General features: G+C 43.3%; 3 protein-coding genes, 1 long non-coding RNA gene, 3 other non-coding genes and 1 pseudogene across 13 annotated transcripts; 6 read left to right on the forward strand and 2 right to left on the reverse strand.

The window, feature by feature from the left end:
• The first annotated feature begins 251506 nt into the window (after nt 1-251506).
• Nucleotides 251507-254758, forward strand: IRX3 (iroquois homeobox 3). Of its 2 annotated transcripts, none has more exons than XM_070386861.1 (4): nt 251507-252465; nt 252633-253785; nt 253915-253981; nt 254426-254758. In XM_070386861.1, the coding sequence occupies exons 1-4, from the start codon at nt 252199-252201 to the stop codon at nt 254478-254480; spliced, it is 1542 nt and encodes a 513-aa protein (XP_070242962.1). In that variant the 5' UTR covers nt 251507-252198; the 3' UTR covers nt 254481-254758. The 2 variants fall into 2 exon arrangements, with proteins under 2 accessions (XP_070242962.1, XP_070242963.1); XM_070386862.1 differs by having other exon boundaries at nt 251508-252465; nt 252633-253752.
• A 139040-nt stretch (nt 254759-393798) lies between these two features.
• On the reverse strand, nt 393799-393923 carry LOC138991884 (U6atac minor spliceosomal RNA). The gene has a single exon (XR_011467782.1). It is a non-coding gene; the product is annotated as a U6atac minor spliceosomal RNA (small nuclear RNA).
• Nucleotides 393924-407388: 13465 nt separating this feature from the next.
• Nucleotides 407389-830635, reverse strand: FTO (FTO alpha-ketoglutarate dependent dioxygenase). 4 transcript variants are annotated; one of them, XM_070388424.1, is made up of 10 exons: nt 830465-830482; nt 790620-790728; nt 719933-720010; nt 702754-703381; nt 683696-683839; nt 662061-662140; nt 652761-652904; nt 644462-644581; nt 593120-593244; nt 553856-553883 (listed from the first exon to the last, which is right to left on the reverse strand). In XM_070388424.1, exons 2-10 carry the CDS (start codon nt 790680-790682, stop codon nt 553877-553879), a joined length of 1389 nt encoding a protein of 462 aa, XP_070244525.1. In that variant the 5' UTR covers nt 790683-790728; nt 830465-830482; the 3' UTR covers nt 553856-553876. The 4 variants fall into 4 exon arrangements, with proteins under 4 accessions (XP_005890999.1, XP_070244524.1, XP_070244523.1 ...); XM_005890937.2 differs by lacking the exons at nt 553856-553883; nt 790620-790728 and adding an exon at nt 407389-407807 and having other exon boundaries at nt 830465-830635; XM_070388423.1 differs by lacking the exons at nt 553856-553883; nt 790620-790728; nt 830465-830482 and adding exons at nt 407389-407807; nt 827832-827850.
• LOC102270165 (voltage-dependent anion-selective channel protein 2 pseudogene) lies at nt 761793-762912 on the forward strand (annotated as a pseudogene).
• Nucleotides 830636-830816: 181 nt separating the features above from the next.
• RPGRIP1L (RPGRIP1 like) lies at nt 830817-929694 on the forward strand. Of its 3 annotated transcripts, XM_070388425.1 has the most exons (26): nt 830818-830883; nt 834442-834533; nt 836091-836235; nt 839360-839658; nt 841996-842098; nt 843641-843784; nt 855121-855226; nt 857238-857384; nt 858709-858782; nt 864430-864569; nt 869486-869592; nt 869823-869873; nt 870537-870716; nt 871258-871375; nt 878960-879412; nt 882119-882270; nt 885235-885613; nt 889614-889804; nt 889953-890033; nt 891518-891622; nt 892359-892521; nt 893993-894066; nt 909816-909999; nt 918700-918784; nt 923653-923786; nt 926349-929689. In XM_070388425.1, exons 2-26 carry the CDS (start codon nt 834449-834451, stop codon nt 926459-926461), a joined length of 3813 nt encoding a protein of 1270 aa, XP_070244526.1. In that variant the 5' UTR covers nt 830818-830883; nt 834442-834448; the 3' UTR covers nt 926462-929689. The 3 variants fall into 3 exon arrangements, with proteins under 3 accessions (XP_070244528.1, XP_070244526.1, XP_070244529.1); XM_070388427.1 differs by lacking the exon at nt 918700-918784 and having other exon boundaries at nt 830817-830883; nt 926349-929694; XM_070388428.1 differs by lacking the exon at nt 870537-870716 and having other exon boundaries at nt 926349-929690.
• Nucleotides 906008-906080, forward strand: TRNAW-CCA (transfer RNA tryptophan (anticodon CCA)). Its single transcript has one exon. It is a non-coding gene; the product is annotated as a tRNA-Trp (tRNA).
• Nucleotides 929695-963603: 33909 nt separating the features above from the next.
• On the forward strand, nt 963604-965225 carry LOC138991688 (uncharacterized). Its single transcript, XR_011467557.1, has 3 exons — nt 963604-963925; nt 964471-964642; nt 965044-965225. It is a non-coding gene; the product is annotated as an uncharacterized lncRNA (long non-coding RNA).
• Nucleotides 965226-989352: 24127 nt separating this feature from the next.
• TRNAC-ACA (transfer RNA cysteine (anticodon ACA)) lies at nt 989353-989424 on the forward strand. The gene has a single exon. It is a non-coding gene; the product is annotated as a tRNA-Cys (tRNA).
• Nucleotides 989425-1011895: the final 22471 nt, after the last annotated feature.

Genomic DNA, 1011895 nt, shown 5'->3' on the forward strand with positions numbered 1-1011895 from the left:
ACCCTTGCTCTTGGCTCAGTATCCTTCCAGGTCCAGCTGATCGTCTGTCCCATCTCTATACCCACAGGTGGTGATGGTGGAAATGGTAACAAAAATCCTTTCCCTTAAAATAGTTTGATGAATCCTCACAACAATAGCACAAGGTGAGTGTTATGATTACCCATTTTACAGATGAGAAAACTGAGACTCAGTTAAATTCACTTGATCCTCACGGTGAGTGAGGATAGTGTCAGGTCAAGGGCTTTCTAGAAGCAGACAGCTCACAGACCACCCCCCTTCCTCACTGGCAGAGTGAAGGGATGGGAGGAAAGAGGTGTGATTGACGAAACCCCACTAGGAAAGAAAGCCAGCGTAGAGTGGAAGGTGCTGATGTGAGTACTTCTTTTTTAAATAATTTAATTTATTTGTTGATTTTTGGCTGTGCGGGGTCTTTGTTGCTGCAAGGGCTTTTCTCTTGTGGCAAGTGGGAAAGAAAGTAAAAGTGTTAGTCACTCAGTCATGTCCAACTCTTTGCCCACCAGGCTCCTCTGTCCATGGAATTCTCCAGGCAAAAATACTGGAGTGGGTTGTCATTCCCTTCTCCAGGGGCTCTTCCCGACCCAGGGATCAAACCTAGGGCTCCTGCGTTGCAGGCACGTTCTTTACCACCTGAGCAAGTGGGGTCTACGCTCTACTTGTATTACGTGGTGTCTTCTCTTGTTGCTGAGCACAGATTATAGGGCTCTCGGGCTTCAGTAGCCGAGGTATGAGGGCTCAGCAGTTGTGGTTCCCAGGCTGTAGAGCACAGGCTCGATAGTTGTGGCACACGGGCTCAGCTGTTCTGTGGCATGTGGTATCCAGACCAGGGATCGAACCCATGTCTCCTGCATTGGCAGGTGAATTCTTTACCATTGAGCCACCAGGAAACTCCTGTGTAAGTACCTCTATCTTAGATCCTAGAAGCAGGAGGAAAGGCCTGTGAGGTCCATTCATTTATTCAATCTTTACATAGAAGTTACCCTGTAACAGTTGCTGGCTGGAGACACAAAGCTGGTTATGGCCCCAGTTTTAGAGGTGCTCACAGTGTGGTTGGGAGAGGGAGGTCTGCAGTCTTAGAGACCCTGCCTCCCTCCATGCACCCCCTTCCTCTGCTGCTCTGAAGGGTCCCTGGGCTGGCTGGGCCCCAGCTCTCAGAGAAACCATTTGGTTGTGGAGTGAACAGCTGGCGGCTGCCCTACATTTCCTACCAACGGAAACGTGTGCATCCATCTGTTTCCTCTCTAACGTCTCATCTTCAGTCATTTTCTGAGCCTCCTGTTTCTGAAGTTATGGAAATAAGCCTCATTCTTACCCTCAAAGCAGATCCCAGGCCTTTTGCTTTGGTTCCCCTCGGGTCTGTTTTAAGACCCAGGAGCCAGCCATTGCGTTTCTGGAAGAAAGATCATTTCACCCCCTCACGAGAGGATTGGCAGCTCTGGCCACCCCGTGTCATTGGTGTCACTGGACCCAGTGGGCTGGTACCATTTCCACTGATGTCACATTTCCACTGATGCTGGCCTATTATGACTAACGTCTTCCCCAGGTCCCAGTGTTGTGCCAACTTGGCAAAGAGGAGGTGTGAGAAGATCCACAGGGAGCTTATAGATTAGTCTGGAAGTTACAAGGCTTGGAAACACAGGACTCAAATGGAATTGTGGGGCGATGGGGATTGAGAAGGACCTCTTACCGTGCCCAAGGCCCATTAGCACACTTAGATGTTCTACCTTGTTGTTCTGTTGCTAAGTCGTGTCTGACTCGTTGTGACCCCATGGGCTGTAGCCCACCAGACTCCTCTGTCCATGGGGTTTTCCAGGCAAGGATACTGGAGTGGGTTGCTGTTTCCATCTCCAGGGGACCTTAGATGAAGTCTAAACATGGGAAATAAATCTCTGACATCAGACAGTGCTCCCGCCTGTCTGCCTTCCCCTGCCAGGAAAGGCGGGGTGGTCTCTGTGGATGGCAGAAGCCTCAGGTGGGGAACCCCTGTCTGTCACCCTAACTCCTTCCCCAAGCAGAATGCCTCAGTTTCTCAGCATCTAAGACTCACCCCTTCCTGTAAGAACTCCAAGAATGATTGATTGAAAATTTAGTTGTCTTTATTTGTCTATTTGTCCTCAACTTAAGTGCCCTGGGGAGGTTACAGCTCAACTGCTGACAAGAGATGGGTACCCGTCTCTTCCAAGTGGGAGCCATTGGACTTTACTGACTTCATTCCACAGAGCAGACTGCCCATGGGGCTCAGAGCTTTCAGGAGGAAAGCCAAAGGCCTTTTGCGCACTTAGATATAACATCCTGCTTGGTGCTCAGTCGCTCAGGTGTGTCCAATGCTGTGCCACCCTATGAACTATAGTCCGCCAGGCTCCTCTGTCCATGGGATTCTCCAGGCAAGAATACTGGAGTGGGTTGCCATTTCCTCCTCCATGGGCCCTTCCTGACTCAGGGAGTAAACCCTCGTCTATATGTCCTGCACTGGCAGGCGGATTCTTTACTATGGAGACACCTGGGAAGCCCCAACACCCTGCTTTAAACAAATTTTATTTTTGCTGCCATGCTATGACATCATTTGAGCTGCAGTGTCCCTGTCCCATGAACAGCACCCACGATCATTAAGAACTTTCTGGAGTTAGATTGATGTTGAAAACATTGATCTCCTGCACTAGAAGTTTCCCACCTTCCATCTGTTAGATGCTTTGACCTTTCCTTAACACCATTAAGAGATAAAAAGTTAATCTACTGAGAAAAGATGTGTGACCTTTCAAAAGAGAATGGGTACCACTGTGCAGCCTTCCATGATTGAAGAATCTTACATTCAAGAGTTAGACTGTATGTGTATCTGAGCAAGATAATTGTGGAGAGTAATATCATGGCACAACCAGAAAGGTCTGTATCCTAGCTAAAGTAGCTAGGGATTCAGTTCAGTTCAGTTCAGTTCAGTCGCTCAGCTAGGGATTAGGTAAAATGAACTTCGAGGACTGGGGCCAAGTGACCTTGGCAGGCCACTGCTCATATTCGTGACCAATCAGCTTCAGTATTGAACACAGAATACTTTGGCCTGAAACATGATACTTGGTGGCAAGAAATTGTTGACTCTGGTAACTCTTAGTCAGTTGACTAGGTAACTAGGATCCAAAGGACCAGAGTCCTCTCCATTCAGTCATTCACTAATTTGACAATTATCTGTTGAGTGCCTGTTATGTACCAGGTACTTGTCTAAATATGGGCCACATAACAGTGAAAAAAGTCAAAAGCCCCTGCCTTTCAGGAGCTCATATGCTAGATAAGAAGACAGATAATAAATAAGACAATTAAATATAAGCACTATATAAAATGCATGGTAAGTAAAATAATGATGAACTCTAGAGAAAAAATAATAGATGGGGCAGGGGGTAAAAAGTAGCTGAGTTGGTAGAAAGTTGAAATTTTATTTGGGACACCAGAGAAGGCTCCTGGAAATGGTGTTTTTTTTTTTTTTTGGGGTGTTTGGTTTGGTTTTTATTTTTCCTAGCATGTCTTTTGAGAAAAGCAGAAAAATAAAAACAATCCCCTCCCCCCCAAAATAAAAACCCCAAGCTCCTGGCCATGTCAGCCTATGGCTGATACGTATTAGCTAATCTCTTCTCCTCTTTGTAACTAGAGTCTTTATTATACAAATTCCTGTTTGAGATGAAGAAGCTAACCAAGTTCTCTAAGATCCAGGAAAATTTCTTTCTTTAGAGAGTGAATCAAACAAATGGAAGGAAGCAAATGGTGGAGGATTTTTTGATTCAGAACAACAATCGACTCAGATGAGTCACAAGTAGCTTGAATATACTTCAAAACAAATATATTTAAAAATAGCCAATAATCTTAGCATCCTACACTTCATACCAAAGGATAAACTGTTTGGAAATTTAGTGAAGACCTGAGAACTTCCCTGAGGATCCATTGTTAAGATATTGCCTTCCAATGCAAAGGGTGTGGGTTCGATCCCTGGTTGGGGAGCTAAGATTCCACATGCCTCAGGTTTGAGCAAACTCCAGAAGATAGTGAAGACAGGGAGGCCTGGCATGCTGCAGTTCATGGGGTCAGAAAGAATCGGACATCAATGAACAGGAGTCTTAGGTTTCCCTGGAGATTCTTAGGGATGAGCAAGATCTCAAGTGTTGGAATTCCAGATCTACCACTTGAGCTGTACCTTTTAATCTGCTTAGATGTTAGGTTTCCAGATATAACTTCATTTGCAAAAAAGAAAAGTTCTATTTCAAGGAAAACAAACAAACAAACACACTGACTTAGCCTTTCTCCCTTTATTTAGGTGGGGAGACTGATAAGCAATGACTTGTCCTTAGTTCCCTGGTCACTCATGTCTGATTCTTTGTGACCCCATGGACTGTAACCCACCTGGCTCCTCTGCCCATGGGGATGCTCCAAGCTAGAATACTGGAGTGGTTTTTAACATGCCTTCCTCCAGGGGATCTTCTGAACCCAGGTCTCTCAAAATTGCAGGCAGATTCTTTACCATCTGAGCCACCAGGAAAGCCCAAGAATACTGGATTGGGTAGCCTATCCCTTCTTCAGGGGATCTTCCTGATCCAGGAATTGAACTTGGTTCTCCTGCATTGCTCAAGGTCAGATAGCCAGTTCTGGGACTAAAATCCTTATAGAAACAAATGACTTAATTAAAAAGTAGGCCAATAGACATCAACATGAGGTTCACTTGGAAAGCTGTTATCTGGAATGGTGGTGCTTTTTAACCAGGCTCATCTTCTGTCTCAGCCATCCTGGGGCTATGTGGCCATAGCAGGTGCCCAGTCAGACTTTCCACCACACCAAACAGTAGTCATCACACAAATTCTATGGGCAGTCACTTGGCACATAGTAGGTTCTCAATGAATACTTACTGAATCAAGATATAGAAATCACTCTTTTTCAACAACTCTCTTTCTCCAAGTTAAACACACTCCAGCAGCAACAAGACAAAAATACAGCCCCACAGCTCGGGCAATGGAGGGAGGAGGTGGTTGTGGGAAAAAGCCGGTTTCAGGTTCCAGCTGCCACTCGGAAGGGCAACATTGGCTGCCTTCGGTGCCAATCTCAGGAGTGAGAGCAGATGTGAAAATCAAACACAGGATTTCAGAAGTATAAACTGTTTATATGTGTGCTGAGAAAACCTATTCATCGCTCGAGCAGGCCACTCAGTCCCCGCGGTTCCTTCCTTCCTAATGGGCGGCGTGTAGCTATTTTTTTCTTGGTGGCAGTGTGAGTCCTCGCTGGGTGGCAGGGTATAGGTTGGGCTGTGCAGTGACCGCCTGGGAGATGAGGCCAGCCAGGGCAGGGTGAATGCCTGCTGCCATTAATTTTTAGTGAATGAGCACCGTAATTCTACCCAACACTGAGTTTATGTGCCAGACAGCCACCTCCTGGGCCAGAATGGAGCTTGCAGAGCAGGAAATAAAACATCAGGAGAATTCAAAGCATTGTGTGCTGGGAGGAGAGGGTTGGAAGGCTTGCTCATAAAGATTGTTGCCAGAGCAAGCCCCAAAGAAGCTTCCTGGAATTAACTCATGTGGGTGCCAGCGAAGGACCATATACATTCAAGGACCCAGGGACCTTGGCTTCTGGGGGACAGTAGCACACAGCAGTTGGAGGGTGTAAACGCTAACAGTGGATCCAAGAGTCACAGATCTGGGTTGGAAGCCTGGTTCCACCACTTCCTGATTGTGTAACTATAGTTCATAGTTTCCCTTCTCTGGGCTACTTTGAGGGTGTTCTTATCTGAAAATGGAACAGTAGCCCTAAACTCCTAGACTGTTTGTGAGGGTTGAAATGAGATCACTTGCATGTTGTTTAGTTGCTAATTTGTGTCCAACTGTTTGTTAGGCCCCATGGACCACAGGCTGCCAGGCTCCCCTGTCCTTCACTATCTCCTGGAGTTTGCTCAAACTTACATTCCTTGACCCAGTGATGCCATCCAACCATCTCATCCTCTGTCGCTCCCTTCTCATCTTGCCCTCAGTCTTCTCCTGCCCTCAGTAACATAGTGGGTACTCAACAAACGGAAGCTGCCATTGGTAACATGATCTTCAGGAAGTGGGTCCAGACTACAGAGCAGCTGCTGCAAGACAGGGGCTGAGGAGACCTCGCCACACCCTCAACACACCCTGCACATCCTTGTCCCATCTATCAAGGCAGCTCTGTTCTCTTGACCCTCTGACTAGGCAGATACAGATATCACCTGGAAGGGGTAACATATCTGGTTGCTCTGCCACCTCCTAGCTCAGGAAAGGTCTCTCCACCTTCTTGTAGCTCCATGTCTTTTGTGTAAAACAGAGCCAAGAATCCTTGCCTTTGGGAGCTATGGTGAACAATCCTGAGGCAGTGAGTATAAATTGCAGTGTGCTGTCAGACGTGCTTGTGGCATCTGATAAACAACAGCTCTGATGGCTATGATGGTAAGTATTAATAGTGACCATGGAGACCTGTCAGAGCCCCTGCATAATGTCTATGTGAAGGAAAGGCATCGTGCACGCAGGCGCTACCCAGGCAAGACCATACTAAGTAGGCTTCTAAATCCTAGCAGCCCAGGTGCACAGGCTCTACAGAGTCAAGACCTCATTCTGTTCTCGCAGAATCTTACCCATGGGGGAAGGCAGTGGATAGTTCTCCCTAGTTTACAGAGCAGATGATGGGGACCAAATAAGCATCTTGTGGGATTACACAGTTAATACTTGGCAAGGTGAGGCTCCTGATCTGTCTAAAATCATGAAGCCCAGCAGTCCTTCCACCGTCACAGTAGACCTCAACTGGGCAGTTTGGTTGGCCAGGGGACCTCTGGCTATATTTGGAGACATTTGTTTGTTACAAATAGAAGGGGGAGAGGCTACTGGCATCTAGTGGGTGGGTGTCAAGGATGCTGGTAACCGTCTTCCAATGTGTATGGCAGCCTCCCCAGAAAAGACTTCCCTGGCTTAAAGTATCAGTAGTGCCCTGGTTACGGAACCCTGAACTACCCTCTAACTGCTTCTAATTGAGCAATCCTGACCAGTAGAGGTCAGAGGGCTATGAAAGGGAGACAGAAGGTGATAACAGGGGTGGAGAAGGGAGGTACAAATGCAACTTCACCTCTGGCACTGAGGGAACGCAGCAGAGGAGATGCTGTGGCAGTCTGAGCTTCGGTCTTAACATGCTTTGGAGGGTCCACCTCTACTCTCTTGGAACAGAGCCAGTTTGACTTCCTTGAGTCTAGGTCCTCTTGTCTACCTGAGTTGCCCCAGGTGACACCAAGATGTGGAGCAGGGATGAGCTATTCAGCTGAATCCAGCAAAAATAAATACTTGTTGCTCTAACTGATTCTTTAAAAAAAATTTTTATTGGAAGATAATTGCTTTACAATATTATGCTGCTTTCTGACATACATCGGCATGAATCAGCCCCACAGGTATACATATGCCTCCCCCCTCTTGAATCTCCTTCCCATCTCCTACCCTATCTTACTCCTCTAGGTTGTTACAGAGCACTGAGTTGAGCTCCCTGTGTCACATAGCCAATTCATTTTTGGAATCTTCATGATTACAAAAAAAAAAAGTTTTTATTTTTAAAAATTTTATTTCTTCATTTATGTATTTTTGGCTGCCCTGGATCATCATTGCTTCACACAGCCTTCTTATTGCAGTGGCTTCTCTTGTTGCAGATCACTGGCTCTAGGTGCGTGGACTTCAGGAGCTGTGGCACACAGGCTCGGTTGTCCCGTGGCATGTGGAATCTTCACCGACCAGGGATGGAACCCATGTCCCTGCACTGGCAGCAGATTCTTAACCACTAGACCACCAAGGAAGTCTCAACAAAATTTTAAAGAGGAATTGTATTGGTGAAAGAACACTAGCTTGCATCAAAAAGAACTTGAGCAGTTTAAAATGAAAAGAAGGCCTCTGGGTGCCCACTATTTTATAAGACATACTCAGCTACACATATGAGCCAATTCTTAAGAAAATGGAGGGATTTCTCAGAGGACAAAGCCAAGAGCCCAGAGAGCTGAGAAAAAAAGTTGGGAAGAAAATGTAATTAGCGGTCCTCTTCTAGGGAGAAGAACTGGACCATGATCAACTAATATTTCCTGACTCCCTTGCTCCAGAGAACAGGACCCTTAGAGCATATGCCTGGTTTAGATTTCAAAGCTGCTATGGATCGAGGAGTGCTATATGTTTCCCATTCTTCTCCTTCTTGAAAGGGAGTATCTATTGCAGTTATTCTGGGGCTTCCCAGGTGGGAAGCTAGTGGTAAAGAACCCGCCTGCCAAAGTAGGAGAGACATTAGAGATGCACGTTAGATCCCTGGGTCGGGAAGATCCCCTGGAGGAGGGCATTGCAAACCACTCCGGTATCCTTGCCTGGAGAATTCCAAGGACAGAGGAGCCTGGTGAGCTACGACCATGGGGTTGCAAAGGGTTGGGCATGACTCAGCAACTTTCTTTTCACAGCTATTTGTAAGGCCTCCCCAGAGAGCCATTTTGCTTTTTTTTTTTTTTTTTTGCATTTCTTTTCCATGGGGATGGTCTTGATCCCTGTCTCCTGTACAATGTCATGAACCTCTGTCCATAGTTCATCAGGCACTCTATCTATCAGATCTAGTCTCTTAAGTCTACTTCTCACTTCCATTGTATAATCATAAGAGATTTGATATAGGTCATACCTGAATGGTCTAGTGGTTTTCCCTACTTTCTTCAATTAAAATCTGAATTTGGCAATAAGAAGTTCATGATCTGAGCCACAGTCAGCTCCTGGTCTTGTTTTTGCTGACTGTATAGAGCTTCTCCATCTTTGGCTGCAAAGAATATAATCAATCTGATTTCGGTGTTGACCATCTGGTGATGTCCATGTGTTGAGTCTTCTCTTGTGTTGTTGGAAGAGGGTGTTTGTTTAGACCAGTGCGTTCTCTTGGCAAAACTCTATTAGCCTTTGTCTTGCTTCATTCCATATTCCAAGGCCAAATTTGCCTGTTACTCCAGGTGTTTCTTGACTTCCTACTTTTGCATTCCAGTCCCCTATAATGAAAAGGACATCTTTTTTGGGTGTTAGTTCTAAAAGGTCTTGTAGGTCTTCATAGAACCGTTCAACTTCTTCAGCGTTACTGGTTGGGATTTTCATACTGTTCATAGGGTTCTCAAGGCAAGAATACTGAAGTGGTTTGCCATTCCCTTCTCCAGTGGACCACATTCTGTCAGACCTCTCCACCATGACCCGCCCATCTTGGGTGGCCCCACAGGCATGGCTTAGTTTCATTGAGTTAGACAAGGCTATGGTCCTAGTGTGATTAGATTGACTAGTTTTCTGTGATTATGGTTTCAGTGTGTCTGCCCTCTGATGCCTCTCGCAACACCTACCATCTTACTTGGGTTTCTCTTACCCTGGATGAGGGGTATCTCTTCATGGCTGCTCCAGCAAAGCGCAGCTGCTTCTCCTTACCTTGGATGAGGGTATCTCCTCACGGCCGGCCCTCCTGACCTTGAACGTGGAGTAGCTCCTCTCGGCCCTCCTGTGCCCGCTCAGCCACTGCTCCTTGGACGTGGGGTTGCTCCTTTCAGCCGCTGCCCCTGACCTCGGGCAAGGGTAGCTCCTCTCGGCCACGCTTCTGTGCGGTCCGTCGCAGCCGGCGCAGAAGAGAAGTGAAAAATAAAGGAGCAAAGGAAAGATATAAGCATCTGAATGCAGAGTTGCAAAGAATAGCAAGGAGAGATAAGAAAGCCTTCCTCAGCGATCAATGCAAAGAAATAGAGGAAAACAACAGAATGGGAAAGACTAGAGATCTCTTCACAAAAATTAGATACCAAGGGAACATTTCATGCAAAATGGTCTCAATAAAGGACAGAAATGGTATGGACCTAACAGAAGCAGAAGATATTAAGAAGAGGTGGCAAGAATACACAGAAGAACTGTACAAAAAAGATCTTCATGACCCAGATAATCACGATGGTGTGATCACTCACCTAGAGCCAGACATCCTGGAATGTGAAGTCAAGTGGGCCTTAGAAAGCATCACTATGAACAAAGCTAGTGGAGGTGATGGAATTCCAGTTGAGCTATTTCACATCCTGAAAGATGATGCTGTGAAAGTGCTGCACTCAATATGTCAGAAAATTTGAAAAACTCAGCAGTGGCCACAGGACTGGAAAAGGTCAGTTTTCATTCCAATCTCAAAGAAAGGCAAGGCCAAAGAATGCTCAAACTACCGCACAATTGCACTCATCTCACACACTAGTAAAGTAACGCTCAAAATTCTCCAAGCCAGGCTTCAACAATACGTGAACCGTGAACTTCTAGATGTTCAAGCTGGTTTTAGAAAAGGCAGAGGAACAAGAGATCAAATTGCCAACATCCACTGGATCATTGAAAAAGCAAGAGAGTTCCAGAAAAACATCTATTTCTGCTTTATTGACTATGCCAAAGCCTCTCACTGTGTGGATCACAATAAACTGTGGAAAATTCTGAAAGAGATGGGAATACCAGACCACCTGAGCTGCCTCTTGAGAAACCTATATGCAGGTCAGGAAGCAACAGTTAGAACTGGATGGAACAACAGACTGGTTCCAAATAGGAAAAGGAGTACATCAAGGCCGTATATTATCACCCTGCTTATTTAACTTATATGCAGAGTACATCATGAGAAATGCTGGGCTGGAAGAAGCACAAGCTGGAATCAAGATTGCTGGGAGAAATATCAATCACCTCAGATATCAGATGAAACCACCTTTATGGCAGAAAGTGAAGAGGAACTAAAAAGCCTCTTGATGAAAGTGAAAGAGGAGAGTGAAAAAGTTGGCTTAAAACTCAGCATTCAGAAAATGAAGATCATGGCATCTGGTCCCATCACTTCGTGGGAAATAGATGGAGAAACAGTGGAAACAGTGGCAGACTTTGATTTTGGGTGCCGAAATCATTGCAGATGGTGATTGCAGCCATGAAATTAAAAGATGCTTACTCCTTGGAAGGAAAGTTATGACCAACCTTGACAGCATATTAAAAAGCAGAGACATTACTTTGCCAACAAAGATCCATCTAGTCAAGGCTATGGTTTTTCCAGTAGTCATGTATGGATGTAAGAGTTGAATGTGAAGACAGCTGAGCACTGAAGAATTGATGCTTTTGAACTGTGGTATTGGAGAAAACTCTTGAGAGTCCCTTGGACTGCAAGGAGATCCAACCAGTCCATCCTAAAGGAGATCAGTCCTGGGTGTTCTTCGGAAGGAATGATGCTAAAGCTGCCACTCCAGTACTTTGGCCACCTCATGTGAAGAGTTGACTCACTGGAAAAGACTCTGATCCTGGAAGGGATTGGGGGCAGGAGGAGAAGGGGACGACAGAGGATGAGATAGTTGGATGGCATCACTGACTCGATGGACACAAGTTTGAGTGATCTTTGGGAGTTGGTGATGGGCAGGGAGGCCTGGAGTGCTGCGATTCATGGGGTCACAAAGAGTGGGCAGGACTGAGTGACTGAACTGAACTGAACTGAGCAACTCTGATTTTCACTTTCATTGCAGTTATTCTATCCTTGTTCCACCATTGTATGTGAGGTGTCAGAGTGCAAATAACTTGTCCTTTTCCCTTGTACTAGATAGCTCCCTCAGGAACTTCTTCTAAGGAGTTTTCTGTGCATCTGGACCTGATTTCAATGACGACATCTTGAAGTCTCTAAAGAATGCTGTCATGGTACTTGATTTGGGCTGGAGAAGGGAATGTTGTTTGCACATGAGAGTGATGTGATTGTTGTGACTACTGGGTGGATTGCGGTAGATGGCCTTGAAAATGGCTGTAAAAACCTCCCTCATCTTCCACGCCTTTTCATATTGTGTGAGCCACCTTTCCCATTAAGAGATGGTGCCCATTTTCCCTCATCCTCCATCTGGATGACACTGTGACTTCCTTTAACCATCAAAATATGGCACAAGAGATGTTGCACCACTTCTGAGATCAGACCTCAAGAGTCCTGAGTACCTTCTGATAAACTTGTGGAAGGAGATGTCTTGCTATCTCTCAGAGGAGGCTCAGTCTAGGTTATTAAATATCAGGAGACCACATGGAGAGAAAAATCACATAGAAGAGAACCAAGATGCCCTATGTGACAGATGGCAAAATGTCCCCATGAATGAAGCCATCTTGGATCCTCCAGACCCGGTCAAGTCACCCCAGCCAACTCCACGAGGAGCATAAACGAGCCATTCCTGCTGAAGGGGACCTGCCCAAATGACCAACGCACAGAATCATGAGTCGTAAAAAGAAGCTTTGAACTACTAAGTTTTCGAGTCATTTGTTACAGAGCAATAACTCACTGAAACAAGTGTGTGTTTGGGCGCTTGCTCAGCCTAAGGTGATGAAGTTGTTTTTAATTCACTCCGGATCAAAGTTGAGCTGTCAAAAATGACATCTCAGAGCTCCATACCTCATCAGCAGTCAGACTTCCCAACAGGCCTTGAAACAGCTCCCAACATATGTGCTGGGAAGCACAGTGGGGAGCCAGATGCTACTACCAGAAACACTGGCTTTACCAAGTTGACATGTTACTTCTTTAACTTTCAAGAAAAAATGAAGAGTGGAGGTTGAGAGAGAGGAAGAAACAGCACCAATGCTCTCCCATTTCCAAATTCCAATGAGAATTTTTTTTCTTGCTCTCATTTTCCTTTTTAGCTACGTCTACTGACCACCTATGAGGCACCAGTCCTGGTACATGGATAACTTTTAAGGAAGGTTCCCTTGAAATCTCCACTTGGCAGATGACAGAACTGGGAAATGATGTCACTTAGTCGAAGTTATTCAACTAGAAGGAGGGGAACCTGTGATAAGAACCCAGTATTTCTGACTTCTAAAGCATGCCTATAACCTGTGTTGTTATGTAACACATGCGTGAGCGTGTCATTCACCCTGTGTCCCTTCAGTGTGTACACTGCACTTGTCCTGGCCACACCGAACTCTGAAAACAGAAATACAACTTGCAAAAAGAGGTACCTGCCAACTTAGAAGCTAATTGAACCGCAAGGTGTGGCTTGGGATGGTCATGAACCTGGGCTGGGGAGAGGTTCACTACAGGCAGAATGAATCCAGGAAGTGAAAGGAGTGTTTTTTAACAGAGAACAAAAGGCAAGATTTATTAGGGAATTAATTCTGTTGGACCATGTGCTTGGAAGTAGGTTTTTTTGTCCTATTTACAGGTGAGGAAACTGACTCTCAGAGAAGCTGAGTAACCTACCCAAGGTCACATAACCAATAAATGGCAAAGGAAGAAGTTCAAACCCAGGTGTTTCCAACGCCAAAGTGCTTTCCTTTTCCATGAGTTGGGCTGATTGTCAGAAGGATGAGGCCACTGAACACCTCTTCCATGACCAGCTGGAACTAAATATCCATCTTCATGGGCAAAGAGAATTTTCCCTTGGCTCTAATTCCTATAAGACTTGACCACCAAAGCCTAAAGGAGCTATATCTGCCCCTCCAGTATTCTGAATCTGCAAATAGAGCTGGTATGTAAACTAGCTCAAAGAAATGAAAGTCTTTAACTCTATAGAATCAAATAACCCCAAATAATGTGCTAAATAGGATACATGGGAAGCTCCACTTCTGTTTTCAGGTTTTCCTGACAAGTTCTTCACTGATTCATTTCTTGACAATTTTGGTTAAACACACACCCCAACCCCAGTGCTATTCGGCTTATTCAAGATGCCTTAAAGAACAACACAAAATCCCTGTTTTCATGATATCTGTGTTTTAGTAAAAGAGAAAGACCTTACACAGCATTTTTCTAAAGGAATCTATTGTTGTTGTTATTTAGTTGCTAAGTCATGTCCAATTCTTTGAGACCCCATGGGCTGTAGCCTACCAGGCTCCTCTGTCCATGGGATTTCCCAGGCAAGAATACTGGAGTGGGTTGCCATTTTTTTCTCCAGGGGATCTTCCTGACCCAGGGATCAAACCTGCGTCTCCTGCATTGGCAGGCAGATTCTTTACCACTAGAGCCACTGGGGAAGCCATATATAAAGAAATCTCCTTATTTTCAAGTTAGAAACAGCCCAAGATGGTCTGAAGAAGCAGGGAAAGAGCAAACTCTCTACCAGTCTCCTTTCTCCATGTATTAAAATCTAAACAAATGGATTTAGGATGAAGTCTCAGTGTGTAATGATTTTTTACCCACTGCCCCTGCCCCCCATCAGGAGATCAAGCTGTGGTTACAGGCTATTTGGAGCATCCTGACTAAGAAGCCCTCCCCACAAGCCTAGCTGACCACAGGAATCCTTGCTCAGAGCCTTCCATACAACCAGCCCAGCTCCAAAGTTTCTCTTAGAAATGCCCAGGAGAGATTCAAGACATGTTTTTTTTTCTCCTTACTGATAGCAATTAATGTGCCACAAGTCATGTCAAAATAAGCTGCTTATTTCAAAGTAGTTCAAACGGGCTATTTCATTTTCTAGGCCCATTCATTAGACTGTTGATTCACCCTTCACAGAAGCAATTGAAACCCTATTTGGGAGGATGATCATGGGTCCAACTTTAGCTTAATTCCTTGGACTTTGAGGTCATTTACTGCTTCGTCATCCCAGGAGGATGACAGGGCATTTTATTTTGATATTTAATTCAAAGGTAGAGGAATTGGCAGGATGGTGGGGGTTAGGGGGTGCAAAGGGTAGTGAAATAAATGACCAGTTAGAACTGGTATCATTGGCCAGAGTTTTTAAGGTCATCGAAGAGTCATCGACCCTTGCAGTTGACAATTCCAAAAAAAATAGTAGTTATAAAAGGGAAAATACCAATTGTTGTCTTGTCAAACAAAAAAAACCCAAGCATTGTGTTTTTCATGAACATCCAGTGGCTTCCACCAATTTTGCAAAGCACGTTTCCCTTTGGGCGGGGATTGTCAAGTCTTCCCTTCTATTACATCCTTCCATTGACATGCTGGAGGCCCCAGGGGAGGACAAACCCACCCAGATATTTGTAACTCTGAAAGTTCATTTGCGTCACTTGCATCCAAGATGGGTCATTATTCTAGGCTCAAACCACATCCTGCAAAATGAAAACAACAAGAAGACCTTTGACCAAAAACTGGGGAGGAGGTGACAGAAGAAGCAAAGGACTGGCACGCTGGTAAGGTGTTAAAAGACACAGCTAGTGTTTCGGGAGTTTTTATAATAGAAACAAACTCTCCCTGCAGTGCAATGTAATTACAACCTTTTCTTGGCTAAGTGTAGTACCCTGGAGATTACTATAAGTAACTTATAATAGAATTTTTATTAGCGGTAGTAATTTTTTATGATAATTAGAGTAATCTGCAGCCCATAAAACCAGAAGATATATAGTTATATCTTTTGTACAGGAAAAGTGTTTCTTCCAACTATGGAAACACCATAAATGGCAAATGCAGCTTTATGGCCACCGTTGGCTTTTATGCTGGGCTGTTTGGTGTCCCTTTCCTTATTAACACTCTCCATTACTTTGGCAGTAAACATTTGATGACAAATTAAAAATGTGCTCACCACCATCAAAAGGCAGCAGAAGCATCTCCAAATGCCTACTAGCCCAGTGCCCTCCCTCTGCCCTGCTTTCTCGCTTTTATGTCCAGAGGTATCCCAAAGTTAAGGTCATTTGTTAGCCAGCCTCTCCTGTCGGATCCCTAAGCTCAGCCCTGTGAGCCTCTATGTTTTGGATCTGACACAGAACTTTTACAAAATGATGCAACTGAGCTATAATTTCAGGAGAACTAATGGGGCTATCTGAGTTTGCTCAGAGGAGTATGAAAAAGAGTTGAAAAGAATATCCATGTTTATACTGACTTTGCACTAGTAAATGGATATGTGTAGGCTAGCTGCTGTAACAAATAAACCTCTGTGTTTCAATGACTTAACACGATAGATGCTTATTTGGGGCTTACCTATGGGTCAAGTGCCCATGAACCTGTTGTGATTTAAGGGAGAAGGCAATGGCACCCCATTCCAGTACTCTTGCCTGGAAAATCCCATGGATGGAGGAGCCTGTAGGCTACAGTCCATGGGGTCTCCAAGAGTCAGGCACAACTGAGAGACTTCACTTTCACTTTTCACATTCATGCATTGGAGAAGGAAATGGCAACCCACTCCAGTGTTCTTGCCTGGAGAATCCCAGGGACGGGGGAGCCTGGTGGGCTGCCGTCTATGGGGTCGCACAGAGTCGGACACGACTGAAGTGACTTAGCAGCTGCAGCAGCAGCAGTGATTTAAAGACAGGGTTCCTTCCATCTTAAAACTCCACCATCCTGGGGCCTCACAGTAATCTGCATCCATTTGTCAAATGCAGAAAGAGAGAAGGAAGAGGGCACTCATTTATTTAAAAGCCCATCTCAGAAGTGATGCACTTGATTGGTGAGAACGAGTCACATGACCACAACCCATTGCAAGGGGCCCTGAGAACTTCAGTTCTGGGTGTGGCAGCTGCCTCACTTCATGAACTCTATAGAAGAGGAAGCGAGAATTTTGTTAAGTAGCTGGTTTGTCTTTATCCCACCGAACAAGACATAGCTTGTATTTATACAGACCTTGTGGAAAGATATATGCAAGTGGCAAACTCTTTGCAGAAACAGAGCATAGTGAGTGTAACATTAAAGAAAAAAAATTATAAAGTCAGACCAGCTGTGTTCAAAGCCAACTTTTTCCTTTTATAATGTAATTAAATTATTGTTCAGGTTATTTAACCACTCTGAGCCTCAACATACCTAGCTGTAATATGGGAATAAAAATAGTTAACGTAAATTGAATACATAAGATATGTTCTAAGTGTGCTGCAAATGTTAATTGCTTTAATATTCATTGCAGCTCTGTGAGGGGAGGTGCTATTATCTAACCTATGCAAATGGGGACGCTGAGGCATAGAGAGGTTAACTTGCTTATGGTCATACAGGTTGAAGTCAGGATTCAATCAATCCTAGACCTCTCAGGCACTAGCCACACAGCCTCATTAATGATAGTATATATCTCATAGATTTGTTGTGAAGATAAGATGGGAAGATAACTAGAAAAAGATTTTGACAACTAATGAGCACTTAATTTATTTACTTAATTAGTGACTCATGCCACCAAATATCCCCTCCTTGGCTGGTTGGAGGAGATATACACAGTTAGAACCATGCTTTTGGGTTAAGGTAGAATTTTTCAAAGGCTGCTCTGCCCAAGTCTATTATCAAGGGATACATCTTAAAAAGAAGGCTCTATGGTCAAATAAGTGTGGGAATGCTAGATAGCCTGTCTTAAAGATTCATAGGCATATTAGCCTATCAAGGGCTCTGATAAGTCTTGCAGTAAAGAGACTTGCTTAACTCCATTTAACCTTGCAACTCTCAAATATATATATTTGCTTTCCCCTCCTAATTAATATAGCCTAAGAAGCTAGTGTTCCATTTAATACACTTTATTACACACTGGGTATTTTTATACTGCCTTCAGTTGAAAAGTTGAAAAGTATGTGTCTGAAAGTTATGCTTGCAAAACGTATCTGAGGATGGGTCTTAGAAATTTGGATTAAGAGACTGATGTTTTATAAATATGTCTGTTTCCACTTATCAAGGAGTTGTTTTTTTTTTTTAAGTAAGGAGTTGGTATCTATTTAAGCTTTACTGACTTTCCCAGGAATTCTTGGTGATTTTTTATTGACATCATCAAAAAGGGTTAATTATTGCTCTGTTGGGATCTCAATGCTTTCTATTTACCTTATCTTCAACCCTAAGAAACAACTCTGCCCACCATATGGGAAGGAGTGGTCGATGGTCGTTGAACAGGTTGGGGGAAGGAAACCAGTTTGAATTCCCTTTTAGCTTCATTATTTCATTTGGAAATGTAATACAACCTTCAACATATCCCCAAGTTAAACCCACCCTCCAATCTTGATTGTTTAATCAACCAGAAGTCAACTAATTAGAATTCTTAATTAACCAGAAACTTGTCCCTTCACTATTCATTGGAGAGGAAAAATAGATAAATGACAAATTAATAAGTTGATAACAGTAAGTTTAAAACAAATGGGAAAATATTTTCCATCAGAATGACAAAAATATTGTCCTTAATGAACAAACAGTTCATAAAAATCAGTAAAAAAAAATACTGAGTTAATAAAAAATATAGTCAAAGGACAGGATAGATTAGGTACAGAGAATGTAAAGAGCCAACAAACATAAAAAGTCATTTTGGTAATCAAAAAATGTAAATTAAAATCGATAAAACCATTTTTTTCACTTGGTAAATGAATAAAAATTAAAATATCTTCCGTGCTTGTCAGAGTATGAAACAAAAATACTTATGCCCATTGGACTGGCAATGTCACTTCTAGAAATTTATCCTAAAAAAAATTGGAGACTCAAATACAGATTTATGTATAGATGTATTGATTGCTGTTATTTGTAATACTGAATGAAAAAAGATTAGCCTAACTGCAGAGAAAGACCTGGGAATATCATGGTTATCCATAGTGGAATGTTATAATTAATGAGTATAAAATGATATTTCGATAGTAGTATTAATGATAAAGAAAAATTACCATATAATTAATAATAAGACAAATTATAAGATATGAAACTACATTTATACTATTAACTCAATTATGTAAATATACAAGAGGGACAGAAGGAGAAAGAAAGGGAGGGAGACAAATGAAGCAAATGTAATTAAAATATTAACAGTGGCTGTTTCCAGCTTGCAAAATTAGAAGCTATTTTGTTTTGTCATTTCTACTTTTCTATATTTCCCAGCATTTCTAAAATGACCGTGAGTGATTTTTATAACCAGATAAATGAAACAAAAGCTATCAAATCAAAGAAGACATTTTCCGATTACTGCTGATTCAGGTCAGCTCTCTCTCTCTTTCACATCCAAGCTGGTATATGGTGAAAACTGATGTTTATTCAGAATGGCAACCCCAGAGCCCTGGGAGAGCCTCACTCACTGAGAAGATATTCGATGAATTTACCACACTGAACTTCCTGAGGCTGGAACGTAAAACACCACATCTTGGAAAGATTTTCAGCAATAAGATGTGAAACCAAAAGACGTCTCGGCCAGCCCTCATTTAACCAAAATATCATGTTAACTAAAATAGCACATTAACAGAGAAATTCTGATCAGGTGAGATTCTACTGTGTAAATGGTCATTTAATTATCTGCTATTCTGGCTGACTTATACCTCTGCTTTTAATAAATAAATAAATAACATGAAAACTAAAACCTGGCTATATAACTCAGTTCTGGAACTCCCCTTCCATTCTCTCCTGTGGCAGAGGTTACTTTGTGTTCATCAAATCTCCCATTTTTTTCCCACCCGGGCACACAGTTGGACTACATTTCCCCATCTCCTTTGCAGTTAGGTGCCTCTATGGAATGAGTGCTGAGCACAGAAAGGTGATCAGAAGTGATGTACAACCACTGGCAGGCCTGGCTCATAAAACTCTGCCACATGCTATCAGCTCCGCTCACTCTTGGTCCCCCTACCTGCTGGATGCACAGAGAGAACACAATGGAGGAGGATTCTAAGGCACAGGGAGCCTTTGGTGCAAGGAGCCTGAATCCCAGAGTCCATTCATGCACCTTCTACTCCCCACACACACATATGCACAAAGCAGGCCTTTTGGGGACTGTGTCAGAAAGGAGGAATAAATAGTGTTGCTTCACCGAAGCCTGGGGTGCTGTATGTTACAACAAGCAGCCAGCTTATTCCATACAGAATACTGTATGTGCTGCATGTGTGCTAAGGTGCTTCACTCTGTGCAACCCTGTGGACTGTAGCTCGCCAGGTTTCTCTGTCCATGGAATTCTCCAGGCAAGAATACTGAAGTGGATTGCTGTGCACTCCACTTCTCCAGGGAATCTTCCTGACCTAGGGAGAGCGAACCTACATCTCTTATGTATCCTACACTGGCTGGCGGGTTCTTTACCACTAGCACCACATATGACAAACCCACTTAGCACGTTACTCTAAGCAGGATGATGGCACAGAGGCATTTTAGATGAAGCATAAGATTTAGAGATTATCAAGTTTGGATTTAAATCCCAGTTTCCCCCATTTTCTAGATCTAGGGCCTTGAACAAGCTAACTCTATCTCTTTGATGCTCAGTTGCCTTTTCTGCAAACAGAAAAGAAAATCCCCATCTCATGGTATGGCCATAAAGTTAAAATTAATGTATGTAAGTGCCTCGTGTCATTCTGGATAAAAGGTCCGTAGTTGACAAATGGAGACTTCTCTTTCTCATACAAACAAGATCCATCATAGCAACGGCTTGTCTCAAAGAAAAACTAAACTTCACACTTGGAAAGCTAAGAGAGATCAGGTTTCCAGATCCTACCCCTTCATTCAGTTGCTGCCCACAATTCCCCAGCTCCTAGAACCATGCTTATCATCCCCTCACATGTCTTGAACCAAAATGTGTCTGACAAACTTAAAGTAAGAGAATCAAATAGAGAACATATCAGCAAAGGACCCTATACAACATTTGCTCTGTTTGAGTGGCCAATGTCAGTCTTGTATCCTGAGAGCAAAAATCATCTGGGATTGAGATGGTGGAAAAAAGAGTCTTCATTGATTCATTTGTTCACACACACATTTCTGAGCATTGGCAGGCATGGGGGCAGGTGCTAAGGTAATAACAGCAGAAGGACCCCTGAGTCCAATGGGTAGAGCACAGAAATAGACAAAAAAAAATAGTCCTATCAAGGCCTACAATTCAAATATTTAGTCATTCAATAAATGCTGAGCATTGAAATATGCGACAAAGTGGCCAAGGGCTCATCAGTAAACAAAACAGGAAGAAAAAAAAAAAAAGAAATGCCTGTGGTTACGTGATTTACATTCTAGATAAAGTAAAATTTATCAAATAAGTAAAATATATTCCCTGTTAGAAGGTGATCAGATCTTTGGAGAAACATAAAGCCAGCAAGTATAATAGGAATGCCAGCATGGAATAAATATAGAAAGTGAAAGTGAAGTCGCTCAATCGTGTCCGACTCTTTGCAACCTCGTGGACTGTAGCCTGCCAGGCTGCTCTGTCCATAAGATTTCCCAGGCAAGCATACTGGAGTGGATTGACATTTCCTTCTCCAGGGGATCTTCCCAGGCCTGGGATCAAACACGAATCTCCTGCATTGCAGGCGAATTCTTTACTGACTGAGCCACCAGGGAAGGGTGACATTTAAGCAGAAGCCCGAAGGAGGTGGGGGAAGGCACTGTACTCTTCAAGGGAAGAGTGTCCCAAGCAGAGACAGTCCCCAGGGCTAAGGCACCACGGCAGAAGTCAGCTCAGTGGGATCACAGGACAGCAGAGAGGGCAGTTTGGCCGGAGAGGAGAAAGCACCCCAATTTTGCTTATTCCAGCTTTCCTATCGTGTTGCACTTGGTGTTGACCCTAGACTGTGTCAGCTTCTGTTCTCCAGTCAGAGTGGGGGAGCTCCCGGCAAGAGGACAGGGGTGTAGAGAGGCAGGAGATGGAGTAGTGTGATAAAAGTGGATATGAAATCCGCAGAAGACAAGTATTCTCATGTTTGTTACCATGATGACATGTACTATAACTCTTCCCTCTCCGGAGATAAGAATATTGCAGCCTGCAGGTCAACGGCAAGGAGCGATGGAAGCTCTCGCAATATAAGTAGTTGCTCTTGGGACGTGTCAGAATCAAACAGGACAGAGGCTGCCACTCAGTGAAGAGGGCAGGTGGATAGTCCCGCTCACACCTCTGTACCAAATGTCATCACCAAAATCTCTTCAAACAAGCCCTTTGGATGTGCTATCTCTTTCCTGCCAGAATGCTGATGGGAGTACAAAAATAATTATTTTAAAATTTAGCATGCCAATCTTTTGGGGAGTTTGGTGTTGGAGACCAACTGATAATCACACATTTCAGAAGAAAAAAATCCTAAAAGGAAAGGGGCCTAAAGAACTTTCCCCACGTTTTCCTGGCACCAAGGTCCAGTCCATTTACATTAGCCACTACCCTCTGAGCAGAGGTGACAGTCTGACTTTTCTCCTTGTGTGTGTGTGTGTTAAGTCACTTCAGTCGTGCCTGACTCTTTGCAACCCTGTGGACTGTAGCCCACCAGGCTCCTCTGTCCTTGGGATTTCCCAGGCAAGAATACTGGAGTGGATTGCCATACTGTCCTCCAGGGGATCTTCCCAACCCAGGGATCAAACTCATGTCTCTTACGTCTCTTGCATTGGTGGGCAGGTTCTTTACCAGTAGCACCACCCACTTGGGGCCATACAAAGTACTCATGTTTATCTACCACATATGCTTTTCCTATTAAACCAACATCTCTAGCCACCACTGTTCATTGGGAGCTTCTTTCTCACCCTCCAGCTCACCCCACTTTGAAGCTATGTGAGATCATATCAACCACTGCTATCCTCATCAAAAACCTTTAATGACACTCAACGTCTCCCCAAAATAAAGTTTAAACCCTTACTGACAAGGTCATGTGCAAGTCACTTCTGCAGTTGTACACTAAGCATCTATTATGTACTGGGCTCAGAGAAAACAAAGATAAATAAGATGCTTTTTTTTTTTTCCCCTTTGAGGTGCTTATACTATATGGGTATAGGAGAGATAATAAGCTGATAACAAATGTAAATCATCAGTGGATTAAAAACCTATTGGATCTTTGCAAGATAAAGATAATTAGTGACCCTGAAGTAGAAAATCCCACAAACAGAACCCAACATTCTTTTCAAAGATAAAATAGCACTGGATTTCCTTATAAAGAGAAAACTGAATTTAGTTCTCAAGGATCTGCTTGAAAATTCTGGGTTCCAGGAAATACTGATGGAGATTTACGGACATGGAGACATCCCCTAGTCAAATTCTTAGACTTCATGGAGAAAGAAATATTTCTTCAGGCACCCAAGAACCACATCAAGGCACTGACAGTTGAGAAGTCATCTCAGTGAGGAATGTTTGCAGCCTCAATGAAGAATGATGCAACCTGACTGGGGAGTATCCATAGAGTTCTGAGGACAAGAAGAGGTGACCTGAGTAAATTATACCAGTCAAGTTGCCAGGCGAGTATTAAAGCGAGAGGGCCATATTTTCAAACACAAAATACATCATGAAATATAACACCCATAGTTGTTTTGTTTTTAAATATAACTGTTCAGTGGTGACAGTGATGCAACGCAACCAACCTAGAAGCAAATGGTAAAGAATTAGTGTGACATTTAAAGACAGTAGAGATACAATTTTTAAAAAATAAATGTAAAAGCTAAAAATGAGAAAAAAAAAAGGACAGTATAGTGACATCTGTGAAGTTCTAAAAGAGAGGGTGAATTTTATATCCAGCCAAGTTGTATTTTCATTGTAAAGGCAAAGGTCAACTTCCAACCTGAGTGAATTCTGGGCAAACAACCCAAAGGACCTGTCTTGACAAAAACAGTATGCTTGGTAAAATCTACCCAAGTACCTCTTTATACTCTTACAGCTTATTTAACTTCCTTATGACTCCCCCAGACCCAATTCTCATACATAGACATTTTCAGATCTCACAGCCACCCTGTTCCAAGGACATTCTCCTGCTCAGAACAAATGTTGTGGAACCTCTCTCTATGTAGGAGTTCCTTTCTTGGAGCTGATGGGTACCAACAGCCCTGATGAGCTCCTCTTCATTCACAGTAGGACTCCTCTTTTGGCATTGCTATGGGGCATTGGAAGAGGGCAAGCAACCCTGGGGAGTTTAGTTTCCATCTTTGCACTCAGTCAAAGGTGAACAGTGACCACAGCCATATTCCATACCACTCCTCCAAGGAGATACATCCTCATGTGTAATATCTCTGCATCACTGCCCCAATATCACTGCCCCTCTGCTGTCGTGGGACTTCTGTGAGCCCCAGGTTCTTACTACAACATAGGTAGGATGTTTTCTGTTTTATCCAACTTTTGGAGTTCCCCATATTCCAAGACTAAGTGCCAGAGTGACCAATGTACAGTCTTGAGGACTTCTGCACCATATCCTACTCTGTGGGGCTCATACAGGAATCACTGAGCCCAACTTCTGTGTATCCTAAGAATTTTCCTGTCTTCTTCCTCCCTTTCTCCCTCATGGGATAAACCACTTCTGAGATGCAGGGCTGACCAACTTTATTCATATCTCGTTCTACAGTGAGAACTCAAGTTCTCACTACCCTCGGTGGGCTTGGGAAAGTGGAACCAAAGGGAGGATTTGGTGGGTATCATTCATTTGTTTATTTGAGACTTAAGCTCAGAAAGCCAGATTCAATCTTCAGAAGCTTATCTTTATGGTTTCCATTTTATTGAATCTCATTTTGCTAATTCTCCGTGATTCCACACTTGCTATTAGCCTTAATGGGCTCCTTATTGGTTTACCCCTAATAATATGTTAATTGATAGCTCTTATTGCTTTCAAACCCAAACTTTCCCACATTGAGAAGTCCAAACAATCGAGCCATCACTAATAAGGCTCGGATGTGGGGAGAGTCATTATGATTCCCCATTCCCCAGTTAGCAGTGCAGAAGGGAGGATATTCTGTGCACAGCGATGTCCCAACACAAAATTCCTTCGAGGATGCATAGAAGCCCTGGTGGGAAAGTGGAGGAGCAGCCTCCAAGCATGGTGTCACTGCCTAGAAAAGCCCCTTCCTGACAGGTGATGCTGTTTGCTGCCCACACCCTGACGATGCACAGCATCAGGACCACATCATGTCTGGCTATTTGTAAACCAAGCAGAAGCTGAGGAAACATCCCTCTCACAGGGAAAGCATTGATTTGAAGAGGCTTGGAGTGGGGCTCCGGCCTCAATGAGCATGGAAGGGCCTCCTTAAACTGACACAATAAATTAGTTCAAAGCCGATGACAGCCCTCCAGATTACCCACCGCCCCACAAAGGAGGGAACGCTCTGGTCCCCTTCACGAAAACATAGATAAAAATTGTGTTCTTCTCCTCTAATGAGGCAAGCTCAGATATAAGTCAATAGAGCAATTCATTAACAAATCTAATGAAATCCCCCGGGGTTGCCAGCGAGATGGCAATGAAGTCTCCTTGGGCGGCGGGTCCGTATGTCGAGGGTCAGATTGTGGAGTGGTTTTCCTCTGGCCTATTCACTGCCCACATATGGCAGTTAAGGTCACTGTTATCAGACACTTTCTCTGTACACAAAACAAAATTTCCATATGGCCCATGGAAATGGCCCGGCCGGGCTTCTGGGCAGCTTCCCACGGCTCTCTTTGTGCGGCCCTGGTTCGAAGTATAAAAGAGGGTGTGAGGGGTTACCTCGTCACTCAACTGCCCGGCCTGCTTTGTGCGTCAGTCCAATTTAGGGAAAATCTGCATCACTTTTTCCCCTGTCTTTCAGGCACAAATGCTCATGTCAGTCTATTAGAACGTGATGGAAGTACTGATCACAACCTCCGCATTTAAATCCTTTTGAAACCGCGGTGACCCGCTGAAGAGGGTTCTGAGGGGAAGGACCTTCTCAAGGCTCTTTCAAATTCACAGAAATAAAGGCCTTTCCTGGCTTAAAGTGGCCCCTCAGATTGAGCCCCACAGAGCCCCGAAAAAAAAAAAAAAAGCCCAACACGATTGTCATGGATATTACATGACAGGGACAAGAACAGGCCAGGGAAGACAAGGCTCCAGGCCGCACAAAACTGGACGGGGCTTTCTTCCCCGTTAGGGCCTGGGATTGTTGACAGCCCAGTAAATAGGCTGTTTAACCCTTTGAAAGTGAATAAAGAGGGTGTAGACAAATGCTTTCTGATGGAGTTTGTGCATGTAATAGGCAGGAGCGTACACACACACTCAGGGACTTCGGGGACTCAGGGGCGGGGGGAGGGGCTGGCGGAGGACCAGGCAAGTCTTCCTTCTTGGGCTGCGGACAGAAGTCTCGACAGAATTTCTGATGAGATCGGCGTAATGGGGCAGGGGTCCCAGAGGCCAGATCTGGATGTGCAGGTGACCAGGACGTCTGGGACAGCTGCAGTAACGCCTGTCATGGGCTTGAGTGGCACCTGTGACTTATCAGCATCTGGTGTTGTGGAAAGTTTGGGGGGTGGTCCTGGAGGTGGTCCTCCTTCTCTCTTGCCCCCTTGGTTTTCACTTACTCTGTCCTGAGATGAGGACAAGGATAGCAATATGAACAACTAATCAGGGCAGGTGATCTGCTAAGCACTGTCTATATGTTAGCTCGCTTAATTGTGGTAACCACTCTGCAAGGTCAAAACAATGAAGCCCATTCTGCAGATCAGGAAACTGAGGCACCAAGTGGCTGAGCCGCTTGCAAGAGCGCTACAGCTGCCAAGTGGTGAAATGGGGCTCGGGTCAGTCTTTCTCCTCCTGCTAACCAGTCTCTAGAACTGGTCCTCCCATTGTCTCGAAACAGGAAAGTTCCTGTTCAGTTGTTCCATTGTTTTAATAAATAGGACGATGCCTTCTCCCTCCCTCTCTGACTCGTTCTCTCTCTCTCACTTTGATTTTGGGTAAAAGTATATTCCTATTGACCTAAGAAGCCAAAATAAACAAGGGATTGAAACCTGCATCCCAGAAATTTAAAATTATGCATATCGCTTCCAATTTCATAAGCTGTTTAGGCTCCCAGGGAAATGACTCCCCCGTGAGCCACAATTCCTAAGGCTTGGCAGCCACGGAGTTTCCATAAATCCACATACTACTGTTTCTAACCTCTGACTGTACTTTAACTGGGAAGGGCCTTTTTAATTCATTTAACTCATTTTAATTGTCTTTGGGGGGACGAGAGCTTTCTTTGGCCAGCTCTGCTGGCAGGGGGAGCTGATTACAGAGCTCAGACTGCCATTCACCAGAACCCTCATGAAAATGCATGCGGGCTCCCGCACCCTCGGTAATTGTAATATTTCTTCCTTACTGTTTATGTCAGAGAGTCATTACTGGAAGAGGCTGACACATCTGACATGTGTGGCATCGACACACATTAGGTGGTCCTTAGATAATTTTTAGACAAAGTTTAGCCGGTGTAGCAGGAACCTAGCCCTGTTGTAAGCAGCAGACATAAAAGGAAAAAACATCTTCTCGTGCTGGCTCCTTGAACATGATAATTAGCCCGATCTTTCCCCTTCAAGACGGCAAAGTTCTTGGGGTCTGGGGCCAGGTCCTCACCAGGTATGTACTCTCCCTCCATGGAGGCTGCTATTTCTATCGTCAGCTGTAGTGTCTCCAACACCACTTTAGGTAATTTACTTATAGTATCTCCTTTAACGTTCCATAGCAAACTTAGAAGGCAGATCCTATTACTATTTCATAGAGGAAAAAGATCTGGAGCCCAGAGAGGTTAAGCAACTTGGGCAGAATTAAACAGCTCATGAGCTTGCATTCAAACCATGATCTGTTTTCCACCATACTGCCTCCCATAATGCAGTGCCCAGAACAGTGAAAAATCAACTAAGGTTTGAGCTGCCAGATATTCTGATAGAGATTCTATCCTATCTAGGATCTCGGTTCCACCCGTCCTTCTCCTCCCCACTTATTTCATCTCTGCTGCCCCTCCAGTGGCTTCTGACGCTCTGGGTTTTCCTTGAAGGCAAGATCAATCCACGTTAAGAAACGTCTCCTAATTGCTTATGTTTTACCACTGAGAAATAAATGAGCATTTTCCATCACCCGATTTAATAGCGCTGACTCGGACTGCAAGAGGAAGTGAATCAATGGCTGGTGAAGGAAAGGGAGCATTTTTTCTTTTTTAAATAACTCACACTTTAGAAAAGTGATCTCTAAGTTATTACAAATTATAAGGTTAAGACCTCTTAGACGAATCCTAGCTGCTTAAAAATTTAAAACTCCAGGGTAGAACAGTGAAGGATTAATGAGCTTCAGGCAACTAAATATCAGGACCTGGGGAGAGAAGTCTTGTTTTATGTGAGAGCCTACGAGGACAGAACTCCACTGGGTGAAATCCTTCTCTTTTGGGGTGTGCGGGGGAGGCAATGGGTGTAGGGTAAAAGTTCGGAGGGGTGGATTAGAACATTCCAGATGAGACCAACTGGTTCTCTGATTGAGAAACGTGAGATTCCTCCAAACACTTCATTATGCCAATGCAGAATTAGGTTTCCCTAGCACATCCTTATATTCTCTAAAGAGAAGAAAGAAAAGCATTTTATGAGTCGTGCCTTCACACCAAGGTTAGAGGGTGTGCGTGTGTATGTGTGCAAACCTTTCATCAGGAATCGGGATTAAAATCTCTAGCAAAATATAGCAGGCAGAAGCAACATGCAGTATTTATTTTCCCAATGGAAAGGTAAACAGTGGAAGGAGAAGATGAAAATATTTAGAAAAGAAACTAACCAGATTCGATGAAACGCTTCAAGAAATGCCAGCCTTGGGAGGAAAGGTCAGGACTGGCAGGCTTCCTTGCATATGTGACAACATATGTCACATATAACTGCCTGCCCCCTCCCCAAGATGCTCCCCCCACCACTGACCCCGCTCATCGTGAAGCACAATTTTAGGGGGAACCCACAGCTCACAGAGACTGATAAGGACCCCATCAAGTTGGGACTCCAGTTCAAAGGTTTTTTGCTGGTATGCAAGATGACAATTCTCTGGTTATTTCTGTTTCCTGCCTTTCTCAGTTGGAATCACTTTCACGCTGACCCAAATCTATTATTCTCAGCTTCACTCCCCCTCCCCCGATCCAGGAACAGGCCACGGTGACACCCCCCACATAGCCCTGGGTTTCCTCTACTGATCACTGGCATCCCAACCGGGCTGACAATAAATCCCCAGACACCCTTGTTTTAATTATGGATGCTAAAATGGGCCTTTTGAAGAGAACTCCTGTTTGCTCAACACAAACCTTTCGCTCTCTGGCCATCTTGGGTCTGAGTTCCACATTTAAAATTAAATTATGCCTGGGATAATATTGTCTTGAGCTCACAGTTGCTGCCATGGATATTGACAAAGACTTAGCCAGTATTTTAATAAGAAAACAAAACGCCAGAAAAAGGCTCCAGAGTTTCCAGGCGGATCATTAAGGAACCGCCTTGGAGGCCGGAGGCTGATGCTGACTGCATCACAGTTCGTCACACAACTTAAACTTCTTTTGACATCTAGTTATGTCGAAATGTGACTGATCACCTAGGGGCTGGAGCTCCAGAGAGGGAAAAGTTCACTGACAGACAGCCGTGCGCAGAGCAGTTCTTAAATGAGAATCAAGAGAAAGTAACATCCGGGCGACCTGACACTCTGCACCTGCTACCTGGATCCGTCTAACTCAGGCAGGCCTGTTCTGGTGAGTTCTATTAGCATCTGCATGCTTCTGTCTCATTATCACACATCTGCCCACCTTTATTCCAGTGACGCTGCCTCTCATCTGACAGCTCCGACGTTGTCAAGAGCTGGATATTAGGGAGCAGGGTACGGCGGGCTCGCCATGTTCACTTTTATTTTCTAAAGACTGGTGTACGGTTTGACAGTACCGCGCCGCAGAGGTAAAGGCGATAATGAACATATTGGGCAGTTCCTAAACAATGCTGAGGAGCGGGTGGCTGGTGGCATCACCTCAGCCTGAGCAGGCTCCTTTGTGGGGCCGGGAGATCAAAGCCACTGTCAACCTCAGCTCCCAGCCCAGTCCCACTCTTAGAGAGTCACAGGCCACTGAGGAGCTTAATTTCTCGACATTTCAGCTTTGCAAAAAGCCAAAACAGAAAAACTCGTGCTTCCATGTTGATCCGCTGAATTGTCAACATCCGGACTGCGGGATCTTCTTCGAGAGCGTGGCACCTCTTGTGTGCCGGGTAATTCCAAACGCAGACACTCTGCTCATGGATGAGAAAGGGGTGCCCGTTTGACCTCAGTTTCCTCCTGGCCTTAAAACAACTGGCAGAGGCAGCCATGTGAATGTAAAATGCCAGCCTCACAGAGCTTCTCCCAAAATAAAAATCTACCAGCACACCTTTCACCCTGGGACCAGTGGGGATGATGCTGAACACGCCAGAATGTCAGATCCCAGGGCTTGGGGATTCCACTGAGTTCCAACTGCCAAAGGAACTAGCTTTCCCCCCTTGCCTGCTGGCCTCTTCCTTGGGGTAAAGGAAAGCATCCTGTGTTCAGATAACCTTGGGTTCTGAAAGGCTGTAAGCATTTCTGAGTTGAGTTCTAGATACAGATTGAGGTCCTTGGCCCCAGAAAGATAAAGGAGTAAAAAACCATGCCTGAGAAAGGAGGGAAACCCAGCTCCCACCTTCCCAGGCCATGAGAATGCAGACAAAACAATAGAATATGGCAGAGAGGGCAGAAGGATGCCCACTGAGATTCACACCCCAAGGGACCCCAGAGGGAGCCCCCAGTGGCATCCCAGACTGGCCTCAGCCAATCTGAGAAGCTGGTGTGTAGGGACAAATTTAGAGCCATTTAGGAAACCCCTGACTTCCCTCCTGGTGCCCACAGCTTTCATCCCTCTGATATTTCTTTGTTCTCCAGCTCGCTGAGGGTTTGTATGGGTTAATGGAAAAATTACTGTTATTTTGCAACAATGCAATCAAAGTCAGTTCAGCAAACCCTGATAAAGTAAGAATAGCTTATTCAGATAGAGCTGGCAGGCCTGAACTCACAATTGCAAAGTTTGAATACAAAATAAGATATTCCCCCCCCTTTTTTTTTTTTCAAAAAAAAAAAAGAGAGACAGAATCCGTTGTCATTCATGCTAAAAAGGCATTACAGACTGTCGACACTGTACAGAAAAATAGGAGATGTTGACCTTTTTATTATAGACTTTTCTCTACTGTTGCCCTTCTTTCAGCTGCACACCGCGCCCCCCGCTCTCCCCCGCCCTCCTCTGCACTCACACACACTCTTTTCAGCTGTATGTTATCTCAAATAATTACCCTCGCTTCTGGCTGTCCCTGGTGACTTCTGCTGCTAAAAAAGCTACTCATTGTCGGAGACTGAAGAGGGATTTCAAACCTGCTTCTTGTGGCCGGGCAACGGCTCTTAATTAACCACTCAGGTATTGGGGAAGCTCCCAGCCCGGCTCGCTTCCATATGGCTGAAACATGTCCTCAGTGATAATCACGGAAGGAAATATTGTATCAAAAAAGAGCTCACACCACCGAAAGCTTGTGCAAATTATTTTTAATGATTCTTCTCTGGTGAGTCGGCTTATTTGTTATTTCAAGCCGAGATAGAGAGAAAGGACTGAGATCCTCCCAGTAAACACCCCTGGTGCCCCACCCCCATCCCAAATCAGAGCCCCGGATACTGCCACAAAGAGGAGACCCCTCCCAGCAGCGAAGCCCCTCCAGTCACCCTGGAAAGGTTTTCTCACCATGATTTTCATCAGCTTTTGTTTCTATTGGGTGCCTGTCTCTTCTCGAACACATGCACAGACACACACGCCTCCTTCACAGAATTTTCAACAAGCAAGTGATTTTATGTAACTGGAGGAGTGATCTATCTGGCAGTACTTCACACATTCACGCCTCTGGTAGTTCTTGCTTTAAATAATGGTGGTGGAGGGGAGGGTTGGGAAGCCTGGCTGGAGGTGGAGGTGGTGAAGTTTATAAATCTAATTAAAAATGAAGTTGCATTTCCATTTTCCAAAACCACCCATCCACCAGCATACTGTGTCACTAGACATTATGTACGATTTTACTTTGCGACAGAAACCATTACATTTAAAAATTCATTACAGCAAGGTTAGTTAGACACATGATGGATGCAGCTTTAATCCTGCCATATATTATTACAGTTAAAATGTAAATGATGAAAAATATTTTGTGCTTATCAGCATTTATGTGGAAATGTGTTTTACAGTGATATATGGTGTTATATTTCTATTATTGTGATGAAAAAGAAAGCAATACAAAAAGACGAAGTGTTTATTAAAACATGGTTACTTATGATAACATATTTCTGTTGTACATGACTTTAAACATATTCACTGAGGGCATTTGTCCAAAACAACTGTGAAATGTGTTTGCGTGCACATCGGGTTAAGTTTCTTTTTTTTTCTTCTGCTTACAGCTCTTTTTAATAGACTAATATTAATTCAAAATCATGTAGAACGCTGTGAAGTTGGCAGCCTTGTTTCCTTTCTGACGTGGTTAAAAATGGACGTTTGTGTGTGTGTGTGTGTGTGTTTAGAGACACAGGCTCTGGCTATAAAAAGACTTGCGTGTTTATTTGGTACAATCATCGAGAGGAAAGCGAGCCACCCAATTGAATGATGTTTCCAAAGTGATGTCATCCAGGACACAATAGAATCCTATTCAAGTTGTAATTAACATAGTGGAAAAGTAATATCAAACGTCACTTTCCAATCAGGTGTGCGTGAAAAAAAATGAAAAGGCCACGTCGGGTCCCTGCGTGGTTCCGTCAGGGCACAGGAATGTTTTAGCTGCGAGCGTGGAAGAACTGATGAGGCCAAGAACTCTGCAAGCCCCAGATACTGTGCCGGACGGGAAAGTTACCTCCTGACTCTCCTTTTTGCCAAGTTCACTCACAATGTGGTTCCTGCCTCCTGCTCCCCTCCCCGTTTTTCACCAGCTCCAGAACAATAGTACGTCCAACTACAAAATGAAATAGAACACAAAAAGAAAATAAACCCTCCTCAGCAAACAAAACAAACAAAAAAAAAATGAAAAGGAAGAGAAAATTTATTACTAAACCCTATTTAAAGAAAAGTCACATAAAATAAAAGTCCTTCCTACAGACATTCTCTGCTGTGTCTCCTGTCATTTTAGGACAAAGTGCTTAATAATTCGTCCAAGTGTTCATTTTCCCTGTTCCCGCCCCCGCCAGAATCTTTACAGTTAGAATACGGAACAGTGATACCCAGGAACTACATCTGTTAAAGTTTGGTACACAGTACTTGATTTGCTACACAAATTGTAAGTCTTTCTCCCACCTCCTGTTGATGAAGGATCTTGTAATAGATTTAGAATTGACCAGACTAGGAAATCAGTTCCACCTTCCCCTTCTTTCATTCTGTGTCCCAAATGTCCCTGAGAGGGTGGGGGTAGGTGAGGGCAACAGAGCCTTCATGCAAATTTCCATCGGGTTTTTGCCCCGGCTCCTTTTTCTCTTTCTCCTAACATCTGCTCCTCGGAGGATGTCGTTGTGTACATTAGCGCTGCAAAGTTTCGCACCCTTTGGGCCTACCTTTGGCACAGGAAGCCAGGACCCGGCCAGCCAACGATAATACAAGCCTCGGTATTTCCTATCTCAGCACCTCCCTTGCTCTGCTCCTCGGCTGCCCGGAGTTGTTATCTTTAGGAAGTCCAAGGTGGGGGAGAGGGAGGGCTTATCTGGCTCCCATCCGAGTTGCAGACATGAAACCCCTCCCTGTACACCTTGGGAACATTGTCACAGAGGGGTCACATCCGCTCCGATTAGACGCCAGTGACTGAACGGGGCCCGTGACCTACACCGTCCTTCACCTCCCTTTGTTTGAGGCAGAAGACCGACTCAGCTGATTTCCTTCAAAGCACAGGTTATAGAATTTGTGCAAATGTCTTCCCATTTGATCAGGAAAGGAAGAGCCCCCACACCTTCTGCAAGGCTCCGTCTTCCCCTTGCATTTCTCCTAATTTTTTTCTTTTAAAATTGTTATTTTTTTATTTTCAATATACACACGCGTGCACACACACACACACACACATTGACACACACGTGTGCATTCTCAAGAAAACAGGGGCTCTCAAAACAACTCACCCAAAGCAAACCTCTTCAGTTCATTTTCCTGCTTCACAAATTTCCCCGAGCTGGGATCCCAGGAGTTGCGGACTGACCTGGGGTTGCCCTATTAAATGTATTTATTTCTTAGAGCTGAGGAATATTTGCTGAAAGCTGGATTATCACTTGGTAGACCACCAGCAGCTGTTGAAAACCAGGGCATAAAAGCTTGTTTATGTCTTTAATGGCCCACTTAATGATGGAGCAAGTATGTTATTCATAATAAAATGCCAAGGAATAATCTTAATACCCCAATGCATGGCGCTAGTGAATTAAGAAACATCTGCTATGTCATAAAAGAACATTTTATTTGGGGTCTACATTAAAAACATGATTCCATGGAGTTCTACTGATTTATATGGTACACAACAAATTATGATGTCTTGAAGTAATTATACTTTACAATTAAACCTACCAGGGCCACTCTTGGAAAGAAAACGCCTGCTCCGTCTTCATCATTCAGGATCATTTAAGTTCACATTGTGGTCTTGCCTCGATCTATTTCACCAAAGTTGTGTTTAAAATCTCTGGCATTTGTGCCTCTCCAGGAAGATAATCAAGCTGGAAAATTCTCCTGAAATCACCACTGCAGAATAAAATGGCTCTTTGGATTCAAGAGGAAAAGTGTAAAAAATAAGTCTTTACTGCTTGTATTGTATCTGACTCTGACTTGGGATCCCTATTTTCATGTTACTCAAGGGAAGAAGGTTTGGAACCTGAGTTCAGTTGGGGATAAAGAGGATGACCTCACCCCTCCAGGCTTAGTGTGTATGTGGTGAGTGGGTGGGGGCAGGGAGGGGGAGATGGCAGGAGTTGAGAACAGAGTGGCCCTAGAGATGTCCTGAATTGAGGAAGGTGCTGAAGGGCCAGGGTGTGGCCAGTCCAGTCCCAGTCCCTGTGTCCTCTGCTCCAGATGGCGTCTGTGTCCCTCACACCCGCTATCACACCAGGAAGCCGTGTGTCACCACCTCCATGCCCAACACCACTCGTGAGTCCAGGGACAAGTCTATTGCTTCCTGGAGCCGGGTCCTCAGAAAGGCATACAATGTAACAAGAGGAAAGACGAGTTATTTTAAAAGCTGGCTGCAGGGCAGGCTGGTTGTCCAAGGACAGTGGCTCTTGGCCCCAGACTGCTTTGGGGAATAACCTGGACAAATGGCCTGTGCCAAACTCTACCACCAGGGATTCGGTTCCATTGGTCTGAGATGCCTTCCCTAAAACACACACACTCACTCACTCAAATATACTGGTAATTTTTTTTTAAAGCTTCCTCCATCATTCTGATGTATGAAGTGAAGTGAAGTGAAGTCGCTCAGTCATGTCCAACTCTGCGACCCCATGGACTGTAGCCTACAAGGCTCCTCTGTCCATGGAATCAGAATATACGTTCTGATGTATACCCAGGGTCAAAAACTCCTTCTTTAGGGAGATAGGATTTTTTTCAAAGATGACTGGCATATTCACAACAACAACACCTCCATAAGCTTTCTTTGTTTTAGAAAGTGAGGCTGCCTACAGTCAGTGGGAACATTAAATATTAAATGGTGCTATGGACAACAGGATTTGTTGTTGTTGTTTAGTTGCTTTAGTCGTGTCCGACTCTTTGTGACCCCATGGACTGCAGTACACCAGCCTTCCCTGACCATCACCAACCCTCAGATCATGCTCAAACTCATGTTCATTGAGTTGGTGATGCCATCCAACCATCTCATCCTCTGTCGTCCCCTTCTCCTCCTACTTTCAATCTTTCCCAACATCAGGGTCTTTTCCAATGAGTCAGTTCTTCACATCAGGTGGCCAAAGTATTGGAGTTTCAGCTTCAACATCAGTCCTTCCAATGAATATTCAGGACTGATTTCCTTTAGGGTTGACTGGTTTGATCTCCTTGCAGTCCAAGGGACTCTCAAGAGTCTTCTCTAAGACCACAGTTCAAAAGCATCAATTTTTCAGTGCTCAGCTTTCTTTATAGTCCAACTCTCACATCCATACATGACTACTGGAAAAATCATAGCTTTGACTATACGGACCTTTGTAGGCAAAGCAATGTCTCTGCTTTTTCATATGCTGTCTAGGTTGGTCATAACTTTTCTTCCAAGGAGCAAGAGTCTTTTCATTTCATGGCTGAAGTCACCATCTGCAGTGATTTTTGAGCCCCCAAAAATAAAGTCTCTCACAGTTTCCATTGTTTCCCCAACTATTTGCCATGAAGTAATGGGACCAGATGCTATGATCTTAATTTTCTGAATGTTGAGCTTTAAGCCAACCTTTTCACTCTCCTCTTTCACTTTTATCAAGAGGCTCTTTAGTTCCTCTTCACTTTCTGCCATGAGGGTGGTGTCATCTGCGTATCTGAGGTTATTGATATTTCTCCCGGCAATCTTGATTCCAGCTTGTGCTTCATCCAGCCTGGCATTTCACATGATGTGCTCTGCATATAAGTTATATCAGTAGGGTGACAATATACAGCCTTGATGTACTCGTTTTCCAAATTGGAACCAGTCCATTGTTCCATGTCTGGTTCTAACTGTTGCTTTTTGACCTGCATACAGATTTCTCAGGAGGCAGGTAAGGTGGTCTGGTATTCCTATCTCTTTAAGAAATTTCCACAGTTTATTGTGGTCCACACAGTCAAAGGCTTTGGCATAGTCAATAAAGCAGAAGTAGATGTTTTTCTGGAACTCTCTTGCTTTTTCAATGATCCAACAGATGTTGGCAATTTGATCTCTGGTTCCCTCTGCCTTTTCTAAATCTAACTTGAACATCTGGAAGTTCACAGTTCACATACTGTTGAAGCCTGGCTTGGAGAATTCTGAGTATTACTTTGCTAGCATGTGACATGAGTGCAATTGCGCAGTAGTTTGAGCATTCTTTGGCATTGCTTTTCTTTGGGGTTGTAATGAAAACTGACCTTTTCCAGTCCTATGGCCACTGCTGAGTTTTCCAAATTTGCTGGCATATGAGTGCAGCACTTTCACAACATCATCTTTTGGATTCGAAATAGCTCACTGGAATTCTATCACCTCCACTAGCTTTGTTTGTAGTGATGCTTCCTAAGGCCCACTTGACTTCACCTTCCAGAATGTCTGGATCTAGGTGAGTGATAACACCATTATTGTTATCTGGGTCATGAAGATCTTTTTTGTACAGTTCTGTGTATTCTTGCCACCTCTTCTGAATATCTTACGCTTGTGTTAGGTCCATACCATTTCTGTCCTTTACTGAGCCCATCTTTGCATGAAATGCTCCCCTTGGTATCTCTAATTTTCTTGAAGAGATCTCTGGTCTTTCCCAATCTATTGTTTTCCTCTATTTCTTTGCATTGATCACTGAGGAAGACTTTCTTATCTTTCCTTGCTATTCTTTGAAACTCTGTATTCAAATGGGTATTTCTTTCCTTTTCTCCTTTGCCTTTAGCATCTCTTCTTTACTCAGCTATTTGTAAGGCCTCCTTTTTGCATTTTTTCCCTTGGGGATGATCTTGATCACTGCCTCCTGTACAGTGTCATGAACCACTGTCCATAGTTCTTCAGGCACTCTGTCTATCGGATCTAATTCCTTGAATCTATTTCTCACTTCCACTGTGTAATCCTAAGGGATTTGATTTAGGTCGTACCTGATGGCCTAGTGGCTTTCCCTACTTTCTTCAATTTCAGTCTGAATTTGGCAATAAGGAGTTCATGATCTGAGCCACAGTCAGCTCCCGGTATTGTTTTTGCTGACTGTAAAGAGCTTCTCCATCTTTGGTTGCAAAGCATATAATCAATCTGATTTTGGTATTGACCATCTGGTGATGTCCATGTGTTGAATCTTCTCTTGTGTTGTTGGAAGAGGGTGTTTGCTACGACTAGTGCGTTCTCTTGGCAAAACTGTATTAGCCTTTGCCCTGCTTCATTCTGTACTCCAAGGCCAAATTTGCCTGTTACTCCAGGTGTTTCTTGACTTCCTACTTTTGCATTCCAGTCCCCTATAATGAAAAGGACATCTTTTGGGGGTGTACTTTCCCTATGGTGGTCCAGTGGTTAAGATCTGGCGATTCCACTGCCAGGGGCATGGGTTCAATCCCTGGTCAGGGAGCTAAGATCCCTCATGCTGAAGAACAGCTGAGCCTGTGAGCCGCAGCTACTGAGCCTGTGAACCATGACTAGACAGGCTGTGTGCTGTATCACAAAGATCCCAGGAGACGCAACAACGAGCACATGTGCGACAACTATGACCTGATGCAGCCAAATAAATGAATGATGTTTTTAAGTAACAAATTCCTCCCATCCAAAAAAAAAAAAAAAAGAGTGGACCCACCCCCTGAGCTTCCCTGGTAGCTCAATTTGTAAAGAATCTGCCTGCAGGGCAGGAGACCAGAGTTTGATCCCCTGGGTCAGGAAGATCCCTTGGAGAAGGAAATGGCAAACCACTCCAGTATCCTTGCCTGGAAAATCACATGGACAGAGGAGCCTGGTGAGTTGCAGTCCATGGAATCACAAAGTGTTGGGTATGACTGAGCAACTAACATTAACACGCCGTTATTCTGAAACTTACATTAGGGTTTGTGTCTCAGATTAGATGGGGTGAAGGTACTTTAGAGGAAGACGGGAACGGTGCTGAGTTGGTGAGGAGAGGGGGGCAGGGACCATGGCAGGTGGCAGCTTGCAACAGAGCTTCAGAGTGAGAGAAAGAGGGGGCTGTCCCAGGAGTCTCCAGTCCTCTTGGTGACAGGCTGGCCTTTCCTCAAGGTCAGGCCCTTGAGTACTTTTATTTGGATATTAAAGAACAGGGGCATGCTGAAGGAGGTGCGCATTCTTGCTCGGGGCCAAGGCGGCCCCTCAGGTTCTCAGCAGCCTCGCGTGAAGCTGCCTGTCTGCAGCTGGCCAACTACAGACCTGGTGAGATGCAGTCAGAGGCTTCACTCTCCACACCCAGGACCATCACAGCTCTCTCTCTGGGCCCATTCTATCCTTTTCTGCCTAGCTCATCTTTTAATTCCTTAAGTGCAATGAAAGCTTCTGTCCAATGGCCAGGCTTTGCCCAGACAGAAGCTGGCAACTGAGAGAGAAGACGCATCACTAACCTGCTCCAGAAATGGGCCCCCGCCGCACAGTGTGGATGACACACACAGCATGAAGGCGGGGGTGGAAATGTCCAGGTGGTCCCCTTGGCCCTCCTGACACCAGAGCCAGTGTAAACAGTAAAGAGGCCACGTTGGGATACAGCCAAGCAGGCCTGTGGAATGTACACTCATGGAAGGTCCCCATTGCTGTTAAGTACATTGCAGGCATCTTATGGGTTTACTAAAAAATAAAAGCAAGCAAACAAAGCTTCCATGCCACCCAGGTCCTATAGAATCCAGAACACATTTCCAGCCAGCCTCGTCTCCCATGAAGTCACCAAGGTCTCCTCCAGCTGGACTCATTCACTCGCGGTTTCCCAATCCAACCTGGTGTTTCCCAGCCTCCCTCCCTTTGTTCAGACCATCCCAACCTCTTAGAATTCTTCTTATTTTCAACTCCACCTTTCAGAACCTCTAAGCCCCAGCTTGTTTACTAAAGAAGGATTTCATCTCTTCTTCCTTCATGTGAATATCAGGTTCAGCACTCCACCATCTGCCTTGGGTCTGGTGGTTAAACCAGACAGTGATTCTACCTGTATGACCTTGCAGACTTGTATGGCCTCTCAGAACCTTAGTTTCCTCCTCTGTAAAAATGGGAATGTGAATAGAGGTGCTAGCATCACTTGTTATCTGAGGATTCAGGGAGAGGATGCAACACATCTGGCTCAGTCAACGGTGGCCAGCATCATGAGTAGAGCTAGATGGGCACCTACTAGGATTCCCACTAGACTGCAGGCAACTTTAGGGCCAGGACTGAGCCTAATGCGCCTCGTAGGTGATTCACATCGACGGACCCTTAATAAGCTCCCTTGAGTTCCCAGGCAGTGCAGTGATAAAGAATCTGCCTGCCAGTGCAGAAGATGCAATTTGCAGGGTTCAATCCCTGAGTTGGGAAGATCCCCTGGAGAAGGAAATGGTAACCCACTTTAGTATTAATGCCTGGAAAATCCCATGGACAGAGGAGCCTGGCAGCCTACAATCCATGGGGTCTCAAAGACTCAGACAGGACTGAGCAATTGAGCACGCACACATCCTTGAATTCCACTTTGTATTCTTGGCATACATATTCTTGGATGGAGCTCTCCAGATTCCAAAGCATGGGCTCCTCTTGCTCCCCAAGAAAGGGTTCTGCTCCACTACCTCTCCATCCATCTCTTTTCTCCTCATTCATGCATTCTAGGTCAGTCTAATGATTTACGTGCCTCCCCTATCCAGACAGTAAAGCATTTGCCTAGAATGTGGGAGACTCAGGTTCGATCCCTGGGTCGGGAAGATTCCCTGGAGAAGCAAATGGGAACCCACACCAGTATTCTTGCCTGGAAAATCCCACGGACAGAGGATCCTGGTAGGCTACAGTTCATGGGGTTGCAAAGAGTCAGACACGACTGAGTGACTTCACTTCACTTCTTCACTTCCTGTGATGTTTGACATACTCAAACGCACTAGTTAGGTTTAAGTTTATGTGCATTCAACAGCCCCCCAATAACAGTGGGTTTTAAAAAGAAATGTCTCCCTCTTTCTATAAATGTGAAATTAGTCAATACAGGGCATAGTGTGGTGATAGAAAGCCAGCTCTCTTCTGTCCTGTTGCTTACCATGGGAGGCTGCCATTCCAGAATCATCATGGCCCCTGGAGCTCCAGCAGGAAGTAGGAGGGGACAAAAAAGATAGAACCGCTTTCTTTAAGGCGTATCTCAGAAACTGTGCATACTGCTGCCGTTTGTAATTGATTGACTAGAACTTAGTCACATGGTCATATTTAGCTGTGAGGGACCCAGGAAAACCTGAAGTTTATTCTACGATAGGTCTGCATGTGTCCAGCAAAAACTTGGGACACTCTTTCAGAGAAAGTAAGTGAGAATGGTAACTGGGGACAGTGAGATGTTTCTACCCTATTGTGAAATACCTATATTGTTATTTCTTTGACTTTAAGCTTATTATAAGTTTATCAAAGTAATACAGGCACATAACTGAAATAGTCAAATAATGCTAAAAGGTTTATAATGGAAAGATAACATTTTTTTTTTGCTGCTCACCCCAATCCACCTCTCCAGAGTATCAATTTTAATTCTTTTAGTGGTTTCTTCAGGCATTAACCTCCACATTTCTGACATAATATGATGATACAGCTATCTCTTGATTCATTCATTTTAGGCTTTTTATATTGACTTTCCACTTTGGTAAATAAGGATTTGGCTTTCTTTCTCTCAAGCACACACACACACACACACACACACACACACACACTCCTACTCTGCCTTCTCTCCCCCAGATCTTCCCAACAGGATGCTATAAAATTTTCCAGTTAAAGCAACATCTAGTGTTTTTTTTTAAATTATTTTGACTGTAAAAATATTCAGCTTAATAGAGTTGCCATAATTATGTTTCTTTTTTGGAAAAATGTTTTTCTTAGTTTTAAAAAACCTTCTTTTGGCCACATAGCTTGCAAGATCTCAGTTCCTTGAAGTGAAGTGAAGTTGCTCAGTTGTGTCCAACTCTTTGCGACCCGTGGACTGTAGCCTACCAGGCTCCTCCATCCATGGGATTTTCCAGGCAAGGATACTGGAGTGGGTTGCCATTTCCTTCTCCAGGGGATCTTCCCAATCCAGGGATCGAACCCAGGTCTCCCACGTTGTAGGCAGACACTTTACCATCTGAACCACCAGGGAAGTCCCCTCAGTTCCCTGACCAGGGACTGAACTCTGGCCATGGCAATGAATGCCCAGAATCCTAACCACTAGGCAACCAGGAAACTCCTCCCACACAGTTTTAATTTCATTCCCTCCATTAGCTGGTTAATAAAAGTATCTACGTATCAATATATCAGATCTTTTTTTTTTTTCTTAGAGATCCTCCTTCTGGGGCCCTCTGTCTCCCTGCTCCAGTCTGGACCAGTTATACCATACTACTGTATGGTTGTTAATATTCTCTTGTCCCAGAATTCTCTTTGCTTCTTTCGTGATTTATATTTGTTTCCTGGATCCCAAACTCCCTTTTTGAAGAGGTGCATCCTCTAACACTTCCTGAAGAGGTCCATTCGAGGTTAATGTTCTGTCTGTGAGATGCCTTGATTCTACCTCAATAGTTGATATTTGGGCTGGAAACAGAATCCTAGGTTGAAAACTTATTGTCATTCAGTGTATTGAAGATTGCATCTCCTGGTGTTAACAATCTGATTCCATGATTGCTCCCAGTCCTGTGTGTGTTACGTAGTTTCTTTTCTTCTTTCTAAAAATCTAGGGTCTCTCTTTAAGTGTTCTGGTATACTATGCTGATGTACCTTGCTACTGCTGCTGCTGCTAAGTCGCTTCAGTCGTGGATCTTTTATTTTTTCTTCTTTAAATTTTTTTTATTTTTTAATTAGAGGATAGTTACTTTACAATATTATGATGGTTTTTGCCATACATCAACATGCATCAGCATTGGGTATACATATGTCCCCTCCCTCTTAACCCCCCTCCCACCACTCTCCCTACCCCACTCATTGAGTGGACCTCTTAAAATTCACTGTACTGAACTCTGAATGGGACCTCTCAACCCACATGGGGAAACTCATGTCCTTCAATTCTGTAATTCTTCCTTATGTTATTTCCTTGATAAATTCCACTTCTCCACTTTGTTTTCTCTAATTTTTCTTCCTAGGAAGTGCAATAGTCAGATATCAAACTTCATAGTTAGTTTTCTTAATTTTTAAAATATTTTTGTTCCATTTCTTAGCCTTTTTTAATAGAAATATTTCATCAACAGTACCTTCCAACCCATAAGTTGCATTTATTATTTCTCCTACCTTACTTTGAGTTCTTAAAGTTCTTTGTTCTTTGATGGAAACTTAAAAGCAGTAGCACCCTGTTCTTGTTTCATGGATACAATATATTTTCATCTCTCTGAATATTTATTATAATATTGTGACATTTTCTTTTATTCCTTGCATTATAACCGATACCTTAGAATTTCTTCCCTTCTGACTTCTTGTTCAGTCTCTCTCTCTCTCTCTCAGTGGGTGTTTTCTTTGACCATTTGTGAATACTTTGCAGCCAGTTTATAGTCAAGAATGCAACATTAGCTAATTTATTGACTGAAGGGTTCATGTACCTGAGAGAGCTTGTTGACTAGTGGGTAACTAGATGACAAGCCAGCTTTTTAGTGTCACCCTACATATTTCCTCTGGCTCTAGGGTCTTCAGAGAGAAACTGTCCACCCCTTCACAACCTGTTATTGGGTTATCAGCCTAATGGTACATTCTCAGAGCTAGGCAAAGAAAGTGCACAGGCAAGGCTGCCCTGTGTGGTCAAACTAACTGGCTTTCACTTAATGCACATTCTTCCTATCACAGCACCTTATTCTCATTCTAACTTTGTCATCTCTTCTCTATCAACTTTCTATTTTAACATATTATGGTTAAGCAACACAGATGGCTTCAAGTTTCAGTATAGATGCAGACTCTTTGGGTTTCTCCTTCTTACAGATATTGTAGATTCATGCAAACAGAAGAGGGAAGAAAAGTACCTTATCTTCATTCTGGAAAGTACTACTCTACTGTTTAAATTTGATTGTGTATTTGATTCATTCTTTTTGCTTAGCTACGTTCTTTCAAAAAGAAACTTATATCACTATTGCAAAATGGCCAACTGGAAAGAAATTATAAAAATAAATAAAGAACAAGTAGAATAATACCATTAATTCTAGCAAGATACTATTGCTTGCTAAAGATTTGGGGTCTGAGGTCTGCTCTCTGTTGAAAAGGCAGGCTACCTAGTGTTAGAAAAATGTTACTAATAGAAAGACATATGAATTAGAAAGAGATATGATAATACCATAATGCCACAAAAAAATGAAATAATGCCATTTGCAGCAACTTCAATGAACCACGATATTATCACACTAAGTGAGGTAAGTCAGACAGAGAAAGACAAATATCATATGATATCACTTACAAGTGGAATTTAAAAAGTGATATAAATGAACAAATTTACGAAACAGAAATAGACTTACAGATATAGAAAACAAACTTATGGTTACCAAGGTAGAAAGAGGGCGGGGTACACCTGAAATTAACACAAGATTGTAAACCAACTACACTTCAATAAAATATAAATAAGTAAATAAAAGAAGATACTGATACCAAATGGAGACATTATCATTTTTTTTAACCAAACAGAGCAGATAAAAGGCCAAAAATGGGAATAACTGACTCAATCTGTCATTCAGGGTTATCCATTACCACTTCCCTACAGATCTCTGCAGAGTTTTCTTGTCATTGTTCAAATTTCAGCTCAAACTTCTCATGGAGTCTTCCCTGGTCACTCCCCCTAACATAACCTCTAGCCATATCTCAGTACTCTATTTTATCTTCTTTATTAGCACTTACTACTATTTCAAATGACTCTATTTGTTTACTTGTTCATATACTACCCCTTCCACACCCCTGGAATGTAGGTGTCATGAAAGCAGAGACTTTCCTGTCCCATTCACCCAAAATATCCATGCCTAAAATAAGGATGGACACATAGTAGATGCTCAGTAAATATCTAGGAATTAAATAAGTGCATGAATAAAAAAGAAGTGAGTTTGCTATTTCAGTCTCAATGTTTTGTACATTCCCAGCCCTTCAATAATCCTACTTTCTCTCACCCTGTCTCTTACTTCTATTCTCTCATCCTTCTCTGTCATCAGGTTTCAGCCACTAGGATCACTCTTATGTGATGGGAAGAAAAGTCATTTTTAAACAGTGGCCAAAATCAAGTTGAAATGTGCTGACAGCCCTCACACCACCTCTCAACATCTCTCATGAGAGCCACCATCTCACAATGGCAGATGCTGGTCAATTAGGCAGAAATACTTTCATCTTAAAAAAGAGACTGGGAAAAAAAGTACTTAAAGACCCAAAGGTATTTTTGTCTGACATAGTGTAATTAATTTTTTCACAAGACAAAATGGACAGAAAATGAATACCATTAAGAGATGACTTCTTAGGCTGCCAAACAAACAAAGCAATTCAGGGAAAACAGCAAACTGACATGTCTTTTTTCCTTCACAGTGTTTATTTTTTTTTAAAGAAAGTTAGCAGTGAAAGGTAGAGAGTTGACATAACATTTTTGATTTCCAATTAGTCTTATGAAGTAGGATGATCTAGGTACAATGGGCCAGACTTCATCATCTGAATATCATCATGTAAGTTGAGTACTGTCCACCCCTTTGGGTGGGGCATGGCTTCTCACCTGGCCTGCGTCAGGGCAAGTGCTAAGTGCTAGATCTTACTCCACTCCATGTCCCCTACAAGACTGAACTGAGTACCAAGTACACAGTCAGTGCTCAATAAATAATTATAAGACAGTTGGATAAAGTTCCTTATATCTTCCCCCTTTGTAATCAATCTATTCTCTCATGTTCTGGTATACTTTTATGAAAATTCTAATTTCTCAGCCTAAGGGGCTCCCCTTAATCGATAAGACATCTCTCTTAACTTGCTTATAAACAACATCTTTCAACCAGAAATAAAATAGACATTATTTTAAAAACCAGAAATTAAAACCATTACTCTGTGCTTCCATCACCAGACTGACAAACACTTTACTGCAGAGGATGCCATTTCCAATGCAGAAAGGGCTTTATTTCCTCTCTCTCTCAAGAACAAATATAGAAGCATATTCTCTAAAATAAGGTTAGGTCTGTGATCACTGATAGACTAAATCACCGACCCACATTGCACCTGGAGGTGAGAGGCTCTTCCACGCAATGAAGAGACCTGGCCAAACAACGGCATCTCAGTGGTGACTGTAGGGGGCGCTGGCTTCTCTGGGTACTCCTTGCGCACAGGCCAACCTCTCTCTGAATGGGTGAGTAGAAGGTTGAATGGATTTGAAGAGGTAAAACTCTTTGTGACCCCATGGACTATAGAGTCCGTGGAATTCTTCAGGCTAGGATACTGGAGTGGGTGGCTGTTCTCTTCTCCAGGGGATCTTCCTGACCCAGGAATCAAACCCAGGTCTTCCGCATTACAGGCAGATTCTTTACCAGCTGAGCTACCAGGGAGAAGTGGGTCAGTGGTAATAACTGCAGGCAATTACAGAGCTCTTTTGAACATTAGCCAGAGAGAAAGTGAACCACTCTCCTTCTCCAGTAGAATAAGTTCCAGCTAGTGAGACAGTGTGCAAATTTATTTAAGGTAATTTTAAAGAACAATGACTTGGCAAACATTAGGAAATGTCAGACTTTTCTATTTAATTAAGCACCTCCTTATAGAGGTGAATTTGCTTACTGTTCTTCTGAATATTAAGTTGGAATCGGGGGCTTTGTGTCTGCTTTGCGATTGCAGTATGTGCAATAAGGCATAACAGTTAAACTAATAATAGCTGATGAAATCTTCCAAGTGATTGACTCCTTCATATATAAATAAAAGTCGGTTCATAGTAATCCATAGAACAGTCTCACTGACTCATTTGCCTTTTTGAGCAAGAGAGGAAAGGATGTGGTTATCGTATATCAGGAATTGCACATAACCCAAATTCCAGGTTATCATTGCCAAAAAAATGTACTGAGTAATTGTTCCCAGTGTACTATTATTAGTCTTGATCTGTTCCACTACTATAGAGACTAAATTCTCTGCCAATTTTTTTAAGATTACTAGTCAAAACCTGAATCCACCCATGAAAGCATGATTTCATACATATCTTAAAAGAAAACAAAATGTTAAACACCACTGCTCTTTTTCATAATGGTAGAGCATTTGCCAGTTATCATTTTTACATTACCCATTATGTTATTATGTCTGTTATGTAAGAATCTATGCAATAAATTTCTCCAAGAATTTAATGCCAGGAAAAATGTTTCTCTCCAGATAAACGTATATGGCTCCTTTTGATCAGATCCTGAGATGAACTACAAGTCCTTCTTGGCTCTTTTGCCATCTGCCAGTAAGCCTGGAGTTTAAATTTCATATCACCTTACAGATGAATACAATGAAATGAACACTAAATCAGGAGCCTAAAGATCTGGCTTCCACACCTAGTTCTATCATTTATAAGTTGCATGTGCCTTGAAAAGTGTACTTAACCTATCTGAGCCTCAGTTTCCATATCTGTCCAACGATAATAATAATATCTGCCACTCCAGGGTTGGGCAGGCATTCTTGGTTGCCTACTTATCAGTCATCCCCCACTTTTTCTCTTGATTGCAGAAGTCTGGTATTATTCTGTGTCTCCAATGGTAATGTGCTCAGGAAATGTAAACCCAATTCTAGTGAATGAGCCATCAATGAAAAGTGAAAATCATTCAGTTGTGTCCAACTCTTTGCGATCCCGTGACCTATATGGCCCTTGGAATTCTCCAGGCTGGAATACTGGAGTGGATAGCCTTTCCCTTCTCCAGGGGATCTTCCCAAACCAGGGATTGAACCCAGGTCTCCCACATTTCAGGCAGATTCTTTACCAGCTGAGCCACAAGGGAAGCCCAATGTTGAGCCATCAATAGTCATTGCCAACTATAGTAATCCCATTCTCTAAGACAATCTCTGAGATTGTCTTAGAGATGAACTTGTGACCCAGTATGATGAATGAGTTATAAGGAGAAGCTTGCTGGGAAGGTTAGGAAAAGATTTCCTCCATGAGAGATGAATAAGGAGCCCTGCCCTCAAGCCTTCTTTCTTTTGAACAAGGTTTGGTGGGGATGTAAGAGCTGGAGCTGGGGCAGCCATCTTGGAACCATGAGGGGAAACCAGAGATATGCAGGGAAGCCAATCCTGATATCGAGGAACTGCTAACACTGCACTCTGGAAATCTCTGGGCTTCTTACTATATACAACAGCAAATGTCCTATACTTGTAAGCTATTAATAGCCATCATGAGTATCTTAACTGTTACTTTGGGTAATTGTACTTCAAAACAGTAAAATGCTTTGATAATTTATTATGCTTATTCCCAGTATATCTCTTTCTCCTTTTGTCTATAAGGTTCTTGACCCCTAGTTTTATATTTCTGTTTTCCCTATACTAATTGAAGTGATTTTTTAAAATGTTTTTATTTTTTTTATTTATTTTTTATAATTAAGAAAGTCAGCTCTAGTCATTCTTCTTTGTTGTTGTTACTGCTGTTGATGTTATATGGTATAGCTACTATTGTTCATGGACAGTTGATCATGAGGTTAGTATTGTGCTAAGTGCTTTATGTCTACTCTCTCACTTAATCAACACAAGAACCCTGTAAGAGAGAAATTATAATTGTCTTTATTTATAAATGAGTAAATTGAAGCTCAGAAAGGTAAGGGAACGTGCCGAAGGTCAAACAACTTGCAGGCAGCAAAGATCCAGCTTGAATGAGATTAGAGATTGTTCAGTTCAGTTCAGTTCAATCACTCAGTCGTGTCCGACTCTTTGCGAGTTGCATTTTTGCACTGCAACAAAAGAGGTTGTACACTTAACCAAATTCTCGAGTACCACCCATTTGTGAGATGTAAGTCACAAAGCAATCAATCTACCGATCAATAAGGAACACACATCTTAGACACCAAGCCTTTTCAAAGCAACAGACTCAAGTGTGATTCATCTGAGGATTTCAAGAAGTTTCAGCCTGCCCACCTTTGTACATCTGCCATGTTAAACACTAGAAATTTTTACCACCATGTTTCCACCACTAAACCTTGGCAGCCAACAGAGCAGATCAGCTAGAATCTGTGACAGGAAGGGTGAAATCGAGACTTTTTCAACAGGACAAAGAAACAAAAGAGGGAAAAGATAAATCAAGTTTACCATTTTCTCATAAGCCCCAAACATTACAGCACAAAGCTCAGAACTGGTTCAGGTCAGTTGCATGTGCAAGCGTGCTCAGTCATGTCTGCCTCTTTGCAACCCCATGGACTATAGCCTGCCAGGCTCCTCTGTCCATGGCATTTCCCAGGCAAGAATACTGGAATGAGTTGTCCTTTCCTCCTCCAGGGGATCTTCCTGACCCAGGGATCAAACCTGTGTCTTCTACACCTCCTGCATTGGCAGGCGGATTCTTTACCGTCGAGCCACCCGAGAAGCTTGGGTCAGTTCGCAATGAACAGAATTCCCATTCTGCCAACATCACAACAATCCTGCATAGCTGATGAACACACCTGATGCAGAAGGCAGTCGAGAGCATATCAGTTAGCTTAGATCCTTACTGACTGGACAAAAAACCCTTAGCCTAAGCACGGTCACATAGATGTCTTCAAGAAGGTGCTGAGAGACAAGTTTTCCATCAGATTCATCTGAATGAGAAATCCCTCCAAATGAAATGCTTACTTTCCAGCATGTCAGACTCAATTTCAATAGATGAAAAGGCAAATGGAGGAATCATATTGAGTGAGTCTGAAATCGTCTACCATACCAAGATCACATTCTTCTCTTAAAGGGTTGCTGGCATTCAGTGTCTCATCAACTGTCCTCGAGCAGAGTCACCAGCCTCAAAGCAGTGGGAAGTCGGAGATTGGAGGGGTTGAAATTCAGAAGCTCTAAGCAGAAGTGATGTATGAGATTAGATTCCTGTGACTAAAACACACGTCAGGGCATGCGCTCAGGAAGCTGACTCAGTCCCTAAAGCATAATGAAGGGCCAAGAGGACTTAGAAGCCAACAAGGAGGACTTCCCTGGTGGTACAGTGGGTAAGAGTCCACCTGCAAGTGCAGAAGACATGAATTCAATCTCTGGTCCAGGAAGATCCCACGTGCCACGGAGTAACCAAAGCCCATGCATGACAACTGCTGGAATCCGAGAGCTCTCGGGCCCGGGAGCCACAGTTCCTGAGCCTGAGCGCCACGATGCTGAAGGCTGCGTGCTCCAGGGCCCGTGCTCCACAAGAGAAACCACCACGATGAGAAGCCTGCGAATCTCACAGATTCTAACTGACCTGCTCTGTCAGCTGCCAAGTTTGAATGGTGGAAACATGGTGATAAAAATTTCTAGTGTTTAACATGGCAGATGTGCAAAGGTGGGCAGGCTGAGCCTTCTTAAGTCTTCCTGCAACAAAGAGTAGCCAGGGCTCTCCACAACCAGAGAAAGCCTGCTCGCAGCAACGAAGACCCAGCGCAAATATAAAAGAATAAATTAATATTTAAAAAACCAACAAGAAGACCAGCATCCTCTTGAAACAGGGCTCAGGAGAATGTGCCAGGAGCTTGTGCTAGCAACATAGTGAAGGCTCCTAAGAGTGCAAGGGAAGAAGGTGGGTTGTTCTAGGGAGAAGTTTCTGGTAGCCGCTGTTGTCCCAGGCAAGGGTGCTGCCATGTGCATGCTCTCCTAAGAGGATGTGGTACAATCCAGACAGTGGGTGGAATTTTGCACTGGTGACTGGGAAGGTTAGAAGGCTCTGGACAACTTGTGGGGAAATACCCTTAAATGAGCCCCCAGAGAGACCTGTCAACTTGTTTCTTATCACCAGGCACCTGTTTGTCTAGCCATCGGCCTTTTGTGAGAAGATCCTTCTTACTTTGAGATAAAAAGCTCCTGCCCTGCCTCCCTCCTCCACCCAGCCTTTTGTACATCTAAGAACCGGAAAAAATGCTTTGGTTGGGTTGGCCACCTTCCATCCGGGTTGACCATTCGCTGTCCTGATTGTGAGCATGGCTGAGACATCGTGGGGCACCACGGGGTGCCAGGACCCACCGTGTTCAAAGTCGCCTCTGTTATCCCCTGTTTAGGTCAAGCAAAGGGACTCTTGTGAGTAATTCAGAGAGTGCTTATACTCAGAGGCATCGCACAACCTCATTACCATTAATTTTTGCATATTTAACTACAGTTTTTAATTAGATGGTATTTTATTATTCATGCACATAATTTGAGTCCAAGTCAGGCTGCTCTCTTGGAGGAGAGGGAAAAAAAAGAGAGAGAGATGGGGGTGGAATTCTTGTGAATTGGAAGTTGGTCTTGGCATTCCTTCTTGACTGGTGAGTGAGCACAGCAGACTGCAAGTCTGTAATGGTTCTCTTTTAATTTTGCTAATAGCTATCATGTTATGTACCTTTATAAATTTGTTAAATTCCGAGAGCTGGGAGTTGTCTCTGTATGCGGTAACTGTAAATAGTTTACTCTGTTTGGTTTGCACAGACAAACTGTTTGCTCAGGCTCCTTGATGTATTATTAAAATGGGTAATGGGCCCCTGGGAAACCATCGAGTTCTATGCCTTCATTTGCAGAATAAACCATGCGTTGTTTTCATCTTTACTCATGATTGTTAATGGCACTGCTGATGAGATGGGTGGATTTTTTTTCTCCGCAGCCTTTATCAGCCCTGTTTTATTATGCAAGCAAAATGGCCAGGCTGCTGATTTTGTCTGAGGTTTTCAATTAGTCATTTGACTGAACACATCTGTGCTGGCATCCACCCAGAGCCGGACTGCAGCTATTACTGGTTTACACCTGCTGAACCATGGCCATAAACTCGGATGGGAATAAACCTAAATTGGCCTTTTAGATATGGTTGAAAAGTTGTAATGTGGCCGTGTTTTATAGCGGTGTCAGGAAGGTGTGAACTTTTCCGCCTTTACATCCTAAGAACCCTCCACGAAATTCCACTCCACTCAAATGACTCACTTAGAGGTTGGTTATTAATATCTGTTTGCCGTTCTCCAGCCCCAATGACTTAATCGGCTGACGTGAAGTAGATAAGATTGTATTTGTACTGCAACTGGGAACGGTCGAGGTTTAATTGTGTTGGTAAACAGAGCCCAGTGGCTGCTTTGGAATTTCTGCAGATGCCACAGAATTATTCCTCAGCAGTTTGGGACGTGCCTCTTACATCTTTCACTGAAATGAAAATTGCTTCCTGACAGAGCAGAGGCCTCGGTGCTGGAACTAGAGGTGTGGTAGTCCTCTAAGATTCCAAAGGATCTTTCATTTAACATGGAAGAGGAAACCAGGGCAAATTTCTGGCAAAATCAAATGCCATCTCCTCACTGCAAAGTGCTCATGTGTTTCAGGAGAGACACTAAATTGTCTCTTTATTTAGCAATAATTGCTAAATATCTAGAAATCCCCTTGCTGGGTTCTCAGGGGCCCCAAGGATCAGTAAGCCAGGCTGCTGCTGAGAGAAGTCACCGGGTCATTGAGAAAGAGATCACCTTTGGCTCCTGGTGTTCACCGACGCTGGCAGAAGCAGCAACATTTCTGTTGGATCCAGCAGATTCACTGGGAACTGGAATAAAAACATTTTCCTTCACTGTGGGAAAATCCTGAACAATGTTTCAGACTTTCAGGATGACAAAAGAGATTGGCATTGCAGCCAGAATGGAAGTGCTGGCCATGACACCATCTCTGCCCCCAGGGTGGTAAGCTTTTGTTAGTTTCATTATGGCTGTGTGAATGGACGGCCACCATATTTTACCCCTAAGTAAGTACCAGTGCCTCTGTGCTCATCCCTTAAAATCTGGTTCCTATGGAAAGATCCTGTTTCTTTATTACCCTTTCCTCTGTATAAGAGGCCACCAGTTCATTTCTCTCCCCATTTTTCAGACTACAAGATGATCTTATCCAGTTTGTAAGTAAGGATCCAATCTTCTACTTGGTTCGTACCAATCAAGTTCATTTCCCTGAGCTTTATTGTTTGTTGTTTGTTTTACTTTTCCAGTGAACACAGGAGACAGATCCACACCACAGCGAATCACCATCATCTCATCCCACATTTATTAAGACTGTGCAGCAATGCTATGCAACAAGCACTTGATTAACATACACGGTTCTAGGAGCTTCACTTGCATGAATGCTTGAAATCTTCATAGCAGTCCTATGCTATTATTATCACTCCCATTTCATGGATGAGGAGACTGAGGCACGAAGAGATCAAGAAGACTGCCTGAAGAGTAAAGGAAGGAACTAAGACTCATGGCAGGCAGTCTGGGAACCGATGTTTCTAACCATTAGGATACACAGTTACCTAGTACTAGAAAGCATTTCTCAAGCCATGGGTTTGAAATAAAAAGCTGAGATCTTGCAGGAAGAGTTCCTTGAGTTGAAGCTCTTTTTTCACCCATACCCCTTATTGGTAGACATTTAGGTTGTCCCAGTTTTTCCAGTTTTAACAACATTGCTTCCATCTCCTTGGGCACACATGGACATATTTAGAAATGGATTTGCACAATCACTAGTCATCCAGTCTTGATATTTTTCTAGATATTGCCAAATCACCCTCCAAGATGGTTGAACCAACTTATACAGCTACCAGCAATGTATAGGAGGGGCTGTTTGCTCACATGCTTGCCAGTATTTTGATATGATCAAAGTCTTCCAGTTTTGCCCATCCAAGTGCATTTTTCAAGTTTGAGGCTTTAGGCTGTTTGTGAAACTAAACCTTTGGACTTGCTATTTGTGACGTTAAACCTCTGTCTCTCAGTCCCCACCATCCTCACTCCCACGTTGGTTTCCAAGACCATAAAGATGCTCTAAGTTCTTTCAAAATCAAAGCACAGCATCTTTTCTCCTTTGGTTGTATAGCTCCAATGTCAGAATAACTACTTGTATGATAGCATTTTTCAGCCACAAAACTTTAGCAATATCATGTTGATAGGAAGCAGTGAGATACTTAAGTGTACCAGCTCTGGATTTAGACTGCCTGGGATCAGATTATGTAGCTTCCCACTTCCTACCTGTGAGAGCTTGCTAAGTGAACCTTCCTATGTCTCAGTTTCCTCATCTGTAAAATGGGAGTGCTTATAATACCAGTCTCACAAAGTTTTTGCAAAAACTGTTGTTTTAAATTAATCTTTATTGGTGCATAGTTGCTTCAGAATGTTGTGTTTGTACTGAACAACAAGGTGAATCAGTTATAAGTATATATATATATATATATCAGTTCAGTTCAGTCACTCAGTTGTGTCTGATTCTTTGCGACCCCAGGGACTGCAGTATACCAGGCCTCCCTGTCCATCACCAACTCCCAGAGCTTGCTCAAACTCACGTCCATCCAGTCGGTGATGCCATCCAACCATCTCATCCTCTATCATCCCCTTCTCCTCCTGCCTTCAATCTTTCCCAGCATCAGGGTCTTTTCAAATGAGTCAGTTCTTCACATCAGGTGGCCAAAGTATTAGAGTTTCAGCTTCAGCATCAGTCCTTCCAATGGATATTCAGGACTGATCTCCTTTAGGATGGACTGGTTGGGTCTCCTTGCAGTCCAAGGAACTCTCAAGAGTCTTCTCCAACACCACAGTTCAAAAACATCAATTCTTTGGTGATATTTCCTCTTTTTTGGATTTCCTTCCCATTTAGGCCACCATAGAGCATTGAGCAGAGTTCCCTGAGCTCTACAGTAGGTTCTCATTAGTTATCTATTTTATACACAATGTAAATAGTGTATATATGTCAATCTCAGTCTTCTAATTCATCCCCTTAATCTATTTTTCCTCCTTGGTTTTTATACATTTGTTCTCTATATCTGTGTCTCTGTTTGTGCCTGCAAAGACCAATGTCTAAACAAAATATGCATAGCACTGAAAAAACAGCCCTGTTAATAGTAAGTGTTGTTCTGTCCGTTATAAACTCTATCTAACACTGGATCTAATAGGCTAGTGTACAGAGAATATATTTCTATCTCTTGTTTGAGGTTTTTTTAAAAGCATCCTTTTATAAGATTCTAACATTTGAAAGGGTAGGAACTGCTATAGTTATCGAGCTCAACCCTTCCCAATCGCCACAAATGACTTACGAACAAGGGCCCTGCCTTTTATCAGTCCCCAGCGCCTCACCCAGTGCTTGGCACCTTGCAGGTGTTTAGTAAATGAGGGCTAAACAGATGGACAGACAGACACACCAGGACTCACTGGCCTCAGTAGGCAAAACCTGTGCATATGAGTGTGTGTTAGTCGCTCAGTTGTGTCTGACTCTTCATGACCGCATGGACTATAGCCCACCAGGCTCCTCTGTCCATGGGATTTCTCAAGCAAGAATACTGGAGTGAGTTGCCATTTTCTTCCCCAGGGGATCTTCCTGACCCAGGGATTGAACCAGCATCTCCTGCATTGGCAGGTAGACTCTTTTACCACTGAGCCACCTGAGAAGCCAGGCAAATACTTGTTCAAAATGCAAATGACCAGGCTTAACTCCCTCGACTAGAATCTCTTGGGTGAAGGAGGCCCTAGAATCTTCACTTTTACCAGTTTCCCCCATTCTTTATATTTTTAAAGACTTTTTTTTTGATGAGCCATTTTTAAAGTCTTCATTGAATTTGTTATAATATTGCTTCTGTTTTATGTTTTGTTTTTTGGCCTCAAGGCATGTGGGACCTTAGCGCGTAGACCAGGGATCATATCTGCACCCCATGCATTGGAAGGTGAAGTCTTAACCACTGGACCTCTAGGGAAGTCCCTTCACCTATGATTCTGATATCCTAAATCTTTGGGTATAAGACTGGAGAAAATTCTAGCTCTAGAGAAAATTATTCCTAGATCCTGGCACAAGTCTTTCCACATAGTGGCTATTTGATAAATATGGTTGATGGATGAACTGAACAACTCAGGTGGAAAGTAGAGGATTTTCATTCTCACATGAATATCTCTAGAGCTCCCAGAGATGGAGACTCTTTAGACCCTTGCTGCCACAGTGCTTGGGATGTGGGTCTTAGAGCCCACATCCCGCTGCCATGCTGGGCTCTCAAGAGCAAAAGGCCAAGGTCCCCTGTGGCGACCTTCCCTCTCCTACCACTCCTCGCACCAGCCTCGGGCATCTGCTGTCGCCCAACATGCTGGAATGCGTTCCTGCAACTACATGAGACCTCCAGATGTCACCGATACCATTCAAAAAGGCTCTAGGGTAAACTGTTTCAAGCCCAAGGTCACACCCATCTCAGCAGCTGCCCTGTCGCTTCCCCTGTCCTCACCAGACCTCTTCGATTGCAGACTGTGGTCTGCCTGAACCTCAGGGTGGTTCCTGCCACCTGGCGCACATTCTCCTCTGGCCATCACTTTCTCCCTAGACTGAAGGAACCTTCAATCTCTGGTTCGGTTCTCATCACCGACATCATGCTTATTCCCCCCTCTCCATATTCAACCTGAACCAGCACTCCCAGCTGCCCCCAGACCTTGCCTTACTTTGGGGATTTGGGGCTCTCAAGAACTGAGTCCAGTGGAGATCATTTCAATAAAAGGAGCAGAGTCCTCAGAACTACAAAGGGTTCAATACACATTTGGGGTGGGTCACATTGGCCAAGCTGCATTAATTTTTTTTGAAATCGGGATTTTGCTTAATAAACATTATTTCCAGTGATGGAAGAAGCAGTCCTCTCTTGAAGGTGCTTTTAAAATATTGAAGATTTCTGGACTGTGTTCAAATGAACATCAAATGCATGTTTTCCGCGTGAGCTGGTGTTTGTGGAGTCTTTTTTAGTGCTGAGCTGAGCCGGGAGCATTGAGGGCATATTAACCCTGCTGGTTCTCTGCAACAGATGAGTCACTACAGATACCAAACCCATTTTACAGAGGAGGAAACTAAACCAGAGAGTGAGGCAATCATTGCTCAGGGTGAGAGAGCTAATAGAGCGTAGAGCTGGGGTCAAGCCCACACTTCTGGCTCTGTGCATCACAGGTGATGTTGGAAGTCGCTGGCTGGTGCATCCTCGCATGCCCTCACTCCCTTCTGTCCAAGATAAACATGCCCAGAGCAGCAGAGACACAAACAGGGCCGTCCTTGTTGGGAAGGGAAGACAGACCGGTTGGACTGGCCCAGGTAGAAAAATTCCCCTGCCGGTCCCCACGGTGACGCTGGCTACAGGGACAGCAGATGGCCTCACGGAGGTGTCATTTCAGGCGTGTAGCCACCCTTCCTCCAGGCTCGGTCCATGTCGCCGCTCCCTGTATGGGCTTCCAGCACCAGGGTGGTCACCTCCTCCCCACTCAGCCCCAAACTGGGCTGCGCACTCTGGGGTCCGGCGAGCCTTCTTCTCCCCGTGTGGTAGTCAGGATGTAGAGTCCCAGCACATGAAAGCGGGGGGCCCAACAAAGGGAAAGGGAAATTTCCCTTGAGCTATTTGCCCTGGCTGACTAACCTGAACCTTCCTTCTCAGGATGAAGAACAGCTCTGATGTTCTGATGTTCAAAGCATCAAAGGCTGATCCCCTCAGCTGAGCAGTGACACACAGTTGCTTGGCAGCCAGGCCGCCGGAGTTCCCACCCGCCCCGATTCCAAAGCCAAGACCCCCCGACTCCACCCCGAGTCATTAGCCGCCAAGACGCCCTGTGTTCGACGAGGGCTCCCTGGGCCACGTTTGTCCCTCCACCTCGCCTGTCCATGGTGTCGCCCTCTGACCCCAACCTCTAACAGGGACACAGACTCTGGCCTTTCTTAATAGCCCCTGCGCCAGCCGTGAAGTTCAAAGCCCAAGGAAGGAGAGCCTGGAGAAATACAGATCAGCGTCCAGAAGGCAGGATAACATGATTTCTGGAGGGAAAAAAAAAACCTCAACAGTTTCATCTTTTTTATTTTCTGAGGGCAAAAAGTGATCCATGTTCTCTGTTGACATTTCAATAATTCAGAAAAATATAAAGAAGAAAATACTCAGGACTGCAGAGCCCACCGTGGAGAGTGCCCCCCTGTTACCTTCCACTGACTACGGTTGGTTTAAGTAACAGAGAAGCCTAATACGAACACTTAGCCTAACTCCACCCACCTCTGTATGTGGCCCTGTGTCCTGCCCTCCCCTCCCCAGGCCACCTTGCCCTCTCAGAGGCTTCTTAAAGCCTTTCACCTAATAAGCCATCAATTCTGAACCTCTTCCAGCGTTTCCCTTAAAATACGAGAGTATCACACTGGTGACAGTGCTGAGCGTACTTCAAACTCTGCTTTTAAGCAAAATTGGAGGCTGAAAAGATGGCTAGGAACCAACTTCAGAGAGCCCCAAGCCGCTCAGCGAGACGAGTCTGTCTCCATAGTTCGTATAAAGCAAAAGCGTGACCCCCGCCTCCTTTGTTTTTAGAAATTAATAAAGCTTTCCAACATGCTGCTCGCCATCCCTAACAGCGAACAGTCAAAGCACGGGCTTTTATTCCCAGCTTCCCATGTCAAGTAAATAGACGCTTACAGGATAGACCCAGGGAACGATAAGCAATTCCCACTGCAGCGAATTCTTAATATATAAATTCATCCAGCAGCAGTTTAGTATCAACTGGCAAAACCAGGAACAATGGGAAGCAGCCAGGTCTGGCTCTGACGAGGTCAACCATCAAGGTTATCTATATTCAATTACTGGTATCTACAAACTTGCATAGCTGTCAGCTGGTCAGAGCCCAGATGAAAACTCACCATGCACTCGGAAAGCAAATATAGTTTCCGAGGAGAGCCTCAAATTAACTCTGTGAATGACTTGGCTTCAAATGCACAGGAGCCATCATCAGCCTTTAGGGACATTTCTGCCGGCAGCATCTCAATGTCTAAATTTGGGCATCATCTTATAAACCTCTGTTCCCGAAGTAGGAAAGGACTGGAGTTGCTCCTTAACCCTGAGCGACGATAAATTATCTCACTTAACAATAGATAAACTTCAGACACTTTTCCTGCACCGGGGACCTATTGTGAAGCAACAGCTAATCGTCAGCATCTCTTCTCCCCCATCGGCCCCACTAAAGACCTGTCGGTGGTGAGAAGACGCAATCATTTGTTTTGCAGCTCCTCCTCCGGAACCATATATCATGTGTGGAAACAAAGCTCCCCAACAACAGATATGTATCTGTTTCCTTTATCTGAGTTCCTCTTCCCATCAGGGGCAATGTGAGGGGAACACGCTCCCAGTGTGATGCTTACAGAGTCTGGAAAGGAGGACCGTGTCCCTCCCGGACCCGGTTGGAATTGAGGGAAAGGTCTGGTTTTTCGGGAGGAGAAGGCATGTCCCCTGGGAAAAAGAGGGCTTTCTGTCCACGGTCACTTCCACCACAGCTTAAGTCACAGCTTGGTTCTTTCTGGCAGGTGCCTCTCAAACTCAGGCTTCGTTTATAGGTGCCAATGGAGATTCACCGACTAGGCAAGTCAGGGTTAATCAATGCCTAGGTAATTTCTAGATTGACCTGGGGAGGCCATAAATCGTGGGCCTGTTAAGAACCAGATGTCTTGATTCTTATTCTTGGGCCAGAAGCATTTGGATTGTTACTGTCGCTGTATCCATCCCAGGCTTTGTTCAGTATCTGCCACCTTCATGATGTTGGTGATTCCCCTTTCAATAGCCCCATTCTGATCCCCTCCTGAGGCTGGCATGCCAGCCAAGAACTCACGCGGTCCATGTGAGCTGCAGAATTCAGGACTGTACATTCATAAGTGGAATCTGTCTGGATGAATAAAACCAGGCTTTGGGACAGAGGTAAAAATATGATTCTTTTCATAAGAAACTATTTAACAATAGCCCATATAGGGAGGAAAAGGTCAACTGGAACAATGTCAGTCCTGACTTTCAGTTAGGCCAGGACAAGACATATTCCCACCTCTAACTTAAAGCCAGCACGTGTACAGCTATACAGGTTGTGTACTGCACAAGAGCTCAGATCTAAGGGGAAGATTTGTAAATTTCTATATTTGCCATGACAGTTTTTGGCAGATGACAATAATGTGTTTTGTTCAAGCAAAATCAGCACACTTTTTTGATAGGCAGAAGGAAAGTATCTTGAGAAAGGGAGAGGGAAAGTGAAGTCGCTCAGTCGTGTCTGACTCTTTGAGACCCCATGGACTGTAGCCTACCAGGCTCCTCTGTCCATGGGATTTTCCAGGCAATAGTACCGGAGTGGATTGCCATTTCCTTCTCCAGGGGATCTTCCCGACCCAGGGATCGAATCCGGGTCTCCCGCATTGTAGACAGGCGCTTTACTGTCTGAGCCACCAAAGGGAACCTATCTGTAATTGGCACAAAGGCACCTTGTGTGATAGTGACAGTCCTGTATCAAAGGGACCCACTTTTTATCCCTGACGCCCACACGGTCACTTATTTTGTGGCTCCCTTTCTTCATGTCAAGGAGGAAATTTGTTATAATAAGATGATCTGTTCATGGATCTGTCTCCTCCCATGAGGATCTTCTTGTCCATCCTGGTAACTGCAACACCAGGCCCAGTGCTCAGCTCATGAAAAGTGCCCAAACACTCATCTGTTGAAAGAAAAAAAGGAATGAATGAATGAAAGTCTGCATCTTTCAACCTATACTACAATGTCTACCACATAGCAATTAAAAATGAATTTTTTTGACCCAAATCAATTCTATGTTTTGGAAAGCTCTCTATTTGCCAAAGAGAAAGTGAGGATATTAAAAACGGAGGAACATTTTGATTTTTCTTTTACAACCTGATGCTAAGAGGCTATCCAAAGGACATGTTTTACTCCATGTTTCAGGGGTCCATGGGGAAGGTGTAAACAGCTAACAAACCAGGGGATGGCTGTTAGCTGTTTGGGCAAACATTTCTTTGTTTTGTCTTATGATATTGGCACGTGATTTCTTCAAGTATGGGAGACGGATTAAGGAGCAGAAATGACATGTTTTATAAGTGGTAAACTCAGTGACCATGCTGAAACTCCATACTGAGGGTTTTAAGATCAACTCCCCTCAGACAGTCAACATGGAATTCCTGTCAAGGACAGACAACCCCAGTGCCTATTGCTTCTCCTGTCTGGGAAGTCCCAATCCTGTGACCACCAGGCACTTCTGTCCCCTTTGGAAGTCTTGGGAGTACTTGGCTACATTTCTCTTGGGGTCTGGAGCATTTTTGATCATGACCACAAGTCAGCCCTGGAAACAGGATAATTGGGCAATGTTAAAACATAATTATTATTGTATTGCTATTAGTGCCCTATTTGATGATTATGAAACAATGATTGTTCCTTGTTAAAATGAATTCTAAAGAGGACAGAATACTCTAAGAAATGAAATTACTTGAAATCTTACCTTGCTCCTACCAGAGATTAGAGATTAGACACTGATAAATTGGTCTGTGTCCCTTCAAACTCTTTCTGTGGAATTTGTCTATAGATGACTCCGTTCCCTTATGCATTATCCACTAAGAGAGCCAAAAAAAAAAAAAAAAGGAAAAGATCTGTACCATAGTTTTATTTATGTAACATGCTTTTAAAATATTTTTTAATATTTATTTTTTGGCTGTTCCAGGTCTTAGAAACAGGATCTTCTTTGTAGCATGTAGGATCGTTAGTTGTAGCACATGAACTCTTAGCTTCAGCAGCTGGGATCTAGTTCCCTGACCAGGGATCACACCCTGGCTTCTTGCACTGAGAGTGCAGTCTTAACCAATGGACCACTAGGGAAGTCCCATGCCTTTTTTTTTTTAATTGGAGTCTAATTACTTTACAATATTGTGGTGGTTTTTACCATTCATTGACATGAATCAGCCACAGGTGTACATGTGTCCCCCATCCCAAACCCCCCTCCCACCTCCCTCCCCATCCCATCCCTCTGGGTTGTCCCAGTGCCCTGGTTTATGCATCAAACTTTTACTGGTCATCTATTTCACATAAGGTAATATACATGTTTCAGTGCTATACTCTCAAATCATCTCACCCTTGCCTTCTCCCACAGAGTCCAAAACTCTGTACTTTATATCTGTGTCTCTTTTGCTGTCTCACATATAGGGTCATCATTACCATCTTTCTAAATTCCATATATATTCATTAATATACTGTACTGGTATTTTTCTTTCTGACTGACTTCACTCTGTATAGTAGGCTCCAGTTTCATCCACCTCATTAGAACTGATTCAAATGCATTCTTTTTAATAGCGGGGTAATATTCCATTCTGTCTATGTACCACAACTTTCTTATCCATTCATCTGCCGATGGACATCTAGGTTGCTTCCATGTCCTAGCTATCATAAACAGTGCTGCAATGAACACTGGGGTACACGTGTCTCTTTCAATTCTGGTTTCATCAGTGTGTATGCCCAGCAGTGGGATTGCTGGGTCGTATGGCAGTTCTATTTCCGGTTTTATAAGGAATCTCCACACTGTTTTCCATAGTGGCTATACTAGTTTGCATTCACACCAACAGTGTAAGAGGGTTCCCTTTTCTCCACACCCTCTCCAGCATTTATTGTTGGTAGACTTTTTGATAGCAGCCATTCTGACAGGTGTGAGATAGTACCTCATTATGGTTTTGATTTGCATTTCTCTGATAATGAATGATGTTGAGCATCTTTTCATGTGTTTGTTAGCCATCTGTATGTCTTCTTTGGAGAAATGTCTGTTTAGTTCTTTGGCCCATTTTTTGACTGGGTCATTTATTTTTCTGGTATTGAGCTGCATGAGCTGCTTATATATTTTGAGATTAATTCTTTGTCAGTTGCTTTGTTTGCTATTATTTTCTCCCATTCTGAAGTCTGTCTTTTCACCTTGCTTATAGTTTCCTTCATTGTGCAAAAGCTTTTAAATTTAATTAGGTCCATTTGTTTATTTTTGCTTTTATTTCCATTACTATGGAAGGTGAGTCATAGAGGATCTTGCAGTGATTTATGACAGAGAGTGTTTTGCCTATGTTTTCCTCTAGGAGTTTTATAGTTTCTGGTCTTACATTTAGATTGTTAATCCAGTCTGAGTTTATTTTTTTGTATGGTGTTAGAAAGTGTTCTAGTTTCATTCTTTTACAGATGGTTGACCAGTTTTCCGGGGAGAAGGTAATGACAACCCACTCCAGTACTCTTGCCTGGAAAATCCCATGGACGGAGGAGCCTGGTGAACTGCAGTCCATGGGGTTGTGAAAAGTCAGACACAACTGATCAACTTCACTTTCACTTTTCACTTTCACTCATTGGAGAAGGAAATGGCAACCCACTCCAGTGTTCTTGCCTGGAGAATCCCAGGGATGGTGGAGCCTTATGGGCTGCTGTCTATGGGGTCGCACAGAGTTGGACATGACTAAAGTAACTTACCAGCAGCAGCAGCAGAAACAGACCAGTTTTCCCAGCATCACTTGTTAAAGAGATTGTCTTTTCTCCATTGTATATTTTTTCCTCCTTTGTCAAAGATAAGGTGTCCATAGGCACATGGATTTATCTCTGGGCTTTCTATCATTCCATTGACCTATTTTTCTGTCTTTGTGCCAGTACCATACTGTCTTGATGACTGTAGCTTTGTAGTGTAATCTGAAGTTAGGCAGGTTGATTCTTCCCGTTCTACTCTTCTTTGCAAAGATTGTTTTGGCTATTCAAGATTTTTCCTATTTCCATACAAATTGTGAAATTATTTGTTCTACTGCTACTGCTGCTAAGTCGCTTCAGTCGTGTCCGACACTGTGCAACCCCATAGATAGCAGCCCATCAGGCTGGAGTGGGTTGCCATTTCCTTCTCCAATGCATGAAAGTGAAAAGTGAAAGTGAAATCGCTTAGTCCTGTCCGACTCTTAGCGACCCCATGGACTGCAGCCTACCAAGCTCCTCCATCCATGGGATTTTCCAGGCAAGAGTACTGGAGTGGGGTGCAGTTGCCCTCTCCATTATTTGTTCTAGTTCTGTGAAAAATGCCGTTGGTAACTTGATAGGGATTGCATTGACTCTGTAGTTTGCTTTGGGTAGTATCCTCATTTTCACTATGTTGATTCTTCCGATCCGTGAACATGGTATATTTCTCCATCTATGAGAAAACAGAAAGAGAAATTAAGGAAACAATCCCATTCACCATTTTGACAAAAAGAATAAAATACTTAGAAATAAAACTACCTAAAGAAACAAAAGACCTATATATAGAAAACTATAAAACACTGATGAAAAAAGTCAAAGATGACACAAATAGATGGAGAAATATCCCATGCTCTTTAAATTTAATAATATAAACAAATTTCTTGTTAATATTTTTACCTTGTCTTTTAAAATTCCTGAACAGTAGGAATTTTACTAACAGGCTAAACAGACTAAGGGCTTCCCAGGTGGCTCAGTGGTAAAGAATTTGCCTGCCAGTGCAAGAGACACAGGATGCATGGGTACGATCCCTGGGTTGGGACGATCACCTGGAGTAGGAAATGGAAACCCACTCCAGTACTCTTGCCTGCAGAATTCTAGGACAGAGTAGCCTGGATAGGTACTGTCTATGGGTCAAAAAATGGTCAGACATGACTGGGCACACACACACACACACACAAACAGACTAAGGAATCTTATTTTCTTCTTCTTGCTTTTTATACACCATGCTGTGATGAAATTCTCTACATTCATGCCTTTGAGCATTTGACTGCTTATAGAGTTTACTTTTTTCCACATTTACCAAGAAATTTTTTATTTCTCCACTTTTAGTAGCAACAAACGTGTATAATTATAGTAAACAGAGCACTTAAGGTGCTGGGTGTTATTCTAATGATTTACATATTAATAGGAAAAAATAAAATCTGATCTCTAGGGATGGAAATACAGACCCACCATAAGTGGAGCCTCATTTAATCAATCAAATCAAGTGGTTTTTTTTTTTTTTTCAAATCAGGTGTTTTAAGCTCCCTTCCAGGACTCAGATACTGGGGTTAGTAGACATGAGTTTTGCCTCCAAGCACTATCTACTCTGGTAGAAAGAGAATCAACACAGTACTGTATGTTCAGTACTGCAACGATTCTATGGGTGCCCAGAGAAGGGAGTGGAAAATAATTCTGCTCCATGGAGAAGGAAATAGCTGAGCCAGAGCCTGAAGAATGGGTAGGCGCAGGACTTCCTGATGCTCCAAGGTTAACGTTTTGCCTTCCAATGCAGGGGGTGTGGGGTCAATCCCGGGTCAGGGAGCTAAGACCCCACATGCCTCATGGCCAAAAATCCAAAACACAAAACAGAAGCAATATTGTAACAGATTCAATAAAAACTTTTAAAAAATGGTCCACATAAAAATATCTTTACAAAAAAATAGGAATAAGTGACGTTGCCTGGATTAGTTTAAAGAAAGAAGTTTGCCAGGTCAATAAGGGAGTTGTTGAGAAAGGGACTTCTAGAAATAGAGAACAGCACTGGCCAGGCAAGGGGTCCTGACACTAGCATGGGTGCTGACGAAACCCTAGTGGTGAAGAATCAAACCGTCCATACTTTAACATCTTCGTAATTACTATCCAGGAGGCCCTAGCACAGGTTACTGCACCTTTAAGAACTTACATTTTCACGTGTACATTGGACGTTCAGTGGTACACAGGGATGGTGCAGGGCAGTTATGGACCCAGATGTTGGTGCCAGACTGCCCACTTCACATCCTGACAGTGCCAACTTCTAGCTCTGTGTCTTTGGACAATTCCCTCAACTTCTTTATGCCTCATCTCATTTACAGAATGGGATTGTAATGGTTCCTACTCACAGCTGTTGTGAAGATTAACTGGGTGGATACATTTAAAGCATTTAGTGTAGCACCTGACTGGGGATTTTTCTATCCCCATCATTACCGTGGTGGGCATAGAAAAAATGGTTATTGAATGCCGACTCTTTGTGACCCCATGGACCATACAGTTCATGGAATTTTCCAGGCCAGAATACTGGAGTGGGTAGCCGTTCCTTCTCCAGGAGATCTTCCTAACCCAGGGATCAAACCCTGGTCTCCTGAATTGCAGGCAGATTCTTTACTAACTGAGCCACAAGGGAAGCCCTACTCTGATTCAAATTGAATGCCTATTCCGATTCAAATTCTAAGATAAATACTAATAACTTAGCTACCTAGACATGATAAAATTCTTGCCTTCATGGGGCTTAGATTCTAGTGAGAGAAGGTAGACGCCCCTGTTTTCATTTAAGGAAGAGACTAAAGAAAATGTGAATTGTCATCATTATTATAAAGGAAACAAATGAGAGGTTGGAGAAAGACAAGGAAGACCTGCCTGAGACAGGAGATCAAAGAAGGCCCCTGTAAGACCTGGAGGAAGGGAAGGAGTGAGCTGTGAGAAGAGTGAAGGTATGGCGAGGATGGAGAGAGCATCAGGGTGGAAGGAACAGCATTTACATCACCCAGAGGCAAGAGAGCATGCTCGTAATTCAAAGAGTGGGAAAGACTAGGGTGATGGGTAAAGAAGTCAGCAGAAAGGTATTTGACACAAGGCCAGTGACCCAAGCAGAATCCTGGCACCCCAGCCACAGGATGTGTTCCAGTTGGGTTTCTATCCAAGTGCAAAGCAGGACAGAGGCATGATCTGAATTATATGTTAATATTATGCTGGATGTTGGGTAGAGAATGGATTAGGGGGAGTGTATCAGTTATCTAGTGCTACCATATTGCAGTGTAACAAACTAGACTCAAACTTAGTGCCATAAAAAGACTTTATTTTTGTGCAGGATAAAATATAATTTATCTAGGCTGATCTTGCCTGGGCTTGACCATATACATGCAATCAACTGGCAGATTGGCTGGGGCTGGCTGGTCTGAGGATGGCTCTGGCTGGGATGACTTATCTCTATTGAGAAAGATGAGATTGGGATAATGGCATGTCTGATGAATGAAAGGTTTTCACAAACAATTCAGCCACAGAACTAAAGAACGTATGGGATGAAAGGAAGAGAGGGATGGAGGAAAGCAAAGAAGGAGGGAAGGAAGGGGGAAAGAAAGAAGGAAGGAAGGAAGGAAGGAAAGTCAAAGCCTTTAATCTCCCTTGAGATAGAAAATTGCATTAGGAGCAAAGAAGCTAAGAAATCACAATATTTCATCAAAGATATAGCACATTCACTGAATGCCTGCTCTGTGCCAAGCACTCTACAGAATGACCTCATTTTAACTCATTTGTACCTCATCACAAACCTCTCAGTCAGATGGCAAAACCAAAGAGGACATAGGGGCAGAGCAGGAGCAAACCTATGACCTCAAACTCAAAAAACCTACTCCCGCCTCATGAGCAGGGTGGTGGTCACCGTGGTGTTGATGGTAGTGGTGTTAGTGATGGTGGCGGTGGTTACGGTGGTGATAATGGTAATGGCAACGGTGGCGATGGGGGCCATAGTGGTACAGTGGTATGGTGATGGTGATGATCATGGTGATGGTGGTGGTGATTATGTTGGTGATAGTACTGGTGATGGTGATGACGGTGGCGATGGTGCTGGTGATGGTTGTGGCAGTGGCCATTGTGGTGCAGGGGTATCGTTGGAGGTACTGGTAAGAGTAGTGGTGGTGATGGTGATGGTGGTGATGGTGATGGTGGCAGAGCTGGTGATGTTGGTGGTGGTGATGGCTGTAGTGGAGGAGGATGGAGGTAAGGACTGAATAAAATTCAAGAGGTTAGCTCGACTCAAAAACATACCCCAAAACTTGCAGGACACACAAGCATTTGGACCCAGGAAGCTACCAGAAACCTTGCAGCATATGTTGCATCTCTAAATCATGAGTAGGATCAGGGCAAGGCCAGAGTAAAGCCCAAGAAAATCGCCCTGGCTCTGGGGCTCTGACTGACATCATCTTTGTTGATTGCTCTTTCTCCACTCTGAAGAAGAACCAGCTCACCTTCTGCCCCACCCAATAAAACGGCTCGGTAAATATAATTACTTGCACTATCTAATCAATAGTGGATTGCTCCTGGCCCCTGCTTGTTCAATATCAGTGTCTGGGATCACGGAACCTTGATACTCCCCTCAACATGCCAATTTCTGCTTAATGTTAGATAAACCACATCTAGCAACCCCATGTGCTAATGAGATTTTATTGTGTCATTAATAATACACATCTTCAAGATGTTTTTAACTCACATAACATGAAATATGAGGCTGCAAATGTTCAACACTTTCCAGTCATAGAACTCCCAAATGCCAATTGAACAACCCAAATCAATGTTGTATTAAGCAAGCTCAGAAGGTGATTAGGGAATTTGAGAGACAACAAACGGCTAGGCAAAGAGAAACTGCTTTTCCATTGATTTTTCTTTTTTGAAAATAATTTGTTTTATTGAGGTTGTTATACAGTGCTGTGTTAATTTCTGCGGTACAGCCAAGTGATTCAGTTATACATGTATATACGTAGTTTTTCATCTTCTTTTCCATATGGTTTATCACAGGATGTTGAATATAGTTTGCTAGTTTGCTGTGCTGTACGGTAGGATCGTATTGCTTACCCATCCTACGTGTAGCAGCTTGCATCCGTTGACTCCACACTCCCACACATCCCTTCCTCACTCCCTTTCCCCCTTGGCAACAAGTCTGTTCTCTATGTCTGTGAGTCTGTTTCTGCTTCGTACATAAGTTCATCTGAGTCACATTTTAGATTCCACATCCAGTGATTTTTTTTCTAAGGAAGTGAAAGAATTCAAAAGCAGTCTTCATTCATACTAAGAGGCCTGTTAGCCTCTGGTAACTGGTAGCGCTTGTCATTCCCAGAAGAGGTTAGCTCTTTGCTCTGAATTTGGGTCATGAGTTCCAAAGGAGCGCAGGGCTCTGAGGTCTCCAAGATGCTCTAATATATGGAAACCAGAGCTCAGACTCCTCTAAGAAGAGGAACCAAGATACACCCTCCTCATTAGAAACACATTGCTTGCTGGTGAAGGTCCTCTGTATACAGAATCGGCTTCGGGTAAGCAGCCTGCTTCTGAGAGGGGCAGTCTCCATGTCCAGTTCCAGATAGAAAACCCCAGGGATGTCAAACTGCACCACAAAACAGAAACAGCTGCAAGGAAAATCAGGATGCATGGAGAGGTACCATGGAGCAATGAACAGGCCCAGCTTTCTTGATCTGGAAAATCACATTTATTTTAATTGCCTCACTGTTGTGTTCACTGTATAAAAAATTTGGCTTACTCCTCTTGATTTCCTTTTTAGAAATTCTCTTTCATTTTGGGATGAGGCGATCCGTCTTCCTGGGATTCCTGGCTGTTAAATGAACGACAGGCAGAGTCTTCACAAGGAGGAGCGGTTGTAAATATTTCGTGAGTAATTCGGCCTAATATTCCACTCTGCACATCCTTGCTCAGTCGCTTCAGTCATGTCTGACTCTTTGCGACCCTATGGGCTACAGCCTGCCAGGCTCTTCTGTCCATGGGATTCTCCAGGCAAGAATACTGGAGTGGGTTGCTATGCTCTCCTCAAGGGGATCTTCGTGACCCAGGGAGTAAACCCACATCTCTTACGTCTCCTGCATTGGCAGTCAGATTCTTTACTACTAGCACAACCTGGAAGCCCAATACTCCACTCTATGGTTTGCCAAGTATTTCATTCGTGATATAATAATTAGCAAGTTTCAGCAGCAGAGGGAATCTGTAAATTGGGGTGCCCCATGTACTAAGAGAGTGGGATCCTCAGTTCAGGGCAAACCTGAGTGGATTTGGAGTTCTCATTTACAGGACGATTTGTACTCAGGCAGAGATCTCTGCATGTCCTGATATTGGGGCTTATTGTTCAGACCTGTGAGGTTTATATGCAGTGAAAGGTCTAGGTGAGCATACACACCAGAGTAGTCAGATATCTCAGCTCCACAAGCTGGATCCATGCCACTTCATACACGGTTGTGGACAGACGCATGGGTGTCATCTTATGGGGTGTGACTGGGTGTGACATGACAGTATGTTTCATGGTTTCCCAATTCAACTTTATGAAGTTCTCTCTTCACAGAGATCAAACAGCTGTTCAGCTTCCCCAAGCAGGCCCCTCCATGTGAGCACGTTCTGGATTGATCTCTTTTTCTCTTCTCTCTTTCCCCCCCTCCTCTATCCTTCCTCTTAAAGAAAGAAAAAGATAGGGAGGAAAAAACCAATATTTTTTAACCTCCCCATTGGTTTTCTCTCCAATTTCATAATCATTTTCTGAGGTTTGCTTAATATAATCTTGACTGTGCCCTAAGGGTCCTTCTACATTTGAATTGTTACGATTCTAGAAGCTTCTCTCTTTACGTTTTTGGATAACTATTCCTTTTTTTTTAATTCCCAAAGGGTGGACAAGCCTCCACCCTCCTCTCCTGAAAGGATATGGCCTTCTTTATCCTTTTTCAAAGTCTTTTTTTTTTCCCTCCTGAGTATTTCATTGATTCTAGCAACAACTGCGGCAGCCTGGTAACTATCATTTCAAAAGAGCTATTCTTTCTATGATACGGCTGAAAGGAGAACAGTGTATTTAAGGGGCTACCTTCGTGTGACAAAGGGAGACACAAGACCATGTGTGTTTATATTTGCAGAAAGAAAACCTTCAGGATGGCATGATCACTATGGAAGGCCGTAGAGCAAGACTTTTCACTGAATATTTTATATGGTTGGATTTTTGAGTTATGGGACTAGTAAAAAAATAATGATTGTAAATTTAAAAACAAAGAAACAAAATCTCATTGACTTGGGTTATTCAATTGGCCTTTAGGGGTTTTTATGACCATACTGAATATTTTGTCAAAGATGGGCAAAAAGTTTTAAAACGGGTTAGTATATTTGGTGTTCTGAGCAACTCACAGATTAACTGGGGGACTTGACAGTGACTGCTTGGCTTAGAGTTGGGTAGACACAGAAACTCATAAGAGATCATCTGAGACAATGTTTTTGAAGTGTGTGAGGGGGTGGGAGAAGGTGGGGTGTGTGTTAAGGAAACTGCAGGGTGCTGCTTAATTCTGAAAACACCATTTAGGACTGAAAATTGGGGAAATTGAAGCAAAGCACTGAGAAGGCAGATTTTCACAGGGTGTCAATTTCTCTTACCACCCTCAGTTAGGATAAAACATTTCCAGAAGCTTGTATGGATCAGGAAGGCACTCTTTATTCTGAACTTCACTCCCAGGCACTGAGGGCCACAGTTGTCAGTCTCCAGGGGAGAGGGCACAGGGGAGAGGGCACAGCAGAGGCATAACTGAGTTGAAATGATAGATCCTTCTAAACAGCTATAGACCAAGCCAACGTTAGCCAAAGACAGCCATTCCCTCTGACCATTTGCTTTCCATCTTTTTTCCACACTCATCTGAAACACTACCCTCTAGTCTCCCGTTTTTCTTCATGAATCCCAGGTAGACAAGACACCAGATTAGGGAAGCCATGCCACCTGTGTTTTTCTTCCTTTCTTCTTTTATAAGGCAGAGGTTCAAACATATCTTCGTTGGTTTAAAATCAGCACCATGATTGATTCACTTTATTTTTGATGGCTGCAATAAACACCTGTGCAAGGAAGGGGGAGGTGGAGAAAGTAAAACCAAAACAGTGGATTCATCAGCCAGAGATGGTATTTATGTGTAAGCGATACTAAAACTAAGCCAGGTAACTCAATAGTAAAATGGGCAGGGTTTAGGGCTGCTGCCATTAAGAAAATAACACTAATATAAGACACATGTGGGTGCTGGCCAGACTTATCCCCAGAGCTCCTGGGCAGACCAAACTGGGGATCAAGGCTGAGAGTTCAACTCCAGCTCACAATCTCTGCTGTGATCCCAGGTCAGAATCTGATAACGTAATTTTCTGCCAAAGTGGGGGAAATCCATGTGTTCCCAATGACACATCAGGATGTGTTGTTTTGATCTATTAGATCATGGATTCATTGACCTTTAAAGTGCTGAGGTTTTTAAGTCTGCCTGGCCCTCTTTCACAGAAGTAGCCCAGAGAGGTTAAGGAACTTACCCAAGGTCACACAGTGAATCTGTAGGAGAAACAAGACCAATCCCTAGATGTTAATAGCCCCCCTAGATATAAATAGCTATCAGTGCACCCAAGGAAATAAATTGGACCACACATCACTTCATGGCAAAAGAACAAGTTAAAGATGGAAATAGCGACAGACTTTATTTCCTTGAGCTCCAAAATCACTGTGGACTGTGACGGCAGCCATGAAATTAAAAGACATTTGCTCCTTGGAAGAAAAGCTACGACAAAAGAGAGCATATTAAAAAGCAGAGACATCACTTTGCCAACAAAGGTCCATATAGTCAAACCTGTGGTTTTTCCAATAGTCATGTATGGATGTGAGAGTTGGACCATGAAGAAGGCTGAACACCAATAAATGAATGCTTTTGAATTGTGGTGCTCTTGAGAGTCCCTTGGACAGAAAGGAGATCAAACCAGTCAGTCCTGAAGGAAATCAACCCTAAATATTCATTGGAAGGACTGATGCTGAAGCTGAAGCTCCAATACTTTGGCCACCTGATGTGAAGAGCGAACCTATTGGAAAAGATTCTGATACTGGGAAAGATTGAGAGCAGGAGGAGAAGGGGGAGACAGAAGATAAGATGGCTGGATGGCATCATCGACTCAATGGACATGAGTTTGAGCAAATTCCAGGAGATTAGTGAAAGACAGGGAAGCCTGGTGAGCTACAGTCCGTGACATCACAAAGCGTCATACACAACTGAGTGACTGAACAACAACACATCACCTCTACTTAAGCACCATACTTGATCTAGATAACATTGTAATTCTGAGAGGTTGTCACAATAGTATATACTCATATAGCAAAGCACTGTGCGATAAACCAAGAACGCAAATAAGCAAAAAAGGTGTTAATGGCGATTCCTCAGCATGTGATTGCTGCCTCCTTTTTGAAGACGTCTCTGTCTTGTTCATGTTTGGGGTCTTAATTTAAAGGTCACCGGTGAGAAAGATTCTCCTAAACCACTCAGTCCCAAGTTGCCTACCCTCCACCGCTCACCTTCTATCATCCTTCTTATTTGTTTCCTGCATTGAAATTATCCTGTTTGTTCATCTGTTTCTTGTCTTTTTCCCTCTCTAGAATGTGAGATCCATGAGGGCAGGGATCCCATTTTGCTCAATGCCATATTCCTGGTGCCTGGTTCTTGTAGATGTTCCATCTATTTGTTTGCATGCATGAATAAATTCCACTAAGCAGGGACTTCCTTGGTGGTCCAGTGGTTAAGAATCTGTCGGCCAATGCAGGGGACACAGGTTTGATCCCTGGTCAGGGAATTAACATTACACATGCCGTGAGGCAACTAAGCCTGTGCACCACAATTACTGAGCCCATGCTCTGGAGCCTGTGAGCCGCAACTACTAAAGCAGCCTAGAGCCTGTGCTTCATATCAAGAGAAGCCACGGCAATGAGAAGCCCACACACCACAATTAGAAAGTAGCCCCTGCTTGCTGCAACTAGAGAAAGCTTGTGCGCAGCACAAAGACCCAATGCAGCCAAAAATAAATAATAAATTATTATTTTTTTAATTGCACTCAGATCAGATCAGATCAGTCGCTCAGTCGTGTCCGACTCTTTGCGACCCCATGAATGGCAGCACGCCAGGCTTCCCTGTCCATCACCAACTCCCGGAGTTCACTCAGACTCACGTCCATCCAGTCAGTGACGCCATCCGGCCATCTCATCCTCTGTCGTCCCCTAAATGGATGCAAATTTTCTCATCCTTAAAACTTCCATGCATCCTTTTTTAATACATCTTATGGCACCTGTAGTCTGCCTTGAAAGACCCACCCCACTGCACCTAGCCCCCTCTACCAGGTCGGAAAGCCTTCGAAGGCAGATATATTTATACCTGCAGCAGTGTTTAGGAGCGTGTTCTGATCATGTTGGTTCTAAAATTTAATTGAGACAGGCTTATAGATCAAGAGGCTTTGGAGCTCGTCCAGAAATAAAAGTCAACTCACCATTTCTGGACCACTGAGTTGAAGGAAGGCATGCATTTATAGAGAGTTCCCGTTGCAATTAATTAATATGTTTTAGTCTCTCCCACTCTTCTGGACTTGAATCCAGGCAGAGCCAAAACAGTGTTGAACAAAGCTATCTGAACCAAGTTCTTATTTGTGTCTCCTGAACAGCCTCTCCCAGCTGTCTTTATTTAAGTGATCACAGGATAAAATTTCATCACAGCCTCCAGTGACGTGATGAAAGACTGCTTCATCTCTCATCTCCACGGCTGGTGCTCAGAGGTCTCTCAGCCTGAGAAGGGACATAAGACACTGGAGAAACACCATCACCCCAGCAGAGAGCCCCACCCAGAGGCGGTCAGAAGGCAGCACTGATCAAGACTACCAGTGAGGAACTGGTGAGCAGTGTCCTCAGAATCAGACAGGTCTCGCTTCTAACCACAGCTCTCTTATATACCAACTGGGTGACCTTGGGTCACTGGACCTCAGTTTCCTCATCTGGAAAATGGAAATAATGTATCATTTACATGGTAGATAAAAAGCATAAGCATTTACAGGGAGCCTGGAGCAAAGAAGCTGTTTAACAAAGGGCACTTATCATCACCCTTACGACTTCTGTTACTTCCCCACAATGTCTCTTATATTTAAAGTCCAAACCCTTGGGGAACATCCTTGGCAGTCCAGTGGTTGAGACTTCACCTTTCAATGCAGTGGGTGTGGATTTGATCCCTGGTCAGGGAGCTAGGATCCCACATGTCTCATGGCCAAAAAGCAAAACATAAAACAGATACAATATTGTAAAAAATTCACTAACATCTTAAAATAAAATCCAAACCTATTTTTATGCCTACAGGTTCCATGTAGCCTGAACTCTGTCCTACCTCAAGGCCTTTGCACTTGCTATTCCTTGTACCTGAAATCCTGGTCCCACCTCCAACTCCCAGGGCATGGTTGGTTCTTATTCCATCACTCGGATCTCAGCTCAAGTTTTGCTCTTCCATGATGCCTTCTCACATGGCCTAATCAAGCCCCTCTCCATGGCATTACCCTGCTTCAGACCTGTATGCCCTCCTCATCCTCTGAAAGTGCCCTGTTTTCTCACTCCACTGTTGACCCTTTTCCCATTGGCACCCACAGTGTGTGAGGTCCCTGAGAGTCAGGACCCTGCCTCATTTGTTCACTGCCAGATCTCAAGTCCCTGGCACACAGTATGTATACAGTAAATGCTGACTGAATGACGGCATATATAAACAAATGCTTGTCCATTAAAACAACCACCACCCCCGCCCCCCTGCTCCTCGCCCCCACAGAAGGCCCACAAAACTGAGAGGGGAACCAGCTATGTAATTCACAGTGCCCAGCGCAGAACGAAATGCAGAGTCCTTTATTTAAAAGTGGGTCTCCCTGGTGGCTCAGATGGGAAAGACTCTGCCTGCGATGCAAGAGACCCAGGTTCAACCCCTTCCCTGGAGAAGGAAATGGCAACTCCAGTATTCTTGCCTGGGAAATCCCATGGACAGAGGAACCTGGCAGGCTACATTCCATAAGGTCACAAAAAGCAGGATACGACTGAGACACTAACACTTTATTTTAAAGTATTAAAAATTTCAAGACAGTAACCACAGAGTGTTAAAACCAGGCTCAGAACCCTTCTAGCAGACCGCACAGGTCACAAACCCTTGATGCTAGGCCTGCCTGGAAGGCCATGGCAGACAGCTGGAGATCTTTACTGATGGGCAAGGCCCCTCCAAGATTCCCAGATCAAACCGTGCAGCTGGCCCCAGCAGACATGGTTCAGGCCTGGGCTTTCTCTCTGACATTTTCCAGCCCTTTCTCTTCACTCCAGTCCTGCTTTCCATTCCTGCTTCCAAGCCCCTCTGTGGTGCTCTTAACATTTCACACCCTCCTTTGGGGATATTTGCAGAGTCGGACATGACAGAGTGACCAGCATACTTGGGGATATTGTTTCAGAATAGACTCACATATTGAGGAGCTTCTGAAAGACAACCAATGAAAAATTCATCCCACTTTAAGGACAACAGCTTTAAAAGTTCTGGGATGGTAGGGAATGAGGGAGGCCCAGTAGCCAGGCTGCCATGTACAGTTGTGCAGGTTGGTGACTGCAAAAGACTCTCCTGAAGGGTGAGTGAGGACTGAAGCCCAACCCGTGCTATGGTTACCCATATGGGTGCCCAATGCAAGGCTACACCTGCCCAGAGAGAAGGGAAACCATTTTCTTTGCACAGAGACACAGCCCACTTGGCAAGCCATGTGACTGCCTGGAGAGGGTGTCATTTTCAAATTTGCTCAAAAGCATCATAAAGTTTAGCCACAATTCACCTAAGACTAGACAAAGACAGGTTTCTGAGCAGCTGAGAGAACTTAAGAGTGTAACCAAAAGCCAAAAAGTAAAACAAAATATCTAGTCCTCTTCCATTCCCAATTAGGAGGCCTGCTCCCAGGTGGCTTAGTGGTGAAGAAGCCACCTGCCAAGCAGGAGACACAGGAGACTTACATTCAATCCCTGAGTCAGGAAGATCCCCTGGAGAAGGAAATGGCAACCCACTCCAGTATTCTTGCCTAGAGAATCTCATGGACAGAGGAGCCTGGCTGACTACAGTCCATAGGGTCGCAAGAAGTCAGACACTACTGAAGCGACTTTGGCACCCATGCACGCCCATTTTATAGATGAGGAAAGTAGAGTTCTAGGTAGTCAGGAATAGATCTAAGGTTCCTAGAACCAAGGAGTGATACTCCTGGAATTCAAACCCTAGCACCAGATTCCTTTGGCTCTATTTCCCTCTCAAAGTGAGAATGTCTTCAAGTGGATGTTCTGAGCTAATCCACTGTGGTTCAAAAGCATAGGCAAATCCCACCCCCCTCCCTGCCCCCCACTCCACCACTCCACTTCCCCAGCTCTGGCTAAGAATGGAAGTGAAAGAAGAATTCTTCATTTGCATGTTTCAAAAGTCAAGTGGTGAAACTTCACAGGCACCATCTGGGTGGGAAGCGCCTTGCCCTCCCACCCCATCCACAGCCATGGGCACTGAACAAAGCCAACAAGTCAATGGCAAACATGCTCCCAAACGCCTTAAACCCACACACATCCTGAACCATGAGATTTACAACTGCCAAGGGCCTCGCCCTGGACAGAAACCAGCATCATGATCCAGGCCTTGGAGGCTAAACCCTCAGATGGGGAGAACATGCTGCCCTTCACAAGTCCATTCCCTGTCTCAATTTTATTAACCAGAAGGCTGAGATCCGAATATGGGTTTGCAATACCAGTTACCAGCTGGTGGAATCACAGAGCAAAGCCTTGTCTCCTGGAACCAGTCTGAGGACTACGCCAAGTCACCAGATGGGCAGTAAAATCTTTTAAACAGCTGCTGTCTACAGCGATGCTACTACTGGGGTTGTGAGTTTATTTTACAGGGATCATGGGTGTGCAGAATCCTTCAGACTGAAAATTTTGAAAACATCAGGTGCTTCCTAGGGTTTAGCTGGGGGGACCCTGTGCTCATCCATGTTCTGGGACTGGAATGTGGAACCCATACCCAGCAACTATGACATTCATGAGTGCAATGCTCATCCTACATTTAACAGGAGTTCTCTCTTTTAACCCTCATGACATCCACATTAAGAAAGCACTACTGTTTGGTCCATTCAATAGATGGGTGTTTTGAGGCTCAGAGAGGTTAAAGAATTTGCCCAGAATTACACAGCTGGAAAGTGGTACAGATGGGACTCAAAGCCTGGACCCTCACCTTGAAGGAAACTCCCTACTCAGTGACTCCACGTGCCCTTGGAGCAAGAGTGTGTGAAGATGCGCCAATCCACTAAGAACGAGAGTCTAAGGACTTGTCTCATGGTCCAGTAGTTGAGAATCCACCTTGAGAGCCAGGGGGTGCGGGTTCGATCCCTGGTCAGGGAACTAAGATCTCACCTTCTGCAAAGCAACTAAGCAGTGAAGATCTTGCATGCCGCAACTAAGACCAGCACAGCCCCACCCCCCTGCAAAAAAAATATGAAAACAAAAGAAAGAGGGTTCTACCTCTTCAGTGCCTCCTGGGGAAGCTGCCTCAGTCTCCCCAGCTATAAAACAAGAATGATAAGAATATCCCTTCACAGTATTTCATAGAAACCACAAGATAAGTGATGCAAAATACTCCACACGGTGCTTGGCATACATTAAAGCACCCAATCGACAGTCTTTTTCTTTGTCTTACTGTGATTATACAAAAAGGATCTTCAGCTGCGCCCCCCCACCCTCTGATTCTTTTCTCCGAAGACCATTTCAGTGCCTGGATCGTGTCTGTCCTTGGAAGAAAACTCTCTGGGGGGAAAAAGAAAATCTGCCTCGCTTTATTTTTAGAAGCCAAACTAGTCCCCTCTTTCTTTCACCATCATTTGTAGAAAGTTCTTAATATTCAAACCAGATCCCATTTAACCTTTTGCCCAATGTAGCTTTACTTTACTTCAAACCCCTTTGGCTCTCTGAGGCCTGGCTTCCTTCAGGCTCAGGCTGTAAATGTTTGACTTTGATTTGAGATACATGACAATAAATTAGGGGACATTTATCAAAGCTGCTTTTTGCATAAATTACTGCATTATACAAATACACTTAGCAGGATCCTGCTTTCTTTGATGTTGGGAGCAAAGATTTATGTGCAATGGAGTTTTTATTTATCTGCCCTGTTCACCTCTACAAGAGCTGGACATAGCCCTCAATTAGTTCCATACTTCTTGAAATGACATGTATCTCTCACAACTTGAGGAGAAGGAACAAAGATGCTTAAGCCCCATCCAAGTGGCGTTTTTAAGGAGATGAGAAGCTTTATCCGACCAGAGTGTCTCTGAATTCTTTCTCTGGAGAGCAGATTGAACAGCATTTAAATTGATTACTCTGGAATCATTCTCCACCATTAAAAAAAAAATGAGTGGAGGACTTTCTTTTTAAAATTATTATTATTATTTTATTATAGGAGTCACAGAAACATCTAACCAGATTCAACTGGATAAAGAGACAACTACCTTGTCTTGGGCTTCAGAAATTCTAAATTGAACTCCACAGAGTATATCCCATAGGAGTAAATGTCTGTGTGACCTGGTGGAGTAAAGCCCAGAATTTTAATTCTCACTGGTCACTAAAAATTTCCGTGCATTCCTTGGGGTGAGTACCCTAATTTTTTTTTAAAGTAGCTCAGTTGTGTCTGACTCTTTGAGACTCCATGGACTATGCAGTCCGTGGAATTCTCCAGGCCAAAATACTAGAGTGGGTAGCCTTTGCCTTCTTCAGGGGATCTTCCCAACCCAGGGATCGAACCCAGGTTTCCTGCATTGCAGATGGATTCTTTACCAGCTGAGCCACAAGGGAAGCCCAAGAATACTGGAGTGGGTAGCCTATCCCTTCTCCAGGGGATCTTCTCGACCCAGGAATAGAACCGGGGTCTCCTGCATTGCAGACGGATTCTTTACCAACTGAGCTACCAGGGAAGCCCTCATATGAGTACCCTAAAGTTATAATTTTCCCCCACTTTGACATAATATTTTAAAAAGGAAAATGACCATTCTTATCACTACTTTTACAGAAAAAAATGATGCAGTGGTCAGAACACAGGATTTGAAGGCAGGAGATATGGGTCAAGTCATGGGTTAGATGGGCAGCCAAGACTGAAGGGCACAGCACAGGCTGTTCCGAGTAGAAGTGGTCCATTTTCAAACAGAGGGCTTGAGGGCTCTTCCTACTCCAATTCTGGAATATCATATAGGTAACTTTCTGCCCCACTTGGAAGCCAAGGAAGATGGGCACAGGTCTGGGATGAGGAAGCTATGGCAAGGCTTCCCACCCAGGCAAGAAGAAGCTCCAGTGGAGGGAGGCACGGGTGGCATTGAGAGGAGCATCCTCCTTGACGGTGACCAGCACTTTGAACACCCAAAGCAGACCAACCTGGAAATCAGGAGGCAGGCACTGAAAAACAGCCCTCCACTGTTCCACCAATCCTCTGGGCTATATAGACATTTTTACCCCATTTACACCTGAAACTTACCCTGCTTCTCAGTGTAACCCTTCATGATCCCTGAAGCCCCAAATAAATGCAGACAAAGCGAGGGGCACAAGTAACATAAAGGTACCATTTAGGAAAGGATTTGGTTGAGTAAAGATGAGAGGAAATGGGTGGGCGGAGAGGGGTAAAGAAGGCAGAAATAATTAGGAATAATAACAATAATATATCCGTGTTTGCCTTTGTCAGACCCTTGTCAAGCACGGATGCATGGTGCCATTGAACTTTCCCCACAAACTTTGAGGAATGAATAGCTGTTTCACTCCATTGGACAGATGAGCAAATTGAGGCTCCAAGAGGTTTCATTGCTTTCCCTAGATCACCCAACTGGTAAACTGCAGAGCCGGGATATGAACCCAGATGGACCACAGATCATTTCTCCTGCAAGAGAGCCAACAAGTCTGGAGCGGGAGCATGCGCACTGGGATGAGCAGCAGATAGCAATCATGTCAAGGCCCCTGCAACAGACAAAGCGCTGGAGGGCAGCCCTGGCATCCCTGCTCTCTGCAGTGACAAAGCACAGGGGACCCACACCTACCTGCGTCTGCGTGCTAAGCTGCTTCAGTCGTGTCTGACTCTGTGCAACCCTATGGACTGTAGCCCACCAGGCTATCTCTGTCCATGGGATTCTCCAGGCAAGAATACTGGAGTGGGTTGCCATGTCCTCCTCTAGGGGATCTTCCTGACCCAGGGATCAAACCCGAGTCTCTAACTTCTCCTGCCTTGGTAGGCAGGTTCTTTACCATCAGTGCCATCAACAGGCCTCTCCACAAAGATCCCTGCCTATGCAGTGTCCCACCAAGTGCTGACCAGACAGGAGCCTAGATCCCAGAAAAGCCCTCCCACATGGGATCTACCCGACTTTGGCCATTCCCATGAAACCAAGGGCTCCACACACACCCTGCCACCCACGATACCTCCACATTGAGGGTGTACAGCTGAAGATCATGACTGAAACTTCCAGACATTGCACAGAAATATGTTGTGCTATAATCCCAGTACACTACCCAGTTTGTGAAGGGGGTGGAGGCCAGAGGGTATTTTGGTGGAAGGAGGAAAAACCTAGGCTTGGTCGAATTCTACGCTCCCCCACAATTGCTAAATGACCTTGACCACTTCACAACCTTCCCCACCCACCACATTAGATTTACAAAGGTCTTCTGAAGGTAGAACAGTGTTCGTTCCTATCTCTTCCACCCTCACTTTCCCTTATTAATATCTTTCTTTAACATGTCTATTTATCTTAGTGAATAAGCTGATATGGGTACGTTATTATTAACTGAAGTCTGAACTGTATTCCCTTGTGTCTCAGCTTGTAAAGAATCTGCCTGCAATGCAGGAGACCTGGGTTCAACCCCTAGGTTGGGAAGACCCCCTGGAGAAGGGAAATGCTACTTACTCCAGTATTCCGGCCTGGAGAATTCCATGGACTGTACAGTCCATGGGGTAGCAAAGAGTTGGGCATGACTGAGAGACTTTCACTTATACTGTATTCAAGCTTCCCAGGTGGCTCAGTGGTAAAGAATCCACCTACCAATGCAGGAGACACAAGAGATGTAGGTTCAATTCCTGAGTCAGGAAGATCTCTTGGAGTAGGAAATGGCGACCCATTTCAGTATTCTTGCCTGGAAAATTCCAGGGACAGAGGAGCCTGGTCAGTAGGCTACAGTCCATGGGGTCACAAAGGGTCAGACACGACTGATCACACACATACTACACTCAGATCTTCTCACTTTTCCCCTGATACTGTTTTTCTATTTCAGGATCCCATTCAGCACACCATATTACATGTACTCATCATATCTTCTTTGGCTCCTTATGTCTAGGACAGTTTATCAGAATTTCTATTTTCTGATGACCTTGACAGTTTTGAGCAGTACCAATCAAGAATGTCCCTTCACGGGGATTTGTCTGTTTTTCTCGTGATTAGACTGAGGTCATGTGTTTTGGGGAAGAAAATCACAGAGGTGAAGAGCCATTCTTGACCCATTGTATTAAGGGTGCTGTGTCGCTTCAGTCGCACCCAACTCTTTGCACCCTATGGACTGTGGCCCACCAGGCTTCTCTGTCCATAGGATTCTCCAGGCAAGAATACTGGAGTGGGTTGCTGTGCCCTCCTCCTGGGGATCCTCCTGACCCAGGGATGGAACCCGTGTCTCTTATGTCTCCTGCATTGGCAGGTGGGTTCTCCACCACTAACGCCACCTGGGAAGCCACTTTATCAAGGGTACATACTACTAAGGTGATCACATTTATGTTGACCTTGATCACTGGGTTTGGGGTGGTATTTGTCTGCTTTCTCCACTGTGAAGCCACGCTTTTCTTGCTTTCTTTTTCCATCCTGTCCTCCTGGAAGTAAGGTACTGAAGGAGTGGGAGGCTGTGCTTCACCTCCTTGAGGGTAGAATATCTACATAAACCATTTTGAATTCTACACAGAAGATTGGTCTGTTCTCTGCCCTCCCCCCATTTATTTATTTATTCAATCACTTATTTACAGTAGCATGGACTCATGGATATTAATTTTATACCTTAGGCTGTAATTCAATACTCCTTGATGTTATCGCTTATATGGTTCTAGTTCTGGCCATTGTAGTGGTCTTTCACTTGAAATCCTGGATCCTTTGACATAGTCCCATCATTGTGGGTTTGGTGTTCTGGTTGTGTTTGGTATTTCAGCTCTTTCTTACTTTCTGGCACTACAACATGTTCTATGTTCATGTGGTGTATTTCATGCCCCAGTCCTGGAGCCCAAGAATCAACTATTTCTCCACACTCTGGTTCTTTTTATTAGAGAATGAGTGATTTGAAAATTCAAGATCTGGTGAATGGATAAAAAAGATGTGGTACATATATATAGTGGAATATTACTCAGCCATAAAAAGGAGCAAAACTGGGTCACTTGTAGAAACATGGAATCACCTAGAGTCTGTCACATAGACTAGATATCACGTATTAATGCAAGTATGTGGAATCTAGAAAAATGGTACAGATGAACTTATTTGCAGGGTAGGAATAGAGACGCAGACATAAGGAATGGATATGTGGACAGAGGAGGGGGTGATGAGCTGGGAGATTAGGACTGACAGATGTACACCACCCTGTGTAAGACACAGAGCTAGTGGGAACCCACTGTATAGAGCAGGGAGCTCAGCTCGGTGCTCCGTGATGACACAGGTGGGTGGGATGGGTGGTGGGTGGGAAGGAGCTCCAAGAGGGTGGAGACATATGTATTGATATAGATGATTCACTTCACTGAACAGCAAAAACTAACACAACATTGTAATTCATGTATGTTCCAGTAAATTAAAAAAAAATCAAGATCTTGCCTCCAGCTCTGTATATTACAATTGGGATGTCATTACTTCTAAACCTTGTCAGTTGTCAAAGCAAGAACATATATGTATGTATACTAACCAATGCATATATATATGTGTGTATTAAAACTTCTACATCTAACTATATGTAGCGATAACAAAGCTAAACATGAATGCATTCTGATGTCTCCAACTCTGATCCACCACCCTAAGGCTCATGCTAGTCTCCTCCAGACTCCTTATCTATAACCCACTCCACGTGTGAAAAACCACACTCTTATCATCCACCATTCACTTACTTCGTTGTTCAGTTCCGGTGTACAGGTATAGTGGTTCCAGAATTCTTAACTCATAGCTTTATGGGAAACAACTTTATCGGTGAGAGTAGAGTGCTACACTTCCTTCACCTGGAGGCTTACAGTTTCACTCATTTCCAAACTTATTTAGGACAGCATCTTCATCCCCTGCCCGCTTCAGTGAGACTGTTTCATACATTGATAATACAGTTAGGTTGTCACATTCTGCATTCCTTCTTGACATTTTCTCAACCTCCTAAACTATTCTTTAAAATAAATGTACATCAAGATTTACTCTTTGTGCTGCAAAGTTCTGTGGGTTTTGCCAATGCATAATATCTTGATCATCACTGTAGCTTTCAACGGAGAAGGCGATGGCACCCCACTCCAGTACTCTTGCCTGGTAAATCCCATGGATGGAGGAGCCTGGTAGGCTGCAGTCCATGGGGTCGAGAAGAGTCCGACACCACTGTCAGACACGACTGAGCGACTTCACTTTCACTTTTTACTTTCATGCACTGGAGAAGGAAATGGCAACCCACTCCAGTGTTCTTGCCTGGAGAATCCCAGGGACGGGGGAGCCTGGTGGGCTGCCGTCTATGGGGTCACACAGAGTCGGACACGACTGAAGCGACTTAGCAGCAGCAGCAGTAGCTTTCAAAATAGTTTCATTGACCTAAAAAATATACTGAGCTCCATCTATTCAGCCCTCCTTCACCTCACCTCAAATCCTTGGCAATCGCTGGTCTTTTTGCTGTCTCTTTAGTTTTGCCTTTTCAGGAATGACGTATAATTAGAATCATATAGTACATAGCTTTTTCAGATTGACTTCTTTTATGTAATAATACATTTAAGATTCATTCATACCTTTTCCTGCCTTGATCATACATTTCTTTCTATTGTTGAATAACATTCTAATTATGGATGTATAATTTATCCATTTGTTTATCCATTCACCTATTGAAGGACATCTCAGGCACTTCCAGGTTTTGGTGATTATGAATAGAATTGCAATAGCATTTGCAAGCGGGTTTTTGTATAGATGTGTTTTCAGATCAATTGGGTGGATATCTAGGGCTTCAGTTGCTGGACTGTATGATTTGAGTATATTTAATTTTGTGAGAAACTACCAACCTGTCTTCTCAAGTGACTGCAGCACTTTGCATTTCCACCAGCAATGAATGAGACTTTCTGTTGTTTATATCCAGCTGTTGGTATTGTCAGTATTTTTGGCTTTTAGTTAATCTCATAGCTGTGTAGTGACATCTCATTTTTATTTTAATTTGCAAACTCTTAATACAAAATAGGTCTTCCCAGACAGTAGGTAAAGAACCCACCTGCCAATGCAACCTAAAGGAGATAGATACACTGTATCTAGATACAGAAGAGATGCAGGTTCGATCCCTGGGTTGGGAAGAGCCCCTGGAGGAGGGCATGGCAACCCACTCCAGTATTCTTGCCTGGAGAATCCCATGGACAGAGGAGCCTGGCGGGCTACAGTCCATGAGTTTGCAGAGTCAGACACAACTTAGTGACTTAGCGTACACAGCACAATACCAAGTAACGATGAGTATCTTTTCATGCTCTCACTTATCTATCTCCTTTAGTGGTGTTATCGGTCTGAATCTTTTGCTCGTGTTTCAGTTGGGTGATTGATGTTCGCTTGGTGTTGAATTTTCAGGGTTCTTTTTTCTTGTCTTTATCATACGCTCTGGACCTGCTCCATTCATGTTTGCCCTACTGCCCTATACCTGTATCATCCTGAGCTTGGACACATGGAACGTGTCCTCCCAGCCTCTCACAGCCAATGCAGAGGAATAGGAAGGGGCAGCTCTCCAACCAGGACCAGCAGATACTTAATTGCCTCCCTAGGAGCCACAACTGAGTCTGAAAGAGCTCAGCCAGGCTGAGCCCAACCCCTCTTGACAACGTTTTCACATCCTTCAAAAGATCATGTGTTTCGGGAAGGTCCCTTCCCGCATCCCAGTAGTGACTCAGCAACCATTTTGGAGCAACACATCCGTAGGCTGTAATGTTTTAAGCTGCTGCTGTTGCTAAGTCACTTCAGTCGTGTCTGACTCTGTGCGACCCCATAGATTGCAGTGCACCAGGCTCCCCCATCCCTGGGATTCTCCAGGCAAGAACACTGGATTGGGTTACCATTTCCTTCTCCAATGCGTGAAAGTGAAGTCGCTCAGTCGTGTCTGACTCTTAGTGACCCCATGGACTGCAGCCTACCAGGCTCCTCCATCCATGGGATTTTCCAGGCAAGAGTACTGGAGTGGGGTGCCATTGCCTTCTCCAGTTTTAAGCTGCAAGGATCCTTTAAGAGCATTTAGTTCATTTTAGAGATGAATAAAGTAACACTCAGCCCATAGGTATCACTAGGTACTCCACCAGGATAGGATAAACAGAATTTGTTATATTTAGGATTCAACACAAACTTTTTAATTCCTTGCTATTCAAAATGCAGAGGCTTCCATGGTGGCTCAGTGGTAAAGAATCCACCTGCTAATGTAAAAAACACAGATTCGAACCCTGGTCAGGAAGATCCCCTGGAGACGGACATGGCAACCCACTCCAGTATTCTTGCCTGGAAAATCCCATGGACAGAAGAGCCTGGCAGGCTACAGTCTATGGGATCACAAAAGTCAGACATGACTTAGCAACTAAATAACAACTCAAAATGCGACATCAGCATCACATTAGAACATGTGAGAAATACACACTCTTAGGCCCCACTCCAGACTTACAACTTGAATCAGAACCTCCATTTTAATGGGATCCTCCAAGTCGATTCAAATATTCATGAATCTGTAAGAGCACTGTCTTCATTCAGTAATTTCTCAAATCATTATGAAGCATCTACTTCACAGCAGCCGTCAGGCTAAGCACCAGTTCATCACAAAGCAGACAGCACCTACTCTCAAGAGGTTAGTGTTGAGTGAACACTCACATCACCCAGTGACTTCCCAAGTAATTGGCAGATTGACTACAATCGTGATTTATATCATAAAGAAAGAGTGCGTTTGAGAATCAGAGACCTGAAAGGCAGGTAGGATTGAGCTAGGTTAAAGTCGACACAGATGATGAAACTGTGTGTATCGTATATCATGAAGAAGAGAAGAGAGCTGGCAAAGATTCCCAAGCTTGTGTGATCTAGACATCCTGCAGAGCACATCAGAGGTTGATATTCTGCAAAATGCTGCCCTGGAAGTAATACGACTGACCCAAGATCCAAAAGAATGGTGGAGCCCAAACCAGCTCTCTGCCTCCCCAAACTAAGCGCTTTCCACCACCCGGGCCACCCAATCCTGATCCCCGGGAGTCCCCAAGGATGACACAGATAACCAGGGTCTGGACATCAGGCTGGCTGCCAGCCAGGCTGGACACACATGCAAGTTATTTTCATGGGGCAGCAAATTCTGGAAAATATGTGGTTTAGAAGCAACATAATTATCATCCTCTAAAATTAGGCTCATAGTCTAAACAACCCCTAGTCTTCCTTCTGCAAAAAAACAAACAATTGCAGGCAGGAAGCCTGCAGTGATACAGGTCATGTTGGCCAACAGGCCTGCTGGTCTCCCCGCTGAGCTAAAAAGGCAAACAGCATGCAAAAATGTAAATATTATATTATTTTTCAAATACCACTTCTTCCATTCTCGCCCCAGCTGGCTCTGGCTGTCCACCTTGGCGCCCTCTGGACACCGCACCCCTCTGCGCTTTGGCCGTGAAAGACATGGATGGATTTTTTCAGAAGCCATTATCTAAACTGCTGATGTAATAAGGCTGGGTATATGAAATTCACTTAATAACTCACGCTTCGTTATTTATTGTGAACCTGGGTGCATTCTCCTTGATTCCATTTCCCAGCGAAATCTAAGTGCAGCTTTCATCATGAACGCCTGAATTTATGGCAAACAGACCAAGTGACATTAAGAAAGCTGCACAATCCTTTCATTCAGCCTTTAATAAGGAAGCCAAGGAAAAATTATCCTAGCTGGTTTGCGGGTGACAGCACAAGAACTTTCTGGAGTCAGAAAAGTTAGCACCGCGCCTCCTTGTCAGCCCATTAAAAAGCAAAGCTGGCATGGCATATTAGAACCATGTGTGAGAAGGAATTTCTCCTCTGGTAAGACATTCCAAATACTGTCTCCGAGCCAAAGACTTTGGTGTTAGGCTAATTTAAGCAGCATGTTGAAATCAGCGCTCAGAACTTTGATCATACGGAGATCGTTTGTTACAAATTGAACTAACCCAGTCTCTATTTCTGGCGGATCAGAACTCTGGATTTGTTGAATTAAATGCTTCATTTAGTGCCGTTTGCACATGAAAAGGAGCCCTGCACTCAGGAATCTGATAGTGAATTTTCACCTAACCAACAGGTCCACTTTTTTATTACTTTTAAACCTAATCCATACTCCGTCCACACTGTTCCTAATAACCCCAGGGCCCTTCAGAGTGAAGTTTTAAATCAACTCTCCTGTCATTGGGGGTGGGGCGGGGGAGGCGGTGGCAGGGCAGCGGGGGTTGCCGAGCCATCCTTGAATTATCAAACCATGTAATAAAGAACATATTGGACCCCAGTACCAAAATAAAAGAGAGAGAGAGAGAGAAAGAGAAAAAAGCCAAATGAATTAGTCCTCAGTTGTTATTTACTGTCTAAATAACCCAGTTTCCTTTCATGACAACTGTGAGCTAAAATAGCAAAATGATTTTGCAGACCTATGATTTTCGTACTGTTGCCTGTCTGGTCCAGCTCAAACTACCAGGGAGGGAGGTTAAAAGGGCAGAAAATAGACCATTTCCACATATGGCTGCACTTTCTTTTCATTTTTGAAGTTATAATATCTTTAACTGTAGATAATGATATTATAAACTGTCATTTAGTGCATTTTAAGTATATTACATACATGAAACAAAGATCGAGAAGGAGCTGCAGTTGAAGTCTTAAACAAAAACACCGTGACTCAAATCCACCAAATGGGAGACAGGTATCAGGTTTGCGAGGAACATCACAGAGCAGATAATCACAAACACAGACAGTGAATGGACTTCTGGGTGTAAATTGTGACCCCAGCCAAGACTGGGCAACGATGATTTAATAGCAATTAACTGTTAATTATTGACACTCCGGGGGTCAACAAGATACTTTGCAGTGCAGTTTTATTTTTACATCATTTGCTTCATCCGTGACTTCGTTTCCTAAAACTTACCTCCCGTGAGTGAAGGCTGTGGAGAGTGTTAGAACACCAATTCTGCTTCGACTATTAAAACAGCCCTGGCATCTCCTCAATGAGGGGGGGAATAAACACCTATATTTAGGAAGATGATTCTTTCCTAAGCTTGGGGTGCAGTTAATTCATAAACTATAATTCATATAGGCTCCTATAGGCTTAAATACCCTCTTGAATGAGGAATACCTTCATTTAAAAGGAAAATAATTAATTTTTAAAATGTTATTCCTCTTGTGCACCAGAAAAAAATCAACAGATGATTCCTTAGGTTTATTGGCATGAAGATGAGGTTGATTCCCCCCTCCCCCCAATTCTTTGGAGAAAGAAAATGGTTACGAAACAGATAACGATAATAAATGTTTTATTGGTGAAAAAAGAAAGATCAAATCTTTAATGAAATCAGGATGGGCTTTAGAGATGAACTCCGTCTGAACTCGCCAGGATTCATGGAACTTCAATTAAAACAATTTCAGAAGGGCAGCTGACAGCAAGGCACTTGGAACAGTAATTAAAATTGAGCAAGATTTTAGCACTGGGCTTTCCAGCAGGAGCCTAAGGATGTGTGGTGGCCCACGGGAGGGGGACCATGGAGGTGGGGGGGCGGTCAGTTGGGTGGGGTGAGGATTTGCAGCAACACAGGTAAGAAATCCCACAGAGGCTAGAATCCTGGATATCAGCTCACAGTACGTGCCATTTTTAATCCACTGTTTCCACCTCCATCCATGTGGTTGTAGAAAACTGACTTCTTGGGCTGGAGGCTGATGTGGTCAAACTGGAAATAGCCTTCGGTGAAGTCACACACAGGCCTCCAGTTAGAAGATCATTAAGGCCCCATAACGTTGCAGTTAAAGTGTGGACTATAGGTCCTGGGTTGACATCTTGCTTTTGCCTATGCTAGCTGTGTGACCTTAGACAAGTTACTACACCTCTCTGAGCCTCATTTTCCCAGCTCTGAAATGGGCTGGTGGTAGTACCCAGCTTTCAGAGCTGCTGAAGCTGTTGAAGCTTAACAAGCTAGTCCATGTCAAGTGCTTAACGCAGTGCCTGACACCTAGTTAGCACCCAATAATGGTGAGCAAATATTGCTATTTATTAGAGCTGACAATTAGGAACATGAACTCCAGAAGTTCAGCCTCTCCTTTTAAGAGGCAAAGCCTTCTACCAGATGTAGCACCGGCACAATATGGACAAAATGAGGGTCTTCCTGGTGAAAAGAGGGGCCCCTGAGGAGCTTTGCATGAGGAATGTCCTGGCTTTCGGAAAGAGTGTAAGTGGTCACCCCTTAAAGAGGCCTGGGTGAGGTGGGTGGTGGTGGGGAGACATACTGCTGAGGCCTGGATCTCGGAGAGACCCTGGCTCAGTCTCACTTCTGGCAAGAGAAAAGGAAAGAGGAGCTGGAGGAAAGGCAGGGAAGCAGGGAGAGAGAGAGGGAGAGAAAAAAGAAGAGAGGCAGGTTTAGTCCATGACTGTATCCAGTCCCAGCTTCTCTCCATTCCCTTGGATGCTTAAGAGTTGCATCCCTACAGCAAACTCACCCCTGACTTGAGCAGGTATAAATGAGTTTCTACTCCTTGACTACCCGAAGAGCTCTCAATATCACTCTAAACAGTCTCCTTAAATGTCAGGGAGGAGTTTTTAATGCATGACCCTGGTCACAGATACCCAACTCCATGGGCCACTGTGGGAGAGAAGTCAGCACTTGGCACCCCCAGAGATTCCTGAGAATCACCTAGAACAGACCACTACTCACTAATGCACCAAACCCAACTGTCAGCACTGGGTTCAGACAACGACTTATAACTAATCCAGACAGCAGCTCTACAGGCTTCCCAGGGAGAGTTAGCAGTAAAGAACCCACCAGCCAATGCAGGAGACTTAAGAGACTCGGGTTTGATCCCTGGGTCCGGAGGATCCACTTTAGGAGGGCACGACAACCCACTCCAGTACTCTTGCCTGGAGAGTCCCACGGACACAGGAGCCTGGCGGGCTACAGTCCATAGGGTCGCAAAGATTCAGCCACAACTGAAATAGCTTAGCATGCGTGCACACACAGCTCTACAGACAGGGCTCACCAGCCTCCTGGAGAAATTATCTCCATGCCACTGAGTGCTGGGGCCTGACCCAGCAGTTGTCCTAAGTTTTCTAACCCCCTTGAGATCAGAGCTCCATGTTAGCTTTAGGGGACTAGTTCCTGATTTTAAGTTAAGTCAACTTTCTAATGGTATAGAGAATCCCAACCTGTGAGTCATAGGGAAAAAAATTAATTACATATCCCTTGGACTGCCTTCTGTGACTTTTTTTTTTCATAACTGCAGCAGCAGAATTACCTTCCAAATTATATTGGGCCCAGGTTATTAAAGTGGCTTTCAATTCCCTGAGTAGACACAGTGATAGACAGCCAGGCAGGGCTCCTGAAGCCTTGGGATGCTTTCTGCTCCTGTTTTAAACTTCTCACAGATAAGTCACAGGCAGATAACTGAGAATTGACTGTTTCCATCTCCAATTAATCCATTTCCTCTGGTGTCTGTATTTACTCCTAGACTTCCCCTGGTTTCCAGTATAAACCAACACTCTTTTAATACTCCAAATCCATTAGACACTTTTCTTTTCCCCCATGAACAAAGGAGAAATGTTTTCGTGCAACTTTATGGAAGCCATCAATCTCCCTGAGAGGCTTGCTACGCTCAACAGAATCCACATTATAACTTATGCAAAACAGAGGACGGAGGCGTGGGGGGAAACCCCGCTTTCTTTGAGCAGTAGCAATGCATTAAAGAAAACATGCATTTCTGCTGAAATTCATATTGGTAAATGGATTTCCCATCTGAAACATTGTTTTTCACTAAGAGAAGCTTTTAATCCCCTTAAGTTCCTTTCTAATCTGCCTTGGAAGTGCTTGTCTCAGGAATATAACAGTGATGATATAACAGATTTAATTTATTAGAACGAGACAACAGCCAGCCAGCACAGTACACAGGAGTGCACGCCCACCGTGGGCTGCTCGGGGCTGTCATTCCCGAATGGAGAATGCTTGCCCCATCTCCTCTGAATCCAGCCCTACTGCACTGACATGCTCAAGTTCAGATCTCAGCTCCCCTGGCTCTCTCTAGACCCAGCACCCCATCTTCATGGGGTAAAGCCCTCTATTCTCTAAAGGCCAGAGGAAGGTTGAGAAAGGCAAGTCCATGCCTGCTTCCATTGCCCAATCCACTGGAGAGTAAATGGTTGAGTGGGAATTAAGATCACCCTGCTTGTAGGGGACAATGCTCTGAAGCTTGGCCAAGGGTCTCAGTGAGACAGACAATTCCTACTGCCTGGTCTGATGGGCCACCTCGGGTAGCAAATGGCCCCTAGGAGCCAAGAGTCAGAAGGGTGGGAGATGCAGAGGCCACTGTCCCCATATCTCATCCCACTCCCAACCAAGACAGAGAAGAAAACAATACGAAAGTCAAGGATCCCTTGTTGTTGTTGCTGTTGTTTAGTCACTAAGTTGTGTCCGACTCTTTGCAACCCCATGGACTGTAGCCCATCAGGCTCCTCTGTCCATGGGATTCTCCAGGCGAGACTATTGGAGTGGGTTGCCACATCCGCCTCCAGGGGATCTTCCCGACCCACGGATCGAACCTGTGTGTCCTGCATTGGCAGACAGATTCTTCACCACTGAGCCACCTGGGAAGCCCTCAAGGATCCCGGCTTAATCCCAGCTCTGCTTGTTCTGGGGTGGGCAGCAAGGAATCAACTCTGGTGGCTTGACCTGCTGCATTCACCACCCCAGCCAGCTGAACTGAGACAGCTGGAGACATGGGATGGCTGAGCCCATCTGGCTAGTCTGCGTCCAAACCAGCATGGCGACTCCAGGTACAGCCACACAAAACTTCATTTCCTCTTCCTGGGAACACAAAGCAGTTTATTTACTCAGTCAACCCATGCTTATTCATGTTCTCAGAGGCCCATCTTTGACACAGAAGTAACACTCTTTGAGGGCTTCCCTGGTGGCTTGGTGGTAAAGAATCCACCTGCCAATGCAGGAGATGAAGGTTTGATCCCTGGGTTGGACAGATCCCTTGGAGAAGGAAATGGCTACCCACTCCAGTATTCTTGCCGGGGAAATCCCACGGACAGAGGAGTCTGGCAGGATACAGTCCATAGTGTCGCAAAGAGTCGGACATGACTTAGCAGCTAAACGATAGCAACGCTCTTTGAGCCCCACAAAAGTACAAATAATTTCAGCACAGGTCATCAGTGTCATTTTCAAAGTGGTCCCCTCTGCTGTCACACACACAGGATGAAACCACAGTGCTCAAGAGCATGGCTTCTGAAACAAGAAAGTCCTAGGTTCAAACCTCTGCTCCAGCACTCACATGGTGGGAGACCTCCCTTAGGTAATTCAGTCTTGCTGTGCTTGTTTTCTTCTCTGTAGAATGGAAGCATGACCATCTACCTCCAGTGAGGAATAAATGACCTTGTGCTGTAAGATTCTTACCAGAGTGCCTAAAAGTATTAAGTGTTCATAAGCTATAACCATTATTATGTATGTAGGTTTACCTACCAACACATTCACCTCTTCTGTTCATTCATTAATTCTCCCAAACATTTATTGAAAACGTAGGATGTGGCAGGCTCTGCTAGACACTGTATTTGGGACAAGGAAGGTATCAGGGGATAGAGAGACAACTAATAAAAATAATAATTGATGGGACTTCCCTCGCAGTCCAGTGATTAAGACTCCATGCTTCCAGTGCAGAGGATGTAGGTTCAATCTCTAGTCAGGGAACTAGGCTCAAATGCTGTGTGGCATGGCCAAAAAATAAAATAAAAGAATTCTTGATGGAAATGCAAATTTGCATTCCTCCTCTCACTTAAATTTCACACATACACACAAACCCACAATAGATATTTAAGGCAGATACAATCACTCCCATTTTATAGATGAACAGACAGATCCAGTGAGATTAGGGGCCTTTGTCAAAATGGCAAAACCCAGGTCCCCCCTGGTGGCTCAATAGTAAAGAATCCACCTGCCAATGCAGGAGACACAGGTTCGATCCCTGGTCAGGGAAGATCCCACATGCCTTGGAGCAACTAAACCTGTGTGCCACAAATACTGAGCCTGTGCTCTATAGTCCAGGGACCATAACTACTGAAGCCTCAGCACCCTAAAGCCCATGCTTTGCCACAAGAGAAGCCACTGAAGTGAGAAGCCCTCACACTGCAGCTAGAGAGTAGTCCCCACTCGCCACAACTAGAGAAAAGCCCTCGCAGCAACGAAGGCCCAGGACAGGCAAAAATAAATAAATAATTTTTTTTTTTTAATGGCAGAGCTGAAAAGACCCACAATGATGGGGTAGTGGGTGGGGTCGGGGGTGTTTCAGACAAGCCTCCTCCCATACTTTTCCTTGAACAGGATTTTCCAGAAAACAGGAATCTAGTCAGTGTAGAATGCAGTAACACAACACCACACACCCAGGACCCCCGTGGACCCAGGACATACCCCATCCCGTGGCGAGTGTGTGTTTAGGTAGGAAACCATATCCCACGCTCAGTGGGGGCCAGGGTCTGCTGTCTTTAGACGATAAGAAGGAGGCCGGGAAAGAGGAGACACTGGGGAACTTGACGCTTATTAAAAGCACTTGCTCACAAGCTGTGTTCAGGCCCACATGGTGCCCAAAGCCGGGAACCCGGCCTCAGCAGGGGTCAATGCCCCGTCCTGACAGGCGTGAGCTGGGAGTCTGGGCGGAAGATGGATGGGGGCGCGAAACACGCCCGTGACAGCAGTAATCCACACGACCCAGGAACGCAGGCTGGTATGTTGACCACTTCCCCACACTTTTTATGGGCCCAGAAGTAGGGGGAGGGAATTTTCATCATCTCAGACATAAATAACTCCATGAACAGCGTGGAGATCGGACACCTCGAAATTAACCACTCTGTACAACACAAAGCCTGGGATTTACTTCTCAGTTGCAGAGCTGCCTGAATGCCGGTAAGGTTCCAAGGCCTTAAAACAAGCCTGGCACTTCCATCCCGGCTCCTGGGAGAAGTCCCTGTCCTGCTCAGGGGATGCCCACTTCACACTTGCTACTTGATCGTGGATTTTGTATCATTCTCCCACTGCTCACCCAGGTCTGAAGATCCTGCTTCCTTCTTTATGAAGGAAATACAAACCACTGGATTCTTGTTTTCTGATCTCCCACTACCCACACCCTCAAACTTGCCTACAGTTGAACCGCATTCTCTTTCTTGCTTCAAGATACAGTTGAAGACATGTCTCTCCTGCCACTCGGGGCCACCTCCACTTGTTCCTAAATCCCTCCCCTTCTAAGAGTCTGCCCTCCCAGATATACATAACTCACACACATCAGCAACCCTTTCTCCTGGATCATTTCCACCTGCAAAGACACTTCCTCAGTATCTCCCATCTCAAAAAAAAAAAAAAAAAAATCAAACCAAAAGATTGACCTTGATCCCTTATCTCTATCCCACTACATCCTATTATCCTAATTCTCATCTTGGCAAAATACCTTGCAAGTGTTAACGTCCAAGCCCCAACTCCACTTCTTTGATCAAGTCCAATTTAACTTTGTCATCACTCCAGCAAACTTGACCTCAAGTTTATCAATGACCCATGTGGTCAAATGTAAAGAGCACCTAGCTTCTTCTTTTCCTTGACGTCACGGTTGACCCCTTGGTGCCTCCCGAGCCACTCTCTTTTCTTGGCAGCTTCTATTTCCTACCTACTTTCCTCTCTCTCTCTCAGCTGCTTCTCAACCTTAGGTTGACCCTGCTTCTCCACCCAACCTCTGGATGGATGAGAGCCCCAGGTTGCATCCTCAGCCTTCTTCTCACTGTCTTGTTCATTCCTCTGTAGGTAAGCTCATTCATTCCACAGTACTATCTATGTACTACTGACTTTCAGAATGATGGCCGAAGTTCAGAAAATTCCACCTGAGCTCTAACTTGTGTATCTGGATGCTTTCTTACTGTCTTCACAGGGGCACCCAATAGGCCTCTTGACTTGACATTCCCTGACTAGACAACAGAACAAGAAAGACAACTGCCTTTCCAGACCTCCGAAGATGTTCAAACTCGTGAAGGGCTCATAAAAGGCAAATTAAACTGAGATATTTTTCACCAATCAGTTAGACAAAAAGAGATCAAAATATTTAAAAACACATTGTACCAGGACTTCCTGGCAGTCCAGTGGTTAAGACGCCATGCTTCCAGTACAGGGGGCATGGGTTTGACCCCTGGTCAGGGAACTAGGATCCACAGTCTGCACAGCATGGCCAAAAAGATAAATAAATAAATAAACATTAAAAATAAATTAATTAATAACTACAATCCATCCACTTAAAAAAAAACACCATAGCTTTGTAAATTGGCAGGGAAGATAAATGGGTATAATTTTCCTCTACAGGGCAAATTGTCAATATCCATCCAAATGGAAAGCACAAATCCTCTTTGACCCAGCCAATTCTACTTCTAGAAATTTAAATCCAACAGATATAGCTAATTAATATATTTAATAAATGTATTTATTTCTATTAATATGGATCCAATAGATAGAGACACATTTGCAAATGGAAACCAGCTAATACCAGGAATAGGAGACTGGTTGCATAAGTAAAAAGTCAGTTCCACTGTGGACTACCACTCCAGTGTTGTAAGAATGAAAGAAATTTTGACAAGCTAATACAGAAAAAATCTCCACCATATGATTTCAAATTTCAAAAATTAAGGTGCAGAATGTTGGGTACAATAGGTTACTGCTGCTACTGCTGCTGCTAAGTCGCTTCAGTCGTGTCTGACTCTGTGCGACCCCATAGACGGCAGCCCACGAGGCTCCGCCATCCCTGGGATTCTCCAGGCAAGAACACTGGAGAGGGTTGTCATTTCCTTCTCCAATGCATGAAAGTGAAAAGTGAAAGTGAAGTCGCTCAGTCGTGTCAGACTCGTAGCGACCCCATGGACTGCAACCTACCAGGCTCCTCCGTCCATGGGATTTTCCAGGCAAGAGTACTGGAGTGGGGTGCCATTGCCTTCTCTGACAATAGGTTACTACTGGTTTTTTAAAAGGGTAATGAAGACAAAGTAACCATAAATGCTTGCTGCTGCTGCTAAGTCACTTCAGTTGTGTCTGACTCTGTGCGACCCCATAGACGGCAGCCCACCAGGCTCCCCCGTCCCTGGGATTCTCCAGGCAAGAACACTGGAGTGGGTTGCCATTTCCTTCTCCAATGCATGAAAGTGAAAAATGAAAGTGAAGTCACTCAGTAGTGTCCACCTCTTAGCAACCCCATGGACCTACCAGGCTCCTCTGTCCCTCGGATTTTCAGGCAAGAGTACTGGAGTGGGTTGCCATTGCCCTCTCCACCATAAATGCTTACATACACACAAAATATCCTTGGAAGGAGACACGTGAAACTTGTAACAGGATTGTCTTTGGGGCAATGGAGCCAGGAGATCAGGATACTCTTCTTTATATCTTCCCTACTGTTTGAATTAATTTTTTTAAACCATGTTCAATTTGTTTTCACTTTAAAAATAAAGTTACTTTTCAAAACCTGGTTCCTTCTATTTTTTCCAGATCCCATACAAAATGCTACCTCTCCAACAAGGTCTTCTGGACCACTCCATCTATGTTAATCTCCCCTATTCGCTAATCCCACACCAAAGCATCTCTACTTTTAACCATTTTAAATATTAGATTAATAAGAAGACTTAATTCAAAAATGATCTCTGCTCTTCTTGTCAGAGAAGCTTCCCTATGCGCTCCATCTGAAATAATACCTACAGCAGCATCCATCCCTAATCCTTCATCTTGCTTCTTTTTTTTCCAGGCATTTATTACCACCTGAAATCACTGCAGATGGTGACTGCAGCCATGAAATTAAAAGACACTTGTTCCTTGGAAGAAAAGTTATGACCAACCTAGATAGCATATTAAAAAGCAGAGACATTACTTTACCAACAAAGGTTCGTCTAGTCAAGGCTATGGTTTTTCCAATAGTCATGTATGGATGTGAGAGCTGGACTATAAAGAAAGCTGAGCACTGAAGAATTGATGCTTTTGAACTATGGTGTTGGACAAGACTCTTGAGAGTCCCTTGGACTGCAAGGAGATCCAAGCAGTCCCTCCTAAAGGAGATCAGTCCTGAATATCCATTGGAAGGACTGATGCTGAAGCTGAAACTCTAATACTTTGGCCACCTGATGCGAAGAACTGACTCATTTGAAAAGACCCTTATGCTGGGAAAGATTGAAGGCAGGAGGAGAAGGGGATGACAGAGGATGAGATGGTTGGATGGCATCACTGACTCAATGGACATGAGTTTGAGTAGGCTCTGGGAGTTGGTGATGGACAGGAAGGCCTGGCGTGCTGCAGTCCATGGAGTCACAAAAGTCAGACACAACTGAGCGACTGAAATGAACTGAAATATTATGACATATTTTTTTTATTTGTTTATTGTTGGCTTCCCCTCACTAGAATATAAGCCCCAGAAGAGCAATTACCTTGTGCATTTTTGTTCATGGCTCCATCCCCTGGAGCTACAACAATGCTTGGCACATCACAGATATTCAATAAATATTTGTTGAATTAATGAGTGGTTCTACTGCTAAGAATGAAGTGAATAAATAAAAAGATGTTTAAAAGGTCATTGACCTAGGAAAGAAAGTATCTAAGACCATAAGTTTAGTGCTGGGTCTAACATCCAGTTAAGCCATCACCAGCGCCCATGTCCTATTTGTGTTGACATCGCTCTGTAAAGCAAAGGACCTGGGGATGCATAATATGGCACCCAGCGGCAGAGAGAAAATGAAGAAGTCAGGTGTGGATAGCTCTCCAGGAAAGGCACAGAAGCGGGGAGCAGGGGATGAAAGGACGCTACAGAAAGTAGAAAAAGAGGGGGTCTTTAACAAATCCCCAAGAAGAATCTCCTTTCCTAGTCAGGGAGAGGCAGGGCTCAAGGGAAAAGAGAAACAAGAGAAATCCACGGAAATCCTTGGATCCGTCTATTACCCTGATTGACCTGAATTCCAGCTTCTCATGGGTGATACACAGGTGTCAGAGCAGACAACTGCCAAAGGAAGGAAGGTATGAATCATTAGGTTACCTAATCCCCCAGCCATCTGGCTAAAGGTAGGAGAGTCGTGAGTCAGCAATTCCCTGGGAATTGGACAAACTTGGGGAGAAGACAGCCAGGAATCCCCCTCACGACCCACCCATTGCCCCACCCTTCAGACCAGCCTGCCCCTGGTGGCCAGCTCCTCTCCAAGCAGCAGAACCTCTGACCCTCTTTGTTGGGGATGACTTTTGGGGGTAACTCAATGGCCAAAGCTGCTCAACGACTTCAGAAAACTGTGTTCTCAGCCCTGCTGCATGAGCACTTGCATCAATTCTGCTGGGGCCTCCCAGAACCTCAGAAAACCTCATGTTTTCTAAATTGTACTTTTATGCTCAGCAAGCCCTCGGGCTACCTGGTTAAAAGTTTACATTAAAAAATCCTTCATAATTGGTTTGTTTGAATGGTGCCCTCTGCAGAGTCATCAAGGCAGGCCGTGTTCATTAGCAGCCATTCACATAAAATCCAGGCAGTAAAACATCAATCATGATGGGGCTTCAAAAACCATCTCTGGGCTTTCTCAAGACCAACTAAATGCCAACACGAATAAATTCAGGGCAACGTGAACTCGGGGTGGCATCTTCTAAGCCAAGTCTTCTGCACCTTGGCACCATTTGGGCCCAGATAAACCTTTATTGTGGGGGCTGCCCTGTGCTTTGTAGGATCCTTGGTAGCATCCTTGATACAGACTGGATGCCAGTAGTAGCATCCCTCTGTTTGTGACAACCCCAAATATCCTTAGATGTTGTCAAATGTCCCCCAGGGGAACAAATAGCCCCAGACTGAGAATCGCTCTTCTAAGTTTCTGTCCATTTGGACAGCTAAAATTGGGAAGGAAAACTCACCAATTCAGAAAGGACATTTCTTGAGGGTCTACTAAATGCCAGGTGCTGTTTTAGGCATTGGATATAGTGAAAAATAAGGGGTGTGCACAGCCCCAAGCATCTCTCTTGAAAGAAGAGGGGACCAAACACTTAGATCTTTCTCAATGACCAAGCTTCAAGGGCCAGATTTTCCAACAGGAGGTCAGGGTGGGGTAAGGTCAGGCTGTTTCATTAGGGAGAGGATGGGTGGGTGAGTGCTTGAGAAATTCTTCCAAAGGGAGGCCTCAGGAATACTTGTTTTTTAGCTCCTCATGTAAATGGATGTCGCCGGCCTTGAAAAGAGTACAATGGGTGTACACAGTGAATCACCGGAGTTAATTACAGAGATCACTGCGGAGCGGCGCAAAGCCTGCCCGAGCTTCGCTTGCACCACCAGGCGCAGGAACAGCCACCAATGATGATATTCACGTTAATAATCGGCGCTGACACAGCCACAAAGCACTCCGCTCTCAGGGCCCGTGCCAGGAAAAATAGAGAAGCAGTCAAGAAAAACACAGTAGCATTGATCACACCCTCTGCTGAAAGGCAGCCACCATTTTCCCCCACTGCGGTCTGAGAGACTGACTGGAGGGCCCATGGGGTATTGCTGAGCTGGGTAGATGGATTGTGGTGGAGGCTGGTGGGTGGGGAGGGAGAAGCCCAGGCAGAGATAGAGGGGAAAGTGGTGCACTGAAATGGAGAGTCAGACAAATATCATTTTATTGCATTAGCGGTTCATTCAAGTGACAGCTCCAGTGTCAAGAACTTGCCCAAGTGTCAAAGTGCCCCCAAGAACTTGGCACTGATGTGGACAGGTCCCCCAGCGTTATATAGTTCACTCTACAGGCCAGGGGTCAGTAAGCCTCTGTTTGCAAACGGCTTAGGGCTGTCAGTGTGCAACGGGCCAGGAGGATTTGGGAACACCCAATGTTCTCATCCAGGCTGTTATCCCGCTTGTTAGTTAACAAGTTCGCTTGCCAATTTCATGGATGCTGGCAGAGGGCACAGGACACCTGGATCAGAGACAAAGAGTGTTATGACTTATGGCACAGCTGGCAGCGTATTTCCAACGATTCCCTTTGTCCCCAATCCTGTGGGGGTGGCGATGCAGCTTAGCCAGATAGAGACCTGTCCAGGCAGGGAATTGCAGTGTAGGACAGAAACCCCAGGCTTAGGAGACTAGAATCTTTTCTAGTGGGCAGCAAACATGGCTGCCTTTTGTTTGGGGGGAGGACACTAAACCCATCTTCCAACGGCCCCTTCCACGATGTGCAGGAATGTGACAGACCCCTGGAGAATTATCTCCCAACAGGAACAATCAAAATCTGGGCCACACTGGCTTAGATGACATCAAAAGGAAGACCTAGAAAGTCACAAGTCAAGGAGGACAAGGAAGAGGCCATCATGACCTGGCAGACCTAACACTGTTTCCCTGTGGGAGGCTTTCCTTGGAGAAGTGACAGGTCTCAGGCTGGCTGCAGCCTGATTCTAAGCCGCTGTATAGTCTCCATAGCAACCATCTCATTAGAATATGGACTCCCATGAGTACTTGTTCAGAAAAGGGTGCTCTGCTTTGCCCATGTGACCATGCTCTCTGTTAGCTGTATTTCTCATGATCCTTTAGTTTGTCCACTTGCTGGTTTATACATCAGACTCCAATGCTGGTTAATGTGAGTCTGTTTTAACACTGAGCTCCTGATCCTGGAAGGTTGAGAAACAGATCCCTGAATTTCACGTGGTAATTTTTATAACACATATAGTTCCAGCCCTTCATATTCATAATCTAATTGAATCCTCCAACTTATTGTTGTTGTTGTTTAGTCTAAGTTGTGTCCGACCCTTTTGTGACCCCATGCACTACAGCCCTCCAGGCTCCTCCATCCATGGGATTTCCCAAGCAAGAATACTGGAGTGGGTTGCCATTTCCTTCTCCAGAGGATCTTCATGACCCAAGGATCAAACCTGTGTCTTCTGCTTGGCAGGCAGATTCTTTTACTACTGAGCCCCCTTGGAAAGCCAGCCAGACATATACTTATTAGGCAAATCTGAGTCCCATTTTACACATGAAGAAAATAAAACATAGACAGCAAAGTATGCAACTAGAGACTCACAGGTGGGTGTGGCAGAGCTGGTACCTGAACTTGGTCTGGCTGAAGCTGAAGTCATCTAACCACTGCTCAGAATGCCTCAGGAGGCTGTGAGTGGCCTACCAGTCTTGCCTTGAACCCCTCTGTCACACCCTGTTAATCTATCCTTCCAGTGAGCCAAGAAATAAGCCCTAAGCACACCTAGGGCAGTCTCCTGCCTATTCCCTTCAGTGCCATCAGTCCCCTGAGTCATGCAGGCCGACCCCTTACCTGGACATGTAGTTACCTCCTGTACCTGGAGTCCTTTCCCCTCATCTACATGACATCTAGAGCTTTCCAAACAGTTCTCATAAAGCTTTGAATCCTGCTCCAGTTACTATTGTCATATAATGCATGACCCAAAATCCAGCAGCTTGAAACAACCATTTTACTTTGCTCACAATTTTTTTTTAATTTTTTTTGGACTCAAAAATCACTGCAGAGAGTGACTGCAGCCATGAAATTAAAAGATGCTCTTTCGAAGAAAACCTATGACAAATCTAGACAGCATGTTAAAAAGCAGAGACATAACTGCCCACAAAGGTTTGTACAGTCAAAGCTATGGTTTTTCCAGTAGTCACATATGGTTGTGAGAGCTGGACTATAAAGAAGGCTGAGAGCCAAAGAATTGATGCTTTCGAATTGTGGTGCTGGAGAACTCTTGAGAGTCCCTTGGACAACAAGGAGATCAAACCAGACAATCCCAAAGAAACTCAATCCTGAATACTCACTAAAAGGATTGATGCTGAAGCTCCAATTCTTTGGCCACCTGATGCAAAGAGCTGACTCCTTGTAAAAGACCCTGATGCTGGGAAAGATTGAGGGCAAGAGGAGAAGGGGACAACAGAGGACGAGATAGTTGGATGGCATCATCGACTCAATGGACATGAATTTGAGCAAGCTCCAGGAGTTGGTGAAGGACAGGGAAGCCTGGCATGCTGCAGTCCATGGGGTTGCCAAGAGTCAGACGTGACTTAGAGACTGAACAACAACAACAACAACACAATTTTGAGTGTCAGGAATGGGGAAGGGCTCAGGTGGGACATTCTTGCTTAGTGTCTTTCATAAGGTTGTACCAACCCAGGGACTCCCCATGAAGTCATAATATCCATGGCCGAACAGTGGGCAGCAGCCAATGAAGCTGTCACTTAGGGTCAATGTCCTCCCAGAAGATTTTTTTTTTCCTAGACCATCTGCTTCTCCAAGGAGATATCTCCCTGCTGCCTAATATTTCTTGTTGGGTCCCTATAACTAGCTTGAATAGGTAGTAACCAAATTCTTCACAGACAAAGGACCCTCAGTTAGGTACTAAGTCTTGTATGTGAACCAATGCCTTTATCTGTTTTGGGGGGACTCGTGATGTATTTTAGGATCTACAGAAAAAGAAATCACTTTTACTTACATTTTAATATTTATTTATCTATTTCTTTCTTTATTTGGCTTCATCAGGTCTTAATGAAACATGTAATTGCTTCATGCAGCACGCAAGTTCTTTGTTGAGTCCTGAGAGCTCTTTCTGTGCAGCACACAGACTCTCTAGTTGTGGGGCACTGTCTCAGTATTTGAGGCACACGGGTTTAGTTGCTCCACGGTATGTGGGATCTTAGTCCCCTGAACTAAGGTCAAACCTGCATCCCCTGCCTTGCAAGGTGGATTCCTCACCACTGGACCACCAGGGAAGTCCCACACTTCTATTTATTTTAAATGCACATTTTCCCATCCAATACACCCCCAAATACTTCACCCATTTAAATCATCCCTCTGCATGGGCTTTAAGCTGTGAGCTAACAGTGTGTGGCTAAGATCAGGAGTTGGGAACCAGATGGTTAAAGTGGAGCTCTGCTATCTCCTACCTGCATGATACTGTATGTTAGTGTGGAGTCTGGAGGAAGGGTATGAGTGGGACTGTTTGGAAAGCAGAAATAGAGACACAGACATAGAGAACGAACATATGGACAATCATTCATTTTTTATTGAGCATCCACTTTGTGCTAAACCACTCACAATGGATTACAAGCTCCTTGAAACTGGCAAGTTTGGTGTTAACAGGAGCATAAAAAACCCTCCCAGAATGGAGAGCTCTATGTACAGAGTCATATGTTAGCTGTTGAGAGGGCATGGGAAATGGTTTACCAAGTAGAGAGAAAGCACTGAGCAATGAAGAGAAAGTAAGCTATATCAAAGGTAGATTCTAGGACTAGGTGAAGGGACATTGGCCAGGAAAGAGTAAAGAAGGGTAGGTTGAGGCCAATCTCTGGGTGGATTATATGTTTAGTGTAGGCAGACTGAAAGAAACCCACACACTAAACTCAACATTGCATAAGTCAAAAAGAAAACTGATTTACTCATATAAAAGATAAAGCCTTCAGGTATGGCTGGATCCAGAAGCTAAATGATGTCATCAGGCCACAACATTACACTTTCTCCCTCTCAGCCTTATTTTCTTCCATCTTAGCCCACCTTAAGCAGGCTTATCCCCATAGTACCAACTTGGCCTGTGGCACTCCAAGCTGCCATGCCCTCCTCTGTTAACTCCCTGGAAAGAGTGCATCTCTTTCCTCTAATTATTCCCATAAAGAGTTCTGGAATTGAATCTCTTCGGACTACTTTTGGGTCCTGTGTCCATCTCTGTAAACAGTTACTGTGGCCAAGGTATTAAATATTCTGATCTAGGTTTTTGCCAGACCTAAGTCAATGCCCATCCCTTAACCAATCACAAGACTGGACAGGGGCTACTCCTGAACCAATCACGATGGGTGGAAACCTTGATTGGTTAGCCCTGGGTCACATGGCCAGGCCAGGAAGTAGGAGGTGTGGAGTCAACCCCTTGGCTCTGCAGTGACTTTGTGTGACAGAGGGAAAGGCAGATCTCTCCAAAGGCGAGCTGGACTACTACCTGCCATTTAGAAGAATGCGATATAAACCTTATGTAATGGGCATCCATCAGATCAGATCAGATTAGTCGCTCAGTCGTGTCCAACTCTTTGCGACCCCATGAATCGCAGCGTGCCAGGCCTCCCTGTCCCTTACCAACTCTCGGAGTTCACTCAGACTCACGTCCATCGAGTCAGTGATGCCATCCAGCCATCTCATCCTCTGTCGTCCCCTTCTCCTCCTGCCCCCAATCCCTCCCAGCCTCAGAGTCTTTTCCAATGGGTCAACTCTTCGCATGAGGTTGCCAAAATACTGGAGTTTCAGCTTTAGCATCATTCGTTCCAAAGAAATTCCAGGGCAGATCTCCTTCAGAATGGACTGGTTGGATCTCCTTGCAGTCCAAGGGACTCTCAAGAGTCTTCTCCAACACCACAGTTCAAAAGCATCAATTCTTCGGCGCTCAGCCTTCTTCACAGTCCAACTCTCACATCCATACATGACCACAGGAAAAACCATAGCCTTGACCAGATGGACCTTTGTTGGCAAAGTAACGTCTCTGCTTTTGAATATGCTATCTAGGTTGGTCATAACTTTCCTTCCAAGGAGTAAGCGTCTTTTAATTTCATGGCTGCAGTCACCATCTGTAGTGATTTTGGAGCCCAGAAAAATAAAGTCTGACACTGTTTCCACTGTTTCCCCATCTATTTCCCATGAAGTGGTGGGTAGAAAGAAGATTCTGGAGCGCTCACTAACATGCTGAGGGCAGGAATTTCAGAAGTCTCAATTAGACAGCCAGCCCGGTGTTTCCATGTTCTCTAAAGAGAGGAAGTCCCTTCTGTCCTGCTGAGGCATGGGACTCCACCTCACTGCCAGCTTTCGTCCTCTCCCCACACCCCAGCAAAGGGGTCCCCACCTCCTCCGTACATCACTGGAGGTCTAAGAGCTGAAACTGCCAGAGCCACCCAGGGCCCTGACACCACGGAATAATGCCCACCCAGGGCTCAGGAGCACCCACTCACCCTCTCCAGCCAGGAGGAAGGCAGAGCTGACCACAGAGCTCCCACCGACCCTGCCCCACCAGCTTCACGGCCTCTCGAGCACAGCCTAATCTCTGCAACAGGTGGAGGCCTGGGCCCCTGCTCTCAGCTTTCACAGCCAGGAGCACCGCAAGGGGAAACTCATTACATGGGTTTAACGGGGTTTAAAAGGCGTTAAAGAGTCCTGTGGGCCAAATTAAGGGGCCTCAACTTACAAGCTGAGTTATGAAGAGATCTAAGGCATGTTTAGGCCAAGAGCAGGAGCCCCAAACTTGGTCTAGCACAGTTACAGTGAGAAAATGGGCCCTCCAGGGAGTCAGCAAACAGAAAGGAAGTAACAGGTGTTGGAGGCTGGGAGGCTGGCCTGGGGTCTGCAGGGTGGAGAGTGCCGAGGGGCGGGGCTTTCCCTTTCTCCATAAATGATATGAAAACCTAGATGCCTATCATCAAGGGGCAGCTGGTTAAATAAATTAAGATACAATTAAGGTCTATCTTCAAGCTGGGATACTACATGACCATTAAAAAGAATGAGATATGTCCATAAGAAGAGGCGCAGAATGGTTTCCAAAAAATACTATCAGGCTCTGTTGTTGTTCAGTCACTACTCAATGCCCGACTCTTTGCGACCCATGGATTGCAGCACACCAGGCTTCCCTGTCCTTTACTGCCTCCCAGAGTTTGCTCAAACTCATGTCCATTGAGTCAGTGATGCCATCCAACCCGCTCATCCTTCTTCTGCGTTCAATCTTTCCCAGCATCAGGGTCTTTTCCAAAGAGTCAGCTCTTTGCATCAGGTGGCCAAAGTATTGGAGCTTCAGCATCAGTTCTTCCAGTGAATATTCAGGGTTGATTTCCTTTAGGATTGACTATTAGGCTAAAAACGGAAAATAAAATGTGAGACAATGTGTTTAATAGACTAGCATCGCTTATACACACCATTTAGGTTAAACTGTATGACATTTTCACTTTTGTAAAAAAAAGTGATGTATATCTGTCATATATATATATATACGTATAACTCCTTTGCTTGTATATATGGAGAATATTTATATTTTTTGCAGTTTACACAAGACACTGATAATCATGGATTCCTCTGGAGACACTGTTTGGGACCAGGGAGTCAAGAATGGAAGAGAGAATTACTTTCCAGCACATAACCTTTTCTAGCACTGGAATCTTTTAAGTCCTATGCCTATTTTGTATGTGAGGGAAAAATGTTCTCAGAAATAGATTGAGAGCTTCTACGATGCAAAATATTTGCACTCTTTGATCCCACAGGCCTAACAACACTCCTGTAAGGTAAGTACCATCAAAAGTCACATTTTACAGATGAGGAAACTAAGGCAGAATGCACTGGAGACTTTCTGAAGTGGCTGAGTGGGATGCATAGTTGGGCATGTCTGGCTCCAAAGGCCAAATCCTTGACTGTGAGGAAGACCACGCTTCCTCCCACGTGGCTGAGCAACTGAAACCAGAATCTCCTGGCTTCTGGCCCAACTCTCCTCTGTACACAGGCTCTATGAGTCCAACAATCAGCAAAGGGTTCCTCTCTCTTGCTCAGTGCTTGCTTTTCCCTTCAAAGAAGGATACAATCAAGGGCTGAGGTCCTTCCTTTGATGGAGGCTCATTTGAACACAGAGCACTACAGATCTGCCAGAAGGCCATGGGGATGCTCACTCGTGGTCCCCTGAGACAGCAAAGGCTCCAGGTGAGATGACTGTTCTCCTCCCAGGTGAGACTCCAAAGAATCTTCAGACCACTGCCATCTGCCCCTCCTATGGGGAAACTAACAAAAAGTGCTGTTGACCACAGGGCTGGGGTCACTCAGCGCTCCTGAATTCCAAATAAGTATAAGGAGAATAACACTCTGTGGGCAGGCACTGTCCCAAGTGTTTCGCAAACACCATCCTATTTCAGCTTCACAGTGGGCCCAGAATGTAGATGCTTTGCAACCCCAATTCACACATAAGGAAATGGGTACGAGGACGCTGCATATGCTCATGGAGGCAGTGCCATCTGTTAAGGCTTCCATCCTTTCCACAGAGTACTCTCTGCCGAGACCGTGACTTTGGACCATGACATCTCACCACATCCCAATAGCTTGATTCAAGACAGGTTCTAGAATCAGTCTCCAGCTCTCATCTGTAAAATGGGAGTGATAACAGGGAGAAGCTGACCTGAGAGTCAAATCTTGGTTGGTTGGTTCCAGAAACCATGACCTTTCCAACACTCCAAGCTCCTTGCAAGGAAGTGGCTGGTGGGAAGGGTGGCCAAGGAACATTCCAGGGGTTGCTTGTCTGTGTTCCCCTTGCGGTTTAGGGAAGTTTAGGAAGACAGTTCTAAAAGTTTGAAGCTGAAAGGCAGGTTTGAGGGATCAGTACAGTCTCTACTCTTGACTCAAGAACCCGTCAGCATTGCTACTGGAGCCCAGGATGGGCAGGAACCATTGTCCGAAGCTCTGGAAAAAAAAACCCATCAATGTTCTTGAACTTTATTAAATCTACCTACTCATTCTTCTCAGGGTCTTTGGATACAGCAGGTGTCCAGGCAACAGCCTGTTAGACAAATTCTTTCCATAAAAAGTGCCTAAGGGGTTACCTAGTAGGCAGAATAAACACATATTCCGGGCACCAGTAACTCAAGACACTATCTCTACCTCCCAAATTTCGTTAGTTCAGTTGTTCAGTCATGTCTGACTTTTTGCGACCCTGTGGACTGTAGCACGTCAGGCCTCCCTGTCCATCACCAACTCCCAGTGCTTACTCAAACTCATGTCCATTGAGTCGGTGATGCCATCCAGCCATCTCATCCTCTGTTGTCCCCTTCTCCTCCTGCCTTCAATCTTTCCCAGCATCAGGGTCTTTTCAGATAAGTCAGTTCTTTGCATCGAGTAGCCAAGATATTGGAGTTTCAGCTTCAGCATCAGTCCTTCCAATGAAAATTCAGGACTGATTTCCTTTAGGATGGACTGGTTGGATCTCCTTGCAGTCCAAGGGACTCTCAAAAGTCTTCTCCAACACCATAGTTCAAAAGCATCAATTCTTTGGTGCTCAGCTTTCTTTATAGTCCAACTCTCACATCCATACATGACTACTGGAAAAACCATAGCTTTGACTACATGGACCTTTGTTGGCAAAGTAACGTCTCTGCTTTTTAATATGCTATCTAGGTTGGTCATAACTTTTCTTCCAAGGAGCAAGCATCTTTTCATTTTATGGCTGCAGTCCCAGTCTGCAGTGATTTTGGAGCCCCCCAAAATAAAGTCTCTCACTGTTTCCCCATCTATTTGCCATGAAGTGATGGGACCAGATGCCATGATCTTAGCTTTCTGAATGTTGAGTTTTAAGCCAACTTTTTAACCCTCCTCTTTCACTTTCATGAAGAGGCTCTTTAGTTCTTCTTTGCTTTCTGCCATAAGGGTGGTATTATCTGCATATCTGAGGTTACTGATATTTCTCCCAGCAATCTTGATTCCAGCTTGTGTTTCTTCCAGCCCAGCGTTTCTCATGATGTACTCTGCATAGAAGTTAAATAAGCAGGGTGACAATATACAGCCTTGATGTACTCCTTTTCCTATTTGGAACCAGAATGTTGTTTCATGTCCAGTTCTAACTGTTGCTTCCTGACCTGCATACAGGTTTCTCAAGAGGCAGGCCAGGTGGTCTGGTATTCCTATCTCTTTCAGAATTTTCCAGTTTGTTGTGAGCCACACAGTCAAAGGCTTTGGCATAGTCAATAAAGCAGAAATAGATGTTTTTCTAGAACTCTCTCGCTTTTTCAATGATCCAGAGGATGTTGGCAATTTGATCTCTGGTTCCTCTGCCTTTTCTAAACTCATCTTGAACATCTGGAAGATCATGGTTCATGTACTGTTGAAGCCTGGCTTGGAGAATTTTGAGTATTACTTTGCTAGCGTGTGAGATGAGTGCAGTTGCACAGTAGTTTGAACATTCTTTGGCATTGCCTTTCTTTGGGATTGAAATGAAAACTGACCTTTTCCAATCCTGTGGCCACTGCTGAGTTTTCCAAATTTGCTGGCATCTTGAGTGCAGCACTTTAACAGCATTATCTTTTAGGATTTGAAATTGCTCAGCTGTAATTCCATCACCTCCACTAGCTTTGTTCGTAGTGATGCTTCCTATGGCCCACTTGACTTCGCATTCCAGGATGTCTGGCTCTAGGTGAATGATCATACCAACCTGATTATCTGGGTCGTGAAGATCTCTTTTGTATATATATGCTGTGTATTCTTGCTACCTCTTCTTAATATCTTCTGCTTCTGTTAGGTCCATACCATTTCTGTCCTTTATTGTGCCCATCTTTGCATGAAATGTTCCCTTGGTATCTAATTTTCTTGAAGAGATCTCTAGTCTTTCCCATTCTATTGTTTTCCTCTATATCTTTGCTTTGATCACTGAGGAAGGCTTTCTTATCTCTCCTTGGTTTTCTTTGGAACTCTGCATTCAAATCTTTCCTTTTCTCCTTTGCTTTTTGCTTCTCTTCTTTTCACAGCTATTTGTAAGGCCTCCTCAGACAACCATTTTACCTTTTTGCATTTCTTTTTATTGGAGATGGTCTTGATCCCTGCCTCCTGTACAATGTCACGAACCTGTGTCCATAGTTCTTCAGGCACTCTGTCTATCAGATCTAATCCTTTGAATCTATTACCCACTTCCACTGTATAATCATAAGGGTTTTGATTAATTTAGTCTTTGCTATTTGATTTTTTTCTTAATGAAAGTAGTTATCACATGGAAAATTGGACTTTTGTTGGACATGTTTAGCACTTACTTTACATATGACAGAAGACACTAACTCTTGTCAGTATAGAGCCTCAGTATCAGTTAGGGTCATATCAGCTAACAGAACAAATAAACCACTCAAATGTATGATGTTCCAAACACAATAGAAAATTATTTCTCACTCGAAAAGTCTGAAATGGTTGCTCCTGATCAGTGTGTAGTTCTCCTCCAAGTGGTGAAGTGGGGACCCTGGCTTTTTGAATGGTGTGTTCTGTTATTTTCAACACATGTCTCCCAGTTACCATGCTCACTGGCTTGCGGCTGCAGAAGGGGAAAGCACAGAGGACTTCATGCAGGAGGTGTTCATGGACTGGGCTAAAAGTGGTACACAGCTGCTCAAATTCCAGTGGTTAAAATTCAGTCATGTGACACTCCAAGCCACAAGTGAAACTGGGAAATACAGTCTAGGAGGAAGCCACAGGTTCTGGTAAACCACTGGCCACTCTCTAAAACAACCTCCAAAGGTCTTAATCTGAGTCTAATGGAGAAGTTGGCTTATTCCCAAATCAAGGCAAGATGGCAGATGTGGAGAAGAGGCCATGTCTCTACTTCCCTGAACAATATCTAGAAAAAGTAACTTTCAGTAGGAATAAATTCTGACCACTACTCTAAACGTAACATATTAATTACAGCCCCATGGACTGTAGCCTGCCAGACTCCTCTGTCCATGGGATTTTCCAGGCAAGAATACTGGAGTGGATTGTCATTTCCTTCTCCAGGTGATTTCCTGACCCAGAGATCAAACCCATGTCTCTTGCATCGCCTGCACTGCAGATGAATTCTTTATCACTAGTGCCACCTGGGGAATCTCATGTTGATCTATGAAGAGAACAAACTATCAAAACCTAAACTTCTGTTAGATGGAATGGGATTTTCCACTTCAAAATCTTTTCATTTAATAAGAATTTGTTTGGTACTCTGCAACAAGCTGTACATCCAGCTAACCCTTGGAAATATAATGTTAAGTTGTCATGGAGCTCGCATTTTTATGAAGGAGACAGACATTTGCCAGATAATTGAGGCATAGAGGCATGATCCCCAATCTTGGTTTGAGATCTTCCAAAAGGAGCTCTAGAGACAAGGATGTGAATGAAGGTGGTATTAGGAAAGTGATCCCAGGAAACACCAGTCAGGTAAGTGGGGAAGTGAGTCAAGGAGGGGAAGAAAGCCAGTAAGGCATGCATCTTCCAGCCAGGTATCACTGTAGCAGTAAAGGAGTTTATTCCCAGTGAGGAACTCTGGACAGCCATGTAGAACACGCATGTTGGAATGTTCCCACCCGAGGAACAAGGGATCTGGGGTGTTTATACACCAGCCATCATCAGCCTTGGGGAATGCTAATTTCCTGGCACTTCCCACTCATTGTGTGCATGGACAGAGCAGACTTCTACAGCCAAAGACAAAGGTGGATGCTGGCAGTCAGAAGTTGGGCTGCCAGCTTATACTGACAAGGTAAGGTCTAAGAGTTCTGGGTTGGGTACCAATTGCATCTGCTGTATCACCCAGGTGCCATGAAGAAGAAATACAGGAGCAACAACAATGAGAATAAGGCCACCAGACATAACTGCAAGGGTGGTGGGCTGGTGGGCTCTGGACAGACTGTGTGACTTTCCATCCTGGCTCTTGTGCAGGTCACTCGCAAACCGCAGCTCTCTGCCTCAGTTTCCTCATCTGGAAAAGGGGCAGAGAATAGTACCTGCCTCCTGGGGTGGCTGGAAAGATTAAATGGGACAATTCTTTAGAGGGGCTTAGAGGAGTGCCTGGCTCCACTGGCCCATGCTCCACAAAGCCAGCCCGGACTGGTACTTGGGGTTCCTCTCTCATCTCTCAAGCAGGTGGCTTCCTCTCCAAGCCAGTCGTCACGCCACCACAAATCAGGTGGCACCTTCGGCCTCTCGTCTGGAAACCAAACTTCCCATGACCCAGGGAATGGCAAAATCCCCCAGCCAGGTCACCCTCTGCGCTCAATTGATCCCGTCGGACACGCGATAGCCCATTTGTATGTGATGGCATTTACTTCTCCGTTTGTCGGATTCCAGTTTCAGGCCAGTTCTGAGCACCCGGCCACGGGGAGAACAATGCCCCCTCTGTTCCCCCCTAGCCATTCATGTCGACTTTTGTTTCAGCCTAAAATAACACCAACCCGGAGGGTATTTTCTTAACACTAGCAAGCCCTGTGGAAAATGTGGCGGGTTGTGGCTGCTTCAGGTCCCCAGCTGATAACGACGTCGTGATGTATAGGTGAACTCCTGCTCCTCCAGGGCCGGGGTGACCCTGCGATTAGGGCCAGGCTTATCTCCCAGGACATCTCGGAGTGTCTGGGATTCCATTTCATGATGGAGGCCCCAGGGGCTGAAGTTATGTTATGTACTTATGAGCAAAGTGGACTATTCCCGCTCCGGGCTGGAGTGGATTACGGCTGATCACTTGGCCTAAACCGGGGACATCTGAGAATGTTGAAGAAAGGAAACCCAAACAAACATGGACTTCAAGCGAAGTCTCGGGCACTAAACATTTTAAAAGGCTTGCCTGGATGAACACAGGTCCTGTGAAGAGTGCGGTCCCAGAGTCGAAACCTCTTCAAAGTTTCTTGCCAACCTGCTGGGGAATGGCTCTCGGCACAACCTCTTAGCAGCCCCATAAATCACACACCGGCAGCTTTATGCCAAAGGTGCTATTAAAAAAAAAATTAAAAATTGACTTGTCCAAAGAGCCTTACAAAAAGGTCCCAAACCCACCACTTTCTTTATTAAAGTTCACAGAAAATAAATATCAAATTTCTTTCAGCCAGAATTTTCTCTCCAACTATAATCATAGAAACTAGAGATGGAGAAAAAAAAAGTGGTGGGGGGCAGGGAGGACCCTCTTGGGTAACTTTTTTCCATAATTTGTGCAATAATATGTGTGGCCACAGTCTTTCTATGTTCACTTTCCCATCTGCTCTCGAGAAGGCAAACAGAACCCTACCAACTGATTATTGAGAGCAAGTCTAGCTCTAGAAATTTCTAAAAATGTTGCAGAGCAACAACAAAAAAAGAAAAGCGCCCCTTTAATTATAGACGAGCTTTCTATTTAGTTCAGCCCCCGTCATGAAATGGAATTGAACTTCCTTTCTGATTCATTCTTCAAAACCTCAATGTAGATTTTATCAGAAACAGATCTGACGCCCTTGTGGTGCTCCCTGGGTCAGTCTCAATCTTGGACCCACATCCTCATTAAAGCTCATCTGTTTGGTTTGCTTAGGGAAAAATCATAACAGATCAGGTTCGATTGCCTGTCTGCTCGTGAAAAAATGTACTGACCTTTCCCTTGCCTTATTAGGGTAACCAGAGGTGACAAAAGTCACAAAACACAATATTTTCTTAAAAGGGTCCCAAACCTCCAGCGGAAACTCACCGCTCTGAAAGTGGCCAGGCTTCCCTGCTTGAGGGATTAGCAGAGCTCTAGCCACTGGGATGTGTGGCTGGGAGAGTGGCCGGCTACCACTAAAGTTTGCTCCTTGTCCTTGGAGCTCCTTAGGTGACTGTATAAAAGCTGGAAAAAAAAAAAAAATGAAGTCCTTTCTCCTTCACCCCCTGGACCTTGGCATTGATGACTCCTTTTCTCACTAACCTTAACTAAGCCACTTAAAAAGAAAGTGGAGGGGGGCATGGGGGAAATCTTTATAGATCGCCATCAAAACCTGACCACAAATGGTTCCAATTTGCCGCAGTGATTAAATCTATGTGAGTTTAAGGGTTTTCATTCAGGTCATTTGCTACTTTGGACTTTTGCTGCATGCCTTGCTAAGAAAACGAACTTATGAGTCACCGGCTAACGCCAAGAAGGAAGAAGGTTACTAAACAAACTCCAAGCGGAGCTTAAGTGGATATAGAAAATAAAGACTCCGAATTCTAAATATGGATCTGAGAGGAGTGTAGAAGGGATTAGAGCCGCCTTTGTGCCTGGTGGGGCGGCCCGAAGCTGGCTTGCCTTTTCAGAGCCAGCAGCCTGGGATCAAAGTAACAGCCACCAGTTTGTCAATATGCTAAGCTGGGTGTTTACACAAAAGTGTCAGCGCGCGCTTTCCACCACAAAGAGGCTCATACATTCGAAGATTAATTACTTCCAAAACAGAGATTGTGGGTAAATACCAGGGCCTAGCCTCCTCGGGAGTATTTGCTTGGCCCCAGGCTGAGATGTGCCGCTAAAGGCAGAGAGCTGGGGGCCAGCGCTGAGAGGCTGATGGAGGCCTATCTTCACCTGTACACTTTTTTCCTCAGCATATGTGGTGTCTTGGTATTTCACCTTCCCTGGAATATACAGGCGGATCAAAAGCTTCATATATAGCATCTCTCCTATCTTTCTTTCTCATACACTTCCATCGTGGGGCAAATTTTCTCTCCTCCCTCCACTCAGTTCAGTTCAGTTCAGTTGCTCAGTCGTGTCCTACTCTTTGTGACCCCATGGACTAAAGCACGCCAGGCGTCCCTGTCCATCACCAACTCCCAGAGCTTGCTCAAACTCATGTCCATCGAGCTGGTGATGCCATCCAACCATCTCATCCTCTGTCATCCCCTTCTCCTCCTGCCTTCAATCTTTCCCTCCCTCCACTACCAGCACATTATTATATTGGCTACCATGAGTGCAGGGGAAATTGATGGACTGCAGAGTCTTTGTGAGAGATTCCCCACCAAGTCATTTAATATCTGCCTGTGTCCTCCTCTGTAAAACAAGGATAAGAAATATGCCCTCCCTACCTATAAGCACAATCTGGTTAGACGATTTAAAGGAAATAAAGGCCACCATCATAGAAAGCAATAAGGTGATGGTGATGATGGCAGACTTCTACACCAGCATTTTAAGAGGACCTTGTTTTATCAGACATTACAACCTACCAGGGTATATGGACTTCACATGCAAACACACACACACACACACACACACACACATCATTTATCACACTAAAAGCCAAGTCTGGGGGCCGGGATAGCGCCCTCATAGTATGGTCCTCTGGCCGTATACATTAAACTCACTGGAAACACTTTTTCTACAAGCAAGTTCTCAAGAACCACATTTCCAGTTTAGTGTTTGCCAAATGAGATGCTTCCATACTGGTGGTACAAGGATGGTACTGGGTAGTTCAGTAGGGATATCAATCATTTTTATAATTGTCTATGTGTTTTAATAAATATTAAAGCAAACAACAAGCTTACATGATTTCACAAAGTAGGTGAATATAAAACTAGACATATGAGAAAAGGCAGGAGTCATTTCAAAATTTTGCCTAAGTAATTAGATCACAGGGAGAAGAAATTGGTACGTAAAAATCATATATGTAAAAACCATACAGGGGTCCATGGATGTTTGAATCTGAAAACTCTGAAGATTAGAAAATCTGTATTTCTCAAATCTTCCCAGGCTAAGAGCACAACTTTGATGTTAGTGTCAGTCCCTGTAAGCAGGTGGCTTCCTGTTCATTAATTCATTTGCTAAAGGGGAAAATGATTCAGTAAAAGGTGGGGTGCTGGCATGAGATCGTGTGATGTGACTGATACACTGGACTCTGGGGGCTCCTGGCACTGAGGAGAACTTGCATAGAAAGTATATTTGAAGCAAAGGGGCAAGTGCAAAAGAAATCTTTCCCAAAATCCTCACTGGGACTCCGAGAGCTCTGCTCTTATGGTCACTGATGCCAGGGTGGACATTTGCTCATAACCCTCCCCAGGGAAACCTAAGGTCTCACAAGAGAGCTGTAGAGTCGTAAGACTGAAGAAAGGAAGACTAAGTCTCAGAGTGGAACTCAGAAGTCTCAAAGTTCACTCAGTCATTCGTTCATTCATTCATCCATTATTCAATAATGATTTACTGAGGACCCACTATGTGCCAGGCACTGCTCCAAGAACCAGGGACCCCATGAAGAACAAGACTGCAGACACCCCTGCCTTCAGGAAGCTCACGGTGGCGAACACGGTGGAGCACACCCAGGAGACTCACAGGGTGACATAATAACTTAGCAGGGAAACACACAAATCTGATAACGGGAGATAATACATCAGTTATGCAGGAAATACAATGGGTGACATGATAGACAATGATGCCTGGGGATGGCCTTCTTTGAAGCGAAAGCCAAAGAGCCAGGATAAGTTTTCCAGACAGAGGGAAAAGTAAGAGCAGAGGCCTGGAGGTGGCAGGAACCAGGTCACAAGGGTGATTGAAATGCAGAGAGGGAAGGATCCATGCAGGGAGATGGACAGGGGATTCCCATTCCCAAGTATGTGAGCAACCCCTGGAGGGCTCTAGCTAGGGAGAATGGGGTCAGATTGACACCTCAGAACATCCATTTAACTGGCTGGATGGATGGCATTTACACTCTGCCCCAGCCACACTGGCCTTACTTTCCCTCAGTTGCCCCACACGTGTTCCTACCTTTAGACCTTGCCCTCACTTTCCTCCTCCAGCAATGGTCTTATCCCAGAAAGCCCCAGAGAGACCCCCTTCAGGTCTGGTCTCTAAAGTCTCGCCACACCAGAGAAACCATCCCTGACCACACGCTTTACAGAAGCCCACACTGTCCCCAGAGCTCCTTGTCCTCTCCCTGCTGTACTTGTCTCTGTAGCACTTAGCTATTAAACAGCAAACACATGTTGATGTGTTTGTCTCCTCCAGCTAAGGGTAAACATGCCCAGGACACAGTAAGTAGTCAGTAAATATTTGTGGAATGCAATGAGTGGCCAGGAAGACTGGGCTGAACCATTAACCTCTCAGAACCTATTAATCTCTCTCTTTTTTAAGAGTATTTTCTAATTCCTTTAATATTCTTTTCCATATTCCTTTCCATTATGGTTTATTACAGGATATTGAATATAGTTCCCTGTGCTAAGTTTCTTTTCCTATCTATCTTCATAGTACTTACTCTATAGACGGTTCTTAGTCATTCATCACTTCACTTATGTATTAGTATCTTCATTCACTCATTGTTTAAGAGACATTTATTAAGCATCTTCTAAATACCAAGCACTGCATTAAAGTTAAATGAGATGATGAATCCAAGTAGCTAAAGTAACAGATAATTTGTTAGACTTAATAGATAATGGGTTAAAAGAACTAATCAAGTACCTACTATGTGGTAGAAATGTCACCTAGAGAGACACCCACATAAGAGGTCAGCTGGCAGCATCAGCCACTCAGCCAACGTAGACTTTGGTTCCATGGCTGGGCAGGATCTTAACTGCAGTGCCAACTGTATTATTACCCTCACTTTCCCCACCCCCACACCTATTTTCCTCCTTCTTTGTCCTGCCTTGTGCCCCATGGGGCTGACCTCAGGTGTCCATGCTCTCTGGCTCCCAACTGGCCAATGGGAAGTTGTGAAAAAGAGTGGGAGAGAAGAGGACAGAATATCTATTCCCGGCTCTCTTCTTGTTTGGGGCTGTGATTTCTGGCCATGGCCATGTCTCTCTCAGCTACAGCTCCTGGCAGGCAGTACCACTCTATAGGCCCTGCCCTGGCAGAGCTCCAATATCCCCAAGTTTCCCCTGCCCTTTCAGGTCTAGTAGAAACAGCATCCACTACCCAGCTAGTCTCTGGGGCTTGTCATCCTTTGCTGCTGTTGTTTCATCGCTAAGTCATGTCCAACTCTTTGTGACCTTGTGGACTGCAGCACCCCAGCCTTGTCTGTCCTTCACTATCTCCCAGAATTTGCTCAGATTCATGTACATTGAGTCGATGATGCTATCTAACCATCTCATTCTCTGCCACCCCCTTCTCCTTTTGTCTTCAATCTTTCCCAGCATCAGGGGCTTTTCCAGTGAGTGGGCTCATGGCATCAGGTGGCCAAAGGATTGGAGCTTCAGCTTTAGCATCAGCACTTCCAGTGAATATTCAGAGTTGATTTCCTTCAAGATTGACTGGTTTGATCTCTTTGCTATCCAAGGGACTCTCAAGAGTCTTCTCCAGCACCACAATTTGAAAGCATCAATTCTTCAGCACTCAGCCTTCTTTATGGCCCAACTCTCAAATCTGTACATGACTACTGGAAAAACCATAGCTTTGACTATACAGACCTAGCAATCCACTCCACTATTCTTGCCTGAAAAATCTCATGGACCGAGGAGCTTGGCAGGCTACAGTCCATGGGGTCACAAAAGAGTAGGACATAGCTGAGCGAGCATGCATCTGCATCATCATCCCTTGATCATGCCCTTAATGTCTCTGAATGTAGTTCCTTCACTGAAGACTCTTGAACCATCTGAGTTGGTATCTATGTCTTATTGGGACTCTGACCAGTAGACCTACTGTAGTGATTAATAGTTCAGAAAATGGCCATTATCTTATCACAAAACTGTCATAACAAAACTATTACAGACTTGAGGGCTTATAAACAACAGAAATGAGTTTTTCACAGTCCTGTAGACTGGAAGTCTAAGATCAGAGTGCCAGCATGATCAGGCGAAGGCCCTCTTCTATGTGGCAGACTTATGGTGGAAGGGATGAGGGAGCTCTGTGGGGGTCTCTTTTATAAGGGCACTAATTTCATTCATGAGGGCTCCACCTTCATCACCTTTGTATCTCCCAAAGGCTCTGCCTCCTAAGAGCATAACACTGGGAGTTGGGATTTCAACACTCAGAACACAGCAGTCAAACATATTTTTTAAAACAATGTATAAGGTATGGATAGATATATATCATATATACATAAAGGCTTCCTTGGTGACTCAGAAGGTAAAGAATCTGCCTGCAGTGCAGGAGACCTGGGTCCAATCCCTAGGTCAGGAAGATCCCCTGGAGAAGAGAATGGCAACCCACTCCAATATTATAATATATACATATTATTTTGTATCTACTCCTCACCCCTCCTTCCTAGTATTTAGAAATACCACATTGGCTCAACTTTTGACATAATCCTAAAGAGAGTATCCTCTCACTCATGGCCCAGTCTTTACAGCTGTGCCCTCTCCCCCTCCCACTGACACTGCTGCCCCTACAATTCTGTAGATTGGCGTCAAATTCACTGTGCCCTACAGAGCTTCCTGGAGGCATCTACAGGTACCAGCACCCATGGCCTCATGTTCTCCAACTCTCGGTGACAGTTTTGCCCACACCTTGGGATCACACTGGTCTGTTTCCTTCCAGCTTATAGATTGTGCCTTGTCCTCAGATCCAGCGAGGAGGCAGCTGTGGGGAGGTTAGCCTTGCAGGGGAGGAAGGATAAGGTGAGATGAATGGAGAGAGTAGCATGGAAGCATATACACTACCATATGTAAAATAGATAGCCAATGGAAATTTGCTGTATGACTCAGGGAACTCAAACTGGGATCTGTAACAGCCTAGAGGGGAGGGAAAGGGTGGGAGGGAGGTTCAAGAAGGAGGGGTGATATATACACCTATGGCTAATTCATGTCAATATATGGCAGCAATCAAACCAATACTATACAGCAACTATCCTTCAATTAAAAATGAATTTTTAAAAGAAAAGTAGCTTTGTCAATTGAACTGTCATTCCCTGTGGGTGCTGGGTGCATTCCTTCTTCAGCATGTACTCATTTGATGTTGATTTCAGGCCAAGAATATGCAGAGTGGCCACAACGTCAAGCTCTGGGGACCCACTGATGAACTGGCTGAACAAAGAATGAGACTTTGAGCTCTACTGGGGAGAAAAAGAGAGAGAGGAGGATGTGCCAATGCAAACCAGTTTGCTGAGACCATATTTCTTTGCAAGAGGAACTGCCTGAAGGAAAACGGTAGGTTCCCTCCACTCCACTCCATGGGCAAGGGGCCCAAGGGAAGCTTTGCAGAATCAGGAAGGCCCTGGGGTGGCATCTGAGGAAACTCTGAGAACCAACCAAGCCAGCCAGCCAGATCTTCATCACCCAGTTGGCTGCTAATTGCTGGGTGTTGCTCCTGAAAAGGCAGGGGCAGCTCCCAGCAATGGCACTGCAGAGAGTGATATTCACATGGTTAATTACGGGAGGATCAGCAAGCTGAGGAATGAAGATACATGTTGTTCAACAAGAAAAATGAGTTGTATGTCCTCCCTGGTATCCAGGGAACTGGTTCAAGGTTGCCCCATACCTCTCCCTTGACTTATCTCCCCTTTCGATCGTGTCCACGATTGCAAAACAGAGATGGTGCTATCATTTCTCATCTGCCCATGGCAGCTGATTAGAGATAAGACTGAACAAATCAGTTTGTTGAACAGCATCCCATGCCTAGAAGCTCACTTCTGGGTACAGGGTGCCCCGTGGCAAGGCGTAGCCTGAAAGACTCACCCAGGCAGTGATCGGGACAGCCGATAAGAGGGTTGGTTCCTGTAGTCACAGTCTGTTCAGAAACTCCCCAGTGGTCACAGGTTGGGGAAAATTCCCACCCTCCCACGTCAGTTAGGTCAATGCCTCAGGTCACAGGTAGGGAGGAGTACTTAGGAGAAAAATGTGCACAGGGTGCTGTGGCGACACAGCTAGAACTCTGGAGGTGGAAACGAAGCCAGGAGAAGAGCCAGGAGCCCATGCGAGGCAGAAGGAAAGGCACAGACCTGAACAGCGGCCTCTCCTAGAGCTCCGTGGCCTCTGTCATTTAATTCCTGGAGCAGCTGAAATTTGAAGGGCTACAGTGTGGATAAAGAGATGCAGTACAGAGGGTTTCGTAAAGCTGCTGGATTTTTGAGTCAAGGGAACGAAGGAGAGGAGGAAAAATGATATTGACTCAGCCACTGGAGGTTAAAAGTAAATACTGTCAGTGTAAATAATTAGACTTTTAAAGGGAATATTTCACACCATTTCACAGGCACCCATGGGAGCTGGGAAGAGGAAGTTAGGATGGGCATAAATCGCTGAGGGCACCTTTCACTTTTTCACTCCATCTTCAGGGGATGTTAAGAGGTACTAAGAGGAGAATGGAGAGAGTGGCTGGGGTCCAAAGACCCCCTGGCTTGTCTGCAAATTGGGAGTTACCTTGTTCTGTGCTGTGCTTAGTCACTCAGTCATGTCCGACTCTTTGTGACACCATGAACTGTAGCCCACCAGGCTCCTCTGTCCATGGAGATTATCCAGGCAAGAATACTGGAGTGGGTTGCCATGGCCTCTTCCAGGGGATCCTCCCAACCCAGGGATCGAACCCAGGTCTCCAACATTGCAGGTGGATTCTTTACCATCTGAGCCACCAGGAAAGGGAGTTACTATATATGTGTGTGTGTGTGTGTGTGTGTGTATACACATATGTGTATACACATATATATATACACACACTATATATATAAGCCCAAATGACACTGTGGTGTCATCTGAATTCATCTGCAATTCGTCTGTCAAAGAATTCATCTACAGCACAGGAGACTTGCAGGAAACTCGGGTTATATCCCTGGGTCACAAAGATCCCTTGGAATAGGAAACGGCAACCCACTCCAGTATCCTTGACTGAAAAATTTCTATGGACAGAGGAGTCTGGCAGGCTACAGTCCATGGGGTTGCTAAGAGTCAGACAAGACTGAGCATGCACACATCATCATCATATATATTTATATACAACTGTACATACATACCATTATGGCAGAAAGTGAAGAGGAACTAAAACGCCTCTTGATGAAAGTGAAAGAGGAGAGTGAAAAAGTTGGCTTAAAGCTCAACATTCAGAAAACTAAAATCATGGCATCTGGTCCCATCACTTCATAGCAAATAGATAGGGAAACAATGGAAACAGTGGCTGACTTTATTTTTTGGGGCTCCAAAATCACTGCAGATGGTGATTGCAGCCATGAAATTAAAAGACACTTACTCCTTGGAAGGAAAGTTATGACCTAGATAGCATATTCAAAAGCAGAGACATTACTTTGCCAACAAAGGTCCATCTAGTTAAGGCTATGGTTTTTCCTGTGGTCATGTATGGATGTGAGAGTTGGACTGTGAAGAAAACTGAGTGCTGAAGAATTGATGCTTTTGAACTGTGGTGTTGGAGAAGACTCTTGAGAGTCCCTTGGACTGCAAGGAGATCCAACCAGTCCATTCTAAAGGAGATCAGTCCTGGGTGTTCTTTGGAAGGAATGATGCTAAAGCTGAAACTCCAGTACTTTGGCCACTTCGTGTGAAGAGTTGACTCATTGGAAAAGACCCTGATGCTGGGAGGGATTGAGGGCAGGAGGAGAAGGGGACGCCAGAGGATGAGATGGCTGGATGGCATCACCGACTTGATGGACATGGGTTTGGGTGAACCCCGGGAGTTGGTGATGGACAGGGAGGCCTGGCGTGCTGCGATTCATGGGGTCGCAAAGAGTTGGACACAACTGAGCGACTGAACTGAACTGATACATACATATACACACATATGTATATATGTATATGTATATCTTCTTGGGGATTTATTAATATGACTTTGAGAAAAAAAATCGGTGTGGCCCGTATTTAGTCCATGATTTGAGAGGCAGCCTATTTAGCATGACCTTGGGCAAGTGACTTTATTTACCTCTCTGTACTTCAGCATCCACATCTACTAAATGAGGGAAAATGGAAGCATATATTGGCTAGGTCAGTATATTTAAAATGCTTCCAGCAGTGCCTGGCATAACATAAGTGTTCTCTGAGTGACATAGATTATTAATGTATCACAGACATTATTGATTATAAAAATGCTAAATTTACTTACATTAAAAAATCATTTGACTATGTTGATCTTTTCTACTTAATATTTCTTTCTGGTTCAGCCTTGGGAGATTGTGTCTTTCTAAAAATGTATCCATTTTTTCTAGGTTATTCATTTTATTGGCATATAGTTACTTGTAGTTGTCTCTAGTGAGCCTTTTTATTTCTGTGGTATCAGTTGTAACTTCTTTTTCACTTCTGATTTCATTGATTTGAATCTTCTCCCTTTTTTTCATGATGAGTCTGGCTAAAAGTGTATCAATTTTGTTTATCTTTTCAAAGAACTAGATTTTAGTTTCATTAATCTTTTCTATTATCTTTTTAGTCTCTATTTCATTTATTTCTGTTCTGATTCTTTATAATTTCTTTCCTTCTACTAACTTTGAGTTTTGTTTATTCTTCTTTTTCTAGCTCTTTAAATTGAAAGTTTACGTTGATTATTTGAGTTTTTCTGGTTTCCTGAGGTAGGTTTGTATTGCTATAAATTTCCCTCTTGGAACTGCTTTTGCTGCATCCCACAAATTTTGGATCATGGAGTTTTCATTTTCATTTGTCTCTAGGTATTTGTAAACATGTGTGTGTGAGTGTGTGTGTGTGTGTGTGTGTGTATGTAACATGTTAAGACTCGACCCACTCAGGGCGTGGAGGATACAGGAAAACTGGGAAGGAGGTGTGAGAATAGTTACAGCTTCTAGAGTAGAACTTCTAGCTGATTTTATCAGTCTGCCTTCCTGTTGACTCCTGGCAGAACTGGCCTGCTGAGACCACAGTCCCAGCATCTCCTCCAGTCCTGCATGTCCTGGTGACACATGGCGCCCAAGGGGCCTTTATGAAATTCAGCCAGGCTTTCCATCTGGCCTCCCTGCTGCTCAGAGGCAGGCAGGGGTGGGGGGAAAGGATGCTCTCCGAGCTTATCTCCGCTCCCTTGGCCCAGTTTCTTGCCTCCGACCAGAAACCTAGAGGGAGCTTGTTGGTGGGTGTGACCTGACTCATCTGACATTAGACAGCAAGAGATTCGTGGAAACATCAGCCCTTCCCACTTCCCACTCTCTGCCCATACCTCTGGCCCTGAGAAAGCAAACTGAAGTGCATGGCTCCCATGGGACGCTGAGCCAAGGGCTTCACACAGCCCTGCAGGTAGTCAAGGAAAGTCTGTGGGCCCATGTACCTGCTAACCAGCCCCACTCTGATGGGCTCTGCTCCTTCCGTCTCCTCTCACCACCTCAGAGAGGTGGCCCCAGCAGGACTGTCACACTCTCTCTGTAGAGATTCATGGAGCACTCTGTCACTGCCTCCAGGGGCCCCTTGGAAATGAACTTCGAAAGAATTCTGTTCTGCTTGTAGCACCAAATGTCCTTGGAGGCAATCCAAGATTGACTTGCCTTATCCTGAAGTCTGCCTGGCGATCAACTGGGTCATGGCAATGTTCCATTGCAGGCAGAGAAATCAAACCATCCCAGGTACATTTGCCCCCTACCAGATCCTTCTGAGACTGGGGCAGTGGCTGACCTCCTCATGACCCCAGCCCTGCAGCAGGTGGGTGTGCTCAGGTCTGTGGGGATCTGTGCCTCTGACCAGCAGGGCCCAGGGCTTCCTCTCCCACATCTGGACTGAGACTCCTGCACACCAGGCTCCTTTGGGAAATGGAGAGATGGGAGAGTGCTAGGGAGACGGTCAGGTGCTCCAAATCCCTGGGAGCAGTTGAAAGGCTGACAAGAAGGAATTAAGTCTGAGTAAGTCCCTGGACTTGGAGTGGGTAAGGTCTTAGCTGAAGTAGTCACAACAGTGTGGAACTGGCACAGGAATAAACAGACCATAGAAACAGAAAAGAGGGCCTTCAAACAGATGCATTTATGCAGAGACTACAGTTAAAGTCTGGGTGTGTGTGCTCTGTTGCTCAGTCAGGTCCAATTCTTAGCAACCCCATGGACTATAGCCCACCAGGCTTCTCTGACCATGGAATTTCCCAGGTAAGAATACTGAAGCAGGTTTCCATTTCCTATTTGGGGGGATCTTCCTGACCCAGTACAGGTGACTATTAACTGATTGTGAAAAGAAAAAAATGGTCTCTTCCATATATGATGCTGGGAAAACTGGTTAACCATTTGTTAGGAGGAAGAAACTCAAATCATTACCTACACCATACACACACAAATAAATTCCAGGTTGATGAAAAATCACGGGGTTTTAAAAATGGTTTGAACATTTTGTTAAGTGAAATAAGCCAGTCACGAAAGGACAAATCCTGGATGATACACATTTAAGTGAGATGCCAAGAATAGTCCAGTTCATAGAGACAGAAAGTAGAATGGTATTGCCAGGGTTTGGGAGGAGGGGGAGCAATGAGGACAGAGTCTCAGTTTGAGAAGATGAAAGTGTTCTGGAGATGGCTGGCTGGTGGTGGTGGTTTCACAATAATGGGTACTTAATGTCACTGAACTGAACATTTAAGATGATTAAGATGATAACTTTTATGCTAGGTGCACTTTACCACGATTAAAAATAAAAAAATTTTAATGTCATACTTTTAAAAATTATAGGAACACAACTTCCCAGTTGGCCCTAGTGGTAAAGAGCCTGCCTGTCAATGCAAGGAGACATAAGAGACAATGCAAGTTCGATCCCTGGGTTGGGTAGATCCCCTGGAGGAGGGCCTGGCAATCCACTCTGGTATTCTTGCCTGGAAAATCCCATGGACAGAGAAGTTTGGTGGGCTACAGTCCATAGGGTTGCAAAGAGTCGGACACAACTGAAGCTTTTAGAACAGCAGAGAATAATACCATAGTCTTCATAATCTTAGGGTGAGGATGTCCTTTACTGTGCCTTAAGCAAGGTATGAAATCTGAATCCAGAAAAGAAAAGATCAACAGAGTTAAAACTACAATTGTGTTCAGTGACCAAGATGACTAACGAATGTTCTAGTGATGGGAGAAGAACAAAAAGTAATAATAAGATCTCCTGCTTGGGGTGGTCGGAGAAGGTAATGACACCCCACTCCAGTACTCTTGCCTGGAAAATCCCATGGACCGAGGAGCCTGGTGGGCTGCAGTCCATGGGGTCGCTAAGAGTTGGACATGACTGAGCGACTTCACTTTCACTTTTCACTTTCATGCATTGGAGAAGGAAATGGCAACCCACTCCAGTGTTCTTGCCTGGAGAATCCCAAGGACAGGGGAGCCTAGTGGGCTGCTGTCTATGGGATTGCACAGAGTCGGACACTACTGATGTGACTTAGCAGCAGCAGCAGCAGCAGCTTGGGGTGGTAGAGCTCCAGGAATTTCTAACCCTTGGTCACCTTTGCAAGTTTGACCTTTTCATACAATACCTATTGTATTATTTGCCTCTTTTTCCCTTATACTCCTAATTGACTTAAGTGAGGAATGTTTTACATACAATAAAATGCACATACTTAAAAGTGTCTATTCCCAGGAGTTTCTGATATATTTCTATTGTCATGGAACCATCTCTGGATTGAGTTACAGACACTTCCCATCCTCCGCAAGGTCCCTTCACTTGCCTCCTTTCCCCAGGACTCTAGACTGGTTTACTGTTGGAACACTTCGCCTGTTTTTGAGAAGATCCTAGAAATGGAACCACAGAGAGGGCAGTCTTTTGTTTCTGATTTCTCTCACTTAACACAGTGCTGTTGAAACTCGTCATGCTGTTGTGTGCCTTGATACCTTGTTCCTTTTTATTACTGAGTAGTTCTCCATTGTATGGAGTCGCCACAGGTCCTTTATCCGCTCACCTGTTGATGGACGTTTGGGATCTTTCCAGCTGGAGGCTATTACAAACAATTACTGCTAAGAACATTTGCATGTAACACAGGCTTTCACGTCTCTGGGGTAAACACCTAGGAAAGGCATTGCTGGCTCATTTGGTCACTGTGTGTTTTAAACTAGTTTTTAACCAATTCCTTTTGAAAAAAAAGTCAAAGTCACTACTATGATGAAAAGGCAGTATCCCTTGCGCTAAAGCAGAGTTTACTATAATAATAGAAACCTCAGGATTTAAATAGACACAAAGGTATTGTGTTTTGTATGCAAATACTGAGTACACGCCCTTCTGCACGGCAAGGATCTTAAAAGCCCGAGATCCGTTCTCCTGCCAAAGGCTTTGGGCCTTGGGTTAGTCACTGAGAACTCTCTCTGCTAAAGGAGGGAGCTTAGCAGATGTTGTTCAGTCGTGTCCAACTCTTTGTGACCCCATGGACTGCAGCACGCCAGCCTTCCCTGTCCTTTACCATCTCCTAGACGTTGCTCAAACTCATCTCCATGGAGTTGGTGATGCCATCCAATCATCTCATCCTCTGTCATCCCCTTCTCCTGCCTTCAATCTTTCCCAGCATCAGGGTCTTTTCCAATGAGTCAGCTCTTCGCATCAGGTGGCCAAAGTGTTGGAACTTCAGCTTCAGCATCAGTCCTTTCAGTGAATATTCAGGGTTGATTTCCTTTAGGATTGACTGATTGCAGATATTGGAGGAGTGTTAACATTGGACCGGGCTGACTGCAGGGGAGGGAATGATATTTGATATCACGCAGGTATGTCACTGCAATCACTGCCTAAGCAGGAAAGAATGACGACACAGTCAGTGATTTGCTTGCCCCTGAAATCAAGGACAAAGCCCTTCAGCTACATACAGCTATGTATTTAGCAAAAAACTATAAAGTGCTTATCATGGGCCAGCACTGTTGTCGGGCTTTACAATGTTTACCTCATGAATGACAGACAGGGTAGAACTGTGTTTTATGCAAAGTGAAATACAGACTTAGCTGTTCCTAGTGAGAATAAAGGTTTTGAAAAAGATTTATTTTCTTTTAGTATAGTTGATTTACAATGTTGTGTTAATTTCTGCTGTATAGCAAAGTAATTCACTTATATATATGTGTGCATATGTATATATATTTTTCATATTCTTTCCATTATGGTTTAATACAGGATATTAAATATCAATAACCTCAGATATGCAGATGACACCACCCTTATGGCAGAAAGTGAAGAGGAACTCAAAAGCCTCTTGATGAAAGTGAAAGTGGAGAGTGAAAAAGTTGGCTTAAAGCTCAACATTCAGAAAACGAAGATCATGGCATCCAGTCCCATGACTTCATGGGAAATAGATGGGGAAACAGTGGAAACAGTGTCAGACTTTGTTTTTCTGGGCTTCAAAATCACTGCAGATGGTGACTGCAGCCATGAAATTAAAAGATGCTTACTCCTTGGAAGGAAGGTTATGACCAACCTAGATAGCATATTCAAAAGCAGAGACATTACTTTGCCAACAAAGGTCCATCTAGTCAAGGCTATGGTTTTTCCTGTGGTCATGTATAGATGTGAGAGTTGGACTGTGAAGAAGGCTGAGCGCCGAAGAATTGATGCTTTTGAACTGTGGTGTTGGAGAAGACTCTTGAGAGTCCCTTGGACTGCAAGGAGATCCAACCAGTCCATTCTGAAGGAGATCAGCCCTGGGTGTTCTTTGGAAGGAATGATGCTAAAGCTGAAACTCCAGTACTTTGGCCACCTCATGCAAAGAGTTGACTCATTGGAAAAGACTCTGAGGCTGGGAGTGATTGGGGGCAGGAGGAGAAGGGGACGACAGAGGATGAGATGGCTGGATGGCGTCACTGACTCGATGGACGTGAATCTGAGTGAACTCTGAGAGTTGGTGATGGACAGGGAGGCCTGGCGTGCTGCGATTCATGGGGTCGCAAAGAGTTGGACACGACTGAGTGACTGATCTGATTTGATCTGATTAAATATAGTTCCCTGTACTATATAGTTTTTTGACCAAATTAAGTAATATTCCAAGTAATGTACACATAAGGTAGTGAAGCCCCTGCTCAAATCAGAAGCCACAGTCAGAGGTGAGCCTGGTCATGAGGGTATTGGGCCCCTGTACACCTTATACTTAGAGGCTCAAATGCCAACCCCTGTAATGTGGCAGCAGGAGCCCCAGCATTGCCCACAGTCATGAATTTGGAATCAGATCCAGGTCAGTGACCAGGGCCTGCGAAGGACCAGGTATGCAATTAGGCAAGCAGCTTAGTCGCTCGGTGCCTCACTTTCTTCATCTGTGAAATGGGAATAAAAAATAGTAGTTGCTCATAGGCTCTGTACATTAACTGGAAGAATGGCATGAGATAATAGGAGAAAGACATTTAGCACAGTGCCTGGCAAGTAGCCCTCGATGAATATCAGGTGTTCTAACTTGCATTATAACAGTACCATAAATGCTAGAACACGGGGTGCTCTGCTGATTAAGGAGATTATCGGTCAATCTGCCAACAAGTGGTGACGGTCAAACAGCCACTGTGTGCCTGGGACTGTCTTAGATTCTGGATCCCTAGTGTGAAGCTTGTACTCAGTGGAACACAGAAAATAAGCATGAAAACAATAGATAAGATAATCTGGGGTTTCAATAAGAGCTATGAAGATGATAAGCTAGATAATTTGATACAATGGAATTGAGTGTTCTTTGGTTTGGTCAGCAAGGGCCTCTCTGAGGGTCTAATGACCTAGATGACAATGAAGAGTCAGAAAATGTTTTGAAAAGATGGGGAAGGGAAATGGAATGACAAAGAGCGTTTCTAAAAAAAAAAAAAAAAAAAAACAGATTAACATGTACAAAGGCCCTGGGATTACTGGGTTTGAGAGCAAAACAGGCCAGAGGAAGAGGTAGGTGAAGGTCTGATTATCTAGGGCCTGGAAAGTCATTGCAGTAATTTGTATTTTATTCTGGTTGGAATGGAAATATTTTCCTTAAAGTATTTTAAGCCAGGGAAAGGAGTGATTGGATTTGAGTTTCAGGGAGCAAGAACAGAATCAGGGAGCCCAGTTCGTAGGCTGTTGAAGGCATCCATTCAACAGATGTTGGTGGTATGGACGAGGCTGGTCACTGTGCAGTTGGTGAGAAGTGGTCCTATACAGGATGCCTTTTGGAGTTAGACAGGACAGGCATACTGACGGATTAGAGAGAGTGTGCGAGGATGAAGGGAGGCAAGAGGAGTGCTAGATTTTTGGACCCAGCAACTGGTGAATGGTGTTGCCACCTTCTGTGATGGATAATGATGGGAGAAGAATAGGTACATCTGGAGCATTGTTAAGTTTGAGTTTGTCTGTCAGACTGTTGTAAAGGGAGTGCAGTGTCTAGAATCCAGGGGAGAGATCCAGGTTAAAAGTGAACATTTCAGATAAAAATACAATATATTCTAAATCCATTGTAGCAGAAGGCATCATCCAGAGAGAAAAAAATAACTAGAGAAGATGAGTTAAGCTCTTCAACACTCAGTAGCCCAATAGAGAAACACATTTGAGAAATGTTACATATCGCATTCCCTTCTTGGAGATTCCCAACATCCACCAGCACATTAAGTGCACTGATAAGTCCTGCAATCAGTAAAGAAGGCTGCTTACGTTTCTTTAACTTAGGATTTCCTAAAAGCATATGATCATGGAAACCTTTTTGTATATAAAACCGTTTAACATGCCGTGGGAAGTCAAGCAGATCAAGAACTCAAGCTGGGTCTTCAAGGATGAGTGGAATCAGGGTGATTTATGTCTAGGAGACCATCAGGAACAGGCAAAATTCTTCTGTGAAAGGCCAGATAGGACAGATTTTAGGCTTTGTGGGCCATATGGTCTGTGTTGCAACTACTCAGCTTTGCCACTGCAGCACAAAGGCACCACAGACAATATGTAAATGAATGGGATGGCTGCATGCCAGGAAAACTGTATTTCCAAAATCAGGCAGCAGGCCAGATGCGGCCCGTGGGCCATAGGTTGTTGACATCGTCCTGGGTTCTAGGATAAGGAAATCTAAAGAAGGCCAAAGGCAGAGGGAAGTGTGATCCAGAGGGGAGAACAGGGCAGAGCAGGGGAGGAAGGAGAAGGTCTGGGGGAAAATAAGGAGTCTGGAGGAGGGGGCTGGAGCGGGGGCTCTTCTCTCTTCTGTGGGTCTCTCAACAACCTAGGAGGAGGGTCCCAGGATCCATTTCTACAGGTACAGAAGTTGAGGCTGGGAGGTTGAGCAACCTACCCAGCTGTGACCCCAGCTCACATCACCTGATGCTGAGCACAATGTAGGGTAACCTACCCACATGAGAGAGGCCTGAGAAGACAGTCCTGCAGCCAGGCTCCACCCCGCTCCATGGGCGGAACTGTATTCAGAGGCCATCTCCACCCTCTCCCCCTCACCCAGATCGAATGGCAGCTCGTCCAGGTCCCATGCCAGGCTGCCAGCCCACACCGCCCCCTTCCTCCCCCACTCCAGCAGATGAAAGGAAACATTGCCTCACCAAACAGGGGAGATATGTGAATTAACAAATGCCAGTGCCTCCGGTGCCATGATAGCAAAAAGAGATCCAAGGAAACACTGATATTTATTTATCTGGTGTTTTCTTTCAGATCTAGCAATGTGACAATAACACGTGTCACTGTCAGCCCAGGCCCTGCTGGCAACACCTTGAAAACTACGTGAAGGTTCAGAAAATAAACAGCAGTCGCTCTGATTCCAGTGATAAAATACCAGTGTAAGGAGAGCCTCCTGGGATCCATAATCTGGAATTGTCAGGGGACAAGAATTGTCTGTCTTTTTGATAAAAGATGTCAGCTACCCTTCTGGGTCTTAAACAGAAAGAAACACTTCTGATTATGAGACTGGTTGTATATTGTGAAGTCTGTTGAAAGCATCAGTATGTGCAATGAATGTGCTTCCCTGGCCCATCAATGTCCTTAAAATTTCCTTATCAGAAGAAAATTCAGCCAAATCAGAGTTCCAGAAAGTACACAACTCTGTGAAGTGCCTTGTTTTGCTCTGAGCCCTTGCCTCATGAAGGCTGAAGTTTCCTGATTACTATTCTGTTCAAAAAGCCTTCAAAGACTGTTCCAGAATTGGCAATTATTATTTTTTTTTAAGGCTTAGGACTAATTAGCCTCATGAAAGATTGTTTCGTTGTTTGCGGTTTGTGGTTGTTATATGGCTTGTTTTGCCTTGAAAAATGCTGCAATTGCTTTTTTCTTTCTCAATTGAAATTCAACAGGGGAAAAAATAGCCCAATTAGGAATCATCAGTGGACTGCCTCACACATAAGCCCGAATAAATAAATATTTATTGAATGAGTGAATGAATGAATGAATATTAAACAGCTTCACATCTTGGGACAGACTAAGGATACAAAAGAAGAATTTAAATAAACATCAAGACCTGTTGATCACAGCAAGCAAGAGGACCAGTCTTATGAATACTGGGCAGACTCAGTGGGCCTCCAGGACGCCATAAAAGGTCATTTATTCATTCAACAAACCTCCAGGAACATTCACTCTGCCCAAGGCTTCTGCTGGGGGCTGAGGGCACACGAGGAAACAGGATGGTACTGCCTGAAGCTCATGCTCTAATGGGAGGATGGCAGACAAAGCACAACACACAAACTAAGGAAGAAATTTAGGCTTAAGAATTTAAGTGTGTGGGAGGTTAACAGGCAGGATAACTGGTCTGGTTAGGGAGGTTGTATGTGTGGTGTGTGTGTGTATACTCAGCTGTGTCTGACTCTTTGCAACCCTATGAACTGACCCCACCAGGCTCCTCTGTCCATGGGATTCTCCAGGCAAGAACACTGGAGTGGGTCGCCATTTCCTTCTCCAATGCATAAAAGTGAAAAGTGAAAGTGAAGTCGCTCAGTTATGTTCGACTCTTAGCGACTCCGTGGACTGCAGCCCACCAAGCTCCTCTGTCCATGCGATTTTCCAGGCAAGAGTACTGGAGTGGGGTGCCATCGCCTTCTCCGATATTGGAGGCTGGGGATCCTCAAGTCAAGAGGTGCCTTTTGGTCTGAGCTATGAAGTATGAGAAGGCACCAGCCACATGAAATCATGGATGTTTGTGGAATATGAATTAAATGTTCCTCAGTTCCTCAGGGCTTCCCTGGTGGTCCAGTGGTTAAGAATTTGCCTGCCAATCCCTGGTCCAAGAAGATCTCACTTGCCACCAGGCAACTAAGCCCGTGTGCCACAACTGCTGAAGCTGGGGCACCCAGCTGAAGCCCGTGCTCTGCAACAAGGAGTAGCTTCTACTCACTGCAACCAGAGAAAGCCTGCACGCAGCAATGAAGACCCAGCACAGCCAAAATAAATAAATAAAAAATTTTAAAGTTAGTAAAAACATAAAAAGAATGTAGTTATCTTCCGTGGCTGCTGCAACAAATTAACCACAAACTTGATGGCTCAAAAACAATAGACGTTTATTCTCTCAAGTTTTGGAAGCCAGAGTCTAAAATTAGTATCATTAAGCTGACATTAAGGTGTGGGCAGCTCTCCACTCCCTCCGGATGCTCTAGTGGAGAATCCTTTCCTTGCCTCCTCCAGCTCTGGAGGCCGTCGGCATCCCTTGGCTTGTGGCTGCATCTTTCCAACCTCTGCCCCTGTCTTCACCTGGGCTTCTCCTTTGTATGTTTCTCCTCTTCTGAACCCTCACCAGAAGGGACTTGAATGTCTGTTTTTACCAACAGTCTGATTAAGATGATGTAGGCTTTTTCTCTCCTGTGCCTCAAAGTTATTCCAGATTTCACCCATAATTCAATGCCAGAGCCACTTTTATCTGTTCAGACATTTGTTACAGGAGCACTCCACTTCCTGGCTGCTAGTTAAAAATCTCATGAGTTAATTGATTTGCTTGTAGTATTGTTGTTGTTGAATCACCTAGTCATATCCGAGTCTTTTATGACCCCCACGGACTGCAGCCCACCAGGCTCTTCTGTCCATGGGATTTCCCAGGCAAGAATACTGGAATGTGCAGCTGTTTCCTTCTACAGGGGATCTTCCAGACTCAGGGATCGAACCCATGTCTCCTGTTTGACAGGCGGCTTCTTTCCCACTGAACGACTATGGAAGTGCTTATAGTATTGGGTTGGCCAAAAAGTAAGATCTTACAGAAAAATCCAAATGAACTTTTTGACCAAACAATGCAGTCAGTCTTGGCTATCTGCTCAAGGGCCAGGTCATGATTGAATGCTTTAGAGGTCATGTAAGGTATTTCTTTAGGACTTTTTATTTATTTTTTTTTAATTTTAACCATCATCTCGGGTAGGGGGATACACCTGAGTGTACTATGGTGTACAGTATTTTCCAAAACAAATAATACTCACTATAATTTTATCTTTTCTGGATAGCCCTGGGGTCATTAGGATGAGCTTCTATCGCTGCAAGAAAGCAAGATGCTACCCTAAAGGCTATTAAGTGCAATCCTGGGGTCCCCACACTAAATATTCCCAATCTGCTACATTTTGTGCTTAAAAGTGGTGGTCTCCCAATACTGCTTCGATAATTCATTCTTTTCCAACTTGGGCTTTCTCCAAGGCTCCGTGCACCCAGGGTCTCACCCTTGTGACTTTCATGCTGGGAACACTCAGCCCCCTCTGGAAGTTCTACCACAAAGAAATGAATTTGGGTCATTGTGGTCTTTGCCAAACATAAATGGATGTGTCACTGCCCTCTTGCCATGTTTACCCTCCTCCCCCGTTTGCCTGGTAGCTCAGACAGTAAAGAACCTACCTACAAGGCAGGAGACCCAGATTCCATCCCTGAGTTGGGAAGATACCCATAAAAGGGAATGGCAACCCACTCCAGTATTCTTGCCTGGAGAATCCCATGGACAGAGGAGCTGGGTGGGCTACAGTCCATGGGGTCACAAAGAGTCGGACATAACTGAGAGATTTTCACTCATCCATTTGCATGCTTAAAACTATTTAATAGCTTCTGTTTGTTTCTTTGATGAAGCCCAACCCGTTCCATGGCCTTAACACAGCCAGCAAAACCCAGCCTAGTGAAGCTGATCCTTCAGAGCCACTCCCACATTCTGTACTCCAGCCACTCCTGCCTCTTCAGGCCCTGATATCTGCCATGCTCCCCTCTGCCACTGGGCCTTTGCACATGCAGTTCCCTCCACCAGGAGAGCTCTTCCTTCCCCATCTCTCTCTTGTGCATCAAGTTCCTCTCATGATTCAGATCTCAGTGCCAGTTGCTTTTCCTTGGGGAAGCTTCTCCTGACTTTTCTGACCAGGTCTTTCTTCCCTATAGGATCCCAAAGCACTAGATTGCTTTCCTCTGTAACTCTCATCTCTGATGAACAAATTTGCATTTATGCATGTGATAATAGGGCTTCCCTGGTGGCTCAGACAGTAAAGAATCTGCCTGCAATGCAGGAGACCTGAGTTCCATCCCTGGGTCAGGAAGGAATGGCTAACCACTTCAGTTGGAAGGATTGATGCTGAAGTTGAAATTCCAGTATTTTGGTCATCTGATGGGAACAGCTGACTCATTGGAAAAGTCCCTGATGCCGGGAAAGATTGAGGGCAGGAGGGGAAGAGGGTGTCAGAGGACGAGATGGCTGGATGGCATCACTGATGCAATGGACATGAACTTACGCAAACTTCTGGAGATGGTGAGGGACAGAGGCCTAGTGTGCTGCAGTCCATGGGGTCGCCAAGAGTCAGACATGACAGGGCAACTGAACAACAATAACAACTCACTCCAGTATTCTTGCCTGAAGAATCCCATGGATAGAGGAGCCTGGTGTGCTACAGTATATGGGTCGCAAAGAGCTGGACACGATTGAGCAACTAACACCCACACACACACACACACACACGATAATACAACTGCAGGCTTTCCCCTTAGTGTAGGTCATTCACGCCGAAGGACTTGGTTCTCTTCACTGCGGTGTCCCCCGTACATCATTAAGTCGCTGCTGGAGACTTGTTGAATGAAGGAATGAATGAATGAGTGACCTGCCAACATCCTAGATTGCCAGTGGCCAAGGATGACCTCCAAGAGCATTGCCTTTATATCCTTTAAAAAAAGATGAGTCACCTTTCTTTCAGAAGACTCTTGGAAAAGTTGGGCCCCACCTTCTACAATGCATACACATCTGTTTCAATCCGGGCAGGACTGGGCCTGCCACTTTCCAAGAAAATGATGTGGCTCTTGCCATCCTCTGTGCCTTCCAGGGCACTAACCCCAGCCCATACTGGTGTTCACAGTCCCAATGGACAAGTACCATTCCATGTCCCATTAAGCAGATTCCTGTTCTTCTAGTTCTACATACTGTCCGGGTCAGGTACTCCTGCCATGCTCCAAACTGGGTAGAAGGTGAAGAGCCACATCCTTCTGGGGCTGGGCAGCGCCTGAGAAACCACATCCACTGCCCCAGCTCACCCAGCAACAGAAAAGGAGCGGGCAGCAAGGTCCCTGCCTAGAAAAGGAGGCTGGTTCCTCCAGAACCAAGGAGAATGAGTCACCTTCCCAGAGTGCAAGACAAAACTTCATCAGGCCCCGGGGAACATCTCCCAGCAGTGAAAAGGGGAGGGCTTGACCTGGTGCATGGGATGGCCCCTTGGCAGGACCCAGCATTTCCATGGTTGTCAGGATATGGACTCCAGACGACAACTGCCTGTGTCCCTTTGGCATTTAATTTAATCTCCAGTGCCTCAGTTTCCTCATCTGGAAAACAGACTTAAAAATAGCACCTATATCATAAGGTTGACATGAAGATTAAATGAGCTGACACAGACAAAGTACCAGGGCCAGACACATAGCACAGGCATTGATACATGTGTTATATTAATAAGATTAGCTATTACTAATAATGATTATTATTGTTGATATGCTAAGTCACTTCAGTCGTTTCCGACTCTGTGCGACCCCACAGACGGCAGCCCACCAGGCTCCCCCGTCCCTGGGATTCTCCAGGCAAGAACACTGGAGTGGGCTGCCATTTCCTTCTCCAATGCATGAAAGTGAAAAGTGAAAGTGAAGTCGCTCAGTTGTGTCCGACTCTTAGTGACCCCATGGATTGCAGCCTACCAGGCTCCTCCGTCCATGGGATTTTCCAAGCAAGAGTACTGGAGTGGGGTGCCATTGCCTTCTCCAATTATTGTTGATAGAGGTATTATATTAATAAGATTAGCTATTACTACTATAGATTGAAGGCAGGAGGAGAAGGGGACAACAGAGAATGAGAAGGTTGGATGGCATCACTGACTCGATGGACATGACTTTGAGCAAGCTCTGGGAGTTGGTGATGGACAGAGAAGCCTGGTGTGCTGCTGTCCGTGAGGTCACAAAGAGTCAGTCACAACTCAGTGACTGAACTGAACTGACTGATTATTATCAGCTACTACTATTACAGGTGGAGTTGACATGCTATACATTCCCTTTTCCTCTTGAGCATCAGAATGGTCAAGGCATAAGATAAATAGATTAATCCAGTTTTCTAGGTTGGGAGATATTCTCTGTGCATACCAATTTGCAAACATTGTGCTATTTGTATTTTATAAATAATTTGCAAGTAGGCTCAAACTCTTTGAGGTGTCCAAAGGCTGTTTCAGACTCTATAGGGTCTTTGAAAGGCCTGGGGATTCCCACAGCCTTGATGCAGACAACAGTATGAAATGAACATCACAGGCTCAAAACACAGACTCACCAGGTTCAAGTCCCAGCCCTGCTCTTCGTCCGTGTCACGGTGACCCACCATGGACCTTGCCTTGACCTCATTTGGAAAACGGGAATAATACTAGTACCTTTGCTGTAGAGTCATCATGAGTCTTTAATAAGATAATTGACTCAAAAGCATTGAGCCTTTCTTCCAGCACAGAGTCAGTAGTGATAAATGTTGGCTTCTATTTGTTAGGGTTGGACAGACTTCAACTCTTCAAGGCCCAGGGTCCACCCACAATGGCTGAAGACATAGGAGATACAAACTGGATCTCTAGGGTTTTTAACCTAAAACTCCTCACCCTCTTGTTTTTCTACCTGTCATCATGCTCATAAAAAACCAAGAGTCCAAAGAACACTGGATGGCAGGAATCATCTGGCTGCCTGGGTTCTGGATCAGCAGGACTTGACAAGATTGTCTAGGCTTCGGACAAAGCAGCCCTGCCTGGTCACAGCGAAGATCTGTCATTGGTTTTAAGTCAGGGATGGTTCCCCTTTCCTTCTGGACCTGCGTTGAATTCTGGCCAAAGTGCGTACCAGCTGCCTGCGCCCCAATGGCTCAGCAGACTTCTATCCTGATGAGAAGCAATTTCATAAATTCAAACGGGGCACGTTTCCTCCGCAATCCATTTAGTTTAACAAGTTAATCAGAGTGCACGAGCCCAATTTGTCACTGCGCTGTTTTCTTTCGCTTGCCGCTCTAATTGTATAAATATGCCCAGAGGTTTGATGAAACTTCTAACATATCAAACAACAACAAATGGCCCACTTACAGAGTGTGCGGTAGCTATTTCGAAGCAGGGTATTTCCCTCTTGAAGCTGGAGGCTCCTGTTCCTACCCAACAGCCTGGCACAACTGGGGGTCCCCATGCTTGGAATCAACCTGATCCCACAGTCTAGTCCACAGCAAGTAGGGAGGTGGGGGAGTGGGAAGGATGCTGCAGAACGCAGCTGTCTCTGACTCCTGGACTAACTCCACACAACACCAAGTCCTGTCTTATCCCAGATCTTCTCTGTCTTTGGGATTGTGCAGAAGGGCGAATGGCAAGACTTGGGAACTTGAGAGCTCAATGCCTCTGGGGTCCAGGCCTTTTCTATCAGTTTCTCAACTGAACTGCTTTCAATGCTTGATTTATGAAAATACTGGCACTGAAGCTGTTGGGCTGGTCCCTGGAAACTGATAATAAATCTAAGGCGTGGATCACAGGTGGTAGAGCTCTTTGAGCTGGATAGCGGAGAAAAAGTCTAGGAAACCGAAGCGAATGTGTCTGCATTTGCTTCTGGAAGTGTGACTTTTTGGGATTTCCTTTTTTATGTATTTTGAATTCCCTCCTTTTGGATCTAAACCTTCTGTCTCCTCGACGTTCGTGTTCACGTTTCAACCTATAAATTTCATTTTAATAAAGGAGGTGTCTAGCAAGGAGATAAAACATTCTCTAAGACAGAAAACTGCTGTCCCCACCCCCGCCCCCCCACCCCCATTTTCACACATTTCGTCTCAAACCACAGATGTTTCCTCTGCCTTATCGGTGTGCTAAAGAGAAACCCAATATGCCGGGCTTTCAAATTTTCCGCCACAGAAACAAAGGACAACAGGAGGTGAGCAAGGCCTTGCTTTACTTGGAGCGGGGAGAGCCAAGAGGGAAATGGGAAAGGGCCAGGTGCCCTGGGAGAGGAGCAGGGACTCTGGTTACCCTGGCTCACCCCTCAGCCCCAGCTGAAACCATTCAAGTCATCAATGCTCCACCCACCTGTCGGAGCGAGGCTGCAAATGCCATCCTGATGTCACGTTCCTAATGTTCTTCCAGAGCTCTGGTTACAAGCCATGCTGGGACCGTGCACTTGGTCTCAGGCAGAGCCGTCTGCCCCGCCTGCCCTCAGCCCTTGGCCTCCCTTGCTGAGAATTTCCATTTCCCTGTGATGTTAATTTCACAGCCTTGGTCTGAGGACCCAGGGTCCTGAGCCAGAGCCCTTCCCGACACATCAAGGAAGCCCTACCAGGAAGCAGGTCTTCTGCCCCATCCCATCCCACTATCTCCGATGCCCAAGCACTTTATTTAGGATTTTAATATACCCAGGATAACTTGTAATCTTCATACCCCCAGGTAGCTAATGTCATCACTAGTCACCCAGACCTCAGGCATGTCAAAGTGGCCCCTCACCCCATTCCAGCTACTTAGTACATGGCCCTGTTGCCAAAACCTCTTAAATGTGTTCCTGTGGGTCCCCTCTTTTTCTGGCTATGGCCCCTGCCTTAATTTACACGTTCATCTCTCATTAGACCCCAACAGGAGCAAAAGCTCTATTTTAACAAACAAATATGTATATAATGTGTAACAGAAAATAGTTTTTTCATTTATAACAGTGAGTGCTGTCCTTTTGAACAAATATGTCTAAATCCAGAAGTAAGTCCATTTACACCGTGAAAACGTACATAGAAGAGCCCTGCCTACCTGGTGGGCAGATTGAGTGAACAGGTTAAGAGCACACGCTCAAGTCCAGAATCCAACTCTTGCAGTTTCCCCACTGTGTGACCTCGGCCAAATCCTTAACTTCTCCGTTCCTCTCAGGGTGATGGAGAGGATCGAGTGAGTTATTGCTCACCTTACACGGGGTGAGAGCCACGAGCGTGGCTGCATCACCACTGGAGAAGTCTAGACTGGAGCACAAGGCTGCTCTGTGCCTCCCGGAGTGACACATCCAGAAGCTGAATCAGAGCATATCACACCCCTCCTGAAAACACTTCCTGTTGCCCAAAGGATGAGATCTGAACCTCTCGCACGGCCCCTGATCTTCCATGGTCTATCTCCAGCTGATTTCTACATATCCTTTCCCTGCGGTTTTTCATCTCTACTCAGTGATCCTGCAACATCACCTTCTGTCCCGCAAGTGCACCTCATTCGTTCACGCCTCAGTGGCTTTGCACGTGCGGTGCCTTCTGCCAAGCATGTCTTTCTCCTGTCTTGTCCACTGGGCAAACTTCTCCTCTTCACATATCACTTCCTCAAGGTAAGTTCCCTTCCACTTCTTCCTCAGACAGGGTTAGACACTCTGAAACATCGAAAAGAAAAAAAAAAGTGCCAAAAGCAACTCCATTCACAATCAGAAACACAGCTAAAGACACAAAATTAAAATATCTATTTTTTTTTAAATCACAAAGTCATGTGTTAAAGACATAAAAGGGTTTGGTTTATAATTTATCTCCAGAAAAATGGAAGAAGAATTATTTCCAGTGCATTTATCCGATGTTTAACCACATCTAGGCTATGATTACAACTGTGCATTGATTTTGAGAACTAGCAAATTCATATTCTTAAAGATCCCATAAAATCGTACAAGTCAATCTCCTTATTTGACCTTGACAGCACAATTATTTTAAAAGGTTGTCGTTTGAACACATCAGAGGATTTCATTTATTTTCTCAAGACACAGTCAACACCATGATATTCACCACCTCTTGCAAAGCCCTTAACATGTCATCATCCCTGTTTATTTTCCTTTTTCTTTTGCCAATCCCTCCTCTTCTGCTGCCATATCCTCCTTGAACACTGGCTTTGAGAGTAACTTCAAGAAGTTCTCCAAGTTCACTTTCACCTGCTTCTTGAAACCCTGCGTCTTTTACACAACTGTTGATTTCCATTTACAGTTAATTTAAGTTGTATTTAGTCGTGTGTGTTAAGATGTGTATAGCATAAGGTTATGCATAGGGTTCGGAGAAGGCAATGGCACCCCACTCCAGTACTCTTGCCTGGAAAATCCTATGGATGGAGGAGCCTGGTAGGCTGCAGTCCATGGGGTTGCTAAGAGTCGGACACGACTGAGCGACTTCACTTTCACTTTCCACTTTCATGCATTGGAGAAGGAAATGGCAACCCACTCCAGTGTTCTTGCCTGGAGAATCCCAGGGACAGCGGAGCCTGGTGGGCTGCCGTCTATGGGGTCGCACAGAGTCGGACACGACTGAAGCGACTTAGCAGCAGCAGCATAGGGTTATCCAACAGTGAATAGTCACATAGCAAGGACTTCTGTCTCTCTTATGTCTCTAACCATCTACTGTGTTGTAACTGGACATCTGTGCCTTGGGGGTGCACACACAGTGTATCCTTCAGCCAATCCCATCAATACATTTACTTTTATTATATAAATAGTACATGAATACATTCACTTGTAAAAATTATTTTCAAACAGTGGATATAAAGCTGGGGATCTCCTTAACCACCTCCCCAAGTCCCATGCCCCCGACCAGAGGTGACTACTATCATTTGTTTGGTGGATTTCCTTTCAGATCTTTTTCTATAAATTTTTATGCATCTGTAGAAATACATGGTATTGCTTTGGGTCAGTTCTACAGGTTTGTTTGTTGGTGAAATGTTGCTTTTACACAGTTTATTTCATACTGTTTGGATATTACTGCATCTTTTTTTTTTTCACCAACAGAAAGTCTTGGAGAATTTTCTAAATTTATACATTGAGTTCTATGCTACGGCCATCACTGAGAAGTCCTGCTGACCAGAGGGGACGAAGGACATGAAGGAAATCCCAGGGAGGTGATGACTGCCACAGAGCATCATTTCACCATTGCCTTTGGATGGACATTTAGGTTGTTTCCAATTGCCTACCAAACAGTGCCACAATGAACATCTTTGTGCAAAGTACAAATACTTTCCTAAGGTAGATAGATCCCTAGAAGTAGAATTGCTGGGTCAAGGAACAGGGCCACGCACATTTTTAATTTTAGTAAATCCAGCCAAATTTCCTCAACCAAGTTACACTCTCACTTGAATAAAAAAAGAAGTCAATTTCCCCCACATTATGCAACTCTGAAATTATTAAAATGTAAATTATTTGCACTGTGATAAGTGAACAAATATATGTGATTTAAATTTGAATTTGAATTTCCCTGAAAACTAGTGAGTCTGAGTTATCTTTTCTCTCTTCCTTTCTTTTGGCCATTTTTATTGTCTCACATTATTCAATGAAATTGAAGATGTCTGAGGCAAAGACACAGAGCCTAATACCTACCTCCCCAGAGTTCTTTCATGCTTCCTGTCCCCTCTGGTTACTATAAACTCTCAGTGATGCCCACTGGTTGAGCACCACAAATTCTGTGGTTGACTCATAACAGGAACACTGGACATGGGCTCTGACCTCCGGGATCTGAGGTGATTCCAGGAAAATGAGAGACTTCTCCCCCATCTTTAATCAGAGTAGGCTTCTTGAGGGGAGAGGCTAGCCCGGCTGTGTTGAGATCCCAGGGCTGTCCTCGGAAGACCACAGGCAGAGTTCCTAGGGCCACTCCAGGGTCCTAGGCTGGGCGCTCAGGCCCACCGACAGCCTGACGCATTAGGGCTGAGCCCTCTCAGATCCAGTCACCCCCGGAGAACTGGCACAAGCCCCAGGAGAGGGCACAGCTGTGAAAGAAGCTAATGTTACAGGTAATTTTGGCAATTAAGGCTCGTGTTCAATTTAGCAGATTTATAGAATGTTGCTTGGGAGGACCAGAGATCTGGGATGAATCCAAATAGAATTAAGCACGGAAAACCCAAATTCCAAGCCCAACCTCCCCCTGGCCTGTTCAAAAATGCCTCTCAGGCTCCCTGCCTGAGAGCTCACAGCCAAAAGAGCACTTGACCAAGGGGCTCTCTGCCCACAGACACTACACGGAGCTTGGCGACCCATCCACTGTGTGTCCCGGGGGGTTTGATCCCTGCTCAGGTAGCTAAGATCTCGCTTGCCTCATCAAAGTAGACACAAGTGTCATCTACTTTGTATCTTTAAACAATCCTTTGGGGCCAATCCCATTTTAAAGATGGGGAAACTGAGTCTCAGAGAACTGAAGAAACACTCAAGGACACTCACAAGATGACTAAACCCCATTGTAGGACCTATAGGTCTTTCCCACATACCAAATATGTGTGTTTTTTTTTTTTTTTAATGTTAACCATTTTTAAAGTCTTTATTGAATTTGTTACCATATTGTTTCTGTTTTATGTTTTGTTTTTTTGGCCACAAGACGTGCTCCCCAGCCAGGTATCAAACCCACACTCCTGGCATTGGAGGCCCTATATTGAAATCACTGGACCACCAGGGAAGTCCCCATATACCAATATTTACTATTTTTTGTTCAATTTTTTTTCCATGTGTCATCAGTACCATGATTTGCTAAATATTTTTCTTTAAATCTTCTCACTTGGAAAAACTTACATACCTTCTCTAGGAGGAATATACAGGAAATTGTAATTTAGATGTATCAAATATATATGTTTGCTTAAGTGCCCTTATGTCTATGGAATACAAAGAAAATGTTCATTCTGTGTACCACTCTAAGGTCTCCTGTGTGTTGCCAGGACACCCTATCTGTGCCTCATCTGGAAACATCTCTTGATACCACGCTTCTTCCTTGGGGAACATGACCTCCCACCTAGGAGGCCAGCCCCCTGGCTGGGGGCGGCGGGTAGGGGATAAAGGAAGTGTTAGAATTCAAATCCTGACCTTGCCACTTCACTAGCTTTCTGAACTTAGCCAAGCTTCTTAGTCTCTCTGAGCCTCCGTGAGTCTCCATGAGCCTCTCTGAGTTTCCATGTCTGTAAAATGCGGCTAATAAGAGTAGCAGTCTCCTTTTAGGGCTGCTGGGGTAACTCAGTGAGATAACACACGAGATGAGCATGACATTTGGTAGCTCTCATGATGTTCTGTGGTTTGGAGGAAGGAGTGGATGCCGCCTGGTTCCTTCCTGCAAGAGGCCAGGGCAGAGTTCAAGTTCCTGATTGTCTGCAAGGGCCAATGTTTTTACTTTTGAGGTGATTGTCCCTCCAGGTTAAGAATGCAGAGTCTTCAGGCAATGCTGCCTTGGGCTCAGGTTTCTGCTTGGCTAAACTTGGAGCTCAGTTCAGGTGGGAAAAGTAAGGACTCAAAGAAGCTGATCTTTCCCACTGCCTAGCTGTATAGAGCAGGCAAGACTGGGAAATTGAACCAGAGCAGCAGAGACACTTGGGATCACTGCCCTCCTGTAGAACGCTCCCTGCAAACAATCCAGGGAGCATCTACTCACTTTGGTGGTAGGCTCTACCTGAGAACTCAGGAAGCTGGAACCTCGACACATGCTTAGGAGTGCGGGTGAGGGGGCGTGAACAGGGCCACGACATGATGCTGTTGTTGGGCTTCAGACATTCTTGCCCTTGTGAGCCCCTTCCTCCATGGAAAACACACACACACACACACTTAACAATGGGGCTTTCCTGATGGCCCATCAGGTAAAGAATCCACCTGCAATGTAGGAGACATAGGTTCAATCCCTGGGTTGGGAAGATCCCCTGGAAGAGGAAATAACAACTCACTCCAGTATTCTTACCTGGAAAATCCCATAGATAGAGGAGACTGGTGGGCTACAGTCCATGGGGGTCACAAAAAGATGGACACGACTGAGCCACTAAACACACACAAATATTTTACAATGATGTTGGTATAAAGATGAATTGAGGCTGAAGTCATTATTATTTTTTAATACCACTATTTTCCATTTTCTCCTCTGATTTAAAAAAGAAACTAACATTAAGACCTTTTTGTGCACCCCTAAGTATGATGGGCCTAGACACTGTGCCTACCTGAACACCTGAACAATAGGCTGTCTCAGGTGAAGGGGATCAGGTTGACAGTATCCCAGAGGTGTTCCCCAGAGCTAAACCCCAAAGGAAACGCCTGTAGAGAAGATGCTCTCAAATTGGCTGTCAAGTACTCCCAGGTGAGCATGACTTTCCCAAACAGTCGTGGAAAGGGGCTGATCACCCCTTAATAGTGGGGCCAGACCCAAGACTGGAGCAAATGACCCTGGCTGAGTCTGGGGTACAAACCCTAGATTCCAGCTGCACCCTCCATGTCAAGGATGGAAGGAGAAAACCAAGGTGAGGAGAACAGGAGACATGCCAGCCCTAGAGACAAATCTCCGGCACCCAAAACCACTGTGATCCTCATCAGACTCCCTCCCAAGAAGTTTATGTTCCTGCCAAAACCATACCCCAAATACAACTTAATAATAACAGGTGAGCCTTTTACCTGGCCAATTCTGTGTCTAGCACTCACTGGATTGTTTTAGGTAGAGCTCTTGGTTGAAAATGACAAACCCAACCCAAGATGCTTCAGCCAAAAGGGAGGCACTTATCACAAGGCTTCGGGTGTCTCAGGGAAGCCAAAGGCAAGAAAACACTGTTCCTTTGGGACCAGAGCTGGAGAGATGTCTGGAGGATTATCTGTGTCTCAATATACTTCATTCTGCTTCCTCTGAAATCTGGGCCAGAGGTAAAATATTGCTGCCCCATGGCTCCCAGGCCTTTGAGTTACCATTTTAGAAACCTTCAGACACCACTGTGCTGTCTCATCACCCTGAATTTCTCCAGGAGAGAAGCTGATTGGTTCAGCTTGGGTCAGGTGTCCTGCCAAACAAAGCAGGAACACCCAGGGCAAACAACACTTCTGGGTGCCTATGGCCTATGGATGAAAGTACAGTTTCCATAGAAATTTGCACTGGGGAGTGGGGGCTAAATGGACTAGGAGGTCATCACATGAGTTCCGTCAGCTTTAGTCCATCCTAACTTAGTCCATTAGGAACAGAAGGAATGGACTTCACTGGTGGTCCAGTGAATAAGAATCTGCCTGCCAATGCAGGGGTAATGGGTTCAATCTCTGGGTCAGGAAGATCTCACATTCCATGGAGCAACTAAGCCCATGGGCACCACAACTACTGAGCCCAAGCACTCTGCAAAAGAAACCACCTCAATGAAAAGCTCAGACACAGCAACTAGAGAGTAGCCCCTGCTCATTGCAACTAGAGAAGGTCTGCACACAGCAGTGAAGACCAGCACAGCCAAAAATTAATTAAAGAAGAAGAAGCAGAAGGAATGGAAGTTGTGGGGAGCAAAAATATATCCAATTTGCAGGTTGAGTCCAACCACAGGAGAGTAATGGGCAGAGCCATCTTGGCATAACCGTCATTGATGTTGCTTGTAATCCTTCAACCAGAGTGTGATATTTACCCAACAGCCGCCTCCCACTCTCCGGGGTCTTGGTCACAAACACACGACCAGAACCAGCCCGCTCATAGCACAGGGGCGGTAGGACTCCCGCTTGTGTCTGGGGGCAACACACTTTCCAAGTTGAAGCTGGCTGCCTACCAGACACCCACTTCACCATAGACCCCCTAGGTGGGACAGAGCAAGAAAGAGGAAAGCAAATCAGGGCTGGGTGGACCTCAGATACAGGCTGGAAAGGGCAACTGCCATCCAACAGCTCAGCGCTGGGCAGTGGCTGAGCCTCCAAGCCAAGAGAAGTTGCAGCCAACATACCAGCATCCCAGACGCCTAGCAGATGACGCTGCTCCTCTGCCATCTCTCCCAGGGAGCCTGCCAAGTCCCCAGGCCCAGTCAGTGCTGACATTTAAAGCAAAGTGTGTGTCAACCATATTAAACAATATACCAAGCTGTGGGTTATTAAGTGTAGGGTAAATTGACCACAGCAATTAAACTGAGATTAGGCAGTGATAAAGCCAGAATCCCAGGCCACCAACACTGTAACATACGGAGGCCTGGCTAGGACAGTGTGAAAGCCACATCAGAAACTCGGTGACATGGTCCTGAAAGAGTCACCCAATCACCCCAGTGCCCCTCTCTGACTCCCCGTCTTTTGTCCTTTTGACAATCTGACCTCCTCAAGAAGACATAACTTATACCCAGCATCCAGGAATGACTGGAGACTGCCATGTAGGATCAGAGAGAAGTGTCTGACCAGCTGTGGCTGGATGCTCTCTGCCTCCACTCCAATTTGATCGATATATAGACCTATGTGTTCACCCAAATCTCCAAAGGCAGGGCCAGGGGTCTTCTCAGCTCACCAGTGCCAGGCACCTTGTAGGCACCAGGCAGCCTCAACAGCTAGAGACCCCCACAAGCAGGACCAGTCAGGAAAGTCCCAGGTGGGGCCAGCTCCATCCGGTACCTGCTGGGCAGAGCTGGAGTGTGTGGGAACGATTTCATGGCTCTGGGACACACACTACATATCTTGAAACAAGCATGCATTGCCCTTTGAGTCACTGGCTCCAACCCTCTGGGTAACAGGGTCAAGGTCTTGCCAAAAAACTGCTGGCCTGTTCTCCATGCCTTTGGCAGGTCCCTGACATTCAGATGCTGCTTGGTGTGTGTGGGTGGATGGGAAAGAAGGCGCCAGAGGAGGCTTCTCCTCCAAGGCCTCATCAGAGCTGTCCCTTTTGCCCAAGGATTCCCCATGCCCTGAGACAGGCTTAGCTCCAGAGCTCACTGCTCCCAGGAGCCTCAGTGAGTCAGAGCCCCAGGGTCAGGACACAGGACTTAAGAGTCGAACAGATTTCAGTTCAAATTCTGGTCCTGCCTCTTGCTCACTACATGACTTTGGGCAAGTGAATTGCTTTCTCTGAGACTCAGTTTTCTCACCTATTAAATGGCCCCCAAATAGAATCTCTTTGGGTAAACATGTATACACAGATAACTCAAAGTTGCAGAAGGGTCCTACCAGTCAAAGACTCTGTATCTCTGGTGGTAGCAGATAACAATGTAATGGTGGTGATGGGGATTATAAGGACGTTCCAGGAGAAAGTGGCACTGAATTCTGTTATTACCCTGACCTTGAAAAGTGAAAGGGTTAGTTGCTCAGTCATGTCCAACTCTTTGCGACCCCATGGACTGTAGCCTGCCAGGCTCCTCTGTCCATGGGATTCTCCAGGCAAGAATACTGGAGTGGGTAGCCATTCCCTTCTCAAGGGGAATTTTCTGACCTAGGGATTGAACCTGGGTCTCTTTGCAGGCAGATTCTTTACCAGCTGAGTCACCAAGGAAAGGTAAGTTTATGTCCTGGGCTCTCATATAAAATGTTCTTTCTGTGGCCAGGGGCCAGGTTTGTAAACACAGGTATCATCCACCCTTCCTCTGCTCTGCTCCATAATGGGGTGTGGGGAGGCCCAGCCCTCCAGGCTGCCTGTGGTCTCAGACTCCTGCAAAAGTCCAAGGAGTCAGTTAGCTGCTAGGAGGTCCTGGCAGGAGCCTGGAGGGTGGGGGGAGGGAAAAGCTAGCATATTTCACCCACAGCACTCTCTCTCTGCCCCAGGGGACTTTCAGGAGAAACTGCATCTTCTCTGTGACTCAGCAGGCTCCCTCCAGACAGCCCGGCATGGCTGCAGCTTCCACTGGGTGACCTCCTGGTTCCAGTGGCTCAGGAAACACAGCTTCTGCCCTTGATCCCTCTAGCCTGGAAGAATGAGAATGGGAGCTACATCCAGCTGTTCCTGATCTCCATCTGAGTCACCTCAAGGCTTTTCCCCAACCTCCAGAGGCATCTCACCTCTTCCTCTAACTGTAATCAATTCCCTATATTCACCCCGCTCTGCTGAAAACACTTGAGGAGCACTTGTCTTCCTGGCTGGACCCTGAATGATCCATTCACCTCTCCAAAGTGTCTTTGTAGCATTCAGAGAGGGCAGGGTCCCAGAGAACTCCTCAGTATTTTGAATTTTAATAGATTAATGTGCTGAAGCACACACCCAATGGCAAGTTCTATGAGGGGAAGACCTGAGACTGTTTGGTTAACCCTTGCATCCCCAAAGTCCAGAAGAGCGTTGGCACATAGTAGGCATCTTACATGTGCATGCCTGCTCAATCGATTCAGTCATGTCCAACTTTTTGTGACCCCATGGACTATAGCCGCCCAGGCTCCTCTGTCCATGGGATTCAGCAGGCAAAAATGCTTTAGTGGGTTGTCATGCCCTCCTCCAGGGGATCTTCCCAACCCAAGGATAGAACCCAGGCCTCCTGTGTCTCCTGCATTGCATGCAGATTCTTTATCCACTGAGCTACCTGGGAAGTCCCAAGCATCTTATAAATATGCACTAAATGGATAAACTAACAATCCAAAAAAAGACCCCACTCAGAGGCAGCCCCCTCAAGAGGATGGGAGAAGATTCTATGATCATTGTTGAATTGATTGAGGGAACAGATAGAACCTGTCTCCTTGCTTCTTTATTAGTAGGAATAACAATGATGATGTTTAGAGAATTAAAGAAGCAGATTCTATCTAAGCTTCCAGAAGGGCCAAAATCAACCCCTGGATGCAGTCAGATGCAGCCCACTGTTAAACAAGCTAAATGAATTGATGCACTGCACTCTGTAGCCTGAGTTCTAATTGAACATTCTACCATACCCTTGATCCTGTTCCTTCCTTTGTTCCTTAAAGGTGCCAGAGGTGCAGCGGGGCAGGGGAAGTGGTAGGGAGAGCATCTTGTTTGATTTAGCGTGTCCTTATAAATTGCCCAAAGTCCTTTCTGTTTCTTGTTGGAGGCAGATCTGAAAAAAATGAATGTAATAATACTGTAACCCAGAGATATTGTGGGTTGGGGATATGGTTGAACCCAATGCACTGGGTCTATTTGTAAATGGGCCCCTGAGGTTAAGATACCACTGGCCAAGCTTTTTGAGCATTTTTTGGTTCTGAGTGGTCAGGAAGGATGAGGAATCTCTGCCCGAAACTGAGTAGGTTCCAAATTATAAAACCATGGCTCTGTAGAGAGGTATATATTTGATGTTCCTGGGAAGTGGGATGGTGTGGTCTTCAGGCTCATATGGCTCCCTAGCTCTACCCCCAGCCACACTGGAGACTTAGAAGAGCTCCAGATTCTTCTTTACCCTGAATCACAAGTTTATCTGCCCCTTGACCTACCCAGCAGTCCCTGCTCTCAGCTAGCTACCATACTGAAGTAAACTAATTTATACTAAAGTGTGAATAGTTCTTCATAAGCTTAAGGTGTTTGCCTGTGAATATGAAAGTTGTCTTTTAAGGTCCTTTGGGAAGGATTCTTAGCACCATCAATGATATAATCTGGGATATTTCTAGAAGGGAAATCTTCTCATTGATAGTCTGTTGACTTACCATCCAAGAGTTCTTCCTGGTTACACTTCAGCCATGGCAGGACTTTGAATGGGCTACATTCTTTTCCCGAGTCCCTGATTTTCCTTCTGTTACTTGAATGGGTTGAGGGTGGCTCAGTCCTAAAGAATCTACCTACCAACACAGGAGATGCGAGAGACCTGGGTTTGATCCCTGGGTCAGGAAGATGCCCTGGAGGGGGAAATGGCAACCGGTTCCAGTATTCTTGCCTGGAAAAATCGCAGGGACAGGGGAGCCTAGCAAGCTACAGCCCATGGGGTAATAGAGTCAGACATGACTGAGCACGTGAATGCGTGAGCACGTGCACACACACACACACACACTTGGGCGGATTGAATAAAATGGCATCTTAGGACTTTTCACTCAAAAGTTGATTGATTCCTTGAATCCAAATTTCTTAGCTTGACTTTTAAATCTTTCCATACAATGACCCTAAAGTCAACTTTATTCACCACTACTCCCTGTACAGAAACCAGACAGGCCACATTAACAATGCTATCAATAATCATATAAAATTGCTGGTGTTTCTTAAGTACCTATGTGCCAGGCTTTGAGACCTTTTTCCATTTGACCCTCTAACAATCCTAATAAAATCATTCCCATTTTACAGATGAGAAAGTGAGGGCTTACATCACTTGCTCACACAGCAAATAAGGGCCAGGGCTAGGGTTCAAAGCTGAACAGTCCATACCCTATGCCACGACACTATGCTGGCTGACTGGTCCACTGAACAAGCCCTGGCTATCCCTCCGGCTATACAGATGTGAAAACTAGACTCAGAGAGGTTAATTAACTTGGTCAAGGTCCTACAAGCAATAAGTGGCCTCTGAAGCACTTCCCTTGAATTCCACCTGGTTCCCACTGGATCCCTAGACCCTCAGGCGGCCCTCTGGCAGCCCCTCTCCCATCACCCTGGAGGTACCCCCCCCCTCTCTCTCCTTAGACTGCCTGACCTGCCTCTGCCTCCCCAACACTGACCTGGAAAAACAGCAGAAGACCTGAGGGTCTGGGCGATTCAGCAAAGGCAGCAAGTTGCTCCTTTTCCATGAAAATACAAATCAAGAAACCCAAAGTCTTTTCATCTGACCCAGAAAATAAACTTCCTTTCTTCTAGGCTGGCTTAGTAGATGCCAAGTTCCACCTCAGGCCTTTAGAAAACCTAACCAAACCAAACACAGCTAAGCCTTAAACCCTTCTATGATTCCGTTTATAATAAAAACATGGACTTCCCCTCTCCCCTGGTGGGGCGAATTGCTGCGGTGAGTAAAGCTGTTTTCATAGTCAGCTAATTACCCCCTTAAAGATGGCTGATGATCTAACTTCCCGCCCTCTGTTTGGCCTAAGAAGTTCCCCCGCTCGGCTCCAGAAGGCTAAATGGAGGAGAAGCAGGCACTAGAGGGGTGGGGAGGGGCAGGAGGGAAGCCCCCAGGACCCCTACCACCTAGAACCTAGAACAAGAACCATGGAGGCAGAAAATCAGGCTTCCAAACCTGCCTATGCTAGCTCCTGTCTGCACAGGTGATATCACCTGCCTGAAGCTCAGTTTCCTCATCTGTAAAATGGGGACACCGGTGGTGCCATGAGAAAGTACAGGGAAGTACAGGATCTGGCACAAGCTAGTGCTTGGTTGGTGCTAGATGACTCATCTCTTTCCTGTCCTACTTTCTAATCTTGCTTGGACTACCCACGACTGAAAAGCCTGACTGGGCTTTGCCCAGGTTGCCACTGTCAGCATGTCCCTCCCCAGTCATAATAGTCATAAGGAACATTTAATGAGTACATCAGCCGGAATTTGGTGTCTTAAATGGTTTATAAAGTGAAAGTGAAGTCGCTCAGGCGTGTCCGACTCTTTGCAACCCCATGGACTGTAGCCTACCAGGCTCCTCTGTCCATGGGATTTTCCAGGCAATAGTACTGGATTGCCATTTCCTTCTCCAGGTAAATGGTTTATAGCTGTTATCATTTTTTAACCCTAGAAACAATCCCAGGAGATAAGTCCTATTATTTTTTCTGTTTTATTTTTGTAAAAAATCTTTGCTTTGTATTGGGGCATAGCCAATTTGCAAACATTGTAACAGTTTCAGGTGAACAGTGAAGGGACCCAGCCATACATATACATGTATCCATTCACCCCCAGACTTCCCTCCCATCCAGTCCACGACACGACATTGAGCAGAGTTCTATGTGCTATACAGCAGGTCCTTGAGACAAGTCTTAGTATTATGCCCACTTTACAGATGAAGCCATTGAGGCTCAGAAAGGTTAATTTATCCAACTAGGGAGTGCTGCAATATAATTATTATTTATGATAATATTTCAGAAACTACTTGGGAGTTTTTGTGTGCGTGTTTCATCTTTAAAAAAAAATGGATAAAGAATTTGCTGGATATTGAATTCTGCAATGAGGAGGATCTTCTCAGGGTTTGAAGGCGATATTACATCATTTTCTAACTTCCACTGTTGCTGTTGAACAGTCTCTTGCTATTCGTATCCCCAGTCCTCCTAGTGTGATGTCTTTTACCTGTCTGAAAGTCTTTTAGACCTTCTCTTTATTTTTGATGACCTGAAATGTTGTTATAATGAGCCTTAGTGTCAACCTTGGCTCATTCATCCAACCTTTGTTAATTCATTGCACTGGAAAGCCATTTACTCTGAAGATTTCTAGGCAGCATTCTTGCATTTTTTTCATTGAGTTTCTTTTCTGTGTACATTGTTCCTAAGCTTCCTAACAGTGGGATAAAGGACATATGAGTTTGGCCTCTAGTTTCTTAAAAATCTTTCTGCTAATAGCTATCTTTTTAGTTTTTAAAAATTTAATCTTCTGATTTTCTCAACTTCATCTTCCATCTCTTCTATTAATTTTTTTTCATTTCCACTATTATATTTTTAGTTTCAAAGAACATTAAAAAAAAAAAACTCTTTCCAAGAAAAACATGTTGATTTTCATAGATATAATAGCACTCTGGAGATAATACAGGTATTTGGTTGTTTCAATGTTTCTGGTTCCTATACTGTCTTTATTTCCTTTCTTCATTTTTTTTTTTTTTTTTTTTTTGGAGGAGGGTGGGTGTCTTTGCCTTTTTGTATGAAAGACTTTTGTCAAATATTTGAAGATCCTTGGCTGTGTGTTTACATTTGATGGACAGGCTCTAAAAAGTGACCAGGAAGCTTGATGAGTTTTGATAATTGTACAAAGGCAATGTTTTGCTTTTGGAAACCCCCAATTGTTGGTATCTATTGATTTTGCCTTGGAGGCCACTCATATTCTCCAAGGAATCTCTCGTCTCCTGCGGAATGGCAGTGAGGGAAAGGGAGGTATGATCATAAGACAAGAAGCTGGAATTCAAGGAGCAGGAGAGAGAATCAACCATTTAATGCTCTAAATGTAATGTTATTGGGAATTGCTGGGAAGCCTTTGCAAACAGAGAAATGGAAAAATTGGGTAAGAAGAGGCATTTTATTGGTATCTTGGTTAAAACTTATTCTTGTCTAAAAATTCCAACACTGTTCTTTGAAAACTCCAACACTTTGATCCACACAATCTATTTTGAGATTTCCATGTCAAATGGCGCTCCAGTAAGATGTTATATTTCTGTTTCAGTTTCCCCTTGAAACTTTCTTGAGAAGTACTAATATTGGGAATAATACAACTTAATGTTTGAAAGTATTTTAAAATATCTCTGCATTTAAGAAGATACAGCTTTGATATTTAAACTCCAGAATTTACTGTTTTTCTATAAATTGTTTTATATACAGTTCTAATCTGATTTTCCCATTTAATATTTTAAGAATATTTCTGTCATTAAACAGTCCAATAATATTACTTTTAAGCAGAGACATTACTTTGCCAAAAAAGGTCCGTCCAGTCAAGACTATGGTTTTTCCAGTGGTCATGTATGGATGTGAGAGTTGGACTATAAAGAAAGCTGAGCGCCAAAGAATTGATGCTTTTGAACTGTGGTGTTGGAGAAGACTCTTGAGAGTCCCTTGGACTGCAAGGAGATGCAACCAGTCCATCCTAAAAGAGATCAGTCCTGGGTGTTCATTGGAAGGACTGATGTTGAAGCTGAAACTCCAATACTTTGGCCACCTGATGCAAAGAGCTGACTCATTTGAAAAGACTCTGATGCTGGGAAAGATTGAGGGCAGGAGGAGAAGGGGACGACAGAGGATGAGATGGTTGGATGGCATCACCGACTTGATGGACATGGGTTTGGGTGGACTCCAGGAGTTGGTGATGGACAGGGAGGCCTGGCGTGCTGTGGTTCATGGGATTGCAAAAAGTCAGACATGACTGAGCGACTGAACTAAACTGATTCTATTACATACACACAATTCATACAACTATTTCTTTATTGCATGAATTTTTTTTCAGTTTTCATCTTTCCTACAAAGAATCAGGGTTGATATTTAATGGTTGTGCATGAGTCCAGCCACACTAATGCACCACAGGAGACATCTGCTCTGATTAGTTGGTCCCCTGGCCATGACAGATATTAAAATGCTTTCCTTTTTTTTTTTTTTTTGCATATCAACCTTATAAACAATATGGGAGTAACTATCACTAGAACTAAGTCTCAGTGCAAGATAATAATTATTTATTTAGCACACCTTCCTAGAAAAGGACTGGCTATATACTAAGTATTAATGTTTTTGACATTCTTGACAAGCATTGTGAAGTCAATTTTTAGAAAGGCTATAACAATTTCTAATCCTACCAGCAGAATGTGAGAGTTTCTCTTTTCTACAAAAGATCTTTTTAATAAGTAAATTTCTCAAGTGACCCTGAATTCTTAAACTCATAAGTAATATCCCAGACTCACATAATCTAGTCTCCCTCTTGAACACTGCGTAGAATAAACTCCTGTAACACACCCCAGGCATGCAAACTTCGATTTAGCCTTCTCAACCTGGGCTCCGTGGACTCTTACTGTAGAACGTATGCTTAGAAAAGAGAATTCTGTGGTCAAATAAATGTAGGTGCTAGTACTGTCATGGTCCCTCCTTTTGAGAATCCCAGAGCTCACCAACACAGTAAGAGTGTTGAAAAGACCTGAAATCCATTTAGAACCATTTACCTCTTTAATCCATTCTTCAAGTAATGTCTTCAGCTCAGTTCAGTTCCGAGATTCAAATGACTAGGTCTTCAGAACAAGGTCTAGCTGAGTTCAGTCACTCAGTTCTGTCTGACTCCTTGTGACCCCATGGACTGCAACATGCCAGGCTTACCTGTCCATAATCAACTCCTAAAGCTTGCTCAAACTCATGTCCATTGAGTCGGTGATGCCATCCAACCTTCTCATCCTCTGTCATCCCTTCTCCTCCTGCCTTCAATCTTGTCTAGCATCAGGGTCTTTTCGAATGAGTCAGTTCTTCACATCGGTGGCCAAAGTATTGGAGCTTCAGCTTCAGCATCAGTCCTTCCAGTAAATATTCAGGGTTGATTTCCTTTAGGATTGACTGGTTTGATCTCCTTGCGGTCCAAGGGACTCTCAAGAGTCTTCTCCAACACCACAGTTCAAAAGCATCAATTCTTTGGTGCTTAGCTTTCTTTATAGTCCAAATCTAGCCTAACATGTGTCCAAAAAGCATAATCCTATCATTGTACGAGTGGCTTTCCCTGGTGGCTCAGTGGTAAAGAAACTGTCTGCCTATGCAAGAGACTCAGGTTTGGTCCCTGGGTCAGGACGTTCCCCTGGAGAAGGAAATGACAACCTATGCCAATATTCTTGCCTGGAAAATCCCATGGATGGAGGAGCCTGGCCTCCTACAGTCCATGGGTGTCTCAAAAGAGTCAGACATGACTTAGTAACTAAACAACAACAATCACTGTGCAATAACATGGAGTTCACACTCAGTAATCCCACCACTAAATAGCATGGGAAACATAAAACAAACAAGGAATTAACATTATTGACAAGTAATAGAAAAACTTTCATGTGAGGACAAGCTTAAAAAAGACAAAGACTACTAATTCTGGAAAGAGGGATGATGAAGGAGACATAACTGAATGGGTTAAGAGGCTTTCTAGATTCTGAAACATGACACTGGCAGTCCACAGAGCATGAGGGACATTGTTTAACCTTCACAGGGGACAACAGAGTCTAGGAACTCATTACCCCATTCAAGTTCAAGGAACATTTAGGCAAATTAGTGGATGTCAGGTTCAAAATGGATTACTTGAGGAAAGCTAAGGACCTGGAGGAAGAAAACATCTCTGACCTTTGGAAAATGACATCAGAGAAGGAAATTACCATGTTCCTTCTTGGGATCTGCCAGTCATCACTTAGTCTTTTTCTTAAAGGTCTCCAAGGGAAGAGCCCCTTGCATCCTCTAATAACCCATCTCATGCTATTCCATCATTAATCACTAAGGAAGATCATTCTCATGCCCACTGAAGCCCTTCACCTTCCCTCCTCTCTGGGGCTTAAAAATAAAAATTTAGAATTCCTCACTTCTTTTATTTATTAATGTAATAGAAGGGGAGGACAGTTAGAGTGTGGGGAAGACCCAGAAATCTCACTCAGTATTGATTTTTGGCCATCTTCAAGGAGTAATTTTGAATTTTGGAGCTTCCAGCAAGATAAGTTTAGCATTCACACTTAAAAAGGGCAGAAGTCCCCAAGATACCCTCCTGCCTTCAGTGGTTCATGAATAATAATTTTTATGAAGATGATATTCATTGAGGCTTGCAGGTGCTCTCTCCAGAGGTCTCTTCTGTAACAGGGCATCTCACGAGATGACCAGCACTAAAGGGCCCAAACTTTCCAAGCACTTTGGCCACACAGTAGATAAAGCCAGAGACTTCTTTCCACAGGTCAGCATCTCAAAGGACCTCAGCTGAACTTGTTAACTTTCTCAACCTTGACAGAGAAGAGAGAGCCCCTAGAAAGGTGCTCATTCTATCACAGAGAAGACATCACTTACCCAATCCACTTTGTTTTATTTATTCAAGAAATCAACCAGAATAGGAAGGGATTCACCCAAAGTTGCCAAGTTATTAAGGAGCATGGCTGGGATTAAAAGCCTGGATGTCCTTCAGCTAAGAGCTTCATCCATTAGCTTCTATTTCTCCTACACTGAACACCTTTGCCACCTCTATAAGGGGCAGTTAATGAATCAGAGTCTAGGAAGACTCCTCTTATGAAGATGAAATCCCTGGATTCCCAATCTGTAGAAACAGTGGAACTTCCCCGCTGGATTTTGAGGTCTTGTGTTGTGTGTGTTAAGAGTTAAACCTTTGACTGGATGTGAACTCTTTCAGAACAAACCCTCCAGCTGCCTAGCAAGACTCTTCCAAAAATGCCTTCCTTAATTATGCAGAAAGCATCTTTTTTGCTAGCTTGCCAAATACTATTGCCGGGACTAATGCAGAACTGGGGCTTGTTTTCCTCTCTTTCCTTAACTGTACACCCTTAGCCTGGTTTTAAATTTCTCCATCCTCCATTGGTATTGGCAACCGTGGATTAGTAATGCTAAAAAATTTATCTTTACAACCTATTGTCTTGGGTAAGATGGTATCAACAGCTCCAGATGGACCAATCTCTAAGAATAATTTCACTTCCCCTTATCATTGACAGGAATCACATTTACATATTCTACTGGTGGGTGAGATAATGCAGAGATGATTAATGTCCCTCGATGTACAGATACCTGTAGACTGTTTGATCAATGTCTTCCCAAGAAAGTGTCTTTCAATCTGGAAGCTCCAAGTCCAAAAACGCACTGTGATTAATGTAACTAAATGTTTGGGGTCGGCAGAAGCTGCAGGCTCTTTCTTGCGTCCCCGTCACACTAAAGAGAGGTCACAGGAAACTGGATTAGTCATGTGTAGAAAAAGTCTATGGGGCACTTTTGAGGGGAAGAATTTCTTTTAAAGTCCCTTTAAAGAAAGAAGCAGAATTTCCCTTGGAATGGCTCCTCCAGGGAACAAGGACACACTGTCTTTCTTGCAAGTATCACTCCCATTTTGAAAACCAAATGGGTCTGATCCTGGGTGTTGTATTGGAGTTAGGACCTACCTTGATTATTTCACACATTTGTTAAGCAGAAATATCTGGTTTCTCCAGGTTATCCCTTAGAGAGGCACTGGAACCAGCTGGAATGATGTTCAAAAGGCATGGAGAGGAGTTCGATACTGTATGTTGTTTTCCAGTCCTCCAGATTTATTTCAGCATTTCCTCTGAGGTGCCTTGGAAAATGATTCAGAGTTAGGGTTTCCCATGTCTGGAGTCCAGATAGAGAAGAGGTTAAACAGGGACTCTGAGGCCAGCTTGAACCGCCTTACCTCTCAACACTTTTTTTCTAATTTTGTTTATTTACTTACTTACTTTTGGCTACACGGGTCTTAGTTGCGGCACGTGGGCTCTTCACTGTGGCCCGTAGGCTCCTCCATCGTTGTGGCCTGAGGGCTTAGATGCCCCACAGCATGTGCGATCTTAGCTCCCCGACCAGGGATCGAACCCAAGTCCCCTGCATTGGAAGGTGGATTCTTAACCACCAGACCACCAGGAAAGTCCCTTGACCCTTTCCTAACTAGGTGAACTTGGGGCCTGTTTGAAATCTTCCCGTGCCTCAGTTTGTGTGCATGCGTGCTAAGTCACTTCAGTTTGACTCTTTGAGACCCCGTGGACTGTAGCCCACCAGGCTCCTCTGTCCATGGGATTCTCCAGGCAAGAATACTGGAGTGGGTTGCCATGCCCTCCTCCAGGGGATCTTCCCAACCCAGGGATCGAACCTGTGTCTCTTCTGTCTCTTACATTGACAGCTGGGTTCTTTACCACTAGCGCTACCTGGGAAACCCATGCCTCAGTTTACTCACCTAGAAACCTAGAGTAATCAGTGTCAGTACCCTTCGGGTTACTGGCAAGTTTAAATGAGAAAACATTCTTCACGGGCTTTATTCAGTGCTTGGCACTTGGCAAGAATTCAATAGATTCTCGCTATTGTTATTGTCATCATTAATCCTAAAAATTGCTTGTTGAAATGTCTCCCACTCATGTCTGTCTCATGCACACTCCCTGATAACAATGAGGTGAGGTTTTATTCAGGTGTAGTCTGGCTAGGTTCCTTCTGCAAGGAGATCTATTTTCCACTGGAAAATATTTTTAAGGAAATCATATTCAATTCAAGTACATTTACATAATAATATGTATATCTAAAACCTGACTAGGCTAGCCTGCCCCTAGCTGTGGGAGCTGAGGAGGCCATATTTAGGAATACAAATGACTTCAGGAATATGTTTTGGTGCTCTGGAATGCTCCCAAGGAACACATGTGGGTTGTGATTAAATGGCAAGACTGGAAGATACTGGAGGAATTAAGAAAGAAAATCTGGAACCACATACAGTGGTCAAGTCCAGAAGATGGAGTTTGGGAAGGATGAGCCTGAGATGGGAGTGGTGGGAATTTCTCAAAGGAGAGCGTAGGTCCTGCGAAAGCCATTTGACGCCCTCACTCATGCAGACATTCATTCATTCAACAGACATTTACTGAGTGCCAGGGAGAGTTCTAGGTGTTGGGATAATGTAGTAAACAGGTCAGACTTCCTGTCTTCTTTCATGAGGTTTATATCCCAGCAGAATGAGCAGATAGGACAGGCAAATAAAAATATGGCCATTTCAACCAGGCATAAGTACAGTGAGGAAAACAGAGACCGCCACGCCACTCCTTCTCAGAGCAATGAGGAGATGCTTCATAGAGAAGCTGCTCAAAGGCATCTGGGGGTCCTGGATGCCCTGTCCTCTTTTCTGTCATGTAAGATTTTGGAAAAATCACACTCTCACTGGAGCCTTTATCTCTCTGGAATATAAGAGTCATGATTCCAAGTTCCCAACATGGAGTCCTTCAGAAGGCAGGTTACCCAACACTTTCACATTCCAGCCCAGATTTACCAAACACCCAGCAGCTGTGCTGCCCAGTCTCCCACCCTGAGCCCAGGGCAGGCATCGCCAGTCCTTTGTGATGCTGCTCAGCCGCAGTCTAACTCCAGGCAGAATCCATCAACCCATCAGAGTGGGCACTAGTGGGCAAGCCCTTGGCCTCTACCCTGGATGAAATGATGGAAGTCGTACACCCATGGCTGATTCATGTCAATATATGGAGAAACCACTACAATATTGTAAAGTAATTAGCCTCCAATTAGAATAAATAAATTAATGAAATTTAAAAAAGAAATTACGGAAGTCAAAGAAGACATTCGTTCTCCTTGCCCACTGACACAATCAGAAGATGTAGTTACTACCTTCCACAAGAAAGGGAGAGATCGCTACGTGATGGCATGTGTCACATCCTTACTACAGCCACATTCTCTTTCCATGGGCATCCTTACCTACCAATGGCAGGACAGGGTTCCCCAGCTGGAGCCCCTGGGGACCTGCAAGGCTGGACACTGTGGCCTGCCCCTTCCTCCGTACCACACAAACACCCTCTCTGCACTTGCATCTCAGAAGAAACACCGGATGGACTTTGGAGTTGTACCAATTAGAGATTATATCCTGACTCCATTCTTTGCCAGGTATGTGATCGTAACCTCTCTAAGCCTTAGTTTCATAATAGGTTCAACGGGGAAATGACAGTATTCAACCAAGAGGATGAGCTTTAAGTGAGCCGGTACTTTCAAGTCCTTGTGCATTGTCAGCGCTCAATAAATGGTATGTATCACTATCAGTATTATTGTTGCCATCTGTTAACAATGAAGGAAGGACGGATGGAAGGAAGGAAGGAAGAAATGAAGAGACGAAGGAAGAGAGGGAGGGAGAAAAGAAGGAAGGAGGAAAGAGAGAGAGAAACCGTGAGAGAGCGTCACCGGGACAAAAATGCCTATTGCCTGCTAAATAATGCAGAGTGTTTGCCCTTTCAGACTGTGAAGATTTAGAAGAAGGTTTATGTAATTTTGCATTTTTCTCCAACAGGGAGAGACAGCCAGGAGGGAGGGTGGCATCAGGGGGACATGTCTCCAGTAAAAAAAAAAATAAATAAAAATCCACATTCAATAAATGGGAAAATTATTTAAATAAGCAATCCTGAGGAAAAAAATACGGAAGCCAATTTTATTCATAAAACAACTGATTTACAGCATTCTAGCTAAGAGCAGCTTTTAACTCAAGCCTCTGAGATCCTATTTATTATTCAGCAAAATATTCAAGATTAATAAAGGTATCTTTAATACTAATATAGCAGCAAGAGCTAATATATGTAAAATAATTATTATGAAAAGTATTATCAATATTTGGGGGAATAATGTACATGCATAATGAATGAATTTTGCCCCTGGGTTTAGGCTTATATCTTGGCCTGATTTTGCATTGAGAAATTCTGCATTATAATGAAAGGCAAAATGATCACACATTATAACCGTGAGTTTTTTATCACTGCTTAGAAGGATCCTAAAACTGTCACCTAAACAGGAAATATACATATATATTCCACATAAGCATGTATATGGTGAGATGTATCATTCTTTGAAAGGCTGGAAACACCCAAACACCCAACTGCTTTCAAAAATGACAATTATCAGCCTGAAGAAGTAAATAAGAAATTTTATGATAGCCAAATATCATAAAAACTGACCAAGTTTTAGGCAAAGGAAGGGTTGTTTAGATTTCTTTTTTCAGTCTAAACATTTCTGAGGATGAAATCCTCAGTGACTTCCAAATGGCATATACAAGCTAAGTCAAATAAAGAATGACTTTCATCTTCATGAGCCTTTGAGGACCTTTCAAAATTAAGCAGAAGCTCCTTCTCCACCTTTCCCTTCACCCCAAACTTCTGAAGTAAAATTCAAATTTAATTCAACAAACGAGTGGACATCCTTCCTTTCACCAAACCTTGTGAAAATACAAAGAAAAATCTGGACGCATTCTTTTCCTTCTAGAACAGTTAATCATAAAATCAAACACAAAAAGGATCTCAGCAATCAGCTGTCTAATCTATTCCCTTCTTTTTTATTTTTTTATTTTTAAAAGGAAGCTGAGGCCTAAAACTGAGGAGAAGGCAATGGCACCCCACTCCAGTACTCTTGCCTGGAAAATCCCATGGATGGAGGAGCCTGGTAGGCTGTAGTCCATCGGGTCGCTAAGAGTCGGACACGACTGAGCGACTTCCCTTTCACTTTTCACTTTCATGCATTGGAGAAGGAAATGGCAACCCACTCCAGTGTTCTTGCCTGGAGAATCCCAGGGTCGGGGGAGCCTGGTGGGCTGCCGTCTATGGGGTCGCACAGAGTCAGACACGACTGAAGCGACTTAGCAGCAGCAGCAGCAGAGGCCTAAAAAATGGCTAACTCACACATTTCCTACCTCTAAAAGCAGGAAAATTTCCACCACACTCCCCTCCCCAACCAAGCTCAACCAATGAAGATACAGCGTCCAATGATGACATCCTCTGTTTCCATGTGGAATCTCTACCTTCTCAAGGCAGTGGTGGGGTACCTTGGGGGCCAAAGTCAAAGTTGGCCTTCACCACCACCCTCAGCAGAAGCCCCAGTCTGAACAACAAATCAACTCACCCTGGCTCCATACTTTGAGCAAAACATGATGTTGGCTTCACTCAACAGCCTCTATTCTTCCATCGACATTTCAGTCACGAAGATTTCTACCTTAAATGATCCCTAAGATGAGGCAGGTATGCTCACCATCACCTAAAGAAAACAAAAGTTTCCGAACGCTTGCCAGCTCTTGAATTTATGTGTAAGAACTCATGTTTGAAAGGTTTTATTTTTTATGTTAAATGACTACACCGTAAATCTCACCGATGGCATAAATCAGACGACGCCAGCCCCAGGAGTGAGGCTGGGGCCGATTTATGACGAGACATGAGAGAGGAACGGTGTGTTTTATTTGTTTTACCACCTGGCATTTACACGCAGAGGAGCCTGGGGGGAACTGGCCTGTACGGCCGGGGAACAGTCCACAAAGCTATAATAAATCCACCTGTGACTGGCAGTCCACCTTGGGTTAAAAACTTGGACTCAAATAGCCACAGAGATATGCTGTCTGGTGGGAGATTCTTGATCCTGAGTAGAAACAGTATTGTGTTGGAAAGCCAGTGTGACAACTCCCCTGTCTTGCCCAGCTTCAAACACTGCTAATTAATGTTAATAGAGTCCTTTGCAGACTTTTCCACCTTTGTTGTTGGGAAATTCAAGATCAATATGAAACGTTTTAAGGGAAATTTTACAAATCTTTAAATTATGAAAATTTGCCTTCAAGAGTACTGAGTCTTTAAGGCCTCTCAGCGAATCTTATCTCTGGGATAACGTGTGTGTGCTCAGTCGTATCCAACTCTTTGTGACCCCATGGACTGTAGCCCACCAGGCTCCTCTGTCCATAGAATTCTCCAGGCAAGAATACTGGAGTGGGTTGCCATTTCCTTCTCCATGGGATATTCCCAACCCAGGGATCAAACCCACATCTCTTGTGCCTCCTGCATTGGCACATTCTTTACCAACTGAGCTACCAGGGAACAATCACTCATTAAACCAATGTTTAATGAACACCTAAGAGAAAGGGACGACAGAGGATGAGATGGCTGGATGGCATCACTGACTCAATGGACATGAGTCTGGGTGAACTCCAGGAGTTGGTGATGGATAGGGAGGCCTGGTGTGCTGCAATTCATGGGGTCGCAAAGAGTCGGACATGACTGAGCGACTGAACTGAACTACCATATGGCAGGTCTATCCTCTTGCAGAGTTTAGCATCTAGCGGGGGACACAGAAAATTCTTTAAAATAGGTCAGAGAAGAATAATTGCCCCAGAGATAAACAAAGGAGAGAGTGATGGAATGGTCAAGAAATGTCTCCTTGATAAGCAGACATTTCACGAGAGACCTGAATGAAGTGAAGGAAAGAGCCACTGTGTTAACAGAGGTAAGAACATCCAGCCAGTACAAAGGCTGGAGGTGTGAGCAAGGTTAACATTTTCAAGGAGAAACCAGGGTGGCTGGCAAGGAAAACATGAGAGAGAGTAGAGGTTTCCCTGCAGTCCGAAAGGAGAACGTTCCTACGAAACCTTTGTAAATTGGAACAGCATAGGGTAAAGAAACAATAACCTTGGGGCACATCTTGCTAAGAGATGCACCAAATAAATCTAGATCAAGCATAGTGATATGACCTGTGTTTTTGAACACATCACACTCTTATTTTGAGCACATCACTCTCTTACTGGAGACCAGAGCATTGGCAAGGATAGAAACCAAGAGACCTGTTAGCATACTACTGCAATAGTCCAAGCCATGGGTAATGCAAAAGGGGACAAATTCCCTTACTTTACTCTCATCTCAACTTGCACCTCAAGAATATTTTTCACTAACTACTGGACCCATTTTAAGAAACACAAAAGCACAGTTAAACCGAGAGCCTGAGAGCATTGGATAATTTGGGGGGGGTGGGGAGAACAGTTTTTGAAAACTTAAATATTAAGTCCAGGGGACATAAGTTCTTTTCCTTTAGAGACATATTAAGGATATTGGGCTTCCCAGGTGGCTCTGGTGGCAAAGAACTCACATGCCAATGAAGGAGACCTAAGAGATGCAGGTTTGATCCCTGGGTTGGGAAGATCCCTGGAGGAGGAAATGGCAACCCACTCCAGTATTCTTGTCTGGAGAATCCTATGGACAGAGGAGCCTGGCAGGCTACAGTCGATATGGTCAAACAGAGCCGGACACGACTAAAGCACCTTAGCGCAGACACAAGGATGTTGCAGTTCCATTCATGCTGTGATTTCAGTAGGATTGGGATGCGTCCTTGGATGATAGCAGTCTTTCTGGTGATCTACCTAAGAGAAAACTGTTGCCGGGGTAGTTTCAATTCCTGGGAAAGTCTGCTGTAAATCTGTTTACCGCTGTGTCAAGAAGATAGTGCTAGAGACTTCTTCGGACTTAATTAAAGCCAACCTAGACTTCATAGAAAGAAGGAAGAGAAGAAGCATCAAAGGAAGGGAGAGGGTGGGGGCTACTCTACCACATCTTCTTCCCGCAAATTGGTTTCTAGTCACGTGAGCGTACTGGGAAGAACACTTAGCAGTGATTACTAAGAGAGGAAGGTTTGGGAGGGGTGGTGCACCGCCAAGACAGTGAAGGATGGGGCCAAATGGGAGGGAATGGACAAATTAATGATTAAGGAAGATTTTTTTTCTTCCGGGAGTCGTGTCCAGGCTGGCCTCCCAGATCTGAGCAATCTTTCACTGTCAAGAGAGGCTGGGAGATTGATTCAATTAAGATTAGCAGAGTCGAAAAAATGGCACGGGTTAGTTTTGATTAGTGATGTCTTGTCTCTCATCTTGGCGGCAGTGGTGGCCAGAACACAGGCGGAGTTTCGCTTCGTCAGGTCACGGGGAAGGCGAGGCGGGCTTCCGATGTGGGGTTCATGGACCAGACCCCCGGGGGTGGAGAGTGGTAATCCTTTATGATTTTCTTCTGAGGTCTCTTCCATTTGTCCTTCTTGGCGATGATTTTCTTATAATTAGCTACATTGTCTGGAGGAACATGGAGGAGGTGGGAAGACTCTGAAATGTGGGGGGTCATTGCAGGGTACAATTCCTTGAAGCAGATGAATGTAATTGGAGATCTCATTAATTCTGAGGTGATGCCCGGGTGCCCTCTCCTCTCCATCAGGAGGGCGGTGGAACTCTCCAGGAGGTACGAGCATGTTTGAAACAAAGCGGGGCAGGCGGCTCCCACATCTGCTGCAAAGAACTTCACCAGGCTTGGGGTCCTGGGGTGAAGAGATGCAGGGAACACAGCACTCTCACCTCCTTCCGCTTCCACACCAAGAAACCAAAATGCACCAGTGCTGTTGGTCGCTGCCCCGTGGGTCTTTGCGTTATAGGAGCAGCCTGCAAAGGCTTAAAATAAATGTGCCTTGCAATTTACTGGCGCCTCTAAATTCATATTCAGACCCTGTTGCTGGATAAGTTTAATGAAAGTGGTACTTTCCACAAGGTCCCTGGTGGCATTAGTTCACATTACAAAATCATTATACATAATTTGACGCTATTGTGCACCGTTAGCTTAGAAAAAGAGCTTGTTTTACAGCTCTGGGGACAGAGGTCCCTCCAGATAAGGTTGGGCTTATGAGAGAGGGAGAGTGGAAGGAAGGGCATCCCTCTGGATAGTAACGAAGGCTTTGATGTTCAATACAGCTACTCCCCTTATGCTCATCAAGACAGATATTTAGTCCAAGGGAAAAAAGAAATTAACAAGTTACTTTCTTAAAAGGCAGCTGTGGACCACGTGCTAAGCTCTATTACTCTTAAAGCAAATATTTCATCTGTGTTTTAAAGGCCTCTCCCAATGCAACCAACCCCCAGTGGATAATTTGTGTGCTGAAAGCTCCTGTTTCTGGTGACTTGGCACAATTTGTCACATCCCATTCCACCCTGTTCCACCCAGTCACACGGGGCCGGCATTCACCTGAGCTAAACAGGTGAAGCCTTACCAGTTGTTAGAAATTTAAATGCTACCATGCCAGTAGGTAAATGTCCCCAGTCTGAATGCCTATGCCCACTGCCTGGACACCCTCACCCTTCCCCTGGGACCTCCAATGTTCCTATGACCCAGCAGCCAACAGGTTAATGTCTGACTCTCCAGGGGACCTGCAGAATGTTATGGATGAATTACATACCCCCAGCAAAATTCATATGTTGGTGCCCCAGTTTCAAATGAGACTCTAAGACTTTAGTGACTCTCCATCAGCCTCAGATAGAATCTGACAGTGTGTTCAGGCCCTGCAGGGACAAACTTCAGCCTTTCAGCTTTGGTGTATGCTTTTCCTTGTGCCTGGTCTTCCCTGGTGGCTCAGATACTAAAGAGTCTGCCTGCAATGCAGGAGACCTGGGTTTAATCCCTGGGTCGGGAAAATCCCTTAGAGAAGGAAATGGCAGCCCACTCCAGCATTCTTGCCTGGAGAATTCCACGAACAGAGGAACCTGGTGGGCTACAGTCAATGGGGTTGCCAAGAGTCAGATGCAACTTTCACTTTCACTTTTCTACATGCTAAAACAGGCTTTCCATGCCCTTCCATAGGCCAGCCGTTCTACAGCCTCCTAGGGAGGGAACTCCTTGCACAAGTCTGCTGGGTTGTCATTCTGATGTCCTTGGATACTTCCAGGGATGGCGAGTTCATCTCTTCATGCAGACTCATCTCACTGGGTTGGCTCCTATGTTGAGTGGCCCATCTTATGGTGGATCTGAAATCATATACCCATAAACTCTCCTCATTGGTCCTCTTTCCTCCTTATCCTCCTTGTCCTCTAACAATATTTCTAGCCTTCTAGATTTTCTTCGTTCCACCGTGCTGAAACAACATCATCCAAATGTCAAACTGCCAAACGGCAACTGCCAAATTTCCAGTGCCTGCTATACCTGGCGCATTGTGGGTTCTCGGTGAATCTTCACTGAATAAATGAAAGAGTATTTGAGTAGGATGGCAGAGATAAGGGCTTCCCAGGTAGTTCAGTGGGTAAAAAATCCACCTGCCATGCAGGAGATGCAGGTTTGATCCTTGGGAAGATCCCCTGGAGAAGGGCATGGCAACCCACTCCAGTATTTGTTCCTGGAGAATGCCATGGCCTGAGGAACCTGGGGCCTGCTACAGTCCACGGGGTTGCAAAGAGTCAGTCATGACTGAAGCAGTTGAGCACATGTGCATGGCAGAACTAAAGGAAAACATTCCACTTCTACACCACCTTTTACAGAGGTACAAACTAGGGCTTAGCCAAAAAAAAAAAAAAGAGAGAAAGACCTAAGGTCATAGGACAAGACAGTGGCCAGGCCAGGCTAGAATCTATAAACCCAAATGGCCTAGGAGCAAACTGACAAACTCCAGTTCATCTTCAGACTATCTGGGCAGGAAGTCGATAGGTCCTTTACTCAAATGTGTCTTTGGTATCAGGCACTCTTAAGCGAATATCCGTGCCTGGTCCACAGCTATTTATTTGAGGAACTAGGATGCAAGATTGATGAGACTTTAAATGGTGTCTTATCCTGGGCATTCATAACTTGGACTTGAGTGCAGGAAATCCTACTTGTCTCACAGAGGGAGACAAATGTGCCCTGGAAAATTCCCAGAGGGAAGGAGGGCATCATAGGCAAGTCTAAGTCAGACAAGAGAAAGGGGTCCAAGGTTCTCCTTCACTTTTCAGAAGTTTCCCAGGAGAAGCAGTGTGGCAGAATGGACATGCCAACTGAGGAGTGGGAGAAGGGCATGCTGGTAGAGACTGCTCTCGTCCACCAGAGAATGGCTTCACAGCAAAATGTCTCTCCCTGCCCTCATCTTGAAGCTCCATTCCCTCCAACCATAGCAGAGCAAAGACTGCCTTCAGGGATTCAAAGAAAATATCCCATCCCCAGCCAAGAGAGAGGGTGGGGAAGGAGATTCTCTTAGATTCCAGGAGAGAAGACTGAATTCCAAGAAAGATGGATGGTCAAAGAGAGTCCGATCAACTTAAAGCAAAGGGATAGCAAGGGACATTGATGCCCAGTGGCTTTCAACATACAGATGGAGAAAGAAAACTCCATTCCAAGAAAACCTTCTAAAACGGAAAGACCACAAAAAGTACGCGTCACTTCTCTCCCTCCCTCTTCTCCTTTCCCTTCTTCTCTCTTCTCTCTGAGTCAGAGCTCATGGGGACCCCAGGTGAGCCGTTCAGTTGCTTGCAGGAATGGTTTAGTCACAGACATAAAGCAGCCATAGAAATACTAGCAATGCCTGATACTGACGGAGAGTTTATGACATAAACTCCTGTCCTGAGCACCTGGCATGGATGTCCTCGTTGAATCCTCACCACCTGAGGCCCTGGGTGCTGGGAGGGTTCTCCTCTTACAGGGGAGGACACAAAGATTCTGAGCAAGCTGTCGTCTGCCCAGGGTCTCAGTGCTGTGCAGAGCCAGGAGCTACCTCCCGCTTTACACCTACACTGACATCAGACAGAGCCTTTCCTCATCTGAAATCTCAGGTAATTCCCCCACTAGAGATTGAAAGCTCCCTTGTGCAGACCAAGAGAATCCTGCACCAACTAGTGGGCTACTTCAAGATGCTGTCAAGCTGTCCCCATGCCAGGTGACCAAGTGGACCCCACACTTTCCTTCCAGGCTCCCCTATAGGCAGAGGAAGTGAAAGTGTTAGTCACTCAGTCATGTCCGACTGTTTCCAATCTCATGGACTGTAGCCAGCCAGGCTCCTCTGTGCATGGAGTTCTCCTGGCAAGAATATTAGAGTGGGTTGCCATTTCCTATTCCAAGGGATCTTCCCGACCCAGGGATCGAACCTGGGTCTCCCGCACTGCAGGCAGATTCTTTGCCATCTGAGTCATCAGGGAAGTTCATAAGAGAGGAGGCAAGTACCTCTCGGAGGTTTGGGGGTTGGGAAGGAAGAACTCAAACAAGTGGAGTGCTAACTCCACGCTTCTATAAAAGTTCCTTCTTAATCTGAAGATGTCATGGGGGTTTTACTCTTGACTACAGAATATATCTGTACCTGAGAAAGCAGAGAAATAAGGTTTTTAATGACTTGTCTTGGCATAACAATACGTATCCCCTGGCTTTATTCCAAGGCAGAGAAAGGCCAAGTTTGAGAAGCTCAGAGCTAGTCCAGGTCTCACCTCACTCCTACCATGTTTCAGCAGAGAAGATAGAGGCCCAGAGAGGTGAAGTGATTTTCCCAAGGCTGCACAGCAGGTCTCAGACTCACATCTGCTGAATCCCAACCCAGAATTCCAACACCACATCTATCCCACACAACAGTCAAGAGCACAAGCAGTGGGGCCAGCAAGGCTGGGTGAGAGTTCCAGTACAACCATGGAGTTGCACAACTGTAGGGGTGGCACTCCCATCAGAGCTGAGGCCGGCAGCGCCTACATGCCATTCACATCACACTTCTCCACACTTCAGTTTCCATATTGCTAATTCTCCTAACACAGGAGTAATCCTAGTATCAACTGTGGCGTTTTGACATGAGAATTAACTGATACAGCACATGCCTGTCATTTAGTAGGAGCTCAACAAAATGGAACTCTTGATGCTGGCCTCCTTTTTACTTATGGATAAAGGATTCCCCTGCTTCTTTCATGATTCCTTTCCAAGACCAGCAATACTGGGAACCTTTACAAGAGTGCCTCTTTTTTTAAAGTCTTTATTGAATTTGTTGCAGTATTGCTTCTGTTTTATGTTTTTGTTTTTTCTGGCCAGGAGGCATGTGGCATCTTAGCTCCCTGACTAGGGATCGAACCCACAACCCCTGCATTGGGAGGCAGTCTTAACCACTGGACCACCAGGGGAGTCCCAAAATGCCTGTTCTAGCTACCATAATCTTACCCCACTTCCACAGGTTGGTGTGGGGCTGAATGAACGCCTCTAATGAGCCTGTAGCAGGTGCTGGTATAAAGCAAGCTCTCAGTAAGAGCTCTCCCATTATAGAGAGCTCTGTATAGACACACCTCAATGCTGACTCTTTAATTCAACAAGCGCTTATAGATTTATGAAAAACTTTTGCCTCCATATACAAAGGCATCCCTCTAGGCTTCATTTCCTGCAGCATTATCTGGATGGTTGCTCCGAGCTCATCCTTTCTGAGTATGGAATAATGCGCTTTCGGGGAAGATGGCATCAGGAGTATGGTTTTCTCTGGTGTCACAGGGGAGAAACTTCTTAATCCAGACCTTGCTGACTTTTCCCCTCCCAGATCAGCCCACATCCCCTCTCCTTGAAGGCCCACAGCAAAGGCAGCTCCCAGAGCCCTCTGGCTCCATTCAAAATCCCCTTTTCAGAGCCATGGCAGTTTTATGGCCTTTAATGACCCCCTATTGTACCCTGATTGCCAATCAGGGCACACGTAATGACCAAGCAGCATCACTTAGCCCTTATTCCGATGACAATGGCCAGAGCGGCCAGCTCGCTGTTTTGACATGAGCAGGGTCACAGGGAAAGTTTGCGGGGGCGGGTGATTTAAGGAGGCCGGACCAGCCAGCGCCCTGGACTCCTCAGTTGCCAGGACTTGGACAAAAGAATGAACTCTGAACTTTTCCTTTGACGGATGGAGGTCATTAAAACCATGATGGGGGCCCCTTCAAAGGCAGGTGTAGACCAGTCTGTCCCTCAAAGCGCCTAATAAAGAGAGAACAGGCGATTGTGTGGGATTCAGAGAAGGGGGGAACTTCTGAGAGATTCACTCAAGTGGTTCAAAGAAATCAATGAGCTGCTCTAGCCGGTTGACAGGGGCCAGAAGTGCCATGCCATCCCCTCCACCACACGTTCAATGGGTGGCTGCCCCGATTGTTCCCATACAGGGGCCCCCGCAATAAATGCTTGGGGTCCTTTCAAGGGTACCCTGGGCTCTGGGGCCTTCGACCAGCCCAAGAATCCAGAAAAAGCTACACCACCAACTCCCCTTTTAAATTCCATCCATTTTAATAAAGTGCCGAGAGACCTCCAAGGAGCTTAAAATATTAAAGGTTTCTTTTAAACATCTGGAAGATAACATCTAATTACTAGATGGTGCTGTAAGTTATTAATATGTAATCAGAGCTAATCCCACCAATGCAGGCAAACAGCAAACAAAAGCACTTCCCCTAGAAGAATCATCTCAGCAAAACAGAGAAGAGCCCCCGACCTAGCTTCCACACCTCCCCTGCCCCCATTCCCACCACAACCAGCTGGGACCACATGCTGCCCCCGGAAGGGGCAAATCCAGAAATGTTGACCCCCTGGCAGTCGGCAGGACAAGTCAGCTAAATAGATTGACTGCAAATGACTTGAGTCATCGAAGTTCAACCATGAAGGGAAATGAAGGCTCAGGGAATTTTACCTCCCTCTTCTATTATTTTTTTTTTCTAAAGGTGTTTTGGCTTTTTGCAAAAGGGTCAGAAATGTTGATCCCAAAGGTCTGAGTGGGAATATAAATGGATTTGAAGAAGCTGAAAGCTGGTTCTTGGGGGAGTGGTGTGCTGAATGCCTCACTGGGGTCTCTTGCCAGGCACATTACACACACATGCACGCAGGATGCTGAATTCGGCACCCCTCTCCTGCCAGGGCGATGGTTATTAAGGGTAACGCGATCAGATGAGAAGGCGGCACACAGCAGCCACAAAGCCCACAGGAAGCAGCTGTGCAGACACATAAGTGTAGGTCCCTCCTCCTTAAAATGTACCCACAAGACAGAGCCACATCCTTTGCATTGTCCGAAGACAAATCATTGCGGGTTCTCCAGCAGTTGGTGGTGTCAGCAAGGCTGAAGGAAAAAGTGATGACTTGTGTGCCCTGGGAAGAGACACCGGAAGTACCTAACTGATCGACGGACGTCCACTTTAACCCTTCCTTCCCTCTTTCTCCAACAATGAAATGGAGAGAAAGGAGCAGGTCAGCCTCACCGAGTCATAGAAAGAAAAGACTAAAGAGCCATGAGCAATAATAAGGACTCTCCCTCTCTCCAGAGCCCTAAGGAAAATTATCTGATTCATCCTAGTGGTTCACTATAGTATGTGTGCACTCTCAGTTGCTTCAGTCATGTCTCTTTGAGACCCCATGGACTCCAGGCTCCTCTGTCCATGGGATTCTCCAGGCAAGAATACTGGAGTGGGTTGCCATGCCCTCCTCCAGGGGATCTTCCAGACCCAGGGATTGAACCTGCATCTCCTGTATCTCCTGAATTGCAGGTGGATTCTTCACTGCCAAGCCACCAGGGAAACCTCACTATAGTGTAACAAACATCTTTTGAGCATCTACAAGGAGTGTCCTAGGGGTTGGGGTTACATGGTGAATGAGACAGATACAGCCCGTCTTCACTGGAAGACAGAAAACTACTCAAATCATGAATATTTTGAGAGCTACTACAAAGGAAAAAAGAGGGCCTCAAAACAGAGATCTACTCCAATCTGGTGGGCCGGAAAAGGCTGAGTGATAACCAGAGCTGGGATGCTGGTGTGAGTAGAGGTGGTTGAGACAAAGGGAACAGCACATCCAAAGGTCCCATGACAACAGGGAGGCGGCAATTTGGACCTGCACAATGCGGACAGAAAGGCGGGGCCAGAGCAGCACAGACTTCCCCTCTAGCTGCCTCAGTTTCTCCTCAAAGTTTAAACATCGGGGTCCGAACAGCAGGTGGGCGTTTCAGGGCAGGAAATAAAGGGCAAGCTACTGTGGGCTGGTGAATGTAAGGCTACACAGTGTGAGCCAAGGTTAAGAAGGGAGGGGGGAAGGTGGGGAACGGGGAGGAAGGAGCGTGGGAGGAGGAAGGCTAGAAAAGCAAACGGCGATATTCGGCAGATTCACCTTGACAGAGACTGGGATGGAAATATCCAGAAGGTGGCACTCTGCAGAGATTGGGGTGGAAATATCTAGAAGGCACTCTGTCCACTTCCTGGTTCTGCTAGATCTACCCTGAGCAAAAGACCACCAACAACTTCTCTTTTGAGTTCATCCCATTCCACCTTCTCAGAACCGTGAGGAAAAGAGCCCTAGAAAACAAATACCGGCATCACAGTCCTCAGTTTAGGAGTAACCTAAATTTCTTGCTTCTAACCATCTACTGCTAAGCATTTTTATACCTTAAAAGTAAACTCCACTAACTTGACTTCTAGGGATAACTACCATCTCCACACCTTTTTCCACAGGTCAGGCATGGTGCCACAAACTTAAGCCTCCTTTACTCCTCTTAAAATGGGAGGTATGTATTATTATTGTTATACCCATTTTACAGATGAGGAAGCTGAGCCCCCACCCCCCTACCCCCGCCGCCAAAGCTACTGAGGCAAAGTCACACAACACACCACTGAGAAAAGTGGATCTGGAATTCACACCCAGGCAGATTGATTCCGGGGCTTCCCAGGTGGCTCAGTGGTTAGGAGGAGGAGGCAGGAAACAATGGAGATATGGGTTCGATTCCTGGGAGAAGATCCCCTGGAGGAGGGCATGGCAACCCACTCCAGTTTTCTTGCCTGGAGAATCCGTGGACAGAGGAGACTGGTGGACTACAGTCCATAGGTCAGAAAGAGTCAGACACGACTGCAGCAACTGAGCACAGCACAGTACAGACTGGCTCCAGCATCCTTTCCTTAAACCACTGCACCATGCTACTTTTCTCCTGAGAGACAGGAAATAAAGGAGATTTACCTTAGGCTTAATTCAGATGTTCGTTTTGCTCGGGATGGAGACATACAGTTTACTGAGACACACAGCAAACTAGTTGGGGGCTTGGAGGAGCTTTTTCTGATGCCCACAGTGTGGGCATCACCAGGTTCGTAAGGACGGAAGGACCGCTCTGTGTTCTCGGTTTAGGGTGGCCCTGCTTTCTTTCCAGGAAACATCTCAGTGAAATATGCAAGCGTGTTTAATTGCAGGGGCTCGGGCAACTTGTTTATCTTCCTTAAACACTGCCAGGGTGGCTCCCGTTTGTTATCTGGGGTGTGAAATGGAGGCTGACAACAATTAATACCTCCTCCCAGGCTGCTCGGCGGCGCTCTGACGGGAAGCTGTGGACTTCCGAGCAGGCGGCGGGCCGAGCCGTCACTCAGCGTCCGAGGTGGGGGTCGGGAAGGCGGGGTGGGGGGGTGGGGGTTAGAATGACAGCGGCAGCTGACGGCCCCTCCCGCGGCCTCCAGAGAGGCCCCGGTGATAAAGCGCCCTGCTTTGTGGTGTAATCAACTTGCTATACATGCATTACCTCCTAATGAGCGCCGTGTTTAAACAAGTGTATAGAACACATCTGTCCGGGCCTGGAGACTCGAGGCTGTGTGACCAATTTCAGCATCTGAAAGTTAAATTAATGGTAAAGGGTTTAATTGTGAGTAAACAATACCGCATTAAGGAGCGGTAAACACAGCAGTGGGGACCCACGACCGGCTCTGGCATCACAGATGCGGCTGCCTCCGTGTGACCGTTAATAGTCTTCCCCCGCCCGGACTTTCTGACAGTGTCTTGAAGCCCATTTGTCATCTAAATGGTCCGTCCCCTCCTCAAATGTAATTTTGGCCCATGGTCTAGTCACCGGGCTGCAGGGTCTGTGTTCTTTGGAAGGTGGGCATTAAAAAAAAAAAAAAAAAAAACAACCCAGGGCCAGTGGAGAGGATCTGGAGAAGCTCCAGTTTCTACACTGAAGCGCAGGGCGGGGTGAGAGTGGGGAGGACAGACACCTCCTTCCATCCAGGCAACCGGCCTCCGGCCGTAGCAGCGAGGCCGACTAGACTCCAGGCTTCAATGGCAATGATTCCAAACCTGGTTTTAAAACACCCTAGGGTGTCTCCAATGAACAAAGGATGCCTCCAAAGCAAATTAAGTTCCCTTTAATTAAAGATCATAACATACGCCACAGAACATTCCGTCACGGTAGGGGAAAGGAAGAGACTGTCACATAAAATAATAGGGCTCCACAACTCAAAAAAATTAAGGATTACACAGCAAGAGCTCTGCACCTTCCCGATGGGCTAACAGCCATCGTCATGGCCACCTTGGAAACTGAGCCCGGCAGCCCATGTGTGCAGCAGAGCCGCCAGGTTCTCCCCACGGGCATGTATGGGGAGTGAAGGCTTGGCCTTGGGAAGCGGAAGGGCACAGGGTGGGTCCTCTTTGTCTTCCCATCACCAGCAGGCCGATCAGGTGGGAGATGTCTCAGGGAGGCGTGGCCCTGACTCCGAGGATGCCAACAGCACAGAGCTGTGCTGTCCTGTGAGGGGCGTGGCCTCTCTCTTTAAAAAGGTGAGAAAGCCTGCAGCAGATAACTCAGCCATCTAGAATTTTCCTTGTCTTCCCCGCAGCCTGGGAGTTGCCAGGCAGCCCAGCCACAGAGCACTGAATCAGGTCCGTGTGCCCAAAGTCTCAGCTATAATCTGCTCTCGGGTGTGCTTCTTGAGGTCCTCCCAGAAACGGGGGTGCTGAAAATGGCCATGATCAAGTGTCAAAAGCTTCTCTTTCACTTCCTTTATACCTAGAAGTCCGCGGCCTTAAAGACAAATGGTCTCATGTTTGCATACCCACCCTCAAACCTCCCAGAGTCCACCAAATCCTGGCTCTGCTGTTTTCACCTCTTTGAACCTCAGTGTCCTCATCTGTGAAATGGGTTGCTGAAGGGATTGAATCCACTCACACATGTCAACGACTTCAAAGGATATGTGGCACAGGGCAAGTGCTCAGTAAATGTTAGAATCTATTACCATGAGTGTGTGACAAGTACTCCTTTTAATAAGACCTAATCTGGCAGACCTGTGGGGCTTCCTTGGTGGCGCTAGTGGTAAAGAATCCACCGGCCAGTGCAGGAGATGCAGGTTCAGTCCCTGGGTCAGAAAGATTCCCTAGAGGAGGGCATGGCAACCCACTCCAGTATTCTTGCCTGGGAAATCCCATGGACAGAGGAGCCTGGTGGGCTACAGTCCACAGAGCCACAAAGAGTCAGACACAACTGAAGCGACTGAGCACACACAGCAGGCATGTAGGAACAGCTTGAAAAAAAGCAGAACCACAATTGTGTCTGGATCACCCTGAGACACTAGGTTTCTAGAAGGCCAGTGTGTATGCACACTACGGCTTTTTCTCTGCACTGCCTGGTCCACCCTTCTCAGCAATCAAGTATGCATGACAGCCCTGGATGTGGAGGTAACTGACACACGCTCCCTGCCTGACCTGGGCTGTCCTTCCACACTTGTCAGAACTCCAGGGTTCAGTTTCCCCAGACGGATAAGTAACTTCTTGCTTCCTAAAACCAACTCCAAGTCAAATCAGCCCTATAGCTCCAGTCAAGTTTTTAGAGCTTAATTTCTTAGAAAGGTTTCCCAATGCGTTGACTTATTTTGAACATTCTAAGTACAGGTAACCTCACATTTCTATTTCTGCCACCTCTCTTGTCTATGATTTTCCCCCTCCTCCACCTTTTCAACCCTTATTGGTTTTCTGTATTTCCACTGGGCAAATCTGTGTAGCACTCGGAGACCCCAGAATTTCTAAATGTGCGTGGTGACCAAGCCGCTGGAAGAGGGCGCTAGGGGACCTGCCTACAGTGGCTTTGGGGAGCATCAGTGGCTGGGGGTGGATGGTTTTTGCTGAAACCCTGTTCCGCCCTTCACCACTCCCCCTCCAGGCCACCTTCTTGGTGCCAATCTGCAGAAGCTCTGATTTCTTCAAAAGAAGCCCAAGGAACTATTGCCTCACTTTGTCACTGACATTGGATGACAGAGTTCTGTTGCCACTAAAACAATGTTGCTATGCTTTTGCTGTTGTCTCGTGGTTTGAATTATTGCTGGTTCAACACATGCCTCCTCTTCTTCCATCTCTGACAACCAAGCCCATGACACGCAGAGATGGAGAGGAACCAGTCTGAGATTCCCCGTTAGTGACAGAGGCCGTCAGTGTCTCCAGCAATACAGAACCAGAGTGCATCACCCACCTGCGCCTGGCAGTCTCTCTATTCATGCTGGTCCCACCCTCGTCACGGGAAGAAGGTAGGGTTAGTCCAAGTTGAGGTTTCAGTAGTAACTTGTAGGCATGCAGAAGATCTCGGTAGCCCCTGATAAGTGGAAGGAAATTTGGAAACCCTCTTTTCCAGTGACTTTTTTCTCCCCTAAACTTTGTCTCTGCTGTGAAATTCTAAATTTCAGATGAAATTTTTTGCAGAGATTGGGACCATAGCCCCAAATGCCATCACCGCCCCCCACCGACTTTTACATTGTGATGCACCCCTTGGCACACCTGCTGTGGTTTCTCACCACAGAAAAGGGCTGAAAATTGCCGTACCTTGTCTGACTCCATTTTCCAGTTGAGAAGACTGTGGCCCAGAGAGGGGCATAGACTTTCAGGAAGTAGCACAGGAGTCAGAGGACAAACACCATCATTTTCACTTTTCTCTGTGATCCAATCAAATGATGACTTGCCCCCTCCTGTCCTGTTTATCTTTAAAAGGGAAATTCACTCATTTTCTCCCCTTCCCTTTAACAACAACAACAACAACCCAGGTCCCAGATTCAGCCATCCTAAGTCAGAAGGGAAAATAGAACCCACTGAGGCAACAGATGCTGTGTTCCTCCTCCTCTGTGACTTTAGTTTGCCTTTAAAGCCCATTTTCACCACTTATTGATTTTAGTTTGCTACTGGTCTATGAATGACAACTTGAATTAAGACAACACAGGCTGAGAAGCCACAAGGCAGTGCTAAATGATGTCCTCTGCTTCTTGGTGAAATGCCTCATGACCCTGAAGCCCCCTGCCCAGCCCCCATTCTCCCGAGGAGCGGTGGGCGGGCAGACCCCCACCTGGCCGCCTGGCACAGGGTCCAGGGGAGTCGGGACAGGGCTCTAGGGTGAGGGGGCGAGCTGGGACATCACCTCACAGCTGCCAGCCCCACACAGCCTCTTCACTGACAGAGAACTGGCTTGCTTGGAGCAGGGTCTGTGTGTTTGATAAAAACATCTCTAAAAGAACCCGAAGATTCGACCCCACCACTGCTGCCACCAAGCAGGAAAACTTAAGCTTAATCTTAAGCTTAAGCTTAATCGTCCTAACTGCTCCAGACTCACACTTACAGAGAGAAAACTCCCCAAATCAGCCTTAAGAATCTCAACTCTCCTCCTTTTCAAGGGTCTTTACCTAAGACAACCTCCAGACAGAAGTGCCCTGAGACGACACCTTAAAATTTGCATTGATGATCTGTCCTAAACCTTAATCTGTACTGTAATTTTTTAAAATTTAACACACACCCGTTAATTCAGAAATTCTACTTTTATTAGTGCATCTTAAGAACACAATTGAGTAAGTGAATAACATTCAGAGGACACTTACTGCAGCACTGTTTATAACAGACACGTTTATGATAGACATTTAGATGTTGGAAACAAACATCTAAGTATCTAGTGAGAGGGGATTGGTAAATAGCTTTTGGTAAATCCATTCAATTAAATACTATGCAGATTTATTCCACTGGGAATGATGATGCTGAACAATATTTATTAGATGTTTTCACGATATATTGCCAAGTAAATAAGAAAATTAAGAGACCATGTACCTAGTTTAATTCTTGAAAAACAAAACCAAGAAAAAAATTCCTCATAGAACTCTTCTTACAGTTATTTGCATAGAAAAAAAGTGAAAATTGAGATAAGCCAAAATGTTAGCTTGGAGGAGGTTTGAATTCCCTTCTGACTGATTTCTGAATGTATTCATTTATAATCAGGAAAAAAAAATGATGACGTGAGTTTCATGTGGGCAGGTGGAGCTGTGTGAGCCGAAATGGCCTTGAATCCGGCTCCAGGCTTTCTCGTGTCACCCGAAGAGAGTTCCTGTCATGTCAGATTGGAAGCTCTCACCTCTCAAAAAAACAGCAACCCGGCTAACACAGGGCACTTCCTATTTCCTTGTATCTTCCAACACCCAGTGGGAGGCACTGCATGGGTGAGATTAATTTAGAAAGCCCATTCTCACAGTCATTATGAAAAACAAGAGGCTGGAGTTTTTTCTCCCAACCAAATCAGCAGAGAAGACAGAGGCTCAGAGACAGAGAGAGAGGGGAGAGACTGAGTTTAACCCACCATCACACAGTATACCAAGAGTAAAGGTCATGTCAGTGCTCCCCTGTATCCCCAAAACCAGAGACCCAAGACCCTGCGTGAGGGCAAGACTAATAGAAAACCTCTCCCATCTAAGGAGCTCCTGCAAAGACACTTCAAACCCACTTTGGGGTCATGGACAAATTTGGGAATCTAGAGGAAGCTATCTTAGAGGAGGGCATGGCAACCACTCCAGTATTCTTGCCTGGAGAATCCCCATGGACAGAGGAACCTGGAGGGCCACAGTCCATGGGGTCACAAAGAATCAGACTATAACCCTCTCCCAGAAATACACCTGTAAACACAACTTTGCACAGAATTCAGGGGCTTACGCTCTTCCCTGGTGGCTCAGATGGTAGAGTGTGCCTGCAACGCAGGAGACTTGGATTCAATCCCTGTGTTGGGAAGATCCTCATGGAGAAGGAAATGGCAGCCCACTCCAGTATTCTTGCCTGGAGAATTCCATGGACAGAGGGGCCTGGCAGGCTGTGGTTCATGGGGTTGCAAAGAGTAGGACAGGACTGAGCGACTTTCATTTCAGGGCCTCACGGGTCATCCACCGACCTTCCGTGGGTGACCATGGGCCAGTAGGCCATGGAACAGCTCTCATCAGTGGGGACCTATCTCCATTTGAACCCAGCACCAATTTTGAGAACTGTTTGCCTGCACACTTGCCACATCTTTACATCCACCACCAAGTTCCCGACTCCTTAAAGACAGGACATGGAGACTTCCTGAAGTAGTCCAGATGAAGGCCAAGAGGAGGCGCCAATGATGGGGAGGCCCTGAGCAGAGGAGTGGAGGTGGGGAAGACCCGCCCCCCAGCACCTTCTGCTCTGATAAGGCAGGTGCCACCTTGTTACTCCACAGCTGCCTGGCGGGACTTCCTCGGAATCGAGAGCATCTTATGTGTTCTGCGAGGGTGTTAAAGAGGGCAATTAAAGGGTACCACAAGTCAGACCTCACGCACGCACGATCCTTCCAGATCGGAGGCCCTGGCTTTCTGATCCTCTCGGCTGGTGCAGAACTGGGGCCAGCAACAAAAGGTGTTAATACCCTGATGAGGAGCTCGTGCTGATAGATGACCCATTATGGTGATCGCTCTTGTGCGAATGGCAAATAGGTTTGATCAATTAGATTTTAATGTAAAGTGGGGCCTGAGGGAGAAAAAACAGCAACTGAGAGAGGGGAGACCCTTTGTTACTAATGTGTCTGAAAAAAGCACTTAATTGAGGTCATAATAATATTAGCAGTTCTCATCATCAATAATTCAGCCTTATTTATTACTAGCCGATAAAGTCCTGTCAGGTGGGGAATGTAGGGGGCTTTTGTTAAAGACAGGCTACATGGGGTTTGCTCTCTCTCTCTCTTCTTTCTCTCACCAGCTGCAGCTGCTGGAACACAGAACATCTAACTTGCAAAGTGCTTTCTAGCTATACTCTATGTTGAAATGAGGGACAGAAAAATAGAAGTTTTCTATCCGTATAATCTAACCTTCTCCTGTATTACTAAAAAAAAAATTTTTTTTAACCCTTCTCTCTGCAACAGTCACTAATTTTTGCTTCAGAAAATTCAGGAGAAAAATAATTTCTATTCTTGCATGATTTCGAACCCTAAAGAATGACATAAATTCTGCCTTTTCACACACTTTTAGTCACCTGTGGTTTGTTATCTTTTAAAGCAAAAGAGAGAAAGAGAGGAAGAGCGTGTGCTAAATGAATGTATAATTGTACAATTAAAGATGCTAGCTCCAGTGGTAAAATTTAAAATGTATTAGTCTCATAAAACCGCCTCATTACTCTCCGTGTCTTAAAGGACATACTTGTCCATAATGAGGCAAATGCAGGAAATGGCACAGGGGTGAGAGTGAGGGGAAGGAGATATTTGAGCTAGCTGCCATTTCATTTTTCAAAAAGGGGGAGGAAAACACTTAATAAAGATAATTGGGCTGGTAGTGCCTGTTCCCATCTGGAATCTCCACACAGACAGACCCCAGGGCAGACGATCGGTCATTAACCAGGAAAATAACCTATTTGGAAGGGATCCGTTTGTTTTATAAATGATGCTCCACTTGAGAACAGCTTAACCGCAATAATAATAAAAGTTCCTCGAAAACCCAGCCAGGGGATGGTGCTGAAATATCGATCCGGCTTCTGTTGATAATGGCTGGACTAGGTTTCCGCTCAGCTTGCAGGAAACAGCCTTTGAAGTTTGCTTTTCTTTCTTTTTTTTTTAAAGTCTAAATAGAATTTAAACTGCCCTTCAGTGATCAGTGGTTATTAGTGGCTTGGGTTAGGACATACTGAGTCTCAGGGTTAGAAGAGGCGGTCCAGGCTAAGAAAGGAAGACGGAGACGAGCCCTGAGAGGAGGGGAGGGGAGGTCAGCTCTGAGCTGGGAAAGTGGAAATGGATTCTGCAGAGGGAGCGTCCTGGTCTGAGACGCAGCTCAGGGACAAGGACTTCGAAGGATGAATTCCCCACCCCGCCCTAGCCTGGCCACCGTGCCCACCCCTCATCAACACACATGTGAGCACGTGTACACCCATGCACAGACACACATAGGCAAGGCAGAAGCAGTCAGAAAAGTCATTCATTGAGGCCAAACTGGAATTGTATAGATCAAGGCATTGAAGAGCAGCCCAGGGTCTGATCCCAGTGCCCTGATGGTGCAAACAAGGGGGAGCAATTACTATAATTAGAAATAAGGTTTCAGTGGCAAAGCTCCTCTGAGCCATCTATTTCCAAGGAAGGTTGCTCAGCTGCTGAGGAGGGCGTGTGAAAGCATGGTCTTCAGAGACAAAGGAAAAAGGAGAGGTGAGGATGGAACCTACATGCAACCTGCTTTTTAAGGAAAAGGAGGAATCTGGGCTTTGAAGGGTTCAAGTCTACACCAGTGGTTCTCTCCTGGGACGATTCCCGATCCCCCACTTTCAAGGGATGTGTGGTAATGTCACAGCCAGGGGCAAGGCACCACTGACGTCTGTGATATAGGGATCAGACAGGATGCTGAACATCCCAGACTGTTCAGGATAGTTCCACCCTTCATCCCTCACCCCCTGCCCCAGCAACAGAACCACTCAGCCCCACAGATGTCAATAGTGCCAAGTCTGAGAAGCCCTCCCATCTACTCAGATCTCACTCACTGAGAAAAAAAAAAACCCACTCTGGCCCCCAGAACACCGGCCTCTGCCCATGCTCCCTGCCCCCACCCCTCCCCATCAGTCACTTTCACTGGTTAACATGCTCCAGGAACAGAACATCTTAGAGTGTCTCGGCAACCGGGTTCCAAAGCATCACTTCTTTAGGGTGTTCTTCTCAACCTAGCAGCCAAAGTTGGAAAGAGGATGAAGGTTCATCTGTGATACACAGGACCCACGTGCTCTCCATCCCAGGACATGGTGTCCTCCATGGCTTCCCAAGGTCACATTTTCTTCTTTTTTGGCTGCACCTTGCAGGATCCATGGCGTCGTAAGAATCGGACACGACTTAGCGACTAAACCACCACCTCCTGCAGGATCTTACTTCCCCAGCGGGGATCCCTGACCCAAGGATCGAACCCAGGCTCCCTGCCGTGGAAGCTCAGAGTCTTAACTACTGGACTGCCACAAGGTCACATCTTGAAGACAACGTCTGTAAAATGGGTATAATCATCATGCTGCCTCCTAGGGTCGCTAGGAAGAAATGAGAGGAGGAAACGAGAAAACATGTAGCCCAGGGCCAGGCATGTATTAGGTGCTCAGAAAGGAACAGAGGAGAGGGGAAGGAAGGGAGAGAGAAGGGGGAGGAGGAGGAAGAAAGAGAGAAAATGTGTGTGTTGCCTTCCAGCCCGTGTCAGGCACTATGCCGGCAAAACTTGCCACCACCCCCAATGCCCACGGAGCGTCTATCACTCATCAAGGGATGGCTGCCATTTTTCAATCATAAAGAATAAGCTAATGCCCTAAGCTCTTTGGAATTATCACCCCCATCATCTGCCGAGCTGAGGTGTGTATCTAAGCAAAGCCCCATTCACCTTTCCCCTCCGTCCTCTACCTAGATTCTGGAAAGAGAAGTGGGGAGGGCGGGGCACAGCCTTAACAAATTTCTCCCTGCATGCCCGACTGTTTCCTCCTGACGGCGTTTGACTGTGCTTATTATTTCCAGCAAAGCCCTTATCATTTTCAATGTGAATTTCAAATCACACTGATCCAGCCCTTCTTAGCTAAAGTCAGCTTTATCAACCACAAGAGATGTGGGATTTGAGAGAGATCTGAGTAAATTCACATTGTTTGGATAAACTCATTCAGGGAGCTCAACAAATCAAAGCCGAAATGGATATGTATTCCAAAGAGACTGAGAACTGCTGGGGGAAAAAAAAAAAGGAAAAAAAGTTACCATTAACATTTTTATTTCTTTAAAAAAAAAAACAACCCATAGCGGTTGCTTTTTAATGAGTGTGTTCACCACCTCGTTTTGAACCATTACCAGGGCTCCGTAGGACACCAGGTGAAGTGATAGGAGCTGTGAGGCTTATTGACAAGAGAAGCAAGTAGTTAGGGAAAATTATATCACCCACCCCCCACCGCGACCCCGTAACTTTGGTCATTGAGACTACTATCAAATATGGTAATGGGTGAATTTATGCATTATCCCATAATTTAAGGAACTGTGTGTATCATGTATATTTAAAACTATTTCTCTGTAGTTTTAATTATCTCAGTCTGCAGGGGCAAAAAGAAAAAAAGCAGGCAGCTCCCTTGCCTAAGACCAAAATGAAAGCATTTGCCTGCTGACAGCTAAGATGTCTGTCCTAGCTGGTTGAGATTTCCTATGAAATTTGCATTGGAAAGGCAGCTTTAAGTATACTTAAAATAAAAAAGGGGCATTTGCATCTAATTTGCTACACTTGCAGTATTAGAGTTTTATCTGAATAAAGACACGTCAACTGGATTTATATAGTTAAGCTGATAGCTGGGGAAGTCAACACTGAAAACATCAGTTAAATTCAACAGAGTTGGAGAGCAGCTAAGAGTATTTACAAGTCTGGGTTGTTTTTTTTTTCCTCCCCCATCCACTGATGACTTTAAAACTGTAGCAAATTATCTTCTTTTTTACACAAGTCTGGCAATTACAAGGTTTTAATGTTGCTCAGTTGGTAAAGAATCTGCCTGCGATGCAGGAGACCCGGGTTCAATTCCTGGGTGGGGAAGAGCCCCTGAAGAAGTAAATGGCAACCCACTCCAGTATTCTTGCCTGGAGAATTCCACGGACAGGGGAGCCTGGCAGACTACAGTCTGTGGGGTCACAAGAGTCAGACACAACTTAGCAACTAAACCACTACTACTAATAAAAGGACACCTCTCTCCCCTACCAACACACCCAAGAGTTCTTATTAAATGGAGTGGTTCTAAATTGTGGTGTGATACAAATCCCAGTGCCTTGGGACTCGGGCAGGTTGGAATCCTGACTCGGCCAATTACTGACTATCACTTTAGGCCAGTCCCTCCTTATATTTGTTTCAGGTCATTACAGTACGCAGTCTGCAGACTGGGCAAAGATGCCCAGTGAAGGGGGCAAATGGGGGCTGAAATTCAGCCCCCATCCACTTGGCAGCCAGGAATATGGCTGAACCACAGCCTCCTGGGAAAGAAGAGCATCTTTTTTCTCAGGTGCTAAATCGCCAGTAGTCCCAGCTAACCTCACTGGGAAATTACGGGCTTTAAAATGAAATGATAGGGGTTTCCCTGATGGCTCAGTGGTGTAGAAATCCACCTGCCAATGCAGGATACATGGGTTCCATCCCTGACCCAGGAAGATCCACATGTCACGAGCAACAAAGCCCGTGCACCACAGCTATTGAGCCAGTGCTCTGCAGTCCCGGAGCTGCAACTCCTGAAGCCCACACACCCTAGAGTCCATGCTCTGCAATGAGAGAAGCCACCACAATGAGAAGCCCCTGCACCACAACGAAGAGTAGTCCCCGCTTGCCACAACTAGAGAAAAACCCACAGAGCAGCGAAGACCCAGCACAACCAAAAATTAAAAAAAAAAAAAACAATAAATAAAATTGTTTTTTAAAAAATAAAATGATAAAGGCAAAGAGTGGCATCTGGTGCAGAGCAGATGCCCAAAGAACATTAGTTGGACGGTGGTGATAATGATGAAGATGAAGAGTCCACAGTGAAATGTCACATCTTTGATATATTTCCGATTTCGCAGGAAGTGGCAGCATTGTCTCTGCCCACATGAAAGACTCAGTTGTAAAGACCTGCCTCCCAGGAACCAGGTTCTGGTGTGATGGGTCCTGGGTGATTGATTCTCTCAGGCTCCCCCGAGAGGCCGCGTGACCCCTGCATGGCAGGAGGCAGGGTGCCCATTAGATTTGGTGCTTTTTCCCCGCAACAGCATCTCCTTGATTGGCCGGAGCACAGTAAATCCCAGGTTCTCACACAGCCTCACGCAGCTGGGGACAGAGTCCTGCAGGCTGTAAGGCCCTTCAGACGCAGCCTTTCTTTCCCTTCTCCCAGCTTTGAGGAGAGTACCTTCTCAGAATGAGGGCATAACGATCCCCTCTGTTGTTAACGATCCCCTCTGTTGGCTTTCCTGCCTCATCATTCTCTGAGATCCCTAGCCTATCACTGCCCCCATGCTCCTGAGACACCCCGCCTCTGCAACTGCCTCTCCAAGGAACTGGATACAGAGGTGCTTCCACCAGGAAGCCCTGTCCGTACATCCATGTCAGGCAAGCCCCACCCCATGACTCTCATCTCCTCCTTGGCCGTCAGACCAATCCTGGCTTCAAATCAGAGCTCTCCATTTACCACCTGGGTGCACAGCAGCAAGTCACGTTCCCTCTCTAAGCCTCAGCTTCCTCCTCCGTAAAATGGGATGAGAAAGAACACCCACTTCTCAGGATTGTTGTGGTAAAAATTAGCTGGTGGCAAATGACAGAGGAAAGGACAAGGTCACTCTGCTCCCAGACCCAGCTGCCCAGCCCCAGAGTGGTAGCCGGAAGTCCTGACCACAGCTCACTGAGTTCAGGGTACCTCATCTATTTCAGGGCAAAGTTGTAGAGCCATGCTCCCTAATGTAGATGTCCACGTGGATGGGAAGCAAAGGGACTCCCACCCCTCATGCTCGCACTTGCCAAAGCCTGCCATCTGGGGGCACTGGCATGCATCTTGCAGGTTGTCATGTTTCAGCAGAAAAAAAAGGTTAACTTCCCCCCCTTTTCACAGAAGAGGATGTGTGGGTCAAGACCACAGTGCCCCTCAGCTGGCAGTTTCATCGTGGCATGTACGAGAATGTCACCAGACCAATGATCCTGCTGTTTTAAAACTGTAAGTGAATGAGAACCTACTTATAACACAAGAGGGGAAAAAAGAAGTTGTGATTTGTTTGTGTGTGTATGCTAAGTCACTTCATTCGTGTCCAACTCTATGTGATCCTTTGGACTGTAGCCCACCAGGCTATGGGATTCTCCAGGCAAGAATATTGGAGTGGGTTGCCGTATCTGTTTGTAGGACATGTGTTAAATTAATCTTAAAAGTGCATTCCAATATACATTAGGTGTAGACAAATGCTGTTTGATTCCACTTACACAAGGTACCTAGAATAGTCAAGTTCACAGATTCAGAAAGTGCATTGGTAGATGGACAGAGGGGTGGGGAAGTGAGGAGGAGAGGCGGGGAGTTCGTGTTTAATGGGGACAGAGTTTTGAAAAATATGGGAGATGGATGATGGTGAGAGTTGCACAGCAAAGTGAATATACTTCGTGCCACTGAAATGTACAGTTAAATATGGTTAAAACAGTATGTTTTATATCATGTGACTTTTACCACAATAAAACACATTTTTAAAAATAAAAAAGCAATAAAAAATGAAAACTGTAAGTGATGTGATCCACTACTCCATCCTTTCCTCCAATCAGCCCAGGAACCTGTTATTCTCAAGCAAGAGAATTCCAACTGAGCACAGAGCATCTCCCAGCTGATGTGCTTCGGGAACAAAGCTTACAGGGAAAGATTGGGTGCCCACCTTTATTCGGAAGGTGACCTCAGGAAGCACTATGAGGGGTGGGGAAGTGAGAGGATGAAGGGAGGAAAGTATATAAAGAGTGTATTAATGGGACAGTTACCAGTGTGGGCAACCAGGGCTCATCCTTGCTGGGCATCCTATGAGAGACGATATAGAAGATACTGCAAGATGGTTCCCCTGTAGACCAAGAAGCTGGGCTATATGCACCAGTTCCCATGCCTCACTGGTTGAGGGTGTTCCTTGGGGCTTCAACTCTGGGGACTGTCCCCATTACAAGCCATGAGACACTCAGCCTTTGGCAAGTATGGTAACTGACTAAAGGTGACCTCCCAGAGGCTGCCACACTCCAGTTATCTGAGGTAGCTACTATTCTTAGCCCCATTTTGCAGATGGGAAAACTGAGACCCAGATGGACTCAGTCACACATGAAGAAAACAATAAAGCTTAAACTTGAGCCGAGTCACTTCTGACTCCAGAGGTGCTGTGACTCATCAGGCTACACTGCCCTTCCTGTGTAACTCTCTAAATAGAGTAACGAAGCGATGTAAAATACAAGTAGGTGGTGATGGCTGTCAAAAACAGAAAAAGTGTATCAAAATAAAATAAAGCCCGCTCACTACTGTGAAACAAGTGCTTGGCACACAGCAAATGCTCAACAGGAATTTGTTTCTGTGCTTCCAACTCTTTGAAGCGTATTTCTAACTGACATGCAAACAACCTCCCTTTGCAGGAAAAAGCAGCATCTCAGAGGACCAAAAGGCTGGCATGCTCTTCTGAAGCAGCCAAGACAGATGCAGAAGAGATGAAGGTGCCCCAGATACTGCTACTACCCCTATCCATCAAGACTGGAGCCCAGGAGTCCAGATCCCAGGCTAGGAGGAGGCTAGAGGGGGCTGCACCCTGGGACCCACGGACCAGATGAGGCTGGAGAAAAGATGAACATAAGACTCTCAGAAGATAGGAGGTCCACCATGAGAATGTTCCCTGCGTGACTCTGAAAGCCTAGTGTTGAAGCTATCCTCAAAGAACCTTCCTTTGTAATAACTTAATTGCCTGAAATGTTCTATCAGCCAAGTTTTCTCCCCTGGGAAACTTTCAAGTCTGAACTGGAGCATTTATAATATCTGAAGATGCTCAAATCAGCAAATGTCACTTTGCTGTGTGGCCACCCCCACTTTCAAAGAAGCCTGAATGTTTCATTGTGTGTTCCTCCTGAATGCTGGAGCCAAAGCTTGGAAGTCGATTGGCACTGAGGGCGTCACCCTTGGCAATAGACCAGCTCCTCTTAATGATGGGATTGCCCTACTGGGGGAGAGACCCAGAGTAAACCCTAAGTCATCACTGACTTCAGCAAGTGTAGTTGTTATAGAGAAAGCCAATAGAGTCACATGGACCTGGGTTTGAATCCTGTCTCTGCCATGTACTAGTTGAGCAACATTGGACTTGTTATTTATTTTCTCTGAGTCTCAGTTTCCTCATCTGTAAAATGGGAATGCTTCTGTGACTTATCTTAAGGTGGTGTTCTTAAGTCTAAAAGAGATACTGCACATAAAGAACTCGCTTACCTGGTCCAGCATCATGGCAGAGAAAACTTCTTGCAACATAATACACATTCACACACACAAAAAAAAATGTTGGATAAAAAATTTTTTAAGATTACATTTTTTAAATGCATGACTGAGCTAGCAGGAAAAGCGACTGAAATCCTTGGAGGCCAGAAATAATGAGAATGCTCCAAAGCAGGGGATGAGTAAGCCTGAACAACTGTTTGCCTGAGGAGCAGCCACCAGCAACTGGTGGACCTAAGCCTCTGTTTTAAAGGATCTCTGATGTAGGGAGTAGTGAAGCCCAGGCTTAAGACCTAAGTAAGGCAGCTGTTAAGAATGGGGATCCCAGGAAGGTGAATCCCTCAGTGAGTGAGTTAGGATGAAAAATATCACCCCATATTTCAATAAAGTTGTTAGCAACAACCCACCATCCCCTGGGGTTTTTATCAGTCTCCCCTGCAAGCTCTTAGTCATAAACCTCACATGGGTTTGGAATCCAAATCCACTCACAGTATCCACATATTGGCACAAAAAGCCCTAAGCCCACTATTTTGTTTAAAGTAGTACCATGTTTCGTAACTAATCAGGAAGCTTGGCAGAAGCAAATGGAAATTAAATGGCAACCCACTCCAGTATTCTTGCCTGGAGAATCCCAGGGATGGAGGAACCTGGTGGGCTGCCGTCTATGGGGTCACACAGAGTCAGACACGACTGAAGCGACTTAGCAGCAGCAGCAGCTCTAAGTAAGGCCCAGCCTGAAAACATTCCCACAGGTAAAAAGCCAAGAGAACATGACCACAAACTAAATCACAAGGAAGCAAACTACCATGAGAATAAGACTCACAAAGTCTGCAGATATGTGAACAAACAGAAGAAGAACATAAAACCCAGCATGCTATGTTTTTTAGAACTAAACAAAACTTTTAGAAGTGGATAATACACATACAGCTATATTGACAAACACCAAAAATGTACTGCTGACTGGTAAATACTGCATTATTCCATTTAGGGAACGTTGAAAATAGCCAAAACCATCTGTGGTGGTGGGTCTCAAAGAATGGTTTCTGTGGAGAAGAAGGTGGATGGTGACGGGAAGGGAGGGAAGGAGCTTCTAGGGTGCTGGTCAGGTTCTGATTGTTCACCTGGGTGGTGGTTATGGATGTACATCCACTTTGTGAAAACTCACCAAGCTGCAAACCTATGATTTCTGCACTTCTATCTATATGTTATACTTCAATTTTTAAAAGAAAATGGATGACTTAAATCAATTAGACACAGCTGAGGGAAAATTAGTGAACTGGATGACAGGTCTGAAGGAATTAGACTATAGCTCAGAGAGAAATAGAGGTGGAAATTTTGGAAGAGAGGATAAAAAGTAGGAAAAATCAAAGGGAAAGTTCTAGCCTACATTGCAGAAAGAGAAGATAAAAAATTAGAGGGGAGGCAATATTCAAATAATTGAGAAAATCCAGAATTGAGGGAAGTCACTAATCCTCATGTCTTACTCTGTTCAGGCTGCCATAACAGAATACTATCAACTCGATACACTGAAGTGAAGTGAAGTGTTAGTTGCTCAGTCGTGTCTGACTCTTTGTGACCCCATAAATTGTAGCCTGCCAGGCTCCTCTGTCCATGGAATTCTTCAGGCAAGAATATTGGAGTGGGTTGCCATTTCCTTCTCCAGGGGATCTTCCCAACCCAGGGATCAAACCAGGTCTCCTGCATTGTAGGCAGATTCTTTACCATCTGAGCCACCAGGAAATCCCCTTATAAACAAACAATTATTATTCACAGTTCTGGAGGCTGGGAAGTCCAAGATCAAGTTGCTGATAGAGTCTGAGTGTCTGGTAAGAGCTCACTTCCAGTTCATAGATGGTAGTCTTCTTGCTGTGTCCTCTCATGGTAGAGACAGTGAGAGATCTCTCTGGGACCTCCTTCATAGAGATTCTAATCCCATTCATTAAGTATTCCCAGTATTCTTGCCTGGACAATTCCACAGACAGAGGAGCCTGGCGGGCTACAATCCATGGGGTCCCCTCTAAAGACCCCACCTCCAAATATCATCACATCAGGTATTAGATTCCAACATGTGGATATTTGTGGGGACAGAAATAGTCTATAAACCCTCAGATTCAGGAATCCCAAGCAAAGAAAATAAACCAGCCTCCATGCCTAGACATGTCTTAACGAAAAAATACCGAAGACAAAATGGTCCTAAAAGCACCTTGAACTAAAAGAAATATTACCTACTAAGGGACAGCATCTGGGCTTCCCAGGTGGCAGAGTGGTAAAGAATCTTCCTGCCAATGCAAGAGATGCAAGAGACTTGGATTTGATACCTGGGGCAGGAAAAACCCCTGAATAAGAACTGGTAACCCACTCCAGTATTCTTGCCTGGAAAATTTCATGGACAGAGGACCCTGGTAGGCTACTATTTATGAGGTTTCAGAGAGTTGGACATGACTCAGCATGCCCACCCATGTGAGGGCATGGAAGAATAATTGACTTCTCAGAACAACATAGTCATGACACATAGTGAGCATTTAATAAGTGGAAGCTATCATTACTAGTGTTCACAACAGTAATTAACAGTACTAGAAATATTCAAATCTCAGCTCTGCCTCTGTCGTAATTGTGTAACCTACAATAAATCATATAACCTCTTCCTTGTCTGAAAAATAGGGCTCTGGTAAAGATTAAATGAGACGATATAAGCAAAGTATTTGGCAGAGTATCTGGCACTTAGTTGATGTAAAATTAATGTTGGCTACAAAATCAAGCCCTTGTTGGGCCAATGCACGAATGATGAGTGTCAGGTTCATCTTAAATTACTCCAGAATCTCATTGGAAAGCTCAGTTCAGCTCTCTCCCAGTAGAAACTATTTCTCTGGAAAATTCAAGCCAAGAGCTGACATACAGAAGTTCCAAGAAAGAAAATTTAATTGAAACCCATTCCACAGACTGGTCCCTAGTCACGTCCATTTCTGGAGACAACACTCCTTACACCCAGCATACCCATTCAATGAAGAAACATGAATTTAATCATTTTCCTTGCAGTTACATTCTGCAAAGAAGAATGGCTTTTCATTCTTGACCCCACTGTGGTCACTATGGGGCCTCACAGAGACTTGGTGAAGTTCACAGAACATGTTAAAAAGCAGGGACTTGGGACTTCTCTGGTGGTCCAGTGTTTGAGAATCTTCTTGCCAATGCAGAGGACACAGTTTCGATCCCTGATCCAGGAGGATTCCACTTGCCACGGAGCAGCTAAGCCCATGCACCACAATGACTGAGGCCTGTGTGCCTAGAGCCCGGGCTCAGCAGCAAGAGAAGTCACCACACTGAGAAGCCTGCGCGCCGCAATGAAGAGTGGCCCCTGCTCACCACATCCAGAGAAAGCCTGCTCACAGTAACCAAGACCTCGCGCAGTGGGGGGAAAAAAAGAAAGAAAGCAGAGACTCAGAAAGGCAAATGACTTGCTCCCATATATAGCACACATAAATGGCAGGCAGAGCTCGAAGCTAGGCCTTCTGGCTCAGCCTGTGCTGTGCTTAGTCGTTCAGTTGTGTCCAATTCTTTGTGACCCCACGGACTGTAGCCCACCAGGCCCCTCTGTCCATGGAATTCTCCAGACAAGAATACTAGAGTGGGTTGCCGTTGCCTCCTCCAGGGGATCTTCCCAATCCAGGGATGGAACCCAGGTCTCCTACATTGCAGGTGGATTCTTTCCCATCTGAGCGACCAGAGAAACCCAAGAATACTGGAGTGGGTAGCCTATCCCTTCTCCAAGAGATCTTCCCAACCCAGGAATCAAACCGGGTTATCCTGCACTGCAGACAGATTCTTTACCAGCTAAGCTACCAGGGAAGCCCTGGTTTACCCTACTATCTCCCATCTAAGCACGGGCCATGAACTCCAAAGCTCTTCCCCAAGATTTTAGAATAAATGATTTTTCATCTTTCAGTTCTCAACTCAAATGTCCCTTCCTCTGAGAAGTCTTCCCTAAAAACCACCTCTCATTTAATTCGCCATCACTGCACCCCTTTCACTTCCAAAGTAGCCTTCTCCATCGTTCCTAGTTCCATGCTATTTGTTGTTTATTTGTTTAATGTGTTTCTTCACCAGAGCATCACCCAGTGCTAGCAGAGTGCAGGTCATGTGGTACTCATTCAATAAATGTTTGTGGAGTGAATACATTTCCGTGAACTCATGAAGTTAAGTGAACACATTTATACTACTGTCTCTTATAATATAAATATCTATCCCACCACTTAACAGGGCTCAAAAACTAAATACACTATTTCTTCTTACAACACTTCCCCACCCCACAATGAGTGATACCCACTAGACAAAAAGCACTGAATGAATAAAGGGGACAGTTCAGGAGTAGGACCGTGAGTCTCTCTTGTCTGCTACCCTTTCTCATTTGAAGCCACTCCTGGAAGAGAAGAGCCAAGACCAGTAAGAATTAGACTAAGTCCGTCCCCAAAAGCCATCTCTCACCTCCATGTAATCATTCAGTTAAGTGAATAAAATAAGCGTGAGTTCATCCATCGGCTGATCACCATTCATTAAGTGTCCTCCTGCTTATTTACCTTTGTTTCTAGCTCTAGGACTCTGCCGAGTCCCATCCCATCTCTGAATGGTACAGAGGAGGGGACGACATGGAGGGGAGAGGGGAAGGAGGTGGAAATACATTGAAAAAAAGAAGAGACAGAGAGAGGGGGGCGAGGGAAAAACAGTGTAAGGTTGGTCACACATTTGTCATTAAGTCAAAGCCGAATGCCAGTTTTTGTGTGAGGTGGAATTATCTCATTCTTTTAGCCTGGGAGTCTCTGTGATCCACCAGTCAAGTATGTGATTGGATTTCAGCTCAACAAAACCTTAAATTACACACCTATTGTGCCTGAGTTAAGCCTAGTTTCGCAGCAGTGGAGAAGGCTTCTCCCAGGCTCCTTGGCCATGTTCGATCCAGGGCTGTTCTTGTCCGCTGGTTGATGAATGAATAATAGGATTAGAATCTCATGTCAAGCAACAGGGTGATTGTCACGTTGGGTGCAGGGACAAAGGCTGGGGTGATGGATAGGGGCTGCATAGTGGAAATGGGCTAGTTCCCCCCCAAATGTGCCCACTAACACAAAGGGACAGGCCAAGGGCCTCAGGGAGGGCAGTGGCAAGTCCTGGGAAGAGGCCAACTCCATTACCAACTGTCTACTAGAGTCAGTGACGTGCTGGGTACTCGCACAGGTATATCTGTCTCATTGAATGCTCAAAACTGCTCTATCAAGTGTGTGAGGAGGCATCTTTTGGATTTTTTTCTTCATCTATTCCCTACTTCTAGGTATAGGACCTCCTCTTTCCATGGGGATCAAACCATCCCACTTTCAGAGAAAGGTTCTGATGGAACTAACTCCATCCCCTGGCTCCCAGAATGGTCGTATGACCATGCCAACCAATCAGAAACACGAGCGTTCGTTGTAGAGCTGTAAGTGGTATTCCCAGCAAACAGGCATGATTTTTCATGGTGCACTGCATGGAGGAGGAAATGCAGACACCTGGGGGTGATGAAGCTGGGCAGTGGAATTTGGAAATACGGGGCAATGTTTTCTCTTTCTACGAACACCTCTACCCCTAAGACTAGAGCCAGATCTACTCATTGGTCTTCACTTTTGGCTCAAGATAGCTCTACCTGATTTTTCTGTCCAAGTGAATTCTTATGCACTTTACAAATGAGGAATCAGGGCTCACAGAGGTCAGGGAACCTACCCAAGGTCACACAGCTAATAAGTGCCAAAGCTGGGATTTGAGCCTAGGCTTATTTATTCTAAGCCCTGTGTGCCTTCCTGTATACTGGCCATTCCCACCAGATGGTCAGAGGCCTGCTTCATGGAGGAGCCCAAAGACTCTGATACCACGAGGGAAGAATGAACCAGCAACCCAGGAGACCCAGGGCACATTTTGGGGGTGAAGAAGATCCCTTTCTGCCAAAATTCTGTCTGGACATTGTTCACCTTGTCTGAGGCCAGAGTGGACAGAGGTTTGCAACAATGAAAATAAGAAGGGCTTGGAGACAGACCTACATTCAGATTCTGACTCACCTATTTATTCTGGCTGTGTCAACTTGGATGAGTAACTTATCCTCTCTGAACATGAATTCTCTCATTTATAATGGGTAAAGAACGATACTTGGGGTGATTATGAGGATTAATAAGATAAAATAGATCTGCCTATTATGTTTTTGGCATCAAGAAACAGAAAATATCATTTACTGTGACTTCAACAAAGAACATATTTTCTTGAATAACAAGACGTCAGGAGAAGTCATCTTCAGGGTTAGCTCAATGGCTCAGCAATCTAGTTGGCTTTCTTTCCCCTTCTTATAGTCACAAGGGGGCTGCAGAAGACCTGAATGCAGAATCTTCAGTATAGAGGACTTCCATTCCCACATCTTTTTTTTTTAAAGAGAACACCCAGCACTTCTTCCATCTTATTGGCCAGAACTGGATCACGTGACCAATCCTAACTACAAAGGATGCTGGGAAGACAAATATTTGGGGAAAAGGAATGAGGTACCTATCTCACTTTATCCTCTGGTCCTCTATTAACAGGAATAAGGAGGAAGCAGGGAGTGTCTACTCCAGGAAGACAATCAACAGCCATCACCAGATTATATGAAGTACTCTGGGCAGAATCTGGCATATATAAAATATTCTGTAACTAGAGCTGTTATTATTATTATTGCACTAAATGTTCTGCCAGAAACATTTCTGTTCACACAGAAAGTGGCCTCTTTAGCACCCTACCCCTCCTCAGTGCCCAGCTTCAAGAAACACAGCATCTGTAGGCTCTGCTGCCCCTCCTGCACCTACATAACCATCCCAGGAAGAGCCAGTGAGCTCATGCTGGAAGGAGGCTCAGCAGCCAAGTGACTGTCCTCTCCTCTACCACAGAATGCGAGAATCACAGCTACCTGTGCAAAGAAAGATCTGAAAGGAGACAACAGAGAAGACATCTGAAGCTGAACGTTCCCACGGAAGGCCGGTTAGGGAAGTCGGGTGCAACAGGGATACAGTTCAGTGGGTGCCGAAGCCTCTCTGGGGATGTTGTCCTTGTGGGACATCCTGGGGATGTTGTGGTTGTTTTGAACCACACTTCACAGCCCACTGCTTCTCCAGCGCAAGCTGCAGTTCCTTCCCACCCATTCCTTACTAACCTCTTTGCTTTGTTTACATGAAAGGTTAAAGCTACGTCTTTCTCCATTACTAAAAAAGAAAAAGACTGAGGACAAGATTCTAGGAGGAGTAGTTCTCTTCTGGGATATATAGCATATACCCATCTCCTCAGCTTCCCAGGTGGCGCTAGTGGTAAAGAATCTGCCTGCAATGCAGGAGACGTCAGAGATGCAGGTTTGATCCCTGAGTCAGGAAGATTCCCCTGGAGGAGAGCATGGCAATCCACTCCAGTATTCTTGCCTGGAAAATTCTATGGCCAGAGAAGCCTGGCAAGCTACAGTCCACGGGATTGCACAGTGTCAGACACACCTGAAGTGACTTGACTCGCACGCATGCACCCATCTCTAGTATTTCCATGCTCACTGGGTCCCCAATGACTGGGGCTTTGATTCCTTAATTCAGTCATTCCTATATTCAACACATAGTTTACTGTTGAATGCCTTTTAGGTAGCTAGTTCATTCTAGGTGCTGGGGCTATAAGCCAGAAGTAAACACACATGCTGCCTGCCTCATCTGTGATGGGACGTGTCCCCAAACCTCCTAGGGATGTACCCTGAGATGCTCCCAGTACTTCAGTTTTCCCCCTTCCATTCATCTTGAAAGTGAAAGGTGAAAGTCACTCAGTCGTGTCCGACTCTTTGTGAAAATACTGGAGTGGGTAGCGTTTCCCTTCTCCAGGGGATCTTCCCAACCCAGGGATTAAACTGAGGTCTCCTGCATTTCAGGCAGATTCTTTAGCAGCTGAACCACAAGAGAAGCCCAAGAATATTGGAGTAGGTAGCCTATCCCTTCTCCAGCAGATCTTCTCGACCCAGGAATCAAACCAGGGTCTCCTGCATTGCAGGCAGATTCTTTACCAGCTGAGCTACCAGGGAAGCCCATTCATCTTGGGTCATCCTAATCACAAGATCACCTAGTGCATATCCCCTCCACATCCTCAGTACTTTCCCGGTGGCTTAGACACTAAAGAATCAGCCTGCAAAGCGGGAGACCTGGGTTCAATCCCTGGGTTGGGAAGATCCCCTGGAGGAAGGCATGGCAACCCACTCTAGTATTCTTGATTGGAGAATCCCTATGGACAGAGGACCCTGACGGGCTACAGTCCATGGGGCCGCAAAGAGTCGGACACAACTAAGCGACTAAGCACTGCAGGCCACATCCTCGAGGATGACTCTAATCAAAAAGATGGACATAAAACACGGAGGAATTGGAATTCTCACACATTGCTGGTGGGAATGTAAAATGGTGCTGTCACTTCAGAAACAGTCTGGAAATCACTTAGAAGTTTGAGGATAGAGTTATCCTCTGACCCAGAACTTTTGCTCTGAAGGGAATTCACACAAGAGAATTGCAAACATATGTCATGCAGAAACTTTTACACAAATGTTAGTAGCCGCATTATTTTTAAGGACCAAGAAGTGGAAACAATCGAAATGTCCACAGATATTTATTCAGTCATAGAAAGGCATGAAGTCTGGATACACGCTACGACATGGATGAACCTTGAAACCATGATGCAGAGTAAAAGAAGCCAGACACAGAAGTCATAGGATTCTATGTAAATGAAACGCCGAGATTGGACGGATCGATCAAGACAGAAAGTAGATTCGTGGTCGACAGAGGCTGGGATGAGGAAAGAATAGAAAGTGACTGCTAACAGGCTTGGGATTTCTTTTGGGGGCGATGAGAATTCTTTGGGGATTGCTGGAATTAGACAGTAGTGATAGTTTCACAACTTAGTGAAAAAAAACCCACTAAGTTGCATAGTTTAAAGGGGTGAATTTTATGATATGTGAATCATCAAAAAAAAAAAAAACAAAGCAAAACCCATCCCCAGCCCTGACTGCCACAGAAAACAAACATTTAACTGGAGAAGCGGTGGCCGCCACATTTACTATACTTCCTGTCTCCTCCAGCATCAGCCCGGACTGTGAATCCTCCTGGAGAGGTCTGGTCCTTCACGCTAAAGCCTTCAGCATCTTGCGGACCCTCCACTGGCAAGGACCGGCTGCTGGCAGCCAATGGGTGTCCCTCCACCCTCCTCTGCCCTGAGTTCACTGCCTGACAAAGCAGCCATGGTGGACACCAGGCATGTCCTTGTGAAGGACACGAGGTTGGAGGCCTCAGAGGCACCCTGTCACCCACCAGCTTGGCCTGACTGTGTCATTTCAGGAAGGAGAAGAGGAACACGGGACAGCCACCAATGCCACTGGAGGTGATTTTGTCACAACCTCTGCCCCCATCAGAGGCAGCACACCTGCATGGAAGAGTCATCAGGAATTTAACATCAGTTATTTCTTTTTAAAAATTATTCAAGTGAATCACACTGTAGTTAAAGAAGTGAGCAGGTAGAATTTTCTTTAATGTACAAAAGCTGGGGTAGAAACGCCAGGGAGTCCTCAGCCTGGTCAGCTTTTCAGGAAGCCAGTTAATAAGACCCATCCCCACAGGGGCTTGCCCTGGTGGCTCGGCGGTAAAGAATCCATTTGTGATACAGGAGACGCCCTGCCATACAGGAGACACAGGTTCGATCCTTGGGTCGGGAAGATCCTCGGGAGAAGGAAATGGCAACCCACTCCAGTATTCTTGCCTGGAAAATCCCATGGACGGAGGAGGCTGGTGGGCTACAGTCCATGGGTTGCAAAGAGTCAGACACAACTTAGCAACTGAACAACAACACACAATCAGACAGATTGTGGTTTGGGGAAACACTTCTTGATGGAAATGTGGCATAAAATGGAGAGTGAAGTCCATGGGGTTGCAGAGTTGGACACGACTGAAGCAACTAAGCACCGCACAGCAAAGCATGAAGTGACCTAGCGATGCGGATCATAAGAGTTTTTTAAGAAATTAAAATTTGTGTGTGGAATAATAGTTGCAAATCTTCAAAGAGTAAAGTCCATGGCTAAAGGAAAAAAAGAAAAAAGATGGAAATTTTAGAAGGAAAAACACATTTGTTAAAAAGAGTTGTTCAAAGAGGTAAGAAAACTTCACCCCTTCTGAGAGTCTGTGTGTCCCTTGGCTTTGCTCTATTTTGGATTTAGCCTGGATCACTCTATCTGTCTTGGATTTACTCTATTCTCTGGACATTCCAGAAGAAGCTTCCAGAGGAGAAAGCCTATAAATACCCAGACATTGAGCTGAGTTATTATGATTTTACGACTCATTTCTTCCCTCAAATATTTATTAAACATCTACACACGCCAAACCCTGGGCTATGGACATGAAGCACACACAATCCCTGACGCCTTCCAGCAGGGTGAGTAGAGAGACATAAAAAAAGAACAGTTACATGACCGCAATGGAGGCTCTCAAATGGCGTTCAGGGTTTCCTGAGGACACGACTATGGGCTGCGAGACTTGAGTGAGGAAAAACCTCAGAGAGACATGTGAGCCCATTGCTGTCAAGAGACTAAACTTTGGGGCCAAACAAACCTGGATTTCAGTAGCAACGTCTATGATCGGTGACCTGGGGCAAATGACAAACTCCCAGCCTGTACTTCTCCACCTGTAATAGAGAGAAGAGAACTGTACCTACCTCACAAGGCTGTTGGAAGAATTAAACAAGCAATGCACACTAAGTGTTTAAGATGGCACCTGATGCATAGTCACTGCTCAATAAATGGAATGATACTACATTGACTTCTTTTATCTTTGGGCCTTGCCAAGGCACGTGGGATCTTAGTTCCCAGACCAGGGATAGAACCTATGTCCCCTACATTGGAAACGCTGAGTCTTAACCACTGGACCACCAAAGAAGTCTTACTACATTGACTGTTGACAAAGGACTAAATGCTCACTGCTGGGTTGGAGAAGTAGGTGGGATGGGTAGATAAGGGAAACATATGTGGTCTAGAAAGACCCAGAAGCTTAGTGCCCTAGGAGAATTGTGAATTGGTGAAACAGCCCTGCCTCCTGGACCCTACCTCACCACTCCTCACCAGGCTTCTGTTTGTTCAGTCCTTACCCACCAAAGTCCATAGGCTGTCACCCACCATAGGGACCTCTACCTGAGAAAGTCTCCTCCCAACACTCAAGTTTGTGGCCCACTTGAAGGAAAGTCCCGCTGGTCAGAGATTGTCTCCTTGTACCCACCTGTCCTGTCCATCCAGAAAATTGGGCCATACATCTCATGGAACAACCAGTACATGTGTGTGTTCAATCACTCTGTCATGTCTGACTCTTTGGGACCCCATGGACAGTAGCCCACCAGGCTCCTCTATCCACAGGATTTTCCAGGCAAGAATCTGGAGTGCGTTTCCATTTCCTTCTCCCGGGGATCTTCCTGACCCAGGGATTGAACCCATGTCTCTTGCGTCTCCTGCATGGGCAGACAGATTCTTTACCGCTGAGCCACCTGAGAAGCTGAACAATCAGAGTTAAGTCCAAACTGGTTCTGTTCCAGCTAAACTGATGTGTGTACCCATTAAGTCCCCACCCCGCAGCCTCTCCACTCTGTTCAGGGAGCAGGTGGCCTGGAAGTCAAGTAATGTGATCAAACAAGTGATGTCCAAAGAATGTGACCGGATCAGTAAGGGGAGTCTTGGGGACAGGGACAGGGGAGGTGGGGGAGAGGGGGGACAGCAGCAGGCAGGGTGTCCCTCCTGCACTGAGAAAATTCCCCTTCTCCACAGTCTTCATGGAATGAGCAAGTGTTTAGCTGGTGAATAACTTCCCTGAAGAAATTCTTCTGTGGCATTTCACCATCACCAGCTGGTGTTTCTTGGCTGCTAAAGCAGCGTAATAACCATGTTGAAACGGCACCCACCACCTTGTAGGAACAGGGCAGGACTTGTTAACCTCCACATGCCCGGATGGCCTCCACCCTTGCCGCTCCATCTCTTCCCCCTAGCAGCTGGGGGGCAGCTCCCTCCCCGGGAAGTTTCTTCAGCTTGACATCAGACAGAAAGGGTAGTGGAGTGAGCCAGCCACAAGACAAATGGCCACCAGCTGCCTACCAGCTCCCCGCAAATACCACAGCTCCACCCCTTCCTCCCTGAGCCCCTCCCACGCTCAACTCCACCCCGGGGTACTTGGACGCATTTGAAAACTCTGCTTAATAAATTACCACCTCTACATGACCTGACAATAGCCACAGATAATCTAGGGTTATTAGAAGGCTTGTTTACAACCCATCTAATTCCAGGTTGTGCAAATCTCAGCAAGTCAGGAAAGGTGTCAACCTTCTCTCGGTGAATGGCACAACTTGTATCCACAAATTATATGTAATTGATCCAACGATGTTACAGACATTTAAAAAACAAAACCATGCCCCCTCCCTCCCAACCTCTCCCTCTGGGAATTTATCTGTAAGAAACCTACAGTGAACTGCGGCCAAATTAAAAAAAAAAGCACAGGGCTGTTCTTTGCAGTGTTGTTTATAAAAACAAAAACTTGAGAAACAACCTGTATGCCCAACAATAGGGGATTAGCTAAACAAAGCTTCGAACATGCCTACAATGAGATACTAAACAGCCACTTAAAATAATATTGCAAAAGACAACACAGTGACCCGGGGAAGGTATTAATTATCTGTTGTTAGATGAAGGAGCAGAAGCAGGTTACAGAGAAATAGCTACAGTTAATTCCATTAAAATGTTTTCTATAAATATATTTACTTGACTAGTGTTTGAGAGATGGGTGTGCTTTGCAGGCAGACAGACAGGTTTGGGGTTTGCATCTTATGAGCTATGCGACCTTGGGCAAGTTATATAACCTCTCTTTAAGTCTGCACCTTTGTCTGTAGAATGCAGAAAATCCCTACTTCATTGAGCTGTTGTGACAGTCAAAGTGATCTATGTAAAGTATTCATCTGCATATCTGATACCAAATAAATGTTCAGTAAGGGGTGGTTCTTGCTGTCATTACCATCATGTGTAAAGGGTTAATGCTGGGTGACAGAATTATAGGTACTTTTCTCTGTTTTAATTTTTGGTTGTTTCAGCTTGTCCATCTCCCAGAAAACATGACTCTTGCAATGACCAAAAAAATTTTTTTAACTGATGAAGTTGTTGGGGGAGGTGTTACGTTGCTTTTAAAGAGATAACCTGGGACTAAAGAGAGATGAGGCCGGTTTGCGACCTCAGCATGTGAGGACCTCATTCTAATAGATCCTGTCTCCCAGGAGAGGAGTGCAGAGAGTAGCAGGGCTCTCATGAACTCTCATCCAAGTGAGGGGTCTGAAGGAAGCTGGGCTGAGATGGTCCCAGACATCTGGAAACAAGGTGTGTGCCAGGGGCCCCTACCCTCCTTTCCTCACCCATTTCACCTCCCACGGGAGTTCAGGCTCCAGAAGGGTTTGAGCCTTGCTTGGAAGGACAAGGGGGATGGAGAGGATTATTAATAAAGGAGATGAATGGACTTCCTTAGCGGCCCAGTGGTTAAGACTCCACACACTTCCGATGCAGGGGGCTCAGATTCAATCCTGGGTTGGGGAAAGAAGATCCCATATGCCATATGGCAGGACCAAAAAATAATAATAATAATAATTAATTAAATAAAGGAGTTGAAGGAGGAGCTGAACTGGGTAGGCAGACTGGGGTGTGTCTCAATGAAAAGGAATGACGGGTGGCTTAGAGCTCATGCCCGTCAGTATGCTTCAGAAAACCTGGATCTGATGGCCATTGCCTTGTCCAAAGGACCTAGAAGGTCAGAGATGTGGTCTCAAAGTGCTACAGGTCTGTGGTGTCCAACCCTCCTCTCCTGGGCCACCACTTTCCAGTCCACCCGGCTCAGAGTCCAAGGAGGTGTCCTGGGCACTTTGGAGCCGTTTGAGTTAGACCTGGTCTTGCGGGTCACGAAGGACATGGCAGCAACAGCTGAGGCGAAGGGGAAGGGCTGAGGGTCACCAAATCCACAACCAGCCTCCACCCAGAGCGGAGAGGAGTCCAGTGACCCGGACAGAGGTTCCTCCGTTTTTACAGACAGCAGTCCAGGGATCAAAAGCTGGGCACAGACTCAGACCCATGTTGGTGGTCGGGGCTGGGCTTGGTTCTCAGACAGAGACCCAAAAACACAGGGAAAGGCCTGAAGGGAAGGGGCCGCCTCCCTGGGGCTCTGAGAAAGACTGAGGCAGGAGAGAACGCTGACTGGAAGGGTGACCGTCAGGGTGACCGCAATGAGGCCCCACCAGGGTCTCTTCACTCTCCAAGGCCAGAACCCAGTCGCAGCTGACAGGAGACCCGGGAACTTTCCACCTGAAATCCTGGCAGCTCTGCCCGGCGCTCCACCCCACCCGCCATCTTGGGGACGGCAACACGGTGCGGGAAACGCAGGAGCAGGAGAGAATCGCAGTTTCTCTCCCAGAAGCACCTTTAGTACTTCCCCGGTGATGCAGTGCTCAAGAATCCGCCTGCCGATACAGAGGACACGGGTTCGATCCCAGGTCTGGGAAGATCCCACAGACCATGGAGAAACGAACCCCGGGGGCCACGGCTACTGAGACCAAACTCTAGAGCCCACGAGCCACGACTACCAAGCCCGCGTGCTGCAGCTACTAAAATCTGGGTGCCTAGAGCACCCAGAGTGTTCCACAGCAAGAGAAGTCACCGAAGTGAGAGGCCTGCACACCGCAACTAGAGAGTAGCCCCACCCTCCCAAACGAGAGAAAGGCCTGGACAAAGCAACGGAGACCCGCGCTCAACCGGAAAGAAAGAAGCACCTTTGGAGTCTGCTACTGCTGCTGCTAAGTCAGTTCAGTCGTGTCCGACTCTGTGCGACCCCATAGACGGCAGCCCACCAGGCTCCCCCGCCCCTGGGATTCTCCAGGCAAGAGCACTGGAGTGGGTTGCCATTTCCTTCTCCAATGCATAAAGTGAAAAGTGAAAGTGAAGCCGCTCAGTCGTGTCCGACTCTCTGCGACCCCATAGACGGCAGCCCACCAGGCTCCTCCGTCCATGGGATTTTCCAGGCAAGAGTACTGGAGTGGGGTGCCATTGCCTTTAGAGTCTACCTTTCACCCAACTCAGGAATCATGGAGGACAGACTCAGGTGGGGGCGTTCCCACCAACCTCAGAGGCCCCAGCTCTGGTGGGGTGAGGGAGGAGCCGTGAATCGGGAGAGGCACGCCTGCCCGTCTGAATCTCTGCAGGGAGCACGCGTAGAACACACTCAAGAACAGGCAGCACTGGTTAGGCTGAGGAGCATTACAAAGCCATTTCTCAGGAATGTGAACCACTCAGACCCCTAAATCCATCTCCCTCCCTGTCACTGCTTATAAGTAAATTATAAGATACCATTTCACACCCACTAGGATGGCTATAATCAAAACAATGGAAAATTAACATGTGTTGGTGAGAAGTTGGAACCACTCTACACGGCTGGTGGAAACTTGAAACAGAATCACCATATAACCCAGAAATTCCACTCTTAAGTAAATGCACAAAAAGAATTGAAAAGAGGGAATCCACACAAGCACAGGTACCTGCAAGACGACAGGAGCATTATTCAACAGTCAAATGGGAAAAACAACTGAAAGTTCATTGATGGATGAATAGTATTTTTTTTTAATGTAGTGGATAAGTGGAATATTATTCAGTGTCGGTAAGGAGTGAAAGGCTGACCAATGCTGCAATAGAGATAAATCTCTACAACATAGATAAATGCTAAGTGAAAGCAACTGGACGCCAAAGGTCACATACTGTTTGATTACACTTACATGACCTATCCAGCACAGGTAAATCCTTGGAGACAAAAAGCATATTCATGGTTGTCCTATCCAGCACAGGTTACCTATCCAGCACAGGTAAATCCTTGGAGACAAAAAGCATATTCGTGGTTGTCAGAGACCAGGCTAGGGCGGGGACTCAGGAGTGACTGCTTTATGGATATGAAGTGATAAAAAAATGTTTTGGAACTAAATAGAGGTGATAGATGTGCAACGTTTCAATGTACTACATGACACTGAAGTTTAAGGATAAAATTTACATAATTTTCTTATGTAAATTTCACCTCCATAAAAATAAATGAATCACAGTCAGAAACTTCTTCATGCTCGACCCTGTGTTTCACTCACATGATTTCATTTCATCCTCAGAACAAGCCTAGGAAAAAATGAGATTTATTATCCCATTTTACTGATAAGAAAACTGAGGCTCCAAGAGATGATATAATTTGCCCGAGGCCCCATAGCTCATGCTCTGCTCCTGGCAGAGCAGAAAACTCGCTCACTGCATGGAAGCTGTCCCAGAATTGCCCAGAAATTCTTCAAGAGTGAGTAAGTCGGCTCAGCAGGGTGCTGAGAACAGACATCCTGACCTGGGTGGTGAGGGATCAAGGAGTCTCAGGGATTCCACGCAGCACTGGGTGCTGGGATTCTGAGAATGACAGCAAGGCCTAAGGAACAGCTTGGTCTGTATGAGAATTGGGTGTGAGTGGGCGGGGGGGGGCGGAGTTGCTGGGCAGCGGCTGGAGACATCAAGACTCTGCCCTCAGGGAACCAAACATCTTGGGTGGCAAACTGTCCTCGATCCTCAGGCCAAGTCTGCCTTAGCTCTCCACCCCTTTTCGTGAAAACTCAGAACAGAGGCTACACAAGGAAATCGAAAGAGCACTGGCTTTAATGTCACAGCCACCGAGTAGGATGTTGAGAGGTAGATCTTCTTTTTACAACTTCTCCTCTTCCTTTTCCTCCTTCCTCTCATAGCTATTAATAAGATTTATTGAGCACCTCGATGGCTCAGTGGGTAAAGAATCCACCTGCAATGCAAGAGACACAGGCGACACAGATTCAACCCCTGGGTCAGGAGGATGCCCTGGAGAAGGAATTAGCAACCCACTCCAGTATTCTTGCCTGGAGAAGTCCATGGACAGAGAAGCCTGGTGGGTTGCAGTCCATGCAGTCACAAAGAGTTGGACTCGACTGAACGACTAAGCATGGATTGAGCACCTACTGTGTGTCACGCCCTGTTCCAAACACTTAAGTGTGGATATCAACTCTTTGATGGTAGTTGCAGTGGTTGACTTGACATCATCCAAACCCTCCCCTCCACACCCCAACAACTCCCAGTCCACCCCGCCTCACCCCTAAGGTGTTGAATCTAGACCAGGTTTGGCCATCCCATCCCTCACACTATCTATGGAATCACGGATAAGCATGGGACCTGATTTCAGACAATGAGGCACGAATGGGAGATGGGGTCTTCTGAGAAAAGTTTCCTTGCCCTAGGAAGAAACAGCCCCTCCTCTTCCCCTGGACATTGTCGTATCTGGATGTGACATCAGAAACTGCTGCCAGCGTCCTGCCTCCACTAAAGGAAGAGGTTAATCTGGAGACGCAGAGCAGAGACACAGAGAGATGTCACCAAGACAGAGCTGACACAGGGCTGGCACCTCCGGTTATGTGAGAGAATAAATCTCCTAACGTTTAAGCTGGTGTTTGCTCTTGTACACGTGTGTTCAGTCGCTCAGGCATGTCCAACTCTTTGCGACCCTATAGATTGTAGCCCGCCAGGTTCCTCTGTCCATGGGATTCTCCAGGCAAGAATACTGGAGTGGGTTGCTGTTTTCTCCTCCAGGGGATCTTCCCAATCCAGGGATCAAACCCACATCTCCTGCATTAACATGCACATTCTTTCCCACTGAGTCACCTGGGAAGCCCGGTGTTTGCTCTTATTTGCAGCCAAAAGCATTCTCACTGACAGGTCCACAATACAAATGAGAACTCTGAGGCTTGCAGAAGTTAAGGAACTGGCCCAAGATCCCACAGGTGGTGGACTGGGACTTGAGCCCAGACCATCTGGCCCCAGAGCTCCACCCTTCACCAACAGGAGGTGATGCCTACCTCTTTGGATTGCTGCAAATCAAACGCCTGGCACAAATGAGGATACAGCTATCTACTATACAGGAAAGGATAAAAACATCTGCCCCACAAGAGACGCAAAGTGCCCAGTATTGGACCTACAGCAGATGGCTGCTCCAGGAACTTGAAACCCATACCCTGTGTTTCAGCCCTGGCTTGGTGTCCATTTATTCCCAAAGGTTCAATGGCTAGACTGCCTCCACGCTCCTGCCAGTTCATGTCCCTCCAAGAAGAGCACTGGTTTCCAAACTCTGGCTTCAGCCCTCCTCTTCCCGGCAGCCTTCCTAGATTACCCAGTGCATTCTCTAGCCCGACCCCTAGTAGCCTGCTCATCGTCCCACACAGGCTTCAGGGATCTTGAGGTGATCTATTGCTATTATCTACACAGCAGCCAGAGGGATCTTGCGAAAGTCAGATCAGAGTCATGTCATTCCCCTGCCTAAAACCCTTTCACTTCTTTCCACTGCAAATGGAGTAAAATCCAAACTCACCAGCATGAGCCACCAGGCCATATAAGTCCAGCCCCTGCCTTTCTTTCAACTTCATCTGGTACAAATCTTCTCCTCCCTGACTCCAGTGCAACAGCACTGACCTTTTAGTTTCTCAAACCTGAAATGCTTGGTCCTTGGGAGGGAAGCTATGACAAACCTAGACAGTGTATTAAAAAGCAGAGACATCACTTTGCTGACAAAGGTCCGTATAGTCAGAGTTACGGTTTTTCCAGTAGTCATGTACAGATGTGAGAGTTGGACCATGAAGAAGGCTGAGCACCAAAGAACTGATGCTTTCAGACTGTGGTGCTGGAGAACTCTTGAGAGTCCCTCGGACTGCAGGAAGATCAAAGCAGTCAATCCTAAAGGAAATCAATCCTGAATATTCTTTGGAAGGACTGAGGCTGAAGCTGAAGTTCCAGTACTTTGGCCACTCAATGCACAAAGCCAACTCATTGGGGAAAAAAAGAAAAGAACCCAGATTCTGGCAAAGATTGAAGGCAAAAGGAGAAAGGAACAGCAGAGGATGAGATGATTAGATAGCATCACTGACTTGGTAGTCATGAGTTTGAGCAAATTCCTCGAGACAGGGGAGGATAGAAGGGGCTGGCCTGGTGTTCTGCAGTCCATCGGGTGGCAGAGTCAGACACAACTTAGTGACTGAACAACAAAAAGCCGAGTCTCTGTCTTTCCTGGCCCTTTCACAGGAATAATACTCTTCCTCCGAGGTCTTGCCATAGTCACCTCATCTCAACATCCAAGATTCTGAAGAGACCTCCCCAGGCCCACCCTATCTACATCTCTATCGTGTCATCCAATTTTATTTCTCTATGTTTCTCATAGGCTGCTCTGACTCAGTTTCTTGTTTGTACAGCTTTATTTCATTATTCCGCATCATCCCCTTAGAATGTAAACTCCGCCAGAAACAGAGAGATGTCAGTTTGATTTCCTGCGAAATCCTCAGCACCTCGAACAACACCCAGTACACAGCAGGTGCTCAATAAACACTCACAGAAGGAATAAAACTTCCTCTCCACTTGCCGTCTTAGTAAGACAAGAACTCCTTGATGGGAGTGTGTATTTTATACTCGCTCTTATCTTGACATTTCAAGAAACTTGAGGTCATTAAAACATACTTTTCTCGGATTCACAGCGAAAAGCACAGACTTTTAGCTCTCAACCTCAGCTCTGCCAGTTTTTCCATGATGGGACCTCGAACAAGTCACTTAACCTCTTTCTGTGTGTCTCCACGGCCCTGACTGTCAAACAGAAATGATTATTCTCACGGTGTTATTGTGAGGAATGCGTGAGAAAATACACTTGCATTGAGCATGACGTCTGGTACACAGAGCACTCAATACACAGGTACAGCCATTGCTTGCTTGTTTTATCAGAATGTAAAAGAAAGAAGCGGGGAATGGAGGGAGGAAGGGAGGGAAGGAGGGAAGGAAGAGGGAGGGAGGGAAAAAGGGAGGAAGGGAGAAATAAAGAAAGGTGGAGGAGGGATGGGAGGAAGGAGGGAGAGAGGGAAGGGAGAGGGAGGGAGGGAAGGAGATAGGGAGGAAGGATGGAAGGAAGAAAGGAAAGAAGGAAGGAGGAAGGGAAACGGAAGAAGAGAGGGAAAGTGGGAGGAAGGGAGGGACGGAGAGAGGGAGGGGAAAACAGCAGCATCTGAGTCCCAGCTGCAGGTTCTGCAGCAGGCAGCCTGCCTATGGGTCAGAGAACCTGCACCATCTCAAGGTGGGCCTAGGGAAGAAGCAGACAGGAGGTCTGGGTAGACAGCAGCCCACGCCTTTCCTGTGGGTTCCCTGATGGGGTCAGGCAGTGCTGGCGCCCGGAACGCAGCACTCCCCCCAGGCTTAATCTGGGGGGTGAGTTTTGGAACACCAGAGGGAGAAGCAGGAAATCCACCCCGAGTCCCCAGGCTCTCAGCAGTGGCATCCACTGCTAGGGAAAAACTTCATGCCAGGATGAGTTGGGTCTTAATAGCTGCTAATTGGTCATAAGGCAAATGGGGGAAGGTATTAACGAGCAATCCATTTGGCTCCAAGTGAACGGACTATAACCCAGAAGGATTTTATTGGTCTGTCTCTGCTTTTTAAGAGTTTTCATTTCAGGAGGTCCTAAAATGGTCTGCTGTGACCGCCGCTGTGTGATAATGAGCAAAAGATCTGAGGAGTTCAGGCTTCAAGCACCTGCACTCCACCCCTCCCATCTTCCTGCTACCTGCTGAGTATGGGCTCCTTCAAAGCCCAAGTCCACCCCATCCACTCACAGCATCACAGGTCTTTCTTTCCGCCCACCTCACTGACCCTTCCAGGAGAAACTACCTCCACTCTAGTAGGGCATCCCCCCTCGTTTCTACCCTGAGTAGTCAGGAAAAGACATGCTTTCTTTAACTGAGAATTAGCACATCTAGCATGCACAGGTTACCAATTTCCTCTTTTTCTTCCTTTTAAAAATGATTCTGCAAGCAATGTATACTACTTAAAAATTCAACAGACATATATAAAGTAGAAAATGAAAAACACTCTCCCCCATAATCTTACTCCTCAGACATAACCACCATTAACATTTTGATATAGAACCGTCCAGATGGATGGATGGACAAATCTTACTTTGATATTAAGTATTTCAGAGATCAATGTAATGAATATCCAAGAACGCACCATCCATCTTAAGAAATAAAACATTACAGACAAAATTGAAAGTCCTTGTGTCTCTTCTTTATATCATTCCCTTCCTCCCTCTCCAGAGGTAACCTTTGTCTGGAAATTATTATTTTGATACCCCTGTTATACTTCCACTTCGTGTATTTTTAGTCATAAAACAACATATTACACTGTTTTATTCAATGCTGCTCGTTATAGAAATAGAATCATAGTACAGAAGCCATCGCCAGCTTGGTTATTCTCCTTCTACATTGTTTGCAGATTCTCCATGTAGTTACACTGTAATACTGCTCTTTTCTTTTTTAACCCAGTATCATATTTTACTGTGTCCTTGTACCACAGTTTATTTACACATTCTCTGTTCTCCCGTAGAGAAATACTGGTGGTGTTTCTGATTTTTCACTTTGTGAACAATGCTGCAGTGAACATTTTTGTATCCATCTCCTTGTGTATTGAATACATGGGCATAAGCTTCTTCAGTGTAGAGCTAGCTGGAATGTCTGGATGTAAGTATCTTCCTCCTTACTGAACATTCACAAATGGCTCAGCAAAATGGCTGCCCTAATTTGTATTCCTGCCATTAATATTAATGAATAGAATCACTTCAGAGAACGATCTTGCAATAGCCATTGGTGTATGCAAGTTTGTGTTGCTCCACATTCTCTACCCCCAACACAATGTGGTCATCATCAGACTTTTGCTAATTGACTGGGTGTGAACTGATATTTCATGGTTATTTTCATTGAACTTCATGGTTACCAATGAAATTGAGCATCTCTCATATATTTACTGGCCCTTTCTATTTCCTCTTCTGTGAATTGCCTTTTCATACTCTGTGCCCAATTTCAATGGATGGATAGAAGATAGATAGGTAAGAGCGATATATATGGAGACAGATGGATGCTAGATGGATAGATAGATGATAGGCAGAGATAGTTTTTAAAACAATTTTCAAAAAGGCCACCATAAAACATTTCCTGATGTATAAGAGACATATAGAATCCATATTCTATATAATATTCTGCAATATGCCTTCTATAATCTCTCTAAAATTAGTACATCTCCAGGCTAGTACTTTTTTCACATTATCTTGCAATGGTGTAATATGGGAATATTATGATTTATTAATCATCCCTCTATTGACATTTAGATTATTTTCATTTATTTCCAGTATAAACAGTGAGTATTTTTGCAGCAGTTTATTTAGGTATAATCACAGCTGTTTCTATGGAAGATTGTCAGTTCTCAGCGACTTGTAAGTAAGAAAGAGGAAATTGGAATTCAGTAAAATTCAATGAAGTAAATTCAGCATTAACTCTCTTCTAAACTTAATTCCTTCTCTTAAAAAGATTCTTAACAAGTCAAAAAGTAATCTGTGAGTAACTGCTCACTTTGGCAATGTTTGGCGAGATCTTCTGAAGTAGATGTGCACCTAGCTATGACTCAGCAACTCCATTCCTGGATATCCACCCAACAAAAATAAGTTCATATATCCATGAAAAGACATGTAGGAGAAGGTTCCCAGAAGCTTTATTCATAAATAACTTCAAGTTGGATCCAAATGCATACCAGTGGACATGTACAATAACATATATGTCCACAGATGGATACATACATATCCACAGATAACATAGATGGATCTGAAGACACCCTCTTGAACTGAAAATGCCAGCCACAAAAGAATACATACTTTATCTCACTGATATGAAGTTCAGGAACAGGCAAAACTAATCTATAGTATTAGAAATAAGGATAACAGATATCTCTAAGGGTGAGAGCATTGATAGAAAAGAGGCACAGTGGAGCCCTGAGAGGTGCTGGAAATGTTCTCTATCTTGATCTGAGTCATGAATATATTTGCAAAAATTCATTGGATTTCACCTTTAAGAGGTATATATTTTTTGTGTGCTGGAGAAGACTCTTGAGAGCCCTTGGACTACAAGGAGATCAAACCAGTCCATTCTAAAGGAGATCAGTCCTGAATGTTCATTGGAAGGACTGATGCTGAAGCTGAAGCTCCAATACTTTGGCCACCTGATGAGAAGAGCCCACTCACTGGAAAAGTTTCTGAGGCTGAGAGAGACTGAAGACAGGAGGAGAAAGAGGTGACAGAGGATGAGATGGTTGGACAGTATCACAAACTCGGTGGGCATGAATCTGAGCAAACTCCAGGAGACAGTGGAGGACAGAGGCTGGCTTTCGGCTGTCCATGAGGTCACCAAGAGTCAGACACAGCTTAACAACTGAACGACAACAACTTCAGGATGGACCTAGAGAGTATTGTGCTTAGTGAAGTAAGTCACAGAAAGACAAATACTCTGTTATCACTTTTGTGTGGGATCTAAAAAATAAACAAATGAGAATATGTAAGAAAACAGAAGCAGACTCACAGATACAGGGAACAGATTAGTGGTCACCAGTAAGGAGAGGGAAAGGAGGAGGACGAGAAAAGAGTAGAAGATTAAGGGATACAAACTACTATGCATAAAATAAATAAGTGGGAATGCCCTGGCGGTCCAGTGGCTAAGACTCCGTGCTCCCAATGCAGGGGGCTGGGGTTCGATTCCCAGTCAGGGAACTAGATCTCACATGCCGCAACTAAGAGTTGTTTACAGGTTATAACTAAAGATCTCACAGGCTGCAAGGAAGATAGAAGATGTTGAGTGTTGTGACTAAGATTCAGTGCAGTCAAATAAATAAATAAACAAGTTGTTTTAAATAAAAAAATGGAATAAATAAATTTTATATTTTTAATTTTATAAATTAAAGAACTAAAATAAATAAATAAGGATATATTGTACAGCAAAGGGAAATACAGCCATTATTTAGTAATAACTTTAAATGGAGAATTACCCATAAAAATATTGAATCACAATGCTGTACACCTGAAACTAATATAATATTGTGGACTTACCCTGTGGTTCAGCTGGTAAAGAATCCGCCTGCAATGCAGGAGACCTGGGTTCCATCCCTGGGTTGGGAAGATCCCCTGGAGAAGGGAAAGGTTATCCACTCCAGTATTCTGGCCTGAAGAATTCCATGGACTGTATAGTCCATGGGGTCGCAAAGAGTCAGACATGACTGAGTGACTTTCACTTTAAATCCACTATTCTTCAATTAAAAATTAATTAATTTCAAAGAATGTTATAATAAATATCATTGCAACTAAAAAAAAAAGAGAGATGTATACTTTAGATTTGTTATGCTTCAAGAACTTTGTTTTTCCTTAAGGAAACAACACTGTTTTTTTAACTGACCATTTGTTTGGATCCAGCCTCAGTGAAAGGAAGGAAACTAATTTTATTGAAAACCTGCTAAAGTGCTAACCAATGTCCTAAGCATTTTCCTAAGTTTTTGTAATTTTCAATTATGATTTTTGAAACTACCCTCATAACACAAGGGATGATTGTCCCTCCATTTACAGATGAAGAAACTGCGGCATGAAAAATGTAGGTAACCTGTCCAAGGTCACAGAGCCATTTCAGCTTGACTGATAACCATTTGAATGGAAACTGTATTAGCTGACTACATGTGAGGCATGATTCTGAATGCTTTCATGTATTATCTCATGTTACCTGCAGTGTGGTTCTACGGGACAAGCACCATTATGCATTCCCATTTTACAGATGGAGAAACTGTGGCAGTCAGTCACTTCCCTGAGGTTTGTTGTTGTTGTTCAGTCACTAAGTTGTGTCTGACTCTGCAACCCCATGGACTGTAGCGCACCAGGCTCCTCTGTCCATGGGATTCTCCAGGCAAGAATACTGGAGTGGGTTGTCACGCCCTCCTCCAGGGGATCTTCCCAACCCAGGGATCAAACCCACATCTCCTGCATTGGCAGGTGGATTCTTTACCACTGAGCCACCAGTGAAGCCCTGCCTGAGGTTGCACAGCCAATAGCTGGAGGAACTATGACCTTCTTATTTCTGTATGACCCCAGCCTTGGTTCTGAGTTTTCTGGCTCCAAGACAGCAAGTGGGATTGGCCTCACGCAGATGATGCTGGGGATGTTCTCGCTTCGTTGATGCTGGCAGCTATTCACTTTGTTTCAAGGTCTTCTGATGGAAGCTTATGTTTCTGTGTTGACTTCTTTTTCACACTCACTCATCTGTTTAGAGAATTGGAAAACAGACCCATTAAGCATGGAAGCCAGGAGCAGGCAGGTCTCCCCAAGGCAGAGGGGAGGAGGCGCAGGAGGGAGAAGCAGAATTCCCACTCTTTGCCTCTTCATGGAGCCAGGCCTAACCACCCAAGACCCCAGGGATGCCAGCATGGATAGTAAACCAGCAGCAAGAGGCTTGTGGCTACATGTTTGTTGCAGAGTTGGACTTCACCTGGAGACTACAACTTAATGGAAAATATACCTCGGTGGAGGTAAACTTTGGAGGGTTATGAAGAATTGATGATTTCAGTCAATGGGACCTTTTAGCCATCCTGGGCAGAGTGTGAGTAGTAGCAATGTCTCTGTCACACAAGGGAGGAAAGAAGGGGTCGGGGATGGGGTAGTCAGGAAAGGAGGGAAGATGTCTGATCACCAACCAGTTTACTGTCCACTGAGCGAGCCTGTTACACAGCCTGCCCTCCTTGGTGCTGCTTCCCAGCCACAGGGGTTCCATCTCAGGCCACGATCATCCGTCCCAGCTGATAATCCACTCTTGAGGAGGGAGGAAGAAACCCCCATCACTGGACATCTCCAGCCCTCAGACTCACTCATCAGAGCGAGCCACAAATATGTATCCCATTCCCCGTCTCTGGATTCCTCATGGCTCAGACGGTAAAGCGTCTGCCTACAATGCGGGGGACCTGGGTTCAATCCCTGAGTCGGGAAGATCTCCCGAAGAAGGAAATGGCAACCCACTCCAGTATTCTCGCCTGGAAAATCCCATGGGCAGAGGAACCTGGTAGGCTATAGTCCGTGGGATCGCAAGAGTCGGACACGACTTAGCGACTTCACTTTCACTTTCCCCATCTCTGTAGAGTAGGTAGGTTCCCATGGAGTCCTTGGATGGAAGAAATCGAGTGGATTTCTGCTCACCTTCTCCTGTAAACTGCCCTTATTTCTGCTCCTCTCAGCAACATGTGAAGTTCACTTAGCTGCCTGAGCAAAAATTCTGAGCAAAATGGCCCAAGTGTCTGGCTTTTCCTGTCCCCCTGCTCTTGGTCCTTTAAGAGGTGGAGTCCATTTCCCCATCCCTTGCATCAGGGCTCCCCTGGGAGCTGACATGTGGCTACGTGGCAATGATCCGCTCTTCTCATGTTTCAAATCCCTCCCAGCCCTTCTGCTCTTCCATGAGAACACGCCTGGGCTACCTTCTTGGAGGAAGAAACACAGGACAGTACTGAGTCCACCAGACACCTCGGACTTGTCAGAAAATCCCTCCCAGCAAAGCCACCTTCAGGCCCACAGATAAACCCAGACCAGTGAGTGAGCCCTCCAGTGAACTCAGAGCCACAGACCACTCCTCCACCAACCCGGAGACCCAGGAGCGCACATACACACACAGAGTGGTTCTTGGTCTATGCAGCTGGGTTTGGTACATTTGTTACGCAGCATCATTGGAGTCACAGATAGCAGATACACTCCTCCATATCCTATCAATTACCAAATCGATGCTCAGTTTTAAGAGGGTGACATTGGAACCACACCTCCTAGTTTCAAATCCCATCTCCAACTCCTAGCCAGCTGTGTGAACCCGGCCAAGTTATGGTGATGATGCTAGGAGAACCTACCTCATAGAGTGGTTGTGGCAATTAAATGAGTAAACAGTGTGAGATGCTTAGAACAGTCCTGATGCATAGTTAATGCTATGTAAGAATTTGCTTGTAACAGTATGCTGTCTGCTTAACACATTATAAATCTATTTTTCTCTGGATATCCTCCACTGATATTACCCTAATCCAGAACACTCTCTGGATGCTTTTCTGCCCTATCCTGTTCCCATTAATCCACTCTCTAGAAGGAAGCCAGAGAAACCTTCCCAAAGTGGAGACCCAGTGATGTCATGCTTTGATTAAAAGCTCCAGGGCTGCCTCTTGTCCTTGGGATAGTTTGAATTCCCCAAATGATTACAGCACTTTCATAAACACACCCCTGTTTAATTCTCTGACTTTCTCTTCCCCGGTTCCCTACACTCTCCTCAGTACTAATAAGAGTAAGGGGCAGGGGGGAACTTCCCTGGTGATCCAGTGGTTAAGAATCCGCCTTCCAAGAAAAAAAAGAGAATCCGCCTTGCAATGCAGGGGACATGAGTTCGATCCCTGGTCAGGGAACTAAGGTCCCACAAACCGGGAAACAAGTCTGCACTAAGCAACTAGAAAAGCCCCCACACCCCAACTACTGAGCTTGCCTGCTCTAAAGCCTGTGTGCTGCAACTAGAGAAACCTGGCACTGCAATGAAGACCGAGCACAGCCAATGAATAAATAACAGGAGCCTTACTGAGCACTTATTCTGAGCCAGACCTGATTGTAAGCATGTTGTTACGTGATAACATCGATTGATACTGTAACCATAAGCATGTTGTTGCATGATATCATTGATTGATAGATACAATCCCTATTTTACAGATTAAGAAACTGAAGCTTGACTTGGCCACAGTCACTCTGCTAGCGGCGGAGAAAGGATGCAAAGCTCATCCCTGCTTCCCAGGCTCTAGGAACCAGGCTGCTCTGTGGGGACATCTCCAGAAGAGTCAGAAACTCTTGAGGGGGCAAAGCTCCTTTCTGCTCTGCCCTTAGCTTTAGGTCCAGGCCCCACTAGAGTCTGGAAGGTACACTAGAATGAGAAAACATCCCTGTCATGGTCATGGATTTTCATTCCATAAAGTGCAAGAAAGTTGGCAGAGAGTGAGGAATCGCAAAGAGCTGCAGCCTGGCTGGATGGCAATGCCTTGCTGACCCCAACACCCCCAGTCTAGCACCAAGCTGGCCTGCAATTTATGTTCCTGATAGTTCTCGTAGCCTGATTCACAGCACACATGTGGTGCCACAGGTAACAGAACTTAAACAGAGCTTACAGAGAGCTTACCGTGTGCCAGGCAACTTCCAAAGCATATTACACACATGGAAAATTTAATACTGACAATAAGCCTCAGAGGCAGGGACTGTTTTTGTCTCTATTTGAGAAAGTGAGGGTCAGAAATGTTAGACTATTTCCTTGGGCTCAGATTCAAACCCAAGAAGACTGGCTCTAGAATCTGTGCTTATCACCACTGCACTACACCAGGTCTGGAGACGGACTAAGACAAGTTCTTCCAAAAGGGCTCCACTGAGACACAGTGCAGGAAGGAGAGGGTGGGACGAATAGAGAGAGGAGCATTGAAATATATACATCACCACATGCAAAATGGCTAGCTAGTGGGAAGTTGCTGTATAGCGCAGGGAGATCAACCTGGTGCTCTGTGATGACCGAGAGGGGTGGGATAGGCTGGGGCTGCGAGGGAGCGTCAAGAGGGAGGGGACATATGTATACTTATGAACAATTCATGTTGTAGTATGGCAGAAACCAACACAACACTGTAAAGCAATTGTCTCCAATTAACTTTTTTTTTAAATAAAGGACTCTACTGAGAAGTGCACAGGGGTGGAGGTTGGGAGGGGGTCCCAAGCAGGAAGGAAGCACCTGGGCTTTGAGGAGAGTCATGCAGAAAGGGCCGAAAGCCCAGGGGCTTCAGTGGGGCACAGACATCACTGTCACCAGGATATACTCCTCCTCTACTGCGGGACGCGGGAAGAATGGTAATCCCGCACCTCTAACACCAGTCGTTGAGTCCTTTGAGTAGGTGATGCATCCCTGACTCAGTGGACATGAGTTTGAGCAAACTCCAGGAGATGGTGAAGGAAAGGGAGGCCTGGCGTGCTGCAGTCCATGGGGTCGCTAAGAGTCGGACACAACCGAGCGACTGAACAACAGCAACACTAGTCATGGCCAGTGAGATGCGAGCAAGCTCAACTCTCCGCCACCACTTCCCCTGGTGAGAGAGCACCCTGGAAGCTTCATGCAAAGATACCTGTGGCATCAACTGGGCCCTTCCCTCAGCCTGAGCCCCTGAGTGACAAACCGCATGGAGGGGAGTACCCCTTCCGCTAGCCCCAGTTTCCACACCAAGCCCTGTCAGACATGAAGTGTGAGTGTGTAATGTGTGTGTGGGTGGGTGAGTGGACGGATGTCTGCGTGTGTGCATGCTCAGTCACTCACTCATGTCCAACTCTTTGCAGTCCCATGGACTGTAGCCCACCAGGCTCCTCTGTCCATGGAATTCTCCAGGCAAGAATACTGGAGTGGGTTGCCTTTTCCTTCTCCCAGGGATCTTCTCAACCCAGAGATCAAACCCGCATCACTTGCGTCTCCTTCACTGGCAGGCAGATTCTTTACCACTGCGCCACCTGGGAAGCCCCCATGAATGAGTCATAAACTTTGGCTTAAAGCCAGTGCCATGTGACACGAGGCGGGTGCTATCCCTTACATTGTAACCTAGCTTCTCCTGACTGGTATAAGCGGGCCAGGCCTGTGAGAAAGGAGGCAATTTCAGGTCTCTCTACTCTGGCAACCTTTAGGGGTTCCATGCGGCAGGGAGGGAAGAGAAAGGGGAAGATTCTCGGAAACCATGAGGTCTTGTTACTTAAATTTCAGTGGGAATAGGATGTTCTTTCTGCAGATGAACAGACAGATCTTTCCAATCTGACTGGAACATGATCCAAACATTAAAATCAGAGACAAAACTTCATGGCAGAGAAAAACACCAAAACATGATCCTTCATGAGACCAGGGTGAAATAGAAGCAGTCCTATTGCATCTGTGGTGGCTCCCTGAAGAGAGGGAGCAGGGAGGCGGCACCAATGTCTGGGTCAAATGTGGAGCAGATCTGGCAGAACCAGGATAAACCCAAGTCTTCCCTGGTGATGCAGTGGTAAAGAATCTGCCTGCCAATGCAGGAGACAAGGGTTCAATCCCGGGCTCGGGAAGATCCCTTGGAGGAGGGCATGGCAACCCACTCCAGTATTCTTGCCTGGAGAGTTCCACAGACAGAGGACCCTGGCGGGCTACAGTCCGTAGAGGTTGCAAAGAGTCAAACAATGACTTAGCAACTAAACAGCAGCAGGCCCCAGTACCCAACAGCAAGATGGGCACCCACCTCCTACTCCACCACCAGCCTCTGCAGGGTTGAACCTCTGTCTAACCAGAAATCCGATCTCCTTGGCCTACCAATTCTGCTTCATGAATCCTTTTCAAGTTATGCCTTTCAAAACGTAATCAAATCCCAAAGATCACTGATATCCCAGCCTGGAGATACTGTTTTGATGCTTAGTTCAACCTCATTAGTGGGGACAGAGGCCCTGAGTCTTCTCTCAACACCACCCAGTCTCCAAAGGATTCCCCAGCACCCTACCATCAGCCAAGTTAGACTCCCAAGCCCTTGCTGCCCCACCACAGTCAGGGGCCCCGATCACTGGTACCAAAGAAAGGGCCCATATTTTACAATCACTCATATGTGAAAAATAAGACATAGAAGCTTGTGGAAGCTGAAGGAACGTTGTATTGGGGTTGAATTTAGGTTGGATGTGAGATTCTAGCTGGTGCTGAGCCATCAAACCTTTATTAATTTGGTCCCAACTAGGTGAGCATCCCGTGGACCCACCAACTGCTTCTAAACGCTGCAAATTCAGAGGGAGGGAGGGGCAGAGATCTCCTAAAAGGTGACATCTCTGAAAAGTCAATGCACAGACAAAGACCCAGGGTGCCTCATCATCTGCTTCTAGTCTACCCTACATCCTTCTCAGCTTACAAGGGCAGTGGAAAGTCAAGACAGCCCAAGACAAAGACTCAAGGGGATCAGGAGATGTGTGGGCACGAGAAGGTGCACAGGAGCCTGTGCTCCACTACTGGCCTTTGGTCCAGCACTGAATTTAGGACTGATACCCCAAGCTTCCCAGGTGGCACTAGCAGTACAGAAATGGTCTGCCAGTACAGGAGACATAAGAGACCCAGGTTCAATCCCTGGGTCAGGAAGATCCCCTGAAAGAGGGCATGGCAACTCACTCCAGGATTCTTGCCTAGAGACAGAGGAGCCCAGCAGACTATGGTCCATAGGGTCACAAAGAGTCAGACACAACTGAAGCAACTACACACTGATGCCCCGACTTCAAGCATTCCTGCCCCAGATTTGTGATTTTGCCCTCTGCGTATGCCGTTACTTACCTACAATTTCTCCTAGCTTTGTTAAGTGTGCTTCAAAAGAAAACTTTGAATCCAGTGGATATTTGGAAATGGAAAGCCAGTATTCTTTAGCCTCAACAAAAAGGCAACTTTAACAGTAAATGTGACATTTTAGACTAATGCTGTTCAAGGCCACTTTGATGCTGTTACCTACCACAACCTCTGTGCCTGAAGCCTGCTGTCTTTGTTCTTGTTTCTGGTTGTTTTTATCATGGTAAAATACACATAATGTAAGATTTACCGTTTTTACATGTCCAGGTATTTCAGCAGTTTTGTGTCCTCTCCACGTTGTGTCCGTATTGTGTGCATGCGTGCTACATCACTTCATTCGTGTCTGACTCTTTGCAACCCCATGAACTGTATGTAGCCCGCCAGGCTCCTCTGTCCATGGGATTCTCCAGGCAAGAATACTGGAGTGGGTTGCCATGCCGTCCTCCAGGGGATCTTCCTGACCCAGGGATCAAACCCACATCTCTAACATCTCTTTACCACTACCACCACCTGTGTACATATTAGCACTATTATCAGGCTTCATTTCTAGAGCTTCTTTCATCTTCCCAAACTGAAACTCCATCTGCATTAAACAGTAACTCCTCATTCCCCCTCCTTTCAGCTCCTGGCAACCAGTATTCTATTTTCTGTCTCTATAACCTGTCTTTGTTTAAAGGGAGATTAGAAAGAGTTGGGAAAGTGTTGAGGGAATATTAGCACCAAACTGAGATTCTCTTTTTTACTTAATTATGATAGAAAGAGGATTGAAAGGCAACGCAGTTCATGCTCTGGAATTCTATGTCACAATGTCACCCTTCTTGCAGGGCCTAAACCCCTGATAGCCATCCCACAGTCAGCAAACGATGCATCCGTGGTCCCTGGGTTTATTTTCTAGATCTGTAGTCTCCTGGCAAGCACACAATAAAATTGGAATCTAACCTACCAGCAGACAAAGGGAAGAGAATCGTAGCTCTAAAAGGAACCACAGTTTCCTCTACTGTTCCCAACAATGCTGAGAAAAATTATACCCATTTTCCCAAAGAGGAAACTATAGCTCATGCAGACAGTAACTTAGCCAAAGTGACACAAGTCTCCCACACCAGGGCTTTTTGATCCAATGCTAAGCCTCTGTCCTTCCCACCCAATCTTGCTGGTCTCCATGGGCAAGTTTCAGGAGAAACCAAACCAGAGACTGTGAACAATGACAGGGACCATCCTCAGAGGGGCTGCTAGGAGGCTCTGTAAACACAGCCTGCACTCAGTAAGAGGACTCCTAAGCAGTTCATCAACGTCAGTCAGAACAGTGCGTGCTTGATACCTGGTTCATAAGTGGTGCAGTCACTCTCTGGCCATGGGGCCACCAAGCTGGCCCTTTAATGAATGCACAGAGGAGAGATGGTACCAGGCGATGTGGGGCCCTCTGCGCATCCCCAGGGGAGGGGGAACAGCCCTGCTCCTTCCCTGACCTTCACACTGGCAAATGGCTGTGCATACTCACTCTGCATTTGGGTCTTTCTGCCCTGCAGGATTCTGATGCAAATGGATTTGACAGAAACACCGAGCAGCTCCCTCCCAGCTGAGCTCTTCTGTTTGCTGACTGTTTCCAGTATCCTCCCTGGACTGCTTACCTTCATCTTTTGTGTTTATTTAAATAACAGTCAGGTAGAGACCTCAGTTCAATATCTTCCAAGATGCCAAGACTGGAAGTGTTTCTTTCCAGGGCACCCCACCCGCCAACAGCAGTTTCCTTGTATGCAGTGGCTTCCAGATCATCTTTGGCTGGTCTCCATTGATTTACAAGGCTGGGATGGATCCATCTGAATAAAGCTTGCACATTAGTAGGATCCTCATGCATTTCCAGGCTGAGGGATGCAGCCAGGTACCCAGCCTGACCCTTCAGCTGCCCACAGCCACTTTATTACCAATCCCCTGCCCACCATGGGATGGCTTATATGCACTGTCCCCCAAGACCTTATACACACAAACATTTCAAAAAGAGTAATCATATCTTATTTTTTTAAAAATCTACCATTGCTGTCTATTCATCTTTTTTCCTTATTATCGTGAAACTGATCTTTTAAAAATGAGTCTACGCTTTGCCCAAGATGACCTCGTTGCTGGAAACTAAGAGAGAAATGCTCTCTGCCAAGCAGTCAGGAGATGATGGGGTGGATGAAGGCAACCCTTGGGCAAGGAAATCAGGAGTCAGACTCCAGGCTGAGGGCCTGGTGTGCTTGGTTCAGATGGAGCATTGGGGCTATCTGTATGCAGGTGTCCAGGGGTTGGGGTCAGCCTCCTTCACACCCCTCCAGAGCTGCAGTAGCCACATAACTAAGGTCTGGAGGTTGGGAGCAGAGACTGTGGAGACAGACAGATCTAAGTCAAACCACAGTCATTCCCCCACCCACCAGTCCTGGGCTTCTCTGAGCCTTGGTCTCCCCAGCCTTCCTGCAAAGCCCTTAGTCTAACTCCTGGCACACAGTCATGGCTGGATACTGTGACAGACACAACCAGATGTCTTCCCTTCACCATCCATCCTGCCTGCTCTTGCTAGCTGAGAGATCTGATTTTGTTCAGGGTGGCCCTGGGCCCAGGACTCCACTGATTACGGCAGGCTGGAGTTGCACTCCCAGCATGTCTTGCAGCTAGAGGTGGTCACATGACTTTGATCTGACCAATGGCACAGAAGGGTACGGGTGCACCAACTTTCTGGAAAGCACTTCCTGCTTCAGCCCTTTCCCTTCCTCTACCTTTAATGTGGTGGCCATTTTGTGACGGTTTTGCAAAAGTCCAAGAGTGTAAGGCTAGCAAGCTGAGAACAGCAGAAGGGAATATAAAAAGAGGCTGGGTCCTCCATGATATGGTTAGACTGCTGGCCCCAACCAGAACTGCCCTCCTTCAGACCTCTTATTGTGGAATATGATTCGATGGGTACACTGTTTCAGCCTGTCGGTAGGGTCTTATACTTTATCCTGCTATTTGCAGCCTGAAACATTTCTACCCATCCTTCCCAGACTTACCGATATTTCTTTCCTGCGTGGGGATTGAGGAAGAACCCTAGCAGAACGGATTTCCAAAGGAAGACAATCTACACTTGAAAGATAATTATTTTCATGACTCAGTGGTTTCAGGGGTTCTAAGACACCAGCTTCAAAACCTGGAGTGACCCCCCCTAGCCTGGGCTGTGACAGCTGAGCAGAGGGGGACAAGCTCTGGGCATCTGTGTGGGATGCTGGTCTCCTACCCACCACGATCTGCCCCAGATACCTCTGGCCAGGTGAGCTGGGGCAAGCCCCTTACCCCTCCACCTACATGCCTCTGCTTTCTTAGCTATAAAACTGGGAATCATGATACCTGCTCTACAAAGTTGCTGACTTTAGATAAAAGTTACCCTTCTCCAGACAGGGCCCTTCTAAAGCAAAATTCAGAGCCTTGTCTGTACCTCTAGGTTCGAGGTCCCTTCTCACCTAGCACCTGCGATGTCCTGAGCCTCGTCCTCTGTTGCTGTCACGTGCCACCCCAAAGCCCAGCCATACTGAAGTGCTCAGACACACCACGCTCTACATTTTCCGTGCCTTCACCAATGCTGTCACCCCTGCCCAGAACACTCATTCCCCTGCCCAGTACCTGGCTGGTCCCTGCACCACTGAAGCCTCAGCTTCAAAGTCACCTGCTCCTGGAAGCTCTCCTTGACTCCACTAACACTCACACACACACACACACACACACATATGTATCTTTTTTAAAGGAACTCAGCTCTATGGTCCCATTTTCTACTCCACAGCTGTCTTTCCCACCATCTGTGTGCTGTGTAAGGGCAGACATCAGATCCCCCAGGCTCATCACAGTACCCCTAGCAACTAAACCTAATACATAGTCACGTGTTTGTGTGTACTTAGTCACTCAGTCGTGTCCAACTCTTTGCGACCCCATGGACTGTAGCCCACAAGGCCCCTCTGTCCTTGGGGAGTCTCCAGGCAGGAATACTGGAGTGGGTTGCCATGCCCTGTTCCAGGGGATCTTCCCAACCTAGGGATTGAACCCAGATCTCCCTTCATAAATAAGTATTTATTAAAGGAATAAATACTCACAGAAAGTGATGCATATAAAGAATTTAACACAGTCCTGGGCACTTGACAGGCAGGCACACAATAAATTCACATCTACTAAGAGACAGCACCCCAGCAGTGGTTAAGCACCCTTTCCATGAAGCAGTCCTTCCTGGGTTTTCTGAATTGCAGCTGAGCTACTTATGAACTGTGTGACCCTGGGTGAGTCTCTTAACCTCTGTGAGCCTCGGTTTCCTTATCTGTCAATGAGAATTTTAGGAATCACAATCTCATAGTATTCTTGTAAGAATTAAATATGCTGATAAAAATAAAGTAGCAGAGTCTTCCTGGTGGTCCACTGGCTAAGACTCCATGCTCCCAATGCAGGGAGCATGGGTTCCATCCCTGGTGGGGAACTAGATCCCCCACGCCACAACAAAGATAGAGGATCCCCTGAGCTATGACTAAGACCCAATACAGTCAAATAGATGAATTAGTATTAAAAATAATAATTAATAAAGTACCAGTACTAAGTAAGTGTTATGATGTGCTTAGTCGCTCAGTCATGGTCCCGACTCTTTACAACCCCAGGGACTGTAGCCCACCAGGCTTCTCTGTCCATGAGGATTCTCCAGGCAATAATACTGGAGTGGGTTGCCATGACTTTCTCCAGAGGATCTTCCCAACCCAGGGATCGAACCCAGGTCTCCCACATTGCAGGTGGATTCTTTACCATCTGAACCACCAGGGAACCCCAAGAAAACTGGAGTGGGTAGTCTATCCCTTCACCAGGGGATCCTCCTGACCCCAGTAAGTGCTGCTGCTGCTAAGACGCTTCAGTCGTGTCCGACTCTGTGTGACCCCATAGACAGCAGCCCACCAGGCTCCCCTGTCCCTGGATTCTCCAGGCAAGAACACTGGAGTGGGGTGCCATTTCCTTCTCCAATGCATGAAAGTGAAAAGTGAAAGTGAAGTCGCTCAGTCGTGTCCGACTCTTATCGACCCCATGGACTGCAGCCTACTAGGCTCCTCCATTCATGGGATTTTCCAGGCAAGAGTACTGGAGTGGGGTGCCATTGCCTTCTCCAAAGTAAGGGCTAGCTATGATGATTATTATGATGATCACAACTGTTTTTATGCCAGAGCTATCCAAATGAATGCTGGAGGAGGCTAAGCCGCCACGGACCCCTTCGCCCAGGTTTTTGCTATCGCCCAGACTCTGCCACCTCCATGGCTGCCCACCTCACCCCCAACCAGGAAGGCCACCTACCCAACCCAAGGTTTGCCCTCTGCCCTCCCCCAGCCTTTCCAGCCTGTCCACCGGCAGTCACAGGCGCACTCGCCTGATTGATAAAGTCCCTATCTGGTCATTTACGATCTGGCTGCTGAAGAGGCAGCTCCTGCCAGCTCAAAAAGCAATTAATCTGCAAACAAGCTGGGCAACAGCAGGCCTGGGCATTGCAGTCTCGAGCTGTGGCCGCTCCGGAGAGCAGATAAGGCGGCAGTCGGCTATTTATTGTACATTTTAATTAAGTGCTTGTTAACGACAGTTATTTTAACAGTCATAAAATTACTGTTGTAATGCATTTTGTTGGAGGGAGAATGGAGGGGCCTCAGGACTTTATGAAAGCAACCACAGATTGCCTTCACTTTAAATCAAAGAATAAATTCTGAAGAGGAGGGACGGTCCTGTGATCCAGGCCGAGACGCTAATGGTTATTTAATGCCCTCATCAGTGTTTGTAAGTCCCGAGCATACGGCGCGGACACAACAGCCTCCAAACCCTCTTTAACACTTATTTGAGATGACAGGAAAAATGAAACCGTTTGTGCTTTCAATGGAAAAGCAATCATTGGGACATTATATTCGCCTTGCCCTACCATACTAATGCATGGTAAAAATGTCACCAAATGTATTTAAGGGCCTGATGGACTGTTACCGTTGGATCTCTGGTACTGGACTGATTAATAAAAATCTTCAATTTGTATGTAAATGCAGCAAGGCCTCCTATCATCCACATACCTGCACCCAGAAAAAAATAATAAACTGAAGCTTAATGCAACAATTATCAGCATTTATGGAACTCTTAAAGCAAGGGTGGCCCTTGGAAGCAAGCATGGAGGGAAAGGGCTGGGGATGGGCAAAGATGCTCCTTCTGAAATGCCTGGGGTTCTCCCGGAGGGCCAGCATTGGCTAAACTGGTCGTATCACACCATGGGATTCTGCTCTCATCTGAGGGGTTACCCAAGTTAGGGGGTGAATTGGGGCTGCTGGAAAGATGTTCCTAGAGGTGGCTTCAGTTCCACTAATGCCATCATTTCTGAACATGTGTGACTTTCCCTACTTTGATTTGTAAGAAACAGAGGGAGTGTCAGACTACCTGCTGGGCCAGGTCAAGTGTGGGGATAAGAAAGAGATATACCACATGTCTGCAGGGACTTGATATCAGGGTACAAACGGCAACAGTGACAAGAGCAGCCACTTGCTGCCTGTCTCTGTATCAGGTACAGAGTTAGGTAGTTTACTACATAGTATCTTAATTCTCATAATGTCTATGCCAGAGATTGGCTCACTGTTCACTAGACCTACTTCCGTTCCCTCCTGGATACACAGATAAACTACATTTCCCAGACTCCCTTGCAGTTAAGAGTCGGCATGTGCATTAGTTCAGGTTGGCTGAGAAGTAGACATCATGATGGAATTAGACATGCAAGGGTTTCATTGAGGGCGGCAGAAAGAAAGCATGAAGAACTTTCAGGACACATGAGGGTCTGATTCTTGTAGGAATAAAGTTGGGAGGAAGAAGGAGTACAAAAAGTCTCAGACTGCACTGCACCTCCAAGAAAGTTGCTGCCAGGCCAACGTGAGATCTTCAAGCTAGAGTCACCCATTGGAAGAGTCCCTGGTCCCTGCCATGATTAGTTTTGGCTGAGAGCAGTCCAGGAGAAACATGACCTCCAAGCTTATTTCTCCTTGTCCACTTGATACACACAATATGGGAACTTTGGATCCATGTGTTAAAGAGCCAAAGATGGAGGAAGCATCTTTGACCAAAGATTAAAGAAGCCCATCACTTGCAAAAGGGCTGCCCACCAATCAGAAACAACCATTTAGGACATCACTTGAGTGAGAAATAATCTTCTGTGTGTTAAACCACTGAGATTAAGGCTTCCTATTAAAACAGTTAGGTTAAGCACTAACCGAATGAATACCATAGCCACATACATCAAATATTTTGGTCTCCATTTTTCAGGAAAGAAAAGTCAATCTAGAGAGATAAGTGACTTGCCCAAACTTATACAGTCTAGATGTGGCAGAGCTGGAATTCAAATCCAGGTCTATCTGATTCTAGACACTGATCTCTCCCCTCCTGATCAGCTGGAAACGCATAGCCCAGGAACATGAAAATATTTCTAGCACCTGTGTGCCTTCCAGACCTTAAAATGCTCCACTCTCCAGAATCTCCCTGAACAAGGAGACAGAATGAGTCCCTAATGGAGCTTCAGGAAGTTGGGAGTCTCTGAACTTGAGAGTAAGGGAAGGGTGGAAGGCATGTGCTTGGGGTGGGCAAGCCTGCCTTCCCACTCGCTCCTCTCTCCAGCTCATGACAGCCCTGAGACCACAACAAGCTCCCTGCCAGTGACAGAAAATCTCATGAGCACTGAGATGCAGTCTATGATGCTTTCCTGTGGGGGCTTTCTCACCCTCCTCACTTCACCCCTGCTCCATCCTGGGAGCCTAGCTCCCTGGGATTTTTCCCAAATAAGCTACCTGCATGCCAGCTTTTGCCCAAGAATCTGCCTTCGGGGGAGTCCAGGCAAAGACAACGCTTTAATAAGAAATAATCAGTTCTTGGAGAGCTAGAGATTTGAACTGGGATTTTAAGTAGAAAGTAGAAATAGCTTGGCAGAGAGAAATGAGACCAAAACCCCCAGAAAGACAGGGAGAAAAATTAAGCCAAAAAGAGAGAGAGAGAGAGGAGGAAAAAAAAAAACAAACCTCCATTTGCCCGTTAGCCCACTGCTTTTTTCTCTTTCCAAGTCCCAAATTGCCTTCACTTTCTCTGAATTCCAATCAAGCCTATTCCAAAGGAGGCAATTTCTGCCTGTGGATGGTCTCACCTCCTTCCAACCCAGAAGAAGATCTCAACACTTTAGCTAAAAAAGACCCAGTGGACATTAGCAATTTAACTGGAAAAAGAAAAAAAAAAAACACTATCCACAGGTCATTGCAGTGTGTTCCAGCTGACACAATAGGTTCACTCACCACCCAGACCCTAAAGAGAATGTGGTCGGGAGACCTGGGGAGACAGTCAGGTCTCTATAGCCACGGATACTCACATGAACCAATGGAGCAACTGCAAAAACTCACACATGTCCCCCTTTTCCCTCAACGACACACAGATAATAATAAGGCGCTTCCCCCCAAATTTCAAAATGAATCAATTTACAAAGCCTCCTGACTGCCTGAGCCACTGGCTCTGTTGACCCTCTCACAGAATCATACAGTAAGCTGTCTTTTGGGGACTGGATTATTTCAGTCAGCATAGTGTCTTTAAGGTTTATTCATGTTGTACCATATGTCAGGACTTCTTTCCTTTTTAAGACTGAATTATACTGCACTGTAGGCATTTACATCTGTTTGTCCATTCACCCATCAACGGCCACGTGAGTTGCTTCCACTTCTTGCCAATGGGAGTAAGGCTGCTATGAGCATATGAGCATATATGCTATGAGCATATGAGCAAATATCTCTTTGAGATTCTACTTTTCATTCCTTGGGGCATATGGGGAAGGAACATTTTTGTAACTAAAAGTGGCCCCATGCTAAGCCTGAAGGAAGAAGGCAGGACTGTTGTTATAAACATCCTTTCACTGCCAGATAAAACTGGTTTCCAATTCAGATTCTGCCTGTTACTCTGCATACAACAGAATAATTAACATTCGTTGGGCACTTACTGTAAGAAAACTTTCTTCTCAGCTCGTCTACATATGGTATGAGCTTTCTCAATCTTCATAGCAATTCTATATGGTATATACCCTTCAGTTCAGTTCAGTTCAGTGGTTTAGTTGCGTCCGACTCTTTGTGACCCCATGAATCGCAGCACGCCAGGCCTCCCTGTCCATCACCAACTCCCGGAGTTCACTCAGACTCATGTCCATCGAGTCAGTGATGCCATCCAGCCATCTCATCCTCTGTCGTCCCCTTCTCTTCCTGCCCCCAATCCCTCCCAGCCTCAGAGTCTTTCCCAATTAGTCCACTCTTTGCGTCAGGTGGCCAAAGTACTGGAGTTTCAGCCTTAGCATCATTCCTTCCAAAGAAATCCCAGGGCTGATCTCCTTCAGAATGCACTGGTTGGATCTCCTTGCACTCCAAGGGACTCTCAAGAGTCTTCTCCAGCACCACAGTTCAAAAGCATCAATTCTTCGGTACTCAGCTGTCTTCACAGTCCAACACTCACATCTGTACATGGCCACAGGAAAAACCATAGCCTTGACTAGACGGACCTTTGTTGGTAAAGTAATGTCTCTGCTTTTCAATATGCTATCTAGGTTGGTCATAACTGTTCTTCCAAGGAGTAAGCATCTTTTAATTTCATGGCTGCAGTCACCATCTGTAGTGATTTTGGAGCCCCAAAAAATAAAGTTTGACACTGTTTCCACTGTTTCCCCATCTATTTCCCATGAAGTAATGGGGCCATGATCTTCGTTTTCTGAATGTTGAGCTTTAAGCCAACTTTTTCACTCTCCACTTTCACTTCCATCAAGAAGCTTTTTAGTTCCTCTTCACTTTCTGCCATAAGGGTGGCAGATATCATCTGCATATCTGAGGTTATTGATATTTCTCCCGGCAATCTTGATTCCAGCTTGTGCTTCTTCCAGCCCAGCATTTCTAATGATATTAACCTTTTTTTTTTTTTTTTTACAGAGGAAGAAGGTGCATGGAAGTTAAGCAGTTTACCTGAATCCTACTAAGTCCTAGAGTCAAGATGTTAATTCAGCCAGCCTGGTCCCAGAGCCCATAAAATGATAATGTAATGAGAAGAAGGAGGAGGAAATGGGGGAAGGGGGAGAAAGGGGAGCAGAAGAGGAGGGAGGGGAGGAGGAGGAGCAGAAAAGGATGAGGAGGAGGGAAGGAAGGATGGTGGTGCCAATGTTGAGGGTTCAGGGGAAACTGGGTTCAAAGGAAACTGAGTTCAGTTACTTCTCTCCTGGGACAGAAGAGGACCAACCTCTGTTTTCTCCATGCTGGTGAACGACATTCAGGATGGTGACGGAGTGAGCTCACTCCGTGTCAGGTGCTGGAAGAACATCTCAATAAGTTAACTCATTTGACCCTAATGACTCTCTAAAGTAAGTAGGTTACTTTCCTGTTTTGCTCACAAGGAAACTGACTTTCCAAATGGCTTCATCACTTGCATAACGTCACGTCGCGAACAAGAAGAGGATCCAGGATCCAAACCCAGATGCTTCAGTTAGCCAAGTCCTCCTTCATCTGTTCCTGTGATCAGTGGTCTCAGCATGAGTCCCTCTCTGAAAAATAAGGAAGGACTCTGAGCAAAGAGCTCATGTGTTCTCCAACCCTTCTAGCACGTTCTTTGGGCCAGAGCAGACATCCCAGGGACATCTGGCAGGGAGGCTATGCAGCATGAAATGTGGGAAGGAGGAAGAGGAAATGCCACAGAGGCTACAGATGAGGAGCAGACTTGGGGGCATCTGGAGAGCTGGCATCTCTGCAGCAGCCTCAGGATGTGTGAGGACCAGAGAAGAGGGAAAGAGGGGCGTGTCACCATAGGAGGCGTGGCTCCAGATTATGAATTAAATCCACATGGAAGTGTCCCGTGAGTCACAAATAAAATTAGAATCATTTCTAAATCCTGTGTATTTTTTATTTTGGACCCTGTTTCTCTAAATCCCACGCTGAGGTAAGACTAAGCCACAAAGAGCCCCCCAGCTTATATTTTGGGTTAAATCAGTTGAATAATATGGGCTTCCCAGGTTGCGCTAGTGGTAAAGACCCCATCTGCCAGTGCAGGAGACAGAAGAAAGCCAGGTTCAATCCCTGGGTAGGGAAGATCCCCTGGTGGAGGGCTTGGCAACCCACTCCAGTATTCTTGCCTGGAGAATCCCATGGACAGAGGAGCCTGGCGGGCTACAGTCCATAAGGTCACAAAGAGTCAGACACGACTGAAGCAACATAGCATGCAGCGCAGTTGAATAATATTAGTTTTCAGATAGTCTAGGTCTGTGGCAATAACTAAAACAGAGATGTCCATCCTCACAGATCAGGAAGGCCAGCAGAGGGCTGGCTTAAATCAGGAAATGGGGTGCTCAGAGACACTTGGAGTTCTGGACATATTACAGCTTCTTTCTCTTTCTTCTTTTACAAACAATGTGAGGGAAAATCCAAGTGCATCCAAGCTGTCCTTTGGTGTGGATATCTGTCCTTAGAGTCTCTCCTCTGCCCTGATCCATCCCTCAGGGCTGGGTCCCCTCCCCCAACTCTTTCTCATCCCCTCTCTCCACACTCCTGCTGTCCTCCCACCATCCTGCTACAATTCAGATGCTAAGTTCAGCATCAGCCCCTTCTCCCTCATTCAAGGCTCCTAAAAGGAGTCTCCCACTCTAGACCCCAGCCCAGGCTTCCATGACCCACCTGAGACCATGGGCTTCCATGTTGCCCTCAAAAAAAACTGATGTTTGGCATCAATTCCTGGACCCAGTGCCCCAAATGACAGATGCTTGCCTCAAAGCTCACTGTCTCTAACCCCTTCTTTCCTCTTACCTAATGTTCTCCAGTCTTCAGAAGCTCTCTTTATTTCCCAGAATCAAGATTGCCAGGAGAAATATCAATAGCCTCAGATATGCAGATGATACCACTCTTATGGCAGAAAGCCAAAAGGAACTTAAGAGCCTCTTGATGAAAGTAAAAGAGGAGAGTGAAAAAGCTGGCTTAAAACTCAATATTCAAAAAATGAAGATTATGGCATCTGGTCCCATCACTTCATGGCAAATAGATGGGGAAACAATGGAAAGAGTGGGAGACTTTATTTTCCTGGGCTCCAAAATCCTTGCAGATGGTGACTGCAGCCATGAATTTAAAAGATGCTTGCTCCTTGGAAGAAAATCAGTGACCTACCTAGACAGCATATTAAAAAGCAAAGACATTACTTTGTCGACAAAGGTCCATCTAGTCAAAGCTATGGTTTTTCCAGTAGTTATGTATGGATGTAAGAGTTGGACCATAAAAAAAGCTGAGCACCGAAGAACTGATGCTTTTGAACTATGGTGTTGGAGAAGACTCTTGAGAGTTCCTTGGACTTCAGGGAGATCAAACCAGTCAATCCTAAAGGAAATCAGTCCTGAATATTCATTGGAAAGACTGATGCTGAAGCTGAAGCTCCAATACTTTGGCCATCTGATGCAAAGAACTGACTCATTGGAAAAGACCCTGATAATGGTAAAAGTTGAAAGTAGGAGAAGGGGATGACAGAGGATGAGAAGGTTGGATGGCATCACTGACTCAATGGACATGAGTTTGAGCAAGCTCTGGGAGTCGGTGATGGACAGAGAAGCCTGGCATGCTGTAGTTCATGGGGTTGCAAAGAGTCGGACACAACTGTGTGACTGAACTGAACTCAACTTCATTTTCCAATGGCCCATATTGATTGATATCAAAACATTTACATGTAACATGCACAAAAGTTGGAAAATAAGAAAAAGAACAAAGGAAACTGATCGCACTCCAATCCCTCTACTCGGGGATCACCACCATTCCCGAGGTATTAGGGCACTTGATGTTCATAACCATACTGGAAAAGCAGAGATATGGATATTATTAGCTTAATGCTATTTCACTTAAAATTTGGGTGAAATATCTGGGCCCCTGACAGAGTAATTTACCTAAGGTCACAGAACAAGGTGTCAATACCTTGAAATGTAGTTAAAATCTGGAGGATGGACTTCCCTGGTGGCACAGTGGATAAGAATCCACCTGCCTGTGCAGGGGACGCAAGTTTGATCCGTGGTCTAGGAAGATCCCACATGCCACAGGGCCACTAAACCCATGTGCCACAACTACTGAGCCTGCACACCGCAACTTCTGAAGCCCGCGTGCCTAGAGCCTATGCTCTGAGGCAAGAGAAGCCACCACAGTGAGAAGCCTGAGTGTCACAGTGAAGAATAGCCCTGCTTGTTAGGTTAGAGAAAGTCCATGTGAAAGCAAGAAAGACCCAGTGCAGCCAAAAATAAGTAAATAAATAAATAACCATAATCTAGAGGATGTTCATGGGTTCTGGGACTGACATGCTAGATCCGAGTTGCTAAGGCACTGTCCTAATCTGGAGCTTAAAAGCAGAGTCTGAGAAAAGAACTGGGGTGCAGGGAGTCTATTAGGGGGCTGATCCCAGAAGCACAATAAGGTGGGGGCAAAGCGAGGCAGGGAAGGGAGGCAAGCCATGAGAGGTGCATCAGTGAGCAGGTTACCACTGGGACTCAGCCCCTGGGACCCTCGGAGGAACCACAGAGACCCCGCCTAAGAATCATCCCCCAGGGGGATGGGTAAGCTGGACTGTGTATCCATATGATCCTGTTTGTTCCCCCATCAATTAGCTAACTAACTATAAATATAAATGTGAGTGAGAATATAAAAATCCCATCTCACATGGTCACCCTGCATGATATTCTGTGTGTGTTTCTCAAACAAATTCTTCTGTTGGTAGCAAATGTCTCTAGCAAACCACCATCTTCGGGAACCTTACCTTGGCATTTCTTCTCCTTTTGAAATGATGGAAGGGCTCATGACAGCAGAAGCAGGGTTCCTCTCAGACCCTGAGGGGCCCTAGACCCTCCCTGACAGTGTGACTGGGACTGAGGGTCTCCCAGGACACTAGGAACATTCTGGAGGACCAGGCCAGGATTTGGATTCTGCCAGAGTCTCAAATCCTCAGCAGTGACTCTCCAAGCCTCAGCTGGACTTGAGGCCATAGCTGGATTATCAAAGCACAATAGAGATGGCCCGGGGTCACAGCCTGATGACCCAACTCGGGTCACCAGCCCATCTGGCTCCCCGAGCTACCCGGGACAGGTCCTCTGCTGAAGGGCTCCACTTCCCTCCCCAGAGGCCTGGAAGTCCAAGGGCCCAGCACTTGGACACTCTCTGCTTTTCAAGTGCTCTTCCTTCCTTCCTTCCAGCTTACACAATGGAGAAAGCCCCTTTATCATTAATCACCCGGGGCCTCCAGGGACAGGAACTGCAGGATTTCTAAGCCCTGAAAAGCCCACATCAAAAGCAACTGCCCCATTTGGGTTCGAATTTGCTCTCCCTGAAGCCTCAGTGCCAGGTTCAGAACTTGTAAGATGCAAAGAAATGAGGGGAAAGGGAGAGGAGAAAGAAGAAACTGAAGGGTCCTCCAGGCTCAGCCCTTGGGGTGTTTTGCATGCAGTTTCTTTGTCCCTCACCCCAACAATCTGGGAGGACCAGCTACATGATCCACAGGGCCCAGGACAAAGTGAAAAATCAGGCTCCTTGTTCAAAAATTATTAAGACTTTTGGGGGACTTCCCTGGCAGGCCAGTGGTTAAGACTCCAAGCTTCCAATGCAAGGAGCAAGGGTTTGATCCCTGGTTGGGGAACTAAGATCCCACATGTCATGAGGCTCGATAAAAAAAAAAAAAAAATTAAGACTTTTAGGACAGGAAGACCAGAGCATCACAGCAAGGGCACAGATGTGCATGCTCACGAGGCTGGCCCTGCTCAGTATTTGTAAATATTGAGGTATTTCTATATATTAGGGTATTTCTAAGCTGATGCCTGGTGTCTTTTTTCTGGGCTGTCTCCAATGCCACCCGTCTTTCTGATTTCTTGCTTTCTCATCTCCTTGTTTTATTTATTTTTTTCATTTTCTTATCATGCTCTGAAAATATTTGTGTCAATTGGTTCAGGTCCGTGTTTGTGTCTGCATTCCCCAGAAAAAGGTAAGCTCAGAGAGGACAGGAATCCAGATGACCTCGTATACCACCGTGTCCTTGAGGTCCAGCTCAGGGGAGGCCATGCAGAGAGAGCTTAGAGTTTGGCCATGAGCAGAGGCGTCACTCCATCACATTGGCTCTGTGGACTCGCAGGGTGAGAGGGGCTCCATGCCTGACTCACACCCGCCCAGGGTCACCGTCAGCCCCACTGACACTCCGCCTTTCAGCTCTAACAGCCCCATCACGAGTCCTGCATGGTTTGCCCTTTCGGCCAACTTTGCAGGAAGAGGATATCCTGCAGAAATTAAAGAAAGGTGGGATGTTTAACAAAACCCCATAAATAAGCCCCTGGCATGCCTTGATGAGACTCTGCCTGCCACTAGGTCCAAATGTCACATTTCATTTCCACCCAATGGTCAGAAAGGGAAATCATTTGCAAAATATCCAACCCCCGATCTCATTCCCCACCATCACCACCACCACAGGGCATCCTGAAAAAAAACTTCGGCAAACAGTTTAGCACTGTCTACTGAAGCTGAATATATGCGCATCCTACGCCCCATTCCTAGGTGTATACGTGACAGAAATGCATATATATGTCCACCCAAAGGCATGTGCCAGGGGCTTCCCTGGTGGTCCAGTGGTTAAGACTCCACCTTCTAATGCAAGGGGTGCGGGTTCAATCCCTGGCTGGGAGCTAAGATCCCATATGCCTCCCAGCCAAAATATCAATACATAAAACAAAACCAACATTGTAACAGATTCTAAAGACTTTTAAAAAATGGCCCACATCAAAAAAAAAAAAAAAGGCATGAAGGTTCCTAGCAGCACCATTCATGAAAATGACCCAAATGCCCATCAACAGTAGATAGATAAATTATAAATGAGATCCCGTGCAGTATGAGAATAAATAATCTACAACCAAAGCAACAATATGCATGAAACTTATAAACATAATATTGAGCAAAACAGGCCAGAGTCAAAAGAATACATGTTGCATGATTCTGTTTGCATGAAGTATAAAACTGGACAAAACTAATCTCTGCTGTTGGTAGTCAGGCTAGTCCGGTAGGGGGTGCGAATGGAGTGACCAGAAGACCTAGGGGGTGCCTGGGACCACCATCTTCTGTTTTCTGGTGTGGATACTTACATGTTTACATGGGTGTTTTCACTTTGTGAAAATAAATGCACTCTTACAGTTAGGAAACATGCATTTCAAGTCAGTTATTCTTCAATAAGAAGTTGAAGACATTATTGAAAAACGAAAAATCCTAAATGTTTAGCAAAGTTTGAGTTGTACGTATGAGCAGATCCCAAAGGGTAAGGGTTGGGGGAGTGGGTGGTGACCATAGCGCTAAAAGCCTGAGTGTCTCTTGGTTCTAGCTGTGTGGCCTCAGGCAAGTTACTTAACGTCTCTGTGCCAGTTTCCTTAATCTTTAAAACGAGGGACACATCAGTCCCTAGCTCATACTGTCATTTTGAGGTTTGAGTGAGGTAATTCTTGAAGAGGGCTTAAAACTGCACCTGGATGTAAAGAGCATTATATACATGTGTGTTTACAGATAGACATATGATGATGGAGACATTAGTATATCCATACATAATAATATGTGGGAAAGATGTCTTTCAAAATATGTTATACATGTATACTTATATACCAAAACACTTAATTATGAGTTCTAAGTACTTCATATGTATCAAGTCATTTAATCCTCCTCTGGGCATTTTACAGATGAGAAAATTGAGACACAGAGAGGCCAAATAACTTCCCAGAGGTCCCAGAGAGTGAGAGGCAATGCTAAGAATTGAGCACATGCTCTTATCCAACGGATCTAGCTGAAGATGGAATCTGAGTTATAATCCATACCCACATCTTGATTGCCTGTGGCAGACCACGAAAAAAAAAAAATTAAGGAGCCATCAGTGGCACCCGATGAGCCAAGAAAACAATCCTCCTGACCAAGATGTGAATTTAATGAGGGAAAGACACAAGCTACTGGAATCTTTGCTGGCGAGAAGGAGGTGAGTCCACTGATGTGGAAAAGGAAGAAAGACATGGTTGCCCAACTAAGATTTCACTTTCAGGATAAATCCACTAAATGCAGATGGTCCACGTGGGCACAAACCCTGAAAGAGTCTGGGCTTCGGTTTTCTCTCTTTTTTCCCCTTCCCTTTCTCCTAAAAGCCTAAAGGAGCCAGGAACGGGGAGGGAGTTTAGAACCCACACACATCCCAGCATGCCAGCCTGTGCCCTGCCGAGCGACTCGACTTGTCTACTGCTTCCAAACAGCTGGAAAAATGTCAAACTGTCATCAGTGATTTAAGTGGGATTTTCCAAAGGTTTCAAAAATATTTCAGAATTCAAAACCTTATCCTTCTTGCAGAAAATAAATCCAAGCAGAATTCCCTGAACAGAGGCATTATGGGACCCGGTTTCCCAGCCGCAGTTCCTCTCGGGGTTGCCATGGTGGAAGCAGGCAGGCTTGGCCTTTGCTATGTTCTCTTTGCAGCTTCAAACAGGTCTTCTGGGCCATTCTCCCCCAACATAGATGCATGAGTGCACATGCGCAGGCCTGACGCTCCCCCAGGATGTATATAGCTCAGTGATGGGATTACCTTGGGTCCACCCACCCACGCAGCAGGCATGCAAAACTTCCAAGGAACAGCATTGAGCCTCACCCACTGCTGTGTACAAGATCCTTACATAATCTTGGGGCTTGGCTCAAAATGAAAATGTGAACCCCTTGTTCAAAAGTACTTAAGAATCTTGAGATGGCAGCAGCAGAGCATTAAACTAAGTCCAGGGTGCTTTTAAGCATGGGGCACTGGGCACAGGTCACATGCCCAGGAAACCAGCCCTTGTTCGCATCGTGGAAAGCTCATCAATGTTCAGTACACACTGGCTGAATGAACATCTTGCCATTGTCAGAACCCACTCTGAGTTTATTCTTCCGGCCCCTAGACTCTTTTTCTAAGATTTGCTGAGTACTTACTAAGTACAGGTATTATTCTTAGCACTTGTGTTAGTGCTATCTTTGTATTGTTAAATTATATATAATTATATTATAGTGGTATAATATATTCACATAAAATATATATATATATATATATATATATATATATATATATATATATATATATATAGTGGGGCTTCCTGGTGGCTCAGACAGTAAAGAACCTGCCTTCAATGAGGGAGACTAGGCTTCAATTTCTGGGTCAGGAAGATCCCCTGGAGGAGAGCATGGCAACCCATTCCAGTATTCTTGCCTGGAGAATCCCATGGACAGAGGAGCCTGGTGGGTTACAATTCATGAGGTTGCAAAGAGCTGGACATGACTGAGTGACTAACACACACATACCTATTGTAATTATATATGTACACATATATGTATATGGGGCTTCTCTGATGACTCAGCTGGTAAAGAATCCACCTGAATGCGGGAGACCTGGGTTTGATCCCTGGATTGGGAAGATTCCCTGGAGAAGGGAATGTATACATATATGCGTGTGTGTGTGTGTGTGTGCTTCTGTGCTTAGTCACTCAGTCATGTCTGACTCTTTGCATCCCTTTTGGACTGTAGCCTGCCAAGCTCCTCTGTCCATGGGATTTTCAGGCAAGAATATTGGCGCAGGTTGCCACCTTCCTCCAGGGGATCTTCCCAATCCAGGCATCGAACTCATGTATCCTGTGTCTCCTGGATTGCAAGCAGATTCTTTATCTGTTGAGCAATTAAGGAAGTGAGCCATTGGGGAAAACATATATATATGTATATATATATACATATATATATGTAATTATAATACTTTCTCTTTAATAAAAATGCCATGATGTAGGAACCATTATTGTCACAGAAGAGGAAACTTAAGCACAGAGAACTGAGTCGCTTGCCCAAGGTCAGAAGTGGGGTTTGATTATGAGCAGAAGGTCTGGCTACAGACTCTCCCATGTCTTATTGTTCTTTGCATCCTCTCCCCTGTTAATCCCATAAAGGGGCAAACGTTCAGTAGACACCTGTGAATTCTGTCAGCTTTGCTGAGTGTCTCTTCTGGACCAGGTTGAGGTCTGGCCTTGGAGAGCAGTGGTGATGGGCCTTCTTCCACAAGCCAAGACCAAGGTGGAGCAGTGGCTGGCAGTCCGGGTTTTGTCTTTGGGTGACATTAAATATGCCACCATCGGCATGACATGGGAATTGACCAATCAGCGTGCGTGCATGCTAAGTCACTTCAGTCCTGTCTGACTCTTTGGAACCCCATGGACCATAGCCCTGTCCATGGGATTCTCCAGGCAAGAATACTGGAGTGTGTTGCCCTGCCCTCCTCCAGGGGATCTTCCCGACCCAGGGATCGAATCCTCATCTCCTGCGTCTCCTGTATTGGCAGGTGAGTTCTTTACCACTAGCACCACCTGGGAAGCCCGACCAGTCGGGGTAGACCCTAAAGACTTGGATGGCCCCTGCTGTGCCTGCCTTATGCCCTTTGGTTGCTGGATCACTGGGCCAAGGGCCGGGGTGACGGTGGGAGAGGGAAGGGGCTGGTGGGCTGCTGCGGCAGCAGGAGAGCCCTGAGAGGCTCAGGACAAGGTGATAGGAACGTTTCCAGAGTTTAACAACCAACAAACGTACTTAGCAGCTGAACGTGTTTGCTCTCTGCTTACCACCCCATGATTACAGAGTCTTCCGTTGTATGTCCTGCTAATTCCAATCTCTAAAAGGCAATTTACATCCACAGACACTTGTCACACCTACAGAATGTCATCAACTGCAGAAATGCCTGAGGGGACCATAGATAAAGGGATGAATGCAGCATTCCTGAATATGATTGAGACTGGGCCCGGCACACAGTAAATGCTCAGTTCACATTTAATATCATTAACATACTAGTTTATTTTCAATTGTTCAGTCTTGTCCAGCTCTTTGGGACCCCATGGACTGACTGTAGCATGCCAGGCTTCCCTGTCTTTCACCACTCCCAGAGCTTGCTCAAACTCATGTCCATTGAGTTGGTGATGCCATTCAACAATCTTGTCCTCTGTCATCCCCTTCTCCTCCTGCCTTCAATCTTTCTGAGCATCAGGGTCTTTTTCAGTGAATCAGCTCTTCACATCAGGTGGCCAAGTACTGGAACTTCAGCTTCAGCATCAGTCCTTCCAATGAATATTCAGGATTGATTTCCTTTAGGATTGACTGGCTTGATCTCCTTGCTGTTCAAGGGACTCTCAAGAGTCTTCTCCAACACCACAGTTCAAAAGCATCAATTCTTTGGCACTCAGCCTTCTTTATAGTCCAACTCTCACATCCATATATGACTACTGGAAAAACCATAGCTTTGACTAAATGGACCTTTTTTAGCAAAGTAATGTCTCTGCTTCTTAATATGCTATCTAGGTTGGTCATAGCTTTTCTTCCAAGGAGTAAGTGTCCTTTAATTTCACTGCTGTAGTCACCATCTTGCAGTGATTTTGGAGCCCAATAAAAAAAGGTTGTTTACTGTTTCCATTGTTTCCCCATCTGTTTGCCATGAAGTGATGGGACTGGATGCCATTATCTTAGTTTTCTGAATGTTGAGTTTTAAGCCAGCTTTTTCACTCTCCTCTTTCATCTTCATCTAGAGGCTCTTTAGATCCTCTTCGCTTTCTGCCATAAGAGTGGTGTCATCCGCATATCTGAGGTTATTGATATTTCTCCCAACAATCTTGATTCCAGCTTGTGCTTCATCCAGCCTGGCATTTCACACAATGTACTCTGCATATAAGTTAAATAAGCAGGGTGACAATATACAGCCTTGACATACTCCTTGACGCAACACCTACTACATGGAGCTAAATTGAAAGCAGAAGCCTTAACCTATAACATACAAGCCATGTTAGGTCCATTGTTCTAGATCCTAAAGTCATTGTATTAGTTAGTTATTGTTGTATAATAATTATTCTAAAACACAGCATCTTAAAATGGGAATCAATAAACTTTTCCTTAAAGAGCCAAACAGTAAATACTTCAGGCTTGTGGGTTGTATGACATTCACTGCAACTACTCAACAGGTTCTGCCCTGGAGTCTGAAAGCAACCATAGACAATGGGCATTCTTGTGTTCCAATAAAACTTTATTTATAAAAACAGGCAGCCTACCCACCTGTAGTTTGCCAACATTTAGCTTCAAACAACAAACATAATATTTCACAGTTTCATGAGTCAGACTCCAGGTGCAGCTGGCTCAGGATTTCTTATAGGGTTACGCTCAAGTGGTTGGCCTGGGCTACAGTCCCCTGAAGACTCATCAGGGACTGGAGAATCCACATCCAAGCTCACCCACATGGTGGCCAGAAAGCCTTGTTCCTTGCCAGGTGGACCCCTTCAACAGCGGTCTGAGCGTCTTCACAACATGGTAGCTGGTAATCTCAAAGACAAAAGAGTCAGAAGTGCCCAAGACAGAAGCCATAGCCTTTTTATAGTCTCATCTCAGAGGCAACATCCCCCTGTCCAGAGTATCCTTTTGTGACCTCTGTATTGAAAGAACAAAATGCTAGCTTCATAAGTGGACTAATACGGTCTTTGATGTTCACTTTGCAAGCTGTGGGTTTGGGGAGGGCAGACTCTGCTTATGTATCACCCCAGGGCCTCGGCACCAGGAGTTAGGCCTCGTTGTAAGTCCTTATGTTAACAAGCATAGGGAGAAGATGAGATGAATGTACCAAGCAGAAAGGATGGCAAAGTTTGTGTCTAAGGGTGTTGGCAAATAGAAAGGAGGCACCATTCAGGTTGAAGCACTGAACTTCATGGCCACTCTTTCCACTGAGAAGGAACAAAGACATATTTACTCTTTGTAAGTTCCACAGGGCTTCTCAGATCAGCTCCCCATGTCTAGCAACATCACCAAATAAATATCAACATGCAAGCTGAGTAGGGAACCACTCCTCCCTGCCACAGGGCCTTTGTACATGCTGTTCTGACCTTTAGAACAACACCACGCAATAGAAATGTAATGTGAGTCACAAATGTAATTCGAAATCTCCTACTGCCCACACTAAGAAAGGTAAAAGAAGCAGGTGAAATTAATTTTAATAATATTCTTTATTGAACTCAAGCTATCCAAAATATTGTTTCAATGTGCCATCAATATTAAAAAATGAATGAAATGGTTTACATTCTTTTCTTTTCATACTAAGTCTTTGAAATCTGGTGGGTGTTTTACTCTTTCAGCTTATCTCAATTTGGACCAGCTGCATTTCAAGCGTTCTATGGTCACATGTGGCTAGCAGCTACCGTATTGGACTGAGCAGCTTTAAAACACACTTCTCCCAGAATTTCACGACTGACTCCATCTCAGCTAAAACATCATCTCCTCCTTGCAGATCTGTGATTGTGCTATCTAAAGTAACAGCTCTCTTATCCCTCTGCATACTAGTTTCTTAAGGTTGCTGTAACAAATTACCACAAACTAGATGACTTGAAACTACAGAAATTTATGGTTCTGAAGACTAGATGTCTGAAATCAAGGTGTTGACAGGGCTATGCTCTCTCAAAAGGCCCTAGGGGAGAATTCTTTCTTGCCTCTTTCTAGCTTCTGGTGATTGTCAGCAATTTTCGGCATTCCTTGGTTTATAGATGCATCAATCCAATTTTTGCCTGTCTTCACATCACCTGTTCCCTTCTGTGTCTGTCTCTGTGTCTTTTCTCCCCTTCTTACAATGACACTGGTCTTACTGGATTCCAAGCCCACTCTGCTCCAATAGGAGATGAAACCCCAATGTGAGTTTCACCTCAATTCATTACATCTTCAAGGGTCCTATTTCCAAATAAGTCTGGGTTCTTAGGTTCTTGGAAAGACATGAATCTGAGGAAGACATCATCCAACTCAGTATACCTTGTATTACTGTTTGTGCTGTTTTGTAGAACTTAATATATCTTAATTTGTCCTCCTTGTTTTCCTGATTGGTATTTGATTGTCCCACTAAAATGTAAGCTCCATGAGAACAGGGTCCTAGCCTCTCCAGCTCATGCTTCCCAGAACTTAGCACAGTTCCTAGCTTGCCGAACAATAAATGTGTGTTGCAAGGAGAAAGGGAGAGGGAGAAAAGAAGGGAGGAAGCAGGCTTTGTGGCTTGACATTTTTAAGAAGGCGCATGGGAATCAAGAAAGGGTTGCTGCACAGAATTTCCCTGGTAGTCTAGTGGTTAAGACTCTACCCTCCCAACGCAGGGGGCCTGGGTTTAATCCCTGGTCAGGGAACTAGATTCCCATCCCCCATTCAACTACATCTAAGACCCAGAGCAGCCAAATAAAAAAAAAGGGGGAATGGAGCTGATGCTAAGGATGGGAAAGCAAGGGGGTGGGGGCATCTTACAAATGGCTATTTAGGGACCAGTCTTTCTATTCTCTTCCCAGAAACTTTAGAATTGGCCTAGCTGGGTCTCCTGGACATCCTCTCAGAGCTATTCATTTCTTCGACTCCCGGAAACCTGCCTTCAACCTGGTTAGCTGGAAAAGCAGCTACTCTGCTAACCAGGAGTGTGGTAGAGAGAAAAGGAAAGAAGAAGCTCTTACAACACCTTGCCCAGATCACACTCTGTGCTATTCAATGGAGGAGCAGCATCTACTGCAAGGGCTTCCATTCTCTCAACTAAGGATGCAAAGCAGTGCTACCACTCAGCTGCCTGCAGGCAATGGAGCAAATTGGAGCAAATGGGTGTCCAGATACATGAGTAGTTGCTGTGATCTCATTGAGGACAGTCTTGGATTTCTTAGCCTTCTGGTTTTTCTAACAAACTGAAATCTAGATTTTTAAATAAAATCACCTAATTAGCAAGTGTTGGCAAGCAATTCAACTTAAAAAAAAAATATTCTGTGGAGACAAAATTTCCCCCCAAAGATGTCTATGATCAGAAAAAAGTGTTAGTCACTCAATCATGTCCGACTCTTTGCGACCCCATGGACTGTATCCCAGCAGGCTCCTCTGTCCTCGGGATTTTCCAGGCAAAAATACTGGAGTGGGTAGCCATTCCCTTCTCCAGAAGTCACCCTAATTCTCAATCTCTCATGCAATGCAATTCCTGTTTGCTCTTAAGAATCTGAAACTTCTTAACAGTATGGATGGTAACAAAGCAGGACTCTGGGCTATAAACTCATGCAGGTAAACTGAACCAAAAAAAGGCAAGGAACAGTCGAAACACCCATGGTTAGGTCAAGCAAACCAAGAACATCTTCTCTCCCTGCCCCAACCTGGTTGCTAGCTGAGATAATGTACATTCGATCTGCTGTATTTTTACTCAAGTCCTCTCCAAATATTTGCAAGAAGTGTGAGGCTCAAGGGGAAGGGAAAGCACAGCAGTCCTGTTGCCTTTGCATGTGTGTCTTTGCGTGTGTGTGTGTGTGTGTGTGTGTGTGTGCACTCAGTTGTGTTCAACTCTTTGCGACCCCATGGATTGTAGCCCGCCAGGCTCCTCTGTCCATGGGGATTCTTCAGGCAAGAATTCTAGAGTGCATTGCCATTTCCTACTCCAGGGGGATCTTCCCGACCAGGGATGGAACCCAAGTCTCTTGCATCTCTTGCATTGGCAGGCCCATTGCCTTTACCTTTGGCCAAACCAGGGACTAGTCTTCCAGTAACTTCCTCCCAGACCCTTACACCACCTCCCCCAATCACCCAAAGGCCCTGATCTTCCTCCCAGAGGAGGGATAAATATTAGATGGGGCTCCAGCCTGGGCTTTTCCAAGCTCTCTAAGTCTTGTTTCCCCTTCTCTAGGGCTGGGTCATACCCCACTTTTGTGCAGATTAGAGAAATCTGCTTTTCCTTGAGTGCAGCCCTGAGCACGGAAAGACCGGACTTCAGAGCCTCTTAGTTCTTCAGTTAGGTGCCCTTGTTCCAAAGCATCCTGCACAACCAGACGCGGGCACCCTAAGCTGGTCTCTCCCTCATAGGTCTATTGTGAGAATTAGATGTGATTTTGCGTGACTATGCTTAACACAACTATTTGGTAATAATAACTCAACATGTTATTCTTTTATCTTGAATTTTTTACATACTCTTCAACAGACTTTGGTAAACCCTAAACCAATGCAGCTTTTAGGAAACTGAACATAATATTAGGTAGTGTGGAGACAGAGAATTAGCTAACATTATTAAATAGTGAGAAACATTTCCTTTTCAATTCTCTCATCTTCTAGAAAGATTCAGTATTTGACATTCCCAGCACTTGCTAAAGGGAACAACAGAGGACAAGATGGCTAGATGGCATCACCAACTCAATGGACATGAGTTTGAGCAAGCTCTGGGAGATGGTGAAGGACAGGGAAGCCTGGTGTGCTACAGTCCATGGGTCGCAAGTCAGACACGAATGAGCAACTGAAAAACAACACTAGCTAATACACACACACACACACGCACACACACACACACACACGCTCACACACACACACACACACGCTCACACACAGCTGGACCTCTAGAAGCCATTCCCAAGCAAGCAGTCATGGCTAAAATGTATTAACATTGCTTGGTTTTACTTGTGTTTATCTTTTACAATTTACTTTTATGGTAAGTGATAGCCACTTTTCCATTTACAGTAGTAATATCAAGTTTTCTTTCTAAAAACATGTATTTAAATATTTAACTTGAGTCAAAGAAAGGAAAAATATTAAGCAAATAATAGTAAAGGTGGTAGTGGAGGGCTTGAAGTTTGGGGGACAAGATCTAACACAATTCCAGACAAGGCCAAATCTTGACTTTTGTTGCTTGTAAACCAAAAACTCTCAACTTTCCCAGTATGAAGTTGGAAGAGAATGGTGGTGGTGGGGTGATTAAGGCAAAAGTCTAATGTCCAAAGAACCCCCACTCCACTGTGTCTAGAAAGGGGGCTTCACACTCTTCCGAATTTCCAGCAAGGAGTATGTCGGCTCCATCTTAGTTCATTTCAGAGTTTGTGCTCTTGGAGATCCTGACGTTCAGAAACCACCTCTTGGAGAGGCGAGCCTAGGTCCCGGTCCTGAGCTTTGCAGACCTTCTCGGGAAAGGGCAAGCCCCTCTAGAAAGACTGGTCCTCCAGGTAGGCTGAGAGCCAAGGGCCTGAGCGCAACCTTCCCTGACCAAGCGCGGCCACTGCGCGCTGCAAGATTAACGAGGAGCGAGCCGGCACCGTACACAATGCGGCTGTGTTTGATCCCGCGACGTGTCACTCGGAATCGCAAACAATTTATTGCCATTAGACGCTGTTGTCAGGCACTAATTTCCTGGTGGCGCTCCATCCCAGGCCTCAAAACAACAGGGGAGGGGGGTCCGAGGCCCCTGGGCTGGGGGCGCCGAAAGAACCGTCGCGAGCCAGGCGGGGGTTCCCATAACGAGGCTTTAATGAGGGGAGAGCAGACAGCCTTTGTGGAGGAGCCCAAGGAGGCGGCGGCCCGCCCGGGCCCTCGCGGAGGTCACTTCCTTCCCCGGGCCCTGAGCACCGTGAACCCGCTGAGGGCCAGCTGAGGCCATCAGGCCAGGTGCCCACTGCCGTCACTCTTGGGCCCGTGACACCCTCGCCGGCTCCGAACTGAGGCAGGAAACGCAGCATCTCCACGCAACAATGCAAACGCGCTCATTACCATCTCGTCAATATGCATGAAGAAAATGCGCTAGGCTGGCCGAGCCCCATCACCCAGCTCTGGCCTCGGCATCTAATAAAGCGACATATTCATCTCCCAAGATGGATGAGAAGGAGGCGCCGCCGGCAAAGCAGATCCACGGGGGGAGGGGACGAATGCTGGAGAGGAAGAGCAGAGAAAATATACGCAGAGGACCTGAGAGACAGACCAAGAAATCGACGAAGGAAATAGATTAGGATGAACGAGAGGGACGGGAAAAAAAGAAAAGAAAGAACGAGAAATGAGGAAGAGGGGGAGAGACGCAGAGTCAGAGAAGGGAAAAAAGATACATAAATTAAGGGAAGAGGAAGGAAGCACAATTGAGAAAAGTGAACTGAAAAGTGGTCCAGACGAGGGAGAAAAAGATGCAGCGAATGAGGGAATTGAGTGAGGAGAAGTAAAATCAATGACCTAGAAATCGAATATATAGAAAGTGGGAAAGACAGAGAGAGAAAAAAAACAAAAGAGGGAGAGGGAGTGAAACTGCTCGAGTCAGGTGGAAAAGATGATCCTGGAGAGGTAAAGAGAAATAAAATCACTCGCGTTGAGGGCCAGGTTTCCAATCCTGGCCGCTCTGGGTGCTGCTGCGCATCGCGGCTGCTTGGAGACCCAGGGGCTCGGGCCATTTTGAGGGGGTCAGGGGCGGCTTGGGGAAGCGAGGGGCCCGCCGCCGGCCGGCCTCGCGCCTCTCCTTGGTCAGCCCGGCCAGCTCCGAGTGCCCGGCGTGGCTGGGGGCCCACCCCTCCCGTAGCGGCCAGTCGCTGGCCCGGCCCTTCGGGCAGCCTCTCCCTCGCCGAGAGCAAAGTTGGCAAACTTTCTCCCAAAGTTTCCCAGTCGCTTCTCTGGGCCCAGAGAGGGGTCCGAGGCCCTGAGTACCGGGGGCAAGAGGCAGTCCGTTCCTGGGCGGCCCGGGAGGCCGCGCCCCACGCCTCCAGGGATGCTGGGGGTCTGGACTCTTTATCTGATACAACCCCCTCCCGGTGCGGACACCAAGCCACGCACTCGGGCGTCCACGCAGCTGCTAATAGCGGAGAGAGAGAGAACGCAGAAGAGAGAGAGAGAAAGAAAAAAATATTCTCAGCTCAATTTAAGTCTCATGGAAAGGGCTTACAACTGTAATTAAATCATTAAATTCTTGTCTACGCTTCACAGAGCGGAGAGAAATTAACTTCCCACCAACCTCATTTTCTATTTGAACATGAAATAATGATTTTCTGCCCGTCTAATTACAAAGCCAACATCTGATCAAGCCAGCATCCAGAGGGGATTATCGCATGCACGAGTATTAGACCTCATTACCAGCTTGAGTGCAAAATTATTACATCTTGTAATTGGATGGTGAGATTTATATACAGATCGGCCCGGTTTCTGTAAGATTGTAATTACAAGCTTCGTTGGTTAGCTACTTATCAGAACTTTGCAGGAAAACAAAACAAATGACTGAGGAAAACGAGCATTTCATTAACCTGTAACCCGAGCGCGGGGGGAGGGAGCGGTGGGAGCGTGCGCCGCGGCGTCTGCAGGAAGCAGAGGGATCGCGCGGGTCCGCACTGAAGCCCAGGGACATCGGGCCTGGGAGGGAAGGACAGAAGATGGGCCTCGGCGGAGAAACTTAGGGCTACAGCGGCGCCCCCCAATGGGGACGCGTGGGCGCCGTGAGGCCGAGCGAGGAGGGGGCAGGAAGGGGGCCTGGTGACTGGAGTCCCGTGTACAGTGCGCGGCGCAGCCCTTGAGCCAGGCGGGCCACCGGCCCTGGGCACACGTCGGGCCCGCACCTCCAAGTGTGAGACCCGGGAGCGCTGCAGTGAGTGCGCGCTAAGCCAGTGCTGTGGACGCCCCCTGCTCATTCCCCACACCCTCGGCCGCGTTGAGAGAACGTCTACAGCAAGCCTCCGAAGCATTTTGTGCTCTGGGAACGTTGGAAGAAAGAGAGATGGTGGAGAAGGGTTTGTGTGCGTTTTGGCGCGCACGACTTTCCCAAATCAACTTCCCGTGCACCTGCTTTTCCTCCCTGTGCGAGTGTCATTTTGACCCCATCTCTTGGATTAAAAATCCCTGGAAAAGGCTCGGCTGTCCTTGGACCCGTGAGTTCAGTTCAGAGCCGGATTCCACTGGCCTGGTGGCATTGGGGAGCTAGCGCCACGTCGGGGCTCGGCTGCCTAGGGCTCTGGGTCCCGAGGTGGGGCGCGGATCGCCCGGGCTAGGGTCTCCGCTGGAGACTAGGGGAGCGGAGAGGCTGTTCTGCTGAAGACCTGGGGCGCCTGGAGGTTTCTAAATAATCGAGGTCCCTGGGTCCTCATCTGGGTTGGAGGTTCGTCTTCTGGGCCATGGGTCCCCTGGTCCGGCGTGGCTAATTCATTGAGCACAGCTTCGCCCCTTGCCTGGCCTCTTTCCCGCCTCTCGCAGTCCAATGCAGCCAGGTCGATAGCGAGTTATGCGGGCGGAGGAAGCATCTCCTGTGTTCATTGTTCTCTGTTCTTCTCGAAGAGCTGCGCGTTAGACAGGGGCCCAGCGCAGCCCCAGTTTCCCCACTTGGGCATCTCGCTTGGCTCTCCCCGGGGCGGGTCTGGTGTCACTACTTTGTGCAAACTCTAGATTCGCAGGGCCTTCGAGGCTCCACGTCTGACACTTAGGGAACACTCCAGGCAATAACGTTACCCTCAATTTTGTAACCCTGAGATTTTTCTTGAGTCGGTGAGCCCGTGATTCCCTAAGCCACTCGGCCAAGAGGTTTAACTGAAAACGAAATCAGGCGCCGGGGAAACATTTCAAAGCTTCCTCTGATACCTCCTCTTCTGGGGAGACTCCAGCTAAGGCCAACACCTGGCACCAGGCAGACGCAGGTGAGTAGGAGGCTAGGGAAGCAGTATGACCCAGTTTGAGAAGGCCGCACGTTACTTTCCGCAATCGAACCCCAAACCTAGCTGCCCCAAAACTTTCCCTTGTATACCCCCCACCACCACCCAATTTTCTCGGCCTTCATGCCTACTCGAGGCGCCGACCTGCACGAAGACTGGTAGAAAGAGGCGGGGAGTAGGGGCGAGGTCAAAACTGGGTGTCCACGGGGACTCCCAGCGGGGCTCCCTGGAGCCGCTGAGACCAGAGACAGCTGGGGCCAAGATTCTCCGATCCTTCCGCTCTGCTAGAATTCGGATTAGATTCTTCTATCAATCAGAGCAAGGCAGCCACTTTCTGCCTCCGAGCCGGGACCGGCAACTCCAAGACAGGCATCGCCCGGGGGTTGTCCCCGGAGCGCTCCTGCTGCCGGCCTGGCCTATGCGTAGGTCGCCGCAGCGGCCTAAAGCGTTCAGCCCGGAGTCGCCGCAATACCGGGAATTTCAATCCTCCTCTCGGCTGCACGCCCTAACCTGTGAAGGTGGGCGCCCGGATTCTGGGATTTCAGCTTTAGTTTAGGAAATACCCCACTGTAAAACTAAGTCTTGTCTCCCATCCCCACCCCCGCGGATGGGAGGATCTCTGCCGAAAGAAAACAGGTTGGCGCGGGAGACCCCGGGAGCAGGAGAAGGGGGAGGGAAACGAAGAATCTCTACGGACCGAAAATTCCAGTATATTAACTTTTCCAAGCGCTCCCTGAAAGTTCCTGGAGCCTCTGCCACCCGGCTCCTTGCTCTTCCCCATCCCACGACAGCTTGGGGCTCCGTTTCCCTGACATCGCTCCCCAGGATGCCCTGGGTGTCCACTCTGCAGCACCGCCCCCCCCACCCCGCCCCACAACGCACGCCATTTCTAAGAAAGGATTCTGCACCCTGACATCGGCGTGGTGTGAACGTGGTTAATTGCAGGATTTAGTCCTCTGGGAAGGGGGCTACCTCGCCTCCCCGCCCCGCCCCGGGCAGTGAGAAGGTCCTTGAAGACTCCCTTAAAGCACACGCCCCCACTTCCCTAACGCCTCTTCCACTCCCTCCCTAAGCCGCTGAGAGTGGCCAAGAGTCTAGAGGTGCGAGCCGGAAAGCGGGCCGGGGCAGAGTAAAGTCCCAGCGCCTGCCCCGCACTAGGGTCTGTCTGGTCCCGACCCAGATCCCACGCGCTGGGGCAGAGGGAGAGGTACCGAGAGGCGAGAAGCTAGAGGGGTGAGCTGACCCAGTGCTAACCCCGGTCCCCGCGCCTCCCGCGCCCCCTTCCGCCGCGGGCCAGAGGGGGCGGGAAGGGACTAGCTGCGCCGGGGCTCCCGCCCCCGCCCCGCCCCGCGCGCCTTCTCTGCGGGGTGGGCGGCCTCGCCTGCAGGGCGCCCAGGCGATTGGCGACTCGCGAAGGAGACGCGAGGAAAAGTCGAATAAGAGGGCGCGACGTCAGACCCGAGATTTGGGGAAGGGCGAGGGAGGGGGTGAGGGCGGGGACGGACACACCGACACAGATATGGACACACACCCCCTCCCCCCCACCCCACCCCCCGCGCACGGCACCCCAAGTGTCCACAAGTTTAGGCCGTCTTAACCCAAAGTTCAGAGGCCGGGGGGATGAGAGTGTGGGGAGTGTGGTGTGTGTACAGAGAAAATAGGTTTTAAAAAGAAAGAGTGACGGGAACAGAAAGGGGAGAGAAAGGAACAGAGAGAAAGGGAAAGACGAGAAAGAGTTCCGTAGTCCAGGAGCGTGAAAGAGCCCGAAGGAGCGGAAGCGATCCTGGGGGGAAGAGGAGCGCAGAAAGGGGAGGAGAGAGGAAGGGCGAGGAGGGGGAGTGAAAACTAGAGGAGAGCGAAGGAAGCCAGGCGCGACACTGCTCGGGGAGAGGAGGGCAGCGAGAAGCCAGGCGCGGGCAGAGGCAGCTCCGGCGGCCGAGAGGAGGGAGCGCGGCGCAGAGAGGAGGGGCTTGCGGGCCCGTAGAAATGTCAATCAGATTCCGGAGCCCCGGGAATCTCCGCCAATCTGTTCGGACCTGACCTGGCTCCTCGCCGCCGCCGCCGCCGCCGCCGCCGCCCCGGAGCAGATCAATAGGCGAACGCGGAGCGCAGCGCAGCGCGGAAGGCAGCGCGGCCGCAGCCGGGCCCAGCCCCCGATGCGCCCCGGAGCCCGCGGGCGGCGCTGAGCTGGGCGGCCCCGGGGGGCCGGGCCCCCTCTCTGTCCGTGCCCCGCGGGCCACCATGTCCTTCCCCCAGCTCGGATACCAGTACATCCGCCCGCTCTACCCACCCGAGCGCCCGGGGGCCGCCGCCGGCGGTGGCAGCGCTGGGGCCCGGGGCGGCCCGGGAGCCGGCGCCTCGGAGCTGGCTGCCTCGGGGTCCCTGTCCAACGTGCTCTCGTCCGTGTACGGGGCGCCCTACGCCGCGGCGGCAGCAGCAGCCGCAGCCGCCCAAGGCTACGGCGCCTTCCTGCCCTACGCCGCCGAGCTGCCCATCTTCCCTCAGCTGGTAAGTGCCCTGGGAGCCGCGGAAGGGAGGTTAGAGCTGGGGCGCCGGACGAGGTGTGCGCGCTGAGTAGACTAGCGAGGCCTGGGCCGGGAGGGTGGAGGCGGCGACGGCCGGGGCTCATCCATGCTCCCTCCGCGCGCGTCCCTTCCTTCTCCATGTGCGTACAGGGCACGCAGTATGAGCTGAAGGACAGCCCCGGGGTGCAGCATACGGCCGCGGCCACCGCGTTTCCGCACCCGCACCCCGCCTTCTACCCATATGGCCAGTATCAGTTCGGGGACCCATCCCGTCCCAAGAACGCCACCCGAGAGAGCACGAGCACGCTCAAGGCCTGGCTCAACGAGCACCGCAAGAACCCCTACCCCACCAAGGGCGAGAAGATCATGCTGGCCATCATCACCAAGATGACCCTCACCCAGGTGTCCACCTGGTTCGCTAACGCGCGCCGGCGCCTCAAGAAGGAGAACAAGATGACCTGGGCGCCCCGTAGCCGCACCGACGAGGAGGGCAACGCTTATGGGAGCGAGCGCGAGGAGGAAGACGAGGAGGAGGATGAAGAAGACAGCAAACGCGAACTGGAGCTGGAGGAGGAGGAGCTCGGGGGGGAGGAGGAGGACACCGGGGGCGAGGGCCTGGCGGACGACGATGAAGACGAGGAGATCGATTTGGAGAACTTAGACGGCGCGGTCGCGGGACCCGAGCTGGCCCTGACAGGGGCGTCGCACAGGGACGGCGACCTCGGCCTGGAGCCCATCTCAGACTCCAAGAATAGCGACTCGGAGGACAGCTCCGAGGGCTTGGAGGAGCGTCCCCTGCCCATCCTGAGTCTGGCCCCAGTGCCACCGCCCGTGGCCACCGCTCCGCCATCTCCGCCCTCGCCCCCAGCGGGCCTGGACCCCTGCGCTCCTGCACCGGCGCCCGCCTCGGCCCTGCAAAAACCCAAGATCTGGTCCCTGGCCGAGACGGCCACAAGCCCGGACAACCCGCGCCGCTCGCCTCAGGGCGCGGGGGGTTCTCCCCCCGGGGCAGCGGTCGCGCCCTCGGCCCTGCAGCTCTCTCCGGCCGCCGCCGCCGCGGCCCACAGACTCGTCTCGGCGCCGCTGGGCAAGTTCCCCGCTTGGACCAACCGGCCGTTCCCAGGCCCGCCGCCTGGCCCACGCCCGCACCCGCTCTCCCTGCTGGGCTCGGGCCCGCCACACCTGCTGGGACTTCCCGGAGCCGCGGGCCACCCGGCCGCCGCCGCCGCCGCTGCCTTCGCTCGGCCGGCGGAGCCCGAGGGCGGAACAGGTGACTGCGGCGCGCAGGATTCGGAGGGAGGGGGTGAGTCTGGGGGTCGCGCCCGGGCAGGTCCCTCGCGGGCGCAGAGCGCTTACCACGCCGCGCCCGCCTCCCGCAGCCCCGGACGCCGAGCGCTCTAAAGGCCCTCCTTTTTCTCCCCGCTTCCCGTAGATCGCTGTAGTGCCTTGGAAGTGGAGAAAAAGTTACTCAAGACAGCTTTCCAGCCGGTGCCCAGGCGGTAAGAGACCCCCGAACTGGGGTGGGGGTTTTGGGACTGGCAGGCCGGGGAAGGAAGGAATGCGGAGCAAACTAGGTTTCAGGTCCCTCCACCCCACCCCGCCCCGGGGGAACGCAGCTAGGAAGCGCTTTCACCAGGGGACGAAACACACTCCTCCTTCTTCCCCGCGGGCTCTGAGATGACTCTCCGACAGTCCCAGTCCAGACACCGGGGCTCCGGTGAAGCCCACCTCCTACCAGCCCCAGACCTCGGGTCCTGACGCCTCCCGCCCAATCTTATAGTTAAACTGGAAGACCAGCGTCCACAGCTGGACCTCATTTCACAGTGAGATCTGCCTGCTTCCTTGACCCCCGGCCTCCACCCTGGGTTGGGTCTCCCAGTCCTAGGGTGCATCGATCTCTCCTAAAAATCTCTTTCTTTACTACCATCGCCTCTGTCTTGCAGGCCCCAGAACCACCTGGATGCCGCTCTGGTCTTATCGGCTCTCTCCTCATCCTAGATCTTTTTTTAAAAGAAATTTTTAAATCGTTGTAATAATTGTAAAAAAAAAAAAATTGCTCTGTATAGTTATGACTTGTAAGCATGTCGGTGTATGAATACCTAAAAAGAAAACTAAAGAAAAAAAAAGGAATAAAACAAATCCCCCCCCTCAGTCCTCCCCCAGTGGTTTCTGTTCCCCACATTAGTTGAGTTTGTGAGGTTTGTTTGTTCGGTTGGTTTTGGGGGGTGGAGTTTCAGTGAGAATAAGCGCGTCTGACTTTTTTTTTTTTTTGTATATACAGAAAAATGTACATATGTGTGAACCAAATTGTACAAGAAAGTATCTATTTTTGGCTAAATAAATGAGCTGTTGCCACTTTGACTATAAACTGCCTGTCTGCCCCGAGAGGGGTCTGCTTGGTGCTTTTTGTTTTGTTTTACCCTCCACCCCCCGCCCATGTTTGAAGAGTCGCCGGAATCAGCAGAAAAGAAGGCGAGGCGAGTCAGGGACAGCAGAAGCGAAGGAGAGGCCGAAGCGGCCGGGCTGGGGGCGCCGCTGGAGAAGAGGCAGTTGGAGAAGTACCCCGGGCGCTCGAAAGAAAGGGCAGAGGAGACAGGTGGGAAAGGGGGCAAGATTCCCCTCCAGGAGCCGGGAAACTGGGCCCAGCTCCCAGTTCCACTGAAGCAACCGCGGGGCCTTGGGGCCTTGTCTGATGACACAGCAGAAAGACTCATAAGAAGGATCTGGAAGCCTGCCCCCCATCCTTCCATAGACACAACGGAGACTCAGTCTTGTATAAGGGACTGTGTAAGCTCCGTTTCAGACCCCCTTCCAACCACACGGACCCCCAGACACCTCCTTATAGATATATGGATGTGGGGTGGCAGTGAGTGGGGGTGTATGGAGGAGCAGGAAATCCAGGGGTGCACATCCTTTCCCCTTGTTGACACTGCCCAGCCCGCATTATGAGTTGAGGGGTCGGTTCCGCGCGGCATCTGTGCGTCTTGGCACCCCAGTAGGTTTTCCCAAAGTGCCCTGGAAGGGCAGCTTTCTGAGGTCCCTTCGCGGGGAAGGCGGGGGAGCTGCGTATCGGGCCGATGCAAGGGTCCAACCCGGAGTCCGGCTCCAGGCCGGACAGGGGTGGGCGGGCCGGGGGAGGGAGCCGGGAAATTTGGGGCTGGAGCTCCCTCTACAGGACAAAAGGGCCGCTCGGCGCTTGCCTCGGCGGCCTCTCCAGCCAGGCCGCGCGTCTTGTCCCTTCCGCGCCTTCTTTTCTCCCTTGAAGTCAGCCAGCCCTGGCCAACTGTGACTTAAGTTGTAGAGATGCTGGAAGAGTGGCGCCTTGGGATACAAAGTGGGAGTATCCTTTTTGCATCTCCCTTCCCACGTGGAGTTGGTAAATGTATAGAGCGGCCAGACACCCTGTGTTTGCCTCCGCACAGTGGGGCATGTGACATCTCTGCGGGTCCCCGGAAGTTTGGGGGAGCCTGCACACTCGAAGTCATGGAACAGGGCGCTGCGTCATATTGTACATCTTAGAGATCCGGTGGAAGCGGAGGGAGTCCAGCAAGGACCCACCCAGGGGGCACAGCCACCACTTCTGTGCCCCAGCTGACCCGCCTGGAGGCTGGGAGAGCCTGGTGCGGTGGCTCCCCGAGGGCAGGCAGGGAGGGTCGGTCTTCAGCCTTTGGGGCCCACTGTGGGCGTGTGAGACAGAAGCGTATACCCAGCAAAGATGGGACTTGTTCCTCTAGCCTCTAACCCAGAAGAGAGACTTTAGGCTCCTTCCCAGGTGGCAGGCATAGACTGTGGTTCAACCCTGGCCCTGGACATAGTGCCTCCAGACGTGGAGTCCCGTTCCAGCTGCCGGCACCTCGAACCTCAGAGGCCAGGGCATACCCGGGCAGAGACCTCTGGTTAACATGAGTGTCTGCACATGGACAAGTCTGATAGCCCCTCAGCTAGTAACTCACAGGCTTCATGGAGCACAGACCAGAGTTCCCCCTTTCTGCATCCTGGGAAACTCTGGGCAGACAATGAGCTTCTCTGCACCCTATTTCTTCACCTGTAAAATGGGACTAGTGACCTGGGAGGGTGGTGGCGAGGATGAGAGACAAAGCATGTCCAGTGCTAGCATGTGGTAGGAGGAGTAAATGGCTCTAGTCTTGTCCTTATATTCCAGAATCTTGATCCCCACTCCTCAAACTCCTGGTAGTATTCTGCCCCACCCTCTCCCATCAGCCATAAAAGTCAGACATCTGAGGACCCAGCTGAACTCAGGGAGAAGGGACACTCTCCAGGCAGGAGGGCAGCAGGGAGAGCAAGTGAGAGCAGAAGTTGGGTGGACAGCCTTTCCACACTGACCGTCCAGCAAGAGACTGAGCCATGCATCCGTCTGTTCAGAGGGAGATGGGCATGGAGAGGCCAGCCTCAGCTTGGAGAGGTCTGGTCTGGTTGCCTGTCGGTTTGGTCAGCATGTCAACCCATCCTATTCTGGGGATATTGGTCCTTGGAGGAGGCCAATCACACCCCCACTGAAAGGGCAGGATACGTGATACCAGAGGAGAGTGGAGGTAGACCTGGGAGAGACCCAGGATGTGTGTATCTTGCCTGTCGCAGAGAATACATGGCCACTTCAAATGGCCCCAAGTGTTATTGTTCAGGCATTCAGTCGTGTCTGACTCTTTGCGACCCCATGGACTGTAACCTACCAGGCTCCTCTGTCCAGGGGATTCTCCCGGCAAGAATACCGGAGTGGGTTGCCATTTTCTTCTCCAGGGCATCTTCCCTACCCAGGGATTGAACCTAGGTCTCTCACATTGTGGGCAAATTCTTTACCATCTGAGCCATGAGGGAAGCCCCAATAGTCCCAAGGTGACCCCAATAAGATAATGTGATCAAGACAGAAAGGAAGCCCACAGGCTTTTCAGCTAATAGGGGGAAGAGGAGACCATTTCTCTGCAACACTTTCATTTCACCAGGAAATAGATTCCCCAGCCTCCTCTCAGGACCTCTTTCCTGAGTTCCCCACCTCATCACTCTCTATTCAGGGATCCTAGAAACTGCCTCTGTCCCTTATCATCTGGCCCTATGATTTAAAAAGGAAACTGGGGAAGAGAGGGAGAGAAAAACAGAAAGCCAGAGAATGAGAGAGAGAGAAAATATTTGGGAATCTCATCCTTGGTACTGATTAAGCTTCAATTAGAAATAAAATATGTCAATCACTCTGCCTGGAAGGAGTTCCTGCTGTCGGGGCTGGTTATGCAAAGCACTGGGAGGTGTGTGGGGATAATCAATTAGGTCAGAGGAAGGAGTAGATGTCACTGCTTCTCTCATTATCTGCATGGAGCTGGAGGTGGGGGTGCTTCGCCGGGCTAGGGAGCCAGAGGAGAATAAAATTATCTCCCTAAGTGATGGCCCACCTCTGGGACCAGCAGGTTCATGGTTTCCAATTGAATCTATTTTGGGGTGGAATGCAGCAAGGAGGAAGCAGGGTCTCCAGTCAGAAGGCAGCATGGAAGGGCCAGGGGGCTTTGGGGAGAGGAAAGGTGGAAGGAACCAGCCACTCACCTGCTCCAGAGGAGGAGTAGGGAGAGGGAGGGACCACCTCCTGGGCTGCTGTCCTCTGGGCACCTGGTGACCAGGCAGAGCCAGTGGGTCCTCTGTCTTAGGCCTGGGTTCTGGAAGATTAGAGAGAGGGACTGAATGCTTGGGAAGGAATTGGATGTCAGATGCCTTCGCTGGTTCGTTGAGAGTTTCTGTCAGGAATTCACTTTGGGCCTAATTATTTATATCCTTCTAGAAATGTCCTCTGCATCCTGTAGTTTGTGGTTGCATGTACCTTCTACCTCTATCAAATGAAAATGAGCAATTGCAGGTGTGTAACAATTGCATCTGTGATTAGAAGCACTTGCAACTTGAGTGGGGGCAAGCCTCATACTCTCTCAAGATCCCAGGCTTTCATCAGCTGCCACTTGGAAGAGATCAGATTAGATGAATTTGTTCAGAATTTCTTACAAATCCAACATTGGCTAGGATTAGGCGCAAATGAAAGAAATGTGGGTTCCCAAGACAATGACAGGGAGGAAAAGGCCCCGTAACCTCTCTAGAAACCACCCCTGGATCCTAATTGGTCACTGTCACCTGGTCCAGCCAGCCTACTTGACCACATTAAAAAATCCATCTATTGTGTCACCAACTTAGCTTTAATGTTGCTGCTGTTCCCCTTTGAACAGAAGCTCCAGCCCCTCTCAAGGCCATCCTGAAGGTCTGGATGGAAAACCCCACAAGGCATCTCTTCCTGAAGCTGGAAAGCATGAGCACTCAGGGCGAGAGACCCGGAAGAGCTCCTAAGAGCAGTCGTCAGCCAGGTGATCCCCCCACTTCCGGGACAGATGGCAATGTCTGGAGACACTTTCAGTGGTCATGACAGGGTAGGGGTGCTGCTAGCATCTCATGAATGGAAACCAGGGAAGGTCCTATAAGGCAAAGTCGGGCTCCCTGCAACGAAGAATTATCCAGTCCAAAATGTCAACAATGCCAAGCTTGAGAAACATATAGTTGAGAGAGGGGAGAGGTGTCTGGAGGCAATCACGGAAGGTATTTTCTCCCAGAAACCACAGCTTTGCGGAGGCAAACATTAACACAGGGCGCTAAGTGGAGTGTTTTTGTTCTTAAAAAAAAAAAACTCTTTAGCCCTGGAATGGGGAAGCAGGAGTGAGGGAGGCAAACAGGAAACTGTGCCATCCTGGGAAAAAGAAAGATCAGATTTTCAGCTCAGCCTGGTGCCTGAGGAGCCACTAGAGGTGGCATCGTCTTGGGCCAGAGGGCCAGAGTCAACCCTAAAGAGGACGTGTGCCTGTAAAGTTAGAGCCTTTTCCCCTGGATATTTATATCAGGAGCAGGTTACAAGAATATGGTCACAGCTGAAAGCTTAACTCCTGCCTCCTAATTATTGCCACCTCTTAACTGTTGCCAGTCTTTCCATGCACATAAATGCATTTATTTATTTACTTGTTTATTTAACCTGGAATGTGCGTGTGTGTGTGCGCGCGCACGCCCGCGCGTGTGCGTGTACGCACCCTATGACGGGGAGCTGGAGCTGGATGGAGGCAGGCAGGGTAAGGTCTTACTCTGAGGCTGGCCGTCTAGGACAAGAAGGCTGTGATTTCATGGCTTTTGTCCTGCATTCTCTCACTGCTCTGGGCGGCTAACAAGTGGGCCCACAGCCCTCAGGGCCTTTGGAGTGCACTCATCTGAGAGACTGTGCTCTTCTCAGCCGCTCAGATTCATTTTGCCAAAGTTACAGGGCAATTATGGAAATGCGCCCTTTGAAGCTGGGCTGATTTCTCTTTATTTCCTTCTCCCTGACAAAGCAGACCTTCCCTGCCTCTGGTGGGCTTTTTTTTTTTTTTCTTCTCCCCCCGTTTCCTTTTCCTCTCTCCTTTTTTTCTGATAATTATTAGATAGTGGGAGTTTCCAAGGGTAATTTGAAAAAAATCTTTTAAACGGTGATTTTAAAAAAATATGAAAAGATTAGAAGAAACTTGCTATTATTTAAATGTTATGTTGGGGTCTTTTTTTTTTTTTAATGGGATTTCAATGGCTAGGAGGAAAGAAATGAATTCATGATAGTAAGAGACCCTCCTCTCATGCCCAGATCTGTGTGGGCCAATGACACCGTTGCCAGCCGGACGTCCAGAGTGGGGAGCCAGGCAGGCCATCTGCCTGGGTAGCAGACTGTTCCAGTCACCAGGGGCTCCTGCCAGGGCCCTGGAATCGTAGCTCCACAAGTTTAGCAGGACAGGAGCTCTGCTCCCCTCTGCTCACACCTCTGTATGAGTAAGAGGCCCAGACCCAACCAAGCTGTGTGTTTTCTGGGTCTTGGACATTATTCATCACTGTAGCATGGAATCTAGAGGCTCTGTGTGAACCAACCCCATTTATCTCTCTCCTCCTGTCCCATTTCACTTGACTTGATGCTGGGGTGTGGAGGGAAAGTGTCTGAAGCCAGATGGTGTTCACCTCAGTGCTGGCGAGGCCACTGAAAGGGGGTGAGGGTAGGGCTGGGGGGCTCAGTTTCTATTTTTCAGAGTGGTTTTGAAGTTTTCTTCCTCCATGTTTTGGTTTGCTCCTTCCTTCCTCCCTTCCTGTCTTCATGGATAAATGGTTCATTATCTGACCACAAACTTCAACAGGAAATCTCGTCACCTTCAGGAGCCAGGATTGGCCTCTGAGGCCTGTCCAGAGTGGAGGCCATTTCAACTCTCACTTCCGTTACCGTGCTTCAATAAAATACAATCAATTAGATGGAGTGAAGTGTTTATTATTCGATAGGCCCCATGGTAAACACTTTCTGTGCATTTTATTCAATGTTCATCGCCACAGATGAAGACATTTCAGGCTTTGGGGAGGGGGACGGAGTTTAAGAAAGTCTTCTGGTAAAGTGAATGATCTTCATGGAGTGAAAATTATCCAAGCAGAATACTCCATATGGCATGCTATTATCTGAATTAAAAGGAGAATATACGTTTGTTTGTATAAGAAGCTGGTAAGAGTGGTCGCCTTAAGGAAAGGACCTGGGTGGCGGGGGATCGAGGCCCTGAGGGCTAATTTTCAGTTTCTATTTCTTTGTTCCTTTTGAACAATGTGAATAGGTTAGCTCTTCAAAAAGCTTTTTTTGTTTGTTGTTTTTAAATAACAAATATACTTGAGAGAGAGAGAGAGCAGTTTCTCTGGACCTCACAGTGGAGCTGAGACTCATTCATTCATTCACCAAGCACCCCTGATATTCGTGAAGCAGCAGGGTCAGACGCCCTTGATTCAAATCCCACCTTCATCACTCCCTAACTGTGTGACCTTGGGCTACTCACTGCACCTCTCTGAACTTTTCTTCCTTTAAAACAGAAAGAATAATTATAATAATTATAATTTTACCTCCCTCATAGGTTTTATTTTTAATTTTTATTTTATTTCTTTGTTTTCTCGCAGCACTGTGCAGTTTGTGAGATCTTAGTTCCCCAACTGGGGATCGAACCCAGACTTCAGCAGTGAGAGCTCAGAGTCCTAACCACTGGACCACCAGGGAAACCCCTCCTCATTGTTAATAGAGTTAAATGAGTTAATTCATGCTTAGAACAATGCATTGTGCATAATGATTTGCCTCTTGCCTAATACTTACTACATTACAAATATTATTTTTATCGATGACAACAACAAACCTGGGCAATAGCTATTGTTATCCCCAGTGTGTGCATAAGGAAACCCAAGCTCAGCCATTTGTTCAACTTGACCAAGTGTTCTGACCCAGACCCTGGGACCCTGATGCACTTGGGCCCGGCCTGTCTCAGATAGGCCCAGCGCACCAGCTCTCACTGCAGCCCACCCTCTGCATGGAGGGCAGTGCCTGGGAGCAGGGCCTGGGCCTGGGAGCAGATGTGCCAGAGGGGGAAGTTTGCATCTGTCACCTTTGATTTTATCCTTTGAAGTGAGCACAGGACAGGATGAGGGGCTCTGTCCACTCCTTTCATTCCATCTCCAGTCCTGGTAGAACAGGGTTTCCAGGAGAGATCAGATACCAATGGTTTGCTGTAAGAGGCCATCCACATTAGCAGAAGAAAGGCTTGTCCTACTTCCAGGTCTCTAGTACTCAATGTGTCATCCCTGGACCAGTAACATCAGCATCACCCTCAGAGCTTGTTGGAAATGCAGAGTCTCAGGCCCCTTCCAGAGCCCCTGAATCAGAAGCTGTATTTGCTTAGGACTCTCTGGGTGATGAGAGAGCTTGCTGAAGTGAGAGAAGCACTGGCCTAGATGCTCCTCAGCAAAGCCTGTGGTCCTTCCAGGATGGAGACAGGAACCGGCTCTGAGATGTGGACCTCTGTGGGATGCACAGGGTGGAGGATGCTGGAGGAAGGGCAGGGAAGAAGGGAAGAAAGCGGTCAAGGGAGAAGGTGCCACATGCCAACCCGAGGCTGAGATTGCCAGGGCTCAAGAGGCATTTCGCCCCTTCTTCCACCCTCACATGTGTTCAAGATTAGCTGTGAGTAACACTGGGCTCCTCAGGGCCACAGCCTCTGCCCACATGCCCTTCCAGATACTTCACAGTGTAAGCTAAGTCACTTCAGTCGTGTCCGATTCTTGCACCCCATGAACTGTAGCCCGCCAGGCCTACATTGCAGGCTCTTGCATTGCAGGCAGATTCTTTACCACTGAGCCACCGGCGAGGCCCCATTTCACAACATAGGTGCATGTGTGTGTGTTAGTCACTTAGCTGTGTCCGAGTCTTTGTGACCTCATGGACTGTAGCCAGCCAGGCTCCTCTGTCCATGGGATTCTCCAGGCAAGAATACTGGAGTGGGTTGCCATTTCTTTCTCTGGGATATACATAAATAGAAAGTGTAGGACTCGATTCAGAGGAACTGATTTCTTATAAACTGCCTTGCAGCTGATCCCCACTAAACTTGGGTACATCTCATGAAGAGCAGGAAGGAGAGGTGGGAGGAAAAGAGAGAAAGGAGAAGAGGAAGGCAAGAAGTGGGGAGAGAAGGAGGAAGGGAGGGAGTGGGAAAGGAAGGAAAGAAGGCAGGGCAGCTATACCAGATGGGCACAAAACAGGTAGGAACTTCTGGGTCAAGGATTGACTCCTCTGCTTAGTTTTATTCATTCATTCATTCAAGAATATTTATCAAGGATAACAATATTTATTAATTCATTCACTAATGTGCCAGAGACACAAAATGAACAAAGTCCCTGCCCTCCTGGAGCTTTCACTCTATTGGAAACACATAATTTATTCATAATAATAGTCATAATAATAAACATAGTGGACTGTGACAGAGGATGAGATGGTTGGATGGCATCACTGACTCAATGGACACGAGTTTGAGCAAATTCAGGGAGATAGCGAAGGACAGGGAAGCCTGGCGTGCTGCAGTTCAGGGGGTCGCAAAGAGTTGGACACGACTTAACGACTGAACAACAGCAACATGAAGGATAACGACAAGATGCTATAAGCACGCCTAAGGAAGAGAGGTATACCCTAGCTTGGGGTGGAAGTTGGACCCCAATGTCCCGGAAGGGTGACAAAGGTCAGAAGGATGGGTCAGATTCTTGGGGACCATGTTTTGCTTGAAGTCATGAACATGCTTGGCATGTTCCCTTCTCTTTAATTGTCCCTCTCTCTTGCCCTTTTGTACTTGAACCTGAGCTGGGAGATGCATCTTTAGGCTGGAGATATCTTGGTGCTGGGTACCTCCCAGAGCCTAGTGTTAGTGATCACTCAATAAATACATTGCTGCTTTGGAATTCAGCAATCAAATTAAAATTTTTTCTAAAAGTGTATTTAGATGGTTAGGAAAACCACCTACAAATACTTTACAAAGCAAGAATTATTACATATTATCATTCTCAATAGAATTTTGGAAAAATAGTAGTCATCAAATACAACAACTTTAAATACAATTATAACATGCAGTCATTATACGAGATAGCAAGAGTTAGCCTTTGTTCAGGCATGCCCTGTGTCAGGGACCTGTCATCGTGTTTTGCTATATGAAGTCAGCCTGAGAGAATGGTTTGAAGGCAGCAGCCACTCATTTCTAGTTTCCTCTGTCCTTCCCCTGCCATACCTGAGCACCCTAAATATATGCCCAGTTCCTCCTGACCACTCATATATTATGGTGCAGTCAGGACTTTCATGAGGCCAGTCAATGAGGTTGAGGAAACCTGTCATATGCTCTCACTGATTTTTTCCTAAGACATTCCTTTACTGGCCATGTAACAGTTGGGCCAGGAGGTCTCTACACCACAGTCTATTCCCCCGGCAAGACCCCTGAACTTTTGTGTCCTGGACTTCAGCAGAAGAACAGGATGGCACAGCCTAGCTGGAAATAGTACTTGGGAAAAGGCCATTGACTCGACAGTTCGCACCACAGCACGCAGAAGGGCCATTGCCAAAAATATAATTATCCAGAAATGTGGCGGGAAGACATTGCAGGAGAGAAGGGCTGAGCAGAGACGGGGGAGGGCGGGCGGGCACAGAAGGGCTGGCAGAAATGGAGTCCCTCTGATGCCTGGCAGCGCCCCTCTCCGTGGCCCAGCAGGCTGCAGGTACAGGGCCTCCTGGCAGCGCCCCTCTCCGTGGCCCAGCAAGCTGCGGGTACAGGGCCTCAGAAGGCACCACACACTGGTTGCTTTCTGTTGTTTGGTTGCTAAGTGGTGTCTGACTCTTTTGTGACACTAGACTGATCCGCACACTAGAGGCGTCTAAGGAAGCTGTCTTGACCATTTCACCTTTCCAGGAAAGGGAGAGGCTCCTTCCATCCCATAAAACGGTGGATGGTCAAACTCACTCTGAGGATCAGGCTAACCCCATAGGAGATGGCAGAGGAGGAACCCACCCAGCTCATCTCCCTGGTCCTCAGATGGCACGTTTGTGATGGGAGCATCAGATGGGTTAGAAGTTTGCCTGTGGAGAAACCACAATAGAATGTTCTCTTCTTGCTGTCTGAGATCTTTGGCTCACAGGTTTTCATGCAACTACTGAGCTCATGCTGGGGCAGGATCCACCCTTGTCCAGTCCTCACTGATGTGCTAATTACAGAAAAGCTCACCTTTCTCTTTGCTCTAGCAACACCCCCTCCAGGTACAATCAGTTCAGTTCGGTCACTCAGAGGAAGTTCCCCTGGAGAAGGGACAGGCTACCCACTCAATTCAAGGGCTTCCCTGGTGGCTCAGATGGTAAAGAATCCACCTAAATGCTGGAGACCTGGGTTCGATCCCTGGGTTGGGAAGATCCAGGTACAATACATGGTTATTAATGACAAGTTACAGGATATCTCTGAATTGATATTGGCATCACCAACCCCGAGAATGTGTCACAACACACACCAACACATAGGTATAACATTTGAAATATTTAACAACTGGGACTTCACCAGCATCAGGGCTGGCAGGGACCTGAGGCCTCTTGCTGGGCCAGACATTGACAAGTTGTTCTGTGAGTCGTGGGAATGTCCAGGAAGTAGGGGAATTGTCATAGCAAAAGACAGGACACAATTTACAAACTGGCACAGAACTATATTTTAAAAATGGAGACAATGGGATATCCATGTACAAAAGAACCAAGTTGGATCCTTCCTCATTCCATATATAAAAATTAAAATGTTTTAAATGTCATAGACTTAATTGAAAGAACTAAAGCTATAAAACTCTTAGAAGAAAATACAGGCAGAAATACTTGTGACCCTAAGCAAAGTAAAGCCTTCTTAGATATGAAACCAAAATACAAGTAATAAAAGAAAAAAATAGGTGAGTTGGACTTTATCAAAATGTAAAACTACAAAGGATAACTATAAAGGTGCTATAAACATGCTGTGAAGGTGAAAAGATAACAAACATAATGGGGGAAATACAAATTATATATTTGATGAGAGAACTGTATATAGAATATATATATATTAAAACACTATTTCAACTTAACAATAAAACACAAATAATCCAATTTAAAAGTGGGCCAAGTATCTGAATATACATTTCTCCAAAGAGAGATGACCAATAAGCACATGAAAAGATGCTCAACATGATTAGTCAACAGAAAAATGCAAATCAAAACCACAATGAGATATCACTTCACATTCGTTAGGTTATCTGTAATAAAAAAGACAGGCTTCCCTGGTGGCTCATATGGTAAAGACTCCTCCTGCCAAAGCAGGAGACTTGAGTTCAATCCCTGGGTTGCAAAGAGCCCCTGGAGAAGGAAATGGCAATCCACCCCAGTAGTCTTGCCTGGGAAATTTCATGCACAGAGGAGCCTGGTGGAGTCCAGGGGGTCGCAGAAAAGTTGGACATGACTTAACGACTAAATGACAGCAATAAAAAGATAGACATTAACATGTGTTGGTGATAGCATGAAGAAATTGCAACCTTGATACGTTGTTGATGGGAATGTAAGATGGGCAATCCCTTGAAAAAAAAAATTTACCTTTACTCAAAAAGTTAAACACGGTTTCTATATGACCCAGCAATTCCATTCTTAGATACACATTCAAGAGAAATGAAAACAGACATCCACAAAGGCTTGTCCACCAATGTTCACAGCAGTGTCAACAGCCCCAAAGTGGAAACAACCCAAATGCTTCTCAACTGATGAATGAATGAACAAAATGCGGTATATCCAGTACTGCTTGGCCTTACAGAAGAATGCAGTCCTCATACACGCTACAGCAGCAGTCCCCAGCCTTTTTGGCACCAGAAACTAGTTTCATGGAATTTTTCCATGGACCAGAGGTGGGGGGAGGTTTGGGGGTTATTCAAACACATGATACCTATTGCACTGTATTTCTATTATTATTACATCAGTTCCACCTCAGATCATCAGGCATTAGATCCCAGAGGTTGGGGAGCTCTGTGCTACACCGTGGATGAACTTTAAAACCGTGCTAAGTTAAAGAAGCCCACTTTAAAAGATCACATATTTCGTAATTCCATTCATCTGAAATATCCAGAATAAGCAAATCTATAGAGACAGGAAATTGGTTAGTGGTTTCCTAGGGTTGTAAGGGCAGGGCAGACTGCGGGGAGTGACTGCTAAAGGGTACAGGATTTCTTTTGAGTGATTGAAAATGTTTTGAAATTGATTACGGTAACGGTTGCACAACACTGAAGTATACTAAAGCCATTGAATACTGTACATTTAAATGAGTGAATTACAATTTCCTGTGAATTATATCTCAAAAACTGTTGGGTATGCCCCGCTGGCCAACACATACTATTTAAAGACGCTCCCCAAAATGTTCAGACATGCACTCACACACATACACACACATACGCACACACAACAACAAAACAACCAGACACAAGTACAAGAAGATAAAGACACTGAGAGAACTAGGTCAACACAAACAGGCTGGTAAAGGAAAGTGAATTGTTGTTGCAGAGTTTTGGCATAAGAGGTCCTGTTGAAACTACTTAACAGATTTTACAGATTTTTACCTACCCATAGAATAAGCTTTTGCACCCTCAAACAATGATGTTCTGAAATGTTTTTATTCAAGAAGCTACTGGATTGTGCTCATCTCCCTATTATTACAGTAATAAGACTCCAAATGGCCATATTTGAAGGGAGATCTGCATGGGGCTTAAAAAAGCAGACAACCTTCCCTCCACATCAGCAAACTGCTGTTGTCTGATACTCACCATGAAGAGGCAGTGGAAGAAAATGCTTTCTGGAAAACTGCGCCACCACGGTGCCGTTCTGTGTCCAGGAAAAATGAAGTTTGAGCTACACACACACCCAGGCCAGGGCAGGGACCGCTAAGTTACACACCGTGTGAGAAAGACTGGGAGAAGAATATTTGCCAAGCAGATTAAACCCATGAATTTATTCAGAAGGCCATGAAACCTATCAAACGCACTGGCTGGTTAATGAAATTCCAGAGAAGATGAGTTTGGGTTCAGGAAAGCAATGTGGTCTTCTCAGTGGCTCCTCTTTTGCACTGCTGCACAAGATCACTACCATCAAATTCTACTACCATTTAACATTTGTTGATGCTAGAATAAACACCTATATGCTTTATCTCTTTCAATCCTCAGAACCACTCAGCAAGGCCAGTACCATTGTCATGCCCCACACTGCAGGTGGGGAACTGAGGTCCCAAAGGCAGGGTGAAGTTTTTAACCCCGCTGCCAAACTCTGAATCACTCAGGTGCTCTGAACACATATTAACAAACTCCTAGCTGGAGAAGACTCTTGAGTGTCCCTTGGACAGCAAGGAGATCAAACCAGTCAATCCTAAAGGAAATCAACCCTGAAGATTGATTGGAAGGGCTGAAGCTGAAGTTCCAATATTGTGGCCATCTGATGTGGGGAGCCAAGTCATTGGAAAAGACCCTGAACGAATGAAGGCAAGAGGAGAAGGGGGTAACCGAGGATAAGATGATTGGCTAGCATCACTGATTCAATGGACATGAGTTTGAACAAACTCAGGGAGATAGTGAAGGACAGAGAAGCCTGGCATGATGCAGTTTGTGGGTCGCAAAGAGTCCAACATGACTTAGCTACTGAACAAGAGGGGGAATGGCTAACGAGGGAAAAGACTGGTTCCTTTCTTTTTTTGGCCATTGTGTTGAATTACTATTGAAACTCTAGGGAAGCAACATTTTGAAATATAAGAAGCCTATGAGAGGAATGGCCCTATCCAAGATAAGGGAAAAGATAAGGGGAGGGATATATCACATTGAAAAAAATCTTCCTGCACATGTTTAGGGAAGACAGGAGGATTAGTGGGTAAGTGAGGAAGATGAGCGTGCAGAGAAGACCCTCAAAGGCTGAGCCACACCCCCTTACCTGTGTCCACACTGGGACCCAGACAGACACCTCCTGGTCCAGTGTTCCAGTAGCAACAAAAGATCCTAGAGATGTGGCCTCAGCCCCTACAGAGGGTACCCGCTCCTCTTCTGTGCGCATGTCAGGGATCCTTCCCAGCAATGAATGAGCTGGGGGATGGGAAATCCATTTGCCCTGTGTTGACCTTCACCTGAGGTCCTCACCCAGAAGGAAGAGAAGGTTGTGCGACAAAAAGAGACCCCCTGACCGGGAACCTGAAGGACTGGGTTCAAGCCTCAGTCTCAACTCTCACAAGCGAGCCATCCATTTTAATTTCTTTTAATTTTTCAATTTTGACCTACTTTCGGATTTACAGAAAAACTTGCAAGAATTGTACCAAGGGGTTCCATACATAACCCCTACCCATTGTACCTCCAATTCCAATGAACACTGTACCTCCAGTTCCAATCCAGCATGTCAGAGTTTATTAGATCTTTCTTTTTTCCCTATATGTGATTCCCTTCCCTGTCAATGAGAAACCTGGCTCCCATTATATACAATGTATTTACTTATCTGCTCAATTCCAGTATTTTCAGCATTGCTAACCTATACACCTGCAAAAAAGAAACCAACTATCTAGAGATTAAGACTCAGGCAGGACTCTTTTTATCTTTCATCCAAACACTGTGTTCCAAAATCGCTGGGGTCGGCTCTCCCTGACCCTTCCTTTCAGTGTGGCTGTGCATTTCTTTTGGGAAAATGCTTCAGTTCATTTGCTTTCACTTGTATCTCATTTTAAGACTTTTCCCCAACTCTGTTGATTTTATTTCTCTTTTTTTAGCACATGAAATAGTAACATGGTTCCAAAAGTCAGAAGTGTACAAAAAAGTATACTAGAGACCTGTTACTCCCTCCCATTCCTTCTCCTCTTTCAACCCCACTCCCACTCACTTCCGGTGACTAACAGTTTCATTAGTTTCTGTCTTATCCTTCTAGCATGTTTTTTTGCACAAATGAGCAAATACATATATTTTTTCTCCCCCCTCATTCTACACGAAAGGTAGCATCCTACTTTAACAATACGTCCTTTAAATCACTCCCACTTAAGGCCACAGATCTTATCCTCAATCATTTTTATAGCAGCATAGAACTCCATTGGGTAGCTATATCACAATTAGACAACCAGTCTCATATTGTGGATTTTTAGAGGTTTTTCAGTGTTTTGCAATTACAAATGATACAGCAGTGAACAACCTTTCACATACATGTTTTCTCATTGCCGGAATGCCACCTGCTTTTAAGTGTTATGTATCAGTAATGATTAGACCCAATTGCATGTAATAGAAAACTCAAAATAATAGAAACATTTAATGGGTTATTGTTATATATATGAAAGAAATACTGAGGCAGGCAGTCTGGGGTTGGTGCAGTGGCTCCATGGTTCCTCAGGGACCCAGGCTCCTTCTGTCATTCTATTCTTCCATTCTTCTTAGTATGTTATTTCCATCTGCAGCTACCTCATGGTCTAAAATGGCTGCTGATACTCCTGCCATCACATCTATGCTTCAGAAGGGAGAAGGAAGTAAGAACAAAAAAGGCCTTCCTCAGCAGTCATTATTTATGGAGACATCCTGAATGGCTCTCCCAACAATTTCTACTTGCATTTCACTGGCCAGAATTAAGTCTCAGAGAAGATTGGGGGAAACAGTCTAATAGCTAGCTGCACTACTATGTGATTAGAGTCCTTGGTGAGGAATAAGGGAAGATTAGGCGTTAACTGGCAACTGGCAATCTCTACCGTGTTACTACAAGGAATGTCTCAGCCCTTCCATTCTACTAAACAACTAGTAAATGTTTCACATACAAGAGTGAACCAAAAAAGTCATTTCTTTCCCTAGGGTACCTGGGACAATTTTAGGAGAATTCTCATAGCTCTGAGCCAGTGCAAGGCTCTCCTCCCCTTGGAGACCAGGAATGCCCCTGAGACAGCAGGCACTGGGGACCACCTCTGTTATCTGAGCCACAAGGAAGGTCAGGTATTTTCAGGAGAAGAGGAAATACAGTGATCCTTCAGCAAGCACAGGAGATAAGCCTAGAAGCCAGATGCCAGTGTCTTTCACCAGAGGTGAGAGTAACAAGGTATTCAATGTCAGCCAGAGAACCAAATGTATTAGGAGACATTAAAAAGCACCCTGGTTCATTCCAGGGAGGGATGAGGACTGTCATTTGAAGCAGCATTAAGTACAAACTGAATGATGTCGGAGGTTCCAGAAGAGCAGAGTTTCTGTGTGAGTCTGGAAGCAGAGGCTAGGGTGGGACGAGGTCAGGTGGGGAGGTGGTGAGACTGAGCTGATGGACTCAAGCACCAGGACCCAGAAAAGGGGATCCCAGGGATGACGTGGGGAAGGACACTAGGGTTCTGGCGTCCAACAGAGGTGAGTTCACACCCCAGCTTTACGTGTAACAACCACAAAATCACTTCCCCTCTTTGGGGCTCAGTTTTTTCCTCCACACACTACTCTCTAGCTTGCAGCGTGTGGAAGGAATTAAAAGATGGATTGAGTCAGAAAGAGGAAAAACAAATATTGTATATTAGCACATATTTATAGAATCTAGGAAAATGATACTGGGGAACCTGTTTGCAGGGAAGCGGTGGAGAAGCAGCTGTAGAGAACAGATTGTAGGCGCTGTGGGGGAGGGTGAGAGCGGGGTGAATGGAGACAGTAGCATCGTCGTATACACACGCTCACGTGTGAAACGGATAGTCTGGCGCTCTGTGGTTACCTAGAGGGGTGGGATGGGAGGAGAGGAGGGAGGCTCAAGGGGGAGGAGACATATGTATAATTATGGCTGATTCGCATCGTTGTATGGCAGAAGCCAACACAGCATAGTAAAAATTAAAAAACAAACAGAAGATCCAGGAAAGCGATTATTTCATTAATAGTCACTATTGTAACATTGGCTACAAAGGCTCTCAGGCGGTCCTTCCCCGGGTGTCAGTGTCTAGTTACCAGCTCTTCCCGCACAAGGCAAGTCTGCCTGTGGGAAGCCCTGGGAGGACAAAGACAGAAACGCAGCATTAAAGGATTCTCCACTCTCCTTGGCTGAACCTTGTAACCCTCCACTAGGTAAGGCTAGAAGGATGGCCTCAGGGGCCAACAGAGGCCCCCTCACATAAGATATGGGAGGACATTTGACGTTTCCTTTCTCACATTTCAACATGCTGGGTCATAAGGACTTTTGTCCCCAAGGCGTTGGCCATTAAAGAGTCAATTCCCTCATACTCAGGACTCCAGGGATGTCAACCTATAATTTAGTGATGTCCCAGTGTCCACTGGACATGCAGCCCTGACCATATCTCAGCCTCTGGAAACGTCCCTTGTTTCTCCCTCAGGCTGTTTGGAGAAGTCAATCAAAGCCCCGCTCTGAATAGTTAAAGTATCAGAAAGTGCTCAAGCCCATAAAGCAAATGTGTGGAAAGCACAGTAGTTCTGACTCCCTGGATTCTCTTGGATAAAGAAAAAAAAAAAGTCAGCATTTACTGAGCACCTACTATGTTTTATTGTCCCCTTTGGTGCATTTTACCTTCAGTATTGCTATTATCATAGTCTGTAGTCATATAGTCACTCAGAGTACACTACACTTATTTCAAAATATTTAAGCTGGGTCTAGGTGGCTCACTGATAAAGAATCCACCTCTAATGCAGGAGACCTGAGTTTGATCCCTGGATCGGGAAGATCCCCTGGAGAAGCAGATGGCAATCCACTCCAGTATTCTTGCCTGGGAAATCCCATGGAGAGGGGAGCCTGGTGGGCTACAATCCATGAGGTCACAAAAGAATCAGACATGACTTAGCCGCTAAACAACTATGCTTTTATACTGTATATGCGTATCTCCTCTCAGCCTGACAACCATCACCCAGGTGTAGGAAGCAATTGTTATTATCCCCATTTTACTGAGACTAAAGTGAGATTTTGGAGAAAGCAATGGCACCCCACTCTAGTACTCTTGCCTGGAAAATCCCATGGACGGAGGGGCCTGGTGGGCTGTAGTCCATGGGGTCGCTAAGAGTCGGACACGACTGAGCGACTTCACTTTCACTTTTCACTTTCATGCATTGGAGAAGGAAATGGCAACCCACTCCGGTGTTCTTGCCTGGAGAATCCCAGGGACGGGGGAGCCTGGTGGGCTGCCATCTATGGGGTCGCACAGAGTCGGACACAACCAAAGTGACTTAGCAGCAGCAGCAGCTTCAAAGTGAGATTTGGAGAACTTAAGGGGCATGTCTGAAGTTACAGATCTAGGAAATAGTGGAGCTGGGACTGAAACCTAGTGCCATATAACCCACACTTAGAGCCTGAAAAGGCTAGGCCCTTTAGCAGAGGACCTTTCAAAGGCTGAAGACCAGGGCTTGGATGGGAGGGCGTGGGGCGGGTACTCATGTCCCAGAAACCTCCTTGCCTTGGGAGACGTGCCCGTGTCCAGTGACAACCGCTGGCACAGGGCATCCACAGCTCAAAATCCAGACGCCCCCCCCCCCACTTTGCTTCTCAGCCACAGTGAAATCAAAGTTTATTTTCATTCTCCCCTTCTCCATGTTAAAGGAAAGCAGAGCTTGGGCCCCAAATTCCATTCTAAATAAGGGATTGGAAGACTGTTCAATCTAATTAAGATGATTGGGTAGTTTCAAAAGAAGTATTTCACATGCGCATGTGTATGCCTGCGCACACACACACACACACACACACACACCCTTCCAAGCAGACCTGGAATATATTTTGAGAAACAACATGCTTCCTTGTAATAAAGGCAACCAGAGTTCCCTGTATTACCTTTAGAAGAAGGCAGCTGGGATGTGCATGTGACACTACATTTTTAATAATCAGTTCTAAGACCTCAGGATGCATAAATCAGGAACCTACTTTAAAGGTGACAGGAAATCTTACATCACTTATGTTTCATTAGGGCCACACCCTCATTGCTTCAGGATTCCAATCTGCATTCCCACAGTCCCTCAAACTCAGGGTCCCCAACCCAGTGTCACTACACAGCGACCCTCCCCCTAACAACAGCACCCTCCTCCCAGGCTCTAGAACTGTGTCTTCACTCCCCCTGCCTTATTACCTCTCACGCCCCTCCCACCCCCACTGCCAATCTCCTCCATCTAACCCATCACCCAGTTCATCATGCTTTACTCTGCTATATCTTTCAGCTCTTAACATCCTTCTCCTTCCCACTCTGACTGTCCGGTTTCCTGCCTCCTAAGCACCTCCCTGCCCTCATTTCTCCATAATTCATCCTACCCACTGCAACCAGAGGGATTTCTCAATGCACAGATTCACCTGCTCAAACAATATCATCCTCAGGCATCATTGTGGGTGAGGTTTATTAAGCACTTGCTTTGCTCTATGTCTTACATGATTTTTCCTAGTCTGAAGACTTGGAAATTGAAGCACATAGAGGCTAAGCAATTTGCCTAAGACCCTGCATTTAGTAAATGATGACAAGAGTAGGCTTGGGGTTGGGCAATATGGGGCCAGAAGCTGAGTGCCTCACCCGTTCATGGTCCCACCTCCCTTCACAGACTGCCAGGAACATTATCTTGGCCTTCCACCGCCCTGCTGGCTCCTCCTGTCCCAGCCACGCCAGGTCCACCGCTCAGATGGACACATCTTCACCCATCAACATCCTCTTAACATCTTTGCTGAAACACATTTCCTCCATTGCCCAACCACACACCCCCAGCTGCTCTTATTAGTGGAATCCTTAATCACGCCTATGAGATGGTCAACTTTCTGAGGGTGAGGATCCGACCGTATCTGTCTATGTCTGTTTTTCCTGGGCCTCACACAAGGTCAGTGCCCCTCCGCCCCCAACCCCCACAGCCGACTCTCTACTCTGCTTTCAAAGATCTGGAGAGAGCTTTAAGTCTTTTTATTATGGAAATTTCCTAACACACACCAAAAATATATTTCTGTAAACAGAAGCAGAGAGAACGGTTGGATGGGCCCCTGTCAACCGTCTTCAGCAGCTATCAATATTTTGTCAGTTTTGTTCCATCTGTTTATCCCTTATGTTTTTGCCTGAGATAGGAAATAAGTCTCAGACATCATGGCATGTCATCCACAATTTCTACAGTCCCTAGTTCTAACAGATAAGAACTTTTAAAAAACTATAATTATAATATTGCTGTCACTGACAAAATTAACATTATCATACAAAAGGTGTCAGTAAACTTCAGACCTCAGGCCAAATCTGGCCCTTTGTCTGTTTTTGTAAATAAAGTTTTATTGGAACATAGTGACACCCATTTGCTTTCCTATTCCCTAGGGCTACTTTCGAGCTGCAACAGCAGAGTCGAGCAGTTGTAACAGAAACCATACAGTCCACAGAGCCTAACATATTTACCTTTGCCCTTACAGAAAACTTGCTGGCCCGTGATATGTAATATCCCATCTGCCTTGAAATATCTCGGATTGAAAAGACATCTCTTTATTTTTTACTTTTTAATTGAAGTACAGTTGATGTACGATATTATGTAAGTTACAGGTATACAAAATGGTCATTCACAGTTTTTAAAGGTTATACTCCATTTATAATCATTATAAAGTATTGGCCATACTCCCTGTGTTGCACACTATATCCTTGTATTAACAGCTTATTTTATACATAGCAGTTTGTACCTCTTACTCCCCTACCTCTATATGGCTCCCCGTTTCCCTCTCTCCATTTTAACCACTAATTTGTTCTTTTTGTCTGTGAGTGAAAGATCCTTTTAAACCACAGTTCTGATCCAGTCTCTTACATCCTCAATTTTCGTTGACCTCTTGTTGCCTGTGGGGTGGAAGATCAGAAATCTAGTGGAATTTTCCAGGATCTTACTGCCCACTGCTGCAGCCTAAATCTTACTTGTCCTTCAACCCCGTGCTCTCTCTGTCCCAGCTTGTTGGTCCTTGTGTAATTCCTCAACAATCCCTTTTTTGGGCCTTTACACAAGCTGTTCCCACCAGTTATCTTCCCCTCCCCAATCACTGTCTTTGCTCAGCTCTAAACCAATTCTTTCCTCGGTTATTAGCTCAAAGCCACCTTCTCCAGAGGGTCCTCTCTGAGCCCCCAAACTTCGCTGAGCCCCCAGAACCCTCTGTCGTGAATAGTGCTAGTCTTTTGCTGTACATCGTGAGCGCATTTGTAACCACACACGTCCTCATTGGTTGCTGGACCACTGTCTGTTTCTACACTGGATGCCAAGTCTAGGAGAGTGGCCAGTATCTTCTTTCTCATCCTTGAGTCCTTGGACTTTAACATGTTGCCCAACACATAGTAGGAGTTCAACAAATATTTGGCAAGTAGGTGAATCGATTAGTTTGTATTTGTTGAACTGAAATGTCCCAGGATAAGGCGGCAGAATAGGGCTTCCCAGGTGGCTCAGCGGTAAAGAAACTGCCTGCCAAAGCAGGAGACGAGGGAGACATGGGTTCGAACCCTGAGTTGAGAAGATCCCCTGGAGAAGGAAATGGCAATCCACTCCAATACTCTTGCTCTGGAAAATCCCATGGACAGAGGAACTTGGCGGGCTACAGTCCAGGGAGTCCCAAAGAGTTGGATGCGACTGAGTGACTGAGCATGCATGCAGTTAAGTGCAGATGATAAAGAGACAGGTATCTGAGCATGCCAGGACAATTTTCCCCATTCTCTTAATCAAGAACAAAGAGAATAGTGGGGAGCCAAAGGTGTTGAGGTCACACAGCAGGAAAATATTAGAGCAAAAAACCCCATCCTGAGTCAAAATTGCTTCGTTGGATATCTTTCTGTTTAATTTTTAATTACAAAAGTAATATAAAAGTGTGAAAAACTACTAAAGAGCATAATGGCAAAGTTCCTCCATTCCAGTTCTGAAATCACTATTGATGTATTTTTCCAGGCATTTCTATTCACCTATAAATGTACACATACATGTATATATATACATACACATCTATAAATGTACATACATATGTATATATGTATCAGTTCAGTTTAGTCACTCAGTCGTGTCTGACTCTTCGTGACTCCACGAACCACAGCATGCCAGGCCTCCCTGTCCATTACCAACTCCCAGAGTTTACCCAAACTCATGTCCATCGAGTCGGTGATGCCATCCAACCATCTCATCCTCTGTCATCCCCTTCTCCTCCTGTCCTCAATCTTTCCCAGCATCAGGGTCTTTTCAAATGAGTCAGCTCTTCGCATCAGGTGGCCAAAGTTATTGGAGCTTCAGCTTCAACATCAGTCTTTCCAATGAACACTCAGGACTGATCTCCTTTAGAATGGATATATGCACCTATAAATGTACGTACGTGTGTGTGTATATACACACTTATACATGTACCTACCAACACTCACACACATAGGGAGTTGTACAAATACAGGCGTAATCTCTGCACATGCTTCTGAATGTGTGCTTGGTGTATCCCACAATCCCCCACTGTGTTCTCTAGCCTGTCCAGTGTAACTTGCGTTAGGGTCAGGACCAAGGTGAGGTGGAAGGGGCAGCCTGCACTTTAATGACCCCTTGGATACCTCCTTAAATTTTGCACCTTGGGCATCTCATTTTCCTCATCCTAACCTCGGCTGTGGTCCTGCTTTGCAACATACATCTATTTAATCCTCAGGGGACATCAGTGTTGTAAGTAGGTGCCATTATTATTGGACTTCCCTGGTGGCTCAGGTGGTAAAGAATCTGCCTGCCATGTGGGAGACCCGGGTTCGATCCCTGGGTCAGGAAGATCCCCTGGAAAAGGAGATGGCAACACACTCCATTATTCTTGCCTGGGAAATCCTGTGGACAGAGAAGCCTTTTGGCTACAGTCTACGGGTCACAGAGTCAGACGTGACTGACTAACACACTTTCAACACACTATTATTATTACTTTTTTTGGCTGTACCACACAGCATGCAGGATCTTAATTCCCTGACCAGGAATCAAACCCATGCCCCTTGCAGTGGAAGCTTGGAGTCCTAACCACTGTTAGGGTTAGGGAAGTCCCCTTATTATTATTACTACTGTTATTTTCATTTCACAGATAATAAAACTTGGATCAGAGAGGTAAAGTGATTTCCCCAAGTTGATTCCGGATTGAACCCCTGACTGTCCAACTCCAAAGCTGTGTCTTAAACCACGGGGTGCTGTGTGATTCTTTGAAGGTTAGAGAGCAGCACAAATGAAGTCTGTGCTTGGCAGACTGTCCTGACATTCACAAGAGGAGAGCTGGACCCTGTTCAGGGGCAAGGACTCGGCTGGAAGGACGGGCAGCATTCGGAGGAGGTGGCGTTTGAGATGAGATGAAAGGACGGCTAGGTGTTCAACAGGAGGTGCTTTGCAGGAGGTTATTCCAGGAAGAGAGAACAGAAAGTAGGTCGGAGGTGGGAAGGGCAGGGGCTGCTCCAGGAAGGCGTATGGTTGAGTTCGGCTAGACCACGATCAGAGACACAGAAAGGAGTAGGGAGAGGCACCAGCTATGGGGCATGCCCACACAGGGATGCCCCTTTCTGGGGTGGGAGGGCTTCACCCAGCTATTCCCAGGGGCAGGGTGACTTCTCTTGGGGCTGGGGTGGGCTCCAAGCCCCCACTGCGCCCGGGAGTTGCCTACGTCTGTGGGCCTCAGATTGGACCGGGACTTTGCCCCTTCCTTCTCACTGGATAAAGAGGAGGAGAATCAGACAAGGATCTGCAGGTTGCTTGGAGAAAATCTCTCTCGTCTCTTGGCACCAAAGTTTTCAGCTGTAAAGCCTGACCTAGAAAGTTGTAGTGAGTCCCAGGGCATGGGGCAGAGTCTCAGAGGTACACGTGAAAGGTGGTTCCTGGGCTCTCGGGGAGGCAAAGGCAAGGAGGCAGGTGTGATGAGAGGGCTTTCCTCCTGCCCCCATGATGGAAGATGCCCCTCTTCCCTCCCCATGAACAGACAGCTTGATTTCCTGCATCCTAGAAAGCATGGGAACTTTTAAAGACAACTGGAATGCCCAGGTTTCAGGAAAACAGGCTCTTTCTCAATGATTTGTACCCTCTCTGTGGATCATCTCTGGAAAATCATTAATTCCTTATGGGCCCCCAGAGCCACCCAGCTGGTTTCCCAGTGAACTCCCAGCAGGCACTTCCCACAGTGCCTGCCTGGCTTCTCTTTGAGACCTCCATCCTCAGCACAGAGGGGCATGTCAGGGCCAGTGGTCCACACAGACAGCTTCACCTTGACTCCTCACCTCTGCCCATCAACTGCTTCATCACCTGGGGAGCCAGACCAGCAGGGGATCCATCCGAGAAGGCCTGTCATTGTGACTATCGCAGCCTCACTGCCTGGCACCCAGGCGGTGCTCAGTGAATTACAGGAAGTAATGAGTCTCAGTGAGGTCTCTGCCAGTCCCCAAACCCGACTTCTTGGTTACCAGACAAAGATCCCTCAGGCAACTCTTACAGGCATCTACGGCCACTAAGTTTTCCAGTAACTTAACCTGGCTGCCATGTCTTCTTTATTACAGTAAAATATATGTAACATAAAATTTACCATTTTACCCTAAAGTTAACAATTTAGAGACTTCCCTGGTGTGCCCATGGCTAGGACTCTGTACTTTCACAGCCCTGGGTTCTATCCCTGATTGGGGAACTAAGATCCCGAAAGCTGTGTGATGCAGCATAAAAATAAAATAAAATTTAAAAATAAAGGGAAGTTGGTGGTGGGAGAGTCGGAAAAAAAAATAAAATAAAAATAAAAATAAACTACACAATTCAGCGATATCTAGTACATCCACATTGTTGTACAACCATCATCGCTACCTAGGTTCCACAATATTTTAATTACCCTAAAAGAACCCCTATAGTCATTAAGCCTTCTCCCTGAAGCCCTAGGCAACCACTTATTTGTTTTCCCGTAAGGATACCCCACTTAAATGGAATCATGCAATACATGGAATTTTGCATTTGACTTCTCTCACTTAGCATAATGTTTTCAAGGTTCATCTCTGCTGTAGCAGGGGTTAGCACTTCATTCTTTTTTATGGTCAAATAATGTTCCATCATATGGATATACCACATACTATTTGTTCATCCCTTAGAGGACATTGGGTTGTTTAATGTCCTCTGTCTAATCTGAATAGCACTGCTATGAACATTCAAGTACAAATTTTTGTTTGAACACCAAGTATACAATCAGGGGTGGAATTACTAGATCATACAGTAATTCTGTGTTTAACTTAGTGAGGAATTGCCAAAATCAATTACCAGTTTTTCCCAAAAGGCATACATTTTTATCACGGTTGTTTAGAAAATGTGTACAGAGAGAAGAAAAAGTTAGTATCACCCATCGTCTTGGCCTAAGCCTTGCCAACTTCTCTGAATGTTTCCCACCAGGATTTTTTAGAATGGTAAGTTGATCCATATTAGTACACTTTCTTCAAAATTTTATTTTATTAAAGAATAGTTGATTTACAATGTGTTATTTCTGCTATACAGCAAAGTGATTCAGTTATACATATATGTATACACATACACGCATTCCTTCTCATGTTCTTTTTCATTATGGCTGTCATGGGATATTGAATATAGTTCCCTGTGTTAAGCAGTAGGGTCTTGCTGTTTATCCATTCTGTTTATAATAGTCTGCCTCTGCTCACATTAGTACACTTTTCATTGACCAGTTCACACAAAAACAGAAATGTCATTTTAAGCCGCCTTCTGGGTGACAGCCTTTTAAAATTATTTGACTATTTATTTGGGGCTGTGCTGGGCCTTAGCTGCTGCGCAGGTTTTTCTCCAGTTGTGACGAGGGGGCTACTCTACAGTTGTGATGCATGAGCGTCTCATTTCAGCGGCTTCTCTTGTTGCGAAGCACATGGGCTCCATAGTTGTGGCTCAGAGGCTCAGTTGCTTCCAAGCATGTGGGATCTTCCTGGACCAGGGATCAAACCTGTGTCTCCTGCATTGTCAGGCAGATTCTTTGCCACTTGAGCCATGAGAGAAGACTGACAATGATTTTTTAAATGGCAACCTTGGTCCTCCCTACCTTCTTTCCTGCTATACTTTACCCCCTTACATTCATCACCATCCAACTCTCCTGTGCTTATCAGAAACCCTGTCAGATGGGATTGCCGACTGTTTTGTTTACTGCCCCGCGTACTGCAGAGATTCAGAGAGTATTCGTTGAATCAACTAATGTTTGTGAATGAATGAAACATAGCTGCCAATTTAAGATATCAATTGGGTTTTCAATGCATTTGCTGGAACACAGCAGAAAAGGTTATCCATTATTCCGCACGGATCACCAGCCACACTGGAATCTCCCCTCCAGCCCTTATTTTTCTTATGAAGAATAAGGAAGCCTGGAGGCAGTCCCTGGGAATTGCATTGGCTCAAACTGAGTGTCTGCCCACCCTTAAACTTTCCGCACACTATTTTGCAAGGAGGCCCCCCTCTCATTTTCACCCCAGGCTCCTGTAAGGGGCTGGAAAAGACCGTCCTGAAAATCTCAGAGCTCCAAGCCCATTTGGTCCTAATTTCGGGACGGGTTTCTTCCGAACTCCAACCAAAGCCAAGGGTCCCCAAGAGAGACCATGTCTCTGCCTCTACCTTCCTGTCCATGTCAGAGCAATTCTCCCAGCCACCTTGTCACGAGCCCGCTGTGCTGCTGATATTAGTTACAGATGATGGCAATTAGAGGCCGAATCTCCCTGGCTCCTGGTAGAATATTGAGACAGAGCTACAGCTATTTTAAGATTTTAAGCAGATTTATACTTAGTGCTTCAAAGCAGGCCAGTCAGCAAGGAAAATATGGTAACTGTTGCTTTAAATTATAGCTATCATTACTTCAAAAGGAGATTCAATCAGAAACCACTGAAGACTAAAACTATTTACATCTCCTGACACTTAAAAGCAAGCAAGCAGTTTTAACCTGTCAGCCTTGGACATGTTGGCTACAGAGGGAAAGGAGCCTTGCTGGCCTGTGAAGAAAAACATTTTCAAGGGAGCAGGACCTGAGAAGGGATCTTGGGGGTCCTCCCCGTCAGAGCTTGCTCCCATCTCTCTCAAGTGGCCCAGGAGGGATTTGAGGTCTAGGGAGTGGGACATTGCCCAGGTCTACAGGCAGCAGTCTGCAAACCCCTGGGAAGCCTGGCTGTCCCCAAAGCAGGAGGACTGCCCTTTTCTGTCTGGCCTCTGGCCCCCAGGTCCCTGCCTGGGGGAAATCCCGTCTCATCTCATTAACACGAATCCCAGGACAGGACTGTCCTTGCTTTCTCCAGGCTCCACTGCATGGACTGGGCAGGAAGGCTGGGTTATGTATCGATCAACTCAGAGCCTTAGACAGTAGTCAAAAGCATTAGCTGCGGAGACAGACTTCTCTGGGTTACAGTTTGGGCTCTTGAATTTACTGGCTGTGTGACCTTGGACAAGCCACATAATCTCTCTGAGACTGAACTTCTTCATCTGTAAGAATGAGGTGATCCCAAGTCCCCATTTCATAGGATTGTTGAGATGCTTACATGAGAGGATGTATGTGATGCAGCCTGCCCCGTCTACACACACACACATATAGGCACACACAAACACACGCACACTGGCATCTGGCTCTGAAGCTTACAGCACCGCAACTCTTCCCTGAAGGTCTACCTTGTCTCTGCGAATAGATCTTTAGCTCCTTGAGAGCAGGAATACTATTTTAGAATACTTCTGGATTTTTCTCTGCCTCAGCTGGGCCTGCCAAGGGGGGATGGAGGTTGGGGAGCACCAGCTTTACTGTTTGGAAGAACTGGCTCACAGCATCGCCCAGCTGTGTTGCCCCCGGGGAAGTGCCTGAAGCTCTCAGAACTTGTTTCCTCACTTCTAACTGATCCACGGAGATGATGTGAGGACCAAAATGGGAAAACATAAATAAATTACCTAATGTGTTAAAAGGGGCTATTGCTATTATCACAGTTATTACTGACACACAAGCCTGAAGGCAAAAGAATGTCTTTTCAGTTGGAAGATGGATTCTGTTCTTTTCCAGGGGATGGTGGTATCAAGGAAAGTTTTTAACGAGAACTCCAAACTTGGAGAACTCTCCCGGGGGCCCTACCACTCAGATTCCCCGATAGGTTCTCAGCACCTGTTTTGTGGCAGGCAACCAACTCCCCAGGTGCTTCCAAATAAGCTTTCTGGAAGCCAGAAGGTCCAGGCAATAAATAAGTCCCTCTCAGTTCCTCTTCTTTTTTTTTTTTTTTCCAAGAAAGAGGAGTGTAGCAGAGAGATCTCATTTTCTAAATGGGTGTGGTCTGTTTTTCTGATGAAACGACTTCTTTGTCTCAGGCTGTCAGGGTGAGTCCTGAAGCACAAGGGAGCCTGTGCTGTGTTCTGGGCCTGGGAGGACAGATAGGATGTCATCGGATGTCCCCAAAGGGCAGCCATTTGTCCCCAGAAGAAGCCAAGCCGAGGGTGAGACCCCAGGCTGACCAGAGTTCTGCTCCTCGCCTACACGGAGGAGAGTGGCAACTCAGGACCCAAGGGAACAAGAAAAGGACATGGCAGGGAAGATGGTTTCCCAAACAACAGGGCTCTGGGCAGAACCTGCCGGGCGCAGACCATCTGCATGCCTCACCCCTCAAAGCGCACTCCCCTCTCCTCTCCTGCTCTGTGGCCCTGGAAGCTGATCCGACCGGTCTGGATCAAATAGGTCCAATGTGCTTCCTGCTCACCTCCCCTCCGGGGAATTTATTCTCTGGATCCCTCCCTGGGGCACCTGGGACAGGCAGTGAGGTCAGCAGAGAGGCTCACGGAGGTCCTTTCTAGAGATTCTGACTTCTCAATTCTGATGGCTGCTCCTTACCCTGGTCCCTTTGGGCCGAGAGGTGGCAACAGCTCAGTGCCATCCTTGGGTTTCTCTGCACCCTGCCCATATCTTTGCAAATACAGTAAGTCCCCTACATATGAAAGAGTTCCATTCAGAGAGAGGGTTAGTGAGTCTGGTTTGATCATTAAGTCCAACAAACTTAGCCTGGGTTCCCAACTAACATAAGTGGCTATATAGTACTGTTCTGTAATAGGTGTACAATGCTTTTCATGCAAATAATACATTAAAATGAACAAAAAATTAAAACATTTTAATCGTACAGTACCCTGAAAAGTACAGTAGTACAGTACAACTGCTGGTAATAAGGGGCTGAACAGGCAAGAAGAGTTACAGACTAGAAGAGGGACAGGAACCGGGAGATGGTAGAACTGAAGGATCACCAGCAACAGGAGACAGAGGGCAAGCTGCAATTTCTCTCCATGGTAGGTCAGCTGGTAAAGAATCCACCTGCAATGCAGGAGACCCCAGTTGATTCCTGGGTTGGGAAGACACCCTGGAGAAGGGAACAGCTATCCACTCCAGTATTCTTGCCTGGAAAATCCCATGGACAGAGGAGCCTGGCAGACCCCAGTCCATGGGATCGCAGAGAGTCGAACACGACTGAAGGACTTCCACCTTCATTTTCTGACGTTGATGACACAGGTTCTGGTTCCTTGCTGGAACCAGAGGCATGTTTGCGTGTTAGTTCTTTGTATGAAGGGGACTTATAGTACCTTTCAATGGCCTCCTCGAATGACTCTGTTTCCTACTGAAGCTCTAACTGCCAGTCTGGCATCGATGGTACCAGCCTGCTCCAGACTTTGTTTTCCATCAGTATGCGTGATGGGGACACCCCTTCCAACCTCACCAGAGAGGTGGCTGTGACATAGGGCACTCTTGGGGAGGGCTTGAGGAAAGACAAGGAATGTCACCCCTGCCAGGCCGTCAGGGCCTCCAGGCAGCCCAGGAAAGCCCACTTTCTAAGAAACTGGCAACCATAAATCATTCTAGGCAAGATGCTGTGAGTGTCTCAGCCACAGAGAGGAGAGTGGTTGAGCAGAGAGGAGCAGAGGCAGGAAGGGGTCAGAAGAGGGTTGGAGGAGACAGACAGACCTTACCTAATCTCCTGATGACCCCGGGGAATTCCCTCTATTTCTAAGCGATCATAAAATACTCACCTAATTTAGGAGGAATCGGAGACAAAAGAAGTTGCTTCACCACGAGCACTTTGCACAAGACGGTCTTCATGATAAGTTGTGGAGGATTTAAAAGGTTGCTGACATTTTCCGTTATGTATCTTTTCATTAGAGGTAACTATCACTTTAAGCAAATTGTTTCAGGGCCTGGAATGTGGCAATAAGTGATCTAATTAGTGTAGGTTGTAATTTAGGAAGGTTCATTATGTCACAGACATTATGACTCCTGGGTATTACTAAAGGACTCATTTGTAGCCCTTGAAATGATTTTCTCATGAACACACATAATGTCACCCATCAAACTAGTGTGGAGCCTTCAGATGCCTGGACATGTACGAAACTCCAGCTTTCTTGGGAACTAGGTTTCCAGACGGTAATAAACAAGTGAACAGACAGTTAGAGGAAAACCCAGTTTTGACTAAAACAACACTGGACTCTTCAACTGTGTTACCCAACGTCAAACTAATTACTTAGGACAAACGAGGCATTCAGTGAGAACCAAGAAGCCTATGACCTCTAAATATTTTCAATCTCATGGAGCCAGAAAGCCTGAGAAATGGCTGGCTTTGAGTTTTTGCTATTTTCTTTGGTACCTTTCTGTCGCCCCAAAGAAAGCACACTTGTGATATTCATAGTCACAAAAAGAAAACATGCTGTCAACTGAACCACCAACTTGTAATGGTGTCACTGGAGTGCAGCAGAGCCTAGCTGCTGTCTACTTACGTGTTTCCCTTCCTCCTGGGCAACAAGGTCAACTACATTTCCCAGCTTCCCTTGCAGTTAGGGTGGCCATGTGACTGGGTTCTAGCCAATGGGATATGGGCTGATGTGCATCACTGCTAGGCCTGGCCCATCAAGCCTCAGCATCATACTCAGTGCTTTCTCTTCCTGCTGCCTACTATCAAAACTCAAAGATCCAGAATAGGGTTGGCAGGTGCAGGGGCTGGCAGAACCACGAGATGGAAAGAAACTAGAGTCTGAATGACTGGAGGAAGAGAGCTCCCTCCTACCCACTGTCAAGAGGACAGGACATTGGTGAAAACTAAACTGTGTGTGTGAAGCCACTGAGCTCCATGTGCTTTTACATCAATAGTTAGACTCTGGGTTAATACACGCCTATAGGGTTCCCCATTGCATCAGTCTTTCTCGGCTCCATTGGCTAAAATATTGAGGGTCTCTCCCTTCTATAATTCGTGCTATGAGAGCAATGGGGTTCTTTTCCAGTATTTTCAATATATATATTTTTAAAGAACTATAAGAACATACTAACTTTCAAAACCTTGCAACTACAGACATTCACAGACATGAACAAAGCTGACTGCCAGAGTTGGATCTGCTCCCCATGAACAATAGTTGTTGATATAGTGCCAGGGAATTGAGTAGCTCTGCTTCCAACTAGATGGGACCAGTCACTGAAGCAAGGGGGACACACTGCTCTGACTGATCAGGCCAGGGTCACGTGGCCATCTCCAGTGCTAAGAGAAACCCAGGGACTGAGAGTAGAGAAGAGATAGCTTCTGAAGGCAAATCAAGGTGCTGTTATCAAAAGAAAGGAGAAGTGGATGCTAGGCAGGTGAAAACTAGAAGTACCAATTGGATACACGTTCAGATGAGGAAACTAAGAAAAAATTCTAGGCACTTCTCTTGGATTGGTTTAAGAAAATGTGATACATATTATATTACTCAGCCATAAAAAAAGAATGAAATAGTACCTTCTGCAGAAACATGGATGGACATAGAGATTATCATACATAGGGGAGTAAGTCAGACAGGAAAACACAGATATCATATATTGCTTATATGTGAACTCTAAAAAATAATGCAAATGAATCTATATAGAAAACAGAAACGGACTCACAGACATAGAAAACAAATTTATGGTTACCACGGGGGAAGTAGATGGAGAGGGGTATAAACTAGAAGACTGGGATTAACAGATACAAACTACTGTACATAAAATAGATAATCAACAAGGATTTACTTTATAGCAGAAGGAGCACTATTCAGTATCTTGTAATAACCTATAATGGAAAATAATCTGAAAATACATATATAACTGAATAACTTTGCTGTATATCTGAAGCTAACACAATACTATAAGTCAACCATGCTTCAATTAAAAAGGAATGTACAACTAAAAAAGAAAACAATTCTCGGGACTTTGCCAGCAACAGACAGCTAAGAAAGGCAATAGAACAAACCATCCTCTCCTATGTCAGCTTTCTCCCCATCACCCCTGTGGTAGCACGGGACAGCATGTCCACAGGGCAGATGTTTTTGGCTCTGTGACTCTCAAACTGCCAGCAACTGTGGATAATTATAACCACAGAGCAACCATGTTCCCTAATGCATGGGCCATAAACCCATCGGCTGTCCAGAGGCTGCAGAGGGATTTATAAGAGGCCATTCATCTAATTAATAATTGGTCTGCTGCCAACTTAAGTGGTTTTGTGCTGTTAACCAAAGTATGTTTTTAATGTAAGGAACTTACTCCCATTAGCTGTCTTCTCTTTTGAAAATATGACCAAGTAAAAGGCAGAGATTTCACAAGCCGAGAGAATCACCTGGCATTAGCTGGCCTCTTAAGAGTTTACCTGCTCAGCCAAGTTTATTTTCAACATTAAGCCCCAAAGGACCAAACCCATCTTTCATGGAATAAACGTTGAGGGAGAATCCCACGCAGTGCTCGTCCTTTGGCACTTAATTTTGTTCTAGCATATAGCATCAGGGACCAGGCATGAAATAAGACGTCCTGGGCCATACTTCCTGGGTGTCACTGTCACCTACATCGGTGATTAGGACTCTTATGTTTTTTGTGCTTGTTAATGCAGAAGCATTTCTAGCAGATATCATTTTGGGGAGGTGCTTGCGTCTTGGTTTGTTAAATATTTTGATGGTCTCAAGGGGTACCTTGGTGCTATTGACTAAGTTGTGCTTCCCCAAAATTATTACACTGAAGCCCTATCTCCCAATGTGATTGTATTTGGAGGTGGAGCTTTTGGAGGTAATTAGGTCACAAGGGCTTGTCCTTGTGATGGGATTAGTGCCCTTATAGAAGAGATAGGGGCTTCCTAGGTGGAGCTAGTGGTAAAGAATCCAAACCTGCCTGACAATGCAGGAGCTCCAGGAGACACAGGTTTGATCTCTGGGTTGGAAAGATTCCTGGAGGAGGGCATGGCAACCCACTCCAGTATTCTTGCTTGGAGAATTCCATGGACAGAAGAACCTGGTGGGTTACAGTCCACAGAGTTAAAAAGAGTCAGTCGGAAACGACTGAAGTGACTTAGCACACATGCACACAAGAAGAGATTCAAGAGAAAAAAGAGCTGTCTTTCTCTACCACACAAGAAGCCATCTACAAGCCAGGAAGAAGGCTTCCACCAGTAACCAAATCGGCTGGAACCTTGAACATGGACTTCTCAGCCTCCAGAACTGTGAGAAATAAGTCCATGTTGTGTAAGTCACCCAGTCTATGGCATTTTGTCATAGCAGCCTGTGCTAAGACACTTGGCTAGGTCCTTTTCCATCTGCCAGTCACCCCACTGAGCACCCTCCAGTTCGGAATAAAACAAATCCTTCTTTCCTTTAGGAGCAATGGCAATAATCTGCTTCCCCAGCCTCCCTATTGGTGATCCTTTCAAAATATCCTCAAGAATGTTCTTCTGGGCCAGGCACAAACCAGCATTCCTCCAGCTGATTGTGATTTAAAAATACGAGTTATTGAAATGTTTAATTTGGTCCAAAGCTTGCCTCAGCTGCTTGATCTGCTAGATTAAAACAAAAGAAAAAAATTTAAAATCCTCCTAGGACTTTTCCAGACTTTCTCTGCTTTTGCCAGGCTGTGATCTAATCCTAGAAACCTCTTAAGGACTGTTTGGGCCTAGTTAGAGTTATTTAAGGCAGGCCGGCCACTCGCTCTGCAAGTGGTACTCAACACCTACCAATAATCAGATGCCTGGGACCTGGATGCTTATATTTAAATAGCAGCTGCACTTTATGACCTCAAGCTTGTTTAATCTGCCCTATAAACATTTGGAAGTTTCAGGAAAGCCCTTTGCATAGAGAGAATAGAGTTGGTTAGGGAAGAATTAATTTGGATAAAGCCTTTCTCTGAGTGGGAACCAGCTCTACAAAGATGCTAGGCATGTTAGCCATTTTCCCTTAAACATTTAACTGTTTCTTCTAACTGCTTCCAGAAAATGCAGACAGAATACTCCAAGAGGAAAGAGCCCAACATCACGGAAAAATAAAAGCAAACGCCCTCCCCTAGCCCCCACTGGAGGCACCTCACCTCTTCTTGCTGAGACTTTGCATGGGGGGCCAGCAGTCACACCTGCACAGGTATGCAGTCTCCTAAAGGGTACCTGCCTCTTCCTGAGGTTGACTTGCCCACCAGCCTGTTCTGCCCACTCTTGCCTATCTGCAGTCAGACCCAGATGTGAAAGAGATTACAGTTTCTTTAATTTTTTGCGAGAAAAAATAAAAATACTCCCATCTCCTCAGCATTCCCTGCAGTGAAACCAAGCCATTTAAAGAGAACCCATGGGAGGGGAGGAAAGGATTGGGAGTTGGTGGATTAGCCAATACAAACTATTATATATAAAATGGATAAACATCAAGGCCCTGCTGTATAACACAGGGAACTCCATACTCAGTATCCTATGATCAACCATCACGGAAAAGAATATGTAGATGTATAGCTGAGTCACTTTGCTGTGCAGCAGAAATTAACACAACATTGTAAATCAAATACGGAGAACAGGACCGGAAGAGCTGGTGCCCGATAGCCCGCTGCAAACACTGCTGTCTCTGCAGTCCTGGAAACATCTGGAGTGTAGAGATGAGGCTCATCTCTCCTTGAGCTGGAAAAACATGCACAGCAAAGAAACTGCCAGGGACCTCGGGGAAGGCTCCAGACTTCCCAGCTCACCCCAGCCTTCCGAGGTTAATATTCTGAAGGTAAGGACTGCATCTGAACACTGTGTTCTGTGGTAAGCCCTCACTTTGCTGAATCACTCACTTGATGACTTTTAGCAAGGTTGAGGCAAGCGCAGCATAAAACCTGCAGACAAAAGATGCTACACCCAGAGCAGCGACTCTGTTCATTTGTGGCATCTAGTACTTGGACAAGTGCTTTTAAATCCATTCTCTTATATGATTTCTGCAATAAAGCTGCCCACAGAGGCCAGACAGTCAGTGACTGGCACCCCCACTTGATGGAAGAGAAAACTGATATATAGAGTTTAAGTAGCCAAAAGAAGGACCTTTAAGAAAATCTCCTGTAGGAGCCGCCATGATACCTTCCACGCTGTTGGGTGCAAGTCAAGTCACTCAAATCATTCTTTCTTGTTCTACCACTTTGTAGCTGTGTTATCTTAGGTAAATCTCATCCCATCACAGATTTCCGAAACATGGGGCTATAATCATACCTACTTCATAAGGTTGTTGCAAGTAAACTATATAATTGTATAGATCTCTTAGAATAATGCCTGGCTCATAATGTTTTTGTTGTCCAGTCGCCAAGCTGTGTCCTGACTCTTCATGACCCCATGGACTGCAGCACAGCAGGCTTCCCTGTCCTTCACCGTCTCCTGGAGTTTGCCCATGTTCATGTCCATTGCACCAGCAATGCTGTCCAACTAACTCATCCTCTGGTGCCTTCTTCTCCTCTGTCTTCAATCTTTCCCAGCATCAGGGTCTTATCCAATGAGTCGGCTATTTACATCAGGTGGCCATAATAAGTACTCAGTCAATGTCAGCAATGATGATGATGATTTTGAAATATATATTTGTATAGGTTCCTAGAAAAGACTAGGTATAAACTTGTCCATCAGAATTCCAGATAAAAGAAGACTATAATTAGATGATATTATGGGCCTTTGATTTCTTCCCAATGTCAAATATTTAAAGAGATGAGAATACGACCTTCTTTCCTCCACTTCGGAGCGGGGTCCTATGGTCATATTTGAAAAGTTTTTAATTCAGGGATCAGAAAAAACTTCTGCTATATATGAAATAGATACCCAACAAGGTCCTACTGTATAGCACAGGGAACTATACTCAATGTTTTATAATAGCCTATAAGGGAAAAGAATCTGAAATTGATATATATGCATGTATAACGGAATCACTTTGCTATACACCTGAAACTAACACAACACTGTAAATCACTGTACTTTAATAGAAGAAGGAAAGAAAGACAGAAAAACTTTCCTGCTCTTCAGTCTTCTATCTTCTCTGCTCTCCAGTGGCCAGTAGAAGAATCTCCCACCTTGGCAGCAATCAGAAGTAATGCAGATAACATCTAATTTCATCCTTAGGGAATAAAGAAAATCTGGAGGCTTTGGACCCACTTCTCTCTCTTGGTATCTGACATTTTACTGTTTCTTTAGGATCAAGAGCCGTCCAGAGACCCAGGGGCAGAGACACCTGGCATTCCCGATGTCTGTGTTCTCTTTGTGTTCCTGGACCTTACATTAGATGCCACTGAAATTTGGGAGTGATGGTTTACAAAGTTAGCCTGCCCCTCGTTAATAAGGCCACGGTTTTGGCAAACTCTAAAGCAGTGATTTAGCTGGATGCTGTGCTATGCTCTGTCACTTCAGGCATGTCTCATTCTTTGCAATCCCATGGACTGGAGCCCACCAGGCTCCTCTGACATGGGACTCTCCAGGCAAGAATAGTGGCGTGGGTTGCCATGCCCTCCTCCAGGGGATCTTCCTGGCCCAGGAATTGAACTGGGGTCTCCTGCACTGCCAGCAGATTCTTTACCAGCTGCTACCAGGGAAGCCTGACTTAGCTGGGGTCACACAGCTAATTGGGGATTTGGGCTCCAACTTCTTGTTCAAAGCTCTCACTATTAAAAGCCTATTAAAAGAACATATCCATCAGTTCCTGAAGGCTCTCTAAAGTCAGATGGATGGATGGATGGGTGGATGGGTGGATGGATGAATAATGGGTAACTGCAGTGTTGGGATAGCAGCAGGGATTGTCAATGGATGGATGGATGGATGGTGTGGTGGATGGATGGGCAGATAGGTAGATGGATGGGTAGGCAATATTCCCATGGTCACGTATCTGCTTAATTGTCTTCAGTTCAGAGAGGAAGTGATCATTCTTGAGTCCTCAGAGGGATGGGCAATCCTGTTTGGAGCTGTGAATCCTGACCAAAGGCAGTTGGATATAGGTTGGAATCATTAGGAAAATTAACCACTCAGACTCACAGAGATCCCCATTCAGTCTTACAGTGGCCATTCAGCCCCTCAAGACAAGACAGAAGACAGCTCTCTAGACTAGCATTGGCCAAAGAATAGATTGTATTGATCAAGAAATAGGGGGTGTACCAGCTGGCTGGGCCAACTCCGTCCCATTCATCCGTGCTTATCTCCCCCAGCGTGCCATCCACCGTGTTGAAGTGCAGGATACTAGAGTCTCCCCTCTGCCCAGGATCCTCTTCTGCTGGGCGGCAGGGGCTGAGTCCCCGAGCTCAGCGCTCTGCGGGGACGCACCAGGCTCTCTGCCTCTGGCAAGCAGGCCCTTTAGGCCTGTCTTTATGTCCTTATCAGGACTCCACGGCAGGCCCAGGTGCCAGGCCTCATTCACTCAATTACCATCTTCACAGGACACAATGCTCTCTTCTGAAAGCCTACGCTGGGCGCAGATAGAGACACTTTTATGGCAAGGGTTCAGAGCTAAATCCTCTTTTGATACTGTCAGAAACTCCCTGCCAAGCTGACACTGTACGTTAGAGGGAAAAGAGCTCACCGGCGCAGAAAGCCGAAATTAAATTAAACAGGATATTAATACCTAGTCGTTAAGGAAATGATATTTCCTTTTTTTGATTCCTCCCTCTCTCTCTCTCTCCATGCTGAGGCCAAAAAAAAAAAAAAAAATGCATCCAGCTTGGCTGAATCAGCCAGACCCTGGGATTTTAAAAGCAAAACACCAACATGATTCCTCTCAAAGAAGAATCTTCAACAGGGTCTCTTCCCCACCCCCACCAGCCACCCCCACCCCCGAAATCCAGTTTTTCTCTGTTCTATTGAAATGCAGTCTGTTTAATCCCTCTGGAATAGAAAGAAATCAAAACTCCATGAAAATGGTAGGATTATGGGTGGAGGTTTTTTTTTTTTTTTTCCTTCTCTAGTCTCTAAATTTTAAAAATTAAGGCTACATTACTTTTATAGTAGAAATTGTGTTTATATGAAGAAAAAACAAAGCACCCACGGCTTTCCCGATGAGCCTGCCTTTCTGTGACATTTCTCTATCAAATACTTGGCTACAGATCATCATTAATAATAATGACTCTATTGTCACTGAGTCGTTAGTGAATGGTGTTCTTACGGCATTTTTTCGCGTGTCAGGCTCCGTGCCAAGCAGCTTAGGTGAATCGTGTCATTCCATCCGCGTGACACTCCTGTCGGGTAGATGACTACTGGCATCTGCATTCTAAAAATGAGGTGTGCACCCAAGTGATTCATAACAGCCAAAAGTGGAAGCAATCCAAATGTCCGTCGATGGATGAGCAGATAACCGGAATGCGGTGTAAAAATGGAAGGAAATTCTAACACCTGCTACAGTAGGAATGAACCTTGAGGACATCAGGCTAGATGAAATAAGGCAGACACAAAAGGACAAATACCACGTGATTCCACGTATATAAATTACCTAGAGCAGGGGTCCTCAACTTCTGGGATCTAGTGACTGGGCGGTCTGAGATGGAGCTGATGTAACAATAATAGAAATAAACTGCGCGATAAATGTAACGCTCTTGAATCATCTTGAAACCACCACCCTCCCAGGTCTGTGGAAAAATGGTCTTCCATGAAAACGGTCCCTGGTGCCAAAAAGGTCGGGGAACCGCTGAGTCAAATCCAAAAAAGACTGGAAGTATTACTTGGCTAAGATGGTATGGAAAACCCTGAACAAACTTTTTGGCCAGCCCAATAGAATGGAACTTGTCAAGGGCTGGGCAAGAGGATGGGTGGAGATACAGTTTAATGGGTACAGAGGTTCAGTTTGGAGTTATGGAGAAGTTCTGGAAACGGGTGTTGGTGATGGTTGCTTGACAATGTGAATATGCTTAATGCCACTGAAGTGCACATCTAAAAATGGTTAAAAGGATACATTTTACGCTAGGTATATTTCACCCCAGTAAAAAATAAATGAAACAATTGAGACTCAAGTAGGTAAAATGACTTGTCCAAGGGTAACAGCCTGTCAGTGGCAGAAGCAGACTCATCTATGCCAAAGCCATGGGCTCGTCCTGCCAGAAATTCTGCTTCTCTGTGATAAAGCCCAGGTGCTGTCATAAGTCTCTCTTACACCCCAGACCCTCCCATGGATTTCTGTCACTGCTTAAAACACAATCCAAGTAGGAATACCATTTAGAAATAAAAAGGGATGAATCGAAGATATGAGCTAAGACATGGGCAAATCTCAAAAAACCAAAACAAACAAACAAACAAAAACGCTATACTCAGTGAAAGAAGCCAGACCAAAGAGATGCCATTTGTAGGGAACTTTCAGAAAAGGTGAAGCTATAATGACAGCAGAAAGCAGACAGTGGTTGCCTGGGGTGGGGGCAGACAGAAGCGGGGATTAACAGTAAATGAGCACAAGAGCTCATACTGGGGTGATGAAAAGGCTCTCAAATTTAGAGTGATGGTGGCACCGTTTGGTAAATTCACTTTAAAAAACATTGAGTCATTCAGTTGAAAAGGGCAAATTATACACTGTGCAGAATATGCCTCAATAAAGTTATTTTATTTAAATACAATCCAAGCTCTAAAGGCTTCTCTGATGACTTTCTCCAATTTCTCTCCCCACTGCTCACTCCACTCAAGTCACACTGACCTCTCCCCTGTTGTTTGAACACATCAACTACATATGTACCTCAGGGCCTTTGCACTGACTGCTCCGGTTCCTGGAATTACATTCCCTTGGATATCCACACAGCTTCCTCACTCCATCTAGATCTCTACCCAGAGGTCGCCAAATCTGAGAGCCCTTTCCTGATCACCCTACCTAAAAGAGCCCTCCTAACCACTCTGTCCCTTTAACCTGCTTCATTTTTCTTCTGAGCATGTATTGTAGCAGCCTCCTGACCTGTTATATCTTTGTTTACTATCTCCTCACATAGAAACGTAAACTCCACCTGAGAGCAGAGACTCTGTATTTGTCCACCGCAGGACTCCCAGAGCCTGGAACAATGCCGGGCATGCGCTGCGTATTCAATATGAATATGTTGAACAAACGGATGAATCATCGATTAAGAAAGTAAAAGCAACTCCCTCAGTAAATATCCTCACCCTGTTGGAAAAACAAGGCTCCCCCGGTGGCTCAGTGGTAAAGAATCTGCCTGCCAATGCAGGAAATGTGAGTTCGATCCCTGGGTGGGGAAGACCTCCTGGAGAAGGAAATGGCAACCCACTCCAGTATTCTTGCCTGGAAAAATCCCAATGGACAGAGGAGCCTGGCGGACTACAGTCCATGGGGTTGCAAAAGTGTCGGACACGACTTAGCAACTAAACAACCACAGTTTGGGAAAATCAGCTCCTTTTCTCTTCTCCGTCCCTCTCGAGTCTGCTGGCCTCCACATTGTAGGGTGGACATTTCTAGTCACCCCTCATCTTTAGCAAAGTCTCAGGGAAATCATGGACATTAATCTCCCAGAGAAGGTTCCCCTCTGGGCTAAGGTGAGGTGGCCTTTCTGATAAACCAGACACATTCCTTGGCACAATTTTCCAGGCACTCAAAGTCACTATTATTATCCTGAACGTAGACATCTGTGTTCAGACCTTGAGTTGAGGAGCCCAAAGATTCCCCAGGCCCATCCCAGTCCCGGAGAAGCTTGCAAAGACCACCAAGGGAAAGAAGCCACGATTTCTGCCAGGGGCTCTCCCAGTCCTGGAGAACGCCTGACTGCCCCGTTACTTCCTGTCCTCCTAGGAGACTCAGAAATGAGTCCAGCAAAACAGATTTAACTTCTCTAGGGTCACCCTTGTAAATCACATCCGGGTATAGAAAGATTTCAGAGAAGTGGGCCTCCTAGGTCAGAGAGATCCCAGAAATGCTGAATTCCCAAGGGCTCTGAGAAGTTCTGTAAGGAAACTTGGTCTGATGATTCATCTCAACCTCTCCTAAATGAACTTGACCACAGAGCCCATCTCTCCTCTTCTTTTGCCCACTGAGCTATATAACATGGTAATATTCTTAGAATCTCAGGGCAAACTTTGAGAAATGCTGGTTCCAGTCTAGGAGAGAAACCTGAGTCCCAGAGAGGAGATGGAATCTATCCCAAGGTCACAGAGCTGGGACCAGAAGGCAGATATTCCAGCTCCCAATCCCTTTCTTTCATAATTAACCTTCATTTTTAGATACCCCACAGATATGAGACGTTGTGCTAGATACAGAAGAGAACGAGTGTGCCTGTTTCCCAGAGTTTACTCTTGAGAATGGCAGAAGGACCGAAGAAGACACTTAAAACTCTTACTGCAGCACTGTGACCTTTCTGTATTCACCAGCATTTACTGAGCATTAACTATATCCAGTGCATTATGCCTACTGCTTCACACACATCAACTCTTTTCACAGGACACTGGCTCAGTGAGAAAGTGCCATTTTACAGATGGGAAAACTGAGGCTTGGCCAGGTTAACTGACTGGCCCAGAACCGTGTAGCTAGGAAGGCTTGGAGCCTGGATTTGCCCTTCAGTTTTAGAAAAGGCAGAGGAACCAGAGACCAAATTGCCAACATCCACTGGATCATCGAAAAAGCAAGAGAGTTCCAGAAAAACATCTATTTCTGTTTTATTGACTATGCCAAAGCCTTTGACTGCATGGATCACAATAAACTATGGAAAATTCTGAAAGAGATGGGAATACCAGACCACCTGACCTGCCTCTTGAGAAATTTGTATGCAGGTCAGGAAGCAAAAGTTAGAACTGGACATGGAAAAACAGACTGGTTGCAAATAGGAAAAGGAGTACATCAAGGCTGTATATTGTCACCCTGCTTATTTAACTTATATGCAGAGTACATCATGAGAAACGCTGGGCTGGAAGAAGCACAAGCTGGAATCCAGATTGCCGGGAGAAATATCAATAACCTCAGATATGCAGATGACACCACCCTGATGGCAGAAAGTGAAGAGGAACTAAAAAGCCTCTTGATGAAAGTGAAAGAGGAGAGTGAAAAAGTTGGCTTAAAGCTCAACATTGAGAAAACGAAGATCATGGCATCCGGTCCCATCACTTCATGGGAAATAGATGGGGAAACAGTGGAAACAGTGTCAGACTTTATTTTTCTGGGCTCCAAAATCACTGCAGATGGTGACTGCAGCCATGAAATTAAAAGACACTTACTCCTGGGAAGAAAAGTAATGACCAACCTAGATAGCATCAAAAGCAGAGACATTACTTTGCCAACAAAGGTCCGTCTAGTCAAGGCTATGGTTTTTCCTGTGGTCATGTATGGATGTGAGAGTTGGACTGTGAAGAAAGCTGAGCACCGAAGAATTGAGGCTTTTGAACTGTGGTGTTAGAGAAGACTCTTGAGAGTCCCTTGGACTGCAAGGAGATCCAACCAGTCCATTCTGAAGGAGATCAGCCCTGGGATTTCTTTGGAAGGAATGATGCTAAAGCTGAAACTCCAGCACTTTGGCCACCTCATGCAAAGAGTTGACTCATTGGAAAAGACTCTGATGCTGGGAGGGATTGGGGGCAGGAGGAGAAGGGGACGACAGAGGATGAGATGGCTGGATGGCATCACTGACTCGATGGACGTGAGTCTGAATGCACTCCAGGAGTTGGTGATGGATAGCGAGGCCTGGCGTGCTGCGATTCATGGGGTTGCAAAGAGTCAGACATGAATGAGCGACTGAACTGAACTGAACTGAACTCTCTGACTTCAGAGCTTATGTTCTCAGCCTCCTTGCGACCAGCTGCCCCTTACCAGTCCCCACCAGAACCTTCCTGTACCCCTAAAGTTAAGAGTTTTACAAATCCCCCTTATTAAACTCTCCCCCGGGTCTCTAAATGAATAGATCTGAGAAGCTTCAGCTTTTAAAAAAATTTTTATTTATTTATTTAGGCTGTCCTGGGTCTTCATTGCAGTGCACAGGCTTCTGATTGCGGGGGCTTAACGCAGAGCATGGGCTCTAAAGCATGTGGCTTCAGTAGTTGTGGCACACAGGCTTAGTTGCCCCAACAGCGTATGTGGGATCTTCCCAGACCAGGGATTGAACCCATGTCTCCCGCACTGACTGGCAGGCCGAGTCTTAACCACCAGACATCCAAGGAAGCTCCATAGCTCAGCTTTTTAAGCTTCACATCCTTTATGGATTCCACGTAAGGAGGGGCTGGGGGAGAAGTCAGTTGACCTGGGCCAGAGTTGGGCTTGTTCTCAAGGTACCGTCTCCACACCTGAGGCTGGGTGGCCCTTAAATAATAAAAGGTACTAGATGGGGTGGACAGAACTTTGTTCTCTGAGCTCCACATCTGCAAGGGCACACTCACTGTCTCACTGTTTGTTTTCTCTCTTCTAGGAAAATGAGCTTCTCTGACAAGCTCCTGGCACGGAACCCTGCGGAATGGAGACCAGCAGAAAGATTGATCCTCCATAAATCAGTACAGTTCAGACTAACAAGTAATTATGTGATTGCAACAAGCGCTGTCAGGGGGGCAGACCGTGGCCGGCAGTAGCTCTGTTCGCCTGACACGCAGCCCCAGTCCCACGTGCTTTGTAGTTGCTGCTGTTGGCTTTTTTCAAACAAAAGTCACAAGATCAAAATTCATGGAAAATAAAAGCAAATATAGCTCCAACTGGAAGTAAATGTTGCCTTCCCCTAGTGTCCGCTGGATGAATGCATTTGTCAGGAGACGGCCAGTGTACAGGGCTGCCCTGTTAAGTACTCAGGTCAAGGCACTACTGTGCTCTCACCACATACTTTGCACGTTTTTTCTGCTTGTGAATTTCTTATGACTGTACTATTAGGATGAATCATAGGACGTTGCCATTGACTGTTTCTGATCTATACAGATGGCAGTTTCCTGTGGTTTGGTCTCATAGCATCATTCCCATTTTGCTGATGAGTAAATTGAGGCACAGAGAAGGGAAGTCACTTGCCCGACACTCCCAGAGTGATGGAATCAGGATTCCAAACTGGGCAATCTATGGTACGAGGTCGGGCTGTGAATCACCCACCTGCCTCCAGACTGTCTTGTCAGAGTAGTCCTGTCATTGGTCAGGCACTGGTGGGCTTTGTTTTGTCAGGGGCATGTGTGATCTGATAGATTAAGAAAGAGCAGCCTAGGAGCCTGACCCATCTTAGGGCCAGCAGACCGAGAAAGGCACTTCCAGATGCTTCCTCCAGGTAGCCCAAAGGATATTGTGGCCCCAGCTGGCTTCTTGACTGAAGAAAAGTATAGTTACTGGACCCCTGGAGCTGGGAGGTGATGGTGGAAGTGGACATACCCGTAATTCCTTATTGTTGGTGGATCACTCTGGGGAACACAGACCACGTTTGCTCTCAGAGGACAATATCCTCTGTTAGTGAAGTCGCTCAGTTGTGACCGACTCTTTTCGACCCCATGGACTGTAGCCTACCAGGCTTCTCTGTTTGTGGGATTTTCCAGGCAAGAATACTGGAGTGGGTTGAGTGGGTTTCCTTCTCCAGGAGATCTTCCCGACCCAGGGATTGAACCCGGGTCTCTCGCATTGTAGGTAGACGCTTTACCGTCTGAGCCACCAGGAAGTAACATCCTCTGTTAATCTTCCAGCGTTTATGGCTGAAGGGCTCCTAAGCAACATTCCTAACTTGAAAATTCCTTCTGACCAAAATCCACCGGTTCCTTTCCTACCATCTTGGAGGTTTCTAGACAGTGGGAAACTCCAAGCCAAGCGAAGGCCAAGCCCCCAAACCACAGCCTTAGAGTTCTTGGGCGCCCACTGGGCCCAGATCCAAAGGGCCCAGTCCACTGGTCACTTTCAAATGCCAACTCAGAACTGAAAAATGAACCTGGGCACAGAACCAGGGTTCAAGCTGTGGGAGCCAAGGGTTGAAAGCTGGTGCACTTTCTTTCTTTAACAATTTCTGTTTTCTTATTCAAAATAAGAAATTTCCATATGAAAGAAACTTGGTGATTTAAATACAAAAATCAGCTGAACTTTATAACAATCACAGGAGGATCCATTCTACACAGAGGGGAAACTGTGACCCAGATTGTACTGTATTCAAGGTCATGCAAACAAGACCCTATAAAGCTAAGACTCAAACTGAAACGTACTTTTTATTATGATGATTTTTCAAGTCTTATCAGCTTAGCAGCGACAATCAGCAATCAAGCCTCTGGAAGCCCTGTCCTTAGCCCCTGGGAGGGACGAGAGCTCTGAGTGGTCAGGTTCCCGTCCAAGCACAAGCTGGAGAACACACACTATTCTGACCTCCCTTCTCCATCCATCCCGGAGAGGCATCTGGGCCCAAGAACTCTTATCTGATGCACGCAGCTTCCCACGCCCACACTCCACTCTATTTCTGATTTAATAGTTAACATGGGGCCTACAAACACAGCCCCAGTGGGCAGAGTCAAAATGAAGGAAAACCAAAAATCTGTCATTCCCCTTCTTTCTTCATTTTCTCCTCAATTTTGGCAGGCAGATGATAGTGAGCAGGACATTGGGAGTTAATATTTGAATCCCCTTCCCTGGTAGCGCCCGCTCCCTACGTCTCTGTCTTTTGTGCAAGTTTAATAAAATAAATTTTGAATATCAATAAGATGGGTCCTATTTTTCTTGGCATGTCCCGGCCCTGCTCCATCCTTCTTTTGCAGAAGTCATGCTACAGACAGATCACTTTTCCACAGATCACTGATGTAGTGCCGCGAGGACTGCAGATGATTTGCTAAAATGCTCCAAAGGTATTCAAATTTCTTTAAAGAAGAAATTCAATTTATGTGCATTTATATTACAATGTCTGTCAGGAAGAAAGGTTATAATCACCAGCATATTTCAGATTTACATTTTCTTCTGTACATGAGGTAATGGTATTAGAGGAAACTCTGAAGCTCAGAGTTGAATTGGATGCACGGTCCTATTTTCATTGCTGCTAAAAGCAGGTTTTTGAAGTTCTGGAGGAAAGCATATGTTAGCATATGTTAGGGAAATAGCAAGAACAGGAGGCCGGGTGGCTGAGAGTTTAAAACATTTGTCTTTCCTTCTGGCCTCTCCATGTGGGGCACAGACAGGCTATTTCTCTACGCCTTGAACCCTCGGGAAGCCATTTGGGGTTTCAGCAGCTGACACCAGACTCAGGAACAGAGAATCCAAGCTGAACGGGGCTGTTCCACGGGCACTGACCTTCCTCGCCGTGGGAGCACCCAGAGAGCCAAAGCAAGGCTCCAGTAAGCAGAAGGTGGTGAACCACTCATGGCCCCAGGAAGCAATCCTGGGTCCTAGATATTTTAAAATTACTTCCAGGGCTTTCTTCTGGGAAAAAATGTCTCCGTGGTAGGTGCTCAGGAAGTTTCTGACTTCAACTCTGACCAACTGATGGGCCAGTACCGGCAAGATGGCAGCTGACCCTGCTTCATGTAAACAAATGGCTGAAGTCTCTGTTTCCTTTCTAAGATCCCAAAGCTGGTAGCAGTCCAAGCCAGGATTTCAATCCAAGAGGTCTGTTTCCACCAGCCACTGTGTTAATCCAGTTGCCTTGGGCTAGCCAGGTGGAGACCACACTTAGGTTCCTTGAGCTATGCTCCCTAAATAAGGATCTGTGGGAAGCTGAGTGGACAGATGTCCCTTCACGATACTGTCCAGGTCCTCAGCATCTCACTCTGCTGCTTCATGGTGGAGACATGGACACCTGGCCTCACTACTTCCAAATCATGCATTAAAAAGATATTCAGTGAGGACTTCCTTAGAGGCTCAGTGGTAGAGAATCTACCTGCCAACGCAGGTGATGCAGTTCAATCCCTGGTCCAGGAAGATCCCACATGCTGCAGGGCACCTAAGCACAATTACTGAGTCTGTGCTCTAGAGCTGGGAGTTGCAGCTACTGAACCCCTCACGCCCTGGAGTCTGTGCTCCACAACGAGAGAAGCCACCGCAAGGAGAAGCCCGTGCACCGCAACTAGAGAGGAGCCCCTGCTCGCTGCAACTAGAGAGAAGCGATGAAGACCCAACATAGCCAAAGATACATAAACAACTATAGAAAATTATTTTAAATTTCTTGAAAAAAAAGATCCCACAAGGGAAGGAAGATTATGTTTCTCCAACTTCTCTTCCATAATTAATACATGCTTTGTATGAAGACTATTTTAAAATAAATATCACCACTTCTTCTATTGTGTTACCTCCTAAAACAAAAGCAATTAACCACCGAGTGTAGAATATTTGAGAACTATTTAAAATACATAGACAAGCTGGGAAAAAATAACTCAAGATCAATCTTAGTTCTACTTCCCAGGAGTAACCATTGTTAACATTTTGGTATAACTCTTTCTGTGCATTTTATACACATCTGTATTATAACATATTTTATATAAATACATTTTTCATAAAAGCAAAATCACACTCAATTGGTTATTGAATATTGGTTTGCAACAGATTTTGAACATCTTTTTATATCATTGCATGCTGTGCTTAGTCGCTCATTTCTGTCCAACTCTTTGCCATCCCATGGACTGTAGCCCACCAGGCTCCTCTGTCCATGGGGATTCTCCAGGCAAGAGTACTAGAGTGGGTTGCCATGCCCTCCTCCAGGAGATATCCCTGACCCAGGGATCAAACCCAGGTTTCCCACATTACAGGTCAATTCTTTACCATCTGAGCCACCAGGGAAGCCCCATATCATTGAGTAGTCTTCTACAAAAAAATTTTAACAGCTGCATAACATTCTCTTCTATGGCTACAACTTAAAAATATTTGATAAATCCCCTCTTATTGGAAATGGGGGTTGTTTCCTATTTTTCACTAATACAATCAGTACCATAATATACTTCTGTGTAGCTAAATCTTAGCTCACAGCCACAATTATTTACTTAAGACAAGTTCCTAAAAGTGAAATGTGGGACTCATAGGCTATGTATATTTTTCATTCTTTTTATCAAGATTGCTACATCGTCTCTAGAAAGTTTGTATCACTTATTTTGTCTTCAGCAGGGGTAAGAGTCCATGTTTCATTGCTGTAAAGTCTTAACTCAGTTGGTTAAGAAACCCTCTGATAAGTTATTATTCTACCTGGAAAAATGACAGATTTCCTGGGAGTATGACTTTCGTCTGGAGGAAGAGGAAAAAAAATCACCTTTGGTTAACAGGACTTTGGGAGAGTTCAGGATAAAGAGTCCATGGCTTGTAAACAGGTCTTCATGGGACACCTATGAGCCTTTTAGGTGATAGGAGAGCTAAGGGTCAGATTTTATTTTCTGATTCACTAGGCATCACTAAAACATGATAAGATGAAAATTCCTAGCCTGGTTGTCACCATGAAAGGGAAGATCTTTTGTGCTTAAAAAAAAAAAATAGTAATACCAAATAGGAGTTGGATGAAACAGTACAATATACATCTTCCCCCAATCCATGAACAAGCAGAGAATTGGAGGCGAGTGAGCAACTAAAAGGAGAGACACAGAGGTTGGCTTAGAACAACAATATCATTCTTCTTCTGTGGGTTGGCTGGGCAGTTCTTCCATGGGTTCTGCCTGGCCTCATGTCAGCTGGGCTGGAAAACCCCAGAAGACCTGTCACACTGGCTGCTGATTGGGGTGCTTTGTGCCCCTCCAAGTGGCCTCTCGCCCTTCCAAGGCTAGACGGGGATGATGGTCTTTGCTTGGTGCTCTTGGGGCCATGTTCTAGGAAGGCCAAGGCAGAAACTGCAAGGCCTCTTAAGGCCTAGGCTCCAAACTTGCCCATTCTCACTTTTTAAAAAAATTTATTTTTATTGTGATAAAATACTTTTGACATACAAGTTGCCATTTTAACCATTTTTAAGTGTACAGTTCACTGAGATTAAGTACATTCACTTTTTTGGGCCACCATCATCACCATCTATCTCTAAGATCGTTTCCACCTTTCCAAACAGAAACTCTGTACCCATTAAACACTAACTCCCCATTCTTCCCTCACCCTAGCTGTTGGTAACCACCCTTCTACCTCTGCCTTTATGAATTTGACTATTCTGGGAACCTCACAGAAGTGGAATCATACAATATTTGTCCTTTGTGTAACTGGCTTATTTCTCTTAGCGTCATGTTGTCAAGCCTCATCCTTTATGGGGCATGTGTCAGAGTGCCCTTCTCTTTCCATGCTGAATAACATTTCTGGTATGTGCGTATCACATTTGGTTCATTCATTCTTCTGTCCATGGACACTTGGGTTGTTTCCACCTTTTGACTGTTGCAAATAATACAACCTCACTTCTGCTACATTCTCCAGGTCAAAGCAAACCCCAAGGACAGCCCAGACCCAGGAGGGGAGAGTAACAGATCAACGGATGGGAGGAGCAGCAGCATCACATTGTGAGACCCATGGACGCAGAGACCAGATTCCTTAGGACCATCGTATAATTCACATCTGCTGCAGAAGCAAACAACAGAACTGACATCGAGAGAGATCTCGACCGAAGCTCAGTGAAATGAAACAGGTTATGAATGCAAAGTCCAGGACTGTTAGTTCAAAGAACAACTTGCATGTGCAGAGTAAAAGGAACGCAGGTGCGTTTGGGGTAGATTTGGGGTGAGAGAACTCTGCTTCCTTCCAGTTCACAGATGCAATGAGTTTAGTGCTGCGCTTATGAGTTAAATAGAAACAAGCTCTGTGTCATGCGTGGGCTGCTCTGTACAGCAGTGGTCCCCAGACTTTTTAGCACCAGGGACTGGTTTCCTTTAGGACAGTTTTTCCACAGACCAGACGGGGGAGATGGCTTCAGGATGATTCAAGCTTGTTACATTTCTTGCGCACTTCGTTTCTATTATTATTATGTCAGCTCCACCTCGGATCACCAGGCATTCGATCCCGGAGGCTGGGGACTCCTGCTGTACAGAAGTATTGAAAAAAGGTCAGGAAGGGGAGCAGAGGGTCTAAGTTCTCGTCTCCCCAGCTCGCCAGGCTACCAATCATAAACTAATCCCTACCTTCTCTTCCCTTAACGTTTTCTCAGCAGTAAAATGGAAATCATGGCATCTAGCTTGCCATGAATAGATGAACTAATGTTTGTGAAAGTCATTTAAAAAAGGGAAAATATTATTGTGTATGGGTCCTTCCTCCATCCCCGGGTGATCTCTTTCAAGTAGCCACAGGCTCTGTTTTGGTGTCTCATTCTCCCTTTCTTCCCATCTGGGGTCACTGACAATGGTCTTGTCTTTGCTCTATCTGATTTCTCTCTGAAGTACAGCCAGGTGCCCCACTCCTCAAAAGACTAAAGAGCTAAGTTTACCAGGATGCTTCCTGGTACATTTTGATTTCAAAGTGCGCTGCGGGGTCTGATGCATGTTAAACAGTAACAGCGACCACAACAGAAACGGCCCAGCTGCCCCAGCCTCCTTGCTATCCACCGTCTATTTTCCTGTTTCCCTGTGAGGGGTGGATGAACAGATGCCCCCAGAGGACCATTCAGAGCAAAAGGAAGCTGCTTGCTTGGTCGTGCGTGCGTGCACTCTCAGGCACTCAGTTGTGTCGGACTCTTTGCAACCCATGGACTGTAGCCCAGCAGGCTCCTCTGTCCATAGACTTCTCCAGGCAAGAATACTGGAGTGGGTTGCCATGCCCTCCTCCGGGTGATCTTCCTGACCCAGGGATCAAACCTGCCTCTCCTGCATCCCCTGAATTGGCAGGCAGATTCTTTACCACTGAGCCACCTGGGAAGGCCATCTGTCTGGCCATTACCCTTCAATTAGAAGGCCCTGAACTACAAGGCAGGAACAAAGACAGTCTCCCTGCACCTCAGTTTCTTCATCTGTAAAATGGGGATGATGCTGGGCCAGGATTAAAGGTTAGGTGAGTGAGGGCGGGTTACAAAAGTGGAGAGTAGGATGTTTTGTTATTTAAAATGTTGATAACGTGTTCCTCAGAAATTTTTTGCATTGATGTTTTAAAGTGGCTTTAAAATATTTTCTTTTGGGACTTTCCTGGCAGTCTGGTGGCTAAGACTCTGCTCCCAGTGAGGAGGGCCTGGGATCAATCCCTGGTCAGGGAACTGAATCCCACATGCCTCTGGACTAAGAGTTCAGATGCTGCAGCTAAGATCCTGCAGAGCCAAACAAATAAATAAAAATAAATAATTTTGAAAAATGTGTTATTTTAAAATATGTATTTCTTCATTCATTCATTTATATATTTGGCTGTGCTGAGTCTTAGTTTCAGCATCCAAGATCTTTGATCTTCCTTGCAACATGTAGGATCTAATTCCCTGACCAGGAATTAAACAACCTGGGCCCCTTGCCTTGAGAGCTTGGAGTCTTAGCCACTGAACCACCAGGGAAGTCCCTAAAATATTGTCTTGATTACTGAATTTTGGGTACCTCCTTAAATTGGGAGCCTGTGTGAGTGACTCACTTGCCTCACCCGGGGCTTGGTCTTACATGATAGTGCCAGTCTCATGGGGTTGCTGCAAAGACTAAATGAGCTGATGCCTGGGAATCTGTGATGGGCACCCACCAAGCGCCAGACACAGGTGAGCTGTGGTGACAATCACTGCGTTCTTATCACCCATCCTCCTGCCTGGACCTGGAAAGCACGGCTAAGCACCACCTACCCAAGCCACCCATGCCCAGCTACAAAGACATCCTTCTAGTCTATTTTCCTCCATGCAGAGTCACAGATGAAGGAGGAAATGACAACCCATTCCAGTATTCTTGCCTAGAAAATCCCATGGACAGAAGAGCCTGGCAGGCTATGGTCCACGGGGTTGCAAAGAATTGGACACAACTGACTAAACAACAGAGTCACAGAGGCAGGAAGCACAGTTTGGGAGGGCAAGAGAGAAGCCATATTTTTCCCAGGCTAGATAAGCTTTGTCTCTTTTTTCCTTTAGACAAGGTTTTACATGTTGTTGTCCCCAGAAAGGGCCTCTGTCCAGAAATACAAGCCCCCAATTTAGATTGGGCACAACTGTCCACCATCTCTTTCCACGGTGCCAGGTATAGCGCCAGCAGATGCCTCTGTCACGGAGCTGCATATATGCACATCGTCCATGTCTTCCGCTGGGCCAGGCCAGAACTCCTCCCAGGCAGGCACATCTCTCTCACACTCTGTCCCTGTGGCCCTGAGCAGAAGCCGGCACAGAGCAGACCCCCTCAGAACACTGGCAGAATGAAAGAACATTGAGGGCTTCCCTGGCGGCTCAGAGGTAAAGAACCTGCCTGCCAGTGCAGGAGACGCGGGTTCAATCCCTGAGCAGAGAGGATCCCATGTACCTTGAAGCAACGAAGCCCGTGCACCACAACTATTGAGCAGGGGAGCCGCGACTGCTGAACTCACGTGCTGCAGCTCCGGAAACCTGCATGCCCTGGAGCCCACGCGCCACAGCAAGAGAAGCCACTGCCCTGAGAAGCTCGTGCACCACCCCGCTCACAACGGGAGAAAAGCCCAAGCGACAGTGAAGATGCAGCACAGTCAAAACTAAAATAAATGAATAAAATAAATCCTCTGAAATGGAGATAATATTAAAAAGAAGAAGAAAAATAATAGCAACTACATTTGGAGAATAGATGACATTATCTGAGGGTTTCCTGGGCTTCCAGTGTGTGCTTGAGGCTGTACATATGTCACTTGTAATCTTGACAGCATCTCTGCAAAGTAGCTGTTATGGACCCATCTTCCAGATGAGGAAAGTGAGGTTCAGAGGGATCAGATAGTTTGCCCAGAGCCACACACCAGTAAGTGGCAGGTCTGGAATTCCAGCCAGGTGGGCCTGACTCCAGAAATGCATTTTTCCCACAACTCCATTTTTGTGTCTTTCAAAAAAAAAATCTTTCCATCTGGGTTCCCATTCCTAGTTGAATACTCTCCATCTGACAGTCTGTCTCTCCACCTCTCAGCTCCCATCCCCCACCAGATGTTCCAGAATGAAACTATCTGAGAAAATGAGCTGAATTTCTAAAAACTTCCATCCATACGTCTGGAAGGCTCTTGCATGGGTGATTAAATTAAGAGAAAGTATGCTTCAACAGAAAGTGCCCCTGCCAAATTGAATTCTTGTTCATCATGTTGTTTTTGGATAAAGAACAGGACCCTCCATGCATGGTTAGGGCTGAGAGGACTCTTCCCCCAAGAGCCCAAAAGAAAGTGCACAGGCTCTCCAGGGCCCAGGGCACAGGACCCTTCTTCTGAATTTAATTTCTGAAGCTCCCTTAGGGAAATGTCTCCACTTGCACCATCCAGGACCATCTGATCATCCCTCCGCCACCTTCAGATCACACAGCAAAGATGAAGAGGGGCTGCTTGCACCAAGAGGCTTGTCACGGCTGCTGAGAGTGTGGTCCCTGGATGGCAGCAGCAGCAGCACCTGGGAGCTTGTAGAAATGCAGATTTTCAGGCCTCCAGTACCCCTGACCTATCAAGTCAGAAACTCTGTGGCTGGAGCCCAGAAATCTGTGTTTTTCTCAAGTCTTCCATGCCACACTGGCCTTCAGCATTTTCATATGATGGATTTCACTTCCTGAAGGGAAGAGTTCTCTCTAATCTTGGCCAAGATGAAGAATTTAGGGTCCCAGAAGAAGAAAGAAGTTATCTCAATCTTGTATGCAAAGCCTAGAGAGGAAGTGACGTAATGGAAAGAACGAAGAGCAGAAACAGGGGCCCAGTGAGAATGAGATGCCCCTGCAGGTGAACAAAGGACAGGGGTCAGAGCTGAAAAAGACCAACATTTCTTCTTTGGTCTTCTTCAGTGCCGCCCACTGAGTTGGCCAAGAGATCTTTCTAAGTCACAGATCTCTATGTCACTTCCTTCCGAGGCTCGCGCCATCAGCCTCAGATTCGAGTCTGAAACTCCCTAGCACAGGCCCTCTGTAACCTGGCCCCACTACCTCCCCTAATGCTGAGCACTCATTGGTACTCACAGCTTCTGGTTCCCACCCTCTGCCTGGCCTCTTGGTCTCCAGACTCTGTATGCCTTTCCTTCTGTCTGAGATTATTCATCTCCTGGAGGTATCTGCTCCCAAGAGGTCAACCCCAACAGTCATGGCAATCACTACTTTCCCCTAACCTCCACCCAACTCTGTTATAAAAGATGTCCATCCGCCAACAACGCTTCTTAACCTTGATCAAGGGATGAAGCTTCAGCAATGCCACATCGTGCGGTGATGGCCACCAGGAGTTAGTCAGAAAAAAAGCTGGTACCACATAGGATGCTCAGCTGGGAATGAGCAAAGTTTTGGGGCCAGAGGCCTTGCACTGGCTTAAAAATTATTCCGTGCACTCCACCATCCCAAGCCCCTCTGATCCATGATGAAGGTACACCTCTACTGTCATATTCCAAAGAATCCCTCCTTTCTTCCAGGTCGACTTTCCTAATTACCACCTATGTTGAGCCTCTGAGAAGCAGGACCTCCTCTGTTAAGAAACTACAGCCAACTTCTAGAAGAAAAATTCTGGGCTTTTACCTTGACCCTTACTCATGAATGGGGCTTAGCTGGTAAAGAATCCACCTGCAATCTGGGAGACCTGGGTTCGCTCCCTGGGTTGGGAAGATCCCCTGGAGAAGGTAATGGTTACCCACTCCAGTATTCTGCCCAGGAGAATTCCTCAGACTGTATAGTCCATGGGGTCACAAAGAGTCAGACACAACTGAGTGACTTTCACTCATGAAACAGCTCAATTTAGTCGCTCAGTCATGTCCGACTGTTTGTGACCCCATGGACTGAAGCACACCAGGCTTCCCTGTCCATCACTAACTCCTGGACCTTGCACAAACTCATGTCTGTGGAGTCAGTGATGCCATCTAACCATCTCATCCTCTCTCGCCTCCTTCTTCTCCTACCTTCAATCTTGCCCAGCATCAGAGTCTTTTCCAATGAGTCAGTTCTTAGCATCAGGTGGCCAAAGTATTGGAGCTTCAGCTTCAGCATCAGTCCTTCCAATGAATATTCAGGACTGATTTCCTTTAGGATTGACTGGTTTGATCTCCTTGCTGTCCAAGAGACTCTCAAGAGTCTTCTCCAACACAGTTCCCCAGGGATCAAACCCAGGTCTCCTGAATTGCAGGTGGATTCTTTACTGTCAGAGCCACCAGGGAAGTCCACTCACGAATGAAATTGTTGGTAATTATTACCCAACTTGCTTTAATATTTAACCAGCATCTTGGGCAGGGAGCACTTGCTTTCCATTGACTTAAAAAAATTTTTTATGTATTTAATTAGTTAGTTATTTTGGCTATTCTGGGTCTTCATTGCTGCATGCAGGCTTTCCCTAGTTTCTGCAAGCTGTGGATACTCCCTCGTTACAGTGTGCGGGTTTCTCATTGCAGTGGCTTCTCTTGTTTCAGAGCACAGGCTCTAGGCACACAGGCTTCAGCAGTTGTGACTCTTGGACTCAGTAGTTGCAGCACATGGGCTTAGCTGCCCCGCAGTGTGTAGAATCTTCCCGGACCAGGGATCGAACCCGTGTCCCCCGCATTGGCAGACAGATTGTTAACCACTGGATCACCAGGGAAGCCCTTTTCCATTGACTTTTACAATGTGTGCTGTGCTTAGTCGCTCAATCGTGTCTGACTCTGTGACCCCATGGTCTGTAGCCTGCCAGGCTCCTCTGTCAATGGGGAGTCTCCAGGCAAGAATACTGGAGTGGGTTGCCATGCCCTCCTCCAGGGATCTTCCCAACCCAGAGATTGAACCCAGGTCTCCCACATTGTAGGTGGATTCTTTACCATCTGAGCCACCCGAGAAGCCCAAGAACACTGGAGCGGGTAGCCTGCCCTTTCTCCAGGGGAACTTCGCAACCCAAGAATGGAACCGGGGTCTCATGCATTGCAGGCCAATTCTTTATCAGCTGAGTTCCCAGGGAATCCTGATTTTTACAATGGTTTTCCACAATCTGACATAACTTTGAGACATCTTTTTCCAACTTTCCAAACCACAGTGGACATGTGCCTTGCAGAGCCCACTCATGGTCGCCCAAAGCAGCAAGCTTTGTGACCCTGGGACACGCCCAAGGGGAGAAGTGCCCAGCAGCTGCAGAAGACACCTGGCAGAGGAAGACTCCCAGAGAAACGAGGAGGAAATTAACAAGGGCGACCAAATCAGGAAAGAGCCGACAGCAGGACCCAAACGGTTAAGTGGCGAGGGGGAGGCTGGATCCTGTGCCAGCTTATGGTGAAGTGACACATGTTTCTGCTTTGCGTGATCAGTTTTTACTTTTAACATTGAAGATTAAAATTAAGTGTATTACCATAGATCAGTTTACAGGGATTTGGTACATCTGTTTTGGAAATGTAAAACAAAACTGAGTAACATCATTATATGTATTACCAGAATTGGGGAAAGGTATCAGTAACAGCCTGGACCACCTCCTCTTTCAGCAATACTCACACTTGGAAGGCGTTTGGCTGGGGCTGGCGGAAGACCTACCCCTCCAAAACTGCAAGGAGGCACTGAGATGCAGTCCAGACCCCCTGATGGCCAGGCCCCCAAAGCAGCCACCTCCTCAGCAGAGGCCCCAGCCAGTGTTTCCCCCAAGCTGTACCCCATGCCTGGCCCGACACCCCTCAGCGCCTCGCATGCCAAGAGTTTCACGCTGACCCCGGAGGTCCCGCCAGAAGGGAGAAGACTGGCAAGTTCGATTATTGCTTCAATAATGAGCGAATGGTTTCTGGTTTGCTATTTACACTGCTCTCCAGGAGAGAAAACAAGTCGTCCAACTGAAGTCCTCCAATTTCTACTATTTATCCAAGATTACACATGTAATCCCATAATAAAACACCATTCCTGCCCAGAAAGCAGAGTGATTGCCTACAGATGTGCCCAGACCAAAACATCTGCACATCCGAAATGGCCACGGGCAGGATAGCTTATTTACCCCGGGCTGATGACCGAAAGGGCTAATTAACTTCTGGAACTTTCTGAGTGGAAATCCCAGACAGGGGATGAAGAAGGCAGCCTGGTGACAGAGGCCCTGTATCTTGATGTGCTGCCCGTTAACAGAAGACCATACCGTGCCTGCCTTCAAGTCACACCTTGTAGGAGGAGGAAGTTTGGCCCCAACGGCACGCCGTCACTGACACATGAAAATAAAATGCTTTCCTAATGTGCCTGGCACAGCGTCAGGAAAAGACCTCATCTGAATTTTTATTCCGCTGACAAATGATGTGCGTCCCAGCCTTTATCTAGCTGCTTAGATTCAATATCTGAATGCAGCAAAGATTTCTTAGTTTGCTCGTTTCTCTTGGTACCATTTAGACGGAGAGCTTAGAATGAAAACGTATCGTGAGGCAAAGAGATCTGTCTACCTTTTCATCACAAACCCCTGGAAATTGCTAGGCCCCCTTGGATCACATCACAGCATCATCTCAGTTCTACCTTGATTTGTCTCTCTATCTACTGTTTAGAAACGTAACCCAATCACCAAGCCCAACAAGCAGTCTGTTTATTATTACTTTTGATCGAAAGGTTCATAACATCCTGTAATATGTGTGCATTTTTTATTCCGTTTGGCTACTAGACACTGAAGCCATTTGGGACATTTATTAAAATGCATTCAGCTGCTCTTTAGGATGAGGTTAATGTGGGATTTATGCCTCGGCGGTGTGCAGTGCACAAAGCGGTAATAATGCTTGTTTAGTACTTAGTTCACGTTCGAAATGGTCGGCTATAAAAATCGAAGGAATACAAAGATGGGCTGAAAAAGAAAAAAACAAACCGCACAGGACGGGAAGGGATTTCTTCAAGTTGGGGGCTTCCATAGAACACCAGAGGAGGAAGAGAAATCTATTTTTGTGAAAAATCAAATTCTCTGGTTGCATGAGACAGGCTGGGGGATGGGTGGGGACCCCAGAAGGAATTTGGTTTGATAGACTCAGGTGTGCCAACCTGTCCAGCAAGTCCTGTGTCCAGGGATGTGTTCTGTGAGACCAGGTTTCTGCCTCATGTCTAATTCCTTTCTACCCCAGAGGCCTTCAGATAGACCCAATCCTGCTAGAAGGCCAGAAGGTTGGGGATGGGGGTGGGAAGCCAGTCAAACATCAGGGCCTAGGCCTCTTCAGTATCGAAACCAGATGGACCCAAGGAGATGGGGATAAAAGTTCCAAGCAACTTCCTAATGGTTGGCTGGGCATCTGGGCGGCAGGCAGAGCAGGCATGTTTCCTATACCTGTTGGTGATGTACTTGCCTCCAAGAGCGGAAGTGATCCAGAAAACCCCTAGCAACCACCTAGTGTCACCTCCAGGGCAGGTGATGGGCAGCATCCTGGTTCCCTGGAGGACAGGAGGGGCTTTGGGGGACCTAGGCACGGGAGGGGTCTTCCCTCCTGCTGCATCTCAGCGCTATTGCCTGAGGCCGGAGGATGCACAGTGAGGAGGACCAAACCCGTTCTCCAGCCTGCAGATGCCATTCCGGCGACCTGGACTGGAGGCTTTTCTCCCTGCTTCCCACCCCAAGAGAGAGCAGGAGGGCTGAAAGCAGACATCAGCAGGGACAGCTGAGCCGCTAGCATCTCTGTCCCCCAAGGTGGCAGGAGCCCCCTAGCTGGTCTCCCTGCTTCTGCTCGCGCCCTTCAGTCTGTTGTCCCTGAGCCGCCCTGGGGCTTATCTGAGACTGAAAACCCAAACAAGTCCGTTTCTCACCTGCTCAAATCTTCCCAGGACCTCCCACTGCACTCCACAGTCCTTCCAGAGCCCACGACGCCCTACGGGATCTGGTTCGGGCCTCTTTCCACCGCATCATCCCCTCCTGCTCTCACCATGGATCACTCTGCAGCAGCTCCCAGGCCTCCTTTCCATCCTTCCTCTGTCTAGGCTCAGGACCTTTGCACATGCTGCCCACCCCCCGAAATGCTGGTGCTCCAGATACTGGTATGGCTGCCTCTTCATTATCTCAGGTTACGTGTTCTCTCCTCACAGAGACCTTATCTTGCCCACTCAGTTGAATGTGGCCCCCCCTTCATGCCACTTTCTAATTATTACCATAGCATTCAATGCCACCTCCTTGCTTTTTTTTTTTTAATTGGTATATAATTGCTAGTGGTAAAGAACCCACCTACCATTGCAGGAGACATAAGAGATGTGGGTTCGATCCCTGGGTCCCAAAGATCCCCTGGAGCAGGAAATGGCAACCCACTCCAGTATTCTTGCCTGGAGAATCCCATGGATTGAGGAGCCGGGCGGGCTACGGTCCATAGGGCCGCAAAGATTCAGACACAACTACAGTGACCTAGCACACACACACACACACACACACATGCATAATTGCTTTACAATGCTGTGTTAGTTTCTGCTGCACAACATGAATCAATATGTATACATACACTCCCCCGTCTTGGACCTCCCTCACACACCCCCGTCCCAGCCTTCTAGGTCATCACAGGGCATTAGACCGAACATCTCTGAACATCTCGGCATTACACAGCAGCTTCCCACTAGCTATCCGTTCTCCTCATGGCAGTGTGTGTGTGTCAAAGCTACTCTCGCAGTTTGTCCCCCTCTCTCCTTCCCTGACTCTGTCCATAAGCCCATTCTCTATGTCCGTGTCTCTATTCCTGCCCTGCAGATAAGTTTGTCTGTACCATTTTTCTAGATTCCATATATATGCATTAATATACATATTTGCTTTTCTCTTTCTGACTTACATCACTCTGTATGAGAGACTCTAAGACCATCCACATCACTACAAACGACCCGATTTCATTCCTTTTTATGGCTGAGTAATATTCCATTGTGTGTGTGTGTGTGTGTGTGTGTGTGTGTGTGTATACACTGCATCTTCTTTATCCGTTCCTCTGTCAGTGGACATTAGTTTGCTTCCATGTCCTGGTTATTGTAAATAGTGATGCAGTGAACCCTGGGGTACTTGTATCTTTTGAACTATGGTTTTCTCGGGGTATTGCCTTTGTGTATTTATTATTGTTGTTTTGTTGTTCTTTCTTCAACCTCTCTGTTCCAGGATATAAGATAAGCTTTCTGAGGACAGGGACCATGCCTGCCTTGTTCACCCCTGTGTGCCAGCTCCTATGTGAGTGAGGCCAGGCCCGTAGTTGGGCTTAACAAGTAAAGAGTTGTTGGATGGTTGAAGGGCAGAACTTACTATGCACCAGGTGGTGTGAGTATTTTACAGACATGACCTCATTCAATCCTTGTGACAGTCCTGTACTCTGGCCACTGGACGATTATAATGCCCATTTTACAGATGCAACAACAAAACCAGATGAAGCACTTGCCTGAGATCACACAACCTAGCAAGAGGAGGTGGTGAGGATGCATGCCCAGGATTATTTCTGATCCCAGAGCCTGTATTGTTGACCACTAGGCTATACGACCTCAATTTGTGGATGACCCAAAAGAAGGATGCTGTCTCCCACATCACCCAAGTGAAAGGCGAGGCTGTTTTATAAGAGCTTCTGAGTAACTGGGCCTGGAATCACTTCCCTGCTTTCCCCACCTCAAGACTAGTCTGGATTCTTGGTTTCAGCAGGCGCCATGTACAAATATAGCTTCTATGAAGTCCTGCTGCTGCTGCTGCTAAGTCACTTCAGTCGTGTCCGACTCTGTGTGATACCACAGACGGCAGCCACCAGGCTCCCCCGTCCCTGGGATTCTCCAGGCAAGAACACTGGAGTGGGTCGCCATTTCCTTCTCCAATGCATGAAAGTGAAAAGTGAAAGGGAAGTCGCTCAGTCGTGCCCAACTCTTAGCCACCCCATAGACTGCAGCCTACCAGGCTCCTCCATCCATGGGATTTTCCAAGCAAAGTACTGGAGTGGGGTGCCATTGCCTTCTCCATCTATGAAGTCCTACAGGTAGCTTAACCATAAAAAATCTGCCCACCCAATGCAAGAGACACAAGAGACATGGGTTCGATCCCTGGTTCAGGAAGATCCCCTGGAGGAGGAAATGGCAACCCACTCCAGAATTCTTGCCTGGGAAATTCCATGGACAGAGGAGACTGGTGGGCTACAATCCATGGGGTCGCAAAGAGTTGGAGACGACTGAGTGACTGAGTGCGCATGCACCAAGTCTAACAAGGCGAATACAGGAGAGCACATTCTTCCCCTGCCCCTCCCTCTGGGAACTCTGACTCCACCCACAGTCACCTCCTAGAGCAACCCAGGATCCCTAGTCATGCCTTCCACCCTCACGCACATGCCTCGTCTCCTTCCCAAACTCTTGTCGGTCCCATCACCCTCTCCCCACCCACACCCCAATGAGAATGACTTTCTTTAAATGAACAGCGTCCAAAGCGTAGCAGAGCGTGAGAAAGTGATGGAGAGAGGCCCAAACTTGACTGTCAGTCGAATTTTTAAAAAAGGGGTTCTCTGGCTTCCAACAGCTTTCACTATGTGCCTGAGGCTCATTTGAGGAATTATCCTCGGGTACCATTTGCTCTTCTGGCACCGCATCTCCAGCGTGTGTTTTAGACCCATCCCAGGGCGGGGCACTTTGCTTGGTTACACTGAATGACGAATGTTTCCACAGCTGCAAACAAGACACTGGCTAAGAAGTTGGGGTTGTCAGAGCAGCAGGAGGACCTTATTATTGGTGTTTGAAAGAAGACAGAGAAGGGAGGTGGCAGGGATCCCTCTAGACAGCATCAGGGCAAATGGCAAGCCTAAGAAAGAGTAAGCCTCTGCTGGTATCTTAATAGGCAAGGCATTTAACTGGAAATATACCGAATAATTGGGCTTCCCTGGTGGCTCAGATGGTAAAGAATCCGCCTGCAATGCAGAAGACCTGGGTTCAGTCCCTGGGTTGGGAAGATCCCCTGGAGGAGGGCATGGCAACCGACTCCAGTATTTGTGCCTGGAGAATCCCAATGGACAGAGGAGCTTGGCGGGCTATAGTTCATGCAGTGGCAAAGAGTCAGACATGATCACCAAGCAACTAAGCACATATTGAATAATTAAAATTGGTAGAGTCCTGCTGTATGCACCGCTGGAAAAACAATGCAGAAAGCCAGCATGGATCAAGGGCTTGCTATGTGCCAGGCATATATATATATATATATAATATCCCTCAAGCCTCACCACAGCTCTACAAATTGGATATTCTGATTGTTACAGATGAGAACAATGACACACGGGAAGATCAAGTAATCTACCAGGATAAGGAGACTTTCCTGGTGGTCCAGTAGTTAAGACTCCATGCTTCCCATGCAAGAGGCTTGGGTTCCCTGGTCGGGGGACTAAGATCCCATACTGTGTGTGAGGTCAAAATAAATTCTTAATTAAATTAAGAAAAAAAATTTTTTAATTTGCCAGGGTTAGAAATGGACCCAGAGTGCTCAGTGACATATGTCAGACTCTCAACTCCTGCACTAAAATCTTCTATCCTCTACTCTTAAATTCAGATGAAATAGTGTTTTTGAACCCAATTGCACAGAACCACCTGGAGTGCTTTTTTCAAAACACCCCTGCCCAGACCCTTGCTCAGATTAATTAAATCAGCATTACTGGCAGTGGGGCCCCAGACATGGGGATTCTTTAAAAGCTTTCAGAAGGTGATGTGAATGTGCAGCCAGATTTGACATCTACTGATCTTGTTAGTATCAGATCAGATCAGATCAGATCAGTCGCTCAGTTGTGTCCGACTCTTTGCGACCCCATGAATCGCAGCATGCCAGGCCTCCCTGTCCATCACCAACTCCCGGAGTTCACTCAGACTCAAGCCCATCGAGTCAGTGATGCCATCCAGCCATCTCATCCTCTGTCGTCCCCTTCTCCTCCTGTCCCCAATCCCTCCCAGCATCAGGGTCTTTTCCAATGAGTCAACTCTTTGCGTGAGGTGGCCAAAGTAGTGGAGTTTCAGCTTTAGCATCATTCCTTCCAAAGAAATCCCAGGGCTGATCTTCAGAATGCACTGGTTGGATCTCCTTGCAGTCTCAAGAGTCTTCTCCAACACCACAGTTCAAAAGCATCAATTCTTCGGTGCTAAGCCTTCTTCACAGTCCAACTCTCACATCCATACATGACCACAGGAAAAAACCATAGCCTTGACTAGACGGACCTTTGTTGGCAAAGTAATGTCTCTGCTTTTGAACATGCTGTCTAGGTTGGTCATAACTTTCCTTCCAAGGAGTAAGCGTCTTTTAATTTCATGGCTGCAGTCACCATCTGCAGTGATTTTGGAGCCCAGAAAAATAAAGTCTGACACTGTTTCCACTGTTTCCCCATCTATTTCCCATGAAGTGATGGGACCGGATGCCATGATCTTCATTTTCTGAATGTTGAGCTTTAAGCCAACTTTTTCACTCTTCACTTTCACTTTCATCAAGAGGCTTTTTAGTTCCTCTTCACTTTCTGCCATCAGGGTGGTGTCATCTGCATATCTGAGGTTATTGATATTTCTCCCGGCAATCTGGATTCCAGCTTGTGTTTCTTCTAGTCCAGCGTTTCTCATGATGTACTCTGCATATAAGTTAAATAAACAGGGTGACAATATACAGCCTTGACGTACTCCTTTTCCTATTTGGAACCAGTCTGTTGTTCCATGTCCAGTTCTAACTTTTGCTTCCTGACCTGCATACAGATTTCTCAAGAGGCAGATCAGGTGGTCTGGTATTCCCATCTCTTTCAGAATTTTCCACAGTTTATTGTGATCCACACAGTCAAAGTCGTTCTCAAAGTGGTGTTCCCTGGGCTAGCGGCAGTGGTACCTCGGGACTAATTAGAAATGCAAAGTCCAGGCTCGTGGCTCAGTGGTCAAGAATCTGCCTGCTAATTCAGGTTCAATCCCTGATCCAGGAAGACCTCACAAGTCTCAGAGCAACTAAGCCCGTGTGACACACTACTGAGCCTGTGCTCTAGAGCTAGGGAGCTGAAACTACTGAGTCCTCCTGCTGGAACTATGGAAGCCCACGAGCCCTAGAGCTTGTAACTCTGCAACAAAAGAAGTCACTGCAATGAGAAGTCGACACACGGCAACTAGAGAGTAGCCCCAGTTCGGCGCAACCAGAGAAAAGCCCGTGCAGCAATGAAGACCCAGCACAGCCAAAAATAAATACATAAATACATAAAATTATAAAATTCTATTTTCAAAAAAAGAAATGCAAAGTCCAGAACTGACCCTAGACCTGTTGAATCAGAAACTCCAGAGCTGGGAGGAGCCCAGTAACTGATAGTTTAACAACCCCTCCAGGTAATTCTGAAACATGCTAAAGCCTAAAAACCACTGTTCTAGACATGGTTTAAGATCTCTTTGAGATGCTGATTTCAGGGGATTTTTTGGATATAAACCCAGAAGCGTGACTGCTGGATCATATGGTAGTTTTATTTTTAACTTTCTGAGGAATTGCTGTATCACTTTCCATAGCAGTTTTACCGTTTTGCATTCCCACCAACAGTGCTCAAGTGTTCTAATCTCTCCACATCCTCACCAGCACTTGATGTCTTCTGATTCTGGGGATTCTTTGCGTGCTTTACCTGGGACCTGATAGCTCAGTTAGTAAAGAATCCACCTGCAATGCAGGAGAACCCTGGTTCGATTCCTGAGTTGGGAAGATCCTCTGGAGAAGGAACAGGCTACCCACTCCAGTATTCTTGGGCTTCCCTCATGGCTCTGCTGGTAAAGAATCTGCCTGCAATGTGGGAGACCTGGGTTTGATCCCTGGGTTGGGAAGATCCCCTGGAGAAGGGAAAGGCTACCCATTCCAGTGTTCTGGCCTGGAGAATTCCATAGACTGTATAGTCCATGGGGTCACAAAGAGTCAGACACGACAGTGACTTTCACTTTGCTTGCTTTGATAAAGCTACCCTGACATTTGAGATGATGCTGGTTTTGGTTTACACTCCCATGATAACTAGTGACAAAGTGCATTTTTTTCATAAACCTGTTGGTCATTTGTACAAGCCTGAGTTCATCGAAGCACTAGGCAAAATACCTGAGTGCTGTTGGATACAGAAGGAGCCTCAATGTTCTCTGACAGATGAGTGGATCAAGAAAATGTGGTGGATCAGTACAGTGTAATACTATACAGACTTCAAAAAGTAGGAGGTCTTCATTCTTGGCCAAGGTGGCAATAAGTGCCAAGGCCATGCAGTCTGATTTAAAAAAAAAGAAGAAAGTCCTACAATATACAGCAACATGGATGAACTTTTAGGAAGTTATGCTCCTGAAATAAGCCAGACACATATAGACAAGTACTGCATGATTCCACTCAGATGAGGTATTTAAAAGAGGCAAAACCATAAGATCAAAGACTGGAATGGTGATTACCAGGAGGAGGGGGGGCGAAGGGGAAATGGAGACATATTCATCAACAGGTATAACGTTTCAGTTAAGTAAGATGAATCAGTGCTAGAGATCTGGCCAACATTGCACCCATAGTCAGTAATAACATACTGCACATTTAAAAATTAAAAGGCTAGATCTCATGTTGTGTTCTTATCACAAAAAAAAGAAAAAACACTGCTCTTTCTAGAATATAAACTCCATAAAGGCAAGTTTGGTTCACCCCTCTATTGCCAGCACCTAGCGCCACAATCCTTATACAGTGAATGAATGAATGACCACTTGCTATATGATGTTGATGATCTTTCCATTACACTGAGAGAACTTGAAGTGGTAAAGATTTAGATCCTACTTTGCAAAGTTAATTAAGGATTTGCCTAGCTATCTGTATTGGCAAGATTAAAATCTTTGCAGTCCAAAGTGCTTAGTTAGTCTTTTTTTTTTTCTTTCAAACAGGCCACAGAGACAATGAAATTGACACCAACCACAGTGGTAACTGCTGGTCTGGCCCCTATTAAGCAAGTAGGTAGCTGATCTGCCAGGCTGTTTAATTTTCGGCCATCACACCCCCAGAGGGTGGAGGGCCACCCATTACTGACAAAGACAGGGAAATTTTCCTAGCAATTGAAAGAGTCAATCCTGCATTCTTCTGCACAGCCCAATACCCAGACTGAGCCGTAGCATAATCAGAGAGAAATAACTAGCCTTCCAGCTCTCCTCATTAAATGATGGAAATGCACTGTATCTTTTTGCAGTAGCCTGCCTCTCTCACAATTTCCCTTCCCGCAGCCTGACCACAATTTTACTGTGTGTGAAAAATGACTTGGAATTGCAACAGGACTGCAAGGGAGCAATGATTAAATTTGTCCCCACAATTAATGTGGCTGTGATTGGCAGAGGGGAAGGACAGGAGTGCTGGAGAAGGGGTGTTAAGGAGCAGTCAACAATCAATGGTAGGAAGGTGACCTGACAACCACCATCTTCTGCCATTGTAATCAATATCACTCCAGTTTCAGCAAGCGCCTCTCAATCTACACTGCTTCATCTCAATAGAGTCTATTCTTGTATAAATACCCTAAATAAATAGTGTGAGGAGAACACTCAGGGATACTTTAAATTACATCCATACTGTACAAAGGCAAAAGCGAGTTCCACTGGGGAGAATCTGTCTCTCAGAACCAAACAAGCTTCTCCTTTAAAAACCTCATAATTGGTTATTTACACACTCCACAACTTTGCATGTAGGCTGCAATCCCAATTATCATAAGCATTTCCAATCTGACAGAAGCCAACTACGGTGAATATGCAAGCTCTTCTAATTTCCAACGTGGGCTAACTGGAGATGGTGTGGAGCGATGATTTATCTGTTTGTGATTTGAATAGGATAATGCCTGGAGCGTCTCGAAGCCAGGGCTATTTTCTGGGAACATGTGTTGTCTTGAAACTCTGGCTGACACTCTTTAGGAATCATAAAGATGATAGGGGCCAGGATTTTTTTTGCTGTTGCGGGGTTCACCTCCTCCCTTCATCCAGGAAGGGGAGGGGAGGAGGGTTCTGCAGAGCAGTTGTGCTGTGGACAATGTCGCGGCCCCATGGATGCAGGTCTGGTTTGCAGACCGGTGAGAAGCAGCATCAGTTACATGCAGATCAATTTAATCACAAACACCAGAGCAGATGGAAAACAAAGGCACTCCCGGAGCTGCTGGCGCTGCCAGGGAGGCAGCGACACTTAGGACCCCTCTTGAAAACAATCTTATTGATGAAAGCCCCCCTGTTGGGATAGAATCCTGGACTACTGGCCTCTCTCCTGCTAACGTGTAGGATGAATTCACCCACCCTTCTGTGTCTGCTGCTGCCATCAAGCCTGTGTTGCCTGGAGTCCAGACTACCAGAATACTCCTCGGAGCAACCCAGCCCATCCTGGCTTCTTTCCCACCCCCATCCATCCTTCAGAGGACAACCAAAGAGGTCTTTTAAAAATTATCCATCAGGTCTTGGTGCTCTTATATATAAAACCCTTCGTGTCTTCCCACAGTGCTTGGAGTGACCAGGCTTCTCAGGAAGTGTCCCCTACCCACCCTTACCTCTCCAACCCCTTGTAGGCTACTAGCCCGCACAATCAGCTGTGCTCTTGAACACTCCAAGTTTATTCTGACCTCAGGGTTTTTGCCAAGGCCGTGGCACCCTCCTGGACTGCTCTTTGTGCTTCCGCTGTGTCTTCAAATGCTGGACTGTGATGTGATGTGATATATCATTACATAACATACCATACACGTAGGCTTCCCTGGCGGCTCAATGACTGCCAATGCAGGAGACACAAGAGACATGGGTTTGATCCCCGAGTTGGGAAGATCCCCTGGAAAAAGAAAAGGCAACATGCTCCAGCATTCTTGCTTGGAAAATTCCACAAACAGAGGAGCTAGAGCCCTTGGGCTCGCAAAGAGTTGGACATGACTGAGCACAAAAATTCCTTCCTTCCTATATCATGCGTATGTATATCTATGTATCTCTGTATTACATCTAGCGATATCATATTTTTAAAGATTTTTTGATGTGGATCATGTTTAAAGTCTTTATTGAACTTGTACAACATTCCTTCTGTTTTTATATTTTGGGTTTTTGGCTTCAAGCCCCGTGGAATCTTAGCTCCTTGACCAGGGATCGAACCCACACCCCCTCTGTTGGGAAGAAAAGTCTCAACCACTGGACCACCAAGGAGTCCCTATAGATAGCATCTTATACCTGCTTCAGCTCCAGTGTTACCTCCTCAGAGAAGCCCTTCCCCGACTTCCTACACAGTTCATCTCCCAGCCGTTCGCATGACTCCATAGCCAGTGCCTGGCACACAGTAGGTGCTCAGGAAATAGTGAGTGAATGAGCTCCTTGATATGACCAAGCTTCTCAGGAAGTAGCCCCTTTCTGAGAAGGGAAGCTCAGTGGCTAGACACCCATTTGCCCTAAGACCTGGTTCCACTTATTTGACTCAGTTTCTCCACTTGTAAAATTATGACCCAGCTGCCATGGAACTCGAGCAGATATGCTAGCTGTGTTGAGCAGCCACTGCCAGGACTTTGCTTCTACTATTTCTGCCTCCTGCCTCCTTTCATATTTCAAGCCCTTTGGAGACCCAACTGAAGACCCACAAGTCTATATCACTCGCACCATAAGGTATCTGGTCCATTTAAGAAGGTCTAGTCCTCAAGCTTCCAAAGCTCTGCCTAGAGCAGTCCATGGGCCCTTCCCTGCATCCATCCCATTCCATCCATTTGAGAAGAGCCTTCATAGGTGAAGGAGGACTGAGCTCCAGTGTTCCCAATGAAGTGAAGTCTCCCTGTCATGTCTGATTCTTTGCAACCCCAGGGACTGTAGCCTGCCAGGCTCCTCTGTCCATGGGATTTCCCAGGCAAGAATACTGGAGTGGGTTTGCCATTTCCTTCTCCAGGGGATCTTCCTGATCCAGGGATCAAATCCAGGTTTCCTGCATTGCAGGCAGACTCTTTACCATCTGTGCCACCAGGGAATCTGAAAGCCTACAGCACCCCAGTGTTCCCAGGAAGTCTCAAGTACTATCCAGGCCCGACCCTGCTTAGCTTCTGAGATCAGATGCGACTGTGCACGTTCAGGGTGGTGCGGCCGTAGACATAGTGTTCCCTGAGTGGGGACTGTTCTTCTTTCTTCTGGACCCAGCTTGCTGAAAGGAAATAGAATCGTGTGTAGTCACAAACACACACACACACAGTCCCTAGAACCCCAGCTGCCCAAGCAGCGTCCCTGAGATCCAGGCGTGTATAGGTCCCTGAAACTCCCACACTGTGCAGTGCTCACCCTCCACAGAGTAGGAGGTGACCTGTGGTCCTGGTCACGAGCTACCAGAAGAGGAAGTAGCCTCAGCAAGCTCAGGAGAGAGGAGAAAATCCAACAGCCACCAGGTACCAAGGAGGAGGCCTCACAGATGAGGGGCTCAAAATGTGACCAGAGGCCTCTCTGCAACCTCTCTGCAGAAAAAAGCAAAGTGGGAGACCCAGCCCGGACTGGGCCCCCCTTGTAGCACTCGAGCTCCCATGGGTCCATGCAGCCACCAACAAGCCCAAAGGGCCTGTGCTCAGAGCTCCTGGCTATTCCACAATTGGAAAGTCTCCCCATGAAGCCCTGGTTGGACCAGTTTTCTCATTTACCATCCACAGACTCAGGGCCACCACCCTCTTTCCCCATAGTAAACACCCAGCTCTGGCTGGGCTGCTTCTGTTCTCAGGGTAATTGACCTTTCCCCTATCTTTCCAAGGAGGTTTCACCACTTCCACTTCCTCTAAATCTCACCATTAGGGATTCATTCCTTTGTGCTGACAAGATGCAGTATTGAAATGTGGATTACATGGGGACGGTCAGTCTGTTCCTGTACATGGGAACTCTTCCTGTGAAGAAAAGAGAAGAACGCAAGTTTAATTTCTGGCAGGGCATCCCCTCCAAAGATAGGCAGTAGTGCCCATTATGGCAATGAGGGCTTGTCTTCTGAGTTGCAGAGAAACTTTTACATCTCAAAAGATAATGTACCATCACCGCGTGTGTGTGCTAAGTCACTCCAGTCGTGTCTGACTCAACTCTGTGCAGCCCCGTGGACTGTAGCATGCCATGCTCCTCTGTCCATGGGATTCTCCAGGCAAGAGTGCTGGAGTGGATTGCCATGCCCTTCTCAGGGAATCTTTCTGACCCAGGAATCAAGCCAGCATCACTTACGTCTCCTGCATTGGCAGATGGGTTCTTTACCACTAGAGTCATCTGGGAAGCCCATACTTCTGTGTGTCCTATATGTCACCATTAGGGATTCATTCCTTTGTGTTGACCACGTGCAGTATTAAAGTACAGATTACTTGGGGGAAGTCCATGCATCATGCATTCACCACATGAAGGGAAGAAGGCCATGGATCAGTGGTTCTTGACCCTGGCTATATGTTAGAGTCACATGGGCCATACTTCAGAATAATTGAAACTAAGTCTCTTGGAGACAGAGCCAAGGCATCCAGAGTTAGGAAAAGCTCTCCAGGTCCTTCTGATGCAATATGAGCACCGAGCACTACTTCGCCAGGCAAGTCTTCACCTACTGAAATGTACCAGGAGACGCACCACTGACCACTCTTTGTGGATTGCCCACAGAGAGGCCAGGGACTGTTTAGTCTGGGGGCTGCACTGCTCTCTTCCCTGGCTAAGCTCTGATGTCTGGCCAAGGACCTGGGCCAGTTGTGAGGTGGATGCCTCAGTCTACCTGTGGTTTCTCAGTTCTCCTGATGTAGGGACTGTAGAAAGGACTCTGGATTATATGGAGGAGAAGAGAAGAACTGGCTGATGATAAGTGAGCACAGATGTGTAGCCAGGACACTGAGCAGAAAGATGCCTGGCAGATGGGAAGATGTTCTAACTCAGGAGTAAGTAACAAGCAAATTCCAGTCCTCACTGTCTCAGCCCACAGTCTGCGTCAAAGGATCCAGGGAAAATGAAAATTAATGGAGTGGGGAAGTAATCAGCGGTGAGTCCCACTTTTGTTAATAACCACCCTCCATCATGGGTAGAATGAGACAGAACATTCATTCAAGGCCAAGGTCACTTTGAGAAAGGAGGGCAGGAGCCTTTGAAGGGTCTCTCTCCAGCCTGGGACCTCACCGGGTCATAGAAGATGGTCTCATAAATGCGCTGTCCTTTTTGAGCTTTCCTAAACCGAGATGGCTTTAAAGACTGGCTCCATGGATAGAACGAAAAGGTCCATCAGGTCCCTGGCACTAAGTGGTCAGCCCTGCCCACTGCCCCACCCCTCTGCCTTTGCTCCCAGGATTCTTCCACTCTCCTGTCTTTAACCCCACCCTTCTATCCCCTGCTGCCATGTCCCCACTACCTCTGTGTGTGTGTGTGTGTGTGTGTGTGTTTATACTCAGTCATTTCAGTCATGTCCGATTCTATATGACCCTATGGACTATAGCCCACCAGACTATAGTGGATGGGATTCTCCCCATGGGATTCTCCAGGCAAGAACACTGGAGTAGGTTACCATGCCCTCCTCCAGGGGATCTTCCCCATGCAGGTATTGAACCCACATCTCCTGCATCTCCTGCTTTGAAGGCAGATTCTTTCACTGTGCCACCTAGGAAGCCCCCCCACTGCCAGAGTCATCATGAAAACGGAGATGCTTTGAGATCAAAGCTGCAAGCAGATGGGGCAGTCATCAGCCTCTGCCCCCGACACTGCCTCCCAAGACCTCCACATGTAGTCTGATGATACCATCTCACTGCCAACCACCCCCACCCTGCCAGCTACCTCAAAAATCACAAGGCCCTGTAGACAAATATCTCTCCCGGGGTGGCTCTTTGTTTCCAAAACCATTTTCATTTCGTATGTGCTTACTCAGCCTCCCCACAGTACTGTGTTGCCTGGTGATGGGTGAGATGGGCAAACAGGAGCCTCCCATCGTGGGTCTTTGATGTGAGCTGTTGGCCTGCCATGGAAACCCTGCAATGCGGCTCATCTAGCTCTTGCAGGCATGGGGCATGATGGTTAACCTGCCTATGAGGTCATAGGTCAGCAGAGAAAGTGAGGAACTTCTGCTATTTCCCACATGCCACGTACCCGGAGAAGCCCTTTACACACGGTATCTCATTTATTCCGCACACCAAGCCTTGGCTAAATACATACAGATTCATCGTGAAAGCTTGGATTCTGGAGCCAGCCTGCCTGCCACTGACTAGCTGTGTGTCCTCCAGCAAGTGACTTAATCTCTTTGGGCTTTCGATACCTGTAACTGATGTGTAAAATATAAATAACAGCACCTTGCAAACATGATTGCTGTAAAGTTTCAATGAGGTAATAGAGAGAGAGACAAAGAGTATTTAAAATAAAGCCAACCTAAATGCCCATCAACATAGGAATGGATAAAGAAGATATGGTACATATATACAATGGAATATTACTCAGCCAAAAAAATGAAATTGAGTTATTTGTAGAGACCTGGATGGACCTAAAGACTGTCATACGGAGTGAAGTAAGTCAGAGAGAGAAAAGCAAATATATATTAAGCATATGTATGGAATCTGAAACAATTGGTATAAAAGATCTTATTTACAAAGCAGAAACAGAGACAGAGACATAGAGAACAAATGTTTGGATACCAGGGGGTAAGGTGGGGTGAATTGGGAGATTGGGATTGAAATGTATACACTACTATGTATAAAATAGATAACTAATGAGACTCTACTGTATAGCACAGGTAACTCTACTAGGGGCTCTGCGGTGACCTAAATGGGAAGAAAATCCAAAAAAGAGGGCATATATGTATACCTGTAGCTGATTCATTTTGCTGTACAATCGAAACTAACAACACTGTAAAGCAACTATACCCTAATTAAAACATTTCTTTAAATAACATTTGCTTCTAATAGAGGAAACAAACAAAGCCAAGCATGTTAGTCTGCTCAGGTTGCCATAATAAAATATACAGACTGAGTAGCTTAGACAACATATATTTATTTCTCATAGTTCCAGAGGCTGGGCAGTGCAAGATCACAGTGCTGGCCTGCAGACAGCCACCTTCTCACTGTGATCTGGCCTTTCTTCTGTGCTCACAAGGAAAGAGAGAGTCAATGTCTCTTTTTCTTCTTAGAAGACACCAACCCTTGGGACTTCCCTGGTGGCCCAGGGGTTAAGAATCTGCCTTCCAACGCAGGGGACACAGGTTCAATTCATGGTCAAGGAACTAAGATCCCATATGCTGTGGAGCAACTAAGCCCAGATACTACAGCTACTGAGCCTGTGTGCTCTGGAGCCCACATGCCACAACAGAGATCCTGTGTGCTGCAACTAAGACTCAATTCAGCCAAATAAATTAATAATAATAACAAATAAGACACCGAACCTGTTGGGTTAGGGCCCCACCCTCATGACCTCATTTAACCTTAACCACCTCCTCAAGAGGCCCTATCTGGAAATAGTCACATTGCAGGTTAGAATTTAAACATATAAGTTGGGGAGGGGGACATAACTCAGTTCATACTAGCAGGCACATAACATGTTCTATGAGTATTACCCATGTGTATCATAACCATCATTACCCCATTTCACATGAGAATACCGAGGCCCAAGAGTCTACAGTACTTGTGCATGAATGTGGTAGAGTCCAGATCTGAACCCAGTCCTTGGCAGAAGCCAGATGCTAAATTAGTGACTCTTCCCACCAGATCTCATGGGCTCTCTTATTCCCCTGCAAGGTACCCTTTAGGACAATGGCCACTCCCATGGGCACTCAAGAAGCAGTCATACTTCTCGGCCAGCAAGCCAAGATTGTCAGGTTGTGGGTAGGGGCTGGGTGCCGAGCCCAGGGGACCCATGGCTCAGGGAAATGGAGAAGGTCTCTCCCTTCTTTGTCCACCCTCCCAGAAACTTGCATCTTTGTCCTGATTCCTTTTCTAGCCCTGTGCTAGCTGCTTTCAAGGTAAGGCCAGAATTTGGTCAGGTAGGAAAACAAAAAGAACTTCAGCCACAATCACTGTTCCCTATCAGTGAGGCTCTGATCCCAAGAGCTAAACAAGGTTGACCTGAACAAAATTCTCTCCTTATTTAATTGTACTGGAAAGAGCCAGGCACTTCCTCTGTCTCAAAACTAGACTCTGGTAGTAAGTTCTGTTGCAGACATCTGCCGGCCCAACACACCTCCCATTCTTCTGGAAACAGCATCTGGGGTTCCACCCATCACACATTCTGTCCATGCAGTTTGATGGGGCCAACTCTAAGCCATCATGTGACCTCAGCCTGACCAATCTGAGCATCACATCTCTGGATACTGCGATTGACTCGGGTATACGTGCCGTGTCCAAATCTAGGCAAACCAGAGTAAGAAAGAGTCAATTCCAGAATCATCATGACTGTGATCAGGGAAGAAATATTCTCTTCACTGGACTTGTGCCTGAGGGCACAGGGGGACAGCCTGGAGCAGCTGGTCACCATCTTGCCACCATGAGAATGGAGCCAAAGAGAGGGCAGCAGAGCTGAGAGAGGCTGGAGGAAGAATAGAATCCCAATGACGGTGTCTTAGCCCCTGGATAGACCTGTGCCTGAAGACCGTTATAGTCAACTAAGGCAAAATATTCCCTCTCTTACTAGTTTGACTTGGGTTTGGGTAACTAGCAAAAATTAAAAGGCCATTTAAAACACAGGGAAGGAGAAAGGAATTAGAAATTCTGAATAGGGTCAGAGGGGATCTGGAGCCAGCTTGCTCCACGTGCTGGAGATGAGAGTCATGGCTTCTTCTTCAGCACCAGCTTTTCCAACATTACTCCCAATCCCCAGGAGAACCTTGAGAGGTGGGCGTGCTATCTCCATTTTACAGATAAGAAGACTGAGGCTCAGAAAGATGAGCTGGAACTTGAGCCCACCCAATTGGAAGGCTTGTAAGCGAGGAGCAGGGGTGGGTGCCGGGGAGCACACCTTCCCTCTTGCCCTGGTACCAGGATCAGTGGTGCTGGGGGTGGCCTGGCCCCTGCTCTGTCTGCCGGGCCCAGAGTCTGCGACATCTGGAAACCTGCCCTTGCTAAGTTATGGCCTCACTTAACCAAAGTTTGTCAAAGGGCACCCTGAGAGAAGAAAGTCTTATCTCGCCAGAGCCCTGTGAAAATCCCAATAAGCCCACTGCGAGCTGGAGATTGAAGTGCGATTTTGGCATCTCTCCTCTGGTGTGGAAAGAGATTACACTGAGTCATATTTCAAAAGGCAAGCCTGACACAGTATAATCTCTGGTCTTAACTCCCCCTGACCTTGAGAAAGCGGCAGTAAAGCGGAAGGGCTGGAGCACCAGGGAGCAGAGATTTAGACAATCAGGGAGAAGCCGGGTGGGCAGAATCCCATCGGACCCTGGTGGGGCAGCAATGCTGCGGCAGGGACCACTCAGGAGCCTGTTCAGGAGTGGAGGCTTTCCAGTTCCCTCTTCCACCACCCCCATCAGGGACTGACGGGCAGCCTCATCTTCCTGGGACCGCCCCCCCCCCAGCTCAGCCCCTTCCCTAGCCCCTCACTCATTCAAGCCCCGAAGGACCCATCATGACCTCCTCTCTTCTCTCCCCAACATCTGCCTCCCCCGACCCCACTCCCGGCTTTTTCTGGCGACAATAATGAAGCTGAAAATGTCGCCAGAAAAGGCATTGATCTGTTTATCTATCACTTGCTAATCAAAAGTTTCCTGCCTCCTGTTAAAATACCAATAATTTCCTCCGCAGAATCAAACAAGTCTACTCTCAGAGCCTGAGCGCATCAGTGGGGACAGTTTAATTACCGCCTTTGATGCTCCTTCCCCTAATACCAATCTTCCCTGGGTTACACGATGAACACACATTAGGGGGAAGGATTAAATCTCAAAAAGCAGGAACTGACTCATCACAGGGCATCTCATGTGGAATCAGGCTTCCCTGTCGTGCCCTCCAGCCCTTCCCAGGACCCAGGCATTCCCGAGTATCTACCTGAGGAATTCCAGAACAGTCCCGGGGGGGCCCACTGTTTTATCCTCTGAGTCCCTTTAATCACATAATAAATGCCATGGTTAGACCGTGGGCTTTTGAGTCAAAAAGTCTGCTCTAACAATCCAGTCCTAGCTTTGGCCACTTAATTTCTAGGAGCCTCTGTTTTCTTGCATGTAAAATGGGAATGTTAAATACCCCTATAAAGGACTGCTGGGAAGATCAAATCAAATGAAACAGGCAGCGGATGGACTCAGAGGGTATTATGCTAAGTGAAAATGTCAGACAGAGAAAGACAAATGTAATATCACTGATATGTGGAATCTAAAAACTACAACAAGCTGGTGAATATAACAAAAAAAGCAGAGACTCGCAGATACAGGGGACAAACTAGTGTTACCAGTGCGGAGAAGGCGTGGTGGGGAGGGGAAGTAGGGGGGAAATTAAGGGAGATGAACTATTACATATAAAATAAGCCACAAGGAGGGAACTTCCCTAGTGGTACAGTGGCTAAGACTCTGGGCTTCCAATGCAGGCAGCCAGGGTTCGATCCCTGGTCAGGGAACTAGATCCCACATGTTGCAACTAAGAGTTCAGATGCCAAAACTAAAGATCCTGCGTGCTACAGCTAAAACCCAACACACCCAAATAAATAATAAATAAAATGTTTTTAAAGTAAAATAAAAATAAACAAAAAATAAACTGTAAGGATATATTGTACAACACAGGGAATATAGCCAATACTTTATAATAACTATAAATGGAGTATAACCTCTAAAAATTGTGAATCATTATATTGTACACAAGTATCTTATATAACATTATACATCAAGTATACTTCTATAAAAGATAAATTTTAAAAATTATGGATAATCCTAAAAAAATAAAACTATTAAATAATAGTAAAAATAATAAAAATCCTATATATGTAATAAAAAATAAAATATATATATATAAAATTTAAAATATATATATATAATAAAAATCCTATATATATAATAAAATCCCATAAAAATAATCAAGGCAAACCTTGATTATCATGTGAGATCAATTAATGAGCACCGCTATTATCCTTATTCCAATTTAAATAGATCAACAAACAGTTGTTTATAATAGATGATATCCTATTTTATTTTAAATACACCACTAAACATTTATACTTTTTAAAAATCTAGGATGTTATTATAAAATGTGATAGACTGTCTTCTTTATACATCATTGTATGTTCAGTGCCTAAAACCATGCTGCCCACAGGAAGATTTCATAAATTTGGAGAATGAATAATTATAACAGGCCCAGGGTCTGTTCATATGGTCACACATATGAACTCTCTTCCTGAATGCCTGACTCTGCCGTGAACAGATGACGCAAACATGGTCCCTTACAGGGATGCCGACTCAGATCTCCGCCGCCCAGACTTTAACCCCTAAGCCTTTCTGCAGGAGGGCGCTGACAACATGTGCGCCCACTGACAACATCCAACTGGCCCACTTAATGGGGACGACCAGGGTGGTGGACATTTCCACCCACTCCTGATGCCAAATTCATTTCTCAGGAACAAATGACTATTGTACGGTGCCATTTATACACATAACAATCAAGCTTAGATTTTAGATTTTCAAAGAAGCAAATGATAATTTTTTTTTTGGCTGTGCTAGGTCTTCGTGGCTGTGTGCGGGCCTTCTCTAGCTGCAGTGAGCAGAGGCCTCTCTCTAGTTGCCGCATGTGGGCTTCTCGTCGTGGCGGCTTCTCCTATTGCAGAGCATGGGTAGGAGTGTGGGGGCTTCGGTAGTTGTGGCATCTGGACCCAAGGCATGTGGAATCCTCCTGGACCCGGGATTGAACCCATGTCCTCTGCATTGACAAGAGGATTCTTAACCACTGGACAAGCAGGAAAGTCTGATAACATCATTTATAAAAATCAAGAAAGATAATTCCCCTCTTCTATCTGGAAAATAACAAGGTCCTTGGCCCTCCTTTCCCTCCTTCATCACCCCCATGTCTTCCCCTCTCTGTCTCTGTCTCTCTCTCTCTCTTGCACACTTGCCAACTCTCTTCCTACGCTGATAATCTCACACCTTCCCATGTGGATGGAGACTGGGTTTCCCCTGCAATTCATCAACTGCCCCTGATGCCATGCTGGGCTCCTCAGTCAGCGAACCAGCCGGAAGCCGTGTCCCCAAATCGCTGACTCTTTTGTTGTCAGTGACATCAGGAAGCATGACCTTGTTTGAAGGTTAAAATCTTCACCCTCAGGTGGTGGGGGCCTTTCTGTGATGGTCCCACCGACAGGCTTATCCCTGTGGCAGCTTCCTGTCCTTCCATGAGTGTCCTGAGTGATGTCAGCAGGAGAAAAGAGGCTCTCCATCCATTCCTGGGCACTCCCTGCCAGCACCCTGGGGCACGGGGGACCTCTCCTGTGGACGCTCTTCCAATCACAATGCAGCCAGAGGGAACCTGAGATGCAGTGGGGTTATCCACTCCCCACACTAAGACTCCAATGAAAAACCTAGATGCATTATCTTCAAGGTCTTTTCTCCAAAACATCACATTTCCCCATCTATGAGAACTAGGAGGAAGACCCTTTTCTGGAGACTAAAGAAGACTTTAGAAGACTTTAGAAGAGGCTAAAATGGTGCCACCCAAGTCAATAAATACGCACGGAAGGTCAGATTCACATATGTATGTACAGCCAGGACCGTGTGCATACATGCAGTGGTGATGACCCTCAGAGCTAGAAGTCCCGTAGGGGAGCAGACAACTCAAAAGGCAATTACAACACAGCATGAGACATCTGGGAAGGCTGGGGATGGCAGGACGCAGAGGGAATTTTCAGAAGTCAGGCAGGGCTTTGTGTGGAGGAGGGGTTTGGCCAGGGAAATGCAAGGCGTGCAAGGGCGGAGGGTAGGAAGAGTCAGGCCACCCTGGACTGGTGAGCCGTGTTGCAGAGTTCCTCTTAGGGTCAATGGCGAGTCATCAAACCACTTTAAATAGTGATGCAATCTTATTTGAACTTCGCTTAGGGCTTCCCTGGTGGCTCAGATGGAAATGAATCTGCCTGCAATGCAGGAGACCCAGCTGCAATCCCTGGGTGAGGAAGATCTCCTGGAGGAGGGCATGGCAACCCACTCCCCACTCCAGTATTCTTGTCTGGAGAATTCCAAGGACAGAGGAGCCTGGCGGGCTACAGTCCACAGGGCTGCAAGAAGTCGGACATGGCTGAGAGACTAACACTTCCTTTCACTTTGGGTCACAGGGTGGGTGTTTGAGAAATGACCCCAGGAGTCTGATGGTTTGGCTCCTGCAGTGCATTCTCTTCCCATAACTGACACATCAATCTAGTGAGACAGCATCACGGCTACACAGGGTCACTTGGACTCTCTGTATCCCCATCTCTCTGGCTTGCCCCTCTCCTTCTGGGCTCCCTTCCCCTTCGTCTGTCTTTTCTCCTTCCCACCCTCTGTCCCTTTTTCCTCTGGCTCTGTCTCTCTCCCTCTCCCATACCCTCTCCCCCGCGTCTTCATTTCCACCATTTCTCTGTTCTCAGCCCGCCTGGATTCCCCACCTTTTCCGAACCTCTGGAGGCCGCAGACACAGGGAGCTGGATGTCATTTATTTGTGTGACCCCCCCTCCCCGCCCCCGCTGTCAGCACACACACAATTCCCACCCAGCTCATAATGTAAATATGACCTTTCTGATACTCATTATCAATTAAAGGAACAAATCCCCTTCTCCGAGAGCGCTCCAAGCAGCACCGGAGACCTTTCCAGGCAAGAGCACAAAGGGCCTTTCACGTGGGCTGCCAGATCGTCTGTCTCCCATCCCTCGGAGGCCTCGGGGCTGGGTGGGGAGACCTGCACAGACGGGGCGGACCTGCAGAAACAAGTGTGGCTCGAGGCCCCTCAAAAGTCCTTGTGTCTGTGCTTTGCACCGTGTGGCCAATTCCCCAGTCAAACCACGGTGAGTCAGAGGAAAGGCAGGGAATGCCAGGTTTCCGTTCCTTCTTCCCTCTGTCACCGCGGCAGACACAAGTCAGGCTTCTCTTCAGGCCCCTGCTTGCCCAGCTCCGGCCACTAGGGTTTCAGTGGGCACACTTCAGCCCATCAAGAGAGTTCCTTAGCTCTTCTGGCTCATGGGCTAAGCGCCCACTTTCAGCCAAAGATGGATCCCAACCCATGGATGGAACAGCTCTGGGACCCAAATACAGGCACCTTGCAAATAAAATTTTTTTAAAAAGAGTTTACATGTTTTATATTTTTTTGGACAGTGAGATATCTGGCACAAAACTGTACCCAGGCGGAGTTGGGCAAGGGACAGGACAACCTGCAGGATGGAACACAGGCGCTCCAGCAGGTGGCCGCTTCCCACAACTGCATCCCCAGGGCCTTTGTCCCAGATTTCCCTGACATCCCAAGCCCACAAACCACCCAGGAGGATACCCTTCGGACAACACCCGACCCGCAGGGCTGTCACAGCCATGGCTTTACGGCTGCTTAGGGAGGGGTGGCAGTTCCCTGACACGCCCATGACGCACTGGCGGGGGCTAACCACACACGTCTGGGCGCGTCTGGGGCCATGCTGTGTGCATTAGAGGCCCCGACTCGTGCCAATGGCATTGGGCACGGTGGTCGCCCCAGTCTGGTTTCCATTCCTAGAGCAACTCACCCACGGGCATCCACAGGAAGAGGGAGGAGGCCAGACTGCTGGGGCGAAGGGCACTGTCGGTCGGCTGGGAGCGTCGGCAGACAGAGGGAGGGAGGGAGAGGAAAACTCAGCACCCGAAAATTGTTAGACAGTGTGGCCTTGGTGGCTGAAATGTGATGAGCTGAGGCCCAAGGTGGCTTGCGTTATTGACTCCTGACAACCAGAGTCTCAGAATTCAACCTGATGGAGAGGAGGTTACTACTCACGACTTGAATCAGATCGTCTTCTTGTACCACCCTAGGCTACAGCAGCACGGGATTGCAGGTTGTCCCCTGGTGTCTGTCCCTGCCTCTCCTTTCCAGGGGATGGAAAGCCAGGCCCACAGCAGCCCGGCCTTCAAGAGCTGATCTCCAGAAAGGCCCCGGGGTCCCTGCAGATGTGCGGCTCCAGACCCCTGGGAGGCCAGCCCACCTGATTCCAGGCCTCCCTCCCTCCGCATCCGGCCTCTTTGGACCTTCTCTCCACAATGACATGCTCTCTGCTGGCCCCATAAAGCAGTGCAGGGACACTGCAGAGGTTCAGGCTGAGCCGGGCTAAGAGGAGGGATCAACACGGGTTGGTCCACAGTGCCTAAGGAACACACTCAAACACACACACGCACAGGAGCCAGGGTGTGCGGCCGACAAGCCTGCCTAACATGAGCCCCTCCATCTGGCCGTCTTTATTTAAAAGGCCTCCTTTATTTAAAATGCGACACATAGGGACTTCCCTGGCGGTCCAGTGGTTAAGACTCCACACTTCCAAAGCAGAAGGCCCAGGTTCAATCCCTGGTAAAGGAACTAGATCCCACATGCCACAACTAAGACCAAGCATAGCCAAATAAAATGTTTTTTAAATATGATATGTATCTGGGGGTAAACAAGGGGAAAGAGACCCTCTCCTCCATTCCCCTACCTTGGGGCAAGATTTTCCCCTCTAAGAGGACTACCTGCTCACCCTCCTGTTACAACTCTGCCATCTCCTGTCGTAATGGTATCTCCCAGATTCAGAAAATTAAGAACTAAAGCATCCTATGTAGATACACAGTACCAGGAATTTACCGTATGGATAGATCAGCCAAAATTTTCCAAAATATCTTCATGGCTGCATTACTTACACTAGCAAAATAACTGGATACAACTTTATGGTCTGATACCAGAACCTGGCTGAGTACAAGATTATGTATCCTAGACATTACAACAAATAAGGGACGGGCAAGAAAAGCAGTGCATCTCAGGCCCAGCTCCACAGAGCTTACAGGCCAGTGGAGGGGAGGTTGGGCAACAATAGCCAGGCAGGACATCTAAGTGAGCCTGGGAGGAACAGACCAGCAGGCCTGGAGATGAAAGAAATTTCCTAGCTGCTCTTGCCTCCACCTCTTCCCAGTTATACATGGTATCCTTTTAAAAAAACTTCTTATTTTATATTGGCATATCCTGCTGCTGCTAAGTCGCTTCAGTCATGTCCGACTCTGTGCAACCCCATAGATGGCAGCCCACCAGGCTCCCCTAATCCCTGGGATTCTCCAGGCAAGAACACTGGAGAGGGTTGCTATTTCCTTCTCCAATGCATGAAAGTGAAAAGTGACGGTGAAGTTGCTCAGTCATGTCCAACTCTTCACGACCCCATGGACTGCAGCCCATCAGGCTCCTCTGTCCATGGGATTTTCCAGGCAAGAGTACTGGAGTGGGGTGCCATTGCCTTCTCCGATATTGGCATATAGCCAATTAATAATGTTGTGATAGTTTCAGGTGGACAGCAAAGGGACTTAGCCATACATATACATGTATCCATTCTCCCCCAAACTCCCTTTTCATCCAGGCTGCCACATAACACTGAGCAGAGTTCCCTGTGCTGTACAGCAGGTCCTTGCTGGTTCGCATTTTAAATATGGCAGTGTGTACATGTCCATCCCAGACTCCCTAACTATCCATCCTCCCCCGGGAACCATAAGTTTGTTCTCTGAGTCTGTGAGTCTGTTTTGTAAATAAGTTCGTCAGTACCATTTCTTTTTAGACTCTGCATGTAAGGGATGTCAATGGTGGGAAGATCTCCAGGTTATGAAGAATATGGTATCAGCATGTAAGAATTACTCCGTAATTTCCCCTCTACTCCTCATGGAAATGAAATATTCCTTTAAGCTAAAAGTTCAACTACCAATAAACCATGTTTCCTTCTGAAGGAAACACTGCAGTCTAGGCAGGGGCTAGAGAATGAGTCATTTTAGTTATTACATTAACTATTTATTGTCTAGGCATTACATTGAAAAATTACCTGGGGGTAATGTTTAAAGCCCTAAACTTAATAAGACAATAAACATTTCTTATCTCACATAGTTTCTCCAGGTCAGGAATTTGGGAGCAGGTCCAGGGGTTCTTCATGAGGTTGCAGTCACCAGGAGGTGTGACTGGGGTTGGAGACTCCATATCCAGGGTGGGCGGGAGGCCTCAGTTCATCACCATGTGGACCTTCTCCGCCAGGCTGCTGGAGCAGCCTCACAACACGGCCGCCAGCTGTCTCCAGAGCAAGCGATGCCAGTGGAAGTGGGGTGAGAGCCAAGTGTCTTGTATGTCCTGGCCTTGGAAGCTGCACACCATCATTTACATAATATCCTACTGGTTACACAGGTCATTTCCATTGAGTATGAGAGGGATCTCTCAAGGGCATGCATACCAGGAGGCAGAGATCATTGAGGGTCATCTTTTCTTTTTTGGCTGTGCCACATGGCATGAGGGATCTTGGTTTCCTGATCAGGGATTGAACCCATGCTCCCTGCAGTGGAAGCAAGGAGTCTTAACCACCCCTAGGGAATTTCTCACTGGGGGCCACCTTGAAGACTGGCTACCATAGTAATTAACACTCATATTCAGTAACCCCGAGCACCACCATCTCTGACTCTACTCCACCTATCACTGGCCCCCAGGCCCCCCACTTGACCCACAAAGATTCCCACTTGCTACCATCTCCAAATTCCTTTTGGAACAGAAGAAAGCATAAGTTGACTTATTCGGTTTAATGAAACAATGCCCACCTATCATCCTGTATTAAAGGTCCAAGGGGATCTGACATCCTCTCTTACCTTGATTCTACCATTTCTCTTCTGCCATCTGCAATGACCTGAAGATCCCTAGATATGGAAGCTCACCACCCCACTCCAAGCTGTGTATTTTTTAAAACTAGCTGTGTGATCTTGGACAGCTTTCTCTCTCTCTGGGCTTCTTTCTCCTTATCTGTAAAACGGGGCTAATAAAGAAGCTGCCTTTCTGAAGTGTTCTGAGGATGAAATGAGATTCCATGTGTCAGGTACTTAGCATACACCTGGCATGGAACAGGCACTGTTAATCTTCTCATTCCTGTTACTCTATCAACACTGTATCCTTCTGGAATCCCCTCTCACCAGCTCTGCTGATCAACATCCTACTCCTGGATCTCCCAGCCTCCCCAGGCAGGAGTGAGACCCCACGCCCCTGCGTTTCCAGAGCCCGTTTCCACCTTCCTCAGCCTGGTGACCTTCTGCCTTACAACGCACGAGAGTCCCCTCACCTACATTCCTGATTCTCCCCCACTCCTCAACCCACACTAGCTAAAATGTGAGCCCCTTGGCACTGTCTGGAGTCCTCAGCGCACAGCGGGAGTGCATGTAATTTACCCTCATTAGATGATCAGCAATGGCACCTCACTCCAGTACTCTTGCCTGGAAAATCCCATGGACGGAGGAGCCTGGTAGGCTGTAGTCCATGGGGTCGCTAAGAGTCGGACACGACTGAGCGACTTCACTTTCACTTTTCACTTTCATGCATTGGAGAAGGAAATGGCAACCCACTCCGGTGTTCTTGCCTGGAGAATCCCAGGGACGGGTAGGCTGCCGTCTCTGGGGTCGCACAGAGTTGCACACGACTGAAGCGACTTAGCAGCAACAGCAGCAAGCATGCGCTGAAAAGGTCATTAGAGGGGTTTCTCTCGTAGTCCAGTGGCTAAGACTTCACCTTCCAGTGTGGGGGGTGAGGGATCTATCCCTGGTCAGGGAGCTAAGACCCCACATGCTTCATGGCCAAGCAACCAAAACACAAAACAGAAGCTGTATTGTAACAAATTCAATAAAGACTTTAAAATAGTCCACATCAAAAAAAATTTCTTTAAAAAAAGTCATTAGAGAACTGAATTTCCCCCAAAAGGTGAAACGTTGTGCCACTTCCATTTTCCTAGAGCCTGTTTCTTCAGTTATAAAAAGGATAAATCATTCTTTAAATCTACGTAACATAAATTTTACCATTTTAACCCTTTTTGAGTGTCCAATTCTGTACATTCAACTCACAATTATTGTACAGTCATCGCCATCATCCTTTTCCATAACCCTCTATCCCATTAAACAGTAACTCCCAACCCCTGACAACCACCATTCTGCTTTCTTTCTCTATGACTTTGACTCTTCTAAGTACTTCATATGATTGGAATCATACAGTATTTGCCCTTCTATGTCCAGTTTGTTTCACTTAGCATGAAGCATTAGTCACTAAGTCATGTACTACTCTTTGAGGCCCCGTGGACAGTAGCCCACCAGCCTCCTCTGTCCATGAGATTTCCCAGGCAAGAATCCTGGAGTGGGTTGCCATTCCCTTCTCCAGGGGATCTTCCTGGCCCAGGCATTGAACCCAGGTTTCTTGCATGGTAGACAGATTCTTTATCATCTGAACTACCAGGGAAGCCTCCTGGTAGCTGATAATGTTTATTATTTAAAGCTCACTTAGCATATCTTCAAAATTATAGCATGAATCAGATTCCTTCCTCTTTAAGCCTGAATAATATTATTCTGTAGGTATAGACCGCATTTTATTATCCATTCATCAACTGGGTTGATGGGACAACCGGGACATTGGGGTTGTTTCTACCTCTTGGCTATTGTGAATAATGCTGCTACGGCAGTCCTTGCTTTCAGTTATTTAGGATCTAAACCCACAAGTGCAATTGCTGAATCATACAGTTGTGCCATACATATGGTGTTTTTCACAGAATTTGTACCATTTTACATTCCCACCAGCAGGACACAAGGGTTCTAATTCCTACACATCCTTGTCAATATTTCTTTTCTGATTTTTGGAGAAGAGCCATCTTCACAGGTATAAAGTATGCAAGTCTTATCCTCTAATGGCTTTTAATTTTTATTATTTAAAGCTCCGGCTCAAATGACAATATCACCAGGAGGAAAGGACACTGAAGTCCAGTCATGACTCCAGAAGCAAAGACTCCACTTAGCACCCAAAGTGAAAGTGAAAGTCACTCAGTCATGTCTGACTCTTTGCAACCCCATGGACTATACAGTTCATGGAATTTTCCAGGCCAGAATACTGGAATGGGTAGCCTTTCCCTTCCAACTGAGCTATGAGGGAAGCCCTACTTAGCATCCAAAGCAGATTCCAAAGCCAGCACCAGCTCGCTCACCTGCCCCTGTGTCTCCTTGGGATGCACAGACCACACACCTGTCTCTCTGTGTGGCCTCCGTCTCTTCTCTCCCTGGAGGATTCCAGTAGGAGAAGTAAACGATTGCCCCAAATGTAGAGAGGAGAGTGATCTAAAGATCGAGGATTCCCCAGCGAGACTTGTCTGAGACCAGTTCCTGAATAGAGCGTGGAGCGTAACTTTCATAAGAAAGACTTCCAAGACCGGTTTGGAAAGTGCAGTTCCAGAGGCTGGCAAGTCCAGGTCACAGTGACTCAGCTTTGCTTGGTGCCCTGAAGCCTGTCAGACCGCTCCAGAGTTTCTCTCCAGTGAGCTGACCCTACTGGGCATGTCTCCTGGAAGGCCTTCAACAAGAGACCCGGTGATGCAGTGGTTGACAAGCCTGGGCTCCCATCTCAGCCTTGTCTCTGGCCAGAGGGACAGGAGGACCTACTTCAATTTTGCGAGACTATGCGAAGGAAGAAGGAGGGGAGCAATGTCATGACCCAAATGTATCATACCACACCTTCCCTTCCTACTCACAGCTGCAAGTATATACAACAGCCATTCTGCAAACAACTTATGTGTCCAACAAGAGAGGATTGAGTAAATAAAAGTACGTCCATAAGATGGGATATTGTACAGCCATTAAAAATGATGCTGACAATGTTCAGAGTTGAACATTAAAAGGAGGTTTACAAAATGCCATGTGCAATTTTATTTTTGTAACACAGGTAAGTACATGTGTCTATACACAAAACAGGTTTTGGAAAATAGCCCTGAAAGAAGTAAGAGTAGATTTTTTTTCTGGATGAAAGAGATTGAGTGAATTTTCCCTTTTCTTCTTTTTACTTCTATTTTTAAAAAAAGAAAAAAATTTATTGCTTTTGTAATAAGAGATAAAAGTCTATTTTACAATTAGCCCCATACCTAGTAAATGTCAAAAGTGGGATTTGAACCCATATTGCTCTCTAGGACACCATGCTGATTTCTGTCCCAGCAGCAAATGTCTGCTCTTGAGTCTCTGTTCACTTCGAATGATCTCTTTCCCAGGGGGACACCCGCCTCCCCCACCAGCACCATGCCTCTCTGAATGACCCTGCTTATAATTTCAAGTACTTCTGCAGGTCTCGGGAGGATTCGTAGGTTGATAAAACCTGGTCTCATCACTCTGCTGGTTCCCTCTTCTAAATTATTGGCCAAACCAGTCTTAGCTTTGTTGCTTGTGCACAGTAAGCCCTAATCACCATGTCACTTGGACATTAAAAAGCCACTCCCTAGGCCACCACACCTGTTCCATGCCGCCTCCAGAACTCTTCCACTAAGCATGAGCGCCAAAGCCAACAACGGGAATGACCAAACACTTAAGATGTTCTCATTTCTGAGTCTATCAAGGTGTCTTAGCAAATTTCCTCTTTAATTTACGTAATTTCAGTTAGCATCACTCCCCTTCCCAAGGGGCTTTTGTGTATCAAACATAAACGGGAAATACGAGTCAGTACTCTCACCTTTGCCAAAGCCTAAATGAAATCAAATAAAAAACAGTAATAAAATAAAATAAATGATGGTCATCACCTCACCACAGCTATTTCACAGTAACAAGGTCTGACAAGTATTAATTCACAGAGCAGCCATATACATGCCCAGACTATAGGCAGCGAAATTCACTTCCCAGTCCTGTGAACTAAGAATGTTTTTATCCCAAAGAATCTTCAGAATTCAAGTCTATGAAATTTGAACTGTGCAGCATCTGCAAGAATAAAAATTTCACCAGGGAAGGGATTCAGATAGAAGTCCACTGATGGAGGGTTCCACTTGGAATTCTCAGCTTTTAAGAAAGAAAACAAACCTTCTCACAAATCCAGGAACACTTTGCCACCAAGAATGGAAAACAGAACCACTGGAAAATTATGCACTCACAAAAAGATGCTAAACCCCTAAAATCTTTAACTTGGGCAGTAACAAGTCTATTTTCTGTTTGAAGAGCAAGCCCTTTTCTGGTACAAACTCTTTCGAATTTCAAGGGGACCTCAGAACGTAGAGCACTGATGCCCTTGGTTAGAAAACTCACCCTGGGTTCAGCAGAGTGGGGAGGGTGAGCTTCATTGGACCTAGGAATTCCTGGGAAAGAGCTTACCCTACAGAAAATGAGAACCAAGCTGCAGACCCACAGTGTTACAATGATGGGTCAGTGTGGGAAAGGAAGGCTGTCTACTACTCAGATGGTCGTCCAGTCCAGCCCGGGAATTGATATCTGAATTCTAGGAATAAGAAGCCAAAAGAAAGAGGAAGTAAAATGAAAAGAGCTAAGAGGAAAATGATGTTAGCTTCATTAGAAAACTAATGAGAAAAACGTCTCAAAGCATCATAAGAGTTCTGTAAATACTGAAAACATAAGGTAGACCTGCTCTGTCATTGAGGCACAAAAAGTAGGGCCAGGGAGGAGCTAATATTAAAGGAATGAATGAACTCGGGGGACAGGACCGCCTGCAGATGCACTGGGAAAATGGATAAGACTTCACGTGTGGCGTTAGCAGTGGTAACTGAGCAATTAAAAGTAGGATGCGAGGAAAATGGTGGACTCTTGATTGTAGCTGAGATGACTGGAGTGTAAGTAGTCGTGAGACACCTCTGATCGCTCCCAGAATGAGCGGGAATGAGTCTAAATGGGTGGAGAGTCCATAGCACCAGTAGAAGGAGACTTACAGCAAGGAGGTCATTACTCTTACTAAGACCTTCTGGTTGGTACCTTCCCCCACTTGGTTAGCCTGGGCAACAAGGTCGCACACACACCTGCCCTCACTAGATCAAAGGCTCAGTTGGTTTCTATCGGGAGTTTATCAATAGTGGAACCCAGATGCCAAGTCAACTGGTTTTAATGAAGCACCTCCTAAGATGTTTTCTGAGATTCTTTGGCTTTGGTGATGAGTGAGAGCTGTCAGAATCACAGGCGGGAGGATGGAGAGAGGAAGGTTATATAAAAGAGAACTTAGTCACACCAAGACTGAAAACAGGCAGAATCATCCAAGATCCACTTCTTCTAGACCCTTACTTCTTCTTTATCAGGTAAGGATCTGGCCTCTTTTCCTTTGTTAGGGCCAAGTCTTGAAATGATTGGGACATAAGTAAGTTTTTCTTTCTTTGATACCTGCTTCTATCTCCCACCCTCCCCAAACTCATCCCAAGGAGTCTGAATATCTGAAATATCAACTGGAATTTGCAAATTCATAGAAGATTCTAAGTAGTGTAAAATTTCTCCAGACTCATAGGAATGGAACTTTAAATGGTAGGAATTCCATGGAGGTAGCAGTGAGAAAAAAAGCGGAATAACGAGCACAAAAACTTCCCAGGTGGCTCAGCGGTAAAGAACCCACCTGCAATGCAGGAGCCACAGGAGATGCAGGTTCAGTCCCAGGGTCAGGAAGATTCCCTGGAGGAGGAAACGGCAACCCACTCCAGTGTTCTTGCCTGGAGAAGCCCATGGACTGAGGAGCCTGGCAGGCGACAGTCCTTGGGGTTGTAAATGATCGAACACGACTGAGTGACTAAGCAGCAAAGCAATGCAAGACCACAGGACCCAACAGGAGGACCTGAGCCTCCAGGGCTTTGTGCCCTAAGGATTAGAAACATGAGCTCAAACATTTAGTTCTAGGTGTTGGTCTGAGCCACTTCAGAGTAAAACAGGTCCGAAACCAATCAAGCTGTGTTTTTCCTGGGTAGGTGGCTTTGAGCCTCAATTTGTTTTCTGTGAATTGGGGACAATGAATTTCTGAGAGTTATTGGGAGACATGAGCACAGTGACTGGTCCACGACATTGTTCTCCTTATTGATAACATTGTTCCCCTCCCTGACCTTCCAACACCCACATCTCACATTCCAATTCAAACTGCTTCCTAACAGAGGAGATGAAATGAGATCTCTCTCCTGGCCTTGCCTGCTTAATGATATCAGAACATGTCAAGATCCCTTTGATCACAAGTGACAGCCACCCAAGTCAAACTGGCCTAAGCAAAGTAGGAATTTACCTGTTCATCTAATCAATTCTTTTAGGGGTGGTATCGCTTTATGGCTTTCAGGCATGGCTGGATCCAGGGGCCTTTGTACTATCATCAAGACTTTGTTCTTCTAGCTTAACTTCTTTAGTCTGTTTTTCTCTGCTTCAACCATACTATCTGCACAATTGGTTCTTGGCAGCTTCTTAAGCCAGCAATCTCTGCATTAAAATAAAGGCTCTATTTTTCCAAATAGTTATAGCAGTTCTGAAACCAATAACTGGCCAGGATGATGGGATGCTCTAATTGACCTGGAAACAAATGGACTAAATCACTGGGCAGGGATGCCTCTCCCTGAGGAAACTGGAATTGTTATTAATGAAAGAAGAGGAAGTGCTGCTGAGGCATAAACAACAGAGGTATATGATCAACCTCTTGAAAAGAAGGAAACATCAAGAATTGAAGGAATTCCCAGATTTCCATGTAGAGGTTAAAGAATATGCCCTACTCTCTCCAGTACTTGTCGTGAGATACGAAATAGAAGGAGGAAACAGAATCAAATTCCTACAAGAGTATAATACCCACCAACAAGAATTACAATTTTACTCCTGAGAAACCAAAACCTTAAACTAAGACTTCTAGAAGGGAAAATGTATTGGTCAAACCCATATCAAAGGAAAAGGGAAGAAAAAGCATCATTATGCACATGGGCCATCAGGTTTGGGGTGACCAGATTCTGTTTTTCTGGGGCCTATTAAAATGTTTGAGACCAAAAAACATATACTATGTTTATTGGCTCCAGAATTCAAAAAGAAAACCACGAAATTGAATAGGTGTTCGATTAAAATGTCTGCAAAACTTAATACTATGTCAACTTCATTGATGGCTAAATTTAGTATTCATAAAAATTCCATTACATTGGACACCAGTTTGAAGGGTAGGTCTTTCTCTCCACAGGAATTCCTAGGTGCATGTGATGATTGCCAGGAAGTCTTAGCCACTGTCAATAAAACGAGGTACCCATGGCCAAGTCATTGCAATGGCAAAAGGATTTTTAAAGATCTTGTCAGCAGAGACTTCCCTGGTGGTTCAGTGGTCAGGACCTCACCTTCCAGTGCAGGGGGCTCAGGTTCGATCCCTGGTGGGGGAACTAAGATCCCACATGCCACGGGCCTACGGAGCCCTTGTGGGCAGCTAGGACCCCATGCAGCCAAAAATAAATAAATGCATATTTTTTTTTAATATCATGTCAACAATCTTGGTGACGATGAGAGAGGTAGGTACATTTGATGTGATAGGGGGAGTCTCTAAAAGTAGGGGTGCCCACGTGTCAAAATAGCACAGCACTTGGGACACCTTGGAGCCAGGGAGGCAGCAGTCAGGGGAATTCTGCCCAGTACCATCCCCCAGTCCCCTTCGGTGGCCCAAGTCCTGCCCGGCTCCCAGCGCCTCCTTGGCTAAGCCCTTACCTCTCTTTTAAGATTCTATCATAGCAACAGCCCCAGGGCCAGATCCCTAATTGCCAGCTTCTTCTAAGTGCCAGAAAAAAAAAAAAAAAACCTCTCCTGCCCTCCCCCTACTCCGCAACACAAGCCCAGGGGGTCAGGCAGGTTCAAAAGGTGAAATAAATGAATCTTTACACATTATAAGGACCCAAGCAACATTCTCTGTGGCATTAGTGCCTGAAATGGCAGCAAGTAAAAGCAGGTGTGCTGAGCGCCCTGTCAGCTAACGACACTGATAAGCCTGCCATGCCCGGTTCTGCTTCATTTCAAACAGACTGCTGGAAAAAAAAAGGAGGGGAAAGCCAGAGCAGAAATAATTGCTGGAGCTTCCAGTGAGCTGAGAGCCTGCAGGCAGAGATCAACGCTCCTGATTTCATCCTCTTCCTTTTATTTCTATAACCTTAAACGTTCTGCTATTATAAAAGTCATCATGTCAGCTTTCTCCCCAGCCTCTCCGGCTGCCCATTTTCAAATTGTATCAATTGGTAAGGCTTTGGGGCTGTAGGATTTTCATCTTGATTTATGGTTCCTGTGCTTTTAAAGATGAAGCAAACTCAACTAGCCCGACTCGGGCATGGAGCCACGCTGTCCTGGGTGTGTGTTCAGAATCAGACCCTCCCCAAATGGTTTTAGAAACAAGGGAAGGCTTGGTGTCTGTCTCTTGTTTTCTTTCTTTAAAAATAATAGATAATTAAAGCACGTGGCAGATGAATAGCATTTGTCAAGAGTCTCTGCTTAAAGTGGGTGGAGGGGAAGTCTTTGATTCTTAGCAGTAATTTGGGTCTGGGGCAGCAAGCTTTCAGTTCATGAGGCTATTGATAAACTATTGATGACCATTGGCTCCAAAACTGGGAAAGTCAGAAATAAAAGGATGTGCAGACAGAGCGGGGACCTAGCAGTGGGTTTCCTTCTGAACCACCACTTTCTAAGTAAAGAAAGAAAGAAAGGGGCCAAAAAACAAGGGCTCAGCTGGCCTTTTTAACCAGAGGAGTGCATACATGACAAAGAATAAGTAAATTAAAAAATACAAGCCCAAACTGCCAATTTTGGCAAGTCCACAGACTTGCTTTCTAAGTACATGTGGCAGGGTCCCCAGAGAGTGAGTTACTAAAATGTTGGCATGCGTCCTGGGAGGGCTGCAGAGAAAACAGTCACTTCCACAGCCCTCTTCTGTCACTGCCCATCGGGAACGCTGGCCTAAATGAGCTACTTGGCTTGGTCACGTAGAAACGTGTGCCCAGGTTCCACCTGTTACTCAACACCCCCACCAGGGCAGCAGGCAGTAACCAAGAAAGGAAACAGGAGGAGAAAGAAGGGGTTACAACAGATGCAGAACCAGGAGTTGACTTCTCCATCAGGCTCCCACCCAGCATCTTTGGAGCAGGTTTGGAGCTGGGGGTGAGCTGGGTGCAGTGCAGTTGAAGCAGGAGGAAGACGGCTGTGGATGAATTTAGAAATCGTGGGTCAGACTCAGGGGCCGGTGGCCCAGATGCAGCCAAACACAGGTCTAAATTAATCAGACACCTGCACTGCGCATTTATCAACGGGACTCTCGGGGTGGAGGTGGCAAAGACGTACGAGGCCCCATCTACGAATTTCCCCGGGAAGGATGATGGCGGCTCCCTGTAGTCCCTTCCCTAATTCTTTCCAATTAATCTCAGCGTGCAGATTACAGGCCTATCGAGTTACAGCATTGCCTTTCAGAGCCTCCAAAAATCACTCTTTCCCGAGACTTTAAGCTTCTTTCAAAGGCTGCTAACAAGGGAGGTGGCTCTCCAAGGCCCAGGTAAAGCTGTGACAAGAAATAAACCTCAGTGTTGAAGGAGAGAGAAAGGGAGAGGGGGGAGGTTGGGGAGAGAGAGAAAGAAAAAGGGAATGCTAATTGCTCCAGGGATGCTGACAGCTTTGACAGAAGGTGTCTTCATTGAGAAATTGCGATCTGAAGTTCCCCCCTCCTTGTTCCTTCAGAAACCGGAGGAGAGAGGCATGGGGGAGCCTGACAGGAAGTGAGGATTCTGGGACTTCAAATACACACATTAGAAAAAACAAGCAACATCTGCAAACAGTAAGTACTTATTTATATTTTATGGAGTGTGTGCTTGGGATTCTGACAGGTTTTTAAACAGAGACCATATTAGGCCCACTCAGAGGCGAGAATGTCCCTTTTAAAAATGCATTACCCCGCTGCTCGAGCAGGTCGGCCCGGGCTCCGCTGGCCTCAGGTGAGCCCTGACCCCTCCCGACCTGGTCTAACAAAACACACATGCGGGGCTTCGAGATGGAACCGTTTAGGGCCCCTCTCTCAAGGTCAGCGCAGGCGGGCGCTGGAGGGTTAGTATTCAGCAGGCTTCTCCCTCAGCTGACAGAGCCGCTTTGAACTTTTCCCTTTTGAACAAATCGGAAGGGAAACCGCCAAGAAACAAGTGCTGGGAATCATAGCAAAGAGTGTGCGGCAACTAAATAAATAAGCCGCAAATAAATAAATAAGTGGCCAGCCGTGCGTCCCTGGGAAAATAAAAGCATCCTTCTCAGATTTCCAGTGTTCCCGTGCATGGGGTGCCTACGAGAAACTTTAAAATGAAAACAATAGGAGAAACCTGCTATCTTTTTTTTATTTTTTCCCTCCCCCTCTGAAGGATGAACCCTTTATTTTTGACAACAAATAAGAAGCAGTTGGCAGGTATGGTGTGCTGTGCACCATGAAATATTTAGTAAGGCAATAACGACTCCCCGGACAGCTTAAGAAAACCACGATTCTATTCAGAGAGAAAGGCATGAACAAACAGAGGGGGGAAAATACAAAGAAAGATAAAGGAAGCCCTTTCATCCGGACTTCCTGTCCAATAAGGCAGCCAGGCTTGATCCATATGTTTTGAGAAAAATCAAAGTGTCACAACTATCCAAAATGTCAATAGCTCCGGTAAGGAATATTGTCTAACATTTTCTATTACACCGTTCAAGAATTTGCCTCCCAGCGCAATTTGGAAGAAAAAACTCTTTTATTTCGAAAACACTCAAAGAAAAGAGAGGAGGAGGGGGAGGGAGAAAAATCAGAACAAGGCGCGTTTCAGTGTGGTGTGTAATACAATAATGCTCTGGGCTCCCAGACCATCCTGAAAGCCGATCCTTTGATAAAAGTGAGTTCTTCTCCACACCTCTCATAGGTTCCGTTCTTTCATCGCAGACACTCTTGCAAAGGCACTTCCTGGACAGTTGCGTGTAACGGAGCAATCTCCAAGCAGTGGGAAACCAGAGACACCGAACTGTTGGCACCCTTAATATTTGGTTTCCCTTGTAGTTCAGCTGGCAAAGAGCCTGCTTGCAATGCAGGAGACCTGGGTTCGATTCCTTGGTTGGGAAGATCCCCTGGAGAAGGAAATGGCAACTCACTCCAGTATTCTTGCCTGGAGAATCCCAAGGACAGAGGGGCCTGGCGGACTGCAGTCCATGGGGTCGCAAGAGTTGGACACAACTTAGCGGCTAAACCACAACCACAATATTGGTTAATTCTGCATCATGATTTCAGAATTGATTCTGGAAGACTCTTCTGGCTCCTCTACACCCTAGGTGCCTGGGCCATCGGGTGACCTACTTTATTTAGAAGGGGATGGGGGAAAGGGCCCTGACATAGAAGCAGACAATTGATGCCTGCCTCGGCAACATGTAAACAAAATCCACGCACCTTGCCCTGGGGATCGCCTTGGCAGTATCTAGTTTGACAGAATTTGCCATTCAGCATCTCGCGGACCGGGCGCCTCAACCTGCTAGAAATTCTAGAGGGAAAAATCACGCCTGAATGACTGCTGTCTGTGGCCTGTGGAATCCTAAATAGAATGAAGCAGGCCTCCGACAATCAATATTACTGACATATTAATCTCTGTGAATAAACTGTTGTGCATTTTAAGGCTGTCCCAGTCCTCCCAAATAATCTTTTAAATGCAGTGGAGGCCCATGTGCCAGTGTGCGGGTAGTTTTCCTGGGATTCTGCCTGTGGGTAGCACTCAGAGTGTCCAGAGGGATTTGATTTCCTAAAATAAAATCATATAGGAGGCTTGACCTTGCTCCCTGAATCCCCTCTCTGCTAGGACTCTCCCTCTGCTTCAAAACAAACATTTACAAATGCTGAGAAGATGCCTTTAACCTACTTGACAGGAGGAGTACAGATGAGGGCAAGTGGTGGTTGTCCACAGTTTTGCCCAAACTCAGAGTTTATCAGGGCTTCCCAGGAGGCTCAGTGGTAAAGAATCCACCTGCCATGCAGGAGTCACGAGTTCAATCCCTGGGTCGGGAAAATCCTCTGGAGGAGGAAATGGCTACCCACTCCAGTATTCTTGCCTGGACATTCCCATGGTCAGAGCAGCCTGGCGGGCTACAGTCCATGGGGCCACAAAAGAGTCAGACACTACTTTGCAAATAAAGAACAAGAACAGAATTTATCAGGAATAGTTTGGAAGCATGAGGCCATGTCAAGGTTTCAAAATTCTAGCCTTTTTTTTCTTAAGGAATGGGAAGGGCACACAATACATCTAAGAATTCCCCAAGATTCCTAAATTTGTGGGTGGAGGGACTCATATCCAGGGCTAAAATTCACCCAATGGATACCAGTAGTAAATATTGGGATATTTTGAACTAGCTGATAAAGAGTCATTTTCTCCCAAGCCCTCTGCTGCCCATTGCCCTGGCCTTTCCCTAGAACCTCTTCCCTTCCCTTAATTCAGCACCTAAAGGGTTAACAGCTGGCAAAGCAGGAGAACCTCCAGGACATCTCTGCCACGAGCTGGTTGGTGGAGGGCCACTGCCCACCCCACACCTGTGTTAGATATTTTGATATCACCCGAGCTTAGCTCTAGCACATCCATTGCCCAGTCTGAGGTCACTCAGCCTTGGCGAGTTCCTGCAGAATTTCTTCAGGAGAACAAGTGAAACAGCAGACAGGCAAAGCTTTTCTGAGCTCTCATCTCCCTGGGACCAGGTCTCTGACTGTCCTCCATCTGAGCCATGGGTAGAGGTTTCAGAACCCTCATGTACATAGGGAAACCAGGCAAACTTCTACTGAGTCTTTCCCAAGTCACAAGCAGTAAACAGCAGCAGAAATCAACAGCCACAAGGGTATAATTGTCATTAGTATGTAAATTTTAAAAGCTCAGTCAAAAATATCAATACCTCCCACTTAATTTATTACTATATAAAGATGGATGGTAGTGAAACATAGCATTGATTTTCAGAGCCCTTTAAAAGAAAAAAACAGCTAGGAAGAAAATAGTCAAAGACAACTTAACACAAAATGCTGTGTCTCTGAATTAATCATCGTGCTTTTTTAAACACACACATGCTTCCCCAAACCTTGTACCAACAGCCTGTGTGGTTCGATCTTACTCGATTGCCTTTTCTGAAAATGAAGAAAACGGCATAGACCATTTACGTAAAGAGTGCTCTCAGAATGGATTAGAGGTAAAGACGGGCGAGCATTTTTACTGTATCGACAGCAAACCATTAGGCAGCCACACTCCAGCCCGGCCACTGAGAGGAAATCGAAGAGAGTAGTTGCCTGGCTGGGCTGGGCAGGGCAGCCTGTCAGCTCCCATCCCCGGCCGGCTGGGCTGTCACTGTTCCTCTCCCCCTGCCTGCTATAATTCCACCATCACCCTCATATTTACCAAAGTGTTAGTAGAAATAGTCATGACCACTAGATAAATAAGTGAATTCGTCACCATCAGGTTTAAAACTGTTCCAGGGAGCCCGTAAGCCGGGAAGATGTGTTTGTGTCTGAAATGATGCGGTACTCAGAACATCATCGTTCGGTGTGCGGTTAAAGGATGGGTCATGTCTCCGCTTTTGACATTTGAAGGTGTTTGCATTTATCCAGAGGGAGAAGAGGGGTGAAGAGGAAAGATGGTGAGCGAGCAAAAAAGGAAAAGAGAGCTATAAAGATGTAGAGGCGTATTGATTTGGGAAATGTCTGTGCCGTCAAGCCACTCATTTTGTTTTGTTTTTCAGGAACCGTGGCTCTGCGTCTTTGAACAGTCTCCTGATTAAAGCAAGTGAGCCTTTTCTGTAGCCTAGAGAGGGGTTACATCTCTCTACATCTCCTGGAGAGCTAAGATTTCCAAAAGAATAGGAATGCCCATGTTTTAAAGTAAGAAGATAAGGATATTACCTGCCTCGTATTTCCTGGATTCCAGAGCACTCTCTCTTTCTCTCGCTCTCTTTGACAAACCCTGTGAACTATGGATTATTGTCTTGGGCTTTATTATGGCATCTGGGGAAACATTTTTTTTATAGAGATGTTCCACTCATAATCAGGCTACAAGCCAAGAGCAGTACCTCACATTCATCAGACTAGAAATATGCACCGTTAGAAGAAACATTTTGTGAATAGAACCCGTGTCTCCATTAAGGGCTGTTCAGCAGGAATCGTGCTATCAGGCTGATATTGCTAATTTATCGAGATGCTTCTCCTGTCTTGAGCAGGGACATAGTTCACCTCCTCACTTTGCTTACAAAGTAGAACTGTGGTTCCCAATGAACATCCAGTTGCTGGCTGTCTTCTTGCTGTAATTGGATTTAATTCATTATCTTTCATTTCAATAAAATCACAGGAAAACACAAGGATGAAAACGTGTAGGCTAATTGCTTATGGAAATTCAAGCGCTGTCCTCGGTATAAATTTACCCCTTGCACGAAGAAGACACAGTTGTGTCATTATCCTGGAATTTTTACAACAATATGTAATTATAGACAGGAGCAGGTGTAATTAGCCAGTCTTTCCACAAAGCAGGTAGCATTCTTGGTTAAATATTTACAGCTGCGCAAACAGCCAGTAATAATGAGAGTTTCTCAGCCACACGTTACAGAGCATCCAACAAATATTATGAAAAGTGGTCATTATCAGCCAGGCAAGCACCGCTTTGCCTTTTTGCTGGTAAGAGATGCTTCTGTGCGGTTTGCAGGACAGGAATCCAGGCTGAATCGGCAGTGTAGTTTCAATGGGGATGAAAACACGGAAGATCACCTCTCCCCTTGCTGCTGCCGAGAGGAGCAATTAAAGCTGCATATTTAGAGATGACATCAGCTAGGACTCCAGCACACAGAGAGAGAAAGAGTCGCGTTTTTTTCCCCTTCTTTCTTCCCTCGTTCCCTTTTCTGTCCAAAGGAAACCCACGGCAAACTGCCAGAGATGCCGAAAGCTGCAGGCTCGCAAACTCCAAACAGCTCACCAAGGGTCAGCCTGACCTGCAGCAGTCGCACAAAATAAAATCAATGCCGCCCCCAGTTCTGTGCAAACACCCTCTGTGGCTCTTTATTACCAAATGATCTGAACTTTGACCCAACCTGAACAAAATTTAATATTTTCTCCCAAATATTTAAAAAATTCATTCTGGGGCGCGAGAGGAGTCAGGGAGTCTGTGAGCCGTAATTTGACATCTGAATTATTCTGAGGCTAATACGGAAAGCTGTTCACAAGCTTATTTGGAGATGTGTCAATCAAGATATACTTGTGCAGGGAAGATGGACGCAGGCTTAGGATTGCAGATAGCTTTCGGGGAACCGCAAAATAAAAGGAAGACGGGCTCTGATGAATATGTTACGTCTTCATTCTTGACGATGACATGTTTTTTTTTTTTTCCTTGAGTGAAGAGTACAAACCTAGGAGATAGGTATCCCAGGGATGTGCTTTTTCCACACCTGTAAAAACACTTTAACATTTATTAAAAATGATAACCATAGACAACAAACACAGTGTCAAAACTCGCCTCTGCTAATTTCAACACGCTGATTAAGATTTTAAGCAACGCTTCTAAATTAGACTGTCAGGCCACCATCCTCGAATGCAGGGTTGGGGTTCTGGTCTCACACGGGATTGTTTGAGCCAGCGGCCTTTCTGCATGGATCGCCAGCCGGGCTGAGTGACTTTCAATGTTCTTTTCATTCATTTTCGATGAGATGGGGGTGAGTCAATTAGCCCCGATTGTCCGTGAGATGTGGCCCAAAATAAAGCGGCTGGGCTCTGATCTCCTCCTCCCCGAGGTATTTCCCAACTGACAAGTAACAATGTTAATTACCCATTGTTGTGATCTGAAAGACACTGGAATTTTAATTATGTAAATTCAGAGCCATTTTGTTCAAAATCAGCAGACTGCTTTTCCATAGAGGGAAATGTAGTCCCTGGAATCGCGGCACACTTAGCTGCAAGGCGTGGGAAGTGGCAGAGAAGAGTCAACTCCATCCTGGCCTGAGCAACCTGGGGATGACTTCTTTCCCAGGAGACAAAGAAGAGGACATTATCTCCGACATCCCATTTCTCCTGGCATCCTTCTTCGGAGGTTCTGACAGCCAGCTTGCTTGGCCATGTCTGCTATTGTAGAGGGTGTCTGTAATGGATGATTTGCAGGAGGCAAACACCTCCAACTTCAATACCTGTGAGGGTTAAACTGTTACCAAACAGAAACTATGTCAAGCACCTCCAATAGGTGCCTCCAAGAAGTTGGCAATGTTTCCTGCTAACTACTAACTCTACTTAGAAAAATTTTGCCAGCTCGAAAAATCAAATCAGAATCACAGTTCTTGTAGAAGATGTAGAGAATTCAGGAACCCTCCTCCCATTTTCCAGGAGAACTCTTTATTTCAGCATGATGTTCTCCATGGCGGTTCCTTCATCACTTCATCATCCCCTACATCCTTAGGGATCTGTCAGCCATCCAAGAGGTCCATGGTATCCGAGGAGAGCATGTGGGTGTTTATGGGGATCAAGCTGGACTTGATCTCAAGTTGGACTTGCTCTCCCAGGGTTATAAGGTGGTGTCTCTCAGAGGCTTGGGAAAACTAACAGCATGGGGAGGGATCATGAAACTCAGCTAGGAAAGAATATAACATTTTTATTATTATATTAAGATGCACAGTGATATATTATGACTATAATTTAAATCTATTGATTTTTAAAGATGAAACAGGGGACTTAAAAGAAAATGTTTCCCTGGAGTTTATTACCTAACACTTGCCTGCATCACATCCCAAACCCTGGGACGCTGGGTGAAGGATGGTTAAAGTTTATTCTCCTTTGCTTTGAAAAGGCCTGGTATGCCTGGGGCCCTCAAAGATTTTATGATCTGGTGCCTTTTTTCCTGCTTCCTAGTATGATAAAACTGGCCAGCAGCACTCCTCCTAACTCCGTGAATGGGACAATCAATACAGACAATGCCAAATCGCCCGGTGTAGGGATGGAGGCCACAAAACCACCCTTGGTTGAGAACCACTGCTGTAGATGGGGTTCAATGTCTTTAACTCTTGCTTGTTGTTCAGTTGCTAAGTCATGTCCGACTCTTTGCGACCCCACGGACTGCAGCATGCCGGCTTCCCTGTCCTTCACTGTCTCCCAGAGTTTGCTCAAACTCATGTCCATTGAGTCTGTGATGCCGTCAACCATCTCATCCTCTGTTGGCCCCTTTTCCTCCTGCCCTCAATCTTTCCCAGCATCAGGCTCTTCACCAATGAGTTGGCTCTTCTCATCATGTTGCCAAAGTATTGGAGCTTCAGCTTAATTCCTGCTACTGTGTATGTAATTACCAACCACACATGTGAACACAGACCATCTCTCAAATGTGATTGTAGTTCAGACCTCTCTCCCAAGTTTGGCCTTACTTATTGTCATGTAAAATCAGATATTGGAGATCTCACACGTGCCTCAAACTCAACAGCTCTAAACTGAACTTATTAATTCCTGGGCCCCTCAAGGCTGCCTGTCCTTTAGGTCCCCAGTCTCAGAAACAGCACCAGAAACCTGGGAGTCATCCACTATTACCCTCTTTTCTTTCAACCTCAACCTAGCTTCCCCCCACACACCCCTCCAACCCCCTACAAGTCCTGTTGCTTCTAACTTCTGGCTTCTCCTACCTCCTTCCACTGCTTCGCATTCTCAGTGGCCCCTTTCCTCCAAACCTGGCGACATCAACCCCAGTGATGTATTCTTAAGGATCTGGTCATGGTAATTCCCCTGCTTTTTATGACCCACTAGTGGTTTCTCACTGCTCTTACCAGAAGGTCTGAAAGCCCATCGTGGCTGGAGGCTGGCCTGACCCGGTCCTGGTGCCCTTGACAGACTCATCTCACGCCGTGCTCCCTGGCCTTAGGGCAGCTCACTAAGTGTGGCCATTAGCCCTTCACACATTAGTTCTGCCCACCAGGAATGCCTACTTCTCACTTAGCGGAACCCCCATTCATCCTTAAGCATTCAAATTTTCCCTGAATTACGTGTCACGATCCTCCTTCCACTCTCACCACCACTGGAACTTTCATTGTACTATTTTGTTTGCTTGCTTAATTATGGGTCTTCTCTGCTAGATTCTGAGCTCTGTGAGGAGAGAGACCGATGGCTTCATTCCCCACTGTCTACACCAGCACCCTTGTCTACACCTGCATGCACTGTTCAGTATAGTAGCCACTCTTCCTTTGAAATGAGGCAAGTTGAATTCAGAAGGGCTGGAAGAGTCAAAGAAACACTGGATTTCAAAGATGTAGAACCAAGACAACGTAAAAGGTATTGTGATATTTCAGATCCATTGGTTAAATAAAATAGTAAGTCTATTACCGGTTTTGTTTACTTTTTTCAATGTGTGTGTGTGTGTGTGATTAGTCGGTCATTCCTGTCTGACTCTTTGTGACCCCATGGACTGTAGCCCGCCAGGCTCCTCTGTCCATGGGGATTCTCCAGGCAAGAATACTGGAGTGGGTTGCCATGCCCTCCTCCAAGGGATCTTCCCAACTCAGGGATCAAGTCCAGGTCTCCCACATTACAGGTGGAATCTTTATCATCTGAGCCACCAGGGAATCCCCAAAATACTGGAGTGGGTAGCCTAACCTTTCTCCAGGGGATCTTCCTGACCCAGGAATCGAACCAGGGTCTCCTGCATTGCAGGCAGATTCTTTACCAGCTGAACTACCAGGGAAACCTACGTGGCTACTAGGCTTCAATGTTTCAATGTGACTAGTAAGAAATATAAATTTACTGATGTGGCCCACATTGTGTTTCTGTTGGACAGTGCTAGTCTAGATCCAGCACAATATAGGATGTAGAAGAGGGGTTTATTTTTGTCTGTCTTAATAAACACAATGAGCAAATTCATCCTCCAGGCACATGATCTGAAACGCCAATCAGATCTTGTCACTCTGCTACTTAAAATCTTTCAGGAGATTCAAAAAGGAATACAAGCTCCTCACCACCACCTGCAAGGTCCTTCCACACCTGGTTCCCGCCCGGGTTCCAGCTTCAAGTCTCACAGCCCACAGAACCTTCATGTCCTTGTATAGACTGTTCCCTCTGTCCTTCCATTACCTCTCTGCCCAGCTCTCTCCAACTGCTCTGTAAGTTCATCTCCAAGAAGCCATCCTCAAGCCCCACGGGATGGGCAAGAGGCTCCGTTGTATTACAAGTCATCCATTCACTGTTAACTCCCGAGGATCTAACAGTGAGCAGAAGAGATGCTTCTTGTCCTCTGGGAGCTTACAGGTCAGACTCTAGGGAACCACGTCTTTCATCTCTGAAGCCCCATCCTTAGCCCAGAGTCTGATATACAGCACAGGCTTCATAAATGTTTTTATAGATAACAAAATACTGTACATCCCACCGCTTCGGGTCTTGCACAAAAGAATTTCTCAGCAGGTGTGCTCCGTTCAGGCCCCAGCCTGGGGTGCTCACCTTCTTCCTGGCTGCTGCCCCCAGGGGAGAGAGGCCGGCTCAGCCAGGGCCTTACCGGTTAGGCCAGCATTTGCTCAGAGATTACTGGGCCCCTTCCAGAAGAGGATTACCCTGCATCCAGACCCACCGGGCGTGGGAACAGCCCTCCAAATATTTGCAGAGAGTTCCTGACCTTTCCCTCCTGTCCCACAGCCCCCCAGGGCAGGCACGTGAGCCGTGCCTGGTGTGACCCCGCAGCTCCAAGCTTGCCCTTCCCCCTTCCTCCCTGCCATTCCTTTGGTATTCAGACCAGGTCTGGCTGCAAGGGCAGTGTCTCTGCTTAGTCACCTTTCATATTAAATAAGGATGCCGATGCTCCCTGCTGTTGACTCTGCTAAGACCATTCATGCCCTGGGTGGCATCACTTTAATTTGTGCTCTTGAAGCAAACTGCTGTCACAGGAGCCCTGGCTGGGAAGATATTGCTTATATTAAAGATCAGGCTGGAGGAGGAAGCCAGCCCTGACCTGCTCCAGGGCAGCTCCAGGAAAGAGGAGCCCATGATTGAACATATGGAACCAGACACAGGAGGTGGAGAGAGGGCCTCTGACTGCTGGAAGTCCCAAATTTCCCCCCACTTCCCCATATCAAGATAAGCCACTCAACTAGTCCGAAGATACTGCGTGAGGTCCTCCGCAATGATGGGGTTCTCCCTGCAGGCTGAGCCAAGAGGACAGGGCAACACGGTCACTGACCAAGAGACAAAAAAAAAAATAGAAGATGAAACAGGCCTAGCAGAGTCTCAGCCAGCCACCTCCCATCCTTTCCAGGCTGCAGGTTGAGCCGCCGGAGCCGAGCGGCTTTCCTGGTAGAGAGGAGACCCCAGAGTTCCTGTGGCCGTAGGAACCATGGTGCCCAACAACATGCTGAACAGCCAGTTAAACGTGGATGGCAGAGAAAACACACCATTCGTAAACAACTTTTTGGTGATAACTTTGATGTATAAAAGTGGTATATATCTCTGGCAGATATACACTACTATGCAAAAGAGATAAACAAGGTCCTACCGTATAGCACAAGGAAATACTCAGTATCTTGTAGTAACCAATAACGAAAAAGAATATGAAGAAGAATATATATACATATAGAAGCATAACTGAACCACTCTGCTGTACACCAGAAACTGTCACATTGTAAATCAATAATACTTCTATTTTAAAAAAAAATATAAAAATACTAAAGATTATGTATATCTAAGATGTACAACTCGATGTTTTGATTTATGTTGTTTAGTCACTAAGTCATGCCCAACTTGTCTGTGACCCCATGGACTATATAGCCTGCCAGGCTTCTCTGTCCACAGGATTTTCCAGGCAAGAATACTGAAGGGGGATTGCTATTTTCCTCTCTAGGGGATCTTACTGATCTAGGGATCAGACCTACATCTCCTGCATTGGCAGGCAGATTCTTTACTGCTGAGCCATCAGGGAAGCCCTTCATATATGTGGACATTGTGAAAAGATCACTGTAATCAAGCTAAATAACATATCTGTCACCTCACAGAGTTTCCATTTGTGTGTGTGTGTGTTGAGATATAAATGAAGTCTATCCTGTTAGCAAGTTTCAAATAGGCAATACAGTATTGTTGACTATCATCACCATGCCGTTAATTAGATCCCCAGAACTCATAACATCCTGTATAACTCAAACACCATACCCTTTGGTCAAAAGAAATAGTGGTCTGTTTTTACAATGAAATATGATTCAGCCCTAAAAAAGAAGGACATCTGCTGTGTGTGATGACATGGATAAACCTAGAAGGCATTATGTGGAATAAGCCAGACACAGAAAGACAGATGCTGTACGATCTCACCTATATGTAGAATTTAAAATAGTCAGGCTCACAGAAGCCTAGAGTAGAGTGGTGGTTGCCAGAAGCGGGGGTGGTGGGTGGGGAGATATAAATAAAGAGGCACTGGTCAAAGGGCACATCATTTGTTTATATTGTGGTAAAATATGCAAAGGGGCTTCCCAGGTGGCTCAACGGTAAAGAATCCATCTGCAATGCGGGAGATGCAGGTTCGATCCCTGGGTTGGGAAGATCCCCTGGGAAAGGAAATGGCAACCCTCTCCAATATTCTTGCCTGGAGAATCCCATGGATGGAGGAGTCTGCCGGGCTGACCATGGGGACACAAAGAGTTGGACACGATTTAGAGACTAAACCACCGCCACCATACCTAAGGTGGTACTGGGGAGCTTTGCTATCTCCTCCACAGAATTGTCATGTGTCTCTGTTACACGGAAAAGGGGTTAATTGTAAATAGAGCCCTGGTTATGGGAAGAACTCCAGGCAGGTACTGGGAAGTAAAAAAAAAGTGGTTTATCTTGGGAGTGTCCTCGTGGCCTAATGGTTAGGATTTGGGGGTTTCACTCCCATGGTCCAGGTTCAGTCCCTGCTTGAGGAATTGAGATCCCACAAGCCTCAGGGCACAGGCATAAAAAGAAACATGGTGTGTCTTGCTTCTCTACTAGGCAGGCAGGCGGGTTGTGCTGGAGACAGGGCCTAGACTCTGGTGTGAAGGATCCTCTTGTAGGCTCCCTATGCCAGTGGCTCCCCACCTTTGGCATACATGATTGACACCTCCTCAGGATGGTATAAAGTGCTGGCAGACACAACTTCCCTTGCCATGCCCACCTCCCGCCCTTTCAGGCTGGCCTCCCAGAGCCTCTTGTAGAGAAACAACCATCGATACCCCTAGAAAAGAAAAGAGCACATTGAGGAGAAAGCAACCAACCTCTCCCAGGAGGACAGACACCAAACTGAGCTCCCTGAGGAGGGCAGGGCACCTGAAGAAGGAATGGTCCGCAGGAGAAGTAGGGAACTTCCCTGGCGGTCCAGTGGGCTTCCCTGGTGGCTCAGACGGTAAAGAATCCCGCCTGCGATGCAGGAGACCTGGGTTCAATCCCTCAGCCAGGAAGATGCCCTGCAGGAAACGGCAACCCACTCCAGTATTCTTGCCTGAAGAATTCCATGGACCGAGGAGCCTGGTGGGCTACAGTCCATGGGATCGCAAAGAGTCAGACATGATTCAGCAATTAACACTACTACTGGTGGTCCAGTGGTTAGGAATGTGCCTTCCAATGCTGGGGACGTGGGTTTGATCCCTGTTCAGGGAACTAAGATCTCACATGCTGCGGAGCAACTAAGCCAGAGTGCCCAACTGCTGAGCCTATACACCACAACTAGAGGGAACTCCCCGCACAGCCCCTCAACTGGCAATTAAGTCCCTGTGCGCCAAAACTAAGGCCCGACACAGCCAATAAATAAATAAAGGAGAAATAAACACTCCTTCACAAGGTAGCTGAGAAAGTTCCAGTGCTCCCTAGGTCCCAAGGGGTGTTGGCAGAAAGAAATGAACAGGTACTAGAAGGACGTGGGCCTAATTCTGAATGACAGAGCTATGCCCCAGGTGAAGCTGGGCTGCCTTACCCAGGCCCCCCACCTACCCCAGAGGGCCTGCACTCAGTGGCCCTGTGACTAACAGGTGTGGCAGAGGGGTGGGGGTTTGGGGAGGGAGTGTTTAGGCCTAGCACCCTCAGCCCAGCTCAAGACTGATCTGAGGGGCCATCCCAGCCTCTCAGCTCCTGGGGATTCCCCAAGGCCTCCACCTATGAGCCCAGCTACTCCCTCCCTCTCCTCCTGCAAGTGGCAATCCCAGGCACACAGCTTGTCACAGAGTCCCCCTGCTTTGGGGGAACCCCACCTGCCTCACGAATGCTGGTCCCTCTTTCTCCACTTCCCTGCTACCTGTTAGCTCCCTGTCATCTCTCGGCTCCAGTGCCACTTCCTCCAGGAAGTCCCCTTGGACTGCCCCTCTTCCCTCTGCAGTCAGAGTCTTGCCATCATTGGCTTCCCTAGGACTCAGGTGTGCCCTCTTGGGGACTTGATCTCAGTTTGTGATGATGGTGTTTATTGGGCGGCTGTTGGAATCTTGCATTCACAGTCTTGCATCCCCTGTCCCCATGGGGACAGGGCCAGTGCCTGGTTTTGTCCACTGCATAGCCTCACAGCCATCCCATGCCTGGATATATATGTTTGATCAACAAGGGTTCCTGGTAGTGACAGGTGTCAAAGCGCTGATCCAAGTGGTGTTTCCGGCCTTATGAAGACCCAACCTTGATTATTCCATGAGGCCAAATCCCCTTTTCTGTGAACACCCTTCATCAAAGGTGGGATTTCTCTTCTCATTGAAGAATAGCCCCATTACCAGCCCACTGCCCCACCCACAATCAAGGCGAGGGGATTACCTTTTACCTTGGACCAAAGTGGGGTTTTCCCTCCAGGTATACTGGTCTCCTGTGTCTGGCCACCACACCCTCATGATGCCCAGCCCTGGGCTTGGTCCCAACACAGGTAGCTTGTTCTTCTTCCTTTGTTCACAGATTATAGGAGGGCTGGAAGCTGGAGGCCCCGCCAGGGCTGAGGGCTCAGCACCTCTCATAATGGGAGGTCAAATGAAATGAAAACCCACCTCCCTTACCCCATCATCTGAATTCCTACATTGGCTATGACATGGCTAAGGGGAAAATATTGGATTTATTTTTATGAGTTAGTCATCACCCTAAGGCCCTTAAGAGGAACTGTGCGAAGTGAATCCATTCAGAAGGTCGGAAGGTCATCGCTAACTTGTAAAAATAAATCCAATATTTTTTGCTCTGTCTTATTAGATTTATATGATGCAGACATCTGAGGGTTTTTTTTTTTTTTTTAATGGTCATTTTCCAGTGCTATTTAGAGTATTTCTTCCTGGCCTCAACCAAATACCCATTCCATCTAGAGGTTTCCATTGATCATTTGGCCATCTGGCAATTTCTTGATTTAAAAAAAATTATTTTGAAATGCATACCTGAGAGTCTTCACTTCCCTCCCGTCCATCATTCCACCTCTACAGAGACCAGCACCAGTGTTTCTGAGCCTAAAGTTGTCAAACATGGAGGTTGGAAATAAATGAAACCATTTGATGGGTGATGCCCCTCGTGGCATGAAAAATTCACTTTCCATGTGAAAAAAAAGACAGTAAGGTAGGATCAATGGATCTACTGCCATCACTCAGGAAACCAGCTATGCTATCCACATGCTTCTTTCCAAGTTCTCAGGCTGCTTCCGTCTGGCCAGCATCTCCCAAGTGATAAGGAGGGCTTATCCCCAAGTGTCTATGGGGAAAGTTCACTGCCCTCCTGGATGTTTGCTCAAGCTCCTTCCCCTTTTTCTCTCTCCTTCCTCACTGTCTGCACATTCACTTTCTCTAACCAGTTTGACACTTGCTGCTGCTGCTGCTAAGTCGCTTCAGTCGTGTCCGACTCTGTGTGACCCCATAGACGGCAGCCCACCAGGCTCCCCCGTCCCTGGGATTTTCCAGGCAAGAACACTGGAGTGGGTTGCCATTTCCTTCTCCAATGCATGAAAGTGAAAAGTGAAAGTGAAGTCGCTCAGTCGTGTCCGACTCTTAGCGACTCCAAGGACTGCAGCCCACCAGGCTCTTCTGTCCATGGGATTTTCCAGGCAAGAGTACTGGAGGAGGGTGCCATTGCCTTCTCCAAGTCTGACACTTAGTTATGACTATTTTCTGCACCCAAAGCCAGTTTCCCCTCTGTTTACCAGGGCTGCCATAAAGAGTACCACAGGCTGGGTGGCTTACACAAGACAAATCGATTTTATTCCAGCTGTGGAGGCTGCAAGTCCAAGGTCAAGGTGTCGGCGGTTTTGGTTTCCTCTGTGGCATCTCTCCTTGGCTTGTGGGGTGGTGAGGATGAGAGACTACCTCTTCTTTTACACATTGCCATCCTAGACCCAAGCATGAGACCTGCAACATAGACTATGCAGTCAATCTCTCTGAATGATCATTTAACCAGCCAGATAATTTCTGGAAACATCAGATGAAAGCCAGTATGAAGCATGTTTTCTTACTTTGGGCCTTTGCAGAGCTTTAATGAGTGGATGTGCCGTAGGAAAGGCCGAGAGGGAGCTTCCTTGGAAACATATTTGTCTGGGACTATTGAGAGTCCCTTGGACTGCATGGAGTTCAAACCAGTCAATTCTAAAGGAAATCAACCCTGAATATTCATTGGAAGGACTGAAGCTGAATCTCCAATACTCTGGCCACCTGATGCAAAGAGCTGACTCATTGGAGAAGACCCTGGTGTTGGGAAAGATTGAAGGCAAAAGGAGAAGAGGGCAGCAGAGGATGAGATGGTTAAATAGCATCACTGACTCAACAGACATGAACTCGAGCAAACTCCAGAAGACAGTGAAGGACAGGGAAGCCTGGCCTACTGCAGTCCATGAGGTCATAAAGAGTCGGACATGACTTAGCAACTGAAAAACAATATTCCCAAATCCAGTTAATTGCCAAACTGAGATGTTCTTGTTCTCCTATGGGGTAGTTTTTGTTTCTTTTTGGGGGGGGGTTAATTTTTATAGATTAAGAGTTTCCTGTGCTGTGTGGGAGAAGAACATTAAGAAGCAAGTGAAGGGGCATAAACCTGATAAAAATGGACTTTGGGCAGACTGAGAAGCAGTTGCATAGACGGGGACCAGTGGAAAACCTGGAAACCTGGAGGACCTCAAAGCCCATTTGATGGAAATCCTGATGGAGAGTGTTGTCTCTAGAAGGCAACTGGTTGAATGTGTTTCAATAACATCAGGGGCAGGGAGAGAACATAGCGTTTCAGAGGAAGTTGATTTGACTTGAATGTCCATCTACAGATGAATGGATAAAGATGTGATATATAATCACAATGAAATATTACTCAGCCATAAAAAAGAACAAAATAATGCCATTTGAAGCAACATGGTTGCAACTAGGGATTGTCATACTAAGTGAAGTAAGTCAGAACGAGAAAGACAAAGACCGTATGATATCACTTATACATGGAATTTAAAATAGGCCATAAATGAACCTATTTATGAAACAGAATGGATTCATGTACATGGAGAACAGACTTGTGGTTGCCAAGGGAGGAGGGGTGGATTGGGAGGCTGACATTAGTGGCTGTAAGCTATTATATATGGAATGGATAGAAAACAAGGCCCTACTATATGGCACAGAGAACTCTATTCAGCATCCTATGATAAACCATAATGGAAAGAATATTAAAAAAAAAAAAAAGAAAGTGAGAGTGAAAGTCAATCAGTTGGGTCCAACTCTTTGCGACCCCGTGGACTATATGGTCCATGGAATTCTCTAGGCCAGAATTCTGGAATGGGTAGCCTTTCTCCAGGGGATCTTCCCAACCCAGGGATCGAACCCAGGTCTCCCGAGTTGCAGATGGATTCTTTACCAGCTGAGCCACAAAGGAAGTTCCCCCCCCAAAAAAACCAGTGTGTGTGTGTGTATATATATACATATATATATATAGCTGAATCACTTTGCTGTACAGTAGAAGTTAACACAACATTATAAATTAGCTATACTTCAATTTAAATATATCAGAGGATGTTGATTTGCATGGATTTGTCACTGGGTCCCCTGCAGATGTCTAAGGCAGGTAAATCTTCCAGGGACCCAGGAATGATCAGGAGTTGGGAAAGATGAGGAAAGAGGAGAGCCAGGAGAGCAGGGAATTCGGGGAGAGGGCAGAGCCATAGAGGCAGCCAGGGATGGGAAGCTGGGGCCCCAAGGAACCCTGAAGACGAGGGTCACAGTCATGCCCAAGCCTGACCCTGCTCCCTGGTACCATCAAATAAACACAACCTCATCCTTAAGAGGGGCTTCCCAGGTGGCTCAGTGGTAAAGAATTTGCCAATGCAGACGTCACAGGTTCGATCCCTGGGTCAGAAAGATCCCCTGGAGAAGAAAATAGCAACCCACTCCAGTATTCTTGCTTGGGAAATCCCAACCCACTCCAGTATTCTTGCCTGGAAAATCCCATGGACAGAGCAGCCTGGCAGGGTCTATGGCCCATGGAGTCGCAGAAGAGTCAGACACAATTTAAGCAACTCAACCACAACAATATCCTTAGGAAGCTAAGTCCACCCTTCTCATTCTGGAAAAAGAGAGACAGGGAGAAAGAGAGACAGAGAGACAGCATAGCTCGCATCTCTCAGAGCTTCAATTTAGTCCTCCCTTTGATGAGCTGCTGGCACGATGTGCACAAAAAAACAAGGGCAATTTAAAACTCGGGAAACTCGGCTTTCAATAATTCCCCGCTAGGTTTCTGGCTGCAGAAGAGTAAATAACACAACGGCTACAAACGCTGGGAGCAAAATCGCCAATAACAGCTCCATGCTTATGATAACTTTCCCAATTTTCTGCAATCTCCACCGCTTCTCTCTTTACTTGGGTCTGTATCAGATTTTTTTCCCCCCTTTATTGAACATCTGCCTTGGGAGCCACTGTCACAAAAAGTAATAAACACATCAATCCAAAAGAAAAAGAGAGGATTGTGCAATCCGAACTACTTAACCAATCAAATGGGGCAGCTGATGGAATGAAATGGGGAGGGTGGGTGAGAGCTTAGAGACCCACTTTCCAGAGATGGTATCCACCCGCGGCTGAAGATGTACCCAAACTGCACCGGGGCTGCCGAATAAGTTAATTGTATTTCCTAATGCTAGTTATAGATTTCAACGTTTGTTGAGATTTCAAGCCCTGGAATTAATTTGTAAGTCTTTCATTCAGCCAAAATTTGACGGCTCTTGCTTCACCTCTGCCGCTGCCTCCTCCCAGATAACAAGAGAAAGATTTGTCTTGGAATAAAGATTTCCTTTTCTTAAGAAATAAACCCAAACAATCATATCACCTCTTAAATTTTTACCAGTGGATTCTGCAGACGTGTACAGGAGAGGGCAATTACGATGTTCGCTGTCCCTGAAGGTCCCCCCTCCCCACCCAAATAACAACAACAAAAAATGATGCCTGAAAGGGAAACAAAAGCAATTTATGTTTTCAGTTATCGTCCCAGAAATAGCCAAAGATTACTTGCATACCGAACAGACGAAATCAAATCTTTCACTACTGCTTAAAAAAAAAAAAAAAAAATCCTATTACAAATTACATTTAACTCAGGTGAGTATAGTTCGCTAGTTCTTATCCAATTGTAAATTAGACCAGGGTTGCCTGTTGGGAGGGAAAAGTGGCTTTTGAAACATGTCTTATTGACTGGGTATAAATTACCTGCAGCAGATTTGTGAAGCAAATTTGAAGCAAGTGATGCCTCCAGGCAACGTTGTATTGATTGTAGATTGATATTCAGCTGATTTTAAGGTGAAAAATAAATATTGTTTTAGCAGCAATTTAATTAACAAATCATTGCAGAAATGGTAAGAATATTGTGTTGTCTAATACAGGGATTTCAGCTTTTTTTCTTTTTTAACAATTATCTGATAAGTGCTTAGTTTCCCATGCAGATTAATTGTCTCGACTCATCGCTCCAAGTCTCTCTGTGAATCTGCACAAAGTTAAATAATGGTTATGGGCACTCTGCTCATTTTCCTTCAGACTCTAGAAGTGAGATTTTCCCCTGCTCCTGAATGAAATGAACAGGCTTCCCTTTAGCACTGGAAAAACCTGAGTTGTGCTGTTTTTAGCAGAGCCCTTGTGGTATATTTGGCTGGAGGAATTCGAGAGGCCCCAGCTGTCAGGCCAGCTCTGTCCTCAAGCCGTCATGTAACCCTGGGCAGATGACTTCTCCTAGGCACCGTCCCCTCCCCGTTTCTTCATGGATTAGATCGTCTCTAAAGTGATGGTGTTCTGATAAACAACCAGCTCTTAGAGGGGGAAGGCCCCTGACTGGCAGTTTCGCCCATTCCCATGGTGTCAATACTCCCACTGCTGCTGATTTCAAGCCTCGGGTTTGACATGACTGGATGTATACTTGGGATGATGCCTCAAGCCACCTTGAGTGAGTTCCAGCTTACCACTGGCCCTGAGATCCCTTCTAGTTCAAGAATTTCATCACTTTATGAATGTACTAGCTTTCAGAGAAGGAATAAAAACAAATTTTCAATGCACATACACAAGAACAGAATTATACTTTTTGTTTCTGATAATTCAGAAATTGTTTCAGAACCCTCCAGCATACCAGGGTCCTAATAATGAACATCCATATGATTTCTCATGGAGAAGGATGCCCAGAATATCCGGTCTTTCTCATTTTGTTCTTTCAGGGGAGGGGGAACAGCAAGACAATAGCAAGATCATCTGATACTGAGATAACATCTATAAGGATTCCCAGAAATCTTCCAATGAACTAATATTTTAAAGAATAATTTCTTTCTAGAGCCTATTATACAGAGTGCAGTAAGTCAGAAACAGAGAAATAAATATCATATCTTAACACACATATATGGAATGTAGAAAAATGGTATGGATGAACCTATTTGCAGGGCAGGAATAGAGACGCAGGCATAGAGGACAGACTTGTGGTCACAGTGGGGGAAAGAGAGGGTGAATGAATTAAGAGAGTAGCATTGAAACACATATATTACCGTATGCAGGAGAGATAGCTAGTAGGAAGTTGCTATATAACACAGGAAGCTCGACCCTGTGCTCTGACAACCTAGAGGGGTGGGATGGGGTGGGAGGTGGGAGGGGGTACAAGAAGAAGGGGACATGTGTATACTTATGGCTGATGCACGTTGTTGTATGGCAGAAACCAACACAACAATTTAAAACAATTGTCCTTCAACTGAAAAGAAAAAAGAAAAAATATTTTCTTTCCCTCAATACCGAAAATTATATATGCACTGAAGAGAATATAGGTGAAATCAGGAAAGAAAAAAAAAAGTTTAAATCTAAGTAGTTAGCTTCACGCAGAGATTAACATATTGGTATATTGTTATTCAGACTTCCCAGGTGGCTCAGTGCTAAAGGATCCATCTGCTGATGCAGGAGACAGGGGTTTGATTCCTGAGTTGGGAAGATCCCCTGGAGGAGGAAATGGCAACCCACTCCAGTATTCTTGCCTGGAGAATTCCACAGACAGAGGAGTCTGATGGGCTAGAGTCCATGAGGTCGCAGAGTCAGACACGATTGAGAGATTAAGCGTGCATATTATTATTCTGTTATTTCTCTCTCCTTTCTATTACACGCACACTTATACTATTTTTATCAAAAAATGGGATCAAACAAGGTTTTGTGACTTTTCACTTGCTTAACAATGAAAATATGCCCATGTAATAAAATAGTCCTGCTCTGTTTTGAAGGGCTGCATCACCAAGCTTTAACCAATCGATCGATCGGTCCTTTATTTTTAGACCTCTAGGCTGCTTCCAGTTGTATGCTAATGTAAGACCACTGTGTATTCAGCATTGTAGACTGAATCTTTGTACACTGCCATAATGATTGCATATGAATCAATTTCAAGAACAGGAGATGCTACATCTACTAATGTACTTGTTAAAAAAAAAAAAAAAGATCAAACTTGTCACTGAAAGAAACCTGTTAGCATTAACTCTGTATGAGATCAGAGAAAACCCAGGATCTAGGGACAGCTTCAGATTGATTGAGTGATGTTATGTGGCTTTATTTTGTTTTTCCCACAAGGCAGTGAGAAATCAGTAGACTTGGTTGGTGTTTTCTTGTCTGTCACATATCACTGCCCTCCATAAGGATGACCAGAGACATGGGGGGAGAGTTCAGGAGACCAGTTCTTCATCCCTCTTCCCATTTCAGAGGAGCTGCTTGGGAAGTACGTGGAGGAGACATTAACAAAAGCCCACAGAACCGTCCTTTCTTGGAGGTTGGTGGCAGAGAGAGCCAGCCTCCTGCTAATGGGGCAGAGAAGACACCGGATGCTGAAAGTCCTGCAGGTCTGAGAAAAAGGCCACCTGAAGGGCTTTCGAAACCCCTTTTTTTGCCATGTAGACTCGCTGCAAGAAATAGACAACTTTAGAAAATGTCTGATTTGCTTTTTCAACAATATTCAAAGGACAGTGAGTCCAGAAACTAGAGCAAGCAGGATGAGAAAGAAACAATCTGAGATAAGAGAAGAGCGAATAGAGGAAAAACACAATTGATTAATTAAAAACCATCATCTGAACAGCAGGTGGGATACTGCAGAAAATCAATTTAATGAGGTAAAAGACAAATTCAAGACATTTTCTATTATACCCATGGGAAAGTCGGAGTGATACCGACTTATAGTGACAGAGAAAAATGATCAAAGATGTACTTTAAAAACTTAAGGACTGCCACTAACAGAACAAAATTGGGGTCTGCCTTTCTAAAATTTTTTAATAAAAGAAAGAAATTAAACATTATATTTTTTTAAAAAGAAGAGGAAAGCAAATAAGCCTAAAAGCAAAATGGAATAATAGAAAGCCAAATATTAGTCATAATATATAAATAGATTAACTATTAAATACAAAACCAGATAAATGAGTTAACTCTATTAAATTCAGAGATTCTCAGAATTTTAAAAATGTTATTTAATTAGATAATCCTCAAACAAAAGGACTCAAGAGTATTAAATAAAGATAAAATTTGAATAATATAATAAGGTTGATTTAATATCAAATTATATTCCCTACAAAGGAAGACCATACTCTTTAAATTTTTCCATAAAACATGTGCAAGAATGATCTTTTAGTTTCCAATATTGATTTTAATCAATTCCAAAAAACGTACCGAGCTCCCAACAGGTGGTTTTAAGACTGAAAATCAAGGCAACAATGATTTCCCCTTCATTCCTAAAATCCCCAAAGGAATTTTTGAAGACATCTAAGAATAAGAAACAATCTACTGTTGTCCTAGGAAACTGAGAAGAATGCAATTCAGTGGACTCAAGTTTTAAAGAACTTCTGGAAGCTTCAGAAATAGGTTGAAAAACACCCCATCCAGTGACAAAGATCCTGCATTGAGGATCAGGCATGGAGGAACCCTGAGAAGAGCCTGGACACTTCAAGGAGTCCAGGAGAACCTCTAATACCAGAAGGGCCACGCTAAGGATGAGGATGACCCAGAAGTAGCCAATGGAGGCATTTGAACACAGCCCTTTTTAAGATCCTAACGACAATCCAGCCACTACCAGTGATGAGTAGGGTCACCAGGGTGAAATTGATGTGCCCTTCCTGTCTCCTGGGCTCCCTGTGGTCCCCAGGCTCTGGCTCCTTGCCTTATAGATAGTGATGGGTGGTAAAGACCCAGGGAAAAGTCATCATTGTGTCATGCTTTTTCAAAGCATAAATTTTTCACAGCCCTTGTATTAAAAAAAAAAAATGCAGCATCTTCATTCTCAGATTCTAAAATGCTGAATTTAGAGATTGTTATTTTTAAGTTGGTGGTGGGAGATGGGAACCAGAAGCCAAGCCATATCTTCATTTTGAAAGTGAAGCCAACCCAGTTTTCTCATTTTTCTTTCTGGTTTTTGTTTTTCCAGGGCGGGGGAGTATATATATAGATAGATAGATAGATAGATAGATATAGATATAGATATAGATATATATCTAGGAATGTCTTTTGAGTTCTTTACCAAATTCGTATTGAATAAAAATCAAATAGTCTCATGTTTTACAAACTGCTTTGAGACATACATAATTTCATTTGTCCCTCAAACTCATGCTTGTAATTAGGTAGCCCAGGTATTATTGTGCCCATTAAACAGATTATCATTGGGAAAACTGAGGCCCAGAGAATTTAAGTGGCTTGCCCACAGTCATAGAGTGGCAGAGCTGACTCTCAAGTCCAGAATTTCTAACAGTGGTATTCTTATTCCTTCGCCAATGACCATAAAACATTGACCTAATAGCCTTCATGAAGGAAGAGCCTTGGCGTCATTCATGGGAGCTGAGATGGTCCTAAAAGAGTGAACAGAACGAAGAGGAGCAGCTATTACACATGATATTTTCTGTTGAGAGCTTGCCTTGGTCTTCGACTCATTCTCTTTAATTAATCAGGAGAGTAGTAGGAGCTGCCATCGCTCCTGCCTGGTCTATTCCCTGCCTCCTGGTCCACTCCTGGGAGCCTTGGAGGATGCAGCGGGCAGCCCATCACTCAAGCAGAAGCAGCCCGAGTGACTTCACTGCAGAGGGACCTGGAGATGGGTGGTCGGGGGCCCCAGGGAGGGAAGGTATCTGCCCTCTTAATGCAGACGAGGTCTCCAAACCTCTCCCGTGGGACTTGCCCGTGGCTGAGGACAAGGCTCTCTGAACTCTGGAGTTAGTCGGCTTTTTAGTTCGAGGCTTGGCACAAAGATTTATGTTCCTGGTGTGACCGTACTCACCATCCATCACGATTAGTTACAATAAAATCTCTCTTCGTGTTTTTAAAAGCCCTTCGAGTTACATTCCATTATGCAGTTAACATATTGCAGATGGTCGGGCCATTGTTCAACCAGGGAACCATTTTTTGATCTCTGAAGAGGAGGGCAGGGAACCAGCACTTGACCTCCCCAGAGGCCCTGGAAATCCTGAGCCTGGAGTAGAGGAGAGAGAACAAAGAAGAGCGTGGGGGCCCCGGCTCACCCCTGAGGACTCGGTGGTCGGGCTGAAATGAGTGGCTGAACAAAGCAGATGGGCTTGGATTACGGGCCTTTTTCTTGAGGGAACTTAACCTGCATGCCCCCTGGTCTCTAGAATATCCAGTCTGTCTTCTCCGAAACAACTCAGTGCTGCCTCTAAGGCAGACATTCTCCCTCGGCTGGTTCGTATCCAACTCATTTAGTTCACACGAGATCGAAGCCCTTGATGGGAATTCAGATGATGAGAAGGGGTCGTTATGTGGTGTCCCCCCCAAAACTGGTCCCGATCTCCTCCCATCACTGCTCACCCCACTCTCAATAAAAGGCACAAGCCCAGGCCTTTCGATAGATTTTAATTTGTTCCAGGAGAGCCACTCCCCACTTGAGACTTGCACTGTGTCTTGTGGGAGGAGTATATATAACCTCCCCTTGTCATTGACTTGGCCATGTGACTAGCTCTAGCCAATGGCACACGAGAGGACGTGAGGTAGGCAGACGCTTTCCCAGTCATTGCTTGTTTTGGATTGTTTTCTTCCTTTTTTCCCCTAATCTACCCCGAAGAAGAGAGGCTGTTCCTTCAGGCTGGATCCTAAAGTGAAATAGACATGGGAAGAAGATTGAGCACCCAGTAACCTTCAGGTGACATGGGACTTAAGTGAAAAATAAAACTGTTTTGTAAGCGACTGAGATTCTAGGGCTGTTTGTTATTGTGGCATAACTCAGCAAAATTGGATGAATTCGCATCCCGAATTGAGGGCTTGTCCTGATTGCCTTCTTTCCCTCAGCCTCCACATCCATCTGCACCAGGCTCTGCTATCGCTACCATCAACTCTGTCTGAGATCGACCCACTTTTTTCCATCCCTCCTGTTCCATCTCCATGCTCTGCCTCCTGGACCACTCAGCACTCTGCTCCCAGTTCACATTCTTCCTCTTCTCCCATCCTTTCTCCACTCAGCAGCTAGTCTGTTTTTCAACAATGAAAATTAAATGACGCCTCTACCATGCTTAAACCCGCTTCCAAGATTTCTCATATTTTTCACAAGTCAAACTCCTCACCCTGCCCACAGTTTCTGTGGCTTTCTCTCTCTCCACTGTAGCTCAGATTTCTCTGCTCTCTCTTCCTCAAACATGCCCATTCTTTTTTTAAACTTTTTATTTTGTATTGGAGTATAGCAGATTAGAGTCAGCTTGAGAGTCCCTTGGACTGCAAGGAGATCCAACCAGTTGATCCTAAAGGAAATCAGTCCTGAGTATTTATTGGAAGGACTGATGCTGAAGCTGAAACTCCAATACTTTGGCCACCTGATGCGAAGAACTGACTCATTTGAAAAGACCCTGATGCTGGGAAAGATTTAGGGTGGGAGGAGAAGGGGATGCCAGAGGATGAAGTGGTTGGATGGCATCACCGACTCAGTGGACATAAGTTTGAGTTAACTCTGGGAGTTGGTGAAGGACAGAGAAGCTTGGCATACTGCAGTCCATGGGATGGCAACTGAACTGACTGAACAGCTGAACTGACTGATAGCTGATTAAGGATGCTCTGATAGTTTCAGGTGGACAGCAAAGGGACTCAGCCACACATATACATGTATCCATTCTCTCCCAAACCCCCCTCCTGTCCAGCCTGCCACATAACGCTGAGCAGAGTCTCCTGTGCTATACAGTAGGTCCTTGTTGGTTATCCATTTAAAATATGGCAGTGTGTACATGTCTATCCCAAACTCCCTAACTATCCCTTCCCTCCGCCCTGAACATGCCCATTCTTTTGCTGTCCCCAGATCTCTGCCTGGAATGCTCCTCCCCAGATCTGGCCACTTCTCCAGGAATCAGTACAAACATCACCTGTTCAGAGAGTTCATCCCTGAGCAACTCCCCCAACCCCCAACTCTCAGTGCAAAGGTGGTTCCCATCCATTTGTAATTGTCTTGTTTGTTGGTTTCTTCGCTTCCTGTCTGCCCCCTCCACTAGAGAACAGAATGTAAACCCCATGAGAGAAGGGTCAGTTATCTTCACTGGTGCATCCCCTGGCACATGGGCACTTGATAAATATTTGCTAAATAATGTCTACATAAATGGAATGATTTTAGTCAACCTTCTCACCATATGGGTGAAGAGACCAGGACTGATTCCCAGGGAGTTTGTACCTGGCTGGGATACCTGCTATCCCCCAGTTAGCGAATGGTATCACCTGTAGAAGAACCCAGATCTCCTAACCCCATCCAATCAACACTTTCCTCTCTAGGTTACACCTCTTTTCCTCCTTCTCAGGTTCTTTGGTCTCTTTTCCTTCCTTGTTCCTGTATGTAACCTCTACTGAGATCAGAAACTCCTCTATGTTTAACATATAACCCTCAATCAGCAGTTTATAACCCAATGAATCTAACCATTGACTTATTCATATTCTGGCAAACCAAATGGCCGTGATTCCATCCCCAGCCTATAAAAGGATGGCACTAATAACAGCTAACCTTCCTTGAGCACTTGCAGGTATTAACTCCCTGAATCTTCCCAGCAACCTATAAGGTAGACAGTATCATTAGCTTCACGTTTTGGTGACGACTCAGAGGCACAGAACGGTTACCTAACTTACCCAAGGTCACCCAGCTACTGAGTGGTGGACCTGGGCCTTGATCGGGAGCAGCCTGGTTTTGGAGCCTGGGCATTTACCTACAGTGCCATCCTGATCAGATCAGTGCTTGTAGGGTTCTTCCAAGTTACACTCAACCACAAATAACACTATAGTACACCTTTGAAGAAAAAACACACATTTACACATTTTCAAAATCCAACCACACTCCTTCCTTCCTGTCTCAAGGTTCCTGTAATTTTATGGGTGGGGGGGGAGGGGGGCGGAAATGGACTCTAAGGTAGAAAATCTGGGTCAGCTATCATTTATTGACTACTGATTACTTTCCAGGCACAGAGCCACGATCATAGCACATAATGTCTCATTTGACAGATAAGGAAACTGAAGCTTAGGAAGGCTGAGTAGCTTGTATAAGCTCACAGTCAGAGGGAGAACATTCCAGCTCAGGCAACTGGACTAAATTACTCCAGTTAAGACACTTAATCCCTCTGCGTCTCATATAACTCCATCTACATGTGTGCATGCATGGGTACATGCTCATTTGCTTCAGCAGGGGATCCAGGGGATCTTTCTGACCCAGGGATCGAGCCCGAGTCTACTGTGCCTCCAGGTTTGCAAATGGATTCTTTATCACTGAGCCATCAGGGAAACACAACTCTATCTACACAATTATCCAAATAATACCGGAACTTCTCTAGTAGTAGAGCTCCCAATGCAGGGGCTGGGGTTCAACACCTGGTCAGGGAACTAGATCCCACATGTAACTCACGCGTGCCACAACTAAGACCTGGTGTAGCCAAATAAATAAAAAAATACTAAAAATAAAAATAAATAAAATCTCAAAGTTCATTCCCTTCTATGGATCAGGCATCAGATGGAAAAGGACTGCCAGGCCTGTGGTCAACCCTGTCTGCCTCCCTGCTCCACAGTTAACCCATCTTGCTTAAGTGGCAGCCATTGAGGCTCACTTTTCCTTCCAGCAGGCTTCTCACATGGCATGAGAGGTAAAGAACCTGCCTGCCAATGCAGGAGATGTGGGTTTCATCCCTGGTCTGGAAGATTCCCCTGGAGAAGGAAATGGCAACCCACTCAAGTATTTCTTGCCTGGAGAATGCCAAGAACAGAGGAGCCTAAGGGGCTACAGCCCATAGGGTCACAAAGAATTGGACATGACTGAGTGACTAAGCATAGAATTCATTTAAAAAAATATATATATATATACACACACACACACACACACACATATCACAAACAAAACACCCAGAGCGCTGATGGCAGCTAAAAATTAGGGAGGAGTCTTGCCATTGGGCACAATTGCTCGTTAGAAATAACTACCTCTGCTCAACTCTCAAGCAGGCAGGGATTTCAGAGACTCCTGAGAAAAGTATTGATCCACTAACGACCCACCTAAATCGCTAGAAAGCCATCTGCAAACAAAACGCACTTGAGAAATCAGTTGTCACCAGCTCCTTAACCTTCATGGCCGGTGGGGTCAGACGGCAAACTTCATTCCCTAATGTTCTGATCCCCAGCCCCCAGCACTTCCTGAGCTCTGAGCACGCTGGTTAACAGCTTCGGGGACAGGCAGCTAACCTTTCCAGACTCTCCACCTCCCAGCTAAAAAGGAATCGAGCCCAAAGTGACCCCAGAGAGCTCCAAATGAGATTCATTTTCTCTAAGTCCTAATAAATGAGAAGGAGGCAGAGTGTTTCATCTCCCGCTTATCAATTGCATGATCTATCCTGGGGATGCGGCCGTGAGGCTGGGAGCATGACAGATCCATCTCATTAGGCGGTGAATTCATCATACTTTCTACCTCTATTCGAGGTGCCTTCTCAGCCCATTCCTGCTTAGTCTCCCTATTCCTGCTATCTACTAAAGGGCATATCCCAGTACTGGCCAATTCACAGGGGAGTGGGCAGTTCTGGAACTACACAGTTCCAGCTTGCACAGTTCTGGAAATCTGGCTGTGCCCAGGCTTATAGTTGGAAGCTGGCAGAGGGTAGCAAGACAGCAGAGATGGAGGAAAGCTAAAATTTGACTTCAGACCCCGCACATCCAATGTCGGGGATCTTAGTTGGATGAGGAGAGCAAGATGACAATAGGTATCTCCCAAATTCCAGAGTGCCGCCATCTGCCCAGGAGTCCTGTTGGGTCCTTCCTACTCTGGGACAGATTAGGTTTCTGAAGGACACTTTGAGGACTCCAAGCGTTCTTATGAGTAAATTCCCTCAGAGCCCAGAGGCAGGTTTTGTTAGAATCACAAGTCCTTAAGAGGGCAAAAGCCATAATTGGTCATTCAACGAGATAAGGACTGCTGTGGCTCAGACCATCTACCCTGTAGAGAGTAGGACAGAGGGGATGCCCTGAGGTATCAAGATTAGCAGAATGGGGACTTCCCTGGTAAGCCAGGGCCTTCCAATACAGGGGCCCAGGTTCCATCCCTGGTCAGGGAACTAAGGTCCACATGCTGCGAGGTGTGGCCAAAAATTAAAATAATAATAATAAAGTAAAAAAAAAAATATATATATATATACACACACACACACACATCAGCAGAAAGTATCACTGATCTGGATTCAAGACAAAGTCAGGAGGTTTCCTTGCCATCCAAACCTGATTTTCATGGAGGAGAAAATTGTCACTCAGTCTAACCTTTAACCTTGACCAGGAGGCAAGAGGCCAAGGGTGCACAGATGTGCCTGCTCAGTCATGTCCAACTCTTTGTGACCCCCTGGGCTGCAGCCCGCCAGACTTCTCTGTCCATGGGATTCTCCAGGCAAGAATACTGGAGTGGGTTGCCATTTCCTCCTCTAGGGGTTCTTCCTGACCCAGGGATCAAATCCATGTCTCCTGGGTCTCCTGCATTGGCAGATGGATTCTTTACCACTGAGTCACCTGAGAAGCCCCAAGGGAAGATTTGAAAAACCCCACAGAGAAGAATTCAGTATCTGTTTCTATTTTTTAGAGTTTGAAAGAAAATTGGAACTAGTTGCTCTTCCTAAATGAGGTAAAAGAAAGCTGTAATTGGCTATTGCCATGGCTCAAAAGGTGAGCATTTGAACATTTTCTGTCCCTACACTTGGGAGCAGTTTCCAGCTATGGCCATAGTACAAGTCTTCCACATCTCTCCCTCCCAAGAGTATTTTGAAAGTGCTGGTCAGCTCAAACAGGAAAAGATTATTTCTTAAAAGAGAGGTGTGTAGTTACCATCTGAATGTTGTTCAGTATCATCTTGGACAGGAAATTAAAGGTGCTCTTAAAAGTCTTTGAACAGGGATTTCCCTGGTGGCTAAGACTCTGTGCTCCCAATGAAAGGGGCCTGGGTATGATCCCTGGTCAGGGAAATGGATCTCACATGGCAACTAAGACTAGTGATGAACCCACTTGCAGGGCAGGAATAAAGATGCAGACGTAGAGAACAGACTTGTGGACATGGGGATTGGGGGAGGAGAAGGCAGAACCAACTGGGAGAGTAACCCTGACACATATTCACAGCCATTGGTAAACAGAGAGCTGGTGGGAAGCCGCCATGAAGCACAGGGAGCTCAGCCCAGTGCTCTGTGCTGACCTAGAGGGGTGGGATGGGGGGAGGCCCAAGAAGAAGGGGAGTACGCATACATACAGCTGATTGGCTGCTGTACAGCAGAAGCGAACACAACATTGTAAAGCAATTAAACTCCATTTTTTAAAAGAAGAGTTCACGTGACACAACCAGAAGATCGTGTTTGCCCCAACTACAGATTCCATGTGCTGCAACTAAGACCCACCGCAGCCAAAGAAATACTAAAAAAATTTAACTTTTTGGATAGATAGGATACAAGAAACACAAGCAATCAAAGGGAAAATTGGGTAAATTTGGCTTCATCAAAATTAAAAGTTTTTGTGCTTCAAAGGACAGACCCAAGAAGGTGAAAGATAACTCACAGAATGTGAGGTTATTTGGAAGTCCATATCAGATAAAGGACTAACAGCCATAATATATAAAGAGCACTTATTATTCAATAATAAAAAAAGAAATAATTAAAAGATGAGCAAAGGATATGAAAAGTCATTTTTCCAAAGACAATATGCTAATGGAGAATAAGTACCTGAAAACATGCCCAACATCATTAATTGTTAGGGAAAAGTAAATCATAAGGACAAGAAAATACTACTTAATACCTGTTAGGTTAGGACAGCTATCATCAAAAAGATGGACAATGATAAGTGTTGGGAAAGATATGCAGAAACCAGAAATCTCGTAAACTTCTGATGAGAATATAAAATGGTGTATCTGCTGTGGAAAACAGTTTGACAGTTGCTCCAAAAGTTCAACATAGAGTTAATAAATGCACAGCAATTCCACTTCTGGGTATATATGCAGGAGAACTTGAAACACATCCATAAAAAAAAATTGCACACAAATGTTCATAGCATCATTATTCATAAAAGCCCCAAAGTAGAAGCAGCTAAAATATCCATGAATTGATGAATTTTTAAAAAATTGAATGAGAATGACTCTTCTTTATTTATTTGGCTGCGCTGGATCTTAGATGGGGCACGTGGGGTCCTCCACTGTGACCTGGGCTCCTTGCTGTGGCAAAGGGCTTCTTTTGACGCCCAGGATTGTCTCTAATTGTGGTTGGCAGGCTCAAGAGCATGCAGGGATGGAACCTGAGCCCCCTTCATTGGAAGGCAGATTCTTAATCACTGGGCCACCAGGGAAGTCCCCAAGAATCAATGAATAAATCAACAAAGTGTGGTCTATCATGCGATGTAATATTATTTAACCATAAAAAGGAATGAAGCATCGACACATCCTACAACATGGATGAACCTTGAAAACATTATACGAAGAAGCCAAAGCCAAAGGCTTCTTTGTATAATGAAAACATTATACAAGCCAAAGGCTACAAATCATATGATTTCATTTATATGAAAGGTCCAGTGAAGGTAAATCTATAGAGACAGAAAATAGATTAGTGGTTGCCAGGGGCTGGGGAAAGGGATAATGGGTGTGACTTCTCATGGGTATTCAGTTTCTTTTTGAACTAATGAAAACATTGCTAGTGGTGATGGTTGCATAACTTTGAGAATGTTGAAAAATCACTGAATGGTATAACTTTAAGAGGTTGAATTTTAGTAGTCATGTATGGATGTGAGAGTTGGACTAGAGCATCGAAGAAAGATGAGCATTGCAGAATTGATGCTTTTGAACTGTGGTGTTGGAGAAGACTCTTGAGAGTCCCTTGGACTGCAAGGAGATCCAACCAGTCTATCCTAAAGGAGATCAGTCCTGTGTGTTCATTGGAAGGACTGATGCTGAAGCTGAAACTCCAACACTTTGGCCACCTGATTCAAAGAACTGACTCTTTGGAAAAGACCCTGATGCTAGGAAAGATTGAAGGCAGGAGGAGAAGGGGAGGACAGAGGATGACATGGTTGGATGGCATCACCAACTCAATGGACATGAGTTTGGGTAAACTCTGGGAGTTGGTGATGGACGGGGAGGCCTGGTGTGCTGTGGTCCATGGGGTTGCAAGGAGTTGGACACGACTGAGGGACTGAACTGAATTGAACTGAATTATATCTCGATTAAAGAAAAACTCTTTGGTAGTGAACACAAAATCAGACTTAACCTGGGGAAGAGTGCCTTTGCTAACTTTAGAAGATCCCAAGCAGGCGATGGGAAGTACAGGAAGAGCGTGAGTGGGGGCACAGCTTTGACCAGAGCTGGGTGTGGGGAAGTCTGCTGGTGAATGGAACGGGAGAGATGGAGCAAGAGGATCAGTCAGGCTGCTACTGGCTGCTCAGGCAAGTGGTTCAGATATAAATGAGTCAGACTTGAGTTTTTAAAGGCAAAGGAAGCTCCTTCTGCTTCCAGTTAACATAAACCCACATGAGCTTAAGGCAGCTGAACAAATCCTTCTGGGTCCTTCAAAGCCTCAGGCACTGAGGATTCCCTGAGAGCATCACTTCTGTCCATCTCACACACACACACACACACACATACACACACACACACACACACACACACACACACACACTAAGGTCTGGTAATTAGGAGTCCTGGTGGTCGGCCCCAGTTTTGACTTTACTAGCTATGTGACCTTGCACAACTCATAAATATTTTGGATCTCAGCCTCCTTCCTCAAAAGTGAAGAAATTGGGACAATTGACTTCCAAGATCCTTCTAGCTCTAGAATTCCAGGATTCCATAACAGACCTCCTATAGAAAATGACACTTTTCCTATTTCCTGAAGTCTCGTTTTCTGAATCAGTCTTTGATCATGAACCATATTATGCTGTTTCCATCCTATCCCTTTTTTCCTACTGAAACTAGGCTGGAGGTTTGTCCAGGTCAGAGTTATTTTTTTGGCTGCCCTGAGTCTTCTTTGCTGCACATGGGCTTTCTCTAGCTGCAGCAAGCCCCCATGGCAAGCGGAGGCTTTTCTTCTTTGCAGTGGCTTCTTTTGTTGCGGAGCACAGGCTCTAGGCTTGTGGGGTGCAGCAGTTTGGCACAGGGGCTCAATAATTGTGGTGCATGGGCTTAGCTGTTTCATGGCATTCAGGATCCTCCCGGACCAGGGATCAAACCTGTGTCCCTTGTATTAGTAGGTGGATTCTCGGCCACTGGACCTCGGGGGATATCCTGGACCACAGTCTTGACTCCCTGACAGGATCTGGCAGGAAGTGCAGCTCTGGGTAGTTTTCCACTGAATGCCAATGGACATTGAGTTGAAATGTTCTTTGGGATTCAGTTAATGATCTAGTTGCTATCTCCCTTCAGTTATGCAGACTGGCCACTCTGTAGGTTGAGAATTAGGAAGTCTTAGCAGGAAGGTCTGAGACTGGAGCCCAATATTTCTGAGCTCTTGGTATTTTCAACAGTAGATGCTGGGCTTGTCCTTCAGGGTAACTCCCACTTTGGGAGGGACCACTTGGTGGGTACATTTATTCATGTAGAGATTAAGTAAGAACCTCTCATGCTATGGGAATGGAGTCATCCAGAGACACATGATTCTGAAGACATGCTAAGAGGCCTGCTTCTTCATGTCAGAGGCTGACCTCATGAAGGACAGGGCTTGTTTCTGCAGACTGTTACAATATTCACCAATTTAAAAACAAAATAAAACGACTTTTCTCTTAAAAGGGGTTGGTAGTGATGCCTTTGGGCTGGAGATGGGGAAAGAAGAGAACCATTAGAAAGGAGCTCCTTGCCTGGGAAGAAAATCTAGCACCCACCATATGGTGTCGAGTTGGAGGGTCAAGGGGAGAGGTGAGAGGTTCAGGCCTTTGGTGAAAGTGAGACACTGCTGGCTTCCAGGTGGAGAGAATCCAGGTTTCAGGATTTTCTTGTTGGGTTTTCCTTCTTGGTGTTGGTTCCTGTAGGTGTTGGTTCCTTCTTGGTGTTGGCTTCCCTGGTGGCTCAGGCAGTGAAAAATCCACCTGCAGTGTGGGAGACATGGGTTCAATCCCTGGGTTGGGAAGATCTCCTGGAGAAGAAAATGGCAGCCCTCTCCAGTGTTCTTGCCTGGAGAATCCCCATGGACAGAGGAGCCTGGTGGGCTACAGTCCCCGGGGTCGCCAAGAGTCTGACACAACCGGGTGACTGACACTTTGACTTGTTGGCCCTGTAGTTACCATCAACCTGTCATCAACCTTGACATGACCCTTGTTCATCATTGCTGTGCAGTCTCCGCTTTCTTATGAGGAGCTACAGGAGGGATTCTTGTCTTCCTTTGTGAGCAGGAATCTAAAAGAACATGTGTTTCCCCGTGATGGCTCTTCTTACAGGACTCAGGAGGTGCCCAGGAGTAAAACAAGGGGCACCCTGAGTGGAGTGGAGGTGGGCAGGCAAAGCCCCGGTTTCACTGGCCCAGCTCCAAGCCCTGGACTTCCCAGGGGTGGCAAAAAGCAGCATGCCCAGTGTTCAGGTCCCAAGAGACCCAGCTAAGGAGTGATGGTGCCTCTCTGGTCGTCACTCGGAAGCACTGTCAGAGCCAATGATGTCACGTTTGATGATAGAATCTGACAGGCCTGGCTGAACAGACGCCTTCAGCCTGAATCTCCATGGTAGAGCTTTAGCCCCATTCCAAGTGCTCACAGCAGTCCTCCCATTCTGCACAGACTCATCACTTGGAGGGATCTTAAGAACATCTCAGAATGTTAGAAGTCCAATTAAAAGCTTAGTTCCAATGAAGATGCTGAGTTTTATAGTTGAGCTTTATGTGTTCATCAGGAAACTTCTGGATAAAGTCATACAATCATGCTGACACTTAAAGAGCATGGAAAAATATTTTAAAAGGGTGTGTGTGTGCATGTGCGTGTACACACTTGTATATAACTCAAACCCTTAGCTGTACAGTAGAAATTAATACACCCTTGTAAATCAACTATATTTCAATTTTGAAAAAGGGAGAAAAAATGATTGGGAATTGGGATCGACTACCAACAAGCTGGTGCCTACCAATGCAGGAGATATAAGAGATGCGGGTTCAATCCCTGGGTCGGGAAGCTCCCCTGGAGGAGGGCAAGGCAACCCATTCCAGTGTTCTTGCCTGGAGTATCCCTATGGACAGAGGAGCCTGGCAGGCTATAGTCCATGGGGTTGCAAAGAGTCTGAAGCAATGACTGAAGCAATTTAGCATGTACACACGCACTAGGGTTTTTTTGGGGGGGAAGTGGGGGGGAGGGTGATGAAATCAGATAGTGTTTTAGAAAAAGATAGTCATAATGTTGTACAACCTTGTAAATATACTCAAAACTACTGAATTATGCACTTTTAAATGGTTTATATGGTGAATTTATGCTATGTGAAATTTATATAAATTTTTAAAAAAGGATTAACAAACTCAATTCTTAAAAAAACCAGAAACATAAAAACACATCCAAGAGAGCCTAACTCCGAAAACAGTAAACCAGAGAGCAGCACAGGACCAGATGGAGGCTGGACTCAGGATGTGGCTTGTGGGAATGAGGCATCCTTTTTGTGAGGCATTCTTGTCTATACAATTTCCGGGGTGCCTTACCCCACACATCTTCTCACTAAATTTTGTACTTATGCCATCAGCAATGTATTTCTCTGAGTGAATGCTGCCCCTACCCCAGCCTTGTGTTTAAACAACAAATCCTCTCAGGATATCTCACTATCTTCTTAGTGTAAATGAGTGCTTTGGTTGAGAAGAGGGCTTGTCAGGAGAGGCATTTGGAAATGGGCATAAGACACAAGAAGAACAGGGATAAAAGACTGAATTCAGCCATGTCAGAGTCTGGCTAAGGGCTGCTTTCAAATCTAAAGTGGAGCTGAAAGCATTTTCCCCATTTTTAGGGGAAATGGGAAATTTTGTTCTCCTGTGGCAAGGAATGAATCAAAAAGAAATTTGGACCACAGTGAAAAACCACTTCGTACCCATTAGAATTGTTAATATTAAACAAACAAAGAAAAAAACCAGAAAACAATGTGTTGACATGGATGTGGAAGAATTGAAATCCTGTTTGTTGCTAGTGGGAATGTAAAATGGTATAACTACTGTGCAAAACTGTAGAGCGAGTCCTCAAAGACTTAGAAACAGAATTACAATATGATCCAGCAATTCCACTTAGGGGTATATTACTCAAAATAATTGAAAACAGGTGCTGGAACAGATATGCACAAACCAGTGTTCATAGCAGCATTCCACCAAAGGTGTGAACGACGCAAATGTCCATCGATGGATGAGTGGATAAACAAAAGACTATTTAGCCTTAAAAAGGAAAGACATTCTGACACGTGTTATAGCACGAATGAACCTTGAGAACATTTTACTAAGTGAAATAAGGTAGTTGCAAAAGACACATAAGTATGATTCTCTCTAATAAGATACTTCAGTTCAGTCGCTCAGTTGTGTCCAACTCTTTGCGGCCCCATGGACTGCAGCACACTAGGCCTCCCTGTCCATCAGCAACTCCTGGAGCCTGCTCAAACTCATGTCCATCTACTCAGTGATGTCATCCAGCCATCTCATCCTCTGTCATCCCCTTCTCCTCCTGCCTTCATTCTTTCCCAGCAGCAGGGTCTTTTCCAATGAGTCAGTTCTTCGCATCAGGTGGCCAAAGTATTGGAGTTTCAGCTTCAGCATCAGTCCTTCCAATGAATATCCAGGACTGATTTCCTTTAGGATTGACTGATTGGATCTCCTTACAATCCAAGGGATTCTCAAGAGTCTTCTCCAACACCACAGTTCAAAAGCATCAATTCTTCAGTGTTCAGCTTTCTTTATGGTCCAACTCTCACATCCATACATGACTACTGGAAAAATCATAGCTTTGACTAGATAAACCTTTGCAGCAAAGTAATGTCTCTGCTTTTTAATATACTGTCTAGGTTGGTCATAGCTTTTCTTTCAAGGAGCAAGCATCTTTTAATTTCATGGCTGCAGATACTTAGAATAGTTGAATTCATTGAGACAGAAAGTAGAACAGTGGTTATCAAAGCCTAGGTGATGTGACCCAGCAATCTCACTCCTGGGCATATATTCAGAGAAAACCATCATTCAAAAGGATGTACACACCCCAATATTCACTGCAGCACTATTTACAATAGCCAAACATGGAAACAACTTAAATGTCCATCAATGGAGGAATGGATAAAGAAGACGTGGTACATATTCACAATGGAATGTTAGTCAGATACAAGAACGAATGAAATTGTGCCCTTTGCAGAGACATGGATGGACCTAAAGATTGTCATACAAAGTGAAGTAAGTCAGAAAAAGAAAAACAAATATTGCATAATATTGCTTCTATGTGGAATCTACGACTTCACTTTCACTTTTCACTTTCATGCGTTGGAGAAGGAAATGGCAACCCACTCCAGTGTTCTTGCTTGGAGAATCCCAGGGACGGCGGAGCCTGGTGGGCTGCCGTCTGTGGGGTCGCACAGAGTCGGACACGACTGAAGCGACTTAGCAGTAGCAGCAGTATGTGGAATCTAGAAAAATGGTAGAGATGAACTAATTGGCAAAGCAGAAATAGAGTCACAGGTGTAGAGAATAAACTATGGTTACCAAGGTGGAGGGGGTGCAAATTGGTGGATTGGGATTGACATATGTACACTACTATGTATAAAATAGATAACTAATGAGATCCTACTGTTTAGCTCAGGAAACCCTACTCAGTAATCCGTGGTGACATAAATAGGAAGGAAATCTAAAAACGAGGGTATATATGTATCTGTATCACTGATTCACCTTGCTGTACAACAGAAACCAACACACATTGTAAAGCAACTAGACTCCAATAAAAATGAATAAAATTTTTTAAAGTTCTGAAGACAGTAATTATGGTTGTACATCATTGTGGATGTACTTAATGCTACAGAACTGTATACTTAAAAATGGTTAAACTGGTAAACTTTAAGTTATGTACAAGATGTTTTGCTATTAAAAAATCTTTTTAAGGACAAAAAAAAAAGAAATTCAGTAACTGAAAAGTAAGCATCCCTTCCCTTTCCTCTAAGAATACAGTTATGGCCAGAATTTAGATGAGAGCAGAAGATGCGCTGGTTGTGACAGGTTAGGTTATGCTTGGTAACAACCGCTCCCTGCATTTCTCACTCCTGCTGCGCTTCCAACACGGGTTCCCGGGGGGCTCTGCTCATCCTAACTCGGAGACTCTGGCAGACACAGCAGCACGCGCCAGAGTGAAAAGATGTCCAAAGGACCTTGTTTCATGTGTGTAAACATACTCAAGATGATTCTCCTTTAAAAACTAGAGTTTAGGGACTTGCCTGGTGGTCCAGTGGTTAAGTTCCCTAGTCGGGGAACTAAGAATTCACATGCTGCTGAGTGACCAAGGCTAGGCGTCACAACTCCAGAGCCCAGGCGCCACAGATAGAGTCTGGGCACCACAGTGACCGAAGATTCAGCATGCCACAAAAAAAGATCTCACGTGCTGCAACTAAGATCCAATGCAGCAAAATAAATAAATTAAAAATACACACATTTTAAAAATTAGAATTTTTAAAAAGATGAATTTCCAAATCAGCGTAGGAATCATTGATCGTCCATTGACTGGTTACAAGGCAAGTGGACACACTGGGGGTAGCGCACAGAGCCAGAACTTTTTCTGCCATCATTCACCACAATAAAAGTAAGGTAAAATAAAGATCTGAAGTTAAACAGAAAACAGAGCACCAGCAGAAAACTAAGAGTAATTTGTGATGGGGAGTGCTCGTAGGACAGAAACAAAAGACGATAATGGAAGATATGGACAGATTTGAATATATTAAAAATCCAAATATTCATATATGATGAAATATACAATATGTGATAAAGGATACTATAATCAACATTAAAAGACGCATGATTGACCAGGAGACAATATTTGAGACACATACAAGAGAGTGATGATATTCAAAACATACAAAGAGTTTCTAGGAATCAATTTTAAAAGGACTATTTTTTCTTTTTTTTAATAACAAAGAATGTGAAAGTGTTAGCTGCTAAGTCATGTCTGACTCTTTGCAACCCCATGGACTGTAGCCCACCAGGCTCCTCTGTCTCTGGGATTCTCCAGGCAAGAATACTGGAGTGGGTAGCCATGCACTCCTCCAGGGAATCTTCCTGACCCAGGGATCGAACTGGGGTCTCCTGCATGAGCCACCACGGAAGCCCCTGACAAAGGATAGGAAGAAGCAATTCTTACAAAAAGAAATTGAAATGACTGGTATGCCAAAAATATATGTTAAAAATACCCTTTCTTGATCGTTTCTTTTTCCTGTCTAATATAGATTATTTGAAACAAAAATTATTTTCTCACAGTGTCCACTTTGTCTCTACTCTTAAATCCATTGCCATCAATCTCCACCTCTCTGGTAAATGTCCCAGTGGAGTCTGTTCAGCTCCCTGGAAGGACTGACTGTATTTAGGAAACAAGAAGCACCATTAGATTGGAACCAGAGGCTTGGCAGGACTCAGGGAGGAGAGGAGTCAGGCACAGAGATGGGAGATGAGACTAGAGGAATGTTTTGGGACCCTACTGTAGGGCTGGGTCACATGTGTTTATTCTTTTAGAGGAAGCTGGTTCTGGCCATTGCTGTGGATAACAGACTCAAAGGGTCCAGACTGGACGAAAGATCCCTGGGAAAGCTGCTGTCATTGTCCCAGAGGAAATAACAAGGAACAGAAATAAGGTGTTGGCAAATAGAGGAAAAACAGGATTCTGAGGCTGCAGACGTGATGGATGGATGGAGAGTGTAGGTGGGGACCAAGAAAGAGATGAGGACAAGCCCCTAGGAGTGCTTCAGAGCAGTGTGGCCAAGTCCCATAGAAAGAGAGAGACTCCAGGCGGGAGGGCACTTTTAAAAGACACTTTTTCATTCACAAGCCCCTCCTATTAACCTCTAGATTGTGTTTAGGTTTTGAAGAAAGACCAAGAAAAGAAAGCATTCCTCACTAAGTAGTATGGTTTTTCCAAGGGTCTGTTTGCTACAATAAATGAAAATCTAGATGCCTTAAAAATGTTATTTGGGAAGACATCCAACCAAAAGGAAAATCTAAATTATCTGATGCCCTATAAAATAAGTCATTAAATATTTTATAGGATCCCTCTTCCTTCAAACATGATCTTTATAAACCAGCCGTCTACTCCACTCCCACCCTCTGTAGGAAGCAGTTGATCAGAGATCTTGGCGTGTCTTTTCTGCAGCCCGAGTCCGGTTAATTGTGGATTTGATTCAAATGATAGCAGTGTTGGCAGAATGAGTCCGTCTTCACTGCATTGATTCCCCTCCCTCCACCCTCATACCAGCTGGGAGTCCTCCTGAAAGAACAATAGATTTATAATACGAGCAAAACAAAGGAGTCGGGAATGAACAGCTCTTGGAAATAAGTAGGTCAAGACACAATCAATTTCCAAATCTAAAATTATGTTTGAAAAATGTACCTTTAATACCAGAGTCGGCTTTGGCCCTGTGGGGCAAAGCATGTAAAGTTTAAAGTTCCTGAGTGGCTGCTTTATCAGGTAGCCTGAAGTTTACCCTGGAGGTTAAGCAATAAAATGGAAACAAAAATAATTTAACATTTTTGCAGTTAGTTTAACCCAGCCACGGCTTCTTAAATGGCATTCACCTTTCTGGAGCTTGCCACGCTCATAAAGCTACAAGATGCATTTCAAAGCTATGAATTTGCTAAATAGAACTCCATTTCCTCTTCTTATTAGAGGTAATTAAATTTATTAGACGTCAGTAAAAGCCTTGTAAACAGAAAATATGAATGCTTATAAAAGTCTGCCCTCTCTTTGCAGCCTAATAATTAAGATGCAACGAGAAAGCAGCTAATAACAGCTCATAATTTATGAAGTGTCATTCACCCCCGAAACTGAGACATATTGTGGAGGAATTACAGACTGAAATGAAAATAATACCCACTGAAACACATTATTTATTAAATACATAACCACTCAGAGAAATAAACACATCACACACAGAACTTGATATTTCTGATGGAAACAGTATATACATCATCTCCTGCTTTGGATATATTACCCATCAAGTCAAATCCTTAAATCAAAGTCACCACTTGTTTAAATGCAAACGGCCCGTGGCAGCCCAGCAAGCCCCAAATTTCCACTAGACATTCACCTTGATGTCAGTTTTCAAAGACTGAGTCGCTGTGAAGGTTTTTCATTATGATTGTTTTTAACATTCTCAAAAGAAAAGAAATCCTTCAGCAAGCATTAGAGAGAGAGAGAGAAACGGGAGGGAAGACAAGGAAAAGATTCTAAATAGAAGAGCAGGACTCATAAATTAACAAAAACATTTCCCACCCTCCAGCACAGATGAACTCAGAAGCAACTTCGGAATCAATGCCCCCACCCCGGTGATGCTATCTCACTCCGAATGGAATCTCTTTTTATTGCAGTTTAATGATGTACTTTACATCTTTATCAACAGTCCAGCTCTGTACTTTGAGCTCTTTAGAGTAAATGGTGATAGAAATTTTAGGTGCCACATTTCCTCAATGCAAAGAGACCCTTGGTTATACACTGTTATTTTATGTATTGTTACGAAAGAAAAAATAAAATGCTGCTAATTAAACTATGACATGCCATTGTTGTAAGGTACATCCTGATGTCAGAGATGTTAAAACTGGGTGGGAGAAGGTATTTTAGAATTCACTCAATATAATCCATAAAACTAGATGAGGTAAAGATTAACATCAATCTTAAAACTGTTATCTTGGTTACAGTAGGTGAATTATAGCTCAATAAAGCTGTTATTTTTAAATGTTATTTTGGACTCAATGCTGAAAATCCTAATACTCAATTGTGTACAAGGTAGCCAAGAAAGGCCTCACTTTGAAGGTGACAGTCAAAGAAGGACCCAAAGAATATGAAGGAGCTGTGTGGGTACCGGGATGAAGGGGGTTCCAAGAGAGCCAAAAGCAAATGTAGAGGCCCTGGGGTGGGTCAGGACTTGGTGTATGGAAGCTGGAGTGAATGATGCAGAGAGAGATAACCAGGGCTGGAGGTGGGAGTAGAGAGGTTCACAGGAGATGAGGTCAATAAGGTGACAGCAAAAATAAAAGTTTCAGACTTAAATAGACATTTCTCCAAAGAAGACATACAGATGGAAAAAAAAAAAAAAGTGAAAAGTTGTTTAATATCACTAATTATTAGAGAAATGCAAATCAAAACTACAATGATTTATTGTCTCACACCAGTCAGAATGGCCATCGTCACAAAAATCTATAAACAATAAATGCTGAGAGGGTGTGGAGGAAAAGGAACCCTCCTACATGGCTGGTGGAGTGTAGGCTGTGACAACCACTATGGAGAACAGCATGCAGGTGTCTTTAAAAAAGTAAAAATAGAACTACCATATGATCCCACAATCCCACTCCTGGGCATATAGCCAGAGGAAATCACGATTAGAAAAGAAGACTCCGGCTCCTCAGTGTTCATTGCAGCATTATTTACAACAGCCAAGACATGGAAGCAACCTAAATGTCCATCAACAGAGGAATGGATAAAGATGTGGTGCATGTGTACAACGGAACATTACTCAACTACAAAAAAGAAGAAAATAATTCTATTTGCAGCAACATGATGGACCTAGAGACTGTCATACTGAATGAAGTAAATCGAATACAGAAAGACAAGTAAATATGATATCATTTATATGCAGAATCTTTAAAAAGGGTATATGTGAACTCAGTCATGAGACAGAAGTCAAGTCACAGACACAGAAAACTAATGGTTGCCAGGGGACGAGAGGGAAGGAGGGATAAATTGGAAGATTGGGATTGACATAGACACACTATGATATACAAAATAGATAACTAATAAGAACCTACTATATGGCACAGGCAGCTCTACTCAAAACTCTATAATGGACGGTATGGGAAAAAATCTAAAATAAGAGTGTATATATGTATATGTATACCTGAAACTAACATAGCATTGTAAATCAACTAGATTCCAATAAAAAAATTTTTTTAAAGCTTCCTCCAGGTGATAAAAATTTCCTCCAGTTTTCTATGAAGCTGAACAAAAATTTTTTAGGAATATTAAGAATATTCTTCAAAAAACATTTTGGGGGTGGGTTAGGCAGCTCAGTGGTAAAGAATCTTTTTGCCAATGCAAGAGATTCAGGAGACGTGTGTTCAGTCTCTGGATTGGGAAGATCCCCTGCAGGAGGAAGTGGCAACCCACTCCAGTGTTCTTGCCTGGAAAATCCCATGGACAAAGGGGCCTGGTGGGCTACAGTCCATAGGGTTGCAAAGAATGGGACACGACCAAGCAGATGAGCATGTACTTATCAATTTCACACCTAAACTCTACCTTGGTAGCTTCTCAAATGGTTTAAGAATCAAGCGACCCTAGCAGTCCTGCCATCTTTGCAGGTGGTCCCATCCAAAGCAATTGCCGACTCTGTTCAGAGGGGACATGGTCGTTAGACCGCCTCCAGGCTCTGAAGTGCAGGGACTGCTTCCACACTGCGGGTTCCTTGAGGAGGTGCCTTTGTTTTTCCATCAAGGATCAGCAATTGCTCTCTTCTACAATAACACTGATGGAAACCTGCCCCTCTTCCCTACTTACTCCCCAGCACCAAAGAGCAAAGTCTCTTCCTCGAAAAGCTATGTTTCTCTTTTTTGAGCAGTTACTCTGTTTTGCCCTATGCTAAGAGATTTGTGTACTCTCTCTTTTTAACCCTCAGACCATCCTATGTCATAGATGTTGTTAGTAGTCCCTTTTAACAGGAGAGAAGCTGGGGCACAGAGAGGTTAAGCCACTTACCCATGGTCACGCAGCTATTTGTGAGTGTGTGTGTGGTGGTGGTGGAGGTCTGTTGAGACTGGAACTTGGGTATGACTTCCTCCGAAGTCCAGGGATCTAACTGCTCCACTATAATGCATTGCTCTCACGTGGCAGTGGCTGAAAGTAACTCTGGTTCCTGACTTTACCAGAGAAAGCAATGGCACCCCACTCCAGTACTCTTGCCTGGAAAATCCCATGGACGGAGGAGTCTGGTAGGCTGCAGTCCATGGGGTCACTAAGAGTCGGACACGACTGGGTGACTTCACTTTCACTTTTCACTCTCATGCATTGGAGAAGGCAATGGCACCCCACTCCAGCAGTCTTGCCTGGAAAATCCCATGGGTGGAGGAGACTGGTAGGCTGCAGTCCATGGGGTCACTAAGAGTCGGACACGACTGAGCGAGTCCACTTTCACTTTTCACCTTCATGCATTGGAGAAGGAAATGGCAGCCCACTCTGGTGTCCTTGCCTGGAGAATCCCAGGAATGGGGGAGCCTGGTGGGCTGTCGTCTATGGGGTCGAACAGAGTTGGACACGACTGATGGGACTTAGCAGCAGCAGCAGTACCTTCTAGGTTTAGTCAAGCTCAAGCTGGGAAAGAGAGATTAAGTGCTTAGGCTCTGGAGCCAGATTCCCAGGGTTCAAATCCTGGCTCTGCCAGCTACCAGCTGTGTGATCTGGGGCAAGTTATTCAGCCTCTCTGTGCCTAAATTTCCTCACGTGGAAAAAATGGAGTTCAACAATAGGAACTATCAGATGGGGTTGCTGTGAATGTTTTGTGAGACAGTGATGTGAAGTACTTACAGCACAGGCCCAGATGGTAGTTACTGTTTCCATCCATAGGTTTCAGAGGACACTTAGGAACACAGTCTAGCCCAGTGCATCCCAAATATGTTTGGTTAAAGGATCATTTCGGATTATTGGATGTGCCTGTGACCTTGTCTGAAGAAGTCTCATGCAATCAATGAATGGGGAGAGGGGTCTCCTTCCAGCAGGATTCATGAAGACACGGCAGCAATGCCCGGGGGAAGCTCGGTCCCCAGGGATGAGTGCAGTTCTAAGGTACAAGCGTGAGCGAGCTTTGAGTTTCAAGAGTACAGTCGCATCTTATGTGCGAGGAATCATCTACAGTGACAATTACTCTTGAGAGTCCCCCAGGGAGGTGGTATGTTGGAAATGGGAACACTGACTTTTATTTTGTTCAGCCTGACTAGTTTTTTTTTTTTTAATTTTTAAAATTGGAATGTGATTGCTTCACAATATTGCGTTCGTTTCTGCTGTACAATGTGAGTCAGCCAGCCGTCTGTATACATATATCCCCTCCTTCTTGAGCTTCTCTCCCACCACCCCCACCCCCGGCCCTCTATGTCATCACAGCACCTAGCTGAGCTCACTGTGCTATGCTTCCCACTAGCTAGCTATTTCACACTGGTAGTGTATATACTATGGAAATGCTGCTCTCTCAATTCGTAACTCTCACTACTTTCCCTCACTGCTCCCACAAGTCTATTCTCTACAAAAGCAGTGGTTAGATGCCACGAAGCAGGTGGCAATGCCTTAACTATGGGGGTGTTGTCAGGCCCAAGGGCCCCTTCCATTCTTGTCAAGGGAGTGCTCACCTTCTCCCCTCTCATACAATACCGGACCAGTTTCTTTTTTAACTTTTTATTTGGGAACAATGGTGTTGGAGAAGACTCTTGAGAGTCCCTTGGACTGCAAGGGGATCCAACCAGTCCATTCTGAAGGAGATCAGCCCTGGGATTTCTTTGGAAGGAATGATGCTTAAGCTGAAACTCCAGTACTTTGGCCACCCCATGCGAAGAGTTGACTCATTGGAAAAGACTCTGATGCTGGGAGGGATTGTGGGCAGGAGGAGAAGGGGACGACAGAGGATGAGATGGCTGGATGGCATCACTGACTCCATGAACGTGAGTTTGAGTGAACTCCAGGAGTTGGTGATGGACAGGGAGGCCTGGCGTGCTGCAATTCAAGGGGTCGAAAAGAGTCAGACACGACTGAGCGACTGAACTGAACTGATAGATTCTCAGGAAGTTGCCCCCCCACCCCAAATATACAGGGAGGTCCTGTGTGCCCTCCAGCCAGTTCCCCAGGATTGTAACATCTTAGATAACTGTAATACAATATCAAATTGTCCTGTAATATCAAAACCAGGAAACTGATAGTGCTGCAGTCCACGGAATCATTCAGATTCCAATAGTTGCGTGTGCATGTAGAAACAGTAAGCACAATTTTTTCCCATGTGTAGATTCATAAAATCCCCGCCACCAGCATCGAGATACAGAACTCTTCCGTCGATACAGAACTCTTTGGTCATCAGGAGTCTGCCTGTATGCTGCTCCTTGATAGCTACTTCCCATCCCTGACCTCTGGCTACCGCCAATCTGCCCTCCAATTCTATACTTTTGATAGTTCAAGGTTATTTAAGAAGTGAAGTCATTGGTTTGCATACATATATAGCATATAACCATTTGAGATTAGACTTTTTGGTTGTTGTTGCTTTTCAGCACAATTCTCTGGAGATCCATTCAAGTTGGTGTGTGTATCAATAGGTAATTCCTTTTTTATTGCTTAGAAGTATTCCATGATGTGGATACACCCAAATTACATCCTTTGTAGTTTCTTTACAGTTTGGGCTATGATGAATAAAGCTGTGGACAGTCATGTACATTTTTAGGAGTAGAGGCTTTATTTCTCAGGGATAAATGATTGAGTATGGTTGCTGGGTCCTATGGTTAATTTCCTGTTTCATCTTATAAGAAACTGCCCAACTCTTTTTTTGGAGTGGCTGTACCATTTCACATTCCCACCAGCTATTTTTGATGCTCCAGCTTCTTACATCCTTCCCAGCAAGTGGTGTTATAAAATTATAGCCGTTCCTACAGGTGTGTAGTGGTTTAAATGTGCATTTGCCTGATGGCTAATGATATTGACCATCTTTTCATGAGCTTATTTGCCACTGGTAAGTTCTCTCTGGTCAAATATTTAGGCAGCTTTGCCTCCCTGTTGCTGGAACAGATCGTGTCTCTTCAGTTAAGCTCCAGGTGAAGTAACTGACTGTGTTTAGAAGCCATGTGGTGCCTTCCCCAAAGAGAAAACAGGATTCTTGCCCCCCAGCTCACCCTCCAGGCTGGGCACTTGCTGACTGCCACTTGGGGATGGAATCATTCTGTCGTTTTGCCCTTCGCTTTGTTCGATATGCCTGGAGAATTGAATTCTTGAGTAAATGGTTATGATATGACACTGCTGTTATTTGTAGAGTAGCCTAATGATCCCAGGTCAATGGGATCTGAAGTTAGTCTTGCTGACCCAAGTCCAGCGCCCCAAGTCCATGTCCACTGAGCTCTTCCAGTCTTCCCTCAGTATCATTGGCCAAGGCACGTGACTTTTGTGCTCTTGCTCTCAGAACTGCACTGGCCCTGGATGCCTATACTGAATGCTGCACGACTTGGCTGGGCCTTGACTTCACATGGGAGGTTTGCTGCTTCCTGGGGTGCCTTCTCTGTTCCCTTTAATCTGAGGCAGAATCAAGGCCCCATATAGTCCCTGCTGCCATGTCCCAACCACCGTCTCAGATGTTTGGCTATCATATCAGTGTCTCCTTGATCAAATGCCTCTTGGGGACACAGATTTTGTTGATCAAATCCTCCCCAGCTCCACCCATTCTCAGCTTTAAGCAATTGAAGTGAAGTGAAGTGAAGTTGCTCAGTCGTGTCCGACTCTCTGCAACACCATGAACTGTAGCTGACTAGGCTCCTCTGTCCATGGAATTTTCCAGGCAAGAGTACTGGAGTGGGTTGCCATTTCCTTCTCCAGGGGATCTTCCAGACCCAGGAATGAACCCGGGTCTCCTGCATTGCAGGTAGATGCTTTACCATCTGAGCCACTGCTAAGTCCCACCATGTTCAAGGCCACTCACCTAGATGCAGAGCCAGAGCCATGGGAGGACTCAGGACATCATGCAAAATTAGGTGTGGCTGGAACAAGGTGAGAAGTAAGTTTGGGGAGATGAAGTTGGAGAGAGAAGTTGCAGGTAAATTTCAAATAGCCTTGTAAGCTGTGGTCAGAAAAATCTTAGGGGAAGGGGGCCTGGGGGGTTGGGGGTGGATTTTAAAGCAGGGGAGGATGATGATAGATTTTTTTCCTCTAGCAAACAGCCAGTCAACACACATTTATTGAGTATCTATTATGTGTCAGATAAAAGTTAGCTGGATTGATAGCTAATAAATATTAAATGTTTTGGGAGAGATTAAGTGTGATTCTGAGTGTTATGGAGCCTAATAAAATGGAAGTATAAAGATCGGATCCTGTGAGCTCTGCCTTCTGGTATTTCATAGTCCAATATGGAAACTGAATTTGACAAAGTGAAATAGTATTTATAAACACGCTGGTGGCAGAACAAATGGAAATGATCAACAAATGAAAACAGAGTGGTTTATAAGTGACTCAGGGATTCAGATGGCAAGAGATTAGTGTGACAGGAAAGACCTAGGGCATTCCTGGAGAGTTTGGATGGTAGGGCAAAATGCAGAAGCTTTAAGGAGGCAACAGGAACCTGCCAGCACACCAGATGGAGGAGAAATCTATGGACAGCTAGACTCACCTTGCAACTTCGTTACAATGGTAACAGTCTGAGCAAAAATGATAAATTGTGAATTCCTTCATAAAACTCTATAAGCCACCAGAGCTTTTGGGGTGATAAGTTCAACCACAGAATAAGCAGCAGCTGTGTTTTTCTGATCCTTTATAATGACACATTAGTCAGTCGTGTAAGTTAGAAAGCACAGGTCCACCCCTCCTGCTTCCTGCCACCCACCTCCACAAAAAAAAATCATAGACCAGATCACCACCTCTCCTAATGAGGCATTAGAATAACCTTAGCAGTGTTACAGGAGCAAGAGAGATAGGGAGCGCTCAGAAACGATTCTTTATCTATCTGTTGAAGGAAGATGAGCCTGCAGCTCGCTCTCCTGCAGGCCTGCCCTCCGTTTAAATAAGATGCCTGACCCTGAAAGACAGGCAGTGGCTCCACCCTTGGGATGGCTTGCCCTTGTCCCCTGCCTGCCCCACTCAAGCTCCTTTAATTCAAGAAGAAACACAGCTCTTGCTACTAGTCTACTAGGGCAACGGTATTGCCCTTGAATGTTTTTTTTTTTTTTTTCCCATGCTGCTGTATAGACAGTGGCCTTGGCATGAGTGTTTTCGTTGGGGTGCTATAGCAAGAATTATCATCATCTTTTACATGTGTTGAGTAATTAGTAAGTAATAGACATGATGTGGGTTTGATCCCTGGGTTGGGAAGATCCTCTGGAGGAGGGCTTGACACCCAGTCCTGAACATTCATTGGAAGGACTGATGCTGAAGCTGAAACTCCAATACTTTGGCCACCTGATGTGAAGAACTGACTCATTGGAAATGATGCTGGGAAAGATCGAAAGTAGAAGAAGGGGACAACAGAGGATGAGATGGTTGGATGGCATCACCGACATGATGGACATGAGTTTGATTAGGCTCTGGGAGTTGGTGATGGACAGGGAAGCCATGTGTGCTGCAGTCCATAGGGTCACAAAATGTTGGACATGACTGAGTGACTGAACTGAACTATTTTCTAGACTTCAGAAAACTTCTCCCTTCTGGGGTGCAATTGGAGGGGTAGGCTAATCTTATCCTTGTTCTTCTTCCCCATATCTTAGGTTTATTTGGGAGGTAGATTTAAGAAAGTCCATATTGGACTTCTCTGGTAGCCCAGTGACTGAGATTCTACCTGCCAATGCAGGGGACACGGGTTTGGTCCCTGATCCGGGAAGATTCCACAGCTACTAGTAGTGCACCAAGACCACCGAGCCCGTGTGCCCGACAGCCTGTGCGCCACAACGAGAAGCCACCCAATGGGAAGCCCGCAAATTGTGATGCAGAGTAGCCCTGCTCACCGCAACCAGAGAAAGCTCATGTGTGGCCACGAAGACCCAGCATAGACACCTCCGAAAAGAATGTTCATATTCTTTCTAAATCTCAAGATATACCAGAAACTTGTTTAACTTATATGCAGAGTACATCATGAGAAACGCTGGGCTGGAGGAAGCACAAGCTGGAATCAAGATTTCCGGGAGAAATATCAATAACCTCAGATATGCAGATGACACCACCCTTATGGCAGAAAGTGAAGAGGAACTCAAAAGCCTCTTGATGAAAGTGAAAGAGGAGAGTGAAAAAGTTGGCTTAAAGCTCATTATTCAGAAAACTAAGATCATGGCATCTGGTCCCATCACTTCATGGCAAATAGATGGGGAAGCAGTGGAAACAGGGAGAGATTTTTTTTGGGGGGGGAGGGGCTCCAAAATCACTGCAGATGGTGACTGCAGCCATGAAATTAAAAGACGCTTACTCCTTGGAAGGAAAGTTATGACCAAACTAGACAGCATATTAAAAAGTAGAGACATTACTTTGCCAACAAAGGTCCATCTAGTCAAGGCTATGGTTTTTCCAGTAGTCATGTATGGATGTGAGAGTTGGACTATAAAGAAAGCTGAGCACCGAAGAATTAATGCTTTTGAACTGTGGTGTTGGAGAAGACTCTTGAGAGTCCCTTGGACTGCAAGGAGATCCAACCAGTCCATCCTAAAGGAGATCAGTCCTGGGTATTCATTGGAAGGTCTGATGTTGAACCTGAAACTCCAATACTTTGGCCACCTGATGTGAACAGCAGACTCATTTGAAAAGACCCTAATGCTGGGTAAGATTGAGGGCAGGAGGAGAAGGGGACGACAGAGGATGAGATGGTTGGGTGGCATCACGGACTCAATGGACATGAGTTTGGGTGGGCTCTGGGAGCTGGTGTTGGACAGGGAGGCCTGGCGTGCTGCAGCTCATGGGGTCAAAAAGAGTCAGATATGACTGAGCAACTGAACTGAACCAGAAACTTGAAAACCCACTTCTGTAATTCTTAAATAATTTAATTTCTCTCATCCAGACTTTAATTGCCTCATTTGCATATGAAAACTTTTCTTTGGGATACATGCCTTGCTTCTTTGACTAAAATACTCTTTTATTCTTGAAAGAGAAGAACTGAAATTAAAGTCCCTAAGTGGCATCCAACCCCATGGACTGTAGCCCACCAGGCTCCTCTGTCCATGGGATTCTCCAGGCAAGAGTACTGGAATGGGTTGCCATGCCCTCCTTCCGACCCAGGGATCGAACCCATGTCTCTTATGTCTCCTGCATTGGCAGATGGGTTCTTTACCACTAGCACCACCTGGGAGCCAGATGACCCCTAGCACAGAGTCTGGTATTTAGGAAGGAATCAGTGAGTGAGTGTTAGAAGAATCCATTTTGGCTAAGGAAGGGTCAACCTACCAAAAGATGGCAGTATCTGCTGCCTCTGCCCCAGCAAGGATGCCCCGACACTGCCACACTTCTGTTGCTTTGCGCTGGCCACAGACCTTCGTCAGCCCAAGGCTGTCAAATTCACTTCGATTTTGGCCTCGACTGGGACTTCATGCTTTCAGAAAAATTTCCCCCACTGCCTTTCACTTGAGATCCCTGGCAGGGATGGTTCTCCCATTCTGCACGCCCAGCTCACTGAGTGGGCACAAAGAAATGGGAGAAAGCTTGGGAAAGGAAAAAAAAAAACTCAACTCAGTCTAAACCTTGGGAAATCTACCAGGGTCTGCATCTCTTTAAAAACTATACACAGACATTTCTGGTCGAAGTGAAACCATGCTTGTCACAGAGGACTGGAGACAGCAAATGAAGCCTTAGTCATACACAGTTAGTTTCAAACTTATGTTGCCGCTCACAGGGAGAAATCAATGTACAGTATATTAAAAACAATCACCGCGGCCCTTAAATGATCCAATAGTTTAGCTTTGAATGCATTCAAGCTAATGGGGGCTTTAATGGCTTCTGACAGATCATTCCATTGATCAAGAGGCATGTATGAAATAACGCTGCCTACTAAACTCTGTTTTGATTTTGAGAAAAGAAAACTAAACGTCCATGGTAAACAGGGCTTGATTGTTCAGTGTTCACCAAGAGCCCTCTCGGCCTGACCCTGGTCGGGAGCAGAGGCGGGAAGGACAATGGGAATCCTATATACCTGGCTTGCCTCTCTCTGGGCTCTAATCAAGGGGTAATCAACTGGAAATCTCTGTCTGAAGAGCTGAGGGGCGGGGGCGGGGGCGGGGGTGGGAGGGTGACCAGGGGTACCGTTCTCTGAGTTGGATGAGTTACGAGCTGGAGCTCGAGTTGCCCTGAGAAATTGACTCAGCCCTTTTGGGGCTCCGAGGTTGGTAGGTTAACTGCACTTGCTCCAAAGTGGAAAAACTCAATTCCCTGTTTGAAAAGATAAAAAGCATTCTAAGCTGGGAATGGCCAATTTGCAAAGTAACAAATGAATGTCTGCTCTCTGTATCTATGTGTCCCGAGGACCCAAGATTATTTTAGCAAGGACTGAACAGTTCTTCACTCTGGAAAGGTGTTTTCTCGGGGTTCATGGTGTCTGAAAAAGTTTTAAAAGTGGCCTTACCAGTATTTTTCAAGACTGTTTTTGTGAAAGTGCAGCCAAGCTCTGGCTGTTTGCTGTGGCCTCAAAAGGGAGTTTTTTTGTGACCTCAAAAGGTCACTAAGTGTCAAACTGGCTTTGCCTGATCAGAAGTGATAAACGTACACAAACTCTTCCATTACGCATCCAAATGAAACTGATCTCACAAAATAAATAATAATAATCCTCCTTCTTTGGATTTGCCTAGGGCTTTGGTATTCACAGGCTTCCCTGGTGGCTGAGACAGTAAAGAATCCGCTGGCAATGCAGCAGATCTGGGTTTGATCCCTGGGTCAGGAAGATATCCTGGAGAAGGGAATGGCAACCCATTCCAGTATTCTTGCCTAGGAAATCCTATGGACAGAGGAGCCTGATGAGCTACAGTCTGTGGGATCACAAAGAGTCGAACACGACTGAGCAACTAACATTTGGTATTGACAAGGTCCTTCTAAACATTATCTCTGGCGGGAGAGGTGCTGGCCTCATAGCGCTGGTGAACTTTCCTGTCGGTTTCCTGTATATCCTCTGGCTCTGTCTCAGAAGCTGGGAAGGGCAAGCAGGGTACCTTTGAGACCTCAGCACAACCAAAGGGTGGCTAACATATGGTCTCTGTTGAATATTGAATATGAGAGCCGGAATCCGCTTCCTGTAGCAGTCATTAACCAAGCAGTCTGGGATGGTCTCCAGCACACCAAGTCCGGAACCACTGGGCTTTTCCTAAACTTCCCGGAAAATGGCCTTCACCTTTTGGTCCCCATCTGTGGCAGCGCTGTCCTAAGCCAGCACTTCCCATCCCTCAGCAGGAAGCTACAGCACTTTACCAGATTAAAAACAACAGGAAAACCCGCATGCTAGAAGCACTTATTTGTATTGGTGCCATGTTTAGTCAGTGGCTTTTGTAAAATTGATGAATTTTGTCTAAAGGCAAGTGCAGACAGGCAAACAGATCTGTATCTGCTGTTATCCATTTAGCTTGACACACATGTGCAGCGGAACTATTTTACCTCAATTCTTTCAGGACTGATGAAAAGAAAATGCAAGCAAAAGTCACGAACTGCATCATTGGAAAAGAATCACTGAATCTAATGCTGGGAGTTAATTAATGCTTCCTTCCCCTGGCAAGAGACAGACCCTGGTACTTAGACATTCAGAGTCAATAAACAATTGTTGAACACAGATCATCTATTAAAAGGTGATGGCGAGAATTTTTAAAGCAGATCTAAAATTGCAAGGGGGTGACCTAATCCCGTTGTAGTAATGGGGAGTATGAGGGAATCATTTTTCAGAGCATCTCATTTATAAAAAGGTCCACACCATCTGCTGAGAGAAAAAGAAAAAAAGTGGAAGCTGGGAGAGGAAAATGGGATAGAATGGGATGGTAACATATTATTCTGATACTAAGTAGGAGACTAGTGTGAACCACTATGGTGGCAGGATGGTTTAAACGGCTAGGCGTTATAGAAACAAAGACTGGATCACAGGGAGGTCAAGGGATTTGCCCCAGTCATGAAGCTACAACTGTTATCACAAGAAACTGGGATCATAATTATTAGAGCTGGCATGTCACTGAAGACCCAGCCAGGGCTGGAGGCATGCTGTATGCACATCAACATCTTAATCTTCACGACAACCTCAGGTGGTAGATATACTACAATTGTTCCCATTTTGCAGATAAGAAAACAAAGGTTTGAAAGGGAGGCTAGCCTTAGGAATACACACAGAATTAGGACTCTGTAACCAAAAGACTCTCCTGACATCCAGGAATCAGAAGATTCTGAAAATCTGATCCATGGTAACCGGATACAGAGCAGGGGTGTGCAATCATGGGAAGAGGATCTGGGGGCTCCCTGTGAGCCAGTCTTTGTTTTTGTAACACCTAACTGGTTGGGCTGTCCTGTCACCCCAGTGGTTCACGCTGTATCTCCTACTTAGTTCCAGAATGATATGTTACCATCACATGTGATACCGAGATAACAGGCTTCCCAGGTGCAAAGTGGTAAAGACCCTGCCGGCCAATGCAAGAGACTCAAGAGACATGGGTTTGATCCTTGGGTTGGGAAGATCCCCTGGAGGAGGGCATGGCAACCTACTTCAGTATTCTCGCCTGGAGAATCCCATGGACAGAGGAGCCTGGCGGGCTACAGCCCATGGGGTCGCAAAGAGTTGGACATGACCGTGATTGCATAACAACCTGGATAATTTTAATAGACTGTATTGCCTTGACAGGTTATGGGGAGAAAGGAAGGGGATGGGCTGAAGATTGGTGGGTCAGCCCTGTTCAGGAGTAAGGCTGGGGTGAGGCTACAGCACAGGGTCTGGGGGTGGGACTTGGGTAATCGAGAGAGCCAGGTGTACCCCTTTTCCCGATAATCCCTACAACCAGCCCCGCAGATGCAGCAGCAGCCACGGGAGCCCTGGGCATCGTGCAGGAAGTCATCCCTGGCTGCCTGCTCCTTCCTCCCCCTCCCCTGCTTCTCCCCTTCCTCACCCCAGCCTCTCAGAGCTGCCCGGCTCTCCCTGCAGCCACAATCATTACAACACTCCTGGGCCTTCCCTCCCCCTTTATGGTTGTCAAATTGATTTCACCACTGCCATACCTATGGCTCCCAATGAAACTTAATTAAAAATACCATTTAATCACAAAGTAACAAAGGCAAACTGGATGAACGGCATTACCGCTTCAGCGCATTTTAATCCGCACTGCTCCTCGGTCCTTCTCAATCTGCTTGGATGAGAATTGCCTTTTCAAATAAGAACCCCCACCCCCTGCCCCGTCTTCCATGGGCTTGCCTCTGACAGATCTCCAAAATAAACAGTATTTAGCATGGCATAGATCCAAATGTATGCAATTTGCCCAGTGGTAAAAATCAGCCTTAACTAGATCAGGGAAGAAAAAAAAATGTTGCTTTCCAAAATACTTTCCCTCGAAATATACACCAAAAAACTACTGAACGTGGCGTGTCCATTTAATAGGGTGATGGAATCATTTCTAGCACACCTCGGTTTGGTTAGTGATGGATTTGGAAGCTTATTACTAAAATTGTGTCACAAGCCATGCCATGACCACCCCCTCCTTCTCTCTAGTGAACTCCCCTGAGCAGAGGCTGCCTGTGAAAGAGGGGGGGCGGAGTGGACACAAAGTTGTGGGTGCTGCTGGAAGTGAAGCAACAGGAGGATGGGGTGCCACCTCATGCTCTTGGAGGAGCTGGCAGGACATCTTCTCCACCTGGCCCTAGGAATAGGGAAATTCCTGGTTAGAAAGCCGTGCCTTCAGACTGAGACCCTTCGGAATCCAGAGAGCAACCAGGCAATGATCTGGAAGCGTGAGACTTTCACACCAATGACCCCCACCCTCCTGCATAGAGCCTTCGTGTTTCTTGGGCACTTGAGAATCACATTCAAACGCTGGTCCCGCCTCCGCCCTACCTGCATCTCCTTCCCTCCTTGGCCTTGTTTCTTTGCTTCAGCCATCGTGGTCCTTTCTCTTCCTTGATCTTCCCACTCTAAGCACCTTCCAGCCTCGGGGCCTTTGTACCTGCTGTTCCCTTTCCTGGGAAGCTCTTCCCTCATCACGCCCTTTCCTGGACTTCCTAAGCCAGGAAAGGACTCCCTCAGTCCCCAGCTATGCTCTGTCCCCTTGCCTTATGGGTTTCCATCCTGGTATTGAAAATGATTGGAAACCATCGTGTTGTTTATTTGCAGGCTGACTGTTTCCCCACTATAGAGTTAAGTTCCTACTGGGGTTACCACATCCCCCACTCCTGCATGGGGGTCGGTACACGGGAGCCCTTGGAAGGCAGGGACCTCCTTGGATGTCCAGGGTTCACCACGCCCCTGAGGTGCAGTAGGTGGTCAAGAAACATCTGTGGGAGGGAAAGTCAGTAGCATCTTAGCAGAAAGGGACCTATCTCTTCAGATAACTTTCTGATGATAGCTGGGACCAGGGGATGGGGAAGCCTTACAGGTAGCAGTGACGACTGCTGGCTAAAGGTGGAACCAGGGCAAAGCTTCCTCCCCGCCCCCACTACCCACATGGCCCATGTCCCCAGAAAAGTCCTTCAGTAGTTCACGGGGGAGGAGCAGGAACTGAGTTGATTGTCAGCTTAGTGTCCCCAGCCACCCCTTTTTTTAATCATCTCTTGCCCTTCCCCCTTCTACCTGTCTGAAACCTACCCTACCCCTCTCCGAGAGCAAGCGTAGGTAATCCTCAAACACACTGGGCTCAAGCTCGTTGAAAGCCACCACTTCTGAGAAAACATGATCTCACCTTTTGGATTCACTCCTGGAAGTGCTTTGGAGAAGGCAATGGCAACTCACTCCAGTACTCTTGCCTGGAGAATCCCAGGGACGGAGGAGCCTGGCGGGCTGCCGTCTATGGGGTCGCACGGAGTCGGACATGACTGAAGCGACTTAGCAGCAGCTGGAAGTGGTTTCTCCAACACTGGCTGTTTCCCCACCTGAAAGACCCTGAGCACACTCTTCACTTGCTACCCCACCGCCCCGCCCTGCCCCGCCCCCGCCGGGCCCAGGAAGCATGCTCACCTGCCCCTGTGAGAGGAGAAACAGAGCAGGCACTCTCTCGGTTTCTTATCTCATCCTTTCAATATTTTTATTGTTTATGCGTGTTTTATGATGTACATGGCATATTAGTACAAGCAGTCCACAACAATAGCTGGATAGTAATACACACATATGGGGGTAAGCACGCAACGTTATTATTTATTTCTACTCTACGGGTGCAAGCAAGCAGGTGCTGACGTGAAGCGGTAAAGATGGTCAGATTCACAATAAATGGTAACTGGGAGTGACGGCGGCCATGGAGGGTTCAGGCCCCACCTAAGAGGATGCTACCTAGCTCTCTGCCATGTCAGGATGGAGGCTGCTGGGTGCTCTGAATTTTAAAGAGGACGCACACAACTTTATGTTATATGAAATCTTCCATTTTTAAATACTGGCTCCTCATGAACTATGACAAGGAACAAACATTCTGGGGGGTGAAATAAAACAGGAGGCGATATGGTCCCGAGGCTGCCCTGCACACCCTGCCTCCATGATTTCATTTCATCTTTCCCGCAACCGTAAGAGGGAGCACTTCATCTTTTACTGATGAGGAGACTGAGGCTTAAGGGCATCAGGGAACTCATCTAAGATTTGAGAGTCTCAAGATGGTGAAACCCCATCTGCCTTGTGTGATGTGATCTCTCTGAGGTTAACTCTGTAGAAATGAGCCCAAACCTTGAACCGGTGAGATTCTGATGGCGGGAGAGTTTAGTTCTCAGGGTACCTCTGAATGGGTGAAAAAGCTCCTCGGCTTCCCGAATACTGCAGATGACAAGAGAAAGCGACAGGCTGGGGAGAGGGGCTGACTAATCTTGTGATTTCTGGGGCCACCATAGGGTGAAAGCCAGGCCCGAAAGCGAGAGGTGGGTTCATGGCATCATGAGACAAACTGGCACCAAGATTGAGGAAGGGAGGGGAAGATGCCTACAGCAGGTCAGCTTACTGATATATAATATTTTACTAATATTTGCTGCGTGTTTAACTACGTACCAGAGATTGTTCTAAATCTGTAACTAGATTATTCATTTCATCTTCACCTTGGGAATCGGTGTGCCTGTAGTATCCCCATTATACAGATGAGGAAACCGAGGCACAGTCACATGTCAAAGATCACAAGCCAGTGGGCATTTGCATCTAGGCACTCGAAAACCAAAGCCCAAGTTCTAACCTCTTTCTCATCTCTCTGGTGCTCCTGCATCACCAGGATGGGGCACTAGGGTTCTTCAAGCCTCAATTCTAGCCATTATGTGTGAATGGGGGAATTAAAGGAAAACAAATACGTAGTGTGTTGGTTAAATCCAAGAAGCGATGTAAATAGAGTTCTGTCTCTTTCATTAGATCAGGGTAACTTCCTAAAGACAAGATGTCAGTTTTATTTTAATCTTCAACACTGCTCTCTTCCTGTGTGCAGAGTACAGGGCTCACAACCTTGGCTGCCTTAGAGAAGGGAAAGAGGCTCCTTTCCAACGAGGCATTGCTCTTCTCATTTATTTTGCAGGTGGGGAGAGCAGCTACAGAGAACTGGAAGACTGACTCTCTCACTCTCAAACTTTTGACAGAAGTATCGTCTAGGAGGGCTTTCTACAAAGATGAAAACGTTCTGTGTCCAATACAGTAGTCTCTAGCCACACCTGGGCTACTAAGCACTTGAAACGTGGCTCGTGCAACTGAAGAACTGAATTTTTAATTACAATTAAAATGGAATTTAAATGGTAGAAGCCCCATCTACCTAGTGGCTACCATATTGGACCACAGAGACTCTGAAGGATGTGTTGAGAAAATGGGCTAAACGTCTCTAAATTCGATCTTCTCCTCCATGACTGGAGAGATCCCCTGTAGGGACTCTGCAAAGGCTTGGGAAAGAGCAAAGTAGGTTAGGTTCTGCCAAAGGCCAGGTTCACCCTGGTCACTCCCCAGGCCTCAGGAGTGGAATAGCTTGCATTAAAAATCCAAGTGGGGAATAGTTTTTTGTTTTTTTTTTGGGGGGGGTATTATATTTTTGGGGTATTTTTAATTTAATACCAAATCACTATAACACTGTGTCATTTTCAAACATTTTAATCTTCATGGGTTCCACTCCCTAATTGTTCCCAACTGGAAACAATCTCCAAGGCCATTCTCTATCATCTCAACAGTTTCTACAATCTCAAGGCCAAGTCTACCCCATACCGCCCTTGCCTAAGCCCACGACAGGGTTGGAGAAGAGGAACTGAAAATAGCCTTTCCTCCTCCACCTGAGGACTGCGCTCTGCCTCTAGGGCCTGGTTTCCAGAAGCAGACCTCTGAGTTCAGAAACGATCTCTGTGAGATCAAATGGCAGAGGCATCGAAGGATCACCCTTTTCCCAGTACGGCCGGCATTCTGGCTTCTGATCAGCAGGTAAAGTTCGGGCAATTCGAGACTGGCACCTGGAAAAGTAAGAATAGGCAGTTAATTCCCAGGAAGAAAAGACTGCAAGACCCATACTCAGGCAACCTGGGGCAACCTTGGCAATCCACTGTGATGGTGGTGATGAGGAGGAAGGAAAAATGAGTTTGGGAGGCAGAAAGCAGGTGTGTTTTTAAGAAGGAAGAACTATTCTTGATGAGGCTGGAACTTCTTTATTTCAATTCCCAGATTTGTATTATCTCTCAAGAGCTTTGTAGAAGCCAATCATGGGGGGGAAATTCAGTTACTCTGCCTTTAAAATGGTGAATTATTTTTTCATTATCTCGACTGTTATTTAAAGTATGTGATTAAACCATTATCAGATTTAAATGTTTGTGGGATTTCCATGTATTACTAGATTACTGGGAAAGATTAAATTGAATTTACTGCATTAAAACATCCAAGAATAGATTAAACAATATTACAGACTGGGATTGACTTCGGAGATCCTGGAGATTTACAAGTGTCCCAGCTTGCTGTGCTCGGAAAAAGGCACTCCAAGGAGAGACCGATTTATAAGGATATATGCAAATAGAGGTTAATAATCATTTCCACTGATGAATAGGTGGGGAAAACTTCCACAAAATTAAATTAAGAGGCTAGCAAGAGTGACTCCCTAAGGAAAACACTTAAATCACGGTTTTTATTAAATGGATTATTCATCAATAGTAGAGAAATTAATTATCATATGCAACTAAATTATAGCCTCGGAGGAAAAAAGTTGGGGCCACATTGTCACACCTTGGCAGGCAGCTACCTCTCCAAGAGACCAGCTTACTGGAAATTGATCTGGGAAAACTCGGTGGCTTTGGCTTTATATATCCGAGAAATGAGGATCAGAGAGAAGAAAACACAGATTGCAATAAGAAACGAACAATTTCTCTGTTCTCTTGGAGTACGTGGCGGGGACAGTGCGTGCCCCCAAAAAGAATTACTCTTGAGTACATCTGGGAGAGTTGCCTGGTCCTCTCCCACGCCACCCCCACCTTCTCGGCCTACCCTCTAAATCAATTAAAAAAGTGGCCCTACCCATCCATCATGTGCCTTCCGTGTAGGACTAACTATGAAGAGATCAAAGAATGGACCATCCCGACCCTATTTCCAAGCCTTGATGGTTGAGAAGGCTCCTAACTAAAAGACATCTTCTCCTCTGGGGAATTATTAATGGTGAGGGGATCCCCATGGGAAAACATACTTCAACTTTACACCTATTTTCTCGGGTGGTTAATTGCTCCACCGGCATTCTGTGCACTCAATCCGTCGTACATTACACATAACATTCCAATATATCTTCGGCTCTCCGCATCGGGCCCTGATAATAGCGTCTGTTAACATGCACTAAGTACTATTATGTAGCACATCACTTCATAAATAATAAGATTAGCTGACCTCAGGGCCCCAAGAAGAGTAATGTGTTTAAATGTTCTCATTATTTATTTAAAACAAGAATTAAAGCAACAGAAGCTGCTTTTGACAATCCTCTTAGCATAAATATTAAACTGTTTGCACTGATAAGCCCACACAGCACCGAAGAACAGAGGCTGTTCTACAGACTACTTAATAATAATAGGTGTTTGAGACGCTGCCGCTCACTTCAGTTCTAGAGATATAGTCTCTAAATCACATGAAAGGGATGGGGGAGAAATTAATATTCAAGGGAAGCTGCGACTAATTACAAAGGAACTCTGCGAAGCTTTTTAAATTGCGCTGTCTCTCGGCCTCGGAATCAGAGAGTAAGGCTCAATTTACCAGAGAGGGAGAGTTATTCCAAATTGAGCACTTCCATCTCACGGCAGGGAAATGATCTCTGCACACATTATCCTGGTTGGCAGATTAAAGGGCTCTGATAAGTGCTGATCCACCTCGGCTGGTGTAAGGTTTGTCCAAAGTCAATAGAGATGCTTTTTCATCTGTCAAATGGGTTTGGCCCCCTCATTTTGAGAAAGTATTGGAAATATGAACACCTCCTGCAGACGTTTGCTGACACTGTATTGCACATGTCCAAAGCCCAGCCAGTTTTCTTCTGGGTGAAGTGGCTCTGATTTTTCTACTATTGTTCTTCTGATGGAAGGGCTGACTGACGTGGGGACTACCTCCTTCTCATGCTGGCCCTGAGAGGCTAGGAGCTGTGTATACTCACTGCCTCCCTCTGGACTAGAGACAGAACCCCTTGCTGGGGCTCTTTAGGGCCTTAATCTAGATCTTTCAAGATCACTGTTTTTAAATATTCATTTATTCATTTATTTGGCTGTGTTGGGTCTTGGTTGCAGCACTCAAGATCTTCACTGCGTCATGTGGGATATTTCACTGCAGGGCAAGGACCCTCTAGTTGTGGCCACGGGCTCCAGTAGTTTAGAGTTCATTAATTTAGGGTTTAGTTGCTCCGAGGCACGTGGGATCTTAGTTCCCTGACCAGAGAACAAACCTGCATCCTGTGCACTGGGCCACCAGGGAAGTCCCCTCAAGAGCCTTTAAAGAGCTTCCTTTAGGGACTTCCTGGTGGTCCAGTGGCTCAGACTCCACGCTCTCCATGCAGGGGACCCGAGTTCGACCCTTGGTCGGGGAACTAGATTCCACATGCCACACTAAGAGTTTGCAAGCCGCAAAACAAAAACATAACTCTTCCTTTAATGCTCAGCGCTCCTTGCCAGTTTGTCAGTGACCATGACTGGGCTCCGCAGAGGGCGTGCTGTTGAGGTCATGTATCCACCTACAAGAAGGACAGTCAGCTCTGACTCAAATCATACCGTCTGCTTCAACACCATGCCAGATACTGGGACTGAAAAAGAAAGGCTTGAGAATGACCTGAAGGCATATTTTCTTGTACTATGCTTAGTCATTCAGTTGCGTCTGACTCTTTGTGATCCCATGGACTGTAGTCCACCAGCCTCCTCTGTCCATGGGGATTCTCCAGGCAAGAATACTGGTGAGTTGCCACGTCCTCCTCCAGGCGATCTTCCTACCCAGGGATCAAACCCACGTCTCTCCCGTTTCAGGTGGATTCTTTACCGTCTGAGCCACCAGGGAAGCCCAAGAATACTGGAGCAGGTAGCTTATCCCTTCTCCAGGGCATCTTCCTGACCTAGGAATTGAACCAGGTCTCCTGCATTGCGGGTGGATTCTTTACCAGCTGAGCTCCCAGGGAAGCCCCTGCTCAAACCACGCATTCAGTCTCCCTCCCATCCTAATTTCCTAAGACAGGGAAGCACAGTGGTGAAGGTGTCCTCTGGACACGCGGCACCGCCGCTTCCCTGGGGCCTGACATCTTGAGTATCCTAAACTCACCAAACCTCAGTTGCTCACTTGTCACATGAGAATAATGATGACAACAATGATAGTACCTTACGTATGGGCTTGTTGTGAAAGTTATAGGGATTAACACATGTGAAGTTCTTAGCACACCGCCTGGCACATTATTACTAAATACTATGGGAGGCCTGGCGTGCTGTGATTCACGGGGTCGCAAAGAGTCAGACACGACTGAGCGACCAAACTGAACTGAACTGTCACTATTGTTACTTCTCCTGCCAGTAGTGAACTGGTGTCTCCAGTGACGACAGGAGATGCCAACGAGGGGGCTGCCTGTTGCTCCTCTGACCGTCCCCTCCCTTCAACGAAATGAGCAGGGTGGCCTCTGGATTGGCTCTTTGCGGGGGAAACTGGAGAGCCAGAGCAACTCTTTCTGGCTTGAATCAGATGAAGCCTGAGGCTGAATCCGAGCACAATGTGACATTCCAGGATGCCAAGGCTTATGTATGCAAGCTGCTGCAACTCTCCAGTGACAGGCTAAACTACTGAGACGCAGAAAAGACATAGCGGTTGCTCCTGAAGACCCAGAATTCTTAATAGGCACTGGCGTTGGACTACTTCAGTGGCAGCTATTTCAGGCTGACTTGGCATTTCCAGGAAACGAAGTTGGATGGTTTCTCAGCGTGCATACTCTGTGGTTCTCACGAAATCAAGGGGCCCTGAGTTCTCTTAAGCAATGATTTAGGAATCCTTACAGTGGTGGACATTGGCTGTCTGGTGTCTATTCCCATCTTTGCCACAAAGAAGATTCTAATTTTCCTATGGGGAATTTGTCCCGTCCCTATGCTTGGCCATGTGGTTTGAGTGGAATTGGTTCCATCTCTTACAGACATGACTTCCCTGGTGGCTCAGAGAGTAAAAGCGTCTGCCTACAACTCAGGAGACCCGGGTTTGATCCCTGGGTTGGGAAGATCCCCTGGAGAAGGAAATGGCAACCCGGTCCAGTACTCTTGCCCTGAAAATCCCATGGACGGAGGAGCCTGGTAGGCTACCGTCCATGGGGTCGAGAAGAGTCAGACACCACTGAGCGACTTCAGTTTCTTTTCTTACAGACAGAGGAGAGAAGCTAAATAGTAAGAAACTCAAGCTAAACAGCAAAAAACTCAGCTCAACAGTAAGAAAGTTACAGTTTCCCCTTTCCACCTTGTACTCTCTACTCCTATCCTTAAGAAAAAAATCCTCTTTTGAATGCTTTGGATTAACAAATAAACTTAGATCTACTTAGAAAAGAAAGAAAGTGATGTCGCTCAGTTGTGTCTGACTCTTTGCGACCCCGTGGACTGTAGCCCATCAGGATCCTCCATCTAAGGGATTTTTCAGGCAAGAATACTGGAGTGGGTTGCCATTTCCTTCTCCAGGGGATCTTCCCGACCTGTGTCTCCTGCACTGCGGGCAGATTCTTTACCATCTGAGCCACCAGGGAAGCCTTGGTGGCTTTCATTTTCACTTAGAAAACCCTGCTCCTTTTATGGAGCATTGCCAGGGGAGCAGAGGAAAATGACATATACATCATCTCTCTCCCTCCGAAAATCACGTTATTTCAATTCAAAGGACTCTATAAGCCACCCTCAAAACTCCTGCTACTGAGGAAGAGTTCTCCCTGAATGACCTAGTGACGAAACAGGAAGCAGCTGAAAGGTGTCCCGTTGGCTGGTCTGTGAGCCGACTGTCCAGAGGTCCCCTCCTCGTCCCCGCCCACAGGTGTAACTCATGCAGGGCCCCACTGCTCGCTGATTTCCCCCAGGGCTACACTTCCATCTGGATCATCAGGACGGCAGCTACATTAGGGAGCACTGGTCACCATGCTGAAATTAACCACTTTAGCTAAAGTGTGTGTTAATTATGGGTATGCAAGCAGTCAATAAAAGGTTAATGCAAGAGTCAGAGGATAAATTTCTTCCCTTATTGCATCACTTCACAGACTAAATGACTAACATTATACTTTGTGTTTTTAATCAATAGGTTTTACAGTAATGTGCTGGCCATTGATTTTAAGAAAACATGTACGGTCTTCCTCCTCGTCCTTAAATTTTGCGACAAATAAAGAAGGACAGGTAACATTTCCATTAAGTATGCTTGATGAAATGACAAGATTTTGGGACAAATGGCTCCTGCTAAAAGATGGACTGGGATAAAGCAAGCATAAAAAAAAAAAAAAAGAAAGAAAGAAGTACCAGAAACTAGAACTTAATGGATTAAATATTACCAAGCACAGGCCTTGAGGAGACAAGGAAAACAAACTCCTAAGAGAGAATTCTTTAATGTGAAAGAAGAGAGTAACTCCTGATAAAGTAAGTACATTCTGCATGTTGTTTGAGCATCCTGAAGAATCTTAACCCGCAGCACTGATTTCACAATAACCTGAGAGAGGAAGAGGTTGGCATTTGAACCATGTTTCACAAGAGAGCTGCCTCATGCAAGGTTAATTCAGTGGCAGGTGGGAGAGCAGGGGATGGGCAGACCTGGGACATTTGGTAGGCTACCCTTTCTACCATGTTCCATCTTTCTCATGGATTCCCATTTGGACCAAAATGGGCCCTATCCCCTGATTCCTTGGCTATTCCTGCCAAATTCTGGTATTCAGGAGATTCCAAACCATTTCAGGGGAACGAAAGGAGCAAAATGTTTTCGTCATGTTTCTACAAAAATAATTACAGCAAATGAACTGATAAAACTTTCTTCTCTTCATTCCAATGACTTTGAGGTTCTCAGAGCATAAGTATCTTTTGTCTATAGATGTAAAAGATACACCTTCATCTTCTGACAGAGCTTTCTTTTCTTTTGGCTGTGCTTTGTGGCATGTGGGATCTTAGTTCCCCAAACAGGAATCGAACGCATGCTCCCTGCGGTGGGAGTGTGAAGTATTTACCACTGGGCCACCAGAAAAGTCCCACTCCTTTATCTTTTAAGAGCCTAAACTACTTCTAATTATACAGTTATCCGCGGGTATAGACAGTCACCCCCAGGTATATAGAGTCATCCCCCAGTATTTTTGGGGAATTGATTCCAGAATCCCCTGCTTGGGTACCAAAATCCATGGATGCTCATATCCCTTTCAGCTGGCCCTCTGTATCCTCAGGTTATGTATCCAGATACAGAGGTCTGACTGTATATTTATTTATTAAAAATCCATGTATCAGGGAATCTTCTTAGTTCAAATCTATTCAAGGGTCAACTGTATTCCTGGGGTGACCCTGAGAAAAATTTCTTGACCTCTTAGTTTCCTCAACTGCCGTGTGAAGTCTGTGTTTCCCTGCTTCACTGGACTAGGTGAAGATAAAAATTAAACAATGTACATAAAGTCCTTTAAAATATGTAGACTGCTGCACAAATGTTGAATTACACCTCCATAGTCTGTTCCAACTTCCCAGGTGGCTCAGCGGTACAGAATCTGCCTGCCAAGAAGGAGACACAGGTTTGATCCCTGCGTTGGGAAGATCCCCTGGATAATGAAACAGCAACCCACTCCAGTATACTTGCCTGGCAAATGCCATGGACAGAGGAGCCTAGCAGGCTACAGTCCATGGGGTTGCAAAAGAGTTGGACACGACTTAGCGACTAAACAACAGTAACAGCCCTTTCCAATGTGATACAAGTTCTATTTTTAAAATACAGCTCAGGCAACATTGGCTGGGAGGCCTGTAACGCTTTAAAATGTGTGGGAAAAAAATGAATAAACTATGTGTATCCAGACAATGAAACATATTGTAGCCGTTAAAAAGAAAGCATTAAAAAAAAAAAAAAAAGCTAGTGTGAAAGACATCACACTTTTAAAGACTAGAACAATTTGGACTCACAGCGTCATCAGAAAATAACCAAGGACTAAAAAAAGTACACTCTTCTCCAAGTCCGAGTTTTTTCCTGGAATTTTCATTCATGCTGAGGAGCTGACCGTCCTTCTGATTCACATCAAACAGAAGCCTTTTTCAGGATATTGGCCACATCAGAATATATTCATTCCCTCAAACAGTGTCAACCAGCACCAAAGTTGAAGAGGCTTCACTCAAGTAGAAAATCCTGACGTGTCACATCAAATCGATTAATACATTTAACCTGCAAAACCCAACTGCCAGGACCAGCGTGCAAAAAGTAGGAAATAACAATGTAAAGGAGTAATAATTTCTTCAGTGGCTTCTACGCTTTGGATGGAGCTCAGATCAATCCGGGACCTTGACTGCTCTCTGTTCTTAGTCTCCCCAGGCCCAGTAGAATAGAAACATCTCGCCAGGCAGAGTAATCCCAGTGTTTAAAGACAAGCAGTACTTTACGTGTGGGCTTCCTTGGTGGCTCAGTGGTAAAGAATCCGCCTGCAATGTGGAAGATGCGGGTTCAATCCTTGGGTGAGAATCCCAGGGACGGGGGAGCCTGGTGGGCTGCCGTCTATGGAGTCACACAGACATGACTGAAGCGACTTAGCAGCAGCAGCAGCAGGAAGATCCCCTGGAGGAGGAAATGGCAACCCACTCCAGTATTCTTGCCTGGAGAATCCCATGGATGGAGCCTGGCGGGCTACAGTCCATGGGGTTGTGAAGAGTCAGACATGACCTAGTGAGTAAACAACAACAACTCTGATCCTATACTATTCTCTCATTGGGAGGGGATGGGAATAACCCAAGCAAAGCCCAGCTGCTGTAAATATTAACAGCTGTTTCCCACACTTGTTTGGAACTCAAACATTACATTTTCTATGTTAACAGTGGTTCTCATAGTTCCTAATTCTTCACCTCAACACCAGTATTACCTATAATTTCTCTGAAATATAATATTAATATATTAAGTAGCCCAGTAACCATAAATAGCAGGGTGTCAAGAGTTCCAACCTGGGATCCAAAAAGAAATTTCCTTTGACCAGGGTTTCCGGTCCACCTGGTGTATGGAACCAAGGCTTTGTCCCACTCTGGATCACTGAAAGAGCCCATGTGACCTGTGGCAAAGGCTCCACCAAAGAAGAGCAGCACTGGGGTGAGGGATACGGTGCTCAGATAGTACCTCCAAGAGGTCAGGAGAGGAAAAGGCAAGGTCCCAAGAACTCTTGCTGGTATAAAAATCAGGGATGCTTTGTGGCAATGGAGTGGCTTGCTGAGCCATTTAATAGGCCTTAAAGGCATCTCTGTTCTTTCTTTCAGGGCCCAGGAGGACGGCACATGCTTTTCCCTTCTACAGTACAATCTGCTGCCTCCTCTAGGGCTTCCTCCCAACCCACACGACTACACTGTGTAATCCTGCCATCTCCTTACCCATCTGCCCTTACGAGGTTTTTCAGAGATTCTGTTGCTATGGGAGATCCTATAAAGAATTTCTATTTCATGCTTCTGCTTCCCTGATGACATCTCCTCTCAGAACAAAGGAATAGTAATAATAGTAATAGAAACATTAAACATAGCCAGTCATATACACTGGGCTTCCCTGGTGGCTCAGATGGTAAAGAATCTGCCTGCAGTGTGGGAGATGTGGGTTCGATCCCTGGGTCGGGAAGATCGCCTGGAGAAGGGAACGGCAAAGAGTCGGACATGACTGAGCGACTAACACACACACAATCATATACACTAAGCATCAGGCACTGTGAAAAGTGAAAGTGAGAGTCACTCAGTTGTGTCCGACTCTTTGCGACCCAATGGACTCTACAGTCCATGGAATTCTCCAGGCCAGAATACTGGAGCAGATAGCCGTTCCCTTCTTCAGGGGATCTTCCCGACCCAGGGATCGAACCCACATCTCCCACACTGCAGGCAGATTCTTTACGATCTGAGCCACCAGGGAAGCCCAGACACTGTATAAGTCTTCTCATTAAATGCATGTTCTTGAACAGAAGTGGAGGTACAGAAGATCAACTAACTTTTCCAAGCTTTCACAGCTCAAGAAAGGACAGAGTCGGGATTTGGCAAAATTGTCTGATTCCTAATCTCCAGTTCTTTGTAATATTCCAAAATATAGACATCAAAAGAATAATTTTGGATCCTGGTTTTAAAAAGTTTCCTGAAGGCACCTGGCCCCAAGCTAGACTCCCTAGAGGAAGGTCCTGTTGATGTGAATTTCTGCATGTGACTCTTCAGACTTCGCCAGTCTGCAAAAACACACATCATCTTAACCTGCCACGAAGGACCACAAAAATGCTGAAGGTCATATGTGGGGCGGGGAGGGGACACAAGGGTTTCTTTGGGTCCATAGAGAACTCACATTAAATTCATCTCCATTTCAGAGGATACCAGACTTAGCATTGGTTCCTGTAGACCTGCAGCTTGGCCCCCTAAGCAGGCAACTGGTGACTTCTCAGGGTCCAGCACAGAGAACAGGCCTCCTGGACTCCTTCCCCTTACTCCAGGGACTCCGGCAGGCTCGTGGAACCACTTAATATGTGAGACTGCTTGGCCCACCACTGGGGTGTAAGCCCAGGAGGCGGAGGGTAGAAAACAATTTTATCCCCAGCTTCATTTGTCGGCTTGTCAGTTACATAATGAGAGTGATGAATGGGCTACCTTGACAGCTGAACGTTTAGGAGCTGCTGACCTTTGATCTCTGGTCACATGATAGGGTCATCTGAAACTGGCATGACTTCTACCTGGCTGAGGGTAACAATATAAAGGTCAAATCGGCTGGACGATTATATGAATCAGGTCTGAGGCAGCTTGGTTAGGAGTTTTAAGAGAGGCCGGGTTGGGTTCCCCAGCACACAAAGCTATGGAACCACTGCAGAACTGTGCTCAACAAAAGATATACAATTTCAAAGCAGTCTAGAGTAACTTTCCTTGCAAGGGAATAGAATGAACTCATTATTTTTAAAGGGCAACAATGAAAACAAACACTTTGGAAGAAAATATATTCTGCCAGTGATTCTGCCATTGGGAGGGAAAGCATACAGCCCTATGACTTAATGAGTGATATTAATGCTATACCTGCAACATGGCAGAAGGTCTGATTTGATGCAATTACTGGAACAAAATCCCCACAGGGTAGTATCAAGCCCTCCTTTCAGCCATAGAATACGGTCTCTCCTCCATCCTCTGTCAGCACCGTACCCCACAAAAGGCCATGATTGACAAAAGATAACCCTTTCCAAATTTCACGACTTCCCCCGTTGCCTGAAACTTAAGTAAAGTTTGCATGGGACAGTCTCAAACTTCAGAAAGCTCCCAGAATAACTTACGATCAGAAATTCAAGACAGCTGTGATTTTCAGATGCACTGTAACATTTAAAAAAAAATGTTTCTTCTTGCAAACCTGAAGATTTTTGCTTTTTGACTATTCGGTTAAATTCCATTTACTTAGAATCAGATAATAGCCGTCACAGAGAAAATGAATATAGTTATGAAAATGAAAGCTAAGGGGTCAAAGCCGTTGATTTTCAGGATCTAGAAACTTCAAAACCCATGGAAGCAGCAGACATTACAGAGGAATCTGGTTTACATCAAGAGCTTATTTCCTACAAAGGATTTTTCCCTGCAAAGTCAAAGACCGACAGACAGACGGCCACTGCCACATAACCCGCTCATACTCTTGAGAGATGAGCAAAGCAAAGGACAATGGCTTACAGCATAAAAGGCCAGCTGTTCTGACTCTGGAATGCTCATTTGAGTTGTAAGCTGTGAAATAAATTTGAGTTGATGGTTCTCCCATCTGCTCACCTGTCAGTCTCTTTCCACTGGGCTGCTGTTCTTAGAAATACTTGCGAGTAACCTGCTTAATTGGTTTTTGGAGGCCGAGAAGCATCTCCCAAGTTTATTTTAACCTTATACCGAACGTGAGGCTAACTGGGCCTTTGTTCCTCTTCTCTCCTTTAAGAACATTCGTTAATAGGTCGAGAGCACTCACACAGAAAACTCGGTGGAGCCCCAAACCAACAGTGGGCAGGGGAAGGCTGTCCAAATGTGGAGTGAGAAAATGGCGGGCTGAAACAGAGTGCCAATTGATGAAGGATATCCCATGGACAGGGGAGCCCGGCGGGCTAGAGTCCATGGGGTCAGAAAGTGTCGGACATGCCTGAGTGACTAACACACACACATCCCAGTCTTTTGATGAATCTATGCTCTGCACCCATTTAAGAGCTGAGTCCTGGTGCTTCCTGGTGGTCCAGTGGTTAAAGATTTGGCCTTCCAATGCAGAGGGTGCAGGTTCTATCCTTGGTTGGGGAGCTAAGATCCCACATACCTTACACCCCAAAAAATAAAATATAAGACAGGAGCAAAACAAATTCAATAAAGAATTAAAAAAAACAAAAACGGAGTCCAAGTCAAAATTCTTACAATGGTCCTTAAGTCCCTACATGACCTACCCCTTCCCCACCCCTACTCCTGGTCTCTCCTTCCATTTGTCCCATTATTCACTTTGATCCAGTCCTACTGGCTTATTTCTTCTTCCTTCAACAGGCAAAGAACACTCTCAGGTATTTAAATCTGCTGTTTCTTCAGCTTTGAAAACTCTTTCCCTAAAATATCCATGTGGCTCGTTCCCCTGTTCCTTCAGGTCATCGATTAAACATAATCCAATGACCAAGGCCTTCCTAGATTGCCCTACGGAAGACAGCAGCTTCTCCCCTTCCTCCATATCCAACCCCATGCTCCCCTCTCCCCGTCTTCTTTTCCTGCCCCATTTTTTGCTCCACAACACTTGATACCGTGTGTGTATGTGTGTATGTGTGTGTGTGTGTGTAAGCTCTCTGAAGGCAGGAATTTCTGTTTTACTCATTGCTGTATCCTCCAAGCCTAAAGCAGAGTTTGGCACATTGTAGCTACAATAAATGGGCTTTCCCAGGCAGCTCAGTGGTAAACAATCCACCTGCTAATGCAGGAGATGCAGGAGATGCGGGTTTGATTCCTGGGTTGGGAATAGACCCTGGAGGAGGAAAGGGCAGCCACAGTAAATAGGGTTGGGACGCACAGATGATGGAAAGCAACTTGCATCGTGGGAACTTCCAAGTGTACAAAGATGAACTCATCTCTCTGTGAGAGCACCCATTTTATGATGAAGACAGTAAAAGTACAAGGCACAATCAGAGGAGGAATAATGAGAATATCTTATTACCCACGGACAAGGAGGATGAGAGGGTAGGACAAAATATTGGTCTGGAAATTCAAGACCCAGCTCTACCACTAACCTATCCTGAGACCGTGGGCAAAACCTTGACTTTCTGGCCACTGGTACTCAGATCTGTAAAATGAAGGGCTGGGTTAGACAATCCCTAAGGTTCTTCCCATCTTTAAAAAAATTGGGATTTGATATAAAAATCTATTTAACGATATTTACTTTATTTATTTATTTTTGGTGGTGGCGGGTCTTAGTTGCAGCATGCAGGACCTTCGTTGCGGCACGCGGACTTCTCTTGAATTGTAGCTCTTGGGCTCAGAAGTTGCGGCATGCGGGCTTAGCTGCCTACATGGCATGTGGGATCTTAGACTCAAACCTGTGTCCCCTGCATTGGAAGGTGGATTCTCAACCACTGGATCACCAGGGAAGTCTGCCCCTATATATAAATACTATGGTTTACCTCCACGTACCTTATCTCAAGTGACTGTCACTACTAGGATAGGGTCCGGTTGGAGACTGGAGAGAGATGGACGTGGAGGCCTTGCACTAGGGCAGTCACATGGCTGTAAGTCATGCAGCTGGGACTGAAATTTAGGTGATTTGCTAGCTCAGCATTTTTCCAGGAAACCTCACTTCTACTGGTGGAATTGGAAGTACTACCGCTCACTGTTACTCTGATTCAGAAACTATTTTTGCCAGCAAATTCTCATTCCCTCGAGGTAACACATGTGTATCACAGCCTCCACTGGACACGATTCTACTCTAGCCCAAGAACCCACGGATTCTCTAAGCTGCCATTTCAAGATTAGAGATAATAAACAGCTCCCGCCACCTACGGGTGTTTTATGACAGGAATAAAACTATACTTCAGTGGAGCTCTTCAGTAGAAGGGTAAGAAGTCCAAGCAGCTGTAGCATCAGGATTGCTATGCGAACAAGGCCCCAAACTCCAAAGACGTCAGAAATGTCCTCATCTTGAAGCCAAAGCAAACCTGCGTTTTATACCCCTAGGAACGGAATGATGTTTCTGCAGCTAATGTTTAGAAATTAAAATTGCTTTTACCCACATAAATAGCTATGCTCCTGGGTTCAGTTATCAAAAAGGAGGAAAACTCAATAAACTATAATGGTAAAGAATTCAAAAGTATAGATATATACATATGCTGTTGTTTAGTCAGTCGGTCATATCTGACTGTAGCCACCAGGCTCCTCTGTCTATGGGTTTCTCCAGGCAAGTGGGTAGTCTTTCCCTTCTCCAGGGGATCTTCCCAACCCAGGGACCGAACCTAAGTCTCCTACGTCTCCTGAATTGGTAGGCAGATTCTTCATCACCGAGCCACTGGGGAATCTTTACACACGTATGTATATATAACTGAATCAGTTTGCTGTACACCTAAAACTAATATAATATTCTAAATCAACTATACTTCAATTTTAAAAAAAGATGACAACTCAGTGTAGCTTACTAAATGCCTGCCTACTGACCTACTGATCAAGACAGGATTGGGGCAGAAGGGGTTTGGTTAGTGCTCTGTGTGTGTGCCTGAGTTCATTCATTCATTCAACAAACATTTACTAGGTACAAGGATCTAGTGGAGTAGGAAATGACAACCCACTCCAGTGTTCTTGCCTGGAAAATTCCATGGACAGAAGAGCCTGGCAGGCTACAGTCCATGGGGTCGCAAGAGTTGGACACGACTGAGTGATGTTCACTTCACAAGGATCTAGAGATACAGTAATGAACTAGACAAAGTTCCAGGTCTCATGGAGGTACCTATTCTACTGAAGGAAGATGGAATAAGCACATGTATTAGTTATAAGGGGCTTCCCAGGTGGCTCAGTGGTAAAGAATCTGCCTGCCAAGCAGGACACACAGGAAATGCTGGTTCAGTCCCTGACTTGGGAAGATCCCCTGGAGGAGGAAATGGCAACCCACTCCAGTATTCTTGCCTGGAAAGGGCCCGTTGGCAGAGGAGCCTGGAGGGCTACAGTCCATAGGGTTTCAAGGAGTCAGACCCGACTGAGCGATTCAGCAACAGCAGTATTAGTTATAAACTGCATCTAGCTGCCAGCAAGAGGGATTAGAAATTAACAGTGGCTAAAGAAGAGGGAAGCTTGTTTTTGCTTTTTCATGGAAGGTCACACGACAGCAATCCACAGACATCCAGGACTTGGGCTGCTCCATCTATCTTTTTGCTCTGCCATTCTTAGCTGATGGCTGCCATCTTTGAGCTCACCTTTAAGGTCCAGGTGCCTAGCCACTGTATCTGGTATCCCAAACAGGAGCAGGAAGGCGAGAGGGGTAAAATACACCTTTACCTCCTCCTTCTAAGGAAGACAGCCAACCAACCTCCACCTCTAGCTCACAGACTAGAACTCAGTCCCTGGGCTACAGAAGAGGCTGGGAAGTGCTGGGTTTTAACTGGATGTGCCACCTTCTTTGCTCCATCAGGACTGGGATTCTACAAACTTACGGTTGCCAGGGAGGAAGGGATAGTTAGGGACTTCGGGATCGACACGTATACACTGTTATATTTAAAATGGTTAACCAACAAAGGCCTACTCTATAGCATAGCTCAATGTCATGTGGCAGCCTGGATGGGAGGGGAGTTTGGGGGAGAATGGATACATGCATATGTATGGCTGGTCCCTGTGCTGTCCTCCTGAATCTATTACAACATTGGTAATTAGCTATACTCCAAAATAAAATAAAAAGCTTTTTTTAAAAAACAAAACAAAACAAAAAACCTGGGATTCTATACTCAGGAACAAGGAAAGAAAGGGGACAGGATGAGAAACTAGTATTCTCTGCCACACGAGGTCAGTGAATAGACATTAAGGTAATTTCTGCTAGAGATAAATGCTCTGGAGCAAATCAAACAGGAAATGAGTAAGACAGCGAATGAGAGATGGGGGAATGGTTCTGCCTGGAGTGGGAGGAGTAGGCATCTCCCCCAGGGGAAAGAGATTTTAGGTGACCGTGAGTCAAGCATGGTCAAGAGAAACAGCAAGGAGGCTGAAGGAGGGTGACCAAGGAACGCAGGTGGCGGGGTCAGAGAGGACCAGGGCCTTGGCAGCCATTGTACAGACTGATTGTATTCTAAGTGAGGTGGGAAAGCCCTGGGGGGCTTAAGAAGGAAGTGACAGGATCCAGTCTCATCCTCTGCAGAAAACTTTCTTCTTTAGGAAGTGGGTGGTCATTTCAGGAGAAGAAACTTCTACACTCAACCTACCCTCGGTGTTGAGTTGACGAAGTGAAGTATTCTCCTGAAATCTCTTTCCTGGCCTGATGGGCCCTCCCCAGGCTGGCTGAGAGGGAGGGGAAGCACTGAACCTGACCACCCCCATCGCTTTGACGCTGTGACGCTTTGTTCCCGTCTGCGCTGGAAGAGAAAAGGAGAGCCTCCCAGCATTCCAAAGTTCACTGGAAGTGTATCTTTTGAATGCAACTCATCCAATTTTCGCTTTTCTTTTCCTTCCGGGGGGTTGTGGATTCAGGCTGAGGAAGAAGTGTAATCTTAGATGCTGGGAGCCACAGAAGACTAAGATGGGCTCTGAGTTAGTGTGGGGGTTCCCTCTAAAATGACAGTTTGAAAGCAGTTTTTTTTTTTTTTATAATTGCACTTCAGTAGAAAGCGGACCAAATTCTGAAACCGTTCAAGCCGAAGCTTCTGCTGGGCTGCCGGTGTTGCCACCCATGGACAAAAGCCCGTGAGCGCCTTGGCGAGGAAGGATGAGTTGCCCAGAGACTGCCTTAGGGGCTGCGCGTGGCCTCCAAACTGCAGGTTAACTCGGCGGGTTGATTCATTAATCATCACAGCCACCAGGTTCCCATCCGAGCATCTCCAAGGAGCAAGCAGGCAGAGAGACCGGCCATTATCTATTTATTACTTACAGCCTTGTAGGGTCTCGCCTTCCGCAGGCTGGTGCAAAGCCTTCTACGCTGTGGCTTTGAAAGCTTGGGTCTGCAGTTCCCTTACTCTCTGGGGTGGTGGTGGGGGGCAATGTGTTCTCCCCACATGGGTGTTGGCTAGTGGGGTGACCTTGGCAAGGGCACGAAGACAGCATTTTCTCATCTGTCAAGGCGAGACAGCCACTGAGCCCCGGAGTTTCGCCTGGTAAATACTCACACATGGGCCAAATACCGGCCACCTCATCTCAGAGCCCCCTTGGCACCGGAAGAAGAAGGCTTTTTTCCACCAGGGAAAAATGAATGAGGCCGTGTCCTTGCCTGGTACAAGTGAGAGATGCGGGTGGAGGCGGGGGTGGAAGACCAGAGCATTTCTTTGCAGGAAAGACACCCTTGGGTCTTCGCCGTGCATCCCAGGCGCTTTCTCATTTGCCAAAATCCAGAAGGTCACAGGGAATCAAAGGACGACTCTGCTTGTGCAGAATGTCATTATAGAGGAGGCTGGGAACGAGAGGCCTGTTACAAGTCACCTCTCCAGCTCCCGCGAACAGGCCGATTAGTGGAGAGGTTCGGCTCCTGACTGAGCGCGACAGGAGCAGGGTCAGCGGGGAATGGGCCAGGGCGCAGCGGTGAGTCAGGCTGGCACAGCAAGGGCCTGATTAGCGGCTGTCACCTCCTGCCCCCGTGCCTGGCCTGCCAGCGAGCCAGGCTTCTCAGCCGACTGCTAAGTTAGAATTTCACACTTTTTGGAAGAACGGTTCTGCAGTAGAGACCACCTGGGAGTTGGCACAGACTAGCCGACTGAGGGGCCATTATGCTTTCTCCGCATCACCCCCCAGCTGCTAGGGGAGCTCGGTGAGATGGAAGGAGCTTGCTGTTCCTAATTTAAATTGCTCTTTCTAGCTGGAGACGGACTGGCCCAGGTCCTAGTGCCCATCAGCACCCACTAGTAAGTTACGAGGCTGGGGTCATCTGTGTAATTGCTATTGGCAGGTGGCCTGCCCACGTGGTACGGGAGCACAGGTTTTAGGACAGCCTCCTCACTGCACAACAGTTCTTGCTCTGGCCTCTAATCCAGACCAGAAAGTGTACCATTCATTCATTTTTTTCCCCCTAGTGTACAGAGAAAAAAAGGAAAGGCATTTAAAAACGCAACTGCTTCTAAGGATGAGATGATTTTAAGTCACCTCTTGGACGGATCACGTTGTTTCCTTGATGGAGCGGAGGGACATGTGAACTCCGCCTTCCCTGGGGTGCGAGGAAGGGGGATTCTCTGGAGCGCGATTTTACCTTCGTAACAGTTTCACCCAGGGCTGACCACATGAGCAGCCTTCTGGGAGAGATCCGTCCAGGAGGCCAGCAAATACAGACTAGCAGCAATTTAATTGGTTCCAAGTTAATGTCCTTTTCCACTTGGTCTCGTGTAAGCACCTGGGAGTTATGGCCACTAACTTAAAATGATTTATAAAGTTCTGTCCCAGGAGAAGGTCTCTGGACAGGCAGCCAGTGAGGCTCTGAATTATGCCTCCATAGTGGGTAGAGTATGAGGATAAAGGAACAGGCTCGGCTGTAAAGAATCTCTTGGAAGAGGGAGGGGAGTCTCATGTTTCAGCAGGGTAATTTTTGACAGTCGTGGCTCTTTTAGGTTTCAGATTTGACACAACCTCTATTCTTAGGAGCTCATCTTAGCTTATATCCTTCTCAGTTGGAAGCTGAGGTTAACAGACTTGCTCAGCTCATCTGTGGCAGAGTTGAGCTTCCCTGATGGCTCAGATGGTAAAGAATCTGCTTGCAATGCCAGAGAGAGGGTTCCATCCCTGGGTCAGGAAGATCTGGAGAAGGGAATGGCTACCCACTCCATCCACTCCAGTATTCTTGCTTGGAGAATCCCATGGACAGAGGAGCCTGGCAGGCTACATTCCGGGGGGTTGCAAAGAGTCAGACACAACTGAGTGACTAATACTTTTCACTTTAGGAGACTAAGGATCTGGTCTGAGGACCCCTAGTTCACCGTGGGTTTGCATGCTTCTTCTTTTTTAAAGTTATAGCTGTTAAGAGCTGACATTATTTGAGGGTCTACTTTGTGCCTCATCGGCATTCTAAGTGCTTTATTCATTTAATCCTAATCACCCTATGATGTTATGATTTTGTTTTTAAAGTATTTACTTACTTATATATTTATTTATTTGTGTGCCAGGTCTTGGCTGCAGCACTCGGGATCTTCAGCTTTGGTTGCAGCATGTGGAATCCTTAGTTGTGGCACGTGAGATCTAGCTCCCTGATCAGGGATCGAACTTGGGCCCTCTGCACTGGGAACTTGGAGTCTTAGCCACTGGTGCTTAGCCACAGGACCAGGTTAGTCCTGAGGTTATGATTTTTATCCCCAGCCTACAGATGGGAACACTGAGGCACTGAGTGGTGACGTCATTTGCCCAAGGTCACAGAGATTATAACTGACGTGACCAAGATATGAGCCCAGGTGATCTGGCCCCACAGCCATACTCCAAACTACCCTATCATGTTATTGAAACAGTGCACAGCCACAAGTTTTAAATCTAATGATACAGAAGAGTGTATACAATGAAAAAAGCAGGAGTTCCCCACTCTAATCCATCTCAGCCCTGGATTTGTTTCCAACAGTGGTTACCTGGTGTATCTCTCACCAATATGTACCACACTCCTATTCCTTGATCCTTCAACTTCAGATATAATCCTTTGTCTTCCTGCAGTGTGACATTAGGGTTTGACTCTCCTTATCCTGTGCATGTGAGACTGGTGTTCCAGGATTTACCCATATTCCGAGGCTCAGTTGGCCCTCTCTGTCATCTGCTTTAAACAGTAGATTGCAGCATGGGTGACATGAGAACAATTGTTTTAAAAAGCCTGGAAGCTTCTGCTTTTGTGCACTTGGGTATCTTGAACCTCACTGCAAGAAGTCTGGGTATCTGCAGGAGACCACACAGAAAGGCCACGTGGAAAGATGGAGGCTGAGTGATCCCAGAGTCCCCAGCTGAACTCAGACTTTCTGCTCCAGCTGCTGCCTGACTACAGTCCAGGTGAGAGACCCTCAGTGGGGCCAGTAGAAGAGCCTTCTATCCAGATGAGTCAACGCACAGAAGACCAGGGTCTTATATGAGAATTAGTAACTGTGATTGAGGGCTTCTCTGGTGGCTCAGAGGGCAAAGAACCCGCCTGCCAGTGGAGACACGGTTTGAGCCCTGGGTCAGGAAGATTCCCTCTTGGAGAAGGAAATGGCAACCCACTTCAGTAGTCCTGCCTGGGAAATCCCATGGACAGAGGAGCTTGGTGGGCTACAGTCCATGGGGTCGAAAAAGAGTCAGATACAACTTAGCGACTAGACAACAGCAGCAACTGGGTTGTTGCAAGCTGCTACGTTTTAGAGTGATTCGCTGCGAAGCAAGCCACTGCAATAGAGTTTCTCTGTAGTTTTAGTTCCTCAATTGTATACCTTTGGAACTTTAGATGATATGCTTAAGTTCTACATCTGGTTCCATTCACTTTTCTTACTGTGTTAAAAAATATATAATGTACAATTTGCCTTTTTACCTACTTTTAAGCATATAACTCAGTGGTATTCGTTGCATTCACAATGTTGTACAAGAATCACCAGTATCTGCTTCTAAAATTTTCTCACCAGCACCTCGAACAGAAATTCATCATGCAATTCCCCATTCCCTCTTGCTGCAGTACCGGTAACCTCTACTTGACTTTCTGTCTCTCTGAGTTTGTCTATTTTAGATAGTTCGTATAAGTGGAATCATATATTCGTCCTTTTGTGTCTGGTTTATTTCAGTTGGCATGTGTTTTTGAGGTCTGTACAGGTTATAGCATGTGACAGAACTTTGTTCCCTTTTATGGCTGAATAGTATTCCATTTCATGTATATAACATGCATGGTTTACTCACTCATCTGCTCGTGGATGCTTGGATTGCTTCCACCTTTTAGCTATTGTGAAAAATGTTATGAAGTATCTGCTTGAATCCCTGTTTTCAATTCTTTTGAATTTATACCTAGGAATGGACTTGCTGGGTCACATAGATGCTAATTCATTTAACTTTTTCAGGAACCACCAAATTATTTTCCAAAGGCATTGTGTGGTTTTACATTTCTACCAGCAATGTATGAGGGTTCTAATTTCTCCACATCCTTGCTAACACTTGCTATTTTGTTATTTTTAAAAAATTATTATAGCTCTCTTAGTAGGTGTGAAGTAGTCTCACACTGTGGTTTTAATTTACATTTCCCTAATGATTAATGGTCATAAGCATCTCTTCATGGACTTACTAGATATTTGTATATCTTCTTTGGAAAAATATCTAATCAATTCCTTTGCCCGTTTTTTAATTGGGTTGTTTGTCTCTTAGTTCTTGAATTTTAGGAGTTTTTTATAGTCTGGATAGTAAACTTCTATCAGATACATGATTTGCAAGATTTTTTCCTCTATTTTGTAGGTTATCTTTTCACTTTCTTGATAGTGTTCTTTGACACACAAAAGTTTTTCATTTTTGATGAATTTATCTATTTTTTCTTAGGTTCCACTAACTTTTGGCAGAATCTCTCAACTTCCCCTTTTATAAGATAAGGATAAGAGTGCCCAGTATAGAATGAGAGATGGGGCCAGTTAACAGCCTAAACAGAGTTGCAGGAATAAGACATACCTAATGTTTCATGAGAAGGCAATGGCACCCCACTCCAGTACTCTTGCCTGGAAAATCCATGGATGGAGGAGCCTGGTAGGCTGCAGTCCACGGGATCGCTAAGAGTCAGAAACGACTGAGCGACTTCACTTTCACTTTTCACTTTCATGCATTGGAGAAGGAAACAGCAACCCACTCTAGTGTTCTTGCCTGGAGAATCCCAGGGATGGGGGAGCCTGATGGGCTGCCGTCTATGGGGTCGCACAGAGTCGGACACGACTGAAGCGATTTAGCAGCAGCAGCAATGTTTCATGAACTCTGGTGGAAGGATCTTTTCCATCTGTGTGTCATTCTTAAGTCAGTTGTTGGTTTTCAGCAAAGCTAAACAGTACCTGACAAGATTGTTAACCCTAAACCTAACAGTAGTTAATGTGAATTATTTAAAAAATAAGAATCTTTACACCCACTCAGATTGGAAGTTTTCAATCTGCACTTCCACAAATGTATAGAATCTGACTGTGTACCTGCCTTATTTCTTCCATTAACCCAGAGGGAGCTGATGAGCATCTCTGCACCTATCCGATTCTAGCTAGCCCAGAAGAATGACAGTATCTGATATCCCTAGTAAACATTTTCAAGGAACTTACCCCTCAAACCTTCCGGCCAAAGATTTTAGTCCTTTAAAAGAACTTCCTGCCATCTTCCATTAGATTTGTAAGAGACTGAGGTATGGTTATTAACACCATACACATACGTGTATCCTAATTGGCAAGTCATCCTTTACATAATCATAGACACCTCTTTATAGCATGAGTGTTGGTGAACAAGGCAAATAGAGAACCCAGTACCACGGAGGAGAATTTCCCAGGATGCAACTGCAGCTCAGGGCGCACAGTCTGACCTTCAGTATAACTCAATCTGCATAACAGCAAACTCACCACAATGATAGTCTCCTTGAATAATAGCTCTACTTGGGCATTTCTTACAGCTGATTATCATTTTCCCCCTATTGAAAACATTTAATTCACTGCCATCTGGAATGTCTATTTATGTGTGGGGCGCGTATGATACCAAATGTCTCATAATTGTTTTGGTCCTTCCCATCAGAAAGGAGACTTAGATTGGTAGAAGACATTAAAAAAGTATGGGGTCAGGTCAGTATAAACATTCTCAAAACTGTATTTGCAAAAGCCAGCATTGCTGTTAAGACAATTACATGTGCTCTATCTTGGTCCTAAACATTTAATGGTGTTTTGCAGAACTGCTTATAATTTGAAAAACTGGAAACAGCCTAAATGTCCATTATCATGGGACTAATACTGAACGATGGTATATACAACCTATGGACATCTCTGCAACAATTAAATAGATTTATATCATACGTTCTAACATAGGGAGATTCCTAAATCTAGGTATGTTTGTTATCGAGTAACAAAAGCAAGCTGGGTATTGACTGGCAGAACCAATGGTGGTTTGTCATGACCGTTTAGGTAAAACAAAGAAAACATATTTGTCTGAAGTACATCTACAGGTCTATAAATGCACAGAAAAATATTTGGAAGGGTGAGAAGGTCTGAGATTTAGGGGTAGTGCTCAAAAAGTACTTGATGAAGTTTTAATGGTGAAAAAACCAAAATACCTTAGAGTTAGGGACGCGAATCAGCTGTTAAAGAATATAAGCAGCTTCAGTTCTCACTTCTGTTCTATCAGCCAGAATTCTGGAAACTCAGCAAGAAGTAAATTCTTGGTTTAGTCAATATAGGAATTTGAAGTCAACCAGGTAAAACAACTCCTTTGCATCTTAAAGGAGAATTTACCTACAACATCCTGGTGGTTTCAGTAAAGGTAGGATCCTCTGAGGACTGGAGTAGAAAAGGGATTTCTCCAGACTATTTCATCTTCCCCAAACTCCTGCCATTCCACTGAAACTGAAGCCTTGCAAGCGGGGAGAGGAAAAAAAATACAGGACCAGTGGCTATACTTATTTTAAACACCTAAGCTTTATAAAACTTCTTTCATCTACATGTCTCTTAAGAAAACTGTCAAAGCAACAAAGAAGCAAAGTGGAAACAGATGTTTTTCTACCAAAAATGCTCTCAGGAATGGTTTCAGATATTCACGTTCATTTTCTAAGTAACGGTACCAACCAGCTCTTCTTGTCCACCATTATAGCTCCCGGCATGTTTCTCGGGGCCCCTCTGATGCATGCTTAGACAGGACCTGGCCCCAGAAGCCTAGGTTCCCAGCAAGCCCTGTGGTCAGAGGAAGGCATGGCACTCCCGATCAGCTCAGCCTCTGGGCATCTCGATCCACAGGCCTAAGAGTGCATGCTCTGCAGGCCAAGTCAGGGCAATGGCATTTTATTCTCCAAGTGATTTTGTTTTTCCCTTTGCGGGCAGGGCAGCCCACTGGAACTCCTCTGGGATGTGAACGGTCCTGGGAACACAGGCTCTTCCCCTCCAGTTCACGACCCCTCCCCCAAGTCTCTGCTTTCAGGCACCTCAGTTGCTAAAGGCATTTAACTTTAATTCCATTTGACTTCAATTGTGTCCAAATTACTGTAAAAAGGAAGAAGACAACAAGCTGTAAATATGAAGAGAGACAGAAAATCATTGAGAATCCTGCCTTTATGAATATTTGATGAAGAAAGGTTAGATCCATAGCTGGTAAATTATAAGAAATTATGTCCATCATGTGACTCTGTCAGCAAAGGTTAATACAAATGGGTTGGGACTTAGTTGGGATGACAACGCAGATTAAAAAAGATTTGTCCTGTCCTCTCTGCAATTAGTTTTTCTCCTATTATTAGTGTAATAGACTTGATCATTAGGATTATGGCAACAGAACAACTGCTCAGCGAAATCATTTTGTTTTGCAGACCCAGCGTTGCATTTTCACAATAAATTTTTCATCTCTGCTAATCTTGCCCTTAATTGTGTGGTTGCTGTGGGCAGGATCCAATGATTAACTCTTTTGATCCTACAATGCCCTTGCCATCAAGCACGCTGATTACATGCAGACTGAACGTGCGAGCCTACATTTTTCTGTAGCTGGATACGTGGCTCTCGTGGTTCATTTAGCGCAAGCAGAAAAATGGTTATTTTTGCTCAAATAACAGCTCCAGTCAAGTGTGAAATTGTATATAATTGTGTTATAGGATTTTGCCCAGGTTAAAGGGCTTCTTGGGGTTTGCATTATGAACCTCATTTCTCAGGTATTTATGATTCGTTTTCCACTTTTAAAAAATCTGAATTAGGCTTAACTTTCTCTGCTCAGAGGCCTTATTGTCATTGTTGTTGTTATGATTATTTTGCAAAGGGGATTAAAGTACTCATCTTGCATTCTTTGAACCAAGGCAGAGAATGTAATTGATGTCAAGCACAGTGAGCTGGGAGGTAGAACAAATAGCACGATGGACCCCAACAGCTGAAGGCGTAATTTATCCAAGTGGTGGCTTGGATTTCCAGTGGTACCTTGATGCCCTTTCCACAAGGTTGAAGACCTTGGAGATGGAAGCCAAAGAGAGGGTGGAGTGAATGAATAACAAGTTAAAGAAAGACAAATCAGAGGGTTCTGAGGTTTCTAGCTATTCCAGACCAGACTCTAAACAAGCAACTGATAAACCAAGTGCAGTGAATGACACGCTGCTAGCTTATTTATCACCACTCTGTGCTCTTTCTGGATAACTCTATTGCCCTTACCAAAGACCACTCTTTCTTTTGATACCTACCCACCATGCATCACATACCATTGAGTTGCTACATAGTTTTTAAAGGAGGGATGTGGCTGATGGAATACTTAAAGATCACTACCAGATGAGGAGAAAGGCAAATATGATTTCTGCCATGGCGGGGGATGGGGGTGGGGGTTGTCCAGGAGGGGAAGTTGAAGAGAATGGAGCGCACTCACAGCAGAAAAGGAAAATAAAAAATAAAAACCTAAACACATAAATGTCATAAATGCTAAGAAATCAAGAGACCCTAGAGGCCCAATGCAGAAGACAAAGTGTTTTCCCAAATCTAACATAAGGCTACAAATAAACTTATTTACAAAATAGAAAGAGACTCACAGACCTAGAGAACGAACTTATGGTTGCCAGGGGGGATGGAAGGTGGGGAAGGGACAGTTAGGGAGTTTGGGATCAACATGTACACACTGCTATATTTAAAATGGTTAACCAACAAGGTCCTACCTTATAGCACAGGGAACTCTGCTCAATGTCATATGGCAGCCTGGATGGGAGGGAAGTTTGGGGGGAGAATGGATACGTGTATATGTATGGCTGAGTCCCTTTGCTGTCCACCTGAAAACATCACAGCTTTGTTAATCAGCTACACTCCAGTATAAAATAAAAAGTTAAAAAAAAATAAAGTAAGGCTAGAAAATGTAGATAACTAGGGTAAAAGTCTCAGGAAGGGTTAAGTGTGACAGCCAAAAGAATAATGGGAACTGTCATGCCTGTAGCAATCTCACTGTAGAAGTGGTGTCTAAGCAAGGTCCGCCGAGAGACAGCCCCCAACTGAAGCATACACTCTGCCCTCACTTGCAGTCAGCCCAAAGGAGGAGACTTAACACATCAGGGAGCTTGCCGGATTATCAGATCAACTAATCAATAGCATTGACAATATTCCTGCCTAAAAGCATAGGTGGGGGGAGCAGTAAGTGAGGCACCAAAGCAGACAGAATCTTTGCCAATACATTACCTTGGACCTTTGACTTCTGCCAAGGGCCCTAGAGGCATGGGACTTTTCTTCCCAAGACCTGGGATTTTCTGCCTAAGTGACTTTGACCTGCTTGAGCTGAGTCAATTGCATCCTTCACCAGCGATGGGTACCGGGGACGTTCACAAATGGCGCAGACCCAGTCTCCCAGGCATCGGAAGCACCGTGTCGGGTCATGCCACTACCGGCTCCCGGCAGCCCTCCCTCCCGGCCTCTGTAAATCTCAGCTGTGTGTGTGCAACATCGCTGGGCTCAGTGGAATACAAATGGCTTCTCCATGTACCTGGATGGCTCCTGAGACTTGAGCCACCTGAAGAGTTCTCTTCCCTCCGTGTGACCTACACCGGGAGGCTCTGAAAAGACATTCTGGCCCCTCTCAACTCACTGAATTTAATGCTCCAGAAAGTAACCAGATTTCATCACTGAGAATGAAGCTAACTCAGAGAGACAAAGGAAATACACTCTTCATGTTCCCACATCTATAAAAGAGCATTCGGGGCTATTCAAAACCCAACTCATTAAATCCACGCCAAAAATGCTCTGTGGAGTTTGAGCATCTCCCCCAAACTGCTGCTTCTGTTATAGCATTGTAGATCCTAGCCCTTAAATATCAAGCTGAACCCTAAACTGAGAAACACAGTTGTAGCTGGTAAAGCCTAAAGCAGGACCATCAAGAGAAGAGGACTTAACAAATAAGTATCTGCTATGGATTAGTTGGCTTCCCTGGTGGCTCAGATGGGAAAGAATCTGCCTGCAGTGCAGGAGACCCCGGTTCAATCCCTGGGTAGGGAAGAGTCCCTGGAAAAGGAAAGGGCAACCTGCTCCAGTATTCTTGCCTGGGGAATCCCATGGACAGAGTAGCCTGCCAGGCTATAATTCATGGGGTTGTAAAGAGTTGGGCACATCTGAGCGACTAACACTACTACTATGGATTAGTCACTTGATTTAACTTAAATTTTTTTTTTATTGAGTCATAATTTATATACCATACAATTCACTTGCTTTACTTGCAGAATTCAATGATAGTTCCCCGACCAGGGATGGAACCCAAGCCCTCAAGATTTTAAATGCAAGTCTTAACTGATGAACTGCCAGGGCAAGTTCTGGGTTTAATTTTCTTAACTCTGCATAATCATTTAAAGTTTACTGATGAAGAAACTGAGACTTAAGACAAAGCGATTACGTAACTTGTCCAAAGACACGGAGCTTCTCCAAGGAAAGACTGGGATTCAAACTCAGGTTTGGCAGGCTCCAAACCACTACCCCAAACTCTGAGTACCATCGAACGTTGCTTCATTTCTACCAGAGGGACAAAAGACAGCGCAGCAGACACAGTAAAGGCTAAGAGAGGAAACGTCACTCCTTCAAACTTCCAGACTCCCAGGGAATGAGAGGCACGCCTTGGAAGGGATACTGCTTTTGGCATTTGTTCTGATCTCCACCAGGACACAGAATGGGGGTGTAAACATGGGACCCCAAGAGGTAAAATGCAGGATTTCTGTGAACACAGGGCCCGCATGGTCCACATCCGTACCAGGCACTGGGCTCTCTTACCCATGACAAAGCCAAGGTTTTCTAAAATGGGCAGATTATTGTAGTCTGCCTGGCTGTGCTGTAACTATTTCAAGGACTATTAAATTAAACCCTGGAGACAGTTTCCCTTAAGATAAAGAGCAGGCTTTTTATTGTGCCATCAAAGGAGACCAGAAAACCTGAAGCTTTCAGCTTTAAAGACAACATAATGAGATCAGAGATTTTGCTTGCAAAGAAATTAACTTTCGGTTAATTAATGAAAGTAACCTTAAACAGCGGGCGTGTTGCCAACAACCAGGACACTATAATAAAAAGGAGGCGGGGAGATAATGGGCTGCTTTCAAGGGGCCAGGGCTCAGCAGCCCAGAAAAGAAATTTGATGAGGATGCTGCTTGTAAATTTGATCTCAAATTCTTAAGATGAACAAATAATAGTCTTATCTGTAATAAAGTCAGCTACAAATGCTTTCTTTTCACCCATAATTTTCTGTTCAATTTAGATAGAAGATTTAATTAGATGCTGGTGAAACACTAGTTATTTAATAAAACTCTTAATCAAAATCTAATCGATGGTACATAGAAACCACTGTAACATAATCACAATTTAAAAAAAATACATTTTAGAGTATTCACTTTTTACAATTAAGAAAATCTGTGGATGCAATATATTCTGTTTCCTGCTCAAGGCAGGAGCTAAGAAGACAAACCCAATTTAAAAAGAGCCCCCAAACTGCAACCCTTTCTCCCTTCTCATAAAGTTTGCTTTTAAAGATTTTCTTTTGTCCGTTGCAACCAAAAGAGGCCCTTGAGCCAAAATGAAGAATGATCCCTCCCACCTCATAAAGTTTTCAAACTAAAATTTGCTTATCATGAGAAACTGACTTTTAAGAATTTCTAAAATTGGCTGAGAAACAACATGGGCCCCTCAATCTGTTAAATTCAATTGTAGTTTTGCCATTATAGACTACGGGGATCCTGAAATTCCCCAAGAGTATGATAATGGATCAAGAGTGACATAGCATACATGAAGGTGATGCTAAAGATACTGAGAGTATATGCCTAAGCTTCTAAGTACTTTAACCAGATGCAGAATTGCGAACTAAACATCCTGGGCACCTCCCAGATTTCACTCAATATGGTGATTTTTCGAGGTCACATTTCCTACATAAACTTTAAAACAATTGATTTATTTATCTCTGGCTGCACTGGGTCTTTGTTGTTGCAAGTGGGCTTTTTCTTATCGCGGTGAGTAGAGGCTACTCTCTAACTGCTACGATGTACAGGGCTTCTCATGCAGTGCCTTCTCTTGGTGCAGGGCGCAGTCTTCAGGCACAGGAGTTCAGCAGTCGTGGCGCACGTTCTTAGTTGCCCTGGGGCATGTGGGATCTTACTGGACCAGGGGCTGAACTTGTGCCCCTTGCATTGGCAGGATTCTCAACCAATGGACCAGTGAAGTCTCCTACGTATAACTTTTATATTTGTGGGAATGTCGGTTTCCATGTGAAGTTGCTCTGCTCTCAGCCTCTGAAGCAAGAATGGCAAAATTTTTGTAACGTTGGTCATCTGCGTTCTACAGATCAGTGAAAGGAGCTGGAGAGCCTGGAGGCAGAGACACTGCCCTTGACTCAACAGTTCAAATTCTATTTCCTATATGCCGTGTCTCTTTCCTTGACATTGCATAACTCTGACTGAAATAATTTCCTAGACTCACAGACTGGGGGTGGAATTTAACTTAGTAGAAGCGATAACTCCCCTGGCCCAAGATGCTAGTGGAAATCAGTCTGCTTTCTGCTAATGTCTTTAACTGACCCAGCACTGAAACTCACAAGCCTGTGAAGTGAACTCTCTGTGTCCTTGGCCGTGGCCATGTGGTGTCTCTGCTCGTGTCTGATTTGAGAAGGTCGCTGTTTAATGCATCTGGATGTTGCGATCATCCAGATTTAATCATCAGGATGGGGGTTCCAGTGGCTTCCGCTGTATATAAATTTAAATAATGGCCCCTCCCCTTTTGAAGGAAGGAAAGTCCATAGAATTCGCCCATCTGTTCCATGGGGCTGTTCATTCTGACTTTCTGATTAGATATCTCCTACTATCCAGGGCACGCCGTAATCTCCGAACAATGCTGCAGTGTTTGGGGGCATCTGATGATTTATAGCGCTCGTTATTTTTGGTTCAAATCTGCTGCCTCTTTGGCTACTGACCCGAGGGCAGGGCATGGCATGGACTGAACATGGTCAGAGCTTATTTCAATCCACTGTGCACAAGAGGCGGCCAGTGTGTGTGGTAGTGGGGTGACTATTGGGCACTCTGGGGCCACGCAGTCTCTCAAGAATGTGTCCTGAGTGTGTGTCAGGCTGGATCTCATTTCTGTGTCTGCCATGCCAATACCTGCATGGCTGGCTCAGCCACTAGTGCGAGCCCAGTCCCAGACTGGGCTGGAGGACAATAGAAATTGGGGACCTGCCACAAGGTTCCTGGAAAATGGAATGCGGACACGATCTGAAATAAGATCTCATTGCCTCCTTTGGGAAGGCGGGGCTTGAGACAGCCCCGGGAGCCCCTCTGCCTGTATCTCTTTCCAGTGGGAGCTATGTTCCATCAGTCACCTCCCCTCCCTCCCCTCTACACACTGGCTTCTTCTCTGTCTCATTGCCATACCCAGGGACAAGAGACACACTCTTTTGTTGAAAAAAAAAAAAAGAAGTGTTGATGTGCTTCCAGGTCTGAAAAGCAAAATAGGAGAAAGAAAAATCCCAACCCCCTTTTTTGGGAGAAAGCACAGAGGCCGTCTCTGAAGCTTTCTTAAATATTAACATTATAATGAGAAGACATGGGGTTTAGCTCCACTTGTGGGTTTTACACAACATCCTGCCCCAACAGGATCTTTTGAGGCCCCGTGATGCCTCCGAGCACGAGCTGTTCTTCCAGAGGGATGTTGACTTTTGTGGTCTATTAAGCAAGCAATGCATAAGTCAAAGTATATTCTTGCAGGAGAACGCTGACGCAAGCGCTCCAGGGCCAAACTGTCTGAGTTGGTCCCTTCTCTCCTGGGCTTTTGCTAAAGAGAAGTTTCCATAATGGGACAAGGGCGGTGGCCAGCTTTGGTGTTCAAACAATTATTGACCAGGTGACAAAAACCATGGAAGGAGACTGTTATCTCTGTGTTCCTGGGGAAGCCACCGAAGCTCCTGGGTGGTGCGTGGCATTCAAGGCAACCTGGCTCTGGCGTCCTAGCATAGTGAACAGAAGCCCCACACCACTGGGCAGCTGAGGCTCACTGGTTGAGACCCTGAGCTCTGAAGTCCAAGAGAGGCATGGGGTGGAGCCCTGACTATATGACTGAACTTGGGAAAATGACAAAATCTTGCTGCACATCCTTATCCATAAGTGGGGAAGTAAAAATCCATTTCATGGCACTGCTGGGAAGACTGCCCAAGGTCACAGCTGTGAAGGGTAGGGTAGCCCAAGGCCTGGCACAGAGTCATGAGCTCAACAGATGACAGCTACTGTTCTTAGTGTAATGTCTTCCCTGGTGCTTGGTGACTGCAAGTGTTAGTGGAAGTGTTACCGTTCAGTTGTGTCTGACTCTTTGTGACCCCATAGACTGTAGGTAGCCCACCAGGCTCCTCTGTCCATGGGATTCTCCAGGCAAGAATACTGGAGTGGGTTGCCATGCCCTTCTCCAGGGGATCTTCCCAACCCAGGGATCGAACCCACGTCTCCTGCATTACAGGCAGATCCTTTACTGTTTGAGCCACCTGGGAAGCCCTGGTGACTGCAGACTGTGACAGTTTCTGTGACAGTTATTCCATCATGGTCTTTTTTTAAATTATTTTATTTGTATGTATTTGGCTGTGTTGGCCTTGGCTGCAGCACTCGGGATCCTTTGCTGAGGTACACAGCTCTCTAGTTGTGGTGCATGGACTCCCTGGCTGCATGCAACCAGCTGGACTTAGTTGCTCTGTGGCATGTGGGAACTTAGTTCCTCAGCCAGGGATTGAACCCACATCCCCTGCATCGCAAGGAGGATTCTTAACCACTGGACCACCGGAGAAGTCCCCATCACTGTCTTTAAGTCAAGAGATGCCTCTCCTTTTGTCCTGAATGTGATGCTTAGCCCTCTCTAGTATTCCAAGGCATGACCTCACTATGGTTGGCGTCGCGTGAGGACGGCAGCAACGGCATAAGGCTCTGGTGCAGAGCTGACAAAATGGTGGCTCAAGGGTGACATTTTGCTCCCAAATATTTATTGTGGCCCCAATAGTTTTGGCTTTTATACTTTTTTTTTTTTTAAAGAAGTGAATCAGTTATTTTTTGAAAAAGAAAAAGAAATCTAGAGATTTTGCTCAAACAGTCAGATGTTTGGCTTTGCTTGAAAAACTGAAAGACGTGCTTATCTGGGTCAATATCCTCCCAGGATGATAACTAGGGGGAGCTGAGTACTGGCTGTCCCCTTTAGACAGGACACACGTGCTCCAGTGTGAATCAAATCCCACCTCTCCACGCTCGGCCTGCTTCATTCATCTCTGTTATGTTCTGCTCCAGCTCACTGGGCTGTAAAAGGGCCAACCCCTGTCTGTGGCCATGCACCATCCGCTGGTTGTCTCGTGTCTGCTAGGATGCTGCCATTTTGCATTCTGAACTCTCAGTTCAGAAGGGCCTTGGCTGAGGAGGGCTTCCTTGTTGTCTCCTGAGTTGCCTCACTCCATAGGAGTTCCTTGGTGGGCTCTGCATGTTTTGCCCAGGGTGACCATCAACAAACAGCCTGTCCCTCATTTATTTTCATTCCCTAACTCTAGGTAACAGGCAAATTTGGCCCTGGAGTACAGAATGAAGCAGGGCAAAGGCTAATAGAGTTTTGCCAAGAGAACGTACCGGTCATAGCAAATACCCTCTTCCAACAACACAAGAGAAGACTCTACACATGGACTCACCAGATGGTCAATATCAAAATCAGATTGATTATATTCTTTGCAGCCAAAGATGGAGAAGCTCTATACAGTCAGCAAAAGCAAGACCAGGAGCTGACTGTGGCTCAGATCATGAACTCCTTATTGCCAAATTCAGACTTAAATTGAAGAAAGTAGAGAAAACCATTAGACCATCCAGGTATGACCTAAATCAAATCCCTAATTATACAGTGGAAGTGAGAAATAGATTTAAGGGACTAGATCTGATAGACAGAGTGCCTGAAGAACTATGGACGGAGGTTTGTGACATTGTATAGGAGACAGGGATCAAGACCACCACTAAGAAAAAGAAATGCAAAAAAGCAAAATGGCTGTCTGAGGAGGCCTTACAAATAGCTGTGAAAGAAAGGAAGCAAAAAGCAAAGGAGAAAAGGAAAGATATACCCATTTAAATGCAGAGTTCCAAAGAATAGCAAGGAGAGATAAGAAAGCCTTCCTCAGCGATCAATGCAAAGAAATAGAGGAAAACAATAGAATGGGAAATACTAGAGATCTCTTCAAGAAAATTAGAGATATCAAGGGAGCATTCCATGCAAAGATGGGCACAATAAAGAACAGAAACGGTATGGACCTAACCAAAGCAGAAGATATTAAGAAGAGGTGGCAAGAATACACAGAACTGTACAAAAAAGATCTTCATGACCCAGATAATCATGATGGTGTGATCACTCACCTAGAGCCAGACATCCTGGAATGTGAAGTCAAGTGGGCCTTAGAAAGCATCACTATGAACAAAGCTAGTGGAGGTGATGGAATTCCAGTTGAGCTATTTCAAATCCTGGAAGATGATGCTGTGAAAGTGCTGCACTCAATATGCCAGCAAATTTGGAAAACTCAGCAGTGGCCACAGGCCTGGAAAAGGTCAGTTTTCATTCCAATCCCAAAGAAGGGCAATGCCAAAGAATGCTCAAACTACCACACAATTGCATGTATCTCACATGCTAGTAAAGTAATGCTCAAAATTCTCCAAGCCAGGCTTCAGCAATACGTGAACCATGAACTTCCAAATGTTCAAGCTGGTTTTAGAAAAGGCAGAGGAAACAGAGATCAAATTGCCAACATCTGGTGGATCATCGAAAAAAGCAAGAGAGTTCTAGAAAAATATCTATTTCTGCTTTACAGACTATGCCAAAGCCTTTGACTGTGTGGATGATAATAAACTGTGGAAAATTCTGAAAGAGATGGGAATACCAGACCACCTGACCTGCCTCTTGAGAAATCTGTATGTAGGTCAGGAAGCAACAGTTAGAACTGGACATGGAACAATAGACTGGTTCCAAATTGGGAAAGGAGTATATCAAGGCTGTATATTGTCACCCTGCTTATTTAACTTATATGCAGAGTACATCATGAGAAATGCTGGGCTGGATGAAGCACAAGCTGGAATCAAGATTGATGGGAGAAATATCAATAACCTCAGATATGCAGATAACATCACCCTTATGGCAGAAAGTGAAGAAGAACTTAAGAGCCTCTTGATGAAAGTGAAAGAGGAGAGTGAAAAAGTTGAGCTTAAAGCTCAACATTCAGAAAAATAAGATCATGGCATCTGCTCCCATCACATCATGGCAAATCAATGGGGAAACAGTGGAAACAGTGGCAGATTTTATTTTGGGGGGCTCCAAAATCACTGCAGATGGTGATTGCAGCCATGAAATTAAAAGACACGTACTCTTTGGAAGGAAAGTTATGTCCAACCTAGACAGCATATTAAAAAGCAAAGACATCACTTTACCAACAAAGGTCCATCTAGTCAGAGCTATGGTTTTTTCGGTAGTCATGTATGGATGTGAGAGTTGGGACTATAAAGAAAGCTGAGCGCTGAAGAATTGATGCTTTTGAACTGTGGTGCTGGAGAAGACTCTTGAAGAGTCCCTTGGACTGCAAGGAGATCCAACCAGTCTATCCTAAAAGAAATCAGTCCTGAATGTTCATTGGAAGGACTGATATTGAAGCTGAAACTCCAATACTTTGGCCAGCTGATGTGAAGAACTGATTCATTTGAAAAGTCCCTGATGCTCGGAAAGACTGAAGGCAGGAGGAGAAGGGGATGACAGAGGATGAGATGGTTGGATGGCACCACCGACTCAATGGACATGAGTTTGAGTAAACTCCAGGAGTTGATGGATGGGGAGGGCTGGCATGCTGCAGTCCATGGGGTTGCAAAGAGTCAGACACAACTAAGCAAACTGAACTGAACTGAACTGAACTGAACTCTAGGTAAACTGATGGACATGTCTCCTTCTGTGATAGCATTCCTGGCTTCACTTGGGGGCCAGTTTAGATGCAAAGAATATCAGGCGATATCAGATCACAAAGTCCAGAATCAAGTTCTTTTTGGGTCTGGTCATCCTGTGCCTATGTTTCCTTATCATTATTGATTATGTCAACAGGCACTGAATTCACTGTAGTAGCGTCAGTCACTCAGCGTGTCCAACTCTTAGCCACCCCATGGACTATAGCCTGCTAGGCTTCTCTGTCCATGGAATTCTCCAGGCAAGAATACTGGAGTGGGTAGCCATCCCCTTCTCCAGGGACTGAATTCACTCGGTACTCATAAACACTACCCCATCTCCAGGGACGTGCTTAGCATATGTGACAGCTGCAGCAAATCATTTTTCATACCCCTTGCCTCTATATCATAAAATTTTCTCAATAATTAGCATATTATAATCAGTAATAATATTTTCCTTGATTTAGTCTTCAATTTCAAATAATCAATGAACAATTAAAGAATTTATTTAACTTCAAATTATGATTCAAATTCAATAAAATATTTTACATAGGGAAGTAAAAGTTTCATTTACCAAATAACAACTGTTACAGAGAGATTTGTCAACTGTTTCACAGCTTTAAATTTTAAACAAAAAACAAAAGCTTCAAGTGGTCACATGGTATGGAAGAGTTGAAGCACCCCAATTGTTTTTTGGTCTTGCTGATCACTGTTTATTTCCCATTTACTGTTCAGATGCAGGAATATGGCAAGCATGGTGGCTGGAGATATACACCACACTCGAAGCACGGTTCAATCATTTCCAAATGGTGATGAACTTACTCTTGAGATGAATGGGTACAGTTGAGTACGTATGTGTCAGTTGCTGACTGCACAAATTCTCTCGAGTGGATGTCTATGCCAAATACAATGTTTCTTAAACGATGTCTTACTAAAAAGTGCTAATCTGAAGCTTGAACACACATAAGTAAACTTCACGAGTAATTCAGAAATTGGATGGATGTTAGACCAACACAAGATTTCTTTAGAGAGGAATGCGTATTCCATCATGGCTGTTGTTTAGAACTGACACAGAATGGTGATAACGAAAGGCACATAGACTCTTGTCTGTTTTGTTACAACCTTCTATAAACAATGCAGCCCTTTCCTGCCAGCATAGAAGGAAGGGTTCTGAGAGGGAGAGGTGGGGTGGACTCTTCCCACTGCCCCACCCTTGCTATGTCACTGCCCAGCTTTTACGTTGATTTCAGCTTTTCATGGTTAAGACATTCTGGTCCAGTTTCCAAACACCTTTTGGCCTAGAACTTCAGTCGGAGCCTTTCCACTCAATCTGGATCCTTGATGCAACTGCCTGCCATTCTGGCCTCCGGACCTTGCTGGCCTCTTCCTTCGGACTCAGCTCCCCACACCCAACCCCTTATCTACCTCTATCCTGCTGTCTGCTTTTTTTCAGCTTACCATGCTTTGGCCCTTTCATGATTTCTCGAAAAATGAGCACTTGCCTGACCAAGGAGACTTAATAAGTTTTCTGCCTTGTTTAGCTGAACTCTTGGAACAAATTCTGCTGTTGTTGCCTAAATCTCCATGCGACAACCATAGGATAAGCATCATTTTGATAGGAGTAGCCGTGGGGTGGGGTGCAGAGGGGGCTGCTAGGGATGCACACTTGGCCTTGAGTATGACTCACTGGTGGTGCTAGCAACAACCTGCTCAAGGGCATGGATGTGTTACGAATGGCAGCCAAGCTTACCAATAACCAGGCTGAAAGAGGTGACAGGGCTGCAGATGCTGGGCTGGGTCTGGGATTTAATGCTTTATCTGACTCCATGCTATGTCTGCTGGGCTCCCAGAGGCAGCTTTGGCATCCATGATGTCTATTTCTTAGGACAGTATGTTGCCTGATAGCAGAATTTATGGTCTTTAGTTCCAAGATGTCAATAAAATCACCTAGCCACGTGAGGGTTTTCTCCAGGACAGTCTAATATAGAACGCTTATCTTATTCAGGCACAACATCAGCTTTTAATATCCCACTAAATCTGCAAATCAATCCATGATTTTTAAGATTTCTTTGAGAGGAGGCTTAGGCAGCCTGCAGGTCCTTTATATATGCCGAAGATGACGATCAGTAACTTTATCAGAGAATCGCACATGTTAGTAACCACACAGGCCAGTTACTGGGAATTGTTTTTCTTTGCTTTTGCTTAAAATTCTGACCTATTACTATCAGAAACAAGAGCTTTCAAAAAGAGTAGTGGTTGTGTCTCATCTTTCTGAAAAACCAAGACAGAGTTTCAATACTTCATTCTAAATTCTTGGCATCCATTATTAACATATGTGTCTTTACTCATTTGCGCCAAGGACCAATAACCCCAGGCTTTCATCTCATTTCAAGTGAAATAATACAAAGGGAACATTTTAAGACATAGCTATGATAGGCTGAATGATGACTATGTTGTATTTATTTAGCCCGTAAAATCTAACAAAATATCAATATCCAATCAGACAGGCTGCCTAACTCCACGAGATAATTTGTATGTATATAATATATACATAGCACAATGTATACATGTCACACATATATTCATAAACATGTACGTGTATATGAAATGCTTAGGATATAGACAAAGGGTTTATATCAATGTACTTGAAGAACAGTATTCAAATGATATTTTAAATGTTCTTTTCCATACATGCTTGCTTTCTGCAATTCAGATGTTGCCCAGTGCTGTATGGCTGTTCTACGTTTCTAGGAGGCGGTTTTGAAAAACCTCAGCCACCTTCAAAGATTTTTTAAAGTGATTCCTTTATTCTCATAAAGAGGAGAAAGGCAGGTTAATCATCTATTGACTCCTCAGTCTTATTACTGGCATAAAGCTCGGGCTTTAGTAAATTTCCGCTTTTTAGTTACCCAACAAATATACATCAGCAGGAGGTGCAGATAAAGATTGAAAGATTAAGCTTTGTCACTCAAATGATAATTAAAAAGAGTATTTTAAACACACTGTAAATATACACAAGCCATCATAAAATCATCAAAACCCTGCCAGGGCTCACCACCTCCAGAGTATATAGATTATCAGGGAGAGGGATATTGATGTTAAGTCCTGCTTGTCTTGGAAGATTGTCATTAACTGTCCCAAGCCTGCACTCAGCCAGCCATCTGAGCTGGGGCAAGAAGGGGAATCCGGCTTCACACATTCTAGTAGCAGATGAGTAGGATTTGGGACAAGCAGTTTAATATGCATTTAATTGTCATCCTTTACTATCCCATTCCAAGATGCCTTCAAATATATTATTAATATTCCGAGCACTTAAAACAACAGAAATCAAGATTCTGTTGTCCTGCCTTTAAAACATAATTTCACATACAGGAAAGATTTGACTAGGGCAGATTAATTCCTACTAAACATTTCATTTATAACATGTCATAAAAAGACACATGAGCCCATGTATATTAGAAGCAAGCGGTAGCATCACCTTTCATAAAAAGAAAAGCTTGTCATCACAATCTTATTAGGATGTCATGCATTGTTAAACTGGTAAAATATTTCTGTATATTCCAATTAGTGCGACCATTTACTGGCACAGACATTACAGCGAAAACTATCTTCTTTCAAAAAAGTCCTTTCCACTGGGAACGAATCCTTTGTTTGACAATTCAGAGAACGTTATTTAGAGATTTTAATTGCTCAGTTGATCTGTGGCTGGATCTCAATAATCAAAACAATAAAATTGTTGGGTTTTTTCCTTTTTTTGACAACTGTAATAAAATGCTGGTAGTGTCCTGGGATAGTTAACTCGAGCTGGATTGACACTGTCAGATTCTTTCTCATATATCTTTTTTATCAGTGGCAAACAGTCATTTTATAAAAAGTAAGAAGTGCATGAATAACATTGCCATTATCAAGACATTCCAAATACAACTTAATGTCTTCATGAAGAATCCAACTGGACTATCTATAGCAATCTCATCTGATTATCTATGAAAAGGAGCCATAATTTTTAACTGAAAAGAAAACAATTCTTCATGTCAATTAGAAAAAGCCAAACACTTCGAAACGACTGGACAAATATTTTACAAAAGAAGACATGTAAATAACTTTAAATAGAAGAAAACATTTCTACCCCATTACTAATCAAAAAAATGTAAATGAAATCAAGGAGACACTGTTTTCCTAATCTGTCAAATTGAAAACACACACACACACACACACACACACACAGGCATGCTCACAAACTACTGGGGGAAGCTATATAATCAGTTCAACCTTTTGGAAGAATATTTTGGCAACATGTATCAGAAACTTTTAAAATGTGCATATTCTTTGACTCAGTAATTCAATTTCTAGTAATTTAAGGTGATAGAAACACACATAAATTGCAGCCAGGAATACTTATCCTGGTGTTTTATATAATATGAAAAAAAAAAAGGAATTAACCTAAGTGTTCAACAACAGGAGAAAAATGAAATGAATCCAGGATGTCTATACAAGGGAATTCTAGTTTCTATTAACAATCATGTTCTCAGGGAATATTTAAAGATATGAAAAAATGCTTATGATATAAGTGAAAAAAATTATAATTTTGCTTTAAAAAGTATATACATAACAACAAGGACCTGCTAAATAGCACAGGGAACTATATTCAGTATCTCATAAAAACCTATAATGGAGAAGAATTTGAAAAAGTGACTCACTTAACTGAATCACTGCATAACTGAATCACTCTGCTGCACACCTGAAACTAACACAATATCATAAAGCAATACTATTTCATTTGTTTAAAAAAAGTATATACATAGGTATGTGTGTATTTAAAAAAGACTAGGAGATAATACACTAAAAAACATTCATAGTGGTTATCTCAAGGTGATGGGATTATAGGAGACATCTCTTTGCAGTTTTATATGTCTTTAAATTTAAAAAAGTGATTCAATAAAGTGAAGATTACATGCTTATTTAAAACATGCTCATGGAAAAAGCAAACTCAGAAATACTGTTTATTTTCAAATGTTCCCTACTCTATATTTGAAATAATTTCCCTTATGGAAAGTACACTTAGATCTAAATACATTTCTTTTCTGAAGAAGAGGAGTCTAGGGTATGTACCAATGGCAAACTTTACAGATACATGGAAATTAGGCATTTTTAAAAGCTGACAAGGTTGGACCTGGATGTTAGGCTGGTCAGGCCGCAGAGTTTGTTCATTTTGCAATGTTATCGTGCTGGACGGAACGCAGGACACCCGAAACGTGACATCTGGTGCCAAGGGAGACTGAGCATTTGGATTCGCACAAACAACTGGCTGTCCTAAGAGTCCACGGGAGAAACAAACCAGCAGGGATGTGCACTTCATTCTGATTTTAAAATTCTATCAATGGGGAAATTTTTATTTTAAATATTCGTATTCAGAAGAAGAGTTTCTCTCAGCCATTATCACACCTTTCTCAACCCCCAAACACAAATACGCAGGGACATTCTGACTTCTTTTTTTCGGGGTCTGTGAAGCCCTGGCGTGAACTTAGGGACCACACCCACTACTGAAAGCCCAGGCCCAGCTTGACTGTGAAGATGATGACCATTACGACCTTGCTTAGGAGGTGAGATGTTTCACAGTCGCAGGATTTTCCACTCTGAGAGTGAAAATTCATTAATTTGCCAACTAAAGAGTCAGGGCAGAGAGAGATCCTCTTATCTTCTCTAACTTTATCTGCCTCCTGCCCAGCATCTGTGCTTCTGCTTTTTTTTTTTCTTTTCTGCTGGATTCCACTTGTGAAGAAAGGCCTCCTGATCCTCGAGAAGGCCATCAATTCTGGTCTAATTTGAAGGATGGGGAGGAAGGGAATGCACAAGGAATGGAATAGAACATGATGAGAAGAAAAATGTATATTGGGCAGGCCAACAGTTATTGATGGACTTCCACCTGCCAATGCACGGGCCGCAGGTTCAAGCCCTGGTCCATGAAGATTCCACATGTCGTGGGGCAGCTAGGCTCGTCTACCACAATGACTGAAGCCCGCACGCCTAGAGCCTGTGTTCCACAAGTGAAGTCACCGCAATGAGAAGCCTGCCCACCGCAATGAAAGGTAGCCCCTGTTTGCAGCAACTAGAGAAAGCCTGCATAGCTACAATGACCCAGCACAGCCAACAATAAATAACAAATAAATAAATAAATTTTTAAAGTCATTGGTCTATTGATTGAGCACTCACTATGTGATGAGTGCTTTATCTCATTTGCATATTATCTCATTTGATTTTGCACATCACAGAACTCCAAACTACAGCCTTGTAAAGTCCTTCTGTCCTCAAACTCCAGCTAGGATAATTCATTATGACCATCAATATTAAGGCATGTTTCAAAACACTAAGTTTAAGAACTAGCTCAGCTGCGGATTTCTTCATTTTTAATACCAGGGGATGGTTTAGAGTCTAGACAGAAGGTAAAAGTGGCCAGCTCTTCTTTCTGAACTACAAAGATGGGTTGTTGTTGCTAAGTCATGTTTGATTTTTGCGACCCTGTGGACTGTGGCCTGCCAGGCTCCTCTGTCCACGGGATTTCCCAGGCAAGAATACTAGTGTGGGTCGCCATTTTCTCCTCCAGGGGATCTTTCCAGACGAGGGATCGAACCTGTGCCTCCTGCACTGGCAGGTGAATTCTTTACCACTGTACCACCAGGGAACCCTGAAGATGGGGACGCTCCTCTAAGACAGGAAACCCATTGTGTGGTACCAGTAGCCAGTCTGGCGAGGAGGCGGATTAACACTGGGGGAGGGGCACAGAGCTGCAGCGTGGGCAAGGGAAGACGGAACATCTCGTCCCTGAGCCATGCCTCGCTCACACCGCTTACACCGAGATTTCTGAGACTGCTTTTGTTCCAAAGCTTAAATTTTCAAATGCAAAGCAGAATCTGCCATTCCTATCCTCCTCTCAAGCCTATGAGCCGCACCGCCGCCTGCCCCCCCACCTCCTCAGATCCCCAGCTCGCTAAGCGGCTGCATTTATAAATGACTAGAAGCAATGCTTTATGCTTGGCCACCCCTCCAGCAGCAGACAACTGGCTTTCTCCGCGGTGTTCAGCGAGCCCCACCGAGCCACTGCCAATGCCTCATTAGAACGCAAGACACTCCCGCCGGCCCTGGGCGTTGGATGCTAGCCGCCTGTGGTCCGCATCTGTAGTCATGACAGCCGGCCCAGACTGTTGCCTTCCACTGAAGACCGAGTACATGATCCACTGCAGTTAATCAATAGGATAATGGAATGAATCAATAGGAAAGATTTTTAGAAGGTCTTAATTAAAGAAACACTTGCAGATACAAATGATGTCTTCAATCTATTGATAGTGCCAAGGTGAAGGGTTAAACACAAACAAAACCATCAACTTTATTTTGCCAGCATGCCTTCCACGGGAGAACAACCCAGTAGCCTCCTGGCCCCAGGGTCGGCCCATTAATCAGTCCCTTGTCAATTTCACGGCCACACTGTATGGGAAAATCAGGCTATGATCAAAAATTTTAATTACTAAACAGCGGCTCAAAACAACAATGAAAAATAGACCCGCACACACCCTGGCTGGCTTTCCTTGGCCCCTAAAGTGGGAGCAGCCTTCTCCATAAAAACCAGATCTGCACACAAACTCCACTTCTGATGGGATGCACCAAATTAGAATAATTAAAGAAAGTCTAAATTGATGGATCCCATTTAGGCAGGGGAATTCTCCAGTGGGCCTTCTGCTCAAACATGTTACATCAATATTTTTGATTCCCTAGACACCCCTGCAGTAGGTACTGGTTTAAAGAGACATCAATCTCTGATGTCAGCATTTATCTAATGAACCTTCAAAAATCAATGTCCAGGATGGCCTGTTACATGCCGGCACCCCATTTGTCCACTCTCCCTAGCCTCACCGGCGAGAACTTGAAGCCCTGATAAAGAGGACACATGGGCTCGAGTGGTCAGGCGGGATGGTTAGACCAGAAGAGGCTGGGAGCCTATACTCAGTTTCAACCCTGAGAACTCAAAGGACACAGGGACGAAATGAGGAAGCCGAGAGACCCCCCCCCCTAAGCTTTCCGAGGGTCTCCTGACTCCAGACAGGTACAACCCCAAACGATATGATTCTTCAGATCATCCTCTCTCCAAATGCACCTTCCCCTCATAGTTTCACTCCCTTGACTGTTGCCTGACACGTCCCATTCCTGACAGCTATGGTAATTTTCTGCTTTTTGGGATTCCATTTAGCTCCACTCCACAGGAGGCCCATGCTTAGCCCTTCTCTTGTTAGTGTTTATGCTCAGCTCACCCTCACCCTTCTGTGAAGAGGGCTCCTTGACACTGATATCTTGACACTCTAACAGGCAGAAGAGAGGGCCTAAGTTTGTTTCACTTCTTTTTGCCTCTTTAAAATAAATTGGCCTGCATGGGCTGCCACGAGGCTGAGCTATTTCGAGTGCATAACTCGGGGTGACAGGTATGCCATTCAGCAGGCCAGGGCTTGGCCCGCCTTATCATCTCTGCTTTCATTCGCTGCGGTTCTCTCTCTCCTGACTGCAAGAGTCCGTCCTGAGAGCCGCGCGGAGCTCGGGTGCTTGTAAGATGATGCGTGGTGTAGGCTGAATTCGTTGGTGCACGATTCCTGTCTGTCTCCTGGAATACAGCTTTCAGCAAGCCCCTCGTGCCAAGTTTGAGTCCAATTAAACTACAATGAGAGGTACCATGATTTCATTTGCTTGGATTGTCACATTTCAGAAGTTCAGTAGCCTGCAAAATGTTCGCTGTCTCTCATTAAGCCGGTTCCAGCAACTGTGTAAAGTCTCTAATTTAGCTGCTTTTTTTATATTCTGCTTTCAGCCCTGAAAATGGCTGCCTGCAGGGAAGAACCTCTGCTGTCCGTGGTATTAGAAAGTGTTTCTGACCATACGGACAGAATAGCAAAACTGACCCTAGGACAAAAATGAGATGACAGTCTGAGGGTTCCAGTTACGTTTGTCTAGCATTTCTCCGGAAGAATCCTTGCTTCAGAGAGGAGGTGTGTGTGTTTGCGTGTGTGCATGCATGTGTACACGCATGTGCACATGTGCTCATGCGCACGTGTACATCTGTGCACGTGTGTACATATTTTGGGGGAGGAGTATATTCTATGCTAAAGAACTTAGTATGGTGATCACAGTTTCAGAACCACAAATAAAGACTTATAAGGTTTTCTTTTTTCCTGCTACAAATGTTTGTTTCTTTAAAAATCCTCTAATGATGGGACTTTCTAGTGGTCCAGTGGTGAAGACTCTGTACTCTCAATATGGGGTGGGGGTGGGGCCCTAGGTTCGATCCCTGATCAGCAAGCTACATTGTGCATGACGCAACTAAAGATCCTGCATGCCCCAACTAAGACCCGGAGCAGCCAAATAAACAAAATAATAATAATAATTTAACTTTTTAAAAATCCTAACAAAAACATAAAGTTTCATTTAGATAGACATTAAAAAATGAATTGCCTTTAGTCAAAGAGTGCTATAGGAAATCAGAGTTGTCCTGGAATTCTGAAATGTATTAGACAACTGGGTTGATCTCACTTGAGTCTTGGTTGGGCTTCAGGAGAGAAAAAAAAAAAAAAAAAAATCAGCATTCTGTGGACTACGAATATGCTAATTTCTATTATGGCTCTGGTATGACAAGGAAATTGCTCTACAGATGCCATTCATGACAATTACAGTTTACTGATGGAGTACTAGATGCCAGGCATTGTGTGAAGATCTTATATACAGAATCTCACTCCATCCTCTCAATAATCCATTTTCCAGATGAGAAGACTGAGGCACAGAGAAAGTTAACTTGCTCAAAGGCCTGGCTGGCAGGAGAAAGAACCAGGAATCAAACCTAGGTCTGTCTGACTCCGAAATCCATCTTTCCAACCATTGTGCCCTACATTTCAAAGGCAAAGGTTGGCTCGATCCCTGTTAGATTCACAAAATACAGACCAGCAGGTGCACAGTGGCAGTGGCGTCTGTCTTGCTTAGCTCGGAGCAGGGACGAGCATGGCCGCTGAGTCAATTTCAACCTTGGCTAACACATTCACTTTGGTAGACAGGGAACTTCTGGATTTCCAATCCTTCTACTAACCTCTCCATTTTGAAAAGTCACACTTCTGAGTAGGATTCCTTTTCTAATTCCAAAAGAAAATTTGGAAAATGTAGAAATGCCCAAAGCAGAAAATTTAAATCACGTATAATTCAAACACTTAGATATAATCGCTCTTGGTGCAAATTTTCTACTGCTCTTTTTTTTTTCCGGTCAATAAAACGTATGATTTCCAGGATTACTGGCTCAGTGTTGGGTATTTTTCTCGGTGAATATACACATCCACCTATGTCACGTGCTTCCTATGGGTAGGTGTGTTTATAATCACCGGATTAAATCGGCCACTTCTTGAATGTGAAACCCCTGGTTCTTTTAAATGTGCTGTCATCTCAACTGATTCCACAGAGGCAAAACATGGAGCTTTTTTTTAGGTCCAGGTGCTGAGAACAGCCCCGCCTGGTTGAGAACCGAAGGTCAGAGAGGCCCTGAGTCTGGCTGAAAGTGCCAAACTCTGAATCCCAGAGGCTTAAAATGTAATCAGAGTTCCTCCTACCAGCTCAGAGACCCACGGATCTTCTAACATTCCTTAAATAAAAAAAAAAAAGAAAACGCTCAATATAAAACTGAAAAGATCAGTTTAATTATGTATTTGTAAAAACTAATCAAGATCAAAAAACGCTTTCATTTTCCTGGGTAATTTTTTTTTTTTTTTTTTGGAAACATATATGGTTGATATTTTCGCTCAGAAGATGGAAATGATACTTTGGCCTACAGCAGTCAAGGGTTTAACAGAACGGGGGCTGATGCTCTTGGCCTGGCCCTGGGAAGGGTGTGATGAACACGGTCTGAAATCAATATCAGGGAACAGTTACTGCATCTCAATATTATTTGCCGAGATGGGCTGCTGGAAGGGGATGGGGGAAGAGAGAGGTATGTCGATAGCTTTAACGAAGCACTCCACAGCCATGCACAAAGGGAGGTCAAATAACTATCAGCAGACCAATCCCCATTGTAAGTAGTAAAAATGATAAAATCAATATTATTAAATAAAAAGTTAGCACGGCTATTGAACCCTCTCACGGTCTTGGCAGTGCCTGGCTGAAAATGAAGGAGGCTATTTTCCAATCTCTTTAGGGGCAAATGTTTAGGATCAGAAACATCTGCAAAACATAGGGGGAGAAAAGAGGTATTTTTCACATAGAGACTGAGCCACGGGAACATCCGAACAACAGGCCAGGTAACCGCCACCTCAGAAGACAATGACCCTTCCCACCCAGGTGAACATACGTTCTGAGGGCCACGGAAGGCGACTTAATTTAGAACTGGATTTGGCTCCTTTGTCCTTCAGGGTGACAGAGGTCGGGCTGCCTCAGGGCTTTCCAGGAAAAGAGAAAGGTCCTACTTGCTGTCTTCTCAGATCTTGAGAATTAGAAATGTACCAGAAAAAAAAATCATGGAGGACAAAAAGGAAACAGAAAAAAAAAGAAAGCCAAAGGAAAAAGGGGAAGAAAACAAGGGCATCCAACAGCCGAGGACTGACCTGTTCTTGTCAGCCCAGAGGACTATGGGGAAGCTTCGGGAAGCCAAAGGGGTGTTCTTGTCTGCTGGTGCTGCGTGGTTAATTGTGTAAACCAAAGGCAGCCTATAGCAGGTATTGAAAAAGATAAATTTAGGCTAAAGATAGCCCAGCCAAAAATTCCTATGAAAGCAGCAAGCTCCAGTCATATCTGGAGGAGGAAAGGAGAAAAAAAAAAGAGAGAAGATGACGAAGAAAGAAAAAAAAAAGAGAGAAGACGACGAAGAATGGGTAAAACTGAGTGACAGCCCGGCGGCAAGCCTGCATTTGCTGCTCTGACCTGCATTTAAACACAGAACTGCTTAGCCTTTTGAACACCTAAAGTTGGCTCCCTTGTTTGCATTTCATAGAAACTACTATAGAAAGTAAACAAGAACCTTTGGTGAATTATTTAGCATACAAATAAACCAGCGACGAAGGCTAAGTAGGCCTATATGAACTAACTGGATTGAAATATTCATCTGTAAATAACCCTCCAATCTGGTGCTTTCACGTACAAATACTACATGGAACATTAGACACAACTAGCTTCTAGGGATATTTAGGCTCACTAGAGAGCAATTTTTATGTCTCCTGGCATCTGTGGCTAGTGATATGGACTGACTGTTAATATAACCTACATAAAATTTATGTGAACACTCACGGAAATAGGAACACACTGTCAGACAGCTGGTGTCTGATTCGAAGCACATGCGGGTTTTATATGCACTGCGTAAACTAACCTTTGCAATAAAGATTTAGCAGGTTTATTAGTTTAGGAAATCGCTATAATTAAGGATAATTCATAATGGCCGCTTATCCACTCTCCAGCAATAGCTAGCTTCATTTAGGCTCCATTTCTTTGAGCCATAAATAAGTGAGCTGCTATCTTCTGCACAGATGTGCCATTCAACCTGTTCATGTTGGCTGGTTTTTGCTTGTGTTTTAATCAAAAGCATTAGTAGATAAGACTATAAAAAACACAGGCTTTGAAATAAATTAGCAAGAAATGCATAGGTGAAGTTTTATTTTTAACTGCTCAAAAAAAAAAAAAAAAAAGGTAACCTCTCCCTCCAGAGGTAAAACAATTAAAAATAAATAATCCTTTTAAATGTACTTAAAGGAACTTTCATTTACAAACCCAAGGAGAGAGAAAGTGATGGAGCAATAACATTAATGAAGGCTGAAGAAATATGAGTGTGACCTCTCTACAGTATTTCCATTTAACTGTGCATGTAATTAAAGCCTGACCTTTGCAAGGCAGCACACTCGGCCTTGCTGCAGAGTCCCCTGTGATTCAAGATCCTAGCCCGGGCTTCGGGGATGGGAGCCTTCCTCAGCTCCCTCCCTCTCTCTCCTGCCTCCAGTGTCTGCTCTGAGGGATGGCTGCGTCTGCAATCTGTCCCCCTGCCAGGGACACCTTTCCTCAGCAATACCTGACACTCCTCTTTCATTCATCCACACCATCTTTGCATTACAGCCCCTGCCCTTTGCAAATACTCAGGGTGTGAGTCAGCGAAAGGCAAGCAGTGCCTGAATTTGGGAGAATTTGGGTCCCAATCGTCAGCATCCCCAAAGCCCATGAATTGGTGAGCATGCCCCAGGTGAGGGGCACTCCACTAAGCCCTCTCTGGTTCTGGTCTCAACAGTTGGCCAAAGGAGACTTTCTTCTCATGAGGGAGAAGATTCCCCAGAAGGAATTGTTGCCTGACTGACACGGGAATTTGGAATCATCTGAAGGGTGATGCTCTACAGAGACTTAAGGGTAGCTTTGTTCTTGAGGTTTTCTTGATTGTGGGGTTAATCTCACTATAATGCAAAGGGTGTTGGTCTAAGAGTCGGAAGGTCTGGGATATGTTTCCCAGCTGTCATCTGCTGTGTCCCCAAGAGAGCCAGTCAGGCTCCCTAAACTTCGGGCTCCCCCTCTGCAAAGTGGGTCATCATCACCTGTCCCATCTACAGCAAGGACTGCTCTAAGGACTCTGGGGAACACTGCCCACAAATCTTCTGGGACAGGAAATTCAGCCCAGCCAATTGGTAATGGGACCTCTCCACCTCCAAGTTTTCTGGTAATAAAGCAGGGCCAGTGGTATCTGCCTAGTCACCTCACCAAGTTAAGAGGATCATCATCATCATCATCATAATGTGTACGAAGTGGATAGTCAACCCTGAAGAGCACTGCTGTGCTCTTATTTGAACCAAGTCTCCTCTTGAGAATCTCCCAAGGTGGTGCTGGCCCAAGGGTTCCAAAGACACCAGTGTCCCTCACAATCACTCAGGCCGGAAGCAGATTGGTGAAGAGGATTTGAGGAGGCTGAGGCAATGCCAAGTGTTGGTGAGCACGATACAAAAATGGGCCGGGCACATCAATTTTGAAAAATTACATCTTGGCACTTCCCTGGTGGTCTAGTAGTTAAGGATCCAGCCTGCGGTGCTCTGTGACAACCTAGAGAGGCGCGATGGGGTGGGAGATGGGAGGGGGGTTTAGGAGGGAGAGGATGTGTGTACACTGTGGCTGATTCATGTTGATGTATGGCAGAGGCCAACACAATATTGTAAAGCAATTGCCCTCCAATTTAAAAACGAGAGAGAGAAAAAGAATCTGCCTTGCAATGCAGGGGACTTGGGTTCTATCCCTGGTCGGGGAACTAAGATCCCACATGCCACGGGCAACTAAGCCCACAAGCCCCGACTACTGAGCCTGCGCTCCGCAACTAGAGCATGTGCACCACAACAAAAGATCCCGCGTGATGCACCTAAGACCCAGCGCAGTCAGATAAATAACTAAGTAAATATTTTTAAAAAACAAGTTAAAAAAAATCTTAATACCAAAAAAGCGTTTCGATTCCTGGGAAGGTAGTACAGGTGGGTGAATTATCTCTGTGAGCAGTGACTAGGTGAACACGGGGAGGGCCAGTGATAAGGTAGATTACACTCTGCAAAAGAAACTTCTCTCCCAAAGCACTCTCATTGAGAATTTGGGTATGGAGCTAAAACAGGATGTGAGCATCATCTGATACATTTTAAAAATTATTTATCTATTATTGGCTGTGCTGGTCTTCATTGCTGCACGGGCTTTTTCTCTAGTTGCAGACGGCAGGGGCTACTCTCCAGTTGTAGTGCACAGGCTTCTCATTGAGGTGGCGTCTCGTTGCGGAGCGTGGGTTCTAGGGCATGTGGGCTTCAGTGGTTGTGGCTCCCGGGCTCTAGACCACAGGCTCAGAAGTTGTGATGCCTGGGCTTAGCTGCTCCCAAGGCTTGAGGGATCCTCCTAGACCAAGGATCAAACCTGTGTCTCCTGCATTGGCAGGCAGATTCTTTACCACTGAACTGCCAGGGAAGCCCCATCTGATGCATTTTTAGTGACAAATTCTGGTAGCTGGTGTCCTGGCCAGGAAGTTGGCACATATACAGAAGAGCAGCAGATAGATGGAGAAGAGAAGGGTAACTATGACAAACATTAGCACCACTCAGCTGTCCCTGGTCACAGGGCCCCCCGTCAGGGCCACTGTGGCCATCCAAGGAGAAGAGGCGGGTAGGAGCTGGATGACTTCCAGAAGAACCTGTGCACATCAGAGCAAGGAGATCTGTAGCCGGGAAAAGCCCCTGGCTTGCATTGCATCACCAAGGCCCCAAGAAGTAGTGTGACCTTGGCTCTCAAATGAACAAAATAAGCCAAGAGTTCCCTTTAGGTTCTGGAGTTCTGGATACCTGGCAGGCTCACCTGTAGCTCCACGATGGTAAGTGGTCCACCCTCTTTTTAAATTCACAGACAAGCCTATGTAATCAGGTGTGCACTGGGAGATTTACATCCCATTACAAAAGGGATCTTGGCAAAATAAAAATCTAAGGCCATGGGTTGTAAAAGAGCACTGGATCACAGAAACAGGGAGCTAGAAGGGTCAGGGAATGGGCTGGCCCTTCCCCATTCCAGCCTTCAGACTGAAAGTATTAGCCCAAAATGAGGAACATATTTATCAGGAAAATCTTTTATTCTTTTAAAATCGAGTTTCCTTTAGGAGTCAAAGTTCACAGGAACATTTACCATTCTGGGGGCACAAATTGACATCTTTAATAAGGCTTCTGGAAATTCAGAATTTAAATCATGGTTAGAATGATAGGGTCAAAACATGTCAAACTGAGAACCTGGGGTCAAAAAAAAAAACTGTTTTCATTATTGTTGAATAGCTTTAAAACATTCTTAGCCTCCCCAAATTATAAACTAAAAGAATCTTAAAACCAACAAATAGGCCCCAAGGTTTTCTAAAGAAAAATCTCGTTGCGAGGGTCTGCCTAGAGAGGAGAATAAATGTTTAAATATATACAGCTCAAATAGAAGTGGTAGCAATCAGAGTAGCCGCAGCATTAGTAATAGTTTAAGCTGTACGTAACTAGTTTTGAGGAAACAAAGAGTTTCAGAAACACGAGGTGCTCTAGATTAAGCTCCTAAAAGTAAAATTAGTAGAGTAGGTACAACTGACATAAATCAAGGACATATTCAGGGCTTCCCAGGTGGCACTGGGGGTAAAGAACCTGCCTGCCAATGCAGAAGACATAAGAGAAACGGGTTCAGTCCCTGGGTTGGAAAGATTCCCTGGAGGAGGGCATGTCAACCCACTCCAGTATTCTTGCTTGGAGACTCCCACGGACAGAGGAGCCTGGTGGGATACAGTCCATAGGGTTACACAGAGTTGGACGTGACTGAAGTTACTTAGCACAGCACAAGGACATTTTCACCTATGACAAAGGTAGGTGGCAAAAATGAGAGCAGTGGAATAGGCCAAGAGGACTCATTAGAGGGGGGACATATTATGGTAATTCTTTTCTTTAAAAATGATTACTTTAAAATAGTCAGAAAAAGGATTTGCTAGATGAGCCTTCGTATGCCACTTACAAACATCAATAGCAGCAATACTGATCACTGTTACAGAAAACAGATTCTTGATTATGGGTTTGCTTTCCTTTCGCCGTCCTGCTAATCTGCATATAAGTCTCAGGACCCACCCTGCCTGAAACCCTTGGATCCCCAATATGGTTACACTCATCCCTGGGGTCAAAAGAGTCCTTCTGGGTAAAAGAAGAGCTCTAAATACCTTTTGCCCCAGTCCCTGATGGGGACCCAAGCAGGTTTTCACTCTTACCGTGTATGCTTAATTGTCACCTCAACTCTCTTTCATAACTTTCCAAGAAGATGACATGACACACAGCCAGGCTTTAATGACCTCAAGAATAATTAAAACAAAGATGGCATATCCCGCATGGTAACACAATGGATTTCAGGACCTGACCACACAGTTCTCTTTGCATCTCCGGCCCAACTGGGAAACAGCAGGTCCAGCATACAGCCTGTTGTGTTTTTTTTTTCTCCCCCCAATGATTCCCTCTGAATCTCTTTCAGTGAAGAAAAGCAGATTCTTAGCCAGAAATAACAAGCCTCTCCAGCATAAAAGATAAATTTAAGCATCCCCCCCGCGCCTTCCTGGCTACCTCCTGCCCTTTGCCTGGTGCCCCTGACAGCAACGGCTTAGCAGTCATATTTTGCTAACTATCAAAAGTGGACTCATTTGATTTGCAGATGGGGACCCCTATTGGTATGAAAAAAATCCCAGGGAAAGAAAATGGAAACGAAATACAGCCTTCTTAACCAAATAAGTCTGAACTTAACTAATAAAAAGACACAACACCCAGAGTTTCATTTCATCAAGAAAAGTACAGGGAGAGCGTTGAAATCCTCTCCCTGCCCCCCACCACGCACCCCAACAAACACCCCTCTGGGAAAAGCCTCTGCCCTGCCCAGAGAGGCTCTGAAGTCGACCCCCCGACACCCCCCCTGGCCGGGGGCACGCGTGCGCACGCGTCAGTCCAGCCGCCTGTGTCACCCGGGCTGCCGTCCATCTCTTTGCTGACAGATCTCCGTGTTGGGCAGGATTTGCAATCCTTCATGACTCTCTATTTGTCACTGCAGGTGAGTGGTGGCACTCAGCCTGATCCCCAGCCACTTTCACAGTTACTTATCTGTCTTTATGGATTCATCCTGTGTGTCAAGCCAGCGCATAACAGCATTACTGTCAGGGTGACAAAACTGTCCCCAGAGTGTCACAAATGACTCTCTCTCCTTATGGCTGCTAGCAGGGGAAACGCGGTGATACTGCCTCGTCGCACTCACATCCTTTCTCCAGCCCGAGCCTGGTTCCGCCACCTCCTCCTGTGTGCAGAGCAAACTAAGGAGGGGTTTAGGGGAGATGTGTGGTCTCTAAATATTAGAGGGAAAAAGGAGGCGGGGCCGGCATTCACCCCTGCCCTCAAGGCACCCAGGCTCTTGTCACCTGTGCAGAGGTGGGACATCCAAGTGACGAACATCCCCCACTGCGGAGGCTCAAGAGTGGATAACCCCCCTCCTCTCCAGCCCCTAAGGCCTGTCACTTGGCCACCCTCCCCAGCCCACATACAACACGCAGTGAGGGAACCTCAAGGCTGCTCCCCGCCAAGCCTGTAAATCTGAACGGCCACGGACAGCAAGCGGAGACCCGAATATTGTCTTTTTTAGAGCAGAGATATTAACTGGAACTAATAATAAATAAGGACTTGGAGGGCACGTTGGATTCGCCAAATGATTTGTAATCATTTTTGGGAGCTGACTGCTTCAAAAATAACATCTCATTTCTTTTCTGTTTTGAGACGGGAGCCCCGGCTCCATTTTCCTCCCCAAGCTTCCTTCGGAATGTAATTTTGACAGCACCGTGGTGCCTGTGGCCATGTTAGTTGGAAGGAAGGTTTCTGCCTTTCCTTTATTTTAATCCCACAACAGTGTGCTGAAATTAACACAGGAAGGGGAACACAGGAGTTTTTATTGCCACTGGGAACTTGCTCAAAGATTCTACATTAAGCCACGCTAGTGTCAAACCAGACCCACAATCCTCTCACCAGCCTGCCCAGTGACCTTCTAACGCCAGCCACAGTTTCACAGATCCCTCCAAAATCAAGGTCAGCGGAGCCTAGCCCTGCTCACCAGGGCCGTCACACTATTATTTGGGGGCTTCAATAGATGCGGAAAAAAAAAAAAAAAAGTCAACAAGACATTCTACTCACCAGGTGGGGTCGGGGATGATAGTCTACTGGAAGGTCAACTGGAATACAAGTGCAAGGCGGGGGCGTGCACACACACACAAACACATGCGCCAGTTCAGACGTGTCCTGCACTCTGCTTTGTTCTTACCCTGATGAGCGCTCACTGTCTTGAGTTTTTTGTTTTTTTTTTTTTTAAATAAGTTCAATCTGATTTCTGACACTGGAAAAACAAACCTAAAAGCAATTTAGAAAACACCTGCCCGTGAAGTCAGATGGCAAACTATCTAAAGCTTCTCTCGAAATCTGTGACCTCAGAGGCTGACATGGTTTGATGGGAAATTTAATGTAATAGGCTGCGAAAGCCAAGAGGCCTGTTGTCAGCAATGAAGTCTGAAAGTTAGCAGAATTAATAACACTGTACAACGGAAGAGCCCTCGAGGGACAGGGCTGCAGCACCGGGGCAGTGGGGAAAATGACTTCTGAAGTCATTTCACTATGACATTCTGTCATCACTGCTAAACGGAAATAAAAAATCATCCGCATCGCCACATGTTTCTTTGTGTGTCCTTCCCTTATCTAATATAAAGTAATAACACCCCACCCAGGCTGGGAATGGACCCTCGAGGGATTCCCAGCGCTCCATTTTGAATCGCTAAATGCAATAAGAATAAATGCAAGTGGGAGTCTGTTTAGCAGAGAGTGATGCCTGGTCTGCTGCCCATCGAAAGCCAATAAATCTCAATGCTTCAACAAGAGATGAAAATAGTTATCTCATCATTGCAGTGCCAGGGCGAAATTTTCTCTGAGCCAGAGTATTTTTATAGATGATTTATGTCCGGGAAGGATAGTTATTTAGCAAAATGGCAGATAATGATGAATAGAAAGTAAATATGAATAGCAGCAAGGGAGTGGTACTCTGCCGCTGCAAAAGACCAGACAAAATACGTCCATAAAGTACATGCCACAGATAATTGCCATTACACTGAAACTCGCATCCCTGGACGACTGGGAGTGAAATACAAATGAGCCCATCTGATTCACTAAGTGATGGCTTTTTGTTCTTCTAGAATACATGCCCCAGGAGTCTGCTAATTTTTTTGTGAAAGCGTACTTTGTGTCTTTAGAGTTCTAGTTATGAGCACAGGTTCCAAGCTACATTGACTAGATTCAAATCTCAGCGCAACTTCCTACTTGCAAGACCCTGGGTAAGTTGCTTAACCTTTCTCAACCTCAGCTTCCCCATCTATAAGATGGAGATACCAGTAATCCCCTCTTAGGTTTGTTGTAAGGATGTTTCTAGGGACACTGTGCCATGATTCCTGGGCACAGAATTAATACGACAGAAATACTGGCTGTTAGTTAGGGACCGGCCACCTGGAGAACTACCTATTACTCTTTTAATTTCACCCAGTCTTCTCCAGTCATTGAATCTTCCAGTCGAACCCAGAGTAAGATTTAAAAAGAGTAGAGTTATCTCGGGAAAATTTGCCGTCTACTGATTGGGTGGAGGTCAACGTTTTCCCAGCACGTTTTCTGAGCCTTCCACCATCACTAGCCTAATTCTCAAGGCAGATGAGATGGTCACATGATCAAGTTGAAAGAGAAGGAACAAGAGAAATTATTCATGGAGTTACAATGGAAAAGAAGTCTATTTGAAAAATAAACAGAACTGAATTTTTGGAGCCTTTGAATAAAAGATAAGTTGACTGCACACAGAATGTCAAAATGGAACGGAAGGTATTTTTTAAACACTGTTTTCCTGTACTGAAGCACTACACAAGGAAAAAAAAAAAAAAAACTAATTATAGTTTTAAATGTCCAAAGCGCCATGTCCACCAAAAGCCCGGTGCTCATTAGTACCAGTAATTAACTTTACAACTGTCAACACAAACAGCCCACAGGCTGACAGAGAAGAGCTCTGAGGGTGCTAATAAATCCGGAAATAACAACTTGACACACAGATGCACAAAAGGATGCAGGTGATAAAGAAATGTTGACATCAAATCTAATTATCTTCGAAACGGCCAACTACAGCACGAGCCGCGGTAATGCACTGTTATTGCTGGTGATGAGCCCCATTGGAACAGGGCTTAACCGCTGCCTACAACCCAGCTTTTACAGCCCTTGTCAGAGCTGGTGAGGACAATATCAAACAGGAAATTATGAGTGCCATGACCCCTCCAAGTCAAAAATCCAGTGATGAATATGGGCTCAGCAAGGCATAGCAGATTACCCCCTCACGAGTTCTAAAGCTGGGATGATATATGACATTTTTATCAGGCACTTTCTCAGGAATGTCACCAAGAGGGAAAATAAAGGCCCTGCAAAGAGGCGACTAGGTGAATTATGCAACTGTAATTGCCGATCATAACCTGATATGAGTCGAAATTGCTCTGTTTTCATATTGAGATAGCAGAAAATTGTCGGGAAATGCAATGGCTCCTTAATGTGGGCTAGATGAGTCTAATATTCTGATCATTTTTCACTCGGCTGCAAGGTAAATCGAGCTTCCTTAACACAGCCACTGTGGCCCAGGGCAATCGAGGGGCCCAATTTTACACTTGAATTGAGCAAATATGTGTAAACTACGATTTTTCATATTTTCTGCATGCATAAGAAGATGAAACATCTTTATCATCTGTATTGTCTGGCTGAGCTTATACAAAATATTAGTTTATCTCTCCTACTTTGGTTCATTCCATAAGCGAGACACATAGATCTGAAGGACAGGCAATATCCCATATATAAAACAAGTCCATCTTTCATGCAGTCTCATTTCACAAGTTCTCCTATTTAAAACAACAACCACCACAACACAAAACAGACACTGCCGCAGCATACAAAGGAGGCGCTTTCCCTTTTTTTTAAAGGGGAGGAAAAGAATCTAAACAAAAAATTCCTACACACCACCTACGGCTCCTCCGTTCTCCTGTTCACGAACAGGAGGTGGGAAGAGCCCAAACAATCTTTGGTGTCTCTGCTAGGCTGCCTCCCTTCCCCCACTCAAATCAGTTACACCTGCAAGAGGATAGCATCAGCATCTTATTGCTTTCCCACCACAGCCTGTGGCAAAAGGAAAAAGAATGTGTCGCTCTTTTCCTCCTCGGAGTCATCTCTAAAGCTGGGAGCATTTTGACAGTATTACTGTGGTTCTCTGGTGCCTCGTCCTTCTTGTTCCTGAGACCCAGGCCCTAGAGGGTAGAGGGCCCAGGCCCAGCAGAGCTGCTTCTTTACTGCGAAATGAATTTTCCCCTCTCTGTCACTCATCCTTGGTCAGCCGTAGGTCAGCCATAGAACACCATCCCTGTGCAGGGAAAGCTTGCTTTAGCCTAGAGGATGCGGTTCTGGAAATGCGTCTACTAATGAACCCGCTGTTCTAAAGCTACCATAGGAGGTCCCTATGGAGATGCGCTCCTTCCACGGCGATTTAATACTGATCGTCAGTACTATCAGGGCAGGACTTCCCTAGTGGTCCAGTGGCTAAGACTGCACTCCCAGTGCAGGGGCCCTGGGTTCGATCCCTGGTCAGGGAACCAGATCCCACATGGCACAACCAAGACCAGTGCAGCTAAACAAACAATAAAACATGGGTGACTCAGTGGTAAAGAATCTGCCTGCCAACGCAAGAGATGCGGGTTTGATCCCTGGGTCAGGAAGATCCCCTGGAGAAGGAAATGGCAACCCATTCCAGTATTCTTGCCTGGAAAATTCGATGGACAGAGGAGCCTGGCGGGCTACAGTCCACGGGGTCACAAGAAGTCAAACACGACTGCGAAACTGAACACACACATGCACAGACACAGACACACAGACACACAGACACACACACACACGGGCTATACTGGCTGATGTCTTTATCTTCTCATCATTTTCTAGAAGCATTCCACTGGTGGGCCTACACTATGGGTGGGCCCTCTTCCTCCTATCGTGTTCAGCCTCCAGCCGCAGTGAAACAAGTGTTTCTACAGCCAGCAAACATACAAAGCATTCAAACAGTCTCATGGTTTTTTGTTCTTTTAAAAATAATCAAACCATTTGTTTCTAATCACAAGGGTCCTGGATAATAGAGTGTTAGTGACAGAGAGATCAGGGAGGATAAAGAAAACTGACAGACTGAGAAGAACCATTCAAAAGGGGTCAGGTTCAGCATGGGATGCTCACACCCCAGGGCCAAGAACTTAGGACGTTTCTTCTGTAGCGGCAGACCCGCTCTATGATGACTCAATGCTATGTGGATGGACATGGAACAAAATTTGCTGAGACTGTTTAAAGCTAAGCTAAGTTACAATTGGGAAACGGTGTTTCCTGTGATGGACTTGTGTGTATATAAGACACCACTGTGTTGGTCTTAGGGACCCTCCCGCCCCACCCTGTTCCAGCTTCCTCCTTTGATGTCCACTGCACCTCGATGGGCAGTGCTTCAATGCTCTCTGTTTACACGTCCATCTCCCTCTCCTAGACTTCAAGTCCTTGATGGCAGGGACCTTGCCTTATTTGTCCTGGTGTTCCCAGCATCCTGCACAGTCCCTGGCAGAGCTGGCATTCAGTAAGTACTCACTGAATGAACAAGGGAATAAAGTGATGCCTATGGCAACTGACTAGTATATCCATTATCTACTGCTGTGTAACGAATTACCCGCCACATTAGGGGCCTAAAACAGTAAGCGTGAGTATCTCAGTGTTTCTGTAGGTCAGGCATGTGGTTCAGGGTCTCTCACGAGGATGCACACTCAACGTGTCAGCAGGTGCTGCAGGCACCTGAGGCTTCATGTGGGCTAGAAGGTACACTTGGAAGCTCACTGCCACGGCTGTTGGCTGGAGGCCTCAGTTCCTTAAGGGCTTCTCCAGAAGGCTGTTCACGGCAGCTGGCTTCCTCCAGGATGAGTGGTCCAGACAGAAAGACATCGAGAGTTACCATGACGCCCTTTATGACCTAGTTCCCCCCCTTATTCTGTTTGTCAGAAGCAAGTCAGCAAGTCTAGCCCTCACTGAAAGAGAGAGGATTTCACTAGGCTGTGAATTCTGGAAGCTGGGGATCATGCGGGGCCATCTGAGAGATCAGTTACCACTGCTGGATGCTAAGAAAACAATGAATTCAATCAATATTGAGTTCCTTCTATGTAAGAGACCCTGTGCTGGGTGCTATGGCTACAACAGTCAGTGGAAAGCAAGGTATGTCTCCTGCTCTCACAGAGTTTACAGTCCAGTAGGGAAGCTGGGTGTTAAGAAATTATATGAATATTACATACGGAAAAGAGATGGGAGCAGGGGTGGGAATGTAGGAGTGTAGGGCACCCTTAGCTTAAGATATTTAAACTGGAACCATAGGCCATTAGACAGACTGTTATTATACATGCTATTATTATGCCCTAGCCATCATTTTGGCTTCTTCCCAAATAATTATATAGTGTCCTGAATATACAGTATTGGATTGTAAGTGAGGGTGAGCCTTTAATAGGTAGCAGGCAAGAATCAGAGATGGTTATCAACTTCCTCTCTCCAGTGAGGACCTTCAGGCCAGGAGGGCAAAGACTTGCTCAATTGCACGATAATAACTTTATATCAAAACACCTTCACTCTACAGAGAGAAAACAAGTCATAGGTGGAGATAGAAAATCTGCTTTCCAAGCCTGAAAGATGCCCTTCTAATTACTACATAACGGGGGATTCCACTGTGTCTGTAAGTGATCTGAACCCGACTAAATCCAGACAAAACCTTCTTGTGTCATGTATTTACTATTTAAAATGTTCTTTTTTTATTTTTCAAGTAATGGAAAGGCAGTGAGTGTAAGTTTTCTTTTTTTCGGGGGGGCGGTGGATTTTGTTTTTCTTGTTTTGTTTTGTAATCCAAGGATCGACTTCTTTCTTCCTGGGGGATCTTTATTGAATTGCAATTCACTCGATATTATTAAGAATTCCGATCAGAGGTAAACATGCAAAACACTCATTTGAGGGGATTAAGACTCTTTGTTAGTGTTTACATTATCTGTTTTTAATTCCTATATATCCTTTCTTTATCTCAGTGTTTCAACACTAATTGCAAACCAGCTCTTACCAGTGGTAATGATCCCCAGACCCTTGCAGACCTCTAGACGTAGCTCCTCATGCAGATAAGGCAGCCCCTTAACAAGGCTCCGTATCTGGATCAAGGCCATAGTCTGCTTCTCTACTTTCTTTGGCTCGTCTGGCCTTCCAGAGGCTAAACCAGCTCACTAAATAAATCAGGGAGTTCAGGGTGATGGCTTAGTCTGCCACGTGTCTAAACTCAGCCGACTCTAATGAAACGGATGTGCTGTTCTCGGCTTCTTCAAGATACTTCCTGACTTCACATGAATTGAGATGGAACATCTGTATCTGAGAGTACCAATTCCACCTGGTACTACAGCAGGACTGAATCAAAACTGGATCCTGTCCCCCAGTTAACCCCAGTTCGTTGGTATGAACTAAAGTTGGTATGAATTAAGCTTGTCCTCAAGATTTCAAGAGTCAGGCATGACTCGGGTCTCCATCTCTCCCTTCCACGAATTTTCACGCTGCGCTTGGGATAAAGAGCACTCCTTGAGTCCTGCCTGCATGGGAATCACAAAGTGTCGAAGAAAGATGAGCTTTTGTTTTAATGGGGTTGGTTCGACTGCTGCTTACTCTTATTTTATTTAGCAAGGGAGAACTAAGCAAGAACTAAGTTCTGTCTCTTCTCTCCTGTAGCCCCAAGTTTCCACTCAGCCGTTTCTATGATTATAAATACCTTTTACTCTTTTTTCATTACCCACTCACCTACCCATCGAAATGGTACCTATTTCATCTTCCTGTCTCTTCCTGTATGCCCCTTTCCAGAGACTTAATTCAGAGGCCGTTGCTAGGCAACTATACATCATAGCAGCCAGTCACCAATAACTAATTGCCCTAAGCACTTTCGCCTGACAAATCTGGACCGCCTATGACAATGGCAAGTAGTTCCGATGGCCAAAAACACACCAACAGGTTTTCTTAGCCCAAGGAAGGCAAAAGCATGAAAAATAAGGCACCACCATCATGGCAGAAACAAAGACTTCCAGTCTCTTACACCCACCAAAGTGCATGGCTATAAAGTCACCAGCTTGGCACTGTTCTCTGGTCCTGCTCTGGTACCAAATCAGAGGTACGGTTGGAAGCATCTGAACACACACACTGATGGAAAAGTGAACACTGGTGTTTCACGTTCACTCACCTTCCTCCCTACTGGCCCCACCCCATTTCTACAGTTTCTAGTTGAATTGAGGGTCTATGAGTAATCAAATTTCAGCCTCAATTTTATGGTGAGTGTAATGGAGTTAATTTCTTTAATGCTGGCAGTTCATGGAAGGGGTCTCTTGTGGCTGCACAGACCTGGGATTCGCAGCAGCTGTCAAGAGATGCCGCTGAGGAATTCCTTATTAGCTAAGATGCAACCAGGCAGAAAACTCATTACACAGTGCTAAATATACTTAATCACATCTATTAGAGAAAAATGAACTTGATAATTACAACAAATAACTAAACTGCAGAAAGTGTTCAAGAAAAAAAAAAACAAAAAACCCAAGAAGAACCCATCCCAGGATTTAAGGACACAGGGAGTATGAGCGCCCAAGAGTAAAGGGAAACCAGCATTGTGCAGCTTTGAGCTGAAGGAGAAACCCTGGTCTCAAGGTAGGCGGGGCTGATTTAAGTTGCCTAGGAAAATGACAAATTTCCATTTCAAACGTGCCCTTGTTTATTGGGTATATGTAAAATTTTAATTAGAAAGAAATCCTCAGAGGGTAAATGCTTTGTTTGTAGACAGGTTTCTGGTATGGTGGGGGGGCTGGGGGGAGGGCGGAAAAGGAGCCCATGGTAAGCACTCCGTTTGACAAACAGAGATCTCTAATAGCTCAGTGGCACACACGACTTTCCCTGGAGCCTTGCCAACGTTGAGAGTCAAGTTTGTCTTTTTCTCTAATCACAAACATTGAAGTCCTTGAGTTGGGGACCTTTGCCATCCCTGACTGAGGAATTACATGAAGAGAGCCGCTGTAAATATCTCCTACCCATTTTCCCAGTGCCTGACCTCACCCAGGAAAGTCACCACCATTAGAAGTGGTTCAAGGTACTTCTGCTTCTCATGGCAAGACCAGCAGACCAAGGGAACTTTGAGCAGTGATCCAGCAGGAGATGATCTTTGAAAGCCCCGAGGAGGAGAAAATGAGGGTGGGTAAGGAAATGGCAACCCACTCTAGTGTTCTTGCCTGGAGAATCCCTAGTGGGCTGCCGTTTATGGGGTCGCGCAGAGTCGGACACGACTGAAGCAACTTAGCAGCAGCAGCAGAGAGAGGAACTTCTTGCCTGGAGATTCCCAGGGATGGGGGAACCTGGTGGGCTGCCATCTATGGGGTTGCACAGAGTCGGACACGACTGAAGTGACTTAGCAGCAGCAGAGAGAGGAACAGGCAGAATAAAGAGAAAACGGGTGCTTTCTTATCCTAGCGGTCAAGGAGAGTCCTGAGGATGTGTGATGAGCAAGGATCAAAGCCGGCCAAAACCTAGAGGGATCCCTGACTCTTTGACAACTTCCTGTCCGCAGAGGTCGCCAGATGGACATGGTTTTTAAGCACAGACATGGCAGGATGGTTTCATCTCTTTTAAGTCTGCTGAACAAAAATACACTTCTGTCACCTTGGGCCACTGTGAGCAGCAGCAGAAAGACACCCACCCACCCTGAACACTGGGAAAATCGGAAGCCGAGCCTGGACATCCGTAGGAATAACTGAGCAGCCCCTCCCTCTTATTATCCATATTTTACAGGGAATGGATATAGAAGCAGTGAATATGATTAACCTGTGACACCAAGTTTCCTGATCAAAGAGGTCTACTTTCCTGTCTTAATGTTTTGGTGGAATGGCCTTTGGTATAGCCTTGGTTTTTTGTTTTGTTTTGGTTTCAATATTTATTTTGGCTGCATCATGTTACTGAATGCAGCCTCTTCACCACAGCATGCGGGCTTCTCTCTAGTGGAGCTTGGGCTCCAGAGCTCCTGGGTTCAGTAGTTGTAGCCAGAGGTCTTAGCTGCCCCACAGTATGTGGGATCTTCCTGGACCAGGGACTGACCCTGTGTCCCTGGCATTGCAAGGCAGAGTCTCAACCACTGGACTTCTCTATCTAGGGAAGTGTCCCCCAGAATACTCTTGTTTTGGTCACCAACTCAGGCTGTGATCTTATCCTAGCTGTCCTCCACGAAAGCTCTTCTTTCCAGACTCTGGGCCCCAGGGTGTCAAGTGCAGCCAACCCCAGCCCTGGCTCACCCTGCTCCCTTAGCTTCCATCAAGGCAAAGGAGCATCTGTGCTGGGAACACTGTGGGATATGAACACGGAAGGAAAGAGCATCAAGAGCAACTGGTCAAAATCTTGTGAGCAAGGGAAGAAAGTCTGACTGACGGTGGGGCCAACATTGCTGGGAGGGAGTAGCACACGGAGCAGAAGAATGTAGGTCATGGCCACCTTATCTCAACTCAAGGTCATACTGTTCCAAAGTCAGATATTCTTGACCTTTTCAAACACGTGCGTGTGTGCTTTGCCGCTTCAGCTGTGTCTGACTCTTTGCAACGCTATGGACTGGAGCCCGCCAGGCTCCTCTATCCATGGGGATTCTCCAGGCAAGGATACTGGAGTGGGTTGCACTCCCTCTTCTGGGGGAATCTTCCCAACCCAGGGATTGAACCCGTGTCTTCTGCATTGCAGGCAGACTGCCACTGAGTGACGGGAGAAGCCCCTTTTCAAACACATGAGCCAATAAATCATCTTTGCCACCACCTACCCACACATCCCTGCCAGGCTTTTGCCCGTTTCAACTGAAAAGATCCTGAAAGAGTGTCACCTGCCCACTGTCAACTACAACACTTCCCATGGACTCCGCCTGCCGCTGAAGGAAAGCTCAGGGGATAACCATATGACTTAAGAAGAGAGACCTGAACCAGGTGACTGCTGACTCTGTTTAGAGCATGCATTCTGCGGTCCAGGTGCCCAGCGAATGAGCATTTCAGAACCCGAGTCACAGCACGGCGGGTCACTGGGCACCCGCCCTTCGAACTGGTAGAGAGATCAGAGGACGTGGGAATATCAGCTCCAACCAGCCATCCAGCTGCACTGCGTTTCATCACGTATCAATTTTTACTGAAAAGAAAACCATACAAATTTAATCAGCTCTTCATATGGAAATATTTAACTTTTTTTTCCCCTGGAGTTGTTTGATATTATTGTTTTAAGAGTCAGGATTACAAAAAATATCAAGATGTGTGATAGTGGCGGACACAGAAAAGCATCCATTTCTGGCAAGAACGCAAGTCTCATTTCCAGTAGACTCGAGTCTTAAATGCACTGGCGTCTCCGTCAATTGCCCGGCTCAATGAAGAACATATTACATGCCCATAACCATGAAGCATAAGATGAGAATGATCCATCTTGCACAGCCCTCACCCGCGGTTGAGGCAGGATGCTCTTATTGGTGAGAATAATATGACCTCAGAAAAGCCCCTGTTGTCCCCAGGTTCTGGGAGTATTCTGTTTGGGCATCCAGACCTGTAAGGTTTCTATCTGCTCCTTTGCCCTTCAAAGATGTGATCAAACAGCCTTGTTCCAGAACTTTTAATCTCTGAAAACCTATAACGTGGCACTCTCTTACATATGTACCTATTAAAGAACTGTGCTCTCTCTCTGTATTCATAAAATATAAAACACCTCTTAAGAGACTGCCTTTGTTTCCCAGCCAAGGAAGGGCACATGAGACGAAAGAGGCTGCCTTTTAAATATAATTTTAAAACATTCCATGAAATAAAATGAAGTATCGATATACAGAGTGATTGAAAAACGAGGACTGCTTTTGAGATCATGGGGCATTTTCAAGTGTAAAAGTGATGCAAGCTATGCGCCAACGCCAAGAATTTCACATCTCAGAAATGGGTCATCAGAAACTTAGGGGGCGAGGAAAATATAGTGCATTTGAGGAAGATGTGTGCATTTGAAGACCACACATCACTTGGGCCAGTTCTTGAGGAGGGCGGGTCAGCTACCTGCAGAGTCTAGCCCAACCTCAGCTGGGACAAATGTCCATACTGTCCTGAACTGCCTCCAACCACAGTCTCAAATCCTTAGGGTTAGAAACTTCTAACACTAAGACACTTGCTAAGTGATAATGTGTGCAAGAGGTGCACCTATTAGGGACTTGCCTGGTGGTCCAGTGGTTAAGAATCTACCTCTCAGTGCAGGGGACCTGGGTTCAATCCCTGGTTGGGGAACTAAGATCCGACACACTGCTAATGAACACGTATGCCACTATGAAGACCCATAACAGTCAAAATTTTTAAAAAGAGAGAGAGAGATGCAGCTATTAGGTCACCAATCCAGATTGATTTTCTCACTGCTGTTTCGCTGAAAGGTGGAAATGAAAGTCGCTCAGTCATGTCCAACTCTTTTCGATCCTATGGACTATACAGTCCATGGAATTCTCCAGGCCAGAATATTGGAGTGGGTAGCTGTTCCCAATCTGGGGATTGAATCCAGGTCTCCCACACTGCAGGCGGATTCTTTACAAGCTGAGCCACTAGCCCTGACCTGTCTATTTACTAAATGCCATGATATCTGCCAGGTGGGCAGAGTTAATCTCCCAGGCTCCTGTGAAGACGTCTTCTGGCCTTCATCATGTTAGCAACACTGACCTATGCCTTTGAAGGAGAAGCGGTGGAAACTGTTAACAGCGGAGATGAGAGAAGCCTATTCTTGAGAGGTGGACTTTGGGGAACCCAAATCACAGAAAACTTTATGTCAACGCTACGGAGCATGCTCTTTTTCTTTGTAAGAGGAAGAAGAAATCCCATTTCTATTATGCAGTCAGGAAATTGAAGATGTCTATCTCCAGATAACCCACTGCTTGTAGTGCGATTTCAGATGGAAACTTGCATGTAGAATGTTTTCCTCCTGTCTGTCCTGGTGTTTCTGTCACTTCACATTGACTTTTTGGTTTTTTTTTTTCACTCTCTGTAGCAAATAAATCAGAAAGTTAATAGTTTTGTTGATTTGTTGGAGTGTTTTTTCCCCGCCTTTAAAAAAAATAATGAAAAGAATAGATTTAAAGAGGGGGAGGGGGAAACTGATCCCAGCGTGTTAACAACTCCATCCTGGTTTCAGGCTGCAGTCATGCCAACTGTCTAGTAAAGAGAGGAATTCCAACGTAGCAGAAGTCATAAAATCTTCTTTAAAAGCACAAATATCATGCAGGGAAGAAACTTACACCCTTGCACCGGGACCAGGAAGGTGGGGGTGGTACGAAGGAAAATGTGGACTGGAGCGCTGGGGATTAGTGATCACCACACTGCCTTGGAGGATCTTCCACCAGAAGCAGCTGTTGCCCTGACCCAGAGCCTTCTCTTCCTCTTAATCCATCACCCGGAGGATTTTACAAAGATGTCAGCTATTATTTGAAGCTATCTTCATTGTTATTCATATGACAAAATATTTATCACTGACCAACTCTGCTTTTTCAAAGGGGCTGATCTCCAAGATGGGTATTTGGGAGTTTCTCACCAGCACAGCAGCAGGCTCAGGGCAGGCCAAAATGTGACTGCCCTGGGATACAGACAGGTGGATACAGGGAAGAAACATGTGCTGCCTGTTCACCAAACCACGGTTATCTTATCCGTTCCCAGACCCCAGAGCCGAGCCTTTGACAAGAGTCCCCTATCTGGATTTCTAGATCTCATAATTGACAAATAATTGACTTGCCTTCCAATGAGGGTCAAAGCTCCCCCCAGTTACCACCCCTGGCGATGAACACAGTGGGCCAAGTGTTCCCCAGGCAGCCGGGAGGAATCCTGTCCGCCCAGCAGGCCCCCACTCAGTTACTCCAACAAAAGGCAACCGTTGAATGCAGAGAAAAAGTCAAGCGAAAGAGCTCGGATCCTGTGACACGAGGCATTCAGCAGCCAGATTGCTTTCACACAATCACTCAATATCTCTTGATGATGGCCAGACTGAGACGGGGGATCCGTTTGCCAGGTACCGCTCTGACGCTGGGAGCCTGTGGGCTGGGGGCAGACTGCAAAGTCAAATTCCTGTTTCCGAATACAAGCGCTTCTCGAAAACATCCACCTCTTTGACGCACTGCAGAATCCTGGGAAAAGGAGCCGGCAGAGCAAGAGGGCAGGGCCCCACGGAGGGACCTCTCACAGTCTCTACCCCCTGATGGGCTGTCCCTCTTCCCTTTCCCTGAAAACTCTGCTCAAGGGAAGGAGGGGGCCGCTTCTGGGGAAGTGAAAGGCAGTAGCAGCGGCTGCGGCGGCGGCAGCCCAAGCCACCCCCTTCACACTTGAATGAATTAAACGCCCAGATACAAAGACGTGTATTTCATGTCATCTGCCATTTCCTCCGCCCTCCCACCACCCGAGCTGTATGTAAACATTACAATTTCCCCCCCTCACCACTTTCGATTTAATTGTATTCCTAATTGAAAATGAAAATTAATTTGCTTTTGATCAATTCCAGGTGGCAGATCAGCCGGCAATGGTAGCAGAGCGTTTGTTCCCCTCCACACCCAGCCCCATTCTCTGAGTGACCACACACACGTGCCCATAAACACCAGTCTGCAGGGCTGTAAACAGGCAGTGGCTTCTTTCTGCACAAGGTCTCCTAGCTCCTAGTGTCTCTCATCCCTTGGCTGATTGGCACCATTCAATTTTTTTTTTTTTTAAATAAAAGATTTACCAAAGTGACGATACTTGTGGAAATCAACTGCTGACAGACTTGCAGAGTTAAGTACATAATTAAGGCTGTGGAAATACAGATGTTGAACAATGGCGGCTTACATCAAGATGTATGTGGGGATCAAAATAACCCGGCATCTGGTTTCTTTATCTAAGTACCTTTCTTACGGTTTGGATCTTAATTTTTTACAGTTGACAGCAGTGTTATTTGAGCCACTCAGTGGCATCTGGCTGCTAGGGGAAAGCAAAAAAAAAAAAAAAAGAAAGCAAGCAAGGAAGAAGGGGGGAAAAAAATCTCCATGCACTTTAATTAATTGTGGAGAAATTACATGGTCCTTCAACCGTGTAGTTTGTCATCGGCACACATTACAGATTTATATTAGATGTTTCTCCACAGTGTCAGGAATAATTAAAAGGGGGTACGAAATGATGCCAACCAGCAATGCTTTACATCAGTGGTGAAAGTTTTATATTTATTACAGCCAAACAATTTTAGAAGAAGATGTCAACTCAGAGGCTTGACTGTGCGTGGAATACATATCAGGCTGGAGGGGAAGCCAAGGCTGCAAGAATAATGGGAGAGCGCTCATGTTTAATCTGTCAGGCCAACCAGAATTGGTGTGGCATGCCAGAGTTATTAAGGACACGGCATCCCCTTTTTAAATCCTAAAAACACTCACCCCAAACAATAAGTAACATATGCCTTTTTTTTTTCCCCCTCTGAAATGATCTGCATCCAATGGTCCTTTCCAATCCTAATAAGAACAGAAAGGCCAACTGAATGCAAGTCACTTTTTTTGCTCAATTAATTTGTGCTGCACTTCTGGCTTGGAGAGCACTGGTAGAATTACTTAGTAAAAAGATATCAAAACAACTTCTGCCTTCATTGAGTACACGATTACAGCATCCCTGCCAGGGCTTTCCGTGGAGGGGGCCAGGCCCAGACAACAGCCAGCATGAATGGTGATCACCATCCTGTATCTTAGCTCCCTTATTCCTGGTGCCATGGAACAAACCTGGGCCATATTCCTTTACCTTTTCTAGAGATCACGGCCAAGGGCTACATTTAGAAGCCAAAGGTCACAAAAAAAGCTCTTAGAAATGGCCCACGTCAAAGGGCGCGATCCTCCTCAGGACATAAATCTTCTGGTTAATTCTTTCGAAGGACCAGACTTCCTTTTGTATCAGGAGTTCATCAGGCAGCACATTACGGGGCGATGATTAGACGCCCTCAGCCTTCATCATGGGTCTTGCAGGAGAGTCAAATAATCCCCTAATATGCAATGCCTGTCACTTCTTATTTATTAGCTTCTTGCCCTGGATATTTTCATAATTTCCATTTAGCTCATGTGGCCCCAGAAGCGGGGGACTTTCTGGGAATCACAGCCTCAGGACATCTTCACCTTTGCTCGCAGGGACTCAGAGGAGAGCACTGGGCCAAACCAGGATCCTCTCCTCAGTGTCTGTGGGTTTACACGGCGGGAATCCTCCTCCCCGAAGCCCTCACGATGTATGGAAAATGACAACAGAGTCCTCAGAGCGACACAGGCCTCAGAGAATGGCCAGGAGGGTCTAACAGGGAGAACTGGCTTCTCCCACAAATAATGGCTTCCCTGGTGGCTCAGATGGTAAAGAATTGGCCTGCAGTGCAGGTAGACCCAGGTTCCATCCCTGGGTTGGGAAGATCCCCTGGAGGAAGGAACGGCAACCCACTTGAGTATTCTTGCCTGGACAATCTCCATGGACAGAGGAGCCTGGCGGGCTACAGTCCATGGGGTCGCAAAGATTCAGACAAGACTGAGCGACTAACACTTTCATAAAGTAATATCTTCAATGGTGTTTAATGATTTCATAACAATATCCTCAAATGTATAGTGTTTTAAAATTTTCAAAGCAGTTTAGTAAATATGATTTGATTTTACTAATCCTTGCATAATTCAATGTGGAGGTACCAGAAGCAGGAGAAACCTCTGTGCGTTCTTCAGTCCTAAATAAAACATACACCTCACCCATTTTTCCTTTGCTGAAAAGTCTGTGTTTGGTTGTCTAAAGTATTCTCTGGACTTCCAACACAATTGAAACTTCATCCTGTGGCCCTGTGTCCTCTCTGACTATTCCCATCTCCTATCGCTCTGCCTTGAACATGTTTCAGACCTCCTCCTCTTCCCCTAAGACAGCAAGCCCAATCCTACCTCAGGAACTCTGACTTACCAGGGTCCCCTCTGTTGGGAACACTAACTCCATGTCCTTACGTAGATGTCTCTTTCTTGTCTTTCAAATCTCAGCTCAAATGTCACCTCTCAGAGCAGCTTTCTCTGGCCCCTCTAAAGGCCCACCCTTCTACCCCCATTTCCTAAATCACTCTCTGAAATGATCTTCTTTTTATATTGTTGTTGCTCAGTTGCTAAGTTGTATCTAACTCTGCCACCCCATAGACTGCAGAACGCCAGGCTCCTCTACCCTCCACTATCTGCCAGAGTTGGCTCAAATTCATGTCCATTAAGTCAGTGATACTATCTAACCATCTCACCCTCTGTTGCACCCTTCTCTTGCCCTCAGTCCTTCCCGGCATCAGGGTCTTCTCCAATGAGTCAGCTCTTCACATCAGGTGGCCAAAGTACAGGAGCTTCAGTTTCACCATCAGTCCTTCCAATGAATATTCAGGGTTGACTTTTTCTTTAGGATGTACTGGTTTGATCTCCTTGCAGCCCAAGGGACTCTCAAGAATCTTCTCCAGCATCACAGTTCAAAAGCATCAATTCTTCAGTGCTCAGCCTTCTTTATGGTCCAACTCTCACATCTGTACATTACTACTGGGAAAACCATAGCTTGAACTATATCGACCTTTGTTGGCAAAATGATGTCTGCTGTTTTATAGTTTATTAAAGTTTATTCAGGTTTTTCCATTATTGTTACACAGAAAAACTGGAATGAACTTTTTGGCCAACCCAATACTGGTTTAAAACTGGTCTCTACTGCTGACATGTCAGTACTAAGAGAGCTTGGCAATATACCACTTCAGGGAAGATTTCCCTATGTGCTTAAATGATTAGTCTCAAATAATCTATGTGTCAAATTTTTCTTTAATTCCGTAGAAAGTCTTTAATCTGGTTAGCATAACTGAAATTTTGACCATGTCAATGACTTTTCTTCATCCCATTTGGGTTTCAAAGGCACAGACGGAACCTCTCTTTTGGCATGACCCTAATGGAATTAACCAAATGGAAAGAGATGTTGACCTGAAATCACTGTTATTGGAAAGAAAAGAATCTGAATAAAAGGTCAAGTCAGTGCATCTTGTGTCTCTAAAAGGATTATTTTAAACTCATTTCCCCCTCCCCACCCCCACCTCCTTCACTGTTAGTATTAAAGCAGTTTGCTCACCAGGTTTGAACTCTGATTTGAATTGAGGTTTGCAGAGGCTCAACCAATCCCTGCTAAATGCAGCTTCAGAGAGGCCCAACTAAGTGCAGCTGTGGCCAAGGTGAGACTCATGCCTAGCAGGGCCCTGTGGGACTCCAGGGCACGGAGGCCTTTTTGTTCCCCGTTTCTCAAGAGCAGGAATCTGGCCTCCATGACCTTCTGAGTTTCAAAGGGCAGCACAGTTGCTCATCAAAGGGGAAGCAGCAAGGAAACCACCTGAGGCAGAGTTCATTGAGATTAGGAGGGGACCACCTGGGACCCTGCACACACCCTAATCTTGTCAGCAAACCCCACCCTTTTGCAACTGCAGAACAAAGAATCCAAGACTGTGACTGCCTTGAGTCTTATCACATACTCCTGCCTGACTATATAACCTTTCCCTACTCACCAAGGACCGCTAATACTGTTAGTCACTCAGTCGTGTCTGACTCTTGTGACCCCATGGTCTGTAGCCTACCAGGCTCCTCTGTCCATGGGATTCTCCAGGCAGAAGTCTGGAGTGGGTTGCCATTCCCTTCTCCAGGGGAATCTTCCCGACCCTGAGATCAAACCCAGGTCTCCTGCACTGCAGGCAGATTCTTCACTGTCTGAGCCCCCAGGGAAGCCCAAGGTGCAGTCCTTGAGGCACTAGCTTACTATGTTTCCCCTTGCCTGACAAAGGAATAAAGCGACTCTTTCCTCTTTCTTTCTCCTCCATAACTCTGTCTCTGTATTTCTGTTTGGCATTGGGGCACAGAGAGCCAAGATTTTTGGAAACAAGAACTGTTGGCTTGTGGACTTCCCTGACCCTGGAAGATTCTGAAACAGTTTATCTCAGATGGGACTTGAACTCATGTGCTGGGACTCAAACCCAGCCAAAACCCATGGTACCTACCTGGTTTAAGGAACTAATGAAGCTCAGGTTCTTCATACTGAAACTGAAACTGAAGTCGCTCAGTCATGTCCGACTCTTCGCGATCCCATGGACTGTAGCCTACCAGGCTCCTCAGTCCATGGAATTTTCCAGGCAAGAGTACTGGAGTGGGTTGCCATTTCCTTCTCATGTCTCATTGCAAAAAGAATTCAGTGAGAGACATAGTGATAGGTAAGAAGTAGATTTATTCAGATTCAGAGAGAAGCACATTCCACAGAGTGTGGGCCATTGCAGAAGCCGAGTGCGGCCTAGAAATGTGGCGTGGTTAGTTTTTACAGGCTGGGTAATTTCATATATGACTTCCCTGGTGACTCAGACGGTAAAGCATCTGCCTACAATGTGGGAGAACCAGGTTCAATCCCTGGGTCGGGAAGACCCCCTGGAGAAGGAAATTGCAACCTACTCCAGTACTCTTGCCTGGAAAATCCCATGGATGGAGGAGCCTGGTAGGCTACGGTCCATGGGGTCACAAAGAGTCAGACACGACTGAGTGACTTCACTTCACTTCACTTTAGTGAGCCAGGAGGATTATTTTTGGGAAGGGGTGGAGATTTCCAGGATTTGGGCCACCGCCAACTCCTGGTCTTTGGACAGTGCCTTGGAACCGTCATGGCGCCTCTGGGTCAGTCATTTCACTTGCTGGTTGAGGATCAAGGTCTAGTCTTGTCTGCCATCTTGCTCCCATTTGATTCTCATCAGTTTATGTTGTGTCCCTGGGCTATGTCATTCTTTCAAAAGTTGTGCCCTGTCCCTTTCCCTCCTTTACAGTGCCACATGCTGTGGACCAACCAAGCCCGTGTGCTAGAAGCAACTACTGAAGCCCGCATGCCTAGAGCCTGTGCTCCACAGCAGGAAAAGCCACCACAGTGAGAAGTCCGCACATCGCAACAAAGAGTAGCTCCACTCACTGAAACTAGACAAAGTCCCCACAAAGCAATAAAGACCCAATCCAGCTAAACTAAAAGAAAAAAAAAATTAAATAAAGAATCGTTGGCTTGTGCTTCAAACAGCAGGTATCAATGGCAATCTTGCATGCTGAGGGCTGGCCAGGACCAGAAAAGCAATTAGAACAGGGAAATTGGAATCCAACCAAGAAAACAAATATCTACAGGAAGTGAGAGGCCTAATTGACTAACTGACTAAAAATCTCTGGAGAGATTACAATTAGGATCCATCCCTGACATTTGCACTTCCTGAGGACTCCGTTGGTTCACCTTTATGACTCCTCATGGTACCTAATGGGCTTCCTTGGCAGCTCACCTGGTAAAGAATCTGCCTGCAATGCAGGAGACCCTGGTTCAATTCCTAGGTGAGGAAGACCCCCTGGAGAAAGGATAGGCTACCCACTCCAGTATTCTTGGGCTTCCCTGGTGTCTCAGACGGTAAAAAAATCTCCCTGCAATGTTGGAGACCCGCGTTCAATCTCTGGGTCGGGGAAGATCCCCTGGAGCAGGGTATGGCAATCCACTCTAGTATTCTTGCCTGGAGAATCCCCATGGACAGAGGAGCCTGGTGGGTTACAGTCCGCAGGGTGTAGCCCACCCTATGGACTCGGACATGACTGAGCCACTAAGCACAGCACAGCATAGTACCTAAAATATTAAGCACTCAAGATAGATGTGGTGGCGCGAGTCTGGAGGACGTCTTCCCTATAAACTCCATGAGGTCAAGGTCCTGTTTCTCCAGTACTCAGCACGGTGGGAGGTAAAAAAGTTTGTTGAATGAAAAGCACAGATCAATGAATAAATCCATCAATGAATGAATGGGCCAGATCATTCCTATGGGGATAAGATGCTTGATAATCCTGTAAAGGTGTTGAAATTTCTCTTCCAAACTCTACATAGTTTCTTTCCAGATACTGAAATATCTTTCATTCTCTGCCATCCCTCTGTATCGACTCTGAAACAAAGACTGTCCTACTTTCAGAGAAGCAGAGGTGCCTCGGTGGAGGCTCCTGACAACCTGCCCTCTTCATCAAATTCATTAAGCACTACCTTCATTAAGCCCCAACCACACAGCACTGTTAAATGTGGTAGAAAGAGCCAGAAGGAGCAGGTTCCTGGGGTCTAAGAGCTAATGGATTAAAAGCACCTGACAGGTGTGGGATATGTAGTGTCAGCTCGCCTCTTGATCCCTTCCCTTTACTTCTCATGCTCCTTGACAATCTGGTTTGCCCTTTTCAAGTAGAAGAAAAGGCGTGCAAGCAAACAGCCCCCTTTCCAAGGTGCGCCCTCCAGCCCTCACAAGCCCTGCTGGCTGTTCTAGTTGTCCTGTCTTGCTTTACACATGGACTGCCATAAGGGCAGATTAAAAATCAGATGGTGTCTAATGGGTTGCATTTTCTCCCCAGAAAGTCAGAAGTAGACAGCAAAGCTTGGGGGTGGGGTGGGGGGAGGGCAGTGGAGAGGGTGGAGAAGGCCTTTTCCAGGTGAAGGGCAATCTTTTTTTTTTTCTGTATTTACTGCTGCTTTGGGTCAGTTGCAGCATGCAGGATCCTCGTTGTGTTGTGTGGGCTTCTCTTATTTATGGCGCACAGTCTCAGTAGCCCCTCAGTTTGCGGGATCTTCATCCCCTGACCAGGGATTGAACCTGTGTCCCGTACATTGGAAGGCAGACTTAACCAGCGGACCACCAGGGGAGTTCCTGAAGCACAATCTTGATGCATCTAATTTCCCTTGCAGAAAGCACTTCACTGGGAGGCCACTGCAATGAGAGTCCCCTATCTGGATTTTGACCAAACTTTTGCCTCTACAGACCTGCAATGTTCCACGCTTCTACCACTTCTGAAACCCAGTGGCTCTGAAATTACATGATGAGAGGTTCTTCCCAACTCCTAAATCCTGATTCTACCAGTGCTTGAAAATATCCTCTGATGGCTTCTGATGATGGGCCATCTTCCTGGGGCCAAGTCTCTGCTTAGACCCTAATTTAATGCAGCTGGAGCCACAGCGATGAGGATTTCATTTTTGATGTGTTCACTGTTGGAATAAAGATTCCAGTGGCTCCGAAAAATACAGCATTATGTTAGGGCAAGTTCACTTCTGTGAGCAAGAATACAATCAGAAGTAGGGTAGGTTGTCTTCTCATTAAGTGTACTTTCTAAAATACTAAAAATAACAGCAGTCTTAAGGATAATTGAAAGTTACACACAATACCACCATTCTAAAAAACCTAGCTGGCATTCACACGAATATTTTTACATACTTTTGAACATAAAGAATACAGAATCATTAATTGGCTGTTTTCATTGAATGGTACATCATAAGCATGTTTCCATGTTTCCGTCTTGTCTTCACAAACATTACCTATGTTTTTGCTAGCATAAAACAGTCTATAAAAACCTAAAACAAACCATCTATTAAATAAGGGACTATAAATATAAATGCCTTGTAATCCAAAAATTTCTAGGCAATAGGAAAAAATAACATCTGAAGTATGTGTAGCTGTGACACAGCAGGAAAAAATTGAATAAAGGATATATTAGATGATTTTGCCTAAAAGCGTGCACACTGGACACCATTCCCTAGCTTTAGGACCTCTGGGAAATTAATCACTTTCTCTTTGCCTTCACTTTTTTATCCCCCAATGAGACACAGAGGGTAGGGTTGGGTGAACTTTAAAATCCTTTCCTGCTCTAAAATTTTATGTTCAGGCCTTAAAGTAACTCTATTTTGAGGGATACAAGGAACTATAGATACTTTGACGTACTCCGTAAAGAAGTGGTACGATGGAAATACACTGGATTGCCTCTCGAACACGTGTGGCTTCAGCAGTAGGATCCTGGCGGCCATGTCTGTTCAGGGCGGCCTCACAGTCCACCACCCCCAACCTCCTGAGCCAGAGTGGATTATTCCAGAACTGGCAGCCATCTTTCAGTCAGTCACGCGGATAGAGATACAGCAGAAGTTGATTTTGCGAAAGAAGGGAGCAAGCAGACACGTAGGGAGATGCGGAAATCAAAGACAAAAATCTTCCCAACTATTCCTAAGATCGGGTTTAATGAGATCTTCTGAATCGGTCACAGAGTTCTTCCAAAACAATCGTGTCCCTTATTTCACTGGTATATATCTGACCTAGCGAAAAGCACTCAGAGTTAACAATCCTCATTCAGGGTCCTCGGTATTTCTACACATCCACCCACCTCCTGGTAATTTAAACAGAAAAAAAACAAAACAGTATTATTTGTTCCCATCAGTAGAAGAACAGAGGCGATGCGCTTGTAAAAACCCAACAACACAGGACTGTGCCGGCGGAGCGCAAGCTCAATGCACAGGCTCCTGCTTAACACAAAGACTACCTGTTAATTATTTCTGACCCCAGAGCTCAACTTCTGTTTGACAGTGTGGGAAACCACAAGAAGGAGCTAGAACTCTCAAAACTTCAGCATTTTCAGAAGTGAACCCGTTTTTGAAAGAGCTTGAGAGTTCAGGGCAAAAAGAGACTCTAGGTTTTTAGTTTTGATCCTTGGATCTATCTTTATGATTCAGGGTGCCTCTCAATTCATTGTCTTCAATGCTGGGGACTTGGATTCCCCAAGAATACCCCAGAAGTGGATACCCCAGAAGTGGGGTCGGGTCTTTTGGTGGATTTCCCTCCATACAGCCCTAATGAATGCCCTCTTATAGATGCAGAGATGCTAACAGAGACAGGCAATGTGAAAGCTGGGAACTCAGTCCACCCAGAATATTGGAAACATTAAAGAGCTACATGTTAGATTAGGACTAATGTAAATTCTGAACACTGAGGGGCAATTTGAACCTAAAAATAGGATATACAGCTGAAAACATGAGCTTTCTTTTGTGCTCTGCCTTAACCCACCCATCTATCTGCAGGTCTCATCTATCAAGTATTTAAACATATACCAGAGATACTTCCTTCAGTCCTTGGGGGAAGAAGGCAAGGAGGAATTGGCTCCATATGAAACAATGTGGTTTTATTACGCTGCTAAATTAAAGTTTCACAGCCCCTGGATGTGATAACTGTGTGTGTTCATTACACCATCTCCACCATACCACACCACCACCAAAAATCCCAACTTCAAAAGCAAGAAATTGAAAAGGGAAAGAAACGTATTCGACATACATCCAGCACCCAGGGATCTATGTACAACCGAGGCTTGATTTATTTAAGAGGGAAAAAGTGAGGGGAAGATACAAAGAATCTGACGATTCCAGTTACTTCAGGACAGATGTAAAGAATATGCTTGGGTTTGTCTGCCTCAGAACTTTCCCAAGGTTTCCCGTAAGTGGCAAGAAGCTGCTTTGTTAAAGACCCTGAAAAGCCCTCGTAACACACTGGGGCAATGATCTACAATTAAGTGTTCTCTAGTGGGCCTCAGCATGACAAACCCTAATGGCTCCAGAGGAGCCCTTTAAACCCACCATGTCAATGAGCTCCCCCAAGCATGGGGATTTAGAGTTATGGATTAGACCTCTTAACCCTTCTCCTCCCCTCAAAATACCTTAAAGACCCTTCTGTCCCAGGGGAGGAGCTGTTAGAGCCAGTGTCTGGTTAAGAGATCTTTGGGAAGTCACATGTCGACATGGTTCCAGGACATCTAATGAAGACTGCGCATTCAGCTGAGACCTCCCCCTTCATGTTACTGTAAGTCAGACTGAGGGGTCAGAACCACAGCGACCCCACCAAAATGAAGAAAAGGCCTCACAGTGGGTCTCACTTCACTTATGGATGTGAATAGCTATGTGGTCTTGGAAAGACACCTGTTTTCTTGGTGCTTTAACTTTTGTACCTATCAAGGACTAACTGGCAAGTTATCTTGCAAGTCTGCATTCAGGAATACCTTAAAAGTAGATGATCTGACTAAAGAGAACATCTGTTTTACAGCCAAAATAACAAAATGGACACATCAGTTCCTGTTCCATCAGTAAGGTACTTCCTGCTATCAGTCACTTTGAGAGATATGTGAGTTCTTTCAGACCATAAGGGAAAAAATTGGAATCAGCTCTGCATTTTCTGACCTCAGTGGTTACCGTAACACACAAAAAATGATATTAAGTGGGTGATTCCAAGCTTTGTATATTTAGAAAGTGTTAGCACTAGTTGTACAGTCATGTGACCACATGGACTGTAGCCCCTCCAGGCTCCTCTGTCCATGGAATTCTCCAGGGGAGAATACTGGAGTGGGTTGCCATTCCCTTCTCCAGAGGATCTTCCCGACCCAGGGATTGAACCTGGGTCTCCTGCATCGCAGGTGGATTCTTTACCATCTGAGCCACCAGGGAGGCCCATATTTAGAAAGGTGATCATATATTATTATTTTGAAAGGGATTTATTCCAATTATGTTTTGCTGGAGACTCAGTGTGCTTTGTCCTCTACACAGCCACTAATACAATACCTGTATTAGACTGAGAACCTGATATAAGTGTAGCTACAGACATCAGCTTATTACTGGAAATTATTTCAAGCCAATTTATGTGAAAATGTGAACTATGATTATAAAAAAAAAAAGTATAGCTCCAGAAGAATTAGAGAAACTGCAGTGGCTTGAAAGCAAAGCATTAACGACCTTTTATGATCCTAAAATGACTAAAACAGCTCTGTTACCTGGTCTTATGTTCACACCATCCTATTGGTCTCGAAAGCTCGGTTCATTCCCCACCTGTGGCTACGCAGGTTCCAGGGTGAAGTGCCAACATAGCACAGCATTTGGGAAACTCTGAGGATAATGACTGCAAGAGAGCTGGAAATGATTATGTCCTAATAAAAGCTCCATCCTCCCAGGGTGCTCATGCCAATGGGCTATGCTGAGACGGCAAGGTGAAGTACATTTTTTTTGGGCGGGGGGGAGGCCCAAATTTTCCATCACTCTTTCCTTTTTCTTATATAGTCAGGGAATTCTTTTCATTTTAGGATCATAAAGCTCTTAAGCTCTCATTTTAAGATGGAAAAGCGACGGGATCTTTTATTAGAAGAGTGCTTTCTTTCCTTGTTACACAAATGTCTGCCTTCCCAGAGAGAGGAAAGCCAATATTTATTGTAAAGTCTATTTAAAAAGGTGATTTCACATATACCACCTCTCGGTAATGGGGGAAATAGCCACCCTTAATTTTGTTATTTTCCGATTTGTAAATGGTTTCAGAATTTGGCAAGCACGGCTCTGGCCCTCAAAGTGTCAGGGGGCCTGTGCCACAGACCTTGGACCTTCACCTTTCAGAAGTGATGCTGAGATGGCTAAATTGTGGACAGGGCAGCACGAGACTGAAGGCATTGTAAGTGAGACACTTGGAAAGTTGTAAGGACCTTAAAGGCCACCGCCTATTAAAAAGTCACATAGTCTGGAGCTCACAGGACTTAGATGTTTCTGATGAACGTGGAATTTTCCCTGTTCTCTGAAATGGGGTGAGTGCAAGTTTCATAAAGACAGTCTTCAACTAGACAACTGTCTGCACTCAATTCAGTCTTTAGCCCGGATCGATTGGGTTGGCCAATAAGCTCGTTCAGGTTTTTCCATCACATCTAATGGAAAAACTGGAACAAATATTTTGGCCAACCCAGTAGATTCCTAGGTCAAGGCAACAGCTTTGGCAGGAGGTACAGGGTTTTTCTGCTCCATTTCTCCTCACTCTTCAAATTTGAGGGTGTCACCCCAGAGATTTCCCGGCCCCACAGCCTCAACTTCATTGCTCCACTAGACAGAAAGCAGCCAATTCTTCAAGCATTACAGAGGCCAAGTCACATGATTAGAAGAGCACTTGTTCTTCACAGACAACAGAATCTCGGTAATCAGCTAAAAAAAAGGCCGTTGGTTATTGACAGGTCATCGGTCAATTTGTCAGTTTCTGAGAACCAAGGTGATATGAGTTTTAACCTAAATAGGAACAAAGAGGGAAAATCTGGCTGTCCACTGGTGGTAGAACCACCAAACCCTTAATCACAAGCCCCGTAAGAAGACAGTTTAAGGTGATTACTAACAATGCAATAAAATATCAAAATCATGAAAACATCTGGCAATCTGTTTACTGTCCATTACTGGCTTTGTACTTTAAGTATTCTTATAGCTCAGGTTGCTGAGTTGACATGAAAATTAAAGTAATTCTTTGTAGGACAATTTCATAATTTTCTCAACCAGGGGAATGTCAAGGCAGTGCTTCTTTCTTTGCATTGTAGGTCTTATCAATAGCTATTCACATGGCTGTATCCTTAAAACTTCTCCCTGTGCTTAAGCTAAGTGTTGGCATGTACAACTTGCTCCCTCTAAATGTCTGTTTACTGCTAGGTTTGAAATCGAGAATCACCCTTGACTCTGTCCTCTTCTTCATCTCTGTAAATAATTGGTTATAAAATTCTCTCGTAAGTCCTTTGAAATTTATATTTCCCTTCTGTATCACTGCTCTGCAGAGTACATGTCCACATCATGTTATTTCAAGAATCTTGCTTTCCTCCAAATACATCCCTTTAAATAAGAACAACCCAAATCCATTGTATACCTGCCACCAAACTAATCTTTCTAAAATACTAATATCATGAGCATCATGTCACACTTAGCACTGGAAGCCTTTGACGGCTTCTCAGAACTCAGCCATCTCTTAGTATCTCCTACGTACTTGGTCTAAGTTTCTGAAACTTTCTATTTTAGCCAGGAAGCCCAACGCATCGAACCTGGTTTATCCCAGGTTCTCCTGACCCTCCTAATGAATTCTACCTAATTGGAATGACCTCTCTTCACTTGCCTACATCTAACCCAACTTGAAAGCCAACTATTCCCCCAAAGTCTGATCAACATGGCTTGAAATGAACCCATCAGTGAACCTGGATCCTGCTAATGAAATGACTATATTCTGGGTCTGTGAGCCCCACTGGCATCTTCTCAGAGATCTGTGAGTTTTATCAGAATTTTAAAATTCTATGCCTTTGCGGGCTAAGTTGCTTCAATCATGTCTGACTCTTTGTGACCCTATGGACTATACGGTTCCTATAGATACCAGGTTCCTCTGCCCATGGGATTCTCCAGGCCAGAATACTGCAGTGGGTTGCCATGCCCTTCTCAGGGGGATCTTCCTGACCCAGGGATCGAACCCACGTCTTTTACATCTCCTGCATTGGTAGGTGGGTTCTTTACCACTAGTTCAGTGATAATCTAAAATAATTATTTTACAAGTTACATAGACCAGATTTCTCTTTAGCTGACATTTTGAAATTGAAAAGCATCTTTATAGAGTTAGTACTTAATATTATGGGGATTCAGAACTGGCATCTATGAGATTTGACTATTAGAAGGATCTGAGAATACTTTTCTTCTAAGAGAAATCTGTAAATGCCTTTGACAATCATGTGTTGTCATGTGACATATCTTCACTAGTATTATCTTGAACTGTTATTTGAGTCCTTTTTTGTTGTTCAGTCGTCCAGTCATGTCCGACTCTGCAACCCCATGGACTGCAGATCAGCAGGCTTCCCCGTCCTTAACCATCTCCCAGGGTTTGCTCAAACTCATGTCCATTGAGTCCATGATGCCATCCAACCCTCTTATCCTCTGTCACTCCCTTCTCCTCCTGCCTTCAATCTTTTCCAGCATCAGGGTCCTTCACGTTTCTGTCTTATCTTCCAAAATAGATGGAAAACTCTCTGGGGACAAGGATTATGTCTTAGTCTTCTTTGGGTTTTGGATGTACCAAATCTAATCTTGCAAAGAGCAAGTGCTTGGTCAAAATTGGTCGTTCTCGTTTTGACTATGAAGGGCTGATCTGGTCAATGGATTCCCTGATGGATTCCCCTCTGATCCATTGACACTGGCTGCTGCTGCTGCTGCTGCATCACTTCAGTCGTGTCCGACTCTGTGCGACCCCATAGACGGCAACCCACCAGAGGGGAATAAAACAGTGAGGACAGTTTCACCAGCTATCCAACCGAAAATTATGGAAAGGAAGTACTCAAGCAGTCCAAATGTAAGTACTTACCTGCATGAGGTGAGCCTTATCTGCACAAGGGCTGCATTATTTGAAAACATTTCTTGTCCAATCACAGGGCTCCTCAGTGAAGCTTTTTATACCACAAAGGCTTTCATTATTCCTTTCTTCTAATAAGACAACAAAAATCAAGACCATTTTGAAGCACTTGTTTCTCATAACTGGTGAGAGGTACTAGAATTTTTTAAAAAGGTGGTGAATCTGAGTTATTAAAGTTTCTGGTAAACCCTTAATCTATGTTAATTGCCTGCTATTGTACAGAGAATCCTAGAAGTACTGTCCATCTCCCACATGATCAGGGTGGTCCTGTGTGTCATCCCAAAGACTTCATTAGTAGCAAAATGAAGCCAGGAGATGTCAAGGAGACAGGATTAGAAGGAGCAGAGAACCTCAAAATGGGATTTTCCCACTTGAGGACTGAGAGAGGAGTGGAAAATTAATTGGCTCCTATCCATACACAGTGCATCATTGATTACCTGAAATCTTTTCTCATGCAAGTATGTAGACTTGATATATATGGATTTACAGAGTGTACTCTATCGTGTTAGTTAAGGACTCAGGCAGCAATCAACAGAGAGGCTAGCACAAATGAAGCCATGGACTAATTTACTAGAAGAAAGAATATTGTTTAACCAGTGCCTTTCCCATTGTTGTCACCTGCAGACAGGAATGGGATCAACCAGAGAGGTCCAGGACACAATATAGCTGCTGGGATGTGAACTCATCCTGTGGTCCAGTGAATGTCATTCTTCACTAGAGGAAGAGACTTGTGCGGTTTCATGAAGAGAAAAAGATCAAAGTTGAAAATTGGTTGGATTTTACACTGCAGATGGGTTATTGCAGCCATGAAATTACAAGATGCTTACTCCTTGGAAGGAAAGTTATGACCAACCTAGATAGCATATTGAAAAGCAGAGACATTATTTTGCCAACAAAGGTCCGTCTAGTCAAGGCTGTGGTTTTTCCAGTGGTCATGTATGGATGTGAGACGTGGACTGTGAAGACAGCTGAGCGCTGAAGAAATTGATGCTTTTGAACTGTGGTGTTGGAGAAGACTCTTGAGAGTCCCTTGGACTGCAAGGAGATCCAACCAGTCCATTCTAAAGGAGATCGGTCCTGGGTGTTCTTTGGAAGGAATGATGCTAAAGCTGAAACTCCAGTACTTTGGCCACCTCATGCCAAGAGTTGACTCATTGGAAAAGACTCTGATGCTGGGAGGGATTGGGGGAGGAGGAGAAGGGGACGACAGAGGATGAGATGGCTGGATGGCATCACTGACTCAATGAAAGGGAGTCTAAGTGAACTCCGGGAGTTGGTGATGGACAGGGAGGCCTGGCGTGCTGCAATTCATGGGGTCACAAAGAGTCAGACACAACTGAGCGACTGAACTGAACTGAACAGATAAATACATAAGTAAATTCTGACACATATTACTTCTTCAAAGATCATTTTAAAGAATGTGCGAGGGCTAGGGAAGAAAGTAGGCAGTTAAAGGAACCAATGATGAACTTCTTGTAAAACAGCCTGCCCTATGGCTCCCATCTCAACTAACAAAAGGGGATAGGGAAAGTAGTTTTAGGAAGAAAATGACTAAGTCAGGGCAAGTGAGGGAGCTTCTCTTCCTCTGGGAACTGTTCTTTGTTCAAGTGTTACTGTACATTCAGCATGAAAGTTAATTAACACACAGAACACTGCTGCCTGGAGCACCTTATGTAACTTCATAATTATGTGTGTGCTTAGTCGTTCAGTCGTGTCTGACTCGTTGTGATCCCATGGATTTAGCCTGCCTGACTCCTCTGTCCATGAGGATTCTCCAGCAAGAACACTCAAGTGGGTTGCCATACCCTCCTCCAGGGGTTCTTCCCAACCTAGGGATCAAACCCAGATCTCCCGCATTGCAGGTGGATTCTTTACCATCTGAGCCACCAGGGAAGCCCAAGAATTCTAGAGGAGGTAGCCTGTCCCTTCTCCAGCAGATCTTCCCAATCTGGGAATCAAACCCGGGTCTCCTGCATTGCAGGCGGACTCTTTACTAGCTGAGCTATCAGGGAAGCAACTACATAATTATACCTGGAGTCTAATTAGGTAACGCTCCACTCTTCCTTGTCTCGGTCATCTCTCAAAGTGTGACTAGCGTTCATTTAGGAAGCCTTGTGACATACCTGGGAAATTGAAAAGTTGTCACTTTCAACATGTTGGATACACTAACAGCGTAAATGAGCTTTCCCATGTGCCTTTCATGTAGAAACTGAAACCTTGAGAGTTTCATCTTCCCGGATGCCTTTAGATTTTCTTCTGGTGTTTCATAGATTCCAGAACAGCATGTCAGGAGAATTCCATTTTACTCAGGCCATCACTCATTGGTATTTGAACTGTTATTTATTTAACTTTCATAGGATGAATTAATATTGTTAACATTAACTCAGTGTTGATGGAATTCTGGGAAATTAAAATTTTTTTCCCTTAGACTTTTCTGGAATTTCCCAAACACTTTACAAGGAAATATCTTTATATTTATCTTTATAAAGATATATACATCTAGATAAATACATGTATTTATATATAGATGATGCTGTTAAAGTGCTGCACTCAACATGGCAGCCAATTTGAAAAACTCAGCAGTGGTCACAGGACTGTAAAAGGGTAGGTTTTCATTCCAATCCCAAAGAAGGACAATGCCAAAGAATGTTCAAACTACTGTACAATTGTGCTCATTTCTCATGCTAGCAATATAAAGCTCAAAATCCTCCAAGCCAGGCTTCAACAGTACATGAACCAAGAATTGGTTCAACAGTACATGATCCAGAAGTACAAGCTGGATTTACAAAAGGCAGAGGGACCAGAGATCAAATTGCTAACATCTGTTGGATCAGAGAAAAAGTAAAAGAATTCCAGAAAAACATCTACTTCTGTGTCATTGACTATGCTAAAGCTTTTGTGGATTATAATAAACTGTGGAAAATCCTTAAAGAGATGGGAATATCAGACCACCTTACCTGCCTCCTGAGAAACCTGTTTGCAGGTCAAGAAGCAAGAGTTAGAACCATACAGGAACAAAAGACTAGCTCAAAATTGGGAAAGGAGTACATCAAGACTGTATATTTTCACCCTGCTTATTTAACTTGTATGCAGAGTACATGTGAAATGCTAGGCTGGATAAATCACAAACTGGACTCAAGATCGCTAGGAGAAATATCAATAACCTTAGATATGCAGATGACTCCACCCTTATGACAGAAAGTGAAGAGGAACTAAAGAGCCTCTTAATGAAGGTGAAAGAGGAGAGTGAAAAAGCTGGCTTAAAACTCAACATTCAAAAAACTAAGATCATGGTATCCAGTCCCATCACTTTATAGCAAATAAAAAGAGGAGAAAAAGAAAACAGTGGCAGATTTTATTTTCATGGGCTCCAAAATCACTGTGACTGCATGATAACTGCAGCCCTGAAATTAAAAGACATTTACTCTTTGGAAGAAAAGCTATGACAAACCTAGACAGCAAATTAAAAAGCAGAGACATCACTTTGCCACAGGGGTCCCTCTAGTCAAAGCTATGGTTTTTCCAGTAGTCATGTATGGATGTGAGAGTTGGCCCATAAAGAAGGCTGAGCACCGAAAAACTGATGTTTTCCACCTGTGGTGCTGGAGAAGACTCTTGAGAATCCCTTGGACAGCAAGAAGATCAGGTGGCCAAAGTACTGTAGCTTCAGCTTCAGTAATATACACAGTGTAACTTGCTACTTTGGGATTTTATTTCAGAACTTAAAACATTGTGTACAACAAAATACTAATCTACAACAAAAGCTTTCATTTATACTATCAAATTGAAAAAAAATGTACAAGCTATGCTGTAAATTACTCCCAAGTACGTACAACTCAGTCACATAGGGTACAGATTTTAGTGACACACGACGTGACAAGAGTTGTAATCAATAAAGGTTAACAACAGATTCAGTTCAGTTGCTCAGTTGTGTACAACTCTTTGTGACCCCATGGACTGCAGCACACTAGGCTTCCCTGTCCATCACCAACTCCGGGAGCTTACTCAAACTCATGTCCATCAAGTCGGTGATGCCATCCAAGCATCTCACCCTCTGTCATCCCCTTCTCCTCCTGCCCTCAATCTTTCCCAGAATCAGGGTCTTTTCAAATGAGTCAGCTCTTCGCATAAGGTGGGTAAAGTACTGGCGTTTTAGCTTCCGCATCAGTCCTTCCAATGAATATTCAGGGCTGACTTCCTTTAGGATTGAGTGGTTGGATCTCCTTGCAGTCCAAGGGACTCTCAAGGGTCTTCTCCACACCACAGTTCAAAAGCATCAATTCTTCCATGCTCAGCTTTCTTTAGAGTCCAACTCTCACATCCATACACGACTACTGGAAAAACCATAGCTTTGACTAGATGGACCTTTGTTGGCAAAGTAATGTCTCTGTTTTTTAATATGCTGTCTAGGTTGGTCATAGCTTTTCTTCCAAGGAGCAAGCATCTTTTAATTTCATGGCTGCAGTCACCATCTGCAGTGGTTTTGGAGTCCCCCAAAATAAAGTCCAACACTGTTTCCACTGTTTCCCATCTATTTGCCATGAAGTGATGGGACCAGATGCCATGATCTTAGTTTTCTGAATGTTGAGTTTTAAGCCAACTTTTTAGTCTCCTCTTTTACTTTCAAGAGGCTCTTTAGTTCTTCACTTTCTGCCATAAGAATGGTGTCATCTGCATATCTGAGGTTATTGATATTTCTCCCAGCAATCTTGATTCCTGCTTGTGCTTCATCCAGCCCGGCATTTCGCATAATGTACCCTGCATATAAGTTAAATAAGCAGGGTGACAATATACAGCCCTGACGTACTCCTTTCCCAATTTGGAACCACTCTGTTGTTCCATGTCCACTTCTACCTGTTGCTTCTTGACTTGCATACAGATTTCTCAGGAGGCAGGTCAGGTGGTCTGGTATTTGCATCTCTTTAAGAATTTTCCAGTTTGTTGTGATCCACACAGTCAAAGGCTTTAGCTTAGTCAATAAAGCAGAAGTAGATGTTTTTCTGGAACTCTCTTGCTTTTTCAATGATCCAGTGGATGTTGGCAATTTGATCTCTGGTTCCTCTGCTTTTTCTAAATCCAGCTTGAACATCTTGAAGTTCACGGTTCACGTACTTGTTGAAGCTTGGCTTGGGGAGAATTTTGAGCATTACTTTGCTAGCATGTGAGATGAGTACAATTGTGTGGTAGTCTGAACATTCTTTGGCATTGTCTTTCTTTGGGATTGGAATGAAACTGACCTTTTCCAGTCCTGTGGCCACTGCTGAGTTTTCCAAATTTGCTGACATACTGAGTGCAGCACTTTCACAGCATCATCTTTTAGGATTTGAACAACAGATTATGTCTATGTTTTGTCTGACTATCATTTCTAAGTGATATCATAAATTACCCAGGAGATTTGTTACTTGGGCTTGGCCCACCTTTGTTATCAGGTGAAAATGACAAAGGTAATGCCATGTTCCTGAAACTCTAGATGCCATGAACAGGAAGTTCACAGGAGCTGAATCCCTCCTAAGGTATTCTGAAAATTGGTGGGAGGTGAAGAAGGATTGGGGGCAGTGAGAAGCAGAAGTTAATTATCTGTAATGCCTAGGTCCACTGCTTAGGCTCAGCCACACTACCTAAGTGGTGGGCCAAGCCAAAGGGATCAGAAACAAGTCTAATATTGCCAAGTTCACACTCTGCCTGAAGTGACTGTCACTAATGATAGATTAGACAAATCTGACTGCTCTATCAAAACATTCATCTCAAATCTTGATTAGTAAGCCCACTGAATTATGATTAATTCACAAGGGTGCTGCTGACAGATAAGATACTTTATCTGACAATGTGTACTAGTTGCTTTAACTGAAGCAAAAGAAAAAGCAACACAAAACAAAACATAAACTCCTGAAGTTGTTAGGAAAATAAACAGTAGCAAGTAGAGAACATTGAGAAGGATAATGAGGCTACATGCACCTTCTAATTTACTAAAGAGCTTGTTTGTGAGGATCCAGCCCTGATAACAAAACAAGAGGGATTAAGGAAAGACATATACTGGGAACAATAAATTGCAAACAAGAGAACCCCAGGACGCCCTCTTGCCTTTTGAGCAAGCAATGTGTAAGAGCTGGGTACTTGGGGTTGCTGGAGGAGGTGTCACCCTCAGTTTGGTAACATCCCAGTTATTCAAGGTCCCTACAGTCAAAGCTTTTGAACTCTGGTGTTGGAGAAGAGTCTTGAGAGTCCCTTGGATTGCAAGGAGATCCAACCAGTCCATCCTAAAGGAGATCAGTCCTGGGTGTTCATTGGTAGGACTGATGTTGAAGCTGAAACTCCAATACTTTGGCCACCTGATGCAAAGAGCTGACTCATTTGAAAAGACCCTGATGCTGGGAAAGATTGAGGGCAGAAGGAGAAGGGGACAACAAAGGATGAGATGGCTGGATGGCATGGCCGACTCAATGGACATGGGTTTGGGTGGACTCCGGGAGTTGGTGATGGACAGGGAGGCCTGGCGTTTTGTGGTTCATGGGGTCGCAAAGAGTCGGACACGACTGAGCAACTGAACTGAACTGAACTGATAGTCAAAGCTACGATTTTTCCAGTAATCATGTATGGGTGTGAGAGTTGGACCATAAAGAAGGCTAAGCGCCAAAGAATTGATGCTTTCACACTGCGCTGCTGCAGAAAACTCTTGACAGTCCCTTGGACAGCAAGGAGATCAAACCAGTCAATCCTAAAGGAAATCAACCCTGAATATTCATTGGAAGAACTGATGCTGAAACTGAAGCTCTAATACTTTGGCCCCCTGATGCGAAGAGCCAACTCACTGGAAAAGACCCTGATGCTGGAAAAGATTGAGGGCAGGAGAAGAATGGGGTGACAGAGCATGAGATGGTTGGATGGCATCATGGACTCAATGGACATGAGTTTGAACAAACTCATGTGAAGGACAAGGAAGGATAGTGAAGGACAGGGAAGCTTGTGTGCTGCAGTCCATGGGGTCACAAAGAGTCGGACACAACTTAGCAACTGAACAACAGTTCCTCAGGCCTGAGCCAGAGCAGAATTGGCCTTCCTTTTTCAATGTTACCATCCAATCATTTTTGTCTCTGGGATGAAGGTGTTGGCCCATAGAAATATTCAGCAGATCTAAACTCCTGGGATTGTCAGAAGGTGGTTGTTAATTTTTGTCACTGTTAGGGATTGAAATGATGAAGAGCAGGGAAAGGACTAGGACTTTTGTTCTTCGTTTTCTTAAGAAAAGGGATTACAATGAGTCTTTTAAAATATTTTTCTTTCTTTTCCTTTTGGCTTTGTTGGAGGCAAGGAAACCTTCAATATGATATATGTGAAAGCCTGAGTTTAGTACTTAAAGACTAAATGACTCCAGAAAAACTACCACAGCATCTCTCATTCCCTTATCAAGCCAGTTCATCCCCAGTCCAAACCTAAGCATTATCAATCAGCCTCTGTCCTTTCAGGGCTTTGTCGATTACCCAAATTTGGCTGCAGCTGTTGGGGGAAGGGAGGTACATAGTAAGAGGATGCTAAGTACTCAAAATCTCATGTAATTTTAGACGGTATCATTATCTTATCCCGACCTTATGATTTTTTCCAAAAGCCTAACGTCCTATAATCACGTTTCTCTTTAGCTAGTATTAACCTTTCGGTGACTTCTCTCTTTTCTCTCTCTCTCTCATAACTACTCTCTGTTAATCAATTGTGCACTGCAGATGGGGGTCAAGGAAACCTACTTCCTCCTTTGATAGCCTCCAATGTTTCTACTCTTGGGGATAAAAGTGCTTTAAATGGAGTTATATTCTAGGAAAATCAATATATGATTACTGCAAAGATTTGTATTGATTGTCCTGTTGCATTGCAAAAAGGCTAAAGAAAAATGGCAGGGCACATTTGCCTTCAATTTCTACTCCACCGAGTTTGTTGTGAATGTTTGGGGCAAGAAGAAAATGTTGGAACTTTATTTGATGACCTAAAGTTTTCATCATTCAATCCACTTCCTTCTCTCTCTACCTGTGAAAACGCTTCATTATAACTCTCCTGGCTTCTCGTCTATAATAGTGGTGTGACATCAGGGACTCCTAGGAGAGAGCTGAAGAGTATCTACTCCCCACAAGGGGACTGTACCCGAAACTGCTGGCTCCCTTCTTGCACCCATCCTCCTTTTCTCCCTCCGTTACTGAAAACTGCTTTTGTTGGGAGTCACATTGTACTCAGCTGAAAAATATTTCTGTTTGCTTTATCGACAGGTGTGATGAAGTTTTGACTAATGGACTCTAGAGGGAGATTGTTGTGTGCTAAGGAGGAGAAGGGGACGACAGAGGACGAGATGGTTGGATGGCTTCACCAACTCAATGGACATAAGTTTGAGCAAAGCTCCAGGAGATGGTGAAGGACAAGAAGCCTGGTGTGCTGCAGTCCATGGGGTCACAAAGAGTCGGACACGACTGAGTGACTGAACAACAACTAAGTCACTTCAGTCGTGTCCGATTCTTTGCGACCCTATGGATGGTAGCCCACCAGTAGCTCCTCCGTCCATGGAATTGTTCAGGCAAGAATACTGGAGTGGGTTATCGTGCCCTCTTGCAGGGGATCTTCTCTACCCAGGGATGGAACCTGAGTGTCTTAACATCTCCTGCATTCGTAGGCAGGTTCTTTGCCCCTAGGTAAGGGCTCCCGGGGAAGTTCCTTAAAATGGGGATTGAGTAGAGGGGTGACTCCATTGTCAGGCACATTTACCTTCCCCTCTTTCTTCCTTCTTCCTACCTGGAATGTAGATGAGATGTTAAGAGCTGGAGCAGTTCTATTGTGATCATGAAGTAAACCTTAAGATAGAACCCATGTCAAAAGTTTGACAGAGTGGAAAGACTGAAGGAGCTCTGAACACTGGTAATGTTGTGAGGCGTCCATAAGGGCCCCAGTCTTTGTGGATTCCTCGCACATGAAGGAAATATAAATCTCCATAAGGTTGAAGACACTGTCTTTCAGATCTGCAATATTTATAGCCAAATATGAGATATTTCTCCTACAAAATACCTGATTATGTGGGTCCTCAATGTCATAATGAGTAATAAAAATGAGTTACGTTTGTCTCTAATGTCATAGGCAATAGCTACTGGGTTGTCCAAATACTTCATGATGTCCATGATCATTCAGTTGCTTTTCTAATCATTAGTGTGGAGGAATTACTATAGTAATACAATCTTAAAAGTTCAGTAAATATTTGTTATTTTCAGCTGTGCAGTCTCCATTTCTTTTTCTTATAACTCCTTCTAGTAACACGACTCCAATTTTCTTTCGGGAAATTGTTTCCCCCAGTAGTGGGACTTAGCGGGACTGCCCTCAGGGTGACTGCGCCTCCCCTAGCCGAGAACTAGGCACAAGATTCAGGCTGGGTCCCCTTACTTTTTTGTTTGTTTGTTTAAAGACTGCAAATTTGTTTCTTTCTAATTTTATTTATTTATTTTTGGCTGTGCTGGGTCTTCGCTGCTGTGCAGGCTTTTCTCTAGTTGAGGTGAGCTGGGGGGTCTACTCTCTAGCTGCAGTGGAGGGCTTCTCATTGCGGGGGCTTCTCTCGTTGTGGAGCACAGGCTCTAGGGCATGCAGGCGTCAGCAGTTGCGGCACACAGGCTCAGTAGCTGTGGTACGCGGGCTTAGTTGCTCCGCGGCATGTGGGATCTTCCCCGACCAGGGATCAAACCCATGTCTTCTGCATTGGCAGGCAGGTTCTTTACCACGGAGCCACCAGGGAAGCCCTGGGCCCTATCAGATTTTGATTCTTGAGTGGAGCAGAGCTTATTCCCTCTTATTATTGAGTGTACACACTTCCCTGCTGCCTGGATCCTAGAAACGACAGGTTTCTTCTCCCATCTGAGTCATTTTTCACAGGTACTGTAAACCACCCCATAGCCTTTTATAAAAATAACCTTTCTCTCCTGCCCTTTTTTTTTTGGACTTAAGTTAATTGTTTCTGTTGCTTGCCATCAAAGCATTCTAACTCAGAAATTATCCTCAGAAGGGAACTATGAAGCAGCCACCTTTCTTTTGCTTAAAAGACTGTCTCAGGGAAAAGTGATTTCCAGTCTCTGCCTGGGGTGGGTAATGCCCAGCCGAGTCTAAGCAGGGGTTCTATGGTCAGGCAGGGCAAGCTGCTCTGACTCCCTGCTTTGGGAAGCACTGTACTCAGGGCTCAGTAAGAGGCGGCAGATGCTCTGCAACAAAATCATCCCATGAGATAAGAAGATTCGTTCCGGTTTTTCTTCGAATAAATTTGAAATCGAATTTCCAAAATTAAGGGACCCAGGAAACCTGTTCTTTGTCTTATTGAAAAACCAGCAGACACCCGACATGATTTACCGCACAGCCCAATACCTATACACAGGTAGGGAACTTGGGTTCTCACTGAATGTGAGAATTGCAGAATGAGTGCACCCTAACCCTGCAGCTTCAAGGCCCATTTAGAGTGTTCTGGCACAAGAGGCATTTTATTATGACAAATTAAGAGAGGGAGCTTCCAAAAACCTCTCCTTTACGGACAGAATATTCACCCCATTAGAAGGTCTTCCTGACGGCTCATGGCCTAAGCAATTTAACTTTTTCATTGAAAAAGGACAGAAGTTGCTGATTATGGATCATATGACTACGGATAATGAGATAAGTCTGCTCATTATGGATTATGACATTTGCTTTAAAAACTGCAGCTTAAATAGAAGATGACATTAAATTAGGAGAAAAGTGTAAATTTAGTAAGAATCACAGTAATATTGATAAAAAGTAATCTTTATTGAGTGCTTCCTGTCCCCAAAACTTGACATATATAAAGTTATATAATACTCATAATAATCCACGAAGCAAGCACTATTATTATCCCTTTTATTCAGATGGGGAATAATGAGATTCAGATGAGGCAGGGAGGTTAACTTACTTAGCCAACATCATTTAGTTTGTACATGGAAGAAGCAGGATAAACCTCAGTACTGCTGTGATAAAACTGTATATTCTTCCTACACTGCTGGTGGTAACATAACCTACCATAACTAGTCCAGGAAGCTATTTTGGTCATGTAAGGCAAAAAGCCACACACACATTTATATCTTTTACTTAACAAGTACACTTCTAATACTATACTCCAGGTAGACAATCTAAACAAAGAAAACACCTAAAGAGATTTTTATCACATCATTATTCTTAACAGTGGAAGTAACCCAACTTTCCAATAATGGGGAATGAGTAAATAAAATACACTGTTGAACCTTAATGGATTATTAGCATCATTATGAAAATACACAACTATTAAATTATCCAGCAACACAGGAAACACTGGTATTTAAAAAAGCAGAACACAAAATTAGATGTATTCAGTGGTGACATCTAAATTCAACACTGTACTCACATTCACACAGCCCACAGCTGGAAACTGACTTTCAAAATGAAAATGGTTATGTTACGACAGTGAGACTGTGGCTATGTCCCCTCTTCGCTGCGCCTCCACCCCACTGAGTTCTTCTCTATCATTTTTAAAATCTCAGGAAGGATGAAAAATGACACAGGAAAAATGCTTTGAAGAAAGAAGGAGGAAAGGCACCAAGTTTCCACTGCCCCTAGATGCTTCTGGATCTTGACTGGGAAAGTCTATCGTCACCCCTTCACTGTAGATTAACTAGAATGCTTCGAAGGAGGGGAGGCTTAGCCACGCAAGGCTCTTTATCCAGTCAAGGTAAATGAAGTTCGGCTGGTCAGGAGAGTAAATAAGATTAGTTATGGGCTCCAGGTCATCCACTCATGGAGGTCAGCGAGTGTGAGATTATTATCCTTGGTAGAAGAGCAGCAAAATAGCATTAAGGAATAAATTAATGAAAAAGGTAGAAGATTATTTGAACTAAAGCCCTAATCAGTTTAGAGATTTCACTCAACTGCTCTACCGGCCATCAGTCAAGCTCACAAAACAAATATGCTTGTTCTCTTAAGTAATTCCAGGAGATCTCCCTTTCTTGCTTCAAAGACATCCAATCTAAGGAAAGTCATGAATAAAGTTACGCCAGTCTGCTGTTACACCTCATACAAAATCCACCGAAGCATTAAGGTGAATGCTACTAAAATAGTAAGGCAGACTATTTATACTAGACGCATAATTGCCAGTCCTATTTGGTCTCTGATTCCAAATAGAACAGCATTCTACATCCATTCAGAAACACTGAATTCACCAATGTGCAAACTGCATATTTTATTAAATAAACACAAACTGGGAGATAATGACATACATTTGTTTTCATTATAAGGAGTAATGCAATATTTCTCCAAGGCTTACTGCATTAGCATTTCTTGCCACGTTTCAAATGCCTTTGAACTTTCTGAAAAGCTACATCTGTTAGCTCCCGTGTATACAGCTGAAAGTTACCAAGTGAATTAAGTTTTAATATAAATTGCTTTGTTCACTATTAAGATTGATGTCGGACACACTGTACTGTAAGTTGCAAACTGCAATTACAATTCGTTGCAATTATCTGTGGTTGTTAATAGCACAAGATAGCATGTCACTTTCTACCGAGTGTATAATTCATCATTTGTGTGTTTTTTTCCTGGTGAACTCTTGTGGTATTCCAAATGTATAATCTTGTTGTATTTATTTCCCAGTGGCCCAACAGAATGCACAGCAAGTGCTGACTAGAACAAACTAAAAAGCCCTGCTATTGACAAGCCGTCACTTGTGCGGTAATGAACATTCTGCCTTCACTTTCACCTCGACCAACCGGCAGCTTTAATTTATGATAAAGCAAAGGAGAGGCAACCTCCAGGTTTATTATACCCTCAGTGCTGTTTCAAATAAAGTAATTAGAAGGTCAAGAGACAGGTCTGGAAAGCCAAATATAAATGCAACCCTTCTGTACCGACATTGAAGAAGAAGAAGAAAAAAAAAAAAGCCTGGTGTGTTCAAAGAGCATTTTATCCATCTTTCTTCCCAGAGCAGGGCAAGTCAATTTTTTTTTCCCCCAATACTACCGTAACCAATCAGAAACAGTGGCAACTCCATCCTTTCACTCTCTAATTTGCTCCAGATGGACTATAGGCAGTACACCTAAGAGATACTGTCCCTAAGAGAAAGTCATGAGCCAGTCCCCCAAACTGTTCTGAACTGTAAACTCAGGGTAGTGATTAGGAACTGTATTTTATTTTTTAATAAAAAAATTCAATAGGTGAATGATGGCAAAGTTCTAGAATATAACAATAACCCCATCCTCCCCTCTTAAAAAAAAAAAGGCTTTAAACATCTATTTAAAAACCTTCTGCTTAGAATTTTTTCTTGGAAAAAAAAAAAATAGGAGGGGAAGGAGTTGAGTTGGAAAACAATCACCCTTTCAATATATTTTGTTATCAGTGATGAAAAAAACAATTCTAATAAACTAGCATGCTGTTTCTAAGGAATTGTCTGTAATACCATTCTTCATTTCAAAGACTCCTAGTTTTAATACATACGTTGTAGTCTGCTTGCCCTTGCTCTACCTTTTTGGTCTCCTATAGAACAATGATACCACGCTAAAAAAAAAAAAAAAAAAAAAAAAGGCTGTGAAACGCAATGGACCTTGACCTTATATCCAGTCTACCTTCTGAGGAGTAAGTTAGAAGATTTTAAGGACCACATTCTCTCTTCTAAGCCAGTGCCTTAAAGTATTTTCATCCATGGATCCCTTTTGTCGGAGGTAAAGCCCCAGGGATCTATGCCATTTCTCCCCCATTAGCCTACAGTTCCAAACCCTTGTCCTGGCCCCTAAATGAGAGGAAGCGGGTAGGGGAAGAGGAGAGAAGGGAGGGAAGGGGAGAAGAGATGGAAATGGCAAGCGAAAGAGGGACAGAAGGTGAGGCCAAGAAGGAGACCAAACCAGAACTTCCAGAACTCCACCAGCTCCCTCACAGGTTAACTTTAGGAGGGCTACACGAGTTATTGCAGGTGTCGTAACCTAGAAAAGCTCTAACAGCTACTTGAAGGCTATCCCAGTCATCTTGATCCGCCTCTGTTGAGGGACTGGGGAGCATACACTCCCAAAGTCTTTCTGAAACAGCATTTTGTTGTGTCATTTTTGCGTCAAGTATTTTTACCATTGTCTGTCCAAGGAGTTGGTATAATTACGCCTGATTATGTAAGTGGTGGAAATGTATGTAATCTCATAATTAGGACATGTAATTATGTTGTAAAAATCCTTTGGAAACTGTAAAATAGAAAGCACAAGAAAATAGTAGGTGGGGTTTCTTTTCCCTTTTTTTTTTTTTTAAATCCCCACTCCTAAAAAAACAACGGACTCAATGACTCCATCACGGCATGCTAGGGAATGGGTAACTTCGGAGCCCCATGTACCTGGGTGTAGGAGCTAGCAGCTCTGACCCAAGATCACCTTTAGTATCCTGGTGCCAAAGAGTATTTGCAAGTCATGCACTGACACAGAGTCAACATGTGTATCATAAGACCCAACCGCATATGCGCTGTGTGCTAAACTGCTTCAGCTGTGTCTGACTCTTTGCAACTCTGTGGACTGTAGCCTGCCAGGCTCCTCTGTCTATGGGATTCTCCAGGCAGGACCAGAGTGAGCTGCCATACAAAATGCAAAATAGTACTGAATTTCTGAGGCATACGGTATCTAGGTTGGTTTCTTCACTTGCCTGGTGGCTCAGTGGTAAAGAATCTGCCTGCAAACTCAGGAGATACGGGTTCAATCCCTGGGTCAGGAAGATCCCCTGGAGAAGGAAATGGCAACCCACTCCAGTATTCTTGCCTGGGGAATCCCATGGACAGGAAAGCCTGGTGGGCTATAGTCCACAGGGTCACTAAAGAGTCGGACATGACTTGGTGACTAAACAACAATTGGTTTATTCAACCAGGAGACACATGGATTTTTTTTTCCTCTGTTGTAGCCTTAAAAAATGTTTTTCTTACTTATTTTACCCTAAATTATAATGTTCCTAAATAATCTGTGCCACTAGTGGGGAAATGTGTGTAGAAATAAAGTACATTCTTTTCAGAATACTCTTTGAGGCAGGAATTTCAGCCATTCCTACAAGGAGATGAAAAGTATGTGACTGACGTGAATTCCTCAATCCCCCTCTTCTTTCCTGGTCTTTTCCTGGAGGTGCTCATCAGGACTGAAATGCTGCGCAGTAGAATCAGATGCACAGAGCCCAGGTGATTCAGCCTGGACAGCAGGCTTGTTTCATCAGGCTGTAAACCTTCAATCTCAGCAGCAGCCCTGACCATAGCATTACTAGATGTCAAATCTCTACCAAACAGAAAATCCTCCAACTTCTACCTCTTCCCCCTAAGGAGACCCTCAGCACCGAAGGTATATAAAAATAGAGGAGTTCCTGGTTTCCGTCTTAGGGGCCCAGCACTGAAGTCAGTTTTTAGAAAAATGTAAAGGAAATAACGGAGAGTGATCAGCCTACATGAGGACCTACAAGTGTCTGCCCAGAACGGGCCAAACCAAGTGCTTGCATATATTTTGCATATATTCATTAGATGCATGAACTGTTACTAAAGAATTTTAAATGGTCCTGAGAGTGCGCCAGAGACTGAAGAAAGAAAAGCATGGTGACTGTGGGAGGCACTGCTGGTTACCTCCCCGGCAACCATTTCCTTCTTATTCCTCGCTAACAGAACCTCTATTTTATTCATGTGTTCAATATTCAGAGGAAATGGACTCCAGTGCTGGCTCAGGAGGAAGTCCTGGTTAATAAAGCCAATAATGGTGTTTCCACTTCCCTTGCCAGTCCTTGCTTTAGGAGGAGAGAGCCGACCCAGACCTGGGCAATGAGACCAGAGGGAAGGTCAACTGGGAGTTCTTGTAACGATTTTCTCACTCTAGAGAAGGAGACACTAGAAGAGTTGATCTGTTTCCACTGTTGCTGCTTCTGCATCTGGATGTGATGCCTGGAGCAGCTGCAGCCATTTGGAACATGAAAGAAGCCTGCATAAGGGTAAAGGTTACAATTGCAGAGCTTACAAGACAGGAATCCAGGTATTCAGTGACATCATGGGACCTATGATCGTATCAACCTACAGCTGTCCTACTTCTGAACTTCCTGTAATGTGAGATAATACTAGGCCTTGTTTAAGCCAACTTGAGTCAGAGCACAATTTGATACCATATCCATTTGTCCATTAAGGAAACTAGCATTTATATTTTTAGCTTAGCTACAAGCCTAACAACACATCTGAATTTAAATCTCATTTACTAAAACTCAACTGGCATCTGCATATATTACTGGTGGGGTTTGTTTTCTTTTTAATTGGTATAATCCTTTTGGAAAGCAGTTTGTCAATATATATCAAGAGTCATAAAGAAGCTTATAAATTTTGATCCAGTATTTCATTTTGAACAATTTATCTCAAGGAAATAATCTAAAACACAGAGACATATTTTTAATAGAGTATTATGCATCCATTAAAAATGATGATTAAAACTGTTAGTAAAGTGAAAAATATTTATAAGAGGAAAAGAAAAGATTATAATAATAATAACACTAAATCAACAACAATAAAGCTCAACATGTTACAAAGGTTTACGAGCTCGAAATAAAACCTATGAAAATGGTCAGAGAGTTGGTGCCATGGTAGGACATTAGGAATGAGTTGCTTTTTCCTGTTCTTTCGTTTCCAAATTCCCTAAATACAAAAATATATATATATATATATTTGAAATTTCTACCCTCTATTATTCAGCTGCTTAATACAATTTGTGGGGAACGCTGATTGAAAATGTCTGAGAGGGAGATGGGGCTAGCCTGGGGAAAAGACTTGAGGCAGATGCAGAAAGCTCATTAGCCCCAGGATTTCTTCACAACTAGTTGGATTTTTCTCCTTTAAATTCTGGCTTCCTTTTTCTTCCTTCCTTCCTTCCTTTCTTTCCTTTTTTTTTTTTTTTAGAGATGATTATTTCATTGGGTAACAAGAATAGTTAAGAAGTATGGGACAGTGAGCTAGCACACATCACTGAAAGCAGCCCATTGGGGGAAAATTCCTATTTCTAAATAAGAGAAAAAAAATTCCAACTGCTTTGTTTTGAGTGTTCTGCTTCAGAATAAATTTGCCCAGAAGCGCAAAAGGGTACAAGGTGGGAACTGGGAAGCATTAGGGCATTTTTTAAAAAACAATAAAATGCAGGGACATAGATGCTTCTTCTAGTTCTAAGCCAACAATGGCACTATTGACAGACTCCCAAAGACGCTCACGATATTCCACATAATTAAGAGGGATTGTTGGCATCAGAGGGACCAGAAATGTCCTGTAGATTAACTGCTGACTTCATTGCTAATGACTGCCCAATTTCTTTAGACTAATTGGTGCAATCTACATTTTTGCAGCAAAGATGAAGTATCAACTTGATTTGGTGTCGATAAAAAATTGATGGATGCTTCTGACTGCTACTTCTCAACAATACATGGATTATTACTACCATAATTATCATAAATGACAAAACATGGGCAAGTGGTGATTACAAGTCTAATTCTATCTTGAGGTTTTAATGGCATAAACCACTCAGGCTTTACACTCATGATTTACTGCATCATCAAAATCCCTGAAAGGATTACCCTTGGGTGAATGCCACTCATTATCTTACCAATAATGCACTGGTTGGGCTCGACATGAAACAAATAATCGAGACTGAGCTCTTGGAAAAGCCCTTTTAAAATATTTAAATCTCCAGTTTGAGAAGGAGGCAGATACCTGCCAAAATCTTTCTCTGCATGTCTGGATGTTAAGAGTTGCATTTTGCTCTGACACGTACAGAGGCCGGGAATCTCTGTGTCACACAAGAACCTACCAAGCTGTGTGCCAAAGCCTGGAGATGCTGTTACCACCTTGGTTACTGCCAACCGAGCACCAGAGTGCCACTGACCCGGCAGACAGAAAATGTTATAAACCTCACATGCTCCCCAACTGATTGTGCACAAACACTAGACCTGCAGGAACTGGGGGAAGAAGATGGGGAGGAAGGCAGGGAGGAGGAGTTTGTTGCTCTTTGGGGGAAATGAATGGAATACCTTGTGCTGCAATAAAAGCCATTTAGGCTGCTGCAGGGGAAGCTCCAGTACTAGGGAGATCACAGATTGGAATTGCAAGATAAGAAGCCCACGCCAGGCGGGCGACCAAAGAGTAAACACAGTCAAAGTGAGGGGGCAGTGCCAACCAGGTAAGAGATGTTTGTTCCCTGTACAACAGGCAGCTACCCACTGCTGCCAAGTGATTGTCGCCAGGTGGAAGGGGACCAGTACTGTCCAATCATCTGTTCTTCTTAATTTTTAAAAGGGAAGTCGACTTGGTTTTAAAATGTTGGCAAACAAATATGAAAAGGTCTACAAGTAATAAGTGCCAGAGTGGAGAAAAGGGAACCCTCCTACACTGTGGGGAGGAATGTAAACTAGTGCAGCTGCTATTGAGAACAGTATGGATGTTCCTTAAGAAACTAAAAACAAAGCTACCATATGATCCAGCAATCCCACTCCTGCCGCATAGATCTGCAGAAAACGCTAATTTTAAAAAATGCATGCACCTCAATGTTCAGAGCAGCACTATTTACAATAGACGAGACATGGAAACAACCTAAATGCCCATCTACAGATGAATGGATACAGGAGATGTGGTTTATTTATACAATGAAATATTACTCAACCATAAAAAAAGAAGGCGAGACCTCCCTGGCAGCCCAGTGGTTCAGACTTCACCTGCCAGGGCAGGGGTTGGATCCCTTGTCAGGGAGCTAAGATGCCACAAAACTCAGGGCCGAAAAACCAAAACATAAAAACAGAAGCAATACTGTAACAAATTCAATAAAGATTTTTAAAATGGTCCACATCAGAAAAAAGAAAAAAAAGAATGAAATAATGCCACTTGCAGCAACGTGGAGAGACCTAGAAATGATCATACTAAGTGAAGTAAGTCAGAAAGAAAAAGACAAGTATCATTATATCACTTATATGTGGAATCTTTAAAAAAGACACAAATAAACTTATATACAAAACAGACCCACTGACACAGAAAACAAATGTATGGTACCCAAAGGAGAACAGGGTACAGAGCAAGGGATAAATTATGAGTTTGGGAAACATATACACATTGTGTGTGCATGCATACTAAGTCACTTCAGATGAGTCTGACTCTTTGCAACTCCATGAACTGTAGCCCGCCAGGCTCCTCTGTCCATAGGATTCTCCAGGCAAGAATACTGGAGTGGGACGGAAGAAATCAGAATCGAAAGAGACACATGTACCCCAATGTTCATTGTAGCACTGTTTACAATAGCTAGGACATGGAAGCAACCTAGATGTCTTTCAGCAGACGAATAGATAAGGAAGTTGTGGTACACATACATACACAATAGACTATTACTCAGCTATAAAAAAAGAATGCGTCTGAGTCAGTTCTAATGAGGTCGAAGAAACTGGAGCTTATTATACAGAATGAAGTAAGTCAGAAAGAGAAACACCAATATAGTATATTAACACATATATATGGAATTTAGAAAGACGGTAATGAAGACCCTATGTGGAAGACAGCAAAAGAGGCACAGATGTAAAGAAGAGACTTTTGGACTATGTGGGAGAAGGCGAGGGTAGGATGATTTGACAGAATAACATTGAAACATGTATATTACCATATGTAAAATAGATGACCAGTGCAAGTTTCATGCATGAAGCAAGGCACTTAAAGCAGGTGCTCTGGGACAAGCTGGTGCTCTCTCCCCACCCCATCCCCAGAGGGATGGGAGGGGAGTTCAGGATGGGGGGACACATGAGCACCCATAGCTGATTCATGTTGATGTATGGCAAAAACCACTACGATACTGTAATTATCCTCCAATTAAAATAAATAAATGAATTAAAAAAAAAAAAAAAGAATACTGGAGTGGGTTGCCATACCCTCCTCCAGAGGATCTTCCCAATTCAGGGATCGAACCTGGGAACCATCTGGGAACCTAGAACCACCTGGGAAGCCCCAATATATACACCACTATATATAAAATAGATAACCAATAAGGACCTACCGTAAAGCACAGGGAATTACACATCTGTAATAACAGAATAAACTATATTCTGTAATAACCTATAACGGGGGCTTCTCTGGTGGCTCAGTGGTAAAGAATCCGTCTACCAAGGCAGCAAATGAAAGAAAAGAGGCTTTGATCCCTGGGTTGGGAAGATCTCTTGGAGAAGGAAATGGCAACCCACTCCAGTGGGTTTTTCTTGCCTGGAAAATCCCATGGACAGAGGAACCTGGAGGGCTACAGTTCATAGGATTGCAGAAGTTGGACATGACTTAGCGACTAAATAACAACCACCACCACCTATAAGGGAAAAGAATTTGAAGGAAAAAAATACATGCATAACTGAATCACTTCGGTGTATGCCTCACCTGAAACAATCACAAATTATATATCAACTATACTTCAATTTAAAAAAATTTTATTAAAAAACTGTTGGCAAGCAACTGCATTTTTTTTTTTCTTTTTTTTTAACAAAACAGTTAAAAGGATGGATTCTGGGACCAGACTGTCTGGAGTTGCATGTTAGCTGTGCCAACATTTGGGATACATTACTTAATCTGAATGTCACTTCTCCTCACATGTAAATGGGGATAGTAACCGCTGCCTACTTCATGGAGTTGTTTTGAGGATAAAATGAAGGAATAAAAGAAGGTACATAAAACAATCCTGACACACAGTAATTGCTCCATAGCTCAGGAGCTCCACTGCTGTTACCTGAGGCCAGACTTGGCCTCCTGGCTCTTCGTGTGTGACCTCTGCTGCAGGAAGAAATGATATATGAGGTAAGATTAAAAAAAAAAAAAAAAAAAACCCAGCCAAGAGCAAGCGCTCTAAGGCCAAGCATGTGAGCTGGAAGCCTGTTTTCCTTCCCTGCTGGATGCCGTCACACCCTCAGTCACGGGGTGACGTCTCACCTTTCTTATCAGGCAAATAGGGATAACAAAGCACCTGCTTCGGAGAGTCTTGTAAAGATGAAATTTAACCATCTACACAATCGTGTAGCATAGGATTTGGCATACGATAAGCAACCAAGAAATATGATTGTTATCATTACTCATGTTATATTTTAAGTTGACTTTTTCCAAAGTCTTAACATCTTTAAATCTTTTTTTTTTCAAAAGCTAGTCCAGACTTTCTGCTCTGGTCCCAGTCCCTTCTACTATGGATACAGCTTTATTACTTTATTATTAATTTTTTTTAATGTGGACCATTTTAAAAGACTTTATTGAATTTATTACAATATTGTTTCTGTTTTATGTTTTGGTTTTTTGGCCGAGAGGAATGTGGGATCTTAGTTCCTCGATCAGGGATTGAACTCACACCCCCTGCACTGGAAGGCGAAGTCTTAACCACTGGACCTCCAGGCAAGTCTCTATTATTTTATTATTAGTCACAGGAAATTCCTTTTTGAAAATGAATCTCTTGTCACCGAGTGTAAAGAACTGCAGTAAAACACGACTCTGTGTAAACAGAACAAGGAACGTACAGTCTTAGGAGTGAACATTGCTATACTACTTTACATGAAACCTCATTGTTTCTGTAACATGGAGACATCTGACAACGTTCAGTTCAAGGCATTCTGCCGTTGAAATAACCAGGACACCTTTCTTCGTTTAAAAATGGCTGATAACCCGGCAGGACTTCCCTGGTGATCCAAGGGTTAAGAATCTGCCTGCCAATGCAGGGGACGTGGGTTTGATCCCTGGCCCAGGAAGGTCCCACATGCCACCCACTAAGCCAGGGTGCCCAACTTACTGAACCCATGTACCACAACTACTGAAGCCTGTGTGCCCTAGCACCCACGCGCCACGAGAGAAGCCACTGCAAGGAGGAGCCTGTGCACCATGATGAAGAGTAGCCCCCACTTGCCCCAACTAGAGAAAGCCCATGTGCAGCAACAAAGACTCAGTGCAGCCAAAATAAATACACAATCATTTTCAAAAATTAAAAGATAAAATGCCCGAAAACCTCTCACATCTTATGGCACACACTTCAGGCAAGCTAGACTCAGGCCAATGAGAACAGCATTCTCCAGGTGAGCCGTAGGAGTGATGACTTGGTTTAATGGACCAAGATCCTCACACGCACACAGGACTGAAGGAGGTTTTCTAGGTTGCCTCCTGTTGCAGCTCACGTTGGGGAACCCCTGTAAATTTCCTCTCTAACAGAGACAGAGCTTCAACCGAAACACTACAGCCTCTTGAAAACCAAAGCCCATCTATCAGTAGCAAAGGAAACTGCAATTCCTTTCAAATAACTGTGAGCAATATAGGATACAGAGCATAGTAGAAGTGTCTACAGGCACACGCTGCCGACAGTGGGTGTGCTTCAAGTCACCACAGGTCTTCTATCACTTAACTTATGACTTTCAAATACCCTTGCTAGTGCATGGAGAATCTTATATGTCACAGTTATTTGGGAGAAATAAATTATGGATATGATCTGGTATTCTGAGAATCACCAGAGTATCAGGTATAGACTTCTGCTTTCGCAATATCAAGTTTTACTCAGTGAGTCACGAAGTAAATCCCTAGGGCTCTCCAAATCCCAAATCATTGAAAGTGAGTCAGCTAACACAGATTTAGAGAATGACCCATGGTTACTGGGGTAGGGGAGTATGAGAGAGGGGGAAGGGACAGATTGGGGGTTGGGGACTGACATGTACATACTGCACCATTTAAAACCGATAACCAACAAGGACCTACCATACAGCACAGGAAACTCTACTCAGTACCCTGTAACAACCTAAATGGGAAACGAATCTGAAAAAGAATAGATACACATATAACTGAATCACTTTGGGGTATACCCTAAACTAACACAACGCTGTTAATCAACTACAGTCCAATAAAAAAAAGAAAGTGAGTCAATTAATAACAAAGGCTGTGCTCTGCAACTGAAAGTTCTTGGAAAATTTCCAAAAGAAATTTCTTCTTTAGATAACCATCGACATACTTTTCTTGTTGTTTTACACTTCTAGTCAAGGATATTACAACTGGATCTAGGTTAACTTTGTTTTCTCTGAGATCACTGAAATATTAAAACGAGTCATGTTCATAAAGTTATCCTCAATGACTTCGGTGTCATCTCCTTGTAAGTGTGGAGACCATCCAATGCAGGAGAGTCAGAGGTGAGTGAGATTAAAGGCAGGTTCCCTCTGGAAACAGTCTATTGTAACCATCCACCCTTCTTCTTCCCTGCTCCAGCAGACTTGCGACTTAAAAACGCCCAAATCCAGTAAGAGATATCGCTTACTGTCGGGGATGCACATACCAGAGGAAGTGCTGGGGATAAAGGAAATCTGTGAATCAGAGAAAGATGTTGGTATGCAAGATTGAAGATATACCAGCTGGGCCACTGCTTCAGCTGGTTTCCAGAGGCCAGGAAGAAATTAGTCTCACGGTTCAGTTAAAAGAACACCTGGCCATTCACCCAGAGGCACAAATTCACTCTTGAACAGGGTTATCTTTGTTTCCATACCAAACACACCTAGGAGTTAAGCTATTTAAAATCCTGTGACTCTTTATCGTCTTAAATCGCTCATGTTCATAAAGCTCGAGAGGTGAGGAAGAGGGACTGGTTGTGAAAATATGAGTGTCAACAGGCCTGATTTTAAAGGCTACAATGGTCTTTCTATGACCATTACAATTGGGTTGGCGCATGTCATATTGATTTCCCATGTATGTTTTACTGAGTATTTACAAAAGCAAAGATCTAGAAGGGAAGGAATTACATTAAAGCCAAAGAATGAGCACTCTGCCCACAACAAAAAGACATACTAGAGCCACTGAGGCTCAGAAAGATGGGGACAACAGCTCTGTGTTCCCATGTCTGTTAGGGTCTGCAGAAAGCTCACGGGGATGGTCAAAAATAAACTCCAGTTCCTCAGTGGCTGATGGGTGGGAAATGTCACTTTACAGATGAACCTTCATCTCTGATATGAACTCCTCTTTCTCTAAAGAAGGGTCAGGTTGAGTCTTGCCATGAAGTGCTGAGCAGTGTGCCTGGGTGACTGAATCATGGAGGAAGCTACATCATGATGGAGGAGATTACTGGGCTGGACTCACAGCAGAAAGACCAGATGTGTATGTAGGAGGCAGGGGGAGTGGGTGGACAGAGAGTGGAGGAGTCAGCAACCTGTGAAGACATAATGTGCTGGCAGACACCATAACACAAGGCTTGCTGGGAGGCCTGGGCAGACCCGAGGTGGAATGCAGTCTGGGAGCTGGGCTCTCAGGAGATACTATCTTGAAACCACTATCAGGCACTGATCTTTGGGGAAATCCCAAGCTGCAGAATTGATTGCTCACTTGTTCTTCTTCTCCCAGTAAACTTCCACCTCTTTTCTTGACCTGTTTTATGGGCACCCTCCATTTTCCTTTCTTTTACTCCTATCTCTCAAGCTTGTTAGACCTTGAAATCTTTTTTTTTTTTTTAAACTGAGGTATAATTTACACCGTTTAAAAGCACAATTTGATTGAAGGAAATTTTAAAGTTTGGAAATCATTTCAAAAGTGCAGAAAAGTTACAAAAATAGGACCCCCGAATATCCATCCACTCTTTATCAGAATTCATCTCTTGTTAACACCTCCTATGACTGATATACATGTATCTATATAAAGTGGTTGGTGTCCGACTCATTGCTACTCCATGGACTGTAGCTCACTGGGCTCGAACCCATCTCTTGCTTTGCAGGCCATCTCCAGCACTGCAGGCAGATTCTTTACTGACCGAGCCACCAGGTAAGCTGGTGGCTATCTATGTCTCATATATATATATTTGAGACAGCATTCAATGTACCTTTGCTAAACGCTTCCTGCGGAAGCTTGATGCTGGGGAGAGGACAGGATGACAGTCTCTTTCCTCAAGAAACTTAGAAATCAATTGTTAGGCAGCAACAAGATGGCCACTGCCACACTCAAACTGAAAATAAAGCCTGAGTCTTCGGAGACACGTTTACCTGTAGAAGCTGGCATAGGGAAGAAACTGGAGGCAACTACAGTTCTAACGGGAACTGTAATTGAACAATCCAGCTTTTCCCCTAATGGGTCAAACAGTATCAGAAACCGGGCATATTCAGATGCGTTAATGGGGGAGAAAGGAGGAGGGGTTCAGTGTTCCCCTCCGAGAGCCTTTAGCGGGTTCTGCTAATATACTTTGTGAATCTCCAAGAACGAGCAGGGGGTTGTATAATACTCTCCAAATGATAGTGGCTTAGCTCACAGAATTAGTGTCCCATGGAACACCTTTGAAAGCATGAAGGGAGCTCGTACTCTCAAAGAAGAAAACAAGAAAAATTTGTGGAGCAACATGCAAATAACTGCAAAATATCATAGCCCAAATCCCTTCAGTACTGATGTGATATCAAATAAGAGTTAAGAAGATGAACCAAAGAAGAATCAGGAAACTTAAAAGGAATAGAGCTGTCGGAGAGAGTTTCTGCAACAGTATTTGGAGGTTCATTCACTTCTAACTGCATCACAACGATTACTACACAGAAATCTGAGTTAGCTCCCAAACACTTACTGAATCAAGCCTAGACTAATGGTAAAGGGAGCTGGAACCTACATTTATCAAGTATCTACTGAGTGCCACGTGTTGCCTTCTCTTCAAAAGCCTTATAAAGTGTGTGTGTTCCTCAGATTGTCTGTCATGGCCTCTACTGCAGCCTGGGCACTTAGTAGAAACCCCCTGAATATTTCTGGAATCAAAATGAACCTGTTTCATAGTGTGAGAATAAATTCATCAGATGGATTTCTACACGCTCCATTAAAATGTTTCCCTATTAGACCAAAAAGGTCATGAGCTGGTTGGTGGCTCATAGCCTGCTGCTGCTGCTGCTGCTGCTAAGTCGCTTCAGTCGTGTCCGACTCTGTGCAACCCCATAGACGGCAGCCCACAAGGCTCCCCCGTCCCTGGGATTCTCCAGGCAAGAACACTGGAGTGGGTTGCCGTTTCCTTCTCCAATGCATGAAAGTGAAAAGTGAAAGTGAAGTCGCTGAGTCTTGTCTGACTCTTTGCGACCCCATGGACTGAGGCCCACCAGGCTCCTCCATCCACGGGATTTTCCAGGCAAGAGTGCTGGAGTGGGGTGCCATTGCCTTCTCCGTCATAGCCTGCAGACAGAGCTTTATTTGGCTTGTAGAGGGTTTTAAAATAAATCAACTGCAGTGAAAAGAGTTGGGTGATTTTCAATAAAACCCAGATTTTCAGCTTCCTCTGAAATACCAGAAGATATGGCAACATGGGACGGGGTCATATACAAGGCAGCAGTCACATCCAGTGCAGTGCAAAGTGGTGCTTCCAGTGAGTAGTTTACAGTGTCCCACCTCTCACTCCGCCCTGTCTCTATTGCCCGCGATGACTGTGCTGGTACTCCTGGGTGTTGTAAGCATTCAAGTTTGTGATTTCTGCTCTATAATATTAACAACCGATTTGTGTTGTGCTTATAACATGCCAGCATTTTCAACACCTTCACATGTATTAATTCACAGCAACTTTACGAGGTGGACACTCTTATCATCTTTTTACAAATGACGATCCAAACAGTGAAGGGATAAGCAACTTGCTCCAGGTCTCATTCTCAGGAAGTGGCAGAGTGGGCTTTGAACTCAGACTGACTCCAGAGTTGTGCGCTTCACTACCAAGGTCCACTTGCCTCTGTCACACTCACTCACTCACACACACACACACACACACACACTTTATTATTCTGAATTGTTTTTGCATTTTTCATGAAAGTGCATCTCGTGTTTCCCAAAACTATAGTGGACTCAGTGGTATGCTGTGCTGTGCTTAGTCGCTCAGTCGTGTTCAACTCTTTGTGACCCCATGGACTGTAGTCTGCCTTGCTCCTCTGTCCATGGGGATTCTACAGGCAAGAATACTGGGATGGGTTGTCATGCCCTCTGCCAGGGGATCTTCCCAACTCAGGGATCGAACCCAGGTCTCCTGCATTGCAGATGGATTCTTTACTGTCTGAGCCACCATGGAAGCCCAAGAATACTGGAGTGGGTAGCCTATCCCTTCTGCAGGGGCTCTTCCAGACCTAGGAATCGAACTGGGGTCTCTTGCATTGCAGGCAGATTCTTTACCAGCTGAGCTATCAGGGAAGCCCACTCAACAGTATAAAATGCATCAAATCTCTTTTAAAATTTATTTTTAGTGAAAGTGAAGTCGCTCAGTCATGTCCGACTCTTTGCGACGCCATGGACGGTAGCCTACCAGGCTCCGTGATCCATGGGATTTTCCAGGCAAGAATACTGGAGTGGGCTGCCATTTCCTTCTCCAAAAATTTATTTTTAACTGGAGGATAATTGCCTTATAAGGTTGTGCTGGCTTCTGCCATACATCAACATGAATCAGCCACTCTCTAGAACCTCTCTCCCACCTCTCACCCCATCCCACCCTCCTAGGTCATCCAGAGCAGGAGGCTGAGCTCCCTGTGCTATATGACAGTTTTTCCATAGCTATTTTACCCTTGGTAATGTATATATCTCAATGCTACTCTCTCAATTCATCCTACCCTCTCCTTCCCCGCTGTGGCCACAGTCTTTTCTTTATGTCTGAGTCTCTATTCTTGCCCTTTTGACAGACTTTTTTCTCAAATGCCCTTTGATTTCATTTGATCAAGATGATCTGTATACAAGTAAGTATATTTCATAATTCCCCTCACCTCCATTAGGAAGCTAGCCAAAGCTGGCTCTTTAACAAGCAAGCCCGGTATTGGCCCAAACTGCCACAGGCTGGTAGCCCCACATGGTTGAGGATGGAGGTCAACCTTCACACTTCTCTCACTGACAAACCCTAGGAGCTTCGTTACACAGATGCTATGCTGATGATGGCTGGAATACACATGTATTAGGTTTCAACAGTCCCCCCGTTTGGTTCAGTGTGGATTTACCCACACAGCTGGCCTGGAGCCTATCCTTTCACTTAAATTAGTTCTAGTTCTCTGCAGTTTTGATTTACTGACAAAGCACTCTCTTCCTCTAGCAGCGGCATAAGAGTTTCATCTGGGTGGCAGGAGACAAACTGTGTTTGTCTGGATGTACAGAAACCGGGGTTGGTACAATTGGGCCAGTTGGGTCATTTAGCATTTCCACGTGGGGCACTCACCAGAGAAAGGTATTTTAATTCCCAATTAGTCCATATCGGCAAAGGAAATGTATTTTCCATTATATCTTGACTGGGGATTCTGATTCATAAAATATCTTAAGGAAAACACATTTTACGTTACCGAGTCTTTGATTTCCCAGGGAAACTAATAAATAATCAACAAAAATATGATTAAAGACTGCTTGAACTACCCTCCAAAAAGGAACTCTAGCCAGCAAAGAATCTTTCTGATCCGAATCTTTTTATTCCTAGAAACAGAATTCTTACTTAGCCTTTCAAAAGCCTGATGAAGGCTTCGGCTAAGTTTTGACATAAGATTTTCATATTCAAAATATCTGTTGAAATAAGGAGAGAAGGGATATGAATCTTGAAACTGCATTAGTCTGAAAGAGAGCTTAGTAAGCTAGAAAGGGAAATTACTTCTCTGTAATTGGAATTCTCTCCTAAAAAATCCCTTTGAAATCATGTTCAGCCACTTTCCCATTATGTGTCCCAGAGAAGCTGAGTTTAACCCTTTCTGGAACTACCCATCATGAAAATTACTTGATGTTTATAAAATGCTCTGGGAAGAGATTCTTGAGCAATGGTCTGCATCATCAAAGAACTTAATAATGAACGAGTAGTTCCTAAGAAGAGTCTTACATATATTTGAAGAAATGTTCTCCATAACACCTTTTCCCATTAGCACAGTGATCTTACATTTATGTATCAATTTATCTTGGCCATTGAGTCCTGAGACAGATGCCCCAAAACTACCTTTGAAATGACACAGCTGAATTCTGCTCCAGCACAGGACTTCCCTGGTAGCTCAGATGGTAAAGAATCTGCCTGCAAAGCAGGAGACCCCGGTTTGATTCCTGGATCAGGAAGATCCGCTGGAGAAGGGATAGTCTACCCACTCCAGTATTGGTGGGCTTCCCTTGTGGCTCGGCTGATAAAGAATCTACCTGAAATGCAGGAGACCTGGGTTCAATCCATGGGTTGCCACTCCAGTATTCTGACCTGGAGAATTCCATGGACCCCAGTTCATAGGGTCACAAAGAGTCAGACAAGACTGAGCAACTTTCACTTTCATGACAGGATATTAGACTTGGATTAAGGACGTTTCTGGTGGCTCAGATGGTAAAGGATCCGCCTACAGTGGACCTGGGTTCAGTCTCTGGGTTGGGAAGATTCCCTGGAGGAAGGCATGGCAACTCACTCCAGTATTCTTGCTTGGAGAATCCCCATGGACAGAGGAGCCCGACTGGTACAGTTCATGAGGTCACAAAGAGTCAGACACGACTGAGCGACTAAGCACAGCACAGATCTTTAAGTTCTTGAAGGCAGTGGCTGTGTCTGATTTCTCTTTGCATCTTTAATGGCTGTATGTAGTAGCTGCTTGATAAATGCCTCCTGAGTCATGAGTGAGAGGTGGTTGGGTAATCACAGCAAGTCACAACTTCTATTCTCCAGGTTTTATCATCCCTAAAATGCTAAAAACATCTTCCTCAAAAAACTCTCATGAAACATCTTCCTCAAAAAACTCTCATGAGGATCAAATGAGTACACACACAAGTAATATGTACTATATATACTATATTAGTATAGTTCTTAGAAAACAGTTATGTTATATAGCTATTACTATAACTAATAATATAGTACAGGGTAATACAACAATTATATATGTACATATAAATATACATTCTCCTCTCTCTACCTTGATGTGAAGACAAGAGATCTGGTTCTGTCTGGAGATAACCCATAATGCTAAGGCATTCCATTGAATTTCCCCATCATCAGGCTACATAACTTCATTACATTAGAGTTGGTGCCTGGTATCAAAATCAGGAGTATTCATTTGGCCTATGGGAAAATTCTCATGTACATGTGTGACATCCCATTTTGTATCTGTCCTCTTTGGTTAAGGATGCTAATTCATCAAATAGCATGTGGTATCTAACATGGGTGTTTTGTAATCACTTGATAGTTACACTCTACTTTTATGCAGTAGCTCAGCTCATTGTAATGATGAGCAAACATCAGCTTCAATTTGATTTACAAGATGGCCAAAGAATAACCCAACATGGGAAATTCTGCTGCTTTTACTTACAAAAATCTAATAGCATCACTTCCCTGAAGTTGCAACATGCTAAGTATGTGGCTCAGCTGGTAAAGAATTCACCTGCAATGCGGGAGACCTGGGTTCAATCCCTGGGTTGGGAAGATTCCCCTGGAGAAAGGAAAGGCTACCTACTCCAGTGTTCTGGCCTGGAGAATTCCATGGACTGTATAGTCCCTGGGATTGCAAAGAGTTGGACATGACTGAGCGACTTTCACTCACTCACTCAAATATAATTAGACATATTCTGAGCCCATTTCTTAATTATATTTATTAAAATATAATTCACATTCCATATGATTTACCTACTTAAAGAGGATACTTTGGTGACTTATAGTACTGCCCAAACCAGCCCAACAACCACTAAACTACTTTCTGTCTCTTAACAGATTAGTCAGTTCTGGACATTGCATATAAATGGAATCATATTATATGCTATTTTGTAACTGGCTTCTTTCACTTAGCAATTCACAATTCATCCATATTGTAAGCATGTATTAGTATTTCATTTTTTATTGCTGAAGAATATTCCACTGTATGGATATACCTGAGAAATCTGTATGCAGGTCAAGAAACAACAGTTAGAACCCAACATGGAACAACAGACTGGTTCCAAACCAGGAAAGGAGTACATCAAAGCTGTATACTGTCACCCTGCTTATTCAACTTATATGCAGAGTACATCATGAGAAATGCTGGGCTTGGTAAAGCACAAGCTGGAATCAAGATTGATGGGAGAAATATCAATAACCTCAGATACACAGATGACACCACCCTTATAGCAGAAAGTGAAGAAGAACTCAAGAGCCTCTTGATGAAAGTGAAATAGGAGAGTGAAAAATTGGGGTTACAATTCAACATTCAGAAAACTAAGATCATGGCATCTGCTACCATCACTTCATGGCAAATAGATGGGGAAACAATGCAAACAGTGACAGAAAACTTTATTTTTGGGGGCTCCAGAATCACTGCAGATGGTGACTGCAGCCTTGAAATTAAAAGATGATTGCTCTTTGGAAGGGAAGTTATGACCAACCTAGACAGCATATTAAAAAGCAGAGACATTACTTTGCCAATAAAGGTCCATCTAGTCAAAGCTATGGTTTTTCCAGTGGTCATGTATGGATGTGAGAGTTGGACTACAAAGAAAGCTGAGCACAGAATTGATGTTTTTGAACTGTGGTGTTGGAGAAGACTCTTGAGAGTCCCTTGGACTGCAAGGAGATCCAACCAGTCCATCCTAAAGGAAATCAGTCCTGAATATTCATTGGAAGGACTGATGCTGAAGCTGAAACTCTAATACTTTGGCCACCTGATGCAAAGAACTGACTCTTTGGAAAAGACCCTGATGCTGGGAAAGATTGAAGGCAGGAGGAGATGGGGACAACAGAGGATGAGATGGTTGGATGGCATCACTGACTTGACGGACATGAGTTTGAGCAGGCTCCAGGCGTTGGTGAAGGACAAGCAAGTCTGGTGTGCTGCAGTCCATGGGGTCGCAAAGAGCTGGACATGACTGAGTGACTGAACTGAACTGATGGATATACCACATTTTGATTACACATTCATTATTCAAGGTACACCTAAGTTGTTTCCATTTTTCCTTTATGAATAATGTTCCTTTTAATATATGTATGCAAATTTTATGTAGATACATATTTTTATTTTTCTTGGGTGACTAGGAGTGAAATTGCTGGATCACATGGTGATTCTGTGTTTAATAATTTTAAGAATTTCTAGACTGTTTTCCAAAGTGGTTACACCATTTTACATCCACACCAGCAATATACAAGAACTGCAATCAATCCCTATTATCATCAACACTTGTTATAGTTTGTCTTCATGAGAACATGTTTTTAAGAGATCACAACACATTTTTTAGTAGTACCACTTTAAAAATAATTGTGAAAGTCACTATTTATTAAGAGTTTTGAAGGCCTGAAGTACTTCTGGAATTGTAAAAGGAAATGTGAATATCAAGAGAAATAGAAACTTCCTTCCATACAACAGACACCAGAGAAACATAAGGATGAAGAGGTTAAAGTGGAAATCTATAATTTAGCTTAGAATCAGTTAAAAATGCATGCAGCTTCATAAACAGAGAGACTGAAATACTCTTCTTAATGTCTTCTCCTTGTGTTCTTCAATTCATTTGCTTTTAGGTGGTAAAAAATAAGATGCATTCAAGTAGAAATTTGTGGTCTTTTTCCTTAAGTGTTTAGAACACAATGTCACCGATCATCTAGCCTAAAGGAAGCCCTTTCTGAGGCTAAATTCTACTAGGGTTGGAAGGCTGAGCACAAAGCTGGTGGCTTATGTTTGTCTACGAGCACAAGCTGGTGACCACATGCTGAAAGGCAAGTTCCCAAGGGACACTGAGAAAGACTAAGTCTTGGGAGGCTAGTTTAGCAGACTTAACAGCCATAAAGTACAGTAGGTAGGCTCTGACATGGTTTCCCATCCCAAATTCCACTCTTATCATTTCTTAGACCAACTGCAAGAGAGAAAATGTTCAAAATCTAATGGTGTTTATTGATGAGTCTTATTTTATGCTTTGGAAGTAGGATAAAGGGCAGGGCTATCTGACTCTAAAGTCATCAGAGAAAGCAAAAATTATGAAGGGACCAAATTACACTCAAAAATCCTTCAAAGTTGAACTCAAATATTTACCTGTCACTTGTAGGTCAATTTACCATTTTTCAGTTAAGTCCAATCCCCCATCACTGGTATGGCTCATCGCTTAACCACCAAATGTGTAGTTAGGGTCGAATAGCTGCCTTATGTTTTGGGGCCATATTGTGCAAAAACAATATATGTCTTAAAGGTGTTAGAATCACACTCAAAATAGGAAGATATTCACCCTCTGAAAGGCAGGCATAGATTCCTGACTCCTGTCTCACATTTACTCCAGGGCAAATGCTCACAGCAGGGAAAGAACGATTTCTATTGCTATTTTTTTTTTTTTTCTCTCTCTCTTGCTTAATATAAGTTAGTTAAGACATGTATGATGCAATTCACTGAAATCAGTTTCAAAAATCCAAAGTTTAGACAAAGCCATCTTTGTCATATATTAAAAAGGAAGAGACTCAATTGGTAAAGAGACTTAACATCCCTGAACTCAGTAATAAAATTCCAGACACTAGAAAAAGTTTTGGATTTATTTTGGAAATGGAAGACTACTTAGATTTTATCATTTTAGAGCTGAGGAAAATGAGATCCAAAGATATTTGGTGACTTATCCAAGGTCACAAGGCTGATGAGTGGCACAGCGCAGCTCAGGGTGCAGACTTCCTAACTCCTATTTCATGCTGTTAAATAAAATCTGATGAATCAAACACATTGCTCAAAGGTAAAAGCATACCTGGTGGTTCCCACTTAACTATTCGTCATACATTATACCAATTAAAATGCAATATAGAGGTGATTATTGCTGGGCTTTAATCATATTGTGTTGTCTACAACATGCTGATGGACATGTGTTCTGGAAAATCAAATAAAACCACAGAGCTGGTTGTCACCAGCTCTCTCTGTTTAATTTACATGGTCTCAGCTTGCCTTTGGGGAATGTACAGACCAAAGCAAACCAGTCCCCTAGAGACACTGTGGCAACAGTTAAGCAGAGCAATCTTTTTGTTGTTGCAGTCACTTATAATCAGAGGAATCAGAATAGTAGCGTGATTCCACAGGATTACATGGCAACTTCAGCTGGATCAGAATCTCCTCCTGCTTAGTAGCCCCAGGAATCACCAGTAGCTGAGAAAAATATCCACGATCCAGGATCTGACTTGGTTAGGAGGGTTCCCCAACCCCCCCACCCCCCGTAAATATATCTGGCCTCCATTCCCCTAGCCCAACTCCCTTCCTTTTCTTTGTAATTTGAGTATGACTTCTACGCCTGGTGACCTGTTGGAATACACTTGCTTGTTTGCTTTCTTCTGTGTTTTCCTTAATGCAATAACTTGAAATGTCAACATGAGGTGACAAGTAAATCCTCAGTTAAAATAAATTTGCAATCAAACAGGAGGAGGAAGAGAAAAGGGGTGCAGAAAGCCGACCGTGGAAGCTGTTGAATGGCGGCCAAATCCACAGCCAGAGTGCTAATGGAGTACAGTGTTGGCCACACAAGATCATCCCTGCTTTCCTGTTCAACAGACTGCCTTGTGGATCTTTTTCTTTTGAGTCTCATCATTCATTCTGACTTTATATCTAATGCAACAAGTAGGTAAACAGAGTAAATGGCACGCTGTCTGGATATAAATGCTGGTTCCTCACTGAAACACATATACTGTCATATGCAGAACAGACAGCTACTGGAAGTTGCTATGTAGCACAGGGAGCTCAACCCAGTGCTCTGTGACAACCTGGAGGGGTGGGATGGGTGGGGTGGGGTGGAAGGGAGAGGGAGGTATACTTGTGGCTGATTCACGTTGCTGTTCGGCAGAAACCAACACAACATTGTAAATCAATTATCTTCCAATTTAAAAAAATTATAAAAAATAAATAAAAATAAACCATAAAAAGATTTTTTAAAAATTCTGGCTACTTTTCTCCAAGCCAGAGGTACCTCTAGGAAGAACGTCTGGCAATCCAGACATTCTGGGTGCAGGTTTTTAAAATCTCCTCATGAGGCAGAAACTTAGCAAAGTAATGATGTCCTCTATGATTCAGACAGGGAGAGAATCCAGATTTTCGCAGTCTAACTGGCCTCAGAGTTTGGGAGGAGGATCCAGCCAATTTATGGCACAGTCTCTATCAGAGGAGAAATGAAGTCACGGAGTTGTAAACCACACAGAGGGAACAATGCCTACCGCCCAGCAACTGGCTGTTTTCCCTGGGATCTTTAGCCACAGCTCAGGGATCACCAAGTGTCCTGAAAGCAGAAATGCATCCAGGGCGACAACATGAAAAAGTCACCATGTTCAGCAGTTTCCACGCTGTCACCATAAATCCTACCCCACTCTTCCTCGGTTTCGTTGTGTTAGTCCCAAGGCAGCCACGGCAGCTCGTCTCCACGGGACCCAAGCTGAGAGGGATGAGTTACAGACCCAAATCCCAGTGTTTGTTAAGGGGATTTATGCATTAGGTTCTCTGAAACTTAACCCGGAAAGTCTTCCTCATTCCTCTGGTGGGTTTCCGGAAGAGAGAAATCCCCTTGGCGTATCTCCTTTTGACTCAGTGCTGGCTACGGGCATGTATAAATCCTGCTAATGACTTCTGCCTGTGGCTGACAGGTTCTGGTCTTTGGTGAAAGCTGGCTTCTCAAAAACTGCTTTTTGTTTCTTTCTAAAGAGGATTTCTTGCAGGACTTCTTCAGTGAGCATCAGTCAGTATTCCCCAGGAAGGCTGTAAGCATTCTTGGTTTACTTGGGTGCTCCACACGGAGGGATCTAATTCATGCTGTCAGATCTGGGATGCTACACAATCTGACATTTAGAATTTAAAATCACCTTGGGTAAAAACCTAAGGCCTCTGTTTTGGAAGTTAGTTTCCTTTCTTAGGAAGTAAGAGGGAGTTACTGTTTTGTTTTTTTTTTAAACATATTCAACTCTTGAGATACAGAATTCTTGGTTTTCCTTATGGGAATCAGCACCATTCACGGGAGGAAGGTGATGAGGGTTCTTGGGCACTGACTGATTTAGGTATACGCCTTATCTCCTGACTACAGGGCTTGATTCAAGGAAGGACACATAATTCACTCAGACTAAGGAGGTATTGAAAGAGCCTAGGGCTTCTGAGAAAGGAAAGTTTTTCTTCATTAGAGGATTAGTGGTGTGATGGTAGACATGAAATCTGGAACTGCAACCATATTACAAATAGAAGAGGCCAAAGCTGCTAGGAGCTATGAGGAAACTAAGAATGTGACCAACAAAGAACTTAAGAAGAGAGAGATGGGTCCTGATGATATGGTTAATCTACATTTAGCCATGCCTGAAGCTAGTTACCCGAGACGGCGATGGCACCCCACTCCAGTACTCTTCCCTGGAAAATCCCATGGATGGAGGAGCCTGGTGGGCTGCAGTACATGGGGTCACTAAGAGTCAGACACGACTGAGCGACTTCACTTTCACTTTCATGCATTGGAGAAGGAAATGGCAACCCACTCCAGTGTTCTTGCCTGGAGAATCCCAGGGACAGGGGAGCCTGGTGGGCTGCCGTCTATGGGGTCGCACAGAGTTGGACACGACTGAGGCGACTTAGCAGCAGCAGCAGCAAAAGCTAGTTACCATGTACTTTTCAATGACTTGAACCACTAAACTCTTTCTCCTTAAGTCAGTTTGAGTTGGCTTTTCTGTCTCTTGCAACTGATACCTAAATTCAGTAAGAAGACTCTGGTGTGTGTGTTTGTCTAGTCTCTGATCTAGAGTCCTACATGGTCCTAGTACGTGGAAACACAGTATTATAACAATCTTGACATCCTGAGCAAAGATGCTGGCAGAATTCCTTTAGAATTCTATCCCTCTTAGAATCTCAAGTACCTTGCTTGCGTTCAGTCATGCACCTCTGCTCCTGTGTCTATAACTCCTCACCCTGCTTTTCGCCCTTGGTGTGGACACACGCTCTTTACTCTCCCACTTCATGAAATGTCTATCTTTACTCAGACCCCATTCTAGTCGGCACCCTATAAATCTACTTTCTTTCTCAGTCAAGCTCTCTGAAGGAATAGTCTATACCAACCCTTCTCAAGGCCTCAGTTCTGCAGACGGTTGCCTAAAAAAGAGTGTATGGTCAAATATATGTGAGGAAATGATCCAGCCTCCTTTTGGTTAGTTACAATTAACATGAGAGTATTAAGGGCTCTGGAGATTCTTGCAGGAATGAAAACTATTAGATTTTATTTAAAATCGATGTTTCCCAAATTTATTTGACCATATAAACCACTCTTCTCTTTTATTCTGCTTAAAATCATTGAACATTCCAAGGATCTAGAGTGATGCACTGGGAAATAATGTTTTAATACCTGTTTTTTCTTTTTTTTAACGCTTTTTCTTTTTTATGTGGACCATTTTTTAAAGTCTTTATTTAATTCCTTACAAGATTGCTCCCGTTTTATGTTTTGATTTTTTGGCCACGAGGCATGCGGGATCTTAGTTTCCCAACCAGGAATCAAACCCACAACCCCTGCAGTGGAAGGCTAAGTCTTAAACACTGGACCACCAGGGAAGCCCCAGTACTTGCTGCTTTCATCTCTTATTTCTCACTTATTCACTTAAAATTTATTATATTTTTAAATACCAAAAGTATACAGAACACTTATAGCTGTCACAGTTTTGCCAAATCTCAATGAAAAACGTCTAGATCAAAGATGGCAAGATTCTTCAACTTTTCCAAAGTTCCACTCTTGTGCTTTTTCCCCTTTATCCTGAGTGTCCCTTCTCTCCTTTTCCCACAGTTCTTCAGCTGGCAAAAATCCTATTCCTTCTTCAAGACTCAGATACTTCCAGGGAATCTTTCCTAACCCTTCTTTTTCCCCAGCCTATCACGGTTCCATGGTTTCCTGTGAACTCTCAGAGTTCCTGAATGCACCCCTATCAAAAGATAGCACTGATCCCATTCTTAGTTAATTGCCTGCTTATTCACCAGTCTCCCTTAGTAGACTAAAAGTTCCTGAAGGATAGAAACTGTTTATTTTTAAAACCTCTGTATCCTCAACCTCCTGCCTAGTGCCGGGAATATCAGAGCTCACACTTTCACGTTTCTTGAATGATTGTTCCAGGCCTTCTCAGTGAGTCTTCCCTGAACTTAACAGAACTGTACAAGTCTCCCACCCAATTTCTTGACCACTATGTTGTCAAGACTTCTCCTTCAGTCACTATCTTTCCTCTTAGAATGCTGTCTTCATTTTTATTTTTTCTTCAACAAGCAATTGAATCAGCTAGGATGTGCTCTGCTCCAAGGAGCAGAAAACAAACTCTCAAAAACTGCAACCATCAGGACACAAATTTATTTAAGAAGTCTGGAGGTGGAAGGTTTTGAGTTGGTCATCGTGGATCTAGGCCCTTTCTGTCCATCCATTCCATTTATTTAAGAAGTCTGGAGGTGGAAGGTTTTGAGTTGGTCATCGTGGATCTAGGCCCTTTCTGTCCATCCATTCCATTTATTTAAGAAGTCTGGAGGTGGAAGGTTTTGAGTTGGTCATCGTGGATCTAGGCCCTTTCTGTCCATCCATTCCATTTATTTAAGAAGTCTGGAGGTGGAAGGTTTTGAGTTGGTCATCGTGGATCTAGGCCCTTTCTGTCCATCCATTCCATTTATTTAAGAAGTCTGGAGGTGGAAGGTTTTGAGTTGGTCATCGTGGATCTAGGCCCTTTCTGTCCATCCATTCCTCCAGCATTAGTGTAGGCTTTATCCTCACGTGTCCCCTCGTGGCTGTAAACTGGCTGTTAAAGTTCTAACATCATGTCCTTTCGCTGGGTACCAAGGCAGGAAGCCTTTGAAAGGGCAGAGGATAAGGCTGTGTCTTTTCACTGGAAGGAAACCCTTCCTAGAAGCCCTCGCAGACTTTGCCTTATATCGCCGAGGTTAGAGTTTGTCCCATGGTCCCCTATGTGCAAGGGAGGCTGGGAGTGTGAGCATCTAATGCCATGACTTGCTTAACTCAACTCTGATTTACCCCTGGAGCTGGCAGAAGGTCCCTGCAATCAAAGACTCTATCTACCAGCTGAACAAAATTCGACTCTTAGCGGGCTGAAGAAGCAGGGTTGGGACAGGGGGTTGGCTGTCAGACAGGCAACAGAGTGTGCCTGCCAGAACAACACTGGTACAGCTGCCAGGGGATCTGGCTGTGAAACCAGAAGACTCAAGTTTCTAGGCCGTGGTTTCTCACTGGCCACCCTTGGGTTCTTGGCCAGCTCCTGACGATCTCTGAGTTTAACGTCCGTTAGCTCCAATAGGAGGTTTTCTCAGTCATATCACGTGGGCTGACTAATGACTTTTAAAATGGGGGAAGGGAGGGGAAGCACTTCTATCCACCCAAATTCTTAGGTTAGGCATCCCCTGACATTTCTTAAGGCCAGAAAATATTTGTTCGAGCATTCGAGAGTCACTGCCCCAGGTGGCGCGAGAGGTAAAGAACCTGCCTGCCAATGCAGGAGACGTAAGAGATGCAGGTTTGATCCCTGGGTCGGGAAGATCCCCTGAAGGATGGCAAGGCTACCCACTCCAGTATTTCTGCCTGGAGAATCCCATGGACAGAGGAGCCTGGCAGGCTACAGTTCATGGGGTCACAAGGTCAGGCACGACTGAAGTGACTTGGCATGTGCATCTTCCATGTGGCTGTTTGGGTCACAGAGAGAGATAAGACCACCTCTGCCCTCAAGAGGCTGGGTTTCGGGTGAACACGACAAGCATTCATACAAACAGCTAAGCTTAATGTGATAAGTGCAAGAATCAAGATCCGTAGGAAGTGTCATGGACCAGAGAGGAGGTCAGTTTGCTGGGCAGGGGAAGAATGCTGACACGGCAGCAGCAGCAGATACTGCACACATGTTGCATAGGTGTAGGAGGAAGCCCCAGGCAGCGAGTCAAAAAAGGCCTCTTCAAGGAGGAAACGTCTGCCTTGGAGGCAAAAGAAAAGTGCACCTTGGGGCGGGGGGCCAGCGAGGGACGAACTGAGCGGGAGGAGGCAGAATAAGAAGGAATATACGAAGGGAAGAAAACATGAGCAGAGGAATGGAAACTGGAAAGTACAGTAGATGGAAAAGCTGAATTACAGTAAGTGCTCTGGAGCAGACCTACCATTGGTGGGGAAGGGGGGATCAGAGGAAACGAAGGAGGCTGGAAAGCACGTAAGGGCTTTTACAGCCTGAACCTACCTTCTCCTTTACTCGGCAGCTGAGAGTCAATGGAAGTTTTAAAGCGTTAAAAGTAACCCTTTCCTTCAAAGGTTAAAGATGCCGATCCTATTTGCAAATTCAACGGCTACTAAATTGCAGCACTCCTCAATGATTACAAACCAGGTTTAATAAACAAAGACGTTACTATAATGTTAGAGAAACCACTGTCAACTGCCTTTCCAGGTTTTTAAGAAACTCTGATGAAATGAAAAACCTGTATTTTGTCCTCCCATAAAACTGAACAGGTTGGGGATAGATCCCATAAATCCTGCAATTATTTAAAGCACAAAGCCTAGCTTTACTACATTACCGCTTTTTTAAATAACACATCACCAGACCCTGGTTCCCCAAAACCACTTTGGGGAAAAATTGCTTTCCTAAGTGACATCACCCCCATTTTCCACATAAAATGAAAAAAATAAAGTTTCATATTCAGAAGTAGTAGGCTACAAAAGGGTTGCTATACCTTAAGAACCCGCTATGGAACCCTCTATTGCCCTGAGAGAAACAAAGAAATAAATTAAAAATATAAAAATCCCCAAATACACAGAGTTGAGCTTAAGAGAGGTGGGCTGGTTTTCCCCCAAATCCATTAATAAAATAAATCACTGCATTTCATATTCACAGTCATCTCTGAAAGTTCTCCTCTTAATTGCTCCATGGCATCATGTTTTATTTTAGTCAAGTTCAGGTTTTATGGCCAGGGACTAATGGGCATGGAGTCCCCAAAGAACTTGTTTTAAAACATCAACCAGTCAACCATAAAAGGGATATTAAAACAGCTACAGAGGCTAAATAAGAATTAAAAAGTATAGCCACTTATTTTGAAATTAGAATCCTCTTTCACATTTAGGAATACAATAAAACGTGTCATAAACTTTCTACTTCCATTCCAAAGTATTGTTGTAAGAACTGACATGGATGCAGACACAAGCCTCCTATGGTTAAACGGCACTCATTAAAATCTAGTGCTGTTTTTAGGCATTATGAGAGGCACTTAAAAATTATAAATGATTACAACGCCATAAAAACCTTCCAGGGAAAGAAACAGAAAAAAAGAGCAACGGAAAGGGTCTAATGAATAAGGTTGTTAATAAACTTATACCATCAATGAGTGAAAATCCACAAGCAAGGCAAGGTCAAATCTTAGTACAGATCTAGATGGAACATGGAGTCCAATAGGAGAAAATGATATGTTCAGATGAGAGCTGTCTGGATCACTGCTGAATCATTTCGTGTGCTCCCTCATGGGGCTTCCCTGGTGGCTCAGAGGGTAAAGAATCCTCCTGCATTGCAGGAGACCCAGGTTTGATCCCTGGGTTGGGAAGATCTAGTGGAGAAGGGAATGGCTACCCATCCCAGGATTCTTGCTTGGAAAATCCCATGGACAGAGAAGCCTGGCAGGCTACAGTCCATGGAATTGCAAAGAGTTGGACACAACTGAGTGACTAACACACTCTCGGGGTAGGTTTAAATCTTGAACCCTTTTCATAATCACATAGCATCTTTCACTTCACTGATATACTATATTCTCTTTTTTAAAAGCCATTTTTAATTTAATTAATTAATTTGGGGGGCTGCACTACACAGCATTGTGGGATCTTAGTTCCCCAACCAGGGATCAAACCCACACCCCTTGCATTGGAAGTGTGGCATCTTAACCACTGGACCGCCAGGGAAGTTCCCTAATATACTAGGTTCTTGACAAAGGTTTGGTGTCAACAATTCGTAAAGTGGCTTTATTTTGCTTGCATGCATGCTAAGTTGCTTCAGTCATGTCCGACTCTTTGCGACCCCATGGACTATAGCCTGCCAGGCTCCTCTGTCCATGGGATTCTCCAGGCAGGAATACTAGAGTGGTTTGCCATGCTCTCCTCCAGGGGATCTTTCCAACCCAGGAATCGAACCCACATCTCCTGCATTGGCAGGCGGGTTCTTTACCATTAGTGCCACCTGGGAAGCCCCGGGGAAACTAGCCAGGCAAGAATACATCCAGTCTAGCCTCAAGTTCAAGCTGAGTGGGGCCCTCGGATTCCCAGTACTCTGATAACAAGTCCATCTCTTCATCCAGTGGCCGAGAGGAGGGAAGGACTGTTCACCCAGGAGGGGACAGCCACTCTGACAAAGCCATGCAGGCATCCTATCACAAGAGAACCTAGAAATGACATCTCAGGTATAACAGGGAACTAGATACAAAGACAAAGAAGATGGCCTTTCCCAACTGAAGCGCTCTCTTGGCCAAATAGGGCAAACACAGGATGTGCAGCAGAAAGGAACCATAAACATGATATCTGAAAAGGCTCTTAACAGAGGTCTCAGCAGAAATCCAGGTTAATGCCAAAAGAGAGAGAAAGACACAGAGACAGAGAGCAAGCTCGGGGCGGGGAGGCCCAGATGCCACTCTCTTTCTAATTCTGCAGCACCTTCCGTTCCTCTGAACAGTTTTCAATAAAAGCATCTTGAACTGGTTTAGATTAGTCCCCACCAGGCACATTTGTAAAGATAAAAAGAACATGGTTGTTTTCCTTCCTCCGAAAGGGGGTTGGGAGGAGAGGACAGGAATGTTTCGACTGGTCTCGAGGAGGAGAGAAAACAAGAAAAGTCAGGCTTGTTCTTATGCCCACGTTTAAACAGTCATGCCAGCTTGCTTTGAAACTTCACTCTCCAAGCTGTCTTCCTTCCAATCCCTGGTCTCAGAGACAGCAATGGTTGGGGGTTGGGGGGAGGATGGAGGTGGAGAGAAGGGTGTTTTTCTGTCCGTCCTGCAGTGCATGGCGGCCACTAGCTTGTGTAAACATTCGGTAGCCCATCTGAACCCTATTTGAGAACAAAACCATTTCAGTTTTAAAGTGTTTGAATGACTTTCGCTAAATCTGAGGATTTGCCTATTGAATCTGGTGCTGTTCCCTTTCAACTCTGAATGAAGGAAGAATTATGAGACTGGAGTGATTCAATGAGACTTATCTGTCCTGGCATTCAATCAAAGGGATTAGGATTTGGAAAGAAAAGCCTACAGGTGATTCTCCAGGAAGCATACCAAGCAGTTATCAAAAACATACAAGTTCAAAGCAGCTCAATTTTCATATGTTAAATGTACTTGGATGCAGCCTCAGGCTCCTTTCTAGGTAAAAAAAAAAAAAAAAAAAATTGTGTTAAAGCTGTTTGTACTTGCATAGTTAGCAGACGGGGAAATAAAAAAAGCATGTGGTACAGTGGTGCCGGGTCCACCTCGCCCTCATGGAACACAATCAATCAATCTTGTTCTCTCGGTGAAACATGCTCTGACACTGTGTCCGGGACTCCCAGACTCATCCTTGACTCCTGCCACCATGGCAGATACACATTCGCCTCATCGACACAAACGAGCTGTCACAACACAGGCGCTCCGAGGTCAGCCACTGGCATCAGCAGCTTTTAACAATTAACAGTGAAGACTATTCACAAGTCTTGGGCGTTGTTTTCGCAAGCACCACGATCTGGGTTTAAGTGGGTATTACCTACTTAATAGCTTAACTTGGGCACAAAAGGAGAAAAAAGAAAAGGACACACACCGTGATGTAGGATAGAGAAGCGGGTACGTTTTGGGTGGCCTTCCTGTGCCAGCAAGTCATCAAGAAATACAGTTTACATTGTCATGAACATTCTGCAGGGCACACGTTGACGGTTACCACGGCCTTCAGCTCAGTTCAGTTCAGTCGCTCAGTCGTGTCCGACTCTGCGACCCCATGAATCGCAGGATGCCAGGCCTCCCTATCCACCACTGCGTTGGGTGGACCCAAAAGACTCTGAAAAAGTGAACACCTAAGTTATCAAAGAAAGCAAAGGGAGAACATTTAAATCTATATTCTGTCATCAGAAATGTAAGTGGGGATGCCCTGGCGGTCCAGTGGTTAAGACTTCACCTCCTAGTGGAGAGAGTGCGGGTTGCATCCCTGGTCAGAAAACTGAGATCCTGACCAGAAAACCAAAACATAAAACAGAAGCAATACTGTAAGAAATTCAGTAAAAACTTTTTAAATGGTCCACATGAAAAAAAAAAAATGTTAAAAAAAAAAGAAATGTAGGCAAAACATATAGCTGCAGACTAGACACATAACCCATGCTCAACAAATGGCCATAAAGGCATAAGAGGGGACAGTACTGGCTTTGGCTAGGTCCATCCTCTATGGAAAAAAGGTCAAAGTCACACCACCACGAGATTTACCCTGACACTGACTGAGTGTACAGTACCGAGCACTGTACCAAGAGGCAAGACTACTGGTCTCTACTCACCCCTGCGAGCCCTTGCTGAATGCAGGACCTTAGAAAGCCACGCCACCCACCCAGACTTAGGTAACCTCATCGCTCAAATGGGGATGAAAGCCCACTCACCCAAACCAAGAGGCTAGTAACTGATACTTATCTATCGTGTGCTTTGAGGCACTGTGCTATTAGCATGCCACAGCTATTAGCTTTTTCCCAACAATATTACGGGGTAAGTATGAAGACTGTTTCCATCTGAGAGATGAGGAAACTGGGAGTGAAACAAGTAACTGGCTCAAAGTCACTAAACCAGAAAGTGAGAGAGAACAGATTCAGAGCCTGGACTCTCTTTCTTTTTTTCTTTAAAGATTTTTTCATTTTTTTTGATGTGGACCATTTTTAAAGTCTTTGTTGAATTTCTTACAATACTGCTTCTGTTTTATATTTTGGTTTTTTGGCCATGAGGCCATGTGGGATCTTAGTTCCCCGATCAGGAATCGAACCTGTAGCCCCCTGCATTGGAGGGCAAAATCTTTAACCACTGGACTGCCAGGGAAGTTTCCCAATCCAGGACTCTTAGAATAAAGGGTCCATGTTCTTACCTGATGGACCAGATTCTGCCCTCCTAATTACATGATGTAAGTTCCTATTAGCCTACTGGGTCAGAGACCCCAGTATCCTCCTCAAACTCTCCCTCACCCCCTCTCTTGCTAATTGATTGCCACATCGCAACCCCCTCCCTGCCTTTGCAAGGTCATTCTATTTCCTGAGTTGTGCTCTTCCTGCTGGTGGCCAATCGAGGCTTCAGCATCTCTCGCTTTAACTATTTCAATAGGCCAGCTTGCATTTTCTTTTCTCTAAGTCTTTGCTCACTCTATTCTTGAAGCTTGAAATACCACCTGTATTATCACAATCCTATCCATTCTTCCAGGCCCAGGTTAAGTGATGTTTCCCATGATCTTGATGACTCTGACCTGGGCTCCCAGAACACATCAGCTGAATCTTTATTTAGTATGTATTCCATCCTCCTTGGCGGTCTTTTTTCTCCTATCTCTTATCCCAACCCCTCACAAAGAAAACTCTAAGTGCAGTGAGCACCATGTCTTACTTATTTTTACTTCTGTGTCACCTAGGTCTTTCAAACATGGTTTTCTGAACTGGGAAAAGGGGGCTATGGGGAGGAAGACTCTCTCAGGAGTTTTTCTAGCTCACAGATGCTTGATTTGGATGATGGAACCAATAAAAAACAAAGAGATGACAGTAACAGCAAAACTCCTGGTATTACATGAGGTATGGAGAAGTATAGGGGGTACAAATCTAGGTCTTGGTGCTAGATTGCCAAGGTTAAAATCTTAGCTCTGTCACTTGGTAGCTCTACAACCTTGGGAAAATTCTTAATTTTGCTGGTCTTCTTCATTTCTCTAGATTTCTTCACTTCCCACAAAATGAGTGGGAGAGGGATAAATTAGGAATTTGGAACTAATATATACATACTACTATATATAAAACAGGTAAACAGCAAAGACCTACTGTATAGCACCAGAAATTATCCTCAATATCTTGTAATAATCTAAAAATGGAAAATAATCTGAAAGAGGGTAAATATATATTTATTTAGAAAATAGAAAATTTTATAAAAATATATATTAAAACTATTTATCCTCTTTCAGATTACTTTGAAATTATATATATGAAACTGATTGACTATACACCTGAAACTAACACAACATTGTAAATTAACTATACTTCAATAAAAAATTATCTAACAAATGAAGGATAACAACAGTAATTATTCATGAGTTTGCTCTCAAGGATGAAATGATATAGGAAGCATTTAGAATAGCACTTGGCATACAGTAAGTGTTCAATAAGTGCTACATAGATCATTACGTGAAGGGTAGATTTCCTTTCCCTGCCATCTAAAATACTACTTAAAACAGGTATGAGAAAGATGTTAGCAATGAAACCCATGCTCCCTCTTTCAGAATCAGGGGTGGAAAAGCTCTAACAAGTTGGATATGGCAAACCCTGCTGGAATTTTTTTTCTTCATAGCTCAACCTAGGGCCCCAATGTAACAGAGCAACGCCATAAAGCTGGCTCCTCCTGGCTTCTTATTGTCTTGGCACTGAACAATCAATTTGAAAGTACATTAAGTTATTTAACAGGTCACCAAGTAGCAGAAAGCTAAAAGTTTAACCATATTTACAAGGAAGAATTATATGAAAATATTTTTATGGATGCTATAAAAACCACCATTAAAAATGACTGCATTGAAAAGCTGAACATGTATGGAACAAATGGGCAACTCTTAAAATATTACCTGGTTCCAGACAGTCCAAATTTTGTGTCTCGTTAGCGAGTAAGATAGATGACTTTGTCTGAAATGATGTTTTATAAATCCTATTAAGAGGCTATAAGGGACGCAATGGCTCCCAAAACAGGAGAATTAATTTCTGAGTTCAATCCCCATTGTACACACAAAAATGTGGGAGGGGGATGGGAGGGGGCTTACTGTTGATGCTGTTTTTGGATTAATATAATAATAATGCTCTCTAACAGTTACATTCTATACTTTTCAAAATACATGTACACTTATTATCTCACTTTGATCCTTGCAAAAAGCCTATGAGGCAGTTTAAGTAAATATTACTCGTGGATTTTTTTTTTTTAAATAATCGTTGTTTTTTAGTTGTGTTGTCGTTTTCACAAGCCAGGGGTGGTGGTGGTTGTTTAGTTACTAAGTTGTGTCCGACTCCTTTGCGACTCAAATGATTTCCCAGGCAAGAATATTGGAGTGGGTTGCCATTTCCTCCTCCAGGGGATCGAACCTGGGTCTCCTGCATTGGAGACGGATTCTTTACCACTAAGCCACCTGACCTACTACTACTGCTACTGCTACTGCTACTGCTAAGTCACTTCAGTCATGTCCGACTCTGTGCTTCACCAAAGTCAGTGAAAGCCAAGCTGAGTTAGACCCTTGCAGCTCCCTGACGCACAGGATGTGAAGTTGTAAGAGCTTGTGTTTATGATGTGGAGATGGTACAACTCTGTCTGCACAAACCCACAGAATGGAGGAAGCTACACTGTCATTTTAAACTCTGTATCCAGATATATTAAAGGCATTTGTTTGTTCTTTTACTTAAAAAAAAAAAAAAAAACTGAAGTGATGTACTCTCACCACCACATAAATAATAGCATAGTGCTTTGTATACATATATATATTTTTTTAAGAGCAAGACTTACTCCAATGATTGGTGCAATTTTGTTTTTTGCCTTGCCTTGCCAAAAAGAAAATATGGCTTTAATAGAAGTTTACATCTGCGTGGTATTACATGCATGTAAAACAGATGTAACCTAATTACATTTTCATTTAAATTGCTAAATAGCTACTTAAGTAAAAAGCTAAAATAACATACAAACAACAGTTACTATAATAACAAGTGTACTTAGAATTAAATGAAAAGGATCAAAGCTACAGCATATAGAATTTGAGCTGGTCTTTCAAAAAGACAGTGACATAACAACGCTGCCTTCAATTACTCAGTAATCTAATGTCTCTAGAGCTCAGCCTAGACCCGTGGAAGAAAATCCATCGAGTTTTTATAAAGACTCTGGGTTTCATGAAGATTAGACACACTCTACTAGAGATTATATAGCAAAACCCTAAATTGGAAATTAGAATTCCAGGGCAATACAATCAGCTTGATTATAGTTTTAAGCAGACCTGTCTAGGCTGAAATCAGAAGTCGGCTCCCAACTTGGAGATCAGGACGCCCTTTCCGTATTCTTAAAAGAAGACAACGTGCCACATCAGGCATTGCATATTCATGGCCCAGCCCTTCCGGGAGCCGCACAAAGGCTCCACAGAAGGCTCCGGAGCCTTTGGGATGATGTTCAGCTTTGGAGCATGGTGAAAGAACACGTGGTCAGTCCTCACAAAGAAGCAGAGGAAAACACGGCGTGCCGGGCTGGGGTGGCTGAAACCGTAAACGGCGGACTCTGGCAAAACTCAACCCGGTTTAACCTAGATTTGCGGGGTAGTGTCCTGTCCTGGCTTTTCCTTTTCAATTTCAGTTTTAACCAAAGTGAATTTCGGGCATTTGGAGATGGTGGTTGTAATTTTAAGCAGCTGGAGAGGAAAACTGAACTTTCAGAGTGTATGAGCAGTATGAATTCATTTCAAAATTAGAACAGCCTATTTCTAAAAGCAGACCATTTAGAGTAGGAGTGCATTTTGAAAATAAACCCCCATTAGCCTTCTTCCCTAAACTAGTCCAGCCAGTTTTTCTAAATTTTGCTCAGGAGTGTAGAAAATAAAGGGCTTCCCAGGTGACACAGTGGTAAAGAACCCAACGGCCAATGCAGGAGATGCAGGTTCAATCCCTGGTCTGGGAAGATCCCCTGGAGGAGGAAATGGCCACCCACTCCAGTATTCTTGCCTGGAAAATTCCATGGACAGAGGATTCTGGCAGGCTACAGTCCTTGTCCTTGTTTGTATTAATCACTGAGTCATCTCCAACTTTTTGCAACCCCATAGACGATAGCCTGCCAGGCTCCTTGTTGGTTATGAAAAAATAGCAGTGTGCACACGTTGACCGCAAATTCCCTATCATGTCTTCCCATCCTACCCACCTCAGTAACCACAGTTTGTTCTCTAAGTCTGAACACCACCTCGTGCATTTTAATGGGTGAAGAAAGGGCTGCAAAGACGCATACGGTCTCTTATTCAGGTTCTTTTGCAAATGCCCTGTACTTGAATCATAAGCAAAGACTTAAAAGGGATCCCATACATGTAACATTGAGTGGGAAACATTTTCTTTTTCTTTTCCCTAACTAGGCCTGGTATACCAAAAATGTGGTGAGTTCCTGAGACTATCTCTGGATCTGAAATAACAGTAAGGTGTGTATTTGTGAAGAGGGAGCAAATGTTCTTTGAGAATCTTCTTGTCCCATTGCTGTTCCCCGGGTCGAGTGCCCTGGATTGGGTCGAGCGCCCTGGATTCATCTCCTCAGGCTGGCTGCTGTTTGCTTTCTGCAAAGACTGTTCATAAAGTTTCACAATGTGTTGAGAACAAGTTTGCAAAAGGCAAGCGAAGGCTTGCCTTGATTTTGTAACCAATTATTTCATTTGTATTTTATAAATCGGTCATAAATGTCATGGACTAATTGCTGCCCTGTCCCCCTTCCCCACCCCCATACGCCCACTGGAACAAACAGGCAATCTTGTACCACTCTTGCCAGAGGACAAGAATTAATGGTGGGTTTTAAACTAAACTTCATCTATTTGGAAGGACATCAATGGTAGCTGAGGACACATTGTAATTTCTCTGCTCACCACCACTCCCCTCTGCCCTGGAAAACAAACATATTTCTATCACAGCACTCTTTGCCCAAGAAACTCAGATGTCAGTTAGACATCCTGAAAGAAACCAAAAGAAACAATATTAAAATAATCATGTCATAACATCACTGACTTAGCCAAGGTCTTTTCTTGTCTATCTGATCATTGCTAAACCAGTCATTACTCAAAAGCACACATTAAGTGATGATTTATCTGTTTGACTGTGGTACAAACACTATCTCCTGTTGATGCTTAGTGGCTCTGGGAAAGGAAACATGAATAATGTCCTGCCTCTGAATGAACTTTAAAGAATAACCACATTCCAAAAGTTGATGGGCGGGAGGAGGAGAGAAAGTAATTACTCTGTGATAGGTTAAAAGTCAGTAAGAAAAGAAAGCTGAGGGCGGCTCTGCCCTACAAACATTTCTGGAACAACTCCCTTAAGTCGGCCTTGACAAAGGATCTATGTCATTAAAAGGAAATGAAATAAATGTGACAAGCTGCTCTCAACCTCAGAGTAACTCTGCACTCTTTGCAGGAAGGTTTAAAACCACAGAACACTCATCATCCCAAATTTGTGTCATTGTTTTCAGTCGGTAAGTTGTATCTGACTCTTTGCAACGCCACAGACTGTAGCCCGCCAGGCTCCTCTATCCGTGGAATTTCCCAGGCAAGAATACTGGATTGGGTTGTCATTTACATCTCCAGGAAGTCTTCCAGACTCAGGGATTGAACCTGCGTCTCCTGCATTGGCAGGAAGATTCTTTACCGCTGCACAGGGAAGCCCCCATCCTGAATATACCAGCCTATGAACACTTCCCTGGGGGGACAATTAAGTATTGCCACTAAGCTGCCAGCTCCACCTTCTGTGGTGTTTGAAAGCTTAAGTCACAAACATGTGGCTTGCAGGTAAATTCCAGCCTTCAACAGGTTTAAAAACACTTTAAAACGTTAGTTGCCAAAATGTTTATACAAGTACACTTCATATAAAAGTCAGGATTTCCGGCTTCCGTCGGAAAAAAGAAATCTGACAAGTCCACGACAGCGGGCCTGTTCCCTCAGGGCAGCCAGTTGTCCTCTTTAAACTCAAGGTGGGCTTCCTGGCTCTTCCTGGTCCCCAGGCCTCCCTGTCACATGGCACCTGGCTCCGGTATGGATCTGCTCCTTTGTGTATCTACTAATGAACTGCCCACCAATATTACTTTTCCCTACTTGAAGGCAGAGAAGAAAAGGATGTCAGAAGCACCAAGTCCTCTCTAGCAGTTCCAGCTGTGAGGAAAATTCCACTCCACTGAGTCAGTGTTTGAGTTTCGGAAAAAGGTATCACAGACCCTTATATTCGCCTGAAGATGTGCTGGGACCCCATCCACTCAGACCAGTCAGCAGCAACTCTAAATAGCATCTGGTTTCCTAGGGTCCTGGGCTTCCCTGGTGGTTTAGCAGTAAAGAAGTCACCTGCCATGCAGGAGCCGCAGGAGATGTGGGTTTGATCCCTTGGTTGGGAAGATCCCCTGGAGGAGGACATGGCAACCCACTCTGGTATTCTTGCCTGGAGAATCCCATGGACTGAGGAGCCTGGCAGGCTACAGTCCACAGGGTCAGAAAGAGTCGGACACGACCGAAACAACTTAGCAGGCATACAACCCTAGGGCTCTGGTGCATGTTTTAAAGGCAAACTATGAAAATGAATCTTACTATCCTCTAAAGGAAAAATCCATCATATTCTTACTTATTACTCCAAAATTAAGTGTGTTAAAAGTTGAACTATCCAACACGCATTTTCAGCCTAACTCTCACAGTTGTGATGGAAAAAATCCTCTTCTTCCTCATGATATATTTTTTATAATGAGGGCCACACACACACACACAAAATACAGAAAGAAATCTCAGAATCTTTGATGATAGAAATGCATGTACATATTTTGCACCAGCCAGCAGTAATTATTTTACTACATGAGGCCCAGGGTAGGTAGTAATATGCAATACCTTTCAACTTGGCACCATCTCCAAAACAGACAGGAAAAAAAAAAAAAAAAACTGACCTCTGATCCTGTTTGAAGCATCACTACCCGCTTGGGTAGTGTTTGCATGTTAAAATATTTATTTGCTTCATAAAAAAATCTATCTGAATATCCAGTCTCTCAGCAGTAAAGATTCTGATTTCCATCTTAGTAGAAGCCTTAAGTAATTTGGGGCTATGATCTAAACGCTACAAGCTTTACCCACTTAAAACTTTGCCAGCTTCGAGCTGCATGTTTTTCTCACTGGCTCTTTATTTGCAAATCATAGTAGAGATTCAGGTGAAAGGTGATGAAGTTTCAACAGCTGCAAAAGCCCAGTTAGAAAACTCTTGTTTCCTGGACAGAGCTTCCAAGAGCGTAATATTTCTGAGCCTTCTGTCACTTGAAGATGTGAATTTGTACCAGTGAGGCTGAACAAGTTCTCGTGAGCAGGTATTACAATGGTAACTTCTGCATGTGGTATAGGAGAGAATTAAGCCTCCTGATGCCTATGTTGTTGTTATTCAGTCGCTAAGTCATATCCGACTCTTTGTGACCCCATGGACTGTAGCATGCCAGGCTTCCCTGTCCTTCACTATCTCCTGGGGTTTGCTCAAACTCATGTCCATTGAGTTGGTGATGCCATCCAACCATTTCATCTTCTGTCGCCCTCTTCTCTTATCCTCAATCTTTCCCAGCACCAGGGTCTTTTACAATGGGTCAGCTCTTCACAGCAGGTAGCCAAAGTACTGGAGCTTCAGTTTCAGCATCAGTCCTTCCAATGAATATTCAGGGCTGATTTCCTTTAGGATTGACTGGTTCGATCTCCTTGCTCTCCAAGGGACTCTCAAGAGTCTTCTCCAGCACCACCTCTAGGCAAGCTGACCCCTACAGGCAAGCTTCTTCACTAAAATCCCTCTGGTTATAACATGAGGGCACATGAACTACCATCAAGTTAAGCTCTTCTTCATCTATCTATTGTCATGGTATTTGAACAACACGTTTAATAAAAAGGATTTAAAATTTAATTTCCCTCATGAAAAAGGAAAATGTAAATCTCTCATAAAGCACGCTACTCTAGCATATTCACCAGCTGAGGCAGGCAAAAGGCGCTTGAGGTACGCCATGCCCTTCCATAACAGTGACTCTCAACCTACCTCAACAATGAGCTTGAGACTTACCCCAATGCCTCCTTTCTAATGGTTTCTAATCACAGAGGGTGGTGGAGTGAGCCTTTGCTTAATTTCTCAATGAGGTTCAGGACTGTGATACTGAAATTAGGCTCAGAATCGCTCTTAAGAGCAGAAAGGCTTCAGATTTTCCTTCATGTATAGTGGGGCTTCTCTAGTGGCTCAGACAGTAAAGAATCTGCCTGCAATGCAAGAGACCCGGGGTTCAGTCCCTGGGTGGGCAAGATCCCCTGCAGATGGGAATGGCTAACCCACTCTAGTATTCTTGCCTAAGAGAATCCCATGGACAGAGGAGTCTGGCGGGCTACAGTCCATGGGGTCGCAAAGAGTCGGACACAACTGAGCGACTAACACTTTCACTTTCTACTGATACTACTCACAGAAAAGTGACTTCATCTTCTTTTGTGTTTGTTTGTTTGTTTTTGGTAGGACATCTGGGGAACACAAAGGAATATGGTCCCTCACATGTGGATGCCATTAGGACTTTACCTCCAAATTTAATAGTAGTTTGTCAGGCCTGAAACACTGTGGAAAACCCTGCTATCTCACTGAGAAGAAAACTGGCGACATTCTGTTTAAAATTGTGGATAACATGACTCTATGGGAACTGAGAATTTTGTAATGACAAGCTGTATCAGAAAACAGTTTTTGCGTCTAATCCTGTGTTAGTTATGGTCACTTCAGGAAAAAAAAATAAATAAAGCCCTAATGTTGCAATAAAAAATATAAAAGTTGTTCACTGAGTTATTTAAACAGTTTCTTAAGAAACTTTCTATCTAGACCTTAATAATTTTCTGTTTAGATTTATTGATAGGGACAAACCTAAATACTAGAGCAAAATTATGTCCTCAACAGTATTGCCAGTGGCTGCCTAATGCCACTCTTAATTTATAGACAAAAGGTTTTAGGGACAGCTTTTGGGATCCAGATCTTGGGTCTGGATCTCCTTGCAAGGAGAGGCTCTTTCTTAAGTTGTAGAAACTGCTGATTAGGGTTTTGGCGGCCTTTTTGGCACCTTTAGGCAAATTAGTAGAAGGTGCCCCTGTGGGTAAACAGAGTCCCAGTTTGGAGAGGGGAGACTGCCTTGGATTTCAGCTCCTACCCGCCTCATGCCAGCCCCTCCCTCTGCTGGGAGCCTGAATGAAAAAAGTCTAACTTGTTTACCTAGTACTGAACCTGAAAAATGCATGATTCAGCCACTTTGTTGGTTTCTGGGTACAAAAGTCTTGTCAAGTAATCTCACCAGAGATGATCAGTGATCATTTTACAACTCTTTAGTAAAATGACTCCCACAGCACCAAGTTAGAAGAACTAGGAATAAATCAAGAGATTCTATAGAGACACAAAATAGAAAAGAGCAAAGTCATGTAGTTTCATTTCATGACTAACCAGTTCTTCTTGACTTCAGGGTTGGACTGGTTCTATCTTCATATTTTTGACTCATAAAGGGCACACACACAGCTGAGATCAGCAGGTCTGGTCTTTCAGTGGCATGAAGAGCCACGAGTGGAGTTCTGCTGGTGAACATCATAAATATGGAAGCCAGGTTTTAAGGTCCTGAGATCTGACTTAATGAGGCAACATGCTTTGGCTTAACGCTTCCTATAACCCAAATAAGTTTCCAGGGAGAGAGCAAACTGAAGCTCCCCTGTAAGGATGCGTGCATGGAAGGAGCTTCCAAATGTACCAAGATTTTACCACAATATTATTATTTTACCAAAATGTTACTCCTTTTTAAATTATTTTTAGTCTTCAAAAAAATTTTTTGGGATATAGTTGCTTTACAATGTTGTGTTAGTTTCTGGTATACAGCAAAACGAATCTGACATCCATATATGTATATAGTCGCTCTTTTTTTAGATTCTTTTCCCATAGAGGTCATTACAGAGTATTGAGAAGAATTCCTTATGCTATACAGTAATTCCTTAACAGTTATTTATTTTATATATAGTAGTACTTATATGTCAATCCCAATCTTATAACTCTTTAATTATATAATTATTGGTTAGCAACAATAAAGTCTTACCAGATGTATAGAGACTTCTGAAGTTCTCTCCTTTACCTCCTCCTTGGGATTTCCATTCTGCTAAGATTAGCTCCAAATGCAAATTATGTAGCAGCATGTTGTTAATGAGTTCAGAGCCATTGTAGCTAGTAACCGTTAATATGTATGTCTCCAAAGGAAGGAGGCAATGGCATCCCACTCCAGTACTTTTGCCTGGAAAACCCCATGGACGGAGGAACCTGGTAGGCTGCAGTCCATGGGGTCACTAAGAGTCGGACACGACTGAGCGACTTCACTTTCACTTTTCACTTTCATGCATTGGAGAAGGAAATGGCAACCCACTCCAGTGTTCTTGCCTGGAGAATCCCAGGGATGGGGGAGCCTGGTGGGCTTCCGTCTATGGGGTCGCACAGAGTTGGACTGAAGCGACTTAGCAGCAGTAGCAGCAAAGGAAGGAGAAAATGCTCTGAAGACATAAGAAGTTCAGGGTTGTTCTCGAGCGGCGGCCCCAGGGTGCGGTTTCTCACGAGGTACGACGGCGAGGTCAGTGAGCCTCTCGTGGGGTAAAAGATTTAAAAAAAAAAAAAAAAGAAGAAGTTCAAACACACACACAGACACACACACACGTGTGTGTGTGTGTTTATACATGGCCAATAGGCTTGAAAAAAAATTCAACCACAGTAACAATAAAGAAGTAAGATATTACTTTTGCCCATAAAATTGGGCAAAAAAAAAAAAAAAAAAAGTTTTTTTAATGGCACTATTCCATGTTCACAAACACGAGAAGGGATGAGCAGTCTTAAAAACTGTTGATGAAAATGTAAATTGGTACATTTTTCTGGAAATCAAATATTTTAGTTTTACTCAAAAATTCACTGCACACATTTATTAGGTATCTATGATTTGTTAGGGATTTAAAATGTCTAGTCCCTTCAACCTTGTAATTTCGTACCTAGAAATCTGTTCAATAAAGGGTCAAAGATTCTTACAAATGGATGTCTGTCATAATATTTAAAAGTGAAAAACAAGAGATGTGGTTAAATAAAGTATTGTCTATTTTGAGGAGAATGATTCTTGAATGAAGTGGAAGAGTCAGAAAATGATAACAAAATCTTTTCTGTGAAAGGGACAGGGCACACAAAATTTAAAAACAAACATTCCTAACCCATTACCAAATATTGACAGTTCTGGACGTTCTTTATTTTCTTCCAGTGTTTTTCTATAATTTTCACTTTTTCTACAATGAACATTTATCAATTTTAAAAGTAGTAGGAAGTAGTAAACAAACAAAAAAAAGGAATTAGCTAAACAGCAGATGCATTTAGAATCTGAAAAACATATAACTGAACAAGAAAATAGCAAAATGGTAATTGCAAAATTACATATGTACATTTGGGTGAAGATTTACAAATCCTCAAGATATAAACATTTAGGCCCCTGAAACAACCTTGAAGGAACCTGTAAAAGGCATCAGAAAATATTCAAAACAGAAGATCCATTAGAGATTACCTAGTTTAATCTCTTCATTGCACAGTTGTGGAAACAAAGATTAAGTATCACAGTGGCTTGATCCCTCACTGCAAGTTAAGAGACTAAAAACCCAGGACTCCTGCTTTCCAATCTGTGTCATTTCCATAACTTTAGGAACTGCAAATAGGTTTCATCTAAATTACAAGTGCCAGGAGTAGCTATTTGATATCCTGTGTTGAGAAAACTCAGGAGGAAAACATGAATTAAGATCAGTGGTATCAGCCATAGGTGGGAGAAAAGGGAGTAAGTGCTGGGCCTGTCAAATGTTTGACATTCCTGCAAAAACTTATATAATACTGTCCTCTCCAAACCAGGTGCTTGTCCCTATAAAATAGGAAGTGTCTATTTCTAGGGAGACATTTAACATTAATTAGGCATTAATAAAACTACAGCTTTAACAAGGAAAAAAAATGAAGAGAAAGAAAAGTTTATCCTTTCCAACTGAAAAGGGGCAATTACAGGTTTCATAAAGGTGCAGCATCATGCTTCAATGAAATATTTATACTCTCTCTCCACAAAGAAGCTGGGAGGCAAGAGCAAAAAAAAAATTTGAAAGAGCATACTCATGCCTTGACTCTGGAAAGCTATAAATAGAAATAAAGTTCAAAGACATAAGGGAAGCTGCATGCAAAAGCCTTGATGCTAAAATAGCCAAAACCAATCAAGCCTTGGACAAACTTCAAAAGGGTCAACTTCATGGAAAGGTTAGAAATGAATGAGTTCTACTGAGACCTGTTAACTACAGTCTATACAGGGAAAAGACATCTACAGGGAAATCTCACTTATGAAAATAAGACATAAAAATAATAAATAAAACACCAGAAAATCAAATCCATCTGTACATTACATCAGGATCAAGAAAGGTCTATTCTAGGAGTACAAGGATGGTTCAACAGAATAAAATCTAATAATCTACTATATTACATTTACAAATTAAAGGAAAAAAACATATGATCATCTCAGTAGTCTCCTCCTAAAAAAAGAGGGATCCGATTAAATGCAATATCCACTAAAGAGAACAAAAATTCCCTTACTTCGTAAAAGATATTTTACCAGAAATCTCAGCAAATCTCAAACTTACTTATAAAACATTAGTATTCTTATTACCAACAGGAAAACCATAAAGATGCCTACTATTCCTGCTATTTTTCAACTTTATTCTGAAAATTTCAGCTAAGGCAGAAAGAAAATTTTCAAGTACCTGTGTTAGAATCAACTGAAAAACTACTAGAACTAATAGAAGAGTTTAATAAGATAAGTAAATGTAAAAAACCAACAGCTATCTTACATACTTGTAACTCTTACCACAAGAGCAAGAGACACCATGAAATATTTAGAAATAAACTTAGGAAGATGTGAGGAAAACTTTTAAAACTCTACTGAAGTACACAAAAGATGACATAAATAAATATAAAATATATCATCTTAATGGATGAGGAAACTTAATTTTTAAAAAGTTCTCTAACATATAAATCTATAAATTCAATGCACTCATAATAAAAATACCAATGGGATGTTTTTAAATGAAATTTGACACATCCTGAAATTCATCTGGAAGAAAAAGGCATGAGAATAGCAACAAAATTATTTTAAAAATAGGAAGGACAGGCATTATGATATATCAGAACATAATATTTTGGTACTTAGGCAAAAATATAATTCAAACAGAATTGATAGTGCAGAAACTGACATACACATTTATGGGAATTCAGTATATGATAAAAGTGTCTTTTCAAATTAGTAGAGATAAGAATGGTTTATTTTAAAAATGTTATTGTTCCAACTGGTTTTCCCATTTAAAAAAAAATTAGTAAAGTTAATCTCTACCTAACAACCAGTCACAAAGGTAAAATTTTGGTAGATTAAAGAAATAAACATTAAAAACAAAACTATGAAAGCACTAGAATACAATAAAAATGGATTTATTTCAAAACATGGAGTAAGAAAGGCAGTCTTAAGAAAGCAATAATATGCAAAAACTATAAAGGAAAAGAATAATATATTTGATAAACGCATATGACAAGATTAAAATACATCTGAGATAAAAGATATCACAATAAAATAATTTCAAAATTAAATAATAAGTGACAGATTAAGAGAACAAATTTGTAACAGAAAATTGAAGAGAATCAATATATAGAAATATAAATAACTATAAATGAATAAGAGAAAAATAAATAACAGAAAGATGCATAAAGGGTATAAACAAGTAATATGAGAAGAAACATATTTAATATTCAATAATAACATGAAAACATGCTCACTAGTGATCAAACGGAGAAGGCAATGGCACCCCACTCCAGTACTCTTGCCTGGAAAATCCCATGGACGGAGGAGCCTGGTAGGCTGCAGTCCATGGGGTCGCTAAGAGTCGGACACGACTGAGCGACTTCACTTTCACTTTTCACTTTCATGCATTGGAGAAGGAAATGGCAACCCACCCCAGTGTTCTTGCCTGGAGAATCCCAGGGACGGAGGAGCCTGGTGGGCTGCCGTCTATGGGGTCGCACAGAGTCGGACACGACTGAAGCGACTTAGCAGCAGCAGCAGCAGTGATCAAAAAAATGCAAATTAAAACTATAAGATAGAATTTTTCATCTATCAAAGTGGCAAAAATAAAATAATCAAGATTGTCAAATGAATAACAACTCCTCATATGCAAGTGATGGGAACAGAATTGACACAGCTTTTTTAGAGATGACTTAACAGTCACTAAAGTTTTAAATGTGTACGCACTTTAACCTATTATTACCAGTTCTTGACTTCTACACTACAGAAATATTTGGTCTATATATGGACCAAGAGGCATGAAGAAGGATATTCACTACAATATGGCTTGTGATAGCAGAAACAAAAGAAAAGAATTCATATATCACCAATAGCAAGGGAGTTAAAGTCAGACATGGAATATCATGCAGCAGTCAAAATGAATTACTTAGATTTGTACGTACTAACACAAATAGCTTTCAAAGTGAGTTTACAGTGAATAAACACAAGTTGTAGAACTATATAGTTTGCACTATCTGTAAAAAATAAAGAGAGAAGGAAAGAAGGAATGAATACGGGAAGGATGAAATTAAGATAAGACATTGCACAGAAAATAAAAAAGAAAGAATGAAAATAATAAGATAATACCATTATTTTCTATCGGTTCATATATAAATGTGCACAAGAACATAAGAGGCAGATTGAAAAGGATACACATCAAGCTGATTACATGACTTTTGCAGGGGAAACCAATATTTGGTGATAGAGCCAAAGAAAGTTTGCTTTTCTGGAGAGACAACACAGAGCAATGGTTACAAGCACTGGAGGTAGGATGCCTTGTTCTAATAGTTATTTAAATCAATCCATGCCTCAGATGTCATCTGTAGGTTGGGGTAATAATAGTACCTACTCATAAGATTTACTGTAATCAATAAATTCATATACATCAAGCACATGTCTGGCATATAGTAAACATAACATAAATATTAACAGTTAGGGTAATTTGCATAAATTTGCTGATACGTGACTTTTTTGATGTACAAAAATAGTAATTTTATACGGTTCAACTTAATGTTATTATTTATATATTTTTTTCTTTTAAATATGCATTACATTTTTTTTTTTTTTTTTTTTTAAGGACTGTAGAGAAGGAAGGCTCTGGGTAAGATTAGTGGAGTACAGAGGGAAAGGAAGAGTCAGTATGTACAGACGTATTAAATAATTTCAATATCTGAGTGTAGAAAGATCTTATCTTCAGGGAAGAAAGTCAATATTTAGAATACCTTTGCCAAGTAAAACTTGAGACATGCTTTCAAAATCTAGTTTGTACATACTTCCACATAAATTCACTGGACCAAATCTTTCTATAAATGACTATATTCTGTATTATAGTTATAATTTGATTAAACCTGGAATTTCAAAGAAATACTACAAATTGAAATAATGCCTAAATTAGCATAAAATAAATAATAAATTTTCTTTTGTCAAAGTATTACATACCACTTTATCCTAAATAAACAGCATGTTTTCAATTTGTTGTGATGATAACATTCATATCATATATAGGATGTAGTTGTAACACACACACATGACTATTACAATATTGGAAACCATATGAAATGGATCTTTATATTTTAAAAAGGTTAGACTGGCCTTAGTTTTATTTTGAATGCTAATATCAATTTTTAAATGCACTCTCTATAAAGACTAGTGAAACAACCTCAGCTGAAGTTAATTTAGAAATAGAAAACTATACATAAATATAAAAACAAATCTCTAGTATTAAATACACAAACAACTCAAGGAGAGAAGAGATTCCTAGGAAATGTTTCTATAAATAGTTTGACATTATTACACAACCTGCTCTGCATCTCTCGTAATGGAAACATTGCTACGGGTGATTGAAGAAATAAGCAACTTTGACATTTCTAGATGTAACTTGAGGAGATTATTTCATCATAAAGGATTGGTATAGAATATACTAACCAACAACTCAATATCAAAACTCTCGTTGCAACTCTAAAACAGTGCAGAATGACATTTAAGATAATCCATTTATCACCATCCAATACAGGCTGCTTGTTCACAAAATGTCAGGGACAAGATAGAGCTTCCGATTTCTGGGCAGTGAGTGCCTGCGACAAGGAGTCTTTAATACAACCCACTGCATTTCTTTATATGTTACTGCCATACCTCGGACTTCAGCTCCCAGAATTTTTGCAATTTATATGAGCAGCTGTACCTATGAAACGCCTTCTCTTTTCTTCACACGCCACAGAAACACTCTCCTCCAAGGATAATGAAAAGTCTGCACGTTCATTTGAGGGCAAGCAATGGACTCCTGGTGAATTCTTGATGTTTTTATTAGCCATCCCGAAAAAGCCCAGTGCTTCTGTTCTGAACATTAACAGTTCTAAAAATCTAAGTAATTCTTTTGAATAACAATAATGAGAATCGTGACTTGGCTTTATACGCTACTTATTCATGTTTCACAGTGGTTTTAGACAAGGTACTACTTCATATGCTCTTCACCAGATCCCTATAAAATTAGCCATGGATTATCAACATTTTATAGGGGAAGAAAACTGAAGTTTGATTTTCCTTTTTTAATTTAAGGTTCAAGCACAATTTTTTGGTTCAAGGTCTGATAGCAAACCAGAATCATTCAATATTAGAGCTCAAATGATCTTTCGGGTAGACTTAAGAAGCCTCTAATTCAAACAGCATGAACTGATGTTCTATTTGACTAAACAAGACCCACAAACCTACATAATCTGAGATTTTATAAAAATATCCAAATTTCTGCCTTTTCTTGAAAACGTAGCCACACTGGGGCCACCTTCTGCAGAGAAGCAGCTAGATGAAGCTCATCACCACCACCTTCATTTCTTTATTTTTAAATATATATCAGTTATTTTTATTCATAAATAGATAAATTACATAGACTCAATGCTACTTTTATTTTCTCAATTTAATTAAACAGTAGAAAAATAGGCTATAATGATAATAGCATTTTTTTCATTGCTGTCTTTAAATAAAGTATGTGTCCCCCCGTTCACTAGGTTGTCCATTTTACTTTCTTTACGTACAATAAAATGCATAGATCTCAAGTAATAAGTTCAGTGAGTTTTGAAAAATGTATATGCCCATATAACCATCATCCAATCAAAGTATCCATTCCACCTCATCCCCAAGTTCCCTCATTTCCAGCTACTTCCCTCCTCTTTCTCTTCTCTCCTCATTCACGTTTGTTACTGGCCAGGTAATAAATGTTACCAGCACTTGACATTAAAATTCCCGACCTACTTCAAATTTCTTCAGATTTCAGTCAGGGAAACTAAACCCTAAGGAGAGGGAGAGCCAGAAGGAGAAGCGAAGCTCCCGAACCTCTGGTTCCTAACACCATCCTCAAGACGAAGCCCTCTCAACCTGTTGCCCAAGAGGTGACCTGAAAGAAATGCGCCCTCACTGCATGGAATCACGGGATCACAGGGGATGGGTGGATGATGAAGGCTGTGACTTCACTGGGGATGAATCAGGTTTGGAAGTAGCAATTAAGCCGTAGAGAGGAATAAGTTAAGACGGAGACTTTTCTGGGAGGGTCACTGTGACCTAGATATGAGCAAGTTTACTCTCTCGGAAGTTGTGATGGGCCTGCTCCATCCCCACCATCGAGGGAGCATCTGGGGTCAGCGTCCTGCTGTATAGCCTCGCCACTGCTAAACTCTGAAATGGCAGGAGCCCAGAGGCAAAAATAACCTCTGCTCTCCGTGCCAGGCCACCTGCTTCTCGTCTGGGGTTTCTCATCTTTGTTTAGGAGGCTAAATGCCATATGGGATCCTGAACCCCTATTTTTTTTTTTTTAAATGATATGTATGAAATTAAACCTGAATGCATTTCTGTGTGGAGTTGACTCAGCACCTTTTTCTTTCTCCATTAATCCCTTTGGTTGATTCAGTTTCCACCTGAGGGTAAGGTACTGTATGAGGAAAACCAGAAATAAGGTATATTCCTACTTTTACATTTAAGAGGTGACAGCATCCTTGGGGCCAAAGTAAGCAGTTCCATATGGCTTTAAAGCAGCCACGAGACACTGGAACCTCAACTACCCCATTCTGAGAATTTTCCTGTACTCTCTGTGTGTGCACCGTGGCACCAGTATAAAGAACCTGCCTGCCAATGCAGGAGACATAAGAGATGTGGGTTCAATCCCTGGGTCAGGAAGATGCCCCTGGAGGAGGGCATGGCAACCCACTCCAGTATTCTTGCCTGGAGAATCCCATGAACAGAGGAGCCTGGTGGGCTACAGTCCACAGGGTCGCAAAGAGTCAGACGTGACTGAAGAGACTCAGCTCACATGCACTCTGTGCACATGGAAGAGTGAAATTCCTCCTTCTTAAAAGTGTGCACTTTCTTCCCAAGAAAAATGGCTGAGGGGGTTGGATAACCCTGGCACGCAGAGTTGACTTAACCTGCATGCAATCATCAGTACAGCCCCTGGGAACTACACAGGCTTTTTTTTTTTTTTCCTCACCAAGGCTTGAGTCTGTAGCCAATGAGAAGATGCTATAGTTGAAAGCAACCAATGAAAATAATCTGGTCCTGTACTTACGACTTTATGAATGAAGAAGCTGATCACTGGAGAGGTAAACTAATTAAAAACTACACCTTTGTTTACATGTCCTAGGTTCAATACTCAATGCAACTTGATAATATGTGTGTCTGTGTGTGAGTATGCTAAGTTGCTTCAGTTGTGTCTGACTCTGTGTGAACTTATGAACTGTAGCCCGCCAGGCTCCTCTGTCTATGGGATTCTCCAGGTAAGAATACTGGAGTGGGTTGCCATGCCCTCCTCCGGCGGATCTTCCCAACTCAGGGATCAAACCCACACCTCTTATGTCTTCTGCATTGGCAGGTGGATTCTTTACCACTAGCGCCACCTAGGAAGCCACCTTAATAAAATACAGGACATCATTTTGGTTCCATGCCAATGCAATGAGGTGAAGAGAAGCAACTCCATTCTGCAAATGAGAAGACTGAGACCCTGAGTAATGAAAAATTCACTTTCGTCCAGAACAATGAAGTCTGATATTAGACAAATATTCACCTCTCTGAGCTTCCGTTTCCTTACCTCTATGGGATAATAACATTTTCTACCTAGTAGGACTGTTATGAAATTTCAATAACATATGAAAAATGCTAAGAAAGTATCTCAGCATTCAATATATTCTTGTTGTTAGCTATTATTAAACAAAGGACAGAGCCAATAACAGAACCTTCTTCCATATTACTGGCTCGAGGCCCATTCCATTCGTTCATATTATAAGAAACTCTGAATTTACATCATCTATACTGTAGTTAGAACATGCATGAAACACAGAGGTGAAGGACGGAAGTCGGGAGGCAATGGACAAAACTATCTGACACATGGAGATTGGCTGTGGCTGAAAAAGGGCATCAGGTAATCATCATTCAGTTTTGCAACTGCATTTCATAGAAGAGTGTGGACGGGATTTTATTAGAAGGCTCTGCCAGAAACATATTGGCAGATACAGCCCTGAGCTTGCGGTTCACCAGACACACAAGAGCCCCTCTTTAGGAAGGGGACCCTGCTTGGGCCCTGGCTCAAGTCCAAGTTAATGCACAGTTAAAAGTGGCAGCTGCAGCCGTGCTGAGATAGGGGGTCCCCTGGAGGAGGGCCTGGCCAAGGAGGCTCTTCCCAAATTACTTATCAATTGTTAACAGAGACAACTTTAAACCACACACACAAAAGCAACCCAAACCTCAACAGAATTTAGCCTCAGAAAATACAGATGTTAGAAGAGCAAGTACAATTAGTCAACAGATGTATGAAAAAACTCAAATAAAGGCAAATCCAAACATCAGTGAGGTTTGATTTTCACCTATCAGTTGGCTAGAATCCCTAAACTGTAAGAATGTTGGCAAGGGTACACTGAGAAGTTGCATACTCCTGTTCTGCTGACTGCAGTGCATACTGGTGCAACCCCTTTGGAAAGCAATTTGGTGATATGGACTGAAAACCATAAAGACAGTCATACCTTGATTAAGCAATCCTCCTTTCAGAGCCTAAGGAAGTAATCCAAAATAAGGGAAAAGCAGTATCAGTAAATATGTAATTGCAACAGTACTTACAATGGTGTCAGATCAAAAGCAACTTAAACGTCCACCAATAGGGGAATGATTTTGCATATTCGATACATTTCCTTGATGGAATATCTTGCAGCCATATAAGAAAACTGCCTATAATTGTAAGTGAGAAAACAAAGGCTATGACAACTATTTTAAAACGTGTATAAAAAGCATATACAATAGACAAAGACTCAAAGGGAAATAATCCCAAAACATTAATAGTTGCTTGTGGCTGAGTGTCTTTCTATTTTTTAAAAATGTTTCCATGTGGTCAATTTATTACTGAGGAGATCCCCATTTTGTTAAAGTTACCATATTATGCGTATCAGTGTGTACTAACTAGCAGCCCAGAAAGCACATCTTACTACAGATGATTTGATCTGACTTAGATGGTTTTATTTACTTTTAACTTAACATTTTATTTATTTATTTAGCTACACTGGGTCTTGGGGCTTCCCTGATGGCTCAAGCAGGTAAAGAATCTGCCTGCAAAGCAGGAGACCCAGGTTCTATCCCTGGGTCAGGAAGATCTGCTGGAGTGGGAAACGGTAACCCACTGCAGTGTTCTTGCCTGGAAAATCCCATGGACAGAGGAGCCTGGCGGACTACAGTCCATGCGGCTGCAAAGAGCTGGCCACCACTGATGATTAAGCATGCACACACTGGGTCTTAGTTGCAGCACACGGGATCTTCAGTTGCAACATGAGAACTCCTTAGAACAATCCCTAGTTCCCCAACCAGGGATTGAACCTGGGCACACCATATTGGGAGCCTATACGGTTTTAAAATAGTGAATTATCTGCTAATATTAAGAAGTTCAAACAGTTTCACATCCACAGCTCCTAGTGAAAAATCTGAGCATTCTTCACATCCCCACAGGGTACAACTGGTCAGAATGAAGATGCTGCTGGCCCCTGCAAAAAGTCTTAGTGGTGGCCTGTTCATCACAGCTGCCACAAGTCTTCATCCAAGCCTGCTTTACTCTAACCTGCAACCTGCCTGATTGCTGGTCTGTATGATTAAGAGGGGAAAAAAAAGAACAGATGATGGAAAATGGTACCTAACTGAAATCCTTCTCTAAAGGTGAGTCACTGCATATTAGGCTTAGGCTTTGGCTGGACCATTATATCACCAGAAATTCATGGTCCACTCCACTATTATTTTCACGATACGTGGCATAGGTGATTCTGGGGTCTTTCCTACCAACAAAAGGACAGTTGTACCCACCTCGATTCTCAACCCTGATCATGTTCCTCAAGCAACATTTCTGCCACTGCAATCGGTCTGCTTTTTCCTTGAAGCTCGTCCCTGGCAAGGCCCTAGCCACCTTCCTTCTCCGAGTTTAACAGGACAACAGAGGCTGACACACTTTAGACACCAGTTCACAGCCACATTGCCCAAGCTGCTTTTCCACATTAAAAATCCGAATTATTTTCTGAGTTTCTTGAGACAGGGAGAGCCAGCAGATTAAAGAAGGTACTTTCTTTCTCCATGTACGTACGTATTTGAGCTGTGATCTGACGGAACTCCAGCTCTTTTTACTGCGGGCAGATGTTGGCATTTTTCTTTTCCCAGGGGCAGGGGGTATAAAAACAGAGCCTGTGTTGTAGCAAACTAGAGACGTGGCATTGCAAGGTATAGGGACCATCGTATCTACTGCATAAGGATGCCTCATGTTTAGAATGTCTGGGAGCCTGCTGTTTGCAAATCTCTACCCCAAAATCACCAATTACCATTAACACTCTGTGTTACATTCATTTACATAAGCCTCTGCCAAGCTACAACCTTGGTAGATAAATGAATTAGAAAGAAAACGAGCAAAAAAAATTTTTATTAAGTAATTTACTATTCTTCATATCTGATCACATAAAAGCCAAGGGAGTGATTCTGGAGTGAGGACCTTTAGTAAACACAAGGACTCCAAGCAGAATGTCCTTAACTCTTTCCTAAAGCTGGGAAAACTGTTCTTCAGGCAAGAGAGAAGATTTATTTCAGATAAAGGACAAATGCTGTCCTTTAATTAACAACATCTATCTCTGGGACAAGCCCATCAGGTATACAATACAGAAGATTCTTTTAATATAAAGGACAGATGGCAACTTCACTCTTGGGACTTTCAAGGCTGCCCCAGAAAAACACACAATTTTAAAAGGCTTTGAGAATCCCCTAAGGAGAGCCAGGCAGGAGACAAGAAAGCTTCATCGCCCCATTTACAAAGTAAACCAGAAAGTGTCTCCGAACCATCCAGAAACACTTGAAGAAGAGCCAGGGGAAGCCGAAAGGGGAAAATAATAATGTCTGCCTCGTAGTCAGACTGTGAGTCTCGTGAGTTTCCTTTCCTCTCAGCCTGAAGGGCACCTGATGAGAAAGGGTATTAATCGAAAGTGCTGAAGAGCATGCAGGGCTCCACCATCAAATGATGAGAGAGCAAAACACAACTTTCAAGCCTCCTCATTTTTCCTGCTTTTCCTTCGTCTTTTTCTAAATTGAAGTATAGTTAATTTACAATGTTGTGTCCGTTTCAAGAGAATAGCAAAGTGATTCAGTTATATGTATATATCTATTCTTTTACAGACTCTTTTCCATTAGAGGTTATTACAAGATATTAAGTATAGTGCCCTTTGCTATACAGCAGGTCCTTGTTGCTTACCTGTTTTATAGACACTGGTGTGTATATGTTTTGTTAATATTGAAAACATCCAACCGGGCCATTGCCACCCAGCTGAGCACTGGGTTTGCTTGGTAAAAGGAGGCTAAGATAAGGTCCCCAGCCCGAGTGGAATGTCTCTCCCTTTATGGTTCTCATTAATTTGACTCCACACACACATGTGTTGCTACAAGATTCCTACAGCATGTGTGAGCCCTGCCTAACTGGGTGCTAACATTGTAAACCACACATCAACACTTCTTGCCCGGGTGTTAATGTCTGTTAATGTCCTGCTGGGGAAAAGGCTCTTAGAACCAGCCCAGCGCCACAATTCAAGACTGCTTGCCGCAGGTTCTAGCCTTGGCGTGTTGATTCTAGACGGTGTATTTTATTAACAGCACTTTGGAGGGGGAGGGGTGCTAGGGCACTGTATTTGGTTTCAAGTTGCTGAGATGATCTCCACACAAGAAGCTTAAAAAGCCACATAAATCTGCAGGAATTTCGGATTGAGGACTTAACCATGTGGAATTCGGCTACTGATACCCCAGATACGAAATTAGGCTTTTCTTCTGCTGCCTTGTGATGGCTTCTAACACAAGGATACGGGGAGGAAAAGGGTTTGCCAATGTCATGGTGAGTTTCCTTGTCTGCACGTTTTCTGCAATGCCTCTGAAATGGTGTATATTTTCCTCCAACTGTATTGCCTAAGTTCCCAAGAGCACACATAATTTGCTTATATATCCAAAATGTATATATGCATGCCACAGATAGAGGTGAAGGAAGTATATATTGTGGGCTTCTTTTCTATAACATAGGAAGAATGTACACGCACACACAGACACATATATATGAAAACAAGCTAATTAAGTGACAATTTTAATCATTTGGTGGAGTTTCCTTGAGCTTTGCTTGGCATCACACAAAGTGCATATCTAAGCCACACAACTCCACTCCTGCAAAAAATTGAAAAAAAAAAAAAGACATACACACAAGCACAACCGTCAAAACCGGATTTGCCCTTCTCTAAATTAATCCAATTATTCAAATGTCAGTTATATCTGTCACAGCCTGGCTCCTTGGGTCGAACCAAACTGTTAAAAATTAAAACTGTTTTACTTCGTTTAGTCTTTCTGCCTTTTTAGTGTTAAACCCACAGTCTCGACAAAAAGTTGTGGGATTTGACACCCAGTGCAACACAACCCTATTGCTGTCATCCATGCATAATTCACTTTGGAAATATGCACTTGCTTTAAAATGTTACTAAAATATACATGTAACATATGCTAATTGCACTGCGTTGGCTTGTAAGCTCCAGCCACTAGGTTAGATGTAAACTTCGCCAAGTGCATACACTGTACATAAAGGGATTATAAATGAAAGGAAATATCTCTGTCCCTAGCTCTGTCTCCAGCCTTGGCCAAACTGACAGCCCCAAATCCCAGTACCATCTAACATGCCCTTCCCGTGGAGAAGACAGCCTGTTCTCAGAGTCTTAATTACATCCCAGCTGACTGCCCAGCATTGCCAAAATCAGGCAACAAACGCTGGCCCTTCACTCACAATATGGTCTACTAAACAGACTCCTGGTCACACAGAAACTTTCATGATGCGGAGAAATAAAGGGACAAGCAGGAGATCAAGGGAGAGCACAAATAGTAACCTAGGGGATGGAAGAGACAGAAACAATGCTTCCCCACCACGCCAAAAAGGGAAAAGCAGAAAAGAGAGGAGAAAAGAAAAAAAGACAAACCTTCTCTTCCCAGAATCCTTGGGTACCACCGAGCAGCAGAATTTTAACACAGCTATCCTTATTACAATGAAATCAAAGCCCTACTCAGCCAGCCAAGCACTGCTGCTCCTTAAGATGGGATGCTGATACCAAGACTCAGTAGATTAATGATGGTTAAGCAAGACTCACAGCCCCACATGGATCAGGCCATTATAATTACAGAAGAACAGCGTGCAACATTCTACCATTGCAAATGGTATCATATGTTTTCTGGCTGGCTTTTTGGGAAGGGTTTAGCTCATTTGACATGGGCAGAAGGTACTAGAATCTTACAGTTTGTATCCACCTGTCTCTCACATCTACATACAGAAAATTAAGTTTCTTTCTGTTTGTGATCACATCGCATATAGGTGACAACCAAGATGGTCACCCAACATAGAGGCCATTCTTGGTTTGGCTCAATTCTAAATACAGACAAAGGACATAAATGAAATTTACTTTCAGGAGCTTTGGAAGGCACTTCTCCAGAGCAATAAAAACCAAGATCAGCAAAAGATCCTAAAAGGGGGGTAAAAGAGAAAGAATTGCCCTGTGTATTAAAACATTGTATGCTGAGAAAACCAACAGTAGTTTCAAAAAATGAGCACCAAATTAGAAGCTACAAGGGAAATGAGAAATGAACACATTTTCAATAGGTTTCCCATTGAAACCTATTGTAGGTTTCAATTCCCATTCTACATTTGCTTCTTTTTGTCTCCCTTCTCTACAAGGATGGTGTTTTTAAAAATTAATGCACATGTAATTTTACTAATTGATTGTAGTATTGCAATTGTGTTTCTGAGGGTACCATATATTCAACACAATGGGAACAGTGCCCCCTGGCATTCGATCATGGACCAATCCTGGTTGATTTGAAATTAAGCTGCTTCTCACATGGGCAACTCCACGAAGTAAGTTCCAAAAGGACTATGGATTTAGCTATTTTAATGATAGTAGAGGAGCCTCCCAAACAAAACAAAGGCAGTAGCTAGTCAAATAGCAAAAATGACTCATAGGCATCAAGTACCATTTACAAAGCACTTACATATATATACGTCTGCACGAAGTTTCAAAATTACACTGTAAGGTTGGTATTAGTCTTCCAATTTTATATAAGAGGACACTGAAGGTCAGACAAGTTAGAAGGCTCATCCAAGATAATGGGGTTTTTGACCACAAAATGCATACTGCGCTGTGCTGCTGCTCTAGAAACACAGAAGGAAGACAGGATGAAGTAACTGAATGTTGCGTGTGCACAGGGTTGGACGAATCAGGAGAACACCAGTACCTCACTTTAGGGTAGGGAGCGGGCTTCAGGCAGGTAGCAAGGTGCTGAAATGCAGCTCCTTCTAGTATCTTCCCTTCTCCCCAACATAGCTGCCCTTGGGTAGGGAAGATGAGGACATCAGAGATGCCTTTATTAGGACTTTCAAAGAGATTATAAAGTCCTAAGAGTACAACTAAGCGCTTGAGCATGCCACCACTTAAACAACACCAGCACTGTCATCCTAGGGCCACTGCTAATTCCTTCTTTATAAAATAAAATTATGCCACTAATCCCTATTATACACGACAACATGACGCGATGTTTTATAAAAGGAGTCATTATTATATGCCTGTAGTAACAACAAGGAAACTTACAACTGTTAGGATAAATGATTCTGGGACTCACAAACTAGGTTTTTTTTTTTTTTGGTTGTTGTTTGTTTTTAGCTTTACCTCAGGGAAAATGCTGAGTTGAAAAAAACAAAAAAAGTTTCGTTATAATCTGAGTTTAGCATGGCTTAGGTAGAAATCATAATCTAATGCCTCATACGCAGCCCTAAAATTAAATCTTTATACTGTTTTATCCTTTGAGCTGTATAAAGCTATAAGACAAGAAAACAATGGGTTCAGTATACCTTAACAGTGCTGAGTAATAGCCATGTCAATGATTCATTACTTTCTCTGGAACTTAAATAATGAAGATTTGGAATCCTGCTTCCATTATAGAGACAGACTACATTCAAACTGCATCTTGAGAATTGATACCAAACATCCTTTGGGGATAAATTCACTGCAATTTGAAGTCTGGGAAGGCAACCAAGATATTTAATGGAAAGAACATGGACACATTAAACATGTGCTTAAAGAAGAAATTTTCAAAAAGAGAAAGAAAACAACTTTAAAATCCAAGCCAATGGGAAGGGCTTCAAATTATGCTGAGAGGACATCTCACTTACTAGCAATCTATGTATCAACTAATAAAGAAAATAGAGAAAAGAGAATAAAATACTGGTTGTGTTCTGGTTCCTCTAAACATATGTCTTCTTCAAGGCTTTTTAGGCCAGGGTTTGGCAAGCTAAGGTCCATGGGCCAAATCCTGCCACCTGTTTTAGTAAATAAAGTTTCACTAGAACGCAGCCCCCACCCTCGACCAGGTTCATTTATATATTGTTGACGGCAGCTCGTGTGCTTCAAGAGCAACTGTGACAAAGACCATGTGGCCCAAAGCCTAAAATATTTACTATCTGACCTTTTACAGAAAAAGTCTGCCAACCCCTGGCCTTGAAAAAGACCTGCTGTGATCCATGTGGCAGGGAGCTCAACCAATTCTAAATAACTCAGGCTTGTGGAAATGGGTTTAAAGTTTATATTTGAAGAATTACACTTTGTTTTATGCTCTGGCAGGGTTTTTCGTTTTCATAGTAGTGGCTAAAAGCCTAGTGCTGGGTTGGCATTATTATTAGGAACAACTACAGAGAATTTTAGCAATCTGCTGAAAGTTCCTTGCTGAAAGTTCCACTACCTTCCAAGACAAGAGGAAGTCATCTCACAGAGGCGCAAATCTAAAGCTGGTGACCGTGGCTTCAGAAGCAACAGACCCAAGTTGAGTCCCTGCCACTAAAATGACTTTAAAAATGTGAAGAGGGGGGATTCCCTGGTGGTTCAGCAGTTGAGACTCTGCCCTGCAATACAGGGGACATGGGTTTGATCCCTGGTCAGGGAACTAAGATCACACACGGTGAGGAGCAACTAAGCCGGCGTACCACACTAAGACCTGACCCGGCCAAATAAATTACTTAAAAAATAAAAATGTGAAGTGGGAATCATTTCATTAGCTTTCAGAGACCTAGTTTCTTCATTGGGAAAGTGAGGAAAAACCTCTCTGCATGAAGGTGAATGAGATGAGTTGTTACAATGAAGGTGAGGCCCTTACGCAAAGTCTGACACTCTCTAACTCAAGTCTAGGAGAGAAGAACAGAATGGTAAAGAAACCGCCTGCCAAGAAGGGAGACATAAGAGACACAAGTCCGATCCCTGGGTGGGGAAGATTCCCTGGAAGAGGGCAGAGCAACCCACTCCAGTATTCTTCCCTGGAGAATCCCATGGACAGAGGAGCCTGGTTGGCTACAGTCCATAACGTCGACGAGAGCCGGACACGACTGAAGCGACTCAGCGTGCACATAACAAGCTCTCGGGCAGGCTCTTTGGCTGAGGTCGCCACCGTGTTCTCCATGCAATCCACACAAAATTGGCCAAATAATCAAGGCCCTATCAGTCATTCAAAAGATACAGAACAGTAAGTGCAGGTAAGATTTGGAGAGAAGAGCTTATCACTCACGCTGGTGATACAGAAGCAGAAATCTGAAGAAGAACGAGTTCTGGATCTGAAATACACATGTGCAGCTATTATATTGGGCTTGCCTGGTGGCTCAGATGGTAAAGAATCTGCCTGCAATGCAAGAGACCTGGGTTCGATCCCTGGGTCGGGAAGATCCCCTGGAGAAGAGAATGTCAACTCACTCCAGTATCCCTGCCTGGAGAATCCCATGGACAGAGGAGCCTGGTAGGGTTACAATCCATGGGGTTGCAAAGAGTTGGACACGACTGAATGACTAACACACTACACACACAGCTCTGGGAAGAGACCCCGTGAAAGAGGTTAACACAAACAAGGAGACAGTGAACAGGACTTAGGAGTGAGGACCAGTGATTCAGATGCTTTGGGAGGCTGCAGACATCACCTCCCCAGCACACTGGTTCCAGTGAGTACTCACGCAAGTGGTACTACTTGAGGTGTTCAAGAACTACCAGCTAGAGTGGTGGAAGCCAGAGGCGCCTTGTGAGAAGTCTTATTTCACACTGCCCTTTACCTAAGAGTTCATGATGCAAGAGATTCAGTGATACCACCAAGGATGCGTCATGGATCAGGACTGGTGCAAATTGCTGATGACATCGGTTATCCTAACAATTCCCCAAGGGCCCATCCCAACATGTGCTGACTGAATTAATAACAAAAGTGGATTGGAAAGCAGATTTCAGGTAAAGCTGATAAATGGCTGACGAGACCTAAAATTGGAAAGTCTCCGATAATAATGAAACACAAGCCAGTGCATCTGGCTGGCAAAATCCGTCTTCCCAGCCTCGAACTGAAGTTGGAATCTACCCTGGAAGAATGCACAATAGAACTCCCATGAATGAGCTCCAAGAATTTAATACCTGTTGCAATTTTCTCCAATTTAGTCTATGAAATAATAACACAGACAGCAATTACCATAAAGGAAAACTTCAGGTGCAACAGCATTAGTTCAACAGCTGGGATCAAGTGTCAGCCCAGAATAACAAATTTCATTCATTTTATCTCCAGCTCTGGAGACATGCTGCTACTGGCTTTAATAGTCAGGAATGTCTGTTGGCTAAGTGACTCTGCAGAGCTAGTCAACTGAGGGCGGCCTACGACAGTTTAATTGGGCAGCTCGCGAGAATTCTACCTGGGAGCTGGGAGCGGTGGTCCCTAAACACCCATAACACGGCACCCGATGCTGAGCAGAGCGGACTACAGGAGGAGAAGTGGGAAAAAGGAGAGCTTCTGATGGCGGGATCTCTCATTGACACTGGCGTCAGCCTGGCTACAGGTGCATGGGAGCGGCAGCCGGAGAGAGGCGGGGTTCAGAGAGCAAGCCATCATTGATCTTGTATTGATTTCTGGACACGGCGCCCTAGATCCACTCCAAGATAGAATGACAGTTGTCGGCTGTGTGCTTATGAGAGACGAAACTGACTCACACCAAGCAGCCCTCTTGTTTTCTGATCATGTTTCCTTTAGAAACACTCCAACCACAGACTTTTTTTTTTTTTTTTTTTAATTCCCGGACAGAGAAATCCAAACAAGTTTATCACAGAAAAAAGAGGGTTAGGGACTGGTTAATCAGCCATTTGTCTTGGCTGCTCTGGATCTCAGAGTCAAGGGGTCGAAAGCAAGCACAATTGGGCCCTTTCGTTTTATCTCAGGTATCCCCCCGTCTCTGGTAATTGAACCCACTCTTCGCGGTCAGAGTTCCTGTCACTCATATGCAATGTCTGTCATTACTGAGAAATGCTTCTTGTCATATTACACTGACAGAACCACTACGGCAAGGCGAGCGAGATTCCCCCAGCACCAGAGCTAAGACAATGGGAACCTCTTTCAGGCCAGTGATGTTTAACATTTTATGTGCTGACATTGTGTCTGTAAGCACAATATAATGAAAGTCTAGTCAATGGGAGATAAAAATTCATACTCTCCCCTCCTTCAGGGGCTGCCAGGCGAGATCAGAAATAAAACAAGCTGGCAGCTCCGATGGTGCCATTGCACCAGGGCCACAGCAGGCCTCTTCTAAGTGCGCTATGTGGATTTATACACCCCACACTCACAGCCGTGCACGCGCACACGCGCCCGTTTGTTTTTGATCCGGCTGGTGTACAAAACTCACCTGTCCCTGGGCAGGTGATGCATGAGTCACTGTCACGGGGTCAGTGACCTTAGAAATCAAACCCTTCTTGGAATGTGTTTTGGACACTCTGACGCTATGGAAGGCAGGGAGGGGGTGGCCTGCCAGCACCTTGAACAAAGCATGACTCCATCACTGTTTGGAAGTCTCAGCATGAGTTCTGAGAAAAGGGTGCCCCAGAGAGATGCTCAAAAGCTCCAGGTCCACTCGGGAGCACCACTGACTCCTGGTTTTCCAGGCCTGCAGCCTACTTTCCCAGCCTTACCGTGCTGTGTTTCTTGCCACGCAGTGTACACAGAAGGCTCCGTGTTACTCACTCCTTTTCACACCTCCTGCATGAAAGCAGGGCCCTTGCACATCTCTGTTTCACTTGGGAAGGGCTCTCTCCCTCCCCCACCTCCCTCAGGGCCCCGCTCACAGGCTCCCTGTTTATGGAGGTGGCTGATGCCCCTGAGTGGTTCATCACCCTCTTTGTGGTTAAGAACCTGGAAAGACCCTGAGGGTAATCTGAGTCCTCATTCTGACGTTGAAACAAGTTTGAACATTGTGCCTCAGTTTCCTCAGCTCTAAAATGGGGTTAACAGTAGTGTTACCTCATATGACTGCTGTGAGGATTACATGAGATAGCCCACAGTAGCAGTTACAATGCCCACATGGTTTCCAGACAGTACCCAGGCAAGAGCAGCATTCAATAAAGACCTGCTTTCATGACAATAATAATGATGCTCATAAAACATCAACAACAACAATAATAATTATATCACTGCAATTGGTATTCTCAAAGCACTCTCTTTATCCTGTGTGTCTGCTTAGTCACGAAGTGTGTCTGTTTGCAACCCCATGGACTGTAGCCCACTGGGCTCCTCTGTCCATGGGATTCTCCAGGCAAGCATACTGAAGTGGGTTGCCACTTCCTCCTCCAGGGGATCTTCCCAACCCAGGAATCAAACCTGTGGCTCCTGTATTGGCAAGAGGGTTATTTACCACTGAGCTACCTGGGAAGCCCCTCTGTTTATAGTAGTAATACAGTATCTCATGTTTTTCCGCTGTGCTCTTCCATTTGGCACAGGGCTGTGGGCATCAACGCCATCTGAGAATTTGCTAGCAATGCACACTCTCAAGCCCCACCTGCAATCCGTGTGTGCACGCCCACAAAGTGGTCCTGACGGTGGTCCCGGGGACACGCCCCCGGGCTTGGGCTCAGTGTCCTGACTTCCTGCTACAGCACTCCAGCTCCTCTGCCCCCCAGACCCATGTTCCTGGGAAACTTACTTAACATCTTTTTGCCTTGGCTTGTCTTGCCCTTGTTAAAATTAGGGATACGATAAAAAAAAATACTTATTGTTGTAGAGGTCAAATTAATTCACATAAAGCTCTTATTAAAAATTCTGGGCCTGGCACAGAGAAGCACTCGTTGAGAAATGAACTCATATTGTGCATGCTCAGTCACTCAGGCCTGTCGACTCTTTGCACCCCCATGGACTGTAGCCCCCCAGGCTCCCCTGTCCTTGGAATTTTCTAAGCAAGAATACTGGAGTGGTTTGCCATTTCCTGCCCCAGTCCTATTATTACTGATACACACAAAGCACTTGGATGCTTTAGCAGGAGTTCCATTAGAGTTACTCCTGCAGCAGTGTTCACCTGATGTTCAGCCTCCTGCAGGCAGAGAGCTTGCCTGATTCATCTCTGTAACCCCCAGGAGCTGAGCTCAGGCCTGGTTACCTGGAACTCTGTAGTGAACCTAGAGGCCCAGAAGGCAGGTTGGCTATTGATCTGCGGTTGATGCTGTGTCGGCCGCAAGGCAGAGAAACAAGACAATTCACTCCAGACTCAGCGGCGGCTTTCCCGAGGCCCCCAGCCTGTGGACTGATTGTCTTTTGCTCAGATCCCCTCCCTGGTTTGGAGGCTGCCTTCACTAAAGGTCACACCCCCTAAGCCTGGTAACTTTGGATTTAAAAATCATTTTGACTTGATATTTTACAGGGAACATGGCAGGCTTAGTGAGTTTAATCTCTCTCTCTCTCTTTTAATACACCAGAGGTGGGACACCTTTTAACCTATCTGACAAAGCTTTAAAAAAGCCTCTGCTTAGAAACTGACTGCAGCCTGAAGCAGAATGTAAAAGCTGGCCGTGAGCTTTCCACGCTGGAGGGGGCCAGCCCACAGAGTCACAATCGCTCAGTCCTCCTCTGGCAGAAATCAAACTGTACTTGCCAGTTCATCTCCTCCTCGACTCCTCCCTTGAGAAAATCAGAACCGGCCAAAGAAAAGCAACAGCTCTCCGGCCAGTAAGCTGGCCTTCTTTGAATGGCCTGCTTCAACAATCTCTTCAAATTGGCAGGTATACAACACACCAAGAGTATTAAAAGGCTGTTTTTGCAGCAAAGGAATGATCTAACCTGCTTGGGAAAAGCTCCCATTTTAGACAAGCACCAGAACCATAATTAAGTAGTAAATGTTGGCTGTTGTTTATTGAAAGAAAACATGCTAACTATACTGATTATAAAAAAGACTCATATAGCTAGTCCAGTAATGAAAACTGTAAGTCTAGGAAGGTCTGCTATTTATCCAACAGAAGACAAGATCCCTTCAAACATATCATCACAAGCTAGAAGGCATCAGCAGTTAGCAGGGGGTAGCCTCTAAGTGTCTAGATCTACAGGCATGGCTAATATCCTGGCAGCAGAAAGAATGTAGTGGGTTTTAAAAGACATATCACATTTAAATCTAAGGGATAAATGAACAGACTCCATATCTGGACGGCTGTTTCTATCATTCCTTGTAACAAAAGGTTACCGGTGATTCCAGATTTTTCTTCTCCTACTTCCAGTAGTGGGAATGAAGGGGACTCAAGAATTGAAGATGCTATCTTTCGGTCTCTGGGAGCAATATCAGGTAGATCCTGGCAATAGAGAGAGAAGCTGAAATGATACTGGTATAAAAATAATTCACATCTCTCTCTGAAGGCATTACCACTATCAAACTGGACACAATAATAAGTCAAGTACAATCCCAGCAAAGCGTCACAAACCCTGTTCCCACTACCGCTTGAGAGCAGACCGTGGTGAGAGTCTCAGACCCTCTCTAGATCCCTACAGTCCAATACTAAGCATTTTCTGGAGCCCTGCCATGAACCGTGAAGAATTCAGGGAGGAAAGTTTCAGATCTCAAAGTACCAGGCTCTGAAGAATAAAATGAAGTCTCTTTACCAAACCAAGTGGGGAAGATGCACGTGGCAAAGATATTTTTTTATGCTGAAATATTACACGGCCAAATGTTCCTGTCAAATTGTGGTTTAATTACCTTGGCCCCCATGCCTCTTATAATCACCTGTCATTAGCGACAATGCTGGCATCTGTTTACACGTCTGTCAGAAACGCCAGCCTAGCTGAAGCCAGGGGAGAAGAAAACTTTTACGGGGCTACGGCCTCTGTTTAAAAAAAAAAGGTCACCTTAAGGTTGACCTGTCACCACCCAGGGCCATCCCTCAAAAGATAACCTAAGGACAGAACCCCTGAAGCAAACAATGACTTCCTAGAGAAACACATTTTAAATAGGGTTGTTTAGAGACGCTTGGACCAAAGAAGAAAATGTTGGTGATTCATGGGCTGTATTATGTCTCCTCTCAAGGCATTTCTGCTTGCCTCCAGGAAATAACGCCAGTGATAATGTGTTCTACACTCCCATGTCTTCAGGTCTTTGCAGCCCGGTGCCCTCCCCAGCCTTACAAGGTCACCTGACGCCTACTTCTTCCATTAACTCTCCTCTCCTCCTCCAGGGACTCAGTCTGCTTTCCTTACCACTTAGTAGCTGCCGCTGCCTACTCTATTTGAGAGGATTTCCTCCCCAAGACTGGCTTCATTGTAGGCCACCACCTCCCGAGGGCCCCCTTTCTTCCCCACATCCCTAAAAACAAACACACAGATCCTTTTGTCTTGACATTTTAGCACATCAGCAGCAGACAAGTGAGAGAGCAAGTGGGAGAATGACTACCTCACAGAGCTACTCGAAAACCTGTGACATTTTTAGTTCATGGTTAGTGATTTTGAGCTTCTGATGCTCTTGCAACACATTAAATTGGCCTGAACTTAAGTTCTGACCATAACTGTCTTTATTTAATTTTCTCCATATTCAGTTTCATCTTCTATAGACAGTAGTACTCAACATTTGTACAATGACTCAGAGGAAGAATCATGAACATACATATTAAGCATCAACACACAGTAGGTGCCCAGTATCTGCTGGGCTCCATTTTGACTCCCTCTTTCTTTTCATAAAAACCTTCCCAACTCATAATGACTACTGATTTCAAAGAGCCCATGATTTACTTATGGCTTTTGCCATTTAATCTGGCACTTCTCTCACAATCAATTCTGTCCGCTTTCTGATGCCTGCCAAACCTCGATTAGAAGACAGCACTGAACACAAAATGCAAACTTGCAAAATGTTTTGTAAATGGAATTTGGATCCATTTCTATTCAGAGACAGCAAACACCATGATGGAATGAAATCTTTACCCCAACCCTAAGCTCTGACCGCTCCTGCCTCTCCAGCCCCGTCCCACATTCTTCTCCTCTCATCACACCTCTTATTCCTGCATGGACAGGTTTTCTCAGCTCCTTAAACATCAGTCTCTGTCTTCTTCTCTGTCTTCTCCTTGGCACACATACTCTAAGCTTTGCTGTAACCAAGGCCCCCGCTGCCTCCCTTCTGGCTCAGCAGCCTGTGAATTCCACCATGAAGGACAGGGAGGCCAAGATGCACACCCTACCCCAGCTGCAACAGCAGAAGCACTTTCCTCCACCTTCTAAAATTTTGAGAATATTAACCCCTTCTCGAACTTGTACAAGGGCCCTTCCTGGAGGCATGCCCCCTCTAGAGTTCTGCACTTCATTTTTGGGGCCACCTATCTCCCTCTGACCTTCTTTTCTCTTTGACTTTTGACCTTCAGCGACAGTTATCTCAGGGGACTTCCGAGGTGATCCAGTGATTAGGACTTTGCCTTCCAAGGCAGAGAGTGCAGGTTCAATCCCTGGACGGGGAACTAAGATCCCACGTGCCTCAGGGCCAAAAACCCCAAACATAAAGCAGAAGTGATATCATAACAATTTCAATAAAGATTTAAAAAATGGTCCACATCAAAAAATCTTAAAAAACATTTTTTTAATCACCCCAGGTTTCAGGGCTGGGCAAGGTGCCTTGTCTTCCCTTAAATGACAAGGTAACATTGTTCCAGGAAAATATTCAAAACCCTACCCACACTCTGAGGTAGTTTTAGGGGAAAAACAATCATATATCTTGCCAAATAAAAGGCCCATCCACATGTTGTTAAGTTTCTGACACATCCCTTAAAAGAAGATTGTTTCTTTGCCCCACAGAGAAATCTGAGAACTCTGAGTTTGCCTTGGTGGTGATTTGAACAACTCTAGTTACTAATTCCTTATTCTTAAGATACAGTCGAGCTTCCCTGGTGGCTCAGTGGTAAAGAAACTGCCTGCCAAAACAGGAGACACGGGCTCAATCCCTGGTCTAGGAAGACCCCACATGCTGCAGAGCAACGAAGCCCGATGATCACAACTATCGAAGCTGTGCTCTAGAGCCCGGGAACCTCAGTTACTGAGCCCTCGCGCTTCGACTACTGAAGCCCACGTACTCGAGGGTCTGAGTTCAGCAACGAGAGAAGCCACCGCAGTGAGAAGCCCGAGCACCAGTAGCCCCCAATCACCACAACTGGAGAAAAGCCCATGCAGCAGCTAAAACCTAGCACAGCCAATCAATCAATCAATGCATTTTCAGATCCATTTCCTCCCCTACCCCTTCCCTTGTCTCTTTGAGATTCCAAAATGAGTAAGAGAGAAAGCTGTGAACTGTCTTCATATATATCAACCATTTATGAGCCTCTTTTCCTTGATAACCACTAGAGCCTGATCCTGGGTGTTACACTTTCCATAGGACCTTAGCCTTCCTTATTAAGTCTGACGCCATGGGTGAAGGGAAAAAAAAGTGCATTTATTTTACAGACATGCTTTGGGGGCAGCTACTAAAGGGTATTCTGTTAGCTCACTATGGTCAAAGAAATCAGCCATAGCTGGCACCATCACACATTGTTTCAGAAAAATGCACTGTGGAGAATTGACACTGTACCTATAATTTCAAAAGATCTGCTCATGTAAACCAACCAGCAGCATGTTCTGCCACATAATGGAGAAATTCACAGGATGCTGGCCCCCAGGATGGCTTCTGTGGCTATAAAAGCCCCTTCATGCTGGATTTTTTTATATTTGGTAAATTAATAGTTTACTGTTCCAAGATTCCTCCGTGTTTATATTATTGCTTTTCTAACATAAAAGTTTGCAGTTGTTATGGAAACATATGGTAACATTTGCTGCTAAATTTTAAATGCATTTTCTACCCCTGTTACACACCTGAAATGAAGCCAAAAACTCTCTTTGCTTTACATTAGGGTGAAATTCAAACTGGTCTGGATGACTATAAATGGTTACTGTTTGTCTTGGCTCCTACCTGTATCAGATTTAGACGGAGGAATCTTAGGGAAAGAAATTACACGGGATAAAATGGATATTTCTAAATTACAAGGCCTGCAATTCCAGTGGCTCCAAATATCAGCTTTCTGTTTCATCTCAGCCTGCCAGCAAGAAAATGGTGGGGCTGGACAATAAAAGATCGACAACATTTACTCTCCAGAGCCAAAAACTTCTTGTTTTGATTATCCTGAAGGAGGAGGCTGCCAATCCTGATGAGTGAAGTCTTGTTAGCAAATTAAATGGTTGTAGATTACAATGGTGCAAAATGTGAGTTTTAGCCCCTGGCTTCAACGTGAAATGACAAAGATACACATTCTTCCAACTCATTTTGTTCAGCAATTTTCCTCTTTGAGCATCTCGCGATTCTCAAGTAATTGTTCATGATGACTCTTGGTCCTTGGGGACCTTGGCTTGAAAACACTTATTGAAGTTTTCTAAGTGACCCTATTAGCGATTTCTCCATACCTTCACACCTCATCCAGATAAAGTTTCCTTGTGCAGTGTGACTAGTCATAAACACTGGGAAAAAAATGAAGCACTTAGCTCAGAAAAATATCAGATGAGATCTTGCCTGTTTGAGCATCTTTCTGGAATTTTAAATCAAGATGAACCAAGAGTCACAGAAGAACTTCAGATGTGCACATTCAGCCTTGCTCTGGGACCCAAGAGAACTAATTCCACTTATATCTTGGTCCTGGGGGCTTGATCTTCTATGTATTTCATTTGTTAAGAGTTGAGATGAATTGTCACAGGTTAACTCTCTGTCTTTTCTTTCTGGGACTATAACCATGTTATTTGCTCAAGATCTCCATTTTAAGTTTCAGACAAGATCAGACATTATTTCTATATATTTGAAGTGAATGGGTCAAAGAATTAGGACGTTTTTCTAAGCATGGAAATATGAGAGGTTGCCAAAGATCTTTTGCTCCCTAGGCCCTTGTTTGGTAATAAATAAGTGTCACTTAATGGGGCTGGACTTCTCGTGGGGCTCAGTGGTAAAGAATCCACCTGCCAATGCAGGAGATGCAGGTTCGATCCCTGGGTCAGGAAGATCCCCTGGTGAAGGAAATGGCAACCACTCTAGTATTCTTGCCTGGGAAATCCCATGGACAGAGGAGCCTGGAGGAGCTACAGTCCATGGGGTCACAAAGAGTCAGACATGACTGAGCACACACGCATACATGCATCCCCTAATAACATACAAGCAGAAGGGTCTATGGCGGTAACTAAAAAACACAGCTTTATAATCTCCCTGCCCCCCGCCTTTTCATTAACTTCAATAAAGAATCTCAAGTTCCAAGTCATCTGTGCAATACTTAGCATACTCTGGAACATAGAGCAGGACCTGACCAGTAGCACAGGTTACAGCCTTCATAGAACATGGATGACCACTGCATTATTATATTACACATACATTATATGTATAATATATGTAAATAATATCTACAAACTTAAATATTATTTACATTATACAGTGGGCCTCCCTTGTGGCTCAGAGGGTAAAGAATCCACCTGCAATGTGGGAGACCTGGTTTGATCCCTGGGTTAGGAAGATCCCTGGAGAAGGGAAAGGCTACGCACTCCAGTCTTCTGGCCTGGAGAATTCCATGGACTGTATGATCCAAGGGGTCACAAAGAGTCAGACACAACCGAATGACTTTCGCTTTCACATTACATAATATATAATTACATGCAGTATGCGTTTTCATATTTGTCTACCTTTCTTCTTTGGAGAACAGAGGGTAATATTCCTTAACCCAACAACATGTAGAAAAATACAATAATTAAAAGGCAGACACCAGAATTATTTTACAATATATACATATATTAGATTATCATATTGTACAACTTACACTTACACCATGTTACACGTGAATTATATCTCAATAAAGCTGGGAAAAGCAGGTGGGGAGAAGACACAAGAACTTCACTCCCTAGGCTCGAAGCTCTTGTGTGGCCACTTATAACTTGCTAGTTTGGGCAAATTCCTTGTCTTTCTGGGTCTTAGTTACCTTAACTGAAGTATCACCTGAATTTTAAGGTATCTCTATAAAATGGAAATTAAAACAACTCTTCCTTCACCGGGTTGGCATGAAAAGTAAGCCAGGAAGTATGGGGGAAACACTTAGAACAATACCCAGCACATAGTCAAGATTCACCAGAGGCTAGCTACTCTTATTAACGATGATGATCGTCACCATCATCTTCTTCATAACTAACAGCATAATTATGACTAAGATACATGTTTCCTAATCCCTTCAGTTTGTTAAGGACAGCATGTTGTGATGTGCTCCACCATTATGATTTTTAGCAATATTCATGAACCACCTACAGTATTATAATTTCCAGAATTTTTCTTTAAATCAGTTTTAAAAAATAACCACACAACTTAGGTGCTTCCCTGGCCGTCCAGTGGTTAAGACTGTACTTTCACTGCAGGGGACATGGGTTCCATTCCTGGTCAGGGAACGAAGATTCCACATGTCACGTGGTGTGGCCAAAAAAAAAAAAAGAACTAAAAAAAAAACAAAACAAAAAAACCAACAACTTAAAGATGGATTTTAGTCCTGTCCTCAAAAATATGACTTGGGAACCATGGATCCAAATGTCAATCACGCCTGTCAATCTAAAGCAAAATATGTAACTTTTAAAGTAACAATCTTGGGTATATTACAAAATCACCTTCTGTACCACCTGTGCACTGCGTGTTACTCTTCAGGGGCCTCTCAGTGAGGCCTTGGCACATTTCCAAAGGGCCCACCTATGTATGAACTGGTCAAATGAACCAGTGAACACTTTAGATTTAACAGAAACCTACCACCACCACCATCCACATGGACAACACACAGCCTTTTCAAGGGACTGAATGTGGGTGAGTTACTGAGCTTACTTCCCGTAGCACATACTCAGGTCTGAACCCTGTCCTGGTGCTGAAGGATTATAAAGAACTCCCTTTCATTAGCCTAAGTCCCTAGTAATGAGAGTATCGTGCTGGTGGGTGAGACTCCAGACAGGGCGAGGCCCTTGTGAAAGACAAAAAAAATGATGCTATACCAGAGGTCTCCTCCAATCTCTGCAGACCACATTAAACGTATTTTGACCCCTGTGCTAACCCATTTTCCTGTGATACATTTGGTACAGGAAAAGATTAATTACTTACGAAAATCAAGTGAACATCTCTACAGCAAATATATTATCGCTGTATAGGACAGGACATAAAGGTTTGCACTTGCACCATTAGCTTAGCTATAATAAATGAGATGCTCTATGTGATGTATAATATGGTAAAGAAAACGCAGCTGTTTGCTTCTGTAGGAAAGTGCATAGGTGCACCACACCTGAGTCTGCAAACACTTAGGCCCTCCACAACAAAGCTGCATCCCTCAGAACAGCGATGCCTGAAAACCATTATCCATGGATAATTAACTATGTCAGGACACTGAGGTCCTAACATGAGGCCCTCATAATTCCCCACTAAGGGAAAGACAGTAAAACATTATTATAATATATTACCGATATTTAATAAGAAGACTGTTCTATTTGTGTGTTATTAATGCAAGCTGTAAGTTACAGCAGTGTTTGAATTATTCTTAGTTCTTCTGGGCACTCTATCTTGAAGGGCACAGCAGTGCTCGGAGCTGAAGAGCCATAAAGAAATAATTTCCACTTGGGATTAAAATTTTCAAGATATATTTGCAATTTGTTCTGTTTATTTTCCCTCTGATCACATGAAGATATCCATGGTGGACGTTTATCACTGGAAAGGCCATCGCTAAAATGACCACTATTGAGAAAGTTCAAAGCCACATGCTGGTGAAACATGTCTAGTGGACTCCTTTGATCTTGAGTAGAGTCCATCCTTATGCTTTCTCCAAGGATTTTGGTCATTTGAGACTCTCCCCTGTAGCAAAAAGTATTTAAATTTCTCCATAGCCAGGATCTTTGACGCTTGAAGACAAAAGCCTCTCTCCATTTATTAAGATGACTTCCTACCGTGTGGGGCTGTTCTTTACCTCGTAATTAAAATAGCACCTGAACACGACCATCTGTGAATGCAGATTAAATTTTTAAAAAATGTGAATATTCTTTCATTTTTTCCTTTGCCAAATACCTCTAAAACTCATAATTTCTGTGACATACTTCCCCATCACCGCACCAAACCCCAAAAGCTTAAATAAACTTTTACTCCAAAAAAAAAAAAGGAAAAAAAAGTAGGGTGAACATTTTGCCTCTCACGGCAACCTTCCATACATCAATACAATCCATAAATTAATGTACAGCTCTATAATTTGCTCAAAGAATGAATGAGCTGTCAGCCTTTGCTTTCTGTTTCTAGGATTCTGTCAGTTTATGGCAACCCAGAGACACAGTTTGCCACTTAATTTTCCTCTTCCTTTTTCAAATACACATATTTTGGATAAGACATTATTTATACAGAAGGCTGCCAAGACATTGGGTTAGGATGGATTTGGATATACAGACTATTTCACAAGCTAGTCTTATTTAACCAAAATAGAGTCTCTTTGGGAGTCTTTTGCACAAACTGCAAATCCATAAATGCAGAGATTATAAACATTGATACAGGCGTTTCTTCCAGAGGGTTTTCTGACCTGATGTTAACTTTACATTAGAAATTCATGTTTCTTTAGAAATGTTCACTTATTTCAGTGAAATGGTTCCTCTGGTATAGTTGGGGTTGTGATGTCAGCCTGGCTCCTTCCTAATAACCTTTATGAAATATTTACAATGAAATTGAACCACGCATGCGTAGCAGCTGACTCTCGCGGCCGCCAAGGTCTAGGATTATCCTTTTCTTTTAAGGAAAGAAATCGTTTTTTATATTTTCCTCTTCTCCAGAAGATCAAACCCACATGTATTTAACAACTTCCCTGACCACACCTTCATGGGGCCATCAGTCTGAGCAAAGAGACTGAAAGATTATTCTGACCACATGACATCTTTGTGCCATGAAGGAACAGCTGGGTTCCCCTGTGGCAGTGCTGGGGAAGAGGCATAAACTTGAGGGTGTAATAGGAGAAATGGTGATCATCAGCAATGGAGTCCCTGCCCTACCTTCCTGAAGACCAAACTCTTCATTGGATTCCAAACTGCCAACATTTTTGCAGACACCATTTTTATAGTGACAATGAGCACCATATACACCTCATTCAGTTTGGAAAACTCTCATATGCTTCCTCTGTAAAAGGAAAGATGAAAGATTGCCAAGTTAAAGGCAAAAAAAAAAAAAAAAACACATGCAAATGCTTCCTCCAAGCAAGAACTGACACAGAACAGAACATTACAAGGTCACAGGAGGCAGTATTCAGATTGCCTCCTGGTTCCTTGGCCAGGATCATTGCCTGTCTTCTCTACAAGTTTAAGATGGTGGAGAAGATTTTTCACTCAAAGCAGGCAGGGACTTGCATTCTATACTCAGAACCCTAGCCATACCATCCAGTCTGCAGACATGTATTGATCGGCCTGAATAACACATAAAAACCTTTTAGTCAGTTCAGTCCAGTTGCTCAGTCATGTCTGACTTTTTGTAACCCCATGGACTGCAGCACACTAGGCTTCCCTGTCCATCACCAACTCCCAGAGCTTGCTCAAATTCATGTCCACTGAGTCCATGATGCCATCCAACCATCTCATTCTCTGTCGTCCCCTTCTCCTCCTGCCTTCAATCTTTCCCAGCATCAGGGTCTTTTCAAATGAGTCAGTTCTTTGCATCAGGTGACCAAAGTACTGGAGTTTCAGCTTCAGCATCAGTCCTTCCAATGAACATTCATGATTGATTTCCTTTAGGATTGACTGGTTGGATCTCCTTGCAATCCAAGGGACTCTCAAGAGTCTTCTCCAATACCACAGTTCAAAAGCATCAATTCTTCGGTGCTCAGCTTTCTTTATAGTCCAACTCTCATATCCATGCATGACTACTGGAAAAACCATAGCTTTGACAAGACGGATCTTTGTCAGCAAAGTAATGTCTCTGCTTTTTAATATGCTGTCTAGGTTAGTCATAGCTTTTCTTCCAAAGAGCAAGCATCTTTTAATTTCAAGGCTGCAGTCACCATCTGCAGTGATTTTGGACCCCCCCAAATTAAGTCTCTCACTGTTTCCATTGTTTCCCCATCTCTTTGCCATGAAGTGATGGGATTGGATACCATCATCTTAGTTTTCTGAATGTTGAGTTTTAAGCCAACTTTTTCACTCTCCTCTTTCACTTTCATCAAGAAGCTCTGGAGTTCTTCGCTTTCTGCCATAAGGATGGGGTCATCTGCGTATCTGAGGTTATTGATATTTCTCCCGGCAATTTTGATTCCAGCTTGGGGTTCATCCAGCCCGGCATTTGCATGACGTACTCTGCATATTAGTTAAATAAGCAGGGTGACGATATGCAGCCTTGACGTACTCCTTTCCTGATTTGGAACCAGTATGCTGTTCCATGTCCGGTTCTAACTGTTGCTTCTTGACCTGCATACAGATTTCTTAGGAAATCTTATTTTCAAATAAAAACGTTTGAATTATGGCTAACATACAAATTGTTAGCTGACACACACAGTCTGAATTTCCCCGCCCCCCCCTCTCAAAAATATAGGAGACCTAGTAAGACGGATGCAGCCTCCTTGCTGCCCACTTTGGATAGGGTGTGAACTTCCCTATTTACTTCAATCCCATTTCTCTGTCTTCATTCATCCAAATGATCTGCCAGGCCCTCCCTGCAGACATTTGCACTTGCAACCTCTTGTCTGAATTCACTAGAAAACTCACAAGTACCCAGGTATTCAGCTGTTTTATGGTCAAAAGCTCAGAAGAACACGTCCATGATTAAGTCCAACCTCTCTTCGGGCAGGATTTCACAGTTTCATGTGCCCTCAACACAGGGTCTCTCCAAAAAAGATGAAAACTCAAAATTGAAAAATTGCAGGTACTCAATGTTCATAATAGCACTGTTTACAGTAGCCAAGACATGAGAGCAACCTAAGTGTCCATCAACAGATGAATGGATAAAGAAGATGTGATGTGTGTGTGTTTGTGTGTGTGCTTAGTTGTGTCTGACTCTTTGTGACCCTGTGGACGGGAGCCCACCAGGCTCCATGGAATTTTCCAGGCAAGGGATCTTCTCGACCCAGGGATGGAACTCACATCTCCTGCATTGGCAGGTGGATTCTTTACCACTGTGCCAGCTGGTGAGCCCCACACACATATACAATGCATGTATATTACTCAGCCATAATACTGAGCGTAATAATGTGTAATACTACCCAGCCATAAAGAAGAATGAAATAATGTCATTTGCAGCCACATGGATGGACCCAGAGATTGTCATACTAAGTGAAGTCAGACAGAGAAGGGCAAATATCATATGACGTCACTTAGATGTGGAATCAGAAAAAAAAAAAAAAAAGGATATAAATAAAAGGATAAAGTATTTACAAAACAGAAATAGACTCAAAGTCATAGAAAACAAACTTATGGTTACCAAAGGGTAAGGGCTGGGAAGGGATAAATTAGGAGTTTGGGATTAACAGGTACACACTGCTGCTGCTGCTGCTGCTGCTAAGTCGCTTCAGTAGTGTCCGACTGTGTGCGACCCCTGAGACGGCAGCCCACCAGGCTCCCCCATCCCTGGGATTCTCCAGGCAAGAACACTGGAGTGGGTTGCCATTTCCTTCTCCAATGCATGAAAGTGAAAAGTGAAAGTGAAGTCGCTCAGTCTTGTCTGACCCTCAGTGACCCCATGAACTATAGCCTACCAGGCTCCTCCGTCCATGGGATTTTCCAGGGAAGAGTACTGGAGTGGGGTGCCACTGCCTTCTACTATATATGAAAAGATAAACACGTAGGTACTGTGTAGCACAGGAAACTATACTCAGTATTTTGTGATAGACTAAAATAGAAAAGAATCTGAATATATATATATATATAAAACAGAATCACTATGCTGTGTACCTGAAACCAATACCACATTGTAAATCAACTATACTTCTATTAAAAAAAGCAAACAAACAACCAAGTCTCATTCTCTCAGTCACACAGCCCAGGTGTAATGGTCTCTGGGGCTGTTGGTACAAAGGCAGGTACCTGTGTGAACACACGGGACATGCTCCAAAATACACAGGGAGAAGTGAACAGCTCAGGGAAGGCCTACTTTCCTGACCATGCAGAGCGTCACCCAACACCAAGCCGGCGCCGTTCTGTGTTTGCATCCGTCAGACTCGCGCTGAGATTTCCACACGCTTGCCTACTTTCTCAGCACACCCACTCTGACTTTTCTGCCACGGCCTGCTTCTAGTGCTGCTGGAAGATGCGGTGCTTAAGAAGGCTCCCAATCCTCAGAGGCCCCCTCAAAGCTTTTAAAGCGAGCATAACATGCGGAATTTCAAATGAAGAACCAACAGCGGAAAGATCATTTACAGTAACTATACAAACAAGCTAAATGAAAGACTGGTGTTCAAGTCATTAAAAATAATAATGCCAAAGCCCCGAGGGCTGAAATGTAAAGCTTCCACTTCGTGCAAGGAAACTGAAAAGAAGGGTGTTTATTATCCCAATCAGAGAACCTGTTAATTTATTTAGTAGGCGATTTTAAGAGGATGTTCGTTCACAGCGAAATCTCACTTGATCAGACTGGAAGACGAGTTAACAGCCACAAGGAAGATGTCGGCTGAAGCCCAGGGCTTTGGCCAGACAAGCATTAGCTGGAGAGACCAGGGCATCACTGGGAGAGTCCAGCATGGGGCTCCTGGGAGACACAGCCCCTGATGCCTCCTGCCCCTCTCCTCCTGGGCTCTCCAGAACCAAGCCCAGACTTAGTTATAGAGTCATCTCTCTCACACTTTGCAGATGATGCCTAACATCATGACAACAGAAAAGAGGCGAGGTCTCTGGACCTGCCTACCTACAACAAGTTTCTGTAAAGTAATGAATACAGACAGCTTGGGGACCGTTCACCTGTGCTGCCTGCCTCTTCCTGCCTGCAAAGTGAAACCACCAGGGATTGGCAGGAGGTGCTGCTCTGACAGGGCCAGGACAGCCTTCCTCCTCGGTGACAGCCTAGGCCTCCCCTCTTAAACTTGACCCACCGTAATTCCTTCACAATGCGGCCGTGAGGCAGCTGACAGTAGCAGCTGTGGCTCCTAAGCGAGATGGATGGAATTTTCATAACTGGTTCCCCAAGTTACATTTTACCTTCAAGATAATTTATGAGCTGCTCCGGAGCCTTGAAGAGACAATATGCTTGCCATAAAATTAACTGTAACAGTCTTGTAGGTTATAATTAACACTGGGAGGGTAGCACCAACTGGATGAAACACATGGCATAATTGATGGTGAAACTGGAAAGGGGGCGAGCGAACAGTATCATTACGGCACACGCTGCCTTAGCAGAACTGATGCTTTCCAGGGGTTAATTACAATCACCTTCTAGGGCCGCTGTTCTGGGGGGCAAGAGGCCAGAGCTGGCCAGGGAGGGCTGGAGATTTCCTGGCAGGGTCCCGGGGCACCTGGACACGGAGGCAGAGGCTAGCGGCAGGTTGGGGAGAGAGGCAGGCTGAACCCAGAGCAGGTCGAGCATCTGGCAGGATGCTTCCCGGATTGCAGACCAGGCCCTCCACACGCCTGCCTCCTAGACATGACTTCATTTTCTCCGTAAACCGCATCTTTTTCAGTGATGATAAAGATCTGGATCAAAAGAAGGGAGCTGGAACTTCCAAAATGCCCTCCCCAAGGCTTAGGATTGTCATTCAGAATACAATGTTAACAGAATTGAAGCATTTCAACGTAACGTAGGCAGAAGTTCCTAAAAAACTAAGATGGTCCATGTTAAACCTCAGGTTTATTAAACTACAAAGTGGCACCCTGTCCAGAGAAGAGGATGAAGAGAAAGCTAGTAAGAAATGTAAGGCTTATGGATCACTCGTCTCTTGGAAAGAAAACACTAAGCTATGCCTTTCCTGGCGTGGATACTAAAAAGCTTGATCAATACCCCCCCAAACACCGAATATTCTAAACACACAGGAATCACTCAAATAATTTCAATAAGCAATATTAAGGTGACCGGACCTATTTTTGTTGTTTACTTGTTTTGTTTCTGTCCTGGGACAAGACAGTGAAAAATCATCCTGATAAATGAGGCAACAGTGTCCCCTACAGGCCGGCAGGGCTATTCCCTACCCCCACCCTTCACCCCATTCCTTCCTCAACTGAAAGCCAGAGTTTAACTTTTTATCTAGAACCTGGAATATCCATTATAGGGAAAATTTGTAAAATACACTGGGGACACCCCTGAGATAAAATAAAATTACTGCTCTTCACGTGCGGTAAATTGTTTCCTAAACATACTGTACAGCAGTGATTAACCCATTATAGAGAAGATAAATGCTACCCATTCAGAACAAGGAAATCTACTCAAATCAGCCTTAACTAACCTGGCTCTGAAATTACTCCACTTAAAGGATTTACAGATCTTTGGACGCTAAACTTTGATGCTCCCATCTGGGCCCCTACTCTCCCAACTTCTAAGAGATTGTAACCAGTATAGAAGAGATGACATAGCCATAAAGGTAATAACTTTACTTTCAAGGATTTAAGGTAGGGAGATTTATAAAGTATGAGCTGGAAACTACTTCCTTAGAGAGAGAGATGCCCCCCACAACTAAAAAGTATGAAGCATGCTTAGGTACCAGAGGAAATACACATTTACAGACACACGCCCGTCTATCTCCATGCTGGGAAGGTCCCTGGGAGGTTTCTAACGCTTACACTGTGAGACCCAGGTCAAGTACCAGGAGAACATGTGAGTGGCTGACAAAGAGGAAAGTTTTGTTACTCCAGCTCTGGCTGTGACCACACAGCAGAGGTCTGAGCTGGGCTGTCTTGGCTTAAATTCCATCTCCACTGCAATGTAGGAGACGCAGGTTCCATCCCTGGGCATGGCAACCCACTCCAGTATTCTTGCCTGGAGAAACCCATGGACAGAGAAGCCTGGCGGCTGACAGTCCATAGTGTCACACAGAGTCGGACACAACAGAAGCAACTGAGCAGACACGCCTGCACTGTTAGCTCTGCGGCCCTGGGCAATGACTTTGCATCTTTCTGTCTCCCTTTTCTCACCTCCTAAAGCATTTAAAACTTTGTCTGGCACTTAGAGAGTTCTCACTACATGTTCACTGCTAGTATGGCTAAAATTAGGACAACTTCAGGTTTCAAGGACAGTGGAGGCAGAAATGTAAAAGCCTTCCGGAGTGACAACCACCCCATCTTTAGTGGCCCCCTGGGCTCCAACTCAGAGGGTCACACCTTGCCAGAGAGGGAAGATGCCTTTGAGGTCACTGAATCAAGCCACTTCTTTTGTAGACAGAGCTGCTGAGATCCGATGTCTCTGACGTGCCCAGAGTCTACAAGCCAGCTGGAGACAGGATTCAAATTGGTATCCAAGCCTCTGTCAACTTGATGTGACAGTCCTTACTCAGGACAGGGCCTGACACAGGTTGAGTTCTATCTAATGTTCCCTCCTTCACCAATTCAGCAACACCCAGCCATACCATGAGGCTTGGGTTTTACATGGGGGCACTCTCGCAAAGGAGAGGCCAGTTCGAGTGAGTCTGGCTTGCACTGCTCTTCACTTTTTTGTTTTGATCTGAAGAGGAGCAGAATTTTTATCCTAATTTTTGGCCATACCAGGCGGCATGGGAGATCTTAGTTCCTTGACCAGGGATCAAACCTGTGCCCCCTGCAGTGGAAGGAAAATGTCTTAACCACTGGACTGCCAGGGAAGTCCTTGAAGAGGAGGGATAATTTTTACTGAGCACAGAGTATGTGACAGGTATTTGCTGTAGGTTTTTTTCCATGGAATCCCTTAAACACGTCTAAGGAACAGGTTCTCTTATTATCCGCTCAGGCAAGTTACAAATGAGAAAACTGAGGTCCAAAGGGGTTAAGCAACTTGTCGAGTTTCTCACAACTTGCTTGGAGTTTCAGAAGTAGATCTGACATTCAAACCTAGGCCATCTACTCAGCATCTATGCACCCAACCTCTATACCACAGTCATACACTTTACTCTGGAAGAAATCATTTTTCCCCCACTAACACTGAAAACTCTCTGGAGACAAGGTAACCCAGATTTTATCCTCTGGCCCATAACCGCACCGAGGTTTCTCCCCTCTCTCACACACACTTGAAGACAGGAGGTTCTTACCCACGTGTAGGCTGTACAATCACTCAGCAGAGCAGTGCTCCTCACAAAGGCCGGGCACAGAAAGAATCACACAAGAACATTTCTGGTGAGCCTGCCACTTTCGTCTCTGGGACAAGGACTTCTCCAGAATCCAGATTTAACCCCTTGCATTGCATTATTAGACAAGATTATTATTTCCCCTGGTCAAGTGTTATTCATTCCTATACCTCAGGGAGTACAGTAGCGTCTGGTACCAGGTAGGCGTGTGACAGATATTTGCTAAGTCAGTGAGTGCATGACTGACTGCTCACTCACAGTACTCATCAATACCATCTATTAAATGCCGGACCGCACCGTCACACTGCCACGTGTAATCTCCCCTCCCTAACACTGAGGAGATACGTATAGCTTCTACTGTTTACCCTTAAGAGTATTTGTGAATACAACGTGACATGAATTTAAGCCTTCTTTAAAGTGAAGACATTTAAAGTGACACCTCTTTTGTGTTAAAGTCATTGTGAACTAGGGTGCAAACTATCTAAGAAAAAATTAATGCTGTAGACTCCAAGGATGGTGAGCCTCAGAACACTGACATGCCCTGACCGTGTCACAAATCTGACCCGCTAGGACTAGAGCTGCAAATGCGATAACAAGTGATCATCTTAGGATGAACATGAGAAGAGGAAATTTTATCTCTGTTTCAACTGAATGACTATATTCTGCTTCTGCTGTGTGCTGAATAGGTAGGACATGGCAACTGTGCACATTTTTTTAAAGAGTTCTTTTGGAGTGGACCATTTTTAAAGTCGTTATGGAATTTGTTAAATTCCATAAATTTAACAAAGTTATGTTATTTGTTTACATAATTGCTTCTATGTTAAAATTTTTTTTTGGGGGGGGAGTTTGGCCACAAGGCATGTGGGGTTTTAGCTCCCCAACCAGGGGTCAAACCTGTACTCCCTGAATTGGAAGGTGAAGTCTTAACCACTGGACAGCCGGGAAAGTTGCCGCACATTATTTTTTTAAAGTAATGTTCAGAGTTCTACTCAGGAAAACACTTTTTATTGGTCCTTCCACTTGAATTGAAGCTCCATAAGAGAAAAATGCTCATCAGTTTTGTTTAATGCTGTTTCTAACACCTGGAACAGTGCTTGATAAACAGCTGGTGCTTGCTAAGTATTTAATGAATAAATCAATGAATGAACCCATGTTTTCTCAAAAAACTGAAGAAGCACTGCCTCTAAGAAACAGCCAGCTACCACTCAGAAAACTGCCAGGCGCAGGACTCATACTGAAGCCTATGTGTTGATTTTACAAATAAGATGTGCAGAAGTCAATTGGCTTTTGTCCCCCATAAAACTGTTCAAATCATGACAGTAACAATGGTAATAACATTAACAACACTTGCCTCCTTAAGATAAGTTGCTGTATCTTGGAAGAAAGGTAACTTTATCTCTAGACTCATTTAATCCCTATGCTCTAAATTTATACAATGTTTCATTTCCTACACATTTATGAGGAGGTTTTATGGAGTTATCCGATTTTATGGAGTAATCTGGTTCAGAGACACAAAGGGCATTCTTCTGCTAAGGGCAGCAGAAAGTAGAGACTGCAATTATTAAAGGAGACGGGGCAGACACATTAAAAAGAATGACACGGATGACAACTAGTGGGCCAGTGCCTCCCTGCTCCCCTACCCTCAAGGCTGCACACACAGTTAGCTCATTGCAGGGGGCAGCCCCTGAACTGGAGATGCCACAACTTCTCGTTCCCAACGAACCTGACCAGTCAACTGACATGGTCAGATGGTTCATCACGTGTTGTCTCACAGGACAACAGCCTCATCATCCCATGGGCTTCCCTGGTAGCTCAGGCGGTAAAGAACCCGCCTGCTAATGCAGAAGATGCAGGCTTGATCCCCAGGTCTGGAAGATCCCCTGGAGAAGGAAATGGCAACCCACTCCAGTATTTTTGCCTGGGAAATCTCATGGACAGAGGAGCCTGGCGGGCTGCAGTTCACAGGGTTGCAAAAAGTCAGACACGACTTCGTGACTAAACAATAGCATCACCCCATAGCCCAACCTCAAGGCTACTGAGTCCACTTTTTGTGACCATGACTTCCTAGTATTAAAGACAAATTTGGTCCCAATGCCTAGTTGCCAAGCCTGAGCTCATCACTGTGCTGATACCATCAAAGCCCATCAGGACATCAGCAGGTAACCAGCAAAGATCAGCTGCCCTTTGAAATATGGACTTGAAGCCATACTCAGCTTCAGCTCTGCCCTCCTGGCATGAAACCGACCCTTTACTCAGAGAAATGACCCTGGGGAGGACCTTCCCCTCCCCATGTTCTCCCTTCCTTCATCCATTCAATTTCACTTCCAGGAAGGACAGGGACTCAGGAACGGCTGGCTCAGGGAGGAGATCATGTCTTTCTGTACTGGTCCCGGCTCAGTTCCATGCTGTTCGCTCCTGGGCTCTTCCTCGAGAGCCCAAGTCAGTCTGTGCCCAGAGCGCCCTTCTTCCCTCATGCTGGATGCGAGGGTCAGAGGTGTTGGGTTGGGAGTTCAGTACCAGAGACTCAGCACCTATTAGAGATCTCTCCTTATATCCAATTTCAAGGTTTCCATCCTTGGTAGGATTAGACGACTATAAACTCAAAGCAATAGGCCAATATCTCAAATGCTCAGTCCTCCTCAAAATTATGAAGGAGGAACTTCCTTTGTTCCCTCTTTTTAATGCATCTTTCTTTTTAATGCGTCTGCTCCATTTCCCACAGCATAGAGCACAATTACCTGTATATAGTAAGCACTCAGAAAATAACAGCTTATAATTGCAAAATTGGACAGGGGCAACCTGTCAGGCTTGAGTAGAATTCGGGCCTGCCAGCAAACAAAAGGAGAGATCAGATAACCATGGGGAAAACGGTACAAGCCTGACAACCAAAGTCGATCCACACAAAATGTTTTACCCGTTGCATCCATATCAGAGTTCTGAAGCTGATTAGCTTAGGAAAGTAAATGCTGCTCGTTACAAGATCTGGGTTATAACAACTCGATTTTGGAGCCTGTCCAAAGTGGATCCATCCTGGAGGTGAGTGGTGATGATTGGGCTGTGGAAGGTAACAGGATGGTCAATAATAAGATGTCTGGGTACTTCACTTGTCCAGAAAAAGATGGTAACTTGGTAGTTTTTTGAGAAGCCAAAGCCCAATGTGGGAAAGACACATACACACAGACATCTAAGGGGACTTCCCTGGTGTCCAGTGGCTAAGACTTCGCTTTCCAGTGCAGGGGGTGTGAGTTCGATCCCTGGCAGGGGACCTAAGATCTTACATGCCTCTTGGCCAAAAAACCAAAGCATAATACAGAGCGATATTGTAACAAAGTCTATAAAAGCTTTAAAAATGGTGCACATCAAAAAAAAAAAAAGACAACTAGGTCTACAAAGTTACTTTTAACTGGAAAGAAGTAGTTCTAAAAGTTTTTCTAAGAAACTGCCATAAACAAAAAAATCATGATTTCAAGGTTCATCCCCACTGTAGCATATATCAGTTCTTCATTCTTTTCTATCACCAAAAAATATTGGCTATAAAAAGAAAAAAAAAAACAAAACTTTACTCAATACCATTTTAAAGCTCCTTGGACCCAACTTAAATTGTCTACTAGGAAAATATAGTAAGCCCTGTTTGAGCCTAGAAGTGGGTGGAGCTTAGGTGAACAGACTTTCTGTTGGATTGGGCTACATTCCCATTCAGTGTGCAATGTTCAGAGATTCTATAATGGAAGAAATCTAGCAGAATGGTAGAAGGGTGATGTAGGGGAGAATCAGAAAGAAATAAATACACACACGGGCCACACGCAAATAAATAAAGGACTGGGCACACTCATGCCAGCTTCGTTTGGAGCTCTGTCCATCCTGCAGGCCATACACCTTAACAGGCTCATGACCTCTTTACCACTGAAAGGTAAGTCCTTAAGTCTGTCGTGTTTTAAAATCTCCTAATTAAAAAAAAAAAAGGTCTTAAATAAACACATGAAAAGATGCTCAAATTATTAGCCATCAGCGAAATGCAAATCAAAACCACAAGGCGATAACACTAGGATATCTATAATATAATCCAAAAAAAGGACAAGAACGAGGGTTGGCAAGATTGTAGAAAAATTGAAACCTTTATGTACTACTGGTGGGAATGTAAAATGGTGGAGCAGTTGAGGAAAAGAGCTTGGCAGCTCCTCAAGAAGTTAAACACGGAGTTGTTATGTGACCCACCCATTCCAGGCTTGGGTTTCTACTCGGAGGAGCTGAAAACGTGCCACTCAAAAACTTATACATGAATGTACACAGCAGCACTATTTGTAAGAGCCAAAAAGTTGGAAACAACCCAGATGTCCATCAACCAATGAATAGATCAACACAACATGGTCTATGCATACAATGCAAGATTTTTTGGCAATAAAAAGGAACGAAGAACTGATATAATGGGGATGAACCTTGAAATCATTATGCTGAATGAAAGAAGTCAAATACAAAAGGTCACATATTGCATGATTCCGTTCGTATGAAATGTTCAGAATCAGCAAATCTATAGAGACAGAAAGTAGATGAGACAGAAAGTGGTTGGGAAACTTGAGAGTGGTTGTTCACAGTTTCAGGGTTTCATTTGGGGGTAATGGAAATGCTCCGAAATTGAATAATGGTGATGGTTGTACAATCTTGTGTATATTCTAAAAAAAAAAATCACTTAACTGTATATTTTCAAATGATTCATTTTATGTTACATGAATTATATCTCAATTTAAAAAACCCCCAAATGGCCTGGCTTGCATCTTATTTTTTATATTTGCACCTTGCTGAGCAAAAATTTAAAGGAGAATGCTTTAAAGTTAAAAAGCACACTTCATTCTGGAAATGTACTTCATCTCCCTGAGTTATCCTTCACCCAACCCAGTGAGACTTCTGCTCATTGTACATCCCTGTGGGTATACACAGTCAAGTCAAAACCTAAGATGAAAAATATGGTAACTTTGAGTAATGTTTAGTAGATTTTTATTTCTATTTTAAACATAAGCATTGTCTGGGTGTGGCTTATATGAGGTAGGCAACAGTGTTCAATTAAGGAGTTTTCAACAGCATGGCAATGTTAGATTTCAGAGACATCTACAATTAAATACTTTCCAGGGAGGGTTAGAGCAAAGGGCCACTCTTGTGGTCATGACAGCTTTACTACTTTCTTTTCCACTGCTTTCCATAGCCTCTTTCTAGGAATTTGCTCAGTTCTCATCCCCAGATAAACTTAAATTGGCTGCTGAGCACACATTAAGAATTTATCTGATGCACAGCACCTCACACAGTATTTTATATCGAATAGGCATACAAAATACACAAAAATGCCCAGGATTTTCCTGGTGGTCCAGGGGTTAAGAATCCACCTTTCAGGGGATGTGGGTTCGATCCCTGGTGGGGGAATTAAGATCCCACTTGCTGCGGAGCAACTAAGCCAGCACACAGCCAAGTACTGAGCCCACGCCACAACTACAGAGTCCATGCACTGCAACAAAGAATCCGGCTTGAAGCAAGGAAGATCCCTTGTGTCGTAACTAAGACCCAAAGCAGCCAAAGAATAAATTTGAAAAATGTATTTTCTAAAATGCTCATTGAATAAAATCATCTTTCTGAAAGCAGAAGCGTAGGATGTTCCTCTGAAGAAGAGCACAGAGGTTTGCGAACACCAGTGTCGCTGGTCAGAAACCAGGACAATCAGTGCCCAGAGGAAGCTGGGAGAGAGTTTTAGATAGATTGATTGCTTAGTTGCTCAGTCACGTCTGACTCTTTGCGACCCCATGGGCTGTAGCCCACCAGGCTCCTCTGTCTGCAAGACTTTTCAGGTAAGCATACTGGAGTGGGTTGCCATTTCCTCCTCCAGGGGACCTTCCCGACCCAGGGGATGGAACTTGCATCTCCTGTGTCTCCCAGATTGAAGGTGGAGTCTTTACTTGCTAAGCCATACGGGAAACCCCTTAGACAGATTACTCTTATCAATTCACAAGTAAAGGAACATATAGCTTGAGACTGACCCATTGTTGGCTCTAATCAGCATTGCTATGACGTTTCTTTGAAAAAGGGATAAAGAAAGGAATATACATATCTACTCAACTAAAATTAGGCACTTTCTTATTTTTATAGGAAAACTGCCAAGTATGGGAGTAAAACAGTGTGCGAGAGTCACAATAATATTTAGTATCAAAAAAAAAAAAGAATGTACAACATTCAGTGGCCAGTTGCTGAAACGGATTGCAATTTTTTTGTAAAGCATTTTTGCTAAAGCTTGACTTAGTTACATTCTCTCAACTAAGCATGCAAGCAGGAAAAAAAATAATTTGCTTCACATTCTGACATGTTCAAGGCAAAGGAAGCCCATTCCTTTCCTTAAGCTGACTACAAATAATTATTCCATAACAAACACACCCTCAGATTTTTCAGTGATCTAGGCAAGACGTCAGGGATTTGAGTAAAATCAACAAAGGCACTGATTTTTTTCTTTTTTTTCTTATTTAGAAAAACAATTCGGGCCTGGACATGGAACTGTACCTTTTCTTTAGTGCACTTTTCAAATGATAATTTCTTCCACTGTCACCATTAAATCTTAATCCATTCCAGCTCCTTGCATGGGTCATTGAGTCTATATGTACTGCTGTTATTTTAAAATGTTTCCCCTTGGTAGGGAAAGAGGGGGAGAAAAGATGTTGAGGGCCAGATGGGCCTCTTCACAGTTCATTTATCAAACCTAATACGCTGGGCTCCACCCTCCTCTCACTCACTACCGCGGTTAAACTTCCATATAATTTGGTAATCATTTTCATTATCAGAGAGTGACCCCTGAGCAGCCGATCCCGGGGATACCCAGCCCTTGCAGCTGCTCTTTTTCTGCCTTTTCCTACAGTAGACCTTAAGAACCTTCGAGTTTATTAGCTGCAGACTGACCTTCGGGCTGCAGAGGTCAAGAAGGGGTCAGATCAGAGGGCTTGGCCAGTTCTTTAAAAGCTATAACAAGCTGTCCATCAGGCGGAGTGGACTGTATAAACAAAGCCAAATCTTCAGAAATTCGGTACCACTTCTGTTAACACTTACCCTGCATTCACACGGCTTCTCCCGATGTACTTGGGATCTTTCAACTCCAGGGAAGTGAATAGACAGCCCTAATAAGCCTATTTGGAGAGGGTTGTTTATGGGATTACCGGGCTTGGGGAAGGAAACCCACAGGACTCAGATATGCCTCGAGAATCCCAGGGTCGTGTGACACTGTGACAAACTCAGTTACTCCGAGTCACGCAGAATTGACACTTTCCTCCAAAAGCCAAATTACAGGGAACATATGCTTTCAGTTTAAGAGACTTCAGGGCATCCCAAACAATGGCTTGGCTCCTGGCCCTCGCAGAGAGAGACAAATATTTGAAAACCAAGTTACGAGTTGCGGGGAAGACAGTCTCCCTAATACCGTTCACATAAACGAACCTACTGAAGCCTTTATTACAACAAGACTTCCACTAAAGCTAGCACCAGCTGCGGAGTCTCAGTGACCTAAATTTCTCCAAGTCGTACTCTTTCTAACGCATTCTCTAAGGTGCAGTATCAGGTAATTAGAGTCATCTGTATTTAACTTTCGGAGGAAAAAAGAAAAAATTTCTATTATCTAAATCTCACGGATCCCCAGATAGCTCGGGTGAAAAGTAAAATACTGTAAGCCATCGCTTGGCCTTTGGCAAGCGCTAATTATTATCTGTCAGAGTACATTCTTCCTCATGTAATTCCGAAGTACACAACAGGCCCACCTCTGAAACCCAGGCCACTCTGGGTTGGTGCCAGAGAGGGTGTTTTATAACTTTCACCACTGCGCGCCTGATGGCCACTCCAGGCGATGCCCGGTTCCAGACGGCCAGGGGAAGCTTTGATGAGGAAAAGAAAGGTGGATGGTAACCGTCTGTTTATACAGACCGCATGGACGAGTCTTTTAGATAGATCAATGGGATGGGAAACTTCAAATGGGGCTGGCAGAGGGGTGGGGGAGGGGGGTTGGCAGGGGAGGATTACGGTTATTGAATACTCTGCGGACACTTCTGAGCTCTCAAGACACTGCCCTCTTGAAATTTTCTTTCAGGTGTTTGGTTTTAAGGAGGTCTGCAGAGTGTCAGCAGCTAAGCTCTTTCTTGTCTCCTCCCCTGCCACAAAGGAAACTCGACAAGTTTTGTTTCAGATGCTAGACTACATCAACTTCAGCCCTGGCTCCAAGTCCTGATTAAATTGTTAGCAGTTAAGGGCCAGAAATGCAGCAACCAGACTCCTTTTAAAAACAGGCCACTTCTGGCCACGCCGTCTGATGACTTGGTGTATTAGGAAATTATTGTTAACAAACCGAATGCACTCAACAGAGGCAGTCCGTTCTCGTTCTCAACATTTTCTCTAGCTGTGCTGTCTGGTTGTGGGGATGGGAGAGGGTTCACAGGGGAATTGTTTCCTTTCTTTTCTTTCCTTCTTTCTTTCTCTCTCTCTCCCCTTCCCTCCCACCCATCCTTCCTTCTATCTTCCGCTCTCTTTCTTTCTTCTTTTAATATATATTTTTTAGATTTTTTTTTTTAATGTGGGCCATTTTAAAGTCTTTACTGTATCTGTTACAATATGGCTTCTATTTTATGCTTTGACTTTTTAGCCTCAAGACATGTGGGATCTTAGCTTCCTGACCAGGGGTCGAACCCATACACCTTCAACTGGAATGCAAAGTCTTAACCACTAGCCCACCAGGGAAGTTCTTTCCTTTTGTATTTAATAAGAATCACCAGGGGAATTCCCTGGCAGTGAAATGCTTAAGACTCCAGGCTTTCACTGCTGAGGGCCCAGGTTTCATCCCTGGTCTGGGAACTAGGATCCCACAACCCTCACAGCACACCCAAAAAAAAAAAATCACCAGGGGAAAAGATATAAAAGGTCAAAGAGAGAGAGCAATCTCTTAGATGTCCCCCCAAGGATATTCCACTATTTCATAAAATATGCATACTTTAGTGAATATACATATTTAAATTGTAATAGAAAGAAACATTTTTAATTAATTATTGAAACTTCAGTTGAAAATCATTTCATGACTATAGTTCAAACTGTCATGCTCCCTAACCACACTACAAAAAGGTGGTAAGGGGGAAAAGTGACTAGGAATTTTTAAAATCATGGTTTCAATCATGGTTTCAAAACCATGGTTTCAAACCATGATTTCATGGTTTATTGTTTCTAAATTCAGAAACAATATGCATATGTGAAAAAGCAGCTTTCTGATACCGAAACATAATGGATAGTTCCTACTCTTCACTGTCTCCTTTTTTGGAAAATGCTCATCTTCAGCCTTGTTCAAGCAAATCTATTTTTATGATAATTGTTACTAGTAAAGCCATTAATTATTATAAATTCTGTTGCATGAACTCATTTGGAGAATATTATGGCTATCAATAAATGTTCTTCACTCCCAGGCACACAGAATTTTTAAGCATCGAATAAGACTCGGACGCAGAATCCAGCATAATTTTTCTGATTCCTCTCCTCTTGCTCAGAGACTGATGGTAATTCAACAACACGAATTACACATCTAAAGGATAATTTTAACATTTGAAGGAACTGGTTCAAGGCTTCTACCAGCAAAGCATTTTTCAAAGAAAAGCAGGATAACATGGTACTTAGCATGCAAGAATCCATTCTGTAAAAACTGATGATCTACAGACACTTTTTACCAGCCACAGCTGTCTAACCACAGCTAAGTCCATGTGCACAGAAATGAGGCTGAAGCCAAAGTCATTTCTCTTTGGTCAGTTCTGAAAACGGGGCTGCTGCATAGACCGAGTGCAAGCAAGCTGCCTCCCACGTGATGTAAGAACACTGTGAATTTCCTAGACACCTGCCCCAGCTAAACAGCAGTGTTGACTTTTAGACGGTTGATTAAAAGGGTTCTTCAGCATCAGGTACTTAGATTACGTTATGCTCAAGATGTAAACATTTATGCTAAATGCTACACTCGAGGATAAATCATATATGCATACAGATGACATCATGGATCACTGCAATTAACACAGGTACCATGTGCAGGAAAGAAAACTTTGGCTGAAAGCATCTGTCACTTGCTTCTTTTTTTTCATGGCCCCTCCACACTGAGAGGGATGAGGCCAGCCGTCAGGAAGGGCTTCCCCAAAGAAAGCCCTCATTTTCCAGGGACAACAAATCCCATTTCGTAACAGAACAAACCTGGCATGCCATTCTCTCCTCAGGTTCTGGCGAGTGGTGATCGAGGCGAGGATGGATGTCAACATCTCATTCTTTTGTTCCATGGGGACCCCCTCTCTTCTAACTTCGCGAAGCACAGCGCTTGTCTAGAAGAAACAATCCCCAAAAAGAGAAAGTGAAAGTGAAAAATTAATAATGAAAAAAAGCCCATAAGCAAATAAGGACAGTAAATCAATGGCTTTTTTATTACAGTTCCCCTGCTAACAAATCAATACAGTAAATGATGGTCAAAAATGGCCAGCATATATTTTGTACTTAATCAATGTACATGGCACATAAGGTAAACTCCAAAGCTCCATTGCCTTAAGTAACACATCAAGACGCTGTGCATTCTCACTCTAATTTTCTCGGTGCACCAATGATTTTTTTCCCTGGCAACTGCCGACCACGAGCTACTATTAGAAATTATTTTCACGTACACTTCACTGTGTGTTGTGTGTCTGGCCTCTTAAAAAAGAGCAGTCTCTGACTTTCCCTCTCTGTTTCCTGCCAACCAGCTGAGGCTTACTGCACTGCCTTTCTTATTTGAATCATTAATTTCTATTTCCAGCCATGCCAGGAATTTTTTTTTTTTTTTTGGTTCACTCCATTTTCCTTGCTTGCTGCAAATCAAGAGCTTACAAAGAAAGGAACACTAAGAGCACAAGAATCAAAGAAGAGTATATCTCTATGAATATCTTTCCAGGTTTGAAAATCCACCGCATACTTCAAATAGTAGATACAGGGATTCGTAAGCACGGTAGACACATGATTTGGGGAAGAATCTGCTACTCCATGGTTATGGCTATGGTCTTTAAAAAAAAAAATTAGGCTCACAGGTGAGTACAAAAACACTCGAAATTTAGATGCTGCTTTTTTAAGTAGTTGAAAAGCAAGCGCATCACACCTGGGTCACTCTAATAAGTAACGTTACATCGAAACTCAAATTTGACATTGTCATTTCAACTTTACAACTCACCTCTGTAGGGTCTTATTTTAAACATGCAAATGTCTGTGACACTAGAAAAACAATTAAGAAAACAATGGAAAGTATTCTACTGGTACTTGAAATCTGAGTGAGCAAAACACCTTTCAAGTTCTAATCACAGAACTCTTTTTCAAATGAAAATTTACCTTCACATATTAACAATTGGGGTAGAAATCTCTAGGATTTATAAATGTTGTTCTTCATGAAAGGCTGGTGGGGTGGGGGGCTTCTTTGGAGATGTTATAACCAAAGCAATTCTGCCACTTTCTCTGTTCTAATCAGTCAGTGTATTCCTTACTTTGGAGTAGGAAATGGCAACCCACTCCCGTATTCTTGCCTGAGAAATCCCATGGACAGAGAGGAGACTGGCAGGCTACCATCCATGGGATCGCAAGAGAGTCAGCCACGACTTAGTGAGTAAACAGCAATTCCTTATGTAACTGATGCCCACACCTTCGCTGACATGAAGAGCACACTCAACATCTGATTCTCACGGATCTTGAAATACCACTTGCTTACTCCTCTATAACATTTTACACTGTATGCTTAATATCTTCAAGACAACCGTGAGAAGAGGTGTGACAAACACTTGCAGTTTTCGATGCCCTCCGTCCATACCCAGTCCCCTTTCCTGTGACAGCATCTAGATCTCCTTGTGGGCGAAGTCTTTTATTGCATGTCATCTTAGAGGGACTGTCACCCAAAGCATTCTGCTCTCCCCCACCAAGGATGTGGGCCAGGCTGGCCTAATTTTCTTTTCCAGGACTTTAGACACTTGAGATGACAAAGAAAGTTGGCGGGGGGGGGGGGCGTTGCGGAATGTAGTAGCAATTTATCTATATTCCCACAGTTCCTACCACCCATGGTCCTCAAAGTATTCCCGGCTTCCTGAAATTTGAGTCTCTTTTTTTCATATACATAATCAAATGTATTTCTTCTTAATTGACGGAGAATTGCTTTACAATATTTTATTGGTTTCTACCAAATATCAACAAGAATCAGCCATAGGTATACATATGTCCCCTCCCTCTTGAACCTCCCCACCACCCTCCCCATCCCACCCCTCTAGGTTGTTACAGAGCCCTGGTTTGAGTTCCCTGAGTCATTCAGCAAATTCCCATTGGCCATTTTATATATAGTGGTGTATACGTTTCCATGCTACGCTCTCCATTCATCCCACCCTCTATTCCCTGCCCACCCCGTGTCCATAAGTTTGTTCTCTCAAACTCTAGAGTTTCCTTGGACAACTTTAGTTATCCAACATCCTTTCAATAAAGTCCCACTTTGTTCAAATTCACCAGAATCATTTTCTGTTGCTTACAATCAAACGTCCTAACTGATACAAACAGGTAAGACAGGAGAGACTTCGCTGGCTGCTCCAGTGGTTCAGAATGTGCACTTCCAGTGTGGTGGGCATGGGTTCAATCCCTGGTCGGGGAACTAAGATCCTGCATGCTGTGTGGTGCACCAGAAAAAATAAATCAAAGTGCAGACCTTACAGATCAGACAGGAAACAGTATGTCCACTGGAAAGGATCCACAATACTCTGCCAAGCATTAGTCAGGAAAAGGACCCTATCTCTGCCTCCTGGACCCAGAATGACAGCTACTCTACTGGTGATATAACCAAATGCATACGAAGCTTCTAGGGCTTCCCTCGTGGCTCAGACAGTAAAGAATCCGCCCACAATGCAGGAGACCTGGGTTTGATCCCTGGGTTGCGAAGATCCTCTGGAGGAGGGCATAGCAACCCACGCCAGTGTTCTTGCCTGGAGAATCCCCATGGACAGAGGGGCCTGGTGGGCTATACTCCACAGGGTCGCAAAGAGTTGGACACGACTGAGCGACCAAGCACACACGAGCTCCTAGGACAATACTTGTGGCCCCCCAGCACCGGGAGGAATGCTGGGTTTCTCTGCTGCTACTGCTGCTGCTGCTGCTAAGTCGCTTCAGTCGTGTCTGACTCTGTGCGACCCCACAGACGGCAGCCCACCAGGCTCCCCCGTGCCTGGGATTCTCCAGGCAAGAACACTGGAGTGGGGTGCCGTTGCCTTCTCTGTGGGTTTCTCTAGGTGATTCTAAAGCATGACACCCAGGCTCCCAGTGTCTAAAGCAGGGGTTGTAAATTCAAATACTGACTAGGACCAGAAAGGTAACAAGAGTAAGTTAAGCAAGGTTCCTGAAGAGAGCATGTGCTCTGTCTAAAAAGACAGTCGCTACTCAGCCTCAGCCCCAGGCAACTCTGCCATTCAGAAAAGCTGTTTTGGTGGGGCCAGATTCATGAATTTTCAAAATAAACAAGAACTCTGTTCTTTTTTTAACGTGAAAATTCCTAATTTTAAAATGTCAGAAACTAATTATTTTTTAGTTTTTAATTTTATACAAATTTGATTTTTTTTTCAATTTTTATTGAAACATAGTTGACTTACAATGTTGTGTTAGTTTCAGGTGTACAGCAAAGTGAATCAGTTATATATGTATTTTAACATTCTCTTCTATAGGTTATTACAAGATATTGAGTACAGTTCCCAGTGTTATACAATAGGTCCTTGTTGGTTACCTATGTTACAGTAGTGGGTAAATTTTAATCCCAAATTCCTCACTTACCCATCCTCATCCCCCTTCTCCTTTGGTAACCGGAAGTTTGTTTTCCATGTCTGTGAGCCTGTTTCTATTTCATAAATGTGTTCATTTGTGTCATAGTTTAGATTCCACATGTAAGAGATATCCCATGATATCTGCCTTCATCTGACTGACTTAGTATGACAATCTCTAGGTCCATTCATGTTGCTGCAAATGGCACCATTTCATTCTCTGGCTGAGTAATATTCCATTGTACATACATCACATCTTCTTTATCTATTCCTCAGGTGATGGACACTGAGGTTGCTCCCATGTCTTAGGCTGTTGTAAACAGTGCCCCTATGAACACTGGGGTGCATGTATCTTCTTGAATTAAGTTTTTCCCCAGATATATGCCCAGGAGTGGGACCACAGGATCATATGGTAGCTTTATTTTCAGTTTTATTTTGCTTTTTCTTTTTAAGGAATCTACATACTATTCTCCATGGGCTTCCTTGGTGGCTCAGCAATAAAGAATCTGCCTGCCAGTGCATGAGGTGGGCGTTTGATCCCTGGGTCAGGAAGATCCCCTGGAGAAGGCAATGGCAACCCACTCCAGTGTTCTTGCCGGGAAAATCCCATGGACCGAGGAGCCTGGTGGGCTACAGTCCATGGGGTCGCAAAGAGCCAGACGTGACTGAGCGACTAAACATACAGTTCTCCATAGTCACTGCACGAACTTACAGTCCCACCAACAGTGCAGGAGGATTCCTTTTCTCTGCAACCTTTCCAGGATTTATTATTTGTAGACTTTCTGATATTGGCCATTCTGACTGGTATGAGGTAATACCCCATTGTAGTTTTATTTGCATTTAATACAATTTTTAAAGGTTACTTTCCATTTACATTTATTACAAAATATTGGCTATATTCCCTGCATTATACAATACATCCTTGAGCTTATCTTATACCCAGGGGTTTGTACCTCCCACCCCCCCATTCCTATATTGCCCCTCTGGCCCCCCAATTTTTTTTAAATACCATGTGGGCTAAACAAGAAACAATGGCTAAACGGAACTCAGGCAGCTGCTAATTTGTGGCCTATAGTGTAAACAATGTCTCATTTCAGAGAGGTCTTGGCATCAACGGGGACTCTAACAACAGCATTGCTCCTTGTCTGTGATACCCCCCCTCAAACACTGAAAGCCAGAAGGGACCTCAGGAAGTCATGCAGTTTATCACCATGCCTGTTGGTACACATTATTTTACCAAAAAGTGCTTCACATGGAAAATAAAACACACATCTAGGTGGCTCCAAAGACATGATGAAAATAAAATTATTTCTCTATTTGACTTTTTCAAACAAGTCGTTTGTCTCTTCTTGGCCTTTCATATCGTTTACGTTTTATCCAGAAGCCCTAGTTTACCATGAATCCTGAAGAGGAAGGGTTGAAGAAAGCTGAATTCATGGGGGCAGAGGATCCTATTTAGTTTCGACTGTATCCCCACTGCTCCCCTAATGACTTTTGATAAATGCTCGTCAAACTGGTAATAAAAGTAGGAACTGGAAAAACAAGCATTGCAAAAACAAAGAGCAACGGAAGACTGTCTTCTTTTAAGAAATTACTATTATAGAGTCTGCCTTCAATCGGAGAGACCCGGATTCAATCCCTGGGTCGGGAAGATCCCCTGGAGAAGGGAATGGCAACCCACTCCAGTATTCTTGCCCGAAGGACCCCATGGACAGAGGAGCCCGACGAGCTATATAGTCCATGGGGTCGCAAAGAGTCAGACACGACTGAGCAACTAACACACACACACACATTATCATTATTATTACTACTTCATGAGTTGATAAAACTCATAGAAGCTGAGAGAGTCACGTGCTCCACCACGGAGCTCTTGTCACTTCACAAAAGGACTCACTTCCTGGTCTGTTTAAACAACTAGTTCTCCTCGTTCTGAGTTTCCCAAACTTTAGTCATTCTAGTTCATCTCATAATTCTTTTTTTTTTAATTGATTAATTTATTTTAATTTGAGGATAATTACTTTACTGTGGTGGTTTTTGCCATACAGCCACATGAATCAGCCCCAGGTGCACACGTGTCCCTGCATCCTGACCTCAGAAAGTCATACAGTTTACGACCATGTCCTCAGGTACATATTATAATAGAATACCCATTATTTGTGTATAAAGTATTAATGTCTGTGTTCAGTCGCTTCAGCTGTGTCTGACTCTTTATGACCCTATGGACTGCAGCCCGCCAGGCTCCTCTGTCTATGGGATTTTCCAGGCAAGAATACTGGAGTGGGTTGCCATTTCCTCCTCCCGGAGATCTTGTATTAATACCTAATATTTTTCTTTCAATCGACTTATATTTTAAAATATAAAATGAATTCTCTTCAAAAGAAAAATGGAAGACCAGTGCTACTTGTCATAAATGAGAAGATAACCAGAAAAATAATATATTAAAAACAAAGTTAAATGTTCCTCTCATTCTCAGTTCAGTTCAGTCCTCAGTCGTGTCCGACTCTGTAAACCCATGAACTGCACCATGCCAGGCTTCCCTGTCCATCACCATCTCCCAGAGCTGGCTCAAACTCATGTCCATCAAGTTGGTGATGCCATCCAACCATCTTATTCTCTGTCGTCTGCTTCTCCTCCTGCCTTCGATCTTTCCCAGTGTCAGGGTCTTTTCCAATGAGTCAGTTCTTCGCATCAGGTGGCCAAAGTACTGGAGCTTCAGTTTCAGCATCAGTCTTTCCAATGAATATTCAGGACTGATTTCCTTTAGGATTGACTGGTTTGATCTCCTTGTAATCTCCTCTCCTTCCAGACGGATATTATTGTTGCTTGCTGAAGGTTCTGAGGCTGAAGCTGGCTTCTTCTTTGTAAAAGAGGACATGAACGTGTATGGGAGAACGTAGAGACATATGAGTCTAAATGAAGACCTCCTGGACACAGTCACAGAAATAGAAAAGGAGCTGAAGATGTAATCACCTTTTCTGAGTGACTCTCCGTATGTGTAGAGTCCTGGAATACCACCTAGCATCATCCCAGGTCTGCACCCCTGCTCGGGATGAACTGCCATGCTGCACCAAGCCGTTTTGCTCCAGAGTGTCCAACTTTTTGCGACACTACGGACTAACCCGCCGGCCTCCTCTGTCCATGGGATTATCCAGGCAAGAATACTAGAATGGGTTGCCTGCCCTACTGCAATGGTTTTTCCATACTTCACAGATAAATCGCTTTTCTCCCTAAAGGTATTCTTCTATGAAACTCAATATATAAAACAGTTTGAAGCTTTGAAGGTATGGAGGACTGGAGGTTCTCCCCTTGTCGTGGGGTATCTCTTCAAAAGTCTAAGGAACTGTGAGACACAATTTGCCAACCTCAAGCCAACGGTGTTTAAAACAGCATTTAAGTGTTCAAAAGTTTATACATCTGTTTGCTGGTAGGAATGCAAAAGACTGTCATTCTAGTAGAGAGTTTGGCAGTTTTTTATAAAGTTACACACACACTTAATATTATCACCAGCAATCCCATTTCTAGGGCTTTACCTAAAGAAATAAACACTTACATTCCCACAGAAACACATATATAGATGTTGATAGCAGCTTTATTCATAATTGCCCAAAACTGTAAATAACCTAAATGTCCTTCCTTAAAGGGCAAGTGGATAAACACACCGTGATACAATGGAATACTCCTCAGCAAACAAAAGTGATGGGTAATTGATACATGCAGCCCACTCGAATGAATCTCAACATCATTATGCTGAGTGAGAGAGGTGACGCTCCAGAGATAAAAAACACAGCCTGATTCCATTTACTGGACATTTGGAAAAAGCAAATTATAGGGACAGAGATCAAATCAGTGAAGGAATTTTAAGAATGATAAAACTAGTCTGCATCCTGAAAATGGTGGTAGCTATAGGAGTTTAGACATATGTTAAAACTCACAGAACTGTATATCCAAAAAAGTCAATTTTATCATATGTAACTTTTACAAAATTTAATTATAAAAGTTCACTTTTATCACATTTTTAGGACAAGAAAGAATGTAGATAACATGTTTACATATAAATATATTTAAAAGAGAAGCAGTTAGTAAAAAATACAGAAAAAATGTATCTGGGTTACAAAACAAATTCTGTTACAAATTTTTTTTTAAGATATTGGAAAAAGCTGGCTGAACTTAGATTGAGCATTCAGACCCTAAAATAGAGTATTTCATAAAATTTAGAGTGAAAAGAAGTTCTTTCACAAAAGGAAATCTCAGAGTGTCAAAGGGCATTCTTTTTATAAAAATTGTGGTATTTTAATCCTTATAATAGTGTTGGCTCCACAAGGGTTTCCTTCCCATTTAGGCCACCACAGAGCGCTGAGTAGAGTTCCCTGTGCTACAGAGTGAACTACGTCCAGTGTGCTATACCGTGGGTTCTCACTAGTGATCTATTTTATAGTACGGAATATTCTGAATATTCATTGGAAGGACTGATGTTGAAGCTGAAGCTCCAATACTGTGGCTACCTGATGCAAAGAACTGACTCACTGGAAGAGATCCTGACGCTGGGAAAGATTGAGGGCAGGAGGAGAAGGGGATGACAGACGACGAGACGGCTGATGGCATCACCGACTCAATGGACATGTGTTCGAGCAAACTCGGGGAGATGATGGACAGGGAAGCCTAGCGTGCTGCAGTCCGTGGGGTCACAAAGAGTTGGACACAACTTAGTGACTGAAGAACAACAAAAGTGTATATATGGGCTTCCCAGGTGGCGCTAGTGGTAAAGAAGCCGCCTGCCAATGCAGGAGACTTAAGAGGGCTGGGTTTGATCCTTGGATTGGGAAGATTCCCTAGAGGTGGGCGTGGCAACCCACTCCAGTATATGTCAATCTCAGTCTCCCAGTTCATCCCATCACCTCTTTCCCTTTAATATCCATGTAAGAAACAACAGAATGGGAAAGACTAGAGATCTCTTCAAGAAAATTAGAGACACCAAGGGAACATTTCATGCAAAGATGGGCTCAATAAAGGACAGAAATGCTTTGGACCTAACAGAAGCAGAAGATATTAAGAAGAGGTGGCAAGAATACACAGAAGAACTGTACAAAAAAGATCTTCACGACCAATGTGATCACTCACCTAGAGCCAGACATCCTGGAATGTGAAGTCAAGTGGGCCTTAGAAAACATCACTATGAACAAAGCTAGTGGAGGTGATGGAATTCCAGTTGAGCTATTGCAAATCCCAAAAGATGATGCAGTGAAAGTGCTGCACGCAATATGCCAGCAAATTTGGAAAACTCAGCAGTGGCCACAGGACTAGAAAAGGTCAGTTTTCATTCCAATCCCAAAGAAAGGCAATCCCGAAGAATGCTCAAACTACTGCACAATTGCACTTATCTCACACGCTAGTAAAGTAATGCTCAAAATTCTCCAAGCCAGGCTTCAGCAATACGTGAACCGTGAACCTCCAGTTGTTCAAGCTGGTTTTAGAAAAGGCAGAGGAACCAGAGATGAAATTGCCAACATCAGCTGGATTATCAAAAGAGCAAGAGAGTTCCAGAAAAACATCTATTTCTGCTTTATTGACTATACCAAAGCCTTTGACTCTGTGGATCACAATAAACTGTGGAAAATTCTGAAAGAGATGGGAATACCAGACCACCTGAGCTGCCTCTTGAGAAACCTATATGCAGGTCAGGAAGCAACAGTTAGAACTGGACATGGAACAACAGACTCGTTCCAAATAGGAAAAAGGAGTACGTCAAGTCTGTATATTGTCACCTTGCTTATTTAACTTATATGCAGTGTACATCATGAGAAATGCTGGGCTGGAAGAAGCACAAGCTGGCATCAAGATTGCCGAGAGAAATGTCAATAACCTCAGATATGCAGATGACACCACCCTTATGGCAGAAAGTGAAGAGGAACTAAAAAGCCTCTTGATGAAGGTGAAAGACGAGAGTGAAAAAGTTGGCTTAAAACTCAACATTCAGAAAACAAAGATCATGGCATCTGGTTCCATCACTTCATGGGAAATAGATGGGGAAACAGTGGAAACTGAGAGTTTTTTTTTGGGGGGGGGAGCTCCAAAATCACTGCAGATGGTGACTGCAGCCATGAAATTAAAAGACGCTTACTCCTTGGAAGGAAAGTTATGACCAACCTAGATAGCATATTGAAAAGCAGAGACATTACTCTGCCAACAAAGGTCCGTCTAGTCAAGGCTATGGTTTTTCCAGTGGTCATGTACGGATGTGAGAGTTGGACTGTGAAGAAGGCTGAGCGCTGAAGAATTGATGCTTTTGAACTGTGGTGTTGGAGAAGACTCTTGAGAGTCCCTTGGACTGCACGGAGATCCAACCAGTCCATTCTGAAGGACATCAGCCCTGGGATTTCTTTGGAAGGAATGATGCAAAAGCTGAAACTCCAGTACTTTGGCCACCTCATGCGAAGAGTTGACTCATTGGAAAAGACTCTGATGCTGGGAGGGATTGGGGGCAAGAGGAGAAGGGGACAATAGAGGATGAGATGGCTGGATGGCATTACTGACTCGATGGACGTGAGTCTGAGTGAACGCCGGGAGTTGGTGATGGACAGGGAGGCCTGGCGTGCTGCGATTCATGGGGTCGCAAAGAGTCAGACACGACTGAGCAACTGAACTGAACTGAAGAGAGCTGACTACACAAATCCCAGCTGCCACTTCCTCCCTATGGCCTCTCCTACACTGCAGGATGGAGATGACCACAGAGCCTCCCTACGGATTCTCGCGAGGCCTAGTTACCCAGTCTTGTGCCATTATGATTATGAGCTTTAGTTTCATCTTAAATGCCCTCATCCACCTTGTGTTAGGCTCTGCTATTTTAGCAAGAGGATTCCCCTAAAGTGTCTACAACTTGAAAATTTTCCAAAGAAGAACAAGTAACCATTGAATGGCCACAGCCATCAGAAGCCTCTCTCAGAAGCCAGAGGCACCCTCCTTTGCATATCCCTCACAGGAGAAAAATCTTGATCCTTGGACGGTGGGCTTTATTTTTAGAATCAGTTCTGATTTCACTGTACATGGCATTATTAGTAGACGCCTCTCTCTCTCTGAGGCCACTATCCAATATGTGCCCTATTCTTCTTAGTCTTCTAGTGGGGCTCCTCACTGTGGGACCCTCACCTGTGCTTAGCCCAGGGTTCTGTCCTTGGTTCTCCTGTTCTCTCTGTTGCCTGCATTCTCTGTGGGCAACCTTCCCCTCCAATGGCTTTACAGGTCCCTGCAGACCAACCACTTCCCACGGACTTCTACCTACAAGCAGACCTCTCTGCTAAACTCTGGTCCCATAGAATCAACCACTAGATGGTTGATTCCCCTTCGACATACATCTCAAAATGATACTTCAGCCTCAACTCGTCCACTTGTGAACTGCAATTTCTGTTCCCCATCAATCTGCTCCTTCTCCCTTTCAGTTCAGTTCAGTCATCTCTGACTCTTTGTGACCCCATGGACTGCAGCACACCAGGCTTCCCTGTCCATTACCAACTCCTGGAGCTTGCTCAAACTCATGTCCATCGAGTAGGTGATGCCATCAACCATCTCATGCTCTGTCGTCCCCTTCTCCCTTTACCTCCCTAGAATGATGAATGACACCACTCCCAATGCAGTCACCTAAACCAGACATCCAGGACTCATCCTAGCCTCGTCTCTTTGTGTTCCTGCCCTCCCTGCACCTAAACATCAACACCTATCGTTCCTCTTTGTTCAGCAGGACTCAGACTTACTTCTTCCCCACGGCCATTAGACTTGGTACAGGACAGCTCTCATCTGGGCCATGAAATGGTGTCCCAACTAGCATCTCTGGGTCAGTCTCACCCCTTCTATGAATTTACCTCCTACAAGAGGAGTATGTCAGAGTCAAAGGAGATGAGAAATTTCCGCCTCCAAAACTCCACCTAAGCCAGAGCAGCTTACAGACTTCAGGTTCATGCAGACTTCAGTTATTGTATTTGAGAGGTACAAAACAATAATTTTTAAAGCCCAGATTCCTTAATCAGAAAAAAAATGAAAAACCCTCTCATTTTTATATAGGCAGTGCTGACGTCTCAAGTCTTAGCTCTGTCTCTCTTCTATTCCACATTAGACTAATTGCAGTTCCCTGAAAATACATGCCTATTGTAGATTATATATTTACTTGTACCTGGTTATATAACTTACCAGTAACTACTAATTCTTCAAGAAACATCTCAGATAACACCTCCTATGTGAAGTCCTCCAGGAACCACATCCTTCCACCAAACTAAGTAGAGTGTCACCCCTTCTTACGGACCGCCCTTGAGCATCTCATAAATCACTTCATATTCCACTGTGATTAATTATGCACTAGAGCTTTCCTCTTCCAGAGTGTGAGCTCTGCGAGAACAGATAGGGTCCATACCTATTTCTTTTCAAATCCTCTAAGATGCCAAGTTCGGCGCCAGTTGTGAAAGTGGACTCCTGATAGAGGCTTGTGGAACAAATGAAGTCATATGACATGTCTGAGCACGTCTGGTGAAGAAGGTGGACAGAGTATTATTCAAGACCAAGAACAATGTGTGAAACAAGCTTTGGTCTGATTCAAACTATTTCTAAAGACAAATCTAAGAAAAAAAGTTATACCACCTATTTTTAAACAAAAGTATCATGAAAAAAATGAAGCCTTTGCAATCCCTAGGCGACTGCTTAGGGCAATGTTCATTTGGATGGATGTATCCAAAAATAGTTTTACCACAAAGCTATGATAGCATCTAATCTATGCATAGTCTCCTGATAAGCCAAAAGAAGAAGTCTTACTTTGTCCATTGCAGCAGAGAAAACTATTTTGAACTCTGGCAACCCACAGCATTCTAATGACCTCTAAGAATTCTGCAGTGTTTTTAGGTTCTCCTGGCTCAAAACTTTATGCATAAAAGATTAAGTAAAATGTCCAGAACTAGAGAAAGAGAGAGGTTGAGAGAGAGAGAGACTGACTGAGAACGAGAAAAGAAAAACCAAAACTCTAAAGCTCTAACAGGACTTAAATTTTAGGCATAGGTTTCACATCTTTCTTGGGAAAAAAGTCTCCCAATCCAGAATTCATTCAACTAACCCTGAGTAATTCACCTAATTCTTGATGGTTATATTCTTACATTTGGTAACTTTCAATATGTCCTAATTCTAGGGCATCTTTAGGAAAGCACATTATGAACATAACTTGCACTATGCAGAATTTATACCATATAAGGTTTGTAGATAGGAATCATTCTTAGATTTAAAAGGAGAATAACAGTATTTACTCATTTACTAATAATGGAAAGTAAGTCCTTCCTTCTTTTGGTTCCTTTCTGATCTGGAGTAACAGCTTCCAACAGGCCTTCAACTCCAAAACCTAGGTTTAATCCATCCTTCTTACAAATCAGAGAACTGTGTCTAAGAAAATGCATGGAAACAGGAGGCATTCAACAAATATGGCTTGTGATCTCTCTTAGTTCATTAAAAAAAAAAAAAGTCTGCTGCTGTTTTTCCAATTTCAAAAGCCATATAAACGCTAGGATGCCAGAAGTTGCATACATTTCCCACCTTCTCAGCATCTCTCAACCCTTACTACCACCAAAAAAGTCCTACTGTTGTGGTGGGAAAAAATGCTATTCCTAACACTTTTTATATACATAGCTGCCTCATGTTAGGGCTGTAGTTCCCTGCTGCACACACAAATTACAAAGATATGCCCTGACTGATAATGAGGGCTAAAGGTTCAACTTGCGAAGAAACTTGGTTTAAGATGTTATCAGCTGGGAAAGCTATTTCATCACATCAACATTGCCATGGGCTGTCAAAAACCTAACCAGGGCTCCCTTCTTCAAAAGTCCAGGAACACTTTTTTTTTTTTCTTTCTTTCTCCCCCCAACCCAGCCTGTTTTTTTTTTTTTTTAAAAGAAGAAAAAGAAAAAAGGCACAGAACCCACTGAGATAGCCTTGGTCCCATCAAAGAGAGGTCGATCTCGGGTCTGCCTTCATTGACTGATTGTCAGTTTCAGATGGCTCTTTTGTGAGGCCTCTGCAGCTCGATGCTGAGTGATGCCTCCGCCTTGTCTAAACTGGACTGGGCACCGCCGAAGATTTCCAGCGTGCTTGGATCCACAGCCCAGCAGAACAAATAAACATTCCCCCTCGGACTTTCTGCCTACTTTATCTCCCTCTCCGGGAGCAAGAGGTTTTGAGGGTGCTAATGTTTACACAATGTTCAGACTTTCTTCCCCCTGTTTCCTGAATTTGAGAAGACACATCCTGCATGACCTGGGCTAAGAGATAACACCAAGTCACCACTGGGTGCCCCCGTCTACCGGATGACTTAAGGCTGCCGTCTTCTCCGCCCCCCATCCCTTTCCTCCCCCACCCCTCACAGTCTTACCAAGGAGGGCAGGAGATAAGCTAGGCTGTCCTGAAAGGCAGGCGCAAAGGCAGAAGTCTCCAAGAGGCAGCGAACAAAGCGGGCTTTTACTTCCGCCTAAAGAGACACTTGGTTCAGTTCATCTCAAAGACCTGCTTTAAGGTGCATGAACATCTCAGCAGAGTTTACCAAGTGAATCCTCAAAAAAATGTACCCAGAAGACATATTCTGGCGCTTATCCATTGTGTGCTATTGAGAGGCGGGAGCTAACTGAGAGTAATCAGGAATGTCTGTGAGAAAAGAATTCAGGGCAAACCTTTCTTTGATCCGTCTTCTCATCTGTCAAGGGGTCTATGTAACAGCATCTAGACTTCTTGGGACGATTACGTGAGATTATCCAGCACAAGTATTCTGCCCAATGCCTGGCACACACAAAATGCTCAATAGATATTAGAAATTGTCATGACTGATATCAGCAGCATTCTGTGTTAAAAAAAAAAAAAAAAAAAAACCTAGGGGAAGAAAGATCAAAGAAGATAATGAATACTGATTTTTTTTTTAATCCTAAAATACTATAGCCATAAATGGGAATAACTACTTACTTTTTTTCCCCAAGGCACTTTCATAGTTACTTCCCACTTTTCCCCTCTGAACAGTATAGAAATCACCATGTTTAATGTGGTTCACTAAAAGCTACAGAGCCACAGCGGCCTGTCTGGTGCTGGGTGAGCTCTCAGGACAAGTCATGTGGGTGAGCGCTGGGACGGCCAGGCTGCTGGAGGAAAACGGCAGCCTGCTCCAGGTGTTAAACGTGGGGTGCCAGGGCAGTGAGCAGAAGCTAAACCTTAGAACCAAGCTGCAACCATGGTGTTTCAGAGGATGGTGAAAAATGATCCTTGTGATTCTCAAGGAAAGCAAGAAGGAAGGAAGGAAGATGGGAAGGAGGGGGGAAGGGAAGGGAGAAGGGAAGGAGGGAGGGAGGGAAGGAGGGAGGGAGAAAAAAAAAGGAAAGAAAAAAGGAAGGAAAGGAAAGCGAAGGGAAAAGGGGGGAAGAAATAAAGAGAGGGGGAGAAGTAAGCAAGAAAGAGGAAGACAGAAAGAAAAGGCGAGGGAAAAAAGTGTTGTTTATAGAAGCCAGCTGCTTGGGCCGTGGCGCCAGCGACCCCTCATCCTGCTACTTTACGCCTGCAACCCCACTGCCCCCACTGGCACCGGCACAACTGAATGTTGACTTCAATGCTTCAGAGAGCACTCGACTGATTTTGTACATGATTAATTGCCAAAGACATGGCTGGCCATATGGAACAGAGAAAGCATCAAGTCATTCATACTTCTGTATGCGATCGCTTGGCCCCTGTTGTTTTAATGTACAGGAAAGAGCTAGAATAGCACAGCCCTGGTGTCTTGCCCCTGACAGCCCATTAAGAAATCTCAAAGCACCTAGTCGAAGTTAGGCTGTTGGCTTTTCAATAGCAGCCTAATAAAACAGAAGCCAAGCTTTCCAACCAGTCTTAAATCTTTCACATACAGTACCTTAACTACCGGGGCTAAAACAACAGGCTTCTATGATAGGAAATGGGATTTGATTTCTAGTCTCTGCATACTTACTGAGAGCCTTTTTTTGACTGTTATGGAGTTTACAAAAATCATTGTTCTTTACCCTCTGTTTTCCAAAGAGTCTAATAGATTCGTTTGTTTCAGCAGAGTCAACATTTAGTCACTATTTCATGCAGTCTATATAATAAAGCTGATTCATGGCGAAGTGAGAGAAACAGCATAATTATTCTTGCCAAGAGAGCCCAGGAATCATTCTAGCTTCTGAAACATTCACTTTCTTTCAAAACAAGAAAGAAAGAAAAAAAACCCTATACACTAGGGGGTAAAGTCTCACACATACACCCTTATTACTCTCGCCTCCCTTTCCCATCACTCTGTGAAATGAACCCATTTGATGTGGGAAAGAATATCCATTTATTTTCCAGCTGTTCTCCTGTTGGCCCAGGGAAACACTCCACTCCAGGCCAAAGAGGGTGCCACCTCAGGTGTCATTCTAGTCCCAACTTACATCCTCTTAGCTGTCTCCATTACTAAAATCTTTGCAGACTGTTACTTTCTGTCTAAGGGGACCAGGTATACATTTCCACAATACTTTCCTTTCAAGGATTTCCAAATGACAGCACTAAAAACTAATAGCATCAGTAGTTTCCTTTGTCAGTTCTGACATGTGTTGGCAGAGATGACTTTGTTGGTGCTTTTCATTAGAAAATATTTATATCCTGTTTCATGTCTCAGGACTTGGAGGTGTTGAAATTATCCTCACACCAGAAGACACCATATATGGGAAATTCCACTTGACGGCCTATTCATTAGCAGGGCTGTAATTGCATCTACTGCTGAAATGAGCTAATGGCCCATGGAGGGCTCTAAGTCAATGGGAAAGTCCCTGTCTCCCCGCTGCCTCGCCTTCCCTGCAAGATGCTGGTGACCTCCTGGACGAGCAACTCAACTAATCAACAATATCATGACACAAGAGCATCTGAGCAAGGCCATTGGAAGAAAGAAGCAGCAAAAGCCTTGAAAGTGACTCAGTGATGTGACAATGAAGACTCAACACACAGTTTCTACAAAGAAAAGAGTGTGGGGACTTCCCTGGTGGTCCAGTGGTTAAGACTCTGTGCTCCCAATGCAGGGAGCTCAGGTTCAGTTGCTGCTCAGGGAACTAGATCCCACAGGCCATGCAGCCAAAATAGAAAAAAAATCCAGAAATAGCCAAAGTGAAAAAAAGAAAGAAAGAAAAAAAACTACCAGATAAATAAAAATAGTATGAAAAAAGACAAGAGAGTATTTTCATTGACCATTATCTTACAGTGATTGTTTTATTATAGTATGCTCTATAAGGTGTGAGGATAATGAGATTCCCATTTCATAGATGGGAAAACTGAGACTGGGAAGGTGAAATGCCCAAAGTAAATACACATCAGTGGCAGAAGGCCTAGAGTGCTAATTCTTTACATTTCTAGCTGACTGTTCACTGAAAGGGAAGCTCTACTAGATAATAAATACATCAAGATACTATGTGTAATGCTTTATATTATATGCATCTACCTAGTAAAGAGAAATACATCTAAAAGTCTCTTTCTAAAGTCTTGCGCAAGGAAACAAACCTACCATAGCCGCAAAATCTTCAATAAAGCAAACAGAAAGGTTTGGGGACATCCCTGGTGGTCCAGAGGTTAAGAACTCACTTTGCAATGCAGGGGACGTGGGTTCGATCCCCGGTTGGGGAACAAAGATCCCATTTGACTTGGAGCAACTACTGAGCCCACACACCACAACTTAAGAGCCCGCACACTGCAACTACTGAAGCCATGGGGCTCTGGAGCCCTCTCACTGCAACTACTGATTGGCGTGCCACCATTAGAGTCTATATGCTGCAATGAAATCTCGCACACTGCAACGAAGATTCCATGTGCTGCAACCAAGACCCAACGCAGCCAAATAAATATTAAAAAAAAAAAATAAAGTAAAAAGGGAATGGGCCTTTCCACCATTTTTAAAGAAAGAAAGAAAACACAAATGTTTCAATGATAGCCATGGTGCACAGCAACACCACCCAGGTCTCCAATTCAGTCTCGACATACACACACACCTCACATCATGAATACTGTTAATAGAATGACAGCCGACTTCTCTTCAGCTACTCCAGCAGTGCCTTGCCGTATCTTCGTCTTTTCATCAAAATCTATTCACTCCACGCATAAGAGCAAGAACTCTCCCAAGGCCACCGCAACACACACACACACACACACACACACACACACACACACACGCCCCCAGTCCCCAGCCACCACTTCTAAGAATCTCGCTGCGCTAATCTGTTTGTTGTCGGAACTGTTAATTGAAGGTGGAGAATGGGTAGCTACTCCAAGCGCTCTGTAATTGAGCCACAGATGATGTCTGGCCTCACAGTGGCTTAGCGCCTTCCAATCCTTGGGCCAGTGAAAAGGTCCCCGAGATCTCCATCAGATCTGCTCCCCCTGCCCCCGCAAACATCAGGAACACAAAGGCTGAAGTGGTCTGTCATGCACACTGGATTATATGAAGTGTAAAACATTGGGGGAAGAAGGGGAGGGGAGGCGGGGAGGCCTCTGAAAGGGAACGGGCAGGAAAAAGAAATCACACTTGCAAGAAGATCCAGCTGACAGCTCAGTCCCTCACAAGTGAGCCAAGTGAATATGTCTGAAAACATTGTGATGCAGGAAGAGTGCGGCCTTTTGTCTGCAGCCCTACAGTGTGTCTTTAACCCAACTGCTGCCCGCATCACTGAACATATGTTTTCTACACAAGAACTGAAGCAGAAAAGGCTCTTTGTTATAATTCACTCCTTTGTATCTATTGGCTCCCCTGACCCTACCTTCTGCCCACCCCCTTCTCAGTCACATCCAGACCAAAGCCCGGGTAGAAATTGTAACTGCTCAGGAGACCGAGGCCAGAGGGCCCCGCCAAGAACCTTCGACTGCCCCCTGGAGCTTTGAGAACTGCTTCCCACAAAGTGGCAGTAACAGCCCAAGGTTCATTTCTTTAGTGCCTACTAGGTGCTAGGGATCGAATCAAGCATTTTATCAACAGGATCTTATTTCATCAAGAAAGCAACTGTTTAAGTGCCACCTCTTTTTTTTATTATTAAAAACATTTTTAAAATGTATTTATGGCATGCCGGATCTTAGTTCCCCGACCAGGCACTGAAGACCAGGCATTGAACGTGTGCCCCCTGCAGTGGAAGTGCAGAGTCTTAACCCCTGGGTCGCTAGGGAATTCCCATCCTCTATTTTTTAAATGAGGAAATTGAGGGATGGAGAGAGTAAATAACTCCCCAAAGCTGCAGGGAAGAGTCCAATTGTAGACACATGAAGCTGGAAATGCTAGTGGAACATTTTAGCAGACAGATGGTCTAGAGTATGACAGAAACATGTATGTCAGACTTAAAGATTTGGGGAAATAACACACACACACACACACACACATCATTCTGCACTTATTACTCTATCTGAGTTGACAACTGGATGGCACGGAACTCAAATTTATTAAGCAAAGCTGATGGGAATGGGTAAGGAAGAGAACGCTACAGGAAGCAAGTCAGGAAGTCTCTTGCCCTGTGGATTTTAGGAGGAGGAGCAAGGACATAGGCTCTTGAATCTATTTCGTGGCTGAGTTAGCCATGGCAAGTGACTTACCCTTCGTACCTCAGTATCTTCATCTATAAAAGAGACTATTTCTAGCACCTACTTCAAAGGGTTGTCATTGCTGTTCAGTTGCTAAGTTGTGTCTGACTCTTTGTGACCCCATGGACTGCAGCATGCCAGACCTCCTTGTCCCTCTCTCGGAGTTTGCCCAAGTTCATGTTCTTTGAGTTGGTGATGCTATCCAACCATCTCATCCTCTGCCACCCTCTTCTCCTTTTGCCTTCAATCTTTCCCAGCATCAGAGTCTTTTCCAATGAGTCAACTCTTCGCATGAGGTGGCCAAAGTACTGGAGTTTCAGCTTTAGCATCATTCCTTCCAAAGAAATCCCAGGGCTGATCTTCTTCAGAATGGACTGGTTGGATCTCCTTGCAGTCCAAGGGACTCTCAGAAAGGTTGAGTAATTGGCCAAATTTTACACCATGAGTAAGTAACAGAGCCAAACCTAACCCCTGCATCAGCCTCCAGGACCAAAGCCAACACACGTGTAAACTGATTTACACTTTACAAAGTGTTTTCATGAACAATGGCTCGTGTAATCCTCACAACAACTAGGTGAGTTAGGTAGAGCAAGTGTTATTAACCTTCTTATTACAGATAAGGACTCTGAGGCTCGGCTACATTAAATAACTCATTCAATATCAAAATGAATATAGAAGTCAAGCTATGGTGCTCCATACTCCAGGCCCAATACATTTCAAACACACAGAGCACAAGGAACAGACTGTTCTGAAGGCAAAATTTCCATGTAATAAATCAAACAATTTGAGTCTCTACTATAAGGCTGTCTGTAATCTGTAAGGCCACAGTACCTGGCTACCAGGAGCTTACTCTCCAGATAGAAAAATAAAATATATACATGGGGTGGAAGGTGACCAAAGCGGTTATGTAAATTAACTATTGAACTGTCAGACTTGATTTATAGAACAGTAGACTGTCCTGTTCACTGCCAAGCATAACCATTACATTATTATTTAACCCTGATCTGCTAAATATTCTTATCCTTTTCATTTTGAGGCAATGAAAACTAAAATGTGAACCCGTAAGAACAAAGATACAACTAAAAAATTTCAACATAAGGATCTTCCCACCCTTAAAAAAAAGTCTTATTTTTCTTAAGATTCCTGAGGTCAGAGCTATGTCCTGCTGTAATGAAGCTGAACATGCTATTGACAATGTGACTATTAAAACTCTAAATGAAGTAACAATCTGGTAGGGAAAGATAATTCAGGACAGGTCACGTGGGCAGAGTTGCTGCACTTGTCCACAGATAAAATCTACCCAAGACAAATGCAGTTCCTGCCTGTTTACACTCTCTGTAAACACCACTGCCTACCAAGTCTTCAATGGCAGCATTACTTGCTGCTTGGCACATATCTGCTCAGAGAACACATACGCACACGGTTTGGAGACAGAGTTCTCAAACAGGAGTTCAGGAATTATTTAAATGCCTATTAAAGCAGTAATTTAAGTACATATTACTAATGCATTAATAAGTAAGTGAAGTCACTCAGTCGTGTCTGACCCCATGGACTGCAGCCTACCAGGCTCCTCCCTCCCTCCATGGGATTTTCCAGGCAAGAGTACTGGAGTGGGTTGCCATTTCCTTTCCAGGGGATCTTCCCGACCCAGGGATCGAACCTGGGTCTCCCGCATTCCAGGCAGACGCTTTAACTTCTGAGCCACCAGGGAACCCTGAGCCCTGAGTTTCATAGCTACTATTAAGCATTAATAGTAGCTATGAAAAGAAAAACACATTTTGGTGGCTAAATAAATACAACTAGAGAGGTATTAATAACAAAAACAACCACAAAAATGATCACTGATTGGAAGTTTACCACATGCCAGATCCCGTCCTGATCGCTTCTCATGGATTCCTTGTTACATTTTCATAACAGTTCAGTTAAGCTGGTTTTATCACTATCCCAATTTACAGACAAGAAAATCAAGGCACACAAGTATTAAATAACTGGTGTCCAGTCACACAGGTGCTAAGCGGTAGGGTCAGGATTCAAACCTAGGCAGTCTGGTAGCAGAGTTCATGAAACTCTGTAATGACTCAACCACGAAACTATGTAATGACTCTGGAGCACATCCTATGAAGCCGGGATACAGCATCTCATTTAACCCTTTCAACAACCCCTTAAGGTTGGATGGTATTATTTACAAATCCATTTTACCAGTGCTTAGTAACTGGTCCAGGATCTCAATGCCAGCAGGTGGTAGAGTAAGGATGGTTACCAGAACCAGGGTAAATGCTGCTAAGTTCTCAACAATCATTTCAGTATCAGACTAGGGTTCAGAGATGGTCTCTACCTGTAGAAGAAACAGTGGCTTACTTTCTGGTCGACTGCAGTCCCACTTAGACACAAAGAAAGCAGACCTGAGGTCCCGGGGAACAGCGCTGTTTTTTGAATCCTGAAGACACCAAGTGGTTGCTGAACCTCATCTCTACCCAACTCTCTTTCCACCTAAATTTGCTTCAGATATCCAGACCTGTCCAGCTATAATGTCCAAACCAAGGCTGAAAATTACATCAGTCAGGATTTTTTTCACCCTTTCTCACATTTATGAATATCACACATGAAAGGAATATGAGTGTCGGATGGAGACACTAACTTTTTTTTTTTTTCATTTTTATTTTCTATTGGAGTAGAGTTGATTAACAACGTTGTATGAACTTCAGGCATACAGCAAAGTGATTCGGATATACACATAAATGTATCTATTCTTTTTCAAAATTTTTTCCCATTTAAGTTGTTACATAATATGGAGCAGAGTTCCCTGTGCTATGCAGTAGGTCCTTGTTGGTTATCTATTTTTATAGTAATGTGCATATGTCAATCCTACACTCCCAATTCATCCCCACCCCCCCAGACCTTTCCCCTTTGGCAACCGTAAGTTCACTAACTTCTGAATGCCAGTATTATACAGAAAGTTACAAAAATCTTTGAGTTGGGCAGATTTTATCCTGTTTATATGTTTAGTGCCACAGACAGCAGCCATCATTAGATCTTACATGTGGCTTAAGCAGTAGAAATGTAGCTTCCTTCTGGTTAGGCTGATAAACCTGGTGTTCACGTCAGCCATTAATACAAGAACATGGCTGATGGAACATCTACAAATGTATCCGAATTTGTGTCTGAAGTTTATGAAAATGAGATTTTTCAACTCTAGACTTCTCAGGAATTTATAATAGAAAACTGTCACTACACTGCACTCACTTTCTTAAATTATTCCAACTGCGATTTGGACTAAAACCAACAATCAAAACAGCTCAACGAGAACACAGAAGGGGTCCTTCCTGGTGATCCAGTGGCTAAGACTTGGCACTTCCAGTGCACGGTGCCCAGGTTTGATCCCTGGTCAGGGAACTAGATCCCACATGCCACAGCTAGGAGTTGCAACTAAGATCCAGTTCAGCCAAATAAAGAAATATTAAAAAACAAAACGAAACACAGAGGGACTCTGCACACAAATGGGCTACTTCATCCCCTGCAGCGGAGCAATAATGGGAAGCAGTCCAGGAGTCTGCCTTTGCCCTTTAACTCATTTTTTATTTTAAAAAAAGAAAAAAAAGGTTTATTTTTCATTTATTTTTGGATGTGCGGGCTCTCTGTTGTGGCACATGGGCTTCTCAAATGGTGGCACACAGGCTCTACAGCACATGGGCTCAGTAGTTGTGGTGGGCAGGCTTCCCTAGTTGCAACACGAGAGCTTAAGTGCCCAACGGTATCTTAGTTCCCTGACCAGGACTAGAACCCCTGCATTGGAAGGTGGACTCTTAACCACTGGACCGCCAGGCAAGTCCCTAACTCATTTTTCAGTGCCTCCTATTTAATGAACTCTGATTCTAAAGCTATAAACTATATTTTATTAATCTTTGGGGTAAGAAAGCAATTATTTCAACTTCAGTTATTGATACCTTTAAAAAACTATCCCCTCCATGAAACACTTTGATATAAACAGGTACAGACTAAGCGGGGTTTCACCTGAGCTTTACGTGGTCACCACTAATTTGCTCTGAAAGCCCCAAAGACAACAGAAAGCACATTTCTATCTTGAGGGATACAATCTAAAAGCTGCTAACACTACCGCTGCTGGCACGAATTCCTACTTAACTAACTGGCTGTACTCAGGACAGTTTTATGCTTTGATAAGCAGATATTATTGGCTCATCTCACAGAGATAATTGCCTCTCCTGCCTTGTTTAGTGGTGATGCATTCCATACCCAAAGATTAAACCGTTGGAGAAAACCCGTGGTGGGCACGGTCCTTTCATGTCGAAATTGTCTCCGTGAGACGGAACCAGGACACTTTAACTTTGGGGCTTAGACAATGGGTTTTCTGAAAGGATTAGAAAAATGGGCAACAACTGAACCTCCTCCTCCCTCCTGTTCAAGTCCACCACCTGCTGCGGCATTTTTGTTTCAGTAACAATGCAGCCTTCATGTTTGAGGCTCATATTTAATGTTTGCTGAACTGGTCCCTTTGGTTTAACTCTTAAGGAGCAGGAAAAAAAAAAAAAGAGCAAGAGAGATTTCTTTTTACCAAACAAACAAATAAACACACCAACCTACTTTCCTGATTGGCTCCCGACAAATAAATATATGTAGATCATCAGCCCGCTTACCTTCATACACCACCATGGCATCAGAGTATCAGAGTATAAGAGATGTTCTTTATATTTAATCAAGTATTATTGGTCACTAAGAGCTGCATAACATTTGTGATTTCATGGTTCGCTACAGTAACAGGTGTGCTGGTAAACAGGAATATAAAGTGTTTTAAAAAAGCGGTGGGCGGGGTGGGGGCGGTGGTGGTGCGTGGATCACTTCAGAGACATTAAGCAGCTTTAAACACTGACAGCAGAAAAGGGAAAATTTTTAAGCAATTTGGTCGGGTCAGTAAAAAGTAACACAGGTCAGAGGAACAAAATGGTACCCAAAAATTCTGCCCATTGATAAATGGCCGTACTGTCTCGTGGTTGGCTGCACAGGCAAAGGGGAAGCAACTGCTGGATGAAAACAAAAATATGCTCTCTTTGTGGTGCTCGGACAATAAGTTACTTCAGCTTGGTGAGCGCCTGAGGCCCCCATTCTCCCCGTGTGCGCGGCTGGGGTATACATTAATGAAAACAAAGGGGTCCGTTTTCATTGTAACCATGCAGAAGGGTTAAGCATTTGACCTTCAAGTATGGTGTGCTTGTGCTCGGTGGAAAGGTTCTTGACAGTATCAACAAGAATTACTGCTGTTCGAGAAAGGGGACACAATTAAAAACAATCTCAGATGCTTGTTGTACAGCTGTTCAAGTTTCAGCTCTGTGTGACCTCGAAGGACGCTACGTGTTTAACGGAGACAATTTAAGATATTTTAGTGAGTCCCTTAACCATTCACCGTCACCATCCTTCCACTGGGGAGTACCTAGCCTGAACCACACAAGCGCTTTTCCAGTAATGAGATTTTTACGCTGTGGGCTTTACCCTTAAAGCCGTTTGCCTCCCCAAGCTGTCCTCCACTTGCGATATGACCACCCTGAGGAGCAGCCGCAGATCAGACCATACTGGGGACTTTGGCAGAAGGCTGGAATGTGTGACTTGAGAGAACCCAACTCCATTAAAAGACAAAGGCGTTTTTTTTTTTTTTTTTAAAGCAAAATCTTATCACTCTCTACTTCCCCCAAAAATGATCTTACTGAAGGAAAGTTTTTCTTCTGTTAAGTGATAATTTCTCCAAAAAAGAACTTTCCCTGCACAAAAACAGAATCATCTATTTCCAGTTTGCAAGAGAGAAAGCGCCAAGACATCCCCGACACGGAAACAGGTCAGGACAAAACAAACAAACAAACAAAAAAATACACAAGCATTTCTTCTGAGACAGTGGGGAAGACAGTTTGAAAAGAAACAGAAATTCTGAGGTAAAAGACAAACTCCTTTGTCTCGGCTGAGGGAAACCACTGTCTTCCTGCTGTTTGATCTTCTTAGAGTCAGTGAAGACTCTGAAACTCTTCCACAAGTAAGAGGGTCCCTGGGAAGCGACCGGGAGAAGGTGTGGGCCACCGCTGGGGCAGGAACATGCTGGAAAGTGGAGGGCCTGCCGCTGGGGTCTGCACCCGCCATTCAAGGCACAAACCGTCGCAGCCTGCCCCAGATTTGAGGAGGTGAGACTTCCCACATCTCAGGAAGAAAGGAAGTCCCATGGAGGTAAAACAAAGGCAAGAGACAGGCCAAATCTCGTAAAGAGTGTGGCATGGGGAAAGTTTTGTTTGTCAAACACACTTTAATCTCAAAAGTCGCTGGGCTTTGATGTTGCCCCAAACAGAAAACCTATAGGGTTTGCAAGATTTACAGCATTTCTAGAGGGAACACTTTCATGCTCCAGGGTTTTTTCCTTGGGAGATTAAGGTTTATTTTCTCCCCGATGTTCGCTGTGTCTGACTCTGAGAGCCTCATGTGAGGCGAGGACATTTTCTTGCCCTCTGACTCATCAAATCCCCCAACTTTTTATTCATCAAATCAAGTTCTTTTTTTTTTTTTTTTTCAGGGAACAAAAGCTGCTGGAGATTTTCCAAACTGTGGGGTAATCACTGTCATTCTGACAAGAGAGAAGTGTTTCTTTTGCAAAGAGTCAACTCCTAAGAGAGATCACAGAAGAGGGACTTAAAAAAAGGCTGCGCTAATCTCTATATAATAAAAGGCCACACAATTCATTTCTTAAGTTGAAACGAGGAGATGCAAAGGAGATGGGAAAAGAAACAAATCACCACCTCAGCCTATACATCAAGGCAGCCTGCCGCAAACCTTAGCACTCAAATAATCATAAGTCGCATGGAACAGAAGCGCGTCAAGGGGGCCCGCTAGAGGTACAGTTCACTGGAAGGCACCTTTGGCGTTTCCACTAGCTCTCCTTTCTTTGAGTTGGATCTGATTCTTCTGACCTCAATGTGAGACCTGATCTGTAAGGACAGAACTTTCTAAGGCATTAGGTCAAGAAGCTGCTAGTAAATTTCAACTGACTCATTCGTCTACTTAATTAATTCCAGCTTGGCTTAGAAAAATGGCAGGTCGGATCAGAGAATGAATCTTCACCTGGATGTTGGTGGCTCAGATGGGAAAGAATCTGCCTGCAATGCAGGAGACACGGGTTCAATCCCTGGGTCAGGAAGATCTCCTTGAGTAGGAAATAGCAACCCATTTCAGTAGTCATCCCTGGAGAATTCCATGGACAGAGGAGCCTGGCAGGCACAGTCCACAGGGTTGCAAAGAGTCGGACACGACTGAGCAACTAACACTTTTGCTTTTTTTTTCTGGATGTTGAGATTTCTTTTTGCCATGGCACTGCTGCCAACGTTTGGACCCATGGGCAGGCCATTTCCTGGTTCTCACACTCCCATCTACCTACACGAGGTTCTTCCCTTCACGTTCTATTTGTCTAATGTAGTCTGCAGGTAATGATTCTTTCGCCATGGCAAGTGGGGATCGGGCACTTCTGCCAAAACAAAAGGCGAAACACAGAAAAGAATCCCCTACACACAGACTTAAACAACACAGGCTTGACAGAAAAGAAGTCTATTCCCAATCGAAGGCATGGAAAATGTAAACAAGCCCCTTGGGTGTCTTATTCATAATGATGCTAATGGAAGATGTTTCTTTCCCATTCAAGTATGTCAATCTTTTCAGAGGACTTCAAGCATCTCTGAAGTCCTAACACAGAAAACCACAGAAACATACTGGGGTGAGGAAGAGACTTGTCTGACAGCAGCATGTGATTAGCGGAGGCTAAAGTATACCCAGGTGTCCTGGCTTCCATCTGCACAACCTTCTAGAGTTACTAGTTGAGGCTGCCTTAGGACACATACAACTGTACGTGCATGGGCGCTCAGTCACTCAGTCATGTCCGTCTCTTTGTGACCCCATGGACTGTAGTCTGCCAGGCTCCTCTGTTCATGGGATGTTTTCAGACAAGAATACTGGAATGGGTTGCCCCTTCCTCCTCTAGGGGATCCTCCCACCACAAGGACAAACCCATGAGTCCTGCGTCTCCTGCACTGACAGGCAATTCTTTACAGTGAGCCACCTGGGAAGCCCACACACAGAACTGGAAGTGAGATTTTACTCGAAATTGTAAGCATCTGAACCTTCTCCAAGCACCCCAGCTACACTCTGATAAGACCCAATCCCTTTCCTTGGCTTTTCCACCACGGACACACACTTGTGCAATAATGAAGGTATGTCTGTCCCTTTGAAGGTCAGTTTCTTCTATGACATTTGCAACAAAACACGCCTTGGATTTTAAGAATACAGCCCTGTAGTTCCAGTATTGATTTTTCATTTTGCCCCACAATTATAACCACAACTGATATATGGCCATGAACAGGTTCCTTGGCCTTAGATACCAAATTAATCATGAAAATCAACAATCTGGTTTTTTATGTCATGGCATTCAGTGTTCATTTTCAACATATACCGCAAAAGCCTGAGCCAGCACCCAGTGCTATTTTGGAGATGCACTGCTAAATTGCCCCCCGTTTATGTTGGAATACGACAATGGTTTTGCAAATTAAAATGTTTATGGCTCCAGGTCAGCCTTTAGTCAGCTACCGGGCAAGTGAAGGTCTACAGGCTGACAACTGGAGGAACTCAGGAATTCTGAGAGCTAACTGCAGCGCCCCCATCTGGCTAAAACGTGCCTCTTCTCAGGCCCCTCAGGTTGCCCTACAGCATCCCTGGAAGACAGAGCTGCTCTGAGAAACCTCCTCTCAGTCCCATCACAATAATGTGCAGCCTGGTCCACCAGTCTTCACCCTCCTTGTCCTTCTGCCCTTACCGTCCTACTGGAATTTTCCAAGCTGAATTCAACAGTAGGGTCCCTCTTGACCCTACTGACCTCTCCTGGGGCTTGACATGACGTCTCCTTCAATTCTACCACCTGCCCCTGGTTTTCTCTGCAGCCCTCTGACTGCCACCTCCTATGCTTAACCTTTATACTATTAATAGACTTCACCTGTGATGCCCCTTGACTTCTTCACCGACCTTCTTACTCACTCACGCCACTTCCTTCTGCTGTGTCTCCATGTTGATGGCTGCCACAAGTTAGGGGCTCTCAAACACGGATGAACAGATGGGAGAACACTGCCTGGCACATGATAGGCATGGAAGGAATGCCTGCTGAAGACATGAATCCAACCCCCATGTCTACACTTGCTTCTGGCATCTCTACCAAGCTCCAGACCTTCTGCGATTTCTAGACCATCTTAGATGTTCTACTGGCTCCTCAAAGTCAATATGGCACTTCAAGTCCTTCTCTTCTGTTCTTTAGCTTGGTAAATGGTATCCTCATCCATCCTAACTAAGATTGGATACCTTGTGAAGTTTCCCATGACTTTTCCTCATCTCTGGTCCCTAACATCCAATTATGAAGGTCTATGTGTGTGCGTGTGTGCTCAGTTGCCTCCGTCATGTGACTGAAGTAGAGTCTTTGCAACCTATTGACTGTAGTCTGCCTTATGTACCTCTCTAAAAACTAAGCAAAACTCAGGAATTCATCCCTCTTCTTATTCTCTCCATCACCCTCCCTGGTTTGGAACCTCATTACTGCTCACAAGTATATTTGCAACAGGTCTTCCCGTCCCCAGCCTCTCCTTTCTATAATCCATCCACTGTGCTGCTGCCAGTTACAATTTTGAAAAATGAAAGCTACTCAAAAATCTTTGAAACCAAACCCCCACATTTGCTGGGACTTCCCTGGTGGTCCAGTGGCTAACACTCCATGCTCCCAATGCAGGGGGTCCGGCTTCAATCCCTGGACAGGGAACTAGATCCCACAGGCCTCTACTAAAGAGCTCTCATGCTCCAACTAAAGATCCCACTTGCCACAACGAAGATCGAAGATCCTGTGGGCCGCAATTATGACCCGGGGACACATGCATACCTGTGGCCGATTCATGCTGATGTGTGGCAACAACCGTCACAATATTGTAAAGTACTTATCCTCCAATTAAAATAAATTAATTAATTAAAAAAAAAGACCCAGTGAAGCCAAATAAATAAATAATTTTTTAAGGCCAAATTCCTAAGCATGCCATTCAAGGCTCTTCATAAGATCATCCTGTTCCCTCCTTTTCACTGGTTCGCTAGTTCCTAGGTGCCTACCTCTCTCGCTTCCATTTCAGCCCAAAAACAGGTCCCCGAAACACCAGTGACAAGATACTATATTGTTTCTACAGGCATGCCCTAGTGTTCTAGAACTGAGCCCTGTGCCTGCTGCTGGCCTTGCCGAAAATGGGGCCTGTCCCTCCTCTTTACCTGTGAAAATTCTGCTATCAAAAGTCAGTTCACTCTTCAAGGTACAATCAAATGGACACCCCTCTTCCACGAAGCCTTCCCCAGCTTTCTCAATCTGACTCATATGCTCTGGGCACTCCCACAATGCTCTGTTTCTCCCTCTCATTTGACATTCCACATCATGCCTTATTTACATGTATGTCTATTTCCTTAACAAGCTTGTAAGCTCCATGAGTATAGCAACTCTTGATTTGCTCCATTGCCTGACACATTAAATCTTTAAAAAGTCAGTATCTGTTTGTTGGATTCAACAGACATCTCACCTGGACTTTGCACCCCTCCAGTGAATGCCAACTGACTACAGAAGTAATCTGTCAAAAGACTTTACAGACTCTACTAGAAGAGGACGGAACAATTAGGGAATGATAATCTGGGCACCATCCCATGTGAGCTGGTCAAAGCAAGAGGGATACAGGACTCTCAGAGAAGGATGCTAAGTTATCTTAATTTCAGCCCACAGAGTAAACAAATGGATACTCTCTTGGGGGCTTAAAGGTTATCACATTTCTCCCTCATGCTCGAGACATGTTTATAAACACAGAAGGCTATAATAAAACTCACATGAGAAACAAAACTCAACTCCAGCAAGTGTTTACATTCTAATCAGGGTAACAAATCACTTCTCACCAGGAATTCCAAGTCAGTCAGCGTGAGGATTCTTGTACCTGTGCCAAAGATACCCTGGGCTGGAGACCCTCTGGTCCCTTCAAAGCTGGATGGTGACTCTGGGCACTGACACAAGAAGCATAAGAAAGAATGGCCTCTAAGTGACACTGCTGAAACCACTGTCCAGATTCTGCATGGCTCCTAGTGCCAAAATGTTTGGAAATTGCATTTGAAAATACTGCCCTTAATTGTAAATCCAGACATCCCTGGGTAGGGAAGATCCCCTGGAGAACAGATGGCTACCCACTCCAGTATCCTTGCATGGAGAATTCCGTGGACAGAGGAGCCTGGCAGGCCATAATCCATGGGGTCACAAAGAGTCGGCCATGACTGAGTGACTGAGCACACACAGCAGAAAAAAGTGGATACTTCAGGAATAAAAGTTCTCAGATTGGATATGTGGGGAGGGAAAGGGGTAACTCTCAAGGATGACTCCTCTACTTCTTGCATGAAGAGCTGACTGAGCAGTGGTACCATTTCCTGAGTTAGAGAACTCTAGAAGAAGACTGGCTTCCCTGGTGAAGAATCCGCCTGCAATACAGGAGATCTCAGTTCAATTTCTGGGTCAGGAAGATCCCCTGGAGAAGGGATAGGCTACCCACTCCAGTATTCTTAAGCTTCCCTGGTGGCTCAAACAGTAAAGAATCTGCCCGCAATGAAGGAGACCTGGGTTCAATCCCTGGGTTGGGAAGATCCCCTGGAGGAGGGCATGGCAAACCCACTCCAGTATCCTTGCCTGGAGAATCCCCATGGACAGAGAAGCCTGGCAGGCTACAGTCCATGGGATCACAAAGAGTCGGACATGACTGAGCGAATAAGCACAGAGGAGACTAGCTTTGGGGGACTGCCAGCCCCACTGTAGGCAGCTTGAATATAAACTGCATTTCCCGACCTCAACCATTACATGTGCTGTTCCCGCCACGGGAGATGTCAGAATATTCTCTCCCCATTGCCATCGTCACCTGCTGAAATTCTCTCCACTCCATAAGACTCAATTCAGAAGTCCCTGCTGATCAAGAAGACTCCAAAATCCTACCCATTCACATGTGCCCCACCATCTCCCAAGCTTTTACAATTCTGTACATTTGTTGACATCCTCTTCTACCCTGTATACCAATTATAAAGATGGCTGTTTCCCTTCTGAGTCCTCCCCAGAATCTTGGAAATGCAACAGGCACTCAATACATTTGTGTTGTTTTAAAGTGAGGCAACACATTTTTAAAGTTTAAAAATGTTTAAAGTGAGACAATATATTTGACCTGGTTTAAAGTCACCGGGCTTCGCTGCTGGCTCAGCTGGTAAAGAATCTGCCTGCAGTGAGGGAGACCTGGGTTTGATCCCTGGGTCAGGAAGATCCCCTGGAGAAGGAAATGGCAACCCACTCCAGTACTCTTGCCTAGAAAATCCCATGGACAGAGGAGCCTGGTAGGCTACAGTCCATGGATTTGCAGAGTCAGACACAGCTGAGCAACTTCACTTTACTTCAAAGCGAGATAGCATTTCCCATTAATTTGCTCAAATGTCCATGTATTCATCCATTTGATCAAAATGAACTTGTTGAGAGGTCAGATACCTGTTGAACAGTTGTTCTCAGCCCTAAATACATATCAGAATCATTTGTGAGGGTTTTTAAACCTACTGCAACTTGGCCAAACACTGAAATCCACCAAGCACCACAGATTAGACCAATTAAATCAGTATTGCTGGAGCCAACACCCACGTGATACTTTTGAAAATTAATCTTGCATGATTCAAATGTGCAACCAAGATTGAAAGTTATAGCTGTTGAACCCTAGTCCCTGGACATTATGCTCAAGTCCTTAAAAAGCTGCATGGGGTCTCTCATGTACAACCTAAGGTTGAAGACCTTGAAGGCAGAGAAATCACATTCCAGAAAAGGCTGAAAAGATAAAGTTTTGGCAGTTGGTAATGGATCATTATTGAATGTTTTTAAACAAAGGAGTTTGTAAAATGGACTAAACCAAGAAGAAGGGACAGCAGGCCATTCAACAAATATCACAGGGGCTTGATGTCCAGTGGTTAAGACTTGATGTCCAGTATCCAGTGGTTAAGACTCCTCCCTTTCATTGCAGGGAAAGTGTTAGTTGCTCAGTTGTGTCCGACTCTTTGTGATCCCATGGACTGTAGCCTACCAGTCTCCTTGTCCATGGGATTCTCCAGGCAAGAATACTGGAGTGGGCAGCCATTCCCTTCTCCAGGGGAGCTTCCTGACCCAGGGATCAAACCCACATTTCCTGCATTTCATGTGGATTTTTTATAGTCTGATCCAGCAGGGAAGACCCCCCATTGCAGGAGGGGTGGGTTCAATCCCTGGTCAGTGAACTAAGATCCTGCATGCCACATAGCATGACCCCCAAAAAATCTTTTACATTAAATTATATTTAATATAATTAACTATATTATATTATATTATATATTCCAGGCAAGAGTACTGGAGTGGGGTGCCATTGCCTTCTCCGGTATGAAGCACTATACGTGTAAAAAGGGGCAACTCAGAAAGAGTCTACACTCACAAAGCATGTGAGTCTTCACTTGCACAACAAACAGCTGTGGTCCTATACTGGGCATTGAGAACACAGAAGAGACAAGATAGAGTCCCTGCCCTTGAGATGCTTAAAATTCTAGCACAGGAAACAGATGTATGTATTAGATATCCAATCAGAGAGTGATAAATGCTCTGAGGAAAAATAAAGCAGAGAGAGAAGGGAGAGGAAAGGGCCACTCTGAGGGGACTTCTGAACAGAGACTTGAATGGAAAGCATGGATTCTAGGCAAATGTAACCATAAGATTAAGCTGGGAGTCTACGGGAGCTGGAGGAATGACTTAGGTGAAAGTTGAGGGGGCACTGAATTAGCAGATGGCAGGAGGAATGAAAGAAGAGGACAGGTTCAAAACAATAATGCTGAAAACATGCCAGGCAATATACGAAACATTACACTTACTACTGTGGACAAATCTCACCATAATCCCAACAGGGCATTACTTTCAGCACACACATTTTACAGAAGTGGAAGCTTGAGGCTCCCCATGTCACTGCCCAGTATCACACACTCTTACTTAATTCAGCCAGGGCTCAGACTTGGCTAGCCTGAGACCTGAAGTTCTTAACCCAAAAGGATCTAACCTTGACTACTTCAAAGGGGATAGGACTCAAATCGACAAGACTTAATGACAGATACTGTGGGTCATGCCATCAACAGTAGAACCTGACTTTACAACACAGCAAGGGATGTGACCCGTCAGGGCCCAGAGTCATAGAGGGGACCCCACCCAACTCCTGAGAATGAGAGTCTATCAACACAGCTTAGGAAGGGGTCAAAGAGGACCTCTCTACCCCTCCTGAGACCTCTTCTCATCCTTGCCTTTACCTGGAAATATAATTCTAACCATTCTCTGATCATCTCAATCCTGCCCAAAGTCTTCCTGCCATAAACTCTTACTTAGAAACGGTGTGTGCGGGGTGAAGGCTTGAACTCACAGTTGCAGAGCCAAGCAGGAAAGGGCCAGAACAGAAGATGAATCATTGTTTAAAGGACCTAATGAAGACTGACAGGTGGAGAAAGAATGAAGGTGAGCAGGAGAGGCCAAGGAGGTTCATCACAGCGGAACACAGCCACCAAAACTCACACCTGAACACAGTCCAGCAGGAACGTAACTTTAAACAGAAAATCAGGCAACAGGCCATGTCTCTGGCAGCAAGGAGACCACCCCCTGACCTTTCCCTTCCATTGATGAAAACAGCTACAGCATTGGGTCCTAAGATTCAGCAGGGTAAAGGGCCACCTACTTCCCATATAAAACTCAATCCCACTACTTATTAATATCACTGGATGTCAGAGGAACGATTCTGATCACCTGGACTGATTCAGCTGACTTGGCAGACAACTCCATGGTGAAAGAACAACTTCCCACAGTTACCAGCCAAAGAAATATGAGTGGTCCTTGCTGGAACCTCTAAATCTGTCAGAATTCTTTGGTCATATCTAACAGAATGGAGCTTCAGCTAAGACTATTATAGTGATTCAGAGAGCAGACTCTGCAACCAGACTGCCTTGGCGAACTGCAAACCCCAGCTCTGTAGCTCAGCACTTCTGTGATCTTAACAAAGTCACTTAATGTCTCTGAGCCTCAGTTTCTTTATACGCAAAACAGTAATCGCTCTTCACCAATCATACTTGCAAAAAGTCTGTTAATATACTGCCACTGGTAAGGACGTGAGGAAAACAGGCATTGCATCACATAAACTCTACATATGAATTGTTGTTGATGTTGTTGTTTAGTCGATAAGTCATGTCTGACTCTTTAGTGACCCCACGAACTGTAGCCTGCCAAGCTCCTCTGTCCATGGGATTTTCCAGGCAAGAATACTGGAGTGGGTTGCCATTTCCCACTTCAGGGGATCTTCTGGGCCCAGGGATCAAACCCACATCTCCTGCGTTGCCAGGTGGATTCTTTACCACTACATATGAATACATACATATAAATATACATACATACACACACATAGAAACTCTATGACAAACTCTATCTATGGAGGGCAATTTGACCATCTCTCTTAAAACTGAAAATACACATATTCTTTGATCCAACAATTTTACTCCTAGGTATTACCATAGACGTTATATGTAAAAATCTTATGTACAGGGATACCTTATTTTATTGCACTTTGCCTTATTGCACTTTGCAGATATTACTGTTTTTTACAAACTGAGGGGATCAAAGTAACGACAATATTGCAGAAGCTTGAGTCTGAAGATCAAACTCACAGGGAGCTGTTAATCACTCAAGAATTAACACCTCATGCCTTGGAAGTAATCAAACTAGTCACTAGAAAATAATAACATCACACAAAGAGAAAAAGTGAATGCCTAGCAGAAATCTATAAATAAAAGGTGGGAGAGACTAGAATGAACAGCCACCATTTACATTCCGAACAGTGACTCAGTCTTTCAAGTGGTGTGACTGACATGCCAAAGTGCAATGGCAAATACGAGACAGCGTGGAGTGCTCAATCACTAACCTGGAGCTATTAGCTGAAGAATGGGGAGATACGCGTGGGAAAGAAAATGCTCTTTTTCAGCCGTGGAAATGATAGATGACCATACCCGCTGTCCTGAATCAAATCAAATAACTCATGAATGACACTCTTGGCTGTGTTTCAAAATATTTCTGTGCAAATACTTAGGTCCTCAAGACTGTCGCCTCTGTAAGGGGCGGTGAAGATGTCATTTCCTCCGGATCCCAATTCCAATATCAGAAAGAAAGAGATAGGAAGGGAGGGAGGAAGAAGGAAGGAAAGCAGGAAGGAGAAGAAAAGCAAAGAGAAAAAGAGTTCACTGGTTCACTCAAGAGAAAACCTTTGACCAAAAGTCCAAAATTATTAGGCTTGTATTCAATTTTTAAAAACTGAAGTATAGCTAATTTACAATGTTGTGTCAGTTTCAAGGGTAGCAAAGTGGTTCAGATATATACATACTATATATGTATATATGTGTATATATATATTCCTTTTCAGATTCTTTTCTAATATAGGTTATTACAAGATATTGAGTATAGTTCCCAGTACTATACCCCAGGCTCGATACTCATTTTTGAGGCAAAATAATAATAATAATAATAATAAAAGACCTTGGTTGGAAAAATGCCTCATTTGCAATTCTTTTGAAAATGTAGTGTTGTTTGTTTGCTGTACTCAGGATGAAAATAGTGCAAACAATACAATCTTGACTTGTTTCCCAAGGAAAATCTTCACAAATGCAAGACAATAAGGCAGTTTCATTTTATTTTCCACTGTGCACGTGTGGCACTTGGCTGCCCATGCCTTTGATAGGAAAGCCAGTTATGAAGGGGTGAGAGTGCTGTGCCTTACAGAGAAATGGTTAGAAAAAGAAGGCCCCTGTGTATCTTCTCATCTCACTACTGGACTTCCCCAAAGCGTGCTCCATCCAGTCTTTCCAAATCTGTGAGCAGAGCTTGCGTTCTCCTGCAACAGTGTCTCCGGCTTCAGCCATCCTTGAATAGAGTCCACTCAGATCCAGCTATGAAAATCCTCCTCTGTGGTCCCAAAAACCTCTCTCAGAACCCACCTTTCTCCTTTGTTTTCCCACTCTCTGAATTACCTACTGCCTCATGCCTTATCAGTGTGGGAGACACAAGCCCTCATTTTTTGAATAACTTCACAATACCTACATAAGCTGGAGCAGATGAATGATTAAATGACTAGGGTCAAGGAAAAAAATACACTTCTACTCTTTTGAGTCTTCAAATTTATCATTATTGTCCAATTTTCTAAGGTATCTTTCATAAGACTATCTCATCATGGAGTCATAGAAACTAAAATGCAAAGGGGCGAAGATTCTGAATTTTCAGAATTTAAAGACAGAAACTAAGTGTCCTCACACACTGCTGCTTTTATGAAAATTTCCTATTCAATTGCCAGGTTTTTTTTTTTTTAAGACAACTCAATAAAAAGGTCAGGTTCTTTCAGGGCTCTTACTTGCCTTCAAAAATATAATCAAGGCTATTCCCATCAAGACAGAAAACAACACTGCTTAATTAACTAAACTAATAAGCCAGATTCTTCCTCCCAATAAAGAAAAAAAGAAAAAATTAAAAGACAGGTCTTGACCTAGAGATTACCATACTAAGTGTAGTTAAGTCAGACAGAGAAAGACAAATAACCATATATTGCTTATATGCAGAATCTAAAAAAAAAAAAGATTCAAGTGAATTTACACACAAAGCAGAGACAGATCCATATACACCTGAGACCATCACGTTGTTAATCAACTATACTCTAACATAAAATTAAAAGTCTAAAAAGAAGAAATAGACCCACAGACATAGAAAACAAATTTACAGTTATGAAAGGGGAAGGAGGGGTGAGAGGGATAAATTGGGAGTTTGGGATCAACATATACACTCTACTATATATAAAATAGGTAACCAACAAGGACCCTACTATAGCACAGGGAACTATACTCAATACTTTGTAATAACCTATAAGGGAAAAGAATCTAAAAGAGAATATACATATATATGTGTGTGTTTGTATTTATGAATTTCTGTCCGACTCTTTGCGACCCCATGGACAGTAATCCACTAGGCTCCTCTGTCCCTGGAATTCTTCAGACAAGAATACTGGAGTGGGTTGGCATTCCCTTCTCCAGGGGATCTTTCCCACCCAGGGATTGAACCCAGGTCTCCTGCACTGTAGGCAGATTCTTTACCAACTGAGCCACCAGGGAATTCGTATATATATGTGTGTGTGTGTGTGTGTGTGTGTGTGTGTGTGTGTGTGTGTGTGTGTGTACACACACATATATATATAACTGAATATATAACTCTCACTTGGGAAATTAGTCATAAAAAGTCCAAGCTTTGTTGGGAAACACATTTACTTTTATGACAATTGTACTTTATTAAGTTTTTGCTATACACCTGAAGCTAATGAACGCAACACTGTCAATCAACTATACTTCAATTAAAAAAATTTTTTTTTTAAAAAAGACAAGTTTTGAGAACCCCAGGAGGCCACCTTGTGCTGTGCATGCCTGCCTAAGTGGACACCATCTATATTTATTCTGTCTCAGGATGACAATGAGATGGTGCACTCCAGAAGAACCAGTTTTCAGAAGACCTGGGTATCGGCAGCAAACATCTTCCTCAGTAAAGGCAGGGGAGGAGGGGGAAGGAGAGGGGAAGCTTCAGCCCCCAGTGGTATTCACCCCAACATCCTCTGTAAGGCTTAGACTCCCCACGAGGAGCCATGTCAGCCTCACGGACTCAGCCATGCCAGTTCTGCTGCTTAGAAAATTATGACCAAACTCCTCCCTTTGTTCTGGCAACTGGCTTCTTGTAAGAAAGCAGTCAGCCTTTAAAGTTTCCCAGTCCAAAGGTCTCTCCTGGTTTGTATTCCTCCCATCTCCACCCCTCCACACACTACCCCTGGCCATCCCCACCCCTACTCCCACCCCCCAGAAAAAGCTCAATCCCATCACAAGGCAAGTTTCTTGGTTCCAAGCTGTACTAGGTCTCAAGGACTCCTGGAGAGGAGAAAAAACTGGTCAACTGAACATTCTTTCCTGGGATCCATCTGAAGTGCAGACAAGCAGCAAAGATGAATATTAATATGCCTTCCATCATCAAAAGCTATTGCATACCCAAAGGATGATAAATATTTTAATCAGTGTTCGGCTTGTCTAGCGGAAGTCAGTTTACTCCTCAGAGACTTCCCTAGTTTTGTGCCCCAAACCTGTCCAGTCCACGGTCTTCTCCCTCTCTCACTTGGGAAATTAGTCATAAAAAGTCCAAGCTTTGTTGGGAAAGACGTTTACTTTTATGACAATTGTACTTTATTAAGTTTTTCAAGAAGAGGAAAATCTAAAATGTGAAGGATGCCAACAAATGAGGCAAAAAACCCCCCATGATTTTAAGTTTTTGCAGCACTGCTACTCAGGGAAACTTAATAACCTAGTTATGTCTCTCTTTTTTTTTTTTTAGAGTTTTCATATTCGTGTAAGTTGTTTGCCAGGGATTGCTCCATCTTCACAGTGAAAATGCCAAAGGCATAAAACAGAATGTTCTGGTGCATCATCTGTGCTCTTGATACTGTTATTATTTTTTAATTTTCAAGATGTTTGGGGGGTACTGCTGAGAGGGTTGTGTTGGCTTAAAAATAAAACTAACCCCTAAATATTCACGTGGATCAGGACCAAACATTTGAGGAAAACGTACAGAGTTAAAAAGAATGCATCATGACCATATGTAAGATTGATAGCTAGTGGGACGTTGCTGTATAACACAGGGAGCTCAGCCTGCTGCTCTGTGAGGACCTAGAGAGGTAAGTGGGGTGGGAGGTGGGAGGGAGGTTCAAGAAGGAGGGAACATATGTGTACCTATGGCTGATTCATGCTGATGTATGACAGAAAGCAACAAAATATTGTAAAGCAACTATACTCCAATTAAAACTAAATTTTTGAAAAAGCAGAAGCAATATTGTAACAAATTCAATAAAGACTTTAAAAATGGGAATAAAAAGAAAAGAATGCATTGAAGGTTGTGCCATTGAGCCTGAAAGTGAGGAAGTGGCAGGGCTGGAAAAATGACCCAACATGAATTAATTTCCTTTAATATTACTATTTTGGGGGGCTGAACCCAGGCTTCCAGTGGAAGCCTGGAATCCTAACCACTGAACCACCATGAGCCAGAGTCATGTCCAACTCACCAATAGGACACTGGGTAACTAACACTTCACTTCACTTCAGTACGTATGTGTTAATCCCAAACTCCTAATTTGCTTTAACAAGTTAAGTGTTGAGTATCTACCAGGTTGGATGAAGCACAAGCTGGAATCAAGATTGCCGGGAGAAATATCAATAACCTCAGATATGCAGATGACACCACTCTTATGGCAGAAAGCAAAGAGGAGCTAAAGAGCCTCTTGATGAAGGTGAAATAGGAGACTAAAAAAGCTGGCTTAAAACTCAGCATTCAAAAAACCAAGATGGGCATGCAGCCCATCACCTTATGGCAAATAGATGGGAAACAATGGAAATAGTGACAGACTATTTTCTTGGGCTCCAAAATCATTGCAGATGATGACTGCAGCCATGAAATTAAAAGATGCTTGCTCCTCGGAAGAAAAGCTATGACTAACCTAGACAGCATCATTAAAAAGCAGAGACATTACTTTACCAACAAAGGTCTATCTAGTCAAGGCAATGGTTTTTCCAGTGGTCATGTATGGATGTGAGAGTTGGACTATAAAGAAAGCTGAGCACCAAAGAATTGATGCTTTTGAACTGTGGTGTTGGAGAAGACTCTTGAGAATCCCTTGGACTGCAAGGAGATCCAACCAGTCAATCCTACAGGAAATCAGTCTTGAATATTCATTGGAAGGACTGATACTGAAGCTGAACCTCCAATACTTTGGCCACCTGATGCGAAGAACTGATTCATTGGAAAAGACCCTGATGCTGTGAAAGATTGAAGGCAGGAGGAGAAGTGGATGACAGGAGATGGAGATGGTTGGATGCCATCACCGACTCAATGAACATGCTTTTTAGCAAGCTCCAGGAACTGGTGATGGACAGGGAAGCCTGGTGTGCTGCAGTCCATGGGGTTGCAGAGTCGGACATGATTGAACAACTGAACAACAGCAACCTACAAAGTATGGGGCACAGTTTAAGAGCTGGGGAAATAATAGTGAATGAAACAAAGTTCCTGCCCTTATGAGATTATAAGTAGAGGCAGACTATAAACACGTACATGGTATCACAGCAGGCAGGGGAGAGCAGGAGGAGGAAAACAGAACAGCGCTATACTCTCTCTACAGCTAGAGAACTCGGTCAGAGGAAACTCTCCCAGAGGAGGGACTGGAGCAGAGAGATAGAAAGGAAATGAGGGAGTGAGTCAGGCAAATAACGGAGGGAAGAATGTCCCAGACACAGGCAACAGCAAATCAAACACCCTGAGGCAGGAGGAAACTGGGCATGTTCTAAAGATGGTAAAGAAGGGAGACTTCCCTGGTGGTCCGGTGGTTATGAATCCGCCTTGCAATGCAGGTGACGTGGTTCACCCCCTGATCGGGGAACTAAGATCTCACATGCTGCGGAGCAAGTAAGCCCGTACCCTGCAACTACAGAACCCATGCGTTACAACTAGAGTCCGCATGCCATGGCCAAAGATCCCACGTGCTACAACTGAGACCCAATACAGCCCAATAAAGGAATCTTTTTTTAAAAGCCCATTCTGTTTGTGTGTGTGTGTGTGTGTGTTTGTAAAGAAGGCTAGTGGAGGAGGGGGAGGGGAGAAAGACTATGCTGGGGAGAGAAGGTGGGGGTGGGAACAGATAGATCCTAGAGGGCGTTAGGCCCCTCAGAAGGAAGTTGGATTTCTTTTCTTTTTTTAAAATATCCTTTTCCATTATAGTTTCTCGTTAAAAGTTCCCTGTGCTGTATAGTAAAGTAAAGTTGCTCAGTCGTGTCCGACTCTTTGCGACCCCATGGACTGTAGCCTACCAGGCTCCTCCGTCCATGGGATTTTCCAGGCAAGAGTACTGGAGTGGGGTGCCATTTTGTTATCGATCCTGTATCTAAAAGCTTACATTTGCTAATCCCAGCCTCCCACTCCATCCCTCCCCTAACCCCATCCCCCTGGGCAACCATGAGTCTGTTCTCTATGAGTGTGTTTCTGTTCTGCAGATAGGTTCACCTGTCATACCTGCGATCCCACATATGAGTGATAGCATATGGTTTTGTCTTTCTGACTTACTCCACTTGCTGCAACATGGACGCAACTAGAGATGATCACACTGAGGGAAACTGGGCTTCTGGACAGGATGGTGAGATGGGGACCAGGGAGTGAAATGACTTGACACATTTGAAAGGAACAGTCTGACAGGGGTGAACATAAGTGGTAAAAACGGGGATGTTATTTATACCAAGGTGGTAACAGAGAGAGTGGTGAAGAGTGGTCAGATCATGACTCTATTTTGAAAACAGAGCTAACTGGCTTCATTGATGGATCAAGAGATAAACCAAGAAAATTCCAAGGTTTCTGACGGGGCAGTGAGGAGTGCAAATTATTGACCTGTGCAAGGAAGGCTGGGGAAGTTATGGGAATCAAGAGTTTGCTTCTTGAGTTGTTAAGTTTGAGATACTTATTACTATATGGCTGAAGAGGGTACTCCCTTCCCAACTACTGTTCATGTGCCCCAAGATACGAGACCTCAGTACCAACAAAACACTAAGTTATTGCTGGTGCTGGCATATTCCACAACTTTCATTCGTTAAAAATAATTCACTGGTGACTGCATGAAAAGTTTATGACATTAAATAAAATACAAGCCCTCTTAATCCCCCAACATCTGTTAAAGAGGATCTGATGCATAATTTTGGTCAATTTCATAATTGTTCATTTAAATTAATAACATTGAAGTTAGAGGGATATATACATTATCAAGCAACCACCTGTTCCAGGTGTTTATAACCAGGGCAGGTATGTCTTACACACTGAAAATTAATTTTGCAGATGGCTAGGAGACTCCAGATTTTTATGTGAAGGCTAATTTTGTCCATCAATCAAAACCAAGTTGGAGATTATCTGAGATTTTTCCCCACATCAAGGAAAAATTTACAAATAGGACTGTCACAGGTGGTTCCAGATGGGCTGAGATCATGCAAGGAGATACAAAAAAAGATGATCCTAATTTATGTGTTAGGGAAAAGATGGTGTTAAAAATATAGCTAGCCAGTGGGAATTTTTGCAGCATGATGCAGGAAACCCAAAGCTGGTGCTCTAAGACTACCTAGAGGGGTGGGATGGGGAGGAAGGTGGGAGGGAGGTTCAAGAGGGGGCGGACATGTGTATACCTATGGCTGATTCATATTGATGAATGGCAGAAACCAACATGAGGTTGTGGAGTACTGCTGTCCTCCAATCAAAAATAAAATACAATTTTAAAAAATATATTGTCATTAAAAAAATGAAAATGATCAGAGATACTTTCAGGAAGACTGGAAAGGCTACCTCAGTTTTCTTTAGTCTTTTTTTTTTAAAAAAAGGTCATCCTTTGCAGATGTTGACAAGAAGAGAGCAGGATGATGATTATGTTACCCTTAATGCAGGAAAAAGTCAACTTAATATGTTCCCAGAGCTCTCTAGTAAGTCAGATCTTGACACCTGGAGCACATTTGTCCAGAGAGACATTTTTGCAAAGTCTGGGAAGATTCCTGGCCCCACCTCCCAAAGTATCTAGCCCACAGTCAAGAAGAAACATTACCAGAGTAGCCTTGAGCTCCAAACCACTATGCGTAGCTTTAGCTCCAGGACTGATCCCAGTTCTGGAGGAAGGGAAATGGGCAATGGGTGTGGGGGATGGGGGCAATGCTGACACTAAGGAGGCTGAGTCAAACGATCTCTAAGTAAGGAATCTGCAGTGGCCACCTGTTCACACTTCTAAAATCACTCCTGGTGACGCCTTCTGCATGTTCAGTGTTTTATACTTTACAAACTCTTTCATTTGATCATCAAAACAGTTTTTTTTCAGAAGAGAACAGTTTTAAGAACCATTCAGTAACCAACCTGGGAAATAAGATCCTAAGATCTTGATCATATCCCCAACAGTTGGCATATTTATCCTTTAGAAATCTTGCTTCCCTTGCAAAACTGTAGGTCTGTTGTTTTAAAAAAAAAAATCATTTCATTCTATCAGACTGAGCTTTTCTAGACTATGTCAAAGATATTTATAAAAAGATAAATGACAGCCTAGAGCTGAATTTAATGTCCCACTCCCTACCCCCGCCCCAAGAAACCAGAGGAAGTATACAATTTGTTTTATTCTCTATCTTTTCTAGGAAAAATGGAAATTCCCACCAACCCAATCTGGCACGAAGGTTTCTGAATTTACATCTGAAATGCTAAGATGGTCTGCTAGTCAAAGCAATCCAAAATAAATTCTAGCAGCCTAGGCTCCCATAGTTCCCTGGGGAAAACGAGCAGGCGCTTCACACCTTTGTATAAATCTGAATTTCAGCGTAGTGAAAATCATATATAACAATAGAATTTGTTTACTTGAAAAATACACAGAATGTATGCGAAATGTGTATGTGTGTGAGTGCGTGTGTTTATTAACACACGCTAACAAAATTTAGCTAAAGCCTATGAAATCAGGCTCAAATATTAGAAAGCTTGGCTGTTTATTCTGTGTTTTTCTCACACAGAGTTACGAGAGATGGCAAGGCTTTTTCACTTGGAATTTCCCAGCTCCTGTCACTTTGTCTCACCATCTTCAACATTTTTAGTCGTGCTCTCATTGTGTGCAGAGCGGCAGTACTGGAACAATCCTCTTAACAATTCCTGGAATGTAACAGGGACATTCTAGTCCTTGGTACCAATAAAGCTCAACTCTCATACAGCTCACGGAAGGGTTAAAAACAGAAAGTCCTACCCACTGGTTTGCTCTGATGTTTCTGGAGATATTGTCACTGGATGTATCCTCAGTAGAATTCTATTCAACACCTCTGTCTTTAAGTACAAAGCTGTAGGCTGTAGCAGCTTTAAGAAACATAAGTATCCCTTTTTTCTGCTGCACAGTATCTGTGTGTGAAATTCTCTAAAGGGGTTTAAGTATTTACCCTGAACACTATCAGACGGTTTCTAAAATTTTCCTTATCCAGTTGCAAAAACACTTCAAAGAGAATCATAAACAGAGTCCTTTGTGCTTTCCATGCACATTCTGCTTCTAAGGCTTAAGCCTGAATTCTCTTGGAATTGGAAATTTCTTTCCAAATAGACAGAATTCACAACACTTTTTTTTTTCTTAATTCATGATTAAGTCTGTAGCAACAAAGGAAAAAAATTAGAAAAATCTGAGAGAAACCCAGAAGGCAATCAAAGGAATCCATACCTGTTCGAAATTCATTGCTAAATTATCCATACAATTTTCCCCCAGATATTTTACTTTTAATATAACAATACAGAGGTGTGGAAGTGGGGGAGGAGGTGGGGGAGGGAGGCAAATGGAAAGAACCAACCTTCAGGGAAGACATTTAAGGTAATAAAAAGAATGTGAACCCAGGATTTTAAGCCACTATAGCCAAAAAAGTGGCTTTTTTCTTTTCTCCAAATTTCTAAAGCTAAACATAGACTATCCCCAGAGCTCAGAGTCTGCACGCGTAATTTGAATTGTTGTGTGCTTGCGACTGTCTGCGTGCCTCCAACCTGTGCTTCTTCTGACTCACTCAGCACTGGACCAAAAGGGGAAAAGGAATTTAAATTTTCATTTAAAACCACTAGACATTTCACACCAGATTCTAAATTACTATAATACGCTTTGCTTCTACATCAGAAATGCTAATTCTGAAAAACAGAAGGCAGGATTAATAACCATTATTAATTTAGCAAATATATTAAATAAATAATTAATAATATAAACAATAAATAGATAATTTAGCAAATATATTAAATTAATAAAATTAATATTATTAATTTAGCAAATATAATTTAGTATATGCACTAACACTAAAGGCAAGAGATATGTAAATATATATATATACACTTTTTTACATATAAGTTAATGACTTCACCATTCATAAGACAAAAAAGATCAATATTTATATCATTTTCTTCCTCACACCCTTATAAATTGTTAATCCTGGAAGCTTAAAATGAACTTAGCTAACTGAACTATAATATGATGGCAAACAGCAGTATACCCAGGATATATTTCAGGATGTGAAAAAGCAGCCTTGTTCCTTTATTCAGTTACAAAGAATTTAATCTAAAGCACTGTGATGATAGCTTCATTAATCTCTCCAAAAACAAACAAACTGGCCCTGGCTCCATCATTCCCCACCTCTGTGTAACCTACACTACGGAGGGCTTAGCTAGACAGCAGCGATCAGGCTCCGCACTCGGAGCCTTCTCAGATGATTTACACAGGCCAGAATGACAAGCTAAAACGCATGACTCATCTTGAAATTAAACTATTACAACTGACTTGTAAAGGACAACTTTCACATTCTTAAGTACCTTTCTCTCTTAAAACTTTAACAACAAAAAACGGGTAACAGTCTGAAATAAAACACCTACTCATTTTCCACGTCTCCCTGCTCTCCCGTGCCAAATGTTAACATAAATGGGTAGAATTAAATGTAGCCGATAGCTTACCTAACATAATTATATGTTGTGTTTTACACTGTTTCAAAACGGATACATTAAAATAATCCAGCCTTGGCTCCAATCCACTAAAGTCAATAAAGGTTATTAAGGCCAACTGCCATATAAATGCACGGCTATCCCAGGGTGAGGAACTGTCAGGACAGGAAATGCAATTCAAAACACTGAAAATGATCAGGATCTACCCTTCTCCTCTAGAAAAACAAAAAAAAAATTTAAAAGCCATAAAGGAAGGAGGAGGAAATTTCTCTCCACTACAAAAATCATCTGTATTCTGAAAATGTTTACTCTGGAAACTCTCCTAGAATATTCTATTGGGTTATATACCAAATTGACCTCTTTTTTTTTTTTTCTTAAGGTCAAAAGGCAAGGAATAAATGTCATCAATTTAGAGGACATCACACCTAGCATTCTTTTCTATATCTCAGTGAACTTGATAGTGTTAAAACATTTTTTATAGGTAAAATAAATGTCAGTTTTGCAGAGTGCGATACCAGACCCTATGAGACAAATGGCCTATCCGCTGAATCTCTGGCTGCAGTAAGACTTCCTCACCTCACAGGAGAGTTGAGCTTTTCATATTTTATTTTTTACCCAGAAAGCAAAGCCTGTGCACTTTCTTTCAAATGGTAACTCTCTCTTATCCTGAAGAGTCTCCCTATAACGTGCTAATCTCAGATGTGGAGTGGTGGGCTAGTTTAAAAAATAAAATAAAATACAAATATTTGAATAGTGTTAGAGTGTCATCATACCTTCCTGAAGAGCAGAATTGAGAGGAACGACTAGGCTAAGTTCCTGGATTATAAGAAAGGGTTCTGGTGCTTTGGGGCTTAATGGCTCATAAGTTCATGCGGTAATATTCAGGGGAAATGTGATATTTTATCAGAATGTCATTCAAATATAAGGTTTAACATTTACATCACAAGAGCATGCCCAGAGAAGAACTATCCTCAGGGGGAAAAAAAAAAATGGCAAGAATAAACAGTGTGATTAAAAAAAAGGTGCTTACTGGAACAGGGGATGGGCAATGGAGGCTAGGGGAGTCTTAGAGATAGCTGACTAAACTTTTTAAAATATGTGACTGGTTATGACATGTAAAGCAATTACCATTAATGGAAGAAATGTGATTTCAAAGCTCATTTTCCGTTCTTCTTTTAGATCCTACCTGAGACTATACCTTCCAACCACAAAGGGGAAAAAAAAAAAAGAACACAAAGACAGAGAAGAGTTACAACACAAGTCTCTTCCCCAGTACGAGGGCTGTCAAAGGTTGCTTTAATCACAAGCAAAAGGTGAAAAGTAATGTACATATTGCCTGAGGTTTTTTTGTTTTATTTTCTTGTCAAAGGAGATCGATGCTATGTTGCACAACAGAAAAAGTGCATTAATTAGAGAAATCTTTCCACAACACATACGCAACAAATGCAGAAAACCATAATGATAAAGAAGAAGCATTTGTCTAAAAGGATCATCATTTTGAGTCGCGTATTCCCTGGAAGCCAAGTGAGTGCATTCAGAAAGGCTGTTTGGATTAGTCTAATTCTATAGAATCCAAATGTGCACCAAACACTGCAGTTTTTATGTTAAATTGCTGTTGAATTTGTTAACCCACAACTGATTTCCTGTGTTATGGAATCTTGGAGATTACAGCTAACTTGAAGCAACAGGGATAATTCTGGACAGTTAATGGTACATTTGTCTGCATTTTCTTGAAAGGCTTAGTTAGCATCCGGGGGCCTCAAACTGGTAGCTCAACATTGCCCCCTACTGCTCACAAATGAAAACATCGGAGGCAGACTGGTACAAAGTAGGAATGTGACCAGCCAGTGCCAGTTCCATCCCCACACAACTATCGGTTGGCACGGCACTACCAGTCACAGGATCAGAGATTTTTCCAATGATCATTCTCGTCTCTTCCAATAGCAAAAGTACATTGTTATGAATTTGTTAAAAGTCATTACAAAAAGGCTTGAAGCAATGCTTAAATTTAATTTAGAAGTGTCATTCCTTTTATCTTGGCCCAAACCTTCACTCTGCTGATAACCATCATCCTTAGACTTGCTGAGACACAGAGCCCATTGATTTCACTCAGAACACTCAGTAACACCACACCAACTGCAAGGAAACTGGCTCTGGCCAATTCCCAAGACTGTTCTTCTTTTTAGTACTTTTACACAAGAGTTATGAAGAACAGATAGTTTATCTAATGTGCTAGCACCACCAAATTAAACATATATATATATATATACATATATATATATATAACTAAATAGTTAAAGTGAATTAAGTAATGAACATCACTGGTAAGCTCACAAAACCAAAGATTCCACTTAAAAAAAAAAAAGAAGCCCTTGAACAAAAGCAATTCAAAAATATATTTTTAAAACACTACAAGTGAGTTTCTTTCTTATTTCACCAATTCTAATTGTTTAATTGTTACAGTTTGCCAACTCTAATTCAAAGAACTGTTAAATTACAGTCCCAAAGTCAAACCTATACCTTAAGATCAAGGTTCAGCAAGTAAAGAAGTTCTAACTCGTACATGCCTGCTAAGTCGCTTCAGTCATATCCGACTCTGTGACCCCATGGACTGTAGCCCGCCAGGCTCCTCTGTCCATGGGGATTCTCCAGGCAAGAATACTGGAGTGGGTTACCATGCCCCTCTCCAGAAGATCTTCCCAACCCAGGGATCGAACCCACGTCTCCAGCGGTTCCTGACTTGCAGGTGGATTCTTTACCGTGAGCCACCAGGGAAGTTTCTAATTCATGTAGATAAATAGATAAAACCAGAATTACACAGTGAAAAAGAAATTCTCTCAAAATAAACCTGCCTTTATATATACATCCCAGGAAAAACTGGAGCATACTCTGCACAGCCTAATTTTAGGAAGAGAACTAGCAGGAAATTTCAGCACAAAATTTTCATCACCTCCAATCCAGTTGCACAATGCTCCATTTTGAACTGATTCATGTCTTTGGAGAAATCAATTTTTGTGATACTTTTAGTACACTAAAAGGATTACAACATTCCTTCCCCTAAACATACATCCATGAAAAGGTGTGGTTTAGAGATTTAAGGAAAAGGCTGGATGGCCGGGACTTCTGGATTCTGATTCGGACTTTCAAACTGGGGTGCCAATCATGGTTGTGACTTGGTATTTTCATTATTATAAAATAGGGATTAGCAAGAACTACCCATTTCTCAAATTGGTTCACTGTTTCTAGCACATCTCATAAAGTCTGCACAGCAGTACTCTCTCAAGAGTTTAGCAGGCTTTTATCACTTTTCCACTACATTCCAAACTTGATGATCTGGAGGTAGAACAGTGAGGTGGTGCAGGGCATGACCCTAGAACCAGTCTTCCTGAGTTCTAACTCCAGTTCCCCGACTTAGCTGTATGACCTTGAAGAAGTTAGGGAAACCTTTTGTGCTTCAGTCTCCTTGGGCTTCCCTGGTGGCTCAGAGGGCACAGAATCCGCCTGCAATGCAGGGGACCGCAGTTCGATCCCTGGGAAGATCTGCTGGAGAAGGGATAGGATACCCAGGCCAGTATCCTTGCCTGGAGAATCACCACGGACAGAGGAATCTGTGGGGTTGCAAAGAGTCGGACACGACTAAGTGACTAACACACAATACAACAAAAAACTCTCTGTGTAAAATGGGAGAAAAATACCTACTTTATGAAATTATCATAGAAATTAAATTATACATGTAATATTTAGAATAGTGTATGGAACTTAGTAAGTATCATGTGTGTGCATGCATGCTCAGTCACCAAGTTGTGTCTGACTCTGCAACCCCTTGGACTGTAGCCCACCAGGCTCCTATGTCCATGGAATTTTCCAGGCAATAACATTGGAGTGGGTTGCCATGTCCTCCTCCAGGGGATCTTCTCAACCCAGGGATCAAACCCATATCTCCTGCCTTGATGGGTGGATTCTTTACCATTGAGTCACCTGGGAAGCCCTTTTGGCATTATTACTACTATTTAAATTTAGACTTAACCCAAATGGCCTCAACATACCTTCCAGTGAGAGTTCCTACGACACATGCCCTGAATTCCATGCTCTGGTCACACTGTACTTCCCCCCTGGTGATCTTGTTCTTACAGTGACCGGAACCTAACACTTCTCTCAGAATGTCTTATGCAACCAACCCTCCTTCTCCCCACCCAAGGTCCCCAAAAGCCACATCTGTTCTTCACAACTGTCCCAGCTCCAATGCTCTGAATTTAATACTTCTGCCTCTGGATAGTGACTTTTTTTCCTTTAAATCTCCATTACAGGATTTCATTTGAGTTAATGTAACACCTGGCTATATTCACGCTTCTCCCCTTGTTAAACCGAATGCAGTGGTTAAGGGCACAAGCTCCAGAGCCAGGCAGCCTGGGATTCAATCTCCCTCTGCCACTTACTCCATGACCTTGGGCGAGGCACTTCATTTCTCTAGGCCTTGGTTTTCACATCTATAAATAAACAGTTTCTGCACCTCACCAGACTGTCATAAGAACTTTAACAGTTTAACTTTAAAAGTTAATATAGGGAACACTCTTAGAATAGTGCCTGGTGCCTATAAAAATGCAGATGAAGTTTAGGAATTATTGCTGCATGGTTCTCATGGTCACTTCCCGACATATGTCTAACATGGTGCCTTGCACATAGGAAAAATGAGAAGTGAAAGTCACTCAGTTTCATGTCTGACTCTCTTTGACCCTATGGACTACACAGTCCATGGAATTCTCCAGGCCAGAATACTGGAGTGAGTAGCCTTTCCCTTCTCCAAAGGGATCTTCCCAACCCAGGGATCGAACCCAGGTCTCCTGCATGGCAGGCAGATTCTTTACCAACTGAGCTATCAGTGAAGCCCTGCATGTAGGAAGTGCTCAGTAAAGGTTCACTGCACTGAACTCAGCTTGTGCTGATCAAATCTTGGCTGTTCCCATTACCTTACAAAGAGTAAGTAGAGTGGATTTACAATGTTGTGTTAGTTTCAGGCGCCGACCAAAGCCACATATACCAAAGCATATATATATATATATACACACACATATATAAACTTATTCTTTTTCAGATTCTTTTCCATTATAGGTTATTACAAAATACTGAGTAGAGCCCCCTTTGCTATACAATAGATCTTTTCTGATTATCTATTTTATATATAGTAGTGTATCTATGTTAATCCTAAACTCCCAATTTATCCCTCCTCGCCTCCCTTTCCCCTCTGGTAACCATAAATTGGTTTTCCATGTCTGTGAGTCAACTTCTGTTTTGAAGATAATTTCATTTGCATCATTATTTTGGATTCCACGTATAAGCTATATCATATGATGTTTGTCTTTCTCTTGCATTTACCCAGGCCAAGGAGGCAGCCAAGGACTGACAGAGCACAACATCCCAAGAAATCCACTCCTGGATACTTACCAACCACTCCATCTTTCTCCACATCTCTTCCAGCTGACTCATGGGCTGACACCACCAGTCAGTGCACTTTTTGTATCGACTGCCTTGAAACCAAAACTGTCTCAGCCATTCAAACTCGACCTGGGGATCATAAAGACAAGACCGTGGTTATAATGTCCCCATGATGGACAATCAAGGACAATGAACTTCGTCATTCAATTCTCCTCCAGTAACTTCACAGCCATAGGGTGAGAAAAAGAGGAAAACTCAGCCTAACCAGTTCCCAATATAACTCAAAGTCTCTGGAGCCTTTTCACAAAGTCAAGGAGGAAGTAGACATAGAGCTTAGTGAGACAACCCAGGTCAGGCTGGGGAGGGGGTTTTCAGTCACCGTTCATCACTCAGACAAGAGGAAGCTATCGGTCAATCACAGCAAATCCTGAGATCCTAAAGCACATGACAGCCTGCGCTGTGTAGGGTGGGAAAGGCAAAATCAAACAAAATATGTTTTCATTAAACATCTTTATTAAAGATTAGTACTGTAAGAAGATCAAACCAGTCAATCCTACAGGAAATCAACCCTGAATATTCATTGGAAGGACTGAAGCTGAAGCTCCAATACTTTGGCCACCTGATGTGAAGAGCTGAGTCACTGGAAAGACCCTCATGCTGAGAAAGATTGAAAGGAGAAGAGGGCGGCAGAAGATGACATCGTTAGAAGGCTCAATGGACATGAATCTGAGCAAACTCTGGGAGATGGTGAAGGACAGGGAAGCTTGGTGTGCTGTAGTCCATGGGGCTGCAAAGAGTGAGACATGACTTAGTGACTGAAAAACAACAACAAAAAGAGCAAAACACAGACACATATCAGGAGGTACCAATTTTAAGTATTTTTAGATCTAAAATAAACAAAGAATTTACCCATGGGCCAGGAGGAGCTGGCAGGAAGGTGTTCATGTAACTGAACAATATAATTACGGAGGGACACATTACACCTACAGAGCCATTCAAATTGTCACTTTCAATTCAGTCAGGGCAAATGACAATAGGTAAAAAGCACAGTAAAGCCACTAACCATTTCTCTTCCTTCCTAAGAACCTACTACGGTAAACTTCAAATATTTCTCTCCCGAGCACCCTTTTACTCTAGCCAAATCCCATGATTCATCTGGTAACCCACTGCCTTTCCCGGTCTCAGTCCACGTGGTCTGGGTAGCGCTCTACTAATACCGGGAGTGGAACATGCAACCCTATCTGAGCCCATCAGCCCACCACACTTCTCCAGCCACAGAAATGGGCTTGGGGGAGACAGGTATATGATCAATCAGAGTAAGACTGTCAGAAGATTCAGGAAAAGGATTCTGCAACCATTTTGCAGAATGGGAAGAATGGAGGCAACGCAGTAGGAAGCAGCTACAAGATGAACAGATTAAAAAACCAGGTCCTAGTCAGATCAGCTGACTCTTGATCAAGTTATTCCTGAAGCCCCTTTGGCTTAAACCATTTCAGGTTGAGTTTTCCACTTCCTGCACTGAAATAATTCCAACATATGTAGGTGAGAGACTAACTTAAGCTTTAAAAGAATAAGAAGTTGTTTCCTATGTATTTTCTATCACTTATCTTCAACTTGAAAAGCAAATTTTACCATCAAAAGTACAACTTCATTCATCCCAAAGCTCTTTTTACTTCTGCCGTCTAAAGAAATGTAGAGCTTTCACAGCTTAATATTGGTTAAGGTTGGCTTTACTAAGGTAATCATGTTCCTTATACAGGCACAGAGTTATAATAGTCTTCACCTGTTACCACAAAGAATTTTTTGTTTGTTTATCCATGCTGAACTTTCATGCAAACAAAAGCAACTTGTGAAGATTTAACAATGGTGAAAATCACTCAAATAACTAACCTGAGAACACCAAGTCATATGAAAGGGTTTTAGTTTACACTAACTAAATGTTTGTTTGATATGTAGAACCGATTTCAGTTAAAGCTGTTTAAACAGGGAAAAAAGGGAATGTAGACAATATTCAGACAATAGCTGCTAAACCTTATCTGTGGTATTAAAAGACAGTGGTTAACGGGGGTAAACTTAACTGCTTTGAAAGGAAAATGAATACAAGTGTAGTTCAACTTCTCTGAAAATACAGGTTTAACAACATTATTTATTACAAGGGAAAAAAAAAAAAGAGTTCTTTTTAGATTTCACATGAAATTTGTTGACATTACAGGAACAGCCTGTCAACAAAGCATCAAGCCTCTATGTTAGGGAGAGTTGAAAGGGTTTTGCTTTTAATTTTTTTATAATCTTTGGGCTGGTTACTTCCATTATGAGAACAAAACATACAAGCCTTGGCAACCATGATATCCCAGGAAACAAAATAATTATCATTTGTAATTAGTTCATTCAGCCTATAAAGGTACAATAGAGTCTGGATTTCAGTAAATGAAAGCTCAAAAGAGTGGAGAATACTTGGAAACTCTGCTATAGGACAAGGAAGCAAAGAAAGACCCTGTCCACTTTAATAAATAATGATGTTCACTTCCTCTTTAGATGCCCCAACTATCTTTTGAAGCAGACAGTGTCATGGTTAAGAATAAAGTCTCTGGAGTCAGTTCTAGGCTCTACTCCTGAACAGCTCTGTCATCTGTAAAATAAAGATAATTACATAATCACCACATAGTTTTATGGTGAGGATTAAGTGGGTTAATAATGAATAGCCAAACATGCCAGACACTTGGGAGATACGAAGAATACAGGCCAAAGGGGACCACAAGGCCCAGCAGTCCTTGTCCTCAAGAATCTCACGATCTTATGAAATTTTTGAGCAAGAAAAGTTTTAACAACCATGTCAATTCATGCTCACCCCCTGTTCCACTGAGGCCGGTCCAGGAAAGTTCAACCCCTGAAACTTATACCCAACAGAGTTTTTTTTCAGGGGTGGAAGTCCTGCCCATGAGATACAATCTTTGTGGGCATGAAACCCACTGGCATGCATTTTAATCAACTCCGTAACCTGGCTTTTTCACTTTGACATTGTGGGCAAAAACTATTACAGGATATTCATCAAATGCTGCCCTCTCCAGTTCTAACATTGCCAAGATAAGCAGTTGGCACTTTCCTTAAAATTAATTAAGAAAGCAAAAAATATTTCCAGCTGCCTGATTCAGTTTGAGTTACCAAAATAAAAGCAGTCGTCCACCCTTCTACCCCAAAGTCTGCTGATGAGGAAGGAAAGAGGCAGGGCAGATGCTGCACAAAACCAAAGAAAGGGTCAGGACTCAGAATAGAGCACAAATCCTACTACTTCAAGGCTGAAAAGAATCAGTATCACTGTACTGGCTGACTGACAATGGTCTAGCCATGACTAGAGGAGGCTCTTCAACCCTTCTCCAGGGGGTAGTCCCTCCCGCCAGGCTCTCAGCTTCTCTTGAGGTACTGTCATTGTTCATGATGCTTTTAAACCACACTCCCAGGTCTCAGACATGCACTTAATGGAAATTCACTATGATCTGATCTTTGGCGTAATGGCAATACAATGATACGTAATACCGACAGTGTTGGAAGGAACGCTGACAAGTCTAGAGAACGTGCAGGATCTTGAAGGGCCTTCTGAATCGTCAGAGAAAAATGAACACGTTTCCAACAGTGTTAGTTACGGAGCTGTGACCCAGAGAATCACCTCTTGGAACCTTTCTAATTCACCTGCACCTGACTGCTCTGTGGGATAGTCAAAAGAGAGGTCAATCAAGAAAAGCTTTCTCCTAGAAATGTTTAGAAAAATCTGAAGGTGAAGCACAAACAGAAGCCATCTGCCGACCTGAACCATAGTCACTGGGAACTTAGGCAATGGGGAGCAAAGCTTATAAGATTCCCAAATCACATTTCTGAGTCACTACATCACTGTACAGTTGGAAACCATTTGCATCACTCTTACAGGTAAGCAAACATCACCTACTTCTGCCAAGTTAGTTTCAATCCTTGGTTTGATCCCAGGTCAGCTTATGCATGAGGGGTGGGAACTTGCCCACAGGGGTAAATGTCTCACTGTAATAAATAAAATAAGTGTTTTCAAGCAGAAAGATATTAGAACGATATTAATATCTAATATTAGGTATTAGAACAGGGAGAGATGCTAAGGTCCAATCTACAAAGAGTTAATCCATGAAAGCCTTTTACCAGGAGTTCTAAGGAAGATGCAGGTCTGATCAGGACAAAATGAGAACCAAATGATGACATCAAATAGTAATGGGTTGGCCAAAAAGTTCATTTGACCAACATATTATGTTCATAACATCTTATGTTCGTAACATCTTATGGAAAAACCTGAATGAAGTTTTTGGCCATGGAAAAACTTGAACAAACTTTTTGGCCAACCCAATACATTCTCCTAGAGGAAATTTACTAAATGACAAGAATGAATTCCACATTTGATAATTTTTAAGAAGGAAAAGACTATTATATAAACACAGAGGAAAGTTCTATTAAACTTGACCAAAAATATGTTTAAGCATATTAAATTGGAAAAACAATATATCCTTCAGGTACGGAGTTCCAACCTTCAAAGTCCCCAAATTGCTTAGTTAGAAACTATCTAAGACAAGGAAAATCAACCACAGTTAAACCTGCACAGCCCAAAAGTCTGCAGACATAAAACCAAGGGCTTCATCCTATAATTAGTCCAGCAAAGGCCTTTGAGAGAGAGGAAAGCACACAGTGAGAAGTGTGGAAAGGGTTCTGGGCACTCCTGCTCTCATTCACACAACAGAACGCAGAAGAGCGTGAGCATGCCAACTTGCAGGGCGAAAGAAGAGCATCTGATGATGTGCCCTGACATATGGAATTCATTCTGAAAGCAAGGACATGACCTTGAAGAATCAAAGACTGGGGGACTAGAGAAGACTGGTAAACATGCTACTTAGATTTAAGACCTCCCCATTCAAGCCGAGGCTAGCCTCAAGGGGCTAACATTTCTGATACATCTCTGCCCCATCCCCACCCCACTAACATATACAATGTCAAAAGCAGCCAGCCACTTTCTGAAGCACATGGGTTCAGATTACAGTATTTTCCCTGTGGTTAGATAAACAGTGTGATTTTACAGACAACCCCCACCCATCACTGGTAACAAAACATCGCAGTCAGTCACAGAAGACCAGAAAGGATGGAAAAGAGCCCACATACGTGTTAAAGAACACATCCACCCCGGTGCATCGCTAGCAGGCTAGCGATCCTAAAACGGCAGGGTGTTTACAGAAGGCGATATGGAGTGAGACAGAACTTTGCATCCAAGTCTAACTGACTGAGGTCACTGGGCCCACAGATGCTTCTCTTTCCTCAAGTTCTAGTTCTCAGCAGTGTCTCCAGCAGGAATTGGTGGCAGAGAACACAGGCTACTTAGCAGACAAAAGGGAGTGAAGAAAGTCACTCCTGGGTTTAGCTGAGCGTTAGAAGTGATTATTTCCCTAAAAGGCAGAATTTCTCTGCCTTTGGTTCTAGAGATTATGGCATATTTCACAAACTACGGAGCAGCTCATAAGATAATTAAATATCTTTTTAAAGATATTACATGACGTTGAAATAGAGACAGATGTAGAGAACAAATGTATGGACACGAAGCAGGGAAAGTAGGGAGAATAAATTGGGAAACAGTGACATTTACATACTAATATGTATAAAACAGATAATAATAAGAACCTACTGTATAGCATGGGGGGAAAAAGGAAGTGGCACAAAACATATAGGACATACATTAAGTTAAACGCATTCCAATATACAGGAGGTACAGACCAATACTGCTTGACTCCACTTACATGAGAACAGGGAAATCCATGGAGTCAGAAAGTACACATAGATGCCAGGGGTCAGGGGTGTGGTGGGGCAGGGGGGCTGAGGACGGGGAATGGGGACTTAAGTGTTTAATGGGGATAGAGTTTAGTGTTTAATGGGGACAGAGTGTCAGTTTAGGAAAGCTAAAAATTTGGGAGACGGATGATGGTTAGAGTTGTACCACAAGGTGAACCATAGTGCTACTGAACCATACAGTTAAATATGTTTAAAATAGTATGTTTTATATTATGTGACTTGTATCACAGTAAAAAAAACATTGAAAGAAAATATTAATGGCTCTGTTTGAACTCTGTTCTCTGCTCAAAACCCCTTAGTGGTTCCCTATTACCTTCAAAGTAAAAAGGAAAGTCCTGGTCCTTACAGACACCTCCAATGACCAATACAACCTTCGGCTCCACGTCCCCTGGCACCTTCTCCATGACCTCATCTCCTGGAACTCTTAGCCCCACTCCCACCACTTACACGGGACTGTCCCTCAGCTAGTCCATGAACACCAGGCATTCTCCCACTGCACAGCCCACGCAGCGGTTTTTCTCTCTGCCTGAAACACTGTGACCTGGATGTCCACGTGGCTCCCTCCCTCACCTCCTTTAAGTCTCTGCTCAGAGGACATCTTACAGTGGGGATGCTCTCTGCTTATCTCAATCTTCTCTGCTTTAACTTTTTCCAACATATTATATAATGACCTGATGGAGGGTGTTTATTGCTTATCATCATCTCCCTGCACTAGAATGTCTATTTTATTTACCACTCTATCCAAAAGCACCCAGAAAGAGTGCTTTGTGCATGTTCAGTAATTATTTATTGAAAAGATGATTGAGAACATTTTTGTATTCCAAATTCTCCACCAATCGTTCTAACTACACCAAAGAAAAAGTCTTTGATTGATGATAATCTTCAATAATTCTCTACCACTTGGTAACCTTTTTTTTTTTTTCCTTAAAGGTATATTTACCCACCATAAAGGGATTCTCAGGTAGCTCAGTGGGTAAAGAATCCACCTGCAACGCAGGAGACACAAGAGATGTGGGTTCAATCCCTAAGTTGGGAGGATTCCCTGAAGGAGGGCACGGAAATCCACTCTAGGGTTCTTGCCTGGGAAATCCCATGGACAGAGGAGCCTGGTGGGCTACGGTCCATAGAGTTGCAAAGAGTCAGATACGCTGAAGCGACAGAGCACACACACACGCACCCACTACAAAATCCACCCATTTTCAGTGTAGAATTCAATGACTTTTAGAAAGTGTATGAAGTTCTGCACTAACCTCACTTCTTAACATGAAAAATGAAGACTGTAGGCTCAGAACCTTCTTTAGCCAAAAGCATCTGCTAGAATAGCATAACATTGCTGTTTTCACAGGCTAGAGTTTTCTGGTTACTTTTTCTTTTGGCTGCTGATATTGGCTTTCCACTTAAAAGTGGTAATATAAAGCTTCCTTTTTAAAGATTTTTATTTACATAAAAAATGAGCTGATTCTTTAAAAAGTATTGAAAAGATAACAACAGATGCAGTCCAAAGATATAGCAAAAATTGACAGGGTATTCATGAAAATAACAGTTTGTGAAACACTGACTTAGGGGACCCAGACCTGCTGGTCTCACAGACTTCAGAATTTTGTAAACAAAAGGCATGGCTCCTACGGTTCACCTGCTCTGAGGATTCTCCTTCAGTTTCCATCAGTCCTTGTTGGAAGTTTAGCCTTCATGGGCCTCTTGCATTTCTACATGCCTTGCCTTTTGTTTCAGACTCTCACTGCAAGGATGTGTGTATGGTTAATATCCTTGGAAAATATAATTTCTCTGCCCAGAATAAAGGGCAGGTTTGATAACAGACTTAGAGGAAAAAGATGTGCCTTGATTTGGAGCAAAGGACAGGCATGCCTACTGCCCATCACGAACAGGTTACTCCAGCCCGGGCTCCTCGCCTACTGTGCTGTGCTTAGTCGCTCATTTGTGTCCAACTCTTTTCAACTCCATGGACTGTAGCCTGCCAGGCACCTCTGTCCATGGGGATTCTCTAGGCAAGAATACTGGAGTGGGTTGCCATGCCCTCCTCCAGGGGATTTTCCCAACCCGGGGATTGAACCCAATCCAGGTCTCCCAGATTGCAGGCAGATTCTTTACTATCTGAGGCACCAGAAAGCCCTTATCCCTTCTCCAGGGAATCTTCCTGAGTCAGGAATTGAACAGGGGTCTCCTGCATTGCAGGCAGATTCTTTACCAGCTAAGCTACCAGGGAAGTCCCCTCTCCTATTAATAGAATGTGAACCCTCCATGCACATGCTATCTGGCATATGCTATCTGGCTCACTGTGCACTGTGCAGACAAAGGCTGGCAGCACTGGCATGAAAATGTCAATGCTCTGGCTACTGCCTTGTAAGCAATGAACCATCCTTGGGCTCTTATACTTAGAGCAAACAGTTACTTTGTTAGCTACAAGTAGGACAGAATCACCACAGTTCTCGGAAGCCCTTACCTCGTTGTGGATTTCTTCTCCTTGTTTCAAAACCACTGACTCCAAGGATTTCAAAGAGATTTCACCGTTGTCTGCCTCCTCGCGGACATTCTGCAGGGCCACCTGGCAGCGCTGTAAGATGTACTCCAAGGTCCCTGTTGAGCACTGCAGAGACAACCAGCCACCGACACAGTAAGTGAACCCCAAGTTGACCAAGCCTCCCTTCCTAGGATGTCTGTCCCCTTTCTGGGCACTTACCTGCTGCCCTCACAACTCAGCCTATGCTTCTTAACCCAAGACTGACTACAGCAGCCTTCTCCTTGGGCTCTGCGCTCCCACCCTGGCCTCCCCTGGGCCACTCATGTTGCTGTTTTCTTATTACATAGGCTTCATATCTCCAGAGAGTAGGCTTCTGGAGGCTAACCCCCTGTTTCCCCACAGCACCTAGAACTGACTCTTTTTGTTTGTTTTTGGCCCTGTAGTGAGGCATGTGGGATCTTAGTCCCCTGACCAGGGACTGAAGCTGTGCCCCCTGCAGTGGAAGCATGAAGTCTTAACCACTGGACCTCCAGGAAAGTCCCTGAGTCTTAATTATATTTATATACATATATATATATATATACACATACATATATATATATGTATGTATATATAAAACAAAAACTTAATAAGCTCCTATTGGAAAGTGTTAGTCACTCAGTCGTGGACTGCAGCCTACCAGGTTCCTCTGTCCATGGGATTTCCCAGGCAAAAATACTGGAGTGGGTTGCCAATCCCTTCTCCAGGGGACCTTCCTGACCCAGGGATCGAACCTGGGTCTACTGCAGGCAGATTCTTTACCATCTGAGCCACCAGGGGATAGGCCCTAAGTACATATTGGAGGAATAACTAATTAACCAAGAAGTCAAGGATGCTGACTTTATCTCAAGTGCCCTGCACCTAACAATGAGGGAAATAAAAAGGTAAACAGACAGTGGAACTGGTTCAAAAACAACCAAAATACAACAGCAACGGGGGAAAAATGAAGCTATAAACACAGAGCAAAGGATTCGTTTTCCTTTTCGGCAAGACAGTGTACACTAGGCAGCTGCAAGTCAATGGCAGAAGAGAATCCTCAAATCGTGGAGAATCTGTGACTCGTGCCCTCAAGGCATGTTCAAAGGCCTCACCTAGTACCTGGGCATGAGCAAAGGAACAGGTAACGGGCCCATCCCTCTTTGATCTGTGGGAGCAAACAGAGGTCAAAGGGACGAACTCCTTTGAATGAGCATATGTCAGAAAAAAAAGAGGATGCAGGCGGAGTGTGCATCCGTTTGTTTTGATAATGACACGATTTCCTAGGATGATAAAAAGCAAGCTATAAATATCCTTTAGACCCAATGAGGGAAATGTCTCCCCAAAGTATTTTTATTTTATTATTTACAATTTAAACGAATCCCTTCGGAATAACCTTGAAAGCTAATCCCCTGGTACAAAAATTCTTTGCATGGTTACTGCCACTTTACACAATGTGACCTGGGCACGCCTGGGGGGAAAAAAAACAACAAAGTTTCTGTGCCAAAACCAGAAGCTTGACTAATAAGTATTTTAATATGACGATCCCAAAGTGCTGGGAATAGAAGGGCAGCAACTCTAATGTGCTACAAAGAAAAAACAAAAACTAGAATTAAATTACCACTTGCCTTTGTCCCGTGGGCAACTCTACAACATTTTTTTTTTCATGACATTCTGTCTATAAACATATTCTGCCTGTACCTTTACTTTCCCAAGTATGGTGTAACCTCCATGAAAGGCAATTAATTAAAATGCCATCTTCTATAACAATTAAAAACAACACAGAACTTCCCATCAATAAGGGACCAGTTAAATGAACTCTGGTGAAGCCATACCTGCTGTCACAAAAAAAAAAAAAAAAAAAGAGGGGGTAGGAATGTATATACATTTTCTGGGTGATTAGAAGTCATCTGATATAAAGAGGCGGAGAAGGCAATGGCAACCCACTCCAGTACTCTTGCCTGGAAAATCCCATGGATGGAGGAGCCTGGTGGGCTGCAGTCCATGAGGTTGCTAAGAGTCGGACACGGCTGAGCGAATTCACTTTCACTTTTCACTTTCATGCATTGGAGAAGGAAATGGCAACCCACTCCAGTGTTCTTGCCTGGAGAATCCCAGGGACGGGGGAGCCTGGTGGGCTGCCAACTATTGGGTCGCACAGGGTCGGACACGACTGAAGTGACTTAGCAGCAGCAGCAGCAGATATAAAGAGGAAGATGAACTCTAATCACCCAGAAGATGTATATATATTCCTAAGGAACCTATAATCAGGACTAGTTTTTTTAGGTAACAGTTTAATTGAGATATATTAATAGCTCACATGTCATAAAATTTACCCACTTAAAGCACATAATTCAATGTTTTTCAGTTATTTTTAGAGCATTTTAATCACTCCAAAAAAGAATCCCTGTCCATTTCAGCAGTCACGCCGTCTCATTTCTACCAGCCTTCCTAGCCCTAGGCAAGCACTAATCTACTTTCTGGGTCTATAGATTTGACTACTCTGTATATTTCGTATAAAGGAAACCATACAATCTGCGGTCCTTTGTGACTGGCTTCTTTCACTCAGTCTCATTTTCAAGGTTCTCCTGTGTTGAACATGTGTCTGTATCCCGTTCCTATTCACCGTCAAATATCATCATCAAATCATTCAGCCGTAGAGATATGTCACCTGTTTATCCAATCATCAGAGGATGAACCTTTGGGCTCTCCACTCTTTGGCTATTATGAATTAAGCTACTATGAACATTCACATACAAGTTTTCATTTCTCTTTCATTTCTCTCTTCCATACACCTAGGCATGGGAATTGCTGGACAATATGGTAATTCTGTATTAACCTTCCGAAGAAGTGGTAGACTGTTTTCCAAAATGGCTGCACCATTTCACATTCCATCCAGCAATGTATGAAGGCTTCAATTTCTGCATATCCTCAGCAACACTTGTTACTGTGATTCTGATTACAGCTATTTTCTCATGTGTTTATGGGCCATCTGTATATCTCCTTTGGAGATATGTCTATTTAGATCCTTTACCTTTTTAAAAGACTGGATTCATGTCAAAGTATGGCAAAGGCACCACAACATTATAAAGCAATTATCCTCCAATTAAAATTAATTAAAAATTTTTTTTAATTTTAAAAAGGTTGGATTATTTATCTTTTCAATCACTGACTTGTAAGAAGTTCTTCACATATTCTAAAAATGTGCACCTTGTGAGATACATGACATATATATATATATTTATAATATATTTACAAATATTTTCTCCCATTCTGTGGCTTGTGTTTTTTACTTTCTTGATGGTAACCTTTGAAGCATCACAGTTTTAACTTTGATAAAGTTCAAATCATCTATTTTTTCTTTGATAGCTTATGCTTTTGGTATCATAGCTTTCAAAAACATTTCCTACTCTAAGAATCGCATACAGATAAGTAATTATTTACCAAGGTTAACTAAAATAAAGCAAAACAATAAGTGCAGAATAGTGTGCAGGCTACTAGTTATGTAAGAAATTTTTAAAATTATCATTAAATACATATGTGTTTGCTTACATATTTATTAAATATCACTGAAAGGATAAAAAACATCTGATAATATTGGTTGCCTCTGGGGAAGAGGAGCTGGTTGGGGTGAGGAGAGACACATATCAACTGTACACACTTAGATACTTTTTGAGTTTTGAACCATTTGAGTAACTACCTATTCAAAATATAATTATACATAAAATTTAAATTTAGAAAAAAACAGATATTCTGTGTTGAATCCCAAGAATATTCTACACAACCAGAAAAAAAAAACCTAAAATCAAATAAAGATTGAGAGTCATCTGCTGCTGCTGCTGCTGCTGCTGCTAAGTCGCTTCAGTCGTGTCCGACTCTATGCAACCCCATAGACGGCAGCCCACCAGGCTCCCCCGTCCCTGGGATTCTCCAGGCAAGAACACTGGAGTGGGTTGCCATTTCCTTCTCCGACGCATGAAAGTGGAAAGTGAAAGTGAAGTCACTCAGTCGTGTCTGACTCTTAGTGACCCCATGGACTGCAGCCCACCAGGCTCCTCCGTCCATGGGATTTTCCAGGCAAGAGTACTGGAGTGGGGGTGCCATTGCCTTCTCCGTGCGAGTCATCAGATATAATCTAATCACATTTTTGCAACCAAAAACTGAATCAATTTCTTCTGAGTAACTAAAATGAATTTCAGAACATCATTTCCTTAAAACAATCTGCTTCCTACATATTGTGAATAGGCAGAAAATAGCAAATCATTTTGTTTGGCACAGAAAAGACGTCAAATTTTATACTTCATGAGGGAAAGGTCATGTGTAGAACAAGCAAGGCCATAAAGCTGCATGGATTTTCTCCATATATTTAAGGAAACAGCAATGGTAACTATAGTGATGGGGAAAAAATCTTTTCCCTCTTCTGTTACTGAAAACAATAAGATGAAATTAAAAGTTTTAAATAAGATAAAAACATAATCCTGCCACCTTACCCTATTTTATTTTTAGTGAGTGTGATTCTTCATCCACACACAGCTATAATCAATATATACTTAGCAATGTATATGCTGTTTTTCACTGTTTGTACAGAAGTATTCCAAACTACCGTTTGCAATGCTGCTCAATGAGGTGATGATATTAACAATTTAATTAGTGAGTCACATAATATAAAAGCGTTAAGGTTTTATCCAACTTTTCACTACTATTAATCATGCCAGGCAAATAGTTTTTTATATATACTTCTTTTGAATTTTTTCCTAGGTTTGAGGTCAAAGATATTATTCAATAGCTTTACCATACCATAAAAATATTCATGGTGCTTTAGACATATCCCAATACAGCTTTCCAAAAAGTATGCCAATTAGAAAAACTAACAGAAGTGCATTAATGTACAGTTTCACTGTAACTTCACCAGCATTGAATATTATCATTTTTGACTTTTGGTAGAAGTAAAAAGTTAACCTTAAAATGATCATTTTTTAAAAATACTGCATTTAACTTTAAGATAATTTTTGAAGCCTGTATATACAGGATCACGCAAAACAGAGTGAATGAACTTTTTCTTAAAAAAGGCCAGACAGTAGATATTTTAGGCTTGCAGGTCATAAGGTCTGTGTTCAACTACTCAGCTCTGCCATTGTAGCTCCAAAGCAGCCATAAACAATACATAAGCATGGCTAGGTTCCAATAAAACTTTATTTACAAAAATAGCTGGCTGGCCCACAGACCATAGCGTGTATTGACTATGATCTACAATATAGAAAGCAAGATAGTCACATCTTTCACATTGTATGTATCTAATCAGTAAAATATCATGTTGCTGCTGCTGCTAAGTCGTTTCAGTCGTGTCCAACTCTGTGCGACCCCACAAAGGCAGCCCACCAGGCTCCCCCATCCCTGGGATTCTCCAGGCAAGAACACTGGAGTGGGTTGCCATTTCCTTCTCCAATGCATGAAAGTGAAAAGTGAAAGTGAAGTCGCTCAGTGGTATCCGACTCTATCGACCCCCTGGACTGCAGCCTACCAGGCTCCTCCATCCACGGAATTTAAAATATCATAAGCTTCAACTAAAGTAGAGATAAAAGATGTAGGTTTGGGATTATGTTTTTCTCCTAAGGCATCACTGTATATCTCCATTTCTTTTTTTTCTTTTAATAAATAAATTAATGCTCAAAAATTTCCCTAAAAACTAGAAGACACAAATAAACATCTATAACTAAACAGAGAAAGCTAAACCTCAGGATATTTTTACAGCACTGCCACTTTAGTAAAGTTGGTCATCTAGGAAAAAAAGGAATTAAGACCAGAGGTGTCCTTTAAAAACGCAGTCTGAAGGGCTCCTTTTGGGAACTTCTGACTATGTATTTATTGTAGGAGGTGGAGAAGGAAAGATGTCCTGATCTCTTACAAGTTTTAATCCCAAATTTCCATTTGTCTGCTGGACCTCTCCACTTGGCAGCTCTAACTCAAACTGTTTGAAAGTGAACTATATTCTTTCCCTAGTGTCTTAGAACTACCTGCTTACAGTAATGTCATTTCCAAATCACCCAGGCTTGCAACCTGGCTTGCAACCTGGCTTGCAACCAGGCTTGCTCTCAGAGTCACCCGAGAGCCTGGCACATGACAAGCATACAGTAAAGAGGTAGTTGGTCAGTGTGTTCATTCATTCGCTTGTTCATCCATTCATTCATTCGCCCACTCATTCACTCTTCCATTCCGTCCTCCACTGCATTCAGTTGCCAAGTCTGTCACTACATTTCCTACATTAGTCAAGGGAATTTCTTCTTTTCTCCTGTTGCCACTACTTTAGTTCAGACTAACAGGTTTAATTGATGTCTTTATCATTTTCATCTTCCAAAAGATATCTCCAATATGTCAATACTGCAATAAATAAATCATTGATAACCCCCATCTACCAACCAATTTTGGAGTAGGAAATGGCAACCCACTCCAGTATTCTTGCCTGGAGAAGCCCCTGGACAGAGGAGCCTGGCAGGCTACAGTCCATCGGGTCTCAAGAGTCAGACACGACTGAGCGACTTTCAGTTCACCAACCAATTTAAGTTTGTGAAAGTGAAAGTGTTAGTTGCTCAGTCAAGTCCGACTCTTTGTGACCCCATTGACTGTGGCCTGCCAGGCTTCTCTGTCCGTGGAATTCTCCAGGCAATAATACTGGAGTGGGTTGCCATTCCCTTTTCCAGGGAATCTTCCTGACTCAGGAATTGAACCTGGGTCTCCTGCATTGCAGGCAGATTCATTACTGTCTGAGCCACCAGGAAATCCCCTAATTTAAGTTTCAGTTCAGTTCAGTTCAGTCATTCAGTCGTGTCTCACTCTTTGCGAGCCCATGAGTTGCAGCACGCCAGGCCTCCCTGTCCATCACCAACTCCAAACACACCTAATATCCAAGATTTTTCACAATCTGGTCCCATTCAGGAATCAGCCTTTATCTGCTAATACTCCTTTTCTGGCAATCCTTGGATTCAAAGTTGAGCCATTCAATATTCCCCTTGTATCCCCATCCCAAACCAATCACAGTATTTGCACCTGAGTCCTCATCCCATTAGCTGACCTCAACTGTCCTAAAATTCCCTAATCCCTACACATTCAAGTCTTACACATCTACCTGTCAGGTCACTCATGAAGTCTTACTCTATTCTCTATTCTGTACTTACCTCCTCTTAGACGGGAAACATCTTAAAGATACCACACGTCAACTACCGCTATCCACAAGTGTCTAAAAGAATACCTTGAACACTGGAAAGTTCAACAGAAGTTTGCAGAATGGATGATAGAACTAAAATCACTTCCCTTCTTCTGAGTAGTAGCTTTCAGTCAATAGCAACTGTTTCAATTAAGATTTGTTGATGACATAAATTCTCTTGCTTTACCGTGTTCATTCCAGTGTATCAACGGAGACAGTATCACCTTCCACACAGAGTTTTGGTTGTTCCCGTCTCCCACTAGCTTTTCATCAGGATAATTGAAAAAGGCAGTAATAGTAATAGTAGTAATAATAGCAGTAGCAACAGTAGTAGTAGAGGTAGTAGCAATTTAATATATATGTATAGCGGCTAACATTCTTTGCAGGCATACTCTATCAGCCACTGTTCTAAAACACTTACACGTATTAACTCATTTAATCCTCATAAGAACACTCTGAATTAGATATGATTGTTATCCTTATCAAATACACTTTCCCAAACTTCTTATTCATCATTATACACTAGCCCTCTCAGCACAGCACTAATCACCTTGTCCACTCCTCCAGATTGAATTAGGAAAGATGCAGATATGTGTAAGTAGCCACACACTCAAAAGAATTCTTGGGAAAGTTCTGACTAGAAACAGATGTCTATACCATCTTGTATTATACAAAAATGAAATCTCTTTTGCACAACACAAAGCACATGTAAGATGCTGGATAACTGCTTGCTCACTTCTTTTTGCCTTCCTTCACTCCTCCCTTTCACCTTCCTTCCTCTTCCCTCCTTCCTTTTGCCCCTTGCCTCCTCCCTCCCTTCCTTCCTTTCTTCCTTTCTTCTTTTCTAATAGAACTTACTTTAGGTCTCTAAGATAAATTATTTGTGTTTTTATCTATTTAATATTTGCCTCTCAAACTGAAAAGCTAGTTCAGCAAAACTAGTGGGCATACCCGTCAAGCTAATGGCTCTCTCTCTCTCTCTCAAGCCTTTAGTGCTGCTAGACACAGAACAGGCCCTCGAATATTTAGATGAATGATTGAATGCAAGAAACAAGAAAGGGAGATAAGGAGAAAGCGGGAAGGAGGGAACGCTTGATGGGCTTGCTGGCATCTTGACTTAGACACATGCCATCTCAGCCACCGAGCAGCTTGACCAGTTTACCAGGAAAGCTGCTTAATTACCAGTAAACATGACATTGCCTTATAGACTCTATAGTATCAGGACTAGAAAGGTTGTGTGTTTGTGTTTCCCTAACACTTTATTTTATCCCTTCTGCCCAACTTTCTCACACTGGTCCCCCTGCAGTATGGTGAAAAGTCAAGCTATAAAAGCAAAGCACAGATAACAAGTTTGGATAAGAGGTCAACTTGTAATCCTTTTCATGATCATTCTCCCTGCTCTCTACAACTCTTCCTAAGCAAGCACACACAACACCCCAGGATGACTACTAAGGGCTTCCCTCATCTCTTAACTTTCTATTCTGAACTAGTCTAATCAGCTGACTATCAGCCACTGCAAGTGGTGGCAGAATTCAGCAATCAAGCCTGGGTTAGGAACCTGACTGGGGAGTTCAGAAATTCCCTGGCACCACTCTAACTGTCTCTTTAATTTACATTCACATGCCCAGAAGCCTGACCCAAAGTTAATGGGAATGTAAATTCTCAACCCTCTGAGCCCAGTTACAACTAACACATGCACAAGCACACAGATCTACCCAGTTTCGTTCCAGTCACCACCTTGACCTTGACCTTGACCTTGACAGGTACCAACACTTTAGAAAATCTCCAACCAGCAACACCTGCCAAGGTCCCCTCTTGCAGGCACCTTTTCCAAGAAACACAACTCGAAGGAAGCAAAACAGACTTAGCCCAGGCTGTGAAGACACTTTTTACAACTGGATCCAACACAACTCGAAGCTCAAAAGCAAGTAAACAGAGGCTAAAATCTAGTTAGATGGAAGCAATTTTCCTATCAAATAGTCTTCCAAAGTTCTATGATAAATTGCTCATGCAACCACTTCTGTCACATCCAATTAAGTTTGAGTCACATTTTTATTTACACTTACCTCCGCCACTCGGTGGGTGGAACTAAACCGAGGTGGTAAACCAGCCAAAACACAGTGTTGGTGGGTGGCATTGAGATCATCTGCAGGAAAAATACCAAAAATTAAAGGAAAAAAAGCATCCAACACGCCACTTATCAGTCACTAAATAGTATTTAAATTACAAAGTAAACAGTAAATCCATCATTCAAGAAGAATGACAAGAACCAAAAATATAACAATTACTTTGTATAATCTAAACTATTTTTTGCAAGTAGGATGACTTTATATAGAGAGATAAATAGATATAGATAGATAGATATATCAGAGAAGGCGATGGCACCCCACTCCAGTACTCTTGCCTGGAAAATCCCATGGATGGAGGAGCCTGGTAGGCTGTAGTCCATGGGGTCGCTAAATGTAGGACACGACTGACCGAGTTCACTTTCACTTTTCACTTTCATGCATTGGAGAAGGAAATGGCAACCCACTCCAGCGTTCTTGCCTGGAGAATCCCAGGGACGGGGGGAGCCTGGTGGGCTGCCGTCTCTGGGGTCACACAGAGTCAGACACGACTGAAGTGACTTAGCAGCAGTAGCAGCAGATATACATATATGTGTGCATATATATATATAGTCATATGGTATAAAACCATTGTGGGGTAAAGCCATCAAAAACCATGACACTTTCAATAGAGAAAGGGGATGTGATTAATAATTACTTTAGGACAACAGGCGTAAACCAGCACTGTACTTAGCCAACAGGCTATATGGTCACCCTACTTACCTGTAGTCTTATGATACCCACTCAGCACTATTTATGGGTTGAACTTCTCTTTTTCATTATACATCTAATTCTACTCATGCTTTATGAATAAGCCAAAATTCTTTCGTATTCTTTGGAATTGAACATCTTTCATCTGAAAATCTGCCTCCTGCCCTCCCCAATCAAAGTATCAATTTTGCCCTAACAATTTTCCAGGCAGCAAACCAACCAACTCAGCACGTTGCAATGCTTTGGCTCTCAGAACAGAATTCAAGCCTACAGATTCATGACCCAAGAATGGAGTAGGTGGTGAATTCATCAGCTAAAGAATATGCCTGAAACCACATGCAATTGGAGAAAATTCAATGGCCAAGTTCTTGTGTATTCTATGAAATGATGCCACATGTGAGGCAAAAATCTGTATCACCTCTGTTTAGAGCATTGCTTCTATTCCTCTGTTAGTAAGAAGAGAACCAGACTGTCCCTGGCAACACATGACTTCCTACATAAGCGACAAAGACTTCTTAGGAAGATACCAAGAAAGACAACGATTTAAATTAGGAGGCAAAGACCAACTACATGTCAGCAAAAACAACCTATAAAATTTCCTCTAAACATAAGAGAGGAAACACAAAATGCCAATTGCAGGACATTTGTTTATGGATCTTAGGGAGTAGTCATGACAAGGATGGGCTTCCCAGGTGGCAAAGAATTCATCAACCAACGCAGGAGACACAGGCAATACAGGTTCAATCCCTGGGTGGGGAAGATCCTCTGGAGAAGAAAATGGCAACCCACTCAGTATTCTTGCCTGGAAAACCCCATGGACACAGGAGCCTGGCGGGCTACAGTCCATGGGGTTGCAAAGAGTCAGACACAACTAAGTGATGAGCACTGAGAATGATGACAAGGTTGACCTTCTTGCCTTATACAACTATAAAACACAGGAAGACAGAGCATGACATAACCCCAAATACAAGAGAAATTAAATAGGTGAGTCCTACAATTGCCTGGCTTTCCAGCTGGAAACAGTTTCAGAGCCACAGAGTAGGGAGGGAGAAGTCAGAATTCTGAGTGTTCAGCTTTCCTTCCTGCTGAGTTGTGAAGACAAAGAGTAGGAAGACCAGGGAGCAGAGATCTGTAAGGCAGAATACTGCAATAGAAGAACTTGCGCAGGGAGAGATCAAGGAGACATCTGCAGAAGGGTTCCTTCCAGTCTTTGACTCCACACTAAACTGTGCATATGTGAATGAAAACTTGCTCCAGGCAGGAAAAGAAGCTCCAGAAAGCTGTAGGAAAAGAAGCTCCAGAAACCTCAGGCTCACATTAGGCCAAGAACACCGTGTTCTCAGCGGCCAGAATGGCTCCTACTATCTGAGACAATAATAGATAGAGTCTTTGTGTTCGTGTCCTCATCGCTCAGTCATGACCAACTCTTCACGACCCCATGGACTGTAGCCCGCCAGGCTCCTCTGTCCATGGGATTCTCCAGGCAAGAATACTAGAGCAGGCTGCCACTTCCTCCTCCAGGGGATCTTTCCGACCCAGGGAACTAACCGGTGTCTCTTGCATCTTCTGTATTTGCAGGTGGATTCTTCACCACTGCACTGCCTGGCAAGGCCCAGATAAGAGTCTTTACAAAAGCATAGTCTTAGTAGTAAGGTTAAACAAGTCCTATATGAAAGGCTGCCCAAGATCCACCTAAAAGCTTAAAAGCAAGCCTCAAAAGAATCCAACTTATTCCAAATAATTTAATTACTCACTAGAGCAAAGTCCAACACTACTTAAAAGAGTATAACAAAATCAGACACCAATAAATAAAACTGGCCATAACCAGCATTCACCCAAAAAGTAACACAGAGAAATAAAAGATATATGATACAATAGATAACTAATGAGAACCTACCATACAGCATGAGGAATTCTACTCAATGCTTTGTGGTGACCTAAATGGGAAAGGAATATATATATATAACTGATAAACTGATTCACTTTGCTGTACAGTAGAAACTAACATACTGTAAAGCAATTATCCTCCAATTTAAAAAATTAAAATTAAATTAAAAAAAAATTTTTTTAAGTGTGGCTTAAGGCCTAAAGACGACTGGATGACCCTTCTCTCTTCAATTTGCCCTCTGAGGATTTCAGTTAAGGACACACCTGAGAATTTCTAGTTGATCTGAACTATTTTGTCTGAAGGGGGATTCAAAGCCGAACAAAAACAAAAAGCAGGGGTTGCAGGAGTTTCCCCAGGCCAGATGCCCATAAAGGACTGAAACAATTTCTAAGAAATATACAGATGCCATTCTCACCTATCCAAATAAAAGCCTTATTACTCCCCGGCTATTAACAGTGGGCTCTAAAGATATCACAAGGAGGGAGAAAATCATCTTAACAGACAGATTTCTTAAGAGCTTTTGTTCCGCTGAGGGGCAGCTCAAAGGCACTTAAGAAGGAAGACCAAGTGGCAAACACAACATTAGAAGTAACAGTCCGGGGTGTGTGCCTTTCTTTAAATCCTTGGCAACTCTCTAATCAAACGACTCTTTTGAAATTGCTCCCAAATGTCTCTAGTCCTTTATGACTTTTAGAAAGAACCCTGTATTTTCACTGTGGGACTTCTAATTTGTCTCAAACTCTAAATCTATGAACGTGGCTCAAACCTCATGGATTGTACATCTCAAAGGATGTACTAAAGATGCCCCCAGCTTTAAAGACTAATCCTAATAATTTTTAGAAAGAAAACATTAAAGAATGCCTATTTGCCAGAGTTATCTCAGAAAACAGCTAAAAAAACTGACTATACTCAGGAGCAATCAGAGTTTGTAGAATTTATTCAACAAAACAAATGGAAAAAGAGCTCTCACTCTTTGCAGGCTAAATGCTGCTTGCTCTATCAGTGGAAGGAGAGAACGCTGGACATTCACTGTAGCATGAAATCTCATCTCATATAAGAGACCACAGATGCAAAGGCATAATTCACGCTAGGGTGATCAGTTCATGCCCAGTACTTTCCTGGCTTTAATACAAAGTCCCGAATCCTGAGATCCTCTCCCCTACCCAGACAAACTGGGACAGCTGGTCACCCTAAATGTAACCCAGTCCTTATTTTCTTGGTTTTGTTGTCCAGTGTTTCACCAGGGGCTACTGCGTCCCCAAATTTCTTAAAGTAACAATCAGGAGCTTTGCTAAAGGCACTCCAGAGCTAAATAAGCCCAATACTGAAATCCAATCTTCCCACTTTCACACAATCACTGAAGCTTTTCATTCTTACTCACCTGTCCATTCTCATCCCTCAATCTTAATATTTATGACCTTATTTTTCCTAGATGTGGGGACATCCATGACTGAGGACATTTTCAGAATTTAATAGCCAATGGAAGGGGGGAAGGGAGTATTCCTGATGAGACGACAGTACAGACCCAGACCTCTACCTACCCCATTCCTAGATTCTCAATGAGACCATCAAAGAAATATCAAAAAAATGAAGACTCCTTTCAGTGCTCAATATCAGAGAAAGGTGCTCAATATGCCAGAAATTACAAGCAACTCTGCTGGATACAGTATAAGAGGAATGAGATTAAAGAAAGGTAGCACTGTACTATAAATCAATTATACTTCAATTAGGAAAAAATACCAGGACTTCCCTGGCAGGCCAGTGGTTAAGATCTCCCCATCCAAGGCAGGGGGTAAGGGTTCGATCCCCAGTCCAAAAGCTGCCCGTGTTTGCTCATACCGTGAGCATCCATACCACCCAAAGACAAAAACAAGTTATTCAGTGCGCTCCAGTTCATCAAATCTCTCATCTGACCCTGCAAAGGTGCATTTTCTGCCTTCAGGTGAAGTATTTAGCCAGGAATCTATACTAAGTTTTCATAGAACCAGTCTTAACACCAAGTTGCCTCTTAGCTGGTGCTAGTCTTCTTTCTATAAGGAAAAACAGGCAAGGAAAAAATTACTAAACTCGGGCAAAATTACTATAGTTCTAAGGAAAGGAACCAGTTTGACAGAAACTGCCTCTTCTGAAAAAGTGTTACTCAAATGGTCAGAAAAAAATTTTCATAAAAGTCTCAATTTTTCAAGAAGCCACTTGACTCAAGAAGGCACTGCACCTGTAATAATGTGGCAAAGTAATCATGAAGATGGAACAGCATGAGATCAGGAAAGGCTGCTTGGGGCTGATTTGTTTTTTTAGTAAGTCTGCCTTCATTTAAAACAGTAAGAGCCTGACTACACAACAGAATGCATGCTGCAGAAAAACCAAATCACCCAAGTGAATGGGAACTCAAGAAATTCTCCCAGAACTCAGACAGAAAACAAAAATTAGTGACAGAAAAAGATAAGAGATGAGGGGCAGATTAAGCCAAAAGAGACAGAACAGAAATCTTAGAAAGCAGAAAATAGAGCAATGAAAGAATAATCAAAGAAATAACAGAAGAATATTTTCCAAAGTTGTAAAAAGGCCTGAGTCTGTACTACAAAATGGCTAACCAAGTGCATAAACATTTTCCGTTCAAAAATTAAATATAAAATACGAAAAATGTCCAAAGAAAAAGCACAACTTGCTATAATAGGATCAAAATGGAGATGATTTCAGGTATCTCCTTACCATCAAATATTAGAGGTCAAGGGAACAATATCTATAGAGCTTTAAGGTGGAAACCTCCTTACTCAAGATTCCGATAGCCATTAAAGGAGATATGAATACATGTAGGTATAGTAAGTCACACTCAAACAATGCAAAGACTCAGAAAACACACTACCACCATTTCCCTATTAGCCTTCATCAAACAGTTAGAACCTATACTTTAGCTGACAAGATGGCAATCAAAATAATTAAAACCACAATATAAAAAGACTAGCAGGGAACATACAAGTTGTTAAATAATTTTAATACGGCTATTTAATTCAATGCTAGTATAATTAATGAGCTTCCATGGTGGCTCAATGGTAAAGAATCTGCCTGCCAATGTAGGAGACTCCAGTTCAATCCCTGGGTCGGGAAGATTCCCTGGAGAAGGGAATGGCAACCCATTCAGGTATTCCTGCCTGGAAAACTCCCTGGACAGAGGAGTCTGGTGGACTACAGTTCATGGGGTCACAAAGAGTTGGACATGACTTAGTGACGAAATAAGAACATAATAATAAATGAAAGTAAGTACACTTCATCTAAAAAATTTTCTATATTAAAATTTATTTTAGGGACTTCCCTGGTAGGCCAGTGGTTAAGACCTTAGGCTTCCAATGCAAGGGGCATGGGTTTGATCCCTGGATCAGGAACTAAGATCCCATATGCTGTGCTGCTGCTGCTGCTGCTAAGTCGCTTCAGTCGTGTCCGACTCTATGCGACCCCATAGACGGCAGCCCACCAGGCTCCCCCATCCCTGGGATTCTCCAGGCAAGAACACTGGAGTGGGTTGCCATTTCCTTCTCCAATGCATGAAAATGAAAAGTGAAAGTGAACTCGGTCAGTCGTGTCCTACATTTAGCGACCCCATGGACTGCAGCCTACCAGGCTCCTCCATCCACGGGATTTTCCAGGCAAGAGTACTGCAGTGGGGTGCCATTGCCATCTCCAACATGCTGTGCAGCAGGGTCAAAAATTTAAAAAAAAAAAAAATTTTTTTTTTTAAGAATTGTTTAAAAAAATCTAAGTCAAAAATTTTAAAGAGTATGTTTGTTTTTTTTTTTAATGCCCAGTAAAAGAACAGAAGAGCTGAATAAAGTAAGCATCAAGATGCATGTCAATAACATGTCAACAGAAAAATGGGCAAAAGATGATCAGCTAATAAATAGTAATAGAAAGAAGAATACAAATGGCCATGAAAACATGGAAAGTGTTCAACATCATCAACAAGTAAGTGTACTTTAAAACAACAGCATGTTATTTTCACTCATTAAATTGGAGAAAACATTTTTAATTGTAATGCCTGGTGTTGCCTAGGGCGCAATAAGGTAGGTTGGTAAAAGGAACTGATAAACACATTTCATACACTGTAGGTAGGAAGGCAAACTGAGAACATTCTGAAGAACAGTCTAACCATGCAATATGTACAGTCTTTACCTATCAACACTCTCATCCTTACTCAGGTGGCTCACTTCTAGTAACTCTTCCTAGAGAAATAACCATAGGTGCAGATAAAGATTAGGTACAAAGATGTTCACCAGAGAGATATATTTGATACCAAGGCACTGGTAATAAATGGCATGACAAAAGTAGAGGACTCCTATTTAAGCCATTTTTTAAAATCACATTTTCGAGGAATATTTAATAAGGAAAAATATTCAAGATATATAAGTATTGGAGAAAAAAGACAAAAAACTATTGGGAAAAAAACAAGATATAACACATTATTGTTGTTGCTGTTGTTCAGCTGCTCAGTCGTGTCCGACTCTGTGACCCCATAGACTGTAGCACACCAGGCTTCCCTGTCCTTCACTGTCTCCTGGAGTTTGCTCAAACCCATGTCCATTGAGTTGGTAATACAATCCAACCATCTCATCCTCTGTTGTTCCCGTCTCCTCTTGCCTTCAATTGTTCCTAGCATCAGGATCTTTCCCAACGAGTCAGCTCTTCACATCAGGTGGCTAAAGTATTAGGGCTTCAGCTTCAGCATCAGTCCTTCCAATGAATATTCAAGCTTGATTTCCTTTAGGATTGACTGGTTTGATCTCCTTGCAGTCCAAGGGACTCTCAAGTGTCTTTGCTAGCATCACAAATCGAAGGCATCAATTATTCAACACTCAGCCTTCTTTATGGTCCAACTCTCACAGCCATACATGACTACTGGAAAAACTTTAGCTTTGACAATGTTCACCTTTACCGGCAAAGTGATGTCTCTGCTTTTTAATACACTGTCTAGGTTTGTCATAGCTTTCCTTCCAAGGAGCAAGCGTCTTTTAATTTCATGGCTGCAGTCACCATCTGCAGTGATTTTGGAGCCCAAGAAAATAAAGAGTGTTGCTGTTTCCATTGTTTCCCATCTATTTGCCATGAAGTGATGGGACTGGATGCCATGATCTGTTTTTTGAGTGCTGAGTTTTAAGCCAGCTTTTTCACTCTCTTTCACCTTTATCAAGAAGCTCTTACGTTCCACTTTGCTCTCTGCCATTAGAGTGGTATCATCTGCATATCTGAGATTGTTGATATTTCTCCCAGCAATCTTGATTCCAGCTTGTGATTCATTCAGCCTGGCATTTCACATGATGTACTCTGCATATAAGTTAAATAAGGAAGGTGACAATATACAGGCTTGATGCACACCTTTCTCAATTTTGAACCAGTCTGGTGTTCCATGTCCGGTTCTAACTGTTGCTTCTTGACTTGCATACAGGATTCTCAGGAGACAGGTAAGGTGGCCTGGTATTCCCAAACATATCTAATATATTAATTTTCTAAACATCATATCTAATGATATTAATATCATATTAACATTATACCTAATACCATATAATCTGATATTAATTTTCGCATATTTGGGAAAACATATTTTCCCAGGTATAGGAAAAAAATGCTAGAAGGAATCACATCAAATAGTTATGAATGTTGCTAGCTCTGTGTGGTCATATTATGTGATGTATTTTTGTTATCCAATTTACACTTCCTTATAGTTTACAAATTCTTTACAGTAAGCATCAATTCTAATATTTCATTTTTAGCATCTCTGAATTTAGAGCACATCTTAAAATTGATTGTTTTTGGGGGAGTTGGTTTTTTCTTTTATTTATACATTTAAATTTGGCTGGGTGGGTCTTCATCGCTGTACACAGGCTTTCTCTAGTTGCTGTGCATGGGCTACTCATTGTGGTGGCTTCTCTGTTGCAGAGCACGGACTCTAGGGTGCAGATTTAAGTAGCTTCAGCTCACGGATTTAGTAGTTGTGGCTCACGGGCTCTAGAGCGCAGGCTTCATAGTTGTGGCACAGGGGCTTAGGTGCCCTGCGGAATGTGGGATTTTCCTGGACCAGGGATGGAACCCATGTCCCCTGCACTGGCAGGTAGATCCTTAACCATGGGACCACCAGAGAAGTCCTTCACAGCATCTTTGACTGGACAGCATACATTATTACTTTTGTACTTAACAATAAAAAATAAAACAGTAAGTATGATGACTTTTTTAAATGCAAAAGGGAATGCTCAATGAAGAGGTCCTCAGAAAAGAGATATTCATTCCCCAAAAAGAAATGAAAGAACACTGAAATCAGTAAGGGCAATAAGAGCTTTGGTTCGTTTTATACATCTTTTGCAGTGTATTTTCCAGGGGACTGAAAACTCTTTTATAGAAACAAGTACAGAGGTGAAGATGACCTCAGGGTACACACCTTTCTCTCTCTTTGTTTTCTAAGATTAACTTTTATGGAATGCTTATTTTATTGTTGGGCTGAGAAGAGAATACATTCTTGAGGTTAATCATTCATTCTTGATTTCTAAATCAGCAAAAGGAACTTTAATCCCACTTTAGGAAGGGCTGCCTTTTCTCATCCTGGTAGCAACTCTTCCCATGAGACAGAAGGGCAGAGGGGATCATGGAAATGGAGAGATGAGAAGGTTAGGTTAACAGAAAACTTGAATGAAGTCTCTTCTCTTCCCACTTTGTATATACAAAGCCACTGCTCCAGTGAACTCCAGGCCCCAGAACTTCCAAGTAAAGCTAATGAATGAAACTGGAATAGCCACTTAAACTTTTCAGTTCTGTTCCTTCAAACACCTTTTGACTACTTTCTTTAGTCACTTCTATTTCAATATCTGATTTTCCATTGGCAATTGAAGATAGTTTTTTTTTAAAAAAGCAAAAGTGTTAGTTGCTCAGTCATGTCCAGCTCTTTGTGACTCCATGGACTACAGCCTACCAGACTCTTCTGTCCATGTAATTCTCCAGGCAAGAATTCTGGAGTGGGTTGCCATTACCTTCTCCAGGGCATCTTCCTGACCCAGGGATTGAACCCTGGTCTCCTGCATTGCAGGCAGATTCTTTACCACCTGAGCCCCCACAGAAGCCCAAGATAAGGTTTCTGGCTAATACTTAGGGAGGAAATAAGGCTGTTCTCTCCAGATACTCGGCAAGTTCCTATTCTGTACAAGGCACTAAGTGCTGTGCACAGTACAGAAATACAATTAATAGTGGCTCTGAAAAACCTTAGCTCTAATAGGTGACATAAGACTGCTACATCAATTGCTACAGTCTGGAGGGAAAGAGAGTTATGGCAACCACACTGAATGGCTGGTGTCACTGTCACTGTGGCTATTAAATTTTTTTAATGTCAACCCTAAATAGGTGAGTTATATGTGTACCTAGAATGAAGGAGAAAATATAGCTAGGTGGAGTGAACAATATGAAAACGTAAGGGGAAAGAGGTATGCCAGGATCAGTTTTAGAACAAAGTCACTATAATGAACTAAGGACGATAATTTATACCTTTTTAAAATTTGTAGGAAATTTCCTGGCACTTTTGATGCCGTGTCCAGAAATCGTTGGAGAACTAAGATCCTGAAAGCCTCGAACTGTGTCAAAAAAAAAAAAAAAAAAGAAAGTTGAAATGTTTATTGGGCCTAGAAGAATTATTCCACAGAGACAGTTTAATGGGGGTATAGTGCCAGCACAGTAGTGGCGGTGGCTTAGTCGCTAAATCATGTCCAACTCTTGCAACCCCAGGGACTACAGCCTGCCAGGCTCCTCCGTCCATGGGATTCTCTAGGCAAGAATACTGGAGAGGGTTGCCATTTCCTTGTCCAGGACATCTTCCCCATCCAGGGATCAAACCTGTGTCTCTTTTGTCTCCTGCATTGCAGGCGGATTCTTTACCATTGAGCCACCAAGGAAGCCCAATGAGGACATTGGGCTTGAAATCTGCTGCAGGAACTGACTGATTCAAGAAAGTCAGATTCATTCCTGGTCTAGTCCTGAGCTCAGTCAACAAAAATCAATTAAATAAATAAATTTTTTTAAAGGTTTCATTCATGGTCATTCCCCCACTGTTTTTACAGAAGGAGCAAAGAGCATACACAGTATATGCAATCAAATTAAAAGCCTGAAAAATTCCTTCCCATAGCCTGTACTTTTATGAATTATGCTGTAGAGATAACCCAATAGCCAAAGAGGGCATAGTAAGACTGCCAGCCAGGGACTTCCCTGGTGGTCCAGTAGTTAAGAATACACCTTCCAATGCAGGAGACTGCATTCGATCGCTGGCTAGGGAACTAAGATTTCACATGCTGTGAGGCAACGAAGCCCAAGCTCCGCAACCAAAGAGCCAACGCTGCAATGAAGAGCCAGCAAGGCAATGAGAGATCCCACATGCTGCAACTGAAACCCGACAGAGCCAAAAGTAAATAAATAAATATTTAAAAAGAGACAGAGAGAGAGACTGCCACTCAACAGGGAACACTCCACCTACCAACCCGTATAGAGAATTATCTCAATACCACATGACTGATTGAATGAACCATAAGAGGTTAAAAGGCCTTCATAATTCATAGTAATATTATTATTCATCCTCAGCTTAAAAAAAAACACATAGGCACCTTTTTTTTTTTTTTAACCTTTGATGGTGTTCTTATAAAAAAAAACATGGAAGAGAATGTACAAATTGATCCAGACACTGTGTCATTTGGAAAATTCTATGATGCCACATCGTTATCTGGATTAGTTATGAGGAAGTAAAGCATGGGTCACTGAAGGAATAGACTGTCATGGAAGATTCTAAAAGCTGTCTCTAGAGATCCCAGAATATAAGATGAATGGCCATCTGTTTTGGCAGGGGTCTTTAAAACCTTTTCCAGCCAGGAGCTTTTAAGGATAGAATAAATATTTCCTTTTGCCTATACTGCCATGAATGAAGAGGAATTTCACTCATTGATTCAATATTTATTAAAGCACCTACCATGTTCAAAGTACTGTGGTGGGTCCTGGAGAGGGTACACATTTTGGGGAATCTAAAATATAGTAGTCAGAAGGCATTCTTAGAAAATTCCAGAAAAAGAACGAAGACACAGGACCTGAGTGACAACGGAATTCTCCTAGGAGTGCAATGAGAAGCAATCTCAGTAAAACTGTGTCAGATGGGTTTGAAGAAGGCAGTGTTTATCAAAACATTAACTAAGTCATATGATGCAACATCTAATAGCATCGAGCCAGCACCATGGCATGACTCTCCAGTCAGTAAAGACAGAGAAAGGCAGTGATGAACGCCAGGGAGAGAGGGAGAACCAAGCAACAAGAAAGCCACGGCTCGAACACAAAACCACCTCAATAACGCAGCGCGAGCCTGAGCTTTTGGTGAGGTCTGAAATCTTGACCTGACATTTGCAGCATGTTCTTTCAACTGATGTAAGTTTAGTGATTACAGTGGATGAGACCTTCTATGCAGGAGTCCAGTCACTCCATTTGGTTCTACAATTAATAACACACACATAAGCACAATTAATAACACACACTGTACACTGTCGACATACAGAGAAAGCATGGTCCCCTCATCAAAATAACAGATGAGCCTGTAAACATTATATAGTTCAAAAATATGACAGCAATGACATGGCTGAAATACCAGAAGTCAAGTGAGAGCATCTATGTCTTGGTATAAAGTTGATCAATTAAGAGAAAAAAACCTTAAAAATAAACATCAAGTGACAAAAGTTAGGAAGAGTGAGAGTGTAAGAGAGCCAGTCCCACATTTTTCTTCATGAAAGACTGACAGGCCTTAAAGTTGTTAAATGAAAAAACTGAAGTATTAAGGATATTTTAACAGTTAAGCAGGAAAGAATCGCCTAAGGAATAAAATGTGAATACAGTGAAAAGTAGTTACGTCTAAGAAATGGAACTTGGGGGTAGGTGGCAAAGTTTCCCCCTTTCCATTTTATTTTTTATTTATTTATTTTTCCTTTCCATTTTAGATCAACCTCCACTGTTTAAATTTTTATTTCCTAGTACATATATTATTTTTATTATAATACCAACAATAATATGGATGAGGTACTGACATGAAAAAAATCTCCAGGACATATTATTAAGTTAAAAAAACTAAGTAGTATACACACACACACACATACACATATGTACCTACTAACACACAATAAGTCCCCTACATACAAATGAGTTTTGTTCTGAGAGTACCATCTGAAGGCCAATTAGTTCATAAGTCCAACAAAGCCTAGGTACTCAACTAACACAATACTGTACTGTCCCATTTCTGTTTTTTAAAAAAGCAGCCGTAACATAAATATATCTACATAACTATTTATGTTAATGCTTATAAAAGGAACAGACAGAAGATAAAAGAGTACCTCTACATTTTATTCTACGCACTTCCATATTATCTGAATCCTTAACAGTGAGAATATATGTGTATTCATCTATTAGTTGGTCAACTAATATTCTTTTTTGTTTGTTTGTTTGTTTTTTAACTAATATTCTTTTTCCACACTTTTAAAGAAAAAGATTCCACAACGATATAATTGGTAGAGCTAGCATAGTTCCACGGAAGAAAGAATAGGTTTGTCTCAGAAAAATCTGGACTTAAACGTAAGCTTCACTAGATATGTCACCTTGAGCAAGTGATTTTACCTCTCTGAGCTTCAATTTCCTTTTTAAAATGGGGTTTTATTGAGCTTTGCTGCTGCTGCTAAGTCACTTCAGTCGTGTCTGACTCTGTGCGACCCCAGAGACGACAGCCCACCAGGCTCCCCCGTCCCTGGGATTCTCTAGGCAAGAACACTGCAGTGAGTTGCCATTTCCTTCTCCAATGCAGGAAAGTGAAAAGTGAAAGTGAAGTCACTCAGTCGTGTCCGACTCTTGGCAACCCCATGAACTACAGCCTACCAGGCTCCTCCGTCCATGGGATTTTCCAGGCAAGAGTACTGGAGTGGGGTGCCATTATGGAGCTTTATGGAGATACAGTTCACATACCTGCTTCCTGGTGCTGGTGGCTCAGGCGGCAAAGAATCTGCCTGCAACGCAGGAGACCTGGGTTCAATCCCTGGGTCGGGAAGATCCCCTGGAGCAGAAAATGGCAACCCATACCAGTATCCTTGCCTGGAGAATCCCATGGACAGAGAAGCCTGGTGGGCTACAGTCTATGGGGTCACAAAGAGTCAGACACGACTGAGCAACTAACATTTTCACTTTATGGAGCTTTATGGAGATACAATTCACATATCAAATAATTCACTCATTGAAAATACACAACTCACTGCATTTTAGTGCATTCACAGAATTGTGCAACCATCATCATAAACTAATTTGAGAGTATTTTCATACTCCTAAAAGAAACCATATACTACCCACTAGCAGTCCATTCCCATCAATTTTCTTTTCTGGGGGAAAAAAAAGGTGACTAGAAGGGGACGATTACACACCTCACAGGTTTGTTACGATAAATAAATAAAATATATCAAAGCCTCCAGCTCAGTGCCTGGCCCTCAGGAGGTACTCATCACATATACTTCAAGTAAAGTTCACAACAGAAATACTACAGAAATAAACAAAAAGACTAGATATGGTAAGAAAGTGGCAGATCCTTCCAAGGACCTAGGAACACACTCAGGTTCCTATTCTCAGAGCCTATGACACCGGCCTTGTCCTCTCCCCAATTTGTCTGAAGACCAAAAAATCTGGTGTGTAAAGTATGTGTTAGTTGCTAAGTCATGCCCAACTCTTTGCTATCCCATAGACTGCAGAAATCCATGGGATTTCTCAGGCAAGAATACTGGAATGGGCTGCCATTTCCTTCTCCAGGGGATCTTCCCTACCCAGGGATCAAATCTGGGTCTCCTGCATTGCAGCAGATTCTTTACCATCTGAGCCACCAGGGATATCAAGTCAGAAACCCCAAGTTTGAAAATGTCAGCATTTAGGGGAATATTTTAGAGCAAAAAGTTTCAGGAGAGACACATCCTCAACCGTGCAAAAAAAAGTGAACAGCAAGAAGCAGATACTGCGGTTGCCGAGCAGGGAAGGAGAACACGCTAAGTTCACACTGGACAAGCAGCGGAAACTATACTGTCATGTTCCTACGTTTCAGAGTGAAAATAGACATGACAGCTGCTCATTGGGCTGTTCAAGCACTTTCCACTTAAATGGCAATTCCTCAAGCTTACGACTGCAGCCTGAAGTTATAATTTACTACTGTTTCTGTATTATTCCCTTGCCTCGGCAGAAAGCAGAATGTAGCACCTACATTTCAAGACCCATGAGAGGTAATAAAGTATAATTATTTAGAATTTATGATTAAGCCATATATTAGAGGTCTTTTTTGCTTCAGCTGGTCAGTCAGGGGTTGGAGGAGGGAGGGAAAGGGGTCAGAGGAAAAAATAACACAAGGCTTTTCCTATGAACAAAAGGTCTAAGACAGGGCAGGACTGACAGACACCTGGAGGATTTACAAAGCTACCATGGTCTCCACGGGAAGCCCCAGAAGAGCCCCAGTCAAGAGACTTTTAAACTCCTAGAGGCCTCTGTTCTTCCTGCTCACAGAGCTACAAACTCCAACTCCGCTGCTCGTGTTGACTCCCGAAGTAGACGCATGGCACATTTTCAGGTTACACCACATCAAACGCGTTCACAGTGCACCAGCTCTGGCTGCTCTAAGCCATAGGTATTTCAGAGAAGGTGAACCTCATCAAGAAGAAAACCACGGGTCAGGCTCTATAAGTAAATGCAACCCCACCAAGGCAAGATTGCGGTTACTACAGAGCTCTGATTCAACAATGGCCAGATGGCAACTCTTCCCAGCCGCAAGAATCAACTGGGGAGATTTCCCTTCCTTGTAGTTCCTTTATGTGGCTACAGAAATATATACATGGAACGATTAGGTGCAAAGCCGGCCAAGCTCAGGGCATGGAGCGAGGTAAGAACCCAGCACTCAGCACTCTTCTGGCAGCCTCCCCTCACTGGTTCTCCAATACACCATGACCCAGGTCCCAGTCTTCTAACGAGTCCTCATGTTCAAGTTGTAATTCAGAAAGTGCTTTCCATAAACTTTCTCTGTTTAAAAAATGTTTTACATTTCTTTTAATATTTTGTTGTTGTTGTTGTTGCCACATAGCATGTGAGAGCTTAGCTCCCCAACCAGGGATTGACTTGAACCCAGGTCCCCTGCATTGGAAGCTCAGTCTTAACCACTAGACCACCAAGGGAAGTCTCGATACTTCTTTTTAAATTTCTTTTTAATTGGAGAATAACTGCTTTACAATGTTGTATTGGTTTCTGCCATATAACAAAGTGAATCAGCCAAACGTATACACGTGTCCCTCCCTCTTGAATCTCCCTCCCACCCCTCTAGGTCATCACAGAGCCCTGAGCTGACTCTATGTGCTATAGAGCAACTTCCCACTAGCTATCTATTTCACACATGGTAGAGTTTACATTTCGGAGAAGGCAGTGGCACCCCGCTCCAGTACTCTTGCCTGGAAAATCCCATGGACGGAGGAGCTTGGTAGGCTGCAGTCTGTGGGGTTGCTAACAGTCGGACACGACTGAGCGACTTCACTTTCACTTTTCACTTTCCTGCATTGGAGAAGGAAATGGCAACCCACTCCAGTGTTGTTGCCTGGAGAATCCCAGGGATGGGGGAGACTGGTGGGCGGCCGTCTGTGGGGTCGCACAGAGTCGGACACGACTGAAGTGACTTAGCAGCAGCAGCAGTGTATACATTTCAGTGCTACTTTCTCAATTCATCCCAGCCTCTCCTTCCCCGTTGTGTCCACAAGTCCACTCTGCATCTGCGTCTCTATCCCTGCCCTGTAAACAGGTCCCCTATACTTTTTTATTTGACTTCACAGTAACCCTGGGAAGCAAATGTCATGAAGCACCAGCTTTTCACTGGAGGCAGAGGCTCAGAGCGGTGCTAACAACGCACAGCCCACAGACAAGAGGGGAACCTGAGGGAAGCTCGTCACCTGACCTTTCTCTTATTCCACCCTGAACCTGAAAGTCACCTGGCCTTTCTATTATTCCATCCTAAACTGCTGGTGAGGGAACGCCAACCCAAAAAGGAGATACTGTGCATTTCAATTTATATTGCTGTTCTTTTTTGTCATGCAATTTTTACTTGGCAACCGAAGCTTCAAAATAGTTAATTGGCACAATAATGACATGTGAAAATGAGATGTAGTTGGTTTTAAGGAAACAAAAGTAAAGAGAGTAGAGAGAACAGAGTCATGAAGAGTGATATGTGAAAAATAATAAATAAAGGGGTGGGGGGAGGAGGTTTGTCCAAAATGTTTATCTAACACTCACCTTTGTCCTGAACCATCCCACGTCTACAGTCGGCTCCGGCTTAATGAACATGATTTGGTTGATGTCCCTTGAACTGTATAATCGGTTCCACACAAAAAACAAACCCACAGTTTGTCTCCAAGCCACTTTTAAGTCCCTAACTCCCTGGTTGCCTTCAGTCTATGGAAAACATCTGTGGCAAAGTAAATCATCCCATTCTGAGAAAGACCAGAGTGTTTTTTTTTTTCTTCTCTAAGTGTGTTTTGAAGTCCTGGTTGGAAAATTAGTGAAAATTGTAAATCTGCTTGCAAATCTGGTCATGTCTAACTCTGAGATTAGGGCAAAGATTCCAATTTAAAAGTAAAACCGTGACAACCCCAGTTAAGCGTGTCCTCAGGCACTGCCAGCAGGGCCTTCACTCAATTCCACAGGCAGTGGATTTATTACAGGCACCCGGCACGTTCCCCATCAGACACCCCTGGAGGACTGACTTGAGACAGCAGGGTTTGGTCTGCACTTCCTCTGCAGACCAATATATTATTATAAATTGAGCTAAACTGTTTCCTTTTCAAAAGTGCTATGAAGTTCAGATTTCAGGTATCAGCACAGGGCAGGGATCCCGGGACAGGGTTCTTTAGAGTCCTTGGCTTTTAAAAAGTAAAGAGAAAAGGTGGCTTTCCACCACGGTTGCTTTTATTTTTGTTTTGTTTAGCCTAAGAGAAGATGCGGGACAAGTCATTTTAGAAATCGAATATGACATCTTAATAAGAAAACAGATTCCAAGCACAAACTTGAGGTGCAGTGTGCTATGCTTGGCCTAGTTCACTAAGTTATCAGTTACTTCACCTTTATCTGAAGGCAAGAGTTTGGAAATCAGAACTAGATGTTATGTCTCAGATATCAGCTGCTATAAAATGACAACTATCTTCCTTTATCACCTACAACAGCTAACTGGAACCAATGTATATTATAAAAATGTATATTCATTATAAGTTAAAAGGACAATGCAATTATTTAATATTTTCATTTTTAATGTAATTTCTGAGCCAAGAAAAACATAACTTTAAAAAGAAATGGAGGGCTTCCCTGGTAGTCCAGCGGTTAAGAGTTCACCTTGCAATGCAGAGGACACTGGTTCCATCCCTGATCTGGGAAGATCTCACATGCTTCGGAGCAACTAAGCCCATGGTCTACAACTACTGAGTCCATGCTCGAGAGCCTGGGAGCCCCAACTGCTGAAGCCCACGTGCCCTAGAGCCTGCGCTCTCCAATAAGAGAAGCCACAATGAGAAGCCCACGCACTGCAATGAAGAGTAGCCCCTGCTCGCCACGACTAGAGAAAGCCCACATAGAGCAACAAGCCGAAAATAAATAAACGGATAAATAACTTTTAAAAAATGAACTGGAAAAGAAAGAAGCAAACAGACCACCATCGTCACCTTCCTTTCTGCCCTTCTGAACAATTAAGTCTTAAGCCTTCAGGTAAGGCAGAGAAGCTCAGAGCAGGGGTCAGTGCTGGACAGGGGTGCAGAAGGCCTCCAGGTACAGGGTCCAGATGGCCTGACATGGGTATCAGAGCACAGGTGGGCTAAAGTGACAAGTTTCAATCCATGATTCTTTCCCACTGTGTAACCATGGCTAAGTCACTACATCAATCTAACCTGATCTTCTTTCTGAACAGAGCTGGTATCTACTTCTCAGGGTTACTGAGAAGATTCACAGAAGGCTTGACTTGTCATTAGTCCACAGTAAACATAGCTGTTATTCATATACTACTGTTATTCCTGGGCTTCCCTGGTGGCTCAGTGGTAAAGAATCCGCCTGAGAAGGCAGAAGACACAGGTTCGATCCCTGAGTCAGGAAGAGCCCCTGGAGTAGGAAACGGCAACCCAGTCCATTATTCTTGCCTGGGAAATCCCACAGACAGAGGAGCCCGGGGGGCTACAGTCCATGGGGTGACAGAAGAGTCGGACATGACTTAGTCACTAAGACACCAACAACTGCCATTCCAGGTACATATTTATGTACACGTTGAAAAAGTCTGAAAAGGAATATACCGAAATAGGCATGAACCTGATTTTTATTTTCTTCTTTTCACTTTATACTTTTCAGAGTTTCTTTTCTCTACAATGAGCATATACTGCTTTTTCAATCAGAAAAGAAAACATGAGATGTTACTAAATAAATGGAAAGTAGCTGAACCTTTACAATGTCATTTACTACTTTTATACATAGAAAGTTAATAAAGCTATTTAAAATAGCACTATTCTGACTCCCATTTCTTTTAAAGATGCAAAATATTAATAGAAACTCAGAGTACCCAAAAGGAAAGTGATTTACTGGCTGAAATGACAACCTATTTATATTCATGGTAAATATCCACATCTGGGTGGTATATTAAAAAATGAAATAATAATCTGTTTTACCTATAAATGATGCTCAACGATGAGGCAAAGACTTGAGAATAGAAACTCAAATCCTGAGATAAGCAGGAGCAGGGCAGATGAAGAGATGACTTTACCCCTAAAAGCATTCCCACCTCGACATCTTCAATGAATTGGGATCAAATCTAAATGGTCCCTTTGAGAGCAAGAAAAGCACCGAATAAGAAACACGTGACCACATACTGCCCTCTGTTCTGCCTCACACGAACTGAGTGACCTTGGGCAAATTACTTAAAAACAGATTGATACCCTGCACCATCTCCCTAGCAAGGCTGTTTGGAGATTGATTGAGATGGCTTATGCGAAACTGATCTGTAAACTGGAAAGCAACATGCAAATAGAAGGCAAGAGATTTGGAGCTTACTTAGAGGATGAGATGGTTAGACAGCATCACCAACTCAACGGACATGAATTTGAGCAAACTCCGGGTGACAGTGGAGGAGAGGAGCCTGGCAGGCTACAGTCCCTGGGGTCGCAGAGTTGGACACGACCTAATGACTGAACAACAACAGAAGAATAGTGTGCGACAAATGCAGGACTCCTCCACGAAAAGAATTTAAGAATTTACTACTGAATCGCACTGGGAGAAAGTAATTCCCTGCATCATGATCTTCCAATCTTCCTGTTGCCACAAAGGAGAAAGCCCAAAATTGGTACCATGATTGGGTTAACACCTCTCCCTAATAGTGACTGAAGACAGAACAGGCCTGAGTCTCAGAGTCTTCAGGAAACAAAAGCACCAGATACTAAGATGACTTTACTTTCACTCTGTACGATTCTTCTAACTATGTTAAGTGATACTGGTTTTCCATTTCAGATATAAAATCACCTAAAATAAACTCATTTCTGTTCAAAAAAAAAAAAACAGTTTATCTAGAGAGAAATATTACATAAGTAATAATGTGGTGCTGGAGAAGACTCTTGAGAGTCCCATGGACTGCAAGGAGATCAAATCAGTCAATCCTAAAGGAAATCAACCCTGACTGATGCTAAAACTGAAGCTTTAATACTTTGGCCCCCTGATGGGAACAGCCAACTCACTGGAAAAGACACTGATGCAGGGAAAGATTGAAGGCAAAAGGAGAAGGGGATGACAGAGGATGAGATGGTTAGATAGCATCACCAACTCAATGGACATGAATCTGAGCAAACTCTGGGAAACAATGAAGGACAGGGAAGCCTGGCATGCTGCAGTCCGTGGGGTCTCAAAGAGTCAGACTAGACTTACTGACTAAACAACAACAACAATACTAGTATGGGTAGCACAGGAATATGGCAAGAAACTTGAAGCTAGTGTGTGAATGAATGAAATTTGGAAAACATTTAGTGAGGTCATGACTGAATGGCTACCCCAAACTCATAATTCCTAGAAAGCAAGGACCAAGTGTTATCCATTTCCAGTATCTCCTGAAACTTACGAAGCACAAAGAGGACCCTCTACAGACACTCTATTATTGGGAGATAATTCTTATTATAAACACTGGGTTTGAGCCTTGATGTTCCTGGCTCTAAAACCAAACACATGAGTAGATTCCCCTAGGCAGGTAAGAGTGAGATTAACCCCAAAATAATTAGGAGTGAGAGCCAAGGACAAAATAAACCCTAAGAGGCTCTGTAAGGAAAAAAAGGATAATGTTTGCATGCTGTGCATCAGAAAGCAAACAGAAAGTCTAAAAATAAACAAAACAAAAAAAAAACTTAGAGTAAGAAACAAAAAATGAAGCTCTCCAAACTCCCCAAACTTCGTAGCTTCAGCAAGGCTGACCAGGGCTGAAATATTGTTTCCCAGAGAACTAAGTGAGGGAAATGAGCGGAACTTGGGAGGGAGTAGGGGGCAGGGAGTAGAGGAAGAGGCTGTGTTGTCAGGCCAGCTGTTCCTGAGAGGAAACTAAATTCAAAACTAGAAAAAACTTTCACTAAAAACCTACAGAGACAGGGACATATTTTTTTAAACTTCACATTAATAAGGTGATTGAGATGATTTAGGAGCTCTGATGAAAAAAATCTTGAAAACTGGTTAGTACTTTGGGGAACGCCATCAACACTTAGAATGAAAAGAAAAGCAACTTTTAAAATTAGCAGTATCTTAAAAAGAAAAAAAAATCAAGTTACATGTAGAAGCTTCATTATCATATGAAAAACTTACAAAGTTTACTTCAAAAGACATATGCAAAATATGTACCCAATAATCTAAAACTTAAGACACTAGAGCATCAGTATGGCTTTGATCCTCGCATTACCAAGCATAAAGTAGCAGTCTCCTTGGTGAAGGGGTATCGCCAAACCAGGTGTCTCTATGTCCCACGAGATCTTAAAACCAACATGCCAAATATCAGGATCTCTGCCTTCAAGCTGAGGGTCGTCCTCACTTTCCTCTTCAGGGCCTGTCAAAAGAAAAGAGAGTTGTCAGGAATGTTTCATCTAAAGTTCTGAATTTCATAGTTACCTTAAGAATAACTGAAGTTTTAATAAAATATGGATAAGTGAACTATATATTCTATTTGCATCATTTAAAAAAAAAACCACATTCTTTAAAATATTTTAACATGTCATTAATTTTTTTTTTGATAAAAAAATCTGAAAGTGGTAAGGAAATAACCACAGGTATCAAAGAAAATTAAAGATGATTATTTTGTTCAGTTTCATGTAACTAAATCAGAAAATCTGCATAGGTTTTTAGGAAAATATGAATGGCCAAAATTGACCCCCGAAGAGGTAGAATGACTTAAAAAGCCACAGAAGGTATAGAAGAAGTCAAGGAACACAGGACTAGAGAGTTGCAAAGGAAAATTCTATCAAACAGTTAAGAAGAGTGCAATTTCAATAAATTGTAAATTGTTCAAGAACACAAAATAGTGTCCAGATTCTTTTCATAAAGACAAGAATATGTATCAAATCCAATACACACACACACACACACACCAGTCTCACATCCAAAACCAATGCATAATTTCTAAATATATTAATAGTATAGACGGTCCCCAACTTAACTATGGCTCAACTTAATGATTTTTCAACTCTACAATGGTGTGAAACAATATGCATTGAGTTGCAACCATACTTTGATGCTGAATTTTGGTCCCATCAGGGGCTAGCAGTATGCAGAAAAGTACTGTTGTGATGCTAGGCAGCAGCCACTCCAAGTGAGCCTCATGATCAGGAGGGTGGAGAATCAATACACTGGTAACTACTCACTATGCATACAAATCATCCTAATTTCCACTTTCAGTACAATATCCAATAAATTACATGGGATACTCAGCACTTTATTACAATACACTTTGTGTTAGGTGACTCTACTCAACTGCAGACTAATGTAAGTGTTCCAAGCAGGTTTAAGGCAGGCTAGGGTAAACAATGATGTTTGGCTGGTTATGTGTATTAAATGCAGTTTTGACTTATGCTATTTTCAACTTAAAATGGGTTTATTGTGAGATAATCCCACTGAAAGTTGAGGAAGATCTATATAAGGAAAAAGAATCAAAATCCAGCAGCATTTTACAAGAATAACATGACGAAGTAGAACTTACTTCAGGAGTAGAAGGATAGTCTATTGCTGGGAGAAATATTAACAACCTCAGATATGCAGATGATACCATGCCAATGACAGAAAGTGAAGAGGAACTAAAGAGCCTCTTGAGGGTGAAAGAGGAGAATGAAAAAGTTGGCTTAAAACTCAACGTTCAAAAAACTAAGGTCAAGCATCTGGTCCCATTCCTTCACGGCAAACAGAAGGTAAAAAGTAGAAGCAGTGACAGATTTTATTTTCTTGGGCTCCAAAATCACGGCGGACATGACTGCAACCACAAAATTAAAGATGCTTCCTCCTTGGAATGAAAACTATGACAAACATAGACAACATTTTAAAAATCAGAGACATCACTTTGCTGAAAAAGGTCTATCTAGTCAAAGTTACGGTTTTTCCAACAATCATGTACAGATATGCGAGTTGGACGCTGGAGAAGGCTGAACACTGAAGAATTGATGCTTTTGAACAGTGGTGCTGGAGAAGGCTCTTGAGAGTCCCTTGGACAGCAGGGAGATCAAACCAGCTAATCCTAAAGGAAATCAACTCTGAATATTCATTGGAAGGATTGATGCTAAAGTTGAAATCCAATGCTTTGGCCACCTGATGGGAAGAGCCAACACACTGGGAAAGACCCTAAAGCTGGGAAAGATTGAAGGCAAAAGGAAAAGAGGGTGGCAGAGGATGAGATGGTTAGACAGCATCACTGATTCAGTGGACATGAGTTTGAGCAAATTCTAGAAGATACTGAAGGACAGGGAAGCCTGGCGTGCTGCAGTCCACAGGGTCGCAAAGAGTTGAACACGACTTAGTGACTGAACAACAACAATACTTAAAATTCATCATATTCATAGATGAAAACAAACAAAAAATACATGAGTCACCAGATACACAAAAATAATTGATAACATACATCCTTTCATGATAAAAACCTCAATAAGAGCAATAGATGACTAGTTCCTTTACATGATACAATATAGATTTATCTCAAAGCCAACATATTTTAATAGGAAAACATCAGAAAGTTAATAGAAAAAGTTAAGACAGTATCCTTTATCACCATAATGACTCACTCAAACAAATGCAAAGACATATTATGTTCTTGAGAAATAAGGTGAAACATTACGGAAATGCCAGTTCTCCCTAAGTCATCCATAAATTTGACATAAACACAATAAAAATACCAACAGGATTGATTTTTAGTTCACTGGGTTTGGTCCTAGACAAGCTGACTCTATAATTAACACAGAAATATAAACAAGCAAGCTTGGCCAGGGACTTTTTTTTAACCATATAAAGAACTTCTACACATCAGAAAGATAAATATCAATAATCAAAGAGAAAAATGGGCAAAAGTTATAAAGACAGAAGACATAAAATGGAGTTTGTAAACATATAAAAAGACGTTCAAACACACAAAACAAAGCCATAATAGATATTTTTCACCTATTAGATCAGAAAAAAATAAGCACTTTAATAAAATATAATGTTAGTAAGAGTGGAGCAAAATGGCACATTCATATTCTCTATGGAAGATTATCTGCAATACCTATCAAAATTACAAATGTAACTCGTTTTTATTATTAAAAATTTTTTTTTATTTTTAAAAACCTTTGAATTTGTAGGAATTCCACAATACCACTTTTAGAAATGTATACTAAAATTCCTACTTGCAGAGGTTGCAAATTGAAGGAGGCTATTTACTAGAGCACTGTTTATAAAAGCAAAAGATCAGAATAACTTCAACATCCATCAATAAATTTCTGGTTTAATAAAATATGAAATGTTCAGGCAATAAAAACACTATATAGCCACTAAAAATAATATGGGCATGCAATGATAGAAAACTATCTCCTATATTTTTAAGAGAAAGAAAGGAATAGGCTATAATTTGTATTAAAAAAAAACACATACACATATATGTGTGTATATGTGCATATATTAATAATATTTCTGGAAGAAAACTCAAGACTGATTTTTTCTGGAAAGAGAATTACATGGCTGGAATAAACAGGAGAGACAAGTAAAGGAAGTAGAAGGCACACCCTATGATTCACCTACATTAACTGTCCCATACCTACATAAAAACATGTAAAAGTTCATCTAAGAAATATTTATTGAGCAGTTACAATAAACGACGTGCTGACCTGGGCACGTGGGGTTTATCAGTAAATGAAACAAAGACCTATGCCCAGTGGAGCTTTACTTCCAGCGGAGTTGTGAATGTTCATCACTGATTACTAGAAATGGAACATTTTAAACTCCACTAGACTTTAATCCACTAGACTTCCCTGGTGGCTCAGAGGGTAAAGCATCTGCCTACAATGTGGGAGACCCGGGTTCAATCTCTGGGTTGGGAAGATCTCCTGGAGAAGGAAATAGCAACCCACTCCAGTATTCTTGCCTGGAAAATCCCATAGATGGAGGAGCCTAGTAGGCTACAGTCCATGGGGTCGCAAAGAGTCGGACACGACTGAGCAACTACACTTCACTAGACTTTAAACCACTAGACTCTGGTCTTCAAATGCAGGGTCCATTTTTCTGTTTCATCCACATTTAGAACTCCACATTGGAAGAATTGATGCCGAAGCTGAATACTCTGGCCACCTGATGCGAAGAGCCTGGAAAAGATCCTGATGCTAGGAAAGACTGAAGGCAAAAGGAGAGGGGTGACAGAGGATGAGATGGCTAGATAGCATCACCGACTCAATGGCCATGACTTTGAGCTAACTCCAGTAGATACTGAAGGACAGGGAAGTCTGCGTGCTACAGTCCATGGGGTTGCAAAGAATTGGATATGACTTAGCAGCTGAACAACTGGCATATAAATGACATCCAATGAACATTTGTTCTAAATTGCCTACTTAAACATAGTATGCTCTCTCAGTTCACACCATTCATGGTCTTTACTGTGCAAGATGACAGGAAAAGAAAATGTTAATTATGGCAGGGGGTGGGCGAATAACAAATGCAAATAAGTCAAATAATGTAATAATAAAGTATGACACTGCTGAATTAGCACAGTTCTCAACATTCAAGAAATCTAAAGGACAGGTTCAATGCAGGCTAGAACAAGTAGAACAAAATTCTTAGAGATGATCAAACTTGAAAGACAAGTATGGTTTAGACTCACAGAGGGCAGAATACAAAAGATGTAAATTTTATGCAATCAAAATGAACAATAAAACACCTTTTACTTAGGCAGCATCACATCCAGCATGTCACATACACAATCCGAAAGTTACCTGCATCCCAGATGGCATATATTCAAATACAGAGTCCTTAAATTCTGAACATCTTACACTCTATCTAGTATCTGTAAACCAGCATCAGGGACAGAAAGAGAAAGAAAAAAAGGACCTGCCCTTTATAACTATTCATTCCCATTACTTCACACAGGTATGGTGAAAAAAGACACACCAGAAAAACAAGTTCAGGTGTCGTCAAAGAAGGAATGCTACTGAAGTTTTTAAGGACACATCCAACTGTGGATAGTCTTCAGTTCCCTAAGTTTGAATCTAAAATCTGATACTGCCATAGGAACAGGATTTTACCTTCTGTCCTATCTGTTGTTATTTATGATATATATTTTCTCAAATACTCTGTGGTTAAGAGCAATTTCTGGCTAGATTCTTTAAAATCACAGAGTTTAAAAGTTCAATGCCATTTTCTGGGTTAATCCAAAATACATTTTAAAGAGAATCCTCTGGAACAGGGTTGACAAATACCTTACATATCAGAAGAAAGTGAAAGTCATTCAGTCGTGTCCAACTCTGCAACTCCATGAACTGAATAGTCCATGGAATTCTCCAGGCTAGAATACTGGAGTGGGTAGCTGTTCCTTTCTCCAGAGGATCTTCCCAACCCAGGGATCAAACCCACATCTCCCGCATGGCAGGCTGATCCTTTACCGTCTGAGCCACCAGGGAAGCCCAAGAATACTGGAGTGGATAGCCTATTCCTTCCCCAGCCTATCCCTTCCCTATCTTCCCACCCAGGAATCAAACAGGGGTCTCCTGAATTGCAGGTAGAGTCTTTACCAGCTGAGCTACAAAGGACACAGTGAATTTACCAGCTGTAGCTTTTTTGAGGTCTGGTGGTGAATCACTCTAAGCTCAGCAGGATAGAGTGGTATGATCGATTATTGATGTCTGTCACAGCACTAGAATAGGTAGTTAGCAGCACCTGAACTAGATATGTGCTGCCCATGTCTAATGATATTCACCAACAAGTGTCTAATGATATTCACCAACAAGTGTCTAATAACATTCACCAACAAGTTCTTGGTGGTGGTGTTCAGTTGCCAAGTCTTGACCAACTTTTTGCAACTTTATGGGCTGCAGCATACCAGGCTTCCCTGTCCTTTGCTATCTCCCGGAGTTTGCTCAAATACATGTCCATTGAGTCAGTGATGCTATCTAAGCATCTCGTCCTCTGCCACTCTCTTCTCCTTTTGCCTTCAGTCTTTTCCAGCATCAGGGTCTTTTCCAATGAGTTGACTCTTCTCCTCAGGTGGTCAAAGTATGACAGGAAGTTCTTCATTATACATAATTATACCTGAAAAGACCAGCACTTCTAAATTAGATCCTATGGACCAGAAAAGAGTTCTCAAAGGTATATAGCCTGACCTGTACAACATTTTCTGATTGAATCTAAATTAGCTGCCTACTGATAAAAGTGCTTTGCCTAAAATACCAATTTCCAGCTATTCTTTAAAAAAAACAATAACTTGTCTAGGTTCACACTGCTAGTAAGCACAATTCAATTTAGGTCTGTCTGACTCTGAAGCTTATTCTTTTTTTTTTTTTTAACATAGATTTATTCATTTATGTGACTGTGCCCAGTCTTAGTTGCAGGGATCGAACCTGGGCCCCATGCATTGTGAGCTCAGAGTCTTAGCCACTGGACCACCAGGAAGTTGCTCCAGCTACTCGTGAATTACAAACTCAGGTCTCACTGAGCCGGTCACAAGTGGCCATAAGTAAGAAGTAGCTGCATCTTTCAGACAAGGCACAAGTGGCAGTTCCGTCAGCCACGTGACTCCATTAGATACCTGCCTGGCCCCCGACAGGCATTCAAGTCCGTGAACCCCACTCTAGCCCATAGGCAAATCGGTCCCATCACCTGCTTCTGTGAAGTTTAACAAGAATAGTCAGGCCCGTTCACTGACATCCTATCCACAGCTGCTTTCACACACAACAACATGGTTGAGTAGCTAAGACACAGACCAGAGGCCTCTGGAGTTGAAAATCTTTATTATCTGGTCCTTTATACAGAAAGTGTTTGCCGACTCCTGCTCTATAGGCTTGGTATCTGTGATGTGATAGAGATGTGCACAGCACACATTAGTGAGGAAGCTGAGGCTGAATACAATAATCACGATGTAGGACTTCCCTAGCAGCCCAACAGTTAGGATCCGTGCTTCCACTACAGACGGTGTGGGTTCAATCCCTGGTCAGGGAGCTAAGACCCCACATGCCACGCAGTGTGGCCAAAATGTTAAAAAAAAAATGTAGAAAAAAGATGATGTAATGTGACTAATACCAACTAATTCACGTGACTAATACCAACATACAACATAATAAAGCAATAATACTCAATTATTTGATAAGCAGATTGATTTAACAAAAGAATATTAATAAGAAAAATCAGTATTTATTATCTTTTATACTATAAGTCTTCAGGCTGCTTTATTCTAGAGGGTCCCAATGATAATAGCTGTAGCTTGTAGCCCAAGAAAAAGAATTGTTGTTTAGTTTCTAAGTCATGTCTAACTCTTTTGCAATCCCATGGACTGTAGCCTGCCAGGATCCTCTGTCCATGGGATTTCCCAGAGAAGAATACTGGAGTGGGTTGCCATTTCCTTCTCCGAGGGATCTTCAAGATCCAGGGATTGAAACCACATCTCCTGCTTAGCAGGTGGATATTTTTACCAGTGAGCCACCTGGGAAGCCCAAGGAAAAGAATAGAGACATTTTAAGAAGGTTTTTTTGTACATCCATCTCTGGTCAAATCAACAACTTGAAAAAGAAATGAGTTTTAAACTACAAAGACAACCATTTTAAGGAGGTTTTTGATGCCACCGAGTATGGATGTTTACAGGCTAACAGGCTGGTTGACTACTTTCCCCTCTAACTTTCATCCTCACACTCTTCTCAATATGGCATCAATAAAGTCCTGAACGACAAAGAGAGACAGTAATTGCAATCAGTGTTGCCTGATGTCTCCCATAAATCCAGCACCTTTGAAATGTGCTCATTAAAATAATGTTTTGTTGAAGGTTTGTTTCCTCCGTGGGCTGGGAAGGGAGGAGGGAAGATGTATGTCTGATAAATTTTTTATTGCATAAATACAGTGTTGCTCACTTTCTCAATAAAATCAACTTGTAATTATTTATAGCAACTGCAACTGATTACTGTTTCCCTATGTTATTTTGGAAACAAGCAGAGGCAGTTGGCTCCTACTTGCCTTTGAACTTCAGCAACACTGAAAGGGTTTTATGTGTCTCGGTGTGTTCAGTGCATTCCCAGCTCCCACTAACCAAACGACTAAAGAAGTGAAAGATGTGACAAAACGCAAAAGAATGTGAAATTTAACCGTCAGGTTTAAAATGTCCTAAACTCCAACCCCCAGGTTAACCAATTAATTTTCAGCTGCAATCAAGTATTACTTTTCCATGTGTACCTGTAAGATTTTTCTGTCACATCTTTAAAAGGCTTTAAGAAATAAAGGAGAAAAAAATAGCTAACTAGTTTTTTGAGAAAAAATTAATTCCATTTAATAAAAGATAAATGTCATCAAATATTTTGTGTGCATTCCCGGAGCTGTGTGCAAACCACTGTTACACAGACAACAAATACAGAAGCCTGAGCATGAAAGAAAAGATGACAGTTCTAATCAAGTAAAATATATCACATGAAATTTTCTACCATATTTAAAGCATAATACCATTAATATTCTATGGCAATAATTTTGCTGATGTGCAAATATATATGTGTGTGTGTGTAAATATATATATATACATATATTTCTCATCACCACACATTAAAAAAACAGCTCTATTTCCTATTTCTTATTGCCTTAGCTGGGGCTTCTCCTGTCTGCCGACATAGGAGACTTGGGTACACTCCCTGGGTCGAGAAGATTCCCTGGAGAAGGAAATGGCAACCTACTCCAGTATTCTTGCTTGGAGAATCCCATGGACAGAGGAGCCTGGCAGGCCACAGTCCATGCGGTCACAAAGAGTCAGACACAATCGAGCATGCACGCACGCACACTTGTGTTGCCTTAGCCAAGTGCTAACGTTTCTAAGACTCTGGCCCAGACAACAATTTCCTCTGCTTCCTTACCCCATACCTAGAGGGGCTTACACAGCAGGTCCCATCCTGTTCATGTCACAAATCTTGAGGCAGGAGAAACCCAGAAGTTGCAGAGGCTCAGCTGGTAGACAAAGGCTAAGGATGTTTTCTGTCCAGCACTGATCTATGACATTCCAGCGTCTGGGACCAGGAATCATTTCTCAAAATGGAGAAACACAAAAGGTGAAAGGGGAAAGGTATAAGGCTGGGAGACACACTCTGGAAGGGATATGGCAGGTGGATGTTTAGAAACATAATGATTCTTAGTGGTAAGAGTGTTACGGACTTCCCAGGTGGCTTAGTGGTAAAGAATTCACCTGCCAAGCAGGAGACACAGGTTTGATCCTGGGGTCAGGAAGATCCCCTGGAGAAGGGAATGGCTACCACTCCAGTATTCTTGCCTGGAGAATTCCATGGACAGAGGAGTCTGGGGGTCTACAGTCCATGGGGTTGCCAAGAGTCAGACATGACTTAGCAACTAAACAACAAAAACAGCAAAGGACTGTTACTTGAATGACATGGATCTGCAAGTGAAAAGGCTGAAGAGGTGGGGAAAGGCCCAAAGAGGCATGGCGGTTTCGTGAATCACGTAAGCAAGCTAGGCTCATGCTGAGGGCAGTGGCAGACACTGATGGTGACTTTTCCGTGGGTCAGATCTGTTTCCTAGAATGATCCCTCTGGAAGGTAGATGTTTCTAAGTGCTGACTTTGGGTAATCTTTCTGGACAGGTTTCCAAAATAATGGCAAATGGCATAAGCCAGAGAACACTTGGGAAATATTCCTGAAGAAATTAAAAGATGTCTGCTCCTTGAAAGAAAAGCTATGACAAACCTAGACAGTGTATTAAAAAGCAGAGACATCACTTTGCCGACAAAGATCCATATAGCCAAAGCTATGGTTTTTCCAGTAGTCATGTATGGATGCGAGAGTTGGACCATAAAGAAGGCTGACTGCTGAAGAATTGATGTTTATGAACTGTGGTATTGGAGAAGACTCTTGAGAACCCCTTGGACTGCAAGATCAAAAAAGTCAATCCTAAAGGAAAACAACCATGAATATTCACTGGAAGGACTGATGCTAAAGCTGAAGCTCCTTTTGGTATTCTTTGGCCACTTGATGTGAAGACCCAACTCATTGGAAAAGACCCTGATGCTGCAAATGATTGAGGGCAGGAGGAGAAGGGGATGACGAAGGATAAGATGGTTGGATGGCATCACTGATTCAATGGATACGAGTTTAAGCAAACTCTGGGAGAAAATGAAGGACAGGGGAGCCTGGCATGCTGCAGTCCCTGAGGTGGCAAAGAGTTGGACACGACTTAGCAACTAAACAACAATAACAACCTGAAGGTCTCTGCTCCTTGTAAAGAAGGGCTGGCCAAGAAGATTTCCTGGAAGAGCTCTACCAGTTAAAAATGCATTCCTTGATTGGCTGTGAGGAACAATCAGTCAAGCCAGCTGCTAACCCACAGCACACTCCTTAGCCACTGAGCAAGGTATGGTCTGAAGAAATAGAGAATTCAGAATTTTGAAGGAAAAAAAAACCCTTATCAATCTCAGCTCAAAATCCATGACAAGAAGCTGTTCTAACATGTCTCAAAAGCAGCAATTCAGGGACAAATGTAGTCCCCTGACACAGATAAATTATGAAATTAATTATAAGTTTTCTAGGATTTCATGAGAAATATTGAGAACTCTTTACCGAAAAAATCTGAAGCCTTTCAACAGGATGTCTGGCTCTGTCAGCTTCCAGATTAAGCATTTGGGAAAAAAAAAATTTTAAGATATAAATATTCACATCATAGGAGAACCTCATTATATCATGTTTCATGGACATGGTGGAATAAAGTGAAAGTGAGAAGAGGAGAGAAAAATTGCTCTGGGGGTTCTTGGCTAAAGCTCTAAGACCATGACATTATTTAAAATAAAATATGAAATGAGAGGCTTCCCTGGTGGCTCAGTGGTAATGAACCCACATGCCAATGCAGGAGACGTGGGTTTGATCCCTGCGTCAGGAAGATCCCCTGGAGGAAGAAGTAGCAACCCACTTCAGTATTCTTGCCTGGAAAAATTCCATGGACAGAGAAGCCTGGCAGGCTACAGTCCATGGGGTCACAAAGAGTGGGACACAACTGAGTGACTGTACATACACACACACACAGACACACACATAAAATGAGGAGAGGAAGCCGAAATGCTTCTCAAATAAACTTCCTTGAACCAGAGCTTCAAACAACAAAGGCTGCAATTCTGTGGGCAACCTCAGCAAAGTACAGAGTCATGGAGCCTTAGAGAAAACCTGGATGTTGAAAACAATATTGTTGTTGTTGTTTAGTCACTAAGTCACGTCTGACTCTTTTATGACCCCATGCACTGTAGCCCGCCAGGCCCCTCTGTCCATGGGATTTCCCAGGCAAGAATACTGGAGTGGGTTGCCATATCCTTCTCCAGGGGATTTTCCCTACACAGGGATCAAACCCACGTCTCCTGCATTGGCAGGTGGGTTCTTTACTACTGAACCACCAGGGAAGACTGTAAACAGCATAGAAGACCACAATCAACCTGGATTAATAAAAAAAGAATAATTATTTGTTCACCTATCTTCAGGCAAAGCTTTCTATTTAACTAATTTGTTTTGCTTTGTTTCATTTTTAACCATTTTTGGCTGCGCTGGGTCTTCGTTGCAGCATCCAGGCTTCTCTAGTTGTAGTGCACAGGCTAAATTGTCCTGCAGCACGTGGGATCTTAGTTCCCTGACCAGGGACAGAAGGCACATCCCCTGCATTGGAAGGTGGATTCTTAACCACTGGACCACCAGGGAAGTCCCTAGGGCAAAGCTTTACCCATGTCCAAGGCACAGTTTCTCTCCTTCTCAAATCGCCTCCGTAAGAAAGAAAGTAGCCACAAAAGCTGGAGGCAGGCACTTGGGGGCCACAAGAAGTTTACCTCCCTCAAGAGAATAAAGCTACAGCTCAAAAAGAGCCAAAATATGAAGGGGGAGAAGTCTGAAGCTGGCCACACCATTACTGTTGAAACAAGGTGCCTGAAGCCAGCGAGACTGGTCTTAGTATTAAATAAAACAATTTCATATTGTCTTAAATGAACCTGTTTAGGCCAAGCATCTGCTATGTGCAATCTAAAGAATCTTAGTATTAAACAGACGTTGCAGCTGCAGAAATCAGTTATTGGACAATGGCCACAATGTAGTTAAATAGCATGAACTACTCAAGGACAAAAGATACCTACTGATTTGGGGCAAAAAAATACTGATTTGCATTATATGCACATACAAAGAAGGATCAAGACACAAACCATTCCTTCAAAGAGCTTACAATTCTAATTCAAATATGTATAAAACTAATATATGGCCTTAGAAGTTAAGATAGTGGTAACCAGTTGAAAGATAAAGGTAAGATAACTTCTGAGAGTGGGTTACACTCTCAGTTTAAAAAATACAAAAAGATTAAAAACAAATAGATTAAAAAGATTAAAATACAAAAAAGATTAAAAAACAAGAGAATAAGTAACAAAATTACAGGAAACAGTCTGAGTATCAAAAAATATGGATTCTAGAGAGAAAAGAAAGCTGGAGAGGAAGAAATAATTAACAAAGTGATTCAAGAAAATATCCCACATTGAAGGACATGAGTTTCCTTCCAGATTGAAAGGACCCATCAAATGCCAGTATAATGGATGAAAAAAATATCACTGTGAATGTATAAAATATTAGGGGAAAACCCAATCAAAAAATCATTATCAAATAAGGGATAAAGAAAAAAAAAATCAGAGCTCACAACATGAACACTGGAAGATAAAAAGACACTGGTACATACGACGTCCCCAAAATTCTGAAGGAAAATTATTGTCCGTCAAGATTTCCTTACGTAAAGTATCTACACATGTCAATGCAGAATAAAGATAACTTGAGACGTTCAAGGTCTCCAAAATGTGCTTTCTAAATGCCCTTTCTTAAGATATCATTAGAGGATACTAATCTCTAATGCTTCACTAAAATAAAGAAAAAAATTAGGAAGAGCATGGGACTCAGGAATCTGAAACTCCAACAAAGTAGAGTCGATTATGTTGATAAGAACTCCCCAGATGGGACATCTGGGCTAGTCTGTGCCAATGAACCACCTCAAACTTCACATCCTACTTCATAAATTGCAGACTTTAAATATGTGCAGTTATTGTATATAAATGATGCTCCAATAAAGCTATGGAGAGAGGGGGGAAAGTCCACCCATTCTTATGGTCCTAGCCTTTTATCTTTTTAAAAGACACTTATTTATTTTATTTATTTGGCTGTATGATGCTGTGAAAGTGCTGCACTCAATATGCCAGCAAATTTGGAAAACTCAGCAGTGGCCACAGGACTGGAAAAGGTCAGTTTTCATTCCAATCCCAAAGAAAGGCAATGCCAAAGAATGCGCAAACTACCACACAATTGCACTCATCTCACATGCTAGTAAAGTAATGCTTAAAATTCTCCAAGCCAGGCTTCAGCAATACGTGAACCATGAACTTCCAGATGTTCAAGCTGGTTTTAGAAAAGGCAGAGGAACCAGAGATCAAATTGCCAACATCCGCTGGATCATCAAAAAAGCAAGAGAGTTCCAGAAAAACATCGATTTCTGCTTTATTGACTAGGCCAAAGCCTTCGACTGTGTGGATCACAATAAACTGTGGAAAATTCTGAAAGAGATGGGAATACCAGACCACCTGACCTGCCTCTTGAGAAACCTATATGCAGGTCAGGAAGCAACAGTTAGAACTGGACATGGAACAACAGACTGGTTCCAAATAGGAAAAGAAGTACGTCAAGGCTGTATATCCCTGCTTATTTAACTTATATGCAGAGTACATCATGAGAAACCCTGGGCTGGAGGAAGCACAAGCTGGAATCAAGATTGCCGGGAGAAATATCAATAACCCCAGATATGCAGATGATACCACCCTGATGGCAGAAAGTGAAGAGGAACTAAAAAGCCTCTTGATGAAAGTGAAAGAGGAGAGTGAAAAAGTTGACTTAAAGCTCAACATTCAGAAAACTAAGATCATGGCATCCAGTCCCATCACTTCATGGGAAATAGATGGGGAAACAGTGGAAACAGCGTCAGACTTTATTTTGGGGGGCTCTAAAATCACTGCAGACGGTGACTGCAGTCATGAAATTGAAAGACACTTACTCCTTGGAAGGCAAGTTATGACCAACCTAGATAGCATATTGAAAAGCAGAGACATTACTTTGCCAACAAAGGTCTGTCTAGTCAAGGCTATGGTTTTTCCTGTGGTCATGTATGGATGTGAGAGTTTGACTGTGAAGAAAGCTGAGCGCCGAAGAATTGATGCTTTTGAACTGTGGTGTTGGAGAAGACTCTTGAGAGTCCCTTGGACTGCAAGAAGATCCAACCAGTCCATCCTAAAAGAGATCAGTCCTGGGTGTTCATCGGAAGGACTGATGCTGAAGCTGAAACTCCAATTCTTTGGCCACCTCATGGGAAGAGTTGACTCATTGGCAAAGACCATGATGCTGGGAGGGATTGGGAGCAGGAGGAGAAGGGGCCGACAGAGGATGAGATGGCTGGATGGTATCACCGACTCGATGGATATGAGTTTGGGTAAACGTCAGGAGTTGGTGATGGACAGGGAGGCCTGGTGTGCTGCAATTCATGGGGTTGCAAAGAGTCGGACATGACTGAGCAACTGAACTGAACTGAACCAGGTCTTAATTGCTTCCCAGATGGCTCCAATGGTAGAGAATTCACCTGCCAATGCAGGAAATGTAAGAGACAACCCAGGGTTCCATCCTTGGGTTGGAAACATCCCCTGGAGGCAACCCACTCCAGTATTCTTTCCTGGAGAATCCCATGGACAGAGGAGCCTGGAGGGCTGAGGTCCACGGGGTTGCAAAGAGTCGGACATGACTGAAACAAATTAGCACTGTCTTAATTGCAGTACTTGGGATCTCCCATCTTTGTTGCAGTATGTAGGATCTTTAGTTGTGGCATGTGGGATTTAGTTCCCTGGCCAGGGGTCAAATCTACCGCCCCTGCATTGAGAGCATTGAGTCTTAGCCACTGGACCACCAGGGAAATCCCTAGCCCTCTCTGGACAATTGGGAGATGCTGCTGCTGGGCTTCTTCTCTGCCAGGCACTGCCATCTTTTCTGGGGAAAAGATATGGGACTCGATAGAACTGTGTCTCATCACCTCTGCCTCTTCTAACCTGATCCACCGTCTCTAGTCTGGACTACCCAATGGCCTACTGCAGCTCCCCTGCTTCCAGTCCTGCCTCCCTTCTACCCCTGCTGCAATGGCTCCCCATCCCGCTCCAAGGACAAGCCCAGGATTGTTATTATTAATACAATAGCCTCTCCTTATCTGCTGTTTCGCTTTCTGTGGTTTCAGTTACCCACAGTCAACAGCAATCTTGAAAATATCAAATGGAAGGTTACAGGGATAAACAGTTTATAAGTTTTTAAGTTGCATGCCGTTCTGAGCAGCATGATGATATCCTGCTCTGTCCTGCCTGGAAAGTAACTCACCCCTTTGTCCAGGGGTGGGTAGTAGCCCTCTGGTTATCAGGTCAATTGTCATGGTATTGCAGTGCCTGCATTCCAGTAAGCTTGCATTACTGGATCCAGCACTTGCATTCCCTTACTATACTTAGCAATGATCCCAAAGCATAAGAACACTGATGCTGGCAATCCCAATAGGCCACAGAGAAGTTGTAAAGTGCTTCCTTTAAGTGAAAAGGTGAACGTTCTCAACTTAGTATGGAAAGAAAAAGAGCTGTATGCCAATGTTTCTAACATCTATGGTAAGAACAAATCTTCTACCTGTGAAGTCGTGAAGAAGGAAAAAGAAATTTAAGCTAGTTTTGCTGTTGCACCTCAAACTCCAAATGTTACGGTGACAGTGAGTGATAAGTGGTTAGTTAAGATAGGCAAGGTACGAAATCTGTACAATATGATACTTTAAGAGAGAAACCAGAACTCTTATTATGGTATAACTGTTATATTTTATTATTAGTTATAGTTGTTAATCTCTTACTGTGCCTAATTTATAAATTCAGCTTCATCATAGGTATGGATGTATAGGAGAAAACACAATCTACATAGGGTTCAGTACTGTCCATGGTTTCAGGAAACCAGAGGGTCTTGGAAGGCATCCCCTGTCGATGGGGGGGGGCCTCCTGTTCCCAGGTGGTGTTAGTGGTAAAGAACAGTCTGCCAGTTCAGGAGATGTAAGAGACCCAGGTTTTATCCCTGGGTTGGGAAGATCCCCTGGAGGAGGGCATGGCCACTCACTCCAGTATTCTTGCCTGGAGAATCCCATGGACAGAGGAGCCTGGAGGGCTACAGTCCATGGACTCACGAAGAGTTGGATGCAACAGAGCAACTTAGCACATACTGTAGCAGTGTTAGAAGGTCCTATCTTCTGCCACCTAGTCTTCTGACCCCTAGTCTTCCAGTCTGTCTTCACCTCTATTACTTCACCTCTTCTCTGCCTCTCTTCCATCCATACTTGTTGCTTCTGAAACATCCCAAAGTCATGTCCCATCTCTGAGTCTTCACAATTCATTCATATGCTCCTCCCAATCTTTGCTCCAAGGTTACCCAACTGAAGGAAGGCTAACTTTCCTATTTAAAACTGTAAGCCTGTGCCTTACCTTTGCAATATATATAAGCTTATTTGTTTCTTTCCTGTCTCTCCTTGCTAAAACATAGCTCCACGAGGGCAACAATTTTTGTTCACTGTCATATTCTCAGTATCTAGAAGAGTGCTTGGCAAACAGTAGATGCGTACTGTTAATTGAATAAATAATTGCATGGGGGTTAAAAAAATGTGACTTATAAGATCAAACAAGTTTTACTGAGCAGTGGAAGTGACTTCAGAAACAACGAACACAGATATGGCATGACACGCTGAAATAAACAAGATCAAATGAGCTTTGAGACCTTAGACAGGGATGCTGTGAGGCTAAGGGGAAAAAAAAATTTTTTTTTAAGTTATGAGTGCTCTAAAACTTCTAGCTGTAATTATAACCTAGCTTTTCCTGGTCTCAAAGACAGCTAGGAAGTATAAAGCTACTCACTTTGAAATAAAGACTTAAGAATTATGGAAACAAATGTCCACGCTTCAGTGGATTCAGCTTTCCCAGGGTCAGAGACATGGGATCGAACCCATGTTTCCTGTGTCTCGTGCATCTCCTGCATTGGCAGGCAAATTCTTTACCACTGAACCACCAGGGAAGCCCAGCTATACTGTAGAGGTAGGAAATACCCGCTCACAAAGCATTTAGCCTTAGCTGTTAGGACTCTGAAGCCAGATGGTCTGAGTTCAAATCCTAGCTCTACTGATCATAGCTGTATAACCATGGAAAAGTTCACCATCCTCCTGCACCTCAGTTTCCTCATATGTAAAATGAGGATAACAGTAGTACTTCATTCACAGAGTTACAAAAATAACATCAGTAAATAAATGTAAAGTGCTTCTACCAGTGCCTGGCACACAGTAGGTGCTCAATAAATGAGGGCTCCCAGTATTGCTACTATTATGAGATCGAGTTCTGGGAACTTTGGGGATTAAGAACACAAAGGAATTACCCTGCCCCTATAGATCTGCATTCTGCAGTTCCCTCGTCTAGGTGATAAGCGCAAGGATGAAGCTTTATGTACTTAGGTTTATTTGTATAGTTTATCAGTCTTAACTACTCCCAACCACAGAAACAGTCATTAAAAATTTTCATTCCTCTCCACAAGATATTCTAGGTTTCAAAAACTATTTGATCACCCACGCTCTGGGAGTACAATAGGACTATTAAACAAAAAGGCTGAGAGCATGCAGGAGCACAAAGACATCTTTGTAGCTGTTTGAGCTATCACATACCACTGCCTCGGTTTCAGAGAGTTGCCTCCTTAAGAAAGAAACTAGCAAACTCCATTGTTCGTTAACATCAGAGTTCTTGGATGTGATAGTTCTTAAATCCCTGGCAAGACCTTATTAAAGATCAGAGGTTCGCGGTTCTTTCCATTAGGAAAGCATCAAATCTCCTGCAAGCAATTTTCCTAGGTCAGCATCATTATTTGAGATGCCAGTGAAACTAGTAAATTTTCTAACTGCTAAACTAGTTCCTTGATCCTGGCCAAAGACCAAAGGTAAAGGTGGAAAACATTTTAGCTATCCAGAGGAAATTTTTGAGACTGGGAAATGGTAAGATAGAGAGCAAGCAAGGACAGTTTCTTTTTGAAAATCCCTTTTCTAAAACAGTTGTCTTAGTAAATAAGAGTCAAATAACAACAAAATCCAATTAAAAAACAAGCTTTCAGGAAACAATGGCCCTTAAAAGTTCCAGTTGATTCCCGATGGTATATCTAGAACTCTGGTTTTCCAAGCATTTTTCAGTGAACAAGAAGAGAGAAACTGGCAAAAGAGCTAATGGCTGTTCTTCGGTCACCCAGTTGTGTCCGACTCTTTGCAACCCCATGGACTGCAGCATGCCAGGCCTCCCTCTCCATCACCAAAAGAGCTAACACTACGTCTTATATTCCTTTGCCAAATGATCAGGCAAAGAAGTCAGCAAAGGTCACTCTGTCCTTGATTTGCCCACCTACCTTTTTTATAATCCTGTTCTGAAAAACACTGGGGACCTTCAAAACACAGAACCTGAACAATCAGAGAAGGAAAATTTGTGCAGACCACAGAAAAGGTAGCCTGTGATCTTTGCTCCAAGGGCACCAGGTTTCAGAAACTGCAAGAACAGGCTGGCCACAGAAACCCTCTCAGGTCTAAAACTGCAGAACTGATGGGGGCGAGGGGGGCGGGCTAGAGATACTCCTGAAAATAAAGGTCTGTCAGCTTATAAAACCCACCTCAGCTGTTTCTGATGAGGAAGAACAGTAGTCAAAACTGGAGGAAGCCAAGAACAAGTCCACAGTTGACAAATCACTCCCTTCAAGACAGCAATGTCAATTGTAATAAAACGTTTTGGCAAGACTGGAAATGTACACCTGTGGGAACCTGGAAGGATTTGACAGATTTTTGTTTTCCTGGCCCTTTATCAGCAAGTCAATTATAACAACTGTACAATCTACTCTGAGCTTTAGAAAAAGGCAGCTGGGTGTGTGAAACCAAGATGCGGCTCTCCAGGGCTTGGGAAAGACAATGACAAGCAGCACTTACGAGGGAAAATATTCTGAGCACAGGATAACAATGAGCCAAATAGCACAAATGGATGAGAAAGAAGCATTTTCTGTAGGTATATGGGCGCAGCAAACCTTAGAAGGACACACATCTACGTACACACACACACACACAAACACACGCACGCATATCCGATCATATCTCCAGAGCCTGCGCGACTCTGGTCATGTTATGTTCGGGGCTGCTTCTTCATAGAGCAGACTGTACCTTCACAGCTATAACTGTACACTGCCACCGCTGACCTGTCCACCAGATTTTCATCATGATGCCAGCTCACGGCCATTTTCCCCATGCCAAAATACGGTTCCTCTTTCAGGTATGGCATCTTCTGGGGATCCATGAAATTCAACAAAGTGACGTTGTACGCTGCTCGGTTCTTCATGTCAATCTCATCGTGCCCGTCAAAGGAGGACCCCATGCCAACCCTGGGGAAATCTGGACCTATGCACACTGGCACGGCATCGATGTTGGCTTTCTCCTTGGCAGCAAGCTCTTCCAAAGCCTGGATGGTCTCTACCTGCAGGTAGCTGTTGAGCTTGAGGAACGTTTGACAGGCGGCAGCTATTTCGGCCTCATTGTACTTTGCATCAGAGCCTTTCACGGGCCAGGGTACCGTGAAGAGCCTGGTGTTCAGGTACTTGTAGGTGCAGCCGGGGTTACCGATGAGGATGCGAGAGACTGGAGTGAGCAAGTCTTTGCCCTGGATCCTCACCAGATCCCGAAATAAACAGCCGTGCTTGTGCAGCGTGAGAAAGGCTTGTTGAACCTCTTTATGGAGCAACTCAGGCACGCTGGCAGCTTCTCGGAGAATTAGTTTAGGATATTTCAGTTGCCACTAGAACAAAAGCAAAGCAAAAATATGTGTTTATGGAGAGCTATAATTTTATTATTTCAAAAGTGTGTTTCTTCATAAGCCTCAGGAGAATAAAAAGACTGTCAGGGGTATTTCTAAACACATATCTCTCTAGCCTAAAATAGAAAACTAAGTCATCAACTCTCCACCAAAGAGTTTTAGGTCCAAGCTCCATTACAGACAATTCTAAACAAAAGTTTATGAGTTTGAGAAAACTCCAGGAGACAGTGAAGGACAGGGAAGCCTGGCGTGCTGCAGTCCATGGGGTTGCAAAGAGTCAGACAAGACTGAGCGACTGAACAGCAACAACATAAATAAAACGATAATAATGATTTGGTCTTTGGTCTTCCAAGCTCCCTCTGTGACCATTTCTCCCCACCCTCAACCTGTCTTCCAGCTTTGGCCTTCCAAAACAACACAACCTGATTAATTGCTGCTTAACACCTGTTTTTAAGGGCTTACCAAGTGTTGTGTACTATTCAAAATGATTTATACATACCAACTCATTTACTTCTTACAACTTTATGTGGAGGTACTATTACTAATATTATCTCCAGGTCATAGATGAGAATACTGAGGCAGAGAGACATTCCAAAAACTTGGGGACTTCTCTGGTGGTCCAGTGGTTAAGATTCCACACTTCCAATGCAGGGGTCATGGGTTCAATTCCTGCTCAGGGAACTAAGATCCCACATGGCACATGGCACAGCCAAATTAAAAAAATAATAAATAAAATAAATAAAAACTCGCCCAAAGTCACAAGGACTGATAATAGGAGAGCTGGAATTTAAAACCTGCAAGCTTCAGAGTCAAGCTCCAGAAGCATGAGCTCTTAACCACAAGATTGCACAGCCTCTCAATAAATGAAAAACTGGCTTCTGCTTCAATGCTTTCACTGAAAGAGAAATAACTTTTCTTTGTGAGTCAGACACTGAGTCCCATGAACACAAAAGCCATGATAGTTTTGCTTCCAACTATAATATGAGTACCCAGGATGTACTCAGTAAATACTGGCTGAATGAATAGATGAGACATCCCACTGCAATTTAGAAAGATGTAATAATTCTACTGGTTTCACCAGAGGAGAGCACTATAAGATAATGTCCTCCCATAACATGGAAACACAGGGATTTATTGATGCAGTTTAGGACTTCATTCACTTTTCAGCCAATCAGCTCCCTGATTCTACACAGTGAAATTGAGTTTTTTTCAAACCAAAGCCCAGGATCTCACATTACCCCCAGAAAGTGTCATCTGACTGGTGCCTTTTCAGTATTGTACTGCCTACCATTTTTGACAGTTTTCTTCTACATCTTCATTCAGTAATCATTTATATGCTCAACAGGGCAAGACCATTTATTTTTCCATACATTTTTTTCATTCAATGTATGTCTGTAGAGCATATACCACACACTACACAGAAATAAGGTTCCTGGCCTCACAGAGCTTTTTATTATACCAAATCATACAAACGAAGAACGATTCCAAGTTGTCTTAAGTCCTTGGACAGAAACAAATGAGTGGAAAATCTGTCATTGGAGAAGGAAAGATATTCTTGGAGCCAGCCTATAGACTGAGCTCTTTAGGAAAAGAAGGTACAGGCCGTGAGATGAACTAGAGAAAGACCTTCCATGAAGAGGGACCGAAACCTACAAAGACACTGAGGATGGAGACCAGCCTATTCTAGAGACAAAAATAAGACCTGTTTTACCAAAGCAAAAGAGCCCAAGGCAGAGTGACTTGCACTAAAGATGAAGAGGAAGGCACAGCTGGATCACACAGAGCCTGGGAAGGCAAAGTAAGGACTCTAGATATCACTCTTGAGTGCGCTGGAGGACGTCAAAGGGCAAAGAACAATTTGATTTATGTTGTGTTTGTTTTTTTTTTAATTTGGGGTAAAGTTGCTTTACAATGTTGTGTTCGTTTCTGCTGTATAACAAAGTGAAGCAGCTATATACATACGTATATCCTCTCCCTCTTGGATCTCCCTCCCACCAAGCCCTCATCCCATCAATCTAGGTCACCAGAGAGCACCAGGCAGCGCTCCCTGTGTTACATGGTTGATTTACATTTCATAAAAATCACTCTTAATTAAAATAGTGGGCATGGATTGGAAAGAGGCAAATGTCAAAGTGGAAAACTCTGCTGCTATTACAACCATCCAGGAGAAAAATGATAATGGGTCTGGATTAGAGACGGAGATAAATGAACAGGTAAAACATGTATCTTGTAGGCAGATCAAATGGAAACACTATGAATTAGCTGTGAGGAATTAAGAAGGGAAAAAAGTGGCAGATGACTTTTCCAGACTCTGGACTTAATAACTGAACAGTTTTCTGGGTTTTTTATTTGTTTGCTGTTTCAAATATTTATATGGCTGCACCAGGTCAAGATCTTCAGTTGTGGCATGTGAATTCTTAGTTGCGGCACGTGGGATCTAGTTCCCTGACCAGGGGCTGAGCCTGGGCTCCCTGCACTGGAAGCGAGGAGTCTTAGCCACTGGACCACCAGGGAAGTCCCAATTTACTATTTCTTTTTAAATAAGAAAGACTGAGGTAAAGCAAAACAGGTAGAAGGACAGGAAGGAATGAGGAGCTTTACTCTGAAGCTATAGCCAAGAAGATGGCAACAAAATCTTCAGGTGGAAATAAGGAGGCAACTGCAGACATACATCAGGATCTCAGAGGAGAGTGTGGCCAGGGAACTTAAGGGGGGTGCCATCAGCACGCCACACAGTTGATTTTTAAAGAATGGGAATGACTGAGGTCTCCTAAGGGAACAGCACAAACCCAGAAGGAAACCCGAAGCCACTTCCTGAGTCACAAAGACTCAGCAAAGGAGAACTTTGAGGTGGAAAACCAGGAGAGTGTATGAATGCAAAAGCCAAGAAGAGAGGAGCATTTCAAGAAAGATGGACACGTCAACTATGTCAGCTTCCCCTAAGAGACAAAGTGACATGGGGAAAAAATTATCCACTAGACTGAAAAGCATGAAAATCACTGATGACAATGACCAGGGTCATTTCAACAGAGTGAGGGGGACAAGAGCCTGATGGGGGTCAGCTGGGGATGAAAGAGGAGGTGGCAGAGATGGCATTTGTCTGTTGGCATGGTTTTGCTACGGTAGGGAAGAGCAAAACAGACTTGATGCAGGGGAAGGCTAGACCACGGGGCGACTTTTGACAATGGAAGAGAAAAAGGTACACTAGGGTTTGTCAGCGTGCTCAGGGGAACGACAGGGGAAGAAGAAGATGGTACAGAAGACAGGGTGACTGACTACAGGAGCAAAGTCGCTGAGCACTTGAGCAGGGGGATATCTAATGGAGGATGGACATTCAGGGAGGGTTTATTTGAGTAAGGGACCTGGAGGATGAGAAGGATCTGCCAGGTACAAAGTTGGGGGAAAGAGAATGCCTTGAAGGGGAAGTACTGAAGTCCTGGGCTCTTGAGGCCAAAGAAAAAGAAGCACGTGTGATCCAAGGCAAGAGGAACAAGAGTTACCAGTGAAAAAAAAAACTTTTTTAATACTTTCCCATGTCATTATTATTGTTATATTTTTAGTGTTGTTTTTAATGTTAAGGTATTTATATGTGATCCTCATATGGTTATGTGAATTTCCCAGGTCTTTAGAGTTATAATTCCCCTGTGTTAAATATAACTTCATTAGTCTCTAGGCCCAATCTGCATTGAACAATAGCAGCGAGAGTGTATGCGTGTGTATTATTTCCAGGCTTCTTCCTCTCTCAGTCCCAGAGGGAGTGTGTTTCAAAACCAAGTTCCTGGGAACAATCTTCCTTTCCTTTAATGTTTTATACTAAGGATTATTTAAAGAACACTGGAATTGTTAAGAAAGTACGGAGAAACTTCCTTTTAATCACTGCTGCTAGCTAACTGTGCTTCCAGTATACTGAGGCCTCAGGGACCTTGCTCAGAGAGTAGCCAGTTTAGCAATAAAATTAGGGTTACTGCTCATGGCTCCAGAATGTTCTGTCTCTTGTTTATTGGATTATGCTGCACTCCTCATGGGCTGTGTAAACAGAAAGTATGTCTCTGTGCCTGCTGTTCTACTGGGATAAACGAGGTATAGAAGCCAGAACTCCTAAATGGATCCTGGCAGTCTCCGTGGTAGTGCACAGCGATGCCACCTAACCTGCTGCCTGTCACTCTGCAATCAGATCTAACACAGGCTCTCTGCAAAGCAGGGTAGTCCTACCATGCTTTCCTAGTCACTGCCCCACATTTAGATTTGAGTGATTCATCCCCCTCCTCTGTGCTTCCTCAAACTTACTGCATCCCTTCTACTATGCCTTGCCTTCCTGATCAGGCAGAATAGAGTAGATAACGCTGGAGTGACAGAAAGCCCTCAAATCTTAGTGGCTTCACCCAGTGATATTGATCATTTTACATACTGTTTGCGGGCTGGCAGAGAATTACTGTCCAGTAAAGCAGTAACTCAGGGATCCAAGCAGCCACCAAGTGGTTATGCTGAAAGGGAAAAGAGGGTTTGGCAGGGTCTGGCACTGCCAGTGAAACACTCCAGGCTAGAAGTGACGGCCGCCTTCTATCACTGGACAGAGACAGTCACGTGTTTCATCCAGGATGAGAGGACCGGAAGTGTAATTCTGCAGAGTCGGGTGATGGGGAAGGGGTGGAGAACCGTTTGGCAATCAGCTCTAAGGATCGGCACACATTCTGAACTAGTGATTCATTTCAGATTTTCATTGAACTGCCCCTCCTTCATCTCTGCAATGCCCCCTGACACTCACTCATCTGCCTATTATCAAATTTACAGTCTTATCTGAATGCAAGTCTGCTTCTCTTTCCAGCCTATTTCAGAATTGCTGCTGTTGTTGTTCAGTTGCTAAGTCGTATCCCACTTTGCAACCCCATCAGGCCCATCAGGCTCCTCTGTAAGTAACACATTTTAAAAGGATTTTTTAGAATATGTTTTAGAGCTAATGCTGTATGAGAAATTAGTAACAATATATTTAGACAATAGGGTCATAGTTTCATACAAAGAAAAATGGTATATGTGAAAATAAGAAAAGAAGATTTGGAAAAAAACAGAGCCAAAATTTTCTGGTAGTTCTCTCTGGGTAATGCACTTGGATGTAAGTTTAATTTTTTTCTTTAGACATCTGTATAATTTTCAAATTTTCAAAAATAAATGCAGAACACTTCTTAAATCAGAAAAGATGTTACATTTGAAAATTCTTAATTTCAAATAGCTAATTCTTAATTTCGAATAATACAACATCTCTTGCATGTGCCAGGAGGTTCTTTTTGATGACTCTAAATTTTCAAAATATTTCAAGATATCTTCTGCTGCTGCCGCCACTAAGTCACTTCAGTCATGTCTGACTCTGTGCGACGCCACAGACAGCAGCCCACCAGGCTCCGCTGTCCCTGGGATTCTCTAGGTAAGAGTACTGGAGTGGGGTGCCATTGCCTTCTCCGCAAGATATCTTCTGGTACTGTCTAAATCTGACTTGGCATGTTGCTCAATGCTCTAGGAAATTTTGATTTTACCACAAGGAATACAAATAACAATAACTAACTAATTTTGTCATAATCTGCAAAAATGCAGGAGAAAACTTCTCCAAACCTAAATTTAAATATCCTCTCTTATTATCTATGACATAATTAGATGGGTGCTTGACACATAAAAGTGCCATGAAGCGCTTGTTAAATTTTTCTTTAAAGACAACAATGGGTAAAGAAATGCACATTAAATATTGTAATTCAAGAAATGAACACTAGATGAATTTTAGAAAAGAATTGAACATTAAATAATTTAATATTAATTCTTTAAACAATGGGTAAAGAAATGAACATTAAATATTGTAATTCAAGAAATGAACATTAGATGAATTTTGGAAAAGAATTGAACATTAAATAATTTAATATTAATTCACTCCATCAAACAAATAAGTCCACTTTCCATTTTGGACAGGTACAAGTAGAACATCAGATATCACACAATAATTTGGAACACCTGTTGGCAGATTTTCAAATACGTTAGAATTTTTGGTTGTTATTTAATGCCATTAAAGTTTTTCCAGGGAGTGTACGGTTATGTAATTATAATATTAGCAGTTATCTGGTCACATAATACATTCCTTAAGATCTATAAAAGATTCTATGACATAAATGATGAATACATATTAAAAGTTTAGTAAGTATTTGGAAAGGTATTTTTCTAATTGAAGTACAGTTGATTTACAATATTGTGTTAGTTTCAAGTATATAGCAAAGTGATTCAGTTTTTTATATATATATATATGTTATATGTATTATTTTTCAGATTATTTTCCAATATAGGCTATCATAAGATATTGAATACAGTTCCCTGAGCTATGCACTGTGTCCTTGCTGTTTATCTATTTTATTATAGTAGTGTAATTCCTAATTTATCCCTCCCCCTATGGCGTTTGTTTTCTGTGTCTGTCAGTCTATTTCTGTTTTGTAAACTGGAAAGGTATTTTAGATATAAGTTGCCAACATGCCAGACCTTTATCAAGGGCTGAAAGATATGGAATGTTAGCTTCTCTGGAGCATAAGCTTTATTTTCTACCTATTTTAAACCATTATATAAAAATTCTCCTTCTTCCTCTTATATCAAGGGATGGTTCTGAAAGAATTTCATCATATGCTGAAGTCAAGACATGGTATTGAATAAGGTACCAGTTCACAGGAGGCTCTCCTAAACGAAGACCAATGGAACTCAACCTTTCCTAGAGTGAAATAAAATTTAAAACCTTCAAGTGATCTGGGAAATGGACTTCATTTAACTGCCAGGACACTCTGATTTCATGGGAGTATATTTCTAATCTGGCTGTTAATAAATTTTGCCAGTTAACACTTTATTTTGCACTCTATAGAAATTCACACTATATCAATCACAATATTTTCTACAAGATTTTCACTGTAAATTACGTATGACTTGGCAGCCATCCCAGGACAAATGGGCTAGACACTTATTTGGTCCAGCCCCCCGGCTGCAAGATGCTGAGCTGTCTCCCAAAGGAGGCGGGCGATCTTCCCAAGGCACTGCCTAAGCCTTGCAACAGTTCCCACAAAGAGTCTTGTGAACACGCTACAAAGTACACTACAAACTGAGACAACATGTCGGTTCACTCATTCATTCAGTAGTTCATTTTGAATTTATTTAGAATTTACTGAATATTTATTTGTACCAAACACTGCATAAAGTGCCATAAATATAATGATAAAAACAAGTTAGGTCCCATTTTATAGCATCTCATAGTTTAACAGTAGAAATAGAAATAAGAACCAAGAGTTAGAGATCTCAGACTTTTCACAACAGAAGTATGAATATACTACTCTGGGAGCAGGGAATAAATGATTAGGAATGGAGTCTGGAAAATCCTTCCACAAACAAAATTGTTCTTTGTGGTGCGCATGTGCTCAGTCATGTCTGACTCCTGTGACCCCCTGGACTGTAGCCCGCTGGGCTTCTCTGTCCATGGGATTCTCCAGGCAAGGATACTAGAGTGGGTTGCCATGCCCTCCTCCAGGGGATCTTCCCAACCCAGGGATGGAACTGCCACCCACATGGAAGATGGATTCTTTACCATCTGAGCACCAGGGAAGCCCATATATGTGTGTGTATATATATATACACACACATACTATATTTAGTATATATTTATACACTATGAATATAAACTATATACACTTCATTGTTGTTGTCTAGCTGCTAAATTGTGTCTGATTCTTTGCAACCCCACGGACTGTAGCCCACCAGGCTCCTCTGTCCATGGGATTTCCCAGGCAAGAATACTGGAGTGGGTTGCCCTTTCCTTCTCCAGGGGATCTCTCTGACCCACGGATTGAACCCACGTCTCCTGCATTTCAGGCAGATTCTTTACCACTAAGCCACCAAAGAAGCACCATATAGTTCATTATGCATATGTATATAGAGAGTATTTTATTTATTCATTAATTACTTGTTTATTTAGTAAAATATATTTATTTTATAGTTTAGATTGTGTATTGCTGTATTATGGTGTATTCATGCATTTTAGAATGTGATACGTGCTATGGAGAAAAACAAACCCAAGTAAGTAGGATAGGAGCGTCAGGGCTGAATTTTACACAGGATGGGCAGAGGAGGCTTCTGATGAGGTGACATCTGAGCCAAGGAAGGCAAGAAATGAGCACACAAGCCCTGCAGACACCTGGGGGCAAAGAGAGTTCCAGGCTGAGGAACGTTAAGTGCAAAGGCCTTGGGGCAAGAGTGTGCTCGGTTTATTCCAGGAAGAGCTAGAATGCCAGAGTGGGAGGGGAGGGGCCAGGGCAAGCAGGAAATGAGGGGAGGGAAGTCAGAGACAGGTTTTGCCATGCTCCGTAAGTAACCATCAGGACTTAGGCTTTTACTCTGAAAAGATGGGAAGCCATGAAGGGCTTTGAGCAAGAAAATCTAATGAGCTGCTCTATTTATTTATTTTTGATGTGGACTATTTCTAAGTCTTTATTGAGTTTGCTACAACATTGCTTCTGTTTTATCTTCTGGTTTTCTGGTCCCAAGGCATGTGGAAACCCACCTCCCTGACCAGGGCTCGAACCCGCACCCCCTGGATTGGAAGGCAAACCACTGGACCACCGAGGAAGCATGAGTTGATTTATGCTTTAAGAAGAAAACTACTACTGATGCTGTGTTAAAACAAACTGGACATGGAGGCAAAAGAAATTAGGAAACCACTGCAACCACTCAAGAGAGGGAAACGGAGGCAGCTTTTGCCACAATGCACGTGGCAGCGGTAGTGAAAAGCGCTCTGATATTGAAAATAACACAAGTGGGACTTCCTGGTATCAACACAGAAGAGACTTAAGTAAGGAAAACTTTAAGGATGAGTAGATGCTCACCAGATAGAAAAGGGGCTGAGGGTACTCTAGACCCAGGGGACAAGAGACACAAGAGCATGAAAGGATGGCAGGGCACGGTAGAGCCAAGAGCTAGTGAGAAACTCTGTCTGACCGGAGCTGGAGGCTGGTCACAACATCAGGCAAAGCAGTGGAGACTAGACCAGCAGAGGTAATTTGGGACCACAGCATATGCAGAGGAGTTTGGACTTGACCTCAGAGGCAAGAGAGACCCAACCAAATTTACAAAGCAAGGAATGACAAGTCTGCCATATTTGGGGGCTTCCCTGGTGGCTCAGTTGGTAAAGAATCTGCCTGCAATGTAGGAGACCCAGTGGTACAGTTCATGGAGTCGCAAAGAGTCAGACACAATTGAAGCGACTTAGCACGTACGCAACCTATTCCAAAACAGAACTCTCTTTTTATCATTAATATATTCTGTTAACTCTCAAAAAGAAAAAATGTGAGATTCTGAAAAATTAGAACTGCCAGGGCCCAGGCAGTAAACAAGGTCTGGAAGGCATGAAGAGAAGCTGAGGACTGCAAAGGCCGGATTTGAACAACAGGAGCAGGGGTAATGTCACTAGAGAAGGGAATGCAAGGCAGGATCCCTGTAAAACCTAAGTCATATCCTATCATTCTTGTGCTCCAAACCCTGTCATGTCTTCCCATCTCACTCAAAGTCATGGCCAGTGTTCTCACTGTGGACAGCAAATTCCTGCAGAATCGGGCCACCATGCTCCGATCTCATTTCCTTCTACGCCCTCCAACTCTGTCACTCCCCACCAGATGTGTCAGCCTCAGCTGGATGTCCTCAAACGTATCTTAGAGGCTTTGCTGTTAACTCCGTCCAGAAGCGATGAAGTGTTAAGTCGCTTCAATCGTGTCTGACTCTTTGCGACCCTATGGACTGTAGCCTGCCAAAAGGGTTCCTCTGTCCATGGGATTCTCCAGGCAAGAATACTGGAGTGGGTTGCCATGCCCTTCTCCAACGGATATCCCAGGGACCAAACTGGTATCTCTTAAGTCCCCTGCATTGGTAGGCAGGTTCTTTACCACTAGCGCCACTTGGGAAGCCAAGGCTAAGTACATTTGTTTAACTAAGTAACAAATTCATGGACTTCCCCAGTGGCTCAGCAGTAAAGAATCCACCTGCAATGCAAGAGATGCAGGTTCGATCCCTGGGTTGGGAAGATCCCCTGGATGAGGGCACGGCAACCCAGTGCAGTATTCTTGCCTGGAGAATCCTGTGGACAGAAGAGCCTGGGGGGCTACAGTCTGTAGGATCACAAAGAGTCAGACATGACAGCAACTGAGCACACACACAATGAATTCATATAGATCATGAGTAGTTCAATGTCCCTGCAAGACTTTCAGGTAGAACCACCCCCAGTGAGGTGGACTGAGAGCATCGCAAGTTATGAGGGAGAAAAGGGATGGACACAGAGGCATGGGATCATCGGGATAAAATCAGAGCAATTCCAGAATCACCAGGAGATACAGAAGGGCAGCACTTAGTTAAACTGAGGACCCAGACAGTCTCAATCCCAGCCTTTGACACTTCATGCTTATTTTTAAACCTCTCGGTGCCTCTGAGTTTCATCTCTAAAAAAAAAAATTTTTTAAATATTCATTTATTTGGTTGCCACATGTGGGATCTACTTCCCTGACTAGAGATAGAACCAGGGTCCCTGCACTGGAAGCATGGAGTATTAGCCACTGGACCACGAGGGAAGTTCCTAGAGTAGGGTTTTTAAAACAACCTGCCTCAGAGTGTCAATGATAAGATTTAAATGAGCAAATACATGTAAAGCACTGAGATAACACTGACACGTAGAAAGTAGCACCTGCCTGCTTATTAAGTCACTTCAGTCGTGTCCGACTCTGCGACCCTGTAGACTGTAGCCTGCCAGGTTCCTTTGTCCATGGGATTCTCCAGGCAAGAATACTGGAGTGGGTTGCCGCCCCCTCCCCCAGGAAATCTTCCAACCCAGGGATCAAACCCCTGTCTCCTGCATTGATGGCAGATTCTTTACCACTGAGCCACCAGAGAAGCCCACACAAGGAAAGCACAGAATGAATGAAAATAACAGGGAATGCTAAGAAGGGTGGCGCTGTCTCTGGATAAGGGGGACAGACCTCCCATATCTAGAATCCAGAGGTTATTTTCAATGGAATCCACTTCCCTGTGCTCTGCAGTAAACCAAAAGAGGTCCTCTGGCTCTTCCGCTTGGAGTTTGTTACTGTTGCTGTTTTCTTTCATTGGTTTTCTCTATAGTCTTAATCAGAACAAACAAAAAAAAAACTTCTTTGAAGGCACTGTGAATTTGATCAAGGCATACTGGGAGGCAAACAGTGTGGCAGAAAGAGTCTGGGTCTTCACAGTCAGAAAAATCTGGGATGAACTGCAGCTCTGTCTCTCAGATACGGAGCTTAGTCTGTCCTGATTTGTAAAAGAGGAAGTCAGTATCTCTATCTCAAGCAATCGAAGCCTGAAGAAGAGGAAGTTGGTGAATCTGTAATTGTGGAATGAATGCAAGAGGCTGCTGTGTGGATGAAATGTGACAAGCATTCAGAAAACGTTGAGCACAGTCCCTGGCACGCCGGCAGGAAGGGTCAATAAACAGACCCAATCTGGAAACTGCAGAAAGTCTTGTTTTGATGACTAGCAGCTGGGTTGGCATTCCTGTGGCTAGGACCTGTGTAAGGGACTCAGTGTCAGGGCTGAACTTTCTATTCACTCGTGTCATTAAAAAGTATTTTCACTTCATCTTTTAAGAGAAGAGATTTACTGGACTAAGGTTTGGTTGAAACACTCCATTATTACATGGTGCACTTAAAGCGATTAGATATTGGTATCAGGTTTGTTGTGGGTCTTAGCAAGATAAAAGCCAAGCCTTGAGAGTTGTTCTGTTTGCCCTGGCGTCTCCTTTCCTGGTTCAGGGTATGTCTGGCTGAGAACACCTGGGCTAACCTTGGTGTTTAATTCTTTGTGCACAACTTCTGCCATACAAAAGCTAAAGTGGGTCAGCGGCTGCTTTGTAACAGTGTGTGTTATCGTGTACCAAAAAGTTCCTATCTATGAAAATATTAGCAAGGATTTAAGAACTGATTACACTTGGAGGGTTTACCTGTTTTAAGGGTACTTTTTCAAATTATTTTTTTCTTGATTACCAAAGAATACGTGATCATTTAGATAATTTGGAAAACTAGAAAAGCTCAAAAGAGAAAAGACTACTAGTGTGGGATATAACATTTCTATATAAATCCTGTAGATTATTATAGATACCACCTCCCTGAGGAGGAGTAAACAAAACTCAAATCACACCAAATATTATTACACGTCATGCCTTTTTTAAAACGAACTAGGGACTTCCCTAATGTTCCAGTGGCTTTGTGCTCCCAAGGGAGGGGACCCAGGTTCGATCCCTGATTAGGGAACTAGATCCCACATGCTGCAACTAAAGATCCCACATGCTGCAAACAGGACCTGGCACAGCCAAATGATACATAAATATTTACTAAAAATAAATAAAGAACTAATGCCTACAGTAATTCATTCATCCATTCAAGCAAACTAATTAAATACCTACTAGGTGCCAGGCCCGTATATATCACAGTACAGAAAATGAGAGAGAGGAGCATGAAAAAAAATCATTACAATTCAGTTCAGTTCAGTGGCTCAATCGTGTCTAGCTCTTTGTTACCCCATGAACTGCAGCACGCCAGGCCTCTCTGTCCATCAGCAACTCCTGGAGTTCACCCAAACCCATGTCCATCGAGTCGGTGATGCCATCCAATCATCTCATCCTCTGTCATCCCCTTCTCCTCCTGCCCTCAATCTTTCCCAGCATCAGGGTCTTTTCCAATGAGTCAGCTCTTCGCATCAGGTGGCCAAAGTACTGGAGTTTCAGCTTCAACATCAGTCCTTCCAATGAACACCCAGGACTGATCTCCTTTAGGATGGACTGGTTGGATCTCCTTGCAGTCCAAGGGACTCTCAAGAATCTTCTCCAACACCACAGTTCAAAAGCATCAATTCTTCGGGGCTCAGCTTTCTTTATAGTCCAATTTCACATCCATACACGACTACTGGAAAAACCATAGACTTGACTAGACGGACCTTTGTTGGCAAAGTAATGTCTCTGCTTTTCAATATGCTGTCTAGGTTAGTCATAACTTGCCTTCCAAAGAGTAAGCGTCTTTTAATTTCATGACTGCAATCACCATCTGCAGTGATGTGGGAGCCCAGAAAAATAAAGTCTGACACTGTTTCCACTGTTTCCCCATCTATTTGCCATGAAGTGATGTGACCAGATGTCATGATCTTAGTTTTCTGAATATTGAGCTTTAAGCCAACTTTTTTACTCTCCACTTTCACTTTCATCAAGAGGCTCTTTAGTTCTTCTTCACTTTCTGCCATAACGGTGGTGTCATCTGCATATCTGAGGTTATTGACATTTCTCCCGGAAATCTTGATTCCAGCTTGTGCTTCCTCCAGCCCAGAGTTTCTCATGGTGTACTCTGCATATAAGTTAAAGAAGCAGGGTGACAATATACAGCCTTGACGTACTCCTTTTCCTATTTGGAACCAGTCTGTTGTTCCATGTCCAGTTCTAACTATTGCTTCCTGACCTGCATATAGGTTTCTCAAGAGGCAGGTCAGGTGGTCTGGTATTCCCATCTCTTTCAGAATTTTCCACAGTTTATTGTGATCCACACAGTCAAAGGCTTTGGCACAGTCAATAAAGCAGAAATAGATGTTTTTCTGGAACTTTTGCTTTTTCAATTATCAGCAGATATTGGCGGATATTGATCTCTGGTTCCTCTGCCTTTTCTAAAACCAGCTTGAACATCTGGAAATTCACAGTTCACGTATTTCTGAAGCCTGGCTTGGAGAATTTTAAGCATTACTTTACTAGCATGTGAGATGAGTGCAATTGTGTGGTAGTTTGAACATTCTTTGGCATTGCCTTTCTTTGGGATTGGAATGAAAACTGACCTTTTCCAGTCCTATGGCCACTGCTGAGTCTTCCAAATTTGCTGACATATTGAGTGTAGCACTTTCACAGCATCATCTTTCAGGATTCCAAATACCTCAACTGGTATTCCATCACCTCCACTATCTTTGTTTGTAGTGATGCTTCTTAAGGCCCACTTGACTTCACAGTCCAGAATGTCTGGCTCTAGATAGGTGATCACACCATCGTGATTATCTTGGTCGTGAAGATCTTTTTTTGTACAGTTCTTCTGTGTTTGCCTTGGAAACGAACAGAGATCATTCTGTCGTTTTTGAGATTGCATCCAAGTACTGCATTTCGGACTCTCTTGTTGACTATGATGGCTACTACATTTCTTCTAAGGGATTCCTGCCCACAGTAGTAGATATAATCATTACAATAACCTCAGATAATTAAAGTACACATGAAGTACTACAGGTACACACAAGAGGGAAAAGAGACAACCCTCTGGGCTACAGAGGTGTCAGGGAAGCACCCTACAGGGGATGACATGTGAACTGTTACTAACGGGTAATGCGGAAGTTCACCAAGTAAGGGAGATGGAGAGGATGTAACTGGAAGACCCAAAACATAACACACTGAGTGTGTACCTAGTCGCTCAGTCATGTCCGACTCTTTGTGATCCCACGGACTCTAGCCCACCAGGCTCCTTCACCCATGGGATTTTTCAGGTGAGAATACTGGAGTGGGTTGCCATTTCCTTCTCCAGGGGATCTTCCTGACCCAAGGATTGAACCCGAGTCTCCTGTGTCTCCTATTTTGCAGATGGATTCTTTACCTGCTGAGCCACCGGGGAAGCCCCGAAGCACTGAGAGGTAGTGACAAAACTCAGCATGGGTAAAAAGGTAAAAGAATGGGGAAGCCAAGGCTGGAAATGCAGGAGCCAGGCAATGGACAGCCACAGGGATGTGAAGCAGGAAGCTGACAGGCTCAGATTTATGTTTTGGTTAAAAAAAAAGTGTTTACTTCAGCTTAAAGGATTAAGAAAAAGGGGTAAAGAGGAAAACTGCTCTGCTGCTGCTGCTAAGTCACTTCAGCCGTGTCCGACTCTGTGTGACCCCATTGACAGCAGCCCACCAGGCTCCCCCGTCCCTGGGATTCTCCAGGCAGGAACACTGGAGTGGGTTGCCATTTCCTTCTCCAATGCATGAAGGTGAAAAGTGAGAGTGAAGTTGCTCAGTCGTGTCCAACTCCTAGCGACCCCATGGACTGCAGCCCACCAGGCTCCTCCGTCCATGGGATTTTCCAGGCAAGAGTACTGGAGTGGGGTGCCATTGCCTTCTCCAAAGAGGAAAACTAGAACAATCCAAAAAAGGACTGATCAGGTGACAGATGATGAAGTTCTAATGACAAGGGAGATGACACATGATGTCCTGGAAGTGAGAATACCCTGGAAGTCAGGAGACCTGGGATTCTGGATGGGTAAAGCTCATTTGTTTCTCTCTTCTTTCCATGGAGAATCAACAGTGTGACGACAAGCATACATTGGGTGCTGGAGAAACCAAGATGATGTGGCCCAGCTCTTATACACCAAGAGCTAACATCCTCATAGGAAAGAAGGGGTGAAAAGGGGCTATTTTTATTTCCCAGCGTGCCTTCCTCTCCTTCTTTGGTGTTAACAGGGCTCCAATTTCCCTTTGGGAAAAACCCTCCATCTCTGACCTACCCTCCCTGCAATTTGAGTGAGAATGGTCATACTCCAACCCTACCCCACAAGTGGGTGAGGGAACTAGGCCAGGCTGATAGAAGCATCTCAATACCCTGAACACAAGGACTGATTTGGGGAGAGAAACATGCCTCTAACCAGGCCAACAAGATCACGCCTGGGGGAGTCAGAACTAGTAAAGAAGACATCACCACCTTCTTCTGAGATCCTATGGGCTTAAGACCACACACCCCCAGGACTGTCAGAGTCCTCTTATACCATCAGGGGAGCGCCTATCTAGCATGAAGTCACCAGAGAAAAGCCAAGCCAAGAAACAGGGAAAAAGAGTGATCCGATGACATCTTTCGAGAAACTGGATTCGGCCATGTGCTTATCCTTGACATCTAAGTTGTCAGTCAATAAATTCCCTTTTTTGCCACAGTGAGTTTGTTTGCGATTTTGCCAGTTGTGTTTGAAACAGTGCTGACTAATTCAGGGGAATGACACAGAATCCTATAACTGCAATACACTGTGAGGGGTACAATCACAAGGACCCCTTGTGATTTATATGGTACAAGGAGCACCAGGAGAATGCAATCAATTCCATTTGGAGGTAAGATAAGTTAAAGAAACGTTCACAAAGGAGGTGATGTTTCAGTGAAGTCCTCAAGAATTAGTCATCTGGCAACAGGATAAGGGGCAAAAGAAGATTCCGTGCAGAAGAAACAGAAGCAGAGGGAAAGTAGGGAAAAACATGGAACGTTTGGGGAAGAAAAGACAGTCCACTGTTCTAAAGCACTAAGTTCACAGCAGAAACATTGCGCAGGAACGTATATGTTCTGGGGGTGAATCAATGGGTGACCAAATCAGACCTTAACCTCTCATTTAATCTCTCTAGACCACAGTTGCTTAATAGGCAAAATAAGGTAGATCAAGGGGAAAAAAAAATCAATGGAAATTGACAAATGTTAAAAGACCTTACCTGCTGATAGAATTCATCGTCTTTGGGGGTCAGGTAGGGAAGCCACGTGTCTTCAAGCTCTTCAAGAAGCCTCAGTTTCTGTTTAAAAATAATGATTATAGGTGACTAAATTATAAACAGACTCAAAATATAAGACAATGTCTTCTTTTTTTAACTTTTTATTTTGCATTGGGGGTACAGCCAATTAACAAACAATGTGAAAGTTTCAGGTGAACAGCAAAGGGGCTCAGTCACACACATACATGTATCCATTCTCCCTCCAAACCCCCTCCCATCCAGGCTGACAATGCCTTATTTTTCTAATAAAAGAATACCCTCCAAAAGTTAGCCGCAACTTTAGAGGAAAAAGCCAGCCAAAAGTCAGTTATAAAATGTATCAACTTAATTACATATGCATTTAAATTACATCATATAAAATATTAACTTAGAAATAATTATTTTATTCACTCTCACATTTCAGGAAGCAATTTGCTTCACTCTTTAATACCAGGATCTTTTTCTTCATTGCTAGAGTCATCTTTTGAGTCATCTCATACAGTTTTCCAGAACAAACCTTTCTATCTGTAAAAACTGCTTGAGACAGCAGTTTGTAAATCCTTACTTTCACTGAAAATACCCAACTAAGCCACAAGGATCCAGGGTCAAAGTATATGAATTATTTGTTCATCCTGTAAACATTTATTTGAGATCATATCCACTTCCATATTACTTTTTAAAAGTAATCATTTATCTCTAGAATAATTACTAAACCTATGTTGAGCATCTTTGCCTCTTTTCTTTTCCAATTTGATAAATCTTTTCAAGCACCCACAACCAGCACTCATGAGGCTATCTCAAGACACCGTGTATTCCCCAAACAGTACCAGGCAGTTCAAACAAAGTAACTAAGAGAGGACCCCATATTACAACATACTTTATAAGGAATCAAATACATCTAAGATGACACCTTTCTTATGAGGGATTTTTTTCAAAGAATATTTGACCTTATATTCAAGCATACATGATATATTTGTATATGTGCATATGTAGCATATAAAGAGCATATATATGTTTATTATATATGTATGTGTGTGTGTATATATATATATATATATATATATGTATATATATGTATGTTGGAGAAGACTCTTGAGAGTCCCTTGGACTGCAAGGAGATCCAACCAGTCCATCCTAAAGGAAATCAGTCCTGAATATTCATTGGAAGAACTGATGCTGAAGGTGAAGCTCCATTACTCTGGCCACCTGATGTGAGGAACTGACTCATTTGAAAAGACCCTGATGCTGAGAAAGATTGAAGGCAGGAGAAGAAGGGGATGACAGATGATGAGATGGTTGGATGGCGTCACCGACTCAATGGACATGAGTTTGAGTAAGCTCCGGGAGTTGGTGATGGACAGGGAAGCCTGGCGTGCTGCAGTCCATGGGGTCGCAAAGAGTCAGACATGACTCAGCAACTGAATGGAACTAAACTGATGTTTATTGATGCTTTCGAACTGTGGTGCTGGAGAAGACTCCTGAGAGTCAGTCCCTTGGAGAACAAGGAGATCAAACCAGTCAATCTCAAGGGAAATGAACCCTGAATATTCGTTTGAAGGACTGATGCTGAAATTGAAACTCCAGTATTTTGATCATCTGATGCAAACAGCTGACTCATCGGAAAAGCCTCTGATGCTGGGAAAGGTTGAGGGCAGAAGGAGAAGAGGGCATCAGAGGATGCGATGGCTGAAGGGCATCACCGATGCAATGAACATGAACTTGGGCAAACTTCAGGAGATGGTGAGGAACAGAGAAGCCTTGCGTGCCGCACTCCATGGGGTCACAAAGAGTTAGACATGACTGGGCAACTGAACAACAACAACAATGTGTATACAGACACACAGACACACAGAAATCATCTGGGTGCTACAGAAATCTTCTGAAGGACAAAAAAACAGAAAAGGCAGAAACAATTGATTTTCAAATAAAACTGCAATGCAATGCATATTCAGGCTGTTATCAGCCATTGAGGAACAATTTTAAGAATTAAAAAATGGTATACCTTACTCTGGGTTAATGCAGCGCTAAGCCCTAAAGCAGGACTTGGAAAACACAGACTAGACTTTAGCCTCAACCCACCCCAACGGGCACTGTCTTTACGCAGTGGACAACCTGCTAACCCAGACAGAGGGGCCCTGAGAATCACCTTCCCCACGTCTGCACAGCCTTCTCACTAACCCATCAGAGAGTGCTTGTGTGCCAAGTCGCTTCAGTTGTGTCCAACTCTTTGCAACCCCATGGACTATACCCACCAGGCTCCTCTGTCCATGGGATTCTCCAGACAAGAATAATGGAGTGGGTTGCCATGACCTTCTTCAGGGGATCTTCCTGGCCTAGGGATCGAATCCGCATCTCCTGTGGCTCCTGCATTGCAGGCAGATTCTTTACTGCTGAGCCACCAGGGAAGCCCCAACCCATCACAGAGTTGTCCAGAGCAAACACCCTATTGGGCAGAACTCAAGTTATTTCCAGATCTTTTGTATAATTATCCAAAGTGAATAAAGAGAGAGAGGGAAAAAAAAAAAAAAAAGAGGGAAGAGAAAAATAGCAACCACTTGACCTAAGAGAGACAAAACAGTAAATTTACTCTTATGCAAAATTCTAGCCTGTCTATCTAATTAAACTTTCTGCTTTGTCTAATGCTACTCTAAAAGTAGTTTTTCATTTATGATAATAAGACTGACTTACCAGTTAAAATGGGGCTTCCCTGATGGCTCAGTGGTAAAGAATCCGCCTGCTAACACAGGAGACCAGGGTTCGACCCCTGGCCTGGGACAATCCCCTGGCGAAGGAAATGGCAACTCACTCCAGTATTCTTGTCTGAGAAATCCCACAGACAGGGGAGCCTGGCAGGCTACACTCCATGGGGTCGTCCAAAGAGTCAAGAAACGCCTTAGAAACTAAATGACAACAACAACCAGTTAAACTATGAAGAGTTTTCCTTTATGAAAGACCTATCATACTAACACAAAAACATTGGTTTAGATAAATCACTGGTTAAGTGGCTTATCTGTTTTCTACATCAGCTGTTATTTGAGACACAGAAAGAGCTAATGATGTTTCCATGCCTATACTTGTACATTTATGAACTCCAGCACAAACTGACTCAAAATCTACACCTCAATTTTCACTTCAAGCTCAGGAAAGCCTGCATTTTCCTATGACTCTTTTACCAGTCCTTCCTACAGACAGAACATTTAAATGCCAAAAAAAAAAAAAGTTTTAATGTTTAAAAAATGTTTAAAAGCCTTGATGATGGAAATGCACATGATATCTCAGACCTTGAGATGGCTCCACCTTACAAATACCACCTTAAAATCTCCTCAGGAGAACCCAAAAAGCTAATCTGAATACAAGAAGGAACACAACGATACAGATTCATATTAGGAATTACATATTCCACCTTGACCAGATTAAACAGCAAGAGACCTGGCCCAAAGAAGAACAAGCACCCCTGGAGGATGAAATTCTGTTTATAATTACTGTTTATACTTGTTTCTACTTCAGCTGAATTATTATAAAAACAATCAGCTCAGTTGAGGTCCAGTGTGTCAGACAGACATAAAGCATTATAACCTGGAGGGCTCTATTGAGAGGATAAAACTCTTTTTTATATAACGATAGAAGGAAATGGCAACCCACTCCAGTGTTCTTGCCTGGAGAATCCCAGGGACGGGGGAGCCTGGTGGGCTGCCGTCTATGGGGTCGCACAGAGTCGGACACGACTAAAGTGACTTAGCAGCAGCAGAAGTCTATACCTGTTCATCTCAAATTCTGCTCCTCCCCCTCCCTTTTCCTTCTGGCAACCGTAAGTTTCTTTCCTATGACTGTGAGTCTATTCTGTTTGTAAATCACTTGGATCATTTTTTTAAGATTCCATACCTAAGTCACATCATGTGACATCTGTCTTTCACTACCTGACTTACTTCACGCAGTATGACAATTTCTAGGTCCTTCCATGTTGCTGCAAATGGCATTATTTCATCATCTAATGGCTCAGTGATATTCCATTGTATGTATGTGCCATGTCTTCTTTATGCATTCCTCTGTGGATGGACACTCAGGTTGCTTCCATGTCTTGGCTACTATAAGTAGTGCTGCTCTGAACACTGGGGTGCACGTGTCCAAAAGGATAAAATTCTACAAGAATATCCCTATCATAGAGCAAGCAGAATATAAGTGGTCTCCCTCCCCTGGCAAACACTGTGAGCATTGTTATATCTCTATGACAGGAGAGAACAGGCCACATTCGACTTAAGGCCACATGGATGAAATCTGCTCTATACATCAACATTCACAACCTGTAATTCTACTGATTAACTAATGAAATCAATTATAAATGATTGATTTATAACTTAAAGCAATAACTTAAGTTGATAAATCACTATTTATCAACTTAAAAAGAAGTTTTGGGCATATTTGCCTTGGTGAACTCAATCCGGAATGATTATTAAACTGCTTATGAACATCACACATTTCTTAAAAATTAACATTGCTTTAAGAAGAGGCAAAGTCATGCAGGCAGAACAATGGAGAAACAAGCCTTCTCATACTCGGGAATGCAAAATAGCACAATCTCAATGCATGGCACAGACAATTCCTATCAGAATTCAAATCTATTCCCTTTGACCCCCAAATCCTACTTCTAAAGATTTTTTTTTATGGGTACCATGTTCAGAAGAATGTACATACACCAGATCACAACTGGCAGAACAGAAGCTTGCTGCTGTTGCTGCTGCTGCTAAGTCGCTTCAGTCATGTCCGACTCTGTGGGACCCCAGAGACAGCAGCCCATCAGGCTTCCCCGTCCCTGGGATTCTCCAGGCAAGAACACTGGAGTGGGTTGCCATTTCCTTCTCCAATGCATGAAAGTGAAAAGTGAAAGCGAAGTCGCTCAGTCATGTCTGACTCTTAGCGACCCCATGGATTGCAGCCTACCAGGCTCCTCCGCCCATGGGATTTTCCAGGCAAGAGTACTGGAGTGGGTTGCCATTGCCTTCTCCGAACAGAAGCTTAGAAACATACTAAAAACCACTTAACTGTATGCTTTGAAAGGTTGAATTTTATGGTGTGTGAATTAACTAAAAAAAAAAAAAGATTAGAAACAATGCCAGTGTATGTCCATAGAAGACGGTTAAATAAATGGTGGTACATCCACACGATGAATACAACACAACAGTCAACAAGAATGAGGAGGCTCCCTTCAGTGACATAAACAGCTTTCCAGGATACCTCGGGACGTGAAAGGCAAGGGACAAACCATCTGCTTGTATTTGCATAAAGAAACATAAAGGATTTGTGAGAAACTATTTAAGTGGTTCTCTCTTGGGGACGAGGGCTTCCCGGGTGGCTCAGTGGTAAAGACTTCACCTGCAGTGCAGGAGATATGCAGGAGACGTGAGTTTGATCCCTGGGTTGGGAAGATCCCCTGGAGGAGGAAATGGCAACCCATTCCAGTATTCTTTCCTGGAGAATGCAATGGACAGAGGAGCTTGGCGGGCTACAGTCCATGGGGCCACAGAGTCACACGTGACTGAGTGACTGAGCAAGCACGCACATGTGCTGTCAGGGACAGGGGTGGGAAACGACAACTAGAAGGGACCACAGATAGAGCAAGACAAGACGGAAGATTTCTTTCTGTATTGCTTTGATTTCTGAACTCTGTAAACATATTGCCTATTCAACATATGTCCAATTATCAACTCAAGTATTTGTTGCCGTTCAGCCACTAAGTGGTGTCCAGCTCTTTGCGACCTCATGGACTGCAGCTCGCCAGGCTTCCCTGTCCTCCACTATCTCCACTACCTCTTGGAGTTTGCTCAAGTATATTACCAATTAATTCTTCACATGGAACTCAATATAAAGATGAAGACAATGTGATTTGGGGCTTTATTTTAGAAAGTGCAGATATTTGTGATGCATGATAAAGTATTTCAGAGAGAGACTCGAGGACTAGCACAGTAGAGTGAAGAGGGGAAACAAAAACAGCTCTGACAATTTCTTTGTGTCAACTGTCAAGCAGTTGGTAAACAGACACAATATTCAAATGCACTCTGGAGTGGAGGCAGAAGCGGCTCCTGTTTGACTGTCAGATCTGGCTAACGGCTGCTCCTCAGCCTGAGATACAGATAAATACACACAGCTGGGCCCTCCAGCACACCGCTCTGCTCACAGGCGTCTCTGCTGTCACCCTAGTGTTAAATACATCAAGCAGCTCACGAATGTCACATAGAAAGCCAGAGGGAGAGCAAAGCTGGCTCTCCCACCTGCAGGAGGAGCATCTCAAGACCCTTCCATGAGGGCTACACCCATCTACCTCCACAGCTCCTGCAAGGAAAGGATAGCTAGACACAGGCCTTAGGTAAATCATGGGTGCGACTGTGCTCAGTCACGTCCGACTGTTTGTGACCCTATGGATTGTAACCCACCATGCTGCTCTGTCCACAGGATTTCCCAGGCAAGAATACTGGAGTGTGTTGACAGTTCTTACTCAAGGGGATCTTCCCAACCTGGGGATCAAACTCTCATCTCCTGTGTCACTTGCACTGGCAGACAGATTCTTTACACTGCCACCACCTGGGAAGCCCATGCTGCTGCTGCTAAGTCGCTTCAGTCGTGTCCAACTCTGTGCGACCCCACAGACGGCAGCCCACCAGGCTCCCCCGTCCCTGGGATTCTCCAGGCAAGAACACTGGAGTGGGTTGCCATTTCCTTCTCCAATGCATGAAAGGGAAAAGTGAAAGTGAAGTTGCTCAGTCGTGTCCAACTCTTAGAGACCCTGTGGACTGCAGCCTACCAGGTTCCTCCGTCCATGGGATTTTCCAGGCAAGAGTACTTGAGTGGGGTGCCATCGCCTTCTCCAGGGAAGCCCATATCACAACTCAAAACCATAAAGGCTGGATGTCAAAAACTTTATCCCTAGTAAGATTCTGACTCACTGTGAAAAACTAACTTGTACCTGAGTTTCCATATCTTATCAAATAGGCATATAGTTTGCAAATCTTACAGTAATTACATAGAAAGATTAACTAGATCATGACTTGTAATGGGAAGGTGTATCTCACCTACAAATGAAGTGTATTTTCCCACTGCTGTCGCTTTGGCTTCATCAGATTATGCAAACAGCTGTTCTTCATACATTTTTCATTTTCCACATAATTTTTACACTAGGAATCATATTTTGTCAGGTTCAGTAAAAAATAAACTTTATCTGAGTCTTCAAGATACAATCACAAATAAAAGTTTATGAAAGTTCACTATAAAAATAATCACCTAATCTTCTGAGGGTCTCAAATAATAAGTGGGAAAAGTGACTGAGTGCTTCGGCAGGGCCTTAGTGAGAAAGGAAAGCCTCCCCGAGGAAGACTCTTCAAAACTAATACCAGAAAGACAAGTGAGAAGTAGCTAAGCCAAAAGAAGTATAAATAAATATTTCATGTATCCATGTGACATGTTTGTTTTAAAAAGAAAAAGTATCTCACCAAAGAGCGTTCAAGGGACTTCCTGGAGGTCCAGTGGTTAAGACTCCAGACTCCCAATGCAGGGGACACAGGTTCAATCCATGGTCAGGGAACTAGTTCCCTCATGTACCATGGTGTGGCCAACAGTAGAATTTGCATCCTGATTCTATCATTTCCTACATGTAGTACCACACCTGAATCAAGCTCTCCAAACCTCTCTTTACTTATCTATAAAAAACCCTGCTTCACAAGGTATTGTGAAGATTAAATAAAATTGATCATATATTAGTACATTTTAGAAATTATAAACTATGCAGCTATTAGGCAAATAGTATTCAAATGGAGGAAGGGTCCACAACAAAACTGGAGCACCGAAGAAGCCTGTTAGTTCTAACACCAGTACTACAGGCCTACATGTATGATTTGGGATTAGTTTCTTATCTCCCTGTGACATATATATGAAGCAGTACATATAGAGATCTAAGAATGTCACCAAGCACATAAAAAACCCTCAATACACTTTGGCAACCACTTGCTGCTATCATTTACCCATTTCCAAAAAGGACAACTTCATTTATTACTTGTGAATTATCTACAAGCAATTCTGTGTATAACCCATCAAATGTCATAGATCAATGCCACATCAGAAACTCAGATACTTATTTTCCTGGACAAACTACAGAAGAACTGTCTAACACTCCATGAAACTGTATATATATAAAATGCCTCAATTAACTACAGTGGTGATAAAAATAAAAATTGCTGTGAAATTTTAGAACAGATGAAAAAACAAAGCCTCATCCAGAGACATAAAGTGACTGGCAAGAAATTACACTACTGGTCACAACTCATAATCTCATTTCCTAAGTATAAAGGTCATTTCCACTACACTATACCACACAACCCTAAGATTAGAGAAATCCGATCTTTCAAGAAATGTTCGATTTTTCACTATTAAAATTTTTAAAAAACCATATATAAATGCAAACACTTTACACAATTTTAATTAAAATCAATACTACTTTTAAAATTTAAAACCAATGCTACTTTAAAAATTTTAAACTATAATCACTACTTTTGGACTCTCAAGTCCTCACTGCTTTGGTAGTTCTACGATGCTTTCAAAAATTTTGTTTTTTAATCATTTCTTGTTCAGTTTCTAATAATGGGAGCCTATGCTGTAGTAGACTAAAAATCGAGCCACAGTTTAAAAAAAAAACAAAAACATAAACCACAAAGCAGGAGAAATTCTCAGGAAGATTCTGCCTCAAGAGTGGTACAAAGTTAGCCCTGGACTACCGCTCTGCTCCTTTATAAACAACTTAAAAGTAAGACTGAAAGGATCACACTAGTCAAAAACTATTACGCATGGAAAGGAAGACAACACTATAAGGCAAGGTAATATGACTGATAAAGAAGATAAAAGTCAATCGATGGGAACTGTCGCCAAAATGGAACAGATGACAGAATTATTGTAGTAGACAAGTGCAGTAAAAATAGCAATATAACTGCAGACCATAAGTTCAAGAAGTTGGGAAAAGATGGAACATGGTTAACAGAGAAAAAGAAATCAAGCTTCCATTTGTCCTTCAAAAATGAAGAAAAAGACTTTTCCAGACAAACACTGAGGGAATTCATCTTCACTAGATCTGCCGTATAAGAAATGCTGAAAGGAATTCTGTAAACTGTACTGAAAGAACACTAAGGAACACAGAAATATACAACACACTGATAACATATACAGTAAAATCCAAAATTCCAATACTGTAACATGGTGATGTGCTAATCACTTATCTCTAGTATAAAGGTGGGTTAACCACTTATCTTTCTTTAGTTCTTCTTCACTTTCTGCCGTAGGGTGGTGTGTGTCATCTACATATCTGAGGTTATTGATATTTCTCCTGGCAATCTTGATTCCACTTTGTGCTTCATCCAGCCTGGCATTTTGCATGATGTACTCTGCATAGAAGTTAAATACGCAGGGTGACAATATACAGCCTTGACCTATTACTTTCCCAGTTAGGAAATCAGTCTGTTGCTCCATGTCCAGTTCTAACTGTTGCTTCCTGACCTGCACACAGATTTCTCAGGAGGCAGGTAAGGAGGTCCAGTATTCCCATCTTTTAGAAATGTCCACAGTTTGTTGTGATCCACAGAGTCAAAGGCTTTGGGGTAATCAATAAAGCAGAAGTAGATGTTTTTCTGGTATTCTTTTGCTTTTTCGATGTTCCAACGGATGTTGGCAATTTGATCTCTGGTTCCTCTACCTTTTCTAAATCCACCTTGAACATCTGTAAGTTTGCGGATCATGTACTATTGAAGCCTGACTTGGAGAATTTTGAGCATTACTTTCCTAGCGTGTGAGATGAGCGCAATTGTGCAGTAGTTTAAGCATTCTTTGGCATTGCTTTTCTTTGGGATTGGATTGAAAACTGACCTTTTCCAGTCCTGTGGCTACTGCTGAGTTTTCCAAATTTGCTGGCATATTGAGTGCAGCACTTTCACAGCATCATCTTTCAGGATTTGGAATAGTTCAACTGGAATTCCATCACCTCCACTAGCTTTGTTCGTAGTGATGCTTTCTAAGGCCCACTTGACTTCACATTCCAGGATGTCTGGCTCTAGGTGAGTGATCACACCATCATGATTATCTGGGTAGTGAACATCTTTTTTGTACAGTTCTTCTGTGTATTCTTGCCACCTCTTCTTAATATCTTCTGCTTCTGTTAGGTCCATATCATTTCTGTCCTTTATCGAGCCCATCTTTACATGAAATATTCCCTTGGTATCTCTAATTTTCTTGAAGAGATCTCTAGTCTTTCCCATTCTGTTGTTTTCCTCTATTTCTTTGCATTGATTGCTGAGGAAGGCTTTCTTATCTCTCCTTGCTATTCTTTGGAATTCTGCATTCAGATGCTTATATCTTTCCTTTTCTCCTTTGCTTTTCGATTCTCTTCTTTTCACAGCTATTTGTAAGGCCTCCTCAGACAGCCATTTTGCTTTTTTGCATTTCTTTTTCTTGGGGATTGTCTCGATCCCTGTCTCCTGTACAATGACACGAACCTCCATCCATAGTTCGTCAGGCACTCTATCAGATCTAGTCCCTTAAATCTATTTCTCACTTCCATTGTATAATCATAAGGGATTTGATTTAGGTCATACCTGAATGGTCTAGTGGTTTTCCCTACTTTCTTCAATTTAAGTCTAAATTTGGCATAAAGGAGTTCATGATCTAAGCCACAGTCAGCTCCCGGTCTGTTTTTGCTGACTATATAGAGCTTCTCCATCTTTGTCTGCAAAGAAAATAATCAATCTGATTTCGGTGTTGACCATCTGGTGATGTCCATGTGTACAGTCTTCTCTTGTGTTGTTGGAAGAGGGTGTTTGCTATGACCAGTGTGTTCTCTTGGCAAAACTCTATTAGCCTTTGCCCTGCTTCATTCCATACTCCAAGACCAAATGACTTTCATTCTCTTTTTCTGGTCTCTTTTTAGACTTGGTTGGAATCTCTCCATCTATTCTCCCAAGTCTTCTAACTGCTTTCTCTTTTTTGCAGTCTTTTGTCTCTGTATAATATATTCTAAGCGAACTCCTCAGTACTCTCTTCCAATTCATCAGTTCTCTTTCCAGCTGTGTCTGGGCTAAAGTTAATCCCATCTGTTGAGTTTATGACATCTATGACTATACTTTTCATTTTCGAAATCTGTACCTGGCTCTTTTTTACGTAAAGTTGCTCCTGTTCCATTTTTGGGTATTTGGGGGGCATTTTTAGATCTCATTTTTATCAGTATGATGTCTTTCCTTATTCTTTTGAATTTCTTGAACATGATTATTTCAGTCTTTCATTGACTTTTCTATAAAATTAATCTCATCTGAAATGGATTTTTATTCACATTGTTTATTCTATTTGTGCTTTCCTAAGTATTTCAGTATTTTGTTCTGAAGACTGATTTTGAGTGGGTGGCTTTTTGTCTTTCCTTTTTACTCCCTCCTCTCGCTTCCCACGTGTGTTCACCTTTCCCTCCATAATGGTTCAGCAGTTCCCTCCACGATAATCCTATACCACCAGTCCAGGACTAAGCCTCATACAGTGGTGATTCAGAGCACAACAGTCTCTCCCCCATCACTCCAAAATCAATCAGTCTGATTCAATTTCTACTCTTAAAGGTTTAGGGATCTTCTCCTGCCCCTCAAAACTCATAGCTCCATGGAGCTATGTTCCTGACATGGCAATCTTTTTTCAGTCTTCTTTTGTGAAAGGTATAACTTCACCTCCACCCTTGGCTTCACACAATAAGCCTAGTTCTGGTCCCATCTCAAGTGGTAGACCTTGGTCCCTGTGATCCATAGGACCTAAACTCACTTTTTGTTTCCATACCAGAAGCCCTTTCAGCGCCACAGTTTCAATCCAGCTTATCCCTTTATGTTTTGCTCTCTTTCTGGCCAACAACATCTCTGTAAGCCCAGCTATGACTCTTTTATTACTTTCTTTTCTTTTAATGTGTTACCTGTCATTGACATGTGTTTGGAGCAGAAGGCAAACACAAACTGTGAGCTTAACTGTAGCATATAACAAGAAGGCACAGATGATTTCTTAATGATAAAAATCCTAAGTAGGAGATTCACTAGGTCAAAAGGCATGCTCTTTTAAAGCCTCTTGATTCAGATTGTGAAACTGCCCTCCAGGAAAATGCTATCTATTTCAACCCATCAATAGACAGTAACCATTTCTTCATATACTCAAATACCAGTTATTATCAAACTTTTACATCTTAAGCTAGTTGACAAATGAAAAAACAAGTTCATACTAATTTATACTTCTTTGTTATTCAGGTGGAGTAACTTCTCATGTTAATTGCCATTTGCAGTAGCTCTTCTGTGAATTGCTTGTTCATGTCTTTTCTCTCTATTTTTTTCCTTTGCTGTTCTATATCTAAGAATCTATACTTTGTGTCCACATAAAGACAATGAATCTGGGTCTTATGCAAGTTGATTAGTTAGAATTCATTTCTCCTTCATTCTTTTATGATATGCACCTTTCTAACAAATTACTTAGTTACTAATGGAGTTCACCTCTCTTGCATCAAGCTATCAAGCTACATTTTCCAGCACTTTTAGAATATCCTCCCTAAGATAGCACCTTTCCCTACATGTCATACTTTGTCAAGCACTCCACAAAGTTAGCATTCCTTGACCTCATAAATTATCTTTCGAGGAAATTTTTTTTTAAATAAGCAAAATGACATGTACAAAATATATACTTTAGCTCTTCATATAATAATTTGAATAGCAAAACCTGTTTACCTCACCAACTTGATCTTAAGTTCCCACCCATGATCATTAATGTTAAGAATGTAGTCCAAGTTTTAAAAGAGAAGAAAGTTTCCTGAAGAGAAAAATTTCTATGATAAAAAGCAGCTAAACAGGCTCTAAAAAGAAATAAAAGCCAAGTTACCTCGCTGGTGGTCCAGTGGCTAAGACTCTGTGCTTCCAATGCAGGGGCCTGGGTTCGATCCCTAGTCAGGGAACTAGACCCTATATGTCGCAACTAAGAAATCCACATGCTACAATCAAGATCAAAGATCCCACGTGTCACAACTAAGACCCCGTGAAGTCAAGTAAGTAAAAATAAAGAAAAGAAAGAGAAAAAAGTAAAGAACGAGAAAAAATAAGCTGAGGAATATACTGAAAGTTTGGGGGAAGTGCAGTTTACACATGTGAAGGATATAATATTAATATCAACGTAACAAATGTCTTTAGTAAAAGGTTGGGTTCTTCGTTCAAGGATAATAACTCAGAAGTCTAATGTCTTCTGACTTCCTTTGGAGTAGCTGCCTTATAATTTCCTTGAGCCACTTCCAAGTATTCTACTGAAAACAGAGATAATCACTTACCCAAGATTTTTCTCCACAATCAAAGTATTGCCCTTAATTTTGTAAGTGAATACAAGAGCAAGGGCAATACCCTTCCAAACCATGAGAGAGATAACAGATTAATTAAAACTCTTTCATGGCCACTGTACCTACATTCTAGCTCCAAAGACCTAATAATGGACCGCTTACATTTTCAAGCGGAAAAAAGACTCCTGTTGGCCACACTTGTTTGTATGAAAAAAGCAAATTCTCTCAATCATGGTTCAATCTTCAGGGAACTTTCTACCTGGAAATTTGATACCTGAGTCGTCTACTTCAAGGTCAGAGCACGGAGCTCTGCGAGATATCACCATGTGTCTTGCCCAGCTTAGCAGTAGTCTGATCAAACTAAGCACTTTCCCGCAAGCAGTCCAATTGTAAATAATCACACTTGAGACCAGTAGGATGTCTGACTTCTTTGTCATTTTGCAAAGCTTTAACCATTACACCATGATCAAACAACCTGCCACGGGAAAGCAGAATATACATGGTGTTGCAGTAAAAACATGAGGAAGTGACCTCAGTGACTGTCCATTTAATTATTCTTAGCTCTCCACTGTCCCTCTCTGCAGTTCCACAGCAAGTGCTGCATAATCAAACATTAAACACTTCCCCGTGTGTAGCCACAACTGAATTATGCAAGACATGATACATTACTTCAACAACAACAACAGAAATCCCTCAGCTGCTGACACAGCTATACCAACTAATAGTTTCTGCCTAGCAGTGATGAAAAGTTTAAAGGAAATAAAAATGCCTAAAAGAATTAGTTATTTAATAACTATTTTAGAGGTCTATAATACAAAGTAGATGTTTCTTTTTGTTTTCATTTATCCATTCCCAGGATTCCAGGAAGTCAATACACACTCTTTATTATCAAAATTTCTTGATAGAGGTATTGAGCAAAACCCTATAACTTCACCAGCATACATTTAATTTTATTTCAATATGTGCATTTTATGTTTACAAGTTTCCTTTTCCAATTATATCACACATGAAAAATTACCACTGCTGGCTTGTCTTGATAAAAAGTAAATAATAATTCTAATAAAGTTATTCTTCTTCTGCAAATATGCTAAGGCTTGCAACCTAACCTAACCGTCACATGTGTTAATGTCAATGTGCTGTAAAACATAAAACTCCAACCTGAGATACAATAAGCAGAGGAATGGGATTCCCTGGCAGCTCAGCGGCAAAGAATCCGCCTGCCAATGCAGGAGACATGGGTTCGATCCCTGGGTCAGGAAGATTCCCTGGAGAAGGAAATGGAAACCCACTCCCATGTTCTTGTCTGGAAAATCCCACAGACAGAGGAGCCTCAGTTGGACATGATTCGGTAACTAAACAACAAACAAAGCAGAGAACTAGTCTTTCTACTTACTTATTCAGATTTTAACTTCAGACACACAGATATTTAAGTATCCTCTAAACACAAGGTAAAATGAAAGAAGGCACAGCCCAAAATAATTGTTAAAAATACAGGATGTAGGCCTTACTGGGTGAAATCTCACCACCCACCCCACCCATTAATAGCTGTGTGATCCTGAGTAAGTTACTTAACCTCTCTATCCCTCAGTTGCTCCATCTATAAAACAGACATAGTAACCATACCTACCTCAAAGGTTGTTATGAAAATTAAATTAAATGGGTTGTTATTTGTAAAGAAACAAACATGCATGCAATTCCTTTTACAAAACACTATATAAGTGTTTGATACATTTTATTTAATTATACATGTTAATAAAAGTTTAAAAATAGACCAACAATTTTGCCTGTCCTCAAGGTCCCATTCCTTCCCATTTGCCTCGGCATCATGAGCCAGTCATTACAGTTCTATTTTACATCATCAAGCAACCTCTTTCTCTTCCCATGTCTCTTCTCTTCATCATTTGCACTTATATTATCTCAGGCTTGGACCACCTTCCCTCGTGGCTCAGACGGTAAAGCGTCTGCCTACAATGTGGGAGACCCAGGTTCGATCCCTGGGTCAGGAAGATCCTCTGGAGAAGGAAATGCCAACCCACTCCAGTACTCTTGCCTGGAAAATCCCATGGATGGAGGAGCATGGCAGGCTACAGTCCATGAGGTCGCAAAGAGTCAGACACGACTGAGCGACTTCACTATGCACTATCTCAGGCTTAAAAAAAAAAAAATCCTGCCATCTTAAGAACCTGTTAATTAACTAGCTAATTAATTAATTAAACCCTTTCTTGGCTTTTCCTACTTCCCACTCCAGCTACCATCTCAATGCATTCTTTCCTTCAACATCTTTCAAGATGTTCTACCAAACGTCGTGAAAAACCATTGAAGATAAGCGACATGAGCTCTCACTGTCTCATTTTGCCCTCACCCTACTTTTGATCTGGCTTCTATCACTGTCATTCTACTAAAAGGATTTTTCCCAAGATCAGTGACCAACTTCATTTGCTGAAACGCAGCATCATCCTCTCGGTCGTTTGGGCAGCACTTGGGAAGGTCGTTTGGGCCTAGTGAGGTACCTGCATCCTTTTCTCAAAATCCTCTCTTCCATTGGTTTCTATAACATCCGTCCCTTTTATTCCTATGCCCTCTGCTCCCTCCTTCTCAGTCCCTGCTTCAGGTCTTTGATCTCTGCCCTGAAGAGCAGACATCCCCTACCCTTCTTCTTCTTCTCCCTTGATAAAACATTCTTCCTTTAAGCAATCTCATCTAACACTCCAATCTTTATCTCTAACCCAAAGTGAAAGTGTTAGTTGCTCAGTCACGTCTGACTCTCTGCGACCCCATGGATTACTGTAACCCGCCAGGCTCCTCTGTCTATGGGATTCCCCGGGCAAGAACACTGGAGTGGGTTGCCATACCTTCTCCAAGGGATCTGCCCGACCTAGGGATCAAACCTGGGTCTCCAGCATTGTGGGCAGATTCTTTACCATCGGAGCCACCAGGGAAGCCCTCTCCACCCCAAATCTACACCTAAACGTCTCCAGAATATTACAACAGGGAAGTCCCCACTAGCTCTCTGTTTTCGTTTCCTAACTTCCTGGAGTCTGTGTCTCCTGGTTCTCATATTAACATCAGTATCAGCCAGACTGAAAATGTTGGAGTTCTGTTTCCCTGCTTCTTCTCACGTCACTCATGGTTTAACAGGCACTTGTACCTACGCTAACTCTTAATCGTTACAAAAATCTTATGAGGATGAAGCAGAAACCGTTTCCCCCATTTTAAAGAAGTGAAAATGGAGACTTAGATAAAATACCTGGTTCAAGATATCAAAGCTGGTAAAAGTCAAAGAAGGAGTTTGAATTCATATGCTTTATCTACTAAACCCAAGCTGCATGATACACTACATGGGGGATATTTAAACTTACGGACACACATTCTAACCATTGCCTTTACTGAGAGCCAGAGGGCAAGGAGGAGAAGGCAATGGCACTCCACTCCAATACTCTTGCCTGGAAAATCTCATGGACGGAGGAGCCTGGTGAGCTGCAGTCCATGGTGTCTCGAAGAGTCGGACATGACTGAGCGACTTCGCTTTCACTTTTCACTCTCATGCATTGGAGAAGGAAATGGCAACCCACTCCAGTGTTCTTGCCTGGAGAATCCCAGGGACGGGAAGCCTGGTGGGCTGCCATCTATGGGGCTGCACAGAGTCAAACACGACTGAAGTGACTTAGCAGCAGCAGCAGGGCGCAAGGAGACAATAGGGATCATGACAGATCTATCAAGGACAGATGTTCCTGCCATCATGGATCCCAACCCATGGTAGAAGTATCTGACTATTAAACAAGGAAACTATAATCAAAAGCAGGAAGTCCTATGATACAGAAAGCAAAGACTGTAGCACCTAGCTAATAAGACAGGATACAGAGCTCCAGGGGAAGGCTTTCCAGAAGTAACATCTGAGCAGAGAACCGAAACACTAGTCGGTGTTAGCCAAGCAGAGGGAAACGTGGTCAAAAGTGTCCCAGAGATAAAGACTATTACCAAAAAAATAAATAAATAAATAACAAGTACTGGCATGAGTGCAGAGCAACTGAAACTCTTGTATACTGTTGGTGGGAATGTAAAATAGTGAAGGTTGTGATAAAAAACAGTCTGGCCACTTCTTAAAAAATTAAAAATTCAATAACTGTATTATCCAGCAATTGCATATCTGGGTATATACCCAGAAGAATTGAAACCTGGGTTTCAAAGGCATATTTATACACTCATCTTCATAGCAGTAATATTCACAACAGCCAAAACATGGAAGAAACCCAAGTGTCCATCAACAGATGCTGCTGCTTAATTGCTTGGTCATGTCCGACTCTTTGTGACCCCATGGACTGTAGTCCATCAGGCTCCTCTGTCCATGGAATTCTTCAGGCAAGAATACTGGAGTGGGTTGCCATGCCCTCCTGCAGGGCATCTTCCCAACCCAGGGATCGAACTCAGGTCTCCTGCACTGCAGGCAGATTCTCTGAGCCACCAGGAAACCCCAAGAATATTGGAGTGGGTAACCTATCCCTTCTCCAGGGGATCTTCCCAACCCAGGAATCGAACTGGGGTCTCCTACATTGCAGGCGAATTTCCCAGCTTTACCAGCTGAGCTACCAGGGAAGCCCAACAACAGATGAATGGATAAACAAAATGTAGTATATTGATACAACAGAATATTATCCATCCTTAAAAAAGGTAGGAAATTTTGATACTTACTATAACATGAATGAATAGCATGTGTGAAGGTCAGAAAGAAAGAAAAAAAGAACATAGAGAATCTGAAGAAATCAAAAAGTTCAGGAAGGCTGGAAGAAAAAGAAAAACACATATTTGCAGTTGACATGATTTCGAAACTAGATATGATCTTAAGCATCTGAGGCCACATACTATCCTCCAAATAGAGCAATCATGTATGAGTTTTTGGCATCATGGAGTTAGACCAGAAAAAAAAATTGTTAGCAACTGCCTAATCAGAAATGAGGATATTCTTGAGCTTCAAAGTTAGGAAACTTTCATAAAATTCCAAGACTGCTGTAAAGTTTTTCTAGGCTGAGCGTACAGAGGTATCCTACTCACATGAAGTCTAAACCACAAAGAGTCTCAGGCCTTCATCACAGCTCTCTGAAAAGATAAGTAGTACTTGTTGCTTTTGGAGAAAAACATAGCTCAGGAGGGAAAGAAAAAATGCTTCTGCCTGTGTTCTCTGAACACTTTGTCAATCTTGAGCTTATGTTACAGATCGTTACAGCTCTGCCTGCAAGTAGGACTGTACACAGGGTTATGCCAATGGTCCAATTTTCAGAGTATCTCTCTCATCCATAAAAATTTAATTCAGGGAAAAAGCTGGCACACAAAGTCCTGGCTCAGAGAACACCTTTATTTACATGTTATGTAAATTAGCATATACATGTTCATTTATTTGTATGTATGTGAATAAGCACACACACACAAAACACAGGTAATAGTGAATAATTTTACAAGTGCACAGCTCTAACAGATTTTAAGATGCTTTCATCACAGTGATCTATTATAGCTTTTAAAATGTACTGCAGTCTTAGACTAAAATATTTCCAAAATGAAATGTGGCATGTAATTAATTTATTCAAGCACCTGGTTCTTATTACTTTTATTGACTAGGAAAATACAATGTGTTTGCACACTCACTGAGCAAGTACAGTGGATATACAAGTAAGAGACACATGCCCAAGCTCTCCCTACTCCTCAGGAGGGGCCTACCCCAATGAGACAAAAAAGGCTTCCAATACCAAGTATTCTTCAGGATGACAGAGGAATGGAGACAGGTTGAGCATGTATAAGGTCAGTTTTACACTAAAAGCCACCTGATGGGAAGAGCCGACTCATTAGAAAAGACCCTGATGCTGGGAAACATTGAAGGCAGAGGACGAGATGGTTGGATGGCATCACCAACTCAACGGACATGAGTTTGAGGAAGCTCTGGGAGATGGTGAAGGACAGGGAAGCCTGGCGTGCTGCAGTCCATGGGGTTGCAAAGAGTTGGACATGACTGAGCAAATCAACAACAACAACAAGAGATGAAAAGGAGGTCAAGAGTAAAGAAAGAGCAAAGATGAAAGAAAAAGAATTTACAAACTTTAGTTAAGGTTTAAACATAAAGAAGACCCATTAGACTATAATTCCCTCAACTAAGGAAACTCTATAGCTGATTCCCAGTTCAATGCACATACAGTATAAATGTTGGCAGAACATTACTTGATGGGAAGGAAACATGGCCCACTTGGCTTCTTCTTGATCTTCACACCAGTCCTGCTATTCTTAACAAAAGCATGGCATTTCCAAATACCCATGTTTCCCAGGTGACGCTAATGGTAAAGAACCCGCCTGCCAATGCAGGAGACTAAGAGCTGCAGGTTTGATCCCTGGGCTGTCAAGATCCCCTGGAGGAGGGCATGGCAACCCACTCCAGTATTCTTGCCTGGAGAATCCCATGGACAGAGGAGTCTGGCGGGCTACAGTCCATGGGGTTGCAAAGAGTTGGACATGATTAAAGCAACTTCCATGCATGCTAAAGGAAGCGAGGAGACTTGAGTGGGACAGGAAGCAAAGTGACCAGTTCTAGAATTACCCAATCACGTGGCATCAGCATAACACATCTCTGGATTTGCTCTGTCATAAACTAGCAACAAGGAATATTTCAGTGTCCCTGACTGGTCTGAACCTTTATCACGCAAATATGGAGTCTAGACTCAATTGTCTTCTCTCTGATATTATATTTTTTGGCTTGACTGAACTACAATTGACTCACCTAGTCTGCTAGGGACAGACACACTTAGTAGTCCAAGATGAAAGATGTTTATATGATTAGTTAATACACCAGACTACAAATGAACTGAAAGACAAGGAGAAGGAAAAATTCAAAAGCCTGGGAAAAATGTTCACCTGCCATCATAAAATTAATCTCATCCATTCTTGTCAATATCATTCCCTTTTCTGTTCAACATTAGGTCTCAAATTTAACCTGCTGAAATGAACAATCTGCTAATGAGTCAACCTGAAATGGACAATCAGGTTTATGTGAAATCTAGCATAAAGGAAAGTTAATTTTGTTTATAAAATTCCACTTGCTCAATTTTCCTCGGGCCACGTGTACACGCATAGTTAATGTTTAATGTCGGATGAACCTTTAGTTTCCTCATCTGTAAAATGTGTGAAAGTAGATGACCTCCATCTGGACTTATATCCAGGGTGACTTTAAGACCACCAGAATCAAAATTAGCTAGCAAACACTGGTTGCACTTTCCAGCGAGAGGAACTCCTCGTCTTGCTCTGCTCCTTCCAGCATTAGGGCCGTGTTCACTTTTCCCCTTTGATCCGTATGTGATGGTGGGAATTTCAAGCTCTTTCACAAAGCCGTGCAGGTTGGAAAGCCCTGGAAACTGAAGGTGTGTGTGCTTTTCATGAGGATGATGTTTCTAAAGGACCAGTGCACAAGTTACACTCCACCTCTCTGCCGTCTTATGTTCCAACAACGTTAGGCCAGGAAGAACCGGCTTCGAGTTAATGGTTTCAGAGTACGAGCGATTAGCATTTCAGTTCGCTTTTATGTTTGCCCTCTCCGTTTCTGACTGTTACCTATTAAAACTTCACAGTAACAGAGACTACCCAAGTGGATCACTGAATTCACAGCAGTCAAAAAGAATCCAGAAGAATAAATCAGACATTCCAAATGCATAACCGATGTCTGTGTTTATAAGAGGGCACATTATCTCATAAACTAGATTTGAGATAATCTCTTCTGAATCCTATTTCCTTCAAGAGCCAGAGCTGAATTTTCTGATTTTATTTTCATTATGCTCTGATCTGCCAAAAGATACACAGTGTAAGTTGTCGTTTCACCTTGAATCCAGGCTGTCAAAAATGCCTGGACCCACAGACCCATAGCCGTGTACCACCCTGAGCAACACACTCAGTTCACCTTCTCCTCTATAGGACTCTCCACACTTCAAAAACAGTCGTTTTCTCACTTATGGCCAATAATCCCATAATCCGACAAATACTTTTTATAGAATGTTCATGAAAAGAGAATGCGTGTATGTGTGTGTGTCAACTTTCTCATGCAACTCTCCAAGACCACTGAACAATTTTCTCTATTGCAAAATACATTCCAAATCCACCCACTTCTCTCCATTTCCACTGCTATGCCCTTCGGGCAAGCCACCATCACCTCTCACTGACCACATTCCAACAGTCGCCTCCTGGTCCTCCTCTGGTTCCCTGCCTATCAGAGTAACCTCTTTAAAAAAGCAGATCAGATCAGATCATTCCCTTGATTAAAATCTTCTACCTTCCTAATGAGCTCCAAGGCTTCCCCAGTGACTCAGCAAAAAGAATCCTGCCTGCAATGCAGGAGATGCAGGTTCAGTGCCTGGGTCAGAAGATCCCGTGGAGGTAAAAACGGCAACCCACTCCAGTATTCTTTTCTGGAAAATCCCAAAGGGTCACAAGAGTTGGACATGACTGAGTGCTTACACACACACACACACACACACACACACACACAATGGGCCCCCAGCTCCCAGTGCCCACAGAATAAAATCCAAACTCCTTATCTCAATTCAGCCCCCACCTACGTTTTCAACCTACTACAAGCCTCCCCTCATCACTGTTCACCTGTCATCAGGTCTTCCTTCTGTTCCTAAACACTCTTCCTCCCCGACTTTGCAAGCCTATCTCTTTCTCATCAGTCTCTTTCCAAACCGGCCCGTTCCTGGCCAGCCTATCAAGAACAGCCTCCTCACTCCAGGCACGATCACAAATTCTGTTTATTTGTGCTTATTTTTTGTCTGTCTCTCCCACCAGACTGTAAGCTCCATGAAAGAAGAGATCAAGTCTATCTTCCCTTCTTCTTTCACATAGGGCACATCTTTCTCGACTTATGATGAAAGAACATCCTGATAAAGCCATCGTAAGTTGAAAACATGTCAAAAATGCATTTAATATACCTAACCTACCAAATATCATAGCTCAGCCCATCTTAAATGTGCTCAGAAAACACAGTAGCCTACAGTTGGGCAAAATCATCTAACAGAAAGTGTGTTTCATAATAAAGTGCTGAATATCACATAATTTATTGAATAAAAAAACCTAAATTGAACCATTGTTAAGTCGGGGACCATCTATAATTATTTTGTATCTATTTTATGCAAAGCTAGATTATTAGAATATAGTAACACAACAAGGCAAAAATCCCTTTCTTTATCCTTTGCCAGCCTGCCCTGTTCACCACTGTATCCCCGTGCAAGGTGGTTATTCAACAAATATTTACTGAATGAATGAAACATTATACAGTGATGTGATCCTCAAGTCTTGGTGCTGTGCTTTAATACGCATTTTAAAAATATTTTCATTAAACCAATCAAGTTACTAATAAATGAAACCTATTGAGACTAGTCATATATACATCAGTAAAATACAGTCGATGATAATGTCAAAAATCTTAGCTCTAACACAGGTATTAATTTTAAGAGCTGAGTGCTGTCCAAAGGCAACATGTACTGATCTTAGACAAAAAGACTTTGCTTAGCAATCCTAACCTCTTTTACAGTTCTCATCAATCACAGCCTTTCTTCACATCACTCCACAACCCCCACCCTGACAGAGACACGTGAACTGAGTTAACCGGCGGACTGAAACACTTTTGATATGTGTGAACATATCTATAGTTTCTGAACTCTAACTTCAAATGGAGTCTAATTTTTTTTTTCTTTAATTTGCTTTTGGTCTTTAACATAAGGAACCTTGTTTATCTATTCCATGGCTGGTAATGAAACCCACTTGGCAATTACCTGTGTCACCTCCAATTTAACACTTCCAGCAAGTATAATAAGTAAAGCCCAGATGTGAAATCATTTAAGCCTCCTCTCCTTTTTGCTGGTAGGATGCCCTGAGTCCCACCCAGAGGAGCCTATCACTGCCAACACCTTGACAGCTCACCCATTTCCAGGTCTGCCAAGATAGGCCTGGCTATCTTTCTGCCAAGTTAAGGAAGAGAAATCCTGAAAAACAACACAACCAGCTCCTGTGTTCCACAAAAAAAGGATTCACTCTTGAAAGTCACCATGTGACCAAGGCATACTCAATTTATATGCCAGCATCTAATCAAAGAGATAACCCCCACCCATGAAAAGACACAAAAGAGTCAAATGGGGCTCTGACCATTCAGGGGTTATCTGTTTGATGTCTGCATTCAGTTGTCTACATGATCTCAAGGAGTTTTTAGAGTTAAGTGTACAGACAGAAAATCGGAGAAGGCAATGGCACCCCACTCCAGTACTTTTGCCTGGAAAATCCCATGGACGGAGGAGCCTGGTAGGCTGCAGTCCATGGGGTTGCTACATTCGGACACGACTGAGAGTCTTTACTTTCACTTTTCACTTTCATGCATTGGAGAAGGAAATGGCAACCCACTCCAGTGTTCTTGCCTGGAGAATCCCAGGGACGGGGAAGCCTGGTGGGCTGCCGTCTATGGGGTCGCACAGAGTTGGACACGACTGAAGCGACTTAGCAGCAGCAGCAGCAGTACAGACAGAAAATACATGATTTAACTGTTCTAGAGCCCCCTGGAACAGAAGCATGTACTGAAAAGAACATACAATATTTGAGGAACAGGGAGTTCAACCCAGTGCTTTGTGACAACCTAGATGGGTGGGATGGGGTAAGGGGTGGAAGGGAGGGGATATATGTATACTTACAGCTGATTCATATTTTTGTACAGCAGAAACCAACACAACACTGTAAAAAAAATTATCCTCCAATTAAAAATTTTTTAAAAAGAGGGAGAAAAAAAAAATCTTTGAGGAAGAGGAAATGTGATTACTATAGAATAACAGGTCCAGGTTCTAAGGCAAGGACTCATGTTCAATGCTTACCTGTAAAGCACAGGTATCTAGCTAGACTGTCTGCTCATTGCAACTGTCTAGAGAGGTACTGCTTTTCTGCACAGCCTCCCAGGTCCCAGCCCAGCACTACTGATGCCAAATCTCCAGGGACAGCATCTGGCTGCCCATGTGTGTGGGCTACTTCCCAGGTGGCACTGGTGGTAAAGAACCCACCTGCCAATGAAGGAGACGTAAGAGACACGGGTTTGATCCCTGAGTCGGGAAGAATCCCCGGAGGAGGGCATGGCAAACCACTCCAGTATTTTTGCCTGGAGAATCCCTGTGGCCAGAGGACCCTGGTGGAATATGGTCCAGAGTTGCAAATAGACACGACTGAAGCGCCTTAGCACGCACACGCACGCCCATGTGTGTGCTGTTTCTGAGATAAAGTGATCGGCCATACTTAGAAATCACTCATCAACAGAACCTACAATCTGAACTGAAATGCCATCAGAAGCCAGGCAGTTTAATGAGCAAAGCAGGTGAATAAAAGACACAGGAAATAACGGAGCACGCATTCAAACTGTATTAGGAAAAGGGAAGAAAAAAAAACTGCCAGCCAAATTTGGTCTGCTGTTCTTGACTTTGTTATTTCTGTATTTAGATTTTCTTGAAGCTAGGTACCATATCTCATTCACTTCTGTGCCTGATATAGTGTCTGATACCCATAGGTTCAGTCAATGTTTGCTAAATTACTGATGAAAATGAGGTGAAATCCCAACTCTTCTGATATGATTCAAAGGACTATCAGAGAAACTCCTCATTTGTTCAATTGACCAAAATTTTGGACTTCCTTGGCAGTCCACATGTTCCCTGATTCCACTGCCGAGGACACAGGTTCAATCCCTAGTCAGTGAACTAAGATCCCACAGGCTGTGCGAGATGGTAAAAAAAAAAAAATTCTTTTTATTACATATCTAATATGTATATAAGGCTCTAAAGATATTGAATTAAATAGACAAGATTCCTGTCCATGTGGGGCTGACATCTGGGGTAGCAGGAGGGGAATAAACATTCATAAATAAGCCAATTTCACACAGTGCTGTTTATTCAGCATTAACATGGCTGCATTTAGTCTCAAAGGTTGTTTAAACCACAGAGAAGTCAATGGTAAGTACTGATTTCAGAGAAGGTGAAGAATACCCACTTGATGAAGGGTAAAGGAGGAATTTAGACATTTTTTTTTTAAACTTAATTTTTATGTTTGGCTGTGCTGGGCTTCATTGCTGTGCGTGGGCTTTCTCTAGTTGCGGACAGCAGGGGCCACTCTCTGGTTGGGGTGCAAGGGCTTCTCATCACGGGGGCTTCTCTTGTTGTAGAGCACGGGCTCCAGGCACATGGGGTTCAGCAGTTGCAGCACATGGGCTCTTGAGCATGGGCTTAGTCGTGTGGCACGGGCCCCGGTGCTCCATGGCATGAGGGATCTTCCCAGACCAGGGATCAAACCTGTGTCCCCAGCACTGGCAGGTGGATTCCTATTCACTGTACCCCCAGGGAAGTCCTAGAGGGGGAATTTAAATTTAGATGGAGAGTTACATGCCCTGACATCTGCCACCACACCAGTTGAGTGACCTTGGACAAATCATTCAACCCATTAGGAGAAATTAGAGGAAATTGTCTCTAAGACTTCCTGGCCCTAGGATTTTATTAATACATTCCACCAGTTAAGATGTACGAGCAAAATGTCACATACTGTGATGGTCAGGCCCAATCTAGTGTCCAAATACTTTCAGGTACCATCCCACAAGGGCTGGCTCGTGACATTTACGTGTTATTATAAACCAGAGATATTTTCCAAGCGTTTCCTGAGCCCACTTCTACAGTTTACCTAAGGCAAAACCACAGCCTCGGATATTTATTGCCACAGTGTAGTAACTACTGGCATGCCTGGACAAAGTTCCGAAGCTGGCACTGTCACCCACCCGAGGGCAGAGGAAACCAAATATCAAGTGCAAGGTGATTAAGGAATCTAGAAATTAGTTGAATTCCCTCATTCAACAAACATTAATAAGAAGCTACAGGAAGCACTGGTCCAGTTCCTAAGGAAAACACACACACACTCACACACACAGGCTCTCCCCATAACCATAAGGACCCTGATCCCAGTGCAGGGATGCTTAACCAGGGTTTCAAAGGCTCCATGAATTCCATGAAATTAAATGCTAAACTTGGGGTGTATGGGCACATTTCCAAGGAGAGAATCCATAGCTTTTACTAAATTCTCAAAAGGGCTGATGATCCAAACTGGAGACGTGACACAAGATGCTTGAGGCAGGGGCTCTCTTTGACTTGTCGTGCGAATCCCCATTATATAAACAAACAGCGGTTTAGAGAAGTTAACGTGCCAAGAGGCAGCCTAGAAGTGGTCAAGCAGAAACTTGAACCTTGATCTGCCCATCTCCAAAGTCTATATTTTACCCTGTGTGTCATGCACTCTCACACTATTTGCATAGCTTACCAAAAATTAAACAAACAAACAAACAAAAAACAGACAAAGGCTGCTTAAAAGAATGAGTCAGTGAAGCCCCATGGACCAAGGACCATTGTCATATGCTGTCAGGGGCAAAATCAGAGTCAAGTCCACTATTTCCTGAAAGCTGCAGATGCCAACACTGCTATTTCTCAACTTCTGTCTCCACCTCACCAGACTAAGATACAGAAGAAGTACAAGAGCCCGAAATAGGGGTTTATGACTTTAGAGATTTTTTTCCCTGAAGGAGTCGAAGCACATGAATTTCCCCAGGCAGTCCAATCCCAAGGTCACTGTCTTGCACATCCCCAAGACAGGATTTGGGTAACTTCGCCCCACCCCTGAATTGGTGGGTTTGCGTAATCTCACTTTCTGAACTTCCCTCTGGATTTAACTCTTGGCCTTCACCCTTCATATTCACAGAAATGGTTGTATTCATTTCATGAGAAGCATCGGAATTATTTATATAAAAAGGCAACCTGAAAATAATGTGTCCAACATGACACACTTTGAAGGAAAGAAATCTACACTTCTGTATTCTGGTGTAATGGACAGAATATGGTCTTACCAGAGTGGGTTGCCATTTTCTTCTCCAGAGGACCTTCCCGACCCAGAGATGGAACCCATATCTCCTGCATCTCCTGCATCAGCAGGTGGATTCTTTACCACTGAGCCACCAGGGAAGCCCTTGGAATCTGGAGTTAGCCGCAAACCTAGGACTGCTACTTAGAAACTGTGTAACCTTGTGTAAGTTACTTTACCTGGCAGAACCCTGATTATACAATTTCTAAAATAGGAAAAGGGACTTCCCTGATGGTCCAGTGGTTAACAATCTACCTTGTGATACAGGGGACACAGGTTCGATCCCTAGTCAGGGAACTAAGATCCCACATGTTCAGAGCAACTAAGCCACAATATGCTGTAACAACTGAGCCCATGAGCCACAACTGAAGAGCCTGTGCACAGCAACAAAAGATCCCGCATGATGCAACAAAGATCCTACGTGCCATAACTAAGACCCAATGAAGTAAATAAATAAATATTTTTTAAAAAGGAAAATAGGGATAAGGATTTTCAGATTTTAATAATCAACAGATTTGTAGTGAGTCCTGATTTGTGCCACTGTTCCAGGCCCTAGGGGTACATTTTTAATGTAACAGCTAAAGTTCCTTTCTTCATAAAGCTTATATACTCAGTGTAAGACTAAAATAGCCAAACAAGTAAGTAAAAAATATATAAAATAATTTTCATAACACTAATCACATTAATGGGGCTTCTCAGGTGGCGCAGTGGTACAGAATCTGCCTGCCAATGCAGAAGGCACAGGAGACACGGGTTCAATCCCTGGGTCAGAAAGATGCCCCAGAGAAAGAAATGGCAACTCACTTTAGTATTCTTGCCTGGGAAATCCTATGGACAGAGAAGCCTGTCTGGCTCCAGTCCATGGGGTCACAAAGAGTCGGACCTGACAGTGACTCAACAACAGCAACAAGAGATCACATTAATAAAATAATAGCTAATGGTTCTTGCCTTTTCATTGGGTTCATGGGGTTTTCTTTGGCCACATGATGCGAAAAGCCGACTCATTAGAAAAGACCTTGATGCTGAGAAAGGTTGGAGGCAAGAGGAGAAAAGGGCTATGGCTGATTCATGTTGATGTCTGATAGAAAACAACAAAATTCTGTAAAGCAATTATCCTTCAATTAAAAAATAAATAAATTTAAAAAAAAAAGAGGAGAAGGGGGCAACAGAGGATGAGATGGTTGGATGGCATCCCTGACTCAATGGACATGAGTTTGAGCAAGCTCTGGGATATAGTGAAGGATACGGAAGCCTGGAGTGCTGCAGTCCATGGGGTCACAAAGAGTCAGACACAATTTAGCAACTGCGCAACAATGGTTCCTGAATGTATACAATGTGTCAGAAACTACTGTAAGTCTTGACTTATTGTATTCTCATAATGGAGCAACATAAAATTATGATATCCATTTTCTGGAGGAGAAAACTAAAGGCCCAAAAGGTTAAGTAACTTGCCCAAAGTCACACAGCTGGTAAGCGGCAGGGCCAACCAAGACGGAAACCCAGACCATCTGATAGTAGAGCCTCACTCATCACCTGCACCAGGTAAATTAACACAAATAAAATGAACGACACAAACAGAGCAAGACTGTTGCAGCCTGACTGGCCGGAGAGGCTGCACTGAGCAGGTGTCATTTCAGGTAAGATACAAATCACAAGAAGCAGCAGCCAGGCTCAGAGTAAAGATCTAAAGGGAGAGTTCTAGGCAGGAAGAACAGCTTGTACAAATGCCCTGAGGAAGACCAGCCTGGAACAGAAAGAAGCCCAGCAGGTCTGAGCACAGTGGACAAGTCTGGGGAGTGGGCAGAAGCCCAGTCACGTGGGACGTGGTCAGCCAGAACGCAGGATTTCACTCTGTGTGCCAAGCAGTCATGGAGGGGCTTTAAGTAAGGAGGGGACACAATTCGATGTTCATTTTTAAAGTCTGAGTCCACCAGATGTGTGGGGAATGGACTATGATAAGGAGAGGGCTGGGCAAAGCTGAAGTGAAGCGGGGCGGCCCTGGTGGTCCAGGGGTTTTAAGAAATCTGTCTTCCCATGCAGAGGAAGTGAGTCCGATCCCTGGGCTGGGGGGCAGGCGGGGTGCTGGTTACTAGAATCAGGGCAACTAAGCCCGTGCAATGCAACTACTACTGCCTGCTCTGGAGCCTGCACGTCACTAGAGAGAAGCCCATACACAGCAACCAACAGCCTGGGAGGCGCGACAAAAGATCCTGCGTGCCGCAACTAAGACCCAACGCAGCCACACAAATTAAAATTAAATTAAATAATTTTTTTCTTAAAGTTTAAGTGGGGAGATCAATTTGGGGGTAAGCAAGTCCAATCAAGAGATAAATGATGGGGACTTCCCTGGTGGCCCAGTGACTGAGACACCACACTCCCAATGCAGGGGGGCCTGGGTTTGATTCCTGCTCAGGGAACTAGATCCCACATGCTGCAACTAAGACCCAGTACAGCCAAATAAATAAATAATTTTTTTAAAAAAAGAGAGAGATAAATGATGACTTGAAGTAACAGAGGTGAGAGAAAGTGTATAGGCTCCGGATGTATCAGACATGCCATGAGGATTAGATGAGGATGAACAGAACATCTACTAGAGTATCTGACACACAGCAGCTATTTACATACGCTAATTACCTTCCCGGTCTAACAGTAAGGAAGGAGGCTTAGGCTTAAACCATAAATCATACCCCAAATGACTAAACCTCCCTGACACCACCACCCCCACCCCAATTTCTCCAAAGAAGCCCATAGCTCAGAGAGTACCCTGGGAATGCAACAAGTTCAAAACACAATGGAGAATTGATCTATTAAAGGAGCTGGACTGTTAAATTAAAACCGTTCCTGTGTGCCAAGCTGAGACACAAAGGGGCCAGTCTTCTTCAACAATAAAGACCAGTTAAGAGGAGACTCCAGTTACACAATCTCCTCCTCTTCACCGTGAGGCACTTAGATGGAATTTTTTTTAATAGAAAAGACAAACTCTTGAGTAAATGTAATAATTGTCTCAATAATGTGCCCCAACCACCCAAGAAGTTAAAAAAAAAAAAAAAGAAACTGGAAAATTGGGATTCTTCTCTTACAGGATCGGTTCATTGCTGTCTCCAGTGCAGGTCATATTCACCCCAGCGATGGGATGATACTACTTGGGAGATCTCACAGCCTGATAGCAATTCAAGAAATGGAAAGATTACCTTCCAAGTATAAAAAAAAGAAAGAAGCAAACAAGCTAACCAATAAAACAATCAGAAGCTTGTCAATGAGGCCAACTGACTGAAATAAGTTTCACATGTTGTCCAAAATATGTTATTTTTAGAGAATCCTTCAAAAATGTCCCAAACAGTAAGGCCTATGGTGAACTCATCTCAAAAATAGCACTTATGTATTCTTTTCTAATAACAAAAACCACCATCAATTGACCTAAGGTAAATACTAATAATTACCGAAAATAGAGAATCTCCTTGTGCTTCCTAAACTCAAAAAGCTCAAGCCCAAGGAATGAAACCCTCAGCCGAGAGCAAGCACAGAAGAGGAGAGAAATTTTCTCCTCTGCCTTGCCTCACTCAGCCAAAGCTCCAGAGTGAAGAAGAAATCAGCCTTGAAGCTAAAACTCATAAAACTCTTATTCCATTCTTTGAATTTTTCAACATTTCAGTCTTCCTAATTGCTCTAGCACAATGGTTCAACCAAAGATCTGCAAGATCAATACTATTTTTATAGTACTACTATTTGCTTTTTTCACTGTGTTGACATTTGCACCAATGGTTCAAAAGAATGGTGGGTGATGTTTCAGGTACCTTGGCACAAACCAAGCCAAAAGCACAAAACCGCACTACCAGTCACTGTGTTCTTTACATCATGCAGTCCAGTAAAAAGAGAAAAAAGAAAAACATTCATTCACTTGAGAATGCCCCTGTTAAAGCAGTAAACATGATTAACTTTATTAAACCTCAAAAGTAAGTAAAGTAAGTAAGTTGTCTTCTTAGTATTCTGTGTGTCAAAATGGGACGTTTACCTAAAGCACTTCAAAGTGAGATGGCTGTTTCAAAGAAAAGTCCTTGTGTGATTACTGAGTTGTGGACTAAACTAGCCAATTTTTCACAGAACACCATTTTTACTTGAGAAAACATCTGACACACAAAACGTGGTTAGTCAGACTTTGCAATTTGGCAAACATCTTTTCAAAAATTAATATTTCTAAATTTCTCAATTTTAGTTCCTACCATGATACCAATATATATAGAAGCTTTTGGGGTTCCTCAATAACTTTTAGCAGTAGAGTCAGCCCTCTGTATCTGTGAGTTCTGCATCTGTGGATTCAACCAATCACAGATCAAAAAAAACTCAGGGGGGGAAAATTCCAGATAGTTCCAAAAAGCAAAATTTGTATTTACCACATGCCAAGGGCTTCCCTGGTGGCTCAGCTGGTAAAGAATCCTCCTGCAATGTGAGAGACCTAGGTTCGATCCCTGGGTTGGAAAAATCCCCTGGAGAAGGAAACAGCTACCCACTCCAGTATTCCGACCTGGAGAATTTCACGGACTGTATAGTCCATGTGTCACAGAGTCAGACACGACTGAGCGACTTTCACTCACTCACTTAACAAGTATTTACATAGCATTTACCCTGTATATGGTATTATAAGTAATCTACAGAGGATTTAAAGTATACAGGAGGATGTGTGTAAGTTATAACTAAAACCTACCCCGTTTTATACAAAGGACATAGATTTTGGTATCTGCAAGGGGGCCTGGAACCAACCTCCTACAGATACTGAGGGTCGACTGTGTAAGTCTAAAAAGGCTCCTGGAGCCAATAAGTTGAGAATTTTGGCTTAGATCAAATATAGAATAGCTGCCCTTTTTCACACACATCCTGCACAAACGAAAAGCAGAAAGGAAGGCAAACTGAATTTCTTTGGACTCTATTGTGCAATTTACTTAAGGCCCATGGGCCTTGCTAATTTGCATGTCTGATTTACTCCAAATCCTTTCTTCCTCCTCCTCCCTGGCAAGAAACCACAGACAAATTCCATCGCTATTTCACAACCCCCTCTTAAGCAAACTGCGATGCGGCGGTACAGACATGGAGCTCATCCAGCCTGGCAAACGGGGGGAAGGAGTTCAGCTCCAGGGCTTTCGAGCCAAGGGCCCTTTTCAAACATTAAATCCACAAAACACGGCATTAGCTTGCTCAAAGCAAATAGTTAATTTGTCCTTTCACAAGAAATCAAAAGGACAAAAATCACACAGCTAGACGTGGCTTCAGCCCCTACACTAACCCTTCCCCATCCCCCTGTCCCAAGCAAGTAAATGTCTACACCATGAAGAATCAACAAGTCAATCAATCCATAACAAATATTTATACTGTCTACGTGGAAAAAAAAAAAAAAAGGAGAGAACATACATGGTCACAAAAGAAAACTAAGAACACTAAGAATACACAAAAGAAAACTAAAGCCCACATAAAACAGTGGTGTGTAAGTGTGAAGAAGGACAAAATAAAAATTAAAAAATACTTACCAACATGACCAAGGCACAAAAAAATGGGAAGAAGAAAGTAGAAAATTAAACACAGGTAGTAAGGCATAAGAATGCTGAAAGATTAGTAAAGGACAGGATCTTCTCAGACACCAGTAATCGGACCTTTTGGCTAAGACGCCATTTCAACAGGGGGAAATGTAAGATGACATTAGAATGTTAGATTTTACCCAGATTATGGAAGGTTCTGAAAGTTCAGGTAAGTAGAATCTATCCCACATGTAATGAGGGGCCACAAAAGCCTTTTGAGAAGGACAGGAGCACAATGGAAGTGTGCTATTTTATTTGCTGTTCTGCTTTTTAAAACACTAAGCTATTTATTAATAATACAGTCTAGTTATAAGAATCCAAGACTAGAGACCAAGGAAGAGGGGGACAGGTAAGGAGACTGAGAAGCACAGTCAGACAAGGGCTGGGCTTGAACAAGGAGATGGCGATGGAAATGAAAAAGCATCAAAAGCTACATCGAGGTAGATAAATCTGGAACCTAATCTGGTACCAAGAGTGTAATAACAGGTGGGAAGACCATACACAGAAATAAAGAAGTCAAGGTCATTAACAGCGCATCTACTGAAGGTCTACTAAGCTTCTTGCTGTGCTAGGCTGTAAATGAAATACTGATTTGGAGGTAAAGATAAGAGACTTAAAACATACTGAGAGAGAGGGGTATGGATGTGATGGACTGGCACTCAGCAGCCTTCCAATCCTATCCTGTGTCTTCCAATGCTGCAGAGGATGAAAAGCTGAAAACTACATTTCCCAGAGCCCTTCACGGCTAGGGTTCTGGGTGAGGGTATAGTTGGAGAAGGAAATGGCAACCCACTCCAATATTCTTGCCTGGAAAATCCCATGGATGGAGGAGCCTGGTAGGCTACAGTCAATAGGATCACAAAGAGTCGGACACGATTGAGCAACTTCACTTTAACTTTCACAGTTGTACCAATTACAAGGCTCCGTGTGAGATGTAGAAGGCAGAAGTCACATGGAGGCCATCTTCTTGCTGTTCTGACTTTTTCTATAGGCAACACAGTTATGGAAAAATTAAAGGATTTCTGCAGCAACATTCCAGGATCTGACCAATAACTTTGGTGTTATCCAAGGCCAGTTGTAATGGTGGTACCTTTCTGTTCCCGGATAGAAACCACAGCCCATATGTTCTTAAAACAGTGAACATTCTAGTAACGGCTTCCTGATCCCTTGCCTCCTCAAGTATGATGGATTAGCAGTCCACCTGGCAGGCCAGTCTGTTTCAGAAGCCCACCTCCAGAGGCTCAGCTTCCATTTCTCTGGTCCTCTCAATGACTCTATAAGAATCTATTTCCTTAGAAAAGAAAATAAAGTGATAAAGAACCCGCCTGCCAATGCAGGAGACACAGGTTCTATCCCTGGGTCGGGAAGATCCCCTGGAGAAGGAAATGGCAACCCACCCCAATATTCTTGCCTGGGAAATCCCATGGACAGAGGAGCCTGGCAGGCTACAGTCTACAGGGTCACAAAGAGTCGGACACAGCTTAGCGAATAAATAACAACACATTTCCCTATCTTATCTCATTTCTGTTTCCCACAACTAAACGCAGACACACAAGTAGGCTTAAATAAGGGCAGAACAATTAAGTGAAAGTATTTGATGAATGGCTTTAAAACAGTCAGGGACTGTCCCCGACAGCAGTCAGGGACTATCTTAATTCAATCTTTAAAATGTCCACAACTCATCTTTTGAATCAACAAAGAAAAATCCTCTTAGCTTTCTTAACGAACTATAAAACAATTTGTTACATTTATTGAAGCTTTGAAAATAAGTAAAGGCATTTTGAAGCGTTCTCACTTCATTTTACCTGGCACAGGATACCAAAAGGGTATCATCATCTTAATTTTAAGAAATGAGAGAACCAAAGCACAGAGAAGGTCAACAATCTGCCTAAGGTCAGAGAGGTGGTGAGTTACAGGTCCAACTGAAGTACTTCCTGCTTTAAACCTAATTTCTCCTGTTTGGCATTCTGTCAGTTAACTCTAACCACGTCCTAAAGTGAATGTTAAAATTGTTGGTGTGGAAATATTAGGAGCCTAAGAGGGCTTGTAAAACCACAGAGAATTCAATGGGGCCTAACTTACAACCATGGAAAAAATTAAAATCCCGTGTGTAATTTTCTTCTCCAATTTTAACCTAAAATGTGGTGTCTGTGGCAGACCCACCGTTCCTAGGACACGCTTCCAACACACACAGTCTGGGTAGCAAGTGTCATCCAACCATTTGGGCAGCTATTCATTTATTTTCCTATCATTCTAAGAGTTGGAAAATTAACAGTGTTGTGTTTACAAGCCATCACTGGGCTATTACATAAAAGCTCAAACATGTTTACCCGACTCACAACTCTGGTTTGAAGAAGCTCAAAAGCAAGTTAATATAAACCGATTCTGAGCAAATGTGCAGAAAGTAGCCCTGATAGAAGGAGGTTAAGCTTTGACCTTCCCAACTTTTTTCTCCAGAATGTACGATCCATCACGTACGGGGAAGATGTGAAGTGTTGGTAAGTATGCCTGTTAGTGAGAAATTCTGCTAATTATTACACCAAATAAGCATAGTTAACAGGCCATGGCCACAAGAGGGCCATGTTTCAGGGCATTAAATAGCTGCCTAGGGTGGAGATGAATATATTACACTATGCCCTCGACCAATAAAACAATTTCCCTGACACCTAGAAAGCCAGTCGCCTGAAGCAAGATAACGCAAGGGTTCCAGGGCTCTGTTGTGTGAAAAAATGACACTTCAGCGCCATCTAGTGACATGTGCTTCTTAACCTGCAGAGAGTTAGGACAACTGGGGATATCTTCCACCTAAGCTTGGAAGTAAGAAAAGGAAACAGGAATGGTGAGGGCCTCTCCAACTAAATACTTGCTTTTTAAAACAGACCTATACTGTTTTTATTTTTATACCTTCTTTTTTTTCCCCCTGTGCTATACAGTGAAGTGAAGTGAAGTGAAAGTCACTCAGTTGTGTCCGACTCTTTGCGACCCCATGGACTATACAGTCCATGGGATTCTCCAAGCCAGAACACTGGAGTGGGTAGCCTTTCCCTTCTCCAGGCGATCTTCCCAACCCAGGGATCGAACCCAGGTCTCCCGCATTGCGGGCGGATTCTTTATCAGCTGAGCCACAAGGGAAGCCCGTGCTATACAGTAGGTTCTCATTAGTTATCTAAAACATAAATGCATTCTTTTCTTTACTTCTATTTCTACCTCTGCATCTCTAAATAACCACAAAGCAGGTATGTTTCAGCTTAAACTCCTCTAAAACCAAATCAAAGCCCCAAACCAATCAGTGGCTTTCTAGAAAGAGTTTGCTTTGCTGATCATCTTCTGGCAGAAAACTTCTTCAAAACTAAAATGTCAAGAACATCGAAAGTAGGAAAAGATAGCAGAGAGGGTGGTAAATTAAGATGCAATAAAACCAAAGGCCCTGATCCCGTAAGGCATATATGAAAACTAGCACATCCTGCATAACACAGCAGCATAAAGCAGATGCTTTTTTAAAAAAGTAGGAAAACTTACCAATCTACAGGAAGAATTATCTGACAATAACTTTGAGGACTTCCATTCTACCCTCTGACCCAAAATTACCTTTCCCATAGAGTCTGTTTCCAGTCTCTTGATTTCTAAAGTGGCACCAGAAAGATACATTGAATACTCCACACAAATATAGTGTATTCCCAAAACACTGCCACCGAAATCCCTGCCCTTCTCATGCTGATGGTTTGGTGAAGAGACCTGCTACATTGCTGCAGATATAGGAGTGAACACAAGCAGAGTCACTGTCTGTCTCCTGGAGTTCACACTGGAATAGAGGAATGTAGACAAAAACAGACAAGAAAATACATACTATATCAGATGATGGTAAGGGATGGCAAGAAAAATAAAACAGGGTAAAGGGAACAGAGATGGCCATCAGGCAATGAGATGGAGAGTGCTATTTTAGCATGATTAGAGAAAGCCTCCTGAGAATGTACTGCTGAAATAGAGACCTCAAGGAAGCGAGGGAACCAGCCATGTGGATATCTGGGGGAAGAAAGTTCTAAGGCAGAACAGCAAGTCCAAAGGCCCTGGGGCAGGAAGCCGTTGCCTGGTCTGACAACAGAATGGAAGGCGGACAGATCAGACAGAAAGTTAAAAGGGTTTGTGTTTTATTGTCTAAATAGCAGCTTCACTGACATGCAACTGACATGCCATGGAATTTGCCCTTTGAGAGTTTATAATTCAGAATGTATATGCACAGAGTTATGCAGTCATCACCACAGATTAATCACAGAACATTTTCATGATACCAAAAGGTAACCCTGCACCCGAGATCAATCACTCCTCATGCCTCTCTCCCCAGCTCCTGGCCACCACTAATCTACTTTCTGTCCCTATGGATTTGTTTACTCTGGATATGAAATCGTATAACATCTGGCCTTTGGTCCCTGGCTTCTTTCACGAAGCTTTATGTTCTCAAAATCCATCCATGTTGTACCACGTATCAGTACTTCATCTTTTTGACTGCCGAATATCCCACTGTATGGATATACCACGTTTCGATTATTCATTTATCATCTGATGGACACGTGGTTGTTTCCACTTTTTGGCATTATGGCATTTTTGGCATTATGAATAATGCTGCTATGAAGTTCGACGCATGAGTTTTGCATGGACAGACATTTTCATTCATCTTGGATAACTAGCAGTGGAATTGCTGGATTATGATGTTATGGGAAACCATAAAAAGTACTGAGCAGAAGAATGATACGATGTGAATTTTTTTAATACGTGCTCTGGTTTTTGCACATAGAGAAAGCCAAGGAAAGTCGTGGTAAGGCCAGTTAGGAAGACATGGCAATGATCCAGGAGACAGAGGCCTGTAGGCTGGAGAAGATGACAGAGGTGCGGGGTTCCGAGAAGCGGCTGGATTGTAAATAAATTCTGAAGACAGGGTCAACAATTTGCTACCATATAAGATGTGGGATGGGCTTCCCAGGTAGCGCTAGTAGTAAAGAATCCACCTGCCAGTGTAGGAGACATAAGAGATGCAGGTTCGATCCTGTCCAGGAAGATCCCCTAGAGGAGGGCACGGCAACCCACTCCCGTATTCTTGTCTGGAGAATTCCATGGACAGAGGAGCCTGGCAGGCTACAATCCACGGGGTCGCAAAGAGTCAGACACGACTGAAGCAACTAAGCAAGCACCCAAGATGTGGGATATAAAAAGACGAGTTAAGGACGCCTCTGAGGTTGCTGGCCTAAGCAACTAGAAGGATGAAATTGCTGTGTACTGAAGTGGAGATGACTGTAGGAGGAATAAGAAACGTGAAGTTCCCCCACGCTCCACTCTCAGGGCTCCCTGCAATGCCTGATCAAAAGCAACAGCCATATTTCTTATTTTGCCTATCCCTTTCATGAAAGTCTTTATCACAGCCCCAACCTACATCAAGGTCTCTTCTGATCTATTCTGGACATTTTGTTTTTATAATCAACGAATCAATTCCAGTTGGTAAGGCTGAGCAAAAAAAAAAAAAAAAAAAAAACACAGAAGAACCAAAAGCTATTGTAATGAAATAACCCTTGACAAGATCCTTCATAAGAAGTGGTTTTTGAAACTATATCTCCCAATTCCCTGGTGGTCCAGTGGGTAGGACTCAGCCCCTTCAGTGCCAGGGGTCTGGGTTTGACCCCTGGTGGAGGAACTAAGATCCTGCAAGACATGTGGAACAGCTAAAAAAAAGAAGTATTAAAAAAAAAAACCTACATCTCCCAACAGCCATTCAGTAGTGCCTCACTTTGGAAGAACGAGAAAGAAAGTTCAGGAAGAGGACACCATGGTCCGAGAGGCCAGGAATGACTCAAAAGAAAGACCAATCCAACCCCAGCCTTCAATCATGACCTGAAAAAGAAAAGGCACTTTTCCTCCCTGCCATCACCAAGATCAAGAACCTAGGTTATTAAATGTAGTGTAATTTATGTTCTTGGATATCACAGCAGCAAATATTTTATTAGAAGTGAAGAAGAGAGGTTGGGGGAGAGAAGAAGATAAGGTGGGGCAGGGGGGACATGCAAAATGTGTTTAGTCAACCCAATCACATACCTTTTCAAAACAACCAAAATATGGTCTGCATATACTAACACTCAGCAACAGGACTGTTTTAAGATCATCTAAGCCATCGTACCAGATCAGATCAGATCAGTCGCTCAGTCGTGTTCGACTCTTTGCGACCCCATGAACCGCAGCACAACACTGTACCCATATGTCACATTAAAGTTGCTTTGCAATAGAAAAATATGAGTGGATTTTTAGCATTTTCCATTTGAATTCACTGGACTTTGAGAAGCTCACCAATGATTGACTATAATCTCAGCGATCATCAGCATCAGGCATATTTGGGAATTCTTGAGAAATCAGAAAATCCAACTTATAAATTCACTTCAAATTTAATAACATTTCATGAATACTAAATGTTAACAACTTATGGAGCTAATAGAAGGCTACATTTTATAATCAATGAATGAACCATGTCAATTCATTTCAATTCTGCCATTTTATGTTTGGAATTGGGAATCAACACATGTTTTAAAGTCTTGTACATTTTTATAGACCTCTGAAAAACTCTGGGGCCAAAACGGGTAGCTGCTGAGTTGTGGCCAATGGAACGTGAATGGAATTGCTGAGTGCGACTTCCGGGTTTGACCCATGCAAACTCCTAAGCACTTTTCCGCCTGCTCTCTTCCCCTTCTGACGGACTGGAATGGAGATAAGCTCAGGTGACCTCACAGGCAAGGTACCGAAGGTGATAGAACCTCCTTTCTGAAATAAACCCATGCAGAAAGCCATCCCACCAACCAGCTTCCCTACTCATTACCGTTACATAAGCAAGAAACACATTTTCCTCATGTTCAAGCCATGATACAGTATTTTGATATTTTTGTTTAAGCAGTAACCTCCCTAATATAAATCTAACCAAAAGGTTAGATGCAATGCCTAAGGATCCCATCGATAAATGGCTCTGATTAATGATTTACAGTTTCATCTTTTTTATTTATGCAATTACTAATTCCAAATAAAAATATAATACCTAACACTGTATAGCAGTTACCATGTATTCGCTTTGGTTCTAAATGCTTTACATAAATTAACTCATTTGATCTTCGTAACAACCCTCCTTGTAGTTACTATAATGATCCTCACTTCACAGATAATGAAACTGAGGTCAAAAGTAAGTAATCTGCCCAAGGTCACACAGCTAGTTAGTGACAGAGCCAAGACTCAAGTCCAAGTAGGACATGGAAGTGGCTTCCATGCTGTTAGTCAACATGCTTGAATTAAAAAACAACTTGATTTTCTTCGCTCTCCTGCACAAGAAGGCAAGATAAATGGACAAAACAGAATATTCAACACAACTCCTTCATTTTTTTCCCATACTGTTCGTCACTGTTTAGTTGCTAAGTCGTGCCCAACTCTTTGCGACCCCATCAACTCTAGCCCGCCAGGCTCCTCTACCCATGGGATTCTCCAGGCAAGAATACTGGAATGGGTTGTCATTTCCTTCTCCAGGGATCTTCACAACCCAGGGATCAAACCCACATCTCCTGCTTGGCAGGTGGATTCTTTACCACTAAGCCATCTGGGAAGCCCTTGTCCCAGTACGTTCATTATTAACCTTCAAGAGAACTTCAGATAACTCAGGATGGTTATGATTTGCTCTATCTAAACCCTGACTTGAAAAAGGTGCCCGCTGCATACATGAGTAGATGGGTCCAAAAGTCAGTGGAATTATATAGTCACTGGCCTGAAAATGCAAATATCTCTGAAAGCAGCTAATAAGTAAATCTGTACTTTTCCAAAGAAGCAAGGATTAACTTCATTGTGGGTTAAATTAGCTGAACATCAGAAAAGGACATCCAAAATAAACAGCCCTGTACTGGTGGTAGCCAGGGGTGATGTGACCGAACGCACACTTGAGGAGGGATTCCAAATGCCATGGTGAACATTTTCCCAGTTCAAAGTAAACAGAGAAATAAGGCAAGTCTGAACATGGACAAGACATTTGAGATCATAAAAAAGCAGCAGCCTCACCAACAGGCCACAAGTCTAGATTAAATGCATATTTCAGATGACTCACAAACCACCCCCAAAATAACTGGGTACTCGTGAGCCAAACAGAGGCCATGTCTCCACTGACGAAGCTGCCTGTCCATTCCACCAACCTTCTGCTACACAAAAGGCTGGTGTGTTGCCCCTCTGTGCAGCCACCAGAGAATTTTAAGAAAGCGTAAAATCCCCTTGGTACCCACTCCTAGGATAAGAAATAACTATTTCACCATCTGCCTTAAAAGAAGCCACATCCCCACTTCCCAAAACAGTCTCCCTAAAGGCAGAATTGGAGAAGGAAATGGCAACCCACTCCAGTGTTCTTGCCTGGAGAATCCCAGGGACGGGGGAGCCTGGTGGGCTGCCATCTCTGGGGTTGCACAGAGTCGGACACGACTGAAGCTACTTAGCAGCAAAGGCAGAATGGACCAGCAGCCATGATGCCAAGTCAAGTGACAGTGACCCATTCTGTGCCTGGTAATGCACTAGAAATGTGAACATTTATTATCTCTTCTAAGTGTGAAGAAATTGAAAGCAGAGCCCTATCTGGCAGCTAACAAAGAAGACAGGCTGATAAGGGAAATGGTCAAAATGCATGCAGCTGTTTTTGTGAGTAACCAAGTAAAGAATCCAAGGATATCAGGTACTTTAGATCATTTTAGAAAAGATATAAAATTGGCTCTGACACTTCACATGTGGAAAGAAATCCCAAATGTTGGAGTCGCTAATCACTCTGCATCTACCTGAACACTGTGCTGTGTGCTCAGACCTAGGCCAGGTATTGTGACTGACAGAAAAGGATTCTGCAGGACTTTTCCTCTGCAGGGAAGTGGTCCTTCCCCGGTGTTCCAGTGGTTAAGAATCCACCTGCCGCCTTCACTTCGCCCTCCAGCCGCGGCAGCTGCAGCCCGACGCCGAGCGAACTGAACGGCCTCAGCTGCTAGCGGAGCGGCAGCGGCGCCTTCCCTTCCCCCCCGGAGACCACCAGATCACCTCTCCCCACGGCCTCGCCATGGCGACCTACGGACAGAACTGCGCGCGGCCAATGTGTATTCCTCCATCATATGCTGACCTTGGCAAAGCTGCCAGAGATATATTCAACAAAGGATTTGGTTTTGGGTTGGTGAAACTGGATGTGAAAACAAAGTCGTGCAGCGGCGTGGAATTCTCAACATCTGGTTCATCTAATACAGACACTGGTAAAGTTACTGGGACCTTGGAGACCAAATATAAATGGTGTGAGTATGGTCTGACTTTCACAGAAAAGCGGAACACTGATAACACTCTGGGAACAGAAATCGCTACTGAAGACCAGATTTGCCAAGGTTTGAAACTGACATTTGATACCACCTTTTCACCAAACACAGGAAAGGAAAGTGGTAAAATCAAGTCTTCTTACAAGAGGGAATGTATAAACCTTGGTTGTGATGTTGACTTTGATTTTGCTGAACCTGCAATCCATGGTTCGGCTGTCTTCGGTTATGAGGGCTGGCTTGCTGGGTACCAGATGACCTCTGACAGTGCCAAATCAAAGCTGACAAGGAATAACTTTGCAGTGGGCTACAGGACTGGGGACTTCCAGCTACACACTAATGTCAATGATGGTACAGAATTTGGAGGATCAATTTATCAGAAAGTATGTGAAGATCTTGACACTTCAGTAAACCTTGCTTGGACATCAGGAACCAACTGCACTCGCTTTGGAATTGCAGCTAAATATCAACTGGATCCCACTGCTTCCATTTCTGCAAAAGTCAACAACTCTAGTTTAATTGGAGTGGGCTATACTCAGACTCTGAGGCCTGGTGTGAAGCTTACACTGTCTGCCCTGGTAGACGGGAAGAGCATTAATGCTGGAGGCCACAAACTTGGGCTTGCCCTGGAATTGGAGGCTTAATTCAGCTGAAAGAAACCTCTGGAAATGGGTATCAGAAGATTTGGCCTTAATATATTTCCAGTGTGACCAGCAGGCTTCCCCCACCCCACCCCCCGAAGGTGATCAAAACAAAGGATGATCTAAACAAGAGCTGTATTTTAAATATTTAGACAGTTACTTGTTAGCTGGTTTGTAGTTCAATTGGTTGTCTATCTAGTTACCAATACTGCAGTCATGCAGTCACCTATACATTATTTAAATGTATTTAGCTGTTAAATGCGCTACCCACCAATAATGAAATAGACATTTATGAAAACTGAAAAAAAAAAAAAGAATCCACCTGCCAATGCCAAGGTCACCAGTCCGATCCCTGATCTGGGAAGATTCCACATGCTCCAGGACAACTAAGCCCATGCGCCATAACACTAAAGCCCAAGTGCCCAAGAGACTGTGCTCTGAAACAAAAGAAGCCATTGCAATGAGAAGCCTGCGCACTGCAGCTAGAGTAGCCCCCGCCTGCCACAACTAGAGAAAAGCCTGAGCACAGCAACCAAGACCCATCATAGTCATAAAGAAATAAATACATAATTTTTTAAAGGACTCTGCAGCTAATGTCTCATCACAGCAACTAATAATAGCTAACATCAATGAGCACTTACTATGTGTCAGGCTCTGTGCTGAGTGCCTGTGTTAACGCTTTTAAACCTCAAAGCAACCCCATGGGCAATCCAGCCAGAATTTTCAGACACAGGAGGCAAATACATGTCTTACGACAGCAGGAAGTCAAAACTTTTTAATATGAAAAGATTCTTTTCAGATGATTTCTAGGGATTCTTTATATCCTTCAGGCCAGTAAACAATTTATCCCTTGTTATTAAATTGTTATTAAATTCAAAATATCCTCAGAACCTGACTTGTAAATATTGTCAAGCCTAACCTATAAATGGAGTATGTTGAATACACCATATCACAATAGCCACAAGGACTTTACTTTCCTTGATCTAACATTAAAATGGAGTGGTCTCGTGGGTTTAATATTGGCATCTTTAAAAGAGGTACCTTATCCTGTTTAAAAAAAAAAAAAAAAATCCATACAGATAAAGTGAGCCATGTTCCAAAGAACAAGTTTAAAAAAAAAAAAAGGAGGAAAGCTAGATTAAAACATTTTAATAAGAAGTTTCACTGCCAAAGATGTAACATGAACTCCACGGCCATGGAGAAGAAAATCATTCTAAGCAGTGTCCAAATTAGTCTTCATTTTTACTAAGAACAAAAGGGTTCTCATTTTTAAGGTCAGATTAAGGTAAGAGACAGGCTGGATTGAGCCATCCATCAGGTAAAATAAATGCTCCTGGACAGTGCCTAGACTAAACAGGGCCAAGAATTCCTAAGAAAAACACCACGTGTAACAGTGGAGGTCAGCACGGAGGCCTGACCCAGTGGGGAGATGCCCTGTAGCTGCAGGGCTGGAAGCCTACCCTGCAAATTCTCATCAGATGCCTGATCAATATCACGCCTTAGGACCTGAACTGCTACTCTAAAATCAATATTACCTTTATTTTAAGTAGCAGGAGGAACAATGAGATTATCTTGTTCCTTACAAGTCTGTCATGGAAAATCTGGTTCATGGTGCGCGTCATCTTCTGTTTTTGCCTGGGAGGAACACGTCTGTGGGGCTTGGAGACGACGGTCTGGTAGTGGAACTCAGGGAGGAAAGGTGAAGGGGTAACATCAGCTCAGGGAAAGGGCCTAAAAATTCCTTACAAGCTAAGGAAGAACAGGGGTTCACGAGGAGAGGCGTTCCCAGGCTTAAAACCAGAGAGTGGCTCTATGCTGATGATTCAAAATTTCTATATCCAGCCCCGACCGCCAGACTCCCCCTGCCCCAGAGCCCGGGTGACAGCCCCGGATGTGTGTGAAGGTGCAAAGGAGCACGTGTGCTTTCACACCCACTTCTTCCTCGGTCTTCTGATCTCGGTAAGTGGGCACAGTCCAGTCTGTCAAGCTCAAAACGTGGAATTTACCCCTGATTTCCTCTTTACTTTCAAAACCCTTTCAAGTCCCGTCAGCTTTGCCTCTGAAATATATTCTAAATCCTTCTCTCTACCTCCATAATCACCACCTGGGCCTAGCTATCAGCTTAGCTCTCCCCGTGATTTTTCTCCCTAATTCTATCCTTTCTTCACTATTCCCCACAAAGCAGCCACAGTGATGTTTACAAAATGCAAATCAGATGTGACACACACACACACACACACACACACACACACACACACACACATGCTCCGTCTTCAAATCCTCCAATGGGTTTCCATCAGGCTTGGCATAAAACCCAAACCTTTACCACAGCCTAGATGCCCTAAAGTGATCTGGCCTCAATTCCTTCCCCCTTTTGTCTCTTTCTCCTTAAGATCTGGCCACCGAGCTTCTGAGCTCCTCCTATGTGGTTCAGACATGTCCCTGTGGCTGGAATGAACACCCTCCTTATCCTTCAGATCTCACATCAAAAGCCAACCTCAGACCACTCTCTCCACAGCAGGCCCCACCCCTCAGTCATGGTAGCCGACTCTTTATCTAGTAAACACGGCCTTATTTATCATCATCTTGAATACTGTCTACTACCTCTCTTCCTCTAATAAGATGCTAACCTCCACAAGAGGAGGGAGTCTGGTCTGTTGGTCACCACCGAATCCCCAGAGTACGGTACAGCCCTGAGCATATCTGGTCAGAGGCAGAATTTAAGAACAGACAAACCTTTGACTTGCCCTAGATGGGCTCAAACATTTCTAACAGTTTGCATTTGAAAAGAGTGAGAAGTTCAGGAAAACGCAGGAGGACATAAAATTCTCACCTGTGCACATGCCTTTCTAGCCCAATTTGGAACAGCAAATAATGACAGTGGAATTTCAGATGGCATCTCAAACCACCAATATCGTATTTACCTCTATAAACCAGTGAATTCAATCCTTCCTTCCCCTATCTGTCCATCATAAAACACACACACACACACACACACACACACACACACTTCTCACCAATCTCATGTAGTGGTCCACAGGCTTGGGGTGCCCATCTGGCTCCCTGCTTCTCTACCTCTATCAATCAAGAACTTCTAAAAGTCTCACTTCCTCGTTTCCTAGATAAAACCTTTTTGGTCTAAAAAAGGAGCTGATGTTGAGGGAGCATGTCCTATGTACTGAGTCTTGTGCTGAGCGCTTAGATGCTGTTTCACTGAGACATAAACTATCACTGGCCCCATTATTGGAGACAAGAAAACTGAGTCTCAGGCCCACGAACTGCCAGAAGTCAACAAGTTAAGTGCAGAGGCAGAATTTAAATCCACATCAATCAAACCCTAAAATTCCAAAGTTATCGCTTTAGCAACAAATAAGCACACCATTATTGTCTTACCACTACTGTTTCAATTTGGGAATTCATACATCTTTTCACAACTAGGTTCCTACCAGATTTCACTGCTAATGGATCCTTAGACTATAAACTTCTCTAAATGCAATGGATTCCTACTATTATAAACAGTAAACTCCTTTGATTATAAGTTCCCTTACTTAGAATCAATGGACAAAACATTGCACTTTCTAAGCAAAGTCTTACCAAACTTCCCTTCCGACGTTATCACTTTGACTTTACAAGTGACAAAATCTGTCAGTTTAGGACAATGTGATCATGGAGAAAATTTCCAAATTTGCTTAGTATGCTGTCGTTGTTGAGTCCCCAAGTCACGTCCAACTCTTTGCAACCCCATGGACTACAGCATGCCAGGCCTCCCTCTCCCACATTATCTCCCAAAGTTTGTCCAAGTTCATGTTCATTGAGCCAGTGATATATCTAACCATCTCATCCTTGTTTAGCATAACTCATCCCGAATATCCAGGGAGCTCATGATAGATACCAAAGGCAGATGATCCCCTTGAAAGGCCAATGTGTGTGGTCAATCTGAGTTTCCATATTGTTTTTCTTAATTTTTACTGGAGTATCATTAATATATAATGTTATGTTAGTTCTGAGCTCCCTTATGAATATGTGATTCAATTCTTTCCACTACTGATAAAAAGAAAAAGTAAAAATATTACATTAAAATAGCTCCCAAATACAATCTGTGGCCTTTGTTTTCTTTGCACATATATCTTGAGTAAAATTAAACTTAATAAATCAAATTAGTTTTTGTCGACATATTCACTATCAACAATAAGTATTTTCAATAATACTACATAGTAGCATGAAATCTAAGAAGGTTTATCACTATAAGAACAATTTACGTACAAAATACTGGCAGAGGGACAAAACAAATTGGTCTGGCATGTTCATTTTAGCCTACTTCTATACTGGAACTTATTTGAAATTCTCTAAATATATCAGCTCAGATAAGTATCTTCTAAACTTTTTGGAAGTAATCTGGACACTTCTTCCATTATGTTAACTTTCTCTGTGGATCATTTTAATAATGATTTAATAATCATTTTAATAAACACAACACAAGCCAATTTAAAATAGAAATAAGAAATAAATAAATCACATATTTGGTTTGAAAATAAGAACATGATAGGCTATTTGGTTCTTTGCTGTGTAAGTCTCTATGTTCACAGATAATAAAATGAAGGCTTTTAAGGTATGTTAAATCATGAGATGTTGAGTAAATTAAAACTTTAGACTTATGATGGCAAGAAACCATGACTCTACATAGTCACGAATATAGATACATATATAACTGAATCACTTTGCTGTACAGCAGCAATTAACACAACATTGCAAATCAATTATACTTCAATAAAATTTTAAAAATTAAAAAAAAAGAAACCATGACTTTTTAGTCTCTTTTAAGGATCAATAAAAACTTGGCTTTTTGTAAGGTTGCTGTCTGCAAAAGGAGCCTTGCTCTTATGAAAAACTACTGCAAACAATAAAATATCACGAAATCAATAACTCTTCTTTCTCTTCTTTCTTTTCTTTTTCCTTTCTTCCTATCTTTCTGTCTCTCTTTTTTTCTTTCTGTTTTGCTTTTAAGATCACAGAGTGGTGAGCTGTATGGCATCCCGTTCAACCCCAAATGATAAAAACCCACCCACTCTCCTTCCCACCCTAGCATGCTCTCCGGGTGTAAATATTTCATGGTATTACCATCATTCACTCGATGCTTATATTGTCTGATCAAGCCTCTATTCTGTCTGTTAGATACTCAGGAGGATAGCGTTTTTTCATGTCTGCTGCTCAGTCACATAAAGCCCTTGCTTCTCAAAGGTTCTTCAAAGTTCAATAATTTATTAAACACAGTGCTGGGGCCGGTAAGCACTCACAGAAATGCATAACTACAGAATATGTGGAACTATTAAAAGAGTTTCTTTAAGAAAAAAGGTGACTGTAGAGAAGATGACAGCACTGTTTCTTTACACTGGAGGGGCATATTCTCAACAACTGAAACTCTCCCAGGCTGAGAGGGACGAGCTTAAAATCAAAGGGCAGCACCCGGGTACAGGTAAGTCATTAAGTGAACTGAAATAGACTCCCAGTCTAAAATCAGACACAACTCCCAGATTTCCCCTTTTCCAGTATAATGACTAGTCAGGCCTCCATTCCTCCTCTCTAAATGCAACTGAAAACTTGCCGTTTCAGTAAAATCTTTTTGAAGCTGTAAGCCAGTGAGCTACTTAACTTACTGATATCACTCAATGATATTTTTAACTTTATGACTCATTATGCTTAGTCCTTCCTACAATCTCTGAGCGGTAAGAGGACACTGAAACAAAATCACATAAAACATACACAAAAGTAATAAAATAAAACTAAGTATATACTTCAATCAGCAAGTACTGAATTCAAATTCATCAGGAGCCATAAGGGAATATGTAAGTAAACTTCGACATCACCCTATGTTCACAGGCTACAAAACCTAGTTGGCTGACAAAGCGTATATTGAGTGCATAGTGTATACATTGGAGAAGGTGATGGCACCCCACTCCAGTACTCTTGCCTGGAAAATCCCATGGATGGAGGAGCCTGGTGGGCTGCAGTCCATGGGGTCGCTAAGAGTCGGACACGACTGAGCGACTTCACTTTCACTTTTCACTTTCATGCATTGGAGAAGGAAATGGCGACCCACTCCAGTGTTCTTGCCCGGAGAATCCCAGGGACAGGGGAGCCTGGTGGGCTGCTGTCTATGGGGTCGCAGAGTCAGACACGACTGAAGCGACTTAGCAGCAGCAGCAGTGTATACATGCTCAGTCACTCAGCCGTATCCAACTCTTTGCGACTCCATCAACTGCAGTCTGTCAGGTTCCTCGGTCCATGGATTTTCCAGGCAAGCGTACTGAAGTCTCAGTTACCATCCTCCAGGGGATCTTCCCCATCCAGGAAGCAAATCCCCATTTCCGGTGTCTCCAGCAGTGGCAGGCAAATTCTTTGCCACTGGGCCACCTGGGAAACTTAGAGTAAGACCCAAAACAGTAGGAAAGGGCTTCCCTGGTGGTTCAATGGTAAAGAATCAGCCTGCCAACGCAAGAGACATAGGTTTGATCCCTGAGCCAGGAAGATCGCACACGATCCAGGAAGATCGCACACGCCGCAGAGCATGTAAGCCCATGCGCCACAACTATTCAGTCTGTGATACAGAGACCGCAACTACTGATCCCACATGCCACAACTACTGAAGCCCGCATGCCCCAGGGCCCATGATCGGCAATAAGAGAGGCCACTGCAATGAGAAGCCTGTGCGCTACAACCAGAAAGTAGCCCCTGCTGGCCGAACTAGAGAAAAGCCCGCCGCAGCAAAGACGCAGCAGAACCAAAAATTAAATAAATAAATAAATAAATAATTTTTTTAAAAATACGTCAGCTTCATCTTTTGGAAGATGAAGAGGGAGTATTAACTGATGTAACAGAACAGGAAAAGTTGAAGCCTACTGGCAGGGCAGGGGTTGAGGAGGGAAAGGGAAAGATATAGTCATTCTTAACAGGAGGGGGTTGATGTTAACATCTCCAGAAAGGTTCAGGTATTACAGCAACCAGGTGCCTCTGACAATTGGTGCATTTCAGAAGCAGAGCTGAAAACAAGAAGCTTGGTTAGAAGTCCAGGGACAGAGGTTAGACAGCATGCCCTTTCAATCCCAAGCATCAGGCAGCTAGCACAGTCCTGACAGTCTGAAAGCAGTTAGCCCAGGGAGTTTGGCACCAGAGTACCCAGCCCAGCCGAGGACAGAAGTGACATGGCTGCATGTCAGATCTGAAGACCGCCTCATTTTCTCTGGGTATCTGTAATTTCACAAAAAAGGGCCCTGGTGGGGTCATTTTTCAGCTCTCATGCTAGACACTCAGTGGGCTATTTTGAATTTCAAAATTCACATCTTGCAGATCAAGAAAATTACCTTGTAATATTTCTTTGATAATTCCTTCCCTTTTAATATATTGGCTCTTACTCTACAACTCATAAAGTTAGATACTGGCTCACTGGGACTGATCATCTAATTTCATATCTTTCCTCTCTAATCTTTCATTGCATTTTTTTGTTCTACTTTCTAAGTTCTACCTTATTTTCAAATCCTATTGAAATGTTTACCTCTGTTACCATATTTTTAATTTTCAAGAGTTCTTTCTTGAGTCTCTAAATGCCCCCCACTTTAAACATTTCACAGTGGAAAATTTCAAGTACACAAGCATATAGAAAATTATATATTATAACAAGCCCTCACATACTTTTACACAGCTTATTACATAATTGTATACTTATTACACAATTATCAACATTTTCCTAATGTTAACTGTTCTATTCCTTTACCCTACCTTTTTTCTGAATTACTTCAAAACAAACTTCAAGCATTATATTTCAACTGTACATTGAAATACATATGGTATGTATGTATTTGGTATGTAACTCTAATACATAAGGACAGCCTTTTCAAAAATATATATATAACCACAATATACTATCACAACTAACAAAATTAACAATATGAATGTTCCTTTTTATTATTATCCTGTTCCTGTTTCCATCTTTCCTCATCTACTTAAGAATACTCATCATCGTTTCTTTTGAAGTTTTCTCTTCTATTCTCCATCGTCCTATCTCTCTGGCTTCCCTTCTTTCTGCTGTTTGCTTTGTGTTGTCCTTCTTGTTGGAGGCATCCCACAGTGTTTGGTGATCTTTGCCTATCAGTTTATAATTTCAAGTGAGGCAAGAAAAAAGGGATTGGAAGCACTGTGTGCAGAAACTGAGTTTGTCCACTGATGTGCCCCCACTGTAGGATGATATGATGGAAACCCGGCCTCTTCTTTAGATATCCCCTAATGTCAACCTTCATATTTTTCTTTGGGCTGGTCCACTTCCTTGAAGAGGAATCCTCACAGATTCCTCTTTGGTAACATTAGTAATATAATCTCTCTAAATAATAGACATCACAAAGGGCAGACCCTCAGTTGCTTTCAGTCTGAGAAAGTAAATATGGTATATTTGGATCATATGGGCTTTAAATTTCAGTTAGTAGACTGCTCTTTAAAATAAAGAGCTTTCAAATAAAAATCCACATTTTCAGTTTCCTCTGAAAACTCTGACTATCTGTAAACACTGGGCCCACATTCATACACTGAAGCTAAGTTACAGCTGGCCCCAGTAAGTGGTAAACCTACTTCTTACTTCACCGCTGGCACCTCCAGGCCTCCTAAGTAGGTAAAGTATAAGCTTCCTGCTATAATGAGATGCCACTGCATAAAAGGGAAATGCATTTGTAACAATATACTTAGATTCTTTTATTTTGGGATATCCTAGAAAAGATAAACCTGAATAATCCAGCCAATAAGAGACAAGAGACCCCAGCATTTGGCAACTAAAAACAAGTGAAACCATTTATAAAAATAAACCTCACTCCAACATCTGAGTACCCTTACCATAACCAGAAGCATCTCTTCTCAAAGACTCAATTTTGCCAAAGACTCAAATTTCAGCTTAGAGAGAAAAAGACAGAGACAGAGAAAGAAGCCAGGGGAAGAGAGAAAAAGGAAGGGAAGGTTGGGGTAGGAGGTGAGGGGAGGTTCACTAGGAAGGTGACATGCATACGTAAGGCTGGTTCATGTTGATATATGGCAGAAACCGACACAACATTGTAAAACAGTTATCCTCTAAGTAAAAATAAAATTTTTTTTTAAAACATAAAGGGAAGGAAAGGGAAAGAGAGGCATGAGAAAACGGAACAGAGATTTATCCTTTGCATTTTCATCAGTTCAGTTCGGTCGCTCAGTCATGTCCGACTCTTTGTGACCCCATGGACTGCAGCACGCCTGGCTTCCCTGTCCATCACCAACTCCTGGAGCTTGCTCAAACTCATGTCCATCGAGTTGGTGATGCCGTCCACTATCTCGTCCTCTGTCATCCCCTACTCCTCCTGCCTTCAAACTTTCCCAGTATCAGAGCCTTTTCCAATGAGTCAGTGTTTTGCATCAAGTGGCCAAAGTATTAGAGCTTCAGCACTGGAGTACTGGAGTACCGCATTCTCATAGGGAAAAGAAATTCTCAAAAATGCTTTTCCTCCACCAAAGGGTAGGCAAATCATGCTTTATAGGAATAAAGACAGATCAAGTTCGGAATTCATACTTATAAAAGCCTTTTCTTAGATAATAGATTTGGTATTATACACACACACACATCGAATTGTCACATTATACATGAATTTATATTTTTTTCATAATTTACATATGAATGACATGACCGAGATTAACAAACACATCAGGAAAATTCCTAGAAGTTTCCAGAGACCATTTAGACACATTCAAGTGACTTTTTAAAACACAAAGTGATCGGCCATTAAAAATACCCAGTGACAATTTTTTTTTAACTGGCTGGAAAACAGGTTTTGCTGTGTTTCAGAGTTGAAAGGCATCCCCATGACTCCAGGCTATATACCTATTAGCTAAAAACAACAATGCTACAAAACTGGCTTTCGGATTAACAGCCCTGTCATTTATCCTTTAAATGTTTATCTCCTTTGGTCACAATTTTATTGTAGTTAAACAGCAACTAGTGTGGGACCAAAAGCCTTCAGATGCTCTGAGTGCACAAGGAGCACACTGTTCTGTTTTCTGGCTGAATGGACTTTTACTTGTGTGAACAAAAGACAAGATCCTGCTATTCTTCAAATGAAAAGGCAAGAAACAGCGAGGAAAAACAGAGCACAGAAAACCGCCCCCATGGTCCACGTTACAAATGCTAATGAGAACCAGAGAAGTGAATAGCTGTTTTTCTCCTTCCAAAGTTTAAAAAATTGTGCAAAGTAATAACACATCTCAGCATCTCTTTTAAAAGTTGTGTAAATAACAATTTGCAGTGCATGATAGCTAATACTGGGCTTCCCTGGTGGCTCAGACAGTAAAGATTGCGCCTGCAATGGGGGAGACCTGGATTCAATCCTTGGGTTGGGAAGATCCCTCAGTGAATGGCTACCCACTCCTGTATTCTTGCCTGGAGAATTCCATGGACAGCGGAGCCTGGCAGGTTATAGCAACAGGGTCGCAAAGAGTCAAATATGACTGAGCAACTTAAAAATAAAATACATACACAGCTAATATAGTACATATTATCTAATATAGATAATATTAGAGAAAGGATGGCTACATGCAAAGATTATGGCCTAAAACCAGTGAGTCAGGCAAAATATAAACAGTGTTAACCAGCAAGAGAACTGAAAGCATTGAACAGACTTGACATTGGCCACCTAAAAAGCTCCCCAAGTCTTTAAGAAAGCAGATGAAAACCACTACAATATTGTAAAGTAATTAGCCTCCAATTAAAATAAATAAATAAATTTTAAAAAAAAGAAAGCAGATGAAGTTACATCTCAAAGGCCCTCTAAGAATCTAAAACAAGAAGCTGTTGCTGGCAATAGAAGGTGGGAAGGGCTTCCTGACCCAACTCTTACAGAAGGCCATTAGGATCAGCCCTGGTTATCATTTTCCTATGTTGTGGTCTAGTCTTCATCCCAACCTCTCTCTCATGTATCTTGCATACTCATATATCTCTCAGGTCTTTATTTCTTAAATAAATTAATGCATTATTGTTATCATTGCTATTGTTTAGTCGCTCAGTCCTGTCCAACTCTTTGCAATCCCATGGACTGTAGCCTGCCAGGCTTCTCCTCTGTCCGTGGGATTTTCCAGGCAAAAATACTGGAGTAGGTTGCCATTTCCTCCTCCAGGGGATTTTCCCGACCCAGGGATTGAACCCAGGTCTCCTGAGTATCTCCTGCATTGCAGGCAGATTCTTTTACCACTGAGCCACTGGTTGTTTTAATTTGCATTAGTTTAAGGGCTTCTCTCGCAGCTCAGTTTGGTAAAGAATCTGGCTGCAATGCAGGAGACCCAGGTTGAACCCTGTTTTGGGAAGATCCCCTGGAGAAGGAAATGGCAATGCACTCCAGTATTCTTGCCTGGAGAATCCTATGGACAGAGGAGCCTGGCGGACTACAGTCCAGGGGGTTGAAAGAGTTGGACACGACTTAGCGACTAAACCACCGCCAATAGTAGTCGATGTTGTCTCAGATGGTAAAGAATCTGCCTGCAATGTAGGAGACCCAGGTTCAATGCCTGGGTCAGGAAGATCCTCTGGAGAAAGGAATGGTTACCCACTCCAGCTTTCTTGCCTAGAAAATTCCATAGACAGAGGAGCCTGACAGGCTACAGTCCACAGGGTCACAAAGAGTCAGACATGACTGAGCAACTACCACTTTGACTTTTTTACTTTCAATACTAGTTGAAAGAAGGAAAAGTGAGGGATCTGTTTGAATTCTGACATCCATATTCAGCACAACAGAAGGAAATCTAACGGCTTGAGAGTTCCTCTGCTCTTGTGCAATGTGCAGAAATCATGTATGATCTAGGATTAGGTTTGCTGCAAGTGAGAGAAAATCTGAAGTGGTAGTGGCTTCACCAGGCTGGAATGGTGGTTCCCATGCTGATCTCAGAGACTCAAGCCACTTCCAGTTCACCACTAAGGACTGGCCCTCACTCTCAAGATCCAAAAGCAGCATTTACAGTCCAGACAGCAGGATAAAAGGAAAGGCCTCAGAAGAAAAGGGCAAAGGGCACACAGCAGCTTTCTCTAAAGGAAATATCCCAGAAACTACCAGAGGCTACATCCTCTTAGTCACATGGCCTCACCGAACTGCAGGGAAAGCTGGGAAATGCAGTCTGTATTCCAGAAAGCTAATTGCCCTGAAAAGTCCCTGACGGAAGGAGGCAAGAAGGGATCTGGGGGTTAACATGCAGTCACTGCCATAAAGACATTTCCTAGTTTTATAAAACTAGAGGTAGTTGATGCGTATGTGCTCAGTCAATCAATCGTGTCTCACTCTTTACAGCCCCATGGTCTGTACCCCACTAGGCTCCTCTGTCCATGGTATTTTCCAGGCAAAACTACTGGAGCAGGTTGTCATTTCCTCCTCCAGGAAGGAGGAGAAGGGGGTGACAGAGAGTGAGATGATTGTTTGGCAGCACTGACTCAAAGGACATGAGTTCGAGCAAACTATGAGAGACAGTGAAGGACAGGGAAGCCTAGCATGCTGCAGCCCATGGGGTCACAAAGAATCAGACATGACTTAGTGACGGAACAACAACAATTCCAGAGGCTCTTCCCAACACAGGGATTGAACCCGCGTCTCTTGCACCTCCTCCATTGGCAGGGGGATTCTTTACTAGTGCCACCTGGGAAGCCCAGAGATAGTTGACAATGCCAAGCAAAAAAATCTTCAGAAGAAGAAAGTTGCAAATGCTCTGAACAGAAGAGCCACTGAGATATATGGACTTGCCGGTGGAGCCCTTGAACTACTCCCTGTATCAAGGATCTGGATCAGATAGCTGAATATTCTCATGTTCTTTCTCCGCCCATCCCCGCTCTCCCCCAAGCCCTTGCCAGGAGTGAATGTCCTGTTCCTATGACTCCCACAGACCTAGAAGATTCTCCCCTGGGTCGTGTCAACTGTACAAGTACCTCAGCCTCACAGCCCAATTCACATCCCATCATTAAGAAAGAGAGGCCCTTCACATCCAAGGGGCAAATCTCATACAAATGACATTTGGCTGATGCCCAAAGGTGACAGGGATGAGAGCAGGATAAATAAAGAATAATGCAGAAGTCAGCTGGGGCAGCCTTTCATCACAGCCCTTTCAAGAGCTATTAATCTTGGTCATAGTCAGTCAGCTAAAAATAATTACTTCTTCTAAAACATGTTGTACACACCAACTAGCAGTAGTAAAGGGTCAGCCCTTTTGACCTAGGAAAGATGTGGCTCCTGGCTTGCCTACAGCCAACTGGAATGGTGCACAACTGCCCCAGCCCGACTTTCTCTTCAATCTCATCTAACAATATCAAGAGAAAGAACCACTATCAGCAATATTGTCAGACTATCGGTAAGCTGTAGAAGCAGCTGCAAGAATATTTATTCGAAGACTATTCGAAATACTATACAAGAAGATTTGTTACTTCCTTTGATTATAATGAAGGGAAATAAAATTTTAAATACTTAAGCATTGTTTTTTTCCTAAGTATTTCACTGTTCTGGTATTTTAATGGAGTGCCATTTGTCATAATTCACCATCCATTCTGGACCGCCTCCTCTTCGATTCAAGGTATCTTTGAACTTGTAAGTCTTTCTAGTTAGTGGGAAAAGCTCTGAGTCTGAAATTCTAAATGATAGATTCAGTTCTGTGGTTAAGCAACTTCGTAATCTGGAAGACACCAAGAGACTCCCTTGGCTTTGCTGGGCCTCAGCTATACTACGGGATCTGTCATGTCTGACTCCTTGAGACCCTATGGACTGTAGCCCGCCAGGCTCCTCTGTCCATGGGATTCTCCAGGCAAGAATACTGTAGTGGGTTGCCATGCCCTCCTCTAGGGGATCTTCCTAACCCAGGGGTTGAACCCATACCTCTTTTGTCTCCTACATTGGCAGGCAGGTTCTTTACCACTGGGCCACCAGGGAAGCTCAATACTATGGCGAAGTTTGACTCAAAAAGGCCACCTGACTCTTCAGAGATTCAACAGTACAGATGGATGGGTTTGTATAAACCTATAATAAGTGGTATCATTTAATAATAATTGAATAATAATAATCTATCTAAATATTAAACCTATCAATTGGATCTACCTGAAAGAAGGATTATAAGAGAATTTACAGCACCATTTCTTTAAGTCATGGGCACTTCCAAACCAGTTCACCAACAATACAAATATGATATAAAGAAGTATACCAAGATATCAGTGGCATAAAGGAAAGTGCCCTGTCATGCAAACAGATACACTACAGCAAGAGCAGCCTCTAGCTGTGGGTCAGTAGGTAGCAAGCAGCAGGAACACGAAGAAAGTGGAATCTTTTTTAAACAAAAACACTGCAGCCAGATCACCTACAGCTGGAAGGAAAGCCAACGTGGAAACGCTAGCTTCATGTGACAGCAGAGATCTTCCGACGTGGGGAGGAGTGCTGCTTCTGCTATGCCCCACTTCCCAGCTGGGGAAATAGTGAGACTGAGCCAGGTGTGCCCTCTTCAAAGGAAAAGCCAGTGCCAGTCACTCAGCCACGTGCTACTCTTTTGTGACCCCATGGACTGTAGCCCATCAGGCTCCTCTGTCCATGGGGTTCTCCAGGCAAGAATCCTGGAGTGCATAACCATTCCCTTGTCCAGATGATCTTCCCGACCCAGGGATCAAACCTAGGACTCCTGCATCGCAGGCAGATTCTTTACCATCTGAGCCTCCAGGAAAGCCTGCTGTCTTTCAAAGACACATTTAAATTATAGTCGTGGGCACTGCATCAAATACTACTGTGAACAGAAACCACTCACCTCTCAAGATGGCAGTCTTACCAAGCATATGTGGGGCCAGCTGGAGGATTTACAGTGGCTGGGAAAGACACGAACCCAAGCGGCACCAAATAATAAAAGCAGGAGTTACAGCCAAACTATGGGACCTCCCAGGACCAGGAAAAAAATCCCAGCAAGTATTTTGTAAATTGCATGAAGTTAGTGTTATAAACAAGGCACAACACAGATGCAAAACTTGGAAGAATTTTTTCAATTATACCAACCTCGAAGTCTAAGTTCCTAGAGAAGCAGCTATAAATCTTACAACATGTTCATACTTTACTCAGCCTTACTTGGGCGTGCGTGCTCAGTCGTGCCCAACTCCTTGCAACCCCACTATGCTCCTCTGTCCGTGGCATTTTCCAGGCAAGAATACTGGAGTGGGTTGCCATTTCCTACTCCAGGGTATCTTCCCTACCCAGGGATCGAACCCACGTCTCCTGTGTCTACTGCATTGGCAAGTGGATTCTATACCCCTGCGCCACCTGGAAAGCCCCGCATCCCTACTGGGCTTCATCAAATAAATGCCTACAGTGAAAACCTATCTCTGGGTTGTGCTTTTTTTAAGCTCTCAATGAAGAATGTTTGTTGTTGCTTAAAAAAAAAAAAAAAAAGTTGTAACTACATGAATTTTCCTTGCAAACTCTTTATACCTTGGGGAAACTTGGTCTTTTATTATAACTGTAAACTTCATTTATCATTTCACAGGAGACATTAAAATAATTGTGGGCAATCTGATATTGTCCCTTGTAGGCCACATTTCTGCCCTGCAGATACATTGCTACCACACAGCTGGGTTAGAAGATGGTGTTAAAATCACTGTGGAACCACATAATTGCTCCATCATTAGAGGCTGGGGTGGGGTTGAGGGGGATTAAGTCTTAAAGCAAATTATTCCACATGGATTGAAAAAGAGAGGGGCACAAATAGATGCAAGATTGGTTGCTGAGCTGTAGTACAGAAATCAACTTTTTACAAAAATTTTTTTTGGTGCAAATCATGCTTTCACTTAAATGTATTGCTAATTTTGAGAATTTGATTTTTTTAATTGGAGTGCCATTGCTTCACAACGTGGTGTTAGTTTCTGTTGTACAACAACATGAATCAGCTACGTGGATACACAGATCCCCTCCCTCTTGAGCCTCCCTTCCACCCCCACCCCCTCCCACCCCTCTAGACTGTCACAGAGCACACAGCTGAGCTCCCTCTGCTATACAGCCGCCTCCCACTATGTCACACATGGTAGTGTATACATGTCAGTGTTACTCTCTCAATTTGTCCCACCCGCTCCTCCCCCCGACCATGTCCAGAAGTCCATTCCCTACATCTGCGCCTCTGTTCCTGTCCTGCAGATAGGTTTCATCAATACCATTTTCCTAGATTCCATAAATATGTGTTAATATACATTATTTTTCTCTTTGTCTTACTTTACTGTATGACAGCCTCTAGGTCCAGCCACGTCACTAGAGATGACCCAATTTCATTCTTTTTTTTATGGCTGAGTTCCATTGTATACATGTACCACATCTTCTTTATCCATTCAACAGTCAATGGACATTTAGGGTCTTGATAATATTTGAACACACCTACCCTGTTGAGTTCAAATTCCTAGAATCAAACCCGATTTATGTTCAAATCCCCACTGACCCAGCTCTTGTACTTAAATGTCTATATGGATACATCACATTTTATCTGTTCATCAGCTGATAAACAGTTGTGTGATATTCACTTTTTGGTGATTATGAATCCTACTGTCATGAGGGAAAAAGTGTATTAAATAATGTCTAACCCTGCAAAAGTCAGTCAGTCTCCTATTGCTTGAATACCCAAACTTTCCTTCCTAAAGAAGTAACTATTATTGAATTTTTGCTGAGATATACTGTCTTCACGTAAACATTTTATATAAAGAGCAACAAGTATTCTGTACCTTGTTTGTTTTTTTTAATATCTTAAAGATTGTTTCATATTGGTACATTTAGAACTGTCTCCTCTTAATGGTACTAGAATAGTTCATTGGCTACATTTTCCTTAATATTTTTTCTTAATTTAGTCATTTTTAACTGAAGGATAATTACAATATTGTGTCGCTTTCTGCCATACAACAAGACGGATCAACCATAAGTATACACATGTCCCCTCCCTCTTGAGACTCCCTCCCACCCCACCGCCCCCCCCTCCAGGTTTTTAAAGTGTCCCCTTTGTTGTTATTCAGTCAGTAAGTCATGTCCAACTCTGCAACCCCATGGACTGCAGCACACCAGGCTTCCCTGTCTTTCACTATCTCCTGGAATTTGCTCAAACTCATGTCCATCCAACCATCTCATCCTCTGTCACCCCCTTCTCTTCCCCTGTCCCCAGTCTTAAAGTGTCCCCTATGGATGGACATTTAGATTGCATTCTTAGGTTTTACCATTACAAATAATGCCGAGTGAAGAGTCTTGTACATATGTCTTTGTACAGGTAAAGAAATGGAATAAATTCATGTAAGTAGAATAGCTGGGCCAAAGGGGATTTGAATATAATTGAATATAGTCTTCTTTCTAGGAGATTTTAATTCAAGAAGGTAAAATACAAGAGGGTCAAGCCCTGTCTGTTGCTTGAATAAGAGGTGTATAATCAGCAGCATTACGAGAAAACGAGCAATCGCTGCATAATTTCTGTTATGTCTTTATTGAGATATAAGTCACATAACATAAAATTCACCCATTTAGAATGTACAATTCAATGATTTTCTGTATAGGCACAGAGTTTTGCAACAATCATCATAATCCAAATTTAGAACTTTGTCATCATATCAAGAAGAAGCCTCGTACCCATTAGAAGTCACCCACAATTCCCATCTCATCCCACTCCTACTCAAGGCCGTTGCTAGTCTTCCTGTTATGTACAGATCTGCCCACGGTAGTCACTTTTATACAAATGGAATCAGATAACATGTCGTTTTCTCGTGCTTGGCTTTCACTTAGTGTTATGCCTTCAAGGTTCACTGATGTTGTACTATACATGCTGTAACCTCGTATCTCCGTGTTGCAAAACAATATTCCATTACACAGCTACACAACACTTTGTGTATCCATTCATCAGCTGACAGTCATTTGGGTTGCTTCTATTGTTTGGCTACTATGAATAATGTTACTATGTGCATTTGTGAGTAACTTTTTAAGTGGACATATGTTTTCATCTCTTGCGGGTATATATCTATGAGTGAGCAAATGAATGAGTGAACAGATAGAAACTCACATTAAAATTTTTTTTTAATATGAATGTTACATAGCAAAAGAGAGAAAGCAAAACATTGACAGTTGGTAGGTTAACAAAGAAGACTAACAATACTTTGATGCTAGAGCAGAAGTCAGTATCTTTAAAATGGCATTTTAAATAAGATGGCATTTATTTGAAAACAATATGAAAATTAAACAGATGTCCACACATATTAGGTTTAAATAAATCCAGAAATGTCACCGGCCAAGTGAACAGAGGAGATAAAGTTCGATTCCTTCAGAGCTATGACATTCCATGATTTCTTCTCAGTTCTTATCCTTGAAAATGTCTTAACTCCCATGTTTCACATACAATTTAATAAAGTAAACTTGTTCTGAGCTTGTACAATGTTCCATGCACCTTGACAGGGCGAAAAGACACAGAAATTAATAAAACCTTTCCATTCTCATGCTCGAGGAACTCACATTTTAATGTCTGATACTTTTTGATAATGGTATGCAAAGATTTTAAGGGTATAAACCAAAGGAGAGCAAACTTTTTCCATAAAGGGCCACATAGTAAATATTTTAGGCTCTGCGGGCCGCATACGGCCCTTACTGAATATTCTCATTTTTCGTTTTTCCTTGCTTATCCTTTAAAAATGTAAAAACCATTTTCAGTTCAAAAGCCAACCCCTAGTACAAACTATAAGCAAAGAGAAAAAATTACAGGTTCACTATCTTAACCAATTAAACATGGTGGATACAACTTAAAATTCATGAATGTGAGTTACAACAGCCTCAACTCAACTCTGGCTCCTCTCACTAATTAGCCTTTCATTGTCACGACTCTGTTTATACCATTATTTTTTATCCCACAAATGCTCTGGCAATTGATGAAATAAACTCTTTTTCTGTCCCTAAATAAAGTCCACCCTTCAATTCCCAACTGACAATACATTTGACAAAGCTAACTGGAATCTTGTTAAGTACCAGGCCCTAGATAAGACACACATACACACACAAAGGTCTCTTCCTATCCTAATCCCTCTGTGTTAGTGAGAATGGTCTAGACTCTACTGAGGGTAAACTCCCAAGTCTCAGGGACTTAATACAGAAAGGTCTTTCTTGGTCAAGTTCCCTGCCCAATACGGGCCATTGAGGGCTCTACACACAGTCTTTCATGAACCCAGTCTAAAGGAGACTCCACCGTCTGGAACACACAGCCCCCAAGGTCACTCTGGCAGGGCAAGGGAAAGCATGCGAATAGCACACCAGCTCTTAAGCGTCTTGACCGGGAATTGATACCTATCACTTCTACTTCATTTCATTGGTTAAAACTAATCACAGAATTTCACCTAACTGCAAAGAAGCTAGGGGTTGTGATCTTCCAGTACAATTACAAAGAAGAGCAAAAACCAGGCGTTAAACAGAAAAAGCTGAAGCAGATACAGGATGCCAGAGATAACCTCCCCAAGGCTGGGTGTGCCTCACTGATGTCAGAGTTACAAGTTATGCAGTACAACTGCTAAGATACCATACGTGGACTGTGTGTGTGGGTTCAGTTGCTCAGTTGTGTCCGACCCTTTGGGACCCCATGGACTATATAGCCCTCCTCTGTCCATGGAATTTTCCAGGCAAGAATACTAGAGCGGGCTGCCATTTCCTACTCCAGGGGATTATCTCAACCCAGGGATCAAATCTGTGTCTCCTGCATTAGCAGCCGGATTCTTTACCACTGAGCCACCTGGGAATATTCAGAGATAAGTAAATCCCCGTTCACCATCCTCACACTCTCCAAGCTAGTAAAGCCGGTCATACCACATTTCTAACTTCAGTGCAGCAGAAATGAACATGGACTGCAAACCTAGGTGTTTCTGCAGTCACATTATAGAGCATATCCCTTAAGCAGTTCCAACATTAATCAAGGTTCAGGCTCATCCAACACAATATAACCTTCACACAACACCATCAATAGCAAATATGCACTGAAATGCGTACCTGAGAACGTGATGAGAAAATGGTAACTGGTCATTTTGACAAAAAGCTGCTCAGCATCTTCCCCCCCGACCTCATGCCTCTCCTACATACCCTATGGTCCCTTTGAGGACACATCGCACAAAATCTAAGTTACTTCGATATACAAACAACCCTATGCTCAGTACTTCGTAAGTAAGGTGCTCAGTACTTCTTTGAATGAAACACTGAAGAAAGTGCATCAGTGAAATTACGATGGAGCTGAATCCTGTTATAGCATTGCCTCTTTCACAACAATGTTTGAGAGCTAAAAGGCTGGGACAGAAAGAGCTGCCTGTTTCCCAGAAGAATCAGAGAAGGTATGTGGAGAGGGTCATCAAGTTGGACTTTGGCTCACAATGCCCCAAGGACACTGACAAATAGCCCAATAATAACCCATCTGAGTCTCAGAAGTCACTCCTTAGAGCTGCTCTATAAAAGCCAAAAGGAATTATTCATTAGCGAGTGTGAATCACACTGGATACCACCAGCAGACTGTGTTTGGCCTTGCTGAATTATTCATTAGCATTTGTGAGAAATGTACAACCCAAAGGGTGTTAAATCAATCCAGATTGTTCAGCAATGTTTGTTTTCCTTTAAAAATACTTATAAAAAAAAATCACCTCCAATCTACAGTTCTTACATTTATAAGACCAGTTAAAAAATCTGCCTAAACAAGTAGGTGAAGAGTAGAAAGTCAAGCAAGAAAGGGATCTCCTTATTTAGTATTCATCATTATACTGACAGTAGACTGAACCAATGTTTGTTTACCTGTCCACATCTTGCCTTTTTGGATGTTGTATGGTCAAAGACACCAGGAGCTCTACAATGAGATTCACAGGTGGAGGGGGGAAAACTCTTTTGAGTCCTGTCACAGAGCAGATGCAAATTTAATTACAGTGCGTTAAGCCTTCCATCTTGTCGAGGTGCCCTTGGAAAGCAACTGTAAACAAGAAGCACTGGGCAATCAGGTGTCAAGGGCTCATTTGATCTGCTAGGAAACATGTCACAAATCCCTGGCAGGAAGTGAGTCGGGAAAGGGAACAAAGAGAGAGGGCTGACAGTGTCGGGGGGGCAGAGCTTGGGGGTGTGCCTGTTAGTGCTGGGGGCTGCTCCCGCTCCCACTCCCAGCTCCCACCTCCCGGAGACAGCGCTCCCTGCCTGACAAGGCCCTCTCATCTCATATTTGTTATACATTCTCCTGTGGTCCGCAGAAACCACCAGCCCAAGTGGGGAGTCAACTGGAGAGCGATGCACAATTAAAGTACTCGAGACCAAGGAACACCTAGCATGAGCTGATTTAAGACAACTGGAGAAATCTGGAAATTAGTGCAGAATGGAAATTCAGGTAAAAGAGATCTTATCAGCCTGTGGTCTTAAAAGAAAACCCTAAGTCCAGCTGAATTCCCAGCTTTTCGGTATGCCCCTAATTGAGTAAGAAGAAGGTTCCAGCTAATGAAGCTCCAGGTCTGAACCTGAGCTGTCAAATGCCCGGCTGTTCCTATGATAATAGTTGCTGCATTTGTAGGCAAGGGACAGAAAGTGATCCCTGAGTGTATCGATTTGTAATTCTACAAACAGACTGAAGCCTTCTTGAAGGAAGCCCATGTCCGGAGCACAGTGCTCACTTCTACAAGACAACTGCAGAAGATGGATCTCTGCCCTCAAAACCATGGTTCCAGAAGTGCTTTCTGCTGAATTATCCTATGGGAATTGAGTGCTTAAGTTAAAGTCTCCCTGACGTTATTGTCAATTAACAACTTTCAAATTGGGGGAGCTTCCAGGTGGCTCAGTGGTAAAGAATCCGCCTACCAAGCAGGAGACAACGAGTTTGATCCCTGGGTCAGGAAGACCCCCTGGAGAAGGAAATGGCAACCCACTCCAGTATTTTTGTCTGAGAAATCCCATGGACAGAGGAGCCTGGCAGGCTATAGTCCATGGGGTCGCAAAAGGATCAGACACCACTTAGCAGCTAAATATCAACAACAAAATGGAGGAGCGTAAAAAGCTTGAAAGTAACCAAGCTCTATTTAACTTGGAGCAGATTAACCAGTTTCTCTAAGCTTCATTGTCCTCATCTACATCTGGAGGAAAATAGCATCCATGTAGGATCCCTGCAAGGATTACAGAAGATAGTATACATTAAGTGACAGCCAGTATTATTATATTAAAGAATAAGGGGAATTGATATTAATAATGCAATTATCATTTGCCTGGTAACACAAGTATTCCCATGATATTAAAATCACTCCTAAAATGTTCTGCAAACTTGTTACAATTATTACCTAACATTATCTAGATAAGCACAGAGTTCTTTTCCTCCACTTCAAACTTTTATAAATGAGAAACACATATCAAAGACTCATTTCAGCTTCCAGAGAATTAAGCTATTACCTAAATATCAGTCTGCGAGCAAAGACGAACAGAAGTAAAAAGGAAACGGTTAAAAAAGGGATCTGGGATCACCTGAATAAGAACGAAGTTCAAAAAGGAGGGGATATTAGGTATAGCTGATTCACTTTGCTGTAGAAACTAATATCGGAGAAGGCACTGGCACCCCACTCCAGTACTCTTGCCTGGAAAATCCCATGGACGGAGGAGCCTGGTGGGCTGCCGTCTATGGGGTGGCACAGAGTCGGACACGACTGAAGCAACTTAGCTGCAGCAGCAGCAGAAACTAATACAACACTGCAAAGCAACCATGCTCCAAAAAATTAATTTTTTAAAATAGGCACTTGGGATCATCAGAGAGCAGGTTCCATTCATTTCTTAAATGTTCTCATTGTCTAATCTCCCTTACATCCATTTCGGGCTCCTTCTAAGAGTGTGGCAACAGAAGGGGCAAAACCGAAAGGAGACACCTAGTGGCCAAGTGAACTTCCATTCAGACTACAGTTAAACAGCAAATAATATCAAACAACTTTATAATCAAGAAAACCTCTTTTTTAGCATGTGAAGGTATGATGCTAAAGCTGAAACTCCAGTACTTTGGCCACCTCATGTGAAGAGTTGACTCACTGGAAAAGACTGATGCTGGGAGGGATTGGGGGCAGGAGGAGGAGGGGACGACAGAGGATGAGATGGCTGGATGGCATCACTGACTCGATGGACGTGAGTCTGAGTGAACTCCGGGAGTTGGTGATGGACAGGGAGGCCTGGCGTGCTGCAATTCATGTGGTCGCAAAGAGTCAGACACGAGTGAGCGACTGAACTGACTGAACTGAACTGATTCCAAAATCACTGCAGATGGTGACTGCAGCCATGAAATTAAAAGACGTTTACCCCTGGAAGGAAACTTATGACCAACCTAGATAGCATATCGAAAAGCGGAGACATTACTTTGCCAACAAACGTCCGTCAAGTCAAGGCTATGGTTTTTCCAGTGGTCATGTATGGATGTGAGAGTTGGACTGTGAAGAAAGCTGAGCGCCGAAGAATTGATGCTTTTGAACTGTGGTGTTGGAGAAGACTCTTGAGAGTCCCTTGGACTGCAAAGAGGTCCAAACAGTCCATCCTAAAGGAGATCAGTCCTGGGTGTTCATTGGAAGGAATGATGCTGAAGCTGAAACTCCGATACTTGGCCACCTGATGCGAAGAGCTGACTCATTGGAAAAGACCCTGATGCTGGGAAAGATTGAGGGCAGGAGGAGAAGGGGACGAGAGAGGATGAGATGGTTGGATGGCATCACCGACTCAATCGACATGGGTTTGGGTAAACTCCGGGAGTTGGTGAAGGACAAGGAGGCCTGGCGTGCTGCACTTCATGGGGTCTCAAAGAGTTGGGCACGACTGAGCGACTGAACTGAACTGATGTCAATTAAAAGCGAGACACAGAGAGACACACCAAGTATAAAAGAAACATAATGCTTTACATATTAAATGAAGCTGCATTTTAACTGCTATGTCAGCCTAACTAGAATTCACTGCTTTTACAGATTGGGAAGGACTCTTTTCAGGATGGAAGACAGGTTTCTGGAGTTGTACACGCACGTGCGTGCATGCATGCTAAGTCGCTTCAGTTGTGTCTGACTCTTTGTAACCCTATGGATTGTAGCCTCCCAGGCTCCTCTGTCCATAGTATTCTCCAGGCAAGAATACTGGAGTGGGTTGCCATGCCCTCCTCCAGCAGATCTTCCCGACCCAAGGATCGAACCCACACCTCTTGGGTCTCCTGCAATGGCAGGCAGGTTCTTTACCACTAGCAGCATCTGGGAAGCTCTGGAGTTATACACACCTGGGTTCAAATTCCAGCTCTGCCAAGTGCTCATTGACTGAACAATACTTTCTAACCTCTTCTACATCATGAAGCATGTAGAAAATTATAAAATTTGCAGACCACATTGGAGTAATCAGAAGAAGTGCTGGGGCCAAAGTTCAAACTCTCTACTAACCCACTCCAAGGACTAAGGGAACCATTCTCTCCACAAGCAAGAATCCATTCCAGGCACACCAGTGGGATATGCTCCTAAAACAATTTACTTAATATTATTGGGCCTTAGTTTCCTCATCTATTTTTACAAATAATACCCATTTATTTTTACAAATAATACCCATTTTTATGAAGATTAAATGAGATAATATGTATGAATATATATTCACACACAGGGCTTCCCTTGTGGCTCAACTGGATAAAAAAATCCTCCTGCAATGTGGGAGACCTGGGTTTGATCCCCGGGTTGGGAAGATCCCCTGGGGAAGGGAATGGCTACCCACTCCAGTATTCTGGTCTGGAGAATTCCATGGACTGTATGATCCATGGGGTCACAAAGAGTCGGACACGACTGAGCGACTTTCACTTCACTTCATATTCATAAAATGCACGTACTAGTGCATACATAAAGTACTCAATAAATGTTTGTTTTCTTCTTTCTATACTATTTTTTAATAGAACTGTACAAAGATCCTGCTATATCCACAAACTTCAAAACTATACTATATAATTGATAAGGAGTAACAAAAAACATAGCTAGTGTTTGAATGTATATTATAAATCAGACAAGGGCTTAGGTTGTTACTTCACTGAACTCTTCAAACTACTTTACAAAGCCAGTGTAGTAGATACCTGGGCTTTCCTGGTGGCTCAGTGATAAAGAATCCACCTACCAATGCAGGAGACACAGGAGACGTGGGTTCCATCCCTGGGTCGGGAAGATCCCCTGGAGAAGGAAATGGCAACCCACTCCAGTATTCTTGCCTAGGAAATCCCACCGACAGAGAGGCCTGGTGGGCTACAGTCCATGGGTTTGCAAAGAGTTGGACACAACTTAGAGACTATACAACAACAACATGGCAGATACCATCTTTTGCCCACCGAGTACCTATTCTGACAATTTTTCTTATTAACAAAATCCTGATTTTGATGTAGGCAACAATGGGCACATCCAAACAGTGGCTACCCCAGACTTCCTCATAGCTGGAGCAGCCATGCGGCACTGTCCCGGTTGATGAAATTGACCTGCAAGTTTACTATTGTGCCAATGGCCTCAAGAGTGACCTTGAAAACAGAGCCCCTCCAACCCTAGTCAAATCTGAAAATAACTGCAGCCCCAGCCAGCATCCTGAGTGCCACATTATGAGAGACTCTGAGCCCGGGTCTCTGCTAAGACCCTGCTAAGATGGGTCTGGATTCCTGATCCACAGAAATATAACTGTAAGAGAATAAATATTTGTTGCTTTAAGACATTACACTTTGGTAATCTGTTATACAGCAATGACAGAATCTATTCACCATCTTTCAATGAGATGATATGCTTAGAATGGCAAAACAGGATGATAAGAGATGCTGGGTGCTCATGACTTTCAAAGGCTGGTCCACCACCACCTATCTCATAGTTGAGAGGGGAAAAAAAAAACTTTTATTTCATTAAACAATTAAAATAAATCTTAAGTGACACATTAAGTACTTTTATTATTTTATTAGTATTCCCAGGTAACACCTAATGGGCTTACATAATACAAACATAAAACGGAAAGCAGTGGTTCTCAGATTTTAATTCAATGGAATAAAAACAAAAAAGGAACTCAACAGAAGTTACTGGTCAACATAATATGCTGTCGAAGGGTAGATTACAAAAGCACACCGAATGGCCGTTGTTTAAAAACTACACACACACAAATATTCACACAAAGGCACAGGAAAAAAGTCTTGAAGGTCAGAGATCAGAGGTCAGCAAATATTTTTTTGTAAAGGACCAGACAGTAAATACTTCAGGCTTTGGAGGCTGCCAGTTTGTCACAGCAGCTCAACTCTCAACTCTGCCGTCACCTGAGAGAAGGCACATAAAATATGAACATGAATGAGCACGGCTGTGTTCCAAGAGGCTTTTCTGTTTCTTTCATTTTTTGGCCAAGCCCCCATGGCACGTGGGATTTTAGTTCCTTGAACAGGGATCAAACATGCACCCTCTGCATTGGACACGCAGGGAAGCTCAGAAGGCTTTATATGAGGACACTAAATTGTAAATTTCACATTATTTTCACATGTAATGAAATATTATGCTTCTTTTCATTTTTTCCCCAACCATTTAAAAATGTGAATTCCATTCTTAGCTCAGGGGCTATGCAAAAACGTGGCGAGCCAGACCTGGTCCACAGGCCATAGGTGACTCAGCCCCAGTCCAAATCAGCGGCAGTGAATATGCTTGTCTGGGGAAGAAGACTAAAGGAAGACCCGTGCTTTCTTCTTGAAACTTTCAGCATTGTCTGAATATGCCATCATTTTCTTCTAGTATTTTTCTTCAAAAGATTTTTTTGATGTGGACGATTTTTAAAGTCTTTACTGAATTTGTTACAATATTGCTTCTATTTCATGTTTTGGTTTTTTTTTGGCCCTGAGGCATGTGGGATCTTAGCTTCTCAATCAGGGAGCAAACCCACACCCCTTGCCGTGGAAGGTGAAGTCTTAACCACTGGACCACCAGGCAAGTCCCTACCATCATTTTTATAATTAGAATATGCAGTGAAATTTTGTTCATATGAGGTGAGAGAAAGGGAAAAAATGTTTCTTGGGTGATACAGGGACTTGGGAAATGCACTGAAAAAGTCTGTTGACCTGGGAATCACCAGATGAGCAATAAAAACTGTTAACTAAGCCAGAGATAACATTTTCAGTGGCCCTAATGATTCTCCAACGTAGACAGAAAGTATCTATCATACAAAGAAGTGACATGAGATGGAGACTTGAGACAGACTGGGGAACTGAGCATGACATGTGCCCATAAAAAATAAAACTCTGCCACGCTGACCAGAAACACAAGAAAAGCCTGAAAATACAACACAAAGCACTTCTTTAATCCCATATGTATGTCAGAAGCTTCACACCTTCAGAAAATAGTCACTGAGCAGAAGCATAACACGGAAACGTAATTTACGATAAAAATTCTCCTTTGTAATTTTGGTCCAATTAATTGTATGTAAAACTCTTCAGGATCACAAAACTGATGTCACTGATGATATCTAGTCACTATGTCCAGCTTGTAAAAAAATACACTCTACGCCAACCCAGGTAACTACATGGGTAGCACTCAGCTTTGTAGGCATTATGTCATAAAGCCACTCTAGCTGTCATCATTCCTGTAGAAAAACAGTAAGACAGGGAAAACACAAGTCCTGGTGCTTCTTGTTAACATTTACCAGATGATCCTAAGGGTTAGAGATGACGCTGCTAAATATTCATGTCAGAACACAAGGCTGGCGTCTCCCTCTAATTTTGAAAAGGCACTATACAAAGTATGGAAGAAAGTCAACATAATTACCTTACCTCTTCAAAGCAGATGACTTTTATTTGCTTTCTGGTCTTTCTATGCTTGTCCCTTCTGTGCATCAAGGATGGCTCCCCAGAGATCAAACTTTGTATTTCTCCCTCTTTTCTAATATAGAAAAGGTATTTTTAACCACATGTAAATTTTTTCAAGACAACTGTTAGAAACACTAACTTGCATTGTTGTACTGCAGAAACCAATACAACATTGTAAAGCAATTTTTCTTCAATTAAAAATAAATTGAAAAAAAAAAAGAAGCACTAAGAAATAGGGAGGAATAATAGCTGTCACCTCATAGACTTTAAAATGGTGAATTTTACGTCAGGTAAATTACACCTCAATTTTTTTTAACACAGGCAAAAAAATACAACCATAGTGATTAAAAAAAAGAGAGAGACAGAAAGAGAGAGGGGATGGGAAATGTGACCCCCAACAGAAGTAGCTAATTCAAAAACTTCTAAATTTCTTTTGGATGATTAGATGTTTTGAACTATCCATGTCTCTTCCTCCCTTCTATTCACACACAAAGTAGGCATCTCATTTCATCAGTCCTTTGACTTGCAGTTTTCACCTATAAAATAACAGCAAGAATATTTTTCTTTGGCTAACTCACAGGATTATAGGAATTAAATTGAAAGAGATAAGAAATTGACAATACAGCTTCCCTAATGGCTCAGACAATAAAGAATTTGCCTACAATGCCGGAGACCTGGGTTCAAACCCTGGATCAGGAAGATCCCCTGGAGGAGGAATAGCAATCCACTCAAGTACTCTTGCCTGGAGGATCCTAAGGACAGAGAAGCCTGACGGGCTACAGTCCATGGGGTCGCAAACAGTCAGACACCACTGAGCGACTAACACACGAACACACAAGTGTTGGCAAGGGTGTGCAAAGAAATTAAAACCTTTTTTACATTGCTGTGGGGATGTAATACAGTACAGTTGCTTTGGAAAACAGTGTAGCAGTTCTTCAAAAAGTTTAAACATAGAGTTACCACATAACTCAGTAATTCCACTTCTGGGTATATACCCAAAAGAAATGAAAACCGATCTATACAAAATCTTGTTCACAAGTGTTTATAGCAGCATTATTCATAATAGCCAAAAAGTTAAAACAACAAATGTCTGTCAAGTGATGGATGGGTAAATAAAATGTGCTTTATCCATAAATGGAACATTATTCAGCCATAAAAGAAAAATGAAGTATTCATACATTCTACACCATGGACAAATGACGAAAACATACAGATTATGTTAAGTAAAAGCCGCCAGTCACAAGAAACCACGTATTATTTTACGATTCCACTTATATGCAATGTCTCTAATAGGCAAATCTATAAACAGAGAAAATAGATTCCCACGTGGCTCAGTGTTAAAGACTCTGCCTGCCAATGCAGGAGATGCTGGAGATGCAGGTTCGATCCCTGGGTCAGGAAGATTCCCAGGAGGAGAAAATAGCAACCCAACAGACTGCAGTCCATGGAATTACAGGAGTCGGACATGACTGAGCACTCGCAGACAGAGATGAGGGTGGGTAGTTGGTAAAGTGAATGGGAAATGACAACACACGGGTACAGGGCTTATTTTAGAGGTGAAGAAAATGTTCTAAAGTTAGATTTCAGTGGCGATAGTTCCACGATCTTGTGAATAGGCAAAAAAGAAAAAAAAAAAAACCCATAAACACTGAATTGTATACTTTAAATGGGCAAACTGCACATATGCAAATTATATCTCAACAAAGTTCTTTTTCTTTGAAAAGAACAGTCATCTCTAAGTGGGCAGCTGGGGAGGAATAAACGGGAGAGATGTCATTTATTTTCCATCATAATCCCTGTTGTTGTTGTTTATTCACTAAATCAGGTCCAACTCTTTGCCACCCCATGGACTATAGGCTGCCAGGATTCTCTGTCCATGGAATTTCCCAGGCGAGAATACTAGAGTGGGTTGCCATTTCCTACTTCAGGAGATATTCCCGACCCAGGGATCATGTCTCCTGTGTTGGCAGGCAGATTCTCTACCACTGAGCTACCAGAGAAGCCCCATAATCCCTCTGCACAATGTGATTATATTTTACATATGACTATTAATATGATGAAAAAGTAAAAATAATTATTGGAAAAAGTACATGCAAAATGGTACAGATATCATCGAGGACACACATTCTTTGCTCATAAAGTCAAATTAAGAGAAACAACATTCTGCCCTAGAAAGTACCACACAGGGAAAATCAGGGCTTTCCTGGTGGCTCTGATGGTAAAGAATCCGCCTGCAAGGGAGACCTGGGTTCAATCCCTGGGTCAGGAAGATCCCCTGGAGGAGGAATATGTCAACTCGCTCCAGTATTTTTGCCTGGAGAATCCCCACGGACAGAGGAGCCTGGGGATTGCTGTTAGGTAAGAAGGAGCACTCTCACGCACATGTGGTGTGTGTGCACATGTGTATGTGTGTGTGTGTACACATATGAATCTCTTTCACACAGAGAAAGAAGTAAAGTACAGCCATTGTACAAAATGAAAAATATATTCTCAGGACATCATACCAACCCTTCTGTAAGTGTTAGCATAGCCCTCCTATTGGCGAAAACTGCACGGTGCTGTGTATCGTAGCAACACATGCGGACGAGGTCCTGGCTCTCCAGAACTCACCATCAAAGAGCCACCGACGACACCAGTGCAACAGAGAAATCCTAAGTGATCAGAAACCAAACTAAACCTAAGTGGGCACAATGGAAGGAAGGATTTACAGAGGCAGAAACTTTCGAAGTAAATCTTGAGAAGATGCACGATTCTTCCCCTAGATGAACTCCAGGGATGGAAGACAGTGGATTGCAGGGATGAACAAAATACAGAGTAAATAGATATGCCTGAAAGCGGGGAGGCAGAGAGGGCTAGAGCCAGGAGGGGAAGGTTAAATTAGATAGTGGTCTGGAAATATTAATAAGAGCATGCGTGCATCTGTGGCACTTGGACTTTATCCTACAGTCAACAGCAATGCATTTAACTAAGATCTACAGAGAATTAAGACCACAGTCAAACAGTAAGAAAATCCGTTCTGTTAGATAAGTAAAAGATAGACTGGCAAGGACAGAGGATGCATGTGGAAAAGAAGGAAAGGAGAATGGCCAAAAAAAAAACAGCTCAGAAGCTGTTAAAATTTCTTTTGTTTAGTCACTAAGTCATGTCTGACTTTTTGTGACCCCATGGACGGCAGCACACCAGGCTTCCCTGTCCTTCACTATCTTCCGGAGTTTGCACAAAGTCATGTCCACTGAGTCGATGATGCCATCCAACCATGTCATCATTTTGACATCATTTAAACTAGAGCAGAGTCAGAAGGAATGAGCAGGGGTCAGATTTTAGAGCTGCTGATAAACTAGAAAGACAGTCACAGGCTGAAGATAGATGGGGAGGGAAAGGAATGGTAACCCAAGACTTTTGGAAAGAAAGCGATACTGACTTTGATAAGGGCTGCTGCTGCTGCTGCTAAGTCGCTTCAGTCGTGTCCAACTCTGTGCGACCCCATAGACGGCAGCCCAACAGGCTCTCCTGTCCCTGGGATTCTCCAGGCAACAACACTGGAGTGGGTTGCCATTTCCTTCTCCAATGCATGAAAGTAAAAAGTGAAAGTGAAGTCACTCAGTTGTGTCCGACTCTTAGCGACCCCATGGACTGCAGCCTACCAGGCTCCTCCGCCCATGGGATTTTCCAGGCAAGAGTACTGGAGTACGATGCCTTTGCCTTCTCCGTGGGTAAGGGCAGAAATTACTAATTGCCACTAAGCTAGGAGTTTGATCTGGTTTTATCTAATAGGCCAGAGTACTGAATGAGCGCAGCTGACTTTTCTCAGCACAACATACAGCATGGATTCAGAGGCCAGCCAGCCTGTGTTCAAATCCAGCTCTACCAGTACTAGCTAGAGATCTTCAAGCACATGATTTAATTTCTCTGTCCCCAGTTTCTTCATCTGTAAAACAGTGGTAATTAAAAGGCCTATTTCATAGGGATACCATGTGTATCAAGGGAGATAAAGTGATTAGAAAAGTGTCTTGCAAATATTAAGTGCACTAACAGCACTTGCTAGTTCTCCTATGTATGGCATCTGCATAGCGACATATCAACTCCATTTTATACAATAGCAACTGAGGCTTAGGGAAACCAGGTTCTTACACAGCTAGTTGAAGGCAAAATCCTTTATCCATCAGGCTTCAAAGGCAATAATATTTCCGCTGTGCTACGCTACCTCCAGAGCTGCTGATACAATAGCCACTACATCCATGGGAAGAGCTGACTTGCTTGTGCCTTGATTTGTAGGAGAACCTAAGTAAAAAGGGTGGTCAGTTCATCAGTTTCTGAGAAGAACTGGCTCCTGCATCTCAGGACTCGGGTAAGGATGTCACCTCCTCCAAGAGACCCCTCCCTGACCCCTGAGTCTGTGTCCACTGATATCCACTCAGTGCAGAGGAAATGGTGCTGTCCCCCATTCTGAGCACTAATGCCATTGTGCTGAAACTACTCCCTAATCTCTCTATCCTACTGGTCTACCGACCTTGTGAGTTTGGGGGCTCTCCATCTTATTCACTACAAGATCCTCAGCTTTGACCAGCAACTCACAACAGCTTAACTGAAAGTGCCAGTTAAACTTGCTGCATGATTGATACCAATTTCCAATCCGTTTTATATGTATTTGCCCCAAAAGGTTATATCATACACATATACATTATTTTGTATACATACAGAAGCTAAGGCTACATTGCTTGGTCATTCCAGAATAAAAGATAAAAATCTCTTTCCCACTCATACGTTAACTGAGTGTGGCAGAAACCATGCCTGCTTACTCATCAGCTCTTCCTTCTCTTTGACCTCAACAAAGGCACAATGAGCACAACTCCACAGAATGGATTATGAGTGTTCCAACCCAGGGATGGCATCTTAGTCAGCACGGGCAGTCATAACAGAACACCACAGACTGGGTGGCTTAGCCGAAGTTTATTGCTTAGCGTTCTGGAGGCTGGGAAGTCCAAGACAGAGGTGCTGACAAAGTAGGTTTAATTCTGAGACTTCTTCTCTTGGCTTGTGGGCAGCCCCATCTCACTGTATGCTCATATGACCTTTTCTCTGTGTGTGCACAGAGAAAGAGTGAGCTTTCTGGTATCACTTCTTATGAGGGCACTAATCCCACCATGAGGGCTACATCCTCATGACCTCATCTGACCCTAATTACCTCCCCCAAACCCCATTTCCAAGTACCATCACATTGGAGGTTAGGGTTTCAACAAATACGTTTTGAGGGGACACAAACATTCACCCATAACACATGGAAATATCATTCACTTCTGCTAGATTCTAGATTCCCCAGCCTCCTCTGCAACGGGAATGGTCAAGCAATCTAGCACTGGCCAAAAAGGCATAATGAAGAGTCTGCTAGCAGCCTTGTGGGAAAGATTTTCCACCAAATATAAAACCCCCCTTTATCTTCCCACCCTCTTCCAGCCTTGAACAGTTACATGAGGACACGATGAATGGAATCTTGTGATCACGAGGTTAAGCCAACAGATCAAAAAGCCCCTGGGCTAAAGATGGAGAGCAGAAAATAGAAAGTACCAGCATCCTTGGTTATATTACTAAGTCAGTGTTCCAGAAGACCTTCCTTCTTTCAGACAGCTTATGATGTGTAACAAGTCCTGTTTAACACACTGTTAGATAGAAATTGTTACTTGAAGTCAAAGTTTTCAAATTCATACTAAGTAGATGCACAAAACTTGTTAATGTACATCTCCTCGAATGTGATATTGACCACTCAAACTGAGTTGTATACATATGGGATTTGCAATCAAGTGAACACCAAGCTCATCTATTCCAGGGGGAAAGAACTGAATTTTGGAAACATTTAAAAGCCCCAACATCACCAGAGAATATCTATTGCTCTCAAATTTTGTATGGAAGGTTCATAACATGCAGAACAGAACAGACAGGGCTATGATTACAAATAACTTCCTTTAAAAAAATAAAGAGATTCAATCTCTTATTCATAAGAAACCTAAATAAACAGAGCAGAAATCAAGAATCTGAAGTTGTGGTACTATTCAGTTTTTTTACCACTTACAAATGATGTTCAAAACTAAGGAGAAAGAAAAGGTCAGGCAGGGATCTTCACTGTTAGACTTGATCTGGTAATACCACTAACCACCACCACCTCCCCAAAAAAAGGCTTTTTTAGCATTTTTCCATTCTGTACACTTTTTAAAAAATGTCTTGTCATGAGTTGATTCAAATTAGGAAAATAAACAAACTTCCAAAAATACCTTCAACCTGTGGAACCCACATGTTTCTATTATGTGGCTCAAGTACTGTTTGCTTCATTGCTGCTACTGGTGTGTGCTTTCCAGCTTCTTTCCAATCAGTTTTCCATGAATACAAAACTCTTTTGTTCTGGCTAAAGTAAGTTTCATTTTAAGATTCAAAGTTCTAGAGGAAATCCTTATACAACATTATTAGTGATACCTCAAGAGTGTTGCCATGGTAGACAGGAGACAAACCCAACCTTTCCCCAAGACACCTACAAGTGTCACATATCACTTCTTGTGTCATCTCCATATGATTCATATTTCAAGATGACTGGTTAAACCACACCATGATTGTCTTAAAAAAAGCCTTAAATTACATCAAATGTCTCAAAATAGCTACAGCTTTTTCTAAGAGTTCTCAGATTCTGTCTTCAAACCCCTCAGGAAAATACATCTAACTGAGGAGAAAAATTCTCCTTCACTTAGGAGTGGCTAATTCTCCTTTCCAAATGGGCATCTCCTCTAGGTATAAACTCTACAGTAGCCCTGTATTAATTAAGTTCACCTGTAGAGAAGTTTCAGCCAAGCAATATTGGTGCCATACAAATGAAGATTAAATAAAACTCTGAAAGATGAGCTCCCTCTAGGGTCTGAGTCTTAGGACTCTGCCAATGGGCTTCCCTGGTGGTTTAGACGGTAAAGAATCTGCCTGCAAGGCGGGAGACCCAGGTTTGATCCCTGGGTAGGGAAGATCCCCTGGAGAAGGGAATGGTAACCCTAACTCCAGTATTCTTGCCTGGAGAATTCCATGGACAGAGAGGAGCCTGTCAGACTCCTCTACAGTCCATGGGGTTGCAAAGAGTCAGACACAACTGAGCAAATAACACACACACACACACACACACACACACTCTGCCAACAGACTATTCACAGGGTTGTGACTGGAGCCCCTCTGAGTCCTCAAATCTCTCTTAAGAAGTCAGACTCCTTTTTTCCCTCGTTCATTTATTCCTTCCACCGTAACATTATTCCCTCTTCCCCTGGACCCAGCACATTTCATGGGAAGCCAAAAATGTCAAACATTTCCGTGGATAAACAGAAATCTGCCGGCCTTTCTGTTTGTTTTAATGCTTGCTGTTGGTATGAGAGGTGACAATGTGCCTCAGGCACCTGTCTCTCCATCCAGGCCAGGCAGGTCATCTTCCTTTTATCAGAAAGGAGGGGAGGTCATCACATTTTAGTGCATGTTGACACCACTGCTAATAAAAGCAAGATAAGAAGTCCATGCCCTTAAGGTGCCTTAACCTCTCCCTCACCTAAAATAAGAGATTTCACAGTTTCTCCTCTGAAGTTGGAATCAGGAAGTGATCTGACACCACACAGCCTTAAGCACACAGACACCTATCTACCAGGTAATCCAAGAGAAAGCTGTGAAGCACAGGAGAGACCCTAACTCAGAAGGTTATTCCTCTTTCCTTTGGGCAAGTAAGATGGTTCCTTTAAGAAAGCAAAAGTGAATCAGGATACTGGTTTCTCAAACAAAAAAGCAGAACCAAGAATCAGATCCATTTTGAATCACTCATTTGAAAATAGTACTAGTGAACTTAGCTGCTAATTCATAGCTTTCAAATTTTTGTAACGTTTTGAACCATTAATTCGAAAGAAATCTTCTTCAAAAGTATAAACATTTTAAAAATACATAAAAAGAAGCCAAGCCATTCGCAGGCCTCCACCTCCTGGAGCAGAGTCCTAGAAGTGCCCAGGACACAGGTTGCAAATCATGCACCAGAGACCATGCTTCACTCACTTCAGTCGTGTCTGACTTTTTTGCGGCCCCATGGGACTATAGCCCACCAGGCTCCTCTGTCCATGGTATTCTCAAGGCGAGAATACTGGAGTGGGTTGCCATTTCCTCCTCCAGAGGATCTTCATGACCCAGGGATCGAACCCAATGTCTCTTATATCTCCTGCATCAGCAGGTGGGTTCTTTACGGCTAGCTCCACCTGGGAAGACCACATACCATTTGAAAAGGGCAAAACTTGAGATTTGCGGTTTGTTTTTTCCATTCTCTCTCTTCTTTTGTCTCCTGTTAATAGCCATACTGAACACTCCTCTTGTTGTTGTTCAGTCACTAAGTCATGTCTGACTCTCTGCAGTCCCAAGGACTGTAGCCAGCCAGGCTCCTCAGTCCTCCTCTGTTTCCCAGTTTGCTCAAATTCATGTCCATTGAGTCAGTGATGCTATCTAGCCATCTCATCCTTTGTCGCCCCCTTCTCCTAATCTAAGAAACACACTAACACAAAGAAGATATTCAATACTTTTTACAGCCTATCTTGACAATGATTTATACACCTTTTCCAGAAGGTAATTTGGTAATATGCATCAAAGGGTCTTAAAAAATGGTACAATCTTTTGACCTAATTGTTCACAGTTTCTAGAAATGTATTCATTAAAAAAAAACAAACAAATAATGCACCTAAAGACGTCTGAACAAACACAGCATTATTTATGTTAATAAAAGTAAATGAAATAAGCTAAATGGTCAACAATAAGGAACTGCTTAACTATTAAAGACATATGAAGGGTCTACCATGCTTTGGCATTAAAATGCTTCTAATTTTTTTTTAATGCATGACAACTCTTTACAGTGTCAGCTGGAAAATGTAAAGATACATGTATGGATTAGATATATTATAAAGTTTACTTATCGACTGAACTAGATACTAAATTTAGTGCTATCTTCCTTGGCCAAAAATACATAGCATGCTGGATTATTTTAAAAGGCAACATAAAAGTTTATCTGGAGCTAGTTTACTCACTGACACCATATCCTAGTGGTGTTATAATTATTAAGAAATTAACATAATATACTGTTTTCTAATGTGTTCACACTCCACCCTCAGTTTCCTTTAATATGATGTTGGTTATTTGAGGCAGGCCTAAGGGAAGAAATCCCATGAACAGTAGTGGAATATTTTGACCTAAGGTATCTTCAAAAGGCATATATCCACTCTGATCATATTTAAACTCCATAATAAATCTGTTCGTAAACAATTCTGTATATTACACCACAACAGATGACAGTTTACGGAGAGTTTGTTTTGTTCCAGATACTAAGTCAGATACTGAAAATACAAGAGCTGAATAAAAACACAGTCGTTGCCTTTGAGGAGCTCAATGAACTAGTCATGTAAATGGACGAACAGGTACGGTGAGGTTAAAGGTAAGAAGCAGATGAAACACTAAGGGCAGCAGAATCAGGTAAGTCTCAGAAGAGGTGGCACTCAAGGCCACTGTTGACAGAAATCTCATCTTCTCATTCTCTTAGTGCCAGTGAGGTAGGAGAAGAGTCCAGGGAGGAAAAAGTCATGTGTCAAGGCACAGAAGTCAAAATGTTCAGGACTGCTTTGTTTTCTTATAGGAGGGTATCAGGTGTGAAGTTGTAGGGGGAGAGGGGAGAGGCCAGGGGTCAAGCCCAGATAATGAAGGAGACTGAAACAATTGAAACCTCATATGGCAAGCCCAAGGGCCTGAATTTTTAACATGCAGCCAGTGGCAAATCTCTGAGAAATGGTCAATAGTGGAGTGCTACGGCCACTTTACACGTCTAAAGCTGGCAAGAGAGATAGACCACAAGCTAGGAGCCTAAGGAATTTTTTTTTTAATGGCATGAACACAGGAGTGACATGAAGATGAAGAGAGGAGACAGAGAGTGGGAGGGAGAGTGGGAAGGAGAGAGAGAGGGCGGGAAGGAAGGAAGACATTAGGACAGAGGTCAGAACTTGGTGACCAGCTGGCTGAGGAGCAGGAGAAACAAGTGTGATCCCCTTTCATACGGAAGCCCTTCTCCCATCCTCCCAGGGCCTTCTCTCTCCCCTGGTCAGGTCTCTGCTGAAAGAATCCTCCACTGAGAGCTCTTTCCTGACAACACAAACAATCCTTGATCCTCTCACCCTGCTTTATTTTTCTCCACAGCCTTTAGAACTATGAAAGAAGTAATTATTTGTTGGCTTGTTTATTAGCTGTCTCTACTTGCAGAATCTGAGCTCATGAAGGCAGGTACCATCAGTCTGTTAGTTTATGGCTGGATTCCAGAACTCAGAATACAGCCCAGCACACAGTAAGAGCTCAGAAAATATTGGGTTATGGAAAAATCCTTATGAACTTTTTGGACAACACAATATTTGTGGAGTGAGCAAAGGAGGGAGAGGGCAGGCAGGTCACTCAGATTTGTGGTTTGACTGTTTGACTAAAATGCGATATTATGAACTAAAATCAGTAACATTGGGGGGGCAGATGAAACACAGAGAGTCTTGAGTTCTAGAGTATGCTAACTACCCAAGCGTTGCCTTAGGACTATAGAATACATCTTTCCTGCTAAGAAAAAGACAAAAAAGAAATCAGGAAGTACCTATAGGGGTCCCAGAGGTCTGCACAAAAGCAAGTACTTTTCAGAACAAAGTTGAGTCCGTTGAACTGAGGTAGATAAACCTAGACCCTGTTTTACAGGGTGAAGTAAGTCAGAAAGAGAAAAACAAATATGATATATTAACACATACATACAGATTCTAGAAGAATGATACCAATGAATCTATTTGCAGGGCAGGAATAGAGACGCAGACATAAAGAACAGATTTGTGGACTTGCGGGCGAAGGAGAAAGTGGGACAAACTGAGAGAGTAGCACTGAAACATACGCATTACCATGCATGAGACAGATAGCTAGTGGGAAGCTGCTATGTAACACCGGGAGCCCAGCCTGGTGCCCTGTGATGACCTAGATGGGTGAGATGGGGGTTGGGAGGGAGGCTCCAGAGGGAGGGGATATATGTATACGTAAGGCTGATACACAATGTTGTAAGGCAAGAAAACAACATAACATTGTAAAGCAATTATCCTTCAATTAAAAATAATTTTTAAAAAAACTTTTCAAACAAAATCTCCTTTTATCCTGACATTAGTACCCCTATTTCTGCAAATAAAGAACCTGAGAATAAAGGGTTAACTGACTTATCCAAGGTGACACAGTTGAATGTGGCAGAAGCAAAACTAGAGTTTGCAACCATTTACTCTACAAAGCTAGAAGCATATCAAGTTTGATTTCCAGCATTTTTCATATACGTTAACAATATTGGAGCCTGCCCCTCATCCTTCTCCACCTCAGGATGCTTTTTAATTCAGTCTCAGATGAATTTCTTCAGTCTCAGATGAAAAGATGGCTTTCACCATCATATTTTTCTCAAGAAATACCTTGCCTAAGACTGACCTCTGAAGTTTCTAAGACTTGGTCACAGCCAATGAAACTCTTATGTTTGAACTTCTTTACCGTGAGAAGAAGAAAAAAAAAAGTCTTATTATCCCTTTGTAAATTATTTTAAAGTTCAATCCCTGCTTTATGAATCACACAAACTGAGCTCGCATCCCTTTGCAAAATTACATAAATACTAAAGTAAATGTTTAATCCTGTCAGTGAACCCCAGGTATCACTGGGAGAGCATCAGTCCCTTAAGCAAAACGGCCAAAAGCTGATAGAATATGCAAGACAAGTCCAAGAGCTTAACTGGCAGAGCTGCTAAGATTCATGTTGTGCTGTTTGAAACTCAGACCACAGGAGACAACAGTTCACTTTTTTCACCGTGGCAACAGATTCAACCTCTTGGCCCTGTGAAAGTCATCTGAATATATTTAACCAAAAGAAAAATGAAAAGAGAGAAAGAGACGGAGAGAGAGAAGAAGAGGGGAGAAACTTCCAGATGGAAGATATATTCAGCCCTCTGATTTTATATGCACATTTGATCATGCTGTTGACAGCCTTGGAAGTTAAGTAATATGGACTGCTGCACAGAGGTTTCAAACCTTGATGGAAACCAATGGCAGGCTCCTTTTGACAGTCAAATAATGACAAGAACGTTGCAGGCCAATGCCCGTCATTCACCAACATCTCCAACCTGCTCCAACCACTGCACAGCGACTAAGTGGAGGGTCAGAGGTTAAGCTCCAAGAAGCCAGCAATGAAGGGCAACTGTCATGCACCACTGCCCGTGGTGAGGCGGCCAGGAGTGGCTGTCTCTTCCACAACATGCACAACGGTCTCATTCTGTCCAGGCAAAGACACATCTGAAGGTCCTAAATGAGACCATTGCCAATTCATGAAGCTCCAAACTGACAGCATGCCATTCAAGCTGTCTCCGATTTGACTTTTTTTTCCCCCTATTTCAAATCACAAATCCATGCAAAGTATACAGTTAAGCAAAACTCTTCAGCCATGGTTTTAAGCACCGCTAGGCTTTTAGACACGAACGTAGTCTCAGACACATACACCTTCTCAGAGCCTAAAGAAGAGAAAGAAAATGCAAAATTAATGTATTCTTCTTCGGGGAGTTTCTAATAAAGCGTATCATTCAAAACGGCACAGAAGAACCCAGGTGCCAGTTTTCTAGGAAAGTTCCTAAGCATCAAAAGAAAAGAAAAGAATCTTGAAAATGAATTATGTCACCTTAATATCATATTACTATGATAGCATAAGAATGTAATATATGGACAGAGTTTTATTTAATGAAAGCAATATAATATTAAGTATATAGTAACTTATCAATATTTTTTATATTTTTTGCATTGGTTCCAAAAATATAGTTCAAAAATGATTCAAAGTTTAGCACACAATACAAATACATCCTTCTACCATTCTGAGATCTTACTGCTTTTTTACACAGTGGAATTACATGACCCCACTCAGGTATGTGTTAACATATTAACAGAGAGATTTCTTCTTTATTTTTATTGAGTAAAAAGAAATGTCTCATCTTATTCAGAAGCTATATGACTGTAACAGAAAGTGACTGGCTAGGATCAAGAATTAATTTAAACAACTCTTCTTACACCCTTTTCACCATCAATGAGATTTCTATCCACAAATAAAGCCATAAGTGGCCCTCAAAAGAGAAAGCCTTAGAGGTATGAACTTGAAAATGAACCTTATTTGAAGGTGTTGGTCTTCACCAACTGAAGCACCAACTAGTCAGTCTTTAAGCTTTGATCACTATCACCTACTGTTCCTTAATGAAGTCTGAGGAGAGGAGATAACCTATCAACTCTAAAGAACAAAGCTTACAAAGACACACAATTACTAAAGCTTTTACAGTCAGAGGTCAACTAACTGCCCTTTGCTCTAGCGACAAGAACATAGCTAGTCTCTAATACAGAGCTACAGATAGCCAAACAAGAGTTTCTTTAAGCATGCATGAATATGTAATGTACCAACCTTCTACTCCCAGGCAAAACCAGAAATTATGGTGTATAAACTTAGATTACTATTTGTAACTCTGATCAAGAAAAATACTTCAAGCCACAAGTACCTATTGTTCAAAATAAAGAAACCAAGCAAGCATTCTGTAATACAAGAGACATGATTAAGAATTTGAATACGAGATGACTTCTCTTCCCTGAAGGATAAAAATCTAGGGGGAAAAAAATCTCTTAGTTCGTATTCAGGCAAGTATGATACACAAAAATCACAAAGGCTGAATTCCAAGACAGGAATTTCTTCCCCAAATCCCTTTATTTTAAACCTGGGTTGCAAACCCCCAAATTTAATGTGAACTGACACAGGACAAATAAAAGGAAATACTTCGTTTGGTATTACTGAGTCAACTGATGGCACTCATATTCTTAAGGGATGATACAGAACAAAATTTTAGATGGTTTCAAAAACAGATGAGCTGCTTAATCAGTCACAGATTCTCAATGGGTAACAAAGTTAAACTAAGAATTTAGGAGAGTCAGATCCCTGGGCAGATCCCAAAAAAATTCACTGGGATGAGTCCAGTGCTCCAATTATTAAAATATAGGCAAAGTCAATACTACAGGAAAAAGAAAGTGTGATGCCTAATCTGTCATTGACAAGCCCAGATTAAGAGGACAAGCTAAATTCCCTCCTCAGGCCTTCTTCCTCTGTGACGTTGCATGGAGGGTGCCCACATTCATGTAGATGCCATACAGAACATCAACCTGTGGTCGTAATATCCATCATTTATTTCCCCCTTCAAATATCTTATGGGGGCAGGGTTGTCCTTTGATGGACAAAGGAATGCATCAAAATGGCATTTTCTTGGAAAGAAATGCATTTGATTCATATCCTCAAAAGATCAGGATGACACCTGCTCTGTTTCACTTTCCCCATTCACTCCCTATAATCCTCCCGTACCTTTCCACATACCCCAAATTTCAATATCAAAAAGGTTCTTTCATATATACACATAAGATTCAGCAAGATTCAAAAAAAAAAAATTGAATTAAACAACAAGGTTCTACTGTATAGTACAGGGAACCACACTCAATATCCTGGGATTAAACCATAATGGAAAATATAAATAGAACTGTATGCACGTGTATGCACAACACTTTGCCACATAGCAGAAATTAATACACTGTAAATCAACTGTACTTCAGTTTTAAAAAAAATTGCTTAATGTGGCTGGATTCAGCAACATTCACAAGCAGTCAAATTGGTGACTCTTGCTATTTCAAGGTTCCACAGATCAGGGAAAGTGAGCGCAACACCCACAGGAAGGATGAAGGCTGAAGAATGTGGACTCAACGGTACCCTGGTATTTGCTCCACGTGCTGAGAAGCCCAGAGTCCTGTTAGACCTGACCAACGTTATTCTCCCTCCCCTTACTATGTGCCTTTTTTGTTAGATCCTCAGCGATGCAGCTTTTCTAGTGGCTCAGATGGTAAAGAATCTGCCTGCAATGCAGGAGACTCGAGTTCAATTCCTGGGTTAGGGAAGATCCCCTGGAAAAGGGAATGGCTACCCACTCTAGTATTCTTGCCGGGAAATTTCCACGGACAGAGGAGTCTGGTGGGCCACAGTCCATGGGCTGGGCAAAGAGTGGACACAACTAAGTGACTAACACTTTCACTTTTCAGTGATACAGTGAAACAGCATTTAATTTTATCTTTCTTTTGTAAATGAAAGCAAAAACCTGTAAGCTTAAAGCTCAAATAATTATGGAAATATTGCTACATGCGGGGGGGGGGGGGCAGCATTAAACTAAATTTAAACTAAATGGAGGAACTGCTTTCTCCATGTCTGATTCCATAATGTGAAATGCTCACTGAAAGCCTAGTGGTGGCTTAGTCACTAAGTTGGGTCAAACTCTTGTGACCCCATGGACTGTCAGGCTCCTCTATACATGGGATATTCCAGGCAAGAACAGTGGAGTGGGTTGTCATTTCCTTCACCAGGAGATCTTCCTGACCCAGGGATTAAACACTGGTCTCCTACGTTGCAGGCAGATTCTTTACTGACTGAGCTACCAGGGAAGCCCAAGTCCTTTGAGATCCTTGGTTTAGCAGATGAGTGAACCCAAGCTGGTACCCTGCTTTCCTCCTTTTGACAGAACAAAAGCCAGACACACTCACTTGACCATATTCATTGTACACTGAACTATACTGTGCAAAGAGTACCAGTTGCCTCTGGGTCATGAAATAGTACTAAAAACTTTATAATCATTCATTGATTTAGTTTTCAGCATACTATATCATTTGAATCCAATGGGAGCATAAAGAGCTATTTGTGAGGTCAACCACGGTACAGACAGATGCTGACATGCTATTGATGGCAAGGTGGAAAGAAATTGCTAAATACAGCAGATCAATACCTCGTTTCACTGTTACAGCCTTCTGCCGACATAAAATATATATCTTTACAGCTACAAAAATAATAATAATGAAAGTGGGAGATAAATGTTTCCCTCAAGGTAAACTATTTGATTAGCTAAGGGCAAAGGTGACAGCAGCAGATACACTAAAGTAACTTTATAGTCTTAAATAAAAACAGGAGGAAGAGCAGTAGATGAAGTGGCAAAATGAACCAGGACACATAGGTGGTTCAGATATAACTCTTTCAAAAAAAAAAAAAAACACAGTGATAGGTAAAGGGCCACCAAAATCTAAGGTTTTCTTATGGTCCACAAATAGAATTTCCTGAGATCTATTCTATCATACGGGGATTCAGGTTTGTTTTTTTTTTTTTATTTTTGTAATTTATTTTTAATTAAAGTTGATTTACAATGTTGTATTAATTTCTGCTGTACAGCAAGATGATTCAGTTATATACACATATACATATATTTTTTTTTCCTTTTTATATATTTTTCCATTATGGTTTATCACAGGATACCAATAAATCCCTGCATTATACACTAAGACCTTGGGGACTTTTTTTTTTTATGTTTCTAAACGGAATATTTTTTGTTGATGGAAAACAAATCAAGAGATGAAGATAAACAAATGCTCTGTAAAGTTAAAAAAAAAACACGTCACCATCCAGTCTATACATGCTTCTTCCATTTGACTGGAAATGTTGAAAACCAATTGTCTGTAGTACACTGTTAGATGGGCTTCGGGAAGATCCCCTGGAGGAGGGCATGGCAACTCACTAGACTTCTTGCCTGGAGAATCCCATGGACAGAGGAGCCTGGCGGGCTACAGTCCATGGGGTCACAAAGACTCGGACACGACTGAAGCAACTTATCATGCTCCCATGCACGCCCTTGTTAGATACATAAAGCAAATTTATACCATGGTTCTTAACCAGAGGGAGCTTACAATCTCCCTAGGAAAAAGATAATTACATAAAACACGAATAAGTAGAAATAACAACAAAAATTTAATATAACCAAACATCAAGATGTCAGGTAGCATCCACCAGTAAGTGTGCCACGGGCATCATTAGTGTTATTACCGTACATTTCAACATAGGAAATAAGGTCAGCAAAGGAAGAGATGAAAAGAATAATCCTCAAAAGGTTTGTGAAAGAGTGGGGAACTTAAGATAACTCCTCAGGGACCAGTGGATCTAACACAACACCATCATATTAGTTTCTAGTTCTCTGAGATAAAACTTTATTTCTTTTTGGTAAATCCTCAGAGTTTGAGCTTAAAAACAACCCAACAAAATTGGCCATCAATTATTTGAGATATAAAGTCTCACAGGCATCTTTAAAAGTTGCCTGAAGGGTATGTGTGCTTTTAAAGTTATACCAACTTTTTCCAGCTACAATGAACTGTTAAAAAAGTAGGGGAGTCGGGGGCGGTTATGAAGAGGATTATACATATGCATGTTGTACGAGAAGCCACAATACTGAAATGTCAGTGGTTACATGAACTCTTTCAATGAATACTATTTTTAAAGAAACTACTTAACAATTACACAGAATACAACCAGTCTGCATTTGGATGGCATTTAGCAATTTAAAAGCAACCTGTTAATCTAAGACTGACTTATTAGATGGCATACACTTCCTCAAAGAACATGTAGAGACTTCTTTTTTTAATGGAAATATAGTTATTTACAGTGCTTCAGGTGTACAGCAAAGCGATTCAGATAGACATATATATTTATATTCTTTTTCAGACTCTGTTCCATTATGGGGTCTTACAAGATATTGATTATTGTCCCCTGGTTCTTGTTGTTTATTTTATATATAGTATGGGTAAACTTTATAATTTATCCCTCCCTCCCTCTCATTCCCCTTTAAGTTTTTCTGTGTCTGTGAGCCTATTTCTGTCCATTTGTATCATTTTTTAGATTTCACATATAAGTGATATCATACAAAAATGGAAACGAATTTTTATGAATTTTACAATTTGTTATCAATATATGTAAATGACACTAGGTTTTTAGTCTGTATTTTGGGAGGAGAATATGTGCTCAGTTTTCTTCTGCAGAGAAAACAGGACTGTACCAAAAAATTTATGTCCTCAAACAATGCACATCCATTTCACTGTGTGTTGATGCAGCTATCTACGTAACTCCAATAAACTCCAATAAATCAGAAGCTCTGTTTCACAGTAGAAATTTCATGGTTGGAACAGAGCTCCTCCTCCTCCTCCTACTACTATTACTAAGTCGTTTCAATCGTGTCCGACCCTGTGCGACCCCACAGATGGCAGCCCACCAGGCTCCCCTGTCCCTGGGATTCTCAAGGCAAGAACACTGGAGTGGGTTGCCATTTCCTTCTCCAATGCATGGAAGTGAAAAGTGAAAGTGAAGTCACTCAGTCGTGTCCGACTTCTAGCGACCCCATGGACTGCAGCCTACCAGGTTCCTCCGTCCATGGGATTTTCCAGGCAAGAGTACTGGAGTGGGGTGCCATTGCCTTCTCTAGTAAACTTAAGGATCAGTAGGTAATAAGCAGTTGAAAAGTGAATTTCAGAAAACATTCAATCAACAAATGTTTACTATATCTGCCAACAAAGTTCTGTGGTAGATATTTCAGAGGACACACACTATACACACACACACACACATTTTTTTTTAATAGTTTCTGCTCCAAAAAACTTGATAATTTCTCTGTTGGGGAATGGGGATGGTAGAGTAGTGGATAAGGCAAGAATACTAAAAGCCTTTTATTTTCAATCGTATTTACATCCATATAACTTTTTGTGTGTGTTCACAATTCTTTTACATTCATTATCATTTGACAACAACTCAGAAGACGCAGAGGGGAGTGAATGATCATTGCCATTTTACAGATGAGGAGACATCACAGACGCTGGGGAACTCGTACCAGTTAATGAATGCCTAGTAAGTGACAGATGTAAGGTCCTAAGTTTAGGTTCCTAACTACCAGTGAAGTGCTCCCACCATGGCAGCTACTATTTCATGTAAAGTCTACACGGCACAATGAAAAATCTGGGAAGTGGTTAATTCCTTTGTGAAGGGAGAGACTGATTATTTAGGGCGTGTGGTGTTCAAGATTCTACACAGACTGGAATGAAAAAATAAATAAAATGTTGTTTGTAAAATGAAGCAGAGAAAGAGATTAACAAAAAATCATTATAATACTGAAAGGTAAGTGCCACAAAAACAGGCACAAATTGTTACAGAAACACAGAAAATTATTTTTAAGATTTTGAAGTGCTTTCCATATTAAAAAAAGAATGAAAATAAATGAACAAATTATTCAAGAACTCAGACTTTATTTCAAAAATAAAAACAAAAGAAATTTAAGCAAAGCAGAAGGAAACAACAAAGGCAGAGGTAAAGATAGGTGAATAAACATAAACAAATCCAAGAGCTAGTTTTAAAACAAGTAAAATCAATTTTTGAAGACAATATATGTATACAGGAAGTTATAATTTAAAAGGAGATAAAAAGAGTGAATATGGAATTTTTAAATTATGAAACGGTACAATTCTATCTTCGTAAACCCGAGAATATGTTCAATACGATGCCAATACATTTGAAACCTCAATTTCTGAGAAACCAAAAGGACCAAAATTTACTCAAAAAGAAGAAAACTAAATAGACCATTAACTAGAAAAGATACTGAAAAAGTCATCCAAAAATTATCTTCCCCAGCATCGCATGAAGAGTTTTACAAGTTAATTTAGTTCAAACTTCCAGGGACAAACAATGCTGGTGTTCTATAAATGGCTCTAAAGCACAGAGGAGGAAAATGGCGTAATTCATTTTATGACACATGCTATGTATCAAAACTAAACTAGCTATCAAAACTAAATAAAGCACAAAAAGGAATATTTCACAGCATTTTAACTCATCTTATCTCCCTCTATATTAGTCAAAAGAGCTTTATTAAGTTTTACTAACTCGAGTATGAATTATGACCTTAACATGTATATTAAATATGCCTCCTTGAAGATTCTGACATACCCCCTGAGGGTATCACTCTCCAGCTTCCCTGGTGATCACCGCTTCAGACCCATCTGACTTTCCTAACTGAAATACAAAAAGGTTGGATTCAGTAGCATGCTAAAAGGCCAACACAATGTGACCAGTTAGGATTTGTCACCAGGAGACAATGTTAGAAGCTGTATTAAGAGATTATATCTTATCAGTAGGAGAAGGAAAGATATTACCATCTAAATAGATGTCAAAAAATATTCAATAGAAATTCAACCTCAGTCCTAAAGGGAAAAAAAAAAAGTAAACTAAGAATCAAAGATTATTGCCAACAACTACTATTATACTTAATACTAGAATCCCAAAGCATCACTATTAAAGGCATGGTTATGCTATCACCACTATTTAGAGGTTCTAGACAATGTAATAACGAAGAGAAAAAAAGGAGGGGAGAGTGTATTACTGAAAGCGGGAGAGAGACCAAGTTTTATTTGCAAATGATTAAATTATCTAACTACTAAACACCTAGAAAACCCAAGAAAAGCAAAACAAAAAATTGTTAGGATGATAAGCATGCGTTCTGTACTACGGTCAAGTAGCACAGAAGAAAAGTTTTCTCAAGAACGATTTTAAAAATACAATTTAAAAATACCCCATTTACAACAGTAACCAAAAATAGTAATTCAATATGTAAAATACCCAGGAATAATCCTAAAAGGTAACAAAAGTATCTGGTTGAAGAAAATTACAAAACTTCCCGAGGGTCATAAAAGAAAGCCTAAATATATGTAAAAGATAACACTGTTAAATAAGAAATTTTCTTTACTATAAATACTTCAGTTCTTTCCAATTTAAGCTCTAAAGTTAACACAATAACAAAACACCACCAAAGGGTTGGTAAAATATACAGGAGATCCTGAAAAAGTGAATTTTAAGTTTCTCTGTAAAAATGTTTAAGTTGCCTTCTCAGTGTAAGAGCCAAGGAACTTTTAAAACAAAGAATAACCATGGGGGCCGTGTACTGCCAGATACTGAAAGGTACCACAAAACTCTGGTAACTAAAGTGATTTTTCAGAATAACAGACAAAACAAAGGAAACAGAATAAAAAGCAGCTATGAGTGTTTTGGCATTCAGTCTAGTAAATAAACGCAGCAGGGAAAACTGGTTAATCTTTTAGGAGCAATGAGACATCTACTCCATACCATACACCAACTAGATTTTAGATGCATTACAAGAATTATGTGGAAAAACTAAAATGTAAAATAACTAGACGGACATAGAAGTGACCATTAATTAGATATTTCAGTGGGAAAATTTTTCCTATTCATAAATAAAGGAAAACTTTTGAATAACAAAAATACAAATGTAAAAAAAGAAACTAGGAAAAATATTTCCAGCACATGAGTAACAAATAATAATACCCTTAATCTATGAACTGTTCTTACAAATCAATAAGAAAAGATATACATTAGTAAAATGAATGAAGGCGATATGAATGAACAAATTACAAAAGAACTGTATCTGGCCAATAAACCCAGTAGAAGGAACTTCAATCATACAGTACTTAGTAATTAAGAAAATATAAACTCGTTCTACAATAAGCTCCTACTCATCTCTTTCAGACGGCAAATATTTTCATCTCGTGACAGTTCCCGGTGTTGGAAAGGATGGACAAATATGCATTCTCATGCACTGCCTGTCAGAATGGAAACTGGCATCACCCCTCTGGGTGGCAATTTGACAACGTGAGCCAAAAATCTTTACAAATGTTGACCTGACGATTCACCTTCCTTTAATTTACCCTATGGAAAATAGCAGATATTTGTGCAGAGATTTATGCACAAGAATGGTCACTGAAGGATAATTTATAACAGCAGGAAAAAAAAAATCCATATACTTGTAACAATATGGAAAAATATTCACAATATACTGGATGCAGGTAAGTAAAAAAGACCAGTGTCCAAAACCAGAGTCCATAATATGCACATTATGATTCCAATTTTTGTTTAAAATATCTCTTGTATAAATATGCATCATAAACTTATTTTAGGTAAAATTAGGACCATATTACATATATAGTACATATAACAGGCATAATAATAATATTCTAACAAATATGTAACACAGTGAATCCTCTGAAGGATTATGAGATATTTTTTCCTTGCTTGGTATTTTTCTATGTATTAAAATTCTTCTAAAATAACAAATTACATAATCAGGAAAAACCAGTACTTTAAATAAAAAAATGCTTCTCCACCTTATATGCCACACATATTGTGGTCACACATTTACAGAGTCACCTTCCATGAACTACATGCAGAAAATAATTTCATTAGCCTACAGTCACATCCACAGCAATAACAGCTAATGCTTATAAACACAATACTTATATATGCCATCACTATTCTAAATGCTTTACATATATTAAACCATTTAATGCTCACATCTGTGATTATCCCCATTTTACAGATAAAGATTGAGGCTCAAGAAGATGAGATGACTTGCTCAAGACGGCTCAGCTATTAGAGAGCGCTAGGGGAAAAACAAGGCAGGCTGGCCAATCCATGCTCTTAACCAGGACAGGCTACTGTCTCTCTTGATTAACTATACTCTAAAGCAACAAGACTGACCTACAATATAATGCCAGAACATAAGCAATCAAATAAACACTATCCCCTGCAAAGTAGTCTCCGTGGGAAGCTACACATACCCAAAGATGTGGTCACTGATCATACATTTTTGGAAATCTTTCTTTTGACTGTCCCCAGGGGGCAGTAAACAAGTCTCCAGAAAGATGAGATTTCTTTCAAACAGCTGGGAATCATTCAGATGCAAGTCTTCAGGTGTGATTAAATTGCTTAATTCTGCTTTTGGTAATACAGCAAGAAAAATCGATGAGGCTGCTTTTGCTATGGTGCCCATAACTCCTATCTGCTCCTAGAAACTACATTCGCAAGTGGATTTTAACATTTACAATACTGCATTACTGTAATTATTTGTTCACATGCCTATCTTCAGACTGAGTTTTGCCCTTTCCTCCCTGGCAGAGACTGTACCTTTTTCATCTTTGAATCCTCAGCCCCGGGTCGTCCTGACACAAGAAAGTACTAGTTAAGGATTTCTGAATGAATTCGATGAATAATGCCACACAAATGCTTTGAGCAATGACAGTGTATTAGAATAAATAAAAATACTGCCAAGAGGGTATTTGGGTCTGTGTACAAATAAATACATGATGTACACAGAGACTACACTGAATTTTTTTTTAAAAAATGGAAGTTTTAAAGAGTAATTCTTCAAATTCTGAATATTAAGGAAGATAGAACTCAGTTTTAACAGGTCTTCTTATAATAATATCTAGCTATAGTCATTTCTCACAAAACACAAGGGGAAGGGGCAGAGTAGATATGCTTCATTGTCTAAAAAGCAATCTACTGAACCAAGGGTGCAGAAATAACCATAAACTTTCTCACACAACGATGCCAGAACACATCTGCCACATAGCAGACACCAGGAGCATCCTGCCTATGAGTTCAATCGACAAAGCACAGCCTGGTGCCTGAAATATAAATCAAAGAACCTTCCCTCCCTGCTACTTATTGACGTTTTGCTACCTGCAAATTTCTAATGTGTGCAAGATGGGCCTATTTTTATTTACAGCACAAACCACACACGGAATGTAAAACAAGATGCTTAATAAATCCCGCAGAACATAAAACACCGGCATAATTCAGACAGCAAGACAGACACTCACTCCTTAATTAAGTGGGTGATGTTCTGTTTAAAACAAAAAGACAACCCTGGGCTAGAGCTAAGATTAAGCGCTCCGTGTTCCGAGGGAAATGCCAGCCATTTCCAGGGCAGAGGCTTTAAATCATGAAAAATAAACCATCTCATCGCCTGTATTCAATAGTAAGTAGACAGTCGGGACACAGACTGACTTGGATTAACACATTTTCAGTTATAACGAGTAATTTTACAGAGGATTAGTATCTTGATGGGCTGATCAATACAGAGGCACTGCTGCTATTACAGATGAAAAGAAAATTGCCCCTCTGGTAATAAAGTGTGCGTGTCTTCGTTCCCCTTCATTTGGTGAGTCCATTACTGTAATGGTTCCAGCATTAACAGCTGGGGCAATTTAAGCAGCAGGGGTCTGATGAATTTAAAAGCTGGGCACCCTGGCTACTCATCCTTTCCTTCTGAGGACTGCATATGCAATTCCTCTGCCTGGTTGGTTCCAACACCAGGATCAGGTTTTAGGGGAACAACGACGAAGACGTCCCAATTATTTGTCTCATTAATAGCGATCCCAGCCAATCACGTGACCGACACAAAAATTGCTCGCAGCATATTGGCTGCTGAGTCAGCAAAAAATGGCACACTATTTACCTAAATAACGAGATTGTCGTGACAACAGGCTGGAGTCCGCGGAAACTATACTGTCCGCATTCGTTTGCCTGATGCTATTTTCAAAGGGGTAAAAAGGTAAGAAAAGGGGGGTGAAAAGAAAAGCTGAATGTTCATGCTGACAGAAAAAAAAAAAAATCAGCAAAATTTTCCATCTCTGTTTTCAAAAAATGGCAACCTGGAAAACAGTGAGATAAACGACTGCTGTACATGGAAAGAGAAAATCTGAATTAATGCAGCCTTGAGACTTTAATCATGCCCAATTCCACAGAATGAGTTAAGGCTGCCACATCAGCCCATTTTATATTATTACTGAAGAAATTCTAGCCTTTAAGGCTCAGCCTTGAATGATCTGGTCACTAAATGAAGGCGCCAAAGGGCAGACTTAGGGCTAATGCAAAAATCAGACCTTTGAATCTCTGATCACAAACAGTTATGGAGACACTCATGCAACTGGGAACAAATCTCCCCCACAGACCGGACGCAACAGAATCTGTTCCTTCAAACTAAGTCGTCTACCTAGTTTCTACCGGCTGCATGTGTGTGCTGTGCTCAACCCACCAGGCTCCTCTGTCCATGGGATTTTCCAGGCTGGAATACTGGAGTGGGTTGCCATTTCCTCCTCCAAGGGATCTTCCTGATCCAGGGATCAAACCCAAGTCTCTTGCATCTCCTGCATTGGCAGGTGGATCCTTTAACATGGCGCCACCTGGGAAGCCCTTCTACCAGCTATAAAGGTCTCAACCCAGACACTTATCCACAGGGCAGTTCTTTAACATAAAGGAAGGCACGCTGGCTTCACAAGCGGGTCATTTACAAAACTATAGGGTAAATATATGATGGGCATGGCATCAGGTCAGATGTTTGTAGCAGAAACAAAAATGTAACCCTAGAGAGCATCTGGGTTTCCCTGGTGGCTCAGTGGCAAAGAATCTGCCTGCCAATGCAGGAGAAGCAGGGTATGCTGGGGGTTCAGTCCCTGGGCTGGGAAGATCCCCTGGAGGAGGGCATGGCAACCCCATGGACGGAGGGGCCTGGCAGACTACAGTCTTGGGAACACAGAATCGGACACGAAGCAACTGAGCACCCAGGCACATGTGGCAGGTAAAGTAATTTGAAATCCACAGGTGTCGATATTTAACCATTCTCCATTATTTCTCTCAGGTTCTGGTTCCATCTCTCACTAATGAAAGCCTAACAACCAATAACAGGCTATGCTCTTGGGAATTCATTCGTTCATTTGATAAATATTTATGGAATGCTTACTGTATGTCTGGCACCATGTTAAGTACTATGGATCAGATCAGATCAGTCGCTCAGTCGTGTCCGACTCTTTGCGACCCCATGAATCACAGCACGCCAGGCCTCCCTGTCCATCACCAACTCCCAGAGTTCACTCAGACTCACGTCCATTGAGTTAGTGATGCCATCCAGCCATGGATAGAACAGTGATAACAAAACTAAAAAGACATGGTGCCAAACTTGTGTTTTTTAAATAATTCACCAATTTATTATTTTTAATATTTATTATACATTTATTTGCTACACTGGGTCTTAGTTGCTGCACACAGGAACTTTAGTTGCAACAATGCAAACTCTTAGTTGGAGCATATGGGGATCTAGTTTCCTGACCAGGGACTGACCCTAGTATCAGAGTTCTAGCCACTGGACCACCAGGGGAGTCCCTCAAACTTTCTTTAAACTTTCTTGATGCATCCAGTCCAAACGCCAGAACCTGTATTGCTAAACTCAGCCACTATAAATCCAATCAGCAGCTAGGGAGCCAGTATGATCATTATTGGGGGTCACATGGAACATGTCTCAGACGCTGGGCCTTGATCATTCACTCTTCAGTCAAAAGATATTTATAAAACATGTAAAATATCATGTATGAAACGAGATGCCAGTCCAGGTTCGATGCACGATACTGGATGCTTGGGGCTAGAGCACTGGGACGACCCAGAGGGATGGTATGGGGAGGGAGGAGGAGGTGGGTTCAGGATGGGGAACACATGTATACCTGTGGCGGATTCATTTTGATATTTGGCAAAACTAATACAATTATGTAAAGTTTAAAAATAAAATAAAATTTTTTAAAAAATCTATAAAAAAAAAGATATTTACAAATTTCTTTTATGTGCAAGACTCTCCACCAAGTACACTGGAAAGATGGAAGGATGAATGAGACATCAATGCTGTCTTCAAAGAAGTTAATGGTTGTTTAAAGTGTCAGAGACCTCTTTTCCAATGGCAAACTTAGTTTTCAAAACCAACATTAGGATCAAAAAGGTTAACAGGATGTGCCTCTGGGGGACGGATGCGTTCCTGATAAGGGTGAAGGTTGGGCCCTCTTTTCCCCGTGTACCATGAACACATATTACTGATGGAAACCAATGGAGTTAATTTTTAAACGGCTGGGTCTGTGCAGGGTTTGTTTGGTGGATGATGAAATGTTCTAAATTTAACCACGGTGATGATTATACAACTCTGAATACACCAAAACCCACTGAATTGCACACTTTAAGTGGGTGGATTATACGGTATGTTGAATTATCTCTCAATAAAAGAAAAAGTAAGGTTAAGAAACAGAACTGAATAAACCTGAAACTACCACAACACTGTATTAATATACTTCAATTAAAAAAATCTGAAAATAATAAAAAGTAACAAGAACTCACTGTGATTCGATGGTTTAACTAGCTAATTTTCAAGGAAGGTATTTAAAGTGGTGTGGACACTTATAAGCAAAAAAACCTAACCCTTCTTCTACCTAGAGAAGGCGATTTAAACTATCAAATGAGGATTAAAGACTGACCTAAGGGGCTTCCCAGGTGGCACTAGTGGTAAAGAACTTGCCTACCAATGCAGGAGACATAAGAGACACAGGTCAGATGCTGGGTCAGAATGATAACATGGAGGAGGGCATGGCAACCCATACCAGTGTTCTTGCCTGGAGAATCCCATGGACAGAGGAGCCTGGCGGGCTACAGCCCATAGGGCTGCAGAGTCTGAAGTGACTCAGCACACACACAAAGACTGACCCACACCCTGGAAGACAGATCAAGAAAAAAATAATCTGGATTTGGGGGAAAAAACAGAGTAGAATCTGTCAGATGAAGTTTTAATTTCTTTAAGTCCCCTGGTCATTGGTCCACCACCAAAAATGTTCTGCATTTAGTTTCCCAAACTACCATCAGATAAACTGGTAAAACAGTCCAGGATGGCCCATGATGAAGGTAGGGACCAAAAGAACCTTCTCAGAACTTCACTAAAGGACCAAACTGCAAAAAATAAAATAACCTGAGGTAGAATAAAAAAAAGTGGGCTTCCCTTGTGACTCAGACGGTAAAGAATCTGCCTGCAATGCAGGAGACCCAGGTTCAATCCCTGGGTTAGGAAGAGCCCCTGGGGAAGAGAATGGCAACCCACTCCAGTATTCTTACCTGGAAAATCCCATGGACAGAGGAGGCCGGTGCGTTACAGTCCATGGGCTCGCAAAAAGTCAGACATGACTGAGAGACTAACACTTCATACATAAATAACAGACTTTTTAAATTGAGTTATTATATATTAACAGCTCATCAGGTCTTGTAACCTAAGGCTTATTTTAGATGATATTAAGCCAATTATCACCAAAAATGGAAGACTTTTTAATGATTTTTATTTGGAAAACAGCAGGCTTATCTATTCTGGATACATTCCTTCACTGATAAAAATACATTTTTTTCTTCACCACTTGAATCACTTTATTATGAATTAAACAGATCCAGGGTTCATGTCATCACCATGACTTGTCGCCACTGACGACGCTGGTCTTGATTACCAGGCTGGGGGAGTGACTGCCAGGTTTCTCCACTGTAAAGTTAAAATGTACATTTCTTAAACAAAATTATTATGTGCCTATTTAGTATATAACTCTCTCAGTAATAAAGGTAAACTGTTTCTATGCTCAACACCTTAAAAAATGATGATCTCACCCAAGCCAGCATTAAGAACCTTGAAAGCTCACTTGGAGTTCAACACCCACATAAGAACAGTTATCGTATTTCTAAGCAACCTCTAACAGAGTCCTGGGCCTGGTATACGGATACACTCTTAAAGAAGCCTTAGGAAGGAACTCCACGACCGTTGCATGCGTGCTCAATCACGTCCGCTTCTTTGTGACCCCACGGACTGTCGCCCACCATGTTCCTCTCTCGTGTCCCTAGACCAGGTTAAACAGATCTTCCTGGGGAAGAGATTCCATGATCCCCGTACCACAGTAGATGCTCCCTGCTACCACGTGCCATTCCCATGGTGAAACACACCACTCTACTGCTGGTACTTGCTTAATTACGTATTTTCCTTAGAAAAGAAGCCCGTCCTGCAGGACCAAACCTGCCAGACCTTGCTTGGCACTTAACCAGGCCCCTCAACTGAACCAAGGAACCCAGAAAATAGTTTATATTCTCAATTCTTCCAAGGGCGGCATATAACTAGCACCATTTGGGACGAATGGGAAGGATAGTGGAACCCCTAATGGAGAAAATCTGCCTGATTAAGACGTAGGAGGTAGATAGATGTCCCCGCTCCCCACCTCCGGCACACAGGGTAGACACTCAAAGACAAAAATTGCAGGACGGTCAAAAGAACAGGCTGGGCCCTGCCCAGAGAGAAGATAAGAGACCACATATTTCCCATTCCCGAAGTGAGGAGGCCTCCCTGACTACACATGCAAAGAAAGGCACCTTGGAGGTCAAAAGGGGAGTGATGCTAAGGGGTGCTAACTACCCATAGGCCTCTTCGGTAGAATCCATCTTGTCTAAGAGATGTGCAGGCACACACAGGAGGTAAATACCAAATACAGACTCAGAACCAGGCAAAGCAAGATGACTGGTCAAAGGAAACCGGGAAGAAAAGTCCCATAAAAGTGATTCAAACTACCATGAGAGTGTGACTCTCTCTCTCGGCCTGCCTATTTGTCTATCCATAGGTTGTGGACTCTTCTTCCTTCTAATAAACACTTCACTTGTTTCACTACTTACTGTCTTTGTGAATTCTCTTCTGCAAAGCCAAAGAGCCAGGCCCATGAGTCAGGTGGCTAGGATTTGGTGCTGTCACCACTGCAACCCAACCCCAATCTCTGGTCAGGAATCAGAGCCCCACTTCAGGCTGCTGCAGGCCGAGGCCACCAGAGCTCAATTAGACACTCAGTATAAGTTCACAGAATGAATGTTCTCAACATAAGCTAAAATAGCTACTGGGATCAGACAGGTGGTAATGATGATGACAATGAGATGACAGTAATAACAGCAACACAATGTTCAGGTGCTTCACCTGTATCTTAGTTCATCCTCAGGACAATCATCAATAGTGCAGTGGTAAAGGATGCGCCTGACAACGCAGGAGACGCAAGAGACGTGGGCTCGACCCCTGGGTCAGGAAGATCACCTGGACAGGGAAATGGCAACCCACTCCAGTACTCTTGACTGGAAAATTTCAATGGACAGAAGAGCCTGGCAGGCTACAGTCCCATGGGATCGCGAAGAGCTGGACACGACTGAGCCACTGAGCACTCACCACAGTTTTACAGATGAGGAGACAGAGGTACAGAGAAGTTAAGTTACTTAAAGCAAGTGATTGGGCAGGATTCAATTCTGGGATTTCCCAGAAATCTCACTCGAAAGTCTCACACTCTAAACCACTGTGAAAGAAAAGTGCAAGTGTGAGTCACTCAGTCGTGTCTGATTCTTTGAGAACCCATGAACTGTAGCCCACCAGGCTCCTCTGTCCATTGGATTCTCCAGACAAGAACACAGGAGTAGGTTGCCATTCCCTTCTCCAGGGGATCTTCCTGATCCAGGGATTGAAGCCAGTCTTCCCACACTGCAGGTGGATTCTTTACTGTCTGAACCACCAGGGAAGCCTGTACTGTGACTAAATGGGCAAAGGTGGGGTGTGGCAGAAGAGAAAGTATATTCTCATCTAAAGGGGCAGCCACTATTCAGCTCTGTTAGTGAAATGCAAGCCCAATGTGGCCAGACAGTCTAGTTTTTCAAGAAAGCCTGCCATCCAGACTTTCATGTGAAATCTCTTGGATGGAAAATAATTGAGAAACTTTCAAACACAGTTCATTCGGGTCAAAAAGAACAATTTTATAGGCAGGACTGTGATCTCCAATGGCCCCTATCTTTCCTCAAATATATACAAGCCCCAAAATGCATATTCTCAATCTAAGCCAGCATACCAGGGTTCCCTGGCACGCTGCAGTCCATGGGGTCGCAGAATCGGACACTACTGAGCTACTAAACAACTGAAACTAATCATAAGGAAATATCAGATACATAAGAACACAGAGACATTCTACAAAACAAATAGCCTGTACTCATCACAAAGGTCACAGCCTTACTCATTATAAACGTCAATATCTTAAAAGACAAAGAAAGGGTGAGGAAGCAATTTAAAGGAAATTAAAGGAGACCAGATTCAGTTCAGTTCAGTTCAGTTCAGTCGCTCAGTCATGTCTGACTCTTTGCGATCCCTGTCCATGCCAGGCCTCCCTGTCCATCACCAACTCCCAGAGTTCATTCAGACTCACGTCCATCGAGCCAGTGACGCCATCCAGCCATCTTATCCTCTGTCGTCCCCTTCTCCTCCTGCCCCCAATCCCTCCCAGCATCAGAGTCTTTTGCAATGAGTCAACTCTTCGCATGAGGTGGCCAAAGTACTGGAGTTTCAGCTTTAGCATTATTCCTTCCAAAGAAATCCCAGGGCTGATCTCCTTCACAATGGACTGGTTGGATCTCCTTGCAGTCCAAGGGACTCTCAAGAGTCTTCTCCAACACCACAGTTCTTCAGTGCTCAGCTTTCTTCACAGTCCAACTCTCACATCCATACATAACCACTGCAAAAACCATAACCTTGACTAGACGGACCTTTGTTAGCAAAGTAATGTCTCTGCTTTTCAATATGCTATCTAGGTTGGTCATAACTTTCCTTCCAAGGAGCAAGCATCTTTTAATTTCATGGCTGCAGTCACCATCTGCAGTGATTGTGGAGCCCAAAAAAATAAAGTCTGACACTGTTTCCCCATCTATTTCCCATGAAGTGATGGGACCAGATGCCATGATCTTAGTTTTCTGAATGTTGAGCTTTAAGCCAACTTTTTCACTCTCCACTTTCATTTTCATCAAGAGGCTTTTTAGTTCCTCTTCACTTTCTGCCATAAGGGTGGTATCATCTGCATATCTGAGGTGATTGATATTTCTCCCAGCAATCTCGATTCCAGCTTGTGCTTCATCCAGCCCAGCGTTTCTCATGATGTACTCTGCATATAAGTTAAATAAGCAGGGTGACAATATACAGCCTTGACGTACTCCTTTTCCTATTTGGAACCAGTCTGTTGTTCCATGTCCAGTTCTAACTGTTGCTTCCTGACCTGCATACAGGTTTCTCAAGAGGCAGGTCAGGTAGTCTGGTATTCCCATCTCTTTCAGAATTTTCCAGTTTATTGTGATCCACACAGTCAAAGGCTTTGGCATAGTCAATAAAGCAGAAATCGATGTTTCTCTGGAACTCTCTTGCTTTTTCCATGATCCAGCAGATGTTGGCAATTTGATCTATGGTTCCTCTGCCTTTTCTAAAACCAGCTTGAACATCTGGAAGTTCATAGTTCACGTATTGCTGAAGCCTCGGAGAATTTTGAGCATTACTTTACTAGCGTGTGAGATGAGTGCAATTGTGCGATAGTTTCAGCATTCTTTGGCATTGCCTTTCTTTGGGATTGGAATGAAAACTGACCTTTTCCAGTCCTGTGGCCACTGCTGAGTTTTCCAAATTTGCTGGCATATTGAGTGCAGCACTTTCACAGCATCATCTTCCAGGATTTGAAATAGCTCAACAGGAATTCCATCACCTCCACTATCTTTGTTCATAGTGATGCTTTCTAAGGCCCACTTGACTTCACATTCCAGGACATCTGGCTCTAGGTGAGTGATCATACCATCGTGATTATCTTGGTCATGAAGATCTTTCTTGTACAGTTCTTCTATGTATTCTTGCCATCTCTTCTTAATGTCTACTGCTTCTGTTAGGTCCATACCATTTCTGTCCTTTATTGAGCCCATCTTTGCATGAAACATTCCCTTGGTATCTCTAATTTTCTTGAAGAGATCTCTAGTCTTTCCCATTCTGTTGTTTTTCCTCAGAGACATAACAATTAAAGGTAACATATAACCCTGGATTAAAACCTGGACCAGGTAAACAAAAATGCTATAAAAGATACTATTAGGACAATTAGCAAAATTTAAATATGGGCTTTGGGCTAAATAAGAGTATTTTATCAGTTAACTTTTCTGAAATTGACAATAAGCTATGTTTATATATAAGAAAGCATCTCTGTGGTGGATTCATTTTGATATTTGGCAAAACTAATACAATTATGTAAAGTTTAAAAATAAAATAAAATTTAAAAAAAAAAAAAAAAAGAAAGCATCTTAGGAAATACATGCTGAAGTATTCAGGGGTAAAGAGGATTGATGTCACCAATTTACTCTGTAATGGTTCATAAAAAAAAAATAGTTCATGTATTTATATATAGGGAAAGAGAGAGAGAGAGCTGTAAAGCAAATGTTAACAAGATGTGAGCAAATCTGGACGATAAGGCTGTGAGGGCTCTTTGTTCCACTCCTGAAGCTCTTCTATAAATTTTAAATCATTTCAAAATAATAAATTATATAATCTGGGAAAAAAAAACAGCAACAACACAAAAATACAGGGGCAGCCTTATATCAGCAAAAGGTTCTTGGGGCAACCCTCAATCAAAGCCATACTTACTGGGTCCCTGGCACTGTGGCCAAACCTAATCATGAAAGGGCAACCTATTCTAGTTTTCTTGCCTGAAAAACCCCATGAACAGAGAAGCGGGCTACAGTCCATGACATTGCAAAGAGTGGGACACAACTGAGCAACTAAGCACGATTCTAACTCAGCTTTTCAAATACTAAGCTGAACTACCCTGCTGCATGCCTTATTTTAACAACTGATTTTAAAAATTCATGAATATACTTTGGAACCCTCTTCTGCTGTTAACACAAATTAAACAGATGCCATCATAAAAAGCTATTTACTCCAACCTTTTTATTCACCCTCCAGACATGTGAACTATACAAAAGTCTACGACATAAGCAATCACAAGAAGAAAATGTAATCTATTTCAGAGAGAAAAGGAAAACCAAAAGCAATTACCCATGATGGGGGTAAAAAGTTTAAGAAGCAAACAAGAAATCTTTGTGACCTTAAGATAGGCAAAGACTTCATAGATATGACACAAAAAGCAAGAATCATAAAAAGAAATATCGATAAATTGGATCTTTATCAAAATTAAACAATTTTGCTCTTCAAAAGACCATTACGTAAACTAAAGAAGAGAGACAGTACTCACAATACATATCTCTAACAAAGGACTGATATCTAGAAAATACAAATAACTCATAACACTTACTATTAAGAACACAAACCAACCAAAAAAAAACAAAGAGCAAAAGATCTGAACAGCCACTTCACCAAAGAAGATTTATACCTGGTCAACCTACACAAGAAGCAGTTTCACATCACTGGACATCAGAAAAAGGAAATGTAAGAGTGCTCTGAGATACCACTTCACACCCGGTTTCATAAAGACAGTGACGAGTGTTGACAAGGATGTTAAGAACTGTAACCTTCAAACAGGAATATTAAATGATGTATCCACATTGGAAAGCACCATGTCTTAGTCCATTTAGGCTGCTGTAACAAAATACCATAGACTGGGTGACTTATCTACAGCAGAAATTTATTGTTCATGGTCTGAAGGCTGGAAGTCCAAAATCTGGGAACCAGCATGGTCTGGTTCTGGTAAAGGCCCTCTTCCAGTTTCAGACACCCAACTTAATCATGTATCCTCACATGGCAGACGGGGCAAGGGAGCTCTCTCAGGCCTCTTGTAGAGGGGACACTAATTCCATTCCTAACCACCTAATCATCTCCGAAAGGCCCTACCTCCTAATACCATCACCTTGGGGATTAGAATTTCAGTAAGAGAATCTGGGGGGAACACAAGCATTCAGACCATAACAAACAGTACAGCCAGTTTCTTAAAATGTTAAACACAGATTTACCATATGACCTAGCAATTCCACTCCTAGATCTCTATCTAAGAGAAATGAAAACATAGGTATATATAAAAAGTAGAACACAGATGTTCATAGCAGCATTATTTGTAATAGCCAAATAGTGGAAACAACCCAAATATCCACCAACAGGGGAAGGGATTAAACCAAGTGTAATCCTTTCAGACACTGGAGTACTACATTATTCAGTAACAAAGAGGAACAAAGTACTCATACATGTTACAAGATGGAAAAAGCTTTTCAAAGAGATATTAATTCTCATTAGTCATCACTAAAATGCAAATTAAAACCACAATGAGATACCACCACACACCCACTAAAAGGCCTAAAATTTAAACAAGAGACAATACTAAGTATTGGTGAAGACAGGGAGTAACCACAGCTCTCATACGCAGCTGAGATGGAAATGTCAAATGGTGCAGCAGGTTTGAATAGCACGCCCAAAAAGATATGTCCAAGTCTTAACCACCGGTGCCTTTAAATGTGATCTTATTTGGAAAAAGGGTATTTGCATATGGAATTAAGTTAAGGACCTTGAGGATCATGAAATTAAGATCATCCTGGATTTAGGGGAGGCCCTCACTGCAATGACCGGTGTCCTTACAAGAGAAAAGATGCAGAGAAATGCGTCAGAAAAACACAAAGAAGGCAGTCACGGGGAAGACTCGAGCAGAGACTGGAGTTACACAGCCCAAGCCAAGGAATGCCCAGAGTCGCCAGAAGCTAAAAGACTCAAGGAGGGATTCTCCCCTAGAGCAGAGCCATCAGGGGTACTATGGACCCCTTGATTTCAGACACATCTCTAGAACAATGAGAGAATACATTTTTGTTGTGTTAAGACAGCAAGGCTGGAATTTCCCTGAAGTTCTAGTGGTTAAGACTTTGCCTTCCAGTGTAGAAGGTGTGGGTTCGATCCCTGGTTGGGGAGCTAAAATCCCCTATGCCCTGTGGCAAAAAAAAGAAAAAAACCAAGAAACATAAAATAGAAGCAGTATTGTAGCAAATACAATAAAGACTTTAAAAGTGGTCCTTGTAGAAAAAAAAAAGGAACCATTTTTTTTAAAAAACGGACATTGTGGTAACTTGTGCCAGCAGTCCTGAGAAACTAATACAAACGGGAGAATCACTTTGGAAAATTGTTGAGCTGTTTTTTATAAGATTAAACACAGAACTACCATAGGGCTCACCAAGTGGACTCCTGGTGTTCATCCAAAAGAAATGAAAACGCAGACTTACACATGAATGGCCAGAGCCACTTCCTTCATAATGGTCTCAGAAACAATCCAAATGTTCAGCAACACACGAATGAATAAACAAATGCGCCAGAGCCACACGGTACACAGTCAGCAATACAATGGAACAAGCTATTGATCCAGGCCTTCCCTGGTGGCTCGGGGGTAAAGAACCCACCTGCCAAGCAGGAGACACAGGTTCAATCCCTGGGTCAGGAAGATCCCCTAGAGAAGGAAATGGCAACTCACTCCAGCATTCTTGCCTGGAGAATCCCATGGACAGCAGGGTCACAAAGAGTTGGACACGACTTAGTGACTGTAGAGATACAGGCAACAACATGAATAAATCTTAAAAACCATGCTGATTAAAAGCAGACAGACTCAATAATACACAGAGTATATGTCCATCTATATGAAATTCTAGAAAACACAGACTTCATCTACAGTGATAGAAAACTTACTAGTGGTTGCTTGGAAGCCAAGGCAGGGGAAGAGACTGACTGCAAATCAGCAAGAGGAAATCATTGGAAGGGATCGAAATGTTCTCCGTATCAACTGTGGTGGTGGTTTCACAGGTGTAAACATCTGTCAAAACTCACCAAATTGTGCACTATAAATGGGTGCTATTTATGGTACGGAAAGTACACCTCAATAAAGTGGATTAGAAAAAGAGAAAATAATTTATGATTAAATGAACATTTTCTATTTAAGATTTAAAACTTGCTTTCCTATACTTTGCTCTAACCAGTAATATTTCTCAAATTAACTTTTAAATAAAGATCAAAGAAATTTTTTAAAGTAAACAGGCAGACAACTTGCTCTATCATTTCAACATGTTTTACGAGCAGAAAATGGAAAAAAGCTTTGGAATGAGAAGACCTTGCTTTGGGCCCTAGTGTCACAGAGCAACCAGGTGACCTTGGGCAAGTTCTAACTCCTGCAAGCCTTGGTTTCAACATCCATCAGATGTCAACAACAACTGTTAAGAGTTTTAAAAGAGTAAAAGCTCCTTTGAACAAGGATTCTATCTTAGCCAAAATCAGAATCCCAGGGTCTGGCGAATGTGTTGTGCTGTGCTTAGTCGCTCACTCATGTCCAACTCTTTGGGATGCTATGGACTATAGCCGCCAGGTTCCTTTGTCCATGAGGATTCTCCAGGCAAGAATACGGGAATGGGTCGCCATGCCCTCCTCCAGGGGATCTTCCCAACCCAGGGATCAAACCCAGGTCTCCTGCATTGCAGGTGGATTCTTTAGTCACCAGGGAAGCCCAAGAATACTGGGGGAGGTAGACTATCCCTTCTCCAGGGAAACTTCCCAACCCAAGAATCCAACCAGGGTCTCCTGCATTCCAAGGGGATTCCTTACCAGCTTAGCTACCTGGGAAGCCTGTCAGGCAAATAATAGGTGCTAAATAAGTCTTTACAAAAGAAATGAGTAACTTTCAGTGTAAACCCAAAAGGTAAGAAAGACATCATGCCCAATACCATTGTGTGACATTTGTTCCTTTGAACTATTGTAGATGAACGCAGAAGGATCTTTCTCCTTTGCACTTATCTGTACAGGCTTCCCTGGTGGCTCAGTGGTAAGAATCTGCCAGCCAATGCAGGAGACGCTGGTTCCATCCCTGGGTCGGGAAGATCCCCTGGAGAAGGAAATGACAGCCCATTCCAGTATTCTTACCTGGGAAATTCCACGGACAGAGGAGCGTGGCAGGCTAGTCCATGGGGTCACAAGGAGTCAAACACAACTTAGCGACTGAACAACAACTCATCTTTATATACTGCCTTATCACATACAGGTTCAAGCATGAAAACTTCAGGACTCTAAAGAAACTTTGCTATAACTCAGGTCACAGTGGTGGTGGTGGTTTAGTCACTCAGTCCTGTCTGACTCTTTGTAACCCCATGGGCTGCAACCCACGGGCTCCTATGTCCATGGGACTTCCCAGGCAAGAACACTGGAGTGGGTTGCCATTTCCTTCTCCAAGGGATCGTCCCAACCCAGGAATCAAACCCACATCTCCTGCATTGCAGGCAGATTCTTTACCACTGAGCCACCAGCAAAGCCCTAACTCAGGTTACAGAGTGTATATATATATATATATATATATATATATATGGAAGTCACTCAGTCGTGTCCGACTCTTTGCGACCCCATGGACTGTAGCCTATCACGCTCCTCTGTCCGTGGGATTATCCAGGCAAGAGTACTGGAGTGGGTTGCCATTTCCTTCTCCAGAGGATCTTCCCAACCCAGGGACTGAACCTGGGTCTCCCGCATTGTAGGCAGACGCTTTACCATCTGAGCCACCAGGGAAGTTCTAACTCAGATTATAATACAGTATATTTTATATCTTCAATCCATAGAGGTACTGCCCTAAGACAAAGTAAAGTGAGTTCACTTGAGGACTCCAAATTCTGACAGCATAAACAGCATCTGGTTCATTTACCAATGGCTCTGACTTCCAATAATTGCCTAATACAGAGTGACCAACAAACAGCATGTATAAAGGCCCTGAATATTCATGGGAAGGACTGATACCGAACCTTAACCTCCAATACTTTGGCCACCTGATGCAAACAGCCAACTCATTGGAAAAGACCCTGATGGTGGGAAAGACTGAAGGCAGGAGGAGAAGGGATGGAAGACAGAGGACAAGATGGCTGGATAGCATCATTGATTCAATGGACATGAATTTGAGCAAACTCCAGGAGATGGTGAAGGACAGGGAAGTCTGGAGTGCTACAGTCCACAGGATCACAGAGTCAGGCATGACTTAGTGACTGAACAACAACAACAACAAAAAAAAAAAAACCTGTAACCATATAAAGCAGGGGAAATAGGGACTTCTGAGAAGGCCAATGTGGTTGATGGGCAGGGAGCAGAGAGGGGTCACATCCATTGAGGCTGTGGATGATGCAAGTAGAGTTTACACTGTGGAAAACACTGTAGGTCATGTGAAGTTTCCTTTTTATCCTAAGAGCATCAGAAAGCCATGAAAGTTTTTTGTTTATTTTTTTTGGCCACACCATCCAGCTTGCAGGATCTTAGTTTCCCCACTGGGGATCAAACTCAAGTCATTTCAGGAGCCCCACTGGACCACCAAGGAATCCCATGAAAGATTTTTAAACAGTTGGTTGACAGAGGAGGTAAGAAGGAAAGGGCCATGATTGCATTTGCATTTTGAAAAGCTCACACACTACAGTGTGAAGAAGTGTCTTTTGTGGAAGGGGGGACAAAAGGGGACCAAGGAGTGATTGGATGCAGAAGTGAATATAGACCAATAAGGAGATCACTGGTACAGTCCATTGAGGAGGTAATGGTAGCCCGGTCCCAGGTGGTGAAGATGGAAAAAAGTGAAGAGATTACCAATATTTTTAGACAAATTGATAGGACTTGATTTGGGGAATGAGAGAAACACTCAATTCTTCTGAGCCTCAAGTCTTCATTTGTAAAACAGGACTCTTGATATTCCATCTGTATAATAGCTATCTTGCGATCTGCTGTGATAAGAATACGAAATAATATAAATATTATGGAACCGCAGAGTCTGATGCGTAATAAATACTAAAAAAAGAAAATTCCATAACAATTATTATTGTCATCCCTTGGAACAACTGCTACAGCGTGAACCCCCCAAAGTAGAAAACGGTATTGTAGTTAAAACTCTACATCCGCTATGCGGAAGACACACAACACAGACAACTGTTTCAAATACATACATCTGATCGCACAGATTTTCTCACCTAACCCGATCTCAATCCACAGAAATCATTACCGAAGAGGAAAGCACAACTGATATGATCACAAGCGTCTAAGAGTCCGGTAAACTGAGGCACAAGGGTAACTACAAACTTAACCAAGGAATGAAGTGCAGAAGCAGGACAAGGAAACGGGTGTCTTAATTCTCATGTGAGTCGGTCCTCTAGGACTAGGCCTGCATCCCGAGCAGCACGTATTCAAAGCCCCCAAAGTCTCTGGCTCCCTTGCTGACAAGGCCTTGTAACCCCTTCGCTTAAGACCGTGGGTCCGCTTGCCATCCAACCAAGCCCTTCCGGTTCCCAGACCCCAGCTACAAGTGCACGAAAGATCCCAGACTCGGGTGAGCCCGAAATACCTTAGCTTCGCGCTCTCGTTCCTCGGCCGTCGGGGTCCGCTTCATGCTGCCGTTATAGCCGCCTTCGCCACTACTAACCGCGTAGATTCCTAGCCCTGGACCCCGCCTCCTCCATGTAGTTCTCTTGGCGTCCAGATCCCGCCTGGCGCCATTCTCCCTCGGAAAGGAGAGAACTACCACTCCCAGGGTGCACCGCGGTAAGGCCGGAATGTGCCTCGGGGTTGGAAGCTAGAGAATTTCCCAGGTCCGACAGCTGGGCAGGCGTAGTCTGCTGCTCAGCAAGCGGGCTGGCGAGGGCCCAAAAAAGAACTACAATTCCCAGAAGGCAACGGTGCCTGCCATGTTTTTCCCGTGCTCCTCTCGGCCGGCTGTCGCCGTCGGCGCTATAGCAACGGTAGCTAGCGGCTGGGAGAGTGGCGGTGAGTACACCCGGGGAGTAGAGGGGTGCAGGTAGCCGACCCTCTACCTCTAGCACGGGCCGGGGTCGTGGGGTCTGCTCTACCTCCTGGAGAAGGCCTTGGCGTTCTGCTCACGTGAAGAGCAGCCCAGCACGAGACACCTCACCTACTCAGGCCTGAATCACAGCCCGCCCATTATCCCGACTCCCAGTATCTGTTTGAAATTTTCTATCCCAGCCCTGAACCTTAGTTGTTGAGGGGTGAGGCTAAGTACAGTGCTTATCCAGGTCCTTCTTCAGGCAAAAGGTCACCTGCAAGTAGTTCGCTCATTGCCTCAGTAGATAGGAATTTGAGCAAACTCGGGGAAATAGTGGAGGACAGAGTAGTATGGAGAGCTGCAGTCCATGGGATCGCTATGAGTCCGACACGACTTAGCGACTGAACAACAACAACAAGTTGATTGAGAAACTCCTAAGCCTCCCAAGTAACTTATTTGGTTAATTATTTACAATTATTTGTTTATCGTGAGTACCCTATAGACTATGAACTCCGTGACCGTAGAGACTTTGTTTACTCTTTAGCCTCAGTACCAAGTATTCATTTATTCATTCCATAAACATGAATACTGGCGTCCACCCTGTGCCCTGAGGCACTATTCTCTACCAGCTAGGAACGGGACCGATGCGGGTCTCAAGATGCTTCTACTTTATTAGTATAGAAGAAGTAGTAATGAAGATAGTGCAAGTGCTAGTCGCTCTGTCGTGTCCGACTCTTTGCGACCCCATGGACTGTAGCCCGCCTGGCTCCTCCATCCATGGAATTTTCCAGGCAAGAAAACCGGAGTGGGTTGCTATTTCTTTCTCCAGGGGATCTTCCCGACCCAGGGATCAAACCCTGGTCTCCCGCATTGCAAGCAGACTCTTTACCGTCTGAGCCACCAGGGAAGACCAATGAAGATAGTAAATAGCAGTAAATATGATCATCTCGGGCTTCCCAGGTGGCGCTAGTGGTAAAGAACCCACCTGCCAATGCAAGTAGGTATAAGAGATGCAGGTTCGATCCCTGGGCCCAGAAGATCCCCTGGAGGAGGGCACAGCAACCCCCTCCAGTATTCTTGCCTGGAGAATCCCATGGACAGAGGAGCCTGGCAGGCTGCAGTCCATAGGGTTGCACAGAGTTGGATATGACTGAAGCGACTTGCTTTGCACACGTGATAATCTCAAATGGGGATGATGGCTGTAAAAGAAATAAACAGTGCTGAAGTTGGGAGGAAGAGTATGGTAGCATTGGATGCTAAGGGAAGGCTTCTGGGGAAAAAATGATTGAGCTGAGCCCCAAAGAATGAGGAGCCAGCTAGTGCAAAGACCTTGAGCAAGGCAAGGGTACCATGGATTTGAAGAATCTAGAGAACAGTGCGGGGAAGGCAATGGCACCCCCCTCTAGTACTCTTGCCTAGGAAATGCCATGGACGGAGGAGCCTGGTAGGCTGCAGTCCATGGGGTCGCAAAGAGTCGGATACGACTGAGCAACTTCACTTTCCCTTTTCACTTTCATACATTGGAGAAGGAAATGGCAACCCACTCCAGTGTTCTTGCCTGGAGAATCCCAGGGCCGGGGGAGCCTGGCGGGCTGCCGTCTCTGGGGTCGCACAGAGTCGGACACGACTGAAGCGACTTAGCAGCGGCAGCAGCAGAGAACTGTGAGTGGCACATAGTGAACCAGGAATGATTGTATGAAACTGTTGGGGAGGCATTGCAACATCATGCATTATTTCTCAACCTTGGCGTTATTAACATTGGGGGCCAGATAATTCTTTTTTGTGGTTCCTGTACACTATAGTAGGATCCAGTGCCTGATGATCTGAGGTGGATGTGATGCAATAATAATAGAAATATAAAGAGTAAATGTAACACATTTGAATCATCCTGAAGCTGTCCTTCCCACCCTGGTCCATGGAAAAATTGTTTTCCATGAAACTGATCCCTGGTGCCAAAAAAGATTGGAGACCTCTGCGATATTTAGCATCATCTCTGACCTCTAGATGCCAGTAACACCACCTGCCTGCTTCCCAGTTTTGACCATCAAAAATAGTGCCAAACAGATACTTCATAGATATGTGACCTTGGGCAACTGCCCTAAGCTGTTGTCTTGGTTTCTTCGTTTGTAAAGTAGGACACACTTTAGTAACAACCTCAAGAGTGCCTGGCACATCTTACTAAGCATTCAATTAATGTTAACACCATCACCTTCATTGTTGTTGTTATTATAAAAGCCACCATAATTCTACTGTGGAAAAGTTATCATTTTCACAGTTGTCCTGTGTTTAAACTTCTTGATAATTTGGTTCCTAAATTGTCCTCTCCTGTAGGAGTGTTTCCAAAAGAAGTAGATGATATCCCAGGCATATGTCTGTTGTTTACGTCACAGTAAAAACTCAGTGGTCTGCAACGTTGATGAGTTATAATAAAAGTTATTAACCCTGTCTCTAAAAGATAATGCATATACACATAATGCGTACAAGATTTTGGAAACCACCTCTGGCTCCAGACCCTGAAGCCCCAAGGACTCCATTCATTCACTTGCCAACTATTTAATGAATGCCAGCTATGTGCCTAGCTCTGTCCCAGCGTTTGAGAATACAGAGGTGAATGAGGCAAATTGGTTTATTCTCTCAGACTGTATTCTAGGACCAGTGTGCTAGAGATTGGGAACCTCTGCCTTAGGCCATCTTCACTGGTTCTTTGCATTACTAAATGTTGCATGAACCACCCACATCCACATATGAAACTAAGTTACTATGGTGCATCTCTGTAAAGAACAGAAACTGTAAAAATGCCAGAATTAGCTGGACAGCATGTACATGGAGGTAGGAAGCCCTGGGACCTAGGCTTCATGGCAACAAAAGACACAACAAAAACAAATCCAGCTGGTGAATTTATGAAACCTCTTTCACAGAAAACTACCAACTCCCTTGTGCATCAAGCTGAAGATTAGTATTCAAGTGACGTTAACATCCCCGGCAAATGTGTTAAATGCCTTTAATTTACTATCTCATGTACCTTTAAAATAACTCTGTGAGAACAGGTGTTGTTTTCTCCACTTTTAACAACAGGTGTTGTTTTCTGCACATGATTAGTGACTTGACCAGCCAGTAAGTAATAGAACAACCATTTGAATCAAGTTCCTGACTGAAGTATTTTGATACCTGCTTTCTTTTGGGGAGCAGAGAAAGGGATGGAGGATGGACAGGAGGTCTTTCTTAAATTTGGGGAAGGTTTTGTTTTCTGGGTTTTTTTTTTGCAAACAGAGGAAGAAGAAGAAGAGAGAAGGAAGAATGATAATCTTACCTCATTTCCTCAGCAAACTATAGGAAATATACTGTTGAAAGGAACACTGGCTCCATGATTGAATGTAGTATTACTTTTAAAATAGAAGCTTTCATCTTCTTCAAGCAGCACATGTGGGCAATAAGATGTCCATTAAAGTTCTAGTGCCTTGTTCATTTTATTTGGTTCATTCCATTGCATAGTTAATGTTACAACTTGGAAAGATTTTATTTGAATTTTCTCTTCTCCACAGATAGGCAATGTCTGGTCCCACTGATGAGACTGCAGGAGACCTGCCTGTGAAAGATATAGGTCTAAATCTCTTTGGCATGGGAGGGTTGCAAGGTATGGCCAGCTGTTACATATTACAGTTATGAACTTTGATCAGTAACTTCTTTACTTTTAAAGTATTTCTGATATTCATACAAACAAAGCCATTGAAAGGCACTATATAGCTCTTGATTGGACTAAACAAGAAGATGGAGAATTTAGAACAACATATGGTATTTTACTGCAAGCATCAATTATCAACAGCTCATAGAAAATGTAAAATCCCCCTCTGTTCTGATAAAGAATTGTTATAAATCATCTTCTTAAAATTCCACACATCAGTGGAACTACACAGAGAGTACCAAGCCTCCAAACTGAATTGCCTGGTTTAAATCACATTCACCATTAAAATGTTTCTTTATGCTGAAGTTTTATATGGGAGGAAATGCCATATTTAAAAAATTTTGCCTTTCAAGTAGAGTATCTCAAAATGGTTTGTTTATCAAAGCGATATTGACTTTGTTTTATCAAATTAATACACATTAAAGGTTTTCTTTGTCCTTTTATCACTTTAGTGGTTGCTATGGAGCTAAAAAGCACTTTCAAATTGAAAAAGAAAAGTACTGCTTTAAGGAACAATTTAGAGTGTAGGTCTGTGTTCCTGTTTGTGTGTACAGAATGTCAGCCATGCTGTCATGCCACAGCATTTGTCACCGAGAAGCCGATGATGTCAAATATATTCCACTACGTCTTCTCTACAAGCTTGTTAATCAAAGTGTTACCGGTAGCCACCTTCAAGTACTAAAGAAAGGTGGTCAAAACATTATTCATTGAAAAAAATAAATTTGACTGTACAGCTTTTATTGTTAAGAGTAAATAAACTGTATCAGCATTGCTTTAGATCTTTAATGGAATGTCGGGGATTCAAATACAAAGAAATTTTAAATGTGCAAGGCTATTTTTTAGTATTTGATACCCTAAGTTCAATCCTTGCCCTAGTAACCTCCTTATAGGGCTTTAATCTTTGTCCATTTGTTCTTTGTTTCTTGTGGAGGACTGTTGAAAATTGACCAGCTTCACAGGAAAATATCAAATTTAAGCATATGTAAAAGAAATATCATACACACCTGCTAAAAGGTGTAAAAGTTCTTTAAAAAAGTGTGATAGCTTATAAATGATTTGCAAAGGTTTTTGTTTGTTTGGTCTTGCAGATTTTATAGTTTATTTTCTATAACCCAACACCCATAGCTCAGAAAAATATCATAATCATATTGTTTTTGTTATAACTCTTACCTTTGCAAAAAAAAAAATACTTCCAGATACCCTTTTAGTTTAGTTTTTTTCAACATTCAGCATACAAATTGAAAAGTCTTTATTGAATCAGAGTTCCATCTTATGTTCTTAAAGACAGTTATTGGAATACATTTTTGAATGGAAACTATTGTTACTCATATCCTTAATATTGCATATAAAGTATTAATAGCAAAGATTTTTGTTCTTAGGTCCAATCAGTGACATGAACAATGCTATAACATTTTCTAAAGCATCAGAGATTATGTTACTATCAACAGTTATTGTTTTTAGAGGCTCTTTTAAGTAATCCTACTATTAATTACCTTGGCATTTTTGCAGAAACTTCAACAACACGGACAATGAAGTCTCGCCAGGCAGTGTCACGTATCAGTCGTGAGGAACTGGAAGACAGATTTTTGCGTTTGCATGATGAGAACATTTTACTTAAACAGCATGCCCGCAAGCAAGAGGATAAAATTAAAAGGTTATGATAAAAAGCTTTTAGCTTTTTTTTTTTTTCCTGACTCTGTAAAGTTTGGAGGATATGCTTTTCTATAAACTTAATTGAAAACCCCACCTTGAATCTTTTTTTGGAGCAAGGCAGGTTGTAAATAAATACAATTTTAAAAATGGAAAATCTTACAAACTAGTATAATAAAACAAAAAGATTAGGAGTTTTTATGATGTCTGAAATTGCCATTTGAAAAAAAGAGCTAATAGCTATGAGTGCCGTGAGTGTATCATATCTCTAAGTAACTTTTGTTTTAATATTTACAGTTTAATAAGCAAATGGCCAAAATATCTGTTTCTAGAGGTCCTGATTTGAAATGAAAGTTTAAAAAAGTAATTAGCTATTCTAACTTGTTAGAATGCATGTTCTAACTTTAAGATTTGGGGTTTACTAAGTAAAAACATCACTATCTGGAACATATTTTACCTCGCTTGGATTAATCTAGAATCTATATTTATTTCAAAGAGTCTACTGTTTCTGAAGAAACTCACTTTTGTGTGCACAATTTCTGCAGGAATTATTTCTTAAGGATAGATATCTTTCATTCTTTCTTGTTCAGGAACACTCGACTGTTTTCTGAATGTGTGACTTAAAGTTCATTCTCATGTGTGAGCATGGACAGATCTGTATTCATGTTCTAGATACAATGCAAAGGTGGGACAGTGATCGAAGAAGGAAGATAGAGATTATTTTTTTCTGCTTGGAACTTAGCCTCTAAAGGAATGACTTCTAGTCAGTTTCTACTCTGTGGACTTTGTTTTAATGACCCACTGACCTGCTTTGTGCAGAGCTTTTACTTTGAGTTGGTTTTTGAGTCATGATGATGTCTTTTTGCAAGACATGTGACTCACTTGCCTGACTGTTTTCCTGATCAGTAACAGCCATCACCCTGTCTAAATGAGGCATTTAGTCTGTGACTGCTTAACAGTTTTTTTCTTTGTAAACCTAATTGGTCAGTAAAAGAATTAAATTCACAACCTTGACCTCATTAGTAATTTGTCCTAGCTAGAAAGTAGAAAACAACTTAATAATGAGCTACATAGTTTAATGGAAAAAGCACTGTGCTAGGAGTCAAGTTGTATGCATCTGTTCTTTTATCTCTCTGCCACTCTCCTGTGGCATGTTCAAGCCATTTAACCCCCAGGGATTTTATTTTACTCAGCCCTGAGAATAGTGATCCATTGACCACTATAACCCAAAGCTCTAATTTCCTTCTCGATTTCACACCACTGACACTACGTAGATACACGGATAGAACTTTATCCATAAGATATAATTAGATTCACTTACTTTAGAATAAATGTAGATTTGATAAACTACCTTTCTAAAGAAGTACTCAGACTTTACCTGGTCACTTATTTCATTAATAGAAAATAATCAAATGAATATTGTTGCTATCACCGGACAAAGAGAGGCAATCATCTTTCTTGGCAAAGCTTCCTTCAATATCTTTGGAGGAATTGTAAGCCTCTCTATGGGTGTACTCCTCTTCCCTTAAAAACGAGTTGTTTACTTTTCTCTAGATATTGACTGCTTTTCCACATTAAAGCTATGTCTTTCTTTTGAACATAATCTCTATCTCTGTGTGAAAGTCTCTGTGTAACAGAAGATTCAGGTATTTAGATTGGCATCTCATTTTAGTGGCCACCATCTCTCTGTGGCAGCTGCATTTGGTGGGGCTGCGGGTCCAAGAGGGCTGGGTAGCATGCATGGCTCTGTTGGGTTGCAATACCTGCCCAAACTTCCCAATGATATATCCTTCTCAGGATTAGGTGGAAAAGGAACTAATCCATTGATTATTTTACTAGGGTGTTTGTGGTACTCTTGGATCTTGGTTTTTATTATCCTATATCCCTTATAAAGCATGTTTAATGGATGTGCCTCAAGGGAAAGAGAAAACAATCTTAACTGATTATGTTATGCATAGCTCTCCCCGCCATGCCACATGCTGTAGGCCGAGTAGCCAGAAGTGTAGATAGACATGTATTACTACCGCTTTTACAGAGCACTCCGCTCAGGGCAACAAAAGGTTGTACTATGACATCCCAAAGCTATTAAGGGTTTTTTTTTATTTCACTTTTGTTCTCTTAAGTAAAAGCTTCTGTCCATAACCAGGCTAAAATAAAGCAAAACTCCGTTTAAAGAAAAATGAAGTGTGTTTTTATTTTCAATCTCCTGTCTGGGTCTTTATAAAAATAGATTCACTATAAACTAGAATCAGCTATTGAAGATGTGCGACCAATTTTGTAAAGTCTTGAACTCGTGTCTCTCATCAAAGCCACCTTTTCTTTCTTGTACTGCCAAGATTTTTCCATTCACTGTCAAGCATGTTTTCTGTACGTGTATATTACATCACCCCCATGTGCCCTTTCTGTCTTTTGTTCTGTCTAACCAGTTTTTATCAAAACTTAAAAGAATCCAAGGTATAAACTCCTGAGATGTCAAAAGCACAGTGTATGTCTAAATTTAAAAGCAACATTGAAATAATACTTTTTTTGTGTCTAATTATTTTCTCCCATTAAACAGGCATGTTGCTGGAGCACTGAGCAACATTTAATGGTGCATTTGGGTTTCTTTTTAATTTTTCATTGGGCTTTTAATATGTATCTATGCATTCTAACAGTTTTATATTTGTAATATATCTTAATCCCAGAGAAACTGAAAACAATATATCACCTAAATGCTGCATAGTCTTAATAAACTTTTGAAAAGTTTTAACTTACTGTGGCTTGCAGATATAACCCACCACATCCACAATCTGTAGCTACATTTAAGTGCATACAGCATTCCTACATAAGGTCATGCGTTAAAAATTGCATTTGAGGAACATATGGAGTAAATATGTGTCCTCTCTTTACTAACCTTAAATGATAAGCCTTAGGAAACTGTTATTTGTCAGTGCTATAAAGCAGATTGTTGCCCAGTGGTTTCAATTATCATCAAAGGATTCTTCACAGGCAGTAATAGTTATATCAAAACCTGAAATTTATTATTCAGGTTCTGCACTGAAGTCTTCACAGTGATTATGTTCCTTTCAACAGAATGCATTTTATGCTGACTTCTCACATTCCTTTTCATCTTTTTATTATTTCCCTAGAATGGCCACCAAGTTAATACGGCTAGTTAATGACAAGAAAAGATATGAACAGGTTGGTGGCGGCCCCAAGCGGTTGGGAAGAGATGTGGAAATGGAAGAAATGATTGAGCGGCTACAAGAGAAAGTTCATGAGCTTGAAAGACAAAATGAAGTCCTCAAAAGCAGACTGATTTCAACCAAGCAGCAACTTCAGATCCAGGGTCACAGGCATACTCCGTACAGTTATGTGCAATCTCGTGTTAACACCGGGCGTAGAAGAGTGAATGAAAATGCAGGCTTACAGGAATGCCCCAGGAAAGGTAAACTAAAGCTTACATTAAACCCTAAATTTAAATTAATAGGTTGTTTTACACTCACATACATACATACACACACACACAGAGTTTTATTTCTACATTATTTATGTTTTTAAGCATCTTTCAAAAGAAAAAACGTTTTTTTGACACTTTGATAAAATCACATTAACATGAAGGTCATTTTATATAAGAATCACTAGATCATGCTCAAATTTGTCTAGTAAAACATTGAACATAAGTATTCATCCTAACAGGTAAAAGAAGCATATATGAAATTACATAAAATACAGGTTTAGTTTAGTTTTAGTTGGTTTTTATAGGCAGTGATGAAAATTGCATTGACTCAAGCAAATGGAGAAACCACTAGCTTGCTTATATGGTCACACTGTTGTTCTGAATGATCACACTTAAGTTCTTTGTCCAAAGGCCTTCCATAAATTGTACAGAATTGTTTAAATCTTTCTCATCATGGGAGACAGCTTGACCATGAAATGTGCACATAACTCGGGGTTTAAAAAGTTGGGTTCTCGGTGACCTTGGACAAGTTTTCTAGTGATTCTGAACTTGAGTTTTCTTTACATGTAGAATAAAAGGATGTAAACAAGTGACCATAAAAGTCTCTTCCCGCTCCAAGAAATCATCACTGGTCAATCACTTTCCTTATGTTGAAAATGGATCACCTAAAACCTACCCAGCTTACAAAGCAATTTATTTGCATATAGAAGACTCAGTACTATACACAGAACCTACGTATTTCTAAGAAAACTTGCTCTCTCCACCCACAGACTTTATTTTTAATGAAGCAAAAAATCAATAACTATTTAAAATTTTTTTTCATTACAACCACCATGGAAGGAAATAGAATTTTAGTTCTAATTCATCTTCGTTTGGAATATGCTTCACATAAAGACCAAACATTTTTAGGGAAATAAAAAATCATGTAAAACTTTCGTTTCAGTTCATCGAGGGAATAAAAAACACCATCTGAACAGAAAAAGAGAAAAATTTGTTCTATTTTTTTTCTGCAAGCCAAAATGTTAACACTATCTGTTCCCTAGACAGGGTTCCTTTGAAGTCAGTAAGGCCTCCATGCAGGCAGGAGGCAGCTGCAGGATGAAAGGGCTTGGCTACTCCGAGCTATGTGAGATTGGCAATAGGCTTTGAATATAATCAAAGTAATCATAATGAATTATAAATCAAAAATACATTTGGCTGCTAATTAAATTTTTATATCTTGAGAGCACTTGACTTCCCAGAGCCTCATTTTCCCCATCTGTAAAATGGAGTGATAACACCAGATTAGAAGAAAGTTCAGGAGATGGTAGGTATACCATGATTTATTTTACCTTTAAATAGTCATTTATCCTGTCTGAACCTTAGTTTTGTCACCTGTGACTTGGGAAAGATGATCCCTATGGTCTGTGTATGCTAAATAAAGACAATGCCCAAATATTAGGTTAGTATGACAAGATATTAGTGCTATGAATTTCTGTCTAAATTGTTTGATAGAAGTTTCTCCTTATAGAAGAGCCACAGAACAGAAGAGACTTGAAGATGTTACTCATATAGACTAAATTTTCTTTGTATTCACTTTATGTACCAAAAGCTAATCATTTAATTATTGTATAAGTGTGAAGTAACTTTTATAATTAAAAGAATGTCTCATTTTTAACAATGGGATTAGGTTTATAAAAATTACATATAATTATTTTTATAAGCAAAATTGTATTTAAGTTCAGCAACAAAATGTTTTATTTGGAATCTTATTAATGATCTCAACTTATCTTTGTTGAAATACGGATTTTCTTATTAAGGTAAAATAAATCAAAATAGAGGAAACATTTTTACTTATGTTCACAGTATCTATGAGTCACACAAATAAGGATAAGGTTCAGAATGTAAAGTCAAATGGTGTGAATGAGTAATTTAAAAATCAAGAAACCTTTATCAAAAATACTAAAAAAAAAAAAATCATGATTTTGAAAACTTTTTCCTTCATACCTCAGTTTATATTGTAAAGACCTAAATTTAAAACTTTGGTTCTTTCAAAATTTACTTCCGAAGTTCTAAATCTAAGTTGAATAAATATTTCTGGGTAATTTGGTTTACATAGTAGAATTTGTTAAATGAGCAGTACTTGGTGCTGTGCTTTATTTCATGCCAGCTGATGGCTGAGATCTAACCGTTCTTTTGGCAATGTATGTCTCATTCTCTGTACTGTACAGCCCGCATCTCTCAGTATGGAAGAGACTTGCTTATATTACAGATTTCCTTATGATAGCAAATCAAGGGTCCTTCTTTTCTAACTTCGCTTGTATGATCCTATTAATTTATTTTTAGGTATTAAATTCCAAGATACAGATGTAGCAGAAACTGTGCAAACCATGCCTACAAAATATAGCAACAGTTTACTCAAAGAAGCCAGAGGAGAAATAAGAAATTTGTATGTATGCTTTTTGTGATCCCTTTAGACCCCTTTATATTGATCATGTCTCTTTTGATCCCTCCCTCTCCTTTATTTTAAACAAAATTGGTTTATGTACAAAAAATTTCCTCTAGCTAGATCTGTGAGTCAAGAACAGGTATTACATAGCATGCTTGCCGTACAATGAGGAAAATGAATATCTTAACCAACTGCATCATTGGAAGCGTTTAGAGAGAGAATAGTTCTCTTTATTATAATTTCCCCCTCAAAGGAATGGCATAAAGCCCAGTCATTTAGAATAGTATAAGCTTTACAGGCAACATTTTCATTCTCAGAAGAATTACAGGTAGTTTTCTTTCATTTTTTTTTTTTTTTTTTAGATCATGAATTAATTAGCCTTTCTGTGGTTTAAAAAAGGAATTGGAGGGAGTGGCTTAAAAGTTTGGAGCTATCAAATACATATGGATGTCAGATTTTGTTTCCCTGTGATTCTACGGTACTTCATTCTTCATCATACTATGGTTTCAAAAAAGTTACTTCTGCCACATTTAGCTTACTTTTCCGTTAATGAAAGCCTCATGGTAATCTCAGTGTCTGTAAGTCACAAATAAAGATAAGAATCTACCTTATCTACAGTACAGGTCTTCACCTGGATCATCAAAAAGTCACAATTCTAAATGAGGAGAGAAAACATGAGACAAAGAATATCATATTTTAGGTAGCTGCTTAAGAATAATATGGGCTTAATTTTTTTCTTCTGAATATTTTAAATACCAATTACAGTAATGATTGCCTGTGAGGGAACAAAACTAAAAGACTAGCCTAATCTTGTTACCTGTAAGCAGAAAAGCCGGGGTTCACACCAGTGCTGAGGCTCAGTACACTGGGATGCTGCCAGACCTGGTAGAGAGAAAATATAAACCAAAGACCACTAAGTTATGTTTTGCAAATTTCTTGCCTTCTCTCTATAAAGTGTTAATTTGGGTGGTATTGGCAAGTGTGCATATAAAAGAACAAAGGTGCATAAATTATCTGAAGATGACCAGATCTCAGAGTGTATAGCAAGTAACCAGTAAATACTATGTTGAATTGAACTGCAGTCTAGCCCATTGCCTAAGACATTATCTAATATAAAGCAGTACCTTGAATTCTTTCATTTTGTTGTTGTTATTTAGTTGCTAAGTCCTGTCAAACTTTGTGACTCGCTGGACTGTAGCCTATCAGCTTCCTCTGCCCATGGGATTTCCCAGGCAAGAATACTGGAGTGGGTTGCCATTTTCTACTCCAGGGGATCTTTCTGACCCGGGGATCGAACCCTCATCTCTTGCATTGGCAGACAGATTCTTTACTGCTGAGCCACCAGGGAAGCCCTTGAGTTCTTCCATATGTATTCCCAGATCATTAGATTTAATCTGCTACTATTTCACTGTTCAGAGGCAGTTAAGCTAAAATTGTTAACTTTTGCTTGCCCTTTACTATGAAGCACTTTCTTTGTACTGATCTTAAATCCTGCAGATTTTGCCTCAAACTACAAATTCTTGTAAAGATTCTTTATTTCAGAGAAAATGTTATTGAGTCACAGAGAGGCCAGATAGAAGAGTTAGAGCGCTTGGCAGAGATCCTGAAAACTCAGTTGAGGAGAAAAGAAAATGAAATTGAGTTATCTCTTCTTCAGCTTCGAGAACATCAGGCTACAGATCAAAGGTATGTTAAAACAGAAATAGCACTTTGATAAGGTCAAAATTAGTTTAAAATACTTTATCATGTGCCATAGAAGGATAAGTCTAGTCTATTTAAAAAATCATGTTTTTATTTTGCATTCTTCATATAAGCCTGCTGCAGACCTACTGGTATCAACAGCTCAAGGCTAATGGCGTTTTTCCCTGGCCTACTCTGCCTCACCTTGTCGCCTTTGCTCATTTACCAAAACCGTAGGAAGCACTGATACCATTTGATTGTACCTACCAAGAAAAACAGGTGTGACAAGGACTCAGCTGTTGGCATACCTTGTGAATAAGCCCAACCTTGTTCAAGTTTCTTTCCCACCCATAAAAGGTAGTAAATTCTGTAGTACAGTACCCGTTTTCTCCATCCCATAAAGATGTTACCTCTCCTTACATTGAGAGCTTGCACTGACTTATGCTGATCATTATGGGGACATTGGGGCCCTTCAGTAGTCTCCTTGCTGCCCCTACATTTTTTTGTAACAAGGCTTATTATTTATGGCCGCACTGGGTGTTTGTTGCTGCGGCGTGTGGGCTGCTCACCGTAGTAGCTTCTCTTGTTGTGGAGCACAGGCTCCAGGGTGTGTAGGCTTCAGTGGTTCAGCAAACGGACTTAGCTGCCTGTGGAATCTTCCCAGACCAGGGATCAAGCCCGTGTCCCCTGCACTTGCAGGTGGATTCTTAACCACGAGCCACCAGGGAAGTCCTGCCTCTTCATTTTTGATGTTGGATAATATGTAGTGTTTTCTTTCCCATCCTCTTTTGTCATCTGTTGGTTTCTAATACCTCTTCTCTCATTTTTGTGCTTCCATGCTGTTCTTCCAGTAAGACTTTACCTTTTTAATGTATTCTTTATTGAATTATTTTCTTCCTTTTGGCCCTTTTCTTTTTTGTTTGGAACAAGGATATCCAAAGGCAGAAAGAGTAATATATTGAAATCTCATATACTCATCATTGAACTTTAACAGTTATCAACATGTCTTGTTTCATCTTTCCTTCACCTTCATGTTCTTTAATTAATTAGCCCCTATCAAATATCATGTCATCACACCTATATATACTTTAGTATATTTGCTCTGTGTGATAAGGAATTTTAAATGTAATCACCATGCCATTATCACACCTAACAAAATTAACAGCAATTCCTTGACACCATCTAATAACTTATTTTATATTCCAACCTCTCTGAAGATGACTTCTTGCTGTTTGTTTGAATTAGAATCCAAATGAGGTCTACACATTGCATATGATTATTAGATCTTGTTCCTTTTATTTCTCTCTTGATTTTTTTTTAAAACCAGTCCTAGATTCTCTGTTTGGTTTTCCCCTTACCAAGTGATATGTGACTTGGTTCTCAAAAAACCAAGCATGATTTTCCACTTTTTCATTTCAGAATCAGAGTTTAATTCTCTTTTCACAAACTAACCTCACATGGTAATATTTGAAAAAGCTAAGATACATAATAGATTTGTTTGTAAAAAAAAATAAAGCAGACTTTTTATTTCAGAGATTTAAAAGATTAATATTATCCCTACTAATTTCTATTCCTAAAAAGTTATGTGTAAAATTAAATTATGTAATGAAATTCTATATGTTGACATTTCTGTACCCTTCTAAGTGCAGAGCAAAAGAAAAATGAATATTTTTGAGAATTGTATTTGTATTAGGGAATGTAATTTGAATGCTGGCCTTGAACCAGGCTTTTAAATACCTGGGAGTTACCCATGTTCCCCTAAGAATAAACTTAGCCTTCTTGGAAAACCAAGAAATTGTACCTTGTGAAGAACAGTGCTGAAGACCCCGACACTGAATATGGTGATCTTAATTGCCAACAGCCATATTTAAATATTATCTGAATATAAAAACTGTGCATTAGTCCAAGCCCAAGCTTGGAGCCATTCCTCAACAGCTGAATACAAGGTTATCAAGCTACTTTCTCAGTTGTATGCCTGCTCAGTTGCTAAGTCATGTTTGCAACCCCATGGACTATAGCCCACCAGGCTCCTCTATCCATGGAGTTCTCCAGGCAAGAATACCGGAGTGGATAGCCATTTTCTTCTCCAGGGGATCTTCCCAAACCAGGGATCAAACCCATGTCTCCTGCATTGCAGGCGGGTTCTTTACCTCTAAGCCACCGGGAAATCCCAATTTATTTTATATTTCTTAAATTCCCAAAGGATAAGATGGACCCTATGTTGGCCGTTCCTCCTTCCAAAGGGATATGATCATCTGAGAACTAGTGTTTAGTGTTAATTGAAAGGGAAATCCAAGAGCTCTTCGATCTTAGGACTAGATAACAGCACAACTAGAGTAATAGACAGGTCTGCCTATTTTCCAGTATACGTGTTGTCAGCAGGAGACATCAGCATATACACAGAGAAAAGTTTTCCTTACAAAGTAAACTAAGGCATTCTTTAGGGGATTGTATTATTCACCTCGATTTTTTGTCACTTAATGTGAAGGGATAGACAAAGTGAGTATTACAGTTAGAGAAACTTTTGTTGCAGAGACTAAAGAAAGCAAGCAACTTACACCCTGTCTCACAGATTTTATAAATTGAAAATTACTGGTTATTTGTTTAGAAGGAAGGGTACCTTCTTCTAAGAAGGTGAATAACATATTGCTTCTTGAGATACAGTTGTTGAAAACTGAAGAAATGACTTCAAATAAGGGTCTTCAAGTCTTTTTTTTTTTCTTATATGTTTACACATAGCTCAGAATTTTATGTGTAACAGCAATTTTTTTTGAGACTAATGGAAAACTGTTGAAAAATGTTGGGGAGAATATAAGACTTGGTATAATTTACTGTAGAGAAAAATCACAAAATGGAAAACATATTTAAACTTCTCTTTCACGGGTACATTATTTCAGATTTGAAATTCTAGAAGTCTGATCTGAATGTTGGACTCCTTGTTCTCAAACATGAACCTAAAGTAGTTGTAATCTTCAGAGTGTGGTGCCTGATATTTATGGCAAAGAGCCTTTTCATAGAATATTGCAGAAACTCTTCGTAGTATGTGTTTAATAGACCAGTTTGGTTTGGCATCAGCTTGACATAAACTTTTGGTTATCCAAAGCCCTTAATTGCTTTGAAGTAAAAGCCCAGTACTGCTCTTTTTTATTAAAATCATGTTTTTTCCTGTTATTGTGGTCTATTTTGGAAGACTGAGTTGTGATTTTTGCATATGTTCTACATAATGCCTCATTAGCAAAAAATCTTGTATCATTTACAAGTAGCCTGAATGTCTGTGTTGTTTTGAACAAAAATCCATATTAAAATTTAAACAATATAAAAATGCACATTTTCTGCTTATTAAAAAGGCCTTCTTAAATTAAATGCAAAGCAGTAACCAGTGAACACATGTACATGAACATTAAAATCAGGATGATTTTACCTTTTACTGACTTTTTCAACTCCCCAAATATTTATACTCTTACCAAATGTGTAAGTAGTTTGTACTAAGTGTTTTTTTTGGGTTTTTTTGTTTTTTTTTTAAGTAAATGTTAGGGTGTTTACCTTCTTAATTAAAAATCGTGTAAGTGCCATAATGTCCCACTGGAAGAAATTTAACCCATAAATATTTCAAACACTCTGACTTGTCCTCTTCCCTTTGGTTGACGGCACACTCTCGGATCTTAAAAACACAGAGACCTTCTGCAGCCGTGCAGCTTGGCTTTTGGGGCTCCATCTTTCCAGCTGTGCACAGATGCAGATTACTTCCTGGCACTCAGAGGTCTTCCCCAGCATTTCATTTTGAAAAATGGCAAACCTGCAGCAAAGTTGCAAGAATTAGTGCCTTGAACACACATGCCTTTCACCTCTTGGCATGTTTGTGAATGGCACAGCCTGTCCTGCATTCTGCCCCCTCAGGCACAGGCCCACTCCCCTCCTTCCCTGTGTCTTCTCTCTCTCTCTCTGAGAGTTAGGTGCATATACCATGCCACCGTCTCTACACTGCTGAGCACCTTCTATGAACAAGGACATCTTCCTACATAACCACAGGACACCTATCACACATTCAGGACATTTCACAATGAATGATACAGTCAGTTCAGTTCAGTCGCTCAGTCGTGTCCGACTCTTCGCAACCCCATGAATCACAACACGCCAGGCCTCCCTGTCCATCACCAACTCCTGGAGTTCACTCAAACTCATGTCCATCTAGCCGGTGATGCCATCCAGCCATCTCATCCTCTGTCGTCCCCTTCTCCTCCCGCCCCCAATCCCTCCCAGCATCTGCGTCTTTTCCAATGAGTCAACTCTTTGCGTGAGGTGGCCAAAGTACTGGAGTTTCAGCTTCAGCATCAGTCCTTCCAGTGAACACCCCATTATCCCATTAATATCCTTGATAGCTATTTTTATTTTTTATTTTGTTTTTAATTGCTATTTTTCTTTTGTTTTTCTTGTTTTAACCTCGTATCCAACCAAGGACCATGTATTGTAATTAATCATCACGACTTTTTAGGATTCCCTCATTCTCAAGAGGTTCCCTAGTCTTCCAGACCACTAATGATGGTTGTTTGCAGAGTGCCCCTCCATTTGGATTTGTCCGATTGCCCAGCCCCCTAATTTAGAGGGCACATCTGGCTCGCAGATGGAAGGGAAACTGGGGCTAGGGACAACCATGTAGACATCACTGATACAGAGAGGTGATCTGTCTTCTTTAAAAAATATATCCAACAAGTTCCTACTGGTGTTTTGAGTACCTTAGAATTTGCCTAGTGAAAAGTTATCAAGCTCAAATACTATGTCTTTTATCCCCATGTTTTTTATTATGACTGTTATCTAAGATTAGTTTGTGATAGCTGCTTGGCATGTTTCCCAGGCACTTTATATTTAAACCACAGAAATTATCAAAATTAACAGTAACTAATGTATTAGAGTGTACTTCATAGTGGAAGGAAAGCTAAAACTTAGGAACATCTCAGAGGAAGGAAGCACAAGAGTGGGAAGAATTTATCTCTTAGACCTGGCTCCCTCATGTAGAAACTGGCAGAATGCTTTACTTCTCCAACCCTCAGGTAGCTACCCCAGCTGTGAAATGAAAAGGCTGAAATGAGTGAGTGGTTCTCTGTCCTTTAAAACAACAGTTGCTTTTATCCCCAGGCACCTTGTGATTCTGAAAGATTTTTGCCTCTTAACTAAGCAGTATACAGTAATTTAATCAATTTGTTGGGGTTTGTTTTTTTTTTTTCATCCAAAACGTGTATCATGCTAATCATTTCAAGATAATTGTGACATAGCCTATAATTTTGCACTGATTTGCTATAATTCTATCAAAAAGTAAAAACAATATAAGGCCTTTAGTTCACTTGTAAAACTCAATTGCCAGTAAGTCTACATTTCTCATTGGGCTTTCTGATATATTGAATATAATTCTCAAATTCTCATTACTGGTCAGAATCCACAAACTTGAACTTCAAAATGGCCCCTTAAGAAGATGAGCCAGGATTTGGGTCCTTCCTGTCCCGAACCAATCTTTGGGAGTGCTCCCTCTATTTTCAGAAGAGTATGATTATGTCCATGTAGAAAGGCCTATATAACTGTCCCCTTCCATTCCCTGTAGGTGTTTGAGAATAAAAAAATATTGAGTTCTTATTTATGTTTTGACCCAATACCACAAGAAAGATGCAATCCACAGGCAAATAAGCATACACATACAAACTTTTTCCTTTATGCATCTAAAATGAGGGAGCATTATTTTTCATCTATGAACTAAGTTGCAGTTTTGAACAAAGTCATGACCTTTCAAATAGACTTTGCTCAGCTATTTTAGTGAAGCTTATTCCATTTAATTTTCTAGTAACCTCCTGTAATTCTACTCAGGAGTGATACTCTATTGTTACCTTTGTCTCCTGCCAATACAGGAGACCGTTCAGTTCAGTCGCTCAGTCACGTCCAACTCTTTGCAACCCCGTAAGACTACAGCACACCAGGTGTTCCTGTCCATCACCAACTGCCAGAGCTTACTCAAACTCACATCCATCGAGTCGGTGATGCCATCCAACCATCTCATCCTCTGTCGTCCCCTTCTCCTGCCTTCAGTCTTTTCCAGCAGGGTCTTTTCCAATGAGTCAGTTCTTCGCATCAGGTGGCCAAAGTATTGGAGCTTCAGCTTCAGCACCAGTCCTTCTAATGAATATTCAGGACTGATTTCTTTTAGGATTGACTGGGTTGATCTCCTTGCAGTCCAAGGGACTCTCAAGAGTCTTCTCCAGCACCGCAGTTTCAAAGTATCAGTTCTTCGGTGCTCAGCTTTCATTATGGTCCTACTCTCACATCTATACCTGACTACTGGAAAAACCATAGCTTTGACTAGACAGACTTTTGCCAGAGAAGTACTGTCTCTGTTTTTTAATATGCTGTCTAGGTTTGTCATAGCTTTTCTTCCAAGGAGTAAACGTTTTTGAATTTCTTGGCTGTGATTTTGGAGCCCAAGAAAATAAAGTCTGTCACTGTTTCCATTGTTTCCCCTCCTATTTGCCATGAAGTGATGGGATCAGATGCCATGATCTTAGTTTTTTGAATGTTGAGCTTTAAGCCAGCCTTTTAGCTCTCCTCTTTCACGTTCATCAAGAGGCTCTTCAGTTCCTCTTCGCTTTCTGCCATAAGGGTGGTATCATCTGCATATCTGAGGTTATTGATGTTTCTCCCGGCAATCTTGATTCCAGCTTGTGCTTCATCCAGCCCAGTGTTTCTCATGATGTACTCTGCATATAAGTTAAATAAGCAGGGTGACAATATACAGTCTTGATGTACTCCTTTCCCAATTTGGAACCAGTCTGTTGTTCCATGACTGGTATTAATTGTTGCTTGTTAACCTTCATACAGATTTCTCAGGAGGCAGGTTAGATGGTCTAGTATTCCCATTTCTTGAAGAACTTTCCATAGTTTGTTTTGATCCACACAGTCAAAGGCTTTAGCATAGTCAATGAAGCAGAAGTAGATTTTTTTTTTTTTAATTCCCTTGCTTTTTCAGAGGATGTTGGCAATTTGGTCTCTGGTTCCTCTGCCTTTTCTAAATCCAGTTTGAAGATCTGGAGATTCTTAGTTCATGTACTGTTGAAGCCTAGCTTGGAGAATTTTGAGCATTACTTTGCTAGCATGTGAGATGAGTACAATTGTACAGTAGTTTAAACATTCTTTGGCATTACTATTCTTTAGGATTGGAATGAAAACTGACCTTTTCCAGTCCTGTGGCCACTGCTGAGTTTTCCAAATCTGCTGGCATATTGAGTGCAGCACTTTCACAGCATGATCTTTTAGAATTTGAAATAGCTTAGCTGGAATTCCATCACCTCCACTGTCTTTGTTCATAATGATGCATCCTTAACTTTGGACTCCAGGATGTCTGGCTCTAGGTTAGAGATCACACCATTGTTGTTATCTGGGTCATGAAGACCTTGTTAGTATAGTTCTTCTGTGTATTCTTACACCTCTTCTTAATATCTTCTGCTTCTGTTAGGTGCATACCGTTTCTGTTCTCTATTGACAGGAGACAGACACGAGTTCAGTCCCTGGGTCAGGAAGATCCCCTGGAGAAGGGCATGGCAACCCACTCCAGTATTCTTTCCTGGAGAATCCCATGGACAGAGAAGCCTGGTGGACTATAGTCAATGGATCACACAGAGTTCGACACAACTGAAGTGACTTAGCACACACGTGTTTCCCTAAAAAGAGCTAGGAATGACCTGTATGCTTAGACTGTCTGCCACTATTTTAAAAAAAAAAAAAAAAAACCTGTGGAGTTTTTTTGAATTCTAAGATTGTTTTCAAGCTTATCCTCCAAATTAAGTCAGCCTAACACTATTACTCAAAAAGAACCTCTTCATTCTATCTCATAAATATCTTACCTAATAACTTTCCAGAATTTCATAGCCTACCTTTTGTATTCTAAAACCTTCCCTTCTAAATGGTGCTAAAAATGGTATTATAACATCTTTGCGTCAAATAATCAGGAAGCTTTTTTTTTAGCATTCATAATCCGTACTGTAGCCAAGAAAGAAAGGTTAACGTGTGTGAAGGCGGGGAGGAACTGTGTGCCTAGGAAGTGAAGTATTAGAAACTTTCACTGGAGCAAAGTTTTGGCTTCTTAAGCTTTCATATTAGACTATACATTACATAGCACCACTGAAAGTTTTTCCTTCTCCAGTATATTTGAGGTTTTAAGTTTCTGGATTTATTATGGCACCCAGTAGCAGAGCTGGAGTCAAGTGTTTTCAAGGCTTCCATTAGAAATTCCTCTTCCAGAGTTTATTGCTTGACTGTTTCAAATTATATGAGAGAAACTTGGCACATAGGTTTGAGAGCTGGATTACTTTTTTCAACATAAAATCTAATTTATTTTAGTTTGTTTTTAATCTTAGAGATGGGCCAACAGCTCTTCTCATAGTTTTAAAAGATTTGATCATAATTCTAAATAATATGTCTGCAAAAAAAGAAAAGAAACCACATTTTCCAACTTAATTTTGTATAGGTTTTTTTTTTTTTCAAAATCCCTGTTGAAAAATATGAGAAATTTATTTTTACAAAGCACATAATTAGTGTGCTTGATATCCATTTGCCGATCGTTTCACCATGTATAATGCAGCATGTATGAATTGGTGCATGACCGTCTGAGTTCATCTGAATGTGTTTGCTATGCATTGTTCTTTCTGTTCAAATGTCATCATCCTGAAGACTTCATGTTCCATTCATAGGGCATAGAACAGGGCAGGAACATATTATGTGGCAGTCACTTAAAATATTGTTCATAAAATTAGCCCTGTCTGTCTCTGCTCTTCAGAGGAAACCAACCTGAGGCCTTCCTCTGCAGGCAGAGGTCTAGGACCAGCCACTTAGCAAGGACTCTAGCTCCCTCTTGCCTTCGAGTAGCCTTCTCACGTTCCTTGTCACCTTTCCATGACCTCTTTCCTCTCTCACATACACTCGCATCCTTTTACTGTATTTCATCTGTGTAAAAATGTTGATTGGCAGATCTGAGATGATTTTTCGTTGTACACCTTTCTGAAGACCAGGCCACATTCATCACAGTGTTGCTTTTAACTTTCATGCACTTTATATCATCGACTCTTCACTCTCAGCTTAACAGTAAGTGATCTTTCCTTTTCACTGTCACCATCAGAAATACCCCATCATAATGATAACCATTATCTGTCATGCTTAGTCACTCAGTTGTATCCAACTCTCTGCGACTCCGTTGACGGTAGCCCGCCAGGCTCCTCTGTCCGTGGAATTTTGCAGGCAAGAATACTAAACACTAAAGTGGGTTACCATTTCCTATTCCAGGGGATCGTCCAGACCCAGGGATCAACCCTGCATCTCTTGAGCCTCCTGCTTTGGGAGGTGGATTTTTTCACCTGGGAAGCCCCAGCCATTATGTATAGAGCCCCTAAAACTTTAGAATAATTATTAAAGACTTCCAGGTGCTATGTTGTTTCAGAATAGGTGTACTCTGTAATGAACTGATTTTTTAAAGTACCACATTATTATCATTGTTTTCTAAATAGTACTTCTGTTGTATTTGTGCCTACTCATTGGGCATCATTAGTATAAAACACCAAGTCACCTTTCTTGGCAATACTATGAAAAGTTTAAACTCCAAGGACTTTAGGAAATATTCAAGAAAACATCTACCAATTAGACCACTGACAGTTTTTCCAAGATAATTACTGGCCTTTGTCTTACAAAGAAAATTGAAAATTAAAACCTGCTGTTTATATGACCCTATGAGGCTGAATGGGTTGTTGGGACTTAATTTTTTGTTAATGTCATCACATACTAGTTGTTATTCATACATATGTCATATATATTCAATCTTGAAAATATTAACATGCTTAAAAACAAGAAAAATGAAAGATGAATTACAGCTGAAAATATAAGTAGAGATTGAAATTATTTGAACAATGTTCTCTCCTGTAAGAGTAAATGTCACTTACTGTTGAGCAGTCAAACCAAGTAATTCTGGAGAAAACAGATAAGTTAATTTTGACTTTTAAATATGAAAAAATATGCATATTTTCTATTGACCTATTCAAAAAATATTTTCCCTTCATATTATTATTATTTTTTTAGTAAGTAAAAATAATACTGAGGGGAATATTGGTGAGTGTACTGTTGAATGTGTGCTTGGAACTACTAGATAACATGTTTTAGACACATAATTATTTTAACATTGTGTTAAGACTGTACCCTGGGCAAGATCCAGGTTCTTGGACTTGTTTATCTTCTGTGCGAGGACAACTAACTGTCCGATGCCAAAATACAATGAACTTTCAAATATCAAAGAGGAAAATTAAGTATTTCAAGTCCTCAGCTGGTTTACAGATGTGTGAGCTTTGTAGTCCATTTTCTGGTTCCAGTAGGGCGTTGTGACAATTTTTCCAATATGTGTATACTAGATAAGTTTTGGAAGTAAAATTACTTACTTTAAATACTGAAATATTTTCTGAACTTAAGATTTTTGTGTTTATTTTTCTTAGAAAATGAAGTCTAAAACCAAACCTCACAATTTTTAAAATACTTTTGAATGTAAAACATATTAAATTAAGGAACCTTCTTTCTCTGTCAGGAAAATAAATGCCTTTTGAAAACAGGTATTCATTTAGATCTATGATTAACCTTTAACAAGATCTTCCTGTTAAATTCTGCGTTTGCTTTAATCTCAGTAGGAAAAATACAAACTAGTATTGCAGCATATAGAGTTTCTATATACCCTGTGGACGTTAAATGATCTCTTACAGCTACAGGCACATCTGCAACGTATTTAAATGCCAGCTTTGGGCATTATTAGTATAAAATGCTAAGTCACTTTTTTTTTTGAAATATTTTGAAAAGTCTGAACTCCAGGAGGAAACTCCAATAAATGATAATCTTATGATACCATTTGTTTCGAGGGAGTTGTGGCAAGATGAGTAGCTGTATGGCATATTTTATGATAGTCCTCCCTAAAATAAGCCTCAAGTTTGGTGGTGGAATGATGGCTGTGCTAAAGACTGATGTCCTTTTGCACATCTTTCAGGACACGATAAAATGATACGATGTAGAAGGGACAAAATCAAATATGGGGCTCCCTTCAAACTCTGAGAGTCTATGTGTTTGTGAAAGTTCAAGAATGGTTATTGGTTGGTCTTAAACAGTAAGTCTATCCTGAGTGTATAATAAACTAGAAACCTCAGTGACTGATAAGCATGTGTGTACATTTTTTTCTGTGTAACAGTCAATGAAAAATTATAGTCTCACCACAGTTTTTTTTTTTTCTTTTGTCTTGCATTTTTAATTCTGTCTCTGTCGTTTTCTTAAATACATCATTGAAGGTCAAACATTCGGGACAACGTAGAACTGATTAAGCTTCATAAGCAACTAGTGGAAAAAAGCAATGCCCTTTCAGTAATGGAAGGAAAATTTATTCAACTTCAAGAGGTACTGTGATAAATTATTTTATTACGGTGATATATAGATACAGAGATTCAAAAATAGTGTTCAAACATTTTTTAAAGTAGAATGGTCATAACACTAAAAAGTAATTTTTAAAGATTGCTCTTTTCATTCTCAAGTGTGTATTATTTCCCTTCTGATATGGTTATTTATAACTTAATTAAAGAAATAACTGCTTGGACTTTTTATGAATACCTGTGTCATCTTAAAATAATAAACACATTTACCATAAATCATCTCATGTCGAGAACATTTGTTCTTCACTCCTTTTATCTGAAATCGTATGGGCATATAGCAATGAAGGTTTAGATGTATTTGTATATATCTTCAGTTCCACGCATTTATGAAGTGTCCAAGATAGATCAGTGCTTAGAATAGGTTAATAACCAAGTTTTGTTAAATCTATTTTGATATGTGGTATTTTGTTTTTTTTTACTACTAGTTTCAGAAAATATTTGAATACCCATCATGTCTCCTGTCAGTGTATTTGTTTTAAATCCTCACCGTTGAGGTTGACAGTATGTGGTACTCTTGTCCCCATGGTTGTTTTCACGAGGACTGTGGCCCCACAGGAATGTGCCATCAGAGCATTCCTGTTTATTGGCACTGCATAATTAATATAGTTTCTGGAATTAATGAACTCCAAAGCATTCCAGATGAGCAGAATTCATATTAAGCAATGCTTTCTTTGAAGTACTGAAACAAGGAAAGCAGTAAATTGATGCAAAGCATAGGGTCATCTGAAGCCTAAATTCACTGTTGAATTAGATAAATATTTTCAACCATACTCTGGATAGTGTCTTCCATCCTGCAGTAACCTCTTTAAATGTCAAGTAATACATTGACTTCCATATAAATATGAGCGTGTATGAAAGAGAAATTAGATAGTGGGATTGATAGTGCTATCAGTAGATAGTTAGAAGAAGGAGGTTTAAAATATATGTAGTTGTAAGCCATCTCTAAAGGAGGAATTAAGAAAGGAATTAAAGAGTGATTCTGCATTCATTTATCCCTTTGACTGTTTTGATTTCCATTTTACAGTGACTCCAGGTATTTGTAGGTATTTGTTTAATACCATGAGTAGCAAGTGTCTTTGATAACACAGATACATCTTTTGGGATTGACGTTGGGTAGAGATTTGAGAGGTTCAGACCAACAGCTTCACTGAGGTAGCCCAAAGAAAGCTAGTTAAAGATAGTATTCTATAATAATACCAAGATTAACAAAAATTAAACTCAAGGGTCTCAATATCCATGTTTCTTTTAAAAATTTGAAGAACTTCAGTAGAACTTTAATGATTTAAATTAGCAGAGGAGGCATTACGTGTTATGGTCATAGAGACTGTATGAAAAGACTTTAGTGTAATCACCTTTTTTATTTCTAAAAGAAGTATGTGGCATTTAAGTATATAAAACTGAATTTAAAACATTCATAAGTAGATCCATTTTTGAAATGAAGACTTCAGTATCTATGTTACGAAATTGAAATTCATAATTGTATTAAAATTAGAAGCTAACCTTCCAAAGCTGTTTATCTGGTGTGGCAACAAATCTTTTCAGTTTGAGTATTTGTGATCAGAATTTATTTTTAACCCATGCAGCAGCATTTTTTAGACAGCATTTCCAACCACTGCATCCACAGTGAAATGAAAAAAAAAAAAATTATCTGTTAAAACTAAGTTACTCACTGGCCACTATCACCAAGTCAAAAAACTAGGAAAAAATAAAATAAAGGACAAAACCAGACTGCATTGTGTGACTCTGTGCTAAAATATTTTCTTCCTCGTGAAACCCTTTGGCCAAGACTACCTTGTATGGAGACATTATACATTGTATAGTAGCACATTAATAAAATAGCACATATACAATGTTGGTAAGATAAAGAATAAACTGTGTAACATGAACTTCTGGAGTAAATTCATTTTTTGGAGTGGTAATCATTCATTCAAAGCAGAATCCAAAAATAGTTTTGAAAGGATTTTCTTTTTGTTTTTTAGAAGCAAAAAACTCTCCGGATCAGCCATGATGCCTTAATGGCAAATGGAGATGAGCTAAATCTGCAACTTAAAGAACAACGTTTAAAATGCTGCAGTCTTGAGAAACAGTTACGTTCTATGACATTTTCTGAAAGAAGAATAGAAGAGGTAAGCTCCTAAAATGTTTAGCCATTTGTTGCATTAAAACTTGTCTGTAACTGTTTTGAAAAAGTCAAATAGAGACATTTTAAATATTATATTGACTTCAGAATCCTAAACTACATCCATGGCACTTTGAGCACACCCAGTAATATGTGCATGGCAAATCGGTACTTAACAATACTTACAAATGTGCTGAGATCCACTGTGTATCTAAAGGATTAAGGATCCTTGAGGAAAGGAAAACCATGGCTTTTTTTAACCATGACATTTTTAAACGGATACCAGATTACCTGAGGAATATAACTGTCTCAGTCTTAACAGCTTATTAGTCATTTGAGATGTCAGAACAATTATAGGAATATATCTGTCTCTAAGGAGGAGAATGTTCTGCCGTACAGTGTCAGCAATTTTGAGAAATTATTTTTTTTCTAAGAAGTTGTTTAAAAACTCATCTTCCTACTCATGTTGCTTCTCGTGTTCCCCAGCTAGCACAATCTTTCTGTAGTTTGATAACTTTGTCCTTAAAGAGCATGGAAATGAAATAAGATGCCTACTTTCTCTTGTCATCTTGGAAGAATCTTTTACAGTGTCTCATACTGGCATCAAAAGAGAATTTTGAGAAGGGAATGAATTTTAAGAGTACTCTGATCCATGGGAAAAGGTTGTAACAACAAAATATACTGGTGAATTAAACTGAAATACTAGAAATAAATTCAGAAAGCTACATTTTAGTCATCAATATATAATTATTGACCTACATTTATTTCTAAAAATATTATTCATTTATACATTGGGATAAAGCAAGGTATATAGTTTAATTTGTTCAGTCATTTGAAAGATGTACTACTGTTTCTTTGTAAATTCCAGGTAACATGAGAAATTGTGTGTTCAGAGTAAGTAGTGACTGACACAATTTGTTTGAACCACAAACCAAAAGAAAGCTTAATCCTTTAATTTTGGGAGGGGAGGAATTGGAAATTTATACAAAATGAATATAATGATGGAATCCATCAGGGAGGAGAGTAAAAAAATATTATGTTTCCCCAAACCTAATAGCAAGCTTTTAACACATCCTTTATTGAGTTTTGGCACATGTTGCCATAAAGCAGTGCATACGTTCTTAGTAAATTAAAACAGAAATATTAATTTCATGTTTACTTAGCAACTTGGAAAAAACTGATGCTAAATTAGATACAGACAATATACGTGGTCTAGCTCACGGCTGCAGTGTAGAAATCAAGACTGAAACATGTTTGTCTCCTCGTATGTTTTTGTTTTTTATCCCTAGGTGGTTTTATATACTTAGTGTGTAATTTTCTTTTCATTTCAGCTGCAGGATAGAATTAGTGATTTAGAAAAGGAGCGGGAACTTTTAAAGGAAAACTATGATAAACTTTATAACAGGTAAATCGTGATTCCATGTGTTCTCTCCTTCTCTTGTTTGAGATCTTTTCTATCAAAACACTGAATGTCAGAAAACCTAATATTGATGAAAGAATTAGCCACAGCTGATTGCAAGAAAGCTATACATGTAACAAAAGAAAAATAAGCTTTTTTTAAGGGATTGGTAATAAGTTCTTTAACCTGAACAGCAGTCTGTTACTAAGAAACTATCACTTTGTTGTCAGGACAAACTGCTCTCATTTCTTGAACACAGACTGCAAGTGTGCAGGCACTGTGATAAATACCCTGCTTATGCATTGGTATAAATTCCTTACAGCAACTTGGAAATGCAGGTATTGTTAATGCCCACTTTGGAGAAATTGAAAATAAAATAGAATTAGGGAAATTTACCTGAGTTCTTAAAGCTATGAAGTAATAGAGATCATATTTGAACCTCTCTTGGTCTCTTCAAGCCCTTGTTTGTTCTGCTCGGCTACCCAGCCTGTTAGCTGAGCCTAATTCGGTTGATGAGAAGTAAAGGTGTTAGTTTTTTCTGGTTCTTAAAAAGAGAAACACCGCATCTTTATCCTAAGATGTATTTTAGAGAGCTGCTTTCCTTTTTTTTTTTAAATCTGCTTCATAATTATGGTATTTTAAAAACTAATCCTTTCTAGTAATGTTAGAAACAAAATTCTGCTCCACAACTGTTTAATTAAGTGATACACACGTGTGTGTACTTATAAGTCTGTTCAATGTATGATACCGATAAGTGATAAATACAGATTTACATGTAAGTAGATTTTGTATATATTGACATATATATTTATGTTAGAGCTGATATTCAACAGTTGCTTCTAATTGGTCACATTCTGAAACATCAGAAAATAGCTATCTGATCTACAGATATAGCTTTAACTTTTTAACTGGGTTTTGTTTGATATGTTTTGTAAGCTAAATTTACATCTTACAAATTAAACAAGTAGCAAGGAGAGGCTTTTATTTTGGTTTACTTTGAGAAAATACCTAAATTAATGTGACATGTCATTGTACAGTATCACCTGCGTTGCTTATCCTAGTGTTAACTATCTTTGCACAGTGGCTTATTATATTAAAGGTGACCAGTAGCAGGTTCAAACATCAAAGTAACATCCTGGGCTCTCCAGCGAGGACAGACTGGCAAAAACTCTTCATGTGAAATTTCCCTCGGACCCCCTTCCAGACCATGTGGCCCTAGTGCTTTGTTCTGGTCCCACTCTCATCAGCCCTGATTAATTTTATGTAAAGCATTTATTATCCTATTGTATCTGTCTCTACAGAATAATGCATAGGTTTATATTGATATATGCCTGTTTGGTAGTTGTATGTTTGAAATCTTAAAATTTCATTGTATAGATCACACAATCACCATATAATATGGCAGAGAAAATGTTATCCCCATATCTTATAAATGAGGGAATTAAGACTCAAGAAAAATTAAGAAACCTGTACAGAGTCAGTTTCAGCATTGCTGAAACCCCAGTATAAGACTAGAATCCATTTCTTCTGAACCTGAAACTTGATTTTTTTTCCCCTATGTCTATCTCTCTGATTTTAATTGCAGTGGAAAATTATATGTGCAAGAGGGAAACATTCATGGAATAATAGAACTCTCATAGATTTTGAAATTTTTATTAATTTATAAATATTTATCTTAACGTCTTATAATTTCAAGTAATTTAGCATGAACTTAATACATGTGTATAAGTGCCATTTGGTCATTACTTTTACATTTTCTACTCCCCTTCAGTATGAGAATCTACTGAATATACTTTCTTGTAATAAAAAACATTAAACTTTAAAAAAAAAAAAACATTAAACTTTGTTGGGAATAATGCATAAATGACATTTTAAGAAAGGCATGTTTTTCTCAGTTTATCATCATGAAATTTATCTTTCCATATTAGAAGGTGATCTAAGAGTGTAAATCTGACTTTGGAGGGTTTTATTTTAGTGTTTTGTGCTTGAGCAACCTTTTTTTCCCTGCCACATTAAAAACAGACTTCATTATGCTGCTTACACTTGAATTTTGTGTGAAGTGTGTAGAAGTAAATGGGTATAATGAGTGTCAAAACATTTGTGTCAAAAAAAAATGTCACTTAGGGACAAAATCCAGCAAGCACACATGATAGTAAATAGGACTATAAAATTCTCTAATACAGTTTTTTAAATATATAATGTGTTTTCAGAAGCATAGTTGAAAAAACTCTACAAAAATCAACATCCTCGCCAGGATTCTTTACAGCTCTTGGATTTCATGGCAGTGTTATTCATTGTTGCCAATAAGTAAGGCTCATCACAAACTACATATATTCCCTGTTTGGTTAGTCATAGTGATAGCATGTTTTTAAGAGGGGAGCATTTGTTTGTTATTCAGAATTGGCTGGTTTTCAGTAGAAAAATGTGATGTGCAGATTGCATTCTCATCTTCCTTTTCAAATGGTATTTTGAATGTGTTTATTACTTGACATATGACACATTAGAGAAACATCTGGTAAGATAAAATCTTCATGCTAGTATTTGGTATGAGCCATTTTTAATATGTTAAAACATTTTTGATACTTTGCCAAGCAATGAGTATAACTTTAAGAAATGTTCATTAAAATTTTTTGCAATTAAATCTTTCAATTTGGTCAGAGAGAAAAGCTATACTATAATATAGTAAAGCTGTGTCCCATTTTTGAGATTAGTATATAGTTTTAGGGTAATGCAGCTGATGAATGCAATAGTCCCTCAACTATAATGTATATCAGTAACCTGAAAACAGTGAAATGGAGGTTTAACCCCCCCTGTGAAACCTCCCCACCTGCCCTTGTCCCTCACCCCCAACACCATTCAATTCAGATTCAGCCAATTTGAGTTTTAAATCCAGAGACTCTTAAAGGTGATTCTAAGGTATTAACTCCTGAGAGACACTAATCCAATGCATATTTAAAAGAAGAGTTGGTCCAGTTTCTGAAGATGATAGTAACCATTTTAAGAATTGAATGATTCAAGTTTTTACAACGTGATAGTCATCTAATATCCAAAATTTAAGGGCATGCTACTGACCATGCATAGAGTCTCTGTGTTCTATTTCTGTAAATCGAACACCTGACCCCCTATAATCTTCTAAGAAACATGGAAGCTCATATGATCCTAAATGAGCACTTTGTGCTTCTCAGAAATCAAACTGGGTACATTGGGGCAATCATTTTTCCTTTAGTAAGTGAAATATCCCCATGTTAATATGCATTTAATTTCCATTAGGCCTAACTAAGGTACCTATGGATTTCCTTATGGAGGATTAGAGCTTATTCTTCCCTATCTCTCACATTACGATGCCCTTGAACATTGGAATAAAAGGAATTCCTTCTGTAAGAAAAAAGACTTTAGGGTAGAGGTGAATTCTTCAGCTCTTTTTTTTTTTAATCTTACCATGTTGTTGATCAAGGGTGTGTACTTACAGTATGCTGACCCATGACTGCCAGTGGACATGCCAGTGACCACAGGAACCAATGGGCATTCCATTGCAGATGGATTCTTTATCACTCCAGCAACATAATGTAACAATGAAATGTGCACAAAGACCAACTATGATCCCTTCCTCAGTTGTCACTGTAGGCAATGTACAAAAACATTTTCATGAATAAAGGGTTCTCAAAGACTGTTCACATATGCAGATTTAATCATGTACACAGCCTCTACAAAGAAAATGGAGCCAGATGTGGTTTACCATTTATAGTTACACAGATGGCTCCAAGCATAGAGGAATACAGTAAATTCAAAAGGAATTCCTCATGAAACTCCAGTGGAATGTAATCCTAAATTTAGAGGGAAGATAGCAGTGGACTAAATTCAGAGTGACTTATGCTGATTTACACTAGTATTTTGTGGGTTTGGAAAAACCAGGCTGCTAAATTGTTCTTAATTTAAACACATACAGCTTCTGATGTTTCTGCCAGATTAACTGTTGGTGATCTTTTTGCTGGTACTAATGCTATTGGAATACTACTGTTTCTAATTTTTAGCAGCTGATATAATGTATGGTTGTGCCTATTTCATCATGCTAATTTTTTTTTCTGGGTAGTACATGTTTTTAATAATATAAAACACACACACACATGCATACACACATATACACTCACGTATATGCATATTTTTATGTGTTTGGTATACATAATTTGACCAGACATGGAAATATATTTGTGTAAAAAAATGAAAATGTAAGGGGATATTCTTTACTTCAGTATTTAAAGTACATATTTGGATTTCATTTAAACCTAGGTAACTCTACCTTTGATAAAACTAACATGAAACATTGATATATCAGATCCATGTATTTTTTTAAGGTTCCATATGTGAAATGAGAATACTGATAGAAAAAACAGATGTCATATTTAGAGAAACTTCTAGAATTCTATTTATTTTTAAGGTCATGTTATTTTAAATGCAATAAAAACATTCAAACTGTAAAATAAATACACAGTTTTTTGTTCTTTTGAAAGATATGCCTCCCAGAAAAGTATCTCTTTTGGAATAAAACCTCAGACTAGCCGGGGGGAGCAACATTTACGGCAATTTTCAGTAACAAGTTTCGGCAATTTTCAGTAACAAGTTTCTTTTCCATTTGTTTCATCATCAGTTCAAAACCAGATTTAGTAAATTTCTGCTTCCTTTACTGGGTTTAAAAATAAGTAGAAGGGTCAAAGCTGCTGATAATTATTCAGTCATATCAAGGCTCACAGATAATAGTTTTCTGCTGAAATACAAATCAAGGTCAGTTTTCCCAAAACCTGGTTATCACCTGGGGAGCTTTATAAAACTGTGAATTCCTGGGCCCCAGGATCTGCATTTTTAACCTAGCACCGGTGTTTTAGGCCAGTGTTTGGAAACCAGTGACCTAAACAAATGTTTACTGTACACCTTCTGTATACTACTTGGTTATTTTGCAGCTGATTCTTCCAGTGTCCTGTGTCTGATCATTAGTAGATTTTTATGATAGTTTAAACTGCTACTTTTATTAATGAATAATAATTCTATCTGTAACATTATTATCAAGGTCCTCTCACTGGGTTCTCACCCCAATCATGTGTAACAATGTAAAACTGGTTGTTCTTAGCCTGCTGCTGTTTGCTTTTTAGGAAAAAAATTATATGATCACTGCTGTTTAATATCAGAATCGCCACATTTTGTGGATATGTTTTTATCACAGACTCTTTAAAAGTTCAAACTCTAGAATTAACGATCAGGTGGAGAGTCCCATTTCTCTGTATTAAGAGGGTGCATTCGTGGGAGAGGATGGTTTTGTCTGAGGTCTACTGCTGAGGTTTGGAATTGTGGATTCCTTTGGACTATGTACAGTATCTGAATTCCTTTAGTAGTCCCACAAAAGCTGCACACTGCCAACTTTTCTGACTTTAGAGCTCTAAATTAAGGCCAGTTCCTTTGCTCATCCCACAAACTCTTTCATGTTCCCTAACCGCAGCCTGAGAAAGGCGCCTTGGTTTCAACAGCAGCAGACCAGCATATGTTTACTTAATTCCTAAGACATGATGACAGTGGTCTCTGTGCCACTAAAAGCTTTTCTCTTTATTATTTTCGGTTGACGCTGATTTCCAAGCTTTCCCTGCCTGTCACGTGTGTCTTGCAGTGCCTTCAGTGCCGCCCATGAAGAGCAATGGAAGTTAAAGGAACAGCAGCTGAAAATACAGATTGCTCAACTCGAGACAGCCTTAAAATCCGATTTCACAGACAAAACTGAAATCCTTGACAGATTAAAAACTGAAAGAGGTACATATGAAATGACTACTGACTTACTCATTTCGAACATGCATGTTATTCATCGTTATTCACTGACTTGATAAGTACCCATTGTGGTGCCTGTTGCTTTGCCAGGCACCTTGCTGCGTACTGGGGACACAGCCGGTATGAAGAGTCATTCGCTTTTATGAGTTTAGTGCTTGCTGCAAATTTCCCTTTACTCAGCTTAGCATACATGCCAAACAAATTAGTTTTCCTCAGAGTTACTCTTGTTCAGGTTGTCTTTAGTTTGTTTAATTTTCCTAAATTTATTCAACTCAACAAGTGCTGATTGAGCACCAGTATGTGCTAGGCACTATTCTAAGTTCCAGGGATCCAGCAATGAATAAACAAAGACCTAGTCCTCATGCAGCATAAATTTGAGAGGGAGAAACTGATAGTAATTAAATAAATATGCAGTACATCAGGTGGTGGCAAGTGCAAAGGGGGAAAAATGGCAGTGGAAGACAGCCGAGAAGGGCGGAAGTCTCTCTTGGCTGTTTTTGATCTGGCAGACAAGGAAGACCTCTCTAATAGGGAAATGTCGAATTCTACTCTGTGACAGAGAACTTAAACACAGAAGCCTTGTCAAGATGTCCCTGCTAAAATAATAATCATTAATAAGTTACACTTTATGAGTCCCAGATCTCACCCTTCTTGTCTCATAGAAGTAAAATAATTTATACTAAAGTAGATGTCTGCTCTACTATCTTATACACACGTATACTCACAAATGCACAACCAGGAAAGTGAATTATTTGCTCCAAGTGTTGTACGTGTTTGCTCATCTGCTAGATAAACCCACTGATTAAGGTTGCTCCTTTTGAACATTTGCAGTTCAGTTACATGAGAACATTTAAATGTTTAATACGGACTCAGTTAAAAAAAACAATTACATATCTAGGCAGTATTCTCTATATTGATTTAGATCACACTGCCATATTTTGTTAACTCTAAGAAAGATTTTTTTTCCCATTTTAATATCTCTGAATTTGAGAAGCATCTTTTTAGCATCATTAAAAAGGTGATAACATTTTTTTAAATTATGGTCTGATTTTTTTTTAGCATTTTAAGAAGTCTGAAATTGGAGCACATCTTGTAATCAATGGGGTGTTAATCTCAATGAAATATATATGCAGTATTTATATTTACCAAGTGGTTAAATTTGATGGCAGATGGTTTCTGAATTTTTTTCTAGAAGATTGTGAGTAGAATAAAATGGTGACATGATTTCTGACTGGGTGGATATTTTAAAGTTTCTACGTCAAAGATATATAGTTCCTGATTTTAATGTGTAGCATTTTATACCTAACAGAGTGCTTTGTTTAGTAGTTGCTCAATAAAGTCTTCCACCAAAGTAGAAGTTCTCTATATTTCCTCTGTTCATTCTAAAGGAAAGAGAAATGAAATAAACCTTTCTCCTTTGCTTTCTGTTCTTCCCTAGATACCCAAATTTCCAAACTCTCATCTTTTCACATTTACATTGTTCTCTGGAAAGAAACTCTTTTAAGAGGATAGAATCTTAGTGGTCTTTTTTTGTTGTTGTTAAGAAAACCTATTTATTGCTGTTGGATTAATTCTGGGGGTTCTTATAAATTTTTAAAACAACAATTGCTAAGTTATTTTAATGCAACTAGTGCATTCCTTATCTTTTTTTCTTACTGGTTCTTAAGTCTTTTCAGATTTTTTAAATAATGAAAATAACTCATGTGCATTATTAAAAAAGAAGAGTCCAATAAACAAAAAAATTTCTTCTAAAAGTCACTCAATCCCACAACCCACAAAATAATCACTATTATTTATATATGTCTTTCCAGAGTTGTTTCTATAAGTATACATGTAATTTAATGTGCTTTTTAAAAAAGTATATGGTAAATCCACATCATCATTCATAATGGCTGTCATAGTTTTCCAGTGTGAGGATCTGCCATAGACAGTTTAACAGCCGTCTATTGATGAATTTTTAAATAGCTTCAGCTTTTTTAAGTATCATGAACATCTTTCTGCACAGATCTTTACACATTTATCCAATTATTTGCTTAAGAAAAACTGCTAGAACCAAATCTGTTTTTTTTTTTAGTTCAACTTATTTTAGTTATTTTTGCTTGAATACCTGAAATTTACAGTTCTACTAGTTTCAAGTTTTTGTTTCTTTGTGAAAATGTTCAGATAGATTATAAGAAAAATAATACAGCCTTTAAACAATTTTTTTCCAGGAAGTATTAAACCAAAAATTAAATTTATCTATTTAAGGAAACCTTTTAATATTTAGAAAATTCCTTTTTGTATTACAGATTTTGAAATTGTTTCATTTTACTTTGAAGTCTCTTCACACATTTACTTTCTTATGTATCAAGTGTTCTCTGCCAGAAGATGTTTCCCTGGCTTCTTGTAGTCATTCATCTAACTGGCAAATTATTTTTAGAGAATACTCACCTCTTTATTCAAGGTACAAATTAGTTTCAGATTGTGTGAATATGTGGGGGAAGGATATGTAAATGCAGTTTGCATTTGGTTAATGCTTAAATTAACTGCATGTGTTTAAGGGCCTGCTTTTGAAAGTTCCTTTCTATCTTTAGCTGAAATGCATAATTCAGCATAATACATATGGTTATATTGATCACAGCTGAAGATATTAGCACAAAGGAGCTCTGAAAATTGTTTAGTTGAATTGTTCTCTGCACTCTGCTTATTAATGGTGTGCTCGAAGAACATAATTTTAAAAGAGTGAAATGTTATCTCATTTGAATAAAATGCTGTTTAGCTTAACCTGCTTTTTGTCAAATCATAAGGTAAGGAGGTTATTTTTCATCTTGTACAGAGTGCTTTGATTTTTCATATTATAATTCAGCAAGTCTATTTCCTCTTTGAACTATAATGTCTCCGTACTTTTAAAGTTCCAGGAGTTATATCCCCCAATAAACAGTTTAAGAAAGGAAAAATATAGTAGATAATTCTACATAAAATTCTACAGAGAGAAAGTTGTTGTTACTCAGTAATACCTTCTCCCATTAATAAATTGTTTTCACACTAATAAAGCCTTGGTTTTAAAAATAACCAGTGAAGTGGGGATGTGGTTGTTGAAACAAAAGTCAGTAAAGGAAGGAACATTTGAATAAGTTTATTTACACCAGTAACATATACCCTGCTCTGAAAAGTTGAGAGACCAGAAAAACTAGAGCATAGAAGTAATATATACTGCATCTGGATGGAGCAGTCCAGATGGAGCAGTCATGTCCTTACACTTTAGGTCCCCCTCAGAACCCCTAAAAGTTTCACTGGCCAGAGAAGGAAATTACATTATCCCTAGGACCTTGGTTTTACATCTTTCTCACTACATTTACCTTCTTTTTGTTACCTAGTCTGGATTTTGTTTTAACCTAATCAACATCAAATAAAGGGTTTCACATTATTGTTTTACTCTCTGACCAAAAAAGCAAATTTATCTCATAATAACTCACATTTATTATTAATCCTAATTTTTAGTTTAGAGATAAATATTTGAGCTTTACCTTAAAATTTTTCAAGTATTGTTCACATTGGAAAATTCTTTCATTTAGTTCACCCAATAGTAGCAGTTTATACTCTAGGATAACCTTTGAACCTTTCATCAATAAGAAAAATATTTACATATTTGATATTTAAATGGTTTCACATACCCTAGGGTAACTTTTCTTCTTAGTTTGCCAGAAATATGTCATATTAAAAATATTCTAATTTAATCCATTTCTTCTTAACTGTGTGATTTACAGTTTTTGCTTATATGTAGCATTTATGTCTTGGGAACGCAAAGCTTTATAAAAGTCAGAAACAGCTTTGTATAAATTGCAGTCAGTGTGCAAATGTATTCATGTAAGAAATTCTTGGCAAATATGTTGATTTCCCTTTTTTTTTTAAGAAAAGGAAACAAAAATGTACAACTTGAGTTGAGGACTTATGATAACCATAAATCTCTGTGAGCAGGATGAAATTAGTAGAGACACTTTGGATGACATGGTTTAGAGTCAGTCCACAGGGAGACAACAGAGGAGAATACTTGACCACCACAACGATCTCTAGTGGAGAAGACACTTAAGAACATAGGACTGAAGGATAGATTTGTTAGCTAGCCATTATGCTTTTTTTTAAGTTAAGCATATTTAAGGCAAAGGGTAAAAAATTCGACTCTCTATGGATTTGCTGTCTTCTGTAGCTCTTCCCTGTACCCCAGCTTGTGGGTCCTAGTGAATAAGCACATAGGCAAGGGTAACCTATCTCCATCCCATAATGATAGCTCTGAGTCCATGTCCTAATTAATATCATGAACTCAATGAATAAAGAATGCCCATGAATTATTATTGATACTACCATGCACTGGTTGAGAATCCATTTCTCTCACCTTAACAGAGTTTTTAAAAAATGGGGTTGATGATAATTATGGATCCAGAGTTATTATCAGAGAAATTATCTTGTTTTAATTAAAAAAGACCTTATGCTAAATGGGGAAAAGATAACTCAAGAAAGTCGATTTTAAAAACACTAAAAGACACATTTTTTTTTTTTTTTTTGCATGCCTTTCAGGACCCTTAATAAGTAAGTAAAAGTCATAGATTTAGAAACGTATTTTCTTAGGTATTTTAGATAGTATGTTCCTTTGAAGTCCCAGAGGCACAATTTCCTTATATTAATACTGTGAACCTCAGTCTTAAGTTTCTGATAAGCCAGTGAATCATATGGTGGACACATGATAGTGTGTGTTTCTTCCTCACTCCCCTGCTGCCTTTGTCTAAGGTGTGAGCTTAATTTCCTCTCTGGCCACAACAATACTAGCTCAAGCTGGGTGTGTATCACAAGTTAAGTTAACTTAAAATGTGTTCTTCTACCTCTTTCTCACTTAACTTTCTAATTGTGTTGACTTTATTTTTAAGACCAAAATGAGAAAATCAGTCAAGAAAATAGACAACTCCAGTTACAGTACCTGGAACAAAAGCAACAACTTGATGAACTTAAAAACCGCATGAAGTTTTACAACCAGGTGAACCATTTTCTTATTTAGAAAATGAACTCCAAATTTTTATCTAACTACTTTATACATCAAGAAAACACTGTACCACAAAGCAACAGAATACAAATATACAACTTAGTTTATTAACCCATGGTATCTGGCAGCTTATGTTCCATGAGGGTAATCTGCGTAGTTGGAATATCTCTTGTACTTTCCATGAATATCTCATGGTGAGCTTTTACTTACTCTGTCTTTTGCAGGAGAGTGATATTAATGCTGATGAACTGAGTGAAGCTCTCCTGCTTATAAAGGTAACTTTCTAAACTTCACCATGAATTTCATGTCTACATATAAGTGTTTCGGCATAATGATGACCCTTATCTGCAGAATGAATTATTCAGGAAAGTGGTCAGGTGACATTTAGTTATAGCATATACATATTTCATAATGACATCAAAATCACATTAAAGTAGACCTCAAAAACTCATGTTTAAAGCACTTTCTCCAACTGTAACAAACATTTCACTTTTATGTGCCCCACTATAAGACTAATTAACAATTTTCTGTCCTATGAGACATTGGTGCACCCTATTATCTTAAGTAAAATACTGAATTATACATGTCACCAGAAGATATTTTCCAGTTCTAGAATATTCTGTTATTTATAAGGAGACACACAAAAATACATTTCTTTTCTTTTAGGTCATCACAGTGTAGATTTTAATCAAATGAAGAAATAGAAATCAATGCACTTGATTCTTTTTTGCATCATGGAGTAATAAACTGTTTTTCTGTTTCTCTGTAATTGTTCCAAATATCTATCCAAATATTGTATTCTATATCAGGACTGCTTTATTCCTAATGGAAAATGAAAATCTATCTGTTTTCAGTTAATGATTTCTTGCTATATCTGTGTAATTCACAATTACATTTTAGAAACTCTTGTTTTGGTAATAAAACATGTTTTGTTTTAGGCTCAAAAATCACAAAAAAATGGAGACCTTTCATTTTTAGAAAAAGTAGACAGTAAAATTAATAAAGATCTAGAACGGTCCATGAAAGAGCTGCAAGCAACTCATGCAGAAACAGTGCAAGAACTTGAAAAGACAAGAAACATGTTAATTATGCAACATAAAATTAATAAAGATTATCAGGTACTGTAATACACTAAATCCAGAAGATAGGTTTCCTATAATATTCTACTGATGATTTGCATTTTAAAGCAGTATCATCTACTATCATCTATTATAAATTGTCATGTGTTACCACATGCTCGGAATTTAGCCTTGTAACTGGATACTTAGACTAAAGAGTTCTAAAACAAATAATTTTAAGTCCTTGGTTTTAGAGAGTGAACTGTGGTGATGAATTCCCCCTTTACTAGTGTTAGCACACTCTGCAGCTGAGTTATAGTTTCTCCTAAGGTCCTGCCACAGCCATGTTTATATTAGCTTTTAACTAATGGGAATATCACTCCTTAAAAGGAATCCAGAGTTGTGTGGATTTCACTCCTAATTAATGAACATCGTCAAGCATAATTTTCTAAACTGTAAGCTCTTTGAAGTCAGGAAACAATGGTTTACAGCTCCTGGTATCCCCAGGATCTAAAGTCTGCTTGAATCATAGTTGCTTTAAAAAATTTTTTTAATGGAACAGATCCTAAGTAATGAAGCTGTTTATCTGTATTTTATTTAGATGGAAGTTGAGGCAGTGACCCAGAAGATGGAAAATCTGCAGCAAGATTATGAACTTAAAGTGGAACAGTATGTTCATCTTCTTGATACCCGGGCTGCACGCATCCAGAAACTAGAAGGTACAGTGTGCACAGTTCTTTGTCCATGGTGACTAGAGGAGTGGATTTTTACAGCAGTTGAAAATGTCATCCAAGTGTACACTCACAATTTCTTTTTGCTCTTTTTTTCCCCCAATTTATTAACGATAATAGTAGTTTACCAGAAAGGCTGATTTTATCTGATACTTCTCTACTCAAGAATGCCCTACTGCTTTTTTAATTTGGTGTCACAGGCAAGATTTCAGAGTACTTCATAAAGTACCACAGACTAAATTTAAGCACCTCATTTCTAATTTCTCTTGCCTCTCAGCCAAAAAGTCTGCTGCTTGCTCTTGGTCAGATTCATCTTACTCTGGCCCACCACCAGGCCTTTGTCTGCTCCAACTGAACCTCCTTTCTTCTCTCACTCCAAGATATAACCCTTCCCCACTTCAAAATCTAACTCAGTGCATGCCTGTGTCGGGAAGCTGGCTCCCATTACTCCTAGCCACCCCTCTCCTTGAAATGCCCCCACAGTGGTTTGCGGACTTTAGCAAGTAAGAAAATAACATTGGGAACTTGTTTCATAGGTAGCTTCCTGGGTCCTACTCCTAGAGATCCTGGAGCCTGTGATTCTGTATATTTAGAAATAATTCCAAGCAATTCAGATACAGGGATAAGATTATACTTTGAAAAAGACTATCTCAGCACTTACCACTTTTGCTCACACATACTCAAGGGACTTGGGTTTGGGTGGACTCCGGGAGTTGGTGATGGACAGGGAGGCCCGGCATGCTGCGGTTCATAGGGTCGCCAAGAGTCGGACATGACTGAACAACTGAACTGAACTGTACTTAAAAGATATGTTTGGAGATTGTATTATATGTGTTCTTCACCATTGCAGTTTTGCATATTCTCTATGACTACAGTATATAAATTCTCCAATGATAAATACTTTGTCTCTCTTTCATGTTCTCTGCCATGCAGCACTTAAACTCGGTAATCTGTGCCAGCAGTAATTTTGCACTCTTAGAGATCACTGAGAATCCAAAAGGCATGAGTTTATATGGGTTATACTTAAGATATTTACCATATTAGAAATTAAAAATGAGAAATTTAAAAAATATTTGTCATGCTAAAATAATAATAATAAACCCAATACATATTTAACATAAATTATAGTATTTATTTTTTAAAAGCTGCATTTTTCATACCAAAAAAACAGTGAGACAAGTGACACTGTTTTAAACTTTTTAAATTGTTTAACATTTTTGCAAGTCTTTTTAGTGTCTGTCTTAATAGAAAACAGCTGGGTGTTTATATCTGCTTCTGCAGTCAATCGGTTATGATATCACACATCCTGTAGATTCTGGGAAACCCTATTATACATTTGTAAGAGAATAAGAATGAGAAAGGCAAATAACATCTTAGTATTATTTTAAAAATAGTTTTAACCTCACAGACCTCCAGAACAGCCTCAGGAACCCTCAAGGGTTCCCAGACCACACTCGGAGAACCACTGCTCTAAGTAGAAGAATTCAATAAATAATCTATCTGAATGAACAGGGTTTCTGAAAGTCAAAGAGCATGTGTTCCTTTTATTTCAAGTAGTATTCAATAAAAATTTGCTTAATGAAATTTTCATGAATAACAGGAAGGTCACATAGTTTGAGATGTTCGTTCCTTTCAAGTGTCACTAAGTCTTTAGCAATATATTTTATTTGTTTCCTAAATTCATTGATTAATTCCATAAACATGCTCATGTTCCTAACATATCCTAAGCAAAGTGCTAGGCAGTGAGAATACAAATAGGAAAAAAGCTCAAACTCAAAAGATGTCAACAAGTAAGTAGACACACTTTACTGTGAAGAGTGTGAAGTTAGGAAAATGAAAAAGCTACCTAGGAAACATTGAGGAGAGAATGCCTGTTTGTATCTGAAGATTCAGGGATGACTCCGCACAGTAGGCTTGGAGTCTTTAATAATGACAGAATTCACCACTAAATAAAAGCAGTGAAAGGCATTCCACGCAGTAGATGAGGCAGGTAAAAATGCCCCAAATGTGAAGCACCACCATTGATTTGAGAAACTGCATATGATTTCATCAGTTTGGAACTCAGGATTGGTAAAGGAGGAAAACTTGGAGATACAACTGGAAAGAACCAAATGCTGAAAGCCGTGTTCGCCACCTGCATGAGTTTGAACCTTATTAACCTAGAGAAGCACCAAGGAATCTTTGGGTAGGAAGTAGTACACAAAACCACATTTTGGAGACTATGCTATAGGTTTTGGGAAGAATGAGTAAAATTTGAAGGAATGAAGAAGTTTGGGCTCCATTAATAATCTAGGTAATAAACACTCTGGGTGTAAGTAAGGTAGCATTAGTGGAGGTGGAGAAGACAGGGACAGATTTGCTAAAGACTTAGGAAATATTTTTGAATAGCAGTGACCCTACAGATGTGGGGAGCGCAAAGCCAAAGAGCAACCTAGGGTGACTCCATGGTATCCAGCTTAGGCAGCTGGATGTAGGCTAACACATTCACTTGGAATTCAAAGTCCAGAAATAACTCGAAGAGAATATGAGTCATTCTCCTTTAGGTGTATTAAGTTTGATGTGCCTAGAGAGTATCTAGATAGAGGGCTCAGCAAGCCACTTAATATGTGAGTCTGTTATTTAGGGAAAAAAATCTCAATTAAAAATAGAAATATCGAGTCTTCAGTATATTGATAGTAACAGAAGTCATAAAAGGGGATGGGATTACTAATTATTAGAGATGCAAATAAAAACTACAATGAGGTACCACCTGACAAAAGAGCCATCATCAAAAAGTCTACTAATAACAGGGCTTCCATGGTCCAGTGGTTGAGACTCTGTGCTCCCAATGCATGGGGCTCAGATTCAATCCCTGTTCAAGGAACTAGATCCCACATGCTGCAGCTGAAGATCTGCATGCCACAACTAAGACCTCATGCAGCCAAATAAATAAAAAAAAAAATTTTTAAGTCTACAAATAACAAATATTGGAGAGGGTGTGGAGAAAAAGGAATCCTCCCACACTATTGGTGGGAATGTAAGTTGGTGCATCCACCTTGGAAAACAGTATGAAGGTTCCTCAGGAAACTAAAAACAGAATCACCATATGACCCAGCAGTCCCCCTCCTGGGCATAAACAGACTGAATTATGATTCGAAAAGATATATGCACCCCTATGCTCACAGTATCACTGTTCACAGTAGCCAAGCCATGGAAACCACCTAAATGTCCATCAGCAGAGGAGCAGATAAAGAAGATGTGGTGCATAGATACAATGGTGTACTGCCCAGTCATAAACGGACAAAAGAATGCCTTTCGCAGCATCCTGGATACAGCTAGAGATGATCACACTAAGTAAACTAAGTCAGAAAGAGAAAGACAAACACCATGCAGCATCACTTATATGTGAAATCTAAAATATGACGCAAACAAACCTGTCTACAAAGCAGAAACAGAATCACAGACGTAGAGAACAGACGTGGTGGCCAAGGGGGAGGGGAAGGGGCAGAAGGGTGGACCAAGAGGTTGGGGATCATAGATGCAAACTATTACATTTAGAGTGAAAAACCAACGAGGTCCTTGTATAGCACAAGGAACTGTATCCAGTCTCCTGGGATAAACTGTAGAGAAAAAGAATGTATATATGTGTATACCTGAGTCACTTTGCTATACAGCAGAAATTAGCACAAGAGTGTAAGTCAACTATATTTCAATTTAATTAATTAAAAAATAAACAGGGATACAGTTACTCATGAAACATAGACTAAAAAACGGATAAAAACAGAAGCCTAGCAAACCAGCAGAGAAACCCTTAAAGAATGAGAAGAGTGGTAGGAGGAGAAGCAGGGCAGGTGAGACATGGAATCCCACAAAAGTTCACGGAAGAGGATGTGGTCTTCATTGTCAATTAAGCAAGGAAATCAAGTAACACAGGAAATAAGTAACTCAGCAGTAGCCACAGGGCTGGAAAAGGTCAGGTTTCATTCCAATCCCAAAGTAACACGGGACCAAAGTCCATTCACTCTAGAAATCAGTTGGTTATTGGTGACTTTTTCTGGAGTAGTTTCACAAGAAAAGTAAAGCAGATGCTTTTCACAGGAGATGGAAGAGTGTCTGTTACATGAGGAATGGGAGACACAAGTAGACATTACTCTTTTTAGAAGTTTGGATGTAACCTGGGGGAAAACATGTATTTAGAAAGAGACATATCTTTTTATTTTTTTATTGAAATATAGTTGATTTGCAATATATTAGTTTCAGAGGTACAGCATAGTGATTCAGTATTTTTGTAGATTATACTTCATTATAAAACATTACAAGATAATGGCTATAATTCACTGTGCTATGCAATATACCCTTGTTGCTTATCTATTTTATACATAGTAGTCTGTATCTGTTAATCCCATACTCCCTAGTTTGTCCCTCTACTTCCTTCTCCCCTTTGGTAACCACAAGCTTTTTTCTATATCTGTGAAGTCTGCTTCTGCTTTACATATATATTTGTATCATCTTTAGGTTCCACGTATAAGTGATATCATACACTATTTGTCTTTCTCTGATTTATTTCACTAAGTGTAATATTCTCTAGGTCCATCCACATTGCTGCAAATATCAGAATTTCATTCTTTTTATGGCTGAGTAATACATATGTGTGTGTGTGTGTGTGTGTGTGTATCAATCACATCTTCTTTATCTGTTCATTTGTTGATGGGCACTTAGGTGCCTCCAGGTCTTGCCTGTTGTAAATAGTGCTACTATGAACATTCATTGAATCACAGAGAAAACAAAGGAATTCCAGAAAACCATCTACTTCTGCTTCATTGACTATGCTAAAGCCTTTTTGTGGATCACAAGAAACTGTGGAAAATTCTTAAAGAGATGGGAATACCTGACCACCTTACCTGCCTCCTGAAAAACCTGTTTGCAAGTCAAGAAGCCACAGTTAGAACTGGACATGGAACAATAGACTGGTTCAAAATCAGGAACGGAGTACATCAAGGCTGTATATTGTCACCCTGTTTATTTAACTTGTATACAGAGTACATCATGTGAAATGCCAGGCTGGATGAATCACAAGCTAAAATCAAGATTGTCAGGAGAAATATCAACAACCTCAGTTAAGAAGATGATAACACTTTAATGGCAGAAAGTAAAGAGGAGCTAAAAAGCCTCTTGATGAGGGTAAAAGAGGAGAGTGAAAAAGCTGGCTTAAAACTCAACATTCAGAAAAACTAAGGTCATCGCATCTGATCCCATCACTTCATGGTGGCAGATAGGAGGGAGAAAAGTGGAAGCAGTGATAGATCTTATTTTTGGGGGGCTCCAAAATCACTGTGGGTACAGCTGTGACATTAAGACACTTGCTTCTCAGAAGGAAAGCTGTGACAAACCTAGACAGTGTATTAAAAAGCAGAGACATCACTTTGCCAACAAAGGTCTGTATAGTCAAAACTATGGTTTTTCCAGTAGTCATGTATGAATGTGAGATGAGATTTGGACCATAAAGAAGACTGAGCATCAAAAAATCGATGCTTTCAAATGGTGATGTTGGAGAAGACTCTTCACAGTCCCTTGGACTGCAAGGAGCTCAAACTACTCAATCAGAAAGGAAATTAACCCTGAATATTCAGTGGAAGGACTGATGCTGAAGCTGAAGCTTCAGTACTTTGGCCACCTGATGGGAAGAGCCAACTCATTGGAAAAGACTCTCATCCCTCATGCTGGGAAAGATTGAAGACAAAAGGAGAAAGGGGCAGCAGAGGATGAGATGGTTAGATACCGACTCAATGGACATGAATTTGAGCAAACTCAGGGAGATAGTGAAGGACAGGGGAGCCTGGCGTGCTACAGTCCATGGGGTTGCAAGGAGTCAGACACAACTTAGCAAGTGAACAACAGCGTGAACATTGGGGTGCATGTATTATGTTTTCAATTAGTGTTTTTGTTTTTTCTGGATATGTATCCAGGAATTGCTGGATTATATGGTAGTTTTTATTTAATTTTTTGAGGAACTTCCATACTCCTTACCATAGTGGCTGTACTAGTTTATATTCCCACCAACAGCATACAAGTGTTCCCTTTTCTCCACACCCTCACCAGCATTTGTTATTTGTACACTTTTTCATGATAGCCATTCTGACAGGTGTGAGGTGGTATCTCATTGTGGTTTTCACTTGCATTTCTCTGAGAATTAGCAATGTTGAGTATCTTTTCATGTGCCTGTCAGCCATCTGTATGTCTTCTTTGGTGAGTTATCTATTCAGGTCTTCTGCCATTTTTAATGAAGTTTTTTGGTTTTTTTTCATATTGGGTTTCATTTTTTTTATATTATGTATTTGAGGTGTTAGCCCATTGTAGGTCACATCATTTGTAAATATTTTCCTGAATTCAGTAGATTATCTTCTTCTTTTGTCAGTAGTTTCCTTTGCTGTCCAAAAGCTTTTAAGTTTAATTAGATCCAGTTTATTTAGTTTTGCTTTTATTTCTTTTGCCTTAGGAGACAGATCCAGAAGACATATTGCTATAACTTATGTCAAAGAGTGTTTTGCCTGTGTTCTCTTCTGGGAGTTTCATGGTTTTGGGTTTTACACTTATATCTTTAAACCATTTTGAGTTTATTTTTGTATATGATGTGAGGGAATGTTCTAATCTAGAAAGATATATATATTTTTAAGAGCAACTTTATAGAATTATAATGAACATACTTTATTTTTTTCCCAGCATAATGGTTTTATTATTTTAAAAAAATTTGTTTAATTCTTTATGGGAAAGTTCAAACATATATGAGTGGAAATAATTGTATGGTAAACTCTGATGTACTTACCACATAGCCAGTCAATTCATAGCCAATCTTTTTTCATCTGTATCCCCAACTCCCTTCTATCTTACCCATATTCTTTTGAAACACATCTCAGATACCATATCATTTCATCAATAAATATTTCAGGATGCATCTGAGGTCTTAAAAAATAACAATACAATTATACCTAAAAATGAACAATAATTATTTACTATCATAAAATTTCTAATCAGTATTTAAATTTCTGATCATACCACAACTTTTAAAAATGTTCATTTCTTTGGATAAACATACTTTAAATTGCACATCTTTAAAGTGCACAATTTGGGAGTTTGGCATATATATACACCTGTGAAACTATCACCATAATCAAGATAATGAACATATCCATCATCCCCAAAAGTAGAAAAATATATATTTGGATAAACTGACAAGAAGGTAGCAGTGGAAAGAGAAATTGATTTTAAAGGAGAGAAGATAATAGAGCCAAACCAAAGGAGCAAGTGGAATCTAAATATTTACCTCAGTTATTCATTCAAAGGCTTTTTTTTTTCTTCTTTCTCCTTTTCCCTGGTATATCCTGTATCACCACTTAATTTTTTAACTAAATGATGTCAAAATAAGTGATAGATTTCTTTAAAACACAGTATCAGTTACAGAAAAACAGTGTAGCTGTAGAATTTGATTGGGACTATACACTGCAAGCCCTCAGATTCCCCACCACTTCATATGTGTCTTTGTATCTTTATATGTCAACACCTTAAAACCTCTAAACTGTGTGTCTTCTCTTGCAGCCCAATTAAAGGATATTGCCTATGGCACCAAGCAGTACAAATTTAAGCCAGAAATCATGCCAGATGACTCAGTTGATGAATTTGATGAAACCATTCACTTAGAACGAGGCGAAAACCTATTTGAAATCCATATCAACAAAGTAACCTTTTCTTCCGAAGTTTTACAGGCATCTGGGGATAAAGAGCCTGTCACCTTCTGTACCTACGCTTTCTATGATTTTGAACTACAGACAACTCCCATAGTACGGGGCCTTCACCCAGAATATAACTTTACTTCTCAATACCTCGTTCATGTTAATGACTTATTCTTACAATACATTCAGAAAAATACTGTGACTCTTGAGGTTCACCAAGCTTACAGCACAGATTATGAAACAATCGCAGCTTGTCAGTTGAGATTCCATGAAATTCTAGAAAAAAGTGGTCGAATATTTTGCACAGCAAGTTTGGTTGGTGAGTATAGTCTTACAGACTTCGGCTGTTTGAATCCCTGATTGGTTTCTATATTAATAAGGCATTTCACATTAATATCTTCTCTCACAGATTCAAGGTGCCTTTAGGGTAAGGACAGTGTTCTCTGTCTGATTCAGCTGCCCACTGTTGATTGCACTCTTAAATGTCATTGATAATGTCAGTACAATGGCTGTTAATTTTTTAAAGCTTCTTAGTACAAATGTTTATTTACCATGTTGATATCTTTGTTTGATTAAAACATTGATTATAGTATGTTGATCAAATATTTTTTAAAGAGAGTATCATTATCACTGTTACTGAGCACTGCGAATACTGTGATCAGTGATAAATAAGACAGATGAAGCCCCTGCCCTCCTGTAGCTTACCTTCTAGAGGGGAAGACGGGCCGTAAAACTATACACCTATCCTTAGATGTGAAGAAAGATGATCGGAGCAAGAGGCTAAAGAGAGAGATGGAAGGTTGCTTATTGAGATAAGGACTTCCCTACAGGATGACATTGATAAAGAGACCTGAATAAAGATCCATATCAGCCATGGGGCAGCTTAAGCCCATGCACCACAACTAGAGAGCCCGTGTGCTGCAACTGGGACCCACAGCCAAACAAATACTTTTTAAAAATATTTTTTTAAAAAGAGAGCTGCATGTCAGGATCCAGGGGAAGATTGTTTTCAGGCAGAGGAAACAGCAAGTACAAGGGCCTGAGGGAAAAACAAACCTGACCAATTGGAGGAACGTCGAGGAGGCCTGTGACTAGAGCAGAGATGACGTTAAAGCAGTAGGCAGGGATCAGATCATGCTGTAGAGCTTTGTGGGTCATGTTTGGACTGTCTTTTTCTCTGACTGAGGCAAGTCATTGTATACTTTTGAGAAGGTGAGGTAAGAGATCACACATAGTTTTTCTTTTTGTTTTTTGTTTGTTTGGCTGTGCTGGGTCTTCATTGCTGCACTCTGGCTTTCTCTAGTTGCAGCAAGTGGGGCTCCTCTCTAGCTGCAGGTGGCTTTTCTTGCTGCAGAGCACAGGCTCACAGGCTTCAGTAATTACAGCACTCGGGCTCAGCAGTTGCAGCTCACAGCCTCAGTAGTTATGCTACTTGGGCTTAGTTGCTCCACAGCATGTGGAATCTTCCCGGAGCAGGGATTGAATCCATGTCCTGTGCATTGGCAGGTGGATTCTTATCCACTGCACCACCAGGGAAGTCCAACAACACAGATCCTGGAAGAACCATGCTGGGTGCTGTGGGAAGAATGGTCTATACCGGCCAAGAGGGGGAATAGGACCATTTTCAGGCGATTGCATTAATCTGTGCAAAGAGAATGGTGGCTTGGATTAAGATGGTAATGAAAGTAGTGATAAGACGTAGTCATATTCAGTGTAGGTTGATTAACTCTTCTTTTAAAACTTGTTCATCAACTGAATGTAGAGAAACAAGAGAAACAGACAAGGTAAGAATTTTGGTGTGAACAGCTAGGAAAATGATGAGGCCATTTGTTGAAATAGGTCGGGTAGAGGAACAAATTTGAGGAAGAAAACTTAAGAATAGTGTCTGAACAAGATTGACCTGCCTATTAGACAGCCAAGTGGAAATGTCACATGAGCAGTTGGATATAATAGTCTGAAGGTCAGGGATAGAAATATAAAAGTGGGATTCATTAGCATGCAGAATATATTTTAAGCCTTGGACCCAGATAATTTCACAGAGAGAGTAACTGTACATAAAAAAGAGAAAGGGACCAAAGATTGAGCCTTGAGAAACTCTAAAATTTAGCATTCGAGAAGAAGAGGAAGAGCCAGCAAAGGAAACTAAGGAGTCACCAGTGAAGAGGGAGATAAACCAAGAGATAAACCAAGAGATCCTAGAGGCCAAGCGAAGAAGCCTTCTCAAGAAAGAAAGAAGGTGACTTAGGTTCTAGGGAGGGACTTTATTTTATTGATTGCATAGATAATATATTCACGTGGTTCAAAAAATCCTGCCCTCAGAAACTTAGTGTGGTAGAGAAGTAAACTGGTGAAGTGACAGTTGCCAAAGCAGTCAGTGCCCTAATGAGGACATAATCCTTGATTCCTGCAAAGGAAGCAGGGAGCTCTTCGGTCCCCCAGGAGCCATGGAGGAAGTCGTCACAGAGGAAGAGAGATAAAGAGCGGCAGCACTGTGAGGACTGAAGATGTGCAGGGCAGACATGCACGGGTGTATTACGTACAGTATAGATTTGGCAATAGGTATGGTGTTTTCCCCTGTACTTGTGGTACAGTAGAAAAATTAGGAAGGTGCCAAAGATTTCTTGAAATTTGAATTATAATGTGGAATATCACATTCATAGTTTTGAGATTTCATATTGTATCTGTCAGACTGCATTGAGTGCAGCTTGTTTAAAAAAAAAGAAAAAAATAGCATCAGAAAAAAATCTTTTTACATGTTAGGAGGATTGGAATAGTGTGAATTGGACTACCTCAAACATAGTTTTTTAATAATATTTAACACACAGTGAAACTCATACTTGCAGAAGTAACTTATTCTCTTTTTCTCTGTTATTTGCCAGTCACACACCATCTGTGCAAGTCATATATTATTTTATTCAGTATAAAATTTATAGTTTTAATGTCTAATACTATTGATGTTTGTTTTACTGGTATATATTTTGATTTATGGGGCCATTTTAACAGTGAATTATGTATCGGTTTGTAGGAACTAAAGGAGACATCTCCAATTTTGGCACAGTGGAATACTGGTTCCGATTAAGAGTTCCCATGGATCAAGCAATTCGGCTTTATCGAGAACGGGCAAAGGCTTTGGGATACATAACATCAAATTTTAAGGGGCCAGAGCAAATGCAATGGGTAAGCTTGTTTGACTTTACAACCCTTTTATGACACGGAAATTTTATAGTATTTCTTTATATTACCGTGCTTTAAACTGAAATCACTTTCTTTCACAGCCATCAAGTGGCTTTTTTTTAAACTTTTTATGTCAAAATAATCATAGACTTAACAGGAAGTAGCAAAAATGTACAGAGGTCCGTGCAGCCTTCACCCTGCTTCTCCCAGTTGTAATATTTTATGTAACTATAGTATAGTATCAAAGCCAGGAAATTGACATCGGTACAGTACTATTAACTAGGCTACAGACTTTATTCAGATTTTCTAAGTTTTTACATGCACTTACGTGTGTATGCGTGTACACTGTGTGTGTGTGTGTGTATGTGTATGTTTATGTAGGAAGAAACAGAGTTCAATGCAGTTTTATCATTTGTATATAATCATGTATCAACCACCACAATCAAGATACAGAATTGATCCGTCACCCCAAAGGAACTCCCTTGTGCTATTCAGGACACTTTTGAAAAATAGAATTGCAATGCTAATATTACACATCAGTTGTAACTTTAATTACAATTTCTGCTGTTAAGGAAATGAATAGCTATTCTTGGAGTTTCAGTTATTCTTTTTTTCCAACCGTTTCCAACTTCTTCCAAGCTGTTTCAGAACCCTGTAGCTTTCTGAAATGCAAAGTAGAATATAAAATGAATATTCTTTTACTGAGAATTGGAGGTTTAAAAGCAATTCCTCAGAGGAGCATTTTCCAAACTGTGTTTCATGAAATCTTAACAGTCTTATTTCCAGAAGAATTCCATGATCCAATAAATTCAGAAAAGACTGAATTGAGCAAAGTTAAATAAGATCCTTGACTTTAGGGCTTCTTTTGAGATTTGAGTATAATGTGAATCTCAGGAGGAAACATGAAGTATACACTTAAGTAACAAAGGGATAGAATATAGTAGAAATATTTTGGAATGTCTGTTCAAGGCACAGTTCTCTTTTTTCACTTGGAACTGGCCTCTCTTCCAATCCATGGGGCTGGGCCCCCGGTGGCCAGCTGTACATTTGATGATCCTGCTCTCTCCCACTCCACCCAATTATAATTAATGATTTAGTAATAGCCACCTGCCTCCAACTGAGCCAATCAGATTCTGCTTTCTGAGATCAAGAGAAAGTAAGACTCTCCATGGCTGAAACGTGGGAAGCTGGGAGCTATAGGGCAGCCATCTGCCATCATGTTAAACTGCAAAGGGAAGAAAATGTATCTAGAAAGAGAATAATGAGCAAGCATACAGAGAAAAATGAAGAACGAGATGGAGAGTAAATTCCTATAGTTTTCCAGTCCCATTCCCTTCCTAAGACACAACCACATTTCTGCTACACAGTTGTGTGAAATAGCCCTATAGCCTTACATTAAAGGCTTCCAAGGTGGAGCAGTGGTAAAGAAGCCACCTGCCAATGCAGCAGATGTTAGAGATGTGGATTCAGTCCCTGTGTCAGGAAGATCCCCTGGAGAAGGAAATGGCAACCCACTCCAGTATTCTTCCCAGGAAAATTCCATGGACGGAGGAGCCTGGCGGGCTATAGTCCATGGGGTTGCAAAAAAATCAGACCTATGACTGAGTGACTATGCATGCTCTTATATTAAAGTCTCTTTTCATTGTATTTGCTTGGTGAAACCAGTTTTTATAGCTTTCAATTAAAAGAACCATGATTAATATAACATTGATTCCCAAACTTAAAGAATGGCACCCATGTCCCAGCGATCATCGTTCTGGATTAATGTTCTTCAGAGCACACCTTGGGAAATGCCATTATGAAAAAGGGAATTAGAAATAGTGAAACCACATGATTTATTAATGTTTGTAATTTGAAGAGTTTTAGATTTCAGTTTATGATTTGAATGAGCCATTTAGTGGTGGAACTTCAGCTTTTGTGGGTAGGGTTGAGGGGAGAAGCAGAAGGGGTACTTTGTAAATCATTCCACTCAGCCCTCTATAGCCGGATGCTAACTAGCCCTGGGAAAGCAGTACTGTGATTCCCTTCTCAGATTTCCCCTATCCATACCACCACATGTCTCCACTAAGGAGATTATGACTTCAGTTCTGTTTTCTTTCTCTTATAAGCTTCTCTAGAATCAAAAGTTCCAGATGTTCAATCCAGATTCAAAAATAGAGTAAAAGAGGGGTCCTGCATGGGAGGTGGAGAGTTCTCTGACATTGCATTACTACATTGTTTTGCCCCAGATCACATTGGCTAGGAAAGGCTTAGCATTTCATCAAGGCAGTTGTTCGCTAGAGTACTTGTGCACCAATTGTCTGAGTAATAATAGTTCCATAGAGGGCCATAGAGTAGCTTCCAACTCTGCCTGATAACTCCCTTTGCTAATCTCTCTTCTGAAAAGTCCCTCCAATTCAAGATTTTACCCCTCCAAAGTTTATCTCTCACTCTGTTCCCTTGTTCCTTGGCCTCAGGTATCTGCTGTCCTCAAATCCCATTGGTTCAGGATGAGGGCCAACCCAAATATAACAAAATTGTCTCTCTGAGTGGGTACCATCAAGTTCATTAGTTCTCACTTAAGAATGAGATATGATGAGAATAACTGGAATAGTTGAAGGATTAGCTCTTAATAAAATTCTAACTAACTTTGAACCTATCTGCTCACTTTACTTGTTAAGCATTAAATAGAATTAAAAAACATCAGACTACTTTCTTGGCTTTATTTTTGTTTGTTTGTTTGTTTTAACATCAATCTCTACATGTATGCTCAGTCTTTTATAGTTGCTGCTAAAAGCGTCTGTACACAGGTTCTAGAGAATATTGGTTTTGAGTAAGTGTCAAGAGTCTTTAACTGAGAAATTTACTATGAAGTGAAAATCTGCAGTCTTTTGGTCCATTTACAAAATTATTGTGTTTGGGGGTTGGCAGCTGCTGTTTACTTTTCATTGTATTACTACTGTAATATAAATATGTATGTTTTTCCAGTTAAGTCATCAAGCACCCAAAACTGCTCAGCTCAGTTCTACTGATTCCACAGATGGCAACTTAAATGAACTTCATATTACAATAAGATGTTGCAACCACCTGCAGTCCCGAACAAGCCACCTTCAGCCACACCCATATGTTGTGTACAAGTTTTTTGATTTTGCAGACCATGACACAGCCATCATTCCCAGTAGCAATGATCCACAGTTTGATGATCATATGTGTTTCCCAGTGCCAATGAATATGGATTTGGATCGATACCTTAAGTCAGAGTCTCTGAGTTTTTATGTATTTGATGATAGTGATACCCAGGAGAATATTTACATAGGAAAAGTCAATGTGCCTCTGATTTCATTGGCACATGACAGATGTATTTCAGGTAAGCCTATTTCTTGAATCCATGAAATTATTTAAAAAAAGACCTAAATTATTCCTCAGTGTTATTGATATGATCTATTTGTAACTAATCTTTCTAGCCTTCTAAGATAATCTTAAACTTTGGACCCACAATATTATATTTTTGTAGTTATTTTCTTAATAGTTATTCTAAGGATTACAATATGCACCTCAACGTGACACAATGCACTTAAACTTAATGCTAATAACTTTCACTGAAATCTAGAAAAATCTACCCCAATATAATTCCATTCCCTCCCCCTTCCTTTGTGATACTGTTGTCATATATGTGTGTGTATATATATGTATATATATACATGGTATACCTCTATGTGTTATAAACCCAACAGTACAATGTTAGTTATTGCTTTATATAACTTTATGGCCTTTAAGAGAAGGGAGAATATATGTAATTATAGGAGACTTTTATATTAACTTATGTATTTAGCATCTCTCGTATTTATATCTTCATTTGGGTTTGAGTTACTGTCTGGTGTCAATTTTGTATTCCAAATAGCTCTATTTCCTCTCCATCTTTTGTGTTATTATTTCATGTATTTTTTATCTTTATATATTATAAATCCCCAAGATAATAATTTTATAATTATGCAATTGTTTTTTAAATCAGTTAAGAAATGAGGAAAAAACATATTTATACTTTTTCTAATTACCTATATAATTACCTTTATTCACCTCTGTTTCTTCATATTGATATGAGTTACCATCTGGTATTACTTCCTATTAGCCTGAAGAAATTCTTCTAATTTGTCTTGTGAGTCAGGTCTGCTGGCAGTGAATTCACTTAAGCATTGTTATCTGGCAGTGTCTTTATATGTAGCTTTTATTTTCTGAAGGATAGTTTTGCTGGATATCATATTCTTAGTTATCAGGTTCAGTTTATTTAAGCACTTTGAGTATATCGGACAGTTGATTCTGGCATTCATTGTTTCTAATGAGAAATCATCTGTTAATCTTGTTATGGTTCCCTAATACATGATACAATTTTCAAGATTTTCTTTCTGTTTTGGGGGGCTGGGGAGGGCGTTCAACAATTCCACTCTGATGTGTTTAGTTGTGGATCCCTTTGTGCTTTTTCTACTTATAATTTGTTGAGCTTCTTTATGTATAGGGTACTGTCAGGTATCAAATTTGGGGAGTTTTTTGCCCTTATTTCTTCAGTTATTTTTTTCTGCCCTTTCTTCCACTTCTTAGGTTCCTGTTACACATATGTTCATATGTTTAATGGTGTCCTACAGATCTCTGAAGCTCTGTTCATTTTTCTTCATTTTTTTCTTTTCAGCTTGGATAATCACTATTGATTAGTCTTCAAGTTCATTGATTCTTCTGCCAGTTCGTATCTCCTACTAAGCCCCTCTATTGAATTTTTTCATTTCAGTAATTATACTTTTTAACTCCAGAACTCCTTTTTAGTTCTCTCTCTTTTTATTGAGATATGGTTGATGTATAATATGTTACAGGTATACAATGTAGTGATTTGTCATTTTTAAGGGTTGTACTCCATTTATAGTTGTAAAATATTAGCTATATTCCATATTTTATAATACATTCTAGTTCTCTTTTTAATAATTTCTCTCTTTATTATGTTCTCTGTTTTATAATTCATTGTCATCACACTTTCCTTTAATTCTTTAAAGATGGTTTTTTTTTAGCTCTTTGAACGTATTTACAATAGCTGCTCTTAGGTCTTTGTCTGCTAAGTCTAACATCTGGATGCCCTGAGAAAGCATCTCTAGGTGACATTCTATCTGTGTATGTAGCACATTCTCCTTCCTGTTTCTTTGTGTATCTCATGAATTTTTTTTTTTTTTTTGCTGTTGTTTAAATTTGGGCCTTTAGGACACTGTATTTTAGAATCTGTAGATTCTAACCCTCCACAGGGTTTCTGTTGCTGTTATTGTTTGTTTGGTGACTTGGCCTGTACTAGTTCTGTAGTTTTGTTTCCCTTGCTATAGCCACTGATATCTCTGCTAAGTTTTTGTTTTCATTTTAAGCCTGAACATAGTTTAGTGATCAGCCTATGGTTGTTGAAAGTTGTGTTCAAACACCTTGAGTTGTCAGGCCCCCACCCTTTGCCTATGGATCAATGTATGGCTTAGGTGATGCATTCAGTGTTTAGATAGTCTGTAAGTCTCACATTCAGCCAGGGACAAGTAGCTTCTTGTTGTTCAATTGCTAAGTCATGTCCAACTCTTTGTGACCCCATGACCTGCAGCATGCCAGGCTTCCCTGTCCTTCACCATCTCCCAGAGTTTGCTCAAACTCATGTCCATTGAGTGGCCAAATATTGGAGCTTCAGCTTCAACATCAGTCCTTGTAGTGAATATTCAGGGTTGATTTCCTTTAGGATTGGCTGGTTTGATCTCCTAGTTGTCCAAGGGACTCTCAACAGTCTTCTCCAGCACCACAGTTCAAAAGCATCAATTCTTCTGTGCTCAGCCTTCTTTATGGTCCAACTCTCACATCCGTACAGGACTACTAGAAAAACTATAGCTTTGACTAGATGGACCTTTGTTGGCAAAGTGATGTCTCTGCTTTTTAATATACTGTCTAGGTTTGTCAGGTAGCTCTCATAGCTTAGTCAATAAAGAATCTGCCTGCAATGCAGGAGGCCCGGGTTCAATTCCTAGTTGGGAAAATCCCCTGGAGAAGGAAATGGCAACCCACCCCAGTATTCTTGCCTGGAGAATCCATGGACAGAGGAGCCTGGCAGGCTGCAGTCCACGGGGTTGCAAGAGTTGGACACAACTTAGCGACTAAACCACTAGGTTCGTCATAGCTTTTCTTCCAAGGAGCAAGTGTCTTTTAATTTTGTGACTTCAGGCATCATCTGCAGTGGTAAGTCTGTTATTGTTTCCATTTTTTCCCCATCTATTTGCCAAGTAGCTTTACTAGGGCCTTTTCTGACTCCTATTGTTCTTACTGAGGTTTCGTAGATTTTCTTGAACAAGTACTTCTTAATTTGTTGTATACCTTTGATCAATTTCCGGAGTTCTTAAATGAATTTTTTTGACCATTTTATGTGGTGTTATCATTGCTTTTTGTGGAAAATATTTACTGATCTCTTCACTCAGCCATTCTGTAAATCTCACCTATGCCTATTATAGAAGTTTCTCACCTCCCTATATTCCACCTGTATCCTTTTTTTCTACTTAAAGTCTAGAGCTGTTGTTTAGTTTTTCCTAGCCAGCCATTAGAAGAAGTGTCAAACACTTGAGAACCAAGTAAAGGATACCCTAAACAAAAGTTATGCTTGAAATATAGGTTTGTTTTTTTCAAGTCAGGGATTTTCATATTGCAAACTCTAGTATAAGGATTAAAATGTGTGACTCAGTATTACATATTCAGCTAGGTGATACTTTATGTTTTGGATGGTTTGTTTATTTTATAGACTTTTTTGCTATGCTACTGTTAATTTGAAATGATTTAACAGATCCCAGTAAAATGTATTTAAAATTAGAATAATGTAGTAATATAAGGACTCCTTAGGATATATACATTATTGTGTATTATATATAGATAAATTTTGAAGTTTTAATGTATTTTGTACATTATAATATATAATATATATATATAATGTATAATGTATAGAGACACAAGAATATCAAGTAAAAAATGAAGGTTCTTATTTGAGCTATAACCCAGATAATATCTTAGAAGAAGGCTAAAAATTCTGAAGAATCTCTGAATTTAATTTCAATGAATTAAAATATTTATAAGCTAATTTTCTCCTCTTTGAATAGGTATTATCTGTGAGGTCTTAACTTTTAAAAGCAGTCTGCTTGAGAAATGAGCCTGTCATAGATCCTTTTGTCTTATTTTATTCTCTTAAGCCATTTGAGTTGTAAGTAAAAGCTAAACTTATTTGTAAAGTTGTGGGGTAGTTTCTTTTTGCTGTTCTTTAATTCTTATGGTAATAAAACTTCCCTCTAGCATTAATTACAATTATTTTTGTAATTTGACAGGCATATTTGAGTTAACAGATCATGAAAAGCATCCTGCCGGAACCATTCATGTTATATTGAAATGGAAATTTGCTTACCTTCCACCAAGTGGTTGTATAACAACTGAAGACTTAGGAAATTTCAGACACAAAGAAGAGTCAGAGGTTGTTCAAAGACTACCTCCAACATCCTCTTTTAGTACTATAATTGCAGTGAGTAACAGTGACTTTGAATTTCCTATAAAATTATTATTATTCCTACATAATTATTATTATTCCTTAATAAATAGCCACATAAAAGAGAAAAAAAATCTGAAAAGTATGTTCATTATACTCAGTTTGACATATTGGTTTATCTTAGGCACCTACACCTAAACCAAGACGTTTAACAACTAAAGATAAGAAGGTATCTTTTATGGATATCACACCACATCAGCATTATGTAAGTAGTAAACATTCAGAACACTGCTTTTTCCGCCCCCTGCATAACAAATATTTGAAACAAATGAATAGTATACCGTACCTGATTAAAGGGAAACAGATATAAAACACTTCTTCTTCCTGTAAAATGTTACCTTTGTAATTGGCACTGTGTGTAAAAGTTAAACGATCTTACTCTTGATCTGAATCTTCCATTGGCCCCATGTCTCTCTCGAGATACTACCCCCAGTCTTCTTTCCCCATTTACCATAAAGCAAAATAGAACAAAACTCTTCAAAAAGTTGTCTTAATTCTGTCTCCCTTTCCTCAAATTGTTCCTTGCTCACACTAGTAAAACTTTTCCTCATTAAAACCACTTTTGCTAAGGTCACAGTGACTGTCACTTTGCTACATCCAGTGATCAATTCCCTGTCCCTTTCTTAATCTCCCAGTAACTTTTGACAGAGTGGAATACTTTCCCTCTTGGCCTCTGGGATACCATGCCTTCCTAGTTTCCCTCCAGCTTAACTTTTCTCATTCACCTGGAGCATATCTCTGAATGCTGAAGTTCCTCAGCAGTCAAGCTTCAGACTAGACCCTTTCTCTTCTCAGTCTGCATCTAGGTGAAAGAGACCTTATCCAAAAAAAACAAAACAAATGGACAAACATAACAACACAAAAGCATAGTCATAGATCGTCACAGAAACAAAGAACAAATGTGGTTGCTAGAGGGGCTGAGGGAAAGAAAAAAATAGACAAAAGAGATTAGGAGATACAAACTCCCAACTGTAAAATGGATGGGTCACAGATATGAAATGTACAGTATGGGGAACACAGTGACTGTGTAGTATCTTTGTAGGCTGACACAGCCTAATCACTGTGCTTGTTGTAGTGATCATTTTGAAATGTATAGAAACATCAGATCACTGTGTATTTTAACAGAAAACTAATACAGTGTTATAGGTCAGTTATACTTCAAAACCACATACATGCACTACCATGTGTTAAATAGATAGCCAGTGGGAATCTGCTGTATGGGCACTGGGTGCTCACCTGGTGCTCTGTGAAAACTGTGAGGATGACGATGGGGCAGGGGTTGGGGGAGGTTCAGGATGGAGGGGACACGTGTGCTTGTGGCTGATTCACACTGTTGTATGGCAGAAACCAATACAATATTATAAAGCAATTATCCTCCAATTAAAAATAAACTTTAAAAAGTTCATAGAAAAAGAGATCAGATTTCTGGTTACCAGAAGCAGGGGGTGGGGAAGGCAAATTGGATGAATGTGCTCAAAAGTACAAACTTGCAGTTGTAAAGAAAATAAGTATTAGGGATGTAATGTCCAACATGATAAATATAATTAATACCGCTATATGTTATGTATGAAAGTTGTTATGAGAGTAAATGCTAAGTGTGTAAGTATGTGTGTGTGAAAAAGTCTCAGGATGATTTAGGATTTAGTAAAAAATAGAAAATAACATATATGCACATTTTCACATTAATAGAAGGAGACCTCTACTCTTCCTGAAGATAGAAAGGAAATTTCGCCAGAAGTGGAACATATACCAGAAAGAGAAATTGATATGCCAACTGTTTCACATATTCCCAAGGTATGTGTTTACATTAAAATTATCTTGAAAGGTTTCTTTTTTTTAAATACTTTGTCATGATCATTGGGACTTCCCTTGTGGTCCAGAGGTTAAGAATCCCCCTGCCAGCACAGGGGATACAGGTTCAATCCCTAGTCCAGGAACTAAGATCCCACATGCCACAGGGCAGCTGAGATCGTGAGCCGCAACTTGTGAAGCCTGCACACTGTAGAGCCTGTGGTCTGCAACAAGAGAAGCCACCGCAGCCAGAAGCCTGCACACCACAACTAGAGAGTAGCCTCCGCTCGCCACAACTGGAGAAGGCCCACGTGCAGCGAGAGCCCCATGTGCCACGATGAAGACCCAGTGCAGTCGAAAATGAAAAAAAAAATTTTTTTTAAGAAATCATATCACTGATCCTATTCTATATGACTTCCCTGGAATAGAAAGGTCTAACATATTACCAGTGGAATAGTTATAATTATGCAGACATTAGTAGGTAGTAAATACACATACAAATTAAAGTATAATGTAAAATTCATTTTGAGATTAATGCTTTTTGATATATGATTTGTAATCAGATTTTAAGTTATCTGCATATTTTCATTTGTGCAGCTTAAGTGATTATTTTCTCATGAATCAAATATAAAGTGCATGCCAGTATATTTACTTGCTTTATTATCATTCAAGGGCTTCAGCAAGAATGCTATAAATGTGATATAAGCAATAATATATCACTGTGCTTTTGCTTCTTCAGGTTCCTCAGGAAAGCAGTGTAGATAAGGTAAAAGAGAATACTGAGAAAATGCAGCAAGGAAAGGACGACGATGTGTCTTTACTGTCTGAGGGTCAGCTTGCAGAACGAAGTTTGACGTCTTCCGAAGATGAAACAGAAATAACTGAAGAACTGGAACCCGAAGGTGACTTCCTTTTTTAAAATTACCATTATTTCCCTGACTCTGCTTTGTTTAATCTGTTCACGCCTCATAGAACATCTTCATTTAATCATGAGTCTACTTCATGATAGCTGTTTCTTGACAGAAATGATGGGATGTAGTTCAGTCTCGTCAGGTGTGGTCAGGTGGAATTGTTGCATATCTTCTTATTCAAACTCAGAGCACCACAATGGAATGCAAGTATTGTTGCTGACCATGTTCCAAATATATATTTTAAATGACTTTATATTCTCTTTGGATTCAGTACTATCATCTAGTTATTCTAGAGGTTATTCTAGAGGACTTGATTTTTTTTAAATGAAGAAAGAAAGGCTTACAACATGATTTCACTTATATAAACATCTAGAAAAGGCAAACTGATCTACTGTGACAGAAAGCATTTAAGTGGTTGCCTAGGGAAGAACGAATGGAAATAGAAAGATGCAAGAGGAAAAACTTTACAGGGGGCATGAGGAAATATTGGGGGTGATAGACATGTTCACTCTCTTAATTATGGTGATGGTTTCACAGAATTATATATTTGTCAATACACCCACTCCAGTACTCTTGCCTGGAAAATCCCATGGACGGAGGAGCCTGGTAGGCTGCAGTCCATGGGGTCGCTAAGATTCGGGCACGACTGAGCGACTTCACTTTCACTTTTCACTTTCATGCATTGGAGGAGGAAATGGCAACCCACTCCAGTGTTCTTGCCTGGAGAATCCCAGGGACAGGGGAGCCTGGTGGGCTGCCGTCTATGGGGTCGCACAGAGTCGGACACGACTGAAGCGACTTAGCAGCAGCAGCAGTAGCAGCAGCAAAATACATGTTTCCAAGGTGTAAATACAAATTTTGCACACAAATTTGTATGGTTTATTGTATGTCAACTTTACTGCAATATTACTGTAAAACTTCTAAAAATATTTTTAAATAGTAGGAATAACTTTATTTTTTACACAGTAGTTTAGGTTAGGCTGTTGGAAAATATGATTATCATGTTCTTTAAAAAATTTTTACTTTAATTTTATACTTGAACAAGCAATATTTTTATTTCCTTTTCTCTTTTCTAAAATGTAGTTCAGTTCAGTTGCTCAGTCTTGTCCAACTCTTTCTAACCCCATGGACTGCAGCACACCAGGCTTCCCTGTCCTTCACCATCTCCTGGAGCTTGCTCAAACTCATGTCCATCAAGTTGATGATGCCATCCAACCCTCTCATCCTCTGTTGTTCCTTTCTCCTCGTGCCTTCAGTCTTTCCCAGCATCAGGATCTTTTCCAATGAATCAGTACTAAAATGTAATGTAAATCTAATTATCTTTAGTGCTAAAAAAATTCAGACATGATTATCATATTTTTCTTTTATGGTTATCCTTGTAATATATGCTTATTTCTCTCCACAGGGTACAAATGTAATTGGTTTAACAGATTTAAACCAATAAAATTTTGTTTCTTAACAGATGAAGGAGACAGATCAGCTTCTGACAGTGATGAGTGTATTATTCCAGGTCCTGTCTCCAAGAATATCAAACAGGTCAGTAACCTGATATCAACCAAAAATGTTCTGAAATAAAGCTGCTTTTCATTCATAGTTTATCAGTCTTCATATATGAAAATCTTAAGGAAGAATATTTCTGGAAAAAAATTTATGTATTATCATAATCTTTTCCAAATAATGATCTAGTATAAGAAAATTTTATTTATGCTTTCATTATGTAATGGGCCATAACATTTAAGTGTTAGCTTTGCTTACGTGTTTTAGAGTACCTAACATCTGTAGCTACAGTAGTTACTTGTTCAAATCAGTTGACTTCTCTGACTCCTTTGCAGAACCGTTATACAAAGATATAGTAAATCAAATCTGAACTTTAAAGAATTTCCAAAATGTGAGATTGCCTTTAAAACTGTAGTAAGTTACATATGTAAATTCATAGACTGTTCATATCTAAATATGTCACTGATAAACTATTAAAGTTACTTCATTCTACCCAAAAATTAAACTTTCTTAGAAGGTAATGCATTTCATATACATATACTTTGCTTGTTTTGTAGCACATTGCTGAAAAGTAGTATATATGTAAATTGAAGTTTTGAAAAGAAGCTATACTTTAATTTACATAGGAAGTATCCCACTTACCAGAGCATTTTTCATTGTCGGGGAGAAAAAAGGTTTTATAAAGTAAACATAAGAAAAGTGGTAGCTTTTTTATTCATCCAAGTTAATTTTCCTGAAATGATTAATTGTATTCCTTTAATTTTTTTAGAATTTCCCCTTTAAAAAAATAAAAGAAAAAATAGAATTTCTACTTTATTGTTTTAAGAATTGCAATACTTATTTCAACTCTTAAAATCTCATATTTTTAGCTTAATCTCTCTGCTGAACAAACTCATAGAACAGAACATTTCAGATGTCACAGGTGCCTCCATAAACTAGAGAAACCCATTGTTTCTGTGATTGAGAAGTACAAACAGATGATTGATAAATACTTCATCTGTCCAAAGTTTTATTATCATTGTTATATGATTGTTAATTATCATAATATCATTTAATGTATAGCATACTGATATATGGAATTCTCCAGTATTCTTGTCTGGAGAATTTCATGGACAGAGGAGCCTGGCAGGCTACAAGAGTCCATGGGGCCACCAAGAGTCAAACATGACTGAGACAGTAACACTTTCACTTTCACCCACATTAGGGTTTTCCAGGTGGCGCACCATGAGTCCATGGGGCCACCAAGAGTCAAACATGACTGAGACAGTAACACTTTCACTTTCACCCACATTAGGGTTTTCCAGGTGGCGCAGTGATTAAGAATATGCCTGCCAGTGCAGGAGACATGGGTTCCATTCCTAGATCAGAAGATCCTCTGGAGTAGGAAATGGCAACCTGTTCCAGTATTCTTGCCTGGAAAATTCCATGGACAGAGGAGCCTGGCAGGGGTCCATGGGCTCTCAGAGTTGGACACGACTGAGCACACACTCATGCACCCACGTTAAGGAGTATAATCCGCTTGACTCAGTCTGCCAGCTCAAATGTTAAATCTTATCCAGAGACACCTTAATAGACTTACCCAGAATAATGTTTGACCAAACATTTGTATACCTCATGGCCCAGTCAACTTGACACATAAAGTTAACCATCACATCATTTTACTAAGAACACTCCATTTAAGAGTAGTAAGCCTGCAAGTTTGACTCAGATATTTCTTTCTCACATTCTTCACATTTCTTTCTCAGTAGTTCTGTAAGACTCTGCTTACTTTCATCATGATTTTTGGATACTTTACATGGTTTAGCCTTTGAACATAAAAGTATGAGATACTGAATCAGTCCTAGGGCCTAAGGGACTAGTACCAAAGGATTTACTTCTCTAGCAGATTTACAAACAGCACTCATCTCTCTTATTATAACTCAGTGATTCCCAGGGATTCACCATCTGCAATTGGTAATCACATCTCCCTAAGGGAGTAAATAGAGCATTCTGGCCCTGCCCTCAGGAAATATTATACTAATTGGGAAGATGTGTTCATGAAAAGTCAAGTATTAAATCATCAGTTAAATTACAATCTAAAACAATCAGGAGACAATACCACCAATGATTAGTAGATATTTGAGCTAAAGAATAAAGCTGTTCAGGGCCCATCTTCCTCATTTTCCAAATAAGTAAACTGAGACCTTGAAGTAAGGTGACTTGCTGACAGTCATGCCACTAATTAAGGAAGTTCAGAGGAAAGAGAAATTTGGAGTGATTTTTCAATAGACTTCATTAAGGAGATGCCCATAATCTGCTCACCCACCCTCTTTCTTGTGAGTTTCATGTCTGCTTTTTCTCATTTTAAGCTGATTTTTTTCTGCTTCACTTGCCCAAAGATAGCCCCACAAAATGCCCAAGCCCAGAGAGAAAGATCTGATCAGCTCCGTCTAGCCTCTGGATTGGATCCATGTTTATCAGTTGTGGTCCTTTGACCCATTCAACTGTAGCCAGTCACATAGGGAAAAGGAGTGTCCACTTTAACTGTAACATCTCAAATATGGGGATACATGGCAGCAAGCACAAAGTCATGTGCATGCTGGTGCTGGCAGGGGATGCACAGTATGTTTCAGAAATAAGAATACACTAACTAGAGCAGCCTTTCTGCAGAACAGGATAGAAGGTTTCAGATATGATGGAGAAGACTAAATATATTTTAGATTTTATCCAGGAGATACTAGGGAGACATTGCAACAGTTAACTTTATTTTCTAAACATTGTATTCATCATCTAAAAGTCAGTTTCAAAGAATGGGGAAATGTTATCTAAAATTTTATCATCTCAGACCAGAGATTTTCAACCCGGGGCAGTTTTGCCTCGCAAGGGATTCGTTTTGGCACCGTCTGGAGGTATTTTGGGTTGTCACCCTGGGAGGGACTACTACTGGCATCTAGTGGATAGAAGTCAGGGTTGCTGCCTAGCATGCTACAGAGCACAGGCCCCACAGCAAAGACCTGTCTGGCCCAAAATGCCAGTAGTGCTGAGGTTGAGAAATCCTTTATCAGATTTTTCAACGGAATCATGTGTATATTGACAGCATTGCTAGCATCTCAGTGCAATTGTACAGTGCTCTTAACTAAGAATAGAGAATTTAATGTAACAAAGAAGTTTAATGAAAGAGCTATTCTTCTAAAATAGTCAACTAAGTCTAATGTATACATATATTTTTCCTTTGGAGTAAATTGCATTTTTTCCTTATTACTTCCAGAAAAGTAATTTTTGTTACTTTGCTACAGCCTAATACAGCCCTCACTACTCAAATGCGACTTCCTATAATGATTTTTGATGCCATCTCAGAAGTGTGAATTATTGTTTCAAGCAACCAGCTATTCTAAGCAATGCTTTATGCCTTGGTAGTCATTAATCAAGTTCCCATGTGGTTTTTCAAATTCTATGTTTAGTAGAAGGTACTGACAAGTACCTTATGTTAATAGGTGAAATTTAGTTTTATTAAATTATATAACAAATACAGTAAAATAGTATAATCTGTGAACACAGGAACAAAACTCAGGAGATCATCATAATGGTGAAATACAGCATTTTCTAATGATTGTACCAGTTTTTCTGTGTGCTCCTTTTGCAATCATTTAATACCAGTCATGGAACTTTTTTCTTTATAAAGATTGCAAAAGTGGTACAAAGAACTCCTGAATACATTTCACTCAGATTCATCCGTTGTTAATGTTTGCTACACTCTTTTTAATCATTTCTATTCTCTCTCCTATATACATTTATATGTATGTATGCATTATATACACACATTCTTACATACATAATTAAGAAATCATACCCCTTTATCCCGAAATACTTTAGAATAATAATACAATACTATTATCTAATCTACCATTCTTAGTAAGATTTTGCGGGTTGTCCCTGTATTATCACTTATAGCAAGTTATTGACCTGGTCCAGGATCAAATCTAGATCACACATTGCATTTAGTTGTCATGCCCCTTTGGCCTCCTTCAATCCATAATGGTTCCTCAGCATTCCATTGAGTTAGTCTTTCATAACACTGACTTTTTCTAAGAATGCAGGCCATTTATGTTGTAAAATGTCCTTCAATTTAAATTTGTGAGATTTCTCCCCGTGTTGGATTCAGCTCATTTGTTTGGGTAGGAACCCTACAGAAGCAGTGCTGTGTCCTTTTCAGTGCATGAAACCAGGAGACACAGAATGTCATTTTGTCCCACTGCTGATATTCACTTTTTAAGCGTAAAAACTTTTGTGGCTCCTTAATTTCTTCTTTCATCTCCTCTTTAAGAACTGCTTCAGGTAGAAATCTCAGGGCACTATTATAATAGCTTTCTTTGGAAGGGAAGGTATTACTGAATGGCTAATATGTAATATCTTCTTTAGTTCTCACAACTGTTCTTCATTCATTAGCATCTACTGTGTGTCATACAAGAAGCAATCCATGGCTTCCAAAAATTTACAGTGTAGGGGAAATACAATTAGAGCGCAGAGGTCAGTGCTGGGAGACTGGGATGCACAACTGCTCTGAGAACATTCAAGAGAGGTGCCTAACTCAGCATGAGGGACCGTCGTCAGGGAGAGCTTCCTAGAGTCAGTGAAGCCTGAGCCAGCTGTGGAAGGTGATTAAGAGTTAGTGAAAGCAAAGGAGAGTCATTATAGCCCAAAGGAATAAAAAGCATGAGACTTTGAGAGAGTGCAGAGAACATGGCTTATTCTCAGAGTCAGAATGGTTTTAGGATGGGCCAAGCCTAGGGCATATGGAGGGAGCCCCAGGAGAAGATTCTGAAATGATAGGCCTGTCCAGAGCATTGAGGCCTCTGTGTATCAGTTGAGGAAGCTGCAGTCTATCCTAAAGTTCTGTGAGCAGCCAGTGAAGATTTTTAAGGGGGGAGGATGATCACTCATTCATTAAACAGGTGGAGTCAGTAAGCATTTACTGTGTCCCCAGCCTTGTTCTGGGGACTGGGAACTTAGCGGTAAGAGAAATAAGTCTCTTGCTTTGGGGGAGCTTACACTCTTACATCACATTTTAAAAGATCTTGTTATCAATAGGATAAAGAATAGAGGCATAGAGATTAGTTAAAAGGTAATTAACCCTACTCTGTGGTTATCTCCACTGTGTAGAAATGTTTTAAATTGCCTTTACCTATAGCTATAATGTCACCAAATTGAGACTAAAAGTAGTGTCCTAGATAAAAATCATTTATGCCAATTACACTCTGAATTTCAGTCATCGCCTGTACTATGTAAGCAATTTAAGATCATTCAGTTTCTTTTTTTCATGTTACAGAATCTGACAGCTCATAGTTACTTTTTAGAAATGTCGATCCTTAAAAGGAATCTAACAGATTTCCCAGGACTTAGACATATTACTCGGTTCTTCCTCTTTTCTTCATGTCTGTGATGTATAATTAATCATAGATTACTTCATTTTGTTTCATTTCATTTACAACATTTATGAGCTTCACTTTGTCAGAACGAAATGCTTGTCCCCTCCTTTCCTCTCCAAAGTGGCATAATTAGTGTTAGCATCTTTTTTAACAGGCTACATAAAGTTTAGTGGCTGGATTAAATCAAGTCATTAACATAATGTGCTACCCAATTTGCCCCTATCTCTCTCTGTTTCCAGGACATCAAAGTGCCACAGAGCACCAGTGTAATTGGGCCTTGCTGGCCTGTCAGATTCCGTCAGCCTGATGACTGCTGCTTTTACTAAAAAGCTTCTAGGCATGATGATTAATGGGGGTGGGGGTGGGGAGGGTGTCTGAGAAATGTAAAACTTTGGACATTTCTCTATGAATATTTTATTAATTTGAATAATCAGAAGTTAACAGTATCAATTTAATATATAATACATTGATTAAAAGCCTTGTTTCAGGTCCTCAAAATAGATATCAAAACTGAAAATTTGCATCTGCCATGGCAGTAAGGAAAAGAGAATTATAATCCTTCTTTCACATTATTTCTAATTTTTACCATTTAAGCAGTGCATCATTCAGATTTCACAACTACATGCATTGCCTTCAGCTCACAGATTTCTTAAAGTGTACCCACAGGTGAGAATGAGAAATCACAGGCTAAAACAGTAACACTCTTTTTTGTGCAATGCATGTTTACATCTTTCGCCATTTCTAACTAACAGCAGTTTTGTAAAAGCTGCCATAGTCAATCGGATTAAAATGCATTTCCACCTGGAAGCCAGGTTCTCTTGAACAAAGTGAGCAGGCATTCCCAGGCAATCACAGTAGTGATGTCCAGCGAAAATGTTTTAAAGCTTTTGCAAAAGACAGAATGCATAAAACAATTCACTACTGTTGGCATTCCTGTATTAAAAGTGATTAAGTCACTTCAGAGTCAAACACGATATCCTATCAGTGGGTAAAGTACACCCCTCCCACTGTTTTACATATAGAAGCTTAAGCTACATAACCAAAAATATTGTATTACTCTCCTGATATTAGTTGCTTTTAAAATTATTTTTAATATTTTGCAACTTAATTATCTCTTGCTGATATACTATGAACTATATACTGCTACATATAGCAGTATATATAGTATATACTGTATATACTAGTATATATACTGTATGTATAGTATATACTGTATATAGTATATAGCAGTATACTCCTTTACACATGTGCATAATATTACATTGTATAGCTAAACTTTATTTGTTTAAATAAGTGCCTTTTCATGGACCCTTTGGTTTCTATCAATTTTTGCCAATATAAACATTTCCAGCTGAAAAGCTTTTATACATAATGTGTGAAAATTACTGTTTTCTGACACCACGCTTTTTGTCAAACTAATGAGTAAGAAATTATATCACTGATGATTCCATTTTAAAAGCAAGCAAAAAGATATATTTGTACATAATGCTTATGTATTTTTATATGAGCATGCAGATCTAACATTGGGGTTCACGTAAGCAAAGGAAAGGCACCTCAGGTGGTTCAGTGGTAAAGAATCTACCTGCCAGTGCAGGAGAAGCAGGAGACATGGGTTCAATCCATGGTTTAGGAAGATCTGCCCTGCTGGAGAAAATGGCAATCTGCTTCAGTATTGTTGCCTGAGAAATCCCATGGACAGAGGAGCCTGGCGGGCTACAGTCCATGGGGTCGCAAAGAGTCGGACATGAGCACAAACAATCAAAGAAAATGTTTGAAAGTATATAATAAAAACATTGTACTGCAGTATCTCTGGGACATGGGTCTGGGCAAGAGTCAGCAAACTATAACCCATGTGTCAAATCCAGCCCTCTACTTATTTTTGTAAATAAAGTCTTATTGGAACACACCACACCTGTCATTTACAGGTTGTTTGTGGCCTCTTCATGCACAAGAGCAGAGTTGAGTATTGCCAACAGAGACCATTATAGCCTGCCGTGCAAAAAATATTTGCTATCTGGCCTTTACAGGAAGGAAGCATCTGCCAACTCCTAAGTTAGGGAATGGGAGGAAACAACTTTGATATTTTACTTTCTAGGATTTATATTGTTGAATTATTTTTAGTGATGAGTATAGACTGCTTCTAGGCTTCCCCAGTGGCTCAGCGGTAAAGAATCCACATGCAATTCAGGAGATGTAGGTAAGATCCCTGGGTTGGGAAGATCCCCTGGAGAAGGGCACAGCAACCGACTCCAGTATTCTTGTCTGGAGAATCCCATGGACAGAGAAGCCTGGCGGGCTACAGTCCATAGGGTCACAAAGAGTCAGACACAGCTGAAGCAACTGAGCATGCACACACGCATAGACTACTTCTAAAAAGGGAATAATTTGTTAGCTAATTCTATACTAAAATGTTAACTAATAACTAAAGAATAGTTTAATATGAATTGTAGAAGCTTTTCTATAAATGTCTTAGAGAGGGTCAATAGAGGGTGAGTCTTTTCTGGTTTAGAGCCATGGATTTCCCAAGTGTGGTCCTCAGACTAGCAGCATCAGCATGACCTGAGAATTTGTGAGTGATGCAAATTCTTGGACCCCACGCTAGACCTAATGAATCAGAAACTCTGAGTCTGGAGCCCAGCAATCTGTGCCTCATCAACTCTTTCATGTTGTCCTGGGATATGCTAAAATTTGACAACCACCTCTTTAGGGAAAGGAGGTAATTCTCACCATGGCTACAAGTTAGAACCACCTAGGGAGCACCTTTAAATGCCAAGGCCCAGGCTCCACTCAGATCAGTTAGACCAGAATTTTCTTTAGAGCTCCCCGAGTGATATCAGTAGGCAGCCAAAATTGAGAGTCTCTATTTTATCACATCTGTTCTCAATGACGGTTAAAGTGGAACGGCATATCAAAATCACCTGAAATTGAGGGTCATTTAAAAAATTCTTCCCTTCTTCACAGTACTGCCATAGTAAGCCACAGTTAATGATGGAGATGTGTCGTATCCCTCAGCTGTATTAGGAAAAAATACTCCAACCATTGCTTTAGAACATGTGGTAACGAGCTTCTGTAATTTGCTGACCATTATAGATACAGTAATTTTCATGGTATATAAAGGAGACAATGTTCTAAAAATAAACACTCTTAACCTCAGCATCATTTTGATCTCCAACACTGAAGTTTTTACTATGTGTATTATTTGTTCAACACAGTATGTTTTAACAGAATATATGATAAAAGAAAGGTTACTTACTGCCACTGATGAAAACTGGATTGTTTGTTTTGTTTGTTAAAAACATTATCACCTTAACAGTTTGTGCTCTTCTTTACTCGTATTTCTCCCAAAGAACTATTATTATTTTTAAAGTCAAAGACTTGTCAATCAAAACTTGCATGAAGAATGGATTTGATTACTAGTAAGTGGAAGCTCTGGAGACTAGTATGAGGGGGCTGCTGCTGCTGCTGCTAAGTCACATCAGTCATGCCCAACTCTGTGCAACCCCATAGACAGCAGCCCACCAGGCTTCTCTGTCCCTGGGATTCTCCAGGCAAGAATACTGAGTGGGTTGCCATTGCCTTCTCCGAGTATGAGGTCTAGGGGACTCTTTTTGAGTCTCTGAGGTGTTTGTGCCTACCCCCATCTTTAATCATTAACCATTCCTACCTACTCGACTTACTTATGGCTCTGTCAGTCCCAGTGCTGTTTGACTTTTTGAACCAAATATTTTGAGCTTGTCTTAGACCTCACTTCAATTAAACTTTTATTCTTAAAGGTCACAGGCATAGATTCATAACCTTCCATTTCCATTTTGTCTGGATTATTATAAAGTACCAAGTTCTTCATAGGCTTTATTTGAATTTATTTACACACACATACATACACAAAACATTTTTATGACAATAAAATAATACTCATGTAAATTTGTGTAACCATTAAGAAAGTAACTTGATAATCCTGTTAAGTTAAATTTCTTATATCTGTCACCCAGCAATTCTAAGAGAACCATTCACATACACAAGAAAACAAAAGGATATTCAGTGCAACATTGTTTTAATTGCAAAAAATTTTAAACATTTTGTTCATCAGTAGAGAAACAGACTCAGTTCAGTTCAGTCGCTCAGTCGTGTCTGACTCTTTGCGACCCCATGGACTGCAGCACACCAGGCTTCCCTGTCCATCACGAACTCCAGGAGCTTACTCAAACTCATGTCCATCGCGTTGGCGATGCCATCCAACCATCTCATCCTCTGTCATCCCCTTCTCCTCCTGCCTTCAGTCTTTCCCAGCATCAGTGTCTTTTCCAATGAGTCGGTTCTTCACATCAGGGGGCCAAAGTATTGGAGTCTCAGCTTCAGCATCAGTCCTTCCAATGAATATTCAGGACTGATTTCCTTTAGGACTGCCTGGTTGGATCGCCTTGCAGTCCAAGGGACTCTCAAGAGTCTTCTCCAACACCACAGTTCAGAAGAGAAACAGACTAGAAATTAATTACATATATAATATAAATGGAATTCTGTACAACAGGTAATATTAATGAGTTAGATTTCAATTATAACCATAAATCTCAAAATATAGCATTGAGTGAAAATAAATTGCAGAATAATTCACAGAGGATGTTATCATTCATATAAAATCTAAAAACAGAAAACAGTTGTTGATCGATATATACATACGTAGTAGAAAATATAAAAGCGTGACTGGGCATGATACATATCAGCTTCCGGATAGTGGTCACTTCTGGGGGAAAGAAGAAAGGGGGGAAAGGAATTGGGAGGGGGCACTTTTCCCTGAATCTGAAATATTTTATTTCTCCCACAATAAAAACAAAAAGATTTAAATCAGATATAGCAAAAAAGTAAAAATCTGTTAAAGATGTTGAGTACTTGAACATGTCAAATTATTTTCTGTATACTTTAAAAAGTTAAAGAAATGCTTGTTTGCTGAAGAATTAAGAATGAAGTAAAACTCACATACAATCTCCTACAATAGTGAGATTTAAATCTAACTGACTGAAACAAGTTCCAAACCTTTATCAGAGGACATTCTCAGTTAAGCAATACTGTGTTTAAGAGCTGTCAAGTTGAATTAAGTTTTTAGAAGCCTAACAATCCAACCCCAGTGTGGCTGCTATGATTGTTGAAACCAGAGGAAGAATTCAGCATGATCTTCTGAAGTAAAACATAAAAAAAAAAGTAAGCCTGCCAATAAAAGCCCAAGTAAATACTATAGAGAAATATGGCCTAAAATGAGAATTATAGCATCAGTCAGGAAGCAGGAGTGGAATTGAGCCAAAATCATGAGAACTCTAATTTTTTTTTCTCTGAGAGTAATACAGGCTGTCATCACATTTCCAGATCATTCAATCACATAAAGTATAGTGTCCATCCATACAGACAACTGAAAGGAAGTTGCACACAGTTCTTATTTGAGAGATTTCTATTACTGCTGCTCACCACAATCAGAAATTTTAAATGCTCTTTTTGTATGCCGATGCTGACATCTGGCTAACTAAGGAGGCTAATAGGGTAACCGGTGAACAGGAGAGGAAATGTACTGAGAAGTACTGAGAGGCCCAAAGCTCGTTCTGGCTAGCTAACGTACTGTATGAGCAGAGTGTTATTCAGAGGAATGACCGCGTGGGTTCCTCTGGCGGTCTTGAACAGACGGTATTCTGCATCCGTCTGAAACACTATGCTTCAGTCACTGTCATGTGAATGAGTATATATATATAAGATATATATATCCCTTCCAGTTCACCTAATTGAACTTTTTTTTCCACTATATCATGATGAGAATTTTCACACAGAGAAGCTGACATGACAATACCCTACCCCTAGATTCTACAAAACTGACCAGTTTTTGAAACAGTATTATTCAATTAAAATCTAGACTGGCAAGATATCTATGTTTTCAACAGTTAATAATCCCCAGCTTCCCAAAATGTAGCAGACATAATCAATATTTGCTAAAGGAGCTGCACTAATAATTGCAGCTTCACATATTTCTGGCAATATATAAAAGATATCCGCAATAAATAGAAGATCCTCAGCATTCCCTTGACTCAATGTCATTAAGTATTTATTGAGAGCCTCCTAAATGCCAGATCCTAGAGAGGATGGTAAAGAGCAAAAGATGAATAAGATATGGTTCTGGCCTCCAGGAATTCACAGTCTACAGAGCGGGGCAGATATGTAAACAAATCCATGCAATCCAGTGTGAGTGAAAAGTGTAGCGCGGGCCCAGAGGAGGAACCAAGTCAGTCTTGGAAATCAGGAGTAATGCCCTCATAAAAGGAGTACATACGTGGCCCAGGGCTTCAGATAAATGGAATTTTGTCTGATACAGAAGATTTCAGATGCAAAAGCTCAGCAATATAAACAGTACACCACAGGTCTGGGAAGTGGCTTGAGTGTAGGGTAATAGGTTTCCAAGCAGAAAGGTGATACCCAATTTGTTTTAGAGAAGGCACTCTGCCACCAGAAGAATAGTTGAGGCTGCAGGCAGGAGACTAGAGGGAGGAGGGCCTCACCTTTCTCACAGCCATGAGCATAGAGCCATTTATTTTTTGAGTGTGTCCCTGATGGCTCAGAGGTTAAAGCATCTGCCTCCAATGCGGGAGACCCGGGTTCGATCCCTGGGTCAGGAAGATCCCCTGGAGAAGGAAATGGTAACCCACTCCAGTATTCTTGCCTGGAGAATCCCATGGACGGAGAAACCCGGAAGGCTACAGTCCACGGGGTCGCAAAGAGTTGGACACGACTGAGCGACTTCACCTTCACCTTCACCTTCACTGATACAGTCAGCAAGATCTGGCTTCCCTAGTGGCTCAGATGGTAAAGAATCTGCTTGCAATGCAGGAGATCCGGGTTCGATCCCTGGGTCGGGAAGCTCCCCTGGAAAAGGAAATGGCAACCTACTCCGGTATCCTTGCCTGAAGAATTCCATGGACAGAGGAGCCTGGTGGGCTACAGACCTTGGGGTCTCAGAGTTGGACATGACTGAACAACTAACACTCTTTCACAGCAAGACTATAATCCCTCTATAACTAAAACAGCCTCATACCACCCATCTGTCTGCTTACAACTCTACCAACCAATTATCTTTTGTGATTCCTTCTGATTTCTCCCCACTTATTCTGTAGTCATTATTGTTGTTTGTTGTTTAGTCACAAAGTCCAACTCCTTTGTGACCCCATGGACTCCAGCCCACCAGGCTTCTCTATCCATAGGATTTCCCAGGGAAGAATACTGAAGTGGGTTGCCATTTCTTTCTCCAGGACATCTTCCTGACCCAGGGATCAAACCTGCATCTCCTGCCTTTGCAGGTGGATTGTTTAACCCTGAGCCACCTGGGAAACTCTCTCTCTGCTAATTCTGTGAAACTGCTTTGTAACTATTGGAAGCTGTTGAATTAGTTCCTTCCTCAGATCGTGTGAGAACATAAAAGAAGTTTCTCTAGAGATAAAAATGAGAAAAGAAACCGCATCTTGTTTTGTCTTTGTATTTCCAGTAGCTGACACAGTGTTGAAATATCTTCAGCTTTCCTTAATTCAGTGAACCACTGAAATACTTAGGAAGTTAAAGGAACAGGAATGAATGATCTATAGGATATGGTGGGTGTGAAAATGGAGATTTGCAAGAATGGCTCCAAGGTCTCCAGGTTGTGGGTGACCAGGTGGACAGTGATGTCATCACCTGAGATAACAAGTATCAGGATGAATGATAGTGGTGGAGAGGAGAGATCGTGAGTTCAGTTTTTACACTAAGTTGGAGTTGTCTGCTACACAGTTGATGTGCTTCTTAATCTTCAGAATCTTTGCATATCATCTAGTTGAAGTTTGGATTCACAGAGGCATGAGCAGAACCAGAATTGTTCCAGTGTTGAAAAAGAAATTGGCTAGGCCGATTAGCCAAAATTTATAATGTTTGGAAATTGTTTATTCAGGGCATGCTTCCCTAGATACATACTATTTGGAACTTATCCCTTTTTGGACTTAGGTTGATTCGTGTAGCCTTAAAGAAACAAAGAAATGATAACTGATAACTCTGTTAAGTTAGAGAATTGAAAAGGACATAATCTAGAGTTAATGAGGCTGGGGTGGTGGGAGGGAAACTAAGAAGAAAAAAACGATCTAGGCCAGAAAGCAGACAGATATCATAAAAAGAATTTTAAAGCTTTTTGGGAGGAGGGGGTAATATAGTGGGTTTCTTTTGGTTTATTTGGTTTTGGTATTCTGTTTGTTTGTTATCCAAGTATCTGCATTTATTTAGTATGTAGACTATATTTTGTATATAGTCTTATTTGACAGCCCAAGTTCGTTCTTGCAGTAATACAAGTTTTCATACCGGGATTGTACAGTTATTATTAATTTAAAAAAACACTTAAATAAATTTGATTCCCCTATTTAAAAGTTAATTTGTCTCTTCATTGGATTCTGTGATAACCAGATTTTAAATTCCTCTCATTCACAATGTGAAAATAACAATGTATACACCTCTTTTGCCTTTGTTATAAGCTGTTTTCTTTTAATTCTTTTGTGCAGAAACAGTCTAACCACAGCACAGCACAGGAATGTTTTATGTTATTGTCATAACAATTCTAAGTTTGTCAAATTACAAGTTATGTAAAAGACTTAATTATGCATTGTGCTGCATTTGAACCAGAAGTATAAAATAGTTTGTGTGTATGCAATTTTGACAACCACAATACATTTTAAGGAAAAATAATATTTAAAATGTTTTCTTTACTATGTTAGTCTTTGGCAAGCAGGAAGGGCTTTTCTGAAGTGAGATTAGACAATAGAGCCAACTTCATTTTTTATGCACGTGAACAGAGAGGGCTTGAGGTTATTAGTTGAAACCGAGTAACCTTTCCAGGCTTTCATCTCTTTCTTTTCAAATTTGAATATGAAAAGCATATTCAAGTCAAAGACCATCACTTTAATGACATTTGGCAGTCATTTGATTTATTAGGTTTTAGAAAAAATTTTCCTTTAAATATTTCATCATACTATGCTAATCCTAGTAATATTGCCAGCTGCAGCCTTGTACCTGTATTAGTGGAGACAGAATGGTGTGGAATTTTCTCTGTCATCCTAGTAAAATTTCCATGAATCTACTGAATAATAAAATAACCTTATTGAAATATTCAGATTTGGGTTTTTAGTTAAAGTGTCTTAGAATACATAATAAAAGAAAATGTCTTTTGAAAGAAGGGGGTAAAATTACTTCATCAAATATTGAGGGGGTTTGCCAGCAATGGAAATTGTTCTTTATGGGAATATTCTTTACAATAGGGTACTTATGCTTTTCAGTTTGATTAATTATATTATATACTTTGAAATATCAAAATAGTAATTGCTATGGTGAAATTACACACTGATTTACATTTGACAATGAATTCCTAAAAGTTAGTTATATAAGCAGGTCTTAGTATCAGGATTTTTAGTATTATTTTAAGTTATATAATTTACAGTAGCATACCTCTGAATTTCATAAAGAGAAATTTAGTAAGGGGGAATAAAGAACAAATTTTAAATTGTAAACATTTAAAATTAAATTCAATGTAAACATTTAACTGAGGAATTATCTTGGTGTGATCTAATTTTTAAGTCATAGTCTATCATTTGTTTTAAATTATTGTTCAAGGAAACATATGACTCACATATAATGTTTGTTACACTAAAATCTATTAAATAAGGATTGAGATGAAAATTACACAAGTATATTTTTTCATTAATTCTGTAAAAATGAGATAATTGTAAGAAAATTATGTTAAATTCAATAAAAATTTGTCTTTTGTTTGAAAACTTATTGCTCATTAAATGAAATATGTTATGGAAGAATACACAAGAGAATGAGCTGTAGCCCTGCTTAATATGGATTCATACAGTTATTTATGTTAGCATAATAGTATAAAGTGTTCAACAGGCTTTGATCTTTGAATAACCAAAACTTTCTCAGGTACCAGAGAGTAAAATAAAAGCAGTGATAAATGCGTATTTCACTACATAGTTTGAAACAAGGCCAACTGATGTGTGTCATTCTGAAAGCAATTGGAGATGAAGATCTCATAATCTTCACTCCTGATGGACTACTAGCGGGTATTTATAGCCTCAAATGTAAATCAGGAGACTATTGCCATGACACTGTTAACTTCAAACCCTGGGGCACTGGAAGCTCATTCTTTCTCTCTCTGTCATGAATAATCTATCATGTGTAACTAGACTGTAGGGTACAATACCTTCCAAAAAAAGAAATCAATGAAGGCCAAGTACCTTCATGTTTTATTTAAAATTGACAGTGAAAAAAGAGTAAAGGATTTTTTTTTTGTTCATTTTTTTTTTGTTTCTTTATTGTGTTTTGTTTTTGCTCTTTAAAAAGCCACCAGAAAAAATCCGGATTGAGATCATAGCCCTTAGCCTTAATGATTCCCGAGTAACTGCAGATGACACTATCCAGCGACTCTTCGTGGAGTGCCGATTCTACAGTCTTCCCGCTGAAGAGACACCCGTGTCACTTCCAAAACCCAAGAGCGGCCAGTGGGTCTACTACAATTATAGCTATGGTAGGTATGGTATTTATAATATAGACTTTTATCTGTGAAGGAAGCCAGAGGAACACGAGAAAGTACAATTGTCTAATGTTCACATAAAATCATGGAAGTATTATCAGAATAGATTAATGAAAGTCAAACCTGTAGCATAAGGATTAAGAAATTAAATTTAAAATTCAGTTGTCCCTTTGTGTCCGTGGGTTCTGCATCTTCAGATTTAACTAAAACACAATGGAAAACACTTGGGGGAAAAAATTCCAGAAAATTCCAAGGAGCAAAACTTATACTTATCATGCATTCACAACTGTTTACATCATAAAGTTTCATAAGTAATCCAGAGATGATTTAAAGTATACAGGGTGTGCACAGATTATATGCAAATACTATGCCATTTCATATAAGGGGCTTGAGCATCCTTGGATTTTGATAGCTGCAGAATCCTGGAACCAACCCCCCTTGACAACTGACTAAGGGACAGCTGTAATGTTTAACTGTAAAAGTTATATCAAAAACAGTGGGAAAAAGATGTTCTAGATCTTCCTGCCATATCATAGTATCAGTAGAAAAATGCCACCTGCATCTAAAGTTGAATTTAATCAAAAAATGTATTTCAAGGGGAATAAAAGTACTAGTTTTTTTTAAATCATATGATGCTAACAATTGAATGTCCTATTTTTTTCCGCATTTCTGCTCAGTATCGTCACACAGATGTTTTTTTACAACATACATGTTTATCTCTCCTAGTGTCTAGATGTTCAGGATTTTAATTGATATAAGTTCTTACAGTATCTTTTCATTTTTAGCCCACACATCCCTTCATAACAGCCGGCAGGTTTTCTGTTTTAAGGCTTTATCACCTATTAGCTAGTTCACATGAAAATCTGCTAGGCCAGTACAGACCCAATAGGCACTCTGTAAATTCTTAGATCAACCAACTTTAGGATGATTTTAAGGATAGTAGGTATCAGTGTATAATTCAGTTCAGTCCAGTTCAGTCACTCAGTCATGTCCGACTCTTTGCGACCCCATGAATCGCAGCAGACCAGGCCTCCCTGTCCATCACCATCTCCCAGAGTTTACTGAGACTCACATCCATTGAGTCAGTGATGCCATCCAGCCATCTCATCCTCTGTCGTCCCCTTCTCCTCCTCCCCCCAATCCCTCCCAGCATCAGAGTCTTTTCCAATGAGTCTACTCTTCGCATGAGGTGGCCAAAGTACTGGAGTTTCAGTTTTAGCATCATTCCTTCCAAAGAAATCCCAGGGCTGATCTCCTTCAGAATGGACTGGTTGGATCTCCTTGCAGTCCAAGGGACTCTCAAGAGTCTTCTCCAACACCACAGTTCAAAAGCATCAATTCTTCGGCACTCAGCTTTCTTCACAGTCCAACTGTCACATCCATACATGACTACTGGAAAAACCATAGCCTTGACTAGACGGACCTTTGTTGGCAAAGTAATGTCTCTGCTTTTGAATATGCTATCTAGGTTGGTCATAACTTTCCTTCCAAGGAGTAAGCGTCTTTTAATTAGAGGGGAGTAAAAAATCTTATCAGGTTGCCATGACCATAAATTAAAACTGCTTATTAAGTTCTTCAAAAGCCCTATGTTAAAACAAACCAGAAAGATGGAGCGTTGTGTTATCTTTAGCAAAATAGGCCATCTCATGCTAGTTGAACACCAATATTTTTTTCTCACAAGGTTTGTAAATTTCATTTTGATCAATATGTACAATCATACTTTGTACCAATAGGGTTGTGAATGCTCATGGTTTGTTTGTTTTGCAACTGGCATTTTTAGAAACATGTTCATTGCTTGAGATAGTAATCATGAGTATCCAGAGATCGGGTCTAGTCTACCTTGTATCAAAAGTTCTTACTAGTTATGAGAACTTGGGCAAGGTGTTTAAATTTCATGATTACCCATTTTATCTATTGAATAAGGTGCTAAGAACCCTTCCAGTTCAGATTCTATCATTCTATGATTAAGAGGTAAGTTGAGAAGTCACTTGGGGAATAAGTAGTGTGGTCAGGATAAGAATCTGATTTCTCCTTCCTATCACTGACCTGATCTAACAGAACATTTCCAAAAACTACCTCACACTTTCTAGAGATCTTTTAACTGCAAAGTATCAGAAAAGTAAGCCATAATCACAGTATTTATTAGTAATGAAAAAACTGTTACTAAACTAATTTTAATGAAGGTACTCCCAAGAAAAGAGACAAGCTCTTCTGTTTTTTTAATTATTATTCATTGTAAAGGTTAGCAGGAGACTGTTTGGTTGAACTGACAACAAAATTGTTTTTTAGAAGTTGGTTATGCATTGAGAAATTTGGCCATGCAGCACAACAGATGTTTCCATTTGCTTAAGGAGCAATGCACGTTATTCTTTGGGGGAAACCTGTGGTACATGCTCAAGTTTCCTGGATTTTGTTCAGTCTCACATGATGGCCTAGGTCTGTTTGGGCTTTTTGTCAGTTGCTAGGTTGGGGCTTCCCTGATAGCTCAATTGGTAAAGAATCCACCTCCAATTCCTGGGTCAGGAAGATCCGCTGGAGAAGGGGTAGGCTACACACTCCAGTATTCTCGGGCTTCCCTTGTGGCTCAACTGGTAAAGAATCCACCTGCAATGCAGGAGACCTGAGTTGGATCCCTGGGTTGGGAAGATCCCCTAGAGAAGGAACGGCTGCCCACTCCAGTATCCTGGCCTGGAGAATTCCATGGACTGTATACCCTTTGTGGTTGCAGGTAGTCGGACACAACTAAGCGACTTTCACTCACTTCAGGTTGGTTAGTTGGCATTCATTTGGTTTTTGGTTTTTGGTTTTTTTATATTTTCCTTTTACTACAAGATATACTACTAACTAATTGGTATTTTAGTATTTCTGATGAATTATTAATAGTCACCTGATAGCAACAAGAAAACCAATAATCTATTAGAATTGAATTCTTTAGAAGTATTTACTATACTTTTTGCAGCTTCTATTTCTACCTATTGAGTTTTGACTATACAGAATTTTCAAGGTTAATTGAAAAGAATTTTAAGGATATTTATATGGTGGGAAGGGAGAGAAATGTACTTTGGGCTTAGAAGCAAGTTAATGCTGTCTTATATCTATTGTATCTAAAAAAACGAAGTCCTAGATCATCGGCAAATTTGAGAAATAATTATTATTAACCTTGTAGAAGGCTTATTTTTCACTTAAGGAAGACATATTGAAAGTGCTTATTTTTAAATTAATATGTTTGCATCTCCTTCCTTGTAGGAGAATTTCCTTGAATCTTTGCTTCATAAATAACTTATCTCATTCATCTAATTATTGTAATGATTTAGCATTCACAAGTTACTTGATATAAAAGGTCAATATAATATAGCCTTACATCTTCCAAATCTTATTAAATGTTAGTGAAAGTAGTTTTATTTCCAAACTGACTTTTTAACTGAGACAGAAAATTTAAAGGCCAGCTAGTACATGCTGTCTCCTATTGGAACACCATTCCAGTTGAGAGGTGAACTGAACCTTGCGATGATTTTACTCTGCAGTATGACTTGAATCTACTCAGAAGGGATTTGTATACTGAGGCCTGAATTAGGTACATAAAATGAGAGGTTTAGACTAGTGATCCCCAGGATTATTCATAGCCTAATTCAGTCTTTATTAAGAGGTGTTAGTACCAGTTTCACATACACAAAATAGATTTTTTTTTAGGCTACTAACACTAGGGGGAAAAAAAGAATCAAAGTTGAATTAACTTGCTAGACATCGGTAGCAAAAACAAAAGTTATATTTTATTGAGCTTGAAAATGTTGCTTGGAGAATGCTGAGAGAGCAAGAGAATAGTTTGGTTAAAAAAAAATAAGATTAATGGTAGAGCTAAAGAATGTTGTCTGGGCTGAATAACATCTTCTAGAGAGCTGACAGTGGGAAGGAAAAAAGATTAATGAAATCGTCCAAAGTTTTTATGAGTCTTATACAGATCTAGGCCTTTAGTCTCTGAGCACTGAACAGTCTATCTGTTGGAACAATTAAAGTTTAATTCAGAAGATGAAAAAGAAGCAGAACTTTAGATTTTGTTACTAATGGGAGGAAAAACTTGGCAAAGATAAGGACTAAGGGGAGATAATACTTTAACACAAAAGTTATCTGAGATTCAAGGTTATCAACCCTTAGCCTGCCAGGTGCCTCTGTCCATGAGATTCTCTAGGCAAGAATACTGGAGGGGGTTGCTGTGCCCTCCTCGAGGGGATCTTCCAGACCCAGGGATCGAACCTGCATCTCTTATGTCTCCTGCATTGACAGGTGGGTTCTTTACCACTAGTGCCACCTGGGAAGCCCCCTTATATAATTAAACTATCTGTATTTCTTTTGCCAAATAACATTGCTAAAGAAAATAGGGATTTCCCCAACCTGAAGAAGTGAGGGATGTCGTTCTGAATTTTGCTTTTTATTGGAGTTGCTTTGCAGTGTTTTGCTAGTTTCTGTTGTATAGCAAAGTGAATCAGTTATACGTGTACGTGGGTTGTGTTTTTAATGGTAGAGAATTCAAGATCACCTCAAGTGTTTGGACTACTGGTTTGTATCTTTTTTGAGACACATCCATTCAGTAAATTTATGTCAAATTCTAGCAAATCCTATACCCATGTGGCTTCTGATGAGAATGAAAGGTAATTATCTTACTTTTTGGAGAGTTCAGATTCATTTCATAATCACCAGGATTGCTTTTTAATGGATATTTTAAGTTTTGAAATGTAGATTTTTTTTTTAACCCACATAATTCAGAATATCAAATGGATATTCTTGGGATCATAACCTGATTAGAGGTAACCTAAGTGTCTCCCACATGTTTAACACACAAAAAAATGTTTACTAGTTTCTGATCCTTTTCAAAAATCAGAGAAGGAGCTGATTTAAAAAACACCAAGGGTCTAAACCTTGGTTCTCAATAGTATCCTGACCAGCAGCTGGGAAGATGTTAGACATGCAGATTCTCAGGCCTTCCCCATACCTACGGAGTTAGAAATTGAAGGTGAGCCCAGTCATCTGCATTTTATCACATCCTGCAGGGATTCTGATGCATATTAAGGACTAAGAACCATTAGGATAGATTAAGTTCCCGAAGGCCTCATTTATACAAGCAGGAGAGCTGTACTTCTCACTTGGTACACTTTTGGAGAACCAAACTCATCAGTGTGTAGCTGGAGTTTTTTCTAAAAGGAAATTTTTTATTTTCAAGTATAGTTGTAAAGTGTTGTATGTTAGTTTTAGGTGTACAGTGATTCAATTACATATATACATACAGATATATATATATATATATACACATACAGATATATGTATCTTTCTTTTTCAGATTCTTTTCCCCTTATAAGTTATTACAAAATACTGAGTATAGTCCCATATGCTATAGAGTAGGTCCCTATTGTCTATCTGTTTTATGTATAGTAGTGTGAATCTATTAATCCAAAACTCCTAATTTATCCCTCGCCCTACCTTTTCCCCTTTAGTAACCGTAAGTTTGTTTTCTCTCTCTGCTTTGTAAATAAGTTCATCTGTCTTTTTTCCTTCTTTTTAGACTCTACATATAAGTAATATCACATAATGCTTGTCTTTCTTTGTCTGGCTTCCTTCACTTAGTGTGGTCATCTCAGTCCATCCGTGTTGCTGCGCATGGCATTATTCCATCCTTTTCAGTGGCTGAGTAATGCTCCATCGTGTACACATACATCTGTTTGCGAGATGTGGTGTATACTGTGTGCACACACACACCCCTCCCACACGTCTTCTTCACGCATCGGTTGATGGACGTGTAGGTTGCTCCCGTGGCTTGACCACTGTAAATAGTGCTGCAGTGAACATTTGGGTGCATGTTTCATTTTGACTTACAGTTTTCTCTGGATATGTGCCCAGGAGTGGGCTTGCTGGCTCATATGGTAGTTCTGTTTTTAGTTTCTTAGGGAAACTTCATACTGTTCTCCATAGTGGCTGCACCATTTTACGTTCCCACCAACAGTGTAGGAGGGTTCTCTTCTCGCCACACCCTCTCCAGCATTTATTATTTGTCGAAAGGAATTTTTGGAAGTGTTCAGTCAAGAGCATTGGTTAAGGTACCAGGTTTAAGGAAGCAATATCCCTTTTAAGAAAGCGTGAAAGGAGCGTGAGGTGGCTTCTCTTGACACAGTGATGGAACTCGCTCACATTTCAGCCTGTGCTAACAGCATGGTTGCAGCTTAAACAACAGGAAGACTTCTGGCCTCATGTGGAATAAGGAGGTTAAGAAGGCAGGCCATGAGGCAGACCTTCCTGGGTTCAAATTCTAGCTCCGCCACTTCCTAGCCATGTTACTTGAGGCAAATTACTTACCTTCTCTAGGTCTGCATGATCGTCTGTAAATTGTGGGTCAGCATGGTTCTTAACAGATGTGATTGCAGTAAGCAAAATATTGAGTGTAGGATGTAGTACATGAATGTCACTCACTAAATGGTGGCCATCACTATTTTTATCTTTGTTAAGAGACTAGGAAATACAGTGTGCTAGTCCTCTTACCTAGAAAATCCCATGCGGAGGAGCCTGGTAGGCTGCAGTCCATGGGGTCGCTAAGAGTCGGGCACGACTGAAGCGACTTAGCAGCAGCAGTCACCTGAATGAAGCAAAAGCAAAACGTGTCCCAGCTATACCAGTTTTTACCAGTTTTAGTGCCGTTGTTCAGTCGCTCAGTCGTGTCCCAACTCTTTGCGACACCGTGGCCTGCAGCACGTCAGGCTTCCGTGTCCTTCACCATCTCCTGGAGCTTTCTCAAATTCATGTCCATTGAGTCGGTGACGCCATCCAACCATCTCGTCCTCTGTCGTCCCCTTCTCCTTCTGCCTTCAGTCTTTCCCAGCATCAGGGTCTTTTCTAAAGAGTCAGCTCTTCACATCAGGTAGCCAAAGTATTATTCAGTGGTAAAGATGTTTTTTTAAAACGTTGAACATAGAATTGCCAAAGATTCAGCAATTATACTCTGGAAACACACCTAAAAGAATTAAAAGCAAGGACTCTGACAGAGTTTGTACATCATGTTCAGCACAGCATTATTCACAACAGCCAGGCGGTGAACAACCTAAATACCCATCAGAAGACATAAAATGTGGTGTGCTGTGCATGCTAAGTCATTTCAGTCGTGTCCGACTCTTTGCATTCCCGTGGACTGTAGCCCACTAGGCTCCTCTGTCCATGGAATTTTCCAGGCAAGAATACTGGAGGGGTTGCCATTCCCTTCTCCAGGGGATGTTCCTCACCCAGGGATCAAACCCACATCTCTTAGATCTCTTGCGTTGGCAAGTGGGTTCTGGTGGCTAAAATGAGGCCCCGTTGCTCTTCCCATAGTGGAAGAGAATGACTTTTTTAAAAAGCATGACATTTTAGCATTGATAGGTAACACACTATAGTTATAAAATTTACACGAACCCTTTGTCTTTTCCGATTTGTGTAAATCACAGTAACTTATATAATTGGCCACATTCACTAGTACGGCATCGTGCAAAGAACAATAAGCTCAAGGCTGTAGTTTGACCTTGGTTCTTCCTTCTCTTAAACCACCAGCCCACCCCTACACAGACCTTTGTGCCCCTCAGCATGTGTGCCTAACTCAGTGCCTGGCATGTACCGTCTTTGGCCCTCAGTTTTTAGTCAACTGAGCCAAGGATTAAATGAGTTGATAGCATCATAATTTGAGATTGAACTCAAATTGTCCAGGGAAACATTCTCAGTATAAAATATGTTTGTTCCCAGTGAAACCTGGCTTTAGAATTGTCGTGGTATCTTTCACCCTGTGTGTGATAGAGGGATAATCTCTAAATTGAGATCTGGTCACCAGAGAGACTTTAACTCCAAAATGGCATCTGAAAAAGAAATGTCTTCCTTCCACAGCTAAGGTATGGCTGAAGGGCTGCCAAGCTGAGAAAAAAAATAAGCGGATGAAAATTGAAGTGTTCACACTCCAAGATGCCATTTTCCCAAAGTGCAGACACTTCTTTACTTTCACGTGTTCACCGTCTTCTTCCTGGTGGGACTCAGAGGAGTTATCTAATCTGATATTTCAGCTCAGTAAAGTCTAGCCACATCCCTGCATGCAGCATGTACCTTTAAAACCACAGACACTTCACACCCAAAGAAGCCTCTCCCCACCTCCCTCTAGAAGTCCATCCCGTACCCCCAACCCAACCACGAACGAACATCAGCCTGTGGATTTCCTCAACCCAACGCACTAGGATGCCTCTTTTATTTCTTATTGTGGCAGGAAAGAAGGATTAAATTACCGGGGCTGTCAGGAAGGACAAGCTCTCTGCCATACATTATCATTATCACTCTCTCCTTGGGTGAAAGAAAATGCAGTAAATCCCTCAAATACAAAGCAATAAAGACTGCTGGCTTTTACTGTCATGACTGCCACTGCCATTAACAGGCAGTGACAGCGATGTGGCACTCTCAGATATTGCTCGTATCTTCTCTGACAGTGTGCACAGAGGCCTGCCAGTGACATGACATTAGATCACATGACTATTCAGATTTGATTCTGGTTTCCAGCGCTGCTTTCTTTTCCCAGGCGTACAAGCAAGGTGGCACGCGTCTCTAAAAACAGGTATTTATACAAATACAGAATGGTACTGACGTAGCATATTCCTGAGTGACTGCCTCCTGTGAGTTTTGTGGTGTTTTTTTTTTTTGGTTTAGTGATCTACATGGATAAAGAAAACAACCAGGCCAAGAGAGACATCTTAAAAGCTATACTGCTGAAACAAGAGATGCCTAATAGAAGGTATATTTTAAGCATTCTAAATTACCTGATGGTTTATACAAGGTAGCATGGTGTGGTTAAAAAAAAAAAAAGCACGAGATAAGGAAGCAGAACACAACTTCTCTCATTCGCTGTGTCCTTGAACGAGTATGTGAGCTCTCTGCGTCTCTTTCCTCCTAGAAATATCATAGCCCTGCCTATCATACAAAGTAGCTGTAAAGATCCTACAGAGCTCTGCAAACCAAAAGACCTGTACAGTGTAGTTAGTATATAAAGTACCCCACTGCCACTGTGACTGTAAAGCTCCCAACAAGGATTGCCAGGAGGGGGCGCTCTGGACCCAGTGTCTGGAGTATAACTTCCTGTTTGGTCACTAGCTGTCGGACCTCAGACCACCACCGTGCCTCACTTTCTGCCCCTGTAAAATGGAAACAGTAATTCCATATAGGGTGGTTGTAAGGATTAAATGAGATGATGCATGTTAGATGGACAGAATAACTCCTCACACAAGAGCTTAAGTGCAGCATGGTAGGTAGTCACTGCAGTCATGATGAGCAGTAGTAAGTATATAATAATATTACTTGTAACAGCTCCTCAGCCTTTTAGACATTTTTACATCACTATCAGGGTTTAATAATTCATCATTTCATGTTATTTTTAATGTCTTTTTCGGCCAATTTGAACAGGGCACTTTGCATTTTGGGTCCATATAGAAGTTAAACCCTTTTGAGAAGGAGAAAAAGCACATGATCTTAGTGACTTTGTGCATTTGAGTGAACTCCCATCCATGCAGTCTCAGGAGTTATCTCAGTGCTGCCTGTGAATGCTGAGTGGGGCTTCAGTGGTGCCCCTTTACTGGCTTGTCCCCCTTGGCCTGGAGGGGGACCCTTTATCTCCCCATTGTCTTCTCCTTGCCTTTATGGCCCATGATGACACAGCCTCTCACTGCCTTACCTGAGCTTAGGCCCCAGCCTGAGAAAGAGTCTCAAGTTCATCTCTTTCCTGGAGGTCATGAAGTGAATGTTCACAACATTAGATTTTTCAAAAGAGCTTTCAAACTAGCATCCAATCTTCTGTTTCATGAAAGCAAACTGAAATTCTTAGCTCTTAGGATCTGACAGTGGCTTTTTCTTTAAGTCCTTGAAATACATGTATTGTTTCCTTGGATCTTGATTCTGAAGAAAGAGTAGGAAAACCCTGTTAATTACTTCTAGGTTTGGTGTTTTTCCCAGGACGGTAGATAATCACTCAGGTTTTACTTACTTTGTATACTTGGGCTTCTTTCAAGACCCCTCACACACCACCAGTCCCTCAGGCACCGCGGGTCACTAGTGATTAGACAGCACTGGCCGTGTCACCTGCTTCTCTGCAGTCAACAAGCTAGGTTATCACTGTCCAGAACTGAGCTTTAAAAAATAAAGAAGTCCACAATAACTATAATTACTCCCACTCTCCCATCATTGCTTCCCTTAACATTTCCAAATGCCCCCCAGAGACACCAATGTTCATGTCATTTTAGAAATACGCAGCAAAAGGCACTGCAGGTGCAAAGTGACTGACTCAGGGCTGATGACAGCCGAGTGAGGCCTTGGAGCACCAGCCGCAAGCTCCTCTGACTGCCAGGGGAGGGACGGGGCCATCGCGGGAGGCAGTGTCATTTTCTTAAGGAGAAAAAAAAAGAATTTACATCTGTCCACAGGCAAAAGACAGTTTTGATTCCAGTGAATGTTCTTGCTTCTTATAAATACTCTGAGGTCACATTACTTCAAGTACCTCCTAGATTATGAGAACGCTTTTGTTCAGACAGCATCCCTCTCGTAAACTGGTGATACCATATTCAGCCACAGCTAGATAAGTTTGACCAAACTTCCCTGACACACATAAAACGATGTGCATTGTATAATATAGTGAATTACATGTAGCGCCTTTGCTTGCTGCCCCATGCTATATTTACAAGTAGATAAGCGTCACATTAGAAGTGAGGCAACGCATTGAAATGGGAGTCTGAAAACTATTCTTTGAAGTCATAGTTTTGTTACTGACTTAAGGCTCCTTTTTGGTTTCATTTCTTCCCTGCAAGTGTTCTACTGTGCAGATCCAGCGTAAAACTCACAGGTGACCCTTAGTCTCTTCTATCCGGTTTCATATAAAAAGGAAGTATTTCAGAATGTGGAAGGAATCAGAAATGTCATTTTAGAAAATGATCTAAGGAGTTCCAGTGTCTTCTGGTTTCCTAAATGACAGCAAGCAACGTTTGAGGTCTCAATCTTGAGGCCCACCCAGCCCAAAGCTGGCCTTCTCCAGCCAGTCTTCAACTAGGACTTCAGTTTTGCAGTTCACATAGTAGTTCAACAAACATTTGTGATCCCTACCTAAGTATCAGGAACGAAAATGCTGGATAAGAGGAAGTCTCTGCACTCATGGAATGTATAGTCGACCAACTATGCATTACAGTAGGTACTAAGAGAAAGCTAAACAAGCTGCTAAAATAGAAAATAACATGAAGGGAATCCCCTGGCAGTCCAGTGGTTAGGGCTCCAAGCTTCCACTGCCAGGCCTGGGCTCGATCCCTGGCCTAAGATCTCAAGATCCATGTAGCCCAGCCAAAAAAAAAGTAGGAGTAAAGAAAATAATAACAACATGAAGGCATATCCAAGGAGATGACATTTAAGCTGGTTAGTGAAGCCTCTTCAGCACATAAAGCAGGGTTCCATCTCTCTTGTCTGACAGGGTTCAAGGTAAGATGAGATGTGTCCGTATGAGTCCATGTATGTGTATATACAGTTTAGCCTAAACCAAGGCTAAACTAAATAGTTTTTAAACTGTCTCAGTGCACCTTCTTCCCTTTTCAGCCTAACACTAATTTCTTATTTTTGTATTTGATATCTCACTTTGCTCTTGATAGAATTTAAACCAGAAGTATTGCTTTTTCTAATGTTTAGCCCTTTAGTTGGCATTTAGAAGGCTTTTTTTTTTTCCCTTTTTGTCTCAGAATTCTCATATATTCAGTGGAGGTTGTAGTCTGCATTTGTAAAGTTATAGATGTTATCCTTAAATAAGACATTATTTAAGGATAACATTTAACATTATTATTATAATCTTGTAGCCTCTGTCTTCTCTGTAAGTCTTGTGGGTATAAAATGTGCATCAAATATCACTTCTAATTCATGCTTTTCTAAGCACACTCATTTTAGGACAATATCTTTCATCATTATTCTTCTTGTTTGAGTGATATAGCCATTGGGTAATTTGGGTGTCTCTGTTTTCTATTGAAACAAGCTTTTCCCATGCCTTCTTTTTCTCTCCCCTTAGAAATGGAGAGGCTTAAGGAACTGTACCTAGGTTAAAAATAATAATAATAAAAGAGCAAACACTTATTCAGTGCTTACTATGTTCCAGGTACTGCTTAATGTATCGTCTAATTTGATCTTAACAAGAGCCAAATGAATTATTACTGTCCTACCCATAGGGGAACTGAGATCAGAGAGGTTAAGTAATTTGTACAAAGTCACACAGCTAATAAATAGTAAGGCAGAAATTTGAGCCCAAAATGGATGCCCTTAACCACTTAATCTTTTTTTGAACTTTTTATTTTGTGTTGGGGTATAGCTGGTTAACAATGCTGTGACAGTTTCAGGTGAACAGGGAAGGGACTCAGCCACACACAGACATGTATCCATTCTCCCCCAGACTCCCCTCCCATCCCGGCTGCCACACAACACTGAGCAGAGTTTCCTGTGCTGTACAGTAGGGCTTTGTTGTTAACCACTTAATTTCTCTATTTTATGCATCATATAAAATATCCATCTCACCCACTTTGCAGACCATTCTGTAGTCTTCATAATTATACAGTTATTGTGTAAATAGGTATTACCTTTGGTTTCAACTTAAGGGATTTCTATTTCCTGAACAAAACGTACTGCTAGCCAAAAAGCAGAGACTTAGTAAAGAAATGAAACGTTGAATACTTTTAGCAAATTATTTTAAAATATTGTCATGTTTACCTGTAAGTATTTGGAAAGGATTTTAACTGTGCCTATTTTTCAAGGCACAATGTCTCAGAGACTTAGATTTTTACCAAAGAATGTTATCTAAGAAACAAGTTTCTTGTTTGCATCTGATTTGGGATGGATACATTTTGAAAATGGTTAATATGGTAGTTTACAAGGATTCATGGTTTAAGCTGTGCTGCCAAGACATATCAAAAGACTACTTAACTGTAAATTCCTGTCATTTGGTCAATCCGTGTTTGGCCTCAACACAAGCCACTAATTCAAATCAGTTCCATCAGAACCCTACAATTATATGTCTAAAAGTAAAATAAAACTTGGATGCTATGATTGTAAGTTAAAAGATTGCTGAAGTAATACAAACATTTCATATAGCTGTTGGGCGGAACTACAGCATTTATCTAACATAAATCAGAATATATAGAACACAGTTGGTTAAGCTGCTTAGTAGAAACTCTAAAGTTGTGCGTTTCTATAGAAAATGTTACCTTTCTGTTGAAAACACTGCCCTAACCTCCATGGTCTTGACTCACTTGATCCTTTTAGCCTCAACAGTAGACATGTCAAAATATGATCAGATAATTGTGTAATAGAGTGAACATCTGGTTCTTCTCTTCGCCTAGTAATTTTCTCAGATTCTAGAGATAAATGGTAATCAGTGCTGAGAAAAGTGAATTAGTGTTCATGTGAAGTCTGGGTGTGCACTAATCATTCATAGAATAATTTATCTAACACAATTTTCTTTTTATTGGAATGATAGAAAACTTTGAAGTGTCACAGTTTGTGATTTTTAAAACACACCCATTCGGGAGTCTTGTTTCGCTTGTGGTGGTCTCCTTCTCACTTTCTGGTGATGTTCTCTGTCCTTACCCTCCTCAGTGTTCGCTTCACTGTGGTCAGTGACCCTCCTGAGGACGAGCAGGACCTGGAGTGTGAGGACATTGGCATCGCTAACGTTGACCTCGCTGACGTGTTTCGGGAAGGGAGAGACATCATCGAGCAAAATATCGATGGTACGGGTGGAAGTATTGCTCAATCTGTACCACCAGCAATTGCTGAAATCCAAAGCCTTTATTAAAACCTTTTTGCTGGCTGCAAAGATGTTGAGTCACACACTAGCTGAACCCTTTGCAACTCAAGCTGACTTTCTGCTAAAGCTGGAATCTCTCCCTGCATCCCCCTCCTTCTCTGCCTTCCTTTGAGTCAACAGAAATTTAAAAATAATTAATTGTGTTTCATAAGGAATTACTCATTTTGTTAGTATGGGGGGGTTGGGGAGTGTGACAGTAATTTGGCCACTGGATTGTTTTTAATATTGTTTATAGAAGCCTCATGCTGTTAAGCCTCACTTCAGCTAAGGCATGCTATTCTGAGTGATCGTTATAGTGTCTTTTGCAAGGCTTCTCTTTAATTCAATGTTACAGTCTGGTGATAGAGTCACAGCTAATAACTCTGAGTCATTTTGGTCACTTGCTTCTCATCAGCATTCAGGGTGGAGTTAGGGATTCTTTACAAAAAGTCTGCTCCTCGACTTTCACCTCACCAGGTGTGAGTCCCACCAATGCCTATTTTCTACTCTTTATCCTTATATAACACATTTAGAATCTGCTGAAGGAATTGTACTTTACGAAATCAAGACCTTTAATAATAATAATCAGGGATGGCCTGAGCTGTACAATAAATGGAGCAATGAGGCTGAGTCCTAGTCTCACTTCTTAAGTCAGCAGAGCCATCCACAGCTAGAAGAATGTAAATGGTTTGTTAACTCATTGATTCGTGCATTAAGTGAACACTTAACTGAGGACCTCTTAAGTGCCAGGCACTCTGCTTATAGCATAATTCAGCCATCAAGCTTGCCCTGGATGTGCATCAAGTGCTCCAAATTCAGAATCAAGCCAAATAATTAACCAAGTTAGACCAAGTAACCAAATTAGAAACCTGTTCTGGGAAATTTTATAAACTGTACATATCACATACATATCATATACATGTCACAACTTTGGCAGGCATAGAAGAATAGATGAGAGGATTAAAATATTAACCTAAATCCTATAAAGACAGCCAGAACCAAGAGACAAAAAGGATCAAAATTATCTCTGCTTTGTATTCTTAATCTCTTCTCCAGTCATTTCTGTTTCACACACCATCTTCTCATCCTGCAAGACCACAAATGACCATATTGACCTGATGTCGACAGCTATTGTGGCCTTGTTCTGGGAAAGAGTCAGAAAATTAAAACACTAGTCGAGTCAGGTTTTTATTGCTTTGCCAGACAGACGTGAAACATCCCAAAGAAGAGGTGACGACTCCTCTGTGTGCTGGGGACCACTTGTGCCCCCAAGTCTCCCTTCCTGCTCATTTCTCTACCTAAATCTTTGTATATTAAGTTTTATATGAAGGTTTCCTTACAAATTTTCTTGGAATTAAGCACACACACAATAAAAGTTCAAGAAAATCACACATACAAAAACAAAAGAAACTATATAGACTCCCAAGCGCTCTCAGACTTACCAGGTCCAAAATTCTGGCCTTAAATCACTAGTAAGTATCCTGTTCACAGAAGGTGGAGTCTGAATCAGCAGCCCATTTCACTGCCACCCCCGAACTCAGAGAATGATCAAACAATCTCCCTTTGGCACACCACTGAAAGCTATGCCTCCTTCCCAGAGAAGCCCACTGACACTCAAAAATGTTACATCTCCTTTCCTGCAACATCTGTTCATAGATCCTCAAAACGAGTCCATAGACCTTAAGATTCTGGGTCTGCCATTTTAACTTTTTCTCATTTCACATATCATCTGTTTTTTAATATTTATTTGGCTCTGCTGCGTCTTAGTTGTAGCATATGGGATCTTTAGTGGCAGCATGCAAACCCTTAGTGGCATGTGGCATCTAGTCCCCAGTCAAGGATCGAACATGGGCCCCCTGAATGGGGAACAAGAAGTCTTAGCCACTGGACCGCCAGGCAAGTCCCACATATAATCTATTTTAAATGGAATGCTTTCCTTAGAAAGATAAATAAGCATTCCAAATTATGATCACATAATTTCTTTAGAGTGGGTTGCCATTCTGTGATTTGCTAACACTGTATGTTAGAACAAATTCTTCACTGTCATATCTTGATCCCTTTTAAGACTTTTTGTTTCTTCCTAAGAAATTCTGATTTCTATGTGGGAATCATTATCCTATAGCCTTTCCACTAGGTAAAGGTCAGGATCAGATAATTAGTTTTAACTCTACAAGCAGTGTGTATTCATACATGCCTACATGCCATACCTCTGAAATATGTATGCTGCTAAGTCGCTTCAGTCGTGTCCGACTCTGTGCGACCCCATGGACTGCAGCCTACCAGGCTCCTCCATCCATGGGATTTTCCAGGCAAGAGTACTGGAGTAGGGTGTCATTGCCTTCTCCCCATACACACATGACAAACTTTAATTCTTAGATTTCTGATACCAGTGAATTTTGGACTTTTATAGAGCTGTTTTCATCTTTTCGACTACTATTTCAGTTAGGCTTATCTCAAGAAAAATCTGTTGAATGATATTAACACTTTTCTGCTATTCTCTCCCTAGTTTTGGATGCCAGAGCAAGTGGTGGAGGTATTGGCAAGCTCAGGGTAACAGTCGAAGCACTCCATGCCCTACGGTCTGTCTACGAGCAATTCAGAGATGACTTGGAGGCTTGAAAGAAACTGTTCCAGAGGCATCTCCTACTCCTGAGTAAATGCTCACATGAAAGCGCTTAGATGAGGTTTCCGTAATTACTCTGGTGTATATAATCTATAATTCATAGCAAGCTGGGGCGGGGAGGACCGGGGTTTGAAGTGTTCATGTTTTGTATACTTTTTCATTTGTTTATTTTTCTATTCCCTTCTTCCCATGACTGCCACCCCTTGAGAACTTAAGTTCTCCACAGTGGGCAACACCTTCTCAATAATTTATACCTACATGATAACATGAGAAAGTCTATTTGCATTTTCAACATTTCCTTATGAAGAACTGAAACGCAATTCCCATTTTTATTTTTAATAAGCAAAAAAGCATAAATCTTAGAAAACCTCTGAAAAAGAAATACTTTTATGTTATCCCTAATTGTCCCACTAAATGGAATGCCTATGATTAGCCTCATTAAGAGTTTTATACTGTGAAGATTTTATTAGAAGCACTATATGAAAATTACTTGGATTAATGTGTTAATTTTCCTCTTTAAAATGCTAATATCCATTTTATGCACATTAAAGCTCAGTATGCATTTTCTTTGATGCATGCCGTTTCTATCAATTAAATATAAAGAATAAGACTTGGCACCAACTTATTAAATCACTCCAAGTTTTGTTTTTCTTTCCTAAAAAGTATAGTTTTTCTTATTAATATTTGTATTGTTTTCAGATATTTGTAATGCTCATATGGATCCAGGGATGTGTGCATATAAAGAAGAAATATTTATACATGAAATTTACACTTTGAAAACTTAGCTTATGGCAGAGAAGGAAAATACTAAAAATATGACTCAGATTTTGATATGCTTAGTTAGACCTGAAAGGAGTATCTTTTTATCATTTTTTAAAAATTTACATCAAGCTTGTACAATGCTCGGGTGTATCTGGATAACCAGATCCTTGAAAAGCAGCTCAGAAAGTTAATTTTCTAGCTTTTACTCAATCTCACTGAAGGATTTAATTGATATTTTTAATGGAGCTGTGAATCAATGCTGCAAAGGAATTGTCTCTAGAGGTCTAGGATATAATGCATTTCATTTTTTAATTTACTTTTTTATTTGTCATTTTCTTCAAAGGATTTTTATAGGCTGTGGGTTTTCACTGTTTGCAAACAGGCTATGTTCCTTCTTAAGCATATGTAAAGTATTCAGAGAGATAAGTAATTTATTAAAATCTACCTAATTTGCCGTGATATATTAAATCTCTGCTTCAGTGATCACAGACCATTTCATTTAGAGAATTAGGCATTCCCTCTTTGTGTGATTAAAGCTCTGGAAAATGAGTTCTTTGCTCCTATTTGTGAACATTCAAAGCCTGCTAATGGCAAGAAGATGGAATAGATTATGAGACAATTCATTACAGTTCAACAGAAAAAAAAAGCAGCTATAATGCAAAAATGCAAGTATGAATATCTGCATATAGTTTGAACCATCTGTGCTCTAATGGCTTCAATAATGACTCTCGTCTTTAAGAGGCTTTGAAATGACATCCGTACAATATTAATTTGTTGATGTACATTGTGGAACCAGTAGAGTATGATCTGACCACAGAAATCTATAAATTCTGTCTCTACCATTGGGCCTCCCTGTCTGGGGCCTGCCATCTCCAAGAAGAATCTTGCTCTCATCAAACTCGGCAAATCTTCATAACAACTCATTCCTCTGAAGCCTTCCAGAGACCACAAACATCTGCAGACTAAACCTCTCCAACCCTAGTAAACAGCCACATGTTTGTTGTCACTTCAGCTGGCTCTGAGCTCATCTTTTTGGCCTCTCTTTCTAGCTTTCTTTGGCTTTAAGCAGTTACAGTGTCATTAAGGCCCGTAATATTCCCTGCAGTAATTTAAAACAGCCGGATTATACCCTGGGATTAACTGAGTGGTTTTTGAGACATTTATTGTGGTATTCTCCCAGGAGGTTTGTATTATTGTTTTAAAACGTTACATCCCAAAGTAAATGCCCTTTCTGTAGGGATAAGACCGGATTGTGCTGACTTCTTATGATCTCGAAGTGGAAAGGGGAAGTTTTTATTATAAATCTGTTGAGATCTAGTCAACTGTATAGAATATATATCTCAGCTGACATCAGAGCACTAGCCACATTTCTGTCATTTTCGTATGTACCATAACTTAAGATTCCTTTTCTAGTTTTGAAATACTCAGCCTCAAACTACATGAATTTTCACAAAACTCACTTTCATAAGTAGTTGAATAACTGCTGGCACATCCTGAAGTGGATAAGTGATCCTGGCTGCTTTAGACGGGTTTCTAGAATAGCTTTTCATTTTGTCTTGTGTTGACCAGAGTTCATTGAACAGTTCCCCACCTTTTAGGATCAAGAGCAGTGTTTTTCTCTTGGTGAGCCAGGCCTGATCCATTAAGTATGGCTTGAGGGTAGAGGGGCCTGGCCACACAAATGCACCCGTTTAAGGTAAGGCCTGTGTGAACTTACAGCTCTTGGTGTAAACGGACACAGTACACTCAGCACTTTTGGGGGCTGAAATGCTTTTAGTTTGGAAATATAAATAGAGATGTGATGTGGTATGTGGGAGAGTGTATTTTACATGTTTTTTTGCCTACTGTAGTAGAAATGTCAGATTCCTAGCCACTGTCATGAGAAGCAGTTGACAAAAATAAGTTTTATGGTTTACAGTGTGGTTTACGTAGAGAACATTTCTCTTCACTCTCAGTTTCAACATGTTTTCTAAATTATCATGGTTTATTGCCGTTTAACTTAAATTAGTTTTTTTAAGAATAAATAGAGAATATATTTAATCAAATAAAGAACAGCCACGTTGAAATTCTGCTGTTGCTGCCATTCGCTCGTTACCACAAAATGCAAATAATTTCTGTGTATTATGAAGACGTGTGGGCCGAGAGTGGTCGTGTGATTGGGAAGGCTCTGCCTGCACCCATGTTCCCACAACAAAACATAAATTATTTTAGTAATCTGACATCAGGAGCTGTGACAATGAAAACCACTTCTTACACATGTTCTAACAAGAATCTGATTAACATTTCTGTGGATATGGAAAATAAGTTTTTTTCGTCAAACTGGCACAATTGCTGAATTTAGAATGATTTCCTTATGCTCTAGATATCGCAAAATGTGAATCATGTCTAAGAACAAATACGAGAATAAAATGTCATCTTTGGGTAGTACAGAATAACCAAGGGAGAGCTTCGGGGATATAAAATTATTGAGTGATTGACAATACCAGGATGATCATTCATCCCCAACTATGAGAGTACATTTTAATAAGTCACTCATGCCTGAAGGCCTCTGACCACCTTAGCAAAGAAAAACTAAACCCATGATTTATTACAGATTGGGCAACATGCCTAATTAGATCCATGAATGGGAGCAAAGGCAGCTTTCCATCCTCTTTGTTCAGAACAAAAACAACCCGCGGGTCAACCAGAAAGCTAAAAAATATCAAAGCTACAGAAACAAGTGTTTCAAAATCTGAAAATTCAGAATGAGAAAACATCTCCTCATCCCAATCTCTTTGATCTTACAAGCTAGACTCTTCACTTCCATTTCAAAGCACCACCAGTGGACTGCACCCGGCAGTCTGACCTCCTGGGAAGCCGGGCCCGTGTTCCTGGTGCCGTCGCACCTTTTGTTCTTGCCCTTCTCGTTTTCCCTGTAACATTGACTCATATATTTAAACCATGTTTCTCCTTCAGTTTTTCTGAAGTAAAACCTGGTTGCCTCAGACTCTGAGCTCTTTTCTGTGGTAGATGCCTTTGGGCTTCTCCTTGCTTTTTGCCCTTTCTCACTCTTTATTGAGATGCGCCTTTCTCATCCCCATAACAGAATCAGCTCTCTCCCATTGAATGTCATCAGTTTTCTTTTTAAATCAGATGTACGTGTTGATCTTTATATTTCTGTCCTCTATTCTCTTCACACCTATATTCTGCTGACATTTCCTCCCACCTGTCTATCCCCCTGCTCATTTTTAGTTATTAGTCAAAGCGCATGTATTTCCTTCCTCTTTTCTTGTGCTCTAACCACATCTTTTTTTTTTAAATTAATTTTTATCGTAGTATAATGGCTTTACAATGTTGTGTAGTTTCTACTGTTCGGCAAGGGTGACTCAGCTATATGTATACATGTATCCCCTCTTTTGGATTTCCTTCCCATTTAGGTCACCACAGAGTACCGTGTAGGGTTCCCTGAGCTATATAGTCAGTTTTCATTACTTACCTATTTTAGACACAGTATCAATAGTGTATATATGACAATCCCAATCTCCCAATTAATCCTACTTCCCCTTTCCCCCTTGGTGTCCATATGTTTGTTCTTCTCTACATCTGTGTCTCTATTTTGCAAATAAGATTGTCTATACCATTTTTCTAGATTCCACATATATGCAACAATATACAATATTTGTTTTTTACTTACTTCACTGTGTATAACAGTCTCTAGTTCTGTCCACATCTCTACAAATGACCCAGTTTCATTCCTTTTTATGGCTGAGTAATATTCCATTGTAAACATGTACCACATCTTTATCCCTTCCTCTACTGACGGACATTTAGGCTGCTTCCACGTCCTGGCTGTTGTAAATAGTGCTGCAGTGAACACTGGGGCGCATGTGTCTTTACGGTTTTTCTCTGCGTATATGCCCAGGAGTGAGATTGCTGGCTCATATGGTAAGTCTCTCTATAGTTTTTAAGGAACCTCCCTACTCTTCTCCACAGTGGCTGTACCAATTTACATTCCCACTCGAAGCACTTCTTTAGATACCAGCGTCTATGACAGTTAAAACGGCCTTCCCAAAACATTTCATTGTGTTAAGTCTTCTCTTAATTTAACATAACAGGGGCACTCTTAGCCATTATGAAACTAAGGAAACAGCAAGCTAATTTTTATGTCTTTGCTTCTTGTACCTTTTTACAGTGAAGTAACAGAAGCTGAAACTCAGAAAGCTCTTATCACTGATAAGAAGCTGAAACATAAGGTGTTTTTAAGAAATTTTAAGGAAATGTGTCATTAAAAATCAAGCTATATATTCTATAAATGTGTTTTGTCATAGTTTACACATCAGCATTAACAACAGAAAAAGTAAGAGAAATTTTGCAAGAAAACTTAGAGACTACAATACAGCCTAAAGACTGGGGAGACTTTTCTTTTTTTTTTTAATTTTATTTTATTTTTAAACTTTACAATATTGTATTAGTTTTGCCAAATATCGAAATGAATCTGCCACAGGTATACCCGCGTTCCCCATCCTGAACCCTCCTCCCTCCTCCCTCCCCTGGGGAGACTTTTCTAACCAAGAGAGGAAAGAAAAGCTATAAAACAAGAGATAGAAGCATTAAATATGTAAAACATTAAGGTACAGTGACAGTTTTAATATCAGACAAAATCTAATGCAATGTGGAAAACAAGAGACAAAGATTTTATACTGTTAAGGGAACAACAGGTCAAAGATGTAGCCAACTTGAAACACACACACACACACACACACACCCACACCCCAGATGGAGCAATGGTAAAGAATCCACCTGCATTCACGCACGCACACATGCTATAAATCCACCTGCCAGTTCAGGAGATTCAGGTTTAATACCTGGCTCAGGAAGATCCCCAGGAGAAGGAAATGGCAACCCACTCCAGTACTCTTGCCTAGAAAATGCCATGGAAAGAGGAGCCTGGTGGGCTACAGTTCATGGGGTCACAAAGAGTCAGACACAGCTTACCAACTGAGCACACAGCACACACACAACACACACACAAATATATATATATACACACACATACATATATTTACACACATATACAGTAAATATTTCACAATATAGCCTCAAAATTCATGAAGCAATAACTGACAGAACTATAATGAGTACATGGGTTTTAATAGAGTTTAATTCTCAAGAAAGTGATATATCAAAAATAAGAAAAAGTCTAGATTTATTCAGTATGATTACTAAACTCAAATGGATATAGAGTGCATGTAAAACATTCAAAGAAAAATTAGCCATGTACTCAACCACAAAGGAAGTCTCTTTTTCCAAAGAATCAAAATCTTAGAATTTGTTTCTGAACAAAATGCAGTGAAATTAGAACTGAATAGCAAAAGGCTAGTTAAAAAATAATTTCATCTAAAAGTTCAAAATATGTGTTTTTATTGTTCAGGGTTCTACTACAACAGGAAATAACCCAGTCCTACAACATAACTAGAAGAAAATTCTACAAACTTCACTTTATGTGTAAGTGAGGGAAATAAACATCAGCTCAGAAGCCCACAGCAGAGGGTGCGAAGGGCAAGGGTTAAGCATAAGAGAAGCACCTGTGACACGATTCTGGTGGTGGCAGAACACAGATGATATCAACTAAGGTTCTCCCAGGAGACAGTCCACCTGAGAGAGGAAATACCAAGAACAGGTCTGAGGCTTGGTGAATCAAAGTACTGGTCACTGGGGAAGTGAATGGAAGGGGCTGGAAATGCAGAGGACCAGAGGCAGCAGTCTTAGAAAGACACCTCTTCTGGAAGAGAACGGGGCATTTTGGAAAGGGGAGGTCTCCCTTGGAGGCATAATAGTGAAATAAAGAAGGAACCAGCTGAAACTGCGGGCCCCAGAGAAAGAAGATGGTGTCATTATCTGTGTGTGCGTATGCTAAGTCACTTCATTCATGTCCAACTCTTTGTGACTGTATGGACTGTAGCCCATCTGAGGCTAGCCCCTCTGTCCATGGGATTCTCCAGGCAAGAGTACTGAAGTGGACTGTCATGCCTTCCTCCAGAGGATCTTCCCTACCCAGGGATCAAACCTGTGTCTCTTAATATGTCTTCTGCATTGGCAGGCAGATTCTTTACCACTAGCACCACCTGGGAAGCCCCACAGAAGGTCATTTATTGTTAAAACTGCACTTCACTGTAACAGCAATAGAGGACACACTTAACAAGTCTTTAGAAACCACCCAGATGATTCTCTGCCTTGGCTAGTCCAGGGAAATCCAAATCAACTTTTAATTAAAAATAGAATCCTACAGCCATTTTCCATAAGGAAACAATGAGAAAACTTTTCAGCAGGATGGAGTTCTACCCCAGGAATGGTAAAGTTGATAGTTTGGATCACCCTTCCTGTTAAGAGCAACTTGGGAAGTTCATTTTACATAAGCTGTAAGAAATTATAGGAACAAGATCTGGGAACAGAGGAAAGCCCAGAAAGTGAGCTGACCCCAAAGGCTGCTTTTCTCCTAGATGCAGCTCCAATCTGAAAGCATGGGTAACAGGTTCAGAAGCTGAATAGAGCTTCCAGCAGACTCACAGGGCTCTGAAGAATAAAAATTGTAATCCAGGGTCCACCAAAGACTAAGAGCCCCAGTAAATACCCCAGACGCAAATTATATATTTCTACATTTTTTTTTTACATACAGTGCTTGGTACACATATAAAATTAACTAGGCACATAAGGAGAAAAGACCACATGACTGAAGACTAAGACAACAGACTTGAAACACACATAAGTAATTCAGATAATGGGATCATTGTCTATGAAATTCATCATGAACTTGGAATTCATTAAGTGGATATTCAGCAAATCAGACACAATTGAAGAGAGACTTAGGAAACTTAAAAAAAATTAAAAATCCATTTGGATGCATGGAAAGAAAAATGGAAAATACTGAAGAAAAAAAGAGGGAGCAGTTAATAAACCTTGGATTGTATGGAAAGTTATACAGGCACTCCTTGGAGATATTGCAAGTTTGATTCCAGACCATTGCAATAAAGTGGATATCACAATAAAGCAAGTCACACAAAGTTTTTGATTTCCCAGTGCATATAAAAGTTATATTTGTAGTATACTGCAGCCTATTTAGTGTACAAATACATTATGTCTAAAAAAATGTACATACCTTAATTTAAAAATACTTCATTACTAAAAACTGCTATCATTTGCACTTTCAGTGAGCCATAATCTTTTTGCATAGTAACACCAAAGATCACTGATCAGAGGTCACTATAACAAATAAAATAATAGTGAAAAAGCTGGAAATATGAGAATTATCAAAATGTGACACAGACACAAAATGAAGAAATCTTGTTGGGAAAATGGCACCTTGGGAAAATTATCAAGTCAAAAGATTTGATCAATATAGCCTCAGTTTGTTTTTTAAAAAAAAGCCACATACACACAATATCTGCAAAGCACAGTAAAATAAAACTAAGTAGGCCTGTACACATAATTGAAGTCCCAAAGAGGGAAAAAAAAAAGAGAATCAGATTCAATATTCCAAGAGATAATGGCTAAGAATTTTCCAGACTATGCATAAGACACAATTAGAAGAATGAATTAATCCTATATGCTCAAGTTTGATAAAGTTATTTGAGGCACACTGTAGAGAAACTGTTGAAAACCTAAGACAGAAAATCTTCAAAGTCAGAGACCACACTAAGACTGAGAGCTGATTACTTTACTGAAACATTGGAAGTCATTAGAAAAAGAGTATGAAATACTTCTTGGGCCCTACCTCACATTCTCCTTCCCATCTTTTATTTCCATCTTCTCCTCTCCATCTTTTATTCACAACCAACAAAGTTAACTCCCCAGGGAAGCTCTTGACCAATAGGAGTCAGCAGCCAGTGGAGATGGAAAACCCTGAAGGGCATTCTATAGGATTCCAGCAAGACAGCAAAAGAGACACTGATGTATAGAACAGTCTTATGGACTCTGTGGGAGAGGGAGAGGGTGGGAAGATTTGGGAGAATGACATTGAAACACGTAAAATATCATGTAGGAAACGAGATGCCAGTCCAGGTTCGATGCACGATACTGGATGCTTGGGGCTGGTGCACTGGGACAACCCAGAGGGATGGTATGGGGAGGGAGGAGGGAGGAGGGTCTAGGATGGGGAACACATGTATACCTGTGGTGGATTCATTTTGATGTTTGGCAAAACTAATACAATTATATAAAGTTTAAAAATAAAAAAAAAAAGAATAAGTCCCACCACTTACAGAGGTGAGCAACTTGGAAATACAACTTTGCACTGGCGTTTTCCTTCTACTTTACTCCTCCCAGGCCCTCCTTCCTCTTCCTGGGACCATCTCCCAAATAAAGTTGCGTGCTCAGTCGCTAAGTCTGTTTTGGAGGAACCTAGGCTAAGGGTAGCTCCCAGGAATAGCCCTAGAAAGCAGAAGATCACAATGGGACTCTGAAGCTGGGTTGCTCACTCATCAAATGGCAAAAAGGGTGACATGATTTATGGTAAGTGGTGTGATATACCCTACCATGTGATAGATTCCTAACTATGGTGGATTAAGATGGTGGGGGGAAAAAGTGAAGTATGGTTATCAGCTATTTACTTTCTGAATTTATATTTCAACTTTGTAAGTTTAAAAAAACTTCTCAGTAGATGCAAAACTCCAGAAGAAATAAAACCAGCCCTGATGCCAAAAGAAAATGTTGATTCAGTATTTCAACATGAATTAAATAAAATTTAGAAAGGAACTGCAGATAGGAAAAAAACAGATTGGGGGTTTAAAAACTCAAACTATACAAACTGGAACTTATAAAATGGGAACTGATGTTAGGAAAGAAATTGAAGGGAAAACAAAATGAATCTTGAAATGACTAAATTATAATGTACCTAAGAGAAAATAAATATGGCTGAGAATAGACTAGGGATGACAGTGGATAGAAGTAAAAGGAGTCAAGAAAATTAAAGAAATAGGTAGAACCAGTGAGAAAATGATAGTTTCAATATAGACAGGCAAACTTAAATTAAGTTTTCCTGAAATTAAATACCTGAATCTACATATTGAAAGGGTCCACCAGGCACGAAAACTACTTCAGAACAGTCAACTCTGAAATATATCCTAATAAGGAAACATTAAGGTTAAACAAAAAAATATCCTTTGGTCCCCCAGGCCAAAAAAAAAAAAAAAATAACACTTATAAAGAAAATAAAATCTGGTTGGCATTAGATTTTGCAAGAGCAACTCACAAGACAGTCGTAAAATACTGATCAAAAAACTCAGATGAAGTGAAAAACAAGGATTATTTTTTTATCCAACTTGGCTAAGAAAATCGATTTTTATTATGATAAAATTCACATAACATAAAATTATTTTAAAATGAACAATTCAGTGGCGTTTAGTACAGTGTTGTGTAACCACTATCTCTAGTTTCAAAACACTTTCGTATAAAATCCTGCATACAGTAAGCGTTTATATCCTATTGCCCTCTCCCCAGCCCGTGGCAACCCCTAATCTGCTTTCTGTTTCTATGAATTTACCTATTCTGGGGCTTCCCAAGTGGTGCAGTGGTAAAGAATCCTCCTGCAATGCAGGAGATGTGGGAGATGCAGGTCTATCCCTGGGTCAGGAAGACCCCTGGAGGCAGATCTTCAACCCACTCCAGTATGCTTGCCTAGACAATCCCATGGACCGAAGAGCCTGGCGGGCTACAGTCCCATGGGGTCACAAAGAGTCAGACATGACTGAGCATGCACACACCTATTCTGGATGTTTCATATAAATGGAGTCATACAATATGTGACCTTTTGTGTCTGGTTTCTTCCATTTAGCATAATGTTTTTGAGATTCATCCACACTGTAACATTATCAATACTTCATTCCTTTTTGTGGCTGAATAATATTCCATTGTATTAAAAACCACAATTTGTCTATTTATCCATTGATGGACATTGGGATTTTTGCTACCTTTTGGCTAATGTGAACATTGCTGCTGTGAACATCTTGGTACAAACATTTGTTTGAGTACCTATTATCAACTCTTTGGGGTGTAAATCTGGACGAGCAATTGCTGCGTCATGTGACAATTCTGTTACTTCTTCAGGAACTGCAAACTGCTTTCCACAACAACTGAACCATCTTACATCCTCACTAGCAGTGGTGTGCATGCTAAGTCACTTTAGCTATGTCCGACTCTTTGCAACCCTACGGACTGTAGCCCACCAGGCTCCTCTGTCCATGGGATTCTCCAGGCAAGAATACTGGAGTGGGTTGCCATGCCCTCCTCCAGGGAATCTTCCCAACTCAGGGACTGAACCTGTATCTCTTAAGTCTCCTGCATTGCAGTCGCCACCCGGGAAGCCCTCTAGCAATAGTCAAGGGTTCCAATTTCTCCACATCCTTGCAACACTTGCAAAGACTCAAAATATTAAATTTTTCATAGTCATTCTTATGAGTGTGGGGTAGAATCTCATTATAGTTTTTTTTTAATTGAAGGATAATTGTTTTACATAATTCTGTTGGTTTCTGTCATATATCAACATGAATCAGCCATGGGTATACATAGGTCCCTTCCCTCTTGAACCTCCCTCCCATCTCCCTCCCCATCATTATTGTTTTGATTTCTATCTCCCTAATGACTAATGACGTTGAATATCTTTTCATGTGCTTCTTTACAGAAAAAAAATTTTAGACAAGAATTCCGGGAGTATTGTACTATTAAATCTTTCCTGAGGAATCTACTGAAAGACCGCTTTGGTCCAACTAAAAGACAAATGATGAAACTGTTCAAAAGACTGGTGGTAAGCACTGCCTGTAGCTAACTCTAGGGCAACAAGATGGAGAATAGTATGCAGCAAAAATTATGTGCTCTGATAAGGTAGATTTAACACCATTTTATAAAGAGGGGAAACGATAAAAGATATGTGAAAGTAGAATAAATTCATTTTGGTTTCACAAAGATTAAAGGTGAGAGTCAAAATAGCAAGGTGAAAAGACAGCCTTCAGAATGGGAGAAAATAATAGCAAATGAAGCAACCGACAAACAACTAATCTCAAAAATATACAAGCAACTCCTACAGTTCAACTCCAGAAAAATAAACGACCCAATCAAAAAATGGGCCCAAGAACTAAATAGACATTTCTCCAAAGAAGACATACAGATGGCTAACAAACACATGAAAAGATGCTCAACATCACTCATTATCAGAGAAATGCAAATCAAAACCACTATGAGGTACCATTTCACACCAGTCAGAATGGCTGCGATCCAAAAGTCTACAAATAATAAATGCTGGAGAGGGTGTGGAGAAAAGGGAACCCTCTTACACTGTTGGTGGGAATGCAAACTAGTACAGCCACTATGGAGAACAGTGTGGAGATTCCTTAAAAAACTGGAAATAGAACTGCCTTATGATCCAGCAATCCCACTGCTGGGCATACACACTGAGGAAACCAGAAGGGAAAGAGACACGTGTACCCCAATGTTCATCGCAGCACTGTTTATAATAGCCAGGACATGGAAGCAACCTAGATGTCCATCAGCAGATGAATGGATAAGAAAGCAGTGGTACATATACACAATGGAGTATTACTCAGCCATTAAAAAGAATACATTTGAATCAGTTCTAATGAGGTGGATGAAACTGGAGCCTATTATACAGAGTGAAGTAAGCCAGAAGGAAAAACATAAATACAGTATACTAACGCATATATATGGAATTTAGAAAGATGGTAACAATAACCCGGTGTACAAGACAGCAAAAGAGACACTGATGTATAGAACAGTCTTATGGACTCTGTGGGAGAGGGAGAGGGTGGGAAGATTTGGGAGAGTGGCATTGAAACATGTAAAATATCATGTAGGAAACGAGTTGCCAGTCCAGGTTCGATGCACGATGCTGGATGCTTGGGGCTGGTGCACTGGGACGGCCCAGAGGGATGGTATGGGGAGGGAGGAGGGAGGAGGGTTCGGGATGGGGAACACATGTATACCTGTGGCGGATTCATTTTGATATTTGGCAAAACTAATACAATTATGTAAAGTTTAAAAATAAAATAAAATTAGAAAAAAATATATAATTTAAAGCAGACAGATAGCAGAAGCCTAAATAAAGCAATCATGGGCATTATATAAAGATATTAGTGAAAAGATAATTACTAAAACAAAACCCACAAATCATTCTAGTCACCACCATTTTTAAAAACTGAAAAGTGAAAAGAAAACAGACCAGAGAATGAAAAACACATAGTAAATACAGCACAAAACAGTAAGAGCTAAGACCAAGTATTTAAGTTATAATAAATGTAAATGATCTCAACTAACTTGTGAGAAAAGATTTTCAGATCATCTTTCAAGGAAAAATTCAATTCTATACTGTAAGAGACACTCCTAAAACAAAGTGCAGTTATTAAAAGGATAGGTAAAACTATAACCAGGCAAATGCACATAAAGAAATCAGAGTCTGTGAAGTTGATATTTGACAAGATGAAATTCATGGAGGGAATAAGGCTCAATGAGACAAAGACACTTCATAAAACTAAAAGCCATAATTCATAGTGAAGAAACAAGAGTTACTAATAACTGCATCGAATAACACAGCAGCAGCCTTCATGCAGAATACAGAAGAGAAACACATGGAAATATATTTAGAAGAGCCTTGTAATCCATTCTTAGTTCAAGACGGAGCAAATGGGCTAAATAAATAAACATGTAGAAACTATAAACAACATAATTCTAGGGTAGATCTTATGAATATACATTGAAGCCTTCACCCTTATTAAAGAGAATATTTTTTCTTTTCAAATACATGGCACATTCATGAAAACTGACCATATGTAAGTAAGGTCACCAAGAAAACATCAATAAGGTTTTTTAAGTAAAAATAATGCAAACCAACATTACAATGTGATAAGGCTTAAATAAAATGGCACAAAGTCTTTTCCATCTGGGAAATTTTCAGTTATTAAACAATTCTTTAGCCAAAGGGGAAATATAAATTGAAATTAAACAATTTCTTTTAAAAATAATGATTATGACAACAGTATGTATCAGAGTCTTTGAGATACAATTAAAGCAAAGGTAAAAAGAGAATACATAGATTAAATATTTATAAAAATCAAAATGAAAGTAATAATAAATGAATTAAATACCTATCTCAAAAATTAGAAAAGGAAGTTTAGAAAGTAGAGAGAAGGAAATAGCAAAGATAAAAGCAGACGCAATTGAGTTAAAAACCAAATAGAACTAATAAATAAAAAGATCTTTCTTTGAAAAAAAATCAACAAAATACATGTAATCATTATAAAAGCAAGCAAGCACAAGTACAGATTAAAACATTATAACTGGAGATTTAACTCTTGAATCAGTGGCTATTCTACAATGTCAAGAATCTTAAATTGAACAATTCTATGCAGATACATTTAAAAACCTAGATAAAGTGGATGATTTTCCAGAAAATATTGCTTACCAAAATTAACCCTAGTAGAGATAGAAAGTTTAAAAGGTCAGTTTCCATAGAAGAAATATAATTGTTAAAGGGTTAATCCCCCAAAAGTACTAGACCCAGAAGGTTTTGCAGATGAATTCTAAAAGGCCTACAAAGACTAGATAATTTTAAACTATCTTTTTAAGCTATTCAAATTTTAAGCTATTTAAACTGTTTCAGAGATATAAGATGAGTGAAAATTTCCATAATCTTTTAAAGAAGTGAATATATCACTGTTTTGCAAACCCAATAAACATTGCAAGACATACTCAAAAGAAAACTAAAGACTAATCTCACTTGTGAATATTGAAGCAAAAATCTTCCAAGTAAAATGTTACCAAATAAAATTGAACATAAATATATATATATATAAACACATATTTAAATACTCAATTGACATGGGTTTGAGCAAGCTCTGGGAGATGATCAAGGACAGGGAAGCCTGGTGTGCTGCTGTTCATGGGGTTGCAGAGAGTTGGACATGACTTGATGACTGAACAACAACAACAATTTAAATATTAGTATTTATATATATATGTATATATAAATTAAATACAACATGATCAAGAAATATTTGTTACAGAAATGTAGTGTGGCTCAGAATATCTAGAAAGAGACCCAAATACAAACAAGAAGTCGATACAGCAAAGGTGGCTTATTAAATAATAGAGAAAAGTAGACTACTCAGTCTCCAGTACTCTTGCCTGGAAAATCCTATGGACCGAGGAGCCTGGTGGGCTGCAGTCCATGGGGTCGCTAAGAGTTGGACATGACTGAGCGACTTCACTTTCACTTTCCACTTTCATGCATTGGAGAAGGAAATGGCAACCCACTCCAGTGTTCTTGCCTGGAGAATCCCAGGGACGGGGGAGCCTGATGGGCTGCCATCTATGGGGTCACACAGAGTTGGACACGACAGAAGCGACTTAGCAGCAGCAGCAGCAGACCACTCAGTAATGATGTTAGAAGCAATAAAAGGGCATCTAGTAAAAAGTTAATTGGATCCCTACTCGTACCATAGAGCAAAATAAATTTTATAAATACATACATGTAAAATAATGAAACTATATATGCACTAGAACTAAACAAATAATTATTTTTACAGTTTCAAATGGAGATAACCTCTATAACACAAAATCCAGGAGCTATGAAATGAAATAATATATTTGACTACACAAAAATAAAATTTTCCTCATAGTGAAAGTGAAAGTTGCTCAGTCATGTCCGACTCTTTGCGATCCTATGGACTATACAGTCCATGGAATTCTCCAGGCCAGAATACTGGAGTGGGTAGCCTTTCCCTTCTCTAGGGGATCTTCCCAACCCAGGGATCGAACCAGGTCTCCCACATTGCAGGAGGATTCTTTACCAGCTGAGCGACAAGGGAAACCCAAGAATACTGGAGTGGGTAGCCTAGCCCTTCTCCCACGGATCTTCCGGACCCAGGAATCAAACCAGGGTCTCCACTGCAGGCAGATTCTTTACCAACTGAGGTATGAAGGAAGCCCTCATAGTCAAGGAAAAAAATCATAAAATCAAAACAAATGAAAAAACTTGGAAAAATATTTGCTAAAAATAGAGCAAATAGCTAGTTTTCTTAATATATAAAGAGCTCCTAAAACAGTAAAAGAAAAATAGCATATAGAAACATGGGTAAATATTATAAATAATTTACAGAAAAGAAACTACAACTGACTTAATGAAGTGAATATAACATTACTGAATGTAATGATATTGATGGTGGTATTAAACATGGAAAAGACAGTCCACATGCTCATAATAACAAAAATGCAAATAAAAATCACAGTGAGATAAAAATTTTCAACTATCAGATTGAGAAGATTAAAAATTTTATAGTACATAGTGCTAACAGGGCTACAGGAAAGAGGCACACTCAAATATTACTAGTGGGAGGGTAATTTCCCACAAATGCTACAGTGATGAGTTTGGCAATTCTATCAAAATTTAACATACACTTATCTTTTAATCCAATAACTCCACTTTGAAGACTTTATCCCACAGTTGTATTTGCAAATGTAAGGAATAATATTCGACAAGGTTGTTTATTCCATCATTTGTTAAAAGAAAAATTGGAAACACCCTAAATATCCAATTAGGAATTCATTCAATAAATTATGGTTCTTATGGTCATGAAACTTAACACTATGCCACTATTTAAAAGGAGTCAGATATAATTTAGATTGTGTCTTAGATTATTTAAGAGGAATCAACTTTAGATATAATCTCCAAGGTATATTTTTGTTTAATTTTTGGCTTAAAAACAGATATTTATCCAGAGTTCTGAAGGCCAGGTGTTGGCAGGACAATGGTCCCTGTGAAGGCTCCAGGGAAGACTTTGTTCCATGTCTCTCTCCTAGCTTCTGGTGGTTACTGGTAAGTCTTCCGCATTCTTTGCCTTTTAGACCTTTTATTCCTATCTGCCCCTATCTTAACAGGGCATTCTCTCTGTTTATGTCTCCAAAATACATTTTTAAATGAAAAAGCAAGGTAAGGAACAGTGTTTGGTTTATGCAATAAATTACATAAAAACGCGTATGTACATGTGCTTGAATATAAATAAAATATCTTTGGAACTACATCTAAGAAGTTGATTAGTGGTAGCTTCTGGGGAAGGGAATTGGCAGCTAGAAGAAGGAAAAAAAAAAACGTACTTTTTACTGTGTTTCCATTTGTATATTATTCACAGCTATTTTGAGATGTATTTCACATACCATAAAATTCATCCATTTAAAGTATACAGTTAAATGATTTTTAACATAATGACAGAGTTCTGCAGTGATCACCAAAATCAAATTTTAGAACATTTTCAGCAACCCCAAAAGAAAACACATAAAGATAGCAATCATTGTCCATTCCCAGCTTCCCTCCGCTCAGCCCCAGGTAACCACTAATCTACTTTCTGTCTCTGTGGATTTGCCTGTTCTGTATATTTCACATAAATGGAATCATAATACGTGGTTTTGTGACAGGCTTCTTTCACTAAAGAACATAATATTTTCAAGGTTCATTCACATTGTAGCATGCATCAGTGTCTCATTCAGTTTTATTGCTAAATAATATTCCACTATATGACTTACGACACTGTTTATTCACTCATCGAGTGACAGACATTTAGATTTTTTCCACTTCTGGGCAATTATGAACAATGCTGTTATGGACATTTGTGTACAATGTCCATAGGAAGGAAAAGGAAGGGGCTTTTTCCTTAGAGGTATGTTTTCTTGACTCTTGGGTATATACCTAGGGAACCACAAACAACAAAATAAAACTGACAAGAGTTTTAACAGAGGGAACATATTAATGGTTACAATGAGTATCACGTGGTTTCCTCATGGCTAGGGATCCTCAATGGCACCCACTCCAGTACTCTTGCCTGGCAAATCCCACGGACGGAGGAGCCTGGTGGGCTGCGGTCCATGGGGTCGCTAAGAGTTGGACATGACTGAGCGACTTCACTTTCACTTTTCACTTTCATGCATTGGAGAAGGAAATGGCAACCCACTCCAGTGTTCTTGCCTGGAGAATCCCAGGGACGACAGAGCCTGATGGGCTGCCGTCTATGGGGTCGCACAGAGTCAGACACGACTGAAGCGACTTAGCAGCAGCAGCAGTAGCAGCAGCAGAGATCCTCCAAGGTCTCTTGTTCTGCTTTCCCCATCTCATCTTTCTGTTTTCTCAAAAAAACTGATTAGAGTTGGGGGCAGAGAATCTAAGTCAGTTTTGGATAGCAGAACCAAAGCAGATGGGGTAGAAAGAGACCGGAGGCCTCTGGAGCCCCACCTCACATCCCCACCGCCGTATCTCAAATTCCAGCAATGGCTCTGGTGGCCAGTTCTGCGACAGCTTCCACTCACTTCCCTCTACCAGCATCTTGCCTCAGGTGTGCACTGTGTTCTTTGCTGCATAAGCTGTGTACACCTGTGGGAGTCTCCTTAGCCTGTACCCATGCTACAGCAATCCACAGCATGATCGAAATGGTTCTTTGGGGATCAGGCAGCGCAGACAGTGCTGATGAGATATACAAACAAATGGCCCAAGCTCCCATGCCACCTGATGGGGTGACAGCAGGGCCTTGTCTTCAACCCACACTGTGGTCTCTCGGCTTAGGAAGGGCCTTTGATGCTACCAGATTCATCAGGGAGAAAAAAATCTTGAGTTTGATTTAGGGGTCAGCAGGCCCGATCTGTTGGTGTGAACTGCTGCACCAGGCCTCACTTAAGGATGCCCCAAAGGACAGGAATGGAGCCCGTGTGTGGGCCCAGATGCTGGCCTCTCTGTCACCACGGCTGGTCCTGGCTACTGCTCAGCCTGCTAGCAGCCAGATTAACACTGAGCCCTCGCTATGGTGCCATCTCTCAAAGAGACCAGCCAATCTCTGATGGTAGCAGGTTGATCCCACTGGATTCCTTCTCTTTTGGAGGAGGCAGGAATTTGTTCCTCCTGCAGCTGCTGCCTCCTCTGGAGATGTGTTTGTCTGCCCCGTGCAGAGTGCCTCCACCAGTACCACCACTGGAGGGATGACAATGTCTGACTGACCAAACAAGATCCCATGTCACATGCCTCAGCTCAAGGGAGGTATGCCTTTCATGCCTCAAGGGAGGCCTTTCACAGAAATGAAGGGGTGACTGCTTCTGCCCAATATTTCAGTGTCCAGAGGCAGCCATTCTCCAAGAGTGAAGGAATGGCCTATTACAGGCCCAGCTGAGGTGCCTTCTTAGAGACAACTGAGTGAATTGAGGTCCTGTCCTCCGGGATACAAATTCTGCACCGACTCTCCAGGTGGTGTAGCCCTCCGTCCCCAGCAGTAAAATATGTGGCTCCAGAAACCGAAAGGTTGAAGTAGGAATGCCCCCGTCACCACCACTCCCAGGAGCACGCTTGCAGAATAGGTGCTTCCCACAGCCACAGTCAGGTTCTGTGAGATCCTGGTTCTGAGGGCAACCGTTTCACCCCAGGGAACAGGGAAAGTCCCACGGAAGCCACAATTAGTGCACCGTTATTTTGGGCTCTTCATGTCAATGGTCTAAGAGATGGAGTGGCGGAAGAAATTACTAAATGTGGTGGATTAATGATAGCCACAAACTCCCCCCACGAAGATAGGATCTTTTCTTCCTCCCCCGTGTATCTGGGCTGTGCCCGTGATGGGCTTTGACCAGGAGAATACAGTGAAGGTGGTGCTCTGGCGGTTCCTGATGTCACCTTTAAGAAGTCCCCCATTTCCTTTGAGTTCTTCATCACTTACCCCTCCATCTGAACTCACTGGGCTGATAAACACACCAGCTGTGGTGTCTCTTGGATCAGGAGTGCCAATATCTTTTGCCAGAGTTCTCCTTGACATGTATTTCACTGGAATCCAACCCCTTGGAAGCTAACCGACTTGTTACTGTCACCATCATTGCTCGCCGTGGCATCCCAACCCTACTACAAATCCTGATGTTCAGGGCCTCTGTAGAGTACAGTCATTAGCAGCTGTAGTTTTACGGCTGGGAGCAGTGAAGGGGGACGCACTATTCCATGGAACATGATTACCAGCTTCCCAGGGAATGGAAAAACACCTCTGTTGATAAGACCTGGCTTTCAGTTCAAGCAGAATGTCAGAAGCAGCAGCTCAAAGAGTGGTTGCTGCTTGTAATCCCAAATCAGGACTCACATATACAGCCTAATCTATTTCTACCGCTGACATCTCACTTGAAATAGCTATACCATTTACAAAGTAATTGTAAACATATATGTTTCCGTATTACATGTCCATGGGAATGGTTTGCGTGGAAGGATCCTCAAATGCTAAATAAAACATTACCATGGAGCTCTAGTTGATACAAAATGATTGCTTTTGTGGCAGTTGACATCCCACCTTGGGTTAGTCTCGTTATGGTCTCGTTATGGTTGTTTTTGTTATTAAAACCAGTGACACAACATCAAAGGCATGATCCATGAAAGAAATAATTGATAAGCTGGACTTCATTAAAATTTAAAACTTCTGCTCTGCAAAAGACACTGTCAAGAGAATGAGAAGATAAACCACAGCCTGGGAGAAAACATTTGCAAAAGAGCTATCTGATAAAGGACTGTTAATCCAAAATATACAAAGAATCCTCAAAACTCAACAATAAGGAAATAACAATGCAATTAAAAATGGGCCAGAGATCTGAACCAGACACCTCACCAAAGAAGATAATCAGATGGAAAGTAAGCATGTAAAAAGATGCTCTACATCATATGTTCTCATGAAATAAAATAACAGCAAGTTACCACTATACACTTAGCAGAATGGCCAAAATCTGGAATACTGATAGCACCAAATGCTGACAAGAATGTGACACCAGAGCAACTCTCAAACATTTCTGGTGGAATGTTTGGAAGAGAGTTTGGCAGTTTCTTACAAAGCTACATGTATTCCTACCATGCAGTCCAGCAGTCAAGCTCCTTGATATTCACCCAAGCAAACTGAAAACTATGTCCACACAAAAACCCACATATGGATGTTTATAGGAACTTTATTTATAAATGCCAAAGCCTGGAACAACTAAGATGTCCTTTGATGGATGACTAGATAAATAAACGGTGGTACATTCAGACAATGGCAACTTATTCAGTAGTAAAGAGAAATGAACCAAGGAAGCCATGGAGAGACACACAGAAAACTTACATGCATATTACTAAGTGGAAGCATCCAATCCACAAAGGCAACATACTGTATGAGGCCAGCTGTATGATATTCGATAAAAGGCAAAACTAAGGCAACAGAAAAGAAATCCGTGGTTACCAGGAGGTAGCAGGGGAGAGAGGGATGAACAGGGGGAGCAGAGAGGCTTACAAGGGCCATGAGACTATTCTGTCTGATACTACAGTGGTGGACACATGCCATTATACATCTGTCCAGATCCTTAGAATGCACAACACCAACAGTGAACCCTAATGTAAGCCATGGAGTTAGTGATGTGTCAGTGTAAGTTCACCAAACATAATAAATGTACCACTCAGGGCTGAATGTTGATAGCAGGGAGGCTGTGCCTGTGCCAGGGGGTGGGGGATGGGAGAAGACAAGCATGTACGCTCTGTACCTGGCACTCAGTTTTGCTATGAACCCAGAAGTGCTCTAAAAATAAAGTATTTTTAAAACTACAGAATAGCCTAACTTTTTTTCTCTCTCATTTTCTGCTTCTTTGAAGCCCTGCAGCTATTTAGATATTAAGAAACTCTTTCATAGATGAGTCTTGGGTAACAGAAGAAAAGTATAGCTTCAAACTATCAATATGTGAAAACAGAGACCGCTGAGTCCACTGAGCAAAATTCACCACATCTGCTCCTAACTGACCACATCTCCATAATTAGGCCAACTTCCTTGACCTTATACCTCAACCCGAATATGAGCATAGTTGTTATAGAACCACCTGCACCTTGAAATTGTAATTCTTTTCATTTTCCAGTTTTATTTCCACAATCAGAAAGTGGTAAGGTGTCAGGGCCACCGTCACCCTGTACCCAGTTAGTGTAGAGAGAACTTAACTCTGGAGGTCAGGCAGTGACTTGAACTGGATAAACAAGAAGAAAGATGTTGCAGGACCCGAGACATCAGCCAGCAAACTTGGCGTCACTCTGTCCTTGGCAGAGGATTTTGAGCTGACAGAAGATCCCTTGTGCTTTACACAGAGAGGTTCGCAGGCAGAGTCCTCCCAAACAAGGGAAGAACTGGATGATGCAGTAGAGACATTCGAACAGGACACAGCCAGAACACATCACACACACAGAGGAAACCCTTATGAAATGGAAAAAGAACTGTGAACATCTATTGTATCTTAAAAGGTAAAAAGGAGGATTACACTGTGTTGATGGCAGAATAACAATTAAACTAACCTCTGGATAAATATATAAAAAAATAACTATCTGAATGCACTGGAGAAAGTTCCAAAGCAGGTAAAAACTACAGAAAGTTCTCTTTCTCTCTCTGTCACACACACACACACACACACACACACACACACACACAGCTTTTTGCCTGAGGGCAGGCCTTAGTCAGCTACTGTGCAGCTGGCTAAAACTAACCCCTTAGTCTCAGAGGCATGAATAATCAGAGGAGTTTAGGATGACCACAACAGTTAGAAAGTTGGAGAAACATCATGAAAAGAAAAAATCCACAGAGAAACAGCCCTGAATTCAGTCTAAAAACTCTGCTCAAATCTCTGGCTGCCTCCAACCTACACACACCCTTGGGGCAGATTTCAAGCAGTTCCAACTAAGGATAAAAGAACTGAGATTTCAGTTGCTGCCCGCCACAGAAGAGATAACAGTTTGGAGTTTGAATTTACCCCAGTAAACTGCACATTAAGCAGAGAAACAAACAAGAAATACAGAGTCTTTCAGAGGAATATAATGAATCCAGGGTCTTGGTAACATTTCATCCATAATATTCAGGAAATTACCTAAAATTACTAGACCTACAAAGACACAGGAAAATGTGATTCATACTCAAGAGAGAAGGTAACCAATGGAGACACTAACCCCAAGATAGCCCAGAACTTAGGATTCTCAGACAGGATTTTAAAGCAGTTATTATAACTATGCTCAGTAAAGAAAAATATGCTTGTTATAAGGGAACATATAGGAACTCTGCTGCTGCTGTGGCTGCTGCTAAGTCACTTCAGTCGTGTCCGACTCTGTGCGACCCCATAGATGGCAGCCCATCAGGCTCCCCCGTCCCTGGGATTCTCCAGGCAAGAACACTGGAGTGGGTTGCCATTTCCTTCTCCAATGCATGAAAGTGAAAAGTGAAAGTGAAGTCGCTCAGTCGTGCCCGACTCTTCGCAACCCCATGGACTGCAGCCTACCAGGCTCCTCCGTCCACAGGATTTTCTAGGCAAGAGTACTGGAGTGGGGTGCCATCGCCTTCTCTGATAGGAACTCTAGGCAGAGAAATAGAAACAATTAAAAAGAAGCAGGTGGAAATCCCAGAACCAAAAACTAAAATCTGAAATTAAAAATACACAGCTGATTGTAGATAACAAAAGAGTGAGGTTAAAAATGTATCAGTAGAAACTACTCTGTGGAGCACAGTGGAAAAAAATTCAAAAGTGAACAGAGCCTCAGTGGGAAAAGCTACTATAAAAAAAAATCTAGTACACATGTATTTGGAATCCTAAACTTAGAGGAGAAACAAAATGGAAAAGATATTTGAAGAAACCAAAATAGGACACACAAAAGTAAACCACACCTAGACATATCATAGTCAATCTGCTGAAAACTAAAAATCAGAGCGAATCTTGAGGAGACAAAGACAAATGACGTACTACAAGCAACAGTGCTACAAGTGATCTCTGGCTTATCATCGGACAAAAATGGAGGCCGGGAAACAGGGAAATCACATGTTTTAAATGCGGAGAGAAAAAAAAAGTCAACTCATAATTCAGTACCAACAAATATCCTTCAAGAGTATGGCAAAATATTTATATATTCTATAAATAAAAAGTAAGAAAATTTGCCACCAGCAGTCCTCCACTACAAAGAATCCAAAAGGAAGTTCTTCAGGTTGGAGGGAAACAATACCGGCGAGAAAGTCTCCATTAAACTTGCTATTAATAATGTAAAAGACTTACGACTGAACATCACCATCATAGAGGTGAATCAAAGATTTGAGTGCTCCCAGGCTTTTCATGGGGCTTCCCTGGTGGCTCAGCTGGTAAAGAATCTGCCTGCAATGTGGGAGATCTGGGTTCGATCCCTGGGTTGGGAAGATCCCCTGGAGAAGGGGAAGGCTACCCACTCCAGTATTCTGGCCTGGAGAATTCCATGGACTGTACAGTCCACGGGGTCACAAAGAGTCAGACACAATGTGCAACGTTCACTTCACTCGGCTTTTTGTGAGTTATCATCAAGGCCACCTATCCAATACTCAAGACCAATTAATGACGTGGTTCTTTAACGTCGTACTTTAGGGAAAAAGTAAAAGAAAGAAACCAAGTCTAGAATTCTAGGTCTTGAGTCTTCCCACAAAGCATCTCGTACACAAGAATTCATTTCCACCACCGGCCAACTGTGCGATCCTGCCTGGACTCCTTCCCCTCAGAGTCATCTTCCTCACCACAAATGGACGGGGTGTAGGTGACCAAGGTGAGGACTGAGATGCTGCACTGGTCACCCTCCAAGATCCTGGCCAGCTGCAGCTTTCCGTAATCTCAGGACTCAGAAGTACGTACACCTCCCTTGAGTCGCAAATCCTGGAATTCTATTTCGTCGTTTGCTGGCTGAAGAAAGGTTTCAAAAAGCTGCCATGTGTGATGAACCCAACGCAAGCTTTAATAATTAAAAGGTGGGGTGGAGCTGCAGTTGACCAAGATGCCAAACAAAATCCATTTATTAAAGAAATGGGCCCCAAAGACATAAATCATGCTTCCTGCTAATATATTTCCTGCTGTACTTTCCCTCCAAGCTTTGTTGCTCATTTTTCTCACCATCCATAAATAAGAATTATTTGTTACATATGTAACAACTTAAGTGTTTTCCTTCTAAAGCGTGGTGCTCTATAGTTAGGGGCACATATTCTTTGCACCTGTTCTGATTGTCATTGGTGTTATTAAAGAAAAAGCCTTTCCAGTTGGGTTTATTCAGAGAGAGTTAACATCTGATTTTACATGGAACTATTTAAAAGTAAAAGAGCAACATGGCCTGAAGCGCTTCTAGCATAGGGTGTGGAAGTATTTGATGTCCTGGTGCTTGTTCATAAAGAATGTTGTTTTGAAATGTGCAGTGAAGTCGGGGAACAGAGATCCAAAGAAAGTTCTCATTGAGACAAAATCGAATCAACCTCCTTCCCAAAAGACGTCCCTCTCGGAACACTGGGTCCCTTGGCTCAGTGCCCACCATCTGGGCTCAGGGAGGCCCCAGCCTTGCTGCCTCTCATGATGTGTGAATATGGGCTTGCTCCCAGTCAGGGCACTTGTAAAGGTCATTCGGGTACCAGGACCCATGGTAGCCAGGCCAATCTAGTGGGCCAGAACACACCTCAATGTCAAAGAAACCAACCCCAATCCTCCAATTCTGCTGGCTTTTTTTCTCTTTTGGCTATGCCGGGTCTTAGATTCGGCATGCAGGATCTTGAGTTAAAACACGTGAACCCTTAGTTGCATGATGTGGGATCATGTTCCCTGACCTGGGATTGAACCTGGGCCCCCTGCATTGGGAGCATAGAGTCTTAGCTACTGGGCCAGCAAAGTCCCTCCAACTCAGCTTTTACCCAGTTCACCTTCTCCTACAAAACAGGACCCACTTGCCTTTTAAGGGAAGTCCCAGCATCCTAGCCAACCATGCCCTATTTCTGCATCGCCTTTCCTAACATCTGTAAAACTCCCCGTTGCCCCAAATCCCTTGGGAAGAATGCCCCACTGCTTGTGAAGCACTGTACTCCCCCAGTCCATGGATTATTTTCCCTTAAATAAAGCACATCAAACCTGGTAATGAATTGTTTAATTTTTGTCATTTGACAGCACTAACCAGCCAGAGGAGAGACAGCTGTCAATAGTGAACCAGTCTCAGACGGTACTCTGCAAGAGTGTATCACCCACGCAGTGGCTCTTCCCCATGAACCCACAGATTCATGAATTACTCTTTTCTTTAAGGCCAAATAAAATGATGTCTCAAGTACCCAGGCAGGGCCAGGACCAAGGCAAGGTGAGTAAGATTTCCTCCCTGGGCACATTTCAAGGTGTGCCAAAAACTCAGCCATCAAGATAAGTCTTATTTTAACGCAAGGTTTTAAGAATCATAAATCAATGCAAAAAAAAATCAATGATGAATGAATTATCAACATGTTAAATAAAGACAGGATCCATAACAATGCATTGCTCAGTCATATTGCAGCCTGAGGCAAAAGAAATAATCCGTAATACACTGGCTCTATCTTAATTTAAAATTTTGATATTTTGTTCATCAGAATTTGTATATTGACAGTTTAAAGGCTGCATCCAAATATGATTTATCTTGATGGCTGAGTTTGGGGGCACACCCTGAAATGTGCCAGAGGCAGTGTCTCACCCACCTCATGCTGTCCCAGCCCCAAGCCCCAGGCTCTCTGCAGTAATAGAGTCGGCCCCCCGTCCACCTCCCTTCAAGATGGTTGGAGGAAGACCGGGTTTGTGAAGAATCCGTTCCTGGTCACTGGTCACTGCAGCCCCTTACTCGGTTATCTCCTCATGGCCGGCCACGTTACTGCCTGGAACTACGCCAGCATTTCCGAGGCGCACTATCGTGCGTGAGTGACCGACTTTTACTCCCTTAAGGTCTCGGGCAGAGAGGGGCAAGGAGGAAATCACAGCAATAACTACTGCACTGGTGGGACATAACTCTAAAGTGGAAGTTTCTAGGCCTCAGTTTTGCTAGATCTCATTAACCACTGCCTGCCTCACACCCTCCACAGATCCTAGCAAGATAAGATATAAGGATATAACTGGGGCAGGGGCGTGGCGGAGCTCTTCACTCCTATTTATTCTCGGACCCCAAACTCCTTCTCAAGGTCTCAGCAAGTTAAGTCCATAACTCCTTGCACGTAGCACAGCTGAAGTCTTTGTCCAAACCTCTTCGTCCAGCCTTTCTCAGTCCCACAGGCCCATTACAGGGGTCTCTCCTAATAGCAGTAGTGTTTTATCCTCCGTGTGGAATTCTCCCAAGGTGCCAAAGCGCTGCAATAGCAGCGGCTTTTACACCAACCTTCTTTTTACCCCTTCCCATCAAATACAGGAGGTAATGACCTGAGAATCTAATGTAAAGGCTGCATCTTGTTCCTCTCTGTCCTCAGCCCCACAACCTGGGCCTGACATGGGGCGAACGCTGGATGAAGACGAAAGCCGCTTCATCCATGGGTGTAGTTTGGGCTCCTGGGGACGGCGGGGTGGGGGTGGGGCAATCACCCCCAAGCCCGTGGCCGCTAAGCTGCTCATTCTAAGACTTCATTGATTCCAGAGCCCCAGTGGGCTTCCGGGAAGAAGCTAGTTCCACCCGCATCTCCCTTAGTGCTGCTTTGGCTCCAGCCCCCTCCCTCTCCCCGCTCCCATCAAGGCTCCTCCTCAGAAGATGCTCAGCTTCAGATCCCAGGGCACAAAGCCAAAGCCCTCCGTCCCACGCTCAGTCTGCGCAGGTGCAGAGAGACGCGAGAAGAACATGGGTTCGAATCCCAGCTCCCCCGGGGCCCTGGCGGCACGACATGTGCTCATTTCATTGTCTCCCTGGGCCTCAGTTTCTGCCTCTGCAGAGTGAGGATCATAGTCATCATTAGTGTGGAGCTTAAATCAGCTATTTCATGCTACAGCACTCAGAAGGAGTGCTGGGCACACGGCAAGCACGCATGCGCATCAGCCACTCCTGTGACCTCCTGGCCCCCGGGGACTTTATTTTTCGGGGTGAAGGAGGCAGAAGAGCAGCAGGTCGTCTTAGCGTGCCTGAGACCGTGGGTGGGGTGCTCTCCCATTCACCCTTGGTTGCATGGGGGAGGTCTTGCCATTCCCAGCAGCACTAGAGGGACTAGCGGAAAGCCCCTGGAAAAAGATCTCTGCTCCAGAGAAGAAACTTGAGGTTTTCAAGTGTGAACGACCTTTAAGGCTGGAGCAGTGGGAGTCAAGTGTGCACACACATCACTTGAAACAGATCCCTGGTTTTGGAGGCAAACCCCAAGCTTTCCCTCTCCCCCCAGCCCGGACCTGGAATGGAATCTGTCTAGTGATAGTAATGCGAAGAGGCAGAAAGCCCGCCTTCTTAAGTGTTTGCATAAAACTTGGGTTTTGGAGCCCCCCCCCTTTTTTTTTTAAATTTCCAGAGAAAAAGCTTGTGTGGGTGTACTGGGTCAAGAATGCCTTTTCAAAGCGTGCCTTACACCCCTGCGCCCCAGGGAGGGTTAGGTTCCGGCAGAAAACTTCACAGTAGGAGGGAAAGGGGAACACCCCGTGTCTGTTCTCCAGGTCAGTGAGAATTCCTTGGCTTGTTTAAGCCCCAGAGACCAGCTCCGGCTATTAGACCCACCCCCCACCGTGTTCTAGCCCCAGCCCTACCTTCCTGCAACCCGCTGCCCCCCATCCTCTACTGGCTTGAAAGATGCTGTCGGAGTCCAGAATCTCCACATGGGCCCCCAAAGGAACAGCTGGGACTCGGCCAGCCAGCTCCATCACCCCCCAGGCAGCAAACAGGACCCCAAGACGCAGACTGACATAAGCTTTACAAAAAACTCTCCGGAGCCAGCTGGCCTTACCTACTTCAGAACCAAATGCCAGGAAACTCTGGCTGGTCTGCCAAGTCCCCCGGACCGCCGGATGGAGGACTTGCTGACATGCGCCTTTGTCCTGCGCTGCTCAGCACCCCCCCCCGCCTGTGCTGTACACCGCGGCTCAGCCCTTTATGCAAGGCTGGGAAAGCCAGCCCCGGCACATCCCTGGTTTCCCGCAACACCCATTCTCCACACTATGCTGGGAATACACTGATGGTCCTGGATGCAAGGAGCCACCCCATGACCCACTCCTGGTCAAAAGGGAAAGCGGGGAGGTCAAGTCCAACAAAAGGCCAAAATCTATTTCATGGTGAAACCTCCGTTGTTTCCCAGGATGCACCCTGCTTTTCTACCCTCTTCTGTGACCCAAAAGATCTGGACCACCTTAGGCTCCAGGCTCCCATCAGCATCACAGTCCATCAGTGTCAGGGGCAACAACTGAAAGCAATTGAGAAGAAAGCAAAATCTTCATCAGGGTTCCTGGGAAAACAGCTGCAGAGATTCCAGGTTCATCTACCGCAAAGCTTCTCCCTACTCATCTCTCCCCTCCCTTCCCCAATCTCCCCTAGTCCCCATCCCCCCAAATAGCCTTCAGTCTCTTCTTTCTCTCTCAAAAAACCTCTCCCCCTGCCTTGCCAGATCTGCTTCCACCCAAAAAATCCTTCCTTTAAAATCTCCCTACTGCGGGCTGCCTCTGCAGGCCATTCTTAATCCCCATGTCAAAAGGCTGGAGAGCCTGGACGTCAGGACCGAATTTTCCAGCTCTCCACCCTGTGACTCCCAGCTTCTCTGATCCTGTCTGTATTTACTGCTGTCACCCCTTAACCTGTCAGGTGTAAGCCCATTTCCTAGTGATGCCAAAAGACCCGAACACCTTAATTCTGGAAACTCACCAAGGGTCAAGCGTTTACTCAGGCATTAAAGCTGTCTGTGCTAGAGCAATTTAGATTTGTATTTGCAAGGAAAACATAACTAGTCCAGCAGACATCCATGTATAGCTTTTCTCCATTAACTCAAGCAAGCATAAAGAAGCACCATCAACCATATAGAACAAGTCCCAGGGGCCTTTCTCCCGCTGGCAAAGAAGAGAAAGAGGAGAAACACTGTAGCAGCCCACGCCCCATCCCCAGGCTCAGGCCCAATCTCACTCTAAGAGTCCGGGGAACCCCAGTCTCAGTGAGGAGGGGGCACACTTTAGGATTGAAAGTTTCCATGTCCCGGATCATCCAAGTCTAGCGTTTCTGTGAGTTTTGACTTGAGCTGAGGTCAGTACAGGCCGCAGGCGGGAAATGTGCTCAAATGCTGACTGCCTGGAAGGTCTTTTCCATTTCGGAGTGTCGGCTGTGGGTCAGACCGTCTCAGGGAATAAACTGTAAGTGGAGGTGAGTCTTTCCATATGTCTCGCATGAAAATTGAAAACGACCCTCTAATGTAGTCCAGAATCCCCACGAAACATTTTTATTGTTTCAAAAGAGAAAAGGAAAAACGTAAACTAGGTCGAACATCACAGGGTTTCTAATCCAAATGAACAAAGCAGGAGAACTCACCCCCAAAATTAAGTCAAGGACCCATCTCAGTGGGAAACAGGTGGGGCTGTGCGTCCAAGTGGACCTTTAATAAGCACAAGCTGATGAGGGTGGTGGTAGTAACAGGGATTTTGAAACTGTTGAATGGGAGGAGAGAGGCTGCCAAACTCCTGAGAGATCCTTTAAAATAATTCTCAGTATTTACTATGGGATTTGACACATACAGTGCAAAACAGTTGGGGAAGATAATGAACAAGCCATTCCCTCCCAGGACTGGCTCTACACACTCCACAGTGGAGTAGTTAACAGTGTTCCCTCGTGCCCTGTCCCTCAATACAGCCCCTCCCACAGATAAATGAAATTCCACTGTTAGAGATTCTTTCCTTTGGATTAAACATTATTAGTCAATCATGGGTAGAGAACAGATTTCTTCCAGATCTCCAGAAGACTAACAGTTCCATTTTATTTCCATCCTATTGTGGTGCTTCTGCAGGAGAGTATGGAGGTATATTTAGTTCCAGAATGCCTCAGGTAAATTTTAATTTCTAATTACAAAAGTGATACATGCTGTATTGAGTGAAATGATGTTATGCCTCGGATTTCCTTTAAAATAAGACAGAAGGAGGGGGAGTAGGTGGGGATACTGGTGAAACGACGGGCTATGAGCCAACCATGGTTGAAGCTGAGTGATGGGTATGTGGGAATTCGTTACCCCATACGTCTATGTATGCTTGAAATTTTCCATAACAGAAAGCACATTTTTAGAAAGAAAAACAAAACCCCACAATTTAAAAAATTAATGTTTTGTTGCATATGATCCAAAAATTATTTTTTAATATTTTCTAAAATTTGACCTGGGAAGTTAATCGCTAATACTATTCCCCGTTGCCACCCCAGCAGAGATTACTGCTGTCAACAGCTAGTGTCTGTTCTACTAGATTTTTTTTTTCAAACCTAGAATTCTAAAGTCAAAAGGAACCTTGGAAGCGAAGGAGGCCAAGTGTCTTCACCTGGGAGGGAGCTGAGGGCCAGAGAGGACAGATGTGTGAGGCGGGCTCTGGCCCCTACCCCGTGGTCAGTCTCCCCTGAACCTTGGCAGAGGCAGTTTTCCATAGCCTACACATGGTTGCTTCTCTAGTCCACAGTCTTTCTAGGTTGACACAACAGTCCAGCCAAACACAAGGGCTTTGCGTTCCAGACAAGAAGTCGGTCCCACAGAGCTCCGCGATGAAGGCAAGAAGCCAGCTCCCACTTCCTCCGTCTGGGAGCTGAAAATGCTGCTTATGTTCCTTGCAGGAATCAAAGTGTGAACCCCCATTCCCTACCACAACCCGTGGGATGTATATGAACAGCCCCAGTGGGCAGCCATAGCAACCATTAGCTTAAAACCTGTTGAAACAGAGAAGTTGAATTGGGAAGGAAAAGCAAATCCCGTTCCTGCCTCCAGGCATCCTGTTCTTGGGTGAAGAGAAGCAAAAGAGTTGAAGAAAACCTGAAGGTAAACCTCAGGGCATCATCCCACCTGGATAGAGAGATGAACCGGCCGGGGTGCTGTCAAGTCTTCTCCCTGGACCGCTGCTTCTGCCCACATAACCAGCCTTCTTGGCAGATTCCAGGGCTCTCCCTGCCAAAAGCCCTGAAGAAATGAAGTCAGAAAACGATCGTCAAACTCTGTGAGTCAGAGGTCACCCGCACATCATATCAAAACCAGCTAAAGCCACCCCAGATCCATATCCATGTCTCCCTTCTTCAGACCCAAAGGAGCCTGCAGCTTTCTTCATTCACTTCTTATCCTTAACAAGCCACCTGCATAGGAAGTGCACGTGTAACCTGCAGGATGGACCAAAGCACAAAGGGCCATGCTGTAGAGGTTGCCTTTCAACACTTCAGCCAGAGCTGCCACAGAAAGTAGCAGTCATGGGGTTGTTATAATCTCTGTATTAGTTTCTTATTGCTGCTGTAACAAATCACTCCAAACGTAGTTGCTTAAAACAACCCAAATTTATTATCTCAAGTCACAATTTCAGGTAGGCTCAATTGGTTCTTCTGCTCCAAGTCTCCTGAGGCCAAAGTCAAGGTGTTGGCCAACTTGGGTTCTCAACTGGAGACCCAGGACGAATCCACTCAGGCTCACTCAGTTGTTGGCAGAGTTCAGTCACTTGCACCTATCAGGCTGAGGTCCCCACCTCCCTACTGGCCATCAGCTGGGGGCTGCTCTGCGCTCTTTAGGGCCATCGGCACTTCCTGGCATACTCCCCAGTGGACTGAGTCGGGCTCAAGTGTCCCTCGTGGGAGACACCAGGGGATGAGCCACCACAAGCCGAGCAAGGCCCATTTCCTGCCTTCAGGCAGCTCAGATGGAGAGGGGAGCAGGTAAAGGCCACAGCTGGAGGAGGCACCCACAAAGGCAGATGAAAAGAACATGCAATTCCCCTCTTTCAACAAATCGATTTAATTTAAAGCACAAGCCCCCATTCCCTTTCTTCCTAGCTGTCCTGCTGTGTTTTTGTAGGGAGAGGAAGGAGAAGGCTTATGAGACACAGACTCTGGGAAGAGGCATCATCTGCCTGTGCCGAGTCCCCTGGGAGAGTTCCACACCCATGTCAGGCCCTGAGGCTTCCTGCTGCATCATTCTCACTCCTTCCCAAGGGCCTCTTTTGAGTTTGTATTGGTTTTGAGTTCCTCCAAAATCAGGTCGATCGTTTATTTGGAGGTGATACCCACAGTAGTAGGGGATACAGCAGTGAGACAGGGAAGGGAAAGAAGCTGCCACAGAGCGTGTTATCACAGTACCCGGTGGGCAAGTGGCATTCAGTCTTGCCAGGAACTCTGAGAAAGTGGAGAATGAGTACATGTGAGGGGCGAGAGAGCTGGGGTATTGATCCATCAGCTCTATCAGTGCTGACATCAGGGCTGCTGTGGTCTCATTTTCCAAGCACACTGGCCTACCATTGTGCATGGGCAGAGCAACCAGGGGAATCCCTCTGGCAAGGAGACGCAGGGGCTGGCAGCTGGTAGACCAGCAGGCAAGGAGAAGGTACAGTCCAAGAGCTACAGGGGCCAGGGAACACTGACCACTTCTGCTGCAACGCCTGCGTCTGTGTATCCCGCATCTCTCCCTGCCAGGCCAGGAGACTGGAAGCTCACTCTATAAGACTAAGGCCCTTTCTGCCCAGACCCGTCCTGTAGCTGGTTTGCCACTAGACTCTCCCCTCAAACTCAGAGGCCCTCTGCTCTCAGATCCAACAAAGCTGCCTGGTTTCCCACCTACCACGGGGCAAGGGCACCACCCCTTCTCAAGGCTCCATCAGTGTCTACACTCCCCATCTTCTTCACCTCTCCCTCTGCCCTCCCCACAGCTGGTCTGAGGACCTGCCGTCTCACCTCAGGGATGGGAAGAGGTCCTCTTCCACCAACACGCGGTGACCTGAAGCTATTGATTTTTTGCCAGGGACCTCCCCATTCCCCACAGGGCCCAGGAAGTCACCCTGGCCACTCATCACCCTGGTCAACAGCCGTCCTTCTCTTGCAAGGGTAAGCCTGGGAAGAGGGTACTACAACGAAAACCCTTTAAAGGATTATCTTATCTTACAGACACACACTCCAGCAGCCAGAATCCAAAGCAAATAAAACATGTGCCATCCTGAAGTCCTTTCACAGGAGAGAGGAATCCCACTGAGGCAAGCAAGGAAAGCAGTGTAAAGAGGTGGGAACATGTGCTGTGGGCCTGGAGAGACGAGTGGGCGTCCAGCCAGTGGAGGGGAGGTATAAATCAAGGCAGCTGCCTGGGAAGCCCAAACAGGGCAGGAGAGGAGGAGACGGTCTGTGCACCCGAGAGTGTCAAGCCAAGGTGGGCCTTCCCTGAATGACAGCAGGGCGGCAGCCATGGAATATTTGCGAGAAAAGCAGTGACCTGATGAGATGTAGTGAAGTCAGTAGGAAAACAGCATAGTGAATGTGAAATGGCCTTAGATTTAAGATTTGACTCTGGCTTCAAGAATCTGTGTGTGGAAAGAGAGAAGGTGCAGGGAAGGCAGGAGAGAGGAGAGGGGAAGAAGGCAGAGAGAGATGGAGAGACGAGAAAGACAGCCAGGGAGAGGTGTCCTGAAGACAGAAAAGAGAAGAGAAAGAAATGTGAGTGATCAACCAAGCCAGGGAGGGTTTTGAAGTCGGACCATTCATCAAGTTTGGGCCTTTCGGTGGGAAAGAGGAGGTGAGGCTTGCCCAGCTAACCAAGGCCCTGTCTGCGGGTGTGAAACCCTCCCTCAGCTCCCCTCTGGCCAGGACGCCAGGTGAGCCCTGGGGAGCCCAGGCCACTTGGGTGAGTGGCTCTTATGGAAAGAAGGCAAGAGATTGTAAAGAGCAGGACCATATCTGCTGTTCGAAATACATTTCATTGGCCCAGGTGGGACTGACAGCCCTGGGGATGCCCTGGAGCAGAGAAATTGTCAGAGGGGAAGGTGCTAGAAGGTGATAATTGCTGGGCACATGGAATCTGAATCCACCCCAACGCCAGCTTCTGGGCTTCAACCAACACAGTCAGCTTCGGAGAGAATTAGGTCTGAGTTCGCTGGTTGTTCACACTCAGAAACGGAAGCGGAAAAACTTTCATACATCTGGTTCTCCCGGCACAAAACCCCCACCCTGTGCGCCGGGAGGCCGTTTAGTAATGTTATGGCTCCATCTACAGCCTGCGGAAGGATGCTCGCCGCCAGGCTTCGACAAACAGCCGGCCGGCACTGCAATTAATGCTAATTAAAGCCCTTGCCCCCGTCTGCGCCTTTATCCAACGCAGACTTGGAACTTCGCTGGAAGTTGTTTCAGGCTGAGTCTACAACAGCAGCTGTTCAGATTATTACAGAACCCTTTCAGTCAAAATTGGTTGGGAGTTTCTATTTTAAACCCCCGATTGTTATGAATTGAGTTAAATGTCTTTTTTTTTCCACTCCCTCCACCAGGTTTTAACAATGGAACAAAAATGAAAACCCTCAAAATAGCAAGATGGCCTTTTCTTTCATTCATTCAAGGGAACACTCAGCACCTTCTTTGAGTCAGGTTCCATGGTAAAGCACAGAGGTAGGTGAGGTATGAAAACATCCCGTAACTGACCCATAAGAACTTTTGATACTTCCTCTTGTTGGCTGGAACGTTTCCACATAGGTCAAAAAGAGGAAAGGAGAAAGTCCCAGGTCGCCAGTGGTTGTAGAGCTTGGAACAACCTCCATACACAGAGAACATAAAGTCCTTTGACTCAGGACAAAATGGAAGCTGAAAGTTCCTTAAAGGTCAGTAAGATTTTTGTCCTGTTCAATACTTTTTCCCAGCAGAAGTGTAATTCGTTTTTTCCTAATTAAAAAAAAAAAAAATATATATATATATAATAAATATTACCTTTGTGTAGAAAACATGGAAAACAAGAAAAAAAAAAGGAATACGAAATCGAAAGCATTCATCATTCTGTCAACTGAAGACGACCAGTGTTAACTTTAACGTGGCCCTGCACTGCTGCTGCTAAGTCACTTCAGTCGTGTCTGACTCTGTGCAGCCCCATAGATGGCAGCCCACCAGGCTCCCCCGTCCCTGGGATTCTCCAGGCAAGAACATTGGAGTGGCTTGCCATTTCCTTCTCCAATGCATGAAAGTGAAAAGTGGAAGTGAAGTCGCTCAGTTGTGTCCGACCCTCAGCGACCCCATGGACTGCAGCCTACCAGGCTCCTTGTCCATAGGGGGCCCTGCACTACTTTTGTCTTTATGTAGCTTGTGCTCTGGCTTCACTAACCCAAAGCCCCATGTCCCAGCGTGCTCTTCTGTGTGACACGTATTTATTTTGACTGCCCTGGGTCTTTGTGTGCCTGGGCTTTCCCTAGTCGCTGTGAGCAGGGTCTGCTCTCTAGCTGCGGTGCTTGGGCTTCTCCCTGCAGCGGCTTCAGTTGTTGCAGAGCATGGGTTCGGTACTTGTGGCGCATGGGCTTAGTTGCCTGGAGCATGTGGGATCTTCCCAGACCAGGGATCGAACCCCTGTCCCGTGCATTGGCAGGCGGATCCTTAACCACTGGACGAACGGGGAAGTCCTCTTCTACATGATTTTGAATGGCTTCAGGGTATTCTTTCATAGGAATGAGCCACAAAAATTCACTCGGGACAAGATTCCTAGGTTTTCAGAACCGTAAGCTTTATACACATATTCCTTATGATGAACCCATAGCTGTAGAACTTCTGGATCAAAGAGGGCCTATGAGACCCATCCAGCATCCATCTCCCAGAATTTCACATCACGTCTGAACCAAAATCCTACTTTAGGGGCCCTGAGTGTTCATCATTGCAGAAAGAACTGGCTGTGACGCCGAGTGGTGCTCCTCAGAGTTAAGGGGTGCTTGGCCGAGCATCACAACCAGAGGGAGCAGAGTGGCTCAGGACTGATTTTGATCAGTTCCTTACCTCAAGAGTGACTTAGACTCGGATGTCTCTGGAAGACACGCCACAGGCCATGTTTCAGACCTGGTGCCTATGTAGTCAATAGAACATCACCACAGGCTCAGATTAGGAAGAAAGAATAATTTACTCATCTTCATCGCCCAAATGCCACCACTTGCCATGATCATTATCATCCCGACTTTGCTTTTCCTTCTTCCATATCCTGTCCTGTTTGTTCCCATGGATGCTTTGCCTTCTCCTGCACATCTCATTCGGTTGAGTTGGGTTCCTCTGGATTCCTCAGAACAGAGTAAGAGGCAACTACATTCATCAGGTCTTTAGAAAAATCCTGGCATCCATCGGGATCACATGAGGTGTAATCTGCAGGGTCAGTGGCTTTGGGAGGACTTGTAGACCATCTTCTTTACAAGTGAAACATATTCCTTATTATCCCTTGAGTCGTTGGGTTCATAGAGGGCGGAGCCAAATCAAGCAATGGTGAAAAGATCTGTCGAGATAAAGGTGCACAGCGGCAGTCATTTAGGAGTTAATTTTCTAATGAGAAGGGGCAGACATAACCTGCTTCAGGTGAAAAGGAAAAATTAAATTGTGTTTCTTTGATCTTAGAGGCTGCCTAATTGACACTCTCATCAGTCACCAATAAAAGGGAAGGCGTGGCAGAAGACTCCAGGATGTCAGAAAGAAGCACAACCTGAGTAGAGGTGAGGCAGAGACCGGGGTTGCCCAAGGTCATGGCAAGAGACGAGGTGGAGGGAGCCCTCCCTTTCTGACTGCTGGCTCAGTGGTCAGTCCACGCTGACCAAAAGAGGCTGCTTGTACTATGCAAGTAAAATATGAACGCCCAGGTTGTTGGGGAGCAAGAAGACACTCCGAATACGAGGTGGTAAAGGGGGAGCCGGGAGCAGGAGAAACCGGACTTCCCTTTTATGTGTTGCTTCATGCCTCTGCTGGTGAACAGAAGGAGGAGAGAGAAATGGCTGATTCCAAACCCACAGTTCCTGCCCTGGAGGTAATAGCGCAGAGCAGGGCGGCGTGTGCGTGCCCCATGGTCCTCTTGGTTTTTGCTGAATATTCTCATCACCTTGTCATCCTTACAGTTTCTGTTTAATGTGTATGTGTAGGGAGTGGGGGTGAGACACAGGCTGTGGTTCACACTGAAATGGTGTTCTCCTCCCTGCCCTGCAGTGTGGGGCAGCATCTTCCAGAGGTCCCTGTGGATTGCTGTGGAGGACGAGCTAGAGGGGTCCTGGGCGTGGGTGGGGGGCAGCACACCGGAGTTTGTGTGGCACACTCCCCCTCCCCTCTCACAGCTGGGACTGAGCCCTGACGGATATAGCTTCCCAAAGGCTTTTAGTTCCTGTCTCTCTTGTGTCCTAGTGGTAAAACCATGGAGGAGGCTGGAGGTGGGAGGATGTCCTTATTACAAATAAAAAACCCAAGGCAGGTTCGACTGATGCTTCACACTTACATAGCTCACAGTAGGACCCTTGAGCTTGCCAAACAAAACAGCAAAGATAGTAATTAAGGCAAATAACCTTTAACTTTATGCCACAGTGAAATAAAATACTCCGAGGCTGGTGTTTCAATTGGTGCAAGATTCTGAAGACAGCCGAACACTCCCTCTTCCTTTTTGGGACATGAATTCCCCAGCTGAAAAAATGCATCACTTGGCCTTACCTGCCCTACTCCATCACCACCTCCTTCTCAGGGATGTCGTGACAAAGAGGTATTTGCAGTGTTCTTCCAAACTTGTCTGATGCCAAGAATTACCTGGGAAACTTGTCAAAATACAGACTCCCAGGCCAAACCCTGGACCTAGTGAATCGGCATTGCTAGGGTGGCCCTGGGCAACTGTAGTTTTAGAAAACTCCCAGCTGATCCATGTGATTGGGTAATCAGGCAAGTTTGCAAAATATTCAGGGAGTCCCCATGAAACCCTTTTAATGTTACAGAAGATACCAAACTTTATTATCATTATTATTACAGATTAGGATCCCAAGCATTCTCAAAAACACGAGATGTCCAGTTAAATTTGAATTTCATGAATGAATATTTTTAGAAGTATATCCCAAGCAATAATTGGGATATACTTATGCTAAAAATTGATATATATTTTTTTCTTTAAAGCTGGCAACCTGGTCAGGTGCTGTGCACCTCATTTATTGCATAATATGGAAAGACTCAAAAGTCTAATTTTTAGAAAGCGAAAGCATGTCAGTGATAGAAAGCTGTCCCTCGGCATCTCTCTCTCTGGTCCCAGCTCTCCTACCTGCCAGTAAGAGGAAGCCCAGAAGCTGGCTCTTCATCATTCTGACCCAAAAGAAATATTACTGATGAAGACAAAGACATTGCTGGTTTTTAAAGATAAAATACAGAGGTTTTAAAATACAACTCCACATTCTTGTTTGTAAGTTAATGAGATAAGGAGGCACGTGTAAGTGTTAATGCCATTCGCTTGCCAATGGATTGGTTGATTTCAAAACAATTGAAGCATTTCTAAGGCAAGCGCATGTTTTCCCTCCTCTGGCAAAATTTCCCAGGTGACGGTATCCCATGGCTTGGATGCTGCCTCCGCCAGATGACACCTGACACGGGGGCAAGGTTCTTCTCAACACAGATAGACACGTAGTCACCCCGCAGCTGGAAATTTTCCCAACAGCGCCCATTTGGAAATTCCATTGTCAGTTATAAAACAGACCTCCCCCGAGGTTGAGAGGAGGGAAAGGCAGAGATGAGTCTGAAAATCCAAAGGACTGTATGGTCTAAGAATGAAATGTTTTCTAAATCAAATTAAGCTACACGGTGAAAATTGAGGAGAAAGTCCTTAAGGTGACTTTTAAATGAAAATGAAATGTCTGCTAGTAAGCTACAGAGGTGTATTGGTACCGAGTGGCAGCCTTGTATCTCATTAATTTCAAACATAGATTTTTATGTGAGGCTATTTGATTATAATTTGATTATCTGACCCTGTAATTAAAGTTTATTGCCAATTTGGAAGCTTACATGTAAAATGAACTGGTTTTCTTCAAAGCAATATACAATCCTTCGGACTCATTGACTTCTGGTTTTGCATTTAAATGGAAAAGTCAGTTATAACGTGACAAACAGGTTGGGGTTTTGATCATTAATCCTGCTAAAGCAATATTCATAAATTCAATTCTGAATCAGTTGGAATACTTTTCTTTTATTAGTTTCTGTGTTATTAAATGAGATTGTTTCTGACTAATATATTTCTGGACTCAAACTGTAGCTCCAAGCTGTTATTCAAATCAAATAACATGCCCCTTACTTGTGCCTCGCACTAATAAATGCCAACTTGTGATACATTTGCAAGAGACTGTCAGCAATATTAAAGGAGGCAATAACGCCATGGAGGTCTCCAAGTGAGCTGATTTTTCTAAGGGCTGATATCCGTCATTTTTCTTTAAAAAAAAAACAAAAAACCCAGATACTCGGATCTTTTAGTCTTAAAGCCAAAAGCCTGATTTGAGTCATAGAAATATTGTATAATTCTCTAACACCTGAATAGCCAAGACATTGGAATTAGAAATTTCATAACTTTGAGGTCCTACATAAGAGGTAGGAAGCTGATTTCAGACGGAGCAGAATCAAAGTTACATTTTGGGGGAAAAAGTGCCACTTAGAAACAGATGGGTCTTTTTTTTTTTTTTAATAATACTTAGGTGAGGAGAGGCTACACTGCCTCTTTTTTAAATTGAGATATTGCTATTTTTATTTTTTTGGCAGAGCTACAAAACATGTGAAATCTTCATTCCCCCACCAGGGGTTGATCCCATGCCCCCTGCAGTGGACGTGCAGAGACCCAACCACTGGACCTCCAGGGAAGTCCCTACATTGCTTTAGAAATTAGAAAAACTATTCACAAATCTTCACTGTGTTCTTGGAGCAAAAAGAGGTCTTGGAGGCTGCTTTTTCTGGCCCCATATTACAGATGAGGAAACGGAGGCCCAAAGAGAAGCCACCTCAGTTACACAGCGAGTTGCTGGCAAATCCTAAATGCAAACACTCCCTGTAACTTTTCTCAACATTTTCCCCACCATCCGGCCATCGAAAGGCTCATAAATATTTGTGGAAACTTCACAGGGGCTGGAATCGGAGGCCAAGCCACCAGCTGGCTGTTTGACCTCCAACCCATCACCAGGAGTCTAAGCCTTCAGATATAGCTCCTTTCACCCTGTTTCTGAAAAGAGATGAGACCGGATAGATAAACTCCAAAGGTCAGGGGACTTACAATAGCTCACCTCTTACAGTTCAAATGCTTTGAGATGTGCATACAATGAACAGTGCATATTTAAAGCATACTGTAATAGCTTTCCTAAATAATCATAAGAGCATTGAACTTCACATTGTTTGGGGTGATTTTCCCTCATTCGTCTTTTTGAACCTCCAGAGAGAGCAGGCTCTTCTCTTCCTCTCTCCTGAGGTCCCACACATTTGCTTTGTGACTGTAGTTTGCACGTTTTCCAGCCAGTGTTCCCCTGGTGGATTCAGGGTGGGTGTTGCTAGGTTTCCACCTTATCACACAGTCATGGGGCAGGGTGCGGGGTGGGGGATTGTATTTCCTGCCCCAGAGGGAATGTTAAGCCAGTTCAGAGAATTCCAAGGTCTGAGTTTTGAGAAACCTGAGACTCCACCCTCTATGTCCAGCTCCTTGAGGACTTCCCAGGAGGCGTTAGTGGTAAAGAACCCGCCTGCCACTGCAGGAGACAGAAGAGACACGGGTTCAATCCCTGGGTTGGGAAGATCCTCTGAAGGAGGAAATGGCAACCCACTCCAGTATTCTTGTCTGGAGAATCCTGTGGACAGAGGAGCCTGGCGGGCTACAGTGCACAGGGTTGCACAGAGTCGGACATGACTGAAGTGACTTAGCTGGAACTCTTCCCACACCCTGCCAAGTGCTTGATTCCACATCTTCGCTCCAGCTGGGCTCTCAGATCCCAGGCTGGGGTTGCTGAGTCTTCCAGGTAGAAATTACCTGCCCAGCACATGAAAGGTGTGGGACCGCCCGCTGCCCAAGCAGGTGCTGCTGCTTAACGTCACGAGGCAGGTGCTCTTTCTGAGCATTTACCTGGGCCTGCAGCCCGCTCCCAGGAATCTGCATCACCCCTCCCCATCCCAGTGGGCTCTCAAGCCAGCGTTGTTAGCCTCTAGTCAGTAATGAGGAAACCGGGGCTGGGAGAGCTGGTCATCACCATCCTACTCCCCCTTTTCTGCCCTGCAGGTTTGTTTTGACGTCCGAGGCGAAGAGATCTTCCCAGGAGGAGGCCGAGGGAACGCTACAGGCGGTAGGTGTGACGTGGGAAGGGGCACAGTCTGTAGATCTGGAATGTCAGTGAACTTGACCCTTTCAGCACTCATTCCCCAGGTCGTCTATCTCGGCTTTGTTCCCGAAGGCCTAGACTCCTGCCTGCCTCCTGTGTGCCTCTCGGGAGCCAGACAAGCCCCCAAGAATGGTGGGGCAGCTCCAGAGAGAACAGAGGTGACTGAGGTCCCAAGACCCAGCCCCAGCTGGTCACTGATACCAGGAACTGAGATTCTTCTCAAACAGCAGCTCAAGTATTTCTCTGCTGTGTGGTCCTGACTTTGCCGCTTAGCAAATACGTATTTCCTACTATGCGATTCTTACATGTGTCTACGTTACTATGTGATTATAGTTTCTACGGGTTTCCCAGGTGGCGCTAGTGGTAAAGAATCTGCCTGCCAATGCAGGAGGCGCGGGTTTGATCCCTGGGTTGGGAAGATTCCCTGGAGGAGGAAATGGCAACCCACTCCAGTATTCTTGCCTGGGAAATCCCCAGGACAGAGAAACGTGGTGGGCTACAGTCCATGGGCTTGCAAAAGAGTTGGACATGACTGAGCACAGCACAGCTAACTGTTTTGTCTACATCCAATTTACATTCCGTAAATGCACCACTTTACAGAGGTTGTGCAGCCATCACCACTATCTAATGCCAGAACGTTTTCATCACCCCCAAACACACTCTGCCTTTTGAATGGACGTCAGAGTGAAGGCAGACATATCAGTGTGGGTCTGGATAATGATGCTAGTAATGGTGGTGGTGATACCCATAGCCATTACTGAGCACTTACTGTATACCAGCTTCTGAACTGAGCGTTTTGCCTATTATTTCATTCAGTCTGCACCACATCCCAAACAGGTGGCCCCTATGGTTATCCTGCTTTTGTGGGTGAGGGAACCAAGGTGCAGAGAGATGAAGCTGGCAGCCCACCGTCACAGGGTCTGAACCCAGGGTGGTGCATGCCCTACGCCTCCACTGCTTCTTTTTTTTTGACTTAGCTGCAGTGGGTCTAATTTAGCATGCACTGGTGTGCAGCATGCAAACTCTTTAGTTGTGGCATATGGAATCTAGTTCCCTGACCAGGGATCAAACCCAGACCCCATGCATTGGGAGCACAGAGTCTTAGCCACTGGATCACCAGGAAAGTTCCCCCTCCACTGCTGCTGCTTTTTAAAATTTTAACGATTTATTTTTTGGTTGTGCTGGGTCTTCGTTGTCATGTGCAGGCTTTTTCTAGTTACGATGAGTCGGGGCTACTCTTCTTTGCGGTGCTTGGGGCCTCTTATTGCGGTGGTTTCTCTTGTTGCGGAGCACGGGCTCTCGGCACACAGCTTCAGTAGTTGCAGCGCTCGGGCTCAGTAGTGCAGCACACAGGCTTAGTTGCTCTGTGGCATATGGAATCTTCTGGGACCAGGGATCTTCCCAGACATGGGTCCCTTGGATTGGCAAGCGGATTCTTATCCACTGTACCACCAGGAAAGTCCAGATGTTATCATTTAACCATTATGCAATTCAGTGGCATTATGTACATTCACAGTTTTGTGCAACCGTCACACTATCCATCTCAAGAACTCTTAAATCATCCCAAACAGAAATTCTGTTCCCACTGTATCAAAAGTAACTCCCCACTTCCCTCAGCCTCTGGTAACCTAGTCTACATTTGGTCTCCATGAAACTGCTGCTTCTAAATATCTCATCTAGGTGGAATCATGCAATATTTGCCTTTTTATGTCTGGCTTATTTTACTTAGCATAATATTCTCAAGATTTATCCATGTGGTAGCATGTGTCAGAATCTCATTCCTTTTTAAGGCTGAATCATATTCCATTGTGTGTATATGCCGCGTTTTGTTTAATCATTCATTGCCAGTAATTAATTGGGTTGTTTCCACCTCTTGGCTATTGTGAATAAAGCTTCTATGAACCTGTGTAAGCTTGTTTAACTGCTTTCAATTCTTTTGGATATATACCTAAGAGTGCAATTGCAAGGTTACAAAAGCATCTAAGTTTAACTTTTTAACATTTTTTATTTATTTTTGGCTGCGCTGAGTCTTTGTTGCTACGTGCGAGCTTTCTCCAGGTGCAGAGAGCGGGAGCTACTCTGTTGCATTGTGCTGAGGCATGTGGGATCTTCCTGGGCCAGGGATTGAACACATGTTCCCTGCATTGGCAGGCCTGTTCTTAACCACTGTACCACCAGGGAAGTCCCTAAGTTTAACTTTTTGAGGCATCTCCATACTGTTTTCCTTAATGACTGCACCATTTTCCATTCTTGCCAATATTGCACAAAGGTTCCAGTTTCTCTACATCCTCACCAACACTTTTGCATCTTTCAATAATAGCCATCCTCATGGGTGTGAAGTGGTATCTCATTGTGGATTTGGTTTGTGTTTCCCTAATGAATAATGAAGGTTGAGCACATAGCTTCTCGGGCAGCTGACTTATTTTCAAAGGTCACAAAATGGAGAAGAAGGGGCTTTGATGGGGACAGAGCAAGGTGGGCCGGTCTGGTCATGAGCAAGGACACGCATCTGGGTCAAGTCTGCATCTGCATTTGCCAGTTTCCTGAGCCAGTATTCCCTACGTCTCAGAATCACCTGGGGAGATTTAAAAACTGTAAAGGCCAGTCGCACCCCCAGGAGCTTCTTATGTGAGCAGTCCAAGTGGGGCTGGCATTGGTTCCTGACACTCCCCTGGTGATTCTCATGGGCAGTCAGGCCTGAGGACCACAGCTATAAACAAACCTCATTACCCTCCCAGCTGGTTTACAAAGCTGTGCTCCTCCAAGCCTTTTTGGTAACAGCTTTATTGTGATGGCACTCACATACTGCATCAATTCTAGAACATTTTCATCACCTCAAAAGGAAATTTCAACAGCCTTTCATTGTATCTTATCCTCCCAGCCCCTGGCAACCACTCATCTGCTGTCTTCTGGACATTTCATGTAAACCAAATCATATAATATGTGACCTTTTGTATCTGACTTCTTTCATTTAACACAATGTTTTCAACGTTTGGCCATGTTGTAGAATGTTTCTGTGCTTCGTTCCTTTTCATGACTGCATAATATTCTAGCCACATTTTGTTTGCCTGTTCATCAGTTGGTGGTCATTGGGGTTGTTCTATTTCTTGACTGTGGTGAAATGTTGCTCTGAGCACAGGTATACAAGGTGTCTACGGCCCTTCCAGCCTTTTAAGGTACCTTCTACCCGTGTTGGCACCCTGTAGGGATGCTCTCATTTTTCAAGGAAAAAAAAAAATTGAAAACCCAAAACTCCATGTCTTTTCATTAAAAAAAAAATTCACTCCAAAATGTTCACTGCTTTTATTTATTCTTTATTTTGTAATTCAATTTTTAGGGAATTATTATAGAGGCAAGATGAATTTTTTTAGCTTTTTTTTTTGGCCATTCTCGGTCTCAGGCACAGTACGCGGGACCTTTGATCTCCTTGCGGCGTGCGCACTCTTGGTTGCAGTACATGGGATCTAGTTCCCTGACTAGGGATCAAACACAGGCCCCCTGCGTTGGGAGCGTGGGGTTTTAACCTCTGGACCGCCGGGGAAGTCCCTTCATTGCTTGTACACGTTAGTTCTGGGTAGCTGCTGTTTTGCAGCCTTGAACCCACATGGAGATTTAACATAGCTCTGAAAATCACCTCAAAACAGTACCTGAACTTGGGCCAAATCCTCCTTTGGAGTCTAATTTCCCCTCTTTAGAACTTCAGGCAGAGCTCCTGCTGGAACTCAAATCGCACCCTCACTGATGATGGCAGCTTTGCTCATCTCCTCCTCACGCCCCCTGATGGCACGACCTGTGCCGGGTGTCCCGAGTCCTCTGAAGGAGGGAAAGGGATGTCTGCTAAGGATGCAGAGACGGATAAACCAGAACCCACCTGTTCTCCGGGAGATCAGTCAAGAGAAACAAATTTGAAATAATTATAATGCATAACAGTTTCAACACTTCCCCGAATATGGAGGACATATGTGTGTTTGCATGGCTCAGTCCCTAAGTCGTGTCTGACTCTCTGTGACCCCATGGACTGTAGCCCGCCAGGTTCCTCTGTCCATGGAATTCTTCAGGCAAAAATACTGGAGTGGGTTGCCATTTCCTCCTCCAGGGGATCTTCCCAACCCAGGGATTGAACCTGCGTCTCCTACATTGGCAGGCAGATTCTTTACTACCGAGCCACCCGGGAAGCCCTATAGAGGACAGACACATCAGTGTGTAATGGGAAATGGTATTGGATGGTGTATAGACATGGCATTAAATAAGCCCAAATCACCAAAGGACAAAGTTATTCACTTTTCAGTTATCTTTTAAGACTTTAGTTAAAGCAGGGAGAATGCCTCAGTTTGGTGCTAATAGGTCTTTATTGCCATTCTTCAATCACTTAAAAAATTGAAAAGACATAGAGCTCCCATCTTAAAAAAAAAAGACTTAGACCCAAGTTTCCAGCTGTAATTGGCTCCATCACTATGCCCTCATCGTATTCATTTTATAGTTGGCTTCAAGCTAACTAGTCTCGCCGATTTTCTTCCACTTCTATTGTGACATAAAGTTTACTTTTAAAATAAACGTAGTCAAATTTAAGTTTTTTAAAAGTGAGTTCATTTGACAGAAAAGATTAAACAGGTGGAGCAGGTGGCCAGCAGATATAGCAGATTCGTGCAGGTGGTACCCAAATGGCCCTAGGAAGTCTCATGGATGTGCTAGAGGGATGCAGGAGCCCCCAGCCCTACCTGGGAAGGCAGGAAAGAGCATCACACAAGAAGCAGCATGTGGTCAAGTCACAGAATGATGGCTAATAATTCACAGAAGGAAGGAGCCTTAGAGATGGATTCCCAACCACAACTAATGCAGGTGAAGGAAACCAAAGCTCTGAAGCACTGAGGGTCTGGGGTCCCAGAGGTGTCAGCAGGGAACCAGCACTGGGTTCCGTGGCTCTGTACTCACAGCCAAGGATTATATCAGCCACACGCCATCTCATGCGTATCAAGACTGTGTCATGTCATGGGACGTTCTCTTTTCCCAGATGACCCAACAAAATAGTACATTTTGCTTCCAGTAACATGACTAAGGCTTCCCTGGTGGTGCTACTGGTAAAGAATCCACCTGCCAATGTAGGACCTGCAAGAGAAGCAGGTTCTATTCCTGGGTCAGGAAGATCCCCTGGAGAATGAAATGGCAACCCAGTCCAGTATTCTTGCATGGGAAATCCCATAGACAGAGGAGCCTGGTGGGCTACAGTCCATAAAGAGTCAGGCACGACTGAGCGACTGAACAGCAACAGCAAGAATGTGACTAATAAGAACTGTGAATTACATGATTCTGTCTCTACCACATTGCAGACCCCCACGGGTGATCCTCATTTGTGAAGACTGATGCAGCGTTCACTTTCTCTCTAGAACTGAACCAGTATAACTGCAACTTTCATAATGGGCTATTGTCCCCCTCATTTGATATTTCCAATTTTCCTTTCTGACACATGGTAAGATATTTTTCGCCTCTTCTGAGTTTGGGGATGATTTGTTACACAGCATAGATAACAGATGGGGCTTCCCAGGTGGCTCAGTGGTAAAGAATCTGTCTGCCAATGCAGGAGATGCAGGAGACTCAGGTTCGATCCCTGGATCAGGAAGATTCCCTGGAGGAGGAAGTGGCAACCCACTTCAGTATTCTTGCCTGGGAAATCTCATGGACAGAGAATCCTGGTGGGCTACAATCCATGAAGTCACAAAGAACTGGACATGACTGAACACACACGCACGCACATAGATAACAGATATACTTGGCATAATGCATTGGAATTGCATCTGCCATGTTGCATGTATTAGCTGTTCGTTCCCTCTTATTGCTGAGTCGCATGGCTTTAAACAGCTGTGCCACAGTTTGTTTATCCATTTAGTAGGTGAGGAATATGAGAGTTTCCCCCTATTTGGGGGCAGTTATGAGTAAAGACTGGCTTTCCTAGTAGCTTAGATGGTAAAGAATCCGCCTGCAACGCAGGAGATCCCAGTTCGATTCCTGGATCAGGAAATTCCCCTGGAGAAGGAATAGGCTACCCACTCTAGTATTCTTGGGCTTCCTTGGTGACTCAGACAGTAAAGATTCTGTCTGCCATGTGGGAGGCCTGGCTTCAATCCCTGGATTGGGAAGGTCTTGTGGAGGAGGAAATGGCAAGCCAGTCTAGTATTCTTGCCTGGAGAATCCCCATGGACGGAGGAGCCTGGGGGGCTACAGTCCGTAGAGTCGAAAAAAATTGGACACGACTGAGCAACTAAGCACAGTGCAGCACACACACGAATAAAGACAAAGGAGTGATCTTTGACTTCAGATGCTCTTAACATAAAGTGGATCCTCAGGTCCCGGGTGAACTGGCTTCCACTGACCACTTCCATCTCTTCTCAAGGTGCTCCCACCTGCTCAGCTGATGTGTCAGTAGGCCAGGTACTCCCCACCACAAAGCCTTGCATTCTGTCCCCTTAGCTTTTACTTGGCCCTCCCGTAGCTGACTCACAGATCCAGTGCCGCCTCCTCTGGGGCCTTCCCTGACACCTCCCCTTAAAGTCACCCCCAATCAATCCCCTCACTCTGCACGCTCCCTTCATATCACCTCTTACAGTCTATAATTGTTTGTTTGCTTTTTTCTCTCCTTTACCGGAATGTAAATTCTAGGAGGAGAAAGGCTTTGACTTGCTAAGGTCTTAGCACATATGCTGGTACTTTCTGATGGAATGATTGTACGAATGGACAGGTAAGTTCGGGAGCGTCTCATAGGCTCAGCTTATATAAGGTGTGAGTGCCAGGTTACAGAGTGCTCTGTATGTCAGCCATGGGAAAGTAGTGTTTACAATGGGGCCTTGGGAAAAGTCTCTTGGTTCAAAATGAAGTTTTGGTAATTGTAGGCTGTAAAGAAAGCAAGAATTAGTGTATATATATACATATGTCTTGAAAGAAGATGAAGTCGCTTAGTCACGTCTGACCCTTTGTGACCCCATGGACTGTACAGACCGTGGAATTCTCTAGGCCAGAATACTGGAGTGGGTAGCCATCCCCTTCTCCAGGGGATCTTCCCAACCTAGGTCTCCTGTATTGCAGGCAGATTCTTTAGCACCTGAGCCGTAAGGGAAGCCCAAGAATACTGGAATGGGTAGCCTGTCCCTTCTCCAGTGGATCTTACTGACCCAGGAAGTGAACTGGGGTTTCCTGCATTGCAGGCAGATTCTTTACCAACTGAGCTATCAGGGAAGCCTATATACATCTTGACAGATATCAAATACACTACGGGGGTGGTTTCTAATTCTGTTAGCAGAAGAATACAGGGAAATGGCAGTTAACATTTAAGATATATCTGACTGATTTTATCCCTTGGAATTTCTTAGAATTTAAAGACCTATTATTCCAAAAAATATATAGCCTTGTTTATTTTTCCCTCAGACCAGTATACAAAATTAAACAGGGAAGGATACGATCATTGTGTGTATTCTTGAACAGAAGGCATAAAATATATTGATGGGTATGTATCTCACTTTTACTAGCACTAATGGGATGTGTGTAAAGAGCTCGTGAATGAGCATGCAGTACTCTGGTGTATCACGCTGTGAGTTGTACATCTATTTTATTTTTAATTTTTTTAAATTAAAATTTCATTTGTCGTTAGCTGTGCTGGGTCTTTGTTGCTGTGCAGGCTTTTGCTCTCGTTGCGGTGAGGGGGCTCCTCTCTAGTGGTGGTGCCAGGGCTTCTTACTGTTGTGGCCTCTGTGGTTGCAGGGCACAGGCTCTAGGCCTGGGGGCTCAGTAGTTGTAGTTCCCGGGCTCCAGAGCAGGAATTAGTGTACGTGTACTAATTGGTATACACAGTATACTAATATTGCCACAGCTCAGTGGCTGTGGCTCACGGGCTCAGTTGCTCCGTGACATATGGGATCTTCCCAGACCAGGGACTGAACCCATGTCTCCTTCATCGGCAGGCAGATTCTTTACCACTGAGCCACCAGGGAAGTCCTGGTTTGTCTTTTTTATAATCTCACGTGGACTTGCTCATCAAAGTCATGCATGACTCATTAGGCATCCAAAGCCAGGATGTATGACGGAGACTTCTCAGCAGTGATCAGTTTAGCTCCGAGTATCTCCTGGCATGTGTGTAGCTCAGGGCCCATCACTACACATGGGCTGGTGGCTGGCTAAGCTAGAGGAGGACCCAGTGGGTGTGAGTCAAAGCAAAACAGCCTCTTCAACAATCAGCATGTGACAGCTGAAGTGTCCGGAGAAGACAATGGCACCCCACTCCACCAACAGTGTAAGAGGGTTCCCTTTTCTCCACACCCTCTCCAGCATTTATTGCTTGTAGACTTTTGGATTGCAGCCATTCTGACTGGCGTGAAATGGTACCTCATTGTGGTTTTGATTTTCATTTCTCTGATAATGAGTGATGTTGAGCATCTTTTCATGTGTTAGCCATCTGTATGTCTTCTTTGGAGAAATGTCTATTTAGTTCTTTGGCCCATTTTTTGATTGGGTCAGCACTCCACTCCAGTACTCTTGCCTGGACAATCCCATGGACAGAGGAGCCTGGTAGGCTGCAGTCCATGGGGTCGCTAAGAATCGGACACAACTGAGCGAGTTCACTTTCACTTTTCACTTTCATGCATTGGAGAAGGAAATGGCAACCCACTCCAGTGTTCTTGCCTGGAGAATCCCAGGGACAGGGGAGCCTGGTGGGCTGAGTCGGACACGACTGAAGCGACTTAGCAGAAGCAGCAGCAGCAGAAGTGTCATATTCCTAATCACCTCTTTTCTTTAGCTTTTTCCAAATGTGTTTTCTTCCTTGTAGGCTAGGGGCCTCAGTCTTCCTTAAGGAGAGAGGAGAGGTTAGAGCTGTTTACAGAAGAAAGTAAGAGAAAGAGTCCTGCTCAGGGTCTGACATTCAAAAGTGGTTTTGCGTGGCCAGCCAGACTTGTCTTGGGGAGACTTTCTGAGTTGTTTCGTCTCTTCAGTTAGCTTCTTCAGAGCCGAGCTTGGAGGGGGCCATGCTTAGAGGTCTCCTGCTGTGAAGAGGCGACCCTGTGAGCCCTGGGGTGGGCGGCCTGTCGCTCTGGGGCAGGAGAACACAGGGTGGAAAAGTGACTGCCAAACACGTTCTTCTGGGACCCACAGCACAAGCTCATTCTACGTATTTTTAATTGAAGTAGAGTTGATTTACAATGTCGTGTTAGTTTCTGGTGTACAGCAAAACGATTCAGCTTACACATTAATATGCACATACATGTATTAATACATAAATATATAATGTATGTTATATAATATATAATTTATATAACATAAATCATATACAAATAATGCATATATTAATATAAATGTATATGGGCTTCCCAGGTGGCACTAATCATAAAGAACCAGCCTGCCAATGCAGGAGACATAAGAGATGTGGGTTCGAACCCTGGGTTGGGAAGACCCCTGGAGAAGGGCATGGTCAACCCACTCCAGTATTCTTGCCTGGAGAATTCCATGGACAGAGAAACCTGGTGGAGTATAGTCCATAGGGTCACAAAGAGTCGGACACGACTGAAGTATCTCGGCACACATATACATATATATATTCTTTCTCAAGTTCTTGTCTGGTATAGGTTATTACAAAATCTTGATTTTAGTTCCCTGTACTATATAGAGGAGAAGGCAATGGCAACCCACTCCAGTACTCTTGCCTGGAAAATCCCATGGACAGAGGAGCCTGGTAGGCTGCAGTCCATGGGGTCGCAAAGAGTCGGACACGACTGAGCGACTTCCCTTTCACTTTTCACCTTCATGTGTTGGAGAAGGAAATGGCAACCCACTCCAGTGTTCTTGCCTGGAGAATCCCAGGGACGGGGGAGCCTGGTGGGCTGCCGTCTCTGGGGTCGCACAGAGTCGGACACGACTGAAGTGACTTAGCAGCAGCAGCAGCACTATATAGATGAGTTTAGTTTCCTGTGCTATATGTTGTTATGTTAGTCACTCAGTCGTGTCCGACTCTTTGTGAGCCTGTGGACTATAGCCCGCCAGGCTCCGCTATCCATGGGGTTTTCCAGGTATGAATACTAGAGTGGGTTTCCATTTCCGGTCCTTGTTTTTTATCTATCATATTTTATATGTAGAAGTATGTACATGTTAATGCCAAACTCCTAATTTATTCCTCCCCCCAACTTTCCCCTTTGATAACCATAAGTTTGTTCTTTATATCTGTGAGTCTAGTTCTGTTTCATAAAGAAGTTCATTTGCATCATTTTTTAGAGTCCGTATATAAGCAGTATCATATGGTATTTGTCTTTGTCTGACTTCACTTAGTGTGACAGTCTGTAGGTCCGTCATGTTGCTGCAGATGGCTGAGTACTATCCCATTGTTTATATACACCATACCTTCTTTATCCAGTCATCTACTGATAGACGCTCAGGTTGCTTTCATGTCTTGGCTATTGTAAATAGTGCTGCTGTGAATATTGGGGTATCTTTTCCAATTGGAGTTTTCTCCAGTTGTTTGCCCAGGAGTGGGATTCTGAATCACATGGCAACTCTACTTTTTTAGGAGCCCCCATACTGCTTTCCATAGTGGCTGCACCAACTTGCATTCCCAGGAACAGCGTAGGAGGGTTCCTTTTTCTCTACGCCCTCTCCCCCGTTCATTATCTGTAGACTTTGATGGTGGTCATTCTGACTGGTGTGAGGTGACACCTCATTGTTGTTTTGATTTGTATTTTTCTAACAATCAGCAGTGTGGAGCATCTTTTCATTTTACATTTTAACCAGAACTGCCATGTGTGCGCGCATATGTACATAGAATCGAAACAAGTTTCAAGGAACAATTCTTCGCCTTGTTATATGTGGTATTTGCTCACTTTTAAAATTCTGCTTTTGCTTTTGTCTCTTTGATGGATGCTGGTCATGATCCACCTACTTCATTTCAAGAACACTGAGATAGAGGCTTTGGCTCTGGCAGGTGTGGGAGGAGGAAGACAGGAGAGACGGAGTGGGGAGGAGAGCAGTCAGATGTGGGACCTTCTGTCTCTGCTCCATACTTTGGCCTGGAGAGAGACAGAAATGGCAGAAGCCAAAGGAAGAAGCATGTCTGCCCTGGCTCCCCTTGCGGCTGCATTTCAGCGGCTAAGTCATGTCCGACTCTTTGCAGCCCCATAGACCGTAGCCTGCCAGGCTCCTCTGTCCATGGAATTCTCCAGGCAAGGATACTGGAGTGGGTTGCCATTTCCTTCTCTAGGGGATCTTCCTGACCCAGGGATCAAACCCGCACCTCCTACATTGCAGGCAGATTCTTTACCACTGAGTCACCTGGGAAGCCCCCCAGCTCTCCTTAGGACCCTGGAAATTCATCCCTTGCCTCTGCACCAGCCTGGAGGGGGCCCCAACAATGGGGAGGTGGTATGTGATCAGGCACCAGACCTCAACTACCAGGAGCTGCCTCCCATTCCATTCCGTCTCGGTGTGGCTGCACCAGGAGCTTCCCTCGTCCAGGGGACCCAAGGAGATGCCGCAACAGATGCCAGATGAGAGCCCTACTTAGGCCAGAAGGTTGTGGGTGGGAAGCAGGTTCAACCTGTCCAAGACGAGACCGTCAGGGAGACTGACTAGATCTCTAGTTATAACACTTTACAGTGCCAGGCAGGTGAGGGAGAGCCAGTAGTCAAGGGACTCCTCCAGAGAGATGCAGGCACTGAAGCCACCTGCCCATGCCACTCACTCAAGTGCCACCTGGGAGAGGAGCCGGCTGGGCGGGGAGAAGACTAAAAAGTCAGAGGCCCAAATTCTTTTCTCAAAACAGGCAGAAAATTACCAAAAGACATGGTTGGGATCATTGCATTAAGTGGTGCTAAATCTAGTCTTCCCCCCGCGTTTGCTTTGCACCAAATGGGACTTCACAAGTTTTCTGTGTGAAAGAAACTATGCTCTACTACTCAGCCATAAAAAGGAATGACATTTTGCCCTTTACAGCAACATGGATGGGCTTGGAGGGCATGATGCTTAGTGAAATAAGTCAGAGAAAGACACATACTAGATGAGCTCACTAATATATAGAATCTAAACAGAACAACAAACTAGTGAATGTAACAAAGAAGCTGACTCACAGAACAAACTAGTGGTTATCCGGGGAGAGGGAGGGAGTACAGAAGTAGGGGATTAAACGGTACAAACTATTATGAATAAAATAAGCTACAGAGAGGGGCTCCCCTGGTGATCCGGCAGTTGAGGCTTCGCCTTCCAGTTCAGGGGGTGCAGGTGCAATCCCCGATCAGGGCGCTAATCCCACATGCCTCATTGCAAAAAATCAAAGCATAAAGCAGAAGCAATATTGCAGACAGGTTCAATAAAGACTAAAAATGATCCACCCCCCCCCCCCGAAAATCTTAAAAAGATAAAAGCCACAAGGATAGATTATACATGGGGCTTTCCAGGTGGTCGCAGTAGTAAAGAATCTGCCTGCCACATATCTGCAAGACACGTAAAGATTCAGGTTCAATCCTCAAGTCAGGAAGATCCCCTGGAGAAGGAAATGGCAACCCACTCCAGTATTCTTGTCTGGGAAATTCCATGGACAGAGGAGTCTGGTGGGCTATGGTCCATGGGGTCTCAAGGAGTCAGACATGACTGAGTGACAGAGCATATATTGTACAACACAGAGAATATAGCTAATATTTTATAGTAACTATTAATGCAGTATAGCCTTTAAAAGTTATGACTCACTGGGATGTCCCTGATGGTCCAGTGGTTAAGATTCTGAGCTCCCAATGAACAGTGAGGCCAAAAAAAAATTGTGACTCATTATATTGTACACCTGTAACTTATATAATACTTCAATAAATATAAATTTTTTTAGACAAAAATCTATGTTCTATGCCCATATAAGCGAGTAAACAGAGCAACAACCCAGCTGCTCATGGGAAGTGAAATTTCCCACATGTCGTCCTGAGTCAGCCATTGGACTGCTGCTAAAATGCAAGCTGGCTAGTGGAGAGGGAGCCCCGGTTTAAAGCATTTGCCAATTTCTACGGTGGAAAGACTCTATCTGTGGCCAGTTTCAAGCTGTCAGCAAGGTCACTGGATGGTGATCCTCAGCCATCAGGTTCTCTGGCCTCCTTTCTGAGCCAACCAGACCTGGGCATCTGCCCATGGGGGTCTGATAAACCTTCTCTGAACACTGACTTACTTCCCTCTACAGAAATGGTACTCTACCCTCATGTCAACAGCCTCTCGATTTAGCTGATGACCGTTTTTGTCTCATCCAAGAAAACTTCAGAGTCGGTCTATGCACCCACTCTCCCAACCCACCCAGCCAGCCAGGATGCTCTTCTGGAGCTAGCCCAGCTGACAGAATCAGAGCAAACCACCCCCTGGAGGACACTCCGGAGGTCATCGCAGCCAGCCCCCTGCCTCCAGGCAGGTCTCCCATAAATCGTCCTCAACAGAGACTGCCTCGTTGGAGGCCCTTTGCTCGGAGCACCCTGAGCAGCTGAGTAAAGTTTTGTGCTGACTCCGTAGAGCCCCATCGGTGGCAGCACCCGCCGCCAGCTCATAAGGGAATCATTAGTGAAACGCAGCCCTGTGCGAGGGCCCGAAGGCCTGTGGCAATTAATCACCTCTCCTCCCTGGCAGCCCCAGCTGTCTCAGATGCAGCCATCCTCCAGGTAGCCCTTTAATTGTCCCTGGAGAAGGCAGATGGGTGAGGGGCCACCTGAGCTCATGTTAGCCCAGCAATCTTCCCAAATAAAAAGAAATATATATATATATTTTAGAGTATTCAAATATCTCTTACTTACTTTCCCGAGTCTGTTATTGATATAAAGGTTGAAGCTCAGGCAGCTTAACTGTTATGTGGAATGACCTTTAGTTTTAATATTAATATATTACCGTAAAGTCTATGCGAATCATGAATGCAATTTTGGTATTCATAGAAAATGCCATACGCTGAACCCATTGCAACTTTCTTTCCCCCCGCTCTCGTCCTCCAGTAGGCTGCAAACTGGGCGAATTAATATGCGTCATCTTCTTCTCCCCTTTATTTACTTAGAGAGGGTGGCCGGGCAACTTTATCAAGAGTAACATTATCAAGAGCTTTTCTGCAAGCTTCTTTATCATATTCACATCCGAGTCTGCTCGACACTTGTCAGTGTCAATCAAATCGCAATAATACGCAGATGATTTGCTCATTTGGTTTAATAAAATCTTTCTGCTTATTTGCGGTGCCTCCATTACACCACATAATTGCTGTGCCGCGGAGGTGAAAGGCAGCCAGTTGCCTGGGGGATAAGAGGAGACGATTGCTATATGAAGGATTTGTTTCTTTGCCTCTGTCTCTCCCCAGTCACTCATATTCCTAAAATTAATATTGTATTTGAATCCAGCCCTGCTATTCTTATGCAGCCTAACATTGTTATTACTTATTATTTGGATGTGAAGTCATTTATTTTTAGTTTTATGTCCAAGCTGTCAAGCTAAATTTCATTGTGAACTGCCACATACAATTTTTAACTGCCATTTAAAACAAGATTCAAACTCTAAATTATGGAGTGAGCTTGTTCAAAGGGCCAGCCTGACAGCAAGTGCATTAAGAAGCCCCGATTTCCTTGCAAATCAAAGGGGCTCCTGGTGATTATTTTGGTGGCAAGGAAAGCGTACTGTCTTAGTACTTCCCGATCACCTCGGTGGTGGCTGGACACCCAGGTGGGTGTGCAGAGCACAGACAGAAAGATAGTGGGGCCCTGGGTGGCTGACCGGGGCAGATTGGCTGGGAGGACACCCCCTACTGAAGCCATGGAGTAACATGATGTTGAGCTAGGGGCTGCCGTGTAACACCCTGCCTCCACAGGAAGCCAGATTCTGCTAAGTTATTGCTGTTGTTTAGCCCCTAAGTTGTGTCCAATTCTTTAGGACCCCCCTGGGCTATAGCCTACCAGGCTCCTCTGTCCATGGCATTTTCCAGGCAAGAATACTGAAGTGGGTTGTCATTTCCTTCTCCAGGGGATCTTCCCAGCCCAGGGATAGAGCCCACATCTCCTGTTTGGCAGGCAGATTCTTTACCACTGAGCCACCTGGGAAGCCTCTGTTAAGCTGTAGCAGGGGAGAAAACACGAAAGTTTCAAAGTTGTGTGTGTTTATGCTTTGGTATTTCCACAAAGGACACCATTTTTCCTAGAGCTCAAATATGCATTTGGCAGCTGTATCTTGCCCACATAGCTAGAGCCTGGTCACATGGGCAGCCGTCATCCTTAGGACCACATTCGCCTCTACACGTGCTCACATCCAGTAGAGCAGTTAGGTGGGAATAAGCTGCCCACTAATAGCCTGTTCATTAAATGTCTGTGAAGACAGCATCAGGGATAAGTATCAAGCTTGTCATGCAGATGAAAAATGAAGATGCCGGGGTGTAAGGCAGCCGTGATGATGAGGGCTCTGGGAGCACCAAGTCTAGCCCAGAGAATGCAAAGGAAGGGGCTTTGCCAGGAGGAGGGCTGAGGGCAAGCCATGGTGGAAGAAAGAGGCAGCTTCCATGAGCAGCTCTTGGGACCACAGTCAAAAGACCACCATGGACCTGGGCTTTCTTTGTCCTCCATGGAGGTCCAGTGTTCAAGGAAGCTAGTTGTAGACCAGCCCCAGGAGGAAAAACCATCACCCAAATCAGAAACACTTGAAGGTTCACGGCCAAGGCTGGGCCTCCAACAGTCTTTTCTCTGCCCTTTGTTAAAAAGTGTCAGTGCTTAGAAAATAAACAAATGGAACCGAATCAAACTTACAAGCTGTTGCCCAGCAAAATAAGCCATAAAATAAAATGAAAAGATAACCTATGAACTGGGAGAAAATATTTACAAATGATGCGACTGACAAGGGCTTAATTTCCAAAATATACAAACAGCTCATACAACTTGAATTTACAAACAGCTCATACAAATTGAAGGTCAGTTTTCATTCCAATCCTAAAGAAAGGCAATGCCGAAGAATGTTCAAACTACTGTACAATTGTGCTCCTTTCCCATGATTGCAAGGTAATGCTCAAAATCCTTCAAGCTCGACTTCAGCAGTATGTGAACTCAGAACTTCCAGATGTACCAGCTAGATTTGGAAAAGGTAGAGGAACCAGAGACCAAATTGCCAACATTCAGTGGATCATACGAAAAACAAGGGAATTCCACAGACACATCTATTTCTGCTTCATTGATTACACTAAAGTCTTTGACTGTGTGGATCACAGAACAAACTGTGAAAAATTCTTCAAGAGATGGGAATTACAGACTCCTTTTCCTGTCTCCTGAGAAATGAGTATGTGTGTCAAGAAGTAACAGTTAGAACCAGACATGAAACAGACTAATTCAAAATTGGGAAAGGAGTACATCAACACTGTATAATACTGTCACTCTGTTTATTAACTTATATTCAGAGTGCATCATGAGAAATGCCGGACTGAATGAATCACAAGGTGAAATCAAGATTGTCAGGAGAAATATCAATAACTTTAGATATGCAAATGATAACCCACTCTAGTGGCAGAAAGTGAGGAGGAACTAAAGAGCCTCCTGATGAAGGTGAAGGAGGAAAGTGAAAAAGGTGGTTTAAAACTCATCATTCAAAAAACTAAGATCATGGCATCCAGTCCCATCACTTCATGGCAAACAGATGGAGAAAAAGTGGAAACAGTGTCAGTTTTTATTTTCTTGGACTCCAGAATCACTGTGGATGATGACTGCAGCCATGAAATTAAAATACATTTGCTCCTTAGAAGAAAAGCTATGACGAACTTAGACACTGTATTAAAAAGTGAAGACATCACTTTGCCGACAAAAGTCTGTATAGTCTATGGTTTTTCCAGTAGTCATGTAGAGATGTGAAAGTTGAACCATAAAGAAGGCTGAGCGCTGAAGAATTGATGCTTTCAAATTGTGGTGCTGGCAAAGACTCTTGAGAGGCCCTTGGACTGCAAGGAGATCAAACCAGTCAATCCTAAAGGAAATCAACCCTCAATATTCATTGGAAGGACTGATGCTGAAACTGAAGCTCCAATACTTTGGACACCTGATACGAAAAGCCAACTCGTTGGAAAAGGCCCTGATGCTGGGAAAGATTGAGGGCAGGAGGAGAAGGGGATGACAGAGGATGAGATGGTTGGAAGGCATCACGGACTCAATGGCCATGAGTTTAGCAAACTCCAGGAGATAGTGAAGAACAGAGGAGCCTGACATGCTGAAGTCCATGGCGTCACCAAGAGTCAGACACACTTAGGGGTTGAACAACATACAACTTGAAACAAAAAAACCCAATCAAAAAATGAGCAGAAGACTAAAATAGACATTTCTCCAAAGAAGATATACAGATGGTCAATAGGCATATGAAAAGCTATAATCGTTAGAAAAATGCAAATCAAAACTACAATGAAGTAACACCTCATACCAGTCAGAATGGCCATTAAAAAAAGTCTACAAATAACAAGTGCTGGAGAGGATGTGAAGAAAAGAAAACCCTTGTGCACTGTTGGTAGGAGTATAAATTGATGCAACCAATATGAAAAATAGTATGGAAGTTTCTCGAAAATCTAAAAATATAGTTGCCATATTCTCCACTTCTAGGCATATATCTATCATCTCACACGCTAGTGAGATCAGATCAGATCAGTTGCTCAGTCATGTCCGATTCTTTGCGACCCCATGAATTGCAGCACGCCAGGCCTCCCTGTCCGTCACCAACTTCTGGAGTTCACTCAGACTCACGTCCATCGAGTCAGTGATGCCATCCAGCCATCTTATCCTCTGTCGTCCCCTTCTCCTCTTGCCCCCAATCCCTCCCAGCATCAGAGTCTTTTGCAATGAGTCAACTCTTCGCATGAGGTGGCCAAAGTACTGGAGTTTCAGCTTTAGCATCATTCCTTCCAAAGAAATCCCAGGGCTGATCTCCTTCAGAATGGACTGGTTGGATCTCCTTGCAGTCCAAGGCACTCTCAAGAGTCTTCTCCAACACCACAGTTCAAAAGCATCAATTCTTCAGTGCTCAGCCTTCTTCACAGTCCAACTCTCACATCCATACCTGACCACTGGAAAAACCATAGCCTTGACTAGATGAACCTTTGTTGGCAAAGTAATGTCTCTGCTTTTGAATATGCTATCTAGGTTGGTCATAACTTTCCTTCCAAGGAGTAAGCGTCTTTTAATTTCATGGCTGCAGTCACCATCTGTAGTGATTTTGGAGCCCAGAAAAATAAAGTCTGACACTGTTTCCACTGTTTCCCCATCTATTTCCCATGAAGTGATGGGACTGGATGCCATGATCTTGGTTTTCTGAATGTTGAGCTTTAAGCCAACTTTTTCACTCTCCACTTTCACTTTAATCAAGAGGTTTTTGAGTTCCTCTTCACTTTCTGCCGTAAGGGTGGTGTCATCTGCATATCTGAGGTTATTGAGATTTCTCCCGGCAATCTTGATTCCAGCTTGTGCTTCTTCCAGTCCAGCGTTTCTCATGATGTACTCTGCATATAAGTTAAATAAACAGGGTGACAATATACAACCTTGACGAACTCCTTTTCCTATTTGGAACCCAGTCTGTTGTTCCATGTCCAGTTCTAACTGTTGCTTCCTGAGCTGCATACAACACACACTGGTAAAGTAATGCTCAAAATTCTCCAAGCCAGGCTTCAGCAATACGTGAACCGGGAACTTCCAGATGTTCAAGCTGGTTTTAGAAAAGGCAGAGGAACCAGAGATCAAATTGCCAACATCCTCTGGATCATCAAAAAAGCAAGAGAGTTTCAGAAAAACATCGATTTCTGCTTTATTGACTATGCCAAAGCCTTTGACTGTGTGGATCACAACAACTGTGGAAAATTCTGAAAGAGATGGAAATACCAGACCACCTGACCTCCCTCTTGAGAAACCTGTATGCAGGTCAGGAAGCAACAGTTAGAACTGAACGTGGAACAACAGATTGGTTCCAAATAGGAAAAGGAGTATGTCAAGACTGTATATTGTCACCCTGCTTATTTAACTTATATGCAGAGTACATCATGAGAAATGCTGGGCTGGATGAAGCACAAGCTGGAATCAAGATTGCTGGGAGAAATATCAATAACTTAAGCTATGCAGATGACACCACCCTTATGGCAGAAAGTGAAGAGGAACTAAAGAAACTCTTGATGAAAGTGAAAAGGAGAGTGAAAAAGTTGGCTTAAAGCTCAACATTTAGAAAACTAAGATCATGGCATCTGGTCCCACCAATTCATGGGAAATAGATGGGGAAACAGTGAGAGACTATTATTTTGGGGGGCTCCAGAATCACTGCAGATGGTGATTGCAGCCATGAGATTAAAAGACGCTTACTCCTTGGAAGGAAAGTTATGTCCAACCTAGACAGCATATTAAAAACAGAGACATTACTTTTCCAACAAAGGTCCATCTAGTCAAGGTTATGGTTTTTCCAGTGGTCAGGTATGGATGTGAGAGTTGGACTGTGAAGAAGGCTGAGCACTGAAGAATTGATGCTTTTGAACTGTGGTGTTGGAGAAGACTTTTGAGAGTGCCTTGGACTGCAAGGAGATCCAACCAGTCCATCCAAAAGGAGATCAGTCCTGAGTGTTCATTGGAAAGACTGATGTTGAAGCTGAAATTCCAATACTTTGGCCACCTGATGTGAAGAGCTGACTCATTGGAAAAAACCCTGATGCTGGGACAGATTGAGGGTAGGAGGAGAAGGGGACGACAGAGGATGAGACAGTTGGATGGCATCACCGAGCCAATGAATATGAGTTTGGGTGAACACTGGGAGTTGGTGATGGACAGGGAGGCCTGGCGTACTGCAGCTCATGGGGTCACAAAGAATCGGACACAACTGAGTGACTGAACTGAACTGATAGTTCAAAAAGATACCTTCCAGACAACATTGTAAATCAACTAAAGTCCAGTGAAAATATTTTAAAAAAGATACATGCACCCCAATGTTTATTGCAACATTATTTATAGTAGCCAAGACATGGAGACAACCTAAATGTCCATTGACCCCTGAATGGATAAAGAAGATGTGGTGCATATATGCAATGGAATACTACTCAGCCAGAAAATAAGAGTGAAATAATGCCATTTGCAGCAACATGAGTAGACCTAGAGATTATCATACTAAGTGGAATAAGTTAGAGAAAGGCAAATACCATATGATATCACTTATATGTGGAATGTAAAATATGACACTGATAAACTTTTTATGAAACAGGCTCACAGACACGGAAAACAAACTTATGGTTACCAAAGGGAAAAGGGGATGGGGGAAAGATATATTAGGAGTTTGGGATTAGCAGGTAAAAAACACTGCGTATAAAATTATAGTCCCAGTGTATATAGGTTCTAGTATATAGCACAGCAAATTGTATTCAATATCCTATAATAAGCCATAATGGAAAAGAATATGAAAAAGAAAATACATATGTATGACTCGGTCACTTTACACCAGAAACTAACACATTGTAATCAACTCTCCTTCAGTTAAAAAAAAAAAAAAAAGTTTCAGTGCTTAGAATTAGACCCAGAGGATCCTGGCCCTGCTTTGGTCCCAGCCAGACCACAGACAGTCCCAGAGGCCGCACTGATGCTTGGCCCAGGCTTCAAGTCATACTGCAAGGAGAGAAGGGGGAGCCTTTAAGGCTCTCCACCCTCTCCTCTTGGTTGACCCCCATTAATCTCTAATATTAAAAGGGCCTTAATTCTAAACAGACACACTTTGTCTTGGGTGCTACTTCCAGTTTATGAAATACAGCATGTTTTCAGAGGGCAGAGCCATGACAGTCAACAGGGAAGGGCTGAGAGGGGTTTGCCCCACAGAAGAGGGTGCTGGTGACTTCTGTTCCACCACCTTTCCCCTCTTTCATGTGGCAAAGAGGCTGGTGTTGTTTTCAATGGGGGTCTTTAAGGAAATGTCTAGTCCAACCCTCCCCCCTTGGTTCTGCCCTATGGTCCAGACCCTACTACCCGCTTGACGAAGACATCAGGCTGTAGTTTTGGGTGGATGAGTCATGGCATCTTATATATTGTGAATCTTCCACAGGTGTCCCACCGACTTTTCTACTTTTGATATTTATTTATTTGGCTATGCTGGATCTTGGACTTCCCTGGTGGCTCAGATGGTAAAGCATCTGCCTACAATGCAGGAGACCCAGGTTCAATCCCTGGATTGGGAAGATCTCCTGGAGGAGGAAATGGCACCCCACTCCAGTACTCTTGCCTGGAAAATCCCGTGGATGGAGGAGCCTGGTAAGCTACAGTCCATGGGGTTGCAAAGAGTCAGACACGACTGAGCGACTTCACTTTCACTTTCATGCCGGCTCTTAGTGGTGGCACTCAGGATCTAATTCCCTGACCAGAGATTGAACCTAGGCCCTTTGCATTGGGAGCTCAGAGTCTTAGATTTCCACTGGGCCACCAAGGAAATCTTCAACTATTCTATTTTTAAATAATTTTACTGAGCTCACATACCGAATGATTCTCCCATTAAAGTCAACAGTTTAATGGATTTTAGTATATTCACAGTTGCACAGCCATCACCACAGTTGATCTGAGAATTTTGTCCTGGTCTGAGAGTCTTTATACCGTTAAGTCGTCACCTCCAGAGGTGCCCTGCTCCCTAAGCAATCACTAATGTACTTTATGTCTGCACAGATTTGCCTGTCCTGGACATTTTAGATGAGTGGACTTATGTAACATGGTTTTTTGTGACTGGCTTCTTTCATTTGGTTCCACGCTTCATCAGACCGTGTTTCAGTACTGCGTTCCTTTCAGGGACCAAATAACGCTCCATCGTAACAACAGACCACGTTTCGTTTATCATTCATCCACTCAAGGGCGTCTGGGTTGTTTTCCATCTTTGCTATTGGAAATAGTGCTACCGTGAACAGTCAGGTACAACTTTTTGTTGAAACACTTGTTTTCAACTCTGGATACATGTACTCCTAGGAGTAGACTCACTGGGTCATCACCACCAACTTTTGATCAATATTTAAAATTAAGTTTGTCCAAGTGTTAGATTTGTTCCTCACATGTCAATTGTCTCCTGTCCTTCTTTATCAAACTCCTCCCCCGCCAACAATGACTTCTCTTGGCACAAGCACATGGAGTCGGTCACATATGTTTTGCTAAAGATTGTGTAGACAGAGCGAGGAAGGGGCCGCTGTGAATATCCCATGTTCTTGATGAACCAAAGTCCCCATTTGGCCTCCTTGCTTTCGTTCTCTCTCCTCTCTTGGCTCCTCCAACCTTTCCTCAATCCATCTTGGTTTTCTCCCCTCACAGTGCTCTTTTCATACACATGTGAGCTCACGCTCAGCTCCTTCAAGCCTGCTACCCCCATGGACTTGTTAATGTTCTCTGTGAGCAGAGAAAAGGCCATGGAAGGCCTTACAACAGGGAGGCTAAGCCTGAACTCAGTAAACAAGATCCTTCAGTCATTGGGGTCCATCCTCCCCCCAAAAAACAATGAGAGACGATATAATACTTCCCAACTTATGAAAACTGCCAATAGATTCTATCCCAGGGACTGCTTCTCTTCATCCTATCTAGAGTTCAGCTTTCTGCAAGGTCCACGTTTTCAAGCAGTGACTCAAGGTGAGTGGACCAAGCCCTCAATGCTTGAGCACTTTTTAATTTTCTGCTTTTAAAATTAGGAGATCGCTAGTATATATATTTATGCATATATACATACACCTACACACAGTGGAATATTGTTGTATAGTCGCTAAGTCGTGTCTGACTCTTTTGCTACTACAAGGCAGACAATAGCTCTGAGTGGATGCTAAAGAAACGTTGTGACCCCATGGACTCTAGCCCACCAGGCTCCTCTGTCCATGGGATTTCCCAGGCAAGAATACTGGAGTGGGTTACCATTTCCTTCTCCAGAGGATTTTTGAGGACCTGGGATCAAACCCGCATCTCCTGCGTTGGCAGGTGGATTCTTTACTACTGAGTGACCAGGGAAGCCCAGGGTGGAACATTACTCAGCCATAAAATAGAGTGGAAATAATGCCATTTGCAGCAAAGTGGATGGTCCTAGAGATTTTCATGCTGAGTAAAGTGTCAGATAAATACCATATGATATCACTTTTATGTGGAATCTAAAATATGACACAAATAAGTACAAATGTACAAATGTACTTATTTACAAAAGAGAAACAAACTCAGAGAACAGATGTGGTTACCAAAGGGAAAAGTGACAGGGGGAGGGATAAATTAGGAGTTGGAGAATAACATACACACTGCTATTTATAAAATAGATTACCAACAAGGACCTACTGTGCAGCACAGGGAACTTTACTTAATGTCTGTAATAACCTATAAGGGAAAAGAATCTGAAAAAGAATAGGTAGTGTATATGTATTACTGAGGAGAAGGCAATGGCACCCCACTCCAGTACTCTTGCCTGGCAAATCCCACGGACGGAGGAGCCTGGTAGGCTGCAGTCCATGGGGTCGCTAGGAGTCGGACACGACTGAGTGATTCACTTTCACTTTTCACTTTCATGTATTGGAGAAGGAAATGGCAACCCACTCCAGTGTTCTTGCCTGGAGAATCCCAGGGACGGGGAGCCTGGTGGGCTATGGGGTCGCACAGAGTCAGACACGACTGAAGCGACTTAGCAGCAGCAGCAGCAGCAGCATGTATTACTGAATCAATTTGCTGTACACTAAAACTAACACAACATTGTAAATCAACTATAATTTTAAAAGTTAAATAAAAAATAAAACTAGGGGATGTCCATTAAAAAAAAAAAAAACAGATATTAGGAATATACAGGACTCTCTGTCTGCTGAGTGCAGGCAGGGACATTGACGGTGATGGAGGTGATGGGCAGGTGGACAGCATGATGAGCAGTGATGTGGCTTAGGCCCATCAAGATTGCCCCTGAATTCTGCCTTTCAACCATGTAACACCAACTCTAGGAAGCTGACACTCCCAGAGAGCCAGCCAAGGGGGTGATTCATTCATTTAATGTGTATTTATTGAGCATCTATCGTGTGTCAGACATTATTCTAAATTCTGGGGAAACAGCCATGAAGAAAACAGATAAATATCTCTGCCCTTTAAGAATGGACATCCGAGATGGGGAAACAGATAATATACAAGGCAGGGAAATAAAGCACATGGTTTAGTAAATGGTGAGAAGAGTAAATTGATGCTTTTGAACTGTGGTGTGGGAGAAGACCTGAGAGTCCCTTGGACTGCAGGAAGATCAAACCAGTCTATCCTAAAGGAAATCAGTCCTGAATATTCATTGGAAGGACTGATGCTGAAATGTGAATACTTTGGCCGCCTGATGTGAAGAACTGACTCTTTAGAAAAACCATGATGCTGGGAAAGATTGAAGGTAGGAGGAGAAGGGGACGACAGAGGATGAGATGGTTGGATGGCATCACCAGCTTGATGGACATGAGTTTGAAGAAGCTCCGGGAGTTGATGATGGACAGGGAAGCCTGTGTGCTGCATTCCATGGTGTTGAAAGGAGTTGGACATGACTGAACTACTGAACTGAACTGAGAAGGGTGATGGCCAAGCAGGGGAAAGGAGGCTGGTGGTGGAGGCAGGGAAAGGGTTGTGACCGTAGATAGAGCGGCCAGGGTAGACCTCTCTGAGGAGGTGGTGTTTGAGTAAAGCCCTGAAGGAAGGGAGGAGGCAAGCTGTGCAGTTGTCTGGGACAAGAATTTTCCAGGATGAACGAAAGAAAAACAAGTGCACAGGCCCTGCATCTGGATCTTTGAGGAAGAACAGGAAGGCTGCTGAGGCCGGAGGGGGAGAATGGTAGGAGGCAAGATCACAGAGATGGGCCGAGGACAGGAGACTGTCTTGGTCTTCAGGGACCCCAAGGACTTTGGATTTTGCTCTGAGATGGGACAGAGTTGAGGATTCAGGGCAGAAGAATGACATGATCGGAGTTAAGTTTCAACAGGATCATGTTGGCAGTTTTCAGGGCAAACAGGGAGACGCAATGGTTGACAAAAGCCCAGGTGAGCAGAGAGAGCGGTGATGTCCAGGATGATCAGGTTGAGGGTGAGAAGCCACTGGGTTCAGGACGTAGGTGAGGCAGGGGCGACCCAGATTGCGGACAGGTGAGAGAGGGATGACGCAACAGGAGAAGCCCGTGGGGCATTCGTGTATCACAGGAGATGAGAGGACCACGTCCAGGTAAGGTCGCAGAGTAGGCATTTGGTTGCAGTTCAGGCAGAGGGCCAGGCTGGAGACTCAGATTGGGAGTGTGTCGACTGGATGAGATCTCCAAGTGAGTGTAGAAGAAAAGAAAGGAAGTCCCGGGCCTCAGGGCAGGAGCAAGTGGTGAAATCGGCAAAGAAGACAACATCAGGTCACTTGCCACTGGGATTAGAAGTCGTTCCCCACCTCGTCATCTTTTACAGGGAAGAAAGTTGGGTGGAAAAGTTCTGCTGACATTTTAACATGACTGAAATGCAGCATTTTCTCTTGTAACTGCTCTAGGGCCACACCTATAGTTTAAACTCTCAATTAAAATTTTCTTTGCATAAGAGAGATAGTTACACGGTTCAGATTCAACAAGCAGAGTGAAAAGGCCTCCTCTTCCCATTCCGCTTGGCCACTTGACTTCTTACCTAGAGTCAACCAGGTTCCCAATTTTTTTTTTTTTTTTATTTGGCTGCACCAGGTCTTATTTACAGCACACAGGATTGTTTTAATTGTGGCTTGTGGGTTTTTCAGTTGTGGCATGAGGGATCTAGTTCCCTGAGCAGGGAAACGAACCTGGTCCCCCTGCATTGGGAGTGCTGAGTCTTAGCCACTGAACCACCAGGGGGGGTCCCCCCATTTTCTTGTACATTCTTCCCGAGAGCATCGTAGCATATACAGGTATTGGTGTGTCTGTGTGGACACCCACTTCTCTGTTTGCCCACTTTTACACAAATGGTATCATAGGCCTGTGGTTCTTCATTGACTGTATCTTGAAGATTGTCCCAGGTTAGTACATAAGGAACTTCCTCATTCCTTTCTGTTTCTGTAGAAGTTCATTTTCTTCATTTGTCTAACCCAGGCCCCAGTGAAGAACTTTTACATTGATTCCAGTCTTTTGCCACAATTCATAACCTTGCATGCTTGGAATTCTGCACCCCTGTGAACATAAACCTTTTGGATAAATTCATGGATGTGGAATCGTTAGGTCAAAGGGCTTGAATATTTGGATTTGTAATAGAAGTTGCCAAAGCTGGTACAAAGTTAAGCTCCTACAAGCAATATATGAGGGTCTGTTTTGACACATTTTCCAACAGTCTGTAACTAAATTATTCCATCTTTCCCAATCGCAGAGTTTTTAAAAATGGAGTTTTAGTTTGCATTACTCTTATTACAGGTAAGATTGCCTGTGGCTGTCAACACAGCACCCAGAAATGTCACTCAGCAGAAGAATTATAGGGGCAAAGTCTGTATTTGGTGCCCTTTTCTTTGCTCGCCCTCTTCCAACAGCCCAGACTGTTCTGGGCCTCTTAGCCCAGGAGGAAATACATTAAGAAACTTATTCCCTCAAGGGTTTCAGTGACTAGAAGTGGGATTGTCCCTGAAATGATTTATTTTCAGAACAGAAAAGGAGGAGCCACACTTACCAAAAAAGGATATCTGGTCCATGATGGTATTTGAGGCTCTGGGCTACTCATTCATTCATTCATTTCAGCCTCTATGTTGGAGAGCCGGACATGTATCAGGGCTGGATTTTGAAGACATGAGAACGTTAGGATCTCCACGCTTAAGGAAGCATATATCCTACCAGTGGCCTGGACAACAATTAAGAAAACAAAGGAGGATTTCAGGGAGTCGGGAATCCTGCAAAGACAATACAATTGGATGCTGTAACAGTGATGGAAGAGGAGGAGGTTAGAGAAGGCCTCTAGGGAGTTGACATTTGAGGCCTGAAGAAGGATCTGAAGAAAGAATTCTCTAGGCAGAGAGCACAGGTTGAACAGAGAACATTCAAGGAGTAGGTGTAGGCCTTGTGGGCTGATGCAGAGCAGAAGAAGGGAGATAAATACCAGCTGAAGGTAGAGAGGTGAGCCCGAGGCCACAGCGGAATGTCTTAGGTTACAGTTTAAAGAGTAAGGAGACTTTTTAGCAACAGTGGGCTGGTAAACACGCAGCAGTCCCTTGGGCATGTAGACGGATTTCAGTGGTGGAGATATCCCGTCATGACCAAGTTCAAGTTACTGAAGTGAGGTCCCTGAAGCTGGGGCCGGGAAGGGGTGTGCACAAAAGACCATCCACTGGGTGAAAATGCTAGCTCTTTGCATCTCAGGATTCATTTTATTGAAAGTGTTCTGCTTTTTACACATTAAAAGGGGTATTTTTTTTTTTTTTACGTGGAACATTTTTAAAGTCTTGTTACACTATCACTTTGTTTTATGTTTTTGGTTGTTTGGTCGTGAGATATTTGGGATCTTAGCTCGTCATCAGGGGACCCAACCCGCACCCCTGCACTGGACGTCGTAACCACTGGGCCACCAGGGAAGTCCCGAAGGGCATTTTCCAAAACAAAACATTTCAAGCTGGAAAGAGGGGCCGCAGCACGCCACTGGTTTAAGCTGGAGAGCGGGATGCTCTGATTCGTGTCAAGGCTGCTCTGGCCGTCACGTGGCACGCTGAGGTCCGTGAAATCACACAGGCCCACAGCACCTTCAGTACACGGCCGAGCCTGTCACTTGCTTGCACTTCTGTCCTATGTCCCACCTTCCTCTTCTGCTCCAGAGTGTACTATAGCCTTAGGTCTTTCTTATTTACATTTAGAAAATTAAGTATTTCCAACTGTTTTTAAGTGTACACACTTCTGAAATTACAGATTTCAAAGACAATGACAGTTTTTGTTAATGCTGCACGCATATGGTTTATCCACTCGTGTAAAGCTAGTTATTCATACATTCACTTTATTCTACTGATAAGAAAAGTGTTGAATATTCCTTATGAAGATTTATAAGGGAATTTGGGGCCTGTTGTAGTCATATCCTAATAATAATACATTAGGAGATATTATTTGGCATAAGCACTGAGTTTAGATTCTTTTTAAAACAATTTTCTTAAGTATAGTTAACTTATGATGCTGTGTTATTTTCTGCTATACAAAGAAAATCAGTTATACGTATACATATATCCACTCATTTTCAGATTCTTTTCCTCTAAGTAATTATAGAGTGCTGGGTTTCCTGTGTGGATTCTTTTTTTAATCAATTTTTAAAATTGACGTATGGTTGATTTACAATGTTGGGTTAATTTCTGCTGTACAGCAAAGTGATTCTGTTTCACATAGGTATATATTATTTTTAATACTTTCTATTATTTATTAGAGAATATTAAATATAGTTCTCCATGCTATACAATAGGACCTTGTTGTTTATCCATTCTGTATAGAAAAGCTAGTCTTAGGTCTTAATTTTAACAGTACATTTCATCTCTTTTTTTTTGGAGGCTGATTCATTCCATTCCAGGGCCAAAAGCTACATCTCTTTAACTGTTGTGTGGAGAAAGTCCAGAGCAGAAGAGAAAACCCTTTCTGGCTTTCAGGGTTGATTTCCCTCCTGGCGTATGCACAGATGTGTACTCTGTGTACCCCAATGCGAGAGGCTCCCCCTCCCCTGCTCCTGGAGCCATCAGATGCTCCTCTGAATAGTAGCCGACTGCCTCAGTGCCCAAAATATCACGCATGGGGACAGAGACTCATTTCTCTTTCATTTCCATGTCTAATTTCAGGACGGAATGAAAAGCATAAACAATTTTATGATGTCTCGCCATCCTTAAAATTCTGAAATTACTTTGGTCTTTGTTGGTCAGCAAAGAAATTAATTTTCACTTGAAGAAACATCATTTGTAATGCCTCTCCTCCTTGGCCTGGCCTCATCCCACGGTCCAATTACCGAGGTAACTATCACCAGCAAGGAGACCCTGGGGGCTGTAGATCAGAAATTGTTTACCAGACTTGCAGGCATCGATTTATTCAAGCTACCTGACACAGTTGATCATATTTTATTCTCCCAAATCTTCTCTCTCAAATTGATTTTTCAGAAAGTTTTTAATACAGGTTTATTCACCTGGCTAATCCATTTATCTTCAGTTCCACCTGTAAAGTCAGGGAAATCTCTGGGGTGATCTGTGAAAGGAAAGAGACATACTCTCTGCACTTCTCTCTCCACCTCCCAGCCTCTCTGACCCTTCCCTGCACAGACACTGCACACATGTTGCACACACACGCGTGCACACACACTCAGGCCCATGCACCACCACATATACAACGGATAGACTATGAGACAGTAAACCTCAGTTTGCCTCCCTTGGTCTCAAAAATCAAAGGATTGCTCTGTTTTATCTTTAAAGTCCTTTCTCCCTTGAGATCTTCAACACCACCAAGCTGAGAGCTGGAAGGTGCGAGGGAATTGCAACCAAACTCTTCTGTTCACGTTGTGGGAGAGGGGACCCGTGTCCCAGCTGTGTGACGACCATGACAGGAAAGTGATGGGGAATGGACTCCTTGATCACCGCTCCACCAACCTCACTTGCCTGCAGCCTCGGATTTTTCTGTTTCTCAGGAGCAAAAAGACTCAAAGTTGTGACGACAAAGACCTTTTTCTGGAGTGGTTATTCTGTTGCTAAGTCATGCCCGACTCTTTGCGACCCCGTAAACTGCAGCACACCAGGCTCGCCCGTCCTGCACTATCTCCCAGAGCTAGCTCACACGCATGTCCATTGAGTCAGTGATGCCATCCAACCATCTCATCCTCTGTCACTCCCTTATCCTGCCTTCAACCTTTCCCAGCATCAGGGTCTTTTCCAGTGAGTTAGCTCTTTGTACCAGGTGGCCAAAGTATTGGAGCTTCAGCATCAGTCCTTCCAATGAATATTCAGGATTGATTTCCTTTAGGATTGACTGGTTTGATCTCCTTGCCATCCAAGGGACTTTCTAGAGTCTCGACACTCAGGCAGTTGACTACAGGTTGTCAGATGTCCTATTGTAGTTGGAGCAATGGGTTGGGTGGAAAGACACAAATAAGAAGCACTGTCTTGACTCATGAGTGTGTAAGTGGCTGTGTGTGCTCTCTTGAAGGGCTGACTGTGGGAGAAGCTGAAGCTTGGCTCTAGCTCTTCCAGGCTCCTGCACGGGTGTGTGTGCCAGGAAATACCTCTGAGCCTGGAGTCCCCGCCCTTCAGTAGGTTAGGCTGCAAAGTTACTAGCTTGTTGACACAGCAGCAGCCCAGCCTGAGTTATGCAGAAACCATGCCTGACCAATCCACTGAGAGAGCTCTGGAGCTGGAATGTGTGTGATCCATCCAGATCCTATTTCAGATGGGGCTGCCCCTTTGACACACAGCCCTGCCCCTTCCTCCACCGTTGGGAGGACTTTGTGGATGTGTGGTTAGCAGAAGGGAGGGGACGAGCAGAAGTATTTGCTGTCACTGGAGAATCCTCAGTGTCCCCGTGACTGTCAAACCAACCCAAGGGGCCTATCGTGATCACTGTTTTGTGCTGAGACTCATCTTTTCCTTGCCCCCTTTTCATGACACGCTGTCAACTGTACCCCCTATAAGCAGAAATAAGGGTAGATACCTGCCCCACCAAAGGAGGACCCTGGCAGGCAGAGGAGGCCTCCCTGAGGCACCACCAGTATCTTCTTTATCCATCCCTCTGTTGATGGAAGCTTAGGTTGCTTCCATGTCCTGGCTATTGCAAATAGTGCTGCACTGAGCATTTGGGTGCATGTGTCTTTTTGAATTATGGTTTTCTCTGGGTTTATGCCCAGGAGTGGGATTACTGGGTCATATGGTAAAAGAACTAAATCTTGCTGAAGGCAGTGTCCAGGGTTGAAGTTCTCTCATCCTTACCAATGGGAGTTTCCTGTACCCAGGACTTCTCCCAGATATCTAAAACCTCAGGGTGGGGCCTCTCTGGACTAATTTGTATCATGTGACCAGTCCTTGAATCCCTGGAGTAGTGGGGAGTTGGAAGGAATGGAGTATTCTGATTGGTCAGTCCTGGTCCACTTGGAGCTGGGGTTGAGGGGATGGGGTCAGTCCCATCTGAATCTGTTCAGTCTCACCTGAAGAAGAACAAATTGGGGAAAATGACTTCTCAAGGGAAATTAGGGTGGAGGAAGTCTGGAGGAGGAGGAACAGAGCTTGGTGAGAGGCAGAAAATGAAAATAGATTGGATTTCTGCTTTTTCTCACTGACTGTGGCCTCATTCTCCAAGCCTCAGCTACCTTATCTGTGAGGCAGGGGCAGTGCAAGGTCCCATCTCACCGGATTATCCCAAGGATTAAAGAGCTAAGATTTACAGAGTGCTTCCCACACCAACCCAGAGTAAAAGCTCGCTAAATAGCAGCAACAATAATTACAGCTGTTATCACCACACATCTGTTACCACTATTACAGGGATCTTTACAGCCCCTTCTGGCTTATGGGGTTTTCTGATTTTTAACTGTGATCAGAGGGTCATCATAGGAGATGGCCAATTCTGCTGACCCACACTGCAGGCCATTGGATAAAGCATCATTAGAAGTACCTTGGTACCATCAGCTCCTGAAAAGCTCCAATGTGGCCCATCCACATGTTGGTACAGGTGTGGGGTAACCTTCCTCACAGGCCAGCTCTCCTTGGGGCCAGCAGATCCCTCCAGGAGTGAGAGATACCCAGTGGACACTCATCTTAATATGGGAAGGAGAAAAAGGATGCATCTATTTTAGGCCTTCCGAAGATATTCGTTCAGTCAACAAATATTTACGTGCTGTATTAGTTTGCTCACACTTCCATAACAAAACACCACCGACTGAGTAGCATAAACAGCAGAAATTTACTTTCTCAAAGTCTGGAGGCTAGAAGTCCAAGATCAAGATGCTGGCAGGGTTGGTTTCTCCTGAGGCCTCCCTCTTACTATTTCTTCACATGGTCATCCGTCTAAGAGTGTGAGTTCAAGATGTCTCCTGTGTGTCCAAATTTCCTCCTCTTACCAAGACACCAGTCAGATTAGGGCTCCTGCTAACTTAGCTCATTGAAACCCTATCTCAAAATATAACTACATCTGAGGTTCTAGGGGTAAGGGCTTCAGCATAAAAAGTTCGGAAGGATACAATTCGACCCATCATTTGCCTGCTGTGTGCCACACCTTTTTTTTTTTTAGGTAAAAGGGCTATGGAAGTGACCAAAACAGACAAAAAATAAAAACCCCTGCCTTTACATGGGTCAGAGATGGACGTGGGAGAGAGAGACCATAAACAAACATGTGAATATTTAGTATGCTTGGTGATAAATGCTAAGGGGTGAAATAGAGCAGGTATAGAGGGTTGGGAGGAGTCAAATGTTAAATATGGTGGTCAAGAAAGACCTCACTGGTAAAGGGTGTTTGAGCAGAAAATGGAAAAGATTGGTGAACATAGATGCAAAAGTCCTCAACAAAATACAAGCAAACTGTACTCGAGAGCACAGTAAGAGGGTCACACTCCATGACCAAGTGGGATTTATTGCTGGGATGCAAGGATGGCGCCACATATGCGAATTGATACCACAATGTGATAATGCCACATTAACAAAATGAGGGACAAAAGTCACATCATCATCTCAATAAATGCAGAAAAGCCATTTGACAAAATTCAACACCCTTTTATGATTAAAAAAAAAACCCAACTCTCAACAGATCAGGTATAGAAGGAATTTACCTTAACAAAATAAGGCCATGTATGAAAAATTCACAGCTAACATCATACCTGGTGGTGAAAACCTGAAAGACCTCCTTGTTAGATTGGGAGCAAGGCAGGCACGCCCACTTGCCACTTCAATTCAACGCAGCACTAAAAATCCTAGCCAGAATAATTAGGCAAAAGAAAGAGGGAAAACTAAAGAAAGACATCCAAATTGGAAAGGAAGTAAAATCACATCTCTTTTGTAGATGGCATGATCTTATGTGTAGAATATGCTAAGCATTCCATTGAAAAACCGTTAGAAATAAGTGAACTCAGTAAAGTTGTAGGATAGAAAACCAACACAAAAATCAGTTGTATTCTGCAAAACAACAGAGTCAGAGAAGGAGCTGAACACAGGTGAGTCAGTAGCAATGGCTAGATTACTTGGAGCCTCTTAGGCCTTTAGTCGACCTGAGACGGGAAACTGCGGGAGGTTTGAACAGAGAATGATGTGGCCTGACTTGAGACTGAATGTGCTCACTGCACCTGCCGTGTTGAGGACAGACTGAGAGGAGTCGGGGGAAGCCAGAGCCCAGTGGGGAGGCTGGTGCCCTCATTCAGATGAGAGAGGTCATCCAGATCATGGTGGCTGGGACCACATCGCAGTGCGGTGGAGTCATAGTGGAGTGGAGTCATAGCAGTGGAGGCGTGTGAATGGCTTAGGGATTATCTGTTCAGTGGCATAATTCTTTGCCCCTCTTCCTCTGTGTGTGTGTGACCTTGCATTTTGCCACTGGGTGATATTTCTGGTCAGCAAGCAATAGCAAGACACCCTCTAATAGCAAGACAGCACAGCCAAGGAGCTGTGGCTGTGTTAAGTCACCGTGGCTCTTCCAGGAGGGAAGAGCTAGGGGAGCACTCCCACAGTGGGTGTAGACAGGGCCTCCTACTGCAGCTCATGCTGGGATTTAAGATAGAAAGACCCCAGCAGACCCAGGTACAGGCTGTGAAGATGTGGATGGATGGTGGTTTCAAACCTTCCTGGAAGTTGGGATTTCCCCAGCTGACCCCAGTGGGGCTCATCACCTGGCTTATTCAGCTTTAGGGAAGGAGCCTGCCCATACCAGCAGACCAGGGCAACCAGTGCAGCCTCCACTCATCAGTGATTAAGATAAATATCTGTCCTGAGAAGCCAGATCACGTGACCCTCAGGTGATGGCCTAACTTGAGTGACTGGGATCACCGGGAATGCTGCATCGCCTACGGACACCTCTGCTCCCGAGTTTCTACCTTAACACAAACCTGATGCCCAGTTGATCACCCTCGTCCTTTGTCATGTGGGCATATTTGGGCTGGCCTTTTCCTCAGCAATGTTGCAGCCCTTGAACTATGCAAGTGTAGAGCCTTGGAGAGGGGGTGCGGCAGTCGCCTGCTCATCCCAGCCCCCAATTTCTCCTGATTCCTTCCCCCCACCCTTCATTCCCCAGACCACCTTCCCTGTAGGATAGAATCGGTCAGCGTGCTCTGGGTCAGTGCCGGAAACGCCACCATGAGCATTTCATCTCTAATTTCGGGCTTTGGGTCCCAGACTGTGCAGAAGGATTCAGCTTTCTGTAGTCGTTCATGTTTCAGGGAATAAAGATCCCAGCTTCTGGTTTTGATGGGGGTGAGAGGAAGGTAGTTGTACAGGGATAACATCAAGCCCAGGAATACCAGTGGAGAGTTGCTGGGGGGCAAAGGCATGACCTTTCTTCGGTGAGGCAGCCCTGGGGAATGGCTTCTGGAATAATACTCACAGTGTGTTATTGAAGGCATCTTCGGTGAAAGTTTCAGTAAAAATCTCTCTTTTGAATCCGTTTCTTATCTCTGGGGACTTGATGGAGATGTTGAGACTATTAAGCAACTTTGTGTAAGGGAAACATAACTCTTTTAGCTGTGACTTTTTTCAAGAATCCTGATGTAGGCACTGGGTTTCAACAGCAGGGGCCTATTTAAAATGTACAGGTAGTATTCTCTAAAACAAACATCCTCCGGTAAATTAATTCCTGCTTTGCTGCATGCATTCTTCCCATTGGCCACCAGAGGGCACTCAACCCTCCACCAGGAGGTGCTAAAGTCAACCCCCTTTGGATAATTTGCTCACCCAGCACCTTCCCTGGCTTGAAGCTGTATTTGGTGAAGCAGGGCAAGGTTTGCCAGCTAGTGTCAACTGAAAAGGAAGGGCATATACATGGTGTCAGGAGAAACTGCTGCCTGTTACTAGAGAAAATACAAATATATTCATATGAACCCACTAGGATATACAGTAACAGTCTCTGCTGTCGCCTTTGTTTAGAGTCACATTGGCACAGAAAGCAGCAGTGCACCAGGCTTTACTGTTCCTTCACGCAGTCTTCATTTTCCCTACTCTGCACATTAAGGAATGTTTGGTACCTTGAGGCATCAAAAAGAGAAAAGTGAGTGTCCTTAAGGTTTACAGTGTATCAGTTAGCAGGAACCTAAGGCCAGGCTTGGCTACAGGTGGAAAGTAGCAAATGTTCAAATGTGAATTGCATACACATAATCTTTAAGAGGGCCCCTTCTTCTCCTAACAGTTGCTAGCACCGCAGTCACCCTGTTCCACCTGATGTCTTCTGAGCCACGTTCAGTTCCTTTTTTCAACTGGACTCAGCTTAGCTGGCGGACTTCTCAGGTGGCTCAGTGGTAAAGAATCCACCTGCCAATGCAGGAGATACAGTAGACGTGGGTTTAGTCCCTGGGTCGGGAAGATCCCCTGAAGAAGGAAGTGGCAACCTGCTCCAGTATCCTTGCCTGGAAAATCCCATGGACAGAAGAGCCTGGTGGGCTGCAGTCTGTGGGTTAGCGAAGAGTCAGACACGACTTATTGAATAAACCACCACCACCACAACTAAGCTGGCAGTAAGTACCACAAATACTTAATGCACGTGGCACATAGCAAGTGTGATTTATGGCCTCATTGATATTTGTGAGGACAGAAGTCATTGACAGGAAGTCAGCCTTAAGAGTGAGAAGTAGTAATGGCCAAAATATCCAACGCCTGTTGCTGCTGCTGCTGCTAAGTCGCTTCAGTCGTGTCCGACTCTGTGCGACCCCATAGACGGAAGCCCACCAGGCTCCCCTGTCCCTGGGATTCTCCAGGCAAGAACACTGGAGTGGGCTGCCATTTCCTTCTCCAGTGCATGAAAGTGAAAAGTGAAAGTGAAGTCGCTCAGTCGTGTCCAACTCTTCGCGACCCATGGACTGCAGCCTACCAGGCTCCTCCGTCCATGGGTGTCGGGAGCCGGCGTGAGGAGCTCCACCCGTGGCAAAGGTCATGAGGAAGGAGGCTCGGCATACGCAAAGGCGGGATCGAGCCTCAGGAGTCCCCCTGGATATTCTCGAGCATCTACCCCCCAAAACCAGAGTCTGCCTACTTTACTGCTTTGTGCTCTCACCTCTGACTTTACTGGGGGCTGTCCCTCACCACCATCTCTCTCTCTCTGATAAAGAGTTAACTTACAGCTCCAGTTAATAAAGTTCCTGGGCATTAGGAGTGTTTAAATCCAGACCCCTTAGATAGCTCTCTAACTCGCCTGACAAGTTTACCCAGACTCCTATAGCTATGCATACGATTGTTTACAGTCTCTTAGCCTCGAGAGGCACGGGAAGCTTAAGATATTCAAATAGCTTAGAGCCTCTCAGAGAGTTAGAAACTGTCAAAATAAAACTAGTAAAAGATTTCATTGATGAGCCAATGCTTGCTGCCAAGTTTCCACATCCCCTGTATTGTATCCTTAAATGTGTATTTATTAATATAGTTGGTATGTAGAAAAAATAAGTAGTGGCCTTGGTGTTAGCAACTTTAGACCCTTAAGGTAATAAATTCTTTCTTTTGTTGTAAACCCATTGCACTTCTGTAGGAAGTGCAGTAGGAATGCAACTTTATCTAACACCTTCGGAGGATGGCGCCAAACCTTAAAATAATTACTCTTAGAGAAAATAAGTCTTAGGGTTGACAAACCTTTGTCAAGAGTCATAAAATGTTAATAGGCCTTCTGGCCAGAAGATGATGTAAATCACCTAAACCATTTGTATACGATAAATTTGCAGGAAAGAAACCCTGGTTTTGATAAGGATCAAAGACTGCTAACTTTGCATGATTTTACATCCCCTATTATCCTCTATGTGCAACTTAGGGTATAAAAGCCCCTGTTGAAAATAAAGCTATGGGCCTTGCTCACCAAAGCTGGGTCTCCCCATGTCATTCTTTCTTTTTACATTCCGGCTGAGTCTCCATCTGGAGCATGGAGGTCCTCTGCGACCATTTATTTGCCTGGGCTTCTAAGACCCACTCGAAAAGGTGCCTAAGGTGGGGCACCTTCCGCTATTCGAGAGGGCGCCTGCGGCCTCCGTGGTCAGAGCTAACTTGATGTCACAGGTTATATTGATTTTCCGCGTAAACCAAGCTACTCAGCCTCTTTTCTCCACTGAATTTTCCTGCTGAGCTATCTTCGTTTTATTACTCTTTATATCTTTGATAAATATTTAAATAAAACTATTGTATCCAGTGAAACTCGCCGAAGCCATCTCCCCTTCGAATACCCTGGATCAGCCGGGGCTGGACCTCGGCAAGTGGTGCCCGAACCAGGCTTCCAGTCAGGTAATCCCCCTAATTGTGCAGTTTTCTGACGGCTAGGACCCCACTCAAGGGTGCCCGGGACCCCCCTTCATAAGATAGGTAGGGTAAAGAAGGGTGGGAAGTAGTGAAATCTTTTCGAAGAGAAAAGTAGAAAAGATAGTAGATTTTCCTGACACGGGTAACAATGAAACTAAAGAATGCCAACTCCTTATACAAATAATCTTGAAACTGTTAAAAATATTCTCAAAAATATCCAGGGAGACTCCTGAGGCTCGATCCCGCCTTTGTGTATGCCGAGCCTCCTTCCTCATGACCTTTGCCACGGGTAGAGCTCCTCACGCCGGCTCCCGACACATGGGATTTTCCAGGCAAGAGTACTGGAGTGGGGTGCCATTGCCTTCTCCAAATGCCTGTTACTAGAGAAAAGTACGTTTCCAAAATGAAAACTTCAAATTTTACTACTATTTACACTGCTAGAGAGTCAAGCAACTTATATTAACACAGACAATATTTCTGTTTTTAATTGTTCACACATAATCATTAGGATGCAATTCTGCTAAATCAGGAGTTCAAGGAGTCAAAATAAACTCCTCCCCCACAAAGTACTCCTGCCAGAAATGCTAAATCTAATCAGGTATTTGGCCCTTATTGTATTCAAGAAATACAGAGATAGGACTTCCCTGATGGTCCAGTGGTTAAGAATCCACCTGTCAATGCAGGGGACACAGGTTCAATCCCTGATCCGGGAAGATCCCATATGCTATGGAGCAACTGAGCCTGTGCCCAACTGCTGAGTCCATGTACTGCAACTCCTGAAACCCGAGTGCCTAGAGCCCGTGATCCACAAGAGAGGTCACTTCAATGACAAGCCCACACCCCCTCAGTGAAGAGTAGCTCCCACTCGCTGCAACCAGAGACAGCCCACATGCAGCAAGGAAGACCCGGCACAGCCAAAAGTAATCAATCAATCAATCAGGGGTAGAGAATCAAGGTGAATAAAATCACGAGAAACCCATCCTGGTCTGTTCCAGAGGTCCAAGTTATGGGGGCAGGAGGAAGAATTGTTCTGTAACAGCAATTAAAGAGACAGAGCAACCAAGCACAGTGAATAAATCTTGATTGGATCGTGGCTTCAGAAAATGACAATTAAAGCATTTTTATGATATGTGACAATAAGGACAATTTAAATAGGTATGGGCATGCAATGCGGGTAGGAATTTAGAGCATTTTCTCAAGTGTGACTGTGGCCCTGTAGGCAGGGGAATGCCCTAGACCTTAGGAGATACATGCCGAGGTACCTAGGAGTGAAGTTCACGATGACCTCAGCTTATTTTTTTTAATTGAAATATAGTTGATTTAAAATATGAAAGTTTCACGTGTTCAACATGGTGATTCAATATTTTTATAGATTGTGCTTGTGCTTAGTAGCTCAGTCGTGTCCGACTCTTTGTGACCCCGTGGACTGTAGCCCACTAGACTCCTCTGCCCATGGGGATTCTCCAGGCAATAATACTGGAGTGGGTTGCCATGCCCTCCTCCAGGGGTCTTCCCAACCCAGCGATCGAACCCAGGTCTCCTGCACTGCAGGCGGATTCCTTACCATCTGAGCCACCAGGGAAGCCCCCTTTTTTTCTTTCCATTTAAAGTTATTACAAAATAGTGGCTGTATATCCTTGTGCTATATAATATACCCTTGTTGCTTATTTTTTATATAAAGTAGTTTGTATCTCTTAACCCCCTACCCTTTCTTGCCCATCCCCCTTTCCTCTCCCCACTAGTAACCACTAGTTTGGTTTCTATATCTGTGAGTCTGTTTCTATTTTGTTAGATTTATTCATTTATTTCATTTTTTAATTTCCACATATAAGTCACATCATACAGTATTTTTCTTTCTCAATGGGACATATTTCACGAAACATAAAACCCTCTAGGTCTATCCGCATTGTTGTCAATGGCAGAATTTCATTCTTTTTTTAAAGGATGAGCAATATTCCAGTGAATGGGTGTATATATACACACATATATACATTCCATTGTATATATACACACACACGCACCCTATATCCTCTTTATCCATTCACTTGTTGATGGGTACATGGTTGCTTCCACATCTTCGCTGCTCTAAATGATGCTTCTACGAACACTGACATGCATATATCTTTTTAAACAGGTGTTTTCATTTTCTTTGCATATAATGCCCAGGAGTGGAATCTGTGGATCACATGGTAGCTATATTTTTATTTTCTTAAGGACTTGCCACCACTTTGCATAGTGGACTCTGGCTCCATTTGGTCCGCATCTTTGCCAACATTTGTCATTTGCAGACTTTTTGAAGACTGCCATTCTGACGGGTGTGAGGTGATACCTTATGGTGGTTTTGACTCACATTTCTCTCATGATTAGCTACAGTAAGCGTATTTTCATTTGCCTGTTGGCCATCTGTATATCTTCTTTGGGAAAATGTCTATTCAGGTATTCTATCCATTTTTAAAATCAGGGTGCTTGTTTTGATATAGAGTTTTATGAGCAGTTTTTAGATTTTGGATATTAATGCCTTATCCATCTCATCTACCAATATTTTTTCTCATTCGGTAGGTTGCCTTTTGTTTTGTTGATTGTTTGCTTTGATGAGCAGCAGTTCTCAAATTTAACAAATTTAGGTCCCATTTGTTTACAGTTTGCTTTTGTTTCTTTTGCCTTAGAGACAGATCCAAAAAATATCGCTACAATTTGTGTCAAAGGGTATTCTGCCTATATTCTCTTCTAGGAGTTTTATGGTTTCAGGTTTTGCATTTAGGTCTTTAATCTACTTCGAGTCTTTTGGTGTACATGGTGTGAGAAAGTGTTCTATTATCAGTCTTTTACACGCAGCTGTCCTGTTTTCCCAGAACCACGCATTGAAGAGATTGTCTTTACTTCAGTGTATATATTCATGCCTCCTCTGTCACAGACTAACTGACCATTTTATACTGTTCATGGGGTTCTCATGGCAAGAATTGATCATTAGTGTGTGCATTTATTTATGGCTCTCTATTCTGTTCCATTGATCTCTGCATCTGTTTTTTTGTGTGTGTGTGCTGGTACCATGGTGTTTTGATTACTGTAACTTCATTGTATAGTCTGAAGTTGGGGAGCATGAGACCTCCAACTTTCTTCTTTTTTCTCAAACTTGCTTTGGCAGTCCAGGGTTTTTTGAGGTTCTATAATGGCTGCCCCCCTCAGAAGCCACTCTGGGTCCAAGCCACCTTTGCCCCTCACAACCGAGCTCTCCCCTTGGCCTCTGCAGCCCTCCCCCTACTGTGGAACTGTGCTGCAGAGCGGGCAGGGCCGGTGTGGATGCTCAGCTTAGGCTGAGCTGAGTGCCAGGGTGAGTGCAAGAAACCTGCCAGCGTCCCAGGCAGTTTCAGTCTGCCCTCCCTGCCCTGTTCTTGGAGCAAGCACACACATATGCAGTCCTCACAGGTGGAGTCCCAGCTTCCCACAGCCTACCTGTTAGCCCTACCAGCCTTCCAGCCAGCCAAATGGACTCATCTCCCTGGAGTCGGACCCACTCCCCCAGGGCTGGTGTGGCCAATATGTGGCTTAAACTGCTTACTCCCCTGGGAGGACCTCAGCCCATGTAACCCCCCTCCTCTTCTGAGTCCTCTCCCAGGGGCACAGGTCCTGACCTTGATGGGTTCTCTTCCCTTCCTACCCAGGTCCACGTGGATCTTTTTTTACAGCCTCGATTGAACAAATCTTTCTGCCAATTTTCAGTTTTCAATGAGAATTGCTCCACATGTAGATGTATTTGTGGGGGGAGGTGAGTTCCCCATCTGCCATCTTGGTCTTCCTCTGCAACTTATTTTTAAATGATTCGGGAGGAAAAAATTAGACAGTTAAAGGAAATACAGCAGAACTGTTGCACCATTAATATGTTGTTGAACCTGGGTGGTGAGTTTAAGGAGAGTCCTTTCACTCTACTTTTCTGTATGGCTGAAAATTTTCATAATAGAAAGTTGGGACATAGAAACGAGAGTGACAACATCATTTACTTTGGGTGGCAGACTCTCAAAATCACTGGGACTTCTTGGCTTTCACAGATCTCTATTTACCTATTGTAAGAAAGAAAGGCGTCTATGTTAGGAACAGTACTTTGCCCACAGCAGACCCTGAATTATCAATATTTATTAATGGATGAATATTGCTTTCTCTTTTTTCCTTTTCTGAAATCTACCACTCTGGCTAAAACTAACCTTAAAGCCTTTATCATCTCTCCAAATGCTTTGAAACTGCAGAGTTGAGGTGATTTTTCATACAATGCCAATCAGAGAACAGGAGTTCTTGTGGCTGGCGGAATAGCCAGGAGCATGCTAAGAGAGTGGGTGGTAATTTGCAGTGTCATGCCACGTTCAAAGCACTTTTTGGTTTATAAAAGAAAATCAGTTCTCTTCTGGCCCTCTATGAACTGCAGTGTTGTATACTGATTGCTTTTCCTTAAGGTGTAAATACTCACAGAGTAGTATTTACTCCGTTATTTACTGACAGTCTGTCAGCTACTCTGATTTAGATTTGAAATATTGTATTCTGTAAAATTCATCTATCTATTTCATCTATCCAGTAATCCAACCATCCACTCACTAATGTATTCATGAGTCAGGAGTTATAGTAACTAGGTCAGGGAAGAAAATGGGATGCAGCCCGAAACTAGAAGCACATTTGTGATGTTATAAGCGAAAATTGTCATGATCGGTAAGGATGTAGAAAGGATAAAAGCCACACCATCCTCTATAGCAGTTTCTCAAATTTAAATCATTGTCAAAAATTTCTGCCATATCTGAGGATCATTAACTAATAATACTTAATATCCTCCTTAAACCTATTCACTTTAAAAAAGAGATTACTGTGGTCTCAGCCTAAACATTCCTATCCATAAAGTCTTGGTACTGATGTGTTATTGCATTTTTCTCTGATGTATTAAAATAAACGCACAGTTATATAATCATCTCATGTATCTTTAACAATAATCACGTAAACGGTGATATACATACCATATTATATAGGAATCTGCCTTTCAGAAAAGGATTTAGGAGGTAAATGGAGTGAGCTTAAAATACTGGTTCATGTATACGAAACACATTTCAACTAACCATCATTTGGCCCTTTCCTTCTGTTCAGGCCTTCCTTTAGTAGTAAATCAGTGATCTAAACTGACTTTGTACAGTTAATTTCCCAGAGACCAAAAGAAAAATGGACTCAGTGAATATTTTGCTTATTAGAACATGAGCAGGAGTCCTGACTACTCATAGAGATCACACGTCTACTGAAGTCTTGATGCAATAATTCTTTTTAAATCATTTAAAATTCTTTAAACCTGTTTTAAATTTATTTTTTATTATTTATTTATTGGTTATGTGGCATGCAGGATCCTAGTTCCTCAACCAGGGACCAAACTCATGCCTCCTGCATTGGGAGCACGGAGTCTTAACCACTGGGCCACCAGGGAAGTCCCAAGAATTCATCTTTTAACACAAATATCAGATATGCTCCAAAAGGTTAGACTAATGAATATAATATGAAGTGATTAAAAATGTTTTACAGGTAAGGTTTAGGGTCAGTAGCTTTTTTATTTTTTCTTAGTACTTATATCTTATTCTTGAAGAAATGGTACCTCAAGGCTACCTTTTCATTTCCCTTTAAATAAATCATCCTCATTTTCATAATCAGCTCCTTTCTTGGTGCAGATCTGGGGGCATGCAGGTTGGTCAGTATTTTAAATATACTGTAGTTACTTCTAAAGGAAATCAGTCCTGAATATTCATTGGAAGGACTGATGCTGAAGCTGAAACTCCAATACTTTGGCCACTTGATGTGAAGAACTGACTCATTGGAAAATAACCTGATACTGGGAAAGACTGAAGGCAGGAGGAGAAGGGGATGATAGAGGATGAGATGGTTGGATGGCATCACTGACTGGATGGACATGAGTTTATGCAAACTCTGGGAGTTTGGTGATGGACAGGGAAGCCTGGCGTGCTGCAGTCCATGGGGTTGCAAAGAGTCGGACATGACTGAGCGACTGAACTGAACTGAGTTGCTTCTGAACTGAACTTGTCAAGGATCTGTTTCATACCCACCACAGGCAGGCATTGTACTGGATGCTGGGGAGGCCAGGAACAATGAAACAGACATGGTGCCTGCTTCACAGAGCTTACTATATAGTATAAAGATAGATACTAACAAGTCATCTCCCACATAGATAGAAAATTGCCCTCAGCAAGTGGTGAGACGTGTTGTTGTTTAGCTGCTGTGTCCCGACTCTTTGAGGATGGTGCAGGCAAAGGGAACACCCAAGCCCCCTCTTGTGGTGGGGCAGACTGG

The sequence above is a fragment of the Bos mutus genome, chromosome 18, assembly GCF_027580195.1.
Source record: "Bos mutus isolate GX-2022 chromosome 18, NWIPB_WYAK_1.1, whole genome shotgun sequence".
Taxonomy (NCBI): domain Eukaryota; kingdom Metazoa; phylum Chordata; class Mammalia; order Artiodactyla; family Bovidae; genus Bos; species Bos mutus.

What these genes read in the sequence shown, in the direction of transcription:
- IRX3 (XM_070386861.1), top strand. Translation starts at nt 252,199, where the DNA reads ATGTCCTTCCCCCAGCTCGGATACCAGTACATCCGCCCGCTCTACCCA. An exon ending in TGCCCATCTTCCCTCAGCTG is followed by an intron (nt 252,466 to 252,632) that starts GTAAGTGCCCTG and finishes ATGTGCGTACAG; the next exon opens with GGCACGCAGTATGAGCTGAA. An exon ending in TTCCAGCCGGTGCCCAGGCG is followed by an intron (nt 253,982 to 254,425) that starts GTAAGAGACCCC and finishes TCTGTCTTGCAG; the next exon opens with GCCCCAGAACCACCTGGATG.
- FTO (XM_070388422.1), bottom strand. Translation starts at nt 790,682, where the DNA reads ATGCACAGAAGGGACAAGCATAGAAAGACCAGAAAGCAAATAAAAGTC. An exon ending in CCACCCACCGAGTGGCGGAG is followed by an intron (nt 652,905 to 662,060) that starts GTAAGTGTAAAT and finishes TTGTCTCTGCAG; the next exon opens with TGCTCAACAGGGACCTTGGA. An exon ending in GGAGAAAGATGGAGTGGTTG is followed by an intron (nt 593,245 to 644,461) that starts GTAAGTATCCAG and finishes TGTTTCTTCTAG; the next exon opens with ACAAGCGCTGTGCTTCGCGA.
- RPGRIP1L (XM_070388425.1), top strand. Translation starts at nt 834,449, where the DNA reads ATGTCTGGTCCCACTGATGAGACTGCAGGAGACCTGCCTGTGAAAGAT. An exon ending in CAGATTAAAAACTGAAAGAG is followed by an intron (nt 864,570 to 869,485) that starts GTACATATGAAA and finishes TTTATTTTTAAG; the next exon opens with ACCAAAATGAGAAAATCAGT. An exon ending in TGAAGAACTGGAACCCGAAG is followed by an intron (nt 892,522 to 893,992) that starts GTGACTTCCTTT and finishes GTTTCTTAACAG; the next exon opens with ATGAAGGAGACAGATCAGCT.